We start from the raw sequence: 838,437 nt of genomic DNA on the forward strand, positions 1-838,437 counted from the left end.
GTACAATAAATGATTGGCTGTAGTCAGGAACTCTTAAGACTGGAGCTTGACAAACAGTGTGCTTAAGTCCTTCAAATGCCTTAGTGCACTCCTCATTCCACCTGACCGTCTTGGGGAATTTGGGTGAGCAGATCACATTTAAGGGAGCAGCTATGGTCCTATAGTTCTCAATGAAGTTCCTATAGTAACCTGTGAGACCTAGAAAGGCTCTCACTTAGGTTTGAGTAGTAGGGGTGGCCCAGTCTTGTACAGCCTGTACTTTGCTAAGCAATGGCCTGCTTTCACCTCCTCCTACCTCATGTCCAAGGTAGACCACTTTACGCTGACCAATTTGACATTTGCTTGCCTTTATGGACAGATTGGCCTGCTCAAGAGCCTGCAAGACATATCCTAGGTGGTCAACATGCTCTTTCCAAGTAGGGCTGAAGACTGCAATGTCATCCAAGTATGCCATGCAGAAGTCCTCCATCCCTTTCAGAACCTGATTAACCATCCTTTGGAATGTAGCAGGTGCATTCTTTAATCCAAAAGGCATAACCTTAAACTGGTATAAGCCAACTGGGTTGGAGAACGCAGTGTTCTCCTTGGCATGGTCAGTCAGGGCTATTTGCCAATAGCCTGACGTGAGATAAAATTTGCTGAGGAACTTGGCTGAACCACGTCTGTCCACCAGCTCATCTGTCCTAGGTAAAGGATGGGCATCAGTCGTAGTGACCGCATTCAGGGCTCTATAGTCCACACAGAATCTCAACTCTTTGGATCCTGCCTTTGGTACTAGCACAACTGGACTAGACCAAGGACTTGTAGATTACTCTATTACCCCGAGATCAAGCATCTTGTTGATCTCTTCCTTGATGTGGGATCTTACGTTGTTTGACATTCTGTAACCTCTGATTTTAACAGGTGAACAGTCATCAGTGAGAATCTCATGCTGGCCACAAGGGGTCAAGCCTGCTGATAGTGAAAACAGAGGGGCAAAATGATATAACAGAGATTTGCACTCCTCCTGTTGTTCCAGTGTCAGATCAGAAGAGAGATTTACTCATTCCTTCCATCTAAAGGTTGTCCCCTGAGGAGGTCAGGTAGAGGCTCACTCTCCTCCTCCTCCTAAGCAGAGGCTAGAAGCAAAGCTCCCAGGTCTGGTCTAGAGACATAGGCCTTTAGTCGGTTGGTGTGAAAGACCCTGGTGGCCTCCTTAGGATTGCCTCAGTCCACCAAATAATTGACCTCTCCAAGTTTTCCCACAACCTTGAAGGGTCCAATCCATTTGTCCTGCAAGGCCCTCTGCCTTGTAAGCACCATAACTATAACTAGCTGGTCTTGAGTAAACTCAACCATGTTGGCCTTCTTGTAATGCCAATGCTTCACCAGAGCCTGACCTGCTTTCAGGTTTTCTGAAACTTCTGTCATCATCTATGTCATTCTCCTTCAGAGACCTAACACATAATCAGTGACTCTCACTGGCTTGTAGGAAGGAGCACTCTCCAACCCCTCCTTGATTAGGGCCAATGAACCTCTAACCGGATGACCATAGAGAAGTTCAAAGGGACTGAATACAACCCTTTCCTGAGGAACTTCTATATAAGCGAAGAGAAGGCATGGCAGTAGAAGATCCCACTTTCTTCTAAGGGGTTCTTCAAAAGCACTCATCATAGTTCTATTAAACCTCTCTACCCGTCCATTGGTTTGGGGATGGTAGGCTGTTGAGAACTTGTAGGTCACTCCACAGTTTTTCCACATGGCCTGCATGTAGTTGGACATAAAATTAGATCCCATGTCAGAGATAACCTCCTTAGGAAAATCTACTCTGGTAAAAATACCAAGTACGGCCTTAGCCACGGCTTGAGCTATGACAGTCCTTATAGGTATAGCTTCCGGATACCTGGTAGCATGGACTACCACAACCAATATAAATCAGTTGCCTGAAGATGTAGGAGGGTCTAAGGGACAAACAATGTTACTTCCTACACTCTCAAAAGGGTCTCCCACCACTGGGAGGGGCACCAAAGGTGCCACGTTCTTGGCTCCACTCTTGCCAGATATCTGACAAGTGTGCCAGCTCCTACAGAATGTATCTACATCAGACCCCAATTTAGGCCAGTAGAAATAGAGAGCAATCCTTTCCTGGTCTTCTTAAAACTCAAGTGAAGTGACCAGCTAAAGGAATCTCATGGGCTAACTGTAGGGATGGATGTCTCACCGACTGGGGCACTGCAAGTCTCCTGTAGTTTCCTGGGGTAGACTCCATAGGTTCACTGTAGAGGAGGCCATCCTACCAGTATTACCTGTGCTTCCCTGGCTCTTGCCCTTCCAGCTGGGAAGCTGTCTGTTGATGAAGTCCTTCAAGAGTAGGACACTCTCTTTGACCTCTGCTGAAGTCTGCCCTACAAGGGCCACCTTCTCCCAGTAAAGACTGCATCTCAGGATGGTCTTTAAGATCCAGATCTCCAACAGGGGGAAGGTCTTCTTCCAGCTCTGAATCCTCAGCAGCTGTCTCAACCTCTCCTGGTTGGATCTCACACTCAGCCTCAGCTGGTGGAGTAGTCACAGGTGTGACTTTGGACTGTCCTCTCGGGGATGTCCTGGTTAGATGCACTGGAGTGCTGTCTTTCTTGTTTCCTGAGACCTTGGGTTTCTGTTACCTCACCTTATATCCCCGGGAGTGTCTGGAAGGCTCTGAGATCTGGAACCCTGGATGCGTAGTTGCCCAGTGATGAATAATGAACTGCAATTACAGAAGGGAGGATTTGTGATAACTGTCTCTAATGGGTGAATCTCCCACCTCCCTCTGATCGATTCCCTTCCCACTGGGTCTTTTCTCACCTTAGTTATTTGTAGGGTGAGCTATCCATCCTGCGTTTCTTGTGCAGGGGCGCTTGACGTTTGTTGGCGAGCTGCCTGAGTTGCTTCACTGGTGCAACACGCCATCCTTGGGGCCAGGCCTGCTGTGACCCTGAATCTGCTGGTAGGCAGGTAGGTTTGTTAATTGTAAGTCTTTGTTCTGTTTATGGTGTGAATTTGTTAATTTCTTTATCTCCTTCTTTTCAGGTGCGAAGGTCTTGATGCTGGCGTGCCGGATGGAGAGGCACGTTTTCTAGGTAAGAAAAAAGCGCAAAGCGCAGTGCCTTTATTGTCTTTTAAAGCTAACCTGTTTTTTCTTCTTCTTCTCCTCACAGGCCGCTGTGGTGCTGCGAGTGGATGAGAGCGCGATGAAAAACAGGCCCCTGGAATCTGTTACGGTAAGTACAGCGCTGTGCAGTTGTTTAATATTGAAAGCAAACCTGAGTATGTCTCTTTTCCTTTGCAGATGTTGCTGTGGTGCTCCGGATGGAAGCGTGGCGTAGCGCGATGGAATTCAGGTAAGACTGATGGAATTCAGTGTTTTGGAAACACGCGTTCTAATATTGTTTTTCCCTTCCTCGTTATTGCAGGTCGCAGTGTTCGAACAGCAGCTGTGGTAGCGGTTCGCCGGAAGTCCTTAAGCTAGTACTCACTAGTGAGTGATGTTTCTTCTTCTCTTGGTTTCCACACATTGCAGCCCCGTTGAGATGCTGGGTGCTGGATGGTGTTTTCTCAGGTAAAAAAGAATAATTTTGTTCTTGTTCTTGCAGGATTACAGGAAGATGCTGAAGACCAGGAGCTGGACACGGTGAGCGTCACGCTGCGGGTTGCAGAATAACACAAAGCGTGTTCTGCAGTCAGGGTGTGGTTTATATAACCCAGGTAAAGTAGTACCAGGGAAATTAGTTCCAGGCCTGCCACACCCAAAACACTAGACCGCATGGCTTGGTTCTTAGAACTAAACTGTATGGGTGCTTCCATGTTGGATTTAAAGGCCTATGTACATAAATGGGACCTAGTTTGAAAGGCCCTTCCTTCCTACATATAAGCTTGGTGCCAAAGGCGCCAGGACTGGCTACAGGAGCCCTTTTGCATTGGTTTTAAGGCACTCAGGGTTCTGGTGGGAGCCTGCTTGTGGCACAACTTGTGCTCCCTCACAGTGGTCATGACAGTTTCCCCTTTGTCTCTTTCTTCTTGGAAATAGAAGTTGGCTCTTTCTGTGGACTGGGTGTTATAGGTCCTTCTGTAACAACCCATTGAGATTCATTTAAAGTGAGCTCTCTGGCCTTCCTTGTCTGCTCCTGCTTCCTTTTACTGGGAGGCCTGGGGGTACCTGATACAACTACAAGAGTTTTTAAGTCATTCCCCAACAGGACTCTCCGAGGGACCTCACTTTGTACACTGACAGGTATTCTTACAGTCATATTGTTGCACTGGATGAGAGCTGGTAGTATTGGAACCATCTGGATAGGGCCACTAGCTAGCTTAGTGGGACCTTTGGATGCCTTAACAACATCCCCAGGTTTGAAAAAGTGTTCATCCACCACTGTGATGCTGGCCCCAGTGTCTCTAAAGGCAGGGGTCCCCTGACCATTGACAAGTACACTGTCCTTGTACTATTCTTTGGTGTTATCTGCTATAGAGTTATACGCATCTATATTCTGCTGTTCCCAAAGACCCAGGGACACTAAAGAAACACTGGCAGAGACTCCAATGGGGTATTCAGCCAATAGTTGAAAGTTCCCACTTGCCATATGTACTTCTCCCTCAGGGAGGAAGGCTAAGGAGGCAGCGTGGACCCCTGAAGGTTTACCCTTGCATCTGGGATCCCCTTTCACATGGTCAGTTGACCCACAAGCATAACATTTTCCAAATGTTTCGACAAATGGGGGCTTCTGTTGACCTCCCTCTGGTTTGGCAACAGAGGTCTCACTAGACTGACCTGGTTTCCCATGTGGCTTACCCTTCTTCTGTTTGTGGCCCTCTTTTGGATTGGAGGTTTTAGAATTCTCTTTGTCATCTTTCTTGTGCTGCTTCCCCTCATCCTTGTTATGAGTGGCCCCAGAATCCTTGTGAATAGCCCTGTTGGCAACCCACAAGTCAACAGCTTTTGCTAGCTTCTTGGGATCAATCTCTTTAGAGTCAGCCAGGTGCTGTCTCAGCTCAGGAGAGCAGGCATCAAAAATAGATTCCAACAAAAACATATTTCTCATTCCTTCAAAAGAGTTTACTCTGTAACCCTTAACCCAACCATTTAAGTTCTTCAAGCAGTCACACACCCAGGTAGCCCAAGGGGTACCATCAGTTTTTTTGAGGGTCCTAAACCTCTTAAGGTACTGGGAAGGAGTGTTCCCATATCTAGTTATCAAAGCTAGCTTCACATTTTCATACTACAATCTTTCAAGTTCCCCCACCTCCATTACAGCATCAGTTGTAACCTGGGGGAGCCTAGACAAAAGCCAAGGAATCAACTGATTCCCTGTGAAACCCTGAATCCCATAGTTATATTCAAAAGCACCCAACCAATCCAAAATATCAAGTTTCACCTCATACATACTCACAGCTTCCTTAGGCATGCAAGGTCTCTTAGGAATGGAAGACCTAGACGACTCTGGGATAGAAACATTTTTAAGAGACAATTTCTTAATTTCAAGAGCATGTTGTAATTCCATTTCCCTTAGTTTGAGATCCTGATATTTGGCTTCAGCTTGGACTTGTAATATTTTAAACTCTAACTCAAATCTCAGTTTTTCAAGAGAGACAAATTCTGGACTCAGTACTGGACCTGGTAGGGTCCCTGTGGCTAAATGTTGAAGCATAATGGCATGTTGAAGTAGAGAGGGGCTCTCTTCATGAGACTCCTCTAACTCTTCTGACTCTTCAACAATATTACAGTCAGACTCTGAACTATCATCATCCTCACCAATTTCCACATTTCCTGGGATAGTAGGGGTGACATACCCACTACCCAGACTTTGATTACTTAACAATCTTGCAATTAGTTCATTTTGCTTTCCTTTAGCTGGGAGAGACCTGACTTTACACATTTCTTTCAGTTGCTCTACCGTCAAAATGATCAGGGCTTAATGTCTGAAGTTATCCACATCTGGCATGTTGCAATTGCTTTTCTAGGAGTACTTAGCCTTGTGAAGGTTTTTAGTTGAACAAAAGTTAAGCAAACTCTCAATGTAACAACTCTACAATATATCCTCACCGCCTGCCACCAGTGTTAGGCAAAGTTCGAATGCAGTACCCTCTGGGAACACTACAAGCAACTATAACTACAGGTATAGGCAACCCAACCTTTGATATAAGCTTGCACTACACAGTTTTGGTAGCGTGTTGAGCAGCCAGGCTCATCTAAAGAGGGAAAATGTGAGCTGTGGTGGAGTTAAACAAAGATTCACAGTTACAGGCATTCAAATAAACTCTTACACTCAAGGTTTCTTGCATAAACAATTATTAATTTATTTATGACTCAGTTATAAAGCCTTCTTCAGAAGGGATCAATATACTATTAAAACACAAATACACTTCAATACTGTACACACTGAGTTTCTGAATCAGACAAGACTCTTTTGGGATGGCACACAGACACAACCTACTCCCACAGGTGACTTCAGTAAGAAGGGTGCTGGGGACATTACTATCTTAGTGTTAGCATTCAAAACACTCTTAAAAAGTTGGTAAAAGGCAAAGGTTATTAGAACACAAGAAATTACACACATTCATAAGCAGGTCAAATACTTTCAGATAGCAATTAGACGAGTCATTCAATTCAATAGGCTAAGCCAAAGTCAATAAGCAAAAGTCTTTGAATAGGATGCAGCACTTCAGGTAAGTAAATGGAAAAGTCTTTGCACAAGTTCTTAGGAGTCTTTGATGAACAGAAGAATCAAATGTAGGGCCACATGCTGATTAGACTTGTGAGTTGTGGAAGTTACCAGCACTTCTACAGTAAGAGGTATGTTCTGTTAGACTTATTTTACAGTACCTTGGTAAAGAAGAAAAGATGCAGCTGATGACCCCTGTTCCTGTGCAGATCTGCAGATCTCAATGTTCCTGGTCCTCAGTCGTGAGGACAAGAGGGAGGACGTCGTGGGACTCTTGCACTACACTGGGACTATCAAAACTGGCAACCGGCAAACTTCACATTCAGTGGCTGTCTCACATTTCAGCTCCTTGTGGTACAGCAAATAGCAAGAAGTGGGGTTCCTGGCTGTCAAGGTGGACTTTCCTGGCTTCTGGGGTCCCGCACTTGGCTGAGGGTGTCAGGCTCGGTCAGCCCTGCTTGTAGGGAGTCCAGACGATCTTCCAAAAACTTTAGGCCAGCTTAAAAGTAACATACACAATCTGGTATTCCTCTCCCTGGCTATTCGGTTTCCTGCAGCAGCTCTGAGGAAAATCAACCAGCTCTCATATGGATGTCCAGGTGGCTTACTTTGGAGTTGATTGGTCCCACCAACTCAAAGGGAGAAGTCGTCCTTTCAGGGGCTTCTCTGTCGATGCAAACTTGGCAAGTAGTCACTGCAGCAGGGCTTCACGGGCAAACCAACTGTCCAGGAGTTGCAGCAGGCATCCTCTTCAAGCTCGTCTTAGGTTCCTTCATCCAGTGGTCGACTCTCCTTCCAAGCCAAAAGACTTGCCTTTTATTCAGTTCTCTCTCATTCATTCCAGCCTAGCTGCCACTCACCCAGCAGGGTGGCTGTCCTTGCCGGACAGTCAGCCAGCCAATCAGCACAGAGTGCATTTGAGTCTCCTAGGAGATTAAGCACAGGGAGTTTCGGTCACCTCCCTCACTTTCTACCTAACACTCTGGAGCCAGAGGCAGGTTTAATAATAATAATAATTTAGCATTTATATAGCGCTACGAACCCTCAGGTATCTGAGCGCTGCTTATTATTACCCACGGTGTGTGGTGCTCATTTATCGACCTCGGAAGGATGAAAGGCTGAGTTTGGCCCCGCCGGGATTCGAACCTGCGTCAGCAGGCTCTGCAGGGATGTCAAAGCGAGCGCTCTACTCGCTGTGCCACTTGGCGGGCTTCACTCCTGAAGCCCACCAAAGACGAATGAACAAAGAGACCAAACCTGGTTTGGCACGCAGAGAAACTCTCTAGAAGGACCTTCCCACAAAGACCTGCTGAAAAAAGAAGACCGGGCACAATTTTAGCAAAGATGTCTGTACGCCATTTTGAAAAAGATGGCTTCCGTGGTTACTTTACCAGAGCCGCGAACGTTTGTGGTAAATGCAAACCAAGGTAGTTCAAAACGAAACCTCTGCCACCAGCCTGTCAATAGAGGAACGGGTAACATATAATATGCTACATACGAAGCTAAACAAAGGGGATACTAAGTAACTTCTCCAGCACTCTATTGTAAAATAGTGTGTGCTTGGTCTAGAAAGTTATAATGCTAAGTAAAGTCAATTTCACTTTGCTGCTCTGGAAAACAGTAGTTGATCCCAGAAAGGTATTTAAACCTTGGGAAATCTGGAAGACTTCCCTGTGGCACTGAAGGTGCTTTGTGACACAAATGTAAAAGATGATGCCTATGGAGTTGGTTAGACTCCATAACCAAAAGAAACAGTGTATAAAATCACATTAAAATACATGAGAGAGTGGGAAAAAGGGTCACACTCTCTCCAGGTTTAAAAAAATCAGGTCCTCAAAATCCAGCAAAGTTGCTAAGGTAGAGGGAATTAACACATTTTTAAGAATTCTCCCTAACTAGGGACTGTGTGGCAAAATTATTTGCAGCATTGAACGTGGCTCAAGGAGCCAGAAAAACCTGTTAAGATACAGACACCCATTTCCCTCTGTGTTTTAAGGGCGATGGCATGGTGCCCTTTGGCACAAATGGGAACTACAGTTGCACGCTTCGCTGGTCTGGCTGGAAATACGGCTGCCCTTGTAAACAATTTTTGGCCCTGTGTATTGAACGCCATTAGGCAGTTGCCGCCAGCCTGGCGAGGTTTGTGCAGTTTCTCTACACTTCACGTGCCAGTCCTCATCCTCCCTGAGGAGCACTTGGTCCTGGCCTGTCCAATCCCCAAATCTACACCTGTGCCCCTTTTTGTCCCCTGTGCCCTTGTGTCCCCTTCATTGACATGTATGGACAAACCAGTGGCATTGTTCAAATGACGGGAAACAGGAACTATTGCAATGGACAAGATGCTCTAATTAGCTTTCAGCGGCCGCATCAAAAGTTTTTATTGACATTCCTGAGCAGTATTGGCTGTTTAGCCATACCAAAACTTTCTTTGCTTCTCTTCTGGTACCTGGCATCCAATCCGCGGCAAATGCCAGGTGGCTCCAGGTGGCCGATATGAACTTTTATTGTTTGTCAACAGGTCTGCGTTTAGTGCCATTAAAGAAGAGCTATGGGCCCTCCGGTTTATGACTTTGAAAAATCATTACATCCTCGGCTTCCTGACAGCAATGGAGGGGGCATATGTCAAAAGATTGGGAGTACATGTTGCACATTTGTGTCTCCCAATGACTCAGAGAATGGTACCCTAACACAAACTATCGCTGCCTTGCATAAGCTCAGAGTGATCATGGAAAATGTGGCAGGAGTTACCAATGATTCGTGATTTGACTCTCTTTTCAAATGGGAACAATCGTGTATGAGCTTCGCTGTGAAGATCTTGCTGCCTATTTTTGTCTCTTTTTTTATTCTTTTCTGCTCTTGTCAAATGCTCTTATGATGTTGTTCTACCCAGGTACCAAAAGTAACTGAGGTGAATACTGTGACCCTGTCCAAAGCTAGAACCACTACCATTTCATCTCATATGGGTACTGTGAGGGGTCAGCAATGTGAGGTGGACAACTGGTTGATGATTGGTCAAAACATGCAATTATATTAAAGAATAAATGAAATAAAATTACTTCACAATCCCTACTCTATTGAGGATATCCCTGACTAACCAAAGCTAAAGGAAAACACTTTAACAAAGGATGTCTGGCCCTCCCACTAAACAACAAATACACAAAGAAAATATATGGCAATTCAAATAGCATAAACAACATTCGCAGTTTCTTAATAACCTTCCAATAGCCTGTATGGGGCCCTTCGCCATGATGATTCAAAGTGAATTCTGCTAATGTTCAACCAAAGAAAGAAGTCTTTGTAGGTAATACAGTCTCAAATCAGTTCTTGATGTTTCAATGTCTAAGTAAAGCTGTGTTGACCTTAGTTCAAACAATAACAACTCTTTTCTCCTTGGTGAAATATGGACTTACCACTTCCTCTAAACAGCATCAATAATAATCCCAGCAACAATGCTTTGTCACGTCTTCCAGTAATCTGAGAAGACTTGCCACAGTTGACAAGAAATGTAATTTCTACAACTGTCCGTTAAACATAGTTCTTGGTGAACAGTCTGCATCTCATTAATAACATGATTAGGATTTACAATGGGTATATTTGTCAGGATGACTTCACAGTGTTGCTGTTTCTACTTCAACAAATTCACTTCTACTCAAGTTCACCATGAGAACAGTCTCCATTCCCGCATAGTACTCCACTTTTTTTAGGCTACTAAAATGTTGCATCTACTGACAACCAGATATACCACCAGAGCTTCAGTACTTTGGACTACTAGCACAGCTTCAGTAATTTGTGACTCAAGACAGGTTTCCACAAGATTCACTCTAAAGTACTTCAAACATTCAAGTAGACAAGGCACTCTTCCTCTGAATATCTCTCTTAAAAAGGAGGCAGCCTCTTTGCCTTTCTTGTCTGTCTGCCACAATAACAACCCAGGTTTGCCTTTAAGACCCACTTCTCTCTTCCTTTCACAGTCTGTGGCAATGACCCAAAATGGGTGTCCATGAGTGCTGGTAAGGGGACTGTAGGGTTGCAGATACAGACCCAAGTGCAAGGGTTGCCAGGAGGCAGTGCAGGTGTGCAAGGGGTGGGCATGGCCCTGTGCCCGAATTCAGAGGGTAGCCAGGTGACCAGTGCCGTATCAGATAGGAGATCAGCAAAAGAGAGGAAGAGAGAAGGCAGAAGCAAAGAAGAAGGTCTTGGAATGCTTCCAGAACTGGAGATGGCTCTGTTCAAGTTTCAGAGAGGCAGGGAGGCTGTTCCAGAGGGAGGCACAGCCAAAGAAAGAGATCTACCACCAACTCTTAGCTTGGAGAAGCGACTGACCCTGAGGGAGTTGGGGGTGGAGGAGTGAAGAGCTTGAGTAGCAAGATATTTATTAAGGGACAGTTGGAGGTATTGATATGATATGATATGACATGATATGATATGATAGTTTATTTATATAGCACCTATACACAATGTGTTTCAAAGCGCTTCAAGGCAAGGGAGGGAACAAGGGAAAATACAATGACATTCTTACAGGCCATGAACAGTAAGGATGTGAAATTAACTATCGTACTCGGCCTGACGACCTTTCAGATAGTGCAAGAGCTAAGACATAGATAAGGAAGGGAGGGGGAGAGTGGGAAGGAAATGGAAACAGACAAGTGACTACCATACTAAGCCTGACGACATTTCTGGTAGAGCAAGAGAAAAACAAAAGGTGAGGGAGAGGGGTGCAGAAAGGGAGTGGAGGAACAAAACAAGAGACTATCATACTAGGTCTGACAACATTTCAGATAATGCTGGAGGGGAGGGGGGAGGAAAAAACAGTAATGGGAGGGTAGAGGAAACAGACAAGGTTGCTATCATATTAGGTCCAGGGACAATTCTGATAGAGTAAGTGCATAGAAAGTAAGGGGAGGAGATAGGAAAAGAGAGAAGGAAAAGGAGGAGAGAACAGAGAGTAAGCAGTCAAAAAGAGTGGAGAAACAAGAGTGGAGAGCGAATACAATTGCAGAAGTCAGTAGTAACACATAATGTTGCAAGCCAGGATACAAGATGAAGATGCGAACAGCATGATTCAGGGCCACCATGAGTACAGGATGCAAAGGAAGTCCAGCATGAGAGTTGAGAAAGGGTGACGCACTGTGAATGAATGAATTCCATAAAAGTCAAATCCAGCATTGGCCACAAGACGGTGATGGTGAACCAGAATGTATCAGGACAGACTCCTGCAGAAGTAGGCTGGAGGGAGTTGAGGTGGAGCAGGGCAAAAGAATCAAGCAAAAAAGGCAACAACTGTGTGCGAGAAAGGGGGGGGCACAAGGGAACATCACAAGGGGACCAGAGGGGGTGGGGATGGCATGTGGGGACAGAGGGAGTAACACATGTTGGTGCATGCTTACCTGCTGTCTGAGCAGGTGGTCGGGCCTGGATCCTCCTGGTCCGAACAGGTCCAAACAGGAATTGAGTGAAAAAATGAAGGAGGGCGAGGCGCACACTCCAGGTCCTGGTCAATTAAACCTGTTGCAAAAATATATATATGGGTTAAATACCAAAATGGACAAGTATTCACCAGGGTTAAATCCCATCAGCTACAAATCCCAAAGATGAACAAGTATTAACAGGGTTAGATCCCTTCTGCTGCAATTCAGTTGCTCAGTATTAACAAGGTTAGATCCCATTAGCTGCAGTTCTATTGTCTGTAGTTGTTCTCCTCCAAACGCTTTCTTATCTCAAATAATCATAAGGGAGCCCGTGTTTCTGTAACAGGTGTTACTAATTAGACTCAAAGGATTTTGGTAGCTGTAGTGAAAAGGTTTTTTCAGTTCCAGGCTCCAGAAGCAGCGGCACCGGGGTTATTGTGCCCCACTTTAGAGAATCATAAAGATGGTTCTCTCCTCTCCCACAAACTTGGGAAGGACTTGTGCTTTTGGAGGGGTGTCGGTCCCTGGTCACCTGAACTGAAAAAACCTTTTCACTACAGCTACCAGAATCCTTTGAGTCTAATCAGTAACACCTGTTAAAGAATACACAGCCTCCCTGATGATTATTTGAGATAAGAAAGCGCTTGGAGGAGAACAACTACAGAAAACAGAACGGCAGCTGATGGGATCTAACCCTGTTAATACTGAGCAACTGAATTGCAGCAGTAGGGATCTAACCCTGTTAATACTTGCTCATCTTTGGGATTTACAGCAGATTGGATTTAACCCTGTTGAATACTTGACCCCTATATATATTTTTTGCAACAGGTTTAATTGACCAGGACCTGGAGTACGCGCCTCACCCTCCTTCATTTTTCCAAACAGGAATTGCCCTTTTCTTTCTCTGCCCTTCACTGCAGACGCCCAGGCGAGAGACGCCCTTGATCTAATAGTTAAGAGCAGGAAGGAAGAGGCAGGGCTAAGAATGTGGGTGGTACTTAGGCCAGGTGACCTAGATCCACTTGCACCTGCTCCTCATTTGCAAAGGAAACAGGCTGGAGGGCTCCTTTAATAGGGAAAAAGAGTGGCAAGCAGGAAGGCAACAGGTGGGCGGTGCTTGCTAAGTGGTGAAAAAGAGCAGCAGGCAGGAAGGCATCAGGTGGCCGGGGCTTAGGCCACGTGACCTAGATCCACTTGCACCTGCTCCCCATCTGCAAAGGAAAGAGGCTGGAGGGCTCCTTAAGTAGGGAAAAAGAGCGGCAAGCAGGAAGGCACCAGGTGGGCGGGGCTTGCTAAGTGGTGAAAAAGAGCAGCAGGCAGGAAGGCACCAGGTGGGTGGGGCTTAGGCCAGGTGACCTAGATCCTCTTGCACCTGCTCCCCATCTGCAAAGGAAAGAGGCTGGAGGGCTCCTTAAGTAGTGAAAAAGAGCGGCAAGCAGGAAGGCACCAGGTGGGTGGGGCTTGCTAAGTGGTGAAAAAGAGCGGCAGGCAGGAAGGCACCAGGTGGGTAGGGTTTAGGCCATGTGACATAGATCCACTTGCACCTGCTCCCCATCTGCAAAGGAAAGAGGCTGGAGGGCTCCTTAAGTAGGGAAAAAGAGCGGCAAGCAGGCAGGCACCAGGTGGGCGGGGCTTGCTAACTGGTGAAAAAGACCTGCAAGCAGGAAGGCACCAGGTGGGTGGGGCTTAGGCCAGGTGACCTTGATCCACTTGCACCTGCTCCCCATCTGCAAAGGAAAGAGGCTGGAGGGCTCCTTAAGTAGGAAAAAAGACGACCCAGGGCCCAGGAGGCCTTGTGGACAATGCAGAGGGTCTTGAACTTGATCCCTGCATCCATTGGGAGCCAATAAAGAGAGTTACGATCCCTGTGCTTGAGGCCAAATAAAAGTTTTGCAGTCCTGTTCTGGATGAGTTGCAGAGGGCGAAGAGTAGAAGCAGGCAGATTTAGAAAGAGGCTTTTGCAGTAGTGCAGCCTAGAGAGAACCAAAGGTCTAGAGACAGTGAGCTTCTGTGGGAAGGTGAAGAAAGGAAGAATACCTCTGAGGAGATGCAATTGGAGGTTTGACTTCTTGGAGACGTCGGAGATATGAGGAGAAAAGGAGAGTGTGGATTTGAAGATGACCCGAGGTTCTTAGCCTCACAGGTGAGAGCAGGAAGTGTGCCAAGGGAGGCCGGCCAGAGAGTGACAGGAAAGGAAGGTGTGGGTGTGGCATTGGGGAGGATCTCCATCTTACTGGCATTAAGACAGAGATCATGCGCAGCACACCATTCCTGGATTGCAGGCAGACAGTCAGAGATGAGAGGGAGAAGAGGTGGCAGAGGGAAGCCTGAAATCGAGCTTAGTGTCATCCGCATAGCACTGAAAGTTGGAGCAGAGAGCAGAACATGGTGGGGGGACAAGTTGGAGTTATTCGGCAGAGGAGTATGCCCATATTGGCACCAGTATTGGAGATGGGTGTAGGATTGGGCATCAAGAAGATAATTATGATCTGTTAGTGAAAGTATTATCTAAAGGGGGAAATGTTGGGGTGGTTAGTAAAGGTCCCTATGAGCACAAGGTGTGCATATTGTGCACCATATTGATGACTGTGGGTGCAGTGAACTGAGTGCGATGTTGCAATTTCATATGTATCAAGTGCAGTTAATTATGGATGAGATACGTTACTTTAGTGTTACTTTTTGTTTAGAATTGATACATATTAGACACGCATGCAGAAAGATAAAATGTTAAAACCGCCAACTGTAGCATGAACACGATTCACACCTGGGGTGCTCCGAAGTATGCGGAAACTGAGAGACGGGGAGGTTTTAAACGTGCATGTGAAGAAGGGGCCTGTCCTGAAGAATCCACTGTAATGAAGAGATTGTACTATTAAATAGATATGCACGCTGAGAAACATACACAAGGGGATTTCCAAATATGCATTTAGTGGGGTTTTAATGAATTCATTCAGACTTTGCAGCTGGCAGTTTGCATGTTGAATTTTAGGTAACTGGGAAGTTCTAGTTTTTCAGACTTGGTGGTTGACAGAGAAATAATGAGTAATCCAGTAGAAGGGGTGCATTGTAATAGAGTATCTGGGAGTGTTTTAACTGTTGCTAAATTGTATTTAATTTATCAAGTGATGTGGTTTGTTGAGACTTGGGTTAGTCTAACTCCACGGCACCATCTAACTGCTCCCTGGACAATTGTATAATAAACTTGCATACAGAAGGTGCACTCGTTCCTCAGGTGGTGGGCCCACTTCGAGTTAAGGTAATTAGGGATCAACCCCACAAAACACTATTTAAAGAGCACTACTCTTGATTGGAAATAGTATACATTTAGTGTAGATAATATTAATAATTTTATGGAAGATACTCTGAAATCTGTTTTTTGCAAAGGGAGTACATTAGCTCCTTGTTGATGTCAAAAGCATCTTCATGCATACAATTACTTAATAGTTGATAAGAAAAAAGGAGATGGGAGCCCAAATCAGAAGGATAAGGTCCACCTTGGGGATGGATTTAGCAGGTGCCTCCACTAAGATTAAAAAGGTTAAACAGTTGTATAAAAACTGGCTGAGGTGCAATCGCTCTCTACGATTGCAAGGTGATGCAGAGGGAATTCTTAAGGTTCTAAGTAACACAAATCCGTCAGCCTTTTGGAAGCTTATTAATGAGATGGGCAACTCACAGGAAGATTTACAGCTTAATACTGTTTTAGAACAAGAGTGGTGTAGGCATTTTGAGATGTATGCTGCTCAGGCTGCATTGGTGCCTCCCATACTTGAGGGATCAGAGTAAATTAATGATAATTGGAAACTTGATGTCGATTAGGAAACCATAGAAGGTATTGTCAATAGAATTAGCAATTTGCATGCTCCTGTTCCAGATAAATCATCCACTTTGTTGTTATAAAATAGCCCTGCGGTGTGGGCCACAATCCTGGCTATTTTATTGGGGAAAGTAGCTGACTCTCTTATTTTCCCAACATCTTGGAGAACTGTGTACGTGGTCCCGATATTTAAGAAGGGATCACAATCAGACTCTACAAAACTACCAACTTGTCTCTATTCTAGATGCAGAAAGCAAAATATTTGAATCTTTATTTTTATCTGTTAGAAACCTGATGGTATTCTCACTCCTACTCTACTGGGATCCTCGGCACAGGTGGCCAGGAAAAGACCATTACTCTCGGATCCTGACCCTGGGGTTGGACAAGCAAGGGAGGATCACCTGGTTGGAGGGTCCTTGGGGATTGGGAATGAGGTACCTGCAGATGAGACATGGCATCCCTTTTTGCTTTAAAAAGTCAACTCAATCTCTACCGAGCCTTTCTGGGCTATTACAAATCATCTCCCTTCATTTCCCCACCTTTGTCTTTTAACAGTACTGTGACGAGGAAGAGGCGACTAGGAGTAGTGACCACTAACAACCCTCATGCCCACGTTAAGACTGGGATGAGGAAGATGCCTGCTAAAAGCTATAGGGATCAGGCAAGTCCTCTTAATCACAGTCAGGCAGAATAGGACAACGGTACACACCTGCAGCCTATTGATGGTCCACATGTGTATAAATTGAGAAACCAAGACGCGTACAGAGAGTGAGACCTGGGGAACTGTCGAGGCAGAGAGCAGCAGGAAACCCCGGAAGACTGGAGGCAGCCGTGGTGTGACCCGAGGTGGAGCCGGGACACCAGCCGACATCCCGAAGCCATGGGGAGCCTATGCTGAGAAGTGGAAGCAAATGGAGCTGTGGCGAGCCCAGGGCAAAGAGGACACTGTCTCTATCCGTGCAGAGGCTGGGAAGCTGCCTGCACCAGCCGAGCTCCAATCAGCAGACATGCAGGGCTTGCAGAAATAGAAGCCGCAAACAGAGTAGAGAAGAAAAGAAGCAAAAGAGCCGCAGGAGGAGAACGTCGACGACTGGTAAATGCTGGGGAAGCCACTCAAAGAACGGAGCGCTATGGGCAGGCTGCAAAATCATAGAACAGCACCAAAGAAATACATGCTTCAGTTACCGATGGTTCTGTGATGCTAAGTGAATGCAAGAAAGGCAAGTTGCGCAAGGCACCGTAATTGCCAATATTGAATAATTAACTGAACAAAAGTAGCAAATAAAGTCAAATTAAGGTCTCTGACAATAGAGTTGAAGTCAAGTCTGAGAAACCATTTGTTTGTTGAATAGTGAACTGATTGAACCCTAGAACCATGCTTAAAGCACAGTAACCTAAATACTTGAAAGAAGCCAAGCACAAAGGGGGAAAAGGGTTGCCTAAAGTGAAGTTTGTATAAGACCCTGAAATACAGTGATACATTGAATGAGTACCGAACAAGGATGCCAAGGACTGGCTCAGATATATGTGTTACTCTACGGAAAATCATAAAGGCTGACAGAAGGAAGCCAAGTCAAGGAAACTCAAAGACCAGAGAACCCCAACGTGTTGAAAAAGGGCAAGATAAATATGAAAAGTGTCAAGAAGGAAAACTACAACATTTAAACCTTGATGAAAGGAAATCCTGAGCTGTGAAGAATTGTTGGAAATTACCTTGAGGACCAAGCCTCAAGACCATTTGTTTTGCGATCACCGTTACATTGTACTCGGGGAAGGGAACTCCGAGACCTTCTGTGATAAGACTGTATTGAACTTGGGGAACCTCGAGAAAGGTGTGGAATTGTATTACATTGAGTCAAAAAGAAGGTAACTTGAAAACTGTTGTGAACTCGTTTGTACTTGGGTAAGGAGAACTGGAAATAGCTCAGAACTTTACTTTTGGAACACTGTTCAGTTTATGGTTGGCATCCCTACACATTGTTTTACTTTATTTGTGAGGGCACGCATAGGTTTTGGATGCAGACAGACTTTTAAGTTGAATTTACTGACACAGACTATCCTTAGTTTCTTTAGGTAGGGAAATCCCTCCTTAGCATAGGGCAAGTTAGGTCTTACACCATCTTTACATTTAAGTTAATAAAAGTATTTTTGTTAAATATTGAATCTGTTGTTGGTATGTACTTCATGATGCCTTCACAGATCGCATCAAGAAAGTTGGGAGAGCGATGTATGCTGCCTAAAAAATGGAAAACTGGGTTTAGGAGGAACCATGGTGCATCTTTGAATGGTTTCATTTGAAAATGTATACAGAACTTGACATGGTTGAAGCAATACAAATCTGTTTGATTGTCTCAGTATACTTGTCAGTGGCCTTTGATGCTTTTGATAGGGGGCTTCTGTGGAGCAAATGCTTCAGTTTGCTCCACAGAAGCCCCCTATCGACAGGGTTCTGGCTGGTCTCCTTTGATTGATTATGGGCATGTATGATCATTTGAATAGCCAAGTTAAATTAGATCATGAGGAGGCCCACTAGCAAAAGATACCGGTTTGTGTGGGAGACAGACAGGGGTGCATTTTAGCTTCCCTGTCGTTTGAACTTGTATGTGTCCGATGTCGGTGAAGGATTGGAGGTGGCCTCCCCGAAATTAGGTAATCTTAAATGCTTATGGTTAGCTTACACAGATGACTTCTTGCTCTTTGACTGTGCACAGAAGGGACTCAGAATTAATGAATGCTTGTGTTAGCTATTCGTCATCTAACTGTTTGAAAATAAATCCACAGAAAACCATGGGGATGCAATATACACTTAAAAAGAAATTGACAAAATGTCAACCATCTATTTCGTCTGTGTCACGTCTCTTCGGAGACCGTGGTCACTGTGGCATTGTTGGTCCCATAGCCGGATTTTGGCCATTTTTACTACCAAGATGGCTGCCGCTACGGAAGGTGTGGGTCTAGACGTTGAACAACCCAGCGCCGAGGAAGGACCGCCCTCCAGCTCGAGATTCGGTTCATCTGTTCCTGTCAACAACGCGCGGACGTGTTGCTACTCTTCATTGACAACGCTAAGTGAGTTTGTTTCTAGGAAGTTTGTTACTGAACCTTTCTGTGTTCTATATTCTTTCCTTTCTAATCCTGTCCTTTCCTCATTCAGACTCGACCCTCTCTCCCGGCTCCTTCCCGAAGCAGGGGACTCGAGCCCTCGCTCTTACACTCACCAGCTACGATCCGGAAACCGGGGATCAGTCCGCCAGGGAGTTTAACCCCCTAGTGTTTGGTACGTAGGATAGAATAATCAGGGATTCCAAGGTCCCGATAGGGAATTCAAATTGACTCTTTCTATCCGTTAACAATATTTAGGAGCCTTTAGTCCTGTGGGCCAAGCCGCCCTCTCGGTGCTTGTTCTCGCCGCACTTCCTTATACGTCCCCGTTTTTGATCCCATCAGGTAATATTCCTAAACTATTCTTCTTCTGTTTATTCTGAACTCAGTTCTGAGCTAACCATTTACTATACACATGAGATTCTTACTGGAGGGCTTTCCTTCCTGCCTGATAGGTTCACAACTCCCTTTTACAGGTAATTCCTTACTTTCTAACGTGAATTCCCTGTCTCATACTTACCTTCCCCTTACTCACCATCCTCTTCTGCCTTTTCCATTAGACGGCTTTCAAACTGCGGTTTCCTGAATCTTTGCCGTCTAGACGACATCACTCCAGCAGCCGCCGACACAGGGTTTTCTCCCCCAGAGGGTTTCCCTGAGGCCTTTCCCCTCCTCTAATCTTTACCAAGAGGCGGAGGAAGGGACTTAGGGAGGCCTTCGCATTCACCCCCCTGTTGAACACATTCACTGGGCAAAGAGGAAGAAAGGAAAGGAAGTAAACTAGCGGTGAGTCCTTGAGGTAACCATTCAGTTCTTTATATCACTGTTCAGAAAACATATATATTACAGTTAGCAACGCCCATTTTGATAAACTGGGATTACCCAGATACTGAACGGTCATCTCAAGGTTACGGTAGCTATCTTCTAGGGAACTATGGACCCAGCCCAACAACAACAGTTAGTTACGTCAGTACAATCTTTGACTGCGGAAGTGCAGGCATTAAAACAGGAAAACGCTTTCTTGAGGCAACAGGTAGGAAGAGTTCCTAGCTGTTCCGAATTGCCTTCAGGCCCGATTCCGGGGGGTTTATATGATGGGAATCCCCACAAACTTAAGGCCTTTATCGAGGCCTGCACAGTCCAATTTTCATTTAAGACGGCATTTTTTCATAATGACCGAGACAAGGTAGGACATATGATAGCACACTCAACTGGGCCAGCGTTAGCCTGGGCAACGCCATTAGTTATCACAAACAACGCTCTGCTAGATTTTTATTCCGCCTTCTTGAACAGCCTTAGATCTATGTTTAGTAGACAGGAGATCACAGTCTCAGCCCAGGAACAATTGCTAGACTTCAAATAAGGATCACAAGATCTACTGTCATACATCACCATCCTCAAACAGCTAGCAGCTGGAACCTCTTGGGCTGATGATGGACTGATAATACTTTTCCGTAGAGGATTGAATGAGGAGCTGAAGGACGAGGTGTCCAGAGTCTCTCAACCTCCAAATCTAGCGGAAATGATTACAATAGTTATGCAGATGGTTTATCGTCTGCAGGAAAGACTCAGAGAACGGCGTCGGAATCGTCCTATGAGGCCCTTGACTACTCATCCTCCCAGTTCAATGAAGGCTCAGACTGACAAACCTATGCAGATAGAAATCACAAGAGGTAGACTCACCTCGGAAGAATGCAACCGGCGTAAAGTTAAGAGGTTGTGTATGTATTGCGGATCCAAGGACCATGCAGTCCAAGACTGCCCTATCACCCCTACCAAGAAACAGGGAAATGCTTCTTCCCAACCGCATGGGGAACCGCGGCTAGGGAGTCAGTAACAGGTTCCTCAATGGCATCTCTATCTTCTCAAGTCACTGATATACCCGATCTCCCTATGATTGTCCTACAGGTCATGCTAGAATGGGATGCCTCAGACCCCGTTTTAGTTCCCGCCTTGATTCATTGTGGAGCAGCCGGAAACTTTGTTGATACCCACTGGAAGGATAATCATAGACTACCATGCTCCACCAAATCTATAGCAATCCCAGTGGAATCAGTAGACAGGAGTCCACTGGTATCTGGACCCATCAAAGAACAGACAAGACCTATTCATATGTAGATTGCTTCCCATCAAGAGACCATCGTATTCGATGTAATCCGCACGGCACATTATCCCTTGATATTAGGGTTACCTTGGCTTCGAGCCCATAATCCATATATCAATTGGAAAGTCGGCACAATATTCCTAGGGTCAGAACATTGACTGACCCATTGCCTTTCGGATGGAGCACATGGTTTCCGTTCTACAATCTCCGTGCAAGAAAACAAGTGAACTTCATCAGAGTTAAATAACATCCAAGAGATCCCCTCAGATTACCGAGAATTCCAGGCAGTGTTTTCCGACTCCGAATACGCAGAGTTACCTCCACATCGTAGAGATGACTACGACTTGGAACTCGTTCCTGATGCTCCAATTCCCTTTGGTCGCATGTATATACTGTCTACACATGAACGAGAAGTCCTAAAAGAATACCTCCAAAAGAACTTACGCAATGGGCTTATTCAGGAATCCACATCGCCAGCCAGAGCTTCTTTGTTCTTCATCCCCAAGAAGGATTCAACGGTACTTCGACCGTGTATCGATTATCGGGGGTTGAACAAGATCACGACCCCTGATCGATACCCGATGCCCTTAATACCTGATATTCTTGAGGCTGTTAAGGGAGCTAAGATCTTTACCAAACTAGACCTCCACGGAGCATACCATCTTATCCGTATCCGCACAGGCGACGAGTGGAAAACAGCCTTTCGTACTCCCTTGGGTCATTACGAGTATAGGGTGATGCCATTCGGTCTTTCCAATGCCCCGGCTGTTTTCCAGCGTTTTATGGATCAGGTATTTTCTGATATTCTTCTGCACACAGTCATCGTCTATTTGGACGACATATTGGTCTTTTCAGCATCGGCGACTGATCACATTCAGCACATAAAGGAAGTCCTGCAGGGACTGTCGGAAAATCATCTTTTTGCAAGTTGGGCAAATGTGAATTCCATAAAGATAGAGTGGCTTATTTGGGGTACATTCTATCAGCTGAGGGAATCGCCATGGATCCCAGGAAGGTCTCGGCTATCATGGAATGACTGGTTCCATTGTGCGTAAAGGATCTGCAGAGGTTCTTGGGATTTGCAAATTTTTATAGGCGCTTCATCCCCCACTATTCCGAAGAAATTCTTTCCGATGACGGCGCTTCTTAAGAAGAAAGCAAGATTCCATTGGTCAGAGGAGGCCCACCAAGACTTTGAGAGGCTCAAAGAATGCTTCACCACAGAACCCATACTACTTACCCCTGACCAAACCAAAAGATTCATTCTAGAATCCGACGCTTCACACTATGCTGTAGGGGCCGTTCTACTTCAGGAAAATGGACAAGGATTAGAGTGTCCCATGGCCTATCTATCCAAGACGCTCTCACCTTCAGAAATAAATTACTCGGTTCTCGAAAAAGAACTACTGGCGATCAAGAGAGCCTTTGAGGAGTGGCAGCACCTATTACTGGGGGCCAAGCATGCTATCGAAGTACGAACCGATCACAGCAATCTTCGAGCCCTGCAATACTCGCAGACCCAGAATAGCCGTCAGGCCCGCTGGCTCATTTCTTTTCACCCTATGAGATCGTCTTCTCCTTTATACCAGGAAGAGTCAACCTTAAGGCAGACGCACTGTCCAGAAAGGATTATAACTCTACAACCCCTTTCCGGTCTGAACCCTTGTTCCCCACAGCAAAATGTTTAGAGGAGATTACAACCTTTCTTCAATTGGTGGCTATTGCGACCTCTCAATTTCTCCTAATCAATCCCCGGTTTGTGACTATTTGGAAGCTTGTCTCCTCTCAAGGATGCTTCTATAGGAACAAACAACTGTTTATTCCCTCTGAAGAATTAAGAAGAACAGTACTCCAGCTCTGTCATGATTCTCATATGGCTGATCATCGAGGAGTGACTAATACCAAGGAGTTGGTCCAACGCCATTTCTGGTGGCCAAAGATGGCTCAGGATATTCAAGACTATGTTTCAGCATGTGCCACATGTTTACAAACCAAGTCCCCTCGGTCAGCTCCATTGGTTCTTCTATCAGTGATGTCTGTCCCATTATCGCACCTGGCAAATGATTTCGACAGATTTCATAGTAGAGCTACCTATCTCTGACGGTTGTACAGTGGTCATGGTGACAGTGGACTATTTCACTAAAATGGCACATTTTATTCCTCTTCCTCGCATTCCCACAGCAGCCCAGATGGCAAAAATCTTCCTTTCACGGATATTCACGCTCCATGGGCTCCCAGAAACAATTGTCTCAGATCGTGGATCCCAATATACGTCGCGATATTGGCAACAAATATGCAAGAGTCTTAACATCTCCAGAGCCTTAAGTTCTGGCTTTCATCCACAAACCAACGGCCAGATAGAACGGCTTAACCAGACGTTGGAGGGTTATCTGCGCTGTTACATCTCCGCTTCACAAGACAATTGGTGTTCTCTATTACCATTGGCGTAATTCGCCTACAATAACTCTCGTCACTCCGCTCTGGGTTCCAGCCCTTTCTTTTGTTCATATGGATTTCACCCTTCCTGTTTCCCTACCGGCCGCCTATCTTCATCCCGATTTCCGGATGTGGACAATCTGCTCCAGAGCATTCAGACGGGCCATCAGGCGGCCAGGACTTCTGTTTTGGATGCTCAAAAAAGAGTCAAACAATTTGCAGACGCACACCGCTCTCCGGCGCCACTCTTGGTGCCGGGTGATTCGGTATGGCTGGCTTTGCGGTTTTTACCCCGTCACTTGGTCTCATCCAAATTGTCTCCTAGATATTTCGGTCCTTTTCCTATTCTGCAGAAGCTGGGTTCTTCAGCCTTCAAACTCAGGCTTCCCCGTTCGTGGTCCAGGATCCATCTGGTATTTCACGTGTCCCAACTGAAGAAGGATGTGATGGATCAGTATTCTAGGTTTCAGAATACTCACCCTCCTCCTATTTCCACTCCGTCGGGACCGGAATATGAAGTGGCTGACGTGTGTGACTCTTGTATTTTTCAAGGCTGGCTTCAGTTTTTGATTGATTGACGAGGATATTCGCCAGCTGACCATTCCTGGGAATCTGCCAGTTCATGCCCCGGCGCTGGTTCGCCGATTCTTTCGGAATCATCTGAGTAAACCGAGGGCCCCTGCCCTTCGGAGGGGGGGCATACTGTCATGCCTCTTCGGACACTGTGGTCACTGTGGCATCGTTGGTCCCACAGGCGGATTTCGGCCATTTTTACTACCAAGATAGCCACCGCTACGGAAGGTGTGGGTCTAGATGTTGAACAACCCAGCGCCGAGGAAGGACCGCCCTCCTGCTCGAGATTCATTTCATCTGTTCCTGTCAACAACGCGCAGATGTGTTGCTACTCTTCATTGACAACGCTTCATGAGTTCGTTTCTAGGAAGTTTGTTACTGAACCTTTATGTGTTCTATGTTCCTTCCTTTCTAATCCTGTCCTTCCCTCATTCAGACTCGACCCTCACTTCCGGCTCCTTCCCGAACCAGGGGACTCGAGCCCTCGCTCTTACACTCACAGCTATGATCCGGAAACCATGGATCAGTCCGCCAAGGAGTTTAACCCCCTAGTGTTTGGTAGGTAGGATAGAATAATCAGGGATTCCAAGGTCCCGATAGGGAATTCAAATTGACTCTTTCTATCCGTTAACAATATTTAGGAGCCTTGAGTCCTGTGGGCCAACCCGCCCTCTTGGTGCTTGTTTTTGCCGTACTTCCTCATACGTCCCCGTTTTTGATCCCATCAGGTAATATTCCTAAACTATTCTTCTTCTGTTTATTCTGAACTCAGTTCTGAGCTAACCAATTACTATACACATCAGATTCTTACTGGAGGACTACCCTTCCTGCCTGATAGGTTCACAACTCCCTTTTACAGGTAATTCCTTACTCTCTACCGTGAATTCCCTGTCTCATACTTACCTTCCCCTTACTCACCATCCTCTTCTGCCTTTTCCGTTAGACGGCTTTCAAACTGCGGTTTCTTGAATCTTCGCCGTCTAGACGACATCACTCCAGCAGCCGCCGACACAGGGTTTTCTCCCTCAGAGGGTTTCCCTGAGGCCTTTCCCCTCCTCTAATCTTGACCAAGAGGCGGAGGAAGGGACTTAGAGAGGTCTTTGCATTCACCCCCCTGTTCGACACATTCCCTGGGCAAAGAGGAAGAGAGGAAAGGAAGTAAACTAGCGGTGAGTCCTTTAGGTAACCATTAAGTTATTTATATCACTGTTCAGAAAGCATATATATTACAGTCTGATACATTACAAAGGGTTGATAGCTTTGTGTACCTTGCCTTCCTGGTGTTATCAAAGCCCCCCATTTCGCAGGTTAGAAAATGGATGTTAAGAAGGGTGCTTGCTCTTACTAATCAATTGGGTATGGTAGATGCCAGATATGGGACATTTTCTTTAATTCCTTTATTGAACTTTTATCAAGCTAACATTGTTCATAAAATTGTGTACGGTATAGAAGTGCAGGCCTTTTGGGTTTTGGATTTTTTGCCGAAGTTGGAAGATATCATTTGCCATAGAATTCTGAGGTTACCAAACTCAGTGCCATTAGCTTCCATTAGATATGAGCTTAGGGTTCGATCACTTGTTTGTATGGCTCACTAGAAAATGTCCTTTTATTGTAAAATCATTTCCACCCTGCATGATTCTATTTTTGTTGATTTGAATACTATTAAAATTAGGAATAATGATCAGTTTCTGACAAATCTTTCTGCCTTTTTTGCACCTTATTGAGGCAGATGGATTTGACTGAGACTGATTTGATGAGTAATTCTGGAAATATAAAGCATTGAACTGTACATATTGGATTGCAACAATTGAACGAGTTTATGGTTATGAGTCATTGATAAACCTTAAGCCTCTGCACAAAAAAATATGGAATTTTGGCACCCTATTTGTCATTATATCTGAATAGATTTGCACGAGGTTCTTTTTTAAGATTCAGATGGAATTTGTATTATGCAGAACACATTTTTGTTAGATATGGAATGTTGACTACGGATAAGGCAAAATTCAGATTCTTTGAGAATATAAAGGAGTTGGAAACCTTAAAACATCTTTTGGTATATTGTCCAGCTCTTAATGGAAAACACATTACATATTTTAAGAAATGTGTATACTCTAATGTTTCCATTGATTGTCAACTATTCTGGGAGAATTATCTTGAAGGGGGATACCACCATGATACTCTTGGCTGTGGTTGATTTTAAGAAATGTTTGAAATTGAAATAATACTTTTGAATTTTATATGTATGTATTTGTATTATATGTGAAAATGTTTTATTTGCCTCATGAATGGTGTAACTTGTAGAATGTGAAAAAGGAAGGCATTTTCTATGTGTTCTCTTTTTTTTAGAGGCTGGATTTTATACATTGTGAATAATTAATTGATGGAATGGGATTGTAATGGATGTCTGTATTTGGACTATTGTGTATATTTATAATGTCAAAGGTTATGTTTTAACCAAATGACAACAAAAAAAGCATCTCCTGATTCGACTTTAAGACCTGGGGGCTCAGATTATGCATCACTCTTAAATTTACTTCTCCAGCAGCAAACAATAAACAATAATATATTCAGTATCAAAGCATAAAACTACAACTCCCATTTAGTTTCAGTCTTTGGTAGTCCATATATTATTGGGCTTTCTCAAAACATGTGATCCTCATAACCAATCATCACATCACTAGTCCCATAAAAACTAAAACCATCCTGTTCTTATCTTCTTTCTTTGCTGCTTGGGCAGCGAGCTAAGTAGACCTTTCATTATTATGACTGTATTCTGATGTAATTTAATACTTGATGTTCATTTTTTTTATGATGAAAGCTGCGCTCGTGTGAGGTAGGATCAGCGCGGGCGAAGCGAGTTTACAAGAGAGAGGCGGAACATATCTGTGCTTTTCTTTATTGCGGTCATGACAGGCCTAACGCTCCGGTGACCGCAACATCACAGGCCAGTTGGTAGGGGGCATAACAGTCATGGAAGATGATCGAAGTGGGATGGTGTGTCGTAGTTCTGCCACTTTTGGATCACACTTCCATTAGCGACCAGTGCACTTCACAAATACATATATATATCAAATGAACCTGCTGATAAACGGAGAGCACATGGAACATACTACCTCAAGAAGAAGCTGCTGACAGTAAGTGCAATTTATCATGAAACATTATGACGAGCATAGTCCCCAGTAAAAACGGCAGAATGAGAACTCAGTAATTCCCTGACCTACTGAAATTCATTACATAACAATATTAGTAATATATTTTGACAGGAACAAGCCCAAGACACCTGTGCTTAAGATCTCCCAATAATCACTGAGCAAAATGAGTAGCTCTAGTGATGAAGCAAGGGCTCATGTTACATAGCTCTCAACTCACCCGCTTTTGGCGGGTGTCACCCGCCTTACAAAGGGCTGACTCACCCGCCAAGTCTCCTGCACACCCATTCATTTCAATGGGCGTCTCACCCGCCAGAAGCAAAATCGGGTGATTTCACCCGTCTTTGCGAGACAAATGGTTGAGAGCTATGCATGTTATCCAGAAAATTGTACAGCCCAGCATGGACCAAGTCATTTAAAAGGCCATAGGGGCCAGTCTGTGACATGGGTCGCAACAATTATCTCTCATGGAGGACTGGCTGAAATTCTCCCAGGACATGGAGGAGCTCAAGGGAGCAGGTGATCTTGGGAAAGAGAACAGAGGAAGAAAAAAAGCTTGTATGGTACGAGAGGCCCAGACTGCCCCCGGGCATGCCATGGTAGGTAAGAGGTGGCAAAAGAAATGCAGTGAGGTTGAGGGTGAAGGAAAGTAGGTGGCAGCACATATATTCAAGCAGCTCAGATGAGCAGGAAGATGAGGACTGGCAGGAGCAATCCACTGAGGATGAGATGGAGACAATATCATCTTCCACTGAGGGAAGACAGAGGAAAGCTACCAAGAAAAGGAAAGCCACAGAGACTGAAGAGGAGGTCTGCGATGACTTTGACCCAGATTCCCTCATTCATCCATGATCATCGGAGTGGGAGCCACTGACAAAAATTGCGACATATCTGGAAAAGTGCTTGAGTACACCTTTAGCAAAAGAAGCTAGAAATAAGCTTAGGGCACATTGCCCTAGACCACATCTGCCATAGGGGATTGCCAAAACCCAGAAATAGATGAATGGACGGTCACCTTCGCAAAAAGAAGCAAAGGAGAAGAACTAGAGCATTGACTCTGTGGTTTGGACAGGGTGGGCTCAGAGGGCCATCTGCCTATTGGGCAATGTCAAGAATGTGATCACTGCAGAGAGGCGGAGGTCCATCTTACTAAAGATTGACCCAATACTAAGCGAGCTGGCTACTGCTGCCAAAGGCAAACTTTTCAGAGATTAATTCAGAAAGTAACTAACAAAGTTTGCCCATACCTACGCCGTCTTAGATAAGGCACAAAAGTCCCCGAAGAGGGTCTTTGGCAAAAAGGTTTTTGTGTCGGATTGGCAGAGGTAGGGGGCGCTCTGCCAGGTCCTTCAACAACAGGAGCCCATGGAAGGAGCAGGATAACTGTAAGCCAAACCCGTTCTTCCCCTCGAGGGGAAGAGGCAGAGGAAGGGACTGGCAGCATGCAGAATGTAGAACGACAACAGAATAGCACAGGTGAGGGCAGGCGCAAGGCAGCAAGCGCAAATAGTAAACTAAGTGATACCCACAGTAGACGGGAGACTAGCACAATGCCTAGAGAACTGGTGTCTCATATCCAGAGATTCTTGGGTACTAGACACGATCCAAGGCTTTCACATAGATTTGTATACCCTACCAGTGCAAACAAGGCTGCCGAGGCCATTAGTGCAAAGCGAAGAGGACCAGCAGTTGCTAGACACAGAGATTAGGTGGCTGGAGTGAAAGGCAGCCATTGTTCAGGTAGCAGATACCACAGACAGCTTTATAGGCAATATGTTTTTGGTAAAAGGAAAGCACAAGCTGAGGCAGGTTATCAATCTAATAGAGTTGAACGGCTTCTTTGTAAACAAACATTTCAAAATGGAGTGGATCACCTCCTGAGGGACGCCTTACAACAGGGGGACTGGTTGGTCAGGATAGATCTCATGGACGCCTACCTAATGGTTCGCATTTCAGCAGAACACCAGAGATTTCTGAGGTTCTGATGAAGGAATCAGACATGGGAGTTCACACCCCTACCATTCGGGCTGTCATTGGCACTATGGTGCTTTACCAAATTGATGAAGCCAGTGATGAGAGATCACTGTGAAAGTCACTTGAGAACTGCTACAACATCTAGGTTTTTTTGTGAATTGGGGGAAATCACAACTACATCCGGAGCAGACCATGATATTCCTGACTTTCGTGGTAGACACAAACCAAGGCACATTATATCTGCCTTTGAGCAAAGTGAACAGCATCAAAAAAGAGATCAGGAACACACTGACAAGAGAGGTGATATCTTTACGGAAGACAGACTGGTGGGGCATTTGGCATCATCAATTCAGGCTATTTTCCCTGGACCACGACCTTACAGGGCCCTGCAGAAACTGAAGATTCACCATGTCAGGAGGGGCATATTCTACGAGCAAAGAGTTCCGATATCGCGAGATGTGAGAGTGGAACTGGAGTGGTGGTTACAATATATGGACGCCTGCAACGGTTGAGCAATGTTTGCCTCATCCCCGGACCTGGTAATAGAGTCTGATGCCAGCAGATGCGGCTGGTGTGCCCGATGCAGAGAACTGTCAATAGGAGATAGGTGGTCAGACCAAGAATTGGAATTGCACATCAACTTTCTAGAATTGCTAGCGTGGTCAATCGCAGTGAGATTTTGGACGCCGGGAAGGGCGCAATGCTGTGTGCTCCCCAAGACAACATGTTCACAGTCAGATTACATAATCAGACTGGGCAGCACAAGATACAAAATGCTAGCAGAGTTGGTGAAGGATTTTATGCCTACAGAGGAAATTGCCTGTGACAGCAGAGTATCTGCCAGGTCAGCAGAACAAAGTGGCGGACTGGAACTCCAGGTTCCTCAGGGATGCCCGTGGTTGGAAGCTGGCCATGAAAGTATTCCAAGAACTTGTGGCACGATGGGGCCTGTGTTGGACCGATCTATTTGCCTTGAGGTTGAGCAAATGTTTACCTCGGTTCTGAGGTTAGTGACCAGATCCGGACGCGTTTCTCCAATCATGGGGCCCGGACAGAGAGTATGCATTTCCCGCCATTTTCAATGATAGCGAGGACATTGGCCCAGGTGTGGAGACAGAGTGATTCTAATCACTCTAGATTGCAAGGGACAATCTTTTGTAGACGACTCATGGCAATCCGAGAGCTCTCCCGAGGAACAAATTCATCACGCGCAATCCCATGGGATGCAGCCACACGTTGGTATGAGCAGGCAGCCTCAACCTAGGCCAGGATTATCGGGCAAGGCTGAATGCATTATCGAATGGTCTTGGACTCCAGGGACAAGGAAAGCATATAGATCAGCATAAGCAAGATGTTACACTCACCTAATCTCCACAGGGGCGTCAGGCGCTGGACGTGGAACGGGCTGTTATCTTGACTTCTGCGCAGCGCGGCATGTGATTTGGGGACTGGCCTGGGGACAGCTTCTAAGTGGGAATAGGGGAATGAATGAAACAGGTGGCACTTGTCACTTTCAAACCCTCCCCTTCACCCCCAAGTGACACAGGTACTCCCTGTGGTATGGCACTCTCACATTGTTTTATTGGATGGTGCGCTCTCCTTCCTGCCACTCTGGACAGGGGTGAAGCAGTCAGCCGGAACCAGTTACTTCACTGTTCTGTATTAAGAACTAAGAAATGCCCAGACCTGCTGAAGCAGCACCTCTTGTCGTCTGAGTTCTTGCTTGCTTATTAATGTCTCTGTGTTTGTTCTTCTTCCTTCCTTTGTCTTGTCACTGTGTTCTCCTTCCTTTATTCAGGTGGGTGCAATGTCTGTAATGTCTCTGTATCCTTTCCCGTCTTTATCCATTGCACTATGAGTGGCCTTATGGTCCGTGCAACTGCAGTGAGTCCAGTCTGGTGGTAGCTGGATGCTGGTTGGCTTCTTGCCTGTTGCTAATGGTCACGGGCTGCAGAATAGACGGATGCTGATGCAGAATCGACAGAGAGCGTTACGCTGCTAACTGCAGATTAACACGAAGCGTGCTTCAAGGATGGGCTAATATAGCCTGTGTGCTAGCCAAGCCCTGTGCCACACCCTGCCTAGCAGCATGCCCTGCCACACCCAAAGTTAAGGTGTGGAAACTATTAGCAGGATGCTTCCTGAGTTTAGTGTTATGAGCCTGGCACCAGGGGTGCCAGGACAGGGTCCAGGTGCTCCTCTCTTGTTCAGCTTGGGGCCTGTTCCCCACCGGGGGTATAGATCTGCCTCAATCTCCCCTGTGTTGAGTGGGGATGTATGGACATGTACTGTCTGGCATCGTTAATCGTGACAGCATTCCCCCTAAAGGCCCCTCCCAAGGGTGTTCTTTCGTCCGGTCCTGGTTTGGTCGGATGATTACGATGGATACGCTTAACCAGCCGTGGTGCATGGACCTGGTTGCTGGGTTCCCAGGTCCTGTCCTGAGGTCCGTACCCTTTCCAATCCACGAGATGATACAGTTTGTACCGGGTTATTTTTGAATCCAAGATGTCTTTGACCTCGAATTCCGGCTCATCTTTCATGATCGCTGGTGGGGGGGTTGAAACTCTTGTTCCCATTGCTACTGGTTTTAGGAGCAAGACATGAAACACTGGGTGGATGCGCATACTGGTTGGCAAAGCTAGTTTCATGGCCATTGGATTGATGATTGTTTAGATAGTGTATGGCCCCAGGTATTTGGGGCGGAACGTTGTTGCTCCTTTTAGAGGAATGTGTTTGGAGGCTAACCAAACCGCATCCCCCTATTTGGTAAGCTGGGGCTTCTTTTCGACGAAGGTCAGAAAACATTTTCAGTGTTTTCTTGGCTTTGATGAAAAGCCTTGTAGCTTCCTTGTAAACACGTCTGATTGTGGAATGTAAAGTGGTTACAGCGGGCATTTCCAGTGGGTCCGGGGGATCGAAGGTGGATGTCCGTGGATGTCTCCCATATACATTGTAGAAGGGAGACTGTCCGGTGCTGGTGTGGACTGAATTATTGTATGCATATTCCGCTATCCATAACACCTCTTTCCAAGAGTCTTCTGTCTGGTGTAGCATGCACCGTAGATACTGCTCGAGTGCCTGGTTTGTTTGTTCAGTCTGGCCATCAGTCTGGGGATGGTGACTTGTATGAATTGGCTGCCTCGGTCAGATATTAGAACCGTTGAGAATCCATGCAGGTGAATGACTTGTTCCAGAAATACTCTAGCCAAGGTGAACGCAGTCGGGAGGCCTTTTAGGGGAATAAAGTGGGCCATCTTCGAGAATAGGTCCACCACTACTAAGATGGTGTTGTAGCCACTGTGAGGTGGTAAATCTGTGATGAAGACCAACGATAATGTGTGCCAAGGTGCAGGAGGTATCGCCAGGGGGCGGAGGAGACCTGCCGGTCGTTGTCTCTGGCATTTGTTCTGTGCGCAGATCCCACAGGTTAGTATATGCTCAGTCACATCTTTCCGCCAGGTCGGCCACCAGTAGCGTCTCTTGATTTTTGCCAAAGTCTTGGTAATTCCTGGGTGTCCCTCTATTAGTGAGTCATGGTAGTTGCGGATAACTTGGTCTTGTAGTTCCTTACTTGGAATGTAGAGAAGACCTGGTTAATACAGTAATCCCTTTTTGATGGTGTGCTGTGGGCCTTTTGCAGCCCAGGTTTGCTGGGCCTCATTGTCCAAAAGGCTTTGCTCTTCAGCTTGCAAGGCTTCTAGTGGTAGGGTTGTAGTGAGGCCACCCAAGAACTTCTCCTCTGCAATCATAGCCATGGGTTCAATTGGTGCATAAGCGTCTTCACCTACCCCCATATGGGTTAGTGCATCTGCTTTCCCATTTCGCACTCCAGCTCGATACATAATCACGTAGTCGTATTCCGCTAGGAACAACGCCAATGGAGTTGGTGGGATGACTGTGCTTTGGCTGATCTCAAGTACTGCAAGTTACGATGGTCCGTGATTACTGTAACCGTATGCCTAGCTCCTAGGAGGTAAAGCCTCCAGGCCTTGAAGGCAGCCTTAATGGCCAGAAGTTCTGTATCAGTGAGTGCATAATTTAGTTCAGGTGCTGTGAACTTGCATGACCAGAACGCTACCGGATGTAGCTGACCATTTCTGGGTTTCTTTGTGAAAGAATTGCCCTCATTGCGACGCTGGATGCATCGGTTTCCACCAAATATGGTAGGTCTGGCCGAGGGTGCTGTAGGATCAGTGCTGACGTGAATTTCTGCTTTAGTTCCTGGAAGGCCTCTTCAGCCTCTGTGGACCAAACAAAGTGCTTGTTTTTTCTTAGCAGGGAGGTGACCGGGTGGACTAGCTGTGAGAATCCAGGAATGAACCGGCGGTAAAAATTAGCAAATACAAGGATGCTCTGGACTCCCTTTACGGATGATGGGGATGGCCAGTTGAGGATTGCGTCCACCTTACGAGTATCCATCCGAATGCCCCGAGGCGAGATGACAAACCCAAAAAACTCGACTTCAGTGACTTGAAAGGAGAATTTCTCAATCTTTGCGAAAAGACGGAGTTCCCTGAGTTCCTGCAGGACTGCTCGGACATGCCGAATGTGGTCTTGTTCTGAAGTTAAGTACACCAGGATGTCATCAATCTACATCAACGCACAGACATCAAGCAAATCTCTGAGCACATCGTTCATGAAATATTGGAACGCAGCCGGGGCGTTGCATAGCCCAAACACCATGATCTGATATTCTACAGGCTATGCTTGGTACGGAAGGTGGTCTTCCACTCGTCACCGTTTCTTACCCACACAAGGTGATAGGCCCCTCGGAGATTGAGCTTTGTATAGTTCTTGGCATCCTTGACCTGGTCTAATAGTTCTGGGATGAGTGGCAAGGGATAGCATTTTTTTATGGTGATTTGGTTCAGGGCCATGTAATCTATGCAGGTCCTTAGGTCCCCTTCCTTCTTAGGCACGAAGAATAAAGACGAGGATGCAGAGGACTTAGATGAGCGGATAAAATCGTTGCGAGGTACTGGTCCAAATAAGTTCTTAAATGGAGATTCTCTTGCTCCTTTAGCGCATAGATTCTGCTACACGGAACCTGGGCCCCTGGTACGAGGTCGATTTCGCAGTCATAGGGGCGATGCGGGGGAAGTGTATTTGCCTGTTCTTTTTGGAATACATCCTGATAGTCTTCATACTCCCGTGGCAACGTTCCTAGTATGCCTAGCGTCGGCCCATTCCTTGGGATGGTCCCCACCTGTTGTCCTGGTTGGGTGTCTATTCCGTAGCAGGAGCTTGCACAGTCACTGGAAAAGGTCAACCTTCTTGCACGGCAGTCGATTTGGGGATTGTGGGCCTCTAATCAGGGCATTCCCAAGATCATCCGGAACTGAGGAGCACAGATGAGGTCAAAAAAGATGTTCTCCCAGTGTCCATCCTGACATAGGAGAGTCACTTCCTCTGTATGATGTGTCACTGGACCCAAAGCCAATTGGGTACCGTCGACCGCAGTGACGTTTTCCATTGCCAGTTTTTTACGGAGGGGTTGACCAATCTTCTCTGCCAGATCTAGGTCCATGTAATTACCAACGGTGCCGCTGTCTACGTATGCCTCTAGGGTGTGCATTTTTGATGGCTGGTCATGGCTGATCAAGATGACTGGTACAGATAGGTGCGAGGCCTGTGATGAATCCTTTTCCCTGCTCGACAAGCGGACCTCTACGCTTGCCGGGCGTTGGAGGTTCCCGAGTCAGGCTCTGCGTTTTCCTTGTCTGTGGCTCCTACTGTCTTTCTTGGTGGTCTCACCGGGCACTCACGAAGAAAATGTCCAGATTTGCCGCAATAGGCACAGTTGTTGTTGCTGTCTTTTTTCTCTTTCCGCTTTGGTGAGAGGACTTCATAACCCCCCAATCTGCATGGGCTCTGGGTGGTTCTCGGCTTGAAGCGTCTGGGTTTCTTTGGGCTGCACGTAGACCGTACACCCGTCAGACCGGGTTCAGTCGTTCTTTCCGTCCTGCAGTCTGTGGTCTAGTTATTCCGCCAACTCCATGTATTCCTCCGCACAAGCCTCAGGAGGATTTACTACCTGGTCCAGAACATCCATCAGCTCACCCCTTAACCCACAATAGAACAGCATTGTCCTTTTCTCTTCAGGCCAATTGGTTTCAGCTATGAGTCTGTTAAAGGTGGCAACGTATGATAGTAGATCTTGCTTGCCTTGTCGGAGAGACACTAGCTCATTGTCTAAGGCTTGGCCTCGGGAATGGCGGTCGAATAACTTCTCCAATTCATGCTGGAGTCCTGCAAAATCCCAAAGCAACGGGTCATCTCGGTTTACAAATGGGATTGACCAGTCTGCTGCACTACCTCCCAGGTATGATAGCACAAACGCTACCCTTGATTGATTGTTGGGGAAGGCCCCCGGTCTGCACTGAAAGTGCAGGCGACACTGGTTTAAGAATACCACAAATTTGTTGGGGTCCCCAGAAAAGAGTTCGGGTGGAGCTAGTGGCACCGCACTCGGGAGGACTACTTTTACTGGCGTAGGCTGCTGGACGAGGTTGAACCTGGCAACGGGGCTTGACCCGCCTGCGTCTTCAACAATTGTCTTGCTACATCATCCGTGCGTTCTTGGTTCACAATAAGTTCCCTCCTTAGGGCATTGGTTTCTTGTCTTGCAACAAGTCAATGTGCTGTGTTTGTGCTGGTAGAGAGTATCCCAGACCCCCCCTGTTTTGCATCCCAAGTAATTTTGGGTCTCACCCTAAGTTACTGTGGGGACTCCAGACATAGACCCCTTGCTCACTGCTCTTAGAGAGACACAGCTTCACCTCACTGATGATGCCCAACTAGGCTGAAACACGTGTATGGGGTTGCTGTGGTACTCTTGTTCAGAGGAGAATTGCCTAGCATTTTGGTGCTGGACTGCCCCTGGGCAGGACAAGGACTGATATGTGGGGATATTTCTTCTCTGTGAAAAGAACAGTGAGCTAAAGACTTGGTTGAGACTCTCCCAAGGGCCATTTACCCAAGAACAAGTCAATGGGCTGTGTTCGTGCAGGCAGAGAGTTTCCCAGACCCCCTTGTTATGCATACCAAGTAACTTTGGGTCTCACCCTAAGTTACCAGGGGACTCCAGACGTGGACCCCTTGCTCTCTGCTCTTATAGAGACACAGCTTCACCTCACTGATGATGCCCAACTAGGCTGAAACACGTTTATGGGGTTACTGTGGTACTCTTGTTCAAAAGAGAATTGCCTAGCATTTCGGTGCTGGACTGCCCCTGGGCAGGACAAAGACTGATATGTAGGGATATTACTTCACTTTAAAACCCTCCCCTTCACCCCCAAGTGACACAGGTTCTCCCTGTGGTATGGCACTCTCACATTGTGTTATTGGATGGTGCGCTCTCCTTCCTACCACTCTGGACAGGGGTACAGCAGTCAGCCGGAACCAGTTACTTCACTGGTCTTTATTAAGAACTAAGAACTGCCCAGACCTGTTGAGGCAGCACCTCTTGTCGTCTGAGTTCTTGCTTGCTTATTAATGTCTCTGTGTTTGTTCTTCCTTCCTTTGTCTTGCCACTGTGTTCTCCTTCCTTTATTCAGGTGGGTGCAATGTCTGTAATGTCTCTTTATCCTTTCCCTTCTTTATCCATTGCACTATGAGTGGCCTTATGGTCCGTGCAACTGCAGTGAGTCCTTCTCAGCTTTTACCCTTCCCGGTGTTATAACCATGTCTTTATGCGTGCGCCCGTCTGTAATGAGCATGAGGATGTTGAAGAAACTACAGACGTGGAGCACGATCAGGTAAGTTCGGTGCGCACTGCTTCTGACCAAACTGACCTTTGTTTTGTATTTCCTTTTCAGATGCAGGCTGCTGCAAAAGCCGTGAGGTTGTGGAGTGATGCGCTGTTGTCAGGAGACACCTGGAAGCAGCTGGACGGTGTTGGATGCTGTTTCCCTTCTTCCGCGGGCAGACGTGACAGCTGGGAGCCTCTGGTGACTATTGCAGGTAAGTTTCCAGGTTAGCACGAGTCTCTGGTGGTAGCTGGATGCTGGTTGGCTTCTTGCATGTTGCTGATGGTCACGGGCTGCAGAATAGAAGGATGCTGATGCAGAATCGACAGAGAGCATTACGCTGCTAACTGCAGATTAACACGAAGCGTGCTTCTGAGAATGGGCAAGGCTTATATAGCCTGTGTGCTAGCCATGCCCTGTGCCATGCCCTGCCTAGCAGCATGCCCTGCCACACCCAAAGTTAAGGTGTGGAAACCATTAGCAGGATGCTTCCTGAGTTTAGTGTTATGAGCCTGGCACCACAGGTGCCAGGACAGGGTTCAGGTGCTGCTCTCTTGTTCAGCTTGGGGCCGTTCCCCACCGGGGCTATAGACCTCAAACTCCCCTGTGTTGAGTGGGGATGTATGGACCTGTACTGTCTGGCACCATTATTCGTGACAGCATTCCCCCTAAAGGCCCCTCCCAAGGGTGTTCTTTCGTCCGGTCCTGGTTTGGTCAGATGATTACGATGGAAATGCCTAACCAGCCGTGGTGCATGGACTTGGTTGCTGGGTTCCCAGGTCCTGTCCTGAGGTCCGTACCCTTTCCAATCCACAAGATAATACAGTTTGTACCGGGTTATTTTTTAATCCAAGATGTCTTTGACCTCGAATTCCAGCTCAACTTTCATGATCGCTGGGGGGGGGTTGAAATTCTTGTTGCCATTGCTACTGGTTTTAGGAGCGAGACATGAAACACTGGGTGGATGCGCATACTGGTTGGCAAAGCTAGTTTCATGGCCACAGGATTGATGATCGTTTCGATAGTGTATGGCCCCAGGTATTTGGGGCGGAACGTCGTTGATCCTTTTAGAGGAATGTGTTTGGAGGCTAACCAAACCGCATCCCCTATTTGGTAAGCTGGGGCTTCTTTTCGACGAAGGTCAGAAAATCTTTTCGGTGTATTCTTGGCTTTGATGAGATGCCTTGTAGCTTCCTTGTAAATACGTCTGATTGTGGAATGTAAAGTGGTTACAGCTGGCATTTCCAGAGTGTCCGGGGGATTGAAGGTGGATGTCCGTGGATGTCTCCCATATACAGTGTAGAAGGGAGTCTGTCCGATGCTGGTGTGGACTGAATTATTGTATGCGTATTCCGCTATCCATAACACCTCTTTCCAAGAGTCTTCTGTCTGGTGTAGCATGCACCGTAGATACTGCTCGAGTGCCTGGTTTGTTTGTTCAGTCTGGCCATCAGTCTGGGGATGGTGACTTGTATGAATTGGCTGCCTCGGTCAGATATTAGAACCGTTGAGAATCCATGCAGGTGAATGACTTGTTCCAGAAATACTCTAGCCAAGGTGAACGCAGTCGGGAGGCCTTTTAGGGGAATAAAGTGGGCCATCTTCGAGAATAGGTCCACCACTACTAAGATGGTGTTGTAGCCACTGTGAGGTGGTAAATATATGATGAAGACCAACAATAATGTGTGCCAAGGTGCAGGAGGTTTCGCCAGGGGACCGAGGAGAACTGCCGGTCGTTGTCTCTGGAATTTGCTCTGTACGCAGATCCCACAGGTTAGTATATGCTCAGTCTCATCTTTCCGCCAGGTCGGCCACCAGTAGCGTCTCTTGATTTTTGCCAGTCTTGGTAATTCCTGGGTGTCCCTCTATTAGTGAGTCATGGTAGTTGCGGATAACTTGGTCTTGTAGTTCCTTACTTGGAATGTAGAGAAGACCTGGTTAATACAGTAATCCCTTTGTGATGGTGTGCTGTGGGCCTTTTGCAGCCCAGGTTTGCTGAGCCTCATTGTCCATAAGGCCTTGCTCTTCAGCTTGCAACGCTTCTAGTGGTAGGGTTGCAGTGAAGCCACCCAAGAACTTCTCCTCCGCAATCATAGCCATGGGTTCAATTGGTGCATAAGCGTCTTCACCTACCCCCATATGGGTTAGTGCATCTGCTTTCCCATTTTGCACTCCGGGTCGATACATAATCACGTAGTCGTATTCCGCTAGGAACAACGCCCAATGGAGTTGGTGGGATGACTGTGCTTTGGCTGATCTCAAGTACTGCAAGTTACGATTGTCTGTGATTACTGTAACCATATGCCTAGCTCCTAGGAGGTAAAGCCTCCAGGCCTTGAAGGCAGCCTTAATGGCCAGAAGGTCTGTATCAGTGAGTGAATAATTTAGTTCAGGTGCTGTGCACTTGCGTGACCAGAACGCTACCGGATGTAGCTGACCATTTCTGGGTTTCTTTGTGTAAGAATTGCCCTCATGGTGACGCTGGATGCATCGGTTTCCACCACATATGGTAGGTCTGGCCGAGGGTGCTGTAGGATCAGTGCTGACGTGAATTTCTGCTTTAGTTCCTGGAAGGCCTCTTCAGCCTCCGTGGACCAAACAAAGTGCTTGTTTTTTCTTAGCAGGGAGGTGACCGGCTGGACCAGCTATGAGAATCCAGGAATGAACCGGCGGTAAAAATGAGCAAATCCAAGGACGCTCTAGACTCCCTTTACGGATGATGGGGATGGCCAGTTGAGGATTGCGTCCACCTTACGAGTATCCATCCGAATGCCCCGAGGCGAGATGACAAACCCTAAAAACTCGACTTCAGTGACTTGAAAGGAGAATTTCTCAATCTTTGCGAAAAGACAGAGTTCCCTGAGTTTCTGCAGGACTGCTCGGACATGCCGAATGTGGTCTTGTTCTGAATTTAAGTACACTAGGATGTCATCAATCTACACCATCGCACTGTGAAAACAGAAAAATAATATGAGGCTAGGAAGCCCGAAAGGAAACACACCAACACAGGTTACAAAGAAACATACAAGTGCTTTTATTTCAAGCTACAACAGTTACCAAGTCAACTGACAAACGGATAGCTATTTGGCTCTCAGTATAACATAACGAACTTCAACGAGGGTTCGATGTGTTCAGTGAGAGACCTTACATTGGAATACCCAGGCTATTTATACAATTTGTCCAGCCCTTGGCCAACCCTCTTGCGGGTTAACCATTCTGCGAAAATACAATACTGGTTTTAGGTTTCCTTGCCAGGTCAACCTTTAATATATGCATTTTGATTAGTTTCGCTGTAAAAGTAGTACATTTACATATAGGTCAACAATAGGACAATGTCTCTGTTCGCGATCCCGACAAGTGGCCTGCAGGCATATTAATTATTCAGCTGTACGGAGGTCACAACGACCAGAATCTTATTTGGCATGTCATTTGGCCTCCATTTTGATGTTCAGGGTGACTTCTGCATAACAAGAGAACCTAAAATGGCGGCTTAATCCAAGATGGCGGCTTACATTGATTTCTCTGAGGTCAAGACCTTGCCGTGGAGTTTGTTCGCGCAAGATGTTTAGACAACTTGGCGTAGGCAAATACACATACAACTATTACAATAGGAGGCATAATATTATTTCTATTCCGACAAACCCTCCTTTTGGCCTATGCCAAGTGCTAATACCATTTCTAATGTCTTTGTAAATAACTCCATGCATTGTCGTCCATACATCCTGAATCATTATCTGTAATATCTATAGCCATTAGGTCGTTCACCAGAACCTCTTGCAACACGAACTCTTTAGATGCTGTATCTGGGGCATACACTTTATGTCCTATTGTGCTCACCGCCTGAACGCAACATCCCCCTAGCACTGCACATATACTAGGTAGACATTGGATACAGCAACAAAGGAATAGCAGAATTCCCAAAATAACCAGTATGACAGAAAGCACCTTCCAACCCCAGGATCGTAAGGAGTCTCAGAACCAAGCACTAATACTCCAATCTCCCACAGGAACATGCACTTCTGAACTAAGGACGTGCAAGTTCTGTATTGCTTTGAAAATTATCGGTGAGGAATCTGGTACGAAAACCCAACAAGCGGACCCCACTAATTTACATACTCCACCACGTTCTGCCAGAATGACATCTAATGCCATCCGGTTTTGGAGCGCTACCAATCTTATTGCTTTCTGCTCCAGTGTCATATTATAGAGTATATCCGTGGTCCGGTTGATGGTTCTCTCCAGTACTCTTGCTAGCCCCCTAATATTTTCAGAATTTGCTATCTGTCCCCAAAATGGCACAACTGATTTTGCTATATCTCCCAAGATTTGCCCAGGGGTATCTCCATTCTTGTCCCGCCGTGGGCGAGCCTTAGAAACTTCCAATGTACTAGCTATAAATACCCCAGGTAACAGGATCCCTAAATAGCAGGTTCCCTGCCAATCCTTGGGCAACCAGGGAAATGCTGTACTACCGCAAATGAAATAGACAGGCCCCCCTACGTACAAAAGCCTGTTCTCACTGGTCAGATTTACAACGTTCACACAACCTTCAAAATCTCCCATTGACCGGGTGCCATTCCTTTGTACACAGAAGGGAACTGAATCGGGGCTATGGTTAATAGAGTAGGAAGGAGGCACGGCATCCTTATTGCCTATCAGAGCCATTTTAAAGGAAATTAGAGTTTGGAAAGGAAGAGACAGTTTATCAGAAGGCCTAATAGAAGCAACATTAGGCTTACTTCTGTTTGCAAAAAGCGAGTATCCCAGGGGAGTCAATATACGTTTCTCAAAATCATTCAAATTAGTTCCATCAAAGTTCCCTGAGATGCTATCATTCCAACGGCCAAAGAATAGCGCTCTAAGAGAGGCATAGCAAGCAGTCGTTAAAGGTAAAGGGTGAATATACCATCCTAGCTGTCATGAGCACTACTCCTGAGGAGCCAGGACTGGCCCAGCGCCCCCGGAAGCAGACCCTTCTTCTACATCTCCGGACCCAGCAGACCCCTACAGGGGCCCTTTGGACCGTGTCCTGGCGCCTTTGGCACCAGGCTCATAAAGGACTTCAGTCCCGGCGCCATAGGCGCCGGGCTCATATTGATAAACTGTGTAATAATGCTTGGGTGGACTTACCTGAGGCAGACCATGCTGCATACTTACCCAGAACAATCCAGTCTGGCTGAAGTCCCCAGCCATCAGGGCTGGGAGGAACTATTTCCTCTATTCAGGAACTATTTTCTTACCTGGGTGGGGCCGGTGGAAGAACACACACTTGAAGCACTTCTCTGCTATTTAAACCACGCCCGATGGAATACACGTGCTTCGCGTTATCCTGCATCAGCAGCAGGACGCTCACCAAGTCGGCTCCTGCATCCTGGCTCCTGACACGCCCGCCAACACCCGGAACACCTGCAAACAGACAAGAAAAGAGAAGGCGAGCATTCGAAATTATACTTACCGGAATCCGGCCTCAGCAATCCTCCCTCCGACGATCCTGCAAAGGAAAGGTACAAGATTAGCAGCGCTCTCAAACGCTCGCAGCTGCGCCGCCTTGCCTTACCCATTCGTGGCCTCGCCGAACTCCACAGAGGCCACGACGCCGGAAGCATCTCGGCACCTGAAAAACAGAAAAAGACAGTCATTAGAGGTGCCCGCTCTACAGCGGCCACATTTCTTCCACTTACTTACATGCCTCATCACGCGCGTGGAAACTCCAATCGCTGCTTCTGATTAAGTCAATTTTGGCGATTTGGTAGCTGAACGCCGGACCTGCGTTCTCGCATTCCCTTCAGCAACTTCTTTGGCCTATTTTGAGCGTGTTTCCTCCACATGCTAATTCCGGAGCTGCGTGTTTCCTGTTCGCATGCCAAGTCTCCACGCGGACGCTGTCTGCAAGCGCAGCTGTCCTGAGCTGCGTGAATCCTGTTTGCATGCTAAATCTCCACGCGGATGCTGTCTGCAAGCGCGGCTGTCCTGAGCTGCGTGAATCCTGTTCGCGTGCCAAATCTCCACGCGGACGCTGTCTGCAAGCGCGGCTGTCCTGAGCTGCGTGAATCCTGTTCGCGTGCAAAATCTCCACGCAGACGCTGTCTGCAAGCGCGGCTGTCCTGAGCTGCGTGAATCCTGTTCGCGTGCCAAATCTCCACGCGGAAGCTATCTGCAAGCGCGGCTGTCCTGAGCTGCGTGAATCCTGTTCGCATGCCAAATCTCCACGCGGACGCTGTCTGCAAGCGCAGCTGTCCTGAGCTGCATGAATCCTGTTCGCGTGCCAAATCTCCATGCGGACGCTGTCTGCAAGCGCGGCTGTCCTGAGCTGTGTGAATCCTGTTCGCGTGTTAAATCTCCACGCGGACGCTGTCTTCAAGCGTGGCTGTCCTGAGCTGCGTGTATCCTGTTCGCGTGCTAAATATCTACACGCAGACCCTATTTTCAAGCGCGGCTGGCCTGGCTGCGTATATTCTATCGCGTGCAATCCTGCACGTGGTTTTCTGAACTATTTTTGAACCTTTGGTACCTGTGACAGTTAACAGGTGAAATTCTAATTTTTGTTCATCGTGGGAAAGGAAGTATTTCATGAACTATTTGAAGCTTATTGTGCACAGTACTTTGGTCGCTATCCTGTGGTGCACCAACCCGGTATCTAGCGAGAGCCTTGTGCCGTTCGGGATAAGTCTCCCTTACTAATCTTCCCTTCCTTTGTCGTTTGTTCAACTCCTGGTTTTCTTCAAGGAACCTTCGTGGATTGCTTCAGGTTTTGCCATAAAGTCAGTGTCTGAATTAATGCTAAAACTGTGTTAACTTAGTAATTCGATTGGGACAGTTTCTTATGATACTTTATCTATCCTAGGCATACTTCCTACACAATTCCCACGCCCTTTCCAGTGATCCATCTCTCTGCCTGTTTTATCCAGTCAGAGAGTTGTATCATTTGGAAGGTCTAATTTGACCTGCCTACAATCAAGTCTTGTGAAAATAGGATCCGGAAGAGCCCTACCAAATTGTATCCTTTATTGGTTTCCGGATCCTTTTCAGTTGATTCATTGGTGATTTATGACAGCTTTTCGATGTGTAATGCTGTGCATATCTGCAAAATTACTGCTGCAACAAAATGTGGACCGTTGTCCGACCAAATTACTCTTGGCAACCCAAATCGTGGGAAGAATTCCTTTACCATAGTCTTCGCAGTGGTCATGGCAGTAGCATCTTTAACGGGGAAAGCCTCAACCCATTTACTAAAGGCACAAATGATCACAAGGACGTATTTTAGATTGTTACACCGTTCCATCTCAATAAAATCAAAGTGGATGACCTCGAAGGGGACAGAAGGAGGCCCAAAACTACCCCTTGGAGTTGCTGTCCCCTTCCCCACATTGTGCTGCAAGCAAATCATGCAATCTTGGACATAGCGCTGCGCAATTTTCAAAATGTTATCATTTACCCAGACTTGTTCTAACATTTTCGTGATCTGCTGAGCACACACATGCGTAGGACCGTGTGCCATCGTAACCATCGCCAGCACATATGAATTAGGGAGCAACCATTTCCCTTCAGATGTGTCCACCCAACACCCATCTTCATCTAGTTTCCCCATCCCTTCGGCCCACTTCTTAGACTCTTCTATTGTGGCATCAGCTTGGATATCTCGTACAGACCCAATACCCTCATGTTTCTCTTAGAGCATGCATGTCTGTGCTAAGGTCTGTGGCCGTTTGCCTGGCTATCTGGTCAGCAAAAGTGTTCCCTTTCCCCACATCATCTATGACCTTACGATGCACTGCACATTTCATGATCGCTAACTGACTAGGGAGCGCGAGTGCCGAGAGCAATTGCACTATCAGGGGGCCATGCTGAATCTTGGTCCCATGTGAGGTTAGGAACCCTCTTTCCGACCAGAGCCTCCCAAAGTTGTGAGCCACCCCAAAGGCATACTGGCTATCAGTATATATATTTACTGTACGCCCTTTGGAGAGTTCACAAGCTCGGGTCAACACTATAATCTCTGCGGCCTGCGCGGAGTTATGCGGAATTCTCTTAGTTTCAACAACCGTACTCAATGTAGTGACTGCATAAGCAGCTGTAGATGTACCATCCGGAAGTTTGAAGCAGGAGCCATCACAAAACAGCTCCCCTTCCAAATTATCCAAAGGAGTATCTATAAGGTCTATCCTGCCCTTTGTTTCCTGTTCAGTAGTAAACAGGCAGTCATGTGATTCTTTGTCACCGCAAACAGTATTTTGCGGGAAAGGTAGGAGTTCAGCCGGATTAAGAACACAACACCTCTTAATTTGAATGTGAGGGGCAAACAAAGTTAATTCATACCTCGTCAGCCGTGCAGAGGTGAGGTGCTGTGTTTGGGTTTTATTCAATAGGACATCTACAGAGTTAGGTACCATCAGGGTGAAATCATGGCCTAGGACCATTCCCTCACTCTGTTTTACAGGCGCGGCAGCAGCAGCGACGGCTCTCAAACATCTTGGCAAAGCGCATGCGACAGGATCAAGGGCGGAAGAGTAGTAGCCGCACGGTCTATTCTTCCCTCCGTGTTCCTGTGTTAACACAGCCAAAGCACATCCATCACATTCATGCACAAACAACACAAAGGCCTTATTGTAATTTGGAGTACCTAGAACCGGGGCAGAGCATAACGCGGTTTTGAGAAGCTCAAATGATCGTTGATGTTCCGACTTCCATGGCAGCGGCGAAGAAATGCCCTTCTTCGTCAAGGCCAACATCGGTTTTATCACTAGTGAGAAATTCGGGGTCCACAGCCTACAGTAAGAAGCCATACCTATTAAGGCTCTGACTTCCTTCTGTGTATTTGGGACAGGCATGCCAGAAATGTGTTTTATTCTTTCAGGTGTCAATCTTCTCCCCTCCTTTGACAGGAGATAGCCTAAATAGGTGACCTCCTGACAACAATATTGAAATTTCTTAAGCAAAGCTTTATGACCATGTTCAGCCAAATGAATAAGCAACAATACAGTGCCTTCTTTACAAGCACTTTCAGAATCTGCAGCTAAAAGCAAGTCATCGACATACTGAAGCAGTGTACAAGTAGATGGCAATTCAAGGGTGTCAAGCTGCTCTTTCAAAGCCCTGCTATAAATGCTTGGACTTTCAGTATAACCTTGAGGTGCACGAGTAAATGTGAACGAACGTCCCCCCAAGGTGAATGCGAACAAATATCTACTATCCTTGTGTATAGGAATACTGAAGAAAGCATTCTTCAGATCCACAACACTAAAGTGAGTAGCTGTAACAGGGATCATTGTTAGTATTGTTGTCACATCAGGCACAATTGGAAATTGTGGGGCGACAACTTTATTAATAGCGCATAGATCAATTATGAAACAGAATGGGATTGCATTGTCGCCTTTCTTGTACACGGGTAAAATCGGACTGTTACATAAACTACCTCCAATCTCTTCGATCACTCCTCGATGCACAAAATCGGAAACAATGCACTCCAAAGCAGGCTCGCCCTCAACTGATATTTTATATTGTGGAATGCGTGGTAGTTTAACTCCATGTTTCAAAACTATTTTAACGGGTTCGACCTATAATACCCCGACATCATTGTCGTCAACTGCCCACAAACATTCCGGGACAACGCTAAACTCAGGAGGCAATGGTCGAATCAGAAACTGAGAACTGGGAAGTTGCTGTGGTGAAATCGTCAGTCGCACTCCGTCAGAGGAACAATTAATTACTGCATTTAATTTTTCAACAGATTTAACCCCAGCAAATTCTCTCCACAGTTTGAAGTCAAGAGGAATGGACAGTGGTCCGTAAAGGGACCCAAAGAAACAGGCACCGGCGAAGAAACCGGACAAGTAACTGGTATGCCAGAACCCTACAGAAACATTAGTTTGCCCTGACAGTGGAATGTTAGGAACCCGAGAATGATCAATGGAGCACTTCTGTGCTCCAGTGTCTATCAAGAACTGATGTTTCCTATTCCCCACTAACAGTTCAACGTAGGGACCTTTTTGACTAACGGGAATAGGTGAAGGTTCCAAACCCTGCTTCGGGCAATCCTAACGAAACAAGATGTCGTCGAAAGGAAGCTCTTCAGAAAGGTAGGCAGCAGAAGGTTGATCAAATGTGTTTCTTGTGTCCACACTCGAAGTCTGATTATCCCGTGAAAAAGGTTGCTGAGGATCTTGTGAGAACTGACCTCTATCAGGGCCCCCCACTCTGGGGCGACCTCTAGGTCACATACTCCCAAATGTGTTGTTTGACCTCTGTCGAAGGACGGGGCACTGTGCACGCCAATGACCTTCCTGTCGGCAATAGGCACATTGATTAATATTCACAGGACCCAAGGGGACGTTCCCTTGCGGAACATACTGACCTCTGGTCTGTGACTTACCTCCTCTGGGATTTCTAACAATTTGTTGTAACAATACTTTAGTCTTCAAATCTCCTTTCCTCTTCTCGACTCTATCTTTTTCATTATTGACACGGTTCTCGTAATACTGAGCCATGTGCAAAACTTCAGATTGGGATTTCGCCTACCAAGCGCTCTCAGAGAACATAATCTGTGACTGGATGTCAGGCAGCAATCCACGCACAAATTTGTCCACAAACAACCTTTTCCCAGACTCTGTGCCCAAGTCATGTCCACTGAAGTCAGAGAATAACTGTTCAAATCGATTAAAGAATTCAGTGGCACCTTCAGATTTTCCTTGAACACAGGCCGTAAGCTTTTCACAAATAATTCTTTTCTCAGGAATTATGGTTTTCAATTTTGCAACAATCCTATCAGGCAAAGTGAGTATTCCATGCGGTGGTTTCTCACCAGCCGGTCTTTCCCCATCAAGCCTAGTTATGTTAGCCCACGTATCTCCCAACCCAGGCACATCGTCTATTGTTCGAACCTGCTTCCATAAATCTACGGGCAGGAGTACAGGGAATAGCAAGTCAATATCACTTAGGGTGAACACAGAGGACTGTAAGACGGACTCTATCTCTTTGTAGAATCCGGTCGGATTTTTCCTAATATCAGGAATTGATTGTCGAATAGTGTTCACTTCCTGTCGCGAAAACGGGACGTGAACAAATTGTGATACATAATGTGCAGGAATGTCCACAGCGGGTGCACCTGTCCCAACATTAGCAGGAATCTCAACCTTTGGGACAAATGTCGGAGGAACCTCTCTCATTGACAACTGAGATATAGGTAATTCCGATCGCTTACTAAGCAGCAGAGCCAGGTCGAGCGCTAAGGCAGTCGAAGAAGTGTCAGGCAAAAAAGCCCTCCTACAAATACCCAATAACTCTGTAGGACAACTAACCTTCTTCCTTACACATTCATCCTGCAGGTACTGCACCATTACCTAAATCACCTTCCTCTGCATGTCTACTGTATACTGACTATACGTGTCATACACTTCATCTGGCGGTATCGATGAATCTGAGATCCATCAAATTGCATCTTTGGTACAGATTCGTACTTCCTCAGATGCCGATTTACGACACGGAAGGAACCGTTTCTGTACATACATACTGTCGTCTTCATCATCCTCATCCCGCAATTTTTCTAAGTCCCTCCTATACTCAAATAACCTCTCAACATGACCATGTACTTTCTCCTCAGTGTCCCTCGAAAGCGCTAAAGTATTCAGATCCCTCAACCCTTGTGTGAGATCCGCATTATGTAATCTACCCCACATTACACATAAATAAGTCCCCAAACCTTCAATAAAAAAAAAATTCTCTGGAAAATTGCTCATATTTGATAATGTGGAGAAAACATCAGCTTGATCACCTCTCTCCATACAATGCTTAGCCCATGCAAATAATTCCCGTTTCTTTTCTGCAGAGACAGTACTTCGAGTGCCAATCTTTGACCCCGCACCCTGATCAACTTCAGTCGGTAAAGAACCACTCGGGAGCAGAGGTGCGGGCAGATGCAATGGAGTTATTACTATCGGCGCAGGGGGAAGAGGTGGTAGCGTAGGTGGAGGAACAACAGCTGGAGGGATAGGGGCAATAGGTTGTACAGGGGGAACAGGAATAACAGCAGGAATAACAGCAGGAATGGGCAGAGCACCAGGGAGAGGATCATACGGAGGTGGCGCAGAGGCACCAGGCCTGCGATCGTTTAACAATTTATCAATAAATTCTTCAGAAACATGAACATTTCTAGAGGGATAGATTTTCTGGATACCGAGTGAGAAAGCCCTATCCATACTCTTGACTGACTCTGAATGTTTTTCCTTATCATATAACGCCTTTTCGATATTCGTTTTATGACGGCGTGCATGCTTATCCCTACTTTTAAGCTGCTGCAACGCTTCTTTTTTCCAATTCTGCAAAACATCAAATGCTGCAGGTCTGGCCTTCTTCTTTAACAAGACCGATTCTAGGTATTCAATACGGGGGATCTCGAAACCACCATTGATTGGCCACAGAAATTCGGGGGCATGTCTGGTTTGTCTGTGCCAAATATCATTAAATACTATACTTCCAATGCCATGCTTACAGTACATAGTACACGCCTGCGACCCCTCCTGTGGTGCCGGGCGGCTAAATTCCAAAGATTGTCGATCGCTGCGGAACAGTGCCCTAAAGCAGCTAGACAATTTCTCAGGCATTTCAGAAAAAAATGGTGTTACCTGGTCAATAATTGTGTCTGCAGATACAATACACCAAATTCAAATTGTCAGGGTTAAATTAAGAGTTGGGTCACGACTACACCTGAGCAAACCTAAGGAGGACCGTACGGTTTACCAAAGAACTTACCTAACAAATTTTACCTTGTGTTTGGTGGTTTCGACAAATCTGCCCGCCTCAAAAATGGACCCTCGTCAAGATGCCGTGTCAGACCAAACGACTATCGTCCAATGATCGGATCGTGCAGCGCTGCCGAGGTATCACGTCTCGTTTGGTCGGGCCCGCAGTATCACACTGTCCGCTCCCGGTTCGATAGCCTGCGTCAACCTTCAATGATCCGGCATCAATCTTGAGGGTCCCTATTCGGGCGCCAACTGTGAAAACAGAAAAATAATATGAGGCCGGGAAGCCCGAAAGGAAACACACCAACACAGGTTACAAAGAAACATACAAGTGCTTTTATTTCATAACCAACTTCAACGAGGGTTCGATGTGTTCAGTGAGAGACCACACATTGGAATACCCAGGCTATTTATACAATTTGTCCAGCCCTTGGCCAACCCTCTTGCGGGTTAACCATTCTGCGAAATACAATACTGGTCTTAGGGTTCCTTGCCAGGTCAACCTTTAATATATGCATTTTGATTAGTTTCGCTGATATAAGTAGTACATTTACATATAGGTCAACAATAGGACAAGGTCTCTGTTCGCGACCCTGACAAGTGGCCTGCAGGCATATTAATTATTCAGCTGTACGGAGGTCACAACGACCAGAATCTTATTCGGCATGTCATTTGGCCTCCATTTTGATGTTCAGGGTGACTTCTGCATAACAAGAGAACCTAAAATGGGGCTTAATCCAAGATGGCGGCTTACATTGATTTCTCTGAGGTCAAGACCTTGCCGTGGAGTTTGTTCGCGCAAGATGTTTAGACAACTTGGCGTAGGCCAATACACATACAACTATTACAATAGGAGGCATAATATTATTTCTATTCCGACAGCACAGACGTCAAGCAATTCTCTGAGCACATCGTTCATGAAATATTGGAACACAGCCGGGGCGTTGCATAGCCCAAACGGCATGAACTGATATTCATACAGGCTATGCTTGGTACGGAAGGCGGTCTTCCACTCGTCACCTTTTCTTACCCACACTAGGTGATAGGCCCCTCGGAGATCGAGCTTTGTATAGATCTTGGCATCCTTGACCTGGTCTAATAGTTCTGGGATGAGTGGCAAGGGATAGTGTTTTTTTACAGTGATTTGATTCAGGACCCTGTAATCTATGAAGTTCCTTAGGTCCCTTTCCTTCTTAGGCACGAAGAATAAAGACGAGGATGCACATGACTTAGATGAGCGGATAAAACCGTTGCGAGGTACTGGTCCAAATAAGTTTGTAAATGGAGATTCTCTTGCTCCGTAAGCGCATAGATTCTGCTACACGGAACCTAGGCCCCTGGTACGAGGTCGATTTCACAGTCATAGGGGCGATGCAGGGGAAGTGTATTTGCCTGTTCTTTTTGGAATACATCCTGATAGTCTTCATACTCCCGTGGCAATGTTCCTAGTAGGCCTAGCGTCGGCCCATTCCTTGGGATGGTCCCCACCTGTTGTCCTGGTTGGGTGTCTATTCCGTAGCAGGAGCTTGCACAGTCACTGGAAAAGGTCAACCTTCTTGCACGCCAGTCGATTTGGGGATTGTGGGCCTCTAATCAGGGCATTCCAAAGATCATCCGGAACTGAGGAGCACAGATGAGGTCAAAAAAGATGTTCTCCCGGTGTCCATCCTGGCATAGGAGAGTCACTTCCACTGAATGATGTGTCACTGGACCCAAAGACAATTGGGTACCGTCGACCGCAGTGACGTTTTCCATTGCCAGTTTTTTACGGAGAGGTAGACCCATCTTCTCTGCCAGATCTAGGTCCATGTGATTACCAACGGTGCCGCTGTCTACGTATGCCTCTAGGGTGTGCATTTTTGACGGCTCGTCATGGCTGATCAAGATGACTGGTACAGCTAGGTGCAAGGCCTGTGATGAATCCTTTTCCCTGATCGACAAGCGGACCTCTGCTTTGCCGGGCGTTGGAGGTTCCCGAGTCAGGGTCTGCGTTTTCCTTGTCTGTGGTTCCTACTGTCTTTCTTGGTGGTCTCACCGAGTACTCACGAATAAAATGTCCAGATTTGCTGCAATATAGGCACAGTTGCTGTTGCCGTCTTTTTTCTCTTTCCGCTTTCGGAGAGGACTTCGTAACACCCCAATCTGCATGGGCTCTGGGTGGTTCTCGAATTGGCGCGTCTGGGTTTCTTTGGGCTGCACGTAGACCGTATGCTCGTCAGACCGGGCTCGGTCGTTCTTTCCGTCCTGCAGTCTGTGGTCTAGTTATTCCGCCAAGTCCATGTATTCCTCCGCACAAGCCTCAGGAGGATTTACTACCTGGGCCAGAACATCCTTCAGCTCTCCCTTAACCCACAATAGAACAGCATTGTCCTTTTCTCGTCAGGCCAATTGGTTTCAGCTATGAGTCTGTTAAAGGTGGCAATGTATGATAGTAGATCTTGGTTGCCTTGTCGGAGAGACACTAGCTCGTTGTCTAAGGCTTGGCCTCTGGAATGGCGGTCGAATAACTTCTCCAATTCATGCTGGAGTCCTGCAAAATCCCAAAGCAACGGGTCGTCTCGGTTTACAAATGGGATTGACCAGTCTGCTGCACTACCTCCCAGGTATGAAAGCACAAACGCTACCCTTGATTGATCGTTGGGAAAGGCCCCCGGTCTGCACTGAAAGTGCAGGCGACACTGGTTTAAGAATACCAGAAAAGAGTTTGGGTGGAGCTAGTGGCACCACACTCGGGAGGACTACCTGTACTGGCGTAGGCTGCTGGACGAGGTTGAACCTGGCAACGGGGCTTGACCCGTCTGCGTTTTCAACAATTGTCTTGCTACATCATCCGTGCGTTCTTGGTTCACAATAAGTTCCCTCCTTACGGCATTGGTTTCTTGTCTTGCAGCGTGCGCCTCGGAACGCAGTTCTCCCAATAACTGGGCTAATTGGTCAGTGGTGTCTGAGGTTTCCATAATGCTTGGGTGGAGGTTCGGGAGAGTCTTTGCATTCTGTTACGCTCACCTTATCTCCACAGGGGCATTGGGCGCTGGACGTGGAACGGGCTGCTGTCTTGACTTCTGCACAATGCAGCGCGGCACATGATTCAGGGATTGGCCTGGGGTCAGCTCCTAAGTGGGAATAGAAGAATAAATGAAACGGGTGGCACTTGTCACTTTCAAACCCTTCCCCTTCACCCCCAAGTGACTCTGGTTCTCCCTGTGGTATGGCACTCTCACCTTGTGTTATTGGATGGTGCACTCTCCTTCCTGCCACTCTGGACAGGGGTGCAGTAGTCAGCTGGAACTAGTTGCTTCACTGGTCTTTATTAAGAACTAAAAACTGCCCAGACCTGCTGCGGCAGCACCTCGTGTCGTCTGAGTTCTTGCTTGCTTATTAATGTCTCTTTGTTTGTTCTTCTTTCTTCCTTTGTCTTGTCACTGTGTTTGCCTTCCCTTTATTCAGGTGAGTACAATGTCCGTAATGTCTTTGTATCGTTGCTCTTCTTTATCCGTTGCACTATGAGTGGCCTTATGGTCCGTGCAACTGCAGTGAGTCCTTCTCAGCTTTTACTCTTACCGGTGTTATAACCAAGTCTTTATGTATGCGCCCGTCTGTAATGAGCGTGAGGATGCTGAAGAAACTACAAACGTGAAGCGCGGTCAGGTAAGTTCAGTGCGCACTGCTTTTGACCAAACTGACCTTTGTTTTGTATTTCCTTTTCAGATGCAGGCTTCTGCAAAAGCCACCAGGTTGTGGAGCGATGCGCTGCTGTCAGGAGACTGCACGTCTGGCCACGAAAGAAGGGATGCTGTTTCCCTTCTTTCGTGGCCAGACGTGACAGCTGGGAGCCTCCGGTGAGTATTGCAGGTAAGTTTCCAGGTTATCACGAGTCTCCGGTGGTAGCTGGATGCTGGTTTGCTTCTTGCAGGTTGCTGAGGGTCACGTGCAGCAGAATAGTCGAATGCTGATGCAGAATCGACGGAGAGCGTTACGCTGCTAACTGCAGATTAACGCGAAGCGTGCTTCTGAGAATGGGCAAGGCTTATATAGCTTGTGGGCTAGCCACGCCCTGTGCCACGCCCTGCCTAGCAGCATGCCCTGCCACCCCCAAAGTTAGGGTGTGGAAACCATTAGCAGGATGCTTCCTGAGTTTAGTGTTATGAGCCTGGCGCCACAGGCGCCAGGACAGGGTCCAGGTGCTCCTCTCTTGTTCAGCTTGGGACTGTTCCCCTCCGGGGCTATAAATCTGCGTCAATCTCCCCTGTATTGAGTGGGGATGTATGGACCTGTACTATCTGGCACCGTTAATCGGGACACAAGATGGCATATCGGGTTTATGGAGAGGAATGTACATTCCTTTGGAACAGGTGTGGAACATGTAACAAATTTCCTAGCACAAATGGCGGCGCAAGGCAAAGCTTATTGGACCATTAATACAGCACGCTCATCAATTTCAGAAGGTCACCCGCATGTCGAGGGGCAAGCTATTGGAGAACATCCGAAATGCCAGGCAATACTCCTCTGAATAAGAGTACCACAGCAACCCCATACACGTGTTTCAGCCTAGTTGGGCATCATCAGTGAGGTGAAGCTGTGTCTCTCTAAGAGCAGTGATGGGCAGAACAAAGACTGATATGTGGGGATATTTCTTCTCTGAAAAAGAACAGTGAGCTAAAGACTTGGTTGAGACTCTCCCTGGGGCCATCCACCCAAGAACAAGTCAATGGGCTGTGTTTGTGCTGGTAGAGAGTTTCCCAGACCCCCCCTGTTTTGCATACCAAGTAACTTTGGGTCTCACCCTAAGTTACCATGGGACTCCAGACGTGGACCCCTTGCTCACTGCTCTTAGAGAGACACAGCTTCACCTCACTGATGATGCCCAACTAGGCTGAAACACGTGCATGGGGTTGCTGTGGTACTCTTGTTCAGAGGAGAATTGCCTAGTATTTTGGTGCTGGACTGCCCCTGGGCAGGACAAGGACTGATATGTGGGGATATTTCTTCTCTGTGAAAAGAACAGTGAGCTAAAGACTTGGTTGAGACTCTCCCAGGGGCCATCCACCCAAGAACAGGTCGATGGGCTGTGTTCGTGCTGGTAGAGAGTTTCCCAGACCCCCACTGTTTTGCAATAATATATGGACTACCAAACACTCAAACTATATGGGAGTTGTACTTGTATACTTTGTTGCTGTATATATTATTGTTTATTTGTTGCTGCTCCAGAAGTAAACTCTTTCGCTGATCCTAACTCTCAACTTTCGCGCCCCAAATGGTTGATGGTAAGAGGTGATTAACCTCCCTTCACTGCCTCAGGAACCTGCTGGCTTGTAATCCACTTTAGAACCTAGAAAATAAAACAAATTTCAATCTATTTAACTACCATGGTTGGCAATTGTGACATTAGGCATATAACATTGTATACCATTGAAACATTAATTTCATTTATTAACTTAAGTCATCATTATGTAATAGCATCTATACATACACAATTGATAAGGTGGGATAATCCTTCACCTCTGTGTTTTTAATAGAATGATGACTTCCAGTAACGATAGTGTTGAAAGTCTGAATTCTATGTCAAGGTTGGAGCCTCGGGTTGTGCTTGTTTAAAGCTTACCTACCACCAACGTCGCCATCTTTTCAATAGGCTTGAAATAGAAACTTTTAAAAGTCGATTTATTCGACCTGTCTGCTTGCCTTAAGGATTTCCTCCAGCCATGCCCCTACATTAAATGCTTTAGAGGCCATTGCACCTCTCATAGAGTGTGCTCTGTAAAATACCATGTTGAAACCCACCTGTTGCAACACCCATCTCGCCAGGGTTGCCGGGGTTACTGACCCAAAGGGCGTACTCAACGCAATAAGAAGTTGTGCCACTCCTGCAGGCCTCAGGTTCTCTGTCATGTTTCCATATGCCGCAAGTCAACGAACCGGACAGAGTTTCGCTGGAAAGGCGTCATATGAAACTGACCTCAATCCAGTCTTAGTTCTTCTCATGATTGCGAAGGTCAGTCCTGTCGGCGACACCACCTTCCTAATAACCTATAATGCTCTCACTTCTGGAGGCTTCAACAATTGTATTCCTCTCAACAGTCTACAAATCAATAGATGTTCTCCTACGGCCGTCCCTTCGACATGCGGATGACACTCTTAAATCGCAGGACAAGCTCTATTGATTGATCTGTACGCTTTCCCTTATGCTGCCATCTGGGCAAGGAAATTTGCTCCATGCACAACATCTGTTCCAGCAGAATAACTAATCCCCCACACTAACGTGAGATGGGGGTTTAGATTCTATTAAAGACAAGGAGGCGATTATTATCCCACCCTCCCACCCTGTATATGATATGATATATGTCAATTGTGATACGCATGTACACAGGTGGTTCAAGTAAGAACATTCTTTGGTTTGTTGTTCTTCCCAACCACCCACCCTTCTTGCTTGTTCTTACAGCTACGAGTTGAGGTTCTGATCAGGAGTGTGGCTCGCAGTTACAAGTTGTGGAGTGCGTGATTAAGTTCTCTCCAGAAGAACTTCGGCATAGATTCAGGCTGCGGGAAGGTGGAGATCTCCAGTTTCGATGGATCCTTTCTCCGCGCTACGCAGTTCAACCGTTTCATTGGACTTCTGGTGCAAGACAGCTGCAGAAAGAGGGGTTGGGGTTAGAGTAATGGACATATGTAGAGGAGGGTCCCTGCTCATTGGTCCCCTGCAGGGCATGACCTGCCCTCCATGATGGTTTGGGGAGTTCCCCATACATTGACATTGAACTCTATCTAGTTCTGTTGTGGAAACTTTTTTGTTTGTAAAAGTATTTTCTTTGCTGCTGTGGTTTCAGAGTAAAGATTGTAATGCATAATATGAGCCTCCTGTCTTGTCATAGAATGCACATTCCTCTCCATACACAGCTATGCCACTGTGACCATGGTAATGTTTAGGCCTTCCTAGTTCCTGGGGCCAGTGTCTCCTCAATGATGCCTTCACCCTCTCCTGAAAGCCCGAGCCTAGCCCAGAATCCCTGGAACTTGCCCACCCATTACTTTGAGGTTGCTCCCTTGCAAAACAGGGAAAATGTTCCTAATCAGTCCTCATATGATTGTGCCCCATCTCAGCAGCATCACCTGGAGCGTTGAAAACCTGGTGATAGTGCATGCGCATTTTTATCAGGTCAAGCAACTTGATTAGTAAGGCCATTTAATAATTCTGTAAATTGATTAAACGGATCATACACTATATAACTGTGCAGTGAATTAATACGTCCATCTATGGAAAAGTACAATGATTGATGGGTGCCTGAATTGATTCCAAGGCGGATGACCCACACACCACATAAATATCACCCCTTATTTATATATTCCAAACGTCATAGACACGACCCATTTATGGATTAAAACGTAATATTGATAAAAGGTCGAACGCTCGTTAGCGTGCATTATTTTGTAACCATTGCGTCTCGTTCTGTGGGAGGCAGCTTGTTTCGACCTTTTTGTCGCATGCACTTGTGTTGTTTAGGACCTCTTTTCTTCGGAAATCGTGCTTGTTTTGCAATTCAGACCTGGCAACACTGGAAGGCTGAGACCTTCAGTTGCTACAGCAGCGTCGCAGCGGAGACAGCGCGAGCAATGGATACGCTGGGAGGTGAGAGGGGCATGGATGCCAGTGGTTGCCGAAATGAACGAGGGGCGCGGCAATGACATGCTTTTGTCAGTGTGTCGGGTGTGGAGGCGAGATGGCGGGGCGAGACCCTAAGACATCATCACAGAGGGCAGGCCGGAATGGCAGAGAAGTGATGGAGAGGGCAACGGTGACTGGCTGTGGGGCGAATTCACGGGATCGGGGATCTGAGATTGGGGCACAGAGTAAAAGGTGGATAACCTCGGAAGGGAATGGTTGAGCTGCAGCCTGCAGGCCTTTACTTTACAACGCTCGGTGTCACCTCTCCCATTCTCCCTGAAAGTAAGCTTGCTGCCGAGAGCGAGGCAGGGAAGGGCACGGAGGATGCAAAAGGAGGTATTGCAAGCGGGAAGAGCGTTGGGATATATATGCAATGCTTGTATTGGGCTCACTGCTAACGTGTGCCGTAATGACATCTGTCAAAACGGTGGTCTGTCTGGAAGCAAACTGTCCGAGAGAGAGAGAGATCCTCTGGGATAGAACGTGGTATAAGCTGGCAATCCAGGATTTTGTAAATTGGTGATCTCTACCAAAGAAAATGTGTTTGCAAATACAAAGGCTGGTAGCAGGGTTGCACCCTGGCCGGAAAGTTGTGCGGACATATTGAGAATTGGCCCGATTGTAATGGCACGTTGAGCAGCGACCGCAAATTATTTGCAGAACCTTGACATGTTTCAGTGGAAACATATATACCATCGGACATAATGGTGTCAGTTTTATGGCATACAGTGTGATGGCTGGAATTGATCGCATATGTTTTTGGGGAAAAGGAACTCCCGACATTTCATCTCCCGGGCCAGTATGCAAAACTTGTACTACTTGTTCTTCTGGCTGTCAGCATAGACTTGATGGGCATTTTTATTTTCCGATGGGCCACTGTGAACGAATTCTCCTGTTTTGTTGGAAGAACTACGGCCAATTAAATGAATTAACCCCTATTTTACAGTGGTCGAAGTGGAAAAAAGTGCCAGTGGTACACTGGCAGGGCTGAAAATGGGACCCCACAGTAAAGAAATTCCAAGCGACACCAGTGTGGGTAATACTGGAGGGATGTTGGAGGAGCTCCTTCTTAAACCGTTTGCCTCTCGAGATGAATCATGAACACCTGGAAAATAGCGAAGTTTCCTATAATGTTGTAACCAAAGTATAACAAGGTCGTACCTTTTTAAACCTAAAAAGCTGTACTTAAATATTTCCCTTTGAGTGCAAGCTTAACAATTTCACAGGGGTCCCTATTAGAGTCTCAGGTGGTGTTGCGGTTGGGTGAAGTGGAGCTGGTCATGGAAATCGCACCAGTTCCATTAGCGGTATTATGGGACACCAATACCGTGGAGATCTAGTGCCTGAGAGAATCGATAGTTAGGCATTCCCCTATGATGTTGGAGCTGTCCATTTTGCAGTGCTCCTTGGATCCGTCATGGAGCATCAGTAATTGGAATGCTGCCTCCTTGCCCGGTCTTTTGTGGGGGGTGGGGGGATATCTTCTTTGGTTTCTTCAGCTCCTGTCTGGAGCATGTACACTTTTTTTCTTTTCAGAGCCCAGTGTCGCTCACCACCCGCGGCCCGGGATCTTCTGGGTGTTTCTCTTTTATTCCTTTCTCCAGACCAGAGCATGTCCTTTAATTTCATCACCAGGCTAGGGGTCTTCCTTGGAGTTCGTTGGGTGGCATAGCTTGGGAGGGTGCTCTCTCTCGTATGGGCCTGACAGCAGGTATTGGCAGGGAATGCCGCGTTCTTCCTTAATTGCGTGCTCCGACCTGAGCACTGCAGCAGCGTGGATTTCTCCTAGCTCACCGCCACAGGCACCGGGCTCAGGCTGGGGCTCCGGCGGCATCACAACATGGGAGCATTGCCACCTGCCTGCTGTGGGGGGAACCCACCTTCAGGCATTCGCTCCCGACTGGAGCTCTTCCTTTTTTTCAATGCCGTACCCAGAATCACTGTGGGGGCCCCTGCAGTGCCTTCATCTGTTGCGGCGGATGCTTTGGGGGTGTAGACTGGATCCGTCGCACAAGCACCCGCCTCATATCTTCTTCCCTGGACCAAGGCAGCGCCATTCCCGCCAATGCGTCGTGGCGGGGCCGTTACTTCGCCGCATCTTTCTATGGCGGACAAATAGCAGTGCAGCCCACTCCTCAGGTGGGGGAAGGTCGCTTCTCCAGTGACCACGGCCAACTCATATTTTCCCTGGGGGTAAGGCGGTACCTTTCACCCCCAGCAGAGCAGTAGGCATTTTCTTTGTGGCCTTGGCCGCTCTGTTCCTTCCCCCTCAGGTGGGTGCACAGTTATTTTCATGCAGCGGAATGCCGTGTGGCTCCCTTCCCCACAGGGCGGCCCGGGCCTGCACCGCAGCCAAGGCAGTGAGGCGCAGGCCAACCCTAGCTTGCGATGTGGGTCGGGCGCTCCTCCTCTCGTTGTCCCTCATTTCTCGTCACAAGTGAGTGGCAGGAACAATGCCCCATGGGCCTCGTCGTCTTTCTCCCCCATTTCTCTGGAGATTCTGACTTCCTCGTCGCCAATTGTTGTGAAGTGGAGCTTGTCATGGACATCGCACCAGCTCCATTAGCGGTACTATGGGACACCAGTACCGTGGAGGCCCAGTGCCTCAGAGGATCAATAGTTGGGGGCTGGTCATGGGCATCGCACCTGCCCTCTGAGGTACTTCAGGACACCAGCACCTCAGAGGCCCTGTGCCTCACAGGAATGCTGGGGGAACACCCAGTCTTGGAGGGGGTAGGGGCAAGCCTTACTCCCACATGTGAACCATGGTGGCCTCTCTGGTAGGAGGGCCCCATGGCACTCCGGCCTACAGGCCCTGCTGCGCAGGTGGGCCTGTAGGCCTCAGTAAGAGAGACTCAGTCAGACATTCTGTTTTGGAGTCTGCTGCTGCTGCTAATCCCTAATGTGCCTGCTGGGCTCCCTTATCCCTAATGTGCCTGCCGGGCTCCTGGCCCATCTTAAAAGGGCAAAACAGTTGGGAGGGACACACCCCCTTAAAGGGGCAACACATACAGGAGGTCCACTATCTAACACTCCATAAACCATTTGCCTCTCAAGATGAATCATGAACACCTGGAAAATGGCGAAGTTTCCTGTAATGTTGTAACCAAAGTATAACAAGGTCGTACCTTTTTAAACCTAAAAAGCTGTACTTGTATATTTCCCGTTGAGTGTAAGCTTAACAATTTCACAGGTGTCCCTATTAGAGTCTCAGGTGGTCTGGCGGTTAAGTGTCTTGCCTGTGATCTTAACGACCCGCATTTTAAATCCTGGCATCGACACTCGCTGCATAGTTTTAAAGCAATCCAAACACCCTCACATAAATGCAGAGTGCAAATGTATTTGCATTGGCTTTTTTTGCATTGGAAATGGGATTGCCTTTTCTAAAATGAATAAGCAGTTTAAAATTTACATCATTTTTCATAATTGAGTAAACCCCACACCCAGAGCTTTAAGTATGCCGGGCCCTGCTGGGGCTCACCCCAACTAGCACAAGCCAGGCTGACATCTCAGGCAGCTGTATAGCCGAGCAGTGCATCGTTGCACGGCTGCCTGTAGGTGTCAGCGTTTCTGCCTTTTCTTTTTTCTAATCCGAAATACTGACACCAGAAGTCAGCCGTGTATCTGAGCAGTGCTTCGGCTAAACCGTGCTTGGTTGAAGGGCTTCCACTGCATGTTAACTGTTTGCTCAGCAACAAAAGGAAAGCTGGCCAACCCAGCCCTTCTCCTCTTTTGGGATAAAGAGACATCACACAGCAGGCAGCCCATTGCATTCAAGGAGCGACCCCCCCCTGCGCCCCCGCAGGCAAATCTTTAACCACAGCTCCTTGAATGCAAGGGCTGTGGTGAGCGGGGGGAGGGGCTCTTGTTGGGGGTGTGCCCTAAGCACTTGTACTTGGGTCACGCCCTCCTAACAAGAGCCCCCGTCCCTCAATTTGCCACCCTACTTAAATCACTGCCCACCCCCTCTGTGGTCTGGTGGTCATTCATAATATATCAATATTAGCAAAGGGGAAGGGTTGAGCAAAGTTTTGGTGCCTGGTGGTGCCCTCTGGTGGATTCAGCGACTTTTTATCTTTGCTACAGTTACTGTTACTACTATTGTTATCAGTTCCTCTTTGAAGCTATCTCGATACTGCAGCTTTAAGAACGGAGCTCCGGCATCCCATTATCACTTTGAATCTTCATGAAGACCTACATAAGCACTTCATGTGCAAAGTGCTGACCAAGGTGTCGGTGTCTGGGAGCTGACGGGCGCCAGCAGCTGGTTTCTGCAGAGGCAGAGTCACTACAGGAGTTATAACATTTACATTTTCCAATGCATAGTTGCGCAGCAAACTTTGCTCCCCGCTACTGTTGGGGCAGGAGTGAAATGTCTGTATACTATCTGAGTAGTAACTTGCAGTCAGGTGACGATGCTGTTGAGATCCATGGCCCCAGCAAATTGAGTCTATAACTCTTATTCTGGTAAATGAACTGTTAAGGGTTATTGTGGGACATTGCACCTTAGATAGGTTAGCCCCGGTGACCAGACTGGAGATTTTTGGAATAGCTTGTGTGGAGGATTGATAGACGTTTTTATTTGGCAACCCAGAAGGTGAGGATCTAAGTTGTCATGAGCCTATTATTGCACTTACTACTTGGCAGCGGAACATATAACCCACAAGGCTCTTTACAATCAAGTGCTTGCTTTGGCTTGAGCACAGCCAAGCACCAATCAATCAGTCAACTGCTTTTAGTGGTTGTGGGTGTTTTCGGTGGCTTGTGTAGTCCGGGATGCCTAAAATAGCAAGTGGGCCTTCTAAACAACCATGTTGATGCCCTCCTATCCTGAATGGCGGTCTTTGTTGGGGGCATCTGAGGCAGTATCTTTATCTAGGTAGAGTGTCTCAGATATGGTTCCCGCAGTGACCATGATGGTGCCATTTCCTACAGTTTCAAATGCTCAAGTTGCTCGACATGACTAGTGTCCCATGGCGGTTAGTTTACCCTCGACAAGAACTCTGGTGCTGGGTGCTCACTGTCGAATGTGTGGGCACAAGAAGGCTTCTAATAAAACTAACAAGTCTAGTAGGGAAAAAACGGAGGACCAATAAAGGAACTCAAAACACACAAGTCTGCTGTAATGCTATAAGTGATCAACGTTTTTTGGAAAGCTTTCTGGCAATTGAGCAGTTGTATGGGTTGGAACAACACTAATGTAGTGCTGGGCTTGCATTGCTATATGCAATGCAAGCCATAGAATGTTGACTAGTGGTGTCACCTTGGGTTCCCTTAGGGTTCAATGGATGACAGGCATTCAGGATGGGAGATACTACTGAGAGCAAGATGTTATCAATGCTCTCCCTCTTCTTCCAACTTATGCCCTGAAACTTAAATAAAGCACTTATCTTTTTGTTTTTCAACTCTTTATTTAACTTTTGTATGAGTCAAACATAGCATATTCAAAATGTATACTGGTTTTGAATTGTTACAATGTCAATACAAATAGAATATATTTCATCTAATTTATCACATATTACAATTAAAAGACACATATCTTAGACTTAAAATGCTATTAGCCAGCCAAACCCTACCAACTTACAGTAACGGAGAATAATACATAAAACGTACAGACAAATCACAAAACGAACGCACATCCCCATAAACAACCCCCCCATCCTGACTAACACATATATATTCAATGACTAAACACTAATCTGCACTCATCCCTACAATTCATTGAACGGCCCCCATAGCTCCAGATACATTTCCCCTCTTTGCTGCCTATGAAACAAAAAATAAAGCACTTCTACATTGTGTACCTGCTGGCTCCAGTGTCTTACCTGCATCCTGCGTCTTCTGATGAATTAGTACACTGCAACGAACAAGGCGAACATTTGGATATGTTGGGCTGTGCGCCAATGTAGTGGAGAATGTGTCTTCTCTCTTAACAGAGCATCCAACAAGCATGAACGTTTCCTCAAATGTCATACAATCGGAAGCTGAATTGTCTGACCAAACCCTTCATTACACTTGGAGAGAGGGGGACAAACATATTAGACTATCTGCCCCTGGAATTGCAGCCCTGGACTTGGTGTTGATTTCATTTTCATTTCTCTAAGATAACATCTGTTTAGAGCTGGGCACCCATACTCTTCAATTTATCAACATAAAAATGTATTTGGAATTGGTGCAGAAGTCCTTGAAATGTCACAAAAGCATTCAATCTGATTTGGTGGTACAGGCAGCACAGCTTAATGATGTAAATGCTAATATTGAATTGCTCCTCAAGACCATGAAAGATATGGCGTGATGTGGTTGGGCTTACAAAAGAAAGATCTAAGTGGTCCTGGTACAGAGCCCATTGCCCAATTTACCACCTATGGGTTGGAAGAATCAAAAGAAAATCATCGATGGAAGTAGGGAAATCGTAGATGACAGAAGAATTCAAAGCCAAATTCCAGGAAGTTCTTATGGGCCTTTCTGAGGAGGCTGCAGTTGCAGCGTCCTCTGTGGAGGCACCCTGCATTGATGAAGTAGTTTCTATGGTTTTAGACTGGGAGGCTGAGGCTAGATGCCTGATTGAGATCTCTAAGGCTAAGGGGTTGGTGCAACCAGCGCAGCATAAAGGGCCTATCTCCTCTCCTCCTAGAGCTTGGTTTTGGTGACCTCATATTGAATAGAACTAATGTGATGATAGCTTTTCACGAAATTCCACAATAGTGCTTAGTAGGCTCTAGGGATATTGAAAGAGTGTATTTTCCTTCTGAAAATAGAACACATTTTGTGCAATTGGACTTAAGTCCACAAATGTAGTAAATCGGACCATTCGGAAAGTAAGCCTTTACAAACTGGCTGAAATCGCATAAGGCACTCATGCTCCAACGAAAGGTGGAGAATATGCTACTTCACCTTTCCCAGGAAAAAATACAGCAGAAATATGGAGATTGCTTAACCACTTGTGGGCTCCCCAAGAAGCCCTTTTGCTTAACCCGATTACAGGGGAAACTTGGAAGTCTCATTTTGAACAGCTTTTTGCGCGTGGCGAAGACTCAAATTTACAAGTTACAATGGGCTCTGAGTCCTTGGGCCTTTTCAACAACCCTGAGCGATATATAATCCAGAGGGCCAGTATCTCGAGCGGCTGGGCCGGATGAAATGTCTATTTGCCATCTGAAAGACCCACATTTCTGGCCTGCCAAATTGGGTGTCTGGTTTGACCAAATTAAGAAAGTCAAAAAAATTCCACCATCATGGACATGCTCATCGATTGTACCGATTTATAAAAAGGGTGATAGGACGTTTCTGGGCAATTACAGGCCCATCGTCCTTCTCAATGCCAGTGGTAACCTTTTTGGCTCATTACTTCTTAAGGCCTTTACCAGCTGGGCTACATCTACCCACCACTATGACTCCTGGCAAACTGGTTTTGTAAGAGGTGTGGGGACCTCAGTAAATCTCTTCAACCTAACCATCCTCTGGCGAAGGCAAAAGGGGCCAAGAACTACACATGGCGTCAATTGATTTGGCGCAAGCTTTTGACTCTATAGATCGCCTAACCTTGTGGCAAAAACTTGAAAAATGGGGTTGCTCCTCAGATATAATTGAAGTTTTGAAACTTTTGCATACCCATACTTCACTGCGAGTAAGAGTGGATCGTAAGGGCCATATGACCGAGCCAATTAAAACCTTTTAATGGCTTAAAACAGAGTTGCCCATTGGCACCAGCTGCCTTTAATCCTTTTATCTCGGACATAGAGTCGGCCTTTGATGCGATCAGATGTTTTCCTCCTTCATTGGCGGGCATCCCAATTGGAAGGCTCCTTTTCGCCAACGATTTAATCTTGTTGGACCAAACCAAGGTGGGCCTCCAGAGGCATACTTAGACAAGTATGTGGAGTTGAATGGATTGAGAATCAATGCTAAAAAATCAAGAATCCTAACCTTTGGTCGCATAAAAAAAGAAAGGCAGTGCCAATAAAGCATGATTTATCAAAGGCGATTTTATTATTTTTTTTCTTTTTTCATAGTGTCAGAATTTACCTTCTTGGGCCTGTGCCTGAATGACAGTGCTGTGGACGCCCAGAGGGAATGTTCCCTTCGAAGTAAGACAAGAAACCTCGCTGCACAAGCCAGTATCATTATGTCTAGATATTGCAAGTTTTCTTTGAGGTGGAAGAAGTCGATCACAGGGATCAAAGTGTCCCCAATTTTAACTTATGGGGCGGAAACTTCCTTTTCACTACAAGCCCTCGTATGGGGGAAATTGGAAGATCTGTTTTGGCAGAAGGTGCTGCACTTGTCAAACTGTGTGCCCATTCAGGTCATCAGGGTAGAATTGGGGCTGACATCCCTCTATTCTACAACAGTCTGGAAAACACTTTCACTCTACAGAAAATGCTGCGATAAAGGAACTGAAGGTGGTCTTGCTGCTATTGGTTCCGCACTATTGTGGCCTTCTGAGACATTATTGTCCGCCTGGAGCACATTATGTAATGGTATTTTGACTGATCTGGGTGAAAAATTGGGATCATTGTGGCTATACCAAGCCTGCGTCAAAACGAAAACTGTATGATCTTGATTGGATCCAAGCGCTTGAAGCTCGAGAAAAATCGAGGATATATAGCAACAACTTCAAGGACACTAGAGCAAGGGACTCTTTACCACCATATATTTCTAAATTTCCTTGCAAATTGAAAAGCCAGAACTTTCTAAGGATAAGAATGAACTTCTACCGAACCAAGGAAGTCTTCAAGGTTAGCAAACCATCTGCTTTGAGGACTTCCACTGTAGGATGTCTGACTGTGATCGAGAACGTTACACCATCTCATCTTAATCTGTGTAGGCGCAAGAGATCTTCGCTCAAAATGGCTGGCTAAGCATTATCGCAGGTATTCAACCCTTTCTGATGAGAAATGGTGGGGAAGACTGAGCACTCGAACCTCACTAACTTTAGCCTTGCTGGCCTTCGTGAAAGAACTTTTTGAACTACTGTCAACAAAGTAGCCCAAGAAGGGCTGATCTTTAGAAGCAGCAGAGCTAGAATCTCTAGCAGTTATGTTCAGTTTGCCTTGCTCTTTTTGTATGGAACTGTTTTATTTCTGGGATTTGGAGAAAACATGATCTTGGCCTCTTTAATTCTTTTTTTTTTCCCTCAAACTTTGTATTTGTTTTTTTTAAATCTTTTTAATTGTTCCTTTATTTCTCTTTTGTTGTTTTTATTTCAGGTTATTCTCTCTTAAACATTTTTTTTCTCATTTCTGTTTCCTCATTTTATTTATATGTGTTTATTCAAAGGATTTATGGAAGATTTTTTTGATTGCTTACATTTTGTATGTAGCAAAGGTTTAAGATTAAAACCAATGGCTAATAAAATAAATAAATCGGATTGTTGCTTAAATATACTTTTTATAAGGGCAATGGGGTATGATTTGGTGCCTGGCGTTGCATGGGGGAGTGACCTTTAGGAGATCTGATCTGTTGATTGTGTCCCCTCAATATGACTATTTGAGGGGAATATGTAAGCCTTTCAAGGTCACATACGTTCCGGGGTAAAGTAATCGGAGAGTAGTGAAGTTCTCTGATAATGAAGTGTGTGCTTTGAGAAATGGCATGATTGATTTGCAACAGTTCCCCAAATTGTTTGCCCGCCCAACTCAAAAGTTAAATGACTATGGTACTGGTCTTAAACAGTAATTCCAGCCACCAAGAATTTGTCAATTAAAAGCTGGAATAGTCAGGGTTTTCATAGTTTCATGGGTACCGTGGAAAGAACAGCAGCATTATATGATTTGATACACCTTCAAAAGGGGTGGCTAAGGGAAAAATGTGTGCTCGGTGGTTACACCGTCATACAGCAAATGGCTTCCCCAAGTGTGGGTGGCCGTCCATTGGGTGGTTTAGTCACAGCCATTAGTAATGCAGTATTAATGAATTATGAACTGGTGTCTGATAACCATTTATGGTATTTTAGCTTTGAAGGATTTTCTAAAGAACCAGACCCTCAAAAAGGCCATGTTTTTGGTTAATATTTATTGGAATTCACGAGGTAATGAATTGGAAGTCTTTTTTTAGAAAGAATTGGCTACTATAACCGAAACTTTCTTGAGGATGGTATGCATGTTTAAATATCTGGTGATCTAAATGCAGACTGTCTTCTGGGAATTGGGTCAGAGGAACAAAGGTTGTGCAAGGATTCAGGCTCCAGAGTGTCCGTTGATGGTAGACTCTGGAGAACAAGTTAAACATCTCCGGCAGGTGTATACAAATCGGTGTAGGAGCGACAAAAATATTCAGCCCCAAAGAGAAGATAAAAAAGCTCCTCATTGTCTACCAGGAATTTATCCAGAGTAATTATATTTCTGGTGGCCAATGGGGTGAGCATTTTAGAGTAATATATCGAAGATCTGACTGGGAAGCACCTCTCAAATACACTGCATTTACTTTTACTATGTCTCTTGAATTTGCTGAGTCTCGTTAAGAAATCCTCTGTGTCTAGGGCCGCCGGGCCTAATGGGCGTTTTGTAATGCAATCTTGAAGATCAATGCTGCTCTCTGGACCTTGGTGCTGTATACAATGTTTTCATATATTGTAACACACAAGATTACACTGTTGAGCTGGAAACAATCTATAGTAGTGCCCATTTATAAAAAGGGGGCCAGAGATAGCCCATCCAGTTATTGGCACATTGCTCTTCTAGATAGCGAGAGAACGATCTTTGAGGCCCTAGTCCTTGGGGATTAGAATCAGCAGGCTGGTTACAGAAATTTCATACGGATTTCTGTAGGGGTCTCGCAACATCTCAATGGCTTTGCTGTTGCATGCCTGCAGGAAGGAGCATGTATAGCTGCTAATGCCTGTTTGTATATGGCAACAGTTGATTACTCGGAGGCTTTTGATTGTGTCAACCAGACTTTACTTTGGTCCAAACTCCAAGGTTGGGACATACCACCATCACTCATTTCGATATTGGTGAATTTGCAGGAGGACAGCACACTGAGAGTGAGATTGAACAGACCGGGGGCAATCCCAGATAGTTTCACCCTTTCAAGTGCTTGGACAGGGATGTGTCCTTGCCTCCTCTATATTTAATTTCTACTTACCAGATTTGGGATATCATTTACTGAGCACTGCGTTAGCGCTGCCCAGAATATCCAGATTGTTTGTACCATATTTGGGCTCCGTGGACGATTTGGTGCTGCTGGACAGGTGGGTTTACAGAGGCAGCTGGTGTCAATAAGATCATATTCATTGAAGAACGAATTAACCATTAATGAAAGGAAAACGAGCGTTAATATGATTCTGAAGGAATGCAAGGAAAACAAATGGGCTTTCCACGGGTGCTGCAGGATCAGGTCCACTTCCCAGTATCAAGCGTATCCTATCTGGGTTTTGTGTTAGATACTTCACCCAGCATTACCTCTATTCTGTTCTGCTTAATGATTAAGGCAAATAAACTTTCTGCACAGATGAGGAACATCAATACAAGGTTCTGCCATTTTTCCATCCCTCCATTAATTGACTTCTATAAAATGAAAGCTGTTCCTGTATTATTATATGGCATGCACCTGGGTGTTGCATCACGTTCGATTGACTATGCAAGGGTTGGAAGTAGGGTTTGGAACGGGGCCCTAAATTTACCAGACTGTGTGCCAATTGAGGCAGTGGGATTCGAGCTTGGTCTGGCATCCTTGCATGGTCATTTGAACTGGAAGATCGTCTCCGAGTATCGTAAACTCTAAGACTGCCCAAGGAAATTCCTTTAATGTTGACCTTTCCGATGCAATTATGTGGGTATCATGTGGCCCCATGAAGGAATTTGTAAAATATGTGGAATTGATCCTGAAGGATTGTGAAAAACCTGCTGGTTATTTGATTACTGACCACTGGGCAGTAAAAAAAAGTTTGTTCAAATATGATTGGCAACAGAATTGGTATAGTGTGGGGATTAAAACTGTGACAAACGGTTGGAAGTTGTACCTTTTTATACCTTGTAAAGCTCCTGAATGGTTAGTGGCGTTTTCAATTTCTAAGATTTAGGTTAAACTTGCTCTGACAGGAGAGATACATCGGGTAAGATTGACAGCAAGCAGCGAAACAAATGGGTCTTGAGATAAGTGCGATATGGAGGGAGCGCTACAGACAAGGGAACACATTTCCTGTGGGTTTTTATAGAAGAACAGGACATTTTTTTTAGGGCCATGTGTCCATGAGTTTATGTATTCAAATCGTAATTATTTTTTAGATTTAATAAGTGGGGAAGATATCTCTCTGATAATTATTGTTAAATTGCCGAATTATGAAGGAATTGTAAAAGTTCAATATTAGTATTCTTAAATGCATGATTGTTTGTATGTTTGTTGATTTGGTACGGTCCTTGTTAAGTTGATGTAACTGGTTTTATGTTTTTATTTACTTTTGTATATTGTAAGTTGTATTCACTTGTGTGTATTTTTTGTAAGGATACTGTGTGCATCTAACATCACAAAAATAATATATATATTGGACGGCCCGTGGTAGTTGTGGTTAAGTTGCTCAACTCAAAGGAAGAGCACTTTTTGGGCGGATTATAACTTCACTCCCTGTGGAAGAATCCTCACCAAACTTTGTATATGACCTGCTCTGAATCCTTTTGTGAAGTTTGGTGAGGTTGTGTCCAGGGGGTCCAAAGTTATAGAGGGGGGGACCCAACATTTTTTTTCCCCATTGACTGAATGGACAAAAAGGTTGCGCACGCGTACAACCCAAACCGTTTGACGGATTTTCATGAAATTTGCCGCAGGACCGGCGGCTTGGTCCGGAAAGCGTGCTTTTGTAAATTTTGTGATAATCAGTCCTGCACCTTTTTAAAAAGCAGGTAAAATGTACGTCTCAAAAAATGTGTGATATCTGGTTCCGCTCTGCTGTCCCATTTCCATGTCCGCTCCTCGATTGGGCTGGAGTTTGGCGTGATGTCGGCGGACATTGGACACGCCCGGTGGTTGGCTGGAGGGAAGCGTGATGTGCGCCATAAGTTTGGGTAACGCCGCCATGCTGCAGTCGAGGATAGTGCGGTGCCGAAAGGCGCTGGAAACATGCATTCCGGCATATGGTGGTGGGACGAGGGGATGGAAAGGGTGGTGGAGTGTATCTGTGCCTACTGCGCCAATTTGCGTAGCTCCTCAGGCGACTAGCTTGTATGGTGACTGCAGCCAGCCTTCGTTATGGCTCAACAGGTCCTGAGGCAACCTCTTTCTGTGGTGAGTGCTGGCAGGCTCAATTGCAGATGGGGAGTGGATTGCACATGACATGAGCATTTTTGCATAGGATGTACTACGCTGGGGTGTGTGTGTGGTAAGCCCCTAGCGCCTTGGATGTACGGCTGGAGGCCTTGCACCAAAAAGTATGTCCACTAGTTGTAAGTAGGTTTCACATTGTTGCCTTGTGTGTGTGTGTGTGGAGTGTCAACATTGTACATATTGTTGGTTGAATGGGCGTGGTGATTGTTAGCACATCCTACAGTTTTGGGTGCATGGCTGGACATGATGGAGTCACCAGGCCTGGAGTGTGTCCACTGGGTGATGTGTTGGAATACTGTGTGTATAGAAGTGCATAGGGTTACAGTGGATGTTTTATGTGGTTGAGTTGTGGCCATTGCGCAGATTACAGAGTACTGCACTGTACTATGATGTATTGGTTCTGGGTACTTAATAGAGTGCTGGGAGCAGGGTGAATGTTCTGAAGATTTTGTGGTTTGGTTGGCAGTAGTAAAATACGATGTGAGTGGAAGTGGGTAGAGGTGCCGGGGGCTGTGTTATGTTTGTGGATTCTGCTAACTGCCTACATGTTTGCATGCATGGCTGTATTATGGTGCAGGGGTTGGGTAGGAGTGACGGTGGCTGTATTACGGTTGTGGGTTCAGGTACCTGGCCACATGTTTGCATGCATGGCTGTATTATGGTGCAGGGGTTGGGTAGGAGTGACGGTGGCTGTATTACGGTTGTGGGTTCAAGTACCTGGCCACATGTTTGCATGCATGACTGCATAACGTTGTACTGGGTGTAGCCAAGGCCTAGGGTCTTGGGTGCATGGCCAAAGGCCGTAGGCAAAGCACCCAAGAGGGAGGACTTGGCCACACCCACCGCAACGTCATGGAGACATGCATGCCAACACTGTGATACTGGTATATGGATTTTCTTTTTCAGTCGCATAGAACCTCTACATTTGGGGCAATTCATGCTTACCACTGAAGCCTATTTTACAATGAGCTTTTCCCCTGCTGATAGAGTGGTATGACAGGTTTCCATTCCCGGCCACCATGCGGCTACAAAAACAAAATCAGGTGGCAACAGGTTACCATTTCATCATGCATTTCCAAAGCTATGTCCTCCAGTTACATAGAACTTCCTTTTACGTACATGGAGACATGCTGGAACCTTATACATGGTGCAATGAATGTACAGCTGACACAATGCATATATGTACATTTACGGCCCCTATTTACTATTTATATGTGCAGTGTGTTACAAATCAATGGTGTATTTTGGCAGAATGTGTGTGCAATGGCTGCGCATAGGTGGGTGGCAGGGCCATCTTACACACTTTAGTGCCTTTGGGGAAGGAGATTTTTGGGCCTATACTTCATGAAACGAAACAAATTCCTTTACAACTTCTTTAAAAATTGTACTGCTTTTTAATGTACACAGCATAGTGTCCTGACCTGGTTTTGTCGCCCGTGTGGTACATTGCGGCTATTTGTGTGAAAGTTTTGTTCCCAAATGATACCTGTATGTATGTATGTATGTATGTGAAGGTAGTAAGCTTGCAGTTACTTTTTTCCCATCTTCATTGTACGTTGAAAGCATTTATATTATGTATTGCCTCTGGGATTGTATATGAAAGTTGGAACAATTATCGGAATTGCAAGGCCTACACAATATGCTATGGTTTGCATTTTGTACCTCCTGTTGAAATGAAATGGAATCACAGTTAGGTATACATACATAGATAAAGCGTTCATACATAGATAAAGCGTTCATTAGGTACATGTATGTTTCCACTTGTAGGAAATCTGAAAGATTTGATTTATGGGTATGTTTTTGCTTTCCGATACCTGCAGTATGTACTTTACCACTTCCTGTGGATCTACTTGTCATTTACCATTCAAGCACAGTTGTCTAATTCCTGCCTTATTCCTGAGCCACTGTAACTGTTTCTAGGATTGGGTGCAGCATTTCAGTGCAGGCCTATTATTTCTAAAGGCAACTAACTGGTTTGAGCTGTGTCAATAAATGTTTTCGACAATTGGTGCCATTTGCAATACAGTTTGCATACTAATTTGAATTAGGTGTTCTCTTTCAAAATCTGCTAGGGCTGCATGGGTACTTTTTATGCTTTTTAGGTAGACCTGGTCTGTTTCTGCATTGTTTTCAACAGATTTCCTTTTTGCTAGGCATTCGGTAGCAGCAGTTGGAGAAAAAAGAAAGTGTAGGTCTGCACGTTTTGTGATGTATATCTGTGCATGAATGGATGAATATGAGGGTAGGAATACAGATAGAGGTATGTGATTGTGTAATGGTGTGTTAGTGTACGGTGGGAACGCTATAGTGCTATTTGGGAGTTGCTATAATGCCGGCGACATAACACAAAGCGAGCAAATGCTTAGGTGCACTTAGTAAGCTTGAAGCAAATAGCAGTGAGTTAATGCAATCGTGTACCTTTTTTTTTTTTTTTATTATATCCAAGAACACTGTACTGTCTTAGTAAGAGGTAGGTGCACCTACACAATATCATTGCACTTACTTTGTTGGCTGTCGAGAGTAGGCTTCCTCTGGGTTGCATTTTCAAGTTGGCACGCCACTGGCTTTTAGGACAGAGGTGGTAACTGCAACTGTGAAAGAAGACAGTAAGACAATATGTTTGTTAATGGCATACTGACTGAATTTGGAGAATGCATTTAAGAAAAGGGTAGGGGGATGTGTTGGCAGGAAGACTTAATGTTTGTCTGTAATTGGATGGTTCTGTATATGAATGGGGATTTGGGAGCATCAGCATTGTTGGTAAGGGTTACGTGGTTAATTTGTAAGTGTACTTTATGACGTGCCTTTTGGCAAGTGTGTGCATTGGTGTAGGAGTATTTACTTTGCAAATGGATTAGTCCTAGTTGTAGAAGGGCGAGAAAAAGGTTGGGAAAGGTGTACAGCTTGGAAAGGAAACTATGTTTGTGTGTGAAATTCCATTACTTTTTCTGCACATGTATATGCTTCTTACATGAGTACAGCAATTATTACACTTCTTGGATTTATGTATCCACATTTACGATTGGTACTGTTGTCAATGCAAACATACATTTTTTTTTGCTTTTCTAACTAATGTTACATTCCGTGAAGTGTGCAAGGTAAGTGGCAGGCACCCTGTTTTATGCATGCAATGTATGTACTTGGTTTATGTTGGTATGATACATTCAGTGCTGCTTTTGTGCGATCATTTTGCCTAAATTCATAGTATTGTTGGAAGGAAAGAAGAGGGTTCCTGTTTGGATATTACAATGGCTGATATGGGTAAATGAAAGCTTTCAAAGCACATACCATTGAAGTGGCACTTGATGGTAGCTGATGGGAGAAATTACAGTATGCTTTTTGAGTACGTTATGGAGGGTCAGTGGCAAATACCCTGCTCAGAGGCACTTATAACAGAGTTGTAAAAATGCTGTAGACAAAATATTTATACCTGTACTTTGTGGTGATGGGTGCCGATGTGGATGAATCTGGATGCAGAAATCTTGGATAGTTTCACAGAACTTTCACCTTTCGAATCACACAAGACTTGCACTCTGAATGTTTAACGGTACATATGGAGTGTTGTACAGAACTGATAGTGTTAGATGCAGATGTCTTGGATGTAATTGGTGGATGCGTGTGTGACCTATTTAACAGTACACAATGAGGGAGACCTGGAAAAAATATTGTGGACATGGAAGAAGGACTACTCCTGCTTTAATGGGGTGCGGCCCTCATGGTAGTTGGGAAAACGCACATGCCACATCTGCCCTTCTCAGCACGCTGGGAATGGGACTGTGGGACTGTGGGGATTATCCAATCGGGTGCTGAGGGTGTGCTTCACAAACAGGGGAGTTAATTTTACTCTGCGTAGTGAGGCTGACAGAGATGGAGAGACACGCAGTGTTGATCGTGGGGCATGCCTTTGTGCTAGATCTGCACAGGTATGCCCTGGAAAGAGACTTTGATGGCAATTTCCATATGGAAGGAGTGGAGGTTTTGTGGTTCAGTGTCGATGTGTGCAGTTTCGACGTTGTGCTTACATTTTCGAGAGAAGTGGCCACTTTTGCTACTGTTCATGTTGTCGTGGTGCATTATGGAGCCCTGCATTTGGGTTACATGGCTTGTTAACGTTTGTTCCGTCAACTAAAGAAGTTGATGAAAGCAGTGAAGCAGATTTTTCCCACTGCCAAGGTGGTTTTCTCATCCATGCCACCAAAAAGGGTATGGGACTATCCCAATGTACGTTGTGCCCAGCCAGAGGTCGGAAGGTGTCTTATCAACAGAAGCATGTGTGATTTGCTGTTTTTTTTTTTTGGTGCACTGCTGGGATGTTCTCCTGTGACAATGACATAATTGATTCTCGAAATGTGCACCTTTTCAATGGAAACAGCATTTGTTTGTCCACCATTTGTTCACCATTGGTGTTTTGTTTGACAGGCTGCGTTGAAGATGTTATTGTACGAATGTGCGTAGGAGAAGAAACAAAAACCCCTATAAAAACCATGTGTTTGTTTACAAGCACCTACAAAAAAGGCTCTTTTCAGAGCCACCACTAAAGATGAAATCCCCTACCCTGGTTGAAATATATTCCCCCACTCTCGCACACAGCACGATAAGTCTGCGGACACTGCGGTAGTTCCAGGTTTACACATGCCACATCCGGGGCTTTTGAAGATGGCGGGCATGGAAATGGGACTGTGGAGGCTAAGGGATTGCTCAATAAGGTTTCTGGGTGTGGTGTGTACGCAGAGACGGTGGTAGAAGGTATATTTGTAGAGAGGAATGCAGAAGTCTGTGGTTATGGCTGTGTGTTTCAGGAGACAGAGTGTATGGATTTTGGGGAGTCCTAGATACATTGGTTGAAAGTGAATGCAAAACACTGTGCAGTGGCTGCTCATTTTGGATTCTATCGTGTGGATGTGCACTGGTATGGAGTACGTGTAATGAAGTGGCTGATTTTGGTTTCTCTTTGTGCCACATTGCTGACGCGTGATCATCCAGACATTATTATTCTTCATTGTGGAGGGAAACGTTTAGGACATGTTACTGGAATTTCTCTGCCGTTTGCGATGGAGGCACTTGGTCAGGTCATGCGTATGTTTCAGAACTCCTGCAGAATTTTGTGTCGCATTATGCAGACACAGATGTGGCTGTGTTCTTCTTGATTTGGTCCGCAAATGGAGAACGTGAGGCATGTTGTCAAGAAGGCTATTTGTGAGGGGGCGCTGTTGTGCGCACGGTGAGATGGCTGCTCCCGTGTGAGCTCCTACGACATTCTAGGCTGGAACAGCAGTAAAACCATCGAACCGTCCGGTTCTGCCTGATTGCTGGTAGACATATTAATACTCATAATTCTGGGAAAGTTTGGAGCAAAACCACTCCAAAGTGCCTGAATAACGCTGTGTTGAATAGTTTGGCGCCTCAGACAAGTGAGGTTCCGGGAAGCAGACAGCAACCACTGAGCCACGCTGATCATCAGCAGCAGGAGGAGGAGCCAGGCTGCAGAGCAACGAGACAGTGAGGTGCGCGGACTGCAGGGCCCCTGAGACACGCTTTGCGGGACGGTCGCGGGTGCTCCAGAATCCGTAGAGCGCCTGCAGACTCACCCGAGGTACGAGGAAAACCACTCTTCAGAGACAACGGTAAGGAGGGCGGGCGGGCAACGGAGGACATTGCGAACTTAGGTGGCGAATGCTTAAGGCAATAGAGGGACATCTCCCGCCGCCCCCCCATTGACCCATGAAGGCGACCAGCGACTGCAAGGCCGTGTACCCACTATAGATCAGGGAGATTGCAGCGGGGTAAGCCCGCCTGGAATGCGCTTGTAGAACGGGACACGCCGCTGCCTGTACAGGGAGAGGCACAACTGCAGCAACACCGGGTTAAGGACACTGCTGTGCGAGAGGTACTGCCAGAGGTCGCCATTGCCAAGAGCCCACACCATGCAGGCAAAGCAGGGATCTTATTACCCGGGATCTATTATTGCAGATCCCCCCCTCCTGGGTTCCAGACCAGTCATCGCATGGAAACTCAGCTGTGTGCTGTCCATGTAAATAGTTGCACCCTCAAGACATAACACAGCAAGCAGGATGCTCACAATCTACATCCCTGGGATAAGGAGTCCTAAGAAGAGCCTCTCTCCTAACGTACTTTTATTTTTATTAGAAGGTCAAAGGCGGGGCCACACTTTCAACCACTGGTGTGCACTCACGCAGATGCAAAGGCAACCTGAAGTGCTCATAATACGAACAGAACCAATGGAGGGCGACCCTCCCTATTTGATAGACTTTAACTACGCAGGCCACCTGCCGGGCTGCTGCGGAAGCAGTGTGGGCCCTACCCCACAATACACCTTACGACACGGATGGACAGACATGGCTGGCAACGGGAAATCACAAGTTTAGGAAAGGTCTGGGTACAGGTAGCACCTACCACATCCTAGAGCATCGTGATACAATAATCCTGCAGTGCTAACACTCCAACCCACCCTTTGGGTATTAAGGCCGCAAATTAGCTGGCGGAGAACTGGTATTGCGCAGTACACTACAGTGAGGGACGTCAAGGCCAATATTTAACCAGCAAAAAGTGGTAGACGATGCCCAAAGGCCCAGGCCTGAAGAAGGGTAAAGGGGCTATTGACAAATTTACAACGGCGACGAGAAAAATGACTGAACCCGCCATGTCTTCGGAACCCACACTGCAAACAAATCCTATGACACTGGCGACAACCATGGATCCACAAGCAGTATTTGCGACCATGCAACAGGGTTTCTTTGCCCTCAATGAGAAATTAGATGGAATAACAGCGAATGTGACAACCATCAAGAATCAATTAGACAAGACAACAGCCCGCATTACAGAGGCCGAAACCTGCATCAGCACCACAGAGGACGCGCTAGAAGCACTGCAGACTACTCTGACAACAATGGCGAAGGAATTGGGTTCCGTTAAAATGAAATGCAATGATTTAGAAGCCAGATCCCGACGCAACAACATACGCATCATTGGCATCCCGGAGGAAGCCTTGAAGGGTCCCATGGAAATAGCAGTGGAAAAATTGCTGAGAGACCTCCTGGATGATCCTGGTTGGTCACCTATGTTCATTGTGGAACGAGCTCAAAGGTCTCTGACACCAAGACCTAAACCTGGGGCCTACCCCAGGCCTAGCATGAAATATAGAGACAGAGACCTGGTACTGAAGGCAGCAAGAGACCAGCAGGAATTAAGAGGGGAAGCCAGTACTATCTGCATATTCCCAGATTTCACGCTGGCAGTCCAGCAAGAAAGACGCTTGTTCACGGGAGTCACGAAATTGCTACGAGATCAACACGTCCCCTATGCTATGCTGTATCCTGCCAGGCTAAGATTGCAATACCATAACAAGACTTATTTCTTTACATTCCCGGAGGAGGCAACAAGTTTTGTGGAGGCCAATATCCCTTTGCCCCACCTCAAATAATTAAATGTTGATTTAGTAATAAATGTTAAGATTGCACTCCCAGATGGTCACAATGGGTTCAGGAAACGAATATATATGGGCACTCCTAAATATTCATTATGGTTTCAAGCAACGAGTTTAAGCAGAACGGACCAAAGAAAATCAAACCTACAAGGCTGGACCGTCGCAGCAGACCCCCTGTTGCAGGTGCATACTGAAGGATATGGGTGGGAAAGGGGAGGGACAGGAGGACATAGTTACAGTTTAGGGAACTATGAGGGAGGAGGAGGGAGTTGGGTGGTGTTTAAAGGGGTACCGGATGAGAAGAGAAGGAGTTAGTTAAAAACACACAGGTTCTGATGTTGGTAGGAGGAGCATTCACATTCACATTCACACACAGATGCGTTACACAACTCCAGAAGAGAGTATGGGAGAATGGCTAAGCTAGATGATGATAATATTACACTGTTGAGTTGGAATGTTTGGGGGCTGGGATCCCAGATAAAGAGGAGGAAAATTATGGCTGAACTTAATACGTTGGGCCCCAAGATAGTTTTCTTTCAGGAAACTCGCGTACTCCACCATCATGCAGAGAGGCTCGCTCCTAACTGGGGACTGCATCCTTATTACATGTCCTATTCAAGCCGCACCAGGGGTGTGGTGACTCTGATACACAGGTCTATACCTTTTGCATGCCTTAATACAGAGATTGATCCGGAGAGTCGGTGGGTCCTGGTACATGGCACCCTCCAAGACAAAAAGGTTTTGTTGTTAAATATATATGGACCCAATGTAGACGACCCTGGGTTCTACTCCACGTTGTTCGGGAGACTAGCTAATATCCCACAGCCCACCTGGTTTGTGGTGGTGATATTAGCACCATTCTATACCGCCATCAGATCAGCCGATGGTATTGACCGATGCAGCTCACACAATACTGACTCGCATGTCCGCCCTTGGCCTGCGGCACACATGACGCTCCCTGAATTGCACTAAACAGGCATACACGTACTACTCCTCGGTGCATGATATGCACTCCAGGAGAGACATGTGGCTACTATCTCATGAAGCATTAGGATGGGTTACCAATACTCATATACATCCCAGAACGTACTTGGATCATTCACCCATTCAAATATCATTACTAATCCCGGAGATGAAAACGCCTAGACACCCATGGAGATTCAAACCTGCTGCACTTAAAGATCAGGTCTATAAGATGTCACTCGACCAATACTTCCAGGAATTTTTTGAAATTAATGAAGGCTCAGTATCAAGCCAGGCATTGCTGTGGCAGGCTTTTAAAGTATGCATTAGAGGCACCGCAATGCCGACTGAATTTGGAGTATTAAGAGACATTCGCAGAGAATTAGCGCGGCGGGAAAAGGACTTCACCAGTAAAAAGAACCAATATGCTCAATCACCGTCCCCACAACTGGCACTAGAGATCAAGACCCAGGTGGAAGAATTCAGGAAAGCAGCCGACGGAGAAATTTGCTACTTTGATAGACCCGCTGCAGCTCGCCGATATGGGGAGCAGGAACGCCCGGGAAGATTGCTACTGAGGATAGTAAGGGGTATGCGTGGACCCACGAGTTTTCCATGTGTGACACGGTCCGATGGAACATTGACCACAGAACAAAAGAAGATTGAGGAGGTATTCTATGACTTTTACAAACACTTATACTCTCTGCCACAGACTCTGAGATAGATCAATATCTAACCCAGATAACAACGACACTTTTGGACACTTTTGTCAACTGCCACCAGTGAAGCTCCAGAAGCCCCGATAATGGAAGCTGAGCTATCTGAAGCTATTAAGGTATTACCCAACGGGAAGGCGCCAGGCACTGATGGCCTCTGCGCCGAATTCTATAAAGAGTTCACCCAACTCCTCGTCCCCAAATTGCACGCCGTCTGGACGGAAGCCCTGGAAAAGGGAGAGTTACCCGCTATCACCAGGGAAGCTATAATCACTTTGCTACTTAAGTCAGGGATACCCCCCGAGGAGTGCGGGTCATATAGGCCACTATCATTTTTTTTTTAAACAAATGTTATTATTTTTCAAACCAAACAATAGTACAAACCAAACATGCAGTGCATTCTATAATAGTTCAACTGTTCATTGAATAATCATGTTCACTGCTCCCCCCCCTTTCCTCCCCCCTTATGAGCCTATTCATACTTCGCGCTCTGTATTCGCTGCCTGTGGCGGGGTGTCACTCCCTGTGGATTCTGCCAGGTCTTGTATCATACCAAATAATTCTGCTATTAATGACTTCCATGCCATCAGGTTTCCTGCCCCCCCCCCCCCTGCGCTACTCGCCTCTTGCCATACCACCGTTTCAGCCTCCGCCCACTTCTGCAGCTCCTTCCACCATATCTCTATTCGTGGCTTGTGACACGTTTTCCACCACATGGCAATTCTTCTTTTCGCAAGCACGTATGCTAAGTCCTTGAGCTTTCCAACGTTTAAGTTTTTGTGATCTGGGGAACCCTCCCAGCAAGCAGGCCCAAGCAGTGTCTATGATGATCGTAACCCCCTTTTCCGCTAATTTCTGTGCCACTTCACCCCAGAAACTCCAAATTACTGGGAATGACCAAAACATGTGCGTCATATCTGCCTTTTCTTCATTGCATTTGGGACACGCCTGTCTACCAGCCTTCGCAAACCTGGATATCCTCAAAGGTGTCAAGTATGCTCTGTGTGTCACATACAATTGTATTTGTTTTAATCTCGCATTCCTAGACACCTTTTTGTGGTACCCTAGGGCACTTTCCCACTTCCGCTTCCCAGTCTAATCTTAACTGCGTCGGCGCCTTCCCGACCTTATGCATCACCATCTCATACAGTCTAGAGATCTCGTGCCCTCCCTCAGAAATGTCATATATTGCCCCTATGAAAGCATCTGGTTCCTCCTCCAATACAGTTTCAGGCCACGTGTTCCGAATTATCCGTACAATTCTATGATACGTAATATATTGGCCCGAATGCAACCCCATTTCTTCCTCAAGCACTCCGAAATCCGTAATGGTTCCTTCTTGCCATATATCCCCTAATGTCACCAACCCCACCGATTCCCAGTGGGTCCTAATAATCACCCTCAGTTGCTCATCATCCCCTACCAGTGCGGCCAGCGGCACCTGCTGGGAGCACGGGAATGGATTTTCCATCATCCGGCACGCTCTACGCCACATTTCCCACCCAAGCATCATCATGCTCGAACACCGTCTCATTTCTGACTCAGGTAACCAGATAATTTCCTTCAAGTGGAATGGGGCACAGTCCCGTCCAAACAACCGTAGTTCGGGGGTTGTTTTGTCTGAGAGCCATGTGGCCACATATTGTATCTGACTCGCCACATAATAGACCTCAAAATTAGGCAGTTTGATTCCCCCCTTTTTCATAAAAGTTTTGCTGCTTCCATAACGCCACACTCTTTCGAGTACCTTGCCACAGGAAGTCCCTACACATACTATTCAATTTAGCGAAAAACTTCTTGGGTATCATATACGGAATATTACTAAAGTAGTGTAGGAGCCTAGGAAGGACCACCATCTTCAACATTGCCCCGCGTCCCATCATTGCTAGGGGCAACTTCACCCAGAAGTTCATGCATTTCTCAATTTTCGCAACAGCTCCCTCAGTATTTTGCCTATGCTCCTCTTCTACCGTGTGGTACACATCCACCCCAAGATATCGGAAAGAGCTGACCGCCTACGGTGTTTGTAGCACCGGTAATCGTCTCACCGGGGTGCTCGCATAGCTGCCCAGCGGAAAAATGCTGGATTTCTGTGGATTAACCGCTATCCCGGACAGCCTCGCGTACCTCTCCATCACCTCCAGAATATACTGGAGATTTTCTTCCGGGTACCTCAAGTATACTAACAAGTCATCCGCATACAGGGATATCAGGTGTCGTTCTCCCCCTACCTCAATACCTATTGTATCATATTGTTGCCTGAGGTATATAGCTAGGGGCTCCAAGGCCAAAATGTAAAGCATCGGGGACCAGGGGCACCCCTGCCTGGTGCCTCTACTTAGTTGCCACTTTTCGGATATAACCGATCCCGTTCTTACTCTAGCTAGCGGCTCACTATATTACATCTTCGCCCATCAAATATATCCAGGCCCTATCCCATATCCCTCTAGGGCCGCCAGCAGCCACGGCAACTTGACCGAGTCAAAAGCTTTCACTGCGTCCAAGGACACAATCGCCATCTCTCCATCATTCTTACTATCCCATTCTATCACCCGTCGGAGTCGCCTATGGTTATGGGTTATGTTCCTGTTTGTGACATAGCCTGTCTGGTCAGGGTGCATCAACTTGCTAATTATTCGCCGCAATCTGTTTGCCAGGACAGCCGTCAATATTTTGCCATCCTGGTTTAGCATCGACAAAGGCCTGTATGAGCTACAGCTGTGCCCTGGTTTATTAGACTTGGGAGCGGTATTATAATTGCCTCTCTGAGCGACTCCGGCAGCCGTCCTATCTCATACGCCTCATTAAGCATTTCTAACATTGGGGGGAGAACTTCCTCTCTATATACTTTATAAAATTCACTCGGGAACCCATCCGCCCCTGGGGTCTTGCTAGTAGGCAACTGTCTCACCACTTCTAGCTCCTCAAGAGTTATCGGTGCATCTAGCTCCTCCTTCTCCTCCTCACTTATCTTAGGCAGTCCTATATCTTCCAATGTTTCCGTTATCTCCTCTCGGCTGCAACACTCATTGTCCCCATATAGCACTTTATAGTAGTTTGCAAACTCCTTGTTTACTCCTTCTTGAGTGTCCACTACCTCCCCATCCTCTCTCGTTATTGTTCTGATAGGGATTCTAGGAGTTTCACTTTTATATAGCCATGCTAAAAGGCGTCCCGTTTTATCCCCACCCGCGTGTTGTCTCTCTATGTATTTTTTATAGTTGAGATTGCAAAGCCTTTCCCAGTGCTCCACACACTCCTGTTGTAGTTTAGATGCCCGCTCCATATCCACACTGCCACCCTTCAACACTCTCTCCAGTTCTCTTTCTGTTTTTCCCAGGTCAGCCAGGATCCCGCCCTGCAGACCCTTTGATTTGGCTATGGCAACCCCTCGCATCACTTCTTTGAAGGCTTTCCATAACGTGCTTGCAGAATCCACGCTGCCCGTGTTCACCTCAAAATAGTTAAGGATCTCTTCCCTGACGTCTTCTCTAAAAACTGGATCTTTAAGCGCCTCTGCACGAAGCCGCCATTTCAGAATCCGTGCTCTCGGGGGGCAGTATTGCCACCCGAGAACCAATGGCGAGTGATCCAAAAGGATCCTCGCTTTATATTCTATCTGGGTAATCTCAGTAAGTATATCCACCGTGGCAAAAACATAATCCAGCCTCGTGTGTAGCTGTAGCGGGGCACAGTAGTGTGAATATTGCCTCTCTTGGGGGAATTTTGTTCTCCACACCTCTGTCAGACCGAAGTCGTCCAACAGTGTCTGCAGTGCCCTAGCCGCTGGGGCAGGCCTGTCAATTTTATCATCTGACCTATCTACTTTGGGGTCCATCACACAGTTAAAATCCCCGCCCCAGATCACGGCACTACCCACACACTTACTAAGGTTGGTGCACAGCGTTCTAAAATATGTTGCTGTGTTTTGGTTGGGGGCATATAAATTTACGATACTTATCCCTCTATTTTCAACCAGCCCCCTCAATATGACCAACCGCCCGTCCGTCTCCACCACCTCTTGTAATAACCGGAATGGGACATGCGGCGCCACCCAAGTAAGTACCCCTCTAGCATAAGCGGAATACGGCGACCCCACCACAACTCCCTTCCATTTCTTCACCACCGTCTCCATCTTTTCACACGTCCGGTGTGTCTCCTGCAACAGTGCAATATCTATCTTCTGCCTTTGCAGATACAGCATGACCTTATTCCTTTTCAAATAAATATTAAGACCTCTGACATTCCACGTAATTACTTTCAACTCACCCATGGCTCAGTAATCTTCTTCCTAACCTCTGGTCGATCCCTCCCGTCCTCGTGATACAGATTCATCCACCTGGCTATGTAGGCTCATATACAAACTAAAACTCCCAACAACTACAAACTCCCCTCCTCCCACCGCTCCCCCATCCAACCCTTCCTCAACAAAACCCCCCCAACTGTTGCCCAGCTCCATCCCTGGATCTCAGGCACCCCCACATCTAGCCCTGTCCCGCACAAGCCTGTGCTCAGGGCTCAGTAGGGTAAAGTCGCCCTTGTGGCCACTCAACTACCAATTCTCAGTGGTGGGCTGCTACCGTCCCGTTACTCCTAATTTCAATATTATGCTTAACGTTAACACTATGCATCTCCTACTAGCATTTTATTCACTATATTCCAGTCCGTGCAGAGCACAAGTCCCAAAGGTTATTCAACATCCATCCGGACTAGCTATTCCACCCGAATAAGGGCCCCCCTCCCACTTACCCCCACAATGTTCCGGACATAGGCTCTTCAGTTGTCATTTTCCTGACAATCTCGATCTGCCTCTTGTTCTGGGCAACCCTGCATGTCCAGCCAGGATCCCGCGTCCTCCGGTGTATCAAAGAAAAACGCTCTGCTCTTGTGCAACACTTTCAGTTTCGCTGGGTACAGGAGCATATACTTAATGCCAGCCGCACGTAGCCTCCTCTTGACAGCCACATAGCTATACCTCTGCCGCTGCACCAGCATCGTGTAGTCCGGGTACGCCGTGATGTTGGCGGATGCTTTCTCTATCGTACTGCCCTTGCTGAATCATTCCAGGATCTTCTCCCTGTCTTTATAGTTCAAGATCCTCACAATTATCGGTCTCGGCGGGGTCCCCGGTCGTGGTTTTCTCATTAGGGCGCGATGCGCTCGCTCCACCGTGAACCCCTGTGAGAGCTTGTCTGCTCCTATTTCTTGGAGGATCATGTTCTCCACATAGTTCATGGGGTCTTGGCCTTCCTCCCCCTCCGGCAGGCCCACCACCCGTATGTTGTTCCTTCTCGCCTTTTCTTCCGCCTCCTCCACACGGTTTTCAAGATTAGCAACTTGCTGTTTTAGCACGTGAACCTCAGTTGCGTTATTAGTGCTGACTTCAGTATTGGTCTTCAGTGCGCTTTCCAGCCCACTCGTTCTCTCTGCCAATGCTCTGACGTCTTGTCGTAGCAGGGTTAACTCAGTGCCCACCGCATCAATCTTATTCTCTAGGGCTGTCCGCAAGTCTGCCATAATTGAGCCCCATTTGGTGCTCATCTCTGTAATGGCCGCCAAGATCTGTTGCTCATCTCCGTCTGGGGCCTCCTCAGCAGGAGTCGCAATCGTACTTTGCGCTAGCGTTGTGGGAGTCCTCTGCGCTTTTGCATAAACCTCCATTGTGGGTTGTTTGGTCTTGGTCCTCAACCCCTTCGTCGACATAGCACCTCCCTTTTTTAAAAAACGTGTCTGAGTTGGGCTATGTGCTGTTGCTGTGGCACTTCCAGAGTCTTAAGTCATCAGGGTGGCTATCTTCCAGCTTGCTCGCGCCACAACAAGCGCAATCACCTCTAGGTGGGCTGTGTTCTGCTTGTCGGCACACGTAATGCGGGCAGAGATTAGATGCACCTCTGAGGCGTATAGTAAGCCCGCTTATTAACTGGGCCTTGAGTCATCACATGTGGCCGCCTTGTGCGACATCAAAGTGTGCACTAGCGCCCAAATGCAGGTCATATGCAGCCCACCAGGTCACACGCATCTTGCCAGTCCGTTTACCCGCAATAACTCCGCTGGGTCCACTTGGGACTATACACAATCCCAATCCACTCACGGGCCAGTCCAGTATCAAGTTCTCCGGGTATTCGAATCTGCTCTACGGAGCTCTTTGTTTTGGGCGTGCAGTGCCTGCCTCAAACTTTTTGGACCCGCTCCACAGGGCACAGCGTGCATTCACCGCTGCAGCAGTTCTTGTGCAGCAGGGTCCAGCCGCTCCTCATGCCTCCTGCACCCGTAGCACACACACAATCTACCTTTATCTTTAATGCAGATGCCGCGCACTGCGGTCCCATTACATTCCGCAAAACTCACGCACTCACTCATGCGCTCAGTGTGCTCTTAGTATAGGCCAGGGCTCCTGCCGTGCCAGCAGGGGTCCCCTTTAGCTGCGCCGCACCGTAACTCGTGTGCGCTGCGTTTATTACGGGGACAGTCCCCGATGCACTGATCAGCTTCCCAGCGCTACTTCTCGAGGCAGGCAGCGCCCGCCCCGAACGTTCCGATCCACACCGCGGGACATGGTTTCATGCGTCGCTGCAGCGGTTCTCCGCGCAGCAGGGCCTGGCTGCTCCTCGCACGCCCAACCAAGCCTCCATCAACAGCTACCATGGGCGCCGGGCAATACGTTCCCGGCCCGCCCACGCACTCATTGCGCTCCCGGTAAATGACCGGGGCCCCTGCCGCACCAGCGAAGGCCCCCTGCATTCACGGCCGCTCGATCCGCGCTGCCTCCACACATCAGTCAATGTAATCCGCACCTGTAGCAAGCGGCTGGGGCAGCTTCCTCGTCACCAGAATGCCCGTCTCGAGGGTCCTTTGTTCTCGGCCGCCGCCATCTTCGTGCTCATGTTGCGGCTGGCCGTGGAATACAATGTATCAATTCGCTCCTTCCCGAGCTCAGGACGCGATATCAGCATGCACAGTTTCCGCTCCATATATTCACACGCCTTTTCTTAAGCTTGAAGTTGCTTTTCACTGAGAGAATCATCTATTTCACCGTCGGATCAATTTGTCGGATCCCAGAGCTCATGGGAACCACAGCCTATTCCATGGCTGCTTAGCCACGCCCCCATAGGCCACTATCCTTAATAAACACGGACTCAAAAGTGTTTGCTAAAATCCTAGCCACACGACTAACAGCACTAATTCCTTATATGGTCCATGAGGACCAAGCGGGATTGATAATGGGTAGATCCACGGCTACGAATATTAGACGTTGCCACAAAATATTAGCAGCAGCACCGAGGAACCTACAAGGGGTGGCATTCTCCCTAGACATGCGAAAGGCCTTCGACACGGTCTATTGGCCATTTGTGTTCAGGGTTTTATAGAATTATGGGTTTGGCCCCAACTTCATCAGGTGGATCAAGGAGTTGTATACGCGTCCATATGCTAGAATATGTGTTAATGGTACACTGTCGGAAGTGCTGGAACTGCTGGAAGGCACTCGTAAGGGTTGCCCGGTATCTTCTCTTTTATTTGCACTGGTAATAGAACCGCTGGCGGACCTACTCAGGGCTAGATGTAGCAAGTTAGGACTGCTCTTAGAGGGCAAACTGGAGATTATTACATTATATGCTGACAATATTTTGTTATATTTGAAAAATCCCGAGCACACTCTGGGTAAGGTTCTGTCAGTGGTTGAAACATTCGGCAAATACTCAGGCTTAACGCTAAATGCTGCCAAATTGGAGGTTTTCCCACTCACAGATGCAACTGTTCAACCATTGGAACTCCATGGACTCCTTTGGAGCCCATTCCATATCAAGTATTTGGGGGTGAGTGTAGCTAGGACACCACAATTATCCAGAGCTTTGAACTATGAAGTGACGCCCTGTGTGTTAAGAGCGGTGGAGGTCCCTTCCGGTGTCGATTCTAGGCAGGATTGCCCTCATAAAAATGATAATTCTCCCCAAACTTTTTAACTTATTTAGCACTGTACCGGTATGGCCGGCCAGGGCACTTGTTACGAAAATAAGAGGGGCATGAACTGCATTGATATGGGGTGGACACTAGACTGAAATGGAGGGTACTCACCGATCAGTACCCACGAGGAGGCCTGGCGGCCCCAGACTTCAAGCTCTATTTTCTGGTATCTCAAGCACACTATGCAGCACAGTGGGCGTCAAAGTTCCTTGACCCCATTGTGCCAACAGATGTGACTCAAATGTCGGAGTCGACTACACTCATCCACGGCTTGGCAACCTCGCGCTTCAAACGGTACAAAACTACTGATCCGGTACTGGTCACAACTACGGCCTGGGCCAAAATAGCTGATATACATGCAACGTGCACGTTATATCACCCGAGTGTGCCAATCTGGGGAGCCCATTATATACCTCCCACTCTGGACCCGGAGATAGCAACACACTGGCGAGCTAAGAGCATTGTGCAATGGGGACAACTGTTTCAGGATCAGAAATTTCTGACTTGCGGAAAAGCTCAAGGAAATGATGGGAGACACACCTAAATACAAATTGCAATATATGCGGATGAGGTCTGCCATCGCAAAGGTGTGGAGCGAATTTCCTTCGGAACCGGTGATACACATGGGACTAGGATATATGTTCACAGTTGGGAAGGGGAAAATATCTGCATCTACATTGTACAAGACCATTATCCAAACCCGTCCACCGGCTTCTCACAAAGCCAAAGAGAAATGGGAACAAGACCTAGGCACCCGATTAGCGATAATCAGTGGACACAAGTGTGCGGCCTAATAAAACACCTATCATGCAATACCAGGTACAAACTGATACACTACAAGATTGTACACAGGGTACACTACACACCAGCTAGATTGAAACACATATACCCCACAACTGATGGCACATGTCCCAGGTGTGGGTGTGAAGAAGCCAACACCCTCCATATGTTTTGGTCATGTACATGACTGAGAGACTACTGGGCAGATGTATGTAAAGTTATGGACGATATGGCAGAACAACCCATAGAATGGTCTCCAATGCTATGCTTACTGGGGGCCATAGGGAATATGAGCCCTACGTGGCGGAAGCTACTGAAAGTGGGGCTATTACTGGCCAAAAGGGCGTTACTATTAAAATGGAAAAGCAAATGCCCACCCACCAAAAACGATTGGGACAAAGACATGATTTGGACAAATGACAACGAAGAAATGTACATTGATTTACTGCGGGTTGCCAGAAATCCCAGATATTATTATTATTATTATTATTATTATTATTATTATTATCTGCGCTAGATATAAACAGTACCTCACCGACAATATGGAAGAGGAAGAAACTCATTGATGTAATAATGACTCTAGATGTAAAAGAAGATTTGAGACTGTTATACAAGATCTGTAGCTTGAATGTGTTTTCTTTTTGCTAAGTACTTTACCTGTGTGGAATAAAAATAAATATTAAAAAAGGGAGGCTATTTGTGTCTTTTTGCGACATGTGGCCATGTCTTACTTCCAAAATGCAAATATTACGTTTCATAGCACGAACAGTTTTCCCACAAATGGCGTTCATCTTACTGATCCTGGCAATCTGGTTTTTCTGCGACATACCCAAAATGCATTGCTGCCTTTTTGGAAGCACGGCAAGCATTTTTATAGTAGGCGCTGCGCACTTCAACCCTTCGAAACGCAAACAAAAACGAGAAAAAGCCTCTTTTTACAGCCAGCCCTTTCTACCCGAACTGACTGCAATGTTTTTCACAGAGCCACGCCTCCCATTATTTGCCTTGCAATCTGGAGCGTATAGGCTGGCGGCGGCCTGCATCCTTTCACTGGCCATTCCATTTTTGACCTCTGAAAGGAGCCTTTTTTTCCTTTTTTCCTTTTTCCGTTGTTTTGTATCTTTCTTGGTCTTGTAACACATGACACGAAGGAAAAGAAGGGAAGGTAGGGTATGGACTGGGCACTAGGGGTGTCACGGTGTTAGTTTTATGACGGTACGATAACCTTCTTGCCAAATGACGGTATATCATGGTTATCGCGGTATAGCAGGTGGAGTTAACTAATCTTAACAAATATTTTCTAAAAGGTCATAAATTGACAGATTTAGCATCACAAACAAAAGCAGGCACCCAGGGCCAGAATTGGGCTTTTCAACATACTTTCCACTGAAATGCCTTGCTTCCACCAAACACAAACACACGTGTAGAGAGGAGGAGGGGGGAGCCCTGCTGCAACTGGAAAAGCAAACTGAATAGCTTTACTTAAGTGGTCATTTAGGCTTTATGCTCCCCCACTGGCTACTGGTGAAGATGAACATGTTGCCATCTTGATAACCTGCATGCCACCGATCAATGGAGGCTGATGGTAGTATACGCTTGTGCGCATATACACACACAGTCTCTCTCTCTCTGTGTCTCTCTCTCTCTCTCTCTCTCTCACAGCCTTTAGTTTACTTGCGGGCCAAAAGGTGTTCAGTAATCACGGACATGTTACCCTTTGGTATGGCAGCAGGGAATACCCACAGAGATTAGTGAATTTCGCAGTGTGACTTATTATATGTAAATTCAATGATAGAACCAGAGAAATCCCCCATTGCCATATGTTTAGAAAACATTATCCATTATAAATATATAAACCTCAAAGCCGCAAACCCAAAGTAAACCCTTTTCCTTCTTGGCACTGTATCTATTTGTCCTATTTCTAACATATTGATTTTGTGTCCGGCACGTGTGGTTTATGGAATGGCATTAAAAACTGCTCCAACTGAAACTACTTGGCAGACGGCACATCCAACAGTGCAAGACCAAGACTGTGCAGCACTTGCTTACTGCAGCCTTTCCAAATCAGATTGAAAAGCACACTTTACGGTATGAACGGTATAAACAATGTGACGGTTATTATTGTTCAATTAAGTGGTTCGCGGTATCTTTAACGTTATACCGTTACATCCCTACTGGGCATCACCCACAGGGATAAGATAGGCCAAGTGCATAGAGAGGAAGATGTTGGGTGTTGCTCATTTAAGTAGGTGGCAGTCATTGTCATGCTCTCGGACCGACCCTTCCTAAGCACTTCGAAGTTGCACCGCGTTGCAGCACTTGCGCAATGCAATGACCTTTGACGGGTAAGGGTCTGCTGCGAATGCTGTAGGGGAAAGTAACCTACTCAATTGTTGGAAGGGCAGTACCCTGTGCCCTGCTGCCTTGTGTTTCGATTTGAGGTGTCGTCACATTGAGTATGGTCACTTGATGGTACGGCATTAGCCGTAGCACCAGCATTCACAGAGATGAGTACATTCTGAAATACAAGAATGCTTTCAAGAAGGAGAAAGGCAGCTTCATTACGTGGATAACTATTCAGGCAGCCCCACGCAGCCACAGTACCTTTGAAACCACCACTGATATTCTTTGAGATCCGAAGATTCTGCTGTTTACTTAGTTGTCCTTAGGTTTAGTTGTATGGGAGTAACCAAGCAGCAACAATAATGCCATTTTCCAGACTGAATAGAGACTGTCACACTTGCAGTGAAATCCTTTCTCCAACTCTACAAACCGCAGGCGAGCACTTTACACTTTACCTCACGGTGCTCAGTGCAAATACGGTCTGTCTGTTTCACGGGTCATGCAAGGGCAAGCAGCACATCAATCAAATTAATGGGCCATTTAACATGCCTACCGTACACTGGAGGATGCTGTTCCTTGCTCCCACTGGGCCTCAGGCAGCCAGGCCTGCTGCAGCCATAAATCGGTAGGTTTGGACAGCAAAATACATAGGCAGTAGGACTGCTTGAAATGCGGTAGACTACCGCATGAATCGGTAGGGTTGGCGACAGGTGTGGTGTTACCAGGACGCAGAGGATGACATACGCATGTGCATAGCTGTGGAGCGGATAGATGTGCGCTCCCACAACTAATTAAATAAAAGTGCATTTGAAGATGCAGACATACAGCCAGAACTGGAGTCCTGCGGATAAATGCATTTTGATTGCACGTACGGCGGGCAGGTGCAGTCTCCCTAGGAAACCTCCATTTTGCTTACCTGCAGCCATCTTGGACAGTACTGTGCGCCACAGACTCCTCATGCAATTTTAACACAAAAGGAAAAGCCACTCACACACTCACCAACACTTTACATGTACACCTTTTAATTTCTAAAATACATAGACACGTTTAGGAAAGGGAAGGGGTAGCACAAATGGATACACAATAAAAAAGATGGGTATCCCCTACAGCGCCGGCAGGGAGGGAGAGATGGGTAACATTTATACAACAGTGGTCCTGTCAGACGGGAAAGACCTTAAATTAACGCCCGCAAGGAGGAAAGACTCAAACCCAAATCTTAAGAAGCATTTGAAACTACGCTAGCCTAGGGACCAATAAATGTATTATATTGTAAAAGGTTATCCTAGCAATATTCATTACATAGCAACAGTAGTTTTGACGGGAAAGTTCTTCTAACTGAGCTCCAGTTGATAGTCATCTTCATCAGGACAGTGCTATCCCTTGTGTGTTCACCACATCATACAGAGTGAATAAAAAATACATTAGATCATTACAATCAATGTTTGGCAAACAGAAATAGTCGACCCTGTAAAAGACAACAAATAGCCAGATTAAAATTGGGTCCAATGTGAAACTACGCAGTCAAGCTTGCTCCGGTCACAATAGTGTACTGGAGCATAGGTGTGGGAAGGGAAGAATAATCATAATTATTACCATATTCTCGACCAAAAAATGGCTGAAATAAACGTTATACGGTTTCTTCCAATAACGTGTCAGCCCGACATTATGCAGACCCCAACGTAGTAGGTCTGTGGAGACACAAAACAACTGTCCAAGTCCCCTAATTGCTGATGGTGAAGTGAGCTGGCCAGATGCACTCTAAAGGCCTAAACATATGGCAAGAAAGGGCAAAGATTGAAAATGTTCGAGATCTCACCCATAGTGGGTGCTCGAAATCACCCTCCCATTGATAGCTCACTGGGGGCCGTCTGGAGTGGATACATCCTCTTAATGGAAGGTTTTGTGCTCCGGAATTCGAATCCGATGGATGCCGTCATGCTGTGTTGGATTAGCGGGTCTGGGTGCAGGTCTAGTCTTGAACTTGTGGCCGTTGGTTTAATGAATTAATTAATTGTTGCTCATGGATTTTATCTATGTAGGCAACTGACTTTGGGCACACATTCACCAAACGGATGCGAGGCTTCTTGACCTTTTACACTATAATACATTTATTGGTCCCTAAGCTAGAATAGTTTCAAATGCTTCTTAAGATTTGGGTCTAATTGAGTCTTTCCTCCTTGCGTGTCATGGAGGCCAGTCAAGCAATAATGTGTTTATTTTAAGGTCTTTTCCTTCTGACAGGACCACTGTTCCATAAATGTTGCACACATGGATACATACACAGGGGAATTTGGTATTTCAACAAGTTCGCCATGAGGGGAGCCAAGGATTGAGGTCTCATCGTAACGTCTCTACTCACAGGGATGTTGTTGGGGTTGGTTGGCAGGGAAATGGAGAAGGGGGTACACGTTAAGGTGGGGCAGTGGCATTTCATGTTTCCAATAATATGTCCTTGTACAACATCTTTTAAGACGGCTAAATTGTTCCATTTTGACATCTAGGCTGTCTAGGTTGCTTTTTAAAGTGTTTCCTTCATTTCCTATGGCCATATGCTGTTGTGCAAGAGGTGCCGCTTGCAATGCATTCCTTTCATTTCCAGTATGTCCTGTTCAAGATAAAAATATCTGTTAGGTGTATATGACGCAATACATATGAACTGTCTTACTTTTTAGACTGTGCTGGCCATTTTAGGGTGCTTTGCATTGCTGCGTACCAAAAGAACTATCATGGTTTTTCACTGTTGTATTCTGCACGAGCTGTGCAATTATAGGAGAAACCTCAGTGTACTTGCCGCGTTGTAGTGACGTTCTGCTCACAATACTTTGCAGTACTTACTCCGCCATTTCCTTCTTAGTTTCTATGTAAAGCAGGAATGCGGTAATATTGTTGCAAGCAGACATTACTTCGCCTATTGGTGCATTCCATTATGGTGTATAGTCTATGCCTTTGCTTTGTTTATTACTAGTACAGAGTTTGCAGACCTACTCCATTTTTCCTTGCAATGCATATACATAGTGTTTTTTGCACATGTACCTTCTCTTTGCTGAATGGTGCACATTCAGTGTGAAAACTTTGTTAAAGGGACATTATACTTACTTTGCACTAACAACAACCTATCCATATTATGGGTACACATAAAACTGGAAAACCCCAGAAATTCGCCAGTTATGGTAAGCTAATCAACCATAACTCGTGCCACCACTGTGCTCTACTAAGACTAACACCCATGACATCAATTATAATATGGATAGGTTGTTGTTAGTGCAACGTCCTTTTTAACAAAGTTTTTGCATTGAATGTGCTAGGTTTTTCTTAGGGCAACTGAACCATAACGTGCTCTTAACTTTTTTTTCATTGATAAATGTCATGTCTAGGTTTTGACATGGGGACAACTGTAATTATTTTATTTATTTTTATTTATTTGCTTTAATTTTTGTAAGACGCCACATGCCTCCGGGCGCAGGGCATATAATTGTGCGATTAAATAGCTACAATTGATATCATATTGTCAGCTGGGTGGACAGGGACTCGTTCATGACAAGGCCTGATGTGTATTAAGCTGTGTATACCCACAATAACAATGTTGGGTCAAGACCAGGAAATCTTTGATCCCACTGCAAAGGTTGCCACCTTCCTCCTTAAGGGAACTGTAACAAGGCCTAGAAGGTTCCCTGGGAACCAAGGCTTCAGAGACCGCCCTTCCCTTCAATGACCACCTTCCTCCAGGTTGCTGTTTAGTGGAGTCCTTTTCACTAAGGCATACGGTGGAAGGGGGTAGAGTTGAATAGCTCAGGCGTGAGATTCATTCTCCATATTTGATAAATGTAGTGCTCCCAAACTTCCTCCCCCCCTCACCCCTGCAGACGAGGCAGAGGACACCTAATAACTTATTATAGCTTGTTGTGGACTAATCCGCTGTAGCATTTGCATCACTATGGGGTCCACTTTAGACTACTGAAGAAAGATTCACCTATAAACTGGTTAAGAATACAGCCTGCTCCAGTCCTCTGCCAGAGAGGTGGAGACCAGACTTCTAAGCAAGAGACAAGTTCTTGTCTTCAACCATCCCAGGGGCATTTTGGGGAAGGGGGTCAGGTCGAAAGCAGCAGCGCGGACAAAGGCTGTCATGGATGCCTGGGCACTGAAACCAGGAACCTGATTATTGGAAATAGCAGTTTATGCAAGACTCTTTGGTGAACTTCCTGGCGTAAAAGTGCAGAACAGGGACTACCCTTGCCCCTTCTGAACAGAGTCTCCCAGCAGCTCAAAAGTCAAAGGACAGCCCTGCGGACTAGTTCTTGCCTCAGACCACTTGTGAGCTACACCAATCCAGACATCTCTTGACTTGCCACGTGCCGTTGCTGCATTCGCTGCACAATACGTTGGAACGAGTTGAACAACTCGCTAATTAGACTCTGAATGACTACCCCCAAAAGCTTCTTGATGCCTGACCCAATGCCGTTGAGCCTCCAGAACAACAACCGCGAGGATTTTGAAATGGACCTGTCCCAGTGGCCTGAATTAAAGCGCACAAGTGACCCCCATGCTATATCTTTTAAAAATACTTATTCATTGAACTCAATTTGCTGCTGCTCACATGCTAGCCTTTTTTCCTCCCTGCCTTTAAACGCAGGCTGCCCCTTTGTCTGCAATGTCTGCCTTTTCCTTTAAAGGGACGAGTAATTGGTGCTTTTATTAGATGTGTGCATTTTTAGTCAAATTAAAATCCCCTATTTTTATTCCACTTTGACAGGACATTCCTATTTTTGGCATTACCATACTAGTGTTGCCTGGGCTGCTTCTGTGCCAGCTCACAACCAACGGTCCATGTTTCCAAAAGAGGTGAAGGTATACAATTAATGTTGTGACTTCCTTCACTTATTTCGATTGGCATGACTATTGTTTTGTGTGTGATTGAATAGGCACTTTAGTCACTAATCACCCTTGTATGTCTGCAGAGCAGCAGTACCGTTGTCACACTTAGTAAGACCTCAATGCACACTGCCGTTGCCAGTGATTCTCTGACTGCAGGAACTGAGTTCAGATTTCGTAAAGTTGACACCCAAGGTTATGAGAAGTACTTGTCATTTACTTCAATGTGAAAACTATTGCATGCTTTTAAAGGACATTCCACTTTGATTGCACATCCTGTTCATCTTCACCAAGTAAGTATCCACGCTCTGATGTAGGGAAGCACCCACCATGCCCAAAACCAGTGTGGTTGAGCTAGGTAGGGGGTTGGGTGTAAAACCAATCATGCTGACGGACCCTTAGTACAGTTAGTGATAAGGCACCAGACAAGGCCCCTCGTTCACCAATCATTGAACAAATGCCATTTATTTTACATTTTCTGTTAAGACAGAACCATTTTCTCAAGTGGTAGGACAGTGACCATGTTGAGCGGCATTTCATCCTTTGGTGTGCACTATGTAAATGAGTAATGTTTGTATTATATTTATGGCGCGAGCGCTGTAGTCAAATGGTGAAGCCTGGCTGTGAGCCCAGGGTTTCTGGTTGCACTGTTTGCAACGTTATTTTGCAGTCTTGAGACAACACATTCTCCCATCGTATCTTTAGTGTTCCACCAACCTGCAATGTCTGACAAGAGTTTAGCTAGTACTCTGTGCCTGGGTGACAACGTCTAGTTGTTATGTCCTAAGCCACCACCTTTGACTGAGCAGGAAGTGACAACCCAGGAAACGTGCTCTGCCCCCAAACAACGAAACCTGCATGAAGTACAGAAATCTATTGGTGTTTTTTAGTTCAACAAAATTGGTTAATTTGTGTTACTGGTGTAGACTAAGGTTAGCATGAGGAACACCATTTATTCACGTGTGAGCTACCTCTTAAGCAAACCAGTTGGAATTTCACATTGAGGTGCAAACGGCTCTGCATCTTGTCGCTGATTATGCCTGCCTTACCTGTAATGAAAAGGCGCAGTTTTTGTAATTGGAGCTTCTCGATCGCACACTGGGCATTTTCCCATTCATATTCTGACTAACCACGAACATGGAGTTGCAACTGTTGCTACTGCAGACTGCTGGCTACCATATTCTTAATAAGGGAGAAAGAAAATGCACCCTGTAATCTGTTCAGGAGCATTTAGAATGAAAGTGTGTGTGTGTGTGTGTGTGTGTTTGTATGTATGTATGTATATATGTATAATAAAAATATTGGGGTGATGCATCCATGATTAATATAAAACTTGGTTCTTGCCCCCTCCTTTCCCCCATTGAAACAAGGTTTTCTGATATATTCGTATATTCGCAGTTGTGGTTTGAGTCTTGCGATGGGAGGAGAGTGAAGAGAGCAGCTGTTACACTTAGTTCTGTTTGAGCTGCTCATTGTGCTTTAAATATGGAGAGCATTGCTTGGATTGCCAGGAAGTTTAATGGTCAGTGCTTATTGGGAAGGTGGCACACAGATGGTACATAGATTGCAATGGCAAATCTGCCTCTGCAAGTGCAGTGGAGGAACTGGACTAGGCAGTCTGATAGGTGTGAAGGGGCATACCAGTTCCTACAAGAGAGAAACCTGCTGCTGTGTTTTTATATCTGCTGGAAGTAATTTAATGGGACAGAAATGAAGAACTGCCACGAGTTGTAGGGTGTTGACCCTGAAGGGGAAGGGGCTGCTGATCTAATCCTGGCACGTAATAACCTTTCTTTTGCAGCTTTGTATATTTGGTTCTACCATCTCTATGCCAACAATGTTGGCATAAATGCTTCTATACCTATGATGCTTTTTTAACTGCTTCTGCTTTTATAGTGAGGTGATATGCCCCGAGGTGATAGGCCATGGCCCAACCTGTGGGGGACGGCCTGCCACCCTCGTTAAGGGTCCCTTGCTTTTCTCAGGCCCTTAACTTGGGTGGCGGCCCATTACCCGCAGGGTGTGCTCAGCCACCTAGGGGCATATCGCCATTCGCACCCGTGCGGCTACACAGATCCTAATGGTTTAAAAAAATAAAATAAAGGAAAGTGTTTTCTCTCCGTGAACGGATGCCTCACAGCGTCCCGTTCACGGAAAGAAAATACTACACCAACATGGCAGCCATGGAATTGGAAGGCGCTGCTCCGTATAGAGCCCCTCTTCCATTTTCATGGTGGCCACTCTGGGACAGGAGCTGATAGGAGATGCGGTGGCAGATCACTGCCGCTGCAATCGGGTAAGTGGGATGGCGGAGGGAGAGGGGGGGGAAGCAAGGTCAGTGGGGTGAAGATGGCGGGCGGAAGAACCACACATCATCCGGCTTGGAGCGCGAGTTGAACTAGTAGTCTCAGCCCGCGTTCTGAGCTCCCTGATTGGCTGGTGCCCCAATCTTTTGATTTTACAAACTGCTTCTTGGCTGTATTACATATCATAAACTTTTGTGAATGATGTGAATGAGAGGGCACAAATACAAAGCTATGATTCAGTTGATGTGGGAGCAAACTTGAAGCCTTAAAACAAATTTGACTCTGAAGCCATTAAGCTGGAACAGTGAACGCAATCATTCTTGGTAAGTAGTGAAGACAGAGGCTGTTAATTTTCTTTCAAGACAGTCAACCGCGCTACAGGTTTACTCTACTGGAACAATCCTGCAACAACCTGACCCATCAACCACACCTCCCCCTGTGTAGTGTATCCTTTATAAACCAACGATTGGACCCTCTGCGTCATAGCATGTGCAGGACAAGGCCGCAGTGTTGTGCACTGCAGGACCGCAGGAGTCACTGGTCGTTTGATGAGTTGCACGTTGCGCTACGTCCACGTAGTGTATCCTTTATAAAACGATGGATCGGACACTCTGCAGCAAAGCCTGCGCAGGACAAGGCTGTGGTGTTGTGTGCAACAGGTGTTTGGAGACAAAGAGGTATCATTGCTGAGTGCGATGATGCTGCGCAGCCATCGATCATCAGCGACTGTAAGGTTACAAAGGTGCGGGAAGTGGGAGCAGCCACTACTGCTCTCTACTTTCCAGCCTTTGTGCGTACTTCCACCTAACCATCTGACCTAATGTACCCAGTCTCTGAGCATACCCTAGGCTCTCCCCTCTAGCGGTTAGCTGTAATTTGTGTGTTTGTGTCCCTTCTCTAGGTGCCCTTCAATTGTGGTTATGTTACTGTTGTACTGTGAACTGTGTCCCTTAGGCTCTCTCCCACCCTTTAGGTTCCCATCCACTGTGGATACTGATGCCTGTCTGCTCCTCCTGTGTGGTCCCTATTGTGTGACCCCCCCCCCCGCCCTGCCTGCCCCCCTACGCTGTTCAGCACTGGGCTATGCATCTCTCCTCTCTTTCGCTACCTCCTCCTACTTTCCTCCTCGCACCCTCTGTGGTGCTTTCCGTTTCTCCCATCTTCTCAAACTGCTGCTCTACCTACTATCCAATCCCTCTCACTAAGTCTGGAAGGAAGAAGTTCAAGAGGGACATCCTGTTATACAACTCTGGCCTCCCCATTGCCGATACCTACATCAGTGCTTCCTCCAGACAGACTCTTGCTGACATGCTCTTTGTCATTCCCTCAACCAGATCTATGGCCCCCTCATATGGTCTCAGATCTCTCTCATATCTCCTCCTCTCCCATTAATTGTGGCACTCAGTGGGAGGTCCACTTGGCCTCCTTCCACTCCCCCAAGACCATCATTAATGTCTATCTGAATGGTACCGTCTTGCCCCAGGGCCCTCAGCCCAGTCGCCTCCTTTTCAATGGTTGTCTCCTGCATCTTACCAACTTCCTTCCTTCTCCTGCTACTCCTAGCACCTCTGAGGCTCCTGTGTCACCTCCTTCTGTTACCTCTCTAGCACCTCCCTCCTCCTCCGAGGCTACTATCCCACCTCCTGCTACCATCTCTGCCCACTCTCGGGCCCCACTACCACTTCCACTGGGCGCACCTCAAGCCTGTACCCCACCCCAGAAGTCTTTCAAATGTGGCAGCCTGCTCCACTTCGCTACTCTCCACTCTCGCTTTGCTGTCAAATACTCCTCTGACATCTGCCACCTCCTCAAAGAACTTGACCTGGAGGTCCTTGCTCTCACTCAGACATGGTTCATGGCCAGCTCTGTCACATGCTTTGACCCTCTCCTCTCTGATGGCTGCAAGATCCTCTCTGAAACCCAGAACCAGCGGACCCGCAGGTGGTGTAGCTCTCTTTCCGGAGTGGGTCCCTGCTTCTGGAATTCATTTGCAGGCCTACTCCTCCCTGTATCTCTCCTGGCCTGTCTCTGACTGTGGCCACCATCTACAGTTCACCTGGCCAGGTTACCCTCTTCCTCTGTCGGCTGACCTCTCCTCTTCTCTCCTTGCCTCTACCTCTCAACTTCTCCTCCTCTGAGACCTCAACATCCACCTGGATGCTTCGAATCCCTCTTCTGGGCTCTTCCGTAACCTCTGCATATCTCTCTTTCTCTCTCTGTCTCTCTGTCATTCGGCCCATGAAGCGTGTCAGTGGATGCAGTTGCCTCGACTTTCTCTGCTGCTCCTATGTCTGCAGCTGACTTGCACTCTGAAACAGCTCTCTGGAACCAGCATCTTTCTATCCCCAACACTCTGGACATCCCTGCCCCTGTCATGAGAATCTGTCTGAAGCCTACCTCAAAATGCAACTCTTGCAAGTGAAAGGTTGCTGAGATGAAGTGGAGGGCTTCAGGCGCATCCACTGACAAACTGGCCTGCCTCCTGCTCTATAGGCAATACAGACTCTGCCCTGTCCAAGAAGTCCACATCTGAACCTGCGTCTCCGCGGCTTCCAACAACATGGCCGAACTCTTTAAAATCCGTGATGGGCTGGCCAATCCTTCTGCAGTATCCACCTCTCCTGTTTCCTCTCAAGCCTTCTGTACAGCTTTGGCTTCTTACTTCACCACTAAAACTCAGGACGTCCTGCCCTCTCTCTCCTCTTCCTCTCCCTCTTCCTCACTCTGCCTCCCTCTGGCCCCCTCTCCCTCTCCTCCTCCTTTCTCCTCTTTCTCACTGACAACACCTGATGATGTTTCTAGACCAGCCAGATCTATGAAAGTGTCCAAACGGGTGCTCCCCTGCTCCTCCAGAATCATTAAGGACCACATCGACACCCTCGCTCCAGCCTTGGCCGATTTCTGCATCACTTTCGCCACTGGCTCTTTCACCTCTCTCCTCAAGCACTCCCTTGTGCACCCCACCTTAAAAAGCCTCTGCTGGTCCTACCTATATAGCCCAAGCTCCATCACTCCTTTCTTTAGCTAACTCCTGGAAAAGCGGGCTATCTCCCAGCTTACTCACCACACTGAATCTGTTGGTTGCCTCCAAGACGATCGGTCTGGCTTCAGAGCAGCCAGAGGCATGGAAACTGCTCTCCTGAACACCTGTGAAGATCTACTCACTAATCTTAATTCCAGCCTTCCTTCTGTCCTAATCCTTCTCGACCTTTCCTCTGCTTTCAGTGCAGTAAATCTCACCAACCCGATCAATCGACTCTGTGAGAACCTGGACATTACGGATCAGGCCCTGGACTGGTTGATCTCCTTCCTCCGGGACCGACCCTCCCAGGTCCAACTTTGGTCACTTCTCTCCACCTCCTCTCACTCCACATGTGGTGTTCTCCAGGGATCTAGCCTCTCACTGTGGCTCTTCAATGCCTACTCGGCCCCTTTGGCCCACCTGATTTCTACCTTCGCCTCTAACTTCCAGTGTTATGTGGATGACACTCTGCTCTCTTTCAGGCTCCCCTCAGCCTCCCCTCCTCTCTCGCTCATTCCTGACTGTCTATCCACGATTCAGGCATGGTGCACCTCTAATGATCTGCTTTAATTCCAGTAAGGCTGAGATCCTTCTCATTGGGACCCCTGCTCCCGCTTTCCCCGCTCTGACTTGGGCCTCACTCCTTGGGCCCTCTTCCTTCTCCATCCTGTGAGGCAAAAAACCCTGGTGTCCTCTTCGACTCCACTCTCTCCTTCTCTCCTCACATCACAGACATTGCCAAGAAGGCCCACTACCAACTGTACCTACTCAGAGTTATTGTTCCTTTTCTCACTTCCCCCAGAAGCTCACTGTCTCCGGAGCCCTGGTTCTCTCTAGGCTGGACTACTGCAACAGCCTCTTTCTCAATCTGCCTTCCTCTACTCTCCGCCCTCTGCAAATCATCCAGAACAGGACTGCAATACTTGTCCTTGGCCTCAAGCCCAGGGACGTATCTCTTCAGCCCTAAAATCTCTCCACTGGCTCCCGGTGGCTGCAAGGATCAAGTTGACCCTCCACATCGTCCACAAGACTTTCTGGGGTCGGAGCCAGCACTACATCTAACTCTCATCCAAAATACCTTCCTTTGCTCAGCTACCTCCAACTCACTGTGGGTCAGACGCTTCTCCAGGCAGAGCGTGGGGTAGATCTCTCTCTCCTCTGCAGGTGCCTCCCTCTAGAATGGCCTCCCTGGCCCTCTCTAACTTGAGGCAGACCACCTAAAGTCCGGGAACAGCTCAAGATCATCCTTTTCTCCTCTGCTTTCCCTCTCTATCTTTCCCCTGCTGACCTACCTGTCTGCTGCGCCGACTGGTTGCTTGGCTACCTTCAGAGTCTCACTGGGTACCAGGTTCCTCCATAATCAATCTCCCCTGCACTGCCTACGGGCATACCACGCACATAGCCGCTGTAACAGTAACCCCACTGTCCCCTGCCCCCTTGCACTTACTCAGAGCCGCACTGCCCTCACTTCCCCTCTCTCCCTTACTCCTGCGCTTTGTATTGTCGCACCTGCACGATTTGAATGACGCAAGACCTAGTAAGATCTTTTGTCTTGTCCTCCCTCTGTCTTCCCTCCCTTATTTAGTCACGCCTAGAAACACTTGTGTACAGGCGCGTTATAAATGACATATATCATATATTAAGCTCTCGTGACATTAACAGAGACCATAGACGATCCTTGGATAAACAAAACCTAATGATTGTTCCCAGAGGGGAGAACTCCCTCCCTTGCCCAGTTCATGCTGGCAAGTCCGTTGTTCATGCAGATGTCTGATTCTGTCTCGAGGGCTCCCGGCCAAAAGATTAGGGTCACCATTTCCCACTTAACACGTGGCTGTACTTTTCTATCAATTCTTGTACAAGTTCCAAGTCTATATACGTGCACGTCTTTTCCGAAAATGGCAGGCTGGGGCCCCATCATCCATTTACCTGAAGCACACTGAAAAGTCTGAACCTAGCATATTCCTGAAGGGCGCATGCCCAATTCATGAAGTCACTCACAAGCATTGCCTATTGCCAGTAGGACAAAGGAAAACCCTCAGCAAAGTCTGCTGTGATTTAAAGAATGATGATAAATGCTAGTGCATTAGGTGTAGGGGAGTGGCAAAGGCATCAGATGTGAGAAAAGCATTTTGCAAAGCAGTGCTGACTCAGCAGCATTCCTAGTCTTATTATTATCTATGTGAATAGTCCTGGAATGGAGTTACAAAAGGTCTACCGTACACTAATCTATCTGTGTAATTGAGTCAGTTCACGTTATCTGAAAAGGAAGTTAGAAAGGTTGTTAAGAACTGATGTTACTTGGACATTAATGGCAGAAAATAAATCATGTGATGAGATGATTAGATTTCAGAAATAATCTGCACCCATGTTCCTCCCCTTTTGCTCTGACAGTACGCGTTCCTCGCCATTTTACAATGTGGGGTTTCATGAGAAATGGGACGAGGACAGAGGTTTTTTTTCCCTTCTTTTTTTTTCTCCTTCACTACTCTGCGATGCTTTAAATTAAGCAAATTAATTTCTGCTGTCATCGGAGTTCTTCTATAATGATTATTTACATTACCTCTACCATGATTATTTACATTACCTCTAACATTATGGCATTTACAGCAGCAGATCATCAGCCCTGCTTTAAGAATGGAAAGAACAGTTAAAAATGTATCTGCTTTGGTGACAGGCTTCTCTTTGATGGTTTCTTCTACCAGAAACATAACCCCAGGAGAAGTCCACAATGTAACGTAATTTTTAGGAACTTAAACAGCTTCCCTTTCCCCATCAAACATTGTTTCTAGAAAATGCAGCCGCTTCTTCATATCAGTGATTCTTTGCACTTGCAATAAAACAAATAAAATATTTTCAAACCCATGTTGCAATAGCATAGACTAGACCCTGGCCTCTCCATCTGCCAGAAAAAAGAGTACCTTGGTCATGGCTCTAAGCAAGAAATGTGCATCTATGTATGGGGTTCCACTGACTCAACCATAACTTTCCCTGGCTTCAAACAACTCAATTTCAGCTATTCCAGCAGCAAACCCCTCCGAACAAATTCTATTTCCTACCAACATCGTGCCAACTGGCTCTAATTTAGTCCTTCATTGCAGCTCGGGTGGTTCAAGGTGACTTAATAACTAAACCGTTCCTAATCCTATCCACGTATTCAGATTTATCCTCCACGCATTGATCAGGAAAAGGGATGGTTGTTCCGAAGCTTTACTTGCAAAACATTGTGGTGCATCACCCAGTCCAAGGTGCACCCGGCTCATGGACTTGGCAGGATCTGAACGGTCAGGGCTCAGACTCCATCCAGATTCCAGAGCTTGAAATGAACAGCACATCTTTTGATGGCTCCAGCTGTTGTATTTCCATAGCTTCCTCCATATCATGTATTTCAGACTTTTCAGTGAGATCTTGAAGACAGGCCTAATGTGCACATATTTGCGGATCCTTATTAAATGCTCATTGAGGAAGTCAAGAACTCCTGGACAGGACAAGTTACATTGTAGATCTTCTCTGGCTAAGGTAACATTCCGCATGGGATTCACCAATAGTTCCTTAGTTACAGTGCTCGGAGGAGAGATTATCTTCAGCTCCCCAATGCTTGCAGCAGTGTTAGTCAGTTGTGCTCTGATGATGAGCCAGTTATCTCTTCCTAGCGACCCAGTCACTAAGACTGTCCCCTGTAAACGCTTCAATCTGCAAGGATTGTTTGCTCCATCTTGCACCTGATTTTCCCCCATTTCCTGCTTTTCTGGGACAACATACCTTCTCTCTCCTGCGCTAGACTAATATCTGCACATTGTTAAGGATTTCAATCATGCACACACCCAGGTCTCGCCTAGCATGTAGTGCGCAATGAAATACTTATTTATTTGTGTCTATAAGTTCAATATTCTGAATGATATACCACTCATATCACACCCGTCTCAAAATACCCCCCAGGTCTCAGTGGACCAGGAATCAGTTTGTAAAGATAAATATATATTTATATATTTATGTATTTAATATTCAATTCACACAAGTTTAATATATGTATATGGGGCAGCAATCACCCAGCAGTGACAAAACAATTCAGAAAATAAGCAAAGCAATTGAATTCACTTATAATGATGCAGAATATAAAATACAGGAAAAAGAACACTTTTGGTTTGTGAACACATAGCGTTTAGGTTAATATTCCCCCCGCAAAGTTCTTTAAGGTACAAATGAGCAATCCTACACAGATGTAAGTAATCAGCAGATATTCAGGAATGAAAGATAATGTCTAGAGTTTAAATGCAATCTTCCCTCCCCAAACAAGGGAGAAAACCGTTTTTGGAAATGGACACTTTTAAAATTACAGGTGAAATTGGCTTTGTGAAACAATGCAAAAGGTTGCAAAAATGCTTAAATGGAGAAAAATTCTGAGGAAAGCAACACTAAACAGGTCCTAAAACACATGAGCTACAAGATAAACAGTACACACTTTAGATCAGAATGGGATTGAAGAAACACTTTGAATGGGGAAAAGACACGTCTAAACTTTCGAAAACAGCAAATTCGCAGCAAAATTTAACTATGCGATTTTTGATGAAAACGGGTCAAATACACTGTTCCGTTTAGCTAAGGGTCTTAGGTATCAGTGAGAGTTGAAATTCCGTCTCTAACTATAAAATTGAAGAAGTTATGGAGGTTTTAGTGAGAGGCGTTTTTGCAAAAAAGGCACAAAATTAAACATTTGGTTTTTAAAAATAACAGATTGGTTTTATACACTATATTAGTGACTATGAAAAAGAGAATGCCACCCGGGAATCTACCCAGTTACGTGGCCAGCGTAACCCTTCACGTGGTGGATACCCTGTTTTCTTTCTGGGATTTACTTTAGTTACTCAAAATCACTAATGACTTATAGTTTTGTAAAACAATTGAGAAAAATCAGTGCATGAATGGTCCGGACAATACTAGGGTTCCGAATTTAAAGATGGGATGGGTTGAGATTAGGATAAGACAATGCTATGGGTCACTGTTCTTCCTATTGATACTTGCAGTCCCTTGTAATTAAAATTGAACCATCAGGGATCTGGTTATTGGATTGGGTCAGGTCTACCGGCAGCAGGGCACCTCTGGCGGGATTGGATCAGCAGTGCGGTTCTGGTCAATTTTGGACTGCACCTCAGACTGGATTTGGATGGGCCCTTCTGGTCACTGGACACGGTAGATAGCAGGATGCAAGTTTCAGCGGCAAGCCTTAATGCTAGCAAGCCAGACTGAATCGGAATTAAATCCCTTATGTTTTTGGGATGATTGAATTTGGGCCTAGCTAAAAAGAGTTCAGCACTGCTAAGGCCTGGCTACTGCAGAAATCTGGATGTGTTCAGGAAGCAGTGTGTGTTGTGTGGTGACATTCCTTTATTTGTCTTACCAAGTGACATCACAAAGTTTATGCGGTGGGCAGAATTTTTAAACGCACCCCCACGGCTGTGAGTGGCCAAAGACACTTGCCTTGTTCTGGTTGGCAGTTGGAACAGAGATGTCATCTTTATGATGGGATTTAGGAACTCCCGCATTGATTTTGACCAAAACTTAACTTTTGCACGAATGTACCTTTCTAAAATTATGTCCCCTAATAAAACAGGACACATACATTGTATATTTGATGGGATGGGTTATGTTCACATTTAATCCTCATCTCTGTGAGAGCTGTTTCTGTCATTCTATGGAATTTTATCAATTTTAATCATAAAAGTTTGGCCTAACAATTCCTAATTCAATACATATCTGGGCGATGACTCCTAGAACATTGGTATACAATATCATATTTGCAACATTAATAGTTTTCCACAATCAGGGTTTTCCTGTAACTTTGGTTCCTTAGGTAGTATAATGTTCATTAATGTCTTCAAAGCACAGGCCTAAAATTAGGTTAACATCTACCAATTTTTAGATTTGTCCTCCTTCAGCTTGCACATTTAAAGAGTTTCAAACTTATCCACAAATAAAGATTTAAACACCAAAACTTCCTTTGAACAGAGTTTTTTTTTCTCTCCTTTCAACAAACAGCTGTCAGATCCCTCTGATCAGGGTGGGTATAGAGGGAAGTATCCTGCCTCTCCCCAGCAGAGGTCAATGCTCAGCCTGTCCTTTGGTCTTGGCTCAGCCAGAGATGAAAGTCTGATGAGTCCATTGTTCTCCTTGTTGTCAATATGCGGGAACCATTAAGGCTTCCTATAGCAAGGGAGTGTCAAGTTTGAAGTGACACTCTTTCCCAGGCTGGGCATTGTCCAATCAGAATTAAGCAGTTAACTCCCACTAGATTCACCTACAATCTTTCATTTAAAAGATATAAAATGAACAGAGTTTATAATGGATTTTCACGATTAAAGGAATTAAGCCCTTCACAAAAAAAAACATGCTTTAAACAGGCAAATTTTGCAGCTCTTCAGAGCCTTTTAAATCCACTTTTCTTAGCTGCTGTCAGTCAGTGAAGCCCGGTTTCCTCTGAGCCACCTGGAGAATCTGTGATTTCAGCACACTTTTCATTTCAATATTTCACTGGGAAAATGACTGAATTTAGCGCCAAAACAGCACTTTGGAGGTTGCAATTGATTAGGAAAACTGCAGTTTAAAGGCATTTTCAGATTTTAGCCCTTCACTGGCCTTGCTTCATGTGACAGGTGACAGCACCCACTGACATTCAGTGAGTCCTGTTTTTACACCAACTTTGACTGTGTGTGGCAGGGGTTTTCAGCTTTTTGTGATTTATGAACCATGCACAGTTTTGCAGATTTGGTGCGCACAACAGTTATCACATCCGTTTTTGGCAGTTTCTTTCCGCCATTGTCAAAGGGGTGCAGTGGCATGGGTACAAATATTCCACAACATTCATAGCAGTTGGGGGAAATTGAGATATAACCTGTAAGACGGGCATTGAAAAGGTGACTGTTCCTTAGTGAGGCTTTCATAAAAGTAAATCTGTATTCCGAATTCTCTACTTTGGTTGCTGTATCATACCGCAACTTCTGAGTAGTGACCTTCTTTGAACTCTACTGGATTCATAGCATGAGAAACCAACGCATCAGTACAAACTCTTTCTGATACTTATTCTTTCTGGTTACCCGGATTATCAAATAACAAAAGGGACCATTCTAAAGATATACTCACTCCCTCAAACACACCTACTATGGCCACCATGTCCATTAAATTAAATTCACTTTACACTGGATTTCAGATCCGTGTACCACATGGGATGTGATGTCCCACACCATTACCTGTCCAGTATTCTTGCCCTCCTCCCCTGCCCTCCTGCCTTTCTTCCTCCCACTTTAGTGCAAAGCCATCAAGGAAGGGTGTGCTAGAGATGTACCTGTTCCTCTTTACACTTTGTACGGCAGGCCCAAAAAAGGAAGGGTGTGCTAGAGATGTACCTGTTCCTCTTTACACTTTGTACAGCAGGCCCAAAAACTGATCACAAAAATCAATCAAAGCTAGCAATAATGGAGTGCACGATCTGCAAGGAAGAAACCGCTTTAATGCATGCACAGTTCAGCTCCTTAGAACTGAAAACGCTCACGACACGCCCACATTGAGTTACAATATTTGAAGACAAAAACATAATTTGAATACATTACAAGTTTCAAGTACATGCCATGTTCCCTATTGGCCTCCACCTATATAGAAATATAAACACAATTTACATTAGCATGCTACATTGGTTAGTACATTGCCTGTGACCATCATAAGTGCACCACCTATGAAAGACCTAAAGCTGCAGTCAGCAGAAAATACTCTGTCTTGACTGGCTAAACATTTACTAAAATGACCTTCGCTCATTGGTCAAAACAAGATAATTTAACTTCTGCTGTGCAGTGCCACCAAAATGACCCAATCATGTAGTTAGTGTGAGCAGTGAAGTCAGCAAATTAGACGCAGTAATATCCTCTCCCATTTGCTCAGCCAATTTGGCAATCCAGACAGTTCTCAGGCCTTGCAGGAGCTAACTCTGCAACGCTTTTTTCAACTCCCGTTTTGAAACTTGTTGCTATGCCTAGCACCCGTTCTTCTGGCTATCTCTTGGGAGCCAGGGTGCTTCATAAAAAATGTAACTGAGGCTCCACTCTTTGGAAATTAATTTCTCATATTTATTCATACTGCCAATCCATTCTATTGCAAACCCACTTGTTCCAACACTCCCTAGGGGACAGTATACCCACAATCTAGTTTGTCGCCTTGGCAATGCTTCCACTCAAGGCTTCATTCACACCAAGATGTGTCCTTCACAACTATTGTACTTACCTGTCATCAATAACACAAACTATAAAAAAACTATATATATATATATATATATTTTTTTTTTTATTTGGTTAATACAATCAACCTTTTAATAATCAATTCATAGGATATAATAACAACATGTGCATTTTATACAACTTATACTTAGTTAAAAAAGTTCATGAATGTAAAAGAATCATTTCAATTATTTCAAATTCATTTTAAACCATGTAAAGGATGGAGAAGTAGCAGCTTAAAATCAGAAATTTTAAAAATTAAAAAGTCCAGGATTCATGGATTGTAAGTTCAAGGATTTTATGAACCCAACAACAAGAACACAAGAGGTTGTGCGCCCAGAAAAACCTAAATGCCAGAATGGTCCTATATCAGTATAAAGTGCAGTTAGATGTTTCCCAAAGCAACGTGACTGAAACACCCTCCAACAGCAACATTCAGTTACCAAATGCTCTAATGATTCAACTATGCCGGTATGAGGCAAAAGTGACGGGTAGATTGTTCGAAAGAGAGATAATTTGATATCGGGTAAGGTTTTTTTTAGCAAGTAAAAGATTCCACCGGAAACGCAGAAAGATGGACTTGGTGAGTTGATCAGGATAGATGCACAAAAAGGGTGCAGTCTTACCCATCTTCTTATGATCTGTACAGAGATGTCTTAGGGATTGATATGAGTGTAAATTTATTGTAGTAGTCCAATCAAAATAGCGTAGAGGTATTTTTACATTTGCAGGAAAATTCACATGGTCTTCAGGGGGGAAATTTATATTGCTAAGTACGATATTGCATCTATTACTTATTCAACAGACAAAGGCACATCCCTGAGTTTGCACAATGTTATTAAAGTCTTCATATAAGGAACACTTAATCAGACATAGAATCTTTCGATATAATGATAAATGTTTCCGGTCAGCTCTTGCCTGTAAAGAAGTTATGCCAAGTTCATATCGTATGGCAGCAATCGGTAGAGAGTTTGGAAGTCAAAGTGTTTTTCGCCGAAATAAGGCCTCAAGAGCAGAAAGACAATTTGTCACACCGGCTGGATAAGTCTCTATGCCATATAGTAATTTGGGCACCAATTGTCCCTCATAAAAGGATATTGCCAGCTTTAAGGAGAATGTGCATTTCGTGTGATCAACCGTTATTAGTTGAGAGGACAAAGCATGAGTGCGGTCCCTGAACCATTGTTCCATATTTCTCATAGATGGTTTCGAATGAATCAGGAATTCTTATTAAGTCATAGAAGATCAAATCTTTATTTTGGTGTTCCTAATCCTCCAAGAATAAGAGCTCTTATTTCTAAGTTTAGAACGTATTAGCACCATTGTGTTTTCCGGATTGACTTTCAACGTAACTGACAAAGGCATTTATCAGTCGTTGTGAACCCCCTGCAGTGCAGTCAATAATTTGGGTGAAACCAACACTGCTGAATATAGATGATCATCAGTATATGCAAGATATAAATTAAAAAGGCAAGAGCCTAAAACGCAACCCAGGCGAACTCCACAAGCAGTGGGAATGTATCTAGAAAGACCAATTGTGTTGTTCAGTTGAACCTATATGTTAGTATTGGTGTACAAACCTACACTAAGCCTGGGAAGACCAAGTGAAAGACCCCACTTCTGAAGCTTAAGCCGTAGCTTATTTCTATGCGCTGCATCAAAAGCAGAGGCAACAGCAATAGACTGATATCCCCTAGCCCAAGCCAAGTGCTGCAGAGAGTTGACCAGCAATCCATTAATCAATGTTCCTAGGTGGCATCTAAGCCCTGTTTGCCCAAGATGGTAAAATCAGATATCCAAGATTCCAGATGTGAAAGAAGAATGGAGGCAAATACTTTACTTTCTGCATCCTGTATAGTAATTGGACAATCATTTTGAGGGCAAGATCTATACTCTCTTTTAAAAATTGGAATGACAAAAGCAAATTACGACCGAGGGAAGTCACTAGTAATGGCAATGTTTTGAAAGAGCGTTGACAACACGTCTGATTAGAGAGACCACTAGGACCTGGGGCACAAGAGGAACTAAGATTCTGTAATGTTCGATATACAACTTCACGTCTAAAATATTCACAATCCATGTATGGGGCATCATCAAGAAAAGAGTGCACAAAGATGGTCTTGTGAATAGCGGTAGGAGAGAAAAGAGCCATAAAATGATCAACCCAAACCTGTTCAGTAACTGCATTAATTTGAATAGCAGAGTGCGTAGGCTTTTAATCAATTTCCAAAATGCTCCTGAATTCTTGTTTTTGAAACAATTTAACATGGATTCAGAATAATCTGTAGTCTTTGAGCTCTGGTATTCCGAGTCCAGTTTTGATAGGACTGACAAATCTCTCTGATGAACTTTAGGGCATCGTACATCAGAAGCCCAGAGTGAGATTTAAGATCTCTGATACTCTTTCTCATTATTCTCCTTCTCATCACTCATTTTTAATTGTAAGTGTGTGTGTGTGTGTGTCTATGTCGTAGAGTATGACACATATTAGTGAGTTTAGTGGATTTCCCTTGCTTACTTAATACTCCTGAAGTTACCATTAGGGAGCAGACAAAGGCACCAAAATGATCAAAGGTGAGATGGAAGCGTTGTCTGTCTTCTGAGAGCTTACACATGACGAGAAACATGGGCATTCACCCGATGAATTGTACCAGCATTCCATGTGATTTTATTACCAGCACAGTTAAGAGTTGGATCACGAGATGTCAAAAGGGAAGGTTGATCACGAACTGTTAAGACGGATTACTGAACTCTGACCTGGTGGGCAGAGGTTCAGAAGGCCAGCCTAGTTTTCTTGGACCTGGGCAACCTTCTGGACAAGCCAGATCAATCAAGATAGCCTTGGCGGCGGTCAAGACTAGGTCTCAGGAGGGGTGAGGGTGACTCAAAGACCTCAATGAGCTCACAGAGTAAAGGACACTTACACACACACACACCTGACTGGGAGTGATGTGTGTGTGTGTGTATGTATGTATGTATGTATGTGTATATATATATATATATATATATATATATATAATATATATATATAATATTATAAATACATTTATTTCAAGGCCTTTGAGTTTCAACACACAAGTCAAATCGCAGTAATACTTCTAAGCCAACACAATCCTATCAAGATACATATATACAATACCAATGGGGTCTAAAGGGTTAATGCACGAAATGGGCCCCCAACCTAAAAGGGGAAGGCAACCGGCATCAAACGCAGTCCTAATTGAAAGGCAGTCCAATCCCTAAGAAGAGTGGAGCCTATTGCTCAAATGTACTTGCAATGCTGGCACACGTGGTAGTGCAGATGGGCCAGACTGAGTCTCTTAAAGGGTCTGTAGCAGCTCAGGAAGGTGGGTGAGGTGATGCAGAATATTTTTGGAGGTTCTCCCCAACAGGGCAGAGCAGGTTCCAGAGTTTGGAAATAGTTTGTTAGTTCGAACTAGCAGTGGAAAGGAGAGGGGCCTTCAGGGGCCACTCCTGCGTAAAAATGAATAGATGCGCTAGGGGCCACCAGTTAGGGTTGCAATTAATCACCGACCCCCGGCGCACTCCAGACCAAACTTCAGCAGTCAAGTCAACTTCGGTTGCAGGTTCAAATGTGGCAATCTCATAGCTCTGCGGCTTTCAGAGATGAAGTTACAGTGTTGATTCCCAAATGGGACAGTGGCGATTTCTCCGCTCCTGGTGGATGGATCAGGCCAGTTCCACTGTAGCAGGCTTCAGGGCACAGAGGGGCACAGCTGCAATGGGTTTGCAAAGTTTGTCACCACGGCTGGGAGACACGGTAACCACGTGTACTGCGGTTCGGGCGCACTCACTTTAGCCCAGACCTGGGTACGCCAAGTATACGAAATTCGGTGTGAGATTGCCGTGAACATAGCGCTTAAGGGGTTCTAAGTTTCAAGGGCCTCCCCGAATCGGCGGCGGTGACAGAGCAAAGGTCGTGCGTAAGATGGTCAGCCCACTGGTTGGCCCAGTGACACTTCTGAGAAAGCTTACTTGCAGGGTTTGATAAAGGTGCCGAAAATAGTTGGTCCCACTATTCCAATGGGTCAAAGCCTCTTTGCAGACCTTCTAGGACGACCAGATGCAGAGGGGTTCAGCGGGACGACAGTGGGTTCAGGGTGCCAAACCTGCCAGTGGGTCACCAGCAATTCCTCGATTTGGCTTCTTAGTTTCAGAATACTTGGATCCTATCCTTCGTTGAGTGAGAACTCCAGAGATCGACATGGTCTGGGTGTTGGAGCCTTCTCTTATCCAAAATCTCCTTCGCGCCAAAATGAAGCAGACCCAATGGGAGATCTGCTCACATACAGGCATGCCATACGTGGACCAATCATGGACCACGGTGGTCCCAGGCATTCACAGCATACCAGACTCTCTGACACCCAGTATGTGTATTGGAACTAGACAGTCCAGCCCACATCCTGGACGCATACACACAAGGGATGCAGAAGCCTGCGAAAGTTTGGCATTTCGTGGGAGAATGCATGTCCAACTAAGGACTGACCCGGGTCGGCTCAACCTGGGGGAGTTGAAGGGGCAAGATGGCCAAAGGACAGGACAAAGAACCTGGTGGCATGGCCATTTTGGAGCCAGGCCACCTATTCGAGCCAAACACGGTAACAACGGTTTACCTGGCAGAAAAGGGTTAAACATACATGAAAAGATAAGCTGCCACCAGACCTGTCCAAGGCACATCTGCATGTCTCCTAAATAAAAAAAATCCTTCGAGAGTATCTAGGGCCTTTAGAAATGACAGGAACACCCAAGTGCACTGTACCGTAAGGTACTTTGTGCACTTGCAACATGTTGCAGAAAAGTTGCAACATGGACAAGGACTAAGGGAAACAAAGTCTCCCAGTACTGACTGTCTTGAAGGGCATGTCAGTTTCCCCATAAGAAGTGAGCGAAAAGCCCAGGGGTGTGCAGCAGAAGGCTGTGCTCCTCTGGTAAAGTCAGACTATGGTGTTTAAACAAAGCAAAACGTTGGGGGTACACAACTGGAGGGATAATTGCACATGAAATGGAAATCTTTCCTAAGACGAACCAATCCTACATCAAAGATAATTTCCAATATGGGTTAATCACTCAAAGTGGTCGGTATGACTTGAAATCTGGTACATCTAGATTTTACCCAAGGACTAGTGGAAACAAATCCAGACTAGCAAAAACATAATCCAATGTAGAGGATTTGTTTCCACTAGTCCAAGTGGATGCTACAGCTGAAGAAGAGAGAAAGCAGTCATTCATTAATTCTAGATAAAGCCCATTCATACATGTCAACCACTGCATTCCATTACCTATTTTATTTGTAGTCCACACTCCTTTCCTTTGAACACCCCCCCACCCACCACACTCTGGATTGATACAATTAGAGTTTAGGTCTCCAACTATTTTTAACTGACCATCCGAAACAATGGAGACCAATCCTGTAAGAAAATGGCCGAACAGCCCGAGAAAGCAATCAAGATTTCTTAATTTGTTATGACAATACATATTCACAATCACGTAATTCATAATTCAAACCCCATTATGTTGATATGTGAGTAGCCAAAATTCCAATGCATACTTCTTAAGAGCCAAGTATTGTTATATTGGGGGATGAGCGAATTTCCGTAATAAGGCCACCAAAAGTGTGACCTAAGGGACCTTGGTTAGCAAATTTATGGGAAAGATGATAACCGTCCATTACAATCGGTTCAGTCAACCAGGTCTCCTGTAGAGCACAAATAGTCGACGTTTGTAATTTGCATCCCAGTTTGACATTAGTAAATAAATGTCCATGGCCTTGTGGGTTCCATGAAAGTAATGAAATATCTGTAGTTGGAATAGTTTCAGACATACCAGAGGTTCATTGTTGTTGCAATGCGTTTATTAACCACAACCAGTTTTTAGTCTGCTCAGAGGCTTGAATCCTATTCAAGCATTGGATTTCGGCAATTGGAATAGATTGTTGATAGCTCTCATGTGCTTTGATGGGCTTCGTTTGAGGCGATGTATACAGAGATATATCAAAACCAAGGACTCTAAAGTTTTCCCTTTCAGTCATAATGTGATAAATTAAATTCGAATTAGGATAGACAAGAGAGCAACTTGCTCTATAATAATTAAGAAAGTCTAACCTCTCTATATTGTGAAAAGATATTTGAGAGAGATTTGGTATTGCCAAAAATAACTGTAGCATGGTCCATCTTCTTAGTATTAGCGAATTATTTTCAGGCAAGAGTACCTCAAACAAAATTACATATCGATACTGCTTTGAATATTCCCTTTCCTTAACCTTATGGTCCGTATTGTGCAAATGCAGATTTTGTGTTTGTTGTGAACTCTGTGAAAAAGTGTACTAGGACCTACCGGTAAATGTATGTATGGATCCTTGATCATATGACTGACTGTTTTGTGTTCACCTTGGAATTGAATCAAATCCGGTGCGTGATGGAATTGGAAACAAGTGAGGCATGCTGTTGTAGTGTATTTTGGTTTGAGTCAAGCAACTTAATAGAGCTTTCTGCTCCTTTTACAATGGTTTGCCAATTCACCGGCCCAGAGGTGTGTTCAGTATTTCATGTTTCTGTAGGAATAGACTCAGTGGAGGCCCCCATTCCAATGCGCATCATTGAACATGCAACCCCTGTAATAGGGCTACTGCAACCCCTGAAATAGGGCTACAAGTTCCTGATGACTAACAAAATAGTTGTGCTTTACAGTGACTTTAGATGGTTTGTGAAGTTTATTTTCACTTTGTGAGGATACCGTGCTGTTGTAAGCTTGTCTCTGTGCTCATATTGGAATACGAACTCTGAGGGTTATGTGGAAACTGTGAGGAGTGGACCAAACTCGACTTGGGTAAAAATTGACTACTTTTAGATATGCAATGTGTTATACTTGTGTTTAGATTCACATTGAGACTATGTATCAGAACATGTGCCTTTCCAGGATAAACCTTAATAAGCCCATTGTTGGATCTTTTCCAGCATTTTTATCCTCCTATAGAATCGAGCTTGGTTTCAATTTAGTTATGCATGGAGATGGTTTATGTACAACCCTTTGCGACAGCACTGCTTTAACAGTTGGCTAACTGAGGGAAAAAAAAAACATATGAATTGCCTAGATGGTTGATTGTTATTGTTTTTACAGAGAGTATATTTTTTGTTTTAATTGGTTGGTCACATTTTTTCATGTTTATTTTTTTCTTGTATGTGTTTGTAGCTATAATGGGCAGGGAAGAAAAATTGGTTATGGAACAGGAAGCATCAGTGCTCGGGTCAATATCAATGATAATAGGAAGATTCATAGGTGTTAAGAAAACATCATCATCAGATAAACAATCGGCAATGTAGATGTCAAATTGGAAGAGGACGGTGTGTTTGACACCAATGTGTCCGGTGTTGGAACGTTCACATTGGAAATGTCCTTATGAGCAGAATCGTTGATATGATTAACGTCAGTAGTGTAATTTCCCCACCTTAGATTGTTTTTTGGAACATAATTGTTGTCCAAATAGAAACTCATTAGCTGCAATATGTAATTTTATATTATCAAACTTGGACAACAATAATTCACGAGCTAAAGAATTTGCTTTGGCCTCTACTTCATACCTTCATATAGTGAAACTACTATATGGAGAACTTGATTGATCGCAGTTAAAATTTGGTCACAGGGAGTGTTCCAATGAAATTGCATGCCAGGGGTCATTGTAGAAAGTCTTTGAGGCTGAGCACTTACAGGGGAGGAATCGAAAAACAAATCCGTACTTGAAGCAGAGAAATTAGGAGGAGTATCGGCAAAACAGTGCTCCCAGATGTTCGACTTGAATGAATTATCAGCAGCCATCCCCAGTACAGTCTGTTAAGTTATTTGAGATATTGAGAAGAACTTGAAATTGAAGTATGTATGGAAATATTCAATTTATTTCCACTTTTGAATGTTCCAAGTGAGGGATAAAAGATGTTATCAAGTTGGTTGGTTTAGTTTGTATTGGTGTTGAGGGATTGCTGCAATTAGATACAACTAATGTTGCTTCCTCTTTAGTCATTGGTTTTCAAAGCAGTTTGTGGAACAGAATTCAAAGGGGTCAGAATCAGTTGCAGGAGGTAGGGAAAGAGGCAAACTTATAGCCGCTATAATTTCTGCATTGCATATTTCCTATGATTTACCACTACGGAGTTCACACATGGAGCAAAGTGATTGATTAAACAATAATGTAAAAAAGAGAGAGGTAATAAAAATCAATTAAACTGAATTGGTATTCTCAAAATTATAATCGATAGCGTGCATGTGTTTCAGGGCTATGTGCCTAACTCCAAGACGCACGCTCCCGGGCGCAATGGCGTCCGTTGAAGGAACAGAAAGGAAAAAGAAAGCAAGGACTATGAGCAAACCTGCTTCACTCACACTCCCAAACCACTTTATATGTGCGTTTAGAAGAAAATAAAAGTGGTAGGGCTATGAATACACCTTGTATGCTCACACTCCCAAACCACATGCAAAATTTGAATGGAGCAATCATGGAGGGCGGGTAGTTCATAAACAGTGTGGAAATCCAAAGCATGAGTTCCAGGACATATTTGTATCAAAGTCACAGATAAGAAATGAGCGGCAAAGGAACAAGTTCTCACAGGAAATTCTCACGCCAACACACACTCCACCCTCCGAACTATGAACACTAAATACACAGCCTGCCCACCGCATTGTGGGCAAGCTGTCCTTGGCCTTTATCCTTACACATTCCTAAAGGCAACCGTTCCAACTGTCCAGGAACTCTAGACCACTTCCAAGAGGGCACACTCAAACTTCTACTTAAGTTCTACTTAAGTTTGAGTGTGCACTTCCCGTGGTGTGTATGGCTGGTGTATAGCTAGGGTGAGACTGCAGAACTACCACTAATGTTTCATATCATAAGGGAGCACCAAGCACTCCCAGACGCAAAAAACGGCTTGTCTCTGTAAAGTGAAAGAGACTCCTCCAAACCAAGGACCAACTGGCATGTGCTTATCTAGGGCTCCAGGCTGGCTCAAATATATCTACCCCTGTTCACATTTACCGGTGCGATGTGCACTCACCGCTGTGCCTACCCGTGCAGGTGCTTTCTGAGATGATGGCAGTCAATCTCCCTTCAGGGCTTCCATCGCTCCCCTTTCTTTACCCTACCCACGGGATCCGCAGCCACTGCCGACACTGCCTCGGTGGCTCCACGACACCACGACTCACGATCCACACTAAGCAAGTCGCAGGTTGCTGCACCGGGTTCAAGTCCAGGTGCAAGATCAAACCCGTAACGTTCTGCAGACTTTACCGCCTACACCACCGTCACTGGAGGAAACGAGGATTGGAGCTCAGGATTGCTGCGACCTGCCCTCAGATCGCATCAGATTGCATTCAAGGAAAGGCACAAAGAACGTGCCAGGGTTCAGGTGTCAAGCCACATTGCTTTCACAACCACAATCTCACTTGCTCGCAGCCGCTTCCGACACAAACGGTTATTCTACATTTCACTCAAAGCTCCTGAGAATAGCTAGGCTCTGCAGCAATAACTAATGTGTGCTGCACTACACCCTTCCTCCAAGAATGGTGGCATGCTGAACACTTGCTGAGGGTGGGAGGGAGCAGGAATAAAGTCTAATTAAATGTAAGGGCAGGGGCTCAGAACTGCTGTTGGTGTCCTAAATAGCAGGAATCTGCAAACTCTGATTGGGCCTAATTCAAAATGTCAGGACTCTGGATAATGTGGCAAGAGGCCCTTATGCTAATGAAGCCAGTTACACTATCTTGTGCTGTCCATCATTCCACCATGTACTTGGCGGCCTAGTGCTATTCTAGAATGTGGCCAAACTAAATCTAATTTGAAAATGGCCTGCCATTCTGCGACAAATGATTAAAACAACAACACTAAAATTTGCCAATTCTTTATGCTGATAGAATTTCCACAGCTTGTACTTCCCTTCAGGTTTAGGGCATTGCACCTGCATCCTAACAATCCCCCTTTAGTTAATTCATTAACTACCTTACTTGCTTCTTTCATATTGTTGAAATCAGTATTTGGTACCCATACCTTACTAACATTACTCAGGCTGCCTCAGTGCTTTGCATATTCCTCTGGGGTACATGTCGGAAAACAGCAACACCCATCCCATATGCAGTCAACGTATTCAACCCTATAGTTAACTGGGTCAGGGGAGGGGGGATAAGAAATTGTTTGTGGTGGAGCAATCGGTTGCTATATCCTAATCATGCAGTGCTCAATCTTGCCATTCCATTTGTCTGTGTGTGCATATGTTTCAATAGGGACTGCCCTCACCAGTTTTAAGTGCAAACAACATCATATGTATGCCCTTGGGCATTGTCTTTGTGCAGCAACCCATAACCAGCTGGCAGGTACAAAGGAGGATATGCAACAGAACAAGGATTGGAATCAGCAATTAAAATATATTAACCATCCGCAACAGTACCCATGAACACAGAGACCTAAACAATCTTGCTCTGTGACCCCCCCCTCCGCACCCCCTTCCTTTTCCATCCTACGGCGCAAAGTATGTAGTGAGTGAATTTCTTTGGTTAAGGTGCCTTTCTCTGCATCATTCTAAGGTATGTAAGAACAACAGGAACTACCTATCTCTGTGCAGATGCTACCCTCCATGGCGGTAAGTGAAGCACATATCTATTTTGGAGGGTGGTCATCCTAATGGCTCTTAGTTCTTCCCTAACCGCATTTAGTCTGTGTTCTGTGTCATTTCCAAGTTGAATCCACCCCCAATGGGTTATTTGGAGCATTATTGCATTCTCCGCTACCTGTACACCGGGAGCAAGAAGTGCGGAAAAGAATCTCTAGCTTTACTAAACAGCCTATACTCTTTGGGAATAGCATTTTGTCTGTCACTGGAGTCCTGGCAGAGATAATTGCTACGTCGATGACGTTGCAAGCCCAAAGGGTGCCAGGCCCTCTGATGCATGACATTGGGTGCTCGCTGATTGTAGTGAGATTGACATCTGGGACAACAAGCATAGGAGAATGTAGGGTTGCCAAGGAACACACACCCTTCCAGAGTGGCGGTAATTGGGTGTAGACCAAACACCCACAAATCCAATATATGTACATGAGGGCTGCTGTCTCCATTTCAATGTCTGGGAGATTGATGGTCATGGTACACTGTGTTCGTCCCCACATGCATGCTGCCTCTGCCTCTGAAACACAAGGAGAATTGTGCGAGTTTCAGTACTTGGGTATGCTTCTCATGCTGGTCAATCCAAGTCAGTTTTGTAACCTACTTCTGCCAAACAGCAAAACGGGTCTCATTTATTTCCAATGCCACATTATTTGATAGGGTGCAAAGCCGAAGGGATGGTTGGCCTATCAGTCCTTCGACCCAATCATCTCTATCATTAATAGCACCTTCCATCTGAAATAGAGGTCTTGTTTTGCACAGAAGCTTTTCCTGTCCTACTTCATCAGGGCACCTGATCAGGGGTGTACCATGAAGACAGCTCCACCTTTCCTCTGCCCTACTGTCTGATAGTTCAGTATAAGATTCTTAGAACTCACCTCGTCTGCCATCCTTTTTATCTTTATGTAGTTATCTGTGTATGCTGTGGTGTCAACTTCTACCGATTGTGCTTGTGCTCTGTGTCCCTGAATCAACCCTTGAACCCTACATAAGGCAAGATGCACTAAACATTGAACTACTTCTGGTGGCAATTCTTGTGGTATAAATGGTCTAGGTGTGCCTGTTGCATAGGGGATTAAAGAACACACATAGCAAGAATCACTTGACTTCCCTCTTCCCACTACCTTCATGTGGTGTACCACATATTGGCCCTCATTATAACACCGGCGCTAAACCATGGCGCTATTAGCACCATGGTTGGTGCCGGTGTTGTAACGAGTCTGCAATGGGGAAATATCGTCCCATTCCAAGGTTGGCAGGGTGGTATTTCCCAATTTCCCCATGGCCCTTCCCCATTCCCATTTTTGCCCCCTAGGGCTCAATGGGAACGGGGAAGGTGGCAATTACGGTACAGCAAATTACGGTACCGTAATTGCCTGCTAGGTCCCTTTGCGGGTCCCTACTTTAACGGCTGGTCAAGACCAGCCGCTCAGGTCGGGTCCCGCAAAGGGATCTCGTAGTAAGGCTCTAAGTGGTTAACGGCACCGCAGCCTTTTACGGCGCCGTTAACTGTTTAGCGCCAGGGTCGTAATGAGGCCCATTGTCAGTTTCGGGGTGATGCACATCTTTAAAATTACCTAAATATACTCCTGGGTTTGAAAAATACCTTCTAATTCTGGTCATGGATACACTAATATTCACTGGTATATATGTAGTGTTAATGACGTTACCGGAGCCACCCCTAGAAAACAGCCATATCAATTCAGAGACTGAGTGAGAAAAAAAGTAAAATAATGCAAAGCATAATCTTTTTAACAGTGTATGTTGTTCGTGAAGGCTGTGAAAAAGTGTTAATGTCCGTCTGCCCAAATGAGCAAATGGAGTTCAGAGAAGTTAGAGAAATATCAATGTCATTAATCTTTTTATCCCCCTTTTTCCTCCTCCTGCCCATGGAGAGGGGGTTTGGATCTGTTGTCCTTTCTGGTGTCCGTTATGTGGTTACACGTCTTCCGACCGGCAACTTTGACCGCTGTGGGTGTGGCGAAGATGACATTGTGGGGACCTTCACATTTTTGGTGATTCTACTTCCGTACAAAAATGTATTATGAATATTTTATATTGTGGGGGAAGAGCTGTTGCTGCTGTGAAAGCGCTGAATCCTGTTGTGCTGTTGGTGTAATGTGTTCGTCGCTGGTGAAGATAGCACTTGGGTGGGACCCGATCTGCTGGCAAATAAGTCTGACAGATTTGTTTAACTCCCTATGATAACCCTGAAATTCATCACCTAGAATTTGTGCAGAATTGTGTGCATCAGAAGCTGTGTGAGTGGATTATGCAGCCTCCTGCCAGTGACTATATTGTGAGGAGTAAGATGATGCGACCCTGGCATGGTTAGGGAGAGCAAACCATGCTAGTGGAAGACAATCAAGCCAGCTCTTTTTCAATGTTACAAATCTTTGCAAGATGTTGTTTCAATGGCCATTTAGGCATTCCACAATTCTGTTGGCTTGTGGGTGATATACTGAGCACAATTTGTGCTTTATGCCAATAAAAGGGACACTTCCTTGAAGAGCTAATTAAAGAAGTGAGTCCCATTGTCAGATCTGAGAACATCACATGTTTTTCACCGGGGAAATACTTGACATACTACAAATGTGGCTGCCGACTAGGCATCTGGGTGGATACAGGGACCTGCTTCTAATTAGAAAGCAGAGGTTTCTGCACCTGTTAACCATGTCCACATAATCAATGTGGGGGTGTCGAAATTGCCCTGAGGGGCAGGGCAATGACGCTTTCAACATCTTAAGGGGGCGGCCCGTCGTGTACATTTGATATGTGGTGTAATACAATTATGAAGATAATTTTGAAGTTTGGGAACAAAGCATTGTTCCTCTAAGTTAGCTGCAATGTGCTGCTTTGATACCTGTGCAGGGTAGTGCAACTGCTCGAGGGTAACTGTAAGTAGCTCCTGGGGGCATCACTGCTTTTCCTGAAATATTCTGTCTCCAAATAAAATTTGTGGGGGATAAAGAACACCCACTTTTGAGCATAACTCTGGGGATCCTGTGCCTGTAATTCGATAATCTGAGTCATTGTGATTACATTTTAAGGAATCTTTAGCTCTACCTGTTGTAATATTACCTCTGGGGATACTGTGGGATTTGGCACTTCCAGATATGCTGCTGCTAAATCTTCATCGTTTCCATAAGAAATTGGGTCTCTCTTCTTGGTGTGAGCTGCACACTTTACTACCGCAACTGCTGTGGGGATTGTTAATGCATCAATTATCCTAGAAAGTAACGCCGTGTGTTGCACAAGTGTGCCTTCTGGAGATACTTGAATGTACTGTTGATGTGATCTAAGCTGAATCTGAGTAAATGGTAGCAAAGCACCCTTTGAATATTTATAATGCTATAAGTGCTAAGAGCGCTGGTGCTTGAATGGGGTAGTGCGAGTGCAGTTGTAACCTAGATATCACTTTATACTCACCTTAAATCCGCTCAACTGCTGCCCCTGTGTGCCTGCCTCCAGTGCTCTGATCAATCGTTGACGATCCGTCAACAAAGACCACTTCACCTTCTTCGAGTAGATCTTCCTTATATGGGTAGTGTTCTCTGAAATGTCTTTGTATGTAGGACAATCATGCGCTTTGTCACCTTGCAGTCCTGGCTCTGCAATGAATTTAGCATGATTGACAGTATGACATCTCACTATGTGAATGGAGGGGTTGAACAAAATGAGCTTGTACCCTGATGCTCTTTGTGTGGTGAAAGTGGATTTCGATTTCTGTAGTATCGCAAAAACGTGATGTGGCATCCCTTTGTGATTGCGGATGATTTTTGTATTGCTAAAATAGCTGTTGCTAATGCCTATTTCAATTGGAAAATATCCCAGCATTACTGGGTCTAAGAAACCACTGTAATTTGTGTCCCATTGATGTCTGTTGTGTGAGGACAGCCGTCATCACTTGACTATTAGAATGTGAAAACAGGAAGAATTATTTTTATGTAATCTAGAGTTGTTACATCAGGTGCATTACTGATTGCATTTTTGAGTTCCTGAAAAGACTTAACCACCTCATCTGTCCAGACAAGAGGTGCCTTGGCTTTCTGTGCTTCATTAAGCCCCTGCAATAGGGGTTTGGTGTAGGTGGAGTAATTGAATATCCAGGCCCGACAATATTTACATAATTAAAGAATTGCTTAATTTCTTTCACTGTGGTCAACTGCAGGGTGTGGTGTACTACTGCTGCCCTTCCCCTCCCCTTTGCTGATTTACCTTCCCTAGGTATACAACCTCTTTTGCCAATATTGCAATTTCTCTTTGTCGACCCTGTATCCCTTCTCTGCCAATAAAGTCAAACGTGTCACTGAGTCATTTCTGCACTGCTCTTCTGTTGTGCTGCACACTAGGAGGTTGTCTACATAGTGGATTACTGTGCACTGTACATGTAAGTTTCCTAGCTCCATGTGTTGTACACTATTGAAAATGCTCAGGGACTCACAATACCCCTGTGGCAAACAAGTGTTTTTGAGCCTCTTACCTCTGTAGGTGAATGTTGCGAGATACTGGCAGTCAGGGTGCAAAGGGATGGAGAAAATTCATTTTTAAGTCTATTACTATGAAATAGGTGGCTGTTTTGGTGATATTGAAAAGATTGATGGCTGGATAGGGGACCACTGGAATTCTGCCTCTACAATATTATTCAATGGGCATAAGTCCTGAATCATCCTCCACAATGTTCCTTTTTGCTTTTTTCACTCAGGTACACAGCCGTGTTGCATGGGGACTCCAATGGCACTATTATACGCTGCTGCCATAATTCTAAAACGGTGGGATAAATACCATTGTCTGCTTCTTTGGTCATGGGGTACTGCTTGACCCGGGGCAAGACAGCCCCAGGTTTCAGTTTGATGCGGACTGCCCCTATCCCTTTTAAGAGACCTACACTGTGGATGCTACTGGCCCATAACTCTCTGGGCACCTTCTCTAAATCCTTCCTCAGGTTTGGTGGCAGTGTCTTAGCAAGGAGCACAGTGTAGGGTTCTTCACTCTACTCAATAATTATCTGACCAGGTATCCCAATTTAAAACACCATCTCTCCATTTCTCAAAAGAATTGCTTGTCAAACTCCTCTCGTAATTGCTGTGCTTGGTTAAGACCTAGAACTGTAGACCATTCAATGTAATTCTCCTCTGTGTCAGACAGTATTACTTTGTCTGCCTTAGATCACTGCGTCTAAATCTAATGTGATAATGTTGCCTGGTGCGGGTATGTGTAGTGTTTTTGTTCTCAATCCTAGCCACCCTACCTAACAGAACGGTTACCCCATAGAAGCATAGAAGAACAAATCTGGGTAGAGTGGCCACAAAGTGCTTGTATTACTGCAGTGGCTCTATCATGGTATGTGCCTGGGCTAGAACACACTATGTACTCCTCAGTGAATAAAATGGTCCTGTTTAACATGCTCATGAAATCTTTGCCCACTAGGTTAACTGGGGCATCTTGTGAATACAATAAAGGTGCTGTCAATTCTTGTGTGCCTATGTGTTGGGTATACGTCCATAAAAAGGAACCGATGCCACCCAAGAGAATCCCTGCATGACCATAATTTCACTTGACAGACAAAACTTCCCTTCCCTAATGCAGGACTTGGTTGCTTCTGTGTCAACCATGAAAGAAAATGTTAGATTCCCCTATCCTTACTTCCACTCAGGGTTCCTCTTCCGGGTCTGAAGTTACTGATAGTACTGGGCACGTCAGATGTCTCTGGTGGCTTTCCTGTTGTGGGTAAACATCCGTGCCTGGGAGTGGAAAAGCTATCACAATTATCCCTGTGTAATGACTTACTGTGCCCTGTGGTAGTTTTATTTTATCTCTGGGCTGAGCTGTTGACTGCTGTGTGTGTATCTGAGGGATATTTGGTGCTGGATATTAAATTGGCTGCTGCTGTATGGGACCTGGGGAAGTCGGAGAACTGGGGCTGCATCTGAGACGGTGGGTGGTAAGTGAGCCGATACACTGGCCATTAGATTTGTAAGACAGGGCGGCCTAATTCTGCATTTTCGTGCAAAGTGTACAAGACCAACAATGCCCTCCAAACCTAGGTCTCATTCCTCCCCATCCACAGCCTCTACCTCTTTGGTAACTACCCCTTCCCCTCTGAAAACCTGCCTTCTCCTCTCTGCCATCTCCTGGCCCTTCTGTTCATCCCTGCAGGGACCCCTGTCCCTGTTGTTCTTCATCACTGCTCTTCCATGCTGAATTTAGATTGCTTTTTCTGCACTAGTTTTGCTTCTGACTTCTGTGTTTGTGCTACTCCCTCCTTCTCCTTTGCTTGTCTCCCTCTACAATATTATACTACGTGTGCCTGTATTTTCAGCCATGCCTTTGCTTCGATACCAACCACCTTATTCAAGTCTGCTTGCACTTCTTGGGGAAGACCTTTTAGCAGCATGTGATAAGACAGCTACCTTCTCCTCCCATGCCTCTCCCGTCTCTAATCGCCACATCTCCTGTACCTGTTCAATGTAGTATGTGGTGTCCTCATCTGCCTTCATTGTGCGGGCCATGATAGATTTTATGTCCTATGTGTCTGGGTATCTGTACTTTGAAGCTTTCCATACGTATGCTCAACAGTTGTTAAATGGTGCGCCATTGTGTATTACCGCTAGTTTCAGTCCTTTATACCCCGCTTTCCTCAATATCTTGTTCATCCGTTTCCCCGAACAGGGTGGTGAACAAGCTCTTCATGTCCCCTACAGCTAACGTGTTCCCTGCTGTCTGTTTTTTTGAGGGCATAAATTCACTTGCCTGCTCCCGCTGTGAGGGAGAACAAGGTGCGCATTACGTTATCCTGATCCATGTGAGCTCAGGAGTCATGAAGCACTCTCCCTGGTCCCTTCTATAACAACGGGAACTGCCTTCCTTGTTTTTTTTTATTCTGGAAGGCTTGCTTCCTACCATAGGGCAATTCGCCCGAGCCGTGGCCTGAGCCGATGGCCCCATGGTGTTACCTCCTCCTGCTCAACTGTCTCCCACTCATCCTCTGCTTCCTCTTGAGTGTATACTGAGTCATAGTCTACACTATCGTGGTGTTCGTTCCTATCTTGTCGACCTTCTGGACCCTTCTCTGAATTGGGGGGGCGGGGATTCCTCACTTGGGTCTACCCTAAGATCCTTGGTAGCTTTACTGTCGATCTTGAAGAGAATCTGTCCTTTCCTCCATTTGGCTGTGCTTATCGCCACACACAGGCCCCTTCCCTTATTCCTGCATCACTTTAGCTGATTTCTCGTCCTCCTTCTGCAATGATGCCCTTTAATTCTCGGTGAGCCTTATTTTCCATTTCTAAAATTAATGGGTCTTGGGTGGCCTCTTCGGGTTTCACTGATGTTCCCTTTTTGTCAGTTGAGGGTGAAAACTGGGGGTTGGTGTACCCTATGACGGGCTGTAACAGAAAGGACCCAGAAGGGGGTGGGGCAGTAGGCTGCACCTGCACCTGCACTTGATTGGTTCCCTTTGTACTGTCATCCGGGGCATTCTCTTCCTCCTCAAACATTTTCCATAATTCAAGTATACTCTGCCTATTTTTCAACTTTTTCCTTTTATGAGTTGACAACAAATGTGTATACATATGTTCCAGAACATTTTTATCATGCGTGCCCTCCTCGGGCCGAAGGTTTAAAAAATGTGCCCACAGTTCGTTCCCTGAAACCACTCCTGGTGGTACTTGAGGATTTTCTCTTTATATTACGCAAGTGTTTTGCAAATATGCTCCACCGGAGTGCCCTTAATAACACAAGGTTCCAGAAACTCCACATACACCGGATCTGCAGAGCTTAATTTAAAAAATGCACAACTCCCCAATAGACCAATTACTCACACAAATATAAAAACACTTGACCCTAAAACACTCACACACAATGGCCAAAACCTCCCTACCCACAAACCCCTTTGTATACATAAGGTTCCAACAATGTCTCAGAATTGTTACCTCTATGTACATCCCGGCTACTGATGCCTGCAAGAAAAAATACATTCATATACATAATGATTTAGATCCTTCCTCTGCCTCCTCGCCTTGAGGCAAGGGAACTCAGCCGTCTGCAAATTCCCCTTATAGAGCTGAGGCATATAGGGCCATCACTCTGTATGTATACAACGCTGTCTTTCCCCCTTTTAAAGAGGAGCTTCCCCATGTTAATTCCTCACTTTTACTACTCTAAATGATGTCATCTTTACCCGCGGCGGGAGAGCTTTCCCTTCTATCACAAAAGCAATTTACAAGCAATAACAAGAGATATCAACAACATTGTTTCATGCAGAAAAGTGCACTCATGTTCTTTGTGTCTTCTGGTCCCCCGAGGCCTCATCTCTCGCAAACTGCCTGCACAGCCCAGCCCGGCAACCCACACTTCATGGATCAGATAGCCATTCAGAGTAGCACAGCGTCTGCCCACCTCTCCGTTTGTGTGCATAGAAACTGCTCTTGGGAGGCAGGGCTCCGCCGCCCAGGCCGTGCAGCCAGTGGAACCTTGATGTCTTCAGGAGGCACTAGAAATCACGTTGAGGTCATCAGAAATTTAGAGTAGGTACAAAAACGATCGGAAAAATCAATCCAAGGATTTGTAAGAAAAAACTGCTTTAATACATGCAAATTACGACTGGGAGGATCAGTCGGCTCCTTGGAACTGAAAACTCTCTCGACCTCTTTGACCCCTGGATATGCAGCACACTCCACAATTACATTTTTTTTATTTTTATTTTTTATTTTTTTATTCAAGAAATTGTTTCAGTTGATTAAACAACTTTTCCAATTATATACATGATTCCAGTGATAACATGAATAGACATTTCAGAATAACATAATTTTTAAAATGATATGAAGAAACATTTATAAATTAAAAATTTCACAGCAGTTTAACATTTAGCATCTCGCAATGAACAAATCATATCATCATTTCAGATTAGCTTAACTAGAACTTAGAGTATCACTGGCTTGTCGCCACCATAGTGTTCATTAAGAATATCTTTTCAATCTTAACACATTTACCTCCATTTATACTTTTTCTCAGTCCCGTTGATAACTCATCTATTTGTATCAAATTAAGTTCCTTTATAAACTGAATAATGTCAATGATCAAAGACGTACTAGATGTATTGAAAATTGTCACCCATAATTCATCATGCGTCAGTATTTGCCGATGTCTGAAATGTCTATACAGGTATTTCTTTCTCATATCAATCAATTTCGTGCAGTCTATTAAAAGATGTCTCGTTGGCTGAACTGAGTCAGAAACCTCACAGTACGTGCATGTTTTGGATAAGTTTGCAGACCTGTCAAGAGAAGCCAATTTTGCTTTGGTAGGTAGTAAGTTGAACCTAAATCGCAAGAAAGCATCCGCATAACGTCTATCCGGAAACATGATCAGATACTGGGGTAACACATTCATTGCTCGTATTTCAAAAGCACCTAAATTAACAGCTTGATATTTCTTTATTTGCTCTATAGTGTTGATCCAGTCGTTTCTCCATAGTTTTAATTTCGCTTTATCTGGTGATTCTATCAGTTGTTCAAGTGAAATATTAGCTTGATGAATGTGTTGCGAGTATGTTTCTTTCCATTCGCGCAACGGCACAAATATCGCTTTGTTAAGTGCCTTTTTTATTATTGGAAACATGCTTTTACTTTGGTCAGTAGACATTATGATCTTTCTATATAGTGCTAACATTAACCAGGCAACTGATGTCTTCAAAGAGATAAGCCCTAGTTCCTGTCTTATTAGAGAAATTGGAGTCGAACGTAGAACTGGTAGGATATGTTTCCAATAAATACCTTCAAGTGTATCCCAATTAATTGCCATGGGATTTATTTTGGACTGGCTACCATATGCTATTATAGGTAAGACTTTTTGTAAATAAAAAGTTTGTGCAGGTATAATGGAGAATTTACCATACTTTCTCTGTAGAGCTTTACCCTGTATTGGCAGTAATTTCATACGGGCGGTAAATTCTGTTTTATAGGGAAGATCAGCAGGATGGCTATTTATATTAACTCCCATATATTTGTATTCAAATACTTGTTTTAATCTAGTGTGTCCCAAATACCATTTGAATTTGGATACACAAGTTGGGCGGTTAGATTGGAAAACAAGAATATTCGATTTCGAGGAGTTAGTTATCAGTTCATTCACTTGCGCATATTCATAAAGGGCAGTTAATTTCCTTTGGAGACCAATTGGCGTTTGATCTAGTATCATCAGGTCATCAGCATACAAGAGGTATGAAATTTCCTGATCAGCCAATTTTGGCGGAAAGGAACGCACTGAGCTAAAAGCATTATGAACATTATTAATGTAAAAATTAAACAGGATCGAGGCAAATGGACATCCCTGTTTTACAAGCCCTTGGATGTAAGTTTGACCTTGATAGTTGTGTTTGTGTAAAATTTATGTATTAAAAAACTAATATATGATGGACATCTTACTTTAAGTAATTTTCTCCATAAAAGCTGTCTCGACATCCAGTCAAATGCTTGTTTAAAATCTATAAAAGCAATAAAAAGTGAATGTTTGGTTAAAATTGTTGTTCTTTTAAAATAGATAAAATGAATAAATGTTGCGTGGTCCCAATCCCTGGCACAAAACCCGATTGATTGATATCCATCAGATTGTTATCGACGAGCCATTTTGTAAAGTCTTTTAAAATTAATTTTGCAAAAATCTTCCCTGGGGCATCTAAAAGGGCAATCGGCCTATAATTATTCAGATCGGACCGGTCGCCCTTTTTAAATATAGGGATTAAAATAGCTTGTTGCCACGAGGTAGGAATTTGTCCTGACTTTATGACTCGAGTAAAAATCATATAGAGCACAGATGCCCACATTTCTGGGTTATCCAATTCGTCAAATTTAAATTCTTCAAAATTGGGCATAACATTCATTTCAGCATTAGATTCTATAGGTTTGTATAAAAATTCTTGAAAATGAGTTACCCACTTCGCTTTGGAAATGGGACTGAGTAGCATAGATCTGTGAGCTATGACGGACATTGAGTTCAGTATTTTCCTTATCTCACCAGATCATTTTAACATGATTGCTTTTAACATTTTTTCAGATCGTTCTTGTTTAAAGTTTTGAATAATTTGCCTAATTCGGCTTTGATATTGTCTCTTTAATTGATTTGTTAATGCTTTGCACGCCTTGACTGCAGGTTTCCGTAAATTGATTTTTAGCTTTTTTAAGATCGGAAATCAGTATCAATCGAGGGTATTTGTGCACAAGCAGTGATCGAGACGTTGTATGATGTTCAGCTCTTAATATTTGAATGCAATCACTATAAAATGTCTCTGTTTGACATGGAGTTAAATATTGTAGGTCAGATATTTTTTTTTTGCAATTTGGAGACCATGGTAGGATACCATTTTAGGCGGTTACCTGTATTATTAATATCTATGCGTGGTGAATAGTAATTTTGATCTTCTAGTGAATGATGGATCCAACAGACTTGTAACATATTGTGATCACTCAATTTGGATGGAATTACTTTAAAAGTTGCTACCATCTTGTTGGCCTCATCTGAGATGAATATGTAATCTAGAATAGATTTGCTTTCATTCCTAGTCCAAGTCGGTTTGGGAGGGCAATCATCTGGCATTGAACCATTCAAAATTGTGAGCTCTCTTGTTTTGGCAAACTTTGTCCACTTATAGGCTCTAGAATCATATTTCATCTTCGAGTTCAAACAATTTAGGTTAAAATCACCTGCTATTAGAACAGACCTAATGTGGGGTCTGGTTAAAGCCACATTTAATAAGTTGTCAATTTTATCTATAAATTGGGTTTCAGATGGTGATAGAGGATTCCAATATATATTGATAATTAAACAACTTGGATACATCGGATGATTTATATTAGTAGTGGAGAGTTCAATTGCTTGTATTCCGGCATCGGGCGAGGGCCATGGAACAAGTGCTAGTTGGGAATTTGTGCGAACGGCTATCAATTAACCCGCCGCTGGTCGCCCTTTCGTAGGGTTAGATGCCGGCACAATATTAACTTGATGGTCTTCCCATATTGGGGCAACTCGAAGCCAGGTTTCCTGAAGGAGTACAATATCATAATTATTTAGATTTGACGTGTTATTGGATAATGGCTAAAACCTTGAGTGTTCCAGGAAATTAAGGAACAGGAGTGACATATGCCCACAGGCTTATTCTAATGATACGAGGCAGTTTGGCTGTCCTTTATTTTCTGAGTTCTCCAATTCCATTTAGATGGAGGAGGTAAAATGGTGGGTCTAATGTCATTCTTACACGCACAGCAGGTGTTTACTTGATTATCATTTTGGTTATGATTATTTGAAGTAGATTTGGTTTGAGCATGAGGACTCAAAAACGCTTCAAGACATAAACCCTGATTGTATAACTCTTGCTTTCCATTCCATATTAAATTTTGAACAATTTTTGACTTAATGTTCATAATACTAATGTCTTGATGGCAAGGGGTTGGATACCAGACCTGCTCAATATCATCAGATGTAACTTGGCTTAAGGATGGGATAGAGTTCAAAATCAACAGAAGCGTAGAGCGGTTAGGGAATGGATCAGAAAATATCCTGTCAAGCATAGTTGTTTTAATATGCTTCTCATGTAGCATTGGGCAAATGTATCGCAGATCTCACATCATCATGAATAATATCAAGAGGGGTCTCAAACAATGAGGCTGATGGTGAGTTATGAGTACTGTGGATAGTGCTTTTGGCAATTGCCTGTTGCTGTGGCTTGCTCACAATCGCATTTGCGGTATTTGGGGGCAAATTCGATACAGTCGAAATTCCACTAGCTGATGATATACTAGTCCCTATGTCTATCCTTCTTTGATCTAGGGTTTTAAATTGTGGAGTGGGGATATCAAAATTCACATGAAAACTCGTTTTTATCAAAGGATGGACAGAAGGCCCCTTGTGAATACCATGACAGACATCTTCAACAGTAGAATCATTAGGATATACAGATAAATTCATAAGTTCCATTTGCGAATCCTGCAACACTTCATTGTTAATGGGTACAGAAGGTAACTGACCAAGCTTCTTACCTTTGGGGAAATCATCAGCCTCAGAAGACAGGGAAGTGGCAGGATGAGGAGCAGTTTGGCTCATGGAGTTTGCCATTGGTGAGTTGTCCTCTGCATCTGCTACTGATAATTCAGCAGCGACCAAATTCGCAATACGTTTTTTCGTTTTTGGTTTAGAATTTTTCATTTTGGAAGTTGATGCATTTTTTTCCGTATTTTTAGAATTTTATAATTTGGGAAGTCGAAGTTTTGAGACGTTCTTTTTCTATTACCTCTTCTTTTTCGCCTGTTAAGGCGCGGAGGATTCGTAAATACCTCATAAAGCGGTTTTTCTATCAGTTGGACTTCAGGCGACTCGACAATTGCTTCTGGTGGAATAGAGGTTGGAGGTAGAGCCATTGAGGCTTCTAGTAGCATAGGAGTTGGAGATTGAGCAACTGAGGTGAAGTCTACCTCAATAACTTCTTCAATTGATGGATTCCCCAAAGGCATTACATTCAAAGAGTCGTCGACCCTAGCTCGTGAAGGGCAATTTTTGAATACATAGCAATCCAATCAATTTTCTTATGGAGCAACATGACAGACTCATGTTGCTCCATAGATCTAAGATCTAGAACTTCAAAAAGCTTTACAATGGAAAATATACTTGTGTTGATTGCAGTTAATGCTGCTTCAAGAGCAGGGTTTGAAATTGATGGAAATCCAAATGATGGTCGGGGGAGAGGTTTAGAAAATGACGTGACTGATGATGATTGGGAATTTTCTGGTGAGATGATATCCTCAGGGCCATCAGTAGTGTAAAGCTCCGGTGTATTAGATAAATTTGAAATATTAGTGCCTCTGGCAATTGTAAGACAAGGAGATGATAACTCTTCCGATTGAACGTTAATCACTTGGGTGGATGTCGAGTCAGGCACGGGGATTGCAAAAGGTTCATTACCTGAAACTTGAGCGTGATCAACTTTATCTCTATTTTCTGCTGGTTTGCTGAACAGAGGGTCAACTACTTGAGAATATAGAGGTGAAGGAGTATATTGTTTAATTGATGCATTACCTTCTACAGGCATAGGCGGGATAGAGAATTCAGGTAAGTACGCGGGCACCCTAGACTGCTCCCTCATTGAAGTAATTTTTGTCACTGAATCACAGTGACACATGGTGGCATCAGACACACTGGATGGGTCCAAAGTTTCAGGAATTTTTTCTTGTTCTAATAGAGCTAAGTTAGCTACTAGTCGAGCGCTCATTTTTTTAGTGGACATGTCACCGTAGATTATGTCCGTTGAATCTTTATTTTTTAAGAAGTGGCGAATATCCAGAGAGAAAGCGATGTTTTTCTTTGAACTCGATCCAACCTTAGGTGAATTGGTCTTTACAGGGGATTTAGAGAGACTCTTCCGATGCAAAAAAAGACTTGGGACACGAGGCATGCCCGACGTTAGTCTATGCATCTTGATCTTTGTTGGAAGTGCCCCCGCTTAGTTTTTAGAAAAAGAAAATAGGATTATCAACGCAACAATATACGTTGCGTGAATACTTATCAGAAGTGTGTCGTGCCAAAACCAGAATGGAGAAAAGCAGAGAGAGTAATGTGCCGACGCTAGACAGCGGGCAACGGTCAGCAGTCAGTATTCGCTGGTACTCTGCTTGGTGCGCGCGCGGGCGTCACATTTAAAGAAAGGACGTCAAAATTAGGCAGAGCCTATTTCTATAGGAAAGAGATAGGTAAATGTTAGATATTTGGGCAACTTAAGAGGTGACTTGAAGTTAACTTGAAGTTGTATTCAGTAAAAGAATTACCCAAAGTCCAAATTGTCCAAAGCACGTTGTAAAGTGCAATATAAACAGTAGATCAAGACGGAGGCAGCCGGCGGCAGAATCCAGTGCAGGCGTGCAGTCAGTACTCGCTGGTACTCTGCTTGGTGCTTGGTTACTAATTGACAGAGCAACAGAATGACATCTAAGAGGGCTGTTTTTTTTAATTTTGATGCTGAGGACATCAGAAAACTCCTTTGCTTCCACAGCTGCCCAAAATTGTGTGCAGCACCGAACATGAAATGGAAGTCAGTGTAAATGTTGACACACTGTTGTGTTGCAAGCTTACATTCATGTGTCAGTGCAACTGGTTTGGATACTAGTACTGAATAGACATGGGTAGTGTACTGCCCTCTCCTACTTCCTGGGTGGGCAAACATAGTAGCCTTCCATAAATCTTCCTTTTCCATCACTGGTACAAGATTTGTCAATGAAGTACTGCCAAGCAAGCATTTAGCAAAAGGCTGTCAAACAAGACCTTTCTGGTCTGTAGAAGTTCATCAGTAATGCCAACACAGTCATTTGGCTCAGTCGTGAGGTTCACCATCTAATCGGGTGTGCGTGAGAAGTGATGAGTTCAGCAGTAGTATTTCGTATTTGGTGAGTGTTGATGGGGACAAATGTTCAGTCTTTCTTTTCAATAACCGAGATGTTTTACTGTGTGGAACAGCTACCTCTAACAGTGATCCTAATAAAATACAAGCACATTGTTGTACTGCAAGGGCAGTAGCTACCGCCGACTTATAGGACTAGTTTACAAACTGTGCACCTTATAACAATGTTTTATAAGGGGCTTTCTATAAAGCACCACTTACATTGTCATGGTCTTGTCACTTTGACCCACCCTTGTTCACCACAGCCATCTTGTTGTAACAGTAAACAGAGGCACATTAACATTGACTTCTATAGTGGCACAAACTGGAGCAAACTCCTCTGCTGGTGATGCCTGTGGCCTCTGGAGAAGTGTACGTTAAACATGTTTGCTCAATCATGTGTCGCCATGGAAAGACAGTATCCGCTGTAATGCTGATCAACATTGACTCTAACATAGCATTTGTATTTGTAGAGTGCATGTTCACCCCATAGGGGTATCTTGGTGCAATTGACAGATAACAGATGTTTATTGTTACCCAACTTAATGGTTCACATTTTTATCAACCTCGGAACGATGAAGGGCTGAGTGGACCTGCTTGGATTTGAACCTGTGACTATGACGTCGGACACAGGCCCCTGTAGTGGATGCATTTGCCCAATGAGCCACAGACCTGTCTCTCCTTAATTTTTGTTTTACTTACAATAATATAATTTCTCAAAGAAAGCAGTCGACGGAGTCATTTAAGTATTTATATTAAGATGTAATTGTAGAAGTACACCACTTTTAATAAAGGGCCGCCATTTGATGTGAATAAGGCTGGACGGTTCTCATTCTGCACAAGTAAAAAACATGAGAGCATTTGTATAGTATATTTTCTAGTCTCTAAACCACGTTGCTGCAACTAGTGAAACCTAATGGAAAAGAGTTTGATGTGTTGGTAGAAATGTCTCTGAAAGGTCCAATCGGTACACATTCCTGATGCCGTTTCGTTAGGTGGTGCATATAATTTTAGAAAAAGGAAATGTTTGCATGTAGGGATGCATTCAAAATATCAGGGTGCAAAACCCTCTTCAGCTACCTACGCTTGCCAAACCTACCAACAGAGAATGCAGTGGCGAATCGTCCTATTGAGGGTTTGCACACCTTTTAGGTTCTTTCCATAGAACCACATCAGTTTGTATCCTCCCGTATCCCAAGATCCCAATATCTTTGTTGGCTATGAAGGATTTAAACTGTATGATGACTTGAAACTTCTGGTGCAACAGACTGGCATGATTTCTGAACCTCTGTACTCGCCGTCCTCGGCTGGAGCAAGTGAACAGAGGATAATCACTCTCCTCTCCCCCCTTTCAGAGGGAGATAAAGAGCCAATCCGAACTTGAAAGGTGGAGAATAGAAAGACACGAAGCTGGAGAAGCCAGGAGACCTCCTCCTCGTAGGTGTGGCAGGGAAAAGGGAGCGTACGTCAGGCGTGGCAGACAAAGCCATGGCCAAGCCTGCAGAACGCTCAAGTGGACAATTGGCTTGGTGATAAGCCTGCGCCAAAGTCCTGCCGGAAGCCAGTGGGAAGTGGCCAAGCTCCACCCTATGCAGAACACCGCAGGGAATCTGAAAAAGCAGTGCTGCATCAGCGAAACTCACTCTCCTGTGGAGCACCAACTGGAGACCACAAGTACATGGTGGCTGCAGGGGATTGGGGGGGGGGGGTGGTGGTGAGGCCCAACGAGGCGCCCAAGGGGGTGTTGAGGGGAAACAAGACCCTGAAGCAGTATCAAAAGAGGACAAAATGGCTTGAAAGCAATGGACAAATCGGGTCCTGTTAATTGGACTTGAAAACCAAAAGCAGACCATAACCCATCTTAAACCAACCACCTGAGCCAACCTGACAGGCCCTCCACCTCATCCTACCCTTCTACCATTCCAATGGTCTGACCCACATATCCGGTTAACAGTTGCCGCCCCCTTCAGAACAATGACTCATGTATAAACAATCCATGTTGGTCCTTTATTTTCAGTCTCTCGTGTTTGATCATGTGGTGTTCTCCTTCTGGATCAATCAACTCATTTCAATGACTTCGGTCTCCACCGTCTCTACTCTGTTTTAGTAATCTGCATAAACCAGTCAAATCCGAAGATGGCGGCTCAGTTACCTTAACCCAGTGTGCCTGATTATCTCTAAAAGTGCTGATCTTCGCACTCCATACAGTGCATGCTCCAACTCTGGACTCTCGGGAGGGAATACCCTAGCAAATGTCTGATGCTACTTAAAGGAAAATAACCAAGTCTCTTGCTCAAATGAGTACTAGACAAAGTGCCATTTAATACCTGGGATATCGACTCATAATAGACATACTCTTTATCCCACCATCTTCATTTTCCGGCACTTACATGCGCATGCAGCTTGCTCCATGTGATGTCAAATACGTACAAGTCCTGCCATTGGCCCAGGGGCTGCCACCACAGACAGTCCCCACCCTTTTGCACTTATTGCACAACAACACTAACCCCTTCTTTCACTGTCCCTTTTCGTCTTTCCCAATGCACCTGCTTTTCCTTTGTACAGGGAATTCTCACTATCCCCCACTCCTTGGTTTCCTTAGTGCCGGCTAACCATCTACCTCTACATTAGGCTAATAATTAATAGTATATTATTTAATACAATATGAACAGAATGCAGCAGTGTCCTTATTGCACCTTAATAGCGGGATTCGAAATTAAGTTCTGATTAGCATGAGCTAAAATCTGTTCCTGGGTGTCGGGCATCACTGAGTAGGCAGGAGCTACCGCTGGGGAACCAAGCTTGCATGCCCATGCATGGCCAATCTATCCTCGATTTGAGAGGCACACTTTTTGTCCATTATGAATGATTCATTATGTTTAAATGTGTACTAGATCTGTCGTAATTGTTCTGTTAGCGTTCTCAAAGTTAGTGCCAGGTATGCATTTTTGTAAGGCACCAATTGCATGGGGAGCCAAAAGTAGCTCCTGGTGGGTGTTGTTTTCAAGCTAACCAGGCTCTTTTGGGCTTGAAGTAGGAGCTAAATAGCTCCCAGCAGCATTCAGTTTCGAACCCTGCATAATTGTCTAATTTCTTGCTCTAGCATCTGTTTCCTGCTGGACTTGGAGCAGAGCATATGTGTCAGACTCTGTCACATGGGTTTCCATTCTCGGCGTTGGTACCAGGCAGGTGAAGAAAATGGCCGCCCCCCCCCCCTCCCACCCTGCAATACTGCATTCCTCCAAGTGATTTAACTGGTGAAGCACAGGATTGAGTGAAAGAACTGGAGGTGAACGAGGTGGTTCCTGCAGGCAGAGAAAGGGGACAAGGTCAGGTATATTAATATTAAGAACCATTCTGACTCAAGTCCCCCGAAACATACCTGAATCTGATGTAGTGAAATTTGAGAAAAACGGACAACTCCAGGTGCAGGCGGGGTATAATAATGCAGGGTCTAAGTACCAGCTAAGCCGTTGAAGGAGTGATGAAATCAGGAGAAACTGGTACACCACAGAACTGCTGGAGCTTGTGGGGAAGCGAAGCGGTCTGGAATCCGATGCCCTTTATTTCCAGATGCGCGCATGACTTGTGCATGCCTGATGCTTCATGCCAGCATGCCCACTATAAGGCCCGATGGGATGTGCAGTCTGTCGGCCCTTGCGCTGGAGGAGCCGCTGCGCCACTTGAAATCAGCGACCGTATTCGGTCAGGATTCCCTGTTAGGCGGTGCCTCATGACAAAATTAGGCACATAAATCAGGGGTCAGACAAATAGGCAGTGAGCTGGATGGTCCAGTTTTATTTACCATGGATTCTTGTCGGTGACAATACCGTCTGCAGCATCCCACTATCCCAGACAGAATAAGAGAGAATGCAGTGAGACACACAGTAGTGGTAATGTAAAGGGGGTTCAGACACTTCTTGATTCATTGCACATAAAACATCTGCTGGAGTACATATGGTAGTAGTGTGATGTGCAACTTCAAAATAATGTTTTTCTTCATTATATACAGTCTCTAAGATATGCAAGCTCTTAGCAATATCAGCAATTTCCTGATCACTTCCACTACCTCTTCAAGCCCTTCAAACCTGGGTGGCACTAACTTAGGCCAACCCTTCAAAAATTCAACCTATGCCTTCACCATTTACAGTTTTGTTTTCTGGCCAGCTACATAAAGGAGAACTGCCTTGACTCTGTATGCACTCTGAAATGTACATCTGTCTCTGGAGGCAACACTAGTTCTCCTCACCTTTGTTTTCTACTAAACAATCTTCTTCCCATCAGGCTATATCCTGAATCTTCTCCTTCCCTACACACTCTATTGCCTATCAGCATAATCTTTCCTTTATCTAACTTATTCAAGCATTGCAACTGTGGGGGCTGCACGGGCCACAATTCCCAATTTGAACCAATGCTGAACCACAAATCGGGAGTCATCCCGGGGGCCAAGGCAAGATATTGGGAGGCAGTGTCAGGCAGTTTCACCTCCCAGTCTTCATGATGGGTCACTGATTCCCAGTTTCACCCTGCCCTTGGACTAGGCAGTATTCGGCTCTCCAGCGCCCACAATCCTTTTAATCGGACCTTGTGCTGAGAAAGAACCTGCTATTAACTCTCAGTACCAGCTACTGTACTTTCAACATTTTCTCCCGAGCCATAGGTGTTCTGGTGTTCCCGATATAATTTTCAGCAGTCTTGGCCAGCTGTAGTGTAGGTCTTCTTCCCATATGGAAGTAAATGTAGGTAATCATCAAGCATTGTAGGGCCTTCTGTGCCAGTTGGCTGATGGTGCCGATGACGTGTAACTCCTCGACATTTGCTTACTGCTAGAGAGCTATGTCCCAGATATGAGCCCGTTGGCCTTTTCTAGCCAATCTAAACAGCTATCCAAATTTGGCCCTTTGTAATAACCTTACGTTGCCACTACTGTATTTGCCCCATTGCATATTTTGTCAACTACTTTTCATTTCCGTCGTCCACCAAATAGCTCTTCCTTCTGTTGTTCCAGATGAACTTCAACCCTGCTTGTGCAGTTAAGGTAATGAGAAGGGACCTGAAAGGTAGATTGTGGAAGAGTAAATAATATGTAAATAATACGTTAGTTACTGGGGCATTCAACACTAAATATCTATCTATATCCAGTTCTATCCATCTTTGACTCGGCCTATGCCTACGTTTCTCACTATACACCTGCACATGTTTTGTAAACTCCTCAATATTCATCCATCTCGACTGCAAATGTTGGATCATAGTACAAGTTTCGATTATCTAAATCTCCCAAAAAAGTAGTGTCAGTGTGCATCTATTTAATTGGGGCATATGTTTACCATCCAGGTATCATTCCTAGAGTCTAATATAGTCAACAAAAGCATTCGAAGTGTGTAGGCCACTTTTTAGTCCTTCCCAAAATGCTGTTACCATCGTAGTTCCTGGCTTTTATTTGTACCAGTTAGATGAGTTTGGAGATATTCTTGTTTCTTCTCCTGCTGAAGAGGACAGAATAACAACAATTAATCAAATCTGCCATGTGAGAAGGCTCAGGGTATTTAACAACCACTTTATCAGTACTATTAAGTTAGTAGTGGTAGGCAAAACTCTATCTTTAAGGTGCGGTTTTGGTGTTACAGTACATTCATCGATTTATGCGTTCAATGCTTTGAGGAGGACCTTTATCGGTCGTCCATTGTGGTAGAGCTTCACATGGACAAGGAACTAACCCAACTGGCATTCTGTAGGAAGTGGTATATATCCCTACCATAGGTCCGCCCCACACTCCAGGGCACCATTCAAATCACAGGTGCCACCCTGCCATAGTATAAAATATAGCGTTTATTTGACTGCGGCTGTGCCCTTACATCAGATTACGCATTGCTAATATTGTCTGTACAATGGTGTCCGATCATGCTAAAACAATGTTAGTACATGTTGGTGCAAACAAACGTGCCATATAACTCAAATACACTACACTGGCTACCACTGTTTTGCAGTGGCTGATCTGCATCCATGTCTGAACTGCATCCATGTCGGGTGCCCCTGAACCTTCACTGCTGAGTTGGGAGTAAGAACCAGGAATGGCCCCTTCCAAGTAGGGACAAGATTTGTTTTCCTCTGTTGAAACTTTATGCAGAATCTGTCATCGGGCTGTAACAAATGACTTGGCGTGGCTGGTTCTCGGCTGAGCTGCTTGAACTGTATTATGAATGAGACTGACATGTCTTCACATACTCAAGTAATCTGTCGTAACAGCTGCAATTTATCAGGTACAGTTTCCACAGGAGAGATCTAGGTAATCACATAGGTCGTCCATAGAGAATTTCATAGGGACTTAAACTTAGCCTGGTTTGCTTAGTTGGGCTACTTTTCATGCTGAATAGGACCAACAGGATGGCCTCTGGCTACTTTGACCCTGTCTCCTGACATAGTTTAGATAGCTTATTCTTTAGAACACTGTTCTGTCTCTCTGCTGCCCCTACTGACTGAGGGTGGTAGGCACAGTGCAGATTGTGTTGTATCTTTTAAAATGGACAGTAGTGTCTTGATAATATTATCAAAATGAGTCCCCTGATCACTGTTCATGCACACAGGCATCCCAAATGGTACACATTCTCATATTAGTATTGTCACTACTGTTATCGCTTCTGCTTTTCTACAATGGTAAGCTTCTACCCAGCCAGAAAACACATCCACGACACCAAGCAGATACTGCCACTGTGTATACCGTGGTAACTTCAGAAAACCAGTTTGCAGTCCCACAAATGGCCCATGGGGGAAGATGCGCACCTTGTCTGGTCAGCAGTTTTCCCCACATTATTTTGCAAACAAATAACACATTTCTGACTACTCTTGGGCCATGGCTGTAAAATCGGGTGCAAACCATGAATGTTTCATCAGCATTATCATCCCATCTCACCCCACATGTGGCTGACCATGGTACACTCAAACAAGGTTTGACACTTCATATTTTACATGGTTGGAAATAGAGATTCAATGAGCCGGAGCTAAAACCAGTTCCTGGGTGTTGGGCCTAACACAGTAGGCAGGAGCTACCGCTGGGGAACCAGGAGCTACCAGAGATGCTTATTTATCTTTTTGTCCATTTTGTATGAACCATTGTGTTCAAATGTGTATTAGATGTGTTCTAAATATTTTTTATAGCATTCTCAAATACTCAAAGTTAATGTTACATTTACATGTTTGGAAGGCACCATGTGGCCCTAGGATCCAAAAGTAGCTCCTGGTAGCTGTAGGTTTCAAGCTAACTAGACTACTATGCTAGAAGCGGGAGCTAAATAGCTTGCATCACTGCTCAATTTCAAACCCTGTTTTAGGCGTCACTAACTGACCCTGCTCTTCTCTCCACAGAAAGCCACCCTGTAATCTGTAGCCATTTGTAATCCAACTATCTTTCACACTCAATGGGGTATTTTCCTACATATAAGCCAGGTCCTCTGTTCTTTTTATACATACCTAGTTCACAAGCATTTTTGACAGGCAGAGTATATGCATCAAATTCCTCTGAAGCTGCTGCCAATTTGGCCATTTTGTCAGGGGAAGTCATTCCCACCACTAATTCATAGACTGATGTGCTGCACATTTGATGATCATGATCCATAATGGCATCATTATTGCATCTAATACAGCAATTACATATTGACTTATTCTTTATGGGCATTCCGGTTGACGTCATAAAGCCTCACTGTTTCCGGAGTTGACCAAAGTTGTGGGCAACAGCAAAAGCAGAACTAGAATCTGTGCAAAAGTTAACCGATTGTTGAGCAGCCAGTCGACGGGCCCTAATGAGGGCCACCAGCTCTGCCACCTGTGCTGAAGTCACCTGGGCCAGCTTGTCACTCTCTATTACACAGACTACGTACCCAGCAAACACCTTCCCATTCTGGTACCTAAACCAAGAACTGTGCACAAAATATGTCTGGTTCTGGTAACAGTACATCTGAAAAGTCTATTCTGGGCAAAACCAAACTGTCGGTGACCAACACACAGTCAGGAGCAGAGTAGTGGGGCTCTCCCTCTTGTGGAATAGGTAGCATAGAGGCTGGGTTCAAACCCAAGCACCTGGTTAGGGTGATGTTAGAGTGATGTTAGAGGAATTTAGCAAAAGCAGTTCATATTTACGGAACAACCACTTCTAAATGTGAGCCTAATTCAGTGTTTTCACTGTGTTCTGTGCAGCATCCACTGATCTTAAGCAGAGTGGCATCCCAGCTTCAACCAGGTCTAGTTTCCTACTGTAATAAGGAACTGGCCTATTTTGGATTCCATGTTTTTGTGTACGTATTGCTAGTGAAATTCCATTTCTTGCATGACCGTATAAAATTCATCCCTTTTTATAGTCTGGAAAGCCGAGGCCTGGTGCCGCGGCTAGATGTGATTTAATTTTAATAAAAGCCTCCTCTGCCTCCGGTGTCCACTGTAAGGGCTCTAGAGTATTGAGGCGAGGGTAGGCTTGGAGTTGTTTAACTATATCCTAAAATCTGTTGTCGGCAGCAACCTTCTACACCTTAGAATGTTCTCATTTTGGTAATTGACTCAGTCGGTATCATTCCAGAATGTCATGACTTAAGCAACGAACTGTACGGGCACATAACTCAAATCTGAGTATTGAACGGGCTACTTGTAGGAACAATAATCCCCTGATTTAGTAGTGATTTAATGACTGGTGTGATGCCTGTTTCAACCTCTGGTTTTAAGGGGTATTGGGAAATGCAGGGAAACTTCTTGAAAGGATCGATCTTTGTTTGCACTGACTCAGCTGTGTGTATGGATCTTACCTCATTGTCATGGGTGGCCTACGAGGAGCCAGGCATCAAATTAATCTGAGCCTGTAAGTCACTGCCCACAGTTCTTCCTCTTCCTCAGGCTGTCCCCCCTGTTGTTCTCGAAGAGTTGCCATGACTACCACCTCAGCGTTGTCAGAGGGCACACTGAAAAATACTCCTTTGGGGGTGCAATATATGGTGCACCTAATCTTTCACAACAGATCCCTCCCTAGTAAATTTACATTGTGCTTAGGAGGCATGCTTGCTAATCCTTTATGGGCCCTAAAGTAACAGCAAGATGTTTAGTAACATGGTGAATAATCGTGGTATTTGAAATACCCACTACCTTTATCGTTTGTGCAACAATATTAATTTGTAATACAGATCAGTTTGCTCCTGTTTCTACTAGACTACTGGGTTCCCTTGTGCACGACAATGAACATACAGACCTTCCTGGTCTACCAGAGTCAAAGGAACTTCCATCCTCTGATTGTCAGAAATTGCTCTGGCCATTATGACTTCTGGGAACAAGAGGGTTTATAGTGGGGCTTGGGAATTTGGGCATTTAAATGTCCCACGTTGCCCTGCTGGTACAGCCTCTGCGGGCTAAATGAACATGTGTTGTTCCATTGCCCCTTCTGTCTATAATAATTACATAATTGGAGCTGATTGGTTCTGACGCCCTTCCTGTCCCTACTGTTCCTACATTTCCCCATGCCGGTTGTTGTTCAGACTTCCCCAGAAACACTGCTGATAAAGTTGTCTTGTGTACCCTCCCTGCTAGCCTTTCTGCATCTGCTGGCCCATCTGACCCCCCTCCAACCACCCCCAACCACTATTTCTTCATATGCCTCACCTCCACGCATTGTTCGGGGCATTCTGTACTAGTCCCAGTAAGCTCTGCATTTGTAATAACATTAGCTTATTTTCAAAGGTATCTTTCTCCTGTTCTTGGCACGCGACATAATGGTTCACAACCACCACCACCAGCAGTTTAGTCTGCCTGCCTATACCCATGCTCTTAAGTTGAGGCTGCTTAGGTAAGAGACCAGAAACAAAAGAATTTGTTTAGGCTTCTTGAGCTGTCTCTTCTGGTTTAGTAATACCAGCGTGCTGAGTGTAAACCACATCTTCAACCTATCAAAAATAATCTACGAGCGATTTTGGGTACAGTTCGATATCTGAACCCAATCCGTATTCTACCTCCATAACCACATTATTTCTCTTGCTTGCACCAGGATATCCCCAGTGCTTGGGTTGAGGGCCGGCCAAACCACTTGTTCAGTTAACCTCTCACCTCCGGTGAATAACTATTCTCATAAGCAGGTTCATGTCTGCCCGTGAGATGTTATAACAGAGCACAAAAGTCTGCAGTTCCTCTACTGATTGTTGGGATGCTTCTTAAATATTTGGAAAATCGTTTACCAATGTCTCAAAGTCCGCAGTGTCCACGGAACATGTGCAGTGACAAGGCTCAGTTGTTGTTGCTCTCCATCCCTGTGGCCAGACGGCAGTTGTCTGAGGAGAGCTTGAAAGATTGCAGGGTCCCTTCCATACACTGCACCTCCCCTCTTTAGAGCTGTCGCATATGATGGAGGAGCACTCATCAGTTCCTGCCCAGGCCCTTGGCCACTCGGCCCTCGTGCCCTCGGGGCAAAAGGAAAAAGGATGACATATCTGCAACTGTTGCCTCTTTCTGGGGCAGGTTTTGTTGTGCTTGTCCTTGCTTAACACTAGCAAAGAAGTATGCCTTCTGTTGTTTAATGGTTTTCCTGTTTTTCAATGTCTTTCTCCTTTTCTGCCCCTTTCTCCTGAAGGCTCTGGGGACGCAAGTGGATAACTTTATCTACCCCCACCTACCCCATGGGTTTCTGAGGATGTTTATTTGTCCTCTCAACCAAATACCCAGTCCCTCAAACTTGATGTTTCTGGTTCCGGCAGCACACAGCATTGCGTGACCAGTCCGAATTATGGTCACCGTATATCAAAGTCCATAAAGAGATGGCTTAAAGCTGAAAACTAATGGACAGATCGGGTCCCGTTTATTGGACTTGAAAGCCAAAAATGGACAGTCTCCCACCCTCTACCTCAACTACCATCCCTGTGGTCCGACTACACACCTACCTGGACACCTCTGTTTGTCAGTTGCCGCACCCTTCAGTACAGTGGACTCCTATATAAACAATCAATGTTTGTTCCTTTATTTTCAGTCTCTCATGTGTGGCCATGTTTTCTCATTCCGGATCGGTCGACTTTGTCCACTGCCTTCCGGTCTGCATCTTCTCAGACGAGGGGCATTGGGGCCTCACCCTCTAATGCAGTTCAGCTAGGGAATAATACTGTATTGTAGTAACTGTCATGAACCAGCCAAGCCGAAAATGGCAGCTGGGTGGCCTTCACCCTGTGTCCTGGAGAGTATCTAAAAGTGCTGATCCTAGTACTCTACACAGCGTGTTAGTTGAGGGGATAACCTAACGAATGTCTGCTGCAACTTAAAGGAAATTAACAGTCTCAGGCGCATATGGGTACTAGACAAAGCCCCTGTATCCAATAACTGGGATATCTATTCCTAATAGACATACTAGCCCACCATCTTCATTTACCCGCACTTGCATGCAGCTTATATTGCTCGATGTAACAGGAGTACAATCTTATCGTTGCCCCAGGGGCATCCACTGCCGACAGCCGAGTAAGAGGAACGAGACCCAAGGCGGGATAAAGACCAGGAACTGCCCAGCTGGAGGGAGTGCCAGGGTCCCAAAGTGAGTAAGAGTACAAGACATTTTTCTTTTTTTTGTAAGCACTTGGACTATGCCTTAGGGCGAGGAGCCCCTATTGATACAGATACACCAGGGTGGGAGTCAGAAACCAACCGCTGTTATTTTGTATAGGCCAGGGCCCCAGATGTACCTTTGGTGAATTTGTTTTTGTTTTGTAGTGATCTGGACAGAACTCAGGTTAGCATAGGATTCTGGACAGAGGACTTGTCTTGTTTTGTAAGACATTTGGATGAGCTTCCTTTTTATGTTTTCTTTTTAAAGAGTGGGGCAGAGGAACTAGGCTTCGAGACCACTTAAGATGTGTGATTGTAAAATAAAGAAACAATGCCACCCTGTCTGTCTACTTATTCGGATCCACCACAGTGCATAGAACTTTTTGAAAGCCCTTAAGGACAATTGAAGAGGTGAATGATCTGACATTGGGTAGATAATTCCACCAGGAAAATTACTGTGAGAGTCCTCTGACAAGTCCAGGGAATTCGTCCCTTCTCCCCATGGGGAAGCCATCTTCTTTTGGACTAGGGAGGTGAACCTGCTATGCAATACCCTCTCCAGGGGACAAGGCAAGTGGGATTCCAATGGAGGGTGACCGCCCCACGTCCTCAGGGTACAAGGAGACCCCAGACAGGGATTTAACTATACATCCCTCATACCCCCAATCCCATATTGTTAATTGCATCCCTAGGGACTGGCTAATGTAATAATGTGCTTGGCCCTTTAAGACAGGCTGGGGTGGTTTCTGACTTGCAACTGTTACAATCGTTACTCCAACTTTCTACTGAAGGGTAAAAATATAAGGCACTCCTGATATCTGGAGAGATCGAGAAGAGGTAGAGATCTGCACCAGACGAAGCAAGATGAAAAGCTCTACCGGAGTCACAAACAGCTGGTGCCGGACTGCCAGATGAGGAGCACTGAAGGATGTGAATCCTTACAGAGACTACCCAAGGAATCTGAACCACACTGCCACCTCTATCAGGGAAGCCCAAATAAAGAAGGTATGCTGGCTCTGCCAGGTACCGGGAGGTGGGCAGAGGTGCGGATACCCCATGCTTGAGTGAGAAAGCCAAAAGCCCACCAGGGGATAAATTTGAGAACTACCTGAACTCTGGTGACAATCTCCACATCCCCAAGCCGGGGTGATAAAGTTGGAAGCCCATGAGGGGCTGACAGAGAATACCCCACAAAGGGGTGAACACAATCAGCGTGCCTGGTGGGGTGGAAAGCCCATGAGAGGCTGAGACAAAGAGTAGCCCAGCAGGGGGTGGACGCTGTACAGTACCAAAGTGGCATGGAGGGTCAGACAGCCCACGTGGGGCTAAATGACAACCAGGAGAAAGTTTACACAGCCAAATACAAGACAACCTTTGGGATGTTATACAAACACTTGTCCAGGGGTCCCAAGCTGCATGCCCCAGGAAAGGAGACCGACTTAAAGGACCCAGATTTTGAACTCGATCAGCAGGCTGAGCAGGGGATGGAATTTTTGTGAGACATCCTGACCAGCACCACTTTGTTTTCTTTTAAACACTTCACCATAGTCAAGGGTTAGTTGAGGTTTTTCGTTCTTTAATAAAATGTACTCAACCATGTCTTCTTGTCCTTCTCCGATATCTGGTTTACCACAGTACCCAGTGCTGAAAAACCAAGACAGGGAACCCAGATGAAGCAACACTAGGGGTACTCGGTCATATACAAGTATACATCTTTAAGTATCCCAGAGTGAAAAACTCTTACCTTGTGATTGAGGAATTAGGTTGTCCTTTTGAAGAAAATAATTTTCTGCTAAACCAAAATCTACTGGAAAAAGGATCTGTGGAGAAAAAGCGTACTAATTACTGCATGTGAGTATCTTCAAATCAGTGAAACCAGCACACACATCAAGTGAGGAAAATAGCAAATGCAATAAGTCATCTTGCAGGACACCATTTACCAAAAGACTAACACATTCTTTAAATGATGAGCAGCTTTTCTTTGTAGACTCTTAACTAGGTATGTGTGGCCTCCAGTAAACTAACTAACTCTCCTTCTTCCAATTATACAATCATTTAGCAACCTCCACCTTACCGCTTCTCCCTGAAGAAGGCCCCACGCTGACATGGAGACGGTCGGGCTTCTTGCACTCTACACTTGGATAGTAGTGTACAGATATAAGACAGTAAATTGTGTTTTTTAATTTGTTCAATTTGTATTAGTTCATATAAACGTTCAGATTCGTATTCATTATGTATTTCCACTAGATTGACTTGTACAGAACAGGATTCGAAATTGAGGGGAGCTGGGAGCTATTCATCTCCTGCTTGTTGCCCTAGAAAAGTCTGGTTAGCTTGATACCAACACCTACTAGGAGCCACATTTGGCTCCACAGGTCAATTGTTGTTGAATAAACCCCTATGCGAATTTCACACTGTGTGTTTGGGACAATCTATAAATAAACATTAGGGCACATCTATAGAACATTTAAAGCATAAACGGCCTCATCAGGAGTTGTGCGACAAATGGGAGATATTTCCGCCAAGCGTGAATAGCGTTACCACCGTGATCTGTACCGCAAATGGTGGTGCATCACAACATCGTAAATATGTGCATCCGCCCTCCTGCCCCTCCACAGCCCAAGCAAACCAATGCCAGCCGCACCCACACCTACAGCTGTGGACACTGCCACAGAGGACACGTAACCTAGTCCAGTGTCCTTGAAAGCACAGGGAGACAGCCCTGACACAGCTCATGCGGTATTGCCACCAAAACATGGGCGCAGTCTCTGCCAGCAACCCTCCACACACCTGAGAGCCCACCCCATTGGCAACAGCATGGACATACCCCAGAAATCCGACCACGCTGCTGGCGCATGCATACACTGGAGACGGACACAGTTGTACCATCAGTAGGCTCCCCTGTCGACAGCCCAAGCTGTGTGGTTCTGCTACTGTATACATCTGGATGGGATATATTTTGGCATGGTTGATGAGTGAGAAGGTTGTTTGGTGTGAGCCTTTATAAGTGAGGGTGGAAGATGATGGATTATGTACCCCATTTTGGTTGTTAGACTTGGATATGTGTGGCATCACCTTCTCGTTTGTGAGTTTGTTGGACGTGGGTGGTCTGGTTGATCCGTCCGGGCTCTGCATCCAAAAAGGGGGTGCATCCTAGGACTACTGTTTGTCAACCTGTGTTTCCCTGCTCTTGCCATTTCCTACATCTGCTAGGTGTGCCTTGTTTTGTTCTTTGTTTACCCTGTGGGATGTTTTTTGCTAGGGTGTGGTACGCCCTGGAGCCAAGGGTGGCAGTCTTGGATGGGAGGTGTTTGGGTTTGAGTGATTGGTTTAGAATGTGGTAGTGTGCCTTTGGTGTCCCTGTAATGTGCCTGGGGTGTGATACGCGTCATGGCAGGTAGTGTGTATGTTGCTTAATCTGGTGTGTGAGTTTCTGTAGGAAAAGTGATGTTCGGATCTGTTAAAGTAGTCTTGTCCTGTCATGCTGGCAACCTGTGCATGTTAGAATGTTGATGTCTGACGTGATTAGGAGCTCAAGAGAATGTTGGTGAGTGCTTGCTGGTGAGTGTTCCGAGAGTGTCAGTTGAGGTCTGAGCTGGGGTGTGTGAGGATTGCCTGTGGGTGTACTGGTGCTCCCTGTCCTGTAAATATCATTACAGTAACTGGAACTCAACGTTGTAAATATGTATAATAAAACTTACCTGGTTTAATAGGTGGCTCCGCAGCTGGCCTGTGATTGGACTCCAATTGCCCACCAGGAATTGCAACAGTTTACAGACAGAGTATTCATTATCACGCCACATTAATGTTGGTTAACTTCATTAGGTATGATGCTATGATGTACATTTTAGGAGACTGGTGGGTTTGTAATTGCTTTATGTCTTTGAGTTTCATGATTGTGCTATGTGTTTTGGTTTGTTTATGAATTTGCAGTACATCGGTGCAACCAAGTAATATGATCAATGTTTGAAATACTTGTTTGATTGATAGAACGAGCAGAAAGAAAGTGGCTATATTCTATTTAGTCCTTTTCCAAAATCTTTTATGAAAAAATCTTACACCGTTCAGTAACCAATTACAGAATCTTTAAGTCTAGTTGTACCATGACAAGAGGCAAAGGAATGTACAACCCTATGGTCTTGCTCAAGTTACAGAATTGAGTATTTTTAACAACTGGGAACTTAAACGGAGGTGGCAGCTACTTTATTCAACCGCTGTCCGGATCTACATTTGCTTCCCAGAGACAACTAGTGGCATACTAACATATCTGTGATCCTAACTCTGTGTGTGTGCGCGAATGTGCATAACTAAGCAATAAGGCTCATGTAGAAGACCGAAGTCAGCTTAATGAGTTATAGGTGATGGACCAAGTGTTTTGCTTCTCCTGTGGAATTTGGTGTGCTGTAAATCTGTGTTCGCTCCTGACTTACTTTATTCCTTTAGCTCCTTCTTTAGGGCATTGGTTTTATGTCTGTAGTAGTACTATCGCTGTCAACCATGGAAAATTACAACAAGGACGGCCTAAATACAACATTTCTTCTGGATGAGAACACAAATGTGTTTTTAGTACCATATTTTTTTGTCAATGCATATGCTATGTAAATGATACTACAAATATGTATAATCCTGTATTGTTTTTATGTGCCATTCATTGACCTATAGTGTTTTTTCCCTTTAGTTTTACTCCAGTGCACAAGTCAAGGGAGGGCAATATTATGGGTTTGTGCAGGCCTACTATACCTCATTTATTATTTGCAGTTTGTGTGTTTTGTCATTTGTGCTTCTTAACATCTGTAATGATGCGAATTCACTTTTTGGACACTGCAACCTCCCCATCTCACCTAGTGCTTGAACGACACACATGCCTTCTCTTGTTTCCACTTCATTCGTTCCTTTTAAGTTTTAATACTCCTTTGTGGCATTCCTTTAATTTAATTATTGCTGCTTCTTCAGTACTTGATCACTATTTGTAGTCATTATATTTTTGTTTATGAAAAAAGTTCACATCAAAACTTTACACGTGGAATTATGTCTCAAACATGTGAAAGGGACTTAAAACATTAACAACTATTTTATTCGTGTATAAAGTTTTATCGTCTACCTATTTTACAGTTTTAAAAACACGGACCCATCTTTCTTTTAACATTTTGTTAAGCGTTTTTCTTCCTACGTCTGTCCTGGATTTTGTGAACTGCTACTATTGATGGGTGATGGATGTATAGGTAATCAGATACGAGATGGTTTATTTTTATGTTTACTGGAAAATAAACCGAGAAGATTGAAAATGAAGGGAACAATGTATTTTATGTTTGAAAAAACTGTATGTCTCTTTAAGGCAGCCATGTACAGCCATTGACATCATTAATATCCATATGTTCACACCGACTTGTACGTTTCTCTTCTAGGTGTACTGCATCATTTGTATGCCTTGCTTGTCTTTATCTATTTCCCATGTAACTTGGATATTTAGAGTGGATTCTTCCATTCTCGATGCTTTCATTCAACCATTGTCATGGTCTCAACTTTGAGAATATACATTTGCCCTCAGCAAAGCGTTGGCATGCTCCTTGACGGTGGAATTTCATGACTATTGTGTGATGAAATCAGAATGCGTCTTTCTATACCTTTTTTGTAACTCCTTTTCAAACCTATTTTACAACTATTTAGTACTTCTCATGCAAAGGATCACATTTGCCATTAATATTTTTTTTGAAGCAGAGGTAAACATTTAAAGCTGCTAGCTATGCATGAAATGTCACCCCCTCCTCCCCCCGCGAGTATCCATATACCCACAACATGGCATTACTTACTCACCAAGATTCATTATCGCAAGCCAGTAGCGAATGCACGGTTTGAGCCCTGTTGAAGTTGGACCTTGTTGGCACTTGGAAATCGTTACTGACCTCGTCTAAGCCAATCAGAATGTTTAGAGTGCATTCAATAACTACTGGTATTGACTGCATTCTAAATATTCTGTTTTCAGGAGCAGGCAGGAAAACAACAATGCAATTTCCAGGCAAGATTCTGTTTCAACAAGACTCTTCTTCTCTGCCGCAACATGCTAATTAACACATGAAAGAGAAACCTACAAACTATGGAAAAGGTTTTCACTTTCTTATAGAGAAACCATTTACTTTTACCTGATACCTCATGCATGCTCATGTAAAGCCCTGCTCCAATTCAACTAAGTTGCTCAGATAATATTTTAGGGTTATTGAGCGCAGACCTAGCTTGGGGAAGCAATGGAGTGCTTTACAATCATAGGGGGAAAGAACACAGTGAGGGAAGTGGAGAGAAAAAAGGAGCAGGGAGCTAATGTGGGGGTGATGGGGGAAGACGGTGGGAAGCAGATCACGGAGTCCCAGTTAGGGCGGGGAGTGCATGGTGTGTGGTCGTAGGTGTTAAGGAGCAGCCATTTCTTTAAGAGGAAGGTCTTGGTGTAAAAGTAAAATGCTTGGCTTGACGGCAACCATGTTATTTAAATACTACAAAATAAAAATCGCATTTAATTTACTAACCCACTCAGATCTTCCAGGATATTGCGGCATGAAATGGCAAATTTTGCGTCACAAACCTTTATTTATTGCAGCATTTTTGCGGGACATTTTGTATTATCTGGAGTATTTAAGATTGCCACATTGTAGGAAAGAGGCAGAATGCAAGGCTAAAAGAGAGTCAGGGTGTCATTATCATGTAGCTGTTGTTCTCATTAAATAGGAAGAATCCTGGATGTCTCTGGCTTGGCAGAACAGTTTTTTTGTTTTGGCTACATTTTTTGTTTTAATGTGCATGCCTATTTAATAGTATTAACTACATTAATCATTATCAGTTGTAATGCTGAAACCTTTCCCCTTCTATGTTCTCCAGTCCCCCTTACACCCACACAACTCTCTCACCAAAACACATCACACAGCTCACCAACTCCCCATTACAACTTTCATTCCTGAACCTCTCACTCTGTCATACAAAACTATCGTGCTAGTCACACTGTCAAGACACCATTTGCACTCCTCCACCCCTGCCAAACTCCAAATCATACTCCCAACTCACACCTTACACTCTACAATTCCTCCCGCAATATACAGTCCTTCATTCTTTTGTGCTGCTTCTGCATCTTGCATCCTTTCTCCCATTCTATCGCACTCTTCACTCATCTTTTTTCCCAATCTACAGCTCACTGCCTCTTTCCGGCCAACCGCTTCCTCTCTGCTGTCTGGCTCACTGCTCCTCCTGACCACACACTCCATCTACTTTCTGTACCCCCGCTCGCTCTGAAAGTTCTGGCCCACTGCATCACTGCTTCCTCTGCTCGCTTGTGCACTGCTTCCTTCTCTGACCTTCTGCTCTCCCTCTGCTTTCTTGCCTATCACGTCACATCTCACCCATCACTCTTCCTCTCTCTCCTTTCCCTTTTATAGTGACAATTTTTTTAAAATGTAGATTTTGACCATGATCCTCAAAAAATGGGACATTTAAGCCGAGGATATGCTATTTTTAGATAACCCATTTTAGGAAATGAGCAGGTCACCTTATTCTCAAAGGCGACCTTCGCATTTCCGCGAAAATGTGCTGTAGTGCAAATTGTGCGCCTGACAGCTGCCTTGAATAGGGTTCTGGGTTGTTTCACAGAAGTGTAATTATTTGCGGCGGAATTGATCGTAGTCAATTTTGCCACAAATAGATTTGCACTTCAGTCAAACAACTCAAAATATACCTTTCACCACCAACCCGCCCCCTCCCCTAGTTAACTGGTTGGTCGCTGCCGCTTCTCCTCCAACCCTGCAGGACGGATCCGACGCAGCAGGTTCCCTTTTTATTTATTTTTTGTCTGTTTTCAGACCCCCATCTCCAATTTTGAGGAAGCAGGGGACACCCCTGTAACCCCCAAGGCCAAAATACTGAACATAAGGAGCTGGTGACCAGCGCCCCCCCCCCCCGCAATCCCCGCTTCACATTTTCGGTATTTGTAAAAATCGATCGAATGGTACTGGCGAAATAGGTCAAATTGTACCATTCAATCGATTTTTGGCCGTCAAAATGGGTAGTACCTTGAATAGAGGCGCTCTCCCGACAGTGTTCTGCAAGCTCCCAGCGCGTCCACTGTAAAATGCGACCCCAAAAAATGCATTTCTATCCTGTTTGAGGAACAGAAATGCAAGTGACATAGCAGTGGTTCATACCTTAAAAAAATGCATGACCGGGTCAAGAGATACTAGTTTGTCTATTTTGCTTACTCTTACAGCAGCATTGTTGTAAGCACAAAAATTCCAAAACGTGTATTACTACTAGCATGTGCTGATAACCTTATCGACCTCAGGAGTGGGTAATGTCGACCTCAGGAGGGGTAATTATCACTTTGGATCATGACCCTTTCCCCAAATTATTGCCTGAGGTCGATCAAGATCCCTGCCCTCAGTCTGATATAGTAAACCGGCTGGATGAGGGTTAAACTAATTTGGGGAATCACTTGCCACCCCCAGTATAAACACAAGTGAAAAGAAATAAATCCTTATTATTTTCGTCTGCCACATGGTTTAGATAAATACTTACAAAATCTAATGCAAACAGCCAATTACAAAGAAGAGTGTATTCAGTATTGACAATTAAGTGTTACATTGATTTAGTCAAGAATTGTAGTTCATCAATTTTCAATCTAGTATGGTATAATTTAGAGTTTTGTTTCTAGAAGATTTCATGATGCATATATTTGTATATATTTGTACTCCAATTTAGTGCTCCATTGCACATTTTTGAGAATTGGGTCACGTGGGAAATAGTCTTGCACCAAGCAACCTTTTTGGGTGCAACTTTATGAAGCAAATAAGTTATTAGCCATGAAATGAGGTTGTCGAACTGATTCTTGGTTCTTTTTTACATTTTTCCCGATACTTTCTTACTGCTCAGCAATCTACAAAATCTGTTCTGTTTCTGTTATGGTTTCAGCGAGCGTTCATCTTCCAAGCAACTGATGCCGCTTGTAGCAGTTCCTATTGTATAGCTCCTTTTCCCTATCCTTACTGTCCCCCCTCCCCTTCTCCCCTGTTCTGCAAACAGTAAAACAAATGTAAAATAGTAGAACTAACAATCCGCAGCAGCGTCTTGTCCATAATATGTGATGGGGCCTTGACCTGCCAACCATTCTGGCAAGCCACGCCAGCCTAGTGAAAACATTGAGTGCTGCCGCAAGCAGCTGAAAGAGTGCTCGTGGGCTGGCTTTAACTGAACTGTCAAAGTTTCCCTTTGACAGTTCAGTAGCACCCCCCAGCGGGCATTCCCAAAGAGCCATGCAAGGCTTGGGGCGTTTTTGCTTCCACAGGCTTGGATGCCCATTGGGCAGTCAGACTGGAGTACTGCAGGCCTAAATGTGTGAGGGGAGTGCTCTTGTACCTCCCCACAGATCCAGTGCCAGAGGGGCATTGTGATGAAAGGGCTCTGGTTCGATTGCACATATGCGGCAGGAGTTAGGAACCACTCTCTGCTGCCTGGTTCCTGTTGTAGGCTGTGCAGGACCAGAGTGCCTTCATTACTGCAGGAAGCATGCATCCGAGAAGACAGGAATCTGGAGAAGGGTTGCAGGTTGGAAAATAAGAAAACATGTATTTGTGTGTGCATCCTTGCAAGAGTTTTTGTTTGTAAGTTGGTGTGTGATTGTGAGAGTTTGTTGTGTTTGGGTGCACTTGTTTGTGAGAGCGTATGACTGCTGTATGAGTGCAAGGGAAAGTATGCAGTGTGCTGTGCTTCTAGCACTGGGGTCTGCCATTCCTTTTGTTGCTCGTCTTATAATCTCACTACTGCATCTGAAGCCTGGAAACTGCTTCACCTCCCTTGTTTTAGCCAATCGCTGCATGGAATTCAACGGTGTGCTCTGAAAAGTTAGTTAAGATGTGTGTATGCATCCTTGCAATTGTTTGGTTAATGTTTTCTGCTGTGCGGGTTAAGGATTTTCATCCTTGCAAGTTGGCTAACTGGATTTCGAATCCTACATGTATTGTGTGCTCAATTCAATTTGACAAGCTGCTGTCATTCATCATAGTTACAACGTGCTATGCTCCCTGTTAGGAAAGATTCCCATTTATGTGAAGTTTTCCCTCCAGTTGTATACCCCCAAATTTGTGCTGCTGTTTAAACACCATAGTCTGACTTTGCCAGTGAAGCACAGCCTTCAGCTGCACTCCACTGGGCTTTTGCTCACTTTGTTATGGGGAAACTGGCATGCCCTTAAAGACAGTCAGTACTGGGAGACTTTGTTTCCCTTAGTCCTTTCCAATGTTTCAACTTTTCTGCAACATGTTACAAGTTCACAATGTACCTTACAGTACAATGTGCTTGGGTCTTCCTTTCGTTTTCAAAGGCCCTAGACCTCCCTCAAAGGATTTTTCAGGAGAAGTGCAGATGTGCCTTGGACAGGGCTGGAGGCAGCTTATCTTTTCGTGTATTTTTAACTCTTTCTTGCCATGCAAACCGTGTTTACCGCGGTTCGCAAAGGAAGATGGCCTGGCTCCAAAATGGCCATGCCACGAGGTTCTTTGTCCTGTCATTTGCCCATCTTGCCCCTTAACCTTCCAAAGGTCGAACCGACCTGGGCCAGTCCTTATTTGGGCATGCATTCTCCGGCAAAACTACAAGCTACCGTGGGCTTCTGCATGTGTGCTTCCAGGATGTGGGCTGAACTGTTGCGTTCCAATACACATACTGGGTGCCAGAGAGTCTGGTGTGCTGTAAATGACTGAGACCACCGTGGTCCATGATTGGTCCACGTCTGGTGTGCCTGTATGTGAGCAGATCTCCCATTGGGTCCTCTTCGTTTTGGCGCAAAGGAGATTCTGGATAAGAGAAGGCTCCAAACTCCCACACTAGGTCGATCTCTTGAGTTCTCACTGAACCTAGTATATGATCCAAGTATCCTGAAACGAGGAAGCCAAGTCGGGGAATGGCTGGCGACCCGCTGAAAGGTTTGGCACCCTGAGCTCACTGTTGTTCCGCTGGACCCCTCTGCATCTGATCGAACTAGAAGGTCTGCAAAGACGCTTCGACCCATTGGAATAGTGGGACCAACTATTCTCGGCACCTTCATCAAACCCTGCAAGTAAGCCTTCGCGGAAGTGCCCCTGGGCCAACCAGTGGGCTGACCAGCTTGTGCGGGGCCTTTGCTCTGACACCACCACCGTTTCGAGGAGATCCTTGAAACTTGGTACATCGCAAGCTCTGTGTTAACGGCACTCATACCAAATTTTGTACACTTGGCATTCCCAGGTCTGGAATAAAGAGAGAGCTCCCAAACGCAGTTATCGTGTCGGCCAGCCATGGTGGCGAACTTCGCAGGTGCCTTGCTGCTGTGCCCCTCCGTGCGCTGAAGCCTGCTACAGTGAAACTGGCCTGATCCATCCACCAGGAGCGGAGAAATCGCCACTGTCCCGTCAGATAATCATCGATGTAACTTCACCACTGAAAGCTGCAGTGCCACACAACTGCAGCATTTGAAGCTGCAACCCAAGTGGACTCGACTGCCGAAGTTTGGTCCGGAGTGTGGGGGGGGGGTCGGTGAGTACCTGCAACCCTTACCGGTGGCCCCTGGCGCATCCATCCACTTTTACGCACGAGTGTCGCCTGAGGGCAATTCCCCTTTCTACAGGTAGCCTGTGCTACTGCCCCGTTCACAACTCCTTTAAACTCTTCTGCCCTCTGCCGTGGAGACCCTCCACGAATAGTGGGAACTTATTCTTCATTCTGTCACCCACCTTCCTGAGCTGCTACAGCCTCTGCAAGAGACCCTGTTTTCTCCCTTCAGCACTATCACGTGCACCAGCATTTGAAAGTACATTGAGTGCTAGGCTCCTCTCTTCGTAGGGACTGCACTGCCTCTCAGTTAGGGTTAATTTAATGAAGAACTACCTATAGACTATTTGCACTGCTTGTTTTCTTCCCTTTTAAGTTGTGGACCCATTCTGTGCTTTTTAACCCTGTAGGCCACTTGGTATTGTATATGTGTTGTAGTGTTGTATTGGTTTGATGTATTACTATTGAATAATTGCTTTGTGTTGAAGTTCTAAAACCCTTGAATAAATGTACTTATATTTTTTATATATATATATATATATATATATATATATATATATATTACATGGACGCGGTAGGGTCCATTTAGTTATGGTTAAGTTGGTGTTTCCATAGGAAGGGCATTTTTTGGGTGGCTTATAACTTCGCTCCCTCTGGACGAATCCTCACCAAAGTTTGCAGGTAAAGTATATGGCCCACTCTGAATTTTATTGCAAAGTTTGGTGAGGATTCGTCCAGGGGGGGAAAAGTTATAGGGGGGTGTCCCAAAACTTGTTTTTTTTCCTATAGACATAATGGGGAAAAAACTTTGCGCACGGCCACAGGCCAAACCGCTGGACGAATTTACACCAAATTTGCGGCAGGAGCGGGGGCTTGGTCCCGAAAGCGTGCTTTTGCAAATTTAGTGTAAATCCGTTCAGTAGTTTTTTATAAAATGACCAAAACGTAAGGCAAAAAAAAAATTAGTGATATCTGTGTTCGCTTCGCGGACGGACTTCCCTGTTCGCTCCGCGGACAGCACCCCGATTGGCCCATGGCCATGCGACGTGTTCGCTGATTGGACGGCGAGGGACGTGGAGCGCGTCAGATTTTCTGTGGCGCCCGCCATCTTGTATTCGCGGTCGACCGCGTACAGCGCGGTGAAACGTGGATAAAAAATTGTATTTAGTGCCGTGTGTTGGTGTGTTGGTGTGTAAGAGTGTTTGGGGAGGGTGGGGGAGTATGAGATAGGTTCAATGTTTTGTTTTTTATGTGCTAGATGTTTTTGTTGCGTTCGATTTGTCCGCGGAGAACACGGCTGTTCTGACATTTTGTAAATAAACTAAATGGTGGGGTGTTTAGAGGACAGAGTATGTGTCATTTTTGTTCGCAAGGAAGGTAAAAATGAGCTATGAGCACTCGCGGTGTACTTAATTGTTCGTAAATACACAAACTGGGGGTGTCCTCAGGACGCTGTCTGTATTGTAATCTGTCTAGTTGAATGTGTTCTAAGAACACTCGCGGTGTCCCGAAATGGTTGCAATTACACAAAATGGGGGTGTTCTGAGAACGTTGTTTGTATTGTTCGTTGTCAGGGTGAAAGTGTTTTAAGACCACTCCTTTTGTCCGCTAATAGTACAATTTCCTATGGGCGTCAACAGACTTTTTGTCCACTAAAGAAACGATAAATCCGGCTGGTGTGCGCCGACATTATGTGATAATCCTATGACTGGCGCTATTGACCTTGCTGACTTGCTTTTGCGACACTAAATCATATCTCCCGCCCCTAAGCCTGATATTATCAAAGCATTCATATTCCCCGCCTCTCTCCGTGACGTTACAGGGTGCGTCATCAAACGCGCCCAGTCCTCTGCAGTCCTAAGTGACTTTACACAGAACCTGGAAGACAACACATATTATGTCACAACACAGCGCGCCACAATTCGGAATATGAAACCGTGATTTAAAAGCAAACAGCAAGATTGTAAATTTTGTAAAGTACATTTATTTGACATCAAATGTTTAGAGAATATTCGGCAATTTTCATTTGTCTTTGTTGTCGATCCGCAAAGGTTCATGTTGAGGCACGCGATGTTCCTTTGCGGTACAGAGGGTGTTAGATCAGCTTACAACTCAGTGCGCCACAATTCGGAATATGAAACCGTGGTTTAAAAGTTAACAGCAGGATTGTACATTTGGTAAAGTACATTTATTTCACATGAAATGTTTAGTGAATATTCAGCGATTTGCTATTGTCTCTGCTGTCGATCAGCAAAAGTTTATTTTGAGCCACGCGTTGTTCCTTTGCGGTAGATAGGCTGTTGGTTTATGATAAAAGCAGTAAATGGTCGCTCTGATAATCGGAAGGTTGCTTCAACAAAGAGCCATTAGACCACCCTATTGGTTGGTATGTTGTTTGTAGCCGCTAGTACTGCGTAAGGGCATATTGGTCCTTGGCGATTGTCCCATAAAATGGTGAGGGTCATGAATTTGCATATTTGGACCTGCACCTGGCAGTTGAAGACCCCATCCTCTGGAGTCTGTAAATCGTGACATAGGCAAAATGGGGCCACATACCTGTTTTAAAAAACATAAATTAGTCTCACCAGCCGATCTTCATTAAAAATCATCATTTTATTTATTAGGGCATGAAACTATTTGCTATCGAAGATAGTGCAACGGAGTATGTTAATAATAAAATAATAATATTTTCCCATTCATATAGCGCTAAGAACCGTGAGGTATCTAAGCAGTGCTTATTATTAACCACGGTGTGTGGTGCTCATTTATCGACCACGGAAGGATGAAAGGCTGAGTTTGGCCTTGCCGGGATTCGAACTTGAGTTAGCAAGCTGCGCACGGATGTCAAAGCGAGCGTTGTACTCGCTGTGCCACTTGACAGGCTACAGTGAAGTGGGACAGCGAGTAGAGCGCTTGACCGCCTATAGACCGGTTAAATTATTTCTATTAACCCACCCTGTGTCGTCTGCCTTTTTCAGAGCCCTCTAAACGACAGGGGATCAATTCGGCGGTGATAGTGCACGGTAAAAAACATTATGCCACTTTCAACGAACAAGTTCAACTTGAGCGGTCTTTAATGCTACGCTATTGTAATTATATTTGGTATAAAATAATCTAAAGGGTTACTTACAGTACAATTGCAATTTCCATTGTCTACGAGTAGTGCAGTCCCAAAATACGACTCTGCGTGTGCGAACGATCTTTCGCATAGTGATATAAAATATAAAAGTGGTTTCATTTCAGAAATTTCATCCTTATCTTCTCTTACGTTTTAGCAACACTCCTTCAAGAGAAGTCTTTCATCACAATCTCTGTCTGTCAAGGTCAAAACACAATACAACCTTATAGTCCGCTTCGTGAGCCTCTCCGGGGCCCGAGAAAAAAATGGAAGCAGCTGACCTTCACTGTGAAAGAGCATAAATTCTTACTTTGCAACATTCTGTGTAAAGCCATCTGTGAGAAGTTGGTTTTTGCACGCCATGTTTGTATATTGTTTGCGTGATATTAAAAAAAGTTTGTTTAAGGGACGTTATGGTTCTAAGTACAGCTGAAAGACCCCTGAAAATCGCAAGTTATGGTAAGCTATGAAAAATAACTCGCGCCACCACCGTGCACTGCTAAGACTAACACCCAGGACATCAAAGATGACATCGCAAATGTCCGTACTAGGGATTTTTATTATAATGTTGCGAAAAAAGTGTCAAGGATATTGCAATAAATATCATACCGTTATTAGTGCTTTGAACGATGCATTGATATAAATAGCATTGTATTATGGGATTGTATCTAGTATACTGAGCTACTAATGGAGAAACATAGCATTGTGTGCAGAGTACAAGATGAAAGTATAATATTTGTAATGTTAATATGTTGAATAATGAAATAATTGTCCTGAAATGTTCGAAAATTCACAAAATGGGGGTGTTCTGAGGACGTTATTCGTATTGTGTGATTGCTTAGCTGTATGCAATGAGGGAATGGCACAGAGAGTAAAGTGGACGCCGTCCGCGGACACCGCGCCTGTTCGTGGACAGGGCGTGCTACATCCGGGTTTTTCCAGGAAATCCAACATGGAAAGAAGACTGTACGGTTCAGCCAATCAGATGTCGAGGTTGTGGATTTGTGTTGAAAGAGACTGTGTGGTGAAGATGGCAGAAGTAGAGCAAGTCAGGGTGTTGGTGCTTGGAGATATGTTTGTGTATGGTTTACAACAGTACGCTCAATGCAGGCATGTTGCAAAGAACTTTGATGTGAAAGGAGTGGAGGTGGTGTGGAGCACTGTGCCTGATTGCAATGTACAGGGAATTGTACAAGTTTGTGAGGATATGGCCACGATGAACAGTCCAGTCCGCATGTGGTAGTTTTGCACTATGGTGCTTTCCATTTGGGCAACCTCAGTGCCCCTACTTTGTTGGCTGATTTGGAACGCTTGGTTCAAGCCGTAATGAAGATCCTTCCAAATGCGAAAGTCATTTTTTCTGGATTACTACCTAGGGCAATATGGGACAATAGTTACGTTTTTTGTCCTCAGCAAAACATTGCTAGGTGTGTCATCAACCGCATCTGTAAAAAAAAGCCAACTTCAAAGGGGAAATGGGGCACACTATTTAAATCTACATTCACCACGCTCAGATTTTCGATATGTCCGTGGACATGGCGGTAGTCCGCGGACATGAAAATCACTACGAGGGGGTTAGTATGTTCTATGTTACATGTATATGAAGTCAGGGATATTATGGTTAAGTTGTGCTACTAAAAACCTATGAAATTCAGTGAAAAAACTTTATTAAAGAGACGTTATGGTTAAGTTGCGCTACTAAAAACCTATGAAATTCAGTGAAAAAACTTTGATGTCCTGGGTGTTAGTGTTAGCAGTGCACGGTGGCGCGAGTTATGGTTGCTTATGTTACCATAACTGCCGAATTTCAGGGGTTTTTCGGTTTTACTTTGAACCATAACGTCCCTTTTAACAAAGTTTTTTTACTGAATATATATATATAATACACTTGACTGGGAGTGATTTGTAGTGTCCTCTACTATGTGTGCTCATTGAGGTCTTTCAGTCACCCTCGCCCCACCTGAGACCTAGGGCCTCATTACGAGTCCGGCAGTAGCCGTGCCGGAAAGACTGGCAGCTGCCGCCGGACCGGTAATTCTATTCCGCCTCCGTGATTGCCGGAATCACCGGGGCATTACAACCCTGGTGGCCCGGTAATTCTGGAGGCAGAATTCTGTAAAGCCCCATTCCCATTGAGTCCCTATGACAGAGCTGGTGTTTCCATGTCTGCCTGCAGGCGGGTTGTGTTACTTCCGCCAGGTCAGACCTGGCGGGAGTGACACCTCCCGCCTGCAGGACTCTGAATCAGCTGTTCCGGAAACAACGGTGGCAGCGTATGTACCGTCTCTGTTACCGGACTGGCTGACTTGTAATGAGGCCCGTAGTCTTGACCGCCACCAATGCTACCATGATTGGTCTGGCTTGTCCAGAAGGTTACCCTGTTCCAAGAAACTAGGCTGGCTTTCTGAACCACTGCCCACCAGGTCAGAGTTCAGAAATCCATCTTAATACTTCCCTAATTAATGCTAAACACAGCTGTGATTACTATGGCATGGAGTTATTTTCAGCTATTGGGTGAATATGCTAGGGTTCACTAAAGCATGGCTGCTTGTATCTTGTTGGATCTTCATAAGGGGATCGTGTGTGTGTGTGTGTGTGTGTGTGTGTGCGTGCGCGCGCAGCTGCTTGCTTCCATGCTGCATGCTCATTTTATAAGGACTTTTGCAGCTTGTACTTTCGTGCATGTTTAGGGCACTAGATGTTCTCTCCAATGCTGTTGTAGTCACCCATATTTGTGTACTCCCCAACCCTTTGCATGTGGAGCCTTAATAGAGACGGTTTGAGTAAGGTGGTAGGCACATCTTTATTTGGCTTTAGCAATTTCATCACTGTTGCCTTTCTTGTGTTGTGGGTTTTGATACAATTCTGCATGTAATCTATGTCCATCCATAATTTTGCCTCAATTAAAATGTCCTTGCTGCTTTCATGACTTGTTCTATGAATGGCCCCTTCAACTTTGTTAATAACTTCAATCGCTTTGACATCCCTCATAATTTGGGACGAAAGTTATTTTCCTTGTGTATGTGGTTTTCTAAACTATTATATTTAGTAATCACTGAAAGCACTTGCTTTTCTGCATGCTCACTGATGTATCTACCAATTGAAGTTATTATTTTTCCTGGGTCTAAAATTTGTATTGTCTAGGCAAATAGTCTCATTACTTTGAATCTTGTCTAGGGCTTGAGCACGGACAGTGGCAAAGTGTCTCCTCAGGAGTTCATGGTGTTCTCTGGTATTGGGGTAATTTGGTCTAAGGTAAACCATAGCAAAAGGGCCATGTCTAGCCCTGGTAGTGGAATATGTCAACCCCCTTGAAACCAGTTCTGGTGGTCTACCTACTGCAAAGCTAACTCTGGATAGGATCTTCTCTATATCCCTTCTAATGTGTAGGGTGTCAATCCTGCCCTCTGGCATGATGCCTGGTGTCTTGATATATGTAAAAAGGGGTTTCCCTGGCAATCCTCCAGGCACATTCGCTGTAAAGTTGGTGTTAACATCTCTTAATACCCCCTTCATGAAACCATCTGGTTACCGTTTGGCAGAAATCTACAGGTATAGGACATCAACATGCAGATTAGCCATTCTAGAATCTCTAAGCTCGATGGCTAATACCTGCTTAAAAAGAAAGCTCGTTCTTCACTAGAGTGTCTTTTTTAAGATCTTTATAAGTATTCTTTGTATCACCAGGCCTGTAGCAACTCCCTTAGCCCCTCTCCAGTAGCTAAGTAGGGAGAATATTTTTGCACATAGGATTGTTTAAGCTGTCCCATTTGGGCTGTCAAAATGACGTGATTTTTATCACCCCTACCTCACAGAGCCTTTCCTCCACCCCTCAGGGAGTGTCCTAGACCCAGTCAGTATGAGATGTGGTAGGAATAGAGGTAGAGAGAAGCATATACCTGTCACTGCCTCAGAAGATAGAGTAGGTAACAAACCCCTGCACTGGGTATCTACTCTGACTCATCTACACAGGACTGATTTACTAATGTCACATATATTCTATTGATGGTCCACTGCTCAAACCTTCTACGAATCTGTTTCATATCAAAACATACACCATATACAGTATGTCAATATAACGTACTTCAAATAGATGCCCCACACTTCATATATATATTTTCTAATGTTTCTGGCTTGATTCTCAATAATGAACACTCAAGGAATGCTCTTACACTCTCCTGTGTAGTGTAATTAATGTTATGATGACATATAAAAAGTAAAGAAACATTGCTACTAATATTGTAACTATACATGGCACACTTAATATGCAAAATGTTATCAATGAATATGCAGCTATCATTGCCATTGCCTCTGTGTCTGCTCAATAGCAGACAGCCATTTCAGAAGCTTGAAAGCTATTTCAGAAGCAACTGACTACCTCATTAGTTCTCACTAGACCTTTGCTCTTTCCCAATGTGATATTAAAGATGGTTAAAACTAGTCCTCATACTCACTAATGTCCTCTGAGGGTAGGGAGATGAGCTGGAGGCTGAATGCCTGGAGGCGTGTGGTCTGCACAATCTAAGAACAATCACAAAAATATAAATACATTTGGAAAAACCACCTATCAGATTCACAATGCTCTCTTAGCAGAAAGCAGCCAAAATAGTAAATTTTTTTTAAACGTAAAAAGATGTATTGTCAATTGGAATTGACCATGGTGCAAACCTCCAATTAACAATAAAAAATGTCCATAGGTGGTGAGCCGATTGTCATAGGTAAGAATGCTTCTCTTCTTTATGCAGCTCAGTCCAAAATCGTATTTCTGCTCAAAAAGCAAAGTCTTTCTGAATCTCAGAAGCCCAACAATGCAATTTCAGAGGCTTCAAAATCTAGGCAGAAAAAAGGAGGGATAATCGCCCCTAACCCTCCATTGGCTTGCACGGAGAGTGGGTCCAGTCAGCTTCAGGGATCGAAATTAAGATCGAGTAGGCAGGAGCTAAACGCAGCTCCTAGCTATCCAGCATTAACCTGCGAACAGGAGCTATCAGTGGGGGACGAGGTCTCTGTAGGGACCAGTACATGAACTCCTGATTAAAGATACTGAATTAAGTAAATTACAAGTAAACGGTCATACCGAGTAGAGACCAATATTATTTGCCTTTCTCCTGATGAACCAATGCAACTAGCAATGGGGAAACATGTGTTGAGGTTTTCATAATAGAAGAAAATATCAAGATCTGATTTTGGATAAATTGGTCTAAGTTATATTTTGACCTATGTGCAAGAAAACAATGTACCTAATTGATTTCTGAAAACAAGACATTTAAACTACAATTGAATTAGTGTGAAGCTAGCACTATGCCAAAAAACTTAATTTGACTCACTGAACAGAAAACATCAATTTGATTACTTAAGGAACTGGCGCATTTGAGTGACTTTTCTCATATACCAATCATCTTATGCATTTAGCTTGTGCAGTAGCCACACAAATTTATGGGATAACTCATGCTGACAACTTCGCAATTTCAACAAACTAGAAACAATTAATTTATCTTTACCATCTAATTGATGTCGCCAAGGTTGAGCTTAGGTTGGCTACAAACAAGAGTTTTCTGACTTTGACAAGCACCCTTACTTTTAATTTTGTTAGGCAGGGAACTTCCCTTGTAGCGTTAGGGCCAGATAGGCGTTTTTCTTATTATTTAAATAAATGCCCTTGAAAACGTCTGACTCCTTCTGGTTCTCGGCATGAGAAGCTGAGTTGTGTGCCTGTGTCTGAAAGGTACATGAATCTCCCTGTCTTGTGATACAGAAATTCCGGAGGAATTTATTTTGGTGGTTTGTACAAAACCTGCTAAATAATCTTATCCTAGAGTCTTGTTGCATATGTGTTGCTAGATGTGAATGTCCATATGTTCGACATACATGTGTTATTAGTGCTTGTCGTCTTGCATATTGCCTCAGACTGGATGTATATTCTCATCTTGTACTTGAATGGATTTTAATTCCTGGTTATTGCTTGCCCTCTATCACATGGGCCGCATAATGCTATATTGTGGTTCAACACAGGTCATGAATGTATTCGGCCTGCAGCTTGATGTGAGGAACTATTTAACAAATTGCACATAATGTCCTCGGCAGTTGCTAAGCAACTTTTTGCCAAGCACTTCCGGCTATGGGAGAGCGATGGGAAAGAGCTGAAGATGTTGGTGCATTTCGCTTGTGCTGTGGGATCCCCAATGCCTTTCTGCAGCTGTTTCACTCTGTGGGGAAATTCCAAGTGAGCTTACATGTTTTCTAGTGTTGCAAGGATATTGTCTTTTATATCCTGGCATCCTCTGCTATACACTACCCCCCCTGACTGCCACAGGGTGTGGTGTTGCTCTTCACACTGCTGTTACCTCATGCCCCTTCAAGCAGAGCTTCGACCCATGCCTAGGGTTGTTCTGCTTAGTTCGATATACCTGTTGGGCCAAAGTGGAGTGGTTAGGCAAGGATCTAAACACAGAAGTACTGGAACCCTTTATAGAGCAGCACTGGGTCAGGCCGTTGCAGAGATGCAGGCCACCAATGCTGTATTAGTCCTCTAGATTCACATGGTCGGCTAAGGTGGGCATTCCAGTCTCCAATTTTATGTTCACACTGCTTAGTGGGCTGACATTTTCAGCTTTTATTAATGACTAGCAGAAGTACCCGTTCTCCGAAACCGTTTCTGTAGACAGACATGATAACGCTCATACATTGCTGAAAATGAGTGATCCTGTAGGCGCTGTTCCGCCTCACCCTGGCGTGGTGCAGTTCATTGCTTTGCAAAAATCTCAGAAACCATGCATCCTAGGGCCTTGAATTGTGATTTTCGATGTCCCATAGGGGCCTTGAGTTTTGTTCCTCGTGTCGGGACCAGTAACATTTTTTGTTTTCCTTCCCAGTGAACATGTTTACGGCTTTGTCGGCAGGCAACATCTTGCAAAAATCCCCTGGAGAAGTAATTTCACCTAATGCAGCAAAAATTTGCAAACTTCTGGAATGCTACCTGCCTTCACCTTCGCCTCTCTGGTCCATTCGTCTCTCATACTTTTTATTTTGTTTCCCTTTCCGGTGAACATGGTTTACGACTTTGTTGGCAGGCCACAAAGCCACAAACACAATTTGACTTTTGTTGAAATCCGGGGAAAGCGGTGGGGTGTCCAAATGTCATGTAGCCAGTAATGTCTGCAAATGTGCAAAGTTTGGTGCAGATTGGTGAAACTGTGTGCAATTGTATAAGGAACAATGCTTCGCCAAGCCACAAAAAAACGAAAGAAAAAAAACAAAAACAAAAAAAAAAAAAAAAATATATATATATATATATATATATATATATATATATATATATATATATTTTCATTTGCGAGGCTTGTGGAATCTGCTTGGATCACATGCTGTGCATAGGCCGACATCTAGTGGAAGCTGCAGAGTATTACAGTTGTTGTTTTCGAAACTCGAAAAGGGACGTTGACAGGGCGTGCCAGTAATACTATCCCTAGTGTGACGTCCATTGTACCCATGATCCCTCATGCATCGAGGTCCCTCAGATTGTTTTTTTTCCGGCATTCTGGACGGATGCTTATCGCTCTTTCGGCTTATAGCCATTGACTTTTATGAAATTGATGGTTAAATCTTACTCTCCTTTTATATTACCGACTTCGATACATCAGACGCCGGTGACGGACAAGAAGAACGACCGTCGAAATACTCCTGCGACTGATTTGTTTTGGCATTGGAAAGCTGCTACGGGCTTCAGCCCACGCAGTAGGGAGAGAGGGGGGCGATAATTCTAGAATGTATATGCCCTTTTTCTTACACTTACACTGCATTTGCCTACCTGCCGTATTGTTCCCTGATGGACAAAACTCCCTTTAAATTCTGCACCAAATGCAATAGAAAATTCCTGTGGGTAGATAAACACCTCGTGTGTAACCTGTGTCTACCGCAAGACCACGTTGAGGCATCTTGTCGAGCATGTAAGCTCTTCAGCCCAAGACTTTGAAGGACCGATCTACTAAATGTTGAGGCCACTACCCCAGGCAGCACGAGGCCATGGACGCAGAGGGTGCCTTCACTGCTGACAGCAACGCCGCGATTTCCGACAGCAAAGGTGATGTGGTGACTTTGGTTACCCAAGCGCAGGCCACCGACCCCTGGAAGACAGGCCAGCGGCCCTGTTATGGGAAAAACAACCAGCGGCGGAAGCGCTAACACTACATCCACCACTAACCACACACCCCATGGCCGAGACTCGAAACACGTGTCAAGCATATGGTAAAGAGAGGGAGTCCAAGAAAAAGTCCTCCAAGACCCCTCATAGGAATAAAACCCCTCACAGGGAAAAATCTCATGATGATAGGCCCATTCAAAAGGGTAAGGACCCTGTACCTCGTGACTGTCTTCACCCTAAAAAAGAAGGCTCCTTCTACCGTTCTTCCTCCCACAGATCAAGATTTAGGACTCACTGCACCACCATTGGACATTCCTAGTTCCGCCCAATGGTCATCTGATGACATAGACAGGATCATGAGGAGGATGACCTTTATGGCCAACTTCTATGAAAAAGAGCCTGACTATTTCAAGAGCTTCCACTCCACCCCGCCCACTACAGCACCCCCTGGGTCTCAGATCCCTGCTCAACCCCCCAGTAAGAGGCCTTGCCCCGATAATCCAGTACAAGACACAGTGGTTGATCTCTATGACCTGGATTCCGATTATGAAGACCTATATAGACAAGAGGCATCAGACCTTTGCTCTGGGCATGATGCAGCAGATTACGGGGATGATGAAGACCCTGATTTAGACCCCGAGACAAATATGTATGTCATAGACTTGCCGGTTGATCAGGACCCCCCGGTCATGGACTCCCCCATTGACAATCAGCTCCTGCTAAATGAGGTGCTCGTCAAGGCGGCAGAGCATTTTCTGATAACTATTCAAGAAGAGCTAGAGGATAAAGATTTTGTAGAGAAAATCTTGGGAGATAGAAAAGCTGTGACTATCCCTCTCCTTAAGTCTGTGCAACGTAAAATACGGCCATCTCTAGAGACCCCTAATCTTACGCGGGCAGTAAACCCTTGCTTTGAGAAACTGTTTAAACCTGCCCTTTCAGACCCACTGTACATCAAAGAGCAACTGAAGCCTGATTCATTAGTTGTAACTACAACAAGAAAGAGGGCTGGTACTCCCCTAGCTTCCTCTGAGGCCCTGCCTGACAAGGAAAGCAAGAGGCTTTACACCATGGGCAGAAAGGTAGCCTCCACTGCGGCATACCAGACGAGAATTGCTAAAAATTCTACCCTGCTGGCTAGCTATAATTGCCACCAATGGGAGGAGGTCTCGGCTTTATTATCATCGGCCCCGGAACCTCTTAGGTCTCAAATTACCCAGGTGGCCGCAGAGGGCAGGGCAGTGTCAAGCTGCTTATTGAAAACCAATCTTGACGTTGTGGATAATGCTAGCAGATTAAAAGCAGAAGGGACAATTATCAAGCGTAACGCTTGGTTGTGCCAGTCCGGTTTTAAACCAGAGACACAAGAAACCCTTAACATGCCCGTTGAACCCAATGTGCTCTTTTGCAAGGCTGTCGAGGGCGCCTTGAAAAACAGCAAAAGACAAATACGAGACTCTCAAATCATTGGGCCAACTGACTAATAAACCTACTGGCCAAAGGGGTAACAGCAATTTTCGTAACTCACGCGGCCAAAATTCAGAGGGGTTCCTTTTTATAACCAGAGCCAAGGTACTCCCTACAATCGGGGTCAATCCTCCCAAAATTAGTCTAGGTGACCACGCAGATCCCACTGTCGCGATAGGGGCAACTCCTCCCGAGGTGGCACTCCACCTCAAAAGCAGTGACTGTTCGCTCCAGATGCCCTTTCATGCCTCTCCAGTAGGACGCATATCCAGCTTCACCCACGCATGGGAGGGAATCACCACAGACAGATGGGTGCTGTCCACCGTGTTAGGCGGATACTGTATAGAACTCCTACAACAACCCCGAAACCACCCCCCACGACAGAAGACCCATTCCAAGGAACACCAGCGCATCCTCCTCAAGGAAATTGCCACGCTTCTCCTAATGGACGCCATCAAAGTTGTCCCGGCCAACTAGGTATTTATTCAACTTACTTCCTTCTGCCAAAGAAAGATCTAACAATGCGCCCAGTATTAGATTTGCACCCTGCAAACAAATATGTCAAGCCACAAAGGTTCTGCATGAATACACTACAAGAGGTAATCCCTCTAATAAAAAAGGGGATTACATGGCGACACTGGATATGAAAGATGCCTATTTTCATATTTCAATGTTCCCAGCACACAGAAGTTTCTTGCTTTTCAAGATGGCGAACCAGCACTACCAATTTAAAGTGCTGCCCTTCGGAATAGCATCTGCTCCAAAGATATTCACGAAAGTACTGGCGGTACACCTGCGCAGGGAATCACTCCCAGTGTACCCTTACCTGGACGACTGGTTGATTACAGGGGAGTTTCCCCTAATTTGCAGGCAAAACGTTCAAAGAACTATCAACCTCATCTTTCAATTGGGCTTCTCCATCAACGAGAAAAATTGAAGCCTATTGCCAAGCACAACCAAACAGTTCTTAGGAGCTGTAATAAACGCAGAAGAGGGACTGGTCTTTTCGTCAGAGGAAAGAGTACAAAACCTGTGCAAATCCCACATTATCAGATAAGGGTGTGCAAAGCTATGCGTTTGCTGGGCATGATGGCATCTTGCATTTACCTAGTTCCTCACGCGCCTGCGACCTATCCAGGAATGGTTGGCGAAACAGTGGTCTCAGGCAAGTGGGACGATCTAGTGGTCGTTTCGCCAACACTGGCACAAGACCGAATCTCTTGAAGGGGAAACACTTCTACAATCCAGAAGTACAAGCAATTGTCATGACAGACGCCTCTCTGGCTGGGTGGGTGGGGATCTCATTACCTTCACCACACAGCGCAGGGTCTGTGGTCTCAGGAAGCAGCACAGAATCACATCAAGGTGCTGGAACTTTTGGCAGTATTTAAAGCCCTTCAGGCTTTCGAGTTTCACCTAGCGAACCAATCTGTGCAAGTCCTGACAGACAGCACCACGGCAATGTTTCATATCAACAAACAGGGGGGGGACACGTTCTCCAAATCTGTCGAGGCTTGTGCAACGAATTTGGAAATGGGCACTCAGACGGAAAATATTCCTATCGTCAGATATGTTCCAGGGAAACTCTCTAGCAGACTCATTGAGCAGAAATCACCTACCAGAGGAACACGAGTGGCGTCTACACGAAGGTGTCGTAGAACACCTCTTCTTACAATGGGGTTTCCCCACAATAGACTTGTTCGCTACAAGCAAAAACACTCAATGCCCAGACTTCGCGTCCAGATTCCCCCAAGCAAGGTTCTAAGGGGAACTCCCTATGGATGAACTGGTCAGGGAGATTTGCTTACGCTTTTCCCCCCAAACCTCTCATAAGGAAGGTGGTGAACAAGATCCACAAGGAACCAATGACGCTTATCCTAGTTGCTCCTATGTGGGCAAGACAACCATGGTATCCACATCTGCGCAAACTGGCAATGTGCGATCCCATCAAACTCCTGTGCCCCTACAATCTACTCACTCAGCACGAGGGACTAACACTGCACCCTCAACCTCACTCAATGAACTTGGCAGCATGGCTCCAGAAGTCATAGAGTTCTGACATCTTAATCTGCCACAGAGATGTATGAATATCTTGAAGGAATCAAGAAAACCAACCACTAGGTACTGTTACTTTGCCAAGTGGAGGAGATTTGTAATTTGGCACCAGTCTAAACAAATTAACCTCATAGAATGCACTCCTTCCCACATTCTAACTTCTATGCTCCATTTGCTAGATGCAGGGTTAGTATTCAACTCCTTAAAGGTCTACCTGGCGGCTTTGTCAGCCTATACCACTACTCATAATAAGGTTTGCTGGTGGAAGGTGCCTGTCATAAAAGCATTCATGGAAGGAGTAAAGAGACTCGACCCTCCAATTTCAAACCCGCCGCCAGGATGGGATCTCAATGTTGTGCTCGCTAAGGTCATGGGACCCCCTTTCGAGCCAATGCAGAAGTCTAGTCTCAAACACCTGACTTACAAGACTGCCTTCTTAGTGGCTATTACTTCCATAAGAAGAGTTAGTGAAATACAAGCATTGTCCGAGCAGGACCCTTTCTTTGTTGTACACAAAGACAAACTGGTTTTATGTACCCATCCTAGGTGCCTCCCCTAAGTTCATCTCTAAGTTTCACGTAAACCAGTCGATTGAGCTACCGGCTTTCTTTCAGGAACCCACTAGCTCAGCTGAAGTAAAATTCCACACACTAGATGTGAGAAGAGCGGTCCTCTACTATGTAGACCGGACCAGACCGCTAAGAAAAACAGATCAACCGTTTGTCTCCATAGAACCATGCAGAGAAGGTGACTGCGTTTCTGAGAATGCCATCTCCAAGTGCATAGTCTGATGCATACGATTGTGCTGTTCCCTGTCAAACAAGATTCTGCCTTTCACGCCCAGAGCCTACTCAACAATTAGCACAGGGACCACTCTGGCTTTCATTGCAAATGTCCCTCTCAACAGTATTTGCAAAGCAGCTACATGCAGGATCGATCCACACTTTCTCTCAGCATTACTGCATTGACACTCATTCCAAGACAGATACACAGGTGGGACAAGCGATTCTAAGACATCTGTTCGCCCATGAACCTTCTCTTCTCGCATCCCACCACCTTCTTCTAACACTGCTCGCTAATCTATGCACAGCATGTGATATAAGCCGATTCCACAAGCCTCAGAAGGGATACATTACTCACTGTAATCTTATTTCTGATGCTTGTATCTGCTTCGATTCACATGCTCCCACCCTTCCTCCCCTCCGAGAGAAGGCGCATGGATGCTTATGAGCTTGTATGTTTCGTATCTGCTTGGATACAACTGTACTTGCGCTACACTTCGAGAGAGAGCGCGAGAGAGAGAGAGATATCGATCTGTCCCCCTCTTCCTCGTAGCCTGATGCACATTTCCTGTGATGTTGCCTTATTACCATGGCATCGCAGAATGCTTTGTCTTTCTCCAAAGACACTAAATGCCTTAGATCTCTGAATGGGGAGCAGTGCCAGCCATTAGGAAGCCTGAGCCCTCCTTCCTTGCTTCTCGCAGTACTGTTAAGCCACGCTTATAGGAGCTTAATGGCTGGCGTTGCCCCTTGATCTGGGCTCTTATGCTTAATGTCACAGATGGCCTCTAGAACAGACCAACTCCAAATGAGGTTCAAAGATTTCTATTTTCAACAACAATGGGCCTAGTGGCTGTCCCTTTCTCTTTCTAACCTAAGGATGGATAATAGTAGTAACCCCTACTACCTAAAATATATTTTTCGAATAGATTGTGTTCTCCCACGTATCCCTTATCTTTGATATTCCATATCCAGATTGCTGCTTTGGATTTTTTTTTCCAGTAGCGGGCACTGCACGTTGACATCTGTCGAGTCGATATCCCTCGGAGGCCTCTGTCTCGATGATGTCATCATGGGTATAAGTAGTCACGCGCAGCATCTGTTGCTCAGTTCTGATCTTCTGCGCTTCTTGAGCTTCGGGAACGCAATGCACGGTTCTGTGAAGAAATCGAAGATCTTTGAGTTTTTTCCTCTAAAATCCTCCGATCGAGATGGCTTCATCAGCTCCATCTACACCCTGATCTGGCTTTAAAAAATGCTGAGATTGTGGGGCAAAGTTGTCCTTGACAGACCCACACAGGGTCTGTCTCTGGTGCATTGGGGCAGAGCATCCATGTTCTGAATGTGAAGAGTGTTTGCCGATGACGGCAAAAGTTTTAAGAGAGCGCAGAGGGAAGTTGTAGAGAGGTAAGACCCAAAAACCCCCTGATAAACATATCTCGGACAAGTCGAGACCATTGTCTCCTCGGCGTGAAAAAAAGCACTCCCGTTCACGATCTCACGATTTCCGAAAAGGTGTTCGAGAACGCAGCCTTGCCCCCCTCAGACACCTAGAGGGATACCCCAGGAAAACCTGGTAAACATAAGAGCCGTGAGTCTTTCACCTCGGCAAAACATACTCCACGAGAGCGTGAAAAACCCTTGAGTCGAAATAAAGCCTCTGAAGTACAAGACGTCGTCAACATCGACTCACATTTTGAAGCCGAAGACTGCGTCATCGACGCCCTTGGCAGCTCCGTCGAAGGAAAGATCATCGACGCCTAGAACATCGACCCACTTGACGCCAGTCGGTTCAGCACCCTCGACGACTTCATCAAAGACATTAATATCAGTCTATTCTATCAACGACCTCGAAGCCAATCACAAATCCATCAAGGCCAATGATGTCTACGTCGACGATTACTAGTATTTCTACACCTGTAGTGACTACTATTGCCTCTTCTTCATTAGAAAGGTGCTACGTTCCTCTGCCTCGCTCAGATTATTTCAAAACCTTATCCTCAATTTATGAGGAGCGAGAGGTTTCTGATGCAGAAAGACACTTTGGTCTGAAGTGTGTGAGGCCTTCCATACCAGAAGAATTTGTCTCAGAAGAGGCCAGATTGAAAGACCTGCAAGAAGCAAGCGGGATTGATACCTACCCAGATTGGTTTCAATAAGCCTGAACCAGGGGATCATGCAGACAGTAATTACAGGACACTTATGAATAGGGTGATGGAATATGAGTTGGTCTAGGCCCACTCCTGTATACAAACAAGATGACCTCACCGACATAGTTGATAAAGGACCACAAGAAGATCCTATCGTCCCCTTTCACAAATCCTTACAAAAGAAGGTGTTACCTACAGTTAACAAAAGACTGACAGCAAAATATAGGGCATCAACTGCAGATCCCCTATATTTATCAAAGCACCTGACCCCAGAAAGCTTAGTTGTTCAAGCTGCAACTTCGTCAGGTAAACAGACTGCATACCCTACAATCCTGCAGGATCGTGATAATAAAAAGTTTGATGCCATGGCCAAGAAAGTTTTCGCGGCATGTAGCATGGCCCTAAAGTCTGCTAATGCCACATGCACGCTGACAAGATTTAGCCACACCCTTTGAGAGTGTTCTTTAATGGCGGCTGACCGTCTCCCTGAAGGGGAGGAGAGAGACGGCTTCTTGAACATTATCAAGGACAGAAAGGATGCTATGTGTGAGTTCCTCCAGACCGGTCTCGACTCTGTTGACAGCATCAGAAGAGCCATGGTGGCCAGTACGACAATCCGCAGATTTGCTTAGTTGCGGGAGACTGGATTTGCTCCTGACGTACAATCCAGACTTCTGAATATTCCCTTTGACGGCACTCACCTATTTGGCAAGAAAGCTGATGACAGTTTGGAGAAGTTGCAAACTTCCAATGTGGCGGCCAAATCCCTTGGAGCTGCGATAAGACAAACTCCGAACCTGGAGGGGAAGTTCCTTTCGCTATTATTCTGCATTCAGAAAAGGCAGAGGACAGCCAGCTCAAAGAGGCCAGAGACATTTCCCCCATGGTGGACGGGGTAAAGATACTAAGACCATTACAGCAGGTGCTGCTTTACCCTCAGCATCTGCGTCAGCAGCTCCAAAACCTCTCTGAGGTCTTACATCACAAAGCATCAGTAGGAGGCAGGTTAACTCAACATCTGACAGAATGGCAGGCTATTACTTCAGATGCTTGGGCATTGGAAACAATTGCCCATTATTATTGCCTGCCTTTCCAACGCACGCCTCAGTCATCCACCGGGGAACAACTCTTTGATGTTTACATACCCGCTCCTTAAGCAGGAGATTCTGGACCTGCTAGAGAAAGGTGCTATAGAGCCGGTACCTGCAGCGGAAATGAACAAGAGTTGGTACTCCCCATATTTTCTAATTCCGAAAAAGGACGGAGGAATGAGACCCATCTTGGACTTGCAAGAATTGAACCAATTCCTCAGGAAAGACAAGTTCAAGCTGGTTACACTTTCTCATATCCTTCGGGCCCTTCAAATTCAGGATTGGTTGGTATCAATGGACCTCCAGGATGCTTGCTTTCATGGGCCAATACATCTCAAGCACAGAAAGTACCTGAGGTTCGCCATTGGCAACTCTCACTGCCAGTTTTGGGTTCTGCCATTTGGGCTTACCTCTGCCTGAGTGTTTTCACCAAGCTAATGGCGGTTGTGGCAGCGAGTCTCTGGAGAGGGAGGATTCACATCTACCCCAACCTAGACAATTGGTTGATCAGGACGGGGTTCCCAGGAACAAGCTCTGGATCACCTAAACTATGTTTGCCACTCCCTCCACAGGCTGGGCTTCTCCATCAACTTCAAGAAGTCCCAAATGATACTGTCACAAAGACTCCAGTTTATCAGAGCAGTCTTGGACACATCCCTGGGAAAAGCCTCGCCACCAGAGGAGAGGGCTAAAAACATTCTTCAGATAGGGATGAAATTCCAGAATCCCCAGCATATCCCAGCCTTCAATTTTCTGAGGTTGCTTGGCCTCATGGCATCCTGCATTTTTCTGGTGCTAGAGGCTTGCCTGAGAATGAGATCTCTGCAGTAGGCTCTCGGGACCCAGTGGTCAGTTTTCGGGAAGGATGTTAGATCGCCTACAAATCCCAAACAGTCTCACTGGACCTTCATTGGTGGGCCTGCCGGGAAAATATCTTGAAAGGAGAACCTTTTTGGCAACCGTGGCCAGAGATAACAGTAGTGACGGATGTCTCACTTGCGGGGTGGGGAGCTTATACCAACAATTTGACCATCAGCGGTTGTTGGTCTCCATCGGAGTCCAAACTACATATCAACCTTTTAGAGTTGAGGGCAATCAGACTAGCGCTGAAGGCCTTCCTGCCGGCTGTACAGGGAAAGAATGTCCTGATAATGACGGACAACACAGTGGCCATGTACTACCTCAACAAGAGAGGTGTAGGGTCACTACCATTGTGCAGAGAGGCAATGCAGCTCTGGTTCTGGGCAATACAAGAAGGGATCTCTCTATCGGCAGTTCATCTAGCCGGAGAGAACACAACGACAGTGGACGCTCTGAGCAGGCAGAGTGCAGTCTCCAACCAGTGGGAACTAGCTCAGGAAGTCCTTCAACAGATCTTCACCCTTTGGGGAACCCCTTAAGTGGATCTGTTCACGACCAATGCCACAGGAGGTGCAAACTGTACTGCTCCAGGGAATTTCCCCCAAGAGGAGCTCTAGGAGACGCGTTCGTGGTGGATTGGGAATTTCCACTTCTCTATGCATTTCCTCCAGCCCCCGTCATTCCTCATGTAATAAGGAGGCTGAGGAGGTTCAGGAAAACCGGGATCCTAATTGCCCCGGATTGGGCCAGGAGAACATGGTACCCGGACCTTCTAGACATGTCCATCTGTCCTCCGATTCGTCTTCCACAAGGAGAGGATCTACTCTCGCGAGGGTGGGTGGTCAGATTCTCCATCCGGATATCAGGCCTCAGTCTTCACGCATCGTTTCTGAAAGGCTGAGGTACAAAGATTGGGACCTCCCGGACGACGTAATGGAGGTGTTCGGAAGGCCAGCAACCAAATCCTTACCGCTGCCGTTGGAACAAATTCTGCAGCTGTTGTAGGGACAAGAATGTTGACCCTTTTTCATGTAATACACCTATGGTGTTGTCTTTCCTTTTGCACTTAGCAAATCTAGGGCTCAAAGTCGGCACAATTAAGGGTTACCTAGCAGCGCTGTCCATCTTCAAGCACACAGCTGAGGAACCTTCATACTTGAAAATGCCCTTGGTAATTCATTTCTTGAAGGGGTTGACCAATGCTTACCCCCCAACTCCTTTTCAAGTTCCTCTGTGGGGCCTAAATGTAGTCTTGAAAGTTCTAATGGGTACTCCTTTTGAACTCCTGCATTCATGCCCGTTGAGATTTCTTACCTTCATAACTGTCTTTTTGGTGGCAATAACTTCTGACAGAAGGGTGAGTGAGTTCTAGGCCTTATCCTGCAAACCTCCTCACACAGTCTTTCATAAAGATAAAGTTGTTCTGCAAGTGAAGCCTAATTTCCTCGCAAATGTTGTTTCGGAATTTCATATCACCCAGAAAATAACCTTGCCTTCCTTTTACCCTCCTCCTCATACGGGGAAAGAGGAAGAAGGGCTGCACAGACTTAATCCAAAGCGTTCTTTGAGTTTCTATATTAGCAGACTAGCAAGACTAAGACAAACTGACCAATTGTTTGTGGGAAACACAGGTCATAAACTGGGCCTAGCCATCACCAAGCAAACCATTTCTAGATGGATTATAGTATAGTAGAATGTTACAAATTGACAGGTAAAGACCCTCCGTAGCATCTGAGGGCTCATTCAACCAGGGGTATAGCAGCTTCGTCAGCTCTTCAAAGGGGAGTTCCAGTCAAAGACATTTGTGCAGCTGCCACATGGTCGTCTGCACACACCTTTATAAGGTTCTATAGCCTGGATTCCTCCACTAGCCAAGAAAGTAAGTTCAGGAATGCAGTATTGCATTCTGTGCATACTTAAAGAATACATTTTTACTCCCTCCTCCTATATACATTACTGTTTTGGGAGTCTATCAAAGATGAGGAATACATGGGAGGACAGAATCCATTTGAAGAACAAGTTACTTGCCCAATGTAACGTTCTTTCGACTGGGTGTTCCTCCCGCTTATTCCTTCTTGCCCCTCCCATTCAGAAATTCCATTGTGATTGCAGTATGTGCTCTCTCAAGGATAGTAACCGTCTCATCCTGGACAATGCCTAACACTTCAAAACGGAACAGTACAACGGACGCTGCGCCCGACTACTTATACCCGTGATGACGTCATCAAGACGGAGGCCTCCGAGGAACATGGACTCGACAAACGTCGACGCGCAGCGCCCTCTACTGCAAACATTTTTCCGAAGCAGCAAGCTGGATATGGGAATATCAAAGATAAGGAATACGTGGGAGGAACATTCAATTGAAAGAAGGTTACCATGGGTAAGCAACTTGTTCATTTATAGGTGATGAACTGAAGGCAAACACTTTTAGCTTGATTCATGGAATTATTTGCGTGAAAAACGCAGATTTGCGCGCCTTTCTGCCTGAAAATCCGCATACTTCAAACAGGGATTTTCGGGCAGAAAGGTGTGCAAATCTGCGTTTTTCACGCAAATAATTCCATGAATCAGGCTGTTTCTCTATTTAGACCTATAGAGGGTGATACCGATCCTGTTGGATTGTGCCATTAAATCACGCTGGGCAGTTGCCTGGTCTGATACACAGGGAACGGTTTACTGGGGAAAAGGTTCATCAACTTGCCGGTAAGGGCAAGACCAAACAACTAATGGTATTTGTATTGACCGTGGACCTGTTCTCTTGGACACAGGGTAAGAAGCTGGTCTGATGCAGGGTGGGAGTGGGGGCAACCAGCACAATTATGTGAGAGAGTGCGAGAGGGGAATTAAATCTCGTATTCTTAAATCTAGGCAGCTAGCGGTCACAACTGCAAAGATTGAGGCATCGAAATAGTCATGTAACTTTATTTTAACACTGATGACTAGAAAGTTCCTTGCAAAAGGGTGATTGCCCAGGGAGTGGTTTCGGTGATACCAAACTATCACTTAAAAATGCACTGTCCCACTTGTTGTGGGATGGGAAAGCCCATGCTTTTTGGGTTTTCTCTCAATTTCATGCAGTAACCCCTGTTGGTCTTGGGGGTATCATAAAAATGTTGTGGTGAAGCCACAACAGGTGAGGTCGACCGGTTTCGATGGTTCGTGAGTGATTACCGACCATCTTCTTCAGGACAAGATCGATATTCATGTGCTACTGAATAGTGTCTGCAAGTGGATCCTAGAATGGGGGACACAAAAGACATAATTGCAGAGAGGGCATGAGTTGGCCTCTAACTGCAATGTTGCAACTATGGTACATCCAGAGTACAGCTAAAGAGTCTAACTCCAGTTCTAATTCCGGTAACAGCTCTGGCAGCTATGGACGTCAAGGCCCAAGAGTCCATTACAACATCCCCGTACCACACAACACCCCTGCGGTACCTTTTTTAGGCCAGCGAGGCAGAGGGCCACGCGGACCCAGATGGCGCGCACCGCCACAGCCGACGGTTGTAACACGCAGCAGAGGACAGGCAACAACTTTCCCACCTCCCTTATTATGAACAAATCATCGCATCAATTGACTCGACCAGAGGAAGAGATCCTGCAAAAGGGCCTCTCATTTATACCTACAGCAAGATACGATCCTTTTCAAACCCGGATCGAATGCAATCAACTTTTACGGAAAATACATCTGCAGCAATTTTTTGAAGATAAATCTAATCCACAAAAGGACGCCACTGGTCTCAGACCCACCTCACAGTTCTGCGTACCGTCCAGCGCCTACACGGCCGAATCTATCACGTTTGAGCAAGCCCTCAAGAAAAAACTTTCAGAAATTGAAGATAGCATTCCATTCGTTCACAACAACTGTACTAAAATCCAACTTGATGCCCTCTCTGCTCTTGCCAAAAATCAAGCCATAACCATCAAACCGGCAGACAAAGGAGGAGCCATAGTCATTCAGAATACCAATGACTACAACAAAATGGTGGAAGCCCTGGTCTGCGACACCTCCAGTTACCAACTACTTCGCAGTGACCCAACAGCCTCTCTGCAGGCTTTGATAGCACCTATCATTGAAGAAGCGGAAGCAGAAGGATATGTCAGCCCAAGGTAAGCAGCTTTCCTGATGCCATTGAATCCAAGGACTCCAGCCATGTACGCCCTTCCAAAAATACATAAAACCACTCTGCCCACCCCGGGCCGTCCCATTGTATCAGGGATTCAGTCTATTTTGGAACCTTTATCTCAATACGTAGACTTTGCATTTTCGGAATTTCGTCCTTAATGAAAATCTTATGTAAAAGACTCCACAGCAATGCTCATTCTTCTTGAATCTGTGCAATTCAACCCAGAACTTGATTGGCTAGTCACCATTGACATCGAATCTCTGTACACTAAGATCCCGCAACAAGAAACTCTTACCATGCTTAAAGATCTCCTTGACTCAGGCATTGATCTTCATGAGGTGCCTTCCACCTTCATATCCTCCTTGGCTAAAATAGCCCTCACGAAGAACTACTTCATGTTCAATGACCAATTTTACCAACAGATCTCGGGTACTGCTATGGGTGCTACCTTCGCACCGAGTCTGGCCAATCTCTATGTCAACTCTTTTGAGCTCCAGCATATATATCCACCTACCAACCCTTTTTTTGACAAACTGCTCATTTGGCGCAGCTATATAGATGACATTTTTATCATCTTCAGAGGCTCCAACGAAGAACTCTTGGCTTTCCATGAATGGCTCAATACACGCAACATCCATTTGCAGTTCACCATGGAACAAGACAGAAGCAAGACCCATTTTCTGGATCTAGACATTATGGCCTCACAAGGCGGGCTCATTTCCAAAGTTTACCGCAAGAACACGGATAGGAATTCCCTCCTTACATACTCGAGCTACCATCCCCAATCTCTCAGAGATAACTTACCGTTTGGCCAATTTTTGCGGTACCGTCGTCTCTGTAGCAGGACGGAAGACTACATTGCTCAGTCTAAGACACTCAAAAACCAACTGATTGAACGAGGCTACCCGCAGAGGATTGTCCGGAATACATACAGAAGGGCCAGAAGCATCCCACGCGCATGTACCCTTGAACAACACCGGAAGGACCCAGATGTCACAACCATCACGGCTGTACTGAGTTACTCTCCTCTACTTAATAAAATCAAAAAGGAAATTAAGTCCATATGGCCCATTCTCAACACTGGTGTGTCTAACATGCCCATGCCACGTTTTGCACTAAAAAGAAGACGCAACCTGAGAGACGCCCTCGTCAACACGGTGCAGCCAGATACGGACACTGCCAAGAACACACAGGTCACCCTATGGAACCAGACCAACCCTGTGGGCCATAGTCCGTGTGGCCTTTGCTCAATGTGCACTCAGACAGTTCGGAGCACCAGTCTGGATATTGGCTGGACTACTCCCTGGATTCAGAAATTTTTCACCAATTGCAATACCAAAGGAGTAATTTATATGATCACCTGTCCGTGCCACCTGCGATATATTGGGATGACTGCTCGAGAAGTGAAGAAACGGATGATTGAACATAGATCTTGCATCTGTACTAAGAAACTCACAGCACGTATGGTTCCGCATTTTTTGGCGGAAGGACACACAGCAGAGTCTTTTCAATGGACCATTTTGGAAAAAATCAAACACCCGAAGCGAGGAGGCAACTATCATGCCATACTCTTCACTCAAGAACAGAAGTGGATTTTTCGTTTGAATACCTGCAAACAAGGGTTGAATGAAGCAATGCAGTGGCAAGAACTGGCGATGCTACAACATTGAACCATGACATTCCACGAATCACTACCCACTGGCAGATGTATCTGTGTGATTAACGGGATAACATAAGAAATTTCTGAAGAAATTTCTGATGCATTTTTTCTCTCTGCTATGTGTTTTTCTGTTCCATTTACAAATGTCTCCCTCTTCCATTCATCTTTTTCATCTATTGGTTTCTTCCTTGTTTACCCACCTATGTTGCATCATCAACTTTACCTCCCTTTGCTTTGATCTATCCCTCTGGCGCACTTGTGGATCTTATACACCAGCTTTTTACTGTTTATTCCCTGGCATCACCCTCACTTCTCCATTCCTCCCTTGCTGCATGCTCGTTCTGATCGCGCACCCTTTCATTGTTCACCCCCTGCACCCACCACTCATGACCCAGGTACCTCCCCCCCCCCCCCCCTGTGAGCCCACGCGCAGATTCGGTTTTTCCCTCCCCCTGCCCGCCCCGTCACGCGCCTAGTCCCGTCCACACACACACACACCCACCGATTGGCTCCGCGCGTGCCCACGCCATCTCACGGGCCACGCCCTGTCCGTTCTTCCCCAGCCGTCCCACTCGATACATGGTTTGTCCCAACCCGGCAGCAGACACACCTTCCTAAATGTGTGTTTTGATTGGCCGCCCGTGATATAGACTTCCGCCCGGGCTGCGCCTTTGATAGGCCACCGATCCACCCAGACGCCCGTGACGTGGCCATAGCCGATTGGCTCACGTGCCCATCATGGACGGTGCCACGCCTCCATGCAGCGTCAGACACAGCAGATATTCGCCGCTGCAGCCGCTCAGTACACCCACAGCCTTGGGACCGAGCAGGCTGCAGCTTTTCAGTGCCTGCCCCGATTCTCCTCAGGTAAGCGAATTCACTCGCGTTTTTCTAGCGTTCCCCCGGCTCATCCAGTCCCTTATCAGCCTCGCTTTCTCCGCAGGTACGCCACTGGAGAGAGCTCATTCTCCGCTCTCAGCGGACCTCCTGGATAGCCCAGCCATCCTTTCCAGGTAGGTCCCTCTCCCTGCACACCCCACGGCTTCCCCCTCCCCCCCTCCCCTTCCACCCTCTCCCCCCTCCCCTTTCCCTCACGTGCACAGGTTCTGTCACTTTCCCTTCCCTCCGCCACGGGGTTGACTTGTCTATGTTTTTAGCCACCATTATATTGGCTTTTTGCTCTGAATTGGCGAGCACCTTGTCTGTGTTAGCATTCACTTGCCTTGCAACAGGTTCTTTAGCTGTACTCTGGATGTACCATAGTTGCAACATTGCAGTTAGAGGCCAACTCATGCCCTCTCTGCAATTATGTCTTTCGTGTCTCCCATTCTAGGATCCACTTGCAGCCTGTCATCGCTGCCCTATTAAGAGGACAGACACTATTCAGTAGCACATGAAGATCGATCTTGTCCTGAAGAAGATGGTCGGTAATCACACACGAACCATCGAAACCGGTCGACCTCACCTGTTGTGGCTTCACCACAACATTTTTATGATACCCCCAAGACCAACAGGGGTTACTGCATGAAATTGAGAGAAAACCCAAAAAGCATGGGCTTTCCCATCCCACAACAAGTGGGACAGTGCATAGTGATAGTTTGGTATCACCGAAACCACTCCCTGGGCAATCACCCTTTTGCAAGGAACTTTCTAGTCATCAGTGTTAAAATAAAGTTACATGACTATTTCGATGCCTCAATCTTTGCAGTTGTGACCGCTAGCTGCCTAGATTTAAGAATACGAGATTTAATTCCCCTCTCGCACTCTCTCACATAATTGTGCTGGTTGCCCCCACTCCCACCCTGCATCAGACCAGCTTCTTACCCTGTGTCCAAGAGAACAGGTCCACGGTCAATACAAATACCATTAGTTGTTTGGTCTTGCCCTTACCGGCAAGTTGATGAACCTTTTCCCCAGTAAACCGTTCCCTGTGTATCAGTATCTCCCTACGGTTTGGGAAGGCAATTGCCACTCTGGCTCTCTGAGCTTTAACTTACCCTGTTGTTTCTTTCCCAGTTGCCTGGTCTACCATGACCTTCTGTTCCTTTCCCTGGATCTTGTCTCTCGCCCTCTTTCTACACTCCCTTCCTACTCCACTCACTGGATTCTCACTCTCCCTGTCACTTTCTCTCCTGTCCCTTGATGATCCTCTTACGGTTTACCTCCCCCCTCTGATTGTACTCCTTCCTACTCTCTCTCCTCTACTGCCTCTTCTCCTTGCATACCAATACTAGTCCCTCTGATTCTCTACTACTCCCCTCCCCTCTACTCTACCTCTTCTCCTAACATTCACCACTACTACTCCACTCCACCTTCCCCTCAAGCACACTCCTTTTGCTGCTTCAGTCACCCTTCACTCACTATGCTACTACTAGCACTTTCACTCACACTCCTTACACGCACCACTTTCTTTCACCAGCGAATACCTCACCCTCTCTATAAACCGCCCCATGTGCCTTCTGGTCTCTTCATCTGCCACTCCACTTTCCGTGATCTCAACCGAAGAAACCCACACCTTCCTGTTTCATGTTGTGACTTATATCCCCCCACCTCCATTGGCTCTCCAATTCTGGTTCCCTGGGCAAATCTCTTGCTGCATCATTCGGATATGTTTGTCATCAAAACACCTATTAGGTGGTCTCAAAACTCACCAGTTTCCCCTGTACAGGACCACCAACTGATCAAACTGTTTTGTTTGAGAGTCCAAGTTGTTTGCATGACAGTCTTTGTAAAAGAGCCCCCCTACAGCTCATTATCGGTAAGTGGTTACACTTGCTGAAACGGTGGACAGTCTGTGGGTCAGTTTTATTTTACAGAGTAGATGATGGCATTCCGCACATGTGCTGACACTTGGTCTGGTCTTTGGTGTCATTCATCAGTTTAATGGTATTGTGCTGCCGGTTGAGGTGCGCTGACACTGGGTACCCCTAGAGCGGTTACTGTGGGCAGTTTTCTCTTTGGTCCCTTGCTGGTGCTGCTGGGATCTGTATTTATCTGAAACATTTGAAAATTGAGTTATGGGGTGATTGAGTGGTACCATTTTCAATTGCACAGACACACAGAGAAGGGACAGGGACTGCCAACTGTCCCCCAATTGCCACCTTCCCCCTCTAGCATACGACTGTCTCTGGCTTTCATCCTGGTAGGCCTCCAACCCGAGGTTGTCAGCGGTCCCCATCCCTTCTTGACTGGGTCAGGCTACTGACCTTGTCGCATTAAATCGAAAATGTGTGTGAGGCCTGAAGAATAATGCTTTATTCGCATATCCCTATGAATGCCAAAGATGAAATGAGTGGTTCTTTATTTTAAACTGCTTATATTCATTGCTAAATCATCTTCACTTTGTACTGGACGAGGTCAATGTGTAGTACAATGTTTTAGTTTAAGCATATGTTGGGATTTTAATACTGTTGAATGAGTTTAAAATATACTGCCCAATATATCATGGTGATCACCGTTTGAGAACAGAGCTACTTTAATTAACACTAACTTTCTTATTGTTACTTTTATTTGATCTGTTTTGGCTAGAGGAGGAAACGCTGCAGGAAAAAGACTTGATACCCTGCAAAATTTGTGGAAGGACCTTCTTTCCAGCTACACTGGTGAGTGGAGATGGCTTTACATGTACCTTTTTAACAGTTTGAGGTTGGTTCTTTAGACAAATATATATATATATATTTCTGAGGCTTGTGGAATGTGCTTAGATCACATGCTGTGCATAGGCCGACATCTAGTGGAAGCTGCGGAGTATTACAGTTTGTTTTTCGAAAATCGAAAATGGGCGTCGACACAGGCGTGCCAGTAATACTATCCCTAGTGTGACGTCCACTGTACCCAAGATCCCTCACGCGTGTAGGATCCTCAGATTGTTTTTTTCCGCCATACTGGTCGGAAGCATCTTGTGGAGTTCCCTGGCCTTAGCCATACTTTTGCTGTTATTATAATTATAATTCTTATTCATTCCCTTCCCCACCCCAACGTCGACCCTCAACCTCGACGACGGCTGGAGAAGTCATCGACCGTCGACTGCTGCACGACGGATCTGGGCCTCGGAAGGCCGCTGGCCTCGGCCCGGGCCTAGTAGGCCGCTGGCCTCGGCCCTTACAAGTAGGGAGAGTGGGGGGTGGTACATACTCTTCACTCTTGATATATAGTTACATTTTATATATTCCTACACTTAGCAGCCCGCTGCCTTAAGGTGCGTATGGAGGGTACCCCTTTTCAATTCTGCCCCAAGTGCAATCGCAAATACCCTTGGGTCGACAGGCACGCCACGTGCAATCTCTGCTTGCCGAGGGATCACCCCGAAGCGAACTGCAGAGCGTGTAGTAGGTTTAAACCTAAGACACTTAAGGACCGTTCGACAAAGCGTTGGGCCCACCACGCCAGGCAGGAGGCCATGGCAGCAGAGGGCGCCTTCAGCGATGGCAGCGACGCCGTACTTTCGGACGGCGAGGGCATTATGGCGTCGAAAGACAGCCGGCGAGCGCAGGTCCCCGACCTCGGAAGGTCGTCCGGCAGGGCGGCTATGGGGAAGACCCCCGGCGACGCAAGCGCTACACACCTAACACACACTAAACACACTAAGACCAACCGGACCTCGACGACGTCGACTTCCCGGAAAGAGGCACAAAAAGAACGGTCCGACTCGGTGTCCTCTGGGCGCTCTCGATCGAGATCACCTCACGACGCAAGGCAATCATCCACTCTTGCCAAGAGTGCCTCGCTACACACATTAACGGAAGTTCGATCGTCGGGAGACGAAGACGACTTCCACCCCCAGGCCGCGCTCCAAGATACCGAGACCGCGGTTAACACCAGTGAGGCCCCACGCCCGAAGCACACAGATACCTCTCCAGACCCTCGGCGCCAGGCGTCGAAAGTCTCTGGGGCCTCCAAGGGACAGGGAAAACATTTTTCCACGCACGGGGAGGGGGGGAAACAGCGGAAAGCACAGCCTGCCACCCCTGTAAAGCCATCCTCTCACCCTAGGCAGACAAGCAAACACAAGTCTACCCTTGAAAAGTCCCATAAATCATCACCTGCTAAAGTAATACCCTGTTCCAGGGAATGGTCCAGTGAAGACATAGACAGGGTTATGTCTAGGATGTCTTCCTTGGCTGATTTTTATGATAAGAACCCAGAACACTTTCTTTCATATAACCCTCAAGGGGCCACACCCTCAGGCTCCTCCGATCCTATCCCGCTAAGTAAAAAGCCCCGGTTCGAAAGACCTGAACCCTTCGAGGTTCAGCCTTACTCCACTCCATATTCTACTCCACTCCCCAGTTACCAGGGACAAGTTTTCCCTGAAGAGGACCAGGAGTTTGAAATTATGGAAGAACAAACCGGGACAGATTACTATGCAGAGGATGAGGACCTGGAGGAGGGAGAAGATGAGCAGGAAATTTACAGAGTAGATTCCCCAGTACAAAGCGAAGCCCCAGTTACCGACTCTCCAGTTGATAACCAGCCCCTCCTTAACGAGGTTCTCGCTCGAGCAGCGGAACACTTCCACATCGACACCCACGGTGTACAGGAGGAAAGGGACTTCGCGGAGGAGTTTGTAGGAGAGAGAAGACCGGTCGCTCAGACCATCCCTATCCTCAAATCCATCCAACGAAGAATAGATCCTTCCCTGGTGAATCCTAACCTCACCAGAGCTGTCAACCCCAGAATTGAAAAGATTTTCCGGGCAGCCCAGTCTGACCCTCTGTATATAAGGGGACATCTTAAACCAGATTCCCTAGTGGTTACCAACACTAGAAAAAGGGCTGGCACGCCCTTATCTTCATCAGAAGCTCCTCCCGACAAGGAGAGCAAAAAACTTTACGGGTTTGGCAGGAAGGTAGCCTCAACGTCCGCCTACCAAGCAAGGATTGCGAATTCCACCACCCTGTTGGCTAGTTACAATTGCCATCAATGGGAAGAAGTCGCGGCGCTCATTGCCTCTGCTCCAGAACCGTTAAAGGGCCAGCTGGCTCGGATCTCGGCAGAGGGGAGAGCCGTGTCTGGTTGCATTTTAAAAGCAACTTTCGACGCCGCTGACAACGCAGGGAGATTGATAGCAGAAGGTACTGTTATCAAGAGACATGCGTGGTTACGGCAGTCGGGATTCAAGACAGAAACCCAGGCTTCTTTAATAGACAAGCCAGTGGAACCCGACCTATTGTTTGGGAAAGCGGTCGAAGACGCACTTAAAAATGCCAAAGATGAATATGAGACTCTCAAATCCCTTGGCCAGCTTACCAACAAACCCCCTAACCAGAGGGGAACAGTAATTTTCGTCGCCCACGCGGCCAAAATTCACAAAGAGGCAACTATGCCCAGGGACAGGGTACACAATGGAATAACAACCAGCAGTCTACCCAGAGTTACGGCAGGGGTAACAAGAGAGGTCGTGGAAGAGGCAGAGGCAGCCCCAACAAGGGAGGTGGCACACCTCCACCAAAACAGTGACGCTCAGTTCAGGGTCCCTTGTCACGCAACCCCAGTAGGGGGACGCATTTCCACCTTCACCCAGGCTTGGGAAGGGATCACCTCAGACAGATGGGTGCTGTCAACAGTATCCGCAGGATATTGTATAGAACTACTGCAGCGTCCCCGGAACCATCCTCCACGACAAAGAGTGCACTCCCTAGAGCATCAAAAGATCCTTCTCGAGGAGATCGCCATTCTGCTAGAAAAGGACGCGATAGAACTCGTCCCAGGACACCAGGTAAACAAGGGTATCTATTCACCTTACTTCCTTGTGCCAAAGAAAGATTTGACAATGCGCCCAGTATTGGACTTACGGCCTGCCAACAAGTATGTCAAGCCCCAAAAATTCCGTATGACCACGCTACAAGAGGTAATCCCCCTCCTAAAAAAGGGGGATTACATGGCAACCTTGGATATGAAAGATGCTTATTTTCATATTTCCATGCTCCCAGCGCACAGAAAGTACTTGCGCTTCAAGGTGGACAGTCGCCACTACCAATTCAAGGTACTGCCCTTCGGGATAGCTTCAGCACCAAGGGTATTCACCAAGGTACTGGCGGTGGCGGCTGCACACCTACGCAGGGAGGCAATCCCGGTGTACCCTTATCTGGACGACTGGCTCATAACGGGGGAAACCCCAGGAATTTGCAGGTCAAACATTCAGAGGACTATCGACCTCCTCCACGAATTAGGCTTCTCTATCAACGAGAAAAAGTCAAGTCTGGTGCCAAGCACCTCAAAACAGTTTCTAGGAGCTATCCTAGATACTCAGAAAGGATTGACCTTCCCTTCGGAAGAGAGAATTCGGAATATACTTCTGCAAATTCCGCATTATCAGTCAGGTCAACAGATAACAGTACGCAAAGCTATGCGGTTACTGGGCATGATGGCGTCATGCATTTACCTGGTCCCCCACGCGCGTCTGCGCATGCGTCCCATGCAGGAATGGTTGGCGAAACAGTGGTCTCAGGCAAGTGGTCATTGGGACGATCTAGTGGTCGTTTCGCCAACACTCGTACAGAGCCTACACTGGTGGACAAGAGAGAATCTCGCAAAGGGGAAACCCTTTTACGATCCCGAAGTACAAGCCGTGGTGACTACAGATGCATGCCTGACTGGGTGGGGAGCTCACCATCTCCACCACACAGCTCAGGGTCTCTGGTCTCACTCAGTAGCCAAGAACCACATCAATCTGCTAGAGCTTCTGGCAGTATTCCGAGCGCTAAAGGCGTTCGAGCCCCATCTACTGAACTTGTCGGTGCAGATCAAGACGGACAGCACGACAGCCATGTTCTATCTGAACAAGCAAGGGGGGACTCGTTCGCCAAATCTGTCCAAGCTTGCCCAGAAAATATGGATATGGGCACTCAGACGGAACATCTTCCTGTCATCGCAACATGTTCCAGGGGAGCTCAATTCCCTAGCGGATGCTCTAAGCAGAGACTCCCTCCCAGAAGAACACGAATGGGTCCTTCACAGAGACGTAGTAGAAGATCTCTTCTCTCAGTGGGGTTCCCCCACTATAGACCTATTCGCCACAAGCGAAAACAAACAATGCCCAGGATTTGCATCCAGGTTCCCCCAGCCGGACTCCCAAGGGAATGCCCTGTGGATGAACTGGTCAGGGAGGTTTGCGTACGCTTTTCCACCAACTCCTCTCATCAGGAAGGTGGTGTACAAGATGAACAAGGAATCGATGACGCTCATCCTAGTTGCTCCCATGTGGGCGAGACAACCATGGTTTCCACACCTACGCAGGATGGCGGTGTGCGAGCCCATCAGACTCCCAGCCTGGTACAACCTACTGTCCCAGCAACAGGGTCAAACAGTGCATCAGGAACCCAACTCTATGAACCTAGCAGCATGGCTCCTGAAGTCATAGAGTTTGGACATCTCAAATTACCACAGAGGTGTATGGACATTCTAAAGGAGTCCAGGAAACCAAATACAAGGCACTGTTACTTTGATAAGTGGAAAAGATTCGTTATCTGGTGCCAGAATAAACAAATCAACCCGGTTGATTGCACTCCTTCCAACGTTGTGACATACATGCTCCACCTGCTGGATGCAGGGTTGGTTTTTAACTCGCTGAAAGTACACCTGGCAGCCCTCTCGGCTTACACCACATCCCATAACAAGGTCTCGTGGTGGAAAGTACCAGTGGTTAAAGCCTTCATGGAAGGAGTAAAGAGACTTCACCCTCCTATTTCGAACCCACCGCCAGGATGGGACCTCAACGTGGTGCTAGCTAAGCTCATGGGACCCCCATTCGAACCCATGCATAAAAGTAGTCTCAAACACCTGACTTATAAAACGGCCTTCTTAGTAGCCATTACCTCCATAAGAAGGGTCAGTGAAATTCAGGCTCTGTCAGTGCAGGATCCTTTCTTTACTATCCACAAGGACAAACTGGTTTTACGCACACACCCTAGGTTCTCACCTAAATTCATATCCAAGTTCCATGTAAACCAGTCCATCGAGCTTCCGGCTTTCTTCCAAAACCCGCAAAGCTCGGCTGAGGTGAAACTACACACCCTAGATGTGCGTAGGGCGGTCCTATACTATGTAAATAAAACCAGACCGCTAAGGAAAACAGATCAACTGTTTGTCTCCGTAGCTACAGGCAGAGAGGGGGATCGCGTCTCTAAGGGCGCTATCTCGAAGTGGATTATCAACTGTATACAGCTGTTACTCTCTTTCTGAAAAGACTCTGCCTTTTACGCCAAGGGCCCACTCTACTAGAGGCATTGGTGCCACTCTGGCTTTCATTGCAAATGTTCCCCTCAACACCATTTGCAAAGCGGCTACTTGGAGCTCTATTCACACTTTTACTCAGCATTACTGCATTGACACTCATTCCAAGACAGATACACAAGTGGGACAAGCGGTTCTAAGACACCTGTTTGCTCATGACCCTTCTCACATCCCACCTCCTTCTTCTGGTACTGCTCGCTAATCTATGCACAGCATGTGATCTAAGCAGATTCCACAAGCCTCAGAAGGGATACATTACTCACCGTAATCGTATTTCTGATGCTTGTATCTGCTTAGATTCACATGCGACCCACCCTTCCTCCCCTCCGAGAGAAGGCGCATGATTGCTTGTAGTCTTACCTTTCTGTCTATCTGCTTGGATTATCTGTACTCACGCTACTCCTCATGCTTCCTCATGTAAGAAAAAATACAATCTGAGGATCCTACACGCGTGAGGGATCTTGGGTACAGTGGACGTCACACTAGGGATAGTATTACTGGCACGCCTGTGTCGACGCCCATTTTCGACTTTCGAAAAACAAACTGTAATACTCCGCAGCTTCCACTAGATGTCGGCCTATGCACAGCATGTGAATCTAAGCAGATACAAGCATCAGAAATACGATTACGGTGAGTAATGTATCATATATATATATATATATATATTTTAATGAAGAGCTGAACTGATAGGAATTGGCACACTTCTATTGTTGCACTTAAATAAACTATGCAGATTTTAATCCACTTGCGATAGTCTGAACATCTCCTCCAGACACTCCACATTATTAGTACAAATCTTCATTTGACAACAGAGGTACTTTGTATTTCCACCAGAAATGTGTACATTTGTTTGCACTGTCTTTCACATTTCTCCTGAGAACCTTAATTTAGCTGCCGCATTTTAATTTAATAGAAAACTGCCAGGCTGTAATTTTTATATTTTCAAATGTCTTACTTGATTTGATGTTTTTCATTCTATGGAAATTACTGAAATGAAATCCGTCAAGTTGTTCCTTTTTCTTTCTTGGTTAAGTTTTCTCTTATGTTATGTAAATGTAACCCATCTTTCATGGAAAAAGTGAATTCAAATGTAACTACAACCTAGTTGTATTTGTCCTTTTCCAAGAAATAATTGACATTTTGCTTGCTTGTTTTGTCTTTACGCCATCTTTTTTCTGCATATCACTCTGTCTTAAATGCTCCACTCCTATACATTCTATAGTGAAATATGAAGTTTGCCTGTGACGGATGAAACTATTTAGAAGAATTTGGAGCGGTGCAAAAAAAGTGTGCCTAATAATTAATTTGACAAAATAAGAGTCTATAGTTAGCCTGCAAAAAGGCATTGGCTTGTGTTGCATCTAAGTCCGGGGATATGGTAAAAGGCTTCTTATTGCCAGTGGGGAGGGGTGGAGTTTGGGGACAGAGGGGTAGAACTGAGTTATTATTTTACATAGACACCAATTTAAATTTATTTAAGGGGTTACTTTTTTGCCAGATATTCAGTTATTAATGTAAATGTAATACTTTTATTTAAGATATTAGGAGGGTGATATGAAACCTTGTAAAATATTATCTAATTAGCCAAACGTTAATGCAAGTTTTTTTTCTTCCTGTTTCCAAAAAAGAAAAAGCATGTACCTATTTGTCAAAAAACTGTTGTTAAGAAAAGGAAGACCTTTGACTCCAGCAGGCAACGAGCAGAGGGGACAGACATTCCTACTGTAAAACCTCTAAAGCCAAAGGTAGGCAAAGGTTTAGCTGCATTTTTCTAATTGCTGTATGTAATAACATCTCTCGATTGGAGCAACAAATTGGTCATGGTCCTGTTCAATACCTTCATGTGTAAGGGAATTGTGAATCCGAATTATTAGTCCTTCCAACATAAAACAAAAAAAAACAGTAGAAACAATTTGTTTTCAAAATATATGTGTACGATATTGTAGGGCTCGATATTAAAATTGGCTAAGCAGAAGCTAAAAGCAGCTCTTTGGTATCCAGCATTCACCAGTGACCACGAGCTACCCCTTGGGAATGAGGAGCCAGAACATTGCATTTTGCATATCTAACTTCCATATAATATGGAAACATATAATTTTGCCCATTATTCAGGACCCCTTATGCTTTAAACGTTGTATAGCTGTGTCCTAATGTTTGTTAAAATTGTCGCAAATGCATACAGTTAAATTCGCATAGTTGTGATTGCTAAATGCAACTCCTGATAGCTGCTGGTGGTGTCAAGCAAACCTGGCTCTTCTAGGCTATAAGCAGGAGTTAATTATCTCCCAGCTCTCCTCAATTTCAAAGCCTGTATTGTACATGCCCCAAAAAAGTCATGGGTTGGCCATTCTTTTTGCTGAAGCTATAATTGAATAAATATAAAATGTGACAGATTTCTTTTGAAAAATCCATCTTAGAGCTTTTCTTCTTGTTGAATGTCAAGGCCTTAGTGTCTGTCCTTATTCTGGACTTATCACTCTCTTGTTTTGTCTTCCTTTTGTTTCTTTTTAAAAATATTTGTGAATAAAATCGAACCAGGCAGTCGATTTGAAGATCAGATCCTACAAATCAGAGGCTAAGATGTGTGACGGTCTAGCATATCTTCAGCAGTAATATTATCCCTTAGCATAATATGAGAAAGATAATATTTCTACTTTGGAGAAACAACGATTAGACACAAAAAAGTGTGGACAACAGGCAGAACGCTTTATGCTAACACCAAACTAAAAGCGGTCACTGGTTGAGCTAAATAGTCTACACATTTCAAAAATATTAATGCTGATACTTTTGATACGGGTGTTGCCGGACTTCATATATCCGAAAAAGCAGGTTTCAGTTAGTCCTACTGTCGCAGTCAGAAGTGGGCATGACATGAATATTCTGTCAAGTCTCTTGTCTGAAACATTGCAAACAGAAGACCCCCAGCACATGGGCAAAGCAGGTAGTTCACAGATTAGTTGCTTTTATGTTTTTGTTCAAGGATTTTGATCAGATAAAAAAAAAACATATGAAATGACATCCAATCAAATTAACAACCAGCAATGAAACACCATGGATAGGGCTGTCTGGGAAAACAGGGAGTCCTGCACAACAAAGCATTTTACAGATCACATTTCATAGTCTAGTGTAATAAAAGTGGTTAACACGTGGCTTTGGAGTGCATTAATACCTCCTTGACCCAGGGCAATACATTTTCAGATTTCTTCTATATCGCTAATATTTTTGTTTCTGATGCTTGTTAATCTGCTTAGAATCACATCCTGTGCATGTAGTCCGACATCCAGTGGTCACCGCGGAGTATTGCATCTTGTCTTTCGAGAATCGAAAGGAGACGTTGACATGGGCCGGTCTGTAACACTATCCCTAATGTGATGTGTAGTGTACCCAAAATCCCTTATGCGTCTAGGTCCCTCAGATAATTTTTTTCCGCCCAACATACTGGTCGCCCTATGCGAAGCTCGTCCAGAGATATTGCAAATTGTTCCATCGACCTTTGGTTGAATATATAATATTATTCAAGATCACCCTGACCGCCCTTCCTATCAACGGCTGTTCCGGATCTCCGCCGAAACCTCCAGACGGACATTCAACGGACGGTGATCCAGTCAGCATTGCCGACCACGTGGCCGGAACTTCCACAGTAGGGAGAGTGGCGTTTGGGTGGACATTTCTATAAAATCTGAGAATGCCTTTCCCTTTCTTCCTTCTTTCCCCTCTGGTCTTCGTCACTTTCCCTATCCTTAGCTATGGTGAGGACTCCATTTAGGTTTTGCCCCATTTGCAAGGGCAAATTTCCTTGGAGAGATGCATCGACGGTGTAACAGTTGCTTGCCCCTCAATCACGATGAAAAAGGTTGTGCGGCTTGCAAGCTTCTCTATCCCAAGACATTGAAGGAGTGCGTGTCAAGCGGTGGGCGGCCTACTGGATGTTGAAGGCAGAGTCAAGTTCTCCCACTGCCGCAACCGCCGAGTGCGACGAGGGCATAAGTGATGAGCAGGCCTATGACTCTGAGGTCGTTGACCTTTCGGCGGAGCGCTCCCGCTCTGCATAGTCTGTCCCCGGCCCCGCCAGGCACGGCTCATGCACTGCTATGGGGACTGTAGACCTCGGTGACAAAGACAAACACTTTCAACTCACTAAACACACAACCCCCGGCCAGTCTTCGACAAAGTCAAAGTGGGCCACAGCGCCAAAGGGCATACCGGATGTTTCGACCGTGCCTGCTGACCATCAGGATCGGCAGCCCTCCCCGCAGCCGCAGATGCGCCTAGCGACTGGGCACTCTAAATTGAAGGGCGCTACCCCCAATATTCCAAGAACCATTGTGACGCATCATAAGAAGGCGTCCGCCGACGACAAGGCCCCGGTTCTGCTGAAGTCTACACAACCGCAGGCCCAGGATACGCGTCTCCCTACTGCAGAGGACGTTACTGAAAGCATTGCGTCAATTGTTTCGGCAGACGCTTAGAAGCGACAAAGGATTCGATGACGCCCACTTGGAAGCTCAAGGATTTGTCAAAATCCAAAGATAGGCATACCGGAACCCTCCGCTAAGCCTAAGGAGAAGCACAGGGACACGCAGCCTTTGTCGGTCCGCTGGGAAGAGTTTTCGGAAGGTGAAGAAGGTATTTCTTCGGTGTTGAGACAGAAATCTCGACGTTTGGCATCAGAGGATCATATACAAGAGCCCTTTCCACCTCTAGACCCCTGTAGGTCTTCTGTTTGGACTAGGGAAACATGTGAGAGTTGTATGGAGAGGCTTGAAAGGTTTGTAACCCGCTCAGAGCAATCCAGCCCCAAAAGACCATGGGGAGAAGACCTTTTGACCCCTGTGGCTAAATTTCCAAGATTCTTTGATCTCTCTCAGGAGGAGGATGTGTACACTAACGACCTCTTTGAGGAGGAGGTTCCTGCGGACACTCAGGATGAGGATCCTTTCATTGACCCTGAGGACATGCATGATCCCACAGAAGGGTAGGGGGGGAACCCAGATATGAGTGACCCCCAGCCTTGACGGTCTCCAAATCCTTCACCAGATCCTGATGCCCTGTGTTTAGATACCACACAGACCACTCCCACTAGACAGCTCTCTCCAGTGGACGATCAAATGATGTGTAACGCCATGTTGCGCAAAGCAGCAGAGCATTTCAAGATCGCCACCGATGAAGCTGTTCCTGAGGCTGACTTTGTAGAAGACATTCTTAAAGAGAAACTGCCGGCCAGCCAGGCTATCCCTCTTCTGAACTCAATTAAAAAGTGTCTGCCTCCCTCGTTATCAACACCTGCTCTCACAAAAGCATTTAACCCAAGGATTGAAAAGCTATTTCGGCCTTCCCGCTCTGATCCCCTTTACATCAGAGGTCACTCCACCCCAGACTCACTGGTGGTGACCACTACAAGGAAAAGGGCAGGGGTTCCCGTGTCAACCAGGGAGCCACCCCCTGACAAAGAGTGTAAAAGACTCTACGCCCTGGGAAAGAGGGTCACGGCTGCAGCAGCCTTTTCTATGAGCATTGCTAACAATACTACTTTGTTAGCCAGCTACGCGGACACTCAATGGGCCATGTTACAGGAAGGCCTGCAAGAGGTTCCTGAACTGCTACGGACTCGTCTTCTGTCCATGGTTACTGAAGGCAGACAAGTAAACCAAAGCATACTCAAAAACACTTTGGATTCCGCAGAGGCAGCGGGTCCATCTTTCGCTCAGGTCACCCTCCTAAAGAGACACCGTGGCTAAGAAACTCTGGGTTCAAGCCAGAAACTCAAGCGTCACTTATTAATAAACCGTTGGAAGAATCCAACCTATTTGGAAGAGCAGTCGAGGAAGCTCTCGAGACTGCAAAAAATAAATATGACACGCTTAAGACGCTAGATCAAATCGCTCAAAGGCCCTCCAGAAGGCGAGGAACTGAGTCCAGACGCCTTTTTCGTGGCCAACGCTTCCCTCAAAACCAGTACACCTAGGGAAATAATTGGTTCTCTCCACAAGGAACCAGCAGATACACCACCCCGTTTCCCCAACTGGGTCAACTTCGTGGGAAAGGAAGGGGCCGAAACCCTACCCCCAGTGGCTCCCCGGCCTCAGGTTCAAAATGACCCCAAGATCCGGGTCCCTCCCATGCCTCCCCGGTCGGGGGCTGACTAACATCTTTCCTTAAGGCATGGGAGGGAATAACTACAGACCAGTGGGAACTGAAGACCGTGGCCCACTTGTACTGTAAAGAGTTCTGCCGGTCCCCAAAGTTCAGACCTCCACGAGCAAGACGACTGACGCTATACCTTCTGCGTATCCTTCTTCATGAAGTCGAGACACTACAAGAAAAGGGAGCCATAGAGGTCGTACCTCTTTCACGGGTAAACAAAGGTATTTATTCAGTGTACTTCCTTGTACCCAAAAAGGATCTTACCATGGACCCTGTATTAGATGTGCGCCCAGCGAACAAATTTGTAAAGCCACAAAAGTTCTGCATGGTCACTCTGTAGGAAGTAATTCCCCTGCTCTCACAGGGGGATTACATGGCAACACTGGACACGAAAGATGCATACTTTCATATTTCAATGTTTTCGGCGCATGGAAAATATCTCTTGAGTTATGATACAAGACAAACACTATCAATTCAAGGTACTATCCTTCGGCATAGCTTCCGCACCAAGGGTATTTACAAAGGTACTAGCAGTGGCAGCAGCACACCTGCGCAGGCAATCCATCCCCATTTATCCTTACCCCGACGACTGGCTCATAACAGGGGACTCCTACGAAACCTGTCTGTCAAATACCCAAAGAACAATAGATCTTTTATTCAGTCTGGGATTCTCCATCAACGAAAAGAAATCAAGCGTATACCCCAGTCAGGTCGAGCAGTTCCTAGGGGCTCTAATTTGAACAAAGGACGGCCTCGTCTTCCTCTCCAATGAGAGGGTCCAAAACGTGCTGTTTCAAATCCCTCAATATGAAGCCAGTCGAGAGGTGACGGTACGCAAAGCTATGCGACTTTTGGGAATGATGGCGTCATGTATTTATTTGGTTTCTCTTACGCACGCCTGCGCATGCATCCAATGCAGGAGTGGCTCAACAGCCAGTGGTGTCAGGCCAGCGGACAATGGGATCTAGTGGTTGTCTCGCCAGCCCTCATTCTCTCGCTACGGTGGTGGTCGAGGGAGAACCTCTTGAAAGGGAAATCCTTCACCACCCCCGCAGTGGAGGCCACTCTAACTACAGGCGCATCTCTCAAGGTGGGGAGTTTACCTGCTTCAACAAACAGCGCACAGAGTTTTGTCGTCAGACATGGCATCCAACCACTAAAACCTGTTGGAACTGTTAGCGGTATTCAAAGCGCTGAAAGCTTTTCAAACTCGCCTGCAGGGAAAGACGGTCCTGATCCTCGCAGACAGCACCACGGCCATGTACTATCTGAACAAACAAGGGGGCACTCGCTCTCCAGGGCTGTCCAAACTGTCCCTGAACATTTGGAAGTGGGCTCTCAAACACATGTTTCTGCTGTCTCAACATGTTCCAGGGGAACTCGATCTTCTGGCAGACCTACTCAGCAGAGATTTCCCACTACCAATAGAGTACGAATGGCGATTACACGAAGACATTGTCTCCAACATTTTTGCAGAATGTGATTTTTCAGAGATCGACTTGTTCGCAATTCTGGAGAACACTCAATGCCAAGGTTACACCTCCAGGTACCCCCAGTTCCGTTCCAAGGGGAACGGACACTGGATAACATCGTCAGGGAAATTTGTTTACGCTCCCCCCCCCCCCCCCGACTCCCCTACTCAACAAGATAGTGTACAAGATGCACCAGGAACCAGTCACCATGATATTGGTGGCCCCCATGTTTAGCTCATCTGATGGAGATGTCTCTATCTCCTCCGATGAAACTGCCTTGCCTGTACAACATGTTGTCGCAAGACAAAGGGGAGACACTTCACCCATGCCCGCAAACATTGAACTTAGCGGCCTGGCTCCTGAAGTCATAGAGTTTGGGAACCTGCAACTCCCTCAGAGATGTATGGACATACTCAGGGAGGAAAGAAAACCTAACACTCGATATTGCTATTCCAGTAAGTGGAAGCGTTTTTTGTCATGTGGTGCAACTCTAAGAGCATCAACCCCATTGACTGCTCTACTACACATATTCTTTTGTACCTGACTCATTTACTTGACTCAGGCCTGGTCTTTAACTCTCTAAAGGTTCACTTAGCTGCTCTTTCAGCCTATACTGCATCACATAAGTGATTAATTCCCTCTACCTTAGAGCCCTCCAGCTCTTTTGCTATATTTTGGGGCTTTGAACTTTTCATTTTGTGTGTGTTTTACTTTTGTCTTCTTTTAAAACTCCATAACCAAACAAACTCCTGTGGCATAATCTTTTTATGTGTGTCACACAGCACCTTCTGTGTAGTGGCACAGGCGTGTCTTTCAGACTCCTCAAGGTTTAAATACCTTCTCTGGGACTGACTAACGTCTCCCAGAGCATGTAAAGTTAAATTGGCTTTACTCGCCATTTTAAATTTACTGACCCAGCACACCCTACCTTCCTATAGAGTGCTGGAGGGTTGCTTAGCTTCCCCTGAGTCAAAACACTCATGTAAGCGTAAAATCTTAGCTTTTCCTATTTTAAATGGCTGGTGGCAGTGGTTTAGGTCAACTACCGTGATTCTTCGCGACCGCTATCAGTAGCTAAAAATCGGATCAGCCATGTTTTCCAATATGGCGCCCCAGACCTATTTGTAAAAACGGACTCCGGTCATCTTTTTTTGCCATTTCTTTTAGGAAAAGTCCTTCTTGTGTTTGTCTCTGCGCGCCAAACATGGTTTGGTCTCTTTTTTCGTGCCCTTTGGCGGGCTGCAGTGCTGAAGCACTCCTCTGGTGCCAGAGTGTCTGGGGCGGACAGGATGTGAGGGAGGTGTCCGAAACGTCTCCTAGGAGACCTGAATGCACTCTGGCGTGATTGGCTGGCTGGCTGGCTGTCCGACAAGGACAGCCACCCTGCTGTGTGAGCGACAGCCAGGCTGGAATGAATGGGGGAAAACTGTTTAAAAGCAGGTCTCCGAGACTTGGAAAGCAGAGTCGATCACTGGAACGAAAGAACCGAAGAGGGAAGAGGAAGGAAGAGGACTGCTGCAACTCCTGGACGACCGGGGAAGCCCTGCTGCAGCTACGAATTGCCTGAAACTCCGACGACAGAGAAGCCGTTCAAGGTTAACTTCTTCCCTTGAGTTTGGTGGGAACAACCAACTCTCAAGCCACCTGGACACTGTCCTTTTCTGGTTGAATTTTCATCAGAGTGCTGTTGAAAACCGGATAGCCAGAGGGAAGGAAACCAGCTTGTGGACTTTAAAGCACTGACACCTTAAACAGACGTCTTGCTACAGCTTTTGGCCTCAACCCTGGGCAGTGCAGGAACCTCCCGATGTCCACCTTCTTGTCCCCACGACTGAAGCTCAGAAACAGCGAGATCTGCTCGAACTGCCAGGAACAACTGCCTCAGCTACTGCTTTCTTCCTTAACCGTTATATACCAGAATTGTGCTATCCTATACAAAAGACAATGAACCATTGACTTTTACCCAGGCCTGTTGAAAGGAATTGCTGGTTGTATTTAACTGAAACCCTTTTCCCTGCCTATGAATGTATTTGGGCTGTCTATTCTTATAACCATGTCTTTTCCCTCCTTTATTAAGTATCTGAAGTGCCCTTTTGCTCCCACTTCATTTTGGAGCTAAACTTGTTCAGTTACTTACCGGTTGGTTTTTTGTGGTGTATTAATGTGTGATATTGAGCTGCTTATGCTAGTGTAATGTTTTCTAACTGACTGAGTAAATAAATGTATATTCTTTTACCAAGAAATCTTGAGTAAGTGTTTACTTGAATCACTGTATTGGTTGGTCCTTTGTGTAACTTGTTCTACTGCTCACTTAAACTCTTGAGATATGTCTGGCTGCTCAGCCATCGCTACCACTTTACTGTGTAGTACAGACTTGTACCAAAGGTGAAATTGTGCTTATACGTGTAGTCCTAATTGCATGTAGTGGTCCCAAAGGGTACTCCAGGTGATTCTGCCTAACAGAAGATACCAGTTATTAAGGCTTTCATGGAAGGAGTAAAAAGAATTCACCCTCCCATTTCTAACCCAGATGGGACCTGAATGTGGTGTTGACTAGATTTATGGGGTTTCCTTTCGAGCCCATGCATAAAGTCTTAAAGATCTCACCTACAAGACTGCCTTTTTAATAGCTATTACTTCCATTAGGAGAGTAAGTGAACTACAAGTGCTCTCAGTTCTAGACCCCTTTGTAACATTTCAGAGATAAGGTGGTTCTGCGCACTCACCCTAGGTTTGCGCCTAAATTACTTTCAAAATTCCATGTGAACCAATCCATAGAACTACCATCTTTCTTTCAGAACCCCTCAAACATGGGAGAAAGAAGCCTGCACACACTTGATGTGCGCAGAACAGTCATGTTCTACATAGAAAGAACTCGACCACTAAGAAAGACAAATCAGTTTTTCGTTTCAGTGGCAGCAGGTAGAGAATGAGACCTGATCTCCTAATCTACTATCTCTAGGTGGATTGTCAAATGCATCACACTCTGTTACACTCTTGCTAAGAGAGAACTGCCTTTCAAGCTTAGAGCGAATTCTACTTGAGGCACTAGGGCTTCCATAGCATTCATTGCAAATGTTCCCCTAGAGTCCATTGCAAAGCGGCAACCTGGAGTTCTGTACACACCTTTACAAAACACTATTGCCTAGACAGTCATTCTAGGTCTGATTCTCAGGTGGGACAAGTAGTACTAAGACCTCTTTTCACTACTGTTCCTTCTCACATCCCACCTCCAACTCTGGGTGCTGCTCGCTAGTCTATGCACAGCATGTGAGTCTAAGCAGCTTAACAAGCATCAGAAGACATGCATTACTTACCGTAAAAGAATTTCTGATGATTGTATCTGCTTAGATCCTCATGCGGCCATCCTTCCTCCCCGCTCGGATGGAAGGAACATGGACATCTTACTACTTTCTCTCTTTTCTGTACTCGCGCACAATGCTCATAGGCTCCCTCACGGCAGAAAAAATACAATCGTAGGGACCTCGACGCGTGAGGGATTTTGGGTACACTACACGTCACGTTGGGGATAGTGTTACAAACATGCCCATGTCGACGTCCCCTTTCGATTCTCGAAAGACGAGATGCAATAATCCACGGTGACCACTGTATGTCGGACTATATGCACAGCATGTGAATCTAAGCAGATACAATCATCAGAAATGCTTTTACAGTAAGTAATGCATGTCTTATAAGATGGCATTCACATATTTAGGGTTGGTGACTAGAACCCAACCAGTGTGACTTATTGAGAGGAGGCATCTGATGGCAGCGGCATATTTAGGATTTATGCTGCCATAGGCCCATCAAAATTCATCCACCCTCCCCCAATGTTCCTCTATCCCCTTTCCAACTTTGCCACATTGGTAAGCTCTGCCCCCGCGTGTGAAGATATAAAAGCATCAAATAATAGATTGGAGCAGGCAGAACATTTTATGGCTTGTCTCACTACTGTGCTAAGAAAGGTTGCACTGTTTTATTGTGAATAAATTGCTTCGGTTCCCTCAGGAAGCCGTAACCCTGGCAACCCCCACCCCAGACACACTAACCCATAAACACAAACATGCATAAGCCCTTGTGTTTACTCACTTCCCATCCCTGCCTCATGCCACAAACATTCCTCCTCTTCCCTCACAGACACACGCAGACGCTCGCACTCTCTCACACACCAAAAACACTTACCTCTGGCACCCGCATCGCTCCTCTTATGGTCCGGCCGTGCCGGTCAGCCCCTGCGTGCACTAGTGTACGTCGCAGGGGCTGACGGTTACGATTTGGAATGACCACTTGGAGCGATCTCCGAGGTCTTTCTAAATGTATTATTCTTTTTTTTCTCAAAAAAACGAAAAATACACTCCATACGGAGCAGTAACATTACACAAAGGCTTCACCCAGGTTACTGCACTGCCAGACAGCTTTCTTCTCTACTTTTATGCACAAAATCATATACAGTTTGCTCCATACTTAAATCTTGCAATTCCATGTTTCTCGTGGACGTTGCTTGCATTAAAACTGTGATTTGAGCCCAGTCATCAATTTCATCACTTTATCGTAATCACATTTGGCCCCTGTTCTTGCGGTAAAGTGCAATTATTTTGAAATGTTTGTCGTTCTGGAACAAAAATGATTCTCCCATTTAATTTACTGAGCAGATCTCTTCCCAGAAAGTTGACAGGGGAACTTTCATAATAAAGGAGTGGTGCTCGCACTACTTTCCCCCCTATCTTGACACCTAAATCTTCTGTGTAAGGAACCGTGACCGTAGCCCCAGAGAACCCTTGCGTGTCGAGTGTTTGTCCCGATAACGGGAAGTCGGCTTTGCAAATGCCCATGAAATGACTTTTCTTAACTGTTTGTTTCCTATCTCTGCCCCACCAGTGGTTCCTCTTCTGGATGCAAGGTCATGGGTAGTACTGGACATGAGAGTGCTCTCTGTGGACTGTCCTATTCGGAATGGGTGTCTGTCCCAGGGCAAGCAAAGGGGTCCACTCCCAGCACACAGGCACCTTCATATGGCGCTGGTGCGCCGTTCGGGGGCGGTGGCAAAAGGGTTTCTGTTTCTATCTACCTGTTGGTTGGGGTGAGTCTGGGGTGTCTACATTGTGAGAGGGGGGGTGGTGATCGATGCTGGGGCCAGCCATATGGGGAGGTAACTGGGGCGGTAGGGGTATCTCATATGCTCCTTGTGCTTGCCCCTTTGGGCTTTCGGGGTGGGGGTTCCCATACTGCTGTTGATAGTAGTAAGGTTGGTTGTATGGATAGTTTCCTCCCATTCTGCCACGACATTCCCTTGCAAAATGTCCCCAACTCCCGCATTACCAACACTGCCCCTGGCTACCCCCTCTGGGCCCTTGTCCTCTGAATCCCCCCTCCCCTTTGCCCTTGGGACCCAACTTGTCCTCTTGTTGTTCATCCTTGCCACTGATGTCCCGTATATTGCAAATTTCCTTCCCACTGCTCTTGTCTGTTATTTGCCCATAAAGCTGCCCTCCTTGCTTGTGTGGCGATGGAGACCCCTCCCTCTTCCCCATCCACTCTGTGGGCGGCACTGCCGCTACGGCAGCTAACTTCACTAGTTTTGTCTGCACTAGTTTTGCTTCCTGGGCTTGCCTTCGCTGAATAGTTTCTTTTTCCCTCTCTTTGATCCTCCTACAATGATGTACGAGGATGCTGTGAATTTTGGGCCAACCTTTCGCTTCTATCCCTGCTATCCTATCAAGGGTCTTCTGTACTTCCATTGGCAGTCCACGCTTTATAATGAAATAAAATAGAGGTGTTGATTGGTCCCACGCAGTACCCGTCTCGTCTCTGTTCTCCACATCTCTTGAACCCAAAGAATGAACAGCGCAGCGTCTTCCTCATCTCCCATGGTGCATTCTCTCTCTCACTCTCTCACTCTCTCACTCTCTCTGTCTCTCTGTCTCTCTGTCTCTCTGTCTCTCTGTCTCTCTGTCTCTCTGTCTCTCTTACTCTCTGTCTCACTCTCTGTCTCTTTCTTTCTCTCTCTACCCTGCTTTCACCCATACTGACTCTGCTTGGTCTCCAATTGCAGATACCAGTAGGCATTTGATATCTCCTATGGAAAGGGGCACCCCGCTGTCTGTTTCTCAAAAGCATAGATCCATTGTTCATCGCCCGCCGTAAGTGGGGTATGGATTTAAGGAGGTTGTTTTTATCCATCTTGGCCCATGGGATGTAATGCGGCCAACCTACTTCTTTGTGGATCAGGGGCATTTGTACATTTTGATTTCACTTTCCCGCCGTTCGTCCCGCTCCTTTTCTTTTTTGGCAAAGCCATTCTCCCAAACCTTTCTCTCAATCTCCCTTCCACCCTTGGTGTCATCAAATGTACTTGTTGAACCCCTCCCACGGCCCGTCTTCCACGTCATCAAAGTCACTCCACTAATCTTCATCCATTACTGACCCCATGTTCTCATATCCCAAACTGTCTGTTTCCCCATCCTTTCTACACGCACAGCCCTTATGGGGTGCTATCAATCCTAATCCGAAAGTCTCCTGATTTCCACTGTTGTTCTCGCTGGGGAGGAGGGGTACTCTGGGGTCGGGCTCCATTCTCTGATCCTCTCTCTGCCTCACATGCTGCTCGTAATCTAGTCAACACTGTACAGGTGGAGGTCAATGCTACTTCATTGTCCCTTGCGCTTACTCCTGTGTGGGTAGGGGTTGTGGTCGATGGGTCATATGATAGGGGCGGTGCTGTACTCGCATTTGCTTGAACACTTCTCCCTGACACATGGGTTGGATTTGAATACCCCTCTGCTGGTCGTGTTAGTAACGGGTACATTTGCTTTGGTTCCTCTTTTCCCTTCTCACTGGTTCCGATGTTACCATCACCTGTGGTCAAGTTTTCTGATGCTGTTTCTCTCTTTTCTGTGACAGGTGTTTCTTCAAACATCCGCCACCAATCTAATATTTCTCTTCTATTTTGCAGTGGCTTCCCCTTGTATTTAGCAGTCAGATATGTGATATATGGTCTAAACCATCCTTGTCGAAGGACCCTTTCTCTGGCCAGGAGTAGGGCATTCCCCTTTTGGTTCTGTCACCCACTGTCAGTGGTATTTTGTTATATTGTCACTTTACAGTGGTAGGCTTTTACATATATGTAATGGGGGAGGAGGGGTGTCAATTCCCATGGTTGCCGCTTTCTCTAAAATGTGTTAAACCTGTCTTTTGCTCTGTCAAAACAAGGTAGACACAAACGTTTTTTTTTTTTTATAACTCTGTTTATTAAGTTTTAAACAAAACAATTGTAAAATCAAACATGAAACATGAATCATAGGCATATAACAGATGCAGGCAATATGGCAGTATCAAAAGCGGACCGTGAGACAGTTGTGAAACAAGGCATGTAAGCAATGTTAATAGTGGCACTGATCGACTTCCCCTAGCGGATTTCAATGAGCATCCAGCCATTTGCCCCATATTTTTCGAATTTGCGGGGGCAGCCCCGCGCGTTATAGATCCGGCGTTCTGAGGCTGCGCATCTGTCTAATTCGTTACTCCAACGGTTCAGGCACAGTGGATCGGCAGAGCCCCATTTAGCAGCAATAAGTCTTTTGCCTGCCCCCAACGCAAGTGTCAGAAACATTTTCCCATATTTAGACAGTTCTACTTCCCCCCCCCCAGATGCCTAAGAGTACCATTTTGGGGTCTCTAGGGATTGGCGTTGCCAGGGCAACAGAGATCATGTCAATACAGTTCTCCCAGAAGGTCTGTACCACCCGGCAGTTCCATATCATATGGTAGAAGGTAGCAGGTTCAGTGTTGCATCTAATGTATGTCTCGTCCTCTACCCCCCCGTTCCCCCATCAGGCCATTGTGGTACGTGAATGATATGAGCGATGAAGGATTCTCAATTGTATTAGTCTCAGTTTCGATTCTATACCGATTTCTCTAGGGGACATTAACGCATCTACCCAGTCTTCTGGTTCCAGTTGGCCTACATCTCTTTCCCACTTTGCTTTGAGTCCATCTAGCTGCGTGGCCCCGAAGGAGTTAAGAGCCTGGTAAAGAGTGGAGGTAACTTTAGAGGGGATGCGTTGCGGGAGGATATGAGTCTCGATGGGAGAGTAGGGGGGTATGTTTGTCGTATCAGGGAATTGGGTGCGAATGGCGTGGGCAAGCTGCGCATGTCGAAACTGGTCCATGGGTGCCAGGTCAAATTGCTCTTGCATGGTCTCAAAGTCCAGGAGGTGGCCCCCCTGTTTCACATGTGCTAGTGTGTGTATTCCTTTTGCGAGCCAGTGACCAAAAGAGCCCATTTTCACTATTTCCGGGAGGAGCGCGTTGTGCCATATGGGTTGGGATAGTGTCGGTTTTCCTTTCCAGCCGACTAGTTTGTGTGCATCCCGCCAGGCCCGACGGATGTGGTGGGTCATTTTGGGCAGTGTCGGGAGTTGGTTATGGGTGGCGTACAGGATCTGCAGCAGGGTTAACGGGGCCATGATCTCTAGTTCAATACGAATGTGTAGTAGTGTGGGGTCTGCGTGCATCCAGTCATTTACTACCCCGATCTGTGTCACAAGGTAATAGGTGCGTATGCAGGGTAAACCGATGCCTCCCTCCCATACTGATCTCTGTAGCGTATCTAGAGCAATTCTGGATTGTTTCCCACCCCATAGCAGCATGCAGAAGTTTCTGTCAATAATTGCGAAGGTTTCTCGGGGGATAGTAAATGGCGCATTTTGGAGAATGTACAGCATTCTGGGGAGGGTCATCATCTTGAATGAAGCGGCTCTACCCATTAGCGATAGGGGGAGTGATTGCCAGCGGGAGGTATCTCTGTTGAATCGCTCAATTACTGGTTGTAGGTTAAGTTGGAGGAACCCTTCAAGTGTCGGGTCTAGCCGTATGCCCAGGTATTTGAATTCTCTAATAGAGACATGGTATGGGCAGGTCTCTGGGATCGCGGACTCACCACCCTGGATCGGGAAGTAAATGGTTTTCGCTTCATTCACCTTCAGGCCCGCAAACCGCTGATACTCCCTAAGGATGAGGGAGACAGCCGGGCATGAAGTGCTCGGATTACTGAGGTATATGAGGAGGTCATCCACATAGTGATAGGCGGTCCTCTCCTCCCGGCCAAGCTAAACTGGTCCAGTTGGTGTTAGTTCTGAGTTCAATTGCGAGTGGTTCTATTGCCAGGAGGAAAAGAAGTGGGGACAACGGGCATCCCTGCCTTGTACCTCGACCCCAGGGAAATGATTTAGAGGACCTGCCGTTCACCCTTACTGTGGCCTCCGGGGATGCATAGAGGAGTTTGACCCATGATATAAATGTTTGCCCCAGGTTCATCCGGGCCATGATCGCCCACAGTGCATCCCACCCTACAGAGTCGAATGCTTTTTCAAAGTCCACCGCCAGGAGGGCTAGTGGGGCTGGTATTTCTTTAGCTCTGCTCAACGCCAGTTGGATTCTGCGTAGGTTCATGCGAGTGGATTTGTGGGGCATAAATCCACATTGGTCTGGGTGGACGAGAGTCTCTATTACCTGCAATAATCTGTTAGCGAGTGTTTTGGCGAGGACCTTGGCTTCGCCGTTAATCAGGGATATGGGGCGATAGGAGGCACATTCCTCCGGAGGTTTCCCAGGTTTATGTATGACTACTATGCATGCCTTCCTGAGGTCCGGGGGGAGAGCTCCTAGTTCGTTGCTGCGTAGGAACATACGGTGCATATGGGTAGATAGTGTACCACCGAGGCATTTCCATGTCTCTGTAGGGAACCCATTGGGACCCGGAGTTTTCCCGGGTTGGCGTTGTGCAAGCCCCTCCTGCACTTCGATGTCGGTGATTTCAGCATTCAGGAGGTCTGATTTGCGCTGTGAGAGTTTCGGGATCTCAATCCGGTCGAGGTAGCGTGAAGGTTCGCATGGCGAGCTCTCGGTGGGTGGGGTATAAAGATTCCTGTAGTAGGCGGCGAATGCTTCAACAATATCAGAGTCTTCGGTCAACAAAGTTCCATCCGGAGATTTAATGGCCCGTACATGTCCCCTGCTATGTTCGCGTCTCTCCAACCAGGCCAGGGTCTTATTTGCTTTGTCACCTCGTTCATAAATTTGGCTCCGGACTAGTTGATGGGCAGATCGTGCGTTATCTAGAGACAGGTTGCTGAGGGTATCTTGTGCCGTGAGCAGAGCCTCCTTTGCTTCTTGGTTGTTGTGTTCTAGGACTCGTCGTTCATACTCCGAGACTCGTGCTTCTGCTTCTTTAATCCTCAGGACTTGTTGTTGTTGGTGGGCAGAAACCGCTGAGATAGCTTCCCCCCGGAGGTCGGTCTTGTACGCCTCCCAGATCGAGATAGGACAGTCCACCGAGCCTTCGTTGATCTCGAAATATTCTGCTGTCTTTTTTTCCAGCTCCTCTGCAATTTCAGGGAGACAGAGGTGGTATGTGTTTAGGCGCCAGTTACGATCCGGACATCGGTTGGGATTCTTCATAGTTAGGAGCGGGGAGTGGTCCGAAATTCCCCTTGCGAGGAATTCCGCGTCAAGGAGTGTATGATTTATGCTGCGGGGGATGAAGGCGTAATCAATCCTGGAGAGCGACTTGTGGACACCAGAGAAGAAAGAAAAGCCAGCCTCTTCATTATGAAGTGAGCGCCATGTATCCACCAGTCCCAGGGCTTCAGCGAACACGGCAAGCGACGTGGAGGCGGGTCGGCTTCCAGCTCTCCTATGAGATCTATCGACTTCAGTATCCATCACCTTGTTGAAGTCCCCACCAATCACCCATATATCGGCCTCTTCTTCCAGGAGTAAGCTCGGTAGCTCGGCGAGCAGTTCTTTCGTAAGCGTGGGGGTGGGGCATAGATTGCTGCAAGGCCCCATTTTTCGCCCCAGATGTCGGCTAATACCATTACGTACCGTCCCCGGGGGTCAGTTTTGACCTTCCTGACCTGCAGAGGGACACGCTTATGGACGAGTATCATCGTGTCCCTGGCACCTTTCATGAATCCGGCATGGTAGGTGTGGGAGTAGTTGGATTTCCTGAAAAAGTTGGTGCTCGTGCCTATCAAATGTGTTTCATTTAAGAGAGCGATGTCCGGCGAGTATCGGTTAAGGTACTGAAGCACCAGTCTTCGCTTTATGCTGGAGCCGAGGCTGTTAACGTTCCAGGACAGTATGGTTACTTTATTGGAGTTCATTCTATCTGCGAGTATTTCTTGTTGGGGCCACTGGGAGGATCAGTGGCGGCTGTGTATTTTCCAGAGATGTGTAGTGACGTTTTTCCCGGGGGAGACGTCCGGGGGTCGTCTCGTAGTGATGTGTGTGCAAACGGGATAAATCGTCAACGGTCTTGCCCGTAGACGATGCTTGATTTCCTTGCCAGCGTTTGTCAGTGTTGTGTCTTCTTGTCCCGTACTTCTGTGTTGCGGCCGATGCCTGAGTGGTTCGGGTGTCCTTGGCCCCGCTCGTAGACCGTGTTTGGTTTTGCCAGCATATGTCGATGTCTTGCCTTCTCATCCTGTGAATCTGTTTAATTTTATCCTTAAAACTCCCCTCACCCTGTACTCCCCCCCCCCCCTTCCCCCCCAACTGAGAGCACCTGTCGCCCAAACATTGAACTTCTAACTTAGAAAACTTCCTCGGGATGACCCGAACTAGGGTAGTAACTTCTGCGGGGTCACCTGGACTGTGGTGCCATGACGGCGGCGGCCGCAGGAGTGTAGTTTCCGTGTTGTCACGTAGCAAGTTAGATTCTGTGATGCCCAGACCTCATCCGTTCTCTGTGGTATTTATGGTGGGGCGCTGTGGCGATTCGGTTTCTGGGTCCCACTGAGTGAGGGGTGGCGAGCGTTGCCCGGGCCCGGGTTTTCGTGCAGACGGTCCGGAGGCCGAGCGTCGGGCCGCGGGCCCATTGAGGATCTGTGTTTCGAGCCATTCCCATTCTTCTTTGGGGTTGTGGAAATGGTGGGTCGTGCCCTCGAGGTGGACCTTGAGCATCGCCGGAAAGAAGAGAGCGTACTTGATAGACAAGGATTGAAGTTTCTTCTTGACAGAGTCAAACGATTGGCAGACCTTTTGGACCTCTTTGGTATAGTCTGGGTAAAACCCCACTCTGTAGCCGTTGTATGTGATTGGGCTGGCAGCCCGTGCCATCTGCAGGATAGCATCCCGATCACGATAGTTGAGGAGGCGTGCAATTATTGGTCTGGGTGGGGCTCCTCGGGTGGTCGCCCAGTGGGTACCCTATGTGCTCTCTCGATAGAGAAGAATTTCGACAGTTTTTTGGGGGCGAAGATATGAGTCAGCCAGTCTTCTAGAAAAAGTTTGACACTGGGGCCTTCCTCTTTCTCCGGGTTCCCGAGGATCCTAAGGTTATTGCGATGTGCCCTGCCCTCGCTGTCTTCGGCGCGGTATTCAAGTTGGTTGACTTTCTGGGCAATTATGGCAAGTTGTTATTCCAACTGGCGAACGTTATCTTCTGTGTCCGGCACTCTTTGTTCCGCTTCTCCGACCCTGGACGATAGGTTGCGCAGATCTTGACGTAGGAGAGATACTTCCATGGAGACTCCGTCTATTTTGAGTTCCAACTATGTTCTCGAGGCCCCAATTGCCTTCATTAAGTCGTTCAGGGAGAGTTGGGGGTCCTGAGTCTCTTCTCTGCTTCCCGCTTCCGCCAGGTTTTGTATCTCCTGGCGAGAGGGGGCCTCCACTGTGTAGAGGTCCATTTTGCTCTGCAGGGTTTGCCTCTTGGCCTTGTCCTTGCCCATGGCGGGGTCAGTAATTTGTATGAGGTTTAAGGCCCGGGTGGATCGTGTTGATGCCCCTCAGGCGGTTGTCATGGAGACCAAGTTGGGGTGGGCTTGTCGGGCGTCAATCTTTCGTAACTCTGTCTCTGTTCCAGAGCACTGGCGGGGCTATTTAGGTCGCTGGGAGCAAATCCCTTGCTCTGGTTGGTCCGGTGTGCCTGTTGGAGGGTCGGGGGTCCACTGGGGGGGGTATCTGTAGGTACGCACACGTAAGGGCCGCGGCCTCGACTATGTTCTATTCCTAAGTGACGTGTAGAGGGCCGCAGCTTCCGACGCTGGTCACCGACCCCTCGCTGCGTGCACCACCGTATGAGTGGTATCTCCCCAGAGACCATTGATTGTAGGGTGCCGATGCAGTCCCCTAGCGTTAATGGTTCCACGGATCCCTGGTCTGGGATGATCCAGTAGAGTTTGGGGGGGTACCACCATGCATGATCTCACCAGGAGTTATCCCCCCTTTGTGGGGTGTGTGTCCAGTGATTTATGTTTGTGGGGCTTTGGGCCCTGCATCAAGGGCCTTCATCCCCCCAACGGCCGTGCCCCCAAGATGCCCCTTGTGGCCAGTCCTCTGGACCTTTAAACAGTGTCTCAGTGTGGGGATGAAGCTGCAGGCGTTGTCACCGGTGCAGGGTGCTTATACTGGTGGGGGAGGAGAGCGTCCTCGGTCCCCATCGTTCTGTTCTGTTCCGCCCCCCCCCCCGCCGTGGTGGATCTTGCGCTATATTGTGGGAGAGGGTGTGCCGCCTCCTTTGTGCGGGTCGCTGTCCCACAGTTAGCAGGGTTGGGGGCGGGGAAGGTTGCACATAACTTGTTGGTGCCGTTGGGGAGCGCGGCGCCGCATTGCCTGTGTCTGTGTCGCGATTCAACCCCAGGTGCTGCAGTCTCGCTGATGGGGGGGGGGGGGGGGAGAGGGCGGAGGGTGGAGGGGTTCCAGCTCCGTGCCTCGTCCTAGTTTGTGTTGCCCGGTCCGGCAGCGTAGGGTGGATGTCCCGCGTTGCAGGTGTCTGGCCACCCAGCGCGTTGCAGATATCTGGCTGCCGCCCATCCTCCCCAGGGGATGAGGTCACAGCAGCCCCAGGGGTGGGCCGTCGGCAGCAGCCGTGCCGCGATTTGGGTGCTTGTCAGCAGGGAGAGAGGGGCTCCGAGCAGTAGCCTGCAGGTGCCGGTGTAGCGCCGTCGCCTGACGTCCCTGATGCGCCCACACCACGATAGCCCAGGGGGGAGGGGCGGAGCGGCCGCTCTCAGTCGCACAGCAATGGCGGCAAGTCCCACGCTGGCGGGCCCAGGACCGCGTCTCGCGTCCCGGGGTCCGATTGTGCCCCAGGTTGCAGCAGTTGTTGCCTGGGTGCGTCTGCCACCAAGACGATGCTCTCAGAGGTCGGGTGGATTTGGAAAACTGAGTCTTTTTCAGGATATTTTCTGCGGTCGCCGGGAGCCTGATGCAGTTAGCTCCTCATGCGCGGCTCGCGCATGCGCAGTCTCACCACAAACGTTTTTTTAACCACAAACAAAACACATAAAACAAGACTTACTCTTAACAATCTCTCTTCTTTTCCTTAAAGCATTCCCCTTCCTCACTTACTCGACTCTTTCACATCACACCTGCCCCTCCTGGACCTCCTCCCTACATATAAAAAGGTCACTGCAAATAACAAACTAAAATGACAAGTTAAAACAACAACCACTACTTGTTCCCGAGCCCTCTAATTATACGGGGCTCCTACTTTGTCTCTGTATTTACTTATTCCTGCACTGGTCTGGACAGTGCACCGTGGCACCACCTTCTATCTCCTATCGTGGATAGGCTCCCTTGCTTCCTCTTTTATGTTCTCTGTATAACTTAAAATTAGAAAAAAGAATAAAAAATGGCTATAAAATAGCTATAAAAAATATCCACATCCAAATAATCAAACCGTTCATTCACTTTCACACTGCTCTATACCCACGACCCCAGACTTTATCGCTTCCACTCTATACTCACGTGTCTGTGTTCTTCCGAAAGCCTCCATTCGCGGCTCATCCACAACCCGTTTAGGCCTCTCCCTGGGGCCGCACCCGCCCCCAATGAGCAGGTGGGGTATTTGCAAAGCTGGAACCCACAAGAACTGCTTCTGCTGCATACGTGTTTTGGGGTACTGGTCAGCTGTAGGTGGGTACGGCCTTTCCGGAGAGGCTCCTGGATATCGCCACAAGTACGGGGGGCTAAGGAATCACATCACAGGGGCCACCAGATGAAGGCTTAGACCACTGAACGTACACTCCAGAGTAAATTAAACCCGCTAGGCAATAAAACCAAGAGATAGTTCTGCAAGGATAACAAAGTTTCTGATGCTTGTTAATCTGCTTCGAATCGCATGCTGTGCATATGGTCTGACATCCAGTGGTAACAGCGGAGTATTGCTTCTTGTCTTTCGGGGACCGAAAGGGGACGTCGGCATAGGCGTGTCTGTAACACTATCTCTATCATGACGTGTAGTGTACCCAACAACCTCGCGCGCCGAGGTCGTTCAGATTGTTTTTTTCCGCCCAGATAACTGGTCGCCCTATAGCGGAGCTCTTACATAAGAGACATTGTTTATCTTTAGGCCTGTTGTTTATTTCCCCCCTTAAGTCACTTCGACGGCAAGAAAGAACTTAGACGAAGACTGCAGGAGTTTCTACGGCGGCAGATTTCGGCGCCTAAGATCTGGCGGCTTAGGCATCCATGTGGCCGGGCCTTCTGGCTGGCCTACACAGTAGGGAGAGTGTGGTCGGGGTGGCCATATCTTTTGTTATGTCTTTCCTCATTCCCCCTCTTTGCCCTCTAGGTCTAGTTGTAACGCTCGCCTGATTCCCACGGAGGCGCCAACCCGTTCTGGACTGCTACAACTTCTTCCACGGTAAAGCGTAGTGCTTGGAAGATGGACTGGACTGGACCCCCAAACCTCGTCTGTCTGGCCCGTAGAATAATCCTTCTGTAGATGGGAAAAGGGAGTTAACTGTCTGCTAGATTGTGTGTGAGATTCCCCCCTTTTTCCCCTTCTCACCCTCCTCGAACCCTAGCTGTGCCTTCCGCAGACTCTCACCTTAATTTCTGTACGGACGAGCTCTCCATCCTGCTTCTGACGCAGGGCCGCGTAGATTTCCAGTTACTTCACTGGCGGATTTGGCGAGGATTCGATGTCTGCTTGCCTTTACCAAAATGCTGCGTAAGTATATAGTTCAAAAGATCACGTTTTATTTGTCCCTTGGCCTTTGTTTAATTTTCAGGGACTAGGTGAGGAATCCGTGTGGAGGAATGGATTCGCCGAGGTAAGCTCAGGTGAGTACTTTTAATGAAGGTGTGCCGTAGTGGTTTGCTCCGACACCTTAATGAGTGTCTTATTTCCCCATAGGGGCCGGGGTGCGGAAAAGCCAGAAAAGCCGCTCCGACCCGAAAAGGGAACTGAGGTCCCAACAAAATTCAGGTAAGACTTAAGGTGAGTAATCTGTCCTTTTGCAATTAGTTTGTTGCTCACCTTGTTTTGTCCTTTTTCTCCGTAGGTCTTGAATGCGATCGATGTCGCCTAGGGGCGCTGAAAAGGTTGCCGGCGCCACGTGAAGGTAAGTGGAAGCGGCGCGGCAGTGTGAGAAGCGGAGCGCTTCTAACTATTGTTTTTCTTTTCCGTAGCTGCTGGGATGCGGTCGATGTCGCCTATGACCGCTGAAGAGCTAGACAGCGCCACGTGAAGGTAAGTGGAAGCGGCGCTGCAGCGAGCGATGAGATGCGTTTCTAACCCTTGACTTTCTTTTGCAGGATCGACGGAGTGAAGAATCCGGATGCTGGATGAAGGTAGGTAATGTCCTAATGCTTGCCTTTCTCTCCTTGCAGTTGTTCCAGGTGCTGGCGGGTGTGGCAGGAGCCAGGATGCAGGAGCCGACTCAGTGAGCGTCCTGCTGCAGATGCAGAATAACGCGAAGCACGTGTGGCCATCCGGGCATGGTTTAAATAGCCTTGGAAGAGCTTCAGGTCAGTGTTCTTCCACTGGCCCCACCTGAGTAAGAAAAGAGTTCCTGAAAGAAAATAGTTCCTCCCCAGCCTTAGTTGGCTTGGAGCTTCAGTCAGCATGGTCTGCCTCAGGTGAGTTCACCCAAGCATTACCATATGTTCTGCCATGATGAGCCTGGCGCCTATGGCGCCAGGACAGTTGCCTTTTATGAGCCTGGCGCCAAAGGCGCCAGGACAAGGTCCAAAGAGCCCCTATAGGGGTTTGCTGGGTCCTGCTTGCTGAGTATGAAGTCTGCTTCCGGGGACGCTGGGCCTGACCTGGCTCTTCGGGAGCAGGCATCATGACACTAGTCCTCTTTGTTTACACCTTTCACTATGGAAAGGACTCCATTTAGGTTCTGCTCTAATTGTAGGGTCAGATACCCGTGGAAAGACGAGCACAGAATGTGTAATTTTTGTCTCCCTTTAGATCACGACGAGAAGCTGTGTGCGGCTTGTTAGCTCCTTTGGCATAAGACCCTTAAGGAGCGCCGTGTAAAGCGGTGGGCCGCGCACGATATGTTGCGGGTGGAACCCTCTTCCCCCACCGCCACACCTGCCAAAAGTGACGGGGGCACCTCCTATGACCAAACATACGTAGTGGATGTTATAGACCTTTAGGCGGACACTTCTAGGTCTGCTGCGCCCGTCCCCGACCCTTTAAGGCCTGACGCAAGTCTCGCTTCAGGGACAACACCCGGAGACAGCGGTGTATAAAGACCACAACACTCTAAAAACACAACCCCACCACCGATTTTGACGAGTACATCGAAAAAGGTGAAAGCGCCAACAGGACCGTCGAAAATTTCGGCGGATTCCTCTGATCGAGCAGATCAACAGCCTTCCCCGCATCCGCAGCAGTGTCTTGCGACTGGGCATGCCAAAAGCAAGGGCGCTCCCTCTAAATTGGGTTTACACGCCAAAGCACCAGCATTCGATGCTCCGGTGGTCTCTAAAGGCCCGCTGGGCCCAAAACCTACTACTAGGCCTCCAGCCGAAAAATCTACTGCTAGGCCCTATAACGCCACGGTAGACGGTAGATCTACCGATCGAACCGGTTAACTCACGCCGAATTGGCAGAGATTGAACACAGTATCGCGAGAATTACTTTGGCGGTTGGCCAGGTAACTACCATGGCGAAACGCATGGGGCAGGCCGCAGACCAGTCGAAAGATGCCCCATGGTGCCCCGATTCTCGCAAAACCTACGAGGACAGTCTGGAGCCTCTTTCCAACACCCTTGGAGACAAATTTCGACGCCAAGGGGCGGAAGAAGACATTTTTCCACCCGTGGGCCCTTCTGGTTCCTCTAAGTGGACAAGGGAGAAATTCGAAGGGTGTATGGATCGTCTTGAAAAGTTTATTTCTTTTTCTGAACATCCTTCCCCTAAGAGATCTCGTGGAGAACCTATTCTTAAATCAGCTCCACGTATCCAAGAAAATTTGGACTCTCAGCCCTCGGTCCCTGTCCATCATGAGGACGTCTTCCAGATGGACACTTATCAGGACATCTACAGTGAAGAAGATTCTTCCTTCCTGCCGGACTACAATGAGGACCAGGCGGATGCCATGGACAACTGGGAGGAAACCCAGCAAGTGGAAACGGAACCATGGACGCTCCCCACGCAAGATCAGGATTCTCCTCCGTCCAACCCGGCTCGCCAGGCCTCGCCTGTAGACTACCAAATGGCCTTCAATGCCATCTTAAGGAAGGCAGCAGATCATTTTCAGATCACTACTCAAGAGGTGGTACCTGAGTAAGAATTTGTGGAGGACATTCTCAAGGAGAAATCCCCCTCAAGCCAAGCCATTCCCTTCCTCAATTCTGTCAAAAAAAGATTGGCACTCTCTCTGGTGACGCCAGCTCAAACCAGGGCAGTGAACCCAAGAGTGGAAAAACTATTTCGGCCAGCCCCTTCGGACCATCAATATATTAAAGGCCACGCCACCCCCGACTCCCTGGTAGTGACCACCACCCGGAAACGGGCAGGAGTACCCCTTGCTACGGGGGAGGCATCTCCGGGTAAAGAATCTAAGAGGTTGTAAGCCCTAGGTAAGCGTGTTACCTCGGCAGCTGCATACACCACACGCATAGCGAATAACACCACGCTGCTGGCGAGTTATGCAGACGCTCAATGGATCCTGGTACAGGAAGGTCTCCAGGAGGTTCCTGAACCCGTCAGGTCCAGGCTTCTTACCATTTTGGCCGAAGGTAGGCAGGTAAACCAGAATATCAACAAAAACACTCTGGACACTGCTGAGACAGCAGGCAGGTTTTTGGCACAGGGCACTTTACTCAAGCGGCACGCTTGGCTTTGTAATTCGGGGTTCAAGCCTGAAACACAGGCCGCGTTGATCAACAAACCCATCGAAGAGACCAACCTCTTCTTGAAAGCGGTCGATGATGCCCTGGAGACGGCCAAAAAAGTGCACGAGACTCTTAAGTCATTTCAAAAGATAACTCAAAAACCTTCCCCACAAAGGGGAGGTGGTTCTCGTCGGTCCTTTAGAGGGCAGTCCCGTGCAAATCTGAACATTTACAGCATGGGAAACTATAACTCTGGACAAACATCAGGAAGCCCCGCCTTCTACCCACCAAGGGGTCAGCGACGTGGCAAAGGCAGATGTAGAGGCCCCAATCCCAGAGAAGCCGCAGCCTCTGGTCAAAATGACCATCAGATCCAGGTCCCCTCCCATTTCACCCTGGTCGTGGGGGGGGGCGTTTAACATCTTTCCTCATGGCATGGGAGGGGATTACTTCAGACCAGTGGGTTATAAAGACGGTCGCCCACGGGTACTGCGTGGAATTCACCCGACCACCACAGTTCAGACCACCATGCTCACGGCGCCTCTCACCGGACAATCTGCAGATCCTGAATCAAGAGGTGGAAGCGCTGCTGGGAAAGGACGCCCTAGAAGCCGTCCCTATTCTTCAAGTAAACAAGGGTATTTATAAAGGACCTTACCATGCACCCTGTTTCAGACCTGTGCCCAGCGAACAAATTTATAAAACCTCAAAGGTTTTGTATGGTAACGCTGCAGGAGGTGATCCCACTGTTGAAACAGGGGGACCACATGGCAACATTGGACATGAAAGATGCATACTTTCATGTTTCAATGTTGCCAGTGCACAAGAAATATCTAAGGTTCATGATAGAGGACAGGCTTTACCAATTCAAAGTGCTCCCCTACGGCATCGCCTCGGCGCCAAGGGTGTTTATAAAGGTCCTGGCAGTAGCAGCAGCACACCTGCGCAGACTGTCCGTCCCGGTTTATCCTTACCTCGACGACTCGCTCATAACAGGGGACTCTCACGACACATGGTTTTTGAACACCCAGAAGACCCTAGACCTTCTGTTCAGTCTGGGATTCTCCATGAATGAGAAAAAATCCAGTCTAGTCCCCAGTCAAGTTAAACAATTGCTGGGGTCTCTTATCCGGACGAAGGACGGTCTCGTCTTCCCCTCCAACGAGAGGGTTCAGAACATGCTTTTTCAGATCCCTCAATATGTAGCCAGTCGGGAAGTGACGGTACGCAAAGCCATGCGTTTGCTAGGGATGATGGCGCCATGCATATACTTGGTTCCCCACGTGCGGCTGCGCATGCGTCCCATGCAAGAGTGGCTCAACAGCCAGTGGTGTCAGGCCAACGGACAATGGGAAGATCTGGTAGTTGTCTCACCAGCTCTCGTTCTCTCTCTCTGCAGTGGTGGTCAAGGGAAAACCTCTTGAAGGGGAAAACCACCCTAGATGCATCTCTCACAGGGTGGGGGGGGGCTCACCTGCTTCAGCAGACAGTGCATGGATTGTGGTCCCTATAGGTAGCATCCAACCATATAAATCTAATGGAGCTATTAGCAGTTTTCAAGGCATTGAAAGCCTTTCAAACGCAACTACAAGGGAAGACAGTGCTGGTTCTAACAGACAGCTCCACAGTCATGTATTACCTGAACAAACAAGAGGGCACATACTGTCATACACTGATGCTTTAGGATCCTGCAGGAGTGAAGCTGGCCCTCCAGACCCCCTAAGCCTGCCAGTCCAACAATCCTGTACTATAAAACTATTGGACAGTCAAACCCAAGGGGAAAGGGGAATGAAAAAAATAACAAACTCAGGAACTTCTACTGCTCGTATTTCAGTCTGTCTTCACTGGAATGGTTTGTTCAGTAGTGATCCTAAAAGGAAAGTACAATTTTTAAATAATAATTCTCAATCTCACCACTTGACTAAACTCTTTCTACAGTAAGTTACTTTTCTTATTACCTGTTGCCTAAGCTTGATTGCCTTTAGGCTGCTTCTAATGAATTCTGGTGCTGACTGTAGATTACTGTTAAAATTAATTTCTCGACTTGTACTTGTAAATGCTGAAATTCTTTTAAACAAAACGTCCTCTTCAATTCGGTCTGTTACTACTAATTTTTTAGTAAACTCCTGTGTAATCCTTTTCAAAATATTTTCTTTTAAATTACCTCTTAAGCTATACTTGAAGTTTTCTTTATCCGTTTGTCGGCTTTTACTTTCAAAATTCAAAACACTCGTTTCCTCCAAGAATAAAGTCTTTCATCAAAAGTTTCTCGTTACGGAGTGCAACGAAGAAAAGAAAAAAATCGAGTGAACATCCAAAATGGCTGTGACGCACGTGCGACATCGTAAGGTCCTTTTTTCTAACTTGCGCGCTTCATAGATCCTTTGTACGTTTGCTCGCACGTTGTATGCTCGCGCCCGTAGCGCAAACTAAAACTATGTTAGTAAGTTCACTAGAGTTCATTTAATGTTAAAAACTCGGCGATTCCATTCCGCACACCCCGTTAGTTATGATTATTCAAAATAACACGCAATAAATGAATTTAAAAAATACCTCAACTTTCTTTCTATTTCCTTAAATGTACATAGTTTCTTTTTAAGACTATTAACAAATAATTTCCCAAGTCTTTTTTTACAATATTCACAGTTCCAAGTTCTTAAATTATTTACTCTATTCTGATAATAACAAGTTTTACTGTAGATAACTGAAGATCACTTAGCTTAGTCTGTATTCTGTGGGCATAAGAGATCAACTGCTCAGCAATCTCGTTCTCTCAGGTTTATCTTCTGCTGCAGACTTCTCAAATTTATTTCTTGACTACTATACTGAGATTTGGCTATAATTTAACAGTAAATAATCTACACTTTTTTTTTAATTGAATTTTTATTGGTTTTTCAACACAACAAAAGACCTTATGCATGTACTATAGATTGGGCACAGGCCCGCAACAACTTTAGAACTTAGACAGCACAAGACTTCGGTACTTTTCTCGCCTCCCCCTCTCTCCCTCCCCCCACCCCTACCTCGAGGCACAAAGTTTAATTAACATAATACCCCTCTTTGGGCAGTGTCCTCTGGGCTTATGGCAGTCAACGTATAGTTGACTCTCCTGAGTCATATTCAATGTGTTTTGCGCAAGGGACTATTTCGGGCCAGGTGGCGAGATCCTGTTTTCCTCCGGACCCGACCTCGGTGTTGGCAAACACCTCCATGAATTGGAGCCAGGCCATTTCTATCTGTGCACTTGAGCCATGTATTGCCACCGTTAGTCTCTCCATAAAGTATATGTCCTTAGCCACTGCTACCCATTCCCTTTTTGTGGGGAGGGCCTCTCTTTTCCAAGTCCTGGCTTGTGCGGCTCTAGCAGCCAGCAGAAGAAAGTGTGTCAGGTCTGGCAATTTTTCCCAGTATTCATCACCTTGTTGTAAACCAAAAATCACCAAGATGGGGTCCAGTGGGTAGTCTCCCTCCCCCGCCTCCATGATCCAACTAAGCACCTCTGACCAATACGTTTGGACCTTTTGGCATGTCCTTCACATATGCCAGTAGTCAGCCTTACCCCCACATCCGTGCCAACACACTGGGGCAACATCCGGGAACATCTTTGAGTGGGTGGTCGGGTCGTATTGCCACCTGTGGAGGAGTTTGACTGCATGGGTTTTATACTGGCAGGAGATAGACGTTTTGAAGGCCCTGGTGCAGAGTCTCCCCCAGAGGTCGTCCCCTATGGCGCAGCCCAGGTCCTTTTCCCATCTCCTTCTAAGGCTCCCCGTCGTTCCCTCCCGGGGGGCTAATAGAGCTTGATACAGGAGTGAGACGATCCCCTTCATTTCTGTATGGGAGTCTAAAATTTTCTCCACTGGGGTGAGCTTTCTTTGTAAACGTTCCTTCAGTTTTGGCTTCATTAGGATTCCCTTGAGTCTAAGGTACAGGAGAGGGGAGAGCCTACCAATTCCCAATGCCTCCTCAAGTTCTTGGATAGGTATGAATGAGTTCTCCCTCACCAGCTGACCAACCCTGCACAACCCTGCATCGAACCAATGCTGGTAGTGTTCATGGCCTGGGATTTCTTCTAGTACTGGGGTGGACCAGATATGACTTAGTGGGGAGGGCCAAGTAGTAACTTTCTCCCGGTTTCCCTTCCCTGCTAAAGCCTTCCACGTCGTACCCAGGATTGGGTGATCCCTGATCCTTCTCGGGAGTTTTTGCAGCGGGACCCATAACCATTCACCAACAGTGACGGGGCTCAGGAAGGAGTTCTCAATGTAGACCCAGTGTTTATTGGGGTCCTCTCTAAGGTGAGGGGCTAGAACTCTAAGTTGGGTCGCTCTGTGATAGGCCTTGAGATCTGGGAGGGCGACACCCCCTCTTTCTTTGGGGAGGGTAAGGGTCTCATACCCTATTCTGGGTTTCCGGCCTTGCCATATAAATATCACTATGCGCCTCCTGGCTTCTCTTAGATGTAGTGTGGGGGGCTCCAGGGGGAGCATCTGGAAGAGGTACAGCACTCTGTGGAGCATGTTCATCTTTACCGCATTTATTCTACCCATCCACGAGATTTGCCCCTTCCCCCATCCCTCCATTTCCCTGTATAGTTTCTCAAACAGAGGGGGGTAGTTTGCCTGTCCTCATTCGGTCGAAATATATTAATTCCCAGATATTTTATCCTATCAACACAAACCTGGAGGCCTAGATGGGCCAATTCGAATAAGCATCTGTCTGCATCGATGCGAATGGGAAGATAATCGACTTGCCGATGTTGACCTTGAAGCCGGAGAAATGGCCGAACCGCTCAATTATCTGCATAGCGGCTGGGATTGGCTGCGTGGGTCCCCTTAGGTGGAGCAGGATATCGTCTGCATAAAGACCCAGTTTGAATGGGCGGTCTCCTACCTCTATGCCCCGCACCAAAGTAGCACCTCTGAGATACTCTGCGAGTATTTTCATGGTCAAGGCGAAGAGGAGGGGGGAGAGGGAACAGCCCTGCCTCGTCCCTCTCTGGAGGCGGAAAGCACGTGAGAGGCACCCATTGACGGTTACTCTGGCTGCCGGAGACTCATATAACGCTTTGATGGCCTGCCTGATCCCGATTCCAAACACCAGCTTAATGAGTACCCCATGCATAAACCCCCAGTCGACCCGGTCGAATGCTTTTTCGGCATCGATGGACACCAGGACCGGGTTATTTCCCTGCGGGGCTGCGATCCTCATGAGATGCAGAGTTTTACGGAGAGTGTCAGCCCCTTGTCTACCCTGGATGAAGCCAACCTGATCTGGGTGGATCAGGTTCGGCATATGGCCATCGAGCCTCGCCTCGATGATCCTCGTGAACAGTTTAGCGTCCACGTTGAGGAGAGAGATAGGTTTATAGGAGCGACAGTCCGCTGGGTCTTTTCGCTCCTTTGGGATTACTGTGATCAGCGCTTTGCAAAATGATGGGGGCGCCCTTCCCGTCTGCATTATGTATGAAAACAGACCGGCCAAGAACCCCACCAGCCGTCCCGAGAAAGCCTTATAGAAGCCCGCTGTGTACCCGTCTTCCCCGGGGGCCCTACCCAGCTTCAGTCCCGATATTGCTTTCAGCACCTCCTCCTCTGAAATCGGGGCATCTAGGGCCTCGGACTCCCAAGTGAAGGGAGGGTGACCCCACCTAAGTAGTTCTCTTGTGCTTCCCCATCCGCCTCCCCCTCCCTCCCATATAGACTCTCGTAGTAGCTAGCGAATTTCTCTGCTATCCCTACCGGATCCGATCTCTCCCCCTCTGCTGCATTCCCAACTTGTGACACCCACCTGTCCGCTCTTTGGCCCCTGAGCTTGGCCGTGAGCATGGCATCAGCCTTGTTGCCTTTTTCATAGAACCTCTGACGTAGGTGTTGGAGGCCCACCACTATTTTGCCCAGTTCTATTTCCCTGAGTTCCTGTCTTTTCTCTCTAGCCAGGCCCAGATCCCGCTCTTTTTCTCCTTCTCCCTTCCCCTCAGACCTTTCCAGGGAGAGTATCTCTGACCTCAGCCTGTGGGACAGGAGGGTCCTCTCTCTCTTTTTAGAAGCTCCTTCACTTATCAACCTCCCCCTCCAGGTCGCCTTAGCCGCCTCCCAAACCATCTCCGGGGCCACCTCTCCTGTATTATTGAGTTCGAAGAATTCTTCGATTGCGGTAGACATTTCTTCCCTGAACACTGCGTCCCTTAGAAGGAAGTCGTTGCATTTCCACAGGGATTCCCTGGTATTTAAACCCGAAATACTAACGTCAGTCCAGACCATGTCATGGTCCGACCAGCTGACTGGGTGGATCTCGCATGCCTCTATTCTGCTCATGTGCTGGTATTCTGTAAACAGATAGTCTATTCTTGTTCTAGTTCCATGGGCTGCTGAATAGAAAGTGTATCCCCTAACTTTCGGATGGAGGTCCCTCCATATGTCAACCAGCCCCTGTTCCCACATCAGGTCCCGGAGCCCACTTTCCGGATTCCCCCCTGCCCCTTCTAGCTGGGTGCGCCCCCCACCATGGTCCAGGTCCCGGTCCGCCCACATGTTAAGATCCCCCCCAGGAAAAGGAGACTTCAGTTCTGTGCCGCACTTCTCCCATGACCTCCTGGAGGAATTCCCACTGACCTACATTGGGGCAGTAGATGGCCTCTAGAGTGATCCTCGAGCTATGCAGGTTACCAGACACCACCAAGGCTCTCCCGTCCTCTCTCCCCCAACTGGTTACCTCTGTGAGTTTTTGGTGCTTATGGAGCAATATTCCGACCCCACCTTTCTTTATGGGGCCGGAAGCCCAAAATGTATGGCCCACATGCGCACCGGGGATGGCCCTTTCCTCGCCCCTCACGATTCTGGTCTCCTGTATAAAGAGGAAGTCTATCCCTGTGTTCTTTATTTCTCGCCCCAAAAGGGAGCGCTTTGTTGGGGAGTTGAGACCCTTGACGTTGAGTGAGCCTATTCTGATTGTCTCGACCCAGCCCTTTCTCTCATTGTCTGCAATTTCTTTTACACATTGTGTTCGCTAAATTCCTGGTCCAGAGGGAACTGCCCTGACCCCCTTTAGGGCTGGAACCAAAATGAGCCTGAGGTCCCCTACTCCCCCTACCTGTCCTCCCCCCACCCTCCCTCTCTTTTCTGAGACGCCTGCCAACGGGCAAGCCATCAGGGTGGAAGCATGCTTGTGCACAAACTTTATGCCCCCGACCGGGGATATCCAGCAACAATTCCCGCACTCTCCGCCGGGCCCTATTCCATTCTCTCATCTCTTCCTGCTTCAGACGGCGGGGTGTTAGGTTTTTTAAATTTTCTCCTGCCCTTTGTTTTCTTCTTGGTTGACCAGGGGCCCTCCGGTTCTCTCCTTGGTTCTGCTCTTTCTTGCGTTCCTGCTCCTTCTATCTCCTCGTGGGTATCTCCCTTGAGCACCTGTAACACCTGTGTGGCTTTCTTTCCGCTGATGACCCTTTAGTCCACTCCCGCCCTTTCGAAGAATAAGGCAAACGGGTAAAACCATCTGTATCTTATGTCCTGGCTCGTGAGCCACTGAGTGAGCGGGCGGCATTCCCTTCTACGGGTGAGTGTGAGAGCGGATAGATCTTGATAAATCCTAATCGTGTCCCCTTCAAAGATGAAGCTCCCCAGCCTTTTTGTCTTTTCGAGGACCTCCATTTTCTCCTTGTAGCGGAGGAACGGCACCACGATTGACCTTGGGCCCCCACACCCCTCCCCCACCCCTCCCCCACCCCTCCCCCACCTCGATGTGCTCTCTCCAGTTGGACCTCTTTGCCCCCCTCCAGCGCAAAGAGTTGGTTAATCAAGCCCTGGACTTTTCTCCCCACGTCGGCTACTGTCTCCCTCTCTCCTGTGTCACACCCATGATACGCAGGTTGTTTCGGCGTTCTCTATTCTCTAAATCGTCCATCTTGAGAACCATGTCCTCCTCTCTTATCTCCAGGTCCGTTAGCCTTGCCTCATATTTCATGTCTAAGAGGTCTGTTTGGAGATGATTGTTTTCCATCCCCTCCATTTTCGATCGTCCTTGGTGAGCGCAGCTGAGGGTGGTTCTCCTACGGAGGGCATGGTGGCTCCAGAGGCCTTGGGCCGTGTTGGGGAATGCCTGCGGAAGCGCTGTAGCGAGGTGATCCCTCCAGAGGGTGGGGTCCGCTCCAGGGTCCGTGCCGGGAGGGGCACCCAGAGGTGGCGCCTCTGTGTAGGTTCAACACGGGGTGCCCAGGGTGTTTGGGTCGGGGCCCTGGCCCTGCTTCTATATTGGTGAATTGTGTTGCCGTGTAAAGGGCTTGGTGTCCACCATGGGGTGTGGGAGGTCCCAGGCCCGAGCCGGGGCCCTCTCCCCCAGACTGGCCCCCTCTACCTCTGAGGAGGGGGTTTCACCGGAGGTGCGGGGGTCAAAGCGTCTGTAGCCCCCTGAGCGGCCACTGGGCTTATCCGCTGGGTGGTTTCCAGGGGGGGGGCACCCCCCTACTGCGGGACCCTATCTCTCCCCCTCTTCTCGTGCCTCCTCCTCACCTTATTGTCTGTCTGGTCGATCCTTCTAGCACCACCACGTAGGCAGCGCCACCCGGATGACCCCCCCCCCCCCCAGTCCAGAAGGGCCGGTATCTTGGCAACGTGGGGCCCGGCGGGCCTGCGAACCCAAACTGGGTCCAAGAGGCCCTCGATTCCACTGTGGGATTGTCGCCGTGAAATCCCTCCGGCAGATCCTCACTCCCCGATAGTCCTCAAGCTGTGGGCCCTTCAATTTCTTGTGGGGTGCTTGTGGGGCGGGGCACTCCTGAGGACCTCCGTCACCCCCGGCACTCGCTCCGGCTAGTGCACCTCTCACGTGGCGGGATGGGAGAGGGGGGCGGGTATCACCCGTGGGCCTCGCAAGTCGAGCCAGCCCCACCAAACGTGGCTCACGCCCGGCCCCGTGGCCGGCGCCTGTATTGCTTCTTCTCCGGGGCCGCGGAACAGGCCTGAAAGGTCCCTCCCTCTAGCGTGTGCGCGCGGGAGCCCTTGCCTCTGGCCCCTGGGAGAGCACGGCACCCCTCCAGACCACGGCCCCGGAGCGCACTCTGCTGATGGCGGCGGCACAATGATGACTGCACAAGTCTGAACCAATCACTGTTGAAAAGTATTTTCACCATCTTGGCCTGGCAGAGCGAAGTCTTTCTGAATGATGAACAGTTAAGGAAAACAAACTTTAACTCTTAAACTGCTACACTAGATCCAGACTCAACCTAGAACTTAAACTAAACTCTGCTTCTATTTTCTCCAGAAGGAATGCCTGAAACTCCCACATTTCCTAAGGCCCTTGAAAATGTGAAGAACATAATGTGGAAATCTGACACACACTCTCCAGTGCTATCCAAGCTGTCCCAGAACATTTGGATGTGGGCTCTCAAACACAAGATGTTCCTACTGTCACAACACGTTCCAGGAGAACTCAGTCTTCTAGCGGACGTGCTCAGCAGGGATTTCCCACTGCCCGTAGAATACGAATGGCGTCTGCACAAAGACATTGTGTCCAATGTTTTCGCAGAATTGGGGCTTCCCAGATATAGACCTGTTCGCTACTCAGGAGAATGCCCAATGCCAAGACTATGCCTCCAGGTACCCCCAGAACCGCTCCAAGGGGAACGGTCTCTGGATAACATGGTCAGGGAAATTTGTTTACACTTGCCCCCCCAACCCCAACTCCCCTACTCAACAAAATAGTGCACAAGATACACCAGGAACCAGTCACCATGATATTGGTAGCCCCCATGTGGGCCCGCCAACCCTGGTTCGCTCATCTAATAGAAATGTCCCTCTCCCCACCAGGGAAACTACCTTGCCTGTATAACATGTTGTCTCGGGACAGGGGGAGACCCTACACCCTTGCCCACAAACTCTGAATTTAGCGGCCTGGCTATTGAGGTCATAGAGTTTGGACACCTTCAGCTCCCTCGGAGATGCATGGATATTCTCAGGGAAGCGAGAAAACCTAACACACGCCTAGCTATGCCAGCAAATGGAAACGGTTTGTCATCTGGTGTAATACCAAGGGTGTCAATCCCATTGATTGCTCACCCACACACATTGTACTGTACCTAACCCATTTGTTAGACACAGGGTTGGTCTTTAAATCCCTAAAAGTCTGTGTGGCAGCTCTTTCAGCATACACCAAGTCACAAAAAAAGGTGTTGTGGTGGAAAATACCAGTGATGATTAAAGCTTTTATGGAAGGGGTTAAGAGGATTTATCCTCCCATTTCTCACCCAGCTCCTGGATGGGATCTAAATGTGGTTTTAACCAGACTCATGGGATCTCCCTTTGAGCCAATGCATAAAGCAAGTCTAAAAGATCTTACTTACAAGACGGCCTTCCTAGTGGCTATCACTTCTATCAGAAGGGTTAGTGAACTACAGGCCCTTTCAGTTCTAGACCCCTTTGTGACAGTCCAGAGGATTAAGGTAATTCTGCGCACTCACCCCAGGTTTGCGCCTAACTTCCTCTCGAAGTTCCATGTCAACCAATCGATCGAACTACCTACTTTTTTCCAGAACCACACCAGCATGGCCGAAAGAAGCCTACACACACTAGATGTGCGCAGGGCAGTCATGTTCTACCTGGAAAGAACTAAACCACTGAGGAAAACAAACCACTTTTCTGGTTCAATGGCAGCTGGTAGACAAGGGGACCCTGTCTCTAAATCGGCTATCTCAAGGAGGATTTTCAAATGCATCACACTCTTGCTAAGAGTGGACTGCCCTTCAAGCCTAGAGCACACTCTCATCGGGGCACTGGGGCTTCCATAGCATTCATTGCAAATGTTCCCCTAGAGTCCATTTGCAAAGCGGCAACCTGGAGTTCTGTACACACCTTTACAAAACACTATTGCCTAGACATTCATTCTAGGTCTGATTCTCAGGTGGGACAAGCAGTACTAAGACATCTTTTCTCTACTGTTCCTTCTCACAACCCACCTCCAACTCTGGGTACTGCTCGCTTGTCTATGCACAGCATGTGATTCTAAGCAGATTAACAAGCAGCAGAAGACATGCATTACTCATCGTAATAGCATTTCTGATGATTGTATCTGCTTAGATTCACATGCGCCCTCCCTGTCTCCACGCTCGGGGTGGAAGGAACATAGACTTCTTACTACTTTCTCTCTTCATGTACTCACTCTCACAATAGCCTTGGGCTCCCTCATGGCAGAAAAAATACAATCGGAGGGACCTCGGCGTGTGAGGGATTTTGGGTACACTACACGTCACGATAGGGATAGTGTTACAGACACACCTATGCCGACGTCCCCTTTCGGTCCCCAAAAGACAAGATGCAATACTCCGCGGTTACCACTGGATGTCGACCATATGCACATCACTTGAATCTAAGCAGATACAATCATCAGAAATGCTATTACGGTGAGTAATGCATATCTTATATAATATAAATGCCAGTAAAGAACTCTGCTGCCCGAGAGCGCTCCAGCAAAAATGACACGGGCAGCACATTAAAAAGGCCCGAGGCGTCATCTGTGACATTATCGTAAAGGGGAGAAATCCACATTGCTGGTTGGTACAATACATATACAAGTGCCTACTCCATAGGGGAGTTCAGACGCTAATTGGCCGGTTCATCCTCATCGACCTGGCTCCACGTGGGTTAGCTGGGCTCATATCCGCGGTGAAGGTCAGGACAAATGTGAGATGCAAAATATCTAGTCTAAGCTAAACAACTATGGCAGGCTGTTCATTCATTCTGGCGGGCACCTGGACAAGACAGGAAAGGGTGTCCATGGTGAGGGGAGGATAAAATACAGTTGTACTCACCCCCACATTCAGGGCATCGTTAATACTGCAGTTCCCGCACCCAACGTCTCCCCCCGGGTGTTTGATCTATGATTTATCTTCCCTGGTGCCTCATGATATGACATGTGCATGAAAAGACATGTGCTGCCCTTGCAGAGATATATGGTCGTGCAGCCTCAGGTCTGTGTTGGGCATCTTAGAAAGGTCAGGATCAGAGGGTCTGATGCTTATTGAAAGGTGGGCAGGTATGGGGTCTGGGTGCTGATGTGTGGCTGGCTCCGGCCTGATTGGGTGAGGATCAGGAGCGCAGTGGCAATTTAGTAGAGATGGATGAACGCTGTGCGGGGGCCTGGTACAATCTTGCGCTCTTCGCAGGGCGCATTCTTGGAAGTGATAATAGATATTTGCAACATTGAAAGGACAGGAGGAAGATGGACTTCAGTGGGAACAAGGCTCAAGCGAAGTAGGATTGGTGTGCCGATGTTGGCCTGGGAATGAACTGGGAACGCACGCATTTGCAGGCCATCAAAAAGCTGGTCTCTGGCTAATACAAAATGGAGTTGTGGAGTAGGGCCATGGCGAGCGCTATTCGCCTACTTATATGCCCTACGGGTGGGGGCTACTCCCCCCTTGTATATTAGATCGCCTTGTATGGGGTCTGCATAACTTGAAAGCGCCTGGGGTGGGATAGGCACATTTCTATCCCAAAACAGTCTACGCTTTGAGAGCCTACGATCTTGGGTAAGCATGGCAATTTGTCTAAAAAGGGGAAAGAAAAACAGAACTGAAGCAAACGGGCGTTGCATGCGCTATTTATGCTGATGGTGACGTTGGTGATCGACTGAGGCCCTTGAGGGACATCAACGCAACAACACTACATACAACACTCTCTGTCGAATTTGTATTTTTCCCGAAGCAGCAAAACTGGAGAGATAGAATATCAAAGATGAGGAATATGTGGGAGGAACATCCAATCGAAAGAACGTTACATGGGGTAAGTAACTTGTTCATCTGGAGGCTCTGCTGGGATGTCGTGCTGCGGGTGGTCTGCCCATCCTGTTTCTAGGTACAGTTGCCTTTAATGAAAAGAAAGAGACTGGCCAGCATCTTTATGAAGATGCATGAAGTGATTCACAGTGGGTACTGCTCAAGCTCATACCAGCACCTATGGAGGGTGACAGGAATTGGGGCCCACCCAACTACCACCTTCCCCCTCTGGGGTAGAACTGGCTCTGGATTCTACTCTGGTTGGACCCCCGCCCGAAGCTGAGAGGGGTCCATATCCCCCCTTGACAAGGTCAGATTACTGACCTTGTCACAGCTCTTATCCCCCTTCATTTAGTTCCTTCCCGGCCGTGTCTTGTTTCTACCCTTCTTTTGTCCCTTAATGGTGGTGTCCTTCATCGTGCATTCTTTGCCTGTGGTGTCTTAAACTAACCCTCAAATTAGGGCCCAAAACGTCCACAAGCATGATGCTCTTGTGTTTGATCGGCTACAGTTTGTTTGTACCATCAAATTTGCTTGAATTTACTTTTCTCTCCCCTTTGGGCTTGAAAGTTGTTCCTTCGGGGGGGCCCTCTGGGGTTTGGCATTTTGAAACAATGTGTGAAAGGGCATCCTGAGTGTTAGATTGTCTTGTGACTATATAATAACGTCTTTGTACGCTAAGACTTGTTTTCCATAAAAATGGTCTTGCACTGAATGACTTATTCATTCACACCTCTAGGATACAAAAACACATTCCAGAATCGGTCTTCATACTCTACACAACTCTTGGGTACTTCTTGAATGTAAATAGCTGTGATGCTGGAAATGCCTCAGAGGGATAGGGCCTCTGAAACCTTGTCCTTTATTGCCTTATCATGTGTTCCGTCTTGTTTTCCGCGTTGGGGTTCATGTGGGACTCCTGGCAGTGTGGCGCTTCCTGTATTTGGTTTGGTGAACAGACCTTTGGGATACCCTTACAGCACCCATGGGTGGGAGTACGACCCGGTATTCTTAGTGTATGTTGTGGGGCACCTTTGTGTAGCACACAATGCAGGGTATGGGCTGGTGGCAGCTCCGTGCTGAATTGACAGGTGCCCTGCGCATCCTCCATTTTGGGATGCCCAGGCCCTTTCATCAGAATCAGTGTATTCCTGATTGGCAACAAGATGGCCCCTGTGGCCTCTTGCTTTCTATCGCCTGTTACCTTGCTTTTCCCAAAGTCCTGGGAAGCCCTGACTCTGTCCCTTCCCCCTGACTGGCTGATGGGTGGAAGTTCCATATATAGTGTTGTAGGGGAAGTCCAGGCCAGACTGGCTGGAGCCTTCCCAATGACTGTATGTTGTGGGTACGCCCATGGTGTGGGACCTAGGTGAATGGAATTTGTGATGAATACACATTCTGTGTTCTGGGTGTCTAGTATCTGGTGTTTGACACAATGACAGAGACAGCTGTGCCCGAAACTGGTAGGAATGCAGTGTGTAGTGCTGAATGGCAGAGTGGTTGTCCGAATCCACATTCTGTGTTGCGAGTGTCTGGATGGAGAAGAATGGCCTGAATGCACGGTGCGCCTGATTGGCTGACTGCCCGAATGCCCTTCTGAGTGATTGGTTGCCTGAGTGTGACCCAGCAGAGTGAATGGGAGATCAACAGTATATCTGGGGGCCTCTCCCTGCTAGAAATCGTTCAGAAGCTGAAGTTGAAACTGATGCTCAACTTTGAAGCCCACTGGAAGAACTGCTGCTGCTGTCCTTCGCTAATCTGAAAGCTGCTGTGCCTTCAAGGAGCTGATCCAAGAGGGGACCTGGCTAGGAGACCTCTCCCTGAGCTACGAGGGACCATCGTGCACTTGCTGATCTTTGCCAAAGCTCCCTGGTAGACGGACCTAAGAAAGGCTGCCGAGGAGAACGAAGAGAAGCACCGGACAGACATCCACCATCGCCGACCGGAGCCGCCATGCTCCTTTGCCTAATACATTTGATCCAAGGACTCGCTTGCTCATCCTCGTCGACTTCTGTGGTCCTCACGGAGAACGTCAAGGCATCCGACGAATGAGGGGAATCTTCTGGTGAATTTCCCACCACCCGAAGACCGCAGATAGGCCAGATGACTCAACGCCCTTGCTGGGCCAAAGTTCTTCATTAACTCTTTGTGGCAACGAACACTCGTCGTCGAGTTGCACCGCACACCTCAGCTTGCAGGATGTTTCTGACCGATAGCCAACGAACACCCCAAGAACCGAAGCTTCAGCTGCAACGACAGTGTGCACCCTTTTTCCTCGTGGGATCTCGATGATCCGTGGCTCCTGCTTTAAAGGGAGCTGCTCAAGAAAGATCTGTCGTTGACCTTCCGTCGAACTCTGCTATTTCAGGTACATTGGGTTGTAAAACTATTTAGAAGGCAATAAGACACCTGTGAACAATATATGGACTGGGCTTGTACGATATATCTTTATTTACAGGTTGCCCAGGTGGGGGGGGGATCTCCACACAGAACTGTGTCTAGGTAACGGGGCTAATATTCTGCTAATTGTTCTAACCAACTACTTTCCTCCTATGTCTATTGTTAGTTCTCTTTATTACTTGATTTGTGTGACATTTAAACTAAGTACAGTTGATGCACTTTAACGAAATCTAATAGTAACTGTGGTACCACGTAGAACTGTGTATATATTTGCGATTGTATATTAACTGAGCACAAAGTGAGTTATTGTTTGTGTATATAACCTTGAACCTTAATTATATAAAGACTGTGTTTTCGTTAATACAGTGTGTGGACATTCCTTTGTGGGTGCTTGAGTACTACACTGTACCTAAGAACCAGCCTGCATCACCTCCTGAGAAGCTAGGCCTTAATTGCTTGCCACAATACCAATAATAGAGAATCTTGGCTGGGGTCCTCTGTGCCTCTCCCCTGCCATAGAGAGAGCAGGAGTTCAGACACCCCCCTCCAGTCTTTACAATAGCCTAGACCTGCGACGTAACATTACAAAGAGCCTATAAAACCCAGAAGGTGTAGAACATGTTGCAGATGTGTACAATTTGGTTCACAAGATAAAACAATGGCAAACAGTGGAGGGCTTCAATATAAAGGTGGAAGAGTTGTGTTGTTAACGAGATTGTGAACCTTTTGTGAGCTAATAAAGATTTCAAAAAAATAGGTAGGCACACTTTACATGATTATCAAACAAGCCATCACTGTGGCCAGAATCCACTAAAGTATTGTTTATGTGGGTGCATCAAAATGGTAGCTTTTTTCTGTTAGTGGGCATTCTGTCATCTGCTCCTCGCCCCGCCCACATCTGCTAGTCACTTGAATTCCATTCTATGAACTGATATTTCAAAAATGATCCAATGTTTTCTGATTGTGCACAAAAATCTCTCTATTTGGCAACAACTTGGAGCACTGGTTGAGTTATTTGGTTACTCTTTTATTTTTAATAGTATTTTATGACTTGCAGCAAAGGGAGCTACTTCTGCATTAATCAGGATTGATCTACTTTTCATACGAGCAACTAAATAGTTCATTAAAAGTGTTTTTTTTTTTAAAAAAAAAAGATTTGTGTGTGGTTTTTATTTTGCGAAAAGAAAATAACCATACAGCCTTTGTGTTCTCTCTGCAGCCAGAGCCTCCAAAAAAACAATCTAACTGGAGAAGAAAGCATGAAGAGTTTATTGCCACAATACGAGCAGCAAAAGGAGTGGATAAGATTTTGAAAGTTGGTGGAGAGCTTCCTCCTCCTCCTCCACCTACTTATGATCCTGGTATGTAAATATATGTGTGTGTGTGTGTGTGTGTGTGTGTGTATATATATATATATATATATATATATATATTTCTGAGGCTTGTGGAATCTGCTTAGATCACATGCTGTGCATAGGCCGACATCTAGTGGAAGCTGCGGAGTATTACAGTTTGTTTTTCGAAGTCGAAAAATGGGCGTCGACACAGGGCGTGCCAGTAATACTATCCCTAGTGTGACGTCCCCTGTACCCATGATCCCTCACGCGTCTAGGATCCCCAGATTGTTTTTTTCCGCCATTCTGGTCGGAAGCACTTCATCGGAGTTCCCTGGCTTTGCCATATTTTCACTCTAAACTAATTCTAATTTGCCCCGTTTGGCCAACCTTTCGTCGATCAACATCTCGACGCCGAACCGGGGAGGAGATCAACGTCGAATACCCGACGGATTGGGCCTTGAGGCTTCCGCCTCGGCTCGGGCCTGGGCCGCTGGCCTCGGCCCTACAAGTAGGGAGAGTGGGGGTGGTACACTTCCACACTCGACACCTTATTACCTACACACACTTGCCCGCTGCCCACAGGCGCGTATGGAGGGTACGCCCTTTCAGTTTTGCCCCAAGTGTAATAAGAAATACCCTTGGGTAGATAAGCACGCTACGTGCAACCTTTGCCTACCCAGAGACCACCCCGAGACGGGTTGCAGGGCCTGTAGCAGGTTTAAGGCAAAAACTCTTAAGGACCGCTCCACCAAGCGTTGGGCCCACCACGCCAAGCTAGCAGCTATGGAGGCGGAGGGTACCTTCAGCGACGGCAGCGACGCCGAACTTTCGGACGGCGAGGGCACCAAGGCGTCGAAGGACAGCCGAACGCACGTCCCCGGCCTCGGAAGGTCGTCCGTCCCGGCGACTATGGGGAAGTCCCCCGGCGACAAAAGCGTTACACATACACACGCTAAACACAAAAAATCCACCCGAGATTCGACGTCGTCGAAACCTCGGAAAGAGGCACAGAAGGAGCGGTCCGAAAGGACGTCCTCTGGGCGGTCCCGGTCGAGGTCGCCGCACGACGTCAGGCAAGCCTCCACACTTGCACAGAGTGCCTCAACCATTAATATCCCGGAAGATCAATCGTCCGGAGACGAACACGACTTCCACCCCCAGACTGCACCCCAGGAAAAGGGTACATTACTTGGGAGTAAAGAGGGGCCAGTTTCGAAGGCTAGTTCGAAAGACAGGGATTCCACCTCCGATCCTCGACGCCAGGCGTCGAAAGATAAGGGAAAGGGGAAACACACTTCCACCCACGGGGAAGGGGGTAAACAGCAAAGGAAACAACCCTTGCAGTCCTCCACTACAAAAGAACTGACCAAGTCTTCTCAGGGCCAATCCATAGAAAGTCCCAGCGAGGTCACCCCAAGCTCAAAACTCTGGTCATGGGAGGACATTGACAGAGTAATGTCAAGGATGTCTTCCTTGGCGAATTTTTTCGAAAGACACCCTGAACAACTCCTAGCTTTAAACCCTCAGGAACATTCTCCCTCAGGGTCAAGGGACCCTATCCCCTCAAATAAAAGACCCCGGGTCGAGACACCATTTAGGCCTTTAGACCCCATCGAGGTCCAACCCTATTCTTACCTCTTCCCTACAGACCAAAGAAACTCTTCCCTTATAGAAGGTCAGGAAATTGACACGCCAGAAGATCCTGCAGGATCAGATTATTACGGCGAAGACGAGGATGAGCCAGAAAATAGCCCAGATATTTTCAGAATGGACTCACCAGTCGAAAGGGAAGCCCCAGTGTCTGACTCCCCAATAGATAATCAGCCCCTCTTGAATGAACTGCTCTTTCGGGCAGCTAACCACTTCCACATAGACACACAAGGTGTCCAGGAAGAAAGGGACTTTGCGGAAGAACTAATAGGGGAAAGGAAGCCAGTAGCCCAGACCATTCCCATCCTAAAATCTGTTCAACGCAGAATAGCACCATCCCTTGTCAACCCAAACCTGACAAGACCTGTAAATCCGAGAGTGGAGAAGCTGTTTAAAGCAGCCCAGTCGGACCCCCTATATATTAGAGGTCAACTTAAGCCAGACTCTCTAGTAGTAACCAACACCCGCAAAAGAGCTGGTACACCATTATCTTCCTCTGAGGCTCCCCCCGACAAAGAAAGTAAAAAACTTTATGGTTTTGGCAGGAAAGTAGCTTCCACGGCAGCCTACCAAGCCAGAATCGCGAATTCCACCACACTGTTGGCTAGCTACAACTGTCACCAGTGGGAAGAAGTGGCAGCACTAATAGACTCTGCTCCCGAACCCCTTAAAAGCCAGCTAGCTCGCATTTGTGCGGAAGGAAGGAACGTGTCAGGCTGCACTGTAAAAGCAACTCTGGACGCCGCTGACAATGCGGGTAGACTTATAGCAGAGGGGACTGTCATCAAAAGGCATGCTTGGTTGAGGCAGTCGGGATTCAAAGCAGAAACACAAGCTGCGCTCTTAGACAAACCAGTGGAAAGTGATCTCCTGTTTGGGAAGGCAGTCGAGGACGCTCTAAAAAACGCTAAGGAAGAATTCGACACCCTCAAATCCCTTGGCCAGTTAACTACCAAACCACCTAACCAAAGAGGGAATGGCAATTTTCGTCGCCCCCGCGGCCAAAATTCCAATAGAGGAAATAGCTACTCCCACACCCAGGGTACACAGTGGAACACCAGCTCACAACAGTCTACCCAGGCGTATGGTAGGGGTAGTAAAAGAAGGGATAACTTCCGACAGATGGGTGCTGTCAACAGTATCCAATGGGTACTGCATAGAACTACTGCAACGTCCCCTAAACCATCCTCCAAGACAAAAAGTCCGCTCTTTACAACATCAGAAAATCCTCCTCGAGGAGATCGCCATTCTGCTAGAAAAGGACGCGATAGAACTCGTCCCGGGACACCAGGTAAACAAGGGTATCTATTCAACTTACTTCCTTGTGCCAAAGAAAGATTTAACAATGCGCCCAGTTTTAGACTTACGGCCTGCCAACAAGTATGTCAAGCCACAAAAATTCCGTATGACCACACTACAAGAGGTAATCCCACTCCTAAAAAAGGGGATTACATGGCAACCTTGGATATGAAAGATGCCTATTTTCATATTTCCATGCTCCCGGCGCACAGAAAATACTTGCGCTTCAAGGTAGACAGTCGCCACTACCAATTCAAGGTACTGCCCTTCGGGATAGCTTCTGCACCAAGGGTATTCACCAAGGTACTGGCGGTGGCAGCTGCACACCTACGCAGGGAGGCAATCCCAGTGTACCCTTATCTGGACGACTGGCTCATAACGGGGGAAACCCCAGGAATCTGCAGGTCAAACATTCAGAGGACCATCGACCTCCTCCACGAATTAGGCTTCTCCATCAACGAGAAAAAGTCAAGTCTGGTGCCAAGCACCTCAAAACAGTTTCTAGGAGCTATCCTAGATACTCAGAAAGGATTGACCTTCCCTTCGGAAGAGAGAATTCGGAACATACTTCTGCAAATTCCGCATTATCAGTCAGGTCAACAGATAACAGTACGCAAAGCTATGCGGTTACTCGGCATGATGGCGTCATGCATTTACCTGGTCCCCCACGCGCGTCTGCGCATGCGTCCCATGCAGGAATGGTTGGCGAAACAGTGGTCTCAGGCAAGTGGTCAGTGGGACGATCTAGTGGTCGTTTCGCCAACACTTGTACAGAACCTACACTGGTGGACAAGAGAGAATCTCGCAAAGGGGAAACCCTTTTACGATCCCGAAGTACAGGCAGTGGTAACTACAGATGCATGCCTGACGGGGTGGGGAGCTCACCATCTCCACCACACAGCTCAGGGTCTCTGGTCTCACTCAGTAGCCAAGAACCACATCAATCTGCTAGAGCTTCTGGCAGTATTCCGAGCGCTGCAGGCGTTCGAGCCCCATCTACTAAACTTGTCGGTGCAGATCAGGACGGACAGCACGACAGCCATGTTCTATCTGAACAAGCAAGGAGGGACTCGTTCGCCAAATCTGTCCAAGCTTGCCCAGAAAATATGGAGATGGGCACTCAGACGGAACATCTTCCTGTCATCGCAACATGTTCCAGGGGAGCTCAATTCCCTAGCGGATGCTCTAAGCAGAGACTCCCTCCCAGAAGAACACGAATGGGTCCTTCACAGAGACGTAGTAGAAGATCTCTTCTCTCAGTGGGGTTTCCCCACTATAGACCTATTCGCCACAAGCGAAAACAAACAATGCCCAGGATTTGCATCCAGGTTCCCACAACCGGACTCCCAGGGGAATGCCCTGTGGATGAACTGGTCAGGGATGTTTGCGTACGCTTTCCCACCAACTCCTCTCATCAGGAAGGTGGTGTACAAGATGAACAAGGAATCGATGACGCTCATCCTAGTTGCTCCCATGTGGGCGAGACAACCATGGTTTCCACACCTACGCAGGATGGCGGTATGCGAGCCCATCAGACTCCCAGCCTGGTACAACCTTCTGTCCCAGCAACAAGGTCAAACAGTGCATCAGGAACCCAACTCTATGAACCTAGCAGCATGGCTCCTGAAGTCATAGAGTTTGGACATCTCAAATTACCACAGAGGTGTATGGACATTCTAAAAGAGTCTAGGAAACCAAATACAAGGCACTGTTACTTTGACAAGTGGAAAAGATTCGTTATCTGGTGCCAGTGTAAACAAATCAACCCGGTTGATTGCACTCCTTCCAACGTTGTAACATACATGCTCCACCTGCTGGATGCAGGGTTGGTTTTTAACTCTCTGAAAGTACACCTGGCAGCCCTTTCAGCCTACACCACATCCCATTACAAGGTTTCGTGGTGGAAAGTACCAGTGGTTAAAGCCTTCATGGAAGGAGTAAAGAGACTTCACCCTCCTATCTCGAACCCACCGCCAGGATGGGATCTCAATGTGGTGCTATCTAAGCTCATGGGGCCCCCCTTCGAACCCATGCATAAAAGTAGTCTCAAACACCTGACTTATAAAACGGCCTTCTTAGTAGCCATTACCTCCATAAGAAGGGTCAGTGAAATTCAGGCTCTGTCAGTGCAAGATCCTTTCTTTACTATCCACAAGGACAAACTGGTTTTACGCACACACCCTAGATTCTCACCAAAATTCATATCCAAGTTCCATGTAAACCAGTCCATCGAGCTTCCGGCTTTCTTCCAAAACCCACAAAGCTCAGCTGAGGTGAAACTACACACCCTAGATGTGCGTAGGGCGGTCTTATACTATGTAAATAAAACCAGACCGCTAAGGAAAACAGATCAACTGTTTGTCTCCGTAGCTACAGGCAGAGAGGGGGATCGCGTCTCTAAGGGCGCTATCTCAAAGTGGATTATCAACTGTATACAGCTGTTACTCTCTTTCTGAAAAAACTCTGCCTTTTACGCCAAGGGCCCACTCTACCAGAGGCATTGGGGCCACTCTGGCTTTCATTGCAAATGTTCCCCTTGACACCATTTGCAAAGCAGCTACTTGGAGCTCTATTCACACTTTTACTCAGCATTACTGCATTGACACTCATTCCAAGGCAGATACACAAGTGGGACAAGCGGTTCTAAGACACCTGTTTGCTCATGACCCTTCTCACATCCCACCTCCTTCTTCTGGTACTGCTCGCTAATCTATGCACAGCATGTGATCTAAGCAGATTCCACAAGCCTCATAAGGGATACATTACTCACCGTAATCGTATTTCTGATGCTTGTATCTGCTTAGATTCACATGCGACCCACCCTTCCTCCCCTCCGAGAGAAGGCGCATGGTTGCTTGTAGTCTTACCTTTCTGTCTATCTGCTTGGACTATCTGTACTCACGCTACTCCTCATGCTACCTCATGTCAGGAAAAACACAATCTGGGGATCCTAGACGCGTGAGGGATCATGGGTACAGGGGACGTCACACTAGGGATAGTATTACTGGCACGCCCTGTGTCGACGCCCATTTTTCGACTTCGAAAAACAAACTGTAATACTCCGCAGCTTCCACTAGATGTCGGCCTATGCACAGCATGTGAATCTAAGCAGATACAAGCATCAGAAATACGATTACGGTGAGTAATGTATCCCATATGTGTTTCATTAGTATGCTAAAGAGTTTCTGTTGCTTTTAGTATTTATTTGCAAACATTATGACCCGGTATGTTGTATAAGTGACAAAAATGTGTATGAAGGAAATTCTAAAGATGGTGAAACATAAACCCTGATGGTGGTGAAGAGAGATGAGAAGAAGCAAATGCGGAGTAAGGCTGTGACAGTTGAGACATAAGATTCAGAGTGTTCATTACTCCAGTGGTGTCACTGGGGCCAAATATGACAGGGTGAGTTGCAAAGCTATTTTGGAACTTAAGGTAGTGAACTACCTCAATTTACCAGTGATGTTAAAGGTTATGTAGTGTAATTGCACAGTCGTTTGGTAATTGGAGGAGGCATGTAGCTTGTTTGTGGTGGGTAAGAAGGGACAAGAGAAAGATTAACTGGTTTGAATACTAGTGGTATGTATATATACAGACCCCTGTTCAGAACTCTTAAGTGAGCCCACCAAGTAGTTTGAGACAAAGATGAGAAGAATGTTAAAGCATTTAATTTTGTCTACAATTAACCCATCCTGGAGCCACATTATTTATTACACGACTTAAGCATGTAACTTTAGCCCTTGCGTTTTATCATCAACATTGTTTTTCAGACTCCCGACCGTGGCATCCGATTTAGTGAATTATCCCAACATTAAGCTCTTTCGCTGTATCAAAATGCCAGCTTTGCTGGGATGGTGTCCTTGCATCACCCATTCAGTTGGAACAATGCTTTCTGTTACATAAACTGCACCTATACACTGCATCTGCAGTCAGCGTTTTTATTGAAATGACTTGACTGCGTTGTATTCTAACTTTCCTCAAGTCTATTCCTTTCTCAAATTCTCCAACAGTTGAAACTTGACCTTCTGGTTCATTAGAAAATGCTATCTTGGGGATAAACCTCAAGCAAGTCTAGAAAACGGCAATTCAGACTGAACAGATCTGTACCCTTCACGTTAGGAGGAATATATACAGATTGGTTCATAAAATATTTCAGCCTATTTACCATTGTTCACAGCCACTTCTGGTATGTTTGTGTTCCAGTTTCTACCATCTATACATTATGTGATTAGGAGTTTATCCTTTAGCCCTATACATCCTTTCACTGGGCGTGATTTTTTTAATATGAATACTTAATCCTCCAATATAGTCAGATGCCACTCAGGATTTCTGCTGGTCAAAATAACCATGCCATTGATCATCCTTTTATTTGTTGTTAACCCCCATGATGTTCCATGGTATGAATTCCAGCATGTCGATTTCTAGCACAGAAGGATCTGCTCAATTGGAACCGATGACAGTTGACAAGTAGGAGCATGATTGATTTACTGCCCTTGTCTTGGAAGCATTCATAAAATCCCCCTCCATTTCCCCTCGCAGAAGGACCTGTTTAATGCCTCTCTGTGCTAAAGGGTATTTAATGAGCTGTTAAAAGAACTTCTAGCCACTAAAGCAGGTGGTATATGTGGCAGAAGTGGCAATCGGGGTGATGAAAGTGGAAATACTGGATACTACTGTCAATTGGACTCCAAAATCTTTTGTTTTGGGGGGTGAAGAAGTGTTGTGGAAAGGCATTTCAGATGGGAATGAGCTTGAAGAAGTGACACAAAGCTACCAATAACTCTGGAGGATACCAAGTGAGTAATCACTGTTGGGTACTTGTTTCTCATTAGGGAGCAAAGTGACATCTATTTGTGAATCTCGTTGATTTCACTTGCTTTCAGCGATTTGGATGTAGAGTGGTGTGTTTAAAGGGAAGAAACAGGCTGCAAAGCCATGATCGGAGAAGCCGAAGAAGTTTATACCATCTAATGCGGTGGTGTAGAAGGGAAAGAAAATGAGGTTAAGGACAGTGCTTCTGAAGGGCATGTACAGGTAACCAGTAAGCTGGATCCTCAAACTTTATATTCCAAGCAGGAAATCAGATTGGCCTGATAGCTGGGAGGGTCAAATGGATGTAGATATACATGTGAAGCTTGGAGTACACATTCATTTTTGCACAATTCTCCAATTGACTATTATTATAAATGATGGAAAGGCCAAAGATCATGAATATTTAGATGTGAGATTTTGCTGTGTGAGAAATTGTCAAATTCCTGGTATGTTGGGTTTGCAGGTACAGCCTCACCCCCACACCTGCCGACCCATCCCCCTATAAGGCCCAAAGAGTAGCCCTGTCGAAGACCTGCACAGGCCAGTGTAAGTATGATAAACACCATCAAGAATTGCCCCAGGCTGAAATAGAAGAAGCCCCTGGTTATACAGCTGTATCTACACCCTTACAAGGCCCTACATCCAGCCCTTCTTCAATATACCAATGTGCCTGTTCATGCAGTTTTTGTACAACCTTCTGGTGAGGACTGTACAACCACTAACCACAAGATGGACCAGTGAACCCAACCCAAAAAAGGGAAGCCAAACCTCTCTATGGGAATACACCACCAACCCAAGGCCTGAGTTAGGTATGCACTCTGATGGTTCCCGAAAACAGTTGGCTCAGGTATTTCCAAACAACCTGTGAATTCTACTCTTCTTTTCAGGTGCAGTTTACAGTATCTGAACAAACAGGCAAAAGTTGACCCAGACAACGGAATAGAAGAGCAATCACCCTTCGTATGAGTGTGATCCTTAAGCATGAAGCACAAGCAACATCCATAATTCAGCTAATAGATATTGCACTTCGTAGACATAGCGTTGTTGCACAACCATCTACTGCATCATAATCTGATCCAGATTTCTTTTCAGCAGAAATGCTGTTTTTGGCCGACATTTAATTTTTTTGTGTGGTCCGAAATACCCATAAAACACTTTAGAGAAAAACTAAATTTAAAGTGGCAAACACCTCTTTACCCTTGGGTCTGGCGCACATTATAAATAATAAAACAAAGAAACAAACAAAATTCTGTTTTTTAAATTGGCGGAGTGAGCAAAATTTGCCAGGAATCCCCTGGTTTTCCCGCAGAACGCAATTAGCCATTTTCACCCATCCTTATTTCTAACCATGCCAACCATCTGTAAGAGTAAACACTCAAATGACTACTCTTATAGTTAGAAAATTGATTAGCTACCCCAAATAGGGTTGTAATAAGTGTAACTTGGTTAGCTCATCCAACTGGTCTTTGGTAGGAACTAATCCTGTGCTTTACATTTCGTCTCTCAATGATCGCACTACAAATTTTAAACAAGCAAATGTCAGAATTCCTTTATTAACACAGAGGTATAACAAATCTAGGCAGCGCTAACCCTTTCTACAAGAACAAAGGTGTCTACACAACTCTAGCCGCTTTGCTTAGCAGCCTATAAATCGCATAACCCGATGGTTATAAATTCCACCAAAAGTGATCTGTGCTGATTATCCAAGGTAATTGGAACACTGCCTTGTATTCAACAATTGGAAAATCATACATTTCAGGCTCTTTAATTACTCAAAAATATACCATCTTGAGGAAAGTATTTATCAATTTGAAGACTGCATTTGACAGAGTTCCCAGGGAGATTCTTTAGAGTGCACTTGGAGACAAAGGTATTCCCAGCCAGCTGCTGAGAATTTTGCAATGTTTATAGAGCGACAGTGAGGCAGTGTTCCGTTGGGGCTTGGCAGGTGAGACAAACCAGCCTTTCAAAGTACAGAAGAGTTAGGCAAGACTGTGTTGTGGCCCCAACGCTATTCTGTGTTATCATCAACCACATGATGAATGGGCTCTGCCATTTCAATGCAGACTTCCCTAGACTGGATCAAGAGAATATTCCACTCTTGTTATTTACCGCCAACGTGATCTGGTTGGCAATGACGCCCTCGGGTTTAAAGAAGCTACTTTTGACTTTCAGTGAGCAATGTACAAACATGGGGCTGGAGATAAATGTCAGTAAAACCAAAACTATGGCCTTTCGCCTGAAACACAAAAAGGCACCAAGGCTCCATGTCTGTATCAGAGGCACAAGTCTGTAACAAGTGTCTTCATACGATTAACCAAAAATTAGATTCACAACATAACGTGAATGGGGCAGCCAACTGCAGAAAGCAAACTTTACAATGGAAAAAAACAAGTGTTGCCATTCTCGGGTTTTCACATTGACATGGAAATGAAGCTGTAGAGCCTGGTATAGATATCTACAACATGCAGGCTAAATCATCAGCAATGAATGTTTGGGACATACATTTGGGGGCATGCTAAGTCAACATCTGTAGATACCATCGAAAATAAGTGTAAAGTGGACCATAAGTATGAGGAGTATCTGGATTATGTTTCCCCTTCATTAGCCCGGTCCTTATACATAAGGTTTGGAATGGGTACGTTACAACTAGCACACTTTACAAAGACATGGGGTCAGTCTCAGAGTGGTCTTTGTTCACTTTGCAGCAGGAGCGAAGAAACCATTGAAAACCTCTTATTTTCTTCCCCAGTTTACATTGACCTCAGAGCCATAAATATTGAACCAATGCTTAAATCAAAAAATATTCACTGCCTGCATGACGATTTGATCATGTGCAGGTGCACAAGTGAAATTAATGTAGTCTACATGGTGGCAAATTCTATCCACAGAGCATGGCTTAGTACGCTCAAATTATGGTTTGATGCACTATGTTGGACTGTTCAGGTTGCATCATTTTGGGCTCCTGTGTGCTCTTGGTACAAACATACTTCATTAAGGATACAGCTACAAGCTGTTAGCATGTTATTATGGTTAGTGACCCAAAGCAAACATTCTAAACCTAAGTTATTCTTGTAAATTGATTGTTGTATATGTATTTTTAACTTTGAATGAAATAATGAAATATTGTGTATTAAATACCATGCATATAATTGATTGATACAGGTGGTTTTATCTGGGAGCCTGGCCGCTACCATCGCTACTTGTTTTTATGTGCATGTGTGCTTCTTATTAACCAATGATGTACTTAACTAGATATTGGCATAGAACGCAGGAAACATCGGAACCCTTCCTCCCTCTGCATGATATTTGTATTTACAACCTGATGACATGTTGTTGAATAAAAGTTATGAAATTAAGTTAAATGAAAATCACTTTCCGTATTGCGCTGCCAAACCATCCACTGCAGCGACTTTCACAACAGACTTTGCCCTGCTCTAAAATCTTCCAATTTTTTGTACAATATATTTTTTTATTTTGTTGGAAAGATTTCCGAATGTACTTAGACATGCAATTTTATTATTTTCTTTGTTTTTGTCACCATAGCCCAATAAGGCTTCTGTTAGTAGCCCTAGTCAAATATTTTCAAACTTGAACCCGTGGGTAGCCTCTCTGTATGAACCTACAACTCTCTTTTTCTGCTTCTTCTGTGAATTACTCTGTAAATGAACAACTACTCCTCATACTAAATGGTAAATTATCCCTTGTGTGTTTGGGATGGGAGCTAAAAAAAGAGATTTTTTTTTGTCATTGAGCTTATGGAAAGGCTTTAATTTCTCTGAGATCAACACACTTAGTAATATCAAGGACATTAAGTTCAATATTACTTACATTCAAAGTAAATTGTAGATATATAGCTTGGTTGTTAATCCAATCCATAAAGGCTTTTAGTTCATTTGTGCTATGTGCTATCTCTCCAAAATTATCCATGTAGTGTTTCCAAATCATAAAATAGTTTTAGTTTTTAAATAGATTTGTCTCAACTTGGTTCTTAGTCTCTTCCAACTTCTCGATATACAGGTTAGCTACACTTGGGGATACTGTTTTGTGTAAATGAGCCTTATGTTTTGTAGTTAGTTTCTAGTTGAATTCAGCGACAGAAGTACTAGTACGTCACACTGCCACTCACTGTGCATATTATGATTCAAGAGAATTAAAATGTCCATTACACTTATTCCATGTATTTTTCAGTAGAAAGAATCAGTGCAAGGGACTTCTGGTACTCTCGCACTGTGCCTAAGGAAATTAAACTCATTCCTCATAACCAAGAATTTCAGGAACATGACACTCAAGATAAGTAAACCTCTTCAGGGGCATTAGACCTTTTGGATTTATTTGCATTGTTCGGTATGAAAATCTATTTTGTATTCAGAAGTAAGTGAACACGTTTTTTTTTTATTTTATCATACCTCCACTCACAAATCGACGCTGAACTTTCGCAGGGGATATGACATGGATCATCTTCCCTGGCATATCACAGAGAGCAAAAATTTAAGTGAAATCCTCCCAAATGGCAGCCAGTAGAACAAACTATTTTAACCTTTGTTTTCTCTCAGTAGAGGAATTATCACAGTTTGTGATTTTTGAGTCACTTTAGTTGCATCCTGAGTAGGAGAATCCAGCCGTGGACCTCTTGCTCCCTGAAACTCACTCGTCAACTGTAGCTCAGATGCACTTCACTGATGATGCCCAAGGAGGCGAAAATATTTGTCTGGGGATGTTTTTGGTTCTTCTGTTGACTCAAAGGTGACTTGCATGTCATTTCAGGCATGTCTGCCCTTAAAATGGGGAAATGGACTGATTTGCAAATATATATTCTTCTCTTTTATGGGCCATAGAGCTAAACCACGATTGAGCTCATCCTGAGGGGGTCATAGCCTATAGAACAATCTATTTTGACTTTTGTTATTTCTCATGTTTTTGTCTAGTTTTGTGATTTCAATTAAGGAGTGTTGGAATTTACATATTTTTATGAGAACGATTCTCATTCTATTGGCAACGTTTAATTTACTTTAGGTACACGGAGAACGAGCATGGGTCAAATACCCATTTGCAGATCAGTCTTTGTCTCACCCACAAGGACAGCCCAGCACTGAAATGCTAGGCAAATCACCTCTGAAAAAGAGTACTATCAGCAACCCCAGACACGTGTTTCGGCCTAGTCGGGCCTCATCAGTCAGGTGAAGCTCAGCCTCTCTAAGACACAGTGAGCAAGGGGTCCACGTCTGGATTACCCTAGCTTACTAAGGGTTAAGCCCCAAGTTTTACAAAATGTATAAAGGAGTGTGGGAGCACCTCTACTGAGAACAAACATGGGTCAAATACCCTATTCTATGGTAGAGGGGCTCCCAGACCTTTTTGTGCATTTTTAGGGACGTAATATATTTTCCTACTAAACTCCATTTTGGCCCTACTAAACTCCACATAGTCCACCATCCAAGCAAGGATGGCGACCCATGGCCTCTGCCTTAATGACGAGAAGAAGGAACTACTCTTAGTTGGGCCGCATTCTGTACTAAAAAAACTTGACCCCAAGCATACAGCCTTCAACATCGATAGTACTAAGATCACTGTCACCTCTGCTGTGAAAACCTTGGGTGTCTATCTCAAAGACACCCTCTCCCTCTCCCGCCAAGTAAATGCCATATCCTCCTCAACAGCATACTCCACCAAACTCCTTACCGCTGCTAGACCTTACGTCTCTGTTGAGAGCTGCCTAACTATTTCCTGGGCGCTGGTAGGAGCTAGATTGGACTGCTGCATCGCCCTCTTCGCTGGTACATCCTCGCACAATATACAAAAACTTCAGACTATTCAAAATAACACCCTACGAGCTGCCCTAAACCTACCCAGATCTGGTAACATATATTGGATGCCTGGAAAGCACTACATTGGCTTCCTATTCGGCAAAGAATCTTATTTAAGACACTTACCATCACACACAGGTGTATATCAAAATCACCCCCACCGTATCTGGCTCAAAAAATTATTATGCACCAAACAGACAAACCAACTAGAAACCCCTACACTCGCAAATTGGTACAACCAATATTTAAGCACACAAGAGCAGGAGGCTCGTGCTTCCCAGTCCTCGCTGCAAAACAATGGAATGCCCTCTCACCGACACTTAGAGCAGAGGAACCTTACTGGGCCTTCTGCAGAGCCCTCAAAACCTGGTTATTTGCGTAAGTGTTTATTTGCATTTTCTCTAAACATAAACAAATACAGTAAGCTCCCCTCTGCCCCCCCATCACTTCCCGGGTCTTGCAGTATCCAGTCCTTTATCCTTCCGTTGGTAGTGCTCGGATCGTTTTTCCCCCTGGTTCCAGTGGCCTCCTGTCTCGTCTCCCCATTGGTTAGAAGGGTGATGTGTCTATTTTCCCTCCTGGGTAACTCTTTCCTCTGCCCCTCTTCTGGTATGATGAATGACTGGTCTCTCTGGTTGGGGAGAGGCCTTAGAAAATTCCAAGCAGTTTCATCCTCCTAGGACACCATGCGCTTTTGGCCCATACCTTCCCCACCCACTCGTGTTTGGTGGGGCCGTTCTTTGATTTCCATTTGCAGGTGACTAGCAGGGCCCAAGCCATTACCAGGATCACATTAACCTTGCGCTGTGCTCTCGTGGGGATGCTCTCCAGTTCACCTCCCAGGCCCATAATGAACAGGACCAGATTGCCCCTACCTCCCACCCCCAGAATGTCTTTCACTGCAGCTTGGATCGCTAGCCAGAATGGTTGGACTTTTGGGCATTGCCACCACATAAGCCTCCAGCTCCCCTCTTCCCCGCATTCCCTCCACCACATTTTCAAGTAGTTCGGTAGATTCTGGACGGTCTAGAGGGGGTTAGATTCCATTGGTACATACTCTTTGTCCAGATTTCCTGTATCTGTAGTGACTAAGCGTTTTTGGGAATGTTTGACCAAAGCCCGGACCAATGACCCTTGTCTATTGTTTGTTCCGTCTCCTTCTTCCAGTTGGCCATGAAACGTCTTACCCCTTCTTTTCCCCCCTCCTTTAATTAGGCCATATATTGCCCCCAATATGTGTGTATCACCTGAGTTTGTTGTGACAAATTTCTTGAATGGGGTTAGGTCTCTCGTTGCTACCTCTTTTACTTTAGGATCCTGAAGCCAGTGTCTCAATTAAGCGTAGTGGAATCTTTCTCCCTCACCCACCCCGAAGTCCGATTTGCACTGGGGGAAGTTTTTATCCCCCCCTTCAACCATGTCCCTTATCTTGTGCCACCCCCCCTACTCGCCATTTAGTGAACCCATTTCCAGAATGGCCCGGCGTGAATTGTGGGTTCCTGAAGATCAGTGTGAGGGGTGAAGTGAAGGTGGTCGTGTTGGAACATTCAGCCACCTCATCCCATGTATTCCCTACCATATAGGCCAGGGACAGTTATATTGTCTTTTTTAGTAATTGGTGCAACATAGACAGTAGCCAAGGCCAAAAGCAGTCTCTATCCAGCACGCCCTGGAGCAAGATATAGCCTAACAAACCCTTGAAATTCAGTGAAAAAAACCTTAGCTAAGGTGATCGGAAGCATCGCAACAAAACACAGGAAATTTGGTGGGTAAAAGCGTGACAACCATCTGAGTGCCCCCCCTTTGCTACTAAGGTCATGAGCACATACATGAGACAACAGCAAGCATCAACAATGAGGTAAACATTGACATCATTTGGGACATCTAACAGGGGACTTGGAGTTAAGATGGTCGTCACTTCCCACACCCGTCGATTTTCCAGTGTTTTTTTTTATGAAGCACATCATCCAGGTTTTTATTTTTCTCCAAGCCTTCTTAAACTTACCATGAATGTGCTTATATATATTACAAAATTCCATTTAATCAAGGTCACAAATGGGGGCGTGCATATTTGCTCCAGGAAATTACCTTGTATATTGAAAGTGAGAGACCCCCGATACTGCTGGCAAATAACCCAACAGAGTCAATAAAGGTACATCCCAGGAGGGAATAAAACCAAGACCAAGTGAGAGTGCGATTAAAGGCTTTATCTAAAATTAGGGCAAACCGAATCTACTCTGCTCACGCCGCAAGCGCTCTGCAGGAAACATGTTACAACTCCTTTTTATACAGTTTTTGTCATTCAAGAGAGGGGTGGCCTAGGGGGCACAAAGTCAGTCGGGATTGGACACTAAGAGTAGGCACTTATAGGTGCTATAGGGTCAGCAATGGCTGATTGGTCCACGGGCACGTGACGAGATGACATGGTGCTTGGGATTAAACGTTCAGCTGGGCTCATTAGCCCGGCATTCCATGTTGATTCTTTGACATCCTATCTTTGCAACATTTTGCCCTTGTGGCCACACATTCTCATCCATTCTGTAGTCTGACCTGTTTGTCCGGCGACAAGGCCTGTATTTTAATACTTGTGAAAACAGGGTTCTAATGCAGGCTTATTTATTGCTGGACATGAATTATTCGCCCCTTATCAGAGGTATTACTCCCCTGTCCAAACGTATTCAGAATATACTAGGCAAGGGGTAGAGGTTAAGGGGTCAGTGTATGGTCGGGGGTGTCCATTCAGCATCGACAAGGGACATTTCAGAATATATGGCTAGGATAACCAGGTTACAAAAGGTACATATCATGATAAACATGCACTTCATTGAAGGGGGCTCAGGGTCTGAATGTCCAAACATCACTAACCCTCTGTTGACGCCAAGATGATCTGGGGCGAGTTGAGGCCCCCTATGCCGTTTGGTCCCACACCATACAATGGCTCTAGGCCTTTCAGAATACGATTAACAAACAACATTTTAACACGTGGCTGGCTGTTTTGCATTTGAGTCACATAGGCTCGGAGCATGCTTTTATCTTTATACAACCAAGCAGTTTTACTACAAAAGAGAGATAGAGAATTTGTCGATAAATAACCAAGTACTAAAACGTTTCTTTGACTCGAGATTCACTTACTCGTAGGCGTGCAGGTTGTGGCTAAATATCTATGAGAGTACCATCTAGGAGCGACCAACTTCTGCATTATACTTCTCCAGCATGGGGTCTGGCATGGATTCACATGCTCATGAATATTCCCCGTCGTCAGGCTGGGAATCCTCGGTAAAGAAAAAATCAGTATCAGTTTAGTTTCTGATCTGTCTTTCTTAGTAGTAACCAATCACTGATCTCTGGGTCATACTGCCCCCAGCCAATGACTGCCCTCTCCCTAAGCCCCGCCTCTGGCAGCCATCCTCAGATTTTTACCGCACGCTCAAGTGTTGGGAGTCCTCGTGCTTTAGCTCTCGAGTTTTTGCTGCGTTTTCGTGCTTTTTCAGGAGATTTTCTCATTTTTTCGGTTTAATCGAGCCTCAAGCTCCACCGTTTCTACTTCCGATAATGGGGACCCGTTTCGGAATTCTTCTACGCCCCTCAAGGGTGAAGTTTTCGTCGAGTTTACGCTTCTTGGAGGATTCCGGAAGATCTGAGGCCTACCTCAACGGACATGGCCTAGGACAAGGGAAGCTCGACGCCCGGATCCAAGCTGTTCAAGTGCTGCCCTGGATGCGGATTACAAAACGTTTTCAAGGAGGACGAGCATTCGCGATGTCTCTACTGCCTTCATGAGGACAAGACGCACGTGGAGAAGGACTGCGCGTTCTGCAAGAACCTTTCAGACCAAACAACATCGTCGTTCCCGCCTCGCCACCTGGCTGGAGAAGGGCACAGCAGGTGAGAAGGCGAAGAAAAAGTCTGAGCGGGCTTCTAAGTCCTGTGAGGGCGCCCCGGCGGCCCAACAGAAGGCCAAGCACCGCGAGTCAGCGGGCACTGGGAGCGGCGAAAAGTTGGGCTCTTCGGCTGCCAGGCAGGGCGCGACTTCCCCGGCACGTTCAACCACGAGCCAGCGCTCTGGTTCGGGGAAGAGGAAGTCCGAGAACCCGGGTAAGCTGCTGGAGCGGCCCCATTCGATCTCGAAGGGGGAGCGAGGCGCTGACCCTCCCCCCAAGGTGAGGGCTTTGATCCAGCCGGCAAAGGCCTCTATCGAAGTGGTCGCTGCGACCCTGGCGACGCCGGCTGAGACTACGCCAGTGGAAACGGCCTCTGGGCCCAGAGTATCCCTGCCACCGCAGAGGGAATCCTCTTGCCAGCCCATCGTTAAGACCCCCGTGAAGTCCCCGGCGGAAAAAGAGGGGGGGGGCGGTGGCCATTACAGACTCGGATCAGCCTCTGAGGAGGAGCTGGTGGAAACCAAGAAAGGCCTCAACGAGAGGTTCATAGGCCTCAACGAGAGGTTCGAGAAGGTTCGATCCCAGGGGGCGGTCCCCGCTGACGTGATCGAAGATAGCGATGATGGCGACGAAGAGGGCCCAGTGGAGCGGCCATCCCGTCCATCACAGCCATTACCCGAGCCCCATGATAGCCCGGCGGCCATTTTGTTGGCGATCCAATCCTTATGTACCGAGATAAGGACGAGATTACCACGGACCCCGACGGAGGATCCAGAAGCAGGCCTGTCGGGGAAACCCTCCGAACAAGCGGAGGAGAGTCCACCCCTCCCCGCCCTTCGTGCCCGCGAGAACTGTGGACCCCTCATCCCCCTCGCCGGACCCTAGAGAGGATACGGCGACGGATACAGCGATGGGGACGGCGGCGATGACACAGCGGACATCCCGTCATCACCTCCCCCCTGCCCCCCGCGGGCTGCTCCAGCCGGCGAACTTGACTTGGCTCCGTCCACGCCATGATAACCAGGGCATCCAAGCTCTTCCAGCTCTGCCCTGAAGAACAAAAAAAGGAAGGGTTTCTTTACCAGTGACGAGAGGCCAAGAGGAAGACGGTCCTCGCGGTGCCTTTGCTCGACGACATCTGGGACGAGGGGCTTGCCGTCCTCAAGAATCCTTCCACGACACCCGCCAAGAGGGACAGGTACGAGAAGAAATACTGAGTCCCCGATGCCGCCCCCTTGTGCCTCAGGGCCCAGCCCACGCCGGACTCTGTCGTCTCGGCAGCGGCTAAGAAGAAAGCGGCGGGTGCGGCGGCTTCAACATCCACTTCCCAGCCGGACAGCGAGGGCAAGAAGTCGGACTCCATGGGACGACGAGTCATCTCGTCAGCGGCAACGACGATTAAGGCGGACAATGCCTTAGCGATCGTGGCCCGCTACGACAGGGAGCTCTGGTTCAAGATAGCTCCCCTGCTAGACTTCCTGCCTGACGACAAGAGGGCGGAGGCCCTAGAAATTCTGCAGGAAGGCGAGGTGGCGTCGGATTACGCCATAACGGTGGCAACGGACATTGCCGATACCGGATTTCGCCAACTGGGCAAAGGAGTTTGCCTCCGACGACGAGGATGGCTCAAGGCAACGGACTTTCGCCAGGACGTCCAGACCAGAGTGTTGGACATGCCGTTCGACGGCAACAACCTTTTTGGTAAGGCGGTGGACGAGTCTCTACAGGCCATCAAGACCGACTCGGAGACGGCCCGGGCCCTAGGGGTGCTTCAACAGCGACAGCCCTTTCGGAGCTCCGGAGGCAGAAAGGGTGCCTCCAAAGGATCCAGCAGTGGCTCCTCCACTTACCGCCAGGCGGCCCGCTCCTCTTCCCAGGAGGCCTACAGAGGTTGCGGCAAGCAAGGGGATCCCTCCGTCGTCGCCAAGGAGGCCAAGGCGACAAGGTCGCCTCCAAGCAAGACTGACCCGGCTGTGTTGTCGGGCCCCCACCGAAGCACCCCGTCAGCGCGTGGGAGTCCATCTCCACCGACAGTTGGGTGTTGGACACCCTGGCCAACAGGCACTCGCTGGAATGCCAAAAGAAGTGCCCTCGCATTCCTCCCGTGGCCAGGAAGGAGAATCACATCCCTCAACTGCTGTTGGAGGTAAGGGCGATGCTCAAGAAAGGTGCCATCGAGCTCATCCCCAGGCGCTCCGGGGCTCCGGAGTGTACTCAAGGTACTTCCTCGTCAAAAAGAAGACAGGCGGTTGGCGCCCCATCCTGGACCTGCGTCGGTTAAACAAATACACCAAGGCGCAGAAATTCAGGATGGTAACCCTCCAGCACGTGCTGGGACAGCTGGAGGAAGGCGACTTCCTATCGTCGTTGGACTGGAGGATGCTTACTTCCACATCCCCATTCTAAAAGGACACAGGAAGTTTCTCAGTTCGTGGTTCAGGGATGCCACTACCAATTCAGAGCCCTACCGTTCGGATTAAAGTCGGCACCCAGGGTATTCACCAAGTGCCTGGCACCAGTGGCGGCGCGGCTGCGCCTGCAGGGGATCCACGTCTACCCCTACCTGGACGACTGGCTAATCCGGGCAAGGACAAGGGAACTCGCCGTCGAACACACAGCGAGGACCGTCCGGTTGCTCACGGAACTGGGGTTCGCCATCAACTACCCCAAATCCCACCTGGTTCCATCGCAAGTAGCACTGTTTCTGGGAGCGAAGCTCGATACAGTGGGGCAATTGGCCTCCCCGTCAGAGGAGAGGACTAAGACCATCCTGGGCAAGGTGCAGTGCCTGTTAGCCACGGACGTGGCCAGGGTGAGGTCCATCAAGTCCCTTCTCGGGATGATGTCCTCATGCATCTATCTTGTACCCCTTTGCAGACTTTGGATGCGTCCGCTACAGGAGTTCCTCGACGCCCACTGGTTTCAGGCGACGGGCTGCTTCGAGGACAGGTTCCCTCTCGCCGAGGAGTTCCGTCGGGCGATCCTATGGTGGGGCACCCGTGCTCACCTCACTACAAGCACAGACTTTCAAACCCTGGCGTTTCAGGAAACGGTGACGACGCACGCCTCTCTGGAGGGTTGGGGGACCCACACCGGAGATCTCCACGCAAGAGGCCTTTGGCTCCCGGAGGAGAGGTCCCTCCACATCAACATTCTGGAGCTCCGAGCAGTGTTCTGGGCGCTCAAGTCGTTCATTCCGTCCCTCAAGGACAGAGTGGTGAGGATCTTCACCGACAACACCACCAGGATGTTCTACATATAGAAGCAAGGGGGCACCAGATCCCCAGCCCTATCCAAGGAGGCCCAGGATCTGTTTGTTTGTTTGTTTATTTATTTGGTAATGCGCTCCGAGCCCGTGGGAATCTGGGCGCAGCAGTACAAGAGGACTCGAAACTTAGTTACAAAGCCTGACACAGGTTATTACAGAAAAACAGTGGTTGGTTACAGTAGGTGATACAATGCATATAAAATATCAAGTTTAAGCAAAAAGAGCAGCATTATAACAGGTTGTGCCGTTTCCACTAGGGTGAGGGACGTTGCATGTCGTTGTTGTGCAGCCATTTGAGAGCGTAGGATCTGAATCTTGTGTAGGGTAAAGGGCATCTAAGGTCGGGTGGGAGTGTGTTCCATGATTGTGCAGCTCTAACTGGGAAACTTGCACCGCCCGCTGTGGTAAGTTTGAATCTGGGGACTTCCAGTAGGAAGGTATTGGCAGATCTCGTCAGTCGGTTAGAGGGTCTCCAGTTGATTCTTTCCGCTAGGTAGGGGGGTGCTTGATTGTTGAGGCATTTAGAAGTGAGGGAAATAGTTTTAAGAAGGATTCTGTCCTTTATCTTTAGCCAATGGGCTTCAATCCGGTGTTTGGAGATGTGTTCTCTGCGTGGGATGTTCAGAGCTGCTCTAAGAGCGTTATTTTGCAATATCTGGAGTTTGTCAGTGACCGACTTGTTGGCACCTGAGTATAAGGCGTTGCAATAGTCGAGTCTGGACATGACAAGGGCATTGGCCAAGGTGAGGCAGCTGGCACTGGACAGGAAGGGTCTGGCGGCACAGATGAGTTTACACGTGTAGGTGGTTGAGGAGGCGAGGGAATTCACTTGCTTTTTGAGGGTGAGAGCTGAGTCAAGGTAAAAACCCAGCGTTTTGACCTCGCGCATAACCTTAATAGTATTGTTATCAATGTTAAATGAGGTGTAGTCCGGGGTGAGTTTGGATAGTTTGTGGTCTGAACCGAGGAGCAGGATTTCAGTTTTATCGTCGTTCAGGCAGAGGCCATGTGTGGCCATCCATGCTTGAATGAAGATGTAAATTTTATTCACCAGAGCCAGGTCCACTTCGTAGTTGCCCGAAAGGGGTATGAGGATCTGGGTGTCATCTGCGTAATTAGTGTAGGTGACGCACAGACTGTCCAACTTGTCGAACAATGGCTTGGTGAAGATATTGTACATAGTGGGTGAGACACAGGAGCCCTGTGGGACTCCACATGTGATTTGGATGGGGTCAGCACAGGTGGTGGAGGAGAACACTCTCATAGTCCGGTTGGCTAGAAAGGATTGGACCCAAGCTATAGCATCTCCTGTGAGGTTGGCAGCCAGCTTGAGGTGGTTGCATAAGACTGTATGGTCCACCAGATCAAAAGCTGCTGACAAGTCCAGTAAGAGTAGCAACGCTGTTTTCCCGTTATCCTTAAATTCCTCAATTTTGGTTTTGAGATCTATCGGGGGAGTTTCCGTGCCATGGAGAGGGCGGAAGCCCGATTGGCGGGAGCCTAGTAGATGATTAGCTTCTAGGTACTCTTGAATTTGGAGATAGGCTACTCTGTCGATAATTTTTAGTAGGAAGGGCACTGTGGTAATGGGCCTATAGTTAGTCGGGATAGAAGGATCGAGGGTTTGTTTTTTGAGAAGGGGGAGGACCCAGGACTCTTTTAAGTTGGCTGGCACTGTGTTAGATTTGAAGGATGAGTTAATAAGCTTTGAGATGAAAGGGGCTAAGTCTCTGGCAGCGTCCTTTATTATTTGAGCTGGGCAGCTGTCGCCCTTACAGTTAGAGGGCTTCAGTGAGAGGATGGCCTTTTCAGTGTCGATGATGGAGATCGGTTTAAAGCTAAAAGGGGGGATAGTGGTAGGTTCAGTTACTGGAGGCAGTTGTTGATCAGTAAGAGAGAGGGCGTCTTTTTTGTTCGTTATTTTAAGTTGGAGGGTGGAGATTTTGTTTGATAGGGCATTCTGTATATTAGTGCACCATATCTTATCCTTTGGGACCGTGTCAGATGGTTGGATAGGGGATTCCAATTCCCGGAGGATGGCAAATAGTTCCTTGGTATTCGATTTGGCATTGGTAATTCTGTCATTGAATACGTTTCTTTTGGTGTTGATGATTTCAGACTTGTAGTGTTTTGTAGCTTGGGTTAGCTTGGCTTTGTTGTCGTTAGTGGGCGAATTACGCCAGATGGTTTGGAGTTTTCGTTTCTGCTTTCTAAGGTCCTTAAGGTGGGGGGTGAACCAGGCGTTGAGGTGGGCTTCTTGCTTAGCTTTGCGTAATTTTGCAGGTGCAATGGTGTCTAGTGCGTGAGACATAGCTTTGTTAAAGGTGTCTACTAGTGTATCTGGGTCAGTGTTGTCCTTCAGACCGTTAATAGTGGGCAGGAGGAGGGGGATAAGTTTTTCTGTAGTAATATCTTTTTTATTTCTGGTGGGGAGTGGTGGTATCATTTTGATAGTCTTGGGGCTGGGGAGGTCAAATGTGGCAGTGAAATTTATTAGAAAGTGGTCAGTCCATAGTTGAGGGGTGATGGAGGTGATGACTGTTACAGTTGAGTTCTGAGACCCAGTCAAGGGTTCTGCCTTTAGCATGTGTGGGGGAGAGAATTTTTTGGGTAAGGCCTTGGTCGTTTAGGATAGCTGTTATAGAAAGGGCATTTTTATTGCCTGGTTCATTGAAGCCGATGTTGAAGTCGCCCATCAGCAACGTTTGCAAGTGTTTTTGGGTATTGTTCGCTATGAGGGTAGTAAGGTCATCTTCAAAGGTTCCCAGGGGACCTGGGGGCCTGTAGATCAGGTGAATGGCTAGCGTGCGGTTATTGGAGAGTTGCATTTTTGCTGAAAGTACTTCGCAGGAAGCGCACTGGGCCGTCGCCCAAGGGATGTTTCTGTTTCCCTTCCACTTGGCAGGAATAAAAAACACCATTGCCGACTCACTCAGCAGGGAGCTGCGCTCGTGCCACGAGTGGGAACTACGCCAGGACCAGGTGGATCGGCTCTTCCAAAGATGGGGCAAACCCCAGATCGACCTGTTCGCGACGGCGACGAACTCCAAGTGCCAGAGGTTCGCCAGCAGGTTCCCACAGCTGAGGAGCATGGGCGGTGCTTTCTCGTTCCGCTGGGACGGCCCGTTTCTATACGTGTTCCCTCCGTTGCTGTTGCTGCTCCGTCTCATCAACCAGCTCAAGAAGTCCAGGTGCAGAATGATCCTCGTCGCACGGGCGTGGCCGAGGCAGATCAGGTTCCCGGACCTTCAGGACTTGTCAACGTCCCCGCCAGTCAAGCTGCCGGCTGACGCGGATCTTCTCTCCAGAGGAGGAGGCGCCATTCTCCATCACGACCCGCAGTCGCTGAACTTGCAGGCGTGGCTCCTGCAGCGCTAGAGTTTGGAGGGTACGATATACCGGCTGATTGCAGAGAGGTTCTTGCAAAAGCCAGGACGTCCTCAACTCTCAAGTGTTACGGTCATAAATGGAAGAGGTTCTCTGTCTGGTGCCGTGCACAGAAGATTAACCCTCTGCGGATTACGGCCCCTCAAGTACTGCCGTACCTACTGTCGCTGGCCAAAGCTGGACTGGCTCACGCCTCCATCAAAATACATCTGGCTGCCATCTCCTGATATACCAGGACTACAGGACGGGTGTCCTTGTGGTCTCATCGCCTGGTGAAGGAATTTATGAAGGGACTATTCCGATCATTCCCGCCGGTGAAGGCTCCTGCCCCGGCGTGGGAGCTTAATGTGGTGCTGACCAGGCTCATGGGGGCCCCATTCGAGCCTATGCATTCGGTGCCTTTGAAGTTCCTGTCATGGAAGACAGCGTTCCTCGTGGCCATCACCTCCGCACGAGTGGGAGAGATCCAGGCCCTATCTTGCAAGCCTCCATACTTGACTTTTCATGACACAAGGGTGGTGCTGAGGACGCACCCCTCCTTCATGCCCAAGGTGCCGTCGGACTTCCACCTCAACGAGCCCTTGGTGTTACCAGTTTTCTTCCAGTCGCCTTCAACGCCGGCCGAAAGGACTTTGCACTCGCTGGATGTGGCTAGAGCGCTGAAGTTCTACGTGGACCGCACGAAGAGTTTTCGGAAGACGTCACAACTGTTTGTGAACTTTGGGTCTGTGAATCAAGGGAAGGCTCTCTCGAAGACTTCCATTTCCAGATGGCTCTCCGGCTGCATCATGCACTGTCACTGGTTGGCAAACCGACCGCTGCCTGGCCGTCCGAGAGCCCATTCGACCAGAGCGATCGCTGCTACCACGGCGTTCCTGTCTGGTGTGCCCCTGCTGGACATCTGCAGGGCTGCTACGTGGAGGTCGACGCACACCTTCACAAGATTCTACTGCGTCGATCGGAACTCCAGGGAGTAGTCCAGGGTCAGCCAAGCAGTGCTGCGCAACCTGTTCGCCTAAGGTGAGCCTGGTGAGGAGGTAAGAATTGCTTAATGCTGAGTTTTGGATGTAATGCTTAATGTTGAGCCTTTGCCACCTCCCGTGGTTGTGCATGTGTATACTGCTATGTATTCTTTTATTCATGAGCATGTGAATCCATGCCAGACCCCATGCTGGAGAAGGAACAAGTTACTTACCTGTAACTGTTGTTCTCCAGCATGGGTCTGGCATGGATTCACATGCGAACCCTCCCACCTACCCCTCTGCGGCTCTTCACTTGGTCATACTGCCACTTTGCGTGCTACCAAATCAGAGGATAGCTGCCAGAGGCAGGGTTTAGGGAGAGGGCAGTCATTGGCTGGGGGGCAGTATGATCCAGAGATCAGTGATTGGTTACTACTAAGAAAGACAGATCAGAAACGAAACTGATACTGATTTTTTCTTTACCGAGGATTCCCAGCCTGACGACGGGGAATATTCATGTGCATGTGAATCCATGCCAGACCCATGCTGGAGAACAACAGTTACAGGTAAGTAACTTGTTCCTTATCCGACATTATACATGCAGTTACATTCCACTTTGTCAAGAATGAGGTAGCGTTGTGTGAGTACATACAGATCTATATTTTGTTAACCATTGTAATATTGCAATTAGTGTTATGAGCATTTCAGAATTATAGGTCGACATATATTATGCTTTCAACATAGCCGGTTAGCATAGGAACTTCCAGTTACACACGTATATGTATTTACATTGTTTACTCATAGGCCCTCTTAGCTTATCAGCAGGTTTATACGATTTTGCACAAGACGAAAAAGCATGCTTGCTTTTGTCCATGTCAAAGGAAAAATAGGTTCACTGGTTTAAGGGTCTTTTTCAACTGTTGACTTTGCCCTACAGTGCACAGGGATTATGTTTTTATGGCCATGGTCTGTGGGGTGCGGGGCAGGTTTACAGAGACAGATGGCCCTTGCTCTAGCCCTTGCTCTGGGTTGTATCTGAGTCAGTGAAGGGAGTCGGAAGGCAAGTGCGAGTGTGGATTTTGTTGCATTCTCGCAGCCAGCCTTCTCATGGGAACCAAGCAGTTGTGTGGCCGGCAGAGGGGAGGAGGTGGGGGGGAAAATCTCGCTTGCTGTGTGCGCTCGACAGGGAGGGCTGCAGGCTGGAGTGAAACCTTAATAGCCATTTACTATTGCAAAATGGAGTCTGTGATCTTCAAAATTGAATCTTAATCACCCCTGGTATTGCTATACAAGGATATGCACGAGGGTATCGCAGCACCCAAAGATATTCCCGTACGAAAGGGTTCACGGTTCCTAAAGGTGTTCCTGCACGAGTGCCCCTGGGACGGGGCCCTGGACCCCAAGCTTTCGTGGCTGGGCCTACCAAGGAAGCGCAGGAACAAGGGAGGGGGGGATCTCAAGTGCCCCCTCCTTCCACTCAATATTACACACAAGTTCATTGTGTGCTATCCACATGATCCGAATAAATATATTCAAAATAAATTGTGACTGGACATGATGGGTATTTTTTCTTTTAATTGCTGCAGTTATAAAAATGATTTGCTTCATTTCTTTCTTAAGCAACACACATCAATGAAATATTTTCTCATGGATTATACTTGGTTCTTTTTTGTTTTTTTCAATAATTTTTAATGCTGCATCCATTTTTTGTAGATTATGTACAATGTCCTTATTGCCAGAGAAGATTTAGTGAAAATGCAGCAGACAGGCATATCAGTTTTTGCAAAGAGCAGGCTGCCCGAATTACAAATAAAGGCAAACTAGCTGCTGATACGAAGGCGAAACCAGCTACTCGCACTCAGGTAAACACTTATTCTTTAAATTATAACTACAAAAGTGTTTAAAATATGTGGCATATAATGAAGATGTCAATACTACCTACTTAGGAAACTTGTAACAAATACAATCTGTTTGCATGCACATGAGATCAATATCCTGTTCAGATCCAATTTAATTTGACTTTGCAGCCTGGGTTTTTACATGTTAGTATATTGCTCTCTGCACCTTATACCAGAAAATATGAGCATAATGCAAGAAAAAGGCTGGAAAGGCTACAAAAAGAGTACAACATTCTGCTAAATTCACTATTTTTTTAATGTGGTATCTTGTATGTAGTAAGACATATACCACCATTACAAGCTGAAATAAAGGATATACTACTTGCATTTGACAACACTGGGTTAGCAAATACTCTGTCTAGATTAATCTGAAGCAGTAACTATGTATGAGGTTTTTGAAGGTCCTGTTCCGTGACCTCTATTATAACGCAAACTGAGTGCTGTGCCATAGAAAACATTAAATATGAAAGCGAGATTTAAACAAATTACAAAACAAAGTCCCATGATTCAAGCCCAGTAAGAATAAATACTGTTTTTTTTAGGAAAAGGAAAGGTGCCATGCGTAAATTGTTATAAAGAGAATTCCAGATTAGAGCATGACACAAGCACTATTTACATAACTGTTTCTCAGCTAGAGGAATAGCCAAATGGACCACTTGTTTACTCTGTGTCTCACCGAAATCCATCCACCAGATGTATGTATGACTCTATTTATTTATTTATTTATTCAGATTTATAGAGCGCACGTCAGCCCGGAGGCATTGTGGCGCTTGTTACAGACAATATCTTAGTTACATAGGATACAGTAATTACATAAAATACAGAATTTACAGTGGATATGTATACATTAGCAATGCAGTATATTTACATGGATTCCTGAGAGTTTCACGGATATTTCGCAAGGAATGAGGTTTTCAGTTTCCTGCGAAAAGTGGGGAGTGCGTTTTCCGCTCTAATGTCAGCAGGGAGAGCGTTCCAGGTCTTGGCTGCAATGTAGGGGAAACTTAGACCTCCGGCTTTGGCTCTTTTGATGCGTGGGATGCAGATTAGGTTGGAGTATTGCGTCCTGGTGGGACGGGAGGAGGAGGGTTTGAGGATGGTTTCTGATAGATAGGACGGGGCGGAGAGAGAGAGGCATTTGTGAGTGAGGGTGAGGATTTTGAGAGTGATCCGTTCTTTGACCGGGAGCCATTGGGCTGAGTGCCTGGCCTGGGTGATATGCTCTCTTCTTGGGATACTAAGAGCGGCCCGGAGAGCATTGTTCTGGGTGATTTGTAGTCTGTTTATGTTTTTGGCTGATGTGCCTGCTAGGAGTGCATTGCAGTAGTCCAGTTTGGCTCCAATGGTTGCCCTTGCTATAGAGAGGCAATTTGGTTTAGAGAGGTAGGGCTTGATGGCGTTTATGAGTTTGGTGGTGTGTGCGGATGCGGATGTGATTGCGCTGACTTGTCTAGTCATGGATAGTGAGGAGTCAAGGTATACTCCCAGAGTCTTTACGGCTGTGGAAACAGGGATGATGGAGTTGTCAATGGAGAAGTTGGCGTACAGTTTGTCAAGTTTGTCTAGGGTGTTCTGTTGACCTAATATCATGATTTCCGTTTTGTCACCATTGAGGCAGAGGCCATTGACAGCCATCCAGGCCTTGATGACGGAGTAGATTGTGTGGAGTGCCTTGGCGTCTTTGTTGTATGATCCTGAAAGGGGTAGAAGTACTTGTGTGTCGTCCGCGTAGTTTGTGTATGTGATGCCGTATGAGTCAAGTTTGTCAAAGAGGGGCTTGGTGAACAAGTTGTAGAGTGTGGGTGCAGTGCAAGATCCTTGAGGGACCCCGCAGTGGATTGTCGTGGGAGTGGCGTTGGCGATGTCTGAGAAGACTTACATGGCTCTTCCCTCGAGGAAGGAAGTGATCCAGAGGGCTGCTTCTTTGGAGAAGTTGGCTGAGTGTGTGAGGTGTGAAGTGAGAGTCTTGTGATCAACCAGATCAAACGCGGCTGAGAGATCTAAAAGGAGCAAAAGAGCAGGCTTGCCTTTGTCCATGATTTGGGTGATCTGATTCTTGAGATCTACCAGGGCTGTTTCCGTGCCATGTCCTTTCCGGAAGCCTGATTGCCTAGTCCCGAGGATGGAATGGGTTTCCAGAAAGTGTTGGATTTGGCAGTGTGCAGCTTTGTCCAGTAGTTTCAGCAGAAATGGCACTGTGGTTATGGGTCTGTAGTTGTTTGGTTGTAAGGGGTCGAGAGTGGTTTTTTTTAAAAGAGGCCGGACCCAGGCCTCTTTGAGGTTGGCTGGGATGATGCCTGTTTTAAAAGACGTGTTGATGAATGCCGTGAAGAGCGGCGCAAAGCAGTCTGCGCAGTCTTTGACGAGTTTTGGTGGGCAAATGTCTCCTTTACAGGGGGAGGGTTTCAGATTTTTTAGTAGGTTAATAACTTCTGATTCAGTGACGTCTCTGAAGGAGAAGACGGGTATGGTGGGCTTGGGCGAGGTGGGTGTGGTGCTGGTGGGTTTTGTTTCAGTCTGTTGGGGAAGTGCTTTGCAGTGGTCTTTGATTTTTTTTTGGAGAATGTCAATTTTGTGTAGCATGGCAGTTTGAATGCTGGTACACCAAGCTTCGTCTTTGATTATTTCGTCCGGTGTATTAGGGGGGGAGATAAGCTCATTAAAGATGGCGAAGATCTCTTTGGAGTGTGATTTGGCATTGGAGATACGCGTGTTGAAAGCGTTGGCTTTGGCATTGGTGATAGCTATCTTGTATTGGTGGGAGATTGAATTGAATTTGTTCTTAGTATTGGTGCAGGGGTCCGATTGCCAGTTTTTTAGTGCTGCTCTTTTGTGGGATCGCATTGAGTGCAATTCTTCAGTAAACCATGAGTTGGTGTGTAGGGATTTCTTCTCTTTTTTCCATACAAGTGGTGCTATTTCATTGATAGCTTTGGTGATGACATCTTTGTAGATGTCTGCTAGGATATTGGGGTCATTAGCGAATGGGGGAGCTAACTCAGGGGTATTGAGGTATGGGCGCAGGTTCTTCTCTATGAGTTTTTTAGAGCTTCTGACTTGTGCAGCGCTGGCTGGGGTCAGAATTTTGTGGTTTTTGGTGATGGGAATAGAGAACTCGATGCAGTTGTGGTCAGTCCAGGGCAGTGAGGAGTTAGAGGTGACAGTGGTCACCTACTTATTCTAGTTAGAGGAAATTGTGATCGGATTCCCTGCCTCGCTCCGATGACCATAGGCTTAGCGAATCAGGGGGATGGTTACCTTCCTAGGATAGTGGATGATGAACCTGGGGGTGCTATGGGGAGGATCCCCATGGTCACCGCTGTAAGGCAGAGCTCTATCACACATTACAAACCCCACCCAGCCTTCTGTAACAGAGGTTAAACATGGGGTACCTACTAGGACCCCCTCTCCCCCACGCCTCCCTCGGGGAAATCCCAAAAAACCCTCCTGGGCCTCGTATAGATCTGAGATGCTAGCGGGTGAAGCAGTTTTAAAATCTCCTATGCTGAGGTAAGACATGTATTTCCTTTGTTATGCTGCTCTCCTTTCTGTCCTATTTGAGTATCCTGCTATTGAATCTATTTTTAGCAAGTGCATCTGTGAAAGATTCAATGTAGAGCAAACAATGTACTTGGTGTACCTATAGTTCTCCAAAGTGGGTATATGGTCATGCACTCACCTGTCTCCACTTCACGAGCGGGTAAGAACATCTAACACTATAATACTCCTAGTAAGAAATCTGATGCCCACCTTGTGAAGGGCTTGATCTAGCCATCTCATTGGTCAGTGGCAAATTACCCTAAATCGAGGTGGATAGTGTGACCAGTACAAGGAGTTCTTCAACCCTCCCCGGCGGGGAACCACCCCATTTTTGACTAGAGGTGAGCCTGCTACGCTTAAAAACCCATTAGGGGATGGGGTAAGCAAGTTTCCTCTTGAGGTGACTCGCCCTTGGAAGACGGGGGAACCCCCGAGAGAGACTCAAGTCAGCATTACCCCTGCCCCCAGGGTAGAACCCCTTTTAACTAGGTTGTGAAATACACCTTTAATAATGAGTGGCTAGAGTCCTGTCTGGCAAGGAACCAATCGGGAAGGTGTATCTGTGCAGCCCACAGCATTTAACTACGCAGTAGCGCACATTAAGAAGAGAAACGCTTGGAGTGATAAAATGTCGGACGTGGCATTTTAATGCAACGCGGCCTGGCAGGTGAGAAGCCTGAGCTGTAGGTTGTAGTAGCCAGAGCAAGAACGGAGTAACGAAGCAGACGGTGGCAGAGCACGACACCAAGCAAGCAGGAACCCGGAGAAGATGCCCACCACTGCAGAATCCAGTTGAGGAGTTGCGAGTCCAGTTGAGGAGCTGCATAAGCAGCTCTGGGGAGAGATGAGGGACAGTTGACCTACATGCCCCCTCCCAGAGAGCCCCACTCGTCAAATACAGGTAAGCGAGGAACGGGAGCCAGGCAGCAGGGCCAGAGAAAGAATCCCCAGAGTGGAGGGAGAAACCGAAAGAATCCCCAGAGTGGGGCGGGAAACGGAAAGAAACCCAGTGGTGGGGAAAGAACAGGGAAGCCCCAGAGTGGGTTAAGAGTCAAGAAGCACCTTATTGGGGGGAAAAAAGAAATTGAGAGAAGCCTGGTGTGGGTGAAAGAACCAAGAGGCCCAAAGGGGGTTGAGATATGGGGTGTAGCCCCGGTGTGGGGAAAAGAATGAGGAGCCCTGAGTGGGAAATTAGCAAGAGTGAGCCCCAGAGTGGGAAATGAAGAGATGGAACGAACCCTAGACTACTGGGACAGGGAAATAGGAAAGTCTCTCTGAAGAGAAGACTGCAAGACCCATACGTTTCAAGGAGAAACTGAGCGACCCAAACTGTATCTTTTTTTGGACTTTGAATATAGGCAATGGCCTATGGTAAAGAGAAATCAGTGTGGGGGACAGAAGCCAGCAGCCATCCCTTTCCCTTGGGCAAGGCTAAAAAGTATGTCTTGGCTGTTTTTTTTATTTTATTTTTAGCAATAGGGAGAGAAAGTAGGTTAGAATAGGATTTCTGGACTGAGGACTTCATTTATGTTTAGCCATCCTAGCAAACATTTCACCAAGGGGTAGAGGGTTAATACAAAGCATCTCATGTTTTTACATCAATAAATGTTTGGTGCTCTCTGGTTGTTCATATTTCTTGGAACCAATCATAATATGCCTTGGCAACTCATTATATCTCAAAACATTGCTTTATTTGTGCTCACTGTGAGAAGCCAGGATTGAGATGTGGACACGGAGGAATCATGATTTTTGGTTATAAACTATTCATATTAAGAAGGGGTTGTAAAATGCCTCATTATCCCTAACCTAGGAGGTATTTCCCTACCTCAACCAAAACCAAAGGGGTCTATCCTTTGTCAAAATGTCCAAAGCAAAAATATGTCTTGTGTCCATAATCCTATTCTGACCCTCACACTCTAAACTAGCTGTAAGGTACAAAGACTAGTGTGTCTGATTCTCTAAGTGTTCAAATGTTCAAATGCAAAATAAAGTTATGATTCAAACCAAAGGTTCCAAATGTACAATGTTTACAGCTGCAGGGAATGGCTCCATTCCCCCAGATTACTTTCTACCAATATGCAAAAAGTTCAAGCCAAGAATAAGCAAGTTCCTTGTAACCCAACAAGTGTGCTTACATTTCATGAGAATGGCTCCCTTCCCCCGATTCCTCCTTATGTTCAGGACAACTCAAAATCCCAAAGGCATGAATCCTTCTTGGATTTCTCTTTCCAAAATGTGCAATTTGGGTGCGGGCCCCAGATCTCCCCTGCCAGGTTTTCTCTCCACCTTGAAAACCACTCAAACTGTCAAGGGTATGTGTCTTCCTTGATATTCTCTTTCACTGTAGTTTTATCACACACAATTTTACTTTTCCTTGTGTACTCTCCTGCCAGGTCTTGATGGAGTCTTTCAAAAGTTTAACTTTCACTTGTATACTCTCCTGCCAGGGTTTCAACACTTATCTTTACCTGGTATACACTCCTGCAAGGGCTTAAATGCAGTTATCTTTCCTTTTTCCCACAAAGCAATCTTTAGCCACTGTTGGCTTATCACCTCTGTTTTCACAAAGTGCGTTTCAACATGTGTACTTGTATTTGTTGTATTTCTTCTTTACAGGTATGTGCCAAGCGACCCGTTTGTGGTATGGTTTAAGACCACGCTAAACCCTTCACAGGTTTCATTCAGCTTTTCTCTTTACTTTCATGGAACAGCATGCATTCTTACCCTGGTAACCCATCTGTCTTCCCTAGACTTACTAGGTGGTTTGAATGCTTCTCATGCCTCTGTGTTTCTTCTCTGTGCAACTTGTTGGCACAGCGTGCACGGTCCCTCTGGAGGCAACTCCCCCTGAGAAGACAGTGTAACCTCAGAGAGAGACTAAAGTCAGCATCCCTCTGCCCCAGCGAAAAGCACCTTTATGGGGCATGCAAGAGCTAGTGTGTGTGTGTGTGTGTATAACCTTTAACCTTTAACACTGTCTTGCTTGGCTTCTGACCCTAACTTCAGTTAATCCTCTTTAGGAACACAGGAGAGTGGCAGAAAAAAACCTGGAGTCACATCAGGCGAGGAACCCATTGGGAAGGAGTATACTCACAGCCGCAGAGTTTAACTATAACTCTGCACACTTTGAGAAGAGAGACGTTCGGGGAGACAGAAAGCCAGAAGTGGCATCGCACCCGGAGGTCCGCACTAAGAGTTGTGGTGTGTTGGAAGGAGGCGTCGTCCACAACGTGGACACTTTGGGGTTCATTTATTTAAATAATAAAGAAAAGGCCTATCTCACCCTATGGCTATAAGAAAATTCCCTACCTAACCAAATTAAACTAATGGTGTTAGTCTGTCATCAAGAAGTCAAAAACCAACATGTCCTCAGTCCAAACTTAAGTCTACCTGACCCTCCACTAATAAATAATAACTAAGCTAAGCCAAAAGAATGTCTCTTCTAGTGGCCTCCTCTTTGCCTTTTATCTTGAGGCGTTCCTTCAGAGTTATCTTATTCAATATAACTCCTTATGGTGGTCTCTGCTGATAACAGGTTTAGAGTTTTCGTTACTGGCTCATGTAGCTCTTACCATCTGTTCATGGATCTTGCCTTTGAGACCATATGCCCCTGATCTTGGTTCTCCTTGAGTGAATAGTCTTGCAAACATCTCCCTTTTGTTTCATGTTGTTCCCTTGTTTTATCAGCTTTGCGAGTTCCGCAGCACTGGGTCTCCTTAATGAAGTCTCTTCCTTGTTTATCTCACTTAGTATTCTTACCTCGTAACACATTCTATAACTTCTTGTTAAGTGGTCTCCCCACTCTTCGGAACTTATCTCTCTTCGAATTATTACCTGGGATTCTTTCTCTTTCCCCCAGGATCTTTGTCTCCACTTAATGCTTCAGTTATTCTTACTGTTTAGGGCTTTGAACCGTTCCTGGTTATCTCCTGATGCTGGTTCTCTATTCCGTTATTGCCCTTATGTCCATCAGAGTCTCTGCTCTTTATTACAGACTCTCCCGGTGGCCTCCTGCTACTCCAGTACCTATGTTTTTGCGGGTGACCCTGGGGAGGTGTGGGGGGGGACACGGCACTCGCTCAGACATTTAATCTGCTTTCTCACCTCCTCTTTTTTCAGGCTTCTCGTTCCAATCTCTGTGTCTTGTCGGGTTCTGCGAATAATGGTGGATGGGAGTTTACCACTCTGCCAGTCTTCCAGGTTTCTGCGTTGTTATGATGATATGATATGATAGGTTATTTATAACGCGCATCATACCCAGAGGTTTCTAAGCGCGGATCCGAGGATCGAACCTGTGTCGCTCCATGTCGTCTTGTGTTCAAGGTGAGCACGTTGTCCCTGAGCTATCCTCCCGGGACCTGGTGGTGGCCCACCACGGCATCTGTGTGGTCACACCAGTTCGTTGGACGGTTCCTTGCTCCATGTCCGGACAATGGCTTCCCCGCTGCCTGCACTGCCAGGGTTTCGACTTCTCTGATTGGCGTCCTCTGCTTCTTGGAGTACGGCGGGTTCCACGGCTACACTTGGCTCCACCTCTCCACAGTGTTGTGACATAAGGGGGCTTCACCTGTGTACCATTCTCTCTTCTCAGGCTCCTCGTCCCATTTTCATATGAACGTTTTCTTAAAGGGGTATTCCCTTTTCGTGCAGATGACGTGGTTGATATTTTCTATAGCCAAACAGAAGGACGACCCTGTGTTTTGGACGTGAGGCAGTCCCATATATGAAGATAAAGTGTCCTGTATAGGGAGTCACTCTGAGTGAGGTCCCACTTACCCAGACCCCAGGCGAGGATCTTGCGGAGCAGACCCACATCTCTAGCCTCAAAGAGGGTGGCCCCTGCCCTTGGGGAGAATGGACAAATACTCCTGATTCGTCACTGAGTGCAACGCGGCATGATCGGCGAGAAACGAGCAGTATGGTGTCTGATCAATAACAGAGTATCTGAGCAGGCCGAGGCAGAGCCCCGAGGAGGAACCACCCACAAGCACTTGCACTGAGCAACCAGGAATCCAGAGAAGACTCCCACCGCCACAGAGTCCAGTTGAGGTGTTTCATAAGGCGAGAGACGGAACAGTTGGCCTGGTAAGCCCTCTCATAATGCACCTCTCGTCAAATACATCCCCAGAGTGGGGAGAGAAACTGAAAGACGCTCTGGAGTGGGGAAGAAACGGAGACGCTCCAGAGTGGGGTAGAGAAACTGAGGTGCCTATAGTGGGAAATGAGCAAGAATGAGCCCCAGAGTATGGGAAGGAAGAGACTGAAAGAACCCCAGACTATGGGAGGAAGAGGAAATTGGAACATCTCCCCAAAGGGAGAAGGACTGCGAGACGCACAAGTTTCAATGAGAACCAGAGAGACCCAGCGGGAGGCTCGGGGTGGCACTCCAGCCGTACACGAACTATATCTTTTTTGGACTGTGGACATAGGCAAGGGCATATGGTAAAGAGGCTCAAGGGGATCAGAAGCCAGGCGCTCCATTTCCCTTGGGCAACGCCCAATAGTATGTCTTGGTGGTTTTATATTTTCTTTTGAGCAATCGTAAGAGAAAGTAGGTTAGGATAGGATCTCTGGGTGAAGGACTTAATTTATGTTTATCCATTTGACATGCTGACTAGCCCCCTTTTAGATCTTCCTTTGTATAGAGTAGGGCTTAATATTAGAATTACGGAAAGATTGAATTTTCTGACAAAATAAAACATCTAAAAATCATGCCTTCTTGTCAGTGTTTAATCTGACTTGCCACAATTAAGTTTTGATTCCTCTTAGTTGTTGTGGCAAATGCAAATTGAGGATTTCCAGCCTGACAGGGAAGTATTCTAAGCAAGTGAATCTATGAACGAGACCAAAACTGGAGAACTATAGGTACAGGTAAGTAGCTATTTTCCTTCCAACATGTTGTAATGAGGAAAGTCCTTGCTAGTACTGAAATGATCAAAAAGTGTTCTGGTGTTCTCATATTTTCCAGAGGTTTTCATCAAAGGTAAGGTTGCTGGGTCCTTGTAGTAAGAAAGGCACGGAGGAACAGTTGATGTTGCTTCCCTCGGATCTGCGTTATTTTTCTGTCACGGAAAAGTCTGTGACGGAAACTTTTGCATGGGAAATGTACACACCACCAACGGTTTGTACATTTTCCATGCGAACAAACACTGCAAATCACACATACCCACAACCCCACCCACACCCTCAACACACCTGTTACGCTCACCTGGTATCCACGGGGGTTCCACACGATACTGGATGGAGGTCTAAGCGCTACCCCAGACCCCTCTCTGCTTGGTTATGTGCCAGACGTTGGGTAGCGCCTATAACAGGAGAATGGAGGGTTAAGATACAGGTTCTGTGATGGGTGGACTCCCACCCCCCTCTGGTCCTAATCTCCTCCCTTGGGGTTATTGCTCACCTTAGATTTTTGTGCGTTGAACTCTCTGTCCAGCGTCTCTGTGCAGGGGCGCGTGGTTGGTGAGGGCGTTCCGTGGACCTAGTTGCTTCACTGGTCCGTGTGCCCTTATGTCAGGTCCAGACCGGTTGTGACTCCGACTCTGCTTGCTGTCTTCCAGGTGAGTTATAATGTCTTTTCCGTCTTTTTTCTGTCTCTTTCTTTCCCTCTGTTTTCTCTGTGTTCTTGGCGTCTTGCTCCACTACGCTGTTCCCTAACAATGTCTCTTTTAGTTTTCACAGGGATGGTTGTGATCTCGGAGTTGGCGCGCCGATGGCGAAGACCACGGTGAGTTATTGATGCGCGGAGCGCTGCACTGTTTATTGGTGTTAATTGCTAACCTGTGTTCTCTTCCCTTTGTACAGGTTGCGGTGATGTTCCGGAGTGATGAGCGATCAAAGCGCTGCTCGCCCAGGTAAGTGCTCTGTTAATGCTGACCTTGTTCCTTCTTCCTTGCAGGTTGTGGTGAAACCCCGGAGATGGGCGAGGTAAGGGAAGCGCAGGGTGCTGCCAGGACTCGCTGCTTGCCCAGGTAAGAATTGTTATTAATGCTGTCCTTGTTTCTTTACCTTTGCAGGTTGCGGCGAACTCCGGAGATGGGCGAGGTAAGCGAAGCGCAGGATGGATTCAAGACCGGTTACTTCACAGGTAAGTGTTATTGCTCGCTAATGCTGTTCTTTTTCTTCCAGGTTATTGATGGAATCCGGATCTAGGGCATCAGGATCGGGGCGCCAGAGAAGCAGATGAGCAGGAGCTGGACACAGTGAGCGTTACGCTGCAGGAGTGCAGAATAACGTGAAGCGTGTTCTGCTGTTTGGATGTGGTTTAAATAGCCCAGGTAAAGTAGTTCCAGGCCAAGCCACACTCAAAACACTAGACCGCAAGGCTTGGTTCTAAAGAACTGAGCTGTGTAATAGGCCTCCATGTTGGATTAAGATCCAAAACTGGTATTGCTTTATTCCTGATAATGAGCCTGGCGCCAAAGGCCCCAGGACTGACTCAATGTATGTTTCTGATGGAGTTTTAAGGCCCTTGGGGCCAGTGTGAAGGGTTTTAGCCCCAGTGCTGCCAGGGGGCTGTTATACCTGAGGGGGTCAGGGGCATGGATCGTGACAACACCTCCACCCACACCCCCAACATAAACAAACCCTACTTACCTTTTCTTCACGCTGTGTCCCTGCGGCGTCTGTTCCCTTTCACTTCCGTGATCAGGAACCGGCACCACAGGGTCTTTTTTTGTTGTTGTTTGTTTTCTTCTTTTACGGGCAGCTGCAGGGGTTTCCCCCGCAACCCTCCGCTCACTAAACTGTAAAGTATAGTGAGCGGGGTGTTGCGGGGGACACCCCCGCAGTCCCCGTTTTTTTTCCTGATGCCGGGTGTGCAGCGGGGGTGTCCCCTCCAACCCCTGCTCACTATACTAGCTCACTATACGGTTACCTACAATGCATGCCACCAAAGGTTCAAACCTTTGGTGGTATGCATTTTTCTGACTTTTTGTGCAGTCTGACCTTTTTTTTCGGTCGGTTCGTACAATTCTGCTTCCCTCATCTTTTGGCCTCGCCTGGTTTGAAAATGTGCCTTCTCAACTTGATCCTCTTTGCCTCCTGTCTGCATGTGCATTTCTGGTTTATTCAAGTAAAATTGCAGATTTTTTTTTTTATATAGATGTAATGACCAACGTCCTCAAGCCCTATTGCCACACCATATAGTAAAGACACAACAAACACACCCCTAAATGATCTCAATTGTCTACTCATTCAAAACATTTGTATTGACATTTTTAAAGCATAACCATGAAAATAAGTGTTATCCATATTGCTAAAATGTATTTTTTTAAATGTATTTAGATAGCATAGTCAATACGACTTTTATTTATCTCTACATTGTTAAAACAACAATGAAAAACAACATACATTGAGGGAAAAACCTAGAGTTTAAAATATTAATTCAACAGTACCCTTCCTCTTGGGCCAGTTAATTTCCCCAGCACAATTTGTATAAATTCCCAAAATGTTATAAAAAGATCAATCAAATTAATATCATTAGCAGACATAAACCATTCCCAAAGATTACTTATTTGAGTGGCTACTACCAAAATTTCCATTGGCCAATAACGTCTTCCCACAGTCGACAGGCTTTCACAGCTAACCAAGATTAGTGGTTTCCAGAATGGCCTCCGCACAAAGTCTGCATGTGCGTTCCCCTTTGGGTATTTTTTGTCTGACTCTGGTGATCTCATAAGAATAGACCAAATTAAATGTAACCTTCATATATTTCCAGAGGATATTATTGTCACAGAAGGAAATAATAGATGCTGGAATACACGTTTGATCAAGTCTAGACAGAATATATTGTCTACTGTTGGATTTGGTTGACAAGATTACAGTACTCTGTTCGACATCAAAAGCGTTGATTTTAAATCGTGGTAAAATAATATATTGATTGTAGTTGATATTGTTGATTTCAGCAGGTAGCTGTACACTTCAAGAACGTTTGGTAGCATAAATGCCATCCAAGGCACACCCTTTCAGGAAAGGGAAACTTGAGCTGTAACCCTTTTGGTATTCCAGGGATCCTGAAACAGTGTTGTCACATTTCCAATGATAGCTAAGGCATCTAGCTATTGAGATCGAACACACTACATATGTTGAATTCCAATTAGACATATTCAATCAGCGTAGTTAGAAGCAATTTGAGCAAGGTTTTGAAGCATTTACTCTCAATATGGTCTAATTCTATTCCCCTTTTAGTAGCCCAAATTTCAGCCCCATAAGTCAGCTGGAGGAGGATTTTGGAACAATACACTTTCATAATAGTATTGACTGCATGTCCCCCATGTTGTTATGAAAAGGCTCTTTGTACCCCTGTATGTTGGTGTACTTTTAATTGGATTGTTGAAGTTGTGGTCACAAACTTAACTTATGATCGATCTGAGGTACTTCTATTCGGATACTATTTCTATTGCAACCTTGTTAAGGATCCCAGCCCTACAGGGTCCCAAAACCCTCTGCATTGTCCACCAGGCTTTCTGGGGCCTGGGTCCAAAATACCTTCAACTATCCCTCTGTAAATACCTCCCCTCTCGAGCTCTTCACTCCTCTGCCTCTAACTCCCTCAGGGTCAGTCATTTTTCAAAGAAAACGAGCTTTGGGTAGATCTTGGCTGGGGCCTCCCTTTGGACCAGTCTTCCTGCCACTCTGAAGCTTGAGGAGAACCATCTCCGGTTCCGGAAGCACCTCAAGACCTTCCTTTTTACTTCTGCCTTTGCCCCCCTTCTCCCCTGCTGATCTGTTTCTCTCTCTGCACTGTGCACCTGGCCACCCTCTGTCCCCCGGGGCCCAGGTACCTGCTCACCCTGCCCCCCTCCTGCACTGCCTCCGGGCCACCCCTGGCACTGGGGTCTGTATCTGTACCCATACAGGCCCACACCCCCTTTCTTTCCTTCTGCTCTTATCAGACATACCCTGTCTGCTAAACCCAGCACTTGCACTACTCATCTGCACTAACACTGTTTATTTGCCTTTATTATTTATTTTATTTATTATTTATCTGTTTCTCCTCTGCGCCGCACTTTCCACTTCTCCCCCTTTCCATGCACTTTTCCCCTTTTCCCTTTCGCATGCACTTGCGCGTTCTCAATGTCACTGGGCCTAGTAAGATTGTTGTTTTGTTTCTCCCTGTTCCCCTCCCCTCCCTTGCCTTGTCGCACTCTGAAACACTTGTGTATGAGCGCGGTATGAATAAAATATCAATTCAATTGAATTCAATTCAATACAGTTTGAAGACCAGCAACTTAAATCCTTTGTTTTTGGCTTCAGTAGGGTAAAAGTCCATGAGCTTTGATTTTTCTGTATTCATTTGGAGTCCGTTCAGTGTTGCGTAAGAATGCAACAAGTTCAATTGTGTTTGCATCCCATTGAGAGTATAGTCCATAATGACTAGATCATCCAAATAACCTAGCCACTTCGTAACCCCCTCCCCAATCTTTGGGGGACAGGCTCCCATAGTCATCAAGGCAGCAGATAAATCAGCCAGGTAAAGGTTGAAAAGGGTAAGTGCTAATATACAACTCTGCTTCAAACCCTTACTTGTCTGCATCCAATTAGTGGTCAGACCACATTGATTTAATCAAACCCTAACTCTTGTTTTGGTGTGAAGGGCAATAAGCATAGTTAAGAGCCCCTTAAGAATCTCCCAATGCTGAAACTTGGCTCATCATTTATTCCTACTGTGTCGAAAGCAGTGCTAAAGTCAATAAACGCAGCATAGATGGGCTGCTTACCGATGTTCCATGCCAATTCAATACTAATTTAAAATATTGTCAAGGCTACCACAGTTTTTCGGGAAACCGGTTAGATTGAAGGGGATAACACTGGACTCATTTATCCAAGAATCCAATATCTTTGCAGGTGCACCTAACATGGCCATTATGCAATAATGACTTGGTTTATCTTGGAAGCCCTTTTTAAAGACAGTTACAATAGTGCTATCAGTCCGCATGCTAGGTAGCCTTCCTGTTTTCCTGATCATATAAAAAGCCTGTGCAAGGCCTCGGGACAAAGTGAGGGGTTAATTTCTAAAAGATGGTTACAAATACCATCAGGTCCAGGTTCCCATGATGATTTACTATTTTTTTATTATATCTGCAAGTTGTTCAGCAGAGAGCTGATGTACCCATTTATGTTTAACTAGATTAGAACTAGTATAGCCAAACTCGATGGATCCAATAGTGCTTTAAATGTGGGAAACCCATCCTCTTGGGAGACCCCACTGTTAGAGGACAGGGATCAAGTTGTTGGATATACCCTCCGAGTCATTTTTGCTAGAATGCTCTTCTTCCTTTAATTTTTGAGGTGGTTTCAGAGGGTATGTTCTTGTGTTATAATGCGAATGTCCTGTCTAAGAGATCTTTTCTCTCTCTGAACATTTTAGTTAAAACCTTCGAGTGTGATTAAGATTTGAAATTTCAGTGTTAAACCCACTTTTGTGTTCCCAAAGAATATTGGTGAACTTAGATATTTCAGCAATAATACTCATAGTTATTAATGAAATCAACCGCTTCAGATTCATAGTCATTCAAACAAAACTTGATATTAGCCTTATCAAGATTGTTCACGTTCCAACTAATGCGGTTCTTGGTGATGTTGATAGCAACATGACCAGTGCTATGAAAGTATTGTTTAGGTTTGTCCAGGTGTAAAGCTGTATACAAGGGAAAATTGTCACTTTCATCTCTAGGCAACACAGTCATAGCCACTGTCAGAAATGTTTTTTTTAAAACATATTGTAATCCTGTTAGAAATGTGGCAATGTTGCATAACTGGGAATGCCTTATTCTATACAGTACAAACCACCTGCGCTGAAGAAGGCAAATTCTGTAACAAGTGTTCCATCAACATCCTCAAGGTTACCACAGCCATCACAGGTCGGGCGAAATGCAGGTAAGAATCCAAACAAGTGATTTTATTTTATTTGGGTAAGAATTATTTTTTTTTATGTCAATGTTTTACATATTAGACTATATAAAGCTTAGAGTATTAAGGTATGTTAAATGGAGCACCATCAGTTCTCATGGTACCGGCCTATCAGCATCTTCCTTGGATGCTTCATAGTCAGCTAGATATCTCACTATGCTACAATATTATGATGGCAATTACTAGCAAACATCATAGTTTTAGGTTTGTTTAAAATGGATTTGCGACCTCTATTTGGTCTTTTCATAATTCAAACATTGGCTTGACTTGATCTAGTGGAATGACCATATACCACTCGACTGGAATACCCGGTCAACTAAAGCCCACAAAGGTCAGGCTAAACGCCCCTCACTCAGTGACACTCATTCAAAATGGTCCCGGTCAATGAGCTAGAAGCAAACTTTGCAGACGTCCCCACCACTGGGAATGCCTCAGTCCTCCTAAAATTATTCAGCAACTCAGCCATGAAACTGGTGGACACTCTTGCCCCCTAAAAACCAACTGCTCAAGAGAAACCCACCTGCTCCTTAGTACACTCCTGAGCGCGCCTCTAACAAATGCTCAATTAGAGTCCTAGAGACATTGTAGCCCTGTAGATCTTGCCAACCTCTCCAATCATAGGATTCTGATTACGAAGGCCAAAGCTGCTTGCTGCACCACCACCATCACTGCAGCCTCTGACAGGATCAAAGCCCTCTTTGAAGTAGTGAAGCATTGTACCATACCATGAGCAGCCCCTGAGGGGCCAGCAACTAAGGAAAAACGTGACTGACTCGACAACATTTTATAGGAAAACAAAATACAAAATCTGGCAGATTACTGAATCAACCTCCCAAAGCATTAGCCTTCCCTGGTCTCCAGCACACACCCTCCCCCTCTGGACTGAATTATCTCCTCTCTCCCCCCCCCAGACCTCAAAACAATCTCCTCCCTCAAACCTCCTTCCTATACTCTGGTGATATCTTCCCAGCTTGCATCATTAAACAATTGATTGATCCAGCTCCCCTCACAGAAGAGTCATTCAGGGACACTCTCAAGATTGGTCTCAATCGATCGTTTTTGAAAGAAGCTATGCTAGAGCCAGAAAACCTGGCCAACTACCGGCCCATTGCAAACCTCTTGTTTATTGGCAAAATCCTGGGAAAAGTAGTCGCAACCACTTGCTAGAATCGAACTACACCTCCTAAGTAACTATCAGTCGGAGTTTCACCCAAATTGTAGCATCAAGACAACTACCATTCAGGTGGTGGATGATGCTCTCCAAACATGGATGAGGCCCGACGCATGCCTCCTTATGCTTCTTGGCCTCTCAGCTGCATTCAACACCGTCCACCACAGCATCTTCCTCCCCCTTCCATGCTGACAGGATGGGGTTCTCTGGCATTGTCTTGAATTGGTTTACCTCCTACCTCTTGGCCAAACACAAGGCTGTCCACAGAAACAAGTTGTGCTTTAACTGACTCCCAGTCTCCTGTGTAGTACCTTGAGGCTCCAGGCTTTCGCTCTTTCTTTTTAACCTTTACTAGGAGCCTCTGGGCACACTCATCAAAGATCTCAATATAGCCATCCACTAATACGCAGATAGTGCTCAGTTGTACATGAGAGTAAAAAGCCCACAGGACATCAGTTGTCTCTGTGATTACTCAGCCATCCTCTGGTCCTGGGTGGAACTGCTTACTTCAAACTTGACCGATCCAAGACCGAATTTGTCCTCCTCCGTCCCCCACTAAAACAGCAACCTGTCCAACAATGCATCATTGATAGGCTCCCAGAAGGATTTGATCTACACTCTGAGTCATTGGTATCCTTAGTGTCCTTTGATCTATGTATTTACTTTCAAGAAGAAAATGGTAAAATAGTGTTTCTTTCAGAAATAGAGTACATCAGGTCAACCGCAGCCCACAGACCATTCCTGTCACTGGGTGCTTTATTCTTTTCCCCAACAGTTTTTATTGCAATATCGAGCCACAAAACTTAATAAGACACATTTCCAAGTCATAATTTCTAAAGATATTACAATTCATAAAGCAAAAGAAACCACTCTTATCCCCCCTCATGTGCCCTAAACCTGACTGTGCAAACCCAACAAAAGCGTCCATCTCTTATCGTCCACTTCTCAGCCATTTACACCATTATTTGTCAAATGGGAGTGGAGGGGGAGGGTGAATAGCTATAATAATACAAGTTTTATAGGACTAGTGAGATCTATGTTTATCTTGTGCCAGATAATCTATTAATGGCTGCTTTATTTTCCCAATATTTGATCTCTTGTTTTAAGTCTGACCAATGGTCCACGCAGAGCATAAATGTCTTTAATTGGTTTCCCGAACATCACCCTATGATCCAATGGAAATTCCAGCCCTACAAGTTCTTAATCTTGACCCAATAAAATCTCCGGATTGCACACAACCACCAAATATGTGGAAGTGATCTTGGTTCTCCACATTCCTCCCAAAAAAGATATGATTTGCAGTCATGTATAGAATGGGGTTTAGTTTGTGTCTGATAATGATAGATAATATACGTCCAGCGATGGACCTGGCTCACCCCCAGATTGCTGACCAGTCTTCATCCATTAGGCAGATCCTGGTCTCCTCTGGTCAGATCTGGTATTTCCAATTGGACCTAGATACTGAGGTGTGTATTGCTTCATACAATGTTGATCTAAGGCCATTCGTTCCTTCCTGCCCTTTCAGTAAATTGTTCAAATACATAAGGGACTAATCGCTGCATCCATAACTTTCCTCTGCACAATCCAATGACTAAGCTGTCGGTACGCTATCCTATCTGTTTCGATGTGCCCAAATCTCAGCTTGCACTCCTAGAATGTCTTAATTCTCATCAATAAAAAAGTCAGATAGTCAAAGACCATCCCAAATTTCCCAAATTCTGAAATTACCCTCCTTCATCCTAGTGCAAATTCCCAAAAAGTGGCATACAGAGGCTGGTTTTGTAGTGAGGTTAGCCTTAAACAGCCAAAAGTTTCCAGATCTCGGACTGCCCAAGGGAAAGGTCTAACATATACACATGGCGGGCTGTGGCTCGGAATCCAGTTTGACGATTGTGGCATAAACCATTCTTTAAAAATCCTCAGCTGTGTTGCTGTATAGTATTGAATTAAATCATGACTCCCTGTACCTCCCCTCTCTGTTCCTGCTTTTAGCACCTTTCTTTTGATCCTGGGCCTCTGCCTCTCCAGACAAACCTAATGTCTTTTTCTACTATCAGTAATTCTTTATGGTGGCGTTTGGTGGTTAGTGCTTGAAAGAATTCCCATCTTTTAGACAGAAAGATCATTTTTATTATATTGATCTCCCAAACCAAGCGATGATCCAGTCTCTCCCATCTCCTCAAATTGAATTTAAGTGATTTGAAAAGTGCTGGGTAGTTTGCCTTTTATAGTTTCCCCTGCTTGGGAGTTATTCTAACACCCAGATATTTTACATAACGCCTTTCTTCCCCCCCTTTTTCTGAGATCTCACCATGTAGCTCCTTTTTCATATTCAAGCACAAACGTTCAGATTTTGATGTCTTTACATCAGAACCTGAGGCTGCTGCAAATGTGTTTAGTTCTTACTGCCATTCTGGGAGTGCTGTTTTAGAATGCTAACTGGATGCCAATGAAGATTACTCACGTGCATGATCGCAGGTAGTCTTCATTCTATTAAAGGCTCAGAGGCAAGCAGTATGTTTAACTTTCTTTACTCATGCTCTCCAGTTTCAAAATGTTAGCCATAATAAGAACAAAACTATCAACGTTCTTTTTTTATTTTTATTTCTTTTTTCCTTTTCTGGACTACAACTCTTTGTCCAATGTCTTCTGTAGTCCAACTTGCACTCCCTGCACCTCTTGTGTCACTTCCTATAGGGTTCCTTCCGCTTTCTTGAACTGCTCTGAACAGTCCCAAAACGCAAACTGTTTCTGAGGCAACTGAGACTAGGCCAACTGGAATCCGTGGTCAGCCCTCAACTGCGAACCCAAACCAACTTCGACAACTCCTTGTTGGACTCGAAACCTGTTCCCTCCTGCACTCTGTAGCGTTCAATCCTTCTTCTGCTCTTCCCCTGCATGAGATACAAACTGCATATTAGAGTGGGTATATGCAGCTACATGTGCACAAAATCAGAACATCACAGAGCGCAATATAACAACATCTCATATCCTCCCTACTGCCTATGCCTAGTAGGGAATAATGCTTGCCTTCGTGTCTTTAATATAATCAATACTCCCTGTGCGTATACACCTGGGTAATCTTCATTCTATGTTAAGACTGGAGGTGAGTCTTATGCTTGTTCAAAGCTGTTCACAACTGTCGCTGCTACTGACGTTACTGGCTTAAAATAAAAGGCTCTAAAGGAGGAATTGTTAGACTAATCTGCTGCTCGCTATATGTCTTGCACGCTCGCTCCCACTGAGAAAACTTTGGAAGCCATAGCTCCCCTCACTCAAGGCGCTCCAAACATCGATAGATCCACCCTTGCCTTCTCCTTCTGTTCTCTGACCCATCTGGCTATAGTCGCTGAAGCCCCCCTTTGAAGGGTTTTCTCCTCGCTGTAAGCAGTTGGATCACCCTGAGTGGTCTATGCCTTTCAGTCCTGCGCTCATATTCCTTGAGAAATGAAGCTACACATAGTTTGGGCTGACCAGGCAAGTACGGGTAGGAAATGACTTTGGAATTGGTCTTTGTTCTTCTTACTACATTGAAGGCTACTCCTGCCGGGACAAATAGCTTTCTATCTACCTCTAATGCCCTGACGTTGCACAACCGTCTGCAAGACACCTATAGTTCTAGTCCGCTGTCGCATTCTGCTCCCCGGGAGGTACTCCGCTCTGACTGAAGCTCTATTCTCCAGGCAGAAATGTCAGAAGTCCTTTGCAAACTCGGCCAGAATCCTGGACTTCGTCCCACCCAGCTGTTTTATATACCTCACAGTGGACACATTGTCCATCATAGGCAGGACGCATCAGGTTGCTTTCCCTTTGGCGAATGTCTTTATTGCAAACAACCCTGCTAAGAAGTTTGTGACAGTTCTTATAAAGTTAAAATTCTTTTGTATTTCACTTTTCTCCTGTTTCTGAAGAACCGCACCTGGCCCCAGCCAGATCTGCTTGCGTCCGATTCTATAACTAAATCTGGAACGCCGCTGAATATCGCTCGCCCGTTCCAGTCTTCTATGTTCTGGAGCCAACACTGCAGCTCTGATATGCTCTCCTGATCTAAGGGAACCAGCTGGTGATACCGTAGCCCCTGACAGAGGTGTCCTATCTCCAGTCTTTGAAGGGCTCTGTAATGTAAGAGCCCCGGAAATATCTCCTGAATTGAGGACCCTAGCAGGCCTACCACTCTCGCCAGGCCCCTCATAGATATTCATTCCTTCCTGAGACACGCTCTGATCTCATTTTTGATGTCTGAGTTTCTGCACTGGAAGTTCCAGCGTTGCCTTGCTGGTGTCTACCACAAAGCCCAGGAACACTACTCTTTTCTTGGGGACAAATTCAGACTTGTCATGGTTGATCAGCCCGAGCCACTCTGTTTTTGCTTGCAGCATCTCCTTCTCTGCTGCTAGTAGCAGAATGTTGTCCTGGTAGATGATCATGCGAATGCCTATCTCCCTGGTCGCTGCTGCTACTGGCCTCATGAGTTTGGTAAATGCCCACAGGGCTGAGGAGAGTCCGATCAGCAGCATATTGAACTGCCATGCACAGCCGCCCCACGGAAATCCCAGAAAGGGCCTGTACTCTGGCTTCACAGGCAGCGGGGGTCATTCCGAGTAGGGCGGTAAGGGTTAACTGTCACCGTTAACGAGACCGGTGCCGTTAAATCCTTACCGCCCTATTCCGAGTTCCCTTTGCGGGTTGGTACTTAACGCCTGCTTTTTGCAGGCGTTAAAAAACCAACCCGCAAAGGGACCTAGGAGCTAATTACGGCACCGTAATTTACGGTGCCGTAATTAGCGCCTTCCCCATTCCCATTGAGCCCTATGGGGCAAAAATGGGAATGGGGAAGGGCCCTTGGTGAATGGGGAATTACCGACCCCGGCAACCTTGGAATGGGGCGGTAAATCCGCCATTCACCATGGCGGAGTCGGAAAGATAACGGCGTCAACCAAGGCGCTAATAGCGCCTTGGTTAACGCCAGGGTCGGAATGAGGCCCAGTGTCTTTCAATTCTATTTGTGACAACCAATCCCCCTTTCGGAGAATATCTCTGAGTAGGTGGATGCCCTCCATCTTCAAATGCCTATAGGGGATTCACCCGTTGAGGCTTTTCATATTGATCACCAACCTCACCTTGTCCCTCCTGCGGACTAGAAACCTGACCTCCACTGCTGGCTCTATTGCCCTTTGCTCGCTAGTCAAGTAAGCTCCTCCTGAAGGATGCTGTCCTCTTCCTGTGAAAAAAATCATCCTCGGAGGAACCTTGTGCTGCTCAGGACGTTCTACAAACTGTAGCTTGAAGCTTGCTGCTATTTGTATGATCCAGGCATCGCTGTAGAGCATGCGCCATTTGCTTAAGCATAAAGCAGCCCCAAGCCCCCACTGGTGGGCATTCTGTCCCCCGGCTCCTCACCTGTTTAGGGTGACCGGAATCTGGTATATCCGTGTCCCATGCTGTTCCTGGTGGGTCACGCCCGTGCTGGCAAAAAAGGAGCTGTGTTGTCTGGACTCCCAAAATTGGGCTCTATGTCCTTGGGGCCTTCTCTGCGAGATGTGCTGACCGGCCGTGCAACCCCTATAACGGCTGGTCCTAGAAAAAACTCTGCCAGTGAATATCTTTTTTATGGATGCCTGATCTTTTTCCAGGGCAGTGTATGTCCCTACGAACTTGCCCATTTCTTTCATAAAGACCTCACGAATAATGGGCCTTGCGCACCTTCTCCCGGTGCTTGTAGCGAGGTCCCCCAGCTTGCCGTATATTATTAGAAAAAGGCTCCTTCGTTGCTCTGAGGACAGGGCACAGTCCATACCGAGTAAGCACACTACCCTGTGCGCCCAGTTTCCTAGGGTTATAGCATCTGCCGGCTCCCCAGTGTCCATGAACCTCTCTGCCAGGTCCATGATCTTTGCAGTTGAACTTGGCAAATTGAGAACTTTCTCCTGGCAGTTCCACCAGGAATGATCTATGCTCTTGTGCATGTCCTTGATGACTTGGCGACAAAAGTGAGCATCTTTGGATCAAGCTCTGGGTTCTCTGCCACTCCTCCTGCGAGCTCTGGGCACAGGCACTCAGCCTTCATCCTTAATTGTGTCCCTTTTTCTAAAGGCGTGCAGAGCCTTTGAGCCATATATTTAGACACCCTTGGGCAAGGCTGCCATTCTGAAGACATTACGGGCCTGATCCCATTAGGTCAAACATGTCTGCCAATTCAACCTTGGTGTCGTCTGTGTGCTTTTCTTTTCTGAGCCTCTTCCTCCCTTCTTGGGGTTGGGTCGTACTGTCATCTGGTGGTGTCTCAGGAGCAGACTTCTCACTTCCTGACACTGTGTCTTGGTCTCCCCTATTCACTTCCCCTCAGGATGGGGGTTGGAGGCTTGGCACGTTTGACTTTTGCATAAAAGCCTCTCTGAGCTTTTCAAATGCGCTGGTCGCCTCAGGGATACACTTTCTACCTTTTATCTTGGCTCGTGGGGGTACAAGTCTCCTCTTCAGAGTCTGTGTGACCCCCTGATCTTGCCCCTCTGCTTGAGGATGTGTCTTGGGCGTGCTGCGCTCTACTTCTTCTGCGTTGTGCTGCTTGCTGCTCCCAATCAGGGACTCCAGTGAGTCAAGCCTAAGCCTGAAGGAGCTTGACCTCTTGTTCCACAGCTAGAACTAGGGAGTCCACCAGCACCCTTTTAATACTGGGGGCAAGGTCTGAGTCTTCCATCTGCTCGCATTCCTCACTCTGACATTTCTAAAATTAGGTGAGGTGCCATTTCACTTGTGCTTTGCGCCTGAATTTGCAGGCTGAGCTGCACACACTTGGGGATCTACCCTGCTTTGACTGGTGTCGTTCCCTTAGCTCTGCTGCCTCTATTACAGAGTGTTGGGACAAGCTGCACTCTTGCTTGCAGCTGCTGGTGGCTTTCACAGCTAATGCCTGCAGTGGGCTGCACTGCCTTGCTGTGCTCAATTGAAATTCGTATGCCTCGTTTTATTATTGGTTTTAATAATGTTTTATTGTTCCTAAATCTTCTCGTAATCCCGTAACGCTGGAGTCATCTGCGCGTCCCTTAATGGGTCGCGCCTGTGCTGCTCCTCCAGAGTACGGTGGCTTCGTTAGTCCCTTTTCCTTAGTTGACGCAGGGGCAAGCAGGTGGTCTCAAACGAGGTGAGTGGCTCACAGACCCGGCTTGCCCCTGAAGGTGTTCGTGTCTCTCCCGTTCTGAGCTGGAATTGCCGCTGTCTCTGATGGGCTCATGGGCCTCGGCTCAGTCTCGCGTTAACTTGAGCGTGGGAAACAGTCCCTCGGGAAGCCCCCGACTGCGCACCGGTGCTCTAGTCGCTCACTGCAGCAGTATGAATTATGCTGCTCTTAATACATATATACATTTGCGCCAATAGAAACGAATACTCAAATCATTTACTCCTCACAGAATGAAAGCTACTTAACTTGCCGAAGAGCAAGAAAGAAAGAGGACGGCACCCTTAAGGAAGTGACACAAGAGGTGGCGGGAGAGCTAGGTGGGCTACAGAAGAGAGACTGGACATGGGGAGTTGTAGTCCAGAAAAGATAAAAAAAGAACGGTGTGAGTGTTGATTTTATTATGGATACAATTTTCTACATTTTGAAACTGCTGGAGAGCATGAACAAAGAAAGTTGAGCATAATGCTCACCTGCGGTCTTGACAGAATTAGTATTAAATCCATCAAATTTAATCCCTTTTACCCCATTGTTGGCTCTCGCCCTTTACGCAAACGGTTTTAAAGTAAGAATGAATGAGTGGGGACAAAAGGCATCCCTGTCTAACCGCAATTTTGAGGTGAATTCCTCCCCTCAAGTGCTCATTTATTCTGCCGTGCTCACCGGGTCATTGTAGCATGCAACTCCCCCCTTAATAAGGTTATGCCCAAATCATCCTTTCCTCAGTGCTAATGTAAGCTGTGTGGCTGTACCCCTAGGGAACCGTGCAACTTTATCCAGCAAACAAACACATTTCCTTATGATGTTTAGCATCCACTAACTAACCTGGTCTGATCAGGTTTGACAGGTTTGACAATAGTGATATGATTGGTAACGGACAACTTGTTTCTGCATCAACATTCAGCTGCACTATCAGTTAGGATGATATGATATGATAAGTCATTTATAAAGTGCCTGTACAAAGTGTTTCTAGGTGCGACAAGACAAGGAAGGAATGACAGACGGAGGACAAAACAACAATCTTACTCGGCCTTGTGGATTTCAGATCGTGCAAGTGTAGGGGGGAGGGGGAGAAGGAATGGGGGGAGTGCAAGTAACTCGTAAGTGCTGCTGGGAGGTGGATCATAAGTGAAGAGAGTTAGGGGACTAAAGGGGTTGAAGATAAAGTCCCTTAAGTGGTTGGAAGGCCCGAAGGCACTGCAAGGGCAACCTGTCGTGCAGGAGCCTGGTCCCGTAAATTCAGTGGGTGGCCGGGTAACCAGTATGCGCAGCAGATTGGGACATCAGCAAGGGAGAGAGAAAGTGGAAGCGAAAAGGAAGGTCTTGAGTTGCTTCCGGAACATTAGGTGGTGCTGATCAAGTTTGAGAGGGGCAGGGAGGCCCCAGCCGAGGACAGATATCTACCCCCCACTCTCTGCCTGGAGAAGAGCCTGACCCTCAGAGTTGGAGGTGGATGAGCAGAGGGCTCGAGAAGGAAGATGCTTAGAAAGAGCAAGTTGGATGTAGTGTGGTCCCCGGCCCCAGAATGTCGTGTGGACCATGCCGAGGGTCTTTAACTTGATCCTCGCAGCCACAGGGAGCCAGTGGAGAGATTTCAGGGCTGTAGAGATACGATCCCTGGGCTTGAGGCAAAAGACAAGTCATGCAGTTCTGTTCGGGATAAGTTGCAAAGGGGCGAAGAGTAGAGGCAGGCAGATTGAGAAAGAGGCTGTTAACTGTAGTCCCGCCTAGAGGACCAGGGCTCCGGGGACAGTGAGCTTCTGGGGAAGTGAGAAAAGGAAGAATACCTCTGAGGAGGTGCAGCTGATAGTGTGACTTCTTAGAGATGTCAGAGATGTGAGGAGAGAAGGAGTGGTTTGAGTCGAAGATGACACCAAGGTTCTTAGCCTCACAGGAAGGAGCTGGTAGAGGGCCCAGGGTGGTCGGCCAGAGTGAGAGAGGGAAGGCGGGAGCAGGTGTCACAATGAGGAAGATCTCAGTGTTAATGGAATGAAGGCAGAGATCGTTGGAGGCACACCATTCCTGAATTGCGGCCGGACAGTCTAGTATGGCAGAAGGAGCAGAAGAGACTGAGGGGAGCGTAAAGGAAAGCTGGGTGTCATCTGCATAACACTGAAAGTTAGAGCAGGAGGTAGAGATGCGGTGGGCCAGGGAGAGGGGTTAGACCTGTGGGGAACACCACATGTAGATAGAGAGATAGAGGAGAGGAAGGACCCAGGTTGGACCTGGGAGGGTCGATCAGTGAGAAAGGAGGTCAACCAGGCAAGGGCCTGACCAGAGATACCCAGGTTGTCACTGAGACAATTGAGCAGGATGGCGTGGTTGACCATGTCAAAAGCAGAGGATAGATCAAGGAGAATGAGTAGAGAAGGAAGGTTAGAGTCAAGATTGGAGAGCAGGTCTTCACGGGTGCTCAGGAGAGCAGTTTCTGTGCTTCTGGCTGCTCATGGAGACAACCAACAGATTCAGTATGTAGATTAAGTTGGGAGATGGCCAGCTTTTCCAGGAGTTTGCCACAGAAAGGAGTGTTGAACATCGGGCAATAGTTTGCCAGAGAGCAAGGATCGGCAGAGGGCTTCTTAAGAAGGGGGTGCACAAGGGAGTGCTTAAGGGGGAGGGGAAGGTTCCAGTGGCAAAGAGTGATTGCAGAAATCCGCCAAGGATGGAGCAAGGGTGTCGATGTGGTCCTTAATGGTTCTGGAGGAGCAGGGAATACCTGCTTTGACGAGACTTTCATAGATCGGACTTGTATAGAAACATCGTCGGGAGTGAGCAGGGGGAAGGGGGAGAAAGGAGGAGGAGGAGAAACGGCCGGAGAGGGTCCTGGAATGGTAGAGGGATAGGATGAGGAGGTAGAGGAAAAGAGAGTGGACATGATGTCCTTTGTTTTAGTGGCGAAATGAGATGCTAAAGCTGTGCAAAGGGCCTGGGAGGGAACATGAGAGGTGGAGACTGCAGCAGAATTGGCCAGCTCCTTGTATATTTATTCGGCTGAGTTGTTAGAGGCTGCCAAGACGCGGGGTTGAATGTAATAAGAACTGTATAGTTGATGGTCTTTCTCTTGTTTGGGAATAAGGGGTAAGATGGTCACATTAATTGAATTTGTGACAGTACCAGATATTTTAAATTGATTATATAGGTCTCTAGGTACGTGTGTTAAAGCTCTGGGTCTTGACAGAGTTACTGCCTTTTTACTTTATTAGTTTTTTGCTAGAGAATTCTTAGGCTTCACAGATAAATATCCCCATAAACAATTCTTTTGTTATTGGAGAGTCTCGGAACTCTTTCTTTTGAGGACTTTGTAGGAAGGTCTGCTTTTTTAAGACACTGTTTGGATTGTCTTGGAGCTGTTCGTGACTGCGTTTAACTCAATATAGCTTTCTTTTTCTGCTGTTCGTTAGAATGCTTTTTTTGCAACTGTCTTTAACTGGCCCCATAAAGGAGCACATTGTTTTTGTTTTATTTAATAGGCTAGCTGTTTTTTTTTTTTTGGTTTAGTGCCTGTTTTGTAAAAATACTATTTTACTGTTCCAGTATTCTGTTCTCCTCAATTGATCTGTGGTGCGTTTATTTGTTTCCTACTTTCTTTCATTCATTTGTAAACTTTCCTCGAACATGTTCCCTTGCTTTTAATTTCTATGGGTGACAATGCATTTGATAATAGTTCTCTGGTGGGCTTAGCTGCTTTTCTGAGGTTGGGACCCATCGCTAGCAGTTGTCCAGGAACCACGTTTAAATGCATCCCATGTGTTGTGGGATGTATCATGTGATATGATATGATAAGGCATTTATAACGCGCCTATACACAAGTGTTTCAAGGCGCGACGAGGCAAGGGAGGGGAACAGAGGGAAGACGGAGACGACGATCTTACAAGGCCGGGTGACATTGAGATAGCGCAAGTGCGGGGGGGAGGGGGAAGTGCAGTACATAGGATAACAGTAAATAAATAAGAATAATAACAACAATAAATAAGAAGTGCGGCCAGCTGGTGGCAAGTGCAGGGTAAGTGCAGACATCAGGTGTCAGGTGCGCCAGAGTGCAAAGGTTGCCAGGGGGGCAGTGCAGGTATGCAACTGGTGGGGAGGGGACCTTGGCCCAAGAACAGAGGGTAGCCAGGTGACTAGTGCAGTTTCAGCCAGGGGTTCAGCAGGGGAGAGTAGGAGAGAAAGCATAAGCAAAGTGGAAGGTCTTGAGCTTCTTTTCCGGAACCGGAGAGGGTTCTCCTCAATTTTCAGAGAGGCAGGGAGCCTGTTCCAGAGGGAGACCCCAGCCGAAGAAAGATATCTACCACCAACTCATTGCTTGTAGAAGCGACTGACCCTGAGAGAGTTGGAAGTGGATCGAGAGGGAAGATATTTAGGAAGAGAGAGTTGAAGGTATTAAGGCCCCATGCCCCAGAATGCCTTGTGGACAATGCAGAGGGGTTTCAACTTAATCCTCGCAGCCACTGGGAGCCAGTGAAGCAATTTCAGTCCTGGAGAAATACAATCCCTGGGCTTAAGGCCACGGACAAGTCTCACAGTCCTGTTTTGGTTGAGTTGCAGAGGGCGGAGAGTAGAGGCAGGAAGATTTAGAAAGAGGCTGTTGCAGTAACCCAGCCTAGAGAGACCCATGGCTCTGGAGTCGGTGAGTTTCTGGGGGAAGGAGAGGAAAGAAACAATACCTCTGAGGTGGTGCAGCTGGTAGTGTGACTTCTTAGAGATATCCGAGATGTGAGGAGAGCAGGAGAGTGTGGAGTCGAAGATGACCCTGAGGTTTTTAGCCTCACAGGTGGGAGCAGGAAGAGGGGCAAGGGAGGCCAGACAGAGAGTGACGAGAAAGAAGGGACCGGGTGTGCCGATGAGAATCTCAGTCTTACTGGCATTAAGGCAGAGATCATTGGCGGCACACCACTCCTGGATAGCAGACAGTCAGAGATTAGAGAAGGAGAAGAGGTGGCTGAGGGGAGCCTGAAAATGAGCAGAGTGTTATCCGCATAGCACTGAATGTTGGGGGCAGAGAACCGTAATGAGGTGGCCAAAAAGTGGCATGTATTGGTTGAACAGCCAGTGAGAGAGGTTAGACCCTTGGGGAACACCACAGGTGGAGATGGAGATGGAGATAGAGGAGAGGAAGGACCCAAGTTGGACCTGGGAGGGTTGATTGGAGAGGAAAGAGGTCAGCCAAGCCAGGGCCTGGTCAGTGATACTCAGGTTATCAGGGTGACAGCTGAGCAGGATGGCATGGTTGACCGTGTCAAAGGAAGAAGAGAGATCAAGTAAGATGAGGATGCACAGGGTATTGAAATCGATGCTAGAGAGCAGGTCTTCATGGATGTTCAGGAGATCAGTTTCTGTGCTTCTGGCAGCTCTGAAGCCAGACTGATGGTCGTGGAGACAACCAACAGATTCAGTGTGAAGATTAAGCTGGGAGATGGCCAGCTTTTCCAGGAGTTGGCCCAGGAAAGGAGTGATGGAGATGGGCGATAGTTGGCCGGGCAGGACGGGTTGGCAGAGGGTTTCCTGAGAAGAGGGTGCACAAGGGAGCGCTTCAGGGCAGAAGGGAAGACTCCAGTGGCAAAGGAGTGGTTGCAGAAGTCAGCAAGAGCCAGGGTGTCGATGTGGTCCTGGATGGTTTTGGAGAAACAGGGGTGAACCTGTTTTGATGAGACTTTCATAGATCGGACTTGTCTAGAAACCTCATCTGGGGAGAACAGGGGAAAGGCAGAGAAGGAGGGAGGAGATGTGGCCGAAGAAGGGCCAGAGGAAGAGCAGGGAGTAGAGGGAGGAGGGTGAGAGGAAGAGAAAGAGGACAGGATGTCCTGAGTTTTAGAGATGAAATGAGAAGCCAGATCCATGCAGAGGGCCTGGGAGGGGACAGGAAAGGTAGAGACTGCAGCAGGATTGGCCAGTTCCTTGAAGATTTTAAAGAGTTCGGCCAAGTTATTAGATGCCGCAGAGACTCTGGCTTGGATCGGCACCCTCTTCTTGGTGTGGACAGAGAGCCGGTATTGCATTTGGAGCAAGCAGCAGGCCTGTTTGTCAGAGGATGTACCGGAAGCACGCCATTTCCTCTCAGCCACCCTGCACTTGCGTTTGAGGGTGATCGTACAAGGAGTTGCGCTTGGCTTTGGCCTTCAGGCGGAGCCTCATGACAGGGGCAAGAGCATCAAGAGTATCAGATTAGCAGAGTGGAGCATAGAGAGGGCTGTGTCAGAGTGTGAGTCAGCCAAAGGGGGAGGAGGGGCTGGGAAAGTGTCAGCGACTGTCTCAACTGACGCAGGCTTCATAGGTCAGATAACCGAGAAGGTAGGTGGCAGTGCTGGAGGTGGCTTCGCCTGAGGGGTAGAGAGGGTGAGCTGGGAGGAAAGGAGAATGTGATCACTCCAGGAGAGAGGAGTGGTGAGAGGGATAGAAAGGGGAAGGTCTGAAGAGATCAGAACATCCAGAGTGTGCCCTGCAGAGTGAGTCAGGCCAGAGGGGAGAATAGAGAGTGAGAGAGAGTCGCATAGGTTGCGAAAGAGTCCAGAGGAAAGACGGGAAGCATCCAGGGGGATGTTAAAGTCTCCAAGAAGGAGGAGTTGAGTGGTGGAGAACAAGAAGGAAAAGGAGAGGTCTGCCCACTCAGAGGAAGGAGGAGATCTGACCAGGTGGCCGATAGATGGTGCCAAAGTGAGGAAATGGCCAGGAGAGAGAGAGAGCCTGCAGATGATGCATTCGAAAGAGGAGTAGGCTTGCGTAGGGATGACCGAGGCAGGGATCCACTCTGGGAAGATCAGGGCTACACCCCCTCCGGAATGGTTGGATCTGGGCATGGAGAGGATCTTCTAGCCTTCAGGGAGGAGAGTGTCAAAGCTCGTGACAGAGCTGGCCGTGAACCTTGTTTCGGTGAGGCCGAGAACATTGAGGTCAAGTTCTTCCAGGAGGCAGCAGATGTCAGAGGAGTGTTTGAAAGCAGAGCAGGGAGTTAAGAGTGGCAATATGGAGAAGGTTGCCATCCTTGAAATTCTTCTGGGGAGGGGTTCAAATTAGAGGTACGCCCAGCAGAGGTGTAGAAGAAGCCGGAGGGGGCAGAAGAGGAAGGAGGAGAGGGCAGGGTAGCCAAGGAGGAGACAGTAGGGAGAGGCAAGGAAGCTGTGGGGGGGAGAGAGGGGACAGCAGGAGAGGAAAGGAAATTGATAAGGCACAGGAAGCGTCTGTCAAAGAGGAGAAGGTTGGCCTGAGGGCCTTGGACCAAGACGGTACCATGAGGACCTTGGAGGAGTGGACGGGGGCTGGAAGGCCTCCCACTGGGTGCCACCCTTGATGGGAGAAGAAGAGAAGGGAGAAAGCACAGAGACAATATGAAGAGCCCATAGGTTTGGCGAGGGAACGACAAAAAGGATGTTGGTGACTTTGTCTGGAGCAGGCGCTGGTATAGGTGTCAGCGATAGGGAGGCCTGGGTTGGAGACCAGGATGTCGTTTTTGGAGAGTAAGATAGTTGATAGAGAAGCAGTTAGAAAAGATAGGAGAAACATAGAGCATCATAGGGTAGGTAGGGAGAGCAGAGAAGAAGGGGCAGGGAAAACACTATGGAAGGACACAGGGAGGGTGGCAAGAAGACAATACAGAGAGAGACGAGACAATTGGAAAAGAACACAGGAGCTCAAATAATGGTCGAAAAAATTTGCTAGATATATGCTTTGCTAAGGATGGAAAAAAACACAGAACACTACTACTTTCACAATGCAATGTTAAATACGGGAGAAAAACACATCAAGTCTGAGAGTCTACTAGTGGTAGGGTTTTTTAGGGTATGAGGCTCTATTCCTGACACGGGCCGCTCATACCTTGCTAAGTAGCTGCTGGTTAACGGCTGGCTGCTGGCCTCCTCTGCTGACACCTGCAGACACAACTTGGAGCCGCCTGGTCTGTTTGTCAAACAATTCCCCCATGTGGCATGCTATTTCTTCAATTACTGACTTGTCTCTTAGCACTGTAAGGGTGCAGAAGGAAGGAGGAGATTAACACACAGGTCACATGGTGATTGCTATAGACTTTGATTGGTCAGGAAAATAAAGAGAAAACCTTACTCATGTCTCTAAGAGGGGTTTCCCTGCCTCAACTAAAATACTAACTCTTCTGTAAGAATGTCTGTGTAAATCAATAGCCCACCGTCCTGTCATAAAACCCTACTTCTGTCCCGTAGACTTAATACTAAACGAGCGATAAAGTAGACTCCCTTCTTCTGTACTGGGGATAAAAGTTTGTTTCCAGCTTCTTCTTGGGGAATGGCTCCCTTCCCTGGGTCAACATTGTCCACCAACACAAAAGATAAAGGTTCAAGCACTTCTCCTTGGCAGACACACTGCTTCTAACAGTCTGTATCAGTTTATTTTTTTACAACTTTGGTTACCAGGAGAATGACTCCTTTTTCCTGGCTCTTGGCTTTCACAGTTCAACCCAACCAGGGGGAATGGCTTAATTCCTACTGGCGTTGGTTACCAAGAGAATGACTCCCTTTCACCTGGTACTCTTGATCATTCCTTCAATATATTTGGCAACAGTCAATATCAATCATATTCATGGTCCCAAACTCAGGTCTCGCCACAGCCTTGATTTTGGCCAACTTGTTTCACTATCCTGCGAAGTACAGCCACTCGGAAAATTTGCTTTTCTTCTCTACATCTTTGATGTCACAGACTTGGTTCACTCTCCTGCCAAGTACTGCCACGATGAAGGTGACTTGTGTCTTTTTCTTGATACTTGTCCTTTTGGCCAATGGAATGCCTCCCTACTCCTGGCATAGTATGTCGTATGGCCTGGAGGAAATGACTCCCTTACCCAGGCTTCTTGGCACTGTCTTCATATTAGGGCCAGCAGAGGGAAGGACTCCCTTACCCTGGTCTACGTATCATGTAGCTTCAAGCACACAGTTCTAAAATGTTGAAAGGGTCTGCGACCATGCTTCTTCTATTCTTTGATTCGACTCACTTGGTAACACTCTCTACCAATTACTGCAACGAGGAAGAGGACTCGCGCTACTTTCGGACTTTGGGTTCCATGCCCTGGTTTCTCTTTGTCTTCGGTTCAGCCTTCTTGGCTTACTCTCGCGACAAAGTATTGCCACAAGGAAGATGCTTTGCTTCTTAATTTGGATCCCAGACCCCAGTCTCTCTCACTCTTCGGTTTGGCCCACTTGGCTTCTCTCTCGCTAAGTACTGTGATGAGAAAGATGCCTCTTGATTGGAGTACCAGACCCTTCTTCGCAAGCCCTCCCCGAACCCCCAGCGTCAAGCCGTTTATCTTCTTGGGTTCCTGGATGCACTGCCGGGCCTCCTGGGGTGCTTGCTGTTTGTCGGGTGGCGCGGGTGCTTCTCTGCTTGCCCGGTCTGGCCCTGTTATCTTGTTACTGATACTGGCTGCCAACCTCCAGTTCTCCAGACCATCCCATGTCCTCTGTTTCTTCGCTCTCTCTCAAGGCTGGATGACTTCCTACTTCTCCGTGTCCTGTCCAAATCTCCCAGGCTGGGCGTCCCTTTGCGCTGGTCTGCTGGTGCGGCTGTATCCCTCCCAAATGCAGCTCCTCAGACTTCGGAACCACTTCTGCAAATCCCTTGTCAGTTTTGATCTCTCACAAACACTAATCCGCGAAATCTAGAATGGTCATTACAATTCCATCAGTGTTCTTCATGGTGCCGCTCCTCCTCCTCGTCCCAGTACTTATCTGGTACACTCCGTTTGGGTAGTCCCTACTCTTCTTCGTCTCAGCATTTCCTAGAGTCACAGACTTACAAAGGTACATGGGGGTACTAGGTAAAGTGTCCGGGTCTATGGGGTATGAAGGTGGGTAGGGTGAGGGGTGTCATACCATGTTCTCTCAAGATGTCCTCCCTGGTCCCCTTGAAGAGAAGTCTCCTCCCATGAGATCCTCCCACTGAGTACCACCCCCAGGGGGACTATCGGGTAGCAGTCTCACTACCCTGGCCTCATGGGAAGGGGCTCCACCTCGGGGGGCGGGGGGGTTAACAACATCTCGGAATTCGTAACAGCACATAATGAGGGAGGATACAAGGGGGTTTCCTTCCCATGTGCGTATTGTAATGGTGCAATAGTGGGAGAAAGGTGTATGATTCTATGTTAATATCATCTCTTGGTATTACAGTGGTACTGGATAGCATGTAATGGATTCTGATATAAACATTGTGGGAATGTGAATAAAAAATGTAAAAGGCCTACAATGTTGATTTAAGTGTTTCCAGTTACCAGTTGGGCCTATCTCAATTAACCTGTCAATTCTTGAGACATCTCTTTATTAGACCCCAATCCAGTAAGTGACCTTTTGGTGCCATAAGGGAATTTAAATCTCCTCCCACCAATTCTTAGAACATGTAGCAGGTAATCCATAAAAAATGTGTTGTGGTTGACATTGTTGTGATAGGTCTGCCCCTGATAGTTGCATTCAATTTAATGTACCTTCCCTTCTAGTTCGGTGTAGTTGAATCAATCTTAATAGGTATAGTGCTTCTCTTGAATACGAGCTATATCTGTATCATTCTCTGTGGAACAGTTAAACGATATTTGCCCCTCTGTACATTAAATGTCAATACTGTAACCATTTTTCTGATGCTTGTTAATCTGCTTAGAATCACATGCTGTGCATATAGTCCGTCCGACATCCAGTGGTCACCACAGAGTATTGCATCTTGTCTACAGAGAATCAAAAGGGGACGTCGACATGGGCGGAGCTCGTCCAGAGAAGTTGCTATTTTTTTCTTCAACCTTTGGTGGTATATATATTAGAGTTATAAATATTACCTTACCATCCCTTCCATCGACCGCTGTTTCCAGGTCTCTGCCGAAGACTGTTCCACGGACTTCGACGTCAGTGTTCTGGTCGGCGCTGCCGACCACGTGGCCAGGCCTTCTGGCTGGCCTACACAGTAGGGAGAGTGGGGTCACGGTAGGCATTTCCCTTTCTGAGAATGCCTTTCCCTTTCCTCTGTCTTTGTTCCCTGTGTCTCTTCGTCACTTTCTATTTCTTCAGCTATGGAGAGGACTCCATTTAGGATTTGTCCTTCTTGTAAGGCCAAATTCCCTTGGAAGGATAAACATTGTAAATGTAATCGGTGTTTGCCCCTTAATCACAACGAGATGGTTTGTGCGGCTTGCAAGCTCCTGTGCCCGAAAACTTTGAAGGAGCGCCGTGTTAAGTGGTAGGCGGCCTGCAGGATTTGTCGCTGGCTGAGTCTAGCTCTCCCGCTGCCACAACTGCTGAGGGCCTGAGTGAGGAACAACCCTCCGATTCGGAGGCGATTGACCTCTCGACGGAGCACTCTCGCTCCGTGGCGTCTGTCCCCGGCCCCGCTAGGCAAGACTAATGTCCTGCTATGGGGAATGTACACACCAGCGACGAAGACGCACACGTGTTACACACTAAGCGCACAACCCCAGGGACGTCTTTGTCGAAACAGTCGAAACGATTCATAGCGCCACCGGGCACACTGATAACTTCTAGCCTGCCTGCCGACCTGCAAGATCGGCAGCCCTCCACGCAACCGCAGAAGCGCCTTGCGACTGTGCCCTCTAAACCGAAGGGCCCTGCCCCCAATATTCAGGAATCCGTCGGAGACATCGTAAGAAAGCGTCTTCGGCCGGAAAGGCCCTGGCTCTGCTGAAAGTAGTCGCGCATCCTGAGGCCCGAACTTTAGAACTTCCAGATGCTGAAGTGATTACCAAAAGCATTGCCAGGTGATTTTGGCGGATTCTCACAAACAGTCCAAGGATTCATCAAAACCCAAGGACAAGCACAAGGATTCGTCGAAATCCAAAGATAGGCCGAAGGAGTTACCGGAACCTACGGAAAGGCCTACAGACGGACAAAAGGACACGCGTCAACCGTCGGAACCACAAAAAGACTTTTTGGAAGCTCCTGAAGAGATTTCTTCGAAGTTGAAGAAGAAATCTCTACGTTTGCAGACAGAAGAGTCACTAGAAGAGCCCTTTCCACCCCTGTACCGCTCTGGTTCATCTGTTTGGACCATAGAAAAATGTGAATGATGCATGGACAGGCTAGAAAGGTTTGTGGAACTATCTGAGAAGTACACACCCAAGAGATCTAGGGAGGAAAATCCCCCTCCTCAAGATGAAGAGTAAGAGAAATAGATGTATGACCTTACTGAGGAGGAGGCTCAAGGTGAAGATCCTTTTGCCGACTCCGAGGAGGTTCATTTGGACCCCACTGAGGGTTGGGGAGTAGAACCACACCCCATTGATCCTCGCCCTTGGCAGTCACCTACTCCAACACCGGAACCTGATGCTTTATGCTTGGACTCCCCTCCAGCCACCCCTACTTGACAGGCCTCCCCAGTTGATGATCAAATGGCTTTCAATGCCATATTGAGGGAAGCAGCGGAACACTTCAACATTGCTATCAAGAAAGCTGTTCCAGAGGCTGATTTTGTGGAGGACATTTTAAAAGAAAAACCACCTGCCTGCCAGCCAAGCTATTCCTCTCCTAAATTCAATCAGGAAGCAATAGGTCCCTTCTTTATTAACACCCGCACTTACTAGAGCAGTGAATCCGAGAGTAGAAAAACCTTTTCAACCCTCCCCCTCTAACCTTCTCTATATCAGGGGTCATTCTACTCCAGATTCACTGGTTGTGACAACCACCAGGAAAAGAGCAGGGGTACCCCTATATACTGGGGAGACACCCCTCCCTCTCTACATCAGGGGTCATTCTACTCCAGATTCACTGGTTGTGACAACCACCAGGAAAAGAGCAGGGGTATCCCTATATACTGGGGAGCACCCCTGACAAAGAGTGTAAGAGACTTTACGCTCTGTGGAAAAGGATCACTGCGGCTTACTCCACTCGCATTGCAAACGATAAAACCTTTTTGGCCAGATATGCTGATGCACAATGGGCCAAGCTAGTGGAGGGCCTTCAAGAAGTCCCTGAACCGCTGCAAGCATGTCTGCTCTCAACAGTGGCAGGGGGCAGGCAAGTTAACCAAAGTATGCTAAAAAATACATTGGATGCAGCAGAGACGGCCGGAAGGTCTTTGGCTCAGGGTAGCCTCCTGAAAAGGCACGCATGGCTAAGGAACTCTTTCTTCAAGCCAGAGACCCAGGCTGCACTTATAAATAAACCAGTGGAGGAGACTAATTTATTTAGAAGGACAGTGGATGAAGCCCTCGAAACTGCAAAAAAGGAGCATGACCCCCTTAAGACTCTGGATCAGATCACCTAGAGACCTTCACAAAGAAGGGGATGTGGGAATAGATGTTCTTTTCGTGGCCAACGTTTCCCTCAAAATCAATACGGCTCGGGAAATAACTGGTCCCCTCTCCAAGGAACAAGCAGCTACACCACCCCATATGCTGCAAGGGGGCAAAGACGTGGTAAAGGTAGGGGCCAGTATTCTACCCCTCGAGTCTCACCGGCATCAGGCCTGACATGACCTGCAGGTCCGGGTCCCCTCCCATGCATCCCCGGTCGGGAGACGGCTAACATCATTTCTTCAAGCATGGGAGGGAATAACTACAGACCAGTGGGTGCTAAAGACCGTTGCCCACGGGTACTGCATAGAATTCTGCCGGACCCCCCCAGTTCAGACCGCCTCCAGCAAGACGACTGGTGCCAGAACATCTGTGCTTCCTGCTACAAGAAGTAGAGACCCTGCAGGAAAAGGGTGCCATAGAGGTTGTACCTCTTCTACAGGTAAACAAGGGTATTTATTCAGTGTACTTCCTTGTACCCAAAAAGGATCTCACCATGCGCCCTGTACTAGAGTTGCACCCAGCGAACAAATTTGTGAAGCCTCAATAGTTTTGTATGGTCACTATGCAGGAGATAATTCCCCTGCTCACACAGGGGGATTACATGTCAACATTGGACATGAAAGATGCATACTTTCATATTTCAATGTTGCTGGTGCACAGAAAATACCTCAGATTCAGGATACAAGACAAGCACTATCAGTTCAAAGTACTACCCTTCGGCATAGCCTCTGCACCAAGGGTATTTACAAAGGTACTGGCAGTGGCAGCAGCATATCCGTGCAGGCAATCCATTCCAGTTTATCTTTACTTCGACGACTGACTCATAACAGGGGACTCCTACGAAACATGTCTATCAAATACCCAAAGCACTATAGATCTTCTTTCCAGTCTGGGATTCTCCAACAACGAGAAGAAATCCAGCCTCGACTCCAGTCAGGCCAAGCTGTTCCTAGGGACTCTAATTCGAACAAAGGACGGCTTTGTCTTCCTCTCCAATGAGAGGGTCCAAAGCATGCTGTTTCAAATCCCTCAGTATGTAGCCAATCGGGAGGTGACGGTACGCAAGGCTATGCGACTGTTGGGAATGATGGCGTCATGCATTTATTTGGTTCCTCACGCGCGCTTGCGCATGCGTCCAATGCAGGAGTGGCTAAAAAGCCAGTGGTGTCAGGCCAGCGGACAATGGGACGATCTGGTGGTCGTCCCGCCAGCCCTCGTTCTCTCACTGAGGTGGTGGTCCAGGGAGAACCTCTTGAAAGGGAAATCCTTCACCAACCCCACTGCGGAGGCCACTCTGACTACAGACTCATCTCACACAGGATGGGGAGCTCACCTGCTTCAACAGACAGCGCACAGAGTTTGGTCATCAGACATAGCATCCAACCACATAAACCTGTTGGAACTGTTGGCAGTTTTAAAGCACTGAAGGTTTTTCAGACACAACTGCAGGGAAAGACGGTCCTGATCCTCACAGACAGCACAACGGCCATGTACTATCTGAACAAGCAAGGGGACACTCACTCTCCAGGGCTGTCCAAACTGTCCCAGAACATTTGGAGGTGGGCTCTCAAACACAACATGTTCCTTTTGTCAAAAAATGTTCCATGGGAACTCAAATGTTCTGGCAGACGTACTCCGCAGAGATTTCCCACTACCCATGGAGTACGAATGGCGATTACACAAAGACATCGTCTCTGACGTTTTCGCAGAATGGGGCTTCCCAGAGATCGAATTGTTCGCAACTCTGGAGAGCGCTCAATGTCAAGATTATGCCTCCAGGTACCCCCAGAACCGTTCCAAGGGGAACAGACTCTGGATAACATGGTCAGGGAAATTTGTTTACGCTCCCCCCTGCCCCCTGACTCCCCTACTCAACAAGATGCACCAGTAACCAGTCACAATGATATTGGTGGCCCCCATGTGAGCCCGCCAACCCTGGTTTGCTCATCTGATGGAGATGTCCCTATCTCCTCCAATGAAACTGCCTTGCCCGCACAACATGTTGTCGCAAGACAAAGGGGAGACACTTCACCCAGGCCCGCAAACATTGAACTTGGCGGCCTGGCTCCTGAAATGATAGAGTTTGGGCACCTGCAACTCCCTCAGAGATGTATGGACATAATTAGGCAAGGAAACCTAACACATGATATTGCTATTCCAGTAAGTGGAAGCGTTTTGTCATCTGGTGCAACTCTTAAGAGCATCAACCCTATTGACTGCCCTCCTACACATTATCGTTTTGTACCCGACTCATTTACTTGACTCAGGCCTGGTCTTTAATTCTCTTAAAGTTCACTTAGCTGCTCTTTCAGCCTACACTACATCACAACAAAGGGTGTCGTGGTGGAAGGTACCAGTTATTAAGGCTTTCATGGAGAGAGTAAAGAGAATTCACCCTCCCATCTCTAACCCAGCTCCCGGATGGGACATAAACGTGGTGTTGACTAGACTTACGGGGTCCCCTTTCGAGCCCATGCATAAAACAATTCTCAAAAATCTCACCTACATGCTCTCAGTTCTAGACCCCTTTGTAACAGTTCACAGAGATAAGGTGGTTCTGGGCACTCACCCCAGGTTTGTGCCTAAATTCATTTCAAAGTTCCATGTGAACCAATCCATAGAACTACCAACGTTCTTTCAGAACCCCTCAAATATGGGAGAAAAAAGCCCGCACCCACTGGATGTACACAGAGCAGTCATGTTTTACATGGAAAGAACTCGACCACTAAGAAAGACAAATCAGTTTTTCGTTTCAGTGTCAGCGGGTATAGAAGGAGACCCTGTCTCCAAATCTACGATCTCTAGGTTGATTGTCAAATGCATCACACTCTTGCTTGGCGAGAACTGCCCTTCAAGCCTAGAGCACCCTCTACTCGAGGCACTGGGGCTTCCATAGCATTCTTTGCAAATGTTCCCCTATAGTCCATTTGCAAAGCGGCAATGGAGTTCTGTACACACCTTTACAAAACACTATTGCCTAGACACTCATTCTAGGTCTGATTCTCAGGTGGGACAAGCAGTACTAAGACATATTTTCACTACTGTTCCTTCTCACAACCCACCTCCAACTCAGGGTACTGCTCGCTAGTCTATGCACAGCATGTGATTCTAAGCAGATTAACACGCATCAGAAGACATGCATTACTTACCGTAAAAGCATTTCTGATGATTGTATCTGCTTAGATTCACATGCGCCCACCCTTCCTCCCCGCTCGGATGGAAGGAACATATACATGTTACTTCTCTCTCTCTCTTTTCTGTACTCACTCACGATAGTCATAGGCTCCCTCACAGCAGAAATAATACAATTAGACGGACCTCGATGGGTGAGGGATTTTGGGTACACTACACGTCATGTTAGGGATAGTGTTACAGGCACGCCCATGTCGACGTCCCCTTTTGATTCTCGAAAGACAAGATGCAATACTCTGCGGTGACCACTGGATGTCGGAACGACTATATGCACAGCATGTGAATCTAAGCAGATACAATCATCAGAAATGCTTTTACGGTAAGTAATGCATGTCTTATGTTTTTATTTATATTTGATTGAGTTTCAAACAGAAGGAGCTATATCAAAACCTTCAAACGTATAGAGATGCATATCTTGTGCAAAGATTACACACAAAACCAAAACATAGCATAACCTGAAGGGCCATGTATAAATTGTGCAGCATTTTATCATCATCGTTTCAACTTGCAGAAATCGCAAATCTTGGAAGACAGAATATTTTCGATGCAATACATTTTTGAAAGGGGAGACACTTGAGCAATTACAGCAATCCAATACCTACTCAATGCATTTGATTTCTTAACATCCACTACAGTTGCGCGATTATTTAAGGGATGGTGGGGGGTGAATTATGGGTTTCATTACAACTATATGCTAGGGGGCAACTTCTTTATAGGGTAGACTTTATTATTAACATTGCAAGACCGCTCAGAATAAAATGTGCGTCACATGAAGTGATGAAGGATAGGGGGTAATGGGAGACGGTTAGAGAGGGAAAAGGCAATTGAGTGGAGTCAGGGGGGTCTGAAAAATGAAGGGGGGGGACACCTGTTAAGTGCCTTGAGGACGTCGAAGACTTATTAATTCTGAGCAATCTTTCCTGTTATTGTGGGTATAGGCTAACCGCTCCTCTACCGCAGGAATTTCTGTTATTGGAAATGTATTACTGTGAAATTATTGTGGGAATAAGGAGTTCGAAAAAAAACATCTGCAGTGCCTACATCTACTAGACAGGGGGCAAAGGGTATGTGGTAACAAAGTAATGGTTTGAATTTTGTTTCCGGTGGCTATGGCTACAGGGACCAAAAGAAAGATGCTAGTACAATACGCACAGAGGCCACGGCCGAAAGGCCACAGCTAGTGAAACCTCAAACTATGCAACATGTTCAGCTGTGGTCACTGGCCATGGCTAGTGGGCCCAAAAGAAAACTATTGGTAAAACATGTGTGGCCATGGCTAGTAGGCCCCGAGGAAACTTAGATATAGCAAAACCCTTGCAATTCAGTGAAAAACCCTTTGTTAAGAGAGAGTTAATGTGATCAGATTTAATGCAACAATCAGCACTTTCATTTCAATCAAGTACATCTCGGAGAACAGAAATGCATTGCACAAACCATACAGTGATGGGGAGGGGTACTGGCCAGGAGAGGGTCAAGTAGGAAAAAAACAATTGAGGCGAGTATAGGGACCATGGAAGGAGGAGGGGGGCACTTAGTGAGGGCCTGTGAGGACATGGAAATGTTTGGGATTTTAGAGCATTATCGGCGGGATACCGGGGAAATCCCACAGGTATGGGTTGTTCAATGCTGCTGTATATGTAGTTTGTTGCCATTATCAGTGGAATATTGGGGGAATCGAGCAGGAATGGGGACACCTGCAGTGATCACATCTTCTAGGCAGGGGGTAATCGATCTCTGTGCCCAAGGGCACGACTAGTAGGCCCCAAAGGAACCTATTGGTGCAACATGTACAGTGGCCTCGGCCAGCATCAAACTGCATTTTCTGGTTATAAAGCTACCCATGTCGAACATGCTGACCGTGGAGAAATGGTGAAGGGGAATATGCTGTAGCTGTAATTTTACAAGTGGAATACACAGGTTGATTTACAGAAGCAGGTAAATATTGCTTTATGTACTACTCGGTTGAGGCATACTTCAAAGGACAATTGTCCTGCTAATATTACATCAGTCATAGTTCAAACATGTGTTTTCAGACTTTATGAACTGGTCTTCTGAATAAAAAGATACACCTCTGAAAATGTAATAAATCAGAAGGATATACCATGGAATGCAGTCGGTTAACACTGTGGTTCAAGCATAACGGAAGAGAAGAGCAACTGCAGACAAACTCAAAGGTGGATATGGCGATCCAATTCATCCCGGTCACATGGGTCAGGGAAAGTATTATTCAGCGGGGCGGGGTGGGTGGTGTGTTCCAGCAAATGATATACCTGTTTCGGGGGGGGGCTGTGAGGCAACTGCAGAGTCCTATTGTCATTTACAACTATTATAATACTATCAGAAATGGCAGTCAGACGTTTAAATTATATTTAATTTATTATGCTAATCTGCATCTTTGCAGACATGTTTGAAATGTGTTCCACAGTCACGAGCACTTAAGTAATATAGCATTGATTTGTCTCTGCTAGGTGCACCAACAAGTAAAGTTTCTGCTACTAATGGGTCTCCAGGAAGCAAACTTCACACCATTTCACCAGCTCGCAGAAATTCTGCAGGAGGAAGTAGCCCACAATCTGGGTAAGATTACATTCGCATTAAGGTAAAACATTTTGATATACTGCTATACTTGTGTACTACTGTAAAGTAGTTCCTTAACCAAGTACAAGATGCAATCAGGTTTTAGGCATAGAACCTATCTATAGGCCTGTTTTTCTCCTGCGTGGGATGCTGGTCAGATTCATATGCTGTTAGAATTCTTACACACAGATCAGAACAGCGACAGTACATTGTTTTCCAAACTTGTTTTAATTCGGTTTAGTTGTTGCAGCATCCATTATGCAAAATGAGCGTTGCTGATCGGAAAGATTTCAGAATTCTCCTGTGATGAGTGCAGGTCTGTCAGGAGGTATACACCGGGAGGCATATAGATACTTGACTCGGATACAGTTTTTCAGTTGCTTTTTTGTGTATAGGTCAGCAAACCTGGATGAAAAAATAAAACCATGCTTGTGATAACATGCAAACTCTCACAGTGGTGGTGGGTTTTTCCTGAATACTTTTTTTTGACCTTGTGCTTTAATACCGAGCACTTTCTCTGTTAGTTGCACAGTCTCTTGGACCAGCAGTTTGTATAGCTGTTGTTCCTTTCAGGGTTCAGAGGGCCCAAGAGTGTCACCATTATCCCTTGACACTTTGCCCTTTATTCTGGGGCCATATCAAGTCTCAGAGTCTCTTCACTGCCACCTGGCCATACCTGCTCAGTTTTCCCTTGTGGGATTCTGTTCCCCCTCCTGCCTACTTTGCATGCCCTGGGCTTCCATCTGCCTTTTCATACTTTCCTTTTCTTACTGGCTAAGTGCTTGCCCTTCTAGCTATGCTCAGCTTGTGGTTTCCTCCGCTATTTCCACCTCCTCCTGTGATCCTATCCCCTCTTTTGCAACTGAAACCTCTTACTCCGATATGGCAGTCACCTCCTCCCCTGATACTGCCACATGCTACTTCCGCCATGCTCTCCTCCCCTTCTCACCTCCAGCACTTCCTAATTCCTCCATCTCACTTACAACACTCTCCCATTGCTGACCACAACCTTCGCAATAGCCCTCTGCGTGGCTTGGTTCTTTTTTATAGTGTTCCTCCTCATGGGTGGGGGCTACAAGTAAGCTATACACATGTGGCTTTTAATAGGAGAAGGTCTTGTATTGATGGTCATCCCTGAATGGACCCGAGGCTCGACCAAGCCTATAGTTGCCCCTTTCGGCCATCATGGGTCTTAGTCTTCCGCCCCTGGTCCTCCGGGTGCTGCCTCTGCTGAGATCTTTCATGTTTCCAGCGTTATAAACTGGAAACATGTTTAATAGTATAAATTACTCTAAAAAATGAAGAATACTCAAAATTAAGAGGCAAAAAGAACTGTAGCTCACTACCCACTCCTCCTAAGTGCGACTATCAACTCTACTCTTAAAGCTAAGGACCTATCTGAACATTTTGCTGCAAAAATATTCAAAATTAGAGACACTCTCCTGACCTTCCCCACACTCACTCCTCCTACATTTTACACTCTGCCTGCTCTACCATCATCCTCTGACTCCATCTCACACTTTAGTCACACTAATAGTGACAAGGCTTGTCTCGACTGATGAAGGCTAACCCCCTTGTGCCCCATCAGACCCTCTTGTTCCTCAGCTCGTCAAGCCTTTTGCCCCGTTAGTGGGCTGTCACCTCGTTGAACTCTTCAACCTGTCCTTCGACTCTGCTTGCTTCCCCTCTATTTTCAAAAAGGCCACTGGTCATGCCTCTCCTTAACAAGCAAGGGGCTGACCAGAACCTACCGTATAACTTTTGCCTTGTGCCTCTCCTTCCGCACTACTCTAAAGTTCTCGAAAGGGTTGTATTCAACCGTTTTATCAATTTCTTAGACATCCACAGCCTTCAAGCCCCCCTGCAAGCAGGTTTCCGCTCCTGTCACTCAACAGAAACTGCTCTCATGATTGTGTCCCCCTTCATCGCCTCTGCTAAGCACTTTAACCACTCCCCTATCCTAATTCACCTTGGTCTGTCTGCTGCCTTTGACGCTATCCATCACTTTGATCTCCTTAATGATCCTTCTTCTATGGATTTGCGATCATGTTCCTGCCTGGTTTGAATTCTGCATTGCACTTCGCCATGTCTTTGCCTCATGGAACAACATCCTCTCAAATCACTCCTCTACTGTTGGTGCACCACAAGTCTGTCTTGCATCAGCTCCTCTTTACACTCTACACATTTATTCTTGGGGCACTGATCTCCTCCTTTGGGTTCTCGTACCAACACTTCGTGGACGACACCCACATCTTCTCTTTTCCTGAACTCTCCTCTTATCTCTCTATCAACATTTCCAACTGTCTCTACCATTAAATATTGGGTGTCTTCACACTCTGATGTTAAACTCTACCAAAACAGAGGTGCTCTTCTTACCTGCTTACAGCTCTCGTCTCTTGCTTTGCCTATCAAGTTCCCACATGAGACAGTTCCTTACTCTTCTTCAGATAAACCTTACCCCCATCCATCTCCCTCAAACTCCCTCTCCAAATGGATACCTTGTTTTCAATATGAAACTAGAATTAGGAATTGCGAGGGTGGCTGCCTGACAATGCTGCTAATTTCCCAAGTGGTAGGTGTTCTGGATGGGATGAATCTTTGCATGTAAAAAATTGCAGCCCTGGTTTATTTTGTTTATATTCTTAAAACGCAACTCCCCCGAGGGCCTCAGTGCTCACAAAAAACAGACAAAAACAACAACAAAAAAGCATCCATTAAGACAGAAAAAAGATCCAGGGAAGATTTGAGAAAATAGTGAAAATATAACTCCACCGACTACTAGTCTTGAATTTGCAGAGCCCTTCGGCAGATATTGGCACAAGCTCAAGAAAAGTAGCAAGTTACTGGTCCCACACCCCACCAAATCACAATCCCTGTTCTTCTGGGCATCCAGCTCAAACCTGCATTAGACCTTCAGGTCACAACTTCCAACGACCCCCACCCTGTTCTCTTGCAAAGCCATGCCAATGCTTTTATTAGGGAGAATTCTCAGAAATGTGCTAATTCCCTCTACCTTCGAGACCCCAGAAACTTTGCTGGATTTTAAGGACTTGATTTTTTTTACCTGACGAGAGTGAGACCCTTTTTTTCCACTCTCTCATGTGTTTTAAAGTGATTTTGTACTCTGTGTTTCTTTTGGTTGTGGAGTCTGACAAACTCCATGGGCATAATCTTTTACATTGTGTCACACAGCACCTTCAGTGCAGTGACACAGGTGATTCATTCAGATTTCCCATGGGTTTAAATACCTTCTCTGGGATAAACTATTGTTTCCCAAAGCAGTAAAGTGAAATTGACTTTACTTACATTTGTAACTTTCTGACCCAGCACACACTATCTTACAATAGGGTGCTGGGGGGGAGGGGGTTACTTAGTATGCCCTTTCTCTAGCGCCTCATGTAACATGTTTGTTACCCTTTCCTCACTTAATGGCTGGTGGCAGGGGTTTACTTTTTACTACCATTATGGGATTTTACTGCACGCTTTGTTCGCAGCCACGGTAAAGCACCCATAGGTGCAATTTTTGTAAAAATGGGCCCGGTCTTCTTTTTTCGCCATTTCTTTGTGGAAAGGTCCTTCTTGAGATTTACTCTGCGCGCCAAACCACGTTTGGTCCCTTTGTTCATTTTGCCTTTGGCGGGATTCACAAGTGAAGCCCACCTCTGGCTCCAGGGTGTCTGGCGGGGACAGGAAGCAAGGGAGGTGCCTGAAGCTCCATGTGCTTAGTCTCCTAGGAGATAGGAATGCACTCTTAGGTGATTGGCCGGCTGGCTGTCCGGCAAGGACAGCCACCCTGCTGGGTGACTGACAGCTGAGCTGGAATGTATGGGAGCAAGCTGGACAAAAGGCAAGGCTTTTTGGCTTGGAAGGCAGAGTCGACCACTGGACGAAGGAATCCGAAGAAGGACTTGAAGAGGACACCTGCTGCAACTCCTGGACCATTCGTTTGCCCGGTGAAGCCCTGCTGCTGTGGTGAAACTCCAAATTCGTATCGACAGAGAAGCCCCTGCAAGGACGACTTCTCCCTTTGAGTTGGTGGGACCAATAAACTCCAAAGTAAGCCACCTGGACCTCCTCTCAAAGCTGGTCGAGTATCCCCTGGAGTCGCTGCTGCAACCGGATAGCCAGATAAAGGAACACCAGTTTGTGTGCGTTGTTTTTAAGCTGGCCAAGAGCTCCAGGAAGAACCTCCGGACTCCCAGGAAGCAAGACTGACCGAGCCTGAGCTCCCTGAACAGAGTGCGGGACCCCAGATGCAAGGAAAGCCCATCTCAACAGCCAGGAACCACAGTGTTGCTATTTGCGGTAGACGTGAGGCGCTGAAACACCAAACAGCCACTTGTTTGAAGTTTGCTGGTTGCGAGCTGTCCCATTGCAGTGCAGGAGTCCCCTGAAGTCCTCCCTCTTGTCCCCACGTCTGAGGCCCAGGAACAGTGAGATCTGCAGAGCTGCACAGGAACAGAAGTCATCTGCTGAACTTTTTCTTTAACCTAAAGGTACTGTACAGTCTAAGAGAACTTACCTCTTGTTGTGTAACCACTTGTCCTCGTTTGAGACTTTCTTGGTCGCATGTGTAGAGTTGCTTGCAGCTTCTTTACTTCACAAGCCTAATCAGCTTGTGGCCCTACTTTGATTTTCTTCTATTTCTACAAAGACTTTTTAAACATTGGAAAAGACTTTCAACTTACCTGCAAGAAGTTCTTGAGTTCACCTTGACTTTTGCTAACTTAACATTGGCTGGTCTAGGCTCCCTGAATGGCTCTTCTCTCTTCTGCTTATGTGTTTTGCCTTCCTTCCAGGAAAGGCTTAACTGACTTTGCATTGGGGTTTGTATTGAAAGTACTTACCTACTTAAGAATAACTGTATGAATACTTGTTTTATTCTGAACTCACTTCTCTTTAACACTACTCCCAAGAATATTCTAAATGCAACAGTGATATGTTGATGCCAACAGCACCCTAGCTTTTGATGTCACCTGAGGGTGTAGGTAGTGCCTGTGTGTCATCCCAAATGGGTATTTGCTGATTAAGATAACTAAGAGTGTGCATTTTTGGAGTGTATTTGTGTACTGCTTTATAATGCTCCCTTCTGAAGAAGTCTTATTCTAACTGATAAATACATTAATAATTGTTTAATCAAGACACCTTGTGTGTAAGCGTTTATTTGAATACTTGTCACTGTGAATCTCTGTGTAACTCCCCTACAGCTCACATTGACACCTCTTGGGATAAGCCTGGCTACTCGACCACACTAACAACCTGTGTAGTACAGACTTGTACAAAAGGTTGGGTTCCTATTGCCAGGAGGTCAGGGTTGTTGTGCACCCAAAGGGTGCTGCAAACAATCTTGCCTAACGGCTTTATTACAGAGAGCCTCTATAGGTTCTTTCCCTACTGGCTTCTCTATAATGGTAATGAGAAAATGTCTTCGATCTGTGAAGAATTTTTAAAGTTTTATCCATTATTGCCAGCATTTGGAATTTTTCCACTCTCAAACCTTTAAAAGTGGCCAGGTTACTTCTAACATTCGCTAATCGGTGATAGGACAGTTTTTCTGAAGTCCAACTAAGGGCTTAGCCAAACCATTCAACTGAGATAGTACACAACTCCACTCATAGTATGAGGCTGTACAACCTGAGTATATGGTAGCATAGACTGATCAGCCAGGCTTATCTTAGGAGGGAGAGAGGGCTGTACGAAGGTACAAAGAACTCGTAGTATACCAAGGGTTCAAAAGAAACATTTACATACAGAAGTATTATAAACAAATGATGGTTTATTATAAATACAATTAGGCCAGGTTAAGTCTTGGTTACGTACTTTTTCATAGTCATAAACACATTATACAAACACAACACAATGCTTTAAAGTACACAGACCAAAGCATATAGAGCCTGTTCAGAAAACTAACAGTATTTCTAGGGAAGTAAGATCTTATCAAACACATTTAGTATGGGAATAAAACTATAAGTTCCTTTCAGATTACGTTACAGTAAATCAAGAGTAGTAGAGCCTGTCAGTCATGCAGTGACACTCAGTTAAGGAATCACTTAGTAAATCAACCCTGTTATCAGGATACTTTTCTGAATAGTGGAACACAGATTCATGGAACAGTATAACCCTATAACTACATTCAGGATAACACAGTTGCACCAGGTGAGTAAAACCTTATGGTTTACTATACAATTACTTTTCAGATCAGTGGAACACAGACTATGGTAAGCAATAACTCTTTAACTTGTTTTAGGATGGATCACAGCTATTCAAGTTAAGTAAAAACCTAAGGCAGATGTATTCTAGACAGGCTATACAGCAGGTCAGGGCAAGCAAAACCTAGTTGGTAAACTTATACACTAATATTCTGAAAGAAATAGTTAAATGAAGCCAACAGCATTAATGTTTGGGAAAGAGGCATAACCAATTCACAGGTGATTAAAATCACCTTGTATATACTTTTCATAATGGCAAACCACATTCAACGTAAGTAAGAACTTTTGTAACTCCTCGCTCTCAGAGTGACAGTTATCAACCAACTCTTTCACAAACACTTGTTAACTTTTCTAGGCAAAAGGCCCACACTTAAGAACTATTTCCCTATTCTTGAAGCAATGTTCAGTGGCCGAAGGGGGTCAGTAGGTCTCTAGTGTCCGACAGATCGGTCAGGATTCAGGCAAGGTGGTCAGACGTAGCAAAAGTCAGTTTCTAAGGAAGACTGTTCAAACAAGTTAGTATTTCACTTTACAGTAGTTGAAAGGGTCCAGGGACTTCTATGAAGACACCCTAGGAGGATTCCAGCAGTGGACCTGGGTGAATGGATGAGAGGACTCCCCACCACAAGAACCACCCCAAAGCTTTACAGAAATCACACACACTTAAGGTAAGTAAATAACCCAGCCAACACAGTATCTCCGCATAGAAGAAGAGTTTGCAGCGGGGTTACTTCAGGATCTGCAGCCAAAAACCTGACCAATGAATTCCTTGTCTTGAAGACTGAAGACAGTACAATGGAAGGGATTTTGTAGCAGGGATCAATGGGGAAAGCTGCAGGCAAGAGGTTCTTCATGGCTGGATGCGGCTATGTGGTTTTGATGCCCTTTTCAGGAGTCAGGAGAAGACCATCGCTGGTTGGATTCCTGTCTCTAATCAGGTACAGCACTCTGGTGAGGGGACTTCAAGGACTTCAATCGTGTGTCTGGAGAGCCAGAGGGAGGCCACCAAAGTTTCAGCTCGATTCGGAAGAGCATGCACTGCACAATGTCTCGGTGTATTGGGGTATTGCAGCCCAGCAAGCTCACAGCACAACGTGGGATGACTCAAAATTCAGGTCTTCTTGAGTCTAGTGGGTCTCGCCAGGCTCTGGGTCAGGGACGTCCTTTTCGGTATCCCGAGGTTGATTGGAAGGAAGGGTTACATCGGGTTTCATTACACAGCAGACTCTCTGATTGGTGGAAAATACTACGGCTGTCGTTTCTTCATCTTTCTCTGTGGTTTCAGCTTCAGTGGTGGACTCGCGAGCAGCCTCCAGGTTCAGAGTATTTAACAGGAACTACAGCACAACTTATGCAATCTCTCACTGTATTTTACAGAAAGGGGCGGTCTGGCTGTCCAATCAGGACAGCCAGCCCCCCATTGAGACTGGGCTCTATTCAGGCAAGGTGGAAGACAAAGGGTTGCAGAGTTTTGGACTCCTCCCTCGCTTCTTGTCTTGACAGACACCCTGGAGCCTTGGCGGGGAACACAAAGGATTCCTGCTGAAGACAAAACTCCCACTGAGGTTGTTCCCGCCTAGAATGGCAGGGCAAGACCTTAGAAACTACAAGCAAGCAAGACATGGTGAGAAAAGAAGGATCCCACTATTTTAGAAAAATGGTGGCCCTTCTGTGCGTTACCAAGGCTGAATTAACAGCCTGCAAGTAGAAATGACTAAAAGCCATAAAGGTAAAACCCCTGCCACCAGCCATTCAAGCAATCTTTCAATTGTAACAAAAATGTTACAGGTAAGTAAGAAAGGGGATACATTGTATCTCCCAGCACTCCACATAAGGTGTGTAAAGGGGGATGAAAATCCCTCTTTACTACTTGGGAACTGTAGTTCACCCAAGTACATGAAAGAGAAATTAACAGGGGATCCCAAAGGGGCAACCCAGCCTAAGGCCAAAAGTTGGAGAGACATACAAAGGTTACCCTTAAAAAGAGTAGAAGACTAGGTGAGAGGAGAAAGAGTACCCTTCACCTAAGGACAAGGTAAAACAGTTACCTAGTGAAAACAAAAGGTTCTGGGGTTGACACAGTTCAGGAAGATTTATCATAGATATGAACATCTTACCTAAAAGTAGGGGGTTGAGGGGTCATGAGGATACTAATGATTTCCATTCAGCCACAGGAGATGTTGAAATCAGAACCTGTGATGGCTCACCATTTGCCAGTGATGAAAATGTCACAGCATGTGCATTAGATGTAGCTTCATGCCCCAGAAAAACAGTGTCTTTCTTTGCGAAGACTGGTCCACCCTTTCGGGCTGTGAGTCTGTTTGACAGATGTTATCCATTTTATCCAGATGATATTGTACAACTATTGAGGGTTGTTCATCTGTTTGGCAGGAATTATCCATTTATTCAGATGGTAGTGTGCAACACATTAATCTAGCAGGCCCACTCTTAAGCAGAAGTCATAAGAACAATTACACATTTTAAGCTCCTGGATTATATTGGCCTTAACTCGCATCCACTGTGTGGGGGTGTGATGCTCTTTATGAAGCATATGCTCCTGAGGTGTACCCCCGGACACCAACAAAGGGTGTAGAGTCGGGTGCATCAGTGGCTATTGAGTAACCTTGTTATGAATCCAACCAAGGCTAAAGATAAAATCCATAAGAGGGATTGGATTGAGACCCAAAATCTGTGCCTTAAATATACGGACTTCAACAGCAGTGCCTTTTCTAATAAAAAGTTGGGAGAACTAGAAAGTTATTTATTCAGGTCTCCAACGCCGCAAGTGCGATCTTGCATCTTACGTCTCTGCTTTAATTTGTTTCCAACAAGAGAAGTGTTGCTAAGGAGGCGACAAATTGAGATTGAGTTGAATTTTTGTAGATTCTGCACAAATAAAAACATTAAAGAATCATTAGAACATCTAATAGTAGAATGTCCAGCCTTAATAGATCTCAGAGCTAAGTGTTTTTGGAAACATCTAACCCTTTTTGGCTGGATGGCAGAAGAGCACAGATGGACTACTATTCTAGCTACAAGAATCATTAGTATCCTCATTGCCACATATAACTTTCTGAATGCCTTAAAATTGAATACTGACCAAAATGTAAGGTTGTGAACTGCACAGTGAAAATAGGTTGGTTGCAGGGTCTTAAACTTTGATGTGCAGACCTATAGAGGGTCAAGAGAAGGAGAAATGTGTTAGTCCACCTGCATTTTATTTTATCTTACTTTTAACGTATTGATGTCTTATAATATGTTACTATCCAAAGCCTGGACATGTTGTCCTCTTTTTAATATGCGCTTATGTAGGTGTTCTTGTTTTAGTAATTTGTAAAATTCCTTTCTTAACTGTACTGTTCTTTGAAATGAAGATTTAATGAATTAAGCTTTGTATTTGATAAAAGTTGAGTTTCTCAGCTAAATTAAAAAAAAAAAAAAAAAAAAGTAACCTTCTCCACCTTTTTCTCAGAAGAATGCGTTGCCATAGAAGGGGAAATCATTGGATCATTGGTACTTCCCAACTGTATTTCAGTAATGGTAACCTCTAAGGCTTCCACATTATTTGCCTGACAGGCTGGTCAGTTGTTGCCAATTCCTTACTTGCTTTATGAATGCCAGAAACCAGGCCAGGGACATCTCCACCTCTGTCTCCTACACACACCGAGTGCCAAGGCCTCGGATAGCCGATTCCTATTAGGTGTTGGCGATGCGGCCATAGTCTCATACTCCACAGATGCAGGATTAGGCACATTATTTACCAGATGAGTGGAAGGCTTTTTTAAAGCATAATTTCTTGTGACCGTCATACTGAACGGTAAACGTTATGCTTTCCAATAGAGTAGAATAACACTCTGATTGTCCCCCAAATTATGTACCCTAATGCACCATGCATAGACAGACAGTTTAAATGAAGGAAAGCCCATTTAAGTCAGGTGCCTCTTCCCAGCTGTCAGGTGTCTCTTCCCAGCTATAACTGCTCAGACATGAAAGAGTTAACAAACATTCTGGCCAGTGGTGGTGTATACAATAATCTGATCATTCTGTACCATGGTCGGACCTATCCCCATCTTTTCCATTGCCACCCACAAGAACTCCCACAACACCATGTTGAATGCCTTTTGAGCTGTAAAGACTGGAGGGGGGTGTCTGTACTCCTGCCATCTATATGGCAGAGTAGAAGCACAGAGCACCACAGCCAAGATTCTCTATAGGGTAGCTATGGACTGGCAATCAACGCTTAAACTCTCAGGAGGAGATTCAGGCTGGTTTTGAAGTACAGTGTAGCCCCCAATCCTCCACAAAGGAATGTCCACACACTGTTGTGTTAACAGTTATTTATATAAATAATGTTCAATATATATACACAATCAATAACACACTTTGTACTCTGACAGTTCTAATATGGCTAATGCATACAATGTCTATGTGGTACCACATTTCACTCATGACTCCTTTAAAATGCACAAACTGCTGACAGTCTGAATGGCATACGAATGAAACAGTAATGTGTATAAGAATCGAACATAGGAAGGGAGTTGGGTTAAACAAATGGCAGAATACTTTGTCCCTACCAAAGACACAGTTCTTTGTGAGGATCCCCCCATCCACCTGGGCAACCTGTAACCTATAATTAAAGTGGTTCTTGCTACAAATATTCTACTACCCCAATGTACCTGAATTTAGCAGAGTTCGTCGACAGGGCCCTTCTTGAATGGACTACCTTTAAAGCAGGAGCCACCGGTTGTTGAGATTCCTACGATGAAATGTGAACACTGTTGTCGAGGGAGCAGATTCGACCTTTACGGTGCTCGTCGACGTCCTTTGAAGATAAAGCGTGCGGTGTATCTCGATGACAAGAGTTTGTTGTCGCAAAGCAGATCGATGAAGAAAGTAGGCCCAGCAAGGCCGTCGGGTCATCGGTGTTGGCGTCGACGATCAGGACTCTACCATGGCTGGATTTCGGATCTTCATCTGCATCTTTGTGGACTTCGGGTGGTGGGAAAACCACTGGCGGATTATCCTAAGTTCGTCAACAACTTCGACTTTCTCCGGCGGGACAAAGTGGTTGACAGGGATGGCAATGGAGTCCTTGATTTCAAAGTGTCTTAAGCAAAGATGGGGCGTTGCGGCTCTCGTCGACGAGATTACATTGGTCCGCCAAACCTCAGTCGGCGGTGATGGTCGTCGATGGCGTAGAGGTCCTGGTGCTTTACTTCAGTGTTTCTCGGCGGTCCCTGTCTCCGGCCGACAGCTGTTTGGGACTGACTTCCAGGGTGCCTTGATGAAGATAAGCTGGTGCACGATGTTCCCTCGTAGCTCGGGAAGAGATCGCCTAGCTAGGTCCTCTCTTGGATCAGTCATGGGCAGACACAGCAGCTTTCAGATTGGCGAAGGAGAGCAGCAGCAATTCTTCTTCTTCTTCTAGCTGGGCTTGAAGGATAAACCGCTTCAATTTTCGACTTCAGCTTCTGAACAATTCTAGTCAGTGAGAGGTCCCCAGATATACTATTCTGTCTTTCATCCACACTGCTGAGCCAGGCGGAGGCAGCCAATCATTCAGAAGGGCATTCAGCAGGCAGCCAGCCAATCGGGCTCACAGTGCATTCAGGCAATTCTTCTCCATCCAGACACTCACAACAAGGAATGTGGATTGGGGCAATCACTCAACCTTTCAGCACACGACACTGCATTCATGTCAGTTTCGTGCAGGGCTCTCTCATTCATTGTGTCACACACCAGAAACCAGACACCCATAGCATGAAATGTATATTGGTCACACACTCCATTCACCCAGGTCCTACCTCAAGGGCGTACCCACAACATACAGTCATTGGCAAGGCTCCAGCCAGTCTGGCCTGGGCTTCCCCCACAATACCATATATGGAACTTCCACCCAACAGCCATTCAGGCGAAGGGACAGAGTCGGGACTTCCCAGGTCTTTGGGAAAACAAGGTAACAGGCAATAGAAAGCAAGAGGCCACAGGGGCCATCTTGTCTCCTATCGGGAATCTACTGATTCCAATGGCAGGGCCTGGGTATCCCAAAATGGAGGATACTCGGAGCACCTGTCAAATTCAGAATGGAGCTGCCACCAACCTATATACCCTGCTCTCTGGGCCACACACAGGTACCTAAAAACATACACTAGAGGTACACGGTTGCACCACCACCCATGGGTGCCATAAGGGTATCCCAAGGGTCTGTTCACCACAACCAAAAAGAAGAGCTGCACTGCCAGGAATCCCACATGGACTCTTGTGCAGAAAACAACACAGAACACACACGATAAGAGTACAGGACAAGGACATGGAGGCCCTGTCCCTCCAATGCATTTCCAGCATCACATTAGCGTCGATAGTTACCGCCACAGCCCTTGCCAGGGGGTCCATCCTGGCCATAACATTCAATAGTCGCCTAATATTCAGCGATATGGATCTTCCGGGCATGAAGCCGGCTTGGTCGGGATGGACCAGATGTGGCATCAGATGATCAGATGGAGTAGGCGAATAGCAAGGACCTTAGCAAAGATCTTGGTATCGCAATTCATTAGAAATAGGGGCCTATAAGAGCCCCATTGATCGCTAGGCTTGTCTGCTTTAAGGAGTACCATGATCACAGCTTCCCGAAGTGACTCAGGAAGCAGGGAAACACTAAGGAATTCCTCCCATTCACTAAGTAGAATAGGGGCCACTACCATTGTGAGTTCTCAGTAGAACTCTGAGGTGAGGCCATCAGGGCCTGGAGCCTTCCTCTTGGGTAAATCGGCAATGACTGCCATTATTTCTTCTAGAGTGACAGGGCTATCGAGTGTCTCCCTGCTCTCGCCGTTAAGGCGTGATAGCGAGATGTCCTCTAACAGTGCATGTATGGCCTGTTCACCACTGGTCTGTTCTGCAGTATATAGAGTACGGTAAAAGTTGCAGTAAACCCCCACCACTTCCGTGTCTGACCACTTACTGCTTCCCTCCTTGTCCAGAATGGACTCTACCTGGGTGCATCCTCTCTCTGCCTGAACCAGTCTCGACAATGTTCTCCCTGGTCCATCTCTCTCTCCGTACCTCCTGGCCGCCTGTGGCCCGGAGAAATAGTGAACTTCCCTTGTAGCGTGTGCCTCGAAAGTTTCCGGTTCTATATGTATTTGCATTAATACCTGAGGCTCAGGGGACTGGGCATATTCTGTTTCGTGCATTTTCAGATTTCTCTAGATCCCTCCGTATGGTAGAGCCACTGCCTCCCCGGATATCGCCACCCCCCTAATAAAAACCTTAAAGGCCTGCCATCTGATGCCCTAGGAGGTGGAGCCAGCTGCATTGCAGGCAAAAAAGGTATCTATATCAGCCCTAAACTCTGCACAGAACATTGTCCTCCAAGGCAGCTGACTTAAACATCCAGGTACAGCCCGTCTCCTACCACCAATCTGCTGCATGAGTGACACAGGAGAGTGATCTGACAGCGTATGAGGTCTAATATCCACGTCGATAACCTTCCCCATCAGTGAGCTGGAAATCGGGAACATATCTATGCGGGATGACGTATGCACTGAAGAGTAAAGGGTATATTCCCTCATCTGTGGGTGCAATATACGCCATGCGTGACGTAGGCTCATCTGTATGAGGGAATGCAGTCGATGGGCTGCTCTGGGTTGGGGTCTAGGTTCAAATTAGTTCAGTCAAGCAAGTGGTCTAGGATCAAGTTCATGTCGTCGTCCTGATATCAAGGGTGTACGAAGACATAATCCCCCTCTCTCCGAATAGGTCAAAGAACTCAGGGGAGTCGATGTTGGGGCAATATGTGTTAGCGAGTATCAGTTCAGCAGCTTTGAATATGCAGTGGATAAGCACATACCTCCCTTCAGGGTAAATGTGTACTTTTTCCACAAATGTTATGTTCCTGTGTAAGTGTCATGACTCCTATAGACTGCGAAGAATAGGAGGTCAAATACCTGCTTCTCCCCCATGGGGGACCATATTGCGGCATGTACTTTCCCTGGCATGGGTTTCTTGAAGAAGCAGCACATTGGCACAGTCTGTGTATGTAGGACATTATATTGCGGGTTGTAATGAAGACCCCGGATATTCCAACTCAATATTTTCAGATGTTGTGCCATACCCCGTGTATTATCCTGTGATGTGCCCAATGTTTCATTGTGGACCAGTATGCTATGTAGTGCAGGGCTGACCCCTCAGAGTATTCAATTGCCAAGCTTTTCAATGTTTTCACCCACTAATTCCCTGGGAAAGCGCAACAGGCGCCCAAACACTTTATGGGCCACATCTTAGTAGCCATGCCCTGACCCCCACCCCCTTCCCCACTGCCTCCCCAACCGTGCAGAGCATCTACCCCACCCCGCCCTTCCCCCTACTGCCCTCACATTCCAACCTGGTATGGAGGCGCGTTTAACCCTTAATTCACACAAAGCAACTGCAGTGGGGTACGCTGTTGCTGCTTGGCAATGAACATTGTACTTGGGATATATCATCCAACATATAGAGCGTAAAGAGGGGGCCAATACTTCATATGCACTAAAATCAGCTCATGCTGAGTCAGGGATCCATGATCATGAGATAAAGCGGTATGATCTATGAACTATCTGAGTTTGCCTCGGAACTAGAGCTTTAGCCACGCCGGGAACAGCATGGCATATTGAATGTTCCGCTCTCTGAGCATCTTCTTTACTCCTATAAATTGTCAGCATTTCTGCTGTACGGAAGTAAAAAAGTTAGGGAAAATACAGATGATTTGGGATCCAAGTCTCTGTTCTTTCTTCTCTCGGGATAGCCGAAGCAGGTGATCTCTGTCGCCATAACTCAGTATTTTCACGATTATGGGCCTGGAGGAAGCCGCCTGGTTTGGACCTGGGGGCCAGAGCGTAGTGGGCTTGCTCCACGGCGAAGAAGGGGGATAGTTGTGGGTGCCCTAAGAGATGTTTGAGTAGGTTCTCGACAGCCAGTTCCATGCTTCGAGTAAGGGCGTCCTCTGGGACTCTGACTATATGAATGTTGTTTCTTCGGGAGCGGGACTCAAGGTCATCACATTTTTTTCGACATATTTCATGTCTCTAGAAAGAGTAGCAACTGTTTCTTGAAGCACATGCAAGTTGTCTTCGGTGGCCCCTGTTCTGGTTTCCGCCTCAATGATCCAAGCTCCCTCGTGGGCCAGTTGGGATCTCATGGATGCCACATTCGCAGTTATGTCATTGAGCTTCTCATGCACGGCAGAGAATCCTTTCGCCATAGTCTCTTCATGCTTGTCAAACCATGGGTAGGAGAAGGACCAGGGGCTGGTATAGATGGTTCCAACAGGGCTTGGCTTGATTGCCCCTGTTCGCCCCTGGGAGTTGACCTCACAAATCCATCCACAGCGCCAGACTTTTTCCCCCCGCTTGCGCCTTTGGTCATGAGTAACCGCGTCTCGTTCTGGGAATCCAGCAGACAGTATGCCCGGGACCCAGGTCTGGCTGTAGGGCGAGGTGAACCAGTTCCTTACTCACTCAGATAGGAGGAAATTAGTGTAGCAGTGGACCAATGGGCAACCCCAGGGACAAGAGGCTACGTGTCGCACCACGTTAGTGTCTTCTGACTTCTCGTTGTGTGGTGTAGCCAAACACTTCCAGGGAGATGTTTTGCACCAGGGGCAACCACTGTGCATCACTCTGCAGGTACCGGGAAGCCGGAACTTGGTGTGGGAGGGTTGTGGGCTCTACCTCAAGGGTCGGTGAATGGATGGGGTGAGGGGCCAGCATTCCCCCTTATGTGGCCGCAGCAATAACAGGGTCTGTTCACCTTATTCACGGGTAGGGGGTGTACATTAGTCTCGTTGGTCACCACCCCTATTCACTGGTTGAGCCGTGTTACAGTAGGGTGCTGGTATTTAGAGGGGGGATTCCAGCAAGGACCACACACATCAGGGGCCTTCTTTGCCCTATTAATGTCTGCCAATAAGTGGGCTGGGCCCGGGGGCCTTGCTGTGGTCGTCAGGCAGCCTCCGAGATCCACGTAGTGTGACTGGGGAGGGGAGGGGCTGGGGTTCCTCACCTCTAATGTAGATGTGTGTCTTGCCTAACCCACTGCGGCCAATATAAACACTGTTCACGGCCTGGGTCAGCCACTGCAAATATGGAATCCCCCACTGTCTGTCTGGTCACCGCCGGCAGCCTGGGCAAACTGCATCAGCTCTGGGTTCCCTCACTTCAGGGGTGTAGCCGGAGCGCAGCCGCGCAGCTCACGCTGTGAGACCTCCATGTCAAGGTTTGTTTGTTTATTTTATTTCTATAGCGCTCCGGACCCAGGAGTATAGGGGCGCTTAGTACAAGGTTACAAGGCACAGTACATGGTAATAAGCAGTGAAGCTAGAACAATTCAATTAGCAGTTATATACAGGCAGTGGGGTGAAGGCACCCAATAGTAACATAAGTGAGGCATAAACAGTCCGTACATTATATAGCTAGGTCTGACTTCAAAGTTGACTATTTGTCAGAAGCCACCCAATGACAAGTTTCCTGAATGACTGGAGGGAGTTGGATGATTTTATGCTCAGAGGCAAGGAGTTCCAGAGTTGGGGGGCGAGGACAGTAAAGCTCGAGCCCCCGGCTCTTTTGGAGTTAAATCTAGGCACTGTAAGGCATAACGTGTTGGAGGATCTTGTGGTTCTAACGGAAGGTTTCATGGTGAGTTTGTTAGTCAGGTATGGGGGTGCTAGATTGTTGAGAGCTTTGTACGTCAGGCAAAGTGTTTTTAGGTCGATTTTATGTTGGATGGTGGGCCATCTGCATGTAGTTCTGGTGGCCGAGATGTGCTCACGTCTGGGGATATTTAGCGCTGCCCGTAGTGCATTGTTTTGAAGGACTTGGAGCTTGTTAATTATCGCTTGATTGTCACCTAAGTAGAGACTATTGCAATAGTCTAGTTTCGATTGTATAAGGGCTCTGGATAGTATGAGGCAACTGTTAGGGGAGAGAAATGGTCTACAGGCTCTAATGAGTTTTCCGGTATATGCCGTGGCTGAGGCGGTTGCATTAATTTGTTTGGTGAAGTTAACGTTGGCATCAAGATAGAAGCCAAGTGTTTTCACGTTTTTGGCGACCGGGATGGTGTTGCCATCGATTATGATGTTAGAGTAGTTGGGACTCAATTTTTGTAGGTTGTTCGGTGAGCCAACAATGAGCAGTTCGGTCTTCTCGTCATTGAGGCAGAGGCCGTGTGTGGCCATCCATGCCTGAATGACGGAGAAGATTTCATTGATCCTGGCTACATCAGTATCGTAGTTGCCCGAGATAGTGAGGAGTATCTGGGTGTCATCCGCGTAGTTTGTATAGATGACACCCAGGCGGTCCAGTTTATCAAAGAGGGGCTTTGTAAAGATATTGTAAAGGGTGGGTGAGACACATGATCCTTGTGGGACACCACAAGATATGGGGATAGGGTCTGCTGCTGCCTCCAGAGAAAAGACCCTCATAGTTCTGTTGGCTAGGAAGGACTGTATCCACGAGACAGCAGAGGGGGAGAAGTGGGCGGCAGAGGAGAGGTGGTTACAGAGTATTTTGTGGTCAATCAGGTCGAAGGCCGCTGAGAGATCTAATAGGAGTAGGATGGCAGCCTTGCCCTTATCTTTAATTTCGTCAATCTGACTTTTAAGGTCAACAAGGGCAGTTTCTGTTCCATGCTGAGGCCGGAAGCCAGACTGACGCCATCCGAGTAATTGGTTAGACTCTAGGTAATGCTGAATTTGCAGGTAAGCAACTCTATCGATTATTTTTAGCAGGAAGGGAACAGTTGTAATGGGCCTGTAGTTTGTGGGGATGGAGGGATCCAGAATCTGTTTTTTTAGTAGCGGGCGGACCCATGATTGTTTCAGATTGTTGGTTACCGAATTAGTGGAGAAGGATGCGTTTATGAGCTTGGGAATGAAGGTGCGAGGTCTCTAGCAGCATCTTTTATGATCTCTGCAGGGCAACTGTCCCCTTTACAGTTTGATGTTTTCAGGGATGTTATAATTTTTTGCACTTCTAGTGCGGTTACGTTTTTGAAGGTGAATCCCTGGTTGGTGTTAGGGGTGGTAGGTGGACTGGGCATGATGGGGCTAAAGGTGGGGCTGCTATTAGAGAGTTGAAGTCTTTTGTTTTCGATTTTAGTTTGTAGGCCAGTAATTTTGTTTGCCAAGGCATCTTGGATATTTGTGCACCAAGATTGGTCCTTCACAGACGAGTCCATAGGTGGATTGGGGTTTTCTAGCTCCTTCAGGATAGTGAATAGCCCTTTAGTACTGGAGCTGGCATTACTTATTCTTGTGTTGTAGGCTTCCTTTTTTATGCGGATAATTTATTTTTTATAGAGGGAAGATGCATTTATAAGATTGACTTTATGTTCCGCGGAAGGGTTCTTTTTCCAGAGGGTTTCCATTTTGGACTTATTTTTTCTTAGAATTTTGAGTTCTGGAGTATACCAAGAATTGAGGTGTGCTTTAGGTTTACTTTTACATAATTTTAGTGGAGCAACACGGTCAATAGCATTGGTCATGACGTTATTGTAGGTGTCTACTAGAAGGGTAGGGTCTGATGTGTTGGGGATCATGTTAAGGGTGGGTAGAACCAGTGGGATGAGGGCTTCAGCGGTGATGTTCCGTTTGTTTCTTGTCAGGCATGCTGGTGCAGGCGGGTGTTGTCTGTGGAGGGGGTTGTTAGTACTAATGTCTAATGAGAGTAGGAAATGGTCAGTCCATATCAGTGGTTGTGGGTCCCTGCAGATGATGTTGCAGTTATGGGCAGCGAGCCAGTCTAGGGTTCTGCCTTTTTGATGTGTGGGTAAGGTGTTAAGTTGAGTGTAGTTGTGTTCACCAAGTACATTGGCGAGGGAGGAAGCTGGAGTGTCATGCGGGTCATTGTAACCCAGGTTGAAGTCACCGAGGATAATATTCTGTGATGGAGGTTTAGATTTTTCGGCTAAGGGTGGTTATGTCTTCTTCGAATGAGCCTATGGGCCCAGGGGGTCTGTATAATAGATCCAAGGTAATGGAGTTCTTGGGAGGTTTGAATTTTGATGGATAGATATTCGCAGGACTTTATAGGAGGGGCGGTCACCGATCTAATGTCAAGCGAGGATTTGAAAATTAGTGCTACACCTCCTCCACGGGCATCCGGTCTGTCGGCCCTGAGGATGGAGTAGTTGTCTGGAACTGCGAGAGATGGAGAGGGGCCTGCTGCAGTATGGAGCCAAGTTTCTGTGGTGGCGAGGAAATCCAGGTCTGCTGAGCAGATGATGTCTGCAATTTCCGTAGGGGGGGGCCACAAGGGATATAACATTGAGTAAGGCTCCTTTGAGTGGCACAGAGTTTGCAGTGGTGTTTTTATTGGTGATTTTAGTGATATGATTCGTGGTCATTTTGCTAAGTAGATTAGGGAGTCTACAACCTAGTCTGCTGTTACGGGTCATGATGTTGGGGTAGGCTACAGGGCAGTATTCAATCGAACTGCGCAAGTTTAGGAAGTTGTCAGAGTGGTCATCTGTAACGAGGCTGAGTGGGGTATTACCTAAAGTAGCACTCGTTTTAGTACTAGGGTCTATGTATGCGCTGTGGGAGAAAGGAGGTAGGGAAGGTAGGAAGGGTGCAGGGCAAGGAATGGGGTGATGTCTAGGACAGCCAAGCTTAGCGAGTCCATTATTGAATGGGATATAGCTATTTCTACTGCATGGTGTGTAGTCAGGCATAATGCAAAAGGGGAACATGATGAGTATTAGCCAGGCTGGCATAGTTTGAGTGTGGATTTGGGTAGTATCTGGCTAGCAACCAGAGGGCACAACACAATCAATGTGGTCTAGTAGCGACCAAAGGCACATCTCAGTTACAGTGGTCCATTAGCGACCATAAGGCACAGCACAGGGTCCGTTAGCGACCATAAGGCACAACTCAGTTACAGTGGTCCATTAGCGACCATAAGGCACAACACAGTTACAGTGGTCCATTAGCGACCATAAGGCACAACACAGTTACAGTGGTCCATTAGCAACCATAAGGCACATCTCAGTTACAGTGGTCCATTAGCGACCATAAGGCACAGCACAGTTACAGTGGTCCGTTAGCGACCATAAGGCATGACAGGCCAGGCTAGCATAATCAGGAGCCAACTGTATGCAATGGGGCAGGGTGGTAGTTATGCATATAACGTTGGGCGCAAATCGTAACAGGCAGTGGTGGTAGTTCGGAGTTTAGCAGATACCAGTTTGGAAATAAGTCAAGGTGAAGTGCTGGATAGGGAAGATTGTTTGCTGTGCGAATAGAATTTAACAGCAGATATGTACTCACGGGTGTTGTTCACTGGTAGCCGAATGAAAACTGCTCCTCCGACTTTGCAGGAGGTTTCACTCTGCCGAGCTAGTGGCGTAAAGTGGCGAACAGGGGCAAACAGGAAGGGGCCTTGCTCACTTGGGCCTTCCCCAAAGTGGGCCGGCTTCCGCCTGCCGGTGGCCCTCTGGGGGAGAAGTACGGTGTTGCTAGGCAACACAGTAAACAATAAAGGCGGCAGCCATCTTGGATTCGGGAACTCGTGTCGTAGTGCACACGATTCTGAGTGCCTGCGAAAGGGGGCACGGCGTGGGTGCGCACCGCCGGTAGGCTTAAGGCTCACCTGCCACGGGTGGGGGGGGATCAGCTGGGCGCTTCCACGGTCTTCTGAAATTAGCTTCAGATGATGCACGGCTGCTCCTGCAGTTCGTGTTGTAGATAGGCGGCGGGACGCGGGTGGTGCATCAGGTGCACGGTGAGGGGGCTCCTGCCCTCTCAAGCGTCAGGATGAAGTGTAGGGAAGAGGGTAGGTGCAGGGAAGAGGGTAGCCAGTACACAGTGATCTCACCGAGCGGGGGCCCAGAGCCAGAGGGAGGATGAGTCTTGCCAGGGAGCCGGAGGGAGGCTATGTCCCAGCCGGTAGCTGGGGTTCCAACGTTGTTGGCAGCGATATGAGCGTTCACTCACTCCGTTTCCGCCGCCCATGCAGTGAGGAATCCACTGTGGTAAGGGCAGCCTGCGCACAGCACACGCTCCACACGTTTACTGGCCGCAACCCGCAGTTGGTCGATTCTCGGCAAGACGTTCTGCCAGAGGCTCGTGTCTTAGACCGAACCCCCCTCTTGGGGTTTATTAACTATATTCTGCAGCCGTAGTGCACGGTAGATTTGGATTTCCTCACCTCTTCACTAAGATATCCGTGTCTCGAGCTAGGCAGCCATTCCTCTTGACTGCTCAACAGCACCCCCTGATTAAGGTAGGTTTTTACCTACAGTATTTTTTCTAAGGCATGCACTCATTCTTTGCACATCCTCATGTGCTTATTTTTGGTTTTAAGTGGTTTCAATAAGCAAGAAGCAAGGTACAATGGAGATACATTCCTACCATCCAGACTAGAAAGTACCAGGGCCTGGATGGTGATACTGAAATCGGGTGAGGATAGAAAGTGTAACTTTTTTTGAAGAAATGAAGATGGTATCAGCAGTATTTCGTAAATTCAGCCAATTTTTGCCTGAAAATTAGAGCTCGGGCAATGGTGAAACCTAGATATTTGGCTGTTGAAACAATGGTTGAAAACTAACATGCTGAGAGAAGAAAGAGCCGATAGCCATTGCTGGGAAGGAGGAAGAAATTAGGAAGATGTTAGAACCAATTTGGTCTTAAAATGATTGAGCTTTAAAGAAAAGCCTTGAGGTCACTGAGAACATTTCATAGGCGATTGACATATACCAGTAATGAAACAAGAAGATAGTATTTGTTGTTGTGAAGTTAGGTGCCTGACTTCATCTCTGGGTATTAAGTGGACTGTGTGGTCTAGGAAAGCTACCTACCATGCCTTTGTTGCCAGAGCTGTGAGAAGCACAAGATAGACTGATTCCCCGGTCAGGTCAATGCCCCCCCCTATCGGATATCGACAATGACATGGTGTATTTATTCATTGTGTCATGATTTTCTTGATAAAAGTGGAGTCTAATCTGTACTCCTAAAATGGTCAAAATGGAGCTGCTGGAGATCTTGTGGCAAAGAGTAGTGCAGTACCTGATGCAAGTACATCGTCTGACAAACTGGCCTGCTGCCTGCTTCAAAGGCAATACAGACTCTCTCTCCAGTGCATGAGGAGAGTCCACTTCCAATCCTGCGTCCCTGCAGCCTCTAACAGCACAGCCAAACTCTTTAAAATCTGCATGGAGCTGGTCAATCTTCTGCAATCTTCACCTCTACTGTTCTCTCCCAGCTGGACAGAGGGAGGACAGAAGGAAGAGGGACCAGCATTGTCAAAGTCTGAAGCCCTGATGATCTTGCTCAGAAGAGAAGGTGTGCTATTCCACTGGTACCACACCCCGTCCCGAGTCTCGCTGTGTCCCCTGAACAGAGCCAGCCCTGAACCGTGGCAAGGTAAGGTGCTACAGTACCCTAAAGGTGGTCGCTCAGAAAATCTGAATAAGCTTTATGCGTGTTCTTACCGGTTTCTGTACGCTCTCTAGGGGCACAAAGTCAACTGCCCAATACTCCCTTGCTTGGATAAGATCGCTGGCATTCTTGCCAATGATCTGCTGCAGGGAAAGTCCTAGTGGGAAGGGATTAGGATTATGTACCCTTAAATTCACTACCTACCTGTCAACTAAAAGGAGTACTTTTTGTAGTCTTTTGGCTCTGCCACAACTTGTGCAGGGGAACTCTTGAGACCTGCCCCCATCTCTGGTACCTACTTAGATCTTTGACTCGGTTAGGGAAGAGGATCGACCCTCCTGGTGGGAAGAACTGCTGAAGCTAGCTATGAGGAGTCAGCAATGAAACGAGACACAAGTTAGCCATGATTTTGGTTAAAGACTATGGAAAGTAAAAGGGGTTGGGGAAAATGCCTCTCTGACCATTCTGTAAGAGGAATGTCCTTCCCTAAAACAAAACTAAGGATCTGTCGGTGTGAGAATGTCCAAAACAAAAACTGTCCCGTGTCCAAAATTCTATTCTGACCCTCACACTATAAACTAAAATTAAGGTGAAAATGGTAATGTCTTTTACTTTGGGTGGTTTAGAAAAGTGTTCACAAAATATGAATAAATGGCTCCAATAAAAAAGTTCTTCAATGATTAAGGTCCTTGCTCCAGAGGATGGCTTCCTTACCCTGATATTCTCTTTAAACTCTGGTGTTTTCACAAACAGTTCCTTGTGTCTTTCTTGGCCAGCAACAACACTGGCACACAAAACTTTCTGGTTTTACTCTTTTCTCTTTTTCAGGATACCTGTTATATTTTTCTGCCAGGGATTCGCTCCTCCTCTTCTAGTTAGCACAATCCTGTTCTAGTCCTGATGTTCCTTCTCAGCACCTCTTTATTCATGGTTAATACAATCCTTTTTTTCTTGTAACTGCCTGGTATACTCTCCTGCTAGGGCTTCTTATATTCACACAATTGTAATAGCCTGGTATAGTATTCTGCCAGGGCTTCTGTTCATAGAGGGTCTCTGCCTTCTCCCAGAGTTGCACACATACTTTGTTTGATAATGTATCTCCTTGATGAATTATACTGTGTGGGTTTCCCATATACTTGCACTGTGTGCATTCATACAGTTGGAAGGGTTTTGCCCGTTGTTTAATTCCCCCTTTAACAACAAGTTCTTTCTTTCTTCCTCTTTCGGTTACTTTATTTACAATTGCTTGCATTCAGTGTGCTCGCTGATGCACCCTGCTGTCCCCGCTTCCTCTGGGTAGACTCACCGGCTCGCTTTGGTTGTTGATTTACTGCATTTGTCTTTCCACTTTAGCAAGTTTTCATTGCTTTGCTTAATTGAAATGTGGGGCTCTGTTAGTGTAAAGTTTAAGTAGTGTCACTTTGTGGCTACCAAATGTGTGTGTTTGTGTATGTGAGAAACCTGAAGCTGTCTTACTTACTAGTACCTGCGGATCTGTCATCCAGATGGCCGGGATACGGCCATCGCTATTGGATCGAGTTCCTCGGAGTGGACCAGTGCGGGAGGATTGCCTAGATGGGGGCCTGCGGGGTGGTCTTCGGGAAGTGGAAGTGGGACTCCCGATGGGTGAGACGTGGTACCCCCTTCCTTATAACACCTTTTCCCCATCCTACCCCGTAGGATAGTCAAAAGCTGTACCCCTGTACCCCCTTTCCTACATGAACACTTTCTCACACCGTGGAAAAACAACTAGCAGACACCAGAGCTGTTTACCTGACATGTTCCTACACAAGGGTCAGGCAGAGCCAGGCAATTGCTGAAAACTATGCACACCTGACAGCCCTTTCCCACAGGAATCAAAGGCGGAGCAAAAGAGCACACTTTGAGCAGAGCGGAAAGCACGAGGAGCAGCTGTTCCAGGGCGGCAGTTTAAACGGAGGAGAAAGGTGGTGGAAACCGAAAGGACGACAAGGATGGAATTCCCCTTGCCCTTTTCAATCCAGACCCGCAAAGCCTTCGAGAAAGAAGCATAAGACCGAGAAGCGCAGCGGATCACGCCAAACGCCCCTTGTACAGTCGAATGTCTAAAGTGAAACCTACACTTGCCATAGAAACACAGAGGGACCCAGCGAGACGTGCTCGCACTTCAGAAGTCTCTGTGTAAAGTAACAAGTGTTTTGGAAATCAGTTGAAGGAACTTTGAGCCCGGACGAGGGGGACCTAAGAAAAGGGGACACCAGTAATCCAGTGAATTGTTTAAAAGGAACTGATCGCGATTTCTGAATATTGCAAGAAGATGATGAATTGAAATACTAAGTGTGGTGACAAACGTGAACCCGACTGAGGGATGTCCACAGTGAGTTTTTGGTCTGAGCCCGATTGAGGGAGGCTGATGTTGTGAAATGGAACGGAGACCGGCTGAGGGGGGATCCTCTGGTGAAGAGTAATCGCCAGACGTGAAAATAAATGGAAGTAACTTTTGTTTGTTGTTTGTGATGTATCAGGCCATGTGAAGCAAGAGACTTTGCATAAAGAGACTTGGGCACAGAAGCTCTTGATATTGGAAAACGAACTGTAAACTCGGGCGGAGAAGCCCAGAAGTGTGCTGCGCTCAAGAGTCCCACCTTGTCCCGTGCTTCAAACGTGGGGAAGGTAGATCCCTGGCTACAATATCCTGACTTTTCCTTTTGAGAAGACGTCTTTCTTTCTTTGTGAACATTATCCCACACTATTTTGTATTTATCGGTAAGTACTGGCTATATTTCTTTTTTTTTTTTTTGTGTAGGCCCTTTTTATTTGACTAGACTCCACTAGGACTGTATTATCATTATTTGATGGTCGTAGCTTGCTCCCATCTTATATTAAGGTTTAGATTCGGCCTTTATCTCACCCATTCTTAGTTTAATAAACACCCTTGAACTGTGATCACTTGTGTTTGTCTTGCTTTGATACCATGCCTTTCTTGCATATACGTATTTCTGGTGAAAGTGAGAGACCCCCAAAATACAATTAAATCTCCCAATGGAGTCAATAAGGACACCCCCCCCCCCGAGAGGGAATGAGACCAAGACCAAGTGCTGGTGGTAAAGAAAGTTCTTTATCTAAAATAGGGCAAGCAGAATCTACTCTGCTCACGCCGAGAGAGCTCTGCAGAAAACATGTTACATTTTGGTTTTATACACAAAAAGCGTCATCTTTGGGGGAAGGCCTAGGGGGGCACAAGAAATATTGGGATTGGACACCAAGGGTAGGCCCCTATGGGTGCTATAAGGTCGGCGATGGCTGATTGGTCCGAGGGCACGTGATGAGGCGACGTGGTGTCCGGGGTCAATCGGTCAGCTGGGCTCATCAGGCTGGCATGATGGATCGAGGTTCGTATTCTTTGTATCGTTAGACTCAAATAACATTTTGCCCTTGTGGCCACACATTCTCATCCATTCACTACCATGATTTGTTCATCCGGTGACCTCAGAGGCCTGTATCCTAATACTGGCAAAACATGGTTTAAAGATACATTTATTACTGGTCATAGACTCGATTTAGCTTATCAAACACTGTGCATGATCTGTTTAAACAATTCAGGATATACTGACTAAAGGCTAGGGTCTTTGGGGTCATTGCAGGGTTTAGAGTGTCCACCTGATAGCACTAAAAGGAATCTTGAATATACGACTGAAAAAGGGCTGGGTCATGAAAGGCACATATCATTGTAGAATTACATTTTCATTGCGGGTTCAATGATCAAGTGTCCAAATACCTTTAAGTCGTTTGCTGACCTCATTTGACACCCTGATGGCATGGGAGATTTGAGGCTTTCTTGTGAGCTTGTTTTCTGATACATTATATAACGTGGCTCTTTAAAACACGATTGTACATTCAGACTTTTTATATGTGGCTTGCCGAGTTGCACTTAAGTCATAATAAATTAAAGCATACTATGTCACTCGTTTGGCTTAACGTACCTATCGTTGCACAAAGAAACATCAAAGTTTAAAATACATACTTAATTCAATGTTCACCTTCTGTATGTACAAGAGAACAGAATGGCTCGCTACTTGGGGCCTGCGTGTGCACCTCTTACACAGACTAAGGCTTATTAGAAAAACTTGCCACTACAATATTCTTGCAGACTATGACACATATATATTTACACTTAAGACTCATAGGTTACTGGACACAAGGTAGCTCTGTATTGGCATGCATAAAACATTATTTCCATGAGTACCCTTATATCCTGTATTAGTGTATGTTATACATTCGTTATTAAGGTTTAACACAAAGATTTCTGGTTATGCATGCATTTTGTGTTGATTGCTCATATACACGTTGGCCCATGTTAAATTTACATACTTATGCTCGCGGAAGGTGTGCTGGCTCTGTTTATGTTATAATCGTAATGGATCAAAGACTCAGGGGTCATTCTTGTCTGTTGACTCTATCCAGGGGCATCATGTTTTTATAGCAAGGTTCTATGGGGGTGTCAGTCAGGTTTATGGAGACAAATAACTTCTGCCCTGGCCTCTTCTCAGAGCTGTATCTGGGCTAGTGAAGTAAGACGGAAGGCAGAAGATACAGTGTGTATTTTGTTGCATTCTCGCAGACAGTCTTCTCATGGGAACTGAACGATCGCAGGGATGGCGAACAGGGGGAGGAATTGGTGGGAGGCGCTCGCTCGCGGTGTGCGCTTAACTGGGCGAGCTGCAGGATTGCATTCGAATCGCACAATATTTTTAGAATTACAAAATGGAGTTGGTGCTTTACAAAATGAGTCCTGTCCACCTCTAGTTTTACCTTACTTGGGGGGAACGTCACAAGGGGGGGAGGGGAGAGCAGGGGTTGGGGGGGAAAGACTGTTCCAAGGTATTACCCACGAGTGCCCCGGGGCCCTGGACCCAGAGCAGCCGCGACTGGGAGTACCGAGGAAGAGCAGGAATACGGGTGGGAGTGTCTAAAATATCCCCTCCTTCCACTCACTGGTTAGTTTGAATCTGCTTAGATTCACATGTTAGGCATAGTCCTCCATCTAGTGGTTGGTTCTCAGTATTATAGCTTCTTTTTCGAATTAGAAAAACTGGGCATCGAACAGGGGGTTCTTGTAACAGTATCCCTATCCCACGTGTACAGCAACCTACAATCACTCGTGCACGTCCTCCAATTGTTTTTTTTCCCGCCATCAGTTGGCAGCAACTTTGAGATGGAGAGTCATTTTCAATGTATTCTTTTTATATAGAAAAAGGATTCCAAACAATACAAAATACAATAGAACACAACAGGACAGCCACAGTGCATACATAATGCTTTCCATCTCTTTACAGCTTTAACCGGACAAGATCACAGTGACTTTGGTTACAATAAGGGGGGCTAAGTGGGATCTTCATGTCACTCACCCCTTTGGCAGGAGCCAGACCATTAATTCTGTCACCTCTGGACCCTGGGCCTAGACTCCAATGCTTTGAATACCACCCGAGAGCCGGTGGTTTATATACCGCCACAGGGAACCGATCTGCATTTTCAGAAAGGGACACCAAATACTGTGAAATGTTCCTTGCCTGCCCAAGCTCGCTGAAGTGATCTTTTCAGCACGGGCCCCTCAGGGTTCTTCCAGAGGGAGGCTATGGTAATCTTTGCTGCCGTTGGGAGATGTTTGATCAATTCTGCCATGGGGCCTATCGTGGGATAAGCACCTTCGTCCGTATCCCCTAATAGTACAACTGCAGGATCCCATAGGATTGTCATTCCAGGTAAATGTCTAATTTGCGCCAGTACTCCTTCCAGAATTGGGCAAACTTCTCACAGGACCATAGTAGATGGAGGAGGGAACCAGTGACTGTGCATCCTCTCCAACACATTGGAGACAGCAAGGGGTTGCACTTATGTAGCATTTCGGTTATGACTTTTCGCTTGTAGCATACCTTTGCAGCACTCTTTTTTTTATACATCTAGAGCTTTTAAATGTGCGGACCCAGATCCAGTCCCACTCCTCCGGTCCCAACCCTCTCCCCAAGCCCCTATCCTATCTAGTCATAGAGCTCTCTTTCACTAAGGGGTCTGATCTATCTAGCAGCTTGTACAGGGCTGATAACTTACCTCTGGGAGCCACCACGGGTAAAATGAGTTATGTGTTAAGTTCCCTACCTCTGTGTCTTTTCTTTCTGTGGTGTGACATAGTGCTGGAGCTGGGTATATCTAAATCGCTCCTCCTCTGGGACCTGGAATATGGCCTTACACTCGTCAAAGGGTTTCCATTTACAAAGAAGTCTTTGAGTTGGGAAAGGTCTCCCTCCTGCTACCTACGAAACCCTGCTAAGTCGCACCCCAGTAAGAAGTACAGATTACTCCACACTGGGGTGAGGGGGCTTAAGATAGCCCTGACACCCCATCGATCCATCGCCTTCCTCCAACAGCGAATGGAGATCTTTGTGGCTAAGTGGACCAGAGCCAGGGGTCTGTTGGGCAGGTTTGTCATCGAGCACTTGCCATTTGAAGGAGTTTGCTAGCTGCGCCGTCAGGCTGTACCTAAAGACATCTGAGACCCCCACTTGCGGTTCCCCTGACCATCACTCTTTGCCACCTGTGGCTTCTTTCTACCCCATGTAAATGCCATCAACCTTCTTTGAAACCTTCCTAGGTCCTTTTCAGGAATCAGGACTGGCAGTGGAAGGCAATAATACATTAGTCTTGGGTCCCGCTTCATTTTGAGAGAATGTAATCCTCCCAAACCATGAAATCTCCCGTTTGTGCCAGTGATCTAAGTCTAGTAGTTTTTTTTTTTTTAACAAACTTTGAGTTTGGTTGCACTTTAATTACCTGTTACTGACGCGTATATACCATACAATCATCAACCGCTTATAAACTCTTCATCACAGCGCCCTTCTTTGCAATGCTCGAACAAGAAGGCATTTGGTTCAAAAACTTTGCCCAGTGTATCATCCCCTTGACTGCTAACCACGCACAGGATGAAGCAAGGCTACATAAAGCATATGCCTTTATCGAAAAGTGAGTGATCATGAACGGTCTGGCCCTGAACAGGTCCAAGACCGAACTGATGATTGTGGGGTCACCCAACATGCTTTTGAAAATGGATTCCCTGTACAAAAACTTTCAACTTGGTGATGTCAATTTCAGCACCCTTAAGAAAGTTAAGTCGCTGGGGATTATGTTAGATCAGCACCTCACCATGAAGGCCCATGTGGGGAGTGTAGTTTCAGGAGCAGCATACTATCGAAGACTTTTTGTGCATCTGCGTCCCCTGATTTCCCAGAGTAATGCGGAAACACTGGCACAAGCCATCGTGGGAGCAAACTTTGATTATTGTTGCAGCCTCCTGATAGGCATAAGCAAAACTGAAATACATCACCTCCAGGTGATTCAAAATGGGGCCGTAAGGGTAGTTTCGGGTCTGGCCAGACACGATCATGTGACACCAGCCCGAAGAACTCCGCACTGGCTCCACGTGGAGGCGAGAATTCGCTACTGCCTTTTGTTGATCACATTTAAAAGTTTACTGGGCAAAATGCCCGGCTATCTGAACGATCTCATTACGATCAAGACCTCTTCGAGATCATTGAGATCGAATCAAATAAAAATGCTGCTGATTCCCAGAAGTAGATCTAAAAGGGTGGCCAAAGCATCCTTTACAATAGCAGGACCGGCAACCTGGAATAGTTTGCCGCTAGATCCGAGGCTGGAATCTAATATAGAACCCTTTAAGAAAAAGTTAAAAACTTGGCTGTTTGATTAAGCTAGCCTTACTCACCTTTTTCCCTCGGTCTGACCCTCTAGAGACTTTTTATTGTTACTGTGTTCTGTGTTGTTCGCGTCTCATGCCTCTGGGTCCATTGCTGTGCATTATAAATTGACTAAAGTAAACCGTCCCACCCTTTACCCTTGCTGCTCCTTTCCTCCCTCCTTCTAGCCCCTTTCTCCACAAAAACATACAATCCCCAAAATCAGAAACAGCCTTAAAGGAACTGGGCCACTTGACGTGGCCTATATGCGATAGTCTAGGCCAGAATGGGAGTCCGAATCTCAGTAAACTGATGCAGCACCCCCTCTTTGGCTGCTGTGACCTTTTCCCACCACTAGGATGTCCTAGATTTGTGTCCACCACTGGGGATGAGAGGGCCCTAAGATGCTTTCCAGGCCCGGGCGATTGTGATCCTCCCTGCTAGTAGGAGGTGGGCGATCAAATTTGCCGTCACCCTTGATCTTGGGTATTTGTCAAGGACTGGCACGCCCAGCAATGTCACTTCGGGTTCCAGCAGGAGTTGGAGTTGGGTTAGAGCCTCTATTGTTGAAACCACTTCTCCCCAAAAAAGTCTGGACCCACGGACATTTCCACCACATGTGTAAATATGATCCCTGTGTCCTGCAGTTACACACATGACAGGCCCAGAGATCTCTTGATATAATGCAGCCTGACTGGTGGGTAATACCAGCAGTAAGTCAGTTTACATTTTCTTGGTTGGTCACACGTTTTGAGGAGGAATGATTCTGTGACCATATGTCCACCCATGTCTATTCCTCAATGGGTCGACCCAGATCTGCCTCCCATTGCATCATGTATAGAGGCCGAAGCATCCACATGTCTACCTGCAGGAGTTTTTATAACTTAAGATATGTTCCCCCCACATGTGCACTCGAGCAGGGTAAGTTCAATGGCCCCCCAATTCCCGGGTTGCACTCTGCTGGATCAGGGGGATGGACTATTCAGTACCTGATTTCAGGTGAATCTGTTTCTCCAGTATGGGGTCTGGCATGGATTCACATGCTCACGAATATTTCCCGTCGTCAGGCTGGGAATCCTCGGTAAAAGAAAAAGTTTCACTTTCACTTATAAACTGTATATCTCCTCTAAACCAATCACTGTCCTCTGGGTCATACTGTCCCTATCCAATGACAGTCCTCTTCCTAAGCCCCTCCTCTGGCCACCTTCTTCAGATTTTTACTGCACGCTTCTTTGTTGGGAGTCCTCGAGTTTGCTCTGCGAGCTACTTCTACGTTTTTCGTGTTTTTTCATTGAAAAGGGTTCTATTTTTGTTCCAAAAGAGCCTTTTTGCTCTTTGCTCCATCTGCTGACAGCGGGGATCCATTGTCGGTACATTTCAGCACCCCTCAAGGGCGAAGATCGTCGAAGTTTCCAGAAAGCCATTGGGCCTACTTTGCTCCCTACAACCATGATGGCGGAGAAGGAAGGAAGATCCCTCTTCAGGCCCTGCACGAAGTGCGGAAACGTAATTTGTTAGTTGAAGACAAACACCTGCAATGCCTCTACTGTCTGCATCCAGACCACAAGGAAGGAGAATGCAAAATAGGTCTCATTTTCTCCAAGAAGACAACGGACAGGCATAGTAGACTAGTGCCGTGGCGGAGTGCCAAAGCCTCTGCCACATGCTTTGAGCAGGGCCCTGCCTTACCCAGGAACGGCCGGTGCGAGGAGCGATCTTCTAAGTCTTTAGAGGGCACCTCATCCATGGGTGTGCAAGACAAGGCCAAGAACCGCAAGTCTGGGTCCAGCAAGGTCACTGCGGAAGCGGGTCGCCTCCGCCTCCATTGCCAGCTGGAAATCAAGCTCCTCCTCAAAAAGGAAATTGTCCAACTGCGCGAGAAGCCAGAGAAGCCACAGACGGAACACCCAAGAAGGCCCAATCAGCACAGGATAAGTCTTTGTCAACAATAGAGCTTGTGACGGCTGCTCTTACAAAGGCGAAGGGGGCTGACCCCGTGAAGGTAGCCCCTGCGGCGCAGAGGGTGTCCCTGCCCCTGAGGTGTGAAACTGCTGCAGTGACTTTGGCGAAGTCTGCTGGCACGCCGGAGAAGGTGATGCCGTTTCTGAGACCCCTCAGAGTGGAAAAAGGGGGGGGGGGGCAAGGAGGCCCCCGATCAGCCCCAGGCCGTTTCCCAGGCCATGGAAGTTTTGTCCACTGACAACGAGGACCTGGACCTTACACGCGGCCCACGAGGATGTGGAAGAGGACAGCGCAGGGCATAGTGGTCCGATCACGCCAGCCCAGTTGAGGGATGCGTCTCTGGACATTCTGTCAACCCTCCATACCTTGGTGTCAGAGAGTCAGAAGATGGTGCCACAAGGCCCGGCCCCAATGGTCCCCCAGCGCCCTGATCAGCCACCAGGGAAGAGGAGGTGCCATAAGATGCCCCCATTTCAGCCTCCACATCCTCATCGGGCCCTCTCTCCCCAGCAGACCCGGACACAGGGACAGATACAGCCACAGCGATGACAGACAATGACGATATTGTTGCAGCGGGTCTCTGCATCCTAGTGAGTCCCCACCGGATGAGATGGGGTTGTTTCATTCCATAATCACCAGAGCCTGCAAGCTGTGCCAGCTTGTGCCAGAAGAAACAAAGAAGGAGGGTTTCTTGTACCAGAGGTGTGAGGCAAAGAGGAAGACAATCCATGGTGGTGCCCCTTCTGGATGACTTGTGGGAGGAGGGCCTGGCCCTCTTGAAGAACCCTTGCACGGCTCCGGCCAAACGCGAGATAGGCTGACGAAGAAGTACTGTGTGCTGGAATTAACACCCAAGTGCTTGAGGTCTCAACCATCGCCAGATACGGTGATTTCAGCTGCCGGGGTGAAACGGTCGTCGAACAGGTCCTCGTCTTCAGTCCCTCTGGACCGTGAGGGGAAGAAGATGGATGCCATGGGAAGGAAGGTGATTTATACCACAGCGTCCACCATCAAGGCAGCCAACGCACTGGCGATCCTAGCCAGGTATGACAGGGAGCTGTGGTACAAGCTGGGTCGAATTTTGGAGTTCCTACCCGATGACAAGAGGATGGAGGCAATTGCTCTCTTCCAGGAGCGGGAGGTGGTGTCAGATCACGGCATCAATGTGGTGCTGGATGTTGCCGGCACAGGGTTCCAGCAGATGGGAAACGGTGTCTGCATTTGTCGCCAGGGCTGGATAAAGGCCACAAATTTCCACCAGGAGGTCCAGACGAGGGTGCTGAACATGCCTTTCGACAGGGATAACCTTTTTGGGAAGGCCATCGACGAGTCCCTACAGGCCATTAAAGCGGATACGGAGATGGCCAGTTCCCAATCTAGCAGCACCGCTCTTCTTTTCGCTCCTTCAAAGGAAAGTCGAGCAGATCGTCCAAAGGTTTCTCCTCGTTGTACCGCCAGCCTTCCAGATCTACACCTCAGGAAGCCTACAGTGGAGTAGGACAGCGCCGCTGGTGCCTGCAAGGCAGGACGGTGGTGCCGAAGCAAGCCTGAACTGGCCGGGACGTTGGGGCCGCAACCATGCACCCCGGTGGGAGGCCGGCTGACAAGGTTTGTCAGGAAGTGGGGAAAGATCACCACTGACAAATGGGTGTTGGACACTCTCGCCCAAGGATATACCGTACAGTTTCAGCTGATCACTCCGGTGGCCTGTCAGGAGCAGCACATCCCTACATCCCTCAGCTCTTGGAAGAAGCTAGTCCCCCGACTCCGGGGCTTCAGAATCTATTCCAGATACTTTTTGGTCAGAAAAGATGGGGGGCTAAAGGCCCATTCTGGACCTAGAACGTCTGAATAAGTACCTCAAGTCGCAGAAATTCTGGATGGTCACGTTGCAGCATGTGCTCGGCCAACTGGAAAAAGGGGATTTCTTGACGTCGCTGGACCTGGAGGATGCCTACTTCCACATCCCCATGAAGCACAAAAGCATCTACACTTAGTAGTGCATGGGGCAGCACTATCAGTTCATGGCACTACCCTCTGGATTGAAGTTGGCCCCCAGTGTGTTCACGAAATGCCTGGTACCGGTGGCGGCCCATCTGCATCTTTGGGGGATACATATATACCTGTACCTCGATGACTGGCTCATTTGGGCCCGCTCGCAAGAGTTGGCCGTAGGACACACACAGTTGACCATCCAGCTGCTGACGGGTCTGGCATTATCCAAAGTCCTGCTTGACACCATCGCAGAACGCGCTGTTCCTAGGAGTCAGACTCAATACAGTGTCCTGCCTGGCGTCGCCCTCGGAGGAGAGGATATCGGCCATTCAGGGAAGGTCCAGCAGCTGTTGTCGATGAAGACCGCCACAGTGCGAACCAACAAGTCGTTGCTCCGAATGTTGCCATCCTGCATCTACCTCCGGTTGCAGATGAGACCTCTTCAGGAGTTCCTGGATGCTCGCTGGATACAGGTGTCCGTAAACTTCACAGACAGGATCCCTTTTATCGAGGAGTTCCGTCGAGTGATAAGGTGGTGGGGCATCTGCTCCAACATCGGCCCGGCCTTTACAGTAGGGAGAGTGGGACCTTGTTTTCTTCTTCTCTTTGAGAATGTATTTCTTTCACCCCTCTTCCTTTCCTCTTGGTCTGGCTGCCGCTCACCTCTGCTATGGAGAGGACTCCCTTTAAATTCGACATGTCCTGTAACTGCAAATTTCCCTGGAGAAACGGGAGTGACCACGGCGAGCGCTCGTATATGGCCTCTAAACTCTTTCGGTCTAAAACCCTGAAAGACAGGTGGACTAAGCTGTGGGCTGCCTTCGCTATGCAGGCCGAGAATCTTACCCCTTCACGCACTGTCGCTTCAGGCGAGGAATTTATCGACAGCCATGGCTCCGGTTCGGAAGCCATTGACCTTTCTGAGGAGCCTACACTCTCCCATGTGTCCGTCCCAGGTCCTGATAGGTTGCCTCTGGTTCTATTGGGAGTTTACAACCCGGTGATCAGGGCACCCAGATGCCACATGTCCATAAACGCACAACCCTCAAGGCTTCTTTAACAGGAACGTCGAAGAAGGCCTCAATGCCCGTAGGTCCGTCAAAGTCATCGTCTGAGCCTTCCGAACCTCGTAGTTCGGCGGCCTCCACGCAGCTGCCACTGCGGCATGCGAATGGGCATAAAACCTCTTCTGGAATGGGTGGTTCCCTTCAAACTTCCACCACTGACGAATTGCCATCCAAAGGCGCTGGCCCATCGATAATGCTTCCAAAGCTCTGCAAGAAGCTTTTGGCTACCATTTCCACCGCCAGGGACTCCAGTGAAGCTCCTTCCTCCTGAGGCGGGGGGATTCTCAGGCCTCCCAGACTCTTTCTAAGGTCTTACATAGGGATTCACCCCCTTCTGTGCAGCCCCGCACTCCCCCCGACCCTTCAGCTTCCTCAGAATGGACAGGGAAAGGTTTGAGGAGTGTATGGCTAAGATGGCTGAGCTCATCAACTTTTGAGGCCAGTATGATAATATCTTGAAGAGGCATGGAGAAGTGGACTCGTATCCTTTCCCTGGTGCCCAGTTTACCTCTTTGGAAGAACCACATGAACACCACGTAGATATCTTTGGGTATGACACTGAGGACATGGGTTATGATGTTTCTTATGGGGGAGTTGATCTTTATAACGAAGACCCCATCTGCCAGGATCCAGACTGGCACCAAGTGGATGACCAGGACTTTTGCACACACTACCACATAACGCTGACCGAGACGTCATCTGTCTGGATGCTCCTATTAGTCCTCTGCCAAGAGATTTGTCGCCAGTTGACGACCACATGCTGTGTAACTTCCTGCCAATAAGCGCAGCCAACCATTTTAAGATCGCTACGCACAAAGCCTCCCCTGACTCACACTTCGTGGGGGACATCCTCAAGGAAAAAGCTCCTATTAGCCAAGCCATTCCCAGATTAAACTCCATTAAAAAAACAGCTGGCTCCTTCCTTACTCTCCCCTTCCCTTACATGGGCAGTTAATGCCTGTGTGGCAAAAAATATTCAGGCGGCCCCTTCTGATCTGCTCATTAGGTGCCTGCTACACCAGACTCTTTAGTCTTACTTTGGTCATAACGACCACTCGCAAGCGGGCAGGGGTACCAATCTCTATGTTAGAATCCCCTCCAGGCAAGGATTCTAAAACACTTTACGCCCTTGGTAACCATGTCACCACCTCTTCAGTTTACTCCACAAGGATTGCAAACACCACGCTCCTTCCGAGCTATAGTGATGTTCAATGGGGCCTAGTACAGGATGCCCTTTAGGAAGTTCCAGAGCCTACCCGATCACGCCTGCTGGTGGTCATGGCTGAAGGCAGACAGGTTACCCAGAATATCCTGAAGATCACTGTGGACTCTACCGAAACCACAGGGCATACCCTTGCCCAGGGAACCCTGCTCAAGCGGCATGCCTGGTTGAACAATTCTGGGTTCAGGCCCGAAACACGCACAGCTCCTCAATTAATAAGCCTGTGGACGAAACCAATCTATTTGGGAAGGTGGTCGACGCCCTGCAAATGGACAAAAAGGAGCATGAGACATTAAAGTCACTCAGCCAGAACTTGGCTGAACCCTTTAACCAGCGCAGCGGCACAAACGCCCGCCGGTCCTTTCGTGGCCAATCCTTCTTCCGCTCATCCCATGTTCAGTATGGCTTTGGAGGATTCCAACTGGTTCTCCAGACAGGACTCCTCTGGCAATTTCCACTATCAACAAAAATGCTCTCTTCTGGGTAAGGTCAGAGGTATAAACTCTGCTTCCAGAGGCTACCCGGCCTCCTCCTCTAAGTGACTCATCGGTATGTGTTCCCTCCCACGCTTCCCCGGTCGGGGTTTGCCTGTCATCGTTCATCCACGATTGGGAGGGGATCACATCAGATCAGTGGATACTAAAGACTGTCGCCGACGGGTACTGTATCGAGTTCCTCCGACCACCTCGCTACCATCCAGCAAGAAGCAGACGCCTGTCGCCAGAACACCTGTGCATCATGCTGGAAGAAGTTCAGGTCCTGCTAGAAAAGGGCGCCATCTAAGTTGTCCCCCCTTCTCCAGGTAGTATCTATTCAGTGTACTTCCTTATACCCAAAAAGTATCTCACCATGTTCCCTGTTTTAGACTTGCACCCTACAGAAAAGCATGTAAAACCAAAAAAATGTTGGTTGACAACTCTTCAGGAGGTAATCCCACTGCTCTGCGTCTTCCTAGGTCCTCACGCTCGTCTGCGCATGCGACCCATGCAAGAGTGGCTCTCGAGCCAATGGTCTCAGGCCAGCGGCCAATGGGACGATCTAGTGGTTGTCTCGACAGCCCTTGTTCAGTCTCTGCAGTGGTGGTCAAGGGAAAACCTTCTGAAGGGAAACTCCTTCACCACCCCAGCAGTCGAAGCCACTCTTACCACAGACTCATCTCTGTCAGGGTGGGGGGGGGCTCACCTCCTTCAGCAGACGGTGCACAGCGTATAGTCCCCATCAGTAGCCTCCAACCACACCAACCTGTTGGAACTGCTTGCAGTGCTCAAAGCCCTGAAGGCTTTCCATGCACACCCCCAGGGGAAGACCGTGCTGATCCTCACTGACTGCACCACGGCCATGTACTACCTGAACAAACAGGGTTGCACTCACTCTCTGGGGATATCCAGACTATTTGGAAGTGGGCACTCAAACACAATATGATGTTCCTCTCATAACATGTTCCAGGGGAACTCAATCTTCTGGCAGACGTACTCAGTAGGGACTTCCCCCTACCCGTAGAGCACGAGTGGCAGCTACAAGAGGACATTTTAATGAACGTCTTTGCAGAATGGGGCTTCCCAGAAAGCGACTTGTTCACCACTCTGGAAAACACCCAATGCCCAGGCTATGCCTCCAGATACCAACAGAACTGCTCTGAGGGGGAACGATCTCTGGCTAACATGGTCCGGGAGATCTGCCTCTGCTTTCCCCCCAATTCCCATTCTCAGCAGAATAGTGCACAAGATGCACCAGGAACCAGTCATGATTATCCTGGTGGCCCCAATGTGGGCCTGCCAGCCTTGGTTCTCCCATCTCAGTCTCCCCTACCAGGAAGCTGACATGCCTGTAGAACATGCTGCCCCAAGATTAGGGGGTGACACTACAGCCATGCCCCCAAACACTCAATTTAGCAGCCTGGCTCATGAAGTGATGGAGTTTGGGCACCTTCAACTCCCTCAGAGATGCATGGACCTACTCAGGGAGGCATCGAAACCTACCACCAGACAATGCCACACCAGTAAATGGAAGTGCTTTGTTGCCTGGTGTAATACCCAGGGCGTCAATCCTATTGATTGCTCTCCTAAAGACATTGGGCTTCATTACAAGGTTGCCGGTATAAAATCGGAATTACCGGCATGCCAGTGCTACTGTGTCAGTGTAGCACTGCTGCCGGTATTAACGCTTGATTCCGTGTCTGCGTGCACGCGCATTCCAGCATTCCAGAAACGGTAGTACTGGCATGCCGTTAACATGATCAAACAGGCCCAAAACCCCCCATACCGGCATCCTCGCTGACGCTGACTTTGAATCCGGCTCCGCGCACATGGACCTACCAGCACCGCTTTTGCCGGTACCGGTATTAGCGTGACCAAAAATAACGTGATCGCCGGAACAGGTAATGCACGGGCGGCCATTAAAAAAACACAATTCATTGCAATCCTCAGTGCACAGGAGTCGGAGGCATATCCTGAGCACTGAAAAACATACCCAGACATGTGCTCAAGATAACCTGCTACACGGAGGCGCAAGCCGTGATTCAGTGAAGCCAAACTGAACATGTTGGTGGAGAAGGCTGAAGAAGTCTTCTGCAATGACCTACGGTGCCAAACCCAATTGAGGAAGGCTATCTGGGAGGAGGTCACCCGGAAGGTGGCAGCGGTGGGGACAACCCCCAGAACAGTTGGGGACTGCCGCAAGAGGTGGGACGATCCACGTCTCTGGGTGCGGAACCTCCTTTCCGCGCAGTGACCCCAGGGCACGGCCACAGGAGGGGAACCACCATCACCAATAAAACTCCAGGCCTGAGAGGAGATGTGCAGCAGCATAATGCACCTGGAGGCGATCGAGGGAGTTGGAGATGCGGGGGCTGGAGATCTCACATCCATTGAGGCTGGTCCCCGTAAGCCCAATGTCATATCACACACCTTGTAGCCCCAATGCTAGTGGGTAGGCCAGCATGTCAAGTATGTTGTATCCAAGGCTAGTATAGCCCTCCTGGCAGTTCACTTACCGGCAACATGGTTGCATACATCCACATCGAACCTGCCTACAACCCACACCCATACACCACTCGCACATCACACAGGTCCCCTGTATTGCCCCCACAAGTTGCACCTGCAGGCACTCATACACACATCCCCCTGACACTGCACAACTGCTGTAGTCACCACCGTGCTACCAAATGCCCAAAGTCACGTCAGTGTCACATACCCACACCGCATGTGGCACAATTGTCCAACCCACCATGTCCCATCCCGCTAAATCACCATCAACGCAGCAACTGCCATAGGCAGCAGACACATGTCTAACACATCTGTGTCACAATCAGAGAACACCATGTCATATACTTTGTGTGGCACACCCAAAATGGAAAAAGCCAGTACCCCAGGCAACAGGCACTGCACACCCCATGTACCCACACCGCACATGAACCCACAGAGCATCCCCGACACATGCATGTGTGCACCATGCCATAGCCATAACCATGTCATGACAACGCACATACATCTGAAATCTAGTACTTATGTCTGTCTGTTGAATCCACACCAATCACTGATGCCCTGCCTTTCTGACCCACACAGGCACATCATCTGGCAATGAGGCCGAACAGCCGACCACATCGCGGAACACCAGGTCATGCCGGCGGCGGCCAAACACCACCTCCACCCAGGATTCCAGTGCATCCAGCAGCAGACAGGAGCGGGAAACTACTCCAGCTGCCCAGCCCCTGCCCGAACAGGAGGCACCTGTTGCCCAGCCACCACCCTGATAGGAGGCACCTGCACCCCTTATGCAAGGGTGTCTACCCGAAGACATTTGGGAAGACGGTGGGCCATATAACGTATCCAGCGACCACAGCTATGCCGATAATGTGGGATTCAGTTTTGTGGGCCCAATGAGCCTCCAACCCAGACAACCACCACCCCTACCCAATGTGTGTGATATCGAGGGCCGCCTGTCGAGGATGGAGGCACGACAAGAATCAATGCACACAATGGTGCAACAATACTTGGACGAGGCCCGGCTCATGCGGGAGATACTTCAGGACACCTCCAGGAGTACTGCACGGATGCTGGGCTGAGCCACACAAGGCATATCATCTGGCACAGCGTGTGAAGGAAGGGAATGGGTCAATCTCAAGCCTGGTGGAGTCCATCGCTGTGTTGGTGCAGACAATTGCTGACCAACGGCACATGCCCTTGCCACTGGCACCATCCTCGAGTAACACTCCCACAAGTTCCCTACAAAGCAGCCCAAGACGGCTGACTCGCCCTGCAGAAGGGCGCACCCCTCCACATAAATGTGGACGTAAATAGGACACAGACTGGGTGTGTGTGGGGAGGGATGGTTGGGAAGGCGGTGTGGCGATAGTTGGGGAGGCGGTGTGGGGATAGTTGGGCAGGGGGTCTGGGAGGGATAGTTGGGTGGGATTGTAGAGGTAGTTGAGGCCTATCACAAATGTAAATAGTTATTTTTTTCAGAATATATTTGGTGTTTAAAAGAATATCATGACTGGACGATGATCTTTCAGTGTGAGAGTGCATTTATTCATGTGCAGTGCCCAGTGAGCTCGATGTCCAGTGCCCAGTGTGCTTGCTGTCCAGTGCTGTGTGTGTAGCAGGTGCTCAAAAGTAGTGGTGTGTAAGCTCTTCATCTGTGGCACCTCCATTATTGCCATTGCAGCGCTGGGCATTATCCTCATCATAAGTCTTGTCCTCAGCCTCTGGTGGCAGCATGCCCGTGTTGGGGGCCAGGGGGACATTGCCCCTGATGCACATGTTGTGCAACATGGCACATGCCAGCACAATTTTGCCCACCTTTTCAGGGCTGTACATGAGGGCTCCCCCCGATCTGCTGAGGCAGCGAAACCTGGCCTTCAACAGACCAAAAGTCTGCTCAATGGTGCAGCGACTGCGTTCTTGGGCACGGTTGTACACCTGTTTGTGCCGTATGTGAGGTTTCCTGACAGGGGTCATTAGCCAGGGGATACCCAGTATCCACTGCACGGGATCAAGAGTACATGTCAATTTCCTGGTCATTTCATGTTGGCACAGGTTGTATAGTGTTCATTTGAGGAGACTACCATGCACAGGCAGAATTGAGTGTAGATAGCATATGTTGTTTTTCGTGTACTAGATGGGATGGATGTGGAATGTGTGTTGTGCTGTTGCAGTCACATGGACCATTCACAGACAACATGAACTCTAATAATTTCAATGCAACTGACACAAATGGATGTAAATGTCATTAATGTGTCACAGATGAAAATCAACTATATGTCCATGTACAGCGGTACTTTTAGCATTTAAATGGTTTGCATTTGTGATTTGGTGGTAGTAACGGTATGCAGTCTTTATTACGAATCCATTATATAGACATGCATTTATATTGTAACACAAATGACGAAAACACATATTGATGAAATATGTGTTTGGGGTGAAGGGTGCAATATTTGCAATGAGGATGGGGGAGGGTATTTGCGGGTGGGAAACGGTGAATCCGTTGACGCCACCCCCTTAAAATCATTTATTAGTGATAGTAATATACATTATATACATTATTTTGGGGTGGCAGCTTCTGGATTCCCTGGCTCAGTTTCATAATTTGTGGTTTTCCTTGACTGTGTTTATGCTTATTGTCACTATGGTGTGGTGCATTCTGGTACATGTGGTTTTTGTTTGTTGTAGGACCGAATAGATATAGTTATGTATGCACTGTATATTTTACATATATGTAAACATGGCTGTCAAGGCCTTGCGCTCTGGCATGCTGCTCCTGTGTTGCACCTTCAGTTACACCTACACACTTGCATGTTTCATGCCCTCACAACGCTGAGTAGGCTCATGTCCCCTTCAATGTGTGAGGTTCATTATTGTGACAATTGTGGGTAATCATTTTCCTTGCTCTTAATTCCTCATCTTCCGTTGCCTTTTAATTACCTATCCAAACTCTGTGCACTTTCACAGAGGCTTGCTAATTGCTTCAGGAAATTGCAGTAGGAATTATGATGGATTAATGCATGCAGTGTGCACATCCACTGTTCATGGTTTTCATGCTGGGCCATATTTCAACACTCCACATGGCCTTGTAGTTAGACTTACCCAGCAGCCAGGTATGCTATGCTGTTCACTGCCCCCCCCAATTCAACACTCCACATGGCCTTGTAGTTACTCACCCAGCAGCCAGGTATGCTATGCTGTTCGCTACCCACCCCCCCAATTCAACACTCCACATGGCCTTGTAGTTAGACTCACCCAGCAGTCCGGTACGATGTACAGCATGTCGTGCCATGTACCGGGGCAACGTGGAGTTCTGCAGCACCATGGAGTCATGTGTATAGCCAGAGAATCTTGCACAGCAATGTGTGATGAGGTGGTGGGCATCACACTCCATCTGTACGTTGAGGGAATGGTACAGCTTCCTGTTGCGGTACACTGCATGCATGCCTGCAAGTGCATTGAATGCTATTTTTGTGGCATCCACCTCAGCAGTCCGTGGTAAGCTGATCTAGTCCTGTACGTGGGACAGGAGTGCATCTAGCACCTGGAAGAGCACACACGAGAAACAGGGTTGGGAGATAGCATGCAGCTGCCTCACTGTGTGCTGGTATGTGCCTGTGGCAAGAAAGTGTAGCACAGACACTACCTTCAGCAAGGGGGGTCTGGCTGTCCGGATATTGAGGCTCACCAGGTCATCATGTATTAGGTCCACTATGTTGGTGATGGTGTCCCTGTCTAACTGTACAGGGTGTGGATCTGAGCAGGGGTGAGGTTGAATGGGGTGGCCCTTAGGCGAGGGATTGGTGGCTGCCTGCAGGGTACAACCTGCTGCACATTGGGAATTTGTTGGGCCATGATGGCCCTCCTTCTCATGCACCTCTGCTGCATCCTCCGCCTCACTGCCTCTTCAATCAGTAGCTCTGCAGGCATGTCCTCCAGCTCCAGTACTGCTGCAGCTAATGCTAGCATTGTGGTTCTGGAAGGGGTGTGGGAGTGGTCCTTTTGTGCTGTTGCACAGTCCATTGGGTCCACCTGTGTCGATTTTGGGCACCTGTGACATGTTTTTAGACACCGGAATCCACTTAACACCTGGTCCACAATGCCAGTGTTTCATGCATCGTTTTCACGTTGTTACCGGCATGTCCATGCCAGTGTTTGCGTGTCCGTGCACCTCTCGGAATGTGCACTTAATTACGCCATGCCGGTATCTCAGTCACGGCTGTCGCGTTTCTCCGCAGATACCGGCAACAGTGTTGCCAGACGCGGTGGGTCCCTTGCAGTGCTGGTGTTACCAGTGTCGTAACTCTGACTACACCAGTCCGGAAAAGGGTGCGGGTACAGATATACCATCGACACTATTTCCGCATCGGCAAGCTTCTAATGAGGCCCATTGTCCTTTACCTAACTCACCTGTTAGATTCAGGACTGGTTTTCTTAGCCGCTCTTTTGGCGTACACCACGTCCCAGAGCAAAGTTTTGTGGTGGAAGATTCCTGTGATTTAAGCCTTTATGGAGGGGATAAAGACACTTAATCCCCCTGTTTCCAACCCAGCTCCCGGATGGGACCTGAATGTTGTCCAGACTAATGGGACCTCCCTTTGAACCATTGCACAAGGCTAGCCTTAAAGCACTCACCTACAAGACTGCCTTCCAAGTGGCCATCACCTCTTTAAGGAGAGTAAGTGAACTGCAGGCTTTTCAGTTCAGGAACCCTTTGTCACGATTCACAAGGACAACGTGGTTTTTGGGCACACCATGCTTTGCACCCAAATTTATCCCAAAGTTCCATGTGAACCATTCCATCGAACTGCCCACCTTCTTCCAAAACCGCACTAACGTGGCAGAAAGGAGCCTCTAGACACTAGATGTGAGAAGGGCAGTGATTTACCATCTGGAAAAATACAAAGCCACTAAGAAAAACAAACCAGTTTTTGTTTCTATGGCAACTGGTAGAGAAGGGGACCCTGTCTCTTAATTAGATATTTAACTGCATCACACTGTGTTTCTCTCTTGCCAAGAGAGATTTACCCTTCACGCCTAGAGCTCACACGACTCGGGGCACAGAGGCTACCATAGCATTCATTGCAAATGTTCCTTTAGAGTCCATTTGCAAAGCAGCAATCTGGCGTTCTGTACACACATTTACACAACACTACTACCTAGATGCACACTCTAGGTCTTATTCTCAGCTGGGACAAGCAGTGCTAAATCATCTTTTTGCTACTGTTCCTTCACACATCCCACCACCATCTCTGGGTACTGCTCGCTAGTTTATGCACAGCTTGGGACTCTAGCAGATCCACAAGCCTCAGAAGACATACATTACTCACTGTAATCCTATTTCTGATGATTGTATCTGCTTAGATTCACATGCACCCATCCTTCCTTCCCTCTTGGAGTAGAAGTAGAAGGAACATAGACTTATTACACCTACTCTCCTGTACTCACTCCTGCAGACTATAAGGCTCTCTCATAGCAGAAAAAAACAACCAGTGGCACCTCGACACGTGAAGGATTTTGGGTACACTAGGTGTCACGTTAGGGATAGTGTTACAGGCACGTCCATTTCGACATCCCTTTCGATCTTTGGAAAAAGGATGCAATACTCTGCGATTACCACTAGGTGTCAGACTATATGCACAGCATGTGAATCTAAGCAGATACAATCATCAGAAATATGATTACGGTGAGTAATATATGTCATTCACTGTGTCCCGCTCAGTAAAAGCTTTCAATGACTTCTCAGGCTCTATGCCTTCTATTGTAGTTCAAAATGTCTTTCTTGTAGCAAAAAAGGCCTTGTTAGACCTGGAACTGTTTGAACTGCCTATCCCGCCCTCTGGGATGTCTTCTTGTTGACGACAACAAGCTTTCCTAATATGGGTTAATCTGTATCCACAAAACTGAAAATGTCTCTCAGCCCAGCTTGGGGTAATTTGTGCCTTGTAGCGTTTTCTGTACTTCCCTTGCTCACCACCCTTGCTTGGGTTGCAGGCCTTCTTATTCCCTTATGGAAGATTTCATCTCTTGGCCTAGCCTGGGCTCTCCAGCCTGTGTTTGTTAATCAATCCCCCCGCCCCATGGGGTATTTGGGTTCTGAACCATGCATGGGCTATAGGCCTGTTCATCCTTGCTTCGGTTGTCGGTTTTCTCACCCCCTGTAAGGAGAGGCCTGGTATCCTCAATGAAGGCCAACACAAATGAGACACGGTTCAAGGGTGTTTATTGAAGTTTAAAGGGTTAAAGATCTATTTAAACCTACATCTAAGGATGGGAGCAAGCTACAACCATCAAATAATAACGCAGTCTTAGTCGAGTCTGTCAAAATAAAAGGGCCTATGCTAATAAGACTATTGCCAATCCTTACGCCTAAATAGAAAATGGTGTGGGACAGTAGTGTATGCAAAAAAGCAAAAGTGTTCAAGAAACAATATGTCAGGACAGTTGAGCAGTTGGCCTCGCTTCCCCACACTTTCAGCACGGGACAAGGCAGCATGCTCGAGTCTCGTGCACACTCTGGCTTCCTCGGCACAAGGACACAGTTCACTGGTTCAGCTGGTCTCACACCACTCTGGCAAAGTTTCTAAGAAATAAAAAGGATTCTAAAAAAACGTCTCTTGTCAAAACACAGGCTTCCTCCGCCTTGAAACAAAGTTCACTTTACTTGTCAAAACACACAGTATTACCTTCTTTCCCAGTCACTGCTGGTACTTGTAGTTCCTTTTGTTCTCTAGCATGGGTTCTGGCATGGATTCACATGCTCATGAATATTCTCCCTCATCAGACTGAATCCTCAGTAAAAGAAAAAAACAGTTCCACTTTAATTTCTAAACTGTCTTTCTCCTATAAACCAATCACTGAGCTCTGGGCCATACTGCCCCCAGCCAATGACTTCCCTTACCTACGTCCCTCCTCTTGCAGCCACCTTCATATGTTTATCGCACGTTCAAGTGTTGCGAATCCTCGCATTTCGCTCTCTTCGTGCTTTCTGCGTTTTTTCGCGTTTTTTGCTAGGAAAACAGTTTTCGGTTAAATTGAGCCCTTGTGCTCCATTTACCCTTCCGATTAATGCGGAACTGTTTTTCTGCATCTTTCATCACCCCTCAAGGGCAGAAATCGTTGAGTGTTCTTGGAAGTTTCCAGTCTTTAGGCCCACACCACGCCGGATCATGTCGGAGAAGGACAGAGCTTCCCTCTTTAAGATGTGCACCAGCTGTGGTTTGCAGAATGTTGTTTCTGATGGCAAGCATTCCTAGTGCCTGTATTGTCTACACCCGGCATCCGGCATATAAAGAAGATTGTGTGATCTGCCGTGGCTTCATCAAGCGCACAATGAATGATCGACATGTCCGGTTGGCAGCGTGGCTCAAGACCAGGGCCTCTACACTGGGTGATTCACAGGGGCATGCCTCTTCCGGATCCAGCCAACCTGAGCGGGATTCTAAGTACTTTGAGGGCGCTGCATCCGTGGGGGCCCAACACAAGGCAGTGCACTGAGAGTCCACTTCCGTCGGAGTCGCTGGGCAAGCGTGTCCCGTGATGGTCAGGGTGCATTCATCATCTCAGTCAGCCTCGATCTCCAGCCACCGATCCAGCTCTTCGGCCAAAAGGAGGTCAGCTACCCCAGGGAAGTTGTGGGGGACAAACCGGAGAAGACAAGCAGGGCACGGTGTCCAAACCGCCCGTGAAGGAGAAGGCCAAGCAGGACAAGTTGTCCGAGCTGCCTGTGAAGGAGAAGGCTAAGATGGCCGACCTGGCTGTGAAGGCCCAGGTGATCCAGGCCAAATAATCCTCAATCGAGATGGTGGTGGCCTCCCTTTCGAAGGCAACAGGGGCAGACCCCGTCTAGGGGGCCCAGGCGGCAAACACTGTCTCTCCCTGCCAGACGAGAGTCTTCATTCAAGCCGTTGGAAAAGACTCCGGAGAAGAGGATGCCGGAGCTTAGCCTGAGACCGACCCCTCAGGACCAGAAGAACTCCAGGTCACGGACATTTCTTCGTCCGATGAGGAGGAGGTGCTTTCCGTCCACACCATCCAGGGTGGTGATGATGACGACAATTGGTACGTCAAGGAGTGCCCCCCCCGGAGGCAGCAGTGACGACGATACAGTTGACGGGGAGGACATGCGTGCTGTGCCCAGTGACCCTGTCCCCCAGGTCCCGTGAGAAACTTATCGCAGGATATCCTCTCGACACTCCACACGCTGGTGTCGGAGATTCAGCAGGGGTTGCTGACAACTCCGGCAGCACCAGTGACCCCGTTGACACTGAGGCAGCCACCGGTGAAGAAGCAGAGGAGACACCCTACGCCTCCATTCCAACTGTCTCTGACCACCCCCAATCCCTCCTCCTACATGGACAGGTACGGACATGGCCACGACGGATACGGACGATGACGCAGGACTGGGAGATCCTGCAACACCGGTACCAAGAGCCTTTCAACCGGACAAGGTGGGATCTTTTCATTCTATGATTGCCCGGGAGTCTGAGCTTTTCCAGCTAACCCCGGAGTAGAAGGCGGGCTTCCTGTACGAACTCCGGGTGGCAAAGAGGAAGACTATCCTGTCGGTACGGCTCCTGGACGATGTCTGGGATGAGGAGCTGGTGCTGCTAAAGAACCCTGCTTCAGCCCCAGCGAAGAGAGACCGGCTTGAGAAAAAGTACTGGGTGCCGGAGTCTGTACCCAAGTGTCTGCGGTCTCAACCGTCGCCGGACTCTGGTCTCGGCGGATGCCAGGAAGAAGTCATTGAGTTTGTCTTCTTCATTTGTACCCCCGGACAACGAGGGGAAGAAATTGGATTCCATGGGTAGAAAGGTTATCTACTCGGCGACGACGACGGTGAAAGCGGCCAACGTCTTAGCGATCGTGGCCAGATACAACCGGGAGCTTTGGTACAAGATGGTTGCGCTCCTGGATTTCCTCCCCGATAACAAACGGGTCAAGGCTTTGGAGATCCTCCAGGAATGCGAGGTGGCCGTTGGACCACGCCATCACGGTGGCACTGGACATTGCAGACACAGGTTTCTGCCAGATGGGCAACAGGGTTTGCCTTTGCCGTCGTGGCTTGCTCAAGGCCAACAACTTCAGGCAGGAGGTCCAGACGAGGGTCCTGCACATGTAGTTCGATGGAGACAACCTGTTGGGGAAGGCTGTTGATAAATCCCTCCAGGCCATCAAGACCGACACAGAGAGGCAACAACACTGGCCATCCTTTCGTTCCTCAGAAGGGAAGTCTAGCAGGTCTTCAAAGGGTTTCGGCGGGGGGGTCATCCTCTTACTGCCAACCCTCCCATTCCTCGACCCAGGAAGCTAACTGGGGTCGCTCCAAGGCCTTCAGAGGTGGCAGCCATCGTCGTCAAGGCTCCCAGGGCAGCTTGCCGTCCGCCAAGCAGGACTGAACCGGCCAAGACGCCGTGCCCCCACCGGTGCACCCAGGTGGGAGGCCGGCAGGCGACCTTCATCAGCGCGTGGGAGACCATCTCCACCGATCGATGGGTGCTGGACGCTTTCGACCACGGACACACCTTAGAGTTTCAACATAAGTGTCCGCAAACACCACTGGTGGCCCAACAAGAACAACACATCCCTCAGCTGCTGCTGGAAGCTCTGGCCATGTTAATGAAAGGGGAGGTAGAGCTGCTTCCAAAGCGACTCTGGGGCTCCGGAGTTTACTCAAGGTACTTTCTCATAAGAAAGAACACCGGGGGCTGGAGGCCATCCTCGACCTACGATGACTCAACAAGTACATAAAGTCCCAGAAGTTCAGGATGGTCACGCTGCAGCACGTGCTCGGCCAGATGGAGGAGGGGGACATTGTCGTAGTTGGATCTAGAGGACGCATATTTCCATGTCCCCATTCACAAAGGACACCGCAGGTTTCTGCACTTTGTCGTTCAAGGGAAGCATTACCAGTTCAAGGCTCTTCGTTTCGGTTTCCGGTGGCGGCCCATCTACGAGTGCAAGGGATTCACATGTACCCTTACCCGGATGGCTGGCTCTTCCGAGCCAGGTCAAACGACATTGCCGTCGACCACACGGCGAGGACCGTGCGATTACTGACGGAAGTGGTGAATCCATCGCAGGACGCACTGTTCCTGGGGTCCGGGCTCGACACAGTGGCCTGTCTGGCGTCAGAGTCGGAGGAGAGGATATCGGCCCTCTTGGGCAAAGTGCAACGGCTGTTAGTCCTCACCGTGGTGACCCTCAGTGCTATCAAGTCTCTACTCGGCATGATGTAGTCATGTTTCGGCTCTGTAGGTTGCGGATGCGCCCTCTACAGGAATTTACTCGACGCCCGTTGGGTCCAGGTGTCTTCCGGCGGGCGGCAGGGAGGTACTCGCCAAGGCCAGGGCATTGTCTACTTTGAAGCGCTACGGACACAAATGGAAGCACTTGGCGACCTGGTGCCGGTCACAGTAGATCAACACTCTGAGGCTCACGGCCCCTCAAGTACTTCCGTATTTACTGTCATTGGCTAAATTGGGACTGGCTTACACCTCCATCCAGGTGCATCTGGCAGCTATCTCCCGCTACACTAGATCTCCGGGACGGTCTTCACTGTGGTCACAACGTCTAGTTAAAGAGTTCATCAAGGGACTGTTCCACTCATTCCCACCTGTGAAGGCTCCAGCCCCGGTGTGGGGACCCAATGTGGTGCTGACTAGGCTCATAGGGGCCCCATTCAAACCTATGCATTCAGCCCCGCTCAAGTTTCTGTCATGGAAGACAGCGTTCCTCGTGGCCACACCTCTGCAAGACGAGTAGGTGAGGTCCAAGCCCTGCCAGGCAAGCAGCCTTACTAGACCTTCCACGTAACGAGGGTGGTACTGTGGACGCACACCTCCTTCATGCCCAAGGTTCTGTCGGAATTTCATCTCACCCTGTGTTTTTTCCGATGCCTTTTGTCGCCGGCGTGAAGAGTTTCCGCAAAACTTCTCAGCTTTTTGTGACCTTTTGTCCTGTGAACCATGGGAAGGCCCTGTCCAAGGCTTCCATTTCCAGGTGGCTCTCTGGCTGTATCACTCCCTGTCACTGGTTGGCAAACCGACCGCTGCCTGGCTGTCTAAGAGCCCATTCTACCAGAGCAATCGATGCTACAACAGCGTTCCTGTCTGGTGTGACCTTGCTGGACATTTGCAGGGCTGCTACGTGGAGGCCGACGCACACCTTCATGAAATTCTGCATCGACAGGAATTCCAGGGAGGGGTCCAGAGTCAGCCAAGCAGTGCTGCACGACCTGTTTGCTTGAAGGTGAGCCTGGTGAGGAGGTAGGAGATTGCTTCTGTTGAGCCTTGCCACCTCCCCTGATTGTGCATGTATATACTGCTAGATATTCTTTATTCATGAGCATGTGAATCCATGCCAGACCCCACGCTGGAGATGGAACAAATTACTTACCTGTATCTGTTGTTCTCCAGCATGGGTCTGGCATGGATTCACATGCAAACCCTCTCACCTGCCCCTCTGCGGCTCTTCTCTTGGTCCTACTGCCACTTTAAGTGCTACCTAATCTGAAGATGGCTGCCAGGGAGGGTCTTAGGTAGAGGGCAGTCATTGGCTGGGGGCATTATGGCCCAGAGCTCAGTGATTGGTTTATAGGAGAGAGACAGTTAAGAAACAAAACTGAAACTGTTTTTTCCTTTACAGAGGATACCCAGCCTGACGAAAGGGAATATTCATAAGCATGTGAATCCATGCCAGACCCAGGCTGGAGAACAACAGTTACAGGTAAGTAACTTGTTTGTTACTTGTACAGTTCAATATCTCAGTATCAGGACCTTCTGTGCCAAAGTCTCTTTGCCATTCAAAGTCTCTTGCTGCAGAGGGTCTGGTGTAGCAAACAAAACACAAAAGTTCCTTTCTTTGTCAAGATTTTCACATTCATGATTCACGATTAGTCTCCCTCCTTCGGGCTCAGACCATGGGTCCCCCTTGTCTGGGCTCAGACCCCTTTTCTACAATGTTCACAATTCACAACTTGGTCTTCCTCGTCCGGGCTCGAATCATGGATCCCCTCGTCCGGGCTCAGATCTCTTTTCACACAAGAATCAAAGACTTTCGAATGTGTACAGGATTTTGCTTGACCTGTCGCTGGACCACTTTGATTCACAGTACTTTACAAATCTTTAAGTTTTACTTCTGCCACTTCTTAGCTGGATACCTTACCGAGACCTTCGATAGGGCACACACGCAGTGCTGGACCACTCTGCCTCACAGCTTTGCTCTTTTGGACTAGAATGCACATTCAAGGTTTTGTTCCCATTTCGCCAGTTACAGGCACTTTTGGGATTTACACAAAGTTCTTGACACAACAGGTTATCCCGCCTTGTCTTCCCTTTAGTCACAGGGTCTCAATCTTTAACCCTCAGAGATGAGTTGTTAGGTGGTTCTCAATGGGGATTCACTTGAGGTCGGGTTCCCAGCACCTGCCCCTCAACTACCTGGGTTTCTTGAACTCACCCAGGGAGCCAGTATGGATTAAAACACTACCCAGAAAGTGTAGCTGGTGTTTTGGTCTCCTGGGGCACGGCTCCTCTGCCACACTGTAGCCCCCTTTTTACTCACAGGCATCAGTGTCATGGCAGTCCATCCCCCCTCGACCCCTACCGCCGTCCGGCTTCCCAGGGTTCTCCCAGCTGCTGACTTATCTTTTTGGTCTTCACGGTTCCTTCAGCATCCTCTGCTCGCTCAGTTTGCCTGTGTGTCTGGCCTTTTATACTCTTTGAAAGAGTTGATTGGAGTCGGGTGTGAGTAGTTGTCCCTCCTTTCCTGACTTCGCCTGACCTCGTTATCTGGACAACATGGAGACTGCCCATAGACTTCCATTGATTCCAAAGGGTAATCCTCAAGGCTCCCATCTGCCTCTTCTTCATCCCAGTAGTTGGACTTCTAGAAGGAAAGTAAGGATTGTGGGAGTTCTAGGTTTTCCTTGAGATCATGGAAAAACCATGTAGGTTTTTTGTCAGAATGAAGGGGGTAAATGTATTGTGATGGGTAAATGGATTTCTATTTGGTTTTAATTTCTCTGGTCGTTTTCTCCTTTTTCTTACAGAAAGGTACTGAGGTATGATGGGACTCTGCTGACAATATCCCATGACAACTGAGGGGATGTCGGGTAGGGCTGTATCGCGACGGGAGGAATACCATAGGCCCCAAGGACCCCCTGCCCAGGTGATCCTGCCTCGCTCGTCCGCCCTCATGGTTGGGATCCAAGAACGATGGTCCTGCCCTGGCCACATGAACAAAGGATCCCCAGCAATAACCTGGGAGAAACTCCTCTGTTTCTCACACCCCCTCATGGGTTATTCGTATTCTCAGCCCTGTGGGGGCCATGGGCATTCTCAACCCAGCTTTGGTTATCGTTTCGTGGGGGATTTAGATCCTAGCCCACCGTGTTTTATGGGCTCTCTCAGCTCTGCTTTGTCAGTTCTCTCACCCCCTTGTGAGGCATATGGATACTCAGCCAGGCATGTGCTCTGTTTGGGCCTCACTGCCCCAACCCGCTCCTGCTATGAAACCACGTATCTGCTTTCTAGCAGTGCCTTCAGGTCTGCGCACTGTTGGAGCTGCTGTTGGGGAAACCACCGGCAACCAGATGAATAAAAGACAATCCGCTGAGGAAAAAGGCTCGGTTTACCTCTTACAAGGATAACAAGGTTTTATTTCTCATATAAAATGAAATAGTATGTCAGTAGGGGCATTCAATCCTGACTGCCATTGAGCGCACAGGTTAGTTCACAGAAAAACAAAATTTTATAACTGACATTGTCGTCACGTATGATGCGTGCAATATAAGGTTCTCATTCCCCACACTCATTGGTCATGCCCTATGTACATATCACCCGCTCCGTCTTGCATGTCGGATGATTGGTTCTGGCTTTTCTGTGCTACCCCTCTTCCACGTGGTCTTTGGCTTTGCTACCTTAGGTTCTATAGACGTGATTGGTGCCCCACTTAAGAATGCTTTCTCTCCCCACGAACAACTTGCGTGATGTGCACCTGGTAATTAGACATGGGCTCAGTGGATAATCTCAAGGACTTTTTGCATCTCACGTGCCCCAGCCATTCCTCCCAGACACTGACCTAGATTATCCTCAGCCCGTGCACCTGGTAGTACAAATCATCAGACATTTCTGCTATCTGCTCCCCCCTTGACAGCCACCCACACCCCGACCCTTCACCGGGGCTTCTCCAGGCCCATTCTTATCAGTCACCTCATCCGGTGGAGCAAGTTATTGCTATCAGTACCACTCTCTACACCAAAGCTACTGATGGGAATAACTTGCTGCACTGGATGAGCTTTCATCCTCCTAACACACTTCGGAACCTACTACACGGACAGCTGTTAAGAATCAAAAGGATCGTAAGTGATCCTGAAGAATGCAAGATAGAGTTGTACAAACTAGTACACAAATTCCAGGAGAGGGAATACCCCACACCAGATCTCGAAGCAGCCATCACAAGAACTACCAACCGAACCAGGAACTCTTGTTAACCAAGCCAAAAAAAGACAGCTCCCACATTGGCATCTGTTTCCAAATTCTCCTTACAGAACCAGCGAGTCAAACCGAGCACTTGCAGACACTGGGATATTTTAAGGAGCGATGAAAGAACGAAACGCCCATTTCCAGCACCACCATTATTATTATTAGAAGCGAGCATTTAAGAGATATGCTAGTCAACACTATGGACCCTCCACCTGCTGGTATCCGAACAGGGAGACTGAGCACAGGGGGTTGCTGCCTCGCTTGATGTTGAAAAGGCTTTTGACTCTGTCTCTTGGCAGTTTTTATTCACAAATCTAAGACAGATGAGATTGGGTGATAACTTTCTTCAGTTTGTTCGACTGTTATATGCCTTCCCTGTCGCTAGGGTCCGTACTGGAGGCATGCTGTCGTCTTTATTCTTATGTGGTTGCGGCACAAGGCAGGGGTGCCCGCTGTCCCCTCTGTTTGCGCTCATGATTGAGCCACTAGCTTGCATAATGCGACTCAAACATATACACTGTGGCCTGCACATACAAGGTCCGCCACAGATAATCTCTCTCTATGCCGACGACGTGCTACTTTACATAGGTAATCCAGCCCTAAATTTGGTTCCACTATTGGAAGAGGTACGTAGGTTCTAGTCTATCCAGGATACCGTATTAACAAATCCAAATCCGAACTGTTTCCATTGACCAAGATAACTCACGCCCCGACAGACCTGGCTGGGTTTAGATAGGTCCCTGATAAAATTTTAATATTTGGGCATTGAAGTATCGCGGAGACATCGCTCCCTATTGGCAGAAAATTACGAGGTACTTACTGACACATGCGGATAAATTGGCACTGTGGACTAGAATCCCTATTTCCCTGTATGGCAGGCTCGCTATACTCAAAATGATTGTGGTCCCTAAACTAATGTACTATTTCACTAACATCCTTGTCTGGCCGGGCAGCGCTTTCTTTGTCAGGTTACGGTCTGTGGTGGTTGGTTTTGTGTGGGGTCCTGGGGCCTCGCAGATGAGTTGGGAGGGCTTGACCAGACCATATGAACAGGGTGGCTTCCAAGCCCCTGATTTCGAGCTATACTACGAGATATCGCAGGCACAATTTGCCAGGTACTGGTACTCCACACTGGGGAACCCGATACACACTGCCCTTGAGAGGTACAGAGCCTCCCCATCAGATCTGAGAACTGTTGTTATTGCCAACAAACACGCAGACAACTGCACATTCGACCTGGTGTACACAACGGTGAATGCACGGGCTAGATTGTTTAAAAGGCTTGTGGAATTGTCCGGGCCTCCCCCCGACATATGACAAGGATATTCAGAATGTGTAGGACCTTGGAAGAACACTTAAATTACACAATCTCTTCCCTATTACTTCCTTTGTCACTTATCCAGACTTCTCTGAAAAGCTGGGCAGCAACCCAACCCAAACACTACAATATTCTAGAATGAGAGCAGCTGCTGGAAATCTATGGCCCTCTTTCCCTACTGAGCCACTAAATGTGAACTATTGGCGACAGTGGTCTCGAGCAGATTCCCAAGGGGGTTGGTGTCCAGATTATATAAGACATGCCACGGCGCCCAGCCATTTACCCAGGGTGTTAAGACAAAGTGGCAACAGGATTTAAATTGCCCGATAGACGTGAGAGTGGCTTTGTTGGTGCAGGCTTACTAAGGAGGTCTCGTTGAATGCAAGGTACAGAGTAATACAATTCAAGATACTGAACCTCCTGCATTACACCCCTAAACGAAATTGCGCAAAATGTGGCGCTGACTTGGCTGACTCTATGAACATGTACTGGAGCTGCACGTGGGTCATGCAGTTTTGGCAACTAGTCGCAGATGGCCTGCATGAGTTCACTGACATACCCCTCACGCTCTCCCCCCCAAATATTTGTTGGCGACATTGGGAAGGTGTTATGTTATGTTATAGAAACTTAGTAGAGCGCACGTACGTCCAAGGGCATCTTGGCGCTGTTGAGTGGATGGAGAACAACAACATAGCAGAGACAAAAACAAACTAGAAGAGCGTGGTTTTCAGAAGTCTCCGGCAAGTGAGATGATCCGCAGTAGCACGTAGAGCGAGAGGAAGATCTTTCCAGGATCTTGCAACCACCACAGAAAAGGCTCGCCCTGCCTTACGCGACAGGCGGTAGCGAGGGACTGCTACAAGAAGCGCAGATCGAGACCACAACAGCCTGGTCGGCCCGTAGGGAACAACTTTGGCCTGGAGGTACTTGGCTCCCATGCCATAAAAGGCACGATACACCAGACAAATAGATTTAAAGCGGATCCGGCTAGCAACAGGGAGCCAGTGAAGTTTCTTTAGCAGGCGGGACCTATGCGCTCCAAAAGGGTGGCAAAATATGGAGCTAGCGGCCGCATTCTGCAGTAGTTGAAGCCTGTTAATCAAGTAACGTGACTACACCGACTTGAGTCCCTGACACCCAGCAGGATGAATGAAGAGCGAAATGTACCCTGCTCCTTGTAATAAATAGCAGTGTTACCATTCTACATATGATTGTTGGATGTACTAGTGTCCCTTGATCCGATCCAGCGTTCATCACGGTCTGCTCTCTTCTTTATGATCCCTCTTCTTTTGTTTATATGTCCCCTGTGGTTTTATTCCACACAGCATGAACGCATGTCTATACTGGTGTAGAGCACTAAGCGTTGGGTGGCAACTGTGCTGCCTAACACACATTGGGCCTCATTACGAGTCCGGCGGTAACCGTGCCTGAAATTCTGGCAGGTTACCGCCGGACTCGTATTACCATTCCGCCTCCGTGATTCCTGGAATTACCGGGACATTACTACCCTAGTGACCCGGGAATTCCGGAGGCGGAATTCGGTAAATCCCCATTCCCATCGAGTCCCATAGGACTCGATGGGAATGGGGAAGTGGAAACACTGGCACCATCTCGTGATGGTGCCAGTGTTTCCACGTCTGCCTGCAGGCAGGTGGTGTTAAACAGTCCAGGTCAGACCTGGCGGGAATGACACCTCCTGCCTGCAGAACTCGAGATCACCCGGTCCGTCAACAACGGTGGCGGCGGGTTTACCGCCATCGTTATTTCCAGACCGGGTGACTCGTAATGAGGCCCATTGTTATTACAAGCGTCTTAGACGTTCAAGTTGGGTATGCAACAGAATAATTGTCACCCATTTGTGATTTACATCTTTGCTGACCGTTGCTGCATTGTCACCCACATTTTCTCTACAATGTTACTGTCGGTTTATGCATTTAAATAAAGCTTCAGGACATTACAATTGTCAAATATTACCCACTGGTCAGGCACAGCAACTTTTGCCCCACTGGGACTTATAGCACTTAATCATGACGTGCAGGCACACATGACCAGCATGTCAACTACATTTAAGCAATTAGGAAACGCCATTCACTCTTGAGAGCTCGGCACAGTTTATGGGGATAAGGTAAAACGCACATTGGTAGATTTATTTTGTCTAACGAACAGCAGACCTTGAGGACAGTGTCCTTAAAGAAACATGTCTTCTTTCATTTCTGTTTTGCAGCGCTAGCTGCTGTCTTTTTGAGCCCTTTATCACTGAACTTATCAGCATTCCATTAGAGACACGCTACCCTCGGGGAGGAGTGACTACTATTAGACATACAATATGGTCTGCACGGTGTGCAGTTATAATGTCGACTGCAAAAAGTCGAATGACAAAAATGTCGAAAAAAATAGCAGAAATTTTATTTTTCGAATGACATTTTTTATTTGACGTTTTTTTTTTTGCTTTCGTGCGTTTGAAAAAAGGGTTTTAAAAAAAAGTGGGGTTGGGGGGAACTCTCCCCCACCCCCATTTCGAACAGAAAATTAAAAAAAAGACATTCAAAATGTTTTTTTTTCTGACATTTTTTTTTCCACATTTTGAGTTTCGACATTTTGTAATTCAACATTATCACTATAAACCGGTCTGCACTGAGAGGCTCAGACACATACCTTGCCAGATGGGCGTTTAAGGCACTACATCAATCCTTTTTATGCATAGACGTGCAAACAGGTTTATCTGGTCTAACTTGATATTTGCCTTTTTTTTTTTTTTTTTTTTTCCTTCCCTTGCTTGTCTCCTCATGCACTTCACATGATTTGCGGTAATTCATTTTTATAATTGCCACATTTGTTCTACCGATATATTGATGAACTGCTCACCATGATGTTTAAAAATTCGATGTAATTTTGTGGTTTTCACACGTTTGTTTTTCACATGATTTGTTGACCACACTACAAATGGGATACTGCCACTTTACTCGTGTTTGATTAATATGGGATCGGTTTCCATTCTGTTGCTTGTCCTTTGGTCGCTTGTGGAACACAGCTATTGCCCTGACGAATATTAAATATGAAATGCATTGGCATTTTTAGCACATTGGCACAGGTCGCTGTTTAATGGACACACTGGTTGTATACAAATACAGAGTTGGTCTCTGCCTCAACTATCATTTGGTGTTTTTCTTTCTCACAAATGAATGTAATCCCGCAATTGTCAAAGGAACACTTTAACCGAATGTCACTCTACCGAATCCGCTATACCGAGGGTGTGCAGCCCTCACCGCTGACTGTTTCAGCCAAGGTCCACAGCTTTACTTCCATGACCATGATATACTGTGGCCATACGATATTTAGGGTCATAATTTTGCTCTGCTAACTGACACATGCAAAAATTCACAAAGATGAACATGATGATAACAATCAGCATCTTCACAGTAGTTCCAAGCCATAATGGTACCCAGCCGAATGCCATGTTCACCCAGTCATTTTCTTGTATTCCTGCTTCCTTTTTCATTTTTACACTGAGTTCGTGCACCGCTGCTATCACATGCGATAGTGTCCCATTTTCAGCATCTGTAGAAGGTATGAATGTGCAACATGAACTCCTGATCTTTTTGCAGACTCCACCCTCCATAGCCGTGAGGAGGTCGAGAACGTACCGGTTTTGCATTGTCATTAACCAGAGTGCTCTCATTTCCACCTTGATGATGTTGAATCCTTCTTCAGTGTAATTTGCCAACTGGATCAGCTTCCAGCAGATGATTTGAAGCCAGTTGGCTTTGGCTCTGGTTTGGACGCTGGGCACAAGGGATGCCAAAAATGTCTCTGCTGAGCTGAAAAGTTTATATTCGTTGGGCATTTGTGCAAGTAGATCAGAGGAGTCTTGGCACAGATAATTGGAGGATCATTTTTTTCCTGAACAGTCGATCATGGCGCTCTTCTGGAAAGATTCGGAAGCTTGGGGGTAACACAGTAGGCATTACCTCCGTTGTCTCAGATGTTGCTTGTCCGTCATCAGGCAATGGTCCCTCCCCTTGTTTCTCGGGTACTACCAACAGGGCTGAATGTAGAGTTGCGAGCGAACAGTAACCCCTCCATGATGACGGGAGGTGCAAGTATGCCTTTTTGCCACACACCCAGTAGTAGTCCATCAGCGCTGAAGTTCCTTTTTGGAGATCTGGAAGGATTACTGTTCTGTTGCAGCGTTTGTTGGACTCCACAGTGACAGCTCCTTTACCGTAGAAACAAAGTTCATCATTTTCTTCTTGTTGTACTTTCACTGGCTTTTCAATGGCAGTAACCCATGTCAGTTTTGTAATATGTTCTGTCCATATGTGCGCACATGTTTTCTCTGCAAAGGCTAGTCTGTCTTCAGAATGACCACAGATTCCTTCTGCTTTGCACGTGAATGTTGCTTCTTGCTACTTGTTTTCTGTGAAACTTGTTCCGTCTATGGCCAGGAAGGGTTTCTTGAAGCACTTGGGATCGGTGGAGCCCACCTTACATTTGCAAATGTCCGGATCAAGAAGTTTTAGCTTGACGCTGCGTACCTGAAAGGTGCCCCTTATCCTACATAGGTATTACCCAAATTGTTCGAACACAATTGTTCGAATGACTCAATTGATCGAAAGTCAAGGGTCCGAATTGACCTTTGCACAATTGACAGTATATATATATATATATATATATGGAAAAACAAGGAAAGGCACGCACTCCAATTCTCTGCATGACCTTCCAGGCCACTGGTGTACCCCTCCGACCGGTTTCTGTGCCAATACACGTCATCAGGGAGGCTGGGTGGACTTGCAGCTCACCGCAGGTGCAGGTGATAAAAATCTGCTGCAAGGGCTACTGGTAGATGTAGTCATCTGGTCAGCAGAGAAAACGCTCACGCCCAATCCCACAGTGAAGAAAGGGGGGGAGTGTAGCCTCAAGTGAGGCACTCCAAAGCCGGGCATATATAACCCTGGTGCGGCACCTTGTCAGGTCTTGAGGATTCCACCCCTCAAGGTCCTGCGAAAAATGGAAAAACAAGGAAAGGCACGCACTCCAATTCTCTGCATGACCTTCCAGGCCACTGGTGTACCCCTCCGACCGGTTTCTGTGCCAATACACGTCATCAGGGAGGCTGGGTGGACTTGCAGCTCACCGCAGGTGCAGGTGATAAAAATCTGCTGCAAGGGCTACTGGTAGATGTAGTCATCTGGTCAGCAGAGAAAACGCTCACGCCCAATCCCACAGTGAAGAAAGGGGGGGAGTGTAGCCTCAAGTGAGGCACTCCAAAGCCGGGCATATATAACCCTGGTGCGGCACCTTGTCAGGTCTTGAGGATTCCACCCCTCAAGGTCCTGCGAAAAATGGAAAAACAAGGAAAGGCACGCACTCCAATTCTCTGCATGACCTTCCAGGCCACTGGTGTACCCCTCCGACCGGTTTCTGTGCCAATACACGTCATCAGGGAGGCTGGGTGGACTTGCAGCTCACCGCAGGTGCAGGTGATAAAAATCTGCTGCAAGGGCTACTGGTAGATGTAGTCATCTGGTCAGCAGAGAAAACGCTCACGCCCAATCCCACAGTGAAGAAAGGGGGGGAGTGTAGCCTCAAGTGAGGCACTCCAAAGCCGGGCATATATAACCCTGGTGCGGCACCTTGTCAGGTCTTGAGGATTCCACCCCTCAAGGTCCTGCGAAAAATGGAAAAACAAGGAAAGGCACGCACTCCAATTCTCTGCATGACCTTCCAGGCCACTGGTGTACCCCTCCGACCGGTTTCTGTGCCAATACACGTCATCAGGGAGGCTGGGTGGACTTGCAGCTCACCGCAGGTGCAGGTGATAAAAATCTGCTGCAAGGGCTACTGGTAGATGTAGTCATCTGGTCAGCAGAGAAAACGCTCACGCCCAATCCCACAGTGAAGAAAGGGGGGGAGTGTAGCCTCAAGTGAGGCACTCCAAAGCCGGGCATATATAACCCTGGTGCGGCACCTTGTCAGGTCTTGAGGATTCCACCCCTCAAGGTCCTGCGAAAAATGGAAAAACAAGGAAAGGCACGCACTCCAATTCTCTGCATGACCTTCCAGGCCACTGGTGTACCCCTCCGACCGGTTTCTGTGCCAATACACGTCATCAGGGAGGCTGGGTGGACTTGCAGCTCACCGCAGGTGCAGGTGATAAAAATCTGCTGCAAGGGCTACTGGTAGATGTAGTCATCTGGTCAGCAGAGAAAACGCTCACGCCCAATCCCACAGTGAAGAAAGGGGGGGAGTGTAGCCTCAAGTGAGGCACTCCAAAGCCGGGCATATATAACCCTGGTGCGGCACCTTGTCAGGTCTTGAGGATTCCACCCCTCAAGGTCCTGCGAAAAATGGAAAAACAAGGAAAGGCACGCACTCCAATTCTCTGCATGACCTTCCAGGCCACTGGTGTACCCCTCCGACCGGTTTCTGTGCCAATACACGTCATCAGGGAGGCTGGGTGGACTTGCAGCTCACCGCAGGTGCAGGTGATAAAAATCTGCTGCAAGGGCTACTGGTAGATGTAGTCATCTGGTCAGCAGAGAAAACGCTCACGCCCAATCCCACAGTGAAGAAAGGGGGGGAGTGTAGCCTCAAGTGAGGCACTCCAAAGCCGGGCATATATAACCCTGGTGCGGCACCTTGTCAGGTCTTGAGGATTCCACCCCTCAAGGTCCTGCGAAAAATGGAAAAACAAGGAAAGGCACGCACTCCAATTCTCTGCATGACCTTCCAGGCCACTGGTGTACCCCTCCGACCGGTTTCTGTGCCAATACACGTCATCAGGGAGGCTGGGTGGACTTGCAGCTCACCGCAGGTGCAGGTGATAAAAATCTGCTGCAAGGGCTACTGGTAGATGTAGTCATCTGGTCAGCAGAGAAAACGCTCACGCCCAATCCCACAGTGAAGAAAGGGGGGGAGTGTAGCCTCAAGTGAGGCACTCCAAAGCCGGGCATATATAACCCTGGTGCGGCACCTTGTCAGGTCTTGAGGATTCCACCCCTCAAGGTCCTGCGAAAAATGGAAAAACCGGTCGGAGGAGAACACCTGTGGCTGGGAAGGTTTACTGTGCAGGGAACTGGAGTGCGCCCCTCTCCTCTTTTTTTCAACACATTTGTAAGTTTTCTGAAGGGTGGAATCTTCAGAAATCTAATAGGGTGCTGCACCGGGGTAATTTATGCCCAACTTTGGAGTGCCTCACTGTAGGCTACTCCCCCCCCTTTCCCCACTGTGGGATTGGGTGTGAGTCTGTTCCTTGCTAACCTGATGACTACAGCTACCAGAAGTCCTTGCAGCAGAATCCTCACTAAGTGGTAACACCTGCACTTGCTGTGAGCTGCAAGTTAAGACAGCCTCCCTGATGACGTGTATTGGCACAGAAACCGGTCGGAGGAGAACACCTGTGGCTGGGAAGGTTTACTGTGCAGGGAACTGGAGTGCTGCGCCCCTCTCCTCTTTTTTTCAACATATATATATATTTCTGAGGCTTGTGGAATCTGCTTAGATCACATGCTGTGCATAGGCCGACATCTAGTGGAAGCTGCGGAGTATTACAGTTTGTTTTTCGAAAGTCGAAAATGGGCGTCGACACAGGCGTGCCAGTAATACTATCCCTAGTGTGACGTCCACTGTACCCAAGATCCCTCACGCGTGTAGGATCCTCAGATTGTTTTTTTCCGCCATACTGGTCGGAAGCATCTTGCGGAGTTCCCTGGCCTTAGCCATACTTTTGCTGTTATTACGGATCTGGGCCTCGGTAGGCCGCTGGCCTCGGCCCGGGCCTAGTAGGCCGCTGGCCTCGGCCCTTACAAGTAGGGAGAGTGGGGGGTGGTACATACTCTTCACTCTTGATATATAGTTACATTTATATATATTCCTACACTTAGCAGCCCGCTGCCTTAAGGTGCGTATGGAGGGTACCCCTTTTCAATTCTGCCCCAAGTGCAATCGCAAATACCCTTGGGTCGACAGGCACGCCACGTGCAATCTCTGCTTGCCGAGGGATCACCCCGAAGCGAACTGCAGAGCGTGTAGTAGGTTTAAACCTAAGACACTTAAGGACCGTTCGACAAAGCGTTGGGCCCACCACGCCAGGCAGGAGGCCATGGCAGCGGAGGGCGCCTTCAGCGATGGCAGCGACGCCGTACTTTCGGACGGCGAGGGCATTACGGCGTCGAAAGACAGCCGACGAGCGCAGGTCCCCGACCTCGGAAGGTCGTCCGGCAAGGCGGCTATGGGGAAGACCCCCGGCGACGCAAGCGCTACACACCTAACACACACTAAACACACTAAGACCAACCGGACCTCGACGACGTCGACTTCCCGGAAAGAGGCACAAAAAGAACGGTCCGACTCGGTGTCCTCTGGGCGCTCTCGATCGAGATCGCCTCACGACGCAAGGCAATCATCCACTCTTGCCAAGAGTGCCTCGCTACACACACTAACGGAAGTTCGATCGTCGGGAGACGAAGACGACTTCCACCCCCAGGCCGCGCTCCAAGATACCGAGACCGCGGTTAACATCAGTGAGGCCCCACGCCCGAAGCACACAGATACCTTTCCAGACCCTCGACGCCAGGCGTCGAAAGTCTCTGGGGCCCCCAAGGGACAGGGAAAACATTTTTCCACGCACGGAGAAGGGGGGAAACAGCGGAAAGCACAGCCTTCCACCCCTGTAAAGCCTAAGCAGACAAGCAAACACAAGTCTACCCTTGAAAATAAATCACCTGCTAAAGTAATACCCTGTTCCAGGGAATGGTCCAGTGAAGACATAGACAGGGTTATGTCTAGGATGTCTTCCTTGGCTGATTTTTATGATAAGAACCCAGAACACTTTCTTTCATATAACCCTCAAGGGGCCACACCCTCAGGCTCCTCCGATCCTATCCCGCTAAGTAAAAAGCCCCGGGTCGAAAGACCTGAACCCTTCAAGGTTCAGCCTTACTCCACTCCATATTCTACTCCACTCCCCAGTTATCAGGGACAAGTTTTCCCTGAAGAGGACCAGGAGTTTGCAATTATGGAAGAACAAACCGGGACAGATTACTATGCAGAGGATGAGGACCTGGAGGAGGGAGAAGATGAGCAGGAAATTTACAGAGTAGATTCCCCAGTACAAAGCGAAGCCCCAGTTACTGACTCTCCAGTTGATAACCAGCCCCTCCTTAACGAGGTTCTCGCTCGAGCAGCGGAACACTTCCACATCGACACCCACGGTGTACAGGAGGAAAGGGACTTCGCGGAGGAGTTTGTAGGAGAGAGAAGACCGGTCGCTCAGACCATCCCTATCCTCAAATCCATCCAACGAAGAATAGATCCTTCCCTGGTGAATCCTAACCTCACCAGAGCTGTCAACCCCAGAATTGAAAAGATTTTCCGGGCAGCCCAGTCTGACCCTCTGTATATAAAGGGACATCTTAAACCAGATTCCCTAGTGGTGACCAACACTAGAAAGAGGGCTGGCACGCCCTTATCTTCATCAGAAGCTCCTCCCGACAAGGAGAGCAAAAAACTTTACGGGTTTGGCAGAAAGGTAGCCTCAACGTCCGCCTACCAAGCAAGGATTGCAAATTCCACCACCCTGTTGGCTAGTTACAATTGCCATCAATGGGAAGAAGTCGCGGCGCTCATTGCCTCTGCTCCAGAACCGTTAAAGGGCCAGCTGGCTCGGATCTCGGCAGAGGGGAGAGCCGTGTCTGGTTGCATTTTAAAAGCAACTTTCGACGCCGCTGACAACGCAGGGAGATTGATAGCAGAAGGTACTGTTATCAAGAGACATGCGTGGTTACGGCAGTCGGGATTCAAGACAGAAACCCAGGCTTCTTTAATAGACAAGCCAGTGGAACCCGACCTATTGTTTGGGAAAGCGGTCGAAGACGCACTTAAAAATGCCAAAGATGAATATGAGACTCTCAAATCCCTTGGCCAGCTTACCAACAAACCCCCTAACCAGAGGGGGAACAATAATTTTCGTCGCCCACGCGGCCAAAATTCACAAAGAGGCAACTATGCCCAGGGACAAGGTACACAATGGAATAACAACCAGCAGTCTACCCAGAGTTACGGCAGGGGTAACAAGAGAGGTCGTGGAAGAGGCAGAGGCAGCCCCAACAAGGGCGGTGGCACGCCTCCACCAAAACAGTGACGCTCAGTTCAGGGTCCCTTGCCACGCAACCCCAGTAGGGGGACGCATTTCCACCTTCACCCAGGCTTGGGAAGGGATCACCTCAGACAGATGGGTGCTGTCAACAGTATCCGCAGGATATTGTATAGAACTACTGCAGCGTCCCCGGAATCATCCTCCACGACAAAGAGTGCACTCCTTAGAGCATCAAAGGATCCTTCTCGAGGAGATCGCCATTCTGCTAGAAAAGGACGCGATAGAACTCGTCCCAGGACACCAGGTAAACAAGGGTATCTATTCAACTTACTTCCTTGTGCCAAAGAAAGATTTGACAATGCGCCCAGTATTGGACTTACGGCCTGCCAACAAATATGTCAAGCCCCAAAAATTCCGTATGACCACGCTACAAGAGGTAATCCCCCTCCTAAAAAAGGGGGATTACATGGCAACCTTGGATATGAAAGATGCTTATTTTCATATTTCCATGCTCCCAGCGCACAAAAAGTACTTGCGCTTCAAGGTGGACAGTCGCCACTACCAATTCAAGGTACTGCCCTTCGGGATAGCTTCAGCACCAAGGGTATTCACCAAGGTACTGGCGGTGGCGGCTGCACACCTACGCAGGGAAGCAATCCCGGTGTACCCTTATCTGGACGACTGGCTCATAACGGGGGAAACCCCAGGAATTTGCAGGTCAAACATTCAGAGGACTATCGACCTCCTCCACGAATTAGGCTTCTCCATCAACGAGAAAAAGTCAAGTCTGGTGCCAAGCACCTCAAAACAGTTTCTAGGAGCTATCCTAGATACTCAGAAAGGATTGACCTTCCCTTCGGAAGAGAGAATTCGGAATATACTTCTGCAAATTCCGCATTATCAGTCAGGTCAACAGATAACAGTACGCAAAGCTATGCGGTTACTGGGCATGATGGCGTCATGCATTTACCTGGTCCCCCACGCGCGTCTGCGCATGCGTCCCATGCAGGAATGGTTGGCGAAACAGTGGTCTCAGGCAAGTGGTCATTGGGACGATCTAGTGGTCGTTTCGCCAACACTCGTACAGAGCCTACACTGGTGGACAAGAGAGAATCTCGCAAAGGGGAAACCCTTTTACGATCCCGAAGTACAAGCCGTGGTGACTACAGATGCATGCCTGACTGGGTGGGGAGCTCACCATCTCCACCACACAGCTCAGGGTCTCTGGTCTCACTCAGTAGCCAAGAACCACATCAATCTGCTAGAGCTTCTGGCAGTATTCCGAGCGCTAAAGGCGTTCGAGCCCCATCTACTGAACTTGTCGGTGCAGATCAGGACGGACAGCACGACAGCCATGTTCTATCTGAACAAGCAAGGGGGGACTCGTTCGCCAAATCTGTCCAAGCTTGCCCAGAAAATATGGATATGGGCACTCAGACGGAACATCTTCCTGTCATCGCAACATGTTCCAGGGGAGCTCAATTCCCTAGCGGATACTCTAAGCAGAAACTCCCTCCCAGAAGAACACGAATGGGTCCTTCACAGAGACGTAGTAGAAGATCTCTTCTCTCAGTGGGGTTTCCCCACTATAGACCTATTCGCCACAAGCGAAAACAAACAATGCCCAGGATTTGCATCCAGGTTCCCCCAGCCGGACTCCCAAGGGAATGCCCTGTGGATGAACTGGTCAGGGATGTTTGCGTACGCTTTTCCACCAACTCCTCTCATCAGGAAGGTGGTGTACAAGATGAACAAGGAATCTATGACGCTCATCCTAGTTGCTCCCATGTGGGCGAGACAACCATGGTTTCCACACCTACGCAGGATGGCGGTGTGCGAACCCATCAGACTCCCAGCCTGGTACAACCTACTGTCCCAGCAACAGGGTCAAACAGTGCATCAGGAACCCAACTCTATGAACCTAGCAGCATGGCTCCTGAAGTCATAGAGTTTGGACATCTCAAATTACCACAGAGGTGTATGGACATTCTAAAGGAGTCCAGGAAACCAAATACAAGGCACTGTTACTTTGATAAGTGGAAAAGATTCGTTATCTGGTGCCAGAATAAACAAATCAACCCGGTTGATTGCACTCCTTCCAACGTTGTGACATACATGCTCCACCTGCTGGATGCAGGGTTGGTTTTTAACTCGCTGAAAGTACACCTGGCAGCCCTCTCGGCTTACACCACATCCCATAACAAGGTCTCGTGGTGGAAAGTACCAGTGGTTAAAGCCTTCATGGAAGGAGTAAAGAGACTTCACCCTCCTATTTCGAACCCACCGCCAGGATGGGACCTCAACGTGGTGCTAGCTAAGCTCATGGGACCCCCATTCGAACCCATGCATAAAAGTAGTCTCAAACACCTGACTTATAAAACGGCCTTCTTAGTAGCCATTACCTCCATAAGAAGGGTCAGTGAAATTCAGGCTCTGTCAGTGCAGGATCCTTTCTTTACTATCCACAAGGACAAACTGGTTTTACGCACACACCCTAGGTTCTCACCTAAATTCATATCCAAGTTCCATGTAAACCAGTCCATCGAGCTTCCGGCTTTCTTCCAGAACCCGCAAAGCTCGGCTGAGGTGAAACTACACACCCTAGATGTGCGTAGGGCGGTCCTATACTATGTAAATAAAACCAGACCGCTAAGGAAAACAGATCAACTGTTTGTCTCCGTAGCTACAGGCAGAGAGGGGGATCGCGTCTCTAAGGGCGCTATCTCGAAGTGGATTATCAACTGTATACAGCTGTGTTACTCTCTTTCTGACAAGACTCTGCCTTTTACGCCAAGGGCCCACTCTACTAGAGGCATTGGTGCCACTCTGGCTTTCATTGCAAATGTTCCCCTCGACACCATTTGCAAAGCGGCTACTTGGAGCTCTATTCACACTTTTACTCAGCATTACTGCATTGACACTCATTCCAAGACAGATACACAAGTGGGACAAGCGGTTCTAAGACACCTGTTTGCTCATGACCCTTCTCACATCCCACCTCCTTCTTCTGGTACTGCTCGCTAATCTATGCACAGCATGTGATCTAAGCAGATTCCACAAGCCTCAGAAGGGATACATTACTCACCGTAATCGTATTTCTGATGCTTGTATCTGCTTAGATTCACATGCGACCCACCCTTCCTCCCCTCCGAGAGAAGGCGCATGATTGCTTGTAGTCTTACCTTTTCTGTCTATCTGCTTGGATTATCTGTACTCACGCTACTCCTCATGCTTCCTCATGTCAGAAAAAATACAATCTGAGGATCCTACACGCGTGAGGGATCTTGGGTACAGTGGACGTCACACTAGGGATAGTATTACTGGCACGCCTGTGTCGACGCCCATTTTCGACTTTCGAAAAACAAACTGTAATACTCCGCAGCTTCCACTAGATGTCGGCCTATGCACAGCATGTGAATCTAAGCAGATACAAGCATCAGAAATACGATTACGGTGAGTAATGTATATATATATATATATATATATATATATATATATATATATATATATATATATATATATAATATGTAACAATTGACCTTCACAATTCGGACAATTGTGCAAAGGTCAATTGTGATTCGAACAATTGTAGTTCGAACAATTCGTATACATCCCCTACATATTGCAAGGTGGATGAGACCTTGGCCCTCATTACAACCCAGGCGTTAAGGGGTTAACGGCGCCGTAAAAGGTGGCGGCGCAGTTAAACCCTTAAGGCCTGATTACGAGGTCCCTTTGCGGGTGGCACTTTAACGCCTGCTTTTAGCAGGCGTTAAAAAACCAACCCGCAAAGGGACCTAGGAGCTAATTACGGTGCCGTAATTTACGGTGCCGTAATTAGCGCCTTCCCCAGTCCCATTGAGCCCTAAGGGGCAAAAATGGGAATGGGAATGGGGAAGGGCCATGGCGGCATGGGGAATAACCGCCCCGCCAACCTCGGAATGGGGCGGTAATTCCCCATTCCTCCATGGCGGAGTCGGTAAGTTACCGGCATGGAGCATGGGGCTATTAGCTCCATGGTCCAATGCCTGGGTCGTAATGAGGCCCCTTGTGTTTCTTCTAAGGGTACCTCTTGCAGTACTAAAACCCTGGACACCACAGGATGCGTGCGGTATTAAAGAACAAACGTAGGAACTCCCATTAGTTGTTCGTCTTCCCATTGCACTCGTGTCAGAGTACCAACTGTTTGAGTGACCGGAATGACAAAGGTCTTCCACTTTGTCCAACCCTAAGCCATGATACGCATCACATTTGTACTGGCGTGTCTGCTTCTTTTTGTCTGTCGCTGCGCAGGGGAAATGTCCTTCTACTTAACAATGTTATATGTGATCTGCTTCTGTTGCATAGTGACCTTTTGTACACGTGCTGTTAATAGTTGAAACATTACACTATTACACAATGTGGTTTGGGAGTTGCTACAGGTAGTATTTGTGGTATTAGGCATTGTGTGGTTTTCTCCTATTACAGATTGTTTGATACTTCTTTTTTTTTAAATTTGGCTTTATTGACATTTTTTGGTTATGACATTAATGGAACAACAGTATAACCTTTGGAAAAAACATACATTCAATTACAACCTTTTGCCACCCAACCCTCCCCTCCGCCCCCCCAAACCATGGACGCTGGGATAAGAATTGCAGCAGAGGTCCAACACGATGCACTGTGGTACATTGCAAACAAAGGGCAGTCCTCATACAGACGCTCAAAGCGTAGGGTCCGGCCTCCAGAAATTGAGTCCACTGGCCCAACGGGCTCCCCCAGTCCCCAGGGCGGGGTACACCAAGGACGGTGTTCAAGTCCAGTGATTTATCTGAGGTGTTCTACATCCCTGAAACCGCTCTCCCATATTTGTCAATGAAGGGGAGCCATAAACCCTCAATATTGGATTTGGGCTCATCAATCAAGTGGGTCAGGAATTCCATGTCATAAATGGCGCGTAGTTTGGTGACCCAATCCCCTTCCCCCGGGAGAAGGGGTGCCCGCCATTTTTGAGCCCAACAACATCTGGCAGCGACTAACATGACCTGTAGCACGTAATCATGTGCCACTTTCGAGCCTCCCTCTATTTCAATGCCAAACAACATTAACCACGGGGATATGGTTCTTTCAACTCCATCCACCCCCTTTATCCAGGACAGGACCTCACTCCAATAGGTTTGCACCACATGACATTTCCACCACATATGCATATAGTTCCCCTTTACAGTGTGACATTTCCAGCAGTGTGGGTCATACCCCTTTCTCATTCTGGCTATCCTCTGTGGGGGGGTAGTGCTATCTGTGGATCAGTCAGGGCTTGGTGGCGATATTGGGGGCGCAGCTGTGGAGCGGCTGGCTTGTCTGCAGATCTTGGTGCATGTCCTATCGGTGATGGGGGTGTCTAGGTCTTTTTCCCATTGCACGTGGGCGGGCGGGGGTGGTCCCGTGGGGCGGAAAGCAACAAAAAGGCGTAGAGACTTGATATAACACCCTTGGTCCCCTTATATGTAATTAGAAAATTCTCAAAGTCTGTTAGGTCCCGCCTAAGAGTGTGCCCCCATCTGTTTTCTGTGAGGGTCCCCTTAAGTTGCAGATATCGGAAAGGGGAGAGGTTGTTAAGTCCCAGCACCTCCTTCAGGTCTCCCAGGGATATAAATGTTGCGTCCACCCAGAGCTGCCCTGCCCTGCTGAGGCCTGCTTCATACCATTGCTGGAAGGCTAGTGGTTCATCAATACCCTCCCAAAGTGGGGGAGCCCAGATACAGTTTAAGGGCGAGGGCCATGTCGTGAGCCATCTGAGGTAACCCCCCTCTTTCCAAATGGACAACAGTACCCCCATGACCGGATGTATTAGGATTCTCCTCGGGATGAGCGCCTTGGGGACCCACAACCATTTGTCCAGTGTAACTGGGGCGAAGAGCGCATTGTCCAATGCTACCCACTGTTTCTTCGGGCCCCTCGCGAAGTGGTCAACCAGAATTCACAGTTGTGACGCCTTATAATATGTGTGCAAGTCTGGGAAGTTCACTCCACCCTCTTCTTTGGGTCTTGTCAGTGTATCATAGGCGATTCTATGGGACTTTCCAGCCCAGAGATAGTGTAGGAGGGCCCTTCTAACCTCTAGGAGGAACGGCTTCGGTATCTGAGTCGGCAACATTTGGAATAGGTACAAGAACTTGGGGAGGATAACCATTTTGCAGACAGACTTAACGGGACCCCTATTTCCGCGGTGGCGGTTTAGGGTGGTGCTATTACCGGGGCCGCGGGTCATGATTGGGCGGACATGGAAACGGTGCCGGTATGGTTTTACCGGCAGTGTTAATTCCGGACCGGAGTACTTGTAATGAGGCCCATTGTTATTGTTATTACCTTGTTCATCAAATTTGTCGATTATCCCCTTAAAAAGTCCTTTCGATGGTGCTTCCTGTACTACGCTGAAGACTGCGGTGGACATTCGACGCCTACGATCCGGCGGCACAGCCGTCCACGTGTCCAGGCCCTCTGGCTGGCCTACACAGTAGGGAGAGTGGGGTGGCCATATTCTTTCAGTTATGTCTCTCCTCTTTCCCCCTCTTTGCTCCCTAGGTCTGGTCATCGCCGTTATTGCCTTTCCCTATGGAAAGGGCACCATTTAGGTTTTGCCCCTCTTGCAGGGCCAGATACCCTTGGAAGGACAAGCACTCTAAGTACAACAACTATCTACCCCTTGACCACGACGAAGCGCGGTGTGCGGCCTGTAAACTCCTGCGCCCTAAGACGCTTAAGGAGCGCCGCGTTAAGCGGTGGGTGGCCCACGGCATGTCGCGGGCTGGATCCTGTTGCCGCACCTGCCGAAAGTGACAGGGGGGACCAGTGATGACCAGGCATGACCTTGTCAGATGCCATTGACCTTATGTCAGACGTTTCAGGGTGCGCTACGCCCATCTCCGACCCCGATAGGCCTGCCGTGAGTCACTCTATGGGGAAAACACCCGGCGACAGGGGCGTACAAGATCGCAGCACTAAACACATAACCCTGGTCCCGGTTTGATGGTGCCGTAGAAACGGGAGAAAGCGCCAACTGAACCGCTGAAAATGTCGACGGGATCCACGGGTCCTCCGGATCAGCAGCCTTCCCTGCATTCGCAGCAGCGTCTTGCGACTGGGCCTCCCAAAACAAAGGGCGCTACCCCCAAAACCTTTGGCTGACTCTCCGGCGCTCCCTAAGGCCCCGGAAGAAGAAAGATCTACCGCTAGGCCTCAAAGTCAACTGGCACATCACCCTGCTTCGCCGAATATCTCCGAAAGCATCGCTAGGATCGCTTTGGCAGTGGGGTTGAAGGAGAGGTCTCTGAAGATGTCAAAGCACAAAGAGCAGCCTGCGGGCGCGCCGAAAGACGTGCCACAGCGTCCCGATTCTCATGCAGACTATGTAGAGAGCCCTGTGCCGTTGTCAAGCTCTATGGGGAACACATTTCGGCGCCATAGGGAGGAAAATTAAAATGTTCCACCCTTAGACCCCCTCTGGTTCATCTAGATGGACCAGAGAAAAATTTGAAGGGTGTATGGATAGATAGGAGATATTTGTCTCGCTTTCAGAGAATCCTACCCCCAAGAGACCTCGGGAGGGCCCTCCATCTATGCCTGCTTCTAAGTTTCAAAGAACTGTAGAACCCACTCAGGAAGATTACACTTGCGTCCTCTCTGAGGACGAGATCCACATGGACATGTATCGGGACATTTATGTCCAGGAGGAGGACACTACCTTCTTAGGAGACTACACTGTGGACGAACAGGTGGATCCTACAGACAACTGGGAGGATAGCCACCAGGTTAAGGCAGAACCCTGGACGCTCCCTACTCACAACCAGGACCATGATGTCCTATGTTTGGATTCGCCTCCCATCTTGAGAAAGGCGTCTGACCACTTTCAAATTGCCACCTAGGAGACCTTGCCTGAACAGGATTTTGTGGGAGGATATCCTCAAAGAACAGCCCCCCTCCAGCCAAGCCCTTCCTCTTCTGAATTCCATTAAGAGAAGATTGGCTCATTCATTGGTCACACCAGCCCAGACTAGGGAGGTAAATCAGAGGGTGGCAAAACTTTCGCCCTTCGCCTACTGACCCTACCTACATTAAGGGCCATGCCACCCCTGATTCCCTAGTGGTGACCACCACCAGGAAACGGGCGGGGTACCCCTTTCCACGGGAGAGGCACCTCCCGATAAGGAGTCGAAAAGGCTGTACGCTTTGGGAAAGCATATCACCACAGCAGCTGCTTTTTCCACTCGCATACCGAACAACACCACATTGCTTGCCAGTTATGCTGATGTACAATGGACCCTACTGCAGGAAAATCTACAGGAGGTGCCTGAACCCGCAAAAACAAATTACTTGCCATTGTAGCCGAGGGCAGACAAGTCAATCAGAACGTGCAGAAAAATACACTGGATGCTGCAGAGATGGCAGGAAGATCCCTGGCACAGGGCACCCTGCTCAAACAGCACGCTTGGCTCAGGAACTCTGGCTTCAAGCCAGAGACCCAAGAAGCTCTTATTAATAAACCTGTCGAGGATACAAACCTCTTTGGTAAGGCAGTTGATGATGCCCTTGAGACTACCAAGAAAGCGCATGAGACTCTGAAGTCCCTTCAGCAAATCACACAAAAGCTCCCCCCCAGAGGGGGAGGGGCGGGTGGCTCCTGCCGGTCCTATCGGGATTGTCGGGGCCAATCCCGTTCCACACAAAATCAGTATAATACAGGAAATACCTGGAACTCAAAACAGGCATCCAGCACCCCTGCCAACTATCACCCAGAGGACAGCGGCACCGGAAAGGTAGAGGCAGAGGCCCCAACTCCAGGGGAGCCGCAGCCTCTGGTCAGAATTGACCTACGGATCCAGGTCCCCTCCCATGTCACCCCGGTCGGGGGGCGCTTAACATGTTTCCTATCGGCATGGGAGGGGATAACGTCAGACCAGTGGGTTCTCAAGACGGTCGCCCACGGGTGCTGTGTGTAATTCACCTGACCACCACAATTCAGACCGCCCAAAGCAAGACGCCTGACGCCAGACCATCTGCGAATCAGGATACAAGAGGTGGAGGCACCTCTGGAAAAAAACGCCATAGAAGCCGTCCCTATTCTTCAGGTAAACAAGGGTATTTATTCAGTATACTTCCTTGTACCCAAAAAGGACCTCACCATGCGCCCTGTTCTAGAGCTGCACCCAGCGAACAATTTGTCAAACCTCAAAAACATTGTATGGCAACTCTGCAGGAGGTTATCCCACTGTTGAAACAGGGGATTACATGAAAACACTGGACATAAAATATGCATACTTTCATATTTCGATGTTGCCAGCGCACAGAAAATACCTAAATCATGATAGAGAACAAGCACTACCAGTTCAAGGCACTCCACCTTTGGCATTGCCTCGGCTGCAAAGGGTGTTTACAAAGGTCCTGGCAGTAGCGGCAGCACACCTGCGCAGACTATCCGTCCCGGTTTACCCTTACCTCGATGACTGGCTCATAACAGGGGACTCTTACGAAACATGCCTATTGAACACTCACAAGACAGTAGACCTCTTGTTCAGTCTGGGATTCTCCATCAATGAGAAGAAATCCAGCTTAGACTCCAGTCAGGTCAAACAATTTCTGGGGGCTCTAATTCAGACCAAAGACTGCCTCGTCTTCCCCTCTAATGAGAGGGTTCAGAACATGCTTTCTCAGATCCCTCAATATGTAGCCAGTCGGGAAGTAACGGTACGCAAGGCCATGCGACTGCTAGGAATGATGGCGTCATGCATTTATTTAGTTCCTCAAGTGCGGCTGCGCATGCATCCCATGCAAGAGTGGCTCAAGAGCCACTGGTGTCAGGCCATCGGACAATAGGAAGATCTGGTAGTTGTCTCACCAGCCCTCGTTCTCTCTCTGAAGTGGTGGTCGAGGGAAAACCTCTTGAAGGTTATAGACCCATCACCACTGTCCCTTTTCTGTTAAAAATCCTGGACAGAGTCGCCTAAATCCAGATTCAGGAGTACCTAGAATCTAACCAACTGCTAGGTATACGTCAATCTGCCTTCAGACCTCAACATGGAACAGAAACCGCTCTGGTTGACCTCAAAAGCCAGTTTGACGAAATCAAAGACAAAGGCAATGCAGCAATCCTACTTCTCTTAGACCTTTCAGCGCCCTTCGATTTAGTCGACCACGAAATCCTATGCAACCACCTATCTATCGCAGCCCACTTCTCCTCCTCTGCCTCTTCTTGGATACAATCCTTCCTGGCGAATAGAACCATGCGAGTCTTCTCCACAAGAGCTGCTGCTGACCCGATCCCCATCACCTGCGGAGTCCCACAAGGCTCCTGTGTTTCCCCCACCTTGTACAATATATTTACGAAGCCACTATTCGACAAACTGGACCGTCTGGGTGTCACCTACACCAACTATGCAGATGACACCCAGATTCTCCTCACCATCTCAGGCAACTACAATACAGACGTCACCCGGATCAACAAAATCTTCTCCATCATTCAGGCATGGATGGCCACCCACGGCCTCTGCCTGAATGATGAGAAGACGGAGCTTCTGCTGGTCGGCTCTCCTAATAACCTGTCTAAACTCAGTCCCAGCTACAAGAACATTATCATAGACAGGAATACTATCCCCATCGCTAAAAGTGTGAAAACCTTGGGCTTCCACCCGACAGCTGCCTCACTCTGGCCAGAGCACTCATTCAATCCAAACTAGACTATTGCAACAACCTGTACCTAGGAGCCAACCAGTCCGTAACTAACAAACTCCAGGTTCTCCAGAACAATGCTTTGCGCGCAGCACTCAACATCCCAAGGCGTGAGCACATCTCCACAACCAGGAAAGCTTGTAAATGGCTTTCCATACAGCAAAAAATTGACCTCAAAACTATCAGCCTCACTTATAAGGCCTTAAACAACCTAGCCCCACCGTACCTCTCCAATAAATTCACTTTAAAATCCACATCCAAAACCACTAGATCATCCAACTCCTTATGCCTGCTAGTGCCCAGATTTGCCTTAAAAAGAGCAGGAGGCGCTAGCTTCACGGTGCTAGCCTCCCAACTTTGGAACACTCTACCACTCAAAATTAAAACCACTGAGTCCTTTCCGATCTTTAGGAAACTTGTTATTGGCTGGTTATTGAACAAAGAGTAGCATTTACCCTCACTCTAATATCGAACAGCCGCAACCATACCTGTATTATATGTAAATTGTTGTACTATGTAAATTTTTTGTAAATTGCTGTACTTTGTAAATGTAAATGCATATCTCATGCTGTAACCGCTTCCTTAAGCGCCCTTCTACCCACGGGTCCGGAGCGCTCTACAAATAAATTAAACAAACAAAGGGGAAGACCTTCACCATCCCTGCAGTAGAAGCCACTCTCACGACAGACCCATCACTCACAGGGTCGGGGGCTCATCTGCAACAGCAGACAGCGCATGGAGTGTGGTCCCCACAAGTAGCGTCCAACTACATAAACCTGTTAGAGCTATTAGCAGAATTCAAAACACTGAAGGCCTTCCAGACACAGCAACAGGGAAAAACAGACAGCACCACAGCCATGTATTACCTAAACAACAGGGGGGCATACAGTTAAGTATTTCAATCCGGCGATACATCCTGGTCTCAGCCTAGATATACCACTCATATCATACCCCTTCTCAAATACACCAGGTGGCAATGGACCTCGGAATCAGGCTGGTTGGTAAAGGTAATATTTATTTATTTATTTAAAATTCAAATCAAACATACTTTTTTAATAGGTAGCAGCAATCACCAATGTGGTGACAATAACAGATAAGAAGGTATGAAAGCACTTAAATTCACTCTTTAGCAACACAAAATATAGACCACCAGAGAAAAGAACACGTTTGGCTTGTTTGGAAAGATAGCACTTAAGTTAGGGTTTCCCCCTACAATATTCCTCAACCCACAAATAGACAATTCTAAATAGATATCAGGAAGCAGCAGGTGATCAGGAATAAGGAATGGAAGGCAGAATTCGATAGCAAACAAGAGAGAAAAACGGATTTGAAATCTTAAACTTTAAAATGACATTCGGAAATGGCTGGGTAAAACAGTGAATGTGTGCAAAAATCCTTAAATCAATACAAATTTCTATGGGAGCAACATTGGAAAGATACTAACAATCATGAGCTATAGTCTAAGCAAAAGTAAACACTTTGAATCTGAATGGAAGATTGAAAATAATTTAGAATAAAAATCACACATGTAAAACTTTGCAAAATTGTGGATTCCTGTCTAAAATTAACCAAATGGTTTTTAAGAAAGCTATAGGTCTATGGTATAATCCAGAGTTGAAATGAATTCTCTAGCTATTAAATTGATGAAGATATGCAAGGTTGAATGAGAAGCGCTTTTAGAAAAATCGTGTAGGGAAAACAGAAAAACTCAGTTTGGACAAGAAAATATTTACTATAGATTTGTTCTATGCTAAAGCATTCCAGCCAGAATACCAAGGAGGGACACAGTAAGTTGATTCATTACTTCAACACCAGATCCCCAGTGCCCTCTCCGGCTGAACCAGTCGGATCACTCGAAGTAGGATGGATGGTTTAAGATTTACACAAGATAAACATGACTAAAGAAATGGCGCTTAGCAAGATAAATCAAAGACTGGATTGCAATAAGGATTCTGACAATGTTACAAGTTATTAAAGTTAAGGATAGGATGGTTTAGAGATTGGGATAAGGCAAGGCAAGGTATGCTATGCTATCGTTTTCTATGATTCCTATTAATACTTTCAGTCCACTTTAATTTAGGATTTTGGACCATCAAGGGTTCTGGTCATCACACGGATCGGGTCTAACCAATCACAGCTGGGCAAATCAGGCGGGCATGAACTGGTTACCGGGTAGCACGTCTGGTTACTGGATACTACAGATCATCAGGGTAGGATAGCAGCAGCATGCAGTGAGTGGCAGCAAGCCAGGTTGGATCAGGATGCTTCTCTTGAGTTTTTGGTATTTTTAGAATTTGAGGCCTAGCTGAAAAGGGTTCAGCAATGCATAGGCCTTGGCTTTGCAATGAAATCTGGGATCAGGATCAAGCAGGATGAAGAAATCAGGAACAGGACGCCACGCAGGAAATCAGGAAGAAAGTCAGGAATCAGTGTGTGTCTGTGTGCTGTCATGTTCCCTTTTTTATCATGCCAAATTACATCACTACAGTATATGGCAGGGGCAGGCTTACTATGTTATGCTCACCTGGTATCCACAGGGACGCCACCCAGCCAGTTGGTCGCTGGTGCCCTTCTCAATGATTTCCTGGTGCGGTTCTCCGTGGAATTCCGCCTGGAAATGAAGACTATGGGCCTCATTACACGGACGGCGGTAAGGGTTAACGGTCACCGTTAATGGCAACGGTGACCGTTAACCCTTACCGCCGTACTACGAGGTCCCTTAGCGGGTTGGAGTTTTAACGCCTGCTTTTTGCAGGCGTTAAATACCAACCCGCTAAGGGACCTCGGAGCTAATTACGGCACCGCAAAATTGCGGTGCCGTAATTAGCGCCTTCCCCAGACCCATAGAGCCCTATGGGGCAGAAATGGGAATGGGGAAGGGCAATGGCGGAAAGGGGATTTACCGCCCCTCCAACCTTGGAATGGGGCGGTAAATCCCCTTTCCGCCAAGGCGGTGCCGGTATTTTACCGGCATGGTCCAGGGTGCTAATAGCACCCTGGACTACCGCCTTCCGTGTAATGAGGCCCTATGTTTAGGACGGGACGACCAAGGTAAGCTTTTCCCCACCTTCCTTGTGATTCCAGCCCCTCTGGGTTCTCTTCTCACCTTGTTATAGAAGTTGGTGGGCTCTCCGTCCTGCTTTCTGGGCAGGGGCGCGTTGTTTTTCGTGGGCGCGAGCGGTCCAGTTGCTTCACTGACAGCGGCCGAAGTAATGTCTTTCAGGTAGGTCTTATTGTGGTTTATGGCGTTGTTATTCTTGCATGCCTTTTCTCTGTTCAATAATGTCTCTTTTTATCTCCCTTAGGTGCGCGGAGCGTCCGCTTGGCGAACTGGGTATTCTGGTTCTCGCCGGTAAATGATGGCGCACAATAGCGCTATGATGCGGTAAGTAGGCGCTTTGCACAGCGCAGCGATTTCTTGTTACTGACCTGTTTTTTCTCTTTTTCATAGGACGCGGTGTGCTCCCAGGGCAGATGGAGTTCCGGAGCTATACCGGTCAAACAACCACCAGCCAGGTAAGTTTCTAAGCAATTTGTGGTTGAAATGTCTCTACTACCTTCTTTAATGATGTCTTTCTTCCTTTCTCAGGTCCTTCGATCCGGACGGCGAACCATCCAAACGGAGCTGCCCAGGAGCTGTAAACGGTGAAGGGTGGAGATTGCAGGTAAGATTCTGCCGCTAACGATGTTCTTTGGTTTTTTTTTGTTGCAGGTCCGGATCTTGACAGGCTCGTGAGAAGCTGGACATGGTGAGCGTCATGTTGCTAGTAGCAAAGTAACGCGAAACGTGTTGTCTTGTTCGGGTGTGGTTTAAATAGCCTCTGCAAAGTAGTCCAGGTAAAGTAGTCCCTAGGCCACCACACCCAAAACAGTAAACCGCATAGCTTGGTTCTAGGAATCAAGCTATGTGGATGCCTCCATGTTGGCTGAAAGCCTGAATAAAGTAGTTTGTTTTTCCCTGTTTATGAGCCTGGCGCCAAAGGCCCCAAGAGGGCCTATGAAGCGGATGCCAGGCTTTATTTGCGACCCAAGTCTGATTCCACCTGGCCAATGGGCTTGCCAGTGGGAATCAGGGCTGAGGGTCGTGACAGCACTCCCCTCCAAGGCCCCTCCCATGGTGTGTCTCCTGTCTGGTCCAGGTTTAGTTTGGAAGTTCTGATGAAACTTCCTGATCAGACGTGGTGCATGGATGTTCTCACTGGGCTCCCAGGATCTATCTTGGGGTCCAAATCCCTTCCAGTCGACAAGATAATATAACTTGGCTCTAGAGTATTTAGAGTCCAGGATGCCTTTGACTTCGAATTCTGGTTCTCCATCAATAAGTATGGGTTTAGGTGGTGTCTTGACTCGTGTACCAGGTTACATTGGTTTTAAGAGGGACACATGGAATACCGGATGGATATGTAGATTAGGTGGTAAATCTAATTTGACGGTTGCCCGATTGATAATTGCCTTGACGGTATAGGGTCCTAAGTATCTAGGATGGAAGGTCCGGGTCCCTTTGATGGATACATATTTGGCGGCTAACCAAACCTTGTCTCCCACTTCATAGTCTGGGGCCTTTTTCCGATGCTGTTCGGCGAAGTGTTTTTGTTTTTCTTTAGCATGAATAAGATGTTCCTTCGCCTTTCTGAAAGCCTGAGTGATGGTTGTGTGAAGAGCCTTTACTGCAGGCATTTCCAAGCTGGCAGGAAGGTCAAGCTCTGAGGTACATGGATGTCTGCCATACAGGGTGTAAAAAGGTGTTTGTCCCGTGCTAGAATGTACGGAATTGTATGCGTACTCGGCTATCCAAAGTAAGTTCTTCCAATCTCTTAATTCATGGTGCTGCATGCACCGTAAATACTGCTCGAGGGTCTGGTTGGTCCTCTCCGTTTGGCCGTCCGTTTGGGGGTGGTGACTGGTAGATAGCCGGACGTCAATCTGTGCCATTGCGCAACATTCTCTCCAAAAATTGGATACAAACTGGCTGCCTCGATCAGAGACCAGAACTGATGGGAAACCCTGTAGCGTGACAATGTTTTCCAGAAATACTTCTGCTAAGGTGGATGCGTCCGGGAGGCCCTTGAGAGGAATAAAATGTGCCATCTTAGAGAACAAATCCACGACTACAAGAATGCTGTTAAAGCCTTGACTAGGGCGCAGATCAGTGATGAAGTCAAGGGAGAGAGTGTGCCATGCAGCGGGAGGAATGTCCACTGGTTCTAAGAGACCCGATTGTTTCTTTGATTTATTTTGTGCACAGACACCGCAGGACTGAATATACTGGACAATGTCCTTGTGCCAGATAGGCCACCAAAAGTTCTTTTTCACCTTAGCTAAGGTTTTGGCGATTCCAGGGTGTTCTTTGATCAGAGAGTCATGATAATCTGAAATGATATGCTGTTGAAACTCCTTCTTGGGTACATATAGCCGGTCCCTAAAAAAAAAAAGGTAACTGATCCTTGATACAATATTGTTCTTCTTGAGCTTGCCATGCGAGGAAAGCATCTGGGTTCATTGACTGTCGAATTTCGTTTCGTAATTCTGCTTGTGATAAGGTTGTCGTGATACCCAAGAGTTTGTCTTCTGGTATGATGGGTACCGGGTCTGGGGTTGTATATACCGCTTCATCGATGCCCATTCGAGATAAGGCATCAGCTTTTCCTTTCTTGACCCCTGGTCGAAATGTGATCACATAGTCATATTCGGAGTAGAAAAGGGCCCACCGTAACTGGCGTAAGGACTGGGCTTTGGCTGTTTTTAGATATTGCAGGTTCTGGTGGTCTGTGATGACTGTAATGATGTGTCTAGCTCCCAGAAGATAGTGTCGCCACGCCTTGAAAGCGGACTTGATGGCCAGGAGTTCTTTGTCCGTGATAGCGTAATTCATTTCCGGGGGTGAGAACTTTTTTGACCAGAAGGCCACAGGATGCAGCTGGCCAGTTTCTGGGTCCCTCTGTGAAAGGACCGCTCCCATTGCCATACTGGAAGCATCAGTTTCTACGACATAAGGGAGGTCTGGACGAGGGTGCCGCAGGATTGGAGCAGAGGTGAATCTTTGTTTCAGTTCCTGAAAGGCTCTCTCTGCTTCCTCAGTCGAAGCAAACTTTTTATTGCTTTTTCGTAGCAGTACTGTGATCGGGTGCACAATCTGAGAGAGGTCTGGGATAAATCGGCAGTAAAAGTTTGCAAAGCCTAGCATGCTCTGTATCCCTTTCAGAGATGTTGGTGATGGCCATTTTAGAATAGCGTCAACCTTATGTACGTCCATTCTAATGCCTATTGGCGAAAGGATGAAACTAAGAAATTCTACTTAGGTGACATGAAAAAAACATTTCTCCAGCTTGGCATTTAAACGATGTTGGCGGAGCTTGGTGAGGACTGGAGGAAAGTGCCTGATATGATCTTGTTTTGAAGCTGAGTACACCAAGATGTCGTCTATGTACACTAAGGCGCAAACGTCAATCAGTTCTCTCAAGACGTCATTCATGAAATATTGAAACGCTGCAGGAGCGTTGCACAAGCCGAAAGGCATGACTTGATATTCAAACAACCCATATTTGGTACGGAAAGCGGTTATCCACTCATCTCCGCTTCTGACCCGGACCAGGTGGTATGCTCCCCGAAGGTCCAATTTGGTATAAATCTGGGCATCTTTGACTTGGTCTAGCATTTCTGGTATAAGGGGCAAAGGGTAGCGGTTCTTCACAGTGATCTGGTTTATTGCACGGTAATCAATACAGGTCCTCAAGTCCCCTTCTTTTTTCGGTACGAAGAACAACGGACTGGCTGCCGGGGACTTAGATGGGCGGAAAAATCAATTTGCAAGGTACTGGTCCAAATAGGATTTCAAGTGAAGGTTTTCTGGTTCGGTGAGAGTGTAGATCCTGCCGCAAGGGATTTGTGCCCCATGAACAAGGTCAATTTGACAATCATATGGCCTATGCGGCGGCAATGTGTTAGCCTGGTCTTTTTGGAATACGTCCTGAAGGTCATGATATTCATCTGGCAAAGTATTAGGTACTGTATGCTACAGTATTGGGAGTCTTGGAGATACAGGAGTCGAGTTCCGGTTCTGGAGAGTAGCAGGCCAGGGAGCAGTTGCCGGAGAAGGTTAATTTCCGTGCACGCCAGTCAATCAAAGGGTTGTGAGCAACCAACCATGGCATCCCTAGTATTAACCAGAACTGAGGTGCTTTAATGAGATCGAACGAAATACACTCCCGATGTCCATCCTGGCACAGCAAGGTTACTGCGGCTGTGCACTGGGCTACTGGTCCGGAGGCAATTTCTGTCCCATCCACGGTAGTCACCTTGTCCCTGGTAGACTTGGAACACAAAGGGAGCCCCATCTCTGCTGCCAACTCTAGATCTATATAATTCCCAACTGCTCCGCTGTTGATGTACGCTTCTACGGCATGCATCTTTGATGATTGTTGGTGGTTTATTAAGATCACGGGTATTGCAAAGTGTGAGGTCAGTGGCTCTTTCTTTTCACTCAACAAATTGACCTCTACGGTTGCCGAGCTTGGTAGTTATCTGATTCCTTAACTTCATCCTTTTCTGTGGCCCCGACTATCCTCCTTGGGGGTTTTACCGGACAGTCTTTCAGGAAATGTCCTGGTTTTCCACAATACAAACAGAGTTGCTGTTGCCTTCTTTTATCTCGCTCTTGTTTTGTTAGTGGAGGTCGTATCCCTCCGATCTGCATAGGTTCTACGGCGTTGTCTGGCACCCATGGTGCGTTGTCTCTAGACCGAACATAAACTACTCGAGAGTCCGCTTTGGACCAGTCTGCTTTTCGGTCCTGCAACCGATGGTCTAGCTGCACGACCAGATTTATGAATTCGGTACAGTCTCTGGGGGGGATCAACTACCTGGGCCAAGACGTCCTTTTAATTCGCCTCGTAAGCCTCGATGGAATAACGTAGTTTTTTTGTTTTCTGGCCACCTGGCTTCAGCAACCAGTCTATTGAAGGTAGTCATGTATGTGAACAAGTCCTGCTGGAGGGATAAAAGTTTATCAACTGCTTGTTCCTGGGTATGGCAAGCAAAACGTTTTTCCATTTCTCTCTGGAACCCCCCATAGTCCTGTAACAATGGATCATTATGGGTCACCAACGGCACCGACCAATCCGTGGCGCTTTCACTCAAGTATGATAGGACGAAAGCTACCCGAGCTTGGTCATTTGGAAATGCCCCATGGTGACAACGGAAATGAAGGCGACACTGATTTATGAACGCTGCTTCCGTGGGTCACCCGAAAACCTTTCTGGTGGTGCCAGGGGAACTGTTCCAGGCAGCGTGATCTGTACTGGTGTGGGGGTATAAAATGGTTAAATTGGATTTTGCATCGGTGGATTTCCCCCAGGCAGAGGAGTCTGACCTGCCTGCCATTGCAAGAACTGTCTGCTGATCTCCTTGGTGCGATCCTTGGTCACTATTGGGTCTCTTCGGAGTGCATTAGTCTCTTGTCGGGCTGAATGAACCTCAGGACGAAGGTCCCCCAACAATTAGGCCAATTGGTCGATTTCCGATGCCTCCATGGCGCCCAGGTGGATTATTTATAGTAGGCTTCACGTTCTGTTACGGTATCGCCACCCAGCCAGTTGGTTGCTATTGCCCTTCTCAATGATTTCCTGGTGCGGTTCTCGGTGGAATTCCGCCTGTAAATGAAGACTGTTTAGAACTGGACGACCAAGGTAAGCTTTTCCCCACCTTCCTTGTGATTCTAGCCCCTCCGTGTTCTCTTCTCACCTTGTTATAGAAGTTGGTGGGCTCTCCATCCTGCTTTCTGGGCAGGGGCGCATTGTCTTTCAGAGACGCGTGCGGTCCAGTTGCTTCACTGACAGCGGCCCAAGTAATGTCTTCCAGGTAGGTCTTATTGCGGTTTATGGCATTGTTATTCTTGCATGCCTTTTCTCTGTTCAATAATGTCTCTTTTTATCTCCCTTAGGTGCGCGGAGCGTCCGCTTGGCGAACTGGGTAGGCTGATTCTCGCCGGTAAATGATGGCGCACAATAACTCTATGATGCGGTAAGTAGGCGCTTTGCACAGCGTGGCGATGTCTTGTGTTCACTGACCTGTTTTTTCTCTTTTTCGTAGGTCGTGGTGTGCTCCCAGCACAGATGGAGTTCCGGAGCTATACCGGTCGAACAACCACCAGCCAGGTAAGTCTCTAAGCAATTTGTGGTTGAAATGTCTCTATTACCTTCTTTAATGATGTCTTTCTTCCTTTCTCAGGTCCTTCGATCCGGACGGCGAACCATCCAAACGGAGCTTCCCAGGAGCTGTGAAGGGTGAAGGATGGAGATTGCAGGTAAGATTCTGCTGCTAACGATGTTCTTTGTTTTTTTTTTTTTTTTGCAGGTCCGGATCTTGACAGGCTCGTGAGAAGCTGGACACGGTGAGCATCACATTGGTAGTAGCAAAGTAACGCGAAGCGTGTTGTCTTGTTCGGGTGTGGTTTAAATAGCCTCTGCAAAGTAGTCCAGGTAAAGTAGTCCCTAGGCCACCACACCCAAAACACTATACCGCATAGCTTGGTTCTAGGAATCCAGATATGTGGATGCCTCCATGTTGGCTGAAAGCCTGAATAAAGTAGTTCCTTAAGCTGATGTCTTTCCCTGTTTATGAGCCTGGCCCCAAGAGGGCCTATGAAGTGGATGCCAGGCCTTATTTGCGACCCGAAGTCTGATTCCACCTGGCCAATGGGCTTGCCAGTGGGGATCAGGGCTGAGGGTTGTGACATACTACCCACACCCATAATGCTAGGATTGGGCAAGAGCATAGTTTCTGCCTTGCTCTTCGCTGCTTGGATCACAGAAAAGGATGTCACGTTTATGGGATGATTTTTACAATGACTAGAAACCCCCTAGCCAAAATCTAACTTTACCACAAATACATAGTTATACAGTTATAACCTCTGAGAAAATCAGATACACAGGTTACATATTTTGTGGGTCATATTTGAATCCAAACCCCAAGTCTGTGGGACCTGGTTTAGCCTTTCTGCTACCTTTTGGATATTTTAACCATGAAAGATTTGGCCTAAAATTTCCCAACTTTGTATACAGATGCGCATTTACTCCTGGGATGTGTGTACAAAATTAATACTTTCCCCACAATCTGTCATTCTTGACAACTTCTGTTCCTTATGCAGTAATGAGTTCTGCCAAGTTTTCACAGAAACAGCATACAATTAGATTTAAAACTACACACTTTTCATATTTTTCCTCATTCTTGCTGCAAGGTCAAATGTCTTTAAAGTTCAGTTACAAAATAGGCTTTTTAAAACCAACCATAAGTCTATTGTCACTTTTAATATTTTTTTGTCTTTTCCCCAACTGTTAGCAAATGTCAATTCCTTTGAATGAGGATGAGGGGCTTCTCTCTTGACTGAAGTTTACTGCCCCTCCCACTTGAAAGGTGAGAGTCTTAGCCTGCTATTGTCTCAGCCTGGAGCAAAGACGAATGTCTGATGACGACTTGGGAAGTCCCTTTGTCCTGGGTATTCAAAGCCTCCAAGCTAGCAATTAGCATTCCATGTGCCAGCAGTTTGAGGTGTCACCCTTTCTCAGGGCAAGCACTGGCAGAGCAGTTTTTAAAAAAAAATATAGTTTACCAACTTATCCCGGGTTTAGCTTTTATTTTCTCATTTTAAATCTTGCCTAAAACCTATGAAATCAAAACAGTTTATAGGAGTACTTTTACCAGCAAGAAATATTTTTACATTTCTAAATGAGCATGCCGTTACACAACAATGTACTTTTAAAAAGACGATTTTGCTCTTCAGTCAGGAAAAGCATATTTAACTTATTTCTTTAAATTCGGTTTTCATCTGCAGCAAATATACACTTTGTACATTTCTAGTTTTTTCCTTGAGAGCTGGAGTGGTTTGCAGCATGGATACATGTATCAGGATCTCTTTAGAGTCTTTCTCTTACAGCTGATTTTTTAGATACACTTGCAAAGTTTTAGCTGTGTTTCCCATGTAAAATGAAAAACAAAGCCCCTGGTTGCTTTTCCAAAGATACTTTTGACAGGAGCTGTCATTCAAATGAGGCCGAGTTCTTCTGAGACACAAGGATGATCCTGGGCATTGCAGGGACTTTTTAATCAGTGGCTCATGAGAAATGATGGATTTAGCGCCAAACAGCACTTTGAAGATTGGGAAAGTGTCATTTTAAAGAGGCATTTTGGGTTTTGCAGCACAATAATGCTGCCTCTTTCACTCCACTCTGTTAAATGTTGCAGAGCACACTGGCACATTCCTCCAATGAGTACTCTGTTCCACCCCACCTGAAATGTGTGTTGGCAGGGCAGTGCAGCCCTTTTCTGGTTGTTACAAAGCACAGTTTAAAGATCTCGGCGCGCACAGGAGTCAGCACAGCCATTTTGTGCTGTTTCTTGCACCCATGCAGCAAAGTGATGTAACATAGCACAGCTGAGTGGGTCATAATATCCCACAACACACTCTCCAGGGCTATCCAAGCTGTCCCAGAACATTTGGATGTGGGCTCGCAAACACAAGATGTTCCTGCTGTTCCAACACATTCCCGGCGAACTCAACCTTCTAGCCGACGTGCTAAGCAGAGATTTCCCACTGCTCACAGAATAGAAATGGTGTCTGCACGAAGACATCGTCGCCAACGTCTTTGCAGAATGGGGCTTCCCAGAGATCGACTTGTTCCCCACTCAGGAGAACGCCCAATGCCAAGATACCGCCTCCAGGTATCCCCAGAACCGCTCCAGGGCGAACGGACTCTTGATAGCATGGTCAGAGAAATTAGTTTATGCTTTTTACCCGACTCCCCTACTCAACAAGGTGGTGCACAAGATGCACCAGGAACCAGTCACCATGATACTGGTGGCCCCATGTGGGCCAGCTAACCCTCGTTCTCTCACCTGATGGAGATGTCCCTCGGCCCTCCTATGAAGTTGCCCTGCCCATACAACATGTTGTCTCCGGACAGAGGGGAAACACTACACCCATGCCCACAAACTCTGAACTTGGCAGCCTGGCTCCTGAGGTCATAGAGTTCAGACACCTTCAACTCCCTCAGAGATGGATGCACATACTTAAGGAAGCTAGGAAACCTAACACCTGGTATTGCTATTCCAGTAAGTGGAAACACTTTGTCATCTGGTGCAATACCAAGAGCATCAACCCGGCTGACTGCTCTCCTACTCACATTGTGTTGTACCTGACTCACTTGTTGGACTCAGGACTGGTTTTTAATTCTCTTAAAGTTCACCTAGCTGCTCTCTCAGCCTACACTACGTCACAATAAAAGGTGTTGTGGTGGAAAATACTGGTTATTAAGGCTTTCATGGGAGGGGTTAAAAGAATTCATCCGCCCATTTCAAACCCAGCTCCCGGATGGGATCTAAATGTGGTTCTGACCAGACTTATGGGGTCTCCATTTGAACCTATGCATAAGGAAAGTCTCAAAGACCTTACTTATAAGACGGCCTTTCTAGTGGCTAACACTTCTATCAGAAGGGTTAGTGAACTACAGGCCCTTCCGGTTCTAGACCCTTTTGTCACATTCCACAGAGATAAGGTGGTTCTGCGCACTAATCCCGGATTTCAAAGTTCCATGTGAACCAATCAATTGAACTACCTACCTTCTTCCAGAATCCCACTAACATGGCCAGAAGGAGCCTACACACACTAGATGTGCGCAGGGCATTCATGTTCTACCTGGAAAGAACTAGACCACTGAGGAAGACAAACCTGTTTTTCCTCTCAGTGGCAGCTGTTAGAGAAGGAGATCCTGTCTCTAAATCAGCAATCTCTAGGTGGATTGTCAAATGCATCACACTATGCTACACTCTTGCTAAGAGAGAACTGCCCTTCAAGCCTAGAGCACATTGTACTCTGGGCACTGGGGCTTACATAGCATTCATTGCAAATGTTCTCCTTGCGTCCATTTGAAAAGCGGCAACCTGGAGTTCTGTACACACCTTTACAAAACACTATTGCCCAGACGGGGAATTCTAGATCTTATAAACAGGTCGGACAAGCAATACGAAGACATCTTTTCACTACTGTTCCTTCTCACAACCCACCTCCAACTCCGGGTACTGCTTGCTTGTCTATGCACAGCATGGGATTCTAAGCAAATTAACAATCATCAGAAGACATGTATTACTCACTGTAATAGCATTTCTGATGATTGTATCTGCTTAGATTCACATGTGCCCACCCAGCCTACCCGCTCGGGTGGAAGGAACATCTATCTATCTAGGTTCTTGTATTGCGCCACTAACCCAAAGGCCTCAGGGCGCTCACAGAAGAGGGAGAGAGAGCAGACAACAGACAACAATGACAAACAAGTAGCACAAAAAAGACAGTGACCAAGGGAGGCCCGTCATCACACAGGCCAATCATGATGAAGAGAAATGACAGAAAGAAGACCAGATATCAGAGTGCAGGGTCGGAAAAGTTGAGAATGTCCTAACCTTTATCAAACAAGAAGGTCTTTAGTTGCTTCTTAAAGGTAACCACAGAGTCGCTGTTAGCAAAATAGCTAGGGAGTGAATTCCATAGAGCCGGAGCCCAAGAATCAAAACTAACACCGCCAAATCTTTTCAGGACAAATGGTGGTTGAGCCAAGATGATGTTACTGTTAGAGCGCAAAGAACGGGTAACTTGCTTCTTTCTGAGCCTAGCTGTAAGATAAGATGGTGCTTGACCGAACAGACATTTAAAGACTATGGATAAACCTTTATGATCTAGTCTGTTTAACTGGCAGCCAATGCAGGCTACGCCTAGCATCGGAAATGTGCATATTACGCTTAAGGCCCATTACAGCCCGAACTGCACTGTTTTGAATAATCTGCATGGTTTTCACGTTGGCCTGCGAAGTACCAATCATCAGACTATTACAATAGTCCAGCTTGCAGTTTACAATGGCAGCTGCGATCAAGGCAAACATTTTCTTTAGACAGAAATGGACGAATCTGCCATAAGAGCTGGATATAATAGTAGCAGGAAGATTTAAGGTAATTGACCTGACTGGTGAAGGATGACGGAGGGTCAAAAAAGACCCCTAGAGTTTTTACAGATTTAGAAACAGCAATGACGTGTTGGCCTATCGGGAAGTTGTCATACTTTGTATCAAGTTTCTTTAATCTCTGCTGGTTGCCTAAAATAAACAGCTCAGTCTTAGCATTGTTAAGGGCTAATGAGTTAAATGCCATCCACTTCTGGATTTCAGCAAAGATAGCATTAATATGTTCTGCATCTTTTAAGTACTCACCAGTAAATTGGACAACAATCTGCGTGTCATCGGCATAGTTGGCAAAATAAATGCCCATGGTTGACAAAAGAGCGCAGAGGAGACGTGAGTAAATGTTAAAAAGTAAGGGGGAAAGACATGAGCCCTGTGGGACACCGCATAACAATAGGGATGCTATAGAATGAGCATTATCCTTTGTTACCCTCATGTTTCGTGGGCCCAGAAATGATTTAAACCAAGCTGAAGCTTCTGGAGAACATTTACCAATTGTGATTAGTCTATCGGCCAAGAGCTGGTGATCGACTAAGTCGAATGCGGCTGATAGATCTAATAAAAGCAGCAGGGCTGTATGACCTTTGTCAACAAGACCGGCAATATAAGATTTTAAATCTAAGAGCGCAGTCTGTCCCATGATTAGGGCGAAACCCAGATTGTTGTGACGCCAGTATGTCATTTTCCTCGACGAAAATCTGGTATTGGCAGTACGCAATTTTATCTAAAATTTTCAACAAAAAGGGAACATTGGTAATTGGACGATAATTACCCGCCTCTGCAGGGTCCAAGTTTTCCTTTTTTAGTAGAGGTGTAACCCATGCTTCCTTTATGTTCTCAGGGACATAAGATTCCTGAAAGGATCTATTCACAAAAGTGGTAATCCATGGGGCAAGAGTATGGATATGATCTTTGAGTAAGGAGGCTGGAAAGACATCTCATTTACAGGAGGTTGCTTTCAGTTTGGAAACCGTATCAATGACATCTTCTATAGATACAGATTAAATAGTGAAAACAGGGGGATCGTTGGAGTCCAAGTTATCCAACGTAATTGTGGTTTTAGATAATAGTTTAACCTGAGCACTGATGTTGTTTTGATGCGTTAAGGTTTTATTTGTGAAACTATTATGGATATTTTGACACAAAGCGCTGTCCGCTGGAGACAGCGATGTGGAGGTGCAACCTTTAAGCTCCTGGAGGATGCTAAAGAGCTCTTTAGAGCTAGATTTAGCTTTAGAGACCCTTGAGTTGAGGTGCAGTTCTTTCGTGGAGCGGATAAGTGATTTCTAGTGTAAGAGAGCCCGCTTGTAAGAATTAAGGTTAGACTCGGAGGGCTGTTTGTGCCATTGTCGTTCCAATTGGCGTTTTTTCGAGCGAGCCTCAGTTATTTCAACTGAGAAAGGAATATAGGGTGCTTTTTTTCCCTTGTTGGATGCTATGAGTGGGGCCAATATTTCCAGTGCAGTATCAAGAGCAGATCTTATTTTTGCTACAAAATCACAAAGTGGCATGGACATCTCTAGAGATGGTAGTAGAGGTATAACCGTGGTACGAAAGTCGTCTTGCGTGATTTTGCGTATATTCCTTGACAGGATAGGCGAGATGGGCAGATTATTGGAACTATTAGTATAGTTATGATCTGTCTGAAAACTTACAGAAAAGTGATCTGACCAGATACATTGATCTACATTAATATTGTTAATGGGGGGATTTTTAGCTATTACCCAGTCCAATGTGTTACCACCTGTATGGGTGGGGACTTTGATATGCTGAGTGAAGGATAGTGAGGATAAATAATCAACTAGAGAAGTGGATGCCTCATCTAGGGGGTTATCAGCCCAAAGGTTGATATCTCCTAGTATGATGGTAGGTGAATGAGGCTTACAGAAGTTACCAATAAAAGCCAACACTTGTTCTTCAAAGAGGGGGGTATCAGTAGGTGGTCTATAGAGTACTAGAAGATTGATGGAGGCTGTTGAGGTGAGACTCAATTTAAGAAAGAGAGTTTCACATTGATCGAAGACTAGTTCCCTGGATTTATGTAAATTACTGCCACGCCCCCACCACGTTTTTCCAGTCTATCAGAATGGAAAGGGGAATAGCCAGAGGGAGTAGCCAAATGTAAGGAATGGAAAGCAGTATCGTGCAACCATGTTTCGGTGAGTGCACATATATCCACTTTGTTCTGAACAAGGAGGTCAGCAACCTCATGACAGTGCTTGACTAAAGAGCGAGTATTGAGTAACATGTATTTCGTTCCAGTCCCTATTGATGTGCTAATACTAGACATCTTACTACTTTCTCTCTTTTATGTACTCACTCACAAATAGCCTTGGTCTCCCTCATGGCAGAAAAAATACAATCGGAGGGACCTCGGCGCGTGAGGGATTTTGGGTACACTACACTACACGTCACGTTATGGATAGTGTTACAGACATGCCTATGCCAATGTACCCTTTCGAGCCTCGAAAGACAAGAGGCAATACTCTGTGGTTACCACTGGATGTCGGACCATATGCACAGAATGTGAATCTAAGCAGAGTCAATCATCAGAAATGCTATTACTGTGAGTAATGCATGTCTTACTCGGCGTTATACTACTTTTTTTTTTTTTACAGGATCTCTTATTTTCCCGGTGACTGGCGCATACACAAATAGAGCATGAGAAACAATTGCTCAGTGTACAAGGTGACCTGGTTCTTAGGACAATGGCATAGCCCGAGGAAAGGGATGTAAAAATGCATTACTAGCATCAAAATGGACAACTCTCAGGTGGGGAATGTGTACCACATTAAAACTAAAATAAGTATAGATTTGCATTGGCAAAGCCAACAGTTTTGGCTTGTGTTTATATTGGCCATTTACCATGCACTGCTATTCGATTACCAGACACTGGCACCATTGTGCACATGCTATCAACAGTGGCCAGTTAATACCACTACTGCTATGTCTGGCAATTTCCTTACCCATGCCTACACAAAATCCCCAACTGTTGGCATTGTCAGTTCTTGTTTTGTCTTGGGTTCTATAGTCAATCAGCAGAACAGTTCATAAGGGCATTGAGTTATTAGTCATTTTATTATGCAAACGAAAAAGTTGTCCTGTCAATAGCCCACATATCGACCAGATAATGCCATCATTTTAATAGGAATTACCTGCAATGAGCCCGGATGTCCTCGGTACAACCCACAATGATTATTAACCCACTTTGAGTGTGCTGCGTCCCATGACATATAGCAATTTCCCTGAGATGTTTCTGTATTGGACTAGCACAGTATGTGAAAAAACGCCATATCTACACTTGAATTTGCCAATGTCGGTACGAAGTCTATAAATCTGCTCATGCACCTTTGGGGTGATTTGAGCCATGTCAGGAAGCTGATGAGCAAGGCGTCTATGAACTGTTTCCGTATTATTGTGTTTACGGTGACACATCTTTCCCTTATGAATGTCTGCAAAGGTTGTTGGTAACTTAGAAGATGCACGATGTCTATAATAGCTTTGGCTCTCAAGGGCTGCAAATGGCAGTGATCCTGTTTTTTTTTCCGTTAACAGTACAGTTTTTAATAATGCTGCAGGTTCCAAGGCAGCCATGAACAAACATGCTGCAGCAAACCCTCTTCCATTTTAACTCCCCAACTCCTGAATGTTTTTATGCAGAGGCAAATCATGCTCTGGATAAAGCCCAATTGCTTATCAGTGCACCCATCTCTTTCAGAGAGGGTGTCCACACATTATAGTGATCTTGGTACTGTAAAAAAGGCATTTTCATCTGGTTGTCACATCTTAACATGGACAAATGCATCTGAAAGCTGTCTAGTTACCCTTATCTCGCATGAATTTCACACGCCTCGATGTAAATCCAAATGAGAAGGCCATCCTGCAGCGTGGTAAGGAAGCACACCAGCAATCGGTAGCTTCTCACAAAACAGCTTTGAGGAATAAAATCTTGCTCCCTCAGTACCCTTCCAAAATTACCAGTATTTACAAAAGAGAGCAATTCGACTCCTTTTTGCATGGAAAGGTTATGGTTAAAGAAGTACTCCTGATTACTAGCCATGTAGAACATCCCAGTGCTTTGGGTGGCTTACAAAATCGATGGGGGCACTTGCTGGGGGGTGTGGCCCAACAAGCGCTTCCAGTGTAGGTAAGTGCCGACCCACACTAAGTACCCCTTTGTGGCGATCATCGCCCTCTCACCCAGGGTATTAAGGGTGTCCTCCCTGCATCTTCCAATTAAAGGGATACCTAGTGGGAGGTGACACCACAATTAAAGCCACAGCAAGGCTGCTAAAAGCCAAGGTCTTTTTTCAAAAGACTGAAGTTCTCGTTTATACACGAGAGCTTCTGGCTGTACAAAAAAGGTCTTGGCTTCTAGCATCCCGTCATTCTTCTTTGATTAAAACAAAGCTGGTAGAATCTTTAGGTGTGAAAAGGGGTGTGACAAGAGTAATTTGGTCCCAGGTCACATTCGGGAAGCAAATCAAATGTATGTAACTCCCAGTGCTTTAAATGGGCAGGTACCGAGTACCTGTACTTCTTTTATTTGAAAGAGATAGGATAGTACGGGCACTGGTCAGTGGGAAGCCAATGCGTTTAATGGAAGAGTACCGCCACTAATGAACAGGGTAGTGAGAAGTACCTGCTTTCCATTTCAAGTCCTGGTGATGCCTCTACGTAAAGATTGAAGGGGTCAAATGAAATGGGCTCCCACTAGAACAGCTTTATTGAAAAACTGAACACATTTAGTAACCCAGTGACATTGTTTTATTCTTGATTTGCTTCATTTTCTCATTGACTTATGAAATACTCAACCTGAAAGCTGGATGTCATTTTTTTTATTATTGCAATCAAACTATAAACGCTAAACGGGACACCTCAAATAGCATAATTGCCCACAAACGTCAAGAGAGGACAAAATATTTACGGTCTTGTTCCTATGGTGCTGTTGACCCTGAGGGTACCGCATACTCAAGATTCTGCCGATAGTAAATGTCATCACTGCCTCTAAAAAAACACAAAAACTAGACTTTACAAACCACATGCCTGAGGGGGTAGAGGAGGGTGCATATTGTGGAAGAGGGGCGAGTGCAGATTGTTGTTCACAGTACAGCACCTTCTCAGCTGATGGGCTGGATGAGGCGGTTGGTGACAGTGTCGCTCTGGACATGCAACCCAGCAGAGTCTCGGCTCTCGTGCAGCTCCCGACTGTCTTCCTGCTCGTCCGCGCTCAGCCTCGCCATGGGTGCCGCTTGGGAACTGAAGGCACCAGACACTGACACTAGCAAAACAAGTACGAAGGAGGAGAGTGTCACCCAACTCGGCCGACGGAAAATGTGCGCAGTGAGTCAGCTCAAAAGCCAAAAACCATGCCGAACACCAGGCTCATCAAAACAAGTGCTGGACAAATAAACCATATGCTGTGAAGGACCCACGGTTCCACACAAGCTGAGTTCTCACACATAGAGCAACACTGCCTTATCCTGGGTGGGTGATTGTGCGGCTTGTCCGTTCATACAGGACCCAGCCATGCATGGCTGCTGTTAAGGAGACATCTCCATGCTGCAAAGTTACATGCAACTTTCAAAGCTTGTTCTGCCATGGATTCCACCATCTTCAACCGTAAGTGAGATATTCCAAATGTCAGACTCGGAAAACGATTGCCTGTGAGCTGTGCTTACGTCATTACAAACACTAGAACAACAGCCACAACATAAGTTCATGGACATTAATAGAGACATTTTGCAACAAAACGTATCTATAACATTAAGTTTTTTATTTTTAATAAAAAATGGATACACATATATTACATAACTTAAAAGCATTAGTATATATTTCTTTTTAATCAGAAAACAAGTAAATTTACATTTTAGAAACATTAACATATGGCGGCCACCATTTTGGAAGTAAAAATACCTGCTAAATTCAGTACACAATACAAATGAATTGAAAGAGTGCAAAAGGGGTGTGGTTTTGTGTGGGGACGGTTGGTAAATCATATAAATTTGACTTAGACATGTGTGTTAAATGGGTGGACGCATAGCCAAGCAACACAAAACGCCTATGTGTTCATCCTCATATGTCCTCTCCATTGAAAAGCATTAAAGACCCTCATTCAAAGCCCTTATTTGAAACTTATGTTAAAGCTTTTATTTTAAAAACAATAGATTCCGCTTAAAGGTAGTGCTTTCAGCACCACCTAATAGCCAAAGGTAAAAAAGGACTGATTCTGGCTAAGGATTTATTGCCAGTAATCTGGACTGAATTAGTGTTTATATATCTCTTTCAAGGGCAGTGTCATAGACCTCTCAGGCAATGCCTGCACTTGCTCAGTTAGGGTGGTTGTGCTATGGTGGTAAGGTCTGGGTCTGGTCTGGTAAACTGAGAAGTGGACTTAAAGTCAGAAACCATTTTTCTGCTATTTGTTTATAGCAGCTCGAGGTCTGGAAATGCAAAATGATGGGCATGTCAGTGGTATGTCTGACATTTTGTGTTAGCAGACCTTCGTGGCCTTCAGTTTGTGGCCTTCAGTTCAAAGCTTTATTCCACCCCTTGTCTTCCTTTCGCCTGCGCCTCCCCCGCTCCCCAACCAAAGCCAGAAATATATGAGTCATTGACGAGAAATTTGCAGTTGATATTTGTGATTGATGATTGACAGACTTTGCCACCTCGGAGAATGCTGTGATTTGGGGTATCGGAATGTATATTTGAGATTAAAAAACCTTCCAGGGATTCTCTACTTCACTAAGTGAATACTTGCTGCAACAAGCAAGATTATAGCTTGTAAAGTGTTGCAGGAGGAGAGATGCATATCTTTATATTAATTTAACAGCACTCTTCCCCTTCAGCTTCTTGATTTCACAGTCCGTTAGCACTGCAAAGGATCTTCTCACTGGGGTGTTACTCATGTGGATCACCTTATTATATTTTCAGCCCCATTTTGTTGAAATTTAGTTGAAATCGCTGGCAAAGTCTGCCACTCACTGTCTGCAATGCCTGCCCCAGAGGCTTCCAAGTGAAATTAAACCGTAGGTAGAGGAGGTTGTCACGGTCCATTCACAGATGAGCCATATCCAAGGGCACCCTGTTTGACTGATTCTATTTTATATAAAGTCTGCAGTTTTACTTGTTAGTGCCACCGTTTATATAGGAGTATATCAACTAGCGCTTCAAATGGCAGTGGGCAAAACTCTCAAAACATGAAATAGACATAAGTATTGGATACTTATGTCTGTACTTTCTCTCGGCTCTAGGTCTGGTAGAAGCAAGATGAGAAGACAACATAAGTTGAGACCCAAATATGAAGCCTGTACTTTTTTCACCTGACAAGTTCCCTTATTTTAATGCCACATGCATCAAATACCACTGTTCTAGGCCTATTTTACCCTATCTTTCTTTGGCCAAATGGATTGTCGTTTCGCAACATTGATATTTGTGGTTCTGAATTTTCTTTCAGACCTTATATTAGTAGTTCTTTTTCCAGTCCTCCGTGTTATCTAGGCAAAGTGTCCTAAAACCCTAAAGTGATGGGGCACACAGATCTTTCTTAAGTCATTTAAAAGTATGTCGTAAGGCTCAATTGATGTTTGCAAGATGGTCAGGAGAAAGATATATCTATAGGGAAACAAGTTATCCAAGTAAGTATCTTGTTCCTTGTAACGATTTTTGTACCAAACAACCATTTATTTGTTTAATGAACGTGCAATGATGTGAAATGTGTGAATCAGTACACTGGAATTCTCCTTATGGATACACCTTTGTATATTTTAATAGTAAGATGGAAAAATTAGGCCCACCGCTGCGAACTGGAAGAGATGCACAAGCGCTGCATGACAGTGAGACCAAAACAGACAGTGTCATCAAAAGACCTAACGAGTTATTACCGATTAATAAGTAAGTATTTCAACTCTGTGTGGCTAATACCTTCACATTGAATAGTTCAGAAAGAATGCAGTCGTAAGCCTTTTGCTTTTAGGGGCTGAATGAAGATGGGGGCTGAATGAAAACATGCTTCTTCCTTACAACCTTATAAATGTAAGCATGAACACTAGGTCTGGAATGTATGCATCAGTGATCTCAGGTTGATTTAAAGATTGCATTGTTTGCATCAACAATAAAGATATGCTCTTAACCTAATGGCTTTCAAGAATTTTCTATGAAAGCTATTTCAAGTCACGTGTGCTTTTAAAAAAATTATGGGCATTGGCAATTTATGCAGTAGGCGAAGCAAAGTTGCATGGACATTTAATCTATTACTTGGGTCTGTCAACTCTTCTTCAACATTACACGTGTTTCTACAACTTCGATCTTCAGAGTATTTGGTCAAATATATTCTAAAACACAATTTAGACTCCTGGAATTACCTGTAAACTTTAAGAAAAGTAAATACGGGAGGCGGCTTCTTTTCTTTTGCAGCCTCTGTTGTGTCAGCCCTCTGTTGTGGAATGTACTCATCAGGTACATTCAGTACCACCTAAAGTTTCACAAACGTTATCAACCAGGGTAACCATTATAATCTGGTACTTCAGCTATGCAAATATTAGTACCAGGAGGTGATCTGTGTCAGACAATTCAATCTACAAATAATGTTTAACATAACGAAAAGAACTTTCAGTGCTTGCCAACGGCATTGTATCTCTCTATTCTGTCACACTTTTGTACGTCCTCTTTTCTTGAAACCTTACTCTAGCTTACTCTGTAGCCGCTTTCCAATAGAACTTCTGAAATGGGATTCCAAGCTTTGAAGAGTGCTTTTCCTGGACTGTTACTGTGGAAAAGGCCTTTCATCTCTTTCTAGCCTTGAAATGCTTTGGTTTAACTATCTAGGGCAAAATTCAGGTCTTTCAGACAAGAGGTAATTTTTGCTCTGTAGATTTTAAGAGCAAGACTTTGGTAAGGACTTTCAAACCATGTCACACATTGTATTTCTTTTTGCATTTAAGTGCTCCCTAACCCCAAAGATGGCTCTGTGCATATGCAATAAATACAAAATACAATTACTAACTATAAATACAATTACAAGAGTGTAAGAATAGCGATAATGCTAATCATCCAGATTCCTCCAGAGTCATCCTTAATGTCTACCTAAACGGCACTGTCATGGTCCAAGGCCCTCAGGCCAATCTCCTCCTCTTCGAAAAGGCAGTTCCCCCGCCTCATCAACTTCTTCATCTCTGGCTGTCCCCTCCTCTCATCCCTTGGCTACCTTGCCCACTCTTCCCTTCTTCTCTGCCTCACCTCAGGCTACCTCCACACCTCCGCAGGGCATTCCTCCCTCTGATTTGCACCCCTCCCCGGAAGGTCTTTAAGACTGGAAACCTTCTTCATCTTACCACTCTCCACGCTCGCTCTGCTATCAAACACTCGTCTGACATCTGTCACCTCCTTGAAGAACTGGATCTTGATGTCCTCGGTCTTAAAGAGACATGGTTCACGGCCTGCTCTGTCACAAGCTTTGACACTCTCCTCCCTGATGGCTATCAGATCCTCTCTGCACCCAGATCCAGCCGGCCCAGAGCGGTTGTAGCTCTGATCTTTCCTGAGTGGATCCCTGCCAATATCATTCCCACTCAGACTTACTCCTCTTTTGCCTCGTCTGCAGGCTCTTTCCCTCCTAGCCACTCTCTTACTGTTGCCACTCTCTACCGACCCCCTGGTCAAATCACCTCTTTCTCTGGCTGACTCACCCTGACACAGCCCTATCCCTTCTTTACTCTTCTATTCCAGATACTCTTGATGTTCTTGACCCTGCCATGAGGATCTGCCTGAAGCCTAAAGCCAAGTTCACTTCCTGGTATGACTCAGACCTAGCTACACTTTAACGTAAGTGTAAGCTACAAAACCATTATATTAAAAAAAAGACAGTCGCAAGGGGGCACGGATGGGGTGGTGTTCAAACACCACCTGAGAGGAAATGTAGGGCTTCTTCTTCATCCTCTGACAAACTGGCCTGTTGCCTATTCTAAAGGCAATACAGACTCTCTGTTTGTACCAAGAAGAGTGCCCACATCCAAGCTTGTGTCTCTGCGGCATCTAACAACTCGGCAGAACTCTTTAAAATTTGCAAGGAGCTGGCCAACCCTGCTGCAGTCTCTACCCCTCTTCTTGCCTCCCACTTTATCTTGCAATGCCTTTGCCTCTCACTTTATCTCGAAAACCCAGGACATCCTGTCTACCCTCTGCCCGACACCCTCTCGACTCCCATCTCTGCCTGTGCTTGCTGACCCTCCTTCAGCCTTCAGCCACCCTCCTTCCCGTCCTTTCCTCTTTTCTCCCCTAATGAGGTCGATAGACAAGTCCTATCTATGAAAGCCTTGTCAAAAGATTTCCATCCCTGTTCCACTAAACCTATCAAGGACCACATTGATACCTTTGCCACGGCCCTTGCCAATTTTTTTGCAACCACTTCTCTGCCTCTGGATCTTTCCCCTCCCCTCTTAAGCACCCCCTTGTGCATCCTCTTCTCAAGAAACCCACAGCTGATCCTTCTTGCCCGGCCAACTATCGCCCAATTTCCATCACTGCCTTTCTGGGCAAACTACTGGAAATGCTGGCCATCTATCAGCTTAACCTTCATTCCGATTCTGTTGGCTCTCTCCATGGCCATCAGTCTGACTTCAGAACTGGCAGAAGCACGGAAACTGCATTCCTGAACATCTGTGAGGATCTGCTCTTTAACCTTGACTGAAACATTCCCTCTGTCCTAATTCTACTCAATCTCTTCTCTGCCTTTGACACGGTCAACCATACCATCCTGCTCAACTGCCTCCGTGATAACCTGGGCATCACCAATCAGGGTCTGGCCTGGCCGACCTCTTTCCTCTCTGATCGACCCTCCCAGGTCCAACTTGTGTCCTTCCTATAATCTACCTGTGGTGTTCCCCAGGGGTCTAACCTCGCCATGGCTTTTCAACCAATACTTGGCAACTCTTGCCCACTGCATTGCCATTTTCTGCTCAAACTTCCAGCTACACGGACGACACTCAACTCATTTTCAGGCTGCCTTTGGTCACCCCCTCTCACTTTCTCATCTCTGATTGCCTAACTGCCATTCAAGATTGGTGTGCTGCCAACGATCTTTATTTGAATGCCAGCAAGACTGAGATCCTCCTCATCGGCACACCATCACCATCCTTTCCCCTCACTCTCTGGCCGGCTCCCTTGGCCCTCATCCTATCCCCACCTGGGAGGCTAAAAACCTCGGGGTCCCCTTTGATTCCAAACTTTCCTTCTCCGCCCACATCGCTGATGTCTCGAAAAAATCAAACTTCCTACTGCACCTCCTGTAACAGCCTCTTTCTAAATCTACCTGCCTTTACTCTCCGCTCTTTGCAACTTATCCAGAACAGGACTGCAAGACTAGAGTTTGGCCTCAAGCCCTGGGATCGTTTTTCTTCAACTCTGAAATTTCTCAATTGACTCACAGTGGATGCAAGGATTAAAGTCAAAACCCTCTGCATTTTCCACAAGGCTTTCTGGGGCCTGGGTCCAACATACCTTCAGCTATCCCTCCGCAAATACCTCCCTTCTTGAGCTCTCTGCTCCTCTACAACCAACTCCCTCAGGGTTAGTCGTTTTTCAAAGAAACAAGCTGGTGGGTAGATCTGTCTTCGACTGGGGCCTCCCTCTGGAACAGCCTCCCTGCCACTCTAAAACTTGAGGAGAACCATCTCCGGTTCCGGAAGCACCGCAAGACCTTCCTCTTTGCTTCTGGCTTCGCCCCTCCTCTCCCTGGCTGATTCTGTTCTCCCTTGGCACCGTGCACCTGACCACCCTCTGTCCTCCGGGCCCAGCTACCTGCCCACCCTGCCACCCTCCCACGCTGCCTCCTGGCCACCCCTTGTACTGGGGTCTGTGTCTACCCATGCACCCCCCCCCTTGTTCTCTTCCTGCACTAATTTCAGACCTACCCAGTCTGCTGCCTTAACCCAGCACTTGCCAGCTGCACTACCATTGTTAGTTGCGTCGGGTGGGTATTAATCCCCTTCACAATGCTCGGGGTTGGTGGGGATATAGTATATTTATCCCTCCCACTTCTCTGAGCGGGATGCATGCAGGAAGAATTGATGGGGAGAGGGAGAGGGGGGGGTAGAGGGGGGTAGAGGGGGGGTAGAGGGGCATAGGACGAGCCCTCCACGGTCACTGGCGACGATGCATTGGGCGCAACAGCCAGTCAATGGATTCCCTTTTTCAGTGATAAATGATTGCAGTTACATGGTGAAACATTTGGAAACGCAGCTAATGTACCTCCAATACACCTACTATTACCCTCACTACTTCTGATCCAAGGTAGAGTGCTGTGCGTCCTTGGGCAGAGATGCCTCTGTGCAACAGCAATCGCATGTAATCTGTTGCTGGTAGCCCTCGCTCCAGGCCCTAAGGGGTTAATGAATGATGGATGGTCGACTGTGCCTAGGATGATGCGCGCTATAGAAACACATGTGCCATTCTTTGCTGCGAGCGTGCCTTTTGTGTTCTCCTCCCTGTGCTCGGATCAGGCTGTGTGCGGGGCTGGCGAGGAGGTCGTATTTATGTGCAGAAACCCCTGACATTAAGGATCTGTAGTCATACAATATGTTGAAATGTGGTATAAGCCATGTGCATAAATCTCCTTTTTTGATGTTTACCATCGGCTTTCTTTCATTTACAAAGTGGCTCATATCAAGGTAAACCAGGAGGCGCAAATGTGTGTGCCTACGTAAGCAATGGCGCTTGAAGCTGTCTTAATGTAGATGTTTTGTGGTTTTATTTTCTGCTGGGCATAATAGCTGTAAGCAGCATATTGACAGTGCCACTCCATTTTGACCCACTGTGAAGAGCGATGCAACCTCTCCACTTCCTTCAAGAGGTTCCTGTGGAAAGGTGCTTCTATACCTCACCCCACCTATGTCCAGGAACATCCCTTTCACCCCCTTTCTTGCGACATGAGTTTTTCATGTTGCGGTCTCACTGGTGTAGCATGAAGGGGGACAGCCGTGTGATTAGGCTGTGTGTAGTTCCTGTGTAAACTACAGTTTGCAAGAATAGTAAAGTGAAATTAACTTTACTTACTTTTTCTCTTTGTAGGTCCAGCACACACCATCTAATGTGGAGTGCTGTGGAGGTTGCCTAGTAGCCCCTTATTCAACATTCTCATGTAACATTTTTATGTTACCCTCACTACATTAAATGGCTGGTGGCAGTGGTTTACTGTTTCCTACCATTGTGCTTTTCTACTGCAAGCTGAACCCTCAGCTGGCAGTACAGCACCCATGGGGGACAATTTTGTCAAAATGGCCATTCTTCTTTTTTTGCCATTTTCTGTTTGTGAGGTATTTCTGGAATTTTACTCTGTGCGTTGAGACAGGTTTGAGCCCTATGTTTGTGTTGCCTTTGGCAGGCTTTAACCCTGAAGTCTGCCCCTGGCTCCAGTGTGTCTGGAAGGACAGGATGTGAGGGAGGGTCCCGAAACTCCCCTGTCCTTTATCTCTAGGAATGCCTGAAAGCAACTAGTCCTGTTTGGCTGGCTGGATGTCCTTTTAGGACAACTACCCTACTGTATGATTGAGAGCATACATTGTGCATAAATGGAGGAAACCTGCTCGAAAGGTGAGGGTTTTGGGACTACAGGCAGAGTCGACCACTGGGAGAAACATCGAAGAAGAAACCATGAACAAAGCTTGCAGCAACCTTCTGGACCTTTGAATTGCCCGGTGAAGCCCTGCTGCTGTGCTGAACTCGGGAGCCCAATGCCAGGGGTTGAGTGTCCGTAGTCGAGTGGAACGTCTGTCATGGAACAAATCCGTCTAGAAGCTCCAGGATTCTCTTAAAGACCCTCCAAAAGCAGGACCTCCAGATCTTGAGTCCCCTCACCAGAGTGCAGGACCGAGAGAGTGAGGAGAGTCCAACCGGTGTCCAAGATCCGCAACAGTGCTGTTTTTTAAGAGCTGAAACCGCAAAGTGCCGCTGAACCAAAAAGAGCCTGTAGCTGCCGACGACCTTGTCCCTAGGACTGAGGCTCAGGAACAAGGGTCTGCACCGATGTAGGAAGACGGAATCCAGCTGGACCACTCATCTTCATATCAGAGGTACCGTTTAGGCTTGCGGTACTTACCTCATTGCCTTTTAGCCGGGCTCTTCTCCGTTGGGAATTGCACTGGCTTACCTTGATTTCAACTCTCTTCTCACAGCTTGTGACCCTACAAGTGATTTTTCTGAAGACACTATAACTTTGTTCAAGACTATGATCTAAGAAGTGCATCAGATCCATAGACTGTGTCCCAAATGACTTTGGCTGTCCTGGCTCCCTGAAGACTCTTTCAGTACATTGACTTTGATACTGTTTGTCCCTCATAGGTGGTAGCATGTTGTATACTGTTACTGCTGGGAAAGGCTTATCTAGATTTCATTGGAAGATGTACTTGCCCTCACATATACTGAGAAACTGTCTAACCTTTTTCCTTCCCTAACCTTTCCTTTCTGCAACCTCAGAATCTGCAAAGTATACTAGTGAGATATATAAATGCCATTACTGTCCTTGTGATTGAAGTCACTTCAGGGTGTAGGAATTATGTAAGAAGCATATCCAAAGATTATCCACTAACTTGTTTTGATATTGGATATTTTAAAGTATATTTACATTGTTACAACAAATTGCCGTTTTAAAGAATGCTTATTTAAAAATTGGTGTTAATTAAATAAATAACTATTTATAACTGAAACCTTGAGTGTAAGTGTTACTTGGCTACTTGTATTGACAGATTTCATTTGTACAGCTCTACAGCTCGCATTTAACCGGCTTGAGATAGGCCTGACTGATCAGTCACACTACCAACCTGTGTAGGACAAACTATTCACTGGCCTGGGGGAGTCGACTCCACCTTCATCCGAGATGCTAGCCCGTGTCCTAAACTAGATGTATCTGTATTCCATGGTCGCTTGGACTATCAACCACTGGCAGATTTCCCAACCTGCCAGAGCCTATCACGTCACGCTCACCTAACTGTGCCCCTTCAGAACTGCCAGCCTGTTGGGAAAGCTGCACCTTTTCCAGCACGTGGGGGGCATCTTCTCCAGTTTAACACTGGCCTAGTCTTGCCCCTTTTGAGAAAAGACAGTCTTTCTTCCATCTTAAGCAATTGTGGCACATCACACATGTGCTTTCCCTCCCAGCTGGAGGGGCCTGCACATTTTTAAACTAGGGGAAACGAGCTCTGGTGTTTGCAAGAAGATGAGGACTGCGCCCACGGGAGTTATTTCGGCAGTGCCCACTCGGTGATTAAACAGGAACACCTTTGATTGTTGAGAGTTCTTTGGGCCTGAGGTGTAGTGACTGTCTCGTGTGACTTATGATTGAAATGCAACTGTTATTATCACATCAAATGTGAGCCAAGTCAGCAGCACACGCTTCCATCCCTCCATTGACCGAATCCTGGAGATACAGATGGGCCTTTGCATCTTGGGCATTATAAGTGCCCACTTGCACAAACTGTGCCCACTAATTTCCAACGCACTTAGTGTTAATTCCTGTGGTACTACACGGATGTAATCCAATAGTGGCCTGGTAAACGTATTTTTCTTGGGAGTACAGAAACTTTGCACCCTCCTCCTTCCACTCTGGTAACCTATACATGCAAAATGCAAATAACTTAGTAGACTCCAAAACTATTGGCATTGTCAGTGCTTGTTAATTTAGTATACAACAGAAAGCATTCTCCGTTGATGATATGGTTCCTGTAGCAAAATAATTTATCATATCACACTGACAGACACTCACATTTAGGACTTCTGTTATACATGATCATCGATCTGTGGAAGTACTGGAGAGTGGTACAGGGAGCAGCAGCGAGGGCTAAATAGAAACAGCGCTCATACTTTTTTCTTTTGATTGGAAAGTGGAGTGTAACTATTTATTTTTCATTGCATCAAAATATACATGTTTATGAAGGCCTGAGCATGCAGCACTCGGACCTATGCATTTTTGTTTTGAGTTGAAATATTTTTTTTCAGTAGCAACCTCTAAGGCTATACCTTGTCCCCCTAGTGGAATCCAGCTATTCTGTTGGTGGGGGCTATCCCCCTCCTCCTTTCAAACACCATTGTAACAGACCTTGCTTGTGTTTGGCAGGGAGTTTAATGTGACCTCCACGCATTCTCTAGGTACTGTGTATGTGCGCTAAGGTTATGAGTCTAGTGCACAGTACAGATTTATTCCAAGCTTGTGGACTAATACTTCGCAGGACAGGGGCAAACAGGAGCCCCTGGTTGCTAGAAGGGAAGCACACACACACATCTACGTTCCTAGATTGTCTCTCACAGAGAGTAGGAACCGAATGATGACTCCAACCTCTGCCTGTAGAGGAACGCGGAGATGAGTTCCTGTGCTATGTCACTCCCTTGGTATTCTAGCCCTGCCCAGAAGAGCAGACGCCTACCACAGCATGTCTCTACTGTATGAGAACAAGAGGAGAACCCTGGCGGTGAGCTGGAGGCAGGGTGGGGTGTGTGTCTGTGTCAGTGTCTCTCTCCGTGGTCTGCAAACAGAGCGGTAAGCCAACAAGGCCCTCCCGTATAGGGTGACTTTCCTCCCAAGAGCACTGTACCCATGGGTTTGTAAGGAATACATGGGTACAGATGGTGTGGTATACCACCTGGTTCTCTCCTATGCTGCTAACAATATACATGTTACTTCTTGGATGTAACAATAAGACAACCCAATCCTTGCCCAAATGATCCTACTTGAAAGGTGTTGAATATGGGCAGGTACACCCAGTGCTCCAGATAGGATTTTGGAGTGAGAGTATTTTACTCTCAATTTTAAGAAGTAAAGAGTAAATCCAATTTCAAGAGTAAAAATTATTTTCCTCACTCGAAAGAGAGTAAACGGTGTCAACAACTATCCAATTTGTGCATGAAATTCAAACTTTGTTCGAAAACGTAAGTGACAAAACAGCTGTATTTCAAAGTGGTTCTAAATAATTTATTGCACCTGTGGAAATCATTTTCTCCACACAAGAACCTTGTAGGTGCATACTATCCAGCTTCATCTTCATGATACTTAGGCACAGACTATTTTTAAGATTTACTACAGATGCCAGCTAGTTACATTGGGTGATTCATAAATCAAGTCCCTCGCTCTACCAGCATCACTTCTATGCCTCTCAGGCCTACTGTTGCTGCCTGGCACTACTTGCTTGACAGCCACTTCCTGTTTTTGCTCCATCTCTCCTTCCCTTTGCTATTTTGTTTGCCCTGTCTCTCACTTTCTGATGCTTTGCCTCTCACCCTTAAGTGTTCCGATGCCAGATATTGCGGTCTGTTTTTCCGTCACTCTGCCTCTCCCAGCTCTGCATTAGATTATTGCTTTTTCCCCTCCTATATCTCGCTGTATTGGTTGACGTAACTCCTCTTCCTCTCTCATGTCATTACTCTGGCTGTATCTGTTTTTTCATTTTCTCAGTTGTAGTTTCTACTCCTTTTGAGTCTTTCTTGTACTGTCTCTTATGTTATTTGCCTGCCCGCCTCTAGTCTTGCTTTTCTGTTTCCATCTCTTCCCACCCGCTGTTGATCTGTGTTTTACTTTACTGTCTCCAAATGTCTCTTTTGCTCTGCTTCTATCCCTCACTTCTATTGTGTGTTTGTCTTTATTATTAACTCTGTTTCCCATCTCCGAGGCCCTTTCTTCGAAGGCTCAGTTGGCGGTTGGTATGTCGCAGAAACATTCCAGGCCTCATAGTACCGGCTCTGCCGAGGTTCCTTACGTTAAGGCTAAAATTAAGACCCCTGACCCATCGACGGGGTGCCCTGCCTCACTTCCTCACGTGCCGCAGTTCCCCTCAGATGAGGACAAAATGGCGGCCGTTCCCGCCACGACCACGGCAGCCATTTTAGGTACTACCCCTACAACTACGCCATCGGCCCCTGGTGTAGGGTTCGGTCCTTTGGGTGAACCTAAGGTCCCTTGTGCGCATCCTTACCGGCCGGTTTATGATTGGAACTCCCGGATGCCTCTTCCGCACAATGTTTTGTTGCCCGCGGGGGCGGCTCCCTTGATTTATGTGGATATGTCGGCGGAAGGGCCGGTGTGGCACCCTTCCCCGTTACGTCCCTGGATTTGTCCACCTCACAAGAGGCCTCCTCAGGTTCCGAAACAATCTCCTGAGGACGCCTTTTTCGGTAAATTTCAAGCGCTTATGCGCACCGACCCCATAAGGGAATATTTCAAAGGGCTTTTCAAGGAGATATGTCCACCTGCGCCTCCGGCTCCACCCGTTCCACCGGTGGTCCCGCCGGCGCCTCCCTTGCCCGTGGTGCCTCCCCCTGCGTTTCCGCCTTTGCCACCATTGTCCCCAGTGGACAAGGCAGTGCCTGACACGGCTCAGCAGGATCCTGACCTGTCAGATGACCCTCAAGGCGATCAGGACAACAAGGACCCACCCCGCTCTATCAGAGCTGTCCATGACCAGGTGCTGGACATGATGAGTTTCTTAGATGTTCCGGTGCCCGAGGCACCCGCTCCGCAGGAGGGCGTGCTTTCTGGGGCGTTCACCTGGTCTCCTTTGGAGAATACTGGCCTGTTCTTGCATAAGGACGTTCTGGCCAAGGTCTGAAGAGTTTGGGAAAAGCCACACTCGGGACTTTTTGTCAATAAAAAGATTGACGCGAGGTACAGGCTGCATTCTTCGGAAGGAGTGGCCTTGTCTTGTCCGCCTCCCTCCTCCACAGTGGTGGCTGCAGCCACGTTGCAATCCAGGCCGGCAGCATCCTCCTCCGCGACGGCTACTCAGGTCTTGGGAAAGGAGGACAAGCTCCTGGACTCCCTAGGGAGGAAAATCTTTGCCAATTCGGCCTTACAGCTCAGGCAGGCCAATGCAGAATTGATTTTGGCGGGAGCTAACATTCAGATGTGGAGAGGTCTGTCGGAGTTTGAGGAGCACATTCCGGTCGAGAAGTTGGAAGATTTCAGAGGGGGCCTTTCCGATGCCAGGGTCTTGGCCCAGGATCTCATGGAGGATGCGGCTCATCACGTAGACTCCTCGGCTCGGGGCCTGATGCTTGGGGTTGATACCTCGCGGCAAGCGTGGCTGCATGCCACTAAGTTTTCGAAGGAAGTGCAAGGCAAGGTTCTGGACCTTCCATTCGATGGTAAGGAGCTTTTTCACTCTTCTACTGATGTAGAGCTCACCAAAACCAAAGATAGCACTCAAACGGCTAAATCATTGTCTGGACAAACCCAGCTTTCCTACCAAAGGTAGTGACAGAATTCCATCTGAATCAGTCGATTTCCCTTCCGATCTTTTTTCCGAACCCTGCCTCGGAGGCGGAAAGGGTTCTACACTGCCTGGATGTCCGAAGAGCTCTTAAGTTCTACCTGGACAGGACTTCCGAGCTTCGGAGTTATTCCCAACTTTTTGTGACCTTCGGTAACCCTCAGGGCAGTCCGGCGTCTAAGGCATATATTTCCAGATGGATTGCCGCCTGTATCGCAGAGTCTTTCACCGTCCAAAAGCTGAAACCTCCTAAAGGTATCCATGCACACCTGGTGCGGGGCAAGGCAGCCGCGGTTGCTTTTAAGAAGTATGTTCCCTGGGAGTCCATCGCTAAAGCGGCTCCCTCGGCCTCCCCATCTGCTTTCTGTAAGCATTACTGCCTCGATATGAGCACTAGAGCTGACGCTCAGTTTGGCCAGGCTGTGCCGAAGAACCTGTTTCAGTAAGGGGTATTTCCATCCACCCATAGTTCCTGTAGGGAGTGCTTGGGAATCTCCCATAAGTATGGAGTAAAGGGGACGGGCCGTAGGAGTATTACCAGGTTACTCACCGTAGTGACCACCTTACTCCTAGTCCATAGTCCCCTTTCCTCCATACGCCCGCCCGCCGTCCCCTCTAATAAGGTGCCTCTGTTATTGCTAATGGGTCTTTGACCCTGCGATAGAAAAGGACTGATGGGCAATGTGTGGGGCGGAGCCAAGGTGGGCGGGGTTACGGCCGTATGCCGTGCCCCGCGCAGGAAAGAGAGGAGGGACACATTTTTGAAAAAAATGTGGATGCTTTTTACAAAGTGCTCCGGTCCCGTCCCACAGCGCGAAAAGATGTCCCATAAGTATGGAGGAAAGGGGACTATGGACTAGGAGTAAGGTGGTCACTATGGTGAGTAACCTGGTAATTTATGCTTACGGCCTAAACAGAAGGAAAACAAATGTGGTGAAGAAGGGCAAGCATACATTTTTTGAAAGAGCACAGGCAGACCTTTTGAAGGGTATGTGACTTGTGCAGTTTACAAAAGTGTATAGGACCTAAAGATGTGACTAAATATTTGGGAAATGAAAGTGTTGTGTGACAAAGTGCAGCAGCAAATGTACCAAAACGTTATGAAAACCAAGCAAACACAACAAATATAATACCTTCCCGCGTTCCCACAGGTTTCCCGACGAAAACGGTACTTCACATGTGTGGGTGCATGTACCTGGGCGCAAAGGGAAAAGGCTAAACCACTGGTAACCCCAACTCTTTTGGCAGAGCAGATTTGGGCATGGGTTGTCGAAGCCACCAAGGAAAACAGGGAACCCCATGCATTTCCGAAAAGTAGACACCCCTGGGAATCCACAGAGGTCTGACTTGCTTGAATAGCCCCACAATGTATTACCCACAATCCCTGGCAAAATCCGAAATTTGGCGAAAAAAACACCATTTTCAGACATTTCCCTCTACCAATCCCCCGAAACACGCCACCAACAACACGTCCTACCTTTCCGCGTTCCCACAGGTGTCCCGATGAAAATGGTACCTCACATGTGTGGGTGCATCTTCTTGGGCGTAAAGGGAAAAGGCTAAACCACTGGTAATCCCAAGTCGTTAGGCAGAGCAGATTTTGCTCTTGTGGACAACCTACAGATTTGGGCCTAGGGTGCTGAAGCCAACAAGGAAAACCGGGAACTCCATGAATTTCTGAAAAAGAAGACACCCCTGGTAATCCACAGATGTCTGAGGGCAGCTTCTTCCTCCGGGAAAGGTCGGGGACCCTGCAGGGGCTCCCTGGGACTGCCACTGCACTTGAGGATGGTCAACCCACATGGGAGACAGCCGTCCAAGGCCAGAGATATTATCCCCGACTTTCCTAGAGCTCTGGCTGGTCTGCGTTACTGCTTCTCCCTCCGGGCAAGGCCGGGGAGCCCACTGGGGCTCCCTGGAACCGCTGCTGGGCTTGGGGACGGTCAAACCATGTGGGTGACAGCTGATCAAGGCCAGGGACATTACCCCCGCCCATCCTGGAGCGCTGGCTGGGCTACGTTACAGAATTTCCCCCTGGGGAGGAAAGGGGACCCTGCCATGGGCTCCCTGGTGCTGCTGCTGTGCTTGGGGATGGTACACCCATCTGGGAAACGGATGCCCTCAGCCGCAGACATCACCTCCAACCACCATGGAGTTCTTGCTGGCCTGTGTTAAAGCTTTTCCCCACCAGGGAGTCCCGGCAGTGTGCCCATACCTCCCTGAAGGGAAAAGCTGTAAGGCAGCCCTGCCAGAACTCCAGGACAGTTGGAGCTGATGTCCCCAGCCTTGGACACCCGTTTACCATGTGGGTGTACCGTCCCCAAGCCCAGCAGTGGTTCCAGTGAGCCCCGGCAGGGTCCCTGACATTTCCCCAAGGGAAGTTTTGTAACGCAAGCCAGCCAGAACTCCAGGATGGTCAGAGGTGATGCCTTTGGCCTTGGGAGCCTTGTCTCCCATGTGGGTCGACTGTCCCCCAAGTCCATCTGCAGTTCCGGGTAGCCCCGTCTGGATCCCCATTCCTCCCCGGAGGTGACATCTATAACGCAGCACAACTTGAGGTGCAACCTGGGCTTGCGGGCAGTCAACCCACATTGGAGACAGCCGCTCCCAGGGAAACACCAATGTTATGCTGGCATGGGGGGGCAATTTGTGTCCTAATCCTGAAATTGTGCCTCAGCCCACCAAAATACCTCTCCAGACGGCCCCCTCCCACCCACACCACCAACAATATAACCCCAGTCCCACCCACTCCACTGACAATGGGCCCTAACCGTAGAATAATAAAAAACAATACTTGCATAACACGTAGAGATTGTCTCAGCTCGAAAGAAAAATCTAGCAGTTGCATACTAGAATTGTGGTAAAAGTTCCATTCCATTTTCTGTCTTCTTTTAGATGAGCGACACACCGGCGGAACCAAGCATTAGAGGGTTTGTAGGTAGTTGGAGATAGAACTTCATCCTATCCTTCTGTCCTCTTTGTATGCAATCTGCAAGTTGGGGCACCCCTTGTTGTATTCCGCACTGGTTCTCCCACGAGGGCCACTCCGGAATAGTGTGATCATTGTTGCAAGTGTATCTTGGGGTATTGTTCCCTTATTGTGTTATAATCCTGTGGCTGGGACAAACCCTGCACAACTATAGGCACCCAATAGTGTGTTTTACCATTGGTATTGCTCGAAGGTGACGGTATGAAGACAAATCCCTTATGTATATACCAAAAGACCTGGTCAGACCTTGGCAAAAATCGAAGTAAACTGAGACCCGCAGTCTGTACTGGTGATGGTAGGAAGACCAAAGAGATGTACAAAGTGGTTCAAGAACAAAGTCTACGACGGGTGCCGTGGGAACGCTCTTACAGGGAATAAAGCAAGACATTTCATAGAAATAATGAACCACAACCCAAAAAGTATCCCAGCCTTCAATGGCAGGGAGTTTCACACTGATATCCATGCACTATCTTGTGGTGTCTTGGACTGCACCCATATCACGCAAGAGAGGAGATGGTCGATGACGCTGAGTTATATTGTCAGCCACCAACACCAATGATGCAGCAGTTCCAGCATCTTATGCTGCCAGCTTGCCGTTGTGACACCATTGCATGGCTTGTGTGCGCTCCTTGTCAGTTGGAATCTAAAGGCGGTTATACGGGAGCCCATCGATGACAACCGCATTCATAGTTTCCATAGTTTCCAAAGCCTCTGTATGGGTCAGGTCCACACTTTGATTTCTTCAATAAAGGAACTGTTGATGTGCATCTGAACACCATGCTGCATGTGGTGGATGCTCTCCTCCGTATCTTGTCTCCTGGAAATCTTGTTCTCCCTGAATTTGTGACAGGGCATCCGCTTTGCCATGCTGACCATCCCATAGATATGATAGCTGGAAGTTAAGCATGGCGAAGAAAGGTGCCATCTGGCTTGTCAGCCATTGATGCATTTGACTGTTGCTACTACTTGCATATTGCAGTGATCTGTATACACGGGCACAGGGTACTTGGCCCATAACAGGTGATGCTGTCATCCTTTGCAAACAGCTCTGATAGCCAGCATTTCCTGTTCCATGACAGTGTAATTTAGTTCGGCAGGAGTAAGATGTGAGAAATATGCAACTGGATGAAGTCTTCAGGTGGTGGGGCATTTGTGGGACAGGATTGTCCCTATAGCATTTGTTGAAGCATTTTCTTTGACAGCAAATGGCATCTGGGAATCTGGATGCTGTAAGATGGATACGTTGAAATAGGCACTGCACCTAAGGCTTCTTGTGTTTATGCTGTCCATAGGAACTGAAGGACGCATTAAATCAGTCAGAGGAGCCGACATCTGTGAAAATGAAGAGTCTATAAAAATTGATAACCCTCAGAAGAAACTGTAGGGCCCTAACAGATAGGTGGGGGCCATTCAAAAGCATTCACCTTTGTGGGGCTCATTTATACCCCCTTAGTAGTTGGAATGAACCCCAAGAATTCAACCTGCTGTGCGTGGAAAACGCTCTTCTCCAATTTAGCATCCAATTTAGCATGCAGGGTGCTTTCCTGCAAGCGTTTGCAAAACTTTTTAGACATGTTGCACATGGAGGTCATAGGACACGGAGTAAATCAAGATGTCAACAAAGTATACGACAACAAAATCATCAATCATATCTCCAAACACGTCATTCATAAAATGCTGGAATGTAGTGGAGGCATTACAAAAATTGCAGGACTTTACTAGAGGATCAAATGGCCCTCGTGTGGTCCTGAACGCTTTCTTCCAAGCATCGCCTTCTCATATTCGTATCATGTCGTACACACCCCTTAAGTCCAATTTTATGTAGACGACCAAAGACTTCAACTCGTCCAACTGGACTGATATCCAAGGCAGGTGGTATTGGTTCTTTACAGTGATTGCATTGAGCTCCATGCAATCTATGCTTGAGCAAGGTTCCCCTCGTTTTTAGGTACAAAAGAGGGGAGAAGCTACCGAAAAGGAAGGTCTTATGAATCTGTTCTTTAGGGCTATGGCCATTTACTGCCTCAAACCCCTGTCTTCTTGTTGGGTTGGAGAGTAGATCTTTCAGTGAGGGACCTTGTCACCAGAAAGGAAATCAATAGGACAATCATATGGCCTGTGTGGGGGTAGTTGCTCCGCCAGTTTTTTGTCTATGATGTTCAGGTAGTTGCTGTTTTCCTTAGAAAGCTGATGAGTCATCCCCAGAGACTGCTCCAATTGTAGGGAGCCAGATAAGCAGTGCCTGGCAAGGCGATGCTGGGTCAGTCACAATCATCTTTAGGTAGCTGACCTTGCAGTAGGCAGAGGTGAACTGGACTGTTATGTTCTCCCTGTCAATTTCGGGGTTGTGGCAGTGTAGCCAAGGAAGCCCTAGTTTGATGCCAAACTGTGGTGCTGTAATTAGATTCAACCGACTGCTCTTAATGTCATTGTGGTGTTTTCAAGAGTGTTTTTGGCAGTTTGCCCTGTTACCAAACCAGACGACGTGAGTGTTCCACCGTTTGTATCACTTCCAGTTGCTCTTTAATTATTACTGGGAACTTGTGCATTAAGCAAACCGTATGTGTATGTAGGCCCGAGAATCCAACATGGCTAAAGTACAAAAAGGAGAACAGGTCAAGAGGACATCCACATTGTGGTACACATGCACGGAAGGGATACCACAAGAAGAGCCCTTATCAGAAGGACTCATCCAGGGGGCTCCTTTTAGGAACAGGTTTTCGCATTTCTCAAGATCTTCACAGGCTCTTTGGGACAGAAATGGCTTAATGACCGGCCTGACCACAGTATAAACAAAGGTTAGCGGCTTTCTATTTTTCTTTTTCTTCTTTGGTAAAAGGGCCACTGGTAAACCCAATTTGCATGGGTTCTGGCTCACTTCCTGCCAGTGGTGTGCAAGACTGTCTTTACCGTTCAAACATCAGTGTTTTTGTCCTCGCCCCGCACCCAGTCTTTGTCCTACATGTATCTGCCTGCTTCTACTTGAAGCACAAATTCCATGAACTCTAGAAAGGTGGTTGGTATATTCGGAACCATGGCCAATGCGCCCTTAAATTCCTCAGAGAGGCCATGATAGAAAACAGCTGTGCATTTATTCTCTGCCCAGGTGGTTTCAGCCGCTAACTGATTATAACTCAAACCAAATGGGCCAACAGATCCATCTTGCCCTGTGTTAGGTCCAACAATTCTAAATCGGTGGCTTGTGCTTGGTCTTGTATCAAGGATCTGGTTCTTGGCGGCCAAGAGGATATTGAAATCATACAGCACAGGGTTGTTTGCCTCTAACAGTGGGTTTAACCAAACGGCGACTATACCACCTAGATGTGGGTCGGCACATGAAGTGCAATTTGCAGTGGTTAACATATTTACAGTAATTCCAAGGCTCTCGTAGGAACTTTTCACGATGGGCTAGCAGGAACAGTGGATGTATGACTGAAGGAGCGTTCCCGAAACCAGAGCTGGCCTGCAGCAGCCACCAGAGGCACAGGGTTAGCGGGAGCCCCCTGAAAATTCCTCATTTGGAGTTAGAGGATGGACTGTGCTTTGTATCTCATCAATCCTCTGATGGTAACATCTGTGCGCAAGTCCGTAATGGCCTGCAATAAGGTAGTCCTTGCCTCATTACTTGCTTCCATCGTATGTGAGCTTCTCAATCTGTCTGGGTGGTCTGCGAACTGAGCGGTTAGCCAACATGGACCCCCTCTACATGGTGACTTTCCTCCAAGAGCACCGTACCCGTCGGTTTGTAAGGTATGCATGGGTACAAAGGGCCGAATGAAAAGGCATGGGAAGGCATACCACTTGGTTCTCTTCCAGGCTACAAAACCAAATCCACACATTTACTTCTTGGAAGTAACCATGTGAACAAGACACCGCAATCCTCGCCCCTCGTTGCTCAAATGGTTCTACCTGAATGATGTTGAATATGGGCAGGTACAACTATTGGACACCCCACTGGTGTGGGGTTAACTGGACACAGAAAGCGGTAGTCTGCGAGCAGAGGATGCAGCATTAGGAGGGATCATATCCTAACAAGTCCAGGCAGACACAGATACCAAGGCAATGTGTAGAAGAGCTGTGAAAATCCCAAGGCAAGCAGTTTCAACAGAGTCCAAAACTAAAAATAAATGATACAGTTCCATGGAAAGCCAAGGTCGATTCCAGGATTCAATCCATACCATAATCCATAAACAGGAAATCCACAAAACAGTTCCAATAGGTGGCCTGAGCTAGAGCCCAAAAAGGGAACAAAAACACCAATAAAAATATCCAGTCACAGGGGCAAACCACATAACAAAAATCTGAATGAGGAGCAGGGTCAGGAACCAGCAGAAGCAATTAAAGAGCAGCACTTCTCACAGGGCAAAGAATGGGTCTGAAGCTATCGAAATGCACCAGGGACTGGCTCTCTGCGTCTTTTGTTACAAGAATCGCATGCTTCTGAGACTCTTGACATCAGCACGTCTGCCGTGCCTGGCATCCAAAGTTGTTGCACTGAGAGTTGCGTGGGGATTGCCTCCTGAGGGCAAGTAGACATGTTTCAGTTCCATTGAGCACAGTCGGTGCAGATGAGGTGTCCTAATGCTCCGTCCATTTTATTTGTGTCATATTTTTGGTTTTGGCTTATTTGGTGAACTCGCACCACCATAAGACCATAACTGTTACTATAGGTAAAAGAGAAGGGAAGGTGATTCTCAACAGAGAATATGGTTGTCGTGGTAACTGACAGTGCTCTGCAATGAATGTGCCAAAGTACTTTTCTTTATTTTGTTTATTTCAGATGCTCTCCATCATATCGACCAATGATGGGTTGTTTCACAGTATGTTTGCCCATCATCATTGTTGTAACATGCCACGTGTCTTACTTTCATGGCTGGGGCGTACGGCGTAGTGATCTGTATAGGTTTTTCCTTTCTTGTGCTTGCCAGTCACCACGTCATTCAGCATCATGCCGATGTCACCCATGTGCAGACTTTGCATTCGGAACACACTAGGAGAGCCGCCATTAGCATGAGCAAAGTGCAGGGAGAGGGAGCCCCACAGCTCTCATTCTTACATCGGTGTTGCCAAAGCGGGATGGAAGCTACTTTCCTTGTGAACCTGTTGCTGCAACCGCTGTGGGCTGATGTCGTTGCATCTAGAGGAGTGCTGAGGGGCCTTGTCATATGTTAGGGCTTTGTTCCTATGTGCAGCAGGGCATATATGTGGCCTGCTGCACCAGTTGCCTGATCTGACCACCTGACCTGAAGCACACACATTCATATGTCTCATGTGCCCTGTTTGACAGCTGCTGTGACAGTCTGTAATGAACCATTAGAAAGGTCATTGTCAATGTAACTGACAATGTATTGGACTGAATTGCCTCTGTGATTCTCATTATGTAAAACCCTGAGGTTTAGGTCCCACATTTTTTTGATATGGTCTACATTATCGGGCTGGGATGCTATGCCAGTTTCTCTGTCAATTTCTGCACCGCTGTAGGGAAATAGACCTTGTTGCTACCTTTGCTGTCTGTTTTCCTATTGGATTATTTGCTTCTGAGATGTGGAATACTACACTTTGCTGCTGTCACGCCTCTCATTTGCCATGCCCAGCCGAGATGGGCACAGAAGTAGCGGCCTACTTACCATAGAACCCCTTCTGCACACACTTGGATAGGTAACATGCCTAGTTGAAGCCACTAAACGTGTTTCAAATGAGAGTTGCCCATGAAGGTTTGTGTTTCTCCTTGAGCTGTGCAAAAGCCTGCATAATTTATGTTAATGTAGCACTCTGACACACAGCAAGGGTGAAAGGATTAGTTGGGGCTCAGGCTAAATTCATCAAAAATGGGGTTTAGGGTCATATATTTATATTAATCATTTAGAAAAGATAACCCACGCAGAGGTAAACTTTAATTGAGGAGGGAAAATGTAAGAGGTGTGATGAGGGCTGAGTCATCGGGGAAAAGAAGCTGAGGGCGAGAGACAATAGTATTGTCAGGGGAAACTAAGTGAGATCTTGCCTTACAATATCTGATTGCAAAGGGGATACAAAATATAAGAACAAACACTAACAAAGAGAAAATGAGAATCTAACGAGGAAAAAAAATATCTTTACAAAATGGGTAAGAACCAATCTAAAGAGCTGAATGCCCCAGACCGGGGAACGGCTGCGTACTTATCTACATAAAATATCAGCCACAGACTTTTATATATTTTGTGACTGGATCCCCAGAACAAAAGGGAATAGACAACAACAGATCCCAACAGAAGGAACATTGACTTATTGTAGCTTTTCCATTTAAGACGAGCACTAGAGAATAAGGATACAAACATAAAGCCACAATATTGAGTGGTTTTTCTAAACTGGTTTGCAAAGGGATTAGAAGTCTTATGGAAACACAAATGTAGAGATTAGAAGAGACAAATCCAAGATTGAATTATAAACTAGACTGGGTGTAGAGACCGAGGAAAGGTCAAAAGAAAGGAACACAGTCTAATTGGCCTCTTCTGAAAACAGTTCTATTCACAACGAGCAAAGATGAGTAAGGGAGGGGAAGATGAGGATGTAGAGGAAGACATTGTTGAGACATTAAGAAGTGCAAGGCTGTGCTACGGAAGTGCTGCACCAGAGTGACGAAAGGTCCTACTGCTTTGCAAAAGTTTGGGGATGAGTATTGGCTAAAATGCCTACTCAATCCGCCAAATTCCTCAAGCCAACAGGGATCCCAATCATAAGGGTGTGAAACGGGCACAGTCAAGTGATACACTTCATCTGCCTTTTGTGGTAAAATTAGCCGAGTGCAGGCTGCACTCTTTAGAACGATGTGAATCTGATAATGGTAACAACCAAAACAGCAACAGTACAAAGACTCCAACATAAAATGAATGTCCAATCATGTATCGCCGCCCTATTGTTACTGTGAGATGGACTCCCATTGGAACCCCTTAAAATTCTATTGTTAATAAGTTTTGATTTGGGGGCGTGGCCTCGAGGTCATGGAGAGTGGAGGCTGAGTTGCCGAGCTCCGGCCGAGGCGCTGCATCCTAATCCTTTCCGCTGACTTTAAGACTACCTTTACACAAAAAAAGTAGCCTCGAGGGTGGCGGAAGCGAAGCCCCTCACAGCACACCTAACCTGCAGCAGAATCGGACACCCGAAGCAGACGTAATCCCTCCCGATCCAGCCCCCCCCGCCGCATGCTCCACTCAAAATGGCCGCCACATCTTGCGACCAGCGTCGGCTCCGACTGTGAGGCCGGCCGCCGCTACTGGCGGTCACAGCCAGCAGATAGCGGGGTTGATCGAACCCAAAAACGGTGGGACTGCTGGGTTCCCCCCACTGGAGCTGGCACAATAGATCAGGCACGGAGCTGCGAAGGAGCGCACTGGGCGAAGTATCGCCTGTGGACACACGTTGCGTAGAGGAGGGCAGCCCCATCCATCGACCCGCGACCGAAGCAGAATGAAGCAGACGGGATCTCCCGCCTGAGGCCGCGCTCCGAACCCGTTCCCCGAAGCAAACTTGGGCCCCGCCTGCAGAGCCGGGGGCTGGCGGACGGATAAAGGCGCACACAAGCGCGAAGGCGATCCAGAAGGAAACGAGAGGGACGCGCCCCCCGTGCAACCGGAGGAGTGCTGGACGAGAAGGCAGCAGCGATATCCAAGGTGAGAAGGGTGGCGGGGCTGACCCATTACTAACGAGGACATTAAACCGCATCACCAGGCACAGCACCAATATAAGCTAGATGTGCTGCTGAAGCCCCTCCCTCACCCTCTACTGAACGGCACATAAGGGCACCAGCATAAAACCAAAAACTTGCTGAAAAGTGACAGTTCACCAAAGAAAAATACCCGGCGCTCCAGACCGCAGGACCAATCAAGCAATCACGGCAATAACAGCACTGACATATAAGTAAAAGGGACCCCAGGGGTCGGTTCCCATGTTAACAAGCCACCACATTGAACCTGAACACGCCTGGTACCACCCTACACCCTGAACTGCACCCTGAGCTGTGGCACACCACCGTTGAGCCAAAGCTGGGAACCGCACCAACAAAACACCACCATGTCCTCCAGGAATAAAGGGAAATCAGTCACCATGGACACATTCATCACCACTAAGACCCAGACCCCACCACAACCCCAATCCTCCGCCCCTGACACTATGCAGGCGAAGGAAGCAGAGTCCAACGCCCAAGTGCTTGAGGCCATAGCTTCACTGCGAACATTTATAGACTCCAAGATAGACAAATTTAAAACTGATATGCAGCTCATGCGCCAAGATGCCCGGAACTTAACGGAGAAAGTATCAAATGCTGAGACAACTATAAGAGAGACATCAGAAGACACAACAGATCTGAAGGCCAGGGTGGTGGACCTAGAGAACAAAGTGGCCACGCTTGAAGCGAGATCTGAAGGAAGGGCTAGACTGGGTAATGTCAGGATACTAGGAGTGCCGGAGGGATCCGAGGGCCCCAACCCAACGTTCTACATAGAGTCCACAAGAGATAGGTGCAGGATAACTGACGCAAGGTTTTGCGGTAGAGAGGGCGCACAGGTCCCTCCAAAAGAAGCCCCCACCTGGCTCCCACCCTCTCCCTATAATCGCCAAGATATTCGATTTCCAGGACAGAGAAACTATCCTGAAATACTCCAGAGAGGGAGGAACCATAGAACGCGGCAACTCCAAAATAACTATCTACCCAGACTACACCCCGAAAGTCCAAAGGGAGCGAAATTCTTTCGTGCCAATTAAAGCGTGGCTCCGACAGTTGAACTTGAAATATATGCTGCTCTACCCTTCCAGATTAAAGGTCATCTACAAAGGCCATGCGATATTCCTGGATACTCCGGCAGCCGCCAAAATGTGGATGGAACATAATAACCTGGCAGAAGGCAGGGATGCCCACCCCGGGGATGATTGAAACACGAAACGAACCAGCAAAGTAGATGGACGAACACCCCCCATCCAACACCCTCGTAGCAAACATATGTATGACAAGAATCCAAGAAGGTAACTTACACACCAGCCTGCTAAACGGAGGTGGCCCTCGCTTGGCCTCCCGCCGGACACAGGGCGCTACCCCCCCCACAGACAGACTAGGACAGGCCAGTTGCCTGTGCGACCCCGCTCACGTCCGATACCCGGATGGGCACAGACGGCACGAGAGTGCCCGAGCACTGCATGGAAACTGCATTTGCTAGGTGCACCAGTTACGATTATGTTATCAGTTCTGTTAGTTACACAGTCTTCAAATCACTAGAACTAATGAGACATGGAACAAGACGATCCCAAGAATTAAGGCCTGGCCGTCCCAGGGACACAAACAAGAAACTCACCTACTGGCATCAGGGACCACCCCAGAACGCGAAAAGGGACCGAAGAGGTGAACCGATTGCACCACCTAAATGGCTACACAACTCAAGGTCATGACATGGAATGTGAGAGGAATGGGCTCTTACCTTAGAAGGAATAGGATCCAATCCTATCTCCGTAGGAAGAAAGTTTCAATTGCCATGCAACAGAAAACCCATCTAACATAAGAGTCCTCATCCAAACTGTCTGAACGATGGGGTGGGACAGGAGGAGGGGCACACTACTCCAAATACGCACCGGGCGTTTTCACGTGGGTGCATCCAAATGTACCATTCCAGCTTCTGGGCCTGGAAGCTGATAGAGAGGGCAGATACCTAATAATGTGGGGTACCATCGAACATATTGAGGTGTGCCTTGTGAACTCCTACTTTCCCACTCACGGAATACCCTCTCATCTTAAAACACTGTGTGCCAAGATAACGCACCACAGAGCGATAACCTTCATATGGAGAGGGGGTTTTAACTGTGTCAGTAATGGATCCAACGATAGGTCCGAACCGCCGCTAAACCCAAATACCGCTGCCACCCAGGCACTGAACGACACACTTGATCACCTCAACTTGGTGGACATTTGGAGAGAACACCATCCTGCAGAGAGGAACTACTCCTATTATTCATCCCTGCACAAGGTCCACATGAGAATAGATTATCTGTTCGTCGACAGGGAACAAATACCGATGGCTGAGACCGCAGCATACCTTGGCAGGTCAATCTCAGACCACTCACCTTTGATCATGCAGTGGAAATTCAGAGGGCCTAGACCACCGATCCCGACATGGAGGATGCCCACCGCAACCCTCACCGACCAAGAATTTAGAGAAACTCTTGGAACCAAACTAGAGGATTATGTAATCAACAACAAGGGCTCGGTTGCAAGCTGGAGCACACTATGGGAAGCCATGAAGGTGGTGACTCGGGGCGAGGTGATTTCGGGAGCAGGGGGCATCCGGAAACAACTGATGAGAGAATTGGAGACACAAGAGGCGTAAATTACGCACCTGGAAACTCGCACTGATGCCACACCCAAGGCGGAGACACAACTGAGGGAAATACGAGAGAGCTGCCGAGTGGCTTGGGACAGACTAGCCAAGTTTGATTTCGCAACCCACACTGCCAGATCACACAAAGAGGCAGATAAGCCTGGCAGACTGCTGGCATGGCTGTGCAGGCGTGAACACCCAAGATACCTCCCGACTGAGATCAAAGATGAAGGATGGAGAACACACAAGACGCACCAGGATAACAATAATGCATTTGCCGAATTCTACTCCAAATTGTACTCCCATGAAAAACAAGTACCCAAAGAATAAATCACAGACACCCTGGAAGAGATAGAACTCCCGAAACTGACTACTGACCAGAGAGAAGCACTAGATGTAGAGATAACCCCAGAAGATGTATCGGAAGCGATAGATCACTGTCCACATGCAAGGCCCCCGGCAGCGATGGCGTACCACCTGAGTTCTATAAGATTTATGAAGCAACCCTCACCCCGATTCTACATAAAGTGTACCTCGAAGCATATGAGAACGGGATCCTGCCCAACACCATGAAAGAAACTATCATAATCACCATACTCAAACCAAATAAACCGCCCAACGATTGCGACTCCTACCGCCCATTAGCGATGCTGAACTACGACAGCAAGATCCTGACCACTATACTAGCCAAAAGACTCGCAAGGGTGGTGGGAACCCTAATCCATGAGGACCAAAACGGCTTCGTCCCAGGACGTAACATCACGTCCAATCTTAGAAGGCTTCAACACATCATGGCAGAAACTCTCACGAGAGATGAAGACTTGGTGGTGCTATCACTCGATGCAATCAAGGCCTTTGATTCCATATTCTGGCAGTGGCTGGTTGAGGTACTGAGAAAATTTGGTTTCGGAGAGGGCTTCGTGAGATGGGTTAAGGTGCTTTACAACTCGCCTGTGGCTAGAGTGAAAACTGGCAGAACAATGTCAAAACCCTGGGTGATACAACGGGGCACCAGGCAGGGATGCCCGCTATCACCGATGCTGTACATCTTGCGTCTGGAGCCGATTGCTATCTACTTTAGAAGACAGTACTTCGATGCGGGCATAAAACTGGGCAATGAACACTCCATAATATCACTATACGCAGACAATGTGCTTTTATACCTCTAGATCCTCAACTCAACGCACAAGTGTCCCTGGACATCCTTGATAATTATGCAACCTACTCAGGGATCAAGTTCAGCAGGCTGAAGTCCTGCGCTTTTCCGCTAGCTAGACTCGGAGGCTTAGATGAAGAAGACTTGCCTGAAGTTGGGATAAAATGGCAATCGGACATGTTCCGTTACCTGGGTGTCAACATAAAACACACCCCAGAACTCACACACGAGCACAACACGGAAACTGTAATGAAGGGACTGCGTAAATCCACGAAATTCTGATAAAAACTACCACTGTCAATGATGGGCAGAGCGGCTATCATCAAAATGATCATCCTACCCCGGTTTCTATATTACTTTGTAAACATCTGCTACTACATCAAACAGCCCTTCTTTAAGAAACTAGAATCACTACTCAAGGAATTTCTTTGGGGACCAACTAGGCACAAACTTTCATTACACTACCCTACAAAGCGGGTGGGATACAACTACCTGATTTTCGGATGTATTACCTGGCAGCACAACTCACCCACACAACCAAGTGGCTCCAGGACGAACCCACAGCTGAAACAAGACTACTGAGCCAAATACCCTCCTTTCTATTCCCTAAGGAGACACTTTGGAACCCACTGAGCCAGGTGCAAAACGTCCCCATGGTCATAAAAGTAGGCAGGCAGATATGGTCCAAAGCCTGCTCGGAGAGGCGCCTCCAACATCCTTATTCCCCCAACACCCCCCATACGAGTGGCCAGTTCATGTGGTACCTCAGACTCCTACAGATAGCCAAGAAGAAATGGACCAACTGGCCAGTGGAACCTACCCCAGATCCTCTTCTACAAGAGATGTGACCCAACAGATGGCTGGAAACCAATAACCAGGCTCTACAGCCGACTGATGGATAAACCTAACCCCAGAAGTCGGACACTGAAGGTAAAATGGGAGGCAGACCTTGAGATCTCATTATATGAAGAAGAATGGAAAGAGTGTTGCTCTACCCCAAAGAGATCCAGGAATGCCAGATTCAGGCAAATACAACTGAACGTTCTATACAGGACTTATATGACCCCCCAGAGAGTGGCCAGTTTTAACAAGCAAACATCACCATCATGCCCCTAGTGTGGCAACAACGCAGTGGATTTGATTCACATGTTCTGGACCTGCACCAAAACCATGGCATTTTGGTCTAAGGTGAAACGGACCTGCACAGAAGCGGGGATAGCCAGATACACATGGGCCCCCAAAGAATGCTTATTAGGTGCCTACCCTAGAGCGGCCAAGTACAAAAACATAATTAAGTTGATGGACATATCCTGCATCCTGGCAAAAAAACCATAGCAATGGCATGGAAGTCCCCGGGGGACCCGAGATATGAATGATGGATCAAAGAACTGGAAAGATGGACAGATGCTGAGACCAAGGCCTGGCAAGAAGGGGTCAATACAGGAGATGCAAATATGAATGACACTCTCGAATCATGGAAGGACCTCCTGCGGGACATTAGTTTCACCGCTGACCACAAGCCACCATGAACTCATTGCTCACACTGATATGACCCAGAAAGGGGTAAACCCACCAGCACAGCCGGGGCATTTGAGGCAAATCCCTGATAATCCTTGATCTGTCAGACCTTTATACAACCAACCTGAGCCGAACTTTTGTGAGGTCAACACCACACAAGTAGAAGACTGTTTTCGTTAATTTATTATGTTATTTCGTTTTGTTTGTTATTTGTTATACGAAAGAAAATGGCATTGCCAACGTGGATGCAATACCCATGTTTAATAATACCCGACTGTGAATAAGGAAATGTCAATAAAATACGTTACAAAAAAAAAAGTTTTGATTTGAGAAACGGATTTGAGTGACATTTTTAAAGTGATTAGGGACTCACGCACCCCCCACCCCCTGACTGCAAAGTTTCGTAAAGATATGTTAAAAAATAAGAAACTTATTAAGAAGACAAAATAAAGCCTGCTTCCCATTCTTTTTCTGATAGACAAACCAGGCACATTTTTGCCTAAGCACACAGCCCAAACTGCTGAACGGATTTGGACCAGGTCTGAAACAACTGCATGGTTTGGGGTTATTCGGTGCAGTCGTTTCTAAAATATTTGATGGTGAAGGGGGTGCCCCCTTCTCAAAAATTGCTATTTATATCTCCCATGATGCATTGCAGGATCATGGTTTTGAGAAATCAAAATGCTGCCATCTTGTTTTCCCCTAAGCGAGAGATAACCGTGTCTATAGGCGAGGATATGGGAAAATGAAACGCAGGATAAAAGCTATTTGCAGGTCAAAAAATATGCAAATGCCATCAGGCTAGAGGTGGGCAGGGGTGGATAAGGGGCACCAAGTAAAATTTGGGAGTTGGAGGGTGTCCAGGTATTGAGTTTGCAACACACAGCTTTCTGTAGCCTCTGCTATAGCTGCAAATAGCTGTCTCAAAGAAAACTGTGTTGCAGAAACAGCATGTGTTGTGGGGGGAAAGGGAGAGGGCACGGGAGGTGAGGTGAGGAGGCTATCTGGAGAGTGAGGAAAGCTGGTACAGATGAGGGGGCACTTGGTGAGGGTGTGTGGGGGGGCAGGAAAGCATTTTTCTTTTTGACTGTTTATTCGATATTCGTGGCTATATATAAGGCTATAAAGGACTACAGATAGCTGAGGTTATGTGAAGTTCAGTACCTGCGGTTATAGTTTTTTAGTTTTTCTTTTTGAAAGATATTTTTACAGCTATAGTGATGTTGGGGGTGGAAAATCACTGGCTATGGCCAAAGGTCATGGCCAGCAACACGATTGCCATCCAGGTCTCCAACCCATGCAGTAACCAGGACAGACCCCGCTTAGCTTCAAAGTGAGGAAGGGGCCAGCCTCCTCATGCCATGTTGCCCGATAAATCAGTCAAAGTCACAAGACCACTTGGAAAAACTGGCCGGCCCTTTCCTTGCTTTAAAGCGAAGCAGGGTCAGTCCTGCCTTGGAGCCCAGCAGAGTCAGTCCTCGTTTCTGCATGGATGGGCTACCGAATGGGCATCCAAATTATATATATTTTTTTTAACCGTGCTACTGTCAGTTCTTGAACGTTTTGCACTGGGATAATTTTTTCTTTTTGCCGTTTGCTGATTTGCATTCTGGTATTTGTAGTCTCACAGTCAAGATGGGGGGCTATAATGCCACAATTGTGCACTTTTTTATCTAACATAGTTCTATCAGGATTTATATATTTTAGTGACTCTATGGTATGTGTACTTTTCAAGTTAGCTTTATAAAGCAGAGTATTGTTGAAAGCCAGACATGGGGGTGAGGAGGGGAAATGATGGGAGGGCAAGTAAGTGGTGCTGTTATTTTCCCCTGATTGTGGCTGCTTTTCAGGGCAAACATAAAGTACACATGTTGGGTGGACAGCGTAACTTTCCATTGGAGGGTGGACGCAACCCCTTGTTTTTATTTTAGGTTAGCAAGCTCGCTCAAGTATTTGGCTACCAGGATTTTACTCGGGTTGTCATATTCCCAGTGCAGACACTTAGCCATAAAACCACAAGCACTTGTTTTGTATTGGGATTTTGTTTACCAGGGAATATTTCACAACAGATTGCTGGGTTTAAAAAGTGAGCACCTTTTATACTTTGCCAGCATATTTATCAGAACATTTCCTCATTCAGGTTATTTTGAATGGATTGTGCCCTTCCACGTATTCCTCATCTTTGATATATTGAAGTCTGCTTGCAGCTTGCTTTAGATTTTTTTTTTCATTTTTTCATAGGGTCGAGCGTCGTGCAGAGTCGGATCTTAGGCTTCGACAGTCTCCGTAGCGTTGTTGGTGACGTCGACACTGATATATATTGGCACACGCGCTGACGGTTACCTCAGTTCTGTTTTTTCCACATTGCTGTGTACTTCAGAGCTACTCGGTTCAGCGATTAAACTACGTTTTACTTCGAGAATGTTCTCCACACCGAAGACGGGCTTCAAGCGGTATTTGGACTGTGCGGCCAAGATGTCGATTACAGACTGGCATTGTGTTTGTCTGTGGTGCTTGGGATCGGGCCACAAGGTTGATGACTGTGGCTCGTGTCAGTCGATGGGGGTTAAGGCCTTGCAGGAAAGGAAGGGGAAACTCGATGCAGGTAAGCCCTCCCCCAAATCCCTGATTCTTACCCCTTCAAAGAGAAAATCTTCCTCTGGCTCGATTGGATGTCTCCCCAGTAAAATAAAGTTCAAAACATAGACGTTCGAGGACCCGGTTCACCATGCTCTAATTCCTCTTCCCATAAAAAGGGTAAGAAACGGCACCGAAGGTCCTCGTCGTCGTCTTCATCTTCCTCTTCTGAAAGAGTTAGTTTTCCAAAGAAGAACTTGATTCCAGCGGAGTTAGAAAACTTCAGCTTAAAAAACTATTTATTTTTTAAAATGCTCCTCCGAGTGTTCCTCTAAAGGAATCTGAGAAAAGTGGCCACCCCTCAGCGTCTATTGAGAGCGGTAGGGAGTACTGTGTGTCCCCTTCTCATGCGCCTAAGAGTCAGAGAAGAGAGGTTCCTCTACATAAATCTAAGGAATCTACGCACAAGAAAAAGCCAGTGGCTCTTACCTCGCAGCATTCACTAACAGCATCAAAGCCTTCTTCAGAGGAATTGAAACGTTTAGGTTTGTCACCTGAACCTTCAAGGCATATAAATGATATTGAGCCTTCGAAGCAACATAATGTGTCGACGCATTCGTGGACAATTTCGAATAAGCCGTCAAAGCCTTTGACGCCTTCGACCTCATTGGAGTATTCTTTACTCTCGAAGATTGTAAAATTCTATTCCTGAGCCTAAATTGTTCCAACCCATTCCAAGACCTGATTTATTTAGGCAGAACTGTTCCATCTTTGAAGATGATGAGGAGGAAGAGGATCATCCCCCTTTTGGGTATGAGTATGGAACTCCAAATATTCCAGAACAATTAATTTCAGATGAGTCCAAGATGCAGAATCTTGTGGAAACATTAAAGGAAACCAATAGTTGGGAAACCCCACCAGAAACAGAATCTCGAAATGCTAATATATCTGGTTATACTGAGCCTTCTTACAGGATGGTTATTGGTAAAGTTGCAGAATATCTGGAATGGTCCAGACCTGCAGCCACCGTGGAAACCGATGACCTTACTAACATCTTAGACAGGAGATATATTCAAGTCTCCTTACAGCTTGCTTTGGAATTTCTTTTCATAGGGTCAAGCATCATGCAGCATCGAATCTTGGTCCTCGGCAGTCTCTGTAGCGTCCTTCGTGACATCGATGCTGATATATATTGGCATACGCGCTGACCTCAGTTCTTAGTTTTTTCCACTCCTTAAGTAGCATACTGCATTCCAGGAGCAGATGGTCTTGACGTTGCGAGAATGGAATGTGTAAGACGCAGACATTCTAGGCAAGAGGGGATGAATGGGAGGGCGATGAGGAATACGTGGGAGGAACATCCAGTCAAAAGAGTAACTTGTTCTTCGAATGGATTGTGTCCTCCCACGTATTCCTCATCTTTCATAGACTCCCAACGCAGTTTGAGTTTGGCGGAGGGTGCGAAGAATTTACTTAATTTGTTAATGTTGTGGAGGACAGCTTTGCCCAATTTGGCTTGCTCTCCTGAAAAATAATCTACAGAGTAGAATGTACTAAATTTATGCAGGGACTTCCATGTTGCCGCTCTGCAAATGTCCTTCACTGGTACACCTCTTCCTTCTAAGAGGAAAGTCAAATGAACTACATTTGTATATTTCATTTTAAGATATATGTTCACCTACTGTGTGTATATTCATGGATGCCAGCTTTTGATTTTCGCTAGGGGTGCAGAAAGTACCTGGGCATATGTTATTCTTGCAGCCTGTAATTTGTCCGCTGTTTCTGTGCTCTGCACTGCCAAAAAACATTGCGAGTTCTCAAAGCCTGCAGTCTTTTATACGTAACAATACTACTGTCAAAACAGGACAAGATCAGTTTGTGATTGATGAACGTTTTTGAGCGATGGGTTGCAAGTGTTTTAAAAAATAGTGTCTAGTGGTTTGGTAGCGTTTTAAAATGGACAGTGGGCAGTGGTCTGGAAGCATTCTAAAAATTTATGGAATAACAAAACCCTTGAAATTCAAGGAAAAACCTTCGTTGCAGGGATGTTAAGGTGAGATCTTAACACAACAAAAGGCCTGAAATTCAGCTGAAGCCACCTTAACTTCACACCCCCTGTGGCGCAGCCTAAGAACAAAATTATAACATCACAGATCACGTCACTGATGACATCACTAATTACATGTTGTATGAGAACACTGATGATATTACAAATCACATCACTGATGCCATCACTGGTGACAACACTAATTACATTGTAACTGATTACATCAATAATGGAATTAGACCTAACATCATTTAACAGTTAGCTCATGAAAGCTTTGATTAGTAGGTCATGGACTTGGCCATGACAAAGGCTGGGGTCATTTGGCAGCAGCAAATGCCATTACTAGTGCTCGGTTAGTGTTAAAAAATACCAATGTGCATGGTTAAAAACTATGCCTAGTAGCCCATCCCTGTTTTAAAATATACAGTGGGCAACGTTGAAAGCTGTAGTCAGTAGCCATGGCTAAAGGCCATAGCTAGTGCCTATTAATTTGTTAGAATATACAGTCGGCACTACCAAAGGCCATGGCCACTGGCTAGTATTATGTTGAAGACCATGGCTAGTGGCTGGTTAGTGTATATAATATACATTGGGCACGTCTGAAGGTCATAGCTAGGTGCTGGTTAGTGTTGTACAATACACAGTGGTCACGGCCAAAGATCATCGCTTGTTGCATTTTATTATTTTAAAATATACAGTGGACATGGCCAAAAGATGTACAAACTGCTCAAGGTTGAAGGCCATGGCTAGTGGCCTATTTATATGTTGGAATATATAGTGTACAAACCCAAAGATTGTGGCCACTGTCCAGTATTGTGGTTAAGTCCACAGATAGTGCCTGGCCAGTGTATTTAATATACAGTGGATGCGGTTGAAAGATGTATCCAGTGGTAAAGGGCAAAATCTATGGTTGGTAGCCGGTAAGTGTTTTTAAATATTCAGTGCTCTGAGAAACCTGAAGGTATCTCACCCGCTAGTCCCCGGAGATCTGTCATCCAGTTGGCCAGGACACGGCCATCGCTATTGGATCCAGTTCCTGGTGGTGGACCAGTGGGGGAGGATCACCTGGATGGGGGAGGTGTCTTGGGGGAGTAGAAGTGGGACACCGATGGACGAGATGCGGTACCCCCTTCCTGCTAACCCCTTTTCCCATCCTACCCCATAGGATACTTAGAAGCTCTACCCACCCGCCACCCTTTTCTGACACAAAAACTTTGCTAAAGTGTGAAAGAGAACGGGCTAACACCAGAGCCGTTTACCTGAAATGTCCCAACACCAGGGTCAGGCAGAGTCAGGCAATTGACAATAACTATGCACACCTGACGGCCCTTCCCCTTTCCCTTCCCCACAGGGATAAAAGGCGGAGCACGAGAGCACACTTCGAACAAGGCTGAACGCAAAAGGAAACAGCTACATCGGAACAGCAGTTCAAACTGAGGAGAAAGGCGCAGAGATCTGGAGGGACAACAAAGGAGGAACTGCCCTTGCCCTTTTCAATTCAGACCCGCAACGCCTCTGGAAGGGAAATCATAAGACCGGGAAGTCCAGCTGGCGTGTGGTGTGACGGGTGTCAACGGCACATGGGGCTCCCCCGTGCTGATAGCCAAGCGGGAGGAAGCACTTCTCGCAGTGGTGCCGTCCTTGACTCGCAAGACAAGAAAACTCTGACAGTTCAGCACAGCCGGTGAGTCGAAGAAGATAGTAAAACCGAACTGTGCTGTGCCCAAGATTGCATGACTCGACTTTGTTGAACTAAGAACTTGTGTAAATGAACTTTAATGAAACCCCAGTAAAAGATTCAGACGCAGAGTGGTCAGGCGCCATGGCGCTCATTCAAAGGACTCTAACTAAAGCATTTTTTTGGGTTGTGTGTTTGTTTTGTTGAAACTACGAAAGCCAAGAGGCCTTAAGAGAGGCCGTTGAGAAGTGTCAGTACACTCGAAAGTCTTTGACATATTGGAGTAAGGTGAATGAGCTGTGACATTGGCAAACGTGAAACCAACAGAGGGATGCCTAACTGAATGAACTGTGAAACTGTGAAATGTGAACCCGACAGAGGGATGCCTGCGATTTGAGGGGAAACAGTGATGTACCCGTGAACATTGTGATGACAAGTGTGAACCCGGCTGAGGGATGTCCACAGTGGATAGCAATGCAGAGGGCTCTGAATGATACATTTTTGAGTGAAAGGCTGTAGTGAACTTGATTGAGGGAGGCCAATATTGCAAGAGGGATCAGAGCCTGGCTGAGGGTGATCCAAAGGGGCGAAGAACAATTGCCCAACGTGAAAGATTACAAAATGGAACTTTTGTTTGTTTGTTTTGGTTCAACCGGCTTAAGGCAAGGGACTTTGCAGGCAAGAGACTTGGGCCCCAGAAACCTCCAGTGCTATGCTGATGACACTCAACTCATTTTCAGGCTGCCCTCAGCCACTTCCTCTCCCTCCCTCATTTATGATTACCTAATTGCCATTCAAAATTGGTGCACTGCCAACGATCTTTGTCTAAATGCCAACAAAACTGAGATCCTCCTCATCGGTACACCTTTCCCATCCTTTCCCCTTACTCTCTGGCCGGCCTCCCTTGGCCCTCCTCGGGTCATCATTGACTCCACACTTTCCTTCAACGCACACATTTCTGACATCGCTAAAAAGTCAAACTTCTTACTCCACCTCCTCAGAGGTACTCTGTCTTTCCTCTCCTTCACCCAGAAACTCACTGTCTCCCAAGCTCTGGTTCTCTCCAGGTTGGACTACTGTAACAGCCTATTTCTAAATCTACCTGCCTCCGCTCTCTGCCCTCTACAACTAATCCAGAACAGGACTGCAAGACTTGTCCATGGCTTCAAGCCTTGGGATCGTATCTCTCCAGCTCTGAGATCCCTTCATTGGCTCCCAGTGGATGCAAGGATTACATTTGAAACCCTCTGCATTGTCCACAAGGCTTTCTGGGGCCTGGATCCAAAATACCTACAACTATCCCTCTGCAAATACTTCCCCTCTCGAGCCCTTCGCTCCTCTACCTCCAACTCCCTCAGGGTCAGTCGTTCTTCAAAGAAACGAGCTGGGGACAGATCTCTTTCTTTGGCTGGGGCCTCCCTTTGGAACAGCCTACCGGCCACCTTGAAACTTGAGGAGAACCATTTCTGGTTCTGGAAGCACCTCAAGACCTTCCTCTTCGCTTCCGCCTTTGCCCCTCTTCTCCCCTGCTGACCTGTTTTTCTCTTGGCACTGTGCACCTGGACAACCTCTGTGCTTCGGGCCCAGGTACCTGCTCACCCTGCCTCCCTCCTGCACTGCCTCTGGTCCTCCCATTGCACTGGGTTCTGTATCTGTACCCATACAGTCCCCCACTCTTCCTCTGCACTTATAAGATATACCCTATCTGACTAATCTTGCACTTGCCACTTGCCTGCTGCACTACCACTTTTTCATTGCCTGTATTTATTCATTTATTTAACTTCTTCTTCTCTCTGTTCTGCCCTTTGCACTTCTTCCCCTTACACGAACTTTCCCCCTTTTCCCTTCTCCATGCACTTGCACGTTCTTAATGTCACTGGGCCTTGTAAGATCGTTGTTTTTATTTTTTGTTCTCACTTGTTCCCCTCCCTTTGCGCTCTGAAACACTTGTGTACGACGCGGTCGTCTAGTCTTCTGACTACTTCTTTTCGATGACTACCTCATGGACTTTCTGCCGCTAAAGACATCCACTACTGCTCGGCGACTTGTGTACTGATCGACGTCTGTCGACCGCATGGCCTTGGCCCTCCGGCCAGACCCTTACGGTAGGGAGAGTGGGACCCTGGGTTTCTTCTTTTTCAAGAATGTATTTCCTTTTCCCTTCTCTTTCCCTATTTGATCTGGCTGCCGTCTCCCTCTGCTATGGAGAGGACGCCCTTTTAATTTTGTCCATCGTGTAACAGCAAATTCCATTGGAAGGAAACCCATCACCGTTGCAATAGGTGTCTACCTCGAGATCATGACGAGTGTTCTTGTAAGTCCTGCAAGCTTTTTCGTCCCAAGATGTTAAAGGATAAGCGGACAAAGCGGTGGGCAGCCTACGCAATACAAGCCGTAAAGCCCTTCCCCTGCTGGCACCGTCGCTTTGGATGACGAGGAATCCAACGGCAGTCATGGATCCGAACTGGAAGCCAGACCTTTCGGCGAAACCCTCAGGTTCCCAGATACCCATCCCCGGCCCTGACACAAAGGCCACCGGCTCTGTTATGGGGAATTCACACCCCAGCGACAAGGGCACACACACCACCTAAACCCAAACAATACAACCCGTATGGCCTCCTCGACGGACATGTCAAAGAAGTGCGTAATGCCAACAGGCTTGCCGAAAAACTTTGACTGTGCCTTCCAAATCTCACGGTTCAGCGCCCTACGCCCAACCGTCTTCTCGGCATGCGACTGGGCTTTCCTATCAGAAGGGTGTTCCCCCAAAAAAGCAAACAGTCGCTAACACACTGTCGAAGGGCGTGCCAGCTCTTGAGGGTTCGGCAGAGTCGGCAACCGCGATGGTGCCGGTAGGCGCGTCGAGACCTGGCATTCAGCTGCTGAAAATACGCAAGAGTCTCGTGGCTATAATTTCGGCAGCAAGAGAACACTGGGGCAACCCCTCTAGTCGACAGGAGTAATCTGAAGCCCCCCCAGCCTCTCTGAAAAGCGTTAACAGGAAATCTCCCCCTTCCGACCAGCCTTTTCCACCTTCAGACCCTTCTACATCTTCCCTCTGGACTAGGCAGAGATTTGAGAATAACGGCGTCCAATGGGGCCTGCTCCTGAAAGGCCTTCAAGAGGTCCCAGAGCCCACGCAATCACTGCTGCTGGCGTCGTTACTGAGGGCAAACAGGGGATCCACAATATATTAAAGAACACTCTGGACGCTGCTGGACACACTCTAGTCCAGGGGACTCTACTGAAGAGACACGCCTTGCCGAAGAACTCTGGCTTCAAACCAGAGACTCGGGTCTCTCTGATTAAAAAACCTGTTGAAGACTCAAACTTATTTGACAAGGCTGTTGTCGACGCCCTGGAGATTGCTAAGAAAGAGCATGAAACGCTGAAATCACTCAGCCAGATTACTGCTAAGCCCTTCCACCAGAGGGGAGGCTCAAATTCTCGCTGTTTCTTTCGTGGATAAACTTTTTCCCGATCTCCCTATGGATAATACGGCTCTGGAAGTACCCCCTGGTCCTCCGGCCAAGGCTCATCCAGTAACGGCCAATACCAGCAGAGAGTTCATCGTAGAGTCAAGGGTAGAGGCAGGAACTCTACTCCAAGAGGCTCCCCGGCCTCCACTGCAAAGTGACTCGCTGGTTCGGGTCCCCTCCCACGCCTCCCCAGTCAGGTGTTGTTTGTCGTGCACACCTGCACATCCTGCTGGAAGAGGTGCAGATCCTTCTGGAAAAGGCTCCCGTAGAAGTCGCCCCCCTTCATCAGGTAAACAAGGGTATGTATTCAGTGTACTTCCTTGTACCCAAAAAGGATACCACCATGCACCCTGTGTTAGACCTTCGCCCAGCGAACAAGTATGTCAAACCGCAAAATTCAGAATGACAACACTGCAGGAGGTAATCCCACTGTTGCAGCAGGGGGATTACATGGTCACATTGGATATGAAAGATGCATATTTTCATATTTCAATGTTGCCAACGCACAGAAAGTACCTAAGGTTCATGATACAGGACACCCACTATCAGTTCAAGGTCCTTCCCTTCGGCATTGCCTCAGCTCCACAGGTGTTCATAAAGGTACTAGCGATAGTAGCTGCTCACCTGCGCAGGCAGTCCATCCCACTCTATCCTTACCTCGACGACTGGCTATAACAGGGGATTTGTACGAAACATGCCTAACAAATACCCAGAAGACGGTAGATCTCCTCTTCAGCCTAGGATTCTCGATAAATGAGAAAAAGTCCAGTATAGACCCCAGAAGAGTCGAACAGTTTCTGGGGGTTCTAATTCAGACCAAAGATGGCCTTGTCTTTCCCTCCGATGAGGGGGTTCAAAATATGCTATTCCAGATCCCTCACTATGTAACCAGTCATGAGGTGACTGTACGCAAGGCCATGCGACTGTTAGGGATGATGGCCTCCTGCATCTACCTAGTTCCACACGCTCGCCTGCGCCCCATGCAAGAGTGGCTCTCAAGCCAATGGTGGTGGCTGCCAATGGGACGATGTAGTGGTTGTCTCGGCAGCCCTCGTTCAGTCCCTGCAGTGGTGGTCAAGGGAAAACCTTCTGCAGGGGAAAACCTTCACCGCCCCCGCAGTAGAAGCCACTCTCACCACAGACGCATCTCTGATGGGATGGAGGGGAGGGTTGGAGGGGGGGGGTCACCTCCTTCATCAGATTGTGCACGGTGTGTGGTCTCCAGCGGTAGCATCCATACACATACACTTGTTGGAACTGCTAGCAGTGTTCAAGGCCCTGAAGGCTTTCCAAACACACCTTCAAGGGAAGAAAGTCTAGTCCTCACGTACTACGGTCATGTATTACTTAAACAAACAAGGGGGCACTTACTCTCTAGGGCTGTCTAAACTGCCACAGAACATATGAAAATGGGCTCTCAATCACAAGATATTCCTCCTATCACAACACGTTCCAGGAGAACTCAGTCTTCTGGTGGACGTACTCAGCAGAGACTTCCCTCTACCCGTAGAAAGAGTGGCATCTGCACGAGGACATTGTACTCGACGTCTTCGCAGACTTGGGCTTCCCAGAGATCGACTTGTTCGCAACCCTGATGAACGCACAATGCCCAGATTACACCTCTAGGTACCCTCAGAACCGCTCCAAGGGGAACGGTCTCTTCATAACATGGTCAGGGAAATTTGGCTACGCTTCCCCCTCCCTGACCCCTCCCTCTCGATTCCCCTACTCAACAGAAAAGTGCACAAGAGGCACCAAGAGCCAGTCATGGTGATTCTGGTGGCCCCGATGTGGGGCTGCCAACCTGGGTTCTCCCATCTCATGGCAATGTCATTCTCCCCTCCCAGGAAGCTGCCATGCCCATACAACATGCTGTCTCAAGACCAGGGGAAAACGCTACATCCATGCCCCCACACTCTCAGCTTAACAGCCTGGCTCCTGAAGTCATAGAGTTCGGGCACCTCCAACTCCCTGAAAAAAGTATGGACATACACAGAGAAGCACGGAAACATAACACCAGGCATTGCTACTCCAGCAAATGGAAACGGTTTGTCATCTGGTGTAATGGCAAAGGCATCAATCCTATTCAATACACACCAAGGCATATTGTCCTGTACCTAACCCACCTGTTAGATTCAGGTCTGGTTTTCAATTCCCTAAAGGTCCACTTGGCTGAGCTTTCAGCATACACCACGTCCCAGAATAAGGTTTTGTGGTGGAAAATTCCAGTAATTAAAGCATTTATGCAAGGGCTAAAAAGGCTTCATCCACCTATTTCCAAACCAGCACCCGGGTGGGACCTGAACGTTGTACTTATTAGACTAATGGGGCCTCCCTTTGAAACAATGCACAAGGCTAGCCTTAAAGCACTAGCCTACAAAACCGCCTTCCTGGTGGCTATCACCTCGATAAGGAGAGTTAGTGAGCCGGAGGTCCTTTCAGTTCGGGACCCATTTTTCACAATTCACAAAGATAAGGTGGTCTTGCGCACTCTTCCACATTTTGCTCCTACATTTATTTCATAGTTCCATGTAAACCAGTCCATAGAACTTACTACCTTTTTCCAGAACCCCACTAACATGGCAGAAAAAAGCCTCCACACACTAGGTGTGCGGAGAGCGGTTATCTATTATCTGGATAAGACTAAGCCACTAAGAAAAATAAACCAGTTTTTTCGTTTCAGTGGCAGCTGGTAGAGAAGGGGACCATGTCTCTAAATCAGCTATTTCAAAGTGGATCGTAAACTACATCACACAGTGCTACACTCTTGCCAAGAGAGATCTGCCCTTCACGCCTAGAGCACACTACTCTGGGCACAGGGGGCTACCATAGCATTCATTGCAAATGTACCTTTTAAGTCCATTTGTAAAGCAGCAACCTGGAGTTCTGTTCACGCCTTTACACAACACTGTTGCCTAGATACACACTCTAGGTCTGATTCTCAGGGACAAGGGTGCTAAGACATCTCTTTGCTACTGTTCTTTCACATATCCCACCACCATCTCTGGGTATTGCTTGCTAGTCTATGCACAAGTCTATGCACAGCATGTGATTCTAAGCAGATTCACAAGCATCAGAACACATGCATTACTCACCGTAATAGTATTCCTGATGATTGTATCTGCTTAGATTCACAGGAGCCCACCCTTCCTCCCATCGTGGAGAAGAAGGAACATAGACATCTTACACCTACTCTCTTCTGTACTCCCTCACACTGCCTATAAGGCTCCCTCACGGCAGAAAATACACAACCAGATGGACCTCGACACGTGAGGGATTTTGGGTACACTACACATCACATTATGGATAGTGTTAGTCACGCCCATGTCGACGTCCCCTTTCGATCTTTGAAAAACGATGCAATACTGCACGATTACCACTAGATGTCTGACTATATGCACAGCATGTGAATCTAAGCAGATACAATTTTCAGAAATGCTTTTACGATGAGTAATGCATGTCATATATTTATATATTACAGGGCCTGCAGTAGCAGCCCTGTAGTTATGATTAAGTTGCTAAACCCATAAGAAGGGCACTTTTTGGGCGGCTTATATCTTCACCACCCCATCCCTTGGACGAATCCTCACAAAACTAGCAATAGTAGTATATGGCCCCGACAGATTGATCCTGCAAAGTTCAGTGAGGTTTTGTCAATGGGGGGAGAGAGCGGGGCGCAAAGTTATAGGGGGTGTCCCAAAATTTGAAAAGGAAATTGCTCAATCCTACAGCCCAAACCGCTGGACGAATTTTCACCATATGTGCAGCAGGAGTGGCAGCTTGGGCTCGAAAGCGTGCTTTTGTAAATTTGGTGTAAATCCGTCAAGTCGTTTTTTTAAAACTACCAAAAAGTAGGTACAAAAAAATGAGTGATATCTGGGTTCGGTCTGCGGACTTACTTCCCTGTTCGGTCCACGGACAGGCCTTCGATTGGCTCAGAGGGCTACGTGAGGCCTACTGACATGTTGACATCGGACGCTCCTGCAGTTTGGATGGTGAAAAGCGTGAGGTACATCAGATTTTCGGAAAGGTCCGCGGACAGGCACCAGTGGCAACAAACATCGAAGTAAACGCATATTGTAAAACACAACATTGCACTTGTTAAACTTATTAAACAATCTTTGGGGAGGTGAGGGGTGATGAGGATAGGATGGGATATGGCTTTAAAAAGCTAAAAAACTGGTGTTTTTCTTCTCCGATGACAGCAAGCAGTCCTGGGGACCGCCCTGTAATGTTTGCGAACATCTCAAAAGTTCAGGGCATCTATGCTTATTTGTGCATTGCAGGGTTGGTGAAAAGCAGTTTTTGGATGGCTTATAACGTTTGCGCCACTCAATGAAGCTGCGTGACATTTTGGAATTTCATTCTAGCCTGATTCTGAATGGTTTTGTAAAGTGTGGTGCTGTTTCGTCAAGACGGAAAGAAAATAGAGGGGGGATCCCAAAATATTGTAAAGGCTTATAAATGTGGTGCCATTTGACAAATCTGCACACAAGTTTTTATTCGGTTCTAGATATAAATGTTTTTGCAAAGTTTGGTGAGATTTTGTCAAGTGGGGGTTAAGTTATAGGAATATTGTATGTACGTACGTTTTGACACATTTGAAAAAATAAAATCTGGGCGGATTTCCATCAAATTCGTGTAAGGAGTATTGGCAAGGACCTGAAAGTGTTGTTTTTCAAATGTGTCTGTGTTTTATTTTTTGACAAGTGTCATAAAATAGGTTAAAAAAATAGTGATATACCTTTGGTGACTGAGGTATAGCCTGTGGCCATGGGCAGTGGTCAGATTGTCCTGGTCATGGCATAAGGTCATTGAAAAGACCGGAGGGGGAGTCTCTACTTCAGCCCAGTATATGGTAGACGATAGACAGAGACCCCTGCCAAGATTCTCTAGTATTGGTAGTTGTGGTCCAGCAATCAAGGCCTAGCTTCTCAGGAGGTGATGCGAGCTGGTTCTTAAGTACAGTGTAGTCCCTGAGCACCCACGAAGGAATGTCCACACACTATCGGTTAAAACACAGTCTTTATATAATAAATATTCAAAGTCACATACATGATCACGATAACTCACTTTGTACTCCGAAAATCAACAATGGCAAATATGTCCAATTCTAAAGTGGTACCACTAACGTCATTAGATCTTATTAAAGTGCATACGGTCAGAATGACACACAGATCAAAATAAAGAGGAAACCCGCAGTAGCGAGAGGAAGGAAAGCAAGATGGTTGAGCAATAGGCAGAATACTGGTAACTACCGTTAAACACAGTCCTGTGTGGAGATCCCCCCACCTGGGCAACCTGTAGAAGAATGATACAAGCCCAGTCCATATATTGTTCACACTAGACTTTCCAATAGTTCTGCAACTCCAAAGTACCTGGCGTTGTAGCGTTCCTCGTCGGGGAAACAACAGCCCTTCTTGAGTGTCCTCCCTTTCAGGCAGGAGTCACGGGTCGTGGAACGTCCTACGGAGAACAGGTCAAGCTACGACGATGAAGTGGCCGCGTCGTTCCTAGCGGTGCTCGTTGATGGGGAAGCGTAAACGTCCTGCAAGGAAGAGGCGTGCGGGGCACCTCAGTGTTGATAGTTCTGGACCGCAAAAGAGTTGAAGAACTGTGGCCCAGCAAGGGCGTTGAGTTGTCGACGTCTCTGTGGTCTTAGGGTGTCGGGAAACCCACCGGTGGATGCTCCTCGGCTCGTCGACCTTCAGGCCTTCTCCAGCAGGATACAGTAGCGACGATGCGGACGAGAGCGTCCTTGGATCAATGAAGTTCTTAGGCAACAGGAGCACGGCAGCTCCAGTCGGCGACGGCGGTCGGCGACAGTGGCAGACAACAGTCCGGGCGCTTCTCCTTGGAGTTCCGCAGCAGTCCCTGTATCGGGTCGGCAGCCTGTCGAAGGTCTGTCTACCAGGGAGCGTAGGCAAAGATCAGCTGTGCATGATGGTCCCTCGTAGCTCGGGAAGCGGGCGCCTTACCAGGTCCTCTCTGGTCAGTTCTTGAAGCACAGGAGCTTTCAGATTGTGAAGGAGAGCAACAGCAATTCTTCTCATCCAGCAGGGCTTCAGGATCAAGCTTCAGTTACTCCAGTTACTCGTCGTAGAGGACTTCAGCTTCTGAACAGGATTCCTAGCAGTGAGAGGTCCCCAGATATACTGTTGATCTCCCATTCATTCCGCTGGGTCATACTCCAGCATCCAATCACGACTACGGGCATTCAGGCAGGCAGGCAGGCAGCCAATCAGGCACACGGTGCATTCAGGCCATTCACTTCTCTCCAGACACTCACAACAAGTTATGTGTATTGGGACAAGTACCGAGCCATTCAACACTCCAAGCTGCATTCATACCGGTTTCGGGCAGGGCTGTCTCAACCATTGTGTCAACCACCAGATACTAGACAGCCACAACATAGAATGCATATTCGTCACACACTCCATTCACCCAGGTCCCACCCACAGGCGTACCCACAACAAACAGTCGTTGAGAAGGCTCCAGCGAGTCTGGTCGGCACTTCCCCACACTACCATATACAGAAGTTCCACCCAACAGCCAGTCAGGGGGAAGGGACAGAGGCAGGGCTTCCCGGAACTTCGGGAAGATCAAGGTAACAGGTGATGGAAGGCAAGAGGCCATGGGGGCCATTTTGTCTCCATACGGAATCTACTGATTCCAATGACAGGGCCTGGGCATCCCAAAATGGAGGATGCTCAGGGCACCAGGCATTTCAGCACGGGGCTGCCACCAGCCCGTACCCTGCTCTGTGGGTCACACACAGGTGCCCAAAAACATACACTAGGGGCGCAGGGTTGCACCCCTACCCATGGGTGCCATAAGGGTATCCCACCGGTCTATTCACCAAACCAAAAGAGAGAGCTGCACCGCCAGGAGTCCCACATGAACTCCTGCACAGAAAACACGACAGAACACACAATAAAAAGCAGTAAAGGACAAGGATGCAGAGGCCCTGTCCCTCCGATGCATTTCCAGCATCACAGTAATGACCTGGACAATGCGGCTACTGGTGAGGACCACGAGGGACGACGCATGGGGATAAGGTGGCCAGGTCCACCATGGACCGGCTATGTGGTAAAGTTTTTCGAAATTGTGATAGGTTTGAAAGGGGAAAATAAATTGTGCATGTGGTAATATGGTCATAAGGTTCTCTCTTTGCCTTCTGCAGGCCGCCATGTTAAGGGAAGAGGGGCTCTGTACGGAACCCCGCCTTCCCTTTCCATGGTGGCCATCTTGGAAAAGGATTTTCCTTCCTACAGCGGGACGCCGGGTTACCGCTTTGGCAACCCGGGGTGCTAATGGCCTTCATTCCCCATTGCAAGGGCTGGAAACAGAGATAACTGTCTGGAGCCCTCGGTATCCGCCCTCGCTTCGATTGGGCCGATAACTTCGGCTGGCGGGCCATCATCCCTGTTCCAGTCCATGGAAAGGGGGATAAATGCCACATTATTCCCAGTAGCATAACAGAAAACACATGGGCTCATATAGGCCATTGTCCCTGATTTTTGCCGAACTGCTAGCCACTGGACTCCTCCAACACATGACAAAACTAGGACACTCTGATCAATCAGGGTTTATTCCTGGCCGGTCGACGGCATTCAGTTTACAAAGACTGTTTGGCATTATTTCACAACTCAACCCGAATGCACAAGCGGTGGCGGCCTCACTGGACGCCGTGAAAGCTTTCAATTTGGTCTCATGGAGGTTCCTGTTCTCAGTATTGGGGCATATGGGACTGGGAGAATTCTTCATCCAGTGTGTCCACTTGTACGCCTCCCCTGCTGCTATGGTCCGCACTGGGACTACGCTATCCCTGATTTTTCTGCTTTCACATGGCACGAGACAGGGTTTTCCACTATCCCTGTCATTGTTCGCACTCGGCATAGAGCCTCTAGCGTGCATCATGCACCTCAAACATATACATATGACGGGACCAACGCATATCATACCATTTTATGCTGATGATTTGCTACTATACATAAGAAACCCAGCTGTGAACCTCACTCCAATCTTGGACGAAGTCCATAAATGCGGTGTCTACTCAGGATACCATATCAATGATGCCAAATCCGAGCTGTTTCCATCAAATGAAGCCACCACTCCCTCACCCGATTTAGCAGGACTTTGATGGGTCCAGGATAAAATAAAGCACTTGGGCATAGTGGTTACACACCAACACCACTCACTATTAATTGAAAACCATGAAAAGTATATGCAAATACTAGGAGACAAATAGAACTTGTGGGCTAGGCTTGGATCTGAGGTACGATGGTGCTGCTCCACAGAGGCATCTATGCACCAGCGTCATGGATTTAAAGAGGATTCTCTCCTGGACCCTGAGCCATTGAAGAGCTCTTCTGCTCTCTATCACAAGGTATCTTCTGTTCATCCCCTTTACAACCCGGACTGCGTTAATTTCCATTATCTGACATTTCTTGATGCTCCCAGCAATAATGAGTTGCCGTAATGAAGACGTGCCGGTATAATGGCCCTGGCTATCGTAGCTGCGTTGTTCTCGTTGAGCGGGCGGATGGCTCTCAGGAGCCTTGGCGTTATTTTTGTAAAGGTAGTTTGTCTGAGCCTCCGTCCCCATGGTGGATTCCATCATCATCCTGAGTGTTTTTACATGGGAGACTACCTTTTATACATGAGTCTTTAACCGCAAACTCCTCATATTCTGTTCCAAGCTTGTCCCTCGCTTGGCTGGAGCTGAAAATCATTAGCTCCGTTTTTTTGCTATTTAAGCACATCCAATTTTCTTCCATCCATTTGTCGATCAATCATATAAAGTCATGAACTTATTATTGTCTGTTTGGTAGTCACCCTCCAGTTTGAACACTGTGTGTCAGCATAGTTGGTAAAATATACGCCGATGTATTCTAAGGACACAGAGATATTTCATAAAAAGGTTGAAAAGAAGGATGGATATACTAGCTCCTTGAGGGACCCCTGTACTAATGGGGGTTGGAGTTGAGAACTTCTCTTCCCAATGTTCTCTGGCTACTCGATCTGTGAGAAAAGATGCCAGCCAGGCCAGGACCGCTTTAGAGCATCCTGCTGTTTTCTCCAGTACCTGCTGTAGTAATGGGTGATCAACAAGATCAAAAGCAGCATTAGTATCCCTGTCTTGCCCTTGTCCACTATAGGGAGCATTCGTGATTGCAAGTCTATAAACCCAACTGCTGCTCATGCAAAATATCGTTGGCTTCAACATGTGCCTGCATTTGTTCTGTGGCAACTTTATCCATAATTTTCAGGATACAATTTGTGTTGGTAATTGGGCGCCTATTGCCGGGATCCTTAGGATCCAAACCTGTTTATTTTAGCAATGGCGTGATGGTCACCTTCTTTATGGCTTGAGGAATCATGCCATCATGAAAGGAGGCATTGATTATCTTAGACCACATTGGGGCGAACAATTCCTTATTTTCTACAATTATTTTAGGAGGGATTACATTTTCGGTACAGGAGGCCGGTTTCGTCTTGGCTAGCACCGTCACCATCTCAGCTTCAGAGATAGGTTGAAAGTTAAATTTGTCTAACTTGTATGGCTGTGATTTAACTGCAGCGGTTTCTGTAGCCTGGATGATAGCCTCTCTAGCTTTTTGTGTTTTATCTGCAAAGGCCTTTTTCACATTTTTGCAGTCCTACTCTGTAGGTGTTTAAGAGGGGGGGCAGGATTTGGGTTTCTCAAGCGACTTGAGGATTTCAAAGAGCTTACTTGCCGAGTTGGGAGCAGCTTCAATCAGAATTGTAGAATAAGAGCAGCGGTTAAGGGGCTCTGGCCATCGTTCCTGAATGAACCAGAGAAGTGTCAGGTGCTGGGCATGGTGGTAACCAGCGGGAACCCCAGAGGGCTGGTTTCTAGATTATTTAAGAAATGCCAAGAAGCACAGAACCAACTACAGAAAGCCAAGGGGAGATGGGAGGCAGATTTGGGTACTCTGTTGGACGATACTCAGTGGATCCGATGGTGTCGATTGACCAGGGAAGTATCCCTCAATGCTAGACACAGACTCATACAATTTAAGATACTCAATAGGCTACACTACACCCCCGCAAAAATTGCTAGGTTCACCCCAACGACAAACGATGGATGCATCAAGTGCAACGCAGATGTGGCCGATGTACACCATATGTACTGGGGCTACCCTCAAGTAGCCCAGTTTTGGAAGGAGGTTGCTAATTGCATTGCCTACAGGAATGCACAGATATCCCTCCTCGTCTGTCACTCCCAAAATACCTATTTGGAGATATTGGAAAGGTAACAGTTAAATTGAGACGCCTCTTTAACCTTGGGTGCTTGGTGGCAAAAAAATGTATATTGCTTCAATGGAAGTCTAAGACTGCTCCAGAATTAGAGTGTGGATCAGAGAAATGATGTATGCCAATGAGTGCGAGGAGGCCTATGTTTCACTTGTAACACCAAGCTGCAGGCCTAAGGACATCTGGGAGCCTTTCTGAGAATACTTAAGTAAACAAAGAACTGTCCAGGAACAACCAAGCAAAAGGTTAATGTATTATGATGCTGTTCGAACAATACATACATGTGCGGGCACAAAAACCCCGAAACGATGTAAATGCTGCAACATTGTTGAACATTGTATTTGACAAAGTATGTCTTGCACTGCACTAAAATAAAGTTAAAAAAAAAAAAGAAAAGAAATGTAAAGTAGATGGAGTCCATAAGATTTGTTTTATAGTTCTATTTTTTTAACTGTGAAATGTGGAACCTTTTTTTGTTTTTTGATTTTTTTTTTTCAGGAGTGGATAGAATGTAAGGTGGGCAGGGAAATGAGGTAAGAGGCACCAAGCACTAATATGGAGGTCCAGGTGGACAGGAGAAGATGCTGCGCGTGTGTTACATCTAAGGTGGAGGGCGGCGTTTCTCATGCTCATTGATTACAACTTCAAAAGCACTTCCAAATTGCTCCCCCCTGCACAGTGGTGTGTTGCAGTATATACAGAGGACCGTTGTCTTCGAAAGATATGGATCAACAGCCTCTTTTATTGCTTGCAAGGTAGCTGGTGGGATTTTGTGTACCACAGAAGTAGGCTATATGGTTACAGTATTGGTTGAGGAAGATGAGGTGGATGAAGACAGCCTACTACTTCCTAAGAAAGGACAGCCTTTCTGAGAGCATTGCAGTGGTTGGATTGGGTGTGGCGGCGCATGGAAGTGGTTCTGTAGGAGTACTGTCCAGGTAGTCCGCGACTGGCATTTCACTTTGGTAGCTTTAGCCTTTGGTACATTCCCAACCGTGGTAAGGAACTGCCACACCCATAATTCTCTCTTGGTGCTAGAGGTAGGCACTTCCTCTACCTCATCTTCTTGGTCCTCTTCATTGTCTTTGTAAGTACTGCGCTTTTATTGTTGTGTAGGTCCTCTAGCTGGTGGTGGTGGCTCTTGGGGACGAGGGATGACACTAGCTGATGCTATTCTTAAGATAAATGGCAGTTTTGCAAAAAGTCTTCCAAGTATGTGCTCTGTACTATATTGTTAATGGATAATGAGTAAGAATAGGTGTAGTAGCTGTGCAAGGGGAACATTTTGAGATTGAAAGTTCCTAGATAAGTAGAAAATGCAGGCCCAAACTGTCCGCAAAGCACAGACCGAATAGGGAAGTGCGTATCATGCTGCGCGCACATGCATTCATGTGACACTGTCCGAAAAGTCTGCAATGATGTCAGACGTTCGTGAACGTCGACTGACGCAAACAGTGGAAATAGTTGCAGAAAGTGTATACAAGTGTTAAAAATTATGCTAGAAGGTGGGAATTGGCAGAGTTTTAAGGTGAAACTTTGTAAATTGGACACAAATGTTGCTATATTGGGGTAAGTATGGTATTAGTATGTTGTATGAAATTAGCGTGCACTGATAAAAACCCATAAAATTCACTGAAAACACTTTGTTAAAGGGATTTTATGATACACTAATAAAAATATTTGAAATTCCATGAAAAACGTCATTGAAGGAACTTTTATGGTTAAAACTAAAACCGAAAAACCTCAGAAATTCGCCAGTTATGGTAAGCTAAGCAACCATAACTACTCGCGCCACCACCGTTCACTGCTAAGACTAACACCAGGACATCAGAGATGACATCCTGCAAACTGTCCTGTCCGAAAACTCTCAAAGATCGTTGCACCAAGCGCTGGACTTTCTACGCAATGCTGTCCGAAGCCTCCATCGACATGATGGACTCAGTATCTCATGTGAGCTGCCCCAGCTCCGATAAGCAGGCTGGTGGCTCTGTAACAGAGATGACACCCGGTGGCCATAGCACACACATATCCAAAAACATTAAACACATTCCTCACGCCCGACACTCGATGAAAATGTTGAGCATCGAGGCCCACGTGTTCGTTGTCTGTGGAAAAAGCCTCTAGATCTTCCCTGTCCTCTGGGCCATCGCTTACGCTTTCGCCTCACGACAGGCCTCCGAAACCAGTCCCCCAAAGTCGGTTCGGACACCGCGCACAAAAAGGCCCTCTTTTCGCACGCCGAAAAACAGGCGGCGAAAGGCGCATCAGCGTCCCCTAAACATACGCAGAAAATGCAAGAACTAATTAAAAAACACATCCCTGCAAACCTGTTAAAGACAGAGTCACGGAAAAATATCTGAATCCTCAACGCCTTTGTCTTCCAAAAGCACTCAGGTTATGGATTCTTCCTCCCCTGTAGAAAAACTCTCGGGGGCTATGCATCACAAGGACCAGACACCCTCCCATGCCACCCCTAACCTTTCTGGCTTCCCACCCTCATGTGACTACACCCCTGAACAATTTAATGATAAGCATCTAGAAGTACGAACGTCCCTTAGCGATGCCTCACAGCGAGGGGGCTGCAAAACATCAATGCCCTGCCAAAAATCCTCATCTTGACCCACAGCGAAGCACTTTTTCGCTAGGCTCCCCGACCGCCACCTACCAAGACCCCTCTCAGGGCTTTATGATGTGGATCTCTCAGGGTCACAAGACCCGGCTCTAAAGCGGACCTATACAATCAGGACTAATACTACGAGGAGGATGATGATATCTGTCATCCAGTCGCCTGACCACGAAGATCAGCCTGTAGCAGATTCTCCTGTAGGCCATCAAATCCAATACACTTAACTGCTGCTGAAGGCTGCCCAACACTTTAGTATTGACACCCAAGAAGCACAAGTAGACTAGGACTTTGTGGAAGACATTTTTGGCGACAAAGTCTGCCACCCAGTTTATCCCACTGTTAGTCTATATAAAGACGTATACAACCCTCCTTACTTACATCTAACCTCACAAGGGCGGTGAACCCTAGAATAGAAAAATTATTCAAGCCATCGCCCCAAAGACCCCCTGAATATTAGGTGTCAGCTAAAGCTTGATTCACTGGTCGTCACCACTACCAGAAAGAGAGCTGGCACTCCTCTGGCATCAGCGGAAGCCCAACCAGACAAAGAAAGTAAAACAATCTACACTTTCGGAAGGAAAGTTGCCTCCTTAGTGGCATATCAAGCTAGAATTGCAAATAACACCACACTCCTAGCTAGTTATGGCTGCTACAAGTGGGATGACTTGGAACACCAGGTTGAAGCTGTTCCAGAACCCCTAAAATCTCAGTTATTAAGCACCATCACAGAGGGCAAGCAGGTATCAAACTGAATCCTCAAAAATCTTGATGCAGTGGACAATGCAGGCCGGGTCATCGCATAGGGCAATCTCATCAAGCGCCACACCTCGCTCGGACAGTCTCATTTTAAGTTATAAACTCAGGCCACGCTCCTTAACATGCTGGTGGAACCTAATGTACTTTTGGTTAAGGCTATCGAATACGCCCTCAAGAGCACAAAGGATGAGTATGACGCCCTTAAATCCCTCAGCCAATTAACAAACAATGGGTCTCCTCAAACTCCAGAAGGTGTCTGGCTCAGGGTTCACAATGCTCGTCCGGATACACTGAGGGCGGACAGTCTTCAACTTGGGGCCCATCGCCAGGACAATCTTCCACTTCTGGCTTTCAAAGAGGAAATGAAAGGTCCAGAGGAAGATGCAGCGCCTCACCTGGGAGAGGCTCCACCCCTCCCAAACAATGACGCACTGCTGCAGGTCCGCTCCCATGCCACCCCAGTAGGCCGAATTTCACACTTCACCTACGCATAGGAGGGGGTACCATCTGACAAGTGGGTGTTGTCCACTGTGGGAGGCGGGTATTGCATCTAACTGTTACAAAAGCCACCCAACCGCCTGCCAAAACACAGAAAAATTACACCAGAAGACGAAGTAAAGACACTGCTGGGAAAGCATAGACACCATAGAGATTATCTCAGGAAAACAGGTAAACAAGGGTATTTATTCAACGTACTTCCTTGGGCCGAAGAAAGACCTTTTCATGCACCCAGTACTAGAACTGTGCCATGCTAAAAAATATGTCAAGCCCCAAACGTTTCATGACCACGCTTCAAAAGGTAATCCCCCTCTTAAAACGGGGTGGCTAAATGGCAACATTGGATATAAAAGATCCATAATTTCATATTTTAGTGCTCCCTGCGCACATGGACGTCATTTAGGGGTCGCCAGAGGTCGCAATTGCTTTTAGTAATGCAAGCTCCTGGGCTGTGACCAGCACCATGTGGCTCTTTACTTCTATAGTGGCTGGCTTTCTTGTTCAGGCCCCTTAAAAAAAGAAGAAACATAAGAACAGGAGTGCTACAGGTCTAACACTTTCAGCACTGACCCTAAATAAGAAAGAATAGGAATAACAAATAATGTGTCTTTCTGGAATGCAATACCATAATTGCTAGACTCATTGAAGGTTTATTTCAGGCACACTTCAGGGGGTGAGTCACTGATTTAGTCTGTTCTTAAACGCCTCAAATCAGCCTTTCATCCTTCTGAGGTCGATAAATGAGTACCAACACAGGTTGGGTGATATTGGGTGTATATTATTTCTATATAAAGTGCTTAAGCGTAAGTGCTATATCATAATGCATCATTATCATTTGGTCATGGACGTCTGCTTGCATTCACAGTAATTTGGTAATATGGGCCTTTACACACTGATCTTAACGATACATATGGCGATCCATTCTTGTATGAAATGTACATCACATTATAGTGATATCATAACCATATTTTTCATAGTGTACAATGCTATGTGATGCCACTTCCTGTTTTGTTAACGGGTGAAAGCTTTCCTGCAATATCACTTTGGGGTGGGGTCAAATGACATCACTTCCTGTGATGTCATCAGATGGGGTCAAGTGTCGTGTGATGTCACTTCCGCTACCCCTGGCATTTTGGTGAAATGACGTCCCTGCCTGCACAAAAAAATATCTTCGTTTCAAGATAGCGGGAGTTCACTACCAGCTCAAGGTACTCCCCTTCAGCATTGCCTCAGCGCCAAGACTATTCACAAAGGTGCTTTCAGTAGTAGCAGCACACTTGCTCAGAGAGTCAATCCCTGTATACCCTTATCTGAACGACTGGCTAATCACTGGGGAATCTCCTCAAATTTGCAAGCAAAATACACAAAATACCTTTTCAATTTGGGCAAGAAAGAAAGGAAGTTAAATCTAGTCCCCAGCCAAATAAAACAGTTTCTGTGAGCAATTCTAAACACAAAAGAGGAGCTGGCTTTCCCGTCAGATGAGAGAGTACAAAATATGCTGTTGCAAGTACCTCACTACAAGGCGTGTCGCCAGATAACTGTATGCAAAGCAATGTGCTTACTCGGGACCGCCGATGAAGACCGCAAAGAACAGACTTTGACGGCTGGTGCCCCGGTCGGCGCTGCCGACCACGTGGCCGGGCCTTATGGCTGGCATATACAGTAGGGGGAGTGGGGTCTGGGGGTTTTCTATTCTTTTCAAGAATGTCTCTCCTTCTCCTCTTTGTCCTTTCGGTCTTGCCGTCGCTTTCACACACCTGAGCTATGGTCAGGACACCATTTAAATTTTGCCTTCCCTGTAAGGGAAAATACCCCTGGAAAGACGAGCACCGGCGGTGCAATAAGTGTCTTCCCTTCAATCACGATGAGGTCTCCTGTAAGTACTGCCAACCCCTGCGTCCTAAGACAATCAACCAGCATCGAGTGAAGCGGTGGGCGGCCTATGCCATGTCGCAAACCGAGGGTAGTGCCCCCGCCGCAACAGCTGCCGAAAGTGATGAGGAGCTAAGCGACGGCCATGGCTCTGATCCGGCTGCCATTGACCTCATATTTGAGCGCTCGCGCTCCACATCTGTCCTCGACCCCAACAGGCATGACGTTAGTCCTGCTATGGGGAAGGTGCACCCCGGCAACAGGGATGCACACGATACCCATAGGACCAAACACACAACCCCTGGTACTGCCTCGGCAGATCAGTTGAACCGGACAAAGGCGCCATGTCGAGTTCCTTGACGACAACTGCCAATTTGCGTGATCGGCAGCCCTCCCCGCAGCCACGTCAGCGGCATGCATCTGGGCAGTCTATGAGTAAGGACGCCAGCACCAAAACCCACAAGGCCGTCGAGACGCCTCATAAGAGCATGCATTCGCTTAAAGCTCTGGTTGTGTCGAAGTCTATAGCACAACCGTCTAAACGGCATAAACACCTCCCGGTAACACCGAAAAGAGTCTTGCTAAGATCGTTTCGCCAGACAGTAAACAAAGGGACAGTTTCTTCTTGTGCCTCCAGCGATCATCCGTGACACCGAGGCACAAGAAGAGACTGTTTCCCAGGTAACAAAGCATTCTGACGAAGTACAACCTACCTTTGAACTTTAGTGTTGGCTACTTACCTGTCAGAATTGGGATATCTACCAATCCACAAGAATATAACCACAGGGGTTGTGGGGAACAAGACAGAGTTTCCTATGGATCTCTGATGACACAGGATTATACCATCCATATACATACAGGACATCCTAAAAGGGATTGCAAAAGAATATTGAGACGTTCCACGACTTAACTAAGTTGCCCTTCCCTAACAAGAAAAACGGAGTGCAAGACAACAAATTAGAAGATTGTCATTTTTAATTTTCTACTGTGACTACAATTGCCACAGCCCAAGTCCTGAAGAAAGCGGAGAGCTGAACCCATTCCACTGAACCCGGTTGACTAACAGAGGGTCGGGCTGATTACCTGATCCCCCTGACTCAGTAAAATTAAGATTGAGCCTGGTTGAATCACATTTCTATTTTAATAAGCAATGAGAGGTAACACCAAGAGACATGTGGAATGAGCTAATTATTCTATAGGTTTCACCTTTTGTGTTTTTAATATTTTGATAAGTCACACAGATTGGAAGCAATACGAAAAAAGATAGAAGGATTTGACGACCAAAAGTGTGCTTCTAGTCTTTAGTAAATGAGGAAAGTAGAGAGAGAGGATAGGGCACGTTTTTTCTTTCATCCCCTAACCTGGATAGGCGATAAACCAGCGCGTTGCCAGGGTTAGCTACATACACCCAGGGATAGAAAGTGTTTCTGTAGGGACATTTAGTAATCTATAGGGAACAGAGTTTGAGAAATGATTTGATAAATAAATTGTTCTGTCTGTGATGTGCTAAATATTAAGTGGTTGAGACAGAATGTGCTAACCTGCCTACTTTAGTTGTGATAAAAAAAAATCACCTGTAGATGACCAGATGGCATTCAACGGCATTCTGGAAAAGGCAGCAGAACACTTCCAAATAGCCACGTAAGAGGCGGTGTTAGATTCAGATTTTATGGACGACATATTAAAGGAGAAGCCTCCTGCCAGCCACGCTATCCCTTTACTAAATTCCATTAAGAGGCGCATCACCCCTTCCTTGTTAATACCCTCTCAGACCAAGGCCAAATTGTTTCGCCCCTCACCTCTGACCCCCTATATATTAGGGGACATGCCACTGCGGATTCTCTTGTGGTTACGACTACAAGAAAAAGGGCAGGGGTCCCCCTGTTCACGGGCGAGGCACCGCCAGAATAAGAATCTAAAAAGTTGTATGCTCTTGGGAAAAGAATCACTACTGCGGCAGCATATTCTACCTGTTGGCCAGTTATTCTGACGTCCAATGGAACCTGCTGCAGGAGGGTCTACAAGAGGTCCCTGAACCAGTGCGTTCTCTTCTGCTTTCGATTGTTTCAGAGGGTAAGCAGGTGATCCACAACATATTCATGTTACGCTCACCTGGTATCCACAGGGACGCCACCCAGCCGGGTTACTCGCTGGTATGCTTCTCAGTTTTGCCCTGATGTGGTCTGCGGGGAAGGTTCTGCCTGAAAATACAGGAGGACTGTGTTCAAGACTGACCGACTGGGGTAAGTATCCTCCCTCCACCCCCGTATGATTTCAGTCCCTCTGGCGCCCTCTCCTCACCTTGTGGTAGAATTAGGCGTGATCTCCGTCCTGCCTTCTTTGCAGGGGCGCGTTGTCTTTCATGAGCGAGTGTGGTCCAGTTACTTCACTGACGCCGGTCCGTTTGATATTGTTCAGGTAGGTTTTATTGCTGTTCTTTAGTTTTGTTGCTATCCTGCATGCCTTTCTTGTTTAAAATGTCTCTTTTTTCTCCCTTAGGTATGCAGAGCTTCAGCGCGGCGAACTGGCTTGGTTTAGCCCCGCTGGTAAATGTTGGCGCTTTAAGAGCGCTATGATGCGGTAAGTAAGCGCTATGTGCAGCGCTGTGATGTCTTGCCTTTGCTAACCTGTATTTTCCTTCCTTGTATGTTGCGGTGTTCTTCAGCGTGAGTGGAATGTCCGGAGTGGTGCCAGCCGAGAGGCGACCAGCCAGGTAAGCCTTTGAGCAGTTCGTAATTTGTAAATGTCTCTACTGCTTTCTTTAATGTTGCCTCTATCTTCCTCTTTCAGGTCGTTCTGTCCGGGAGGCGTGCAGATTCGAGGAAGCTGTTCTCAGTAGCTGCAAGTGTTTAAAGATGAAGACTGCAGGTAAGATGGTGCTGCTAATGATGTTCCTTTTGTCTCCTCGCAGGTTCTGCTTCTCCGAGGTTTGAGGGAATAGCTGGACACGGTGAGCGTCACGTTGCAAGCTGCAAAGTAACGCGAAGCGTGTTGTCTTGCTCGGGTGTGGTTTAAGTAGTCCCAACAAAATAGTCCAGGTAAAGTAGTCCCTAGGCTACCACACCCAAAACACTAGACCGCATAGTTTGGTTCTTAGGAACCAAGCTATGTGGATGCCTCCATGTTGGCTGACAATACAATAAAGTAGTTCCCAAGCACATTGTTTTTCATGGTGTATGAGCCTGGCCCCATGAGGGCTTTTGAAGAGGATGCAAGGCTCTAGAGGCCCGAGTCCTGACTCCACCTGGCCAATGGGTTTGCCAGAGGGGGTTTTGGGCGAGGGTCGTGACACTTCAAGAACACTTTGGATGCTGCTGAGGCGGCAGGGTGTCATGATGCCTACCCCCGGGCATCCGGATCAAACCCATCAGCCCCGGGAGCAGGCATCCAGACATTTACAAAAACCCCAGCAGCCCCAGCTAGGGGCTGTCTGGGTTCAGTCCTGGCGCCGTAGGCACCAGGCTCATAGACATTACTTACCTCATGCAGACCATGCTGCAAATAAATCCAAGCCAACGTGAGGCCTGGATGGGTCTATTTTACTACAGGGACTATTTTTTACTCGGGTGTGGTCCTGGGGAACTTCCTTCCTGGGACTACTTTGGAGGCTATTTAAACCACGCCCGAACAGCAGCACATGCTTAGTGTTATTCTGCATTCAGCAGCGTGACTCTCACCGTGCCTGCAGCCAGCATCCAGTCTTCTGCCATGCCTGCGTGCCTGCAGCCAGCATCCAGTCTTCTGCCACGCCCGCCTCGAATCTGGAGCTCCTAGAATAAAGAGGAAGAAAAGGACAAGGTTAGAAAACAAACTTATTTCAAATTCCTCACCTGATTCCGGATCCATTTCATCTCCTGACCTGGAAAGTACATCAGTCCTGCACGCGTCGCTTCGCCAGCTCCAGCACGGCGCCATACTCACCAGTTCTCACAGCATCTTTCGATCCGGCACTGTCTCCATCATTTCTTCGCCGTACTCCGGCACCTAGGGGCACAAGAATAACAAGGTGAGCCAAGGGAATCAACAAATACCTCTTAACACCATAGACTTACCTGATTTACCACCGGCGGTATTATTCTCCATATCTTCATATGCTGCATCTATAAAGAGGGAGAAAAACAACACGTTAACGCATGCAATAGTTACCGGACAGCGTTGGGTAACACAGACTCTTACCTGAACGCCAGCAGCAGCTACGAGACCTTCTTCTCACAAACTCAGTTGCAACTTAAGGAAGGAAGGGGAAAAGAGTGAACATCGGGCACATTGAACTCGTTGAACTTGATACTTACCGATCCCGCCTGGGACTTCAGAGTCAATACTTACCGGAACTCTCCCAACGCCTTCAAACCATTGAAGTAACTGGTGTCTACGCGCCCCTGCAAGACACGCAGGATGGAGAGCTCATCTTTTACAAACATAAGGTGAGGTTACTAAGGGGATATCGGAGGTGATTAGTGGGGGAGAGCGAGAACAGTTGGGAGGCCATCACTAAAACCCACAGGTGGCTAATCCCTGACTCCACTTGCAGGAAAATACTTCTTCGGGTCCAGCAGACAAGACTAGGCGGGCTAGTCCAGACAGTCATCTCTGCACTATGCATCATGTTGACGGAGACCGCAGCTGTCCGGGTCCGATCGACACCCCTGTGGTGTCCAGGTGATTGTAACACAGGGAGAACCTTGGCCCAGGGGACCCTTTTAAAACGCCACGCCTGGTTGAGAAACTCAGGTTTCAAACCAGAGACTCAGGCGTTGTTGATCAACAAACCGGTGGAAGACTTCAACCTATTTGGCAAGGCCGTTGATGAAGCATTGGAAATGGGCAAGAAGGAACAGGAGACTTTAAAGACTTTGAGTGATCTGATTCAAAGACCCTTTCAACAGAAACGGGGAAGTTCTCGCCGCTCCTTTCATGGGCAATCCTACTGTCGTTCCCCACACAACCAATATGGCTCCTGCAACAATTGGTCCTCAGGACAGGGGTCTGTCTCCGCAAACCCATATCCACCCAGAGGACAACGCTGTGGGGAAGGAAGGGGTCGCAAAGCCACCCCCAGAGGCTCTTCGGCCTCCAGTCAGAAATGACTCTCAAATCCGGGTCCCCTCCCACGCCTCCCCGGTCTGGGGACGTATAACTGACCCTTTCCCCTCCCTCCTTATACCTAAGATCTACCCTCTTCTTATTCCCTGCTTAACTTCCTTCTTCAACACCTGGCTTTCCTCAGCTATCTTTCCCTCTGCTTTCAAACATGCCACTATCATTCCTATTCTAAAGAAACCTTCTGCTGAGTCCCCTCCTCACCTCCAACTTCCGTCCTATCTCACTTATCCCATTCCTCTCTAAGCTTCTCGAGCGCCTTGCCTACTCGCAGCTCTCAACTTTTGTCACTAATCTCTCTCTGCTTCCCCCCTCTCAATCTGGCTTCCGTCTTCACTCTCCTGAAACTGCCCTCACTTACATCCTTAACTCCCTCCTCTCCGCTCGACACTCTAAGCAATCCTCTGTCCTTATTCTTCTAGACCTCTCTGCTGCCTTCGACACTGTCGATCACCCTCTTCTTCTCAACACTCTTTCTTCCTTTGGGTTCCAAGGCTCTGTTCTTAACTGGCTTTCCTCTTACCTTTCCTTCCGCTCTTTTACTGTTTCCTGGGGAGGCCGCTCCTCTCCTACCCAGCCTCTGGTATACGGAGTACCCCAAGGTTCGGTGCTTGGCCCTTTCCTTTTCTCACTCTACACCTCCCTCCTTGCCACTGTTATCTCCTCTTTTGGCATTTCTATGCCGACGATACTAAGCTCTTCCTTTCCTTCTCTTCCTTCTCTACCGAGCTCCACCTTAAACTCTCTTCCTGTCTTAGTGCAATTAAAAACTGGATGTCTTCTCGCTTCCTTTCCCTTAACACTGATAAAACTGAAGTAGTTTTCTTCCCCTCCAACTCTCTTCCCCCTCCCTCACCTCCTCCTCCTTTCATTCGTTTTCCTCCTTCTAATCTCCCCATCTCTGACCACGCTCGCAACTTAGGCATTCACTTTGACTCCTCTCTCACCTTTTCCCATCATATCTCTCACCTCTCGTGCCTGTCACTTCCACCTCTTTAATATTCGCAAAGTCCGCCCCTCTCTCACTTTCCATGCTACTAAACTTTTAATCTCCTCCCTTATTTTCTCTCGCCTCTTCTACTGCTCCTCCTTACTCTTTGGACTTCCTACTTCTCATCTACCCCCCCCTTAAATCTATCTACCACTCTGCCGTCCGTACCCTCTGTCTCCTCTCCTCCCGTGTCTCCTTCTCTGCTTCCCTTTCCTCCCTTGGCTGGCTTCTCTTTCACTCCCAACTTAAATTTCATTTTCTCTGCCTAGTCTTTAAATCTCTGTACGGTCTTGCTCCCCCTTATCTCTCCTCCCTCCTCTCTTTCTACACTCCCTCTCGCTCCCTTCGCTCTGCTGACCACTTCCCTCTCCCGCCATCCCCTTGTGCCACATCCTGTTTCCGCTCCTTCCAACTCCTAGCCCCCCCGCACTGGAACTCCTTACCTCTCTCACTCCGTTCTATTTCTACCTTTTCCTCATACTGCACATCCCTTAAATCTCTCGTTCTTCATTCCCCGCTATGAAACCCCTCCCTTTTCCTGCCCCACCTCCCCCTTGCCTCATCACCTTGATCTCCCTCCCCCTCCCCCATTCTCACCCTTTTACCCCATCCGTTTCCCTCCTCCTCCTCTTCCCCACCCCTCCCTCGCCCTCTCAGTCCTACTGCACTACTCTCCTCTTCCCTTCAGTTTAATTGCTCTACCTTCTGTTTTGTTGGTCTTATTCACAATTGTAAATTGCTTCTACTGTTACTTTATAATGTTAATTGTTTTATGTATCCTGTTGTTAAAATGTGCAGCGCTTTGAAGTAAAGCGCAATATAAACTAAATGAATACAAATACAAATACGTATAACATCATTCCTGCACGCATGGTAGGGGATTATCACAGACCAGTGGGTGCTCAAGACAGTCACCCATGGTTATTGCATTGAGTTTAGCCGGCCACCTCGATACAGACCTCCAAGAGCCAGGCGCCTAACACCGGAACACCTGAAGATCCTGCTTCAGGAGGTTGAGATCCTGCAGGAAAAGGGTGCAATCAAAGTCGTCCCCGTTCTACAGGTAAACAAGGGTATTTATTCAGTGTACTTCCTTGTACCAAAAAAGGATCTGAACATGTGCCCTGTGCTAGACTTGCGCCCAGCAAACAAATTTGTCAAACCACAAAGTTTTGAATGGTAACATTGCAAGAGGTAATTACTCTACTAATGCAGGGGGATTACATGGCAACATTGGACATCAAAGATGCATACTTTCATATTTCAATGTTGCCGGCACACAGGAAATACGCAATGTTCATGATAAAGGACAAACACTATCAGTTCAAGGTCCTTCCCTTCGGCATTGCCTCAGCCCCAAGGGTATTTACAAAGGTACTGGCAGTTGCAGCAGCACACCTGTGCATGCAATCCATCCCAGTTTATCCTTACCTTGACGACTGGCTCCTATCAGGGGACTCAAACGGAACATGCCTGTCGAACACTCAAAAGACGATAGACCTCTTATTCAGTCTGGGATTCTCCAGAAACGAGAAGAAATCCAGCCTAGACCCCAGCCAAGTCAAGCAGTTTCTGGGGGCTCCAATTCAGACAGAAGACAGCCTCGTCTTCCCCTCAAATGAGCCGGTTCAAAACATGCTGTTCCTGATCCCTCAGTATGTAGTCAGTCGAGAGGTGATGGTACGCAAGGCCTTGTGACTGTTAGGGATGATGGCATCCTGCATTTACTTGGTTCCTCACGCACGTTTGCGCATGCGCTCAATGCAAGAGTGGCTCAACTGCCAGTGGTTTCTGGCCAGCGGACAATGAGACGATCTAGTGGTTGTTTCGGCAGGCTCTCATTCTCTCTGCAGTGGTGGTCGAAGGGCAACCTCTTGAAGGGGAAAACCTTCACCACCCCTGCAGTAGAAGCCACTCTCACGATGGACGCATCTCTCAGGGGTGGGGGGGCTCACCTCCTGCAACAGAAGGCGCACAGCGTTTGGTCCCCAGCAGTAGCATCCAACCAGGGGCATAGGAGACACATAGAATCTGGGGTGGGGGAATGGGACACCTTAGGGACTTTTCCTACAGACACAAACGAACCACAAATATTTTTTGCAGCATTCTTTACCCCTCACAAATGCTTTGTTAATCAACTTTACTAGCTTAATATGCCGTGTAATCTGTCCGCTTTCCTGTGTGAGGTAAGACGGCTGCAAGTAATCGAAAATCAGCTCTGGTTTTGCTTTCTTCAGGAACATGAGTTTCACTCTTTCACTTCAAAGTTCCTTTTTGAATTAAAGATATATGAAGCACACTGTTATGATGCACACAGCATATTTATTTATGATGTTTTGGTACATGCACATTGCAGTTACTAGCGTTCCATCGCCAGACACTTACCTAACACTGCAATGGGCACAAGAGATCAAGTGCCAGACACTTGTTAACATCTCTGGCTCTAGAAACAAAGGGCCTGAAGCGTTTTACAGTAGAGGAATCCCATTAAAAACACTTTGTAAATCAGGCCCAAAGAGTGCTAAACAATATAGGATGGTAGGTAACACATACTAGCTCATTTGAGAATCCCATGACCGTAGGGAGTAGGACTCCTGACACTGGCCCCTTTAACATCATGTTACTGACTGCACTGCAACCTGGTCAATTTACACAATGCTCGGAAAATAGCAACCGCTGGTTACATTAACAGATGGGCTCCTACAAGCCACTGTTACCAAAAAGAAAGTAACCTGTGTGTGACAATGTAATAGAAGGCCAAAAAGATTGTATTTTCTATTTGCATTTCCCACTGCGTCCTCTGCATGTGTTTCCCGCAAAAGAACCAAACATTACCCTGATGTGCTCCTATGCAAAAACGTTAACTCACCGCGACCCCTTACACCGCTCTGTGAACGGAAATGGATTAAAATGCCTGAGAAAAGAGCATTCAACCTATGTTTGGCAGAATTTCCATGTCTCTTGCCAAATTAGTCTCAGTTAAAGCGCCTCAGTGAGGTGCGATTTTTAATTGAGTTGGGCTCTGCAGCTTAAATACTTACCAAGGTTTTAAAATTATAATTCCAGAAAGAGAAAGAAGGAACACTGTGAGATGATTTACTGGTCACCTAATGCGCCAAACCAAGCCTGCACCTTTCAGGCATGGAGTGATGTGTACACAATCTGGCAACAACTGCCAGATAATTCATTAAATAAAATGTATATTCATGTAGTGACTCATTTCAGTGATGCACAATGGAATGATCACACACTAAAAAATACTTCTATTGAACTGCATTTTATAATTCCTACATTTTCAGTTAACAAAGAAAGAATATGCGAAGGTAGGATGTGAATTTTGTTTTCTGGTACAAAAACGCAGAGGACGTTGACATTTTCTTGGGCAGTGCTGCAGCCTGCAGAATCCGAAGATTTGGGTTCTGAATATAAACGCATGCCCCCAGAAAACTATCCAAGAGTCCACACAGTAAAGGTGGCCTAGCACATAAACAGCACTTTATAATCACAAGCGCTAGAATTACTGCAACCGCGTGTCAAACAATATATAAAATTGTATACAGAAAGCACATTAATCCTGCAACAATTTGAGTGTTCTAATGCACCCCATTGTGACAAGTGGCAAAGGGGTGAAGAAAATGCTGGAGATGTCAAAGGGAGATTCCTCTTAGAACGGTGTCACTTTTTGGGGATGGGGTGGTTTCTCAATTAAGAAACATTTCAGAGTCAATCACTAGAAAGTTTGACTGATAAAATAAACCCCCCCATGTCCCCAACACTCAACCGCTTCAGTCCTGGACTTAAGTTTTACAAAGAATGGGATTAGCTTCAAACACCTAAATGCATATAAACACAAGTCGTAACGACTCCCACCTAGAGATGGTTCACTCTGTATGGCGCAATCGCAAAGCATGCAGTGCCGGGAGGATCCTGCTTGCAGCAAGGGCAGTCTCTGCACAATTTGAAGTCCCTTCAAGGGGAGATTCAGTCGACTACAGACTGCAAGCTAAAATGAGGATGGACTGGAAGCTGGAAAAACCTCACTGCAGAGCTTCCTTGCAGAAATACATGGAAAATGTAATCCCGAAAACCCATGTTAGGCATTTAGAAGTTAGCAGCAAGAAGACATAATCTATTCTCTCTTTAGCTTTTAAAAGTTTGTATAGGCATGCACACACCACTGCTCCATCTGCTTAGTCTGTGCTGTCAATTTGGAGATTGCATGGGGGTTTGAGCGTTCTCCTTTTCAGCCACCTATAAACTTTGCGGGCTGAGATTATAGTGAAACGAAGGTGCTGTCCTTCGGACAGTGCTGTCCTTTAACCCACCTAGTGCCTTGCACACTTTTAGGCAGAATTATATGCAGTACCTTTTGGGAACACTACACACAATTAAGACTACAAGTGACAGTACAATTTCACCATTGGTACAAGCCTGTACTACACAATTATAGTGGTAGCAGTAGGGGAGCAGCCAGACTTATCTCAAGAGTAAGTGAGCAGTGCAAATAGTTGCACAAAGGACAGCAATTTCTATGATTCAGGAAAACACTGACTCAAGGTTTCTAAGTAAAAGAATATATATTTATTTACTCAACATTTGTATAACATTTCACTATTCTAAGTAAGTTAAAAATAACAATCATAAATACACCACACCACTTCCCTTACATTCCAGACAAGTTAAGCTCACAAAATGAAGCAAGAGTAAAATGGCACTCCAGCAATTTAAAAGGGAGGGAAAGACAAAGTTATTAGAAAATAGGCCAAACCAACAGGTAAGTACTCAGGGCAATTGAACGAGAGCTACTATAGTGAGGAGATCGGCTAGAAAAGGTTTGGGGCCAAAGTCAATGGGTCAAAAGTCTTTTGCTCAAGATCACACAGTTCAGGGTAGTTTGCGGTTAAGTTTGTGGCACAGATTCCGGACAAGGTTGGTTGGTTGGTAGAAAAGTTAGTTCAAAGAGAAGAGAAGCACAAGCCCTCGGATTGGAGAAAGATTTCAAACACTTTCACCACGGCTGAACGAAACGAGCAACCGGATTTGCACAGTACCTTAAAACGTAGAGGGAGCTGTAGCTGAGGCAAACGTTCCTGGTGGTTCCTGAAGGGTCATAGTTCCTGAAGCGACTGTTGGACTGACACGAAGTAGGAAGACTGGAGGGTCCTGCGTCACCCAGGGAAGAAACCAGCAGCAGAGCAAAACAACAAATAAAAGGTGCGCTCCTTAAAACCCAAGCAGGGTCCCACCTTCCTGGCTATCAGGTCCACTGTAGCTCTGTACAGCAAATTCGACCAGAGGAGGGTTCCTGGCTTGTAGTTTTGGCGAACTGGTTGGTCCCACCAGCTCAAGGGAAGAAGTTTCCTGGAGGATCGTCTGTCGTCGGATTCGGAGATTCGGGCCTGCAGCAGGGCTTCACCGGGCAGTTCAGTCCTGGTAGGGGTCCTCTTCTTCCAGTTCCTCATTGGTTCTTTCGTTCCAGTGGCGACTCTGCCTTTCCAATCCCAGAGACCTGCTTTTTATGCAGTTTTCCCCCATTCATACAGCCTGGCTGTCAATCACACAGCAGGGTGGCTGCCCTGCCAAGGCCAGTCCCCTTAGCCAATCGGACAAGAGTGCGACTTGGGTTACCAAGGGAACCCGTGGCAGGGGTCCGAAGATCCCTCCCTCACATCCTGCCTACCTAGACTATCGTGCACCTTAAGGAGGGCTTCTGTGCAATAGCCTGCAAAAAGACATCGAACAAAGGAATCATCCCCGGTTTGGCGCGCAGAGAAAAACACGAGAAAGACTTTAACAAAAAGAAATGGCAAATAAACCTAGCCGGAACCAAAATAAAATGTATTTGGTCAAGCGGGTTTATGTTCGAGGCTAATATAATAGCCCAAAACAATACCACGTTTATATAATATAATCGCGGTAGAAAAGTTAGGGTAGTTACCACTGCCACCAGCCAACTCTTAATGTTAAGGGAGCGAAAGAAGGCTCCAAGAGGCACAGACAAAAAGGGATAAGAGTTAACCCTTGCCAATACTCCATGTAAGATGGGGTGTACTGGGTCTGTGGTTTAAAGTGACTATATAAAGTTAATGGCAACTTTACTTGTTTCTGGGGGACAGTAGTCAGCCCCAGAAAAATGGAGTCAATGGGAAATCTCAAAGACAACCCTGTGTCACTGCACTGAAGGTGTTGTGCAACACACACATAAAAATGATACTAGTAGGTGATGCTCTGTTGCCCAAGATCACACAAAAAGTGAAAACACACACAGCAAAACCCATGTGAGAGTGGGGAAAAGACTCAATCTTATCAGGTGAAAAAAATAAACCCTAGAAATCCAGCAAAGCTGCTGAGGGACTCATTAGGTAAGACAAATCAGCCATTTATGAGAATTCTCCCTAACACACACTCATGTAGCATATTATGTTTTTACCCCCACACTACTACTAACCTTTAGCTTCTCTCGGTCTCAAACTCAGTCTGAGTCTTGCTAAATCAGACAAACTCGACTCGAGTCATCAGCAGCCACTGCCAGCCAGCAACCACTTGAATTTCGATTGCTGCAAATATAAGCCCAGCCTCACTCTGACTAAGCACAGAGCATGTGTCGCTGCCTGCTCCTGCTCTCTGCCTCCTTGTCGAATGTCAATGATGTCGGGTCAGTCAGCAGCATACTCAGGACGCAGCCGGTCTCCGCTGCAGTGCACTCCGCAGGGCACGTGCAGTTTGTTCCCCGGCCGGTGCCTGAGTCAAATGAGCAGGAGCCGAAGTGCATGCCGCAAGCAGAACTGGCGTCATTTACATGGTGGTAACTGTCTCCAGCCAGGAACAGGCTCAGACTGGCCTATAGGGCAATAGGCCCATGGCCAAACCAAAAACACAAAACGCTGGTGGGGCTAGTATTTTTGGTCAAAGTGGGCTACATTTTTTGGCCAATTTGTGCCAGTTTTATGAGTTAATTCGCTCTGCGGTTAGTAGTTTTGACCAATGTTGCTAACTAAATATTCTTTAAAATGAACAATTTGCATCACATTGTATCCATCAACAAAAAAAAACCTTGGCACTTTTTGCATTGGTGCCCGAGACAATTCTATGTCCTAGTCCGACCCTGGCCAGGAATATGACAATGCACAAGTCACACCTCAGAGATTCTGTGGGGGGATAAATGCCATTATATCCCCCTCCTTAAAATTGTGGGGGGTTTTTGTCCCCCCCTGTCCCCCCATGTCCTACGCCCATGCATCCAACAACGTAAACCTGTTGAAGCTGTTAGCGGTGTTCAAAGCACTGAAGGCCTTTCAGACACAGTTTCAGGGACAGTACTGATCCTCACAGACAGCACCACAACCATGTACTACCTGAACAAGCAAGGAGGCACTCACTCTCTAGGGATGTCCAAACTGTCACAGAACATTTGGAAATGGGCTCTCAAACACAAGATGTTTCTACTGTCTCAACACATTCCAGAGGAATGCAATCTTCTGGCAGACGTGCTCAGCAGAGACCTCCCGTTGCCCTTAAGAGTACGAATGGCGACTACACAAAGACATTGGGCCTCATTACGAGCATGGCGGTACCGCCATACTTGCTACCGGCACCGCCTCCCGCGATTGGGCAATAACCGGCCCATTACGAGATGAGTGGGCTGGTAATTGCCCATTCACGGGAGGCAGTAATGCCAGGCTCCCGATCCCCCATTCTGCGCCATAGGACACAATGGGGGTCGGGAGCATGGTTGCACCGGCACCGTTTCTAATGGTGCCATCACAAGTTCTGCTCGCGGCTGCCGCACAGCCCGCCAGGTAAGACCTGGCAGGCTCCTCAGGAACCCGCAAGGGAAACTCAGAATAAGGCAGTACGGTATGGACGGTGCCGGTGCCATACCGGCACCGTCCATACCGTACCGCCAGGGTCATAATGAGGCCCGTTGTCTCCAACATTTTCGCAGAATGGGGCTTCCCAGAGATCGACTTGTTTTCAACTCTTGAACTCAATTCCCAGATTACGCCTCCGGGTACCATCAGAACCGGTCCAAGGGGAACGGTCTCTGGATAAAATGGTCAGGGAAATTTGTGTACGCTTTTCCCCTGACTGCCCTAGATTGTGCACAAGATGCACCAGGAACCAGTCAACATGATATTGGTGGCCCCGATCTGGGCACGCCAACCCTGGTTCTCCCATCTGGTGGAGATGTCTCTCTCTCTCCGCCAATGAAACTGCGTTGCCCATACAACATGCTATCTCAGGATAGGGGGAGGAACACTTCATCCATGCCCGCAGACTCTCAAATTAGCGGCCTGGCTCCTGAGGTCATTAAGTTCGGGCATTTCCAACTTCCTCAAAGATGCATGGATATACTTGGGGAAGCAAGAAAGCCTAACACCAGACATTGCTACTCCAATAAATGGAAACGCTTCATCATCTGGTGCAAGTCCAAGAGCATCAATCCCATTGACTGCTCTCCTATTCATATTGTGTTATACCTGACTCACTAACTAGACTCGGGTCTGGTTTTTAATTCCCTGTAGGTTCACTTAGCTGCACTCTCAGCCTATTGGTGGAAAATCCCAGTTATTAAAGCTTTCATGGAAGGGGTTAAGAGAATTCATCCCTCCATTTCTAACCCGGCTCCCGGATGGGACCTAAATGTGGTATTAACCAGGCTTATGGGGTCTCCCTTTGAACCTATGCTTAAAGCAAGTCTCAAAGCTGTTACTTACAAGTGGCAGTCACTTCGACAAGGCGAGTTGGTGAACTGCAGGCCCTTTTAATTCTAGACCTTTTGTTACAATTCACAGAGATAAGGTGGTTCTGTGCTCGCCCTCGGTTTGCGGGAAAATGTATTTCTAAATTCCATTTGACCCAGTCAATAGAACTACCAACTTTCTTCCAGAACCCCACTAATGTGTCAGAAAGAAGCCTACAAACACTGGATGTGCGCAGGGCAGTCATGTACTACCAAGAAAGAACTAAACCCCTAAGGAAGACAAACCAGCTTTTCGTTTCAGTGGCAGCTGGTAGAGAAGGGGATCCGGTCTCTAAATCAGCCATCTCAAGGTGGATTGTCAATTGCATCACACTCTGCTACACTCTTGCCAAGAGAGATCAGCCCTTTAAGCCTAGAGCACACTCTACTCGGGGCACTGGGCCTTCCATAGCATTCATTGCAAATGTTCCTCTTGAATCCATTTCCAAAGCGGCAACCTGGCGTTCTGTACACACCTTTACAAAACACTATTGCCTGGACACTCACTCTGGGTCTGATTCTCAGGAGGGACAAGCAGTAGTAAGACATCTTTACACTACTGTTCCTTCTCACATCCCACCTCCAACTCTGGGTACTGCTCGCTAGTCTATGCACAGCATGTGATTCTAAGCTGATTAACAAGCATCAGAAGACATGCATTACTTACCGTCTGTATCTGCTTAGATTCACATGCACTCACCCTTCCTCCCCACTCAGATGGAAGGAACATAGACATATTACTACTTCTTCTCTCTTTTCTGTACTCACTAACGATAGTCATAAGGCTTCCTCACGGCAGAAAAAATACAATCAGAGGGACCTCGATGCGTGAGTGATTTTGGGTACACTATACGTCACGTTAGGAATAGTGTTACAGGCACGCCCATGTCAATGTCCCCTTTCGATCCCCGAAAGACAAGATACAATACTCTGCGGTTACCACTGGATGTCGGACTATATGCACAGCATGTGAATCTAAGTGGATACAATCATCACAAATGCTATTACGGTAAGTAATGCACGTCATATACTTTAATAAAAACACTCAATGCACATAACTAAACCGGATCACTAACACAAACCCACACTTGTAGAAAGCACAAAGAAAATGCAGTAGGTGTATGTGATAGCACTCTTGCTACTGGATTTGGGGTAAATCCGGCAAGCATTCTTCAAAGGATATGTCTAAGAAAAATCAGATATGGGGGCTTAAGTCACACTCTTTGCAAAACCAGACCCAGGGGAGAGGGCCCCTTCACAGTACCCGATTCATGTCTCTGGGGTTCAGTAACATTGATCCTGGCTTCTAAAAGCTTGCTGCTGAGGCACTATTTAGTGTTGGGATGGTGAGCTTGTCGACGTGGTCCAACATGTGGTGCGGTCCAAACGGCAAATGGCATGAAAATATTAGGACAGGCTGTCCTGGTTGGTTTTAGCTCAGAAGCGGTCCAATGCGGTTATCCCTGCCCAGGGCTTCCCCATGAATCTGGGTTTCTGTGATGCCTTATCCAAGATCTCCAGGGACAAGGTAAGGCCGCTGTAACTACAGTTTGTACTTAACTCCTATAGTGCAGGATCCTGGTTCCAATGCACCCAGCAGTTGGGGCCTTGGTGCGCAGCAGTTCACTCCATATTTCACTGGGGATGGTTAGGGCACTGAGCTCTCTCTGCCTTGGATGGAGTATTCTTCACCATATGGCAAAGGCCTTTGGAATGGACTGCATTCCCAGCAGATTTCCTGAAATGTTGTCTTCTTGGGGTCAAGAAAACAATCAGAGTAGTGGGGACCCTTCCTTTTAAAGGTAAAAGGCCACAGGTCATTGGACATCAACACGCTGATGTAAGGGGTCCAATCCCTGTTGCTGTAACAAGTGACCTTTGCCTTTCTGCATCATACCCAGAGTGCTTTTCATCCCCAGGAAGTCGATGAGACCTGAAAGAAAGAGCCCCAAAGAAAAACAAGATGTCAAACCTCTGCTCCGCTTCCCCTCTATCCTTTCTGGACTCTAGCCCTGCCCCTTCCCAAGTCTGTAGCTTCAAAGGCAATTTGGTATTTATTAAGACTGATTTTCTATACTTGGGCCTGGTGTGGACAGATGTATAGAAGCAATCCTATATTGTGACGGGTATAATTCTGGGGAGCTGTAGCCAAACCCATACAAGGCAGCAAGGCGAGTGGGCCAGGTTAAGTTTCAAAAAAGTGGTGAGCTTGTAAAGTCTGAAGAGGTGGTGAGCTTGTAAGGGGTCCACTGTGAGCACACACAGCAACGCAGTCAATGAACACACTTATGCAAACAGGTATAAAAATACTTCTTTGATTATTGTTAGGCAAGATTGTATGCAATACCCTTTGGGTGCACTACAACAACCCTGACCTCCTGGCAATAGGGACCCAACTTTTGGTATAAGTCTGAACTACATAGGTTGGTAGTGTGGTCGAGCAGCCAGGCTTATCTCAAGAGGGGTCAATGTGAGCAGTAATGTTGTGACACAGTTTCACCAGACAGTTATTCAAATAAACACTTACACTCAAGGTTTCTTGATTAAACAATTATTAATTTATGTAACAGTCAGTTATCTAAGCCTTCTTCAGAAGGGAGCAATATATATGTAACAAGTAAAATACACTTAAAAAAAACACTCTGTTTCTCTAAATCAGATGATACCCATTGAGGATGGCACACTGACACTTCCTACTCCCTCAGGTGACTTAAATAGCTAGGACACTGTGGACATTGATTTATCACTGGTACATTTGGAGCAATACTGAGTTTGGTGCAAAAGATAGAATAGAGGAATAAAAAGGTTAACTAATAATTCATAAACAGGTAAGTACTTTTGAAACCTTCCAATGTTAAGTAAATTAACTCATTCATGGGGGAAAGCCAAAGCACAGAGTCAGAGGTAAGAAGGAGTCGCTCCAGGAGCCAGGACCGCCAATGTTAATTGCACAATGTCACGGGGGAATTGGAGATCTTCTTTGCAGGTAGGTAAAAAGTCTTTGAAAAAAGAAGAAAAGAGTTTGGGAAGATGGACTCAAATGCGCTAACCTCTTAAATAAATATACTTTCCAAACCTTTTTGATGCTGGATACTAGTATATAGTTGAACTACATCCAATGTAACAAAGTAGTAGTTAGGTTCCCATGGTATTAAGTTAAGTTGCTGAATGATATGTTTTGAATCTTTGACATATGAGGCTAAATTTGCTGCCAATGGTTGTAGATGTGAATCAATATATTGTGAAATACTTTCTGTTATTGAGCCAATGCCATTTATGATAGGTCGAAGTGGTGGAAAATCTTTGTAGCTTTTATGGATTTTTGGTAGAAAATATATTGTAGCCATAATTGAGTTTTTGCTGATTAAGCTTTGAAGTTCCTTGTCACCTAGAAGGCCGAGTTCATGCCAGATTTTTATTTTTTCATTCCACAAAGTTTCTAGAGTAGGGATTGGGTTCTTATTCATCTTCTCATAGCATTCTTTCACATTTAGTTGTTTAAGTCCTTCTCTTATATAGTCAATTCTATTAAAGAGGACAATTTTGCCCCCTTTATCTGCAGCTTTGATTATGATTGATTTGTCGTTAGATAAGTTTGTAATTGCCTGTTTTTCTTCTTTTGTTAAGTTATAACTTGTCTTGATATGTTTATTGTTTAAGTAGTCTTTCCGTAGATTGTTACTGACTGTTTTATGAAATAAAAAAACAACCCTATAAAAGGAAAACATCGCCTAAAGATAACCTCTCCACTCCCTCTACCTCTGATGTAGAAACATCGAGTGAAAAAGACATACCAGTGTCAGCACTTATCCCCATATCAGCTACCTCCAACGAGAAACAGCAAAACTCTAATAAAACATGTCCTTTTTTGGAGGAATTGAAAAGACACAGGACCAATTCACGAATAAACAAACCCTTATTTCGTGGAGCACCAAAACAACTTGGATCTCTAAATATCTCCCATTCAAACATCATAGAGGCAGTCGAGGAGGAAGAAAAAACAGAAGAAAGAAATCAAGGTGTAGAAACAAGAGCACAAAGACAAGGGAGGAGAAGATGAACCTAATCATAAATTTATCAAAATATGAAATTACACCAGCACTCACCACAGCTCTAAGCAAAGGGCTTTCGTTCAGTCCGACATATAAAGGAGATTATTTCCAGCAACAACTTGATCTGTACAAATTTTGCAGAAAATTAAAATTGAAAAAATACTTTGAAGAAACAACTTTTAAAAAACCTATTCATCAAATGAGCACACCGTCTGAACTTACTGTCAAAATGGTCGAAGATACAGTGGACTTATTAAACATTGAAGAAGGAGAAAACTATACCCAAGAAACCTTCTTAGAGGAACAGGATATACAAACAGACTTAATGGAAGAAACTAGTATAAAACCAAAATCAACATTTATACCAATTCTATCTTCAGAAAATGTCATAGATGTATTTCATAAAACAGTCAGTAACAATCTACGGAAAGACTACTTAAACAATAAACATATCAAGACAAGTTATAACTTAACAAAAGAAGAAAAACAGGCAATTACAAACTTATCTAACGACAAATCAATCATAATCAAAGCTGCAGATAAAGGGGGCAACATTGTCCTCTTTAATAGAATTGACTATATAAGAGAAGGACTTAAACAACTAAATGTGAAAGAATGCTATGAGAAGATGAATAAGAACCCAATCCCTACTCTAGAAACTTTGTGGAATGAAAAAATAAAAATCTGGCATGAACTCGGCCTTCTAGGTGACAAGGAACTTCAAAGCTTAATCAGCAAAAACTCAATTATGGCTACAATATATTTTCTACCAAAAATCCATAAAAGCTACAAAGATTTTCCACCACTTCGACCTATCATAAATGGCATTGGCTCAATAACAGAAAGTATTTCACAATATATTGATTCACATCTACAACCATTGGCAGCAAATTTAGCCTCATATGTCAAAGATTCAAAACATATCATTCAGCAACTTAACTTAATACCATGGGAACCTAACTACTACTTTGTTACATTGGATGTAGTTCAACTATATGCTAGTATCCAGCATCAAAAAGGTTTGGAAAGTATATTTATTTAAGAGGTTAGCGCATTTGAGTCCATCTTCCCAAACTCTTTTCTTCTTTTTTCAATGTAATATCTGTGTAGCAGCCACGCAGAATTGGGAAGTTCTCATGCAGATAACCCTTTTAAACTTCCTAAACCCATCCCTTCACAAAGATAATAAGCAGTCGCCAAGGAACCACCTCTTTACCAAAGGCTGTTAAGATTGATTGTTTTCTCTACAAGGTAAAAAGTCTTTCACAATGTTTTTAGAAATGTTTGTAGAAAAATAGAACACTTGAAGGGCCACAAGCTGGCAGGCTTGTGAGGGGGCAAAGCTTTAGCAACTCTGCAAGGTAACCAAGACAAGTCTCAACTGAGAGCAAGCAAGGCTACACAACAAGAGGTAAGTTCTCTTAGGCTGTACAGTACCTCTGTTTAGAAGAAATGGTTCCAGCTGGCTTCTGTTCCTGTGCAGCTCTGCAGATCCTGTTGTTCCTGAGCCTCAGTCGTGGGGACAAGAGGGAGGACGTCTGGGGACTCCTGCTCTGCAATGGGACGGTCAGCGGCAGCAATGAGCAAACTTCAATTCAGCGCCCTTCAGTGTTTCAGCTCCTCGTGTCTGACAGCAAATAGCAACACAGCGGTTGTCGGATACCACTTCAGACTTTCCTTGCTTCTGGGGTCCAGCACTCTGTTGAGGTGGCTCAGGCTTGGTCAGTCCAGCAACAGGGAAATCCGGAGGATCTTCCTATTGCAAGGGTCTGACTTAAAAGCAATGCACACAACCTGGACGGTTCCAGCAGCAACTGCAGTGGAAATACAACCAGCTTCGAGAGGATGTCCAGGCGGGCTTACTTTGGAGTTGATTGGTCCCACCAACTCAAAGGGAGAAGTCGTCCTTGCAGGGCTTCTCGAGTCGAATTCGGAGCTTTAGCACAGCAGCAGGTCTTCACCGGGCAAACCAACAGTCCAGGAGTTGTAGCAGGCGTCTCTTCCAAGTTCTTCTTCGGAATACTTCGTCCAGTGGTCGACTCTGCCTTCCAAGCCAAAAAGCCTCGCCTTTTATGCAGGTTTCTCTCATTCATTCCAGTCTAGCTGTCAATCACACAGCAGGGTGGCTGTCCTTGCTGGACAGCCAATCAGCCAATCACCTTTTGAGTGCATTCCTGTGACCAAGGGGATTAAGCACAGGGCGTTTCGGGCACCTCCCTCACTTCCTGCCCCTGCCAGGCATACTGGAGCCAGAGGCGGGCTTCACTCGTGAATCACGCCAAAGGCAAAAGAGACCAAACCTGGTTTGGCGCGCAGAGTAAATCTGTTGAAGGACCTTTCCAACAAGACGGAATGGGCACCCATGGATGCCTTACCGTAGCTGCGATCGCAGCCCGCAGAATAAACATACAATGGAAGTAAAAAGTAAACCACTGCCACCAGCAATTAATTGTAGAAAGGGTAACATAAAACATGTTACATGAGAAACTAGACAAAGGGGATTCTAAGTAACCCCTCCAGCACCCTATTGTAAAATAGAGTGTGCCGGGTCTAGAAAGTTACAAAATGTAAGTAAAGTCAATTTCACTTCACTGCTCTTGGAAAGAGTACTTCATCCAAGAGAACGTATTTAAACCTTGGGTAAATCTAAGAGACTACCCTGTGTCAGTGCACTGAAGGTGCTGTGTGACACAATGCAAAAATGATGCCTATGGAGTTTGTCAGACTCCAAAGTCAAAGCACAGAGGATAAATCACATTAAAATGACATGAGAGATAAAAAGTCCTTAAATCCAGCGAAAGAGCTGTGGGTCTCGAAGGGAGAAGGGGAATTAGCACATTTCTGAGAATTCTTCCTAACCCTTATGGCCAAATAACAGTGAAAAATGACTACTAACGGGTAATATTATCACACAATACTAACAATTAGATACATATATACAATTACTGGTGTAGGGCAAACTACATATCAAACCCCTGAAAAGAAAGGTACAGCTTAGTATTAGTAGTACAAGTCCACAGAGAATCAACCCTAACTCCATAGGTCCAGCCCTAAATTGTCTGGGCCCTTGTGCCCAAAAGCTCAGCAAAGTTCCCACATTATTTGTGTAGCTGGAAGAAATGAAGGTAGGGTCTCTGGGGTCCAGTGAACAGCTCCAAGTGTCAGAGGGATGAGTTAAACTAGCTAACAGATGTGTTCCCAACTTTCGGAGTGCTTGTGTGAACAAGCAACGGCAAAGCCAAAGAGTTCGAAAAGTTTTATAAAAATGTAACTTTTAAAGGGAGTTTGGGGGGGGGGCAAGTAAGTATTGCTATAACTCTGTACTCCGATTCTTCATGAGACTTGGCAGGTCGGTGAAGGACGGTGCAAGGTCACTTTTCCCACCGTCCGCCTCAGCCATTGATCCCCAGCGGTTACAGGTTCAATCAGAGCTTCAGTGTCATGATCTCTGCTTCCAAAAGGTCAGGGTTTTCCCAACTCCCTTGGAAGCAGATCCATAACCCAGGTTCCGAGTGCCAACCAGTCCCAATTGGGACCTTTTGGACCCAGTCCTGGCGCCAGTGGCACCAGGCTCATAAATATGCCCAGTCCCAGCGCTGGAAGCGCCGGGCTCATAATGCTTGGGTGGACTTACCTGCAGCAGACTATGCTGCTTACTTGCCTGCCAGTTGAGCCTCTGATCCTCTTCTGTTTGGAACTACTTTTCCTGTTGGGTGGGGCAGGAGCCACTCCCTAGATTCAGAACACTGGAACTCTTCTGGAAAGCAGGAACTCTTTTCTTACCTAGGCGTGGCTGTGGAAGGAGACACCTAAGCACTACAGGAGGCTATTTAAACCACACCCGATGGATGAATCTTGCTTTGCGTTATTCTGCATCCTCTGCAGCAGAACGCTCATCGTGTCTTCTGCATCTGATCCTGGGCCTAAGGAAAAAGGCTTACCATCCTGAATCCAGTCTTCAGCAACACCTATAAAGACAAGAAAGAACAGGTTAGCATTACGGTCTTCAGTGACAGCTCTTCACTTACCTGGTCCATCGGCTGTCACCAACGCTTCGCGCTGCATTCCGGCATCTGAAAGACAAAGGCTTACCTACTCTTCATGCGCTCCGGAGGTCTTCACACTGCATTCCGGCATCTGAAAGACAAAAGACGGGGAGGGCTGTCTGAGTTGCAGACACAGAGCGCCGAAAAAAACCCTAAAAACTGGGGACGGGCTGCACTGGGGAGGGGGCTCGGTCGGGCAGGTGCTCCTGGAAGGCCCGGAGCCGTGCAGGGTGGATGGACTGTTGCTCCAGGATGTTTAATCCAGTGCAAGATTGTCTACCAACTCATTGGTCTGCCTGCAAGGACGCAGCAGGACTACCACCAGATGGCACGTACTTCACCTGCTATTTTGAGGTCCATGGTCTTCACGCTTCCCTTTTTGGTCCACCATCTTGAGGGCTTCGTTTGCTGAGGAGTGAGTGCCATGCGTTCCGCTGCTTCTACCGTCACAGCTTTTATTCAAGCACTGTTGCAGAATGTGTCCCCCAGCATTTAACAACGTATACAGATTGTTCCATACGCGACAGGGACCCAATGTCAACGGAGCTACGCGGAAATACAGCCCTGACCAGCACTATCCGACTGCAACCATAAGTCTCCTCTGCCTGCCCTCCAAACCGACCACAGGACCCACTCACCACCGGCCCTATCGAAGGCTCCCTCTAAGGCTCCTGACCCGAGCCTGACCAGTGACTGCCAGAGCCTAGGCCCCAAAACTCTGCTTGAGCGCATCGTCACCCCAGACAACCGCTGCCTGCCATTTCGACCACCCTGATATCCCTGTGCCCAATCAACCGGCGCCTCTATGATCTGTGAGTACAATGTAATATATTGACGCTTGAAACACCTGTGTCACTACGCCTTGCTTACTTGATGGGTCAACTTGCAACCCTCTGCAGCCTCAATCCCTCGAGCGGGCAGGAGCCCTCCCACTTCCATGCCTGTTATCTGCATTTGAATCGTGCTGTGCCTTAGGGTCGCTCTCTGACCATTTAACTTGTGCTGTGCCTTAAGGTCGCTCTCAGACCACTTGATTTGTGTTGTGCCTTAAGGTCGCTTTCAGACCATCTAACTTGTGCTGTGCCTTAAGGTCGCTCTCAGACCACTTGATTCGTGCTGTGCCCTAAGGTCGCTTTCAGACCATTTAACTTGTGCTGTGCCTTAAGGTCGCTCTCAGACCACTTGATTCGTGCTGTGCCCTAAGGTCGCTTTCAGACCATTTACTTGTGCTGTGCCTTAAGGTCGCTTTCAGACCATTTAACTTGTGCTGTGCCTTAAGGTCGCTTTCAGACCATTTAACTTGTGCTGTGCCTTAAGGTCGCTCTCAGACCACTTGATTCGTGCTGTGCCCTAAGGTCGCTTTCAGACCATCTAACTTGTGCTGTGCCTTAAGGTCGCTCTCAGACCACTTGATTCGTGTTGTGCCTTAAGGTCGCTTTCAGACCATTTAACTTGTGCTGTGCCTTAAGGTCGCTTTCAGACCATTTAACTTGTGCTGTGCCTTAAGGTCGCTTTCAGACCATTTAACTTGTGCTGTGCCTTAAGGTCGCTTTCAGACCATTTAACTTGTGCTGTGCCTTAAGGTCGCTTTCAGACCATCTAACTTGTGCTGTGCCTTAAGGTCGCTCTCAGACCACTTGATTCGTGCTGTGCCCTAAGGTCGCTTTCAGACCATTTAACTTGTGCTGTGCCTTAAGGTCGCTCTCAGACCACTTGATTCGTGTTGTGCATTTAAGGTTGCCTTCAGACCAGTTGAATTGTGTCGTGCCTAAGATCCCCTTCACGTACTCCTGCCACCAACCAGCATGCCCCCCCTGCCTAGAAACTACCTTGCCAGCCCCATATTCCTCTTAATTACCTTTACTCTATCCAACATGCCACCCCAACCCCCTACCGCCATGTACACGACCTCAAGCAAGTTAATGCCCACAACATCTGAGACTCCTCTAGCATCTATGGTCAGTCTCCCATGCCCCATTGCAGTCAGGAACATAAAACTCAGAGCTAGACTATCCAAAATTCACGAGCCTCTTGCCCGCTCCATGCCTACCAATAAAAGATCTAAACCCACCCTCATTAGCTTCGACAACTACAGACCCAAAAGATCTCTGAGCTATCCCACCAAAGACCTTAACTCGCCCATCTTCCAGAAAAACACTAAACCCCCTCAGAAACTGTCGGCCCCTACTGCACCTATGGTAAGCCCCCAAATCAAGGGAGCTCTAATTAACGCCAGATCATTAGTAGCCCACGCAACTGAAATCGCAGACCTACTGATCAATGAGGATCTGGATCTCCTCGCCATCACAGAGACCTGGCTCCACCCGGCAGCAGGACCTATGTTGATGCTAGCTATCCCAGAGAACTACACCATCTTGAGACAAGACCGACCCAATTCCAGAGGAGGCGGTGTTGCCATCATTCACAAATGCAGCCTTCCAATAAGATTAGCTACCCCCACTAATGCCCCATCTTGCGAACTACTCTCAGCTAAAATCCCCATCACAAATACTCAAACCCTCAATGTCCATCTGATCTATCGCCCCCCAGGTCCTCTAGGCACCTTCGATGAGGATATTAACACCATCCTATCCACCAACTTAAAAAATGCCACTCAAATGCTCATCCTCGGCGACTTCAACATGGGCTTTAATGACCCTGAAGACAAAGCCGCCATCACCACTTTGAACACCCTCACCGAACTAGGATTCACACAAAGAAGCCTAAAACCAACCCATGACAAAGGCAGAATACTAGACTGGATAGCTGACTATAACTGCCTAGCCAGCGTCACGGACATCTCACCCTTAGCCTGGACTGATCACCACCTGGTATCATTTGTACTGTCCACTACTAGACCACCACCCTTACTACCGTGTAGGGCACCCCCCACTCTTACTAGAAACAAAAAGAGTATCACAGTGGAGAGACTTATCCCCAACCTACTTCCCACACTGAACTCACTGCATGACAACCTGGATCCTGAAAACTTGGTTGAGGAATATAACAAAATCATGTCTTCCTCCCTGGACTTAATTGCCCCTCTCAAACTCAGGCCAAGTAAGTCCAAAACTCACCTTAACAACTGGTACACACCTCTCCTCAAAAACCTAAGACAACAAAAAAGACACTGCGAATCTACCTGGAAAAAAGACCCATCAGCAGACAACAAACTTAAATTTACCAAATTAGCAGCCCTGTACAAAAAAGAAATCCTCCTTGCCAAACGTACCTCCTTTGACTCTCGCATCTCACAAGCCAGATCAAATACAAAGGAATTATTCTCAATTCTAAAAGAAGTAGAAACCCCCATAGCACCCATAGACACTTGTATAAAAGACAAGAACTGGTGTACCGACATCCAATCTGCCCTAGCTAATAAAATCGCTACGCTACAAAAGAAAATATCTTGTAAAAAAGCCTCCTTGAACAATCCTGCCCTGCCTAAACCTGAGAAACGGTCCACAACTGAACAATCACGATTTAACTTCACCAAAGTGACCACACTTGAAGTGGAAAAAATCATCATGTCATTAAAGCCATCTAGCTGCCAAGGAGACTTATGCCCAGCACAGCTCATAAAAGACGCTGCCCGTGACCTCTCCCCCTTTATCACTAAATTAATCAATGCTTCCTTCTCCACCGGCTCCATCCCAACTAACCTAAAACAATCCTGGGTACTACCCCTACTAAAAAAAAACACCCTCGACCCAACTATACCAACTAACTACAGGCCTATAACAACAGTACCATTCCTTCTGAAAATTCTGGACAAGGTCGCCTATGTACAAATACAGAAGCACCTGGAGGATCACCACCTGCTAGGATCCAGACAATCAGGCTTCCGACCCCAACATGGGACTGAAACAGCTCTCATCGACCTTAAAACACAGATTGATCTGCTCAAAGACAATGGTCAAGCAGCCTTACTCCTCCTCCTTGACCTTTCCGCAGCATTCGACCTGGTCGACCACGCTGTCCTCTGTACCCATCTCCACACGGCTGCCCACTTCTCCCCCGAGGCTATTACCTGGATCAGATCCTTCCTTGATGGCAGAACTATGAGGGTCTTCTCGCCAACAGACGCGGCAGACCCTATACCCATCACCTGCGGTGTGCCTCAGGGTTCCTGTGTCTCCCCGACACTGTACAACATATTTACCAAGCCCCTTTTCGATGATCTGGACCATCTCGGTATCACCTACACTAACTATGCAGATGATACCCAGATCCTCCTTCCGCTTTCTGGAGATTATGCAAAGGATTTGGCCTTGGTGAATAGGGTCTACATCATCATCCAGGCATGGATGGCCACTCACGGTCTATGCCTGAATGATGATAAAACGGAACTCATCACACTGGGCACTAAAGCTAGCCTAAAGAACTTGAGCCCTGCATACTCATCATTCATAATTGATGGCAATACTATCAGGGTTGGACATGAAGTCAAAACATTGGGTTTTTACTTGGACTCTAACTTCAACTTTAGCAGACAAGTGAACTCACTAGCCTCCTCCACGTCCTACACTTGTAAATTGATCCGGACAGCTAAACCTTTTCTATCCGAGGCCAGTTGCCTAACCCTGGCCAGAGCCCTTATACTCTCCCGCCTGGACTATTGCAACGCCCTCTATCTTGGGTCATCCAAAGCCGTCACTGGCAAACTACAAACTCTCCAGAATAACGCACTTAGAGCGGCCCTGGGCATCTCAAGAAGAGACCACATCACAACATACAGCAAACAACACAACTGGACCCCCATTATAGATAAAATCTCCTTAAAAACTGCCTCACTCACCCATAAATCCATTAACAATGCAGCCCCTACCTATCTGACTAACAGATTTCACAGACTAACATCCACAAGACCAACGAGGCTAGCTTACAAAGACTCCCTATCCGTCCCCTCTTACAAACGTGCAACTATAGGCGGGAATAGCTTCCCAGTGAAAGCAGCCAAGCTTTGGAATTCCCTACCACCCACTCTTAGAATGGACCTTCCTTACCAAATCTTTCGCTCAAAGATCAAATCCTGGCTGAAGACAACCATCATCTAGGACCTCCTGGCCTACATCTTGGATACATAACTGCTAACTGTATACATTTTATATCTACTGCCGATTGATATTATTACTGTACTCATCCCTGTACATATATTACTGTCTGTAACCAAGTCTTGCAATTTCTTGTATCTGCTGCGCCATGTTACCCTTGGGCTTTTCGGCGCATTATAAATAATAAACAAACAAACAAATAATAAACAAACAAACAAACAAAAGCTTACCAACTCTTCGCAGGCTCCGGAGGCCTTCGGCGCTGCATCCCGCATCTGAAAGACAAAACAAGGTGTGTTTAAAGACATTGGGGAACTTTAATACTCACGTGCCATTACTCCTTTCCACATCTAACCCAGTGGGTATTCCGGCACCCTGCAGCCGCTCCGAACTTGTACCTGCAAAATAAAAAGACAGTTAGAGCGCATCGTGAAGCAGGCAACAAGCGCTTACTTACGTGCTTCCAGGCGCTTCTATTCATCACACGGGCTCCATCTTCAACTCACTTCAGCCCGTCATCCGCCATCGCCGGAACCCTGCAAAACAAGAGACATCATTACTAAAGACTTTAAAGACATTAGAATTACTCGAAACTTACCGTTTGTGCAGTAAACGACGGACAGCAGCCCTCTGAAGTCAAGAGGCCTGCGCTACCTATCCAGTGAAGAAACTGGTTACAGCACCCTGCCCCGAGGCAGATGGAGAGCTCGACATTCACTTACCTAAGGTGAGAGCGTTAACCTTTGGGGTTCTACAGGAGAGGAGAAAAGGAAAGAGATAGGGACACCCCAATAACCCCAGTTCATTAATCCCATATTTTCTATCTGCAGACATCTTACTCTTCGAGTCAGGCATACAGTGCACAGAGGTCCAGCCCAAAGAGCCAACCGGGTGCTACACATCACCTTTTGAAGATACGGTAGTCGCCCAGTCAAGACCGGCGCCTCTGCGAGAATCAGGTGAGCGTTACAGAACGCAAAGCCCACCGCAAAACTCTCGCCCAGGCGCTATGGAAACCTCGGATACCGACCACCTAGCCCGGTTACTTGGGGAACTAAGGGCAGAAGTGCATGCAGCTCGTCAGGAAACGAATGCTCTAAGAAGGGAACTAATTATTTCCAAGGAGAGAACAGACGATCTTGCTAGACAATTGCTACAGTCACAAGCCGGACAGACCCTGTTACCCGCATCAGGGGCAAATCTTCCTTCAACATCCTCTATGAATCCAGTGCAGATCAACCTACCTGGGAATGTACCTCTGGCTCCGCCCGAACGATTTTCTGGTGACCCAAAGAGGTTTGCAGTATTTATCAATCAGTGCCGGTTGCATTTTTTATGCCGGCCAGCAGCTTTTCCAACTGATCAAGCTAAAGTAGCTTTTGTACTTTCGTACCTTAGTGGCAATGCGGCAGACTGGTCGATCCCTCTAGTTAATCAAGATGATCCCGTTCTCCATGATTTTCAAGCCTTTCAGCTTAGTATGGAAAAACTGTTCGCAAGACATTCACAGGGGCAGGCCTTGGACAATGAGCTTCTTTCGTTGCGACAGGGTAATCAAGACCTTTTGGCTTATATTGCATCTTTCAATAGACTAATAGTGGAAACTCAATGGCCTGAGGACAAAAGGATTACGCTGTTTTATAGAGGTCTACGTGGAGAGCTCAAAGATGTTTTAGCCCAAGTAGTGAATCCCCCACAAGACTGTTCGGATTATATAGACTTGGTCGTTCAAATAGATCACAGACTGCAGAACAGGAAGGCCGATCGTTCCAAGTTTGATGCTCGAGTATTTTCCAAACCGCCAACTCCTTCCAAAGGAGTAGACTCCGGGGAACCCATGCAAATAGGGGGTCTGAAAGGTCCTCTAACACAAAAGGAGCGGGAAAGGAGAAAACAGTTGCAATTATGCCTCTATTGCGGAAACTCAGGGCATTTTCTTCGAGACTGTCCGGTGAAACCTGCCAAGAAGGCAGTAGGAGCTGCAGTTACCAAAGTTACAAACTCTGAGCAGGGAAACGACCTCGCCCGACAAGAATAGAGGTCCTCTTGCCGAGCGTGAAAACCAGTTCCGTGACCTCGCATTTCGTGATACCTATGGTCCTCATTAGCCCTGATAATCCGGATCGATTACATGCAATTGAAGCTTACGTCGACAGCGGTGCCATCGGCAATTATGTGTCATGATCCCTGCTTCCAAGGGGTCAGGACTTGCCCCACGACCTTGGAAGCAGGCCCATGACTCTGATCCCAGGAACCAGCCAGTCCCTATAGGGACCCTCTGGACCTTGCCAGTGGTGCCAGGCTCATGATGATGACTGGTCCCGGCACAGGAAGCGCCGGGCTCATATTGGATAAGAGTGCTTGGTGGACCTACCTGTAGCAGACCATGCTGCTTACTTACCAGCTAACTGGTCTCCTGATCCTTCTCTGCCTGGAACTACTTTTTCTGTCTGGGTGGAGCAGGAGCTACTCCCTGGAAGCAGAACACAGGAACTCTTTTAGAAATCTGGAACTCTTTTCTTACCTGGGTGGGGCCGTGGAAGGAGACCCCTAAGCACTACAGAAGGCTATTTAAACCACACCCGATTGGTTTCACGTGCTTCGCGTTATTCTGCATCTGCAGCAGGACGCTCACCGCGTCAGCTCCAGGAAACCTCCAGCTCCAGATCCTGTGAACACGAAATAACCTGCTGGAATCCAATCTTCAGTCTTCTTCAGTCTTCTGCAGCTCCTGCAAAACAAAGGCACAGGTTAGGCTAAAGTAAAGGCAGTGAATCTACTTACCTAATCCAACGGCAGCATCCAAGGCGTCTTTTTCTGCCTTTCTCTTCCGGCATCCGACATCTGCAAAGAGAGAGAACATCGGTCAGTAATATTCCACTACAAGTTCTGCTTACCTGTGATACGCCCGTTCCAACTCAGCTCGCGCTGCATTTCGGCACCTGCAAGGCAAGATACATCGGTTAGTAACGCTTAGTTACAAGACTGCTTACCTGTGTTACGTTCGCTTCAATCTGTTCGCGCTGCACCTCAGTACCTGCAAAGACAAAAGAGACATTACGGAGCATTCTCCAGCGCTAGTGCAGTCTTTCTACTCATGTGCCATTAGAAGGATAATCTTCATCGTCACAGCATCTGAAAAGGGAAAGACATAGACTTTACAGACTTAACACTTTTTGAAAGAGAAGAGAACAATGCAAAAGGAACTTTAATACTTACAAGGCACGCTCGTGCATTAACGGCGTCTTCGCTCTCAGCAAATCCTCTGCTATCAAGAGGCAGAGCTCGCATCCAGTGAAGCAACTGGACCCAGCGCCCCTGCACAAGACGCAGGATGGAGAGCCCGGCATTTACCTATATAAGGTAAGCGCAATATCAACCCAGTTCCACGGGGAAAGAAAGGGCGAGAGGGGCTAGGAACTTTCCGAACCTTCCAAACACTAATACCTTGGTTTACCCTTGCAGACACCTCACTCTTCAGCTTAAACTGTCAGTGGGAAGGGGGCCCAGTCCGGGAGCAAAACGAACCCTGCGCCTAACACTGAAGACAGTATCCTCGCCAGATCAAGACCTGCGCCTCCGGGGGAACCAGGTGAGCGTTACATTATGTGGATCATGAAATTGTTTTGAGGATGAATCTAACTCTTTGTCCCAAGGCTGTAAAGGACGTCATTACTACGGTGGATGGTACGGAGATAGCCTCCGGGCCAGTAACGCATACCACTCAAGAGGTGAGGCTAGTAAGTCAAGATGGACACCATGAGAAGATCGTGTTCGATGTGATCAAGGCCCCTCAGTTTCAGATTATTCTAGGAATACCTTGGTTAGAGAAACACAATCCTCTGATCGATTGGCGAGCAAGAACGGTCCAGTTTCCAGAATGTGTCTCTACTTGTCACCCTCCACCTGGTGTTGCACTGGCAGCAATTTCTTCAGAGACTCCCCAGTTACCTCCCGAATACCTAGAATACCAAGATGTTTTCCGGAAGGATCAGGCTAACTCTCTACCTCCTCATAGGTCTTATGACTGCCAGATAGACCTGATACCTGGATCTACTCCTCCTTGTAGTAGAATTTATGCCCTCACCGAGCCTGAGAACCTTCACCTTCGACAATACCTGGATCAATACCTGGCAAATGGGTTTATTCGTCCTTCCAAGTCCCCTGCTTCTTCAGCTTTGTTCTTCGTTCCAAAAAAGGAAGGAGACCTTAGAACTTGTATAGATTATCGCTCCCTGAACCAGATCACCGTTAAGAATAGATATCCGTTACCTTTGATCCCTGAACTCCTGGACCAAGTCAGAAAAGCATGCATATATACAAAGCTGGATCTTAGAGGAGCTTACCACTTGGTACGAGTAAAAGAGGGCGATGAATGGAAGACGGCCTTCCGCACCAAGTATGGGCTATTTGAATATCAGGTCATGCCCTTCGGACTTTGCAATGCCCCGGCCGCCTTTCAATATTTTATGAACGATGTCCTCAGAGAGCTCATAGATGTATGTGTTGTTGTTTACATTGACGACATCCTTGTTTATTCTTCATCGGAATCTGAACATCGGAAACACGTGAAAATGGTCCTCGAAAGATTGCGTCAACACAAACTTTTCGCTAAATTGGAAAAATGTGTTTTCAACGTGACTGAAGTTGAATTCTTGGGATTCATATTATCACCTGGCGGAGTGCGTATGGATTCAAAGAAGGTCGATGCAGTTCTCAAATGGCCATCACCATCCTCCGTAAAAGGTGTGCAAAGCATGTTAGGCTTCGCTAACTTTTACCGCAGGTTTATCCCCGAATTCTCTCGAATAGTCCAGCCCATCACTGCCTTGTTAAAGAAAAACAAACGTTTTGAATGGTCTACCGAGGCGGAACAAGCTTTCCAGGATTTGAAGACTAAATTTATCTCTGCACCAATCTTAAAACACCCTCGCCCCGAACGCCCCTACATCGTGGAAACTGATGCTTCAAGCCTTGCCATGGGGGCAGTTCTATCACAAAAGGACCCGGTAACCAATCAGTTGCATCCCGTGGCATTTTGGTCCCGCAAATTCTCGCCTCCTGAAATCAATTACACGATTACTGACAAGGAACTTCTGGCTATCAAGTCTGCCTTTAAGGCTTGGCGGCATTATCTGCTGGGGGCCCGACACACCGTTACTGTGATTACGGATCACCGAAACCTGCAATATTTGAAAACCGCAAAAGCCCAATTCTCTAGACAACTCCGTTGGGCATTATTCTTTGCCGAGTTTGACTTCATAATTACCTATCGACCTGGTACAAAGAACGGTAAAGCTGATGCCCTTTCTTGGATGGGAGTGGAAGAACACTTGATCAACCCTAAACCTGTACCAATCATTCCCGAACAAAGAATTCTGGATGTAATCGCCACAGAATCCATAGAGGAAGTTAAGGATAAAGCCAGGCAACTTGTAACTCCAGCAGACATACAGAATTGGCATCTGCAGGGAAAGGACTTTGCAGTAAAGGACAACTTATTGTATTTCCAAGAACGATTATACCTACCCAGCACAGATTTACAGAAAAAAGTAATCTCTTGTTATCACGATTCTTTAATGGAAGGTCATCCCGGTATGGCCAAGACCTCAGAAAAGATCAAGCGCTACTTCTGGTGGCCGTCTTGGAAAAAAGATATCCGAGACTTTATAATGTCCTGTGGAATATGCGCCCAAAACAAGAGTCAAAAGGAAAGACCAGCAGGCCTCTTACGCCCTATTGACATCCCACCTCGCCCTTGGCATACGCTTTCTATGGACTTCATCACCGATCTACCTCCATGCTCCGGATACAATACGATTCTAGTAATCGTGGACTTATTCTCCAAGATGGCGCATTTCATTCCGCTCAAAGGCTTGCCAACAGCAGCAACTCTGGCCCGAGAATTTCTCGAAAACATCGTCCGACTGCACGGTTTTCCTTCGGTTCTAATTTCGGATCAAGGTAGTCAATTTATTTCTCATTTTTGGCGAAGTTGCTGTCGGTCGGCTCAAATTGATGTGAGACTATCGACCAGTCACCACCCTCAGACTGACGGACAAACCGAGAGGACCAATCAAACTCTGGAACAGTATTTACGCTGCATGCTGCAACAAACTGAAAAAACTTGGAAAGACATCCTTTGGATAGCCGAATATGCCTACAATAACTCTGTCCATTCGGGAACTGGGAAAACCCTGTTTTTTCTTTTGTACGGCAGTCACCCTCGAACCTCGGAGTTGGATCCCCTCCAAGATCTTGAAACACCAGCAGTAGACTACCTGCATTCTACAATCACCCAAGCCTTTAAGGAAGCTGTTTCTCACCTTCAAAGGGCTAAAGAACAATACAAGAAAGGAGCAGATCAACATCGGAAGGAAGCCCCTCAATATCAAGTAGGGGATCAAGTCTGGTTATCCACCAAATATCTATCTCTAAAAGGGCCACGCACATTCAACCCAAGATACCTTGGTCCCTATTCCATCACTACCATAGTAAACCCAGTAGCGGTCAAGTTGGACTTGCCCCCGCACATGAAGATACATCTGGTCTTCCACGTCTCTCTATTAAAACCCGTGCAACCTCAAACCCGACTAATTAAATCTCCAAAACCTATCCTAGTTGATGGAGAACTCGAGTTTGAAGTCAAAAGCATTCTGGACTCCAAGATCTCCAAATTTAAACTATTTTACCTAATTGACTGGAAAGGCTACGGCCCCCAAGAGAGATCCTGGGAACCTGCTGAATATGTCCACGCTCCTCGCCTAATCAAAAGATTTCACCGAACATTTCCTGACCAGCCAAAACCCCCGGAGAAGCTCGGTTTGGGAGGGGCCTTGAGGGGGGGGTACTGTCATGATCTCTGCTTCCAAAAGGTCAGGGTTTTCCCAACTCCCTTGGAAGCAGATCCATAACCCAGGTTCCGAGTGCCAACCAGTCCCAATTGGGACCTTTTGGACCCAGTCCTGGCGCCAGTGGCACCAGGCTCATAAATATGCCCAGTCCCAGCGCTGGAAGCGCCGGGCTCATAATGCTTGGGTGGACTTACCTGCAGCAGACCATGCTGCTTACTTGCCTGCCAGTTGAGCCTCTGATCCTCTTCTGTTTGGAACTACTTTTCCTGTTGGGTGGGGCAGGAGCCACTCCCTAGATTCAGAACACTGGAACTCTTCTGGAAAGCAGGAACTCTTTTCTTACCTAGGCGTGGCTGTGGAAGGAGACACCTAAGCACTACAGGAGGCTATTTAAACCACACCCGATGGATGAATCTTGCTTTGCGTTATTCTGCATCCTCTGCAGCAGAACGCTCATCATGTCTTCTGCATCTGATCCTGGGCCTAAGGAAAAAGGCTTACCATCCTGAATCCAGTCTTCAGCAACACCTATAAAGACGAGAAAGAACAGGTTAGCATTACAGTCTTCAGTGACAGCTCTTCACTTACCTGGTCCATCGGCTGTCACCAACGCCTCGCGCTGCATTCCGGCATCTGAAAGACAAAGGCTTACCTACTCTTCGTGCTCTCCGGAGGTCTTCACACTGCATTCCGGCATCTGAAAGACAAAACAAGGTGCGTTTAAAGACATTGGGGAACTTTAATACTCACGTGCCATTACTCCTTTCCACATCTAACCCAGTGGGTATTCCGGCACCCTGCAGCCGCTCCGAACTTGTACCTGCAAAATAAAAAGACAGTTAGAGCGCATCGTGAAGCAGGCAACAAGCGCTTACTTACGTGCTTCCAGGCGCTTCTATTCATCACACGGGCTCCATCTTCAACTCACTTCAGCCCGTCATCCGCCATCGCCGGAACCCTGCAAAACAAGAGACATCATTACTAAAGACTTTAAAGACATTAGAATTACTCGAAACTTACCGTTCGTGCAGTAAACGACGGACAGCAGCCCTCTGAAGTCAAGAGGCCTGCGCTACCTATCCAGTGAAGAAACTGGTTACAGCACCCTGCCCCGAGGCAGATGGAGAGCTCGACATTCACTTACCTAAGGTGAGAGCGTTAACCTTTGGGGTTCTACAGGAGAGGAGAAAAGGAAAGAGATAGGGACACCCCAATAACCCCAGTTCATTAATCCCATATTTTCTATCTGCAGACATCTTACTCTTCGAGTCAGGCATACAGTGCGCAGAGGTCCAGCCCAAAGAGCCAACCGGGTGCTACACATCACCTTTGAAGATACGGTAGTCGCCCAGTCAAGACCGGCGCCTCTGCGAGAATCAGGTGAGCGTTACATTCAGTCAGTGTCTGATGCTGGTGCAAGGACTCTCAGTGGAAGAATGCAGCAAAACCCAATGCAGGGCCCCTCTCAAGACAGGAATGGACACATGTAAGCAATTCCGGGCGATAGCCACTGATGCACAGTGACGCAAAGGGATTAACTTGCTGCGGTCAGACTCCTATCTCGTGTTCCCTTGATGCTAGGACCATGATATTTAGCAGAAATAAGTCTTGTTGAACAAGCTGGGGCTCCCCCAGGTTCCAGGCCTCAACTCGGAACGGCGACATCTGCAGCACAGTAGCCCAAACTCGGAGCTGGTCAGCCTCCTGGTCAGGTCCTGAGGCACTTCCGAAGGCTCTTCTTCGTATGACTATGAGCTGACTTTGAGAATGGCTGTTCCCTCCACTCCAAAGGTCACAGCTCCTTCGCAGGACTGCTGGAGATTTTCCACAGGACATGGCTCTACCAGGGCAGCAGCAGAAGTTGGTCGCCAAACCTCCTTCCGATGGGTCTCACGGTCTCCTTGCAAGTCTTGTAGCTGGACAGGAGTCTTGGCTCCTTCTGTTTTTTTCCAGGATCTCTCCACAGTGGGTACAGGGGGTCCTCTTCTTATCCAAAAAAACAGGAAAGAGCAGCAGCCCTCACTAGCCAATGACAGATCTGCCCCACAAACAAGCCAGCACTGGTCCAATCAGGACCACTGGCAGCAAAACCTGTTAATTCCACCCTGACACACTGGCACCAGAATGTGGATTGGGACCAGACAGTCCCAGCCCACTTGTTAGCCGCAAACATATGTAGCCTTTCAGTAGCCCGCCAAACGCCTCTGCTTTCCCATGCACTGGAAGTCCATATACGGTTTTACATGAACTCACAGGCCAGGTGGAAGGCTAAAAGACCAAAGGTGTCTCACCCTCTAGTCCCTGGGGATCTGTCATCTAGGTGGCCAGGACACGGCCATCGCTTTTGGATCCAGCTCCTGGGGGTGAAGCAGTGTATGAGAATCACCTGGGTGAGGGGTCTTCGGGGAGTGGGACACTGCATGGTGAGATGCAGTATCCCCTTCTCTGTAACACCTTTACTCCATCCTACCCTGTAGGATATTTAGGAACTCTGCCCCACCCCCTTTTACAACACAAACACTTTCTCACTGACAGCCTGCTATAAAGGAAAACAGACTTAACACCCGAGCCATGTACCTGACATGTCCCAACACTATGGTCTGGCGAGGTCAGGCAATTATCGACAATCGCTCAAACCTGGTTTCCATTAATCTTCCCCACACGGATAAAAGGTGGAGCATGAGAGCACACTCTGAGTGAGGCAAAGCACACGAGGAAACAGCAGTTCCAAGATGGCAATTTATGGAGAGGAGAAAAATGGTGACACACCAGGGGGTGGCAAAGGGGGAAGTTCCCTTGACCTTTTCAACAAGGAACCATTACTTTTACCAAACCTCAAGAACAGAAAGCACAAGACCAGAAAACCAGGCCGAGAATCCTGCATTTTGTGCTAGAGATACCTGGGGCCCTCCCGTGTCAGAAATCAAAGCGGGGAGAATCTCCAGCCGCCGTGGTACTGTACTTGGCTCCAAGAACAAAGCCACTTCAGTGAAAGCAACACAGTAGGTGAGTTGGGAAGACAATACAAGACTGGTCTTTGTTGAAGCCAAGGTTGCAAGCAGCAACATTGTATGGCAAGTGCTGGAACCAACATTGTTAAAATGCGTATGATAAGAGATCCAAATTAAGTTAAACTGCTGATGAGATTGAACTTTAAAGCAAGCTACAATACCTTTGACAGAGTGATCCGGCACCGCGTGGGTGCTCAATCCAAGGTCTCTGTAAGGTACCCACTGAGAAGTGGTAAAAGTAGATCTAGTTGGTACAAGCCCGGTGGAGGGAGATCAATTGAAAGAGAACAAATAAATGTGAATCGAAGTGGTCCTGTGACGGGTGAAGTCAAATCCCGCGCACAGTCGAAAGTCTTTCGATAAAGTAGAGAAAGTTTGGAAAAAATATGGATTTGGTCCGAGCCCAGCAGAGGGAGATCAATTGAAAGCTTTGTGTTAAAGTGGGTCTGAGCCCAGCGGTGGTGGGGCCTGGGGTGCATCAAAAATCACCCAAAAAGTTGTACATGAGAATCCTGAGGAGAAAGGAACTTGTGAATGTATGTATGGCGCATCAGGCCCTCTCTCTGAATGGCAAAGAGACTTTGACATAGAAGGACCTGATACTGAGATTTGAACTGTAGCGTTGTGCTAGAGAAGTCAGACTGTGCTAAGCTTGAGTGTGCCACTTTGTCCTGTGCTGAAAATGTGGGAAAGGGAGGCCAACGATTGAATATCCTGAAATATCGAACACTTTTCTTTTGCATAACAATGTTTCCAACACTATGGGCCTCATTACGAGGTTGGAGGTAGCCATGGCGCTATTAGAGCCATGGCTGCCTCCAAACTCGTTCCGACTCCGCCATGGTGAATGGAGCAATTACCGGTCCATTCCAAGGTTGGCGGGACCGGTAATTCCCCATTCACCAGGGCCATTCCCCATTCCCATTTCAGCCCCCATAGGGCTCAATGGGAATGGGGATGCAAATTGCGGTACTGTTATTAGCTCCAGAGTCCCTTTGCGGGTCCCGTCCTTAACGCCTGGAAAAATCAGGCCTTAAGGGAGGACCCGCAAAGGGAACTCGTAGTAGGGCGGTAAGGGATTACCGGTGCCCTTACCGGTGCCAGTAATCCCTCACCGCCCACCTCGTAATGAGGCCCAATTTGTATTTAGAAGTAAGGATTGGCAATTGGTTTATTAGTATATGCCCTTTTGTTTTGACATGACACCACTAGGACTTCGTTATTATTATTTGATGGTCGAAGCTTGCTACCATCTTTAGATTTAGGTTTAGATGGGTGTTTTAAAAACCGAATTGAAGTACAATAAACACCCTTGAACTGTGGTCACTTGTGTCTGTCTTACAGTTTGATACCATGCCTTCCTTACAATGGCCAAAGGACAAGTGAAGAATCTTGTGGCATGGTCATGATTGACCACTAGCCACAGTTACTAGCCAAACGCGATAAACGTGGTAAGGCTAAAACGAAATGCACCAAAAATGGTAAAAAGTCACTGCTCACACAGTAGGGCTGGAAAACTTCCAACCCTGGGTGAGCTCGCTCTGTCTCTGTCTCCCCTCGACGGGTTTCAATTCACTCTTCAATGCTTTTTATATACTTCATTAAATAATCACCATTCTTAGTATAGTATTACATATACTTCAGGTATTTATTTATTCCTGGCCAATCAGTGTTTCAAAGTTATTGCCAATGCATTTCGGACCTCCGTCCATCATCAGGGCCATTAACACTATTATTTTTCAATCAATGACATTCCCATCACCATGATCCATTCCCAATAATTCACCATTGAGTGAAATTCATAAAGAAAATACATAATACATGCACATACCGGGTTAAGGTTGTGTTCCATCATGGCGTTCAAATCAATATGACAAATACAAAAATACAAAGACATCCATTATAGATCTTTGTTAAGCCTCCTTTCACAATATGATAAATATTAAAACACTTTCTATCTGTTTGGCTTTATGCTTCCAAACTATCCATTCACCACTGTTGCCAGTGTCATTATCTGCACGTTTTCTGTGAAATAAATATTCATATATATGTGTATGATTATTTCCTAGTCAGTGGTCCCCACACTTCTGTGTTTCCAATTAACATTCGCCTGCGCCGCGCTTACCTTATTTCCTGCTCTCCATACGCGTCAGCTATCCAAAAAAAGAGAGCTGCCACCATTCGAAGTAGCGTAAATAAACGCTAGTCGTTCTCACGCATGCGCGCTGGTGCGCGCAATGCCGTGACGCCTTACACTAATCTCTCTCGCGCATGCGCGCTAGTATCTCCTCCGTAATCGAGCACAGAACTGCTCGTATAACTATATATCTATTGCCATATTTACATTTCTACATGGGTATTATTAGGAGTGTTACTATTTTCGCAGTAGACTATTTTTCACTATGAAATCCCATCATTTGGTGTGCGGGCACGCACATCTTTATTGAAAATCATGGAGGCCCACGCATGCGCTGTGGTCCTACTGGTAGTGTCTCTGTACCCCATGTTATGTACAAGTGTTGTATTTATCAAATTTACAGCTGTCAAACTGCTGCTACTTCCACCTGAATCCTTATAACCAGAGTGGCCCTTTTCTGGGGGTCATTTCTAATATGTATTGCCAAATAATGGGAGACTGTAAAGGTTAGAGTTCACTGTTGGGCAGTTTTAAGCTGCCTTACGTCCCACAGGGAAATTAACCACTGCGGGACATACCGTGAACTCCTATATTAAACACATTAGAACATTTTCATCGTAATTAGCTTAAGGTCCACTACTCGGCAGTGTTAAGCTGCCTTGTGTCCCTCAGGGCTGATCCACTCTGTGGGGCATGTCGTGAACCCTAATATTTAACATTCCTTGTCTATAATGGTCCTAAAATTCCCCTTATTAACAAATTCTTGTTCATGCAACACACATGTCTTTCTTCATAAAAAACACATAAAGTTCAAATCCTCATTAATGCCCCCTGGTCTCAGGGTGTCAAGCCGGTCAATCCAGAAAGATTCTCGTTGGTTCAATCTTCTTCCCAAGTCCTCATGTGCATTGTTCTGTCTGATGACCTCCAAGATTTGAATCCTCATCTGGCTGACGTTATGCTTCATTGTATTCCAGTGTCTAGCCACTGCCGAGTTCAGATTGTTGTTACGAATACATGATCTATGCTCATTCCAACGAAGCTTACCAGCTCTTTTTGATTGTCCAACATAGTAGATGCCACACGGACATTTAATGCTATATACTATATTCGGAGTATCACATGTTGCATATCCCTTGAGGCATATTTTTTCACCTGTGCGAGGGTGATCCACTGTGTCCACCTTTTAGTTATGTAATTACAGTTACTGCAATGAAGGCAGGGATAGGTTCCTTTCCTCAATGTGTCTAATGTTCTCCTTTCGAGTCTTGTTTTGACCAGTCTTTCCCTCAAGTTAGCACTCCTCTTGTACGCAAAAGTTGGTGGCTCCCTAAATAAGTGTTCAACTCGCATGTCATTAGTCAATGTGCTCCAGTTTTTCTTTATTACACTCTTTATCTTGTTACTCTGTACTGAGTAACATGACACATATACAATGTTTGGTTCCTTCTTTTCTCTTCTTGTTTCACTCATTGTGGGTTCCATTGCTCGCTCTTTAGCTGATTCAATCTCTGCAGGTTTATATCCTCTCGCTTCAAACCTCCTCCCCATGTTCTCAATTTCTATCGCACACGTTCTGGGGTCATTCACGATCCTTTTGACTCTCATCATTTGACTAAAAGGCAAATTTCTGATCAAACTCAGCTGGTGAAAGCTAAGTCGATGTAATAAGTTATTACGATCTGTTTCCTTTCTGTAGATGTTAGTCAAAAACGTATTGTTCTGAATGCATATCTCTACATCTAGGAAGTGGATACAAGTTTTCGAAGTTTCTTTTGTGAATTGTATACGTCGATCTAAATTATTGAGATACACAAAAAAATCATTGAGTTTCCTCTGGGCCGTTCCATATTCCAAAAATATCATCTATGAATCTGACCCACATCGTTATGTAATTCCACCATACTGCATGATCAAGTACGTGTTCCTTTTCAAATTTGTGCAGGAAAGTGTTCGCATATGTGGGAGCCATAGAGGCCCCCATCGCTGTCCCTGATGTTTGGATGAAGAATTTGTTTCTATATTGAAAATATGAGTTTTCAGATATAAACTGCAATAGTACCAAAATGAATTCCTTGATGGCTTTCAGGTCGCCTTCTTGAAGAAGTAACCATTCTATTGCTTCTAAACCCAAATTGTTTGGAATAGAGGTATAAAGACTCTTTACATCAATTGTAAACATGATTGAGGTTGCTGTGAATGCATTTTTTTCCAATGTTTCCAAAAAGTGATTAGTGTCTTTAATATAAGTGTCCGTTTTTTTAATCAAAGGTTGCAAAAACTGGTCGATGTATTGGCCCAATGGTTGTAACACACTGTCTACTCCAGAGACTATGGGTCTACCTGGTGGTTTTATCAAACTTTTATGTATTTTAGGCAACGTGTAAAAGTTTGGTATTCTTGGGTGTTTCTTAGTGAGAAAAGATCTTGTTTTGGTACTTATCCATCCTAAATCCTCTGCTTTCCCCAGGAGTTCATCCAAGTTCTTCATTATCTCTATGGTTGGGTCACCATCTAGCTCAGAGTATACATCCGTGTTTCTGAGCTGATTCATGCATTCATCATGGTAATCCTGGCTGTTCATTATTACAAGTGCTCCCCCTTTATCCGCTGGGCGTATGGTTATCTTGTCGTCTCCATATAGGTCTTTTAATAACTTGAACTCATTAGGTTTCAAATTTAGATCTTTTCTCACTAACAAACACCCAAGAATACCGAACTTTTACACGTTGCCTAAAATACATAAAAGTTTGATAAAACCACCAGGTAGACCCATAGTCTCTGGAGTAGACAGTGTGTTACAACCATTGGGCCAATACATCGACCAGTTTTTGCAACCTTTGATTAAAAAAACGGACACTTATATTAAAGACACTAATCACTTTTTGGAAACATTGGAGAAAAATGCATTCACAGCAACCTCAATCATGTTTACAATTGATGTAAAGAGTCTTTATACCTCTATTCCACACAATTTGGGTTTAGAAGCAATAGAATGGTTACTTCTTCAAGAAGGCGACCTGAAAGCCATCAAGGAATTCATTTTGGTACTATTGCAGTTTATATCTGAAAACTCATATTTTCAATATAGAAACAAATTCTTCATCCAAACATCAGGGACAGAGATGGGGGCCTCTATGGCTCCCACATATGCGAACACTTTCATGTACAAATTTGAAAAGGAACACGTACTTGATCATGCAGTATGGAGGAATTACATAACGATGTGGGTCAGATTCATAGATATTTTTGGAATATGGAACGGCCCAGTGGAAACTCTTAATGATTTTTTTGTGTATCTCAATAATTTAGATCGACGTATACAATTCACAAAAGAAACTTCGAAAACTTGTATCCACTTCCTAGATGTAGAGATAAGCATTCAGAACAATACGTTTTTGACTAACATCTACAGAAAGGAAACAGATCGTAATAACTTATTACATCGATTTAGCTTTCACCAGCCGAGTTTGATCAGAAATTTGCCTTTTAGTCAAATGATGAGAGTCAAAAGGATTGTGAATGACCCCAGAACGTGTGCGATAGAAATTGAGAACATGGGGAGGAGGTTTGAAGCGAGAGGATATAAACCTGCAGAGATTGAATCAGCTAAAGAGCGAGCAATGGAACCCACAATGAGTGAAACAAGAAGAGAAAAGAAGGAACCAAACATTGTATGTGTGTCATGTTACTTAGTACAGAGTAACAAGATAAAGAGTGTAATAAAGAAAAACTGGAGCACATTGACTAATGACATGCGAGTTGAACACTTATTTAGGGAGCCACCAACTTTTGCGTACAAGAGAGTGCTAACTTGAGGGATAGACTGGTCAAAACAAGACCCGAAAGGAGAACATTAGACACATTGAGAAAAGGAACCTATCCCTGCCTTCATTGCAGTAACTGTAATTACATAACTAAAGGGGACACAGTGGATCACCCTCGCACAGGCGAAAAAATATGCCTCAAGGGATATGCAACATGTGATACTCCGAATATAGTATATAGCATTAAATGTCCGTGTGGCATCTACTATGTTGGACAATCAAAAAGACCTGGTAAGCTTCGTTGGAATGAGCATAGATCATGTATTCGTAACAACAATCTGAACTCGGCAGTGGCTAGACACTGAAATACAATGAAGCATAACGTCAGCCAGATGAGGATTCAAATCTTGGAGGTCATCAGACAGAACAATGCACATGAGGACTTGGGAAGAAGATTGAACCAACTAGAATCTTTCTGGATTGACCGGCTTGACACCCTGAGACCAGGGGGAATTAATGAGGAGTTGAACTTTGTGTTTTTTATGAAGAAAGACATGTGTGTTGCATGAACAAGAATGTGTTAATAAGGGGAATTTTAGGACCATTATAGACAAGGAATGTTAAATATTAGGGTTCACAACATGCCCCACAGAGTGGATCAGCCCTGAGGGACACAAGGCAGCTTAACACTGCCGAGTAGTGGACCTTAAGCTAATTACGATGAACATTTTCTAATGTGTTTAGTATAGGAGTTCACGGTATGTCCCGCAGGGGTTAATTTCCCTGTGGGACGTAAGGCAGCTTAAAACTGCCCAACAGTGAACTCTAACCTTTACAGTCTCCCATTATTTGGCAATACATATTAGAAATGACCCCCAGAAAAGGGCCACTCTGGTTATAAGGATTCAGGTTGAAGTAGCAGCAGTTTGACACAGCTGTAAATTTGATAAATACAACACTTGTACATAACATGGGATACAGAGACACTACCAGTAGGACCACAGCGCATGCGTGGGCCTCCATGATTTTCAATAAAGATGTGCGTGCCCGCACACCAAATGATGGGATTTCATAGTGAAAACTAGTCTACTGCGAAAATAGTAACACTCCTAATAATACCCATCTAGAAATGTAAATAATATGGCAATAGATATATAGTTATACGAGCAGTTCTGTGCTCGATTACGGAGGAGATACCAGCGCGCATGCGCGAGAGAGATTAGTGTAAGGCGTCACGGCATTGCGCGCACCAGCGCGCATGCGCGAGAACGACTAGCGTTTATTTACGCTACTTCGAATGGCGGCAGCTCTCTTTTTTTGGATAGCTGACGCGTATGGAGAGCAGGAAATAAGGTAAGCGCGGCGCAGGAGAATGTTAATTGGAAACACAGAAGTGTGGGGACCACTGACTAGGAAATAATCATACACATATATATGAATATTTATTTTACAGAATACGTGCAGATAAGGACACTGGCAACAGTGGTGAATGGACACTTTGGAAGCATAAAGCCAAACAGGTAGAAAGTGTTTTAATATTTATCATATTGTGAAAGGAGGCTTAACAAAGATCTATAATGGATGTCTTTGTATTTTTGTATTTGTCATATCGATTTGAACGCCATGATGGAACACAACCTTAACCCGGTATGTGCATGTATTTTCTTTATGAATTTCACTCAATGGTGAATTATTGGGAATGGATCATGGTGATGGGAATGTCATTGATTGAAAAATAATAGTGTTAATGGCCCTGATGATGGACGGAGGTCCGAAATGCATTGGCAATAACTTTGAAACACTGATTGGCCAGGAATAAATAAATAACTGAAGTATATGTAATACTATACTAAGAATGGTGATTATTTAATGAAGTATATAAAAAGCATTGAAGAGTGATTTGAAACCCGTCGAGGGGAGACAGAGCGAGCTCACCCAGGGTTGGAAGTTTTCCAGCCCTACTGTGTGGATATTGTTTAGAACCTGGTGCCTAGGCTCAAGGGTGAGCCCCCACAACTTATTGCAGAACAAGGAACTAACAGAAATTAAAGCAGTGCCCACCCCATCTCCCAAAAAGTCACTGCTGCCACCAGCTTGTCCAGTTACCACACCTAGAGTAACCAAAAAGCCTCTGCGTGTTAGTCTAGGGCAAAACAGAAAGTGTACCCCATTGTACTACATTGTAAAATGCATTGTACAATGATAAAAAGTTACCACAAGTGATAAGTTACTAAAAGTAGTAACAAAGTAACAAGACTATGGGAAACAATGTTTCCCAGTACTGACAGTCTGAAGGACATGTCAGTTTCCCCATAACAAATGAGCAAAAGACAGTGTAGTGAAGGTTAAGGCTTCACTGCACTTTAAAAAGACAAAGGTAGCAGGCGCCCCTCTGTAGAAAGAACATGACATGATAACATGTTCTGTGGTTTTTACCCACTTTGGGAGTCCGCAACCATCGCTTTTTGCTCACTGGACTTTTCACAAAAGAGGAATATCCATTGCACAGCAGTCGTTGTCCCTCCCACAAGAGCAGTCCAGTACCGAAATGCCAGGCAAACCTCCTTTGAACGAGAGTACCAACAGCAACCCCAGGCACGTGTTTCAGCCTTGTTGGGCCTCATCATTGAGGTGGAGCTGTGCCTCTCTGAGCACAGTGTACAAGGGGTCTTGACCGAAACACGTGTCTGGAATTGCTGTTGGCACTCTTGTTCAAAGGAGCTCTGCCAGTCATTTCAGTGCTGGACTGCCCTTGTGGACTTGACAAAGACTGATATGCAAATGGATATTCCTCTGTGAACAGTACAGTGAGCAAAAAGTGATGGCTGCGGACTCTCAAAGTGGGTAAAAACCACAGAACAGGTTATCATGACATGTTCTTTCTGACTGGCTGCTTGCTAGTTATGCAGACGCACAATGGAACCTTGTACAAGAAGGTCTCCAGAAGATCCCTGAACCCGCTAGGCTCTGACTTCTCACCATCGTGGCCGAGGGCAGGCAGGTAAATCGGAATAATTGGGCCACAACGAATAACTGTAGCAAACTTAGGGCTGCGACCCGCATGGATTATTTGGATCATTTGCAGGTTGCGTTTATGCATCTTTCTGAAAGAAACAAACCTGCAAAGACTGCACAGGAAGTTGTAGCGGCCATCTCTGTACAGGGGATGCTCCCCTCAGTACAAAAACAATTCCAAGCGTATGTGTGGGGTGGCAAACCAAGCCTTCTCAGAACAGTTTTCTGTCACAAAATCATTGTTTCTGATGCTTGTTAATCTGCTTAGAATCACATGCTGTGCATATGGGCTGACATCCATTGGTAACCGCAGAGTATTGCATCTTGGGGACGTCGGCATAGGCGTGTCTGTAACACTATCCCTATCGTGACGTGTAGTGTACTCAAAATCCCTCATGCCCCAAGGTCCCTTAGATTGTTTTTTTCCACCCAGATAACTGGTCGCCCTATAGAGGAGCTCTTCATAAGAGACATTGTTTATCTTTATACGGACTTTGTTGGTTATTTCCCCATAAGTCACTTTGACGGCAATTCAAGCAACTTCAACGAAGACTGCAAGAAGTTTCTACGGCAGTGGATTCCGGTGCTTAACATCCGGGGGCTGAGCCATCCACGTGCCCGGGCCCTCTGGCCGGCCTACACAGTAGGGAGAGTGGGGTCGGGGTGGCCATATCTTTCGTTATGTCTCTCCTCTTTCCCCCTCTTTGCGCTCTAGATCTGGTCATCTTTGTCTATACCTTTCGCTATGGAAAGGACACCATTTAGGTAGGGTCAGGTACCCGTGGAAAGACGAGCCACGAACGTGTAATTCTTGTCTACCCCTAGATCACGACGAGAAGTGGTCTGCAGCTTGTAAGTGTCATGATGCCTACCTCCGGAGAACAGACCAGGTCCAGCAACCCCGAAAGCAGGCATCAAGTTATTTTGAGCAAGCCCAAAAACCCCTGCTAGGGGCTGTTTGGGTGCGGTCCTGGTGCCTATGGCGCCAGGCTCATATGGAGAGTCAGTCCTGGCACCATAGGCGCCAGGCTCATAGAGTAGAATTTACCTGATGCAGACCATGCTGCAAGCTTACCTGATGCAGACCATGCTGCAGAGCTCCAAGCCAAATGAGGCTTGGAAGGGACTATTTTACCTAGGGACTATTTTTTACTCGGGTGGGGCTGGGGAGGAATACTTACCTGGGTCTACTTTGGAGGCTATTTAAACCATGCCCGAAGAGCAGCACACGCTTTGCGTTATTTTGCATCCAGCAGCGTAACGCCCACCGTGTCTGCAAGCCTGCATCCAGTCTTCTGCCACGCCGGCCTCGAGTCTGCAGCTCCTAGAAAAAGGGAGGAACAGAAGGAGAAGAGGTTAGAATAAGAGCAAAACCTTCAATGCTTACCTGAATTCTGGATCCACCGCGCCTTCGAGCTGGAAGAAAAAAGCATTTTACGCACGCCGCCTCGCCTGCTGCAGCGCCGCGCTGAACTCACCGGCCTTCGCAGCATCCTCACGATCCACCGCATCCTTCTGCACATTCCCGCCGCACTCTGGCACCTAAGGGGAACACAAGAACAGCAAAGGTGAGACAAGGGAATAAACGGAGGCAATAGTAACTACCCCCATAGACTTACCTGATTACCGCCGGGGGTACTATTCCTCTTCACGGGTCGTCGCAGTCTCCATTGCATCCTCGCCGTACCCCAGCCCCTAAGGGGAACAAAAGGACAACAAGGTGAGACGAAGGGACAAACAAGGGGAACTCTTCTAACCACAATAGACTTACCTAATTTTACCGCCGGAGGCATTATTCCCCGAACTTCATATTTTCTCTCCACACCTGAATAAGGGAGCAAGCCACAGGTTACATTCTGGCCTAATTTTATTGAACTGTGTAGGATAAGCCAAATCCTTACCTGAACTTCGTCAGCTACCACGAGGAACTCTTCGCTGGGGTCAAGCTGCAAACTGCAAGGAATCGGACAAGAGTGAAAGTCAGACATGTGAACTCTTACGAACTACATACTTTTCGGAGTCAATATTGTTCTGGAACTCACCAATTCCTTCCAGCCAGTGAAGCAACTGGTTATCAATGCGCCCCTGCGCTCAATGCAGGATGGAGAGCTCATCTTTTCAAACCATCAGGTGAGACTATAAGAGGGGACATCAAAGGGGATCTGTGGGGAGAACAGCGAGGGTGGGGGGATTTACGCTCAACCCCACGGGTGGTTAATTCCTTTTCTCCATTTACAGAAGAATATTCCTACGGGTCAAGCAAACGAAGCTAGGTGGGCCAGTCCAGTCCGTCATCTCGGCCCTATGCGTCACATTGGTGGAGACCGCAGCTGTCCAGTTCAGATAGACGCCTCTGTGGGAGCCAGGTGAGCGTAACAGTAAGCTCCTTCGGCCTAAGACCCTTAAGGAGCGCTGTGTAAAGCGGTGGGCTGCATACGGAATGTTGCGGGCTGAACCCTCTTGCCACACCCGCCGAAAGTGACGGGGGCACTGATGATGACCAGACATCCGTGTCGGCTGTCATCGACCTTGAGGCGGACGCTTCTAGGTCCGCCACGCCGGTCCCTGACCCCTCTAGGCCTGACGTAAGTCTCGCTTTGGGGAAAACACCCGGCGTTCAGGGGTGTACAGGAACCACACACTAAGCACACAACCCAATCACAGATTTCGACGGCTCCGTCGAAAATAGGTGAACGTGCCAACAGGACCGCTGAAAATTTCAACGGAATCCTCTGATCTGGTAGATCAGCAGCCTTCCCTGCATCAGCAGCCTTCCCTGCATCTGCAGCAGCGTCTTGCGACTGGGCACTCCAAAAATAAGGGCGCTACCTCTAAATCAGGCTAACATGCCGAAGCGTGATCATCCAACGCTATGTCGCCCCTTAAGGCTCCGGTAGGCCCGAAACCCTACTCCTAGGCCTTCCAGCCTTCCGACAGGCAAAACATCTACCGCTAGGCCCTTTGACGCTGCTGTAGGCGGTAAATCTACCGTTGACCCGTTCACGCATGCCGATTCGGCGGCGATTGAGGACAGTATCGCAAGGATTACTTTGGCGGTCGGGCTGATGCCTAAGACACCATAGAAATGCATGGAGCGTTCCGCGGACATGTCTATAGACATGCCATGGCGCCCCAGTACTCGCAAAACCTACGAGGACAGTCGGGAGCCTCTGTCCAACGCTGTTGGGGACAAATTTCAACGCCAATGAGAGGAAGACAATGTTTTTCCACCTTTTGCCCCTTCTGGTTCCTCTAAGTGGACCAGGAAAACGTTTGAAGGATGCATCGACCATCTAGAAAGGATTGTCTCACGTTCAGAGCAACATTCCCCTAAGAGATCTCGTGAAGACCCTCTTTTGGTGTCAGCTTCAAGTTTCCAGGAAAATCTTGACTCTCAACCTTCGGCTTCTGTCTACCATAAAGATGTGGTCCAGATGGACACTTACCAAGACATCTATGATGAGGAAGAAGACCCTTCCTTCCTGCAAGACTATCCTGATGACCAAGTGGATGCCATGGACAACTGGGAGGAAACACAGCAAGTGGAGACGGAGCCATGGACGTTCCCCACGCAAGATCTGGACACTGATGTCCTCTGCCTGGATTCCCCTCCCACCACTCTGGCCCGCCATGCCTCGCCTGTAGATGATCAAATGGCTTTCAGTGCCATTTTAAGGAAAGCAGCAGAGCACTTTCAGATCACCAACCAGGAGGCGGTACCCAAACAAGATTTTGTGGAGGACTGGCTGCTTGCTAGTTATGCAGACGCACAATGGAACCTTGTACAAGAAGGTCTCCAGGAGGTCCCTGAACCCGCTAGGCCCAGACTTCTCACCATCGTGGCCGAGGGCAGGCAGGTAAATCAGAATATAATTAAAAACACTCTGGACACTACTGAGACGGCAGGTAGGTCCCTGGCTCAGGGCACACTACTCAAGCGGCACGCTTGGCTCCGCAACTCGAGGTTCAAGCCTGAAACACAGGCTGCTCTTATTAACAAACCCATAGAAGAGACCAATCTCTTCGGTAAAACGGTCAACGATGCTCTGGAGACGGCCAAGAAAGAGCATGAGACTTTTAAGTCCTTACAACAGATTACTCAGAAGCCTTCCCCCCCAGAGGGGAGGTGGTTCTTGTCTGTCCTTTCGAGGCCAATCCCGTGCAGGTCAAAACAACTACAATACGTGAAACTGGAACTCTGGACAAACATCCGGAAGCCCCGCCAACTACCCACATGGGTGTCTACGACGTGGCAAAGGCAGAGGCCCCAACCCCAGAGGAGCCGCAGCCTCTGATCAGAAATGACCAACGGATCCAGGTCCCCTTCCATGTCACCCCGGTCGGTGGCCGTTTAACATCTTTCCTCACAGCATGGGAGGGCATAACTTCAGACCAGTGGCTCATAAAGACGGTTGCCCACGGGTACTGCATGGAATTTGCCCGTCCACCACTGTTTAGACCGCCACGTTCACGACGCCTCTCGCCGGACTATCTGCAGATCCTGAATCAAGAGGTGGAAGCACTTCTGGGAAAGGATGCCATAGAAGCCGTCCCTATTCTTCAGGTAAACAAGGGTATTTATTCAGTGTAATTCCTTGTACCCAAAAAGGACTTCACCATGCGCCCTGTTCTAGACCTGTGCCCAACGAACACATTTATAAAACCTCAAAAGTTTCGTATGGTAACACTACAGGAGGTGATCCCACTGTTGAAACAGGGGGATCACATGGCAACATTGGACATGAAAGATGCATACTTTCATATTTCAATGTTGCCAGCGCTCATGAAATATCTAAGGTTCATGATAGAGGACAGACATTACCAATTCAAGGTGCTCCCCTTCGGTATTGCCTCTGCACAAAGGGTGTTTACAAAGGTCCTGGCAGTAGTGGCAGCACACCTGCGCAGACTATCCGTCCCGGTTTACCCCTAACCCCAATGACTCGCTTGTAACAGGAGACTCTTACGACACATGCTTTTGGAACACCCAGAAGACCGTAGACTTTCTGTTCAGTCTGGGATTCTCTATCAACGAGAAGTCCAGTCTAGTCCCCAGTCAAGTAAAACAATTTCTGGGGGCTCTAATCCGGATGAAGGACGGCCTCATCTTCCCCTCTAACGAGAGGGTTCAGAACATGCTTTTTCAGATCCTTCAATATGTAGCCAATCGGGAGGTGACGGTACACAAGGCCACGTGGCTGCTAGGTACGATGGCGTCATGCATATACTTGGTTCCCCGTGCACAGCTGCGCATGCGTCCCATGCAAGAGTGTCTCAACAGCCAGTGGTGTCAGGCCAGCGGACAATGGGAAGATCTGGTAGTTGTCTTGCCAGCTCTTGTTCTCTCTGCAGTGGTGGTCGAGGGAAAACCTCTTGAAGTCCTGCACCACCCCGGAGTGGAAGCCACTCTCACGACAGACGCATCTCTCACAGGGTGGGGGGGGCTCACCTGCTTCGGCAGACAGCACATGGAGTGTTGTAGCATCCAACCATATGCATCTGCTATACATCTGCTAGACCTATTAGCAGTGTTCAAGTCACTAAAAACCTTTCAGACTCAACTACAAGGGAAGACAGTTCTGGTTCTGACAGACAGCACCACAGCCGTGTATTACCTAAACAAACAGGGGGGAACACTCTCCAGGGCTTTCCAAGCTGCCACAAAATATTTGGATGTGGGCCCTCAAACACAAGATTGTTCTGTTGTCCCAACACATTCCAGTGGAACTCAATCTTCTGGCAGATGTGCTCAGCAGAGATTTCCCACTGCCCGTAGAATATGAATGGCATCTTCACAAAGACATTGTCTCCACGTCTTCGCAGAATGGGGCTTCCCAGAGATCGACCTATTCACAACTCAGGAGAACGCCCAATGCCAAGACTACGCCTTCAGGTACCCCCAGAACCACTCCAAGGGGAACAGACCCTCGATAACATGGTCAGGGAAATGTATCCCCCCCCCCCCCGACTCCCCTACTCAACAAGATAGAGCACAAGATGCACCAGGAACCAATCACCATGATATTGGTGGCCCCCATGTGGCCCCGCCAACTTCGGTTCGTTCATCTAATGGAAATGTCCCTCTTCCCACCAGTAAAACTACCCTGCCCATACAACATGTTGTCTCAGGACAAGGGTGAGACCCTACACCCATGCCCACAAACTCTGAACTTAGAAGCCTGGCTCCTGAGGTCATAGAGTTTGGACACCTACAGCTTCCTCAGAGATGCATGGACATACTCAGGGAAGCTAGGAAACCTAACACCCGCTATTGCTATTCCAGTAAATGGAACTGCTTTGTCATCTGGTGTAATACCAAGGGTGTCAATCCCATTGATTGCTCACCTACACATACCTAACTGATTTGTTAGTCCTCTTGCTGCTCTCTCAGTGGGGTAAGCAACAAATGCTCCCATGACCTTCTGATTCTTATAATAGAAACCTCAGCAGAGGAAACAAAACGGCAACGTGATGAGATAGAACAGCTGGAAGCAAAAATGAAACGAGATAATCTAATCAAAGATATCAAAGAGGTTTTAGCCAAAATGGAAGAGGAAATAGTACAATTCAACAAAACAATCATTGAGAAAAAAATGTGGAAATTAAAAAAAAGATGTGGAACGCTATAAAGAAACTAAAACCTATCCATATTTGGTTAAAACCTACTATGATGATCTAAACAAACAAGCTCAATTACGAAGTGCCAACTTAACATATAGGAAAAGACCCTATGTTAATTTCTCAAACTCATCTAATAGCTCTACTAGCAGTGGATCAAAAGCTGGCTCTTCGACTGGGACCAGTACTTCCACCGGACCACAGCAACAACCTCCGTTTTTTCAGGGGCAGGGCCGGAGAGGCCGGAACAAATACCAAGGGCCCCCGCGCATTCAAACAAGGAACTGGCAGGGCCCTCCCCTCAATTGGTAGTACCCATTTACAACTTGACCAAATATGTTCTGTCCGAAGCAGAAGAACAAGTGTTGATGAAAGGTTTGTCTTTTGTCCCTACTACTAGAGCTAATAGTTTTGAAACAGAGATTGAGCTTCAAAAATTCTTTTGGCTTATTAGACTGAAATATTTTTTTAGAAACCCCTCTCTCACAGACAAAGAATCTAGTATCACTGGTCTGCAACCTCCATCCAGATTCACACCATTGAACTCTATGGTTTCTCCACCCATAATAGCATTTGAAAATCATATTATTACGGAAACACAAACTCTTTTGCGTACAAAAACAATAGTAAAGACAATTCGTCCAAACAAGAAAGAGAGGCGTTGGCTAAATTAAAATCAAATGACACTTTTATAATCAAGCTAGCCAATAAGGGAGGAGGAATAGTCCTTGGGACAAAAATGATTATGAAAAGGAAGTCTTGAAACATCTCAACGGGCCTCATTCCGAGGTTGGAGGTAAGGTACAAACCATGCCGGTAATGATTTACCGGCATGGATTTCCGCTCCATGCCATTCCGACCCTTCAGACCGTAAATTACGGCACCGTAAACAACAATGCCGTAATTTACGGTCATGGGTCGCGCGCGCACACCACCATGGCGTAATCAACGGCATGGCGTAAACCGGAGCTGATCGCAAGTAAGGAGCACACGTAAATAACGGTCTCCTTAAGGCCGTAAAGTACCTTACCGGCATGGAGTACATACAGGCATCTCAGAGAAGGAGTTAAGAACACTGAGCAGTGGTTTCCACAGCCACAGGTGCACACAATCAGCACAGGTGTAGCCAATGGAGTCTGGCACAGCACAAAATGAGCATACTCACACACCACACCCTCTCCCACACCAAGATGATACCAATAGTAGTGGCACAACTGGAGCTGGAGGCCTTGCTTGCAAGGCAGTAACAACAACCACAGCCCCAACCACAGAGGACACACAGGAGGAGACGGAGGGTGAGACAGGCCCAGCATGCACCACCAGTGCATCCACCGTTACCACGCCGGCAGCCCCCAATCCCTCGCATCTGAGCCACCTCCTTCAACCTAACACCACATCAGATCCACACCCTGTACCGGCTTGACCATGACACCATCACCACCATAGTGGACCTGATACATGACGACATAGTGAGTTTCATAGAATAAAGCTCTGCCATCCCCCCTCCACTGAAGGTAGTGACTGTGCTCAACTTCCTTGCCACAGGCACCTACCGGCACACAGTGGGGCACATGCATGGTATATCACAACCCTTATTTACCCGGGTACTGAACCAAGTGCTGGATGCCCTCCTCAAGCACACAAGGGACTACATATACCAACCACGGACTCCCCAGGATGCAAATGTTGCCTTCCATGCACTGTGAGACATCAAATGACACCTGCGCAATGATCAATGTCCACTCCGTTTTACATTATGAACAACCAGTGTATTGAATAATTGTCATGAAACGTGTACAACAAAACCTCCACCACCCTCCCCCTCCCCCCAACTCCCAAACACACCCTCACTCCCCTTCCCCACAACAACCCCAGAATAGTGCCATAAGGCCAACATAGGCCACATGTGTGTGCCAGCATGTTCAAGGCGTGCCCCCAGAGCCAGGGGGATCCATGTTGGGCCGGTGCAATGTACGCAATGAGCGTCGGAGCGGGCTGGTCTGGGTGGAGGAGCACTGTGACGGTGTGTCCTCCCGCTGGGGCTGTCGTGTGGGAGGTGCAGCCTCCAGGGCATCCGCGATGCGTCCCAGGACCGCACACAACCTATTGCTGCTGTCAGTGACCGCCTGACGCATCTGCCTTAGCTCATCCACCCACTCCACCCTGGCCTGGCGGCTGTCCTCCATGAACACATTGATGAGGTCCGTCAGCTGATGTGCACGTGGTTCATCAATGTATGTAGGTACATTCCTGGCGGGTCTTGGGCCTACCTGCCCTGGCATGGCCTCAACTGGTGGAATAGGTCCAGGATCTGCCGGAGCACTACGGCCAGGTGTTTCCTGCTCCACAGAGTCACTGCTTGATGGCAGGGGGACATTGGTGGGCTCCGGGGTGTGGACTGTGGGGTAAAAGTCCTCCTCAGTGGCACCACAGATCGATAAGGGGCTGTCCACATTCTCCTGGGTGGCCGTAGCTGCCAACTCCCCAGCAATGCTTGATTCTTCCGACCTTGGGGTGTCTAATGTGGCAGGTGCCGAGGCACGGAGGGATTGTGGTGGTGCATCCTCCACTGGCGTTTGTGGTGCCTGGGTTGTTTTCTTATTCCGTGCTGGAATGCTCCGGGACCAGCCTCTGCACGTGGAGGTGGATGGACGGGTCGTCTGGGTATCCCCGCTGTCATGATCGGTGCCTGTGGGGGTAGAGGAGAGGGACAACATGAGTGATTGTATGATGCGCTAATTGCATAGATCGCTGCATTCACATTTCTGTAATTTGGGGTTTGTGGCCCTCTGGCCGTTGCAACAGTACTAGTACATATGAATGTGAATTGAATGTACGCATGTGTACGCATGTGTCGGAGTGACTCATCCTGCCATAGTAATGTGCAGTCTGGCTCACACACTGCCGAACCTGATGCACAATGTGCATGATGGAATGTGCAAGTTACTGCACTATGGCTGATGTGTGTTATGTACTTGCACTTGGCCCTTGATTGCGTTGCAGTTGACTCTGCATTAGTTGGATGGGGGGGTGGCTACATGACAAGGTGCCTTTTATGGCCCTTGGGGGAGTCTACATCATGCAATTGCCATTGGCAGTGTTGACTTTGGACACTCACCTCCATCGGCAGACGACGTTGCCCCGCAGTCCATTTCACCGTTGCCCTCTATGCATTCCGTGCCAATCATTGTGGCGCATGTCTCCTCCCATGGCTCAAGTCGCACAGGGGAACTTGGGCCCCCTCCAGTCTGCATGGCCTGACTCCTGTTGGCAGTGAGGAGTCCCCGCACCCGCAAGTCATCCCACCGCTTGCGGCAGTCCTTGGGGGTGCGAGGGGTGGAGCCTACAGCGCTCACCCTTTGGGCGGTTTCTGCCCAGATGTTCTTTTTCCGGAGAGTGGACTCCCTCCGCATGTCAGGGCTGAACACCACGTCAGCGTGTTCTGCCAGGTAGTCCACCATGACCTGGAGCTCATCAGGGCAGAATCGCTTCTTGCGGAGCCGGTCCGCAGACTTCTTAGGTGCTTTAGGCATAGTTCCTGGGTTCCTGATGCTTTCCCCAACTTCGGATTGCTCCCAAGGGTGCTGCCTGATGAGGATGGCAATGGATTGTGTTTTTAAAGATGGCCGCCGCGCTCCTTCCCGTTCCTGTGCGATGACGTAATTTCCGGTTCCGTTGTTTTGCGGTGACCGTAATTTACGGGATCCGTATATTACGGTCCCCGTTATTTACTGTCGCTGCTGCTTCCATGGCGGTGTTGTACTGTACGTGTCGCAGCAGGCCGGTAGGGGTTTTTCGGGGGGTTTTGCGGCATGCCGCTAGGTACTTTTCCGGCATGGCGAAAAGCGCGTGTCCGCGAGGTCGGAATGGGACGCAATTAGCGGTCTGTCACCTTGCCGGAGTCGTACTTTCCGCCATGCCGGAAACGACCAGTACTTACCTCGGAATGAGGCCCAACGATCCCCACGCCTAACGTAAGCTCCCGCGAAGAAGAAATCACCAGTTTCAATAAACATGCACTAGAACAAGGATGGATTGACGAAGATGAATATGCATTCTTGGTCAACAACAATCCTACTACCCCTGCTTTTTATGTCTTGCCGAAGGTGCATACAAATCTCTCTACCCCACCAGGACGTCCAATCGTAGCGACTATCAACTCTATCCTTGAACCTTTGTCTATCTACGCCGATTGGTTCCTGAGGCTGTTCGTTGGGAAAATGCAGTTGTATATTAAAGACACCACAAGTATGATCAACACCATTACCAGCATCCATACCACACCTGAAGACATACTTGTCACTCTTGATGTAGTAGCATTATACACAAGCATACCCCAACAAGATTGCCTCACAGTGATGGCACAATATCTGGACTCCCGCACCACCACTCTAAGGCAAGTGCCTACAGCATTTATTCTGGAATGCATACGTTTAGCACTAAGGGAGAATTTCTTTTTGTATGAAAACTTTTTTCAACGGGCACCAGTATGGGGGCCACCTTTGCCCCTGACCTGGCGAACCTGTATATGGACCATTTTGAGATCAATTCCATTTACCATCTTAACAATCCTTTTAGCTCTAACGTTCGAACTTGGCACAGATACATCGATGACGTTTCTAATCCAACTAATGGACTTTCACAAGTGGCTTAACACGCAAAACCCTTGTATCCAATTTACCATTGAATACAATACAACTAAGGTTCCGTTTCTAGACTTAGAAATTATTAAGACAGATTTTGGAACATTAGAAACAGTGCTATACAAAAAACTGACAGACAAGAACACATTGTTAAACTATTCTAGCTTCCATCCTAAAAGCCAAAAAGAGGGACTTCCTTTCGGTCAGTTTCTACGTAGTCGTAGAAACTGCTCTCAGATGGCCGATTACAAATCTCATGGTCTGGCCCTGAAAATAAGATTGAATGATAGGCTATCCAAAGCCCACTATACAGAGGGCGTACAAAAGGGCTCAGCACATGAATAGAGAGACGCGCCTACACGAGCTGCAGAAAACATCTTTAGACAAGATCACGTGTGTTTGCACATTCAGTCCAATCAGTGCTCTCCTTCGAAAAACAATTCTTAGACTTTGGGATATGATTAAAACGGAAGATTTCAACCCTGCAAAATCTCGCTATGCCTTTTAAAAGGCAAACAAAATTGAAAGATAATTTGGTCCATACTTATCCATCACTATCAACACCTAACCATACCCACAACACACTCTGGGGTTAACCTCCGGTGACAGGTCACCACAAATGTGGCAAATGTTCAGGTTGCCCCCAAACGAAATAGATGAAAAGTATCACCCTAGGTACACGAGTAGTCCAACTGCCGGAATTCACCCACTGCCTAACTACCTGGGCTGTCTATGCCATAATATTCCCATGCAATCTAGTATACATAGGCAAGACTAAGCGACTGGTAAAACAATGAATCTGTGAGCACAAATCGTGCATAAAAAAATCAAACTGAGAACAAACCACTAGTAGCCCACTTTATTAAAGAACATCATAAACCAACTGAAATGCTTTGGTGTGTTCTACAAGTGGTGAAACAGGCCCCAAGAGGGGGAAATCGAGATCTTGCCCTAACACAGTGTGAACAAAGATGGGTTTACAACACCAATTCGGTTAAGAAAGGGTTAAACGTAGCGGTTGAATGGAATATTTTCCTGTGAACTATTCCACCCCGTGATAGGCTCCTGGGAGGCATAATGCACTATGATCATCGTAGCCGGTGGCTTCAGCCTGGCACTATTTACAATGTCAACTAATGAATATGAGGAAATGAAATTCATTGCCCTAAGAAAGATGCGAGAGCATTATTTCTCTACATTCATATATTTTTTTCTGAAAGCAGACTACTCTGGCGGGAAAAAATCCTTGATGCCACTCTATCTGGGCATGTTGTGCATGGTTTCAAAAACGAAATCACTATATGTATACGATCAGGGAAGTCGGGGCACTTTTCCCTTTAATATACTTTTTTTGATAATATAACCTTAAACAAATAGTGAGTGAGAGATGAATATTTTTCCATCAGACCTCACTCGAAGTGCATGACGACTGGAATAGTCCACGCTATTCACCATCTACCATGAGAGAATAGCCTTATGCCTACCCACTCGACCAGAGTATGGAGATGAGAAATGCCTTTCTGGGGCCAGATTACAGAAACTTTGCACCAGTGCAAGTGCAAAGTTGCCCAGTATTAGCACTAAGGCATAGTTTGCCCTATTCTTTTAAAACAGTGGCACACACTAGAAAACTACTGCACCATGACAAGGGCAGTTTGGCATATTAAATGCACCAGGGCAAAAATTGCCCTAGTGCAAAATAGATACATTTTTGATGCATTTTTGCATCAGGGCAAAGTTTGCCCTAGTGCTAATACGGAATGGTATTCCGTATTAGCACTAGGGCAAACTTTGCCCTGCTGCAAAAAAGCAGTAGAAATGCATCTTTTTGTACTAGGGCAATTTTTGCCCTGGTGCATTTAATATGCCAAACTGCCCTTGTCATGGTGCAGTAGTTTTCTAGTGTGTGCCACTGTTTTTATGAATAGGGCAAACTTTGCCCCAGTGCTAATACCGTGCAACTTTGCCCTTGCCTTGGCGCAAAGTTTCTGTGATCTGGCCCCTGAGGTCTGTTTGCTTTTTCCTGATGTGCAACAGAGCTAATTTGTGTCCTTGTCTGGCATCAGCCTCTCTTTAAAAGGTATCCTTTTTTTCGTTGCTGTATACAGTATCTTACAGCACGTCTCTAAATATGAAATTACACATGTGTAGCATGTAGTTTGGCCATTCATCAATAAACTACACATTCCAGCAAACGTATAGTGTTTTGGACCGACCAAACGTGCGTTTCACGCACGGTCATATGACCGTTCTTTCCCACTCCGGAAAAGGTCTAATATCTAGGCATGCTTTGCCATCCACCAATAAACTACACATTGCAGCAAAACTTGTAGTTCTTTTGGTCCAATCAAATGGGTGTATCACGCATGGTCACGTGACCGTCCCTTCTCACACCGGAAAAGAAGGTTGAATATCGATGCATCTCGCTGCCTGGTACGCATAGTAGGCGTTTTTTCAGAAAGCAGTAGCATCATAAAAGCAGGAGCATTCAAGCGAGCTCTGTGAGGTAAGCGGAGCCTACAGATAAACTAGGAATTTAAAAATAATGACGTTCCGCCGTGAAGTTAGAACTGCACACTTGAACTCTCCTTTTTTTTAATAATAACTGCGTGAATAAGGCTCTCCTCGGTATTAACTTTTGATGGACTGTCTTTAACCACAACATGAAAGCTGTGCCTAGCGGCGGCCATATGCCATCAGAAAATACAAATATAAGCAGAGGATTAAAGCCCCTCGAATAGTTGATGCCATTATATTTGAAGGCATTTATGAGTGACAGTTTGCTCTTGTACATTAAAATACAAGTGCCCGCACAAAGAAACTAACGTTAGTTGGGGTCTCTGTGTGTTTTTCCATTTCAGATGGTGCATATGTGTATCTAAATAAGGTGCAGTCATCCACACACTGATAGAATTAAGACTGCTGACGATAATCACGCTACGGAGACAGTTAAAGAATAACCAGTCTCCAGTACACGTATAAGGTATCTTTATAGTACTCAACAATCGCCTCATTTAGTACATGATAATGTATTTAACCCAAAAGGAATGAAAATAATACTGACAGAGGCCTGTGCATCCATAGGTATGGAATGAACACACCACCTGAATTAAGCATCCGATAAGGAGCCTGACGTTGTCATGAAATGTCTTATCCAGATATTTTCCTAAAATGTCCCGAAGAAATTTTGAGTTAAAACAGGTTAGTCCATGTGGTGGCACAAATAAAAATATGCCATAGCCACACTTTAAAGATAAGAACTGTAAATCAGTCCTTTTTTAGCATATCCTCTAAAAAGAAATTCTCTTTTAAATGTTTTAGATCGTAATACAAGAAATATTGAACCTGGGAAAGTATAAATTACATGTTTTCAAAAAACTTGCTGTTCTGTCCTGAAGACAGCCTGTATCAACAAAACCAACGTCACTGAGAGAGTGATATGTATGAGTTTATATGACCAAAACATATGTCGACTTCATATTAGGAAATTGTGACTACCTTTTTTCCTATGTCTCTATCTATACCAACAAACATAAAGGTTATCTTTGTTGAATTTACAACATTATATATACCTTGTATTCATGTTATAGAGCAATAGCCAGAGGTTACAGATATGCGGTAAAAACGAACAAAGAAACAGCAGCCTCAGTAGACTTTTCTCACATTAACAAATGCAGAAGTGACAAGGATCTCTGATCCTTGAATTGGTGTATAAATAGCACTTTGCAACAGGATTATATACTGTTCTTTCCCTTTCTTAAAAATACTATAAAAATAGTTTGTTGATTTGTTTGATATGGTGTAACTACACCAATTAGATTGTAAGTGGTTAACACAGTTCTGTTTTTTAGTCTTTTTGTATAGGACTTATTTATAGTCCCTTTTTTAAGTTGTGCAAAGGATGCACTGAAATTAAAGAATATGTTATATCAATTGTAATCATTTGTGGCCCGTGTCAATCTTAGAGTTGACTAGATTGTCTTGGAATTGACCTGTTGTGACTCAGGGACAAAAGAAAGGGGTGTCAACCCGCCGTCATCAAAAAAAAAAGGGAGTACCCATTTTCTAAACTACTGCTCTCTCAGCCTTCACCACGTCATAGCAGAAAGTGTCATGGTGGAAAATACCGGTCATTAAGGCCTTTATGGAAGGGGTTAAGAGAATCCATCCCCCCCATTTCTCACCCAGCTCCTGGATGGGATCTTAATGTGGTTTTAACCAGACTCATGGGATCGCCCTTTGAGCCAATGCATAAAGCAAGTCTAAAAGACCTTACTTGCAAGACGGCCTTCCTAGTGGCTATCACTTCTATTAGAAGGGTTAGCGAGCTACAGTGCCTTTCTGTCCTAGACCCTTTTGTTACAGTCCACAGGGATAAGATAGTTCTGCGCACTCATCCCAGATTTGCGCCTAAATTCATCTCAAAGTTCCATGTGAACCAATCGATCAAACTACCCACTTTCTTCCAGAATCCCACGAGCATGGCCGAAAGAAGCCTACACACACTAGATGTGCACAGGGCAGTCATGTTCTACCTGGAAAGAATGAAACCACTGAGTAAAACAAACCAATTTTTCATTCCAGAGGCAGCTGGTAGAGAAGGGAATACTCCCTCTAAATCAGCTATCTCAAGGTGGATTGTGAAATGCATCACACTGTGTTACGCTCTTGCTAAGAGAGAACTGACCTTCAAGCCTAGAGCACACTCTACTCGGGGCACTGGGGCTTCCATAGCATTCATTGCAAATGTTCCCCTAGAGTCCATGCAAAGCGGCAACCTGGAGTTCTGTACACATTTTTGAAAAACACTATTGCCTATACGCTCATTCTAGATCTGACTCTCAGGTGGGACAAGCAGTACTAAGACTTCTTTCTCTACTGTTCCTTCTCACAACCCACCTCCAGCTCCGGGTACAGCTCACTAGTCTATGCACAGCATGTATTTCTAAGCAGATTAACGAGCATCAAAAGACATGCATTACTCACTGTAATAGCATTTCTGATGATTGCATCTGCTTAGATTCACATGCGCCCTCCCTGTCTCCCCGCTCGGGGTGGAAGGAACATAGACGTCTTTTCTACTTTCTCTCTTCATGTATTCACTCACAATAGCCTTGGGCTCCCTCATGACAGAAAAAAATACAATCGGAGGGACCTCGGCGCGTGGAAGATTTTGGGTACACTACACGTCACGATAGGGATAGTGTTACAGACACGCCTATGCCGGCGTCCCCTTTCGGTCCCCGAAAGACGAGATGCAATACTCTGCAGTTACCACTGGATGTCGGACCATATGCACAGCATGTGAATCTAAGCAGATACAATCATCAGAAATGCTATTACGGTGAGTAATGCATGTCGTATTTTGTCCGGAGCAAAAGAAAAATAAATTATAAGTGCAAACAAATAACACTTAAAAACATAGCATCTCTGAATGGCTTCTTACCTTTGAACTCGAGGACATTGTCAATCGAATTATAAAAGCAAAAAACTTGAGAGCCCCTGACCCAGACGGGCTATCCAATCTCAGTTTAAAAAGTGATGCAGAGATGTTGGCCCCTATTTTATTCTATCCTTTTAAAAGTATTATTTGTAAGAAACACGTTCCATCCATGTGGTAGATGGTAGTAGTGGCTCTGGCTTCCACCTTGATATGCCTCCCACCCCAGGCTGAGAAGGGTCTCCATCCCCTCTTGATAGGGTCATACCTCCACCATTTCCTCCAAGTCCTCCTCTTCCCCAGAACAGCTAGTTGCTGAGGATACCCTGCCAGATTTCTTGACCTCCCTTCCCTTGAAGCTCACTCCGGTATTGATCAAACAGGGGAAAAATACGTGCCCAAAAGAACTTCTTCCAGGAGTCCCAACTTGACTATAATTATTACTTTTGGTTTTTCCTGCAGGACCCAGATGTTGTTGATGGCCTGTGGGGAAGAAGTCCCCGCCCCCATTCACACAAATGATTTGAGAAGCAGTACAATGGGGAGGCTTTGGGAGTTTGGAAGACTTGCTGTGTGTCTTTTCTGTCAGCAGAGCACTGTAACAGGTCTAGCAATCTCTTTGCCATCCTGATGTCTTAGCTACCATTTCAAATTTTACAAAGAAGGCTGCCAAATCTTCTCTGCTGCTTAGCTTCTGTAGAATAGCTGGTGCTAACTTCTCTCCTCTCAATGACTGCCCTCTGTAATGCAGAAAGGTATCCCGATATTGGCTACTAATGGCCAATTGGCCTTCCACCAATGGTCTTAAAATGTCCTCCATGAGGGTTTCTGCTGGTTCAGGGCCGGAGTCTTCAAATGGAGTAAGATCTGCTTCCTCTTCTTCCTCGTCCAGTCCTGTGTGTTTCCTCCACTTCCGTAAAGCAGATCTTGCGGGCGGAGGGGGGGTCGGACAGTCTGCTTCCTTTTGCTTGGGCTAGACTCCGATTGCTTCTTTCTTGGGCCTCTCATATTTGTTTGAGGAGACTCCTTTGTAGTCCTGTGTCAGGGTGATGGTCTCCTCTGAAAGCTTAGCACTGGTTGGAGTGTTTTCTGACCCTGTGGATTCATAAGAGTCTTCTGGTTCTTCAGGCAGGGGATCCAGGCTAACAAATCTCTGTTCTCCCAAAATTCTTGCTCCACCATTTCACTTACCCAGGAGTCTCCATTCTCAGATTTCTTTTCCGTTTTCTCTCTAATGTGGTCTGCTTCTGTATAGGAGATGGATCCCAATCCTGACACCACGTCTCATAGAGGGCCTTAAGAACACACTAGCTCCCTGAGACAGTTCAAGGGTTTTTCTTTTTGATTTGTAAAAAAGGACTCAAAAGGCCATCCCCCAATATAATAATCAAAGATAAATTGGTCCACAGTTTTATGGGTAAAGAAGAAACCAAAGATGCAAGTGCCTGGTTAATTAATCGGAAGAAAGGTTTTCACAAATGCACAAGATGCAATGTATGTAAATTTGCTATGAATTGTACCACTTTCAAGCATCCAGTAACAAGTTCAACTGAACATATTAATGAAAAAATTACCTGTGACACTGAATATGTAGTTTACGTTTTAATGTGCAAATGTAAAAAGTGGTATGTTGGAAGTACTAAATGTAAATTGAAAATAAGGGTCCAACAACATGTTAGAGCCATACAAAACAAAGATGCGAACTATCCTATGGCAAAACATTTTACTGAATGCCACGAAAGCAATATGAATGGTTTTGCTTTCTTTGGTATTTGTGCAATCGAGAATGACCCTAGAGGGGGGGATCGTGAAAGAAGGCTCAGACAACAAGAAACCCGCTGTATTTTAGACTTCGAAACCAAACAGCCAAAAGGGCACAACATAGACTAAGAACTGTACACTTTTTTAGGGCACTAATCTAAACATCGTTAAGAAAACTTGGCACCTCTTAACTGTAAGGATTGACTTATGCAAATTAGTGATTTCATAAATTGGGTTTAAATAAGTGCAAACAATTGGATTGTTGCTTATTTTAAATTGCACTTTTATTGTATGCTGTTATTGGGTTTATAGGCACTTTTCTATTTTTAAATTTCACCACGCAGGTGTAGTTTTATCTATTAAGTTTTGTATTTTTAAAATAAACATAGCCACAGACTATTGATTATGATGAAATAAATTAGAGTTGCAACTTAGTCCATTCAATTGAAATAGATCTTCACACTGAATACAATACAAGTCTTAGCATTAAGCACTTTATATAAAAAATCAGAGGCTGAAAAACACTAAAGCACTAGGCACTTTAGTGAGCTGCTAGCACTAGTCACTTTATTATGCATTATGCACTTTATGTGTGAAGAAAAGGCACATTCTCATTTCAAAGAATGGCAAAGGTTGTCGTCAGATTTATGGTAACTCTGTTAAGCGTAGTATTTTTAAAGAAGGACCTTGGTTAAAATCAATGCAATGCTCAAATTATGAGGACAATTCGTTTGGAGGTTAGCATTTGTGTCGACATGGTCACTTGATCACGATGTATGCAACTCAAAAGAACAGGGACTTAAAACCCTTTAAAGATGTCCGACAGCATTGTTAACAACATTAAGTCCCTTCTTCTATGTTTACTGTAGTAGAACTCTCTTGTCCCATTTTTATGTCTGTAGGCACATGTTTGTATTTAAACAATATGGTGGTGGAAAAACGGTGTTGTGAACAAGCGGCAAGTAATGCTGCGAAACGCGTCGATTTTCTTGGGAAGCATGGAAGATGTATTTTAAACGAATAAAGAAGCCATTAATGACACGAAGATAACCGCCTATTTTTTGAAGCCTGGTATGAAGGAGAAGGAGAGTGCTCCTTAAATGACTGTCGCTAAGTCGGTTCTTTTGAAAATATATATATATATATATATATATATATATATATATATATATATATATATATATATTTCTGAGGCTTGTGGAATCTGCTTATATCACATGCTGTGCATAGGCCGGCATCTAGTGGAAGCTGTGGAGTATTACAGTTTCAAACTCGAAAAGGGGCGTCGTACTAGGGCATGCCAGTAATGCTATCCCTACGCGTGTAGGAACCTCAGATTGGTTTTTTCCGCCATGCTTGTCGGAAGCATTGTTGCAGAGTTCCCTGGCTTTTGGCCATTTATCATAGAATTATCAATAAATCCCCGTTCTCCAACCCTACGTCGAAGATCGACGTCGGTACTTGAAGACCGAGGAAGAACAGCTGTCGGGACTACACGACAGACTTTGGGCCTTGGAAGGCCTCTGGCCTCGGCCCGGGCCTCGGAAGGCCTCTGGCCTCGGCCCTGCAAGTAGGGAGAGTGGGCGGTGGACATACACACACACACACACACACACTCGTTTTCCTACATATACCCGCCTGCTGCCAGATATTGACATATGGAGAGTACTCCATTTAAATTCTGCCCGAAGTGCAACCGTAAGTTCCCCTTGGTAGATAAACATAACACCTGTAACATGTGTCTTCCAAGGGACCACCCCGAGGCAAATTGTAGAGCTTGTAAGCCCTTCAAAGCTAAGACACTTAAGGACCGCTCCACCAAGCGTTGGGCCCACTACGGCAGGCAACTCCAGGCCATGGACGCAGTGGGTTCCTTCAGCGATGGCAGCAACGCCACCGTATCGGATGGCGAGGGCACAGGGGTACCGTCAGGCACCCACGCACAAGCCCGCGACCTCGAAGGACTGACCGGCAGGTCCATTATGGAGACAACACCCGGCACCAGGAGCGCTTCCCACACCTCTTCCACTAAACACACTAACCCCTCCCGAGATTCGACACGCGTGTCAAGTGATCAGAAAAAGAAGGCACAGAGAGAGCAGTCCGCCGAATCGGTGTCCCATGGGCGTTCCAGGTCACGGTCGCCCCATGACACACATCAACCATCCACGATTGGAAGAGTGCCACACTACCTAAACCACGGAGGTATGGTCCTCCGAAGACAAATCCGACCTCTACCCCCAGCCAGCACGTTCGACTACTCCGGTAGCTCGCTCGACGTCTGTTTCCGAGATTCCACGCCCCACTGCCAAGACTCCCGAATCTCGTGATCCCTCCTTCGATTCTCGACGCCAGGCGTCGAAAGATTCAGGAAAGTCCAAGGGGTCAGGAAAACATTCCTCTTCACATGGGAAAGGGGAAAAAAACAACATAAAAAAGCTTCTGAACACCAGGTTCAGAAGGAAAAACATCCCAAATCTTTAGAAAAGTCCAAGTCCCCTGACCTTGTCACTAAGCCAAAAATTGTCCCTCCCACTTCCCAGGATATGGGAATAGAGGAGGAACCGCAGCAGGAAAGAGTTATTCCCACTTCCAAGGAATGGAACTCGGAAGACATTGACAGAGTAATGAGGAGGATGTCCCTTTTTGTAGATTTTTATGAAAAGGACCCTAATTACTTCCAGAGCTATAACAATATCCCTGCTACCTCTGCCCCTTCGGGATCCAAAGACCCTCAACCTCCTACTAAGAGACTACATACTGAGACTCAAGTTCAGGGGCTGATTTCAGACCCTTTCAGTGTTGAACCTACCAGCAGTATGGTGAAGATTCGGAAGTACAAATACTAGACGACCAGACTGGGGTCGATTACTATGGAGATGAGGACCAGGAAGAGGAGGAGGAAGACGAGGCAGGGGCCTATAGTCTCAACTCCCCTATTCCCAAGGATTCCCCGGTGAATGTCTCACCTGTTGACAATCAGCCTTTGTGTAACAAAGTTTTAGCCAAGGCAGTAGCCCATTTCCAGATTGACACTCAGGGGGCCCAAGAAGAGAGAGATTTTGCTGAGCAAATTCTAGGGGACAAAAGATCCATTGTCCAGGCTATCCCCATTTTAAAGTCTATTCAACGCAGTATCGATCCTTCTCTGCTCACCCCTAATCTTACCCGGACAGTTAACCCACAAATAGAAAAGTTATTCAGAGCAGCCCCCTCCGACCCACTTTACATAAGGGGTCAGCTAACCCGACTCATTAGTGGTTACAACCACCAGAAAAAGAGCGGGAACACTACTAGTGTCTTCAGAAGCTCCTCCCGGACAAGGAGAGCAAGAGAATATATGGTCTAGGAAGGAAGGTGGCATCCACGTCGGCATACCAAGCGCGTATTGCCAATACCACCACTCTGCTGGCAAGCTACAACTGACACCAATGGGAACAGGTAGCTGCCCTCATTGCCTCCGCACCAGAACCTCTAAAGAGCCAGTTGGCCCAGATTGCGTCGGAAGGAAGATCAGTGTCCGGATGCATTCTCAAGGCTAACTTCGATGCAGCAGGCAATGCAGGGAGGCTGATGGCAGAAAGCACAGTAATCAAAAGACACGCTTGGCTGAGACAGTCGGATTTAAACCCGAGACCCAAGCCACCCTCATTGATATGCCGATAGAACCAAACGTCCTGTTTGGAAAAGCAGTGGAGGAAGCACTAAAAACGGCTAAGGACGAATATGACACCTTAAAGTCCCTTGACCAACTAACAAACCCACAAACCAGCGCAGAAATAGTAATTTCCGTCGCTCTCGCGGCCAAAACTCCCAGAGAGGGTCCAATTACTATCACAACCAAGGAACCTTGTGGGGCGGCAACCAACAAGCTACCCAGGGTTTCGCCAGAGGTCAAAAGAGGGGCCCTGGTAGGGGGAGAGGCAGCCCAGGTAGAGGCGCTACGCCTCCCAACAAGCAGTGACGTTCCGCTCCGGGTCCCTTCCCATGCATCCCCAGTGGGGGGGTGCATTTCCATCTTCACCCACGCATGGGAAGGGATCACTTTGGACAGATGGGTGCTGTCCACAGTGTCCGCGGGATACTGTATCGAACTATTGGAAAGCCCCCGTGACCATCCTCCAAGACAGAAGATACACTCCTTGGGGCAGCAAAGAATCCTCCTCGAAGAGATCGCCATTCTTCTTGCAAAACCAGGCAACCAGGTAAACAAGGGTATTTATTCAACTTACTTCCTTGTGGCAAAAAAAGATCTAACGATGCGCCCAGTATTAGACTTACGTCCTGCAAACAAGCATGTCAAGCCACAAAAAGTTTGCATCACTACACTACAGGAAGTAATCCCCCTACTAAAAAGAGGGGATTAAATGGCAACATTGGATATGAAAGATGCTTATTTTCATATTTCCATGCTCCCAGCGCACAGAAGATTCTTGCACTTCAAGGTGGACAGCCAGCACTACCAGTTCAAGGTGCTGCCCTTCGGAATAGCCTTGGCTTCAAGGGTATTCACCAAGGTAGTGGCGGCGCACCTACGCAGGGAGGCAATCCCAGTGTACCCTTACATGGACGACTGGCTCATCACAGGGGAAACCCCCGTAATTTGCAGATCAAACATTCAATGAACAATCGACCTCCTCTTCCAATTGGGCTTCTCAATCAACGAGAAGAAATCAAGCCTGGTGCCAAGCACCTCCAAACAGTTCCTAGGAGCTGTCCTGGACACTCAAGAGGGGTTGACCTTTCCTTCAGAGGAAAGAATTCGGAATATACTGCTGCAAATCCCGCAATACCAGTCCGGTCGCCAGATAACGGTACGCAAAGCAATGCATTTGCTGGCCATGATGGCGTCATGTATTTACCTGGTCCCCCACGCGCGCCTGCACATGCGTCCCATGCAGGAATGGTTGGCAAAACAGTGGTCTCCGGCAAGTTGTCCGTGGGACGATCTAGTGGTCGTTTCGCCAACACTGGTACAAAGGCTTCACTGGTGGACAAGAGAGAATATGTCCAAGGGGAAACCCTTTTACGATCCCGAGATACAGGCGGTAGTCACAACCGATGCATGCCTGACGGGGTGGGGAGCTCACCATCTCCACCACACAGCTCAGGGTCTCTGGTCCCACGCAGTGGCCAAGAATCACATCAACCTTCTAGAGCTTCTGGCAGTATTCAGAGCGCTTCAAGCTTTCGAACCCTACCTTTTAAACCTGTCAGTGCAAATCCGGACGGACAGCATGACAGCCATGTTCTACCTGAACAAGCAAGGAGGGACTCGTTCGCCAAATCTGTCCAAGCTTGCCCAGAAAATCTGGATATGGGCACTCAGACGGAACATCTTCCTGTCATCACAACATGTTCCAGGGGAGCTCAATTCCCTAGCGGATGCTCTGAGCAGAGACTCCCTCCCAGAGGAACACGAATGGGTTCTACACAGAGAGGTCGTAGAAAATATCTTCTCTCAGTGGGGTTTCCCCACTATAGACTTATTTGCCACAAGCGAAAACAGACAATGCCCAGGATTTGCATCCAGGTTCCCCCAACCAGACTCCCAGGGGAACGCCCTGTGGATGAACTGGTCAGGGATATTTGCGTACGCTTTTCCACCAACTCCTCCCATCAGGAAGGTGGTCAACAAGATGAACAGAGAGTCGATGACGCTCGTCCTAGTTGCTCCCATGTGGGCAAGACAACCGTGGTTCCCACACCTACGCAGGATGGCGGTGTGCGAGCCCATCAAACTTCCAGCCTGGTACAACCTACTGTCCCAGCACCAAGGTCAAACAGTTCATCAGCAACCCAACTCAATGAACCTGGCAGCATGGCTCCTGAGGTCATAGAGTTTGGACATCTCAATTTATCACAGAGGTGTATGGACATCCTAAAGGAATCTAGGAAACCAAACACAAGACACTGTTACATCGACAAATGGAAGAGATTCGTTATCTGGTGCCAGAGTAGACAAATCAACCCAGTTGATTGCACTCCTTCCACTATTGTTACATACATGCTCCACCTGCTAGATGCAGGATTGGTTTTTAACTCACTGAAAGTACACCTGGCAGCCCTGTCGGCATACACCACTTCCCATAACAAGGTCTCGTGGTGGAAAGTACCAGTAGTTAAATCCTTCATGGAAGGAGTAAAGAGACTTCACCCTCCCATTTCAAACCCACCACCAGGGTGGGGCCTTAATGTGGTGCTATCTAAGCTCATGGGCCCCCCTTTCGAGTCCATGCATAAAAGCAGTCTCAAACACCAGACTTATAAAACGGCCTTCTTAGTAGCTATTACTTCTATAAGAAGGGTCAGTGAAATTCAGGATCTGTCAGTGCAGGATCCCTTCTTTACTGTCCATAAAGACAAACTGGTTTTACGCACACACCCTAGGTTCTCACCTAAGTTTATATCTAAATTCCACGTAAACCAGTCCATCGAGCTTCCGGCTTTCTTCCAGGACCCTCAAAGCTCGGCTCAGGTGAAACTACACACCCTAGATGTGCGTAGGGCGGTCCTCTACTATGTAAATAAAACCAGACCGCTAAGGAAAACAGATCAACCGTTTGTCTCCGTAGCTACAGGCAGAGAGGGGGATCGCGTCTCTAAAGGTGCCATCTCGAAGTGGATTATTAACTGTATCCAGCTGTGTTACTCACTCTCTGAAAGAACTCTGCCTTTCACGCCAAGAGCCCACTCTACTAGAGGCATTGGGGCCACTCTGGCTTTCATTGCAAATGTACCCCTTGACACCATTTGCAAAGCAGCTACTTGGAGCTCTATTCACACTTTTACTCAGCATTATTGCATTGATACCCATTCCAAGGCAGATACACAAGTGGGACAAGTGGTTCTAAGACACTTATTTGCTCATGACCCTTCTCACATCCCACCTCCTTCTTCAGGTACTGCTCGCTAATCTATGCACAGCATGTGATCTAAGCAGATTCCACAAGCCTCAGAAGGGATACATTACTCACCGTAATCGTATTTCTGATGCTTGTATCTGCTTAGATTCACATGCGACCCACCCTTCCTCCCCTCTGAGAGAAGGCGCATGGTTGCTTGTAGTCTTACCTTTCTATCTATCTGCTTGGATTATCTGTACTCACCCTACTCCTCATGCTACCTCATGTCAGAAAAAATACAATCTGAAGATCCTAGACGCGTGAGGGATCTTGGTACAGTGGACGTCACACTAGGGATAGTATTACTGGCACGCCCTGTGTTGACGCCCATTTTCGAGTTTGGAAAAACAAACTGTAATACTGCAGCTTCCACTAGATGTCGGCCTATGCACAGCATGTGAATCTAAGCAGATACAAGCATCAGAAATACGATTACGGTGAGTAATGTATCCCATATCGCTCTCTTCCTCTTCCCCTCTCTTCCTCTTTCCCTCTCCCTCTATGCAAATGCCTTATATATCTGGCCTACATCACAGAACAATCTAGGGTTCCTATCTGACAACTTCCCCCATGGCAGGATTTTAAGGGTTGTGCTTTCCAGATATTTGGCTCTTGAACCTCTCTGATGTTCCTCTCCCTATTTATTTATTTATTTAATTTGCATTTTTAAAGCGCTCACACAGCCCGCAGGCATCAAGGTGCTGTTACAGGAATTGTTTGTTTGTTGCGTGATTGTCTTTTGTGGTTTTTTGTCTTAGTTGCGTATTTATAACGTGCTTAAATACCCAGAGGTTTCTAAGCGTGGACCCGGGGATCGAACCTGTGTCGCTTTGTGTCGTCTTGCTTCCAAGGCGAACACGTTGCCGCTGCCTATCACTCACTGGCACTCTCCCTTCTCCAGCATGGGGTCGTGCATGGTATGATATGGCATTTATAATATGCCTGTACACAAGTGTTTCTAGGCGCAACAAGACAAGGAGGGGGAAACAAAGTGAGGACAAAATAACGATATTACTAGGCCTTGTGTCATTCAGATCACGCAAGTGCAGGGAAGGGGAGAATTGCCAGGGGGAAGTGAAGTTAACTCACAAGTGCAGCCAGCGGGTGGCTCATAAGTGCAGACAGAAGGGACCTGTAGGGTTGCAGATACAGACCCTTAAGCGATGGGGAGCCCAGAGGCAGTGTGAGGGCAACTGGACATGCAGGATCCTGGGCCCGAGTTCAGAGGGTGACCAGTGCGCTGAGCAGTCGGGTGCATCAGCGGGAGAGAAGAAGAGAGAAAGCAGAAGCGAAAAGTTGCTTCCAGAACCAGAAAGCCTTATGGACCATGCAGAGGGTCTCGAACTTGATCCTTACAGCCACAGGGTGCCAGTGAAGAGATTTCAGAGCTGGAGAGATACCATCCCTGGGCTTGAGGCAGAGGTTGCAAAAGAGTCCAGAAGAAGGGCTGATGGCATCCAGGTGGATGTTCAAGTCTCTGAGGAGAAGTTGAGAGGCAAGGAGCGAGGAGGAGAGGTCAGCCAACTCAGAGAGGAAAAGGGCAACCTGGCAAGTGGCAGATTGTGGCCACAGTGAGAGAGAGGCCAGGAGAGATAGAGAGCCTGCAGACCAGGCCTTCAAAGGAGTAGTGCTGCTGAATTGGAATGATAGAAGCAGTGATCCATTAATGGAAATTCATGGCTACACCTCCACCGGGGCAGTTGGTTCTGGGCTCGGAGAGGATCTTGTAGCCCTCGGGAAGGAGCGTGTCGAAACTTGTGATGGAGCTGGCCATGAACCAAGTCTCATTGAGACTGAGTACTTCCAGGAGACGGCAGATGTCAGAAGAGTGTTCGACAGCTGAATGAGAGTTGAGAGTAGCAATGTGGAGCAGGTTGCCACATTTGAAGGACTAATGGGGAAGCGGTACAGGCCAGAGGTACACCCTTTTGGAAGTGTTGGAGGTGCCTGAGGATGGGCAGAGGAGGAAGGCAGAGAAGGCAGGGTAGTCGGAGAGGGAGAAGAGAGTGCCAGAGGGGGTGGCAACAGGGTGGCCAGAGAAGCAGCAGGGGGTGCCGAAGAGGTGGCAGAGGAAGGAGGCGGCAGAGGAGCCAGAAAGGGGTAAGAAGGGCTAGCAGGAGAGGAAAGGAAGTTGATAAAGCAGGGAAGCATCTAATAAAGAGGAGGAGATTGGCCTGAGGGCCCTGGACCAAGATGGTGCCATTTAAGTAGACATTAATGATGGTCTTGGAGGAGTGGAAGGGGGCCATGAGGGCCTCCCAACGGGTGCCACTATTAATGGGAGAAGAGGAAAAAGGAGAGAGAACAGAGACCATATGGGGGGTCCATGGACCTGGAGAGGGAACGACAAAGAGTATGTTGGTAAGTGACTGTTTGGAGGAAGCAATGGTATAGGCATCAGCGATAGGGAGGCCTGGGTTGGAGACCTGAATGTCCATTTTGAGCTTCTTCCTGACAGACTTCGTGAGAGGGATAGGATAGTAGATCTAAAAGCAGTTAGAAAAGATAGGTGAGACAGAGAGGGTGCAGGGAGGAAAGAGGGGGGTAGGAAGCTGGGAGCTCAGGCAGGGGAGGTGGGAGAGGAGGTCACGCAGGGGTGGGCAGACAGGAGGGTGGCACAGGGGGGACACGAAAGGGATGGGGGGCACAACAAAGAACAAAAAGATGCAGTACAGAACCATCAGAAAGAAAAGAGCACAACAGGGAACCTAGAAGTAGAGAATTTAGATGTTGTACAGAACCAAGGCAAAACACAGCTGGGAACCTACAAGTGAAGAATGCAAGCAATTGCAATGTGATGCCACAAACCGTGGATACCAACACAATATCAAGAACCGTAGAGCGCAAATACAAAGTCAGTACAGTCAACAAGGCACAGAACACAACAGGAACCTAGAAGAAGCATGCAGGCAAAGTAATGTCAGAAAAACAGTGAAGCACAAGAAAGTGTCAGAATACTACACAATAGATCGAAAGATGAATTAATGGATTCATAGGCTCTTGAATATTCCCCATCATCGGGCTGGGAATCCTCAGTAAAAGAAAACATTGTTTCACTTTCAATCTGTATTTCGAATGGATTGTGTCCTCCCACGTATTCCTCATCTTATGATAACTCGTTGTCTCCAGCTTCGCTGCTTCGGAAAAAAAATTCTCTCGGCAGAGGGCGCTGTGCTCGAGGTCGTGGCGTCGATTGTCCCTCGAGGGACTCCGTACTCTGTCGACGTCACCTATGGTATAAATAGCTCGAGCCGCGCCCTTTGCTTCAGTTCCGTTTTTCCGATCGCTTCGCTATCGAGAACGGCGCGTTTCAGATTTTCTGTGATAAATGTCGTCATCTTCGACTCCTTCGACACCCAAGACTGGGTTCAAGAAGTGTGTAGATTGTGGATCAAAAATGTCGATCACGGATCCCCACCGGGTTTGTCTCTGGTGTCTCGGTTCCAGTCACCGAACCGACGACTGCGGTTCCTGCCAATCCATGACCGAGAAAGCTCTTCGTGAGAGGAGAGGTAAACTGTCGGTGGGGAGGGAAGCCTCTAAGAAGGCTACGTCTAAAAAAACATAAGAAAGCGACTGATTCGAAGGAATCGGATTGCCATAGGCACTCCAAGAGATCTCGATCTAGGAGTGGATCGAGACACTCTTCGTCATCGTCTAAAAAAATGAAGAGGAGACATAGATCTCCCTCATCATCTTCTTCTTCAGAGTCGACCGAAGAAATTCGATGTCCGACAAAATCCGATTCTCCCAGTAAATGGGAAGAATTCCGTAAAAAGATGGAGGTTTTCGAGAACGCGGCCTGACCCCCTCGAAAGAACCTCGAAAAAGCCATACCCCTAAGGTTGCTCCATTGGACGACAAAGGGAAGTCCAAGACTACAATGGTAAAAACTAGTAGTGTCGAGGATACTAAAAAAAACTCGAGTCGACGCCAAGCCGTCGAAGACTCTTCGAGAGTCGAGCACTTCTCCGGTGCCATACAAAAAACACAAGTCGTCGAAGGCTTCGACGACTTCATCGACGCCATCGGCGTCGACTAGTTTCGGCACCAAAAACATCCTCGACGCCCGTGTCGAAGTCATCTTCGAAGTCATCGAAGACTACTTCGACAACTTCGAAGGATTTATCAATCCATTTGACGCGTATGGTAGAAGAAGAAAGGAGATTCACTCCTTTGCCCAGGTCAGACTTTTTTAAGTCCATGTCCTCAATTTATAAGGAATCTGGCTCAGAAGAAGACGAAGTTACTCCTTTTGGAGTTCCCTTTGGCACAAAGAAAGTTCCTGAGGAACTTATTGACCAGGAATCTAGAATGAGAGACCTGAGTGATACTCTACATTCTGCCAGTGGAATTGACACCTCCCCAGAATTAGAGTTTGCCAGACCTGGGTACAGGGGTCTTATGACCAGAGTAATAGAATATATGGGTTGGGGGTAACACTTCACCCGTTTTTGAACAGATTGACATGACGGATATAATTGTCAGAGGGCCTCAAAAAGATCCAGTTCTCCCCTTTCACAGGGCTCTTCAGAGGACGGTGGAGAAAAACTGGGATAGACCTGAGAGTATTGCTGCTGCAGATAGCACTTTTCCAAAAAAATATAGACCAGCTGGAACGGATTCTGAATACTTAAATAAGCATCCGACTCCAGAAAGTCTAGTCATTCAGGCAGCATCTACATCAAGACAGACTGCATATCCCACTATTCCTCCAGATAGAGAGGATAAAAAAGTTGACGCATGGGCACGTAAAGTTTTCACGTCAGGCAGTATGGCCCTTAAATCGACAAATGTCACCTGTACTCTGGTTGGTTTACCCATACCCTGTGGGACTGTATTTTCGGCGGCGGCTGATCATATTCCGGAAGGCGAGGAAAGGGAAGGCTTCCTGAATATAGTCTAAGATGGGAAGGAGGCAATGGGGGAATGTCTCCAGTCTGGACTGGATACTGCTGATAGTATCAGCAGGTGCATGGCTGCAAGCGTTGTGCTACGCAGATGTGTGGTTGAGGAAGTCGAGATTTGTACCAGATGTGCAAGCCAGACTCCTTAACATGCCCTTTGATGGCTCAAGGCTGTTTGGCAGCAAGGCTGATGAAAGCCTAGAAAAACTTCAGACCTCGAAGCGGCAGCTAAATCGCTTAGCGCCTCTATGCCCCAGTCTCTAAAACCCTATTCCGGCTCATCTTCCGGGAGGGGTTGTTCTTTTCGATACTACTCCTCTTTTGGTAGAGGAAGAGGACTGGCTTCTCAAAGGGGCAAAAGAAACTTCCCTCGTGGAGCACAAGGAAGAGGTGCAAAATCAGCCTCAGGAGCAGCATCTGTACCCTCAGCCACTCCTGCAGCCGCCTCCAAATCCCTCTGAGACCTTGTTACACAAAACACCAATGGGAGGCAGGATCTCTCAGCATCTGAATGAATGGCGGGCATTACCTCAGATGCTTGGCCACTGGAAACAGTAGCCCAAAGTTACTGTCTCCCCTTCCTAAAAAGGCCTCAGAATCATCCACCGGGAGCCAAATCCATCAAAACTCCAGATCCGCCTCTGTTGCAGGAAATTTTAACCCTGCTAGAGAAAGGTGCCATAGAACTGGTACCTGTAGCGGAGAGGAACGGGGGTTGGTACTCCCCATATTTTCTCATTCTAAAAAAGGACAGAGGACTGAGACCCATCTTGGACTTGAGAAACTTGAACAAGTTCCTCAGGAAGGACAAGTTCAAGATGGTGCCTCTTTCTCAGATCCTTCAGGCTCTCCAACTCCAAGATTGGTTAGTATCATTGGACCTTCAGGATGCTTACTTTCATGTGCCAATCCTTCCAAAGCACAGAAAGTACCTGAGGTTCGCGATTGGTAATTCTAATGATCAGTTTCGAGTTCTGACATTTGGATTGACCTCCGCCCCGAGGGTTTTCACCAAACTGTTGGCGGTTGTGGCAGCGAGTCTCAGGAGAGGAGGTATTCAAATATATCTCTACCTGGACGACTGGTTGATCAGAGCAAGTTCTCCAGAACAAGCTCAGGAACATCTTTCGATCACCTGCCACTTCCTCCACAAATTGGGCTTCTCCATCAATTTCAAGAAGTCCCACATGATACCATCCCAGAAGCTCCAGTTTATCGGAACAATCTGGGACACTTCCTCGGGAAAAGCGAAGTGAGAGCTCTCCACATCCAGCAGATGGTAACAAAATTCCAGAATGCCCAACGTCTACCGGCCTTTGATTTTCTCAGGTTGCTCGGCCTCATGGCATCCTGCATTTTCCTAGTACCAGAGGCCAGGTTGAGAATGAGATCCCTTCACTGGGCACTCGGAACTCAGTGGTCCCAGTTCTCAGGGAATATGTCGGATCTTCTGCAAGTCCCGAGCGCAGTTGCTCAGGATCTTCTATGGTGGGCTTGCAACGACAACATTCTCAAGGGAGAGTCTTTTTGGCAACGATGGCCGGAGATAACAGTAGTCACAGACGCTTCACTCACGGGGTGGGGAGCACACACCAACGATCTGACAATCAGCAGTAGTTGGTCACCATCGGAGTCCAAACTACACATCAATCTTTTGGAGCTGAGGGCAATCAGACTAGCGCTGAAGGCCTTTCTGCCCTCTGTATAGGGAAAGAATGTCTAGATAATGATGGACAATAAAGTGGCAATGTACTACCTCAACAAGAGTGTAGGGTCACTACTCTGTGCCGAGAGGCAATGCAGCTCTGGTTCTGGCAATGAAAAAAGGAATCTCTCTATCGGCAATTCACCTAGCCGGAGAGAAGAACACGGCGGCAGACGCTCTGAGCAGGCAGAGTTCAGTCTCCCACGAGTGGGAGTTGGCTCAGGAAGTCCTTCTGGAGATCTTTGCCCTTTCGGGAACCCCTCAAGTGGATCTGTTTGCCACCGCCATCAACCGGGAGTGCGATCAGTACTGCTCAAGGGAATTTCCTCAAAGAGGAGCTCTGGGAGACGCATTCGTAGTGGAGTGTAAGTTTCCGCTGCTGTATGCGTTTCCCCCAGTCCCTGTGATTCCTCAGGTAATCAGGAGGTTGAGAAAGTTCAGGAAAACCATCATCCTAATTGTATGCGGACCTTCTAGACATGTCCATCTGCCCTCCAATACGTCTTCTGCAAAGAGAGGATCTTCTCTCGCAAGAGGAAGGTCTGGTTCTCCATCCAGAGGTCAAGACACTCGACCTTCACGCATGGTTTCTGAGAGGTTGAGATACAAGGATTGGGATCTTCCGGATGACTTAATGGAAGTCTTGCTTTCGGCCAGAAGGCCAGCAACAAAATCTTTGTATCGATGTCGCTGGAACAGGTTTAGTAACTGGTGCAAAGATACGGATGTGGACCCTTTTCAATGTGGCACTCCAGTAGTGCTCTCTTTTCTATTACATCTAGCCAATCTGGGGCTCCAGATAGGAACAATCAAAGGATACCTTGCTGCGCTGTCCATTTTCAAGCGCACCTCGGAAGAGGTTTCATATTTCAAAATACCACTAATAATTCAATTCTTAAAAGGACTTACTAACGTATACCGTCCAATACCTTTTCATGTCCCAACTTGGGACTTAAATTTAGTATTAAAATTCTTGACTTGCATACCTTTTGAGCCTCTGCACTCATGTCCATTGAGGCTTTTAACACTAAAAACTGTCCTTCTTGTGGCCCTATCATCAGCCCGCAGGGTTAGTGAACTTCAGGCTCTCTCATGCAGACCACCATATACTATTTTTTATAAGGATTAGTCCTTAAAGTTAAACCTTCATTCTTACCAAAGGTAGTTTCGGACTTCCACAAAAAATAGTACTACCAACATTTTATCCTCCTCCTCATTTGGGCAAGGAAGAGGAGAGGCTGCACAGACTAGATCCCAAGAGGGCTCTTAGTTTTTTACATCTCAAGGATGTCTAAATTGCGACAAGATGATCAACTATTTGTGGGTTATACTGGTCATAAACCAGGCTTATCTGTAACAAAACGGACCATATCCCGCTGGATCATCTTAGCCATAATTGAATGCTACAGATTAGCGGGAAAAGTCCCACCAGATGGGCTTTGTGCCCATTCTACAAGGGGAATGGCTACTTCTGCGGCTCTAAAGAGGGGAGTCCCGGCAGCAGTTATTTGTGCAGCTGCAACTTGGAAAACAATGCATACTTTTGTCAAGCATTACTGCTTGGATACTGCCTCCTCCAATGAGGGATTATTTGCCAAGGCAGTTCTGCATTCTGTTCACGAAAACTAAAACTAGTACTCCCGCCTCCAAAATTGTCACTGCTATGGGAGTCTATCATAAGATGAGGAATCCGTGGGAGGACACAATCCATTCAAAGAACAAGTTACTTACCAACTGTAACGTTCTTTCGACTGGATGTTCCTCCCACGTATTCCTCATCGACCCTCCCATCCTACCCCACAGTACAGTTTACGTTTTCTTACACTTTCCTCTCACGATAAGTGCATCAGTTATGGGGCACACCTGGGTGTTCCTCATATATGTTTCATCCAAAAAAACAGAACTGAAGCAACGGGCGCGGCTCGAGCTATTTATACCATCGGTGACGTCGACAGAGTATGGAGTCCAACAAAGGTAGCGGGCGCCCCTCTCTCGCAAGAACAGACATGATAACCTGTTCAGTGGTTATTAACCACTTGAGAGTTCGCAGCCACTGCTTTTACTCACTGTGCCTTTCACAGATGGGAAATATCCATTTGCATATCAGTCTTTGTCCTGCCCAGGGGCAGTCCAGCACCGAAATACAATGGCAATTCCAATCTGAACGAGAGTACCACCAGCAACCCCATACACGTGTTTCACCCTTGTTGGGGATCATCAGTGAGGTGAAGCTGATGCCTCTCTAAGCACAGTGAGAGGGAGACCACGTCTGGTTGCCCCCAGGAGACCTAGGGTTACCAATCCCAGGTTCCTTAACAAATAGTTTAACAAAGGTAGCGGGCGCCCCTCTCTCGCAAGAACAGACATGATAACCTGTTCAGTGGTTATTAACCACTTAAGAGTTCGCAGCCACTGCTTTTACTCACTGTGCATTTCACAGATGGGAAATATCCATTTGCATATCAGTCTTTGTCCTGCCCAGGGGCAGTCCAGCACCGAAATACAATGGCAATTCCAATCTGAACGAGAGTACCACCAGCAACCCCATACACGTGTTTCACCCTTGTTGGGGATCATCAGTGAGGTGAAGCTGATGCCTCTCTAAGCACAGTGAGAGGGAGACCACGTCTGGTTGCCCCCAGGAGACCTAGGGTTACCAATCCCAGGTTCCTTAACAAATAGTTTAACAAAGGTAGCGGGCGCCCCTCTCTCGCAAGAACAGACATGATAACCTGTTCAGTGGTTATTAACCACTTGAGAGTTCGCAGCCACTGCTTTTACTCACTGTGCCTTTCACAGATGGGAAATATCCATTTGCATATCAGTCTTTGTCCTGCCCAGGGGCAGTCCAGCACCGAAATACAATGGCAATTCCAATCTGAACGAGAGTACCACCAGCAACCCCATACACGTGTTTCACCCTTGTTGGGGATCATCAGTGAGGTGAAGCTGATGCCTCTCTAAGCACAGTGAGAGGGAGACCACGTCTGGTTGCCCCCAGGAGACCTAGGGTTACCAATCCCAGGTTCCTTAAGGTTACCAATCCCAGGTTCCTTAATAACCACTGAACAGGTTATCAGGTCTGTTCTTTCGAGAGAGGGGCGCCCGCTACCTTTGCAAAACTATTTTTCAAGGAACCTGGGATTGGTAACCCTAGGTCTCCTGGGGGCAACCAGACGTGGTCTCCCTCTCACTGTGCTTAGAGAGGCATCAGCTTCACCTCACTGATGATCCCCAACAAGGGTGAAACACGTGTATGGGGTTGCTGGTGGTACTCTCGTTCAGGTTGGGATTGCCATTGCATTTCGGTGCTGGACTGCCCCTGGGCAGGACAAAGACTGATATGCAAATGGATATTTCCCATCTGTGAAAGGCACAGTGAGTAAAAGCAGTGGCTGCGAACTCTCAAGTGGTTAATAACCACTGAACATGGTTAATAACCACTGAACAGGTTATCAGGTCTGTTCTTTCGAGAGAGGGGCGCCCGCTACCTTTGCAAAACTATTTTTCAAGGAACCTGGGATTGGTAACCCTAGGTCTCCTGGGGGCAACCAGACGTGGTCTCCCTCTCACTGTGCTTAGAGAGGCATCAGCTTCACCTCACTGATGATCCCCAACAAGGGTGAAACACGTGTATGGGGTTGCTGGTGGTACTCTCGTTCAGGTTGGGATTGCCATTGCATTTCGGTGCTGGACTGCCCCTGGGCAGGACAAAGACTGATATGCAAATGGATATTTACCATCTGTGAAAGGCACAGTGAGTAAAAGCAGTGGCTGCGAACTCTCAAGTGGTTAATAACCACTGAACAGGTTATCAGGTCTGTTCTTTCGAGAGAGGGGCGCCCGCTACCTTTGCAAAACTATTTTTCAAGGAACCTGGGATTGGTAACCCTAGGTCTCCTGGGGGCAACCAGACGTGGTCTCCCTCTCACTGTGCTTAGAGAGGCATCAGCTTCACCTCACTGATGATCCCCAACAAGGGTGAAACACGTGTATGGGGTTGCTGGTGGTACTCTCGTTCAGGTTGGGATTGCCATTGCATTTCGGTGCTGGACTGCCCCTGGGCAGGACAAAGACTGATATGCAAATGGATATTTCCCATCTGTGAAAGGCACAGTGAGTAAAAGCAGTGGCTGCGAACTATCAAGTGGTTAATAACCACTGAACAGGTTATCAGGTCTGTTCTTTCGAGAGAGGGGCGCCCGCTACCTTTGCAAAACTATTTTTCAAGGAACCTGGGATTGGTAACCCTAGGTCTCCTGGGGGCAACCAGACGTGGTCTCCCTCTCACTGTGCTTAGAGAGGCATCAGCTTCACCTCACTGATGATCCCCAACAAGGGTGAAACACGTGTATGGGGTTGCTGGTGGTACTCTCGTTCAGGTTGGGATTGCCATTGCATTTCGGTGCTGGACTGCCCCTGGGCAGGACAAAGACTGATATGCAAATGGATATTTCCCATCTGTGAAAGGCACAGTGAGTAAAAGCAGTGGCTGCGAACTCTCAAGTGGTTAATAACCACTGAATAGGTTATCAGGTCTGTTCTTTCGAGAGAGGGGCGCCCGCTACCTTTGCAAAACTATTTTTCAAGGAACCTGGGATTGGTAACCCTAGGTCTCCTGGGGGCAACCAGACGTGGTCTCCCTCTCACTGTGCTTAGAGAGGCATCAGCTTCACCTCACTGATGATCCCCAACAAGGGTGAAACACGTGTATGGGGTTGCTGGTGGTACTCTCGTTCAGGTTGGGATTGCCATTGCATTTCGGTGCTGGACTGCCCCTGGGCAGGACAAAGACTGATATGCAAATGGATATTTCCCATCTGTGAAAGGCACAGTGAGTAAAAGCAGTGGCTGCGAACTCTCAAGTGGTTAATAACCACTGAACAGGTTATCAGGTCTGTTCTTTCGAGAGAGGGGCGCCCGCTACCTTTGCAAAACTATTTTTCAAGGAACCTGGGATTGGTAACCCTAGGTCTCCTGGGGGCAACCAGACGTGGTCTCCCTCTCACTGTGCTTAGAGAGGCATCAGCTTCACCTCACTGATGATCCCCAACAAGGGTGAAACACGTGTATGGGGTTGCTGGTGGTACTCTCGTTCAGGTTGGGATTGCCATTGCATTTCGGTGCTGGACTGCCCCTGGGCAGGACAAAGACTGATATGCAAATGGATATTTCCCATCTGTGAAAGGCACAGTGAGTAAAAGCAGTGGCTGCGAACTCTCAAGTGGTTAATAACCACTGAACAGGTTATCAGGTCTGTTCTTTCGAGAGAGGGGCGCCCGCTACCTTTGCAAAACTATTTTTCAAGGAACCTGGGATTGGTAACCCTAGGTCACCTGGGGGCAACCAGACGTGGTCTCCCTCTCACTGTGCTTAGAGAGGCATCAGCTTCACCTCACTGATGATCCCCAACAAGGGTGAAACACGTGTATGGGGTTGCTGGTGGTACTCTCGTTCAGGTTGGGATTGCCATTGCATTTCGGTGCTGGACTGCCCCTGGGCAGGACAAAGACTGATATGCAAATGGATATTTCCCATCTGTGAAAGGCACAGTGAGTAAAAGCAGTGGCTGCGAACTCTCAAGTGGTTAATAACCACTGAACAGGTTATCAGGTCTGTTCTTTCGAGAGAGGGGCGCCCGCTACCTTTGCAAAACTATTTTTCAAGGAACCTGGGATTGGTAACCCTAGGTCTCCTGGGGGCAACCAGACGTGGTCTCCCTCTCACTGTGCTTAGAGAGGCATCAGCTTCACCTCACTGATGATCCCCAACAAGGGTGAAACACGTGTATGGGGTTGCTGGTGGTACTCTCGTTCAGGTTGGGATTGCCATTGCATTTCGGTGCTGGACTGCCCCTGGGCAGGACAAAGACTGATATGCAAATGGATATTTCCCATCTGTGAAAGGCACAGTGAGTAAAAGCAGTGGCTGCGAACTCTCAAGTGGTTAATAACCACTGAACAGGTTATCAGGTCTGTTCTTTCGAGAGAGGGGCGCCCGCTACCTTTGCAAAACTATTTTTCAAGGAACCTGGGATTGGTAACCCTAGGTCTCCTGGGGGCAACCAGACGTGGTCTCCCTCTCACTGTGCTTAGAGAGGCATCAGCTTCACCTCACTGATGATCCCCAACAAGGGTGAAACACGTGTATGGGGTTGCTGGTGGTACTCTCGTTCAGGTTGGGATTGCCATTGCATTTCGGTGCTGGACTGCCCCTGGGCAGGACAAAGACTGATATGCAAATGGATATTTCCCATCTGTGAAAGGCACAGTGAGTAAAAGCAGTGGCTGCGAACTCTCAAGTGGTTAATAACCACTGAACAGGTTATCAGGTCTGTTCTTTCGAGAGAGGGGCGCCCGCTACCTTTGCAAGAGTATGGAGTCCGTCGAGGGACAATCAACGCCACAACCTCGAGCACAGCGCCCCCTGCCGAGAGAATTTTTTTTCCGAAGCAGCAAAGCTGGAGACAACGAGTTATCATAAGATGAGGAATATGTGGGAGGAACATCCAGTCGAAAGAACGTTACAGTTGGTAAGTAACTTGTTCTTCTCCTCTAAACCAATCACTGTCCTCTGGGTTATACTGCCCCCATCCAACGACCGTCCTCTCCCTAAGCTCCACCCCTGGTGGTCATCTTCAGAATTTTACCTCACGTTTCAGTGTTCGGAGTACTCAAGTTGCTATCCGAGCTATTTTGTGCTATTTCTAATTTTTTCCATAAAAAGATTTAGAATTTTGACCGATTTTTGCTTGATCGTCTTTGACGAAGGACAGAGACTGGCAGTGGGGATCCCCTCCTGTCCAATATCTTCACCCACCATCGGATCGTCATCGAAGTTTTGAGAAGGCCCGGCCTTGGGCCTACTTTGCGCCTTTTAGCCATGGCTAAGGATGAGTAGAAAAGCAGAAACCTCTTCAAACTCTAGAAAGACTGCTACAGCAGACTGCCAGCGTGGCTCAAGTAGAGCATGGCCACTGACTCAGCCTCCGGGCAGGGTCAGGCCCCATCTAGGACCAGCCGGTCAAAGGAGCAGACTACCTCCGGGAGGAAGTAAAGATCCTTTGAGGACACCCTGCGCGCAACACTGGCTCTGCTCGATTTGCCACTGATGCGGGTCCCGAGTTGTGCAAAATGCGATCGCCAGCAGCCTCTTCTAAGAGAAAGTCCCTAACCCTATCCAAACTCCATGTGTCAGCAGATAAAATGACATGGGACAAGTCCGGAGATGACTCGTCAAAGCTAACTAAGACCTTGCAGCCTGCCAGGTCAACTGAGTCAACGAGGGCCTCGACACGCACATCCTCGACAAAGTTGACAACATCCTCCAAGACCACGTTGAAGGAGAGTGGATCCGCAGAGGAAGTGTCTACCATGATCCCAAGGGTCTCCTTGACCCGGAGGCGAGATACGGCTGCAGAGGTAATGACGAAGGCAGTAGCCACTCTTGATTGCAGAAAGACCCAGTGACCGCATCAACTCAGCAACCTCCTGAGAGGGAGAGGGATAAGGCCCCCCTGGTAAAACCTCTTCGGTACGTGGAACCACGGGCTGCTCCAGATTGACCGGAGCAGATTTACTCAAGTTCCGACAAGGGAGACGATAATCTGTCGAAAGATTTTTTTTATTTTATTTTTTTATTCTTATAGGGCGCAACACGCCCAGAGGCCTCGGTGTGCACAAGTAAGATAACCTACGACTGGGCCAAGTAAGAAACATCAATGAGTCCAAGGGTAGAGCGGAGGGGAAAAGGAGGATCTAATCATCAGAGTTAAACAGAAATGTCTTAATAGCTTTTGAAATCCTGATATACATGGGTTATTTTTCAGGTTCAGCGGGATGAAGTTCGAAAGACAGTGTGCACGAACATTAAAGGTAGTGCCTCCAAATGTCTTCAATTTATATCTTGGATGTAAGATATCAATAGTATTAGAATGAAGAGATCGTAAGACAGGGGTCTTCTTCAGCCTCTTCAAAAGATAGTCAGGAGCCTTGCTTGCCAGGCCTTTATGAGTCAGTCTAAGAGTTTTGTAATTAATACAGTGGTTGACTGGCAGCCAGTGAAGGGATCTCCGGGCCTGGGTAACGTGATTGCTTCTTGCTAGACCACAAACAGCTCTAACCTTGCCATTTTGAGCCACCTGCCGAATTTTCACATTTTTTTTAGAGGTACCTGCAAGTAGACTATTAGAGTAGTCTAGTAACTGTGGGCAAAGTGAGTATTTCATTTGTGCGCCACTCGGTATCTAATATTTGAAGAAAACCTGTTTGATTGTTATTTTAATCCTTGCTGCAACCGACTAACTGTGGCCAATATTCACTTTTACTCAGCCTGGGGATCGAACACAAGTGGTTGTAACCAGTTAGTGTAGTGGTTGCGCTAAGAAGCAAGTACATCAGTTAAATAATAATTCAAATTTATTTAGGGTTCTAAATTTAAGAAGAAGGTGCTGTTAGCCAACATAGACCTGTTGGTAGCACGTGCTTATGTTTCACCCTTCATCTGACTTTATCAATGCATTGCATCATGTCTGGAGATTGGTTCTATATACATTCATTGTTTGTGCATACGTTCATTTCTGTCTGATGCATATAAAAACTCAGTACATATATTATGGCTGTTTTTTCATTTTAACAGTTCAGTCTTTTTGGTTCATATCATAACAATTGGAAGTGTTAACTGGGTTTATGGGTCATAATACAGTAATGTATGCACTGTGGGTGTGTATTTTAACTTAGATTGGAGCATCATTGTGTATATACAGACATTAGACATGTTGTAGTGGAGGGAAGCAAAGGGGAGGAAAGAGAGAGAGAAATTAGGAGAGTCAGAGAAGAAAAAGTTGGAATGACTCTAATTATCTTATAAGGTTATCCCTAAGCATGGTGCCTGTTTGTATAAAATCACAAGACATTTGTCTTACTTTGTGTCCTAAGTAGTGATATCATGCTCGCAAGGTGCTGTGTATCGGACCGAAATAAATGTTTGTACATACAATCTCCAGACATGATGAAATGCCTCGATAAAGCCTGATGGAGGGTGAAACATAAGTACGCGCTACCAACAGCATAGAATGCCCCCGGCACCGGGGCCTATGCCTGCACAGGACCCTCAAGAACCTCCAAGGTTGAGCCCGCCCCTGCGGAAGAGAAAGTCTAAGGGGGGCGCTGGTCCTCTGCATCATCCAACCCCTTCACCACCATGTTGCCGCAACACGATCCCACCCGGAGCTCCGGCTCCGCACACGGGAACAGGCACAGACATGGCTGCTACCGGCACCGACGAAGACAGAGACTTTGTCCCGGCTGACTGAGAAACACCACACACGGATGAGCCCCATAGAGCCTTCCGACCGGACGAAGTTGGATCGTTCCATTCCATGATGTCGGGGGCCTCTAAACAGTTTCAGTTGGTTACCGGGGGGACTAAAAATGAAGGGTTCCTGTACCAGCAGCGCAAGTCAAAAACAAAGACAATCATGTGTGTTCCCTTCCTGAATGACATCTGGGAGGAATGCCTGGCACTACTGAAGAACCTGAGTACGGCCCTGTCCAAGCGTTACAGATTGTAGAAAAAGTACAGGGTACCATATTCAGCACCCAGATGCTTAAGGTCTCAGCCCTCGCCTGACTCAATGGTCTCATCCACAGCCAGGAAGCGCTCAGTGAATCCTTCGTCAGCCATGGTACCTCCCGACCAGGAGGAAAAGAAGCTGGATGCAATGGGCAAGAGAATAATTTATACAGCAACTTCTACCATCAAGGCAGCTAATGCCCCAGCCATTTTGTCACGATATGACCGGGAACTATTGTCCATGCTGCGTCCTATTCTAGACTTCCTGCCTGAAGACGAGGAGGTCGAGGCACTAGAACTTTTTCATGAAGGGGAAGTGGCCTCGGACCATGCCATCACAGTAATGGTGGACATAGTGGACACTGGTTTCCACCAGGTGGGGAACAGTGTCCCTGCATCGCCAAGGTTGGTTAAAAGCAGCAAACTTTCGTTAGGATGTTCATGATAAGGTGCTTGATATGCCGTTTGACAGCAAGGCACTTGACAAGTCTTTGCCAGCAATAAAAGCCTACACCTAGATGACCTGCTCCCTGTGAATCTTACAGCATACACGGCTGTCGTCCTTTAGCTCATCTAAAGGAAAACCCGACATATCTTTCAAGGGATATACTACCCCTGTACCGGCAGCCTTCATGCTCCTCCACGCAAGAAGCATACCGGGGTCGCACTCAAGGCAGCAGAGGATGGTGCCACCCGCAGGGCAGAACTCCGACCCCCAAGCAGCCTGAACCGGCCGTGGCCTCAGGGCCCCCACTTATGCACCCCAGTGGGAGGCCAGCTGGCGAAGTTAGTCAGCACGTGGAAAAAGATCACAATGGACAGATGGGTGCTGGATGCTCTCGGACAGGGGCACACCTTGGAGTTCCAACGCAGGTTTCCTCGTATTCTGCCGATACTGTGATGAGAACAACAAAGACCACAGCTTTTGCATGATATGCGGGCCATGTTACAGAAAGGGGCAATAGAACCCGTCCCCCAGCGTCTCTGGGCTCCAGAGTGTATTCCAGATACTTTCTGGTTCAAAAGAAAACGGGGGGGTTGGACACCGATCCTGGATCTGCGTCGTCTCAACAAGTACTTAAAGTCCCAAAAGTTCTGGATAGTCATGTTGCAGCACATGCTTGGCCAACTGGAGGAAAGGGATTTTCTGACGTTGTTGGATCTGTTGGACGCCTACTTCACATCCCCATTGACAAGAAACACTGCAAGTTCCTACCATTTGTGGTTCAGGGTCAGCACTACCAGTACAAGGCTCTACCCTTCGGCCTGAAGTCGGCCCGAGGGTCTTTATGAAGTACCTGGCCCCGGTAGCGGCTCACCTTTGTCTACAAGGCATCCACGTATACCCTTACCTGGATGACTAGCTGGTGCGTTCCCGCTCACACACTCTGGCAAGCGAGCACACATTGAGGACCGTACGTCTGCTGACGGAGTTGGGGTTCTCCATAAACTATCCAAAGTCCTAGTTGATGCCATTTCAGGATGCGCTGTTCCTACGTGCCCCACTCAACACAGTGATGTGTTTGGCGTCTCCCTCGGAGGAGAGGGTGAGAGCCATACAAGGCAAAGTGCAGCTCTTGTCATTTGCACAGACGGCAACAGTGATGTCCATGAAATTGCTGATGGGCTGATGTCCTCCTGCATCGGCCTTGTCCGCCTCTGAAGACTTCACATTCGACCTCTCTAGGAGTTCCTGGATTCAAGGTCAATGCAAGTATTGGGGACCTTTGCGGACAAGATATCCCTCAACGAGGAGTTCCGTCGGGCAATACAGTGGTGGGGTGTAAATCCACATTTCGTCCAGGGGACTCCGTTTCAAGTTCTGCCTTACCAGGTGACAGTCACCACGGACACCTCTCTAGAAGGATGGGGAGCCCACACCGGACAGTTGCATGCCAGAGGCCTCTGGCAACCGAAGGAAAAGGGCCTCCCCATCAACGTCCTGGAGCTTTGGGCCATATTCTTGGCCCTCAAGTCTTTTCTGCCGTCGCTGAAGGGCAAGGCAGTGAGGCTCTTCACAGACCACACCACACCACAACCATTTTTTACATCCGGAAGCAAGGGGAGACACGCTCGCCAAGGAAGCCAAGAATCTGTGGCTATGGGCAATTCGGCAGGGCATGTTCCTCGTCCCTTTTCACCTTGCAGGAGTCAAGAACAGCATTGCGGACTCGCTCACTAGGGAGTTGCGTTCCTGACACGACGGGGAGCTTCGCTAGGATCAGGTGGACCTTCAAATGCCAAGTGCCAGAATTTCTACATCAGGTTCCCTCAACCGAGGCGCTTGGGGACACATTCTCGTTCCTGTACGCTTTTCCTCCATTTCAACTCATGCTACGTGTGATCAACACACTCAGACAGTCCCACTGCAAGACGATATTTGTCGCTCCAACGTGGCCGAGACAGATCTGGTATTCGCACCTGCTGCGTCTGTCAGTCCATCAGGCTACTGCTGTTCCCAGACCTTCTCACCAGAGAGGGAGGGGCAATTCTGTACCACGACCTGGGGTCGCTGAACCTGAGGGCATGGCTCCTGCAGCCCTAGAGTTTGGGGGTTATACTTTACCAGCAAAATGTAAGGAGATCCTGGCCAGAGCCTCGTCAACATTAAAATTCTACAGCCCTAAATGGAAGTGTTTCTCTGTCTGGTGCTGGACTCAGAAGATTACCCCTGTGCGGGTCACGCCCCATCAACTTCTACCCTATCTCAAACGCCTCTACTAAGGTGCACCTTGCTGCCATATTGCGGTACACCAGGTCTCCGGTTAAATCTACCTGTGGTTACACACACTTGTCTAAGAGTTCCTCAAGATGCGTTTTCCCGCTGATTAAGGCTCCAGCCCTGGCTTGGGAACTCAATGTAATACTGACTAAGCTCGTGGGAGCTCCTTCTGAACCTATGCATCAAGTCCCGCTCAAGTTTCTCTCATGGAAGACTGCTTTCCATGTGGCTTTCACCTCGACCAGGAGGGTCGGGGAGCTCCAAGCCCTGTTGTGCAAGCAGCCCACTTCTCTTTCTACGTACACACCCTACCTTTATGCCAAAGGTACCATTAGAATTACACCTCAACACACCTTGGGTATTACCTGTCTTGAGTCCAAATCCTTTGTCACCAGCGGAAAGGCTTGCATTGGCTGAACATTGCACGTGCCTTAAAGTTCTACGTGGCACGTACAAAGAACTTTCCGAAGAATTCTCAATTTGTCTACTTTGGACCTGGAAATCACGGAAAAGCCTTATCGAAGAATTCCATCTCCATGTGGCTCTCAGACTACATCATGCACAGTCATTGACTGGTGAGTAGGCTGCTTCCAGGCCGACCGACAGCCCACTTCACCAGAGCCATTGCAGCAGTAACAGTGATTCTCTCTGGTGTGCCCCTGCTCAACATTTGCAGGGGTGCTACGTGGAGGTCCACACACACCTTCACAAGGTTGTTGACAGGGATTCCAGGGAGGAGTCCAGAGTCGGCCAAGCGATGCTACGTAACCGGTTCACTTTAGGTGAATCTGTTCCAGAGGTGAGTATTATTGTTTCTGTTGAGCCTTGCCACCTCACATGGTTGTGTAAATGTACTGCTGTGCAATCGTTATTCATGAGCATATGAATCCATGCCAGACCCCATGCTGGAGAAGGTTTAAGTTAGTTACATGTAACTATTGTTCTCCACCATGGGTCTGGCATGGATTTTCATGCAAACCCTCCCTTTGTTCTTCTCTGGCTCTTCATGGTCCATACTGCCACTTTACGTGCTTACAAAATCTGAAGATGGCCACCAGGGGTGGAGAGTACTGTCATTGGATGGGGGCAGTATGACCCATGGGACAGTGATTGGTTTAGAGGAGAAATACAGTTTTAAAGTGAAAGTGAAACTGTTTTTTGTTTTACCTAGAGCAGGGAATATTCATGAGCATGCTAATTCATGCCAGACCCATGCTGGAGAACAATAGTTACAGGTCAGTAACCTAAACCTTCCTCCTCTTACTCTCCTTCCTCCTACTCCACCCACCATCTCTCCTTTCTTCCTCATTCCTCCTCTATCCCTTCGATGTTCTTCTCTCTTTGGTCTAACTTCCACCCGTTGATCCTACTTCCTACTACTCTATTCCTACAGTGCTATTACTCCCCTCTTTCCACAATATGCCTGCTCCCACCAGACCACTTCTCCTCCTTTCTACTACTACTCCTCCCCCCTCTACACAACCACTCCTACTCCTCCCTCCACACAACTACTACTCCTGCCCTATAGCGTCCATCCTCCTACTGGTCTCTTGGTCTGCCACAGCCTGCTCCTCTCACCTCACTAGAACAACCCTCACCTTTGTGTTTCCTTTGACCCCTTATATCGTCCCCCACATTTCTCTATTGGTTCTCTCCTGCTCGTTCCCCAGGCCAATCTGTCCTGATCTTCCTGACCTGCAAGGTGTTGCATTCAGCAAAACACAAATAAGTAAGGGGTCTAAACCACACCCCTTTTCTCACAACCTGGTTAACCAAAGTTACTCAATGGTGTGTCTCATAGTCTTGCATGGGTTTGTGAAGTCTGTGTGTGACTTTCTTTGTTGCTCTGTCCGTGGTGCTAACTAGACTACAACGCGATTTGCAGACAATCCCATTACAAAATCTCCACTATGAATACTATGTGGATGGTTCTTGTGTAAGAAATGAAAAAAGGAAGTTCAATTCACTTATGCAATATGTAGCGCACTAGCAGTGACAGATGCAGCATTTGTCACATATCAGGAGCTAGGAAGATGGCTTAAGCGTAACATAGGATAGCTCAGCGGCAACGTGTTCGCCTTGGTAGCAAGACGACACGAAGCAACACAGGTTCGATCCCCGGGTCCGCGCTTAGAAACCTCTGGGTATTTAAGCGTGTTATAAATACGCAACTAAGACAAACAACAACAAAAAAAAAGAAAATTCCTGTAACAGCGCCTCGATGCCCTCGGGCTGTGTGAGCGCTTTAAAAATGCTAAAATAAATAAACATGCTCGCCTTTGGGAAATCGATGATGCTGTGCGTCATAGGTTTGATACCCCAGACGGGCCTCCTCAGCCCTTTACTCCCCAAGCCCCCTATCTGATAAGAATATGGTGATAAGTAATCTCAAGTTACCAGCACCCTGAAAATTGATTTCTGATATGGTGGTGCCATTTAAAATAGAAAAAACTGTATTTTCAGTGCAGGTACCTGAGCCAGTTCCATTAACATGTGCGTGTATCAAAGTAAACGACAAGCGTGGAAATAATTTCACACGTTACCACTATGTTTGGGTTAGTACATGATTATGATAGTCTTTAGAAGGAGCCGAACAGAAGCAGGGACACAAGATACAAACACCTATTTTGTAAATGCTCTCTGTTAAAATTGATTTTCGGAACCAACCCCGTGGGATAGTCCTGAGAGGCCAACATAGTTGGTGAAGAAGGTATTTGACACTTAGACTAGCCTAACCTACGAAGGTATCATAGTCTGAGCTGTAGGGCTGGAGATAGGGGCAGAGGGTGGTAATTGTATAAATACAATTAATCACACATAAACCAATCAAATATTAGAGAGTACACAGGAGTATACTAATTGTTTAGGCCTTTACACAAAATACACACACACACATTGTATAATGTATGTAGTTCGTAGTCTGTGAGACTAACTACACTTCACACTACTAACATAGCAAAGCAATTCAGTGAAGTAAAGCAATGAAAAAGGTAGCAAGTAAAGTGAAAAGACATGCATTAAATCAACAACCATTTACCCTTTCTTATCATTTTTAAGGCACATTCCTAACCTCAGCGTCCCTTCCCTGTCAGGTGAGTAGGCCTAGTGCCTCAACAAAGACAAAGTTCCTGGTAAATACCTGAGAGGTGTGTAGGAAGACTTTTTAACATGTCACTGTCTGCATTGTCTGTTTAAATTAATATTCATTGAACAATCCTTCCTTACGTTTCTCACTCTCCTTCAAGTTTACATGCCATTACCCAGAGTAACTATTTGGCTAACTCCTTTCTTCAACATTATTTGTATTTGGACATAAACTCCTTTTCATGGCTCCAATATTGTCAGTCTTGCAGGGAGGTGGGCATGGGTATGGTATTCGGTTAGGAGCTGGAATGCACCCTGTATGGCTACCTAAAAAGTTTAAGATCGGGACATTCTACCATTGATATGTTTCTTTTGTTAATTTACATTGCAGTACAATATTTTGTGTTCGAGGATCAATGTTCTCCAATATGGAGGGAGACACATTAGAAGGAGTAGTTGATGAACTCGGGAGGATAGCTCAGGGACAACACGCTCGTCTTGGATGTAAGACAACGTGGAGCAACACAGGTTCGATCCCCGGGTCCGTGCTTAGAAACCTCTGGGTATTAAGCGCCTTATAAATAACCAATTGCAATTAATAAAAGAGAGTATGGGTCTGACTATTCACAAATGCGCTATGACCACCTCGGCACAATGAAACGGCAAGCTGCGCAGCCAATTCCACGGGGTCTACCCATAAAGGACCCCAGAAAAATTAAGCAAATATAAAGTAGGTGATGGCTAGTCGCACTGTGCCTTAGTGTTGGTCAATGATCTAGGTACATTTCTGTGTGAAAATTGTCTGAATAATGTCCTAAACAAATCTTTATCTGATGATGTTTTATTTTATCATGTAGTGAGCTGACACATGTTTCAACCTCAGTTGTTTTCAAGGCGGATCAGTAAATATAACATAATCAAAGGTATATACACAATGCCATCACAGAATAAAAATGTACAGAAATAAATTGCACAATTCCCAATGGCAAAAATAGAAAATCAATAAGGGGTTAACTTCCAATGTTCGGTCCCATATGGAGGGGTATGCAGAAACAGAAAAACACACAGGCAAAAGACCAGTGAGTATTAAATAATCAAATTTCTCTCACACTTAACTGTACCAAAGTGAAATGTGGGAAAGGGCATGCAGCATGCCACGTTCTATCATGGGCCATAAGGGATTAAGCTCTATTACTTGGGTTCATAAAGTAAGTTGCTTGTGAGTCTTGTTTATAACAAAAAGGATGAAAACTATCGTGATCAAGGAAATTACTATACATGTGTGGTTAGCTGGAACTATTCTCTATCACTAAACGGTAAAGCGATACTCAGTTATCTCCGTTCACCATAATGTGAACAATTGCCCAAAAATATGCACAGAGAAAAATCATAGCGCTGACTCACCCTTAAACTGGATACGTTTGTCTGTTAGTCCTGGACATATGAAACAGAAATTTTCAGGAGTATGGGCAGCTTAGATTGACTTTAAAATATTAACTTTGTAGAACTGTGAACTCCTATCTAGTTGCTTACCAAGAAGGTGGCGCTCTGCTTATATAAAAATAACCTCTGGGCCAGTAATGAAGAATTCTCCCCCCAGAGAAAATTAGAATTTTATCTTGTCAGTAGAATCTGAAATGATCATCAATTTGTTTAGGTTGTGATATATTCGAAACTGATCTTAAAATCGGTAGTATGAAGATAATGTACTGCCCATGGATTGGGCAAACCTCCAGTTTTAATAATATGCATATTATCTTACCTGCAATAGGTTGTGGAACTCCTAGTAAAGGGATCAATTCCAGTGTGCATTGCCATGCTTGCTGCCTGTACATATTGCTATGTAGCTAAACCGCCCTGCGTGTGATGTCACGTGCGTGATGCGCGTGCCGTCAGACGCGTCACGTAAAGCAACACAACCCGTCAAATTGCTGTGAGTGGTTATTCTAAAGGGACTTTAAATTGTGATAAAGTTTCATTGATCGATATTAACAGATTATTTCCTGACTGATATTGCAAGTTACGAAATAGGTTTCAATTCCCCATGATTCTGTATTTGTTAAATCGCCTACATCTTTCATGATATTCTAAAACTATTGAAGGTAAAATGTCAGATGGTGGGTTCACCTGAATGAACTCATGGCCCATTAATGGATTGGGTCCTGTACATTCACCTGCTGAAAAATTGCGTGGCCCTGCGCAAAGCGAGTACTGTATGGATCTAACTAATCCAGAACAGGACTGCAAGACTTGTCCTTGGCCTCAAGCCCTGCGATTGTATCTCTCCAGCTCTGAAATCTCTCCATTGGCTCCCAGTGGATGCAAGGATTAAATTTAAAACCCTCTGCATTGTCCACAAGGCTTTCTGGGGCCTGGGTTCAAAATACCTTCAGCTATCCATTTGCAAATATCTCCCCTCTCAGGCTCTTCGCTCCTCCACCTCTAACTCCCTCGGGGTCAGTCGTTTCTCAAAGAAACGAGCCGGGGGTAGATCTGTCTTCGGCCGGGGCCTCCCTCTGGAACAGCCTCCTTGCCACTCTAAAACTTGAGGAGAACCATCTCTGGTTCCAGAAGCACCTCAAGACCTTCCTCTTTGCATCTGCATTTGCTCCCCCTCTCCCTTGCTTATCTGCTCCCTCTTGGCACTGTGCATCTGGCCACCCTCTGTCCCCTTGGCCCAGTTACCTGCTCACCCTGCCACCCTTCTGCACTGCCACCTGGCCACCCCTTGCACTGGGGACTGTATCTGTACCCATACCGTCCCCACCCCCACCATTTTCTTCTTTCTATGCACTTATCAGACTTACCCAGTTCTGCTGCCGTAAACACAGCACTTGCCACTTGCTGGCTGCACTACCCCTGTTTATTGCTCCATTATCTACTTTATTTGTATTTATTATTATTTATCTGTTTATCTTCTGCTCTGCACTTTCCACTCTCCCCCTTCCATGCACTTTTCTCCTTTCTCTTTCCCATGCGCTTGCACGATCTCAATGTCACTGGGCCTAGTAAGATCATTGTTTGTTCTCCCCTGTTCCCCTCCCTTGCCTTGTCGCACTCTGAAACACTTGTGTATGAGCGCAATACAAATATAATATCATATATCTATTACCAATGTTTTCTTTTTTTATTCTTATGTAGCAACGAGCATTGTGTTAGCATGTTATGGCTAAATGTGTGTCCCGCATAATGTAATGGGATAGTGTGCGTGTATGTAACCATGTGTATGACCTTGCACCGAAAAGGCACTCCATGCAGAGCAGGCACTGCATACATCTTTCCCGATGCATTTTTTTTACACAGTAATAGACATCATATAAGAACATTTGTACTCAAGCAATGCCCTGCATATTCTATTGGCATTGGGTAGTTGTATGTAGCCAATAACATTGGATATAGTAGTAGATAAATACAACATGACAAATAAGATTATATTGTAAACAAACATAATTCCTATTATAAAGGCAGTTTGCTTGTAGCCACATTGTCCTTAGTAATGCAAAGAACCCATATTGCCCAAAGCTTTTACCACTATTGTCCAAAGATATAATGCCACAAAATATGATTCAAATTAAGGATTATAGTAAGACATTCATTTCATGGTCTGTATTCAGACCCAGTTTGGTACATTGTAAATGGCAGATTCATCTGGATTCCATCTGCTGCAGTTTGGTTTTCACATCACCTCCCCTATTTCCCCTCTTGGCTTTCATTAGATCTATACATCCCTGCCAATGTACAGCCAATGGTACCTTCTGGTCCTGGCTATTCAGACTTCCCAAGTGGTCTCCATTTCTGACACAAAGCTGTCTGATCGTGCTGCCCACATAGTTTGACACAGATTAAGGCATATACAATAAAAGTGGACCGGCAGTTGATAAAATCCTGAATCTTCAACTTTGCTCCATTCTGATCTGTGTATTCTGCACAGTCCGCATGTGCATATCTGAACATGGTGCGAGTTCCATATTTCAAAAAACCCAGTTTTGAGCCAGTCACTAGCATTAAGGTCTCATATCACCTGTGTCCAAAAAAGACAGGCTCAGTTTGTTTTTAATAGTTGGTGCCCTACTAAACAGAAGTTTTGGTTGGTCTGCCGAAAACGATCTTAGATCCTAGTCCAAAAGTAGTACATTCCAATGCTTTTGAACTGGTTTATATAGCACATTTGCATCATTGGAAAATGTAATAATATCAACTATGCTCCTTGGCAGTTCGGTTTCCTAGCCGGCAGGGTGTGACATTGCTGATCGATCAGCTGTGTTGTATTTGGAAGGTGTTTTGTCTATAATGTCTTGGTCATATCCTCTCAAACGAAACCGTTGTGTTAAGAGATTACATTCTTTGATAAAGTCAGCCTCATTACTACAATTCCGCTGTGCCCTAAAGAATTCTCCACTGGGTATGTTATTGATTGTGGACTTTCGGTGACATGTAGCATTCAACTCTCTAGGTTCCCGAAAAGTCTTGGTCTTGATCCTGCACTCAATGATGGCAATATGGAGATCAAGGAAGTCGATGCACATTGCATCACAATGGCCCGATAATGTGATTTCAAAAGAGTTGTCATTAACATAAGAAATTAAATTTTCAAAATCGTCGGCATATGATAAAAATATCATCCATGCACTGCTTCCATGTTATAATATTCTCAGAAAAAGTGCTGTTGTTAAGAGCATGGGTCCCTTCAAAATGAGCCATGAAACGATTGGCAAGCAATGGCACATACTTGGCCCCCATGGCCACCCCTTTTGTCTGCACATAGTATGTTTCATCAAATAACACATTATTAACAAGTGTAAATATCAAAAACATTTTCAACATATTTACATGCATACGGTATGATGCTGAGAGGTTCCTATAAGTGTAGTCCACTTACTTGATGGCCAAATCATGGTCAATACTTGTGTAAAGAGCCGTTACATCTAAGGTTGCTAGAAGGAAACCATCTTTCCAGTGTATATCTGAGAAAAATTCTAACACCTAGGTACTATCCCTGATGTATAAAGGCATAGATAGTATGTGGTTCTTGAGTGCATTGTCTATGTATTGTGACATACCCTCCCTGGCCCATCATATACCATTCATGATAGGTTAGACTTCTGGAAGGACTTCATAAGGTTAGCTATGAAATATAATATCGGCATGGTTGGCTCTGTGTTGATCAAAAAACATCCACCTTCTGTCAGATAGCCCATAGCATGCCATTCCTGTATCAAAGTTTGTAAATCTTGAACAATCCTTTTGGTCGGGTTGGATTTCAGACTCCTATCATATCCTGGTGTTGCTAAATGCTTTTTGCCCATGTCTATATAATCTTGTGTATTCAGGACAACAATATTGCCCCCTTGATCTGCCCCCTTAATTACAATATTTTTGTCTCCTGAGAGCTGTTCCAGTGATCTCAAATTCGATCTAGGCCTCCTCCTCAACTGCCACTTTTGTCTAAATGTGTATGAATATCTTGAATAAGTGCTTGTTCAAATGTCTCAATAACACTCTCGTTAGGGAGTTGAGGAGTAAATATAGATTGAGGTTTCAATTCCACCAAATTCAGATGACTGTCTAGCACTCCAGTTCTGAACAAAGTGTAGTCTTGTCTTGAAATGTACCTGTTTCTAAAGACATCAGAAGATCGGTATTCTCTTATATCTTCTATACTGAGGGTACATAAAGGGTTGGGTGATGGTTTAGGGGCAAATCTTTTAACCTGTATCGCAAAAAATGTCTTTAGTTTGAGTGTTCTTACAAATGTATAGATGTCCATTTGGAAATCTACAAAATTAGTGTTACAGCTAGGTACGACTGATAATCCTTTGTTTAGAGAACTGCCTTTTCTGATTCAGTTTGCAATCTGCTTGAAAGATTTACTACCAGGTTATTTTCAATCATTTCTCTACTTGCTTCCTGGCATTCAATCTGGTTAAAATGTCTGTTGGACCGGAATCCCCATCTGAGCTTCTGCTTCCCCTCCTCCTGCCCCTGGCATGGTTCTTCGTGTTGAAATATTTTGTACCCGTGGGCTTTGAAATCTTACTTGTTTGATAAACCCTTGTGTTCCTTTCCTGTGCCTGCAAATCTGGTCTAAAAACCCATTCCTTTATTTGGAATATTGTCAGTGGTACTTGTATCGAGAATATTTGTAGATTCTCCCTCCGATTCGGGGTGAGAGCTGCCTGGTGTGGTGTTAGGTGTACTCTTGATTTTTTGCTACTGTCATCAAATTTGGACTGAAAGGTGTACACCCTGTCATCACGGTAGGCTCTCTCATCCCTGAAATACTTTCTGAATTTACGCAGTTTGATTTCATCTTGATACATTCTTAAAATAGCATGCATTTTATCATAGTTTTTTTGTTTGGTAGCTTCTGCATTAGCCATGTCTTTGATCTCCTGTTTTAGTTCCTCTATTTGTTGTGTTACCCTTGTGTGTTCTGAAGGCACCCTCCTAATACACCTGTCCCAATAATAATAATAATAATATAATATAACCCACCCCGTCAGGGAATGAGACCAAGGGAGCAAAGAACTCTGCTGCCCGAGAGCTCTCTGCCAAAAATTACACGGGCAGCACATTAAAAAGGGTAAAGGCATCACTGATGACGATTTGAATTCGGACTGATATTGCGTTGCTGGTTGGTGGGAGATCTATGGAATGGCCAGGTCTATATCGGATGGCAGGCCCTAATCGGCTTTTGTTTCCCAGTCGATCTTGCTGCACGTGGGTCAGCTGGGCTCATCTCTGCAGTGAAGGTCAGGCCGGCGGGCGTTGGATTTCTAACAAATCTAAGCTAAACAGGAACTGACAAGTCATGCATAATGGCAGATACCTGAACATCACATGCAAGGGAGTCTTTTGAAAAGAGGGGATAATATAATGGGGGATAATATAATGACATGCCGACCTCCACATTCAGGGCTTCATTGATACCGCAGTCCCGCCCCAAAGTGTCTCTCCTGGGGGCTGGGTCTACCGTCTACCCTCCCTGGGGCCTCATGATACGAACAGACGTGTTACTTTTGAGAGAATATATTGCTGCTTAGGATTAGGTTTATGGTGGGTGTTCTGGAATGGCCAAGGCAAGGGGGTTAAATGTTTATCAACATGACGGGCCTTGGGGAGGGAGGGTCAGGACCAGTGGGTTCTGACCTGGCGGGTGGGGGGGTGAAGGCCCCGGGCAGTTTAGTGGAGATGGATGGGGCCTGTCTCAGTCCCACGTTCTCTGCAGAGCACATTCTTTGAGACACAATACTAAGTAATTGCAACATTAAAAGAACAGTGAATGGATGAACTTCTGTGGGAACAAGGCTTGTGTGGAGCTGGTCTGGTGTGTGGAAGGCTTGGTCCCTTTGTGAGAGAGGCTGTGGGTGTGAATGCCGCAGCCTCACAGAGTGGTGAATTTCGGGCACAGTAAAAAGATGGCGTTTAGGCCTGGTACAAAATGAGTCCTAATGCTGAGGCATGGGTGCCATTATTAGCCTACATCGCTATGTTATAGGGCTCTTACCCTTACAGTGGTGGAGAGGGCATCTCCCCTCATGGCCGCTATGTTTATTCTTTTTGGCAGTGGCTAGGGGGCTGGGATAGGACCATCTCCTTTCCAATAGTTCTCTACTGGCATGTTCTATCAGGAGTTCCATCATAATTTTGGAACTTTGCCTTAGATTCTGCTCCCATTTATCGATCATCTTGCATATCAAAAATAGGAAAAATGAGGATTCTTAGCCCTCTAGGTATTTTGTAATTTTCCAAATAGTTGGTAAGTGAGGATTCTTCCCAATACTTATTAATCCCTTTTTTGGAGAGTCTCTCCAATTGTATACATTTTTGTGTAAGCGTTTCAGTGGTGTAACTGCTTTTAAAAGCATTCCCAGTGCTGCCTCTTGGTGCGAATAATGCTGCTCTGTCCTAATCGCGATTAAGTAGATAATCTGCCATAATGCTGTCACTGCGGCCTCCAGCTGGCACTTGTTTTATAAGTTTGAAGTCAATAAAACCGAGTATGGGTCGGACTATTCACAAATGTCCTATGACTACCTAGGCACAATGAAACTGCAAGCTGCACAGCCAATTCCACAGGGTCTACCCATAAAGGCCCCCCCCCACCCCTGAAAAATGATGCAAATATAAAGTAGGTAATGGCTAGTCGCGCTCTGCCTTAGTGTTGGTCAATAATCAAGGTACATTTCTGTGTGAAAATTGTCTGAATAATGTCCTAAACAAATCTTCATCTGATGATGTTTTATTTTATCGTGTAGTCAGCCGACACATGTTTCTACTTGCGTAGTTTTCAGGGCTGATCAGTAATCATAACAACATAAATCAAATATACAGAGTGTATATACACCTGTGTAACACAGAATAAAAATGAACAATTCCCAATGGCAAAAAAAGAAAAACAATAAGGGGTTACATGCCCAATATTGGGTCCGATATGCGGAGGAATACAGAAACAGAAAAACACACACAAAGAAGACCAGTGAATATTAAATTATCAAATTTCTCTCACACTTAACTGTACCAAAGTGAAATGTGGGAAAGGGTGTGCAGCATGCCACCTTATGTTTTGGGCCATAAGGGATTAAGCTCTATTACTTAGGTTCATAAAGTAAGTTGCTCCCGAGTCTTGTTTATTCCAAAAGTGATTAGAACTATTGTGATCAAGGAAATTACTATACGTGTGTGGTTAGCTGGAACTATTCTCTAACGGTAACGTGTCACCATTATGTGAACTATTGCCCAAAAATGTGCACTGAGTAAAATTGTAGACCTTATTCACCCTTAAATTGGATAAGTTTGTCTGTTAGTCCTGTACATATGAAACTGACATTTTCATGAGAATGGGCAGCTTAGATTGACTTTAAAATATTAACTTTGTAGAGCTGTGAACTCATAACTACTTGCTTACCAAGAAGGTGGCGCTTTGCTTATGTAAAATAACCAATCACAGCAATTTGACGCATTGTGTTGCTTTGCATGACACGTGTGAAGGCACGCGCATCACGGATGTGACGTCACACGCAGGGCGGTTTAGCTACACAGCAATATGTAGCGGCGGCAAGCAGAGCAATCTGCGCTGCACACTGGAATTGATCCCTTTACCAAGGAGTTCCACAACCTATTGCGTGTAAGATAATGCGCATGTTATTAAAACTGGAGGTTTGCCCAATCCACGGGCAGTACATTATCTTCATACTACCGCTTTTAAGATCAATTTAGAATATATCGCGTACTAAACAAATTGATGATTATTTCAGGTTCTCCTGACCAGATCAAATTCTAATTTTCTCCGGGTGAAGAACCCTTCATTACTGGCCCAGAGGTTACCGATTTTCAGATCAGTTTCGAATATATGACAACCTAAACAAATTGATGATTATTTCAGATTCTACTGACAAGATAAAATTCTAATTTTCTCTGGGTGGAGAATTCTTCTTTACTGGACCAGAGGTTATTTTTATATAAGCAGAGCGCCACCTTCTTGGTAAGCAACTAGTTATGAGTTCACAGCTCTACAAAGTTAATATTTTAAAGTCAATCTAAGCTGCTCATACTTGTGAACATTTCTGTTTCATATGTCAGGGACTAACAGACATACTTATCCAGTTTAAGGGTGAGTCAGGTCTCCATTTGTACTCAGTGCACGTTTTTGGGCAATAGTTCACATTATGGTGAACAGAGAGAACAGAGTATCACTTTACCGTTAGAGAATAGTTCCAGCTAACCACACATGTATAGTAATTTCCTTGATCACAATAGTTCCTATCACTTTTGGGGTAAACAAGACTCACGAGCAACTTTCTTTATGAACCTAAGTAATATTGCTTAATCCCTTATGGCCCGTGACATAACGTGGCATGCTGCATACTCTTTCCCACATTTCACTTTGGTACAGTTAAGTGTGAGAGAAATGTGATTAATACTCACTGTTCTTCTGTCTGTGTGTTTTTCTGTTTCTGCATAACCCTCCATATGGGACCTAACATTGGGTATGGAACCCCTTATTGTTTTTCTTTTTTTGCCATTGGGAATTGTGCAATTTATTTCTATTCATTTTCATTCTGTGATGACATTGTTTGCACATGTGTATATACACTCTGTATATTTGATAACATTTGATTATGTTGTTACGATTACTGATCAGCCTTGAAAACTACTGAGGTTGAAACACGTGTTGGTTGACTACATGATAAAATAAAAAATTAGACGAAGATTTGTTTAGGAAATTTTTCAGACTATTTTCACACAGAAATGTACCTTGATTATTGACCAACACTAAGGCAGGGCGCGACTAGCCATTACCTACTTTATATTTGCTACAATTACATCTACACCAATCAAAAGATACAGTTAATGCTAGCCACAATACTACATCTCATTGTAGGTTAAAATAAATCCCTATGGGTTTCCTTACTTGGATGTTGGTTGGAATAAAAATCGTAGATCTGCCTTCCTACTTTTAACATCAAGGTGCTCACGTAGGTTTACTTCTCGTTGAATAAAACATGAAATAACTGCTTTGCAAATAATAAGGGTAAGTGTTGTACATTGTTTACCTTTTTGATTTGTTATGGGAGGATAGCTCAATGGCAGTGCGCAGGTCTTGGAAGCAAGACTACACTCAGCAACACTGGTTCAAATCCCGGATCCTTGCTTAAAATAGACCTTGTGTATTAAGCGCATTATAAATACCTGCATTTGCACGATCTGATTATACAAGTCCTAGTAGGATCGTTCCCCCCATTCGCCACCCCCTTGCCTTGTTGTGCCTTGAGACACACATGTGCACAGGCGCCTTACAAATGAACAATACATTTAAAACAAATTAAACATTGAAAAACATCAGTTACTAATTCTCAGAGTGAATTGTTATTCAACCTGTTCAAAGTTGGACTTGTTTTAAAAATAGTCTTTTTTGCAGAGGTTCCATGAAAACACGCACACCACCTAGCTTGGCCCGAAACCCAGCATCTGTTGCAGCTGCAAACAAAAGAAAAACGTATAATGCCGAAAACTACACAAGGTAAAGTCTTAAATGTCATTTTGTTCTCATCTTGAGTGAAAATATTCCATAAGTTTGGAATATTCAAGGCTACTCCTGTCACAGCCGATCAATTGAACACTTGTATTTTGTATTAAGATACATTTGTTTTTTTTTTTTTATTAAATGAATTCAGTTTATTACAAACTTTCATTATAAGATCATCTCTCATCAAGGTGAAGAGAAAAGGAAAAGAAAAATGGTACATTTTCATTCTCAAAAATTATAGCCAAGTTGCACAGCAGAGAAAGTGATATCCCAATAGTTTGTGAGCTCTCTAAAAGCCCTTGGATTTCGAAAGTTCAATCCAAAATTATAGGACTGCAAAAATCACTGTTTTTCTCTGCCTAGTAATATGGAGTTCCAACGCTCCTCTGGAGGAATAGTAATTCGAGAAAGGCACTCTGTGTATTTACCTTATTTCTGCCAAGGCTTCACATTTCATCACAATATGGTGTAATGTTTCTACGTGTTGGTTGTTGTGACAAAAGCGGCAGGTGTTTGTTAGATCACCTACTTGTCTCATTTGGCCTGAGACTTCACGGGTTGGTAGTAAATAAAGCCTAAATCGCCGAAAAAGATCACATAAGCTTGGACACTGAAAAAGCTGAAGATCTGGAGGTCGTTGAATTAACTTTCGGGCTTCACATGAGCAATTGGTGAACATCTGGTAGAGTGATTTCTCATTATCTAGTCCTCATTTTGAATTTTCTTCTTTATTACCAGAGGATTATATTTCAGAGTGTCCAGTGAGGTCTCCAATGCGTGGATCCATCCTGCACAAATGGTCTTCCATTTATTCAGGATGAAATTGTTTGCAATAGGTAAGTGTGTTCTCAAGATTTCATGTCGGGAATGTTGTCATCAGCTATGGTTTTACGATAGAAGTCCAGAGATTACCATAGGACTTGAGAATGTATGGATTGTAGGCGTATTTCAAATCGAATTCTATATATCGGAAAACGAGCTAAATTAGGCCAACACTTTGCGCCAAAAGATGCCATCCAACCTATCCCGGATGTGATAGGATAAGTTTAAGATCGCTTCTGCTCCATAACAAAGAATGGCAATGACTTTTTGCTTGTAGAAGGTTTGTAATGGGCATATTGAATATTTGATATATTTTTTATGTAGCATCATTCCTTTGCGAGCAAACAATAGTGTTTTGGCTCTCAGGATATCCTCCCAATATCGTTCGCAGATGCTGGAGTTGAGACAAATTCCTAGATATTTGGAGGTGTGAACCTGGGTGAGTTGGATCGATTTAAGGTACACTGCAAGTGGTTTCTGTTTGCAGCCCTGCGTAGCTAAAAATATCATAGCCTGTGACTTATCGCTATTGATCGTCAAGTTGTTAGTTTCCACATAGGCAGCAAAGCTATCCAGGTGTCTATGTTGACAGATCTGGGTTTTGTCCATCAAACCAGATCGTACGCATAGATCAGCCATGGTACAGGGGTGCCGTTCAAGACAGGTGGAAAAGCACGCACTTCTTCTTGTGATAATGCGATATCTGAGATGTAAAGGGTAAATAGTGTTGCTGGGAGAGGACAGCCTTGCTTTAGGTCTCTCGCTGTCTCAATTTTCCTTGTTAGCATTCCCTTTGGAGATAGGCACACTATCACTGATGTATTAGAATAAAGTGCGCTGGTGGCTGCTAATGTGTCTTCTGGGCAGGCTCATTGCTTGAATTTATCCCACAGGATGTCTCGATCGACTGAGTCAAAGGCCTGTATTGGGTCTTTTAAAATCACAGGAAGATTGGTCTTTGTCCTTATGGCCTCAAGCTTAAGGATGTTAAGGATTAGTAAATTGACATTCGTGCCCACTCCCTTAACAATTCCCGTTTGTCGGGGGATCACCTCGCTGCGTCAATTTCATCCAGTTAGTTAGGTTTTTGAGCAACATCTTCCCCAGAGGGTCTAATAAGGCAATGGACCTACCGTTCGAATGTAGTGATCGGTCTCCTTGTTTGTATATAGGGATTAGGATCGCTGTTTTCCATGTGTCTGGAACTTGTTTTAGATCACACAATGCTTTGAAAAACGCTTGACAGCACTCAGGCCATGCTTCCTGGTTGGCTTTAAGATGGTAATTGGAAAGGCCATCGGGACCAGGAGCATGTGATGTGTTCAAGTTCCTCATTTGTGAAACCATTGTTTCTCTGTACAATGTTAGGTTCCATCTTTGGATGGGTACGTGTAGCGTGGAAGATTCAATAGAAGCTTGTTTTAAGGAAGTAGTGTATTGCCTTGATTTACTGGAGTCAGGTTTTGCAAAAAAGTGCTGGAAAGTACGACTCCCATTTTTATTCAGGGACTTCCGAGATTAGAAATGCTGCTTGGTTTAGTTTTGAAGGCAAGCGTCCCCAACCAGCACGATCCTCCCCGCAATGAGAGACAATGATGGACTCTCCCAGAATGGGAATAAGGCCAAGACAAGTGCGGGTGAGCGTAAATGGGAGTTTATCAATCAGAATAGGGCATGCAAAGAACTCTGCAAACTCCGAGAGCGCTCTGCCTGACAATAGCAAAGACAGGCGTATATATTTACAAAAAACGTCATCAAAGCCTACACACTATAGGGGGCACAAGTTCAATGGGATTGGGTGGCGACGACTAGCTATAGGTGCTGCTGTGATGTGGTTGGTCTTGGCAGGAGGACATCACTGGTCAGCCTCGTGGGTTGGGCTGGGCCTGGCGCGTCAGCTGGGTCCATCCGGGCGGTGTTGTTGTGCCACTGTGGCCAGTGTCAGAGATGAATGTCTTTTCCTGACTTCTTTGCCCTAGGCCATGCACACCGCAGTCATTCAGTCATTTGCAATATTATTCTCTTTAGTAAATCTCCCAATAGGTTATGCTACAGGTTAATGCAACACAGGAGGAATGCACCTTGAGAGGGGTTTGATGGCGATTCATCAGTACATGGTTACCAGTGTCCTGTTGACTGGGTACCATAGGTCATGGGGCTGGGTCTCAGGGCATGGGACAGACGGTACATGTCCTCCTGTCTTGTTAGAAGTCGTTATGAATGTGTTGCTGTACTGTTGCCATAATATTGGGTGTCCTACTTTTACAGGGGCCATTAACCTAAGGTGATCCGGTGGGTTGTGGGGTGTAAGAGAGGGCGCCTCTGGATTTGTGTATTCAGGCGGAGGTTTACTGCTGAGCTGTAAATAATGCAGGTGGCGGGCCGTGGCCTTGGGTGCTGCAGAGGGAACTACAAATCTTTGAAGCGGCTCCAGCCTAGTTGGGGGAGGTGGAGATGCGCGGCGCGGGCCTCTGCTCTCTCGTCTGGCAGGCTTCTCAGGGAGGGAGGGGGAATGGCCTTGCACATATTCACAAAGGTATCTTCCTCGTGTGTTGCCGATTTTAGGTGAAAGCATCATAAGCATTCGAATACTATACAATACTCATTGAATCATTCCAAAGCTTACATTTTAACTTTGCTAAATGCCTCTCAAATATAGCCAGTCCGAGCACATTATTTGTACACTATGTTTTAACAACTACAACATTTTGGTATATGCATATACATTTGCAGTAAGTGAGGTAGTAGTGAGGTTGGCGGAGCACATAGAAAACGACTCGCCAGCGTACGTGATGGTAGTGGCACATAAGGGGCTTGGACATACAAACATGAAGGGTGCATTCTCGCGCGTCCTTCACACGAGCCCTCAGTATGGTTGCATTTGTCTTTCTTTGCACTCTAGCAGCATTAGTTCGGTTATGGCGCGGGACCGTGGGGTGTAAACTTTTCAATGATACGCATAACAAATAACCCCCCGGGACGCTTCTACTATTTGTACATAACTGCAGTGGTGTGGGTGCTTCATTGCTAATGCCATGTGAACATGCATTCTGCCATATCTATACGTTTTACAGGTTTTTCTAATCAAAGATGTTTGTGGAGAAAATGCGCCCATCGCAGGTAGTTTTGACATTAGTATTTGGGAACTTTTGCTTTTATCCGAGGGCCATTTTACAGTTCTTTTTCCACCCAGGCTCTGCTGGCCGGGTCATGTTGGGAGCAGTGATACACTGCAGAAGGTGAAATGTTACAGTGTTGGTATCTTACACTAGCACATATCCGTCTTGTTCGTGGGAACAGGCTCACAGCGGATCTGCCAGGGAGCTGTGGCCACAGGGATAATTGAAACTCTCCAAAGGTGGGGGCCGCACTCCAGTGCGCCGAGCTCCCACCATCTTTATTAGACAAAATGGTTCCTGAGGCCTAGCTAAATTCAATATGTTTGGGCAATGTCTTCAGCAGGTGAGCCATCCACCACCTGGGCCCTGGTGGTAAGGAGGGGACGCCTGATGAGCCATGTCCCTCACCGGGGGAGGGGATGTAGGCAAGGGGGGTCTTTTTTGGACCAATCCTCCCCTACAGTTTCCCATTCACCAATGTACATGATGCAGATGATGTTCGATTTGCCAATGCTAGTAGAATACAATGTGTCGTGTTGTAATGTTATCAAGCGCAAAGTATTACTAAGACACATTTCATTTGTGAAGCCACCTCCTTAGCATATCCCCGTTGAGGTGTAATATGTCATTTGCCAGTCTCTGTATGTTCCCAAGTTCTAGATTTGGTTCAGTAAATTCATGATTAGGCCTCTCTCTCTCTATCCAGGTGTCCCAAATCTAGGTGCTACTGTATTTTACTTGCTACTTTGGTACCCCCTTTTTAGGCGCACCCGCCCTCCTATGTCCAGGTCCCCAAAACCTTCTCTGAATACCCTGGCCAGATGCCCAAGCCCAGGTTAATACACACCTAGTGTGGTACCCCAGTTGGATGCGCCCAGGTGGACTTGCCTCCTCTACTTAGTTACATAATCTGATGTACCCTTCCCACGGGTTAAAAACCATGCCACACACTGCCCAAATCAGAGCCCCAAGCTGGCGCACCAGCAGGCCTGACGAGACTCACCACACCCTAACTCGCCATCCCAAATGCACAGCCCTAAGCCATCCTGAATGCACAGCCCATCATCCCAGTCTTCCACCTGCTGCCTGCCACACCCTCCATGTAGATCTCCCTCTGCTTAAGCAAGAGTGGCAAGATGGAGAGCGGGAGCAGTAAACATTGACGCCCATAATTTTCCAGACCCCCCCAGCGACCCAGGTAAACCAACCTTCCCACACCTCATCCCCCACAAACTACTCACCTGCACCCTCTGTTTGCACCTCGCCTGAGCAACATAGCACCCCTGCCGCCAACCCATGCTTTCCATATCTTAGTGCAGCAAGAGCAGCCCAGGCCAAAACCTCAACCCCCACAGCCTCGAGCCCCCACTCTCACCCACACCCCATGGGCCACCCGAAGTTCAAGGAAAGGCCCAGACCAAGACCACGCCAGGCACCTCCTAGCTTCTCCCATTCTACAACCCAGATCCCAAACCCTACCACCTCACTATAGGGCCCAAACCTCCCCGCCGGCACCCAACCCGGTCCTCGCCCTATTCCCCTCTTTGCCTATCCCAACTGGTCCAACTCCATTTCCCCATGCCTCCTCCCCACAAACCCTCCACCGCCCACTCCTTTGCCCCCACCCATCCCATTTACCAAATTGACTCCAAGTTAAGGTTTAATGGATATTTAAACTAGACGTTACATAATAATCTATACCTCAGATAAGGTAATAGGGTGGGAGGTATTGTACACACGGTTTTAATAAGTGCACATAAAATTGTAAGAGCAAAAATTATTTCAGTGTAAAAAGTATGCGACTGGCAACCAGAACATTCCTCTTCCTCTCCCATACAAGAGAGGGAGAGACAGACTAGAAAAGAGACTAACTGACTGAGGGAGAGGGAGTTGCCGAGGGAGAGGGAGGGACAGGGATGCAGAGGAGGCAGGCAGATACAGAGGGACAGACACAGGGAAACTGGCAGGGAGGCAGAGAGAGTGGGAGTCAATTGCAGTGAAGGAGAGATTAAGAGAGATGGAGGCTGTGCAAGAGAAAGGGCAGATGAGGGGGAGAGGTGGAGACTGGAAATTAACTGAAGAGGAGGATCTGTCATTAGGATGTGCACGGATGTAGGTTGAATGATTTCATATCAATGCCCTTCTACGTCCATGTTAATAGATCCTCTCATTCTCATTATCTCATTCTGACCTTTCCCTTCTTCCTCCGTGTCTGTCCACTTTGACCAACGCCTGACTATAATACCGCCTGTCTTTGGTCCCATACTCCATAATATTAAATCTCCCTCTGACCTGATCCCATCCCCCCTTATCCCTAAGGTTCTTTCCTTCTATTCTTCTCTTTGCAACTTCGTTTTAATATTGCTCTTATAACCACTACATTACCCTAGGACATTAAACCTGCTAGTGTTATCCTTATTCTATGTCCCCAATCTCTTGATTCATCTTTTCTGGCTAATGTTTATCCTGTTCTCTTCTATTTCTCTCTGAAGTACTCAAGCGTTTTAATAGCAGAAATTCTAGACCTTGACCACCATTGTCTTCTACTTCTCCATCAATCTGGTTTCTGTCAATTTCATTCTACTGAAACCACTTCATTATATGTCACTAATTCCTTACTTTCTGCCTTACTCTAAACACTCTTCAATTCTCATTCTTATTTATCTTTTGATCATTCTATTCTACACTCCTCTCTTTCTTTGTTAGTGTTGCCGGGTTCGTTTCTTCAATGGTTTCTTTCCTATCTTTCAGAGTGAACAGGCGCTCAATAAGTCACAAGACAAAACCACAAAGATTTCAGTTTTCTCTCCCTTTTTGTCCTGCCTCTCCCTTTTTGTCCCTCTGAACAGCATTTGGTGAGTGTTTCTGGGTCTCCCCTATTCCTATGCATCCTATGTTTCTGTGTCTCCCCTATTCCTATGCATTCCCTTTACAGTTCACTGTTGACCAACTGCTACCCTTTAGCCTGTCCTGAGTTTATGGGGTGGGTGTTTGGTCTCCCATTTATCTTCTAAAGTCCATTTAAGTTTGGGAAACCAGTCTGTTCCTCTTGTTCCATGTTAGGTCTTGTCTGTTGGGCCAGATGCATTGTGGTACTTGCAATCTCAGTTTTACTTTACTTTGTGCTGCTTCCCGGGATCTAATATACATGCTGTGTTTCCGAGGAGTCTGGTGCATGCTGTTAATCCTATTCACTGAAAGAATAGAAAACAATGCCTGGACAGGACATCGGGTAAGAAGAGAAAGCAGCACTAATTTAAATACATGCCACCAGGGATACCGGGGTTCCTCTAGAAGCCACGCTATCCCTTTATAGGGTCATGCCCAGAGCCATGTCACAGTAGCTATTCAGTATCCTTGGCTAGCCTATAATACCCTATCAAACTTAAAGAGGACTGGGTTTTTTTTTATATTAGAGGTTAGGATTGTGCCCCAAACAAACAAATCCTAACACCTCTCGGACTGACTCCCTAAAGGATCAGGGCTTTAATGCTCAAGAAACCTTTTTTAAGCTGCCCTCCTCATCTGCAACAGATAACACTCACAATTGTTATTTAGGAAAAATATATATGTCTGTGTTTTATTACAACAATGCTTGTTAAAATGTGTTCAATTTTCTGATAAAATGAAAAAAACAGAGTTTAAATTACAATCATAAAACTAACATCAATATTTAAAAAAGAAAAGGAAAACAAACACCTAAGAGAATCGTGTGTTAACCCAACTAAATACTGTGAAAACATACAATTAATATATTGAAAACCACTTCAAAACATAACAAGAAAAATAATTACACACAATTCAATATGCTTTCATACAAAAATGTAACCAACATTAAAATAAAAAACTTACAATTGTATACTAAACCAACTGGCTGACACGGAGTGTAATATTAGCATCCATATAGATGTAAAATTATGATGTCTAATTTTAGAACCCCTATTTTGGTACTGGGATTCTTTGAATATTTCTAAGTCCAATTCAGCTGCCAATGCTTTATTGAACCTGTGACATCATTCTCACAGTTGTCTTGACCCGACAGTTTCATTCCCATTATCCTAAAAAAGATTGGTAAACGGGAAATTCTTCAGGGGAATACTTATTAGTCAACAATTGGTATGTCCAAAACTAAATATGTCCAATCAACGATCTGTGCAACTTGATGCAGACGGGAAGGCAGCTCTGTTTTTGGGTAGCTTATAGTTATTGTAGAGCAAGAACCTAAAACAGTGGGGAGACAAACAACAGAACTAATCAGTTGTATTGTCCAACAGCTAACTGATTTCTGTAGTAAAAATAGTATGACGCACGATAAAAATTCATATCGTCACAACTTACCTCACTGCCAACTTGTAAGTAGTATCAGGGGTAGTGGAGCTTATTCTTGTGCACGTAGTCTGTTTTCTGAAAGAGCGAAATGACAACACACGACTGGTCAACTAAGATGGTGGTTGCTAGACTTTATAATACCCACCTTTTCCTCTCCATTTTGAAGATCATCAAGGTTCTGTACTCTTGGCTCTTCTGGTTTCTTTTTATACTATACATTTGTCTGCTCTTATTTCTTCTTTTAACCTCTGTGGCCATTTGTATGCAGATGATTCCCAGATGTGTCGTTTTATTTATCAGATTCTGTCCACTGTACTCAAGTCTTTTAAGTGCAATAGACTGACTGTCTATCCGAGTATATCTTCTAGGCGTGACAGTCAGGCTACCATCGGATCTAGGATAATACGGTTCTCTAAGCGCCATAGGCAGACTACCTTTTATAGTCGCACTAAATATCTTCCAAGTTCTTTAAACCCTACCAACAACCATCTACGAACTGCGACATCTGGATTCCTGCATATAACTTCTGTGTGTTACAATGGCTAACTTAGGATCTTTAAGTGCAATGAAAGGGTTACCAGCAATATCATCGAGCGTAATGGGCGGGCTAACATTATAAAGGGAAACACCAAAGTCACCTCCATCTAAATGCAACACACTGCCCACCCTCTGATCTGTCTAACTAATACTGTTTTTCTAAGTGCATTAAAGGTGCCAGGCTTCACAATTCAAGTGAAAAGCGAGTGATACACTGCATTTAGAAGAATGGTTTAGATGTATGTGCTGAGCTTCGCAATTCTTCAAAAGCAGTGTTATCCTTCACAGTTCTTCATGTGCTATGAGTATGTCAATCTACCCAATTAGTTCTAAGCGAAATACATGTGGCAACCCACAGTTACTTCTGACAAGTTCTTTTGTGAGCAGTCACGCAATAAATGTGCTCGCCTACAGATCTACTAAGTGCAATACATGTGCTAGGCTTCAGTTATCGCATGTGTAGTGCATGTGATAACTTAAACAACTGCTCCAAGTGCAACACGTGTTGACCTACATGTGTAGTCTATGTGCAATATCAGGCTAGCAACATATCTCTGTACAAGCCCTTGGCTGCCCTCACAGATATTCTAGGTGTAAATTGCAGGCTAAAATCAAACTGCCCGGTCCAGTACCAAGGTTAAGTGCAGTAAACAAGCTACCCTGACATATCTTTAAGTGCAGAAAGAGCAATCCTAATACTTCTACTAGGTGGGTGCAATAAACAGTCTGTCCTCAAAGAACTTCAAGGCACATTGGCTGGTACTCCCTGTGATCATCTGAATGCAGAGGACAGGATATCATCGTAAGGTTCTGCATATAATGGGCATGCCACCATGTGAGTGCAACACATTTCCTACCCCCCAAAGTCCATCCAAGTACCACACATTTCCCAACTCCAAAAATCCATATGTGCAATACATTCCAACCCCCAACAATCCATGCAAGTGCGACACCTTTCCCACACCCCAAAATCCATCCAAGTGCAGCACATTTCCTAACCCCCAAATACTGCTAAGGTTCATGCAGAGATAACTCCTAATAAATCTATTGTGCTATCTAGGGGGGAGAAACAGGTAATCTACACAGTGGTATTGTAATGATTGCAATAATGTAGAAGTCGCAGGGTTTTAATTGAACACACTAATGGCTGTGTTCACCACCCGTGCCCGTTGGTTGTAGCTGTAGAGTGCTTTGTTGGTCATCCATGGACGAACGGGTCAAATGGAGTGGAGCTGCTCAAGGGGAGCTGCCCTTTGATTTATGCCCTTCGCTGGTTGCCCAGGCAAAGGTTGCCCTGGGAGGATCCCTGAAGAAGGGAACTTGACTGACTGCAGCCAATCCAAGGGTGAAGGAGGGAAGGGGGTGGTGTCGGCAAAGAAAGGGGACAGCAAAATGGAGGAGATGGGAATGGGATGCTCGCCCTGCAGGTGGATGCCTGCTAGACCTTCCTGGCTGGGGGGGGGGGCTTTCTCCTTCGGCAGTGGCCTCAAGGGGCCAATAAAAGACAGCACCAGCAGAGATTTGTTTGTGATTTGGGACTGCACTGATCAGGAATGGCTTGATTTCGTAAATATACTGAATATTAATGAGCTCAATTTACAATTTACTGAGAGTCACAGTAAGACGGATATTATATTTTTGGATATTGCAGTCTCTGTGGCTCAAGGCGAATTTACCACCAGACTATATAGGAAGCCTACTAACTCTAATATTCCATTACATGCGAAGAGCAGCCATCCCACAGCCCTAAAGTGTAGCATCCCCTGCAGGGAATTTATTCGCATTCGTAGAAACTGCTCTAACATTAATACTTTTGACAGCGAATGTGCCTTGATGGCTCTCAGGTTCAAAAATCGAGGTTATCCGATAAAAGTATTGGAGAGAGCGTTCTTAAAAGCTAGAAATATGGATTGTTCTCTACTATTGGTTTCCAATGTTGTCCAAGCCAAGACCGCGGATAATGCAGATACAAGTCTTATCTTGACCTACGGTAATGGTGCCCAGAATATTCGCCAGGTAATACAGAAACACTGGCATGTTCTAAAGTTAGATGAACATCTTGGCAATATTCTGGCATCTAAAGTGAACATTACATTCCGTAGGTCGTCTTCATTTAAAGATACTCTTGTACCCAGTTTCATGAATCCTCTCTATGATCAATTGGGAGCCAGTTGGATGAACATCAAGAGTGGGCTTCCAAAAATGTCCCAAATGCAAAGCATGTACCTATGCTGTTAATACTATCTGCTATTTACATCCCATTTTAGGAGAGAACATTAAGATTTTATCTAGGATTACTTGTGAAACTGAATATGTGGTATACGCGTTAAACTGCCCATGTAACAGTGGTATGTCGGAAGCACCAAAGGGAAACTGAAACTGAGGGTACTACAACACATCAGGGCAATCAAAAATGGAGATCCGACTTATCCAATGGCCCTTCATTTTACGAATGAACATGGTGGTAAATTGGAGGGCTTAACCTTTTTTGGAATACATACAGTCACTAAACCACTGAGAGGCGGCAATCGCGAACTTTCATTGAGACAATTGGAAACCAAATGCATTCTGGACCTCGAGACAAAAAAGCCCAGGGGTCATGACCTAGATGAGGAGTTATATACTTTCCTGGGTACATGAGGTCCTTTGCAGATCCCTTTTTACGATTGCTTGCATTAGATTTCACATGCATTTCATTGACGTTATTTATCCCAGGTATTGATCGGGTAATATATATTTTTTGATATGTCTTTTGATATGGTATGTTGAATCGTATCTGTGAACTCTATGTATGAGCACTTCAGTCTATTATTTTCGGTTGATGTGATTGAGTGTTTTTAGAATATTGTTTGAAGTTTGTAGTTTGTTCAGTTTTTGGTACTTATTTTAAGTGGCCCTCTCAACGCATAGATTTTTGGACTTGTTCTATTCTGCTTGATTGTTAATATCTGCGATAATCCACATGTGGTGCCACATATAGGGATTTTAAACTGCATTTGTGATATTTTTTTAAAGATGCATGAATATGGGCAGGTACTCAACAAATATGATTAATAGGCATTTTTATGAATATCGATATTCAATGCACTAAGCACTTTAGAGCAGAGCAATATTTGCACGCACCATGCACTTTATAAAAAGAAGGGACATCTTTTTTCAAAAGCAGCCCATGCATGTACTCGAGGCTCTGAGAAAAATACATTAATAGGGATACTTTTTAATTTAATACAATGAGGACATTAGCATCTACACATAAATACCAGACTGAGGAGCTTTACATTTGTGTTTGAGTTACATGCATGGACGGAGAGCACTATGCACTTTATTTTTTGCTGCTATGCAAACCATTGCTGCTATAATGCATTTTGCACATATTCTTATATTCTTATTCTTGCGCATTTTCACAGCCTAAAAAACAGGTAATATTACCATTATGCCTCCTTTTGAAACTTGCCCACGTTTGTTGTACTATACAAAGAGTTGTAGCATCTAATTTCAAGATATAACACGCATAGTATAGAATAATGTTCGAGCTGGGGGACAAGCACTACAGCTTAATAACATCTCGATAAGGCTGCTTTTCTTTATTCCTATAAAGCAGCTATATGCAGTACATGATCCTTTGCATCTTCACGCAATGTTATTAAACACAAGACACACATTAATTCAGTATGAAAAAGGCAAATGTCTTTTATGAAAGTTGCTTTATTTATAATGGCGTCAACATTACCTCTATTGTATTGGTTTTGAAACAGTGAATTTTTTGTCAAAGCATCGTAGAATTGTCTTTTATGTCTTGCGTGGAAATGTTAATTATGTGCACCCACCCATGTGGATTATATACCATTTAAGTGTTATAATTCCAGTCCATCATCTGTGTTGCTTGTAACCTACGTGATCAAACGGTTTGCATACCGCGAAACGTGTTGTTTTTTAACCAGGATATTTCCTTTTCCTGACGCATTTACATGAATAAAGAAATACTGTGTTGCCAGGAACCACAGTGGTGGTTTTGTTTCCTCTTAATTGCCGCAGGGATATCTGCCCCCTGCAGCTGCTCACTGGAGTGCATTCCACCATTCACGCTTAGGGAAAAGAGAATATCATTTGATTCCATCACCAGTGAAACACATGAAAATACTCAGATGCATTAGAAATAGAAAATACAATCAGAACAGCTTCGCTAGCTCTTATACAATCCAACCCTAAAATGGTTTCGGGCCTTGTGCCCAAATGTCACCAGTTGCCAAGTAGGTGCTCCACAGGTAAGTTTATTAAGAGACTGGTAATGCCAGTGATTGCGATTAATAAGAGAAAAAAGTTAGATAAAGTTCAGGAAAGTAAACTCCCTCATTCCCAGTCCTTATGATAGTCGTAGGAAGGGATCCTTGATCAGGCCTCCACCAACCAAATTCAGGAAGGGATATGGGGGCCAGTACTTTACACCGATGTAACTCTATAGAAAACAGGGAGGTACAGAAACAGGTAGGTTAACTTAACCCCCTGACTCTGATTTCTCCACAGACCACTGTTGGTGTTCTAGAATCCCTTGAGAACACAATCTTCTGTGCTTCCTCACGACGAAGAAGGCCCAGGGTTTTGGTGCTAAGGGATCTGTTCCAGACAGCTTCCCCTAGAACACTGAAACAAGGAAAGATGAAGATTTCTGTGGGGCACACTACCTCAGGAAACCTCCAGAGATAGAATGAGTGTTCCAACTGGAATCCCCATGGTTATGCAGCGATAAGCGATCTTCAATTAACGGAAAAAGGATCAGGCGCAGCACAGCTTCCGTTTATTGAAAAAGGCTGAAAATGGATCAGGTGTCTTGTTACACAAGTCAAAGATCCTTCGAGTTGCAAGGAAGCACTTGGAACAGCGACTGCTGCAGCAAGGTAGCCCAGGAGAGAGTTGGTCAGTCCACTGGTTGGTCCAGAGACGCTTCCATAGGCGTGACTCCTTGATCAGGGGTTGAGACTGGTTGTTCCCACCAGTCCAAGTGTCGAATGGTCTTCTTGAGATCAGGACAGAGGAGCAGGGCTTCACTGGGACAGCACTGGAATCGATGCTGGTCAGCTTTAGGTGTGTAGTCCTTGGGTCATCAACAGGCTGCACCGATGATCTGTCAAATATCTGCAGGAGGCCTCCTTTTATCCAGGTTTTGGGCTGGGAGCATGCCCAAGCTCACCAGTGGTAAGGAATTGAACCATTCAAAGTGGCTATGGCTATCCAATCATGGGTAGCCACTGGCCACAACAGCTGCTCAGCAACAGACATGTAGGTAGCAGGGATGTGGATTGTGACTAGATGTCCCAGTCCCCTCCTTTGCCAACATGCACCGTCCCTAAGCCCCCAAAAGACGCAGCTTTCCCGTGGAAAGGGAATTCCAAATCAGGTATTTTCAGACCTGGGAAGGCCGGAAGTATGGCCAAGAAGCGAAAAACCTCATGGAACGGCCATCTTAGGGTGCTAGTAACCATTTGCCGTTAACGCAAAAGTGCACAAATAAAATGATTAAAAAATGGTAAAAATGTCACTGCTATCACAAGCTTTTTTTGAGGCACACTGGAAAAGTAACCAACAGCCATTAAATAAAAAATAAGTATACAAAGCATCCTAACTGTAAAGTGATGTGTGCAATTGTAACAATGCAAGCATTTGACAAAGAAAGACAGTCTCTCATTACTGATAGTCTTAGGGACTATTCAGTTTCCCCCATAAGAATGAGCAAACAGGCAAGGGACGTAAATCGGAAGGTTTTATTTACCTCCAAAATGTCAGGACAGGGTTCAAAACAAAGCAACAAGAAAGGGCCTCCCTTAGAATTCTATGGGAGGAAACCAGCAATAAGAAAATATTTCCTAACACTGACTTTTACATCAATTATAGCAAATGTACTTCCTTAGAAACACACTATGAGATTGTTGTAGTGATTTGTTATTAGCTTTGTGAAGTGAAAACTATAGACATTGACGGTTGAGAGAGGGCTAGAGTGGAGAGGGCGTGTTACTGCGGCTTTAGTACCACACCATGTTGAGGGCTGTACAACCACTAACCTTTAGGATGGGGCAGTTCGCCCAACCCAAAAGGGAAGCAAAACCTCTCTTAAGGTTAGTAACAAGGCAGAACAATCAGGCTCAACTCAATTGGCTTAACTAAGTTGGTGAGCAAGTGCAAGCGGGTCTAGGTCACGTAATTTTAAGCCCTACATACCCGTCAACCAAGACTAATATGTTAGTGAATTCTTGTTTTGCCAACCCTTTTCCCCTACTTAAGCAGCCTATTTTCCTTTGTAATTGGTGAGCAGGTGCAAGTAGATCCAAGGCAAGTGACCTTAAACCCACCCACCTGTTTGCCCTGCCTTATCCTTTCCTTTCTTAGCTCTTACATCAAGAGCGTCTCTTGCCCAGACATCCGAAGTGAAGGGCATTTGATAAAAAGGGCGAATCCGGTTTGTACCAGAAGGACCCAGGATCAAAACCCCTGCTCCTCTCAGGTAAAGACCCTTCAATATGTGTTTCACCCCTCCCATCCCTACCATCATTGCTCCTCGCCAACCACACTGCTCACTAGCAACATCACGGGCACTGCATTGCAGCAACCTCTCCCCTGTCAGCATACACCCCATCAACACTCAGTCATCCACCACTACACGAAACCGATGTTCCCCAATGTCTGCATGCTGTAGTATGAAGCTGGCATTGAGTACACCAATGCAGGTCATAGAATGTGATGAGGTAGCCTGGAGCCTCAGAGTACATCAAACTTCCAGGACTGACAGTTAAGGATTCAGGATGGGAGAAACAACTGGAGAAGATGTGTATTATCGAGCTCCTGCCTCCCTTTCATGACTTGCCCTGTAACTGAATAAAGACAACTTCCTTTTTTACATACCTGCCTCCAGCGTCATCTCCAATTACCTGTACCTACTACCTGAACCGGGATACTACATATGCACAGCAATCAACCATGAAGCAGACATCTGCGACCTTGGATGCCATCTTCAATACCGAGACCTGGATGACATCAAACTCCACCCACATTCTAGATGTCCTCATCCCCAGCAGCTGCAGAACTCTACAACAAGGACGTCGAAACAAGATTGGCGGTGGCCTCGCTATCGTTCACAAAGCATCGTGGCTATTTACCCAACTGGACGTCGGCATTGGCGTTTGCAGAAACCTATCTTGCCACTTCCCACTCAGACAGACAGTCATTTTAACCTCATCTACAGACCACCCAAGCCCAACACCTCCTCATTGAAGACTTCACTGACACCACCATGTCTCTCATGCATGACAGCATCTTTCTTGGCGACTTCAGCAACTAAGTTGATAAATTAAGATCTCCACTGTGTGCTCAACACTGTGAACCTCACACAGCACACGAAAGACCCAACTCACAGGAAAGGTAACATACTTGAACTCAACACCGCCCTGCCCACCCTCCATCACAGCCCTCCTACCTCAGTCGACTGGTCAGACCATCTGGCAATCCCCTTTAAGATGAATCACACCACACCTCTCAAACAAACCCATCGGAAACCCAGCAAACAAGTCTTCAGATCAAGAACTTCTCAGTGGAGGCTCTCATGCATGACCTCATCAAACTCCACCTCAAATGGGCTGATCTTCCTCTGATGAAACAGGACTGTGGCTCGATTCTCGAAGAACTCAACACCACCTTCACAAACAACGTCAACCTTCATGCCCCAGTGAAACAACACATACTCCAGCCTAAACCTTCCGCACCATGCCACACTCAAGAACTGAACTTCAACAAATGAACCCACTGAAAACAAGAAAGAATTGGTGAAAATCCTGCATCCCATCTGATCTTGCCCTGCTCAAGGAACTCTGTGCTGCACGCAGACGACTGATCACCACTGCCAAGGCCACCTACTACTAGCACCATAGCCAAGGGCAACAATGAAAGCAAAGTCCTCTTCAGAGCCATCTACTCTTTGCTGACCCACCCATAGAGATCTCTTTTGAATATTCAACAGTTTTCAACCCTTTCTTCGTCTCAGCTTGATCTGCCAGCAAATGGCCTTCAACGCCACAACTGACAGTACACTACACATCCCATCCCGCAAAAGCACATCTACCTGGACAATTTTCAAGACATTAAATACGGAAGATCTTACTGACACCCTAGCATTGCTCAAGGCCAAATCGTATGCAGGTGACATCCTCTGTGCCTCCTTACTCAAGACACTTCTGACTGAAGCACTCCTACCTTATCCCACAATGAAGAGCTCCCTAACTCAAGGCACCTTCTCCTCGAACCTCAAGACTGGACAACTTTTCCAGCTTCTCAAGAAACCAACATTGGACCCCGACTTCCTCTGCAACTACCGCCAATTTCCTATCTCCCTTCCTAGGCAAGATCCTTGAGAAAGCCGTAGCCACACAACTCCACCAACACATTGAAGCCAGTAACCTCCTTCACTCCTACCCATCTGGTTTCAGACCCAGATGCAGCACAGAAACAGCTACCGTCCAAGTAATCAGCGATGCCCGTAGAAAATACTTGTTGATGGCCATTCTTGCCCCCTAGTGCTCCTTGACCTCTCAGCAGCATTTTACAGAGTAGACCACCAGACGCTCGCCAACAATCTACATCGGTGTATGGGGATCAGCGGGATCATCCTCAGCTGGTTCAAATCCTACCTTGGTAATCGCCAACAGTTTGTACAAATGGATTCCACCAGATGACCAACTACCCATGTGGTCTCCCTTGCTATTTTTTTTTTTAATGCAAGGTCCTAGACTGTGTGACCAGCACCATGTGGCTCTTCCTTTCTGGAGTGGCTGGCATTCTTGTTCAGTCCTCCTAAAAAAATAAATATTATATATATATATTTCTGAGGCTAGTGGAATCTGCTTGGATCACATGCTGTGCATAGGCCGACATCTAGTGGAAGCTGCGGAGTATTACAGTTTGTTTTTCGAAACTCGAAAATGGGCGTCGACACAGGGCGTGCCAGTAATACTATCCCTAGTGTGACGTCCACTGTACCCAAGATCCCTCACGCGTCTAGGATCCTGAGATTGTTTTTTTCCGCCATACTGGTCGGAAGCATTTTGCGGAGTCCCCTGGCCTTAGCCATACTTTTGCTAAAATATCGATAAAATTACATCCCTTCCCCACCCCAACGTCGAACTTCGACACTCGACGCCGGCTTGGAGAAGAATTCGACCGTCGGCTGCTGCACGACGGATTTGGGCTTCGGAAGGCCTCTGGCCTCGGCCCAGGCCTTGGAAGGCCTCGGCCCTGCAAGTAGGTAGAGTGGGGGGTTGGACATACTCTACACTCTTTGTATACAGGTACATCTTATACATTTTCCACACTTACCAGCCCGCTGCCTCAAGGTGCGTATGGAGGGTACCCCTTTTCAATTCTGCCCCAAGTGCAATCGCAAATACCCTTGGGTCGACGGGCACGCCACGTGCAATCTCTGCTTGCCGAGGGACCACCGCGAGGCGAACTGCAGAGCGTGTAGTAGGTTTAAACCGAAGACACTTAAGGACCGTTCGACGAAGCGTTGGGCCCACCACGCCAGGCAGGCAGCCATGGCGGCAGAGGGCGCCTTCAGCGATGGCAGCGACGCCGTGCTTTCGGACGGCGAGGGCATTACGGCGTCTAAAGACAGCCGAGCGCAAGTCCCCGACCTCGGAAGGTCGTCCGACAGGGCGGCTATGGGGAAGACACCCGGCGACACAAGCGCTTCACACACCACTCACACAAAACACACGAAGTCCAACCGAGACTCGACGACGTCGAGTTGTCGAAAAGAGGCACATAGAGAACGGTCCGAATCGGTGTCCTCTGGGCGTTCTCGATCGAGATCGCCGCATGACTCCAGGCAATCGTACACTCTTGCCAAGAGTGCCTCGCTCCCTAAGCTAACGGAGGTTCGATAGTCGGAGGACGAAGACAACTTCCACCCCCAAGCCGCTCTCTAGGAGTCGGAGCCCGCAGAGATCAGCGCGGCCCCACGTTCGAAGGACAGGGACTCTACCCCCGATCCTCGACGCCAGGCGTCGAAAACCTCCGGAACCACAAAGGGACAGGGAACACACTCTTCCACTCACGGGGAGGGGGGAAAACAGCAGAAGCAGCCACTGCACTCTTCCACACCTGTAAAACTCTCCACTCATCATAAACAGACAGACAAGCCCAAGTCTACTGCTATTTCTAAAACCAGCAAGTCTACTCAGGATAAGTCTCCTAGACTTTCTGAGAGGGTCATTCCCAGTTCCAAAGAATGGTCGAGTTATGACATAGATAGGGTCATGTCAAGGATGTCTTCTTTGGCAGACTTTTATGATAAAAATCCAGACCATTTCCTTTCATATAATCCACAAGGGTCTGCACCCTCAGGCTCTAATGATCCTATTCCCCCGAGTAAGAAGCCCCGGTTTGAGACACCTAGGAGGTCTTCGGACCCCTTCAATGTACAACCATACTCACGGCCATACTCACAGTATCAAGGAGAGACTTCCTTTGGTGAGGACCAAGAATTTGGCATGGTAGAAGAGCAAACCGTGACGGGCTACTATGGGGATGATGAGGACCAAGAAGAGGAAGAGGAAGACCCTGAAACCTACAGAGTAGATTCCCCGGTAGAGAAGGAAGCTCCGGTTACCGACTCCCCTGTTGATAACCAACCCCTCCTGAACGAGGTTCTCGCACGAGCAGCAGAACATTTCCACATTGACACCCACGGTGTCCAGGAGGAAAGGGACTTTGCCGAGGAGTTAGTGGGAGAAAGGAGGCCTGTTGCCCAGACCATCCCTATCCTTAAGTCTTTTCAGCGAAGAATAGACCCGTCCCTGATGAACCCGAACCTCACCAGAGCAGTCAATCCCAGAGTTGAAAAACTTTTCAGGGCAGCCCAGTCTGACCCTCTCTATATAAGAGGACATCTGAAGCCAGACTCCCTGGTTGTCACTAACACTTGTAAGAGGGCTGGAACACCCTTGTCATCGTCCGAAGCTCCTCCAGACAAGGAGAGCAAAAAACTATATGGTTTCGGCAGGAAAGTAGCCTCAACGTCTGCCTATCAGGCAAGGATTGCAAACTCCACCACCCTGTTGGCCATCTACAACTGCCATCAGTGGGAAGAAGTCGCGGCACTCATAGCCTCTGCACCAGAACCCTTAAAGGGCCAGTTTGCACGAATTTCAGCAGAGGGTAGAGCCGTGTCTGGTTGCATTTTAAAAGCAACTTTTGACGCCGCGGACAACGCAGGCAGATTGATAGCAGAAGGTACTGTTATCAAGAGACATGCGTGGTTACGGCAGTCTGGTTTTAAGGCAGAAACCCAGGCATCATTGTTGGACAAACCGGTGGAAGCCGATCTGTTGTTTGGTAAGGCGGTCGAGGACGCGCTGAAGAATGCCAAGGACGAATATGAGACCCTCAAGTCCCTTGGCCAACTAACCAATAAACCCCCTAACCAGAGAGGGAATGGAAATTTTCGTCGCCCACACGCCCAAAATTCCCAGAGAGGATCAAACTATTCCCAGGGGCAGGGTACACAGTGGAACAACAACAGCCAACAGTCTACCCAGGGTTACGGCAGTGGTAATAGGAGAGGGTGTGGTAAAGGCAGAGGCAGCCCCAGTAGAGGAGGCGGCATGCCTCCACCAAAGCAGTGACGCTCAGTTCAGGGTCCCTTCTCACGCAACCTCAGTAGGGGGACGCATTTCCAACTTCACCCAGGCTTGGGAAGGGATCACATCAGACAGATGGGTGCTGTCAACAGTATCCGCAGGGTACTGTATAGAACTACTGCAGCGTCCCCGGAACCATCCTCCACGACAAAGAGTACACTCTTTAGAACATCAGAAGATTGTCCACGAGGAGATCGCCAATCTGCTAGCAAAGGACGCGATAGAACTCGTCCCGGGACACCAGATAAACAAGGGTATTTATTCAACTTACTTCCTTGTGCCAAAAAAAGATTTGACAATGCGCCCAGTATTGGACTTACGGCCTGCCAACAAGTATGTCAAGCCTCAAAAGTTTCGAATGACTACGCTACAAGAGGTAATCCCCCTCCTAAAAAAGGGGGATTACCTGGCAACCTTGGATATGAAAGATGCCTATCTTCATATTTCCATGTTCCCAGCGCACAGAAGGTACTTGCGCTTCAAGGTGGACAGTCGGCACTACCAGTTCAAGGTGCTGCCCTTCGGGATAACTTCGGCACCAAGGGTATTCACCAAGGTACTGGCGGTGGCGGCTGCACACCTACGCAGGGAGGCAATCCCGGTGTACCCTTATCTGGACGACTGGCTCATAACGGGGGAAACCCCAGTAATTTGCAGGACAAACATTCAAAGGACTATCGACCTCCTCCACAAATTAGGCTTCTCGATCAACGAGAAAAAGTCAAGCCTGGTGCCAAGCACCTCCAAACAGTTCCTAGGAGCAATCCTAGATACTCAAGAGGGGTTGACATTTCCTTCAGAGGAAAGAATTCGGAATATACTGCTGCAAATTCCGCAATATCAGTCTGGTCACCAAATAACAGTACGCAAAGCAATGCGTTTGCTGGGCATGATGGCGTCATGTATTTACCTGGTCCCCCACGCGCGCCTGCGTCCCGTGCAGGAATGGTTGGCGAAACAGTGGTCTCAGGCAAGTGGTCAATGGGACGATCTAGTGGTCGTTTCGCCAACACTGGTACAAAGCCTTCACTGGTGGACAAGAGAGAATCTTGCACAGGGGAAACCTTTTTACGATCCCGAAGTACAGGCAGTAGTCACTACCGATGCATACCTGACGGGGTGGGGAGCTCACCATCTCCACCACACAGCTCAGGGTCTCTGGTCTTCCTCAGTAGCCAAGAACCACCTCAACCTGCTAGAGCTTCTGGCAGTATTCAGAGCGCTTCAAGCGTTCGAGCCCTACCTTCTAAACCTGTCAGTGCAAATCCGGACAGACAGCACGACAGCCATGTTCTACCTGAACAAGCAAGGAGGGACTTGTTCGCCAAATCTGTCCAAGCTTGCCCAGAAAATCTGGATATGGGCACTCAGACGGAACATCTTCCTGTCATCACAACATGTTCCAGGGGAGCTCAATTCCCTAGCGGATGCTCTGAGCAGAGACTCCCTCCCAGAGGAACACAAATGGGTTCTACACAGAGAGGTCGTAGAAGATATCTTCTCTCAGTGGGGTTTCCCCACTATAGACTTATTCGCCACAAGCGAAAACAGACAATGCCCAGGATTTGCATCCAGGTTCCCCCAACCAGACTCCCAGGGGAACGCCCTGTGGATGAACTGGTCAGGGATGTTTGCGTACGCTTTTCCACCAACTCCTCTCATCAGGAAGGTGGTCAACAAGATGAACAGAGAGTCGATGACGCTCGTCCTAGTTGCTCCCATGTGTGCAAGACAACCGTGGTTCCCACACTTATGCAGGATGGCGGTGTGCGAGCCCATCAAACTTCCGGCCTGGTACAACCTATTGTCCCAGCACCGAGGTCAAACAGTGCATCAGCAACCCAACTCAATGAACCTGGCAGCATGGCTCCTGAGGTCATAGAGTTTGGACATCTCAATTTACCACAGAGGTGTATGGACATCCTAAAGGAATCTAGGAAACCAAACACAAGGCACTGCTACTTTGACAAGTGGAAGAGATTCGTTATCTGGTGCCAGAGTAAACAAATCAACCCAGTTGAGTGCACTCCTTTCACTATTGTTACATACATGCTTCACCTGCTGGATGCAGGACTGGTTTTTAACTCACTGAAAGTACACCTGGCAGCCCTGTCGGATATACCACTTCCCATAACAATGTCTCGTGGTGGAAAGTACCAGTAGTTAAAGCCTTCATGGAAGGAGTAAAGAAACTTCACCCTCCTATTTCAAACCCACCACCAGGGTGGGACCTTAATGTGGTGCTATCTAAGCTCATGGGGGTTACCAGTCAAATGGTCGAAAACATTTGGTCGACAGACAATTTGGTCGACACCATTTGGTCGAATGCCAAATGGTCGAATTTTTTTTTTTTTTTTTTTTTTACCCATTTTTTGGTTTTTTTTGGGGGGGTCCCTCCCCCCCCCCCCAACCCCCTTTTTTTCTTTTTTATTTTTTTTCCCCACACGAAAACCCACAAAACACATATATATATAAAAAAAAAAAAAAATTTGACCATTTGGCATTCGACCAAATGGTGTCGACCAAATTGCAGTCGACCAGTTGACTGGACACCGCTCATGGGCCCCCCTTTCGAGCCCATGCATAAAAGCAGTCTCAAACACCTGACTTATAAAACGGCCTTCTATTACGTCTATAAGAAGGGTCAGTGAAATTCAGGCTCTGTCAGTGCAGGATCCCTTCTTTACTGTCCATAAAGACAAACTGGTTTTACGCACACACCCTAGGTTCTCACCTAAATTTATATCTAAATTCCACATAAACCAGTCCATCGAGCTTCTGGCTTTCTTCCAGGACCCTCAAAGCTCGGCTGAGGTGAAACTACACACCCTAGATGTGCGTAGGGCGGTCCTCTACTATGTAAATAAAACCAGACCGCTAAGAAAAACAGATCAGCTGTTTGTCTCCGTAGCTACAGGCAGAGAGGGGGATCGCGTCTCTAAAGGTGCCATCTCGAAGTGGATTATTAACTGTATCCAGCTGTGTTACTCACTCTCTGAAAAGACTCTGCCTTTCACGCCAAGAGCCCACTCTACAAGAGGCATTGGGGCCACTCTGGCTTTCATTGCAAATGTACCCATTGACACAATTTGCAAAGCAGCTACTTGGAGCTCTATTCACACTTTTACTCAGCATTACTGCATTGACACCCATTCAAGGCAGATACACAAGTGGGACAAGCGGTTCTAAGACACTTATTTGCTCATGACTCTTCTCACATCCCACCTCCTTCTTCAGGTACTGCTCGCTAATCTATGCACAGCATGTGATCTAAGCAGATTCCACAAGCCTCAGAAGGGATACATTCATATGGTTCCAGATATCGTAACCATATTTTTTGTAGTGTACTTGGGAACAATGCTATGTGATGCCACTTCCTGTTTTGTCAAGGGGTGAAAGGTTGTGTTCTATCACTTCCCTTGATACCACTTTGGGGTGGTCAGCAGTCAAGGGTCGTGTGATGTAACTTCCGCTACCCCTGGCATTTTGGTGAAATGACGTCTCTTGATCTTCCTCACTCTACGCAACATCCACCTCCACCAATACACAGTTGACATGCAGTTTTACCTCAAGATATCCTACATCGAAGTGCAGACTCCAGGCCTGCCTCACATTGATCCAGTCATGCATGTGCAGTGCTTATCTAATCCTCAACTCATCCAAGACTGAATTCCTACTGCTTACCAACAACACCAAACACCCAGACATCCTGCTCTGCTATGACCCTCTAGGGCTTTACACCCCAGCTGGCCACCTGCGCCAAGTATCTTGGGTACGACATCGACAGACACCGTACCTTCAAACAGCACATAGCAAGAAAGACACACATGGCTTGGTACCAACTTAGTCTACTACAATAAATCAAGCCATTCATCGCAGAAAACAAATTCAGATCTACTGTGCAAGCCTTGGTTCTCTCCCACATGGATGAAGGCAATGCCCTTTTGCAAGACCTTAACAGCGACTACCTTGGCACCCCTGAGATGTGTCCTGCGTACAGCAGCATGACTCATCAAATGGCTCTGTAAATTCGACCACAACACCCCGACCCACATTGAACTGCTCTAGCTTCCGCTACAATCCTCCTATCATCTTCAAATCCTATGGCATCATCTATAAGGCTGTCCCCCTTAAATCCCCAAACTACTTCCCTGAGAAGCTAGGCATCTCCGGAGGCCTACGATCCACAAGACATATGCAGACTTGAACTGGTGCAGGAAGGAAAGAACCAGAGGGCAGAACTTCTATTTATGTCCCAAAACTCTGAAAACCTCCTTCCAGTCAAAGTAAAACTTGCCCTATTGCTTCTACAGTTCACAAAAGCTCTCACAACCTTCCTCTTCAAGAAATGGCTCTGCCCTAAAACCTAGCTCCACACACCTTCCACTTATCTGCTCCCCACTGTTTCTTCCCCTAGTTTCTTTTTAGATCCCTTTCTGCCAATTGTTCGCCCCCCCCCCCTGTTGTTAGCTCCCTTTGTTCTCTGCTTCCCCTCACTGGGTTCTTCCCACTATGGTTGTAAAGTGCTCTGTTGCTTTCTGAAGTTAGGTACACGCTCAATAAATCTCATAATAAAAGAGAGGGGGAAATAGGCTGTCGCAAAAGTACAGTTGGCCAACATACGTATCCATAGAAAACACAGAATGCTGGTATACTGAAAAACATACACCTTTTATTAGCTTACACACATCTATTAGGAGAATAAGTACTTGAACTGGAAATAACACACAGTAACAATACCTAGTGCATGTATGAAAACAGTAACTTCATAAAGAGACACCTCTTGGCTCTGTAATAAAATGTAAGTCCACATAAAGCATACAGCATTGAAAGGGTGAGGTACCCCACAGAACAGACATTAGTAATAGTTGAACAGGATCCCACTTGCCAACACTAACAAAGTGACTGTATTTCTAGACCTCTAGGACATAGCACTGGGAAACTAAAAATGTGCCCACACAGTCAATGTAGTGCCTACAGGGAGGAAAACCATTTAAAAACACAGCCAGAAGACAAGCTGCATTTATTCTAAGAGCACCAACTCATTACACTTCAGGGAAACAAGGTAGTATCACTAGTAACAGTTATATTGAAATCAGGCATTCGCAATAGCAGAATTGGAATTAAAGACTTTACAAGCTAAAATTCTAGGCTTTGGGCTAAAACTCACTGGGCCAAACTGGAAGTAGGAAAGATGTCACAGGGAAGGTAGGTACCCTCAAAGTCTGTTTACAAGAGTTTCAATGATTAAAATTCAATCCATAGAATCAATTGAACTAAATCAATAGGCAGATCAGTGTCTGAGGCAAAGAGAGGTAAGTCTGAGTTGTACCCCAAAGGTGCAGATTTGGCAGCAAACAACCTAACTGGACAACGGAGAAGACCCTTAATAAGAGCCCCAGAAGCATTTATAGAGCCAGAAGCCTGGACAGGAAATGCAGTACAGCACGATGATCCCCAGTGGAAGTCAATCACGGAGATCCCTGAGGGATAGGTATTGTGAATAACCCAACACCTCGGGGGTCTGAGGTAAGTACTCGCACCGTTTGTTCCCTGAAAACTGTCCCAGGAAGGTGAAACAACTCGTTGAGCACAACACATCTATGCCAAGTACGGTTTACAGGATCCAAACAGCCAGGGACTTGAACCCTGGATCAAAACCGACTCAGAGGATAGGAAAGAAAAACCAGTGCCCTTTCCCAGGAATGGGACTGTGCAGGGGAACCCTGCAAAGCGGGTTCCTGCGGCTCGATGGACAAATGAGGACAGCCGAGCCACAGAAAATGGTCTCGCAGTGAAGGCAATAGTGGGGTGACTTAGGTCATGCCGCCTGGGTGCTGGTCACTGCTATCCTGAAGAGGTAGTGAGGTGGGATATTGGCATCTGAAATCCCTTCAAGTCAAGATGACATCAGTGACCAACACCCGGGCATCATGACCACAGCATCAAAGCAGGAAACTAGTTCTAAAACAACTTGAAGATGGTCTCAGCATGGAAGGCCTGGCACAGTCAATGAAGAAGGCCAGCAGCAAGACTAAAGAGGGCCAATAGCCAAAATGGATAACCAGAGATAAGCCCAGGACACAGAGTCCAGTCAGTATGGCCTGATCTAGTCCTTAAAATGCAGAAATAGGCCCAAAATTAGGAAGGTTAGGCAGGGAAGGGTGCCCAAGGGCAGGTGCTAGTAGGAAGCGGTGAGTGGGGAAAACTGGACGAAGGATGGCCTGACCACAGAGAGACTCATAAGGGACACAGGCTTCCAATCATAGCGGCAGGAGGAGACTAGCAGTGGAAGGGGGAGAGGGAAGGAGCAGGAGAAAAGGAGTGTCTTGAGAAGCTTCTGTAACTTAAGGAGATCCAGCTCAAGACAGGGTCTTGCCGAAGAGAGAGAGATATCTACCCCCACTCTCTGCTTGGAGAAACGTCTGATCTGCAGAGATTTGGAAATGGAGGACCGAAAGACTTAAGCCGGGAGGTATTTAGCTGGAGTTGAATGTAGCGTGGTCCCAGGCCTAAGAAGCACCGTCTGACCTGGGAACCTTAAGGGCAGCCCAGGACCATATACTCTGAGAGTCAAAAAGGGATACAGTGGCATGTGAGCTTCAGTAGAAGTCCCGCCTCCCCCACCACCATCACAAATAGGCCACTAATCCCAGAAAATGAAAATGAAAAAAACAAAACGTTAAAGGGCCCCAAAATACCGAATACCGAATTCCCAAAATTGAAATGAATTCTCAACAGCGTGGAAAGAGGTGCTGGTATGAGAATGTGCATGTGCACAGAAGTAGATAGCTCTCCCTATTTCCATGGCAGAAGCCACCCATTAGAATTATGAGCATGAATTTGGAGTGCACACCCTAAAGGAGTTCTCGTCTGCTTAGCCCATAAGATAAATGGCAGATGCTAACAGGGCTGTACTAAGGAAAACTAAGTGCACAACTAAACTTAAACATTAAAGAAAATCACCAGAAATCCTTTTAGGGATCACTGCTTACATAGTGTTGTATTTGATCATATTGACTTGGAGCTCCCCACAAACCAAAGCCCCACATGTTAATGAAGCTTCAGCACAGTTTAAAGTGGAAAAAGAAAAATCCTTCAAAGTAATTTTTCATTGCAAGTAAAGGAACGGAGCAGCCCAACAGTGTACAAACACCACTTTTTAAGACCAAGTTAAGAACACAATCTGCTTTATATGGTCTGTGATCTGAAAATACTTACAAAGAGTAGAGTGGATATGCTTACATTAACATACACCAACGAGTTTGTTATGCCTGCACATTCTTTTCTTCTGCTCCATTGTTTTATTGTATTGTCTCCATCTTCTTGGGAAACAAGAAACTGTAGTTCCATACATTTGCAAAATTCAACCACTTAATTGTTTATTCAAGAATCAGTGTCCCAATGCAGGTTCACCATTTGCACCATCACAGTTCCCTATGGCACCATATCAGCTGCTATAAAAATAGAGCACTAATACATCTTGTGTTCCACAGGAGCCCAGAAATACTCTCTCTGGCAAGGTAGTCCATAGACTACACTGGACTGTATTGCCAGGTCAGATACTAGCAGATAGTCTTATAGATCCGGGCAGTATGCCTACTGAAAGATACTCTGCTGAGCCTAAAACTATTATGACTCTGGAGGAGAAAGGCATAATTAAACAATCAACATAAAACTCCAGTTGCATATTTCCAGAAACAATATTTTGATCCATGTGCAGGAAATCTCCCAGACTTAGGTGAACGTTCTTGGTGGGCAGACCTGAAAAACCAAATTCTTCAAGGTCCTTCGTCTTACCATTAGTTAAAATGAGCCAAGCGCAAAACCTAAAAAGGCATGGGAGAATGAAAAGGTTAAAAAACAAACTCAACCTACATTCTCAGTCAATGATTGAATAATGCTAATCTCCAAAACAAGTTAAAAAAAGAATGAAGTTATTTATCTAAATACCATAAAAACCAAGCCAATTTAATTCTGTAATTTTTAATTTGGCGAAATCGCCCATGGGAAATGCAAGAGAAACTATTCTATGGGTTATCTTATTAATAAATCAATGGGATTACCAAGGGCTCCATTGGGGAGCAATGTTAACCAATGGAAAATTTGAAAAACACGTCTCAAGCTTTGGATTAGTTCTCCAGGCAAGATTGAGGCCAACAAAGTGTCTGATAACTTTTCCCCAGGACGAAATTTATCTTCTGACCTAGTCATTATTTTTTGGGCAAAACCAACACCATTAGCGAAGCTCTCAGGACAATGGCCATCGAGGACTCCACAAGGTCATAATGTGTATGTGTTTCCTGTGTTTATGTTTATTGTGTTTAAATAGCGCTTTACACCAAAGTGCTTTACATTATAACAACAACAAGGATACAATAAAAAAACAGTAGAAGCAATTACAAAATATGAATCAAAACAGTAAGTAGAGCAATTTGCCAGTGAAGATAAATGAGGGAGGAGGGGGTGGAGAAGGGGAAGGAAGTGGGAAACAGGAAGAGGAATAGGCTGAGGATGAGCGAGGAGGAGAGTGGACTTAAGAGGAACGGAGCAGGAAGAGAGAGGTAAGAAAACAAGGGTAAAAGGGAGGAGAGAGAAAGGTGAAAGGAGGTGATAGGAGTGTCGGGGAGGGGAGTGGAGAAGAAGAGATTTCAAGGAGACACGAAAGGAGGAATAGGTGGGGATGCAACGGATAGATACAGGTAGGGAGTTCCAGTGAAGGGGGGCAAGGAGCTGAGAGGAACGAAAACGAGAGGAGGCGCATGGGGACGGGAGGACAGAGAGAAGGAAGAGATTGGCAGATCAGAGAGAGCGGAAGGGAGTGTAGAATGAAATGAGAGAGGAGAGATATGGGGGAGCAAGATCGTGAAGAGATTTTCAGACAAGGCAGAGGCAGTGGAATTAAGTTGGGAATGAAAGGAAAGCCAGCCAAGATGAGAGAGTGAGGAGGAGATGGAGTGTGAAAGTTCAAGGAAAGAACAGGGTGGTGGGAGAAGCTGGCTGACGATAGAAGCAAGCTAGATACCTCAGGGGGCTGCCCTCTGTTCTCCAGATGCAAGTCACCTTGAGCTTTTCCACTCTCTGCAATCTCTCTGCAAGCTTCAGTTGACTTAGTTACATTTCCTTAGCTACCCTTCTGAATACCTGTGTGCCAGCACTTCTCCTCTTGAAGAAAACACTCTGGCCTGTCCAGATCAGTTTTCAGTGTCCAGAGCAGTTGCCTTTTTCCTTCAAACTTATTGTACATCCTCTGCTGGTTCTTTTGTCAATGTTCCATGGTTGACCACTGCCAAGTCAACCGAAAGAGTTTCTTCAACAAATGCATACCAGGCCTTTGGTCATATAGGCGTCTTCTGACTGGGCCAGAATCCCATTCTGCCCTAAAAGCTTCTCAGCTTCCAGAGTTAGGTCTTGTCAGAAAGGTTTCCTGAGCAAGAGAAGCAGGGATCACAGCCAGGTTATCTCACACTGTTCCTAGTGACAGGTGTGGGGAATTGGCTTCTTCAACTATGGTAAACAGTGCAGTGACAAAGCATGCTCCATACAAAGCTCCTTCCAAGACAGGCAAGCAATTCTTCAAGGTCAGCTAGTCCAGGCAAAGTTGTCCATGGCACCCAAAATCAGAAATATTGTCCTTGAGTAGCTCATTTGCAATGCTAGGAGGTCACAATTTGATTCCCGCCCTTCAAATTGACATTTTGGAGGCTGTCAGCCAGTAGAAGAGCCTCTCCCAGTGATAACCTCCTAAAAATAAAACTTCAAAGGGAAAAGCCATATGAAAGGCCACCACAGGAGGTGGTGTCACATGCTAGGTTTGTAACCATGCAGTATGGCTTGGCTTCCCAAGTCAATCTCATATCTATGCAGTGTAGTTTAAATGGGGCATCCTGCCCCTTGTATGTCTAACTCCTGGTGGGAAGCTTCCAGCCTGACTGTTCAAAGGTATAAACCAGCTCCCAGCTCAGTTCCTCTGATCTAATTGTATTAAGCCTGAATTTGAGGAAACACTCTGAAATCTCATTAACCTAGATTTCAGCATCAAATTTGAATTAATTTGACCCTAGATTCATTTTTTCCCAAATTCAATAAGCTTTCTGAAAAATGAGCAAGTATCTTGCCAAAACCAGTAGTTATTACTGTAGTGATTTAACTTCAATTTGTAACATTTGGCCTATGGACAGTAACGTCCTAGAGGCCCGTCATGTGTTGCTTCGAAGAACTCTTGGCAGAAACAAATATGGAAGCTCCTCAAACCATTCCCTCCTCCATCACACTTTGTCTCGCAGGTTTTTTTAATTCCCACTGTACTGAGGGTAGGAGTTACTGAAGCAGATACTGTCAGTTTAAAGAAACATAGGATGGCTGTTTAAAAAAAAAAGTATATATATATATATATATATATAAAAATGAAAGACTGGGTAATTGTAATTGTTTATTTGTACAGTGCTTATACACAAGTGAATTGCTTCAAAGTGTTTCAAGACGGGAGGGAGTAAGGGGATACAGTAGTCATTCTTAGACCCTTGAAGATTCAGAATGATCTAACAAAAAAGTAACTAGCTTACTAGGCTCAACAGCATTTTCTCCAAGTGCAAGTGCATGAGGTGATTCGGGTGCAATATAACTAGTGAGGGGGGTTCCATGTGTTAAAATCGCGGCAAAAATTGCTGGTTACACATAAAATCGCAGCAAAAAGGCTGTGGTTTTGCCGCCGCAATCCAAATAATGGATGCAGGGGACACCCCTGCAACCCCCGAATCCATTATAACATTTAAAGGGAGTGGGGGACACCCCCAGAGTCCCCGCTCCACTTAAATGGTATAATGGGGTACACCTTTACCGGGTCAAACCACAGCATTTTTTTAGCGAATAATTTTTTTAATTTATTTTTTAATTTTATTTTTGTACATACTTTTTTGCTGCAATTTTTATTACTGCATACCGTGAGGGGAGACAAAGCGAAGACAAAGGGGGGACAGAACAGAGCTTACTAGCCTAGTAAATTCAGGTCATCCCAGTGTACAGACAGAAGTGCGGGGCGGGGGGCACAAGTGCACAACAGTCCATCAGGGCCCTGGGTTAAGTGCAGGGAGGTTACCCCTCTCATGGAACGTATGCTGAAAGTGCAGTAGTGCTGAAGGAGAGTATTTAGGAAGACAGCGCTGTAGATAGTACGGGCCCCCCGAACCCAGAAAGCCTTGTGGACTATGAAGAGGGTCTTGAACTTGATCCTAGCAGCCAGCCACAGGGAGCCAATGGAGGGATTTCAGCACCAGAGAGATACGGTCCCTGGGTTTTAGGCCAAGGATAAGTCTTGCGGTTCTGTTCTGGATGAGTTGTAGTGGACAGAGAGTAGAGGTAGAAAGATTAAGAAATAGGCTGTTGCAGTAGTCCAGCCTAGAGAGCACCAGGGCTCTGGAGACGGTGAGCCTTTGGGGGAAAGTGAGTAAAGGTAGAATACCTCTGAAGAGGTGCAGCTGGTGATTGGACTTTTTGGAGATGTCTGAGATGTGAGAAGAGAAGGAGAGAGTGGAGTCGAAAATGACCCCCGGATTTTTTGCCTCACTAGCAGGTGAGGGCACAGGGCCAAGGGAGGCCGGCCAGTGAGAAATTAGGAAAGCGGGAGCAGGCGTCCCTATGAGGACGATCTCTTTCTTAGTGCCATTGAAGTAGAGATTATTAGCAGCACACCAATACTGAATTGTGGACAGACCGTCATGGACCGGACTTCTCTAGAGACCACCTCAGATGTGACAGGGGAGATGAAGGAGAGAAGAGGGGGGTGTGGCCGATGATGGACCAAGAGATTTGGGTTCAGGCAAAGGTGCGTGGCAGAGAGAGCACATGATGTCCTGAGTTTTGGCAGTGTTGGTGCATCCAGAGCTGAGCAAAGGGCCTGGGTGGGTGCAGTAGAGGAAGATGCTGCTTTAGGATTGGCTAGTTCCTTGCAGACTTTGAAGAGTTCAGCCGTGTTATTAGAAGCCGCTGAGATGCGGGCTTGAATATAGACTCTTTTCTTGGAGCGGATGCAGAGTCTATATGACTTTGTAGAAGGCGGCAGGCCAGTTTGTCAGATGGTGCACCTGAAGATCCCCATTTCCGTTCCACTGCTCTGCACTTATGCTTAAGGGCAGCCAGCTCGGAGTCGTACCAAGAGTTGCACTTTTTGGAAGGCTTCAGACAGACCCTCATGACAGGGCAAGAATGTCAAGAGTGTTAGAAATGGAGTGGTGAAAGTTAGAGAGGGCTGTGTTAGGGTGGGAGTCAGTCGCAGGAGTAGGAGGAGAGTAGGTGGAGGCAAATGCAGCCACTGTCACTCTTTTCATGGATTGGATGACCTTAAAGGCAGGAGGCAGTTCCAGTGAGCTTCATTTAGGAGGAGATAATAGAATGATCAGTCCAGGAGAGTGAGGTAGTGAGAGGGATATAGAGAGGGATGTCTGTAGAGATAAGAGCATCTAAGGTATGGCCAGCGGTGACGTTGGGCCAGAAGGAAGAACGGAGAGCGAAAGAGAGTTGCAAAGGTTGCGGAAAGGATCTGAAGAGTCCGAAGAATCAAGATGGATGTTAAGATGCCCCAACAGGAGGAGTTGGGAGGAGGAGGAAAGGAGAGAGGAGGCCAGATCAGCCCATTCAGAGAGGAAGAGGGTGGACTGGCCTGGCGTCCGATAGAAGGTAGCCAGAGTAAGAGAGGAGACCGGAGAAAGAGAGAGCCTGCAGACCAGACATTCAAAGGAAGAGTAGACATGAGTGGGAATGATGGAAACCTGGATCAACTCTGGGAAAGATCAGGACTACTACCTCTCCTGGCCCGTTAGGCAGAGGCAAATCCGATCTTTAACCACTCTGAAGAAGCATTGTTTTCTGCTGCACTGCGATGCTTGCAACTACATGATGTGGCCATGTATTGTGCAGCAGATGGTGCTTTTCACAAGATGTTGACTAGGTCATTAGCAGCCAAATGCTTAATATATGCTGTCGGAGCAAACAAGCACCACTCTATGATTTGGGTTTGCAACAGGAACGTGTCGGTTTATTTTCTTTGCAATGCACAGAATCAATTTGCTGAGTATCCTTGTCTTTCTAAATGAATCTCTGAGCAAGTAAAGCTGTCCCTTTGTAAACCTTTTAGTTCCTTTGATGTAGACCAACAAACAGTTCATTGCACTATGCATGTTTCTGTTCTCACAACCTTGTGCATTTTTCAATTATCTGGGGGGAAAATGTGTCCTGCTTAAACATTCTCGCTCCATCTAGTTGTGTGCTGTAAATCACTCTGTTCTCGGTCTCTCCACAGTGTTTTATGGGCCCTGCTGCTTCTAGTCACAATGCCTTTTGTGCCTAGCCTTTTCTCAGTGCAAATGTATTTTATTTGAGCTTTACCACGTTTGGCTATTAACTGTGTCTAGTGTCCTAACATGGCTGTGCCCAATGTTCCCTCCAAGCTGTGCGCTTGCCCTGCTTGCTTCTGGGTTCAGCTCAAAAGATTTTTAGCAGCGCACACAGGCAATTTTAACCTATTCAAAAAGATTTAATGAGCTACAAGCCACAACAATTAACTGACATTTGTTTTCTCTTAAAATATAAACTAATCTTGATATTCTGGTACAGCTCATTTGAATTACCCTACTATGCAAGTGTGACATAAAAACCCCAACAGAATCCACTCACAAGAGGTTAAAATCTAATATGAAAAAGTGGCTCCATGAACAGAAGAATCTGACCAAGATATGCCTGGACACATTAACCAGCTAATGTTCCCTCACCACCCATGGCTTTGATACTTGACTCTACCATATTACTAACTTCTGCCCCAAAACACATTTAGGTATCAACGTAGACTCTTCCTCGCTTGGCTCTACGAAAGGTTGCCTGACTTACCTACTTACACTTGCTTTATATTTATTGTAATATGAATAAAGTTCAAGTGCAAGAATTCATTTTGCTTTTGATGCCTTACCAAAAGCGTCACCCATACTATGTAACCCAACTATCCGCCAAATATTGGATACTGACTATCAGTAAGCAGGCTACTTGGATGTGTAGCCTCATTCAATGCTTCCTCTTCTTTGTACATAGGTCACACAAGTGCTTTACAGTGGTCCCCTTACAAGTTAACACATTATTAAACTCAAACATACATTTGCTGTCTAAGGATTTTAAGTAGACAAATGTCATGCTCAGTGTCTCTGCAATATCATTTATTTGGCCTGCAAGGGATAAGGAATATGGACTTTGCCTGGCATTACTCCTGGGATAATATTAGGGCGACGGATATTCAGAAAGTAGAATATGGCTACGTTTCTACATGAGTGGGGTCATGTACTGGAAAGAACTCTGTAATGCAATGTTTATAGAATGTATTTGTTTATGAACTATTTATCTCATGATAGTTCTTCCAATGATATCTGATTTTCTGCCAACATTACAATGACAGTCCCCTGTGGAGGCTATTTATGAAAACTATACACACATGTAATGTCATCTGTCATGTCATCAATGACATTTGTGATGTCATCTTTGATGTCATGGGTGTTAGTCCTTGCAGTGCACAGTGGTTTCGCGAGTTATGGTTGCTTAGCTTACCGTAACTTGCAAATTTCTGGGGGTTTTCGGTTTTACCTGTAACCATACCATCCCTGTAACAACGTTTTTCCATTGAATTGCATAGGTTTTTAGTAGCGCAACTTAACCATAATGTCCTTTTAACAAAAAATGGTCAGTCAATTTCAGTGGTTTTTAGCAGGATACCCCTAGTTTGTTAAGATGTACTGTGCAACATAGTGAAGCCGTTGGCACCATGTTAATGCGCACAGCAGTCGCGGACTATGCGTCTGGGTGCGGACATCTGGTGGCATCCAACCTGCTCAGGAAGGCAGGTGCTCACTTGCATAGTGGTACCAATCACTAAACACAATGAACATATACAAACAGCACCATGTACAAGAATTGCAAGGGAAAATAGAGTAGGTGTGCAAATAGTGTACTTATGAAGCAAACAAGACAAAGGCATAGGGAGTACACCATGACAGAATGCACCAACAAGAGAAGTGACGTCTGCCTTCAACAATCTTAATACTCTGCTAATGTACATGGGAAACAAAGAACGAACAACCAAAGTAAGGACTGGAAAGTAGTAAAACCAGAACGTCACTACAATGTAGTAAGCACACTAAAGTTTGTCTGATAATTGTACAGGTGCTGCAGTATACAGTAGTATAGAAGCATACCGTTTCTTGTTTTACGCAGCAATGGCGGGCACCTTTAGAGTGGCTGGAAGAACATTTCCCTCATGACACAATGACTTCCGCTACTAACCCCATCGGTACTCACAGTAGTGTGAAGCATACATTATGTAATATATATATAACACATTTTCTTTTCTGTAAGGGAACATATTGGAAAGGAAAGCGAGGCAGCACAAGTGGCACCCCTTCCAGAACAGCATACGGACATAGGAAAGGAAAGAAACTCTGTGCATAGGAAAATTGACAGCCTGGAAACCAAAGCAGAAAAATTGGTGAGCAATTGTGCCGCCTTAAAGGTTGCGTACAAGGGTATATTATGAACAAAATAAAGCAGCACTGGCAGACCTGCACGTGTACCCCTTCCCCATGTCGGAGCCCGCCGCCATCCCCTCAAAATCCATGTGAGATGAGGCGTTACAGTGATAACCGCAATCCCCTCCTCCCCTCACAATCAACTTGTGCAAATCCCCAATTTCCCACAGTAAGTATCCACTGCTGCTACCCCTTCCCTTTCCTAATGGTGTGTATGAATGTGTACAAGTAAACGTTAATATTTAAAATGTTGCTGTGTGTATATCTGGTATTGTGTTTTTGTTTTTTTAATGGCGTTCTGACTCAGCGGCACACAGTCCTCATTGGAATTATTGCAATTAAGGCAAAGGTAGGTGTCCAGCCTATCCACAATGTCAATGGAGGCATCCATACGACTCCAGCACACTATGCATGTCCGCATGTTGTCCACCACCTATGATTACATGTGAGAACGTAAGTTTGTTCGTTGTGCAAGTACACGCATGTGTATCTGTTCCTCTGTGTCCTGGTAACACCGCCACTGTGCAGCTTATGCGAAGGAACGTTAATTAGGTGGAGGTTCCCACCCACGTCCTACAGGTAGCTATACAGATAAACATCACACCTGCTATACCCTATAAACAGCCACCGTCTCCCAAAATAGTCGGCGCACGTGTGGCGCACTATTATTCAGTAGAGAAGTGGCAACGGTGTGCAAACGACAGCTATGCACATGCGCACAACGTATTCTGCCCAAAACGCATACTGCGGACAGCCGTCCCAAAGGAGAACAGTGGCAACGTCACCATGGGACCACACCCACGCACAGTGGGCCATTATTTGGTGGACACAATCCGGACCCTCGGACAGCAGAAAAGTACAGTGTTGAGCAATGTACAGAGTGTTTTTCGGAAAGTACACGCTTACAAACATATTACAATGTGCCGTTGCACATGTATGTATGTTTTTGAACAATGTAGGCCTGTTTTCCGGGTGCAAATTCTCCACAGGAACCCTACAAAAGGCCACACCCCAGAGCTGCTCAGCAATCTGCAGCTTTTCAGAACAGAAGTTTGCCTTATAAGTCAGTCAGTCAAACAACTTTATTCGGTCAAAAGAAATGACCATCAAAGTACATCCTACAAAAACATTTCTAAATATAAAAATGCGATTCTAATACAGCGTTGCAAAAAATCAACCACAGAGAAGACAACAGGGCAGAACGAGCAAACCACCCCCTCCAATAGAGACCATAAGCAGATCTTTAGGTCCAAAATCAGGTCCCACCATCCCCATGCCTCCTCCAACACCCATGGCGCCTAGGGCCTAGGACAGTCAAATTAGCACCTGAAAGGAGGCTGTTACTAGGGACGACCCCGGTCTTTACTAAGGCAGATCTAGCAGGAGTGACAGGGCTGAGGAAAGGGGGCATACTGATTGAAATCCCACTCTTCGATAATTTGCTAGCCCGACTGCAACCTCCCCAAACCCTGCGTGCCAGACTATGGTCCCAAAAAGTCAATTTAATGCTGTCCAGGGAGTTTTTGTCCATGCTGGAAATTCTGCTGCACCCCGCCAAAGCCTCTCTACGTACAAACGGGCAGCCTCCGGTGGTATTTAGCCAGAATAGGCATTTGTTAAGTAAAGCGTCCCTTGGCTCTGGCTTGTCTACTGCCAGTTTGGGCACCCCCTGAAGAAAGACTATTGCATGTTTGGGACTTCCTGATTCCAGCAGCTTTAGTTGAGCCCCCGACTTCCATGGACCCAAGGCTTTGGGTTCGATACAATCGGAGATCATGGGTGCAGAGACCTGTACCTGTATTGGGTCAATAGCAGACCCGTTGGGGGTGGACAAAACCAAAGGGACCTCTACAGGAGGACAAACTGAGGGACTTTCCAGAGGTGGGCACGTGTGCCCTTCGTCAACTGGGGTGTTGGTCATAGGCTCCTCCACTTGAACAGTTCCATCTCCCTTCTTTTGAGCCTCTAGCAAAGTGTACAACAGATCCTTGATGATAGCGAGTTCCGCCAGTACTTGAGTACACCTGCACCCCCTATGCAAGGGCGCTTCCTCAGTGGGTTGGTCAAAGGTCAATTTGGGCTCATGGTAGCTCTCAGCAGGTGTATTGTTTTGGATGGTTACCTCGACCGGCCGAGAAGGGGACACACCTTATAAGTGATGGTGGACCAAATCTGCTGTGCTACATTGCGTTTGCAACTGATGGCAACCATGTCAGTCCGGCTCAGTACACACAGTAATGGAGAAAATGATGAACGGCCCTTCCTGTGCCCCACAACCGCAGGTGCGACAGGCCCCACTGTCCCAATCTCATGGGTAGCATGCTGAAAACGGGAATATGTGCACATGCATTTCCCCAAGGACGGCGAGGGCTGTGCCCCAATAAAGCAGAAACATTCCTCCTTCCCTTTCCACTTTCTCCTTTCCAGCATGTCGTAATTACGTACTGGTTAAAAGTTCCACGCGCATCCACCAATTACATTGAAGAACTTTCCATTAAACAGTATCAGTTCTGTACAACAGTCCTCTGCATACACACCCCGCCCAGAAGCGTTATTGCACAAACCCTCTGCCTCCACAGTCCCATTTCCATGGCCACCATCCTCAAAATCCCTGAATGTGGCTTTCGTGCTGCGTGCGGGTGTGGGGGAATAAATTGCAACCAGGGTAGGGGGAGTTCGTTGTAAGGGGCGGCTCTGAAAAGAGCCTTTTTTCTTTTTTTTTTTTAGATGCTTCTAGAGAAACCTCTTTTTTCGGTTTTTATTTGAATTTGTGTTTCTTGTGCGAACACTGTTACAGTAAACTCTTCACTACATCTTGTAGATGGGCAAATAAAACAGCATTACCAATGGGCAACAACGAAATGACATTTGCCTGGAAAAACTCAGCGTTTCCACAACTAATGAGGTCATTGTTGCATAAGAACATCCCACCAGAGGACAAAAAAGTACACTTGCTTCTGTTGATGAGACACCGTCCTGCCTCTGGCTCGGAACAACATCCAGGAGCATTGTCCCATACTCTTTGTGGTGTTATGGATGAGAAAAGCACCTTGGCAGTGGGAAAAAACCACTTCACTACATTTAGCAACCTCTTCAGTTGACGGAACAAACCTAAACAAGACACGTAACCCATATGCATGCTGCCGCAGTGGATGACGACAAAAGTGGCCAGGTCTTTGCAAAGTGCATGCATGTAGGCGAAACTGCGCTCATAGACCGTGTTCCACAATGTGTCCACTCCCTCCAAACTGAAATTGCCATCAAAGTGTCTTTCCTGGGCATACTTGTGCAAATCTATCACAAGGCATCACCCAAAGTCAACACTATGCGTTTTGCCATATCAGCCAGCCTCACTACACAGAGTAATGTACAACAGTATGACCGCCCCTTCCTTTGAACCACACCCACAGTACCTGATTGGACAATCCCCACAGTCCGATGTCCGTTGGCCAGCATGGTGAGAAGCGCAGATTGTGGCACTTGCGCTTCCCAAAGTAACGTGAGGGCTGAACCCCAGTAAAGCAGTAGCAGTCCTTCTTCCCTTTCCACTATCTTTTGTCCACCACTACCTCATTGGGTACGGGTAAATAGGCACACACGATTCCACCAATGTCATCCAAGACTTTAGCATCTAACACTGTCAGTTCTGCACTACACTTCATAGGTACCGTTACAAATTCAGCCTTCAAGTGTTCTGTCACTCGAAAGAATGTCCAGTAGAAAGTTCAGTAAGAGATTGAAAGATTTGTGCATCCACATTCATCTGCATGAGCACCCACAAAAATGGAGGTATGGAAACATTTTCTGCAGTATGTTTACCACTGTATTATAAGTGCCTCTGCGCACGGTATATGCCACGGAGCGTCCATTACGTTCTTTAATAGCATACTGTTTGTTTTTCCCATCCCCTACCATCAAGTGGCACTTCAGTGGTATGTACTTGCAATGTTTTCATTTACCCAGATCATACATTGTAATATCGAAACAGGAGCTCTCTGCTTTCCTTCCGACAATGCTATGAAATGGTTTCCCCACAATCCCATCTCCTACATACATCGTTGAAATATGCCTCCAAAAAGCAGCACTGCATGTATCTTACCAACCTACAGCAAGTTTCTAAAAGGTTGCTGTCCGCAAAGCTGTGCTTCTGTCTAGGCTGTACTATTGCAACAGGCTCTTTTTAAATGTGCCTGCTTCTACTCTCCACCATCTGCAACGCATCCAGAAGAGGACTACGCGACTTGGGCTGGTATCTCTCGTGCACTGAAATGTCTGCAATAGCTACCAGTGGCTGCGAGGAATAAGGTGAAAACCCCCTGCATTATGCACAAGGCCTTCTGGACCCTGGAACCTCAATGCCTTCAACTGTCACTTCCTATTTATCTCCCTGCTCGTACTCTTCCATCATCCGCCTCCAACTCCGTCAGGGTCAGTCGCTTCTGCAAGCAACCAGTTGGTGGTAGATGTCTTTTTTCGGCTGGGGCCTTCCTCTGCAACAGCCTCCCTGAAACTTGAGGAGAACCATCGCTGGGTCCGGAAGCACCTCAAAGCCTTTCTCTTGGCGTCTGCTTTTTCTTGATGTAGTGCAGGCCTTGGCCTTTGGGCGTGTGGCCTACGGCCATGCACCCAATAGTCTAGGCATTGGGCACACCCACCGCACCAATGCAGTTTTGACTGGATCTCAGCATCCAAAATCATCCAGACCGGCACCCACGCCTTTGACTATGCACACAAGAGTCTACTGCCTGCCCACACCCATCACAGCATAATATCCAAACCCATAGAAGATTCACTTCAACCCTACCCTCTTCTATACTGACTGTGTTCCAACAGGGCACCCAGGGGGCACACTGCAAGACTTTTCACTGCACAAACTCCAGCCATACGCCAAAACCTCTAACAATGACTGCACCCATGGAACCAACAATATATGCATGTCAACGCACTTCTGGTGCCTTATGCAGAGTAAAAATGTGCTCCACAACCATTCTGTAAAGGTGACCACCCTCTGACAGTTGCAGTGAAAACTGCATTGCTGCAGTGGGTGGGGTGAAGGCCTTGCCTTTTGGGTGCATGGCCGACGGCCTTTGGCCATGCACCCAATAGTCTAGGCCTTGCCCATACCCACTGCAACGTAATCCAGCCATGCAGGGAAACATGTCCCCAAGTACCACAATCCACACACGTACCACAGCCACCGGCACTCCTACCCAACCACTGCACCGTTATACAGGTATGCATAGAAAGATGCACCTTTTAGCAGAATCTACAAGCTTAACACAGCCTCCTGCACCTCTATCCACTTTCATTCACATACAATGATGTTACTGGCAACTGAAACAACCAACAGTATATGCATGGCAGCTGACTTCTGGTGCTCTATCAAGTCTAAAATGTGCTCCACAACCATTCTGTAAAGGTGAGCACCCTCTGACAGATGGAGTCTAAACTTCATTGCTGCGGACAAGTCCTAGACTATTGGGTGCATGGCCTACGGGCTTTGGCCATGTACCCATTAGTCTAGGCCTTGCCCACAGCCACCGTAACGTAATGCAGGCATGCATGGCAACATGTGCCCAAGTACCACACTCCACATACGTGCCACCGCCAGTGGTACCCAACCTCTGCACTGTAATACAGCTATGCATGGAAACATGCAACAGTTAGCAGAATCTACAAACATAACTCCGGCACCCATACCCACTGTCATGCACATAGTATAGCTCCCAGCACTCTTTTCAGTATACAAAAGCAATACGTGATATGGCAGTACCGTAGTCATCATTCCGCGCAATGGACACTACTCAATCCTATGTGATATGCACTTTAACCCGTATCCACTTCTATGCCCACACTATTGAAGAATTGCGCCCACTTCACACACTGCAGTATTCATGCACGTAGAAGATGCACTTCATCCCTACCCTCTTCTATGCTTACGGTATGACAACACCGCACTCACTGCAGACCTGTTCACTCCAGTAGCTGCAGCCATGGAGTAAACACTGTAGGATGTGCTAATAAGCATCATACCCGTGGAAATGGAATGAACAATGTATGCAATGCTGACGAACCACACACAGAAGAAAGCAATGTGAAACCTAATTGCAACCACAGCACATAGTTGTCGGTGCAAGGCCTCCATCCGTGCATTGAATGGGCTACGGCCTTACCACACGCAACACACAAGAGTACATGCTATGTGCATGTCATGTGAAATACACTCTACTTCTGCAAATGAGCTTCCACCAGTCACCACGGAAAGAGGTCTCTGCACCAGCTATCGTGCCGTAACGAAGTCTGCCTGCATGCAGCACACATGATAGTTGGCTGTGCAGAGACCCGCACATTGGCGAGGTACGCACGGATACTGCAGCCACATAAATGTCTTCGTCCACCTATTGACATATCTCAGATGATTCACTTCTCACTCCCCCACCTTTTACATCCTTCCACTTCTCACTCCCCCACCCTTTCCATCCTTCCTTCCCACCGCCACATGGCGTAATATGTTTTGCAATGCACTCCCGTCTGCTATTCAGCTACCACCAGTGAGCACGGTAAGAGGTCGCGGCACGACCTATCGTACCATAACAAAGGCTGCCTGCATTCACCACACATGGCAGTCGCCTGTGCAGGGACCAGTGAATTGGCGCAGTACGCATGGATACTGCAGGCACATGACCGTCTTCGTCCACCTAATAATCACACATCTCAGATGAACTACTTCTCCCTCCCCCACCCTTTCCATCCCCTCTTCCCACCGCCACATGGCCTACATTCTGGTGGTTGGCATTCCCTTTCAGCACCGCACTGTCCTCCGATACACCATGGCAGCGTTTCCCAAAAACTTTGACGCACAGCACTCTTCCCTCCAGCCAACCACTGTTCGTGTCCAAAGTTCGCCGATGGCACTGCGTACTGCAAGCCAATGAGTCTTCGGTCCACGTAGCGAACAGGGAAATGGGTGAACGGAGCAGAGCCAGATATCACACATTTTTTGAGATGTACATTTCAGTTCTTTACAACAAAAGTACTGGTCGGATTTCCACCAAAACACAAAAGCACACTTTCTGGCCTAAGCCCCCGCTCGTGCCGCATGTTTGGTGCAAATCCATCCAGCCGTTCGGCCTGTAGCCGTGCGCAAAGTTTTCGCCCATTCAGTCTATGGAGAAAAAAAATGTTTGGGACCCCGCTATAACTGCCCCCCCCACCCAGCCCCCCCTGCATGAAAACTCACCAAACATGGCGAAAAGCAGGCCATATACCTTTTTTGCAAAGTTTGGTGAGGATTCTTCCAGGGGTAGCAAAGTTATAAGCCGCAGTCCTTCATGCGTTGCGGTCCCATGATTGTTTCTTTCTGCCATCGTGGTTGGTCACAAGATGCAGAGTTCCTTTCCAGGCTGATGCCTTTGACTAGTTAAAAGTTTATTCGTAGGCTTCTCTTTCATTCCTTATTGTCCGCTTTTGCCGCAGTGTCATCTAACTGCTCGACGGACAACTCCTTCATCGACGACTTGACTGAATCGACAACCAGATTCTGCCTTCACGGGCCTCTTTGGGCTTCAGCCCTTGCAGTAGGCAGAGAGGAAGGGGGGGTCTTTCATACTGACTTCTTTCAGAGTATGCATATTCGGCCACCCCTTTTCCCTTTTCCTCGCCTAACTGCCCTTTCCATTTATAATGGACAAAACATCTTTTTAAATTTTGCTCTACCTGCCATGAAAAATTGCTGTTGAAAGACACGCACCAACTGTGCAATTACTGTCTCCCTAGGGATCACCCTGAAAAGCTTTGCAAGTTCTGCAAACTTTTCCACCCCAAAACTCTGAAACATCGTTGCACTAAGCGCTGGACCCCAGCGAGTGCAGTATCGGTGGCCTTAGTGATGCCAAAGGAAACTGGGGTTCGCCGGAACCCGATGTGCCGGTCCCAACTCCAATAAGCAGGCCAGCGGCTCTGTGTCGGAGGTGACACACGCCGGCCAGAGCACACACACGTCCAAGAACATTAAGCACATAGTCCATGGCCGACATTCAACAAAATCGTTGAGCGCCAAGGCCCACGCGGTGTCTGCAGAAAAAGCCTCTAGATCTTCCTTGTGCTCTGGGCCATCGCTTATGCTTTCTCCTCAGGACAGGCCTCTGAATCCGAAGTCGGTTTGGACACCGCGCACAAAATGGCTCTTCTTTCGAGTGCTGAAAAACAGGCGGAGAATGGCGCATCGACATCCCCTAAACCTATACCGAAAATTAAAAAACACATCCCAACTACCCTGTTAAAGTCTAAGTCACTGAAAAAATCAAAATCCTCAATGCCTTTGACCTCCAAAAGCACTCAGGTTTTGGATTCTTCCTCCCCCGTAGACAAACTCTCAGGGGCTATGCATCACAAGGACCAGGTACCCTTCCAAGCCACTCCTACTGTTTCAGGCTTCCCACCCTCATGTGACTATACCCATGAACAAATTAACAGAATTATGATATGATATTCCATTTATAACGCGCCTATATACACAAGTGTTTCAAGGCGCAACGAGGCAGGGGAGGGGAAACAGAGGCAAGACGGAGACAGCGATCTTACTAGGCCAGGTGACATTGAGATCGCGCAAGTGCAGAAGTGGGGGTCGGGGAGGGGAGTACTAGGGGTAAAGGGGAGGGGGCAGTACAGTACATAGGATCAACTGTAACAAAAAAAATAGAATAAATAAGACGACAGGTAAAAAGTGCGGCCAGCTAATGGCAAGTGCAGGGGTGAGTGCAGACATCAAGTGTCAGGAGCTAGTGCGGACTGTTGGAATACAAAAACAGCCCCCAAGTGCAGGGGTTGCCAAGGAGGCAGTGCAGGTGTGCAGCTGGCGGGGGAGGGGACCTGGGCCCGAGATCACTGGGTAGCCAGGTGACCACTGCAGTTTAGGTCAGGAGTTCAGCAGGGGAGAGGTGGAGAGAAAGCAGAAAGAAAGAGGAAGTTCTTGAGGTGCTTCCGGAACCAGAGATGGTTCTCTTCAAGTTTCAGGGAGGCAGGGAGGCTGTTCCAGAGGGAGGCCCCAGCCGAAAAGAGATCTACCACCAACTAGTTGCATGGAGAAGCGACTGACCCTGAGGAAGTTGGAGGTAAATGAGCGAAGAACTCGAAGGACGACATTTAAGAAGAGAGAGTTAAAGGTATTGAGACCCCTGCCCCAGAAGGCCTTGTGGACAATGCAGAGGGTTTTGAACCTTATCCTAGATTCCTGGGCTAGCCAAACCAAGGACAAGGCTCGCAGTCCTGTCCTGGACGAATTACAGAGGGCGTAGAGTAGAAGCAGGCAGATTTAGAAAGAGGCAGATGCAGTAGTCCAGCCTAGAGAGAACCAGAACTCTGAAGGCAGTCAGCTTCTCGGGGGAGGAGAGGAAAGAAAGACTTCCTCTGAGGGTGCAGCTGGTAGTGTGACTTCTTAGAGATGTGAGGAGAGAAGGAGAGTGTGGAGTCGAAGATGACCCCGAGGTTCTTGGTGTCACAGGTGGGAGAAGGAAGAGGGCCAAGAGAGACCAGCCAAAGAGCGATGGGAAAGGAGGGAGCAGGTGTGCCGATGAGGAGAATCAAAGTCTTACTGGCATTAAGGCAGAGATCATTGGTGGCACACCACTCCTGGATAGCAGACAGACAGTAGGAGATGAGAGAAGAAGAGGTGGCGGAAGGGAGCCTGAAAATTTGCTGAGTGTTGTCCACATAGCACTGAAAGGTTGGGCAGAGAGCGGCAATGTGGTGGGCAAGAAGTGCCAGGTATTGGTTGAAAAGCCAGGGAGAGTGGTTAGACCCCTGTGGAACACCACGGCTAGAGATAGACATAGAGGAGAGGAAGGACCCAAGTTGGACCTGAGAGGATTGATCGGAGAGGAAAGAGGTCAGCCAAGCCAGGGCCTGATCAATGATACCCAGGTTATCACAGAGATGGTTGACCGTGTCAAAGGCAAAAGAGAGATCAAGTAAGATGAGGACACAGGGGGTATTGGAGTCAAGGTTTGAGAGCCGGTCTTCACGGATGTTCAGGAGAGCAGTTTCTGTGCTTTTGGAAGATCTGAAGCCAGACTGAGGGTCATGGAGACAACCAAACGATTCAGTGTGACGATTAAACTGGGAGATGGCCAGCTTTCCCAGGAGTAGTAGTTAGCAGGGCAGGAGGGGTCGGCTGAGGGTTTCTTAAGAAGAGGGTCCACAAGGGAGTGCTTCAGAGGGGAAGGAAAGTCTCCAGTGGCGAAGGAGAGGTTGCAGAAGTCGACCAAAGCAGGAGCCAGGGTGTCAGTGTGGTCCTTGATGGTTTTAGAGGAACAGGGGATAACCTGTTTTGACAAGACTTTCATAGATCAGACTTGTGCAGAAATCTCGTCTGGGGAGAACAGGGGAAAGGCAGAGAAGGAGGGAGGAGGGCTCGCCACAGAAGGGTGTTGTAATGTGTATCTGAGGTTAGGTGGTTACATCACTGTTACATGGAATGTCGTGATGTCAGAGTGAGTGAAGTGTTGGGATGTTATGCTCTGAAGCTGGGTTCTAAGATTTACAGTTGAGAGTTATGCTGGCTTGAGGGGAAATGCCAATGTTGTTCCTGGCAACTATACTACAATAAACCTACATATATCTTACCTGCTGGTCCGGGTGTTACTTCAGGTACAAAGATATTACAAAGGGCCTGAGGAGGAGCGGGGAATAGAGGGAGGAGGTGAGGAAGAGAGGGAGGATAGGATGTCCTGAGTTTTCTAGGTGAAATGAGAAGCCAGGGCCATGCAGAGGGCCTGAAAGCGGACAGGAGAGGTAGAGACTGCAGCAGGATTGGCCAGCTCCTTGCAGATTTTAGAGAATTTGGCCGAGTTGTTGGATGCCGCAGAGACACAGGCTTGGATGAGGGCTCTCTTCTTGGTGCGGACAGAGAGCCGGTATTGCCTTTGGAGCAGGAGCAGGCCAGTATTTCAGAGGATGTACAGGAAGCATGCCATTTCCTCTCAGCCACCCTGCATTTGCGTTTAAAGGTGGCGACGTCTGAGTCGTACCAAGAGTTGCACTTGAATTTGGGATTCAAGCGGATCCTCATGACAGGCGCAAGAGTATCAAATATAGCAGAGTGGAGCCATAGAAAGGGTGTGAGTCAGCCGAAGGTTGAAGAGGGGTGAGAAAGTGGCGGCGAAGGCCTCAACTGACACACGCTTCATGGGTTGGATAACCGAGAAGTTAGGTGGTAGTGTTGGAGTTGGCTTGGACTGAGGGGTGGAGAGAGTGAGCTGGGAGGAAAGGAGAAAATGATCACTCAGGAGAGAGGAGTGGTGAGAGGGATAGAGAGGGGAAGGTCTAAAGAGTTCAGAACATCCATTGTGTGCCAATAGAAAGAAAAAGAGAATCACAGTGGTCACAAAAAAGTCCCAGAGGAAGGACAGGAAGCATCCAGGTGGATGTTAAAGTCCCAAGAAGGAGGAGTTTAGTGGTCGAGACCAGGAGGGAAGAGGAGAGGTCGGACCAAAGCATGATATAAAGAGGATGTCATGCCTTGTTGACTTCATAGACAAGCATCCAGAAGAACTAACATCCCTTAGAGACGCCTCACAGCCAGGGGCTGCAAAACATCAACCCCCTGCCAAGCACTTTTGCCCTAGGCTTCCACCTACCAAGACCCCTCTGAGGACATGTATGGTGTGGATCCCTCAGGATCACAAGACCCCGGCTCTCAAGGGGACCTATACCGTCGGGACCAATACTACGATGATGACATTTGTCATCCAGTCCCTTGACCACCAAGATCAACCTGTAACCGATTCCTGTGGACAATCAACTCCAATACAATGAACTACTGCTGAAGACTGCTCAACACTTTAGTATTGACACCCAAGAGGCCCAAGTAGGCAATGAATTTGTGGAGGACATTCTTGACCACATTCTTGACACCACTCAGTTTATCCCACTGTTACAGTCTATACAAAGACGTATAGAGCCCTCTTTACTTGCACCTAACCTCACAAGAGCGGTTAACCCTATAATCTAAAAATTATTCAGACCAGCACCCACAGACCCCTGAATATTAGTGGTGCTAAAACCTGATTCACTGGTCGTCACCACTACCAGAAATAGGGCTGGCACCCCTTTGGCGTTCGCTGAAGCCCCGCCAGACAAAGTAAAAATCTACAATTTCGGGTGGAAGGTTGCCTTCTCAGCAGCATATCAAGCTAGAATTGCAAATAACACTACACTCCTAGCTAGTTATTGCTGCCCCAAGTGGGATGACTTGGAACACCAAGTTGAAGCGGTTCCAGAACCCCTAAAATCTCAGTTATTATGCACCATCACAAAGGGCGAGCAGGTATCAAACTGCATCCTCAAAAATAATCTTGATGCAGCAGACAATGCAGGCCGCATCATCGCAGAAGGAACACTCATCAAGCGTCACGCCTGGCTCAGACAGCCTGGTTTTTAGTTAGCAAATCAGCCACCATCCTCAACATGCCAGTGGAACCTAATGTACTTTTTAGTAAGGTTGTCGAAGGGTCCCTCAATAGCCGAAAGGAGGAGTATGAAACTCGTAAATCCCTCAGGCCAATGAACAAACAAGCCCTACGTACCATGGGGCTCTTCAAACATCAAAAGGTTTTGGGGTCTGGGTTAACAATGCTCCTCCGGATACACTGAGGGTGGAAAGTCTTCAACTTGGGCCCCATCGCAAGGACAATCTTCCTCTTCTAGCTTTCAAAGAGGAAATAAAAGATCCCGAGAAAGAGGTAGAACCTCACCTGGGAGAAGCTCCACCCCTCCAAAAATAAGGCATAACTGCAGGTCCCCTCCGATGCACCCCAGTGGAGGTCGGTATCAGGTAATATTTTCACCAGCAAAAATATCGCCGTACATATGGTCGTCAGGAACGGCCATAGGCGATATTTTTGGTGGCGAAAATATTAGGTGCAGGGGTGTCCCCCGCACATAAAAAAATGTTGCGGGGGTTGCGGGGGTGTCCCCCGCAGGGTCCATGTGTTATTTTCACCGCAAAAATATGGCGATATTTTTGCATCGCAATATTTTTGCAGCAAAAATATTACATGGAACCCTTCAAACACGCATGGGAAGGTATAACGTCAGACAAGTGGGTGTTGTCCACTGTGGCAGGCGGGTATTGCATCAAACTGTTACAAAAGTCACCCAACCGCCCACCAATATACAGAAAGATGACGCCATAAGAGCGGTGCATACTGTTCGAAGTAAAGACACTGCTGAAAAAGGACGCCATTCAGATCGTCCCATCAAAACAGGTAATCAAGGGTATTTATTCAACGTACTTCTTTGTGCCAAAGAAAGACCTTTCGACGCGCCCAGTACTAGAACTGCGCCCTGCAAACAAATATGTCAAGCCCCAAAAGTTTTGCATGACCACGCTTCAAGAGGTAATCCACCTCTTAAAAAGGGGGACTACATGGCAACATTGGATATGAAAGATGCATACTTTCATATTTCAATGCTCCCCGCACACAGGAAATATCTGTGGTTCAAGATAGCGGGACTTCACTATGTTAGGTAAGAATTGGGGCATTCGCACTGTGTGAGACTACAAAACACTTATCTGCTTGGTATTAGGTAACCCACCTTTTGGTATAGGTCTGTACTACACAAGTTGGTAGTGTGACTGAGCAGACAGGCCTATCTCAAAAGGGGTAAATGTGAGCTCTAGAGCTGTACGAATGAAATCCGTAAATACAAGTAGTCAAGTAACACTTACACTCAAGTTTTCAGATATAAATAATTATTTAATTATTTGACATCCATTTTTTAATAAGCGTTCTTTAAAAAGGCGATTCATGTAACACAGTGTAAATATACTTCGGAAGTACTTTTCAGAATTAAAATAAGTTAGTGTATGCTCTTTGGATATGCTTCTTACACAATTCCTACACCCTGAGGTGACTTCAATCATATGGACAGTAATGGCTTTTATATATCACACTCGTTACACTTTGTAGATTCTGAGTTTGTAGAAAGAAAAGGTTAGGGAAGGAAAATGTTGAAAAGGTTCTCAGAATATGTGAGGACAACTAAATCTTCCAATAAAATCCAGCAGCAACAGTTCACACTAAGCTACCACCGATGAGGGACAAACAATATCAAAGTCAATGGGCTAGAAGAGTCTGCAGGGAGCCAGGACAGTCAAAGTTATTTGGAGCACAGTCTATGGATCTGAGGCACTTCTTCAATCAAAGTCTTGCACAAAGTTAGAGAGTTTGTAGAACAAAATCACATGTAGGGTCACATGCTGTCAGTCACACAGCAGGGTGGCTGTCCTTAAAGGACAGCCAGCAGGCCAGCCAATCGGGACTGGTTGCATTCAGGCACTCCTAGAGACAAAGGACAGGGGAGTTTCAGGACCATCCCTCACATCCTGTCCTTCCAGACACACCGGAGCCAGGGGCGGGCTTCAGAGCTGAAGCCCGCCAATGGCACGACAAAGGGCTCAAACCTCTCTCAACCCACAGTCAAACGCATGAAAGACCTCACAAACCGAAAATGGCGAAAAAGGAAGACTGGCCATTTTGACAAAATGGTCCGCCATGGGTGCTGCATTGCAGCTGAGGGTTCAGCCTGCAGTAGAAAATCACAATGGTAGGAAAAATTAAACCACTGCCACCAGCCATTTAAAGTAGTGAAGGTAACATATAAATGTTACATGAGAATGTAGGGTAAGGGGCTACTAGGTGTGTAACCCCCAGCACTCCACATAAGATGGGGTGTGCTGGACCTGAAAACAGAAAAGGTAGGTAAAGTAAATTTCACTTTACCATTCTTGGGAACTGTAGTTCACCCTAGAAAGGGTATTTAAACCTTGTGAGAAATCACAAATGATTTTGTGACACTGCACCGAAAGTGCTGTGTCACCATACAAAAATGTAGATGCCTATGGCGTTTGTCAGACTCCAAAAACAGTGAAAACACAAGATCCAAATCAGGTCAAAACACTTGAAAGAGTGAGAAAAAGGTCTCACTCACTCCAGGGTTAACATTAAAAAGTCCTAAGTGCAGCAAAAGAGCCGGGGGTCTCTAAGGTTGAAGGGAAATAGCACAGAAATTAGAATTCTCCCTAACACACTACCTGTTCAAGGTACACCCCTTCGGCATCGCCTTAGCGCCAAGAGTATTTACAAAGGTGCTTGCAGTAGTGGCAGCACACCTTAGCAAAGAGTTAATCCCTGTATACCCTTATCTGGATGACTGGCTAATCACTGGGGAATCTACTCAAATTTGCAAACAAAATACACAAAAGACAATCGACCTTCTTTTCAATTTTGACTTCTCCACCAACGAAAAGAAATCAAGTCTAGACCCAAGTCAAATAAAACAATTTCTGGGAGCAATTCTAAAGACAAAAGAGGAGCTGGCTTTTCCGTCAAATGAGGCAGTAAAAAACATGCTGTTGCAAGTAACTCACTGCAACGCCGGTCGCCAGATCAATGATATGATAGTTTATTTATATTGCACCTATACACCATGTGTTTCAAAGCGCTTCTAGGCAAAGGAGGGAACAAGGGAAAATACAATGACATTCTTACAGGCCATGAACAGTAAGGATGTGAAATTAACTATCGTACTCGGCCTGACGACATTTCAGATAGTGCAAGAGCTAAGACATGGATAAGGAAGGGAGGGGGAGAATGGGAAGGAAATGGAAACAGACGGGTGACTACCGTACTAGGCCCGACGCCATTTCTGGTACAGCCGGAGAAAAACAAAAGGTGAGATAGAAGAGTGCGGAAAGGGAGGGGAGGAACAAAACAAGCAACTATCGTACTAGGCCTAACAACATTTCAGATAGTGCTGGGAGAAGGGTGAACAAGTGAGGGGAGGGGAGAGGAGACAGACGAGGTTCCTATCATATTTGTTCCAGGGACAGACAGAGGGCGCTAGAGAGCCGACCAAGATAGCCGCAACTCTGTGAGCTCCCTTGCGGCCCCGAATGAATCCTGTAAAATCCTGCCGATTTCCTCGGGACTGCCGTAACCATCCGATGGTATTTCACACATTAAAGGTGAAAGACTGCCAAGCGCGAAGAAAAAACTGAACGAGACAGTCCAGGCGCTGAGATCAACCTCCACAGTGAACGAGGCCCATTCACCCGACGAAACTCCCGGCGGCCCCTTCGCGGCCTGGCGTAACACGGCGCGGCCTGATCTCCGCCAGCCCTACATCAGACAAAATAGCGGAGCATGCACGAGACTGAACACACCTGGGCCGAGGGGAGATAGACGCTGCGATCGAACGAGGGCACCCTACACCGGGTGGGGTTCGTGGACCCCGCGGTCAGGCCAGCTCTGAACCGGCACCCCCGGAACTCTGGGCCCCTGGCAGCAGAAGAAACGCGGCGGAGACGAGGCCGGCCATCATCCCCCTTTGGTCTGTGGAGCTGTAGTCTGAGACCCGACATACCAAGAGTGCTCTTCAGGCACCAGCGAGGGAAGCCCGGTGGACGGAATAACGCAGCAGCTCCTTTCACCGCGAAGCAATCCCCGGAGCCCAGGTACAGCACAAGAAAACCAGCAAGACAATAAACTAGACAAGCGCACAATATCCTACCTTCGCAGAGTCTTTCGCTTACGCGCACCCACCCAGCGAACATTCAAACGTCACCTCCCTGGCCGCTATAATTCACAGCACTGACCTCCGGAACTCTCCAAGAGGCGCTGATTAGACCCCCTTTTCAACACTCGACACGGCATCCAGCAAGAGCCTCCGACCGTTAAAGCGTTTCTCCGAGGTCGTTGAAGGAAACAAGCGCAAAAAGCCTCAAAATCACTGGCACAAAACAACAGGACTGCTACACCTGCTTAAAAGTGGGCGCGAGGTCAAACACTACAGCGAGAATAAACATTAACCCTCGCTTGAAATACTAGCTCACAAGGCCAGCCACCTCCGTAAAAGGAAAATGGGGAAAACAGATAAATCCCAAAGGAAACTGAATTTCAAAATAGGCTCGGCTCCGAAAACACCCAGACTGAACAACGGACAAGACCCATAGCCAGAGTGACATCACTACAGGCACAAATGAAAGCGGCTAATGCGCGGAGCGAAGATTTGGAGGGCCGATCAAGGAGAAACAACATTAGGATCGTTGGAGTGAGAGAACACCAACCGCAGGCAAAAATGGAAGAGTACTTAGAAGAACTATGTATCAAACTCTTCGGGTCCGAAGCCTTCTCACGCATGTTTGTAATAGAAAGAGCTCACAGGATCCCAACGACAAAACCCATTCCCGGAGCCCCGGCTCGCCCAATTATTGCAAAGTTGCTCAATTACCGGGATCGAGACACAATACTTTGCCTCGCTAGAGAAAAGGGGAACCTGCAGCTGATGGGGATCAAATTCATGTCTACCCAGACTTTTCGCCCACAGTACAAGCTCAAAGAAGATCCTTTATGAATATTAAGCAAAGGCTCAGAGACAACCAGATGACATACTCAATGCTCTTCCCGGCACGGCTAAGGATACAGCATAATGGAAGACTCCAATTCTTCCAAACAGTCCAGGAAGCCAATTCATATCTTGACCAAGCTGGATGCAGCGTACTGGCTAACCAATCACGCCCCCAGAGAGACAGATCCCAAAGAAACCGGCCATATATAACCAACGGATAATGCAAAATCTCAAACACTCGCTGCGGAACACACAAACTGAAACTAAGGCCGCAGGGCCGCGCACCTTGGGAGGCTCCCAGGGCCCCTTGCACAGCAAAGTTAACATTCACCAGTTAAGGTTAATGGGAGGGGAAAAAGAGAAACAAGCAAGTTGGTGGTTGCTCGTGTGTTGAGAGGGATCCAGTTGTTTATGTTGTCCGATGTCAAGCCAAGAGAAGCCCACCACCTTATACATATCTCGGCTGTGGCCACACCGGCCCGCACGAGATCCCACCCCGTGCCTCCTCATCGAAACTCTCAAGCCAGATACCTGGTCGACTCCACAGAACTGGGAGCTGGAAGGCCCGCCTTAAATCCAGTAAACACAGAACCACAGCGATTGCAAGTTCAAAGTAGCTACGTGGAATATCAAAGGCGGCAATCGACCAGCCAAAGTGCGGCAGATGACGCAATACCTGCCCCGCTACAAAGTCGACATAGCCCTTATTCAAGAAACACATTTGCAACCCTCCTCTGAGAATCGCTGGGCCAAAGACTGGGGATGCCATAGATACTTTGCATCTTTCTCGTCCTACGCTAGAGGGGTAGCGATCCTGATTAGTAAAACAATACATTTCAAACTTATCTCAACACAGAAAGACTCTGAAGGAAGATCCATACTAGTGCATGGAATGGTCAACGGAGCAGAAATACTCTTTGTGAACTCATATGGACCTAATGTAGATGGCACCAACAATTTTGACTGGGTAACACATCTAGAAACAGGACGACGGCCCACGATCATATGGGGAGGTGATCTTAATACACCTCTTGATCTCAACAAAGACAAATCACACAGCAACGGACTCCCATGCTCCAAAGCGAGCCAACAAGTTAAAGAAATATGCAGAGCATATCATCTCACGGATATATGGAGAGAAAAACATCAGGAAACCCGCAATTATACCTTCTTCTCCTCGGTCCACAAATCGAGCTCAAGATTGGACTATCTCCTGGTGTCAAAGGAAGCTCACTCACAATGGGGTGACTGCCAGATTCTTCCCAGATCCCTCTCTGATCACTCGGCCGTGACCCTGGAATACATTCCGACTCGAACAACTAATGTCAGACCACAATGGAGATTGAAGGCTAGAGTGTTACAAGATCAAGTTTTCGCAGATGAACTGTCGGAAGAACTAACATCCTTCATAGAGACCAATCAGCGTTCGGTGGCCTCGGCAGGGACGCTTTGGGAGACCCTAAAGTGCTTCACAAGAGGGGCCTGCTTAACTAAGGAGAATGGAATTCTTAAGCTAATGCGGAGAGAACTGGACTCAAGCGAGACACGGCTCAATGATCTTGAACATTCACTCACTCTTGCAGATGACCCTCAAGCACATGCAAAAGTGAAAGAGTTGGGGACATTCAGGGCAGCCGCCGAGAGGGAAATTAAATTCCTGACTAACAACTACTGAATCCGAAATTATGTAGAGGGGCAAAAGCCTGGCTCGCTCTTAGCCAGGCTTATTTCTGCTGACAGAAAACCTACAGTGGTTGAATCGATCAAGGACCACGTGGGCAGACCCGTCTACGAATCCGAAGAGGTTGTCGAAACATTCCGGCAATACTACCAGAAACTATACGACTCATACTTCACGGCAGATCCTCTAGAACTGAAGCACTATCTAGATTCAACTGAGCTGTACTGGGTGGATGAAGGACTTGGGGAACCACTTAATGCACCTTTACCCTTGAAGAAATCCTCGAAGCGATCAAAGAACTTCCTACTACAAAAGCACCAGGCCCAGATGGGCTAACAGGAAAATTCTATAAACACTTTGCAAACCTTCTTGCCCCAATACTACTACAAGTGTATGATGAAGATTTAGAAAAAGAACAGCTACCATCCACACTGTACATGGCCTACATAATTCTTCTTCATAAACCAGATAAACCCAAAGACGAGTGCGCATCATATAGACCAATATCACTAATAAACCTTGACAATCAAATTCTGGCCAAAATATTAACCAAACGTCTAATCCCGCTGATGCCCGCCCTGGTCCTAGCAGACCAAGCAGGGTTAATTCCAGGAAGAAACATCACCTTTGGAATAAGTAGAATGTTCGGAGTAATCGAAGCCCTTGACCCAGAACAAGCAGCCGCAATACTATTAGATGCGGAAAAGGCATTCGACTCAGTCGAATGGCCCTTCCTCTATGCAATCCTGGAACGAATGGGCCTAGGCAAGAGATTTATAAAACTAGTCTCCATTCTATACAATGCCCCCACATCTAATATTCTCCTGGGAACAAATCATTCGATGAGCAGACACCTGCGTAGAGGAACATGGCAGGGATGCCCGCTATCTGCCCTGTTGTTTGCCCTGGTGATGGAACCCCTGGCATCAGACCTCAGACCTCAGACTGCAACACATCCACCGAGGCCTGACCTTCGGCCCCCACAAGCTGGTCATATTGCTCTATGCTGATGATGTCGCACTCTTCCTCCGAGATCCCAGTGAAAACCTAAACCCAGTGATGCGCACGGTACTAAAATTTAATCACTACTCGGGACTGAAAATTAATAATTAAAAATCAATAATATTCCCCCTAACCGCCGCAACCAAAAAGCTTGAGGACGATTTCGGCTTCCGATGGCAGCACACAAAAGTCAGGTACCTGGGTATCTTCATGTCAAGATCCAGCAGAGATATCCTACGTGACAACTATGAGACAGTCATCGACACTCTACAACACAAAATAAACAGATGGAAATCACTCCCCCTCACACTCTGGGGAAGAGTGTCACTTGTGAAGATGGTCATCTTGCCAAAACTACTGTACCTCTTCACAAATATCCCGCTGATTCTGACGCAGAGATTCCTGAGACGCATCAAGAGCATGATCCTGGACCTAATCTGGGCGGGATAGGTGGCAAGGGTAGCTTACAAGATCCTAACCATTCCGGTGAGACGGGGTGGCCTAGCACTACCAGACGTGGAACACTACTACTGGGCCGCCCAGGCTCAATTTCTTAGCCACTGGTATACCAAGAACTTTGTCAGGCCTCATGTCCAAATTGAAAGAGCTTTAGAAACCCCACACTTATTGCGAGCTGTCATCCTGGGCACGTTCCCAACGCCCCGAACACCGCTGAATGTGGTATATGCGACACTCCTTCTGGAAGAAAATGGCGAAGGTGGGAGCAATACAGACCAGATACTCCCCACTCTTACCTGCGAAGTTCATCCTCAGAATCCCCATCACAGGGGAAAGTCTACCAACAGTGGACAGAAAAACTATGCATCCAATCGATGCATGATCTATTCCCAGAGGGAGAGTTTCTCTCATTAGAACAGGAAAAAGACAGGGGCGACGACATTCATCTACTTCAGGACAAAGCACGCACTACAAGCTTTCTTTCCTACGTTCCCGCAGCAACTCCCAGTATGGCCACTCTTGGACAACATGATTCAAGCCCAGGGCGAAGGACGCCTAACAACCAATATCTATAAATCGCTACAATGAACCTCAGACTCATATAACACAAAAGCCAAAATAAGATGGGAAAAGACGCTAAATACCGAGCTTACCGAAGATGAATGGAACTATATACTGAATCTTACCCAAAAAGTAGCGATAAATACCAAATTTAAGCAAACTCACTTTAACTACCTTCATCAACTATACCACACACCAGCAAAACTCCATTCCATGCACAAATCGGTCTCAGCTGAATGCAGCCGATGCAAATGCCCAGAAGCCGACTTCTTACATCTGGCATGGAACTGCCCTGCACTCACTACATTCTGGAACGCAGTCTTAGAAAAAAACATCCGCAATAATCAACGTGGTGTTGCCCCCCGACCCGAAGTTGACGATGCTGGGATTGACCAGAGACCTCCCAGCCACTACCCGGAACCTAACAGACCTTTTGTTAATCCTTGCCAGATGAAGGATCGCATGCAGCTGGGGGAGAGGCCCACCACCAAACTTGCAATGCTTGTTAAAAGCCATAACATGCTGCCAGGACACAGAAACCAGCTACATAAAAACACTACCTCTTCATGTGTGACCTCCGGACATCTGGGGACCATATGTCGCTTACCTAATATCATCCGTGGATGAGGCGGGCTCACAAGCATCATCCCAGACGAATAGTCAAAATCCCATATCAGAGTAAAGTCCTAAAACACCTGAGATTACAGGTATTGGACATTCCAACCGGCCGCCAACTACAGGCCAGATGAGAGGACGACGTGGGAAGCATGGGGAGCTTAATCAGGAAAATGCCAGATGGCACATGGGACTGACTTGCATCGTTTTTTTTTTTTACTGTTCCTTTTAATTTCTACTCGAACTGTATGTCCGAGTACTTGTGGTGTTATAATAATCAAAATGCCAATAAAGAAAGTTTAAAAAAAAAATATTAGTTCCAGGGACAATTCTGATAGACTAAGTGCATAGAAGAAAGTAAGGGGAGGAGGAGATAGGAAAAGGGAGAATGGGAGAGGAGGAGAGAACAGATAGTAAGCAGTCAAAAAGAATGGAGAAGCAAGAGGAGAGGGTGAATACAATTGCAGAAGTCAGTAATAACACACAATGTTGCAAGCCAGGATAAAAGATGAAGATGGGAACAGCATGATTCAGGGCCACCATGAGTGCAAGATGCAAAGGAAGTCCAGCATGAGAGTTGAGAAGGGGTGACGCACAATGAATCAATGAAGTCCAGAAAAGTCAAATCCAGCATTTGCCATAAGACAATGAAATCATAATGTATCAGGACAGACTCCTGCAGAAGTAGGCGGGAGGGGAGTAGGATAGAAGAATCAAGCAAAACAGGCAACACATGTGTGCTAGAAGGGAGCGGGGCACAAGGGAACATCACAGGAGGACCAGAGAGGTTGGGGATGGCCTGTGGGGGCAGAGGGAGTAAACACATGTTGGTGCATGCTTACCTACTGTCTGAGCGGGGGGGTCGGGCCTTGGGTCCTCCTGGTCTGAAAAGGTCCAAACAGGAATTGCCCTTTTATTTGTCAGCCCTTTGCTTCGGACGCCCGGGCAAGAGACACCTTTGATCTAAGAGTTAAGAGCAGGAAGGAAGAGGCAGGGCCAATAAGGTGGGTGGTGTTCAGGCCAGGTGACCTAGATCCACTTGCACCTGCACCCCATCTGCAAAGGAAAAGAGGCTGGAGGGCTCCTTAAGTAGGGAAAAAGAGTGGCAACCTGGAAGGCAGCAGGTGGGCGGGGCTTAGGCCAGGTGACCTAGATCCACTTGCACCTGCTGCCCATCTGCCTCTAAGCAGTCCAGTCGGGCCCTGGGTCCCCCTAGATCACCACATGTATCATTAATATCAGCACTTATAGGCCCATATTACCAAATTACTGTGAATGCAAGCAGACATCCAAGACCAAACGATATTATGTGCTATTATATAGCACTTGCGCTTAAGCACTTGCCAACCTCCGCAGGATGAAAGGCTGAGTTGACCTTGCCGGGAGTCAAACCTGCAACCTGCAGATCACACACACACACATTTCAGCAGCAAGCTCTAAACCCCCTGAGCTAGCTTAACGGCTATAGCTATCAGAAAACCAGCCACTCCAGAAACAAAGAGCCACATGCTGCTGGCCACAAGTCGGGGAAAGTTTGCTTGCTTGGGATGATGGCCTCATGCATTCACTTGGTTCCACACATGCGCCCAATGCAGGAATGGTTAGTGAAACAATGGTCTCAGGCAATCGGTCAGTGGGAAGGTTTAGTGGTTGTTTCGCTAACCTTCGTCCAGGCTCTTCGCTGGTGGTCCAGGGACAACCTTCTAAAAGGTAAACCCTTCCACATTCTACCAGCACAAGTGATCCTAATTACAGACGCCTCACTCGCCGGATGGGGAGCTCACTTCCTCTACCACACAGCCCACAGCTAGTGGACATGCGCTACAGCCCAAAGACACATCAAATTCCTGGAACATTTGGCAGTTCTCAAGGCTATTAAAGCCTTTCAGCAACATCTTACAGGTCAAAAGGTCTTACAGACAGCACCGCTTCCATGTTCTATGTAAACAAGCAGGGAGGCACACACTCTCAAAGTCTGTGCAAGCTATCCTACAAAATATGGAAGTAGGCATTCAAGCGGAACATGTTCCTATCCTCTCAACATGTTCCAGGGGAACTCAGTTCCTTGGCAGACACTCTAAGCAGATACCCTCTACCATTAGAACATGAGTGGCAACTCTACAAAGAAATTCTAGATGGAATATTCTCCCAATGTGTCATCCCCCGTTAGATTTGTTCGCCACAAGTCTAAACGTGCAATGCCCAGACTTCGCGTCCAGGTTTCCCCAACCAGCGTCCAATGGGAACACCCTATAGATGAACTAGTCAGCGAAATTAGCTTACACTTTTCCTCTGAAGAGAGGGTCCCTTCAATGCCCCTCCTCACCCCCTTGAACATGATGGCCTGAATAGTCAAAAACGCAAGATGAAACTCACTGTTTGGACAGTCCCCAAGAGAGCCTGTGACATCCACATATGCAAAAAGATGTTCTCTCAGACAACCCTTCAGACCTTATCCAGTCAACGTCTTTATGGATACAGGTGCCACAACACAAATCATGGATCCAAACACTTCACTGGATCAGATTGACTAATAACGGAAATCATTTGTGCTGATGTCATTAGTGACACCACGACATAGCAACGTTGGTCATTAAGCAAACTTGCACCCATGCACGAAGTTACACAGCCACACACGTGCATACACGAAGAACATGCTTACACATTTCTGTAGATAGAGGACAGATACATATACATACTGTCAAAAGCCTTTTATTATGTTTCTCATTAGCCAAACGCAGAACCGCAGAATGCAAGGCAAAGAAGAAATACAGAGCAAGCTTGCAGATGCTTATTGCAACTAACCCTATGGAACTGCAGGGTTACAGGTTCATATAAGGAGCCTGGAAGAGCCAAACACTACTAACCTATCAGAAAAATAGCACGGTATATATATATCGACTTCATAGTAGAACTGTAATGAGGTTACATGAGGCAGAATTAGGCTGCTCGAAGCAGCAGGCCAGGGCTTGCAGCCAAGGACAGCGATGAGCAGAACATTCCCGGGCCTGGGAGACAAGGAGCAACCTGCAAAATACTAGCATGAATCCTCACAAATTGCATACCAGAGAGCTTGATTTCACGGTCCTCATCCACGTGGGGTGGCTGAGCCAGACAATGGTAATTCACCCGTGGTGGGAAGATGAGCAGTTCCCAGCGACAGAGATGCTAAGTGAAACATGGATTCTTTAACAACGTGACACGCTTACCTGAGCCACCGCGGGAGCGATGGAGTCCTCTGGCTCTTCTCTTACTTCCTACTTCCCCACTACTACTGGAAGGACTATCTGCCAAGAAAGGTAATGTTTTAGAGGAGAGGCAAAAAGCCCAAACCCCACCCCTCTTCCCAGTCCCTTCTAAACCAGAAGTTTAGTTCCCCCTAACTATGGTATGTCTCACCTTTTAATTTAACTTGGTGAGCTCTCCATCCTGCTCTTGCAGGGGCGCTGTGTCTGGGGCCCCGAGGGCGTGGTTGGAGATGGCCGCTAGCACAGCTAATGTTCAGGTATGTATTGAGTTCAGACAAAGTCCGGGACCAGTTGCCTCACTGGTCATTTTCATGTGCCAATGTGCCAAGGGTAAGTTCAGGAAACCAGTTCACAAACTGGATTCGGAGTTGGCCTATCGGGTACTTTCTGGTAACAGGTAAGTTCAAAATCCCAGTTGCTTCACTGGGTTACTTGCGTAGAGTGAATGCGGTGAGCGTACAGAGCGGAAGTTCTAACCTTTGACTTCTCTTTTTCTTCACAGGTCCGCTCCGGGAGGCTCTGCGATACTGGACTGAGGAAGGAGTAGAGACAGGACCAGAAGCAGTTCCAGATGAAGACCGCGCACCAAGGTGAGTATCTGTAGGCGGTTTTACAGCGGTGCCTTAACGAGCTGCAAAGGACAAAGAAAGGTCCTGATGCAGACCTGTTATTAATCGCCTGTTCTTGCCTTTCTTTTCAGGTGCAGGTATGCTGTGGGAGCCGCGGAACGAAGGCAAGCACCCAGACAAGGATCCGCTTTCAGTTCTCCTTTCAGCCTCAAAGCCGACGGTCGCGGAGCCTATGCGGCGAACACAAGTAAGCGGAGAAGTCCGGGTAAATGTGTGATACAGAATTCACACGAATCGCGTGTTGGTCTCTGAGCGTGGCTTATATAGGCAACCACGCCCAGAGACTAGACCGCACTGCTTGCTTTGAGCTGGAAATCCGTGTCCGTATTGGAGGAAACCGGAGGTTCCCTTGACTGTGATTGGATGATGGGATTTCCCTGATGACACGCTTTGGGTTCTCAAGGTCTAAACCCATGCCAGTCCTGCCTGTCTCTCCACCTATCTCTATGGACCACACAGAAAGAGGGCCTGCAGGCATGCCTCTGGCCCGTAACCATGACACAACGTTGCAGCCCTGTGGGCTCTCTCAAAGGCCAAAGTGGTAATGCTGACGGTTATAGTGGGAACACATAGTCTTACTCATCACCTTGAGAAGGTGCACTGAGCACAGAGCTGGTTCCCAGGCCAGGGGAGATGAGCTCCAGCCAATCGGGGAACACAAATTCAAGGGTGGGTTGGCAGGGTGCAAGGGCCAATGGCAATCATGCGATCTTGCAACAATGTAATAGATAGTTTTTGGGGAAGGGTCAGGCAAGCCACCTGACAATCGAGGGCCAATAGACTAATCTCTATAGGTGCGTTCTATAGGCACTACCACCCCAAATACCTAATCCTGTACCCTCGCAGGTTTTTGGGGAAGAGCCCCCTGTTGTGACACGGTAACTGAACAAAATTGCCACACACAGGCTCGGGAGCAGTGATTTCGGGAGATTTTCTGTATGATCCCGGTCTTTTTGTGTAATAAACGACAATTCTAACTTGCCCTTGGCTGAGTCCTCCGTCTGTGTACTGGGGAGTTGGGGGGTGGGGTTTGTTGGGCCCTGTGAGCTTGAACGGTGAGCTAGTTGTGTTAACACCAGTACCTCTGGTATACCTAGCAACACCTCCAATGCCACTCCTCAGGAGGATTGGGCACAAGGTGCACAAGGAACAAGTGACTCTAATCCTGGTTACTGCTATGTGGGCGAGACAACCTTGGTTTCCACATCTACTCAAACTGGTGATGTGCGACCCAATCAAACACTTGTGACCATACAACATGCTAGCACAACACAAGGGAGCATCCCTCCACCCTCCGCCTCAATTTATGAACTTGGCAGCCTGGCTCCTGAAGTCGTAGAATTCGGCCACTTAAATCTTCTACACAAGTGTATGGATATCCTAAAGGAGGTACCGAAACCCAACACCAGACACTGCTATTTTAACAAGTGGAAGAGATTTGTGATATGGTGCAGGTCACAAACCTTAAACCAGTGGTCGAAGTGGGCGGGAGTGGTGCTCCTCTACTTCTTTTAGTTACGTTTTACCATTCCTATACTTTTATTTTAAAAAGAAACCGTTCCGGAACGGTTTCTTTTTAAAATAAAAGTGGAGGAAGAAGTTTAAACTTGCTCTTTCATTGCACTGCACTGGACTTGCCCTTAAACAGCAGGTGCATGCGTTTTAGGGTTTGTATTGTGCATGGGAGGGGCGCGGCGATGGAGTTTGTGGGAAGCGGTGCAGGCCAGTAGGGAACCTAGTTCCACTACTTCTTTTCCTACACTTCGACCACTGCCTTAAACCCAATCTATTGTTCACCAGCTAACATTCTACATTACATGCTTTACCTACTAGACTCCGGCCTAGTATTGAACCCCAAAGTACACATGGCGGCTCTGTCAGCTTACACCACTTCCCACACCAAAGTGTCCTGTTCGAAAGTTCCTGTCATTAAAGCATTCATGGAAGGGGTAAACGGGCTATACCCTCCCATCTCTAACCCTCCACTGTGTTGGGATCTTAATGTCATGCTCTCCAAACTCATGGGGCCGCCCTTTGAGCCAGCCCAAAACATTTGACTTACAAAATTGCTTTCGTAGTAGCCATCCCCTCTATAAGACGAGTCAATGAGCTACAAGCTTTGTCCATATAAGACCCTTTCTTCATAATCCACAAAGACAAGGTTGTCCTCAGAACTCATCCTAGGTTTTCACCTAAGTTAATTTCAAAGTCCATGTTAATCAATCCTTAGAACTTCCTACCTTCTTTCAAAATCCATCCAACTCAGCTTAGAGAAACCTCCATACACTTGATGTACGGAGGATGGTCTTGTACTATGTGAACAAAACTAAACCCCTAAGGAAAACGGACCAGCTCTTACTTTACATAGCACCTTGGAGAGAGGGCGATCGTATATCGAAAAATGCCATCTCCAAACGGATAGTCAAGTGCATACAGTTCTGCTATTCCCTATCCCAAAAAGATTTACCCTTCGCTCCCAGGGCTCACTCTAACAGAGGTACCTTAGACTTCATTGCGAACGTCCCTCTAGACGCCATTTGCAAAGTTGCTACATGGAGTTCCATTCATACTTTCACACAGCAGTATTGCATTGACATTCACTCTAAAGCAGATTCACAGGTAGGACAAGCGGTTCTAAAACATCTATTTTCCACTGTACCTTCTCAAATCCCACCTCCTTATCCAGATACTGATCGTTAATCTCTGCAGAGCATGTAATCTAAGCAGATGCACAAGTCTCAGAAGGGATACATTACTCACCGTAATCGTATTTCTGGTGCTTGTATCTGCTTAGATTCACATGTGCGCTCCCTTCCTCCCCTAGTGGTGTCGAAGGCGCATAGATGTTTTCTGGTTTATCACTGTTTCTGCTTCATCACATTTGCACTCACTCTACACTTCATGCAACTTCATGTCAGAAACAAACAATCTGAGGGACCTCGACGCTTGAAGGACCATGGGTACAGTACACATCGCACTAGGGATAGTATTACTAACGCGCCCTGTTGGCGTCTATTTTGGAGTTTTGAAAACCAATCTTGTAATACTCTGCGACTACCACCAGATGTCAGACTATGCAGAGCATGTGAATCTAAGCAGATGTAAGCATCAGAAATGCGATTATGGGGAGTAATGTATAATATATATGTATTCACTGAAAAAACTTTGTTAAAGGGACGTTATGCTTACAAGTAAAACCGAAAAACCTCAGAAATTCTTCAGTTATGTTAAGCTAAGCAATTCTATCTCCACCACTGTGCACTGCTAAGACTAACACCCAGGACATCAAAGATGACCTCACAAATGTCACTGATATCACATATGAAATTAATTTTGATGAAAAGTCCCTTCAAGGGGTTATGTTGATTACAAGATGTCAGAGGTAATCGGGAGACCTATCATGAATTACTTAATCTGTTAAAGAATGTACTCATCTAAACATTGAATTTCATAGGTTTTTATTAGTGCAACTTTACCATAACGTCCCTTTTAACAACGTTTTTTCATTGAATTTCTGGGGGGTTTTACCAGTGCATGCTAATTTCCTACAACTTACTAATATCCTACTTAGACCAGTTTAGCAACATTTTTGTCCAATTTGCCAAGTTTCACTTTAAAACTCTACCATTTCCCACTTTCCAGCACCATTTTTAACACTTCTATATACTTTTTGCAACTTTTTCCACTGTTTTTGTGTATGGCAACATTCGCGAAACATCGGACGTCATTGCAGACTTTTTGGACATTGGACATGGTCATGTGACCTCTAGCATGTGCGGCATGATGACGTGTTCGCGAGCACGTCCGCACTTCGCAATCTGGTCCGTGCTTCACAAACAGTTTGGAACTGCACTTTCTACTGATCTAGGATCTTTCAAGCTTAAAATGTTCCCCTTGCACAGCTCCTACACCTATTCTTACTCATTATCCGTTAACAATCTAGTACAGAGCACATATATGGAAGAATATTAGCAAAACTGCTATTCATCTTAAAAATGGCATCAGCTATTGCCATCCCTCCTCCCCAAGAGCCACCACCTCCACCACAAGCTAGAGGACCTACAGCACAAAAATAACCTGAAATACTTCCAAAGAAAATAAAGAAGCCCAAGAAGATGAGGTAGAGGGAAGTGCCTACATCTAGCACCAAGAGAGAATCATGGATGTGGCAGTTGTTTACCACTGTTGGGAATGTACCAAAGGCTAAAGCTACCAAAGTGAAATGTCAGTTGCGGACTATCTGCACAGTATTCCTACGGGACCACCTGCATGCGCTGCCACACCCAATCCAACCACTGCAATGCTCTCAGAAAAGGCTGTTCCTTTCTTAGCAAGTAGTAGGCTGTCTTCCTCCACCTCATCTTCCTTAACCAATACTGTAACCGCACAGCCTACTTTTGTGGGACAAAAAAATCCCACAAGCTACCTTGCAAGCAATGAAAGTGGCTGTTGATCCATATCTTTCGAAGACAACAGTCCTCTGTATATACTGCAACACACCACTCTGCAGGGTGGAGCAATTTCAAAGTGCGTTTGAAGCTGTAATCAAGGAGAATGAGTAACGCTGCCCCTTACCTTAGATGTAACACACGCTGAACATCTTCCCCTGTCCAACTGCCCCTCCATATTAGTGCTTGTTGCCTCTTTCCACATTTCCCCCACCTTACGTTCTAACCTCTCCTGCAAAAAAAAAGAAAAATATCAAAAAACAACCAATAAAAGGTTCCTTTAGGGACCACGGTTCAGAGTTAAAAAATAGAACTAAAAAAAAGTATCTTATAGACGCCATCCACTTTACATTTCTCAGTGAAGTACATAGACTCAATCGCATTTTGTGTTGTGCTAATGGGAATAATGTGGCGTTCATCCCCCGTTCCAGTCGCTGTATTGGGGGATGAAGGCCATTAGCACACCGGGTTGCCAAAGCGGTAACCCGGGGTGCTAAAAAAAGGATGTTTCTTCCTACACTGGCACGCGTACAGTGTCCCACTGTAAGAAGGAAAATCCTTTTCCAAGATGGCCACCATGGAAAGGGAACCTTAAACGAATTATCATTATGTCTTCCATATTATATTGTGCAGAATGTGAGAATGCAGCCTCTGCCTTAGACTTGTATGCTAGGACACTGTGCTTCCACATTGTTTCTGTAAGAGAACTTGTCATGTCTATGCCTCCCTCTCCGTTCAAAGGCTTGTGTGCTCTGTTGAATAAAAGCCCATGACTCGAGTTGTTCAGGGTTGATGCAGGGAGATTCGTATTGCCGTTGGTTTGTTGCTGCCCTGTGGCTTTGTTAATGCTACTAAAATTGTTCAAACAATCCATCAGAATAGTCTGTGGGTATTTTTCCCATGACACAAGGCACAGAGGAGGCAAGCACGGCAGAGGGGTCATCCATCGGCAATACGAATCTCTAAGCATCAACCCTGAACTCCTCGAGTCATGGGATTTTATTCAACAGAGCACACAAGCCTTTGAATGGAGAGGGAGGCATAGAAATGACAAGTTCGCTTACAGAAACAATGTGCAAGGACATTGTCCTAGTATAAGAGTCTAATGCAGAGGCTGCATTCTCACGTTCTGCCCAATATAATATGGAAGACATATAATGATACAGTAATTCATGCAAGGTAACCTACCTCTACAGTTCTGACCTGGTTCGAGGACGAGGAGGCAAGCTTGCTTGCCATCTGATGACTTCTGTGTATTAAAGCTGCCTTGCCTAGGAAAGTAGCAGCCTAAAACATGCTTACTAATGCCAAAAGGGAAAACCCACCCTTGGCGAGAGTTATGGAGGCGTGCACTGCTATACACTATGGCTGAGGTCTTCAAATTGGGGGGGTGAGACCCCAGCCTGAAATTAAAAAAATGTACATGGACGGATGGGCAGGGGCAGCTCACGATTCAGACTGGGGCTTTAAACTGTCTCCGGCACCAATGAAAAAGTGTCCCACAGTTGCAAATGGCAATTCATTCCTTTAGTGACGGACTGTTCGAATAGTACCCAAGGGGGTGTTTTTTGTTAAAATGTAAGCAAATTATGATATTATTCAGCAAAAATGGTCATAACTACTAGCTGCATAGTGAACTAACTCATCAAACTGTCCCACATTGGCCAAAAGAGTGGGCCATTTAGACCCCAAAAAATTGGCCCACGCTAGCATTTTGTATATTTGGTTCGGCATTGCCCTATAAGCCAGTCTGAGCCTGGCAGCTCATCCATAATGGACGAGGGGGCGTCGACCGAGTGGCCCCCTCACCCATTATGCAGGAGCCGAGGAGCCAACCCAGTGAAACACTGAGGACTCCCTCAGCTGCTTTTTCCTGCTGAGGGAGTGCTCCTGGTCTGACTGAGCTGCCAAAGGGAAACACTGTTTCCCTTTGACATTGCAGTTCCCCAGCTGCACTTGGTCACTGAGCCATGCAAGGCTGGGGGCGTTTTGCCTCGCCAGCCTTGTATAGCTCATTGGAAATACTGGCTGGGGAACTGTATGTCTGTATGTGCGAGGGGGAGCTCCTGCACCTCCTCGCACATACGTACAGAGCGGCCTGGAGCGGGGCGTTTCAGCACCCATGCGCAGGCCCCCGCATACATGCGCAGGAACCAGGAAGCTCTTGCTTCCCGATTCCTTTTCACGATAGAGGAGCTGGAGCGCTTGGGAGGAAACTTCAGGACCGGGGCAGAAGATTAGTTTATGTTCATTTATTTTTTATTTAAATATGTGTATGGATGCGTATATGCTTGAGTAATGAGTGAGTGTATGGTGATGGGTGTGTGTGTTTGTATGTTTTGGTTGGTCGGTTGAGCTGATTTTGGCGAGTGGGGGACTGTGAGAAACCAGAAGGTCACCCGGGATCTGTCATCTAGGTGTCCAGTGCAGGAGGATCACCTGGAGGGGAGGGGTCTTTGGGGTGTGGCAGTGGGACACCGGATGATGAGACGCGGTTTCCCCTTCCCGGTCATACCTTTTCCCCATCCTACCAGGTAGGATGCTTAGGAACTCAACCCATCCCACTTTCCTGACACAAACACTTCCCCAGGGACAGCTCACTGTGAGAGAAAACAGACTAACACCCTAGCCAAATTCTTGACATGTCCCAACACAGTGGTCAGGCAGAGTCACGCAATTACCGGTCTTTACACACACCTGACTTCCATCACACTTCCCCCACACGGATAAAAGGTAGAGCATGAAAGCACACTGTAAGCAAGGCAAAACTCGCAAGGAAGCAGCAGTTCCAAGATGGCAGTTCAATACGAGGAGAAAGACGCCAAGACCAGAGAGGGTTGCAAGGAGGGAGGTTCCGTTGACCTTTTCGGAGAAAAAAACACTTCTTTCACAAGCCCTCGAGAATAGGAAACTTAAGACCGGGAATTAAAGCTGAAGAAATGTGCATTGTGTGTCGGAAGTACCCAGGGCTCTCCCGCGTTGATAGCCAAGGCAGGGAGGAGCTATTGCCGTGGTGGTACTGTCCTTGGCTCCTACAACAAAGCAGCGCCAGTTAATTCAGCACAGCCGGTGAGTCGGAGAGACTGGTAACAGACTGGTCTGTGTTAGAACCAAGGTTGCAAGCAGCAACATTGTATGGAGAAAGTGATGTGATGAGCGATGCAAATGTAATTAGACATCCAAGGAGTGACTGAACTTTGTAAGCCAAGATACCATATACAGACTGGTCTGGCACCACGTGGGTGCTCATTCGAAGGTCTCTGTTAGGTATCCAACTGAGAGGTGGCAAATGTAAATTGTAAATTATGAAATGGAAATGGCCCTTCAACGGGTCAAACTAAACCCTGTGCACATTGGAAAGTCTTTGATAGCTAATATAAACTGTAAATGGTCCAAACCCCACTGAGGGGGAGACTAATTGCGTAAGTGGAAGGATCTGAGTCCGGCTGAGGGGGATCCGGGATGCACGCAGCCTGGAAGAGGGGGATCTAAAGTAACTTGTGGTATAAAAAGGTATCGGATCCCGGCTGAGGGGGATCCAGTGTGAAGTGAATCACCTGACTTGAGTACTTGTAAGAGGAAAGGGACTTTTCATTTGTTTTGCTACATCAGGCCCTCTGATTCAAGAGACTTTGATAACTTAAGAGACTTGGGCACAGATGGCCCTGATGCTGGTAATGGAACTGTGTCCTTATGCCGAAGAAGACCTAGGGTGTGCTATGCTCAAGTGAACCGCCTTGTCCCGTACTGAAAACGTGGGGAAGGGAGGCCAATGGCCTGAACATCCCTGACATATCCTTTTTGTGAACACTTCTTTCTTTTTCATGAACACTACCCCACTCTATTTGTATTTATAGGTTAGGATTGGCAATTGTTTTTTCTATTAGTATAGGCCTTTTTTTATTTTTTATTATTTGATGGTCGTAGCTTGCTCCCATCTGTAGATTTGGGATTGGATAGGCGTTTATCACTCCCTTGTTAAAGTTCAATAAACACCCTTGAACTGTGGTCACTTGTCTGTCTTACTATTGATACCATTGTAGTTGAGGTGAGTGTACACAACCTTCTTTTCCTTTTGGTTTAGCGAGATCGTTATTAACTGGTTTGTGATGCTTAGGGTGCAAACCCACTGAAAAAGTGCCTCCGTGAAGTAGCACTTAAATGACCAATTGTACAAAGACCTTGGCTGTGAAGCCTGCGTTGTGGGCTGCACTCCAGTAACCACGATGCGTGGTGTATATTCACTTGTATCCTTTGTATGTATCAATTTAATAATTGCTTCAAACCATATATTTGCAAATCACTTCAAAATGTATTCTTGAGGTTATTAAATTGTAAAATTGCTGCTTGTGCAGGTGCCATTAGATGGGCCAATGCATTTCGGATATCATTATTCTTCATCAGGGCGGTTTGTATCTAATTATCACAATCACAACATTGGTTCTTTGACACCAAATCAAATATAGAGAATCATGTTTGCAGAGGTTTAAATTACGTCCCATACATAATTTTCAATAATGTGAAGTCAAGATGTCATCCAAAGTCATTCAACATTGAACATAACATATCACATTGTATACAGCAGCATAGTGCATCAAATGCGTGCATCACGTAAAATTATTAGTTGGCATATAGATAAAACATACGTGTTGGTGGTGTTAATTTTGTTGCCAGTGCTGCAGGAAAAAGAGAGAAAAGAGGGTGCAAAATCGTTAGTGTTTCAATACTATGGAAGATACCGAGTGAGGAATGGTATACATGAATGCTGGACTGACCTCTAATCTTTAGCATCGGTGATGCGTTTGTGCGTTAAAGCATAAGTTGCTGATGTTGATTAAAGTGTCCGTGGTTACATACAGAGTATGTCTTTGCCGCTCTGTAAAGATACCGAGTAGTACTATAAGTAATCATAAGTTTTAGTATGGAAACATGTAAACTTCTGCATATTTCGCCATCTGTATCTTACCTAGTTTCTTCTAATGGTGAGCAGGGAAGCGGCGGGAACGCGCACCTGAGCTCGAAGTGATTATGTTGTAGTAGTCATTGCTATGGTGACCGTAAGCCGCAGGTTTCTGTGGCGGCCATCTTAGAATGGTGTGATCATAGGTCTAGCGGTGTCTTGTTGATATGAACAGCGTGTGAAACTAATCTAATGGAGCGATGTACAGTATGGATTTTTGTATGTTGGCTAATATAAAATTATGCAATATACAGAATTGTAAAATATATATTGAAAAGTGTTGACAAATATTTACCCCAATTGTCGCTAATAATGTACCAGCAATAGCCCCAGTCAGAAAGAAAATGAAACTCCATATTGATTATGCATACTGAACTTTACTTGTGCATATACTCATAAATGCTAACATGTGTTGCGTAAGTATGTTCTGTATCTGTTGACTTCGATTACTTAAAGTATTACATGTGTGCTGACATACTATGCTGTCGGGCTAGTACAAACCTTGTATTAAATCCTAATTAGATATCTTCTGTAATCAGGTGGTAAAAAACGAATGTGTCTGTAAATGTAGTTTATCAAGCCTAATCAATATCAATCCTGTTCGAATTATGTACGGATGCTTAAATGTGTATTGAAAATGTGCAAATGCTACTGCAGCTTCTAATAATTGTTTGTCAATGTCAGTTACATTCTCAACATATGCTGACAACAATTTCAATATTTATGTTAGCAATGACAACAAAAATTATTAAAAGTAATTGGAAAAAGGTGCTTGGCCACAAAAAACAACTCAAATCAAGTTCCTCATTAATTCCATTTAGAGTTAGTGAGTCCAATTTATCAATCCAGAAAGCTTCTTGCTCCACCCTCCATTTCCTTATGTCTTTATTTGATCCTTTCGTAGACTGAACTTCAAGTACCACCACAAATCACATTTAAGTTATGGAGTGTGCATTGTCCTTAAAATGTCTGGCTACTGCTTACGCGGGGTTGGCATTTCAGATACATGATTTATGTTCATTGATCCTAAGTCGTACTTTGTGTGCCGTTTCTCCTACGTAGTACTGGCTGCAGGGACACTTAATTGCATAAATTACATTTTCTGACATGCATGTATCGTGATACTTGAGCTTGATTTTAGCCCCTGTTCTCAGATGTGTCACTGTATTTCCTTTCATTACATTGTTGCAATTGCTGCAACTCATGCAGGGGTAGGTGCCTGGATGTTTATCGGGTTCCTTAGTGGCAGACTTGCCTCTTGTGTTCACCAGCATTTGATAGCATGCTTTCCTTACAGGCGAAGGTGGGTTGTACAACAAAGGCATTTTAAAAATGCCTGTGTTGCACAATCCCCCTACCCAGCTGCCAAAATCAACTCTCCTTCTGAGGCACTGTGGAGCCCAGTGGACAGGAATGGTATATATATTGGTTTTTTTTACTAGACATCTATTATAGATGTCCAGTAAAAAATAGTATGCCTGCCCCCTGGGTCTCCCAGCGCCAATTGCAAACTGGCTTTTTACCAATTTTTTTAAAAAGTATGCTCTATAATGCAACATTTTGACCCATTTTTTAAAAAAGAAATCCCAGGGGAACCCCCCCCCCACCCAAACCCTTCTTAATTGTTTTAGACTCCCTCTCTGCGCTGGGTTGCTATGGCATATCTGGGGGAAATATTTATACCCCTCCACTTAAAAAATTCACCAGCCGCCAGTAGCCCTGGGACTGTGCTTGAAGCAGGGTGGGGAGCACATGGACTGTGTTGGGAGCAGGGTGGGGAGAGCCCAGGGTCTGTGGTGGGGTGGGGAGAGCCCAGGGACTAGGTTGGAGTATGATGGAGCCCAGCGACTGTGATGGGAGCAGGTGGGGGTACTCAGGGACTATACTCGGAATAGGGTTTGGTGACGGCGCGCAATAGTTAATAGCCATTTGGACCTGTCCATTTGGCATTTTTGGGGGGGCCCAGCCTGCCCACATTTTGCTCGGGGGGCCAGGCCTAAAAGGTTTGAAGACCACTACACTATGGGATGAGGCTGTTGGTGTTAAGAAATGGTCAATGGAACCTAGAGATAACCTTGCAATGGCAGTAAGGCACTTGTTAAACATGGCAATATGCTTTAGCAGCACAGCACTACAATGCAGTCGGGGTTAGTTACTGGCTTTCCCCCACAATTCCCTCCTGTGAAACCTTCACTCCAGTCTCATCCATTACATTTTGGGGGAACAGACATCGCATTTGGTCATGTCATAACATTCAACTTCTTCATTCAACACAGTCATGGTCAAGGGAACCTCAGAGCAGTGGGCACAAACTCCATAATAGAGACATTTGCAGCTCGTAGGACAGACTTGGAATCAGAACCATGATTATGAGTAGAATCTAACCTTTGTATGCACCCAGGGTTCCCAAGATGTCTAACATCCAGGACCCAAATGACCAGCTTGCCTCCAGACCTTTGTAGGGGGAGGCTTGTGGTGCTGTGGATGTGAGTAATGATGTCTGAGATGTTGTTAGCATAACTGGGTATGAAAGTGCAGCATTTGCTCTTCACGATTGCGCATACTACGAGGGTTTCTAGTGCCATTTGGTTCTGGAGTACAATGGTGCAGATAGATATCTGTTCTTGAGAAAACCGTGTGAGAGAGGCTGTGGTGGCATTTGCGACATCTTCGACCAAACGGGACAGCTGTGTTAGGTGGTCTTGGTTTACCCCGATCCCCAGAGCCGGTATGACGGAGCCCATCCCAGGATAAAACCCTCACTGGGGAAGCATTTTCTATGGTGAGGCTGAGTTGGGACGTAGCGGGTAAGGCACATGATAGACAGGCCACATCGCATGCATCGACTCCGCCACAGTTGATGGACAGCCATAAGTAAGCCTTGTCCCCATATATGAAGTATGTTCCAGAATATGAGGTGTACCCAGATTGGGAGGGTGAGAAATTGGGGTCAAAAGCAAATGTAACATTGTTAATTATCCCCTAGTGTTGGTAGACAAGTAGTGTTGGCAGTTGCTATTTCCCATGAACAGTGAGCCCCAGTTGACATGGCACACAAGTCCCGTAGCCTGATTGGTGATATGGAAGGAAGCTGACTTCCTGAGCACTTGATTGGGAGTGTGGTAATTTGGAGGCCCCGTAACTCCTAAACAGGGGCAATGATATCACTGCCTGTTCTGGGATCAGGGAATCTGGTAACTAGTTGAAGTCTAGACAAACACTGTACAATTGGAAGGGAATGGGGCTTTGGGAAACTTAGATGACAAGTCGTGAGGTAGATGTGCACATACCCAACAGTCGGTGGTGTTGAAAATGCAGGCATACTGCCCGGTGAGGTGCACCGAAGTGTTCTCACGGCGAACCAAGGCGTGAGCATAGGGACCATCTTTTTCATGACGGGTGGCGCGGAAAGCAACAGTCACAGTGAAACGGAATCAGATCAATGAAATTCACAAAAACCGACATGATGGACACCCAGAGCTCATGCGCAAATGTGGAGTTGCAGAGAGCCTGGCCGATGCCACACCCCCGTTTTTCTTCTGGCCAATGAATAAGGGTCAGTTCACAGGGCTTTGGTGGGGTACAGCACACCCAGAGCTAGGAATGTGGTAGTCAGAGTTTATAGGCAGCAGTTCCAAAGTTCCCAGAGGGGTCTGGCAGAGTTCATGTGTTCACAGTTCGGGGATCGGGCAGTGGTGCTTTCTTTGCTAAAAGTTCAAACTAAAAATTCCAAAGTAGCAAAGCCACAGGCTGATGGTGGGCATCAGGACAAAGTGCATGACCACAAGGTGATGGCAACATGGACCAAATCCACCCGATGCCAGCATGTCTGTGGTAGCGGCTTCCAACCTTTGCCAGTGTACCACTACATCTGGGAATTCATCGTCGGGCGGGCAGGGGGGACAGATCAAGGGGTGTGTGTGCTGACCAAGTGCCACTCAGACCTGGGTCACTGAACAGTGGTGGCCTCCTGCGGAATCGTAGGGTGTATCTTCCTGGGCCTGTGTTTTGAGATAAAGGGAGGCATCAGTTTAGTTTATTTATAATGCGCATCCATAAACCCATAGGCATGAGGGCGCGGCCAGTAGACCAACATACATGTAACGAAGGGGACCAGGCAGCAAGGGGGATCCGTAAGAGAAAAACAAGAAGAGTATCAGACCTCATCAATGGAACTGCAGCGTCTTAATTTCTTTCTTGAATAGAGGTAGAGAGTAGTGACCTCTCAAAATTGATGGACAAGATTTCCAAGTCAGAGGAGCAGCACTAAAGAAGGCTCCCAACTGGACCTTCTTGGATCTACATCTCGGTAAAAAACAATAGTTTTGGTTGTTCAACCTCAAATCTCTTCAATGGGGTTTGTCCCTAACAGGGTCTTGTAAGTAGGATGGCATAGTCCCTATTCTACACTTAAAAGTGATGACTTTTAAGTGTAGAAGTAATGCGTGCTTCCACTGGAAGCCAGTGTAAGGAGCATCTAGCCTCTGTTACTTGGGCACGATAGGTGAGACCAGTGACAACTCTGACGGCGCCATTTTGGGCTACTTGGAGTCTGTTGACCACTGCCTTGCTGACTCCTGTAAGAAGACTACAGCAGTAATCAATTTTGGCCCCTATTATTGCACGCGCAATTGACTCGGCATTAGCTTGTGAGATGTACGGTCTAAGGTGAGCTAGAAGTTGATGTAATAGATGGCTGACAAGACGTACTCATTTAATATTGAGCGACTGGTCAAGTATGACCCCAAGGGTTTTGGCCTTAGATAGGAGGGAGATGGTCAAAGCCCCTAGATGAAAGTGCTTATAAGAAGGGTCCAACTTTGTCAATGTCGCTGAGGAGCCCACAATCATGAGTTCTGTTTTTCCTCTATTAAGTGCTAAATTATTCTTCATCATCGAGCGCTCAATAATGGTGAATGTTCTGTTCAGTTCGAGTTCATCTTGAGCATGGGAACCAGTAAGAAAATTGACACACTGAGTGTCGTCGGCGTATTTGGAGAATAGGACCCCTTCCTGTACAAGGTGAGCAAAGAAAGGCGCCATAAAACAATTGTAAATTCATGGTGACGTACAGGCACCTTGCGGTACTCCATACTGTACAGAAATAGGAGGGGCCATGGATTCATTAACACAGACTCTGCTAACCCTGTTTGAAAGAAAGGATAACATCCATTGCACAGCAACAGGAGAGAAGTTGGCCACTTCCTCCAAACGATCTATAAGAATAGTGGTCTACTAGATTGAATGCGGCAGATTGAGCTAAAGAGATTAATAGAGAAGTAAGGCCTTTATCCATTCTGCCCAGTAGCTTAGATTTCAAATCTAATAGAGAGGTTTCTGTGCCGAAACCCTGTCTAAAACCTGATTGAAGAGGGTTCAGAATGGGCCATTGGTTCAGATGTTGAGCTATCTGCATGTAAGCAAGCCGATCTAAGATTTTGAGGAGGAAGGGGGTGGAACGGCATGAGCGGAAGCTGAATAGGGGTTGTGGCCTACGGGGCCTCGACCGTTTGACGGAGCTTGATCAGCAGTTCCTGCAGGGACTGCACCACCTAACATAAGTCACAGACTCGCAGGTCGTAGTCTAGCACCTAGGTGTACTCGGGAAGTGAGAGCAGTGGCCTCTGTTCCCGGCGTTGCTCGTGCACTCACAGGCTAGAGGCGGGGTCACTCGCGGTATCAGTGGTCACGATAGGCCAGGACACAGAATATCAGAGCGCAGTAGAGGTGGTGTCCTCGGGTCCAAGGGGGGGTGTGGAGTGGGAAGTGGGTGCAGGGACCCTGTTGCAGTGTGCTGCACTGACCCACCTTGTCAGCCCAGTACACTTCAGAGCTGTGTGGGTCGTCGGTAGGATCTGGTAGGGTCCGCAACACCTCGGCTGGAGTGCTGACTTCCGCTGATGAACATTTACCAGGACCCAGGCTCTGGGCTATAGAGAATTTCAAGGTTTAGTAGCTGGTTCAGGCAGGGCAGCTCAGAACTGAGCCTTATAGGAGAGGCATGGTATCACAAGTATGAGACGGACACAATAGGTACAATTTGTAAAAACCTTTATTGAAGTTTCTGGGGTTGGAAAACTCCTACTCTGCCATATAACTAAGATGACAGTAGTCTTGAACATCAAACGAAAAACAAAACAGTCCTAGTAGAGTCTGTCAAATCAAAATGGCCTATACTAACAAAACCTAATGCCTTGTACAAAAAGTGTATAAAGGAGAAATGTATGCAGAGGAAAAATCAGTGTTCAAATTAATAAAGGTAGCTAAATCAGCTCTCCTCCCCACATTAGACCCCACAGAGTAAGGTGGTCTTTGTAGGCAGGATGACACACTCTAGCTCGGCTTCTCAGCACAATAAACAGTTCCAAAACGTGGATCGAGGCCTGCCTGGCCTTCCACGTTAAAGTCTCTTGTTCAAAGTTCACGTGGGTCCTCCTCTGTCGGGCTCAGACCTTTTCAGCAAACGGCTCAACAAAACTTGCAAAGTGTCTCTCTTCCCCAAGCTTTCGGGTCTCCCTCAGCCAGGTTTAGACCACTTTCGGGTGTCGAAGACTTTCGAATGTGCTTGGCTTTCCTTACAGAAATATTCAACTTCCACTCTCCCCTTCTCTAGCAGGTCATTCGGCTTACTTTGCTTTTGCACTTCATTCCCTTTATCAGTTCAAGCAATGGAAATTTCACAAAGACTTTCCAGTGGGCTACTTCCTTTCGCCGGACCACTCCATTACTCAGTATCGCGGATTCCCCAGCAGTCGTTTTACTTCAAAGTTCATTCACAGGGTTACCAGACATTTCGTCGAAAAAAAATGGTCGACAGGACATTTGGTCGAAACCATTTGGTCGAAAGACAAATGGTCGAATTTTTATTTATTTTTATTTTCACTTTTTTTATTTTTTGGGGGGGGTGTCCCCCCCACAACCCCCTTTTTTTCTAAAAAAACCTTTTTTTCCCTAAACTAAAACCTAAAAAATATATATCTAAATAAAAAAAAAAAAAATCGACCATTTGGTTTTCGACCAAATTCCGTCGACCAAATGTCTTTCCACGAAATGTCCGGACACCCATTCACAGGTCTGCCTTTTTTCGTATCTCATCCACACGCATGCAGCCTTCACTTGTGATATAATGTTGCCGCTTCAAACTTTCTTTAACCCACACCGGTCTGTCAGGTCACTTGCCAACTCACTGGCTGCGTGCGTTTCTTCCTTGGTTTCACACTTTCCAATTCACGAGTCAAGGTTAGTACCACAGGCTTGGTCTCGCCTCCCCAGCTCTCCCGTTCATCCGGGAAGGTCGCTGGTGTCCTTGAAACACAATGCCGTCTTCACTTGTGGGATCTGCCTTCCCCACATGTCTTTCGCAGCCTGTCGGAGGCAACAGCCTCCAGTAGTGAACTCTTGGGATTTTCGACCCCCTGCTCTCGTCCCTTGGGCCGTTGCTCTGCTCCAGTAGGTTTGCCTTCGCCCCGGAACCCCTGCTCGTACTCGTGTTACGCCTTACTCAGAGTGTCTCTTTAGGTGTTGCCTTTTAGCCATGCGAGGAGAGCCAATTGGTATCAGGTGTATGCACTTGAAGTCAAGTGTCTAACTTCGCCTGACCTAATTAATGGGACATGTCTAGTGCGATGTATGAGAGTTAGTCTTGTTACTCTTAGTCATCCTCTTCCTCGGCCCAGTGTTTGTGTAAAAAGGTGTTGCAGGGGGAGTTGGGACCTTGGTGTATCCTTCAAAATTGGATGGGTTTGATGAACAAAAAAACAGCAAATACTGCTTCTCACCATCAGCTGCCTCACCCCACACCCCAAAGACCTCTCACCGACATGATCATCCCGCACTGGTCCACACCCAGGGTCTGGATCCAAAGGCGATAGTCGTGCCCTGGCCACCTGAGAGAGATATCCCCAGGGACTAGCGGGTAAGACACCCTCTGGTTTCTCACAGCATGGAGGGAGTAAACTGTTTTAATCCCCATGAGAGCACCATTTCATCCTCTAAATGCAAGTTCAGGAGATATGGAGCTGCACGAGGAGTGGTTCCCACTCTCATTGAGCGACCTGTAAGTATCTGTGAGTATCTTGTGAGCAGATCATTTGTTTGCACTGGGTATTATTGTGCATGGCGAATGGGGCTAGGGGCAATTCCTGGGGCCTATAAGCCTGTTCTCCTGACACACTTTGGACAGGCATAACTTTAAGTCTCTGTTGCGGTGCTCTATATGAGCGTTAGTCTGAGAGTGGTAAGAGCAATGAAATTGCTGGGCTATTCCTAGGGCTTTGCATGCTTCCTTCATGATCTGACCTGTAAAGTGGGTGCCTCGGTCACTGTCTATGACCAGGGGCAGCCAAATCGGGGTATGAATTCTGCCACTTACATCTTAGCCACAGTGAATTTGGATACTTATTCACCTCTTGGACTAACAGTTTATGCCATCATTGGAGGCGATTGCCTAGATTTTACAACACCTCATCTGAACAAACCAATTTCTAGACCTTCACCATACGGATGACAAGTTATTTTTTTAAAGCATTCACTAGCTGGTACAGGTACATTGCTGATACCAGCAGATGTTGTTCTGTAAAACCAGGTACATATGCAGGCTGTTTTATAAACTTCAGACATAGGAAAGGCTCAGCCAGCCTTGCTGCAATATGATATTCTAAGTTTGCATATGAACACATATCTCTGCAATGGGTGCTTCACACACTGAGCTAACTTCTGAACCATTGGCACACTCAATTTATCAATATGCAGTTCACTGTTGCCTGTTGCACATGATCAACATAATTCCCACAGGAAGGAAAGAATGCTACAGAGTTGTGCCATAAGGAACACACAGACTATGTATACCACAGTGAAGACAGAAAGCAATACATGATGAATTGATCAAGGCAGAATGTACTTGTCAAAACAGAAAGGCAATGGGTTTAAAATATCCAGGTGTGTGTTATTTAATTTTACTTCTTCAGATCAGGCAGCCTTTTTGGGGCCCCAGTCCAAGGTGGGGGCCCTGGGCAAGTGCCCCTTTTGCCCTCCCATAAAGACTTCTCTGGGCATGAGGGTGTGAAGTGATTTAACTATGGTGACGTAATCTGGAACCCATTGCCTGCAGTAACTGACCATCCCGAGGAGCCCTTCCATTTGCTTCCCGGGCTTCGGGACTTTCTGGATTGCTGTAATCCAATCCTCCTAACCTCTGCCCCCCAACTGAGATCGAGCTTGGGGGGGCAGAGGCTAGGAGCAGATCTACTACTGCACCAGCGTTCGACCCTCCTGGGAGCACTTCTGATTCAGGATCCTTCTTAAGGATCTGAGAAAACACGGTGAGTCTCTCGAGATACCCCATTGGTAGATGAGTGAACCTGTACTGAGTGTAATTGAGCTGGAATTCCTTTAGGAGGAAGCAGCGCTTCTCTGGACATGCCTGAACCCATTCTCACAAGGGATACAACAAGGTATGACTTGTGTAGCCAGGTCCGTACCTAACTTTGCCCGCAACAGGGCACTATTGTGTCCCGAGGCTGGCACAGCTGGTTTGGCTCCTAGCTGGCCGTTCTGCCATTTCTATCCAGATGCCCAGGTGAGGACATGTGGCCTATGTTCCTCACCCATTACAGAAATTTCAGGGACACCCGCAGGTGTCAGTGGAATTCAGATGACTGCGCTATGCAGTCGTTGCCCTTTGTTATGCTAACCTCCTCGCAGAGAGATTTTTACCCTTTTTCAGATAAATGGGTAGGGCAGAAGTGAAGACGAGACAAATAAACGGTGTAAAAGCCTGTTAAAGCTCCCGTACTAAGATAGAAGAGGGTGTGAAATAGAAAGCAGGGCCGCAACTGAATTACACATTTAGGTTTTCAAGTTTTAGGGTACAGGTTAAGACAGGACAATCACAGGGCTTTCATCCAAAAATATTTTCTTCACACTTGCACAGAACGCACTCGTTCTAGTCCCTGATCCATACTACACTACTCTGACTGGCACAATGGTATCACGTTATCTATAGTCAGTAGCGACCATTGATGCACTGATTTAACATTACTCTTAACAGTAGTGGCTTTTTACTTTTCCTATTTCGTTAAACAGTTCTGTAGGCAGGTTACCTTCCCTCCTGTATCCTCAGATATTCAAAACAATGATCAGATTTCAGGCTTTTCCTTTTTAACCAGAAACATATGTTTACTCCGACCTGTTTCAGACAACAGTACACAAAGCTTAGCAATACAGTGATGCAATTACCTGTGTTCACAATCCCACAATATTTCGTCAGCTCTTCTTCCGTGTCTGCTCTGCCAACTCCCACGAATCTCTGGCCACACATGCCACCTCGCCCGTCCGACAAAATCATCAATTCTGGGCCCAAGGAGATCACCTGGAGTCACGACCCTTGGCTTTGGCCGCAGAGCAGCAGAAATCTTATATTGTAGGCACCAAAATTGTTGTGTAGAAAAATACCCACAGACTATTCTGATGGATTGTTTAGCGATTTTATTAGCATTAGTAAAGTCACAGGACAGAAACAAATAAACAGCAGTGCAAAAAATTTGACACATCAACCCTGAGCTCTTCCAGGTGTGGGCTTTTATTCAACAGAGCACACAAGTATTGATCTTCACCGACATGAGGCTGCGTCTCGACTGCCGAGGTGCCTGGAGGCGGTGGGAGGGTGGATGAGTGATAACTGGCTTGGGCTGAATTGGGACAAGATTGAGATCCGAGTGGTGAGTCCCCCTTTGGCTCCTGCTCTTTGGACTTCCGGCTTTTGGCCTGTGTCTATTGGTTCACTTCCTTCCCCTGCTCTAGCGGCGAGGGACCTTGGTGTTAAACTGTGTGCTTCACTCTCTCTGGATGCAGAGGTGGCAGCTGGTTGCACTGGCACTTAAATGAAAGATTCTGCAGAAAGTTCTTCCTTTCGTCACTTCTCACCTTCATGCTCCTGTGGTTGCCTCATTCATTCTGAGCGGAGCAGATTATTGCAATTCGCTCTACATAGATCAGCCATCATATCTCTTATGACTGCTTCAGGTTCTACAATATTCTGCAGCCCGAGCATTGTCCCATACCCCATTTTCTTCTCAAATGTAACCTGTTCTTCACCAGCTTCATTGGCTCCCCATTAAGAAATTAGTGCAGTTCAAATCGCTGTGCTATGGACTGGGGGCCAAGTATATGCAACAGAATTTCCGGGCGTATTTGTCCAGCCATGTGCTTTGTTCCCAGGATAATGCAGTTATCTCGGTTCCTAAGATCCTGTTGGTGACCGCGCCTACTCTGTAGTAGCAGCCAAGCACTGGAACTCGCAACATCTGTGGCTGCGGGTTATGGAGAATCATCTAGCGTTTCGTCAAGCTGTAAAGACCTTTCTCTTTTATCTGAGGTCAGCTGATGGTTTGTGCTCTGCTGGTTCTATAGCGCCACAGTGTCTTTGGGTGAACGCACACTCAATAAATATTAAATCAATCAAATCAAGCCTTTTAATGGAGAGAGGGGCATAGACATGACTGTGTCCCTGCATACGAGTCTAAGGCAAAGGCTGCATTGTCACGTTCTGCAGAATACAATCAGGAAAACATAGTTCACATAGTAATTCATGATAGGTAAGCTACCTCTACAGTTCTCACCCGGTTCGAGTAGGCAAGCTTGCTTACTATATGACTTCAATGTACTAAAGCTGCCTTGCCTGGGAAAGCAGCAATCTAAAACACGCTTACTAATGCCAAAAGAGAAACCCCTCCGAGGCGAGAGTTGTGGAGGCGAGCACAGCTACAAACTAGGGAATGGGGCTTTTAGGGTTAAGACATGTGCTATGGAGCATAGGACTCACCTTGCAATGGCAGTAAGGCATTTGTTTAACATGGCAATATGTTTTAGCAGCACAGCACTACAATGCAGTCGGGGTTAGTTCATTAAAGTTTTGAAATTACCGGCTTTCCCCCACACCTGTGTGAGCACTTAGTTTTATGCATGCTTGAGAATTTCAAGCAGGCGTAAAATGATGCGATTCTCATAAAATCTACCCAGCAATTGCACTTGCTAATGAGCAGGTGGTTTCCATAGGAATCCATGAGTAAACACTTCCTGCAAAGTGTAGTTACCCCACCTTGCACAAATTGGAAATTGCATGTAGGGGGCACGACAACAACCAAGTGCAAACGTTGGTTGTCCCCTGCATGCAATTCGCATTTTTACCCCTTCTGGTATAACTGTCCAGATCAGGGTTTACATGGAGAATATTTAATGAAGACCCTGCATTTCTTTATAGTAGGTTATAGAATTGACTTCCTGGTGGTTGCCTTTTTGGTGGGTAAACAAACCCCAGGCACAACCACTGGATTTGTTCTCTTTGGCAAATTCAAAGCGTAATACCGCTCACTTCAAAATCATTTATTAAACCATACTGAATCCTTACTGATTGGCCAGCCATCCATTGTATGACCTTGCTGTGCACTTGTCCACATATAACCTGAAAAAACACATGTTTTGTGCAATATTCGGTTATGTTTTCTGCATTGGTCTTGACCCCTCTATTCGGTATACATTCATCACGGATTGCCGATTGAGTAGTTTTAGCATCAAGCCACTAAACAATTTTTGATGTGGGTTTGCCCTTAGCCCATGCTGAATTTGGTACTTTATTAGAAAGTCTTTCAGTACCCACTCTGGCATTGTGTTGAACACAGTGGGCACTTGCCCAGATGTGCATTCCTTTGCACTACGGATGAACCCCAGAGAAATCATACCACACTTTCATGAATCCGATCCACAGATTGGTGACTATATTTCCTCTTTTCCACAATGGGCAGCTTTTTATCTGGATGTGGTTACCTATTACTGAGTAGCCCTCTTCCATATTTATGGTCAATTTTCCTTACCTATAGGTTTCAATGTACTTCGGCCACAGCAGAAACCCAGCTCAATAAAAACAGTATTGTGACACTAAACAATCAACAGTACAGAATTGGTGTTGCCAGCTGCTGCAATGTCCGGCGGAACTGTGGGCCAGATGGTGCAATGCGATCAGGTTGGTACATCTCTACAGCATATAGCAGCGCTCGTAGTTAGAAGCACTTCATGAGTCCCGTATTCGCTCCTGCTACCGCCTGCGCTGATGAAGACATTAATAGAACTATAGACACTGACATTGAATCTGCTCCAAGGAACACTTGGTCTACAAAGAATAAACTGCTCCTAGTCATCATATCTATCTGTATCATATCTGCATTGATTCCAATGTTTTGGCACATTGGTGCATCCCATGAACACGATAATACCCACTGTCAATGTTCCAACTATGGATACCCCAGCTCATGTGCTTTCTTACACTCTTCTGCCATGAGATGTGAAACACAGAAAAGGTTATGATAACAATACTCTATTACGGATTATGAATATGACACATGCAATCCTAAATAGATCCAACTGCTGGGTGTGTTTGCATTTACCACAGCATGGGGAACGAGGAATGGGTTTGTATATACATCCTCTACCACTCAGTACTGCCTGCTATGCATCATTAAGAGCTCTGATTTTTGGGAGATGGAATGATAGTGCTACTGGGAACTTTGATGGAACGAACATAAATGAATTTGAAAGATTGGTATTAACATTGCTGGGTTCCATGTTTACAAATAGAAGTAAAATTAACACTGTATCGACTAGTCCCATTGATAGACTCTCTAGGCCTTACCAGTCCCTAATAACTTTCAAAATGGCTCCGGTTGGAAACAAAGATGCCATGCCTCCCTCCTATACTATTAATCATAGTCCACATTCTGTTCCATTTTGCCTGCGGAAAAAAGGTTCCCAACCGGTGGGAACATTTACCAGATGCATGAATACTGCTGTACTTGAGCACGAAGAGAAACCATTATATATAGGAGGTTCTGTCTATTTTGTGTGTGGGGACCAAGCTTATCCATGGTTACCTAGAAACTGGGAAGGTACCTGTTACCTAGGAATACTATTACCTGGTGTATTTCTCGCCACAACTTCTCAAATAGCAAAAATATCAAAATATCGGCCACGACGAGATGAAACTGCTGGGCAAATTTTTGGGGACATAGCACAATCGTTTATACCTTTTTGGGGACAGGCAATAAACTCATGGAATATTAGAAAACTGTCCACGGTGTTACAAAAAACAATTAATGGAACCACTGACATACTTTACAACATGACACTGGAACAAAAAGCAATCAGGCTAGTTGCACTTCAGAATGTATGGTTCTTGACATTATTTTTGCTGACTGTGGAGGTGTATGCAAAATAGTGGGATGAGCGTGCTGTGTTTTTGTAAGTGACTCTTCCCCTACGATATGTGAAGCAATTAAGAAATTGCACGTCCTAAATTCTGAAATCCATGTTCCCCCAGGTGGCTGGAATCTAAATTTAAGTTCAGGGTTCTGGGAACTGTTACGATCCTGGGGATGGAAACTAATTGCAATTTTTGTTATGATATTCAGTATCCTCATATTCTGCTGTTGTTGCATACAGTGTTTCCCAGCCATTTGCTCCACAATTACAAGTGAATGGGTACAGACGATTAGTACAAAGATGGTCAAGCCTACACCTCGTATGATAAATGGTGGTTTCAAACATGAAAATTAAATAATCAAAGAGTTTGTCAATCAATATTTCTGATAATGAGGATGATAGCGACAAGGTTGGTTGGGAAATTGACACTTGGTCTGATGGGGATGCAATGTTTGGATGACGATGCTATTGGCTTATGGCCAAAAGGAGGGTTTGTTATACCGTAAATGCAATCGCATAGCCCAAATGATATGAATAGTATGTTGGCCAGAAGCAAATTGCATCATGTGACAAACATTGCAAACCATGAAACCTGAAATGTGACCATTGGGAGTCCATTTTGTAAATGCCGGCCATTTTCTTTTCTTTAACGCTTTGCAAATATATTCAGCACTTCAGATCCACACACGGTGCAAGGCCACAGCTTGAACTATGAATACTAACGTAGACAGGAATGTAAAAACCGTGCAGATATAGATTGTTTTCCTCTTCGTAAGGCCTTGAAGCCTGGGCAAGAGTCGCCATTAATCAACAACCGAGGTGCCAGTTTGTCTTGCAAGCTCTGTTGTAAAAGGCAGTTAAGTGTGAATTATATGCAACGAACGGTGCTCCTTCATTAACAATGGTATTTTTCTCTGCATTAGAACTGTCTGACCCTTAGCTCATGAGTGCAGCAAACAGATAACGTTGGTTGGAATGTCTCCCTGCAAGAACATGATATCCTTCCCTGTGCCAGTGCCATGTGTTCCCGATAACAGAAAACTGTCTCTGCAACCTTTGCTAGAATACTAATGTTTAGACTGACTGAAGTTATATGCATAGCTGTCAATTACTGAACCCTAGCTTGTATGTCATGTATAAGGGCGGGCTGAATGGTATTGTGAAGGAGGATGTATTGTGTATATATTACTGCTTTAACACTGCTTGCACTCTCTCATATCACGGTGTCTGTGAACACACGTCGTGAGACGGTGAGACCCAGTCGGCTGACTGTGATACTCTATGAATGAACCAGACTTGTTTGGAAAACGAATCTCACGATTGGCTTGTCATTAGTATATGGTTATGGTGCCTTATTCCATATATGGTCTTACAATCCTTTCTTTTCTATGCTCTTGTGTTTGCCTTTGGGGGAGATGTGGTACTACGCGTCAGTTTCCATTAGTGGTGGTTGGCATCAGGTGTTTAGGCGATGTTTCTATTTTAGAGCTGGTTCTGTTTTAGAGATGGTGGTCTATTGCTTGTGACAGGTTCCCATTCTTAGTGTGTAGTGAAGTGTATGTTTTTTATGACGATATGGTTTAGAGTGTAGTAGTGCTTCTTGTTGTTGGTCCATTTCTGCAGTATCTACTTGTTAGAGTCGAAATTCTTTCCAATGGGTAGAAGCATACCTCACCAGCAGGCAGACACACAAGCAGTTTGGAAAACATTGATACACAACTTAATTCCTAGTTTTGGGGTACCAGTGAATATCAACAGTGATAGAGGGACCTACTTCACTGAAAAGCTAATACAGGAGCTATGCAAAGTACTAAATATACAACAGAAGCTTGACTGCCTTTATCACCCATAATCAGCAGGGCTGGTAGAATTCCAGAATGGGATACTTAAGGGGGAAAATAGCTAAGACCTGGCTCTTTCAGGGGTGTATCGGTTAAATCAATTCTTCCTTTGGTCTCTTGCTCAGTAATATTTAAGCAATCTTTATTGTTTCTAAGAATTCTTTCTTACTCCCTTTTTCACTGGGAGGGGGTAATAACTCAGCCGGTTTCAAAGCGCTACATCTCTTAATTTGATTATGTGGTGCAAATAGGATTCATTCATACCTTGTTAGTCGGGCAGATGTGAAATGTTGCATTTGCGTTCTATTTAAAAGAACGTCTACTGAATGGGGTACCATCACAGTCGAAGAGTGACCTAAAACCATCCCCTCAGTTTGTTTTACTTACGCTGCAGCTGCAGCAACAGCTCGCAAGCAACGCAGCAAAGCACAGGCAACAGGATCCAATGTGGAAGAAAAATAACCGCATGGTCTATTTCTGCCCCTGTGCTCCTGGGTCAAAACACCCAAAGCACATCCATCATTTTCATGTACAAATAACAAAAAATACTTCTCATAATTTTGCGCGCCCAAAACCGCAGCCGAGCATAACGTAGCTCTGAACAGGTAAAAAGCTTTTTGACACTCCATGTTCCATGGCAACGGTAAGGTAATATCCTTCCTTGTCAATGCCACTATGGGTTTCACGATTATCGAGAAATTGGCAATCCACTGTGTACAATATGAAGCCATGCCAATTAAAGCCCTGGCTTCCTTTTGCGTTTTTGGAATAGGCATATCAGAGATGCTTTCTATGCGCTCAGGTGTCAATCTTCTTCCCTCCTTCGATAGGAGGTAGCCCAAATAGGCCACCTCCTCTCGACAAAACTGGAATTTCTTCAGTGAAGTCTTGTGACTGTGTGCCACTAAATGTGTCAATAGTGCGACAGTGCTTTCTCTGCAAATGTCCTCTGAATCTGCTGCTAGTAGCAGATCGTCAATATACTGCAATAATATGCATCCTGCTGGTAATTCTAGCATATCTAGCTGTTCCTTCAATGCTCTACTGTAAATACATGTACTTTCAGTGTAACCTTGTGGGATACGTGTAAATGTGAATGAGTGCCCTCCTAATGTAAATGCAAGCAAATATCTACTGTCTGGATGAACTGGAATACAAAAAAAAAAAATTCAAATCAATTGGACTGAAATGTGATGCAAAAGCTGGAATCATAGTTAGAATTGTGGTGACATCAGGGTCTAATGGGAATTGGGGAGCAACAATTTTGGTTCACTGCGCGTAAATCAATTATAAAACGGTAAGGGATTTCATTACCTCCTTTCTTGTAAACTGGAAGAATCGAGCTATTACAAATACTACCACAAATCTCCTCAATTACATTTCTGGAAGTTAAATCAGACACAATGCATTTCAATGCTCTCTCACCTTCACTTGAAATTTTGTATTGCGGAATACGCGGTAATGTAATTCCTTCCTTCAAAATAATTTTTACTGATTCTACTTTCAAACATCCTACATCATTATCGTTCACTGCCCATAGACAAGTCGGCACTTTACACAATTCAGTCAGTTATGGCAGCGATACAAATTGCGATAACGGAGTTTGTTGCGGCAAAATTGTCAAGTACACCATCAGGAGAATAATAAATTACTGCATTCAATTTCTTCAATAGATTCAATCCCAACAAATTTCCACTGAAATTTGTTGTCAAATGAAATGGACAGGATTCAGTGAATGGACCTAGTGTGATTGGCACTGGCTGTGAAACTGGACTAATTACTGGTGTACCTGAGAACCCTACCGAAACATTGCTATGCCCTGACCGTGCTATATTTGAAACCGGCTGATGGTCGATCGAACATTTTTGTGCACCTGTTTCCACTAAAAAATGTGCTCCCTATTCCCAACTTTCAATTCTACGTAGGCCCTTTCTGGTCAACGGGAATAGGCTCTGGTTCCAAACTTTGCCCTTGTTAAACAGTACATCATCGTATGTAAAGTCTCCAGAGTAATATGCATTGGAGGGATTATCAAAAACATTTCTACCATTCATGGTGTTCTGTTGTTGATTCTGATTAAGCTGATTATCCTGGAATTGTGGCTGCATCTGACTTCGGTTCTGTCCCGCTATTCCTGGACGACCTCTAAATGATCTTCTCGAAATTGTCCCATTCATCCTCTGTAATTGCGGGCACTGTGCTCGCCAATGGCCTTCTTGTCTGCAATAGGCACATTGATTTATACCTATCGGACCCCCATGTATGTTGGATGATAATGCAAATTGGACTCTAGACGGTGCATTTCCGCCACCTCTTTTATTGTTGGCCACCTGCTGCAGTAACATTCTTGTTTTTAAATCTCTTTTCTTCCTTATTTCCTTATCCTTTTTCTGAATTTACTCTGTTCTCATAATATTGGGTCATATGTAATACTTCGCTTTGTGATTTTGCTTGCCATGCACTTTCAGATGTCGGAATTAATGTCTGAATTTCCGTTAACAATCCTCACACAAACTTCATCAACAAATAATCTCTTCCCAGGTTCGGTACTTAGATCTTGGCCACTAAAATCTGCAAATACATCTTCGAACCGGTAAAAAAAAAATCTGTCGCTCCTTCCGATTTGCCTTGTAGACAAGCAGTCAATTTATCCCAAACTATTCTCTTCTCAGATACTACAGTCTTTAATTTTGCTACTATTTGTGAGAGCAAAGCTAGAATTACTTGCAGAGGTTTTTCCCCAGCCTTTCTCTCACTATCAACTCTGATAAAAGTTTCCCATGTATCGCCCAACATCGGCACATCTTTTAGACCTCTAATCTGTTTCCATATGTCAGCAGGAGGAATCACAGGGAACAATAAATCAATGTCACTCAGTGTAAAAACAGATGAATTCAAAACAGATTCAATTTTCTTATAAAAACCAGCAGGATTTTTCCTAATATCAGGGATCGTCTGTTTTATAGTGTTCACTTCTTGCCTTTAAAAGGGAACATGTACAAACTGTGCGAAATAATGGGCTTCTATCGTTTGCGCTGGACTTGCCCCTTCGGCAGCAACTTCTACTTTCGGGACAAACGTGGGAGGCACCTCCCTCATAGGTAATTGCAAAGTAGGGGATTCTACATCTGTGCGTCTATTAAGCAGCAAAGCCAGATCAAGGGAAAAAGCAGTCGTTCCGGTGTCTGGTGAAAACGCTCTTTTATAAATCGTCATCAGATCAGCAGGACAACAAACCTTCTTCATGCATTCATTCTGTAAGTATTCCACCATAACCTGTAACACTTTTCTGTGCATTTCTGGTGTGTATTGACTAAACGTATCATGCACAATCGGGGAAATAGGGACATCTGTAATCCATCTAAGCGCATCTCGCATACAAATTCGTATCTCTTCACTAACAGGTTTCAACGGCGGAAGAAATCGTTTCTGGACTTATGACATATGCGGTTCATTATCTCTTTATGCAATCCATCTAGTTCTCGCTTAAACACAAATATTCGCCCTACATGTTCTCGTATCTTCGCTGCATTATCTTGTGAATTAGAAAGGACAATAAAATCACGCAACTCTTGCGGTACCACTGTATAAGTTAAGTCACTCCATACCTTAACAAGATAATCTCCCATACATTCTAACAATACCTGCTGTTCACCAAGGCCTCTATGATCAGATATGGAACTTTGCACAGCCACTTCATTGCCATCATCAATATACGTCTCAGCCGACAAACCGACACCTCGGTTGTTGATTAATGGCCGCTCTTGCCCAGGCTTCAATGCCTTTCATAGAGGAAAACAATGTATATCTGGAGGGTTTTACATTCCTGTCTACGTTAGTATTCATAGTTTAAGCTGTGGCCTCGCACCCTGTGTGGATCTGAAATGCAGAATACATTTGCAAAGCGTTACAGAAAAGAAAATGGCCGGCATTTACAAAATGGATTCCCAATGGTCACATTTTAGGTTTCATGGTTTGCAAAGTTTGTCACATGATGCGATTTGCTTCTTGCCAACATACTATTCATATCATTCGGGCTATGCAATTGCATTTACGGTATAACAGGATAGCGACAAACAAAACAAAGAACACATGAAAACAAATGTGACCGCTAAAGCAACAGTACGCTATGGCTTGCACGCGGACATAAATTGATCAGTCCCATTTGCATGTGGTAGAAAAGAAATTGCATGCACGCGATGGATAAAACCTTTTTTTCCGTGCACAAATATTTTTAGGCCAATATTCAACTCACTGCAGCTTTGTGATAGAAATACATTGAATTACTAACATGAGATTAATGAAGGGTTCAGAGACCACACAGACCTGCTCATGGCAGACACACATCTTTAATAATAATCACTCACCTGCTACTAAAATGGCCGCATGTAGCATCAATAAATCCACACATACCAAATACACATAATGTGCACCACATCACCTAAATTAATTTCACAACATAACACAAAGCACACTTGGCACCCTAATGTACTCTGTGGTACCATTTCCTGATCAGTTCTAATGGCTCAGTGACCAAAAGACATATGTACAAACAGTAAGATGTGCTAACTGAAACCTCATGTTGCACATAACAATTACAATTGTGAAAAATGTAGTACTTTTTAAACGTATACCATCTTGGCATTTAAAAGCTTCATTGAGCTGTACAAACCCCATTACTGTACAAAGTGCATTCAGTTAATAAAAGCAGACATGTAAACAAAGTAAGGCAAACTCCTCATGATGGATGTATTTCTTTCTTCTTAAACTAAATGCCATATATTCTGTCTCACTCCCTCAGACCACGCCTGCCCAGCCAGGCACAGAGAGAAAATTATATTACCATGAATGAAGCAACTCCTCAATCTTCTTCCCAAACTCGGGAGCAACCTGCCAGCACAGCAGTAAATCACAGGAAACCAGTAACCCACCGAAAACTCTGTGAGGACGGAACAGTTCAGCATCCAGCTGAAACACCTCTCTTCCAAGCTCATTGTCTGTGAAGCATATGAAAATAAATAACAATGTACAATACCCAAAGTAATAACGCTGCCCACACAGCAGCAACTACATGCCGGAATATCCTCTCATTCCTTCTTCAGCGCTGCAGCCACCAGAGCATAACCACATCTTCGTAGGTGTGACATGCTATCATCACGAAACCAGCACGTTGTTAAAGCCATTCCTCTAGTGATCTGAAAAAACATCATGTCACCCGTGCGTCTTGTCGCGAACAATCGACATTGGCATGGTATCAACAGTAAGACGGACACAAGTGACCACAGTTCAAGATTGTTTATTGAACTTTCACAAGGGTCTGATAAACTCCCATCTAAACCTAAATCTACAAATTGGAGCAAGCTACGACCATCAAATAATAATAATGCAGTCCTAGTGGAGTGTTTTGCTTTAGCTCGGCCACATGGGGAGATCGCATGCTTACGTTCTCTTGACCCTTTGCAAAATCAGTTATTGGACTCCAACAAAAATTACATATACACTGTTGGTTATAGTTATAATAAAAATGGTGCATTATAGGCCCTTTATTCATACATAACATACAGAAATGAATCATGAACATATAATCAGTTATACATGTACAAAGTGAAAAGTCGTCACCGTTAGTATTGTTGCAGAAGACACCTTCATCTCGACCACTACGACACTGTTTAGTCCCACAGCAGGTAGGCAGAGAGATTGATTGTCTTAACGAGATCTGGAGCGGAGCGTCCTCCCTCTCAGCGAGACTATCACCCAGAATCCAAATTCTAATTGCTTTCCCAAGAATATAACCTCTTCTCTTCTCTTCTCTTTATGGGGCTACTTTCGATCCCCAAACCCCTCATGGGTCACCATGCTGCCCTTGGCCGAAGAGCAGACAATAAGCCTGAGGTGCAAAAAGAGTGGAACATTCCAGTTAGAAGCGGAAAAAACCCAGCTTCTCTCCTTGCTGTCATTCCCATTGCCCCTTATCATTGCACCTGCAGGATGATCCGACTCCCTTTCTAGCTTGTCCTTCAGTGCACAATACAACTATTCTCCGAGATTTGGTCATCTGACATAAATGTGTGACCTTGTCTTTGTTGTAGAAATACATGTTTACGAGCTGAGCCCGTGAAATCGTAGGCTTTCATTGCTATAAATGGAAGTGAATATCCAAGATGGCCGCGCATCAACGCCATGTTTTTTGGCTCATTTCGCACATGCACTACATGGAGTTTTGTTAAAATTAAAAGGGCCTATACTAAAAAAATTAAAAGGGCCTATATTAAAAAAAACTATTGACAGTCCTTACTACTAATTAACAAATAATGTGGGGTGATATTCACAAAAAAAAAGAAAAGTGTTCACAAAATGATAAGTTAGGATTTTCGGGCTGTTGGCCTGCCTTCCCCACGTTTTAAGCACGAGGCAAGGCGGGTCACTCGAGCAACGCTCACACTCTGGCTTCTGCGGCACGAGGATACAGTTTGGTTTTTACAGTTCAGGACCTTCTGTGTCCAAGTCTCTTTACTTCTTGCAAGTCTCTTGACTCAGAGGGCCTAGTATACAAAAGAATAATAACAACCAAATGTTCCTTTCCTTTTTCTATGTTCCATTTTGATGTTCACCCTGGATCCCCCACAGCTGGGCTCAGATCCCTTTCACTCACTCAATTAGTCTCCCTCAGATGGGCTTGGACCAATTGCGATGTACATTAAACTTTCGAAAACTTTCAAACGTGCACAGGATTTGGCTTGACCCACTGCATGACCACTTCAATCTTAATATTCCTTTTTTTCTTGCACTCTGCATCAGTTGGTTACATAACAGAGACTTCTCCAGCATGGGGTCTGGCATGGATTCACATGCTCATGAATATTCCCTGTCGTCAGGCCGGGAATCCTCGGTATAGAAAAAATCAGTATCAGTTTGTCTTTCTCAGTATTAACCAATCACTGGTCTCTGGGTCATACTGCCCCCAGCCAATGACTGCCCTCTCCCTAAGCCCCACCCCTGGCAGCCATCCTCAGATTTTTACCGCATGTTCAAGTGTTGGGAGTCCTCGTGCTTAGCTCTCGAGCTTTTGCTGCGTTTTTGCGCTTTTTTCAGGAGATTTCTCATTTTTCCGGTTAAATAGAGCCTCAAGCTCCACCGTTTCTACTTCCGATCAACGGGGATCCGTTTCGGAGTTTTCTACGCCCCTCAAGGGTGAAGATTTCGTCGAGTTACGCTTTTGGAGGATTCCAGAAGTTCCGAGGCCTACCCCGGACATGGCCCAGGAGAAAGGGAGCTCGACGCCCGGGAAGCTATTCAGGACCTGCCCTGGATGCCAGATTCAGAACGTTTTCAAGGAGGACGAGCATTCGTTATGCCTCTACTGTCTCCATGAGGACAAGACGCACAAGGAAAAGGACTGCGCGTTTTGTGGAAACATGTCGGAGCGGACCATGAAGGATCGCCACCTCCGTCTCGCCAACTGGCTGGAAGGTAAGAGCCCGCCAGGCGAGAAGAAGAAGTCCGAGCGGTCTTCTAAGTCCTGTGAGGGTGCTCCGGCGACGGGGGCCCAACAAAAGGCTAAGCACTGCGAGTCCACGGGCACCGGGAGCACCGAACGGTCGGGCTCCTTGGCTGCCAGGCAGGACGCACCCTCCCCGGCGCCATCGACCACGAGCCAACGCTCTGGCTCGGGTTTGAGGAAGTCCGAGAACCCGGCGAAGCTTCTGGAGAGGCCCCGGTCGATCTCGAAGACTCCGGCAGAGGGGGAGCGAGGCTCGGACCCTCCCCCGAAGGTGAAGGCCCCAGGCGTACAGAAGGTGACGTTGGCCGTGATTCACCCTGCTAGGACCTCGATTGAGGATGTCGCCGCGGCCCTGGCTCAGCCTGTGGAGGCTACACCAGTGGAGGCGCCCTCAGGTACCAGAGTCTCCCTGCCACCACGGAGGGAGTCGTCTTTCAGGCCCATCGAGAAGACCCCCACGAAGTCCTCGTTGGAAAGGGGGGGCAGGGGGTGGTGGCCGTCGTGGATACAGATACGACCTCTGAAGAGGAGCTCGTCCAAGTCGTGGAGGAGACCCAGCCCATCGGGAGGGATCCCGACGAGGGCGACGACGAGGGCGACGGTGACGAAGACGAGGCTCCTCAAGAGCCCTCTCCCATCATTTCTGGTGCCGCAGGACACCTCGGTGGCCATTTTGTCAGCCATCCAGTCCTTATGCTCAGAGATAAGGACTAGGTTGCCCCTTCCCCCGACGTAGGAGCCTGAGCCAGACCCGACGGAGGATCCGGAGCCAGGACCTTCGGGGAGCCCACTGCTTAAGAGGAGGAGGAGGACGCATCCTAGGCCTCCTCTCCCGCCTCTGCAGCCTTCTCTGCCTTCCCCCCGGTCCACTACCCACGGGGATGATACAGGCATGGACACGACTACGACGGGTACGGATGACGACGGAGGCGACGACGAGACGTGTCCCCCGTCGCCCCCTGCCCGGGCGTTCCCGCCCGACGAGATTGGATCCTTCCATGCAATGATCTCCAGGGCATCCGAGCTCTTCCAGCTCTGCACCGAGGAAAAGGAGGGGTTCCTTTACCATCGGCGCAAGGCTAAAAGGAAGACGGTCCTCGCCGTACCGCTTCTTGATGACATCTGGGATGAGGGGCTCGCCCTCCTCAAGAACCCTGCCACGGCTCCTGCGAAGAGGGACCGGTACGAGAAGAAGTACCGGGTCCCCAACGCTGCCCCCTTGTGCCTTAGAGCGCAACCTACCCCGGACTCGGTCGTTTCGGCGGCGGCCAAGAAGAAAGCAGGGGGGGCATCGGCCTCGACTTCAACCTCCCCTCCGGACGGCGAGGGTAGGAAACTGGATGCGATGGGACGACGGGTCATCTCATCTGCAGCGACGACCATCAAAGCGGCCAACGCCCTGGCCATCGTAGCCCGCTACGACAGGGAGTTGTGGTTCAAGATTGCCCCTCTGTTGGACTTCCTTCCGGATGCCAAGAGGGCTGAGGCCCTGGAAATCTTGCAGGAAGGTGAGATTGCCTCGGACCACGCCATTACGGTGGCTACGGACATCGCCGACACCGGTTTCCGTCAGTTGGGCAACAGCGTTTGCCTGAGACGACGAGGATGGCTCAGGGCGACGGATTTCCGCCAGGACTTTGAAACCAAGGTTTTGGACATGCTTTTCGATGGGAACAACCTTTTTGGCAAGGCGGTTGATGAATCCCTTCAGGCGATCAAGACGGAGACGGCCCATGCACTGGGTGTGCTCCAACAGCGACGGCCGTCCTTTCGGAGCTCCGGAGGCAGACAGGGTGCCTCCAAGGGAGCCGGCAGCAGCTCCTCTACTTACCGTCAAGCGGCAAGGTCTTCGTCGCAGGAGGCCTACAGAGGACGCGGCAAGTCAGGTGGATCCCGCCATCGTCGCCAAGGTGGTCAGGGAGGCAAAGCGGCCTCCAAGCAAGATTGAACCGTCCGTCGGCTCGGGCCCCCGCCGAAGCACCCCGGTGGGAGGCTGGCTGACGAAGTTCGTCGGCGTGTGGGAGTCCATCTCCACCGACCATTGGGTGCTGGACTCCCTGGCCCTGGGGCACGCCCTCGAGTTCCAGAAGAGGTGCCCCCGCATTCCTCCCGTGGCCAGGAAGGAAAATCACGTCCCTCAACTGCTGTTGGAAGTACGGGTGATGCTCAGGAAAGGTGCCATCGAGCTCGTCCCGAAGAGGCTTTGGGGCTCCGGAGTTTACTCAAGATACTTCCTCGTGAGGAAGAAGACAGGAGGATGGCATCCCATCCTGGACCTGCGACGACTAAACAAATACATCAAGGCACAGAAGTTCCGGATGGTCACCCTCCAACACGTGCTGGGACAGCTGGAGGAGGGCGATTTCCTGTCGTCGTTGGATTTGGAGGATGCTTACTTCCACATCCCTATTCTAAAGAGGCACCGAAAGTTCCTCAGGTTCGTGGTCAAAGGGCGGCACTTCCGGTTCAAGGCCATCCCGTTCGGATTAAAATCGGCGCCCAGGGTGTTCACCAAGTGCCTAGCACCGGTGGCAGCACGGCTGCGCCTGCAGGGGATCCACGTCTACCCCTACCTGGACGACTGGCTCATACGGGCAAGGACAAGGGAGCTCGCCGTGGAACACACTGCAAGGTCCGTCCAGCTGCTCACGGACCTGGGGTTCTCCATCAACTTTCCAAAATCCCACCTGGTTCCGTCGCAAGTCGCCCTGTTTCTGGGAGCACAGCTCGACACAGTGGCGCGGCGGGCCTCACCGTCGGAGGAAAGGATAAGGACCATCCTAGGAAAGGTACAACGTCTACTGGCCACGGACGTGGCCAGAGTGAGGTCTATCAAGTCCCTCCTCGGAATGATGTCCTCCTGCATTTATCTGGTGCCCCATTGCAGACTTCGGATGCGGCCCTTGCAAGAATTCCTCCACGCCCACTGGATCCAGACGACGGGCAGCTTCGAGGACAGGCTCTCGCTCGACGAAATGTTCCGTCAGGCGATACGATGGTGGGGTGTCCGCGCTCATCTGACAGCGGGAACAGGCTTCCTAGCCCCGGCCCACCAGGTGACGGTGACGACGGATGCCTCCCTGGAAGGTTGGGGAGCGCACACCGGGGGTCGCCACGCGAGAGGCCTTTGGTGCTCGGAGGAGAAGACTTTCCACATCAACATCTTGGAGCTCCGCGCGGTGTTCTGGGCCCTCAGGTCCTTCCTTCCGTCCCTGAAGGGCAAGGTGGTGAGGATCTTCACCGACAACACCACCACGATGTTTTACATTCGGAAGCAGGGCGGAACCAGATCCCCTGCCCTGTCCAAGGAAGTCCAGGATCTGTGGCATTGGGCATTGGGCCATCGCCCAAGGGATGTTTCTGGTACCCTTTCATCTGGCAGGGATAAAAAACAACATTGCCGACTCACTCAGCAGGGAGCTGCGCTCGTGCCGAGAGTAGGATCTGTGCCAGGATCAAGTGGACGGACTCTTCCGACGATGGGGCAAACCCCAGATCGATCTCTTTGCGACGGCGGCGAACTCCAAGTGCCGGAGGTTCGCCAGCAGGTTTCCCCAACCGAGGAGCATGGGCGATGCTTTCTCGTTCCCCTGGGACGGCCTGTTCCTTTATGCATTCCCGCCGTTGCTACTCCGGCTCGTCAACCAGCTCAAGAGGTCCCAGTGCAGGATGATCCTCGTCGCACCGGCGTGGCCGAGCAGATCTGGTTCCCGGACCTTCTGGACTTGTCAGCGTCCACTCCAGTCAAGCTGCCGACGGACACGGATCTTCTCTCCAGAGAAGGAGGCGCCATTCTTCATCACGACCCAGAGTTGTTGAACTTGCAGGCTTGGCTCCTGCAGCACTAGAGTTTGGAGGATACAACATCCCGGCCGACTGCAGGGAGGTTCTTGCAAAGGCCAGGGCATCCTCAAGTCTCAAGTGCTACGGACACAAATGGAAGAGGTTCTCTGTCTGGTGCCGGGCTCTGCGGATTATGGCCCCTCAAGTATTGCCGTACCTACTGTCTTTGGCCAAGGCTGGCCTATCTCACGCTTCCATCAAGGTACATCTGGCTGCCGTCTCACGTTACACCAGGACTACAGGGCGGGCGTCCTTGTGGTCTCATCGTCTGGTGAAGGAATTTATGAAAGGACTGTTCCGATCATTCCCGCCGGTGAAGGCCGCTGCCCCGGCGTGGGAGCTCAACGTGGTACTAACTAGGCTCATGGGGGCCCCATTCGAGCCTATGCATTCAGTGCTGTTGAAGTTTCTGTCGTGGAAGACAGCATTCCTCGTGGCCATCACCTCTGCACGACGAGTGGGAGAGATCCAGGCCCTGTCTTGCAAGCCTCCATACTTGACTTTTCACGACACGGGGGTGGTGCTGAGGACGCACCCCTCCTTCATGCCCAAGGTGCCGTCGGACTTCCACCTCAACGAGCCCTTAGTATTACCATTTTTCTTCCCGTCACCTTCGTCGCCAGCTGAGAGGACTCTGCACTCGCTAGATGTAGCTAGAGCGCTGAAGTTCTACATGGACCGCACGAAGAGTTTCTGGAAGACATCACAGCTGTTTGTGAACTTTGGACCTGTGAATCAAGGGAAGGCTCTCTCGAAGACTTCCATTTCCAGATGGCTCTCCGGCTGCATCATGCACTGTCACCGGTTGGCAAACTGACCGCTACCCGGCCGTCCGAGAGCCCATTCGACCAGAGCGATCGCTGCTACTACGGCGTTCCTGTCTGGTGTGCCCCTGCTCGACATCTGCAGGGCTGCTACGTGGAGGTCGACGCACACCTTCACGAGATTCTACTGCGTCAACTGGGATTCCAGGGAGGAGTCCAGAGTCGACCAGGCAGTGCTGCGCAACCTGTTCGCCTAATGTGAGCCTGGTGAGGAGGTAAGAGTTGCTTAATGTTGAGTTGTTGTATTGCTTGATATTGAGCCTTTTGCCACCTCCCGTGGTTGTGCATGTGTATACTGCTATGTATTCTTATATTCATGAGCATGTGAATCCATGCCAGACCCCATGCTGGAGAAGGAACAAGTTACTTACCTGTAACTGTTGTTCTCCAGCATGGGTCTGGCATGGATTCACATGCGAACCCTCCCGCCTACCCCTCTGCGGCTCTTCACTTGGTCATAGTGCCACTTCACGTGCTACCAAATCTGAGGATGGCTGCCAGGGGTGGGGCTTAGGGAGAGGGCAGTCATTGGCTGGGGGCAGTATGACCCAGAGACCAGTGATTGGTTACTACTGAGAAAGACAGATCAGAAACGAAACTGATACTGATTTTTTCTATACCGAGGATTCCCGGCCTGACGACGGGGAATATTCATGAGCATGTGAATCCATGCCAGACCCATGCTGGAGAACAACAGTTACAGGTAAGTAACTTGTTCCTTTCAAATGAGCACCCACGCGGCGCCGGAGCACTCTGTGTATGGCATTTCTTCTTGGCCTCCCAAATTTCAATTACAAAGTTTGGCTACTTCTTTTGGTTTCCAATTATTTGCGTCGCTTCTTACAAACAGTGTTTGCCTACCTCAAAGAAAACTAAAGTCTGTCAGATGTCAGAATGTCTAAAGCAAAAACTGTCCTTTGTCCAAAGTACTATTCTGGCCCTCACACTCTAATAAAATGAACTCTAAGGTGAAAAGAGGGCAGTGTATTTGGCCTTGATTGATTTATAAATGTTCAAAAAAAGAAATGCATGCATAATTCAAACACAAAAGTTCCAAAATGATCCAGGTCCTTGTTCCAGAGGGTGATTCAACAATGTCAGTTCCTTAGGTTACTCTTGAACAATAATACAACTGTCTTTATATTGTTCTGATACCTGGTATACTCTCCTTCCAGGTTGTAACTCCTCTTCCCTTGGTTAGCAACACAACTGGTAAACAAAACAACCTGGTTGTAAGGCTGTATCTCTCTAGGATACCTGGTGTATTCATTTACCAGGTCTTCACTTCCTTTTCTCTTGAGCAATAACACACAAAAAATAGCTTAGCGGTAAGTTTGTGTCATGGTAGGATACCTGGTGCATTCCTTTGCCAGGGTTTCACATCTCTTCTCTTGAGCAGCGACACAATTGGTACACATAACAACTTTGCTGTGAGGTTGTGTCTTGATATTATGAGAAATTTGATCCTCTACGCAGTTGGCCAGGGAATCCTGACCCTGGGGGCGGAAAAGTGAGGAAAGATAACCTTAGTGGAGGGTCCTTGAGGTTTGGGAGTGTGGTGCCCTAGGGCGAGACATGGTATCCCCCTTTTCCTTATGACAACCAACATCATCATCATCCTCCCCCAACGTGTATAAGCTATTATAAGCCAGTTCCCTCAATCTCCCACATGTAACATTTGACAGTACTGGGACGAAGAAGATATCCCCAAGAGCAGTGAAGATTACCCCTTTTCACCACTTTTTATTTTGTTTTTATGGTATATGCTTTAATAACTCGCCGAAATCTCAACAGGCATCAGGGTGTGATTACACAAAACACATAGGACAACACAGGTTACACCAAACCTAGAGTGCTATGGCAATCTAAGGATATATTGATAACTATTCATACAAATGCATTTTCAGTCCCTTTCGAAATGAAGCCAGGTTACAATCCAAACGTAGGTTTATCGGAAGCGTATTCCAGAGGGAGGGTGCAACATACGGGAATGATTTCCCATTTACTTTCATGCATTTTGGACGTGGGCAGTTTAGTAGCATAGTGTTGCTTGAACATAGTGTTTTAGCTGGTTGATAGATGGTGATTATTTTCTTTAGGTATTATTTTCTTTAGGTATTTTGGGACAATGCCATATGTAGCTCTATAAGTGAGGACCACTATTTTAAATTGGATTATGGCTTTAACAGGGAGCCAATGAAGATTCTTTCGATGCGAAGTAATATGTTCGCCGCAATGTACTTGTTATATAATGTGCACAGCATTATTTTGAACCACTTGTAGAGCGTGCAGATTCTTTTTAGACGCACCTCCCAATAGGGCATACTTTGGTACTGGGATGAGGAAGATGCCTACTAAGAATTGTGAGGGTCAGGCATGTCCCTCGGATTATGGTCAGGCAGGAATAATGAGTCAGCCACACCTGCAGCCTGTCAAAGGGCTGCAGGTGTTTAAAAGAAAAATCAAGCAGCCAGCGGAAAAGAGAAGGTACACGAGACGGAGAGCAACAGCAACGTGGAAAGAGGCAGCCAGGTGGTACTGGAGCAGCACAAGCCAGGACGCCGGCAAGACACCCAGCAGTCTTGGGGAACCTAAAGCAAGTAAGCCGTGTGACTTCCCCAAACCTGTGAGCTTCCAAACCCCTAAGAGCACAGCGGGAGCTGCCGTGAAGCCGGAGCAGAGAGGACACTGCCCGCTTGCCAACCGAGGCAATGAAGCAGCCGGTGTGTGGAGAGAAGCACAAGGCCGGCGAGCGGGGCCTGCACCAGCAATGTACAGAGGACCAGTGAGTGTCAGGAGGGCAGTGAGTCTCTGGGGTGGTCCAACTAGACTCCGGTCTGCAGTGTAGAAACAGCTATGTTGTATTTGAATACTGGGCTGACAAGAAACGTTACTGTGAACAATTAAATGCTCATTGAATATCAAACTAAAGAAAAACGTTCCTTTAAGCAACTAAAGGCTCATTGGTTTCCGACCAAAAGGGACACTAAACACTGAAATCAAAAAGGTTGCACCTTGAATCCTGCACTGAATAGAACTTTACAATCTTGAATAATAAAAGTGCACCTTTGAAGACAGTGAACCTTTTTATTGAACCGAAACTCTGGAACTCACTCCCTGCCACCCTTAGAGCTGAAACTTCCATCTCTGTCTTCCGCAACAACCTCAAGGCCACTCTCCTCAACTCGCAAGTGGAGGACTGCCTCCTCCACTTCTGTCATGTATATTGTAATGTAACACAAATGTAATATAAATATATAGTAACCTGTATATATACTGCTAATGACTATGTAACTATATTGCAACCTGTATATATATTGCTAATGACCATGTAACTAAGTAACTAAGCTTTGTACTGTAACAAGTACCACGATGTCCTTGGCTGTTGTGCGCTATATAAATACGAATAAAACAAAAACAATGCAGTGCGATAAGGCCACAGCTTGGAAGTGGGTGAGAAACACATGGTGGCAGGGCCACAATGCCAATAAGGAGAAGCCAAGGAAGTGCAAGGGTCACCCCAAAGCCAAGAGGTAAGTGTTAAGATAGATTTCTGAATCCTGAAATGGTGGGCAGAGGTTCAGAAGGCCAGCCTAGTTTATTGGAACAGGGTAACCTTCTGGACAAGCCAGACCAATCAAGGTAGCATTGGTGGCGGTCAAGACTAGGTCTCAGCAAGGGTGAGGGTGACTGAAAGCCCACAATGAGCGCACACAGTAAATAACACTACAAACTTAGGTGGCCTCTACACTGGGTACCTAATTCGTATTTACTGTGCTACTGTTGCTCTGTAATTGTGGTAAACTAGGGCTTGCCGCTTTCACTCCTGTCCGCTTGCTCTCGTCTGTCTTCCCCCCCACTCCCTCCTTATTCCATGGTGCTCTCTATCTCTCCTATCTTCTCTAACTGCTTCTCCATTGACTATCCTGCTCTCCTCACTAAATCTGGTAGGAAAAAGTTTAAAAAGGATATCCTGGTCTCCACCCCAGGCCTCCCTATCGCTGACACCTATACCAGTGCCTCCTCCAAGGAAACTCTTACTGACATCCTCTTTTTCGTGCCTTCCCCTGACCAATGGACCCTTCATATGGTCTCTGTGCTCTCTCCCTTCTCCTCTTCTCCCATTAATGGTGGCACCCGTTGGGATGTCCTCTTGGCCCCCTTCCGCTCCTCTAAGGCCATCATTAATGTCTACGCTAATGAGACCGTCTTGGTCCAAGGCCCTCAGACCAACCTCCACCTCTTTGATAGACGCTTCCCGCGCCTCATCAATTTCCTTTCCTCCCCTGCTGTCCCCTCTTCTCTGTCCTTGCCTACCTTGCCTCCACCCTCTCACCCTGCCCTCTCTCTTGCTCCTTCCTCTTCACCTCCACAGGGCGTACCTCTGATCTGTACCCCTCCCCGGAAGTCTTTTAAGGATGGCAACCTTCTCCTCATTGCCACTCTCAACTCTCGCTCTGCCGTCAAACATTCCATTGATAGCTGTCGCCTTCTTGAGGAACTGGACCTTGACATCCTCGGTCTCACCGAGACATGGTTCACAGCCAGCTCTGTCACCAGCTTTGACACACTCCTACCTGACGGTTACAAGATCCTCTCCTTGCCCAGGCCCAACCGTGCTGGGGGGGGTGTGGCCCTTATCTTCCCTGAGTGGATTCCTGCCACTGTCACCCCTACGCAGCCCTACTCCTCCTTTGAATGCCTTGTCTGCCGACTCTCTGTCTCTCCTAGCCCTTCCCTTACCGTGGCTACTATCTATCGGCCACCTGGTCAAATTTCCTCCTTCCTCTCTGAGTGGGCTGACCTCGCCTCCTCACTCTTGTCCTCAACCACTCAACTCCTCTTTCTTGGAGACTTCAATATCCACCTTGATGCCTCCTGTCCTCCCTCTGGACTCTTTCGCGACCTCTGCGAATCTCTCTCACTCTCTATTCTCCCGTCTGGGCCGACCCATTCTGCAGGGCACACTCTTGATGCTCTGATCTCTTCTGACATTCCCCTCTCTGTCCCTCTCTCCACTCCTCTCTCCTGGAGTGATCACTTTCTCCTATCCTCCCACCAGACCTTCCCTACCCCACAGGCAAAGCCACCCTCATCACTGCCACCCACCTTCGCGGTCATCCGACCCATGAAGCGCGTGTCAGTTGAGGCTTTCGCTTCCACCTTCTCGCCCCCCCTCCCCCTTCGGCTCACTCCCACCCTGACATAGCCCTCTCCACTCTGCTATATCTGATACCCTGGATATCCTTGCCCCTGTCATGAGAATCCGCCTGAAGCCCAAAGCCAAATGTAACTCCTGGTACGACTCGGATCTCGTCACCCTTAAACGCAAGTGCAGGGTGGCAGAGAGGAAATGGCGTGCTTCATGTTCATCCTCTGACAAACTGGCCTGCCGCCTGCTCCGAAGGCAATACCGGCTCTCTGTTCTCACTAAGAAGAGAGCCCTTATCCAAGCCCGCATCTCTGCGGCATCTAACAATTCAGCCGAACTCTTTAAAATCTGCAAGCAGCTGGCCAACCCTGCTGCAGTCTCCACCTCTCCTGTCCCCTCCCAGGCCCTCTGCACGGCACTGGCCTCTCACTTCATTTAAAAAACTCAGGACATCCTGTCCTCACTCTCCTCCTATCACCTCCCCTCCTCTATTCCCTGCTCTCCCTGTGGCCCCTCTGCAGCCACCCCTCCTCCCTCCTTCTCTGCCTTTCCCCTTTTTTCTGCTGACGAGGTTTCGAGACAAGTCCGATCTATGAAAGTCTCGTCAAAACAGGTCCACCCCTGTTCCTCCAAAACTATCAAGGACCACATCGACTCCCTGGCGCCTGCCCTGGCCGACTTCTGCAATTACTCCTTCGCCTCTGGAGTCTTCCCATCCCCCCTCAAGCACTCCCTTGTGCACCCCCTTCTTAAGAAACCCTCCTCCGACCCCTCCTGCCCAGCTAACTATCACCCAATCTCTATCACTCCCTTCCTGGGCAAGCTCCTGGAGAAACTGGCCATCTCCCAGCTCAATCTCCATGCTGAATCTCTTGGTAGTCTTCATGACCATCAGTCTGGCTTCAGAGCTGCCAGAAGCACGGAAACTGCTCTCCTGAACATCTCTGAGGACCCGCTCTCAAACCTTGACTCTAACACCCCTTGTGTTCTCATTTTGCTCGACCTCTCTTCTGCCTTTGACACTGTCAACCACACCATCCTGCTCAACTGTCTCCGTGATAACCTGGCTATCACTGGTCAGGCTCTGGCGTGGCTGACCTCCTTCCTCTCCAATCGACCCTCCCAGGTCCAACTGGGTTCCTTCCTCTCTGACATTGTTTTCTCTACCTGTGGTGTCCCCCAGGGATCTAACCTCTCCCCCTGGCTGTTCAACCAGTACCTGGCTCTTCTTGCCCACAGCATCGCCGCTCTGTCCCAACTTTCAGTGCTATGCGGATGATACCCAGCTCATTTTCAGGCTACCCTCGGCCTCCTCTTCCCCTTCCCTCATCTCCAACTGTCTTTCTGCTATCCAGGAATGGTGTGCAGCCAACGACCTCTGCCTTAATGCCAGTAAGACTGAGATTCTACTTATCGGCACACCCACTCCCTCCTTCCCTGCAGCTTTCTGGCCGGCCTCCCTTGGCCCTCTTCCTGCTCCTACCTGCAAGGCAAAAAACCTCAGGGTCATCTTCGACTCCACACTCTTTCTCTCCTCACATATCTGACGTCTCTAAGAAGTCACACTACCAGCTACACCTCCTCAGAGGTATCCTTCCTTTCCTCTCCTTCCCCCAGAAGCTCACTGTCTCCAGAGCCCTGGTTCTCTCGAAGCTGGACTACTGTAACAGCCTCTTTCTAAATCTTCCTGCCTCTACACTCCGCCCTTTGCAACTCATCCAGAACAGGACTGCGAGACTTGTCCTTGGCCTTAAGCCCAGGGACCGTATCTCTCCAGGACTGAAATCGCTACACTGGCTCCCAGTGGCTGCGAGGATTAAGTTCAAAACCCTCTGCATTGTCCATAAGGCCTTCTGGGGCCTTGGGCCAAAATACCTTCAACTCCCTCTTCCTAAATATCTTCCTTCTCGAGCTCTTCGCTCATCCACCTCCAACTACCTCAGGGTCAGCCGCTTCTCCAAACAACAAGCTGGGGGTAGATCTCTCTCCGCAGCAGGGGCCTCCCTCTGGAACACCTTTCTGCCTCCCTGAAACTTGAGGAGAACCATCTCCAGTTCCGGAAGCACCTCAAAACCTTCCTCTTTGCCTCCGCTTTCTCTCCCTCTCTCCCCTGCTAAAATCACTGAACCTGCACTGAATCTGCAACTGGCCATTCACCGATCTCGGTCCTTGGCCCAGCCACTCTTCCCTGCACTGCCTACCTGCACTACGGGACTGTCTCTGTATCCTACAGCCCCTTCTCCTGGCACTTACCTTGCACTTGCCACCAGCTGGCCCTATTATTTATCTTGTATTCTACTAACCATGTACTGCACTCTCCTTGCACTTGCCACCAGCTGGCCCTATTACTTATCTTGTATTCTACTAACCATGTACTGCACTTCCCCACTCCCCTTCCCCTTGCACTCTTCCCAGTCCCCTTACCCTTGCACTTGCGCAATCTGAATGACACCTGGCCTAGTAGGATCGTTGTCTGTTCTCCCCTTGTTCCCCCCCCCGCCTCGTCGTGCCTTGAAACACTTGTGTATAGGCGCGTAACAAATGCCATATCATATCAAACCACTCCCAGTCAGGTGTATATATTAAAATACATATACATGTATTCAAGGCCTTTGAAATCAAACACAGAGCACATATCAACAGTAATACTTCAAACCAATACAACACTACTATACATATATATATATACAATACCAAGTGGCCTAAAGGGTTATTGCATAGAATGGGTCCACAACCTAGGAGAAAAGGGTGCAAGCAGTGGAAATAGCCTTTAGGCAGTTCTCCAATCAATCCCTACGAGGCAGTCCAGTCCCTATGTAGAGTGGAGCCTAATGCTCAAAAGTACTTTCAGGTGCTGGTGCACGCGATGGTGCAGAGGAGCGAAAACAGGGTCTCTTGCAGGGGCTGTAGCAGCTCAGGAAGGTGGGTGAGGCGATGAAGAATAGGTTCCCACTATTGCAGGAAGGTCTCCCCAAAAGGGCAGAACAGGTTCCAGGAGTTGGGAATAAGGCAGTAGCTCAGGCTTCTTGTGAAAAGGTTAATGGCCCGCCCTCAGGGGACACTTGTGCATAAAAATGGATGGAGGCCCTAGGGGCCACCGTTAAGGGTTGCAAGTACTCACCAACCACCGGCGCACTCCGGACCAAACTTGGGCAGTCAAATGAGGCAATTGTGCGGCTCTGCAGCTTTCAGTGGTTGAGATACAGCGATGATTCTGTGGCAGGACAGTATTGATTTCTCCGCTCCTGGTGAAGGGATCAGGCTAATTTCAATGTAGCAGAATTCAGGGCACAGCAGCAAGGTACCTGCAAAGTTTGTCACCATGGCTAGGCGACACGGTGACCGCGTTCAGTCGGGTTCGGGCACTCTCTCTTTATCCCAGACATGGGAATGCCAAGTGTACGAAATTCGGGGTGAGAGTACCATGAACACAGAGCTTACGGTCTACTAAGTTTCAAGTGTCCACTTGACATGGCGGCAGTTTCAGGGCAAAGTTCCTGCGCAAGCTGGCCAGTTCACTGGTTGGCCCAGGAACACTTACAAAGAGGCTTGCTTGTAGGTTAAGATGAAGGTGCGGTGAATAGTTGGTCCCACTATTCAAATGGGTCGAAGTGCCTTTGCAGACCTTCTGGATCGATCAGATGCACAGGGGTCCAGCGGGTCACCATTGGTTCCTCCACTTGGCTTCTTAGTTTCAGGATACTTGGATCCTATCCTAGGTTCAGTAAGAACTCGAGATCGACCTGGTATGGGTGTTTGGAGCCTTCTCTTATCAAGAATCTCCTTCGCGCCAAAACGAAGAGGACCAATTGGGAGATCTGCTCACATACAGGCATACCAGACCTGGACCATTCACGGACCACGGTGGTCCCAGTCATTCACAGCACACCAGACACTCTGGCACCCAAGATGTGTATTGGAACTAGACAGTCCAGCCCGCATCCTGGAGGGGCACACACAGGGTATGCAGAAGCCAGCGAAAGCTTGGTGTTTCGCAGGGAAATGCATGACCAAATAAGGACTGACCCGGGTCTGCTTGATCTGGGGAAGGTAAAGGGACAAGATGGCCAAAGGACAGGACAAAGAATCTAGTGCCATGTCCATTTTGGAGCCAGGCCACCTTCCTGTGCCAACCGCGGTAAATGCTGTTTGCATGGCAAGAAAGGGTTAAAACTGCATTTCTCCTAAAAAAAAAAAAAATCCTTTGAGTAAGTCTAGGGCCTTTGGAAATGAAAGGAAGACCCAAGCGCACTATACTGTAAGGTACTCTGTGCACTTGTAACATGTGGCAGAAAAGTTGCAACATAGTAAAGGACTAAGGTGAAACAGTCTCCCAGTACTGATTGTCTTTAAGGGCATGTCAGTTTCCCCAGACAAAGTGAGCAAAAACCCAGCGGAGTGCACATGAAGGCTGTGCTCCACTGGCAAATGTCAGGCTAGGCTTGTCAGACAGCAGCAAAAACTTGCGGGGTACACAACTGGAGGGAAAATTACATATAAATGGGAAACTTTTCTAACAGCAAGCAAAAAAGGAGACAAGTTAAGGTGGCTTGGTCCAGAGAGAGAGAGAGAGATAGATAGATAGATAGATAGATAGATAGATAGATAGATAGATAGATAGATAGATAGATAGATAGATAGATATGGGGCCTTGGTTGCGGGACCTGTAATGAGTGGAATAACTGCTTCTCCAGCATGGGGTCTGGCATGGATTCACATGCTCATGAATATTCCCCGTCGTCAGGCTGGGAATCCTCGGTAAAGAAAAAACCAGTATCAGTTTCGTTTCTGATCTGTCTTTCGTAGTAGTAACCAATCACTGATCTCTGCGTCATACTGATCACAGCCAATGACTGCCCTCTACCTAAGCCCCGCCTCTGGCAGCCATCTTCAGATTTTTACCGCACGTTCAAGTGTTGGGATCCTCGTGCTATTGCTCTCGAGCGTTAGTGCTATTTTTTCACGTTTTTTCTCAAAAACTTCGATTTTTCGGTCAAAAAGAGCATCAAGCTCCACCGATTCTTCATCCGATCAACGGGGACCCGTGTCGGATTCATCTACGCCCCTCAAGGGTGAAGATTTTGTCGAGCCATGCTTTTGGAGGACTCCAGAAGTTTCTCAGGCCCATCTCGGACATGGCCCAGGAGAAGGGAAGCTCGACGCCCGGAAAGCTGTTCAGGGTCTGCCCTGGATGCCAGCTTCAGAATGTCTTTAAGGAGGACGAACACTCCTTTTGTCTTTACTGCCTACATGAGGACAAGACGCATGTGGAGAAGGACTGTGCGTTTTGCAGCAATATGTCGGAGCGGACCATGAAGGACCGCCATCAACGTCTCGCCAACAAGGGAAGAGCCCATCAGGCGAGAAGAAGAAGAAGAAATCCGAGCGGTCTTCTAAGACCTTTGAGGACGCCCTGGCGACGGGAGTCCAACACAAGGCCAAGCACCGCGAGTCCGCTGGCACCGGGAGCGCCGAACGGTCGGGCTCTACAGGCGCCAGGCAGGGCGCATCCTCCCCGGCACCATCAACCACGAGCCAACGCTCTGGTTCGGTTAAGAGGAAGGCCGAGCACCCGGCAAAGCTCCTGGAGAGGCCCCGGTCGAGCTCGAAGGCCCCATCGGAGGGAGTGCAAGGCAGTGTCCCCCCCCCCCCCAAGGAGAAGGCGGTGAGCGCACCTAAGGTGGTGAAAGCCTTAATCCATCCGGCCAAGGCCTCTATCGAGACAGTCGCGGCGGCCCTGGCTCAGCCTGTGGAGGCTACGCCAGTGGTGGCGACCTCGGGGCTCAGAGTCTCCCTGCCACCGCGGAGGGAGTCCTCTTTTATGCCCATCGACAGGACCCCCGTGAAACCTCCGACGGAGAAGAAAAAGGGGGGGCAGGAGGTTGTCGTGGATTCGGCCTCAACCTCTGAGGAAGAGCTGATCGAGGTCTTAAGCCACGGCGTTGGCGTGGAAGAAGACCAGCCCGTTGGGAGGGATCCCGACGTAGGAGACGACGATAACGTCGAGGGTGCCGACTGGGCCCCTGACCGCCCGTCGGACTCCCCTCAACCAGCACCGCAAGACAACTCGGCGGCCATTTTGTTGGCTATACAGTCCTTATGCTCGGAGATGAGGACGAGACTGCCGTTACCACCAGCGGAGGAACCGCTCCCGACGGGGGACCCGGAGCCAGGCCCTTCTGGGAGCCCTCCCCCTAAGAGAAGAAGGATTCATCCTCCACCTCCTTTTCAGCCATCACGCCCTGTTCAGCCCTCCTCCCCGTCCACGACTCGTGGGGATGATACGGGGACTGACACGGCCGCGACGGGTACGGACAACGAGGTTTACGACAAGGATCTGCCGTCGTCACCTCCCCCGCCCAACGAGATTGGATCGTTTCACTCCATGATCGCCAGGGCATCGGAGCTCTTCCAGCTCTGCCCGGAGGAGAAGAAGAAGCAAGGTTTCCTTTATCAACGGCGCGAGGCCAAGAGGAAGACGGTCCTCTCCGTGCCTCTACTGGATGATATTTGGGATGAGGGCCTCGCCCTCCTCAAGAACCCATCCACGACGCCGGCTAGAAGGGATCGGTACGAGAAGAAGTACCGGGTCCCGGACGCGGCCCCCTTGTGCCTCCGGGCACAGCCGACCCCGGACTCTGTCATCTCCGCGGCGGCCAGGAAGAAAGCGGGGGGGGGTGCGGCCTCTACGTCGACTCCCCGCCGGACGGCGAGGGAAAGAAATTGGATACGATGGGACGTAGGGTCATCTCGTCTGCAGCGACGACGATTAAGGCGGCCAACGCCTTGGCTATCGTAGCCCGCTACGACAGGGAGCTGTGGTACAAACTGGCCCCCCTGCTGGACTTCCTACCGGATGACAAGAGGGCGGATGCCCTAGAGATCTTGCAGGAAGGAGAGGTGGCGTCGGACCACGCCATTACGATTGCGACGGACATCGCTGACACTGGATTTCACCAGTGGGGCAACGGCGTGTGCCTTAGGCGGCGTGGATGGCTCAAGGCTACCGACTTCCGTCAAGACGTGCAGACCAGAGTCTTGGACATGCCGTTCGATGGAAACAACCTGTTTGGGAAAACAGTGGACGATTCCCTTCAAGCCATCAAAGCAGACACGGAGACGGCCCGGGCTCTTGGGGTTCTCCAGCAACGGCGGCCGCCCTTTCGGAGCGGCGGAGGCAAACAGGATGCCTCCAAAGGTTCCGGCGGCGGATTTTCCACCTACCGTCAAGCGGCCCGTTCGTCGTCGCAGGAAGCTTACAGGGGACGAGGCAAGTCAGGCGGACCCCGCCGTCGTCGCCAAGGAGGTCAAGGCGGCAAGGCCTCGTCGAAGCAGGACTGAACCGGCCGTGGGGTCGGGCCCCCACCGAAGCACCCCGGTGGGAGGCCGGCTGGCGAGCTTCGTCAGCGTGTGGGAGTCCATCTCCACCGACCGTTGGGTGCTGGACGCCCTAGCCCAGGGTCACGTGCTCGAGTTTCAAAAAAGGTGCCCGCGCGTGTGGCCAGGAAAGAACATCACGTCCCTCAACTTCTCTTGGAGGTAGAGGCGATGCTCAGGAAGGGCGCCATCGAGCTCGTCCCAAAGAGGCTTCGGGGCTCCGGAGTTTACTCAAGATACTTCCTCGTGAAGAAGAAGACGGGAGGATGGCGTCCCATCCTGGACCTACGACGACTGAACAAGTTCATCAAGGCACAGAAGTTCCGGATGGTCACCCTCCAACACGTCCTGGGTCAGCTGGAGGAGGGCGATTTCCTGTCGTCGTTGGATTTGGAGGATGCCTACTTCCATATTCCCATCCTAAAGGGACACCGAAAGTTTCTCAGGTTCGTGGTCCAAGGGCATCACTATCAGTTCAGAGCCCTTCCCTTCGGACTAAGGTTGGCACCCAGGGTGTTCACCAAGTGCCTCGCACCGGTGGCGGCGCGGCGGCGCCGAGAGGGGATCCACGTCTACCCCTACCTGGACGACTGGCTCATCCGAGCCAAGACGAGGGAGCTCGCCGTGGAGCACACGGCAAGGACCGTCCAACTTCTCACGGACCTAGGATTCTCCATAAACTACGCCAAGTCCCACCTGGTGCCCGCGCAAGACGCACTGTTTCTGGGAGCAAAGCTCGACACAGTGTCGCTTCTGGCCTCTCCGTCGGAGGAAAGGACGAGGGCCATTCTGGGCAAGGTGCAGCGGATGCTGGTTGCGGACGCGACCAGAGTGAGGTCCATCAAGTCCCTCCTCGGAATGATGTCTTCTTGCATTTACCTCATCCCCCTGTGCAGGCTCCGGATGCGCCCGTTGCAGGAGTTCCTGGACGCGCGCTGGATCCAGACGACGGGCAGCTTCGAGGAGAGGATCACACTCGACGAGAGTTTCCGACGAGCGATCCGGTGGTGGGGCACCCGCGCACATCTGACGGCGGGCATGGACTTCCAGACCCCCGGCCACCAGGAGACAGTGACCACAGATGCCTCCCTGGAAGGGTGGGGAGCGCACACCGAAAATCTGCACGCGAGAGGCCTTTGGCTCCCGACGGAGAAGTCCCTCCATATCAACGTCCTGGAGCTCCGTGCAGTGTTTTGGGCCCTCAGGTCCTTTCTTCCATCCCTCAAGGGCAAGGTGGTGAGGATCTTCACCGACAACACCACCACCATGTTCTACATCAGGAAACAGGGCGGAACCAGGTCCCCAGCCCTGTCCAGGGAGGCGCAGGATCTCTGGCATTGGGCCGTCGCCCAAAGGATGTTTCTGGTGCCTTTTCATCTGGCAGGGATAAAAAACAACATCGCCGACTCACTCAGCAGGGAGCTGCGCTCGTGCCACGAGTGGGAACTACGACAGGATCTAGTGGACTGCCTCTTCCGAAGGTGGGGCACACCCCAGATCGATCTGTTGGCGACGGCGACGAACTCCAAGTGCCGGAGGTTCGCCAGCAGGTTTCCCCAGCCGAGGAGCATGGGCGATGCTTTCTCGTTGCCCTGGGAGGGCCTGTTTCTATACGCGTTCCCTCCATTGCCATTGCTGGTCCGGCTCATCAACCAGCTCAAGAAGTCATGGTGCAGGATGATCCTCGTCGCACCTGCATGGCCGAGGCAGATATGGTTCCCGGACCTTCTGGACTTGTCAGCGTCCCCGTCAATCAAGCTGCCAGTGGACGCGGATCTGCTCTCCAGGGAAGGAGGCGCCATCCTCCATCACGACCCGAAGTCGCTGAACTTGCAGGCCTGGCTCCTGCAGCGTTAGAGTTTGGAGGATACGACATACCGGCCGACTGCAGAGAGGTTCTTGCAAAGGCCAGGGCGTCCTCAACTCTTAAATGCTATGGACACAAATGGAAGAGGTTCTCTGTCTGGTGCCACGCACAGAAGATTAACCCTCTGTGGATTACGGCTCCCCAAGTACTGCCGTACCTACTGACGCTGGCCAAAGCTGGACTGGCGCACGCGTCCATCAAGATTCATCTTGCTGCGATCTCCCGATACACCAGAACCACGGGGCGGACGTCCTTGTGGTCTCATCGTCTGGTGAAAGAGTTCATGAAGGGACTGTTCAGATCGTTCCCGCCGGTGAAGGCTCCGGCCCCGGCGTGGGAGCTCAACGTGGTGCTGACCAAGCTCATGGGACCTCCGTTCGAGCCTCTGCACTCGGCTCCGTTGAAGTTCTTGTCGTAGAAAACAGCTTTTCTTGTGGCCATCACCTCCGCATGACGGGTGGGAGAGATCCAGGCCCTTTCCTGCAAGGCCCCGTACTTGACTTTTCACGACACAAGGGTAGTGCTCAGGACGCACCCCTCCTTCATGCCCAAGGTGCCGTCGGACTTCCACCTCAACGAACCCTTGGTGTTGCCTGTTTTCTTCCCGTCGCCTTCGTCGCCGGCTGAGAGGACTTTGCACTCGCTGGATGTGGCTAGAGCGCTGAAGTTCTACGTGGACCGCACGAAGGGTTTTCGGAAGACGTCATAACTCTTTGTGAACTTTGGACCTGTCAATCAGGGCAAGGCTCTCTCGAAGGCTTCCATTTCCAGATGGCTCTCCGGCTGTATCATGTACTGTCATCGGTTGGCAAACCGACCCCTGCCTGGCCGTTCGAGAGCCCATTCCACCAGAGCGATCGCAGCTACCACGGCGTTCCTATCTGGTGTGCCCTTGCTGGACATCTGCAGGGCTGCTACGTGGAGGTCGACGCACACCTTCACGAAATTCTACTGCGCCGATCGGGATTCCAGGGAGGAGTCCAGGGTCGGCCAAGCAGTGCTGCGCAACCTGTTCGCCTAAGGTGAGCCTGGTGAGGAGGTAAGATTTGCTTAATGTTGAGTTTGATGTGATGCCTAATGTTGACCCTTTGCCACCTCCCGTGGTTGTGCATGTGTGTACTGCTATGTATTCTTTATTCATGAGCATGTGAATCCATGCCAGACCCCATGCTGGACAAGGAACAAGTTACCTACCTGTAACTGTTGTTCTCCAGCATGGGTCTGGCATGGATTCACATGCGAACCCTCCCGCCTACCCCTCTGCGACTCTTCACTTGGTCATACTGCCACTTCACGTGCTACCAAATCTGAAGATGGCTGCCAGAGGCGGGGCTTAGGTAGAGGGCAGTCATTGGCTGTGGTCAGTATGACGCAGAGATCAGTGATTGGTTACTACTACGAAAGACAGATCAGAAACGAAACTGATACTGTTTTTTTCTTTACCGAGGATTCCCAGCCTGACGACGGGGAATATTCATGAGCATGTGAATCCATGCCAGACCCATGCTGGAGAACGACAGTTACAGGTAAGTAACTTGTTCCATCTAGACCAGAGAGCCCTGCATGGTGAACTCTGAACAACAGCTTAAGACAACGACTGCATCCGAGCTGGCAAAGTGGGCCAGAAAGAAGGTCAGGTTGACTTGGTGTTTTGTTAAGACATTTTCCTTTGGAAAGATTATAACAAGTGTAGGCGGCAGAAGTGAAGTCTTGGGGAAGGGAACCCTGAGGCTTACAAGAACCACCTGTGCTTTCTTGAGAGCGTAGTCTCAAGACCCACGTTTTCTTTTGGATTGTGTTACTTGAATCATGGGGAAGGGAACCCTAAGGTTTGGCTCGGAAATGTGGCACCCTGAACTGGGATAATGTAAACTTTAAGGCTTTTTCATGGAACCTTCTTGTACTTATGGAAGGGGAGCTGAAAGTAAGCTGTGAGCTGGAAGAAGCGCTGAACTTTAAGTTGAACACTATTTTCTTTCATTGTGAAATCACTACACATTTGTTAATTGTAGATTGTGAGGGCAAGAATAGGTTTTGACACAGACAGACTTTTAGGTTGAGCTCTTTGACTCAGACTTTCCTTAGTTTAGTTCAGGTACGTCAATCCCACCTTAGCATGCTTCTTCTGATGATATGGGCCTCGTTTCATGTCTGGCTGTCTGGACATAAGGGTGCCTGTAGACTACGTGAATACCTGCACAGGCCGCATCTCCCGGCAGGTCTGACTGTGTCCCCAATCCCGTGGAGTCCAATTGGACTCCAAAGGAATGTGGACTCATACGCTTTATTAATAATTCTTCAGTTTTGTCCCAGTGTTCTCGATTCCCTTGGGTGGACTCACTGGCTCTGGTTGGCGTACTCTTCTCCTGCGACCAGCCGGTAGCGGTTGTTTGGCATTTCCTTCTGTTTGCATCCATTTATCTGCTAATTTGCTTGTCACAGTCCCAGCAGGGCTCTTCTGCTTCGTGTCTTCAGGCTTTGGTAAGGTGAAGGCTTCCGCCTAACACCCGCAAGTAGCCTGGAGCCCTCAGTTGGCTTCTGGCATTCCTGCAGCGTGTTTCCTCTCGCTGTCTGCTTCCCTTTCTTTGGTTCCTCACAGTCTCTCTGTCCGTTCCGAGAGGAGCAGCTTTCTCCCTTCAGCAGCATGCATCAGTCAACTGCTTCACTGATTTAAATCTCCTGGCCACAGGTATGCGCTCGCATCAACTAGAGCACAGCCCATGTTCCTGGCCTTCCTTGATCTGCATTACTCTGTTCATCTTCGTTCCATTTTGTAAAACACCACTTTATATATTGCACAAGCCCTAATGGCCATCTCTCTTCTTTAAAGTCTCATCCACACCAAAACACAAATGCACCCATTCATCAAACTAGATCCTTCGTTCTACATATTCAATTCCGCACACCCACAATTAATTATTAATATCAGAAATTCCTCTGGACACAAACAGGCTGCTTAATACAATGTTCTTCAGCAAACGTGTTTATTCCTTTACAAAATACTTTTCAAAGATGCCACCTGTGTAGACACAAACGGTCGTAGTATTACTAATTAAATGAACGTTCAACGCGAGTTGTAGTATTTCTAACTCACATTTAACAGTCATTTAGTTACAGCTGACGCACGACTGTTGTATACAAATTCTAAAAGTGTATGGTGACATTTTTTTTGTAAAAGGTTTTACATTTTTTTTTAAATGTTTGAATAAAGTTGCATTTTCCAGTAAAATGATTTAATGAGACAATATTATGTCCGTTGATGGCGCCATCTGTGAATTAACAACGTATGTTTTTTTTTTGGTATTTTTGAGTCATGTCCTTAGCTCCATTTAGCGCCAGCGATGTAATCAATGATGTCATACGTGATGTAATCTGTGATATCTTTGTGACTATGGGCTGTGTAACAGGTGCTCTGAGTTAAGTATACATATACATCTGTTATCTGTCAATAGTGCCGTCGCCAAGATGCCCCTGTGGGGGTAAACATGTGCTCTACAAATACACCTCTTAGGTTGTTATGTTAAGTTGGACTAGCTTTTGAACACCTGCTCAATTTTTGGCGTGTTAAATCAAACTTCAAATGCACATAACCCTTTGAATATTCCCCATTTGAGCCCTTCACCTAAAATATATCTACCGGGGGGCTTATGGTGCAGTTTAATGGTGGAATGCCAACCCACACAAAGGTATAGAGCCTGTTTATCGCCCAAATGTACGCCAATGCCTTCCATTCAATCACAGAATTCTGCAGCTCTGCCACTTTTAGGGTGCAAAAAGCAACGCTAGTGGTCACCTCAACTCCTCACTGTGTTTGAAGAAGTACTGCCCCCAGACACGTGTCCCTGGCATCCTTCATCCACGAGAACACAGAATCCATGTCAAAAAGGGTCAGTGTCTCAGCTGAGGTGTTAGCCACCTTGATTTCCCTTATTTCCTCCTGGTCCTCTTGACCCCACACAAACTCCACAGCTTACACAGCCCCCTCATTCTCCTTGTTTATTCACAGAAAGGCTGATCATATTACAGATTGAGCAGTTCCAGCCTACCAAGCTTCAATCCACCGCCATCCGACCACAGGAGAAATCCAAGACTTGCTCTTTACCATATGTTCTTTACCATATGAGAATAATGTATTCAGCAACTTCTATTAAGATGAACAGTAACAAAATCGACTTTTCTTCACAAGCTGCTAACAAGCATTGATCAATAAAACTGTTTCAATCATAACGTATCTGCTGAAGAACCACTATATCAAAAGTGGGGAAACAGTGTTGATGGTATAACATGTGACAACAATTCTTTTGTTTAATTTAATCTGTGAAAATAACAGATTTTTACAAAACTGCATCAAATAAATACCTTTTGGAGCACCTGTGGGCCTTGTTAATTGATTGTACTCTGCACACCTTGCAACGGTGCCTCCTAGCAATCACTGGCACAATTACTCTGGTGTTGACGTTGGCAACGAAGGTGGGATGAGCCGCAGATGGTTGGTCCCAGGGAGAGTCAGATGATGCTTACTTGGGAGATTTAGAGGGGTCTGATGAAGAAAGGAGGGATGTGGAGCTCAGCCCCTCAAGCTCCACCTCGAGTGGGATGGCCAGTCAGGGCCAAGATCAAACCCGTAAGACTTATTGAAGAAATTGGTTAAAATGTTGACTGTTTAAGAAGGGGGGGTGTCACATTGCAGGCATCCACACCGTTATGTGTGAGGCGGGGCGGGTTGAGGGAAGTGACTGTGCAGGAAGCCTCGGGGCACTGTTAAATAGAGTTGAAACCAGTCTCGACTATGTGGGCCTCGTTAGTTGATCGCGCTCTGCGCACTTAGCCACGGTACCCTCCAGCAAGTACCAGCACTGTTTCGCTGGTGCTGACAAGGCCCTTCAAGCTTTACATTATATTCCACCTTATATGCCCGAAAGTGACAGTTTCAGATTTTGCGTGGCCTCTCCATATACTTCCTTCCCCTCACACATGGTCCTCGCACCTTCTTTGTTCAGCTCCTACCCCTAGGTAATTAATCCTTTCTATTCAGAATTTGTGCTTCTCCTTCCCAAGAGTGAGCCGTGCCTCCTAGAGATTCCTCAGGATATTAGATAGCCTCCGATCATGTTTGTGCATTAAAGACTCAAACCAAAGTGTCATCCTGGAAATAGGCAAAGACTTCCAATCCCCTAACCAGGTTATGCATCACTATCTGGCATAAATGCAGAAACTGACATTAAACTGAATTTAAAACAAAAAGTGCCATCTGGTTATAAAGGTTATGTACTGGGAATTGGGTAGCAGCCTCACTTGGTGGTAAGCTGAGGCTAGGTCCATGGTGCTGAACACACACATTACCAATCGTGCAAAAAAGCTCACTGATATTTAGGAGTGGGAACCTCCCGTTCCCCACACATTTGTTCATCACGGTCAGGTCCACTGTGACAGGGTCCGCAACCGATTCCTGTCAAGAGGGGACCGGCACAACTCTCAATTTACAGCAGGTGGCCTTCGAGGGTAGTGTCAGTCCTGCCCAGAAGCAGGTTGAGGGAGTTGGGAGAGCCCCCATTCTCTTTCCCTTTTACATGTGCATGCTTGAATATTCTGAGTATGATTTTTACTTGCCCTATACCTGCTTTAATACATGCTAGCCAGTATATCTAATTTTGTCCCCAAGGACTGCAATTAGCAGCAGTCTTTGCAGTGGAGACCCGAATACACAGCTTCCCGGGAAGAGAGGTAGCAGCGATCAGAGATGCAGTGGAGTGCTGAGTCAGTCAGACCGACAATCCAGGCACTCCATTCAGCACGGGCACAAACATTACCTAGAGCCTAAAGACCTGCATATACAAAGGGAGGTAGGGCTTAAGGTCCTTTTTATGTTCTGATGCCTGTAATCCAGTCCAGAGGGGAAAAGAAGGCAGCAATTGGCCCGGGGAACCAGCTGATGCAGCACACGAATCAAAAGGGAGAGGATAAAAGACAGCATGGACATGGCAATGTCAGTTGTTTGGGTGAGGTCAAGGGAGGAGGCGTATAAAGAGAACAGGCGTAGGAAGGATGGTGCAGAGAAGCATGAAGGAAAATTATGAAGGCGTGTATAAGGTGAGGTATTGGTTGATGAAAGAAAGTGGTACTTGGGTCTGAGTTTGCGTCAGGTGAGTAAGACTAAGACAGTGAGAGAGGTGTTGGGAAAGGTTAGTAAGTGGGTGGATAGTGTAGTGGCTGTTGAGTGTCGTGCAGTGGGCTATGAGTGTGGTGAAGTATGAGGAGAATGTGATGTGGCAGGAGAGAGTGGAGAGTTGAGGGAGGGGAGATGGTAGTGGAGAGGGGAAGTGAAGGCTAGTGAAGAGGAAGTAGTGAGAGGAAGGAGTAGTAGTAGTAGTAGAAGTAGAGACAGAGGGACATCAGAGGGGTAGACAAGCGAGAGAGAGAGAGAGAGGGAGAAAGAGAAGGTAAAGACAGTGGGCGAATGAACCAGGAGGAGAGTAGGAAGAGAGAAAAGGAGACAGATGATCAAGGCAAGGAGTATAAAGATGTGAGAGGAAAGCCCAAGTGAAACGTGGGCCATTGGAAGGCCCTGATCCCAATTGTTAAGACCATTGCTATTCTTGTGGGACCCCTGGATATGAACCACCTTGAATAATCCCAGAGGCAGTCAGCTGCATAAGGGGTTTGGCTTTAGGCCTTCACAACTAGCAAGTCCACTTTTAGGTAGTAGGGGTTACTGATCTGTAGGAACGGCTTGGGATGTAGGAACACCTGGGCTAGGGAGTGAAAAGCCCATGGGAGTCTAGAGAGAGAGAGAGAGAGACGGCCCCCCAGCGACCCCCCTTTGCAAACATTTTAATACAAATCCTTTAACCGTCTTTGTGAATTGGTGTGTTATTGGGACCATCTGCGACACCACACACAGCCTAAGTTGCCCCAAGACCTTCCTTGTCACCACCATGGAATGTAACCACTCTGACGCCTTAGTGAGTACACTTGTCTCCATCCTTTGCAACTTGTTCAACTCCTCTGTGAGTTGTTTCCTTAAGCTAATGGGCACATTCCTAACCACCGTCAACACACTACTCTTTAGCCTTGTTTTGTGCTGAATGTCCTTAGGACAGTCTACTCTACTGCTTTGCCTCCCCAGCCTACCACACAGACTGTAACTGAAATGGTAGGATTGAGAACTATTCCAAGATCCTGATGCTCTATGGTAAATCAGACTCAGGAGGCCATGTTTGCAACTTAGAGTTGTTATTAAAAGAAATAATGCCCATCCTATCCCTGCTTCTACAATGATTATTTGCCCTACCTATGACAAAATAATAAAAGCATGCTTGTCGGGTTGTCTTGCAACAGAAGAAATCAGTCCTCTGTCTGAACTCTAATCTAGCTACGGTCTGTCCTTACCACTATGACATACGATAGGTGGTTGGTTTCTGCCCCCTCCTCAATGTCTCTTAGGATTCTCTCTGGCCATGTCCCTGATTATTTAGTCGAAAGGGCTTAGTTCTAGTCTCTCTTTTCCTGCTGATTCTTCCTCTCCACAAAAAGGTCAATCTTCTTCCAGGCCGTTCACCTGGCGGGGCAGTTTCAGTCTTAACTCTACCTAAAGTTTGAGTATTCTTTCTTGCCACCTGACATGGCAGTCTCTGGTCCCCTGAGATCACCTGTAATTATCTGTCCCCATACGAAAGTCCTTCTCATCTTTGCTTTGGGCTGCTCTTCCTTCTCTCTGCCTGGGAGGTTTGTGATTTGCACCCTGCCTTGGGGTCCTACTTGTCACACTCCATTTTGTGCTATTATGCCTTTCACCCCGTCTGGGGATAGTGTGTAAATTGTCCCTTATTGGATGTTCAAGTTGCTTGCCCCTTCTTTGCTTTACTGATATCTTGCCCCGTTCTGGGCTTCTAGATTGTGCACCCCTTTTTGGTTTCTTGCTCTGTTGTTGGCTTTTGGGTTTCTCACCCCTTCTTGGGTGATTTATTGAAGTAACAAAAAACAAGCCTAGGAGGCCAGGTTGTATTCAGATTTACAAGTCAACAAACAGACAGCATCCCACCATGCCCAACTACTCCAGCCAACCCAACCCACTATCAACTCACCTGGCCTTCACACCGTTTTGGTCGGACCTTTAAGGAAGGCATGGTTTCAAACAGTGAAGACAGACACAAGTGATCACAGTTCAAGGGTGTTTATTGAACTTCAATGGGTTGGTTGAACGAATATCTAAATCTAAAGATGGTAGCCAGCTACAATATCAAATAATAATGTAGTCCTAGTCGAGTCAGTCAAAAATAAAAGGGCCTATACCTGTAAACCTATTGCCAATCCTTACTACTAAATAAAAAATGGTGTGGGACCATAGTGTATGCAAAAAGAAAAGTGTTCAAGAAACATGTCAGGATAGTTGAGCAGTTGGCTTCTCTTCTGCTCCACATTTTCAGCACGGGGCAAGGTGGCACGTTCGGGCTTGCTTCTCTGTGTGATGCTGGAAATGCATCAGTGGGACAGGGCCTCCGTATCCTTGTCCTTTACTGCCTTTTATCGTGTGTTCTGTCATGTTTTCCACGCAGGAGTTCATGTGGGACTCCTAGCGGTGCTGCTCTCTCTTTTGGTTTTGGTGAAAAGACCCATGGGATACCCTTATGGCACCCATGGGTGGTTGTACAACCCTGTGCCCCAGTGTATGTTTTTGGGCACCTGTGGGTGGCCCACAGAGCAGGGTATGGGCTGGTGGCAGCTCCGTGCTGAATTTGACTGGTGCTCTGAGTATCTTCCATTTTGGGATATCTAGGCCCTGCCATTGGAATCAGTCGATTCCTGATGGGAAACAAGGTGGCCCCTGTGGCCTCTTGCTTTCTATCGCCTGTTACCTTGTTTTTCTAAAGTCCTGAGAAGCCCGCACTCTGTCCCCTCCCCCTGACTGGCTGTTGGGTGGAAGTTCCATAGATGGTGTTGTTGTGAAATCCAGGCCAGACTGGCTGGAGGCTTCCCAACGACCGTATGTTGTGGGTACGCCTGTGAGTGGGACCTGGGTGAATGGAGTGTGTGACGAATACGCATTCTGTGTTGTGGATGTCTAGTATCTGGTGTTTGACACAATGACTGAGACAGCCCTGCCCGAAACTGGTATGAATGCAGTGTGGAGTGTTGAATGGCTGGGTACTTGTCCCAATATATAACTTGTTGTGAGTGTCTGGAAAGAAATGAATGCCCTGAATGCACTATGCACCTGATTGGCTGGCTGGCTGCCTGCATGAATTCCCTTCTCCAGCATGGGGTCCAGCATGGATTCACATGCTCATGAATATTCCCCGTCGTTAGGCTGGAAATCCTCGGTAAAGAAAAAAATCAGTATCAGTTTCGTTTCTGATCTGTCTTTCTTAGTAGCAACCAATCACTGGTCTCTGGGTCTTACTCTCCCCAGCCAATGACTGCCCTCTCCCTAAGCCCCGCCCCTGGCAGCCATCCTCAGATTTGTACCTCACGTTCAAGTGTTGGGAGTCCTCGTGCTATAGCTCTCAAGCTTTTACTGCGTTTTGCGCTTTTTCTAAGAGATTTATCTCATTTTTCGGTTTAATCGAGCCTCAAGCTCCACCGTTTATACTTCCGATCAACAGGGACCCGTTTCGGATTTATCTACGCCCCTCAAGGGTGAGGTTTTCGTCGAGTTTCTGAGGCCTACCTCGCGGACGGGAAGAACCTGGCCCAGGAGAAGGGAAGCTCGACTCCTGGCAAACTGTTCAGGATCTGCCCAGGATGCAACCTACAAAAAGTGTTCAAGGAGGACGAGCATTCGAAATGCCTTTACTGCCTCCACGAGGACGAAACGCACGTGGAGAAGGACTCTGCGTTTTGCATGAACATGTCGGATCGCACTATGAGGGATCGTCGGACCCGTCTCTCCAACTGGCTGGAAGGCAAGAGCCCAGCAGGTGAGAAGAAAAAGAAGTCCGAGCGGTCTTCTAAGTCCTGTTAGGGCGCCCCGGCGACAGGGGTCCAACAGCAGGCAAAGCACTGCAAGTCTGCGGGCACCGGGAGCGCCGACTGGTCGGCTCCTCGGCTGCCAGGCAGGGCGCACCTTAATCGACGCCATCAACCACGAGCCAACGCTCTGGCTCGGGGAAGAGAAAATCTGAGAACCCGGCTAAGCTTCTGGAGAGGCCCCGGTCGATCTCAAAGGAACCGGCCGAAGGGGAGCGAGGCAGTGACCCTCCCCCTAAGGTGAAGGCCTCAAGCGCGCCCAAGGTGGTGAAGGCCTTGATTCACCCGGCTAAGGCCTCTATCGAGGGAGTCGCTTCCGGCCCTGGCGAAGCCTGTGGAGGTTATCCCAATGGAGGTGACCTCGGGGGCCCAGAGTTTCCCGGCCCCCGCAGAGGGAATCCTCTTTTAAGCCCATAGAGAAGACCTGCGTAAAGACCCCGGTTGAAAAAGAGGGGGTGGGGGGCGGTGGCTGTTACGGACACGGACACAACCTCTGAGGAGGAACTGACTGAGAATTTGGAAGAGGCCCAGTCCCACGGGAGGAATCCCGACGAAGGGGACGACGAGAGCGAGGGTGGCAACAATGACAAGGTTCCCGTGGATTGTTAATTATTGGTCTACTCCTAGTTATGCAGCCGTTACTGCTGCATTGGAAGAGTAAAGACCCTCCTGTGATTTGATGAATGGTTGAAAGCTATGATTTGGGCTAACGATAATGAAGAGGTGTACTCCAGCTTGCTACCACTGACAAGTAGACCAAAAGACATCTGGGGCAGTTTCAGACAATACCTAATTGATAAGAGCGCAAATGAGAATGACCATGAAGAAACGTTATCGAGCATGTATGATGAATGAGAAATGCACACCTCTTTGTACAATTGTATCATTAAGCAATATTACTATATGAGACACAATGTATAATATCTGTGCAAGTTAAAATACATTTATTTTTTTTTTAAAAAGAACACCTATACAAATCGTATTAAGCATTTCTGCATACTATAAGTCTCCAGATTGCCTCATATTAATGGTAAGTTCCTAGAATTCAAAACCATTCCAAAGGTCAAAAAACAAATACTTCCTACACTTTTTTGAGCATCCTTAGATTGCAGCATTCTAAAATCGGGTTGACCTTTCAAAGGAGTTAATTGTAACAAGTGTCCAAAAACATATACATGTTTACCTCCAAACAAAGTGTTGTTGTCAGTCTTCAAAAACTCTTGCATTTGCAAGTGAATGAAAGCTAGCATCAAGTTAGTTCATCTACAGTCAAGATATTTAATTTTCGCAGAACGTTTCCTTCTTCTTGTAATGTACTTGATACAAGTTTCCGATACTTTAGTTTGTTGTCATGCTCCACTGGTAACATGAACAGGCAATGTAAAGTAACACCTCTTACAGTAAATGTTGCTAAACCTGTTAGAGCAGTTACAATACATGACAAAGAGGAATCTGTTACATTTTGGATCATTGCATTAATTAAAAAAGATTTACCTGTTCCTACTTGTCCACTAATATACAACAATACAGGTTTGTATTGAACACAAGCTTTCACGCTTGTCATGCAGTACACCATTTAAGAACCTATCGTTAATTGTATAATAAACTTCTTTTTGCTCTATATTACGTTTACTAACAATTTCATCACAATTCACATCTGCAACTTTACATTGTTGCATTGCAATTTCTACTTCCTCCATAGCAAGCTCAACATCAGTTTGAATAATTGGCTCACCAAGAACATTTTGACTTCCTGCTGCAGAATCTTGACTGCCCTCAGGAGTCTCTTTTGCCAATTAAGCTGCCAAAAGTTATTCTTGACGAAGTTCTTTCTCCAGTAACTCCAAGTACTGCTCACATTTTGGATACGTAATTAAGCATTTTTTGCAAAAAATAATTTTCAAAAGTTTCAAATCAATCTCTGCAAAATACAAAAATAGTTCCTTTTTCTCTGCACTTGGGCAAGACCGTTTCATGTTGTTAATGAGATGTGCCTTTTTATGTCTCACTAGACAACCACTACATCCACTTTACCCCCTTTTGGCAAAACAGCACCAACCTTGCAGAACTATTCAGGGTCCCGTCTAAAATTATATTGCACATTTTAATGCAGTTTCATTGAGTGGCGCCAAAGTTATAAGCCATCCAAAAACTCCTTTTCACCAACCCTATTATGCAGAAATATGCATGGAAGTCCACGAACTTCTGGGATGTCCGCAAACCTCACAAAAACCTCTGAATACCCGGGATGTTTGCGACTTCGTAGAAGACAAAACACCAGATCTTTGGCTTTTTATGACCATATCCCATCCCCATTACCCCTCACCTCCCCCGACATAGTTTCATTAGTTTGACAATGTTTTTACTGCAACGTCTGTAGATTACAGACGCTGTTCGCGAATCCAACATGGCATCCATTTAAAATGTTTGGCGCACCTCACATTTTTGGACATACAATAAGCGGGCATGTCCGCTGACACCACACCAGCCACTGATTTCCCCCGGATGGGGGGGGGGGCAGTTTCGTGGTCTGAATAGGGAAGTGAGCCTACTTTTTGGCCGTTTAAAAAAAACAAAAAAACCCTACTGGACGGAATTACACTAAATTTACAAAAGCAAATTTTGTGTGACCAAGCCGCTGCTCCTGTTACAAATTTGGTGAAAATCTGTCCAGCAGTTTGTGTTGTAGGCGTTAGTAAAACATTTTTTCCATTGCGTCTATAAGAATGTCCACACATTTTGGGACCCCCTATATGTTTGCCCACCCTTTGATGAAACGCCACGAAACTTCGCATAATCATTCCAAGGAGGACATATACCTTTATTGCAATGTTTCTTGAGGATTCGTCCATGGGGGGGTGAGGTTATAAGCCACCCAGAAAGTGTTGTTCTTACGAGTTGAGCAACTTAACCATAACTACAGGGCCACTACCGCAGGCCTGTAAAATATATTTATAATGTGTGAGGCTAAGGTATGCCTATACTCTTTGATAATATACTGCCAGCGTGAAATTCTAATTCGCTCTAGCTCACCTACATTTTAGGTGTGGGCTCTGTTTAAAAAATCAGCAACATTACACGATACTCGGTCGCCACCATTGTGAAACCCTTATTTATGTTCACGACGTCACTAACACATTGCCATGATGATGTCCTGATACGGTTGCAATATTTTCCTAGTCCTAGTTCATTAAATACCATCTCCATTACCTACATGACTGTATGAGCTGTACTAGTATGGTTGCCACCCACTTTCCATTGTGTGCATAATCCCTACATATTCACAATTCTTTCAATGCATGTCAATATGAATAGGTCACTATACCTGTATTACCATGTACTCTGGTAAAGATCTAGCAGGAACTAAATGTCCCTTGATGTCATATATTGCTGATGAATATGTCAAATGCATTCAAGAGCATCTCTATCACCCTATGTGCCGTGCGCTCACATATCTAACCCTTAATGTTGGGCATTTCTAGTAGAAATAATCTATTGGTTGGACACCATCCCTTTCTCCACATTGTTGTACTAATTCGTTTTCGTTAACGTGTTCTGGGCGGTTTTAAATTCTCCCCTCTCTCTTACGACTTCTGTATATGGTATATGTGTAAAGTAATGTACCCATGCAGGCTTTTAAGTACTTTCTGTTTTGGTCAGCGAACCTGGTGCTTGTAGTGCAAAGGTAAGTTCAAATAAAATTAAGCATAACCTGGTCTAATATTCACTCCCAAAGTACATGTTCATTAGTAGCCTGTTTCCATTATTATTTTCCCAAATCAGGTCATATAATCATCATTCATCACTGCATCAAGTTACAGTGGTTCTCTGTCCTTAACAGCAGAATTTAAACCGGGAACGCTTGCACTTGGCATCTTCTCCAGTGCACAATTGGCCATTAGATGTGTTACAGTGGTTATCTGTCCTTAACAGCAGAATTTAAACCGGGAACACTTGCACTTGCCATCTCCTCCAGTGCACAGTTGGCCAATTTAAACCGGGAACACTTGCACTTGCCATCTCCTCCAGTGCACAGTTGGCCATTAAATGTGTCAAATGCATTATTGGTCACTGTACCTTGGGCAAAGGATCTGCCATGTCAGTCCCCAAAGTGTTCAAGTATGATGTGAAAAAGTCTGATTCCATCTTAGTGTGTCATAAAAACACGCGCATCTCATTTTCCTTTTTTTGTGTACCTACACATAATGCAGGGACAATGATGGCCTCGCTTAGGGAAGACACTTAAGGTGGAAGAGCAGAAATAGACCAATGTTCTGAGGTCATATGGGAGTTAAGTGATTCAATAGCAGGGGGTTTGTGGGCCACTCAGGACAATGAGGATAGATATATACACATAGCGGAAGCAGTAAAGAAAAAGGTGGATCCTTTTAAACTGTTGCCCCATACACCCCAGTAGCCCTTGATAGCTGAGGCTGAGGAAGGAATTACCCCAGTGATCGAATCATTATCGAGTCAGGGAAACATCAGTGTGACCAGCAGTATATATAATAGTCCTATTTTTTTCTATGAAGTACTTCCACCAGAAAGGAGGTATATCGTTTTGTACAGGACCTACATGCTATTAATGCCATGGTGATACCTTCCTTTCCTGTGGTACCAAACCCAGCAACCATATTGTCATGTATTCCACCAGACGCCACACATTTCACTGTGGTCGACTAATGCTCCGCTTTCTTTTCAGCCCCCATACCTAAAAACAGTCCTTATTTATTCACATTTTCACATATGGGGCCTAGTATACATGGGCCCCTTTGCCCCACGGGTATACAGTGTCCCCAATCCTCTTCTCACAATAGTTAAAGATCTGGATGACATAAATTTACCAGAAAAATCTGTGCTCATTTAATATGTTGACAATTTGTTAATTGCCTCTTCATCATAAGAGGTGTGTAAAGAAGATAATAAGCTACTATTAAATTCATTGGCAGAGAAAGGGCATAAGGCGTCAAAAGAGAAGTTAGTTATGTGCCCTTAGGGTGCTCTATTTGGGGCATGACATTATGAAGGGGTGTCGAATGATAACGTCTTCACGGAAAGAGACAGTTTACAACATACCAAAGCCACAGAGAATAACACAAATGCAAGCTTTCCTACGGACCATGGTTTACTGATGGTAATGGATCCCAGGATTCGCTGATATAGTTTAAGCCACTAAAAGATTACACACAATTAAATACTGTTGAACCATTGTAATGGATACCAGAGGTGGAAGAGGCTTTCACAAGAATAAAGCTGTTATTAGCTGAAGCCCCTGCTTTCCGTCTACCAGGTTACAAAAAGTAATCTACCTTGTATTGCCATGAAAGTAAAGGATTTGCTTCAGTGGTCCTTACCCAGAAACACAGGATTAATCACAGCCCCATAGCATACTATAGCAAAGAATTTGACCCAGTTACAGCAAGAATGCTGCCTTGTCTCAGATCAGTAGCTGCATCAGCTCTGGTTGTGGAACAAAGTCAAGATATCTTACTAGGATCACCGTTATAGGTGCAGTAGTATCAATTTTATTGAAAACAAAAACGCAGAGCATGTCAGTTTCATGGGCCAGCAAATAGTAAATACTGCTGTTAAATTCTTCTAATACCACTTTGACTCGATGTTCGGTCTTAAAACCCAGTGTCATTATTACCACTCCATTAAAGGTGAAGCCACACGATTCAACGGCACACGACTGTGTGTCAGTGACCGATTGCCTGGTAATGCCGTGGCAAGACCTCTTTGACGTAGCGCTGCCAGCGCCAGATCTCGAGTGTTTTGTTGATGGGTCATGTTTCAGAAATCAGAATGGCCAAGTGGTCTTGTGTTACACAGTATATGGAGAGCGGGAAATTGCTGTAAGTAACATCTGTGCAAGTGGCCGAATTTGTGGCTCGAATGAAAGCCTGTCGAGCAGCGTCCCAGCAATCTTTTAATATTTATACCGATTCGAGATACAACTTTGCTGAACTCTGGAAACAGAAAGGATTCATGACTTCAACCGGGACACCCATTAAACACAATGAACATGTGTTAGCATTGTTAGATGCTATAATGTTGCCTCAACGCATTGCTATCATCAAATGTGCTGCCCATCAAGCACTAGATGATCCTATTATTTGAGGAAATTATTTAACTGATTGAACAGCCAAATTAGCTGCTACCTTAGAAGGCAGCGATGGGTACATCTTGTTGGTGCAAGCTGTACAGGAGGGGGACATCATATAAAACATTAGAGGACATTGCGCAAATGCAAGAGAATGTGCTTACAGATAAAGACAAATGGATAACAAAGGGGTGCTGGCTGCATGAGGACTCTGTGGCGAGACAAACAGGGTGTCACATCTAATAAGAATGGCAGGCACATGTAGTTAGAAATGGAATGACCATGCTATTGGGGCAATCCTGGTTTCCACCAGAGTTTACCACTATGACTCAAGAATACTGTCCAAAGATGTGTAATATGTTCACAAAATAATGTCAAGAAGAGTGTACCGATCAGACCTGAGGCACAAATTCCATCGTATGGCATGTTGGTGGGGCTACAAATTGATTTTCTCCACCTGCCAAATGTAATCACTGGCAATACTTACTAGTAATAGAGGACATTTTTTCAGGATGGGTGGATGTGCACCCTTATAGAAAGGCAAATTCTGTGACTGTCACAAAAATTCAGGAATTTGTGTCTATATATCGGTATGTATTAACAGTGATCAGGAAATACATTTTGTTAATAATATTATCAAAGCACTGCTGTCCACTTTGAAGGTCCAGCATAATTTGCATTGCCCTCACCCTCCTCAATCAGCCAGGTCAGTTGAGAGATGTATAGTGTGAATAGTGTACCAGATAATTTGCAATTATCAAGTTATCGATTGTTGGACTATGTTAAGACACTAATATCCTCTGTCAGTCTCATTTGCAATAGGTTCCAAGCTGCTCTGCCAAGGGGACCAGAATCTCCAGGTCATTACTTACAACCTGTTCATAGTATGCTTATAAAGGTCCACCAGAGAGACTGCACTAGACCCAAGGTGCAAGGGGCCCTACCTAATCCTACTAACTTCTAACGCAGCTGTGAAGGTTCAGGGACCCCCAACATGGGTGTATTTAAGCCACTGCAAACAGGTGGTAGACCCCGCAATGTAGCTGCTATTATCTGGCTGATTGATTTTTCTGTATTGGCTTAGGCTAATGTAGTTTTAGGAGAACCTGATTTTATTGTACAAAGTATATTGGCAATGAAAACTAACGTGTCATTGGCAGATGTCAAGGCTTCGCTGTGGTATAAGAACCAATGGATATTACAGTGGTTTCTACCTAACTGGATGAGTGATGACAACTATTTGAAAACTTTTAACTCGCCAATAGAAGAACCCACAAGGCAAACCCCAACCTAACGTTAGAGATAGAGATGCTAGTACTGTTACTAATATACCTACTCGTATATTTCTGATTTGATATCGTATTGTAACTCTGTTCTCTTTATTAGGAGGAGAAATAAAATGATTTAAAAGATCATATGTTGGTACACACAGTGGACCTGGACCACTGTTGTGACAATGCAGAGAGAACTTGGTGGTAATGTAACCATGGTTGCACATGTGGTAAAATTGCCCATGGCAATGGCAGTGCCAGGATATTGTGAGATAGAAGATCTCTGTGCTACAATAGGGAAAGGACGACAATTACAGTTGGAGTGTTCTTCACTTACCAAAGTGGGTGCGTGTAACAGTACCTGGTATGTGAAGGTGTGTTTGAATTCTACAGAAGCTCTGTGTGTTCTTTCAAACATTTTAGGGACCTCATGTGCATGATGATTGAGCACGTTCAATTACCAGAAGTAGAAATTAGAGTTCATCAAATACACTCAAGTATGTCATCAGAAAATGATGGTACAATGCAGTATCAAACACAGAAAGGATGGGTTATAGATGCATGGTTTTGAATGCAACAGTAGCAATGGCAGTACGACGTGACAGGCATGGCAAAGAGCTTGCAGGTGTTGGAGACACTGTATAGAAAGGAAAGGAAGAGAAGGCTCATTGCACAGCCAAAATTTGTTTGGAGGGAGATATTTTGTGCGCTGTAAACAAAGACGTATCTGAGCAACCTTACATTACCTCCATAGTATGTCTGTGTTTTTTTTTGTCTATTGAGAGGGACAATTTGGTGGTGTACGCAGTGTTGTTGCCAAAATGGGGCCGTAGTCGCCCAGAACCGACCCTCCAGCATGCCTTCTCTTCAGTCTGTGCCCCATTCCAAACCCTCTTTTCTTCTGATGGAAATGAGGCAAGAAAGTATGATGCCGCAACAAGACTTGGAAAATTGTTACAAAAACAGGATGATAACTTATGTGTCAGAGTGTGGTAAAGGTAGATGGTTCACCTACACAAATGAAAAGCAGAAATGAGCCATAGTAATGATAGATTTAGAATAGAATTCCCAGAGCAAACGAAAAGCAAGCGAATTGGGTATATAGTAGGGATAATGGATCAGCTAGGTTAGTTTCACAGTAAGCGTAAATGGGGGTCTGTTAATGTTGATGGCCCCCGATGGAGGGGGTAATCTGATTTGTACTGTACAATGTTGCCATAAAGGCCATTGGGTCACTATGAACATAATAGGTAAATAAACCATGATATGGGAGAAGTCCCGGAACAGTATTCTATACCTGCAGTATTATAATTTTGTTTGTGGCAAAGATGTTTGTTGGTAATGCTTGCACCTGAGAGCTCCTACAAATACGGACATGTGCTAAAGGACTTTTGAGGCAGTGCTTTTGGAAGCTCTCAGGGGCACTGTGTGGAGGCCACCTGTACCTACATCTTGGATTGTGCTTGCCTAAACTTGCCTGAACAGTGGGGTACTATTCTCAACTGGAGGTGTGTCAAGGGTGTCAGCCCCACACCTGAGGAGAAAGACACTGGATGCCATCACAATAGAGTGACTGACCCAGAAGTGACGAGCCATGGAAACCGAAGGTAGACGAAAACCGAAGACAGACTGATTGTTTACAATGTATTCTATTGTGCTAAAAGGGTGCATTGGATACAATGTACCACCAATGTAAGGAGACAAGACCATGAGGGCATGTGAGGGAAGGCAGACTGGAGGCGGGTTGGGTTATAAGTTTGGCGGTGGGTTAATAGGATGCTATTTGTTCACACTGGTTGTGACCTGTAAGTAAATGTGGTCTGGCTTTGGCCATTTCTGATAAGACTCTCGAGTCCTTTTGTCTGATTGTGACATTCATAGTAACAACTACACAACTACTCGCTAGAATCGAATGACTACACCTACTAAACGACTATCAGTTGCGGTTCCTCCCCAAGTGTAGCACCGAGACAGCCACCGTCCAGGTTGTGGATGATGCCCTCTAAATCATAGATAAGGGCGACTCATGCCTCCTCGTTGTCCTTGACCTCTCTGCTTCATTTAACCACTGCGATCCTCCTATCCCTTCTCACCGATAGTTTTTGATTCTCTGCCACTGTCCTGAATTGGTTTACCTCCTACATCTTGGGCAGAGACAAGGTTACAGGTCCACTTCTTATTTCCTGCAGCAGCTGGCGATGGCCCCACAGACCCCCTAGGATTGCCTACTCTGCAATCCTCAAACTTAAAATTGCAGGCCTGACAATTCAAGAGGGAAAGGGGGAAGTGGATAAATTAATAAACGGGATGCTGCTTGTCCCCCTTGCAATTGGTTTTGGACGACCCACTCAAACCTGTGGAATAACATAAAAGTGTTACATATCATCCCAACTACTCTTCTGATCTTTCAGGTGTGTGTGACTTACAATTATTCTCCAGTTTACCTGAAAGGCTATTGGGTGTCCTTATCCTCTGTTCTTCTTTCGTCCAGAACCTTAGACTGAAAACTAGTCTTCTCTTCCTTTGCTGACTTCTAGGGTCTGTGTCTCCTTGCAACTAAAATCTCTTAATTTAACTGTTCTTTGACTTTGTTCCTTAAAGTCTTGCCTCAACCTTGGGATTGCTTAACTAGAGTTTGTGTTAATTACTAAACGGCCTATAACTGCTGTGTATAACTTCTCGAACTTGAACTTCAAAATAGTCACTTTTATACTTTATTTCTTTTTTATCCTCAATCACTTACTTCTTCATCTGCATTGCATATTTCCTCGTCACAAGCACTGCGCTGTGGTATAGCTGCACGCGATCAACCGCAACCTTTCTGAGGTAAATTTCAGCCCGCTGTGAAATTTGCTTCAATATTCAGTTCAGGCATGGCGCGTATATCACGTGTTCGCACGTTGTAAGGTCCAATCTTCTAATTACCTTGCGTCTCTCCTGCGCTTTCAAAAATACGCTGAGAATGCCATGGCTCTGCTACCTCGCGCCCGAATGCAAAATATTAGTCGCGTGCCTGACGGAAAACGTTACATTTTTAGTTCATTCGATTTTGGCTGCGTGCATGTCTCTGAAAATTAGAACATGCGCAACACGCAAAAACATCACTTTAGCTGGTTACCTATGACTGTTGCTAATAGCGCATGAATACTCTGAGACCACACGTGTTAAACTACATAAGGTTGACATACATTCCTTGGTATGTTTATGGCAAAATTCCACAGCTAGTTCATTTACAGCATTTCAATAATCAATATTAACGCACTTTGAATTTAACAAGTATTTTCACTTAGCTTCCTGGTGCTGAAGGTCACTGTGTCTTCTCCTTGGGTTGTGCTCTGTTTCTCAACATGTTTCAGTATTCTTGAGTTTCCTTAAATGATTTCTCTATGGGTTTTCCTCAGGAGCTCCAATAACTGTGACATTCATTGTTGGCTGTCTGAATGAAAGTCAGTTTAGAACCTCTGTCAAGGTTCCAAACTACCTCATAGGAGCTGTAGAACCAATCAACTCTAGGAATTGCTGGCACTTTCTTGAACTGGGACAACACCTGTATCCTACAGTATGCATGTTAAGGAAAACTGAGTAGAAACGTTCTGCACAAAAAACAAACAGTTTCTAGAACCCAACTTGTTTCCTACATTTCACACCTGCTCTGAGCTTCCAGGGACCTTTCCTAGCTTGTAAGCTAAAGGGAAACCTGACACCAGCCTGTCCATATGAACACGTTGCATTCTAACCAACGACCCAGTCACCTACGGAATCCCCCAAGGCTCTATCCTCTCACCAACCCTTTTTAACCTTTACATGAAGCCTCTGGGTACGCTCCCCAAAGATCCCACTATAGCCATCCACCAATACGCAAATGTTACAAAGTTTTACATGAGTAAAAATCCCACAGGAAATCAGTCGTCTCTGAAATTGCCTAGCCCTCATTAAGTTGTAGATGTTGAATGCCTACCCCAATGGTATCTCACTCGAGACAAAATGTGTCCTCATTGGTCTCCACGCTAGACAACTTGCACAACAATGGCTTACTGATACGTGCCTACAATGATTTGATCCACAGCTCTCGAACTCAACACAATCCTTAGTTTCATCATTGAGAGGAGCATGGCCTTCCTACATAGCTAAGAATGCCCAAACTGCTTTGCAAAATCAAGCCATTCATCCTGTGGCAGGGAACATAGTGACGCCCCTTGTGGTCTTGTGCATGGATAGGGAAATGCCCTCCTGATGGTGCTCCCAGCCACTGACTTGCTTCCCCTAAAAGCTGATTACCACACCGGAGCACGTCATATTACGGCCGTGAGGAAATGTTACTGAATCACACCCCGTTCTATGGAAACTGCATTGGCGTCCTCTCCAGAACAAGATACTTTTCAAGATTACATGCATAATCTACGAAGCAGTCATGAGTAGATGCCAGCTACACTTCACGTGTCTGGTGGCACACTTTCGTCAGACAGCAACTCAACCATCAGGCTCGAATTGCAACTCGTCCGCAAAGAGATGACCTGCAAACAGTCCTTCTCTTGTCATGCACCAACCCTCTGAACACAAACAGGCATTGGCTCGGATTGCCCCCACAATTCTCCAATTTCGCAAATCTGTCAAAACGTGGCTTTCAACACATGATGAAGGATTTATCTCAATGGATGCACAGACCACAACTCACAGTGCTGCGCTGCTGTTAAAATATACCAAATATAATTCTGACTGCACACACCCTGTACAGCACTCTGCTGCTAGCAAGCTATGTCCATGATTTAAACAATAAAAGAATTCAAAATAAATATTTCTTTCTATGTTGTAGGGCATCTTGTTTCCTCATACAAATTAAAGGAACTCATTCGGAATCTGCCTTCCTATCTCTGGTGGTATCCTGTGGACAGAGCTTAAATTACAAAATCCAGACAGTGAATTTCTTTTCATTCTTACCAGCCCACAATATTTATCACTTGTCCCATTTATTAAGAGCCTATTAAAAATCCTGCAGATGATTTGGGATATTTTGTTTGTACAGCTAGGTTGGAGTCTAGGTGGAGGTAATGTTTATGTACTTGCCTGTGTTAACTGAAAGGTCAAACAGACAATAAATAAGGGCATTATATAGTCCATGTTACCCATCATTATTTTATCAAAACAATACATATTGACAATTTTGCTTTTATAACAAATTATGAAAACGTGCCCTACGATGCTGTAGCTTAGTTCTTAAGGCTCTGCTGGTTAATGACACCCTTAATATTGAGTGCTTCTGCTGCTTTTTGTATGCTATGCACAGAAACTGGGCAGCAAGGCTTTACTGGGAGCAAGGGATCTTTACAAGTGTGCAGTTTGGCTATTCCCGCAGGATGGATCAAATGAAGTTAGCACCACATATTGGCCTCTTTGGTCGATTGAAGTCCAATGTCTGCACATACTGGCCGTGCTTCACCTATAGAACAGATCTGCCTTGTGTTTCCTCTTTGGGCTGGCTCTGCTTCTGTTTTTTGGGACTTGTGCCACAGCTCATTCAAAGTAATGACGGTAGACCATAAAATTAAATAGGAAATTGGTATTGGGGGCTGACCAGGAAAGTCTTCTTCCAGTCACATGGTTCATTTAATCCACAATTTGCAAGCTAACCAATCATTGGAGGACTGTCACATTTATTTTTCAGATACTACTTCTTGCACTTTCTCTCACATGTGGATTTAGACTGACCCTTTTCACCAAATAGCCATATCCGGTTCTGGCAATAATAACTTTCATTCTGTCAATAGTAGCCCTCGTTCTGTCAGGCAAACAGTACCCATAGTGAGATATTTATTTTTATTTATATATTTGCTTGTTAGGCGTTTGTACAGCAAGTAACTACTGTTTCAAAGTGCCCACGTGGCAAAGGAAGGGAACAAGGGAGTACAACACATTAAAAACTAAAAAAATATTAAAAACAGTGGAGGGAACAGGATAATTGACAAACCTACTATGCCTTGTAAGTATTCAGAATGTGCAAGTGCAGCAAGGAAGAGGGCAGAGGGGGTAAGTGCTGGAGTGTCCATGCACGTGGGTGTCCCATAGGTGAAGTGCATGGTATGGTGAGTGCTACACAGCCTGGGGCCGCATATGGTGTAAGTGCGAGCTTACAAGGCAGAGGGGGTGCCAGGGCAAGTGCTGAGGTTAAACAGGAGCTGGGGTGATTGGGTGTGGGAGATCAGGGGCCCGAGGATGTAGAAGGGCCCAGGACACCAATCACAGCAACTGTGAAATTGGCAGAGGAGAGAAGAAGGGAAGGAGGTGGTAAAGAAGAAAGTCTTGAGGAGCTTCTGGAATTTAAAGTCCTGCTCAAGGCGCAGAGAGATGGGGAGGCTGTTCCATAGGAGGGAGCCAGCTGAGGAAAGCTATCAACCTCCAACCCTCTGTTTAGCAAAACACTTTACACAAAGAGTTGGTGCCAGAAGAGTCTGGAGGGAGAGTATTTAGCGAGATAAAGTTGAAGATAGTGTGGACCCCGGGCCCAGACAGCCTTGTGAATGATGCAGAGGGATTTTAATTTAATCTGTGCAGCAACTGGGAGCCAGTGAATACTTTTTAGGGCAGGGGAGATGCAGTCCCTGGGCTTAAGGCCAAGGATAAGTCTTGCTGGCCTATTCTGGATTAGCTGGAGGAGTCAAAAAGTGGAAGTAGGTAGATGTAGGAGAAGGCTATTGCAATAATCAAGCCTAGAGAGAACCAGGGTTCAGGTAACATTGGGCCTCTGGGGGAAAGTGAGAAAAGGGAGAATTCCTTAGAGAAGGAAGATCTAAAAGTGGGACTTCTTGGTAATGTCCTGAGTGTGAGGGAGGGAGGAAGGAAGGAGAGAGAGGAGTCAAAGTGATTCCAGGTTTCTAGCTCCAAAAAAGGAGCAGGGGAGCCCGTGGAGGAAAGCCAGAGTGAAGGGAAGAAGGAGGGTACAAGGGTCCCGGTGGGAAGGATCTCAGTATTAAAGGCATTGAGGCAGAGATTATTGGTGGTGCACCAGGATTGGATGGCAGATAGGCAGTCAGGGATGATGGAAGGTGCAAGAGGGTCAGCAGGAATTTTGAAAATGAAGAGTAGTGTGTCATCTGCATAACACTGGAAGTTAGGGGGGGAAAGGGGGAGATGAGGTGTGCCAGCTGACGAAGGTAGATGTTATAGAGTCAAGGGGAGAGGAAAGAACCCTGGGGGACACCACAGGTGTGGAAGGAAGTAGGGGAGGAGAAGGTGCCCAGAGTGACTTGTGACATGCGGCAGTTAGGAAGGATGTCAGCCAGCCCAGTGCCCTTTCCGAGATACCAAGGGTACCATGGAGCCTTCGTAAGAGGAGGAAATAGTTGACTGTGTCAAAGGCAGAGGAGAGATTGAGTAGGATGAGGACAGCTGGGGAGTTGAGTCCAGAGATACAAGCAGTTCTCCATGGGTGTTCAGAAGAGCAGTTTCCGTGCCTCTGGATGCTTGGAATCCAGATTGATGGTCATAGAGACAACCAACATGTTTGGTGTGCGAGTTGAGTTGGGGAAAGGCCAGCTTCTCTAGCAGTTTCCCCAGGAAGTGGGTGATGGAAATAGGGCGGTAGTTGGTGGGACAGGTAGGGTCTACTGAAGATTTTTTCAGGAGGGGGCGCACAACAGAGTTTTTGAGGTAGGAGGGGAAAGATCCAGTGGCAAAAGAATGATTACAGAAATCAACGAGTGCAAGGGCAAGAGAGCCAATGTTGTTCTTGATGGTTCTGAATGAGCAAGGGGAAACGTGTTTAGAAGAGACCTTCATAGAGCGGACAACTCTGGTAACTTTTTCAGGGGAGATGGAGGAGGGTGAGGCACAAGGAAAGCAAGGGGGTGTAGGTTCGGTTGGGAGGGTGAGTTAGAAGAGTGTTCAGGATGTCCTAAGTTTTGGTGGTGGTGAGTGGCCAGTGCATTGCAGAGGGCCTGGGAAGGGAAGGGGAGGAGGGGACTACGGAAGGCTTGGCTAATTCCCTGCAGATCTTGAAAAGTTCTGCTGTGTTGTTGGATGCACCAGAACATTGTGCCTGTATGTGGGATCCTTTTTTGGCACAGGTGGAGAGTCTTTATTGCCTTTGGAGCAAGTGGCACAGCAGTTTGTCGGGATGAGCCTGAGGTTTGCCACTTCCATTTGGCTGCTCTGCACTTCCGTTTCAGGGCCAAAGGTTCGGCGTGAAAGGAGCCAATTTCGTCAGGAGAGGAGGCCCAGGCAGGGGGTGATGGGAGATCCGTCCCGTCGTCACCACCGTCGTCGTCCGTCCCCGTCGTAGCCATCCCCGTTCCTGTCTCATGCCTCGGAGGAGGGGAAGAAGGGGAAGGCTGAAAAGGCAGGGTGGAGGGAGTGGATTCGCCTCCGCTTGTTCCGTGGGCTCCCCGGTGGTCTGGATGGCCATCACGATTGCCCCCGAGTTGTCTTGTGGCATAGGCATCGGTTGCGATGGGAGCGCCGGTTGGGGCGTGGGATCCTCTGTATCCTCCACGGCCCGCGGTTCCTCGTTGGCTCCACCGTCACTCTCTACGTCCGTCTCGTCGGGATTCCTCCCGTAGGACCGGACTTCCTCAAGCTTCTTGTCCAGGATCTTCTTTACGCCTGCCAGCTCATCTTCAGAGGTGGTATCCTTGTCCGTTATGGCTACCGTGCCCCCCTCCCTTTCTCATCCCGGGGTTTCATGGGGGTCTTCTCGATAGCATGAATAGACGATTTCCTCCGGGGTGGCAGGGAAACTCTAGGCCCAGAAGTCAATTCCACTGGTGTAGCCACCGCAGGCTTCGCCAGGGCCACAATGACTCCTTTATATCGAGGCCTTCGCCGGGTGATTCAGGGCCTTCGCGACCTTGGCTGCCTCTGGGGCCTTCACCTTAGGGGGAGGGTCACTGCCTCGCCCCCCCCTTGGTTTGCTCCATCGGGATCGACCGGGGCTTATCCCGAAGCTTACCTGGGTTCTCCGACTTCCTTTTTCCCAAGCCAAAGCATTGGCTCGTGGTTGATGGCGCGGGGACATAGCGCCCTGCCTGGCAGCCGAGGAGCCCGAACCAACGGCGCTCCCGGTGCCGGTGGACTCACGTGCTTTGCCTTATGTTGGGCCCCTGTCGCCAGAGCGCCCTCAAAGGTCTTAGAAAACCGCTCTGACTTCTTCTTCTCACCTGGTGCTGGGCTCTTCCCTTCCAGCCAGTTAGTGAGTCGAGTCTGACTGTCCTTCAATGTCCGTTTGGACATGTTCTTTCAAAATGCACAGTCCTTCTCCACATGCAATTTGTCATTGTGAAGGCAGTAGAGGCACCAAGAGTGCTCATCTTCCTTGAAGACATTCTGTAATCCGCATCCAGGGCAGCTCCTGAACAGCTTGGGTCCAAAAGGCGTTGTTTCCTTTGTCCTGGGCCATGACCACCCGGGGTAGCCCTCAAAGATCTTCCAGAAACCTCCAAGAATTGAAAACTCGATGAAAATTCAAATTCGCCCTTGAGGGGCGTAGAAGAATTCCGAAACAGGTCCCCGTTGATCGGAAGTAGAATCGGTGGAGCTTGAGGCTCGATTGACTGAAAATATAAGAGTAAACTCTTAAAAAAAAACACAAAACGCAGTAAAAGATCGAGAGCTATAGCACGAGGACTCCCAACACTTGAACGTGCGGTAAAAATCTGAAGATGGCTGCCAGAGGAGGGGCTTAGGTAGAGGGCAGTCATTGGCTGGGGGGCAGTATGACCCAGAGACCAGTGATTGGTTAGTAGTAGAAAGACAGTTCAAAAACGAAACTGAAACTGATTTTTTCTTTACCGAGGATTCCCAGCCTGACGACGGGGAATAGTCATGAGCATGTGAATCAATGCAGACCCATGCTGTAGAACAACAGTTACAGGTAAGTAACTTGTTCCTTAAACTTAGAAGCACGTTTCAGGCGGATCCACTTGACTGGGGCAAGAATGTCAAGAGTATTGGAGATGGACAAGTGGAGGTAGCTGTCATGATCTCTGCTTCCAAAAGGTCAGGGTTTTCCCAACTCCCTTGGAAGCAGATCCATAACCCAGGTTCCGAGGGCCAACCAGTCCCAATTGGGACCTTTTGGACCCAGTCCTGGCGCCAGTGGCACCAGGCTCATAAATATGCCCAGTCCCAGCGCTGGAAGCGCCGGGCTCATAATGCTTGGGTGGACTTACCTGCAGCAGACCATGCTGCTTACTTGCCTGCCAGCTGAGCCTCTGATCCTCTTCTGTTTGGAACTACTTTTCCTGTTGGGTGGGGCAGGAGCCACTCCCTAGATTCAGAACACTGGAACTCTTCTGGAAAGCAGGAACTCTTTTCTTACCTAGGCGTGGCTGTGGAAGGAGTTCCCTAAGCACTACAGGAGGCTATTTAAACCACACCCAGTGGATGAATCTTGCTTTGCGTTATTCTGCATCCTCTGCAGCAGAACGCTCATCGTGTCTTCTGCATCGGATCCTGGGCCTAAGGAAAAAGGCTTACCATCCTGAATCCAGTCTTCAGCAACACCTATAAAGACAAGAAAGAACAGGTTAGCATTCCGGCATCTGAAAGACAAAGGCTTACCTACTCTTCGTGCGCTCCGGAGGTCTTCACACTGCATTCCGGAATCTGAAAGACAAAAGCTTACCAACTCTTCGCACGCTCCGGAGGCCTACGGCGCTGCATCCTACATCTGAAAGACAAAACAAGGTGCGTTTAAAGACATTGGGGAACTTTAATACTCACGTGCCATTACTCCTTTCCACATCAACCCCAGTGGGTATTCCGGCACCCTGCAGCCGCTCCGAACTCGTACCTGCAAAATAAAAGACAGTTAGAGCGCATCGTGAAGCAGGCAACAAGCGCTTACTTACGTGCTTCCAGGCGCTTCTATTCATCACACGGACTCCATCTTCAACTCACTTCAGCCCGTCATCCGCCATCGCCGGAACCTGCAAAACAAGAGACATCATTACTAAAGACTTTAAAGACAATAGAATTACTCGAAACTTACCGTTCGTGCAGTAAACGACGGACAGCAGTCCTCTGAAGTCAAGAGGCCTGCGCTACCGATCCAGTGAAGAAACTGGTTACAGCACCCTGCCCCGAGGCAGATGGAGAGCTCGGCATTCACTTACCTAAGGTGAGAGCGTTAACCTTTGGGGGTCTACAGGAGAGCAAAAAAGGAAAGAGATAGGGACACCCCAATAACCCCAGTTCATTAATCCCATATTTTCTATCTGCAGACATCTTACTCTTGAAGTCAGGCATACAGTGCACAGAGGTCCAGCCCAAAGAGCCAACCGGGTGCTACACATCACCTTTGAAGATACGGTAGTCGCCCAGTCAAGACCGGCGCCTCTGCGAGAATCAGGTGAGCGTTACAGTAGCTGAGGGCAGAGTCAATGGTATAATATGAGGTAGTGGGCATATGGGAGATGAAGGTGGAAGCGAAGGCAGCAGCTGACACTCATTTCATCGGGCGGATGTTAGTGAATGAGGTTGGTATGGCTCTGTTGGGGTGCGGTCAGAGGGCCAAAGGGACCCAGGTGAGGGGGTAGAATGGTCTGACCAAGAGAGAGGGGTGACTAGTGGGGAGGAGAGAGAGGTCAGATTGGATGAGGGCATCTAGAGTGTGCCCAGCCAAGGGGGTTGGACCAGAAGGGAGAATAGCGAGGGATAGAAAGGTGCAAAGGTCAATGAAAAGAGTGGATGCTGTCACAGGGGAGTCCTATTGGATGTTGAAATCACCCAGGAGGGGGAGATTGGAGGTAGATGAAAGTAAGGAAGAACAGAAATCAGCCCATCCAGAGAGGAACAGAGTGGTAGTGCCTGGAGGCCGGTAAATGGTGGCAATGGTCAGGGTGGAGGAGGGCAAGATGAACAATTTGCACACCAGGCTCTCAAAGGAAGAGTAGAGCTGGGTGGGTAAGATTGAAGAAGGAACCCACTCAGGGAAGATTAAGGCGACCCCACCGCCAACACGGTGAGGTCGAGGCTTGGAAATTATCTTGAAGCCATCACAGAGGAGGGAGTCAAAATTAGTGACTGAGCTGGCATTGAACCATGTCTTGCTAAGAGCGAGAATGTCGAGGTCAATGTCTTCAAGAAGGAGGCAGATGTCGGAGGAGTGTTTGTTGGCTGAGCGGGTGGATGTTCAGAGTAGCCAGATGAAGAAGCTCTCTGCCTTTGAATGTTTTCTGAGGTGGGGTACAGGGGTGTGGTACAGCAGACAGAGGGGGAGGGATAGAGAGAGTAGTGGGGGGAGAGGCAGGAGAAGGAAATTAATGAGGGACGGCAGGATTCGGACAAAGAGAATGAGGTTGGGTTGAGGACCCCAGACCAATATAGTGCCTGTGTGGTAGACATTAATGAAGATGAGAACTTCCCACTTGGTACCACCGTTAATGGGAGAGGATGTGGAAGAAGAGAGAGTAGAGAAGAGATGAGGGGCGCATAGACCTGGAAAGGGGACAGAGAAGAGGATATCAGTGACAAGCTCTCTGGAAGAAGCGCTGACATAGGTGTCTGCGATGGGAAGGCCAGGGTTTGCCCTCGGGATGTCTTTTTTGTGCTTTTTCCTTTCGGATTTCGTGACAGTGGGGATAGGTGGTAGTGTAGCAGTTAGAGAAGATGAGTGAGATGGTGAGAGCCATAGGGGCGGCAGAGGTTAGTAGAGGAATGAAAGAAGGGTGGCTGCACTGCACAGTTCTAGCTAAACTCACCAGGTGGCCTAGTAGACACAAAAGGCACACATGCAATCTTAAAGGAAATCTAATGTCAATAAACAAGGGGCACACATGCAGTGCAAGAAAAGGTGCACTGATGTAAAGGCACACACACGTAAAATAGTGGCACTAATACAGTTTGACAACATCCATAAGCAATGACTTGAGGGCTACTTCATTCAGCTTCCCCCAACTTCTTCCTGTGCTTCCTCTCTGGTATGGGTTCAGACGTTAAATCCGGACACCTTTCTGAACAAAGTCACATATCCATGACCTTACATGGCAACATCTGGATCTTACTCTCATAAAGCACATTAGGCTATTTAGCCCAATATTGAAATTGTACTGACGTTCCCTGTAGGTATTGTTGTGGTATTGCAGGCAGTACCCAACTATAAATCACAAGAGCATCTGTCAGTATAGTAGCTCATAGAAGTCAACATTGTAGTCATTGGTGTGAGATGATATGTAGCAAAACACACAGAGCCTTCAGGTCACCTTATTGCTGAGGTGTATGGCCTCTCAGAGGCACATTCAGGATTAGCGAGCTTGATGCTAAATGTGATGTGGACTCACCAAGAAATAAGTCTGTCAACCATACAGAAAAAAGAAGATGCCAAGGGCCTCTCCCCAGATATAGCTTAGCCCTTTTGACCTTGCAGTCTTAGGTTTGGTGACAGGTGCATGCTCAGTCCATACCCAAGTATAGTAAACCTTTGCTTAGTAAGATCTATTCTAACCTGGCATAGATTTTGCATACATGGGAAAAGTGTTAAGCAACTTTTGTTGCTGTCCCTCTAGCAAACTCCTCTGTATGTGTCCTGGAACATAGTGATGCCCTGACCTTTCTACTGCTGCTTAGAAAATAGTGTTGAAGATGTCTCAAAACAAGTATCCTCCCCTTTACAAAATAGGAATGGGCTTCCTCCTCCTATGAGCAGAAGTGTGTGTTGAAAAAATCAAGCAAACGCAATGTATTAGTGCATTTAGATCCCATAATGTGATCCATGTGTGCCTCGAATAGCTCTCTAGCGGAAATATGCTCCTGCAAAAATCTGATTTTGTGAGCTGTTTTCTACCCACCTCAATTCTAATAAACCTACATTTTTCATTTTTTTAAAAATGTATTTGTGTGGTATACTTGTGTACTTTTCACACATGACAAAACAAACGTCAATTAGCACCATAGTCACATAGATAAAATACACTTACAGATTCTCAGTAAACACAGATGGGTTCTAGCACATTTAAAATCCAACAGTTTCCAAAAAATCGAAGACCTTCAGCAGTAAGGACATTTCATTTCTATTTTAAATCCTGCGCCAGACCTCATCTTCACAACCTGGCTCATCAGTGATTATCTTCTTGTTCCTTCACAGCTGAGCAAGGGTTGGGCACAATAAACAAAGATGTTTTAGTGATTCGTCCTCGTTTAGGTAAAAGCGACATAAACGAGAACCGAGTGGATCATTCCCCCTCCTGCCCAAAACCTCCATTGTCAGAAGGTTTAATTTTAATCTGAGGATTTTTCCCCTGAACTCCCTAGATGGATGCTTCTTTAAAAATGTAGACACTACATTAAAATGTTTAATTGACCATATAAAATGGTAAATGAAACAAAGATGTGCCGTTACCTCAGACCTTAGTTCAATCCATACACATCTGTACAATTTCATTTTAGATCTTTTCAGATTGCCATCCGCTCTTCAGATGACGAGTCAATTTTAAGTAACATTCCGGTACACTGTGTAACCCATTGGTCCAAAGCTCTACGAGAAACCTTTTACCACATACCGTTAAGGTATACAAAAAAGTAAGCAGTGAGAGGCACCAAAATGTTTGTGAACAGTTGTAACCCCACCCCCCCACTCAAAAAAGGTTTGGCTAGGGAGTTGTCCCAATTCATGCAGTATTCCAACCCAAGAAACCGAATTAGGGAGACCGAAAACCTTCCTCAACAATAGGGCTTTCAATTTAGACCACGGGATACCCTTTTCCTGTACTTCTGCGCCAAAGATCAAACGAGGTCTGATTGTTTGCCTATATAGTTTCATCAAGAGGAGAGCAGAAACCCTCCCACACTTATGGTTAAACTGCCTCAGCTGTGCCACTGCTGCAACAAATTTTGATTTTATGTTGTTACAGGGACCCTGAATCCCTTTGGAGGCTTAAATCATAGAGCCCAAATACTTAAAGTATTTATTACTTCAACATTTTGCCCGTTCAGGGATCGTCTAAAATGTTTCCATTTAGAGCAGCCTACATTAAATACAAAAATTTTAGATTTAGCTGCATTCATTGACAAGTCAAGTTTTCTCAGGAATGCCAGAAAACTCTCCAGTGCCCAACATAAACCAAAATATAGAACTTTGAGATGTGGAGATGACAGCTTTTCAAGTGAAAACTGCTCTTAAGTGAATCTATCTGAATATAGGTATGTAGCTGAAATGGGAACTTGGTCATACATTTTAACTCTATTGCTTTATAGGCTATTACTACTGAATATCATATACATATGCATTTGATCCAAGTTGTACTAGGAAGCCATGTCTTGCATTTTGGAGGCAGGAAATGTTACAGTAGACATATTGGGAAGTTTAGCAATGTGTCTCATTTGGATAGAACTGTAAAGATTAGCCATGCATCACATTTAGATAATTAGCCACTGAGAACTTTGAGAGTACCCAATGTACTAACTGCCCTGTTCCTGCTAGCCTCCAACACACATGCCTTCCACTATACACGCCCATGGCCTAGCCAAACTGCACACAAACACACACCCAACATAACTGACATTCACATACAACCCAGGCATTGGCCTCACCATTACGGATACAACAAGCCAGTACACACAATCAACCCAACACACACAAATGCCAGTTTCTCCTGGTCCTGGACCTGTCCTATCCCTCTACCTCACTAACCAACCCTGTCCTCTTTCTTGTAGAGCCGCGTGAGTACCTGGAGACTGCCACTGAGTGGTAGTGGCGTATGATAGAAGTCAACATAACATAACATATAAATCGAAGAGTCTTGAATTTGATGTTAAAATATTGGTCAATTGTTGATAATGCTTGGTGTGACAAATTGACTTCTCTCTTGCAGGAATACAAGGATGAGTTGGAGCTAAAACACACACTCAGCCCTTGCAATTCAACAAATCAAGAGCCAACACAATCATACCGGTCAAACGGGCACAGCCAAGAATCATACTTCCATTGACTTTTGTGGTAACGTAGGCCTAGGGAAGGCTATACTGTTAAGAGGGCTGTGAATATGGTTCAGTAGCAACCCTAACAGTCCAAAATAAAGGAATGTTCAATCAAGCTTCTATAAAAATATATACTTTAATCAGACACACCATGTACAATACTACCTAGCTAGGAAAAAACGCTACACAAAACCCACTCCTCAGGAAAGAACACAGAACAAGCAAAGATAGATTATGCAGCTCTAAATAATGATTCAGGGGGTGAAAGGCAAACAAAAGCAGTAATGTCTTTGAAAAAGGATATGTACTAGTGAGTCAAAAGGATTCAAAGTGACCCAACTATTCTCTAGGGCCCAAACATGGACCAAGGGGGCAGATAGCAGTCAATGGTACCTTATTTGCAGTTCTTGGTGGTTCAGTAGCGCCAAACCAGACTTCTTGGCAGTGATCGAAGATCGGGAGAAAGCAAAAGGCAGCAACCAGAGGGTCCGTGTTGAACAGTTCTTGAAACACTCTCCGAGCAGTTCAACAGTGTAAAACACTAGGATCACAGCTGTCTTGGTTCTCCAGGTGCTGAGAGTCCCAATCCTGGGTACCACGGTGGCTGACAGAGGGGCAGGTCCTTTTCCAGCAGCAGATCCCCCCCCCCAATGGTCCCTGGGGATGGTTGGAGGACAGAGCTTGCCTCTGCCTTTGGAACACCTGCCTTCACATCACAACTGGAGGACTTTAGAAAGGACTGCGCTTTCAGGGTCCAACTAAATCTTCTCAAGTGTGATCCAAAGATGCATCAAGATGATTCATAGAAGTGATGGGGAAACCCCTCTTTATAGGAAAAGGTCCCCAGGTGATTAGGCTAAAGCTAGCCTGCTTTAGGGGTCCAATCCCTGCTCTTGAAATGTGTGGACCTTACCTATATGATGTCACACCCAAAGTGCTTTGCTCCAGAGAAAGTGGAGGGGACAGGAAAGAGAAAGAGGGCACAGGGAACCAAGATGTCAGAACCCTCCCAAAACTGTAAAGATCTCTCTCTGGCTATACTAACCCTGTCCACTTTCCTTCTCAATAGAATCAAAGACATTTAGAAATGCAGCCCTCTCGTGTGAGGCCTGACTATCTGGAATTAGGGGAAGCAAGGGTGTTGCTTGCCTTTACAAAGGGCCAAAGAGAAGCAATACCCCAAGGCTGCAGTCCTGTCAGTGGACAGTCGTGGGCCTTATCTGGGAGGAATACACATAATCCTTCTACACCTGAACTGGGCCCATAGGACTGACACATGCAAAATCAATTTAATGTGGCTGGGAGAACTGAGAGAATTTGACCACCATAACCAAAGTAAGGTATGGCTCATATTTACAGTTGAGTGTGCCACTAGGACAGGATCTCCAGAGTATTGCAGGATCTCCAGAGTATTGCAGTTTTTGGAATAGGGTGCATATTTGTAATGCAGCCCCTGCAATGCAGAGACTTCAGGGTCACTTCTGTCAAGAGGGCACCTCTGACCTCTCAACCTACTCTGACCCACTTCCAGAGTAGATGCTGCAATAAGAATACTGATGCAGCACGGGAACAGATACACACTATGCTTTTAGCATGGAGCTAATGAAAGGGGAATCTGATTAGCAGATTTCTCTTTCAGAGATGGAATTAACTGCATCATTTTATTAAGCCTGGGCTTTTACACCCTTGCCAGATGGCAATTCATCATTCTTTGTATATGATCTGAATGCATGCCATTTGGTGCAATTTCAAGGTCATACCATGGACATAACTGATATTGTGATAGTAAGTTGCCATTTGATGCCAGTAGCTGGCAAGTTGTGGAGTACCTGACAACGCAGAACATATGTTTGTTATACAAAAGGCCAATATATTGGTTTTAGACAGTGCATGTTTGAGTTGGAGGTCTAGGATTCTTTTTTTAATGTTACAAACACGAAGTAAACACATTTTAGTGTGCATTGTTACACTTGAATTAAAGTGTTTGGGAGCAATGGGATCTGTAATATTTTCTCCGTATAATTGTGATTTTTTTTCTTTTTTTTTTTTTAAGTGTTTTGTTATATTACAGTTATTCCTGTTTTTAATTGTTTTTAAAGGATACTACTAAATGCGGAAAAAAGTACTATAATCATTTTCTTAAAACCCAAGTGTACAACTCTAGAATGCTACCTTGAACTCGACTATGGGATTAAATTAGGCATTTGAAAATGAAGTTGCACATTCTTAGATTGGATTATCGAACTGAAATGCAAAGCAATGAATATGTAGATTATTAACTTCCAACTTTAATTTTTCAGGTTGGATGGAAATACTGGTTTTGAGTTTGGCGACTTTTCACCCTCAATAAATGGTGGAAGTAGGAAAAACGGAAAAGATGGGAATGGAAGTGGACAGTCAAAATTCTGCCATGAATGTGGAACAAAGTATCCCTTGGAGTTCGCCAAGTTCTGCTGCGAATGTGGAGTCAGAAGGATGGTTCTATAAGGAAATGCCCAAGACAACCAACTCATTACCTTTGCCATTCAGTTGCATGGGGAGCAAGTGCACTCGTCTATAATCTAATTAGCACTGCACGCATTTGGAAATGAAATGCACATACTCTTAAACTGTCAACAAATCTCACATATATGTAGAACATATATAGGCTGCATCCTTTGAGTACATCGGCCTGGATCGGATACAATATGAAGCCAACCGTATAAGAACAAATCTTGGGTCACGTTTTAAGGAGTTACTTGAAGTCTGTGTACAAAGAAAACGTATTTAAACATTGAAGAATATTACAATACATTTGAATATGAAGGCCCACATTCAGTTGAGGTCCTGATTTAATTTTTATGGTCTATGACTTGTTTTGTGGTTTCTTGTTATGCCCACTCCCAACATAAAAATAATTATTCCAGTAGTATTTTGTGAACTCTCATGTGGAGCAGAATGTACCTTGTACCAAAGGGTACTTCTATCTCTTACATTTCTTAATAAAAGTACAATGCCACATCAAACACTAAGATTCATCATCTTGTGGCATACCTTAAAAAACACTGTGTGCCGAATGTAGACTGCTGTTCACTACATTTGCAGTTTCCGGAGTGCATCAATACTGTACTGAAAGCATAGCACCTGTAAAGAGATTGTTTAGAGAATTGTAGAACGTGTTACTGGCATACTGGTTGTATTTAGTGGCTACTTTCGTGTTGCAGTTTGTTAGTGGATCAGAAGAGTAACGCATGAACATATGAAGTACCCAAATAGAAAATGGGTAGCTAGCTTCTCAAACTGACAGAAGCCCTTTAAAAAGTCTTTAGAAGGTTTTTCTGCTCCCTGTGGGTGAGGACAAGGAATTTGAGGGACATTGTTTTTTATGCAGGATAGGCAGGAACGTCTGCAGAATTCATTTATAAAATAAAAATGGCTGTGCATGGTTAAAGTAAGTGATATGTAAAGGAGTTTGGCGGAAGGGCCCTACTATATATCGCCTGCAGACCTTAAAGTGTTCTTTCTTTTAGGCTTGTTTCTTTGCATCGTTCCACGGTCACCTCTGTTCTTATTCGAGCATGATCACACAGGCCTTTTCTTCACACTGTTTTGCATGGTGCATCTCCCCTATTACCTTTGTTCATTATTTCCATGCCATCACCTTTTCTTTGAGCTATCTTTCCCACATCACCACTTTGTTTCCCTATTCCTTAACTTCCACATCACAGTTTTCTGTGCACTTGCACCCACAGTTGTTGTTCACGTTTCCATATGCTTCTTAGAAGCTGGATTTGAATGTTCTTTATATTACAGGAGTCTACTGATCATAATGTCTATTGGCAATTTTTAATACGATATTCAGGTCTTGTGCGCATAGCCTACCACAGGGGAACAATTTGTATGTGATGTTCACGATTTATTTTCGGTTATATGAAATTGCTTGGATTCGTCTGGTTGCTGTTATTTAGGTTTTTAGTGTGTTTTGAATGCAGAAAAGTGTATGACTGTCCAATTAATCAAAGTGTTGCAGGCATTTATTCAGCTCTGTGCTGAAGTAAATGAAGCTCAAGACAACTTGTACAAAATACAGAAATGGGCTAGCGTTCCTGCTGGTGATAAAATCATTTTTGGGGACTGTGTAGAAGATTGAGGAGTGTGTAGAAAGATAACAACGTTGTTTTCCCCCCCAAAGTTATCTAAATCCAGGATTATGGATGATGTGTTTCTACAGATTGTGGTTGTTTTACAGCCCTTTATTATCAGAGTGACACTTATGTGGCCATTTCTGTGCCAAGCGTTTTTAAAATAAGGCCTGAGGTGACATAAAATTAAGATTTTTCTGTTGCTTGCTAAAATCAGATTTCCGTTTTGTAAGGTAAGATTGCATTTTCCTCCTAAAATCATTTGAGATTTTTGTATCATACAGCACATTTATATGCTCCTTTCTGTAGGTGATTCTGCAGTGGAAGTTTGTTTTCTGTGAAACTCATTCCAAAACATACATTGCATCGCTTTTTGGTGACCTGATGTTTCTATGTTTAAAACAAAATCGATATCCTATTTATTTTTTTGTACCAGTATGCTCAAAAATCTTTTTTTTAATGTTTGTTTGCACTTTAATATGTGTATCACATGTGAAACTGGCATATCCGTTTTCACATCATCATATGTTTTATTTGTGTATCTGTAATGATTGTTGATTTAATTTGGCCTAAGATGTTCAATATAAATGCCATATGTCATACCTAAAACGTTGACTTTAATTTAATCTTTGTTACAGCATAGACGATGCATGTAATGAAATAATATTGACCGTTTTTCCTCCAATATTTTTTTAGCAGATTTTAAAAGTCATGATCAAATAATGAGACCCACAACATTCTAAACTTTATCTATGTAAATAAAATGTTAATACAACTTTTCATATGGTCTCATTAATTTCAACGGTATTTTAAAACTCAAACTTAATTCCATCAGAGAGCGTTTGATACAAGATATTGTAGATCATGTATATCAAAAATATCCTTTGAGGCTAGAGTTGTTTTTTATTGAAAGTACGTGACCATGCGTCACTATTTCATATTTCTAATAAGTTGTATCCTCCCACCGTTTCCTCATCTTCGATATACAGTCAAAGCAAAAGCTGGCATCTCAAACTCTTTCCGAGCAGGGCGAGTTGTGATCTGCAGCACCGACCTCAGATGCTCCACTGTGATTCCACAAGGAACCCCTGAAGTGTATACATAGAGAGTACACCATGCCCCATGAGCCTAGTCCTTTTTCTGCCCTCTGCATCAGAATTACCTCTTGTCTTGAGAACAGTATATTTTAATGAATCATTATGCCTGGTTCTGCTAAGCCCTCTGCATTTAATCGCGGCAGGCATTGCACATCCAAGATGACAATAATGCATCTGTTTGGAGACTGACCATGAGTCTTGGCATACGATGAAGCAGAAGGCCCTGCGTGAATGGACACTAAATATGACTCTTGGCTCCCTTTCAAGTCACATGATACCTCTTCAAAATGTCGGTCTTCTGAAGAAGGAAAGCAAACCAGTGAGGCCTCGCCAGAAATAAAATTAATCTGAGGGAGAACATAGGGAAACACATAGGTGGCACCACAAAAGATATTTGAGGAGCGAGTCATGTCACTCTACATCTTCCTGATCTCACAAGAAGCACTGTTCTTAGAGGGATAAGAGAGAGGAAGACGCCTGTTAGATGGGGAAATTGGCCACCTTTCACCAAAACGCTTGACGTCCACCTCATTAACCAAGACTCATGGAAGTAGAGTCAGACTATATGTGCTGTCCTCAAATGTTCTTCTACTGTTGAGAGACATCAATTTTTGCACCCCAGTGTGACATATCACAAATGGCTCATGAATCGCTCTGTCTCAGAGGTGGGTTAAGGGTTTTTATTGAAGATTTTAATGGGTGTATGGCCATCCCCCTAGTCTGTTTCAACCTCGTGCCTAGCTCAGGCTTCCTTAACCCAAACTTAGTCCTCGCGATTGTCATTTGCTCAGTGTGCTATATTTCTTTATGAGCTGCAATTATAAGCTAAAGGTGCTTGGCTTCATCTTTCTAGGCTCCCTTAGGAACTTCCTACCTCTCCCTGTACTATCCATAGGCTAGTGTTCTAATGCGAGTGGGGACAGTGCCTTGCAATTATTCTGTTGGATTTAGGCACCTTCAATCACGCTCGCTCTCCCCTTTCCCTTTTCTACTCTCAATGCTTTGTCTCTCTGGTTCACTTCTCCCACTAACCTTCTCTCCCTTTGGTGTTTCACTCCTGCGTGTTGCCTCCACCCTTTGGTGCTTTGATGTTACTTCTCACTCTACTACTACTACTACTCACTCCTCTACTTCTGCTCCCTCCTCCCCTCTACTGATCCCTCTTCCCCTCTACCTCTCCTTCTTCTACGCTACTACTACCCCCCTGCGCACTACTCAAGCACCCTTCTCTCATTTGGTAACATCCGCTTCACAACTACTCCATACACTATTCTTTCTACATATGTGGCACACTAATAGGCACACTCCCACTGCAGTACCAATTCCACTCTTTAGCCAATACATCACCTGCTCTGTAACCCGCCTCCAGAGTCGTCCTCCATGCCTTCCTGCCTACCAGTTGGTCTTGTGGTTGTCCTCCAACTCTCACCTCCCCTGGGTAACTCAAACTTCCTGCTTCCTTGCTTAATCCCTCCCTCCTTTGTTCGGATTGGTCCCTTTTCTCTGGCCAATCTGGCTCTGCATTCCCAACCCAGGGCAGTGATATTTAACATTGGTTTACAAATTGTGGGCTAAACCCTGCCCACTTTTGTCATGCAGACGTGCCGCAGAATGGTCCTGGTGGCCCGGGAAGATCATTGTCTCTGTTCATGTTAATGGCGCTCTTTTGGGTTGCCCTGCCGTTAAGTCCCCAAGTAGGTTCAGGTTTTTGTTACCCCACATGTCTCTCGTGGTCTAGAGAAACTTGTGGTGGCTGCATCTGTACGATTTATTCATCCAGCTGCACTGCATGACTGTTTATTTTGCTTTGCGTAGGTAGGCATTGTGGATCTCTGTCTATCTCGCTCTCATTCTTTCTTATTCTCTCCTGTTCTGTCAGGTCAGGCCCTGACTCTGTTTACCTCCAGAGAATGACTCTCAAGGGAGCGTGGGGGGGCGTGTGGTTCAGAGCATTCAAACAGTGCTGCCTGGTGGTTGGGTTGAGGCTTCTCGGTTGTTGCTGTAGGGCACTCACCCGGATCCCTCTTCTCTCTGCTCTGTACAGGATTCTGGTGTACATGCTCTAGGAAAACTGGAGAAAAACAGAATTATTTTGCAGTGGAGGTATGGCTTGACTACAATATGGTCTGCACAAAACTATGCTGTCCTTGGCCACAGGACTCTGGACTTATACTGGTGCCTCCAATCACATATGGAGAAGGAACTCTTATCACTCCTTGACAAACCAGGGTAGGGCTAGAGATCATGCAGTCCCCGCCTTATGGGCACCCGAATGCTGCAGTTCGTAAGACTATGGAGAAAGTGGTGGAGTCATTAGGACTGGAATCCCTTCAAAACTAATATTATAGAATTACATCAGCTTCATACTAGACAAGAGGATGCCGTGGGAGATATGGTTCCCTTCAACGCTGTGATTACAGTAACAGAGATCACGATTTGAAAATGCCCTGGTTCTTCTGCAAAGTATTGACAAGGAAATACAGGTCTGTGCCTACAGGCGTCATATCTTTCTAAACAGGCCAGGCCAAAAAGCTATGTGCTTCAGGCTTCCACTGCAGGTATGATTCATCCAACTTTCCCACACACCACATCCAGATCGAGAGAGCAAAAATCTGGATGCCATGGACAAAAAAGATTGCCGGGGCGTGATAATAACATAAACCTCTCATGTGCTCTAAGTAAATTCCACATGTTGTGGAATATTGTCTCATAAACAGCAGGGCACTTGCCTGAGAGCAAAATTGGAGCAGAATTTAATGCTCTAAAGGCTTACAGTAAAGAAGCTGTTTGCCAACCCTTGCAAGCAGATCTGGATACAGTGGGTTGTCTGGCCAGTGCTATCCTATCTATTAGTCTCCAAGTTCGATTCGATATTCAACATCTCCTCGACACTTGAGACAGGTTTTAAACCATGTGCGGACTGTGGAGCAAAGGTTTCCATAACAGATCCTCACCGTGTCTGTCTGTGGTGTTTGGGGATAGGCCACAAGGTGGACGACTGTGGCTCATGTCAATCTATGACAGTCAATGCCTTGTGGGAAAGGAAGGGGAAACTTGAAGCAGAGAAAACCGAGAAGCTGAAGAGAACTGGAAGACCCAAGCGCTTGTACAGAAACATTAATGGTATACAATCCAATACTGAACAAACAACCGCAGCGGGTGAGTGTATCTGGTCGTGGAGCCTCTGCTCAAGTCTCCAGCATTAGGAAGCAAATACAATCAATGATACAATCACACTGCACGTGTGTCCCGAGTCGTTTTTAATGCTATTGCACAGAATTAGTCTGGTTTGAAGCAGCTGACATGTGTTTCGAGCTCTGCCCTTCTTCGAGGGCTTATGATCCCTTGTTTGAAGGATCCAGACTAATTAATTCCAATGGAGGTGCATTCACCCATCACATACCTATATATCATTACAATTGCGCCACTTCGAATCTCTGAACAAAGCCTTTCAGCAGCAAAGTCTAGACTCGTAAGCAGGTAAGCCCTCTCCCAAAGCCCAATCCATTATCCCCTCCAAGAGAAAGTCTTCCTCTGAATCGAGGAGTGTATCCCCTGAGAGGAAGCGTCCGAAACATCACAGATGCTTGAGATTGAGATCACAATGCTCGTATTCTCACAAGAAGAGCAAGAAGCAACATCACCGATCCTCGTCATCGTCTTCTTCCTCCTGTCCCGAAGAAGTCTCTTTCCCTAAGAAAACTTTGACTGACAAGATAGATGAGGATATCAAGCTGTTTTACATGTGTACATATGCAAAGAAACGCAAGCAGACAAAGTATTCCTGAGGCTAGCTTTATAGTGAGTAAATTGCGGCATGCACCAACATCTATATATGGATATATCGGAGTCATTAAAGAATGGATGTTTTTTACTATGTACAATAACAGAGCTGAGCAAACAAAGTAAGCCCGCTTCTCCAGTATGTCGCAGTTAGAAAAACAAGTGAATTACAGGCAAATCTCAGAAATGCGAGGCTGGATGAGCCAAGAAGCCAAAGCCGTATCAGGCTGGAGTGAGCTGACATTGGATACCATTGAGTAAACCAGTCTTGCGTAATTGTTGCAGCAAGACTTTCCCTAGTTACATGCGCAGGGTATTGCAGATGTTCAAGTGCTACCTTTAACAATGCTACTCGCATCATCGGCTTTCCAGTGCTATCCTGTCACAATAATGCTTCAGTGGGGGATAAAGAACACCCCCTTCACTTCCATAATTCCTGCTCTTCCTGTAGTGCACTGCCTTAAATCTCTATTAATTGAGTTCTCCGCAAATTATTAAATCCTTCTTTCACTACCATAATTGTGAGAGAAAAAAGATGTTGCAACCAACAAAGCTCTCCCTTGGCGCCAGCTCTTATACGTTTTAGTTGAATTTCAAGTTGGATTGTTTCATAAAGGTAATATAATACTCAAATTAAAACAGTGTGGTTGTCAGCATAAGTAGTTCCCAAATCTTTGTGTGGCTGCAACACAAACATTCATAGAAAAAATATATAGAAAGGAGAAAGGTTTTACTCAAATGCGCCAACTCAAAGTTTAAAGTGCATGTTGGTGAGTCAAATGAACTTCCAGTAAACAAATTAGGGTTAGGTTCTTGTTTGAAAAGAAAAAACCTGATTCTATATAGATGATGCTTTCTAGAATTCTTTAATTTAGTTGTTAGTTGAACAGATCTGTGATAACAAAGGCGGCTGACAAAGGAGGGAAAATTGTCCTATTCAACAGAACAGACTACATCAAGGAAGATCTAAAACATCTTAGCATGGTAGATTGTTATGAGGAACTATCCAATAACCCTTTACCAGACTTAGAAAATGAATGGAACGACAAAATAAAAACTTGGCATGAACAAGATCTTCTCAGTGAAAAAGAATACTATGGCCTACTGAGCAAGAATTCCATCAAAGCAGCAATGTACCTTTTACCTAAGGCATAGGCATGGGGGCGTGGCCTGGCCTGGTGCTCATGGAGTGAGGAGGCTAAAACCTCGAGCTCTGGCCGAGCCCGTAATCCGATCCTGCACAGCGAGCCCTGCGACCAGCGGCGCCGAAATCAAGCTGACCCAGCTGAAGCCTGGGCGAATCTACCCACTTTCCTGCTTTGTCCGATGAAAATCGGAGCTCGGGGACCGAGTGCGAAGCCTCGACTCGCCGTCCCCCCCAGCCTCAGGCGAGGCACACAAGATGGCCGCCACGACTGCCTAACAAGACGGGACCGTGAGCAGCGAAGGCGGCGCAGCGACAGCAGCAGCGGCCAACTAGGACCCTGCCTTAACCGCCACCCGGAGGAGCACAGCGAGGCGGAGAAAGCGCTGGGCCGGCGTTCCGAGACCCAGCTCAGACCCCCGGGAGCCCGAGGACCGCGGCGCCGAGCGAGGTGTGTTCGCGGGCGACCAGGGAGAGGCAGCAATCTGCACCTGGGCGGCCTCGGGGGAGAGACCGCCACCAGCACCACGCACTCCGGACCATCCGGGTCGCACGACAGCGGGCGGGAGCCCCTCTGCGAAGCCCGTGCTGGGAGCCATCCGGAGAGTTGGAGGAGGCCCTGAGCCTGGGGGACACGTTAGAGGCAGAGCCGCCTTGGGTGACTTTGGCTGGTGGCTACCGCGCTGCGGGAGCGCGCACCAAGAACTGGCAACAACCTGATGAACTGGGGGCCCATCCAGGTGTGGCCCGACCCGCTGGGCTCAGACAGCCTGGACCCGGAGAACTGCCCTCCCGAGGGCCCAAAGCTAATCGGCACACTGTGGCAATAGGCGCTAAGCGCCCTTCACCATCGGCACCACCTGCCCGGCCCCACTGGGACACCTCCTCTGCCCACCACGAATGCGGGCCCTGCACCTCCGGGGCGGATAAGCCCCCGAGACCTCACGCCTGTCAGGGACCCCCTGGCCACAGGCTCGTGGCAACCCAGGGCAGGGCTCTACCGAGGACCACAATACGCTCCACAAGCTTGGGCGGGACGCGGCCCTGGACGGGCCTACATAATAACCCAGCCTGAAGAGGCGAGATAGCCGCCAGCACCAAGCAGAAGGCCCAAGCAACACCGCAATGTCCACCCTGAGAAACAAGGCCAGGACCGCCACGATGGACCCCTTCCTCACGACCAAGCCCCCCCCCAGTCACCCAATCCACCCCAAAAGGTGCGACGCAGCAGGCTACCCAGGAGGAAAGCCCTAAAGACCGTCAGGTACTGGAAGCAATAGCGGCCTTAAGGGAGTTTATAGACACTAAGATAGGAGAGGTAAAGGCCGACATACAGTTTATACGTCAAGATGCCCGCAACCTGACAGAGCGTGTCACCAATATAGAAACCACCCAGAAGGAAACGCTGGAAGACCCGAAAGACCTTAAAGCTGAGGTGGCAGACCTAAGGAGGAGGGTGGGCATCCTGGAGGCAAGGTCGGAAGAAGCGGAAGGACGCGCCAGGCGCAACAACATCAGAATCCTTGGTGTCCCTGAGGGGACAGAGACTTCTGACCCGACGGCATATGTGGAATCCTTAATTCAGCAGGAAATTGGGGCGGAGAAGCTCTCACAGGGCTTCGCCATAGAGAGAGCCCACAGATCACTACAGAAGAAGCCTCCCCCAGGTTCCTACCCCCGACCCATCATCACGAAGGTCCTTAACTTCCACGACAGGGAAGTGATCCTGAGATTCTCGAGAGAGAGAGAGGGTGGGGTGATAGACAGAAGTAACTCCAAAATCACCATATACCCGGACTATACTCAAGCGGTACAGAGGGCAAGGAACTCCTTCATCCCGATAAAGGCCAGACTGAGGCAGTTACGGCAGCATGTACTTCAAGTTTATCTGTCCAGGCTAAAAGTGATCCACAAACGAAGAGCGATATTCCTTGAAACTCCAGACGCAGCCACCATGTGGATGGAACACAACAACCTGGCTGAGGTCCCCGAAGAGTCCACCGCCGAGAACCGCGCTGTAGCCCGCAAAGCAAGATAACATGGCGCCGGAGCCGCTCTCTCCTGACGCGCATAATGGCCTTCACCGTAAAAGGGTACAACAAACACGCTGGAACACCATTATAACAAGAGATAGCAACAAGATTACGTGGCCCGCCGGGCCTCCCACACATGAGCACGCAACGACAACCCCCGAAAGATCAGTGCAGGCCTGTTGCCAGCACAAACCTGCTTGCGCCGGAAACCCTGAGGGGGCCAGATTGCGCGAGAGCACCTGAGCACTGCACCTCACCGGCAGGAGCTGGGTGCACCAGTTACAGTTGTTATTTTTTATGTGTTCCCGTTGAGACCGTCCCTCTCCCCAGAACCACCCAAGAAATGAATGAGCATTCGACACCGAGAAATGAAGCTGGCCGATCTGCAAACGCAGAACAAGAAATGATGCGCAGTAGCACGAGATCTTGTGGCGGAGAGACAAGGGGCCACCCACGATAACAACCGCACCCAAGGGATGGCGCCACAACTTAACATAATCACATGGAATGTCAGGGGGATGGGATCCTACGTAAGGAGGAACCGTGTTCACTCATACCTGAGGCGCAAGAAGGTGTCGATTGCGCTCCTCCTGGAGACACACCTCCTGGCAGACACCACACACATACTGGCAGACTACTGGGGGGGCCAAGGGAGTGGCGCAACTTACTCCAAATTTGCACGGGGCACGTATACATGGGTGAGTCCAGACACACCATTCCATCAAATGGGGACAGAAGTGGATAGGGACGGAAGATACGTAGTGGTGTGGGGCATGATAGAGAACACAAGGATATGCATCGTAAATTCATACTTCCCCCAGCACGCGTGCCTTCCCATCTGAACCAGCTATGCGCCAGAATTGCGCACCACAGAAACGACACCTTCCTATGGGGGGGGAGACTTCAACTGCGTCATGAATGAAGAGTTGGACAGGTCTAGGACGCCACGAGCTTCCAACAATTCCGCTTCGAGGGCACTCTGCAAAGCAGTGGATGACCTGGCGCTGGTCGACATCTGGAGAGACCTGCATCCAGCCGATAGATCCTACTCATACTACTCATCGCCACATGGCCTCCACACCAGGATAGACCACTTTTTCATCAATGGCGAACTACTCCCACAGGTGCACTCCGTAGACTACCTGGGTAGGTCGATCTCGGATCACTCCCCTCTGCTCATGCAACTAAATCTGAAAGGCCCGAGACCCCCCATCCCGATGTGGCGTATGCCCACGGAAACTCTGGCCGACCCTTCCTTCAAGGACACCCTAGGGGAAAGACTGGAAGAATACGTGAGGCTTAACAAGGGGTCGGTCGAGAAGTGGAGCACGCTCTGGGAGGCAATGAAGGTAGTAACCAGAGGCCAAGTGATAGCAGAAGCAGGCGGAATCAGGAGGCAACTAAAAAGGGAACTTGAGACCAAGGAAGAGGAGATTAGACGACTGGAAAACAGCCCGACCCCAACCAGCGAGAAGGAACCTAAGCTGGCAGAAATCAGGGACGGCTGCCGTCTCGCCTGGGAGAGGCTATCCAAATTTGACTTCTCCACACGCACTGTAAAGGCACACAAGGAGGCGGACAAACCGGGCAGGATATTGGCCTGGCTGTGCAAAAAGGAGCACCCAAGGCAGACTCCCAAGGAAATTAAGGACGAACACGGCGCAACTGAGAGGACACAACAGGCGATTAATGATGTCTTCTCAAACTTCTACGCCAAGCTCTATGCTCATGATGAACAAGTCCCAGTAGAGGACATTCGGGACACCCTGGCTGAAGTAGGCCTTCCCAAACTGAGCTCGGAGCAATGAGAGATGCTGGGAGAATCTATCACGACGGATGATATCTCGGAGGCAATCAGGTCCCTCTCCACAAGCAAGACTCCCGGAACAGATGGCCTCACACCAGAATTTTACAAAGCCTATGAGGAGATCCTAGCCCCGATACTCCATGGAGTATACGAAGAGGCATAAGAGACTGGCATACTACCTGGCACCATGAGAGAGACGCTTATAATTCCAATGCTTAAACCTGGTAAACCCGTCGACGAATGCGACTCATATCGCCCTTTGGCAATGCTGAATTATGACAGCAAAATCTTAACAGCCATACTGGCGAAAAGGCTGTCCAGGGTGATAGGGTCTATAATACGCGAGGACCAAAACGGCTTTGTCCCGGGACGTAACACCACAGCCAACCTGAGAAGGCTCCAACATGTCATAGCTCAAACCGCAGAGAGTAAGGAGAAACTGTCAGTACTCTCGCTGGACGCCATAAAGGCATTTGACTCAATATTCTGGGAATGGCTGATTGAGACTCTGAGGGAGTTCGGGCTCGGCGAGCACTTCATCCGGTGGGTCAGGGTGCTCTATAATACTCCAGTGGCAAGGGTAAAGACAGGGGGCATGGTGTCAAAATCCTGGGACATTCAAAGAGGAACGAGGCAAGGATGCCCACTGTCGCCAATGCTGTATGTCCTTGGCCTAGAGCCAGTAGCGATCTATTTCAGGAAGCAGCTCTTCGATGCAGGGATCAGAACGGGTGAGACGGATAACATCATCTCATTGTACGCTGACGATGTCCTCTTGTACCTGAGCAACCCCCGAATGAACGCACCAATAGCATTAGACATCCTAGACAACTTTGCGAAATACTCCGGGATCAAGTTTAGCAGGCAGAAATCATGCTCCTTTCCTCTGGCCGGGCTCCTGGGGAAGGGAATGGAAGAACTACCTGAGATTGGGATCCAGTGGCAGACAGAAGCGTTCCGCTACCTAGGACTCACCATCATGCACACGCCTGCTTCCACACACGAAAGCAACACAGAGGTAGCAATGCGAGGGGTGCGCAAATCCACCAAATTCTGGTCCAGACTCCCACTCTCCGTGATGGGCAGAGCGGCTATCACTAAAATGATAATACTACCGAGATTCCTGTACTACTTCACCAACATAACGTACTACATTCCTCCCCCCTTCTTCAGGAAACTGGAATCCCTACTCAGAGATTTCCTCTGGGGCCCGTCCAGACACAGACTTTCGCTGAATACCCTCACACTTCCATACAGGGAGGGTGGAATCCAACTCCCCGATTTCCAGAAATACTACCTCGCAGCACAACTGACACACGTCAAGTGGTTGTCCGATGAACCAACAGCTGAGACAGGCCTCCTTCGCCAACTGATAGCACCAATGTACCCCAAAGAAGTAATATGGAACTCGCAGGTAGGGCCTCCCGATCCCCCATGCTGGTAAAGCTGGGGAGACAAGTCTGGAACAAGGTCTGCTCATCGCTCGGCCCGAGCCCACCATATATGCCTGAAATCCCCTTGCTCGCCGGTGTCTGCAAGACACCCACCGACCTACCGGCAATGAGGAAGTGGGAGAACTCTGGCCTCTACACGTGGGGGGACATGTTTGTGGACGGAATATTCCGGGACTTCGACTCATTACAGACGGAAGAAGGGCTTGCCGCTGGCCAATTTTTATGGTATCAGAGGGTGAAACATGCTGCTAAGAAGACCTGGAGCACATGGCCCGAGGAACCGGAAACACACCCTCTTGTGCAGGAGATGCACAACTTGAGCGTTGGCTGGAAACCCACGTCGAGACTATATACCCAACTAAATGATAGACGCAACCCGAGGAGCGAGCACCTGAAAGAAAGGTGGGAGGCAGATCTGGAGACTAACATCACAGAGAACGAGATGGACAGGGCCCTGATGTACCCGAAGGAAGTATCCCGCAATGCCAGGTTCAGGCTCATCCAGCTGAATGTCCTCTACAGGACCTATATGACCCCACTTAGGGTGTCCACATTCAGTGATAAAACCCCACCAGTGTGCCCGTGGTGCACCAGTGAGCCTGCAGACCTAATCCACATGTTCTGGACCTGCCCCAGAACTAAGAAACTCTGGTTCGCTGTCGAGAGGACTTGCAGGGGGGCTGGAGTGGAAAGATACGAGTGGACGCCCAAGGAATGCCTCCTGGGTACGTATGTATCCCAGACTGAGCAAAATTAAGCATATAGTGAAATTAATGGACATGGCCTGAGAACGATAGCAATGGCTTGGAAATCTCCTGGAGGCCCCAGATATGAATCTTGGATCAGGGAAATGGAGAGAAGGACCAGCGCTGAAACCAGGGCCTGGGAAGAAGGGAATAACCGGGGAGGCGAGGATGTGAGTGCAACACTGGAATCCTGGAAGGCCCTCCTGAGAGACATGGGGCCTCATTACACGGTAGGCGGTAAGGGTTTACCGGTACCAGTAAGGGTACCGGTAAACCCCTACCGCCTTACTACGAGTTTCCTTTGCGGGACCCAACTTTAACGGCTGGTTTTACCAGCCGTTAAAGTAGGGTGCCGCAAAGGGACCTCGGAGCTAATTACGGTACCGCAATTTGCGGTACCGTAATTAGCACCTTCCCCATTCCCATTATGCCCTATGGGGGCAAAAATGGGAATGGGGAAGAGCCTTGGTGAATGGGGAATTACCGCCCCCGCTCACCTTGGAGTAGGGCGGTAATTCCGCCATCCACCAAGGCGGACACGGTAAAATACCGGCGGCAACCATGGCGCTAATAGCGCCATGGTTACCGCCTACCGTGTAATGAGGCCCATGATCTTCTCGACGAATTTCAAGCCCCCTTGAGCAGACCCATCGTCATAGACAGTTGCCTGTGAACTACACCCATGCTTACCCTGGCACTGCGACCCTTCGGGATAGCCAAGTGGTGCCTGGATCGCGGCCCGGACCAGGGCTTACAAGTAACCCAATGGTGGTGGGAGACGGGACGGCCAGGTTAATGTTTGTTTGTTCACTGTTATTGTTTTGTAATGTTTATTGGACAAATCTTGTAACACTCTGGATTAACTGCCCTTTGTCTATACAAAATGCCAATAAAACATTTAAAAATAAATTACCTAAGGCATAGGCATATAAAGATTTTACAACACTGCGACCAATAATCAGTGGAATTGGATCCATCACAGAAAACATTTCATAATATATTGACACATACCTCCAGCCTCTGACAACCAACCTAGCCTTATTTGTAAAAGACTCAAAGCATATAATTCAACAAATCAATCTCACCCCATTGGAAGAAAATTATCTGTTTGTGACCTTAGATGTAGTCCAACTATATACCAGCATACAGCACAACAAAGGTTTGGAAAGTACGATGTTTTTTCTGAAAACTAGATCAGTCTCCTTCCTAGAACAAAACAAAATGATTATTGAGGTGCTACATTTTTGTCTTCATAACAACATTTTTGTATTCAACAACAAACTATATACACAACTTCAAGGCATCACAATGGGGTCAAAATTTGCCCCGGTCTACGCAAATCTTTTTATGGGTTTCTGCAAACTACAGCATGCCTGGAAACATCCACTTTTCCGTAATAATGTCAAGTTTTGGGGTCGCTTCATTGATGACATTTTGATCATTTGGGAGGGCGACGCCCAACAACTGGACACTTATGTCACTCATCTAAACAACAATGAATAGAACCTTTCATTCACAAAATCAGTCAGTGTCACCAATATAGAATTTTTGGATTTGGAACTATTTGTGGAAAATGCACAAATTCAAACAAAACTCTTTACAAAAACATCGGCTGGCAATAGTCTCCTCTTTGCCACATCACATCATCCTAGACATACCATCAAACTGGCCTGCCGCCTGCTCCAAAGACAATACCGGCTCTCTGTCCTAACCAAGAAGAGAGCCCATATCCAAGCCCATGTCTCTGCGGCATCAAACAACTCGGCCGAACTCTTTAAAATCTGCAAGGAACTGGCCAATCCTGCCGTAGTCTTTACCTCACCTACCCCCTCCCAGGCCCTCTGTACGGCACTGGCTTCTCACTTCATCTCTAAAACTCAGAACATCCTGTCCTCTCTCTCCTCCTATCCCCCACCTCCCCCCACTCCCTGCTCCTCCTCTGGCCTCTCTGCAGCCACCTCACCTCCCTCCTTCTCTCTATCTTTCCCCTGTTCTCCGCAGACAAGGTTTCTAGACAAGTCCGTCCTATGAAAGTCTTGTCGAAACAGGTTCACCCCTGTTCCTCCAAAACTATCAAGGACCACATCGACTCATTGGCTCCTGCCCTGGCTGATTTCTGCAATCACTCCTTCGCCACTGGAGTCTTCCCATCCCCCTTGAATCACACCCCTGTGCACCCTCTTAAAGCCTCTGCCGACCCCTCCTGCCCAGCTAACTATCACCCAATCTCATCACCCCCTTCCTGGGCAAGCTCCTGGAGAAACTGGCCATCTCCCAGCTCTATCTCCACACTGAATCTGTTGGTTGTCTTCATGACCATCAGTCTGGCTTCAGAGCTGCCAGAAGCACGGAAAATGCTCTCCTGAACATCCATGAAGACCTGCTCTCCAACCTTGACTCTAACACCCGTGTGTTTTCATATTACTTGTTCGAGGGGATTGGGTCCTCCAACGTATTCCATATCTATAACATGTAATCACCACAGCTGTGCTGCTTCGGAAAGTCGGTGACGTCGATACGCCGCCCTCGAGGAGCTCCTCCGACGGCCGACTTCACTGGATGTTGTAAGTAGGACACACGACGCCCATAGCCTCAGTTCCGTTTTTTCCGCAAACGTGTTTGCTTCGGAGATCTCGGCGCGCCTCGACTCTTTGGAGTTTCTGTTCTTTCTCGGTTCTTCAAACCTGTTCGTATTGTGAAGAATTTCTTCGTCTACCTCGTCTTCCACCCCGCGTCCAGGTTTTAAGAAGTGCGGGGACTGTGGGTCCAAGATGTTGGTGACGGACTCACACGACGCCTGCCTCTGGTGCCTCGGGGAGGCCCATGACACGGATCACTGTGTCGACTGCCAGTCGCTCACGTCCAAAGCCTTGCGGGTGCGCAAGAAGAACTTGTCGGTAGGTAAGGTGTCCAAGCCACGGAAGTCAAGGTCTGCGGGGCTTTCGACGGACGATTCGAGGGACGACTCTCCGCATTGTCGTCAGAAGTCCAGTGGGTCTCGGTCCCGGAGTCGGTCCCGCCACTCCTCTGCCTCTTCGAGGCACTCCCAGAAGCGCCGTCATCGGTCGCCTTCCCCTTCCTCATCCGAGGACTCTGCCCGTCGGCGGGTGGCTTATCCCACCAAGCATGCGACGCCGGAGGAATGGGCTTCCTTCGGGAAGAAAATGTTAGCGATTCTCGAATCGCAGGGCACTGGTCCGTCCGCGCCTCCGAGTGGGGTCGGTCATGATCGGTCGAGAGACACCGCTCGCATGCCTTCGGGCTCGGATGGTCAGCACAATTTGCTGGAGAGGTCCCGCTCGGACAAGGGGAATCGTTCTCATCGTGCCCGGTCCAGGTCCCGTTCCTCGACACGCTCGAGACCGTGTGCACCTGTGGTGTCTTCGAGGAAGACGTCGACGCCGGTGGTGCCAAGGTCGTCGACGGACTCTTTTGAGGCCCCGCCTCTGACGAAGTCGTCTACGCCATCGGCACCCAGGCTGTCGAGGGACACACTCGGGGCTCCGGCCTTGAGTCCTGTGTCGACGCCATCGATGCTGTCGGCGCCACGTTCAGCAATGATGCCGATTCACTCGATGCCTTTCGAGGCTGTTTCGACGGGCGTACCCTGGGGCTCGGTGGAGCCCCCTAGAAAGGCTCTGGCCAAGGTCAAGCATGGCTTTGTTCTACATTCTGTGCCTTCTTATTGCCATCTTGAGTTTATTTCAGAGGTGGATGAGGTCTCTGATGATGGCATGGTTCCTGATACGGAGCCAGACGAGATTCTCTTGGGCCATAGCCAAATTGAGGACGTGCAGCAGTCCTTGCACGATGCCAGTGGGCTGGACACCTCTCCGGAGGTGGAGTTTTGTAGGCCTGAGCCTGGCACTCATGCCGACTCCTCGTACCGGCGCCTTATGTCCAGGGTCACCAAGTACTTGGGGTGGTCTGCTCCCCCAGGGGATTTTCTTCAGGATGACCTCACGGATATCCTCGACCAAGGTCCACCAACTGACCCGGTACTGCCATTCCATATGGCTCTACAGAGGAGGGTGGCGGCGGCTTGGAATGCTCCGGAGAGTCTCCCGGCAGTGGGCAAGTCTTTGCCGCGAAAATACCGCCCAGCCAGTAGTGACCCCTGCTACTTGACCAAGCACCCCACTCCGGAGAGTTTGGTGGTGCAAGCGGCTACGGCCCCGGCAAAGCAGGCGGCGTATCCTACCATCCCTCCTGATAGGGACGACAAGCATTTTGACGGCTGTGCGAAGAAAGTATTTTCTTCAGGGGGTATGGCGCTTCAGGCGGGCAACTACGTATGTGCCTTGTCGCGTTTCACGCACACTCTGTCGAACTGTTTCCTTAGCGGCTGAACATATTCCCGAAGGGGGCGCACGGGTTGGTTTCCTTACCATGGTTCAGGATGGCAAGGATGCCGTGTGTAAGGCCGTTCAGTCGGGGTTGGACATGGCAGATTGCGTCAGCCGGTCCATGGCGGCGAGCACAGTAATACACAGGTTTGCGTGGTTGCGGAAGTCGGGGTTTGCTCCTGATGTGCAGGCCCGGCTCCTCAACATGCCCTTTGACAGGGAACATCTTTTTGGCAGCAAGGCTGACGAGAGCCTTGAGAGGTTGCAGACCTCAAAAGCTGCAGCGAAGTCGTTGGGTGCTGCAGTTCGCCAACCTCCGCCTTTTCGTTATAGGGGACAGCAATGGGGGGGGGTTCCTTTCATTATTACTCATCCTTTGGTAAAGCGAGAGGAGCTGCCAGTCAAAGGGGCCACCGTAGGAGTGCCAGAGGTGGAAAACAAGGTACTCGAGGTGCCAAGGCCGCTCGGGCTGTTGCCTCTTTGCCCTCAGGCAACGCCGCAGCCGCTTCAGCTCAGTCATGAGGCCATGTCCCATGGTTCGCCGGTTGGGAGAAGGGTGGCGCAGCATCTTGTTGAGTGGCGCGTCATTACTTCAGATGTGTGAGTTCTGGAGATCATAACCCACGGCTATGGTCTTCCTTTCCGGCAGAGGCCTCAAGACAATCCACCGGGGAATCTCTCTTTGAAGAGTCCGGATCCGCTCCTTGTGCAGGAAATTCAATCCCTGCTGGAGAAAGGCGCCATAGAACGGGTGCCTGTAGCGGAGAGGAACAAGGGATGGTATTCCCCTTATTTTTTGATTTCCAAGAAAGACGGGGGATTGAGACCCATCATGGACTTGCGCGGTTTGAACAAACTCCTCAGGAAGGACAAGTTCAAGATGGTTACTCTCTCTCAAGTCCTCCAGGCCCTTCAACTTCAGGACTGGTTGGTGTCTCTCGACCTCAAGGACGCTTATTTTCATGTGCCGATATATCCAAAGTACAAGAAGTACCTGAGGTTCGCGGTTGGCGACTTGCACTTTCAGTTTCGTGTCCTGCCGTTCGGATTGACCTCCGCCCGAGGGTCTTCACCAAGCTCATGGTAGTGGTGGCAGCGCACCTCAGGAAAGTGGGGATTCAAGTATACCCCTACCTGGACGATTGGTTGATCAAGTCCTGGATCATCCTTCAGTCACCTGCCTCTCCCTCCACAAGCTGGGCTTCTCCCTCAACTTAAAGAAGTCCCATTTGAAACCAACTCAGAGGCTCCAGTACATCGGAGCAGTGCTCGACACGTCCCTGGGGCAGTGTTTTCCTCCCCAGATGAGGGATCATCACATTCAGCAGATGGTGCACAAGTTTCAGCTTGCCTAGAGTCTCCCAGCATTCGAGTTCTTGAGATTGCTCGGCCTCATTGCATCCTGCATTCTTCTGGTGCCAGAGGCCAGGTTGCGGATGAGATCTTTGCAATGGGCACTCAAGCTCCAGTGGTCTCAGTACTCCGGCAGGATGTCGGACCCTGTTCAGGTGCCGTCCTCAGTCGCCCAGGACCTTCTGTGGTGGGCCGTCGAAGACAATCTGATGAAGGGGGCTCCATTTTGGCTACCCTGGCCGGAGGTGACGATTGTGACGGACGCATCCCTCATGGGATGGGGGCTCATGCCAACGAGTTGACAGTCAGCGGTCGTTCGTCTCCGTCGGAGTCCAGACTCCATATCAATCTGTTGGAGCTGAGGGCCGTCTGGCTAGCCCTGAAGACTTTTCTGCCGACTGTGCGAGGGAAGAATGTCCTGATCCTGATGGATAACACGGTGGCCATGCACTACCTCAACAAAAAGGGGGGGCAGGGTCACTTCCTCTGTGCAGGGAGGCGATGCAGCTCTGGTTCTGGGCATTCCAGCAGGAAGTTTCGATCTCGGCAGTTCATCTGGCCGGAGACGAAAACGAGATGGTGGACGCTCTGAGCAGGCAGAGCGCGGTCTCTCACGAGTGGGAGTTGGCTCAGGAGATTCTCCTGGAGATCTTTGCCCTTTGAGGGGACCCTCAAGTGGATCTCTTCGCCTCCAGTGTCAACCGGACGTGCGAGAGGTTATGCTTGCGGGAATTTCCTCCAAAAGGAGCCTTGGGAGACGCGTTTGTGGTGGAGTGGTCATTCCCACTGCTGTACGCGTTTCCTCCAGTCCCCGTTATCCCGCAAGTACTGCAGAGGTTACGGAGGTTTCGTTCCTGGATGATCCTCATTGCTTCGACGTGGGCCCGGAGGACGTGGTTTCCAGACCTTCTCGACTTGTCCATCTGCCCTCCACGTCGTCTTCCCTACCAAGACGATCTGCTCTCACGGGAGGGGGGGGGTCAGGTTCTCCATCCAGAGGTCAGATCCCTCAACCTTCACGCTTGGTTTCTGAAAGGTTGAGGTATAAGGATTGGGACCTCCCTGAAGACGTGATGGAGGTGTTGCTCTCAGCCAGACGGCCAGCTACAAAGTCCCTTTGCTGTTGGCGTAAGTTCTGCGACTGGTGCAGGGTTAAGAATGTGAATCCTTTTGCATGTGACATTCCCATGGTTCTGTCTTTTTTGCTTTCTTTGGCCCACAGGGGCTTACAAGTGGGTACCGTTAAAGGTTACCTGGCGGTGCTGTCCATATTTAAGCGCTCGTCTGAAGAGTGTTCGTATTTTAAAATTCCTTTAATTTCTCAGTTTCTGAAAGGGCTCACTAATGTGTTCCCTCCGTCACCTTTCCAGGTTCCCCGTTGGGATTTGAACGTTGTTCTCAAGTTTCTGATGGGTGCTCCGTTTGAGCCTTTGCATTCATGCCCTTTGAGATTGTTAACACTTAAAACTGTATTTTTGGTTGCGGTCACTTCCGCTCGCAGAGTGAGTGAGTTACAGGTACTTTCGGTTAAGCCACCATTCACTGTGTTTCATAAGGACAGGGTTGTCCTTAGAGTTCGTCCTTCCTTTCTTCCGAAGGTGGTGTCGGAAATTTCATTTAGGCCAGAAGGTTGTTCTTCCGGCTTTTTATCCACCTCCACATCCTGGTAAGGAAGAGGAGAGGCTCCATAGGCTTGATCCTATGAGAGCGTTAAGCTTTTATATTTCACGCATGTCCCGGATCAGAGTGGACGATCAACTCTTCATTGGTTACGCTGGAAAGCGTTTGGGACAAGCTGTGACGAAACAGACTTTGTCTCGCTGGATTATTTTGGCTATCTCTGAGTGTTACCGCTCGCCGGGTAAGGACCCACCGGTCGGCTTGCGGGCCCATTCTACTAGGGGTATGGCTGCCTCTACTGCCCTATAGAGGGGTGTTCCTATTCGTAACATCTGTGATGCAGCTACCTGGGCTTCGGTACATACTTTTGTACGTCACTACTCCCTCGATTCCATCCGTGGGCAGGATCTGGCCTTTGGCAAGGCGGTCTTTTACTCCGCAATTTGATTGGGCATTCTGAATTTCTGTTTTCTAAATTCTTTTCCCACCTCCTTGCATTGCTACTGCTTTGGGAGTCTGTCATAGATATGGAATACGTCAGAGGACCCAATCCCCTCGAAGAACAAGTTACTCTCTTACCTGGTAACGTTCTTTCGATGGGATGGTCCGACGACATATTCCATATCGCTCCCTCCCTGCCTTCCCCGCTACAGAATTTTTTATGCGATTGCAGCTTACGTTTCTGCAAGGCTTTGTGTGTCAGACTGGCAGAAGACTGGTGCCACATGTTCTGGGAAAAAACTACAACTGAGGCTACGGGCGTCATGCGGCCTACTTATAACATCCAGTGACGGCCGTCGGAGGAGGTCCTCAGGGGTGGCGTATCAACGTCATCGACGCAGGACGCAGACGCTGAAGATTTTCCAAAGCAGCACAGCTGTGGTGATTACATGTCATAGATATGGAATATGTCGTCAGACCATCCCATCGAAAGAACGTTACCAGGTAAGAGAGTAACTTGCTCATCTCTCCTCTGCCTTTGACAATGTCAACCATGTCATCCTGCTCAACCGTCTCTGTGATTACCTGGGTATCACTGGTCAGGCTCTGGTGTGGCTGACTTCTTTCCTCTCCGACCGACCCTCCCAGGTCCAACTTGGGTCTTTCCTCTCCGATATCTTTGTCTCTCCCTGTGGTGTACCCCAGGGATCTAAACTCTCTTCCTGGCTGTTCAACCAATACCTGGCACTCCTTGCCCACCGCATTGCCGCTCTCTGCCCCAACTTTCAGTGCTATGCGGACGACACTCAGCTCATTTTCAGGCTACCCTCGGCCTCCGTCTCTCCTTCCCTCATCTCCGACTGTCTGTCTGCCATCCAGGAGTGGTGTGCCGCCAATTACCTCTGCCTTAATGCCAGTAAGCCTGAGATTCTACTCATCGGCACACCCACTCCCCCTTCCCTGCAGCTCTCTGGCCGGCCCCTCTTGGCCCTCTTCCCACTCCCACCTGCATGGCTAAAAACCTCAGGGTCATCTTCGACTCCACACTCTCCTTCTCTCCTCACATCTCTGATGTCTCTAGGAAGTCACGCTACCAGCTGCACCTCCTCAGAGGTATTCTTCCTTTCCTCTCCTTCCCCCAGGAGGTCACTGTCTCCAGAGCCCTGGATCTCTCTAGGTTGGACTATTGTAACAGCCCCTATCTAAATTTGCCTGCCTCTACTCTCCGCCCTCTGCAACTTATCCAGAACAGGACTGCGAGAATTGTCCTTGGCCTCAAGCCCAGAGATTGTATCTGTCCAGGACTGAAATCTCTGCACTGGCTCCCAGTGGCTGTGAGGATTAAGTTCAAAACCCTCTGCATTGTCCACAAGGCCTTCTGGGGCCGAAATACCTTCAACTCTCTCTTCCTAAATATCTTCCTTCTCGACCTCTTCGCTCTTCCGGCTCCAACTACCTCAGGGTCAGTCGCTTCTCCAAGCAACGATTTGGTGGTAGATCTCTCTCTTCGGCAGGGGCCTCCCTCTGGAACAGCCTTCCTGTCTCCCTGAAACTTGAGGAGAACCATCTCCGGTTCCGGAAGCACCTCAAAACCTTCCTCGTTGCCTCTGCTTTCACTCCCCCTCTCCCCTGTTCATTTTCCTGACAGATACTGCACTGGATACCTGGCCTACCTTCTGATCTCGGGCCCAGGCCCGCCAGTTGCCCACCTGCTCTGCATCCCTGGCAGCCCCTGCACCTGAGGACTGTTTCTGTATCCTTACAGTCCCCCTACCAGCACTTATGTTCTGCACTTACCATACACTTGCTGGCCATTTTTTATTTATCTTATTTATTATAATATCCCTTGTACTGCACTCCCCCCCCCTCACTTCCCCCTCGCACTTTTCCCTTTCCCCCTTCCCTTGCACTTGCGCGATCTGAATGACACCTGGCCTAGTAGGATCGTTGTCTGTCTACCCTTGTTCCCCCTCCCTTGCCTCGTCGCGCCTTGACACACTTGTGATAGGTGCATTATAAATACCATATCATATCATATCCAAAATATTCCATATGGGGAGATCCTCAGGATAAAACGAAATTGCAGCACACCTCTCACCTTTCAAGATAATCTCCAGAAAACTTTCCTAAAATTTAAACAAAGAGGCTATGGATCAAGAAATATAAAAACAGCCATAAATAAAGCAGAACAAGTTTCTAAAGAATCTCTACTCATTGACAAACCAAAAAATGATACCTCTAGACACAAAACCCAGTGTCATGATCTCTGCTTCCAAAAGGTCAGGGTTTTCCCAACTCCCTTGGAAGCAGATCCATAACCCAGGTTCCGAGTGCCAACCAGTCCCAATTGGGACCTTTTGGACCCAGTCCTGGCGCCAGTGGCACCAGGCTCATAAATATGCCCAGTCCCAGCGCTGGAAGCGCCGGGCTCATAATGCTTGGGTGGACTTACCTGCAGCAGACCATGCTGCTTACTTGCCTGCCAGTTGAGTCTCTGATCCTCTTCTGTTTGGAACTACTTTTCCTGTTGGGTGGGGCAGGAGCCACTCCCTAGATTCAGAACACTGGAACTCTTCTGGAAAGCAGGAACTCTTTTCTTAGGCGTGGCTGTGGAAGGAGACACCTAAGCACTACAGGAGGCTATTTAAACCACACCCGATGGATGAATCTTGCTTTGCGTTATTCTGCATCCTCAGCAGCAGAACGCTCATCGTGTCTTCTGCATCTGATCCTGGGCCTGAGGAAAAAGGCTTACCATTCTGAATCCAGTCTTCAGCAACACCTATAAAGACAAGAAAGAACAGGTTAGCATTACGGTCTTCAGTGACAGCTCTTCACTTACCTGGTCCATCGGCTGTCACCAACGCCTCGCGCTGCATTCCGGCATCTGAAAGACAAAGGCTTACCTACTCTTCGTGCGCTCCGGAGGTCTTCACACTGCATTCCGGCATCTGAAAGACAAAAGCTTACCAACTCTTCGCACGCTCCGGAGGCCTTCGGCGCTGCATCCCGCATCTGAAAGACAAAACAAGGTGCGTTTAAAGACATTGTGGAACTTTAATACTCACGTGCCATTACTCCTTTCCACATCTAACCCAGTGGGTATTCCGGCACCCTGCAGCCGCCCCGAACTTGTACCTGCAAAATAAAAAGACAGTTAGAGCGCATCGTGAAGCAGGCAACAAGCGCTTACTTATGTGCTTCCAGGCGCTTCTATTCATCACACGGGCTCCATCTTCAACTCACTTCAGCTCACCATCCGCCATCGCCGGAACCCTGCAAAACAAGAGACATCCTTACTAAAGACTTTAAAGACATTAGAATTACTCGAAACTTACCGTTCGTGCAGTAAACGAAGGACAGCAGTCCTCTGAAGTCAAGAGGCCTGCTCCCCTTATCCAGTGAAGAAACTGGTTACAGCACCCTGCCTCGAGGCAGATGGAGAGCACGGCGTTCACTTACCTAAGACATTTTACCCTTCGAGCCAGACATACAGTGCACAGAGGTCCAGCCCAAAGAGCCAGCCGTGTGTTACACATCACCTTTGAAGATACGGTATACGCCCAGTCAAGACCGGCGCCTCTACGGGAATCAGGTGAGCGTTACAGAACGCAAAGCCTACCACAAAACTACCGTCCAGGCGCTATGGAAACCTCGGATAACGACCAACTAGCCCAGTTACTTGGGGAACTAAGGGCAGAAGTGCATGCAGCCCGTCAGGAAACGAACGCTCTAAGAAGGGAACTGATTATTTCCAAGGAGCGAACAGATGATCTCGCTAGACAATTGCTACAGTCACAAGTTACCCGCATCTGGGGGAAATCTTCCTTCTACATCCTCTATGAATCCAGTGCAGATCAACCTACCTGGGAATGTACCTCTGGCTCCGCCCGAACGATTTTCTGGTGACCCAAAGAGGTTTGCAGTATTTATCAATCAGTGCCGGTTGCATTTCTTATGCCGGTCAGCAGCCTTTCCAACTGATCAAGCTAAAGTAGCTTTCGTGCTTTCGTACCTTAGTGGCAATGCGGCAGACTGGTCGATCCCTCTAGTAAATCAAGATGATCCGGTCCTCCATGATTTTCAAGCTTTTCAGCTCAGTATGGAAAAACTGTTCGCAAGACATTCACAGGGGCAGGCCTTGGACAATGAGCTTCTTTCGTTGCGACAAGGTAATCAAGACCTTTTGGCTTATATTGCGTCTTTCAACAGACTGATAGTGGAAACTCAATGGCCTGAGGACAAAAGGATTACGCTGTTTTATAGAGGTCTACGTGGGGAGCTCAAAGATGTGTTAGCCCAAGTAGTGAATCCCCCACAAGATTGTTCGGACTATATAGACTTAGTCGTTCAAATAGATCACAGACTGCAGAACAGGAAGGCCGATCGTTCCAAGTTTGATGCTCGAGTATTTTCCAAACCGCCAACTCCTTCCAAAGGAGTAGACTCCGGGAAACCCATGCAAATAGGGGGTCTGAAAGGTCCTCTAACACAAAAGGAGCGGGAAAGGAGAAAACAGTTGCAATTATGCCTCTATTGCGGAAACTCAGGGCACTTTCTTCGAGACTGTCCGGTGAAACCTGCTAAGAAGGCAGTAGGAGCTGCAGTTACCAAAGTTACAAACTCTGAGCAGGGAAACGACCTCGCCCGACAAGAATAGAGGTCCTCTTGCCGAGCGTGAAAACCAGTTCCGTGACCTCGCATTTCGTGATACCTATGGTCCTCATTAGCCCTGATAATCCAGATCGATTACATGCAATTGAAGCTTACGTCGACAGCGGTGCCATCGGCAATTATGTGGATCATGAAATGGATTTGAGGATGAATCTAACTCTTTGTCCCAAGGCTGTAAAGGACGTCATTACTACGGTGGATGGTACGGAGATAGCCTCCGGGCCAGTAACGCATACCACTCAAGAAGTGACGCTAGTAAGTCAAGATGGACACCATGAGAAGATCGTGTTCGATGTGATCAAGGCCCCTCAGTTTCAGATTATTCTAGGAATACCTTGGTTAGAGAAACACAATCCTCTGATCGATTGGCGAGCAAGAACGGTCCAGTTTCCAGAATGTGTCTCTACTTGTCACCCTCCACCTGGTGTTGCACTGGCAGCAATTTCTTCAAAGACTCCCCAGTTACCTCCCGAATACCTAGAATACCAAGATGTTTTCTCACCAGAGCAGTAAGATATATTGCCAAACAAATTACCTCACCGTTCACATGAGAGAGCAAAACAGACACAACAACTGCAGCTGTAGACAGCCCAGCAAAACCACTAATGCCTGGCGAACTGGAATATGTTCACAGCTTTGCAAGGAAATGGAACTCACCAAGGTTCCATGTCACTATGAGGTAATATACTGTACCCCTTTATCAGTGAAGGTAAAGGGAATGAGATACTGGGTAAATTTATCAGACATAAGAAAAGCTCACAACAGTGTGACACCAGAAACGTCACAAGAAAATGAAGGAAAATGAAGGAGAGGCGGCAGTGCCTTAGAAAGTATATCAGAAAACACAAGAGAAGTAAAATGGGCAGAACATTTAAAAACTTGAATGTAAATTTACAGAATAAGATTAGATGTATATAATCTAAAGTGTACATTGTTATGTGAAAACAATTTTTTCTTGCCGTCCCACAATTCCATACTTTCCCTGTTTCTCCACTGATCTCACCTCTTATTCTAAGCTCAACCTTTATTAACCCCCATCCCGTTATACCCCCTTCCATAGGAGCTACGATGATGGAAAGAACGCCGCTTGCAGCAGAGCAAAATGAGATAGATAGCAGTAGGAATGAAATAAGTGCCACTAGGGCATATAAATATACTTGCGGCTTGCACTTTACAGCCATTATTTTTTCCGATTTACCACCTGAAAACAATGAACGTATACAAACCATCAGGTACCACAGATAGGTGGTCCACAAGGTCATTAGCTAGAGGCTGATCTAGTATGTCCAGTAGAAGGAAAAGGCAATTGCAACAGTACAAATACGATGCGTATCATGGGTTGGGGTTGGATAAGGTAGAAGACCTCTGCCATCCGGACCAGTCTAACAAATGGTACTCGCTATGAGCACCACTGGGAGTTAGGCCTTAAATGGTAGCTGCTATGCATGTTCACTGATACCGCATGCGTCAGGAACGCCTAAGGTTTTAATGCCGCAAGAAACCCCTACAGCAGTAGCCCAGTGTCTCGTCCACCTCGCACTATGTAGAAATAGGAGCACCTTCGAAGGCACACACAGTGAAACTGCAACTGCTCCCTCCAGATGAGAAAATATGCAAGAACAAACCTGAAGGTACAACTTGTTTTAAGGAACCGTTTTTCTCAATAAAAGGAACAATGTTTGCAGAAAATAAATGGCAGGATGCAACCGTCATGTGTAAAGCTGAAGCACTGTGTGGCTTATCGGACAAGAGACTTCAATGGATGGATGACATATGTGCCCAGACGTGGATTCCACATCACAAAGCTGACATGGTTCACTGCACTTGAAAAACCAATAAAGATCCAACATGAAGAAAAATATTAACAATACTTTCACAGGGAAGTAAAAGTAACCATGGGTTCCAACACACTTTGCAACAGATCCCTCGTCATCCCTGACATGCGAAAAGGAACTGCCGCCCTGATGGACCATTACTGGGTGTGTGGCAAACGGGCATACTTGCACCTCCCGTCATCATGGAGGGGCTACTGTGCTCTGGCAACGCTTTACTCCGCACTGCTGGTTATACCAGAAAAGCATGTCATGGGGGGAATGGTGCCCGACAGACAGCCACTGGCACCCTGACCTACCAGTGAAGATCCCCCCATCTTTGACATACTATCTGAAGACATGTTGCAAGATCCAGTGTCACACAAAAAGAGAGCATCCAAATACCTCTCTAAAGACTCTTACAACCTCCTGGCACAAATTCCTGACGAATATAAACTTTTCAACTTGGCAGAGACATTTTTCGCATCATTAATCCCAAGCATGCAAGCATGAACAAATGTCAAGTGGCTCCAGATCGTCCGCTGGGAGCTTATCCAACTGGCAAATGACACGGAGGAGGGGGTTCAACGTCACCAAGGTGGAACTAAGAGCACTGATACTAATGACAATACAAAATCACTTTGTGTCCGACCTCACAGCTATGGAGGGTGGTGTTTGCTGAAAATCGGGAGTTCATGTTGCACATTTATACCTTCTTCAGATGAGGAGAACGGGACAATGTCACACGTGATAGCAGCAGTGCATGACCTCTGAGTGAGAATGAGGAAAGAGGGAGGTTTTCAGCCAAGTGACTGGCTCAGTGTGGCATTCGACTGGGTCCCTTCATGGCTTGGGATTGCAATGAAAATGCTGGTACCCATCATTGTCTTCCTCCTGTTGATCTTCTGTGTGTGCCAATTCGAGGGTTCGCTGTTGTGTAAAGGCCATTCCTAGTAGTGTGATGATGATGGTGACTATTGGCAATAAAAATAGTAATAAGGTGCATCATGATAATAGAGGAGCCCAGGTACAAACAGGTGAAAGCGATGAGCCCAAATATTGCATGGTGGCAATATATGACACAGGGGACGTGGTTGATAATCTCTATCACACTACTATTAAGCAACCCAGAGATCCTGAAAATTATAAGGAAGTGTGGGCCAACTTGGAGGGGTGTATATACATGACATGCACTCCCGAAGAGTATGCATGGCGTGGGGAAAGTTTGAGAAGTATGTGTAGAGCATGGATGCCCATAAAAGGTACCCCTGCCTGGGATGAAGCAGTAAAAAAGGCTGATGAACCTAATCGTACTGGGGAGGGTATTTGTGCTTTTCGAGTAATAAAAGGGATGAATGTTCGGGGAGTGGTGGTCTTTCCCACCCCCCTTACCATTCCTGCAATGAATAGACGCTGTATATGCTAAAGGGGGGAGATGCTCCACTCTTCTGTCTCCTGCACTGCATACTCTTAGTAAACAAACAAATAACCAAGTCTTTGTCATGGCCTATCAACAACATTTTGTGCTACACCAAACACCATCTTTTACTAGGCCCAAGAATGAGCTCTCGGTAGTCACTGCTCAGTAGTAAGTGTACGTAGCAATACAGGCAAGGATGGCCGCAGCATGGGCAGACAAGAGGCAAGAGCAGTGGGGAGGAGATCAACCATACATGGGACCCCAATGGCAAGGAAGACCCGCAAGGGGACAAGATGGGTCCGGGGACAGAGGGGTGGAGGATATGGAGTGCTCAGACTGAGAGTAGGAGGGCAAGGGCAGTGTTGGTCTTGTGGGAGATGGGGCCATTTTTCACGAGAATGCTGAAGCAGACCAGGGGGGAACTATCAGTACCAACAGCCACAATATCATCAACAGTATGGCCACCCCCACCCAAGTATCCCACACGGCCTTCCCCAAGAGACTTACAAAAGGATGAACAACCAGACAGCAGACCAAAACCGGGCTAGCATATGCTTAGACAGCCTCCACATAATATGCAGTCACGCCCCACCCACCAAAACCAAATGACACATCGCCATGCCAACCCATTTTCTACCACTGCTTATGGTGCGCTGCTCTGTATCAATGAACATGTGTTCTAAGTGAAAATATTTTCTCCTGCCCCGTAACAGACACCCACCCCGATTAGGACAGCCCACAGAGAGCACTTGCGTGGCCAGTCCTATCCACTACCTTACGTCCAGACAAGGAACAACTGGTAGGGGCAGAGATAGGGAACAAACAGTTCATCTTTATGGTGGATTCAGGGGCAGAAAAACCATGTCTATGTGAAGGTGATTTTCTGTTATCTGTCAAAAATCTTGAGATGCAAGGATTCTCTGGGGCTGTGGTCACGGTTCCCTAGACAGAAGATTTGGATGTTAGAATAGGGGGAAACAATACAGGCACCCCTACTGTACCACGTGGATTCTCCTGTAAACTTACTGGGGCAAGATTTACTCAGCAAGCTCAACATGACCATAGCGTTCACAGACAGGGGGATAATATGTTCTACCCCAGGCATGTGCACACTCCGAACAATGCTGCTGATATACATAATAGCCAATGAAGTAACAGTGCAGAAGGTACCCACAAATGCAGACATGTTTATATATGGAATTCAAGTATTAGAGCAGAGCAGTGCCAGAATTAACACAAAAAGAATGGAGGGTGCCCTCTGATTTTGTGTTTCGCCCAGTGGCAACCCCTGAGATGGTGCCTGGTACCTTCTGTCACTCGATCTGCAGGGCGTCCAAGTGTCGTCAAAACACATTGTAGCAATAGGCCTGAACACCCACGGCTGTGAGTTGTGTACAGAGTTGTGTATTGACCAGAATGTACCCTTATGAGAATTAACGGACGAGGAGATGTTCACTGACAACAACACTGATGGGGAGATCATACCGGAAATGTTCATGCCCTGTGATTGGCAAAATACTCATTTTCAAATTCCCAGTGATATTACACATTTTATCACTATTACAATATTCTTTATCAGTTTTTTCAACCCTGTCATTGATACAACTGTTATTCACTGTTCATTTTCATTTTGAGCAGTTTATGATCATCAACATATGTTTCGGTCTTTTTCAGGCACTACAAATAAGGCCCTCGGATTCTCGACCTTCTTCAGGATGTTTGAACAAAGATTTTGTTGTTTCTTTGCCTTATATAGACCGATATGAGTCACTACACCTACACAAAAACATATAAACAGCATTTTAAAACCTATACCTGCATCTTGTCATCCATATTTCTTTTTCATAAACACTACCATTGTGTGCAGTAAGTTTATACATAATTGCCCCCACCTTGACACATCTCCACATATAATATAGGAGATGCATGAAAAGGTGAACTGGAATAAATGCTTCTCTCAGGCCAGACAGTGATATCTTCACCTCTGGCCTATTAAACAAAAAAATGGACGGAATATCCATTATATTTACTCTATTTTTCACTTCTTTATAGCATATTCATATTGTCCTCAACCATTGTCCTCAAATACCTGAAACTCGATATAAATCACGTTCAGGAGTTGCTTCTATTTTCTCGCCATACAACTGGTATGTCTCCTCCTTGCCTGTTCCTCCTACAACATCATAGGAACATGTGTCTATCAATCCTCTGCATTGCATCAAGCCGTTACACATTGGCTTCATTCGTATTAATATTTTACTCTATTGGTCATTTCAGGGGAACTCACCATGTTTTATTCCACACTAGATAACCGCTCTCATGCGGTAGTATTGATGTTTAATTTCTCCAGCGTCATTGGTATTCGTGATTATACACTCTTCACGGGGCACAATATTTCATAATAATATTATTGATATTTTTGTTACACTTCCCCTGCTGCCTTATTAGATATAACTACATTCTGTTTGTTCTCATTATTACTTTCCTAACTTTTTTTCTGCCTGTCTGCAGGATCGCATCATGTATGGTAAGATGGTGGTAACCCTGCATAGTGGCGCCCAAGACCTGTCTGTAAAAACAGACTCCGGTCATCTTTTTTCACCATTTCATTTAGGAAAGGTCCTTCTTGTGTTTGTCTCTGTGCGCCAAACTAGATTTGGTCCCTTTGTTCGTTGGCCTTTGGCGGGCTTCAGTGCTGACGCCCTTCTCTGGTGCCAGGGTTTCTGGGTGGATAGGATGTGAGGGAGGGTCCTAGTCTCCTAGGAGACCTGAATGCACTCTGGCGTGATTGGCCGGCTGGCTATCCGGCAAGGACAGCCACCCTGCTGTGTGAGTGACAGTCAGGCTGGAATGAATGGGGGAAAACTGTTTAAAAGCAGGTCCCTGGGAGTAGACCACTGGAACGAAAGAAACGAAGAGGAGAGGAAGGAAGAGGAGTGCTGCAACTCCTGGATGACCAGTGAAGCCCTGCTGCAGGTCCGAATTGCCTGAAACTCTGATGACAGAGAAGCCCTTCAAGGTTAACTTCTTCCGTTGAGTTTGGTGGGAACAACCAACCTGCAAGCCACCTGGACACCATCCCCATCTGGTTGAATTTTCATCAGAGTGCTGTTGAAAACCGAATAGTCAGAGGGAAGGAAACCATCTTGTGGACTTTAAGGCACTCACACCCTAAACCGACGTCTTGATACAGCTTGTGGTCTCTTCCCAGGGCAGTGCAGGAACCTCCTGACGTCCTCATTCTTGTCCCCACAAATGAAGCTCAGGAACAGCGAGATCTGCTCGAACTGCCAGTAACAACTGCCTCAGCTGCAGCTTTCTTCATTAACAAGGTACTGTGCAAACGTGGTCCGGAAATCTTTTCGGCCATTGAGAAAGTGCGTGAAACTTTCCTCAACTATGAAGGCTTGTCCTTCCCTAAACATTCGTCAAACTTTTCGCCTAGCCACATTCTTCTAACCACTGTGGCAAAGGCTTAACCGTTATATACCAGAACTGTGCTATCCTAAACAAAAGACTCTGAACCATTGACTTTGGCCCAGGCCTATTGAGAAGAATTGCTGGTTGTATGTAATTGAAATTCTTTGCTCTGCCTATGAACGTATTTGGGCTATCTATTCTTATAACCTTGTCTTTTCCCCCCCTTCATTAAGTATCTGAAGTGCCATGTTGCTCCCACTTCATTTTGAAGCTAAACTTGTTCATTTACTTACCGGTTGAGCTGCTTATGCTGGTGAAATGTTTTCTAACTGACTGAGTAAATAAATGTATATTCTTTTACCAAGAAACCTTGAGTAAGTGTATATTTGAATCACTCTATTAGTGGATAGTTCGGATACCTTGTTCTACTGCTCACTCAACTCTTGAAATAAGTCTTGCTGCTTAGCCACTGCTACCACATCACTGTGTAGTACAGGCTTGTACCAAAGGTGACATTGTACTGACACTTGTAGTCTTAATTGCCTGTAGTGTTCCTCAAGGGTACTGCAGGTGATTCTGCCTAACACTGCACCCACACATGTGAGGTACCGTTTTCGTCGGTACACCTGTGGGAACGTGGGAAGGTAGGCCATGTGTTGTTGGAAGTGTTTTCCGGTGGATGAGCAGAGTGAAATGTGCGGAAATTGGTTTTTTTTGGGCACATTTCGGATTTTGCCACAGTTTCTGGGTAATACATTCTGGGCCGATTTGTGCAAGTCAGACCTCTGTGGATTCCCACGGGTATCCTCTTTTCTGAAATGCATGGTGTTCCCTGTTTTCCTTGGTGGCTTGTACACCATAGGCCCATATCTGTATAGTGTTTGTTTCAACAGAATTCCACAAATTCTGCTGTCCGAAAAGACTTGGGGTTAGCCGTGTTTTTCGGCTTTCCCATTGGTGCCGAGGTGGCTGCACCCACACATGTGAGGCACTGTTTTCGTAGGGACACCTGTGGGAACGCGGGAAGGTAGGCCATGTGTTGTTGGAGGCGTGTTTCGGTGGGTGAGTCCAGTGAAATGTGCAGAAATTGTGTTTTTTTTGGCTTATTTTGGACATTGCCGGGGTTTCTGGCTACCACATTCTGGCCCGATTTGCACAAGTCATACCTCTGCGGATTCCCACGGGTGTCCTCTTTTCGGAAATGCATGGGGATCCCTGTTTTCCTTAGTGGCTTGACACCCTAGGCCCATATCTGTATGGTGTGCGCTTGAACAGAATTCCACAAATTCTGCTGTCCGAAAAGACTTGGGGTTAGCCGTGTTTTTCGGCTTTCCCATTGGTGCCCAGGTGGCTGCACTCACACATGTGAGGTACCGTTTTCGTCGGGACACCTGTGGGAACACGGGAAGGTAGGCCATGTTCTGTTGGCGGCGTGTTTCGGTGGGTGAGCTGAGTGAAATGTGCAGAAATTGCGGGTTTTTCTACACATTTTGGACTTTACCAGGCTTTCTGGGTAATACATCCTGGGCAGATTTGCGCAAGTCAGACCTCTGCAGATTCCCATGGGTGTCCTCTTTTCGGAAATGCATGGGGTTCCCTGTTTTCCTTGGTGTCTTGGACACCCTTGGCCCATATCTGTATGGTGTGCACTTGAACAGAATTCCACAAATTCTGCTGTCCAAAAAGACTTGGGGTTAGCCGCCTTTTCGGCTTTCCCCTTGGCGCCCAGGTAGCTGCACCCACACATGTGTGGTACTGTTTTCGTCAGGACACCTGTGGGAACGTGGGAAGGTATGACCTTTGTTGTGTTTGCATGGTTTTCATAATGTTTCCACCCATTTGCTGGTGCCCTTTGTCACACAACCCTTTCATTTCCCAAATGTGCCCTACATTTAGTCGCTGCTTGAGGCACCATACACTTTTGTAAGCTGCACAAGTCACCTACCCTTCACAAGGTTTGCCTGTGCTCTTTCAAAAAATGTATGCTTGCCATTCCTCACCACATTGGCTTTCCTGATTTACACATGCTAAGTATGTCTGTTCAGGCCGTAAGCATAAAACTCCTGTGTACCATGGCTCAGTTGATGGCTTGTGGTATTCCTTGCTTTGTAAAACACTACAGAAAATGTGTGATTTCCTAACTGCAAGAGTTGGGGGAATATATCTGAGCATTGTTTTTCTCAAAAATTATAGAAGACATTGCTGTACCAGGCCAACCATGTCATTTTCCTGCTTTTTCTCCAAACTATGGAATCCTCCCCTACCTAGTTGTTGCCTGACCTGCGCAAATTACCCCTTCCTAAACTTGGAATATTGTCTACTTTTCAGAAATGTATGCCTTTCTGTCCTCCAATTCAGCTTTCCTACCCTTTTCTTCCATTCCGTCCACGCATGTCCAATTGCCAAAAATTGCCATAATCGCCTACCTCTCTCAAAATGGTTGATAACCACATCAAAATAATGTCTTTTTGTTTCCACACAACCTGTTCTTGAAAGCCAGGAAATTGGGGAATTCAGCACAGCAAACCATTTGTTCCTAGCTCTTACAAGGAAAAAACCACAGGCTTCTTTGTACATCATTTTATTGGCCTTTTTTGAAAACACCCCAAAATGTTGCCCTTTTTGGTTATTTTCTCTCACCCTCCTACAGCAACCTAGGTTTCCTGGGTGATGTTACGGCCGCCTACATGTGGGAAAAAAAGGGGCCAAATTTGGCCGAGATATCTCATGTAATAAAAAAGTTACAAGGCATTGAATGGCGACATACCCAAATCGCCAAAAAAGGCATTGACACTGGGAGGGAAAACCCATGGCAATTCAAGGGTTACATTCTTGCCTTCCCAACCAATGAGTAGTCCCTTTGTTTCTTCAGCAATCTTGGGCTGCAGCACTATTATGAAGGCAGAAACTATAACTTGCTGTGCAATCACTGCTGCATTGGGGAGTCCCGACAACTGATCAAAACATTGTTTCAAATTCTCAAGATAATCAGCTGGGCTTCTCCCCTTTACTTTGCTTAAAGCATTTATTTTGGCCCAATCTGTTTTCTTGGGGCAAATATCCGTAATGGTGTAATTTAGCCTCTCAGTGAAAGCCTTCAAATCAAATCTATAGGGATTCTGCAATGCCCAGTTTCTTCTTTGCTTCAATAAAGGGGATGTTTTACGGCGAATGGAAGCTGCTAACAATTGATTTACCACAGCACAAGCAGGGTTATAGCAGTCAATCATTTCTTCTAACTCTTCTTGAAACTTAACAGGGTGTTCACAGATTTTAGGAAATTTTTGCACAATGTTGAATAGATCAGTAGAGCTCCATGGCACATGCACAGTCACTATCGTCACATTGTGCACTGCAGTGTGAACTCAAGGGGATGTACTAGGGGAACCCTTCAAGGTTTCATATACAATAGTTACACGTGAGGTACCAAAAATATTGGTAATCGGCAATATCACACGGTGTATTAATGAATGAAAGTGATTGTGATGTCGAAACTCCCAGGGATCGCATATGAGTGGATTGACTATATGCCAATATGAATGTGGACTCTGAAACTGCAACTGGCCACCTGATGGCAGAGCAGATACAGCTGCTTGCGGATCATCTGGTGCCTGATCAGTTACAGGTTTCAATAAAGCATGATTATGTGTCTCTAAAATACCTTCTGGACTTTCTGTCGGTGGGGGTACCCCTTAAGTGCCAGATAAAGGGCCTCATTACACGGTAGGCGGAGGACCAAGGTGCTACTAGCACCTTGGTCCATGCCGGTAAAATACCGGCACCGCCTTGGAGGAAAGGGGAATTACCGCCCTATTCCAAGGTTGGCGGGGCGGTAATTCCCCCTTCCCCCATTGCCCTTCCCCATTCCCATTTTTGCCCCATAGGGCTCTATGGGAATGGGAAAGGCGCTAATTACGGTACCGCAAATTGCGGTACCGTAATTAGCACCCTGGTCCCTTTGCGGGTTGGTTTTTAACGCCTGCTAAACAGCAGGCGTTAAAGTACCAACCCGCAAAGGGACCTCGTAGTAAGGCAGTAAGGGTTTACCGGTACCGGTGCCCTTACCGGTACCGGTAAACCCTTACCGCCGTCCGTGTAATGAGGCCCAAAGTCTACTGTAACATTTTCCGTTTTTATGGACGGCCAAATTCACTTGCTCTGCTCTCAGTTCCTCTAACTGCTCTTGAAGATTACCTGGAGCATCTTTCAGAGCTCTGGTCTTAGACTCGGAATGCCTTATATTGCCTTCCACTTATCAGCCGAAGACCAAATCCCATTGCTTTGGTTAACATTCTATCCAGTGCCTCTAGATTAACTATACCTTCCTTGGGGAACTGCTTTGTGATATTACTATGTGTAAAATAGTGTCATGTATCCAGAAATGTTCAAGTCTTGGCTGAGTAATTTGTATACATAAATTGAGCTGGACTTCCCTTAGAGGGAAGTGGCACTTTCTTTGACTAACATGTTAATATTCTCCACAGATGAAAAAAGGCTATTTGGTAAGGAAGTCTGTGCTGAACTTTACAGTGTTCTGCGCTATAGACTGCCATGAATAATGACTGGCTTCTCAGCAACCATACCCCATACATCAGCATTGAGACCTGGTACATACCCTCCATTCACATCAACACTATTGGTGGTCAGAAGACATAGTAGGGAAGTATACAAGGGTTACATATACACATAAGGGCAAAAATATAAGCCTAACCATATTTTGTTGCTAAAATAGAAAGAACAGATTTTTCACCAAAGCCACACTTGCCAAAGCAAGAGGTCTATGGCTGCCCAAATTAATCAGGTTTGGAATGGGTGGACAGAAAGACAACACATTCTTTCACAATGTATCATTTTGGCGGCACCTGAACAGCATGCTCTGCCACCAGCCCTAAAGTGACAACCGTTTCACTATTATAACGTCTTGTGGGACTAATTCCTTACTTCCAAGAGAATTGCGAATCTCAGATCTGATGTCCGGACAGATGCCTGTACCCTGCCCGCCCTTGCTGGACTCCCAGTCACCTGACATGAAACACAATTACTGCTGTATGTGACAATGATATGGTGGGAAGATGCAACCCCTGATCCTGTGTCTAGTTTCCTGGTAGATGATATAAGGACAAAATAGAGAACACTTATTAACTCTCTTTAGTCCACTCCATCCTTCAACCCTCAGTAGAAAATGACATGTACATGCATAGTGCACAACGAAACCAAGAAGGAGGCTTTTGACAAGAAAGATCAAACTTTGTCCAACAACAGCTGATTCAGAGTCTCTAAGATGAAAAAAATGTAGTCACTCCTTTGTTGGGTTAATGCTGTGGTTAGAAAACACACCACCATTTCTTGGTAGCTCAGTGGCTCTTGGGAAATGTTGCTTCTCTTTCACATTGTCTCTAGCCTATTATCTCTCCCAAAACAATGTCTATGTGACTAACAATCTTACTCCTCGTTTCCTCTTTTTAGGTTGTGGCGGCACCTACACCCCTATAATGCCAGTTTCCACATAGGTAAGATTCCTCTACAAGGTTGCGAGTTTTGGAACTTAATCCACAATCAGGCGTAAGCTAACATTGTGTTCTTGTCTGTTTCAGATGCCAGCTACCACACTGAAATGCAAGGCTGGTGATTCAGAATTCTGATCAGGTACGTTTCTTATCCCGCCCCCACTCTTTAGTGGTCTTCTCCTCTCTCCTCTGTGGAATCTTATCTTCTCTTCTTCTTTTGAGATCTTCTTACATTACTGGAATGTTTGGCACTACGTGCCATGAGGCAGGACCTTAAATATCCTTCTGCTTTTAATCTCGTTAGATGTCCAAATCTCAACCAATTTACAGAATCTTGTTCTCTCTGTTAAGGAAAAATGCGCAGCGGCTACTGGGCCATCTATCTCTCTCCTAACCTCTTCTCTGCTGATAGACCCAGGTTAAGGGCCTCCCTATCCGCTTACTCAGGGGCCATTTTAATGGCTAAGAAATCTTACTTTGTCCGAAAAACTGAGACTGCTCTAAATCAGCCTAAGGCACTCTTTACTGTTATTAAGTCCCTATCCTCTGCCTCCAAATGTACCCCCAGCATCAGACCGACTCACGAGCTTTGTGACTCTCTATTGGAATTTTTCATAAATAAGGTAGCAACCATCCATGCCAATATTGTAGAGAGTCTCCCCCCTGCAACCTATGGTTCTTTGCTGGGCATATCTCCTTCGGGCATGAGCTCCTGCAGCTATGATCTCAGGCTGTCGTCTTTCCCTCTTTTCTCCGAGGATATGGTGCATAACGCTATGTCGAGGATCAAGTCCTGCGCTCCCTCCGATCCACTTCCACTGGGAGTGATGAAGGAGGTTTCAGTAGACCTCCTTAGTGAAATCACGACCGCAGTTAACTTTCCAGTCAGGACTTATCCCCTCTGAATTTAAGGGGGCCCTGGTCATTCCTTTACTAAAGAAGCCCTCTCTAGACCCTGCACTGCCCTCAATTTCTGACCTATTTCTCTTCTTCCATTTCTGATGAAGCTCCTGGAATCACTGGTTTCCCCTATCTTGTCTTCGTCCTGTTTCCTTGACCCGGCCCAGTTGGGTTTTCGTCCTGGCAGGGGCACGGAGAATGTCCTTGTCGCTGTCCAGGACGACATGGCCAGGCTGGTGGACAGTTGTGGTGTCGGAGCCCTGATTATTTTAGATCTGTCAGCGGCCTTCGACAACATAGACCACGGCACCTTGCTCACTCGCCTGAACCAGATTGTTGTCTCGGGTCAGGCACTGGCTTGGTTCGTCTCCTTCTTGGCGGATAGGTCTCGAACTCTTTCTCTCCCTCCTTTTACATATAATTCTTGTCGCCTTAGCTGCGGTGTTCCTCAAGGGTCTGCTCTTTCCTCCATTCTTTTCACCATCTATATCTTCCTGTTGGTGCGCCTCATCCACTCCGTTGGTGTCAGGTGCTATCCGTACGCCGACGACACCCAGCTTCTGATCAGCCTCGACCTAGATCAGGCTGTAGTGTCGGCGTGCCTACATAAGTACCTGAAAGGCATGGGGGAGTGGATAGACCACAACTAGTTGAAATTGAATGGGGCTAAAACAGAGGTGTTGGTGGTTGGTTCTCCTCCTGACCCTTCAATTTGGATCTCCTCCTCCAGGCCCCCCTCTCTGGGCCCATTCCCGGTGCCCTCCACTAAAGTAAAAAATCTTGGAGTCATTATGTCGGACAATCTCTCCATGACCGCTCCGGTATCGACAGTCTGCCAGTCTGGGCATTTTGAGTTAAAAACTCTTAGAAAGGTACTTCATCTGATCCCTGTCACCCTAGGCCCCCCAGTCGTAGCTGCCATGATTCTGAGTAAGTTAGACTACTGCAACTCCCTTTACCTTGCCCAGCCTAAGGGGCTGGTAGGCCGCTTGCAACGTCTTCAGAATATGGTGGCCAGGGTGGCAACAGGGTCCCCTTATGGGGCCCATATTACCCCCATATTGCACTCCCTACATTGGCTCCCAGTTTCCCAGTGCATTCAATTTAAAACACTGTGTATTGTTCATCCTGCTCTCCACGATCAAGGAACTGATTACCTGCGCAAGTTTGTACGATATGTCCCTAACCGCTCTTCGTGGTCGGCAGGTTCTGGCTTGTTCTGTGTGCCCTCCTTTCTGCTTTCCCGGGTGGGTGACCAGGCATTCTCAATTGCCGCAGCACAGCTGTCGAATGCCTTCTGACTATTGGTGAAACTTTTTTCTAGTCATCTGATCTTCCGGAAAGCCTTAAAGACTTTTCTGTTTTGACTCAGCTTTCCTCTCTTGCGGCCCTCTCTGTGCCTGGCTCTAAGGCCTCCTCTCCTCTCTATCGCCCTGATGCCTTCAGCTGACCATGCGCTGTACAAAATTCCATAACATAGCATAACAAACATAACACATCTCTGGAGATTTCTCCACTGCTCGTGGCATTTTGCATTGTTCTCATGATGGCCTTACTGACATCCCTTGAGCTATGCTTGGATGTTGTGCAGGTCTTCGGTCCTGTGTGTGAGCCCTCCTTGTTCATTCCTCTGAAATCCCAGCAAACCTTGGCTACCCACATGTCCCTTCAAGGAACTGGGCCAGAACCAGTCTGTGCAGACCCCATAATATCCCCCATGGCACATTGGTTGTCTGATAGTTTTTAATTGTGCAGGGATCTCTTGTTATGTATTCGTTCAATAACGATTCACCCAATAATATACACTTCTTACACTTAACGGTGTGCCCTAAATGTTATGTAGCAAGTTCTTGTTTCACTGTCAGCCAGATAGACCGTGAACAGACCGGGTTTGTAAGAGCACTCCTTTCGACAGATGCAGAATAACAATTAACAAAGGAAAACAAAATAAAGAAATGCAAACAAGAATCTTAAAAATGTACTGAACCAGTCTCTCGATAAAACCGGCTCTTTCTTCAGTTCACAAAAAGGCTGCCCAAGCCACTGGCTTCCCCCACTCCAAGAACCCCATTAAGACAAATCATCTTATTTTCTTTGGTCTGCCCAGGGCACCAGTGAGAGGCTCCTCTGCGACTCCTCTGGGGTGCCACGTAGCCAATTAATCCATAGCTAAAGGCACAATAAATCAGAGTCTGGTTTCAAATCTTTAGCTTAGCATAGTAAATCTTGAAAATCGGCACTGCTGAGTGAACACAGAAACAAGGATTGATTTGCTCAACATGTGAGATTCATTAGTTGTCAAGAAATTCAAACAATTCAACCATAATTAGTTGTGTTTAAGAATGAAGATTACGCAGGCTTACAGTGCAGAGTCTTGATTCTATTAAAGACACGGAGGTGAGCATTATGCCTTAAATATCTTTAATGCCACTCTCCAGCAGTTTCATTTCAAATATCAAACTTTCCTGTTTTTGTTTTTTTTTTACTTTTAAAAACACCAACTTTAACAAAACTTCCACCACAAGTGACTACAAATCGCCAGAAGTCCACTGTGTCACTGTAGTTTTGTTAAAGTTGCTCTTTATGGTAACCAATTGTGCTCCAGTAACCTCTCCATATCATCGCATGCATGTGACTCCTCCTCTTTCTTTGTCGATCAAGGAATTAGCAAGTCCAACTGACAAACCACGATCTCACGAAGTCCCAACATGAACTATGCTTGAACTTGAGAACCAGCCACAGCCCAGCCAAGGGCCATGCTCTAGGCCGACCTGCGACACCTCCGGATATGCCCCCCTCCCTCAGACGTTCTTATGCTGATCACCTGGGAGCAAAAAGAGACCAACAAACAGGGAGGGGATACGCAGCCACATACCAGCATATCTGTACAATGCCACAAGTACAGAACACAAATGCTTTGAATATGCTAATCCCATACCCTGCATACTCTGGGTGGGATAATGCATGCCTCTGTGTCTTTAATAGAATCTAGACTCCATGTGCTGCAAGCCTTGGTAATCTTCATTCTTTGTCAAGACCAAAGGGGAGCATTATGCTTGTTCAAAGCTATCTAATCCTACCGCCGCCACATAAGAAACGGGCTTAAAATAAAAGGTCTTAAATGTTGCTTCTGTGGACCAGTCTGTGGATCTCAAACTATCTGCAGGGATGCCCCTGAAGTAAAGCCATTGCACACCATCACACCTCTAACCGAAAGGGCCCCAAACATTTCCAAATCTGGCTCAGGTGCATAACTTCTCTGACCCATCTGGCTATGCTGGCAGAGGCCACTGCATGAAAAGGATTTCTATGAGCGATCAATAACTGAGGTACTCCGCGGGGCCTCACGCCCTCGGTGGCCTTCTCATAATCTTTGATGCATTGCGCCACACACAACTTGGACTCATCAGGAAAATATGGGTATGAAATGATGGATGACTGACTCTTGGTCCTTTTAGCGATATATTGAACGCCATCCCTTTTGGATAGAATGCCTTCCTGTTCATCTCGAGAGCCTTGACATCTGAAACTCTCCTACATGGCACCAAACATAGCAACATCGCCAGTTTACTAGATAGTCAGCGGATTGACAACTACTTATTATTTGGCCACTGCTTGAAGATGCAGCAATCCACTTCTATGTCCCAGACCACAGAATACTTTGGTGCCAGAGGCCTACGCCACTTCACTCCGCGCAATAGCCTAATCGCAGCTGGATGCTCCCCGACCAGTAAACCATCCAGTTTCTCGTGGCTAGTGGAAATGTTTGACTTATACACCCCTATGGTTTGGAAAGCCGGACCGTCACGAGACAACTCTGACAAAACATTCAGGACCTGAACTAAAGGTGCTAAAATGGGATGAACACGCTGCAGCGCGCACCATTTGTCCCATTTGCTCCATTTGTCTTCATAGCTCCTAAGGGTAGAAGGAGCCCACGAGTCTCTGGTACAATCTGCAGTGACTCTCGAAAGGACTGGCAAGTCCCATCTTTGCCTGAAATTCTGCACCCCAGCAACTGCAGATTTCCTACTAGATAATCGCGAATGCTCCTGACCCCCGGGTTCCTCAACCGATTCTGCTGAAATGGTAACATCCTTGGAAAATCCGAAGAAATTTCCATCAGAACTGGAAACCACCCTTGAAATTTACACAGCGGCACTACGATCACCATCTCTGCTTTCTTCAGCATGAAGAACGAGGGAAGGCATAATGTACCATGCCCATCCAGCTGTGTAGGAATGTGTCTGTTCCCAGAGCCCCCGGGTGCAACCTCCAACTGCAGTACCTGGGCTTCTGAGCGTTCAACCTGGAGCCAAAAAGATTGATATCTAGCGGACCCTAGATTGCCTGCACCTGTAAGAACACTGCTCTGTCTAACATCCAATCGCTGCTGTCCTCCAGGTACCTGGAGTTCCACTCTATCACATTCGGATTCCTGGGAAGGTACTTCACCACTACCGCTACCTTTCTCTCCAGGCAATAGTGCCAGAAGTATTTTGCCAGCTCTACCAACATTTTTGATCAAGTTCCTTCCAGGTGATTTATGTATCGTAGTACAGAGATGTTGTCAATCTTCAGCAGAATGCAACAATTTACTCTTTCTCTGGCAACTGTCCTCACTGCAAATGAACCTACCAACAGCTCTAAACGGTTTATGTGCAACTGCAACTCTTCCTCTTATCACTGCATCTTGGGCCCCAACCAGATCTGCTCGCATCCGATTCTATAACCAACTCTGGCACATCTCTGAAGATGGCTCTGCCATTCCACGCCTCCATATTCTGCAACCACCATCGTACCTCTACCTTCCCACCCTGATTCCTGTGTGCTGCCACTGGCCTCATGACCTTGGTAAACACCCAGGGGGCAGAGGCTAGCACAAAGTTTAGGCTTGTTAATTGCCAGCTCTTCTCGCTCCAGATGAATCTGAGGAACTGCCTGTGCTCCGGTGCAACTAGGATAGTCATATAGGCTCTTTAAAACCTATTCTTGCACGCCAATCTGATTTTTTGAGGAGGTGAATACCCTCCATCTTGAAGTGCCTGTCGACCAACCAACTGTTCAACTCCTTCAAGCTGATCAACGACCTCGACTTCCCCTTCCTGTGAACCGGGAATATATATATATATATACATGTTGCTGTAGAATCCTGACTGCCCCTGCAGACTCCTCTATATCGCTCCTTTCTCTATAAGACTGCCCAATTCTGTATTCAAGTGCTCTTCCTCCTCTGACATCCTGAGCCATGCCAGAGTGTTTACCTGTTGCAGGTATCTCACAAACTCTAGCTTGAAACCCGACACTCTCTGCAAGACCCAAGCATCGTTTTATAGCTACTGTTACTTAGCTATACATCTCAATGTTATTTCCCTACTCTGTGATATTGTTTGTGCAGCACACTTAGTGCTGATTGCGCGCTCTTGTCTATAACCACTTCATCCTCTCCAGCCACCCAGACCTCTTCCTCCGGTGGGAAAAAAGGCGTCATGTTGCTTAGCTTCCCAGTACTGTGCCCTTGGTCTTCGGGGCCTTCTCGTCGAGCTGACGCGACCTGTCATATGGCTGCTGTTTCGACCTGTCTCAGCGAAAACTTGTCCGGGAATAATTTTCCTAATGTTTGTGCTTTCTCGAGGGCAGTATATGTCCCTGCAAACCTGGAGATCTCCTTTAAAAAGGCTTTCCCAAAGAGCAAGCCCTGTGCAGATTCTACTGCCTCATAGTTGTCGAGATCCCCCAACTTGCTGTCGATCTTCAGCAAAAGACTGTGCCTCTTTTCAGAGGAAAGTGTGCAGTTGGCATTGCCAAGAAGGCATAATGCTCTCTGCGCCAAGCTGGCCAGGGTGAAGGTGTCCATGGGCTCACTGGTATCTTTAGCCCTTTCTGCCAAGTCCATCATTTTTGCCAGAGGTTCAGCCAGGACAAGGACCTTGTCCTGAAACCTCTTCAAGGTGCGGCCTATGCCTCTTTCAGCATCTTTGTTCGCTTTGGTGATGAAAGTAACCATTTTGACATCAAGCTCTGGGGTGTCCATGACCTTGCTAGGGAGCTCTGGCCGTGGGCATTCTGCCCTCATTCTGAATCACACTTCCTTCTCCAACGGCTTAATGATCTGCTGTGCCACATATTGAGCTACTCTCAGCGAAGGCAGCCAGTCCATAGACTTAGGCTGTCGTATAGCCTCGGGTCAAACATGTCTACCATGTTTTCCCCTTCATCTAGCTTGGCCTCAGCCACTTGAGACTTTGACTTGGGCTCTATTGGCCCCTTGCCATTGCAGTCCACCTCATCGACCTTCCTATCATCATTGCCATCATCCTCCTCTTCTTCATCGGAGATCGTAGTGCCTTCTTTGGCGTCACCTGTATTTTTCCACCTCCAGGGTAAGGGGGTAAGAGGTTTGTCACTGCCGTTCTATCCAAAAAGGCACTCTTTAGTTTGCCTAATGGGCTGGCTACCTCACAGGCATTCTGTTCACTTTGACACAGGGGTAGTAGAGGGGGACTCTTCTGGGTCTTGTCACCCCCTCCCTGTGAAACACTCCCTTTCCTGGGGTGCTTAGCTAAGGTGCCCTAACCAGGACTGTGCTCTCTCCCTCTCTTCTTTAGAGCTCCTGTACCTTTGGCTGAAATGAGTTTCTCCAGCACTTGCAGATGATCTTGTATGGGCTTATCAGCCTGGAATACTGCTATGCCCAATTAATCTCCCAAGACTCTTTTAAAACTAAAGGGCAGATCTCTGTCCAACTCAGGCACCTCCTCCTCACTCCATTCCACAGATGAGCTTTATTCTCTCACTGTCGCACACTCTGCGAGCTGCAATACAAGAGTGCTCCTTTTTTGTGTAACTTCTGCAATATTTGTATGACTTGTGCCTTGGCCTGAACATTGCATGCTGCAAATGAGTGTTCTCATGGCCGTTATGTAGTTGGCTCAATCGAAATCATGCGTGACATGCAGCTGAGTAGGCAAGCAGGGTCCTTTATTTAATCATTGCGTGTCTTTGCGTGCAAGAAATGAAGGTCCTTTCTTCTAATATGATACATGGCGCGCGTATGCCGGTAACCCTTCTACAATCACATCCATTCACTGGGGAGTGCACTGGTTACCCGAACCGAGCACGATCGAGTGTGATCCCGGTGCACTCTCCGGTGACCGCTGAACACTCTGCACGCCGTTCTAAAACTGAGCATTCCTATGTCAGGAAAAGTGCAGACGTCCGTCGTCTATAAAAAATACCTCATTCATGTTTGCCACGCGTTCAATGCTTCAAATAACAATGCTCATATACTAATACAACAAAGAAATTACAGAGTCACTGAAGCGCTCTATAAACACCCTAAGTGCATGTATAGTCAAGAGTAAGAGAAATAGGACGTACCTGCTTGGAGAGCAGCAAAGAAAGAGGAGGAGTCACAAGCAGGACATGACATGTGGAGGTTACTGGAGCAGGATTGGTTACGGTTAAGAGACACAAAACTACAGTGACACAGTGGAAGTCTGGGAATGTTTAGTCCCTTGAGGTGGACATTTTGTTAAAGTTGTTTAAGTTACTGTTTTTAAAAGAAAAGAAAAAAGAAAAACAGGAAAGTTTGATATTTGAAAAGAAGCTGCTGGAGAGTGGCATTTAAGAGTTTAAAGCATAATGCTTGCCTCGGGTCTTGACATAGAATTGAGGGTAATTTAATTATAGTTCCAGCTAACACGTGTTTCGACCCTCCTTTGTCTTAGTGAAGAGTCGAAAGGATGAAAAGCACATTCAGTACAGCACCCATATAGTGAATCTCAGAGAAGTATTGTCCATACTCATAGTGAAGTATTTATAAAACGGCAATAATGACAGATAATGATAGTGCATGATAATTTTGGATTAGTACCGGGCACTTATTGCAGATGGTGTTTATTATGGGTCAGAAGAGAAATGAACCAGGGAAGAAAAGGATCCATATACCATGTAGTTTAAGGCCATTTGTGCCTGATGAGTAATGCAACACTGGTACCTGCATGTCATGTAGGTAATGGCTTACCAAGGGATTTTGGATTGCGTCCAAAATGACAGTGGCAGGTTATATTCCAATCGTAGGATTGTGCAGAATCCTGGATGAGGCGTAGAGATGGGGGTGGGGGGGATAGGGAGATTGACCCAATTAAATATTGTATATATTTATATATTGGTGGTGAGTCCGTAAAAAAAGAGAGATAAATATGTAACTTGCCTATTTGAGCCAGATTGCGTTGAGGTAGTTGTAACGCCCTGTGAGGGCAAAGATTGCCAATACTCTTGAAAGTAATCCTAGGAAGATATGAATCCATAAAGGGATTCAAACCATTGATCTGTGGACAATGATACATTATAATTATTGGACATGTATGTAAAAGTGAGGGTGAGTGCATGTGTCCAACCGGCTGTTTATTAACAGAGGAGTACCTATGTGCTGTGAGAAACCTGAGGATGTCTCACTAACTAGTCCCCGGGCATCTGGCATCCAGATGACCAGGACATGGCCTTCGCTGTTGGATCCCGTTCCTGGGGGTGGACCAGTGTGGGAGGATCACCTGGATGATGGGTCTTCGGGGAGTGGAAGTGGGACATCAAAGGGCAAGAAGCTGTATCTCCTTCCTTGTGATATCTATTCCCCGTGTCAAGGAGTTCCCCCCCCTTCTCACCTGGGTCCGTTCTTTGCTGGAGTCCTTGGTCACTGCCTTCTTGCGGACGGACCTGGTTTTGAACAAGGCTGCCTGAGTCTCTTCCGACTCCAGAGTGCGTTCAGTTTCCGGTACGCGGATCCAGGAATTCGGGGAACTAGGAAAGGTGCAACTAGCACACGAGTCCAGGAAATAGGAGGAAAGGAAGGGGCAAGGAACGGGTTGATAGACCGGTACATGGATACAATACCGCGAGCTACGGGACACACGTCGGATCTCTACTTTGCAATAGCATTGAGACGCGCAGAGCCGCGGAAGGCGTGGTCTATTAACAGAATACCTTACGTCCAGCGCATGGAGCGAGAAAGGGGTTTCACGCTGGATGACCATGTTGGGAGTATTATGGAGTGCACGCCCCGTTGTGACAAGGACCAGGAAGTCCAAAAGGGACGTGTTCTGTAGTTCATGACATCCCGTCCTGCCAAGTAGGATATTTAGAAACTCTACCTCCCACCCCTTTTCCAACACAAACACTTTCTCACACTGTGAGCGACAACGGACTAAGATCAGAGCCGTTTACCTGACAAATTCCAACACAAGGGTCATGCAGAGTCAGGCTATTGCAGACAACTACACACATCTGACTGCCCTTTCCCTTCCCGATAGGGATAAAAGGCAGAGCATAAGAGCACACTCTGAGCAAGGCCGAACGCACGAGGAAGCAGCTATTCCAGGACGGCAGTTCAAACGGAGGAAAAAGGTGGCGAGACCTGAAAGGACGTCAAGGAGGGAGTTGCTCTTGGCATTTTCAACCCAGGCTGTACAAAGCCTCTAAAACAGGAAACACAAATCAGGAATCATAGCTGGCGAATGGTGTGATGGATGACAGCGAGACATGGAACCCTCCTGCACTGATAGCCATGGTGGGGAGACGTGGTTGCCATAGTAGTACTGTCCTTGACTCCAGCTGCAAAAGAAACACCAATGAGTTCAGCACAGCCGGTGAGTGGGAAGGACCTGATGGGGGACCGGTCTGTGTTATACTCAGGTTTGCAGTGGCAACATTAAGAAGATTAAAAGATAGAGGTAATTGTTGTGAACAAACTTGGTAACAGAGATAGAGTGGTCTGGCGCCAAGTGGGCACTCATCCGAAGGTCTCTAGCTGGTACCACTCTCCTGAACAAAGAGAATATGGAATTGCAAGAGTATTGAAACAACAAGTGCTAAGAGGCCCTAGGGAAGGCCGGTGTGAAGTGTCAAAGGGGTCATACAAGGGTCAAGCCAAAACCCCTGCACAATCGATAGTCCTTGAAACGTTACAGAGGTTTTGTCGATTGTAAAATTGTGAGCCTGACTGAGGGAACTGTACAACAGGCATTTGTGCCCCCCTGAGGGGAACACCATGCAAACTGTGTTTTTGTGAAGCCTGCACTTACCATAGGCTAACAGAGTGACCCAGCAAGACGTGATCACCCTTCAGAAGTCTTTGTTGAACATTGCCTAGTGCTTTGGATGGTCTGAGCCCCCGAATGAGGTGGATGTAAATTAAACATTGTGAGGCTGTTTAGAAAGACATTGAGACTTTTTAATATTGAGATTGTGATTGAAAGGAGGTAGTGAACCCGACTGAGGGACATCCATAGAAAAGCAAAGGGAAGTGAATCCCACTCTGTGGAGAAGCTTAGTAAACTACATTGCAACGACAAGTATGAACCCGACTGAGGGATGTCCACGGTGAGTGGTCGGTCTGAGTCCAACTGAGGGAGGCTAACAACTGAGAAAAGGATCAGAGCCCAGCTGAGGGGGATCCAAGGGTGAAGGGTAATCTCCCAATGTGAAAAGAAATAGAAGGAACTTTTGTTTTGTTATTTTGACATATCAGGCCCTCTGAAGCAAGAGACCTTGGATGTGAAGAGACTTGGGCACAGAGGCCATGATGTATAGAAAAGGAACTGTGCGCTTTTGCCAGAGAAGCCCAGGAGTGTGCTGTGCTCAGGTGTCCCGCTTTGTCCCATACTAAAAAACATGAGGAAGGGAGACCACGGCCATAACATCCTGACTTATCATATTGTGAACACTCTTTTCTTTTCTTGTGAACATTATTATCCCACACTATTTTGTAGCATAGCAGTAAGGATAGGCAATAGGATTTCAGTATAGGCCCTTTTTATTTGGCTAGACTCTACTAGGACTGTTTTGTTATTATTATTTGATGTTCATAGCTTGATCCCATCTTAGATTTAGGTTTAGATTAGGCATTTATCTCACCCATTTTTTGTTTAATAAACACCCTTGCACTGTGAACACTTGTGTCTGTCTTCCTTTGATACCATGCCTTCCTTACAGTGCACTGTGTCTGGGGAAATCGGATCTCTTTGATTGAGGTACGTGCTAGCATTATGCCAGATTTCGGTGAGACTACTAATTAGAGTGGGGGTCCCCTTCTCACTCAATCCGTGCCCCAATTGAGTGGGGGCACATAAGCGCGCATGTCGGTAAAATTATGACCCGACGGATATACATATTAGTTGGTGAGCATGCCATTGTCTGAGTTGTACTATAGCATGTTAGATTCACTGTGCCGTATGCCATAGTAATCGTGAGTGCACTGAGCTTCTAGGATGCCATGCTCCTGGAGCATTTAATCTGCCCAATTATAAAGCGTTAATTTAGGAGTGCCAGTGAAAAATGGTTCAGGGTAGTGTTGTGCGTCCATGAAGCCTTATATGTGAATCAAGTAGTATTCATTACAGTGATGTGTTTAGGAGTTCGGAGACATGTGAGCAGTGTATATTTATATGTGAGGTGGAGACATTCTATAAGTATATATACAACACTTACTTGCAAGCCATGTTGGGCCCGCTGCGAGATGCTAGACAATGACACTTCGTCACCCCGCTGCTTTATCTGCAATTTTAATGGTTTTTAGTAAAGTGATTTCAATATACCTAGTGGAAGAGTCTATGGGCCTCATTACAGGTCGGGCGGTTTGGAAATAACAGTGGCGGTAAGCCCGCCGCCACTGTTAATTCCGGACCACCCGATCCCGACTCCTGCAGGTGGGAGGTGATGTTCCCGCCAGGTCTGACTTGGCGGGTTTAACACCACCCGCCTGCAGGCGGACGTGGAAACACCAGCACCATCACGAGATGGTGCCGGTGTTTCCACTTCCCCATTCCCATTGAGCCCTATGGGACTCAATGGGAATGGGGATTTACCGAATTCCGCCTCTGGAATTCCCGGGACACCAGGGTCGTAATGCCCTGGTATTTCTGGGAGTCACGGAGGCGGAATGGTAATACGAGTCTGGCGGTAACCAGGCGGTTTTACCACCTCGGTTACCACCAGACTCGTAATGAGGCCCTATGACTTTGCTAAGAGGTCTTTGATTTCTTATAATTAGTACAATATCTTTTTATGAGGAGACAGGTAATCCCAGTCACCAAAGATCACTCATACCGTCTTCAAGAGATACCAACCCAAAATGTGCATTGTTAGAACATTTAAGACTCACACTTTCTGGTCAATTGTTTGAAGCTGTTTTGGATGGTAATGCATTAATATGAGTTTGGCAATCTAAGCAAGGCTATGAATAAACATGCTAAGGGCAATGGAAAGCTGGCATGTGATTACATTCGGCTTCAGTGTGCTGAGTTACCTTTCTCCTTCCTGACTGAAAGCATGCAAATCAAAATGAAGTTCTCAAAGCTAGTCTAGATCTGGGTACTGAATATAAAGCCCTAGTACTTTTGTATCATAATATTCTTCTTATTTTCATTTGAATTCATTTACAATTACATTTACCATCTACATTCTTTAGGTAATAATTTACATATAGCTGCATTTTCTTCAACAGTGACAGCAGTTCCCAAAGCGATGGAGAACTAGAGCACAGTACTGTTAGTGCCTAAAGGGCTGCAGAATGTGAGAACAGTACTAGGAATTCCAAGAGGTGTGAAGCAGGAGAGAACAGTTCTAGTAGTGCCCAGAGGGGTGCCGAAGGAGAGGACAGTGAAGGTAGTGCCCAGAGGCGAGATACAACTGAGGACAGTGATAACAGAGCACATAGGAGTGAAAAAGGATAGGCTAGTGATAGTGGTACTCAGAAGGATGAAGAAGGCAGTCCAGCGGATGGAAATCGAGTGTACAGACTTGAGTCTGGAAGTCTTGGAGAGGAAGGGCAAGAAGAATGTAGAAATATCAATAGACAAGTTCAACATTGAAGAGTGGGAAATGATGTGTAAGAGAGAGGTGGCAACAAATGACAGAGAGGTGGAGGAGGAGCACTCAGAAAGGGAATGACTGATTGGAGCCAAGAGGAGATAAGACGAAGCCTGGGAAATAGAGTGGCTAAAAGGAGTTGAAGAGAACAGGATGGAAGCTAGGTCATTGGGGATAAATGTGAGCATTGCTAGCCACCACGGAGCCTGTAGGGTACTTGGCCACCCTCGAACTCTGCTAATTTCCTTATCCCACAACTTGGACTTTGGAGTTGCATGCTTTCCACCCACGTCCCTGTACTCCTGGACCTGGTACCCCTATGTGCCCTTGTGGCAGATCATCTTGAGGAGCAACCAGTGGGAAAACCAAGAAAGGACAAGACATCACTGACTTACAAGCTCAAATCACCGAGAAGAAGGAATAGGTAAGGGGGGGCTGCCCTGGTAAACCCACATCCTTAACGAAGACTGCAACAGAGCCTGATAGAAGGCAAGTCCCAGACATCAGGAATCTAAAGACTTTTTACTAGAGACTTTTGTACATATTGTAATGTCCAACCAGGAAGAATATCTTCTGGATAGAAGATATTGTTGAGTTGTTTAATTTTCTTTGCATGCCACCTGGGAGGAAGCTCAGCACTTATCCTGACACAAGTATAGCACCTTATGCCTATTGTGAGGAACCTGAAGGCATCCTACCATCTACTCACCGTGGATCTTCCTCTCAGGTGGCCATGGAAAGGCCATCGCTCTTGGATTCTGACCCTGGGGTGGACCTTGGGGAGTGGGGGAGAGGATGTCTTTGGGTAAGACATGGTAAACTCCTTTCCTTGTCACACTGAACCCTCCCCTCCCCCTGCCTTCATAGGTTATTGTCAGCCTTTACCTCTTTCACATACACAAAATGTCCCACAATAATTTCCCTTCAAGAATGGGACGAGGAAGAGGCAACCGAGAGTTATGCACACTCCCATTAATTTACACCAATAGGAAGAGGACTGTGGATGAATACCATTGGACTGGTCAGGCATGTCCTGTTAATAGATTCAACTATAGTCAGGCAAGGGACTAACACCTGCAACCTGTTAAGGGTCCACAGGTGTATAAAATAAGAGACCAGCATGAGAGGAGGAGGAACCCACCTGCAGAGGCTAACTCGGCTGGCAGACATGGAGCAGGCTGGAAAGGGGCCAGTGAAAAGGACGCTGTGTGTTGCAGAGCGGTGAGAGAGATGTCGGGACCTGAGCGGGACACGAGAGGGTCGAGTCACCTGCAATCACCTGTGATGTGTGTCCACAGCCGGAGCTGTGGGACACTGAGGGCTCCAGACTGCCGTGGGCCACTGCATCAAGGTTCGAAGGCAGTGAGCGCTCCTTCCCAGAGCTCCCTAAGAGCTCAAGTGGAGCGAGGAGAAGCTGAACAGAGGAAAGGAGACACACGGAGGAGCGGCTGTACACCTGTGAGTGCGAGAAAGGGAACACTCATACCTGTGCGCTCCAGGAGCTGGAAAGGGGACTATGAAAATGCTGAATGATTTGAAACTTATGTTAATGGTGGTTGGAAAACCAATTGAGGAATTTTTAACACCAAACAAGCTGCAAAGTAACTTTAAGACTGCAACAAGAATTATTGAATACCGAACTGAAGGAAAGATATGAAAAGTGTATGAAAATACAGCATGAATGAAAACAAAGTGAAAGCAATTGAAGAGCACTTATAAACAAAGTGAAGCAAGTAATCGAGTGAAAATCTAGTGGTGACCGCTAATAGGCAATGTGAAAGCAAAGTGGTGCAAAAGGATGAACACCACAGAGTGATTTGTGTGAAATACATATTGTGGCAAAGCCAAAAAACTGCAGAGGAGAAACCGAGGTGAATATTCATCAATGACAAAGGTTCAGAGAAAGAAAACCTGTGTTAGCATGGAAGTCCAAAGAGAACAAATAAGTATAACAAAGTGGCAAGTGTTATCGGTTGCATGACCTGTAATGGGTGGACCGTGTGGTCCGACAACTGCGCTTAGACCGAGTCATCCCTACTTGGAAAGATCCACGGATAGCCAAGATACAGAGGCTGTATTGTATGATGAGTGCTGAAGTAATTGAAGAAAATAACAATCTGTATGAACTATTGAGAAACCTGAATTGTTACAAAGCTGAACTGGAATTTTTATTGAAAGCCTAGAGATTTTAAACTGCTTGTAGGCTTGAAGATGGAAGGCTGACTTATTGGAGAAGGGAAAGTCGAGACTTTGTGAACTGTGTTGAGAACTTGGAGAAGGGAGCCCTGATGACATCTTTTGGAACTGTTTTGAACTTGGCCAAGGGGAAGCTGAAATGTGAGCCACGAGCTGGAGAAAGCTCAGAACTTTATTTCAAACACAGTTTCTTTTGGTTGCTGACATCCCTACACATTGTATATATTTAGTTGTGAGGGCAAGTATACATTTTGGACACAGACAGACTTTTGAGTTGAACCTAATGACACAGGCTATCCTTAGTTTCTTTAGGAAGGGAAATCACACCTTAGACATTGCCTGTCAAATGCCTATCCCATGTCTACACAAAAGCCAAAACTGTTGGCTTTTCCAATGCTTGTTTTAAGTCGAACGCTGTATGTTAATTTACAGAAAACAGATTAACTCCAACAAGTGAATATTTTACCGTAGCCCATCATTCAGTATAATTTAAATGCTTACATGAAACGTACATTTTCTTAAAATGAGTCATGTTTCAACAGGTAACCTTCTGCTGTTGCTGCCAAAGAGGAAACTAGATCCATGAGAATTTGTATGTACTTAAAATATGACTGCATGAGCTGGGTGCCTCGGGGGTGGGCGGGCAGGAGAAGTAGATGAGTCACTAGGACTCACTGGGCAATAGGTTTGGTTTCAAAATGTTTGATTTTAACATGTGTACATTGACCTTACAGGTAATCCTGGACAAATAAATGTGGATGGACTCCGAATCACTCACATGTTTACTGTATTCTGGTGATTTGGTCAAACTTTTAAGAGATTTGGATGACAGATTCCACTTAGGATCATGACAATTCCTGCTGATGAAATGTTGCGATAAACATTTGTTTGATTGAAGTGGTCGGACATTTGCCTGCCAGCACATGTTCAAAGCAAACAAAAGATAAAGAGATGATCAAAGAAACAAAGTATCTAAATGACACATTTCTTGCAACTGGCTGTTTTTTTTTTAAATATAGAAACCAGTGGCAGTGCAAAGAGAAGTCCTAGTAGGAGAACAGTATTTGGTTTCCAGTGGAACTGTGTATAATGAGGTCTTTAGTTTCTTCTCTTCAAAAGAGAGAAGTGCTTTAAAGAATTAGCCAAGGCATATCAGCCAGCGTGACAGTGAATCGAGGACGTCCTGGAAGTCCCAGTGATATCCAGTGAGTTCCAGTGATTGTCGTTTGCACGGAGGAGCTGCCTGATTCGTGCAGACCTGGGTGTAGTGTTTGTACAGTTGATTTTACCACTTGTTACTCCCCCCCAAAAAAAAAAATCTTATGAAAAAAAATTCCAACAGGAGGGTGACGCCGTTTTTAACACTACTGATTTGTTGAGGCAATACCACTTAAAGTCCAGCTGGTGAGTTCTCCTGCAAGAGACTGGGAGCATTTTATTTTTACTTTCTCTTTGTGACCTTCCCCTTTTTCGAGTTAAGCGGCCATCTAATTTTAGTCTCACTGACAATCTTCCTTCTACTTCCCAACAAAGCCTCGACATTCTGTGTAATACTTTGATATAGACACATAGTAGATAATACAGTCAGATCCTTTGTTTGTAAATCATGTAGCCATGTAAAAAAGATAACCAAGATAACCAATCCAGTCATCGAACTGGCATAGATGACAATGTCTCAAGAGATACAAGTTGTTCAGGTGGAAATACATTTAAATGATCCATATAGCTAATTTAGAGAAGGAGACCTACCGAAAAACATCTGGAAAAATAACATCCTATTTTCCTATGGCAACAAGAAGTAAGGAGGATAAAGAAAGTGCACAAAGCTCACAGTGATACAATCCTAAACATGCAAGATCTAGTAGTTGAAATATACAAAAAGAAACGTCAATAGATACTAGAATTTCAAGCACACTGGAGTTGAATGATTCCTTTTTTATTAACTTACTTGAGCTCTGAAGATGAAGCCCTTAAAAATGGGACAGACAAATGATTAGAAACACGGAGTGTGAATAATGCTTGCCGCACAAATCAATCTTTGGAGGAAGATCCTCTAGTAAATCCACTTATTTGACATCTTAAAATGTTTCTTTAAAAGGCTTATATCTGGTTCTCAAATCCCCTAGTGAGAGTGTACAAACAAATTGCACAGGAAGGAAAATATCATGGGTTCCCCTTAAAAAGTATGTTTTTCAAAGTATAAGCGTTCTGTGCCTACAGAGACTTCCCTCCAAAGATAAATAGAATTCTGATACTTTTTTTCCTGTAAAGGATCTGGTTGAAGCTTAACCCAGCCAAAGAGAAGGCTTGATATTCATGAAAAGTTACACAACTATGTTAATTCACAAAGAAAAGAATAATAATACAAGCAGTGCTAAAAGAAGCTTAGCAATGAACTAATAAAAGAAAATATAAAAAAGAAAGCCTTCAGGGCAGAAAAGAAAATGGTCGACCTCAACATATTTTAAAAAACCGGAGGTCTCCATGGTAATTAATGTATTAACAATAATGGAAAATACGATTTAAACGAGAAAAACAAACAGTAGTCGGTGTGCGTGTAAAGAGTAGAAGAACCAAAGTGTCATGATCTGAAACAAATGTAAATCAGATGGCAGACGAACATCTCCAGATACAGGAACTTGAAATGTAACAATGGAAACAACTCTGCATCTGGTTACTGAACATGTGGTGACTACGAGAAGAGACAATGTACGATGATCAAGATAATCATGTAGACACATCTATTTATGACACCATGGAAAGTGAAGGCCAAATAAATGGACAAAGAGAGGCTCAAGAGGTACTTTGTTTATTCAACATCAAATACATCTTACAACTGAAACGTTAGTATTGATTATAGAGGAGTTGTATTCAGACACAGACTCACCAGTGATGGACAGACATCAAATGTTAATGTTATTTAAGAACATTTTAGCCCTACAAGTTATTACAAAGACATTGCAATAGTGGAATTTGCCAATCATGTGGTTTTATCAAAAGCAAACATACAGTTTAAAACAACACATATTGGTAGTTTTTAAATGGATCACATGGAAGGACTTTTAAAGTTAGGAATTGATGTGAGACCAGTAATGCCTTTTTCACACTATACATAATATTTCGCAGTAACAACTATTAATCCTAAATCATAAGGTGGACATAGGACATTTTCTATTAGAAAAAGTTGTTCAAAATATTTAAAATGTAGCTGTAGATGGGGGCAAAGCCCTAATAGGGTGGTGGAGAATCTAGAAACAAGCAATATCCATTCATTGGGTGATCATACAAATTGTCTTGGCTCCCTGCTGGCTTCAAAACCTCATTTTGCAAAATACTAGGCAATTAATAAAACAGCAAAAGGAGCTATTATGGAATAACAAAGGGCATATACACTTTGACAGGAGGCAAAACATTGGGCAATTTAGCAGGGTATGATACATTTGCATTTCAAGAAGTTTGGTTATGCGAGCTTCCTTTTATTGATGGCTTTAAAATTATATTGAGTGCAGCCACCAATAAAAGTAGAGGCTATCATGCAGTGGGCCTACTGATTGGAGAGAACAGCTATTTGTCTGTTTATCATGTTTTGGGGGTGTAGTCTTTAATTTCTGGAAATTATGGAGTAAAAGGAAATCTTGTTAATTAATGTCTATGAACGCCCTGACAGGCGCCTAACCTCCATTCACGTGCAAGAAGTTAATGATCTACAACATTCCCTCAAGTTTGAAAAAGGCTTTACTTAAATATTACTTGTAGGTGATTTAAATACTGAATCGTACCGAGAACACTTAATCTGGCAAATCACAAATTATTTTTTACAAATTCTGTATGCAATTATTAAACAACAAACAGTTAAGAAATGAGGGAAGGAGTGAACTGCTGTGAAATTGCAAGAAAATTATGTTGAATGGATGTGTACAGGGCGATATACTGGGGCCCTATATCATATACCACCAGAAATCATATTTAATTTTGGATTATATATCTGCAAATGGTTTTCTGTTTCTCTGGCAAACAAATTAGAATCTCACCCTCTATGTGTAGTGATTATAGTAGGTTGTCTTTTACTTTTTATTTTTTTTATTAGATTTTATTTTGACCTCATCCATCTTGCCCTCAATGGAGGTGCAAAACGCAGCAATCGCTGCCAATACCTTATCCTCCTGTTCCTGTGGGCACGAGACATCAGCCCGCCGGTCTCCATCCAGTCTGAATGGGGGGATCCTTCTGATATGATAGTTAATTTATATAGCGCCCATACACAATGTGTTTCAAAGCGCTTCAAGGCAAGGGAGGGAACAAGGGAAAATACAATGACATTCTTACTGGCCATGAACAGTAAGGATGTGAAATTAACTATCGTACTCGGCCTGGCGACATTTCAAATGGTGCAAGAGCTAAGACATAGAAAAGGAAGGGAGGGGGAGAGTGGGATGGAAATGGAAACAGACAGGCAGCTACCGTATTAGGCCGAATGACATTTCTGGTAGAGCCAAAGAAAAACAAGAGGTGAGGGAGGGGGGTGCAGAAAGGTAGGGGAGGAACAAAACAAGCAACTTTCATACTAGGCCTGACGACATTTCAGATAGTGCTGGAAGGGTGGTGGGGAGGAAAAAAACCAGTAAACGGGAGGGCGGGAAGACAGACGAGGTTGCTATCATGCTAGGTCCAGGGACAATTCTGATAGAGTAAGTGCATAGACGAAAGTAAGGAGAGGAGACAGGGAAAGGGAGAAAGGGAGAGGAGGAGAGAACAGAGAGTAATCAGTCAAAAAGAGTGGAGAAGCAAGAGGGGAGAGCAAATACAATTGCAGAAGTCAGTAGTAATGCATAATGTTGCAAGCCAGGATACAAGATGAAGATGGGAACAGCATGATTCAAGGCCACCATGAGTATGAGATGCAAAGGAAGTCCAGCATGAGAGTTGAGAAATGGTGACGCAACTTGAAGGAATGAAGTCCATAAAAGTCAAATCCAGCATTGGCCACAAGACGGTGATGGTGAAACCAGAATTTATTAGGACAGACTCCTGCCAAAGTAGGCTTGACAGGCGTCAGGGGGGAGCAGGGTAAATGAATCAAGCAAAACACGCAACACCTGTGTGAGACAATGGTGGGGGACAAAGGGAACAACATAGGGGGACCAGAGTGGGTGGGGATGGCCTGTGGGGACAGAGGGAGTAACACATGTTGGGGCATGCTTACCTGCTGTCTGAGCAGAGATTCGGGCCCTGGGTCCTCCTGGTCTGAATAGGTCCAGACCCTTCGCTTAGGATGCCCAGGTGAGAGACGCCCTTGATCTAATAGTTAAAAGCAGGAAGGAAGAGGCAGGGCTAAGAATGTGGGTGGTGCTTAGGCCAGGTGACCTAGATCCACTTGCACTTGCTCCCTAACTGCAAAGGAAAAGAGACTGAAGGGCTCCTTAAGTAGGGTAAAAGAGTGGCAAGCAGGAGGTCACCAGGTGGGCAGGGCTTGCTAAGTGGTGAAAAAGAGCAGTAGGCAGGAAGGCACCAGGTGGGTGGGGCTTGCTAACTGGTGAAAAAGAGCAGTAGGCAGGAAAGCACCAGGTGGGGTGGGGCTTGCTAAGTGGTGAAAAAGAGCGGCAGGCAGGAAGGCACCAGGTGGGCGGGGTTTGCTAAGTGGTGAAAAAGAGCAGCAAGCAGAAAGGCGCCAGGTGGGAGGGGCTAGCTAAGTGGTGAAAAAGAGTGGCAGGCAGGAAGGCACCAGGTGGGTGGTGCTTAGGCCAGGTGACCTAGATCCACTTGCACCTGCTTCCCATTTCTGGGAACCTCTTGGTGCAAAGGAGTCCATAATTGCCTTCTTCTGGATTCCTTTCCCTTTTATTAATTAATTAGTGTGAGGCAATAGCTATAGGCTGCCGACCCAGACACGTGGTCTCCAGCCTATAGTACCCACTATGTGGTCCCACTGCTGGACGATGGTATATCAGTACAAAAAGGAGGCACTATTCAGAGACAGACAAGCATCAGTATATAACATTCAACAGGCATGGAAAGGAGGTCACCACCATATGATTGAGGAGGTAGCAGTTGAGCGCGCAAGTGTGCAGTCACCAGGCCAAGAGGCACTCTCCATGGTCAATAGAGAGATGCAGTAGAATATTATTGCACCAGCATGAAAGCCAGATGTAGGGGTTGGTTTAGCTGCAAGTCATCAATGCAGACGTCATGTGCATTAAAGTGGCAAACTTGCATAGCCAGTAGTGCCCCACTTCATCCGTATAGTGAAAGCCTGGGGTACCTCCGTGCCAGGATCAACCTCCTCATGTCCTGAAGGTGGGATACGCCCAGCAACAGATACAAACCCATGGGGCCCGCTCTTACCTCGTGTAGGTAGCAAGTGGCAAAGTAGTAAAGTTCAATAGCGAGAATACACAATAGTGATAATATGTCCTCCAAGAACAGGCTGGCCCCAGAGTAATGAAGCAAAGCAGTAAAGGGCTGGGGCACAGGGTTGCTGCTGCCTGGAAACAATGTTTACCAGCAGTATCACAGGCTCTGCTAAGCGCCATACCCCCAATTCCACTGTGTTTCAATGTAGGAGAGACCACACAGGTAATGGTCCTTGGCACATCCCTCAGAGCTGAGACCGTGCAGCTGCTCGTACGCCCATCACCCTCTCCGCTCCAGCGCCGCAAGCTGGACATCCCTCACCTCCTCCTACACCATGCACTGTGTTCCAGCGCACCAATGGGCAAGCCGGCACCACTCCAAGCCTGGTCTATCCACTATCATAAGGAATCTATAGGCACTGTGCGATCAGTGCCACAATGGGGTCTCCGCTGCCGCACTCCACTTCAGGCCAGCTGTAGGAGGCAACCCGTGACCATCTTTGAAGCTGTAGGTTGCAATCTGCACCAGAGTTGGAGGGGACCTGCCATAACTCCTCCTACATCCACTCAGCAAAAATCGTCTGCCAGGCATAGGCATCAAGGATCAAATAAAGGCACGTGCATTCAAGTGAGTGCTCGGCAAGTGCTGATTAGCTGGTGAACCGTCTTAGACCTCAGGAGCATGTTGTTCTGTGGACCGCAGGAAAATAACATTGGACTGCACTTTTGTTGGACTACACCTTAAAAACAGCTATACAACTAGATGCGGATAAACTGCTTACAGCAGCAGTAACCAATATGCCCACTTCTGCACAGCAAAGAGAGTGGACCAGGCAGTAAGCAAAAAAAAAAGAAAATCACCATTCCAAATTGCTAACTGCTGACATTAGACATTTCTGGCAAAATGGCCCTCGGCCTGCAATTGCTTTCTCTGACGTGCAGGCAACCTCCAGTTTGGAGCACAGCAATTTGCAACCACCACTGCCCGTCCCTGTACCTACCACCCTAACTTGCTTAATTGACCTGCACCACATCCATGATGCTGACCTCTTGACAGTATCTACTCAAACTAATACAGATTGTCAAAAGAACTTACTGACAGTGAGCCCCACGATTGAAACTTATGAAGCTGCGTTAGTGATACCACCTGTAACAACTGAGGCAGAGCTACAAGAGCAAACTAATCCATCCCCATTTGAACCTCCTAGTGAAGCTCCTTGTATGAATGTACAACCCTCAATGGTGTTCAGAGTTGATTCTCAGACATTGGAGGAGGTTGCCATTATAGAACACGGTTGTTCTACCACAAATCCTAGCACCTCTTTCCCCCAACATCTGAAGTTGTCATTGAAATACAAGAACCTGATGAGCCTGTATTTGATGTGTTTAAGAATCAAAAACGGAGAAAAAAAAACAAATGCAATGGCAACGCCAAAAAAAGCTAAAATCACCCTGCCACTCTTAGATCTGCAACAAGTAAATCCCAAATATGTATAGAAGCCTCAACTCTACACGCAGAACATCACTTACTTTGCATCTCAAATCTCGTCAAAATTCTGTAGACCAACAAATGAAAACCAAAGGTGAGGATACGAGACAAAATCTCCTCACAAACTCGTCTCAGCCTTTAACAATAGACAGAACTGTAAACAGCTATGTAGAAAAAAAATGAGTTAATGAACTTATCAACATAGTCCATGTCCTCCCTTCATCAATGTCCCTCGTTACAAGAGTCCCTTGTTTCTATGTCCTCTAATTGTAAAGTCTCACTGGTCAATAATGAAGAAACCATGAGTAATGAGACCACTGAATTTTTCATACTTGAGCAAATGAGTAGTCGGTCAGTTAAACCTTCAAAACCCAAGAATCTCAGTATAGTCTGGTAAGGAAATGTTATGATAAGGAGCATATTCACTCAGCTCACAAAGAAAGTTAGCCTGCATTTTCTTCTTGAGCTGACAGACTAGACATCAACCATACTGAAAACTATAACCTCGAACAATTGGATTTTCTACTCTTAACTATGAAAGATAGACAGAGAGGATCCCTTCCTTAACAGGACAACTATTCTAACCGTCTTCATATCTATATCTAACTTGAAATCAATACAATCGGAAGACATTCAGTATATTCAATTAATTAACAATCATAGGATGGGTACAGTCAAACTGATTATTCCTTCGCATAGAGTAAGGGAGCTATTATGGAGCACGAAAGACCAATTGAGACATCATGGCTTAAAAATTGAAATGAAAAGAGCAATACATTGTTACAGATGATTGAGCAATCCCCATTTTAAAGCACTGCCATCTGGTTCAACACAATCTACAACATTTGAACATTTAACCATTAATTGTCGGGGCAAACAGGGACATCTATGATGAGAAGTATCTTTTAAAGATACTCCACATAACGCTATAGAGACAACCTGGTTGTGGCTGAAGAGCATGATCAGTTATACCAACCTTCGAAATAATCATTAATGCCAGGCAGGTTTGAATTTCCATAAACTCAAGATGGCTGCGTGGAACACAAAAGGTTTTAAACTTGTAATGCGAAATTAAAAAAAAACACCAGCTAGCCACCTATGATATCATTGCTCTCCGGGAAACATGGTTAACTACACAACCCTCTTGGCCAGGTTATGAACTCTGTTGGTTTCCGGCCATCAAACATGCCAAAGGAAGACCTCCGGCAGGACTCTCAACAGAAGTCAAACTAGAGCTGGGTTGCATGTTATCAACATGGCCTCTCCACATCCCTTCATTCAATTAACTAAATTGAGCTCCACAAGACATTTGAATCCACAAAATAAAGACACAGCCATCCTGAATCTGTATTGGAGTTCAAATGCAATCTCAGATGGCTACTTCTTTGAACTCTTTGGCAACATGCTAGATTTAAGCATGAGTGAAACCTCCATTGAGACCATCCTAATTGTTGGAGATCTCAATATCAGATGTGTCAGCACCAATGACTCCCTTCTCTCTGCTTGTGCAGCACAATGGATAAAGTTCATTGGTGAGAGGGGCTTCACAATGCTTAATGAAATGCTTGAAGGAGACATTCCACCACACCTTACCTGGCGTAGAGATACATTGTCCGCTATACTTGACTACGTCTTCATTACTACTCAATTAATAAATTTGAAAGATTTGAAATTGCTCCAACCTCAGATAGTGATCATAATATTCTAGGATTTACTTGGGTACAAAGAGACCATAGTCAACGTGATTTCTATACGTCGACCACTAGACTACAAGGGGGGAGAAACAGGGTAACATGGACTGTTCCTAAACTTCATATCCTAAAGGGTTGTGCCCATAATGATCTCTACTGCCTAGATCCACACATGTGTATCCTACACCAAAACTTTACATCCCTTTGTAGCAACAACTCAAAGAGGCATTCATCCTAATTTCTCACATAAGCATCCCTTTGACTCTGAAATCCAAAATATAAAGGCGATGGTGAGAAGAGAAAAGAAACGTATAAAACTAGCTAATGCCCCGACATATTATCTGCATTAATTAAAATTTGAACCTTTTACAAGAATTGGGTCAGACAGCACAAAGCATACAAACAATACAAGCAGCAGCTTAATGGAGAGCGTATGATAATGGCCTTAGCATCTAAATCAAGTGCTTGATATGGTGGCTACTTAAAGATGATACGCATACCGCAAGGTCCTCCTTGTTACTTAATGCGATCAGTGAACAAGGATGGGGCATCCATTTCTTGACCCTATTTGCCAAAGCTACTGCCCCCTCCCATTCTCCCATTCTCTGTAAAGATGATCTTCGTCTCTTAGTATTTGATAATGTTGATATCCTTATTCAAATCAATGGATTAAGTTCATCTAGAGCTCTGGGTTTGATGGATTATGTAACGCTGCCTTGAAGTCCCACCCGGATATCTGGGCCACCATTCTGTCGCTAATATTTCAATAAGTGACACACTGGCTACATACCCTTATCGTGGAAACACTCCATAATAATGCTGATATTCAAGAAGGGAGACCGGAATGAACCTACAACTATCGACCACAATCCCTTCTTGAAATTCCTGGGAAGATCTATGCCCATTTAGTCCTGAAAGAGGTTCTCAAATGGCTGGTTGCCACAGCACAGATGGACATCCACCAATCAGGATGTGTGCCAGGTTTAGGAACAACTGTTAACTTACTTCTACTGACAGCTATTAAGAATCACGCTTTACGATCTAACCAGCCTATATACTTAGCCTCCATAGATTTTAAACAAGCTTTTGACTCTATACCAAGAGACTTACTATGGTATAAATTATCTAAAGCTGGCTGCCCCGCTTTTATCTGATCACTTTTCATGATCAACCCTTCCGTTTCAGACAGCTCCTCCGACACTTTCCAATAAGGCCTCATGCCCTCGGGCAGCGTTTTTTCACTTGGCCATCCTTCTTTGATCCATTGGCGAATCATGGCCATGGTGGGGTCTTTTCCATCCTCTTCCTCCCAATGTCTCTCACTGAGTTCTAGGTAAACAGGTGCCCTCAAGTCAGTGATGGATGCAACTATGCATTCTCCTTGCAGGAATGTGGTGGCTTTTCCTTTGCACTCTGGTAGTCTCGACATGCAGTCAGCTTGCGAATTCTTCCAGCCTGAGATGTGCTGGATTTCAAACGTGTACTCCTGCAGCTTGGCCGCGATGCGTGCTAGTCTGGGCGTGGATACCTTAGTGCCTCCCGGGCTAAGCATGTGAATGAGGGGCTTGTGATCAGTCACTAGTTTGAATTTCATGCCCCACACGTATGTCCTGAAGTGCTCCACCGCCCATACACAGGCCAACATTTCTTTTTCAATGGTAGAATAGTTCTGTTCCGCCTCTGATAAGGCCTTCGAGGCAAATGCCACTACATGTTCTGTGTCACCTTTCTTTTGAGTTAAGACTGCCCCTAGTCCATATGCACTGGCATCTGTGGTGACGACTGTTTCCCACAATGGATTGAATGGCTGGAGGCAGGGTGCATCAATGATGTGTTGCTTTATCTTCTCCACCGAGGTCTTCTGGGGTTCTTGCCATGTAAATTCTGATCCCTTTCTGAGTAATTCACGGAGGGGAGACCATTTTGAACTTGGCATAATACTCGGCCAGTCCAAGAAATGACCTCACCTCCTCTTTAATGGTGGGTTCCGGCGCTTTTGCAATGGCTTGCATGAGATTCTGTTTGGGACTGATACCCTTTTCCGATATTCTATATCCCAAGTACTCTACTTCCTTCACCTTGAATAGACATGTTTCATGCCGTAGTCGCACCCCTGCTTCTTGTAACTTGCTTAGAACGGTCCTCAGCGTGGCATCGTGTGCCTGCTCATCCGCTGCATACACCAAGATATCATCCTGGAAGTACACCACATTTTGAACTTTCCTTAGCAGGACATCCATCATGCGTTGGAAAGCCGATGCTGCTGATGACAATCCAAATGGCATTTTGGTGAATTGATATGTCCCAAAGGGGGTGATGAATGCTGTGAGGAGTTTCGACTCTTCATGCAATTGTATTTGGTGATATGCATTTCTCATGTCCAATTTTGAAAATATTTTTGCTTCTTTCATCAGGAGAATGAGTTTGTTGATGCTTGGAAGGGGATAATTATCAGTGACCACTTCCAGGTTCAAGCTGCGCAGGTCTATGCACACCCTTAATTCCTGTGACTGGGGCTTCTTTATCAGCACGACCGGGCTCAGCCATTCGGATGCTTCAATTTCTTCAATGACCCCTTCCCTTTTCATTTTTTCTAACTGATTTTTAAAGGTGTCCCTTGCTGTGGCTGGTACCGGTCTCACACGGTGCTTTACTGGGACAGCATTTATTTTGAGCACAATTTTGTGCAGGAAGCCTTTGATGTGCCCCGGATCCTCCGAGAAAAGTGTCGAGTAGTCACTTTTGACGACGTGTCCACTCGTCACCCTGACCGACAAAACCTGATCTTCGGTGCTGGGATCCAATCTGATTTTTAGCTTGTCTTGGTCATCCCAACCCAACACTGCCGGACCTTCGTGACTGAGGAACACTCTGGTTGTGGTTTCCCTTCCTTTAAATTCCACTCTGCCCTTGATGTATCCCAGCAGTTCGACGGACGCCCCTCCGAACACAGTGGGTTTGTGCTTCGTGGTTAGTACTTGTACCCTCTCCTTTCCCACCATTTCCTTGTAGGTCCGAAGGGGTATGATCGTTAAATCAGAACCAGAGTCTGCCATGACCCTCGTTTCCCTGCCATCGATTTTGATTGTGCAGTGGGGCTTCTCTCTTCTGGCTCTTGTGCTGTTCACCATGATGACGGTGGGTCTTCCTTCATCTTCTGAGGAAGAATCTTTCTCTGCCTTGCGATCTGCATCGAGACTGGAGACTTTCTTGTTTCTCCACCGACACACTATAGAGAAATGACCAATTCGTTTGCAGATGGAGCACTCTTTGTCTCTGGCTGGGCACTCCCTGTCGAACGCTAGATGCTTCATGCTGGTGCACCTGTGGCACTTGAGGGGTTCTTTCCTGTTCCCTCTCCCTTCTCTCGTGTCTATCGTTGGCCTTTCTTTTTTTGAATGGAATCTCACCATTTGTATCTCTGCAGGACCCTGGGCTCCTGTAAGCTCCTTTCGTCTTCCAGCCGTTTCCTCAACTGCTCTGGCAATTTCTATAGCTTTTTCCAAATGCAGTTCCTTCTCAACGATGAATTTATCCTGGACTTTGCGACTGTTGGTGTGCACAACCAACATGTCACATATGAGACTCTCTGCATTGTTGCCAAAACTGCACAGCGCCGCTAGTTCCCTCAGTTTTGTGATATAATCGTCCACTGGTTCGGACATCTCTTGCTTTCGGGTGTAAAACCTTATCCTAGGGAGCACTGTGTTCTCCTTACTGGCAAATCTTTTTATAATTCTCCTGACCGCCTCCTTAAAAACATCGTCATCATCGCCAGCCACCGGTATAGGGGTGAGACTCTCGAACACTCTTTGACCTTCCACTCCCAGGGCATTGAGTAACATGGCCCTGCGCCTTGCCGCTGAGAACCCCGCTCCTCCTAGAGCTTCCACATAAGTTGTGAACAGGGGTTGCCATTGTGGCCATGGGATGGCAGGCCTACCTGGAGTTTGTAGAAAGGGTGGCGGTGGCGTTGCGCCTTGCATGATTCTCCGTGGGTTCTGGATCCCATCCTCGTCGCCAATTTATGTAGTAGATTACTTGCAGTGAAGACAGGAGTCAGGGAATCTTTAACACGATTGTTTATTCCTTCACAGCCCCATGCATCAATGTACACGACGTGCATGTAACAACAATAAAGGCCAACGTGCCTAATTAACATAGGGCATGCTGCTGTGATGTCCGTGCGCGTAATACGCACTGCAGGCCCTGTTTGTGGAGAAGCCGGCGGGACGCTCCTGCGTTCGCGTCCGCTCTCTCCCTTCGCTCTCTCCTTGTCTGCGCGCGAAGCTGCGGGGGCGGGCTCATCGCTCTCACAGGTCTCGCAAGAGCGGGAGCTCTCGCGATGCCTCTACATTACTTTACGAACTGTACTCTAGCATTATGATTTGAGTCAAGTTAAATCAAGAGGGCCTTCTATCCCAGCCTATTCCGACACACCGAAGCTTCAAAGAGGGTTGCATTTCGCTTCAACTTTATTTAATTTTTTTAATTAAGGATTTGAATGTACACTTGCAACCAACCAACCAGATCATTTCTGCCCAAAGTAGGAGAAACATGTGTGCCATGGCTGCTTTATGCTGATGACCTTGTCTTGATAGACAAGACACCAATAGGCCTCCAGAGAAAATGATGTGCCTCTGAAAAATATGCACTCATTAACTCTTTATCGATTAACATTCAAAAATCAAACATTCTGATTATGTCCCTGTGTAAAAGCAGAAAAAGACTAGCTTTTGAATGGGCAAAAGGAATGCAAAAGCTGGACATAATTCAGGAATTTAGATATTTAGGGCAAAACATCAATAGTAATAAACATGACACGCCATATAAAAGAGAAATCAAGCATAAAATGGAGACCATGACCTCTCAAGCATGTTTAGATCGTCGGAAATATGAGAAATTTTCCTGGCTGGCAGTTGTAAAGTTTTATAAATAAAACACTGTCCCTATCGTCATATACGGCGCCCAAGCCAAACTACCAGAACATCTCTCAAAATGGGAGTATCTAGGAGGCTGTTATTGGAGAAAACTCATATCTTTACCGAAAGTATTTCCTGTTCAAGTAATCCGTTTTGAATTAGGTTTCATATCGCTTAGAACTACTATAGGCTTGGATTCTTTACCACTTTATAGGACCTGCCTCATGAAAAAAGCATTTCTATGGAGTTTAGTACCAGTGTTGGTTTGTGCTTTGGAAGAAAAATGACAAATCATTGAAAGAATGGAAAGCCCACTGTATAGCACTAATGAACCAAGCTGACATTGAATAAGATTTACTTACCTCTAATCCTGAAAAAGCAAATGGTGGCAATTTGATTGAGGTGCAACCTGGGATGAGTGTAATCAGTATAAACTGTTTTCTAAAGAAAATTTCAGGATAAAACCCTTCCATCAAATACCACCATATCTTCAAAAATTCCTGGACCAGAAATTAATGAGATTGCGTTTCAATTTATGGCTCACTTAATTGTCAAGGTGCACACTCCGTGACTCCCGCATACCTGCTTTGTTGCTCTTTTGTCGGTCCAGGGTAGGTCTTCAGGCTGATGTCTGATCTGATCCTGTATAGGGCAATGTGGGGAGAAACCCCCGGAACTGGGGTCTGTGCACATATATTGATATCAACAGCCAAGGACCTGGCACTCTTTTCCGACACCACAGGGAAGGACCAACCACGGCATGGTGTCAGGCAGTGCGAGGCACTGACGTGGAAGTCCCAAGAGAGCAGAAGGAAAACAAAGGGAGAAAGCAAAAGGGCACCCAAGGGGGTTGCAGCATAAATGCAGAGCAGAAATCATGGCAAAATCAGAAGATCAGAGACCTAAAAGGCAAAGGTAGCAAGAAGGGTCTGGCAAGGCACAAGGCAAAGGAGAGCAACAGAAGGCAGGGCCAGCAGCAAGAAAAAGGCCAGGCACAAGGCAAAGGGGAGCAGCAGCTGGAAGAACCAGCAGCAACTAGCGTCCCTTTCAGAAAAGGTCCGGGGCCCCTTTTTACTCTGGCACACATATAGAATAACCCCTCCCCTTTTCTTTTCTCTTTTCTGTATACATACACAATCCCCCTTAGTACACTGCACCATCTACTGTACACAGATACCCCCAGAGTCCCAGGCAACCGACTCTTCTGCAACAAAAGAAGAGGTTAGTACACTCTCCCTCCTGACTGACGTTCAATCACCTTGTCCCCTATTCCCCCCCTTTTTTGGCTTTACATTGCATGTCCCTTACCTTAGCAAACATACCTATTCTAGTTTATGTTTGCATGTAGGGTCCCCACAAAGAAATTAACTTCGGTCCTGAAGAAGGCAACAGTCAAGCAAAAGACAATTGTCGAAACATCATACCAGATAGATAGACTCGCAGACCGCCACCGTCGCTCGGTGCCAGTGGCGTGCATTCAACACTATTGTGCCATAAACAATTGAACTTGTTCAATTTACATTTTTCTTGATGTAGACCTGTAATATGATTGAATCTGCAGCTGGGCCAGACAGACAGTGGCCCAAAGATGGAACCACTTCCTGCATAGTCTCAACCTTTTGAAAAACCACCCAAGTACTTAATATACAGTGTGCCTACTATAATGTGATTTGTTCATGTGTCTCTTTGTTCCACACTTTATTTGTCATTATTGTGCTGTTATGTTTTATGCCATGCACCAATGTGTAAAATACACTGAATATATGTACATATATATTTTTTTATACGCGCTCCTGTGCAGGAGGTTATCTATCTCCTCAGCAACAAGGTATACAGGAAGGAATTCCACTTCCAGGCACCCCTCTCCCCCCCACCATGATGTCACGCCCCCATCTTCATCCACGCGTTCCGTGGACACATCCCATAATCCAGCCCCCACTATCACCACCAAAATACATGCTAGGACATACTCTCCCCTGCAGGCCTGCCAGCAAAGGGTGGGACAAGGTCAGCGACGCCGCTTTTTGCCTCATTTCCCATCCCGGCGTTGGTTTCCATTCCGGCGTTGGCAGTTGCCATGGAGACGCGCCACGGGCATTCTACAACGTCTCCATTGCCGGCACCTGGGAGCTCCTCCTTCAGCACGTTCGATCACGTGACGAATGATGAGAGTCACGTGATCATTAGTCAGCATTCAAAAGCGACACGCTGACTGCCCTCCAGCGCTTCACAGCTGATCCTGTTGGGCGCATTACGGATTACAGACTACCACTGACCTCGGATTGATCTTGGACTCTGATTTGGCTCCTTCCTTCACGGTACCTTTGCCTGGAACTTACTCCTTTTTGCTGTACCCTGCTGGAACTGTTCTCTCCTGGACTTGACCGCGTTTTCGTCCCCGGACTGCTATTGGATTGCCCTTTTGTTATGAACTTTGTTCTTGGATCACGTACCTTTCAACTGATTGACTCACAGCTTCTGGCTTCTACGTCAGGTGGTGATTTCATCTTACTAAGTGCATTACCAAGCTGTCATCTTGTCGTCACCCTTGCCGGCTGCCTCCGATAACATCCCTACACCAATATTGGGTCCCGACCAACTCCTAAGGGTAAGCCCTATTGTAGACTTCTTACATATTCATATTCAAGTCTAGGGTTCTGTGTTTATGATCTAACTCTGTGTTTGCCTTACAGTGGTCATAGGGGGCATCTTCCGGCATTCCTGGTTCCGGCTGACGAAATTCATCACCTGTGGCCTCAAGGATCGCTCGGGCAGTAATTTCTTGTTTGCTCGAGTGGTACTTGGGGAAGTAGGTTTCATCGGCTACACGGCCATCAAGTCTTGACAGACTGTGAAGCCATTTTTTTGGTCGTCCAGACGATGGAACCCGCTGCCGGGGACCCTGTGGCTGATCTAATGCAAGCTGCAACACCAACACCGGGTCCCTCTGTACCCCCTACACCACCTACTCCCGTGGTGTTACCTACCCAGTTTCCATTGGCACCCCCTGAGAAGTTCCAGGGAGATCCCAGAAAATATCACACCTTTATCAATCAGTGTAAACTTCACTTTCTTTGCCGACCACTGGTGTTCCATGATTCCACCACAAAAGCTGCCTTTTTGCTATCCCACTTGACCGGGGTTGCAGCTACTTGGGCTAATCCTTTTCTTGAGAACAACCACCCAGCCCTTTACGATTTTGATCTCCTGGTGAGCGAGTTGGCCTAAGTATTCGATACCAGGTACAAAGCCCAGTCCTGGGATCTAGAGCTCCTAGAACTATCCCAAGGTAGACAAACCTTAATAAAATACATCACACGCTTCAACCAAATGTCAGCTGAGACTTCATGGCCCAGAAACAAGAAAGCTGTGGTATTTTACAAAGGTCTGTGTAACGCTATGAAGGACGCTCTTTCTGTCATCCCTTCCCTTCCTGACGCATATCCCGAACTAGTAGACCTAACTCTCCAGGTAGACGCTCGGAAGACCGAACGTCGGGCGGAACCTGGTTTTTCAGGTAAACCCTTGCCCTCTCCGCCGGATGGCGCAAGTGAACCCATGCAAATAGGAGGTCTACGAAGTCCCATCACTCAGACCGAAAGAGAGCGTCGGAGAACCGACTTCGCATGCTTCTATTGTGGACTCAGTGGTCATATCGTCAAAGAGTGCCCACGACGCCCGAAGAACAAGTCTTCGGGTTTTCAGAAAGCTCGTCCTTGAGTATGGGGGACAAGACGAGCTTGATTCACAACCCCAGGGTTACTACCTTCGGCCCAGTAAGACCAGTGGTCGTTCAGGCAGTGCTTCATCCTGATAGGGAGTGTTCACACACAGTACATATAGTTATTGATTCAGGGGCTGCTGGTTGCTTTATTGATATATCTCTGGCCAAAGCATTGAACCTTCCACTAGTGACCAAGACTCATACCGAGCCAGCCCAAAATGTGGACGGGTCCTCTCTCATTTCTGGTCCGATCAAACAACAGACCGCCCAGATGGACGTGATTATTCAGGGTAACCATAAAGAACAACTGTCCTTTGATCTGATATCAACACCACAGTTCGGGATAATCCTAGGCCTCCCCTGGTTGAAAAGGCATAACCCACTCATCGACTGGGGTACGGGTCAGGTTTCTTTTGAATCAGACATTTGCCAACATTTTTGTTTACTGGAAGAAGACTTCAACAACCCTGCGAGGGCACTTGGGGGCCTACACTTAGTCCCTGTAGGGGAGAACGACCCACCCGAAACAACCCATACGGTGGGAGCCACTTTGTCAGGAGAACCCCCAGAATACCAGGATTTCCATTCAGTTTTTGATAAAACATCTGCCGAGATACTGCCCCCTCACAGACCGTATGATTGTTCTATTGATCTGATTGATGGGGCATCGCTTCCCAAAGGACGCATATATTCACTGTCACCATCTGAAGAAACATCCCTTAAAGAATACATCCGTCACACTTTACACTTAGGTCATATCAGGCCTTCTTCTTCATCCGTGGCCAGTCCCATTTTTTTTGTCCCGAAAAAAGAGGGAGATCTCCGCCCCTGTGTAGATTACAGACGCCTGAATGCGATCACCATAAAGAACCGTTACCCCATCCCACTCATCTCTACCCTGTTAGACAAGTTCACCAATGCTTCCATCTATACCAAGCTGAATCTCCAGGGGGCATACAATTTAGTCCGCATGTGCCCTGGTGATGAGTGGAAGACTGCTTTCTGCTCTCCCCAAGGATTGTATGAGTACATGGTGATGCCTTTTGGCCTCTGTAATGCCCCTGCCATTTTCCAACGGTTGGTAAACAATATATTTAGTGATATTCTGGATGTTTATGTCGTGGCGTATCTGGACGACATACTGATATTCTCCCAAACGTTGGCCGAACACGTCCTTCATGTCAGAGAGGTACTCACAAGACTCAGGAAGAACTCGCTATACGCTAAACCTGAGAAATGTCTGTTTCACACAGCTGAAGTTGAATTCCTGGGTTTCCATATTTCACCTGGCGGGCTAACAATGAACCGATCCAAAGTCCAGGCTATCACAGATTGGCCGGTACCTGTTACATTGAAACAATTACAATCCTTTTTAGGGTTTGCAAACTTTTACCGGAGGTTCATCGCAAATTTTTCCTCCATTGTGGCACCATTAACCGCATTGACCAGTCCTGCAGTATCGTTTATATGGACCGCTGCACATCAAGCAGCCTTCGACTCCCTTAAAACCTCGTTCACCACGGCCCCAGTCCTGCACCATCCTGATCCAGAGCTCCCGTATATTGTAGAAGCAGATGCTCCTTCCTTTGCCTCAGGGGCCGTCCTGTCTCAGCCTTGTCCTACCACCGGAGCACTACACCCGGTGGCCTACCATTCCAGGAAATTCACACCGACCGAAACACACTATACGGTCACTGAAAAGGAGCTCCTGGCCATCAGAGACACTTTCTTGGTCTGGAGACACCATCTTCTGGGGGCAAAACATCAGACCATCGTCTACACAGACCACAAAAACGTACAGGACCTAGCGTCACTGAAATGCGTCAATAGTAGAAAAGTTCGGTGGCACCTTTTTTTTGCTGCATACGACTTCCTTGTCAAACACAGACCGGGGTTGTCCCATGGTAAAGCGGATGCCCTGTCCCGTTCGCCTGGGGGGGTTCCTCTCCCATCATATCCCGAAACTCTCCTGGGTAAAGGCCATGTTGTTTGTACCTGCACTCCGTCTCCGCCTATGTTAACAGCTATACGCCAATAGGTTACACAACATCCCCAGGTATTGAATGATTGGGATAACTTTATGCAGGATGGGTTGCCTTTTGTTCAAGGAAAACTGTTCCTCCCCACCAGTGACACTCGCAACCAGGCTTTAGAGTGGTCCCACAATGCTCCTATCAATGGCCACCCAGGTCAGCGACGTACTCTGGAGTTGTTAAAACGCTGGTGCTGGTGGCCATCGATGCGGCAAAACGTGGAGACATATGTTAACACCTGCTCTACATGCGCACAATGCAAGACTCGGAAGGGTCGTCTGCTGGGACTGCTACAACCATTGCCCATACCCCTGAAACCATGGCATACGGTGTCCATGGACCTGATAACCTATCTACCACGTATACAAGGCTACGACACGATTTGGGTGGTAGTAGACTCGTACACAAAAATGGCACGTTTTTTACCATACAAAGGCATTCCTACTGCTCCCTCATTGGCTCGAATGTTCTTTGAATCTGTTTTCTGTCTGTTCGGTTTGCCGAGTGTCATTGTTGCAGATAGGGGGTCTCAGTTCATGTCACGTTTCTGGTTGGCTCTTACCAAACTACTAGGTATAGATGCCCGCTTCTCTTCAGCTTACCATCCAGAAAGCGACGGCCAAACTGAGAGAGTAAACCAGGCCTTGGAACAGTACTTAAGGTGTCTAACTTTGCAATTCCAGAATACCTGGCTTGATTCTCTTCATTTTGCGGAATTTGCATATAACAACGCCTTGCACTCGTCCACTGGTTTTTCCCCTTTTTTCTCGCTCTATGGCCAACATCTATGTACTCTACCCTTTTCTGATTCGGATCTTGCCAATGCCCCTGTATTGTGTACCGGTACCCCTGTGGCAAATGATTGTGCCAGAGATCTCGCATCCATCCATGCCCAAACCCTTGTCCATCTCCAGGAGGCCCAGGTGTCTATGAGTACCGCCGCTAACAAAAAAAGGAAAGATGCCCCGTCATACAAGCAAGGCGACCGGGTATGGTTGTCTACACGACACCTCCATATACCGGGTTGTCGTAAACTGCTGCCCCGTTTTGTCGGCCCTTATAGGGTCTCCAAGGTCCTGAACCCGGTGGTCTATCGACTCAACGTCCCCGCTTCATGGAAATTGCACCCCGTTTTTCACACATCTCTCCTCAAGCCTTGTCCTGATGCTACACACATTGCTCCCGCTCCTGGTCCTGTCCCTGTGGTTTCCCAAGAGGAGTATGAGGTTAGCGCTATTCTGGGGTCCCAGGTTGTTAGAGGGAGGTTGCAATACTTGGTGGACTGGTTGGGATATGGTCCTGAGGAGAGGTCCTGGGTTCCATCTTCTGATGTCCATGCCCCGTTGTTGGTGGCTCGGTTCCACAAGGAACACCCTTCCAGCCCACGGGGTCGTGGGCCTTTGAGGGGGGGCTCTGTCACGCCCCCATCTTCATCCACGCGTTCCGTGGACACATCCCATAATCCAGCCCCCACTATCACCACCAAAATACATGCCAGGACATACTCTGCCCTGCAGGCCTGCCGGCAAAGGGTGGGACAAGGTCAGCGATGCCGGTTTTTGCCTCATTTCCCATCCCGGCGTTGGTTTCCATTCCGGCGTTGGCAGTTGCCATGGAGACGCGCCACGGGCATTCTAAAACGTCTCCGTTGCCGGCACCTGGGAGCTCCTCCTTCAGCACGTTCGATCACGTGACGGATGATGAGAGTCACGTGATCATTAGTCCGCGTTCAAAAGCGATGCACTGACTGCCCTCCAGCGCTTCACAGCTGATCCTGTTGGGCGCATTACGGATTACAGACTACCACAGACCTCGGATTGATCTTGGACTCTGATTTGGCTCCTTCCTTCACGGTACCTTTGCCTGGAACTTACTCCTTTTTGCTGTACCCTGCTGGAACTGTTCTCTCCTGGACTTGACCACGTTTTCGTCCCCGGACTGCTATTGGATTGCCCTTTTGTTATGAACTTTGTTCTTGGATCACGTACCTTTCAACTGATTGACTCACAGCTTCTGGCTTCTACGTCAGGTGGTGATTTCATCTTACTAAGTGCATTACCAAGCTGTCATCTTGTCGTCACCCTTGCCGGCTGCCTCCGATAACATCCCTACACCAATATTGGGTCACAACCAACTCCTAAGGGTAAGCGCTATTGTAGACTTCTTACATATTAATATTCAAGTCTAGGGTTCTATGTTTATGATGTAACTCCGTGTTTGCCTTACAGTGGTCATAGGGGGCATCATCCGGCATTCCTGGCTCCGGCTGACGAAATTCACCACCTGTGGCCTCAAGGATCGCTCGGGCAGTAATTTCTTGTTTGCTCGAGTGGTACTTGGGGACTGAGGTTTCATCGGCTAAAACACCATCAAGTCTTGACACATGACCACAGGTTCTCCACATACATGTGTTCATGTCTTTTTTCTGTCTACATTTTTTACTAATCTAGAATATGTCATGATTATGTTGGGAGCCCACTTTTGTAAACCATGTGTACACCCATTGCCATGGGTGACCACCATTGCCAATTTAGCAGAAATGGGTTGCTGGTCTCTGGGCCGCTGCATCGGAGCACGTTGTGGGAGTCACCGCACTTGCCTGTCCCTGAGCCTCCAGGAAAGTCTCCAAGAGGGCAAGGAAGTGCAACCATTGGATGGCCACGCCGTGACATGTGACCACCCACCCCAAGGACCAGAGGGAGCACCGAGCTTCCAGGGATATCGCAGGTAGAAGCAGAGAATCAAACAGGGGGCATGCACACCAGAGACCGGCTCGCAGGAATTGTCACAAGCAGGGCAGCTTTTCCATGACACCAGATAGTATAGGAAGCCACGTCGGATCCAGGCATCACAGATGTCATCCACTTCAAATTCTGGACCCCCAGCCACAAGCAGAGGACCTTGCCGTGGAGTGAGATGACGGAACACATCAGGATGGTAAGGCTTCAGGAGAGAAACATGGAACACCGAATGGAACCTCCAGGAGACAGGTAGGACAAGACGAAAAACCACAGGAGAAATGCAATGAGAGATCCAAAATGGGCCAACAAAGCGTGGAGCAAGTTTCATGGGAATGTTAAGAAGAGGCAGGTTTTTGGTAGCAAACCAGACACGATACCCCACCTGGTATTGGGATTCCACTGAAACTGTTGTTTATCTGCAGTAGTCTTCGTCACAGCTTGGGAGGCTTTACTATGTACCTCCGGAAGACGTTGAAAAGGGCAGAACTGGACACCACCACACCCCAGGTAACTGAAGGTGAGGGCAACAGAGAAGGATGATAGCCCAAGCAACACAAGAACATACTAACCCCAGTAGCAGAGTGAACAGTGTTGTTATAAGCCACCTCAGCCATATGTCGTTAGTCATTCCATTCCGACGGCATGCCCGCAAGTACTGCTCTAATGTTTGATTATTCTACTCGGTTTGGCCGTTTGTTTGCAGGTGGTAGCCTGAGCTGAAGGCATTGGACAAACCAATGAGTGTGCACAAAGAAGTCCAGAACTGGGACGTGTATTGTGCACCACAATCTGAAATGATCTTTTCTGGGAGGCCATGGAGCCGATACACATGGGCGAAGAAGAGCTTAGCAGGTTGTGTGGCAGTGGGCAATCCGGGCAAAGACAGGAAATGCGCCATCTTGGAAAAGAAATCCACTACATCCATAATACACATTGAGCCATTGGGTGGAGGAAGGTACACGATGAAGTACTTGGCAATGATATGCCAAGGATGTGGTGGTAGTTGCAGTGGTTGTAACAGGCCTACTGAGCTCTTGTGTTCCAACTTGGTCAGAGCACATACCGGACAAGCAAGTACATTTTCCCAAACGTTACTTCCCAGACCCGGCCACCAGAACTGTCTTTGTATCAGTTCAGTAGTTGCACAAAATCCACGATGACCAGCCATTTTTGAGTCATGCATTTGAGACAAAACAATCTGATAGGAGGCAGTTTTGAGAGCTGATTTGTGGATTAGCAAGTAGAGCTGGGAGGGCTGTATCGGAATCTGTGTCCTGCACAGTTTGATGAAGCAATGGAAGCATGGCAGCCAAAAAGTGCATTACAGGATGTAACCAAGGCGTTCACATGGTTCGGTCTCAAGCAGGGAACGAGACAAGGCATCAGCCTTCTTGTTTTGTGCTCCTGGGATGTAGGTGACAAAAAAACCTATTTCAGAAAGAAGTATGCCAACCTAGCTTGTCTGCTATTCCGACATTGCTGGGTGTAAGGTATTGCAGGTTTCTTTGATCCGTCCTTGTCTCAACCTTGGACCGACGCCGCAATAAGTGCTAATGCCGTTTCTCAAAAGCTACCTTAACAACCAATAACTCCTTTTCGATTATCGAAGAGTTCTGTTTGCAAGATGTTAATTTGTAAGAGCAATATGCTACAGGTAACTTGGATTTGGAATGTGGATCTTTGTGAAGCAGAACCCACCCAATGCAGAATCTGATGCATCTGCTTCCACAATGACAGGCAGCGAGTTGTCAGGATGTTGAAGGACAGGTGCCTTGATGAAAGCGTCTTGAAGGGTGCGGAACACTTTCTCTGCTGTTCTGTTCCATAAGAAGGGACATTTAGTTGTTAAGTGACTGGTTAATCCTTGGCCAATCAGGGCAAACTCGTGGATAAAACACCTGTAATAGTTAGCAAACCCCAGGAAGCGCTGCAGGGATTTCAAATCGTGTGGGGTTTTCCCGGTCAATATGACTTGCACCTTTTTGGGGTCCATGTGTATCCCTTCAGAGCTGGATTGTCCAATGGCACTCTCGGTAAGGGCTGCATAGGTTGTGGTGGTCAATGCCTCCCTCAAGGACATAGGGCCTCATTATGAGTTTCCTGGTACAGATACAACGGTACCGGTCAGCTTGCCAGTACCATTGTATCCGCACCGGCAAACTCTGAGTTGTGCTCGTGGGTGCCTTTCATTCTGCCAGGTCTGACCTGGCGGAATGAAAGGCACCAGCAAGCACAGAATTTCGGATGCACAGGCACCGTTGATAACGGTGTCTGTGCATCCGGCTTCCCCATTCCCATTGAGATCTCTGGGACTCAATGGGAAAGGGGAAGAATTTTTTCCGGCGCCCAGGAGTGGGCAAATACCGGGTCCGGCAAGGCAGTAATGACCCGGTAATTGTCCATTTCTGAGCACTTGAAAAAATGCAACTCCGGCAGCAGCCGTGTCTGTTTTACAGGCACGGCTAACGCCAGGGTTGTAATGAGGCCCTATAGTCTCACACTTCAAGGTGGTAACCTCGGTATGCAGGGCCTGCAACTCATTCCGTAATTCCTGTAAAGCTTCCATATTGGACTCCTGAGTATTGGGAAGGCATTGCAATCTGTTAAGGTGCGCCCACTGACTCCTGCGTACCTGACGTTTTGCTCTTTTGCCGGTCCAGGGTAGGTCTTCAGCCCGATGTCGGATCCGGTCCTGTAAAGGCAATGTGGGAAGAAACCCCCGAGACCAGGGTCTGTGCACGTATACTGGTATCAACAGCCAAGGACCGGGAGCTCCTACCCAACACCACGGGGAAGGACCAACCACAGATTAGCGTGGTGTCAGGCAGTGCGAGGCACTGACCTGGAAGGCCCAAGAGAGCAGAAGGAAAAGAAGTAAGACAAGATACGAGGCAAAAGGGCACCCAAGGGGGGTGTAGCATAAATGCAGAGCAGAAATAATGGCAAGATCAGAAGCCTAAAAGGCAAAGGCAGCAGGAAGGGGCTGGCAAGGCACAAGGCAAAGGAGAGAATCAGAAGGCAGGGCCAGCAGCAAGAAACAGGCAAGGCAATAGGCAAAGGACAGCAGCAGCAGGCAGAGCCAGAAGCAACTAGTGTCCCTTTCATAAAAGGTTGCAACGTGCAGGGGTCTGGTTAGGGGCCTCTTTATAGTCCCGGAGGCTGATGTGTGTGCGCCTGCTGCCATAGGCGCCTGCCAACGCCAACTTCACTGCGCATGCTCGGAAATTGCTGCAGGTCCCATGCGCACAGTGCAAAAGATGGCGGGCCCCATGAACGGGGGTCGCTGCATCGGAGCGCATCGTGGGAGCCCTAGTCCTTGCCTGTCCTTGAGCCTCCAGGTACGTCTCCAGGAGGGCACAGCGCTGCAACCATGGAAAGGCCGCACCGTGACACCAATGCACTTTTAGCTTCTCACTTTAAAAATTTCAGCCATGTAAATTTATGCAGAATCTGTGGTGTGACTAATCAAATTTAAACCCTGGAACATTTGCATGTAGAGTGAAATAGCTTGCCTGCTTCGAGGAAAGAAAAATCACTTTTTTTGTGATTTCATAATTCTATCCCCCTATCCCCCATCAAATGTGGATCATGATCTACCATGCTCAACAAATTTCTCTAAAACTAGCTGCGATAAATTACCTCTTACAGTTAAAACTATAATTTATAAATTAACTTTCATGCATTTGGGATTAGTTATTTTAATGTTTTGGCTACCAATAGTTTCAAAGCAAATATTTTAAATAATGCGTTTTTACACTTTGCTCATTTTACACATGTAATTATAGATATAACATTGTTAGTTTGTTTACAAAGTGTAATTTTAACCATGTGCATGGATAGGTATATCTTATCACTGTGTTTTAATATTGTGTTTTCATGATCTAATGGATGAATTCAAATGTATGTTAATTGCACCGATTGTCAAAATGATCTTCAGGCAAATATGTATTCCTCTTTTGTTGTTTGAAAGGTTGACATTTTGTTCAACCAAACAAAATGTAAAACAAAAAAAAGTTTTAAAAAAAATGATCAGTGCCAGGATCTCTGTTCAACGACTCCTCTTGGCATTGTTGCTAGCCACACCCCGATTAAAACCATATGTGCCTCTTTTTACCATCCTCAAACTGATGGTTTAGTTGAACGATTTAATAAAACTTTAAAACACATCTTAAAGACATTTGTAGAAGTAGATAGAAAGAATTGTGATGTTATGATACCATGGGCCCTATTTGCCATTAGGAAAACACCTGAGTCTTCTACTGCGGTCTCCCTGTTTGAGTTAATGCATGGGAGAGAAACAAGAGATGTGTTAGATATATTATGAGAAACATGGAAAGGGGAAAAAGCTATCTCAAACCACACAGCGATTAAAAGAACATATCCCAGCTGTTAGAGCCATAGTACAAACTAATATGGCTAAAACCAAAGAACATCAGAAAGAGTACTTTGATAAAAAAGCAGTGAGAAGATCTCTTTCTGTGGGTCAAAAGATATTGGTTCCACTTCCTTCCTCTGAAAACAAAATGCTTTCTAGATGGCATGGACCTTATGAGGTCATAGAACAGACAAGACCTTCCAACTATCGATTCTCACAACCAGATAGAAACATTAAAACTCATATCTATCATGTTAAGCTTCTTAAAGAGTGGAGAGAATGTCCCGTTCAGGATATCTCAGTGATGTTAACTAGTCTACTAACTGACGGAAATGACACTAACAAATTAATGAATCCAGATTTGGGACAAAATCAAAAACAAGATCTTATGGACCTTTTACAACAATTCCCTGATGTATTGAGCTGAACCAGAGAGAGTTTAATGAGTTTTCTATTATAGCCGTACTCCTCCTGGAAATGTTGTACATCTTAAGCCTTACCGTACTGAAAATATTTATTCAAGAAGAATTAGAAACCATGTTCCATGCTGAAATTATCGAACCCTCACAAAGTCCTGGGTCCTCTCCTATTGTACTAGTCACTAAACCAGACCAGTCCTAGAGATTTTGTATTGATTTCAGAAAGTATACCTTTCCACAATTGATCTGACAAAACGATATTGGCAAGTTCCAGTCAACCCCTTCAATAAACAAAAAAGCAGCCTTCTCCACTCCTATGGGTTTGTTTCAATTCAAGGTTTAAACTTTTGGTTTGCATGAAGCCCCAGCAACCTTACAAAGATTGGTGGATCAAGTTCTTAGACCATATGCTTCTTTCTGTGGAGCATATATTTATGATATTTTCATCTATAGTAAATCATGGAAAGAACATATGTCCCATTTATACCTGATTACTTGAACTCTAAGGAAAGTCGGACTTACTGTTAATCCAAAGAAACGTCATTTAGCCAGTGCTGCAGTGACATACCTAAGCTTCTTTGTAGGAAATGGGTTGGATCAGCCACAAAAAGAAAAAGTTAGGCCTTTGATGAAACCCAAGTCCCTAAAACCAAACAAGAACTAAGGGTCTTTCTGGGAATAGTTGGTTATTATAGACGATTCATCCCTAACTTTGCATCCATCACTTCCCTTCCAACAGACAAACATAGAGATGCAGAAACCCAGAAACCTAAGTGGCGCCCAGAAGATCAAGTACGTTTTGACAAATTAAAATGTATCTTGTTTAGTGTACCCATACTGATGGTGGCAGACTTCAATAGGGAATGTTTCATACAGACTGAAGCATCACATACTGCTCTAGGGGCACTTCTTTCACAGTGTCATGATGGTATAGAACATCCTATCCACTATATATATATAAGTAAATATTTGTTTGTAGCAGGATTTGTGGTGAAGCTTTGTTTCTCATACAATTCCCCACTGTCTCACCAATCGGCACCAGATTTGTCATAATTTCCTGTTAGGACCCTCTGGATATTACTGGCTGCATGACATTTGGACACCCCACCACTTTCCTCAGATTTAAGTAAAAGTCAACATTTGTTTGTGGGTTTGTGAGAAAGCTTTGTTCCTTATACAATTCCACACTGTTTCACCAACCTCCAAGTGCACTCTAGGAATTTTCCCCACCCAGAGAAAACACTGTATCAACACCTGCAGTTTCTTGAAAAAGCACTTGTGGAGGATCGCGGGAGTGTTATGAAACAAATATAAAAATCTGGGTAATGCCACCATTTTAATCACTGCCATCCTTCCCATCAGCGTGAGGGAGAGGCCCGCCCATCTGCTCAACTGCTCCTGCAATTTCTCCCCTGCCCTCCTGTAGTTTTCCCTAAACAGCACTTCCAGGTTCCGGGCTATCTCCACCCCTAAGTACTTAACATTCTCACGTTCCCAGCGGAGTCCATAATCGTCCCTAAAGATATCCCCCATCTGTGAGTGTGAATATCACTGATTTGTCTGCATTTATTTTCAGCCCTGACAACTCCCCAAACCATAGAATCTGCCTCATTAGTGGATTCATTTTGTCCTTTGGATTTCGTAAAAAGAGTGCAATATCATCTGCATACATAGAAAAGAGAGATCCTTTTGGGTATACATTTGAATACCTCTTGGGAGATGCTATTGCCTTAGTGCTGCCAATGGCTCGATGGGAAGTGCAAACAGTAACAGCAACAAGGGGCTCCCCTATCGTTGTGTCCCCATTGCCAGCTCCAGGGGTCTCGCTGTTTTTCCCTATTGATAGCTACCTGAGCCATGTGAGTGGTGTATAAGAGGGCCACATGCTGCAGAAACCTGTGTCCTAGACCCATCTGCTTCAGTGTCATGAAGAGAAACGGTCATTTGACCGATTCAAATGCGTTCTCAGTGTCTAGTAGCATGGCCGCTGCCGAGGTGCCAGACCTACCTTCTCCAGCAGTTCAAAGAACCTCTGCAAACAAAAGGAGGAGTTCCTCGTAGGTATAAATACTGATTAATCTGGCATCACTAGATCCCTCACGAGAGATAGCAGCCTCTTTGCCAATACCTTAGCCAGTATTTTGTCAAGATTGAGGAGGGATATGGGCTTATACGAGGCGCACCTATCTGCTGGTCTCCTGGCCTTATGTAATAGCGTAATAGTAGTCTCCCGCAGGGGCTGTGGAAGTGTTTCTCGCTGGACCGTCTCTTGGTACATCTGTAGCAATCGCGGTGTCACCTTATGGTCAAAGGCTTTATAGAACTCCCCTGTGAGGCCATCTGGCCCTGGTGATTTGGGTCCCAGCAGAGCCTTAATTATAGCTGATAATTCTTCCGCTGATATTTCCCTATTGAGAGATTCCCTCTGTTTGGAGATAGCCAATATAAGGCCAACTCTGCCAGGTACCTTTTGGATTTCACCTTTTGATTGTGCACCCTCGACGAGTAGAATTTACTGTAGTATTCTCTAATGGGCTCCGCAAAGGCAGTCGTTTCGAAGACCGATTCCCCCCTGGCATCGATCACATGCTCCACCTGCGTGGGTCTCCTCTCTGCCCTAAGAAGTCTTGCAAGGAAGGCGCCCGCTCTCTGCCCCTCACTGTACTGTTGTACCTGAGCTACCCTGTGGAGGTAACGTACCTCTCTCAGCGCATTCACTTGGAATGCATCCAATTCTTGCTGGATGGCCGCAAAGACAGGACCTCTCCCATGTCCTGATATTGACCTTCAGACGACGACTGAGCTTATCCTCATTGGATGCTAGTTCACCCCTGATCATTTTCAGAATCCCCACTTCCATGCAGCTCCAGGGAATGACTGTGCTAGTGGCGGCAGTCACAGGAGAGTTATCCTGTTTGCACTGGTACTACAGCACATCACCGGAGAGTGATGCAGAGATGCCAAAGAAAGCAGGTGAGTTAGCCTGGAGAGAAAGGTAACCAACCCTGGGGCACTCTGGGCAGAGCATATGTCACTAAAGGACAATTTTGAACTTCAAACAAATAGAAAAGAAGGGCACAACTTACTTTCATAAAACTCAGTTTGGGGATATTTGTAACCCGCATTGCGAAAAGCCAAGAGGTTATAATGAAGAGAGAAAAGGGCAACAAGGGTGCAACTCTCCTTTCACAAAATTTATGTTTGTGCAAACCTGTAAGCCACATTGCCAACTGTCAAGAGAATACAAAGAAGAAAGAAAAGGGCAACAAGGACACAATTCTCCTCTCATCAAATATGAGTTTTGGGGAAACCTGTAAATCACATTGCCAAGAAACGATAAAGTATACATTTGTACACCAGATCATCTTTCTTTAGTTTTAGTTTGCTAGGCAGGGACATTCTCATTAGTATATGGAAAGATAGACCTACCTGATAAAGGCCCGCCCAACATCTCCCTCTCTCCACCTGCCCCTTTGTCCCTTTGGTTGGTGCCCCTTCCCTCCCTCCCTTTCATCCCCTACCTTGCCTCTCCTGGAAAAAAAGCAAAAAAAATGCTAAATAGTAAAAATACTAAAAAAGGCCCTTTAGGAGCCCCTTTCACAGTAAAAAAAATTGAAGTGAGAAAAAAAGTCACAGGGCCCTGTCCAATTCAGGGAATCCCCGATTTTTGGCTATTCCACAATGCTCAGCATACACCTTCAAACAATGAACCCAAAAGTCCCCCAAAATCCGAACACTGTGCCTGATGAAACACATTGACATGGCCCTTTTCAAACCTATCACAACTCCTACTAACAAAACTCCTGTTACCCTCTCTTTCTGTACACCACACCCAGGAAACCTGATTGGCTGATCCCTGATCTCCACTGATGCCATGACTGTCCGTGGTCTCGCAGTCCCCTTTCCATGCCAGGCAACTTTAAAAGACGGATGTGGCACGTGCCGCCCCAGATTATTGCGGTATCCGCGGTTGTCGCCGTCACTGAAAGGGGTGGGTGGAAAATTAAACAAAATTTAAGTTATGAATCTTCATTGATGTCTCTGAAAAGAACCTATTAGCGATGCCGCCAGTGATGTCATCAGTGATGTCGTAATTGTGGTCATAAGCAGCGCAATAGGGGGTGCAAAGTTAAGGTGGCTTTAGCTGAATTTCAGGGGGTTTGTTGTGTTAACTTCTCACCTTACCCTCCCTTCAACTAAAGTGTTTCCATTGAATTTCAAGGGTTTTATTATTCCATAGATTTTTAGAACCCTACCAGACCACTAGCCATGACCTTTGGCCATGGTCCGTTTTAAAACACTTACAGACCACAGACACTGTATATTTTAAAACACTTGCAAACCATGGCACAAAGGCGTTCATCAATCACAAAATGAGTTTGACCTGTTTTGACAGTGGTATTGTTATGTATAAAAGAGTGCAGACTTTGAGAACTCACAATGTTTTAGGCAATGCACATTGAGATGACATTATTTGCCATGGGCCACACACTTTAAGCAGCGTGCTGCAAGCCCCTTGTTTTATGGCCAGTCTCTTGGTGACTGTTGTGATACAACATACAACCCCAATTAACCACATTTAAGCACCACGCAAAAGGCAAAAAATGACTGGCTGCAAGAATAACATATGCTCAAGTACTTTTGCCCCTATAGTGAAAATCAAAAGCTTACACTGATGAATATACACACAGAGAACATATATCTTAAAGTGAAATATACAAATGTAGTTCACTTGACCCTCCCCTTAGAAGAAAAGCAAGTGCACAAGACCAAATAGCATTGGACTTTAAAGAAAAAGTAATGAACACCAGAAAAATAACCTGAGAGAGGAAATGTTCCGATACATATGGTGGCAAAGTATAAAAGGTGCTCAGCTTTTAAACCCAGCAATCTGTCGTGCAAAAATTCCCTGGTAAACAAAATCCTAACATGAAACAAGTGCTTGTGTTCTTGTGGGTAAGCGCCTGCACTGGGAACATGACAACCTGATTAAAATCCTGGTAGCCAAACACTTGAGCAAGCTTGCCAACCTAAAAAAAAAAAAAAAAAGGGTTGCGGCCGCCCTCAGAAAAAAGTAACACTCCTCACCCCCATGTGTCCTTTACTTGTGCCCTGAAAAGCAGCCACAATCAGGGGAGAATAACTGCACCAGTTCCAGGATTACAAACTCTCTTGCCACATCGTGGACATATACTCATGACTTACTTGCCCTCTCACCATTCCCCCTCCTCACCCCCATGTCTGGCTTTCAACAATATATGCTTTATAAAGATAACTTAAAAAGTACACATACCATATTGTCACTCAAATATATAAATCATTACCGAATTATGATAGGCAAAAAGTGAATAATTGCTGCATTTTCCCTCATCTTGAATGGAAAACTTCATAAACCAGAATGCAGTTCAGCAAAAGGCAAAAGAATGGTCTCAAATTCTAATACTTTGAAGGACTGACTTGCTCGTTTAAAAAAATATGAAATGGGAATGCCGTGTGTTTCTTAGTGTGCTATGAGTTAGAGAGAATTCTCATTTTATGGCTTATTTCGTTACCTACAGAGTCCCCCAGCAGCTTTGCTGGATTTGAAGGGTTTGTTTCTTTTTACCTGCTAAGAGTGAGACTATTTTTCCCACTCTTAGGCATTTTTGCTATGTGTGTTCTAGGCTATTGTTTGTGTTTAATGCCTATGGGATTTTCTCTCCCCCATAGGAAGCATCTTTATGCACATGTTTTACACAGCATGTTTTTACAGTGTCGTAGCGACCCCCAAACATAGACTCCATACCCTGGGACTGACTAGTGTCTCCCAGAGCATGTAAAGTCCCCATTGACTTTACTAGTCAAATCTTACAAACTTAACCAGTACAACCCATCTTACTATGGAGGTACTGGAAAGGGTTAATAGTTTTTCCCTTGAGTTCATTTTCGAGGGGGTACCTTAAAGTCCCGCTCTCTAAAGTTTCTGGCTGGTGGCAGTGGTTACTACCAAAAATATTCAACCGCGAATATTTTCCTATGGGATTTTCCAATTGTTCAAGGCTAATACTTTTACTGACAGCCTCCAAAATACTGCCGGTTTATTTTATTATTAACTTTAATATAACTTCTTTCTCTAGTCTTACTCTATACTCCTAACCCAGGTCGGGGATCCTTTGTTCGTTCTTTTGGTGGGCTACTGCCAAGAAGCCCTCCTTTCGGCACCTCTGAGTCTGGGGTGGGTCTGTTTGGGAGGGGGAGTAGAGCCCCTGGACAGAGTTGCCACAGCAACTCAGGTCACACTCTAACCTGATAGGTTGGAGGGTCTCCCGCCAAGAAGACCACTCCACTGTGTGAGTGACAGCAAAGCTGTATGAACGGGTCTCTTTCTGCATAAAAGCAGGGTCCTGAGGATTGGAAGAGCAAGACGTCGCCACTGGAACTACGGTACCGAAGGGGAAAAATGAAATGTGCTCCTTGGTTGAATCGACAGTGCCCAGCACTTGGAGACCCAATAGCCAGGCAGCTATCGACCTGGACCGCGATTAAAAGGAGCGTACCTTTTAAACTTCGTTTGGCAGCACCGTGGCTGGTTTCATCCCTGGGTAGTGCAGTGACTTGAACCTTCCTCCACGACAAGAGCCTCTCCTCCTCTGCTGGACCCCTCGAACTGCAGGAACTACCAGGAACAACTGCCACCACAGGAGCCACTTCTTCACGTTTAAGGTACATTGTTCCGCCAGGCCTCCCTTTTCCCGTGGTAGCCCTAAATGTGTATTAAATCCTGTATCTACTTGTTGTGTTGGCCGCCCTCTCTCTTAACATTGTCTTTCACCTCGCGTCTACCTTTTCAATATTCGTTTACCAAAGACTTGACTGCAGCTACAAGAACATTTTTGATCCTAAGCTCTTGGTCCTGTACCACTGACTCTGGCTCAGGCCTATTGACTCTGGCTGATATGTTAGATCTGCTCTCACTAGATTGATTTTCAATAAGAAATGTGCTCCAAAATCTTCTAAACCCCTATTCCTTCCTACTGTTTTAACTTGTGGAGTGCCATTTTGCTCAGTTTTCATTCACTTATCTTTCTGCTAAAGTATCACTGTGCATTACTTGTTCACAAAACTTTAGAGAAGTGTTGCTAGGGGGTGTCTGAAGATATTTTGGTTTAACATGTGCTTTCCCTCCCTTTCGGTAAATTGTTAGAGTGCCATTTGTAGTTGGTTTTCACTGTGCGGTTTTGCTCAGTTTTCACTCTACCGCAAACTTGTCTACAATTGAACAGGGAGTTGTATATACTTTTCCTTGACTAAACTTAACTTACTTTATCAACTGTGATTAATGTCTTGGACTAGATGTGTATAGAATAAATATATTCTCTTTTTGATACAAAGCTTTGGTCAGTGTTTCCTTGTTCCATAGTACTGTGATACCTATTGTGTAAACCCTGAATACTGCTCATCTCCATTTGAGATAAGTCTGACAGCTCAGCCACAGCTACCAGCTAAATCTTTGTGGTACAGACTGATACCAAAGGGGATTTATTGCTCTCACCTGTAGTCCTAATCTGGTGTAGTGCTCCCTAAGGGAACTGCACTGGATTCTGCCTAACACTGGTGTATACCGGTGAGGATAAAATTATTGGATTTACATTTTAGTGTGCTACTAGTACCTTGTTTCAATTAACCACAAGGTTAACATCACAAAAAGTTATTTTAACCAAGTCAAAGATGGAAAGTTATAGTCAGGAGACCCTCCTTGCAAAAACTGCTGATTATCTTAAAGTCGTGTGCAGACAGAAAGGTCTTCCTGTCAAAGGCAAGAAAACAGAAATGATTGATAGACTGTTAGAAAAAACAAAGTCTGGATAGTGGTGCTGTAGGCCCTACTACTCGAGCAAATGTGGGAAACAGTAATGAGGATAATGTTGAAAATGTTATTGTTGAGTTCAGATGAGGAAGAGGAGGATAACAATGTCACCCCCTCTGGTCCTCTGCCTGCTCAAGGGCCTCCACCTGTAGCTACTGGACCCTTACCAGGTCCCACATTAAGTCCTGAATTTATATCTCTAGAAGAAAATGAGACTTGAACTTGAATTCAAACAAATTAGTGCCCAAACTGAACAGAGACATCAAGAACTAAGGCTCAAAGAAATGGAGCTCAACCATGAGCTTGAGATGAAGAAATTGTCTTTGGAAAATGCTTCTCTCCCGAATCCTCTAGATGTTCCAGTCCAAAAAGACCCCGGATGCCTAACGAGATTGTGGGTATGTATGAACCTAAGTTGGGTGTATTAGATTGGCTTGCTATGTTTGAATATAATCATGGGCTCCAGGATATCACAGGGAATCAGTTCATTCCCTGGTTATTCTCTAGGCTCCCCCCTGTGGCATCTGATGTGGTAATGGAGTTGGGGGAGGTGGATAGGATGCACTGTGAATGTGTAAAGCTAGCTCTGATAGCTAGATTTGGGAATACTCCTTCTCAAAACCTTAAGAGGTTTAGGACCCTCAAAAAGCATGATATTACCCCTTGGGCTACCTGGGTGAATGAATGTTTGAAAAACTTAGAGGGATGGATTAAGGGTTATAGAGTTAACACTTATGAAGGAATGAGAATCTTGTTATGATGGAGTCTATCTATGATGCCTGCTCTCCTGAGTTCAGACAGCACTTGGCCTATTCAAAGGAATTAGATTCTAAGAAACTAGCTAAGGCTGCTGACTTGTGGGTTGCTAACAGGGCTACTCAGAAGGATTCAGGGGTAACTCTTCCAATTCCAAAGAGGGCCACACACAAAATTCTAAGGGTAAGCCACAAGGGAAACCTAATCAGGCCAGAAGGAGTCAGAACAAGCTACTATTTCACCATTTATTAAGACATTTGGAAAATGTTATGTTTGTGGCTCAACTGATCATGTGAAAGGGGATCCCAGATGTAAGGGTAAACCTTCATGGGTCCACACTGTCTCCTTAGCCTTCGCTCCAGAGGAGGAAGTACAGATGGTCAGTGGAAACTTTCAACTACTGGCTGATGATCCCATTAGTGTCTCAGCTAGTGTATCTTTAGTATCTATAGGGTTGTGGGAACAAAATAATTTAGATGTGTATAATTTTATCACTCCTAATACTAAAGAGTATTATAAAGACAGTGTTCTAGTCAATGGTCAGGAGACTCCTGCCATAAGAGACACTGGGGCCAGCATAACTGTGGTGGACAAATCTTCTTTCAAGGTGGAGGATGTTGCTAAGGCACCCAAACGCCTCACCAAGTTAGCTAGAGGGCCTGTGCAGATGCTTCCCCAATTACCAGCTCTCATCCAGTGCAATGAAAGGACTGTCAGAATACCTGTAAGTGTACAATCTGAAGTACCAGGAAGGGTGATGTTGGGCAATGATCTGAAAGACCTTGGAGTAGTGTCAAGTACTCCCAGACCTCCTAGTAGGATATTACAGGAGCTTACCAGACCTGCAAGGGAGAGGCCCTTGAGGGGCTCTCCTGAGGAGATGATAGAAAAAGAAATCACTCCTACCCCACTGGAGTTACTAACTGCCATTTCCGAGCAACCAGAAGCAAAGGGGAAACCCAAGACTTCCAGGAAAAAGACAGCAGAAAGCACTCCAGTACTGCCAACCAGGAAATCTCCTAGGTTAGCAAAAATCACACCTGTGATTCCTCCTCCAGCTGAGGCTGAGAGTGAGGTACAACCCTGTGTGGTTGAACTAGAGCCTGAAGACTCAGATGTAGCAGGAGGCCAGGAACTCATTGGCGATCTTGATCCTGTGGACCATCCTGAGCTGCAGTCGTTACTGGCAGAAGGTGGACCTCAAAGGGAAGACTTCAGTAAGGGACAAAGAGAATGTCCAACTCTGGAAGGTCTTCGCCACCAGGCAGCTTCTCAGCTTGAAGGGCAAGAGCCTGGGAAGTATAGGTTACACTGAACCAACCGAGTCACTCCCTGGGGACTATAGGAGACTTGTAGTACCCCAAGCAAACAGACTCCAATTCTTGCAACTAGCCCATGAGATACCTTTGGCTGGTCACTTGAGCTTCAAGAAGACCAAGGAAAGGCTCTCTCTCTACTTTTAATGGCCTAAAATGGGGGCTGAGGTAAATAAGTATTGCAAGAGTTGTCACACTTGCCAAACCTCTGGTAAAAGTGGCTCCAAGAACGTGGCACCTTTAGTGATTCTCCTTGTGGTCGGAGTACCATTTGAGAGGGTAGGAATCAACATTGTTGGTCCCCTTGATCCTCCAACTTCTTCAGGCAACAGGTTTATACTTGTTGTAGTAGACCATGCTACTAGGTTCCCTGAAGCAATTCCTATGAGGACTGTTACAGCTCCGGCTGTAGCTAAGGCCCTCCTTGGTATTTTTACCAGGGTTGGGTTTCCTAAGGAGGTAATATCCGACAGGGGGTCACATTTTATGTCCCACTACATGAAAGCCATGTGGAAATACTGTGGAGTTACCTACAAGTTCTCAACAGCATACCACCCTCAGACAAACGGATTGGTAGAAAGGTTTAACAGAACCATGAAGAGCATGAGAGGAGCTTTAGAAGACCCTCTTAAGAAAAAGTGGGATCTTTTACTGCCATGCCTTCTCTTTGCATATAGAGAAGACCCTCAGGAGGGAGTGGGTTACAGTCCCTTTGAACTTCTCTATGGCATCCAGTCAGAGGTCCATTGGCCCTGATCAAAGAGGGGTTGGAGAGTGCTCCTTCCCCCACGCCAGTCAGAGTCACTGACTATGTGATAGGACTCCGGCGGAGAATGTCACACATGATGGCTGAGGCAAGTGATAACTTGAAAGCAGGTCAGGCTCTGGTCAAACATGGGCATGACCAGAAGGCCAACATGATTGAGTTCGCTCAAGATCAGCTGTTCTTGTTATGGTATCAACAAGGCAGAGGGCCTTGCAGGACAAATGGATGGGACCCTTCAAGGTTGTGGGAAAACCTGGAGAGTTGAACTATGTGGTGGACTTAGGCAATCCTAAGGAGGCTCCTAGAGTCTTTCACATCAACCGTCTAAAAGCTTATGTCTCGAGACCAGAACTGGGAGCTTTGCTTCTAGCTTCAACTCAAGAGAAGGAGGAGAGTGAACCTCTACCTGACCTCCTCGGAGGCAAACCTTTAGATGAGAAAATAGAAGGAGTCAATCTCTCTTCTAATCTGACACCTGAGCAACAGGAAGAGTGCAAAAGAACCAGCCTAGACGTGACTTTCTTTTCATCACTAACAGAGAGATCGGGTTGAGAGCTATACTGGTGTAAAGACAAAGAGCCATACTGATTGGTGTGTGGATAACTTACGCCCCCCTGGCCCTCCTCCCTTGTGCACTAATACCCAGCATGCAGCGCACATGCGCGCGCACAGCGAAGTACAATTAAGTACACTGTTCACTGGGGACAGTGTGTTCAACCTGCGTGTGCTTTTTTCCGAGGACCTCTTTGTGAATTTTGTGCGTTCGCCTGCGATCCGCATTAAACAAAGGACAGCCACAGTGAAGGAGGACGTCCATCAGTGCAACACCGGATTTTGCCTGACTTAGGTAATTTGAACTTTGAATCAAGAGACTTTATCGCTGTGACTACCTGTGACTACCTCCTCATTGTGATTACCTCCTCATCACGAACATTTCTTCATCACGGCCACGTGTGCCTTATTTATGTTTATATATGTTTTTCTTTGTAGTTTTAGCTTTGAATTGAATTTGACTTATTCCGACTCCTGTGTATTCACACTAATCTTCCATTCTTCTTTTCCTTCTTTAGAGCCATACTGATTGGTTTGTGGATAACTTACGCCCCCCTGGCCCACCTCCCTTGTGCACTAATACCCAGCATGCAGCGCACTTGCGCGCGCACAGCGAAGTACAATTAAGTACACTGTTCACTGTTAACAGTGAACGGGGAGCAGGAAGTGTCCTACAAAAAAATCTTTCTGACGAATCCTTGCTGTTGATATACACAGGTGAGACAAGAGACAAAAAAAGAATTAAAAAAAAATAAAAAAAACAAAAAAATAATATCATTCATTCTCCAGCTAGTGGCATTTTAGTCTGACTACTTCCTAACTCGATTGTTACCCCGGTTATTCTTGAGCTCTTGTTCCACCTACTCTGTTCCATTGTGCTCTATTAGTGCACGACAGGCCTAATCTCAAGGCTTGACTACTAACCGTAGATGTCTCGAGTTTCGTACACTCTCAAATCAGACATGCCGGAAATGCCTGCCCAACCTCACTCCATACATAACGATACTGGTACTCTGACTAAATGCATCCCTCCTGGTGGGGCGCTAATAAATAACACATGCATAACACCTGCAAACCGTTTGACACCTAAATTGAGCGAGGGGAAGAAATGCCTTTCTCGAATTTCAAAAAAAGCTATTACGTTGACTCCAGTCTCTTCCTCTCCCTCACTGAATCGAGATATCAGACATTTTTATGATAAAGTAAATGATGTGGGAGCAGCGATGCAATCTCCAGTTGGGTTAGAAAAAGTCGACCAACATGTGAACATGTCTTTATTAATGCCCATAATCGAAAATGACCTGACGCCTAGTGTGTCTAACCCCTCCACAATCATATCTGATCAGACACTTCTCACAATGCCACAATAAAAGACTCGTCCACATTGTTGAAGAAGAATCATTAAATTCTTCTGGTCATGGGACTACTGAAATGCATCGATCTAACCTCACTAGGAAATTGTTAACATCAGATCAAAATCATGTTGAGTGTCCTCAGTTTGCTCCCTTTCAACCACCAGCTTTACCCACATTCTCGAATATTATTCGTCCTGTGGAAATCGCTGATGCTTTGACTGATAAGAAAAATGAGTCCTGGATCAGCGTCGACTCTCCGCAGAAAACTGTTTCTACTTCTTCTCAGAAGGTTATCCCTAGTGAAGGATGTCCTATTCCGTGCTCAAAAAGCGTCAAAAAACTTATGTCTCTTAAAAGAGTGAAATGTTCAACAAATAAATTGTTGGGAGGAGGAAAAACAAGCAAACTTAATGCCAAAGTCATTCAGACCTCTCGGCTCAGTCAGGCAACAGGTATCTCATCTGCGGTCTCCGAAGACAGGACACAAATTGTTGTAACTCAGCAGTCTTTACTGCCTAAAGAGCCTACTGCAATATCTTCCCATGTGCCGCTGGTTGCATGTACTACACAACCATTACCTGATTACCATGCTCCTTTGAATGAGCTAATAGAACTTCTTAATCAAGATACTCCTGATGCACCGTCACACCAGCACTTAGTATCAACCAAGAGTTGCCCGTCTAATCCGACTCGAGTGGTCTTGCCTTACGCTGGTGGTCAACTGCCACACTTAATGTCTGCGACTTTTGAAGATCGCTTGTCCACTTTGAAATCGGCGGTGGATGCCTATCTACTCACAAGGTTATCTGAGGTGATTCCAGAAGACAATCAAGTGAAGGCCCAATTCTCCCTTGCCTCCACAGTTGGTAATCTGCAGCCCCAAAGCAACCACTCTGTCACAACATATTCCCTGGCCTGCTCAAAAAATGCTCCTTCAGTCCAGGCATTTAATAACAATCAACCAAGTAATCCTGACAAAATTAATTTGGATGTCAGTTCTACATCACACTTCAAAGCACAGGTGAACACAAAAAGTAATTCTAATATGCAACGTTTCAATTCCTTTCATACCTTGATCTTGAAATGTCACGATGGACCATATACAAAATACGATTTGTGTCGTGCGAGTGTTTTGAACATTTTGTCTGAAATTCAATCATTAGATGATATCTCCTCGAGTGACTTTGACCAAATTGAGTTCCTCTGTGATAAAAATCTCTCAATAGTCAGACTTTGGATCAAATCGGGTTTGGTTCGAAATACATTGTGGAAAGCGAAAATGGAACTCTTTAATATGGGCTTCCTGCTCGCTTTAGATCCAGCACGCCCTTCGCTTCAAGAGGCCAATGTACAGGCTGCAAAGGCAGTCTCAGTACCAGACGCAATTTGTGTATGCCAATTCTGTACCACAGATTTGAGACCTCAGAACATCATGATGTCTAATAATCATTCATAACCATCAATGGTTAAGAAGTCTGAAACCATTTCGCTGGCAAGCTGGAATACAAGAGGCTTTTTACATCTCCAATGGACCTCTAATGAACAGCTGAATGGTTTTGATATTGTTGCATTGCAAGAAACCTGGATGCTACAAATCCCCAGTTGGGACGATCATGACCTAATTCTGCTGCCAGCTGTGACATCGGGTAAAGGTCGACCTACTGCTGGTCTATTAGTTGCAGTAAAATCCAGCAGAAATTTCCAAATTGCGGAGTGGCTGTCGCCAAACAGATTTATTCAATTGGTCAAGATCACTCATGGACCACAAGTGTATGCCCTCATCAATATCTATCGTAATCCAATGGGCATTACTGATGATGCCTTCTATCGTGCCTTATCATTGGTTTTTGAAACGATTGCGCTTGATAAGATCTCGGGCACGTTGTTGGTAGGCAATTTGAACCTCTCGTGCTTTAAGTTAGGCAGTAAGAATGTTTCCACCGCAGGGTTGAGATGGACTACCTTTGCTGAAGACTTAAATTTGAAAATGGCAAATGGAGCTATCCAGGGCGATATTCCACCTCAACAGACCTGGGAAAGGGGAGAGTCCAAGTCAATTATCGACTATAATTTTATGTGTGAAAGTATTTTTGCGAATGCCAGTAAATTTGAAATTCTTAAACAGACACGTAGTGATCATCATCTATTATCTTTAGGTTGGTCCAGTTCTATTCAAGCTTATATGCCATCACAAAAATGGACAAAACAGCTCTTGTCAGTTAACAATAGCAAAAATCGTTTCAGTTGGTCCCATGATAAACTGACATCTTTAAACGCTGCCATCTTGGAAAACCAAAGAAATAGTGATGTTGCATCTTATGTGGATGTCTTAGATACATTTAGAAATCTATTGCCATCAAAGAATGGGTGGGCTGGTACACATATTCATGGCTTTGATCTTGCGTTACAAGAACGTAAAGCAGCCCTAAGAAAAGAAATACGCAAATTACGTAAATTACCATTGGGCGGTCAACTCGGAGCAATTAAAACAGCGAGATGTTCGTATCGGAACTGGACTCGATCCAGGAAAGCCCACCTCTTTCAAATAGATGGCGAAAATTTTCTATCTGCCTGTGTAAATAAAAACGCTGCACAAATATGGCAGCTCCTAAACAGATGCAACTCCAATTCTCAGGTAGAATCTCAATTAAATGGTGTTACAGAAGCTCAGTGGACACTGCATTTCAGTAAGTTATACGCCGATGTGAAAATGTCTGAGTTCATTTATACCACCATATAAGACCATGCTGCATTGGAATCTAAACTGTTCCATCGATACAGTGCAAACCTTTATAATGAAATCTTCTTCCTCCAGAGCTGCGGGGCCAGATGGCCTCACGAATTACATGCTAAAACAAAATCCAGAACAATGGGCAATTATATTGAACAACTCTTTTCAAAATATAATGCAGACCGAAGTAATCCCTAAATCGTGGTGTACCTCTCTAATAGTTCCCATCTACAAAAAAGGTGACCGGCAAGATCCCACTTGCTATTGTCCAATTGCTCTTCTGGATGCTCCCAGTAAGATCTTTACTTGATTAGCCCTGAAAGAGTTTAATCAATGGACTGATAAAGCAAATCAGCGTGACCCTGCCCAAACTGGTTTTGTATCAGGATTGGGAACTGCGGTCAACCTGGTCACTCTGCATGCTATTAAACATCGTGCACAATCCTCTAGACAACCTATTTGCTTTGCATTCGTAGACCTCCACTCTGCCTTCGACTCAGTTTCAAGACCATTATTGATGAATAAATTGATCAAGGCAAATTGTCCCACCACTTTAAGTGATATCATCTTTGCATTACATTCTAACACCTCGGTATGCATAAGATTGAACTCAGAAGGATTACTATCCGCAGCAGTGACCACTGAACGTGGTCTTAAACAGGGATGTATTCTTGCATCGGCGCTGTTTAATTTCTTCATCAATGATGTTAAATATATTTTCGATGGGCTTTGTGCAGATGCTCCGAAATTGCAGAGTATTGAGGTGAAGGCATTGTGGTATGCTGACGATTTAGTGCTGATCTCAAAAACGCCCATTGGTCTTCAAAAACTTCTGTCAGCTTTGTGCAGGTACTTTAGAGATAATGAGCTGGTTATAAACAGCAAGAAAACCCAAGTTGTGGTGTATACCCCAAAGGGTTCCCGCAGAAACAGAATGGAGTGGAAAATTGAACACATTAGTTTGGAGGTGGTCCCGAATTATGTTTACTTGGGCCTCATCTTTGATGGTTCTGCTTCACTTCACTCTCAATTAACTAAAATCGAACTGAAATTGGTCGCTGCCATTCGTCAGACAAAATTAATCATGTCTAAATATGGGAAATTTTCTATCAAATCTGTACTTATTTTCTGGAATCAGAATGTTATTCCCACTATACTGTATGGTTTAGAGACTTATAATTTAATTCCTCCAACTTTTTTGGATGTTTTAGAAGCAAGATTCTGGCGGGCGATTCTTCATCTCCCACAATGTATTCCCGGGGCCATAATTCGTTATGAAGTAGGACTAACATCCCTCACGGCAATGTACAATTGGCGTCTATGTGCCCTATTTAGAAAATGTCTCCTGTCTGGATTGAATGCCTCTACTCTAGTGACCGTATCTAGCTATCTGTTATCATCAGCACAGGACTTTCCTAAAACTTGGTCCAGAAAAATTTTATTCATAATGGTAAATGCAGAAATTTCGATTGAAACTCTTGTCTCTGACCCGAGTAGAGCAAAGAAAAAGCTCTACCTAATGGATTGGATTGACACTAGATCTTCTTGTCTGAAGTACAAAGATTTTGATCCATCTGTTTTCGCTCCCAAGAGATATAGAGAAATGGCATCCTATCTGTGTAAAGCACCATCTTCTTTTATTAGAAACGCAATACTACGTATCAGTTTCATTCTATTTAACACTCGAGAAATTCAAACTCGTAGGAAAGAGATTGATCCTGAAATTAAAGGGTGCCGCTTTTGTAAAAATGTAACTGTTGTTGAATCTTTGAAACATATTGTAGTAGATTGCCCAGATCTTATGCACTTAAGGCAAATTCACTTTATTAAACATCTGGCATATTTTGGCCAGATGAGACATGAACATAGATGGATTGCCATTGCCTCTACCAACATCATGAGCATAAGAATTACAACCATTCATTTTCTGTTATCATTAAATTTAATTTAAATCTTATGCTGGAGAAGGAACACTAAAAAAAATTGCCGTGCGGATCTTGCTTCTAGACTATCTACACAAATCTAGAATTTAAATGTATAGTTATTTTAAATTTTGCCAGGTTGATAATGATTAAGATTTTTGAACAATTTTTCTTAATCTCCTCGTTTTTTGTATGATTTTAATTTTATATCGTTTGATATTCATGATTGTGAAGTTATCTTATGAGCCCTTGTAGTCCTCTTCTTTCTCCTTGTGTGGAGTACATCAGGAGTGGAATGTAAAAATGTCTTTTCTTTTTGTTTTTTAAATTTTAATTGTTTTTATGTTTCATATGTTTGATAAAAGTATACTTTGTATTATAGAAAAAGTTGATTAAACTCAACTAAAATCAATCATTTTTTTTTTTTTTAAAAAGAGTGCAAAGTTTTGTTGAATCAATTTGCCTCCCTGTTTTCTCTAGCACCAGGCTTGACCCCTTGGGGCCAGCATGATATTCAAACTGAAGACTTTTTGTGGTTCTATGCAGTTTTTTCATGACATGGGTAGTTGGAGCAGGCATTTTTTTTATCAATCACTGTGATAAAATAAAAAATCACATGTTAGTGTAGGTAGTTTATAATGAGTATTGCATTGCATATCAGACATTTCTGTATTTTGTCGACCCTCATAGTTAGTAATTTAGAAGTACTCTAGTTCAAACCAGTGTACTGTGCAATTTGCTCAGTTCCTGTGTTTGTTCATTAAATCATTGGGTCTGTGGGAAAAACATCGATTTCAGTAGGAGGAATTGAATAGCTGTATGGTTTTTGATTTGGACGTGGTGGTAGTATTGCCGCAATTAGATAGCAGTTGGTGTATTCTATTTGTTTATTTATTTTTCTATTGTAGTGGTATTCATCTATCTGTTGGCTTGTTGCAGATTTTTGGGGTAGTTAGATACATGCTGGCGTATTCTAACTTTTTATTTCTTGTTTCATTTTAGTGGTATTCATTTATCTGTTCGCTTGTTGAATATTCTTGGGGCAGTTAGATACCTGTTGGCGTATTCTAACTGTTCATAGTTTGAAGTTGAGTTTTGTTTATGTTCATACACAGATTAGTTATTACATTTTAGCTTTAAGAATATTAGTAAGCGTTTAACAGATTTGCTGGTAATCTCTGTTTTAGAGTAATGGTAGTATAATTACATTTGAGCCATCCACAATTCTTTTTTATATATGCAGTGTAGTCACCTGCATTGGTTGTGGCTCCTGCATGGTAGATTAAAACCCAGGACATCCTGTCTACCCTCTCCACCCACACTCCTCCTCTTCCCACTCCATCTGTGCTTGCTGACCCTCCTTTAGCCACCTTCCCACCATCCTTCTCGTCCTTTCCTCTTTTCACCCCTGACGAGGTTGCTAGACTAGTCTGATCTATGAAAGCCTCTTCAAAACAGGTTTATCCCTGTTCCTCTAAAACCATCAAGGACCACATTGACACCCTCGCTCCGGCCCTTGCTAATTTTTGCAACCACTCCTTTGCCTCTGGATCCTTCCCCTCCCCTCTGAAGCACTCCTTTGTGCATCCTCTTCTCAAGAAACCCACAGCTGATCCTTCTGGTCCAGTTAACTATCGCCCAATTTCCATTACTCCCTTTCTTGGCATACTCCTGGAAAAGTTGGCCATCTCTCAGCTTAACCTTCATTCCAATTCTGTTGGCTGTCTCCATGACCACCAGTCTGGCTTCAGAGCTGCCAGAGCACGGAAACTACTCTCCTAAACATCTGTGAAGATCTGCTCACCAACCTTGTCTCTAACATTCCATCTGTCCTCATCCTCCTCGATCTCTCTTCTGCCTTCGACATGGTCAACCATACCATCCTGCTCAACCGTCTCCATGAAAACCTGGGTATCACTGATCAGGCTCTGGCCTGGCTGACCTCTTTCCTCTCAGATCGACCCTCCCAGGTCCAACTTGGGTCCTTCCTTTCATCTATCTTCCTCTCTACCTGTGGTGTTCCCCAGGTGTCTAACCTCTCGCCCTGGCTTTTCAACCAATACCTGGCAACTCTCACCCACTGCATTGCCATTTTCTGCTCAAATGTCCAGTGCTACGCTGACGACACTCAACTCATTTTCAAGCTGCCCTCTGCCACCTCCTCTCCCTCTCTCATCTCTGATTGCCTAACTGCCATTCAAGATTGGTGTGCCGCCAATGATCTTTGTCTGAATGCCAGCAAGACGGAGCTCCTCCTCATCGGCACACCTTCACCATCCTTTCCCCTCACTCTCTGGCTGGCCTCCCTTGGCCCTCCTCCTACCCCCACCTGCGAGGCTAAGAACCTCGGGGTCATCTTTGACTCCTCCCGTTCCTTCTCCGCCCACATCTCTGAGGTCTCTAAAAAGTCAAATTTCCGACTGCACCTCCTCAGAGGTACTCTGCCTTTCCTCTCCTTCCCCCAGAAGCTCATGGTATCTCAAGCTCTGGTTATCTCTAGCTTGGAATATTGTAACAGCCTCTTTCTAAATCTACCTGCCTCTACTCTCTGCCCTCTGCAACTAATCCAGAACAGGACTGCAAGACTTGTCCTTGGCCTCAAGCCCTGGGATCGTATCTCTCCAGCTCTGAAACTCTCCATTGGCTCCCAGGGTCAGTCGTTTTTCTAAGAAACAAGCTGGGGGTAGATCTATGTCTTCGGCTGGGGCCTCCCTCTGGAACAGCCTCCCTGCCACGCTAAAACTTGAAGAGAACCATCTCCGGTTCCGGAAGCACCTCAAGACCTTCCTCTTTTCTTCTGCCTTTGCTCCCCCTCTCCCCTGCTGATCTGTTCTCTCTTGGCACCGTGCACCTGGCCACCCTCTGTCTTTTGGGCCCAGGTACCTGCCCATCCTGCCATCCTCCCGCACTGCCTCCGGGCCACCCCTTGCACTGGGGTCTGCATCTGTACCCACACAGCCCCCCCTTTTATTCTTCCTGCACTTATCAGACCTACCCTGTCTGCTGTCTTAAACCTAGCACTTGCAAATTGCTGGCTGCATTACCACTGTTTGTTGCCTTTATTATTTATTTATTGTTATTTATCTGTTTCTCCTCTGCTTCGCACTTTCCACCTCTCCCCATTCCATGCACTTTTCCCCTTCCCCCTCTCCCATGCACTTGCGCGTTCTCAATGTCACTGGGCCTAGTAAGACCGCTGTTTTGTTCTCCCCTGTTCCCCTCCCTTGCCTTGTCGCGCTCTGAAACACTTGTGTACGAGCGCGATAGAAATAAAATAACAATCCATCAATCAATTGTTCTGAAGGTTTTCTTACCAAGTGATACTTGACCATGTGTGAATCCAGTCAGCTTGTAGTTGTTTTTGGTACCATCTGCATTGTAACGTAAAAGCATTACTATTACGTATTTACTATGTGTCTGTATTTATAAGGTGGAGCGATTATCTGAATTGCAGGCAGTACATAATCTGCTATGGTTTGCATGTTGTACAAGTTGCTTAAATGGAACAGAATCACAGTTAGGTATGGATACATATACGAAACATTCATTAAGAACTTCTTCTTGAGCAACATGGCTGCAAAGAGCGCATGTATGTTTCTACTTGTATGAAATCTGGAAGATTTCATTTATAAGTGTGTTTTTGTTTTCTAATACTTGCAGTAAGTACATTAGAAATTCTTGTGGATCTTCTTGTGTGTTTATAGTGAATTTGACCATTCCAGCACAGCAGTCCAATGCCTGCCTCATTCCAGAAACACTTCAAGTGTTGTCAGAATTGTTGGTTGCATTTCTATGAAGGACTAACATTTGCAAACACAATTGGTCTGTCCCGCATAAGTAAATGTTGTCAATAATTGGTGGCAATTGGAACAGAATATTGATTGCTACATTTGCGTAGCAATTTACACCAGTTGTAGTTGAAAATTTGAATGGACCTGACAGATCTGTGTCCAAGTCATTTGTTCGGAATGCACGTTGTTTCTTTTAAGAGGTAGTTGACTTTGTTTGTGCAGTAGATTCTTCTTTGGTTGTGGTCCTTGATGAAGTAGTAGCTTCTTTTAATTTCTTTGGAGGAATTGCTGTGAGATCCTGCATAATTTGAGAGTGAAGTAGTTTTCTTTTACAAAGTTTTGCTTTTTGCCGAACAGGATAGGTTTTTAGATGGGGGGTGTACAGTGAACACAGTCTATTGTATTCTAGAATGCAAGGAATATCAGCATTTACTTTACTTGCATCAAAGTTGATTAGAAATAGTCCGTCAAGTGTACGTAAGCATGATAGTGCTACATAGCTCATGCCTTCTTTAAACACTGTGCTATCAATACCTATCAATGCTTTATCTAGGGTAAGACCTTGTGATTTGTGAATGATGACTGCGTATGCTAGAGTTAGAGAAAATTGTTATCTGCGTACATACATGTCTTTGAAAAGAAAGAAGTGGGCTGTTGAGCAGCCTATCCTTTTAACTTCTTATAGTTTGTCAAAGAGAATATTGACAAACTGAATGTTGTTGTCATGTGGGTATGTTAGAAAACCAACAACTGTACCAAGTGCTCCATTAACTAGTCCTTGGTCCACGTCAAGGTTACGTTTAAGCATTACTCTTCAGTTTAAAAATAATATTAATATTTTTTCCACACCGGCTGTGTTAGAGATAGAGTTTTCTAAGGTATTTAGCCTTGTTGTGGCTTGTTGATACATGGGTAGTGTCATACCATGTACGTCCAGTTTGTCTGTGGAGCAAATTTGAAGTATTGGTTACATTTCTTTTTTAACATTGTTTCATTAAAACAGCTTGCAAGAGTTGGCATCGAGGACATACAGTTTACATTTGTGTGTGCTAATTGTTCCATGACATCAGTAGCACATGAGTTATGGCCATAGAGTGCATGGATGTGCCTGGTTTTCGAATATAGATTGTGCTTCTTGAGATAGTACACCAACTCTAATACTTTTGAAAAGGTTGGCGTATGTGAGGTCTGCAGACTGACACATGTTTTCAGTTAATTGTCTGTATTGGAAATGTTGCCAAAGGTTGACATTTCCTATGCTGCCAAGGGTTTTACTGCATAGTGTGTGCCCTAAGGTTTTAAAAATAGGTTCACCTTTAACTGGTGTTAATTGAAGATCTCCGAAAACTAAAATGTGTTTTCCTCCAAAGAGTTCTTCATAGTCTGTTTTCAGGACCTCTTGTAATCTGAGGTGAATGAAGGCTAATATTAGATTGAAACCCATGCTTACCACATCTATTAGCAGCATTTTTGTTTGTTCGGAAACTCTGCGTAGTTAGTTTGTAACAGTCTAATTTGTTTTGGTGTTCTACTGGAAGGAGTAGTAATCAGTGTAAAGTGACACTGCCTATGTTGTAGGCAGCTAAACCTGTGGGGGCAGTTACAACAGCTGACAGATTTGTTGTTTGTCACTTGTTGGAGGAACTTGCTGATGATTTTGATTAAGAACGTTTTGTCTGGACCTGCTTGACCACTCACGTATAGCAGTATAGGTTTGTAGTCTTGGCAGGTACAATTTTTACTTTCATGCTGCACACCATGTTCAATTTGTTTTGTTATTTCTTGGAAAATGCTATGCTGCTCATTGTTTAGTTGTGATTTTAGTAGAGCAAAGTCTTCTGTAGATTGCTCATACTGACACATGGTGTTTTCTACTTCTGTCATGGCTAATTCTGCCTCATTTGCTATTAGTGGCTGTCCAAGTGGTTCTTGGTTTCCTGTTACAGAACATTGACTACTGTCAGGAGTGTCCACATCTAGTTGCGCCTGGAGTTCTTCTTCTTCTTGCTGTTCATTGTACAACATTGTTTTGTACTGTATAAAGTTTACGTCTGTTTTAGTGCTTTCATTTGATTTGAAAGCATCTTCATAGGAGTCATAGGTATCTAGTAAATCTTCTTCTTTTCTCCATGGTTTAAAAAGTTGTAGCAGGGACATGTAATAAAGTTCTTTATGTTGAGGAGCTTTTAATGGCAATTTGATATGATTAATGAAGCTTTGTTTGGTAAGTTTCACTAAGCTGCCTTCACAATTTTACATTCTGCATCTACCTTTCTTCTCATCTGGTTTAATATTATTTTTGTATGTGAAGTTTTGGGCTATATGGTATAGACACATGGTTTCCAAAGTGGTACTCTTGTTTGGGTGGTATGTGTCTAGTAAATTACTTTTCATATTCTCCACACAGATCATTTTTGGCTATTGTTTCTATGTCTTCATATGATTTCAGAACTCTTTTTCTAGATTTAGCAGGACCAAGGCTTAGCCATAGTATATTTTCAGATTTTCCATACAAGGCAGTACCGGTTAAACGGTCTGCAGCTTCATATCAGCCCCATTCTCCATGGGAGAACATTTTTATGCCTAAACTGTACAATTTCTGTCATAGTGTTTTGTCAGATGATATGTCATCCCAGAGGTCTTGGTTGGTCTGCCTTGGTTAAGTAGGCTATGATATGGAATTATCTGCAATGTACTGCACATCTATATTTACATTCCATAGGAGGGCAATGATTGCATTGTAATCATTGATGTATTTGGATCCTTCTGTACTTTTTATGTAATATGTGTTCTTAGGTGATTTACCTTTGACACTATGTCTAACTGAATACATGAAGTTGTTTACTTGACCTTTTGTTGAAACTGGTCTAGGGAAACCAAAGCAGCATTTGGTGTAGTATTTCCCTTTGTTTTTATATTTGTGACGACAATACTTCCCACATTGGTGTCTTTGAAATTGTAAAATTTCTGCATGAAGGTCACTATGTGTCGTTTGTGCAGGGATTTCACAAGTGACATATTGTTGGATGAACTGCAAAACAGTGGCATTACTGTCCTGACCAAATTTAGGAGCTTCTTTAATCCACAAAAGCATGTGGATGTGTGGTGCTCCTCTGGCTAGGTATTATTCTCTCCAAAAGAAGTGTTGCACTTCTCTGAGGGGAGGAACAGATTTATTACAAATGAAGTGTAGCATAGCAATGAAGCGATGATGGAAATATCTTGATACATTACAGAATCTAGAGAGCCGAGTTCTCCTCGTGTTTTTATATCTATATTTGTTTTGTTTTTGTTTGCTATGCGTAAGAAATTGTGTAAACCTTCCCATGCGTATTCTGCACAACTTAATGTCACAAACCAAGTGGGTGGGCCAAGGTTTCTTATCGTACAGCGTACATCTCTGTGACATCAGAACCAGTATTCTTTTGTACCACGCATGTTTGCAAAAAGATTTTTAATGCTTGACTGTAAAACCTCATCTTTTTCTTGCCCTTCTTGTAGTAATTGTGTAGCTGACATATTTTGAAAATTGGTACCTGATTTCAATGTGTGTGCAACTCCATAGCATAGAGTTGCTAGTTCACTTTCAAAGAGAAGGTGGAATAATGGGGTCTTCAGAATACATTCGTAAAGAGCGGTATTCTGATGATGTTATTTGTGTGGGTCTATCATTGTACCTTCCTCTTTTTTCAGTAGGAAAGAGTAGAGGAAAGGCACGTGCTTCTATACTTTTTTCCCATATGCTGATTCGAGATCCTTTGGCTTGTCGCATTTGGTATGTTTCCAGTGCATCATCTATGATGTCTTTAGAGTATAAAGGGTGACTTGTATAATGGTCTAGAATATTGGATTCTGTAGCAGTATCTAGAAGTTGAAATTGACCAGTTTCTGATGAGTCTTGAATTATTTCAGTGGTGTCTCTCAGGTTTTCTTCAATATTTACTTCTTTGTAGTATTCATTGTTTTCTTTTAGATATTGCAGGGCTTGTCTTACTTTATGTACGTCCATGAGTTGTTGCCAAATTCTGTAGGTACTAAGATAATTAAAGATTGATCTATTGGACGTTGCACTCCCACAGTGTGTACATTTTCTTTGAGATCTAATGGCAAATAAACTACTTTGCCACAAATGCCTTTCAGTAATTCAGAGGGAGGTAGTTTTGCTGTTTTTGGTTAAAGCTGTATTATTGCTTGAAATGGGTGCATTGTTTGAATTATGATGCTCTCATACAAGTTAAGTTGTTGCAGGGGTTTTGGTGGTGGGAATAATTCTAAGTTATTTGTGATAGCACGCGAAGGTGTTTGGTTGTTGTCAAGTTTTGCAGTGCAGTAACTGCAAAGTATTAAGGGGTCAGTAATTTCGTATTTGTTTTCTGCTATAAGATAGAGAGCTAATTGGAACCACTTGGAATCTTCATTGTCTTCTATTTTGTACATTTTGTCTACCGTTTTTGTGCTATTCTTATAAAAAGTCCTGCGGCAACACACACACACATGGTTTGGTACTTCAGCAGATGTACTTTTAAACTTTAGTATTTCTTTTTTGTATGTGTGTAGTAGAAGGTTGCCATCTGTAAAGTTGTTGCTAGTCTGTTGTAAAGCAATTGCCTTTTGTAAGTGGCTTTCACTTCCAAAATAGTTTCTCTGGATATGCTTTTTGAGTAGTTCTTTGGCTGTACAATGTAGAAGATTGTTATTAAAATTGGCTAGTGCTAAAGGAGGACTTTTGGGATAGTACTGTTTATGAACCAGATTTCTTATAGTTGAATGGGGTGTTGATATCATTTTGATATGGTGGAAGGTGCTTTTGCAAATAGGTCCAGAAATGCAGGCTAATGAATGTCCTTGTAGTCCTGTGTATTTGCACACTGGACAGGAGTCAATACTTTGTAATAGTTTTATTTTCAATTAGTCTTTGGCTTTCACATACTGATTGAGGAACTGGCGTAAAGATTTGAAAGATTGTTTGGCTATATTCCACGTTGATGGGCACGGCCATTTGTAGACTGGACGCATTGGTTCAGTGGAATTTAAAGTTGATACTAAGTTTTCTGGGGATATATTTTTAGCAGCGTTTCTTGTTCCATAATGGTATTCTTAAGTTTTTCATTCCGTCGTCCAGTGCTATCTATGGCAATTGGGTTTATTTGCTTTTGTTTGTATGCTTCTTCATTGAAATATGGTTCTGTGCTGGTGGTGTGAGTCCATTCACCTCAACAGATGTTTGCAAAGTTATGTTTGTTGATATTCCGTTTATTGAGAAGTCTTTTTTGTAGTTTAGTACTTAGTTTTGTTAGTGTTTTCATTCTGTTTAAAACTAAAATGAATAATTTCCTTTTGGGAGTATTGCACTGTCTTTGAGAGCTCCTAGGATTCATTTGCTATGGTAGGTTTTAAGGGTTGAGTGATTTCTCTCCTGTTTTCATAAGGTTCTGAAGGACTCTGTGGCGGAACATGTTTTGTAAAATATTTTTTTTGCTATGCTTACTTGTGGCTACATCGAGATTTATAGGTGCAGTGTTAGCACTAGTGGTAGCTGCAGTCTTGTTAATCACTTTCTGTTTCGTATTACATTTTGAAAGAAGAGGCAAAGTTTCTTTACTGGAAGCTAGTTTTGTTTCGCTTAGTGACTGTATTAGCTGTTTTGTTTGAACTCTTTGTACAAATTCTGCTACAGGTGGATGCTTATTTTTGACACTTTTATTTTGATTTTGTCTACTTCTGCGTTTCTTTCTACAGAGTTGCTTTTTGGTAGGCATTCTTTGGGGTCTGTTGGAGAAATAAAGAAAGTGTGGGTTGGGATGTTGTGCAGCATATGTGTGCTTTGTGCATGAGTTTCTGAGTATGATGGTAAGCATGTATGTAGAGGTCTGTGATTGTGCAATGGGCTGTTACTTCAGGTTGGGAAGGCTATTCTCGTATATTTGTGTGTTACTATACTGGTGTTCAGATGACAATACAAAGTATGCAGCTGCTGAGGGGCAAGCAGTAATACTGAATCTAATGCTGCAGGGTTAATACAATTGTTTGTTCTACAATACTAGAATTCTACAGTGTTTGAGTAAGAGTTAGAACATCATGGCAGTATTGCACTTACATTTTTTGGATGGAAAGAGTTCTGGTTCGTACTTCAGACACTGCTGGTTTTCAGGAGAGTGGTCTTCACTGCAATTGTGAAAGAAATAAGTTAGTAAATATGTGTGTTAATAGCACTGTTGTTAATGTAGACATGATTATTTTTTTGCAGTAGTAGTGCTTTCTGATAATTGTCCATAGCATGTACATGCACTTTCCTTTGTCTATGTGCATTCTGTATATTTTACCTAGAATCAGTCAGTTGAACGTGCTTTTGAAATTATTACAATAGTAAGCACACAGACCACACTTGGCTTTTTAAGGCAGTGTTATTGGATGTTAGGAGACAGGAGAAATAACTGTATGCTTTTCTTGCTATATTTATACAGAGTAAATGGCAGGAACTGTGGGGAAAGGCATGCAATGTATGCATTTGTGAAGGTGTGGGAAATGAAACAGAAGGATTTGATGGGTTCAGCAGCGTATTACTCTCCAGGATAGTTGTAGGAGAGAAGGTTCAAATAAGAACACCTGGAAAAGTGGCAATGGGACAAGCAAGTTTACCAGACTGCAGGTGATTATCAAACTACTGGGTGATCCTGTGGTGCTTGGAGATGGGAGAGTCTGAAATAAAATAAGGGTTGCAGTGAAGGGTGTGGTGCTTGCATTGCAGACTGAAGGGAACGGGGGGGATGTTTGTATGTGTTATGTTTTGGTTTACTACACTGTTTGTACATACTTGTATATGATGTGATAGAAATGACTGCACCTGTGTATAGTTGAATGTTTCGGTAAATTCTAGAACGGAATGGGCAACCAGCTGGAATGAGAGAGCTGTCTAGATTGGAAGAACAGTTGTAGAGCTAGTGATGTTGTTTCAGCTGGGAGCCTTTCAAATGATATTGGCTATCTGCGTGCATGTATAAAGATGCATGTAATTTTATAACACACTACAAAGCCTTCTCCCACAATTATAGTGTTATTTCTCACATCATTTAACATGAATTGTTAGACAGCTGTGTGTGTTGTGTCTGATTGCTATTATAATCATTTCTAAAGGAATTTCAAATGATAGATTGAGGAAAATATCCAGAATGTATAGAAAGGAAAGTGTATGTACATCCTATGCACTATAATGCATTACATGCTATTATAGTTGAAATGTGGATACATAAGTGGCAGTGGTTACACAAATGAAAGAATGAATGAAGAGAATAACAGTTTGCACATTACAGTTAGCATTATGGGTAAATTAAAATTTGGAGAGCAGACAGTTTTGTAAGCAACACTTGATCATAGCAGATGGGAGGAATGACAGAAGCTTTTTTTACAGGTTATACAGGGTAAGTGGCAGTTACCCCGTTTATATGCATTTAGTTTGTGTTCATTCATGTGGATGTGCATGAATCTGCAAGCAGAAATATTGGAGAGTTTTACAGTAGTTGTTGCTTGTACGTGCTTTGCAATCACAGCCCAATTGTAATCAGAGTGATCAAAAGTACATCTAAAGTGCTGAACTGTGATGATGGAGTTAGATGTAGAGTTCTTGGATGTGATTAGTGGATGGTTGTGTGACTGCTTAACAGTAGTCAATGAGGGAATGGTACAGAGAGTGAAGTGGAAAGGATGGAAGGGCTGCACCAGTGTTACTTACGCGTTCCGCGGACACCACAGCTGTTCGTGGACAGGGCGTGCCACATCCGGGGCTTCTGAGCATGAAATGGGAGTGTGTTTTGGGGATTAGCCAATCAGGTGTTGATGTCCTGCTTTCTATTGAGAGAGGCTGTGTGTAGTGAAGATGGCAGTGGTGGAAAAAGTCAGCGTGTTGGAGATATGTTTGTCAATGGTTTTGAGCAGTATGCTAAATCTAGGTATGTGGCTTACAATTTTGACATAAAAGGAGTGGAGGTGGTGTGGTGCATTGTGCCTGGTTTTAATTTGTAGGCAATGCTAGAAGTTTGTCAGGATATGGCTAGGTTTAATAGTTCACATGTAGTTGTCCTGCACTGTGGTGCTTTGCATTTGGGTTATGTCATTGCCCCTACTTTGCTGCAAGATCTGAAAAACTTGGTTCAGGCAGCCATGAAAGTCCTTCAAAATGCCAAGGTTATTTTTTCGGCTTTGGTACCTAGGGCAGTATGGGACAATAGTTCTGTTTTTTGTCCTCAGCAACATGTTGTTAGGTGTTTAATTAACCAAGGCATGTTTGCTTTTATGATTGGAGCTAGCATGTTCGTTTACAATAATGACATTATTGAATCTGGTAATGTTGTTTACTTCAAAGCAGATGACATGTCATTATCTTTTATGGGAAATTACATGCTGTTTTGGAACATAAGGATTGCTTTAGAGAAGCTAATGTGAAGATATTTGGAGGAAAATAAGGAAAAAACAAAAATAATGTACAAAATAAAAGGTGTTTCTGAAGCATCTTAAGAAAAACTAGAAATAGATGCTCTTTTCAGAGCCAACTTCAAAGTGGAAATGGGGCACATGATTTAAATTTTAATTCCCCACTCTCAGATTTTACGATTTGTGCATGGACACTGTGGTTGTCTGCGGACAGTGCATATTACATACAGGGATTTTGAGGCTGAGAGGCTTGCAAATGAGACTTAGTAGGGCAAGGGATTGGTCAATAAGGTTTACTGGGTGTGATGTGTAAGGAGAGACTTTGTCAGAAAGTCTTTTTCCTGAGAGCAGAGCAGATAGCTATGTCTGCGTCTTTCAGAAGAAAGATTGTCTGGATTTTGGGAGACTTGTGGATAAATTGGTTGGAGGTGTATGCAGATCGCTGTGGAGTGGAAGTGCACTGGCATGGAGTGCATGGAATGAAGTGGCTGGATTTGGTACCTCTTAGTGCTACTTTGGTGACACAGCGTCTTCCAGAAATTATTATTATTCATTGTGGAGGGAACAGTTTAGGACATGTCTCTGGAATCTCTTGAAAGAAGGACTTGGGAAAGTCATGGACATGTTTCCAAAGTTCCGGGTACTTATTTCTCGTATTGCGCAGAGTAAAATGTGGCTGCATTCTTCTACATTTGGTCCATAAATGGAGAAAGCGAGGCTCAATGTCAGCAAGGCTGTTTGTGTTGGCATGTCCTCTTTTCACAATTAAAATATTATGTTTCGTAGTACGCACATTTTTCGCAGAGATGGAGTACATTTTACTTATGCTGGCAATCAGATTTTTCTGCGAAATATACAAAATGCATTGCAACCCTTTTTGGAATTATAGCAATCCTTTTTCCAGTAGGTGTTGATCATTTGAAGTTTTCGAAACACAAAAAAAACACAAAAAGGCTCTTTTCAGAGCCACCACTTCCTCTCGGAAAAGAGTGCAATGGTTTTGCAGCCCCCCAAAAATGTCAGTGTTCGCAAACTGCCTGCAGTATAAATGCACAGGGCCCTGCAGCATTTAATTGGTACTTCTATTAAGAAAGGGGCGCCAACCACAGGTATAAGAAAAGGCAGGTGGACAGAGTAAGATGTAGGGTGGGCCTTACTCAGTTGGCAATCCTTCTCATGCTCCCTGACTGCAGCCTCGAAAGCACTTCGAAGGGTTTCCCCTGCAGAGTACTGTGTCGCAGTACATACATAATACAGTGACCCTCAAAAAGGTAAGGGTCTACAGAATCACGTATGGCCTGCGAGGCAGCTGGAGGAATGCGCTGCCCCACAGGAGTATCTCTTGTGGTGGCAGGAGTAGAAATGGAGGATGCTGCAGAGGAACTCAACCTACTACGTTTATCACAAGGTACAACCTTACGAATAGCCCCAGTGTGGAATGACTTTAAGTGTTGCTTCATTGCGGTAGTACCGTAGCTGTATAAACCTGGTTTGCCGCCACTCAGCACCAACTGGCACTGAGTGCAGCGCACCTTGTTTGCACAAGCTTTCGGTACTCCATCAAGAGTGGCAAACAACATCCACCCCAAGATTCATGGCGAGTGCTAGTAGTAGGGACTTCCACTACCTCATCATCATCATTCTCTTCATCCTCCTCTGCATCCTCACGCCTGCTCCCGTGGTGGTGGTGGACGGGTTGGACGGGTTGGAGGTGGTGCTGAGACAGAATTAGCAGCAGCCATGGATGTCATCAGGACAGCTGTCAGGAATTTTCCAAAAGGAATTAATGCAGTAGCAAAAGCAGGTCCAAGGTCAATGTCCAGCAATGCTCTGTATTGCTTGTAAAGCCAAAAGCAGAATGAGGATCAGCTCTGGGGTGTGGTCTTGAACACCAAAAAAGGGCTCAAAAAGTTCCATAAAGTGTGTAGATCACTAGGGACATTGTCTGGGACATGTGCAAGGGTAAATTCCCACAGGAAAATACCTTGGATTGCTCAAAGAAGCACTTTTTTCATGTCCGGGGGCCTGGACTGTGTTAGCGAACAAAGACCCATGCTTAGCGTGGGTGCAGTCAGATGATGACGTTGCAGACACGTTTGTGAATGGGACAAATGCACAGGTTCGGGTGTATGCATGCCTGCGGGTGTTCTACGGATAGTAACAGTGCGACACACATGCAGCGGACAGTTACAGACAGGCACGAAGTTCGTAGGACCCACGGGTGTGATACGACCCAAGGGTGTGATACGCATGTGTGCGGGTGTTCTCCGGATAGAGTTCCGGTCCCCAACCAAATTAAATGTGCGTCACAACTTTGCAGACAGGCGGACGGGCTATGTGTTCTAAAGACATATTCATTGTGGTTGCGGACAATGCGAACAGAGGGTATGTTCTAAGGACATCTTATTGTGAATAGTTGCGGACATGCGGACGGATTTAGTGTCCGGCGGACACCTCCATTTTAATTGCGGACAGTGCAAACAGGTATAGTGTCCTTAGGACACACCCCATTTTGGTTAATTGTGGACATCCCAGACACCCTAACTGCCTTTTTCTTTAAACGCGACACAGAGGAATATAGTAACAGCACACATAATATTTTATTATTGTATACAAATATAAAAATTATGAAAGAGGGGGAAGCAGAAATTGATACAAATACAGGGGAATTGGGGTTTGTACATGTTGGATGGTAGAGGAGGAAGGGATTGAAGTCACATCATAACGTTTTTCTTGCTGGGGAGTTTTTGGTGATGCTTGGCTGGGACATGGAGAAGGGTTACAGGTACATGTGGGACAGTGATATTAAATATTTTCCTTTATATGGTCCTCTACAAAGTTTTTTAAAAGAATGACATTTGTCATTAATAGATCCATTTTTTGCTCTACACGCTGCAGATGATTTTCCAAGGTGTCTATTTCCGTATTATTCTTATTGTCTGTATGGTCTGTTAAAAAAATATATATGTCAAGTACACATAAAATAATGGTTCTAATTGGTTTATTTAGAGAAGTGTAGCGTCTACCATTAGTATCACTGTTTTCACTAATTTCGTCCTGAGGAAAATTTTCTTCTAGCCATCCCAAGTACTATTTCTGTGTAAAAAAATAAAATAAAAATAATAATATAATTTTTCAGTGTACCCTAATACAGAAAGATTATAAATATATGAAATTAATGTAGTGTACTTACCAGTTTCATTTTCAGTTTTGCTGTTACTGCTGCGTAGGTGTGCTGTTGATTTTTGCTGTGCAGTTTCTGTGAGGTAATTCTGCTGGAGGCATATGTTATTTTCTTTTGGTATGTTCCATCATGTTGTATATGCTATGTAATTGATCTGTTGGTGTCTTACATATACAGTTTGCACTTCTTATTTATTATTGAATGTAATTTATTCATATGCTGCGCTTTGAACATGTTCAGTGTTTTTATTGCATGATACAACAATGTAAAATACCCCGCGGGTTTTTGGATAGTTTTGATTTTGACCTAGTCCGTCCACGGACATGCGCGTGGTCCGTGGACCACCGAGCCACTAGCGTGGGGCAGGGGGTTCAGTGTGTTCTATGTTACATGTATATAAACTAAGGGAATTCTACCAAACACCTATCAAATTCTTGCTATCTATGTCTATATTCAGTGAAAAAACGTTGTTAACGGGAGTTATGGTTAAGTTGCTCTCCTAAAAATCTATGAAAATCAGTGAAAAAACGTTGTGAAAGGGGCCAATAAAAACCTATCAAATTCAATGAACAAAAACTTTTAAAGGGACGTTATGGTTAAGTTGCGCTACTAAAAACCTATGAAATTCAGTGAAAACACTTTGTTAAAGGGACGTTATGGTTACAAGTAAAACCGAAAAACCCTGAAATTCGCCAGTCATGGTAAACTAAGCAACCATAACTCGCGCCACCACCGGGTACTGCTAAGACTAACACCCATGACATCAAAGATGACATCACAAATGGCATTGATGACATCACTGATGACATCACATGTGCATTTATTTTTCATGAAAAGTCTGTACAAGGGATACTTATTATAATGTTGACAAAAAAGTGTGAAGGATCATTGGAATAAATATCATGAGCTGTGTAGTGCATTAAACAATGCATTCATATAAATAGCATTCTATTATGAAGTTCTTTCCAGTATACTAAGCTGCTCAATTAGAAACATAGGCATTGTGTGCAGCATACATGATGGAGGTGCAATATTCATAATCTTGCCATGTTGAATAGTAAAATGATAAATGCTTTCTTATTAGAGGTTTGTGTACTGTGACACATGTAATAAGTAGCTAATAAAACCCACTTACTACATAATTGCATTATTACAGACAAAACACAAAGAGACAACAACACATACAAATATGAGCATATACAGGGAAAGTGAAGTAAGCAAAATAGCAGCAGTACTACTAGAAAGTGTTCATAACCTAACTGATGATCTTCATGCACAGAAATGATTGCTCTGTTTCAAAGCTGCTACTTCCCCTATGTATATGTACCACATGATTTGACTGGACCCTAAGGAAAGTAGTGTGAGTACAATGTATACAAATATGAGCATATACAGGGAAAGTACAGTAAAATAAAAACAGCAGAACTATCAGGAAGTGTTGATAACCTTACTGATTATCTTCATGCACAGAAAGGATTGCTGTCTTTCAAGCCCGTGTCTTCCTCTATGTATAGGTTTCATATGATGTGACTGGACCCTAAGGGAATTAGTGTAAGAACATATTTGAAGGAGAAGTCTACAAATATAGTACCTTTTGATTGTTTAGTTCCTGACTGTTACTGAAGAAAACCATGTGGCCTAGATATGTCAGTAAAGGAAAAAAGAGGGAGCCAGACATGTGATATCATCAGTGATGTCATCAATGACATTTGTGATGTCATCTTTATTGTCCTGGCTGTTAGTCTTAGCAGTGCACGGTGGTGGCGCGAGTTACTTGTAACCATAACATCCCTTTAACAAAGTTTTTTCACTGAATATATATAATTCTCTGATGGTAGCCAAATACATTAATTCCCAAGTTTTCACAGGGATAATGTTTGAATGGATTTGTGAAATGGTGCACAGCATATTCACAGATTTGCAGGAGATTATTTATCTTATGGCTGCTGGAAACCATTGTACATAAAAAGAGACATTCTGAGTAAAGCTATATCCTGAAAGTGAAGTGGGAAGGAGGTTAGTTTGCCCACATTCATTCCCTGGACAGTGATGTTAATTTAATGTTAATTGCCATTTTCCACTAAGCACGCCAGATGGCGGTTAAAGAACCTCCCAGCCAATCAGGCAGCTAGGAACGGGGGCTTTACCTCAAGGCTAAGCCCACTTTCCAAGCTTCCTCAGAAGTGGGATTCTGCCATCTTCCTTGCTGGGAAGCAGCTAAGTACACCCGCTGTTCCTTTCCCCCAAACCATCACCCCCAATTCCCACTCCCCAGCTCCCTTTCTCCCTTCCTTCCCTACCTACCCCTGACCTCCAGCTGCCTCATCAGCACCTAGAACACTTGGTGTTCCGGCCGTCCTTGGCATGTCAATGTCCACCTTGGAAAGGGAGAAGGGACTACCTGTAGTTCCCTTCTCCCTTGTCCATGGAAGCCATCGATACGGAAAAACTGCAACAATGCTGTTTCTCAACTTAAAAAAACGAACTCATGCTCTTTAGAACTTTTCTATCTGTTTTTCTTATAATGTACTACACGTAGTAGCAGAACAGATGCCTGGCAAATCATGAACAGCCCTGTCTCAAAGCTGCTTCGCTCAAGCTCTGAGGCATTACCTGCCCCATTAATGCCCCCACCCATGGGGGTTCTTTGCCTAAATATCATTGCACAGAAAAGGAGGGACTCTGCATTAAGCAGACTTCTTATGTCAAGTAGAATGTGAACTTGAATTCCTGTTTCAGCAGAAAATTATATTTTCATACTTGTGAAAAAAGATTACCAATAGCCAACAGACTAGATAGTTCAAGACTACATACTTTGTATTTTCTAACATATCTACATTAGAGTTATATTAGAATCTAATGAATATGAAGATGATTTTCTCTCATGCCAATATTTATCAATGGTGTTGGCGAAAACCAAGTCTAGTGGCTACTTGGATATTTTTGTCTGGTCCCAACACTTGTCGCTGTGGTTAGAGAAAGTAAGGTGCATTATATATTGCCAATTGTGGATGAAAGGTTTTGACAATACCGCAGCCGACAAGCAGTGACAATTAGAATGCACATTGCATATTGTTGTATTAGAATAGTTACTCATATCTGATTTTATAGGAGTGGATGTTTGTGTGTATTTAGATTGCATTTAGTGAGACAAAAGCAGGCAAGTCGTTTTTCTTTTCTGTAGGCAAATGGCACTTGCTTATTTGTAAAAAAATATTGTGAGTGATTTTCTCAGCATAAAGTGAGGGAACCACCTTTGCTTTTATTTACTATTTTTTAATGAAACAATATATTAAGATCCTAAACTGCCCAGCTCTTGTCCCAGAATTTTGGGGTGGGATTGTTTGTGGTGTTACAGGGTGTAAGATCAGGGGACACCGTGTCTGTAAAACAAACCTTCAAAGCTAAGATCTATTCTATAGATCAAATCACATTTCATAAATCGGCATCACTAATGTCAGCACATGGATAAATAGTTTAACAGAGATTGTGCCAAAGATCGCAGATGTATGAATTTGCATCATTGTGTTGAATTGGATGGTAGATAATCTCCTTAAGCATACAGATCGATTTTTTGGAACAAGAATAGTGATAACTGAAAAGAAAATTGAGTTTTATTTTTGTGGATTTGTGTTTTGATAAAATATTGGCTTTTGGAAGTGAGAAATATAATTCAGGTGGGTAGGTTATTTGATAACCAATTAAATAGTGTAGAAGCCCGTACACAAGGGCCACAGTGCAGATTTTCATTAACACAGTAGGACCACTATATATCCTAAGGCAACAGCTCCTTCTAGCAGTGACAACAGGCAATGCTAGGCAAATTGGCATTGTCTCTATATATCTTAAGGCAACAGCTCCCTCTAGTGGTGACAATAGGCGATGACTGCATCAGACAAACATACAGGACACACCTACATCTGGCCTGTTATTATATTGTTAGATCATTGATAAATATTGATTTTTATTTGTGATCAACTATCCAATCCAAAAATGTCAAAGAAAATCTAGATAGACGTAAAAGTGGTCAAAATCATGCATTGTTCAGATATGTTCTGCATGGGTAGTGGGTGATGTAGGATCTAGGGTCATGGAAAGAGAAAATGAGGATGACAATGGAGGAAATCGGAGTACATATATGGAAAGTAGAGAGTCCACTAGGCCAATCTTTGCAAATGTGTTTATGACCTACACAAGCAAAGAGGAAAGTAGTATGTTTGAGAATCTTTCAGAACCATCTCTTCTTCCACCTCAAGTTGGTCAAAGACTGATTAGCTGAAAATGAAATGTATTTACATTTAATCATAGAAGCTGCCCAAAAGACTTCAGCAGAATTAACACTCAATCAACAACTTAGTGATCAGTGAGAACAATGAATAAGACAATTAAATGATGGTCTGCATGGCAATCAGGTTTCGTTACGAAGACAGAACCGTCTCTTTGAGTCAATACAAAACAAATTGGAAGTGTGCACAGAAGCCAAACAGTGCTTAGAAAGAGAACTTGTGAATATTAATGACATTCACAGTCAGTGTTTGCAGACAAATGATAAATTAAAGAATACATGAAGTGATTAATGCGTGTATACCAATGCAATGCTAATTTAAGGGAACTGCTGGAAACCGTATCATAAAGGATGTGGATTTGCAAGCTGAATTTGATCACTTATAACATAAAAAATAAATACTCAAATAACAACAGACCCAGTTAGCCAAAGGAAAATACCTACTATTTAAAAAGTATACCAACTAACCTTACAATTGACCCATGCGCATGTGCAAAGTATTCAAAGTAAAGTGTCTTCAAAAGAGCTAGTGAAAAGAATGGAAGAGAATATAACATTGAGAGAGAACTCAGCAAAATGTACAAAGGATCTTGATAATGCAGCGTTACAGATTGAATACGTGTAGAACGAACTAGCTAGCTGGCAGTCCATAAACCAAGAGACGGTGGATGAAATACATGCTTGTCAGAAAAATTCCTTGCAGCAGAAGTTACAAAACGCACAAGAAATGCTGCCCTTCAAAATTAAGGGATTCAACTCTATCCATGTCAGTCAGATGAAATCTAGTGAACTGCTTGTAGTAAGTAAACAACAAATGATAATTGAAATGGACAATACTGCTAGATTAAGCCAGTAATTAAAAGAAGGTAAGCTTGGTTCAGAGTCACCAGCTATGGCTCAGATTTAAATCAGTTTCATGGAAGAAGACAGACTCTCTCTTGTTCCAGTACCTACTTTCTCACTGCCCAGGGCTTCCCTCAGAAATACTTGTTCTATGCTGTGCCTGACCTTGGTCAAGAGAAAGGAGTTTCCAGATATTATTTCCTCTTGTCAAATGCACCCGGACAGACTGGAAGAACTGGGTTCCCTGTCAGATACAGAAGAATATCTAGACCTTCAGTTTAGGGGAAGGGATAAGTGGTTCACTTAATGTGTCAGGAGAGGACAGGAGAGGAAATTAGAGTACTCCCAAACAGAGAACTAAATGTCAAGAAATGTATCACAATTAGTTAAAGGAACACGTTTAAAATGTATGGTCCAACAGAGAGACGATTTAGCCCATCTGGCTTACCTTGAAAAACAGAATGCAACCCAGAAAGAGCAGGCACATGGGAAAACGTCCTACTGTCCTTATGAAAGGGAGAATACATATGCAAGTATGGATGGGGTTTAAAGTAGTGGCTCTAATCCTGATGAAGGAAGGTGGACCCAGCCTGTAGAAATCAGATATGGGCAAAATAAGTCCTGTGGTACAAGGATTAGTGCCATAGGACGGATTCCGGCTGCTATCAGATGCTCCGCTGCATTCTTCTGATCCTCCATCCCATCCAAGTACTGCTGTCTCTGCTCATCACCTTTCTGAGGCAAAGCACAGCCTCAGCTAGTAATATGTTCCTTATGCGCATTCCACTCTACCCGGCCGCTGTGCTACACTCACATGCACTCTATCTTGGTGGGACCCCCTCAACACCCATACCCAGGAATGGAGGCCTCCCTCCCCACCTACATTCTACGATGACCTGTTCCCCCCTAACCCCCCGATCGGAACCTGTACTTTTTCATTGTTCCTTTCCTTCACTGCAACATGCGCCCGTACCCTACATCACTGATGCTCTGATGGCTGTCAGTCTACCTTGGTGTCTTACTTCCCGACTGCATTTCAAACTCTGGTGTGTTTTACAACTCTGCACCCTCCACTTTGTAGTGCATTGTGTGCGCTCTGGAATATTCGAACTCTGGGGTGTTTTAGAAGTATACACCCTACAGTTTGTACTGCATTGTGTGCCGTATGGGATATTGAAACTCTGGTGTGTTTTAGAACTCTGCACCCTCCACTTTGTACTGCATTGCGTGCCCCCTGGGATATTCGAACTCTGGTGTATTTTAAAACTCTGCGCCCTGGCAGCCCCGAATCTGCTTAGATTGGTTATTTTAAATGTGCCGGGTAGAGTACAACGAGCACATAACTTTGGTAGAAGTAACCTGCAGAGCATGGACCCGCATAGAGCATAAAAGAGGGGGCAAGGTCCTTTATTCCCCCTGACTCCCAGTGATGTATATACGAGGGATCCCTATCACGAGCAAGACAGGGTTTGTGGCCATGGAGAAGAGGCTGGGGTGACACACTTCGGGGCACTATTTCCTGAGGGGAAGTTTATATCACTGGAAGGGCTGAAGGAGAAGGGGTCAATGTCAGCTCTGGACGTATTTCTATACTACAGACTGAAGGTGAATCTACGCCAGGTATTCACCCTTTTCCCGATTAACCACAGGTACCCCACATTCTGGATAGACTGCTTTAAGGCACTATTGGCCACAGAGGGACATCAGGACTGTACTCATTCCAAAGATGATGCCAAAACCTCACCACGGGAGAATTGGGAGAGGAGAAATGGGAGAGGTCCTTGGGATGGGAAATCCTAGAAGAAATATGGATATATCGCTGTGAGGGGAGCAGAAAAGGGACTATCAATGTGTGATTTAAACTAATTCACTTTAAATACTTGCATCAGTTTTACTATACACTGGTCAAATCCTGATCCCACACTTAGAAACCACTCGCTGGTATTACGTGTGTTATAAAAGAGCAATTATAATAATAATAATAATGGCTGGCACTGGCTTTTATCCTAGTGAGTCCCCTTACCTAGGATGAGACTGGTCCATCTCTCCGTCCCTTGACAGGGTCATGACACCAACCCTGTCACATTAGTCATGTATAGTAGCGTTGGAGGGACAAAACTGCATTAACATATATTGAAACATTTGAAATATTTTGCCAAACGTGCAAAAAACAGTATCAGCCACTAGTACACACACCCATATTTATTCATTTACAGTAAGGTCAGAGGGACAAAACAAATGAAATAAAATACAGTAAAATGTAAAAACAATGAAAGACGCACACAATGATCTCAGGCCTCGCAAATCCGTACAAATATCAATAGACCCACAGGTCCAGTTACTTAGTTTACCTACACGACTAAAAGAAAAATGCACTTGCCCCATTATAAGTAAGGCTCCCAGTTTTCCCTTTTATTGATTTGTACACATAAATACAGATGGAAATCACTTAGCTTTCAGTATTTATTTGAAAAACCAACACTATGGTGTTTGGTCCTCAGCCTCTGAGAAGAAGATCACAATTCAAATGGTACGCTGAAAAGCAGCCCTTGGTCCAGGTCAAGGAAGTGAACTATCTAGGAGCCCTGATCATTAACAGTAAGGTGGACCTCACTCAACAATAAGGTGGACCCCACTCGCCAGAGGGTGTTGATGACAAAACGTATATCTTTAGTAAGTCAGGGTTGTTTGCTCCACAAGAAATTCTGAAAAATTTCACTACACCCTCTTCTGATCTTCTACAAAGCAAAGGTCACTCCGGCTTTATTGTATATTGTGGAAGGGTTCCCTTATACTCCATGGGAAAAGTGGCCCTCACTGGAAAGGAGCTTCTGGAGGAAAATTCTCAGGCTTCCAAATTTCATCCCGATCTCCATTATTAGATGTGAGCTGGGCCTGATCTCGCTACTCGCGAGGTTGATGTGGAAATCACTGGCACTGTAAATGAAATGCATGCTGCCCTCTCCGGCTAAGCGATATCGAGTTTTGGGAGAAAGTCTGAAGAATGATAGCAACCTGATACTAGCGCAATGGAGGAGCACTTGTCAAAGCCACTTAAAACATCTGAAATCCGAACTAGAAGAATTGATTAACAACCCTGCAGACGTAAAATGGAAGCTCTGGCAAGAGGACTGGACTACTAAGACCAAACACAATATGACCTCCTACAAGCTTCCAATGGCAATGGGGGCCGAAAGCAAATCCTGGGGCGCTCTGCCAAAATACCTGACCAAATTTCCTAACACCTGATACAGGAGTCAATTCCTCTGCTTCAGGTTAAATCTCTTCCCAACGAACCAGATCAGACATATCTACAAACTAGTCGATTCCTCTGACTGCCGTTTCTGCAAGATTCCAGTTACAAAGTAAACTTTGAAACATATTACATTGTTCTGTACTGGTTTGACTGATCTAAGAAAGTACCACTTGGGAAAATGGGTGGAGGCGGCACTAAGAGACTCGGAAGTCCTGTGGACATGCCTCAGACAAGGCCAAAACTACATGACAATCTTTGCCCTAATACAATATTTGAAGGAGGTCTTCGAGGGGAACAAGTGCGACTCAGGTAATTTGACTGTTTCTTAAGAACCTGTCCTTGCTAAGACCGTCAAATGATTATGTGATTGACAAACTGTGCTGTACTCTGTGGTGCTGAATGCATTCTTTTCCTGTTTTCTATGCTTTTCTCTTTCCTTGATGATTGACAAAGGCTTATAATAAACCATGAGCCATAATAAATGTTTTTTTTTAAAACATTATGTGAAAAACACAGAAATTAAGGCTGAGGTCTCCAGGATGTCAATCATGTCTTTGAGTCCAATGTCTGTGGCAAGCAGCATAACAGAGATCCTTCAAACATGCCTTTCTCTCCGTTTCAAGATGTTTAAATGGCTGCAGAGATGATTATCAGGTCAGCAGAAATAGCATGTCATTTGTTTTAAAGTGAGAATGAATCGTGGCGTGATGTGCAAGACCCCAGATTTGCAAGCATTTCATTACAGGCATCCCTGAATCGCCATGAAGGCCAAGGAGCATAACAATGGTCCTCAACTTTTATAAAATCTTCTCGACTATGTAAGTGTGACAAGAGATTTTGCAAGCTCTGGATCTGCCATATTAAACATGCAGTAGGGCCACCATGCATGCACAGTTGGTACAGAGGGATCAAATTAAATGAAAAACATTCTGTAAAATGATCAAAATTATGCAAAACACTCAAAAACATCTGCAGCTCCAACACATACACACCCTAATCATTCATGTGCGGGTTGGAGAGACAAAACATAATTAAAACAATTCCATGAAAACAATATTATTCAGTGAGATGCACAAGATGAGCTGCCACATCCAACAAAGTGCAGGACCGCCGTACATGCACACGAAGATCACAGGGACAAAACACGGATTAAAATACATTCTGTGGAATTTATATTTTGCCTCATAAAATGATCTGCCACACCCAACAACCCAAAGTGCTGATGTACATGCACAGTAAGAATGAAGAGGTAGAATGAAATACAACACATTAGACACATTAAGAAACAATCTCCAAAAACACATACAAACCTCAGCACCCAACACACAAACACACACACACCCACTATCACTGGACGAATAGAAGAAATGAAATGAAGAACATTCCATGAAAGGAATATTATTAGACAAAATACACAAGATGATCTTCTGCACCCAACACACAAAAGGGCTGCCTCTGGGCAGGTGGGGGGAAATAGAAAACGTTTTATTGTGAGTATAGGGACTTTCTCACATAAAGCCTTTCCTGGGTGTGTGCGGGGTGGCGGGCCTCGGAGCAGCCGCGTACTCGCAGCCCATTCCTGGCTTGTGATTTATAGCCATTTGATTTGAAATTTTAGGTCACAATGAGGGCTGTCAACCCTTTCTAGCTTCTAGCAGTCGGTGGGAGGACTTCCACCTACCTCCTGGGGCCCTCCCTGCACTCTATCTAGTGCATGGGCTGTTGTCATGACAATATTACACAGTGCTGCTGCCTGGGGGAAAACCTTATTAGCCAAGAGAGAATAGCAGATCTGACCCTCCTTTTCAGGTACTGACCTGCAGTTCCAGAGTGAAGAATCGAAATTTCAGAGAAACAACCATGAGCCTACAGGGTGTTGGTTACATTTTATCAAATTTAAGATGAATTTCAGCAACCAGAGATTGCGACTAGTACCAAGAGATCCACCAATTTGATCTAAGAGCCAAGTCCACTTTACCATTCAAATTATTCCTGGGCATACACCTAAATATCTGTAAACTCCCAGAGAGCAGAGGTTTTGAACAGGGGAAATATTGTAATAAATGGCCACCAAATCAGCTGGGCCATTTATGCCGATGATCTGGTGCTAATGGATACCACTCAGATTGAGCTCCAAAGACTTTTAAACGATCTGTAAGTTTATTTCCACTAAAACGAGCTTGAAATAAATGCTAAAAAATAAAAAATAATGGCCTTCGGTCCAAAGGTCGGCAAAAGAGACAGGTCATTTAAGTGGACAGTTGATGGAGAGTCGCTTGAGTCTACACATTGTTTACGATACCTGGGAGTCTGGTTTAACAGGTCGATTCGAGAATGGGATTGGTCATGTGATCTGTGAACATTCGCTTTACAGGGAGCGAAGCTGCACGCACTTTATGGAAAATTTACAATGACATCAATACTGTTGTTTTACTTACACAAGGTTGTTCCAACTATTACCTTGGGGAGTGAAGCAGGCTGGAACATAACTCAAGGATTCTGGACATATTTAGAGGCTCTTTTCTGGTGAAAAATTCTAAAACTACCAGCCAACATCTCTATGACAGCTATCCGGCATGAGCTATGTCTGGATTCCCTGAATGGAACTGTGCTGTGGTAATCAGTAGCTGTGCTGAGGAAAATGCGCCTTTCAAATCCGTCTGCGCCCTATAGAATCTTAGCGGCTTCTAATAAAACTCCACACTCCAGGTTATTGAGTATTTTGGCTGACAAAATTGACACAATCCTGATGTCGATATGGAAAGAATTCTTTATAATTCACAGGCAGCAAAGTAAAAGTTAAAGAGACGGAACTGGATTCAAAACAATGAAAAACGTGATAAATTAGCTTTGTCGCTTTATCTTGGAACAGCTGCATGTGGAGTAGACCAGTTGCTGCAGTATTTAACAAAATTTCCATCGCGGCATCATAGAGATCAGTTCCTGAGACTGAGGCTGAATGCTTATAAGACCAAGGAAATGTTGTTCCTAAAGCATGACAAAGAAACTTGTAACAAACTATGTAGATTTTGTCTTGTCTCTGTTCAATCATCAAAGCACTTGATTACAGAATGCATAGAATTAAATTCCAAACGACTAATTCATCTCAGCAAATTTGTTCTCCAAACTGGTAATATGAAGGATTGGTGGTTCTTGATGTTGGCGGGAAAAAAACATTAAATTAACCTGTGCTGTGGTAGATTTTATGGATGCAATCATGGATCCCGTGTAGTGTAGACGAGGAGCAGCATGTGAGTTTTATATCAGATGTCAGGGCCTGCTGACGATGAAAACAATCATGATGACATTGACGATGATGTCGAGGACGATGATGTTAATAATGTCATTTAAAGGATTTCTTTTTCTTTTCTTTCTTGAAGATGTTTTG

The 838,437-nt window shown here is 46.4% G+C and overlaps 1 protein-coding gene across 2 annotated transcripts; it reads left to right on the forward strand.

Moving 5' to 3' along the window:
- Positions 1-57,240: 57,240 nt before the first annotated feature.
- On the forward strand, positions 57,241-714,436 carry ZC2HC1A (zinc finger C2HC-type containing 1A). 2 transcript variants are annotated; one of them, XM_069621243.1, is made up of 10 exons: positions 57,242-57,349; positions 187,482-187,555; positions 194,816-194,932; positions 236,278-236,419; positions 263,175-263,323; positions 278,683-278,779; positions 306,064-306,172; positions 404,124-404,243; positions 562,467-562,568; positions 711,836-714,436. In XM_069621243.1, the coding sequence occupies exons 1-10, from the start codon at positions 57,334-57,336 to the stop codon at positions 712,020-712,022; spliced, it is 1,113 nt and encodes a 370-aa protein (XP_069477344.1). In that variant the 5' UTR covers positions 57,242-57,333; the 3' UTR covers positions 712,023-714,436. The 2 variants fall into 2 exon arrangements, with proteins under 2 accessions (XP_069477345.1, XP_069477344.1); XM_069621244.1 differs by lacking the exon at positions 404,124-404,243 and having other exon boundaries at positions 57,241-57,349; positions 711,836-712,156.
- Positions 714,437-838,437: the final 124,001 nt, after the last annotated feature.

This window comes from Ambystoma mexicanum, chromosome 5q, assembly GCF_040938575.1.
Source record: "Ambystoma mexicanum isolate Mex_15411 chromosome 5q, UKY_AmexF1_1, whole genome shotgun sequence".
Lineage (NCBI taxonomy): Eukaryota > Metazoa > Chordata > Amphibia > Caudata > Ambystomatidae > Ambystoma > Ambystoma mexicanum.

What these genes read in the sequence shown, in the direction of transcription:
- ZC2HC1A (XM_069621243.1), top strand. An exon ending in ACAGGTCGGGCGAAATGCAG is followed by an intron (nt 278,780 to 306,063) that starts GTAAGAATCCAA and finishes TGTCTCTGCTAG; the next exon opens with GTGCACCAACAAGTAAAGTT. An exon ending in AATGCCGAAAACTACACAAG is followed by an intron (nt 562,569 to 711,835) that starts GTAAAGTCTTAA and finishes TTAATTTTTCAG; the next exon opens with GTTGGATGGAAATACTGGTT.